At 36.3% G+C, this 1,003,602-nt stretch overlaps 1 protein-coding gene, 1 long non-coding RNA gene, 2 other non-coding genes and 2 pseudogenes across 6 annotated transcripts; 4 read left to right on the forward strand and 2 right to left on the reverse strand.

The window, feature by feature from the left end:
- Positions 1-873: 873 nt before the first annotated feature.
- MALRD1 (MAM and LDL receptor class A domain containing 1) lies at positions 874-931,741 on the forward strand. 3 transcript variants are annotated; one of them, XM_050804020.1, is made up of 40 exons: positions 874-1,161; positions 284,789-284,929; positions 305,185-305,279; positions 305,369-305,530; positions 314,756-314,852; positions 337,110-337,211; positions 338,113-338,259; positions 342,260-342,426; positions 347,938-348,030; positions 350,544-350,751; positions 360,081-360,227; positions 369,044-369,141; positions 373,044-373,217; positions 382,225-382,345; positions 409,092-409,244; positions 409,671-409,776; positions 410,248-410,615; positions 414,651-415,063; positions 462,409-462,496; positions 489,725-489,901; positions 492,683-492,845; positions 530,656-530,812; positions 534,447-534,557; positions 538,254-538,467; positions 563,189-563,436; positions 567,417-567,708; positions 599,163-599,408; positions 601,031-601,188; positions 663,064-663,247; positions 706,722-706,850; positions 713,996-714,157; positions 750,376-750,533; positions 776,293-776,494; positions 798,373-798,636; positions 811,119-811,244; positions 819,290-819,356; positions 892,612-892,691; positions 892,787-892,883; positions 927,635-927,710; positions 931,421-931,741. In XM_050804020.1, the coding sequence occupies exons 1-40, from the start codon at positions 1,098-1,100 to the stop codon at positions 931,520-931,522; spliced, it is 6,357 nt and encodes a 2,118-aa protein (XP_050659977.1). In that variant the 5' UTR covers positions 874-1,097; the 3' UTR covers positions 931,523-931,741. The 3 variants fall into 3 exon arrangements, with proteins under 3 accessions (XP_050659977.1, XP_050659979.1, XP_050659978.1); XM_050804021.1 differs by lacking the exon at positions 874-1,161 and adding an exon at positions 265,767-265,831; XM_050804022.1 differs by lacking the exons at positions 750,376-750,533; positions 798,373-798,636; positions 811,119-811,244; ... (3 more) ...; positions 927,635-927,710; positions 931,421-931,741 and having other exon boundaries at positions 776,293-776,399.
- Positions 264,349-264,777, forward strand: LOC126962729 (ubiquitin-conjugating enzyme E2 variant 1-like; annotated as a pseudogene).
- Positions 703,819-704,836, forward strand: LOC126962959 (non-histone chromosomal protein HMG-14-like; annotated as a pseudogene).
- On the reverse strand, positions 726,104-780,740 carry LOC126962734 (uncharacterized). Its single transcript, XR_007728794.1, has 4 exons — positions 780,664-780,740; positions 778,011-778,138; positions 732,630-732,699; positions 726,104-726,404 (listed from the first exon to the last, which is right to left on the reverse strand). It is a non-coding gene; the product is annotated as an uncharacterized LOC126962734 (long non-coding RNA).
- LOC126963524 (small nucleolar RNA U3) lies at positions 801,446-801,659 on the forward strand. The gene has a single exon (XR_007729144.1). It is a non-coding gene; the product is annotated as a small nucleolar RNA U3 (small nucleolar RNA).
- A 56,229-nt stretch (positions 931,742-987,970) lies between the features above and the next one.
- Positions 987,971-988,074, reverse strand: LOC126963457 (U6 spliceosomal RNA). Its single transcript, XR_007729092.1, has one exon. It is a non-coding gene; the product is annotated as a U6 spliceosomal RNA (small nuclear RNA).
- Positions 988,075-1,003,602: the final 15,528 nt, after the last annotated feature.

The raw sequence follows: 1,003,602 nt of genomic DNA on the forward strand, positions 1-1,003,602 counted from the left end.
CATGCGGACAGCCCACCTCCAGGGAAGAGTCAGGGGAGAAAGGATGGAAGGCCCCGTAAGTATGCCAACATATAAAACCCTACCTCAAAGGTCAAATGGGGCACTTGATCTCTCAACTCGACTGTTTGGTCCTCTTCCAAGTGTTCTTCCCTTCCTTTCATTCCTGTTCTAAAGCTTTTTAATAAACTTTCACTTCTGCTCTAAAGCTTGCCTCTGTCTCTCCTTTTGCCCTACCCCTCTCAGTTGAATTCTTTCTTCTGAGGAGGCAAGAATTGAGGTTGCCTCAGACCCGTATGGATTCATGACTGGTAACAATTCCTGCAACAAAAATATTTTCGAGTGCTAACTTTGTGCTATAAAACGTTTTTTCCAGTTCAGCTGTTTTTAAAGTTTATTCACAAAGTTACGCAACCATCACCACTATCTAATTTTAAACATTTTCAAATCCTCAGAAATATATTCTGCTGCCTCCCTTCTCCATACCCATTCAAGTGTCACTGTCCATTCTGCCTTTTCCTCATCCCCTGCAAAGCACAGAAACCATGAGCTTTCCATTTCTAGAATCTGCCTACCCTGGAGATATATATATTATATATATATATACACACACACACATATATACACACACACACTTTTTTTTTGCAATAAAACGTTTTTAAGTCTTTTGATACATGTTGTAAAATTGCTATCCAAAGTGACTCTGCCAACTTATTGGTGGTTATGCCAAACATACCTACCTCTTGGTATTTATGCCCTTGTGTAGTCCTTTTCATAATGAATAGCATCAACCTATGTAAACCAACATGCGGTTACAGAAACACAGACTGGTCATAAAGGACATGATGGCATCTGGTTTGCTTCCTCTTAGATCTCCTGCCCTGGGAGAAGCCAGCTGCCATATCATGAGAACATGTAAGCATCACTAAGGAGAGGTCCACGTGGTGAATGAGGAACCGAAGCCTCCCGCCAAGAGTCAGCAAGGACTTGAGTTCTCCAGTCAACAACTGTAAGCGTGAGCCATTTTGCAAACAGATCCTTCAATCTTCACCTAGCTTTCTGATGACTGCAGCCCTGGCCAATATCTTGATGGCCTCCTCATGAGAGCTGATGAGCCAGGACCATCCAGCGAAGCCATTCCTGGATTCCTGTCCTGCAGACATGGTAAGATAATAAATATTTAATTTGCTACATTTGGGGGATAATTTGTTACACATCAGTAGATAACTAATACTCCTTCCTGTCAGCATTTGTAATAGAATCCTTGCTGACATTGTCATTTTCCAGTTATTTTGGCAGATAAAAATCATCTTATTGTTTTACTTTGTACATTTTGGTTGATAGTTTTCTCATGTTTATTAATCTTTTTTTTTCTTCTTCCAATGGTGATTTACCTTTATCCATTTTTCTGTCAGGGTTTCAGTTTTTAATTCCTTTAGGATTTGCATTTCTGCTAAAAGCTAATACAAAAGCAAAGTTATCAATAGGGGCCATGAAGAAGCCTCAGAAATGCACAATTCATAGATTTTCTTAGATTCACAAAGTGACAAGATTTGGGTGACAAATTATGCTTAAAGATGATGTTTGGCATTTCACTTGGTAGCCTTCTTTGGTAACCGAAGCAAAATGTGGAAGATTTTGTATTCCAAAAATGCCACAGCAGCTTTCCCCACCCTGCACCATGAGTCTGACACCTTCCCACTAAGTGCTAGGGTCAGTGACTCCACGGCCTGAAATCTGGGTGGGCTGGGGACTGTGCAGCCAGGCCATGTGACTTTGAAGAGGAATCAGAAGATGCTATAGCTCCTGCCTGGATTTTTTTTTTTCGGATGCTCATTCTTAGAGTTCAGATACTCCGATGTGAGGAAATCCAAATTAGCCCTCTTTGAGTGGCTACTGGTAGGTTTTCAGCCAACCGCCGAGCTGAGGTTCTAGTCAACAACCAGCACCCATGGCCAAATATGTGAGTGAAGTTGCCTCTGCGTGATTCTGGCTCCAAGGAATTGAGTCGCCTCCAACCTTCTAGTCTTTCCAGCTGAGGCTGTAAATATTTTGGAGCAGAAACAGCCAAGTGCACTCTGCTTTGTCTGAATTCCTGACCTAAAGAACCTGTGCATGATATAATAGTGTTGCTTTATGCTTCTAAGTTTTGGGTGGTTTGTTATGTAGCAGTAGGAATTGGAACAGCTCCCATATAAGGAAAAGTAGATTGGTTAGAGATTTTATTATTGTTTAAATTTTTTCTTTGTATTTCTATTGCTATAAATGGTTAGGTATTTCTAATCCACATTTTAGGATGCTCAGGAAATACAGGCAAAGAGAGAGAGAGGGGAGTGGCATTTTCTGGATGTATTAATCAGGGCTTTCTATTGAAACAGAGCCAATAGGATGGAGATATGTGTGTGTATGTATCTCTATACATATATAAATATAACACATATATAAAATTATATATTATTAAATTATATATAATAATTTGTTGTATATGATATATATAAATTATATACATTAAAAATTTAAACAATAATAAAATGTCTAACCCATCTACTTTTCCTTATATGGTAGCTGTTCCAATTCCTATTGCTACATAACAAACCACCCAAAATATTTAATATATATATAAAATTGGCTTATGCACTTGCAAGACTGGTATGTCCAACTATCTGCCATCTGCAAAGTGAAGAACAAAGAAAGTATTTGGTATAATTCAATCTGATTCTGAAGACCTGAGAAACAGAGGGTGGGAAGGGTTGGGTAGGGTGCTGCTATAAGTCCTGAGTCAGAAGGCCTGAGATGTCCAAGGGCAGGAGAAGATGAATGTTCCAGCTCAAGAAGACAGAGGACTCACCTTTCCTCCACATTTTTGTTCTTTTCAGGCTCTGACTGTTCAGGCATTGAATGGTGCCCACACTCATTGGTGAGGACAGATCTTTTTTACATAGTCTGCTGATTCTAATGATAGTCTCTTTTGGAAACACGCTCACAGATGCACTGAGAAATAATGTTTTACCAGCTATCTGGGCATCCCTTAGCTCAGTCAAGTTGGCACATAATATTAACCATCACATATGATTTCCTAATAAGTTAATATTAGTCCACTAGTGGATTTTTTCCATACTTTTTCAGAGTTATAACTAGTGATAAAAATATAATGGAGACATTTTACATCAATCATTTATTCATAAATATATATTGAGAAATATTACTAGGTGCTGGGATTAGACTAGATATTGAGGGTTCAATAGTGAGCAAAAACCAGGCATGGGTTCCACCTGCATGGAGATTACAGGCCAGTGCAGGGGCAGACATTAATCAAGTAATCCTGCATGTACATGAAACAACAACTGGGAATACCAGATGAAGGAGGTCATAACAGTTCTCTGAGAGCAAGAATACACTGATTGTGGTCAAGATAACTTGTCTGAAGAACTGGTATTTGAGTTGAGAACTGAAGGATGAGTAATTGTATTAGCTATACTTAGGTTTTCTTTTTACGTAGTATCTAGTTTTTAATTTGTTCGTTCACTTTCTACCGTTTAATTATATGCTGCTTTAGGCCAGAAAATGGCTTTTCTATTTCACTTGAATAACTATATAGAGCATATTTATGCTCATAGTCCTGCTTAGCCTTTTGCAAATGACTTATAGGAACATCATGGGCTTGAGAGTAATTTAACTTAGGCTTTCATTTCTGTAATTTTTTCACAATGCTGCTTTTATATCACCTACAGGATTTAGTTGAGATCTCTGTATCATTTGCACAAAGCTGTTCCGACGAGCATCGTACCCATAGGTTTGGATACTGATCTGTGGTGGAGGATTCATTTGGCTGACGAGCCATGCATTGACTTGGCAAAATGATGGGTTATTTTGACTGATGACATTGGTGACTCCTGTACTGTTAAGTTACAAGAATATTTAATGGTTATTAATTGGCAAGATAAACTAGTAGCAGTTTATGAAGCTGAATTTGTTTCTACTAATAATGTAAGAATGGACAGAAAATGATAGAAAGGTAGGATCCAAAATCCTCTAAATCTCTAAAGCTTATTTGACAACTTACTGCCTTAAGATTCTCAGTATTTTATAATGGAATTTCTACTAAGGGGTTGTAACTGTAAAGAAGTCTTTCGGTGGACCCAGACTTAGAGGGTCTGCTGGAACTCAGGATGGATACGCAAGGACTGAGCATGAGGCAGAACACCATGCTTTCTCTAATTTAGTCAAACACTGGTATTCCATCAGGGTTGTAAAGAGCAGATATTCTGAGATGAACATCTCTCTAGAACTTCTCTCTGGTTTATGGCCTCCTTCCTTTTGAGGGACCTACTGTTTTTGGTATTGAGCCTCTTCTACACTTGCTGAACCACAGTCCATTTATCTTTTTGTTGGAGGCTTAGCTAAGGGTTGGGCAGTCATCGAAGTGGACCAGGTGGTAGCAGAAGATGTGATCTTTTGATGTTAGGGAGCAGGAGTTGCTGCTAAAGGGGCAATATTTTTGGCATTTGTGCTGATTTGTGTCAGGAACAAGTGGATGGCTCAATTGTCTTTAAGGAGTTTGTGTTAAATTAGAGCTATTTCTTTCACGTGAAGTTTACTTACCACTCTGATCAGTTTTATGGCCAGGAAGAAATGCAATCATTTCAGAAACTTGGCAGAGGACACCTTAGCTACGAGAGGAGATTATGGGTCTTTAGCCCATGCTGATGTGATTTGGGAAGTCATGGAGCCAAAAGTCTTAGAATATGGTTTGTCTTTAGATAAACTTAAGGAAAAGACTGATTGTTCTATGCTCCTGGCAGCCAGTAAACGAACAAAATTGGTTCTAAACCTGTTTAATCATCCAATGACAGTTCAATAGCCGTAGTATGAAGTAATAATCAGATGTAGTTTCAAACCTCTTTAGTGGACTAATGACAAATTGCTTCAGTTTAACACACACCTGGAAGTCAACCATGAATGATAGCCTCTCACTTTTTGTTTTCAATTTTTATTTTAGGCTTAGGGGATACATATGCAGGTTTATGACATGGGTAGATTTTATGTTGTAGGGGTTTGCTGTACAGATTATTTTATCACCCAGGAAATAAGCATAGTACCTGATACGTAGTTTTTCCATCTTCACTCTCCTCCCTCCCTCCCCCTTCTTCCACTCTTCACCCACAAGTAGGCTCCAGTGTCTGTCGTTACTGTCTTTGTGTTCATAGTGTTCTCAATGTTTAGCTCCCACTTATAAGTGAGAATATGTGGTTTTCTGTTCTTGCACTATTGAGATTAGGATAATGGCCTCCAGCTCCATCCATGTTGCTGCAAAGGACATGATTTTGTTCTTTCTTATGGCTGAGTAGTATTCCATGGTGTATATGTACCATGTTTGCTTTATTCAGTCCATCACTGATAGGTTGATAGGCATCTAGATTGATTCCATGTATTTGCTATTGTGAATAATGCTGCAATGAACATATGCCATGCATGTGTCTTTATGGTATAATGATTTATATTATTCAGGGTATATACCCAGTAATGGGATTGCTGGGTCACATGGTAGTCTGTTTTAAGTTCTTTGAAATTCTCAAACAGCTTTCCAGTCTCTAAACTACTTTTTTTCACTGATGAGCTAATTTACATTCCCATCAGCAGTATATAAGCATTCATTTTTCTTTGCAGCCTGTCTAGCATCTGCTATTTTTTGACTTTTAATAATAGCCATTCTGACTAGTGGGAGATGGTAACTTACTGTGTTTTTATTTGCATTTCTCTAATGATTAGCATTAAGCACTTTTTCATACGCTTATTGGCCACATGCATGTCTTCTTTTGAGAAGTATCTGTTCATGTCCCTTGTCCATTTTGTAATGCAGTTGTTTGTTTTTTGCTTGTGATTCATTTAAGTTCCTTATAGATTCTGGACATTAAACACTTGTTGGATGCATAGTTTGCAAATATTTTCTCCTATTCCATAGGTTTTATGTTTACTCTTTTGATAGTTTTTCCTGCTGTGCAGAAGCTCTTTGGTTTAATTAGGTCCCACATGTCAACTTTTGTATTTGTTACAATTGTTTTTGAGGACTTACTCATAAATTCTTTGCCAAGGCCAACGTCCAAAATGATATTTCCTAACTTCTCTTCTAGGGCTTTTAAAAAAATAGTTTTAGGTTTTACATTTAAGTCTTTAATCCATCTTGAGTTGATTTTTGTATGTGAAAGGAAAGGGTGGTTCAATTTCAATCTTCTGAATATGGCTAGCTGGTTATCTCAGCACCATTTATTGAATAGGAGTTTCCCCCATTGCTTGCTTGTGTCAACTTTGTTGAAAATCGGATGGTTTTAGGTGGGCAACTTTATTTCTGGGTTCTCTAACCTGTTCCATTGGCCTTTGTTTTTGTTTTTATACCATACCAAGCTGTTTTGGTTACTGTAGCCTCACAGTATAGTTTGAAGTCAGGTACTGTAATGCCTCCGGCTTTGCTCTTTTTGCTTAGGATTGTTTTGGCCGTTCTGGCTCTTTTTTGGTTCCATATGAATTTTAAAATAGTTTGTTTTCTAATTCTGTGAAAAATGATGTTGGTAGTTTGATAGGAATAGCATTGAATCTGTAAGTTGCTTTGTGCAGTATGGCCATTTTAACATTATTGATTCTTCTTCTCCGTGAACATGGAATGTTTTTCCATTTGTTTGTGTCATCTCTGATTTCTTTGAGCAGTGTTTTGTAATTCTCATTGTAGAGATTTTTTACCCCCTTGGTAAGCTTTATTACTAGGTATTGTATCCTGAAACTTTGCTTAAGTTGTTTATCAGTTCTAGGAGCCTTTGGACAGAGATGATGGGGTTTTCTAGGCGTAGAATTATATCTCTCTGAAAAGAGATAGTTGGACTTCCTCTCTTTCTATGTGGATGACTTTTATTTCTTTCTCTTGCTTCATTGCTCTGGATAGCCTCATACTTTGAAAGTCAGACAATTGATGGTGGACTGATTGGGCTGATTGGAAGTCAATATTTTCATCAATCTATATTCTATGAGCACTACTTCTCTTAGACCTTGAAAAGCCCTTACAAATTGCATTTTTATATTTCTGTTCTGTTTTTAGCATTGGTTGTTTATAGTTCTGTGTTTAAAGCACTCAATTCATATTTATGTATTTTTATTTTATTTTTAGACAAGTGTTCAGTTGACATGCACCTGAGCTGTTTTACAGAAGTCTCTACGTGCTGCTAAGGAAGAGTAATGGCTTAGGACCCATTGAAGCCCCATTGCAGCTGGACATGGGTAGAAGTCAGAATGTAGAAGATAAAAATGTGGAACAGAGATAGAGACTACAGATAAAAAGGGATAGAAACATCTAAATTCAGTGAAAGCATAAACACTAACTTCAATTGGCCCTAAAACATTCCAAAATTTATTGTTTTATAATAAATTCACTATGATTCTAAAAGTTAAGAATTGCTTCAAACCTCTGTCCACAGATATGTTAACTCCAGAAACAGAGACATATTTCTGGTTAAACTCTACAGATTATCACATGTAACAGTCAGATAACTATACTGTATATATTTTTCATTATCTTTGTCCCCACATCCACTCACCCACTCTTTTAGTTTTGATTCTCTGTAACTCCCAGCACTTATGGAATACATTTTTAGAAAAAGGCCATTGCATAGAGCACTGAACATATAAGCCCTTTTAGAATCTGGCTTCTATTTTTCTGCCCTAATCTCTTTCCATTCCCACTCCAAACATAGAGACACACACATGCACACAAACACACGTACCAAAATATTTATCGTCATCTCAGCACGCTAAAGCCTGCCTTTGCATCCATAGTCTTGCATTTTCTTTGCTGGGAAGGCCTTCTCAGAGTTGCACAAATCTTCATCCTGTAAACCTCAGTTTGGAAAGGGCTTTGAAATAAATCTGTTTTCATCCTAGGAAAGGAGTCAATTATTTCAAAGGCTTGTTTGCATTTAAACATCTTCTAGCACTTACCACGAAGAATTGTAGTTATTTTCTTACATGTCAACAGACTCCAGAGAGGATAAACTCAAATATTATTATTATTATTATTATTATTATTGTTATTTGTATTCTGAATCTTAGAATCAAAGAAGACTTATAGGAAATGTTTGAATGAATACAAAGAATTCTTTCCAATTGGTGGTACAGAAAACAATGCATTCCATCTAGTAAATAATTCATTGATGTGCATTGTATGGCCAATAGATGAAAGGCTTCTATTTTGGCTATATCTCCTGAAGTGTAAGGGGTCTTTTAAAAATGTAATCATAATCAATGAAAATTCTTAAGAATGTCTCTACCTATCGTAGTTTACAAATGTTGCATCTATAGTAGTTTACAAATGTTGCATCATGACGATAGAAATTACACCAAACTTCAACTTTTTTTTTGGGTGGAATTTGTTCTTTATGATTGTCCCATTTGATAACTTTTTAAAAATTCCACAAATCTAAACAAGGCACATCTATTCACAGCGTTAGTTGCATTAAGTTTTAGTAAACACTTTCTTTCCCGGAATAGGATCTCAGGTAAAACAGCACTTCCCATCAGAGTTTCCCAGCCTCTGGTAAGTGCAGGAGTTGTTTGCTAAGCCTCTTTTCTCGAGATGTGTGCTAATCTTTTCTCTTACTCAGAGCTTCCACTAGTAGGCTTTTAAGACCACTCCAATCAACCTCTAACAAGGCTGATGCACAGATAAATGTAAGTTGAAGGAAAAAGAAAAAGTATATATACATACATATATATACTCATGAAAAGTTTCAGAAAAATAATTAGTGTTTACTTTGAGGTTTTCACTTCGAAAGCATCTTTTTAGAAGCAGATTTGTAGATCATTAGGAAGGCTTCTGAATAACAGAGTAGTAGATAAAAACTCTAGTGAAAAAGTGTTATTTCTTTCTGTGTTAGTATTGAATATAAGGTCAAAATGTATCATTTCAGGGTTAGATCTATATTTAGGTTATTTGGGCTAAACTCATTTATAGGCGGGATTAATTCACACCAGGAAGGCTGGGAAGTATTGTTAGAAAATCTCAGGAAGGAACTCTTTTTACCATGGGGTAGGTTTCTGCTTGATGCAGAGGCATCCGGACTTTTATAACGTTATACCACAAATGTCAAGGCAGTACTCCGGATCAACAAGAAGCCCTTTAGGGTCAGTTTTTTCAAAGGCCTGTATTTCACTCCCACTCAAAGTGGTAACCTGATAAATGTGGAGTCTGGGTAAAGATATTGGCTGGATCAGCAAATATATTATCGCTCAAACCAAAACACAACATGACAAACAGCAAACAAAAACCAAAATCAAAGCTAGTATTAAGCCAAGTCCCATCCCCTCCCTTAAAAAATTAACATTTAAGGGGGACAGGCCAGTATCTTCCTAGTATATAAAAAGTAGTATATTAAAAGAATTAAGTTCTTGCTTTCATAACCCCTAGGTTCTGCCTTTCATTAAAAAACCAATGACTTTAATTTGAATTAGCAAGTCTGTAATAGAAATAACTGGCTATGGTAGTATTAGGGACCTGATGTTTTCAGCTCTATGTGCCAAAATTAGCTGTGTCACCTTGGGCATGACCTTACCTTCAGATTTTTTTTTTTTTTAACTGAGAAAATTTAATTAGATGAACTAAAAATTCTCATCTGGCTCTGGTGTTAAGAAGGATTTCTGAGGAAGGATGATTAAATTTGGAAGCACAGGTCTGGGATGCCAGTTGATACTATATTAGGACATTTCCTGGAGCTGAAAGGTGCTGGAAACTAATTATTCATCATGCATGATGCAACTTTCAGTTGATTTCTGGTTTGAGGGCTGAAACAATTGAAATTGCTGAGAGATCTTGGCTTTCCTTGTGAAAACTCCTCCAGCAGGCCTCCCCCATAGTTATATTTCAAGTCGGGAATGTCACTTTTCTTTTCTTTGTTTTCTTTCTTTCTTTCTTTTTTTTTTTTTTTTTGAGACAATCTTGCTCTGTCTCCCAGGCTGGAGTGCAGTGGTGTGATCTGGGCTCACTACAACCTCTGTCTCCTGGGTTCAAGCGATTGTCCTGCCTCAGCCTCCTGAGTAGCTGGAATTTCAGGTGTGTACCATCATACCCAGCCAATTTTTGTATTTTTAGTAGAGAAGAGGTTTCACCATGTTGGCCAGGAGGGTCTCAAACTCCTGACCTAAGGTGATCCACCTGCCTTCGCCTCCCAAATTGCTGGGATTACAGGCGTGAGCCGCTGTGCCTGGCCAGGAAAGTCACTTTTCATATTAAGTTATCTTTTTATTCCTTCTTCTCCATTAATATGGTCAATAGCTAGTATAGAGGTTTTCAAACTTTATTGTGCAATTGTATTACTTAAAATACAGATTCCTCTATTCCACCACTGAGAAGGAGTCCTCAGCTCTGGGGTGGGTCAAAGGAATATGCATTTCTAGCAGGCTACCAAAGGGAATGGGCCGCACTTGGACAAACTGATCCCAGAGACCATGGTTCCTCTTACCTTCAACTGTGTACCTGCCAGTCCCTTGCTAGTTTCTGCTGTCTCGAAACAGAGCAACTGAAGCAGCAGCAACTTTTTTTTTTTGTCATGGAGTCTTGCTTTGTCACCCAGGCTAGAGTACAGTGGCACGATCTCAGATCACTACAAGTTCTGCCTCCTGGGTTCACACCATTCTCCTGCCTCAGCCTCCCAAGTAGCTGGGGCTATAGGTGCCAGCCACCACCCCCAGCTAATTTTTTTTTGTATTTTTAGTAGAGACAGGGTTTCACCGTGTTAGCCAGGATGGTCTCGATCTGACCTCATGATCCACCCACCTCAGCCTCCCAAAGTGCTGGGATTATAGATGTACGCCACCGTACCCAGCCAGCAACTGACTTTTGACTGACATTTCTAGGAGGTGGTGCCTCCACCATCATCTGAGAATCATTTGTTCTACATATAGTTTCCTGGTCCCAATTCAGAGGTTCTAGCAGTATAGGAACTTCCATTTCTTAGCAGAAAAATTAATTTCGGAAACTACAGGCTTAATGAACTTAATTCTTAAGATTTCTTGAGTTATTATGTGATATTAATCATTATTCTGTTGGAGGAAGTTACCAGAAGTCCTTATAGCATTACAAAATCATTGTGACCTTTGTTTTTACTAAGGCTTTGATATAAAAAATAGCCATATGTTGAATGACATTCTTTGTTCTTTACTGCTTTAGAGGTCATGGCCCATTACCTTCTCAATGTTCCTTCTATTAAGACCCTTGGGACAAATTTTTTCTAACACACAGGTTTAAAAAATATTTGTTTCTCTTGATGAACTGGTGTGATTTCTTCTACTAGACAATGAGAGTTGTGTAACATATCATATTACCCTTTGCTTAGGCTGCTAGGAAGCTCAGGGCAAAGCTTTGAGTTCAGTTGTGGTAGTGTTCATTAGTCAGAGTTTTCTGGATGTAATTTCTACCTTCCATCTTTATAAATTGGCATTTTTGTTTTATTTGGTATCAGTATATTTGTGGTTTTATTGTTAGCCAGTTCAAATCATTAATTGAAGTGGAAGGAATAAGCAGATTTAATGAGAATGATTAGTATTAAAAGCTATGCTTCTTAACTACTCTCCCATATGCTCTGGTGAAATAGTGTCTTCCTTGTTTTTTACATCTGAGGCACTGTTTTCATCCCTTTCAATCTACATTAACTAACTGCTTCTGTGTATTTATTGGTCTAAATATTATTTGGTTATTCCTAGATTGCATTTATTTCCCCCTAGTTCAGTGTTTCCAAAACTTCCCTAATCATAGAATCCCTTGGAAATGCTTGTTAAAAATACACAATCTCAAGACACCCTCCCCTGTTTCAAAAATCTGATTTGCTAAGTAGATGACATGGTTGGTGATATGGTTTGGCTGTGTCCCCACCCGAATCTCACCTTTTATTCCCATGTGTTGTGGGAGCGACCCAATGGGAGGTGATTGAATCACGGGGGCAGGTCTTTCCTGTGCTGTTCTTGTGATAGTGAATAAGTCTCACAAAACCTGATGGTTTTAAAAACAGGAGTTTCCCTGCACAAACTCTCTCTCTTTGCCTGCTGCCATCCATGTAAGATGTGACTTTGCTCCTCCTTGCTTTCTGCTATGATTGTGAGGCCTCCCCAGCTATGTGGAACTGTAAGTCCATTAAACCTCTTTTGTAAATTGCCCAGTCTCAGTATGTCTTTATCAGCAGTGTGAAAACAGACTAATACAGTAGGGTTGCATTAACATTTTAGTATGCTGTACTTGAGAAACCCTGAAGTGGGCATGATCTTACCCTCAAGGAGTTCATTACCTAATAATCTAGATCAGTTATCCTGATGGTAACATCCCTGGAAAACTTATTATGAAATAAACTTTTGAACCCCATGGTGGTTTTATTGAATCAGAATCCTATGGAGTGGAATAGGAAAATTATAGTTAAAAGAAAAATCTGAATTGCATCCGTTATCAGCTATATTTGAGAACCACATGTGAATATCAAGGGACTTTGGAATAAAGGACTTATGAGACAATTTAATTAAATGATCTTTGGAAGGGCCAGTATCCTGCTAACTAATATCTGGGAGCCTGTAAAATTCTAGAGCTATATATTTTTTCTAATTGTTGATCTGAGGATGGCTAAGGTTGAGTTTTACCATATCATCTCTCTCTTACCTTTCTCTTCCTCTGTGATTCCTCTAGTCTTTCCTTTCCCTGTTTCCCTTCATAACTCCCTCCCTCATTTTTCTCATTCATGTCTGGAATATATATTACAGAATTTAAAGTTTATTATGTTATATTATTTATCCCAGAAAACACTGTTGAGATACAATTTTCATTAAATTCATGGCAGAGTTTCTCAAATCTAACCTTATGTTACAATTATTGGGTCATCTGTGATTTCTTTCAGCAGTGTTTTGTAGTTCTCCTTGTAGAGATCTTTCACCTCCTTGGTTAGATGTATTGCTAGGTACTTTATTTTTTGGGGGCTATTGTAAATGAGATTGCATTCTTTATTTGGCTCTCAGCTTGAAGGTTATTGGTGTATAGAAATGCTGCTGATTTTTGTACAATGATTTTGCTAGTGGGGCTGCAGAGAATAGGGAATACTTGTATGTTGCTGGTGGGAATGTAAATTAGTTCAGCCACTGTGGAAAGCAGTTTGGAGATTTCACAAAGCACTTAAAATAGAACTATCATTTGACCCAGCAGTCTTATTACTGAGTATATATCCAATGGAAAATCAATTATTCTACCAAGAAGGCACATGCAGTACTATTCACAATTCACAAGAACAGAGACATAGAGTCAACCTAGATGTCCATCAGGGGTGGGTAAAGAAAAGGTGGTACATGTACACATGGAATACAATGCAGCCATAAAAAAGGATGAAATCCTGTCCTTTGCAGTAACATAGGTGCAGTCAAAGGCTGTTATCCTAAGTAAATTTACATAGGAACATGTAATTTACATAGGAACAAATACTGCATGTTCTCACTTGTAAGTGGGAACTTAATGTTGGATACACATGGACATAAAGATGGCAACAATAGATATGGGGGACTCCTAGATGTGGGAGTGGGAGGGAGAAGAGTTGAAAAGCTATCTGTTGAGTATTATGCTTACCGTCTGGATGACAAGATCAATCGTACCCCAAACCTCAGCATCACACAATACACACATATAAGAAACTTGCACATGCACCCCCTGAATCTAAAATAAATGTTGAAATTATATATATAAAAATAATTACTTGAGGAGCTTTAAAATATGTAAACCTCACCTTACGGTAATTAAGTCTGGGGTTGGGATCCTGGTATGTGTATTTTTTCTGAAAGTTTTCCAGTTAATTTGAATGGTGTTCAGGCTTGAGAACAACTAGTTTATTTTGTTTTTCATTAATGCATTCAAGTTTTTGAACTTGAACTGAGGTATTTTGCATTCTGCCTTTTTTGTTTCACCTCTGTATCTTTTTAATGCAAAAATTGTGTTATATTGGATAGCCTCTAATGAGACAGTAAACTGTTGCATTGAGGCCAAAGAGAAAACCATGTAATGAGACATTACTTTATATCTTGTAATAGGAAAACTTACCATCAGGCTCTGACATCATGTATGGAAAATATGGATGTTATCCCCATAAAACTGAGATTTTGGGTTTTCTTTTGTCCATTTCTTTTCCTGTATAATTATAAATATTTTGTAGGGAACTATGCATCTTCCTTAGAGTCTGAAGTATTTAGTGCTTATAACTTCCAAGACATGCTGTGGCATATCCTCTTGTTTTATTTTCCAAGTAAGGAAAAGCTTAGATTGTGAGTATTTTAACAAAATCTTTTTTAAATCCATAAATATTATTTGAATACCTGTAAATTGAAGGAAGCATAATAATGAGATGTTTGTCTCTGTATTAGTCTGTTTTCACCCTGCTGATACAGACATACCTGACACTGGGTAATTATTAAAAAAAAAAAAGAGGTTTAATGGACTCACAGTCCCAGCCCCACGTGGCTGGGGAGGCCTCACAATCATGATGGAAGACAAAAGGCACATCTCACATGGTCACAAGCAAGAGAGAAAATAAGAGCCAAGCGAAAAGGGAAACCTCTCATAAAACCATCAGATCTTGTGAGACTTACCACAAGAACACTACCTCACTTACCACGAGAACACTATGGGGGAAGCCCCATTATTCAATTGACTCCCAGTGGGTCCATCCCACAACATGTAGGAATTATGGTAGGTACAATTCAAGAGATTTGGGTGGAGACACAGCCAAACCGTATCAGTTTCCTTCAGAGAATTTATAGTTATTCATCAAACATTTAGGGAATCTCTGTGCTAGGTGTGTTGCTGGACATTGGGAATGGGTATAGGAAATTCCTATGGGAATTCCCATAGGAAACTCACAACCAAATGAATGAAAAAGACATACTAAGGGATACGAAGAAGATATGTGCAGTCTAGTTGGGGAAATAAAATCAATACTTATGAAATAAATATTAGGAAATTGTTATTAGATCATAATTGGAAAATAATTAGAGAATGATTAAGTGCTAAAATAAAGTGCCATTGTTTAAAGTGTAATAGGACTTCAGAAAGTATAGCGTCCAATATGGGCTAGAGTAGTTGGGGTAAGCATCATGGAGAAGGTGTTACTTTACTGTGTCCTGAAGGAAGGACAGACTTTGCTAGATGAGTGTGGAAGGGGAGGCCATTCCAGGCATAGGACTTAGCAGAGCATAGGTCCAATAAGGATATTGGACCTATCCAATAAGGATATACATCACCTGTATGTGTAGCAGGGCAAGGTATATGCAGACACAGAAATAAGGTGTTTTTTTTTTTTTTTTTTTTTTTTTTTTTTGAGACAGAGTCTTGCCCTGTCGCCCAGGCTAGAGTGCAGTGGCGTGATCTGCACTTACTGCAAGCTCCACTTCCTGGGTTCACACCATTCTCCCGCCTCAGCCTCCCAAGTACCTGGGACTACAGGCGCCCACCACCGCGCCTGGCTAATTTTGTTTTTGTATTTTTAGTAGAGACAGGGTTTCACTGTATTAGCCAGGATGGTCTTGATCTCCTGACCTCATGATCCACCCACCTCGGCCTCCCAAAGTGCTGGGATTACAGGTGTGAGCCACCGTGCCCGGCCAAGAAATAAGTTCTCATATTTTGGAGGGGTGTCATTAATTTTTTTGATAACTGAATGAAGTCCATGCAACCCTTTCTCCAGAGGAAGGATATACACATGTATACATATATATAAAGAGGCAAAATTTTGTAACTAATTTTAGGGGATTTACAGCTTCCTTAAAAGCAAATGGAGAAAATAAACTATATGTGTTTTTTTTTTCTTTCTTTTTCAAAATGACTATAGATTTATGGGCAAGGAAGTGAGATTATTATCTTGGTTTAGGGACATTTTCCTGGTTTGGGGAAACTTTCCTTGTATTGGTGTAATTATAAGCATCAGAGCCAGGAAAGAACTGGAAATGGAGGAATATTGTTACCTAGACTGGGAAGGCAGTTGTCAGGATGGAGATTAAAGCAATAAAAGAAAGATATTGTACATTAATTAGCTGACAATGAGTCTTTTGAATAGATAGAATGCAATTAATACTTTTTTGTGTGCATTTTTATTTTTACATTTAATGTTCCAAATATTTTAGGAAGTATTCTATGATATCAAAGGTTATGTAGTTAGCTATCTTAAGAAGCAGTAAAACTGTAGTAATCATTTTTAGAAGTGATCATTGTAAATGAAGAAAAAATAGTATTTTTCACCAGATTAATTTGAAGGATAAAAGAGAGGAGGGTAAAAATATATTCAGTGCTATCAAATTTCTCAAAAACGGTTTGAATTTAGAAAGAAGGAAGGTTTTGTAGTTAGCATTAGTTTAGTAATAAGCCATTCAAAAAAAAATCTATTTTTAAAGAAGTTTTTATTTACCTGTTCATTCATAGCTGAATTAGGTAACTTGGTTCTTTAAAAAGAAGTATAACATAGGAAATCTGTGTGTCAGGGAACCATATATTCAAGGAAGAGATGATGAGCTAGGATGTCCTTAAGCTTGAGGAAGACAGCTGTTAACCAGCAGAGGGAGTGTGTTAACTGGATTTTTGATAGTGTTAAGATTTTTTGCACAAGTGACTGAGTGATATTAAAAGCTTTACTCTGATAGGGTGAAAAATCAAAATTATAAGTGTGCCGTCTAACTTAGTAACTAGGATCAATTACTTTTTTTTTCAGGAGAATCTCTGCATCATGCTTTTATGAAATTAGATATGAGACTGAAATCGACAAACTAAAGAAAATATGATAATAAATATTGTTTTGTTCCTGTTTACTTTTGTGAAGTTCATAGATTTTCCTGCTTTCTGCCAGAATCCTGGAAGGGATGTCTGATTTTCAAGAACTGATGTGTGGCAATGAGTAGGTTCACATTTTTGACTAAAATATCCTTGGGTAACATTTATTTTCTTTAAGAAAGGACTGGATTGTGTCAATCTGTCTTCCATTGAAGTTTTATACACTATACATTTACTTGAAGGGTATGGTTAACTTTACACAATACTTTTAGAATGAAAGAAAACTGATTTTAAGAAGGCTGTGCTCATTTTGCATTGCCTGCTAAAAATGAATGTGTGAAATAACACAGCAAAAATAACAGTAGTTTAAGCAATCTATCAGTTGCTTTCAGATAAATACTTTTGACAGTTCTTTAGTCCTTCTGTTTCAGATATAAAGAAATCCCTGAAATAGCACAGACTTAACCAGTTTCTTAAAAAATAAGCCACAAAAGGTAAAACATTGCTCTGTAATTAAATGAAGATGAGATTTTTCAAATAGGTGAAACTCAACAAATTAAATTTTTACATACATTTTAATTTTTCTCTCCTTGAAAAAGAAATTTCAAATCTGGTATATATTGTTACTATAAGACCAGGTTTGCCCAAACCAACTGGTTAAAAGAACAAAGCTTAATTAAATTAATAATAACAAGTTTAATTGATAATTAATAGTACACATCATTCCAGAGAGAAAAATGAGGCAGTGTACAAGTTTATCTAGAGAATAATTAGATGCAAAATAAGTAAGTGAAAACGTTAGGCTTAACGGGTTTGTGAGAGGAGAGATGGAAGTATAAGGGTTAGGAAATGGAAGATGAAGCTAGGTTAAAATAACTGTTTTAAAAATCTAGGGACCTGGGTAAGATGGCTGGCTAGACACTTCCACGAGACAGACCAGAATGTTGAATAGATGGGCATACTCCAAACAGATCATCTGAGAGAACACACTGAGAGAGGGTGTAGAGATGGTGCAGATGCCAGGAGTGAAGGTGGAGGAAGCTGGGAACCACGCATGGGGTTGCTGAGTGCTGGGACAAATTCCAGGCCCTGAACAGCTCTAAAGGAATGGGCGGCTCTGACCTATGTAATCTGCCTGACCTGGAGAAAGCAGGGCTGTTTCCCATGGGACAGGGATGAGTGTAATGTGCATGCCAGCCCCTGCCAGAGTCCCTGCCTGAACATGCTGGGACACATCCATTGTGGTCTCTGCTACCCTGCTGGAATGCTTTTGCCAACAGCCACTGCCATTGTGCTTTCGGCAGCGGCCCCCGCTGCCCCACTGAGCACATTTGCTGACAGCCTCCCACTGGAATATGTTTGCCTGCAACCCCACCACCATCCCTCCAAAGCACGTTTGCCTGTGGCACCCCTGCTGGACTGCCTCCCGTCTGCTGCACTCCTGCTGTCCCTGCTGGAGCACTTATGTCCACGGCCCTTCCTTCTTGTTTCCTATGAAGTGCTGTTGCCGGCAGTCTGGGAGTACCTTGGCCCTTCCAGCTTAGCTGGGGCTTGACCTTGGGGGACCAGAAGACAGAGCCATGGACCCAGTCCCAGCCACCCTGGATTAGAGCACACAGGCCAGGAGTGCAGAGCTGAGCTTTGCTTCTCTCCAAGCATTGGAAAGGAAGCCATTCAACTATACCCAACTTGCACTACAGTTAGACTCTCAAGGTCAATAAAGATTGTAAAAGCAAAAAGCCCACCCACAGGATAGCAATTCCAAAGGATAAAGGAACATCAGCATTCACGAATGAGAAAGAACCTTCAAAATACAATTGGTAAGCATTACCAACAGGATAGACCAAGCTGAGGAAAGAATCTCAGAGCTCGAAGACCACTTCTCTGAAGCAACACAGGCAGACAAAAATAAAGAAAACTTAATTTCAAAAAATGAACAAAACCTCCAAGAAATATGGGATTATATAAAGAGACCAAACCTGTCACTCATTTGCATTTCTGAAAGAGAAGAAGAGAGAGTAACCAATTTGGAAAACATATTTGAGGATATAATTTACAAAATTTTTCCCAGTGTCACTAGAGAGATTGACATGCAAATTCAAGAAATTCAGAGAACCCATGTGAGATACTATGTAAGATAACCATCCCCAAGATACATAGTCACCATTTTCCAAGGTCAATGCAAAGAAAAAATCTTAAAGGCAGCTGGAAAGAAGGGGCAGGTTACCTACAAAGGGAATGACATCAGGCTAACAACAGATCTTTCAGCAGAAACCTTACGAGCCAGAAGAGATTGGGGGCCTACTTTCAACATCTTTAAATAGAAGACATTTCATATTCTGCCAAACTAAGCTTCATAAGCGAGGGAGAGAGGAAATCCTTTTCAGAGAAGCAAATGCTGAGGAAATTTATTACCATGAGCACTACCTGACAAGAAGTCTTAAAAGGAGTGCTAAACACGGAAATGAAAGAATAATAAAATAATTGCCACCACAAAAACACACTGATGTGTATAGCTCATTAACACTATGAAGCAACTATGCAATCAAGTCTACATAACAATCATCTAACAGTATGATAACAGGATCAAAATCTAACATCTCAATATTGATTCTGAATGTAAATTGGCTAAGGTATACAGTGGCGAGTTGAATATACAAGCAAGACCCTCTCTTCGAGACCCATCTCACAAGTAATGACACCCCTAGACTCAAAGTAAAGGGATGGAGAAAGATTTATAGAGCAAACAGGTTACAAAAAGGTACAGGGCTTGCTATTCTTATGTCAGATAAAACCAACTTTAAGCCAACAGTAATGAAAAAGGAAAAAGAAGAGAATTATATAATGATAAAGGGCTCAATCCAACAAGATTAACTATCCCAAATATATATGTACACCCAATATTGAAGTGCTTAGATTCATAAAACAAGTTCTTATAGATTTATGAAGAGATTTAGACAACCACCCAGTAATAGTGGGGCATTTTAACATCCCACTGACAGTGTTAGATCTTGAGGCACAAAAATAACAAAGACATTCTGGACTGAAACTTGACACTTGACTCATTGGACCTAATAACCAACTACAGAACACTCCACCCAACAATAACAGAATATACATTCTTATCTCCACACAGCACAAAGTCTAATGTTAATCACATGCTTGGCCACGAAGCAAGTCTCAACAAATTCAAAAGAATTGAAATCATATTAACCACACTGTTAGACCACAGCACAATAAAAACAGAAATCAATACCAAAGAGATCTATCAAACCCATATAATTACATGGAAGTTAAACAACCTGCTCCTAAATGACTTTTGGATAAAAAACAGTATTTGAGGGAGAAATAAAAATGTTCTTTGAAACCAAATGTAAACAGAGACACGGCATAACAGAATCTTTGGGACACAGTTACAGCAGTGTTAAAGAGGAAAGTTTATAGCACTAAACACCTATATCAAGAAGTTAGAAAAATCTCAAAATAACAACCTAATGCTGCACCTAAAGAAACTAGAAAACAAGAGCAAACCAGCCCTAAAACTATCATAAGGAAGAAATAATCAAAATCAGAGCTGAACTGAATGATATATTGAGACACAAAAATCTGTACAAAAGATCAAGGGACCAAACATTTGTTCTTCAAAAGATTAAACACAATTGATAGACCACTAGCTAGATTAATAAGAAAAAAAGAGAGAAAATCCAAATAAATACAGAAACAACAAAACAACAAAGGTGACATTACAGCCAACCCCTCAGAAATTTTAAAAATAAAAAACTACCAGCGACTATTACTGCTATGCACCCAAACTAGAAAACCTAGAAGAAATGAATAAATTCTTGAAATGAGTAAATTCTTTCAGTCTTTCCCAAGATTGAAACAAGAGGAAATTAAAATCCTCAGTCAACCAACAATAAATTCCAAAACTGAATCAGTAGTAAAAAGCCTACTAAAAAGAAAAAGCCCTGGACCAGATGTATTTACAGCTGAATTGTACCAGATGTGAAATCCTACTGAAATTATTCCAAAAAATGGAGGAGGAGGGACTCCTACCTAACTCATTCTATGAAACCAGCATTATTCTGATACCAAAGCCTGGCAGAGACACAACAAAAAAGGAAAACTTTGGGCTGGTATCACTGATGAACATAGATACAAAATCTTCAACAAAATACCAGCAAACTGAATACAGCAGCACATCAAACAGTTAATTTATTATGATCAAGTAGGCTTTATTCCTGAGATGCAAGGTTGGTTGAACATATACGAATCAATAAATATGATTCATCACATAAACAGAATTAACAACAAAAATCACATGATCTTCTCAAGAGGCATAGAAAGGGCATTCAGTAAAATTCAGCATCCCTTCATGTTACAAACTCTCAACAGATTAGGCATCAAAGGAGCATTCCTCAAAATCATAAGAGCCATCTAAGAGAAAACCACAACCAACATCATACTGAATGGGCAAAAGCTGTAAGCATTCCCCTTGAAAGTTGGAATAACACAAGGATGTCCAATTTCACCACTTTGTTTCAAAATAGTACCGGAAATCCTAGCCAAAGCAATTGGGCAAGAGAAAGGAATAAAGGTCATCCAAATAGGAGGAGAGCAAGTCAAACTATCTCTCTCTGCGGACAGTATGATTATATACCTAGAAAACCTCATAGACTCTGCCAGAAGGATTCTAGAACTGATAAATGACTTCAACAAAGTTTCAGAATACAAAATCAGTGTTCAAAAATCAGTAGCATTTCTATACACCAATAAAGTTCAAGCTCAGAGCCAAATCAAGAACACAGTCTCAGTTGCAATAGCCACAAAAGAATAAAATAGCTAGAAATGTAGCTTGCCAAGGTGGTAAAAATTCTCTACAATAAGAATTACAGAATACTGCTGAAAGAAATCAGAGATGATACAAACAAATGTAAAAATTAATATTGATAAAATGGCCACACTGCTTAAAGCAATTTATAGATTCAATGCTATTTCTATCAAACTGCCAATGACACTTTTCACGTAATTAGAAAAAACTATTTTAAAATTCATATGGAACCAAAAACAAGCCCGAATCACCAAAACAATCCTAAGCAAAAAGAGCGAAGCTAGAGGTGTCACACTACTCGACTTCAAACTATACTACAGTGCCACAGTACCAAAACATCATGGTACTGGTATGAAAACAGACATACAGACCCATAGAACAGGATAGAGAACCTAGAGATAAAGCCACACACCTACAACCACCTGATCTTTGACAAAGCTGACAATAACAAACAATGGGGAAAGAATTCCCTATTCAATAAATGGTGCTGGGATAATTGGCTAGCTATATGCAGAAGATTGAAAGTGGACCCCTTCCTTTCATCATATACAAAAATAAAGACAAAATTAAAGACTTAAGGCCGGGCGCGGTGGCTCAAGCCTGTAATCCCAACACTTTGGGAGGCTGAGACGGGCGGATCATGAGGTCAGGAGATCGAGACTATCTTGGCTAACACGGTGAAACCCCGTCTCTACTAAAAAAATACAAAAAAACTAGCTGGGCAAGGTGGTGGACACCTGTAGTCCCAGCTACTCAGGAGGCTGAGGCAGGAGAATGGCGTAAACCCGGAAGGTGGAACTTGCAGTGAGCTGAGATCCGGCCACTGCACTCCAGCCTGGGCGACAGAGTGAGACTCCGTCTCATAAAAAAAAAAAATAGTTAAATGTAAAACCTAAAACAATAAAAACTCTAGAAGAAAACCTAGGAAATGCCATTCTGAACATTGTACTTTGCAAAGAATGTATGACTAATTACAACAATTACAATTACAACAAAACCAAAACAATTACAACAAAACCAAAAATTGACATGTGAGACCTAATTAAACTAAAGAGCTTCTGTACAGCAAAAGAAAATATCAATAGAGTACACAGACAACCTACAGAATGGGAGAAAGTAATTGCAGACTATGCATCTGACAAAGGCCTAATATCCAGAATCTGTAAGGAACTTAAACAAAATAACAAGCATAAAACAACTCCAATAAAAAAATGGGCAAGGACATGAACAGATACTTTTGAAAAGAAGACCCACACATAGCCAACAAATATATGAAAAAATATTCTTTACTAATCATTAGAGAAAACGCAAATCAAAACCACAATGAGATGCCACCTCACACCAGACAGACTGGCTATTATTAAAAAGTCAAAAAATAGCAGATGCTGGCGAGGTTGTGGGGAAAAGAGAACGCTTATATACTGCTGGCGGAAACATAAATTAGTTCAGCCACTGTGGAAAGCAGTTTGGAGATTTCTCAAAGAACTTAGAACAGAACTATTATTTGACCCAGCAGTCTCATCACTGGGTATATACCTAAAGGAAAATAAATTGTTCCACCAAAAAGACAAATGCACATGTATGTTCATTGCAGCACTATTCACAATAGCAAAGATGTGGAATCAACCAAGATGCCCATCGGGGTGGACTGGGTAAAGGAAATATGGTATATATACACCATGGAGTACTATGCAGTCATACAAAAGAATGAAATCATGTCCTTTGCAGCAACATGAATGCAACTGGAAGCCATTATTCTCAGTGAACTAAATCAGGAACAGAAAACCAAATGATACATGTTCTCACTTATAAGTGGAGTGCTAAACATTGAACACATATGGATACAAACATGGGAGCAATAGACACTGGGGGCTGTTGAGGAGGGAGGGTGGGAGAGAGACGTGTGTTGGAAGGCTGCCAATCAGGTAATATGCTGACTACCTTGGTGATAGGATCATTTACACACAAGCCTCAGTGACATGCAATTTACCTACAAAACTCTATATGTGCCCCTTGAACCTGAAATAGAAGTAGAAAAGGAAAAAAGCAATCTATAAAGTTTATACATTTTGCCAAAGTTGTGCAGAACCTTGATTCTGACTCCTTCAAAGGAGGAGCTAAAATATGCTTTGTGATTTTCTTCCTTTTAATTAAATAACAGCTTCATTAAGACAGAATTCACATAGCATACAGTTCACACATTTAAAGTATATCATTCAGTGGTTTTTAGTATATTCATAAATACATACACTTACCACTGTAGTCAGTTTTAGAGCTTTCATCACCCCAAAAATAAACCCTGCACAACCTGGCTTTTCCTCTCTATCCTTGAGTATCCTCTACCCCTCAGCAATAAGCAACCACTTATCTATTTTTGGTCTCTATAGATTTCCTTATTCTAGGATTTTACATAAAATGGAAATATTAAGCATGTATTCTTTTTTGTGGCTGGCTTCCTTCACTTAACGTAATGTTTTCAAAGTTTATCCATGTTGTAGCATGTTACCAGAACTTCATTCTTTTTTATGGATGGATAATATTTTACATTATTCCTTTATATATAATATTTTATATTATTCATATAGATTTTGTTTATCCATACATTAACATGTAAACATATAGTTTGTTTCCAGATTTTGGCTAATATGAATAATTATGTCATAAACACTTGCACATGGCATGTCTTCATTTCTCTTGGGTACATCTCCAAGAGTGGACTTGCTGGATCCTATGGTAACTCTATGTTTAATCATTTGAGGAGTTGCCAGGCTGATTTCCAAAGGAGCTGCACCATTGTATATTACCACCAGCAGTGTATTAGGGTCCAATTTCTCCACATATTTCTCAACACTTAGCTGAACTTTTTGGTTCTAGCTATCCTAGTAGATGTGAAGTGGTATCCCATTGTGATTTTGATTTGCATTTTCATGATGACTCATGATGGTGTTACATGATCTTTAATGATCACAGGATAAAAAGAAATAATTTTCTTAATAGAATATATTCTTTTTTTATATACATGGGTCTGAGGGAATGTTATCTTATAGGCCTTCATGAAGAATTTTGTAACATTTGTATAGCCATTGGAGTAATATATTCCACAGGGTAAAGTACAGTTAATAAATGATTCTGTGTCAGAATTGGGGGATGTGAAGCCCTGCAAGAATAATTAAGCTTTAAAGTTGTGCTTTATAATCAGGGCTACCTAATATCTCCTTCATGCTGTTGATTAAGGAGACATAGCTGTTCAATAAACATATGTTTTCTTTGAGAAACAGCTACTAACAGCTGAAGTTCACCTTTATTTGTCTTTATAGGTGTGCTCATCTTACCAAAGGTAAGTCAACAATCTGTTTACTCTGATTGTTCTGGTTGAAATTAACAGGAAACAATTTAAGGCTCCTCTGAAGAGCTCATTCTAAAGAGTGCAATTTCTACTTTTTCTTTGTAGAAATCCTGTGTTATTAGCTGAACCTGCAAAGGTCATGAATCTTGTGTTTTGCTGAATGTTCGCCCCATTAGAAACTCAGTTTCACTCTGTTTTTATCCACTTTAGACACTATGTTGATCTTTCCAGATCTTTACAGTTGGGTTGAAAATAATAACAGACAAAAGCCCTATGAAGGCTTCAGGTGTTTTTGCTGCTGGGATACAAATAGCACAATTTTTCTTTGTCCTTTTCCCAAAATTGCAGCAGAGCAAGCTGAAACTGTGATATTATTAAGAAAAAAGTACTCTCCTTTTCCTTCAAATTACACCCTGTGGTTCTGAATTAGTCCCTGGAGGTGGTTGAAAAGGGATAGTACATCTGTTCAAAAATCAGATGCTTTCCAGTTAATAAGACTGCATTGGATGCTATATTATTCTCTTGTCAGAACATTATAAATTATTTCATAATTTTGAAAGTATTGCAGGAAGTTATAATAAAACTTTGCTGTTCTCATTAGCAACCCTTTGTTACCGACAGTCTCCTCTAGCTTTGAGGACTTAATCTTTTGATGACTTATTTAATGTGCTCCAGATTCTCTGACTTTGGCAAAGAAAACTTTCAATTAAAAAAATAATTAACGGCAATCTTTGTGAAATTGATGGGTCTCAATCACTGTATGGTGAATTTTTACCAAATGGAAGAAATGAATTCAGCAATATAGAAAAATCTTGTTAGATGACTTCAGCAGATATTACAAGATAACCAGGCAAAATTATTCCAATTACCTTATCATAGAACGTATACATAATTCTACTACATCTTCTTTTTTAAAAATAATTTTTGTTTTTGAAATAGAGACAGGGTCTCACTATAGTGCCCAGGCTGGTCTCAAACTCCTGGGCTCGAGTGATCCTCCCACCCCAGCCTCTCAAAGTACAGAGATTACATGCGCGAGCCACCACGCCTGGCCACCGCCTTCTTCTACTTCTTTTTTAACAATGAACTTGCAAGTAGTGGGGAATTAAATTTAATGGAAATTAGATTAAGATTTGTGGATCTCCATGGCAGTACAGTGACTAAAAAAGTAAATTTGGCTTGAGTAATAGGTAGAAACTGAGAAAGAAAAATATATTTATTTCCTAAACATTTTCATATCCAGTGACAGCAAAGCTGCTAATTAAATATGTCAGGAATAATGAACATGAACCAATTCAGAGCACTTCCCAGAAAGTCTCACTTTCACTGCAGATTTGGTTAAATCTCATTTGTCTTGACCCAGCAGCTTAGCAGAATAAGGTAAAATATGGAAAGGAGGACTTGGGGTGCCAGAGGAGCCATTTCCACCAGTGCCTTTGGCTCTAGTTTATCATCATTTAATCAGTTCATATGCCCTGGGCTCTGACCCTCCTCTGTTATCAAGATGGGCTTCATGGACATGCCACCAGTACAGCTCACAGCACTTAGGGCTTAATGCTGTATTAGTCTATTTTCACACTGCTATAAAGATACTACCTGAGACTGAGTAATTTATAAGCAAAAGAGGTTTAATTGACTCACAGTTTTGTATGGCTGAGGAGGCCTCAGGAAACTTATGGTCATGGTGGAAGGCGAATGGGAAGCAAGGCACTTCTTACATGGCAGCAGGAGACGGGGGTGGGAAGCACCAGACACTTATCATACAACCAGATCTCATGAGAACTCACTCGCTATAATGAGAACAGCATGGGGGAAACCACCGCTGTGATCCAATCACCTCCCACCAGGTCCATCCCTCAACATGTGGAGATTACAATTTGAGATGAGATTTTGGTGGCGACGCAGCCAAACCATACCAAATGCTCCACATGCAATTGCCGTCTTGAAATTCTGAACAATTTAGTCTTTCCATTTGTGCTATGCAAGTGAGGTCTGACAGTTGGACAATTGAGTATGGGTTAGGGGCTTGGAGCCTCAGTGCAGGTGGGATTGCACCTCCTGCCTCCTTCACTCTTCCCAGGATGGATTCTCAGGCACCTGCTCCCCTGCCCCTCCCAACACCACCTGTGACCTATACCCCACCCCCAAGTAGGATCTGTATATATGTCAGAGGTTAAAGTTGGACTTATGCAACATTAAATAGCAAGAAAAAAAAACCCCAAAAAACCCAAAAACCCACTGTGGCAGGTCAATAGACAAAACTTGGAAAGAGGGGAGAAAGCTTTTTGTCAGTGCTGCTAACAAGGGGCCCTGCATTTTCATTTTGCTCTGGGCTTCGCAAATTATGCAGCTGGCCCTGTCTGTTACTCAGTGATGTTCCCTGTCTTCTCCTTGCTATCAGGTTGTTTTCTTTTGAAATGTGTGGATAGAATAAAAATATCCTCACATTTTCCTTGTTCTCTTTTCCCCATGCATCTGAGTGCTTCTACTGTGATTTTCACTGTTCATATCCACCCCTAAGGCACAAGAGCTGTAATGACACTTTCTTACAAAGACCATTGTTCTAAGTGCTTCAGGGATTAATGTCTTTTTGAAAGAGCCTATTGGATTTTTTTTTTAATTCCAGGTGATCTAAGAAACTAGTATGGAAAATATTTTTGTTATGTTTGTAATGCTCCATACTTATTTTTGTTATTGTCTGTATTTATTAGCAACATAATCTTATAGTCAAAATCTTGCCACTGGAAGCATAACAAAAAGGTCACTCATTGGTTTTCCTACAGTTTTTTAATTGGACCAGCTCTACTCAGCTGTGTATGCCCTAAGATGGATTGTGTTTGGAGGTACAGAAGACTGCTGAACATTTTACTCCTCTCTTGCACCATAAAGTAAAAACCAGCCATGCTGCCCTAAAGATCACTCAGAAAATACTTTCTTTCAGGTGTTTATCTAGTCCTATATATTGATATACTGTAGGACATATTTTTTGTAATATTGGTAGTGATTAGAATTTGATTACTTTTGTTGTTTACGGAGAGTCAACACCACCTATGCCAAGTTAAAATAGGTTGTGGCTTAAACAAAACTGAGTAGATACACTGAGCATCAAATTGAACGAAGTGGAAAGCTGATGTCAGGATATAATTTCAGACTTTCTCTAGACTCCATTCTCCTTCTCTGCAGCTCCCAGGAGAATATGGCTACAGCTCTCTAACATCTTGCATTCCTTTATAGATACGACCTTCCCATGTTAACTTTGTAATGTTTGTGTGGTCTAGTAAAGTGTTTTGCAAACTACCATCTATACACTCTCATTGCTTCCTGAGGTTAATCCACCCTAAATGGGACCGACAACTGGAACGCGCTACAGACACCAAACTTCTCCAGCGGAGCCTCAGCATCCGTCAGTCCACTGAAGGCTCTCAGTAGGCTTGGAATAAAATTGGTATTTAACCCTGGATTTCCCAAACTGATTTCATCATGAGACATATTTTTTCTCATTATTATCTATTAACATTTTAGGGTCAAAGCAGTCCGTGGCAAACCCTTTGGTAATTTCCAATATAGATAGTTAGAACTAGTTGCAGAGGGCAGGGGAGGGATTTTGGCCTTTAACCAGTTTGATTTGGATTGTTGTAAAGATATATATGAACTCAGTGATTGGTATCAGAATTGTGACAAAACACATTTCTGATGCTTTAAGTTTATGGTAATTGTAGCAGCCATAGGAATTTAATCCAGCAAGTAAAGAGAATAATAGTTAAACTTTTCAAACTTTGCATCATTGATCTGGGCTTGAGACCATTTTTCTTGCTTCCACAAAACTGGAAAATCAAGGTAGTATCTTTAGCATTTCTTCAGATTCAGCCTGCAGACTCAGCTCTATTTTAGCTTTGTTATTTTAGGATTTCTCAGGAGGCCACGGTTACAGGAGGAAACATACATGAGAGGGTGGATCTTGGAGCCAGTAATAGGAACAATTGCAGTGGTGTTCAAGGTGAGAGAGTGGAAAGCGATTATGAAGTTGATATACTACCTTGTCAGTCAATTACGTTGAGATTTTCCCTCAAATTTGAGGCAACTCTGGCCACATAGTCTAGGGAGAGCAAAATCAAAAGGGAAGATTGTATTTTTATCACAGATAAATATTGTTTGTGTCATGGACTCTGTCTTGAATATAAGGTTAGAGTCAACTGTGATCAGGTGGAGATAAACTAAATGTACTTTATTTATTTGATTTTTTTATTTTTGAGATGGGGTCTTGATCAGGCTGGAGTACAGTGGAGTGGCACCATCATGTCTCACTGTAGCCTTGACCTCCCAGGCTCAAATGATCCTCCATCCTCAGTCACCTGAGTAGCTGGGCCCACAGGTGCACACTGCCATGCCTGGTTACTTTTTGTATATTTTGTAGAGACAGGATTTTGCCATGCTTCCCAAGCTGGTCTCACATTCCTGGGCTCCAGTAATCTGCCCGCCTCAACCGCCCAAAGCACTGGGATTACAGGTGTGAGTCACTGTGCTCAGCCACTAAATGTACTTTTATATCTATACAAACAGAGATGGATAAAATCATCCATCTATCTAGCCATCTGTCTGTCAGCTATATCTATCAATGTATGTTTTAGTGTTTTCTTTGAATTATGACAGTGTCATTATTAACTTTTATGTCACTGCAAGAGAAGTAAATAATCAGGTAAATTAGTTCAACGAGGGCCCTAACTAAAGACTGAAAGGGTAACAAAAAAAGAGAAAAAAAAGTATCTTACTCTCTTTTAGCAGAAATTTGCACTGTATAAAAGCAAATTTGGACATATTTAAATTGGTGCTGAATAAATATGAGAAAGCTAGAATGTCTTGGCTGAGAAAAAACTCTCTCTACAGTCACAACCATATAATGATATTTAAATTTTATTTATTTCTAAGCTCCCATTCATACCACAAAGCTCCTGCTTGTGATGCTATAGCACTGAGTAAGAGCAAAATCTTCATTTCAAAATCAAAAAGGCTTAGTGAGGCTCAACTGAATGGATATGTGCATAAGATGGTATTTTTCCCAGGGAGGTGAGATTTTGCTAATACTAAAGACTCTCCCCTGACTGAATTGGCCACAAGGAGGAATACATCCCTGTATAATGAGGCCAAGGATGGTCCAGCATTTCTGGAGTGAAGCCCCTTGGAACTGCCACGCTGATTTTATCACACCTGAGTACAGCAGCCAGTTGTTGACGCTGGGTTCTGTTACACAGACAGACTGGGAATGCTGGCCAGCGGTGGATTGAAATGGAAATGAGAAACCTTCTGTGCTCCACTGGCTCAAAACTACCTGCTCTTGTTGTCCTAGCATGCAGGTTGCTCCTAGTATTACCCCATCCCTTCACTGTCCTTGTCCTACAGGCTCAGTCTTATCTACAATACCTGAAGTTTGTGATTTAGACACACTTTGAGTATTCTGGTTCTGACCCAGGCTGAGTTTCCTAGACTAATTCTTCACCTGTTGTTAGCGGCTTTCAATCTCTTCCCCTGGTTCACTTATAATTCTTGATGATACTCATCACTGTTGTTATTTTTTTTTCATTTTAGTGTGGCACTCAAGCTTCAAATCCTGATAATTGGGAACTCAGCATGTTGGGGACTGGAAGGAATCATAGTTTTTTCTGTCTTTCTCATCAAATATTAAGATCAATTGTCTTTCCCCCATCATCAGCAATTATATAGGTTTGCATAAATTTACATTGCCGCAGCAGTCAAGTTGCCCAACTGAATTTCTGGCAAGTATAAATGTTATTGTCAGAGGCAATTTATAGTGCACATCAAACAGACATCCTCCTCCACACAAATCTCTTTTCCCTCAACTCTCTGGAAGCATAATTAAGAGAAACGTAGAAAGTTGCATGTGAGGAAACATGGAAATATAGCTGCAGTGTTAAAGGAAGAGAGAATGAACAAAGTAAAATAATTATTGCTAACTCCCCTTCCGTGGAGTGTTGTGTGTGTGTGTGACAGAGATGGAAATTGGAAAGAGAATTCTCTATTTTCCTATTTATTTGGGTCAATTCAGTTAAAACTTCTTTCTAAAAACAGACATCATTTATTAATGACGCAACTCAATTCTGTGCAAGGCAGTAGGGATACACTAAAGAGTAAGACAAAAAGGCTGGACATGTTGGCTCGTGCCTGTAATCCTAGCACTTTGGGAGGCCGAGGTGGAAAGATTGCTTGAGCCCAGGAGGTCAAGACCAGCATGGGCAGCAAAGAGAGATCCCATTTCTACAAAACAATAAAAAAAATTAGCTGATCTTTGTGGTGCATTCCTGTAGTCCCAGCTACTTGATGTGGGAGGATCTCTTGAGCCCAGGAGGTTGAGGCTGCAGTGAGCCATGATCGTACCACTATACTTCAGCCTGGGTGACAAAGCCAGACTCTGTCTCAACAAATAAAAAAAGAGAAAAAAAAAGAAAAAAAGAAAAAGAAAAAGGAAGAAAGAAAAATCTTGCTTGTAAGGGGCTGGTTGTATGATCTTTCATTCATTTTGGTTTTGTATTTAAATCCCTTGTATTTAATGGGACAGATTATGGGTTCCATAATAACTTAGATCAAGACTATTCTGGGACTTTGAAAATAATTCTACAATCTCAAATAATTAAAGAATGAATGGTCTAATACTTATTCATTTTCTATTTTGGAGATAGTTTCAGAGAAAAATGGACAATGGTCATCCCCTAAGACTTTGGTCTACTTATCCTAGGAGATGCTTGGGCTTTTTGGTATTCAGTGGGTACATAATGTGGACAGTATATTTGATAGTTGGTAAGATAATGGAAAAGATGCTCTTCAATTATTAAACTCTTAAAGTTAGACAGCACTTTAATGGAACCTTTATTGTAAGGAAAAAATTTCCCCTCTGGATATTATTTTTCAGTGTAGTTCCTTCACTCTCTGTGCTTGTTTAATGGCTGCTGCTTAAAATTCTTTCATTTCTTATGCATTTAGTGGGATAAATGGAGAGAATAATGGTCAGAATAGAAATAATAATCTTTTCCTGTTTCACACTGTTCATTCTTTTGGGAACAATCACAAATTGTGTTTGAAAGCAGAGTGTTCATCCTTTGAGGAAATACTGGGCTTGAAAACCATCAGAGTAAAACTGCATTTTTCTCAAGGAAAATGACTTACTGTCTCCTGCTCTAATGTTGCCTAGAAAATGCCATTATAGTTTAAAGTAAATAGCAAGTACGTGCATTCTAATAACTCCTGTGGGTCGGTGGCATTTACTCTCCAAGTTGAACCCAAATAAAGTTTTCTTTATGGATTTATAATTTTATAATGTTCTGGAACTCTCATCTTTTTATGGGTATTATTCAGAAAGTAAAAATGGTAACACAGGTAATTAAATACATTTTGAGGTGGAATATTAAGTATTTCACTCAGGAGGGATTTTATTTAATTAAATTGACTCATCATGAAGACTTGAAGCAATCAATTTTATTTTTACAGGGAGTACATTCTTGTTGTTAGAAATCACCTTAATATAGACCCTTCACAAGTCAGAGAAATTTACCTTTTAGCTTTATAAGACACACGAACTATGCTTGGAAGCAGGAGTAGTGCGGTATCCCAGGCACATGTTTTATAACTGCATTATTGAACAGTAATTATTTGGTGATTTTAATTTCCATCATGAGTTGAAGCAAAAATTTCGATTTCATTAGGAAGTGAGCTATTATGATACAACAAGTTATTATAGGATATTAAGGGAATTGTTTTTTATATAATGCATTAGGGGTTAAATAAAAAAGGAGTGGATATTATAAAATTCCAGTTAGAGGGAGGCGGAGGTTGCAGTGAGCTGAAATCACACCGCTGCATTCCAGCCTGGACAACAGAGTGAGACCCTGTCTCAAAAAAAAAAAAATTCTGGTTAAAGATATTGGATTAAATGGAGACTGAAACTTCCTGTCACCCTTTAAAAACAAAACCACTTCATTGAGTATGATGGGCATGTAAAAAGCTGTACATATTTAATGTATACACCTTGATGAGATTGGAGATAAGTGTACACCTGTGAAACAATGACCACAATCAATGCTGTAAACTTTCCAATAATCTCCAAAGACTTCCTTCCTCCCATCCTTCCTCTCTGCTCCCATCCTCCCTCATTGTCACTCCCTCCCTCCCTCCATCCATTCCTCCCTTCTTCTTTTCCCTCCCTCCCTCCCTCCCTCCCTTCCTTTCCTTCCTTCCTCCCTCCCTCCCTCCCTCCCTTCCTTTCCTTCCTTCCTCCTCCCTCCCTCCCTCCCTCCCTCCCTCCCTCCCTCCCTCCCTTCCTTCCTTCCTTCCTTCCTTCCTTCCTTCCTTCCTTCCTTCCTTCCTTCCTTCCTTCCTTCCTTCCTTCCTTCCTTCCTTCCTCCTCCTTCCCTCCCTCCCTCCCTCCCTCCCTCCCTCCCTCCCTCCCTCCCTGCCTCCCTGCCTTCCTGCCTTCCTGCCTTCCAGAACACTTAATATAGGATCTGTCTCTTAGTAAATTTTTTAAAGTATGCAATGTAATATTGTCGGCTATAGGTCTCATGCTGTACAGTAGATCTCTAAGACTTATTTATCTTGCATGACTGAAACGTCATACTCTTGTACCCTATGACCAATACTGCCCCATCGCTCCACCCTCAGCCACTGGCAACCACCACTCTGCTGAGCTTTTATGAGTTTGACTATTTTAGATTCCTCTTCTGAGTAGGATCACACAGTATTTGTCCTTCACTATATGGATTATTTTACTTAGCATTATAATCCAGGTTCACCTATGTTGTTGCATATGGCAGGATTTCCTTTTTGAGGCTGAATAATATTCCTCTGTATGTATATTTCACGTTTTCTCTATTTATTCCTCCATTGGTGGACATTTAGGTTGTTTTCATGTCTTGAATATTGTTGATTATCCTGCAATGAATATGACAGTGCAGGTATCTCTTTGAGATCCTGACTGCAGTTCCTTTGGGTATATATCCAGAACTGAGATTGCTGGGTCATATGGTTCTATGTTTAACGTTTTGAGGAACCTCCATACTGTTTTCTGCAGTGCCTGCACCAATGTACATTTCCGCTGTCTACAAGGGCTCTCTTTTCTACACATCCTCACCAAATCTAATGTTTTATTTGGTAATAGCCATCCTGATAAGTGTGAGGTAATATATCACTGTTGTTTTGATTTGCATTTCCCTGATAATTAGTGATGTTGAACAACGTTTCATATGCCTGTTGGCCATTTGTACGTCTTCTGTTGAGAAATGTCTTTTTAAGGACTCAGCTAAATGGCCAACTGTTTCATTGCACACCTTGTTAACTTGTTAACATCTTTCTCACAGGAACGGACTCCAAGATCTTATTCAGCTATTGCATCTAACTCCATGCCCAGTGTCTTTGGATGATGTATAATTTTTCTCCCTCAAGTATCAATCTGGTTCCCCATAGTTCAGGTTTATAGAGAAAATAGAACTTAATCTTCTTTTTCACAGGTACATTAATGGATTAGAAATGCTAATCCATTGGTATTGTCTATACATTCATAAAAGGGGAGAATGGAAAACACTTATTTTATTTCCCTAGAAAGAAACAGTGAAGACTTTTGCTGATTAAGGAATGAAACATGAAAGGCCAGAGGAAGGAGGGGTGGTTCTGGAGGAAGGAAAGAAGGACAAAAGAATGGCTAATGTGTAAACAACCAATGAGGTCTGCTGATATACCACAAAAGTATTTTCTATTTTGTTCTATTGAGATTTAAAAAATCTGATTTGTATCAAATGACTTTTCAGCATCTCTCAAGATAATCCTATGCTTTCTATTTTACTTATTAATACATTTATTGGTAGATATATTAATATAAAACTAGTAACAAGCTATTCATTATATATTATATTTTTATACATTTCTGATTTGATTTGTAAGGTATTTATTTAGTCTGTTTGATTGTATTATATGTCAAATTAATCTGACTTTTTTTGTCTGTTTGCTTATTGCCTGCTAATCTTATTTTCCAGATGGGTTGAGCTGTATAATAAGAATTTGGGTGCTTCCCATTTTGTCTATTCCTGAAATATTTTAAACAGTATGGACATTGTCTAGTTTTTATATCTTTAAAAGAACTCAACAGCAGTACAATTTCATCCTAATGTTTTTGTAGAGATTATTTTTAATAACCCAGAAATTAAGCCCAGTACCCAATAGTGATCTTTTCTGTTCTTCTCCCTCCTCCCACACCCCACCCTTAAGTAGACCTAATGTCTGTTGTTTCTATCTTTGTGTTCCTAAGTTCTCATCATTTAGCTGCCAGTAATAAGTGAGAACATATGGTATTTGGTTTTCTGCCATTTGGATATTTCAAATGATATTATATCATGATATTCTTCAGTAACTTGCTTTTGATTATGTGACTTTGGCTTGGCCAATTAAATCCTCCCCTCTTGGGTGTAGTATATGATTTTCCTCATTCCTTAAATGATTTCATGATAGTCTGTTTGTTGTTTAATTTGGTTAAATATTTTCCTTTTTTTAAAGTTATACTTTAAGTTCTGGGGTACATGTGCACAATGTGCAGGTTTGTTATGTAGGTATACATGTGCCATGGTGATTTGCTGCACTCATCAACCCGTCATCTACATTAGGTACTTCTCCTAATGCTATCCTTCCCCTATCCCCTACCCCCTGACAGGCCCAGTGTGTGATGTTCCCCTCCCTGTGTCCATGTGTTCTCATTGTTCAACTTCCACTTATGAATGAGAACATGCTGTGTTTTGTTTTCTGTTTTTGTGTTAGTTTACTAAGAATAATGGTTTCCAGCTTCATCCATGTCCCTGCAAAGGACATGAACTCATTTTTTTATGGCTGTATAGTATTCCATGGTGTATAGGTGCCACATTTTCTTTATCCGGTCTATCACTGATGGACATTTCAGTTGGTTCTAAGTCTTTGCTCTTGTGATTAGTGCCACAATAAACATACATGTGCGTGTATCATTATAGTAGCATGATTTATAATCCTTTGGGTATATACCCCGTAATGGGATTGCTGGCCAAATGGTATTTCTAGTTCTAGATCCTTAAGGAATCGCCACGCTGTTTTCCACAATGGTTGAACTAACTTATACTTCTACCCACAGAGTAAAAGCATTCCTAGTTCTCCACATCCTCTCCAGCATCTGTTTTTTTCTGACTTTTTAATGATCGTCATTCTAACTGGCATGAGATGGTATCTCACTGTGGTTTTGATTTGCATTTCTCTAATGACCAGTGATGATGAGCTTTTTTTCATATGTTTGTTGGCCACATAAATGTCTTCTTTGGAGAAGTATCTTTTCATATCCTTCGCCCACTTTTTGATGGGGTTTTTTTTTCTCTTGTAAATTTGTTTAAGTTCTAAAAGCCAAAATTAGCAAATGGGATCTAATTAAACTAAAGAGTTTCTGCACAGCAAAAGAAACTATCATCAGAGTGAACAGTCAACCTATAGAATCAGAGAAAATTTTTGCAACCTATCCATCTGACAAAGGTTAATATCCAGAATATTTTCATTTTAAAGGACAAAGATTTCTTTCTATGACAAGTAGGATGTCAGTGGAAACTTCGTGTTTGTGCTGGTACTAATTTCTAATATTTCTGTGGAATAGTATCCCAGAAGCAGACTGGCTGGCTTAAAGTTCATTCACATATAAGGTTTTATATTTCTTCCTAGCTAAATTGCCAATTTATATTATTTGTCCATTTTTTTCTATTGAGATGCTTGTCTTTTTCTTATAATTTTATAGGAACTTTTAATGTAATACAGATATTACTTACTTGCTTTATAGAGTGCATATAGCTTCAATGTTTTTGTAAATTTTAACCTTTGCTTATGGTATTTGTGTTTAACTGAATTTTAAATTTGGTGACCTTAGTTTTTATGGTTCTTATCTTGCTTATAAAGTTCTTCACCTAAATCTTATAAATTATTACTGTATTTGTTGGAATATTTGTTTTGTATTCACTACTTAGAACTTATGTTTAAGTGAGTACAACTTATTTTTTCTCAAATAGCCAATTGTCTGATAGCATTTACTGAATGGCTTTCTATTTCTTTATTGATAATAATTTATATATCACATTCTCAATGAATGTGAAATTATAAGCATGTGTTCATTTTTATGCTTATTTCTGAATTAACAATAGGCCATTTTAATTACTGAGTCTTTATTGTTAAAGTTTTGAGATTCTTTACTATTTTTGTTTCAAAAATGTATGGGTTTTCCTCGAGTACTTAGTTTCCCTCATGAACTTTAAAATCAGTATGCTATTCCCCAGTCAAAAAATAAATATGTATTACAAATTGGATTGAGATTGTATTTACTATAAAGATTTGGAGGATTTGTTCTAGCCAGTTTCAGACTGTTATTACAGCATAAATAGCTGGTCTCTTTGAAATGCATTAAAATACTGGTTAAAATAAATAACTACATGAAACCAGAGTGTTATTAAAGTTTACCTATGAATGTATGCAAATTGCAAAAGCAAAATAACCATTAAAAAATAAATATATGGTATCTCTTTACCTTCTGCAAGATTAATTTTGATCCTGAATACTATAGAACTGATGAGGAGAATGATAATTTTAAGCTTGGCTTCATTTTGATTCCATAGTTTGGCGTTTATACATCTGGAGCCTACTGTCACCAGTATGTTTCTATAAGACTGAGAATGTAAATGAAAACTCAAAATTCCATTTCTGTGAATGCATGTTAGTATTGCTTTTTTTCTGTGTTAATAAAAAATGTCAATATATAAGGTTAGTTACATATTTATTATGTATCAAATTATTTTATTGACAGTGTAGACTTGTTAAGTACATATTACAATGTAATTCAGTGGGTTGGCTATAATTTTTTGCCACTTACTCTATGCATAGTTTAAAGGAAGTTATCTCTTACTTCCTAAGGTTAATTACTATTAATATTGACTGTTATATTTTCAGATAGCTTTCTTTTAATCTACATGTGTATGCATAATATGTCTGTATTTCTCAAACACAATGTTATTTGAATGTATATATGGTGTGCCACCTTAATTATTTTACTTATATTTTGGGAGAATTTTTTATGTTAGAACACTAAGCCTTCCATTTTCTTTTTAACATCTAAATATAATTCCACATAGTAGATCATCATAATATATACAGTTTTTTAAATTGAGTCACTTATCGTTTTATTGTTATAAGCAATGCTTTAATAAATGCTTTTGTGCACATATTCAAGTGTTTCAGAGGGATAAATTTATAGCAGTGACATCGTTGAATCTATGTTTGTGCACATTTTAATGTTCTCTAAAATGGTTGTGATATTTTATATTCTTGTCAGTAGTATAAAGACATGACAACAGTAAATTTTATCAGTTATTGAAATTTATGCTAGGCTGATGATAAATTTGAATTCCTATGATTCCTAAAGATTTTATCATTTCAAATGTTTATTTGAAATTTGTATTTCTTCTGTTAATTTCTTGTTCATGTATCCCAGAGACATTATATTTATTTAAAAATAACTTATAGATATTCTCTATACAGTATAATTAAGGGATTTTTGTGATTCAAAATTTGGCTTTTTAAAAGTCAAATTAGAAATTTTTATGGTATTGGGATTTAGTTGTTTAAGGCCTTTCCTATCAAAATATAATTTCCTAGATTTTCTTCTAAAAGTTTGTATTTTTATTGTTTACATTCAGATATTTATTTATCATTATTATTTTTTGAGTCAGGGTCTCACTGTCATCCAAGCTGCAATACAGTTGCAAGATCATGGCTCACTGTAGCCTCAAACTCCTGGGGCTCATGTGATCCTCCCACCTCAGCCTCCTGAGTAGTTAGGATTACAAGTACATGCTATCATGACTTACTAATTAGATTTTCTTTTTTGTAGAGATAGGTTCTCACTGTGTTGTCCTGGTTGTTTCTGAACTCATGGGCTCAAGCAATCCTCCTGTCCTGGCCTGTCAAAGTACTGGGATTACAGGTGTGAGCCACCACTCCCAGACCATTTAGATCCTTAACATGGCAGGAATTTATTTTTCTATATGAGTGATATAGAGATCTGTCTTTAGTTTTTCAAGTGTATAGCTGACTATTTTAATGCAATCTTCCCCAATTATCTGAAATAGCACTGTGATCATGTATTAATTCCTTGTATGTGCATAGGCCTGTTTTGTACTGTTTAGGGTGATTTATCTACTTCACCCTTCTTTGGGGTTCCCAAACTTGCTGTTATGTTTTGGTATTTGAGCGGTCAAGTGAATCATTCTTTACTCTTTTTTATTTCTTTAAGATTTTATTGCCTATTTTTCCCATTTACTTTTTCAATTGAATGTAGAATAACTTTGTAAAGTTCTATAAAATTTAAGTTTGCATTTGATGAAAATTACATTGGTTTGATAGATTTATTTGAGAAAAATAAATAGGCTTATGGTACTTTTCCCTTCAATCCAAAACATGGTGTTCCTCTCTCTGTGTTCTGGTCTCATCTTATGCCCATGAACAAGGTTTAAAATATAATAACTTTGTTTATGTATCTCTTGAATAGTCTCATGTTAATTCTTAGGTCTGTGCTAGTTTTCGTTACTATTATAAACTGAATCTTTCTTAAAGTAAAAAGAGTGCTTCAGCCAAAAATTGTTGTCCATTTGCTGAAATATTCAACGGCTGTTATGTCTCGTTTGCCAGTCTCAGAATACATTTTAAGGTAGAAGTGGTTTTGAAAATTGTTTAAAAATCAAGGATCTAGTATTTCATTTTTCTGTGATCAAAAAATCCTGTTTGATACTTGTTTGAAACTGTCAATATATGTCATTGTCATTCCCTGTTTATTCAATCTTCTTGTTCTGTATTCCACGTTTTGTCTGTTATTGGCATTCATCAGAAGTCATGAACTTTCCATGCATCTCTCAATTTTTCTCCATCCTTTGGGGGAAAGAAACTCATCATACAGAGTACAGTAATTTTATTGTACTTAGGAACATCTTACTTCTTTGAATGTCTTATTAGAGTTCAAGAGTGCAGACTATAAGAAAAATCTGACTTGAATAATCATAATTTTCCCAACCCTTTTTAGTGCGTCCTCTCAAATGTGTCACCACCAGTGCAGTGTTTGTGGCATAATAGTTGTAAACAGTTGTTTATTTATAAAAACATTTTAATCTAAAATTTTTTTGGCATCTTGTGTATCTTATCAATATACGTTCTATGTTGTGGTGTTTCTAAAATCTTGGACATAGTTATTCTGGGCACAGTTATTTCTTGGGTACAACCTAGAAAGTAGCATTTGGATATTTCAAATCTGATGACTAAATGGCACAAGTAAAATTGAAGCCAGGAGTTCTACTAAATTCAGCCTTAAGTTTACCTAAATTTAGTATAATTTAGTATTACATTGGCTGTTGTTGGCACTTAGGTTTCTTATGCCTTATATTCTTAGCTACTAGTATATAAACACCAAAATTAACAAATGGGATCTAATTAAACTAAAGAGTTTCTGCATAGCAAAAGAAACTATCATTTTTTGATATAAAAATTTTATATCAATTTTTAAAAATATAAAATCAAGAACTCGTGTTTTCAAGCACTTAATAAATTCGAGGTACATTTAATTCCTAATTCAACACTATTCTGACTTTTTTTTTTTTTGAGGGTCTTTGTCACCCAGGCTGGAGTGCAGTGGCGTGATTTCAGCTTACTGCAGCTTCCACCTCCCAGGTTCAAGCAATTCTCTTGCCTCAGCCTCCTGAGTAGCTGAGATTGCAGGCGTGCACCACCATGCCCAGCTAATTTTTGTATTTTTAGTGATGATGGGGTTTTGCCATGTTTCTCCAACTCCTGACCTGAGGTGATCCACCTGCCTCGGCCTCCCAAAGTGTTGAGATTACAGGTGGGAGCCACCACACGTGGCCTATTTTCTGACATTCTAAGAGCGGTACAATGTAGAATCTTTAAAAGTGTGGATAATGCATTTCCATTTTTAGTCCTTAAGGGAACACCCATAGTGAAAGGGTAGTTTCCCTCGATTATGAAACATTAGGTTGTGATGTTATATGCAGAAATTTTGTTTAATGATAAACATAACAGCTTGGGATTTGACATGGTGACAATGGTTAGAAAAGTGAGGCTTAAGTGCTTTTCAAGCTGTGCTCGCTTCATTCATGCAGAATTGCTGTCTTTGCTGACTTCTGGTTTCTTGCTTAGGCGCTGACAAGAGAAAGTATCTGTCTGTAGTTTCTAATACTAGTGTTAGTCTAATCATAAAACCAGCACACCTTTGTCTCATATAACACAGTTATTAATCAGCTCCCCAGTGTCTCCTGCAGAAAGAATAAAAGGAAGTATTTTAAAAATTACATATTCTATAAATATATTCTTGTTGCCCACTCTTAGAGTTTTCATTTGTTGAGCATCAGTGTACCAGATAATTTACAGACTTCTACAATCTTCATAATTATGGTATAGGATAAATTTTGTTATCCCTATTTTACAGAAATTACTCTTTTTTGTAGTCTTATGTGAAAATTATAGAACAGTTTTGGGACTCTGCACAATGTTATGTCCTTCCACAGAGAATTTGCCTTTGATTCTGGTATGCAGGTAGTCTGGGGAAGAACAATTCAGTCTCTTCAGAAATTAAGTTGATTTGCAGCTCTATTTTAAGTTTTTAGAAGAGCTGTTCTATTTCTAGTTGCCCTTGATCCAGTAGCATATCCCTTTGTGAGTCCCAGGTGAAAGTTAGGAGTGTTTACTAAGCTCTTTCCCTCTCCAGTTTTTGTTTTCCCAGTCCCATGAACCACTGAACTCCCTGCTGAACTCTGCTCAACTTTTCAGCCTTTGAATTGCTGCTTCCTGTGTAGCTTTTTAGTCTCTCAGCCAGCACTTTTTAAAAAAGTCTATGTGTATAAATAGAACTACCATGTGACCCAGCAATCCCACTACTGGGTATTTGTCCAGAGCAAAGGAAGTCAGTCTATCAGAGATATTTGCACCCCTGTGTTTACTGCAGCACTATTCACAATAGTCAAGATTTGAAATCAACCCAGGTATACAATATCAGAGAATGGGTAAAGAAAATGTAATATATATACAAAGTGGAATATCATTCAACCACAAAAAGAATGGAATCCTGTCATTTCTGTCATTCATGGTAACAGGGATGGAATTGGAGGACATTACGTTGAGTGACATAAGCCAGTCCTGGGAAGATAAATACAGCATGTTCTCACTCATTTGTGGAAGCTAAGAAAGTTGATCTCATGGAAGTAAAAAGTAGCACAGAGGATACTAGAGGCTGGGAAGTGAGAGGGGAGGGGGGACATAGGGAGAGATTTGTTAAAAGATACAAAATTAGAGCTAGTTAGGAGGAATAAGTTCTAGTGTCCCATAACACTGAAGGATGGCTGTAGTTAATAATATATATATTTTCAAATAGCTAGAAGAGGATATTGGATGTTCTCAAAGCAAATAAATAGTAAGTATTTGAATAATAGATAGGCTAATTACCCTGATTTTATCACTATACATTTTATGTATCAAAAAATCACTAGGTATGCCATAAATATGTACCATTATTGTGTGTCAATTAAAAAATAGAATTTTTTTAAAAAGTCAAATGACTTGAGGAAAAATATGATGATGAATTTGGGAGTTACCTCTCTGTACTTCCCTTCTCTCAGGGATGTTAACTGTCAAGTCCTTGAAACTTTGGTTGCACATTGCCTTCAGGTTTTAAATTAATTAGTTAATATTTTTTATATCCAGGATTTCTAGCTGTTTTCAGCAACAGATGGCTGATTGCAGGTAGTCCTCTATAACTGTAAGTGGAAGTCTTTCCTGGAGTCCTTCTGGAAGCTTGAGTTTGTTCTGGAAACAATTTCCAGTATTATTTTGAATCACATTAATTTGGTTATTACCTGTATTCTACCAATAACAATGCACAGTCCATGAAAGCTGGAAGTATGTAGTGCTTCTACAGTGTTTCTCTTACAGGGTAAGCTTTGTCCATCTGACAGGCAGTTGACAGGTACCCACTTCCAAAGCTGCTGCTGCTAATGTATAACTAGAAGAATGACACACAGTAAGATAAGGTGATAAGAATTCAGGAGCATTTCCTAACCCATCTTCTGGTTATAATTTAGAATATACTAGATCTTTAAAAAATTAAAAAAAAGTTTTTTGGAGAGACAGAGTTTTGCCATGTTGTCCAGATGCAGTATTTCGAGCCTATCGTGTGTATAACGTAAAGACAATTAGAAAATTTGACAAACCATCCCATATTAGATAATCCCTTGTCATGAATTGCGTTACCCTGACTGACATTTTTCTCAGTAGGTAAGCCATGAGGCACTAGATGAAACATGATGATTAACAAGGATATGTATTAGAATCACTTGGAGGGTTTGGACAATAGATCATGCTTCAGGTCCCATCTGGGGAGATTCTGATTGAATTGATCTGGGGTGAGATACAAATGTCTTCCACTTCATATTCCTGATCCTCTGAATCCTACTTAGTCAAGGTGTCCTCTTCTCTGTAATATTTTCTTTTACGTCTCTGGACTGTATTTTTTCTCTTCTCTGAATTTCCAAGTTTACAATACTCCCAGGGCTCTTATGTATATACTCATTTCTTATTAAATCATCTTTTTTTTTCTTAATTCAACTTTTAATGTTTTTACATTTTTCATTCATTTATATTCAGTCATATATCCTGACTGATGTTTAGCGTACTTTATAATATTATCATTATAGATTTTCTTGTGTCATTCATAATCAAATCATATGGTCTTACCTCACCACCTTTGATTAGGGACTATATCTCATATTTATTTTGTAAAACGAAAGACACAGCCCTGTCCCTGGTAAAGAGAACATTCTTAAAGATGGAAAACAAGCAAAACAAACAATATCATCCAGGGAAAGTGCTACTTTTATGTAAGAAAATACTTTGATAGGGCCGGGTGTGGTGGCTCAAGCCTGTAATCCCAGCACTTTGGGAGGCTGAGACGGGCGGATCACGAGGTCAGGAGATTGAGACCATCCTGGCTAACACGGTGAAACCCCGTCTCTACTAAAAAATTACAAAAAACTTAGCCAGGCCAGGTGGCGGGTGCCTGTAGTCTCAGCTACTCGGGAGGCTGAGGCAGGAGAATGGCGTGAACCCGGGAGGTGGAGCTTGCAGTGATCTGAGATCCGGCCACTGCACTCCAGCCTGGGCGACAGAGCGAGACTCCCTCTCAAAAAAAAAAAAAAAAAAAAAAAAAGAAAATACTTTGATAAGCCACTTATAATTGAATGTAAGTATTTGATGGTGGGCCACTAAGGCTGAAGACTACACCTGAGACAGTCAGTGCAATTGCTAAATGTCTTTATTTTTATTTTTAGAGATAGGGTCTCATTCTGTCATCCAGGCTGGAGTGCAATGGCACAGTCTTGGCTCACTGCAGTCTCGACCTCCTGGGCTCAATCGATCTGATCACCTCAGCCTCTCTAGTAGCTGAGACCACAGGTGCACGCCACCACACCTGGTTAATTTTTGTATTTTTTTTTTTTTTTTTTGAGCAATGGTTTTCATCATGTTGCTTAGGCTGACCTTGAACTCCTGGGCTTAAGCGATCTGCCCACCTCGGCCTCTCAAAGTGCTCGGGTTACAGGTGTGAGCCACTGCACCCAGCCTTTACTTCAGAATGAAGAGAAATGCAGGGGTGATGGGAAAGCAAAGACTAGATAAGATAGAAGGAAACTGAGAGAGAAAACAAGACAGTGGGGTGTGGCTGAGCAACCAGCTTAGGTGGCTGGAGAAATTTTAATAAAAGGGCATCCTTATTCAATTTTAAGTTATCTTGCTACACTTAAAAAGTAATAAACTCTCTGTTTCACCTAAGAAATCGGTAAAGAAGTTTGCTATACATTACCCTATAAAACCTACCATTTAGTTTAGTTTTTTCTTTATTTCTATTTGAATGAAACATGGGCAAGTGAATGCAGTAGACAGGATGCTGCTTGAACTGAGCTAATTCAGTGAAAGCCACACCTGACCACTTGTCAGCCCCTGTGTAGACATCTCAGGTATGCAATATAATATGGATAATTCAAGTCAATTTCATTTAAATATTATTTAAGCTTTAATAATTAAGATCTTAAACTACTGCGTGGGCTATAGAAATAATGGCTTTTTCTTAGCTGGTGTAAGGAGCATGTGTATATGTTTATGGCAGACTGCCTGGTATTAAATCCTGGATCCACTGTATTACTTTGGGAAAGTTACCCAGTTTATTTCTGCCTCAGATTTCTTAACAATGGAGGTAATAATAGTCCCAACCTCAGAAGGTTGCAGTGAAGATAAAAATGAGTTAAGACACTTAAATCCCTTAGCCAAGTCCCTGGCACATGCAGGAATGCACACAGTGTTAACAACCATCATCATTTTACTGCTGTGGTATAGTTCTCAAGCCTGCTTTGCATCAGAGTCACCTGCGGTATCTGAAAAAATGTACATCCTCAGGATCTAGCCCATACCGATTAAGCAAAATTTCTGGCACTGGAAAGTGGGCATGCATAGAAAAAAAACCACAGGGATCTGGAGAGGCAGTCAGTTCTGCAAAGCACTTCTGGGATATGTTTGTAGGTAGAAAAATGTGAAGATAAGTGTGAATGGCGATCTCCTATAGAAATTAGATGACTAGAGACACATAATTCAAGCTACCAATCCCTGAACTTGTTAATATCAAAATGAGTATTTTCTAAAAGCCTTGGGCTGTCAAATGAAGATGTGAGAAACCAGCTGTTGAATACCTTTCTGGGTCTAGCTGGAACCCAACCTTGAGGAAAGAATGTTTGTCATTCCGGGTGGCTCTTATTGAAAGAAAATAGCATTTTTCTCTCTGCTTTGAGAATGAATTCAAGGATCCAGAGAACATAATTGGCATCTGTGATGATGAAGGTTTACATGACAATTACGAGCTGTCTTTTTTTCTTCAATGTGAACCCAACTGTTATTGCTTTATAGGATTTTGCATGTTAGAAGACTAGAGTGACAGTAGCAATTATGTTGTGACCTTCAGAAGGAGGTAGACTTTTTCAGATAGTTGTGATTTTCTGGAATCCCTCTTGCCTGACACTTACTACTACATGGCCACTATTTGTGTTGCTCAGTCTGACACCTGATCACATGTAAGGGCTTGTAAGTTCGTGCTCAGATTCTTCAATGGTTCTTTATGATTGTGTTTCCAGGATAATAAAGATGAAACTTATTGGCTGGCATTCAAGATTGTCTAGTGTGAGTCTCAGTTACTGTACTCTTACTTTAGCCAGTTGAGCTTATTTCTGGTATACCAAACATTTGGAAGATAGAGATGATGTGATTGTTACACTTAGCCCAGCAGACTCAGCTCTTCTCTCCTGACCTTCCCCCTGCAGCCTAATGATAGGCCATTGATAGTAATAAGAAGGCAAAAACTTGTCTTAATAATACGGATTTTAGGCATAGCCATATACTCCAGTATCTATCAAATTATTATTTAGAGGAGGTCAGAAGACTGTAATGATTAAAACCATGTACTTTGGAGATAGATTTTCCTTCAGGATGTTCCTTAACCTCTTTATGCTTCTACCTGTAAAATGGGGATAAATCATAGTAAGTAATTCATATATACAGGAGAAGGAATTGAGTTTTTTCTTTCTATTTTGTTTTGTTTATTTAGTTCTATTTTAATTTTATTCTGTTTTACTTATAGAACAGTGCCTGGCACATAGTCTTATATTGGTGTTTGTTAGAGGGGAAAAAAAGTTACAGTGGTGGAAGTTCTTAGCACATTGGAGGCTTCCAAGCACGGCTTCCTGTCCTGATTCTTGCCTAGTATTGAGATGTTAGACTCTGATCTTAATATTTGACTTATTCTTTATCATATTGATTACATCCTGGGTTTGTCAAAAGTGAAAGGAATAATTGTAAACCTTGTTATTTTAACCAGTATTTGTTTTTTAACTTTTATCTAAAAGGGCATTTTTTACAACTGGTCTATTATAATTTTTCTAGAGTATAAGCAAGTCCCACTTGAATATTCCCTCTTAGCTACTTTCTGGAGGAATTTTGGGTTTCATAATCTGGTTTCTGAAATACAGCAAAGAAAAGGAAAACTAGAGTCTTATGCTCTGCTGGTGTGTCCTTAATCTTTCTGTCTCTCCTCAATTCCTGTATTTGGGTCATTTTATAGTTTCTGCAGAACTAGAACTTTGCTGCTTAAAATCATCCCTGGACTGTCATTGGCCAGCCCAAGTGTGCTGTTGGTTCTTGATATGGTTTGGCTGTGTCTCCACTCAAATCTCATCTTGAATTCCCACATGTTGTGAGAGGGATCCAGTGGGAAGTAATTGAGTCATGGGGGCAGGTCTTTCCTGTGCTGTTCTCATGATAGTGAATAAGTCTCACAAGATCTGATGGTTCTATAAGGAGGAGTTTCCCTGCACAAGCTCTTTCTCTTTGCCTGCTGCCATCTATGTAAGGTGTGACTTGCTTGCTCCTCCTTGCCTTCTACCATAATTTTGAGGCTTCCTCAGCCACATGAAACTATAAGTCCATTAAACCTCTTTCTTTTGCAAATGGCTAAGTCTTGGGTATGTCTTTATCAGCAGCAGGAAATGGACTAATACAGTTCTCCACTCATATTTCTACACTCCTATTTCCTTACTACATTAGTGCCTGCCATCAGACTTCCATACACTATGGCCTGCTGGAGGAGAGAGGACTTTCTCTCCTACTAAAGAATGCACCTCTGCCTGTGCCCATGACTGGCCCAAAGTGCACGAGAAATGACATTGCCCAACCAATGACTAATAAATACACCATGTTCCTTCCTTCTCAGGTTAAATCTAGGGCTTTTCCAGTGGGATTGAGCTCTAGAAACTCTCTGTATTGAATGCCTCCCCTTCCTTCACCGACTTCTCCACTCCCTAACTGGTGTTCTTTCCCTCCCTAAGTAAAAGACTTGGGCTCCAATACTTATATCAGCTTCTGCTTCCAGGGGAACCCATGCTTAGGCCTACAGGTTCTTCCATTGTATAAAGGTTGGATTGATAAAGTCCAATTTGATCTGTTCTGCAGGTGCAGCAGGTACTGGGGACTAGTTGCCACCATTACAGCATTAGTTGGTGCTATAGACTGAATGTGAGTGTCTGCTGAAATTCATATGTTGAAACCCTAATCCCCAATGTGATGGTACTTGGAAGTGGGGTATTGGGAGGTAATTAGGTCATGAGGGTTGAGCCCTCATGGAGGGATTAGCGCCTTTGGAGGAAGACGAAAAGATGAGAACCTCCTTCCCCCGCGCCCCCTGCCAATCTCTGTGCATGCACCAAGCAAAGGCCCTGTGAGTTCATACCAGGGAAAAGCCCTCACCAGACACCAAATCTGCCAGCACTCTGGGCTTGAACTTCCCAGCCTCTAGAACTATGAGAAATAAATTTCTATTGTTTAAGCCACCCAATTTAGAGTATCTTGTTATAGCAGTCTGGAATGACTAAATCAGTTGGTGACAGAAGTGATATGAGAGGTAACATAAAGTAAAGAGTTTTTATACCATGTAAAGAACAAAAGTACCTAAAGGGCTCACACCTGAATCCCAGCACTTTGGGAGGCCAAGGCAGGTGAATCACCTGAGGTCAGGAGTTCAAGACCAGCCTGGCCAAAATGATGAAACCCCATCTCTAATAAAAATACAAAAAATCAGTTGAGTGTGGTGGTGTATGCCTGTAATCCCAGCTATTTGTGAGGGTGAGGCAGGAGAATCTCCTGAACCCAGGAGGCAGAGGTTGCAGTGAGCTGAGATTGTGCCACTGTACTCCAGCCTGGGTGACAGAGAGAGACTCTGTCTCAAAAGAAAAAAAAAGTGCCTAAGGGATAAATACTTCCTTGCTTTTTTATTTTGAGGCCTCTTCCTAGTTTTACTATGGATCAAGTATCAGGACTGCTTCACAGAATACATAGAGCAAATTACTAGAAATAGATGCTGAATAGATGTGCCATTCTAGGTCTTTAAAAATGACATATGCCAGCCCTATGTATATGAGGACTAAGCAACTGAAAAATTCCTTGCAGACTACTATATACATGTCTTAAATCCCCTCCTCTGTTGCCCCATCAACCCTTCAATGAATCTCTATTTCCCACTCTTTGTGGACATTCAGAGACTGTATTTGGACCCCTTCCCATAGATACAAACCTATTTTGTCTGTTACTACCTCCTATATATGCTTGACGTCAGTGAATTTGTTGCATTCATGTTTTTCCCCCAAATACAGGATGTTCATTTTTGGATATGGCTATGTTTCCTCCTGTTTTTCCCACCTGGATTTTTTTCTCATTCTTCTCTGTTGAACAAAATTCTATTCTCTACTCAGGCTGCGTCCACTGGGATAAATTTTAATTAGAAATAGCAGAAAATTCAACTGATAGTGGTAAAATGAGTAAGAGGTTTATTTATGTCATACAACAAGAAATTTGGAAGTAGGATATCTTAGGCTAATTGAACAGTATAATAGCTTCATACCTCGGTTCCTTTTGTGCTGAAATTGTGTTTTTTATGGCCATGGTTCCAAAAGGCTCTTGTACCTCTAGGCATTGTATCCATGTTCCAGGCAGAAGAAAGGGAAAGAATAAATGGCAAAAGCTAAATGCCAAAACGTATACCTTTTGCATTTTAGAAAACCTATCTAATGACTTCTGCTTAAGTTTCACTGGCTGAAAGTGAGTTTCATGGCTAAACCCAGCTGTGAGGGATTCTGGAAGGATATTTTAACACTCTAGGCTCCATTTCAGAGAAAATTCAGGGAAAACAAACTTATGAAAGATTTTTGCATAGCTGATTCACAGCATCCAAACATTTAACTTTTTAAATTCCATGAACTCCAGCAACATTTATTGATGGCAACCGTTTTGTTTTTGTAATTTAACGCATGATGTTACAGATGAAAAAATATTATAGATATATGTTTTAGCTTTTTGACTGGATTTGAAAAAAATGTGAATTTCTTCTTGTCATATGACTAGCAACTACTACTTACAAGTTTCTTGAAAATAAACATATCCATTGAGGATGAATTAAGCAAATGAAGAGAAACGGTTGCAAACCGGACTGGCTAGATCCATGATCATGATTTCACTGGCTCTTCCTCCTTCTTGCTGATACTAGGTAAGCCCCAGATTTCATGGATCTGGTCAAATCCATGTGCCAAGAGGTCAAAGTCAAGTGCTGAGAGCTGAAGAGGAGATGTGAATAAAAAGCCTATAGGAAAATGAGTATAGGTTGTTTTTCGAAATCCTACTTTATGTCAGTTGTGCATAAAGAAACAGTGTTGATGTAATTCTCGTTAGACAGTGAAGGAAGTCTGTTGGTGGGCATTCAAAGAAGTCAAACAACTTGCATTAGATAATATAATGGCAGAAAATGAAGCTGAGATTGTCTGACAGGTATATATTCAAAGTTAACTTCTTTCTACTGTTTCAGGATAAAAAACCAAGGGAAATTATGTGGGTCAAAGGTTTAGCCAACAGCCAGAATTATTTTTCTCAAATCACTTTTGGAAGGACATTAATTCAGAGTTCATCAAGGTTAATCACTTCTGACTATAAAGTAAATATCTAGGCAATTTCTAGCAACGGCAACATATTGGGGTCTTAAAACGATTTTGTTTTACGGTGGAGCTAGATCGTTTCAGAATCAATTTGAGCAAGTGAAATGAAGGGCTGAAAAAATACAGCTTTATAAATAATGGAAGTCTTGACATTCTTTAATACTACAGGACAAATAGCTCCACACTCTAATTACTGTTGTATGGTGTTTGAATATCTTTGGTGATGTTAATTAAAGAGTGACTCTTGCATATTTTGCTCAAAATATCCATGCATCACTTTCATACTGCTAAATTCTTTCAAAAACCCATGCCAATAACTGGGAAGAAACAAAGGCCAGACTACATTTATTTTCAGGCCCTTTATCTCAGTTATTTGTATTAAGAGGCTGCAAAACTGGATATTATTTATGCTGGAAGAGAGGATGGAAGGGTATCCTAAATGTCAGTATTGGAGCTTTTTGTTCGCTTAAGTTCTTAGGTGCAGGTGATGAAGTATTATATTTTAGGGGTTTTCATGTTTTCCTTGTGAGTTTTTTCTTTGTCTGATATTATAATCTTGAACACTTATGAAGAAGATATTACACTACTTTTCCTGGTCAAATTACAATAAACCTAATAGAATGGAAATTTTACTGTTTAAGGATTAGTGTAGTGGTTTCTAGCTTTTTCAGCTATGAGAAATTCTTTTTAAAGTAAGAAACAAATTAATGGAAACATTCACATTTTATTACTTAATAGTATTTTTCATGGTGGTTGACATAACAAAAATGCTATGAAAATATTTTCACATAACTTGTAATTTGTTAATCAGTAAAATCTGCATAAATTTGAAATGTAATAACAAGTATATGTATAAGACACATTATTTATTCCACTACATTCAATGCTTAGTGCTTTGTGAATCTACAGATTATTATGCTACCTTTTAGGATTCGATGGAAATGATCTAGAAGATAGCTTTCTAGAGAATTAGAAGAGAATCTGAGCAAAACAGTTCAGGGCAGGAGATATGTCCAGAGGGGCTGCTAATTGTCCCATGGTTTAAAGAAATTTCTAAAACTCCAAATAAGAGACACTCAACCATAACATCCTAAATTTTTCTTAAGAACTCAGTATGATAAACTAAGTGCGAGGCGTTCATGGTAGACTGTGGTTCTTCTGAAGGTAAACTTGTCATTTGAGCTTTCTACAGTAGTTGGTACTATTTAAAATAATAGATATTTTAAGACATTAAATAATAGACATTCTGCTCAGAAATATTTAGCCTGCTCTTAGCTCAAGTGCTAATTTTAGTGAGATTCACATTCAGAACCTTTTGGTATTCACATAGAAACTACTAAAAGTCTAAAACTAAGTGAGTTCATTGTTAATGAGAGATCATATTCTATAGTGGTGGGCATAGGTTTTGGTTTGGGACTCAGACGTGATTTGGGACTCAGACATTGATGCATAGTCTAGCTCAGTGGCTTATTAGCTTTCTTTCTTTCTTTCTTTTTTTTTTTTTTTTTGAGATGGAGTCTCAATGTGTTGCCCAGGCTGGAGTACAGTGGCATGATCTCAGCTCACTGCAGCCTCTGCCTCCTGGGTTCAAGTGATTCTCCTGCCTCAGACTCCCAAGTAGCTGGGACTATAGGTGTGTGCCACCACACCTGGCTAATTTTTGTATTTTTAGTAGAGACGGGGTTTCACCATATTGGTCAGGCTGGTCTCCAACTCCTGACCTGCCTGGCTTCCTAAAGTGCTGGGATTATTACAGGTGTGAGCCACCGTGCCTGGCCAGCTATTTGTTTTTGATCCTTTGTTAAAAGAAATCTTGGATTTCTCAAAGGAAACTATTATTAGGATTTTTATAGACATTAAATATATTATGTTTAATGTTTCTATTATAGGTTTGGCACATTTTAGTGCTCATTAAGTTATAGCTATGGTTGTTATTCAATTTCATCTTTTCTAGATACAACAATAATTTCTGAAACAGAAGCTATGATTTCAGAGTTTCATAAGTTAATAGTAGAAACACAAAGGCTGATATTTTTCAATATGGATATATTTTGCTAATATTTTCAATAAAATCTTTTGGAGAAGTCTTTTAGAATATGAATCCTGCATAAGTGGATTGGGTGGATTCGCTATGCACTTAAAAAGTCAGCTTGAGGGAAATCGTTAATGTCAAAAGCCATATATGTGCGATGCCTTGATGTTTCTGAAGTGGTCGGTGTTTAGAGGGAGGAACTGCACAGAAGCATTGATATTTCAAGTAGTCTACATCAGTGGTGCCCAACCTTTTTGGCACCAGGGACTGGTTTTGTGGAAGACAGTTTTTCTGCGGACCAGAGAAGAGAGGGAAGGTTTTTGGATAATTCAAGCACATCACATTTATTGTGCAGTTTATTTCTGTTATTACTACATCATAATGTAAAATAATAATGCAACTCACCATAATGTAGAACCAATGGGAGCCCTGGGCTTGTTTTCCTGCAGCTGGATGGTCTCATCTGGGTGTAATGGGAGACAGTGACTGGTCATCTGGCATTAGACTCTCATAAGGAGCACACAACCTAGATCCCCTGCATGTGCAGTTCACAATAGGGTTCGTGATCCTATGAGAATGTAATGCTGCCACTGATGTCACAGGAGGTGACATCATACGTGTGCATGTGTCTTTATAAACATACGTGTGCATGTGTCTTTATAGCAGCGTAATTTATAATCCTTTGGGTATATACCCAGTAATGGGATGGCTGGGTCATATGGTACATCTAGTTCTAGATCCTTGAGGAATCGCCATACTGTTTTCCATAATGGTTGAACTAGTTTACAATCCCACCAACAGTGTAAAAGTGTTCCTATTTCTCCACATCCTCTCCAGCACCTGTTGTTTCCTGACTTTTTAATGATCGCCATTCTAACTGGTGTGAGATGGTATCTCATTGTGGTTTTGATTTGCATTTCTCTGATGGCGAGTGATGATGAGCATTTTTTCATGTGTCTGTTGGCTGTATGCATGTCTTCTTTTGAGAATTGTCTGTTCATATCCTTTGCCCACTTTTTGATGGGGTTGTTTGTTTTTTTCTTGTAAATTTGTTTGAGTTCTTTGTAGGTTCTGGATATTAGCCCTTTGTCAGATGAGTAGATTGCAAAAATTTTCTCCCATTCTGTAGCTTGCCTGTTCACTCTGATGGTAGTTTCTTTTGCTGTGCAGAAGCTCTTTAGTTTAATGAGATCCCATTTGTCAATTTTGGCTTTTGCTGCCATTGCTTTTGGTGTTTTAGACATGAAGTCTTTGCCCATGCCTATGTCCTGAATGGTACTACCTAGGTTTTCCTCTAGGATTTTTATGGTATTAGGTCTAAGATTTAAGTCTCTAATCCATCTTGAATTAATTTTCGTATAAGGAGTAAGGAAAGGATCCAGTTTCAGCTTTCTACTTACGGCTAGCCAATTTTCCCAGCACCATTTATTAAATAGGGACTCCTTTCCCCATTTCTTGTTTCTCTCAGGTTTGTCAAAGATCAGATGGCTGTAGATGTGTGGTATTATTTCTGAGGAGTCTGTTCTGTTCCATTGGTCTATATCGCTGTTTTGGAACCACTACCATGCTGTTTTGGTTACTGTAGCCTTGTAGTATAGTTTGAAGTCAGGTAGCGTGATGCCTCCAGCTAATAACTAGTTAATATCATAATGGCAGGATCAAGTTCACACATAACAATATTAACCTTAAATGTAAATGGACTAAATGCTCCAATTAAAAGACACAGACTGGCAAACTGGATAAAGAGTCAAGACCCATCAGTCTGCTGTATTCAGGAGACCCATCTCACATGCAGAGACATACATAGGCTCAAAATAAAGGGATGGAGGAAGATTTACCAAGCAAATGGAGAACAAAAAAAAGCAGGGGTTGCAATACTAGTCTCTGATAAGACAGACTTTAAACCATCAAAGATCAAAAGAGACAAAGAAGGCCACTACATAATGGTAAAGGGATCAATTCAACAGGAAGAGCTAACTATCCTAAATATATATGCACCCAATACAGGAGCACCCAGATTCATAAAGCAAGTCCTTAGAGACTTACAAAGAGACTTAGACTCCCATACAATAATAATGGGAGACTTCAACACTCCACTATCAACATTAGACAGATCAACGAGACGGAAAGTTAACAAGGATATCCAGGAATTGAACTCATCTCTGCAGCAAGCAGACCTAATAGACATCTATAGAACTCTCCACCCCAAATCAACAGAATATACATTCTTCTCAGCACCACATCATACTTACTCCAAAATTGACCACATAATTGGAAGTAAAGCACTCCTCAGCAAATGTACAAGAACAGAAATTATAACAAACTGTCTCTAAGACCACAGTGCAATCAAACTAGAACTCAGGAATAAGAAACTCACTCAAAACCGCTCAACTACATGGAAACTGAACAACCTGCTCCTGAATGACTACTGGGTACATAACGAAATGAAGGCAGAAATAAAAATGTTCTTTGAAACCAATGAGAACAAAGATACAACATACCAGAATCTCTGGGACACATTTAAAGCAGTGTGTAGAGGGAAATTTATAGCACTAAATGCCCACAAGAGAAAGCAGGAAAGATCTAAAATTGACACTCTAACATCGCAATTAAAAGAACTAGGGAAGCAAGAGCAAACACATTCGAAAGCTAGCAGAAGGCAAGAAATAACTAAGATCAGAGCAGAACTGAAGGAGATAGAGACACAAAAAACCCTCCAAAAAATCAATGAATCCAGGAGTTGGTTTTTTGAAAAGATCAACAAAATTGACAGACCACTAGCAAGACTAATAAAGAAGAAAAGAGAGAAGAATCAAATAGACGCAATAAAAAATGATAAAGGGGATATCACCACGGGCCCCACAGAAATACAAACTACCATCAGAGAATACTATAAACACCTCTACGCAAATAAACTGGAAAATCTAGAAGAAATGGATAATTTCCTGGACACTTACACTCTTCCAAGACTAAACCAGGAAGAAGTTGAATCCCTGAATAGACCAATAGCAGGCTCTGAAATTGAGGCAATAATTAATAGCCTACCAACCAAAAAAAGTCCAGGACCAGATGGATTCACAGCTGAATTCTACCATAGGTACAAGGAGGAGCTGGTACCATTCCTTCTGAAACTATTCCAATCAATAGAAAAAGAGGGAATCCTCCCTAACTCATTTTATGAGGCCAACATCATCCTGATACCAAAGCCTGGCAGAGACACAACAAAAAAAGAGAATTTTAGACCAATATCCCTGATGAACATTGATGCAAAAATCCTCAATAAAATACTAGCAAACCGAATCCAGCAGCACATCAAAAAGCTTATCCACCATGTTCAAGTGGGCTTCATCCCTGGGATGCAAGGCTGGTTCAACATATGCAAATCAATAAACATAATCCAGCATATAAACAGAACCAAAGACAAGAACCACATGATTATCTCAATAGATGCAGAAAAGGCTTTTGACAAAATTCAACAGCCCTTCATGCTAAAAACGCTCAATAAATTCGGTATCGATGGAACGTACCTCAAAATAATAAGAGCTATTTATGACAAACCCACAGCCAATATCATACTGAATGGGCAAAAACTGGAAAAATTCCCTTTGAAAACTGGCACAAGACAGGGATGTCCTCTCTCACCACTCCTATTCAACATAGTGTTGGAAGTTCTGGCTAGGGCAATCAGGCAAGAGAAAGAAATCAAGGGTATTCAGTTAGGAAAAGAAGAAGTCAAATTGTCCCTGTTTGCAGATGACATGATTGTATATTTAGAAAACCCCATTGTCTCAGCCCAAAATCTCCTTAAGCTGATAAGCAACTTCAGCAAAGTCTCAGGATACAAAATTAATGTGCAAAAATCAGAAGCATTCTTATACACCAGTAACAGACAAACACAGAGCCAAATCAGGAATGAACTTCCATTCACAATTGCTTCAAAGAGAATAAAATACCTAGGAATCCAACTGACAAGGGATGTAAAGGACCTCTTCAAGGAGAACTACAAACCACTGCTCAGTGAAATAAAAGAGGACATAAACAAATGGAAGAACATACCATGCTCATGGATAGGAAGAATCAATATCGTGAAAGTGAAGGGTTTAATGGTCGGGTGATTTCTACCTTTTCTGTAGGTGGAGTAAAGGCAATTAATTGGCTTCATATAAGCAAACAAAAATGATGTGGGTGACATGTAAAAAATTATCAAATTGTTAAATATGAAACAATCTGTTGGGTTGTCTAATATTTTTTATTGCAGATTTCAGAGCATCCAAGTGTTTATCTTAGTTTAGGTAGAGCTCTTTGTTGAGATGCAGTGCTGAGAAGTTAATCCTCTAATGTAGAGGTCAGCAAACTTTCTGTAAAGGGCCAGACAATACATGTGTTCAGTTTCCGGGGCCATATAACCTCTGTTGCAGTACTCAACTCTGCTGTGACAGGAGGAAAGCAGCCGTAAGCAATATGTAAATGACTGATCATGACTATGTTCCAATAAATGTTTATTTTTAAAAACATGAGGCAGGAGGGATTTGGCCCTTGGGCCATAGTTTCCTGACCCCTAGTTTGAGATTACTTTCCTGTGGGAAACATGAAAATTTGCTTGATAGGGTTTAAGGAAAATGAAATAAAAAGTTATCATTTCTGTGACTTTAAAAAAAAACCTTGATTATTCTACAGTTCTAAACATTCTATAATAGCTTATTATAGGTATGATCTTTTGTGGAAACAAGTCAAATCTTCAATTGCCTTTTTTTTTTTTTTTTTTTTTTCAGAAGGAATCTCGCTCTTGTTGCCCAGACTGAAGTGCAGTGGCGCGATCTCAGCTCACTGCAGTTTCTACCTCCCGGGTTCAAGCAATTCTCCTGCCTCTGCCTCCCAAGTAGCTGGGATTACAGGCACCCACCACCATGTCTGGCTAATTTTTGTATATTTAGTAGAGACGGGGTTTCACTATGTTGGCCAGGCTGGTCTCAAATTACTGACTTCAGGTGATCTCCCTGCCTCAGCCTCCCAAAGTACTGGGGTTACAGGCACGAGCTACTGTGCCTGGCCTCTTTAATTGATTTTTGTCTGTCTGTATAACTCTGGGACCCATTCTAGCCTCAATGCATTCTAAAGACAGAACTGATTTACTTCATTTCTATATTCCCAAAGCACAGTACCCATCACTAAATAGGTACGTAATAGATATTTTAATTGAAGCATCAAGTGTTTAAACATTTTTAGGCTGCTTTAAATGCATGGAAATTTTGACAAAAGTCTAGAAACAAGGACATATTCAATGACAATAAATGTTTTTCTTGCTTTTAGAAACATTTTTATTGCTGTAGTACAAAAAAGTTCTGGATTAAAACCTTTGATTCAGGAGTTCCATGTAGTCTAAGACAGGCCAGTTAGGTTTGTGTCAGAGTACTATCAAATACAGTGCCTGGAGAGCTCACATCCAATTCGGCAATATTCCAGTGTCTGTGGCGCTGCAGAAGCAACTTGCAGAGTGAATCCCGATTCCATTATCAAGCTCTTTTGTGAGAGCAGTAAATATGCCCAGGGTCTAGCAGGTTTTCTTTAAGCTCCAGTGACAGCTGATAGACAGAAAATGTTGACTGGAAAACTTTCCAAGGAGAAAAGTAAATGTCTCATTCCGTGACAATGTTTTGCAACTATTGTTTGATAAAGAGAGGTTACAGTTATAGTAATAGCAGTAAAGGATGGCATGGATGAGTAAACCCCATACTTCTGGTCATGAAATTTTTTCAGTAGTTGAATAACTGGTACAATGAACAAGAACAACCTGTGATGTAATGAAAAGATAATTTTATTTTTTTCTCTAGTAATGTCTCTACATGTATTTGGTGGGTATACTTTGTCCTCTTCCCTGACTGAAAACCAGTCCTTGTCTGATTACTCTTAGGAAATAGGAAGTCCTACTGTCACTTAAGTCATAATCAAAATTTTGTTTCTGAAATTAAAAATGTTTTAACTTTACTGAATTTACATTACCTCCTGACACAAAAACTGGACAAAATATATGAAATAACAGTTTCGAAGATGTTGGATGTCAGGTAATGAAAGACAGTGATGTCTGAAAGACAGGAAACACACAAGATTGCCTTGAGAGAATTTCCAGGCTTCTGTGCAGGAAGCAGGAATGTGAGCAGAGCCCAGTAGACATCCTGAATTGAAGACAAGGAGCTGACAGTACAAGGTGACAAAATCATCTGTAGTGTACAGGACAGAGTCCTGGAAAAGAGAGATTTACACAAAGAAGGAACCCTTGAGACCCGCATGAGGACTCCATAGGATATTTAGCCAAGTGCTTATCACCATATGCATGTGAGCAAACAATAGACTTGAGTCCAGGGAAATAAGTATCTGAAAGGAATAGCAGGTCAGTCTGTGGCAATCCATCAAGGTTGGAAGGGTAACTTTCCTTATTAGCCAGCCTGGAAAACTACACAATTAATGGGACATTGAGTAGAGTATTTAGAAGGGTATTCCCTCAGAAGTGTGGAATAAGTAAACCAACTGTTAAACACTGTTTTAAATATTCAGTTTTTCAAACTTAAGTAGAGATGTGAAAGATATAAAAAAGATCTAAGTCAGAATTTTAGATCAAAACCGCAATGTGGAAGATAAAAAGTACACTGACTTGGACTGATGTAAGGTTTGATATCATGGCAGAAAAGATGAATAAAGTTGAAGGCATAGTACTGTAATAGACTATCCAAATTGAAGCGCAGAGAAAAAGAAATGTAAAAACATGAACATCAGTGAGCTGTAGGACAACTTCAAGTACACTAATGTGCATGTTATTGCCCCAAGGTGGGTGAGGAGAAAAATACTAAAAAAAAAAAAGGCTGAAAATTTGTTAAATATGATGAAAACTGTAGATCCACAGAACCAGAAATTCAAACTCCACACAGCAGAATAAAGAGCACTGGAAATGGTAACTGTATCAGTTAATGCATGTGATGTTTTCCTTATTTATCTCACTTATAGATATAATTGACTATTAAAACAAAAACTGTATTATGGGGCTTATAGCCTATATAAGTAAAAATGTAAAAACTAGCATAAAGACAAGGAAGGGAGAAATTGAAGTACATTATTGGAAATTTTGTTATACTGTATATAATAGTAGGATGAAGGTGTGTTGTGGTAAGTTAAAAATGTAGTCTATAAACCCTAAAACAACCACTGAAATATCAAAACAAAAGTTTATAGCTAATATGCCAGGAGAGAGAATGAATTCATAAGAATACTCGATCTGAAATAAACAAGAAAAAGATGAAAAAAAGAAAAAAGCAGATGAACCAAATAGTAGACAAATAGCATGATGATAGACTTAATTCTAGTAACAGCCATATTGAATGTAAGTGTTATGAACAGCCCAATAAAAGCAGGGTTGATAGCTTGGATAAAAAAGCAAGACCTCATTTATATGTTGCCTTCAATAAATCAATTTTAAATACAAAGACACAGATAGTTTAAAAGTGAAAGAATAAGAAAGATATGCAGTACTAACACTGGTCAAAAGAAAGTGTCTCTATTAATAAGAGACAAAATAAAATTCAAAGAAAGGAATATTACCAAAAAAGAATAAATGATCATTGTATAAAAAAGGCATGCCATTCTGAAATGTTTTTTTAAACCAAATAACAAACATTAAAATATGTGAAGCAAAGTAAAACAGGACAAAACCTTATAGAACTATAAGGAGAAATAGACAAATTCACAGTTGAAATTAGAGATTTGAGTACCTCTCTGGATAATTGATAAAACGCTTGATAAAACAAATCAGCAAAAATACAAAAGACTTGATAAACATTCTCAACCAACTTGATCTAATTGTCAGTTATAGAGCTTACCACACAACAAGACTTGAATGCATGTTTTCAAGTCATATGGAACATTTGTTAAGATATGTCATATTTTGGTTCAAAATACATGTTTAAATTAGTTTATAACAATTCAAGTCATACAAGATATATTCTGTGGCCACACAGAATTAAACTACAAATCTAACAGAAGGTTCTCTAGAAAATTCTTAAATATTTGGAAACTAAATACCATAATTCCAATAACCCGTAAGTCAAAGAACTAACTAAAAAAGTTTTTGAAAATGTTTTAAACTAAATAAGCATAAAAGCTGGGCCAGACACCGTGGTTCGCACCTGTAATCCCAGCACTTTGTGAGGTCAAGGTGGGCAAATTAGTTGAGGTCAGGCATTCCAGACCAGCCTGACCAACATGGTGAAACCCTGTCTCTACTAAAAATACAAAAATTAGCCCGGCATGGTGGCAGGTGCCTGTAGTCCCAGCTGCTCGGGAGGCTGAGGCAGGAGAATCGCTTGCACCCAGGTGGCGGAGCTTGCAGTGAACCGAGATGGCGCCACTACACTCCAACGTAGGCAACAAAGTGAGATTCCATCTAAAAAAAAAGCTTAAAAGTACAACATATCAAAATGTATAGCCCCAAATGTCTTTACTGTAACAGAAGAAATTTCTCAGATCAGTGACTTCAGTTCCTCCTTAAGAAACTAGAAAAACAAAAAAGCTGAACTCAAAATAAGCAGAAGAAAGAAAATAAAGTTCAGAGCAGAAATCCATGATTCTTTGAGAACATTGATAAAATCAATACATTTCTAACCAGAGAAACTGGGGGAAAAAAGAAGAAAGAGATAAAGAGATACACAATGAATGAAATAGGGAGCATCAGTGTTGATTTTATAGATACTAAAAGGATAATATGGAAATATTCTGAACGGCTTTATCCTCATATATTCAACAATTTAGAAAAAATGGGAAAAGTACATAATTACAAATACCATTCAAGAAGAAACAGACTCATGATGAAATCTTGCCATGTTAAAAATAAAGAAGAAATAGACAACCAGAATAGTCCTGTGTTTATTAAAGAAATTGAGTTTGTAGTTAAAAACCTTCTCACAAAGAAATCACAGGTTCAGATGGCTTCCTTGGTGAATGCTACCAAACATTTAAGGAAGTAAATATCTCCAGAAAATTGAAGAACAAGGAATGTTTTCCAACTTTTTCCAAGAGATCAAGAATATAATTATCACAAAACTAGAAAGACATTAAAAGAGAACTACAAATGTCACTTATGAACATAGATGTAAAAACCCTAAACAAAATATTAGCAAACCAAATTCAACAATATATGAAAAGGATAATATAGCTTGGATAAGTGGTTGCTAGCCACACAAGGTTGGTTTACCTTAGAAAAGTAGTCAGTGTAATTCACAATATTAACAAACTATAAGAGAAAAACCATATGATCATATCAATTTATACAGGGAAAGCATTAAACAAAATTCAGCATCCATTCCTTATAAATACTCTCCGTAAGTGGGACTAGAAACATCTTCAAACTGATAAAGGCAGTTAGGAAAATTTACAAATGTCATACTTGATAGTGAAAGGCAGAATGTTTTTCCTTGAGGTGTGATCTTACCATTTCTTTTCAGCACTACACAGGAACTTTTTACTAGTGCAAAAAAACATGAAAATGAAAGAAAAGCAGATGATAAAGGAAATAAATAATTAAAACATCTTTGTTTACACATGACCTGAGTGTCCATTTAGAAAATCTGATGGAATCTCTTCAAGCAAGCAGGCAAACAAACAGTACCTAATAGGGCTAATAAGTGAATTTAGCATAGTTTCCAGACACAACATCTATATGCAAAAATCAATTGTATCTTCACTATTTGGGTGATGGGTACTCTAGAAACCCAGGCTCTACCATTCTGCAATATACCCATGTAACAGATCTGCACATTATCACCGAATCTAAAATAAAATAAAAATTTAAAAACCTAAGAACAGAGAAAGCTAATTTATGGTAGTAAAAATCAGAAGTTAATGACTTGAGGTGGTAGTGGAATTTATGAGAAAGAAGCATGAAAACAATTTCTGGGATTATATGATGGAAATACTCCATGTCTTGAATTGAGTGGTAGTTACATGAGCATACACAATTACTAAAACTCATCCAACTGTATAAAACTCACTTGTAAAAAAAAAAAAAAAAAAACTTGTTGGAATTTTGACTGGGATTGTGTTGAATCTGTAGATCAAGCTGGGAAGAACTGACATCTTGATGATATTGTCTTCCTATCTATAAACATGAAATTACTCTCTATTCATTCTTTGATTTCTTTCATCAGAGTTTTGTAGTTTTCCTTACTTGTATATATTTTCTTAGATTTATACATAAGCTTTTTTAAAGATGCTAATGTTAATTGTATTGTGTTTTCAATTTCAAATCACAATTGATAATTGCTGGTGTATAGGCTGGTGTATAGGCAAGCAATTGACTTTTTAATATTAATCTTGTGTCTTGCAACTTTGCTGTAATTGTTTATTAGTTCCAGGAGTTTTTGTTATTGTTGTTGCCTCTTTTGGCTTTTCCACATAAATAATCATGTTATCTGCAAGCAAAGACAGTTTGATTTTTTTTTCATCCGTATATGTTTTCTTTTCTTTTCTTGTCTTTTTGCCTTAGTTATGACCTCTCGTACAATGTTGAATAGGAGTGCTAAAAGTGGACATCCTTGCTGTCATCCTGATATTAATGGGAAGCACCTATTTTCTCAGATTTCAGTATGATGTTAGCTGTAGTTTTTATTTTATGGTCTTCCTCAGATTGAGGAAGTTACTCTCTATTTCTAGTTTGCTGAGAGTTTATATCATTAATGGGTGCTGGATTTCAACAAATGCTTTTTCTTCTTCTGTTTATATGATTATGTAATTTTTTTCTTTTTTAGCCTGTTGATGGGGTGGATTACATTAATTGATTTTTAATTGATTTTTGAATGTTGAGCCCATTTTGCTTACCTGAATTAAAGTCCACTAAGTTGTTGTGTATAATTATTTTTACACATTGTTGTAATCTTTAACTTTTTCCCATTTACTATGATGTTGGCTGTGGGTTTATCGTATTTGACCTTTTTTATGTTGTATGTTCCTTCTATACCTAATTTGTTGATAGTTTTCATCATAAAGGGTGTTGAACTTTGTCAAATGCTTTTTCTACATTTATTAAAGTGATCATATGGTTTTTGCCCTTCATTCTGTTAATATGATGCATCACTTTATTGTTTTGTGTATGTTAAAACATTCTTGCATGCCTGGGATAAATCATAGATAATAATAGTGGATGATCTTTATAGTGTGCTGTTGAATTCTGATTGCTGGTATTTTGTTGATGACTTTTGCATCCACAGTCATCAGTGATATTGGGCTGTAATTTTTGTAGTTGTTTTATTGTCTGTATTTGATGTCAGGGTAATGCTGGCCTTGTAGAATAAGTTTACGAGAGTTTCCTCCTTTTTACTGTTTTGGAATAATTTGTAAATAATTGGTGTTCATCTTTAAATGTTTTTGTAGAATTCAGCAGTGAAGCTATTAGGTGCCAAACTTTCTTTGATGGGGACTTTTTATTACTGCTTCAATCTTGATTTCTTCGATGCTTTCCAACTGTTGACATAATTGTTCATAGCAGAATCTTACAATTTTTTCAATTTTTGTAGTCTCAGTTTTAAGGTCTTTTTTTGTTATTTATGATTGTATTTTTTTTTTAGTCTCTCTTCTTAGTTAATCTGGCTAAAGGTTTGTTGACTCTGAGATTGTCTATTATAAAATAAACTTTGTTTTCCTGATCTTTTGTATTTTTTAGGCTCTATTTTATGTGTGTTCCGATATTTATTATTTCTTTTGTCCTACTCATTTTGGGCTTTGTTTTTGTTTTCTAGTTCCTTGAAATGTATTGTAAGGTTGTTTATTTGAGATTCTTTTCTATTTTGATGTAGGCATTTATTGCTATCAACTTCCCTCTAAGGACTGCTTTTGTTGTGTCTCATAAGCTTTGGTGTTTCCATTTTTATTTGCTTCAAGAAATTTTAAAAATAAAAAAAAATTCTATTGACCCATTTGTTGTTTAGGAACATTTTGTTTAATTTCTGTATATACTGTTTTCAATGTTCTTCCTGATACTGATTTCTAGTTTTATTTCATTATGATCGGAAAAGATACTTGATTTTGATTTTTCAAATTTGTTAAGGCTTATTTTGTAACTGAACATATGTTCTGTCCTGGAGAATGTTCCATGTGCACTTGTGAAGAATGTGAACTCTATAGCTGTTTGATATAATGTTTTGTAAATATCTTTTATGTCCATTTGGTCTAGAATGCATTTTAAATTTGATATATCTTTGCTGATTTTGTTTGGATGATCAGTTCATTGCTGAAAGTGGAATGTTGAAGTAAGCTATTATTACATTCCTTTCTGTCTCTCACTTTAGATCTACTTTTGCTTTATAGATATGAGTGTGCTGATGTTGGGTGCATATATTTTTATTATTGTTATATATCATTTTATATTGACCCCTTTATCATCACATAATGGTATTTTTTGTCTCCTTTTATAGTTTAAAAAGAAACTTCTGATTATTTTATCTGATAGAAATATAGCTAGCTACTTCTGCTTTCTTTTGGTTTGTATTTGCAAGGAATATCTTTTGTTCATTCATTTTCTTTCAGTCTAAGCATGTCCTTCCAAATGAAGTGAGTCTCTTGTAGGTGGCATATAGTTGGGTCTTCATTTTTATTCATTCAGCCACTCTATTTTCTTTTTTTTGAGACGGAGTCTTGCTGTGTCACTGGGGTGGAGTGCAGTGGTGCGATCTCGGCTCACTGCAACCTCCGCCTCCTAGGTTGAAGCAATTCTCCTGCCTCAGTCTTCTGAGTAGCTGGGAGTATAGGCATGCACCACCATGCCCAGCTAATATTTGTATTTTTGGTAGAGACGGGGTTTCACCATGTGAGCCAGGATGGTCTTGATCTCTTGACCCTGTGATTCACCCACCTTGGCCTCCCAAAGTACTGGGTTTACAGGCGTGAGCCACTGAGCCCGGCCTTTGCCACTCTATTTTCTAATTGGAAAATTTAATCCATTTACATGCAAGGTAATTATTGACAGCTAAGGTCTTGGCACTGCCGTATTATTTGTTTTCTAGTTGTTTTGTAGCTCCATTCTTCCTTTTTTCCTTCTTACTGTCTTCCTGTGTTGTTAAGCAATTTTCTCTCTCAGTATGTTTTGATTCCTTGGTTTTTGTTTTTAGTGTAGTTATTACAGATTTTTGCTTTGTTGTTACCAGGAAGTTTACAAAAACCATCTTATTGTCGTAACAGGTTATTTTGATGGGATAACAGTTTTTATCACAAAGAAGAAAATACTGTTTCTTTTGACTCATTCATTTTACTTATTCGTAAGCTATAGTCACCAAATTCATTGTTGCTATTATTGTTTTGAATAAACTATTATCTGTTAGATTGCATATGAGTAAGAACACAGTTCACCCAAAAGGTATGTTTGGCATACCAGCACATAAAAAACACTTAACATAATTTGTGCTTAGGGCAATGCAAGTAAAATTTCAGTGAGATGCCACTATTTTACCTGATAGAATTAATAAAATTAGAAAGCAAATTTTATCAAGATGTGGTGGAGCCCTCATATACTGCTGGTAAGAATATAAAAAATATGATAATCACCTTGGAAAACTGTCAGTTTCTTAAAAACTTAGACATATACCTAGCATATAACCTACCACATTACCTGCCATATAACCACAAGAAAATAAAACATGTGTCCAATTTTGCAATAGTCAAAAACTGGAAACAACCCAAATGTCCACCAGCATATGAATGGATAAACAGATTATGGTGTATCCATACAATGGAATGCTACTCACCAATAAAATAGAATGAACTATTGTTACATACTACAATGTCAGTTTATCTCAAAATACGCTAAATGAAACTAGATAAAAATATTATACACTATATGATTTCATTTATATGAAATTTTTAAAAATGCAAACTGCAGTGACAGTAAGCAGATCAGTGTTGCCTGGGGGTGTGGTGGAGGACTTGAAGGAATGAGATAGAGCAGGGAGTGATGTGCTGGTTAAATGTCTTTCCCTTGAATGCCCAGTCCTCTGGGATTTTATCACCATGGCTTCTGCTCTAGTTCAGAGATGTCAAAGCTGGACTTTGTGAACCAGGTTTGAAGAATTATTCTACCTCAAATATCAATTGTTTCTCTACCAAGAAACCACACTTTTAGGATCTCAGTGAAACATCCATTTTCATGTCACATTGCAGTTATCTGTATAATTAGAAGTAAGAGCAGAACACAAATTTTGAAAAAATTTTAATGACATAGTGAATCAAAATAATCTATTCCCAGAGAATTAGCATGGATATGACACGGATCTGAATCAAACGTGTTTGGAGACTTTATTTATATTTTAGTGCATTCCCTATTTCCATGTTATTTTAGGGAATTTAGCTTGAACCTCTCAGAGTAACAAAATTAAAGAGAGCCAGGTGTGATGGTGTGCCTGTAGTCCTTGTTATTTGGGAGGCTGAGGCAGAAGGATTGCTTGAGCCCAGGAGTTTGAGTCCTGAGCAACATAGCGAGACTCTGTCTCAAAAAAATTAGAGTCAATTTTATTAAAATCATTAATGAGTCAGAGATTTTTATTACAATACTTGGTGACAGTTACACAATAGTAATACCTTGTGGTTAACATCCACTAGCTTCATAGTACATATGTACATAGCTACATAGTACTAGTGCTATCTAGTAGGACATTCGTGTTTTCATTCTTTAAATATCAAGTAAGTAGAATCAAGACAGTATTTCTATGATATTTCTACAGTAAGATGTGGGCCAGAACAATGAGTTACTTTACTCTCATTCAGTCAGCTTCCAGTTGTAAATTATTGCCCCTCCATGATACACCTGGCCCTGGCCACTGAAATGTTCTTGAGAACTAGAAGTAAGTAGCAAAATGCATCTGGTTTGGGAGTCAGCTTTTCTCCCTCCATTCTCTGATAATGAGTAGCAGAATGACCAAAAGGTAAAAGAACAGTAATCTGTACTTTGAAACACTATTTTTCTCTAAATTTTATATTTAAAAATTTAAGAATATGTTTTTTTAAAAAGAATTACTTGAATGATTAATACTCTATCATCAGTAACATTAGTGATAGCTATCATCTAAGGATAGGAACCATATAAATAACCTAGTATTATTACTTCATTTTTATTTTCTCATTTCCATAATCTCTGTAATTTCCTCTCTCAGTCCCCTTTATAGTACTTAAAAAAATCGCACAAAGTATCATTTGCATTTTCAGGCTTTTTCCTTTCTGTTTTAGCAAGGGCCTTATGACACCTGTGGAATAAGGTGTCCTTTAAAGCACCCTTCCTTTAAGATAGACATTTTGCTCAATTTCCCTGAGAATTATGAGGCTTATATGCATTATGGAGGGTTTGTGATTCACCTCCAGGTTGCAATTCTAGATGTTGAGTTGAAATAAAAAATGTTACCATTGGGCTTTAGTTACCTTAGAAAAATGTCTTTTCCTCATGCAGTCTCAAAAGTAAGAAAGATCAATCTGTGTGCTCTCACAGCCATTTCTGTGATGAAACTTCAAGGGAAGCAGTGATAAGATATGGTGTTCACATCTTTGGATTTTTGTACCTGCTCTTTGTCTGTCACTGTTATATTAATAAAATAAAATATTTTAAAGCAGTGCAAAATTTATATTTTGAAGAGTTTATCTGTAAAGGTGAAATTTGGCAGGGCATATTTTATCACCCAGTTCTGGCCATTTAGAAGGATGACTATTAGTTAAAAGGATATGCTTGCAGGGTAACTTAAAAAGTCCTTCTTTAGAAGCATTTTGCAAACATGTAAAACTAATAATTCTGTCTGCAAGTTATATGGTTAAACTGTTATGTAATCATTAATAAAGATGTTTATATTTATATGTTCATTATACACAACCAAGCATATTTATAAAATATCTTTTTAAATATAAAAATATAATTACAACAGTTTACCAGAAATAATAGTTATGAACCTTTGAAATATCTTCACAATATGCCAGAATGTCTTGGCCTGTTTTGTAATAGAGTTTCTACTACGAGATTCATTTGTCAACTCTGATATTTCCATTGCCTTGCAAGAGGCACTAAGCTACATCCTCTTATGCCACAATGCCATGTTTATTAAGAATGCAATTTCTTGTATTTGTTTTTAATTGTAGAAGACATATTATTCTTTGACAATGCAGTGTTGTTTAAGGTATTTCTGAAGAATAAAATACATTGAGAATTATATTGCTTATCCACATTTACCTTTTAATCTGTGACTACAGAAATATTTTAAAATTTATATTTTCAGTTACTTCCCCTAGACTTTTTACAAGTACAGAATTTAACTAATGTGCATATTATAGGTTATGCCTGTTCTGTAATGTGCATGCTTATGAATTTTTTAAATATAAGGCTCTAGTAAACGTTGATATTTTCAGTGGATATACCTTTTATTGTTTTCTGTTTTCTAGAAAAGTGCTCTCAATTATAGACAATTTAGAAATAAAATTTAAAACAATTATATGTATTGTATTAAATTAGTGAATTGTTAGACATTCCCATACATGGTAACATTGAATAGGTTTGAGTTGGCAGGAACAAATGAATAGATTAAAGAGATATTTAGAAAGTAAAATTGTAAGAATTTGGTGATGTCTTTATCCCCTATTTTAACATATTTCTCCTTCAAAACTTGGCCCTCAATTCCTTGATTTTTAGCAGGTTTTTTTTTTTTTTTTTTTTTTTTTTTTTTTAGACAGAGTCTCCTTCTGTCTCCCAGGCTGGAGTACAGTGGTGCAGTCTCGGCTCACTGCAACCTCTGCCTCCCGGATTCAAGCCATTCTCTTGCGTCAGCCTCCTGAGTAGCTGGGATTACAGGTGCCTGCCACCACACCTGGCTAATTTTTGTATTTTTAGTAGAAACGGGGTTTTACTATCTTAGCCAGTCTGGTTTCAAACTCCTGATCTCAGGTGATCCATCCACTTTGGCCTCCCAAAATGCTAGCATTACAGGCATAAGCTATCCGCACCCAGCCTAGCAGTTCATTCTTGACCTCCAATCTGTTCCATTCATTTTCTTTGACTTTCTTGAGACCTTCATCCACTGATTCCACTATTATTTTTATCAATCACCACTGCCTTTTAGATTAACTTCTCTACTACTCATCATAGATTTTATGATTCATAATTATAATCACTTTCTTGCAATAACCCCCTATTCCTTGTCCTTCTCTTCTATATACTCATCTGTGTTGGGAAAACCAGCCCCTCATCACTCAGCTGGTACCCTGAGTCCAGCAGAGACAAAGGAGTTAGAAAGAGACAGATTAAGCATTTAAAAGGCGGGTCCAGGGGACCGGAGTGTCAGAGGCTTACTCAAGGCCCAGAGCTTTCGGGCTCCGCCCAATTAATTGGTTTACAAGCTCTTTGTTCTTAGGGCAGATGGGAGAGGGAGGGAGGGATGAGGAAAAGGATTAATCATTGTAGGAGAACTCGTGAGTCATTCAATAAGATGCATAGCAATGGCAGTTTCTGTGAATTTCCTTGAGCAAAGATGTGTGTCTAAACTACTTAAAATCTTTAACTTATGGGGACTGAAATGGGTGGGAGCGGGTTTCAGAAGGAACCGAGATGTTTGATTATACTCCACTGCTTCAAGGGAGTGTTATCTCCCTGAGCAACCTGTGGAATGCCGCTGAGCGGTTATGCTCTCAGGGCATAAAGACTTGAAGGCAATAAGGAGACTTTTCTCCTCAGAGGCTGCCCATGGCTCCCCATAGGTGTCTCACACAGGGGAGACCAACTCAACTGGCACCACAGAAACTCTCTTTCCCACAACCTGGAATAACTCAATCCTAATTAAACTCTATGATCTGACCTTTGTACCTGCTCTGAGCAGCTGAATGTTTCTAGAGCAAATCACCCAACCTTGTTGGTTGATTTCACTTTGAATTAGTTATAGTAAACCCTAAACAGGCACTGAAAAGTACCCAACAATCCCCCAGGAGGCATGAGTGCACATACACATACCTGCACAAGTACATGTAATTCATAGATAGATAGGAAATGAAGAAATAAATGAAAAGGAGATGTCAGGGTAACTACTGCTTTTTCTGGCATATAGGCCCAGATATCTTTTGAGGAACACACGAGGCAAGTTGGGTCAAGGCAAGGTGGATGAATTCACTTTTGTACATTTTGCAATTAAAGCGACTTTGTGACATCTTAGAGGAGATGTTAAGTGTGCATTTATTACATAGATTTAAAATTTAGAGTAGAACTCTGGGTGAAAAACCCTGATTTAGGAAACTTTCGTAAACCTAGGAAGAGAGCATATAATGGTGAAAGAATGGGGCAGAAATGAATCTAGACAACCTGTAGCATCTAAACGTAATGAGGAGTGATGGGCCAGCAAAGGCAAGGCCAGAAAGTAGAGAATAATTTGAGATCAGGGAAAAGAAGGCTTTAGAAAGAAATGGGGAGTGGGCATGGTGGCATATACTTATAAATTGTAGCACTTTGGGAGGCCCAGACAGGAGGATTGCTTGATGCCAGGAGTTTGAGACCAGCCTGTGCAATAAAGCAAGACTTAATCTCTACAAAAAATAAAAAATTAGCTAGGTGTGGTAGCACATGCCTGTAGTCCCAGCTGCTAGGGAGGCTGAGGCTGCAGTGAGCTATGATCACACCACTGCACTCCAGCCTGGGCAAAAATGAAGCTTTGTCTCAAAAATAAATACATAAACAAACAAATAAATAAATAAATGAAAAAAAGAAGAAATGGTGGAGGGAAGGAATCATCAGTGTACCAGTGTAGAATGTTGTGAAGATTTTTTTTATAACTTCATAACTAAGATATTTCATACCTTCACAGCACAAAGATTAAGACTAAATTATTTTATTCTTGACATTAAACAGACAGCACGGTCGCTGGTTGCCTTAGGTGGAGAGTAACTTTGATCAATTGTGGAAGCCAAATTACAATGGGTGGAATAATTGGAAGTGAGAGAATGGAGGCATATGCAGACAATCTTTTAAGGAGACGGCATGAAAAGAAAGCCTGAGAGAGGGTAGGTCCGTACCTGGAAGAGGAAGGAGATGAGGTGAGAGTTTAGTTTGTTGGTTTCCTATTTTTCACTCTAGGAAAGATGGAGCAATGAAATATAATCATAGCTTAATTGGTAGCATTAAGTTATCTGAAGAAAGAGAGGTGATCTGTAGCCTGGGAAAAGGGAAATTTGATATTAAGGATCTGGCAACTTTTATTCTGCAGAGAGAGAGAAGGAGAGAGAGAGAGAGAGAGAGGCTGAAGTTAGAAGGAATTCCAGTTTATTGTGCATTTCGTAGATGAAAGAAATGCCTATTGGGATAATACTGCTCCTGAGTTTTGGCTTCTCTCACTACTAATTAAGTCTCCCCACCATCTCCACTGCAAGTTAATAAATTGGTGCCGAGGTTTATTTATTAATCTTTTATGTGTTGAGTTAATTTTAATTGGGTTTCGAGAAGTTTTGTGGGTACGTGGATATAATGGAGTTTATGGACCTTCAAAAACTAAGGTATAGACTGAAGAACAAGGTGCCTGCATTTAAGTATCACTGGTTCAAATAGGTATAATGGTTTAGTTCCTCAGTTAATAAAAATAATAAAAATAATAATTTCTGTTTGTATAGCCCTTCTGTTGCACACTTTGTACTTCACATATTTCTCATCCTTTCTGTAACTTTGCAAGCAGGCTATTATTATTTCATACGTGAAAGAACTAAAGCTCAAATTAATTCTTTTTTTTGGTTCAAATTTTACCATAGAAATATTTAAATGTATAGAAAAATAGTGCGAATAACCCCTATGGATTCCAGATACAAGAATTACTGATATCTGCCCATCTTGTTTCAGCTCTGTTACCCCTACTCTGTCACCCCAGATACATCTCTTTCTCACCAGCTTGGAGAATTTATATGCCTTGCCCAAGTCCACTCAACCAACAGACTTTATAAGTATCTTCTACAGGTTAAATACTAAATGAGCAATTGAGAGTATAGACGGAATATCTGGTCCCTTCCAGTATGACCACAAACAGCAACAAGTGTTTGCTAGCCATTTTTCTGTGAGAATTAACTCAGTTAATAATTACCATGATCCCATAAGGTTGGTATTACCGCTGTCTTACAGATGTGGAAACTGAGTTACAGAGAGGATAAAATGACCCACCCAAGAATGGGAAAGCTGGAATTCTGACCCAGATGATCTGGTTCCAGAACTGGTGCAGTCAGGTAGGGAGAGCAAACTATAAAGAATTTGGAATGATTAGTGGTGATAGGAGGAAAGGATCTGGAAGGTTCATCCTTTTGGTGACATTGGCCAACTGGTAACCTTCTCTGCTACCTTTTTCATCTTCATCTCCAGATATAATCCTGCAAGGTAAGCAAACATTTGTATAACGGCATCCACCACATCATTAGAACCATGGCCTGGCTGGGTCTATCTCTTTGGTAGTTTGTGCAGCCAAGTCAAAGTGAAAGTAGAGAAAATTCAGAAGTTAATGACAGACTTTTTGGCCTGCTTGGTTTCTTAGAAGGTGTTAACTGAATAATGTGTATGACTGAATACATTTAGTATAAGTTGGCAGGGCCGGCCTCTGAAAAGCCTTCAGGGGGATGAAACTGGGACTGCTTTTTAACTGCCAGCTAGACATTGTTTCAGCTATGCTGAATTCCAAAGAGCTGGGCTTTATCGGCAGCTTGTTCACCGTATCATCATGTTACTTTAAATTAAATAATATCTCAGTCATTAATAAGCATTATTCTTTCATCTGGAGTAGTGAAGAGTAGAAAAATTGCATTAGGAAGAAGACGTTCCTCTTGATTTATTTTCTTAGCTCCCCATGGATATTCAGTTATTATGTGACAAGCACTCAGATTAATTGCTTATGTGATTAGTAGCGATTTTTGCCCCTGCTCTGGAGACTAAAATGGCAGCTCTGTTACCCTGCAATTCAAAGGCAAATAGATAGGGATGCAAACTTATAGCTGCAGTGCTGATATGAAGAGGGAAAGGAGAAAAGAAAATAGAGGAAATGAAAGGAGTAGGTCGTAGAATACAATTTTTCTCCTTTGTTAAGAATCACAATATTGGGTGTATGAGAATGATCCCTTACAAATGAAATTCTTCTTAGAGGAATCAGTTGATGTTAGAATTTTTATATCCTGACTTGAAGTCCAGAATTGTGCAATTGCTGCAATCTTACTTTGTCTTGAAAATTTATTTCTTAGAAATTCAAGCCAAACCTTCTATTCATCCTGGTAACTGAAAGGCAGTCTTCTTGGCTGATTCAGAGTGTGCCAGTGGGAAGTCAGGTCGCTTCTGACTGATGAACTGGCTTGAAGACATGTTATACTCTAAATTGCTTCCAAGTTTATTTTGTAAAACTCTATGGAAGGCTGTATTTTCTAGATGCTTGGCAAGCTGCTGGAGAGTAGTGTTCAGTAAGCAAACCATTTTAGTTATTCATCAAAACAAACTCTTACACTCCCACTCACCTTCCAAATTCTCATTGAGCTTTTGATGGAAAGAGACTGTAACTCAGTAGGCTCACTTTCCTATTTAAAAATAAAAATAAAAAAGAAAGAAGGAAAGCAGCCTCTGTCACAATGATTCACTAGAGGCAACCGCCCATATCCCAGTTCATCTAAAGTTCATTAAGTTCCAGTTCCCCCACATGCCAAGTTCCAATAACATTGTAATCCAAGAAGTGAAGGAAATAATTTATCCCAACAGTTTATGCACTTGTAAATGCCTTGCTAGGCTTGTGATGTACATGGTTGTATAAAGCTCATTACTGTATTTGACAAGTTTATGCATTAACTTTGGGCAATAGGAATTTTGCTTACATCCCGTTGGTCATATATTGCTAGTGAAACATTAGAATTCTGTTAGTTTGCATAATCTCAAGGTTTGAAATCATTATTTAGAAGAATGCTCTACTCTTCAAAAATTTGCAGAATTTGAAGAACATCATTGCAAATTCTACTCCTTACATTGCATGCCTCTTTGAAAAAAAAATCACTTTATTGAGGTGTGCTTGACATATGTACATAGTTAATGTACAATTTGATGAGTTTGGAGTATATGTCTTTCAAAATTATTGTTGTGCAATACCATGAATTATTATGTGACTAATGAAAATGAGGAGAAGACATGGTGAAATATTAACATGTTTTACTATATATAGTTTTACTATATATAGTTATTAAAAAGCATGAAAGTTTAAAAAGGTAAATTTGACTTTGAGAGAAAAATGAATTGTACCATTAGTGAGACTTAACCCACTAGGGATTTTAATCAATATCATGAAAACATTCAATATATTCTATGTTTGAGTTAAATATCCAATTTGAAAGAGAACTACTTGCTGAATTTGCATTCATTTTAGATACTGAGATTATTTTCGTGGCATTGTCTGGTAGAATCAGTTTTTGTAGAGGATTAGTTTTTTCATATTGTCGCTGACTGAATGGGATTATAACTGAATTATTATAAATATTGGTTGTTTTCTGGAAAAGAAAAGTTATATTATAGTATATTAGGGTTCTTCAGAGAAACAGAAATGCTAGGATTCGAAACACTGAGTTCAAAGGCCTGAGAACTGGAAAAGTAATGATATAACTCTCAGTCTGAGGTTGAAGCCTGAGAACTGAGTTGGGGATGTTGGGGGTGGCTAGCCTGGGGGTGGGGATGGAGGTCTGAAGGCCTGAGAACAAGGAGCTCTGATGTCTGAGGGCAGGAGAAGATGAATGTGTCCCAATTCAAAGAGAGGAGAGAATTTGCCCTTTCTTCTCCATTTGGTCTATTCAGGCCCTCAGCAAATTGGATGGGGCCCACTCACATGGGTGAGGACAGATCTTTATTCAGCCTGCTGACTCAAATGCTGATCATTTCCAGAACACCCTCATACATACATCCAGAAATAATTTTTTTACCAGCTCTCTGGACATCCCTTAGCCCAGTCAAGGTGACACATAAAATTAACCATCATATATAGACCGCAGGAAGGGGAAATATGAATTGCCCAATGATTTGACTATTGCTATAATAGAAAATAGAAAGAAAAAAATTTTCTATACTGATAAAGTTAATTAAATGGGTATATATTAAGTAAGAATTGTGATTTGAAGAGACATAAGACATATTCTCTTTTTTGTCATCTCTCTTTTGAGGACTATAGCCTAAGACTTCCTTAAATTTTTTTTTAACTGAAGCACATTTTATTTTAGTTCATGTGGGGCATGCCTGTCTAGACTTTTCAGTTACTTTTACAAAAATATACACTAAATAATTCATGGATCTCATCTTCACCCATTTAACAACAAATATGTGTTCAGTGGGTATTGTTTTTAAAAAACTATTCTAGGCATTGGGAATATAGCAGTGAAAACAATAGGCAGAGCCCTTTACCTTAAGGGGTTTACAACCTAATAGGGGAACAGACAACAGATCAATAATCATGTATAAACCAATTTCTATATCTTAGGTGGATATAGATAAACATATATTAGGAAAATAAAGCAGGGTAGGGAAGCGTTAAGGAAGAAAGTGTTACTGTTTTTGAGTGGTTAAGAGAGGCCTCTCTTATAAGAGATTTTTTTTTTTTTGACCAGAGATCTGTGAAATACAAGAGAACAGACTATTCTGTTCTAGGCAGAGGAACATGCCGTGATGGGCGTGGGCTTGACATGTTTAAGGATCTTCCAGGAAGCCACTGTAGAGAAGGAGCAGTAGGAAGGGATAGGAGAGAGTAGCAGGTAGCCTGATTATACAGAACCTTGTGGTTATTTTAAGACTTAGATTTTGTTTGTTCTAATCTAAGAATTTTAGATTAGAAATTTTCTAATTTGTTGTTGTTGTTGTTGTTAGAGACTGAGTCTCACTCTTGTCACCGAGGCTGGAGTACAGTGGCACAATCATAGCTCATTGCAGCCTTGAACTCCTGGACTCAAGCAATCCTACTGCCTTAGCCTCCCAAGTAGCTAGGAGTACAGGTGTGCACCACTGTGCCTGGCTAATGTTTTAAATTTTTCTGTAGAGACAGGATCTCACTATGTTGTCCAGGCTGGTCTCAAGCTCCTGACCTCAAGCAGTCCTCTTGCTTCGGCCTCCCAAAGGACTTAGGTTTCAATATGGAGAAAAATGGGAAGCCATTGAAGGATTTCGAGCAGAGAGATGTAATCTGATTTACAATTAATAGGATTACTCTATTTTTATTTGAGACACATCTCACTCTGTTGCCCAAAGCTAGCGTGCAATGGCATGATGTTAGCTCACCGCAACCTCCATCCGCTTCCTGGGTTTGAGTGATTCTCCTACCTCAGCCTCCCGAGTAGCTGGGACTACAGGCATATGCCACCATGCCTGGCTAAGTTTTCTATTTTTTTTTGGGTAGAGATGGGGTTTCGACATGTTGGTCAGGCTGGTCTCAAACTCCTGACCTCAAGTGATCTGCCTACCTTGGCCTCCCAAAGTGCTAGGATTATAGGCATGAGCCATTGTACCTGGCCAGGATTACTCTTATTGCAGTGTGGAGATAGAATGTAGGGACACAAGAAAGTAAGAGATTTCAGTTTAAAAAGCACTACAATAATTCAGTTGAAAGACAGTGGTGGACTTGGGGGGAGGTGATAGTGGGGAAGTTGGTGAGGAATGCGGAGTTCTAGATATCTATATTGCTAGTGGTAGGATTTCATGATGGATTGGGTGTGTGATGTGAGAAAAACAGATCAACCTAAGAGCTATCTTCTCTGATTTGCAGAAGAGCAATACATTTTACTCTATTTCCTTTTTGTCTCTTTGAGGTGGTTGTAGGATGGAGTGTGTGGGCATGGGAGGGAGGAGACTCTTGAGGAGAGTTCAGCTTGGGCTTTATGCAGCCTTCATATTTGCTGTTCTCATGGGCTACTCCCCAAGCCTCAGATTGGTCATTCACTTGCCATTGTCATGCTTCCTCTGAGACTTTGGGTGGAATCCTCCCTTGTTTTTTAGCTTCTGATGGTGGCCAGCAACCCTTGGTTTTTCTTGGATTGTAGATATTAATATATCACTGCAGTGTTTGCCTGTTTTCACATGGTCATCTTCCTATGCATCCCTGTCGTCTCCTCTTCTTATAAGGGCACCAATCATATTAGATCAGGGACCCATCCTCCTCCAGTATGATCTCATCTTAATCATTCACAACCACCCCATTCCCAAATAAGGTCACATTCTAAATACTGGGGACCAGGGCTTCAACATGTTTTAGGGGACACAATTCAACTCACAATGATGATGGAAATGATGAAGCCTGCTGATATTCCTTTTAGACCCAATTACTTTTTGGTGTTTATAGTGCCTGTATCTCCTAAGAGTTTATTTTTTCACCTACCACAGTTTTATGAATGCTGGCAGAACAAATACACATCTTGGGTCAAAGATGAAGGAGAGTTTATTAACCATAGCAATAGGAGTAGTCAAAATACCAGCATTTTGGCATCCATTGCCCAAGCCCCACTTCCCACTTGGTGATGTGAAGAGAATCAGATGACATTTGCACACTCAATGGATTACATTATGAGAGAAAGATACTGAGTTTAGGGAACCTGAATCTTTTAATGGGCAGAAAGCGCGGCTGTTGTCTGTTTCAGAGGGACTCCTGGAGAATTGTCTTCCAACAATTGTTATGAGGGGTTATTTCCTCATGAAAACACATATGGTGATGTTGTAATATTTTTCAGAAGATGTGGTGATTTGTGTAAAGTTTTACAGTGACAATATATTTAAATGCTGTTGTTACAACATCACTGCATAGAACAATAACTCTGTGCACTTCAATGTATAATTCATACGTGGTCCTCAAAATGGTATTGTATGGTAGGTAAAGTAGGAGCTTTGGAGACAGACAAAATTTAGTTTTATCACTCATTGGGTCAATTCTTCATCCATGGGCAAAAAAAAAAAAATCTTCAAAATTGCTTCCTTAGGCTGGGTGCGGTGTCTCATGCCTGTAATCCCAGCACTTTGGGAGGCTGAGGTGGGCGGATGACTTGAGGTCAGGCGTTCTAGTCCAGCCTGGCCAACATGGTGAAACCTCGTCTGTACTAGCAATACAAAATTAGCCAGACATGGTGGTGGCGCCTATAATCCTAGCTAATTGGGAGGCTGAGGCAGGAGAATCACTGGAACCACAGAGGCAGAGGTTGCAGTGAGCCGGAGATCACGCCACCATGCTCCATCCTGGACAACAGAGTGAGACTCTGTCTCAAAAACAAAAAACAAAAACTAAAAAGCAAAAATATTGCTTCTTTGTTGAATCCAACTTAATCCTTACAAAAACACATCAGAACGAAGAGCTTTGGTAACTCTCCCAATGTCATAGTGCTAACAGAAGAGAATCAGGACTGAAACCCAAGTCTACCTGGTTCCTGATTCTTAACTACTTTATTATGACAAAGATGTAAAGTACCTTGTGTAGTTAATAATAGGTGTTTTTATTTAGTAGTCATAATTTAGTAGTTAGAATTTATAGAAGTCAACAGATTTCCAAAATGAATTCTGAACTATTTCTTGGAAACAGACAAAGATACAGTTGTGTTAACATCAGAGAAATCAAAGTAGAGAACATCCCTAGAAAACAGACATCTGTCATTGCCCTTAGAGAAGTTGTTTTCAGAGAAAAATTTGATATAAAAAAGGAATTGTCATACCTCTGGGCATGGACATTATCTGTTAATTAATGAAATTGTTTTGCTATAACAGCCAGTGAATGTGAACTATAATTCAGATTTATATATTCATTTGATTCATATCTGCCGAAGCGGCAGAAAAAACAGGGACAAGAGTGGAGAATTATTTATTTTATTTTGCAAGTCAGAAGAGCAGAAAATTTTCTGTTTCATTGTCTTGGTGTAGAAGGGACTCCTGAGCAGTGCTCTAGGTATTTTGGTTGAGTATACACATGAGATTTACTGTATGCTTACATTTTCTCAATGTGTGCTTGGCTTTATCAGGTTTGTCTCATCTCTACCACTCAGTGTTTTCTTTGGTGTTGCTGGTATAAATTTACTAGGCATTAATCACATGCAAGCACTGTAGAAAATACCAGTTACATAGGATCCCTTCTCAGTACATTTGTGATAGAAATGGAAACATCAAGTGATATATTCTAGGATGGTGATAGGGTTTGGTTGTGTCCCCACTCAAATCTCATCTTGAATTGTAGTTCCCATAAGCCCCACATGTCGTGGGAGAGACCCAGTTGGAGGTAATTTGATCTTGGGGGTGGTTACCCTCATGCTGTTCTCATGCTAGTGAGTTCTCACCAGATCTGATGATTTTATAAGGGGCTTTCCCCCATTTTGTGCAGCACTACTCTTTACTGCCACCATGTGAAGAAGGACATGTTTGCTTCCCTTTCCACCATGATTGTAAGTTTCCTGAGGCCTTCCTAGGCATGCTGAAATATGAGTCAATTAAATCTCTTTTCTTTATAAACTACCCACTCTTGCATATGTCTTTATTAGCAGCATGAGAATGGACTAATAAAGATGGCAAGTGGATATTTCTGTTTTTAATTTATTTTCAGTGATGGGTCATTTAGATTCTCAAGTGGCATCCAATCACAGCCTGTCACATGACATATTTGTTTTGCTAAGAGTTAACATTTTCATTTGGCCATTGTTTTTGTTATTGCTGGAGCTTATGCTGTTCTGTGTTCCTTGCTTGTTGGTATAATTGACTGTACTACCCAGGTGTTTGGACAGTCTTGTTGCCAGTAATTAATAAATACTTTCACTTGAGGCTTAAGAAAAGAACTTTGATTCTAAAATAAATGTTTACATCTGGGACATGCATTTGACTTTCAATGTAATGTGAGTTTCCTTTAACTTGATTAACTCTGGGGTTATCTTTTCAAGAATGCCAATTAAGTGCAGACCTGCCCTAGAAAACAAATTCCTTTCAAACACAGGCTGCCAGCAAAGGGGCACAGGCTATTGGCAAGACATTGAAATATCCAAAGTTGGAGGCCAAAGGATTGCATTTTAATCCTAATGCCTCTTCTCATTAAGTTCTTAATTTTGGGCAAATCTCTTAACCTTTTGGTGACCATCTTTCCATTTATAATGAGAGCACCTGAATATCTCTAAAACTGATAGGTGCATGTAACGTCTTTTATTACTTGTTAATTTTATTTCTTCTAACTTTGTGTGACATATAAGAATTTATTAAGATAATTATATAAAATTTTCTGTTCTAGTTTCTATTAGTGTAAAATAAATAATCCTGAAACATAGTGGCTTGGCATGGTAATGTTTTCTTCTTTTTTTTCTTATGGATCTGAAATGTGGACAGAGCTTGACAGCAAGGAGCTCATCTCTGCTGGGTACCAGTTGGGGCTGCATGATGGTGGCTAGCAGGTTCATTTAAACATTTTCATTGGTAGAGATGGGGTCTCAATATATTGCTCAGACTAGTCTTGAACTCCTGGGCTCAAGTGATCCTCCTGCCTTGGCCTCCAAAAGTGTTGGGATTACAGGCATGAGCCACTGTGACTGGCCCAGATCCATTTTTAAGATGCTAGCAAATTGGTGCAGGCCACTGGCAGGGACCTCAGTGCTGTAGGTTGGGGGTCTGGTTCTGCTTCAGCTGGACCTCTCCATGGGCTGTTTGTAGATCCTCACAGCACGATGTCAGGTTCCAAGAGCAAGTACCCCAAGAGACAAGTGGAAGCTGCCAGTTCCTAAAGCCTGGAGTCACACACAGGTATAGTGTTACTTTGGCTATATTCTGTTTTGAAAGTTTTTACAAAGCTCCATTTCAAGAGGAGAGAACCTAGAGGCTACCTTTCAGTGAGAGGTGTGTCAAAAAAAATTGGAGGCCATTTAAAAAAAATTTTAAATAAATGTATCTAAGTTTTTTATTTTAATTTATTTGTTTATATATTTATGTATGTATGTATTTTTGAGACAGAGTCTAGCTCTGTCACCCAGGCTGGAGTGCAGTGGCGTGATCTTGGCTCACTGCAACCTCTGCCTTCCGGGTTCAAGCGATTCTCCTGTCTCAGCCTCCTGAGTAGCTGGGATTACAGGCCTGTGCCACCATGCGTGGCAAATTTTTGTATTTTTAGTAGAGACGGGCTTTCACCATGTTGACCAGGCTGGTCTTGAACTCCTGACCTCAGGCAATCTACTCACCTCAGTGGAGGCCATTTTAAAACCACCACACCAGTAGACAGTTTCTGAACTACTGACAATTTATCATGCATCCTTTTAAGTAGCATTTCCTATGTTTAACTTTTTTCTTTAAAATAGGAATGTTCCCCTTGATAGCCTACATCTCTGAATTTGAAACTTCCTCACCATAGTTATTATACATATATATATATGTATTTCTAATGAAGCAAATGGACAAAGAACTAGAAGAGAGAAGAAAAATTTGTTGTCACCTACCTCTGAGTATTAAAACACTCATAAATTAATTCAGAAAAATTAATTTAAAATTATCATTCAACTTAATTCAGAAAAATAAAACATATTGAGAAACTCTCAATCAGTGACATCAATGTATCATTAAAAGGAAAAGTCTTTGGGAGGCTGAGGCAGGCGGATCACGAGGTCAGGAGATCAAAACCATCCTGGCTAACACGGTGAAACCCCGTCTCTACTAAAAATACAAAAAATTAGCTGGGCGTGGTGGCGGGTGCCTGGGGAGGCTGAGGCAGGAGAATGGCGTGAACCCGGGAGGCGGAGCTTACAGTGAGCCGAGATTGCGCCACTGCACTCCAGCCTGGGTGACAGAGCAAGACTCTGTCTCAAAAAAAAAAAAAAAAAAAAAAAAAAAAAAAAAAAAAAAAAAGTCAGAATAGAGCTAGTGGCAGTCAGTCTAATAAATAAATTGTAACACAAATACACGTTGTATGAGAACACTCTCACTATTTAATCAATGTCACTGATACACATCCTCAACAGGAAAGGGCAGGAGTTCCTATCAAGGTTGGGAAAGCATTCTACACATTGAAGTAGAGAAGGCTTTGTGAACAGTAGTTCTGGGTAGATAGGAGGATTTCTAAATAGCTCCAGAATATTAAGATAGAGTAGAGACACTAAATGGATAAAATGACCACAAGTCCTTTACAACGTTCACTGGGGCGCAATTTCGGAAGCTTGAGCACAAGTACAGCTTTAGAACAGTTAAAGTGGGAAGATAAATAAACCTGATATGAAATGGTCTAAAATGGGATGAGTTTTTTTTCTGTAGGAGAAAATATGAGTCAAAGAGGGGAAGGTTACATTAACATTAGGTATTAAAAATACCAGCCAAAGCAAAATCTCAAGACTCCTGTAATAGTGAGAGCATCTGTTTTGGCCATCTTCTTCGAGGGGTCCTGAGTAAGAAGGAGGTGGCCACGTGAGGTAGCTGGTATCCCAGACACCTTCTCTGAGGACCTCCCTGGTTCCCCAAGCACTAATACCTTCATACTCTTTTCTGCTACCTTCATACTCTTTTCTGCTGTCTTGACAGTTAGTCTTCATCAGATGGCTCTTTTATGTCTGTTGCAGATTATTGGGTTGCATGTGCATCTCCTTCACTTAATGTACTTTTTTACCATAATGACTGAATGAATATGGAGCTTTTCATGCTACTTTATTAAATCTACTTGTTCTTCATTATTGGCATGAAATCACCTTTTTGTTCTTCTACACGGTTGAAGTTAGTATTGAGTGTCAATTTGATTGGATTGAAGGAGGCAAAATATTGTTCCTGGGTGTGTCTGTGAGGATGTTACCAAAGGAGATTAACATTTGAGTCAGTGGACTGGGAGAGGTAGACCCACCCTCAATCTGGGTGGGCATCATCTAATCAGCTGCCAGTGTGGCCAGGATAAAAGCAGACAGAGGAGCATAGAAGGACTAGACTGGCTTAGTCTTCTGGCCTCCATCTTTCTCCCGTGCTGGATGCCTTCTGCCCTTGAACATCAGACTCCAAGTTCTTCAGCTTTGAGACTCTTCGACCTTCGACCACAGACTGAAGGCTGCACTGTTGGCTTCCCTGCTTTTGAGGTTTTGGAACTCACACTGGCATCGTTGCTCCTCACCTTGCAGACGGCCTGTTTGAGACTTCACGTTGTGGTGAGCTAATACTCCTTAGTAAACTCCCCTTTATCTATCTATCTATTCTATTACTTCTGTTCCTTTAGAGAACCCTGACTATTACAGTAGGGTTGTGTCTGCCTTTTATCCTAACAGAATAAATTTACTTATATAATCATCTTTTGAAAGGACCATGTGAATCATAAATTGATTAATCATACTCATATCCACTAATAATTTAGGATTGTTCTTTCAGCCAATTGCTAACCACAGCATCATGCACAATGATGTTAAGAGTAAATGCTTTGATATTTGTCCCATTAAAAAGAAAGATCTACTTATTTATTTTTGCTTTTGTTATTGGACAATAAGATAGATAACCAATTCACTTTTTAAATCATTAATTTGAAACTTTATTAAATAAATACAGCATGTATATCTATATCTCTATCTATCTATCTATCTATCTATCTATCTATCTATCTATCTATCTATATGTTTTTAAATTAAAAACATTTTCTTTTGAGACAGAGTCTTACTCTGTTGCCTGGGCTGGAGTGCAACAGTGTGAACGTGGCTCACTTCAGCCTGAACCTCTGAGGCTCAAGGGATCCTACTACCTCAGCCTCCTGAGTAGCTGGAACTATAGGCATGCACCATGTCCAGCTACTTTTTTATTTTTATTTTTTTGTAAAGATGGGGGTCTCACTATGTTGCACAGCTTGTCCAAACTCCTTGGCTCAAGTGATTCTCCTGCCTTGGCCTCTCAAAGTGCTGGGATTATAGGTGTGAGCCACTGCACCTGGCCAGGGTATAGAATTTATGTCATATGAAGAGGAATAGGACCTCAGCAGTATTGCTCAACCTCTGTCTTCTCCTCCTGATACCATCATGACCTTTGTACTACAGTTGTTGCTGTGGCAACCAGCTATATGCAGGCATAACCTGATAACACTTTGCCTCAGCTGATCTCATATTACTGCCCCAGGACTTCTCTGCTGCTGTTCTGTAAGATGTCCACTGAAATCTATCCCACTCCTTTAAGCTATGCATAAAAATGGAAGAGTGAGAACATGAACACTTCATGGGCTAGCCCTTGACCCATGGTGCAGGAGCCTGTACATGAATACTTTCTTCTTCAGTCCTTCATTCAGACATTATGAAGTGCATCCAATAAGAGCAGCAGGACCCAGCTCCAGTTGCCCGCAGGGGTGCTCAGGTCAAACATGCACTTTAAAAAAAAAATGTTGTGGGTACATCATAGGTGTATATATTTATGAGGTACATGAGATATTTTGATACAGGCATACAGTATATAATAATCACATCAGGGTAAATGGGGTATCCATCATCTCAAGCATTTGTCCTTTGTTACAAACAATCCAACTGTACTCTTTTAGTTATTTAAAAATGTACAGTTATCTTTGACTATAGTCACCCTGTTATGCTAGCAAATACTAGGTCTTATTCTTTCTAACTATGTGTCTGTACCCATTAACTATCCCCACTACCCTTCCCAGCCTGTGGTAGCCATTCTCTTCCTCTCTGTCTCCATTAGTTCCATTATTTTAATTTTTAGCTCCCACAAATAAGTGAGAACATGTGAAATTTGTCTTTTTGTGCCTGACCTATTTCATCTGACATAATGACCTCCAATTCCATCCATGTTGTTACAAATGACAGGATCTCATTATTTTTTTATGGCTGCATAGTACTCCATTGTGTATATGTACCACATTTCAAAAATGTACATTGTGATGTGCTTTTCCTTCTCTGTTTACTCTTTCCAGTCCCCCATTCCTGTGTGTTAGGATCACCTCCCAGAATAAACTACCTGTACACAAATTCTTGTCTTTGGGGCAACCTGACTCAAGATATCAGAAAAAAAGACAAAAGCAGGAAAGTACCAAAAGTACTCCCCAACATGGAGAGCCTTGGTAGTTCACTTGCCTCTCCCTCATTGCCTTTGAAATGCTGTTTTTTTAAATTTTGTTATGCAAAATGTATTCTGTGCAAAAGAATGTGCTGCATAACACTTCCTCAGTTTCTATGGTAATGATCTCATTTAGGTATTTACAAGTGAGCATTTAAGTATGTAATAAAAATTAGGCTGTAGTATCAATGACTCGTGTCCTATTTATATATATATTTTTGCCAAATTCTAAATTCAAGTAGGCAAGTCAGTCAATAAAAATGGTGATACCAGATAGGCAAACTTATAAGGAATTCACTTTCCATGCCTATAGAATTGAAATACTAAAATCATGACATAAATTAGAAACATTGCTGTTATGAAAAATGATGAAAATATAGGAGGCAAAGAATATACTATCCCAGGGATGTTTTTGCAAAGGAGGACACATATAATGTCTCGGTTCTTCATTTTAGCAGTTTAATTGGATTTGTGTATAAGATGATTATGTGCTTGCATGTCTTCTTAATTTCTTCTTTATTTTTCCTTTGTCCTTTCTTAATGAGATCTGATTTCCTCTTTAAACATTCTTTTGTAATCTTTATTCTTTTGGCCTGGTGAAAGCCACTTTGCTAGAATGTTTAAGGAACACTAGCACCTTTCCTATTAAACACATTCAATACAAATGACAAATTTCTTTTTGAAATTCTAGAAAACTTGGCTGATTTACTGATCTCTGTGGTGTCTTTGAGTAACCTATATCTTTCAGTGTATAATTTTTAATGAAGAAGGATTTATTATGAATATACAAAAGCAATTTGGAGAGCCTAAGGATGAAAGTACCATTTGGCCACACAAAAAATGAGATAAACAAAATGAAATATTGTCTGAAGCCAAAGCAGCAAATCTTACTCTTCCATGTAAATCTTTTGTCTCTCTCTATAGCTACAAGTCTCTCCTCTTCATTTTTCCTCTGTATCTTTGCTTCATCCTTTCTTTTCTCTTCATAGGCTTGTCTTTTTTGCTTATGTGTACAGAAAGAGAAGTGGCAGCAACAGACATATGTGGTCTCCCACTAAAATGCTCAGGAGGCACATGCTAGATCCTGTACCTCAGATATGCTAACATGCACTATTGCTTAATGTATTACTAAGGAAAAATGCTGTCTATTAAATGTAATGCACAAGCTGTTGTAAGATGCATTATGATTTTGGAAATAAAAATATGTGAAAAATATGTATTTAGCATCAACAGAATACAGTACTAGAGTGTCTGGTGTCCAGATTCTGAATTCCTGGAGAGAACCTGATTGGTTCAGCCAGCTGACTGCGGCCTTCAAGCTCAAGTGTGTATTCCAGGCCCAGTTAGCCATGGCAAGAGGGCCTGTGATTGGTTAAGGGAAAAGTTCCCAGGCAAAGAGCAGATGGTGGGGTGGGGGCAGGAATTACTCCATATTGTTCTTTAACATTTTCTAGAATTTTACTTTCAGTATTTTGGTAACACAAAATGTTGATATGTTTGCTTTTAAGTTTTCTGTTGGTTTTGAATTGCTGCAAAATATTGGTTAAAAAATTCATACAGGCAAAAATCCAATGTATACTAAATTGTTGTTAATTCAGACATTAAAAAATGTATTGTCTTTGAATATTGAAAGTTCCATTATACGGTCCAGCTACAAACTAAAAATACTTTTCTTTTGTGTTGTTGGTGTCCATATAACCATCTAGGTCAGGCAAAGAACTGTGGAAGTTGAGGTTTTGGGTTTAACCTCAAATTAAAAATTAGTATTTAACCCTTTATTTTGAGATTATTTTAGACTTTCAGAAGAGTTCCAGAAATAGTAAAGAGAATTCTCAGATGACCTTCATTCAGCTTACAATTATGGGAATATCTTACAATAACCATAGAACAGTGATCAAAACTAAGAAATTTGGCTGGGCATGGTGGCTCATGCCTGTAATCCCAGCACTTTGGGAGGCCAAGACAGGTGGATAACCTGAGGTCAGGAGTTTGAGACCAGCCTTGTACTACAATACAAAAATTAGTCAAGCGTGGTGGCGGGCATCTGTTGTCCCAGCTACTTGGGAGGCTGAGGCAGGAGAATTGCTTGAACCTGGGAGATGGAGGTTGCAGTGAGCAGAGATTGTGCCTCTGTACTCCAGCCTGGGTGACAGAGCAAGACTTCATCTCAAAAACAAAAAACAAAACAAAACAACCCTAAGAAATTTGACCTAGATATAATATCATTGTCTAACCATCCTTGGCATGATGTGGCAATGGACATAAGCACAATATCACCGTTGGATACTCCTAATTTAAACACCGTAAAAGGGCAAAGATCTAGGTGATGAGGCATAGGATATCTTTGAACATTTTTGTCAAACTGGGTGTAATGAGATTGGCTGGTTGCTCCTAATGTTGCTGGTAAAAGTGGGAAAAGAAAAGGATGAACTCAGGGATACAAGTTCCTAACTCAAGCATAGAATGAATGAACCGAAAGCTTCTATGTCTGCCCAGAATGCAACACTTAACTTCTACAGCTGTGGGGCTGAGATTGCTGAAGACCAAACCTGTAAGTGACTGTATTACAAAGCAAATTGAATTATCATTCTCACAGGTTGTCTGCTCTTCAGGTGAGGGAATTGATTAGAAAGGAATGGGATTCAGGAAGTTGGAGAATGTGTGTGTGTGAAAACCATGGAAAAGCTGGGGACACTGAACCCCTAAATTTGAATGCATCTCCCTTGCCTGTAAAAGCAGCCTCTTCACCACAATTGAGGAGATTAACCCTGCATTGCCTGAAGAAACTGCAACAGCCTCCCTTGAGGCAGTTGCCAAGCAGGACAATGCTCAGACTCCTTAGGACTCATTCCAAATACCCATCTTTGCTTTTCAGCCTATAACTAGACTGAAGTTTTAGAGGTCCCCAAAGGTGAATTACAAAGTGTGAGTCATGCATAAGTATGATACTGTCCAGAAGAACTTCTTTATTTTTTAATTTATACAAACTGGAACCTGTAGATATGTGTGGAAATGAATATTAAGGGTGTGGAATAGTGGTGGAAGGAACCAATAAAGTTGGATCAGGCTGAATTGATTGATTTGAGTCCGCTAATCAGACATTCTGCATTTAAAGTCATAGTTCAGGGAGTTAGAAAGAATTCTCACAGATTGGTTGGTTGGTTGGTTGATTTGAACATGGAGCAAAAGGAGGCCCATACTGATTGAACCTGAAATACCATATCTGCCTTGGTTTACCATAGAGGAAGCCATTCAAAGGGTTAGGGAGTTTGGAATGTTAGAATGAATTTGTCATCTAAGACCTACTTACCTGCCCTGGGAGCTTTCCCTACAATGATGGGAAATGAATTTGTTAGAGGAGCCCCAATATTCTTGAAGAGCTCTGTGATCCCTGTTCCCTGTAGGCCAGAACTTACAGTGAGAGCTACAGCCACTGAATTAGGAAAACTAAATGCAATGGGAATAATTGCATCCTGGGGTGGTAGGGGCTAAGTGGTGGCACTCAACAACCCGAGGCAGGTAGATACAGTTACTGTAAGGAACAGTAGAGGCAAAGCAGTGATTCATTAGTCTGACTCATGCTGGCTATGGGATTGGCTAGTTAAATGTTATTTTATCAGAGGTGAAATAGATAGGAAGACTATTAGATTCATCCTTGATCTATATAAGTAAGAAAGCTCTAGGTCAAGAGAAGAAAAGTCTAACCTGAGTCACAAAAACAGAGAGTCATAGCCCATATGTCAATTCTTAGATTTGAACCAGTTTATAGACACGAAACCCCTTGAATGAAGGGGTGTTTAAGTCCTTTTGAGGAAGAACTCTAGTCTACTGCTAAAAATTTATACTGTTAACCTTTCTTCTAGCTTTCCCCCAAAGGACTATAGCCTTTTATTATGGTAGCTATGCACAAGAGAAAAAGAAGTAATCAGACTTGAGGGGACTACTGGACACTGACTGAAGTGGTACTGATTTCAAGAGACTCAAACCATTACTGTGGTCTGTAAGCCAATAGGGGCTTCTGGAGGTCATCAGTGGAGTTTTAGCTGAGGTCTGTGGGCCTCGTGGATCCCCAAAGCCATCTTGGTTATTACCCCAGTTCCAGAATTCATAATTGGAATAGTCATACTCAGCAACTGGCAGAATTCCCACACTGATTCTCTGACCTGTGGAATCAGGGCCATCATGATGGGAAAAGATAAGTGTAAGCAACTAGAATTGCCTTTATCTAGAAAAGTAGTAAATGAAAGTGTATATCATGTTCCTAGAGAGCTTCAACAGATGAGTACCACCAGAAAAGACTTGAAAGAGACAGGGGTGGTGATTCCCACCACAGTCCTGTTCAGTTCACTTATTTTGCCTGTGCAGAAGACAGATGGATCTCGGAGAACGGCAGTGGATTATTATATCTTAGCCAGGTGGTGACCCTAATTGCAACTGCTATATCAGATGATGCGGTTTCATTATTTGAGCAAATTAACACTTGGCACCTGGTATGTAGCTTTTGATCTGAAATGTGCCTTTTCGTCCATACCTGCCCATAAGGTCCATAAGAAAGATTTTACTTTTAGCTGTCAATGCTACCAATATATCTTCATTGTTCCACCTCAGTGGTACATCAACTCTACAGCCTTGTGTCATAATTTACAGTGCAGAGATCTTGTTAGACTTTCCATTCCACAAGATATTACACTGATCCATTACATTGATGATATTTTGCTGATTAGACCTAGAGAGCAAGAAGTAGAAACAACACTAGACTTATTGGTAAGACTTTTGCATGTGAGAGGGTGGGATATAAATCAGTCTACAATTTGGGAGTGTTCTAGTTCAGTGAAATTTCTAGAGATATTCCTTTTAAAGTGAAGGATATATTGTTTGCCTCTGGCCCTTCCTATAACAAAAAAGGCTCAATGTCTAGTGGGCCTCTTTTAAGTTTTAGAGGCTACATATTCTTCATTTGGATGTGTTACTCCAGCCGTATGCCAAGTGACCCAAAAAGCTACTAGTTTTGAGTTGGGCTCATAAAAAGAGAAGGTTCTGCAACAGGTCCAGGCTGCTCTGCCAACTGCTCTGCCAGTTGGGCCATATGATCCAGCAGATCCAGTGGGGTTTGAGGTGTCAGTGGTAGGTAGGAATGCTGTTTGATGCCTTTGGCTGACCCTTATGGGAGAATCGAAGAGGATAACTACACTCCTTTTAATTTAATTTTAATTTAATTTTATTATGAGACAAGGTCTTGCTCTGTGGCCCAGGCAAGATTGCAGTGGCGCAATCATAGCTCACTGCAACCTTGACCTACTGAGCTCAAGCAATCCTTCCATCACAGCCTCCTGAGTAGCTGGGACTACAGGTACCACTGTGCCTAGCTAATTTTTTTGGCGTTTTGTGTGTGTGTGTGTGTGTGTGTGTGTGTGTTACCCAGGCTTGTCTTGAACTCCTGAGCTCAAGCAATCCTCCCACCTTTGCTTCCCAGAGTGCTGAGGTTACATGCGTGAGCCATTGCCCGTGGCCTTTACTCTCTTTTTCATAAACAATTCTTAACTTGCTTCTGGGCCTTAGTAGAGTTATGGGCCATCATGTTACCTTGGAAGCTGAGCTGTCCATCATGAACTGGGTTTTATCTGATCTAGAAAAATGGTACACCAAAATTCATACTAAGCCATAAAGTTGGGCATATATAGCATGTACATAGCAGCACTCCATCATCAAATGGAGGTGATGTACATGTGATCAGGACCAAGTAGGCCCTGAAGGCACAAGTAAGTTACATGAAGAAGTGGCCCAAATGCCCATGGTCTCCACTCCTGCTACAACTTTCTTTTCTCTTTCAGCCTGAACCCATAGTCTCTTGGAGAGTTCCATATGATCAAATAACAGAGGAAGGGTAAATTCAATCTGGTTTACAGATAGTTTTGCATAATATGCATGTAATATCCAAAACTGGACAACTGTCGCAATACAGCCTTTTTCTGGGACACCTCTGAAGGACAGCGGTGAAGGGGAATCTTACCCCTGGGCAGAACTTCCAGCAGTGCATCTGGTTGTTCATTTTGCTTGGAAGGAGAATTGACTGGTTAAGCAATTACAGACTGACTTAGAAGCCATGGCCAATTGTTTGGCTGCATGGTCAGGGACTTGGAAGGAACAGGATTGGAAAATTGGTGATAAAGAAATCTGGGAGAGAGATACATAGATAGACCTCTCTGAATGGGCAAAAAACATGAAGATATTTGTATACTATGTGAATGTTCACTAAAGGGTGACCTTAATAGAGGGAGATTTTGATAATCATGTAGACAGTGTGATCCATTCTTTTGATACCAGCCAATCTCTTTCCTCAGCCACTCTTGTCACTACCCTATGGGCCCATGAACAAAATGACCATCACAGCAAAGAGAGAGATTAGGGATGGGCTAACAATATCCACTTTTACTTACCAAGGCCAACCTGATTATAGCTACTGTTGAGTGTCCGGTGTTCCAGCAGCAGAGGCCAACATTGAATCCTCAGTATGGCATCATTCTCTGGGGTGATCAGCCAGCTGCCTGGGGCAAGTCATTCCATTGAACTACTTCCATCATGGAAGGGATAGTGTTTTATTCTTATTGGAATAGGCCTTCTGGATATGATTTGCCTTCCCTGCACACTGTTCTTCTGCCAAAACTACCACCTGTAGACTTACAGAGTGCCTTTGCACCCTTATGGTATTCCATACAACATTCCTTCTGGCTAAGGAACTCACTTCACAGCAAATGAAGTGTAGTAATGGGCCTATGCTCATGGAGTTCATTGTATTTACCACATTGCTCACCATCTTGAAGTGGCTTCCTTGATAGAATGATGGAGTGGCATTTTGAAGACTCGGTTATGGCACCAGATAGATGGCAAAAACTTGCAGGGCTGGGTCAGCATTCTCCAGGAGGCTTTATATACTCTGCATCAGAATCCAGTCTATGGTGCTGTTTATCCCATAGACAGGAGTCACAGGTCCAGGTATCAAGGAGTGGAAATGGGAATGGTACTACTCACTATTACTCCTAGTAATCTGCTAGCAAATTTTTTGCTTCCTGTTCCTGCAGGGGTCTTAATTGCAGAGGGAGGAATGCATTCACCAGAAACTAAAACAATTATTCCATTCAATGGGAAGTTAAGACTGCCACCTGGACCCCTTGGACTCCTCATATCTCTGAGTCAACAGGCTAAGCAGGGTGTTATGGTGTTGGCTGGCACAACTGATCCCAACTGTCAAAGGGAAATTGGACTGCTGTGCTAAAATGGTAGCAAGAAAGAGTATATCTGGAGTAGAGGAAGTCACTTAGGGTGTGTCTTATTGTTATGCCCTGTGATTATAGTCAATAGAAAATGACAACAACCCAATCCAGGAAGAACTAATGGCCCAGACTCTTCAGGAAAGAAGCTTGGATCACTCTACCTGGTAAAGAATCATGACCACTTGAGGTACTTGCTGAGGGCAAAAGAAATACAGAATGGGTAATGGGAGAAGGTAGCTATACATATTAATATCAGCTATGACCACATGATCAGTTACAGAAGTGAAGACTGTAATTGTTACGAGTATTTTTTCCTTATTTTGTTGTGAATACATTTGTGCATTTTTGTTTTGTTTCCCTCTGTTATCCTGTTATTATGTAGTATAAGAGATATTGACTTATAGTATTTAAGTACTCTTTAATTTTACAACATAGTATTTAAGTTATAGAATATGGAGGAGAAAAGTTAACATCACTCTAGAACTTGGTATCCTCTTCTGGGGAAAGAGTATGTTTTTGGTTGTACGCAGAATACTTTATCATGTTAGGTAGAAGTATGACTTTGTTAGTCTTGCTAGTGGTCTGTCAATTTTGTTGATCTTTTCAAAAAACCAACTCCTGGATTCATTGATTTTTTGGAGGGTTTTCTGTGTCTCTATCTCCTTCAGTTCTGCTCTGATCTTAGTTATTTCTTGCCTTCTGCTAGCTTTTGAATGCGTTTGCTCTTGCTTCCCTAGTTCTTTTAATTGTGATGTTAGAGTGTCAATTTTAGATCTTTCCTGCTTTCTCTTGTGGGCATTTAGTGCTATAAATTTCCCTCTACACACTGCTTTAAATGTGTCCCAGAGATTCTGGTATGTTGTATCTTTGTTCTCATTGGTTTCAAAGAACATATTTATTTCTGCCTTCATTTCGTTATGTACCCAGTAGTCATTCAGGAGCAGGTTGTTCAGTTTCCATGTAGTTGAGCGGTTTTGAGTGAGTTTCTTATTCCTGAGTTCTAGTTTGATTGCACTGTGGTCTGAGAGACAGTTTGTTATAATTTCTGTTCTTGTACATTTGCTGAGGAGTGCTTTACTTCCAATTATGTGATCAATTTTGGAATAAATGCGATGTGGTACTGAGAAGAATGTATATTCTGTTGATTTGGGGTGGAGAGTTCTATAGATGTCTATTAGGTCTGCTTGCTGCAGAGATGAGTTCAATTCCTGGATGTCCTTGTTAACTTTCTGTCTCGTTGATCTGTCTAATGTTGACAGTGGAGTGTTGAAGTCTCCCATTATTATTGTATGGGAGTCTAAGTCTCTTTGTAAGTCTCTAAGGACTTGCTTTATGAATCTGGGTGCTCCTGTATTGGGTGCATATATATTTAGGATAGTTAGCTCTTCCTGTTGAATTGATCCCTTTACCATTATGTAGTGGCCTTCTTTGTCTCTTTTGATCTTTGATGGTTTAAAGTCTGTTTTATCAGAGACTAGCAAAAGCAACAGCAGCAAAAGCCAAAATTGACAAATGGGATCTCATTAAACTAAAGAGCTTCTGCACAGCAAAATAAACTACCATCAGAGTGAACAGGCAAGCTACAGAATGGGAGAAAATTTTTGCAATCTACTCATCTGACAAAGGGCTAATATCCAGAACCTACAAAGAACTCAAACAAATTTACAAGAAAAAAACAAACAACCCCATCAAAAAGTGGGCAAAGGATATGAACAGACATTTCTCAAAAGAAGACATTCATGCAGCCAACAGACACATGAAAAAATGCTCATCATCACTGGCCATCAGGGAAATGCAAATCAAAACCACAATGAGATACCATCTCACACCAGTTAGAATGGCGATCATTAAAAAGTCAGGAAGCAACAGGTGCTGGAGAGGATGTGGAGAAATAGGAACACTTTTACACTGTTGGTGGGATTGTAAACTAGTTCAACCATTATGGAAAACAGTATGGCGATTCCTCAAGGATCTAGAACTAGATGTACCATATGACCCAGCCATCCCATTACTGGGTATATACCCAAAGGATTATAAATCATGCTGCTATAAAGACACATGCACACGTATGTTTATTGCAGCACTATTCACAGTAGCAAAGACTTGGAATCAACCCAAATGTCCATCAGTGACAGACTGGATTAAGAAAATGTGGCACATATACACCACGGAATACTATGCAGCCATAAAAAAGGATGAGTTTGTGTCCTTTGTAGGGACATGGATGCAGCTGGAAACCATCATTCTTAGCAAACTATCACAAGAACAGAAAACCAAACACCACATGTTCTCACTCATAGGTGGGAACTGAACAATGAGATCACTTGGACTCGGGAAGGGGAACATCACACACCGGGGCCTATCATGGGGAGGGGGGAGGGGGGAGGGATTGCATTGGGAGTTATACCTGATGTAAATGACGAGTTGATGGGTGCTGACAAGTTGATGGGTGCAGCACAGCAACATGGCACAAGTATACATATGTAACAAATCTGCACGTTATGCACATGTACCCTAGAACTTAAAGTATAATAATAATAAAAAATAAATTAAAAAAAAAGAAGTATGACTTTGTTATTGTTGTTATTTGGAGAGTAATATGGTTTAAGAAGATGTGTATGGTGTGAAGTTGACAAGAGTTGCACTTGTGATAGTTAATTTTATGTATCAACTTGGTTGGGCCACAGGATGCCTACATATGCGGTCAAACATTATGCTGGATGTTTCAGTGGAAAATGTTTTTGGATGAAACTGACAGTTAAACAGGTAGACTTTGGGTATAGCAGATTACTCTCCATAATGTGGTATACCTCCTTTAAGCAGTTGAAGCCCTCAGTGGAACAAAAGATTGACCTTCCCCAAGAGGAAATGAATTCTGCCAGCAGATGGTGGTCTTTGGAGTTTAATTACAACATCAACTCTTCCCTGGGTTCATGCCTAATGGCTTTCAGATTTGAACTGTAACATTGACTCTCCTGGGTATCCACCTTGCAAGCCTTCAGACTGGAAGTGAAACATTGGTTCTTTCATGCATTTGTAGCCTACTAGCTCACCTTGTAGATTTTGGGCTTGCCAGCCTCTATAATCACATGAGCCAGTTCCTTAAAATAAATCTGTCTCTCTCTTACACACAGCAATTGGTTCTGTTTTACTGGAGACCTCTGACTAACACAGCTTTCAACCCAGCAAACGTCTCCACAAAGGTAGAAGAGGAGGACGACCGTTTTATTATTGAATAAACATTAAATCACAATGTGATGCACACCACAGGCAATCTGCTAAAGAGATTGCAAAGACAGAAAGAGATCTCACTCCTCCATATAGCTACACAAATACAACCCATCACATACATGTTCTCAAGTAAAGCAATGACTGCTCTTCAAGTAAAAGGACTTGACAGCATCATTTGTCATAGTTTGTGGTAAATTCACGTGGTGATTGGAGTCATCATATGTGTTAGCTAATTGGTTTTATCCAAAGGAAAAACTAAACTACTCACACCTTTATGACAGAATGTAGTTAGTCTTGGAGTAATGTGCCCACCTGAGTGAGGCTGCACGCCTCTGACAGAAACTGGGAGATGGGGCACTGTTTTCCATTATGATTACATTTCAAAGAGAGGGTCCTAGGTCCTTGAGATTCTTAGTTTGTAAAGTTGCCAAAAGGCTTATTTAGGTTTCAAAAAGATTTACACACATCTCAAAGGAACATAGAAGGAATTTATCATAACAAGTTTTCTTAAGAAAATGCTCTGAAAGCAAAAGGGGAAAAGGGTGTCTCTCTTTTTGCAGCAGGGAAAGTTAACCTTTTTCTTTTCAAATTTGTATTTACCCTTGCATTATTCATCATTAGCTTTGGAAGTTCATCTTTGCTATTGTATGGAGCAGTAATTCATTCATCGTCACAAATAGTAATTCATTGAATAACTACAAGAATTTATTTATGTATTCTCTTGTCAATGAACATTTAGTGGGGGCTCCTCCTCCTCCTCCTCCTCTTCTTCTTCTTCCTTCTTTCTTACTTTTTTTGTTTGTTTGTTTGTTTTTACATGCAGTCTTGCTCTGTCCTCCAGGCATGAGAATCCGGGAGGCGGAGATTGCAGTGAACCGAAATTGCGCCACTGCACTCCAGCCTGGACAACAGCGCGAGACTCTGGCTGAAAAAGCTTCCCTTTAGATCTGCCCTTTCCCTTTCCCTTTGCCTTTCCCTTCCCTTTTGACACAGTCTGCCTGCGTCATCCAGGCTGGAGTGCAGTGGCGCGATCTGGGTTCACTGCAACCTCCGCCTCCCAGGTTCAAGCGATTCTGCTGCCTCAGTCTCCCTAGTAGCTGGGATTATAGGCACGCGCCGCCAGGCTGATTTTTGTATTTTTGGTAGAGACGGGGTTTCACCATATTGGTCAAACTGGTTTCTAACTCCTGACCTCAAGTGATCCGCCCTCCTTGGCCTCCCAAAGTGCCGAGATTACAAGCATGAGCTATAGCACCGGGCCATATTTCTTCTTTTTACGTATTTTTAAATTAATCATTTGTCTCTTCCTTCTTGATTTATGAGAATTGTTTAATGTATTCTATCTTATGCTTTACCGATTGCAATAGTATCTTCTAGGCTGATATTTGATTTTATATTTTCCTTTAAAATATCTGTTGATACAAAGAAACCTTCGTAATTTTAATGAGTCAAGTTTGTTTATTTTTCAACCATGATTTGTGCTTTGTATCCTGTTTAAGAAAGTCTTCCTTACCACAGGGTGCCAAAAATACTAACCTATATATTTTTTTAAAATGGAAAAATCTCCTTTCACATTTAAATCTTTAATCTGGAATTGATTTTTTGTATGATGTGAGATAGAGTTCTCATTTCTTTTTATGTTAATGTATTTAATCAATGATTCCAACCTCACTTTTATAAATTCACTTTTCCAACATGATTATTTAAGCTCCAGTTCATCTTTACTGATTTGCAATGCCTATTTTATCATATATTATGTTTTCTTGTATATGAGGGTCTCTTTTTGAGACTACTACAGAGGGTCCCAAGTGGTGAAGGCCATGCTCGTTGATGTGACAAGGATAAATGGAATATACTGTACTTTTATTTTTGGCTTCCATTTCATTTAATCCTGCTGTTGATTCTTTTGTTTCTTTATATTTCTTCGTTTTATTCTTTTGTCTTTTTATGACTTTTTAAAGGATGTTTTCCTTGTCTTTGGTTTTCTGAATTTTTTAGTATGCTGTGTCTAGGCTGTGATTTTTCTGTTATTTTATTTTTTATTAAGTAGAGCCCTGCTTGAGTATTTCTAAGCTTTAAAATTTCTAGAAAATTCTTAGACATTATTCTTTAGATATTGCCTATGCCCTAACCTCTTTGTTTCTGACTGTGATTAGATATATGTTAAAATTTCTCATCCTATTCTCCAGACCTCTTAAATTATCTTTTTTTGGGCTGCATTTGGCTAATTTCTTCCGGTATACTTAATTAATTTTTCTTTGGTTTTGTTTAATGTGCTATTTAACTCATTCTCTGAGTGTTGAACTTCAGTAATTTTTTTTTTAATTTTTAGAAGTTTTACTTGATTCTTTGTCAAAACTACTTGGTTATTTTAAATATTCTCTTGACCCTTGGCTATGATTCTATTCTTTAAACATTTTAATCTTTGATTATTTTCTATTCTGTGTATTCTAGTATTAATATAAACTTCCACATATTAATACTAGAATACTATTAATATAAAACTTTATTAATATTAGTGTTAATAATATAACAATATTTTATAATTACCTCACAATAATTATTTTACATTAAATCTTATAATATAATTATGATAAAAATTACCATAATACATTTATGCAATTATATTATAAAATATTAATACATTATAATTGTATAATGATAATTATATAATATATTATGATCATATATTATGATTAATAGCATTAATTTTAATTAGATTAATATATTACATATTTATCAACATGTTAATATATTGTTAATATCAGTATAACATGATATAATATTAATATATTAAATATCTATTATTTAATATATTGTGTTAAATATCTATTATAAAGTGATATTAAATTATTATTAATATAAAATTCTGTGTATTGGGGCTCTGAACCTCTTTGTTATTTTTACTGACTCTCAAGATATCTTGTTTTCTTATGTAATTGATAATTATTTTGGTCTAACATTTGACTTTAGAAAATCACATTGGGGCTCAGTGGAAGATGCTTTCTTCCCAAGAGGATTTGTGTTGTCATCCTCGGTCTACTTTAATTAATATTTTGGCTTCTGCTTCCCCAAATCATACACATGATATGAAACCGAGCCCCAACCACATGTGGTGGCAGTCTATGGTTAGAATTTTTTATGAGACTGTTTTTATTCTTCTAATATATTTCTCTCCTTTAACTGAAGCTGGGACTGACAGGTTTTCTTCTTAGCTCTCTTAACTCTGCTGCAGGCCTGAGTTGCCCAGGTCATTCTTCCACCTCGTTAGAGTTGTCTGTTTTGATGGGGGGCTTATGTCCAGCAGTCTACCCTGGCAAAGACCCACAGTCTAATCCTCAGTTATCCACCTGGTATGATCTCAGTCCCCAAAGCTTGAGGCTCCTGTTATTGACATTTGTCCCCAGGACCTTTCCAACTTCATATTCTCTTTCTCACTGTACTTGTAGTTTATTCTTATTTTCATTTTTTTTTTGGCCTTTGGAAATTTTTCTGGACTTTCTTTTTAACTTAACAATGCATTTAAAAGTATGTGGGTTTTGTTTTTTGATTGTATCTAGTATGTATTTTTTTGTGTCATAGGTTGGGGTAGAGAGATTAGAATGTTAATCCCCAAATGGCCAGAAACAAAATTCTCACCATATTTTCAGAAATACAAGGAACCAACATTTCAATTACTCTAAACTTTCAGGGAAAAAGAAAATAAGTGATTGTCTTGTGATGTGGGGAGGTATGTTGCAAATGACTCCAAATTTTGGCAGGGGCAGGGGATGATTGGTGAGGTGTCATAAAGGGGTGACATTTTACTTTAACCACAGCTTCTGCAATGCCTGCAGTACAAAAGAGACTGATTTGTTAATTTCATTCTCTATCTTACTGTAAAGCTATTGCTCTAAATTACTTTGAAAAGGCTATAGATTATATTCCAATTCTTATAGGGAGCCCTAGATATACAGAAAGTCACAATCATAGAATTCCTAATAAAATTTTCTCAGCTGAGTCTCTGTTCTAAGATCCTTCTTTCTGACAGTATCTACAGCATTAATTTTACCTTTGAACTGATATAACTTCAGCATCAGCCTCACATTTAGAAAGTACTGATTTCATTTTCATAATGAACCAATTAATACCACTTCAGTAATGGAATTGAATGTTTTATATAAATCTTATTAAAGATGTAAAACTTGGGAAATTGAAAATTTTGAGTTAACACAGGAAAATCTAAATGTCCTTCTGACTAATTTTTTCTTCCCCAGTTCATTCCGCAGACAACTATGAGACTCTTTTCTGAAAGCAAAAATCTCAGTATATGGGCCTTTCTCTACTCAAGAAACTATCAAAATTCTGCTTTTTCTAATTCCTTCTTAGACTTTTCTATTTGGATGCTCAATTTACAGTCAAATGGTATCTACTTGATTCCAAGACTTTTATTCCATTAAACCAAAATTTATTGATGCCTTCCTTTATATTGTATTCTTTGTAAGTCAAAGATGAACTAGTCATGGTCCTACCTTCCAGGGAACATTTAGTCCAATGGGCAGTCGGAGTGGGGGCAGAGAGGAACAAAAAGCATGTTTTAAAAAGTCACATGCTGTTTTAAGGTCTATAATGGAAGATTATGTAAGTAATTCTTTTCTGAATTTTCATAGCATTTTATCTTTATGTCTTATGTGGCATCATCACTTTCTTCTTTTAGTATCTTTACCTTTTCTATGATATTAAAGTTTTTGAGAAGCAACATACAGATATTACATTTCGTGATATCTTTTTTTTTTTTAATCCTACAACACATTTAGTGGAGTGCCTTACACGGAAAAATAACAATAACAGAATGATAACAGTAATGCCAATAATTAAATAAATCACTTAAAAATGGTTAACTCTGGCCAATATGGTGAAACCTGTCTCTACTAAAAATACAAAAATTAGCTGGGCATGGTGGTGCACACCTATAATCCCAGCTACTCGGGGGGCTGAGGTAGGAGAATTGCTTGAACCCAGGAGGGGGAGGTTGCAGTGAGCCTAGATCATGCCACTGCACTCATGCCTGGCCAACAGAGCAAGACTCCATCTCAGAAACCAACAAACAATCAAAAAACAAAAAAAACCCACAGGGTAAGTATGTACTAGTCTGCGTGTTCTAGAGTTTTATGTATATTAATTCTAATTCACGCCATAGCCGGTGAAATGCGAACAGTTGTTGTCCTCATTCAACTTATGAGGGATCTGAAGCACAAGTAAGTTAAATAACTTGCCCCAGTTCACATAGCTAGTAATGCAGAATTCAGAGCTGGGATACAATAGATACTTAGAAAATACAGATTTAAGACATAATGAATTATTGTTAGATAGCTTTTATACAAAACTAAAAATCGTAAACACGAAAGCCTTGGAAATTCTAATACTAATTTGGATTTTGGGTTGCATTATTGGCAAGGAGAGTAAAACTGTATCTGCATTAAAGGACTTGATTCATGTCTGATAGGAAGCCTGTTTGCGTCTTTACCTGAAGACATGAAAGATTGACACGTTTTACCTCTAGCAGTTCTTTGATTTTGTTGTTCTGTTTTTCAAGTTGGATGGTCCTCAAAGGACAGAAACTTCATTGGCATGCTAGACATTTCTTGTGTATTACATGGAAACTTCCCAATGTTCTGAATATAAATAAGCTTTACCTGCAATGCATAACAACTGACTTTCTCACTTGCATATTAATGGAGCACACTGAAGTGAAAGTCATTTGGAAACCTGGACCCTTTTAGCCTTCATGGTCCTTTACCTTTGGGCCCTAAAATAATCATAGCTTGGTGGAGTTAGAAAGAGCTTTAGGAATCACACAGTCCAACTGTCTCCTTTTACAGGCCCGGAAGCTGTGGTTAAGAGAAGCTCTGACTCACCCTCAGCCACACTATAAATTACCAGAGAAAGACAATGAGAACAGTCGTGGTGAAAGATAAGACTGACACGCACGGAATAATTGTGGAAATGATCGAGGATAACATGAGTTATTACTATGAAAAGAAAACTGTGTAAACCGCTCCCTGTATTCGAGTAATTTATACTTAGCAGAGAACAATAGGGGGTAGAAGTAGTTACACTAAAAAGCGATCTGATAGGGTCTACACACATGGTAGACGCTAGATTATATGGGATTATGGAGGAATGATGGGTACATTTTAGCTGTTGTATTCATTTATTCATTTGAAATATTTTTATCTAGCATATGTTCCAGGGGAATGCAGCAGAATTTAGATTGACCAGGGACCTTGTGTTCTGGGGAAGGAGTGATTAAAAACTTGAGACTAATGCAAAATCACAAAAAGTATGGTTTTGTTAATTAGGAAACAGGCATCTGTTATGAGAATAATATAATTTACACCTTGGTTTGGGATGATTTCTTTCTTTGTAGTCACACAATGGATGAGAGAGATGGAGTTTATTAGGAGGAACAGTAGTGCTGAAACTCTTTCAATAGTCTGTCTATGAGATGCCGCTGGAAGAGTGGGAACAGAAAGAACTGGAGAGAAGCAATGGTTTTTGTTGTTTCAAGAATTTCAGAGAATGAAGACATTATCCTACTGCATGGGATAAACATGACTTCATATATTTCAATGTACCACTGTAGCAGCAAACAGCTTTTAATATCAGCCATTAGAGTTTGGCCATGTGTAATTGCAAATGATAGGAAACAATTATAAGCAAAGAGAGTCCGAATAATATAAGACAGTCTTCCAGAAGGTACTACGTCCCTGCTTAAAGCTGGGAAGATCTGAAACCTCACACAGAAGAAAGCTTATGGCAGGAGGCATTGTTCAGAAAGTAGAGGTTAGTTTCAAAGCACATCTTTGTTTCTGTCCTTTGTTTTCTTTACATTTTAAAATGGCTGAGTTCAGGCTGCAGATAAAATTTTGAATCTGATTCTTCTCAGGCATTATTAGAATTTTTTGGTGGCATAAAAACTCTTGGTAAGCGTAATTGTTAAGCATATTCATGTCTTTGTACATAAACCTTTGCTGATATTTCAAATTATCCCCCTAGGAAATGTTACTAGAAGAGAAATGAATGGACTATTTCCAGTTACTTTTGTTCCTAATAGTTTTTGCATTATTCTTGAGAATGTAGGAAATTGAAGAGGTAGAGAGTCTTTCATTATTCCTTTCAAATGCAAACATGAAAAGTTGAACATGAATTATCAAAGCGTGTCAATGGCTGACTCAGAATGAAATAGTAGTGATTACTTGAATGGCTGATGACTTGATTCTAGTGATACAGACAAGAGGCAGGCAAATACTGGGTAGAAGCGGGGGCGGGGGGGTTCCCTGGTGAAGCCCTACCCTCAAACCTGGAACTGTGGCTCAAAGTGAGAACGTGCATTCTTGTTTCCTGCTTGAATGTTGCCTTTTCTAAAACCACCCACGGCCTGCCCTGCCCTGCGTCCTGTACCCATAAAAACCTCGGGTTACTCTGACAGCAGAGTGGCAGAGAGGAGAGAAGAGAGTAAGCAGCTTGATGTTGATGAGAAGCAGGTTGACTTCAGCGGTGGGGCTTGATGGTGGGATCTTGGAGAAAAGTTTGGCTGGGGACAGCTGAACTCCAGGGGAAGACCACCATTCTTCTCCATCCCCTTCCCAGCTCTCCATCCCACTGAGAACCACTTTTATCAGCAATAAAATTTACTGCATTTACCATCTCCAATTTGTTCATTCTACCGGATTATTCCTGGATGCCGAACAAGAGCTTGGGATACAGAGGGCCGTCACATTGAGCTGTTAAACACTGAAGCCCTCTGTGGACAGCAAAGCTGAAAGAGTGCACTGTAACACATGCCCTCTGGGGCTCCAGGGGGTCTCAGGTTCTCCCCCAGATGCTGCCATGGGGCCGCAGAGAGTTCTGCTCCTGCCAGCGCCCAGAAGCACTTGTCCGGGCCCCTGTACTGCTCACCTGCGTGCTCCTCCTCCTGTGAGGGATTGAGAGTTGCAGGCTGAGTAAACGAGTCACCGTTTTGGTTTACTCACCGGCTGGTTTTGCCAGCGCTGTGAAGGGGTGAGGGAAAATTTCCTGTTTCACTACAGCTTTTATATATTGTCTTCTTTAGGCTTTGAAACAATTCTGAGTCAGGTATTGTTATTCCCACTTTGCAAGTGTGGAAACTGAGGCTGTGAGGGTTAGCCAACACCTGTAGACTGCTGTGTTTGATTCCAGAGCCTATGCTCTCAGTCTAATGAGACAAATAAATAAAACTAGACAATAACCTGAATGAGAACATCCAAGCCATTCCTGGTTAAGGGCTTTACCCTTAACCCTGCGAGGGAACTATTTCCTCACCTTAAAACATCCCTTTCATCCTCCCTTCTAGCCTTAAATACTCGGCTGAAGTTGTTTTCCTCACAATTAGATTTTAGCTGTTCTTCCTGATTCCACCTGTAACTGCATAGCCCTCGTAACTTTAACCACAGTGTAGTTAGACCTTACTGTAGTACCTGTATATTTAAGATACATTGACTTAGCCTGCAGTTGATTCTGTAGTGTAAATTCAGTAGTTATGCAGTAATCGTTTTGCCATCAACGTAAAGTTAGATGTATAGAAGGCCTTGAAGGACTAAACATTTTTCGATGTGATGTTTGCAAGACTTTGGCCTCCCAGGTATTTCTCCCCACCCTTCTGGCTAAACCCTAATTGTCTATTCAACAGCTGCTGAGCCACCCATTCATTTCTGGAGCTCTTCCCTGCTTCGTGGTTAGCATAACCTGTTTCCTAAAACTCACTGGGAACTTGAACAACAAATAATTCTTAGAACAAAATTCACTGGGCTTTCTCCTTTCATAAAAGATTTTCTACAGATAATTTAAGGATATACTTTGAACTGAATTGACCTGATTGACATTTGAAGTTGCTTGTTTTAGTTACAGTTTGGGAAAACCAGGTAATTAGGGATTTTATAACTTCATGCATCAATGATGATATAAAACAATATTGTAAAGTTACTTACTGAACAATTATTCAGTATTAGGGTCTGAGCACTTTAAAGACACCATGCCATTTACTTCTGAAAAGAAAGGTGTAATGTACAATTATCAACCCATTTAAAAAGCAGTGAAACCAAAGCTTAGTTTAAGTAACTTCCCAGATAGTAGATGGCAGAGCTTGGTTTTTAATACAGATGTAGTTGACTCCAAAGCCTGGGTTCTTAACCTCTACAAAGCCTAGGTTCCTAATCTCTACAAAACCTATTCCCAGGTATCCATCCCTGAAAACAACCAGAAGTTCAAACTGAGGCATAATTGAATTATGCTTAATTGTTTGTTATATAACCAGGTTGCTTAATTGCATAGTAAAATTTCCTGTTTGGTCAACAAATTATAATTATACTTCAAATGGATCTTTTATTGGCTTGCTTTATTTTCAAAGTACATTTTTTTTTTAAATGCGAATGAAACAAAAGGGAAAGAAAGCAATTTACTGGGCTTAAAAGTCCATTAATTTGTGTTTGTTACACCTTTGAAGATCACAGAGCAATGTTCAAATATATCTCTTTTATGGTCTAAAAGCATCAAATTGTGTATTTTATTTAAATTTTAAGGAAGTTATCAGGATAGCTTGACAGTGAATTTGTCTAAATGACATTTTTTCCAGATAATTTTTATTGAAAAATCACTTCATTAATGCTTTTATAAATGTCATCATTAAGGAATGTATTAGCCATTTATTTGTGCTTTTACTGAGATGGAGACAAATGACCAGCAAAAGCTTAGGTAGTAAAGAACCACAAACCTGTGAATTCTTACTGTTTATCAAGTCTTTAAGATATAAAGGGCAGCTAGCCGGGCACCGTGGCTCATGTCTGTAATCCCAGCACTTTGGGAGGACGAGGCGTGCGGATTACCTGAGGTCAGGAGTTTGAGACCAGCCTGGCCAACATGGTGAAACTCCATCTTTACTAAAAATACAAATATTAGCTGGGCGTGGTGGCACATGCCTGTAGTCCCAGCTACTCAGGAGTCTGAGGCAGGATATTGCTTGACCCAGGAGGTGGAGGTCGCAGTGAATTGAGATTGTGCCACTGCACTTCAGCCTAGGTGACAGAGCGAGACTCTTTCTCAAAAAACAAAAAATGATCTAAAGGGCAGCTTTAAATAGATCTCTTGCTATTTTCCAAAGACGATTGGACAGCTCTGTGCCATCTGCCAGGGATGTTGTTAATTATGTTTTAGATTGCAGATTCTCCAGCAAAGTCCATGTCTTGGCCATCTTCAGTTTTCTACATGTGATATTGTCATCACTCAAGTCCCACAAAATCATCAGAATCCTAATAGTTTGTGCTGCCATCATTCCAGGAATGCACTCGCATCAAAGCAATTCAAATATCAGTGAATATTTATTTTATTATTATGTCATTTATTTAAAATGACATGAAGCAAAGAATTGGTATCTGTCCAAAAAGTGGAGGGTTTTAATAGCTTTGGAACCAATCCATTTCATCAATGCTTTTTCTTTTTTTTTTTTTAAGCTTTTTCTTAATAGATGTGATGAATTGCACTCAGATTATTGACAATTCACAAAATATCAATGTTGATAACATTTCCATACTATTTATCAAATCTATGCATGGTGAACATAGTCTTTTTGCAGTTCTGTAAGAAATTAAAAGTGTTTTGAAACACTTTAAAGTTGTTTAGAAAATTTGAGTCAGAATGTATAAGTGTATTATTCTTAAGGAGGAGTATGTATGTTTTCATGCTTTTTCCTTTCATTAATTCTAATGGGGAAGAAGGAAAAAAGGAAAAGTAGACATATATTATTCTTGCTTTATTAACGTGGCCATTTATACAGAGAATGCTTTTCTATAAGCTCAAAACAAGCCCAGAGGTCAAATGAGCAAACCAGGTATTTGGAATCTTAGGTTTGCCATACTTAACATATTAAGTTGTACATGGTAGTCAACATTTAAAAAAATGTACTGTGCTCTTCTAAGAATTTTTCATTCATTCATTCATTCATTCATTCATTCATTCATTCATTGAGATGGAGTCTCGCGCTGTCACCAGGCTGGAGTGCAGTGGCACGATCTGGGCTCACTGCAGCCTCCGCCTCCTGGGTTCAAGTGATTCTTCTGCCTCAGCCTCCTGAGAAGCTGGGATTGCTAATGAAGTGAAATTTCCTGTCAGTGAGAAGGCTGAACAGAATAGAAGCATTTGAGGCCCAGCATACCTCTTAAAACTTTTGATTTTAATCTTTCATTCAAATTATAAGTGTCTGGGAATTTTTTTAACCTTTGTTTATGTTTGCTGGGCTAGTCATGGCCTGTTTGCCCTCTGACCCACTGTAGCCTTTCCTTGCTTGGCTTTTGTTTGACAGTAAGGTGAACACCTGCAGGCTGCTTTATCTAGGAGATATTGGCTTCCAGTTGGGCGTGGTGAACGGGAGGCTGGGTGGGAATTTAAAGGGCAGTGGAAGAATAGGGCAGATTATCCCCAGCCTGCTCTCCTCCCTATTCCCACCCCCCTGTTTTATCTCAATCAGCTGCTCCATATCCTCACTGGCTGCAATTTCCACCTGACAGGCTCATTGCTGCTTTAGCTACTGTTGTGTGATCCTGATCCTTGGATGCTGAGAACATCACTTCCATGCTCTCTCCAGTCAAGGAGTGAGAGTGGCTTCCCTCTGTGCTAATGTCCAGGTTGACTCATTGTCCTGTGCTTGACTTCTTCAAACACCACTGTAACCAATTATTTTTACTAAATTCCTTCTATTTTAAATGTTTAGAGTAGTTTCTGTCTTCCTGAAAGACCCCTGAACAATATACTTGCCAGGACTGTGATAAGGAGTTGAACAATTTTCTATATCCTAGCACAGAAGTGCAGTCTGTTCATTTGGGGATAATAGGGGTACTGGGTTGAATAGTTTATCCCCAAAATTTATGTCAGCCTAAAACCTCAGTATGTGAATTTATTTGGAAGCAGAATCTTCATAGAAGTAATTAGTTAAAATGAGGTCATACTAAATTAGGATGGGCTCTAAACCCAATGACTAGAATCCTTGTAAGAAGGTCATGTGAAGACTCAGAGATACACACAGAGAAAAACCATGTGAGGCAGATGCGGGGATCACAGTGATGTGTCTACAAGCCAAGGAACATCAAGGATTGCCAGCAACCACTGGAAGCTAGGAGAGGCATGGAACAGATTCTTCAGAGCTTCCAGAAGAAACCCATACTCTAACACCTTGATTTCAGATGTTTGGCTTCCAGAAGTGTGAGAGAATACATTTCTGTTGTTTAAAGCCACCCAGTCTGAGCTATTTTGTTATGGTAGCCCCAGGAGACCAATGTACCAACTACCTTTTGCATTGGGATGTTATTGTAATTCTTATCTTCTTCCTTATTTATGGTAGGCTCATTTTGCTGATTCTCCCCATGACTGGGAGCAGGTAATTAGCATGATTGATCTAATGAAAAGTAAGTGATGACCTTAGAATAGGGTGCTGGCATGATGAAGTTTCCCCCCAGCCACATTGATATAAAGACTTGCCAATTCCCTGGCACAGTGGTTCACGCTTGTTATCACTTTGGGGGGCTGAGGTGGGCAGTTCACTTGAGGTCAGGAGTTTAAGTCCAGCCTGGGCAACTTGGTGGAACCCCGTCTCTGGTAAAAATACCAACATTAGCTGGGTGTGGTGGCAGGCACCTGTAATCTCAACTACTCAGCAGGCTGAGGCAGGAGAATCATTTGAACCTGGGAGGTGGAGGTTGCATTGAGCTGAGATCATGCCACTTGCACTCCAGCCTGGGTGACAAGAGTGACTCTGTCTCAAAAAAAAAAAAAAAAAAAAAGGAATTGCCAATCCAATCCAAGTAATCTAATGTAAAAATGTATTTCTATAAGAACACTGTTTTGAAACAATTATGTAACATAAATAAAAGAATATACGTAACATATCTAAGTTATATATGTAAGTTATGAAGCATAATGAGCCAGGAGCCTATCACTGAATTTATGAACTAGAATAGAGATTGATAAATACTTTCTATGGAGCACCAGAAAGGAAATATTTGGGTTTTGTAGACTAGATGGGATCTCTATTACAACCATTCAAGTCTGCCTTTGTAGCATGAAAGCCACTATATACAATATGTAAATGAATGTGTTCCAATAAAACTTTATAGGCATCAGGCCAGATGTGACCCATGGCTATAATTTGCTGAGCCCTGATCTAGAACATTGCCAGAGCAGATCCTAAATATCCTTCTCCTGTACCCTTGCTCTGAGCAGTAACTACTATTCTGATGTTCATGTTGTTCTGTTCCTTAAACATTATATTATTTTATTTTGTTTGTGAGCTTTATTAAAAATCATTTTAAAAGAAAAAGGTCAGAATGGAAGACAATTTTTGCAATCTATCCTTCTGACAAAGGTCTAATAATATCCAGAATCTACAAGGAACTTAAATTTGCAAGAAAAAGCAAACAGCCCCATCAAAAGGTGAGCAAAGGACATTAACAGGCACTTCTCGAAAGAAAACCCGTATGCAGCCAATAAACATAGGAAAAAAAGCTTAATATCACTGACCATGAGATAAATGCAAATCAAAACCACAATGAACTATCATCTCACATCAGTCAGAATGATGATTATTAAGAAGTCAAGAAACAACATATGTTGGCGAGACTGCAGAGAAATAAGAATGCTTTTACACTGTTGGTGGGAATGTAAATTAGTTCAACCATTGTGGAAGACAGTGTGGTGATTCCTTAAAGATCTAGAACCAGAAATACGACTTGACCTAGCAATCCCATTACTGGGTATATACCCAAAGGAATATCAATCATTCCATTATGAAGATACATGCACATGTGTGTTCATTGCGGCATTATTCACAATAGCAAAAACGTGGAATCAACCCAAATGCCCATCAATGATAGATTGGATAAAGAATATGTGGCATATATATATACCATGGAATACTATGCAGCCATTAAAAGAAATGAGATCACGTCCTTCACAGGGACATGAATGAAGCAGGAAACCATCATTCTTAGCAAACTTAACACAGGAACAGAAAACCAAACACCACATGTTCTTACTTATAAGTAGGAGCTGAACAATGAGAACACGTGGACCCAGGGATGGGAACAGCAAACACTGGGTTCTGCTCAGGAGGGTGGTGTGGGGGGAGGGAGAGCATCAAGTTAAATAGCTAATGCATGTGGGGCTTAATACCTAGGTGATGGGTTGACAGGTGCAGCAAACCACCATGGCACATGTTTACCTGTATAACAAACCTGCACATCCTGCACATGTATCCCAGAACTTAAAATAAAATTTTTTTAAAAAGGAAAGAAGTCAAATTATACTTGAGAGAGTCATTTGTGGCATTAAGTCAATCATTTTCAATGCTATAAGATATTTTTAATATTAATATTCTCTAGTTTTTCATTTTTCTGTTTTTGGACATTTGGATTGTCTGCTGTTATTTTTTGCTAACATTACTAACAATGTTGCTTTGTTCGTAATATAACAATGTTGCTTTGTTGGTAATACTCATATCCCTGTGCACATGTCCATCTATGGGCCATGTACCTGGGTGTGGAACTGATTAATGGTAAAGCATGCCCATCTTCAGTTGTATAAGAAATTGATAAAGTGCTACATTTTTAATGTAGTTACAGTAATTTACATCCTGCTAACAATATTTAAAAATCTCCAGGATTCCACATTGTTGCTAAAGCAATATTGCTAGACTTCTTATCTTTTACTCATTTTGGTGAGTATAAAATGATATCTTGATTTGGTCTTCATTTACATTTCCAGGACTACTAGTTATGTCAAAAATCTTTCTCTGGCCTCTTATTTACTCTTCTGTGAAATGCCTCTATTTTTGCGTGTGTATGTATTTATATTTCATTGGCTCATATGTCTTTTCCTAATTGATTTGCCAGAATTCTTTTTAGATTCTGGATATTAAGCCTCTATTGATTAAAACAATAGTATAAAAATTTGTCTCATGTCAGTATCCTTTAATGGACTTTAGTAAGATTTAATAATCTACAAATTGAATCTGAACACATTTTTGAACTTAATATCCAAGAACCTTGTATTTTTGTACTTTGAGTAAATGGATTCAATTAAAGACATTCTGCTTGCTGGTAATAAACCAGGTTTTAATGATAAAAATGGAAATTCTTTAGAAAGTAGGATGCAAATTAGGAATTGAGTAAATAATAGTGAACTTTATAATAATCGTAAATGTTATAGTCATAGGAAATAAATTTATAATATAAATATAATATGAATTATAAACAAATATTACATATTATGTAATAATATGTAATTATATTATTTAGATATACATAATATAAAGCAAATGTATACAAATAATATAAAATAAATTTATAATAATAGTAAATATAATAAACAAATACTGGTAACATTATAATAGTAAAATGGTGAATTTTAATCATAGTTCAGCTTTGCATATATTTCCTAGAATATCACAAGTTTATTTTTCCTGAGAGTAATACAATGATTATAGCTCCATTTTCTAATGGCATACTTTATAAAGTTATGTTGCAGTGTATTTCAGTTTTGTATCCCTACTGCAACACAGTGCCAGGAATATTAAGTGTTGTTATTATTGCTATTTTGGCAAATGAAAGAAGTTAACCTGACATATCTGGGTTAGAAACCTAGAGACCCGAAGTTCTGTAGTCGGATTTGTGCAATCAGGACTTCCATTAAGAAATTATGCAGAGCTTCAACTGAACAACTATGAAAATCTCTCTCTCTTCTGTCTCTTCAGCATTCATTAAGCCAAATCCCTACATGGTTGTTTAAATAACTACTTAAAAATTAAACACTGACATTATCAAAATTATATGACTTTCTAAATGTGATGTCTTTTAGCATAGATCAGATAAAGAGATAATTTTCATCTCCAAATTTTGTGATTGTACACTAGATAGCAACTATTAGTATCACCAGGCTTAGTCATGTCAGTTTTGTAGATGGAAAGACAACCTAGAAAAACCATTTTTCTTAAGTGATAAGTTAAAAGCCTACATTTATTTTCATATTACTATGTTGTGATTTGATATAGAGAAAATTTCATAGATTTGCTCCTTTTATAATAACAAGCATCTTCTGGTGCTGCCTACTGTCCCTTGGAACTGTCCCTCTTTCATGCTCTGTGTTTTCAGCCCACATTGTCTTGTTGCATTTCTATGTCTGCCAAAAAGATGTCCGTTGGAAGAATTATTTAATAAATCTTTGCTTAATACTTCAGCTCATGTATTAAGCCCAGCAGTGTTATCTCACAAAAACAGATCCATTTCTATAAATTTTGAAATTTCTCTATTGACATACTCATCTTTAAAAAAAGAACAAATTATAATCACTTAGCTTAATGAATTACCCCAAAGTATGTAACTGCTATTTAGGTAAAAAAAAATGGGAACATTGTCAGTACTAGAGAAGAACCTTTAATGTCCTTTCACAGTCTTTCTACATTCTCCCCCGCAAATAACCACAATCTTGACCTTGACCTCTAGCATATAGTTTAAGTTTCACGATTATTAGCTTTGGTATAGTTATATAATTGGAATCTCTTAAAGATATTATTTGGGTCTCATTTCTGCTGATTAATATTATGTTTATGATATTCAATCACATTTTTGTGACTAGCTGTAGTAAATTTATTTTATATATTATACGTGTAAGATAATTTAATCTACTTTTTTGGACATTTGGGTTATTTTTAGTTTCTGCTATCCTGAATTATTCTGTTATGAACATTCTCATACATGTCTTCTGGTGCACATACACAGACAGTTTTGTTGGATATATACCTAGAAGTGGATTTGCTGAATCATAAGAAGAGCATATACTTAACTTTAGTGGACAATGCCAAATAGTTGTTCATCTTGGCCTTGCCAATTTATACTTTTCCTAGCACTGTATGACAGTTCCCGTCTTTCCACCTAATCAACAACATTTGATGCTGACAGCATTTTAAAATTTAGCCATTTGGGTAGGTGTCTTTGTATTTCATTGTAGTTTTAATTTCAGTGTTCCCAGTGACTAGTGATGGTAAGAATTATGCTAAGCACCATTTCTCATATTTGTTGTTATTCAAAGTCAGTCTCTTATATACAACATTAAACTGTAGTTGTTATTTTTAAATCCAGTTTGACAATATTACTCTTTTCCTTGGGATATTTAATTCATTTATATTTAATGCAACTTTGAAATAGTTGGGCTTAAAATGATCATACTATTACTATTTTCTATTTTATTCATATTTTAAATTTTTTTATCTTTACTTTTTTCCTTTTCTATTATTATATTACCTTTTTACTATTCTAATATTAATTAAATATTTTAGTTATACATTATTTTACTATCTTTTATTGGTTACTATAGAAATTATAATATATGTCACCTCCTTATTATAGACTAATGCAAATTATTAATTTTCATATTTCCCCAGTACTGGAAGAAACTTCAAATCTCTAAAATCTTTTTACTTACTTTCTACCTTTACATTATCTTCTTTTAAAAAAATTTTTCTACATGTAATTAAAATTTCACAAAATATTACAATTATTGCTATCTATAGGCAATACCCTGTTATGTCTACTCATACCATTATTCACGTTATTTATATAGTATTCACATTCACTTGTGTATATTTATATGCCTCCAGTATTTATTTGTATATATTCTTACTGGTGATCTTCACTTCCTTTTGTATTTTTATATTTCCGTCTAAAATAATTTTTATTTTGCTTGAAGAGTTCTCAGCTTTTCTTTCATTTATGACTGAGAAGTAAGTGAACTCAGTTATTGTCTACACGTTTGTTCATGCTGACTTTCATTTTTGAATGTTATTTTCACTGGATATAGAATTCTAGGTTAGCAGTCATTTTGCCAGCCCTTTGGAGATGCCTTTTAATTTCCTTCTTGTTTACATTATTTTTGTTAAGAAGTGTGCTGTCATTTTTAATATTGTTTCTTTAAAGGCAATGTTTTCCCACTTTGTCTACTTTGAAGCTTTATTCTTTAGCTTTGGTTTATCCTGCTTTGGGTTCATGGAGCTTCTTGGAGCTTCTTGGAAACTGTGCATTAATGCCTCATATTAGTTTTGAAATTATCTCATCCATTATCTCTTCAAATTGTTTCTGCCCAATTCTTTTCTCTCATTTAGGGATATCAGTTATAAATGTGATAGATATTTTGAGCATTTTACATTTACCTGCTATTCCCTGTTCTGTCCCCTCAACTCCACTATTTTTTATTATGCAGTGCTTAACTTAGCATTTTTATTTACTGACTTTTCAATCTACTACTCTTGTGTTCTGCTGTATTCAATCTGTTATTAAACTTATCAATAGTATTCTTTATTTTGTACATTCTATTTTTCTTTTTTCAGTTCTAGAATGTCCATTTGAACCTTTTCATAGATTCCAATTTTCCATTAAATTCCATCCTTTCACTTATTTGATCCATATTTTCATTTATTTCTCGAACATATTGCAGATGTTTTAAAATACCATTGTCTGCTAAACTTACACTTGGATTATCTGTATGTCTGTTTTTATTGTCTGCCATTTCTCTTTTTTAATAGGTAACATTTTCTGACTTCTTTCCAATTATAACAGTTTTTTATTACATGTTGAACATTTATATATGTTGGACATATAAAGAATTAAAGAGGTTCCTATGTTGTAAACTTCCACCAGAGAGAGTTCTTTCTTCTTTCCTCTATTAATCAAATGTGATGAGAATCTTGTTACTGCAGTCCAATTCAAAATTGAGCTGGGTAGGAGCTGAGTTTGAATTTTAGCAGTAGACAGTCAACCTCTGGTTCACCTTTGCTTTGAGGATGTGGCTTTCCCAGACCTTATGTGTAGAGCTTGGATCGTCTTATTTTTCTCAGATGTAAAATACTACAGAAGTTACAGTTCTTTACTTCAGAGCCCAAATCTCTAGGCTAACACCCTGCCTATCTTCAAAATGTGGCAAATATTTTGAAGATAAACTTGACAGCGTGCTTGAAACAAGTTTTTATTTCTTAGCATTGACAAATGGAATTTCAGTCTGCCTATAAAAGAATTTGACCTATATCATCTTACTTCTTTACAAAATCAAAATGCAGAAAATATCTTATAAACACATCAACTATTGTTTCCATTTCTTCAAGTTTTTAATTTGCCACACTACTTTCTCTGTGATTAGTACAAGTCTTTCTGGCTTACAGTTCTCTCATTAGGAGCTTTGTGCTTAGGCAAGCCTGAAGCTTACACAACCCAAATCATTAGTCTACAACAGAAATTAGCTCATGTTCCATGAAAACAAAACAAAACAAAACCCAAAAACCGTAAAACCCCTGGATATTATTAGATTAGCTTCTCTCAGAAAGTTTCCCCTCTTACATACTTCTTAGAATTCTCCTTAGAATTTTATTTCAAATAACTCTTTTTGTTTCCATAGATTTCTAGTATCTTTAAAAGTATGATTTGGGTAATTTACTTATCTTTTTTTTTCTAGTTATTGTTTCATGAGCATTGGCCTGCTATAAAATAGTACATTATACTTAGACATTAAAGTTGAATGGATTGATTATTTTTATTATTTAATGTTTTTCCTACCTATTGGCTTTTTGTTTATATAGTCATTCTCCTATTCCTTTAGTTGTTACTTTAAACATTATAGTACACATTCTTACATCTGGAAAATGCAAGATGTTTCTGCTGTCTATTTTTGTATAACACAAAGTGCTAGGAAACTTATCGCCTTAAGACAACAATTATTTCTCATGTTTTGTGGCAACTGGGCTTACCTAGACAATTCTTATTTGGGTTTTTTATATGGTTCTAATTAGATGATGACTAGGACCAGTGCCTACTGAAAACTTAACTGGGCTGGTTTTTTTTTTTTTTTTTCTTTAAAGAAGAACAGCTGTATCCTCTTAATATTTTAATGTGTTTTCTATTTTTTAATGTGCATGTTGATATGATCTTTTGTATTCTGATTGTGAAGGATAGTTATTGGAGGGAATTGCTTTTTATTTTTTCCTGCTTTATTAAGGCGTAACTGACCAGTAAAAATTACATATACTTATGATGTAAAACATGATGTTTTGATTTATGTATGCATTGTAAAATGATTAAATCTAGCTAGTTAGCATATCCATCACTTCATATACTTATTGCTTTTTAGTGAGAATATTTAAGATCTACTTTCTCAACAATTTTCAAGTGTACAGTACATTATTATTAACAATAATCACCATGCTGTACAATAGATGTCCATAACTTATTCATCCTATCTAACTGAAACTTCCTACTTTTGTCTAACATCTTCCCATTCTCCATCCATCCCCCAACCAGGATAGAGATTCCTGGTAGTTTACTCATGTGATTGACAGTTGATGCTGATCTTCCAGCTGGGACTGTCAACTGAGTAAATGCTTTTCTATGATCAAAAAGTTCTTGGATAGTAAATAACCTCCAGTGATACCCTCCTCAATGAATCCTATTTCCTAGTATTTACAGTATTGTGTGTCCCCCTGTCTTTAAGCCTGACTTACCCTAGAATTCCATTTTTGCCAGTAGAATGGGGCAAACATAATGCTGCATGACTACAAAGGCAAGGTCGCAAGAGACATTTCAGCTTCTACCTGTCTCTTGGTGTGTTTGTCCTTGAGATGCTCCCTCTTAGAATTCAGTTAACATGACGTAATAGGCTCAAGCCAAGTAGCAAGATCATGGAACAGCACTTGGGTTGAGAGTCCCTCCTATGACAACAGTAACAAAAGAAGAATTATGTGAATTTTTTCCTTTCTGAATTTGTTCCCAAAATCCATTATCCTTAAGTTTATACATTTTTTGGGGGGGCTTATATTGGTAGGGTGGAATATTTTTAATACCAAGATGATGTGAAAATATTTCTCACAAGAACTGGAGAGCAAACCTATCACACAGCCTCGTGATTACTATTTGGTGCCAAGCCCTTGAAGTTGTGCCTTCTATCTCATTGTTATTTAATATATTGCATTGGAATAATCTATTTAAGTTTTTATTAATAAGTCCACAGTACAAAAATTATTCCTCAAGAATATGGACCATTCTTATTCATCTTCTATCCCTAGACCTAAGCATGACTCTCCTATAGTTAGCACTCAATAGATGGTTGTTGATCTGAACTGATGGGAAGTACAAGCTGTGGATTTCAGATCAGTAAGCTTTCTAAAGTAGTTGTTTTTTTAAATGGTGTGGATCCCATGGTTCTTGGGTATGAAGAGATAAATGTAAACAGAAGAGAGTTTAAATATTTTGTTCAACTGTAAGTTATCTAGCATGAAACATGGTTTAATTCAATATAAAATTATTACAATGATCACTAGGTAAAAAAATGTACATTAAGTTTTCAGAAAAAAAAGCAGTCACTGTATTTTCCACCAATCCCATTTCTTTTGCTACGTATTTTCCTTTCTTCTAATTTTTCTTTATTGTTAATCATCATCATTATATATAAGTTATGTTACTTGATCTCCGTATAGCATTAAGTTTTAGAAATACAAAGAGGTTACTTTTGGAGGTAAATATTTATGGATCACTTATTATTTGTTAGGCCCTACTTTAGGTTCTTATGATACAATAATGAGCAGAAGTAGATGTCATCACTGCTTTCATTTATTGCTTTCATAGAATTTATGAACTAATCACTGTACTTGATTATGTGAAGTACACATAGAAAACACTACTGATAAGCTTCATAGATTCAGAGTAAGTCATCATTGTTGAAGACTTGTGGTTAGGTGTCAAGGTAGAAATATAATTTGAATGGTGGCATGGTTTATATAAGTAGGAAGATACCTTGCTTAGTTATTAACAAAATCCTTGGAATTGTGACCTGTTTGGAGATGAGTAGTTTGTTTTGTTTGGATAAGAGTCTTTGGCATGCGTTTAATGGGAGATAGACTTGAAGAGGTAGATGGAGGTTAGATTGTTAAGAACAAGCACCATTTTTGTTATTGTTGTTTGTAGCCAAAAAGGGCCACGTTAGGCAAACTAATGTGACTAACGTGATAGCAGATCGAGTCAAGCAGCAGAACCAGACAAATATGAACATCTCTTTTGCCATATCATTTTTGTAAACAGGAAGTCACAAGGTCAGCCAGTGCTTACAGGAAGGAGATTATGCAAGGGCATAAATAGTAGGAGGTTACGTTGTCTGTAAGGTAACCTTGGGCATGGCAAGGCACCAAAATAGAGGAGAAAGGGATAGACTTACAAAGGGCACAAGAAAACTTCTGGGGGTGATGGAATATTCACTCTCTTGATTGTGATGATTATAATGATTATTTCATGGATGTATACATATGTCAAAACATTATAGAGTTAAAACGTACAGTTTATTGTATGGCAATTATATCTTAATAAAGCTGTTAAGAAAGAAAGAATTGTATTTCTGTATATATCCAGATTCAAATTGAAGCCAAACAAGAATAGGCAAGGAAAAACACTGGCATTTTCTCAGCTGTAGAGAATCAAGCCTATGGATGTGTCCTTGACTATTCTTTAGATAAAAATGTAGTAAAGGTGCTAATACAGTCAGTTTTATGTAAAGAAATGCAAAGTGTACAAAACATTACTGTTACTGATATCAATTTAAATTTATAAAAATTATGAGCTCTTATAGTTTATGTCTTATAAGGAATAATAAAGAACAATGCAAATTGTATATAATTCAACTGCAAGTTACTTCCCCACATAAAGCATGAATAGGATAAGAAAATAATCTGTCACATTTGTGAAACTAGAGTTAGAGCCCTTAGAGAAGGTATATTATTTTATTGTCATAATGTAAGTCATATTTCAGTTTATCATAATGAAATTATGCAAATATGTTTACAAATGGGCAAGCATGGTGTAACTTGATGGAAATGTGGATATTAAAACTGAGTTGATTTTATGTTTACTGCTAATTTTGAAAGTGTGTGAAAGATAAATCATCAAAAGAGCAAAAAATGAAAGAACACAGCAGCTTATCACTTTCCAGTGAGCAGAATACTGGTAGGTTAATATAGTCTAGGTTTATGGTAATAGAATCAAGAAAATTTCATTCACAATGGGGAAAGAAAGTAGCAACCACTGAATATCAGATGTGTTAGGAAAATATAGTAGGCACTTTACATATTATGAGTTGAATATTTAATTCATATAAAATTCCTACAAGTCATTTTCTAAAGGATGAGAATATGGGGCTGAGGTCACACAGAGCTGTCCACAGTATAACTAGGTTTCCGGTGATGGTCTGTGTCACCCTAGGTATTTTGTTCCTCAAAATAAGAGGCAGAGCACCATTTTAGAAAGGAGCAGAGATTCTGGAGCCACAGTGTGTAGATTCAAATCCTGATTATATAATCTGATACAAATTATTCCATCTCTCTATGTCTCTGTTTTCTCTACTGTAAATATCAATGATACTTCCTCAGTGGGTTGCTTTTTAACCCATTTCCTATGTAGAAAAAAAAAGTGCAGCCCACTGGCCTTGCAGTATTCTTGGTGCAAATGGGAAATGTGATAAGGAATGGAGAAATATCTATAAAGGGCCTAGAGCAGTGCTTGGCACACAGTAAATACTGCAATTATTTCACCTTATTATTATTACAGGTTCTTGGACATGCGTGTTAGGGCTTTCTAGAGAAACAAACAAGAAGGTGTATATAGGATAGAGTCTTCAAAAAGTTCACTGAAAATGCATGCTATGAATAAACTACTCATGCATTTTAATTGTTTTTGCACCTTAATAAACTTATACTAACTTGTTATAACATATCTGAACAGGACCTAGTTTGGGACACTAAGAAGGATAAGGTATCTGGTTGAAAAGAGCCCCTATCAGAGCAACATGAATTCTGTAAAAATTGAAGCAAGAACGAACACCAAATTTATGGTAAGGCTTGAATAGATGAATGGTGAAATCATGAATGATTTATGACAAGTTTATGGGGACAATGCACCAAAGGAACCAGTAGTTTTCAAATGGATAACTCATTTTAGGAAGGGACAAGACAGTGTTGAAGATACAGTCTGCAGCAGAAGACCATCCACATCAATTTGTGAGGAAAAAATTTGTCTTGCTTGTGCCCTAATTGATGAGGACCAATGACTAACAGTACAAAAAATACCCAACACCATAGACATCTCAATTGGTTCAGCTTAAATAATTCTGACTGAAAATTTAAAGTTTGGCAAACTTTCCATTCAGATGTCAAAGCTGTTCTTCCAGACTAGCTATAGACAAGAACAGAGCTTTCAATGCAAGTTTTAAACAAGTGGGATCAAGATCCTGACGCATTTCTTCAAATAATTGTTAACAGGAGATGAAACATGGCTTTGTCAGTACGATCCTGAAGACAAAGCACAATCAAAGCAACAGCTACCAAGGAGTGGACTGTTTAAGACCAAAGGTCGTGGCAGCAGTTTTCTGGGATGCCCAAGGAATTTTGCTTGTTGACTTTCTGGAGGACCAAAGAATGATAACATCTGCTTGTTATGAGATTTTTTTCTTTTTTTTTTTTTTTATAAGAAAGTTAGCCAAAACTTAAGCAAAAAAGAAACCAGAGAAACTTCACCAGAGAGTCCTTCTCCACCACAATAATGCTCCTGTTCATTTTTCTCATCAAACAAGGGCAATTTTGTGAGCTGCAATAGGAAGTCATTCAGCATCCACTGACAGTCCTGATTGGGCTCCTTCTGACCTGTTTTTGGTTCCTAATCTTAAAAAATCTTTGAAATGTGCCAATTTTTCTTCAGTTAGCAATGTAAAAAAATAACTAAATTGACATGGTTGAATTCCCAGGACCCACAGTTCTTCAGCGATGGACTAAATGGCTGATACAATATCAAACATGTCCTGAACTTGACTGAGCTTGGTTGTAAAATAAAGTTTATATTTTTTATTTTTATCTTTTAATTCCATATTCCCACAAATGTTTTGAAGTTCCCAAATATATAGGAAGATATTTACTACAAGGAATTGGCTCATGCAATTGTGAAGGCTGACGAGTTTCAAGTTCTGCAGTGTGAGTTGTCAAGCTGGAGACACAGGAGAGACAATGGTGTAGTTTCAGCCCTAAAGTTGGCAGACTTGAGACCCAGAAAGCCTTGACATTTCAGTTCCGGTCTGAAGGCAGGAAAAAGATGATGTCCCAGTTGAAAGGCATTCAGGCAGGAGGAATAAGAGAGGGAAGGATCAGACTTTTTGTTCTATTCCAGCCCTCACCTGATTGGATGAGGTCTATCCACACTGGGGAGGGTGATCTGATTTACTAAATTCACCAATTTAAATGTTAATCTCATCGAAAAACACCCTCAGAGGCACACTCAGAATAATGTTTGACTAACTATCTGGGAACCCTGTACCCAATCATGGAAACAACTATCACACGATTCACCAACAGTACGCACTGCTAGAGCCTAGATTCTGTGATATTTTTGATTGAGGTTTATTGATATTTAAATGTTTTATTTTATAGTTATGTTTATGCCTTTTTATTACTGAATGCTTGATGGTTTCTTGCCTTGGCACAGACGCTTATGATTTCTCTTCCTCTCAGTATGACTAATTTATAAGTTATATTGTCTGGAACATGACAAGCTGGCTGCTTATTGTGAAAATAAATCAGAATACTTGTGAGTGATAAAATAACAAATGTTGTTTTTTTTTTCTATTAACAAATAAATCATTGGTTTTTAACTCTTTTGAAGCAATTCAGAAATTTTGGGCCTGGTTGGTTCTTAACTACCATTTTAGCATCAAGTGAGACATTAAACAAAAAATGAAAAAGAATAATGAGGTATTAGTAGTAGTACCAGTAATAATATTTACCATTTATTGAGCAACTACGGTGTGCCAAGCACTGGAACAGACACTTCACATCAATTACTTCTTTAATTCTCACACACCCCATGGGTTTGAAATCAATATTTTATTTGTGGTTTGATCAAGTAGTCTAATACTTTAGGAAAGAAATGGAGCCAGGCTGGGCTTATGGACTTGAGTGCTTTGACTCTTGGCACCTTATTCCCTCCTTCCGCAGGAAGAGATGAGGCATCACGACATGGGGTCCCTTGGGAGATGGTAGCTCTTTCACAGTTTTTCTTCCTAAATGAGAATTACTAGGAATTAACTTTAACTTTAGTTGACTTTAGTACATTCCTCCTTCTAATCACTGTGGTTTCTTTCTCCCCAGTTCTATATTATAGTGAAAGTCAGCAGGTGTTCTAAAATATAGTGTATAATGGAAAATTGGAGGTATAGTAAGTTCAAAAGACCAGGAGATAACTGCTCTCAAAAGGATAGTTTATTACTCATAGTTCTCAAAAGAAAGGGCATGTCACACCATGGGGCACCATGCAGGCTAGCACTGGAGTTGGACATGAGGCAGAGGGAGAGGGGCAAACAGTAGGCAAGAGCTTTTGTTGTACTTCTGCAGGAAGGAATGAGTGAGTCAGGGTGAACAGGCTTCAGATTGGCTAGTTCGAATAATTTCAGCAGACTCTGAGGCATAGAGACTGTCCCTAGTTGTATAGTATCTGGCTCTGGTGTGTATATAATCGCCTGGAGTGTGAGAGTTCAATAAGAAAGTAAGTTCAGTAAGAAAAGTGGTTGGGATGTGGATTCTAGTTTGATTGGTTTGTTTGCAAAGTGCTCCCCTGGGAGGTGAACTCCTTCTGAGGAAAAAAGCACGATGAGGGAGGTAAAAGACCAAGGCAAAGCAAGTCACATATATTATTGTGTTGTCTAGAACAAGTTATGTCCAGCATACAAGTATAGGGCAGATGTTAAAGCATCAAGCTTCCAGGAAGTAGAAATGTGGTTAATATAATAGCCCAATTTGCTTCAATTAAAGAAAGGGGAGTTCATGAAGTTGGGTTGAGTATTTGTCTTGTAATGCTCAACTTTTACATGTTTTTGGCAGAATTGCACAGAAGTGTTCTTACAGTACCCATTCATTTGCTGTTAGTCTATAGATGCCCATCTGCAGTGAAGGTGCTCTTTGTTTGACCAGTGGTTGCAAAGACAACCATCTAATGAATGTTTGCTGCTCAGCGGTGAGATTTGTTAACATGCACAGAAATCCTCTACTGTAAGGTATGAATGGAAACACCAAAGCAGAAGATTAAAGCTCCAGGAAACCTTGAGATTTGTGAGAAGGGACCATGACTGTGTTGATTTGCATGCCCTGCTGACAACTCTCTGGAATGACATGTGCCAGAAACCCCAAGTGTAGATTTTTGTCTTGATTCCCATTCTTTTCCAGATTTAAACAAATATTGTTCATTGAAACTAGTCTCTCTGAGTCCCTCCAATGATTTTTTCTGCCCTTTTTACTCTCATTCTCTGTTTTTTTAAGGATGTTGCACCAATAGCCAAAAGTAATAAAGTAACTGATAGAGACAGATTATTTTCATTGACGGGGGAAAAAGGAAGCTGAGGGCAACTGCTTACAGGACATAAAATCCTCCTCTTAACAAAGAATGTGGGTAAGAGAAAATTGGAAAATGTTTGCAGTTCAAAATGAAGGCCTGATGGGTGTCTAAGAAGCAGGTAGGTTGAGCTGAATAGGGCAACTTATGAATCTCAATGTGCCATAAACCTGTAGTGAAAGATAGCTCTCTGCATCCATCTAGACCTAAATATTGTAATGTGTTAGCTATCAACAAAACCTGGGGAGATATTTTGGGCTGTACCTTTCTTCTATTCTGACATTAAGTGCATGGTAAGGGTGCCTTTTTTGGGGTGATTCTGAGAAGTGAGATGAAATTTTTCCTTGGATTGTTAAGGTTTTGGTGGGTCATTTTGAATAGTGTAGAGAACCCATTTCAGGTACACTCTGTGGATAGTTAATTAATAACAAGGCTTCATTTTTGGAATGGAACTTCACTCTTCCACCTTTCTGATACTCAGGGCATTGCAATGTATTACAGGTGTAGCAGTAACAGAAAAGGTATGGATTTGATGATTGTCTAGAAATGTTTCCCAAAGTCCAGGCTCATCAGGCCTTGAGGAATCTTCCTTCAAACAGACTCTGCGGTTGGCTTTAGATCACTAATGCAATGGGAAGTAGGGAAATGCTAGAAAGTAAACATTACAGGTGTAATCTAACACAGAGTTCCTAAACCAGCGGGTTTTAGGGTTGCCAGACAGGGCTTATAGTGGCTTTCTTCACTAATTCTAGTCTTTTTTTTTTTTCCCCAAATATGATCATGTCGTATATATTCTATAATCAGAAAATTGTTGAAAATTACTAATCTAAGGAGTTCTAAAAGGAGAATACCATCTGTTTTTTGTAATCATACTTTCCCATACCTCTTTAAGGGTATGACCAGGCTGTAACGACCCTTTCAAGGGCAAATTATATGTGTCATTCAAAAGAAACAATACCAAGATTTGATATGTGAACAAGCACATGAATTAAGCACCAGAATGATCCTCCATTCAACATCAGTCCCTTTGTTGGCCAGCTTGTTAATGAGGGAGCCTCTAACTTACCACATCAAATAAATTGGGTTTATAGTGATCTGTTCTGTTGGTCAGCAGTTGAATAAAAGAAATCACTTTTTCTTAGTTCTAACATAAAGTGTTCTAACATAGGTGGGTGCATTTGGCAACACGACTCTCTGTATTTAGATGGCTCTAAGACTGAAAACTATGCATTTTTTTCTGGGTCAAGATATCACATAAGAGAACACAAATCAAGATTGTTTTGTGTTTTTCTTTTGTAAGTGGTGCTGAATGGCTATTTACTTTTTCTTGTAAGGTTAATACAACTTTTAACAGCTTTTCTTTCCTTATGTTTTCTATTTCAATGACTGACACCACTCAAGTCTTAGTCATTAAGCCAGAAATGTGGGAACTACCTCTGACACAGTCCTCTTTTTTCACCTCCCATATCGAATTAGTCATCAAATCCTTTCAATTTTCTCTCCCTGATTTTTGCCTTAGTTCAGGCCATTATGGTCTCCTGCATTATTGCAACAACTTCTTTTCATTTTCTCAGAATCTAACCCACTCCCTGCTCCCAACTTCCTCCATCCTCCATCCTCCATGTTGATATCATAGTAATCTTCCTAAAATGCAACTGTGATTGTATTGATTTCTGTTGCCTATAAGATGAAGACCAAGTTCCTTAGCATAGTTGTAAGGGTCAACAACTCTTTTCCTTTCTACATGAGAAATTGATCTTGAATTAAGTGCTTCTAGTTCTTTTTCCCCTGAAGACTCAATAAAAGTGGAATGTCCAGCTGTGTTACTGGGCCATATTACAAATAGCAAAAATTGCGTATGGACACACTGCACCTGCTCAAGGAGCATTGCAGGGGGAAACCACAGGATTGACTCCCTAAGTGTCATGATGGTGTCATTGGGGAATGTCTCTTTGGCTCCCTAAAAGCTGTGTCTACAGGACTGTTATAAGATATATTGGTTCCTATTTGGGGCGTGGAGCTACTAAATCAATGTGGCTCCCACATCCACCATCTCATTCCTTAGTATTCAAGTGCTAGCTGGGGTTGGGGATAAAGAGGATTGGGCTGTGGATTGCAGTGAGAACTCCTGCTGAGGAAACATGCCTGACACTGGCTTGCTGGCATGCCGCAGTCCTTTAACTAATTTCATGCCAAGTGCAGCCTTTTAGTATTGTGGGCTCGACTACTTATCTGAACTCAAACAGACCTACAAGAAGGGACATTACACTGGCTTACAAGTTGCAGACCCTGCTTCCCAAATGTATCTTCAGCCACTGTCAACCTAATGTGTTCTATACTCAGCTTTGTTTGTGTTTTCTGAATGTGTTGTCCTCTTTCATCCTTATTTCTCTCTGCATTTCTTCCTTTTCCTCACCCTCTTTCTTTTCCTGTCCTCCTCCTTCTTCTCTTCCTCCTTTTCTACTTTACTGTAGAACATTATAAGCCTGGTGAGTGCCAGTTTTCCAAATTTCAACTAAATAAAACCTGTCTGAGGTGTTTCTTGGGTGTCTAGAACAGTGGTCATTGGCCTGCAGGACAAATCAGGGCCTGTTTTCTGAATGGCCTGATGGTTCAGAATGATTTTTACATTTTTAAATGGTTAAAAAGAAGGAAAAAAAAAGAATATTGTGACATGGGAAAATTATACAAAAATCAAATATTAGTGTTCCTAAGTAAAGTTTTATTGGAACATAGCCACACTCACTTGTACAATGCATTGTCTTGGGCTACTTTTGGACTACAGTGGCAAGGTGCAGTTGTTTTGAGAGAGCACATATGGCTCATAAAGACTAAAATAGTTATTATCAGGCCAGGCGCGGTGGCTCATGCCTGTAATCCCAGCACTTTGGGAGGTTGAGGCAGGTGGATCACAAGGTCAAGAGATCAAGACCATCCTGGCCAACATGGTGAAATGCTTTCTCTACTAAAAATACAAAAGTCAGATGGGCACGGTGGTGTGTGCCTGTAATCCCAGCTACTCAGGATGCTGAGGCAGGAGAATTACTTGAACCCAGGAGGCAGAGGTTGCAGTGAGCTGAGATTGCATCACTCTAGCCTGGCAACAAAGTGAGACTCCATCTCAAAAAAAAAAAAAAAAATTATTATCTGCGCTTTTGCAAAAAATATTTACTGACTCCTTGTCTAGAGCAGCACTTTCCAACAGAGATTTCCATAGTGATGGAAATGTTTAAATTTGCATTCTTTATTATGGTAACTACTAGCCTATGTGACCATTTAAGTTTAAATTAATAAAAATTAAATAAAATTTAAAATTCAGTTATTTAGTCACACTGTCCACATATGACTGTTGGCTGACATGTTTGGATACAGCTGGACTAGAAATCTTTCATTGTTATGTTGGTTAGTTCCTTAGCACCCTGAACACAACTGTGTTACTGCATTTAACACGTTATTTAATGACATCTTATTTCCTTCATTTTTTTTTCTAATCTAGATAGGGAATTTTGTGTAGACAGTTACTTTTATTTTACTTGGCTTTCGATTGTTACGTCTATTATAGTACCTGGCAGATGACAGGAGCTCAACAAAAGTTTGTCTGACAGCTCCATCTGATAGTAATGTTTTACGTGTCTATAGTTCTGTTGAGCTGCTTTTTTTCAAAGGGATTTTGAAGGCTTTAGGAATCTACTTAACATGACAGGATTTGTCAGAATAATCAACAGAATGTTTATTACTTTCTTAACATGACCCATTCTTAGTGCTAGGCATGATTATATTCAGTACCTTATTTGATTCCCACAAACTTGCGAAATAAGTTGTTTATTGTAGCCATCATTGCATAGCTAGTGAAAGTCAGACTCACTATTCTTACATTAAGGTTTCACTCTCCCCTTAGGGATTTTAGATATAAAAATCTAAAAAAGAAACATTCTTTAAAACAAGTAAAGGATTTCCTAATGCAAAATTTCAATGGTCCAGAATAAACGAGAGGGGATGATATTTAGGGTCAGGAAAATAAATTCAGGTTTTCTCAAAATTTTACCCCATAAGTGATTGTCCTCTGTGTGTTTTATTGGTGGGTTCAAAAGGTATTTAAATAATTTTATTTATTTATATAGTGAAGGGAAGTATCTTATTTAATCCTTACAATTATCTTGGGAGAATATAGATAGATTTACCTTTTTATGTAGATTTAAAAGTTTCAACTCCAAAAGATTGAAAAAGTGACTAAACTGGGATACAAATACCAAGTTATCAAATTCAAAATTTTTGATTCTTAATGGAAACTTCCTGCTATGGTTGAATATGTCCCATATTCAAATTGTATGTGTTGGAAATTTAATTCCCAAATTCATATGTTGATGTTACTTGGAGGTGGGGTCTTTGGGAGAGAATTAGCATTAGATAAGGTCATCAGGCAAGGGTTCCCATTATGAGGCTGATGGCTTTATAAGAAGAGAAAGACCTGAACTGGCACTTTCTTGGCCTCTTGCCATGTTACAATGTAGCAAGAAGGCCCTCATCAGATGCCTCAACCATGTACTTGGACTTCCCGGCCTCCAGAACTGTGAGCGAAATAAACCTCTGTTCTTTGTAAATTACCCAGGCTGTGGTATTCCATTATAGCAAAGAAAGCAGACTAAGACACTTCCTTAATACAGATGCTTTAGAATTCAGTGCTCTAAAATGATACATCTCTCATAACTGAAGTACTGGGACAATTCTGGGCTCAAGAAAATAGTGTTTATATCTAATGTACTGACAATACTGAGCCTTCCCAGGTAGTTTCAAGAGGATTCTGAGTGTTTCTTTTTCTGTTTTTGCTCATCTAACCTAATTAAGGCTATATTTAGATAGTATGAAGAACTTAGTAAACCAGGCATCTGTTCTTATGCTTGCTGTCTGCCTATTTATCTTACATCTTCCTTGAAGAGGTTTTTTCAAAATTTTCAATTTTCAAAGTGTTCTGCAAGTCAGATGAAATTTCACTAAAATATTCATCACATAAAGTTTTATGTCCTTTTAACAAATGAGCTAGGTGAAGAGAAAATATATTTTGTGGTGGTGATATCTTATAGCTGTGGTTTATCTTGAAGATTTTTAAAAATTATATAAGTAATGCTTGAAAATGTGCTCACTGGGAAATTTTTTTTTAATCAATAAAGATTATATAGATTTTAAAGTAAGACTCTACCTTATACTCCACATTCAATCTGTTTTTCTCCCTAGAGGTAACTATTGTAAATATTGGTATATATTCCTCTGTACTAGATCTTTTTTCTACATATGAATCAGACATATTTTTTGTATAATGTAATCATCCTATAATCATTTTCCTGACTTGCTTTCATGACTCAATAGTATATTTTTTGAGATTGAGTTAGTACATTTCATTAATCTATAACCAGCATAATGCTGTGTAACAAAATATCCCAAAGCTTAATGACTTAAAACAGTAGCCCTTTGTTACCTTTCATGTGTCCATAGGTTCAGCTGGTAGTTCTTCAAATATAGGCTGATCTTAGTTGTTTTCTTTTTTTTATACATCTGTTAGTAAGTGGGCTAGGAGCGGGCTGGTCTATAATGGTATCAGCTGGAAAGCTTGGCTTTTCACCATTTACCTCTCACATCTCTTAAGCAGGCTAGCTCAGGCATGTTATAATTACGGAGGCAGGGATCCAAGAGTTGATGCAGAGGCAATAAGAGTTTTGTCAAACCTCTATTTGCATCAAATTTGCCATTACCCTATTGACTGAAGCCCATCACAAGGTCAAGTGCAGAATCAGTATGGGAATATACTAACAAAGAATGTGAATACCAGGAGCTGTGAAAAATTGGGGTAATGAATATAGCCTACCACAATGCAAAAACAGCATGATTTTGATTCTGCATAGTATTTTACTATATAGCTGTACCAAAATTCATTAATCTGACCCCGGTGATAGACACTGAGGATGCTTCTAGTTTTTAATGTTACAAACATTGCTGCAAGGAATATCCTTTTGCACGTATATTTATATCTACATTTATTTTATTTTATTTTTTTTGAGAAGGAGTCTCACTTTGTCGCCCAGGGTGGAGTGCAGTGGCACAATCTTGGATCACTTCAACTTCTGTCCGCCTCCCAGGTTCAGGCAATTCTCCTGCCTCAGCCTCCTGAGTAGCTGGGATTACAGACATGTGCCACCATGCCTGGCTAATTTTTGTATTTTCAGTAGAGACAGGGTTTCACCATGTTGGTCAGGATGGTCTCGAACTCCTGACCTTATGATCCATTCGCCTCAGCCTCCCAAAGTGCTGGGATTACAGGCACGAACCACCGTGCCCGACCATTTAATTTTTTCAAATAGGAATGCATTCTAAGGACATCTTTACTTTTGCTTCTCATTGAAAGGAAATGAAAGTGTGGCTAGTAAAAGACTAAATTGAGAAGAAGGATGCTTCCCTCAAATTAATGGATTTCTGCCATTGGAAGCAACATTTTCTGCCCATAAGTTGAGATTTTGACTTGCTATTGAATCAGCAAAGAGCAAAGCACACACTTCTTTCAAGTTTCTCTTGTCTCTCTAAGTGGTGTGAAGTGGGTTCCAACAAAGAAAAGTAGAAACCAAGGACTTGAATAGCACATAATGCCAGGGGAATACTGTACTTTATTCTATATCTACCATTTCTTTTTAGCAAGTTGTTGATATCATAACTGGTACTTTGTCTTATGGATTAAATATTTCTCATATGTGATTATTTCCTTCTGGAATCTACAGATAGAAATGGAGTCAACCAAAAGCCACATTGACACAGATATAATCATGAACAATTACACAGATCTTGGTCATGGTCTAACCCCAAGTACAAGGATCAGTGCAAGCACATAGTAGGTGTTTAATACATTTTTGTTAAATAAGTATCAAAAATGTTACCACCTGCACTAGAAGTCCTTTGTAATGGAGACTATCTGACAGGAGAAAGTGGGCTGACATTTGAGATCTGAAACATCTTGTGTTTTTAGCTTTTCAGGGACTGTTGTACATAGCACCAGGATTCTGTTTGGCTTGACTATTCATTTACTGTTTAAGATGCTGGGAATAGTGGTTCTCCAGCACTATGAAGTTTCATTCAGTCATAGTGATAAGAGTCTTTGAGGTGCAGCATAAAGATCAGCACATTAGAAATGGATTTGTAAAGAGCACAGGGCCTGGTTTGGGGTCATGTAATTGAAGACAATTTTTCTAAATATAATGAAAACAGCCAAGGCCTAAAAGCTGAGTTTAAAAGGAACAGATTTATGCAAGGATGAGAAATACTAAGCCATTATGTGAAGAAAGTAATTTTTCATTCTCGAATTGCATTTTCTAATAAGTCAAGTTTCAATTTATTTTACTTATAAATGAATAGACACTTTTGTCCTGCCTTCTCCCTGTTTGATTGTAGGAGTTTAGTTCAGAGAATAAGAAAAAAAAAAACAAAAACCCACAGTGCCATTGGTTTCCCTTAGAGGAGAGATGGTTATATAATCACCAAATTAAATTAAGAATATAGAAAACATCTTTTTAAACTTGCTGCCTATAAAAAAGGCACATTTTCATTGTCAATGACAAGAAAAAATGTAGTCTAAAGCAAGACAATGTATTAGCAATCATTTTTTACCATCCTGGAAAAATAGCTTTAAAGAATGAAGTCTGATGCTTTCATTAACTATAAATATTACCACTAGCAATATATAAATCAATCAACTATATTTGTGCTTCCAAGTGGGTAAATATGTTGAATATATAGAAACTCTGGTCCCAGAAACTCAGAAGTCACTAAGAATGGCTTAACCACATTTAGATGCTGTTTTAGAAAGAAGAAAACAGAAATGTTGCATAATGTCACCCGTATTTCCCCAAGTGATATGAAGGTACATGAGTTAGCATGGGAGGACAAATGGAATCACATTAAAAAATAACCATCTTTAGCTGGAAGTGGTAGCTCACACCTGTAGTCCCTGTATTTTGGGAGGCTGAGGTGGGAGAATCTCTTGAGGCCAGGAGTTCAAGATCAGCCTGGGACTCCATCTCTACAAAAAATAAAATAAAATTTACCTGAATATGATGGCAGGTGGTTGTAGTCCCAGCTACTGGGGAGGCTGAGGCAGGAGGATTGCTTCAGCCCAGAAGTTGGAGATTGCAGTGAGCTATGATCATGCTACTGTACTCCAGCTTAGGTGACAGAGTGAGACCCTGTCTCTTGAAAAATAAGTAAAATGAAGAAACCAAACTAACCTTTCTCATCACCACCCGCCCATGCAGTGTCCGAAGCCCTGTCTCCGTTACTTTAGGAAGTCTCCAGAAGTGTCTCAAGAGCAAGACTTTGTCACTTATCTGCAGTGAGAAAGCTCATTCTGTCCTTCTCTACTATGCCAGTTCTACCTCCTGATGCTGAGTTCCAGGACGCTGCTTGGGGCTGCTTCAGTCCAGTCAGAGGTACCAGTGGCCATCAGGAGAATATGTGGGGGGTCTATGCTTCCTCTCTTCCCGATGATTGCTTTTAAGGTGCTCAAGTAAGCTTTTCCTGAAGTCATCTGCTGACCATCATCGTGTTCTTTTCCCAGGTTGAAGTGTGAAGACAGTCTCTTTTTCCATTCTGTGACATTTTGCTACCTGGAACCAAAGCAGCACAACTTGTGAGCAGAAGTCTCCCAGGGTTCCAGAGGGGTAGACCTTCAGTTTTGGCCTGCCGTTCCTTTCTGCAGCACTCAGATAGGCATCTTCAGGGCTAGGCGAGTTGTAACCAACAGATGCTAAGCCCTCCGCTATACCACTTTCACTGTCTTTCCCTATCTATACCCACCTCCACCCCTTGCCTCACATGGACATACAACTCCTGCAAACTCCATCCACTAACAACTCTCCTTCAAGCTGGCTCACGAAAACTACCTTTTAAAAAATATGCTTTTAGAGACACTGTCTGGCTTTGTCTCCCAGGCTGTAGTGCAGTGGCACCATCAGAGCTCACTGTAGCCTCAACCTCCTGGGCTCAAGTGAGCCTCCCACCTCAGCCTCCTGAGTAGCTAGGACTACAGGCATGCACCACCACACCGAGCTAAGGCTTTTTCTTTTTTGTAGAGATGAGCTCTACAAAAGCTGTGTTCCCCAGGCTGGTGTTGAACCCCTGGCCTCGAGCCATCCTGCCAGCTTATCATCCCAAAGCATGGGGATTACAGACGTGACCCACCACATTGGCCAGAAAAATCACTGGCCAAAATGACTTCTGATGTCATCTTCTAACAGTTCATGCATCTATGTAGCCATATATAACTTTCCATGATAGACCATAGCTTAGGACTTTGCTTCTTAGACTGTAATGTACAAGTCAATCACCCAGGGAATCTTGTTGAAATGCAGATTATTCATTTGACCTGAGGTGGGACCTAAGATGATTCATTTTAATAAACTGTCAGCTGATGCTGATATTGCTGGGGCATGGACCACACTGTGAGTAGCAAGGCTGAGAATGCAACTGAGAATTTTGCTCTACGAGTAATTGGCCCATATGGGAGTGACACTTGGGTTCTATCATGGTCTGCAGCTGGTTCCTTTATCTCTAATATTCACTCTTGATTTCCTCATGGTTACATGAGTAAGTGAGGAAACCGTAAGGCAGAATCAGAAAAATAACAACTGTTCAGTATTATGTTTTACTGTGAACAAGGTCAAATACAAAGTGAGCATGTCCAATATTTCTGATGAAAGATACTCAGGCTGCCCTAGATTTAACCTAAAATTTTGGAGGGTAAGTTATGGTTGCTGTAAGGAAAGCTTATAGTAAATTAGTCTCCACTTATATGCTTAAGATTTTTATCATTCTTTTCCATTTCGGTGCCAACATTGCCTTACTTTGGAAGTAAGACTGGATAATTTCTGCATAGTGATAACTTTAGCAGCTTATGGAAAGGTTAGGATGAAATCTATATATGATTCTAATTATACAACAATAACAACAGTCATGCAGTACAAATTTTACAATTTATTATAAATGTAATATACATTTTAGAATGTAAACTTTGTAACAACCCTGTGAAAGTAAATAATTTAGGATATGTCTAATAAAATTTTACAAATGAGGAAACTGAGGCTCAGGGAGATTATTGAATTTGCCCAAAGTTTCAAGGCTAGTAATTGGCAAAGGCAAAATTTAAGGCCAGGTCACTTAATCAAAATCAGTACTTTTCCACTTTTTACCACAATGACTTAGAGATTCTGTTATTTTCTTATCATGTGTTCAAACACTCCTCTGTTGTTTGATGGTTAAATTTTACACACACGCAGCCATGCAAATAAACACATTTCATACATTTATGATATTATGAATCCCCTTCTACATTTTGCTGAACTCTTTTTTTGCTTTCCTCTCACATCAAATCAAACTGACCCTCCATCTCCACACAGATACCATGTTAACAACATGATTTTCCTATTTCTTTCATGCTTGTATAGTCACATAAAATATACATATATGGATATGAATAATAATTATGTAATATACAGTTTTCTGAATTTTGCTTTTTCTCATTTAATGCAGTTGGAAATCTTTCCAAATTCAACGGTTTACTTCTTCTTTATTCTTTTGATTGGCCATATAATATGTCATGGTCGTGTATCCTATAAGTTGTCCAGTATTCTTTTGACAATGGGCATTCAGTGTGTTTGCAATTTCAGTCATTATGAACAGTGTTGCAATTAATATTCTTGTACATATGTCTGGTTGCCATTTTGAAGGAGTACACGTTGAATATTCTTAATTTTAATAGTTGTTGATCAATCGTTTCCCAAAAGTTTATAACAAGCTACGTTTCCATAGGAAGTACATAAGAATATAATCTTATGTTCTCTTATGCTCCACCTGCAAGAGATGAGATAATTTTTAATTTTTGCCTATGAGAATAACATGTTATATCATAGCAAATTTCATTTTCACTCTTATTGCTACTATAGTTGGACATCTTTTTCATATATATATATCTATATATATATATTTGTCATTTAGGTGAGATCTGTGAATTGCCTTTTCATTTTTCTTTTTTAAAAAAAATTTTTTTTTGAGATGCAGCCTCGCTCTGTTGCCCAGGCTGGAGTGCAGTGGCGTGGGCATGGTGTCAGCTCACTGCAACCTCTGCCTCCTGGGTTCAAGCAATTCTCGCGTCTCAGCCTCCCAAGTAGCTGAGACTATAGACAAGCGCCACCACGCCTGGCTAATTTTTGTATTTTTAGCAGAGACAGTGTTCACGCCTGTAATCCCAGCACATTGGGAGGCTGAGGCCAGAGGATCACCTGAGATCAGGAGTTCGTGAATTGCCTTTTCATATCCTTAGTGTAGTTTTCTACCGGGTAGTTTATTTCCACCTTGCCTGTTTTTAAAAGCTCATGGTATAATTCATCATAATATATGTTAATCTTTTTTGTTTGCATTGCAGTAGTATCAGTGTCTCTTGTTTATCTGTTACATTTTGGTACCTAATGTCATACAATTTTTTGAAACTTTTGTAACTCAAATAAGTTTCTTTTTATAGCTACTGGGTTTCTCTCCATGGTAAAGACTTCCCCTGAGATTATAAACTGTGTGTGAATTTTATTGTTTTATGTTTTACATTGAAGTGTTTTGTTCTTCTGAAATTTATTGATGTACGTGGTGAAACAGTAAGTCTGCTTTAATTTTATTCCAATTGGAAAGCCAGTTGTTTCAATACCATTTGTTGAACTTCACAGTTTTCCACTGAATTAAAATTCCTCCTTTGTTAACTTCTTAAATATACTAGATCTGTTCCTGAATTATGATTTATAGATCTTTGTGAAGAATTGTGAAGGATCTGAGATTTTATTCTACTTCTGAGTTAACAAGGTAGCCTGCCATAGATTTTGGATCCTGGAAAAAGATACAAGACTCCTGAGTCAGAAGCAAAGGACAGTGTGCAACTCAGCAATAGCAGTAGGAATCATTCCATAATTTTCTGGCACAGATTCCCTGAGACTCAATTCCTTCAGAGTCATATGACAAGGGCCAAGTGACACTGCTTTCACTGCATTACTTAAAGGTTGATATGTTGTAGAGTTTTGTTTTTTTTTCACTTAGTTCAAGAAATTTTCTAATTTACTTTGTGATTTCTTTGACTCGTGTTATTTAAATATGTATTATTTAATTTCCAAATATTTAGGGGTTTCTCATATTTCTTTCCATTGATTGCTAATTTAATTCCATTATGGTCAGAGTATACATTTTGTTTTATTTAAACACTTTAAGGATTCTTGAAACTTGTATTATGGCCTACAATATAGTCTGCAGAATGTATCAGATGCCCATGAAAATGGTGCATATTATACATTTCACCTACTTCAAGTTAGTACTGACTTAATTCCAGCAAAAATAGCAATTTGGCATCAGTTTAATTGCATTTATGCAACTCTTATTTATCTGAGGCTGGTGTTACTTTTTTCCAGGTTTTCATCTGGTGGTGTTTCAGTCTCAGGTACTTTCCTTAGCATTTCTTGTAATGCATGTCTGTTGCTGACAAATTTATTTTTTATATATCCAAAATGTCTTTATTTGTATAGCTTTTTAAACTATTTTATTATGATAAAACACAACATTAAACTTACCATCTTAACCATTTTCAAGTGTATAGTTTAGTAGTGTTAAGTATTTTTGTGCAACAGATCTCTAGAATTTTCTCAGCTTGCAACACTGAAACTCTGTACCCATTAGATGTAAATACTCTCTCTCTCTTTCCTCTAATCACATTTCTACTTACTGTTTTTATGATTTTTGACACTTCAGCTATTTCATATGCATAGAGTAATACAGTGTTTGTCCTTTTGTGACTGGCTTATTTCCCTTAGCATAATGTCTTCAAAGTTCATCCCTGTTGTAGCATGTGACAGGGTTTTCTTCTTTTTTAAGGCTGCATGATATTCACACACACACACACACACACACACACACACACACACACACACACCACGTTTTCTTTTTCCACTTCTCTGTCATTGAATTGTTTCCATGGCTTAGCTATTGTGAATAATGCTGCAATGAACATAGTTGTACAAATACTTTGAGATCTTACTTAGATATCTTTTGGATGTATACCCAAAAGTGAGATTTCTGGATTATATGCTAATTATAATTTAAAAATTTTGAAGAACCTCCATACTGTTTTCCATAGTAGCTGTACCATTTTACATTACAACCCATGGTGAGCAAGGGTTCCAATTCTCTGCATCCTCACTAATGCTTAATATTTTTTGTTCTTTTGATAGTGGCCATCCTGATGGGTGTAAGGTTTTGATTTGCATTTCCTTAATGATTAGTGATGTTGAACATCTTTTTATATGCTTATTAGCCATTTATATATATTCTTTGGAGAAGTGTCTAAAGCCTTTACGTATTTTTGTTGAGTTATTTCTGGAATTTTTTAAGGAATATTTGCAGGAGGTTAGAATTCTGGGTTGAGATTTTTCTTTCAGTACTTTAAAGATGTTGTTGTATTGTTTTCTGGCTCTTAATAGGTTTTTTGTTTTTGTTTTTTGGTTATTGTTGCTCCCCTTTTCCAAACGTAATACTCATTTTCCTCTGGTTGATTTCAAGATTTTCTCTCAACTCTTTATTTTCAGCCATTTGGCTATAATGTGCCTAGATATTTGTTTGTTTTTCTTAGTATCCTGCTTGGCATTTGCTATTTTTTTTCCCTTTCCATTTCAAGGTTGTAATTTTCACCAAAGTTATTATAATTTCAACTGCTGTTTCTTTAAAATATTTTTCTTCCTCTCTCTCCTCTTTTTTTAGGCTCTGATTCTGTTAGATGACTTAATATTGTTTCACATATCTATCATTGAGGCTGTGTTCTAATCATTTTTTCAATCTTTCTGTTTTTTAGATTGGAACATTTTTATTTATCTCTCTTCATTTATTGTGCTTTTCTTCTTGGAATCTCAATTCTGTTAAGCCTATTAAGCAAAATTCTAATTTTAACATTGTAATTTTCAGTTCTAAAATTTCCATTTAGTTCTCAATTATAGGTTCCAAATTTCTGTTAACATTTTCTATCTTCATTCATTCAGTAATATTTTTATTTACACTTTTGAACATGTTTATTATAGGTGTTCTGAAAGCTACACTTTCACATCTGGGTAATTGTGGGGTTGGTTTTTATAGACTTTTTCTCTTTATTATGGGAATTTTGTTTTTGTTTTGCTTTCTTTTTAAAATAACGTCTAGTAATTGTTGTTGTGTAATGTACATTTTAGTTGTTATATTGTAGGTATTCTGAATTTTGTTATATTTCAGTGAAAAATCTCGAATTTGGCTTTTGTCCTAGCCAACAAATAATTTAGCTAAAATGTAACTCCTAATTATGTCACTTTTGGTGAGCAAGCAATTGAAATTTCCCCTAAATTTCTTGGGCCTCCACTATTTCCTTCACTTGAACCTCTGGAGTATATATAGTTCAGGGATTAACCAAGGATTTGGGTAGAGTTTATAAACAGGTTTAACCCTTCTCCTTTATAGCTTTCCTCATTGTGGATTTTCTCTGTCAGACCTAAACTCCATCCTATGCATTCATAATGCCCTCACCTATTCAGACTGGGACATACCCTCACAGAAGAAGCTGCAAAAACAAATTTTGCCCAGGGCATTCACTCTCTTTCAAGGGTGTCTTCCCCTAAGTTATGTAAGCTTCGCTCATTCTCCAGTGCCTTAAAATGGTTTTTATTCATATTTTGTCAAGAGTTTATAAGTATGATCTATGGGAGATCTGACCACTCTACTATTACAGATAAACCATAGAGATATTGTGGATTCAGTTCCAGACCTCCATACTAAGGTGGATATCATAATTAAGTGAGTTAAAATAATTTTTTGGTTTCCCAGTACATACAAAAGTTATATTTACAGTATATCATAATCTATTAAGTGCACAATAACATTATGTCTAAAAAATATAAATACCTTAATTAAAAATACCTTATTGCTAAAAGCTGCTAATAATCATCTGAGTCTTCAGTGAATTGTACTCCTTTTGCTGATGGAGGGTCTTGCCTTGATGTTGATGGCTGCTGACTGATCAGGGTGGTGGTTGCTGAAGATTGGAGTGGCTCTGGAAATTTCTTAAGACAACAACGAAGTTCGCCACATTGATTGATTCTTCACTTTATGAAAGATTTATCTATAGTATGTAATGTTGTCTCATGGCATTTTACCCACGGGAGAACTTCCTTTAAAATTGGAGTCAGTCTTCTCATACCATGCCATTGCTTTATCAATTAAGTTGATGTAATATTCTAAACCCTTTGTTGTCATTTCAATAATGTTCATAGCATTTTCACTAGGAGTAGATTTCATCTCAAGAAACTACTTTCTTTGCTTATTTGTAAGGGGCAAGTACTCATTCATTGAAGTTTTGTCATGCAAATGCAGCAATTCAGTCATATTTTCTGGCTCTACTTCCAGTTTTAGTTCGCTTGTATTTCTGCGACATCTGCAGTTGTTTCCTCCACTGAAGGTTTGAAGTCCTCAAAGTCATCCATGAGAGTCAGAATGAACTTTTTCCAAACTCTTGTTAATGTTGATATTTTTACCTTCTTCCATGAATCATGAATGTTGTTAATGGCATCTAGATTGGTGAATGCAAAAAACTTTCGCATAAGGTTTTTAACTTTCTTTTCCCAGATTCATCAGAGGAATAACTTTTTATGGCAGCTATAGCCTTATGAAATATTTCTTAAATAATAATTGATGAAAGTCAAAATTACTTTTTGATCCATGGGCTGCAGAATGGATGTTGTGTTAACAGCATAAAATCAAGATTAATCTCCATATATATCTCCATCAGAGTTATTGGATGACTAGGTGCATTGCCAATGAGCATTCGTATTTTGAAAGGAATCTTTGTTTTCTGAGCAGTAGGTCTCAATAGTGGGCTTTCCATAGTCAGTAAATCATGCTATAAACAGATGGGCTATCATCCAGGCTTTGTTATTCAATTTCTAGGGCACAAGTAGAATAGATTTAGCAACATTCTTCAGGGCCTTAGGATTTTTGGAGTGGTAAGTGAGCATTGTCTTCAACTTAAAGTCATCAGCTCCATTAGCCCTTAACAGGAGAGTCAGCCTGTCCTTTGAAGCTTTGAAGTCAGGCATTGACTTCTCCTTTCTAAGGTATGCAAGTCCTAGATGACATCGTCTTCTAATAGAAGGTTGTATTCATCTCCATTGAAAATAAGTTGTTTAGTATATCCATCTTCATCAATAATCTTAGCTAGATCTTCTTGATAACTTGCTGCAGCTTCTTCATTGGCACTTGGTGCTTCACCTTGCATTTCTATGTTATTGAGATGGCTTCTTTTATTCAGCTATGAACCAACCTCTGCTAGCTTTGAACTTTTCTTCTGCAGCTTCCTCAACTTTCTCAGCCTTCATGTAATTGAATAGAGTTATGGCCTTGCTCTGGATTAGGCTTTGGCTTAAGGGAATGTTGTGGGTGGTTTTATCTATCCAGATCACTAAAACTTCCTCTCTATCTGCAACAAGGCTGTTGCACTTTTTTATTATTTGTGTGTTCACTGGAGTAACACTTTTAAATACCTTCACGAGCCTTTCCTTTGCTTTCACAACTTGGTTAACGGGTTCAAGAAGCCTAGCTTTCATCCAAGGCTGGCTTTTGATATACCTTCTTCACTAAGCTTAGTAATTTCTAGATTTGATTTTAAAGTGAGAGAAGTGTGACTTTGCCTTTCACTTGAATGCTTAGCACCACAGGAGGGTTATTAAGTGTCCTAGTTCCACTATTGTTGACCTCAGAAAAAAGGGAGGCCCAAGAAGAGGGACAGAGGCAGTGGAATGGCTGGTTGGTGAAACAGTCAGAACACGCACAACAGTTAGCAATTAAGCAAGGATCACTTGAGTCCAGGAGGTTGAGGCCGCAGTGACCCGTGGTCACGCCACTGCACTCCAGCCCAGGCAACAGAGTGAGACCTTATTGCATACACACACAAGAAGTCTTCCATGTTATATGGGCATGGCTGTTCCCCCAAAATATTACAATAGTAATATCAAAGATGTTCCAGGAGTTTGAGATCAGCCTGGGCAACCCCATCTCTCTCTCTCTATTTTTTTTCAGCTGGGCCGGGTGGTTTGTGCCTGTAGTTCTAGCCACGCAGGAGGCTGAGGTGGGAGGATCACCTGAGCCCAGGAATTTGAGGTTGTGGTGAGCAACCTCTGTATCAAACTCTGTATCTCACTCTGTATAAAAATAAATACATAAATAAAAATAAATAAAAAGGTCACTGATAATAGATCATCATAACAGATACAATAATAAGGAAAAGTTTAAACTATTGTGAGAATTACCAAAATGTGACACAGAGACATGAAGTAATCACATGCTGTTTGAAAAATGGTACTGATAGACTTCCTCAACACAGATTTGCCACAAACTTTCAATTTATAAAAAAGCAAAATATCCACAAAGCACAATAAAGCAAATTGCAATAAAACAACATATGCCTGTATTGAAATAGGAATCTGTCCACACTTGTGATAAACTAAAACAACCATCAATTATGGAATCTCTGTTACAATCTCTTGGGAAGGAAAAGTCAAGAAACATTTTTGAAGTCAATGAGTTTTAATGAATAATTAAAATGAAGTCAATGATTAATTAATGAATAATCAAACAATAACGATTTTCTAGCTACTTGCCAAAGTAATTTCTTCTGAACACATAATAGTTGTTCAACAAAGGCTGATAAACTAATTCATAGAAAAGTTGACCCTTGTGTGTATACTTTATCAATGTAGCCATTATATGGCTTTCATAAGCTTGTATGGCTTACATTTATAGGTAAAGCTTTATATTTATATGTAAGTTTATATGAAAGTTTATTAATCAATAAAAAATGGCAGGCACAGCAACTTGGGTGGAATTGGAGACTATTGTTCTAAGTGAAGTAACTCAGGAATGGAAAACCAAACTTTGTATGTTCTCCCTCGTATTTGGAAGCCAAGCTATGAGGATGCAGTTGAATACACAAGCATAGGCATAGAATGAAACGTTGGACTTTGGGGACTGGGAGAAAGGGTAGGGGGGTGGTGAGGGATACAAGACTACACATTAGGTACAGTGTACATCACTGCTCAGGTGATGGGTGCACCGGAATCTCAGAAATCACCACTGAAGAACTTACTCATGTAATGAAATACCACTTGTTCTGCAAAAACCTATTGAAATTAAAAAAAGGTAAAAATGTGCATAAAAGATGTGTCAAGGGAATCATATCCTATGGCAGCTCAGGATTAGGTGTATATAAATGTTTTGGTTTGTTTTATAAAAAATTATTTACTTGTATGAAACCTCACTATGAGTGTGGGTTAAAAGTTACTGAAATCATCTGGTTAAAATGACCAGGTATTTCGTTTGTCACTGAAGCCAGTTAAAGTTTGGTAACATTGGAGACCCAGGATGAGTTCAGGGTGACATTTTATTCTCCTTTAAATCACAGTTTTTCCCTCTTTGCCTTTCCTGCAAAAAAGCCTGTAATTTTTGTACAATAAGTTTTATAATAGATATTTCTTTAAAAAATAGGCTAAGCCAAGTAAAGAGTCATTATATACCTTTTTCTTAAATGGAAAATATGCTTTCATATGATTTTGAAAAGAAGCAAGAATAACAATGTTTTAGGCATATCTGGTACTGGCTTTGTGTAGGAAATGATAATAGTCAATTATTACCATTTTTAGTAAGAAGCATTGCATTTTCCTTTCTGAGGTGCTCTAAAATGACTAGTTTTGCATATAAAATAGGTTAGATTAGACTGTGAATACCTTGGGGACGGAGCTGCATCACATTTCTTTGTACTCTGTGTCTAGCACAATACCTGGCACACAGTAAAAAGACAAGATATATTTGTTTTCCAAATAGTATTTCTTTTACTACAAATATATTTTTTAAGAAGTAAGAAATAGATTAGTGGATTTTCATCATTTCCATCACTTTATACATTGTGTTAATGGTCTATAGTTTTAATATAAACACTTCGATGTCAGATAAATTTCCTTTCTATTTTAAAGTATAATCGTATGTCAGGCAAGTAAAAATTCTATTCTTCGTGTAAAGTATTGTTTTGGAAAACAAATTCTGAAACTAGGTTTTTGTTTTGCTGCAGAAATGAGTGTTACATTTTCACAATTTAGAATTTTAAGTATAGCTTAGGGAGACCATTGTTTAAGGGGAAAATGATTAGACTGAGATTCTTAAGGTGAGGGCAGTGTATTGTTCTGGCTGCCTTTATATTTGGAATTCCTAGGACATAGTAGGAAATCAATAAATATTGAATTAAATCAATAAAGAGTGAATGCCAGGTTTATTAAAATATGCTGAGATAATAAATGTGATTCTAATATTTCTTAGCAAATCAACTGCCAGTTAGAAAAATTCATAGGTTAATTGCAGTTCATTCAGTGTTTTCTACATTTCATTGGAATTTTCCATCATGACATTAACTTTCAGTGATCTACAGAAATACATTCACTTTTTTCCTAGTTTCATGATGGGATTTTATTACATGTATGTTTGCATGTTTAGATTTGCTGTTTTGTTTACTGACCCTGACAGCTGTTAAGCAGCTTGAGAAGCTGAACATTCTGTACTTATTCTGACTGATGATGATTCTGTTTGAAGATCTGCTCATCATTGAGTAGTCACCCAAGATTCATTTGAAGAAAAGACTCACCCAGTACTCATTGTCTTCATTCACTTAATAGATGGAGGACTGTAACTTATGAAAAGGAAGATAACTTGTGTGGAGCATAGCATACTGTACAATTGTCTTTTATTCCAGACTTTACTTATTGTTTTTGACCTTGCATTCCTCTGATTATATTCATGCAGCTTCCATAAAATAATTACAGTAGGACTAATCTATAATTGTAAAATGCAGTTGGTATTTTTCTGTATTCTTTCACATGTACCAATTACCCAGCTAAATTGAAAATAAAATAGGTGGCTGTATTTCATCCTAGTATTATCTAGTCGAGAGTGTCCAGTCTGAGAAAAGGAACTACTCTGGATATATTGAGTAGAGAGGGATCTATGTTGAGATTGTTACAAAGGGCTGATCACGCTGGAGACAGCAATGGGATGGTGAGTGTTACTGTCCCTCTGCTTGGACTCAAAATCACCCACTCTCACAACTAACTTACTGGGAATTCCAAGGCTGTTTTGCAGCCACTTCACTTATTTTTCCTTTTTCTTTTTTATTTTATTTCATTTTTTGAGACAGAGTCTCGCTCTGTCACCCAGGTTGGAGTGCAATCGCGCGATCATAGCTCACTGCAACCTCCACCTCCCAGGTTCAAGCAATTCTCCTGCCTCAGACTCCCATGTAGCTGGGACTACAGGTGTGTGCCACCATGCCCAGCTAATTTTTGTATTTTTAGTAGAGACGGGGTTTCACATGTTGGCCAGGCTGGTCTTGAACTCCTGACCTCAAATGATCTGCCTTCCTTGGCCTCCCAAAATGCTGATATTACAGGCATGAACCACTGTGCCTGGCTCCACTTTACTCTTTATTTTGGATTTGGAGATAGATATTTGTTCATAGGGCAATAACAATGAACTCTAATGAGTTATTGATTATAAAATCTCGTTAATAAAAACACTTCCATAAGTGTCCATTGATATCATATTGTGATGGCTTCACTAGATCTGAATTCCTAAAAGGAAGGTACCTATACGTATTCAGTGCTCTTTATTGAACTGAATTATGGAATTGATGGTTTCTGACTTCAGAAAAGTTTTGTAAGAGAGGGAAAAACTAGGGAACAAAAAATTTAGCAGTCTTTTCACTCAATAATCTCAGAAAACAGATTCAGTTTTAGAGCCTGTATCTGCTTTTACAGATTTTGGGTACCATTTGTTGGGACTGGTGGGGTTGGGATGTGTCTGCTTATGCATAGGATAATGTTGTACTAGGCATAATATTCTAGGTTATGTGAAATTTATATTTGCTTTTCATATTACATATTCGAACGTGGAAGTATAATCATTGTCTAAGTTTCAGAGATTTCGTTGCCACTTGTTCAATGAAAATGTAAACAGTTGTGTCTACCATCCAATTTGCTTCAGAATTTGGAAATGATGTTAAACATAAGAATAAAGCAAAATAAGTGACTTATTTTAAATACAATCGGGACAAATTTGAGCTGATTCTTTAAAGTTTACTCTATCTCCAGGAATTAAAAATCTTATTTCTGAACTGGATATTCTAAGAATGGTACACATCATTTTCACATGTGCACTAAATACTGTTAGTTCAGTGTCACTCTCAGTTTTATGTTAAAAGTTGGTTGTCATCCTATTTTTAGAAACTCTTTCCTTATATTCTTATAGTTTATAGTAAATGGCATAGGAAAAACTCCATAAAAATGTCTAGACAGAAATCTAAACAAGTGAGTTCTTATGCACATAACATTTATACAGAAATATCAGGTATGTTTTTGAGCATGTGGCCTTGGTAAGCATGTTAATGTGTCACAGAAGAGTTTAGTGGGAATAAAATTATGAATCTATTATTTAAATAAGGTAAAGGATTATATGGTTCTTTATGCAGAAAATATATCTCATTTCTCTTACTTTATTATCTCATTTGGTTTTAGACGAAGGATATCAGATTGTATAATGAGGAAACCAGTTCTCATTTTCACCAAGACTGCCCAAATTTAATACATGTGCTTCAAGCTTCAGTATCCTTCTAAGTAATAAGCTGCTACCTGTCTTACTTTTTTGTTTGTCAAATGGGGGCAAGGGCATTGTGAAACTTACAATTTCGCTCTGCTCAACTGCCTGTAACAATATTAATTGAAATGGCTACATTTTACTATGATATTAAAAGTTGGAATTTTCTACTGTTTCTAATATGCTTTTAAAGATACTTTCAGAGTTATTGGAATTATTAAAGGTAGCAACCAAAGACACTTTCACAGACTATTTCTAACAATTAGCAAATTCTTTGTTCACAATCAAGACATAAATAGCATAATAAAACATCTATCTAGGTCTAGGCCTATAAAGGGTTTTTTTTCCTCCAAAAAATCATTTCAAAGTAAATAATACCTACACTCTAAATGTCTTTGTAGGTTATTCTGTGTCTGCATGGAATGTACACCTGTAAAAAGGATTACTTAAGGATAATATAGAATTTATATTTTACTTATTTCCTTCTCAATTAGTATACATACACATATGCATACACACAAACCACTTGAGCTACCTTGATGGCTAGCCCACACTTTTACCTAAATGAGAAATAGAGTAATATTACAGTAGTGAAGTAAAGAGGAAAAAATACAAGGGCTAGATTTGTCCAACTTGCACTTTCTGGCAATAAACAGCAGGAGAACTTCTAATAGTTCTGAAGAGAAGTAGAATGGCAATTTCTTTATTTAACACCATGTTAACATAAAGATTTAAAAATATATATTTATTAGAAAGAATGGCATAATTTGATTCTTCCTGTTTAATAAAATAAGGTCACCATTTATGTGGACATGCACATGGGAAACAAAATGACTGCAGGAAAGAATGACTTTGAGATCAGACCCATCAAATAAGATTACTTAATTGTCTGCTGCCATACTAGACACTCAGAAATGCAAAATAAGATAAATAATTTCATTGTGAGGATAAGAAATTCTATTAAAAAATTATAAAATGGTGTGTACTTGGGTAGCATGGGATGGATATAATTAGGAATCATGTCTTTACTTGGAGGATCAGCCTATTAGGCTGGGTAGCAGGTAGGCAGCTTCAGAAAAGGCAAGCTGAAGAAAAGACTCAGAGGTGGAAATGAGTGTTAGGGCTGTCCTAGGAACTAGGAACAAGGGCCTAATGACACCCAAGACTTCTGCATTTATTTTTACCTGATTTATCTGAAAGGTTCAGCCCCAGAGATAAAAAAATTGAATGATGAGGCCAGGCTTGATTCCCCTACTGATAAAGGAGACAGGCTGTCCTCTGGAAACTGTGAAAAATTATCAGAACCTTGGCACTGATAAGTCAAGGGAAGAATGCTGAAACCAGCAAGATTGGTGACATTTATGAAGGCACATTTATGCAATGGGAAAACATTCATGTATTTATAAAGGTCCCTTGTTATTGACTAATCAATCTATATGCTGTAGTAAACTCTGAATAAAAACATAAAAAGATAGCTTAATACTGGCAAAGATAGATATTTCCTTTTTTTTTTTTAAACAAGAATGAGGAAAATCCACAGATTTCCCCCCACCCCTCCACCCCTGCTAGAGGTTAGCAGACATGGAAACTGCTCCTTATTTTCATTATTGCAATATTTCCCCAATATTTCCTCCTCCTGAGTCTTCTGCTTTGAGCCCAGGTTTCCTTAAATATAAAGCAGAAGTGCTTCTATATAACTGAACCCAGTTCTTTGATTTCCTGTGGTAACTCTGTTTTAAAATGACTGTCATGCAATAGATTTTGTTCTTTCTGTGTCTTGTGTATTTGGCTGAAACCCTAACTAGTTCTTTTAATTTCTACCTTTCAAACATGTCTGATGCAAATGAATAAAAGTTAAAACCCAGTGATCTCAAGATGGGAGTTGGGGTGGGAGAGGGTAAATTATTTGAAATCAACAGGAAACCTCGTTCTCAATGTCCTGAGGTTAATGTTCACATATGTTAAGTAGCTGAATATATCTTGAGCAAGTCACTTGGTCTCTTCAGGCATTGGTGTTTTCATTTGAGAAGGTGGGATGATAACAACTTTGAAACTTGCTTTACATTTCAGTGACTGCATCGGGACATAGTATGTTCTATTTAAAGGCTATGGTAGCTTTTTACCAGTCTTTTCACATAAATGACTGACACTTGGCATAGTGCTCTGTGAGTGGCAAGTATGCACTGTACAATGAACAAATGGGATGGATTTTTCTGGCATTATTGATTTTAGTTGGAAAGTCATATGATATACATTGCCATCTTTAAAAATTAATAGCACCCCTGTCCATACCTAATACATTTTCGTAATCTTCCCTATTTATTTTCTTCCTCAAACTTTCAATACTTTATTGTATTACGGATATCAGGAAATTTGGAAAAAAGTGGGAAAATGAAATAAAAATATCATTTTCAGTCTGCTAATTTGATAGTAGATCTATTAAGTAAAACTAATCATAACTAAAAGTATTTTCACCACAGCTCTCAAATTTCTTGTTCAGCTATAACCATGAAAGCTAAAGTGTACAAATTAACAGAGATTATTCAAAGGAGTCCTATGCTAATGAAAATAGGAAATTTTAATAGAATTTTTTTTTACAAACTTTACTCTGGTGATTGTTATAATTGGAGATACTGAATTGAAAATGTGACCAAGATGTTCAATAACAGGCATTTTGACAGCTTTTGGAATAAAAATATTCAGGCACTTTGTAATTTTAAAGTTTTTTGAAAGTTTAATCTCTTTTGTCATTTGCTCCCGATCACATTTTCTTTATACACATTTATTTCTATAAACTATGCATTTACATTTATATGAGCAATGTGTCACTAAAATTATGTTTGGAGTAATCAACGAGATTCAAATTTTCATGAATTAGTAAAATTAAAATAGATTATTTTTAATTTTAATAAATTTCAACTTATCAATTTTTTTCTTTCATGAACCATGTTTTTGTTATTCTATCTAAAAAGTCATCACCAATTAATTTTTTAAAGCATCATATTTATTAAAATATATTTTAGTTTTTTGTTTTGTTTTGCATTTTCTTTTTTTTTTATTATACTTTTAAGTTCTAGGATACATGTGCAGAATGTGCAAGTTTGTTACATAGGTCTACATGTTCCCTGGTGGTTTGCTGCACCCATCAACTTGTCATCTACATTAGGTATTTCTCCTAGTGCTGTCCCTCCCCTTGCCCTCCACCCCCTGACAGGCCCTGGTGTGTGACGTTTCCCTCTCTGTGTCCATGTGTTATCATTGTTCAGCTCCCACTTATGCATGAGAACATGTGGTGTTTGGTTTTCTGTTCATGTGTTAGTTTGCTGAGAATGATGGTTTCCAACTTCATCTATGTCCCTGCAAAGGACATGAACTCATTCTTTTTTATGGCTGCAGAGTATTCCATGGTGTATATATGCTACATTTTATTTATCCAGTCTAACATTAATGGTCATTTGGGTTGGTGCCAAGTCTTTGCTATTGTGAATAGAGTTGCAATAAACATACATGTGCATGTGTCTTTATAGTAGAATGATTTATAATCCTTTGGGTATCTACCCAGTAATGGGATTGCTGGGTCAAACGGTATTTCTAGTTCTAGATCCTGGAGGAATCATTGCACTGTCTTCCACAATGGTTGAACTAATTTACACTCCTACCAACAGTGTAAAAGTGTTCCTATTTCTTTACATCTGCTCCAGCATCTGTTGTTTCCTGTCTTTTTAATGATCACCATTCTAACTGGTGTGAGATGGCATCTCATTATGGTTTTGATTTGTGTTTCTCTAATAACCAGCGATGATGAACTTTTTTTCATGTATTTGTTGGCCAGATAAATGTCTTCTTTTGGAAAGTGTTTGTTCATATTTTGCCCACTTTTTGATGGGGTTGCTTTTTTGTTGTAAATTTAAGTTCCTTGTAGATCCTGGATATTAGTCCTTTGTCAGATGGATAGATTGCAAAAATTATCTCCCATTCTGTAGGGTGCCTGTTCATTCTGATGATAGTTCCTTTTGCTGTGAAGAAGGTCTTTAGTTTAATTAGATTCCATTCGTCTATTTTGGCTTCTGTTGTCATTGCTTTTGGTGTTTTAGTCATGAAGTCTTTGCCCACGCCTATGTCCTGAATGGTATCGCCTAGGTTTTCTTCCAGGGTTTTTATGGTTTTAGGTCTTACATTTAAATCTTTAATCCATCTTGAGTTAATTTTTGTATAAGGTGCACGGAAGGGGTCCAATTTCAGTTTTCTGCCTATGGCTAGCCGGTTTTCCCAACACCATTTATTAAATAGGAAATCCTTTCTCCATTGCTTGTGTTTGTCAGGTTTGTCAAAGAATAGATGGTTGTAGACATGTGGTGTGATTTCTGAGGCCTCTGTTCTGTTCCATTGGTCTATATATCTGTTTGTCTGTTTTGGTTACTGTAACCTTGTAGTATAGTTTGAAGTCAGGTAGCATGATGCCTCTAGCTTTGTTCTTTTTGCTTAGGATTGTCTTGGCTATATAGGCTCTTTTTTGGTTCCAAATGAAATTTAAAGCAGTTTTTTCTAATTCTGTGAAGAAAGTCAATGGTAGCTTGATGGGAATAGCATTGAACCTATAAATTATTTTGGACAGTATGGCCATTTTCATGATATTGATTCTTCCTATCCATGAGCATGGAATGTTTTCCCATCTGTTTGTGTCCTCTCTTATTTCCTTGAGGAGTGGTTTGTAGTTCTCCTTGAAGAGGTCCTTCATATGCCTTGTAAGTTGGATGCCTAGGTATTTTATTCTATTTGAGGCAATTGTGAATGGGAGTTTGCTCATTATTTGACTGTTTGTCTATTACTGGTGTATAGGAATGCTTGTGATTTTTGCACATTGATTTTGTATCCTGAGACTTTGTTGAAGTGCTTATCAGCTTAAGGAATTTTTGACTGAGATGATGGGGTTTTCTAGATACACCATCATGTCATCTGCAAATAGAGATAATTTGACTTTCTTCTATTTGAATACGCTTTATTTCTTTCTCTTGCATGATTGCCTTGGCCACAACTTCCAATACTATGTTGAATAGGAGTGGTGAGAGAGGGTATCTTTTTCTTTTGCCGGATTTCAAAGGGAATGCTTCCAGCTTTTGCCCATTCAGTATGATATTGGCCATGGGTTTGTCATAAATAATTCTTATTATTTTGAGATATGTTCCATCCATACCTAGTTTATTGAGTGTTTTTAGCATGAAGGGACGTTGAATTTTATTGAAGGCCTTTTCTGCATCTATTGAGATAATCATGTGGTTTTTGTCAATGGTTCTGTTTATGTGATGAATTATGTTTATTGATTTGCATATGTTGAGCCAACCTTGCATCCCAGGGATGAAGCTGACTTGATCGTGGTGGATAAGCTTTTTGATATAGTGCTGGATTTGGTTTGGCAGTATTTTATTGAGGATTTTCACATCAATGTTTGTCAGGGATATTAGCCTGAAATTTATTTTTTTTAATTGTGTCTCTGCCAGGTTTTGGTATCAGAATGATGCTGGCCTCATAAAATGAATTAGGAAGGAGTCTCCCTTTTTCTATTATTTGAAATAGTTTCAGAAGGAATGGTACCAGCTCCTCTTTTTATCTCTGGTAGAATTTGGCTGTGAATCCATCTGGTCCTGGACTTTTTTGCTTGGTAGGGTATTAATTACTGCCTCAATTTCAGATCTTGTTATTGGCCTATTCAGGGATTTGACTTCTTCCTGGTTTAGTCTTGGGAGGGTGTGTGTCCAGGAATTTATCAATTTCTTCTAGATTTTCTAGTTTAATTACATAGGGGTGTTTACAGTATTCTCTGATGGTCATTTGTATTTTTGTGGGATCAGTGGTGATATCCCCTTTATCACTTTTTATTGTGTCTATTTGATTCTTCCATCTTTTCTTCTTTATAGTCTGACTAGCAGTCTATCTATTTGTTAATCTTTTCAGAAAACTAGCTCCTGGATTTATTGATTTTTTGAAGTGTTTTTCGTGTCTCTGTCTCCTTCAGTTCTGCTATGATCTTAGTTATTTCTTTTCTTCTGCCAGCTTTTGAATTTGTTTACTCTTGATTCTGTAGTTCTTTTAATAGTGATGTTAAGGTATCAATTTTAGATCATTCCCTGGGCATTTAGTGGTATAAATTTCCCTGTAAACACTGCTTTAGCTGTGTCCCAGAGATTCTGGTATGTTGTGTCTTTGTTCTCATTGGTTTTAAAGAACTTATTTATTTCTGCCTTCATTTCGTTATTTACCCAGTAGTCATTCAGGAGCAGGTTGTTCAGTTTCCATGTAGTTGTGCAGTTTTGAGTGAGTTTGTTAATCCTGAAGTCTAATTCGATTGCACTGTGGTCTGAGAAACTATTTGTTATGAATTCTGTCCTTTTGCTTGTGCTGAGGAGTGTTTTACTTGCAATTATGTGTTTGATTTTAGAATAACTGCTGTGTGGTTCTGAGAAAAATGTATATTCTGTTGATTTGGGATGGAGAGTTCTGAAGACGTCTATTAGGTCTGCTTGGTGCAAAGCTGAGTTCAAGTTCTGAATATTCTTGTTAATTTTGTGTCTTACTGATCTGTCTAATATTGACAGTGGGGTGTTAAAGTCTCCCACTATTATTGTGTAGGAGTCTAAGTCTCTTTGTAGGTCTCTAAGAACTTGCCTTATATATCTGGGTGCTCCTGTATTGGGTGCACATATATTTAGGATAGTTAGCTCTTCTTGTTGCATTGATCCCTTTACCATTATGTGATGACCTTTGTGTTTTTTGATCTTTGTTGGTTTAAAGTCTGTTTTATCAGAGACCAGGATTGCAACCCCTGCTTTTTTTTTTTTTTTTTTTTTGCTTTCCATTTGCTTGGTAAATCTTTTCTTTATCCCTTTATTTTTAGCATGTGTCTTTGCGTTTGAAACGGGTCTCCTGAATATAGTACACCGATGGGTCTTGACTCTTTATCCAATTTGCCAGTCTGTGCCTTCTACATTTAATGTTAACATTGTTATGTGTGAATTTGATCCTGTCATTATGATGCTAGCTGGCTATTTTGCCCATTAGTTGATGCAGTTTCTTCATAGTGTTGATGGTCTTTACATTTTGGTTTGTTTTTGCAGTGGCTGGTACCAATTTATCTTTTTCATATTTAGTGCTTCCTTCAGGAGCTCTTGTAAGGGAGACCTGGTGGTGACAGAATCCCTCAGCATTTCCTTTTCTGTAAAGGATTTTATTTCTCCTTCACTTATGAAGCTTAGTTTGGCTGGATATGAAATTCTGGGTTGAAAATTATTTTCTTTAAGAATGTTGAATGTTGGCCCCCACTCTCTTCTGGCTTGCAGGGTTTCTGCAGAGAGATCTGCTGTTAGTCTGAGGGACTTCCCTTTGAGGGTAACCTGATGTTTCTCTCTGGCTGCCCTTAACATTTTTTCCTTCATTTCAACCTTGGTGAATCTGACGGTTATGTGTCTTGGGGTTGCTCTTCTTGAGTAGTATTTTTGTGGTGTTCTCTGTATTTCCTCAATTGGGATGTTGGCCTTTCTTGCTAGGTTGTGAAAGTTCTCTTGGATAATATCCTGAAGTGTTTTTTCCAACTTGGTTACATTCTCCCTGTCACTTTCAGGTACACCAATCAAATGTAGGTTTGATCTTTTCACGTAGTCCCGTATTTCTTAGAGGCTTTGTTCATTCCTTTTCTTTCTTTTTTCTCTAATCTTGTCTTCACACTTTATTTCATTAAATTGATCTGCGGTCAGTAGGCTTTTAGCCTAAGCTTTTCTATTTATCTAGCTAGAAGTTGAGGTGTGTCTACTGTTGGCTGTAGTTGTAGGTCAGAGAAAGTAAAATTTCCTCTGGTGTCTTTATTATTGTCTCCTTTGTTGTCTTTGGGTTTCCCTAGAAACTGCTTCTTAAATAGGGTTTGAGGTTTCCAGTGCTTTTAGCTATAATCTCAGTTGTAGCTGATTGATGTGTTGGCAAGGTGTGGGGGCGGGGAGAACATTTTATCATTCTGCGATTAGGTCTCAGTCTTTTGGTAAGCCTGTTTCTCTAGGCTGTGACTTTCAGAAGTGCTTCTCAGCCTTCTATACCTCTTCACCTTTTAGGAGAGTTAGAAAGACTAAAAGGGACTGGAGTTGGGAATTTTCCATTCCTCACCTTGACAGATAGAGGGGGCTGGAGTTGGGAATTTCTGGTGAAAGCCATATTGGTTAGAGTCTAATCAATGTGGGGGAGAAGGTAGAACCAGAAAAGAGAAAAGGTCTCATTTATTATCCTGTTCCATAATCATACACCAACACTGACTAAGACCTGGTAATTTCCCCTGCTAAATATTTTTAAATATTTTACACCAGTACATACCATTTATTCCATTCTTGTTGAAATCAGCAAGATCACTACCTGTTTTTTATAATAATCTCTTTTTGAAAAATTATTTTCATTTATTTTCAGAATTAAAGAATTTGAAGGAGCTTTGAAGAGCAAAGGTAGTGTCTGTTACCACATGTCTCCAGTGCCAAGTCTGTGAGAGAACACAGTATACATTTATTTAAAGAATGACATTATAAATAAATTATAAGAGCACTGCTACAAGGAATATTTGCATTGCATAGGCTCGAAATTTTTAAGCTAAAAGACAGACTTAGGCAACAGATATTTTAAAAATAATTGAGGTGAAATTCATATAACATACAATTAGCCATTTAAATGTACAATTCCAGGGCAATTGTATACTTTAAATTCCAATTGTACACATTAAATTCCATTTCAAGTGTACAATTTCAGTGTACAATTTCAGAGACTGCATTCACAATGTTGTGCAACCACCATCTCTAGTTCCAAAATTATTTCATCACCTCCCAAGAACATCTTATACCCATTATGTTCCCCATTATCCCCTTTGCCCCATAATATGGCAACTACTGGTCTACTTTCTTTCTCTATAGATGTGTCTGTTTTGGATATTTCATATAATAAGATTCCTGCAATATATATCTTGCATCTGGCTTCGTTTACTTAGTATAATGTTTTTGAGGATCAGACAACTTGTAATATGTTTCAATGCTTCATTCCTTTTTATTGCCAAATAGTATTCCATTGTGTGTGTGTTCTGTATACACATATGTAATAATCAAGGCCCTGGGAACTCCAACAAGGGAGCAAATTAGAGAAGTGAACTCAAACTACACAGAATTTAAATTCCCTCAAATTAAGGCACATCCTTGGGCTATATAGTCTTCTGACCCTGAACTGCACTGGAGGCAATGGCACCATGTAGCCGTCTGCTGGAGTATACACGAACTCTTGACTGACACCACTGGAAGCTTGTGCACATTCATTTTTTGATGAATTACAGGATCCAAATGTCAAACTACCAAATGGGCGAAACACACCTGCATTCTCCAACTTCACCACTCAAGAACTGCCAGGTAATCTACCTCTGGCTACCATCCTTATTCCTCCTCATGCTCAGATTCAAGCAGCTGTTTCAATGCCCACAAATGCCACAGCAGCCTCCTATGCTAATGCGGAGACTGTGAACAAACCAATAATGCTCTTTTTGCATCAGCTTCCAACTCTACCTGAACAGTCCTGAGAAATCAGCTGCACAGGAAAAGCCACCAGTTACTGGAGTGTCACTCAGCAACACTGGTCACTTCTGGAAAGAATATTAAAAAGAGAAAAATATCTATTAAAAAATATGTGTGTGTGTGTATGTATACACACACACACAATGGAATATTATACATATGTATTTATATATTGTGATATATAAAAATTTATCCATCAGACTATATGTATGTATGTGCGTGTGTATATGTATACACATATATGTATATACATATATATACATGCAATGGAATATTATATGTTATATATATTTACATTTAGTATATATATAATATATAATACTTTATCATCAGACTTAATTTTAAGGGCAGAAATCTTGCCTTAGTCCACCTGAAAGAAATAATTTATCCTAATAAATATAACTTGGAGCTAGCCAGCCTAAAAAGTAAGAGTTTACCCCTTTATTGAAAGAAAATAGGTGACCTCTTTATTGGAAGAAAAAAGGTGAAATTATTGAATAGTATATTCTATTGGTTCTTCTCATGGAAATATTCTGCTCAACTTATTTAAATGGCGAATATCCAGTTCAACGTGGTTTGATGGGTGTTGTAACACTGTCATACTCTAGGACAGGGATTGACACGCTGTGGTTTGGGAGTCGAATCCAGCCTCCCATCTATTTTTATAAGTAAAGTTCTATTGGAACATAGCCAAATCCATTATTTTCCATACTGTCTATGGCTGCTTTCATATGAAAACAGCAAAATTGCGTAGCTATGACTGAGACTGCGTGGCTTACGATGTCTAAAATACTTCCTCTCTGACCATGTACAGTAAGAGCTTGGTGATCTCTGCTCTAGAATAATGAAATCAGTGATGAATTTCTTTTCTGCAGGATTGCATTGATTTGGATATCTTCAAAGGAAACATTCAACTTAATCAGACCTGGGGGCTTTTCCCCACCAAACTAGAATATAAGAATAAATGTAGTTTTCTCTGTTGGTGGGAGTTTTTTGTTAATAAAAAGAAAGGACCTTAGAATTTCAATCTGGAGGGAACATCTAAGACACTGTAAGATAACATAACACCTTTTGGGATGTGTTGAAAGACAGAAATCAGAAAAATTTGAGTTTTGCTACAATAATTTCTCAACTGAAATATTTAAAAAATCTGTGCCATAGATATCTGTGTAAGGTTAAGAATGATTTTCAATTTAGGAGAAAAAAACTAGATGCTTCTGTGAATAAAAATATTTCACAGTTTTGTTATGCATCAATATCTTTGAATGACTATTGGCTTTTCTGTCTTACTTCCTTCTCCAGACCATTTTTGAGGGAAAGGTTCTGAAATAAAAGGCCTACTTGTTTCCATTTTTGTTCAATTACTTTTCAACACATTGTCTAAATGTCATCCCTGTGGATGTAGGGCGCAAATAGTCCTCATCTGTTCTTCTGCTTGGGTAGAAGTGCCCTCTCATTACCTTTTCAAGATTATGTTGTCTCATAAGAAAACATGTTTTAATTTCAGAAAGCAGCTGATGTAATATTTTTGAAGAAATTTTCTTTAAGACTATAAGATTGAGATAGGATGACAATTGAACTTCTGTTCTAGCTAAATTGGATCAGCAAAACAATAAAAATAGTTTTCAGAATCTTTAACTTTACAAAGCCAGACTCATAAAACCAAAAAGAGGAATCTCGACATTTCTGTCATTCCATAATAAGGACTTAATCTTCAACCGGAGCTAAATACTTGGTTGTATTATTTGTTCAGAGACTTCTGTATGAGTAGGAGACAATGCCATATGGTCATCACAGCTATGTGGCCATAGCAACTACATGATTATTTGAATAATTCCCTTTTCTGTTTAATTTTTCTTCCTCTACAACTGAGTGCCACTTTATAGGCAACCCTCAATTTGGAGCAGATGGTTGTACAGTTTGTGAATTTTTCATGCTTCTTCCATTTTGTTGTTCCTTTCTTGAATGTCCCTTGCTCTCTTTAGTAAAAGTGGATCATCAAAAATCAGGAAAAGCAAATCACATTAATTGGTATCTTAAAAAAAAAAAAAAACTGTTGAAAGAAAAAAAGAATATTGACCTCGATTACTGTGACTGCTGTGACTGTCTATGCTACTGCAAACGTAAAGGTTATCAATAGTTGACTGTAAGTTTCTTATAGGTACCTAAAGAGCAAATGTATTATGATAAAGATGAATTTGGCATATGTATATTTCTATTTTTCCTTACAATGAATTCAAAATCACATTGCTACTTTTATGAAGTTTATAGACAGTCTGACAAATTTTAGACTTGAAAAGTAAAATGATAATGACATTGGATTTTTAAAACTGAATCTCTTTTAACACCCTTTAGGTGTATTGGAGTTTAGAAATGATTGAGCTATAATACTTTTCCAGAGTATTGCTCCTACAGGCAATTTCGAGTTCCTTAAGCCCCATTGATTTCATGTGGCGCCTGGTCTTCCTCATCCTGCAGTCTATGACTTGAGTCGCTTGTTTCTCGCTATCTAGGACTTTGTTCTTCCTTTATAAGCTGCTTCTGACTTCTGTAGTCACTCTGGGTTTCCTAACCAATATCATACTTTGATCATGGTATAGGTGTAAGATTTTTTTGATGAATTTCTGTGTTTCCTCTTAGTAAATGATGATTTCATTATTATCATTATAATCCACAGAAATATCTATTTTCAAGTGTTGGTTCAAACAGGCCTGTTTCAATTGCAAGCAACAGAAACAAACTTGGCAAACCTTAAAAAAAAAAAAAAAAAAAAAAAAAAAAAAAAAAAACAGAGAAAGAAAGAAAGACTGACAAACAAACTTAAGAGCCGAATAAAGAAAATCAAAGCTCACAAATTGATGGAAAGTTTGAAGAACTGGGTTTGGCAATGAATGGAGACTAGAAGAGCTAGTAGCAGCAACTATAAATTAGACCAGGTAGGAACAGTCTGCTCTGGTCACCACAGCTGTTATAAGTAAGTTTTGACCAGCTCCAGTCTTTTCTTAACACTTCTCAAGATTCAAAATATAGAGATAGGGTATCACGTTGTCCCTTCTGGATTTAAATTCCCACCCTTTGTCTAAGGGATGCCAAGATACATTGATTAAAATTCCTTCTGACAATATCAAAATAGAGAAGAAATAACTCCACGAAAGGAAATTCAGTTGTTATTATCAAAGAAAGTGAAATGACTGTGAGTAGCTAGAACCCAATAAATGTCCAGTACAATATCTGTACTTGAAAAATCATAATAGTTTAACAGTTTTTTAACTTTCTTCTAAATTGGGACTTTGGCACTCTGGACAGGTTTTAGAACTTACCTAATATTACTGATTTTGTAATTACATGATGTTTTTCACTTTTACACATTGGGAAGTGTTCAAATTAATTAAGTTTAGGTGGGTGTAGTTTTTATACAAAATATTTTTTAATCCTCTATTTTAAATAAAGGATTATAGTACTTTTAGTTATAAATGCTTATAATCAAAATTTCCAAGAATGTATTAATACAAAATGTTATTTTAAGAGAAATTTCTAGAGTTTTAGACTCTTCTTAGAAATAATACAGTTCTATATGTTTTATATTGATTCAGAAGGTCTTTCTTTTGGGGCTACAAGAAAATGTGATCATAAAAATGATTATATATGAAATTCATCATAATTGCTTAGAAAGGAAAGGTAGAAAATAATGACTATTGAGAGTCACGTATCCAAAGAATAAAAGTAATATGTAGGGTAATGTCCTATACTTGAAAAATTATTCATTTATTTTTTTTGAGACAGGGTCTCACTCTGTCACCCAGGCTGGAGTGCTGTGACACAGTCAACCGCTCGCTTGACCTCCTGGGCTCAATCAGTCCTCCCATCTAACTCTCCCAAGTAGCTTCGACTACAGCCAAGTGCCACCATGCCTGGCTAATTATTTAATGTTTTTTATAGGGATGGGATCTGCTTATGTTGCCTAGGCTTGTCTTGAATTTCCAGGCTCAGGCAATCCTCTTACCTCAGCCTCCCAAAGGGTGGGGATTACAGGTGTGAGTCACCGTGCCCAACTGAAAAATATTTTTTTGCAATGTAGAATGATATACACAACATTGAAACTACTTTTACTATTCAGAAATAAATAACATGTTTAATACATATACTAAATGATAACATGGACGTAACTAGAGTTTTAATATTGTAAGGGAAAGGGAAAAACCAAGCACGATGAAGCGTAGGGATAGAAATAAGACAGAAATGGAGAGCAAATGGAAGGCAGGGCAGAACTGGAAGCCGAAATTTCCACTTCCCATATCCTTCTTAACAGACCATAATGCCTTCAACCTGTTCCTCTGTGCCGAAATTGGCGTGACATGCTTTCACCCTCTTACGACCTACCTCTGTATTTGAATTAAAACATTCTTAGTCTTGGAAGTTACCCCTTGTTTCAACGGTTCCCTACATTCACTGCCATGAATAACCTATGTTTCTTTTATGTGAATCCTTTCTGTTTCAACTCTTTGTATTTTGTAGTAAGTAGTACCTTGAAATGGGTCCAAATCTTTTTCTTTGACTTTTGGCCTACTGCCAGTATTATAAGTCTCTCTCTCTCTCCTGTTTTCACTCCATCAACCAAATCACTTATGGGAAATCTGCTTATAGGGTGAATTGTCTTCTGCCTGACCTCTAAATTGGCTGTCATCAATTAATTTATCAAATATTTACTAAGTTTGGATGAGGTACCAAGATCTAGATCCCCACCCTACTCCTTAATTTCCCAATCCACGCTGAATGCTGGCAGATTTCTTATAAAATTTGCCAACCAGTTAATTTTATTTAACTTCTTGCAATAGTTTCTATGTTAAACTAGGGCCTAAGTCTTAGCATGGACTCCTATTTTTTTTTTTTTCCAGAAATGCGTCGACTCTTTGAGGGGCTATGGATACATGAATTTATTGCCTTTTAAAAAAAACTATTGAGCTAGATATTCTTTGGGGCAGGAATGGAGGCAAGTATTAAGATAATATACCTGGAATTGAAAAGAAAGGAGAAATTTATTCTGAGTTGCATTTCACAGCTCTCCTGAAATGAAAAATGATATAATCTCTCAGAATGAATCCTTTCTTTTAGGTACTGTAAGAAAAAGTGTCACAATCCCAGCACTTAGGGTGGCCGAGGAGGGCAGACCACCTGAGGTAAGGAGTTTGAGACCAGCCTGGTCAATGTGGTCAAACCCCATCTCTACTAAAAATACAAAAATTAACAGGGTGTGGTGATGTGTGCCTGAAAGCCCAGCTACCTGGGAGGCTGAAAGATGAGACTCGCTTGAGACCAGGAGGTGGAGGTTGCAGTGAGCCAAGATCACACCACGGCACTCCGGCTTGGGCGACAGAGCAAGATTCCGTCTCAAAAAAAGAAAGAAAGAAAAAGTGTCACAAATGTAGAATGGACATTACTTGGTATACATTTATTAAAAATCCACTGAGAAGTCCATTTGGGTATTTAAAAAAACACCTAAAACCTAATGAGATATTTAAATTATGACAAGTTAAACTAGAGTCAAAGTATTACAGAATTAGCACCAGAAAATTGTGGGAATTCTCAAATGTGATGCTGTGATCACAGATCAATCACAGATCAGTCACAGAGGTCTTCTGGCTAGGGTCCTTTGCTAAAATTCCTCTGACTAGCTTCCTTAATATAAATTTACTACATTTCTATCTTACCTTAAGAGTTCTATGCTTTAGTTGTGAGATACTCTTCTTGAGATTTGATTTATTATTCGTTTGACTGTGTCTCTCTCTTGAGAAGTTTCCTTTTAAAAGTATAAAAAATTGGCTGGGTGCGGTGACTCACGCTTGTAATCCCAGCACTTTGGGAGGCCAAGGTGGGTGGATCACTTGAGGTCAGGAGTTCAAGACCAGCCTGACCAACATGGTGAAATCCCGTCTCTACTAAAATTAGAAAAAAAAAAAGTTTTTTAGGCCTGGTGGTGCACACCTGTAATCCCAGCTACTTGGGAGGCTGAGGCAGGAGAATCTCTTGAACCTGGGAGGAGGAGGTTGCAGTGAGCCGAAGTCATGCCATTGCACTCCAACCTGGGCAACAAGAGCAAAACTCCATCTCAAATAAATAAATAAAGTGTAAAAAATTAAAACTGACAGGAATCAGGAGTCACTTTCTAAATGTGAGCTGGGTAAGGAATGCTGGATGTGGACAGGAGTGTATGCCATTCATGAGAGCCTGGTTTTGAGGCAAAGGTGCTGTGTCAATAACTGTATGGGATCTTCCCATGTTTGCAAAATGTCCCAGTTGGTGATTTTACTTGATTTTGCATCTTTTACTTGATTTTGCATCTTTTCAAATTTTAAATATTTGGCTATTGCATGCAGTGGCTGTTGTGTCAAAATGTGTGGCAAATGCTGAAACCTCAAATCCTAGTGCTTTCCGGTTCCTTCCCTCCCTCCATTCTTCCCTCCTTTGCTTCCGTAAACATTTGGAGAACACCTAGTTTGTGTCAGGTTTACATGCTAATCTGTGTCGTTGGTGAGCAACACAGAAAAAGTCCCTGCCTTACAAGGAACTCATTATATTTTTCATAAGTGATTATGAAAAAGATGGATATTAAATAAAATTCCATAAATCAATAAATAGTAACAGACTGCAGCTGTGAAGGAAAAACTGTTGAGTGCTTAGAAGGTACATTATAGATAGACTCCTGTATTAGGGTTCTCCAGCTGGACAGAACTAATAGGATAGATGTATATATAAAGGAGAGTTATTAAGGAGAATTGACTCACATGATCACAAGGCCGTCTGCAAGCTGAGGAGCAAGGAAGCCAGTCCGAGTCCCAAAGCTGAAGAACTTGCAGTCCAATGTTTGAGGGCAGGAAACATCCAGCATGGGAGAAAGATGTAAGCCAAAAGACTCAACCGGTCTAGTTGTTCCACATTCTTCTGCCTGCTTTTATTCTTGCTGCACTGGCAGCTGATTAGATGGAGCCCACCCAGATTGAGGGTGGGTCTGCCTTTCCCAGTTCCCTGACTGAAATGTTAATCTCCTTTGGCAACACACTCACAGACACACCCAGGAACAGTACTTTGCATCCTTCAATCCAATCAAGTTAACACTCAATATTAACCATCATAACTCCCCCTCCCAATCTACACTGTGGTCATTTTTTGGTACTGGAATGAGCCAGGCTTCTGTGGGTCTTTGAGTCTTTTCCACACAGGCTATTTGCTGTATTCTGCAGGGCTCAGTTTAAAATCATTGCCTCAGGAAAGATGTCCAGAACATCTCAGTTTTATCATTTATAAGCTTTTACACTATCCTGGTTGCCTTCCTTAACATTTATTTAAATGGAACTAATCATTTACTGGTATAATTTTGTTTAATGTCTTATCCTCCCGTTGGACTGCACTGTGTCCATCTTGTTCATATATATATCATTAATGCCTAGAAAGAGAACATGGTAGTTACTTGATAAATGCTTTTTTTCCCCCCCTTAAAGCAGAGATATTGGACTATGGTGACTGTGTTCTTTCTCCAATGTCTGAAATGAAGAATTTCACGTGTCATTATGGGTGTTTCCCAGCATCCATTCTATCCTTTTCCCTGTATGTAATAGTCAGGTAACATGGGGGTGACCCCAGCATTAGAGGAGAGGGCCTTACTAATCTATGCCAACAGGGCAATTTGATCATTCTTGCCACACTGATAGATTCGGGATCAGGGATCTTCGGCTGGTTGATTTATGATACCCTCTTGGTCAGGGATTGGAGTGGTTTTGTGATTTAAGCTGAAACAATAAGCTTCAAAGACAGATTTGCCAGAGCCTTCTGGGACAGAATCTTCCTCTTTCTGTCTGTTCTGGGATGCAGATGTGAGGCCAAGGCTGCTGTCTCACTCATCATGAGCCTCAGGTATACACAAAGAGGGGGAGCCTCAGGGGAATCCCAGCAGCAGAACCAGATTGAACTGGCCCTGCTGGCCCTGACTCTGGCTTCTGCCCATCTCTGCACTTTCCAGTGACCCAGGGTGAGAAATACTATTTATTAGTTAAATAAATTTAACTATTTATTCCAGCTTGAGTTGGGTGGTGGTGGTGTTTTTTTATTTAAGGATTTAAGTTATTCTCCATTTACACTGGAGATCTCCTCTCACCCACACTTCCATTATCAAACAGGCAAATAAGCAATATTAGGCAATAAAAAACTACAGGAAATCCCAATCCTCACTTAGATAGTACTTTACAAATTTTAGAATATGCTCATTTTAAATCTAGTATATTGAGCAAGATGAATTACCTACGTTTCAGAAGAACAAAACAGTAACTTTGTTAACTATTCAAAACTCTTGTGATTTTATTTATTAATTTTCTTTTCATTCATTGTGGTCAAATATACATAACATATGATATGGTTTGGCTCTGTGTCCCCACCCAAATCTTATCTCCAATTGTAATTCCCATAATCCTCATATGTTGAGAGAGGAACCAGGTGGGAGGTGGTTGGATCATGGGAATGTTTTCCCTCATGCTGTTCTCCTGATCGTGAGTCAATTCTCAAGAAATCTGATGGTTTTATAAGGCAGGTTTTCCTGTTCTTGCTCTCTGTCTCTCTCACCTGCTGCCATGTAAGATGTGCCTGCTGCCTCTTCCACCGTGGTTATAAGTTTCCTGAGGCCTTCCCAGCCATGCAGAACTGTGAATCAGCTAAATCTCTTTCCTTTATAAATTACCCCATCTAGGGTATGTCTTTATAGCATTGTGAAAACGGACTAATACAACATACAATTTATCATTTTAACCACTTTTTTCCAGTAACTTGAAAAAACACTTAAAACTATTTTTCAGTAGCATTAAGTACATTCACAATGTTGTGCAGCCATCACCAGTATCTATTCCCAAACATTTTCATTATTCCAAAAAGAAATACTGTACTTCTTAAACAATAACTCTGTGGTCCTTCTTCCCTTAGCCCCTGGTAACCTCTATTCTACTTTCTGTCTCTATGCATTTGCTTATGCTAGGTACATCCTATAAGTATGATTGTATGCTATTTGTTCTTTAGTGTCTGGCTTATTACATTTCACATAATGTTTTCAAGGTTCATTCATATTGTAGCATGTATCAGAATCTCATTGCTTTTTAACGCTGAGTAATATTCCATGGTATGTTTTCACCACATTTTGCTTTTTCATTCACCTGATAGACACAGGTTGTTTTCACATCAAGACTTTTGAATAATGGTACAATAATTCATAATAGCAATAATGCTACAAATAATGCTATTTGAACATCAAACATGCAAACATCTGCTTGAGTACTTGCTTTCAATTCTTTGGGGGTATATATGCCTAGAAGTAGAATTGTTGGATCATTGATAAGTATATGTTCAACTTTTTAAGGAGTCTCCAAGCTGTTTTCCACATTGGCTGCATCATTTTACACTACCACCAGCAAGACAAAAAGGGTCCCGCCTTCCCCACACCCTGCCACCACCCCAACGCTTGTTATTTTTTTGTTCACTTATTTTTTTTGCTAATAGCCATTCTAATGAATGTGAAGTAGTATCTCGTTGTGTGTGTGTGTGTGTGTAATGAATAGCTTTACCAGTTAGCTAGAGAGAGGTTTACTGGTTAGCATTCAAAAGTATAGTCTTCTGAGCCAATATATCAGGGTTCAAATCCTGGCTCTGATACCCAGCAGACACATTAGGGTCACCTTGGGATATTTATCCAATTTTTCTGTACCCCAGTTTATTCACATGTAAAATGAGGATAATAATAGTAACCCATCTCATAAATTAAATACATTAACTTGATTCAGTCTTGAGAGTTTCCTTTCTATATCTTGAATTTGACTAGTTTTTTTTTTTTTTTTTTTTTTTTTTGAGACAGAGTCTCGCTCTGTCACCCAGATTGGAATGCAGTGGTGCAATCTCGGCTCACTGCAAGTTCCACCTCCCGGGTTCACACCATTCTCCTGCCTCAGTCTCCTGAGTAGCTGGGACTACAGGCGCCTGCCACCACGCCTGGCTAATTTTTTGTATTTTTAGTAGAGACGGGGTTTCATCGTGTTAGCCAGGATGTTCGATCTCCTGACCTTGTGATCCACCCACCTTGGTCTTCCAAAGTGCTGGGATTACAGGCTTGACTAGTATTTTGTATTAGTCCTTTAAGAGACCATTTTTGTAAATTGTCCAGAACTCCTAGTTGCTTATAGTGAGAAGAGTAATTCAGGTCATCTCAGTCTGTAGTGTTATCGATGCACCTTGATGTTATTTCATTGAAGAACTCTCTCTCCATCATGCTGTGAGCCATCACTCAAGTACCAACTCTACTTTATGTTAACATTTTCTATTTTTTTCCTGTCAGCATTTTTTAAAGTCAAACTTTATTCTTTAGAGCAGTGTTAGGTTTACAGCAAAACTGAGCAGAAGGCATAAAGAGTTCCCATAAATTCTCATCCCTGACACAGCTACAGCCTCCTCCAATATCAACATCCCCCACTAGGGTAGCACATTTATTGTAATTGATAAACCTATATCGACAACGTCATTTTCACCCAGAGTCCATAGTTACCATTAGGCTTCACTCTCGGTGTTATATATTCCATGGGTTTGGATAAATCTATAATGATGTACATCCACCATTATAGTATTAGACAGAGTACTTTCATTGCTATAAAAATACTTTGTGTTCTATTAATCCTGCAAATACCTAAAAACCACTGATGTTTTCATTGCCTTAGTTTTGTATCATCCAGAATATCATATACTTGGAAACATATAGAATGTAGCCTTTTCAGATTGTCTTCTTTCACTTAGGAATGTGCACTTACAGTTCCTCTGTATCTCTTCATGGCTTGGAAACTCATTGCTTTTTAGTGCTGAATAAAGTTTCATTGTTTGGATATACCACAGTTTATTTACTCATTCTACTGAAGGACAACTTGGTGGTTTCCAAGTTTTGGCAATTATGAACAAAGTTGCTATAAATATCCATGTGTATGTTTTTGTGTGAATATAAATTTCCAGCTACTGTGGTTAAATACCAAAGAGCATGATTGCTGGATCATCTGTAATGGCATGTTTATTTTTGTAGGAAATTGCCAAACCGTCTTCTAAAATTGCTGTACCAGTTTTCATTACCACTAGCAATGAAGGAGTTTTCCTGTTGCTCTACATCCTTGCCAGCATTGGTGGTCTCAGTGTTTGGATTTTGGCCATTCTAATAGACATGTAGTGATATCACCTTGTTGTTTTAATTTGCATTTCCTTGATGACATATGATATGGAAAATCTTTTAATATACTTATTAATCATCTGTCTGTCTTCTTTGATAAGGTGTCAGTTAAGTCTTTGGCCCAGTTAATAATCAGGTTGGTTTCTTTTTGTTGAATTTTAAGCATCCTTTGTACATTTTGGTAATAGTCCTTTAGCAGATATGTTTTTTTTTGAATATTTTCTCTCAGTCTGTGACTTGTCTTCTCATTCTCTTGATAATTTCTTTTGCAGGACAGAAAATTTTGATTTTAATGAAGTTCAGCTTAGCAATTCTTTCTTTCATGGATTGTGCCTTTTGTATTGTCTCTAAAAAGTCATGGCCAAACCCAAGGTCATCTATAGTTTCTCGTAAGCTGTCTTTTAGGTGTTTGGTAGTTTCACATCTTACCCTTCTCATTATGATCTATTTTGAGTTAATTTTTGTGAAGCGTGGAAATTGTGTGTCTAGATCCTTTTTTTTTTAAACATGTGCATGTCTGGTTCATCTGGCATCATTTGCTGAAAAAAACAAAAAACAAAACAAAAAAACAACCCTATATTTTCTCCATGGTATTGCCTTTGACTTTTTATCAAAGATCGGTTGACCATAGTTCTGTAGGTCTATTTCTGGGTGCTTCTATTTTGTTCCATTGACCAATTTGTCTGTTGTTTTGTTCATGCCACGTGGTCTTTTTTAGTGTGGTTTTATAGTAAGTCTTGAATTCTGATAGTGTCACTTGTCTGAGTTTATTCTTGTTTTTCAATATTTTGTTAGCTATTCTGATCTTTCACCTGTATATAAACTTTAGAATCAGTTTGTCAATATCCACAAAACAACTTGCTGGAATTTTGATTGAATTTGCATTGAATCTCTAGATCACATTGGGAAGAACTATTCTTGACAATATTGTCTTCCTATTCATTTTTAGTTCTTTGATGTCTTTTATTAGAATTTTATGGTTTTCCTCATATAGGTCTTGTACATATTTTGTTAGATTTATAATTAAGTATTTTATCTTTTGAGGCTAATGTAAATGGTATTGTGTTTTTAATATCAAATCCTACTTGTTCACTGTTGGCATATAGGAAAGCAATTGACTTCTGTATGTTAACCTTGTATTCTGCAAACTTGTTATAATTACTTTTTAGTTCCAGAAGTTTTTGTTGTTTTTGTTTTTGTTTTGCTTTTCTACGTAATCATGTCATCTATCAAAAAAAAAAAAAAAAAAAAAAAAAAAAACCAGTTTGAATTCTATCTTCCCAACTGTATAACTTTTATTTCTTTTACTTGTCTTATTGCATTTGCTAGGATTTCCAGTACAATGTGGAAAAGCAGTGGCAAAATCTAGCATTCTTGCCTTGTTCCTGATCTTAGCAAGATCTCAGTCTGTATTGTTATCAGTAGCTTCTAGTTTGTCATCATTAAGCAGGATGCTAGCTGTATATTTTTTTTTAGATAAGTCCTAGTTTACTGAGAGGTTTTTTCATGAATGAGTGTTAGGTTTTGTCAAATGCTTTTTCTGTATCTATTGATATAGTTATGTCACTTTTCTTCTTTAGTCTGTTGAGATATTGGATTATATTAATTGATTTTCACATGTTCCCTCAACCTTGCATAACTGGATAAATCCCACTTGGTCCTGGTATGTAACTGTTAAAATACATTTTGAGTTTGATTTGCCAATGCCCTGCCTTATCTCTGATAACTTTCCTTGCTCTGAAATCTGCTGTATCTGAAATTAATATAACTACTTCTATTTTTTTTTTGTTACTGTTAGCATGGTTTATCTTTCCACATCCACTTATTTTTAATCAATATATGTCTTTATATTTAAAATGGGTAGCACATACTTGGGTACTGTTTTTTGATCCACTCTGACAATCTCTGTCTTTTAATTGGTATATTTCAATTATTAGTGTTCAGTGATTATTGATATAGTTAGATTAATATCTACTATCTTCATTACTGTTTTATATTTGCTGCCATTATTCTTTGTTCCTATTTTTGTCTTCTGTTTTTATGCTTATTTTGGTTTTAATTGAGTATTTCACATGATTCCATTTTTTTCTTTCTCATTATATATATATATATATATCTATATTTATATATATATAAACTTTTTTGTTGTTGCCCATGAGTTCACAGTATACATTTACAACTAATCCAAATATACTGCTTTGTGGGTAGTGTAAGTGCCTTATAATAACAGAATAATTCTAATTCCTCCCTTCCATCCCTTGTATCATCACTGTTTTCATTTTACTTATACATTTTATTTATGCATAAGGATACATAAGTATATATACACACATACATATGTAATTATGGTTATTATAATTATAACTTATAAATAATATATAAGTATATAAAAATTATGATTATTTATGTATAACTATATTGCACATATATCCTTATATATAAATATTTGCATATCATTATATATAATATAGTTATATATTTTAATTTATAAAACAAACAAAAACACATGTAATTGGATACATTGTTTCCATTATTATTTTGAATAATCTGGTATCTGTTCATTAATTAAAAATAAGAAAAATAAAAGTTTATATTTTACCTTATTCTTTCTCCAGTGCTTTTCTTTTTTTTAAATGTTGATCCAAGTTTCTGACATATATTATTTTTCTTCTCTTTAAATAACTTCTTTCAACATCTTTTTGCTAGGCAAGTCTACTGGCAACAGATTTCCTCAAGTTTGGTTTGTCTGAAAAGTCTTTATTTCTCTCTTTTTTTTTTTTTTTTTTTTTTTGAGACAGAGTCTCCCTCTGTTGCCCAGGCTAGAGTGCAGTGGTGCGATCTCAGCTCACTGGAAGCTCCACCTCCCAGGTTCACGCCATTCTCCTGCCTCAGCCTCCCGAGTAGCTGGAACTACAGGCACCCGCCACCACGCCCGGCTAATTTTTTTGTATTTTCAGTAGACACAGGGTTTCACCATGTTAGCCAGGATGGTCTCGATCTCCTGACCTCGTGATCTGCCTGCCTCGGCCTCCCAAAGTGCTGGTATTATAGGCGTGAGCCACCACGCCCTTCTCCTTCACTTTTGAAAGAAAATTTTTCAGGGTACAGAATTCTAGTTTGGTAGTTGTTTTGCTCTCAATGCTCTAAATATTTTACTCTTACTGCTTGTGTGGTTTCTGGGGATGAGTCAGATGTCATTCTTGTCTTTGCTCCTTGGTAGATAAGGTATTTATTTCCTCTGATATCTTTCAGACTTTTTTTTTTTTTTTAAATTAGATACCAAATAGAACCCAAATAAAGAAAAGATTTTTGTTATTTTATATTTTGTAGAGATAGGGTCTTGCCCTGTTGCCCAGGCTGGTCTCAAATTCCTGGTCTCAAATGATCCTCCCATCTCAGCCTTCCAAACTGCTGGAATCACAGACATGAGCCACCATGCCTGGCCAAAACAGGATTTTTAAAAGATAAAATTGGATGAACTATGCAGTCACCTACTAGTTATATTTGGAAGGATGCTATGAGGGCCTATTTACCCATCAAAACATAGTTTTCTTAGTGGCCTTATTGCCTTGTACCCTGCCTGGTCTATTATTCTGATAATCAGAGTCTGAAATAACAGAAGTGATCAGACATTATTAAAGTACTCTTAAATTAGCTTGTCTTGTTAACTCTTCTTGAAATGGGGGAATTTGAGGGAGGTTGCAGCCTCCTTGAAGGGATGAGTTTTTGTTTTTTGTTTTTTGTTTTTCTTTTTATTATTATTATTATTATACTTTAAGTTCTAGGGTACATGTGCATAACGTGCAGATTTGTTACATATGTATACTTGTGCCATGTTGCTGTGCTGCACCCATCAACTCGTCAGCACCCATCAACTCGTCATTTACATCAGGTATAACTCCCAGTTTAATCCCTTCCCTCTACCACCTCCCCGTGATAGGCCCCAGTGTGTGATGTTCCCCTTCCCGAGTCCAAGTGATCTCATTGTTCAGTTCCCACCTATGAGTGAGAACATGCGGTGTTTGGTTTTCTGTTCTTGCGATAGTTTGCTGAGAATGATGGTTTCCAGCTGCATCCATGTCCCTACAAGGACACAAACTCATCCTTTTTTATGGCCGCATAGTATTCCATGGTGTATATGTGCCACATTTTCTTAATCCAGTCTGTCACTGATGGACATTTGAGTTGATTCCAAGTCTTTGCTATTGTGAATAGTGCCACAATAAACATACGTGTGCATGTGTCTTTAGAGCAGCATGATTTATAATCCTTTGGGTATATACCCAGTAATGGGATGGCTGGGTCATATGGTACTTCTAGTTCTAGATCCTTGAGGAATCACCATACTGTTTTCCATAATGGTTGAACTAGTTTACAATCCCACCAACAGTGTAAAAGTGTTCCTATTTCTCCACATCCTCTCCAGCACCTGTTGTTTCCTGACTTTTTAATGATTGCCATTCTAACTGGTGTGAGATAGTATCTCATTGTGGTTTTGATTTGCATTTCTCTGGTGCTGGGAAAATTGGCTAGCCATAAGTAGAAAGCTGAAACTGGATCCTTTCCTTACTCCTTATATGAAAATTAATTCAAGATGAATTAGAGACTTAAAAGTTAGACCTAATACCATAAAAACCCTAGAAGAAAACCTAGGTAGTACCATTCCGGACATAGGCATGGGCAAGGACTTCATGTCTAAAACACCAAAAGCAACAGCAACAAAAGCCAAAATTGACAAATGGGATCTCATTAAACTAAAGAGCTTCTGCACAGCAAAAGAAACTACCATCAGAATGAACAGGCAACCTACAGAATGGGAGACAATTTTTGCAATCTACTCATCTGACAAAGGGCTAATATCCAGAACCTACAAAGAACTCAAACAAATTTACAAGAAAAAAACAAACTACCCCATCAAAAAGTGGGCAAAGGATATGAACAGACATTTCTCAAAAGAAGACATTCATACAGCCAACAGACACATGAAAAAATGCTCATCATCACTGGCCATCAGAGAAATGCAAATCAGGGATGAGTTTTAATTGTAATTGCATGAAGAATCTCAGCTACTGAATTCTGAAACTCTTGGGAGCTGGATTCTCTATTGTATAGGATGCACGATTAAGCCATCTTATTGAGACACCAAAAACAGCCAAAACAGGTGACCTTAAAAGGTAGGAAGACTTGAGGACATTTGCGTTATAGGCGTGTGTGTATATATATACACACACATATACATATTATGCATAGAAGAAAATTATTTTCATGGTTACAATAATGTTTTTTGGTATTTTTCTGATACAAACTATTCTTAGCAAAAATGTGTTTGGTTAGATTATGTTATTTGCCAAAATTAACTTACTCGGGAAGCATATCCCTGTGGCCCTTGGAGAATTACAAAAGAGTGAAGAATTGTCTGTTGCCTTTGCTTATATTGATGGAAAACGGATGTGAATTCGTTCTTAGGGACTTTCCTGGCATAGGCAGCCCTAAACTACAGTTTCAACTTAACCCACTATCTCATATTTCATCCTTTCAAAGGCTTTTTCTTTCTTTTCTGCCAATTTTTATGCTGTTTTCAAATTGTCAGTTTACTGATGGCCAAAACTCATCACTGTCCCTTTCATTTCCAGAGGCCTAAGATAGTAAGCTTTTAATTCCAATTCTAGACAGATATCTACAAGATAAGCACCAACATTGGCATTTCATATAATAGTACAAATTACTTTGAATCTCATCTTCATTTTCCTGTTGTTATTGGTACTACTAGAAATTAGGTATATTACAGATAAAAGCAGGTCTTTGGAGAAGATTTTGGATGCAACAGTGGTTGGTGGGGTGATATGGGTCCTTTTGTGAACTAAGTAAGGTCATTAAAAACAGGCGACAGACAACTACAGTTAGACTGAATACCTCTAAGGAATCAAACTAAGAATAAATGTCCATAAGCTGCCTCATTCTTGGGCATAAAATAGCACTATACATAAAAACATAATTTTAAAGAACAACAATTAACAAATAGTGTTACATTTGTTCTATGCCTGTTAGATATACTGTAAAGCAAGTCTTGCAGGCAAGAATCATATGCCATATTCATTTTGAATCTTGCATACCTAGTAAAGAACCTCATACATGGTTGATATGAATACATGCTTAACTAAATAAATTAAGGAAATGAATTATGTGTGAAATTCCAATAAAACTTTATTGCTTTTAGCGTCAGAATGGTGTAATTAAATAATGTTAAGTACTAACACGTTTAAGTGGTATTTCACTTTGAGAAAAAAATTATTTCAGTTAGCTGATTTTAAAACTGTTTGTTTCCTTCTAGCAAAGTGAAGTAGAGGCTTAGATAACAAGAGGTGGAGTCTTTTCACAACCCAACTAAATAATATAAAATAATATAAAATAATTCAAAATAATATAAATAATTTAGGCCCACCATACTACCTTTTCCTTATTTATAACATTACATTTATCAAAGTATCTGAATAATTGCCATGGTTTTTTTTGGTTTTGTTTATTTTTGAGACTGAGTCTCGCTCTGTCACCCAGGCTGGAGTGCAGTGGCGCAATCTTGGCTCACTGCAACCTCTGCCTCCCGGGTTCAAGCGATTCTCATGCCTTAGCCTCCCAAGTAACTGGGACTATAGGCACGTACCACAAAGCCTGGCTAATTTTTTTTGCATTTTTAGTAGAGACGGAGTTTCACCATGTTAGCCAGCATGGTCTTGATCTCTTGATCTCATGATCCACCTGCCTGGGCCTCCCAAAGTGATTGCCATGATTTTAAACTCGATTTACCTGTGTAAACACAGTCTTATTTTGCTCACCAAATTAGTTTGGCCTACTTTTATGTTTATCATCATTTTTCCACTGCTACCAGCAAATATTTATTGTGTGCTTACTGTGTACAAAGTAGTTTCATACTTTGATGCTGGTATAGAAAATGCATCCCACTTAGAAAGAAGTTTACCATGTGGACAGAATTTAAAATAAAATAAAAGCATGGAGTAGCTTTTTGACAATTTATTTGTAATATAAAAATTTTGAAAAGACTAAAAATGGTAGGGGCAAAAGGAAATGGTCATAGAAATTGTTAAGTCAACTTGATGAAATATTTGAAGATACTCTAGTAACTTGGCAACCTACCATGATATTTAAGCTATTGTGATAACTATAAAACTGTTTGAGTATGGAGGAGAATAGTCAAGGAAGACAGGAAAAATGTACATAGTACTAGCCTAGTTGAAATAAGGGTGATCAATATTTCTTCTTAATTGCTTAAATGTTTAAACAGTTATATAGTTTAAATAATGAAAGGTATGACCTGTTGAGATATGACCTTAATCCTTAAAGAGCTTGGCTTATAACTTAATTGCAGGGAGATAGTAAGTACACTTATGCATGGAAAAATAACTCATGCCCTAGAATTTCTGTCATCAGAGTTAAAGGAATACCGTGGACAATAAGAATTTCAGTTCTAACATTTTTCTTCTATGCTGGCATTTTGAGATATTGACAAGATGGTCACTTCAGAGTCCATCAGATACAGGAAACATGCTACATGATGAACAGCATCCCTAGTGCATTACTCCGTCATTTCCAGCTCATTTAGTTTCCATCTACAAATCCACTTGGTGCTTCTATTACACAGTGACTGATTTTCCAATTTAAACCATATTCATTCATATTTTATTTAGTTTTGCTTTGTTATAAAATACTCTAGGATAAGACTTAATGATCACCACTAATTACAGTTTTACAAAAATTTCACTTAATTCTTCTGAAGTTTACCTTTGCTTAGGAAATTGGGAACATCTTAATTCAGTTTATCTTCTGAATAATTGTGAGTAAACTATTCTGGAGAAAATATGACTGTAATCGTTTTAGAAAGGGTCAATTTTCAAGTCTGCCCTTGATGCAGTGGTTGGTATCCTATGACTGTGTGTGGTTAGACCAGAAAGCTAGTGGATCAAGATCATAGGCTGTTTCTGTGTGACCAAGTTAGGTTTGAAAATGTGCTCACAGTCTCTGCCCTGCTTTTATGTTGTCATATAATATCATCTTATATGATATGATCTTACTAATGCTATGGGCTAAATTGTGTCCCCCTAAAATGTATATGTTGAAGCCCTGACTCCCATTGTGATGGTCTTTGGAGATAGGTCCTTTGAGAGATAATTAGATTTAGATAAAGTCATGAGGCTGGGCCCTCATGATGGGATTAATATCCTTATTAGAAGAAACTCCAAAACACTTACCTCCTCTTTCTCTCCCAGCCAAGTGAGGACCAAGAAAGAAGATGGCTTTCTATAAGCCAGGGAGAGATTCCTTAACAGGAACCAGTAACCATGCTGGCATCCTGACTTTCAAATTCCAGCCTCCAGAACTGTGAAAAACAAACAACAACCAAATTTCTATTGTTTAAGCCGCCCAATCTATGCTATTTTGTTACAGCAGCCTGACTAAGTGTTAGGATACCACATCAGTGGCTGAAGGTCATATTCCAATGGCCAGTGTCTCTAACTTGTTGTTTGAGGACTTTCTCTGAAACCAAAGGCAACTCAGCTTGAGGTCTTGGAAGTGTCAAGAAACTCACCAATGCATTCTCCACCCTCAGCACTTCTCAACTATGGGCTGCAGCATTTGACTCCTGGCTTCTGGAAAGGAATTGTAGGAGTGTGTTCTAAATTGTTTATCACACCCGTTGGTAGCTGGCTTCATGACACAGCCTTCTGGGGCTGCCCTCCCCTTGTGGTCACATCCGTATTCCCTGAGAGAGGTTTCCTATATCTTTCAGGTAAACTACTGGCACTTGATTTTTGCTCAGGGTCTGGCTTGTTGGAACACAAGACAATGCTGAAGGTCTTACTTTGTAAGGCATCTTGTTTGTGTGATAGGATATAGCCAGTTGTAGGGGGGAAATTGCAGGGGTCTGGAAATGTCACTAGGGTGTTAGCAATGTTGGAAAGAGATTTAAGTGCAGCTCTAATCCTGGTAGATAACAGTGTTTCTCTCCTTCCTCAAACACTCAGGCGACACATGCATGTTTGTATTGAATGTATGTTTATTTTTACATTTGTTAAATCAAACTAAAATCTGGTCTGCAAACTCATACACTTGAATTATTGCATATGAACTATGACCTGACTTAGTAAGTAAACAAACAGAAAACCTAATTTAGGAAAGTGGTTCTGTAAGAAGAGCTAAGTCTTAGCAAACGCAGCAGCTCTACTTCAACCATACACAGGCAGCCAGTGGTTCAGATTGTTTTCAAATAAGACAAATGCCTAGCTGTAACCAATCCAGCTGTTTCTGGGCCTTGTTTCTTTTTTTTTTTTTTTCCTTTGAGGCTGAGTCTCTCTCTGTTGCCCAGGCTGGAGTGCAGTGGCACGATCTCGGCTTGCTGCAACCTCTGCCTTCTAGGTTCAAGTGGTTCTCCTTCCTCAGCCTCCTGAGTAGCTGGGATTTCAGGCACCCATCAACACCCCTGGTTAATTTTTGTGTTTTTAGTACAGACAGATTTTTTTGCCATGCTAACCAGGCTGGTTTTGAACTCCTGAACTCAAGTGATCTACCTGCCTTGGCCTCCCAAAGTGCTGGGATTAGAGGTGTGATCCACCGTGCCCGGCCTCTGTGCCTCACTTCTGGTTTTCATGCATCACATTCCTTTTTTTCTGCCTATAAATCTCCTCTGACCACATGGCAGCCCCAGAGTCTCTCTGAATCTGTTCAGATTCTTGGGACTGCCTGATTCATGAATCATGTTTTTTGTCTCGTTCAATTAAACTCTGTTAAATTTAATTTCTCTAAAGTTTTTATTTCAACAGATCTGGTATCAGAAGTGAGATTTGAAGTAAAACTTTGGTTGCCCCCAGGTACAGCAGGGGACCAGGTGAGGTGACCCCAGAGCCAATTTTGCTCACTGCTCTCTCATTTGTAAACTACAGGTCATGGGTGAGTTTTCTCTTAGATTCTGAAGTCCACTAATGTGTATTCTGCACTCTCTGAATTTATTTGAGTGATATTTAGATGCATTGTATCCAGGATTAGATTAGATTTGATAATTAACTGGATTAGATTTACTTAGAGGCCTTGAACCTCAGGCAGGTGCATTTTTGATAATGGGTTATCTCAATCCAAGTTGTCTGGGGCTCCACCTTCTGGGATTCTAGTTCGTTTTATGTATAGAAATTATGAGCCCAGAATGTATGTATTTTTAGAGAAACAGGTTAACCTTACTAGAGAAAACTTAGAATTAATATGGCCACAATAGAGAAGTTTTAAATTGGATGAAATGCTTTATTTGTGAGGCATAAGAGAAAAGGATTTTAAAAATCTTGCAAACACAATGGAATATATTCTTTAATTGGCATGTGGAGGCATCTAAAAAACTATCCAAATCAAAAATTGCTGACTTAAAAAAAATATATATATATATATTTTTTTTGCAAAAGAGCAAATGAGAAGTTTAAGTAAGAGACCAAGAACATGACCAAAAAGGGCTATACAGTGACCAAACCAACTCCAACTATCCCTTTTCTATCCATTTCTACCTATATACTCTGAGGCCATTCCTAAATTACCCTTTCACAGTGAAGATGATGAAAAAAGAAAAACAAGATATGCCTTACAAAGTAAGACATATAAACCTTTTTATTTTTATTTCATTCTTTTTTTTAATTTTATTTTTCCATAAGTTATTGGGATCCAGGTGGTATTTGGTTACATGAGTAAGTTCTTTAGTGGTGATTTGTGAGATCCTGGTGTACCCATTAGCTGAGCAGTATATACTGCACTGCATTTGTTGTACAAAGTAAGACCTTCTGACCTATTGTCAGGTACTAGTATAAAAGCAGACAATCTTTTTTTTCTAGTGCTCTGGTTATTTGCAATAAAGGCAGATAACTTGGGGTGAAAAATTTCTTGTTCTAGGACCTCTTGGTTGGAACTTAAAGTAGGGATGATAAGGTCTCTTTGGCTTTGTCCCTTATAACTGTTGTAATTGGAGAGACATAAGCTTGTTAGCCTTTTAGGTTTGTTCTTGCCCTGGAGTCCTCACAAAATGTTCAGCCACAGTCACCCATTCCATCGTATCTGTGACTTCCTATCTCAGTTTATGTTTTTTAATTAAACTGCTAAGCTCAAGACGGAGTCCATTTATAAATAGAGCAGTTAATGTCATTCCAATCCCTGCAGGAAATACTCTGCTGTATGTTGATTCCTCCTTTTTTTTTTTTTTTTTTTTTTTTTTTTTTTGTCTGCAAGATTGTATGATGGGCCAATCAAGTGTTTTGTGTAAAAATCTTAGGAATTGAATCTAAAAGGCTTTATCATTTTTTTTTCTAGCTCCTTTTGGTGCTTCTCATGAGGAGGTTTTTGAAAGGTCTTTAATATCCTCCTCAGGTTTGTCCAGTTCTATTGTTGCCATCCGTTTTCAGGTGCTGCCAGGCCCCAACGTCAAGTGAATAAGTTGGTAAAGGTCAGGGAATCCTGGGTCATAATCTCCTATGATAATTCTAAATTCCTCAGTACATTTTTGAGGATTTTCCCTTGAATCGGGGAAGTCCTTTACAATGGCTCTAAGCTCAGTTTTAGACTATGAAGTGTAGATGGTTGCAGCGGGAGGGCCTGCCTTTGTTCAGAAAGTCTTACTTTGTAAGGCATCTTGTTTAATTTTTCTTTTCTCATCATCTTCATTGTGAAAGGGTAATTTAGCAAAAAGATTAGTGGTACTAACCTAAATCATACTTAATAGTACCGCACAATGGATCAGAAGGTCTTACTTTGGTACTTACCTAAATTGTAGGGTAATATTAGAAAGATAGTACCTTATAATCCTAATGCTATCTATCAAACTTCAGTAAGAGGAATTTTGGCATCAACTAATGAACAGTAGCAAAACTAACAAAAGATCAATCAAAAGTTCTTTAAAGGGAGCAGTACTGGCTCATATTCTGCCAAGTTTCTGGCCACCAGGACAGGGAAAAGAGAATCAAACCAGCAGGTGCTCTGGACCCAAGCTCTCACACTGTGGCTCACCTTTGTCCTGTGGTCCCTGGCAGCCCATGGTCCCCTTGGCATTTCCAGGCCCCCGTGGGATGTGGGTGGAGCACTAGGAGTCAAGAGGCCACTGGTAAAGGGCTAGAAGTTGGCCTTGCAGTCAGTTGGCTTCTGCCTATTGTGGTCATGTTCTTTCCGGAGTGCCTGGAGCACTCTCTCAGTGGACACAGTGGCCATCCAGCCTTCCTGGACCATTTTCTCATAGAAGATGACCTCCCTGGTGGACATTGCAGTGAGTCAAGGGACTCACTGCCTTTATGGCAAATAACCAGGGCACTAGAAAAAAAAAAGTGTTTGCTTTTATATTAGTGCCTGACAATAGGTCAGAAGGTCTTACTTTGTACAACAAATAAGGTGCCATTGCACTCCAGCCTGGCGACACAGTGAGACTCCATATCAAAAAAAAAAAAAAAAAAAAAAAAAAAAAAGAAAAAAAAAAAGATGATCTCCCTCTGAAAATTGCAAGTGTCTTTCTTCAATTCCTGGGCTAGGTCTTGGGCCATTTTTCTTGTAGTGGTTGCTGGTCTGACACTCACAGTTCAAAATTTTCATACAGCTTGCCAAAGTCTCTCATCAAGGTTCAGGTAGGAAGAGGACACATACTGCCTGGACCTTGATGAGAGAGACTCCTGCTGAGGCCCCATCATGTGTTCTTGGTGCAGTTCAGGCAGAGTAGGAAGCAGCAGCAACAGCTACCTGAGCTCTCTCTCCAGCTCTGCACTTGCATCCTGCAGAGTCCTGCCTCCTGAGCAGATCTTGGATTTGTGCTGTGAGTTCTGTACTCCTTTGGATTTCTTCCCACAATGGCATGCCTGCTTCTTCAGTCTCCCCCTCAGGACATTCGAAGGACACACCTGAGTCACCATCATCACCCACAGTCTTCACAGGGACTTGTGGTCAGAATGCTGAGGGACCACCATGTCCTGCTTCCCTGTTCCCCTCCATTTTCAAGTCCCCATCTTCCACGTAGTCTCTCCCACCCTCAAGCAGATGCAGGATGCCAGCTGAGGTGTGGGCCAGGGAGGCCACTCCAACATTTGCAGCCTGGTCCATTCCTGCCTTGGCCTCTTCTGGCTTTTTCTTCTTTGCCTGCAAAGGTTGCTTCCATCTTGGAATTTCTTGATCGGGTAGCTCTGCAGGTTGCTGACAGTCCAAGATGTCATTCAGGTTGTCCATTGTTTGCCCCTGAAGATCCTCTCCACCGTGCTGTGAAGTGTGCAGGACATGGTTTGCATCAGTCACTTGGGGAAGTTCAGGAGGCCTGCTTTCTTTTGCTGTTGTCAGAAGCTCACCTGAGTCCCAAAGGGAAGACCTGCTCATTTCATTTGGAATCCTCAAGTAGAGGGTTTGGGGCAATCAAGAACTAGCCTCCGACATGGACAACGTGAAGCCACCATTGGCCTGAGGTGCTAACCACATCTTGGCCTTTCCGTTGACTTCACGCTGGGCCAAATCCCTTTGGGCCTACTCACCACATGTCATCTCCTGACCATCAAGGCCACCACAGCAGTGCACGCCTGTTTCACTGGGTATCCTTAAGGTTCCTGGCACTAGTCCCAGGATTCTATGTTAGTGCTACTGCCCACAGGTGGGCCAGCAGCAACTGAGTAGGCATTTCGTGGTAGGCAGCAGGCCCTCTGTGGCTCCTAAGGGCTCTGCAGCTCTGCCGTTACTTGTCACTGACCTGTGAGCCACAGCTGACCACTCAAAATCCTGTGGAATATTCCACCTCTAACACGAACAAGGGCCCACCAACCAGGGTAGGCCATCCGTTGAGCTGAGGCGAGGGGAGGCACCCCGTGTGCTAGAAAACTGTGTCCCTGATTTTGCTGTGTGAATAGAAGATGTCATTACTTATGCAGTTCCTTGGGGGAGTGGAAAGAGTTCATGGCAGTCCCTAGATCAGGCCACTCCAGGCCCCACTTGGCTCTACAGCACAGCTAGAGGGTCAAAGCAGGCTGTTACACAGCCCTGTGTCCACACAAGATCCTCTCCGGGCAATGTGGTGGCTGGTGGGGCTCATTACCCTGATTTCAAGTTTCCTTCTGCTGCAAGGAAGCCTGGTCCCACCTACAAAGAGGCTGTCTACCTTGCTGGATTGAGCTTCTTGAAGGGACTATGTTTTCTTCATCTCTGTATCCCCAATAGCTCACCAGTGTCCGGTATACACTAGGGGCTCAGTCGTCGTTTGTCTTGTTCTTTTGTTGACTCTACTCTACTCTCACTTAGGACATACCACTTTCCTCTCTTGACTACATACTCAGATGTGTGAATAAGACTAAATGGGTAAAGGCCCCTCTAGCTTTAAAACCTCTCCAATATAGAGAGGGTTTCTGGTTCTGAAACCAGAACCAGGAGCTAAGGAATGCTGAAGGCAGCATTTTTCCTGGCATGATGGATAAACCCTACAGATCTGGCTACAGGGTGGTATCTGGCCACTTGAATGCCTCTGCAGAATTTGACCCTAGTTTTCAAATTAGACCCAAGATGATATTTAGTGTTGGTGGATTTGTGGTTGTTTTGCTTTCTTTTTTTGAGACCTACAGAGGTTTCTGCCCTGGAATCCTGCTCCCCACAGGCACAGCTACAACATGCTCCAGTCCTGCTCTTTCCAGGAATATAGGCCATGGGACTGCCAGGACCCCGCTTTCTTGAACTCTGCAGTCTGTGTGGGCAGCAAGCCTGAAATGGTGAGAGCTGCCCTGATGGTGAGGGCTGAGAACAAGGTGGTTGTGTTAGGCAGCATCCTGGCCACCAGTGAGGAGAACAGTGACTCAGCTTCTGTCTCCCCCTTGGAGCTGCCATCTTGTCACCATGAGCTCTTCCCCAAGGACCTGTTTTTTGGTTTCCCTTTGCCCGGATGGCAATGGTGGCCTCTCTGGCCCTGCCAGGAACTAGGTGTAGTGAGGGGAGGGGCAGCCGATGGGCCTGAGGTGAGTGGGTGACCTGTGGCCTCTGGTTATGGCCTGCTGCAGCCCAGGCACCTCCTCAGGCCTTCCCTGGCCCTGCTTCAGGCCTCCACCTTCACCACCTCTGGGGGCCTGGACTACATCCAAGACTTACTTCTAAAGCTAAAAGGGCACATACAATTCTCCTCAGAGGGAGAAATAACGTGAGAGTTTCCTGTCTCTCCTGAACCAGAACTGTTATGCTCTCTGTGGCAGAAATTGATAAGATCAAAACTCAGGTCTGTGATACCTCTGACCTTTCTAAAATACCTGAATGCTTATGGACTTCTTCTTCAACTGATACAGGAATAATTAAATGTGTGGAACCTATTAAAGTCCAAGTAGACCATTCGTAACTTTTGCCTAAGTTACCCCATTATCCATGAAAACCCAAAGAAATTCAAGGGCTGTCACCAATTATAGAATATTTAATTGAACAAGGAGTTACAATTCCATGTTCTCATCCTTCTAACATTCCAATCCTCCAATCTTTCAGTTTTTTTCTTTTTTTCTTTCTTTTTTTTAAAAAACAAACAAACAAACAAACAAACCAACAAACGGGGTTAGACATGTGATCAAGATTTATAGGTGTTAGCAGTGGCAAATTCATATGTTCTGTAGCAACCTCAGTTCTTTCCTCCTTGGAAGAAAAAATTTGACAGGCATGAGGCAGAGGGAGAGACTGAGGCAAGTTTTAGAGCAGGAATGAAAGTTTATTAAAAATATTTAGAGCAGGAATGAAATGAAGTAAAGTACACTTGAAAGAGGGCTTTTTCCTTGGGAAGACAGTCATGATCAGGCTTTTAACCAAATAAAATAGGCTTTACAACAGCCCTCGGATTTAGGACTTCTAAATTACACTAAACCTATTACCTTATTTGTTCATGAATATAACAAATCAAGCATTAGCAGTTCTTACCGAAGAACAGAGGGGAGAACCTAGGTCTACCCTCTGTTCTTAGTTGCATGGTAATAGCCTGCAACTAAACCTAGAAGCTAAGGCATATCCCACTTGCTTAGCAGCAGTAGCAGCAGCAGCTAAGTTGTTAGATGCTTCATCTGAATTGGTTTTAGGGGATGCAGTTAATTTGCAAGTCCCATATGCTGTGGAAAGTCTTATATTTCAATGAAACTCAGCCCTTTTCGGCAAGTTGACTAACATCTTATGAAATTCTTCTCCTGTCTCCTACTCTTTATCTAAACACTGCAATCTATTTAACCCTACTCTAACTCTGTCTCTCTCTCTCTCTCTCTCTCTCTCTCTCTCTCTTTTAACACAGTGAATAATTTCTTGTTTTCCTCCTGAGTCACATAATATGCTGTCTTAGATAATATAGCTCATTCAGGCAGCACAGACTTCATTGTCACTAGACTATAAGGGGGGCTGTTTATTTGGCTTGTCTATTTTGAGTGCTACAGTCTTAACTGCAGTTGTCATTAGGGATGCATAGAAGGTACATACATGGCCCAGTCATACCAGTTGCTAAAATATTGAAATATTTCTGAACTGGTTGCTAAAAGGCTGCTTCCTTGATACTCCTAAGTATTCTTCTGCCCCTCCTGTATTAGTCCATTTTCACACTGCTGATTAAGACATAACCAAGACTGGGCAATTTACAAAAGAAAGAGGTTTAATGGACTTACAGTTCCATGTGATTGGGAAAGTCTCACAATCATGGCAGAAGGCAAAGGAAGAACAAAGGCACATATTACATGGATGACAACAGGCAAAGACAGAGTTTGTGCAGGGTTACACCCCCTTATAAAGCCATCAGATCTCATGACACTTATTCACTATCATTAGAACAGCATGGGAAAGACCTGCCCTCATGATTCAATTACCTCCCACCAGGTCCCTCCCACAACATATAGGAATTCAAGATGAGATTTGGGTGGGGACACAGCCAAACCATATCACCTCCCTTCTCCCCTCTCAAGCTGTCTAGATTTTCTCATCACTCAGGTCTGATAACTGAAAGGTTAATGGTTACATAGAATTTTTAATCTCAGCACTGTGTATAGGCCAAGAAAAAATAGGAGCTTTATTTGTGTGTGTATGTATGTATGTATGTATGTATGTATGTATGTATGTATTTTTGACATAGAGTCTCGCTCTGCTGCCCACGCCGGAGTGCAGTGGCACTATCTTGACTCACTGCCATCTCCGCCTCCCGGGTTCAAGCGATTCTCCTGCCTCAGCCTCCTGAGTAGCTGGGATTACAGGTGCCCGCCACCACACCTGGCTAAGTTTTGTATTTTTACTAGAGATGGGGTTTTACTGTGTTGGTCAGGCTGGTCTTGAACTCCTGACCTCGTGATCTGCACACCTCGGCCTCCCAAAGTGCTGGATGTGTGAGCCACCATACCTGGCCCAAAATGGGAGCTTTTTCATGTAGAAATTTTAAAGGTAACCTTATAATTAGTTTAAATGACTGAGCCCACACAAGGAAATGGTCTTTATTTTTACTTATAAATTACACTTATTTATTTATTGTTATCAATTAGCTAAAATATGAATGTATATGTGAGTATATATAAATACATTCACATATATGTATACACAATGCATACATACATAATCATATGTGTGTATATGTAAAACAAATATCTAACAGATATAACCAGTGGGTAACTCCATATTATCTCTGCCTTGGTCTTATTTTTGCTGACCTGATCCTGTGTCACCATCCTCTGAACCCGTTTTTAATATTACCATAGTGTTCCTTGTTTTAGTCACCTCTAGATACATGTATAGACAAGTGCAGCTTTAGCTTAATCTTCTCAGCTGCTGGGATTCAAACATGTCTGGGCACCTGTGGCAGTCGAGTGGCGTGGCCCCATCAGGCAGCATAGTACTGATCTAGGCAAGGGGCTTAGTAGGTTGCTGAGCATCATCTAAACACGTCTTCTTTGTTCTGATGACTCCCCTGAATATCTGAGCAAAGATGGCACACAGGAAGATTCTTTCTCCTTTATCAAAGTTCCTGGGATGCATCTGAAGCCTGTTATCCTAGGAATGAGTTTTCTATCCACTATCGATTTCTGTCTGAAACTTTTCTCTGTGAACTTTGATGTATGCCGTGCCCATGAGAAGAGACTGTAGGATTTGGAGAGGAAAAGAACAATTTCTGGGATTGACAATAATCTGAAAACAGTCACTTTTGGCGAATAGTTAATGGATGCTGAGCTTAATACCTGGGTGATGGGATGATCTATGCAGTAAACCACCATGGCACACATTTACCTATGTAACATATCTGCACATCCTGCACATGTACCCCTGCACTTAAAAGTTGAAAAAAAAGAGTCATTTTTGGTATATAAAACTTAGGGCATTTTTTTTTGTTTTAATGGAAAATATTTCTCTTGATGGAGTGACCTCTTAGTTTTCTCTGTTAAGTTGCGTCAAGTCCATGGTGTGTATGGTGTACTTTCAAGTGTAGCATTTTACTTAATTTCTCCAATATCAATGTGAGTTAGAATGTTAGAAATATGTTTTACATTTACAGATGAGGAAATTGAGGTGTAGGCTGTAGTTAGCCTCAACAATATAAAGGACCAGATTAATACCAGCAGCAGCAGCAGCAGCACCAAAACCTTAAATGTGTAAATGTATTACTTCCTTGAGTCTCCTGGAAGAAATGCAGAGCATTGCAGCCCTAGCTAAATGTAGGCAATTTATATGAAAAAGGACGCTCATAGATTAAGATTTTGGAAATGATTGGCTGTTGGTAAAATGTGACTTTAAAAATGATTCTGGTGATTAAGCATCTGTTTCAGTCCTAATTATGTGCTTCTGGCTTTCATCATTTCTCTTTATTTTTTACCTCTTCATCATCATATTATGTTTAGCTATTTTTTCTTGCTTTTTTTTTCTGTTTATTTTCATGCTTGCCTCAGGAAAGATCACATACCTACAGTACTTTATTATTTGGCTTACTAGAAAGCCATCTAGAAATCACTATTCTCTTCCCTCCTTGTACTTTGTTTCTATTATATGCACAGAAGACATTTGGAATTCATTGGCAAGATCATGGGGATGATTTTTGATGGTGGCAATCATGCCTTATTCAATTTAGAGTACACTGGAGCATCTAGCATGGTGTTGTAGAGGGAAGTGGTACATTCTTGTTGAATGAATGCTCAAAGGAGAGGAGAACAAGATCAGAAATAAGGGTTTACATGCTTAAAAATGAGAGCAAAAACACAGGAGTGACAATTATAAAAGGAGAGAAAAAGATTATAAAAATGTATTCTTTATCATTATTTTGTGCATAAAAGATTAAATTGTCAAAAAATTTAGTTGATGTTAAAAAAATAGTTCATCTTACACCCTATGGAAACATACAGTTTTTACATAATTATTTAGCCTATTCATTGACTTGCTAAAAATGAACTGTCTACTCTGCGCTAGCCATTATAATGGGTGCTAGGGATACAATGGTGAGTAAAAACAGAAATGATTTTTGTTTTCATGTTTTAGAACTACTGGAATGTAAAGACTGAATACAAACAGTGTGATATTTAAGATTCGATTGATTGTAAACAAAAGAAACAAAAATCAACATAGTACAGACAAAAGTAGTCGATGTAGGTAAGAATTTTTGGTACATAAAACCAAAAAGTGGAGGTTATGTCTTTGGCATGGTTGGACTAGGGGACTGTCACTCCCCATTTTCTGGGCTGGTTTTCCTCTGAGGTAGCTTATTCTCAGGCAGACTTTCTCCACATTCTAGCCAGAGAGCCCCTAGTAACTTCTGCTTTACACAAGCCTTAGCATCTATGATCCCAGAAGGGGACAGATTCTCCTTTCTCTGTTGTTCCAGCTAAGAGGACTTCTTCTTGGGCTAGTAATCACCATGGCTTGGAAGAACTGGGCTGATTGTTCAAGTCTGTGGTGGAAGTATGAAACTTCACCTTCCCATAAGCCACATAAAATGTGGCTTAGAAAGAGTGTTTATGTTTTAGAAGAATGAGGAAGACATGATAGGCAAGCACAAATAAATGAGAGTCACCATAAATACTACTAGAAATACAGGAATTATTGATTTGAAGAAAAGGAAAAGAATTCTATAAATCAAGTCAAAACAGTGAAAATAGCTAAAATAAAATGGAAATAATATTGCTAACATATATACAGCATTTATTATATGTACATAACGATCATCTTCCTAAATGCAGAAACATTAGCAGCATAACTTTAAAAGTCACTAGAAAGACATATATACAGACTGTTATTATTTGTATTAAACAATTTACTAGAGGTTTAGGCTATAAATCAAGTCAAAAAAATAGAAATTAAATACATACAGATTAGAAAGGGAGAAATACTGTTGTTGGTTTTTGCCTAATATAGTCATCTGCATACAAATTTAAAATAATCTCCTAACAAATTAGTATAAATTGTTCTGTCTAAAGGGAAGGTTAGCAAGATGACAAGATATAATAATATCAATATAGACAAATCAATTTTATCTCCATTGACCAACAAAAAAGTCTTTTTAGCACCACCTATAGTAGCAACAAAAACTGAAAAATACATGTAAATATATCTAACAAAAGATGAACAAGATACATAATAATAAAATTTTATTAAAGGCATTAAAAGAACTCAAAGTGGAGAGTTGTGCTAAATTCATGTGTAAGCAGACAATATCATTCATAATTCAGTTTACCCCAATCTGTCTATAAGGTCCATGTGGGGTCAATAAAAATTCCAGTAGTTATTCATAGAACTTGAAAAACCCAATTTTCACATTTATAGGGGTGTACAAAGGGTCAATAAAAGTCAAAACACAACAAAAAAAGAAGCATGAAAGAGGACTTGGCTTACTATATATCAAGACTCTTATGTAGCTAGAGTAATGAAGACAGTGTGGTGTTAGTACAGAGGACATATTGAACAATGAAAGAGAACAGAAAGATGACAATAGACCATACAGATTTTGAACTTGGTATCTGACAGAGGTGATAAAGCAGATCCATAGTGGAGCAGAGACCATTCCTACAGGGATTTAAAAGGACTGGTTGACCATATGAAAACCTAAAATGACACTGGGTTCTTACATTGCACCAGGCTAAAAGCTGAAACAGATTAAAGACGTAATATCAAAAACAAAGCTTTAAAATGTCTAGAAGAAAATATAAAGAAGTCTTCTGCTAGCTTTAGGATTGGAGGGATTTTTTGTTTTGTTTTGTTTTGTTTTTTGAGATGGATTCTCACTCTGTCACCCAGGCTGGAGTATAGTGGTGCGATCTCAGCTCACCGCAACCTCTGCCTCCTGGGTTCAAGCAATTCTCCTGCCTCAGCCTTCCCAGTAGCTGGGATTACAGGTACGTGCCACCACACCCAGCTAATTTTTTTTTTTTTTTTGTAGTTTTAGTAGAGACAGGGTTTCACCATGTTGGTCAAGCTGGTCTCAAACTCCTGACCTCAAGTGATCCATCCACCTTGGCCTCCCGAAGTGCTAGGATTACAGGTGTGAGCCACCATGCCCAGCCCGAGAGGATTTTTTTGATAGAAAATGTATTAATCATAAGGGAAACTATGGATACATTTTTTTTTATACTAAAGTTACGAATTTCTGCTTACCAAAACACCTTAACCTAAAAAGAGAGTCTACAGTCTAGGAAAAAATAATTATATTACAAATACCTGACAAAGTACTAGTAACCAGATTATTCATAGAATTGCTACAAGTCAATACAAAAATACAAACAACATGACATAAAAATGGGTAAAATATATGAATTGGCATTTCAAAGATGGAGAAACTCACACTGTTAATAATTAAGAAGTTTGACAATTGCCAGCGTTAGAGATATGGATTATCTGGATCCTTTAGATATTATTGATAAGTTATATGCTGGTACTTGAAACATTGGCCATTGTATTTTAATTGCCTACCTTATAATGAAGCAATTTCAATCCTAGCTATATAGTCAAGAGAACATTCTACCCAGATGCACCAGGAGAAATGAAGAGTAATGTTCCTGTTCAAAAGTAAAAAATTAGAAAAAACATAAATATTCATCAAATACTGATAAATTGTGGTATGTTTCCACTGTGGAATACTTCAGCTATAAATTGCAGCACCGATAGTATTTTTTGGTATAACTTTGAAAGAAAAAGTCAAGTCTCAAAAGACTGTATACTGCGTATAAAGTTCAAAACTAACAAACACTAAATACTAACTGCTTTGGCATAGATAGAAGGGAATTGTCAGCATAAAGTGAGGTTAGTTGTTATCACTGGAAAATGTTTGAAAGGGGAGAAGGACAATGAGATAAGAGAGGAGATGAGCTCATAGGTTTAAGTTATTGTCATGATAATTCTTTGGTTTAAGTAATAGATTAAAATTGACCATTATATTATTTTTAATTGAGCAAATAAAATAAGGCCTGGCATAGATTGTTAATGATCAGTAATCAAGAACTAATTCAGTCAAATGTTGGACTTAAGTTGCACAACTGGAAAAATCATAAATCATTTACAGGAAAACCTGAAAGCATGAAACACATGAAAAAATGCTCAATATCATGAATCATCGGAGAAATGTAAATTAAAACCACAGAGAGCGATCATCTTACACCAGTCAGAATGGCTTTTATTAAAAAGTCAAAAAACAACAGATGGTGTGAATGTGGAGAAAAGGGAACACTCATACACTGTTGGTGGGAATGCAAATTAGTTCAGCCTCTCTTGAAAAAAGTGTGGTGATTTCTCAAAGAACTAAAAATAGAACTACTATTAGACCCAGCAATCCTACTACTGTATCTATCTCAAGAAAAAGAAACCATTATATAGAAAGAGGTACCTGCACTCATACATATATTGCAGCACTACTTACAATAGCAAAGTCAGGGAACCAACGTTAGTATACATCAATGATTGATTGGATAAAGATTATATATATTATACACACACATACACACACATACACACACACACACACACACACTGTGGAGTACTATGCAGCCATAAAAATAATGAAATCACGTTCTTGGCAGCAACACGGACGGAGCTGGAGGCTATTATCCTAAGTGAACTAATGCAGAATCAGAAAATCAAATATTATGTGTTCTCACTTACAAGTGGGAGCTAAATATAGGGTATGCATGAACATAAAGATAAGGTAAATAGACTCTGTGAACTTTAAAATCAGGAAAGCAAGAAGGAGGGTTAGAGTTGAAAAATTACCGATTGGGTACAATGTCCAATTTTGGGATGTTGGGTACACTAGGAGCCCAACTCCCATTATTACACAATATATCCACGTAACAAACAAACATATATATCCCCTGAATCTAAAATTTAAAAGAAAGGAAGAGAAAACACCTATATCGAATTGATGTCTTCAGTTGCTTCTTACTATCATGGTATCACTTAACCAGAGAAACGAAGAGAATTATTTTAGCAGTATTCTTTTTATTTTGTTCCTTTGGGGTCTACATTGTTATCTGTCTTCCTCTGTGTTCGGTGTCCATTATTTGATTCAGACCTGTATTACTTACTTTCATACATGTTTTATTTGTGAGATGATTTCTGTGCATAGGAGGAAGTCTCAGATTATGCATGGCTTAGTTTACGAACTGCATTCAAATATGTCTGAATACTGATAGGGAATGCTTGTCAAGATCCTGCTTATTGGGAGGACTTTGATGATTCCTCAAGAAGATCTGCTGTAAAAGGAAGAGTGAGTTAGGCAGAGAAGCTTGACTCAGTAAGAAGGTTGAGTCAGTTGTGTATTAGAGGCTATTGTTATGGGTGGATGATATAAAATATATATAACATGGTGTTGTTAATTGAATTTCTATCCACTGATTTACAAATGTATTTTAGGAATGAAGAATCTGAATTTTATTTTTTTATTTTTTTATTTTTTTGAGACAGAGTCTCACTTTGTCATCCAGGCTGGAGTGCAGTGGTGTGATCTCAGCTCACTGCAACCTCCGCCTCCTGAGTTCAGAGTTTAAGTAATTCTCCTGCTTCGGCCTCCCAAGTAGCTGGGACTACAGGCGCATGCCACCACGTCCAGCTAATTTTTGTACTTTTAGTAGAGACAGGGTTTCACCATGTTGGCCAGGCTGGTCTTGTACTCCTGACCCCAAGTGATCTGCCCACCTCGGCCTCCCAAAGTGAAGGGATTACAGGTGTGAGCCACTGCACTTGGCCTGAAATTTTTTGATAAAAGTGGCACTCTGTGTTAAGGAAACCGGATGGTCTGAATTGCTACATACCTATTCTACTGGTATAAATACATAGAAATGCTGGATTAAATAACATAAAATGATTTTTAAATATTACCAAGCTCAAGAGAAAAAAATATGGGAGAAATCCCCTGATAGGAAGACAAAAATCAAAGGAATAGTTGTAAATTGTAGTTAATGATAAGACAATCTTCAGGGTAGTAGACATGGGGAAGGAGGCTCTGGTTTTAACCAGAATATGAGGACAGGGCTTATGATCTTTGTCGTGCACGGGAGTGAGGAGCTGCAACCAATATTTTGCATAAAGTTGAGATCTTCAGAGAGCTTCCAATATATGAAGTATACTAGAAAAATTAAGGAACATGGAGAAGCAGTGATAGCTCAAAATCTCAATGAAAAATAATTACAAAATTCTCCTGAGACACCGAACACCAAGACATACAACTGGAAATGAAATCTGATTTTTATGAAATGTCCCTTTGCAGTTTAGTGTGTCTAAATTATGGGTAATAGGTTATAATCTTCCAGGACCTATCCAGTAAATAGCAGGTCCATGCCATTCTCAGAGCCTGAGTCTTTTATACTCTGGAGCAATGTCTGTGTAGTAATTTTTGGTCACAGGTGACTAAATACTCAATAGCTCATGAGCCAATTTGTGATTTTTACATTGCGTATGCTCAAGGGGAAAATTAGGGGTGTTAACACCTAAGGAATGTTCCTGCAGAGCCATGGTCTCACTATTTTCTGAAACCAGCTACTCTGGAAGGTAGACATTTCATCTCTTTACCAGTCCTGGAATACATTACAGTAGTCACTCCTTACTGATGGTTTGCTTCCATGATTTCAGTTACCTGCAATCAACCATGGTACATAAATAGGTGAGCACAGTACAATAAGATATTTTGAAAGACACACACAGAGAGAGAGACCACATTCACATTACATTTATTACAATATATTGTTATAATTATTCTATTTTATTACTAGTTGTTTATCTCTTACTATGTCTAATTTACAAATTAAACTTCATCATAATATGTATGTATGACATTAGTATATACATTTATGTATACATATAGGTATGTGTATATATACACTATATTCCCTATACAGGAAAAAACAGTATATATAAGGTTCAGTACTGTCCACAGTTTCAGACATATACTAGGGGTCTTGGAATTAATTCCCCACAGATAAGGAAGGGCTTCTGTACTTCAGTGGCGTGATGATAAATGTTTAACAACTGAACTTCCCAGGGGAAAAATGCTTGCATTTGTAGCATTTTCTGATATCCAAGGTAAAAATTATTCCACCATGGTCAATTTCAGGCTATCATTGTGTCTGACTGAAAGTGAGTTTGGGAAGAAATGGCCTCAGGTGAGCCAGTGTGAACCAGCCCCAGTGCACTAATATCTTTGATGGTATTTGCCTGTCAGAACAGAAGGGCAGATGTGAGTGAGGCTGAAAAAGAAGTGAGATGACCTCTTTAGATTTTCTGTCTTTATGATATCATACCCTCAACTTTGAGAGTGTGATGGAATAGATAATGTAAACTAGTATACATTCCTATTTCAAATTTGCTTGACTTCTTTACCTACACTACTAAAATCTAAAATGATAATTTGCATAGTGATTCCCAAGATTGAATTTTCAACAACAAAGAAGACAATTAGTTCCCTCAAAGAGTGAATCATATAAAACCAGAAAATCCAAGTTTAATAACCAGTCAACTGCAACTTAGATAAGAACCATCTACAGAAGGATAACTTAAAAGGAAAGTCACTATCACTGTTGTTTTTGATTCTTTTATCTTTTATAGCACTAACTCGACCCTTGTCCCCATCTTGATCTTCCCTGGGGTTATAGTTAGTATTGTGGATTATTAGGCCGAAGTTCAGACACAAGAAACAAAGATAAAGCAACATAAATTTGAACTTTGAAATGCTGCTACTTCTCTGTGATAGAAATTTAGTTTCACTGAGTGGCAAGTGAAATGACACCAGGCAGAAAAATCATGTGTCAGTGGGAGGGAAAAGGGATAAAAGAAAGCTATTAAACCATCAAGAGCAATGAAGAAAATTCAAGAAATCTGTTACCATCCTTTCAACTGAAGGATTCTCTCTTCATATCTCTTGATGCCAACATTTCAGAGTATAATCTAGACTATACACAAAGTATCTATTTTAATCCTCAGAAATAAATAGTTTGGTTAAGTAGGAAAGGTGGAATCCTCAAAATTTTAGCTTATCTTTTACTGAAAAGTTAGGGTAGTCAGTATGTTCTCAATTTTTTTCTGTGCCTAATTAGCCCAGGCAGTTGGAGAAGAGTTATAACAAGTGTTAAGATGGTTATGAGATCTAATTTAAAGGTTCTAATGGTTTTGTGGCTCTGCCTAGTCCTAAAATCTACAGTTAAGAAAATAAATTCTCTTCATTATGGACTTGAATCTGTTGATTCTGTCTTCAATTTGGCATTAGATGAAAGTCAACAATGCAGGAGCTGCTCACAATTAAGCTTTCAATTCTAGTTTAACTTCTAATCTCTAAATGCAAGACTATGCAAATCTCATTTTGGCCTCAGACACCAAGAAGCTGCCTCTTCAGAGAAGCCTAAAAATGTCAACTAATCCACATACAATATACAGTTTGAAAATGAACTATTAATACAAAAACAGAGCAAATGAAATCTAAAAAGCTGGAGGTAAGACAGAATACCATGTATTAATCAATAGGATTATATATATTTTTCTAGTTTCTCCAAAATGGAGTTGGAACATAAACAACAATAATCAAACATGCTTTGTTTGAATCTGAAAAAAAATCATGGAAAGGAATAACTGAAAGATGTCTATGAAAGCTTTGAGATAAATAAATTTAGAACAAATAAAATACTGGTTTACATGATGGATATCCAAAGAAGGACATTGTAAAATATTAAAGAAGTATTTTAAAAAGTCATGGATGGGAGATACAGTCCATCCTAGTTATTCATGGGTACCATAGTTGCAAATTCATCTGTTTAGTCCAATGTATATGTGATCCCCATACTCTCAATGCCTTGTCATTCACAGACATGTAGAGCAGTAAAAAATTTGAGTCACTAATATGCATGTTTCCAGCTGAGGTGCAAATAGGCAATGCTTTGGTTTCTTTTTTCACTCCTTAGACTGTCAACAAGTGTCTTTTTTGAGGTCTAATTTAGTGCCATATGTTTTGCATTTTTTTTTTTTTTTTTGCTTTTTTTGGTGACTTCACTGTTAATGGCCTGCATGCATAGTGCTGAAGTGCCATCTAATGTTCTTAAGCACAAGAAGGCTGTGATGTGCCTCACAGAGAAAATATGGATGTTCCCAGTTGTGGGATGGCTGGGTCAAATGGTATTTCTAGTTCCAGACCCTTGAGGAATCGCCACACTGTCTTCCACAATGGTTGAACTAGTTTACAGTCCCACCAACAGTGTAAGAGTGTTCCTATTTCCCCACATCCTCTCCACTCCCCAGCACATTGTGCATATGTGCCCTGGAACTTAAAGTACAATTAAAAAAAAAAGGAGAAGAAAATATGGATGTTCAGTAAGCGTAGTTCAGGTGTGAGTTACAGTGCTGGTGCCTGTGAGTTCAACGTTAATGAATCTATTATATATATAACAAAAACATACATAATGAATGAACAAGAACTAGGGGAAACTTTAAACAGAAACACACATAAAAACAAGGTTATCTACTGATTGGCTGAGGAAAATGTGACCAGAAACACAGGAATCTAACTGGGTCTATCCCTTAGGAATTTAGTGTTTGTAGAGACTTCATAGACTCTAACTGCTGGGAATAATGAGAATTAACCATATATAATGTGCTAAAAAAGGGAGCTTAGGGTGTTTGAAAGATGCGTCCACAACATTTTAAGGTTGTTCAGTGTGGTGTGTTACATGAAAACTGCTTTGAATGGGTCAGAAACAAAAACTAGACTGAGTCCAACTAGTCTGATGCAGTAGGTATAAAGTCTTTTTGTTTTCAGTTGATTATTTTGGAAGAAGTGGCAAAAGAAAAACAAAAACAACCTAGTGCCTTATTTGAATAATGGTAATGCATGGAAATTGTGTATAAGGGTGAGGGTGTGGATCATAAAGTTGGAAAGAGCTTTGACATCCACTTCTTTGTCTAAGGATCTGATAAGAACTAATGAGTACCATTTGTCCCCTGAATTATTATTGATTAGACTGAGATGGTGGGGTTTATTTATCTTTTCCTGGAAAGTTGTCCTATATTTTAATTACTACATAATATCATAAGAAATCTGATCATGTCCCATTGTAAAAATTGAGTTAATATTAATATTTGTGATTACTTTTTTTTTTTTAGACAGAGTCTTGCTCTGTCACCCAGGCTGGAGTACAATGGTGCAATCTCAGCTCACTGCAACCTCTGCCTCCTGGGTTCAAGTGATGCTCGTGATTCTCCTGCCTCAGCCTCCCAAATATCATGGGATTAACACCATGCCTGGCTAATTTTTGTATTTTTAGTAGAGATGGATTTTCACCATGTTGGCCAGGCTGGTCTTGAATTCCTGACCTCAGGTGATCTGCCTGCCTTGGCCTCCCAAAGTGCTGGGATTACAGGCATGAGCCACTGTGCCTGGCCGCAGTTCCTTTTTTGAATAAAATTGAAGAACATAGGGACATAATATAAAGTGCTTTGAAACTCTGGAACAGAAAACTATTAACTTTTTAAAAAGTGGAAATATTCTCTTAACTAGTGTGTCATTAATATTTGATTTGAAAAATGAATTTACTATACCTTATAAAGCTGATTAAAAAAGAATGCTTATTAAGTTTCTAGGTTTAAGAATTAGACCTTTAAAACATATGTATCTGTTCCAGGAATTCTAGCACACTAGAATATAGTACATTATTGCTATATCATTACCATAACAAAGAACTTCCTTTATGCCTTTTAAGATTATGATAGCATGGGGAAGGGGAGCGGTGAACAGAATTATGCTTTAGATGAAACTGAATCAAGGAGATGATCAATCCTCTCTGGCATGGCACTGGCAAAGAAGAACCTAACAGGGAACAATGTCTTTCCTTGACTTATGGAACAAATTGGAAGTTACAGGTTAGGGAAACCATGAATGAAAGAGCAGACGGGGACTGTGATTGATGACTTTTGGTTTTGCCATCCGTCTCCATTAATTTATCTCCAGGAAGAGTACTCCAGTTTTCTTCTGGCGAACCACACCTTTCTCTTATTCTTAGTCCATGTGCTGGGGTGGCAGACCTGGAACTCAATATAGACCTTTCCAAATACTGCCTTGTACCAGCCACAAGGATTGGTTTGATGATGGACTTAAAACCAATCAGAGTTAAGGGCACATCTGCTGGGACTGTTGGGAAAGGGAAGTGTGTGTTTTCATTGCAGCACTGGGCCTCTGCCACCACCAAGGGGGATGCTTAACTGGCTCTGCCCAGAGCTACTGACAAAATCTGATGATAAACCCAACATGGAGGAAGGCAGGGCTAAGGGAAGGAAATTGAGTTCTGAGAATGCTTCATGCTCTGAATGGGACTTTTCAGCTACATCAGCAATAATTTCCTCTTATTTCTTATTTTGCTTTAAATGCCAATTTTATTCAGGTCGTTTACTCTTACAACTAAACGTGTCCTAAGTTACAGATACTTAACTCTTCTAAGTCCTGAATTTCAGAAGTGATGAATGCTTTAGTATCAAATCTCACATCTTACCTTTCTAAGCATGATATAGAAGCAAGTGAGTAATAATTTATTATATTTTTGAAGAAGGAGTATACTGGGAATTCTTCTTGACATTGTAGAGAATTTAACCTTGGCCCTATAGAGGCTGACTAAATAGAATACATCAAGGAGATACCCAAATACTTTGTTTTTTAGGTGAACTCTTGCTCTGTTGCCCAGGCTGGAGTGCAGTGGCATGATCTCAGTTCACTACAACCTCTGCCTCTTGGGTTCAAGCAATTCTTCTGCCTCAGCCTCCCACATAGCTTGGACTACAGGTGTGCACCACCACACTTGGTTAATTTTTGTAATTTTAGTAGAGCTTGGACTACAGGTGTACATCACCACGCCTAGTTAATTTTTGTAACTTTAGTAGAGACGAGGTTTTAACCAAGTTGGCCAGGCTGGTCTTGAATTCCTGGTCTCAAGTGATCTGCCTACCCTGGCCTCCCAAAGTGTTGAGATTATAGGTGTGAGCCACCATGCCTGGACCTAAATACTTCTTTAACATAATAATAATAATATTAATAACAATAATAATAATTTTTTTTCTGGTTGCTTAAATTTTTGTGTAAGGCTGAAAATATTTTAAATAAGATATAGTACTTCTCACCTTAGGATATTTTAACTACAAATACGCATCAGTGGTATGTCCATTGTGTTATGAAAAGTCTTTTCTATTTTAAGGAAAAATCTACAGACGTCTGCATTCATTAAGTTCAAATAGGTTGATGGACTCAGCTGTAAAATATTTGGAAAAAATTCAAGTGATAATCTCTATAATTTTGCTTTAGTTGTGTCAGTGGGAAGGTTCAGATATAATTGCTCTTAGTTTCTAAGATGACTTGTATTAAAAAGTTGAAGCTTGTGTATCATAAAAGATTTTATGCACAACTATGCCAAATTAGTTTTGTCTTTTTTAGCTTGAGTATCTGTTGCAAGAATGAAATATAGAATTAGCCAATCTTCCTGGTAGGGCATATTCTGTACAGTTGAGTTGCCAATCACAATGATTGAATGAATACCTCTAGATCTTACTTGATAAAGTCGGCAAGCAGACTTGTGCCTTCGAGAGCCGTTTTATAAATTTGACCTTTAGCATGAAAAAGCAAATTGTGCTTCTTTGATTTTGGATTTCACCCTGTCATAAACTAGTCAGGGCCTCTTGTACTATTTCATTAATTTTAGCACAAAATTCATTTTCAAAAATATAACTCTAATAAATTCAGAAAAAGAAAAATATATTAATAACTTAAAAGTCATTTAGGGAGACTATGGGCAAGTTCAGAGACTGCAAGTATTTGGCCACTACTGGGTATTCCAGGGAGCCATCTCCTTCCTAAAAGATAATTCAGTCATGAAATTCACTGGGCATTCATCAGCTTTTAAGGATATACTGCTTCTTAAAGGTTAGAATGCAGGGATGAGAATTGACTATATTACACCAATTCTAATCTAAAGATGATGCCTAAATGGGTCTTGAAAATAGCTTATTAAGTCAGCAAAGGTAAACCCTAGAAAATAGCTCAAAAATAAATTCAGTGGGCTTTTTCTTTTTACAGATTTATAATTATTCTTTACTAGTGGAATGATATAAATCATATCTATAGATACATAGATTCATAGAATAAACAGAATTTGTAATAGAATAGAATAAATAAATAGAATAGAATAAAATTTGTAAAATAATAGAATAAATAATAGAATTTTTAATGTGTTTAACTTTCTATTTAAAATGAGAGGTTTGCTTTAGTTGTGTCAGTGGGAAGGTTCAGATATAATTGCTCTTAGTTTCTAAGATGATTTATATTAAAAAGTTGAAGCTTGTGCATCATAAAAGATTTTATGCACAACTATGCCAAATTATTTCTACGTAGAAATAATTTGGCCAAACCTCTCATTTTAGATAGAAAGTTAAACACATTAGAAATAGAATGAAAAAATAAATTTAAGATTTCAACTTGTTTTATATTTTTAGTTTACGTTTAAAATTTATTTTTGTTTTTGTTTTTTCTGAGACAGTCTCGCTCTGTCACCCAGGCTGAAGTACAGTGGCACAATCTTGGCTCACTGCAACTTCCACCTCCCGGGTTCAAGCAATTCTCTTGCCTCAGCCTCCTGAGTAGCTGGGATTACAGGCTCTTGCCACTGCACCTGGCTAATTTTTTGTATTTTTAGTAAAGATGGGGTTTCATCATGTTGGCCAGGCCGGTCTTGAACTCTTGACCTCAGGTGATCCGCCCACCTCGGCCTCCCAAAGTGCTGAGATTACAGGTGTGAGCCACTACATCTGGCCTGAAATTTGTTGTTGTTGTTTTTTTTAATGAAAGAAATAACTACATAATTTAAAGAGTCAATAGTACCATAGGGATTATAATTTTAAGAAGCAGTCCTCTGTCCCAACTCTTCGATAATATTGCTGATAGGACAATAATGATAAAATGAGTATTTTTGGAAAGTGAACTACATTGCATTCCATGATAATATTTGCTTCGATGTACAGATTCTTTTGGACAATACTTGCCTTCCTCCCCCTTCACCTCAGTTTTTCTTAGTTTTCTATGACAAAACTGTAAAACTCTTCTCAACATGATTGAATATATCGGGTTCCTCCTACCCCCAAGTTCCCTTTGGGGACATAACTCCTAGAGATGAGAGATATAACCTAATTACAGTAGGGGCTCCTCTCTGCTGATACATTCTCCAGGACTGTTCCACAGTTGTTGTTTATTATCTATAAATTATTTTTGCTTCTTTTCTATGTAGACTTCACCTTCCCGGATCCCATGTCTTCCTTCTTGGTTTTCTTCTTGCTTTCTGTAAAGCATATAGTCTCTTTGCTTCTTGAGAAGCGTTGCTTTGAAAGTAAAGTTTTTGTGACCTTATTTGTCTGAAAATATTATTCTCCTCCCTTTAACCTTCCCTGCTAATGTTGCACAGAATTCTAGGTTAAAAATTATGTTCAGTTCATAATTCGAAAGTACATGTCAAAGCCAAAATAAAAAATGTAGAAACAAATCTTGAAATTTAATGTTTTAGTTGGGAAAAAAGAATTGCATTTCAGGGCATACACACAGACCAACTGGTCTCAGGTTTGTCCAAAGAACAGAGAGAAGGTTAGAGGTTTTACAAAAAAGAAATGTTACGTATCACTCTCGAAGAAAGTTCATTGGCATTAGTTAGGGATTAAGGAGCTGCCTAGCTTCAACTGGTAAGCAATGGTGGCGGGCAAAATTATTTCTAGATTTGCAGCAAGTTATCTCAAAAGCTGTGGAAAAAACTGGTTTCACGTTGCAATAGTTTAAACAGTCAGGCTTGCAGAGAAGTACTTTCTTGGAGCAATGGGTTGTACCCTGTGTTTTTTCCCCATGGCTTCTCAAATTTTTCTTCTGGATCTTCTGTTGAATTTTTAACTTCTGTTATTAAATTTTAAAACACAATATTCACTTTTAATTTGTTGCAAATTACTATAAAATAGCATTCTATTTTTATATCACAATAAAATTTTTTTTCTCATCTGTATGAAGATATCTTTTAAGTTTAAAAAATTACTCTCTAAACTTTCTGTTCATTGAAGTTTTTCTTTCTTTACTTTGATTCCTAGTTTCTTGTTTCATGTTTTCTTTAAATATTTATTACTATCCTTATTCTTATTTTTATTATAAACCATTGGGACCCTATTAATCTGATCAGATGTTCTGTGTACATGAGTGGTGCTTATCAAATGAAGGCCTTAGGATGGTGTTCTGGTCATTTCATAGGAGCATCCTCCTAATGTTAGTGTGATGGTCGGTTTTACCTGTAACCTTGGCTAGGCTGCAGTCCTAAGTTATTCAATGAATAGTAATTCTGGTATTGCTGTAAAGGTACTTTGTAACTATGATTGAAGTCCACAATCAGTTGATTTACAAGGGAGAATATCCCAATATAATCTGATGGACCCGATTCAATCAATTGAAAGGAATTAAGAGCAGAACTGAGGTTTCCTTGAAGAAGAAGAAATTCTGCCTATGGATAGCAGCTTCAGCTTGTGTTCAAGAATTTTAGCCTGCCCTCCCTAATGGCCTGACCCATAGATTTCAGATTTGCTTCATCAGGCACCATAATTACATAAACCAGTTACAACTTCAATTTTAAAATTTAAGGACCCCTTACTCCTGCCTTCAGTTATTCCTGGTTTCCTGAGTCCTGAGAGTCTCAGATTCAACATCTCTTAAGAGTACCCTTTCTTTGTTTTGGATCGGGGCAGCCTTCTGTCTGCATGAGCTTGAAGTCTGGAGTATTTTCTTCAACGAGTCGTCTATTTAAACCCCAGCCAAAGTTCAGCTTTCAGTGGTATGTTATCTGGTCTCTTGACCTCTTGTTCTGCTCTGAGTCATGATGGAAATTGGTTTCCTTTTTACTGTACTCTTTTGTAAGCAGTTGGGTTTCATCATTCTGCTAAATGCTGAATCAGTTACTGCTTGTCTCTTTTCTGTCTCCAATATTCGTTTGATGTGTCTTACCTGTTATAATGCCCTCTTCTTTTCTTGTAAATTGTGAATTTCCTTTCTAAAAGTCCTTTAACTTCATGTTAATATGGATTTTGGTTTAGGGCAGAGGTTAACACTTAAATGCAATCTGTGTTTAACTGAGAGTTTCCTTTCCTCCTCCTTATTTAAAGAAGGTGTTATTTTATTATTATTATTTTGAGACGGAGTCTCACTGTCAACCAGGTTGGAGTGCAGTGACACGATCTTGGCTCATTGCAACCTCCACCTCCCAAGTTCAAGTGATTCTCCTGCCTCAGACTCCTGAGTAGCTGGGACTACAGGTGCATGACACCATGCCCAGCTAATTTTTGTATTTTTAGTAGAGACGGGGTTTCGCCATATTGGCCAGGCTGGTCTTGAACTCCTGACCTCAGGTGATCCACCTGCCGCGGCTTCCCAAAGTGCTGAAATTACAGGCGTGAGCCACTGCACCCAGCCAATAAGGTGTTATTTTAAAAATGCAAAAAGAAACTTCTGTGTTCTTTGCATACGTTCCTCCAAAAACTAAACCCATCAAGTCTTTAGGAAGCAATTTCAGTTGCTCAAATCCTTTAACAAGTGGTTATAGACTGAGTTTGTAACTAATGGTGGTGTAATAGGCCAGCAATGGTATTATAGAATGTTTTCTTTAAGTTGTCCACAATGCTGTGAGTTTCATTATTCATCAGGATATTAAAAATGCATGCACTTGGTCTTCGAGTCTTTTCAATTCAAATTTAGATAGGAACCTAGATAGAAACCGTTGTTTTTCCTTCTTTCATCTAAACAAACCTTAAAACTAAGAGGTTTAATTACATATGTCCCAAATAAAGATTATAGTATATTCTCAGAGCTTCTAGTATTTTAATGTAATTTTATTCAAAATCTTATATAACTATATATATACTTACATTAACACAAGGTAAAAAGCTTTTACTATAAAATTATTTCTGATTTTAACACGTTTAACATGTTTCTTTATTGGCAATTTACTACATTTTTTTCTTCAGCTGATAATTGATTCAAAAAATGCTTTGACTTTAACTATTCTTTTGTTTTTCACCTTCAACCAAGTGCTAAACAGTCATTCTCCAAACTCCTCTGTGAAATAAAAGATACTTCAGTAATAATCCCTTATTTCTTTTTATGCTGAGAAATTCAGACTTAGAGAAGGAAACGGACTTTAAATAGTGACCTTTATAGTAGACAGTGAATAATACAGGATGAGACTACAAATTTTTCAGTCGCTCCTGTATATCTCATAATATTTCTGATGAAACTTACCAGCAAAAGTCAATCATTCAGAATCAATTGTAGATATCTGTTTCTTTCATTAACAGTCTAACAGGGTCAATACAGTAAATTCAGTTGGCAAACTTATTCAGGAAAGCAAGAGAACTATCTTTTACCAAGATGATAGTTAATTGTTAGAGCAAACACAGTATTCTTATTTGCATTTAGAAGTTGATTGCTATCTTTTGTTAACTTTTGATTACTTCAGAGCTAAACTTTTTCTATTTTGGTAGAATAATTTAAAAGCACAGGAGATTTGAAATAAATTCGTTTTCCGGCCAGAGAGCAGAATGTTAAGTTTTAAAGAAACGCTTCAGATTTTATTTTAGTTGGAAGAGACTGGAATACATATGTGAACAATGGCCTGAGTACTGGCACAAAAGCAAACCCATGCATTGATTGATAGGAAAGTAAAACCAATTTACACTGAAATCAATGCATGTGTGCTCCAGTTACTGTGGCTGTTACAAACATTCTCAAAATGTAGCAACTTAAAGCACCTACCCTTTTATTATATCTCAGGATTCTGTAGGTTAGAAATTCATGCAGAGTTCAGCTAGGTAATTCCTCTGTAATGTATGCAGTCAACTGAGTCTTTAGGTGGTACTCAACTGGTAGATGGACTGGTATAGAGCACCAAACTCAGTTTCACTCATATGTCTGGGGCCTTGGGAGGGATGACTGACAGAGTGGGCTTAGCTGGAAATGTCAGCAAATGTACCTATATGTGGCCTCTCCAGCAGGGAGTCTTCAGGGTATTCTAAAGTGTTACATGATAGCTGACTTTCCCCAGAAGGTGTGTCAAAAGAACCATTCAGCTTCTGCACTGCCTTGTCTAAAGTAGCAGTAGATGTCACATGGCATCACTTTTGCCACATTCTTTTGGTTCCAGTTTAACCACATAGCAAATCCAGATTCAGGTGCAAATGGGAAGACCATAGAAGCACGTTGTTGAAGAGCAGGTGGGACAAGAGATATCACTGCTGTGCTGTCAATTTAGGAAAATCTATCCATCACAATGTGCTAAGAGATTCCTGGCTTTACTTACCTGGTTAACCTTGTGACTTTGGGTATTTTAATGAATCTTTTTGGGTCTTAATTTTATTATCTGCAACCTGAGGGTAAATAACAAGGCATTTCAGAGATCAAGTGGGAAATAAACTGGAAGTATCTAGGGAAGAGCTGGCATATAATAAAACTGCTCCAAAATAATAGCTAATGTTATTAATGTAACAAAAGTCTGTTCTCATGCTGCTAATAAAGACATACCTGAGACTGGATAATTTATGAAGTAAAGAGGCTTAATGGACTCACAGTTCTACATGGCTGGGGAAGCCTCACAATCGTGGAGGAAGGCAAATTCACATGTTACATGGCAGCAGAAAAGAGAGTGTGTGCAGGGGAACTCCCATTTATAAGACCATCAGTTGTGAGAGTTACTCATTATTATGAGAAAAGCACAGGAAAGACCTGCCCCTGTGATTCAGTTAACTCCCACCAGATCCCTCCTATGACATGTAGGAATTATGGGACCTGCAATTCAGATGAATGCCTTCCCAAAGCAGTCCCCAAAGTCTTAACTCATTTTAGCATTAACTAAAAAGTCCACAGTCCAAAGTCTCATCTGAGACAAGGCAAATTCCTTCTGCCTATGAGCCTGTAAAATCAAAAGCAATTTAGTTACTTCCTAGATCCAATTTGGGGACAGTCATTGAGTAAATACATCCATTCCAAATGGGAGAGATTGGCCCAAATGAAGGGGCTATAGGCCCCATGCAAATCTGAAATCCAGTGGGGCAGTCAAATCTTAAAGTTCCAAAATGATCTCCTTTGACTCCATGTCTCACATCCAGGTCATGCAAGAGATGGGTTCCCATGGTCTTGGGTAGCTCCGCCCTTGTGACTTTGCAGGGTACAGCCCCCTCCCCACCCAGCTGCTTTAACAGGCTGGCATTGAGTGTCTGTGGCTTTTCCAGGTGCATGGCATAAGCTATTGGTGGATCTACTATTCTGGGGCCTAAAGGACAGTGGCCCTCTTCTCACAGCTCCACTAGGCAGTGCCCCAGTGGGAACTCTGTGTGGGCACTTGCACCCCACATTTCCGTTCCTCACTGCTCTAGGAGATGTTCTCCATGAGGGCTCCACCCCTGCAGCACACCTCTTCCTGGACATCCAAGCGTTTCCGTACATTGTCTGAAATCTAGGTAGAGGTTCTCAAACCTCACTTCTTGACTTCTGTGCACCTGCAGGTGTAAGCCACCAAGACTTGGGGCTTACACCCTCTGAAGCAATGGCCTGAACTATTTGTTGGCCCCTTTTAGCGATGACTGGGATGGAGGGCACTAAGTCCCAAGACTGTACAAAGCAGCAAGGCCCTGGGCCTGGCACACAAAACCATTTTTTCCTCCTTGGCCTCTGGGCCTGTGATGGGAGGGGCTGCTGTGAAGACCGCTGACATGCCCTGGAGACATTTTCCCCATTGTCTTGCCATTGATTAACATTTGGCTCCTCATTAATTATGCACATTTCTGCAGCTGGCTTGAAGTTATCAGAAAATAGGTTTTTCTTTTCTGTCACATTGTCAGGCTTCAAATTTTCCAAACTTTTATGCTCTGCTTCCCCTTTAAACATAAGTTCCTATTCCAAACCATATGTTTGCGAATGAATAAAACTGAATTCTTTTAACAGTATCCAAGTCACCTCTTGAATACTTTGCTGCTTAGAAATTTCTTCTGCCAGATGCCCAAAATCATCTCTCTCAAATTCAAAGTTCCACAAATCTCTAGAGCAAGGGCAAAATGCCACCAGTCTCTTTGCTAAAATATAGCAAGAGTCACCTTTGATCCAGTTCCCAACAAGTTTCTCATCTCCATGTGAGACCATCTCAGGCCAGACTTTAATATCCATATTACTATCAGCATTTTGGTCAAAGACATTCAACAAGTCTCTAGGAAGTTCTAAAATTTCCCACATCTTTTTGTCTTCTTCTGAGCCCTCCATACTGTTTCAACCTCAACCTTTTCCTGTTACCCAGTTCCAAAGTTGCTTACACATTTTTGGGTATCTTTACAGCAGCACCCCACTCTACTGGTACCAGTTGACTCTGTTCATCTGTTCTCATACTGCTAATAAAGACATACCCAAGACTGGGTAATTTATGAAGAAAGAGAAATTTGATAGACTCACAGTTCCACATGAATGGGGAGCCTCACAATCATGGAGGAACGTGAAGGAGGAGCAAAAGCATGTCTTACATGGTGGCAGGCAAGAGAGCATGTGCAGGGGAACTCCCCTTTACAAAACTATCAGATCTCATGAGACTTATTCACCATCACAAAAACAGCACAGGAAAGACCCACCCCTATGATTCGATTACCTCCCACTGGGTCTCTCTCATGACACTTGGGAATTATGGCAGCTACAAATCAAGATGAGATTTGGGTGGGGATATAGCCAAATCCTATCACAAAGGCATTTCAGAGATGAAATGGGAAATAAACTGGAAGTGTCTAGTGAAGGGCTTGCATGTAATAAAACTGCTGCAAAATAATAGCTAATATTAGTTATTAATGTAATGAAAAAAGGAGAGCATCCAGGAACTTTCCCTGAATACAGAGACTGTCATTTGGATAATTATCACAAGAGGTCACTGTATTAAGTAATCTGAATTTTTTAACACCAAAAATTAGGAGATATTGACACATCAGATACATCCTTATTCAACTGCCACTTTAATAAAAGTTAACATTTATCAGAGCTGATTGCTAGGTGCTGTTCTAAATGTTATACATGTATTACATTAATTCCCACAAAATCCCTATAATGTAAGTATTATTATTATTCCCATTTAGAGTTGAAGAAACAGGCAAAGAGGAGTAGGGCAGTTTGTTGAAGATGCTCTAGACAGCAAGTGGAAGGGCAATGACTTGAACTTAGGTTCCAGAACTCAAGTTCTTTCTCACTAGCTTTTATCCTGAAAGTAAAAGATTAATCATTACAAACATAGGACAGGATCATAATATCTTAGAGATTGGAAGCAATGCTCGTAATAGAAGTTCAATTACTTGACTGGTAAATAAAGTAACCAAGAATTTGAGAGCCTGTGGCTTTTCCTACTTCTTATATTAGTGTGGGAGAAGTGGGGATGGTTAATGAGTAGAAAAACATATAAAAAATGAATAAGACCCATGATTTGATAGCATAATAGGGTGATTATAGTCAATAATAACTTAATTGTATATTTTAAAATAAGGAATGTAATTCAATTGTTCATAGCTCAAAGGATAAATGCTTGAGGGGGTAGATACCCCATTCTCCATGATATGCTTATTTCACATTTCATGCCTGTATCAAAACATCTTATGTACCCCATAAATATATACACATACTATGTACTCACAAAAATTTAAAAATTTAAAAAGGTATGCTATACAACAAAAAGAAACAATTAATGCCATCTGTTATGTAGTCTATAATTAATACAGACCCAGCCCCTATAGCAAGAACTCAATTAAAAAATGACTGGTATATATTTTATGGATTTTCTGCATCCTAAATGTATTTGTTTCTCTTATTATTTGTAAGTCATATTCCTGCCCAGGTTTTCTTATAACTTTTGCTCTCTCCCATATTTCTGGAATATCTGGGACAATGCCTCTCAATTAGGGATGGGAGGATGGTATTTCTTAGGGAGAAAAGGGGGTTATATTTACAAAGGTTGAAAAAAGCATATTCAATATAATATTCTTGAGTTGTTCCTGGTAATAAATTTTAATATATTTGTATTTTAAAATATGTAAACTTTATGTCAAAAACATTCTCAAATTTTGTTTTTTTGAGATGTTAAGGGGCATTTGATGGAAAGTTATACTTGTTCAAATAAGTTTAGAAAATGAACTATAATATGCTATTCTTTTAGAAATGCACAGAGGAAAATTAGACATAATAAAACTGAAAGGACCCATGATAAACTTTGCTTGCCTTAATATTTTCCAGACTTACTTGAATATGTTTTTAAGTGGGAAATCCATAAATGTCCACATACAGCACGACAAGATCTTCTCTGAAGTTCAGGGCTAAGAAGCTGGCTGCTTCTGTTGGTTTCAGATCTGAAAACTTAGCCTGACTTCGGTTAGTGTATTTTTACATTTTGTCTAGAGTTTATTGTTGCAATCTGTGAAAAGGTTGGTCAACAAGAAGCTATGTCACCATTCTGAAATGGAATTCCTCCACTTTATTTTTGATGAATTTTTAAAATTACTTCATTGGGGTATTACTGACATTAAAAAAGCTGTACATATTTAATGCATGTGCCTTGATGAATTTGGAGACAAGTATACACTTATGAAAACATCACCACAACCAATGCCATAGAATATCCAGAATATCCAAAAGTTTCCTCCCACCCTCTTCATTTTATTTTTGTGATAAGATTTTTTTCTGTGCATGATAAGAACACTTAACATGGCCAAGCACAGTGGCTCATACTTGTAATCCCAGCACTTCGGGAGGCTGAGGTGGGCGGATCACCTGAGGTTGGGAGTTCGAGACCAGCCCGACCAACATGGAGAAACCCCATCTCTACTAAAAATACAAAACTAGCTGCGTGTGGTGGCGCACGCCTGTAATCCCAGCTACCTGGGAGGCTGAGGCAGGAGAATTGCTTGAACCGGGAGGTGGAGGTGGTGTTGAGTTGAGATTGTGCCATTGCACTCCAGCCTGGGCAACAAGAGCGTCTCAAAAAACAAACAAAAAAACACACAAAAACCACTTAACATAAGATCTATCCTCTTAGAAGATTTTTGAGTATTGTTAACAATAGCACTATGCTGTATAATGATCTACCACATGCTACTACACTATGTTATATATAGTGCAGTAAATCCCATATGGCATAGGAGACATTCAGGATAAGCTGACCTTCACTTTGGCCAGTTAAATATAGGTGGAATTCCCCCACATCTTGCATAATGGAAACTTTTACCCTTTAATCAATACCTCCCCATTTCCCCCTTCCCCAGCCCCTAGCAACCACAATTCTACTCTCTAATTCTGTGAGTTTGACTATTTTAGATTCTTAATAAAAATGGGATCATGTAGTATTTATATATTCCAAAAATTGAAGTCAGGATCCTGAAGAGGTATCTGCACACTCATGTTCGTTGCAGTATTATTTTCAATAGCCAAGATGTGAGAAGCAACCCAAATTTTTATTAGCAGATGTATGGATAAAGAAAATGTGGTATATACATATAGCAAAATACTATTCAGTCTTAAAAAAGGAAGCAAATCCTGCCATTTGTGACAATGTGAATAAACCTGAAAGACTATGCTAAATGGAATAAGCCAGACATAAATGGATGTTTTCATTTGCATCAGCATTCTAGTTTGTCCGTTATCCTTTTGCAACAATGGGAAGATGCCATTCCATTTTCTCCCAGTTTTCATCATTTTTGTTTATAATTTTTTAGTTTTTTTTTTTTTTTTTTTTTTGAGATAAGGTCTCGCTTTGTTGCCCAAGCCAGAGTGTGGTGGCATGATCTCAGCTCACTGCAGCCTCCACTTCCTGGTCTCAAGCAGTCCTCTTATTTCAGCCTTCCAAGTAGCTGGGACTACAGGTGTGCACCACCATGCCCAGCTACTTTAAAAATTTTTGAAGAGACTGCATCTCACTGTGTTGCCCAGGCAGGTCTCAAACTCCTGGGCTCAAGTGATCCACCTGCCTGGACCTCCCAAAGTCCTGGGATTACAGGCATGAGCCACTTTACCTGGCCAGTTTGGTTTTTAAATAGCATGTTTGTGTTACATATGTCTTTAGTAAAGTAAAATTTTAAATAAAAAAATAAAAACATCTTGCAGGGTATACGATCTTATCTATTATTGTTCTCAGTTGGTCTAACATATAACTTTGAAGTAAATAATTTTCATAAGTTTAATGGACACTTTTTGTGTTTTTTTCCTTCATTTAAATATTGCAAAAGTAATATAAATACTTGGGCTTAATATTATTTTCCAGTAACTAGTAATAGGCTTTTGAAGCACAATACCAATTTGACTGTGAAAATACATTTTAAAATCTTGATTTTTCTTCTTCCTTATCTAATTCACAGACAGAGATGGTCTAAAGATTTTGCTGAGATACCACTTCACCTTGAATAATTTATAATCAATGTGGGTTTTTTTGGTTGTGCTAGATGACTGATCATTTATTTATTACATGTCTGGGTTTTTTATGTTTCAAAATAGAATTTTAATGGGCATTAAATCAATTAGAATACATTTGACAATCATTGCAGATTAACTGTATGTGGAATTATAAACTTTTTTTATTTTGATAAATGTGCACTGATAAATACAGCGCTGAGAACTGCTGAGAAAGTCATTAAAGTGAGGGAAAATATTACAATGAAAAATTTCTCAGTCTGTTATAGAAAGTAGGCTGTTTAATGCATGCTAGATTTTGAAAAGTTTGGTAAGTGAATGAATGGATTAGAAGCTAGCAGTTCCTTAGTGAAAACGCCTACACAACATTTAAGGTACATCAATCTGTAATTAATATTTCATTTAAAAATAAAATCTGTTGTAAGGGAGTTGCATTTAATTTTCCAATAACAATGTTATAAACTTCTTCAGTTGGTCGTTTTCTTCTTTTCAGCTCATAGTCAGTTCACAGTGCATCCATCAGAAGGATGCCCAGGGGAAATCAACGGTAGTGAAACTCAACTACAGAGCTCAGCAGCCAGGAGACAGAGGAAGAATAGCAGTTAAAGTGCTTGGCTGAACATGAAGTATTTGAATGATGCAGTTATATATTTTTCAGTATTAATCGGGACTGAAGCCAGGGTGGCCGAAAGAGGCATTTGTCTACAGCAGGGCAATAGGAAGTTACCTTGTTGTCTGAAATTCTATTATTAGAGTTTTATTCCAGGAATAGTGGTGGGGGTGGGATGGAGTGCATATATCTTAAAGTGTAATGGAAAAAGCAATTGCTTTTCATCATGCAGAACTAAATTTTAATTCAAATTGCACCTTTGAGTAGTTTTGTAATCTGTGGGAAAATTCATTTCACCAAAAAAGACTCAAGTTCACCATGAGAAACGACCATCAGGCAGGCACGGTGGCTCACACCTGTAATCACAGCACTTTGGGAGGCCGAGGTGGGTGGATCACTTGAGGTCAGGAGTTCAATACCAGCCTGGCCAACATGGTGAAACCCCATCTCTACTAAAAATACAAAAATTAGCTGGGCATGGTGGTACATGCCTGTAATTCCAGCTACTTGGGAGGCTGAGGCAGGACAATAGCTTGAACCCGGGAGGCAGAGGTCACAGTGAGCCGAGATTGCATCACTGCATTCCAGCCTGGGTGACAGAGTAAGACTCCGTCTCAAACAAACAAACAAACAAAAAAAAAAAAAAAAAAAAAAAGAACATCAACATCACAGGATAGGATAGTGGGGATAATGATATCAAGTGAGTTCACATGTGCAAAAATTATTGAACACCATATGGTAGGGGCTTGGTGACTGGTTGTGTCCTTTCCTTCCTCCTCTACCTTCCTCTATCCCCTTCCACCCCCCACTCAAAGAACTTATAGTAGGACAACTCTAAAATTTACAGTGAAACATGAAAGATGTCTGATTTCTTACACATTACAATATAGGCATCTCACATTACAAAATGGCTTTAAGAATTAGGGAAATTATTGTACACAAAACCCTGACATGCTCTAGGGGGAAGAAGCACTTTGGAATCAGAGACATCAGAGTATCAATAGTTTCAGAGCCCAGGGAAAACCATTTGTCTTCTTTGAGTTCTGGTTTCTTTTTTGTGAAGTAGTGTGAGGAGAGGTGTGTAAATATATACACTGCAGACCTCTGCACTTAGTAGGATATCAGAGGATTTTGCATCTTGGGTCCCTATTATCACCAGTAAAGGAGAACGGTGTCAAACTTTAATTCAGTAGCTGTCAGCTGAAAGAATTAAAGAGTTGGCTGTGTGCAAATCTTGCCGGGCATATCCCTAAGCTACAGCTGTCACTGATAATTGTTTAACAGTCCAGTTAGCATGGTGGTAAGTTGTTGCTTTCAGACGACTTGTATATTTGGGAATAGACTTCCAAATCATTTCAGTGACCATACCTGCATTTCAGCTAATTCAAAAGATGTCTCAAGCACTTTGATGACTTTGGGTTTAAATTTTTATTCTAAATATTTGATATAACCTGCTCTCTCTTTTTGAAAGAAGTTGTATATGGGATATCATGAATCATCTTGACAGTCAAAATACAAAGTGGCAATTGTATTACATGTTCAATCAGTCAGGAAAGCAATAAGAGTTTATTGCTGGACTTCAACTATCTAATGCTCAGCATAACCATTAAATTAGCTTCAAGTGATTTAAATTCAGAATATATGGAATACGATTGGCAATGCTTAAAAAACCTGGCTGCTGCCAGCAACTGATATATAAATTTAGCAGTAGGGACCAAGTTTGGGGATTACAGGTGAGGTAGTTAAAATGTGAATATAGAAAGGGTTTTAGCGATGACTGAAATTAGCTTTGGCCATGATGTGGGTGTTCAGGGACAGGGCTGTTCTAGAGCCTGTATTGGGCTTAATACCTTGTTCTCCTCCTAATAGCTAAGTTTTCAATATCTCTCATGAATAATTATTCTTAGGAGGATAAACCTGTGGCAAATACCACACATTTGCTGCAAACTTTTCATGATTATGCCCGTTTTAATCTTAGACTTACTGTTTGAAGTTTCTGAAGTAGAAGCATAGATCTTTTAAATTAAAGTAGGTTTTCATTGCTGCCCTGATAGAACCTGCTTTTTAGATTCAGTTTAGAGGCATCCAATGAAGATGTTCCTATCCATCTGGTTCTGATCATTTAGGCACAGAGCCGCGATTCTCAAACCGCAAGTACATCAGTATCCTCTCAAGGGCTTCTTAAAACAGACTTGGCAGGAGGTGTAGAAATGTCTATTTCTGTAGAGCTTCTAGGAGAGGCTGATGCTGCTGGTACAGTGATCACACTTTGAGAACCGCTGCTGTGCTACAGAGGAAGTGATTTAGATGGTTTGCATTATGCGACATGTAAGAGAACTCCTGACTCAAGTGGTTTCAACTAAACAAATTACCTCACATAATAAATCCAGAAGTAGTAAGTCTCAGAGTTGGTTCAGTGGCACAGTAGGTGCCACTCTTTCTACTTTTGTGTGATGTCCTCACTGTGTTGGTTATGACTTCTTCATATCCCTGGATATGGCGTATACATATCACTGGATGACTACAGCAGCTCCAGGCATTAGGTACCAACACAACAGCATTCAGAAGCAGACAAATGGAAGAATAGGAGATCTTTTTGATCTCTACTGGGGAAGCACTCTTAGACAAAGAGGAAGAAGGGAAAGGATTGGAATGATGCTGACAGGTAACCAACAACCATCAGAGGCAACCTTGACAATAATGTTAGGAAAAGGTCCTCTGACTTTTGTTTTCCACAAGGTTCCACAGCACAAAGGCATTGATTGTTTATGTTTTACCTCCCTTCCTTCCTTCCTTTCTTCCTTCCCTCCCTACCTCCCTGCCTCCCTCCCTGCCTGCCTTCCTTTCTGCCTGCCTCCCTCCCTCCTTCCCTGTGTTAGGGTCTCTAGAGGGACAGAACTAATTTTTATTTATATATATATATATATTTATATATATATTTTATATATATATAAAATTAGTTATATATATATGAGAAGAGGAGTGTATTAGGAGAATTGACTCACGTGATCACAAGGTGAAGTCCCACAATAGGCTGTCTGCAAGCTGAGGAGCAAGGAAGCCAGTCCCAAAGCCTCAAAGTAGGGAAGCCGACAGTGAAGCCTTTAGTCTGTCGCCAAAGGTCCGACAGCCCCAGGGCAATCCACTGGTATAAGCTCAAGAGTCCAAAAGCTGAAGAACTTGGAGTCTGATGTTTGAGGGCAGGAAGCATCCAGCCTGGGAGAAAGATGGAGGCCTGAAGACTCAATAATCAAGTCCTTCCAACTTCTGCCCACTTTATTCTAACCGTGCTGGCAGCTGATTAGATGGTGCCCACCCAAATTGAGGGTGGGTCTGCCTCTCCCCATCCACTGACTCAAATGCTAATCTCCTTTGGCAACACCTGCACAGACACACCCAGGATCAATACTTTGCATCCTTCAATCCAATCAAGTTGACAATCAGTATTAACCATCTCACCCCCTCCCCTCCCCTCCTCTCCCCTGCCCATCCCCTCCCCTCCTCTCCTTCCCTCCCTCCCTCCTTTTCTTCCTCTCCATAATGTACTCTTGTTCTCACCACCTCTTAATACTAACTGCTTTCATCTAACTTCCTTCTTTCCACCCACTAAAAATTTTAAATTACATTTGAGACAGTAAATAATTGCAGTTCTGATTTTGAGAGTCACATGCCCTTTCCTTACTTTCTATGGAGCAGAGTTGGATTTCCTTTCTCCTTCCTGTCATCCTAAATTCCCCCCTTTACCCTTATGGGGAAGAAGCTTTCAGACAAGACATAATAAAATCTTAATTTACCTTGCAGAGTTCTACTCTCAAAAACTGGAAAGCCCCAAAGTTTACCAGATCAGATGTTGAGTCTATAGGGGTACCAGTGTTTAGAACTCCCAGGATTTCACCCTGCCCTCCTAGAATGGAGTATGTCTCCAAATCTACCCTTCTTACAGTCTTATTTCCATAAAACGTATAACTCCATCTCTAAGTTGTCAGGCCAATATCTGGGAGTTATTTTCTATTCTTCTCTTTCTCTTGCACACCAGAAATAATTCTTTAGCAGAACTTGGCAGTTTTGACTTCAGAATATGCCCCGATCTGACCATTTCTCACACCTTTCATAAATAGAACACTAGTCCAAGTCAACCTTCTCTTATCTGAATTTTTTTCTTGTCCTCACCTTGGTCTTCTTAAATTTATCCCCATCAGGAACCAGAGCGATTCTATTAAAATGTAAATAAGATCAAGCCCCTACTCTTTAAAATCCTTTAGTGGTTCCACATTGCACTACAGTTGAGAGCCAAAGTTGCTGCCCTGGCCTAAGATGTTGATAAACAATCAGCCCTCCGTCCTGCATTGCTGCTCCTTGAACACACTGGGGTGCTGCCATATTGAGGCATTTGTTCTTCCTTTATTCCAGGCACCCATGATCTTTCTTCAGGCCATGCCTCAAATGTCTGCTTCTCGGTGGGCCCTTGTCACTCTATTTAAAATGATATCCTCTGCCCCTGTTCCTTATGTAACTGCATCAGAGCAATCTGGTTCAACTTTTATGTATTAGTGTTGTGAGTTGTTTCTCAGTTGCCATGGACTCTCGGGTCATGCAGCCTGAGCATGCCCAGATGAAGAAAGTGTGCAACCGCAGGGGGACCTAAGTGCTCAGACCGAGGAGCAGGGACTGAATTAAGAAGTGGACACCGCATAGCAGGATCCGACATCCAATCAGATTGAGCCATTGCACCACCCCATGGCAGGATCCAATTAGATCATGCCTGCTGGTATCACCTCATTGAAAGATCCAATTGGATCACACCTCATTACATTATGCTTATAAAACCTGACCCAACCCCCAGCACTTGGAGATGTATTTGAGCATTTCCTCCTTTCCCCTTGCCAGTAGACTCCAAATAAAGCTTTTCTTTTCTGAAATACCAATCCCATGGTATCAGCCTCTATGTGCACTGGGCAGCAAACCCATTGATTGTTTGGTATAACACTTGCTATTTCCCCTCCCTGTCTGCTTTTCCTTTACAGCACTTAGAACCATTCATTATATTGTATCTTTTACTTATTTATTATTTATTTACTCAATATTTTATTTCTTGTTTGTCCTCCTTCACCACAATGTGATTTCTATGACAATAGCCATGGGTTTTTTTTTTTTTTTGTATTGGTTCCTGTTCTCATCAGAACAGAAAACAGTACTTACCACATCAAAACCACAAAGAAAAATTTGTTGAATGAAAGAATCATTGTACAGTAATTTAAAACTCACAAGAGATACCAAGCACATGCAAAATAAAGAATATAGTATTATGAACCTCTTATACCAACGATTCAGATTCAATAATGATCATCATTCTGTCATTCTCATGTCATCCTGTCTCCCTATCACTTAATAACTGAGTGGAGACTCAATTGTTATTTATTTTTTAAAGCTTTTTTCAGGTAAAATTACATATATGGAAATGCATAAATGTTATCAGTACAATTTTTGACAAATGTCTATACTTAGACAAACTATACCTCTAACATGATTATAATACATTTTCATCTGCCTGGAAAGTTCACTGATGTCCCTTCCAATGAAATGGGAAAAGTTCCCTTATCCCCCTTGCAGGGCGTGTGATGGGGGTCCAGCTCACTTCTTCAGTGCCCCCCAGCTCATACCCCTAAGGGGGAGCATGCAGATGGACTGGTTGTGGGGAGCATGGGCTCCGACCCCACAGCAATGTCTAGGGTTGAGTGTTTACAGCTCCCGAAGCCCCAGTGGGCATGTGTTACAGTGTACTCTTTCAGTTTAGCTGTCCACAGGTGACTTGTGTTAATCCGCTCAATTAGACCCTCTGCCTTATCACAAGGACAGAGGGCTTTCTGTACCCGAGGTTCTTGCCTTAGCGTACTGGAAAAATCGGATCACATGTGAGCTTGGAGAATGAGTGCAAGGTTTAGTAAATGGTGGAGGTAGCTCTCAGCAGATGGATGGGGAGCCAGAAGAGGTATGGAGTGGGAAGGTGGTCTTCCCCTGGAGTTGGGCTGCTCAGCTGTCAGGCTTTCCTCTGACTGCCCTTAGCCAAATTTCCCGAAGTGTTCATATTTTTCCCCCATTGATGGCCTGCCAGCGTCTGTAGGTTCTGCTGCTGCTGTGTTCCTCTCAATGTCCAGCTGTTTGTGTCTCTGCCTGATAGGGTCTTGGGGTTTTATAGGCACAGGATTGGGGGCATGGCAGGCCAGGGTGGTCTTGGAAAATTCAACATTTGGGTGTGAAAACAGGAGTGCCTGTCCTCACCTAGGTTTGTGAGCTCAGGCCCAAGGGTAGAGCCCTCACCAGGGGCCTTTCTCTACCATGCACTTCTCTGGCCCCCTCCTGTATCACCAAGGCAATCTCTTCCTGCCATCACCACCATCCCTCATAGGCAGGTAATGACCATTCTGATTTTTCTCACCATAATTTGGTTTTACCTGTTTTAGAGCTTCATGTGGATTGAATCATACAATAGAAACTCTATTTTTTCCCTCCTGGTCTAGCTTTGAATTTGGGGACCCTTAATTTCTCTGTGCTGTCTTACACTCAGAATAATAGCTATGACATTCATTCATGTTTTGTATGTATTAGTCATCAATTCCTTTTCATTCAGGCTGGAGTGCCGTGGCGTGATCTCAGCTCACTGCAAGCTCTGCCTCCGGGTTTATGCCATTCTCCTGCCTCAGCCTCCCGAGTAGCTGGGACTACAGGCGCCTGCCACCTCGCCCGGCTAGTTTTTTGTATTTTTTAGTAGAGACGGGGTTTCACCGTGTTAGCCAGGATGGTCTCGATCTTCTGACCTCGTGATCCGCCTGTCTCGGCCTCCCAAAGTGCTGGGATTACAGGCTTGAGCCACCGTACTCTGCTGCATTCAATCTTATGAGTATATGGCAATTTGTCATTCCATTTTTCCAATGATAGTTATTTGTGATTGTTTTATGGCCCAACACATTCTAGCTAGCATTCTAACTGAATGCTTCATGGGCAATTGAAAGTAATGTTTTTGGCTGTTGATCAAAAGTTGCTAAATATATATATACATACACATATATATATATAATTGTACAAGTCTCTTTTTTGAACATATGTTTTCATTTCTTGTAGATAAATAATTAGGAGTAGCATTGTTATACCAAGGTGTTGGTGTATGATTAACTGTACAACAAATGCCAAATATATCTACAGAGTAGTTGTAGCACTCTACTTTTTTATTAGTAATGTTTTATACTTTTAATTTGCATTTCCCCAATGGCAAATGATATTGAACATTTTTTCATGTGCCACTAGTTATTTATTTGATAAGTGTCTATTGTAAGAGGTTTTTATATATTCTGGATATAAGACCTTAGTCAGCTATATGTTTTGTGGTTATTTCCTCCTAGTCTGTGGTTTGCTATTAATTTTTTAAATGATGTCTCGATAAGCAATTTTTAATTTTGAGAAAGTGCAATTTATCATTTATTTTTCTGTGATTTTTTTTTTCTTCTTTCTGTATAAGAAGTTTTGCCTACAGGGACATTTTTCTGTTAACTTTTAAAAGTATTATGATGGCCAGGCTTAGTGGCTCATGCGTGTAATCCCAGCACTTTGGAAGGCTGAGGTGGGCAGATCACAAGGTCAGGAGATCAAGACCATCCTGGCTAACACAGTGAAACCCTGTCTCTACTAAAAATACAAATAATTAGCCAAGCGTGGTGGCGGGCGCCTGTAGTCCCAGCTACTCAGGAGGCTGAGGCAGGAGAATGGTGTGAACCCGGGAGGCGGAGCTTGCAGTGAGCTGAGATCGTGCCGCTGCACTCCAGCCTGGGTGACAGAGCAAGACTCAGTCTCAAAAAAAAAAAAAAAAAAAAAGAAAGTGTTATGATGATGTTGTCTTTAACATTTAGAACTCTGCTTCATTGCAGCATGATTTTTGTATATGGTGTGAAAGATGGAGGTTATTTATTGATTTTTTAATTTGGATGTCCAGTTGTCCCAACACCATTTGTTGAAAAGATTTTCCTTTCTGCTTTGAATTGCTTTGGAATCTGTAAAATGTCAATTAACTGTGGTAAGTGTGAGTCTATTTCTGGGCTCTGTATTGTATTCCAATAACCTATTTGTCTATTTGTATTCCAAGTCCAGATGGATTTGTATAGCTTTATAATAAATCTTGTAGTTAAATGGTGTATGTTTTTTGACTTTGTTTTTCTTTTGAAAAATTGTTTTAGGTATTCTAGTTCCTTTGTATTTCCATATAAATTTTAGAAATACCTTATTAATTTCTATAAAAATTTCTCACTGGGATTCTGATTCATATTGTTTTATGGCTCAACATATGGTCTATTTAGCTGAATGTCGGCATGCACTTGAAAAGCAATGTATTCTACAGTTTGAGAATATAGTGCTTATAAATGTTAACAGTTTCAAGATGGTTGATAGTCTAGTTGTTTTGGCCATTACCAAGGAGTGGCACAAAAATTTCCCTTTGGTTCTGATGCTTGTTCTGTTACTTCGAACTATTTATTTATTTATTTATTTATTTATTTATTTATTTATTTATTTTTTACTTTTAGTAGGCCTTGAATTTTTGTTTGGAAAGGCAGACAATGCCATGGTATTGGCCTCTATGTGCATTGGGCAGCAAGCCCATTGACTGTTATAACACTTGCTATTAATGTATTGGATGAAAGGAACTGCAGGAGTAGGCCTTTTGCAATGTAGTTGTAAGATGTTGGGTAAGATGTGTCCTATAGTCCTATGGTTAGGTCTCAGTGTTTTCGTGTGCCTAAGCCCTCCAGCTGTGAGCTTCACAAGTGCTTCTCAATTCTTATTTTCTTCACCCCCTTTGGTGGAACAGGCTGGCTACAGGAGGCTGAAGTTGGGTATTTTCCTTCACCCAAGTCAGTTAGGTTTTAATCACACCCTTATCTTTCAGATTATGGTAAAATAGTTTCTCTTGAAGACAGGTCTTGGGATTCTCTGTATCCACCTGTCTCTCCAAAGCAGTTTGTCCTATGACTTCATTTCTCTGAAAAATTTAAGAAGAACTGCTGATTTTTCAGCTCATTCAGTTTTTTTTACTCGTTGTTAAGATGGACCAATGACTTCTAAAATCCTTACACATCAGACTGGAAATTAGAAGTCACCATTATTTTTCAAATACTTTTTTTCTGTCTCATTCTCTTTCCTGGCTTTTTGGGACTTCAGTTGCATATAGGTTGGATTACTTTGTATTGTGTACATGTCTCTTAGTTTTCTGTCCATCTTTTTTTTTCTCAATCTTTTTTTTTTCTATTCTGAAGATTGGATAATAATTATTGATATATTCTCAAGTTGATTGAATCTTCAGCTACCATAGATCTTATGGTTAGCCCACCCAGGGAATTTTTTATTCTATTAATAGTTATTACAATTCCTGGTTCTATAATTTTTTAAATTTGGTTGTATATTATAGTTTCAGTTTCTTTGCTGAGATAGCCCATGTGATTGTTCAAAATCATTGCTCACTTGCCATAAGCAAATCTTTCTTGAATGTGTTTAAAATAGTTGCTTTAAAGTCTTTGCTAATTCCAGTATCTGGTTCAGCTTAGGGTAGTTTTTGTTGACCGGTTTTTACCCTGAGTATGGGTACCTTTTCTTATTTTTTTGTAAATGACGTAATTTTTAATTGGATTTAACATAAATGATACAGTGTAGGTACTCTTGATTCTATTATTATTTTCTCCTGAGGCATGTTTTTGTTGTTGCTGTTGTTGTTGTTATTGAGTCAGTTAATTAGGCTGGACTGTACTCTCAATTCTGTCTCTTTTGTCTGGGGAACTAGCTCTGTTTTTTCAGCTCCAAGCTGCTGTTATTGTTTTTGTTGTTTTGTTTTATTTATTGCTAAGTTTCCTGGATCCCACCATCTTCTTAAGCATATATAGATTAAAAGTTAGCCTAAGATCAAGATGAATTTTATCTTTGGGGCTCAGCACCTCAGTGACTCCTCTTCCTCCTTTTCTGGATTTAATCCCCACCCCAAATTTATGGTTGTTTTGTCAGCCCCTAACTCTTCTTTGACACCTCAAGCCAATACCTCTGTGGTACAAATCTGTGGTACATCTGAGCAGTGGACAGTCTGAGAAGTTCATTCAAGAAAAAATACTGCAAAATTACAAATCTTACCCTTGCTCCTCAGCTTTTCAGGACGGACTCTTTTTCAGTTTCTACCTGGTTTCTCTAGTGCATTCTTATATACATACACACACAGTAGTCCCTCCTTACCCAGGATTTTGCTTTCTGTGGTTTCAGTTACTTACAGTCAGCTATAGTCTGAAAATATATTGAATGAAAAATTCCAGAAATAAACCATTCATACATTTTAAATTGCATGCTGTCCTGAATAGCATGATGAAATCTCGTGCCATTCTATGTCCTCCCTGGGATGTAAATCATCCCTTTGGGCAGAGTGTCCACACTGTATGCAGTATTTATACGTTAGTCATTGACATGTATGCTTCTGACATCCAGCCATTGACATCATCATGGCTTGCTGTTCCAGGACTCCCTGAAGTGGATGATCCTTCCGATGTATAGTCAGAAAATCAGCAGTAACCTAATAATTACATCACAATGTCTGTGTCATTTGCCTCACTTCATCTCATCACACAGACATTTTATCTCACATTGTCACACAAAGAAGAGGGACTACAATAATATATTTTGAGAAAGAGAGAGACCACAACCACATAACTTTTGTTACTGTATATTATGATTGTTCTATGTTATTGTTAATCTCTTACTGTACTTAATTTATAATTAAATTTTATCATACGTATGTATGTATAGGCAAAAACATAGTATATGTAGGGTTTAGTACTATTTGTGTTTTCAGGTATCCAGTAGAGGTCTTGGAATGTATCCCCCATGGATGGAGGAGACTACTGTATCTGGGAATGGGATCATTGCAGGTATAATTAGTTCAGATGAGGTCATACTGGAGTAAGGTGGAGTTGGACCTTAATCCAATATGAGGGAAATCCAATCTAAGAAGACAGAATTGTTACTCAAAGAAGAGGAAAATTTAGACACAGACACAGAGGGAAGGAGGCCATGTGAAGACAGAGGGAGAGATTAGAGTTACACAGCCACAATATAGGGAGTGCCTGGGGCTAGCAGCAGTGGGAAGAAGCAGAGAATCCTACCTTTCTAGAGGCTTTAGAGGGAGCATAGCCCTGCTAACACCTTGATTTTGAACTTCTAGCCTCCAGAACGGTGAGACAATACATTTCTGTTACTTAAGCCATGCAGTTTGTGGCACATTGTTAAAGCATCCCTAGGACATTTATGCGCGCGCACACACACACACACGCAGACACATATGCACATACACACACAAACACACACACACATATACAAACACACACACATGCATATTTATACTGCATAAATATATGTAAGCTTTATTCCAGATTCTAAAATATATAGGAAGATTAATCTGACCAATTTTTTCTCCACTATCCCATGGTTATTTGAAGTAGGCTTTCAGATACCATATTACTTTCTAATAGAATCCTAGTATTTATAATCTGTATTAGAAACATAGTTGTACTGCTGCTTGTATCAGAACCTTAGAAGTTTATTAATCTGTGGTGACCTTGGGAACAAGTACATGTCTCATCAAATTGTGACATTCCCAGTTGGTTAAGAAAACTTGTAGCAAACTCACCCTCTCATTATTTAGTATTGCTTTCCAATTGGCAAAATATCTATTTGCCTTTTACTAAGAATGAATTTTGTCTGATACGTTGTGAATATACACCAAATAATAAAGTTGAGAGAAATGATATGAACCAATGCCATATTTCTTGATTCATCTGAGTAACATTAAATAACATGTATAACACGATGTCACAGTTTTGGGAAAAATAGTAGTACTATGAGATTATATCCAAGTAGGGGGAGTGTGCTATGATTTGAATGTTTTTGTCACCTCCAAAGATGCATGTTGAAACTTAATCCCTAGTGTAACTGAATTGAGAGGTGTGGCCTTTTGGAAAGTGTTTAGGTCATGAAGGCTCCACTCTCGTGAATAGATTGATGCCATTATAAAAGGACATATGGAGGGAATTTGGCCCCCTTTTGACTCTTCTGTCCATGTGAAGACACAGCTTTGCTGTCTTCTGGAGGATGTAGCATTTCAAAGTACCATCTCGGAAGCAGAGAGCCGCCCTCACTGGATGATGGTACCTTGCTCTTGAACGTCCCAGTGTCCAGAGCCCTGAGAAATAAATTTCTGTTCTTCATTAATGACCCAGTTTGTGGTACTCTGTTATACCAGCAAAAACAGACTGAGGCAGGGAGATAGACAATAACAAATAAAAAATAAAAGCAAAAAATACCATGTTGTAGTAAGTGATGTAATTATAATAAAACAAGAAAATATGCAAGAGAGTGATTGTGGGAATTTAATCTATGTCTGAATGGGTGTGTGTTGGAGAACCCCAGGATGTCATCCACATAGGCTTTGGTGTCAGAGGCACCCCAGAGTTGTGCAATGCAGCAGCCTTAGCTGGGTGGCCACTTTCCATTGTGTGGTCAGAGAAGATAGCTCTGAATGGTAACATTATTCTGTAGCTTTAATGAGATGAAGGAGCTAGCTTTGCAAAGCTTAATGAGAATAGACTATACAGAATTAGGAAAAGCTGGTACAAGTTCTCATTGTGGCTGAAATGGAATAAGGGAAGGAAGGGAATCTACACCAGGACTAGATTATGTAGGAGTTTAGATTTTATTCCAAGTATGATTAAAAGCCCTTTGAAGGTTTAATGCAAAAGTTATTGGATCTGATTTGTAATTTTAAAAGATTCTTCTTTTTGCCTAGGATTATCTTGACTATTCAGGCTCTTTTTTGGTTCCATATGAAATTTAAAGTAGTTTTTTTCTAACTCTGTGAAGAAAGTCAATGGTAGCTTGATGGGGATAGCATTGAATACACACTGTAGAATACTATGCAGCCATAAAAAAGGATGAGTTCATGTCCTTTGCAGGGACATGGATGAAGCTGGAAACCATCATTCTCAGTAAACTAATACAAGAACAGAAAACCAAACACTACATATTCTCACTCATAAGTGGGAGTTGAACAATGAGGACACATGGACACAGGGAGGGGAACATCACACACTGGGGCCTGTTGGAGAATTGGGGGCTAGGGGAGGGATAGCATTAGGAGAAATACCTAATGTAGGTGAAGGATTGATGGGTGCAGCAAGCTATCATGGCATGCGTATAGCTATGTAACAAACTTGCATATTCTGCACATGAATCTTTTTAAGATTCCATATGTAAGTGAGATCATGCAGTATCCGTCTTTCTGTGATTGGCTTATTTCAATGAGCATAATGTCCTCCAGGTTCATCTAGAAAGCTGAACTCATAAAAGCAGAGAATTAGAATGGTGATTTCCAGAGGCTAGTGGTTATGTCGGGGGATTGAGGAAAGAGGAGATATTGGTCAAGGGGTACAAAGTTTTGGTTAGACAGGGGTAAGTTTTTGATCTGTTATTGCATAGCATAGTGACTATAGTTAACAGCAATGTGCATTTCAAAATTGCTAAAAGAGTAGATTTTAAATCTTCTCACCACAAAAATATGACAATTGAGGTGACGAACATGTTAATTAGGTTGATTTAATTATTCTACTATATATATATTGAAAAATTACATTATACCTAATAAATATATACAATCTTTTTTCAATTTAGGAAAAAGGATTCTTCTGACCAGTTTGTGGACAGGAATGCAGTGTAGCTGGCGGGACAAACATAGACATGGGGGTGGGGAGATGAGCTAGAAGGACATCGCCGTCATGCCAATGAGTGTTGATGTGATCTGAGAGCTGGTTATGCAGCTAGTCTTTATCTTGAAAACAGCCTAAAAGATTTCCAAAACCAAAAGGAACAAATTCTAGGTTATTCAGTGGTCTCTGAGGCAACAGATCATTGACTCCATCTAAGTTCCCAGAATAAATATTGCATGCCAGAAAGCAATGCCTTTATATTTAGCTTTATTTTCATCAATTTCATAGTCCAGCTAAAATAATTATTTGTCACTTTCTAAACTTGTATCATATTTTCCAGTTCTGTACTTCTGCAGATGACACTTCTTCCTGTTTGAAATGTATTTCCTTTATCACTGAAACATTTATTTTTTTGAGATCTTAATCAAATGCTATCAAAGTCATTTTTTCTTCCTCTCATTTCTGATGCAGTTTTATCTATTATGTGTTTCAAGGTGTATATTGTATGTTCGTCTACACTGTAATTACTGTTTATTTGTTGGCAAGTACTATGAACAGCCTGGGAATTTATCCTAATTGCAAGGTATTAATAACAACAAGTTACAGTTTCGTGGACACTCTTCTGCAACTCCATGGACCCAGGAGACATGAGACTCCTGGGTCAGAGACAAATGGCCTTAATACAGATGGCATTGCAGACAACATGGACTTCATGTTTTGTTGATTCTTCTTGTTCCTCAAGTCCAGTGGGATTAACAGAGAGAAGCCCAGTTGGATATTGTGCACTCTGGGGCTTTGTGTTACAGTTGAGAAGCCCCAAATGTAGGAGAGCTGAATCTTATATAAGATGCTGTAAATAAGCCTTTCAGCTTGTTTTGCTCCAGAGGAAGACAGTATATTTATTATACTGGACAATCAGCAAACTTGACTTCTGGTCTCTGCATCTTCCAATTGTTGTTCACTCTACAAACATCCTTGGAAAGATAGTCTGAGACGAAAAGGTGGTTAGTGCTTCTGCTAGCACAATATACAGAATCATGAACAAGCTGTGGAAAATTGTCTCCCAGTATTTTTAATGAAAGTATAGAGACCTATATATGCTTATACCACCTGGGTCCCTAGTCCAATGCCTATATGATTAGAGGAGCAATATAATACATATTGAGTAAATGAAATGCCTGATAAATTACTTATTCCTATGTCTACATCTTCTCAAATCCTGTTAATATAGATTAATACCAATTTAGTGTATTATAAAAACTTGTTTTCTAAAAAATTTAAATGCTGTACTGCTATCAGTTAAACTACTTTTGGGACTTTAGATTGTGGAAAAATTTGATTTTCAGATATTCACTAAAATATTGCAGACTTAAAGCACAAGATAGACAACTGAGAGATTTACCTTAATCAGAATTGGGGAATTCTAGGACAAGAGAGTTCAGAAATTGTTTCTGGGATAAGGGTAAATGTGGGAGCAGAGAGAAGAGTATTCGTTAGCTAGGAGCAAGCAGGTACAGTTGTTCAAAAAAGAAACCCCACATTTTCGGGTTCCCAGCCTTGACAGCTGAGAAACTCTGAAGCTTAGCTGTGCACTGTCTCTACTCTAAAGGGAGTTTTGTTCAGGGCAATCATTCATTGTGAGAGATTGTCTAATGCATTGCAGGACACATGGCATTCCTCATTCTCAGGACCTCTGTGCCAGCAGAACTCCCCAGGTAGTATTCGTTGCATGTATTTATCAAAAAAATACCTCCCAGTCAAAACAAAATAAAATGAGACAATATGCCATAAGGGGGTAATATTGTCCCTGGTCAAGAACTATAGGTGAGATGAAAAGATGTCAAGTTGATGGACTGTGTGTCAAGATCAAGGTAAATTCTAATGTTATATGGGCACAGCTACTGAACTTGTGGGCACTGGTTTCCTGGACAGAATATTATTCTCCGTGAGGTGAACCTCATAAATACTATCAAGATTTCACATAGATGCCAATTTCCCCATGAAACCATTGCATTCCTCTATATCTGATTTATAATTTTTAATCGAATGGCATTTATTTATTTATTAAAAATGTTTGTTGAGTCACTACTGTGTACTAGATACTTGTTCTAGGTGTTGGGATGGGGCATTAGATAAGAAAATGACTCTAGTTTCATGGAATTTACCTTGTTAGGAGCAGATAAATAACACAATTACACATTTAAAACAGGTAGTTGGATATAGTGACAAGTCTTTATAGGGCTGAGATAGTACCATTAAGGAGAGGGTAGTACCATTAAAGACAGGAAGGGTGATAATAGGAGGTGATAATAAAATAAAAATATGAAAGATGAGAAGAGGTTGGACCTTGGAAGAGATAGTGGGAGCCTGAGCCAGACAGAAGAACAAAGGTGCTAAAGACAAAAACAAGCATGTTATTAAAATACTAAGTAGTCATTAATTGGGATGGTGATGGTTATCATTTCTCAAGCCTTTACAAGGACTCCATTACCTCATTCAATCCTCACAGCAACTCTACGAGATACGTATACTTACTAATTTAGAGATGTGAAATGTGGAGAGGTTCAGTCACTTTACCGAGGGATTTGGATCCCAAACCAAGTCATTTTGATAGCAGACAGTACTCTTCACTGGATCCAGTTCAGCCCATTTTTGACTTACTAGTGTGTTTTGCAGTTCTATCTTGCCTTCTAGGTATATTCTGAGTTTTATAAAGGATGGTATATTTATCAACCATAACAAAATACCATAAACCGGGGGACTTAGATGACAGGAATTTATTTCTCACAGTTCTGGAGCCTGAGAAGTCCAAGATCAAGGTGCAGGTCCATTTGGTTCCTGATGATGATCCTCTTTCTGGCTTGTTGATGGCTGCCTTTTTACTGTGTCCTCACATGGTGGAGAAACAGGGAGAGCTCTGATCTCTTCCTCTTCTCATATGCTCACTAATCCCACCATGAGGACACTACCCTCCTGTCCTCATCTAAACCTAATTACCGTCCAAATACTCTTCCTCCAAATATCATCATACTGGTGTAAGGGCTTCAACATAAGAATTTTGGAGAGACACAGTCAGTCCATAACAGATAGGAACCACACATTGTATATGTTGGATATTCCCTAAAATACTTACCAACCAATGCTGAAGCAGTGCTACTTGAATGAACAAATGATGTCAATTTCATTCAAATACAGACCTACATCTTGAAGTCAATTAAATCCTGGCTTTAAATACATTCCATTTTTTTCTCTTCTGGAAGCACCCTTAAGCTAACCCATTTTGTCTAGCTACTTCTCAGTTAGTTTTCAGGTTTCAGCTTAGCTGTCAGCTTTCCAGGAAGCCCTAGGTTCACTGCCCCTCTCAGGTGCTTCCATAGCACACTGTATATTTACTTCTTATCCATTTTCTTATCTTTTTTTTTTCCCCTGAGTTTGTAAGCTCCCTGAAAACCATCACTATCACATTACTAATGTGTGGTGGCACAGTATTTGGCACACAGTAATTGTTTAATAATTGTTCAATTAAATTGATAGATGATCTGTGGCAAGTTACCTGCTCTCTGAACTTTAGTTTCCTCATCTGTAACCTGTGAATAATTAACTTCACGCAGTTAAGAGAGTTTAGTGAACTGATAGATATGTGTGTACTGTTGTTTCCTTTTTCCCATTTGTTCATCATCCACCATTTATTCTCTTCTGAAGTTCTTTACCTTACTTTCAACACATTTTACGATTTAGCTATCCAAAAGGGATAAGTAAACTGTGGCAGGTGATTTCAAAATGGATCTATCTTTCTAGAACATAGCTGGAATTCTTTAAATACCAAGGTCAAAACAGGACAGTGACTTTTTTTTTTTTGTCTGAAGATGACCTTTTATCACACTAAAGATAGAGGCAATAGATTTTTCCATATCTTGTGTAAAAGTTTACAACTGCACTAACATTAAATTATTTGATATGCCTAAGTTGAATTAGTAAAAGGTTAAAGATATGGTTAGAATAACAATAATTTTTAATCAGAAAACCAGATCACATTGTCTGACAAGCATAAGCATATTTGTTGGGATAGTTGGATATATCTTTGAAAATATGACTATTGCAGAAAATCTTAAGTGATATGAATAGGTGAGTATGAATCTATGGGATTTCAAGGTTCATCATTATTTCCATTCCACATTTATTTATTTATTTTACCAAGCTCCTTGAAGAAAATGCAATATATCTATAGATACAAATGTATGTAAAATATGTTTTACTATTAAATAATAGGATATATATGGAGTACTTGATCATATTTTAATTTTTAAATTTTTAGTTTTATCAAGGTAATATAATACATAGTATTAAAACACCAAGCTTACTTGAAATAACACCTCCCTCCCCACAACCCTTGGTCTCTTTCTACAAAGGCAAAACTTCCAACTTTCTTGCCGTTGCTTCTGATACTTACGTTCATGATAAACAACATGCAAATGTTATTATTTCTTGATTATCGATTTTAGATTTTATTTGCTTCCTGTTATGGTGGCCAATGATATGCCTCTCATATACCACCTCATTCCTTTACCGACTCCCTCCTTATTGTCTTGATGTAACTGTAATATAGTTTTCATTTACACCATTAGTCAATTTCATATGATCATTATTACGTGAATACCGTTGATAGATTTCTTCACGGCACAACCTTTTGTTGTTTTCTGAAATTAATGGCTTTCTCTCTCTCTCCTCATTTGCTTAGTTTTCTGTTAATCTACCTCTTTTCGACACCAAATACTTAACAGGTCAATAATTTTCCAAGTATTTAAACAAACCCATTAACCCACAATCTTTTGCTTTCCCTGGAAACCTCCTGCTGTGGCCCTATCCCTGGCTCCTGCCTGGGATGCTTGCTCCTGATGTTGCCGCACAGCTGTTGTTCTGGGACTTCCCACTCTCTAGCCCCAGTGTTCGAAATCCTTGGGCTTAAATCCTAGGTTGTCCTCTCTTGGTTTTCTACCTCCTTTTGTTATAGCACATCTTATTGTAGCTTCATACGGAAGGAATCATCGATGATACATTTCTTTTCATCATTATATGTCTCAAAATGTCTTCATTTTACACTTGAAACTTGATTGACAGTGGAGTGGGTTCAAAATTCTAGGTCGAAAATAATTTTCCCTCAACATTTTGACATTATTGATCCATTGCTTCTGTTGAGAATTCTGTCTAGTGCCACTCTGATCTTTGCAGATAATGTTTGTTCTAACTAAAATACATATATCAAAATAAATTTGTATGTATAATATATGTATGCACATATATATCATATATGTAAATTTTTCATTTTGAAATAATGTAAGCTTATGAAAAAGATGCCAAAATAGTAAAAATAATTGTTCCATATACATCATCCAGATTCTCTGAATGTTACCAATTTAAAAAATATATTTGTAATTAGTGTATTTGTCAATGTATCTTTCTATTGATATGCATATTGTTATTCATTTTGAACCATTTGAGAGTAAGTTGCAGATATCATGCCCCTTTTCTCTTAAATGCTTCAGTTTGTATTTTCTAAAAACAAGGACATTCTTTCACCACAGTTGCATTTTTTAGATGAGGAAAAGAATTTTGATATAATACTCTTATCTAATCTACAGATTCTTTATTTTGTAGCAAAAAAAAAAAAAAAAAAAAATTCCTGATCTAGGATGTGTCCAAGATGAGACACAGCCTTATTGCTTCATACCCAGAATTCAGCATCAGTTTTCTTTACTCCTGTTTGTTTAGTCTGGAAAAGTTCCATGAGCTGAAATTTCACAATGATGTGCTGGACAATCTGTGGGCCCTTTTGTTTTGAAGATTTGTGCTCTTCAGTTGGGATTTTTTTTTCCTTAAATTAAATTTCAAAAATTATTTTCTTAATTTCTCTGCCTTTGTTTTCTCTGCTCTCTCTCTTTCTGGAACATCTAGTAGTGGGATGTTGGATGTTCTGATCTGATGCTCAAGTTTTCTTATCACTTCTCTCCCCATTTTTTGTTTTGATCCTTTTCTTCTAGTTTCTGGTGAATTCTGTTTGCTCTATCTTCTGTCATCTCTATTTTTAAAAATTTCAGTTGATTGAATTTTTAATTTCCAAGAGAGTTTTATTCTTTTTCTGATTGTTTCTTTTCTCCAGCAGTCTGTTCTTGCTAATGTTTGTTAGATGTAATATCTTAATATCTTTTCTTTTTTCTCTGATGTTATTTTTTATATCTCTTCTTCCAAACTATAGCTATTTTTTTTTAAAAAGTCTCTTTTTCTGCTGGTTTGATTTGGTCTGTATCTTTCAAGTCACAGGCTCTATCAGGATCCTGGTAGGTAATAGTTGTCACTCTCAGGCAAGGTGATGGAAAGGCTTCTTTAAAGGGTTTGTTTGCAGGGTTTAGGGTAAACAACCCCTAGATGGTGAAACAAAACAAACAAAACAAAACAAAAAAACAGAGGTTAGCAGTAGTGAGGCCCTCTTACTGCTGTAGGCCTGAATGGTGAGAGAAGGGAGAAATTAATGAGACTTAGAACACTATGGTTGCCACTGGAGAAGAAAGCTGCCTGAAAGTAGCTACAGTTATTTTTAAACAATATTAGTATATTGTTTAATAAAGTAATATAACTATAGCCAAACTGGCTCGGCAGGGAGAGAAACTTCACTCTTCTCTTGCAATCCCTGGCTGGGGCCTCTCCTTAACGCAATCTACCTGGCAGCCAGGACTCCAGGACCTGGCTCCTGCATTCTCTAGGGCTCAGCCTCCTGGGTCATGGTACAGGGTAGAAAAGGAAGTGGGGGGTCTGTGGAGAGACAAATAGAGAATATTCAGCACAAAGCCTTTTAAAAATAGTACTCATCTTTGGCTAGCTACTCATTTGTGAATGATGCAATTAAAAGCTAATTGGAGAGTCTAGTATTTCTTGGAGGCCAATCTTTGGGAGAATAGAGGGAGAAAGGGTTAGAATCAAGTACATTGGCCTGAGTGTCCTGAGTTAGGAAGAGGTCTGAGAGAATCTGATATTTGTATATAGGCTTTTTATAAAGTCCTACTTCTTAAAGTCTTATTTTATTTTAGAGACCAGGTCTCTCTCTGTTGCCCAGACTAGAGTGAAGTAGTACAATCACAGCTCACTGCAGCCTTGAACTCCTGGTCTCAAGTGATCCTCTTGCTCAGCCTCCTGAGTAGCTGGGATTACAAGCATGTGCCAACATACCTAACTAATTAAAAAAATTTTTTTGTAGAGATGAGGTCTTGCTGTGTTGCCCAGGCTGGGCTCAAACTCCTGGCCTCAAGCAATCCTCCCAACTTGATCTCCCAACGTGGTGGGATTATAGGCATGAGCCACTGTGCCTAACGTAAAGTCCAAATTTTTGTTCCTGCAACTCAACTCTGCTTTCCAAGGTACTATGGCCTCCAGTTATTGGAATGCTCAGGATTTCCATGAGACAAATATCTTTTTATCCTCCTCTTCTCTGCTAAACTATTTACAATTTTTCCATCAACTTTCACCATTTCATTGGGGTCTATTTTATGCTATCTTATTTCCTAATCTCTGTACTTTTCATTTATATCTTTTTTTGTCTCTTATCCTCAGAGGCTTAGGAATTAAAGAAAATATCTTCAATTTAACTAAAATTCTTAGCCATTTTTATAAGTCCACCCAGGACAATGTAAATTTTATAAATGGACTTAGAATTGAATAAATTAAGAAACAGTGATTAATAAGAATTTCATCACAAAATATGTCTTTAAGTAGAAAGTCACTAATCTGAAAACTATATGGTACAATGAAAAATACCATTTTGTAGTTATCAGATAGAGGACTTATTATTATATACAATTTTGGTCATTTTCTTGTTATTTGAAAAGAAGCTCAAACAATGTGTAGTGTTATTGTTTCTAACACTGGAGTTAATCGTTGGCAGGAATGGATGTAGGTTCCTTATCTCTCATTTTGCCCTTTCTCTGGCAAAAGTTGCTAATACACTAAAAGCACAAAGATGTAGGAGAAAGAAGCAAAGGGTCCAAATTACCCATCCTTAAATGATTGAGAATTTGCTGTACCAGATGCTACAAAAAAAAAAAAAAAAAAAATCTGCCCAAGGTCCATTTAAATCAAACATATTTATAACTCAGTCCTTACATTTGTAATTTAACAATTGAGTTAGTTTCATTTAACTGGCAGCAGCTGGTGTGTGATTATTGCCTTCTTAATAAAAAAGTGCCTGTCAATACTTGTTAAATATAGATTCAGCCAAGGGTTCCTGCAACTGCTTGGGTTTTCATTAATATCATTTATTTAATTTGAATTTGGCAATTAAAATGTGTAGGAATTCCATAAATTACATATGCATTATGCATCTTGGCACCTCAGCTGCGAAATGAAGTTTGATAGTGAATTCTTCTGGAAATAAAACTTATTTTTGCTAGTTTAAATTCAAAAATAAAATGGTCCCTGTGTAAACACAGGCAGAAGCTTGCATATTTAAAAACTGATTATGTTTGTGAAATGCTGCCCTTCAGCATGGAGCCTAGGCAGACTTTGCAGCCTGCACGTCGACTCTGGTGTGCTCTCCAATTAGATGGAACACGAGCGGAGAGACGCGGCAAGCACAGGCTTCCTTACCGCTGAAGCAGCAGATGGAACTGCAATGCTATTTTCACTCTTCAGAAACTGTAACTACATTTTTTTAAAAGGTAAATTATCATCCATCAAGTACCTAAGGCTGTTCAGAAGAATTTAGGTTCATTTTTAATGGACTCCTTTGGTGGGAACTGGAGTAACTGCAGTATCATTTGGAAGTTTGCAGGATGGAGTGAATGTTTGGGTAGAATGCATTGCATTATGTATTGCAGGAAAAACAATGCAAGTCATTTTGTCTCAGTTTCTTCCTTTTTTTAAAATGAGCATTGTGTGTTTTAGAGGTTTTTGTTTGTTTGTTCATTTTCAGGCTTTTGCCTCTCCCCGGTTCATTGTTCATCTTCGTGATATTTTTCAGGGAAATCTCAGGCATGGGCCTGGGGTGGTCCCTGCTGAAGCTTCCTTTCCTCCCTCCAGGGCTCAATTGATTTTCGCTGTAGATCCATTACTTTCCTTTAGGCTTCCGAGAACTCATCGCTCATTCTTCTCATAACTTAGATGCCTCTTTCTTCAATTTAGAAAAATAGTTTTTGCTGTGATTTGTTTTTAAAGAGAGTTTTTAGAAGACATTTTTTTTGGTGCTGTGTGTAGATGTCATTAAGTTCTAGAATCAAATAGGAATAGACATAGAAAAATATATGGGAAAGTTGTAAAGACAGTTTTATCTTAGCTAAAACAACTTGCCAGTAAAGCACTGCGTAAATCTTGTAGTCTGCTAGAGCTTGGGTCCCTCCATAAGAGTTGGTCTGACACAAATTAGAACACTAAATAGGTCTACTTGTATATAGCTTTTGTAGAAAACTAGCAATTGAATATCGGCAATTTTATATAATTCGATGTGACATTTGAGTTTTATTTTAATTAGAATTAACAGGACTTGATAACTTATTAGTGGCAAAAGAAAAAAAAGAGTTAAGTGACTTTGATAAATGTTGATCTTTGGTGTTTCTCTTGAATTTGAGTTCATGGCCACTAATGTTAATATAGACAATAGTCATCACATATAATCTTTATTTCAGGCACAATTCTATATATAATTTATATGTGTGTATATATATGTATTATATATACTTATATATTATTATACATTACATATACCTATATATAATATACTTATATATAATATGTATAATATATTTACAATATATAAACAACATATATACACTTATATATACAAACAATATATATTATATATACTTATATATAAACAATAGTTACATGCTCATATAATATATAAACAACATATATACTAAAATATAGATTATATATGTATATATTATAATAATATATGCATATTAATATATACTAACAATATATAGTACACATATATAAATATATAAACAACATATATGTATATAAACATATATAAACCATATATATATTTTATATATTCTCCTAATACTCAATATGGAATGTATTATTATGGAGCAGGAAAGGGCAGATCAGAGAGGTTCATTCACTTCCCCAGTTCACTTAGCTAAAAGCTGGTGGAAATTTTATGATCAGGTTATCTGTCTGCTCCAGAGTCAGTTCTGTCAGCCCTGCATCATTCCTCTGGGGGCTCTTAATGTTGTCTTACTATTATCCAGTTTTCTCTACTGAATTTACTCCCCCTCTTCTTCTGTAGACCCATTATATACATATCCTTTCTCCTCGAACCTCTAGTACCTCCTCTCCAATACTCACACTCAGCTTATGACTTTGCTTTCTATATCTCTAAGAACAGAATAGAGCCCTCAGAAATAATACCACACATCTACAGCCATCTGATCTTTGACAAACCTGACAAAAACAAGAAATAGGGAAAGGATTCCCTATTTAATGAATGGTGCTAGGAAAACTGGCTAGCCATAAGTAGAAAGCTGAAACTGGATCCTTTCCTTACTCCTTATACAAAAATTAATTCAAGATGGATTAGAGACTTAAATGTTAGACCTAAAACCATAAAAGCCCTAGAAGAAAACCTAGGCAATACCATTGAGGACATAGGCATGGGTAAGGACTTCATGTCTAAAACACCAAAAGCAATGGCAAGAAAAGCCAAAATTGACAAATGGGATCTAATTAAACTAAAGAGCTTCTGTACAGCAAAAGAAACTACCATCAGAGTGAACAGGCAACCTACAGAATGGGAGAAAATTTTTGCAATCTACTCATCTGACAAAGGGCTAATACCCAGAACCTACAAAGAACTCGAATAAATTTACAAGAAAAAAACAACCCCATCAAAAAGTGGGCAAAGGATATGAACAGACACTTCTCAAAAGAAGACATTCACACAGCCAACAGACACATGAAAAAATGCTCATCATCACTGGCCATCAGAGAAATGCAAATCAAAACCACAATGAGATACCATCTCAGACCAGTTAGAATGGTGATCATTAAAAAGTCAGGAAACAACAGGTGCTGGAGAGGATGTGGAGAAATAGGAACACTTTTATGCTGTTGGTGGGACTGTAAACTAGTTCAACCATTGTGGAAAACAGTGTGGCGATCCCTCAAGGATCTAGAGCTAGAAATACCATTTCACCCAACTGTTCCATTACTGGGTATATACCCAAAGGATTATAAATCATGCTGCTATAAAGACACATGCATACATATGTTTATTGCAGCACTATTCATAATAGCAAAGACTTGGAATCAACCCAAATGTCCATCAGTGACAGACTGGATTAAGAAAATGTGGCACATATACACCATGGAATACTGTGCAGCCATCAAAAAGGATGAGTTTGTGTCCTTTGAAGGGACATGGATGCAGCTGGAAACCATCATTCTCAGCAAACTATCGCAAGGACAGAAAACCAAACACCACATGTTTTCACTCATAGGTGGGAATTGAACAATGAGATCACTTGGACACAGGAAGGGGAACATTATACACCAGGACCTATTGTGGGGAGGGGGAAGGGGGGAGCAGTGAGGGATAGCATTAGGAGATATACCTAATGTAAATGATGAGTTAATGGGTGCAGCACACCAACATGGCACATGTATACATATGTAACAACCTGCACGTTCTGCACATATACCCTAGAACTTAAAGTATAATAAAAATAAAATAAAAATAAAAAATAAAAAAAGAAAATTGAAGGAATGCGGGCCAGGTGCAGTGGCTCACGCCTGTAATCCCAGCACTTTGGGAGACCATCCTGGCCAACATGATGAATCCCTGTCTCTACTAAAAATACAAAAATTAGCTGGGCATGGTGGTGCATGCTTATAATCCCAGCTACTTGGGAGACTGAGGCAGGAGAATGACTTGAACCCGGGAGGCGGAAGTTGCAGTGAGAAAAGATTGTGCCAATGCACTCCAGCCTGGGCCACGGAGCGTGACTCCATCAGAAAAAAAAAAAAAAAAGAGAGAGAGAATGTCCTTAATCACCACCATTACCTACTCACCTGTCTAAATCTGTGTTCCTATGCTTTGCCTCATCTTCAGTGAATATGGATAAACTGCCCTGTACCTCCTTACTGTGAGCACTAGAGTACATCTCCTTTCACCCACTCAAGGATAATCCTTCAGCAGTTTTCTCCTGTTTTGCATTCTCAATTTTTACCATTCTTCTGGGTTATTCCCATAGCCATCTTGTAATTACTTTACTCTTAAAAGAAGCAGCACCTTCAACCCACTTTCTTTTCAGCTACTCTTCCACCTTTTTCTCCTACTGTGATGAAACTCTTGAGTTGTTGAGTGAAATAAGCCAGGTACATAAAGATACATTCCACATGTTCTCACTCATATGTGGAAGCTAAAACAGTTGATTTCATAAAAGTAGACAGTAGGGTAGTGATTACTACAAGTGGGGATGGATTGAGGAAGGGGGAATAGCGAGAGGCTGGTGAAGGGATACAGAAGTACAGCTAGACAGGAGAAAGTTCTAGTGTTCTATAGCACTACAGGGTGACTATAATTTACAACAATTTATTGTATATTTTCAAATAGCTAGAAGAGCGAATTTTGAATGTTTTCAACACAAATGTTGTTTGAGCTGATGGATATGCCAATTACCCTGATTTGATCATTACATATTGTATACATGTATTGAAATATCACATCTTATTCCATAAATATGTACAATGATTATGTGTTGATTAAAAATATTATCATAGCAATAAAAAAAACTGTTTGGGAAGAGTTACCTATGATAATTTCCCCAAATTCCTCTCTTCCCATTTAATCTACTCCAAGTAGGCTCTTTCGGCTGCTCTTGACAAAGTCACTGATAACCTTCACATCATTGCTATATGCAATGGCTGGCTAGTTTCTTAGTTAATCTCTTGGCTGCATTTGCCGTGATATAGTTGATCACTGTCTCCCTTCCCTCCCCATCCCTCTGCTTCCCTTCCCTTACCTCTTCCCCTTTCCCCTTCTACTTTACCTTCCCTGCTCTTTCTGTCTCTCTCTGTCTTTATTTCTTTCCTTTTTTTGTACAGGGTCTCACCCTGTTATCCAGGCTGAAGTGCAGTGGCGTGATCATTGTTCACTGCAGCCTTGAACTCCTGAGCTCAAATGATCCTCCTGCTTCATCCTCCCTAGTAGCTGAGACTACAGGCATGCGGCACCATATCTGACTAATTAAAAACATTTTTTTTTTCTTTTTTTATAGAGACAGGATCTCATTGTGTTGTCCAGACTGGTCTCAAATTTCTGGCCTCAAGTGATCCTCCTGCCTTGGCCTCCCAAAGTGTTAGGGTTACAGGTGTGAGCCACCTTGCCCGCTGAATTCCTTTCTTAATTTAGTTTCTAGAACCCCACACTCTCCTGGCTTTCATCCTACTTCCCCAACCTCTCCACCACTTTTGCTTTTTGTCTTTCTGGCCTCTAAACACTGGAGTAACCCATGAATGCAGTTTCTATCTCCTCTCACTGCATTGGTGCTCTTAATCCTGTATCATGGCTTTCAATTCTGTTGGTATCCACTGTCCTTGTGTACCTCTTGTGTATCCTCTTTTTCTGTGTACCATTTCAGATCCTCACTGTCTTTTGTTCCAGCTCTGTGCCTCTTGTTTGCTTGTTTTTGCCTCCTGTCTCTATTTATGTCACCGGGGAACCTTTCTGCTTATGCCACGCGGCCACACTTGTGCAGCCCAGCAGGGAGGTTAACACTAATAGAAGGTGAGACCTGGTGGATATATTTCTTCCTCTTTCTCACATTTTGTCTCTCCCATTACAGGCATTTTCACCTTTCCATGCCCTGGTGCTTCGTGTTTTTTACTCCTTCACAATTGTTCTGAGAATGGGAGTGAGCAAAGAAGGCCTTTCCTATGTTCCTGTAAAATACTACAAATACAGCTTTAAGTAAAGTATTACATATCTTACCGTTAGATTCTGGAATTGTCAACAACAATCATATTCTTCTGGTTAGCTGCTGTATCTAAATATCTTTTGTGGTACGTTCCATGAACTGTATACTTTTGTATTGTTTCATAAGCAACTTCTCTATATTTCTATAAGAAGTCCACACATAATAAATGATAGCATTTTTTCTTTTCTAAGTCCAGTTTCTTCTTTCTAATTAAACCCTTACAGATATAGTGTCTCTCATATAGGTGGAATTCCAACTTCTTTTGATGATTGATCTTTATTTATTGAATTATTCTGGTCTTTCTCCCATTTCTGCTAATTTTTGTGAATTATCTGCCTTAAACTTACCTTTCAATGGCTTGTGAGTGTCTCTGACCCACGCTTTGTCATCTCAACCTCATGGCATACACATCATATATTCTCTGACTTTAGGTTTTATTCAACTGTAACTCTAAGGACTCCAAACAGATCTGGGCCTTTAAATGATGGAAACAAAAGTAACTTAGGGAAAAATAGAATGGTGAATAGACTGAGAAAGACCAGACATGTCTTTGTTTATCACTAAAGGGCAAAATAAAAATTATAAGAAAAATTTTATTTACTTGAACATCTTGCTGTTCTCTTTCAAGCTTTTGAAACTCAATTTTATGAAGTTTCGCAATAACAATAAGCAGCTTATCCTGTACTCCCTTCCCCCAATTCTGCCTCTTCACTTCAGCTGGAGGACGAAGGTTAAAGGCCAAGTACAAAAGCAAATGTCAAGGCATTGCACATCACCAAGATTTAATCACAACATTTGGCATATTCCATGTCTGATTTATTTGTCTAGCTTCTGTCTTTAAGCCTACCATGCCAGGTCCTCCATATGTCGTGTGGAGGGATAAGTGTTTTAGACATTTGTTAGATAACAGAAGACACATAATTCCACTTCTCTTTTTTTCTAAACACACCTACGTGGAAGCACAATTTATTTCATTTATTCATCCTCACATATTTCTTGAATGAATCACCTTAACATTAGAGTGTCATTCTTGTGATGTTGCCAAGTTGTTCAGACCTTACAACTTTTATGTTTCCTTATATGTCAATTTTTTTCTTTCTCCGTGTAATCATTATTTTTTGGTGTCACTTTCCCCTCAATGCCTTTGTCAAAAATGGACTCTCCAAACATTACCAATGAAACCGAATGATAAAACTAAGCTGACTGTATGCTTATTATGGAAAGGGAGAATGCTAAGTCACAAAGCTTTGGCGGTGTGTCACAGGAGGAAAGATAAGGTCAGATATATCAAGAATTAGACATTTGAGTTAAGGCAGGTCTTTCAGTACAAGGACTTGAGTAGAATTGGAACTGATATAACAGTTCAGAATTTATAGAAACAGCCAGATGAGGATTTTGAGGCAAAATTCAAAGTATTTTAGAATGCAAACCCAGGGACAGTCCTGGAAGAGTAAGGAAATGCCAATGAAGACGCAACATGTGGCTTTGGTTTCAATATCTAGGCCAAATGTTGAAGTTGACAATCTTGGTCTCATCTTCTATTATATGCACATCCTTGAAGAACTAAAATGTCTAAAAATGTACATTTTTTGGCATCCTTATCATGAAAAAGGAGATCATAATATTCTATCCACTGATGGGTATTTCCTAGTATGGAGTTTTAAAACACTGGTCTCATTGATTGATTTTTTTGTGTTGTCAAGATACCCCTCGTATGTGGAACTATTTTACCTTTTAGCCTATTGCTATTTTTACAATGCCATTGATGGCTGCCATCTCAAAGTTAGCACACTCAATAACCTTGAATTAGTGTTCTAGTCTTCAGTTTTTAATTTGTATTTTACTTTAAGTTCTGGGATACATGTACAGAATGTGCAGGTTTGTCACATAGGTATACATGTGCCATGGTGGTTTGCTGCACCTATCAACCTGTCATGTAGGTTTTAAGCCCCGCATGCATTAGGTGTTTGTCCTAATGCTCTCCCTTCCCTTTCCCTCAACCCTCCATCAGGCCCCAGTGTGTGATGTTCCCCTCCCTGTGTCCATGTGTTCTCATTGTTCAGCTCCCACTTATGAGTGAGAACATGTGGTGTTTGGTTTTCTGTTCCCAAAGGATTATAAATCATTCTTCTATAAAGACACATGCCCACACATATGTTTATTGCAGCACTATCTACAATAGCAAAGACTTGGAACCAACCCAAATGCCCATCAATGATAGACTGGATAAAGAAAATGTAGCACATATACACCATAGAATACTATGCAGCCATAAAAAAGACTGAGATCATGTCCTTTGCAGGGACATGGATGAAGCTAGAAGTAATCATTCTCAGCAGTGTAATCCAGTCTTCATTTTTATGCTTTTTGGAAGTTTCATACCAGTTAAGTGAATAGTCCATTTCTTGTGCTATAGGCATTAAAAAATACCTTCTTACATGTGCAAGCGTGAGAGGGAATTCTATGTGACTTATACCCAATGGTCCTATTTCTCTTCTTTGGAACAAAAGAGAACAAGGCTTCGCCTTCCTTTATAACTGTTTCCTTAATTCATCTCCTCTTCTGCTAAACTTTTAGTTTATCTTAGAACAAACATTTGGGTAACTGTGCCATCTTGATTGTCCCCTTGTTCTCTCTTTGAAATGCTTCACAATGTCAATGTTTCTCCCCAAGCAGAATCCTCAGAACTGAACACAATTCTCAAAAGTATTCTTGGTCACTCTCCATGAGGAGCAAAACTGCAGCTTCCTTGGTCCTGGATACTATTTGTGAAACCAAAGATTGGTTTACAGGCCGGCACAGTGGCTCATGCCTGCAATCCCAGCACTTTGGGAGGCTGAGGTGGGCAGATCAGTTGAGGCCAGGAGTTTGAGACCAGCCTGGCCAATATGGTGAAACCCCATCTCTACTAAAAATACAAAAATTAGCTAGGCATGGTGGCGCACACCACCCAGCTACTCGGGAGGCTGAGGCAGGAGAATTGCCTGAACCCAAGAGGTGGAGGTTGCAATGAGTCGAGATCATGCCCCTACACTCCAGCCTAGGTGACAAAGTGAGACTGTCTCAAAAAAACCAAAAAATTGATTTGCTTTTTCCTAGATACCGTATCACACATTAAATGATATAATGTTAATATCAAAAAAGACCCAGGAGTTTTGCCCAAGTGTTGCTGTGAAGCCACATGTGTTTCATACATGGCGATACAGTCTAGGCGTTAAACACATAGTCTTTGGATTGTTGAGATTTGGACCTTAGCTCTATTCACTACCAGTTGTGCAAGCGTAGACAACGAATGAAGTCTTTGACCCTTAGTTTTTGAAATTTTAAAATAAAATGAAAAATCTACCTATTTCTTTGGATATTGTGAGGATTCATGCATGATAAGTCCTGAGACTATTTGTGCCAGTGCCTGGCACAGATAGAAGACTGACAAAAGTATTAGCATTTATTATATTTTAGATAGCTCTATTTTTCAAAATGAAAATAGCCTTTTATTATAAAAATGATAAATGTAAGTTACTTTAAACATCAATCTGTAATGAAAAGAATAAAGAAAACATAAAATTTTATTCCCCAGAGATTACCACTCTCAGAATTGTGCTCATCATGTTTCAGACGTTTCTACATGTCTACAGACATACATTTGCAAAATTTTATAAAAGTAAATACTACACATGATGTCTTCCATACTATTTATTTTATGAATACTTTTCACGTCAATTTGTACTGATCTATCACAGAAGTCAGTAACTTTTTTCTAACAACATAGATAGCAAATACTTTATTTAGTCTTCTGAGCCACATGCAGCCTATATTATATATAGTCCTTTTGTTTTGTTGTTGTTCTTGTTTGTTTTACAGTACTTTAAATATATAAAAACTATTTCTTAGCTTGCATCCTATGTAGAAACAGGCCACAGGCCAAATTTGGACTGCAGCCCATAGCATGGCCATCCCTGATCTGTATTAGGATTTTTCAATAATTAAATTGGATACATGTATCATATTCATAAACTTTTCAACTATTTATATTTTCTCTATTTTAAGAAACTCTTGGATAAAAATTTTATGTAATTTTTTGAACAATTTTGCTTTCTCTTTAGAGAAAATTTTAGAAGTGGAATTACTGGATTAAATTTTGATACATATTGAAACTATCTTTGAAGCTAAGTATAATACATTAAAGTAAGAGCCTGATTCTGTCATCTAAATTATTATTCGTTGTCCATAGCTTCTAGTTATTGGAGAATGTCTTCAGCAGTTCTATATCTAATCTTTGTGTGAGGGCAGCAGAATAGTGTCCACTTTTACTTTGACAGCATAATTTCAGAATTGTTTGAAACTTTTTAAGCAAGCACTGAATTCTAAATAACTGTAGTTACACCAAACATACATTAAAAAAAATCTAAATCTTGGCTAGGCGCGGTGGCTCCCACCTGTAATCCCAGCACTTTGGGAGGCCAAGGTGGGCGGATCACGAGATCAGGAGATCGAGACCATCCTGGCTAACACAGTGAAACCCTGTCTCTACTAAAAATACAAAAAATTAGCCTGGCATGGTGGCGGGCACCTGTAGTCCCAGCTACTCGGGAGGCTGAGGTAGGAGAATGGCGTGAACCTGGGCGGCAGAGCTTGCAGTGAGCCGAGATCATGCCACCGTGCTCCAGCCTGGGCAACACAGCGAGACTCCATCTCAAAAAAAACAACAAAAAAAAGTCTAAATCCTAATAATGTCAGAAATCATCAAAAGATGAGCTGCAAACAGTCTTAAGTTTACTAATGTATTAAACATTTTTCTTTTTTTAAATACTCACCCACATTCTTTGAGTTCTTATGAAATATTTTCCTGGTCTGCAGTTTGTGGAGTCCCCTTGGTTTATTTGTTGGGAGTACTTTCTCTTTGGGTCCACCCTGTCATGCCCTGGGGATACATTTATGTAGAAGATCTCACCCCTTTTCCTCAATTCTAGTGGGGAGCAGCCAAGCAGGTCAGTATAACTCAATCTGATAATTAGCAGGAGATTCATACAAGCCAACACTTTATTTGTATGGCAAACATATTCAAGCCCCTATCAGCTTCAAGATTCTGCGAATATGCCTAACTGAAATCTTTTCAGTAGGTTATCTTAATGCCCTGGAAGGTCTGAACTGATTTGGAGGCACTAATTATGACACTGCCATCTACCCAGTGGATGCAGACAGAGCTAACTTTGTGGATATATTAAAGTCTTAGACTTGTATGGATTGAACAGAAAACAAAATGTAGACTGATCCGTTTCAATTAAGTAAGCTTTCAGCAATAGTGGCTCTGAATTCTGAGACCAGACTATGAATTTTCTGTTTAACAATTAAAATGAATGGGAAGGATAAACAAAATCGGTATATTTTGATATTGAGAGAAGATTTCAAAAGTGATATTTCAAGAACATTGTGAAAGCATCATTACCTTAAGAAACTCTATGATGGCCAGGTACCGTGGCTCCCGCCTGTAATCCCAGCACTTTGGAAGGCCAAGGCGGGTGGATCACAAGGTCATCATGACCAACATGGTGAAACCCTGTCTCTACTAACAATACAAAAAGTAGCTGGGCATGGTGACACGTACCTGTAATCCCAGCTACTCAGGAAGTCGAGGCAGGAAAATCGCTTGAACCAGGGAGGAGGATGTTGCAGTGAACCGAGATCATGCCACTGTACTCCAGCCTGGCAACAGAGGGAAACTCTGTCTGAAAACCAACAACAACAACAACAACAAAAAACTCTATAATTCTTTTATTTTGGTTTGGTGAATTTCTGGTTTCAAGGGCTGGCTGCATTTTGTGTACAGAGTAACATGTCACTCAGTGGAAATAAATCTTTCAGAAGTTTTTGAAAATACTGCTCTAGGTGTGTTGTTATCACTGAATATGTCAACTTCCATATCAAACAGACAAAATGAGTTCTGGTCTTAAACAGATGGGTATTGTAGGAGCTATGATAAGTTGAAATCAAACTTTCTTTCTGTGATCTATTTCAGCCTTTGAGGCTGTATTTCATCACTTGAAAATAAGTCTGGTGCCATCTAAGTGTCTCCCCTGAGCCAGAAGCCACATTCTTACTACTAACTCTGACTTTCCTTGTTACTATGTGAAATTAGATTTCATACTGTGCTATCTTGTAATGTAAAATTTTAAACATTTTCTTTATATTTTAATTGAAATTATATTTGTTAATATTTGATAAAAATACGCATTACGTGAAAATTATCTGTAAGCCTACAATTTGGGGGAAATTTTGGAAGATAGTAATGAGAGCATCTTCTGCTTCTGGAATTGCACCTGCAGAGGTGACAGGTTTTTATAGTGTTGTTGATTTTTTCTAAATAAAGTATTCTCTGTATCTTCAACAGAGTTTCAGATAATTTTTTAGTATAGGTCGAACCTATTTTTTTTTTTTTTTAAATTTATTTATTATTATTGTACTTTAAGTTGTAGGGTACATGGGCATAACGTGCAGGTTTGTTACATATGTATACTTGTGCCATGTTGGTGTGCTGCACCCATCAACTCATCATTTACATCAGGTATAACTCCGAATGCAATCCCTCCCCCCCCCCTACCCCCCCCTCCCCATGATAGGCCCTGGTGTGTGATGTTCCCCTTCCCGAGTCCAAGTGATCTCATTGTTCAGTTCCCACCTATGAGTGAGAACATGCGGTGTTTGGTTTTCTGTTCTTGTGATAGTTTGCTAAGAATGATGGTTTCCAGCTGCATCCATGTCCCTACAAAGGACGCAAACTCATCCTTTTTGATGGCTGCATAGTATTCCATGGTGTATATGTGCCACATTTTCTTAATCCAATCTGTCACTGATGGACATTTGGGTTGATTCCAAGTCTTTGCTATTGTGAATAGTGCTGCAATAAACATACGTGTGCATGTGTCTTTATAGCAGCATAATTTATAATCCTTTGGGTATATACCCAGTAATGGGATGGCTGGGTCATATGGTACATCTAGTTCTAGATCCTTGAGGAATCGCCATACTGTTTTCCATAATGGTTGAACTAGTTTACAATCCCACCAACAGTGTAAAAGTGTTTCTATTTCTCCACATCCTCTCCAGCACCTGTTGTTTCCTGACTTTTTAATGATCACCATTCTAACTGGTGTGAGATGGTATCTCATTGTGGTTTTGATTTGCATTTCTCTGATGGCCAGTGATGATGAGCATTTTTTCATGTGTCTGTTGGCTGTATGAATGTCTTCTTTTGAGAAATGTCTGTTCATGTCCTTTGCCCACTTTTTGATGGGGTTGTTTGTTTTTTTCTTGTAAATTTGTTTGAGTTCTTTGTAGGTTCTGGATATTAGCCCTTTGTCAGATGAGTAGATTGCAAAAATTTTCTCCCATTCTGTAGGTTGCCTGTTCACTCTGATGGTAGTTTCTTTTGCTGTGCAGAAGCTCTTTAATTTAATGAGATCCCATTTGTCAATTTTGGCTTTTGCTGCCGTTGCTTTTGGTGTTTTAGACATGAAGTCTTTGCCCATGCCTATGTCCTGAATGGTACTACCTAGGTTTTCCTCTAGGATTTTTATGGTATTAGGTCTAACATTTAAGTCTCTAATCCATCTTGAATTAATTTTCGTATAAGGAGTAAGGAAAGGATCCAGTTTCAGCTTTCTACTTATGGCTAGCCAATTTTCCCAGCACCATTTATTAAATAGGGAATCCTTTCCCCATTTCTTGTTTCTCTCAGGTTTGTCAAAGATCAGATGGCTGTAGATGTGTGGTATTATTTCTGAGGACTCTGTTCTGTTCCATTGGTCTATATCTCTGTTTTGGTACCAGTACCATGCTGTTTTGGTTACTGTAGCCTTGTAGTATAGTTTGAAGTCAGGTAGCGTGATGCCTCCAGCTTTGTTCTTTTGACTTAGGATTGTCTTGGAGATGCGGGCTCTTTTTTGGTTCCATATGAACTTTAAAGCAGTTTTTTCCAATTCTGTGAAGAAACTCATTGGTAGCTTGATGGGGATGGCATTGAATCTATAAATTACCTTGGGCAGTATGGCCATTTTCATGATATTGATTCTTCCTATCCATGAGCATGGTATGTTCTTCCATTTGTTTGTGTCCTCTTTTATTTCACTGAGCAGTGGTTTGTAGTTCTCCTTGAAGAGGTCCTTTACATCCCTTGTCAGTTGGATTCCTAGGTATTTGATTCTCTTTGAAGCAATTGTGAATGGAAGTTCATTCCTGATATGGCTCTCTGTTTGTCTGTTACTGGTGTATAAGAATGCTTGTGATTTTTGCACATTAATTTTGTATCCTGAGACTTTGCTGAAGTTGCTTATCAGCTTAAGGAGATTTTGGGCTGAGACAATGGGGTTTTCTAATTATACAATCATGTCATCTGCAAACAGGGACAGTTTGACTTCTTCTTTTCCTAACTGAATACCCTTGATTTCTTTCTCTTGCCTAATTGCCCTAGCCAGAACTTCCAACACTATGTTGAATAGGAGTGGTGAGAGAGGGCATCCCTGTCTTGTGCCAGTTTTCAAAGGGAATTTTTCCAGTTTTTGCCCATTCAGTATGATATTGGCTGTGGGTTTGTCATAAATAGCTGTTATTATTTTGAGGTACGTTCCATCAATACCGAATTTATTGAGCGTTTTTAGCATGAAGGGCTGTTGAATTTTGTCAAAAGCCTTTTCTGCATCTATTGAGATAATCATGTGGTTCTTGTCTTTGGTTCTGTTTATATGCTGGATTATGTTTATTGATTTGCAAATGTTGAACCAGCCTTGCATCCCAGGGATGAAGCCCACTTGATCATGGTGGATAAGCTTTTTGATGTGTTGCTGAATCCGGTTTGCCAGTATTTTATTGAGGATTTTTGCATCGATGTTCATCAGGGATATTGGTCTAAAATTCTCTTTTTTTGTTGTGTCTCTGTCAGGCTTTGGTATCAGGATGATGTTGGCCTCATCAAATGAGTTAGGGAGGATTCCCTCTTTTTCTATTGATTGGAATAGTTTCAGAAGGAATGGTACCAACTCCTCCTTGTACCTCTGGTAGAATTCAGCTGTGAATCCATCTGGTCCTGGACTTTTTTTGGTTGGTAGGCTATTAATTATTGCCTCAATTTCAGAGCCTGCTATTGGTCTATTCAGGGATTCAACTTCTTCCTGGTTTAGTCTTGGAAGAGTGTAAGTGTCCAGGAAATTATCCATTTCTTCTAGATTTTCCAGTTTGTTTGCGTAGAGGTGTTTATAGTATTCTCTGATGGTAGTTTGTATTTCTGTGGGGTCGGTGGTGATATCCCCTTTATCATTTTTAATTGCGTCGATTTGATTCTTCTCTCTTTTCTTCTTCCTTATTAGTCTTGCTAGTGGTCTGTCAATTTTGTTGATCTTTTCAAAAAACCAACTCCTGGATTCATTGATTTTTTGGAGAGTTTTTTGTGTCTCTATCTCCTTCAGTTCTGCTCTGATCTTAGTTATTTCTAGCCTTCTGCTAGCTTTCGAATGTGTTTGCTCTTGCTTCTCTAGTTCTTTTAATTGTGATGTTAGAGTGTCAATTTTAGATCTTTCCTGCTTTCTCTTGTGGGCATTTAGTGCTATAAATTTCCCTCTACACACTGCTTTAAATGTGTCCCAGAGATTCTGGTATGTTGTATCTTTGTTCTCATTGGTTTCAAAGAACATCTTTATTTCTGCCTTCATTTCGTTATGTACCCAGTAGTCATTCAGGAGCAGGTTTTTCAGTTTCCATGTAGTTGAGCGGTTTTGATGGAGTTTCTTAGTCCTGAGTTCTAGTTTGATTGCACTGTGGTCTGAGAGACAGTTTGTTATAATTTCTGTTCTTGTACATTTTCTGAGGTGTGCTTTACTTCCAATTATGTGGTCGATTTTGGAGTAAGTACGATGTGGTGCTGAGAAGAATGTATATTCTGTTGATTTGGGGTGGAGAGTTCTATAGATGTCTATTAGGTCTGCTTGCTGCAGAGATGAGTTCAATTCCTGGATATCCTTGTTAACTTTCTGTCTCGTTGATCTGTCTAATGTTGACAGTGGAGTGTTGAAGTCTCCCATTATTATTGTATGGGAGTCTAAGTCTCTTTGTAAGTCTCTAAGGACTTGCTTGATGAATCTGGGTGCTCCTGTATTGGGTGCATATATATTTAGGATAGTTAGCTCTTCCTGTTGAATTGATCCCTTTACCATTATGTAATGGCCTTCTTTGTCTCTTTTGATCTTTGATGGTTTAAAGTCTGTTTTATCAGAGACTAGTATTGCAACCCCCGCTTTTTTTTGTTCTCCATTTGCTTGGTAAATCTTCCTCCATCCCTTTATTTTGAGCCTATGTATGTCTCTGCGTGTGAGATGGGTCTCCTGAATACAGCAGACTGATGGGTCTTGACTCTTTATCCAGTTTGCCAGTCTGTGTCTTTTAATTGGAGCATTTAGTCCATTTACATTTAAGGTTAAGATTGTTATGTGTGAACTTGATCCTGCCATTATGATATTAACTGGTTATTTTGCTCGTTAGTTGATGCAGTTTCTTCCTAGCCTCGATGGTCTTTACATTTTGGCATGTTTTTGCAATGGCTGGTACCGGTTGTTCCTTTCCATGTTTAGTGCTTCCTTCAGGGTCTCTTGTAAGGCAGGCCTAGTGGTGACAAAATCTCTAAGCATTTGCTTATCTGTAAAGGATTTTATTTCTCCTTCACTTATGAAACTTAGTTTGGCTGGATATGAAATTCTGGGTTGAAAATTCTTTTCTTTAAGAATGTTGAATATTGGCCCCCACTCTCTTCTGGCTTGTAGAGTTTCTGCCGAGAGATCTGCTGTTAGTCTGATGGGCTTCCCTTTGTGGGTAACCCGACCTTTCTCTCTGGCTGCCCTTAAGATTTTTTCCTTCATTTCAACTTTGGTGAATCTGGCAATTATGTGTCTTGGAGTTGGTCTTCTCGAGGAGTATCTTTGTGGCGTTCTCTGTATTTCCTGGATTTGAATGTTGGCCTGCCCTACTAGGTTGGGGAAGTTCTCCTGGATGATATCCTGAAGAGTGTTTTCCAACTTGGTTCCATTTTCCCCCTCACTTTCTGGCACCCCAATCAGACGTAGATTTGGTCTTTTTACATAATCCCATACTTCTTGCAGGCTTTGTTCATTTCTTTTTCTTCTTTTTTCTTTTGGTTTCTCTTCTCGCTTCATTTCATTCATTTGATCCTCAATCGCAGATACTCTTTCTTCCAGTTGATCGAGTCGGTTACTGAAGCTTGTGCATTTGTCACGTATTTCTCGTGTCATGGTTTTCATCTCTTTCATTTCGTTTATGACCTTCTCTGCATTAATTACTCTAGCCATCAATTCTTCCACTTTTTTTTCAAGATTTTTAGTTTCTTTGCGCTGGGTACGTAATTCCTCCTTTAGCTCTGAGAAATTTGATGGACTGAAGCCTTCTTCTCTCATCTCGTTAAAGTCATTCTCCGTCCAGCTTTGCTCCGTTGCTGGCGATGAGCTGCGCTCCTTTGCCGGGGGAGATGCGCTCTTATTTTTTGAATTTCCAGCTTTTCTGCCCTGCTTTTTCCCCATCTTTGTGGTTTTATCTGCCTCTGGTCTTTGATGATGGTGATGTACTGATGGGGTTTTGGTGTAGGTGTCCTTCCTGTTTGATAGTTTTCCTTCTAACAGTCAGGACCCTCAGCTGTAGGTCTGTTGGAGATTGCTTGAGGTCCACTCCAGACCCTGTTTGCCTGGGTATCAGCAGCAGAGGCTGCAGAAGATAGAATATTGCTGAACAGCGAGTGTACCTGTCTGATTCTTGCTTTGGAAGCTTCCTCTCAGGGGTGTACTCCACCCTGTGAGGTGTGGGGTGTCAGACTGCCCCTAGTGGGGGATGTCTCCCAGTTAGGCTACTCAGGGGTCAGGGACCCACTTGAGCAGGGAGTCTGTCCCTTCTCAGATCTCAACCTCCGTGTTGGGAGATCCACTGCTGTCTTCAAAGCTGTCAGACAGAGTCGTTTGCATCTGCAGAGGTTTCGGCTGTGTTTGTTATTGCCCTGTCCCCAGAGGTGGAGTCTACAGAGACAGGCAGGTTTCCTTGAGCTGCTGTGAGCTCCACCCAGTTCGAGCTTCCCAGCAGCTTTGTTTACCTACTTAAGCCTCAGCAATGGCGGGCGCCCCTCCCCCAGCCTCGCTGCTGCCTTGCTGGTAGATCACAGACTGCTGTGCTAGCAATGAGGGAGGCTCCGTGGGTGTGGGACCCTCCCGGCCAGGTGTGGGATATGATCTCCTGGTGTGCCTGTTTGCTTAAAGCGCAGTATTGGGGTGGGAGTTACCCGATTTTCCAGGTGTTGTGTGTCTCAGTTCCCCTGGCTAGGAAAAGGGATTCCCTTCCCCCTTGCGCTTCCCAGGTGAGGCAATGCCTCGCCCTGCTTCAGCTCTTGCTGGTCGGGCTGCAGCAGCTGACCAGCACCGATCGTCCGGCACTCCCCAGTGAGATGAACCCAGTACCTCAGTTGAAAATGCAGAAATCACCGGTCTTCTGTGTTGCTGGCGCTGGGAGTTGGAGACTGGAGCTGTTCCTATTCGGCCATCTTGCTCCAAGGTCGAACCTATTAAAGCGCATATTTTATAGAACTAACTCATATGCAGCTCTTTAAAGTTTACCGTTATTTCCTTGAAGTAGGGCAAGATTGTAATTAGGTCTGTATGCCCAGCACCCCCTGAATGCCTGATAAATAATATATATTTAATAACTCTTATTTGGAACAATGGAGCTATATTAGAGCTGCATATGTGATTTAACTATAAAAATGAAACAATTGCAAGAAGATCAGGGTGAGATTCTTTTCAATTATTTAGAACGCGTTTTCAACATTTCATGCACTTACATGAATTTCACTTTAAGTAGGATTCCTTTTCTAAACAGGGCGTCAGTCATTGCCAAGGTTAAAAATTTCCTAAACCGCCAACTTTCTTTGGTATAGAGTTATACCTGGGAATATCTGTCATACTAAATCAGAGAGTGTTCTTTCCCTGTGTGCCATTCATAATTAGATACAGAATTAAATAAATGAGGTAAACTCAGATAAAGTAATCTTGTAGGTGGCTGCTTTCTCCTGTTTCCCATCCTTGTCGCATCCCAGCAGTTATACAGGTGTGTAGTCTCACTTAGATTGTGAGAGCTGTGGGATGTCTTTCATTTAAGCTTCCTTGCTGTTTTGGCATGAGATCCCAATGCTTACATTTGAATATCATGTATGCTAATTTCTCCTCTTCTATGATCTGTGGGTTGATGAGCACTGGCTGGTTGCTCAGCCTCAATTGTGTGATCCCCACCCATCCTTGCCCCGACCCTGTTCACAATGAGAACAGCTATTACATAGAATGCACACCCTAAATGGAGAAGAACCTATTTCTTCCTTCTTGCATTTGTTATATTTCTTAGGTTCCCTACCATCTTATTCTACTCAAGAGCCACTTTTAAATTCCAACACAGACATTTTATTTCCAACAATGAGACTAGGATTTCCTATGACTTTCCAACAATACCATAAGGCTGCTGTCAGAATTCTCAGTAAAACTTGCTGAAAATTTATCTTACACAAAACGTTCTTTTAAGTAGCTTTGTATTAAAAATCATGAGGTAGTTGGTGGTTTGATTATAATTTTTAGAATATATGTCTTTAAATTTAATAATTATAGAATAAAGCTTTCTTAAAACAAGTTGAGTAGATGTTAGAAAAGATCTGTGTTAAAATATGCCTTTTCCCCCTTAAGTTTAAAATTAATACTTTATTTTTTAAATTCAAAATAAACATTAAATATAATAAAATGAAATAAACCATATGTATTAGTTCAGACATTTTTGGTTGACAGGAAGAGGCACTCAATCAGGTCACAAAATCATCTTGTGTTATTGAAGAATCTCAGGTATAATTCAGCTTTAGGCATAGCTGTATGTAGAGGCTTATGCAGGGTCAATAGGAATTTATTCATCTTCATGTCTTGACTCAGCTAGCATCTGTGTTTGCCTCACTCTCAGAGAGAGCCTTCCCAAATGGTGCTAAAGAGGGCCATTGGACGATGTGGCCACATTGTCTTAGTTTAGCCAGGTCAGCAGGGGAGAGCACCTCTTCCATGACAGTTTCTGACACTTGGGGACTGCTCCGCCTTCGCCTCCCTTGGGTCACATGCTTATGTATGAACCAATCACTATGGCCAGGAAGATGCACAGACCTGACTGCTCTTGACTAAGACTTGTGCTAACACCTCCAACTCCTGTGAAACCACATAGGGGCTTAAAACGAGTTTGGGTGGTTTCTCAAAGAACATCAGTGTGTTATTGCCGAAAGGAGAAATGTGCGCCAGAGAGGTACTCACATAAACAAATAAACAACCCTACTGAGAATTAGAGGCAATCATTTTTATAATACAACATGTATTCATTTGCGTGTACCTTCAATGAAAATTTATTGGGCACCAATATGTGGTGAATAATATATACTTAGCAGTGGAGATAAAAAGATAAAACATAATGTAAAATCCTTGTAGGTTCCTCACAGCACTATTGACAAGAGCAAAGACAGGGAATCACCCTATGTGCTCATCAACAGCAGACTGGTTAAAGAAAATATACATATACACCATGGAATAGTATGCAGCCATTAAAAAGAAGGAATTCATGTCCTTTGTAACAATATGGATGCAGCTGGAGGCCATTATCCCTAAGCAAATTAAGGCAGAAACGGAAAATCAAATACTGCATGTTCTCACTTATTAGTGGGAGCTAAACATTGGGTATTCATGGACATAAAGATGGTGGGGACTACCATAGGAGGGAGGGAGGGGGCAGGGCTGGAAAACTATTAGGTATTATGCCCATTGCCTGGGTGATAAAATCATTTGCACCCCAAACCTCACTGTCATGCAATACACCCATGTAACAAATCTACACATGCACTCCCAAGCCTAAAATAAGATTGGAAATTATAAAAAATACAATAAATAAAGCTCTAAAGAGGTCACAGTTTTGAGGTAGGCACTGGACATTGAAGCCAACCATCAAGATGCAGTCTATAGCAGAAAGGTAAGCGGGCTGTTATGGAAACAAACAGACAACGTGGAGGTAGCAGAAGTCAGGAATGATTTTCTGAGGATGTTATGATGGTTGCGTCTTGAGGGATGAACGGGAGTTGTTCAGGCAGATAACTTAGAAGAAGATATAGAAGGCAATGCAAGCAGCATCCACAATATTAAAATGCTTCGATTAGTGACTCCTGGGCAGTTTCATAGTAATTATTGTGATATTGGCCCAATGCAACTTCCTTTTGCTTTATGTCAGTGGTAACTCAGTGCTAATTCAATATTCAAATTATTTATGGGTATTTCTGAAGATATTTGCCCTGTTTTTAAAAGAAGGTGTTTAGCTTCATAAGCCCCTCAAATTTTTTCTTTCCAGTGACCTAAATAATTAAATGGATAAAAAAGGGATAAGTTGAAAGGTGAACTTGGAGTCAAAAATAAAGGGTATTCTGACCCCTTTTGTCTTGACGATAGCCTCTGCTCTCACAAAGGCCATGCTTTTGACTAGAGAAGGATTTGTCTCTTGAGACAGCTCAACAGAGGGCCACAGAGGAATCCTCACACCAGACCCACCCCTGTATGGGATAGCCAGTGACAGAGCACATGGGGCTGGCATGCCAAGCGAGGCAGTGATTTATTAATATACTGGCCTGATTCATCACAGTTTAGTGCCCAGTGAAGAAGAACTGGGCCATTCCTAGGCCATTCCATTGTTAACATTTTGGTTAATCAATATAGGGATGGAGTGAATTAAAAAAAATATAGGGAGGCAGAGGTGGGCAGATCACAAGGTCAGGAATTTGAGACCAGCCTGGCCAATATGGTGAAAAGCTGTCTCTACTAAAAGTACAAAAATTAGCCAGGGGTGGTGGCACACACCTGTAGTCCCAGTCTCTTGGGAGGCTGAGGCAGTAGAATCACTTGAACCTGGGAGGCAGAGGTTGAAGTGAACTGAGATTGTGCCACTCCACTCCAGCCAAGGCGAGAGAGCGAGACTCCATCTCAAAAAAAATAAAAAAAGTAAAAAATAAAAAATAAAAATATAAATAAATAAATAAATAAATAACCCCCTAAAACTGAAAGCTCCTGACAACTAGAGAGGGGTCAGAGAAGGTTTGGGAAGGGTTAGCATCAAGCCACAGTTGAACAGTTGGGGAAGCAGAAGTCCGGCATATGCTGCTGACGTTCCCAGTAGTATGAGATGCAACACATCATCTTACTTTGAGAGTTATCTTCATTCCCAGTAAATTCATGAAAGTGTCAGAACCCTATATATCCACAGGGTTTCTATATCCCTCTTATGTATGGCTTCCACCAATTTAGAGAACCTGCTAATCCATGCTTAGGTCTTTAGAGAACCTGCTAATCCATGTTTACTAGAAGCTGTTATAAAAATTCCATGTCTATAGAGGAAGAGCAGATGCCCTCTCCCGCAGGTGAGGCGCTGAAAGAACTGCAAACTACATGTGACTCAGACGAGGTGAGCTGCTAGCGCTCTGAATTAAGATAGTGAAGATATATTGATGTCTTCTTGACTGAAAAAATATGTCTAGAGTTCTCTGCTTATTGGAATAAATGAGTCAATACATCTTCCATATTGATAGCTGTACGGGGGCTTTGCCAATATATTCAGTAAAGAAACTATGATTGGAAGAGCAGCTGTTTTCAGAGTCACAATCTAATTATGCTTTCAATAATCCTCCATTATTTTCCAAGACCCATTCAAGTTTTGGAGCAAGGCCAGCAAATAGTTGTTCTCTTGAGAAATAGCTATTGGGTTCAGATAGAGACTAAACTCCTCACCGTGAGGCACTAATGATCTTGCAACTTGAGCTGCTCAAAATAAATGGAATGTAATAAGATACACCAAGCTATAAATTTGAGTGTGCCAAGCAGCACTCTATCATCAATGGAGTGATACAAGGTTCGGTAAAACAGTATATACCAGACTTGAACAGGCCACGAAGTCTCAAATAAATTCCAAAAGCAGATAGCTCACACTCCCAGGACATCTGTACAAAATGCCTTATCACTCATATATTTTTTGCTTTCTAAATTTTTCACTTTTACATTTTTTTAAATTTCTATTTTATTTTCTGGTTTTGCACTGAATGTCATGGCTATCAGAGACATGTCATCTGTGTAATACTAGGTCTTTGGGATATTTTGAAACTAGTTTTAGAAACTAGTATTTTATTCGCATGCATTCTTGTTTGATGCAGAATTTAAAACATATTCATTAGTTAGGGGCTATTGGGAATAAACACTCAGATTTTGAAAAAATTTAATTTATTTAATTTTATTTGTTTTAAGTTCTGGGGTACATGTGCAGGATATGCAGGTTTGTTACATAAATAAACGTGTGCCATGGTGGTTTGCTGCACCTGTCAACCCATCAGCTAGGTATTAAGCCCCATTTGCATTAGTTATTTATGCTGATGCTTTCCCTCCCCCACCCCCTCCAACAGGCCCCAGTGTATGTTTTTCCCTTCCCTGTGTCCGTGTGTTTTCATTGTTCAGCTCTCACTTATACATGAGAACATGCAGTGTTTGGTTTTGTGTTCCCGTGCTAGTTTGCTGAGGATAATGACTTCTAGATCCACTTAGGTTCTGCAAAGGACATGATCTTATTCCTTTTTATGGCTGCATAGGATTCCGTGGTGTATATGCACCACATTTCCTTCATCCAGTCTATCATTGATGGGCATTTCCATTGATTCCATGTCTTTGGTATTGTGAATAACATTCTCAGTTTTCAATTGTCCCCAAATTTCTTTACTTTGTTCCCTATTCTGAGTAAACACTTAGTTTGCTACTACAAGTGTCCAAGTGTAATTTTTTTATCATCACTATGAAAACATGATTCCACCATCTGCTTGCTTGCATTGTTCTGGTTGAGAAGTTAATTGCTGGTCTAAATAATATTTATTTGTAGGTAATATGTTTTGTCTCCCTAATTGATTTTAAGAATTTTTATTTTCTTGGTAATTTTCTGTTTGACTACAAAGTATCCAGCTGAATATGTTTTAAATTTATTCTGCACTCTGATTCTTAGAGTGCATGTTTTCTTAATTTCTGGAAAATTTATATTTTCACTAATTCCATTAATGTATATTAATAAATATATAGTATTTATTAATAATACATTCAAATTATATATTCACATATATATTGTTCATATAAGTCATATATTATTAATATACATCAATCAATAATATATTAATGTTTATATAATTTATCTACAATTAATATAATAATATATATTTATATGTATAATTAATATATATTGCTTCTCCCTATTTTCTCCTTTATCTCCCCTGCCAACTTTATGTAGTCATATAGTCCTATGTTAGACCTGTCATTCTATGTTCCAGGTTTCTTTCTTTCTTTTTTTTTTTTTTTTTTTTTTGAGATGGAACTTCACTCTTGTTGCCCAGGGAGGAGTGCAATGGTGAGATCTTGGCTTACTGCATCCTCCGCCTCCTGGGTTCAAGCGATTCTCCTACCTCAGCCCCCAAGTAGCTGGGATCTGCTCTGAGTCATAGAGGCTTCCTTCCTGTATGCCAGTTAATTTTTCATTTGAGCTCTTATTTAGATTATCATAAGGCATCTGCCACCATGGCCAACTAATTTTTTGTATTTTTTAGTACAGATGGAGTTCACCATGTTGGCCAGGCTGATCTCAAACTCCTGACCTCAGGTGATCCACCTGCCCTGGCCTCCCAAAGTGTTGGGATTATTGGCATGAGGCATCATGACAGGCCTATGTCCCAGGTTTCTTAAACTATATATGTTCCATATTTTCTATACATCTGTGTTGCATTTCATGTAATTTATTTTTGCCTACCTTGCAATTCATTAAATGCTGTATTCACGTCTATTTTTTTTGTACTCACTTCTATTTTTCTTTGTTATTTTTCTTTTCTATAGCTATATTTTTAATTATTCTTTAACAAAATCACTGTTGGTTATTTTGTTAGTTTATTGTTCATTGTGCATAATTTAAAAAATTTAATCTTTTAGAATATTTGATATTTATTTTATCTTCTCTGTCTCACAATGCCAGTGGACAACTTTCAGTGTCTACTTCGGCCTCTGCTCGTTTGATTGTTTTGGCTGTAAGTCATAGAGGCTTCCTTCCTGTATGCCGGTTAATTTTTCACTTAAGCTCTTATTTAGATTATCATAATTTATAGGAGTCCTGAAGTGCCTTGTTGAAGGTGCCAGGAATTTTTTCCTAGCAAATTCTTCCTCTGGCTTTATGCAAAGATATTCGTTCTAATTCTCCATTTATGCAGGTTCAAGTCCTTTTATCACAGTTTCCAGTTCATCTTTTACGATTTAGGGGTCTTTTATCTGCAAATGTGTCTTTAGACTTTCGTCATCATTTCTTCTTGCATCTCAAACCTTTATTCAATGCTTATTTTACATTAATCCTGGAATTTTCTTTAAAATATTCTTAAACATGATGTTTTAGTAATAAACTCTCTTTTGTGTCACCTCTATATCCTCCAATCTCCTTTTCCACTTTGGAAATTGGCTTTACATTTTGCAAGCTCAGCACTTGATTATACATTTAAGAGTGTTTTATATTCCATTCCATCCAACATATAGCTTTTCTTGTGGTTAGAGAGTTGGATTTTTTAAAAATAGAAAATGTAGTCAACCATTTTTGCCACAACTAAAAGTAATGTGTGTATATATTTTGCAAGTGCCTTTATACATCCTTCCCTATGTTTGAAAATTTTTAATGTCAGGGACATGGCTTTATTATTCATTGTATCTCTTCTGTCTTCCTTTTACCTATCTCCAATATCTAGCATAAAATGGATGCTCATTTTGCTCTGTATTCCAGGCTGGAGTGAAGTGTTGCAATCTTGGCTCGCTGCAACTTCTGCCTTCCAGGTTCAAGCTATTCTCCTGCCACAGCCTCCCAAGTAGCTGGGATTATTACGGGTGTGCGCCACCTCACCTGGCTCTTTTTTGTATTTGTAGTAGAGACGGAGTTTTGTCATGTTGGCCAGACTGGTCTTGAACTCCTGAACTCAAGTGATCCACCTGCCTCAGCTCCTAAAGTGCTGGAATTACAGGCATGAGCCACCACATCCAGCCTGAATATTAGTTTTTAAAGTAAAAGAAGGGAACAATAAAGGAGGAAACATCAGACATAATGGCAATGTTTATGAAGCATCCAGCACAGTGTTAGGGCGCTAGTATTGAATCAGACTTTTTCCCCTTCCTCAATAAACTAGATCAAAGCAACCCTAGGTGCTATCAGTATTCTTTTATTCCTTGCCCCTTCTGGTACATTTAGAGAAAAAGTGATAAAGATTTATCAGTGGAAAATAATTTTATCTTTTGGAAACAAAATATAAATTTGTCTTATAAAATATTATACTACTGGATGATATTGAGTTACTTTGGGTGCCACATTCCAGTTCATTTCTTGTCTAAATGATGAATGACACTTGAAACACCATAGAGAAATGTTATTTTTAGTAGATAGTAACAGTTAATAAAGCAGTTTACTGGCTGATACTAGGCAATAAACAGCTATGACAGCAACAAAATACGTGATTTTTTTTTCCAAATGAAAAATGTTACGAGACCTGAATTTAGAATAAGGATGTAAAATTGAAATGTTTCTATATCTTCACATGCTTCCTTACATTCTTTTGTTTCTTTTCTCTCTTCTTCCCTCTTTTTTATTTCTTTCCTTTTCTCTCTCTTTCTTCCTCCCTAATTTCCTTTCTTTCTTAAAGAGGAAAACTTGACATGACTTTTGTCTCGATATAATGGCTGAGTTTAGTGTTGAGGGATGATGAAGTGTATTGCCACTGTAATACAAAATTGCAGTTTCAAAACCTAAAGTGTCTTTAAAAAGACTTAGACATGGAAAAGCAACACTGAACCTAAGAATTGTGTATCTTTCACCTAGTGGCATTTAAAATTTTCACATCTTTATTGCATTATTTACATGTGCCTAGCAAAGTTGATATGATGATAATCCTTCATTAATTTCATTTAATTAACAATTGAATTGAATTGTTTGAGCAACTGCTATCTGCCAGGATACTGTGCTGCTATGCTGATGCCTGGGGATTCAATAGTGAAAAAATCAAAATCCTGCTGCATCTTTTTTAAAAATTTTTTTTAGCACACTGAAACAGAAGAAATTTGATAGTTTAACAATCGTATATTTAAGGGAAAAAAGCAAGCAAATATCTGATTTTTTCAATGTCAGATATATTTATTGTAATATTTTGCCATCTTATAAAATTTTACTGCATGTAGTTAAAATGCACAATAGGATGTTATGGAATACATATAGAACATAAGAAGGTTACTATAGTGAGGCAAATAGACATATTTAGCATCTCACAGTTACCCATTTGTGTGTATGTGTATGGAAAGATCAGTTAAAATCTTCTCATTCAGCATGAACCCCATATACAGTATAATTGTATTGCCTATAGTACTCATGTTGTATGTTAGATTTTTTTTTTCTTTTCTTTTCTTTTTTTTTTTTTTTTTTTTTTTTTTTGAGACGGAGTCTCGCTGTGTCACAAGGCTGGAGTGCAGTGGCATGATCTCTGCTCACTGTAACCTCCGCCTCCTAGGTTCAAGTGATTCTCCTGCCTCAGCCTCCTGAGTAGCTGGAATTATAGGTGCACACCACCATGTCTGGCTAATTTTATATTTTTAGTAGAGACGGGGTTTCACCGTGTTGGTCAGGCTAGTCTTGAACTCCTGACCTCGTGATCCACCCGCCTCGGCCTTCCAAAGTGCTAGGATTACATGTAGATCTTTACACTTGCTTGCAAGCCAAGATATGGAAACAACCTAAGTGTCCATTGACAGATGAACGGGTAAAGAAATTGTAGATATATGTAATGAAATATTATTTGGCCCTTGAAAAGAACAAGATCTTGGCATTTGCCACAATGTAAATGAGCCTGGCTGGAGGACACAATGCTAATTGAAATAAGCCAGACACACAGAGAGAAAATATTGCATAATCTAATTTATACGTGGAATCTAAAGAATTCAAATATACAGATGTAGAAAACAAATCAGTGTTTATCAGGATCGGAGGAAGAAAATGGGGAAATGTAGCTCGTAGGATGCAATGTAGCATGTATGTAGAATGAACAAGTCTAGAGATCTAATGCATAGTCTACTGCATTCTCATAGGATAGGGAAGGAATCACATGAGGAGACAATGACTATACTGGACTTTCAGGTGCTAAGAATGAGTATTGAAGGCTGTGAGAGAACCTAGGAATGAAATGTAACTCAGCCTGGGTAAATCAGCCAAGATACCTTAGAGAAAGTCTCCTAAGATGAAAAATAAAGAATAATAATTAACCTGGTGATTGGGGTGGGGAAGGGATCTCAGATCTGGAGTTGAGAGATGGCATGTTTAGAAAACTGCAAGCACAGTCGCTCAGTAAGGCTGTGGCTGACAGGATAGGGAAGCATTGAGCCTTGCAAAGTACGCTCTGTTTGTAAGCTACATTCAGAGTATGACAGTTCTACTGATTTCAGAGGGAAATACGTAGGAGTGGATTTGTGCTTCAGAATGGTCACCCTACCCAAAGACCAGGAAACGAGTTGTGAGTACTAGAAACGTGCTGAGATGAGAATGGGTAGAGTCTTCAATGGAAACACAGAAAATACCAGACGGATAGGATAGGTGAGAGTAGTCCAGGAACAATATAGAGGTTCCTTACTTGGGTAACTGGACAGAGGAAGGTACCATTCATTGAAATATGGAACATGGGAGTAAGAGCTGGTTGGCTGGTGGGGGAAAGGAAGATGAGTTTAGTTTTCTGTTAAAGTAGATGTGTTAATTAGGGGTGTGTGTGTGTGTGTGTGTGCGTGCGCGCACACATGCACGTGTGTGTATGCGTGTACTCAGGAAGAAGTGCATATCAGGATTGCAGACAGAGACTGAGGAAACAAAAATAAAGATATCTTACTTGAAATCATGAGAGTGAAGAGAGAGCCTAGAAAAAAAGTATTACTGTAATCTTAGGAGAAAGGAGAACTTAAAATGGAACCATAAAGATAGTCAATATTTAAGGGACAAGGAAAGAAAAAGAGGTAGATGAAGGATTTATTAGTATTTATTTGCAAAACAGAGAGGTAAGAAGAATAAATGTCTGAAACAGGGCTGAAGCACAGTGCAACAAAATGTTAGATTATTTGGAGTGCTCAGAGGTAAGGCAGAATTGTGAATTCCTGTCCCCCTACCCCCCAGAATCCAGAATGTCCACTATATATATATATATACACACACACACACCCCCTACAATATGCGTAATTTTTAGAACATTTAAAAAAATTCTCAGATGCCTTTTCTGTCCCTGGTCTCTGGTCCTTTCCGCTCTACATTCTCCAGTTATTTTTGCCTCTTGTGGTTACACTGCAGAAATTAAAATAAAATAGTTGAAAAAGAACTTTAACATCCCCTTAAGAAATCAAATATAAAGCAATGTATAGAACATTCAACATCACATAATTTCTATAATATTCACGTTCATAAGATTATGTAATTAATATGTCTGTGTGATCTCAACTTCAATATATCGTTCATTCTGAATATGCATCCTGAAATCATGTATTTCACTTGTAAAAGTAAATTGTGATGAATTGACAGGTGAATTCTTGTGCTATAGAAGAAGGAACACTGTTTTTAGCAGTAGGATATTTGAGCTCTCGTTTCTTACACCAACTTATTGTATTTTCTCACATATATCTCATAACTTCCTTGGGTTGAAGTTATATGATTTATAAAATAATAACATCCAATGTCCTCTCAACTTTTAAAAATCTATAGTTCTTAATTTATCTCAAGAAGCACTTACTAGCACCCGTGGGCTATAGACAAACAAAACAAAACAAAACAAAACAAAAGCAAGCAAGGTGAGTTTTCTATTTGATAATAATGGATAAGCATTTTATTTTCATAGAGCAATTCTAATAATTGGGCCTGAAATTTTGAATATGTCTTAGTGTCCTCAGTAATGTTCTAAATTACATGAATGTGATTGAGTATGGGAATTAAGACAGACCATTTTTATGTAATTTATAGCTTTATTGTGGTTCCCTCTCCCCTACTATTTTATTTGCCTGGCCTTTATTTTTTACAAATGTCTTTCAGGAGATAGCATGACCATAAAGGCTTAAATTGTGTAAATATGGCATACAGGGGGCAATAATAATCTATGGTTAGCTAGATACAGAACCGGTGCAATTACTCAAGTTAAATATTTTCTAAAGTCACTCCTCTGAAAGAGTAAATTAACTGCCTGGGGAGTAATTTGTTAGAGTTGCAGATAGTTACCAATAGTACCCAGTTATAAGAAGCAAACCTAGGAATGGAAGAATAGAGAAAAAAAAAGAGAATATTTCCAATGATGGGCTTGCTTATTACAACTGCCTAATCTCTAATAGACAATACCAAGTAATGCTGTTCTTCCTGGACAGAAGGTTGGCATTCCCAATGAGTGAAACTTTTTGTTTCCTATGGATTGCCTGTGTTTTCAGTTCTATACTGGGTCAGCAAGGAACAGAAAGCTTTCAGTGTGACAATGGAGTCTCCTTGCCTCCTGACAGCATTTGTGACTTCACAGATCAGTGTGGGGACAACAGTGATGAACGGCACTGTAAGTGACATTCTCCTTTCTCCAGTTTCAATTCCCTGTCCATCCTGAAACCAGGGCCTCTGAACAGTCTGGGAGATTTGGCTAGATACCTGGCTCTGTATGGATTTTATTTTATATACCTTTAGTGTAGATCAGAAACTAAGATATATTGTTTACTAAAGAAATGAGTCCGTATATAAAAACTATCAAATCATGAAGATTTTCATCTGATGGAATATATTTTTCAGTCAATTTTTACTGATTATGAAGAAGGAATGCAAAACAAAATGTAGCTTTTGATGTTATGTGAGTGAAACAAAATTTAAAAGAACTCATTAATGCAGCTGTAAAATGCTATGATGGAAATCAACAGCTTAAGTGTGAATTTAATGTGGAAATATTTGAAATGAACTTTAGATTGGATGGCTAGATTTTATTTTCATTTACAGAGCACTGCTACCAAGTGAGTTTGTACCAATTGCATGTGGGGTACAACTCTGGCTTTTGTCCTTTGATTTCAGAGTAGTAGAAGGGCACAACCTTTGGAGAATACAAGACCTAGATTTACGTCCTGGATGAGTCATCCAGGACCCAAATCTTGTGTGATTTTGAACCTTTGTTTTATTGTAAGAGGTCGTGAGATGAGATAAAGCAACTCTCACAGGTGGGAAGATGCCCCATGACATACTGGGAGTACGCTAATAAACAGGAAGAAGCTTACCAAGGGAAGACATGGGTAATGACACGTATGTTCCTGTCATTTCTATTGCAGTATACAATCTTGAGGGTACACCATCTTTCAGTAATGGAGACTAGTGTCGTTCTTACACACATTCACCCTTCATAAACCACATTTTCATAAAATTACCAGGGGCTCATTGCTGGTTCATAGTAGCTATTGGTGCAATTAATTATCCAGAGGCACGAATTCCATTATTGTAGGTCACTTAATGCAAACATATATCTTCTTTTTTATTCAGATAAAATATCAATTCTGTTTACAGAATTCATTGTCTTCTGCTAAAGTAAGGTTCTACATATTTGATTTTGCCACTGTTTGCCTTCCATTTATATATTCAGTTGCTATTACATTAAAACCAGAAGAGTGATTACTGAAAAACTTTTTTCTCTGTAGAATGAAACAGGCTAATAATATTTTTCTCTTAGTTTGGGATAGCTGTCATACTGTTACTACTCAGTAACCATTCAATACCAAGTGCAGCCAAGGGCAAAGATTCATTTGTATTTGTCCAATTTCCCCAGAGACACTAACTGTGGGCTTGTTGCCCCTTACTCTGGACTGTCTGGAAGAACCCTTACTGTTCCTTGATGAGCAAGCAGTAAACAGGAATGACTTGGCTGGTTGGACAAGTAGTGCCAAGTCCCTTCCATTATTAATCTCTATGAAGCTTCCTTCAGTACCCTGGCTGTGATAACATGCATGGTCCTGCTTCAGAGAAAAGGTTAACGTGAAGAAATGGAAAGCCGCTGAGTAGGAAAAGTCTTGGCTGCATGAAAGATTCTAAAATTCTAATAACTTTCAGCCTTGGAAGGAAGTGAAGGCATAAATCTGTCGAATAAACAGATTTCATATTAAATGTTACATGGAGAGGTCACCTTTTGGCATTCTTGCTTTTCATTTTCATTTCTGGGAAGTTTCCTCTCTGGCATTTTATTTAAAATGTGGGTGAGAATCTGCAGATAAAAATTGAGAATTACATTAAAGCATGAATTTCTTTTGTATATCACACTAGAAGAAAACTACTGTGAAGAAATAACAATGGCCAAGCAGTTTCACTCATGGAAACTTGTGATGCTAAACTTATAGATTAGATTTTTTTTTAAACTAGCTTTATAAGGATTTGCAATAGCCACATTTAAGAAAAAAACAATGTCCCCTTTAACATCCAACTTGTGTGACCTTTAAAGAAATAGATTAATATGTCAACGTTTCTGAATAAAATTGGCATAGCTGAAGTTAAATTTCTGGTGCCTCTGGTGCTATTAATACATTTTTGAAAATAAGTTCTTGGACAGCGACGCAAGATGGCAGTCACCACAGGATTAGGAGTAAAAGTCCCTCTCAATTTCCGACTGTTGGAAGAACTCGAAGGCCAGAAAGGAGTAGGAGATGGTGCGGTTAGCTAGGGTCTAGAAGATGATGAAGAGATGACATTTACAAGATGGACAGGGATGATAATTGGGCCTCCAACAACAATTTGTGAAAACTGAATATACAGCCTTAAAATAGAATGTGGACCTAAATACCCAGAAGCACCCCCCTCCTTTGTAAGAGTTGTAACAAAAATTAATATGAATGGAGTTAATAGCTCTGATAGTGTGGTGGATCCAAGAGCCATGTCAGTGGTAGCAAAATGGCAGAATTCATATAGCATCAAAGTTGTCCTGCAAGAGCTTCAGAGCCTAATGATGTCTAAAGAAAATATGAAACTCCCTGAGCCACCTGAAGGATAGTGTTAGAGCAATTAATCAAAAAGAAAAACCACAGGCCCTTCCCATTTCTCCTCCATTCGATTTAAATAGTCTTCATTTTCCACAGTAGTACATTTTCTAGATATGTCTTGTAGACCTCAAAGTACTGGAAAGGAAGCTCCCATTCAAAGGAAATTTACCTTAACTTACTGTAAATGATACTATTTTTTTTTGTCCATTTGGAATATATAAGTTGTGCTATAAGAAATCATCCTGTCAAGTGTAACCACTGTCCATGTAGTTGAACTTCTGGGATCAAGAAAGTCTATTTAAATTGATTCCCATCATAACTGGTGGGGCACATCTAACTTAACTGTGAAAAGACACACCACACAATCACCTTACTGCTAATTACATGGCCTGGGGTCTCTATCTTCTCCCCTTACCCTCCCACCTCCCACCCTCCCTGCAACAATAGCCCTCTAGCCTGGGGGGCTTGTTAGAGTATATGTGAAGGTTTCAGGTTACAGCCTGTGGGACTGCAGCTGGGTGTGTGGGGTGCTTCGCCTGCACCCCTGGTTTCTTTAAGTCTTAAATGATGACCTTCCAAGCCATCATCCAGTTCCCATGCTCATCTACTCCTGCCCTTGGCCAAAGTGTAGGTTGTAACCCCTCCGCTTCCCTCTGAGATTGGCCTTCGGTGAGGAATTCAGGGCTTTCCCCATATCTTCTTTCCCCCACCTTTATCGAGGGGTGATACTTTTTCTTCCCTCCTCCTCAAGTTCCGTTTTGCACTATCACCACCCAACACCTTCCATGATACTTCCTTGCTTTGGCCAGAAGCCATCAGGTAAGGCTGGAAAGAATCTCTGAGCTCCCTTGATTAGTTTTGGAACCGTACTTACTCACTGTCCACCAGCCTGGGAAATGAATATTGGGTCCTCAGCCATGCCACCCTCTGCTGTCATCAGCTGATGCATTGTTTTTAGCTCAGGTTTTGATAAGGTGAAAATAATAGTCACCAGGGTTACTCAGACCTGCCAGCTCTCAGAGTCCTTGGTGGTTGAACTTGGAGAAAGGCCACATGAAGACACTTGTAAGTGCACATGATCCCTCTGAATTGTTTTACTTTCCTGTAACTGCTTTTGTTTTCAAAAATTGAAGAAGTTTTAAACAGGGCTTTTATTTAGTCATCCTTGCAATCCATTGGGGTCTAGTTTGGAATCTGACAACTGGAACAAAAAGAACCTTGAATCTGGTGCCTGCCTTGGTTTTGGTGCTGCTGCTGCTTCTCCAGATCCTCAGCAGGGATTAAGAAAGAAGCAGGTGTGGACAGCAGATCCCCGAAATTGGCGGGCTTGACCTTCTGGCAAATTGCTTTGTCTTTCCACTTTCTGTTCAGGATCACTAAATGATGAAATGTGGATGTGTACAGAATTACAAGCAATTCATTGTGTACTAAAGTTTTTTTGTTTGTTTGTTTTGAAGCAGCAACTATCAAGTCTGAAAAGCAATTGATGTTTCCATTAATCTTTTCCTGGGGGAAAACCTTAGTTCTAAGGATTTAACATCTTGTAAGTGAAGTTTAACATAACAGTATTCCACAGGTAGTCTTTCTATTGTCAGACCATTGCCTGACTTTAATATAATAATAATAATAAAAAAAAAACTGTGTGTTAAAAAAGAAAATAAGTTCTTATTTTACATGAACTTCTTTTTTAGAATATATAAACCTTTTATTTTTACTCAGTATTGTTTTAAGAAATTAGAAAAAAACCTGAGTCCTCAAGATTAAATAAATTCTATTTTCAGATGATATTAAGCACTTAATCTATAGTGAACTAAAAAAGTAATTTGTAGGTCTAATAACTGTTTGGGTCTAGTGTTGATGAGAATTCCTCTTTTAGGATCCATTAACATGCTTAGCAAGGGAAATATAAGTTGTCATACTGGTCTGTGTAATTAAAAAAATTTTTTTAAATGATTTAAAAATAGCTTTTGAGTCATATTTAAAAAAATTATTAAGTGCTACATTCTCTGCTTCTGTGCTGATTCATGTTGGCTAGTCTTCGTTCTCTTTTGGTATTTTTATTTTTACTTTTTATCAATATTACTTTTAATTGACAAGTTATAATTGTATACAATTATGGGGTACACAGTGATGATGTAAGTGTATAATGTGAATGATTAAATCAAGCAAAGTAATCCATTGCTTGCAAAGCATTGCAAATCCATTGCCTCACTTATCATTTGTTTTTGTGATGAGACATTGAAATTTACTCTTAGTTATTTTGAAATATACAATACATTAATATTGACCGCAGTCACCCTGTTGTGCAATGGATCTCAAAACTTACTCTGTTTATCCGAAACTTTGTGGCTTTTATTAACTTCCCATTATTGCCCCCTATACCTCAGTGTCTGGTAATCATCATTTAATTTACTGCTTCTCTAAGTTCAGTGATTTTAGTTTCCACATGTAGTGAGATTGTGTGGTATTTGTCTTTTGGTGCCTGGCTTGTTTCACTTAGCATAATGTCCTCCAGGTTCATTCGTGTTGTCACGAATGACAGGATTTCCTTCTTTTTATGACTGATAGTGTTTCATTGTGTGTACATACCACATTTTCTTTATGCATCCATTGATGTACACTTAAATTGATTCTACATCTTGACTACTGTGAATAGTACTGCAATGAACATAGGAGGGCAGATAGCCCTTCAATAAACTGATTTTCTCTCCTTCAGAAATATACCTAGAATTGGGATTGATGGATCATATGGTAGCTTAATTTTTAATATTTGAGAAAGCTCTGTGTAGTTTTCCATAATGACAGTACTAATTGACATTCCCACCAACAATGTACAGGAGCTCCCTTATTTCTGCATTCTGCCAGCATTTGTCGTCTTTCATCTATTTTTGATAAAAGCCATTCTAACAGTTATGAGATTATATCTCATTGTGGTTGTAATTTGCATTTTCCTAATGATGAGTAATACTGAAAAATTTTTTAATGTACCTATTGAACATTTGTATGTCTTCTTTTGAGTAATAACTTCTCAGGTCCTTTGCCCACTTTTAAATCAGGATATTATTTTCTTGATATGAAGTTGCTTGAGCTCCTTATATAGTCTGAATATCAACCATAATCAGATGTGTGGTTTACAAATATTTTCTACCATTCTGTGGATTTTGTCTTTACTTTGTTAATTGTCATCTTTGCTGTGCAGAAATTATTTAGTTTGATGCAGTCCTATTTGTCTATTTTTGTTTTTGTTGCCTGGGCTTTTGGGGACGTAGCCAAAAATCTATTGCCCATACCAGTGTCATGGAGCTTTCCTCCATATTTACTTTTACAGGTAGAAGTTTTATAGTTTAAGGTCTTCTATTTAAGTCTTTAATCCATTTCAAATTGATTGTTTTACATGGTGTAATTTAAGGGTCCAATTTCCTTCATCTGCATATGGATATCCAATGTCCAGTTTTTATAACACCGTTTACTGAGGAGACTGTCCTTTCTCCATTGTGTGTTACTGTCACTTTTGCCAAAGTCAATTGACCATGAATGTGTGGGTTGATAGACACTTAATACAGAAACAGAAAACCAAATGCTGCATGATCTCACTTATAAGCAGGAGCTAAACATGGAGTACATATGGACACAAATAGGGGAACAGCACACACTGGGAACTACTTAAGGGAGGAGGGAGAAAGGAGGGTGAGGATCGAAAACCACCTATTGAGTACTATTCTTATTGCCTGGGTAGCAAAATAATCTACACAAACCCTCATGACACACAATCTACCTATGTAAGAAACTTGCACATGTACCCTTGAACCTAAAATTAGAGTTTAAAAAAAAAAGTGTTGCTTTATTTCTGGGCTTTCTAGCTTGTTCTGTTGGTCTCTGTGTCTGCTTTTCTTGGTCTATTTTTATGTTTTGATTACAGTTGCTTTATAGTATATTTTGAAACTAGATAGTGTAATGCCTCCAGCTTTGTTCTTTTTGCTCAAGATTGTTTTGACTATTTGGAATCTTTTGTGATTTCATATGAATTTAAGTTTTTTTTTTCTATTTCTATTTCTGTGAAAATTACATTGGAATTTTGATAGGGATTGCATTAAATCTGTAGACTGCTTCGAGTGCTTTGGGCATTTTGACAATATTAATTTTTTAAATCCGTGAATATGGAATACCTTTTCATGTACTTGTGTTTCCTTCACTTTAATTCTCGGTGTTTTATAGTTTTCAGTATGCAGATCTTTCACCTTGTTAATTACATTTTTACCTAAGTATTATACTTGATATGCTGCTATTATAAATGGGATTGTTTTCTCAATATTTTTTGGATAGTTTCTTATTAGTATATAGAAAAACGATTGATTTTTCTTATGTTGCTTTTGTATCCTTCAATGTTACTGAATTTTTTATTAGTTTTAACAGTTTTTTGTTAAGTCTTTTGTGTTTCTACATATAAGATTATGTCATTGGCAAACAGGTATACACTTTTACTTCTTTCTTTCTGATCTGAATGTCTTTTATTTCTTTCTCTTGCCTAAATGTTCTGGCTAGGACTTTCAGGACTATGCTGAAAATTGGTGGTGAGAATAGGTATTTTTGTTTTGTCCCTGATCTTAGAAAAAAAAGTTTTCAACATTTCACTGTTAAGTGTGATGTTTGCTACCTGTTGGTCATATGGCTTTTATTGTATTCTCTTTATAAGTAATCTGTTGAAAGATTTTATTATAAAAGGATTTGAATGTTTCAAATGCTTTCTCTGAATCTATTGAGATGGTTCTATGGTTTTTATCCTTCATTCTGTTAATGTGGTGTATCACATTAATTAATTTGCACATGTTGAACCATACTTACAGTCCTCAGCTAAATCCCACTTGACAATGCTGAATGATTCTTTCAATGTGTTGTTGAACTCAGTTTGCAAATATTTTGTTGAAAACGTTTGCATCTGTGTTCATCAGGAATATTGGCTTGCAACTTTTATCCTTTAAGTGTCCCCATCTGGCTTTATTATCAAGGTAATGCTGGTCTCATAAAATGACTTTTTATCTATTCAGCCACTCTGTGTCTTTTGATGAATTCAGTACATTTACATTCAAGGAAATTATTGATAGGTAATTAAGTATATTTATTAGTTGCTGGCACCATCAAGGTGCCAGCAGATTCAGTGTCTGGTGCTCTCTTTTTGGTCTGCGGATGGCTGCCTTCTTATTGAGACCTCACATGGCACAGAGACAGATCACATCTCCCATGGCTGTTCTTGAGAGGGCAGTCATCCAGTCATGAAGGCACCATCCTCATGATCTCATAACTTCCCAAAGGCCCCACCTTCCAATACTATTACATTGGGAATTAGGGTTTTAAATATTAATTTGAGGGGACACACACATTCAGCTCATAGTACCACAGAATTAGGTATGCAAGAAATCTAAAAATAAATATGTAGAGCCTATCTGAGGAAAATCAGAAAAAAACACAGATATGCAGAAAAAAGACTCATGACAAGACTATGCTTCTTAATAGGATGTTGCAATGGTGTGAATAGGTCCATTTTCATGGAATCGATTTAATTACACTCTAGTACAAAATCTCACAAGGATAAACTTTGCCACCTGATAAAGTGTTTTCCAAGTTTATCTAGAAAAATGAGGGATAAATAGCTAGTAAGAGGGAGAAGAAAAAGAGAAAGAATTTTCATTAATAGGTATGATAGTGTATCATGTAAACTACACTAACGTTATGAAAGTTTATAATTAGAAAAGAATGTGATTGTTAAATATATTAAGCATATGCGTAATATATTTAACAAATAAACTTGGCCTTCCAAATTAGTTGGGAAAACAAAATAGCTAATAATAATTCCAGCAGATTTGTATATAGTACTTACTGTATGCCAAGCGCTGTTAAATAATCTCCATCCAGTGTCTCATTTAATTTTTACCAAACACAAACATAGTAGGAATAGTAGTTTTATTGTTGTTCCTATTTTACAGCTTGAGGAAATGAGGCTTAGACTAGCTAAAATAAAATGCCAGAGGACACAGAGCTGTTCCATGGATCTGCTGGAATTCACAAACAATTCTATCGGATCCTGAAACTGTCAATACTAACCACCATACCATGCTGTTTTTATTACATAAAACAAATGAATACAAGGCAATTTCATGAAATACATTTCTTATCTACTCCACACAACAAAAATTTCTAAAGATAAAATGTTAAATATTAACAATGAAGCCATAGTCTTTATTGCCCCTAATAATCAGAAAAGTCAAGGAAAGTTTTTCTTTTTCTTCGACGTGTAATAGATTTTCAAAATATGTTTGTTGAATATTGATGTTGAATAAGTATTGGGATCGGAAAGACATTTGTAAGTGTTACATGAAAGAAAAAACTTTAAAAGTCAATAAATTAGAACATATAAATTAAAAGTTTCATTATATCAAAACATTGCAAGTAAAATGAAAGAGGAAAAATGTCTGCAATATAGCACACCAATAATTCTTTTCCAAGTCTATAAATCAAAGATGTATTTTTCTTTTGTAAAAATGTAGGTAAAATTCTTGTAAACAACTCACACACACACAAAGAGAAATGACCACGTATGATGAAGTTATCAACTTCACTATTAATTGTAAATCACAATTGAAAACAAAAAGCTGCCAATATTTTTAAAATAAAATAAATGTGAAAAATAAAAAAGTATGTTCATTGTTGGGAAGGGCATAAGAAGATGGATACTACTGCAGGCAAGAGAATTATAAACCCTACCTTCCTTTGTTTAGTATTTTTATAATATGAAAGAGGATTTTAAAAGTGTTCATGCCCTCTAACTGGTAATTTTGCTTTAGAAATTTATTCTAAGAAACAAAATGAATTCATGCAAAAAGTCTCCTCACAATACCATTTAATATGGTAGAAATGGGAAGTCATTTAATTTTATGATATTAGATTCATGTTTAAATAAATTATGATGCATCGATAATATGGACATCTGTGCAGCCATCTGTCATAATTTTTGATGCTATTTAAAAATGAGAAAATGCTCATGATATAATGTTATGAGAAAAACCATGATTACCCATCAATATATGTATTATACTTAAAAATATAGTATGGCATTGCACATAAAATATGAGATGGAATTATGTCTGTGTGTTGGGCTTATACATCACTTTTCTTTTTTGTATATCTTTATGGGTTCAACTTTTCTAAAATAGCATCTATTATTTTTGGGATTTTGTTTTGTTTTTTTTTTAAGACAGATTCTTGCTCTGTTGCCCAGGCTGGAGTGCTGTGACACGATCTTGGCTCCCTGCAACCTCTGCCTCCCAGTTCAAGTGATTCTCCTGCCTCCCGAGTAGCTGGGACTACAGGTGCATGCCACTACACCCAGCAATTTTTTTTTTTTTTTGTATTTTTCTTAGTAGAGATGGGGTTTCACTGTGTTGGCCAGGCTGATCTTGAACTCCTGCTCAAATGATTCGCCCACTGTGGCCTCCCAAAGTACTGGGATTACAAGCGTGAGCCACCGTGCTGGCCTCTGCATCTACTGTTTTTTATAATGAGGATAAAATTATATTTTAAAACGATCTAATAAACAGCCTTCCCATTAGCAATTGTGCTTATTCTAGTAATGCGAGCAAGCTAATATTAGGCATATATACCATGTAACAGGATTCCTTTTCTTTCTTTCTCATTTCTATGTTTTTTCTCAAACTAATGAAAAAGGTTTTATTTATTTTTTGTTGTTGCAGATGTTATTTTTTAATCAGAGTAAGGAAATTGAGAATTTGCTAGTAAAATAATATGTCAAAGTTATATTAGCAAAGGCAGTCAATATCAGCAAGAAATGTGTTTATGTAGCAGGGTTAAATCCATGCATTGTCCAGTCCTATTCATGTTCAGAGCCTGGGACTTTTCCTTCCCCATCACAACTGCCCATCTGGATATCAGTCTTTTTCTTTTGTTTTGGAGCACAGTGTCTGGGCTCTCTTTTGTGTGTTTGTGTGTGTGTGTGTGTGTGCATGTGTGTATCCACTAGTATCCACCGATGTTTCCGGTTTTGAGCCTTCTGCCCCATGCAGTTGTTTTATGTACATCACCTTACAGCAGTAAGAGGAGCTCATTGTGGTGCCTCTGTGCTGGTGTTTCTTTGAAGGCAATAACTTGTCTGCAGGTTTGAGCTCAGTTTCCCTGCTGGTCCCTGATGCCAGCCTAGAAGTTGCTTAACCATCACACAAGGTGAACACAGTTCCTTTTTGATGTAATTTCTGGAAATCAGGTTCTTTTTTCTCTCCCCGGTCCCTTCCCCCAGTCTACCCTCTGCAAAGTCATGCCCATCTTTCCTACCCTCTTCTCGGACCCCTTACCCTTGCCTGGCCTCCCCAGGATGGAGTCTTCTCACTCTCCTGTTGTGGTTTTCCAATTCTAATTCTATGGAGTTAAGCCTATGCCCTCTGTCATTCAGACATTTTAGCTGTTCAAGGACCAATTATTAGTCAAAATTGGACAGTCTATTTTTCCTTGTATTTTATTTATAATGGTTCTAACTTTTCTAGAGGCAATGACAAGAGAGAGGTCACAGAGTAGAAGGTGAAGAAAAAAGAAAAACACCATTTTTAAGATTTCAAGGTTTGTCAGCAAAGTTATCTACCTTGAAGATTCTAGAGTGTCAAAGCAGCCTTGTGTCATGTGCAGCAGCACTATTCGCAACAGCGAAGACATGGAATCAGCCTAAATGCCCATCAATGATAGATTGGATTAAGAAAATGTGGTGTATATATACATCATGGAATACTATGCAGCCAGAAAAAGGAATGTGATCATGTCCTTTGCAGGGACATGGATGGAACTGGAGCTGCTCTCAGCAAACTAACACAGTAACAGAAAACTAAATACCGCATGTTCTCACTTATAGGTGGTACCTGAACAATGAGATCACATGGACACAGGGAGGGGAACAACACACACTGGGGCCTGTCAGAGGTTGTGGGGGTCATCAGGAGGGAGAGCATCAGGAAGAATAGCTAAAGGATGCTGGGCTTAATACCTAGGTGATAGGATGATCTGTGCAGCAAACCACCATGGGACATGTTTACCTGTGTAACGAACTCACACATCCTGCACATGTAACCCTGAACTTAAAATAAAAGTTGAAAATAAAAAAAAAAAGGAAAGAAATATTGCATTATAGTACAATTGGATATGTAAACAATAGAATTAAGAAAACAGAAATAAATCCTTACATTTATGGTCAAACACCACCACCACCACCACACTGAACTCCTTGTTGAAACTTTTACTGATGTAGATTCTGAAAATTTTCCAGTGAACGAGGCATAGCAAATGAAATTTACAAGTACTTACTTGTAACTAATATGTCAATGGTATGAATCTTTATTGGGAATTTTATCGTTTATTTTAGTTAAAATAAACATACCTACTAAAGCTTTTTATTTTTTCTGTGCTATCTTTTCTACTTCCTTCAATGCTATTTTATTATTATTTATTCAATACTTTTTATTTCTATGCTATCTTTTCTCCTTCCTTCAATGCTATTTTTCTTCCAAGAGAGTTGATTTTAATCTTGCTCCCATGGATGGACTTCAGAGAGACCTTGAAGTGGGTATGTCTTTTTTTTTTTTTCTTTTGGGATGTATGTCTATTAGATTCCTTCTGTTATTTTGAAAACAGTGTTCATAAAACACTTTTTAGGTCAAATAACACCATTAGGAACTTTTCACTCTTGTAATTGTTTTATGACTTAGATGCTGGTGTATACAGTGGTGTAACATAAATCATTTTCTTTAATATATTTTGATGTCTATAATTGCTTCCTAGTTGTAGACTGTTTTGTGTCATAACGGGCAATGGAAATATAAAAGAAAAGATGAACCATAAGTTATGTGGATTGTTCTTTCATCTCTGGGTATGATGTACAAAACTGGCAGTGCTTCCCAAAGCCTGTGAACACACGAAAGCATTGAACTGGGGAAGTGTTCTCAGCATATTCTGAAAATTGGCTGCGCAGTGACTCTTTCTTCTAGGGAGAAAGTAAAACTTTACTGGAATTTTATTTTGACCCATCTTCCAGAGTTTCTTATCACAATTCCGGTAAAAGATGCCTTATAACGATTAGGGAAAATTTGGTGGGGTCATGTACCTTAGTGAGATTTTAATAAAAAAAAAAAAAAGAAGTATTTCTGAATGAAATGATACCATTCTTCCAGAGCTGCAAACAATTTCTCTGGTGTTTTAAGGAGCTCATGAAAATGCAAAATAGTAACCCCATTTGATCAGGAAATTTACCTAGTTCTTCCACTTCTAGAAGACTGATTGGCACTTATAGTCAATAAATATTTAATAGACTGGCTGATAGTACTGGTTTACTGACTGAGTGAATGGAGGAATATTCAGTTGCACTATTTTCTTTCACCATGGAATTGGATAAAACTACTCTTGCAATGTAGTCTGCTCGTATTTTATGGCTCAAATGTGTAAATTGATGTCACACAAGAAGAATATTCAGTTTGTGAGCTCCCTTTGAAGATTTCAGACACCTGGCAACATCAAATGGTGAATCGTTTCTTCCAAAGCAAATGTCTTCTGAGCCCATATCTGTGCATAGATAGCTCTCCTGCCATGCTTGTCATCCCATGTACATTTTTCTGCTTATAAGCAAAAATGTTTGTAACTAAATATCATTTCTTCATGTATGTATTGACACTTTAAGCTTGGCTAGGAATTCTGAGAGAAGCCTGGCATTCTGTTGTGAAAGCTATCAAATTTATGACAGCAAAGACCTTGAATCACAGTTTTTAAATAAGTTTCCATCAGAGAAATATGAATAGAATATAATATTCTCTACTACCCAGAAATAATTGTGACTTTCCACTGGGTAGGTCTTGAAATGCTTGATTGAATTTGGAAAAGAAATTTTACTTATTTTGAGAGAAATTGAAAACCTATTTGGGGAAAAAGTGACAGGAGTTCATTCGTTCATGAATTAGCTTAATGAAAAATTTGTCCATGTAAAAGATTAAACTTTCTGTTTAGGGCCCTGTATTTATCCTTGCAGAAACTACTGAAAAGCCATTACATCTTCTGGCCAAATAGCTACTCTGGAATAGAGAATTATTTGTAAACAGCTATACAACACTTCTAATACTTGAGTGAATACTGCTGTAAGCTGGAGTGAATGCTATACCTTGTTAATATTTCTGCAAATATCATCAGACACCTGCAAACACTGAAGACCTCCTTTGAAGGTTATGAATCATCAGGCAATAATAAAGTTGAAACATGGTCTGGTAATCCTTTTTTCACTGATATAGATACCATTGATGACACAATCCTTGCCAAAGATGTTCTCAAGACTTAAGGATAAAGGCAACTATATATGACAAGAATCCTGCTGAAGGAATATTGGATAATTCTGGTGTGAACTTTAACAGTACTCACTTAATTCACTATAGTATACCTTTGTGACTTAGGGTTTTTCTTGTTTATGTGTCAATGAAAATATTAAAATTAATTCAATGTAAATGATAACAAATATATCCTTGATAAAAACTAGTTAATACTTTTAAATCACCAAGCCAAATAGTAGGTCTTTAATTGACATTTACTCTTGAGAATTATGACATTTTACTTTCATTTAATTGTAATATTTTGGATTCATTTCATTCTTTTCAGGAACTGGCCGCTAATTTTTACATTAATTGAGAGTAAGGGAAATTATTCTTTATGAAAATATTTTTGTATGTTATCTAAATGAAGGAAATGGTTTTCCAGAACAATACAATGAATTGTATGTACAATTTTGTGACAATGTAATACATAGTGTGTTAGTCCATTTTCTATTGCTATTCTAGAATCTTTCAGACTAGGTAATTTATTAAAAAACAAAAAGGTTGATCTGGCACATGACTCTGCAGGCTGTAGAAGCATGACACCAGCATCTGCTTGACTTCTGGTAAGGAAGCTTATATTCATGGCAGAAGGCAATGGGGGAAGCAGATGTGCCACATTGTGAGACAGGCAGCAAGGGAGAGGAGGAGGTGCAAAGCTCCTTTAAACAACCAACTCGCTTGTTAACTAACAGTGAGAACTCACTCATTACCGTGGGGAGGGCACCAAGCCATTCATAGGGGATCCACCTCCATGACCCAAACACCTCCTGCCAGGCTCCACCTCTAAAACTGGGGATCACATTTCAACATGAGATTTGGAGGGGTCGCACATCCAAATTATATCACATAGCTTTCCTCAAAAAGGGATAAAACACACTCATAAACTTGGAAAAGAAGGAGACCACCTCAACATAATAAAAGCCATATGTGAGAAACCCACAGCTAACATCACACTTGATGGTGAAAGACTGAAAGCTTTTCCTTTAAGATCAGGAACAAGACAGGAATGGCCATTTTTATCACTTCTATTCAGCATAGTTTTGAAAGTTTTAGACAGTGTAATCAGGCAAGAAAAATTTAAAGGCATTCAAATTGGAAAGGAAGAAGTAAAAGTATCTCTATTCATAGACAACATGATCTTAAATGTAGATTCTATTTAAAAAAAAACAGAGCTAGTTAAAAATCTCAGCAAAGTTGCAGGATACAAAACAAATACACAAAACTCAGTTGCATTTTAGTACACTAACGAACAGTCTGAAATGAATAAACCAATTTCATTTACAATAGCATCAAGAAGAATAAAATACTGAGGAATAAACTAAAGAGACAAAAATCTTTTATATTGAAAACTATGTCATTGTTGAAAGACATTTACAAAGATATAAATGGAAAAGATGTTCTGTGTCCATAGATTGGAAGATTTAATATTATTAAGATTTCAGTATTACCCAAAGCAATCTACAGATTCAGTGCAATCTCAGTCAAAATTTCAATAATTTTTCTTTTGTAAAAGTAGTAAATTTTTTTTTTTTTGAGACAGAGTCTCGCTCTGTTGCCTGGGCTGGAGTGCAGTAGCTGGGACTACAGACGCCCGCCGCCTCGCCTGGCTAGTTTTTTGTATTTTTTAGTAGAGACGGGGGTTTCACTGTGTTAGGCAGGATGGTCTCGATCTCCTGACCTCGTGATCCGCCCATCTCGGCCTCCCAAAGTGCTGGGATTACAGGCTTGAGCCACCGCGCCCGGCCAAAAGTAGTAAAATTTATCCTAAAATTCATGTGGAATCTCAAGGGACCTCAAAAACAAAAACAAAAACCTGGGAAAATAAGAAAGAGGTCTAACACTTCCTGATTTCAAACCTTACTAAAAAGCTACAGTACCCGAGTGTGGTATTGACATAAAGACAGACATCTAGACCATGGAATAAAATAGAGAGCCCAGAAATAAACCTTCAAATATATGGTCAAGTGAGTTTTGAGAAGGGACCCAAGACCAATGGGGAAAGGACGGTCTTTTCAACAAAGGTAGTGTGAAAATTGGGTAGCCACAAGCAAAATAATTGGAGTTGGACCCTTACCTTATACCATATACAACAAAGTACCTCAAAATGGATTGAAGACCTAAATATAAGAGCTAAAACTGTAAAACTTAGTAACATAGGAGACAAGCTTCATAATATTAGATGTGGTAAAGATATATTCAATATGGCACCAACAGCACAGGCAACAAAAGAAAACAGATACACTGACTTCATCGAAATTAAAAACTTCTGTTCATCAAAGGACAGTATCAAGAGAGTGAAAAGGCAATCCACGGAGTAGTAGAAAATATTTGCAAATCATACATCTGATAACAGATTAATATCAGAATGTAAAAATAACTACAACTCAACAACGACACAAAACAAATAACCTAATTAAAAAATGAATAAAGACCTAAATAGACATTTCTCAAAAAAGATATATAAATGTCCAATAAGCACATGAAAAGATAGTCAACATTGTTCATCATTAGGGAAATACAAATAAAAACCACAATGAGATACCACTTCACACCCATTATGATGGCTATTATAACCATCCAAAAAATCTCCTAGAAAATAATGTATATATGAAGATTTGCAGAAATTGGAACACTTGTGCTTTTCTGTTGGGAATGTAAAACGTTTTAGCCACTTTGGAAAACAGATGACAATTCCTCAAAACATTAGAAATAGAATTTCCATATGATATAGCAATTTCAATTCTTGATATATACCCCAAAGAAACCAAAGCAGGGAATTGAATAGGTATTTGTACACCCATGTTCACAGTAGCGTTATTTACAATAGCCCAAAGCTGAAAACCACACAAGTGTCCATTGATAGATGAATGGATAAACAACATTTTATGTGCTACAACATGGATTAACCTTGAAGACATTATGCTAAGTGAAACAAGCAACACACACACAAAAACATCCACTGTATGATTTCTCTTATATGAGTTACCTACAATACTCTAATTCATAGAGACAGAAGGTAGAATTGTGGTTGCCAGGGGTTGAGGAGGGAGAAATGGAAAGGTGGTGTTTAATGGGTACGAAGTTTCAGTTTTGCAAGATGGAATGACTTCTGGGGATAGATGATGGTGATGGTTGCTTAACAATGTGAATATACTGAATACCCCAGAACTCTACACTTAAAAATTGTTAAAATGGGCCAGGCATCGTGGCTCATGCCTGTAATTCCAACACTTTGGGAGGCCAAGACTGGTGGATTGCTTGAACCCAGGAGTTTGAGATCAGCCTGAGCAGCATGGCAAAGCTCCATCTCTACAAAATGCAAAAAATTAGCTGGGTGTGGTGGTGTGCACCTGTAGTTCCAGCTACTTGGGAGGCTGAGATGGGAGGATCACTTGAGCCTGGGGAGATCAAGGCTGCAATGAGCCACGATCGCATCATCACACTCCAGCCTAGGTGACAGAGCAAGACCCTGTCTAAAAAGGAAAAAAAAAGGTTAAAATGGTAAATTTTATGTAATGTATATTTTACCATAATAATAAAAAAAAGAGTAGGACTCTGATGGGAAGACTGCAACTGTGCCTCATAGAACCTGTAGGAGGAGGAGAAATGTACATTATTAATATTGACCCAGGGAAGATTTTGAAATAAGTGTGGTTTCTATCTCATCTCTTCCCTTGCTAGATTTTTCATAATTTTGCTAGATTTTTCATAATTCTTACATTGTGTTCTGTCTTCTAAGAACATTACGTTGTGATGCTTTACCCAGACCATACTTTCCAGAGTTAATCCTGAGTTCTGGATTATCTGAGTTTCTTCACCATTACTACAATGGAAACTTTATCCTATTCATTCCCATTTTTTCAAAAGCATGCACCAAGCTGACTGTCGCTTTGGCATATTATTTAATATTTTTCTTTCCATTATCGTGTTAAAGATCAAAACTAGGAGGAATTCTTTAGTGGTTCTTTAATGAGAGAATCTGACAGTGTGGAACCCAACTCAATAGATAATTGTGGCTTCCAAGCAAACTTCCAATCCTCCCTCTTTGACTGCAGTACATCTGACCTTTGGGATTATAAAAGTGAAAAAAAAGTGATACATTGCACAAGTTCAAAAAGTCCAGAAACTTGGATTCTACTGATAAGTTCCTGTATAGCACTCCTAATTGTTCATTATATGGTCCAACTGTGGCGTTATTACTTCACACTATTTAGTGATGGCTGTCATCTACATGGTGACAGATTTTATTACAGCAGATAGTTTCAGACTTGAATGCGATTGTGTGGAATATGAAGTTTAAAGGTAAACCAGCTACAATTCAAGGAAAATTATTCGAATTGTTTAAAATGTGCAGTTCTCTACTGGGGAAAATGAGGATTTAGAAAATTTTCCTGATGTATTTTTGAGTTATCTGGCAGTTATTAGATGTTCAGGATTGCTTTTTTTGCTAAAAATTAATTGAAAACCTGTGCCCATTGGATTCATTTTATAGCAAAAAGAACCCCTGTTGAGACTATTTCGATGAAAAAATATTTTATTTAGCTATTTTTTTTTCTGGTTCTTACACTAAAAAATTATCATTATCTTGTGTATTAAAAAAACAAAGAACATTGCAAACAGACATCAACTAAGTAATTTTTTTGCAGGAAAATTTCTTGGTATTTAAAAAATGTTTGACCACCTGTGTGAGAATGTGTGTACCTTTCATACACATAATTGTTGAAATATGGTGATAAAATAATTTAGAATATTTTATAATCAGATCATTGTAAAAATTGTTGAGAACTAAAAGAAACTTGAAAATAGATACATACTTATGTCAATACATGCATAGCTAATTGAATCTCACATACACACAAACACATATACAAGTGACTATATAATTTAGTTCCTTTTTTTGTTCAATCAGATTCCCTGGATAATTAGGAGTCTATAAGGTAATAATCTGGATATTCCAGCTATCCTAAGTATGTCCAAGGCCTTATAGGAATTGTGTATTTAATCATAGTGTGATTCATAGACTAATAGAATTTCTTTGCTTTTGAAGAGAATGACATCAACTCTATCTGGAAATACTAGTTTCCTTAGGCCAACTAGGAGCTCTGATACAGCTTTAATTCTAGTTCAGTAATAAAAATGGGACAGTGGATTAATAATTATGCCTCAGAGGAGAGCTTTAAGAGCTATGGTTCTGGAGTACAAAAACTTGTGTTCTGTTCTTGACATTAGCACCCACTAGCTGGTCTATCTTGAGCAAGTTACTTAATGTCTGTAAGACATTATCTGAGTTTTCTCATCTTTAAAATGGAAGAACAGGCTTGCTTCATGAGGCTTTCTTCTTGTTTCATAAGAAATAAGTTACTTCAAGTGGAATCTCAGCACAGAATAATTACCTCAATAAATTGTAGCAATGAGGATTCTTCTTATTATTATACAATACAGCTGGTGGGCAAATTTTTTAAAAATAAGGGATCTAGGAGTAAAATTAATGAAATAGGCCATGGCGAGGAAGCAGGCTTCATGGCATGTGATTGGCTGAATCCACAGATGCTGAAACCACAGACATACAAGCCTCATTACCAGTGGCCTGTTTTGTGGATTTTGCTCCTAGGTCCCTTATTTTGAAATATTTTGCCAGCCAGTGGTATTCTGTAATAATAAGATTCCTCATTGCTGCACTTTATTGAGGTAATTGTTTTGTGATAGGATGAAATGAAAATTATGTTCTTTTGACTGGGTTGCCAAGCACTATTTAACTATTAACCAGCATATTTGCTCCAGCTACAGCTAGTACAACTAGTCAGGAAGTGAAGGAACTTGTCAGAGTGATGCAGATATGCAGGTGAGTGCTGAAATTAGGGCTTAGGCTGGGAGGGTTCTTGGATTCACTCAGGAAAGAATTCACTTAAAGAAGTTTCAGAGTCATAGGGCAGTGCTTTGGATATATAGTTAATTGTTCAACAATTATTAAAATCATGCTCAAGGCCTGCTTCTGTGCAGATGCAGAGTTCAAGTTCAAAACAATTCAAAGCCACGTTCTGCAACAGTTTTGTTCAAGTAATGAAAAAAAAAAGAAAAGACTGTTGAAATCTCAAAGCCAAGTGGCTCTGGTGATGGAACAGGAAGTATAAAATCTCCACTGTTTTTTAAAGTTTGTTCTTTCTACTTTCTCCAAGCTCACTGTAGTAATCTTATAACTTTACACAGCTGTTTTGTTAGGCAACTCTGAATCAAGCTGAAAAGAGGATTAAAGAAATTAGGAGAATATCCTTTGCTCCTTTTTACTACTGTGGAATATGTTATTCTACACTAAAGGTTAAAAGAAGGGGAAAGGAAAACAAATCATTATATAACATATATTGGCTACAACAAGAGTATTACACGTGAATTGTGAAAATTAAAAAAAAAATTCAGGCCAGGCATGGTGACTCATGCCTGGAATCCCAGCACTTTGGGAGGCCAAGATGGGTGGAACACTTGAAGTCAGGAGTTGGAGACCAGGTTGGCCAACGTGGTGAAACCTCATCTCTACTAAAAATACAAAAACAAAACAAAAGAAAATTAGCTGGGCATTGCAGCACATACCTGTAATCCCAGCTACTCTGGAGGCTGAGGTAGGAGAATCACTTGAACCCAGGAGGTGGAGGTCGCAGCGAGCTGAGATTTTACCACTGCACTCTAGCCTGGGTGACAGAATGAGACTTCATCTCAAAAAAAAAAAAAAAAAAAAAAAATTCACAGATAAGCTGGTGGTGGTAAACATCAGTCTTTTATTGAATTGTAGTTGCTTCATGTGGGGTAGGGCTAACTCATAGGTAGTACACCTGGAGCCATGCTTGTGGGGTGTTGGCAACTGTAGTTATACCCATTGTTACATACATGCAAATCAAGGAGTAGGTTAATGCAAATTGAGGGGCAGGCTACTTAGAAATCTCTAGAGGCCGGGCGCGGTGGCTCAAGCCTGTAATCCCAGCACTTTGGGAGGCCGAGGTGGGCGGATCACGAGGTCAGGAGATTGAGACCATCCTGGCTAACATGGTGAAATCCCGTCTCTACTAAAAATACAAAACATTAGCCGGGCGTGGTGGTGGGAGCCTGTAGTCCCAGCTACTCGGGAGACTGAGGGAGGAGAATGGCATGAATCCAGGAGGCGGAGCTTGCAGTGAGCCGAGATCGCGCCACTGCACTCCAGCCTGGGCGACAGTGCGAGACTCTGCCTCAAAAAAAAAAAAAAAAAACTCTAGAAAGGGAGTGGTAACTTTGGGTCATTGCCATGGCATTTGCAAACTGTCATGGCACTGGTAGGAGTGTCTTATGCTAGTGAGCAATGAGAGCAGCTCGGGATTGTTTCTGTAGCCATCTGCTGGTTTCTGCCAGCTTCTTCACTTTATCCTGACTCGACCAGATCCTATTTTGGTCAGCAGGGTTGAGACCATAAAACAAGTCCTGCTATTCTCCTACCTCAAAAGGACCATCTTTACAGTTGCTGAGGACCACAACCTGGGGAGGGGCCATTTGTGGTTGAGATAATCTATTTTTAGAATGTGACATTCTTAGACGTTGGATAATAGAATAAAGCCCTACATGGGTAGGTATTGGGAACAACCACATGCTTGAATTCTTCTGTTTCTCCCTAGCCTCTTAGATCACCCAGAGAAAGAGTCAGAAATGTCTTTGTTGTGATTTAAAACACTAAACTTTCCTCAAACACTGAGATTCAATGATGAGGTGCTGTACGTAATTTCAGGAGTATGTCTCGGCCACTAATGGTTGAGTTTTCATCAGCGGGGTCTCTGTGATTTGATCTGCCAAAACCTGAAATTCTGATATGCCTGCATGGCATGAAGATGGAAGTTGAGTTTTAAGATGTAACCTTAATAATAATTCCATATATGTTATGGTACCTAAGAGTTATAAAGTCCAATGGTCTCTTGCTCTCCATGGATAGCAAGTCTGTGATATAAAATGATGTAGTATTTGCATATAACCTATGCATATCTTCCTGTATACTTGAAATCGTCTCTAGACAATTTATAATACCTCAGACAATGTAAATATTAACACTATGTAAATAGTTGATATACTGTATTCTTTAGGAAATAACAAGAAAAAATCTGTATGTGTTCAGTACAGATGCATTTTTTTCCTGAATATTTTTGATCTGCCATTGATTGAATCCACAGATGAGGAATTCATAGACATGGAGGGCCAACTGCATTTTTATTTGTATTGTATTATAGATCTTCATAGCAATTGCTTGAGAGACACAGGACAGGATGTTATTGTTCTGATTTTGCAAATAAAGGAATGGCTTGCTATGTTTGAATAGTTAAGCTAAGACACTCAGTAAGAATCAAAATCAGGATTAGATCCTCAGTCTTCTGACCCTGTGTCGTGTGGCATTCTTTCTATTTGAACACACTGTTTTTTGTTGCGGTAACTTACTAGAATATTGGATGCATGAAAAGCTTTGCATTAATAAAGTAGACTTAGATTTGTAAGGAATAATTCTTATGTTAACTTACATTTGTCATTTGTTGCTAAACTTTATTTTTCTGCTATTGTCTTATTTTTTAAAAAGCCAAACACAGTTGTGAAAACCAATTTCTCTTCTCATTAGGCTTGAATTATGAAAGATGTGATTTTGAGGATGGTCTCTGTAACATGACTGAAGATCAGAGTCTGCAACCTCATTGGACAAAGAGAAATGGGATGACCAGTCTATCACCTCCGTTTTATGATCACAATGGTGATGTGTCTGGTAAATGCTTTAAATTTATTTTCTCACCTCTCTCCCTTCCTCCTTTCCTTCCTTCCCTCCCTGCCTTCTTCATTCTTTTCCACCTCTGTTTCTTCCTTTCCCCCCAAATATTTAATTAGGGAAGTAGAATCTAACTACATATTAGTAGTTAAAATGCCCAATTTTATACATTCTTTAACCAGTTTCGAAATATTTATGATTTTAAAATGTCACATCGGATTCTCACAATTGGGTTCCTGGGATTCCAATGGGCCTATTTAGATAACTGGAATTTTCCAGTTTTTCTTACTCTTTATGGAAATTGTAAAATGTAAATGGGAAAATATACCTAGATTAATTAGACAGTCAAATGTCTTTTATTTTGGCTGTACTGGTTTTAGCTTTGGGACAATATACACAGCTTAATTTGACAAATTTCTTTTATTTTGGCTGGACTGGTTTCAGCTCTGTCTAGTACCACTTGTTAAATCAAGTTGACTGGAAAGCTCTGCTGAACTGCTCTGTAGACTTTGACGTAGCTCTGGAGTGAGCCAGAAACTTTTTCATTTATTAACTAATGAACTCCATTCATTCAACATCAGGTACTGGGTGTTTAAGATGTACTAGAGAGCAAAAATGGACTCCATGCCTGCCCTCATCTGATGGCTTTACACATGCTAGGAAAAGAAGGAACACATTTCCTGGCACAACTAAAAGCTAGTTATTTTTATAAGTGATACTTCCCTCCAATAAATTCAATTAATGTTAAAATATGGTTATTACCCTAGAGGTAATTTGAAACAAGCAAATATTCAGGCATTTGATGTTAGTTTGGCAGAGTTTTCATAACTATTACACATGTGGATTAGACTCCCTGGTCTGTCCTTCCCTAGCTGTAAAATCTTAAATTAATTTTTGAACCTTATTTTTCACAACTTTAAGAGAGGAAATAATGATGCTAAATTTTTAGGATGGTTAAGAACTACATGAGAAATTGTGGATAGAGCTTATTATAGAAAACCCAGCACTCAAAAAAGTAGATGTTTAGTCCATTTCTGAATAATTTTGGTGTTGCTAATTTTACCTCTACATTGATAAGATGGAGTTTCTTAATTTGTTTGGCTTTAATGTCAAAAATTATTTTTGTTTAGAATTCCTAACAATTTTTAGGAATCAGCCAGTTTTATTACCAAAAAGGGACCAGCCTCACAAATAGTAACAAGCACTAACTGCAACATAGGAAACTTTTATTACAGATTTAGTTATGTTAGATGGTGATAGTGAATCTTGCTCCCAACCTAACGGCCATTGCAGTCTTACAGATGGCTGATTCCATATGTCTCTCCTTTAGTACCTCTCCTCTGTTTCTTTCTTTTACTCAGAAGGTTTTTCACAGCACATATTTATTTACTCTAGGCTTTTGTTTGTTGATGGCTCTTACTGAATGCCTCTTGCTTGCCTCCTTACTGCGGAGTTAAATAACTTCAGAAGACACTGTGCTTCCCAATTTTCTTCTCTCTCTCTTTCCTGTCTGCCATTTTCCCTCATTTTTTTTTCATGCATATTTTTGATTGCCTAGTAAAGAGATAAAATGGGGGCAATCCACATCAAAACTGAGGTGTTGTATAGGCAGATGCCATAGAACGATATCATCTGGGTTGACTTAAAATCTCTGGAATCAGACTAGATGGGTTTGAATTCCAGCCTTGCCATTCCGCTAGTTTTGTAGTCTCAGTTTCCTCATCTGTAAAACAAAGATAATAATAATGCAAGCTGCATAGGAAAAAGAGACAAAATATTGCCTGCATAACGAATTGAAGGCTGGTAACTTTGGTAATAGTCATGCATCTCTTACTAATACAATTAAATGTTAACATGTAAGTATTCTCTAGCAATAATTTTAAGTAAGCAAGTGTTCTGGCTGTAGATATTAGCTGTTGGAAAATATTTATAGAAAAATGGTCTGAATCCTGTCTTTACTCAAAAATTCTTATTTCATAAGTATTAACCAAATTTTTGATTAACTTACTCTTGAAATGATTTGCCAGTGCTCCAAAATTATATTTTTCATTATGTAATCAATGCCTTGAGTGGCAAGTTTGAGAATCGATTAGAACATTAAAAACATCACTGTTGTCGATATTTGAAATCTAGTAAAGCTCAGGGAAAGAATGGTTAAAATGTAGTACTAATTTTTAAAACAATGTAACATTGCATTTAGATAAAATAGTAGTGCTACAACAAAATCAAATACATCTTTGTAAGGATGGTAAAACTACTTTTAAAGATGGGAATACAAATATGAAAGTTTTAAGTAATTCTGAAGCTCAGCTGATATTAAAGATGATAAAGGGGTTTTTTAATGTATAATTCACTTTAAGTCTATCAAAGATTAAAAAACAATTTATTTGAAAAAATATTTCCCATTATGCCACAAATTATTATTTTCTAATTTGGGCATTTACAATCAGTTTTAAATGAGGATATTAGAGCTTTTGTTATTCTGATCCATTGTTAGATCTAAAATTCATATATTATGAAACATGTACACTATGAAATAGCATCTGATATCTTTATTTTGTTCTACAGTGTTCACATATATTGTGTCTATAATCTCTACATATTATAAACCCTACAAATCAATGTTATAATATTGCTTTAGACAGCATTAAAATGAATGAAGAAGAAGATATTCTTTTATCATATTTATTATTTGCAGCAGTCTTTATTTCTTCTAACTATCTGAATTTGTTTCTGGTATCATTTCTTTGCAGCTTGAAGAAACTCCTTTAGTATTTCTTGTAGTGCAGTTCTGTTAAGGATAAATTATATTAGTTTTTCCTCCTCAAAATGTTTTTATTTTGCCGTCATTCTTGAAATGTATTCCTGCTGAATATATAATTTTTCATGGTCTTTTTTTTCTTTTAGTACTTTAAAGACATTATTTTGTTGTCTTCACCTAGTTTCTAATGTGATATCCACAATTTCATTTTTTTCTGTGTGTAATATATCTGTTGTTTTGATGCTTTCAAAATTTGGTCTTTATTGTTGGATTTCAGTATAAGCATTTTAAATTTTATCATACTTTTGTTAACTAAGCTTCTTGAATCTGAAATGTATGCTATTGGCCAATTTTGAAAAGTATTTTGCTCTTGTTTATTCAAATAGCTCTGACCCATTCTCTCTTTCATTTCCTTTTTGTATTACAATCATCTGTAAGTCTAACAGGCTGTTAGATGAGGCTTCACCATATATTTTGATTTTGTTTTCTGTTTTTCAGAGTGCATAATTGCAATTGATACATCCTCAAGTTCTGTGATTTTTTTCTTTGTTATCTTCATTCTACTGATAATCCTATGCAGTGATTAAAAAAGAAATCAACTACAGATGCTTCTCAAATTATAATAGGGTTATATCTCAATAAATCCATCATAAATTGAAAATGCATTTAATATACCTAACCTGCTGAGAATCATAGCTAAGCCTAGCCTACCTTAAACTTGCCGAGAACATATACGTTAGCCTATAGTTGGGTCAGATCATCTAACACAAAGCCTATTTCACAGTAAATATTGAATACCTCATGTAATTTATTGCATATTGTACTGAAAGTGAAAATAGAGTGGTTATGTCCCTCCGAATATATATCACTTTTGCACCATCATAAAGCAGAAAAATCTTAAGTGGAACCATTATAAGTCAGGGATTGCCTGCACTCTGTTTTTCAGTTCCAAAATTTTTAATTGGTTGTTTTAGTTAAAATAAAAATTTCTCCGTTACCTTTTCATTCGTGATAAGAATATTTTCCCTTACTTCATTATGCATAATTATGTTGGAAGTTTTAAAATCCTTGTGTGCATCATCTCAGATTTACCTGCTGCTGGTTACATTTTCCCATGTGTGATTATGTCATCCTAGTTCTTTGTCATATAATTTTGAGTTTTATCCTGCATGTGTGAATGGAGGCTCTGGGATGTGTTGTATTTTTTTTGAGGCGTGGTGATAATTTGTTTAAGCAAGTGATTAAGTTGCATAGACTCAAATGACAAACTATTTTTTTTTCTTTTTTTTTTTTTGGAGACAGAGTCTTGCTCTGTTGCCCAAGCTGGAGTTCAGTGGCATGATCTCAGCTCACTACAGCCTCTGCCTCTCAGGTTCAAGCAATTCTCCTGCATCAGTCTCCCGAGTAGCTGGGATTACAGGCATGCGCCACCACTCCTGGCTAATTTTTATACTTTCAGTAGAGATGAGGTTCTCCATGTTGACCAGGCTGGTCTTGAACTCCTGACCTCAGGTGATCCTGCCTCAGCATCCCCAAGTGCTGGGATTACAGGCATGAGTCACCAGGTCTAGCCTCAAATGACAAACTTTTTTCTGCTCTGGGCAGCAGTCCAAATATCAATTCAATTCCTCTAGGCTTAGCTGCTAGAAGGGCTCCCTGCACATACAGGTTTCCGTTTTGGCCAGAGACTTGGACAGAGATTATTCATAGAACATTGGGGCACTCTTTTTATTATTTTTTTCTGGCTCTCTTCTTTATAAAATTTCTCTTTTTTTGGTCATACCTGGCTATTCCAGGTTTCCCTTCCTAGTTCCTCAGGCCAAGGAGAGAGCAGCCCTTCTCTCAGAGTTTTAGCCTTGCACTCCACCTGCAGCTGCAGCCGGACCCTATGCCAAAGCCTGACAGAATGGAATTTGCTGTGATCCCTTCACCTAAGTTACCTATCCCTTAAAAATAATGCCTCCTCTCTTTATCTCAAAGTACTCTTGTGTCCCAGCTTATAGATTTTTCTTGTTTTTCTACCATAGTCATTATGTCAATCACTGAGTTTCCCAACTGAGTGAACACCAGCATCCCCTAAGCTGCTCTATGTTGCCCTTTCTGAAGGGAAACTTAGCCATAATCCACTCCTAAGTAATAGGTAGGCTCTGCTACATACAGGTTGAGTTGGGTTCTTTTATTAAGAAGAAATTGTAAAAGACCAGACAGGGAGACAAGAATCCCACATTCTCACTCTCTAGATTATGTTTCTGCAGCCTTTATGGTCTGAATATCTGTTTATTTTTAAATCAGTGAAAATTTAATGTCCTTTCATTCCTTTCTATATTTACTTTGAAAACTCTTTACTGAACATCTGCATTGCTCCACATGCTCTTCCAGGGCCTGAAGATATAAAAGTGAACAAGAATTCAGCTCTTGTCCCTGGTGAACTTGCAATCTGGTGATAGAGACATAAACCATTTACACGTACTTATGATTATATATTAAGAGTTAGAAAAAAGCAACTAGCAACTGTTTTCTTGTCTGCACGTATGCATTTAAAAGCTCACAATGTGACAAGGATACAATGTATGTGCTTTGCAGATGTTGTTTGGGAGCATCTATGTTGTTTGTAATCTGAGAAATATCCATTGAACAGCTCATCTATTCCAGGCATCTGCACGCTTTTCATTGAAAGGGCTGATAGTAAATATTTTTGACTTTTTGGGCCATATGGTCCATATCCCAAAAACTCGACTCTGCCATCTACTCTATAAAAATAGTCATACATACACAATACATAAAGATTAAGCATGGCTGTGTTATGTTAACCTTTTGTTTATGAACATGGAAATGTATAATTAATATCATTTTTACATGTTTAAAATATTTTTTTTGAATTTTTCAATGATTTAAACATGTAAAAATGCTTCTTAACTGTAGGATATGCAAAATTAGGTGGCAGATGGATTTGTCTGTGGGTTATAGTTTGCTGCCCCTGGGTCTGTTCACAATAAACATTAATTGAGCATTTTATGTCTGACACTATTCAATATTGGACATAAATGAATAAAGAATATAATTATTCCTCTAAGAACACAGATACATTATAATCTTAATTTTAGTGCCCAGTGTTCACATTTATAACAAACATAAGTGAAGCAAACTTTGTTTCTGTATCAGAATCAGCTTTATTATGCTATTATTTAAACATGTATCTGAACTTTCAATTAAGGGGGAAATTTTGTTATAGTAGTCCTCTTTCTTTAAAATAAATATGTTTAGTGCTTACTTGTACTGAGAGTACAAACAAGATGTGTTAACGAAATGGAATTACAGTGTCTTTTTTTCGTTTACCCTGTTTTTTTTTTTTTTAAACAGAGTCTTACTCTGTCACTCAGACTGGAGTGCAGTGGCATGCTCTCGTCTCACTGCAACTTCCCCCTCCCGGATTCAAGCTATTCTCATGCCTCAGTCTCTTGAGTAGCTGGGATTATAGGCATGTGCCACCATGCGCGGCTAATCCTTGTATTTTTATCAGAGATGGGGTTTCACCATTTTGGCCAGACTGGTCTTGAACTCCAGACCTCAAGTGATCTGCCCACTTTGGCCTCCCAAAGTGCTGGAATTACAGGCGTGACCTACCACACCAGACGTCTTACCCCATTTTTAGTATGGTAGTTGTGTTATTTTAAAGGTAAAATTATTAAAATAAAAATTTATTACATATGTATATTTATGTTGTTAGATTTATATATGCTGATTATTATTGTTAATTTCAATGCAAAAGCTTTTATTAATTCCAGTGTAAGACATCATGATAATGTTGTTAAGATAATAAGGACTACAGGTTTATCATCCCTTATCCAAAAATCTGAAATCCAAAATGCTCCCAAATTGGAAACTTTTCGAGTGCCAATATGATGCCACAAGTGGAAAATTCTGTACCTGACGCCTTTGGTTTCTGATGGTTTAATGTGCAGAGACTTTGTTTTATGCCCAAAATTATTTTAAAACATTGTACAAAATTACCTTCAGGTTATGTGAATAAGGTGTATATTAAACATAAATGAATTCTATGTTTAGACTTGTATCCCATCTGTAATGTATGTGCAAATATTCCAAAATCTGAAAAAATCTGAAATCCAAAACACTTCTGGTCCCAAGCATTTTAGGTAAGAAATACTCAACCTGTATTAAGTTACAGGCTATATATCAAGGTGTTTGTGATGTCTTTGAGATACATGTTTGGGAATAAAACAATTACTTATTGGGAGAAAGAACAAGGTACAAAATATGGGTTTGAATAAATTTCTCTGAGACTAGAGACAAATTCTGACTCCAGAAAGCAAAAGAGCATTTGAGAAAATAGTTGAAACATGAGGAGTAGTTCAATGGATGGAGAGATGAGAGAAATGATATTTCAAATGGAAAGAACCACGTAAGGACGAGGTGGAGATAGTTGCTGTGCTCAGGCGATGACATAGAAGTCTACTATGACTAGAAATGACTGGAAATAAAGAAGATAGGCTCAAAGTGTATGTTGTGAATGTCAAGAATTATGTCATCCACAGGTTACTGATTTTGCTCACCTGAACTGTTTCCTTGCCTTCTTTTTCCTCCTATACCCAAACTGCTTCACAGTTGACAGTCGTATTCTGCCACTGTCCAACCAGGCAGCAGAAATGAGGGACATTGATGGATATAATAGCAGTGGTTGAGGAATAGTGTAAGGAATTTCAAGGACATGCATATTTGGTGCTTAAGGTTTCCTTCTGCCTCAAGCAGTATTTTCCAGAGAGCTTTAGTTTCTTGCACAAATTCTTTCATTGTTAAGTTAATATTGCCAAGGTCCTTGATGTCTGTCTGTGTGTGTACATGAATTTGAAATGGGTGAACTATATGAGATTTTCATAGTCCCTCAACAATCTTGACATCTTTTGTGTATTGGATAATATATTTGTTCTATTTTTCCACTTATTTCAAATTCAGAGTTATATGTCATACTTGACAACTTAGATACTTATTTGAATTAACTGATACCATATCAATGAAATTTTGCAATATAATATTAATAGTCAAGCTGTCAAATATCTTAGAGTTCCTATGAGAGCTAAAAATGATATATTCTCTAATTTCTCTATTGAAAAATAGATATATTTTTCTATGCATCATTTGCTTTTCATTTGGCAATTTTTATTTTTATAGGCAGGTGGCTTGATTATTTGTTGAATTTATAGATGACATATTCTTCAAATTAATTTAGACACAATTGAAAAAAATTCATGCTCAACAGAAATACATAAAAATCCCATAATAGTATATTAAAATTAAAATATTACAAATTTCAGAAGATGCATATTTTGAACCATGATCTGAGGGTCATTTGAATGAGATTCTGTCAAATGAGTGTGATCATGATACTTTACTAATGAAATTGGTTGGAATGTACCCAATAGATATCAATTACCTACATATGAACTCTGGGAAGTATGATGAACAGTAATTTGTTTTTAAGTATCTTACAAGTGAATTAGTCCAGGAAGCTTACAGAGACTCAAACTACTTTAGCTAAGCTTTACAGATTTTGATCAATACCTTGGTATATTGCAAATGGAAAAAGAGAATTAAATTATTGTCTACGTAATTGTGGCAGGCAGATTATAAAATCTGCGCCTCCCCACCCCACCCCAATTTCCTATCCTCTAGTTGTTCAATCAAACATTAATCTGGGCACTTGTGTGAAGAGATTTCGTAAATGGGTTACTAATCAACTGCCCTCAAAAATCACCAGATTATCTTGGACTGTTCAAGTGGTCTCAGTGTAATCACATGAGCCCTTAAAAGCAGAAGTGGAAGGCAGGAGAACTGAGGCAGAAGGGAAGATTAGAGAGATTTGAAGTTTGAGGACTTGACCTGCATTGCTGGCTTTGGAAATGAAGAAAGAGGATCACAAGAAAGTAATACAGGGGCCACTAAAATTGGAGAACAATCACTGGTTAACAGCCAGCAAAGATGCAGGGATCTCAGTCTTAAGGCTGTGTGGAATTGAATTCTTATGGCTGCATGGAATTGAATTCTGCCAGCCACTTGAATGAACTTGAAAGCATATTCATCCTCAGGGCCTTCAGAAGGTAGCACAGCCAACCTACACTTCTGTTTCAGCCTTTTGTGCATCTAAGAAAAGAACCAGCTAAGCCACACCATGCCTGGACTTTTGACCTATAGAAGCTGTGATATAATACATTTGTGTTGTTTTAAGCCACGGGGTGTGTAGTAATTTGTTATGGAAGCAATATAAAATGAGTACACTAATTTTCAAAATTTTTAGGGAAAGAAAGGTTTATATTTTCTTGATTGTCTGTTCTTGCTAATAATGAACGTTTGCACTGAGTAAAATCTCCCTTTTACTGGGTAAAGAGGAACAATTCTAAAAGTCATCTAGAGACCTGGATTCTCCTTAAACACTAATTAATGGTATGATATATGGGAAAATCCCTGGGTTTTCTTTTTTCTCTTTTACATGGTTCCAGTTCCTCTAGTTTTTCATTTATATGTTTAATTTTTTTAATTCTTACCCCTATTTTCATTGTTTTCCTTTAGATCATGCCCAAAATTAAGGATCTATCTTCCATTAATGCCACTTGCCCCTACTGTCCTAGCATGTGTAATTTTGATAAAGTCAAATTTAATTATCTGTCTACTCATCGTCCATCTCTCTCTCATAGTACATCTATCTATGTACTTACTTCTTTATTTATTTACTTCTTTATATAACTGCTCTTGTTTTAGGTGTTGTATCTAAGAGACCATTGCCTAATCCAAGGTCATAGACTTATACCTATAGTTCCTTCTAACAGTTTATATCTTTATATCTTATACTTAGGTCTTTAATCCATCTTTAGTTAATTTTTAATATGGTATGAGGTATCCACATTTGAATGTACCTATCCAGTTGTCTGAGCACCATATATTGAAAACTCTATACTTTCCCCACTGAATTATCTTAACACAGTCAAAATTCATAGATGTACTGTTTTACTTTTGAACTTTCAATGCGATTGCATTGATCTTTCTGCCTATACTTATGCCAGTACCACACTACCTTCTTGATTACTGCAGCCGTGTACTGTAGTTTGAAAGGAAATTACTAGGGACGAGTAAGTCCTATAATTTTGTTATTTTCTTTCAGGATTTTTTTTGTCTATTCTGTGTTTGTTCCATTTCCATATGTATTTTAGTATTAATTTGCAAATTTCTGCAAAACTGGTCGTTGGAATTTTGAGAGGAATTGCATTGAATTGGTAGATAAATTTGGTAACTATTGTCATCTTAACAATATTAAGTCTTCCAACCTATCATGCATCATGTCTTTCTGTTTACTTAGGTCTTCTTTGATTTCTTTCAACATTGTATTTTTTAAATTTTTGTTGTACAAATCTTGCTTTTTATTTATTACAGTTATTCCTAAGTCTTTTATTGTTTTTGAGGCAACATTAAATGAGATTTTTTCTTAATTTTATTTTATATTGTTCCTTGCCAGTGTATAGAAATGAAACTGGTTTTTGTATATTGATTTTATATCCTATAAACTTACCAACTTATTAGCTCTAATAGTTTTTAATTAATTTATTTTTTGGTGGTTTGTCAGGATCTTCTATATACAAGATCATGTCATCTACAAATAGAGATAATTTTACTTTTGTTTTCATTCTGGGTGCTTTTTATTTTATTTCCTTGCCTAATTGTCTGAGAGAAACTCCAGTGCAATGTTGACTAGAAGTGGTGACAGACAGCCTTGTCTTTTTCCTATTAGGGGAATCTTTTTCAGTCTTTTACCATTAGGTATGATATTAGCTGTAAATTTTTTATATATGCCATTTATCAAGCAGAGCATGTTTCCTTCTATTATTAGTATGCTGAGTGTTTCTTTTATTATAAGAGAGTGTTAAGACCTTGTCATATCTTTTTTTGCTATTGTCATGGTCGTGTGGTTTTTCTTTACTTGATCAATATGGTGTCTGTATTGATTGATTTTTATATGTGGAACCAATTTTGCATTCCTAGGATAAATTCCACTTGACCATGGTGAAAAATTTTTTAAATGTGTTGCTCGATGTATATTCATCAGATATGTTGGTCTGTTGTTTCCTTTTTTTGTGATGTCTTTGTCTGGTTTTGGTTTATTAAGGTAATAGTGGCCTTATAGAATGAGTTGGGAAGTGTTTTCTCCTCTTTCGTTTTTTATAAGAGTTGGTGAAGTATTAGTGTTAATCATTTAAATGTTTCATATAATTTACTAGTAAGCCTTTCATGCTGGAGCATTTGTGGAAAGATTTTTGATTACCAATTTATTCTCTTTACTTGTTAGAGTCTATTTGGATTTTTTATTTCTTCTTGAATTGGTTTTGGTAGTTTGTATCTTTCTAGAAATTTGCCCATCATCTAGGTTATCTAATTTGATAGCATAAAATTTTTCATAGTATTCCCTTGTAATTGTTTTTATTTATGTAAGTTTAGAAATTCTGACCCTTGTTCACTCTTCATTTTAGTAAATTGAGTATTTAATTTTATTTTTTCTTGGTTCATCTAGTGAAAAGATTGTCAGTTTTATTGATATTTCCACGAACTTTTGTTTCTTAATTTTTTTGTTGTTTTTCTATTTCCTATTTTATTTATTTCTTCTCTAATACTTATTATTTTCCTCCTCTGCTTGCTTTGGGTTTAGTTTGCTCTTCTTTTAGCTTCTTATTATTAATGTTTAGATCTTTCCTTGTTTAAATTTAGGCATTTATACCTATACATTTCTTACTAAGCACTGAGATAACAGCATCCCATCCATTTTTATATGTTGTATTTTTATTTTCATGTATGTAAAGTATTTTCTAACATCTCTTGCAATTTATTCTTTAGCCTATTGGTTATTTAGGAGACTGTTATTTAATTCTACGTATTTGTGAATTTTTCTAATTTAATTCTGTTATTAATTTAAATCATTCTATTATTTCTGGAGAACATACTTGTATGATTTGTCTGCTCTTAAATGTATTGAGATTTGTTTTATGACCTAAAATATTCTCTTTCTTGGAGAATGTTCTGTGTGTGCTTTAGAATCATATATATTCTTTTGTTGTTGGATAGAGTAAGTGTGCCTTATGTATCTGTTAGGTCTAGTTGGTTTATAGAATTGCTCAAGTTTTCTATTTTCTTGCTGATTTTTTATCTAATAGTTCTATATATTTATTTTTGAAGGTAGAGTATTAGAGTCTGCAACTATTATTGTAAAATGGTCTACTTTTCAATTATTTTAGCTTTTGCTTCACACATTTCAGGGCTCTGTTTTTACATGCAGAGATGTTTATAGTTTTTACATATTCTTGATTGGTTGACTCATTTGTCATTATAAAATGCCCTGTTTTGTCTCTAATAACAATTCTGTCTTCTGTCCAGGGTAATCAGGCAAGAGAAAGAAAGAAAGCATATTCAGATAGGAAGAGAGGAACTCAAATTATCTTTGTTTGCAGCAGACATGATTCTATATCTAGAAAACTCCATTTTCTCAGCACAAAAACTCCTTAAGCTGATAAGCAATGTCAGCAATCTCAAGATACAAAATCCATGTGCAAAAATTGCTAGCAATCCTATATCCTAACATCTGGCAAATAGCCAAGTTATGAATGAACTTCCATTCACAATTGTCGCAAAGAGAAAAAAGCACAGAGGAATACAGTTAACAAGGGAAGTGAAGGAACTCTTCAAGGAGAACTACAAACTACTGCTCAAAGAAATCAGAGAGGACACAAAGAAATGGAAAAACATTCCATGCTCATGGATAGGAGGACTCAGTATTGTAAAAATGGCCATACTGACCAAAGTAATTTATGGATTTAATGCTATTCCCATTAAACTACCATTGGCATTCTTCACAAAATTAGAAGGAACTATTTTAAAATTAGTATATAACCCAAAGTAGGTCAAATAGCCAAGATAGTCCTAAACAAAGAGCACAAAACTGGAGGCATCATGCTACCCAACTTCAAACTATACTGCAAGGCTACAGTAACCCAAAGAGCATGGTACTGGTACAGAAACAGACACATAGACCAATGGCACATAATGGAGAACTCAGAATTAAGACCACAGATCTACAACCATCTGATCTTTGACAAACCTGGCAAAAACAAGCTATGGGGAAAGGATTCCCTATTTAACAAATGGTGCTGGGAGAACTGGCTATCCATATGCAACAAATTGAAACTGGACCCCTTCCTTATACCTTATACAAAAATTAACTCAAGATGGACTAAAGACTTACATGTAAAACCCAAAACTGTAAACATTCTAGAAGAAAATCCAGGCAATAACTTTCATGGCATAGACACGAGCAGAGATTTCATGATGAAAGCACTGAAAGTAATAGCACCCAAAGCAAAAATTGACAAATAGGATCTAATTAAAGAGCTGCTGCACAGCAAAAGAAACTATCATCAGTGTGAACAGAAAACCTACAGAATGGGAGAAAATGTTTTCACTCTATCCATCCAGCAAATATCTAATATCCAGAGTCTACTAGAAACTTAAATTTTCAGGAAAAAAACAACCCCATTAAAATGTGGGCAAAGGACATGAACAGACATTTCTCAAAATAAAATATTCATGTGGCCCACAAACATATGAAAAAAAACCTCAACATCACTGATTAGTAGAGAAATGCAAATCAAAACCACAATGAGATTGCCATCACATACCGGTCAGAATGGTGATTATTAAAAAGTCAAGAAACAACAGATGCTAGCGAGGATGCAGAGAAAAAGGAATGCTTTACATAGTGGATGAGAATGTAAATTAGTTCAACCACTATTGAAGACAGTGTGGCAACTCCTCAAAGATCTAGAACCAGACATACCATTTGATTCAACAGTCCCATTACTGGGTACCATTTGATTCAGCAATCCCATTACTGCACATACTGGGTATAAATAAATATAAATGATTCTATTATAAAGACACATACATGCATATGTTCATTGGAGCACTGTTCACAATAGCAAAGACATGGAATCAACCCAAATGCCCATCAGTGATAGAATGGATAAAGAAAATGTGGTACATATACACCATGGAATTTTATGCAGCCGTAAAAAGGAATGAGATCATGTCCTTTGCAGGGACACGGATAGAGCTGGAAACTGTTATCCTCAGCAAACTGATGCTGGAACAGAAAACCAAATACCACATGTTCTCACTTATAAGTGGGAACTAAATGATGAGAACACATGGACACATGGCAGGGAACAACAGACACTGGGACCTGTCAGGAGGGGAGAAGGGAGGTAGAGCATCAGGAAGAATAGCTAATGGATGCTGGGCTTAATATCTGGGTGAGGGATTGATCTGTGCAACAAACCACCATGGCACACGTTTACCCGTTTACCTGGGTTACAAACCTGCACATCCTGCACGTGTACCCCAGAACTTAAAAGCTGAAAAGAAAGAAAATCATTCTTCTGAATTTCATATAGCCATTTCAGCTTTCTTTTTGTTATTGTTTATATAGTATGTCTTTTATATCCTTTTACTGCTAACCTTTTTCTGTGGTTGAATCTAAAATGTGTCTCTTGTAGACAACATGTGGTTAGATCATGTTTTTATACAATATGCCAACTTCTTACTTTCGATTTAAGAATTTAATCTATTTGCATATTATATAATTATGATTTACACCTATCATCACAGTGATAGGTTGTTTCTTGCCATTTTCCTACTTGTTTTCTGTATGACTTATGTTTTTTTCTTATTACTCTGTTCCTCCATTACTACCTTATTTTGTTAAATAGATATTTTCTAGTGTATTATATTAATATCCTTTTCTTTTTCTACTATATATTTTTGAATTATTTTATTAGTTGTTGCCTTAGGGATTACATTTAACATTTTAATCTATGAAAACTTAGGTTGGATTAATGCCAGTGTAATTTTAATAATATACAAAAATTTTGATCTTATATACTTCTGCTCACTTCTTCTTTATGCTGTTATTGCCACAAATTATATCATTACATATTGTGCCCATAACCTGTTATTATTATTGATTTTTATCAGTTATATAATGATTATAATAATTGATTATATAATATCTACCTCTTTATTAATATTCTCTATTTTATGACACATTATTCTTATGATTTCTGTAGTTCTTTATATATAGTTTCCTTAGCTCTTTGAAAATATTTGACATAACTGATTTAAAGTCTTTGTCTAAAAAATCTGGCCTTTCTCAGAGACATTGTATATTGATTGCTTTTCTTTTTTTCTCTCTACATGGGAGATATCTTCTTGTTTCTTTGCATTTCTCACTTAAAAAAAAAATCCTAGACATTTAAAACAATATACTCTTGGACCTCTGGAAATCAGATGCTCAGTCTCCCAAAAACTCCCACACATTTGCTTCTGTTACTGTTTGTTGTAGTTATAGTTGTTTTGTTGTTAATTTAGTGACTTTACTGAGAGTCTCTTAGATGTCACTGTTTTAGTCCATTTTGGCTGCTAGAACAAAATGCCATAAACTGCATAGATTATAAACAATGGAAATTTATTTCTCACAGTTCTATAGGCTGGGAAGTCCAAGATCAAGGCACTGGCAGATTGAAGTGTCTGATGAGGGACCACTTCCTGGTTCATAGGACAGTACTATCCTGCTGAGTTCTCACGTGGTGGAAGGGGCAAGGCAACTCTCTAGTCCTTCTTGTATAAATGAATTAAATCCATCTTTGAGGACTCTACCTTCAGGATCTACTCACATCCCAAAAGTCTCATCTCCAAAAATTATGCTTCCACATATGAATGTGTGTGTGTGCAGGGGCACAAACATTCAGACCAAAGCAGCCTGGGACCAATAAATCTCTATGTTTTGCTGAGGGACTCTGTGTGTATGTTGGGGTGCACTTTCCATACTCATCCAGGCAGCTGATAACTCTGCCTTAGCTTCCATTTCCTGGTTTCATAGAGCCTCAATATCAGCCAGATGTTAGGGCTTAGGGTCTTTTCAGGTATTTCCAGAGCATGTGTACAGCCCTACACATGCCCATGTCTGGCTAGATTTGCAGGGATATGTTGGAACTTTTAAAATTCTCTATCAATGTCTCATTCTATTAGTTTGTTATTTTCACCAACTGTTACACACTGCCTCAGGTGACTATGAAGTTATAACACTTGCTGGTAATTGTTTTCAACAAACCCCTTATGTAGAAAAAGCATTTTATACTGAGCAAGCTATTATTATGGTCAATTTCAGATGGCGTTTTAATTGTGGTCTTTCAGGGAACCAAAAGACAGATCAACTAATGACAATTATTTGAGAATGAGGCTTTGAAAAAGGTCTAGCACCATTTTACTCATTCTTGTGGCTGCCAGGCTGCACAGGAATGCAAGCTGCTATTTTTCAAAGTTAAATGTGAAACTGGAGAGTGGGCAATGAGACTAGGGCAAGTTAAAGCCCATAAAGCTCACCATTTTTTAAAACTGAGATTTAGCCATTTGTTGAATAAAAGCCCTCCAAATTCCCAAAAAGCTTGGCTGATTTCCAGAGTTCCAGACAAGTTGATTCTGACTTTTTTGCCAGTTTTAAAATTGATTTTGTGGGGGCAAAAGTTTCAGAGGTCTCTATTCTGGCATTTTCATTGACAGTACTCTTGTGGTTTACTATATATTTTATCATCTCCTAAAGTGACTCACATAGCCCTTTGTCACTGAAGTCAGACATAAGTGGATATGGTAGCATCCATGTACAACTTGCTAGTAATGAGAAGGGATTACTATTTGAGGGTATTATTTAAGTGATACTATTTTAGCAAATATTACCTGGTTCTGTTGAGCTTGCTAGCTTAATAAATTGGTATGAGTCAAAACTTATGATTCAAAGGAAACAGAATTTAATAAATAGTCAAATTATCAACTTGAAGAGGTTTGTATCTAATACTACTATTTGCTCTGTATTATCTGAATTAAACTATGCTTTTTGTCAGAAATTAGTGCATTTTCATATTTCCATAAGTTTTGACATTTTAACATTTGCTGCAAGCCTTGGATCTTGTTATGATGATCCATTCCTACAGCCTGATTTTTTTTGAACGTTCTTGAGAACTGATATTATCTCACTGTTAAAATTCTCCTTTTTTGAGTTCCTTTGAACCAATTGGTTACTCTGTAGCATGCAACAGGATTTATGTCTCTCCTGCTCACATTCAGGTCCATTAATCTCTCAGAATATGGGAAATGGAGGAAGTACAAGGCTGCCCATCAATGGTTGAGGAAAGTGAAACCGAAAATTCTTCCTTATCTTTCCTGAAGATCAAGGTTGATGGAATTCACTGCCAAAGTTATTGGATTTAGCTCTCAAACCTTGATTCATGGTTTTTGTTGCTTTCATATTTTATATGTCTCCTTTTTTTTGTCATCAAACTTGGGATTTCATTCCAATACTTAACCAGTAACTGAGAAAAAGTATTTTTAAAAGTCCTCTAACATAAACATTTAAGACTGTAAATGAAATTGGGCTATTTATGTTATTTCGTCATTTTAATAATTAACCCTTTGTCACAAGATTATGTTACACATGTGATTCAAAGACATTATGCATTGACTTTTATAAATGCAGGCACAACATGGGAATTTAAGTATCATGTAAACAAGCTATAATGAGGATGGTGTAGAGATTAATGGAGATATATGATGATAATGGTGATTATGTGTTTGCGTGTGATATCTGTAATATTGGGCTGCTAAAGGAAGTACAAGAGGTTTATAGAGAAAATATTCAATATAAACTTTGTTGTTCAAGAGCTTTATGCAGTCTTTTCTGGCTGGTTAGAGCTGTAGTAGATGTGAGTGTTAAATGAGGGGATGGTCATGTGGAGAAAAGTTATGCTGTCAAAGATTTGCCTTTTTCTCTTAAACTCATAAACAGCCATGATAAAAAATGTTCTCTGGAAAGCCAGGGAACTTTCTATAAAGTGACATTTTTCTTTAGGGAACATCTCCATCTGTGAATTCAGGAAATTCTATACTCATACTAAAGGAGCAAGGTAAATGAAGTGCACACTAAAAAAAATCGCGATTGTCACTAAGTTAAAATTAAACATAGAAAACAGATATTGCCACTGGGTGCATTTTGAACAATTTTTTCCCCATACAAAGAAAAAGTTTATTACTAGAACAAAGGTCAAAAGATATCAAGCTGTTTCTGAATTTAAACCTTTACTTTCTACTATAACCTGAAGATTGACCTTTATTGAATATTTGATACAATACAGAATAATTTATAGTGCCATAACACATAACAAATGACAGTTTTTATTTATGAAACACTCTGTTTAAATATTTAAATAATTTATTAATGTGTGAGTTGAGAAATATCACTTAAAAATGCTGCTTTTATTATTTAATAACTTAATGTGTCAAATCTGATTTTTAATATCAAGCTTTAAAAAATATGAATAATTTAGGTAATATTGACAAATAAAAATCATTTTTCTGAGTATCTCAGGGATTCTTTTTAGTAGTTGAATGTTTATAAAGAACAATTTAGAGCCGACTGAATGCTATTACCATTTGTATTGCTAATAATAATAAACTTACAATAATATATGCATATGACTTATTCTGTTTATTTGATTATTCATTTGCTTAACATTTGTTTACCTGCTGCAGGAGCCAACTAATGATAGTCCACTTGCATCACCATGATACCCGCTCTTCATCTAAATTGTGTTTACATAATAATTCCACTAAGTATATTCTTAGAATAATCGTGTGTTATTACAGTTATTTCAGTTATGTCTCTGACTATATTCATAAGCAATCGTTAATGTCACTGTTTGCTGCTTAATTAGGATGCAGTTTTGGAATAGGAGTAGGGAAGAGAGGTTTCTTCCTTAGGTCTCATAATTTTACTATTGATTCTTTTAATGATGTGACAATTAGATTTCATTTCCAATCTGACTTTAAAATACCACTGAATAACTGAGGTAGCTATGTCATCATAGTCATCATCATCATATTTCTCATTCCTTTTGACAAAGAGAAGCACATGAAATAAAGTGGCAGAAGACAATGGTTTTCAGATTATATGCTTGAACCTGCATAAAACATTACAGGAAATCTATGAGAGCCCAGGGAATGCGCAACATTTATTTTACAGACTTCTAAACCATAAGAGTCCACAGGTATTATCCATACTGCAGGGCATAGGAAAGCATCAGGGCTCAGAGTTGTTTTCCATAATCCTAGGAAAAGCTGGGACTATCTGATCCAACTTTTTCTGAACAAAAGTACAGTGAGCAATGGTCTCTTCTAAAGCTGTGAGAGTTGAAGAAGGACAAAAGAAACATGAAAAGTGACTCATCAGTCAGAAACAGGTTTATTTTAAAGAATAAACCTGAGAGGGGCCTCTGGCCGAGTTAGGTCAAGAGCCCTCTCTCTTACAGACTAAGAGTATTTTAGGACGGGAGAGCTTATCACAGGCTCAGAATGTTTCTGTGTCTCTTTGTCTTGCTTATCTGGGAGGGAGAGTTTTGTGTCCCCATACATCTTTCTGCAACTGCAGGCATACCCCCCAAGTCTGCTTTTAGCTTCCCTGTCTTAGTGAACCTAAAGAGAAAGGAATGTGCTTATTAGGGCCCACTGTTTTACTTGGGCCCATTGTATGAGTGTGAAGTTTGGTTTTTACACCATGCAGCTGTTTTATCTGTATTGTACTGTCTGCTCTTTCTAGCTGCTTATTGTTAGAAGTGATTTATTTGAAATGCATGAGATTAGAAAGGGAGCTGGAGCTTAAAATAGTGGTGTTTGTCCAAGATAATGGTGCTCCTGCTCTGTCACAAGTCTTCATTGAATTGCTTATTTTGGTAGGCAGTCCTGATAGTATAATGTAGATAGCATCTTTGCAGGGATGTATCTTTCTATGTTAAATGTGATAAATTGCGTTGTAAACTATAGTCCATGATCATATTATAGGGAGTATAATTGCAATTAGCTGTATCACTGGGCAATAGAAAGAAGTAAAAATATCAGATGGTTTGCAAAAGTAAATGATGTGGTTAAATTATTCTTTAAACAAAAAAAATTATTAATCTAGTGAGGATGTGGGCCTGAATTATCACTTGGTGTCTTAAATTCGCCAGTGATCACTCTGAATCTAACACATTGTCTGTTGTTTCTTTTTATTTTTTGTCTTTTAAGTTTTGTAGGTACATAGTAGATGTGTATATTTATGGGGTACATGAGATGTTTTGATACAGGTATGCAATGCACAATAATCACATCATGGAGAATGGGGTACCCATCCCCTAAGCATTGATCTTTTATGTTACAGACAATTCAATCACACTCTTTTAGTTATCTTTAAATGTACAATGAAATTATTATTGACTACAGTCACTCCGTTATGCTATCAAATAGTAGGTCTTATTCATTCTCTCTCCTTTTTTTTTTGTACTCTGTCTCTTCTTTCTGATAGCTCACTTCCTTTTACTGGTGTCCAGAGTGGATTCTATTTCCTCAAGTTTAAGAAGCAGAGTTTTCCTTCCGACAAATGATCAACATGACTGCCAGGTATTTGAAAGCACACAGCATTTTAAATATGTTGTCACATTTGGGGACTTCTTTATCATAACTGTTTGGGTACTAATTGTCTTTCACAGATTACATTTTATTACTTCTCCAGCCAAGTGAGTGGCAAATTAATGGTTGGGCTTCAAACTGCATGTGGAGGTCCTATTCAGCATTTATGGCAAAACACAGCTGCACTCCCAAATCAGTGGGAGAGAAATGTCATCAAAATCCAGAGTTCACAGAGCTTTCAGGTATGTGTGTTCTATTTTCTAACTATGGCCTTAAAGAAAAAATAAGATACAGATCTTTAACACCAGGTGAACTAAAAGTAAGGCAACCGTCCCAGTTTGCCAGCGACTGAGGGATTTCCCAAGACTTTCAAGTGCTGAAAGTGGACATCTCAGGCAATTTGGGATGGCTAGCCACCCTGAAAGACACTTTTACAATAAGGTTTTGAATTGTATGTATGAAAACTAAAGGTGATATATTTTAAGACATACTGATATATCAGTAAAATACAACCTTTTAATTTCCTCCTAATTTCTTGAACTCTTTCCATTCCTCTCTACTTTTCTTACTGCTCCAGCTTCTTCTTTCTTTTCATTACTTTTTCCTTCCAGACTTTTTTCATGCTTTTGAGAGAGGGGAATGCTGGGTAATGAGGAAGGAGAATGTTTAAACACTTATTCCAAATGCTGTTGAAGTAGAATAATTGTCATATTCATTTCATAGATAACACAGCCTTTATTTTCTAAAGTAGTTTAGAGAATTAAAGTCAATGCAAGCCTATAAAACACAACTTATTTATGCAGCCTAATAAAACTTATGCATGGTTGAAATGATAATCTAATGATTATTACCAGTTCTTGAAGCAGTATTGCCTATTTTAACATTTGGGACAATCAAACAAAATTTTCCTATTAAACATGAGATTTTTAAAGCATTTTATTCCTTAAAACTTTCTAATCCTTCTCTGTGAGTCAATTTAACCCAAGTCGGTTTTTTTATCATCTATTATTAGAATGATATAATAATCAATGTTATAAATTTGATATAAATCAAATCATTTGTTATATGGTGGATTTAGCACTTGCTTAAATATAGGGATTAAATTGGATTGAATTTTACCTTTGATTCTTTTGAGTGGCTAAGAGAAAAAGAATGGCTAAATGAACAGGATCTTCATTGTAAAAGTTGAATTATAAGATATAAGAATGGCATAGTTTCTTAATTGATTGATCATAAATCACTGTAATTTGGAATTTTCAGGTTTTGATAAACTTAATGGGGATCAAAAGAAGGCTACAAAAAAATCCCTTAACAGGTGGTTAAATGACACCTATATGGCAGGACTTCAGAGAAACTCCCACTGGAAACACTAACCAGAGACTGAGACTGTACTCTATTGAAGTCAAATATCAGTGTTGGGGGTGTGGGTGGTTGGAAAGGCATCTTAAGTCATCAGGCACTTAAGTCTTTCTATCAACAATTCATTCATTCACTTAAGAAATATTAATTTGGATCTCTTGGATGTGGTAGGTACAATGAGGGAAATGTTCCCTACAGCATGTTAAGGGAAGATTATTGATAGGTGTGGGCAGGGGATACTGTGTGTCCCTGGGCCCTGAAGACATCTGTGGCTTTCAAGGGCTGTGGTATGCAGAATGAATACCCCCTGAGCACCAATAATATATTTAATTTGCTGTAGATGCTCAAGTGTTATTAACCACTGGAGAAGTTATTTTATTTCTTACCCTTCTCTTCTTAATTCCCTGTGTCTGCTTGTTGTCTCAACAACGACAACAAAAGCAACAAAACCGGGCCAAGATCGTGTTTATGGGGATTGAGTCACATTGAGTAGACTGAAGGTTGATCTTGCTGAAGTTCCATCTCTCTCTGTTCTTGTAGACACTTAATAATAAGATGAGAATCTTATCTATGGGTCGACTCCATCATTATTTACACATCTTTTTAACTTTGAAACAGACCTGATGGTGTGGGAGTCTTAAACTACTTTTGCCAACCTTTGTGCCTTCTTAGACCTGTCTATGTCTTTTGGGGTCCAGATCTCTATTAGAAGCATAAGAGATCAGAGTGTGGAGTAGAACTGGAACTTGCTGTATCTTGTAGGTCAAACCTTTCAAAATAACGTCCTTGTTTTGCTCAGCTTCCTATTCTCGAGTGATACATCCTGAGTTCTGATGATTAAATATGTGCAGTAGATCAATTAAAAAAAAAAGTAAAACTCCAGAATATGTAATACCCAGGGTGATTCGACTGTAGCTGAGGCAGCAAGGTAATTCACTTGAGTGCTTTAAATGTACCAGTGGCTTCAACTAAAGCAGATGCATGTGCAATATATTAATTTTATATCCCAAAATACATTATTGCTGATGTGAAAACAGTGCATTTACCTTAAAGGCTTTGCAAAAATTAGGAGACTATATGACTCTCTCAGGATACCTCGGCTACACCAGCCTTTTCGGATTGCAGGTATGCTTTAGTTCTGTCCTGTCAGCAAGTGAGCAGATGTTCATTTGCTTTTGTTTGGTGGGCCACAGAGAAGTGCTGTACTTGTAATACGGCCTGGCACCATCTAGTATCTCACTCCTGAAAAGATTCTGTGAGGGGCTTATTCGAGGGAATTCTGTAATCAGAGTCTCCAGACAGTATCTGCTGCCTCGACAACTTACAAGCCTCTGAGAATTATTTCATTTTCTGCCATTTCCTTTCCATGCTGACTTCTAATAGTTTAAAAGCCATGCATCCTTCCTTTAAAAATGTCCAAATAGGAGATTTCGGTCCCAGCTGGATCCCAGCTTAGCATGGGCTTAGGACAAAGCCTCTGTAGCTGATGCTCACCTGGGGGTTTTATCACCTCCATCTGTGAATGACTAGGTCTCTCCTTTAATGAAATTGAAGCAGGTTAATTTCTGAGGGAATGCTGCTGCATACACAAGGATTGCTGTTTATCTACTTAGCAAAGACGGAAGCATTTCAGAGAGTTTCTGAAGATATTTAAGGAATAATAACAACTAAAATTTCTTTAGCACTTACTATATGTAAGGCACTGTGTTTACTTCTTTGGATACATAATTTTATTGACCCTTCACAAAAATCCTCTAAGGTAGAAAGATGATTTACTCCAAGAATTACAAGCTTTAGAGAGTTAAATAACCTACTAAATCCCATACCGGCTTAGACTCTAAGGTAGTTTGATGTCAGATCTCAATTACTGAGTCACTGAGCCATAATAACTTTTTTTATTATGTTAAGCATTACAGGGATTTAGAATACATAGGGGAAAAAAAGCCGAACCTGTAGTTTGGTCAAATCTGTTGTGTGTGACTTATTATATATTCTTTTGTCTGCTGTGCTGGGTAAAACAACAATTTTAGGCATTGCATGCTGCTGATTAATTGCAATCACATTTTTAAAAAATTGCAGACATAAGCGATTAATTTTACTGTTGTCCTAAAATATTCAAGGAGAGAAATAACAAAACAAACTTAACATGCAGTAGAAATGTAGCCCCTAATTCAGGTGAAACCTTCTTTTGTCAGAGGCATTAGTACCAGAGTGACTCCATCTTGAGTGAGGGCTAGGAAAATGAGCTTGCTGGGTTGCATCCCCAGAAAGCTAGGTATCCCTAGCCTCTAGATGTTTACTGTTAAGGGAACAGATTGATAACATTTACTAAACAGACCTGGACTTGGGAGTGTCCTGGTATCCCGACACCTTGAGAACAAAATCATTCCTAATTTTGCTTTATAGATAATAATGTCGATTCTTGCAAAATATAGTAATTAAGAAAATTAATCCTTTATCGCAAAAGATTATAGCAGAGCACATCTCCCTGTGATCTTTTTTTATCCTGTATATAAACAAGTATTGTACCTAGGGTGGACGCGTTCCTCCTCTTACTTTCGGGAACGTCTATTGAGTGGCCATTCTTTTATTCTTCTACTTTCTTAATAAACTTGCTTTCACTTTACTCTATGGACATTCTCTCAATTCTTTCTTGCATGAGCTCCAAGACCCTCTCTTGGGGTCTGGATCGGGACTTCCTTTCGGTAACACTTTCACTCCTGTTTGTTGTTGTTCTTGAAAGAAGCTCATGTGACAGTTTTATGGGTAAGAAGGAATGAATACTATCCCTTACTACTAAGTATATCACTGACTGTAATTTTCACGTTGAATGTCTAGATTGTTAAACTAAATGAACAATCAGTGCCTTAAGTATAAAAAGATACTGAAGCATTTTTAACACGCTATTATTTACTTTTCATTTCTTTGATATTTCATTGAGAAACGCTGGAGAGTTCTCAGCAGCCTCCTATTTAGAAAGAATAGTATTTATTAATAAAGACAAAAGATGAGCTTTGCATTTTAAAAAATGTAAATTTTAACCTTAACTTTTAAAATTTTACCGTCACTTTTCAAAATCATTATCTGAGGTATTTTCCCTTTTAATTCAATAATATTTATGATAACACATGATGAGGAAATAATTACTGTCATCATTTTGTGTCTCAAATGTTTGCTTGAGAAATGAATGCATACTACTAATTAAGAAAACTCTTACATAATACATATAACCATAAATGTTTCTAATGTTTATACTCACGCTGAAGCAGTCTCATTGTCTGAGGCGATACCTGAGATTCATTGTTTCATGCCAAGGAAATAAAAGACGTGAACACACAAGAAGTGAGGTTAAGAATGGAGGTTTAATAGGTGAAAGAAAGAGAAGAGCTCTCTCCTGCAGAGAGAGGGATCCTGAATGGGTTTCCAGTCCATGGCGAAATGCAGGGGGGTTTTATAGATGAGCTTGAGGAAGCAGTGTCTGATTTACATGGTGCACTAAAGATTGGTCAGACTAGGTGTGTTATTTGCATAAGGCACAAAAAACTGGTTAGGGGTAGGTGTGCTATTTGCATAGGGCACAAAAAGATGGCCTTTCCCACCCTAATCTGTTATTATGCAGATGGGTTCTCTAACTGGCTGGTGCCATGTTGCCTGTTTCTTTACTGTGCATGTGGTAATAAAAGGGAAGACGGAGCTTCTATATTGGCTATGCCTGGCCCCCAGGTAGCCTTTTTTTATTGATGCAACTGCCGGCATCCACCTGTGCAAGCTTTCAGCTTGCTTATCTATGTTTACAGCTTGATTTTTCAGGCTGCTCTTTGTTGGAAAAAATAATTTATTGGGCTGCTTTTTGGTAGAAGGGAAGCCTTGCCAAGGACTCTTTTACCTTCACTATCTGCCTAAATAATTTCTTTCTAGCTCCTGTATCAATGCCATCCAGATAGTATTATCCATATGTCATCACCATTTCCTCTAACATTTAAATCAAGTGGCTTGAGTGCTGACTGCTTACCTCTATTCAGAGGTCATCCATCTTCTCTTAAAATGTTTGGGGTGAAAGGAATTTGTTTCATGTTCGCTGTCGGATTAGTGCAGGCCGTCCCTGACTTCTGTGGTGTCGGAACTCCATCATCTGTCCTATGATCCACTTTTATTTTGCTGCTTTGCTCCTTTAAAAAAAAATCTATCTACCTATCTGTCCTCCAACGTTATTAAAATGAGGTGGGTGTTTGGAAAATAATCTTGCTGATGTTTTGGAGAAAACAAAGAATGTGTGTTAGATACTACTTTTCCTAAAAATACAACTACCACACAGCAACACAGCTCTGACCAGGGCCCTCCGTAGAACCTACATATATATATATTTTCTTTTTCCAAGATGGAGTCTCACTCTGTCACCTAGGTTGGCATGCAGTGGCACCATCTCAGCTTGCAACCTCTGCCTCCTGGGTTCAAGCAATTCTCCTGCCTCAGCCTCCTGAGTAGCTGGGATTACAGATGTGTACCACAACACCTGGCTAATTTTTGTATTTTTAATTGAGATGGGGTTTTGCCATGTTGGCCAGGCTAGCCTTGAACTCCTGACCTCAGGTGATCAGCCTGCCTTGGCCTCCCAAACTGTTGGGATTATAGGCGTGAGCCACTACGTCCTGCCTTTATTTTTTCTTGTTTTTTAATCATCCTGGGGTTCCACTTTCTTTAGCTAATTTTCCAGATTCTAACCCAAATCCTTGTCAACTCTTTTCATTTAAATCTGTTTAGCTAGACTATTTGATTATGCCTGATGGGTCTTGTGTTTTATAGCCACATAGAACCATTAGTAAATTTCCCTCCACTTAGAGAAATAATTATTTCCCTAAGAAAAATGTTCCTTCCTGCTAGGCTAGTGGACTCAAATGGCAGCGAATTTTCACAATGACGTTTCATCAGTTATACCAAGTTAACATGTAATTTAACAGAATCAAATAAATATGTAATATCTATTGCAAACTCTAATGAGGAGAGGATTAAGGCAAGAAGGTAATTTAAAAGCTACTTTAGTAGTCAAGGGGGAGGAGATGGGAGAGGAAATAAGAATGAAAGGAAAATAGGGATTAATGGAGCTTGTCTCATTGGAAATGAGAATGGAGGAGAAAGGGACTCTCAAGGTCAGTTTGGAGTTTTGAGCATTGGAGAGCACCAGTCTTCTGGTACCATTGTCAGGAAATGAGAGTGAGATGAGAGCTCCAATCCGAGGAGAAAGGACAAAGTGTTGTGAATTATAAATGACTTGTGTCATCTGAGTGAAAATCTCCAGCAGACTTTGGAAACTGGGGAGGAGAGTTCAGGAAAGAGATTAACATTTGTAATGTAAGTTTCTGATTTATCGACCCTGAAGATGAATGTTGTTTTTTTGGTGAGGAGTGTGGAGAAAAAAAAAACAAGAGACATGTGATATAGTTAACACTTATTTCTACTTCTTTTTAAAAATATGATGACTGTCGACATATCCTTAACTCAGCAACAGCTAGGGACTATCTCTATGAAAAAGCTTTCAGAAAGAATAAAATGTTAATTTGTAAAGAATATATTTTTACTTACAAACACACAATTCATATAATAGCTTAAATATTTTAATAACTATGTTACAATAACAGTAGCTAACATTTTTTAATGCTAACTATATACCAGGTGCTGTTTTACATGTTTGCAACTCATTTTTCCTTATCATGTAGGCCATCATTTTATCATTACAATTGTACAAAGAAGAAAACTGAGGAACAGAGATGTTAAATAAGTTCTCCAAGGTCTTGTTGCTCTTGAGTAGTATAACAAGGAACTGAAACCAAATAGTTTTATTTGAAATACATATATATATATTCAAAATATATATAATATATAATAAGTATATAATTTATCTATATTATAAATAGATATTTTGAATCAAACTACTTGGATGTATATATGTAGTTATATATTATATATAACCAACTTGGGTATGTATATTATACATATATATTTAATAATATAGTATAATTATGTATTATATAATTTATATAATATAATTAATACTTGTATATTATATAAATATATATAACATATTATATATAAAATATATATTTATAACATATAAAATATAACATATAATATGTATATTATATATAATCTGTATATAATACACAATTTTATGTATGTATACATACAAATGCAAAATCTATACAATACATATATGTATCTTATACATATACGTATATATTATATATATATATTCCATAATATATACATTATATCACATATATAATATTTGTATATATATGGAGATATATATCTCCAAGGAGATATGTAACATATATATTACAAATTTATTATGTATTTATTAATATATAACATAATTTATTAATATATACTATTAATATATAATATTTTATGTTATATATTGTATATCTCCAAGTAGTTTTATTAAAAATATCTGTATCTATCTATATAATATATATTAATCTATGTTATGTTATAATATAACATATATAACATATATGATATAACATAGCATATATTATATATGATATAAATTATATAATGTATATTATATAACTACATATATGATATATTTTTTTTGAAAAAATATATTTTGAATCAAACTACTTGGTTTCAGATCCTAGCTATATGTTGGATTCAGATTCTAGCCATACTTTTAATCACTATGTTATACCACCTCTGTATAAAACTCTCTCTACACAATCTTTGCCAGTCCTTTGAAACATGGTTCTATTTTCTAAGTAGTTACACTTATTTTTGTATAAAGAGAATATGACTTTCTTAGGGCTATTGACAGATTTTTCTGTAGGTCGTGGATATTTCTCGGTGGATTTGTAATAGAGTGGTAGATAGCATATGGTTTGAAAGGAAATGTATTGGTACAGCATATTGTACAGGGACGAAATAATTTACCATAGAAAAATGATCTGTTATGTTTTGCTGCATCTAGATCAATTGTAAACCTAAAAATCTGGGCCGACTTCTTGAGAAATACAATGTTTATGTCGTAAACAAGACTGAATAATGCACATGTTTTTATCACATCCATGAACAAAGCCTCCAACATTAGTGATATTCATTAATACGGATGGGATAATGTCTACCATCAACATGCCAATTTTCTATCGATTTGGGTAATTAGAAAATCGGAGAGTGGCTTCTTTTTAAGTTTCTCAGATCAATCATACCAGAGTATCTTTTCTTAGTGGTGTCTTGGATGGGCTCCACATCATAATGTCACGTTCAGTCATTTTTTTCCTCTTTTTTTGAGACAGAGTCTTGCTCTGTCACCCAGGCTGCAGTGTAGTGGTGCGATCTCCACTCACTGCAACCTCTGCCTCCCGGGTTCCAGCGATTCAACCTCCGCCTCCCTGGTTCGAGCTGTTCTCCTGTCTTAGTCTCCTGAGTAGCTGGGATTACAGGCGCCCGCCACCACTCCTAGCTAATTTGTTGTATTTTTAGTAGATACGGGATTTCACCATGTTTGCCAGGTTGGTCTAGAATTCCTGACCTCTAGTGATTCACCCGCCTCATCCTCCCAAAGTGCCAGGATTACAGGCGTGAGGCACTGTGACAGGCCACGTTCAGTCATTTTAACAATAAGTCACAGAACAATCATTTCCAGTCAATGTTTAGACAATGGCAGAAAATGTGCAATAGGATAGCATGAGGATGACATCTAAGGCAAGAGTGGATAAGATTTAGAGAACCAAAGGGAAAGATGGGATACAATTGCAAAATGCCAAGAACTGGATCTCAAGATGGAGCATGGATCCAAAAGCTGGTAAATGTGAAACAGTATGAACACATGGGAACTGAACATAGGAGATAATTGTAGGGAAAAATCCAGGTGAGTATTGCTGCATTTCACTAACATGTTACCTATCCTATGCCAGACATTTGAGATACAGTGATGACCCTACATTTCTTTTTCAGAGTGTTTGCTTTGATTTCTTTGGACCTGGAACTGGCATGGTCACTCAAGTGTTTCTACAGAGTGACATGTTTCCTATTGCAGGCTCTCTTTTATAACACTGTGAGACAGTAATGTTCCTTGCTTTATGTTGTTGTTTTGTTTTGTTTTTCTTGTGTAGGTTGTTTTTCAAGGTCAAATGACTTCAACTTATGAACAGGATGAAGTCATTGCTATTGATGATATATCTTTCAGTTCAGGCTGCTTGCCTGCCAATGGTAAGAACTTTTTCTCTCATTTTGACCTTTATTGTGTATAAAGATTTCAGTGCAATTTAAACATTGTAATGACTTTAATCTCCTGTTTATTTTTGTCTGATGTTTTCATGTGGGCTATTTTTCCTTGTTCTAGTACATTGTATAACAGTGACTGGATCTATACTAGGAGTGAAGATTGGCTGTTTTTCACTGACTGATGCTGTAAAGAACTGAATGGGATAATTTAGTCTCAGACTTGAAATCTTGTAGCAATGTTTACAGTGGCTAAAGTTAAATCTGAACAAGGTAACTCTGTTCCTTCTAGGAGACTGGGAGAAAACTAGCCTCCGTAGACTTGAAATTGTCTTCTTGGACAATTGGTTTGATTATTCTGCTGAAAGATACAAAATAGAGATATTAGTTATAATCTATTTTCTATTTTGACATATCAATAAACCACATATATCAGATATAAACTTTTATTTCTATTGTTCCTTTGATTATATTAACTGAATAATATTCTATTCTTCATTTATATTATTCCAAAACAATTCAATATTAAAATTATAATTAAAATAGCATAAAATATCAAGCTTAATCTAATTATCAAAAAGAGTCAGTCATATATATTTCAGGGTTTTTTTCTTTTAAGAATTTTGTTATATTGTGGCATGTAACGGAATAAAGATAGCTATTTTATAGATAAGGCTTCTGAGTTCAATTTGGTACAGAGATATAGTTGTTGTGGTAAATAATATTTCAAGACAAGAAGAGATGTCTTCATCTACTTAAGAAAGACCATTGGATCTTGACATTGTGCTTGGTTTTTAAAAAGTTTTATTTTATTTTCAATTGACACATAATTGTACATCTTTATTGGATGTTATGTGATGTGATGTTAAATACATGTATACATTGTGTGATGATTAAATCAGGGTAATTATTTGTTATCTCAAAAATTTATTTTTTCTTTGTAATAAGAACATTTGAAATTCTCTCTTCTAGTTATTTTGAAATAATATAATATTGTTAACTATACTGTGTAATAGAAAAACAGAATTTATTCCTCTGATCTATCTGTAATTTCATACCCATTGACCAGTTTCTACACACACACCATCCATGCTATCTCCCCCAGCCTCTGGTAACCACTATTCTACCCTGTACTTCTATAAGATAGATTTTTGAAAATTTTGCAAACGAGTACGATAATATAGTATTTGTTTTCCTGTGTCTGGTTATTTCATTTAATGTCTTCCAGATTCATCCATATTGTCACAAATGGTAGGCTGTTATTCTTTTTATAGTTAAATAAAAAAGAATTATATTGCTTGTGTATTACCACATTTTCTTTATCTATTCATCCATTGATGGACACTTAGGTTGATTCCATATCTTGGCTATTGTGAATAGTTCGGCAATAAACATGGGAATGCAAAAATCTCTTTGACAGAGATTGAAATCATATCTCTTTGATTTCATTTTCTTTGGATAAATACTCAGAAGTGGGATTGATGAATCATTCGGTAGTTCTATTTTCAACTTTTTGAGGAACCTCCGTACTGTTCTATATGGTTGTACTAATTTACATTTCTACCGACAGTATATAAGTATTCCCATTTATCCACATCTGCACCAGCATTTTTTAACTTTGACTTTTTGATAATAGCCATTCTGAGAAGTATGAGATGATATATCATTGTGATTTTAATTTGCATTTCCCTGATGATTAATGATGCTGAGAATTTTTTTCATATTCTATTCATTGGTCATTTTTCTGTCTTTTTCTGAGAAATATCTATTGAGGTTTTCTGTCCATTTTCAAATTTGATTATTTGTTTTCTTGAAAATGAGTTGTTTTGAATTTCTTATGTATTCTGGGTATTGACCCCATATTAGATGCACAGTTTGCAAACATTGCCTCCGATCCTGTAGGTTGTCTCTTCACTCAGTTATTTTCTTTGTTGTGCAGAAACTTTTTAGTTTGATGTAATTTCATTTTTTTAAGTGATAGGTACTATTTATTTATTTATTTTATGAGTGAAATATTTTACATATTTATGGGGCGCATGTGAGTTTGTTACATGCATAGAATGTATTCAGCCTCCATTTACATTCCCTTTCCACCCACTCACCCTTCACAGCCTCTAGTATCTGTCATTCTATTCTCTATTTCCGTGAGATCAATTCTTTTAGCTCTGACATATCAGTGAGAGGTTATTAGTTATTTATTAAATGTTTGCTAGAATTGATTAGTGAAGCCATCAGGGTCTGGGTTGTTCTTTGGTGGGGGACATTTTATTACTAATTCAATCTGTTCAGATTTTCTATTTCTTCAATTTTAGTAGGTTTTATGTGTCCAGAAATTTATGTATTTCTTCTAGGTTTTCCAGCATATGATTGTTCATAATGGCTTTTTATGATCTTTTGTATTTCTGTGCAACTAGTCATAATATCTCCTTGTTCATCTCTCATTTTATTTGAATCTTCTGTCTTTTTATCCTTAGTCCAGCTATTGTTTGTCAATTTTGTTTATCTTTTTAAAAAAACAACTTTTTGCTTTGTTGTCTTTGGTATTGTTTTGTTTAGTCTCTATTTCATTTAAGTCTTCTCTGATCTTTATTATTTATTTCCTTCTACTGATTTTGGGTTTGGTTTCTTCCTGTGTTTTCTAATTCCTTGAAGTATAACTTTAGGTTGTTTGAGAACTTTCTAATATTTTGATGTAGGCATTTATTGCGATAAACTTCTCTCTTAGAATTGCTTTTGCTGTATCCTATAGTTTTGGTAGATTGTGTGTCTATCTTTATTTGTCTCAAGGAATATTTAACTGTTCTTTTTAATTTTATCATTGGCTTATTTTGTTCTTCAAAGGTATGATTAATTTTCGTGTATTTGTATAGCTTCCAAAGTTCATTTCGTTGTTGAATTCTACTTTTATTCCATTGTGGCTGGAAAAGATAATTAATATGATTTTGATTTTTACAGAATTGTTGAGACTTGTTTTGTGGCCTAACATATGATATATCCTGGAGAAAATTCCATGTGCTGATGGGAAAATGTATATTTTGTAATTATTGAATAGAATGTTCTGCAAATATATTTTAGGTTTCTTTGATCTAGAGTTAAGTTTGAATATAATGTTTCTTTGTTCATTTTCTGTCTGAATGATCCGTCCATTACTGAAAGTAAGGGATTAAAATCCTTTACTATTATTGTATTGCAGTCTATCTATTTCTGTACATCTAATAATATTTGCTTTATATATTGGGAGGTCTAGTTTTGGATGAATGTATATTTACAAGTGTTTTCTCTTTTTTCTAAATAGATCTCTTTATCATTATATTATGACCATCATTATCGATTTTTTCAGTTTTCAAATTAAAGTCTATTTTATATGATATATTTATAGCTACTGCTGGTCTCTTTTGATTTCTATTTGCATGGAATATTTTTCTTCCATTCCTTTACTTTCTCCATCTATGGGTATCCTTACAGGTGATGTGAGTCTCTTGTAGGCAGCATAGAATTTTGTCTTGTTTTTTAATCCACTTATCCACTCTACATATTTTGAGAATTTAATCCATTTACATTTAATGTTATTATTGACAGATAAGGCCCTACTCCTTTCATTTTATTCATTATTTTCTGGTTATTTTGTAGAAATTTGTTTCTTTCTTCTCTTGTTTATCTTTGTGGCTTTGTGGTTTTGTGTAGTGATAAGCTTTGATTCTTTTCTATTTCTCATTTGTTTATCTGCTGTAATTTTTTCTCTCTGGTTACCATGGGGCTTACATTAAAAAAACTTACAGAACACTATTTTAAACTGATAACAACTTAAGCTTGGTTGCATGCAAATATTCTAGAATTTTACTTTCCTCCCACAATTTGTAATTATGTTACCTTAATTTGCATCTTTTTATATTACATGTCCTCTAACAACATATTGTGGCTGTGGTTATCATTGATGATTTTGACTTTTAGTCATCATCCTAGAGATTTGAAAGATTGTATAACACCATTACAATAATTAAGTATTCTGAATTCGATTATAAATTTACCTCTACAAGTAAGTTTTATATTTTCATAGGATTTTATAGTAATAATGAATATCCTTTTATTTCCAGTTAAAACACTCCCTTAAGCATTTTTTGTAAGACCAGTATAGTGGTGATTAATTCCCTCAGCTTTTGCTTGTCTGTAAAATACTTTTTTTCTCCTTAATTTCTGAAGAATAGCTTTACAGATAGTATGTTCTTGGCTAACAGTTTCTTTTTCTTTTAGAACTTTGAATATATCATTCCATTCTCTCCTGGCCTGCATGGTTTCTGCTGAGAAATCTGTTCATAGTCTAATGAATTCCTATAGATATGATTTGATGCTCTTCTCTTGCTACTTTTAGAATTATCTATTTGTCTTTGACTTTTGGTAATATGATTATAATGTGTCTTAAAGAGGACATCTTTATGTTGAATCTAATGGAGACTGGGCTTTGTGTATATGGACGTTCATATTTCTCCCAAGGCTTGGGAGGTTTTTAACTATTATTTTAATAAGATTACTGTGCCTTTCTTCATCTTTTTTCCCTCTGGAAATTGTATAATGCAAAACTTTGTCTGCTTAATGATTTCCCATAGGTCACATAGGCTTTGCTTGCTGTTTTTCATTCTCTCTTCTTTCTTTTCTTCCCTCCTAAGCTATTTCAAAAGACTTGTCGTCAAGTTCAAGGATTCAGAAAATCCTTGTTCTACTAGGCTGTTATTGACATCCTCAATTGTATTTTTTGTTTCATTAGTTGATATCCTCTGCTACAAGATTTCTGTCTTATAAATGATACCTCTTTGTTGAATTAATTATTGAACCCATGAATTGTTTTTCTAATTTTGTTGAATTGTCTGTATTCTCTTTTATCTCACTGAGTTACCTTAAGATTATTATTTTGAATTCCTTTTTGGGCAATTTATAAATTTCCATTTTGGTAGGGGTCAGGTGCTGGAGAGTTATTGTGTTTTTTTAGTGGTATCATGTTTCTTTGCTTTTCTGTATTTCTTATTTCCCTATGTTGATATCTGTGCAACTGGTGGAATAATTGCCCCTTCCAATTTTATAGAATGGCTTTCAGGGGGAAATATTTTCACCTGTGTTTTAGAATATTGGTTAGGTAGGATACCTTGATTGCACATGTGCTTTAGAGTATTGGTTAGGTAGGGTACACTGATTTTGGTTCCAGGTGGACACAGTAGGGTAGTCTCTGGGCAATTTCTTCAGCTATAGTCAACATCAGTAATACCTGAAGGGGTCTCACTGGCTTAGGTTGTGGGAGTTTGTGCAGCTCCTTGGACAAGCCTCCCTACTGGTGGTGGGGATGCTGGGCTGTTCTGAATGCCAAGTGTATGTGAGAGCTGCTCTATTACTGGATCAAGTGTTACCTCCCTGTCGGGGACAGAAATGCTGGGCTGTTTTGTGTATTGAGGGTTTGTCAGGGCTGCTCCACTTTGAATGTGGCTTCTTTGCTGATGTTCATGGTGCCAGACTGTTTCACATACAAGGATACATTGGGACTGCTGTATCTCCGGTCAGTCATAACCTCCCTGGTTGGCAAGATTGCCTATAATTTGGGGGGGCAAGGCATCTCATAAGCTTGGCCACTGGGGTTGCAGCAGTACCACTAGGTATAGGCTTCAAATAGCTGGGATGGTGTGCTGCATCCCCTTGAACTGGAAGGTTGGAGTGCCTGCTGGCAGTTTATTCACAGAAGTAGAGAGCTATAGCTTCTTGGATGGAGAATGGTACACTACCATGTGTGAGCACAGTGTAGTGCCATCAGATCCTCATGGATGGGGAGATGCAGTGGCTACTGGACCCCAGAGAAAGATGTACTCTAGTCATGGCTCCAGTCTCAAGATAGCACTTTATAGCAGCAGTGTAGATCATGGGAAGAGAAGGCACAATGTGGGCTCCTTCTTTGGAGTAGCATAACCATGTCAACTTCTGGCAGTGATCTTAGATTGGGCTTAGGGCCTGTGATGACCACAGAGTTCTGTAGCATCAAAAACCGTGGCAACTGATCTTTGATGGGGGATGCTGGGGGCCTCCTGCTTTCCCTCCCTCCCTCCCTCCCTCCCTCCCTCCCTCCCTCCCTCCCTCCCTCCCTCCCTCCCTCCCTCCCTCCCTTCCTTCCTTCCTTCCTTCCTTCCTTCCTTCCTTCCTTCCTTCCTTCCTTCCTTCCTTCCTTCCTTCCTTCCTTTCTTCCTTCCTTCCTTCGACAGAGTCTTGCTCTGTCACCCAGGCTGGAGTGCAGTGGCACAATCTCGGCTCACAGCAAACTGTACCTCCCAGGTTCACTCCATTCTCCTGCCTCAGCCTTCCGAGTAGCTGGGACTACAGGGGCCCCCCACCATGCCTGGCTAACTTTTTGTATTTTTAGTAGAGATGGGGTTTCACCCTGTTAGCCATGATGGTCTTGATCTGCTGACCTTGTGATCTGCTCGCCTCGACCCCAAAGTGCTGAGATTACAGATGTGAGCCACCACACCCAGCCCCTGCTTACCTTTTGTTTGCAAGGATAATTACTTCTGATTTCGAGCTACTCCCAACTGGGGAGACAGGGCAGTAAAAATAAGGTATTTTCTTCCATTTTCTAGGAATCGATTCTGAGTCTCCATGCTCTAAAGGGTCCCTGCTATTCCCCTGCAACACTCTGGTGCTTTCCCTCAACTACTGTAGTCAAAATGTGCTTGTTTATTCATTGTTTTAGTCCTTTTTAGTAGAGGGAAAATACATTAGGCATCTCTAGTCAGTTGTCTTGCTTACATTATTCCTGTCTGTGCTTGGGTTTTTAACATCCCTTCTGTTAGTATAAGAGCTTACAGATAGATGTTTCTTGCCACGTGGACCAAGCCTGGGTTTTATAGAAGCTGGTGACAGTCGCTTCTAACACTGAACATGTAAAATTCCTGTTTGCTTTTGTATTTTTAGTGGTCAGTGTTTATCAGGGGAGAAATCAGTATATGCTACATTTAAAAGTAGATAAATTGAAATAGAGAACTTTAAGGGAACAGATTATAACCCCCCTGCCTCATACCTAGAAGTAAATAATTAAAGTATCATCCTCAGTGCCTTTTTACTGTTAGAAAATAACATTTATTGGACTTATCAAAAGGGATACAATATATCAATAGAGAATATATGGTTAACTGAAGGCATTGCAGCCTCTACTGCTGACAGATTTGTTATTTAAAATCTTCTCTAATACTCCCTCTTCTGTCACTTTGCATGGCATTCCTGGGTCCAGAGCACAGCCAGCTTAGTTTTAATGAGACATCTGGTTCTTGACCCTGATCCCTTCAGGAATGTCTTTATATATCTCAATTTTATAGTTTCTGCAGAGGTCAAGGTCTGTCAAATAAAATGATCCCTGACTAGTGTACTAGTGTTTTTAATTGGCTAGTCTGGCTAATCATGTTCAAAGGAGAAAAAGGCAAGGAAATCACCTATTGGCTGGACTTTCCTACTGTAGGGAAGTTAGGAATAGGTTGCTGCCATTGAAATTGTATTTGTATTACAAATTTACAAACACACATGCTTGGGTGGTGCTTGGGAGTTGAGATGGCCTGTAATAAGATTCTGCTATCATGTTAGATATAAATTTCTCTGTATATTTGGCCCTGGGAACTAAAGCCATTTCCCTAATTACCCATTATCTATATACTGGGACAAAGACCAAGTAGATGGGCCATCATATATATTCAGAAAGCAAATGTCAGATGTGTAGTAAGTATTTAAAGTATTTAAGTAAGTGCTAAAAATTAAGTAGCATTAAATTGCCAAGTACTATAAAATCACTGCAAAAGTATAAAAGCAATCATAGTACAAGTGAGACTTCAGAAAGATGAATATTCAAAGGAAAATTGTGATCCAATAGAAAAACATGAGTATCTACAATTTCTAAGATAATTGTTCTAGACATTATTATAACCATAATGTATTGGAGGTGGTATGGAAATGAAATTTACTAAAGATGAGGCATCAATAAATTTTAAGGTTCATTTATTACCCAAGCCTTTCACATGAATACGAAATTTACATAACATGACAAGCTTTGGGACTGGAGAGGAGGACTTTGAAATCTAAGACTGAAGTCATCAATGAATATGGAAAGTAGACCTACATGTATGACAGAGGGCAATAAGCTGAATATCTTGAACCAAAATGTTTGCACACATTCAAAGATAAATACTTGTGTTGAAGCAACATTGGGGATTTAGATGAACTGCAACCCTATTTATAGGCGTTGCCTTTTATGGGGCATTGCAAACGATGTCATCTCCTGGGAAAAAAGCTGCAAAGGAAGTGGTTTTCTTACGGAGAAAGCCAGGATTCAGATGAGGTCACCTGGTATGTTCTTTGAAGATGAGGACACTGAGAGTTGTTTCTGTTTTTGTTTTTCGAATAAAGTAAGGATTGAGGGCATATTTACATTTTTGGGAGGAAAACACAGCAGCACGAAGATTAATAATAGAGGAAAAACATAAAGCATTATGGGATGAGATTGGCACTTGACTGGGGCTGCACTTCGTAAATGGCAGAAATGTGAGAGATTGTAAAATTAAGTAGCATTAAATTGCCAAGTGGGACTCTCTAGCCAAGTTCAGGCACTGTTGTAACAGACTAAACCTAGTTAATCATCAGAATCACATCGGAGAGTGATTGATTCTGGGCTTCACTCCAGTGATAGATGGGAATCACTGTGAGTGGAGCCTGAATTTTAAATAAGATTCTCAGGATATATATATTTTTTATTTATGAAGCCACTGGAGCCCAGGCTTAAGAACAGGACTAGCATTTGGGAACAGGTCTGGTATCATGCTGGTGATTGTACTTGGGGCAGAGTCCCAGCTAACTAGAATGAGTAGTTTTAGTCTCGTGCAATCCTGGTGGTAGTGGTTGCGGCAGGGGTGGAGGGAGCATCGGACATACAATCCAGCATCTTCTGGACATTGTCATCAGAAAATCCTATTCCTATGGAGGGTAGGTATAGGGCTTCTTGCATTTGGATGCAAGAAAACAGGAAAGTTTACTTAAATTACCTAAGGAAATGGAGGAGATAATTATGGCAAATGTTCATCAGTCCCAATACTGTTAGAGTTGAGGATCAAGGAATTTATTTTTTTGTATTTGCCTTATTACCTTATGCTTGTCACTTTATGGCTATAAGGTGATGGTTAAAGGCCTATACATCTCAAATTTTGGGCAGGAAGAAGGCATAAATAAGAAGGGGCAATGTTTTTGGCCACATCATTGGCTTGACTATTTTATCTGGATAACTTTAGTTGCTAGTCAGGCTAACAAAACTGAATATTTAGCTTTTAGCTTCTGGAATAGAGGTAAGCAAGGAGAACAGATTTATGAGTGGAATAAGCAAACGTATTTGCTACAGAAACTGAAAATCAACATGAGTATACATATGTAACAAACCTGCACATTATGCACATGTACCCTACAACTTAAAGTATAATAATAATAAATAAATTAAAAAAAAAGAAGTAAATTCCAATTTTTTTTCAAAATCTGTTCCCTCTCATTCATTCCCTGTTTTAGTCATTAGCAGTTATTTTGTCTCACTCAAAAAGCTAAGAGTCATTTTTACATATTCTTCTCTTTTTTTCACCCTTATATCAATTTGGCTAAAAAATATTATTGAGGGAATGTCCTACCTTATTTCTTAAATTTTCTCCTCTTATTTATTACTATTGTTTATCTAACCCCGACTTTGTTCCAGCCCACATTTTTTTTTTCCTGTGGGATACATTTTTTCTTCCAATTTTAATGTATTCTACTCGACAATCTACTTCCAACAGGTTATACTTTATAACAGACACCTATGGCCAGGTCTCCACTTCTCATAAATCCATCAGTAAGTCTTATTGCCTCCAGGACAGAATTCAAATATTTTATCATGATATTAGCTTCTCATGATACTGCTCTTTTTCAGTAGTCCAATGTCCTACTTCACAGTTCCCCCAAGAATCCCATACTCTGGTCAAAACAAATTACTTGCAAGTTCAGCAACACAGGGTCCTCTAATTCTTGGGCGTTATGCAAACCTCTTTTCCTCTGCCTGAAAGCCTGATTTCATAACTTTTCTTTTTCTTCTTCTTCTCATTTTTCCTCTCCTTCACCTCTCCCTATCCTCAACCTTCTCTTCCCTCTTTTCTCCCCATTTTTCTCCCCTCTGTCCTCCTCCTACATTTCTCCTCCCTCCTTCCTTTACTTCACTTGCCCTCTTCCTCTCCTTTCCTTTTTCTTCCTCCTTCTCCCTTCTGCCTTCTTTGTTCCTTCCTTTTCTTTTTTCCTTTTCTTCTTTTTTATATGCTCAGGTTTCTGAGCATAAGTTTCTTGTGAGTTGAGTTTTCTTGTGCAGGGGATTTTCCCTTATAGACTATCCCTCCACACTGCCACTGCCACCCCCACACACACACACACACACACACACACACACACACGTTTATTGATTTATCTTCTAGACTAAATTCTAAGTGCCTTGAAGCATAGTTCCTATCCTGTCTAATTCACTTGTGGAACCCTAGAACAGAACAAGCACTTCGTGAATAGAGATTGACCAAATGATTGAACAGAGAACGTGTGCAGTTATTCAAATGCCAAATATTTGAGATTTTGGATGATTTCTTCTTCCTTGTGAGATACGTATGCTCCATTCCATAAAAAAATAGATTTAAATAAAATATCAGGGGAAGATGTTTTTAACAGTACTTACATTTGTGCTGAGAATATTATATTATTTCTAGGTTTTTGTTTTAGTATGAAAAATGAAGCTAGGTCCTCAAACTACATAAGGAGGCTTTATTGAAGGAGAATTAATCTGGGCCAACCATTTTCCATATTTTAATAGACATACAGGTGCTTTTGCCACATTATAACAGAAATATTGTATTTAGAAATGAGTGGACTTAAAGAAAATGAGTGGAGTTAAGTTCTAACATAGCCGTCTTTTGATAAATCTTTTTGGTTTATTGAAATGATTGTTTAGGAGGCTGAGATGGGTGGATCACTTGAGGTCAGGAGTTCGAGACCAGCCTGGCCAACATGGTGAAACCCCATCTCTACTAAAAATACAAAATTAGCTGGGTGTGGTGGCACGCACCTGTAATCCCAGCTACACTGGAGGCTGAGGCAGGAGAATCACTTGAACCCAGGAGGCGGAGGTTGCAGTGTGCTGAGATGGCACCACTGCACTCCAGCCTGGGTGACAAAACAAGACTCTGTCCTGGAAAGAAAAGAAAAAGATATTTAGGTTTCCTAAAAAGACTTCTTTTCTTCTTTCTTCAAACCAATATGCCTTTCAATTTTTTTTGTACTTCTTTTAATGACACTAGGAAGCGATTGTATTAACTGTGTTATTTTTTTTTCCTGTATTCTGACGCAGTGAATTCTGGGGTCTTGGTGAACCTGGAGGGGTCTCACAGGGTAAGCTTATTCCTAGAGATAGTAAACAGCTCACCCTTTTCACTTAACCAGTGTGCTTTTCAAATACAAATCAACAAATCCAGAGCCCCCATCCCCATCCACTTCCTCTATTGTTGGACTTTCACATACCCGGGCCACTATGCACCTGCCCTACTCACCCCAGGGCTAGTATATTAGTCTATTATGGCTGCCATAACAAAGTACCTCAGACTGTGTTACTCAAACAACAGAAATTTATTTTCTCTTGATTCTTGAGGCCAGACATCTGAGTTCAAAATGTCAACAGGATTGATTGAGTTTTGTGTCCTTTCTTCTTGGCTTATAGATGGCTGTCTTCTCACTGTGTCTTCACATGGTCATTCTATACCTGACTATGACCTACACTCTAGTTATAAATACACCAGCCAAATTGGATTAGTACCACCCGGTTGCCTCATTTTACCTTAGTTAGCTGTATAAAGGACATATTTTCAAATACAGTCACTTTCAGAAGTACTTTGGGTTAGCACTTCAACATCGGAATTTCGGGAGGCGTGATTTGGCCCATAATAACCAAGTTCCAGACAACTAGAAACAGCTTCTATGTTCTAGGGCCTGCTGACATCATTTAAACTAGCCAGTCCTAGGCCTGCTAACCCTGCCTCCCTTGCTTCTCCTAGTAACCAGAAGAAAGTTTCTGGCCCACATTTCACTCCTCTTCCTCTGCCTCCTGACTGACTCACGCTGGGACTTTCCCATGTGCTCCCTCTTCTTGGAGAGGGGGTGTCTAGAGACACCCAAGACGAGGTCTATACTCTGGGTGACCAAATAATCTGTATAACAGACCCCCATGACATGAATTTCCTATATAACAAACCTGCACATGTATCCCGAAGTTAAAATTAAAGCTGCTTTTTTTTTTTTTTTTTTTTTTAAAGAGAAAACAACTCATAGAGCTGAATACTGGAAAATAGGAACTTTACCATATGTAAATTTATAAGTAATTTGAAAATGAAATGACCAATTTTTAAAGGTGAAAAATTCTGATGAGGAAGTTTATAATATATAGCTTATTTATTATACTGTCATTTATGAAAATGAAACTATTATTTTAACATATATATTTCTCTTTACTATAAAAATATATCATAAGGTCAGGAGTTCGAGACCAGCCTGGCCAACATGGTGAAACCCTGTATCTACTAAAAATATAAAAATTAGGCAGGTGTATAATGGTTGAACTAGTTTACAATCCCACCAACAGTGTAAAAGTGTTCCTATTTCTCCACATCCTCTCCAGCACCTGTTGTTTCCTGACTTTTTAATGATTGCCATTCTAACTGGTGTGAGATGGTATCTCATTGTGGTTTTGATTTGCATTTCTCTGATGGCCAGTGATGATGAGCATTTTTTCATGTGTCTGTTGGCTGTATGAATGTCTTCTTTTGAGAAATGTCTGTTCATGTCCTTTGCCCACTTTTTGATGGGGTTGTTTGTTTTTTTCTTGTAAATTTGTTTGAGTTCTTTGTAGGTTCTGGATATTAGCCCTTTGTCAGATGAGTAGATTGCAAAAATTTTCTCCCATTCTGTAGGTTGCCTGTTCACTCTGATGGTAGTGTCTTTTGCTGTGCAGAAGCTCTTTAGTTTAATGAGATCCCATTTGTCAATTTTGGCTTTTGCTGCCGTTGCTTTTGGTGTTTTAGACATGAAATCTTTGCCCATGCCTATGTCCTGAATGGTACTACCTAGGTTTTCCTCTAGGATTTTTATGGTATTAGGTCTAACATTTAAGTCTCTAATCCATCTTGAATTAATTTTCGTATAAGGAGTAAGGAAAGGATCCAGTTTCAGCTTTCTACTTATGGCTAGCCAATTTTCCCAGCACCATTTATTAAATAGGGAATCCTTTCCCCATTTCTTGTTTCTCTCAGGTTTGTCAAAGATCAAATGGCTGTAGATGTGTGGTATTATTTCTGAGGACTCTGTTCTGTTCCATTGGTCTATATCTCTGTTTTGGTACCAGTACCATGCTGTTTTGGTTACTGTAGCCTTGTAGTATAGTTTGAAGTCAGGTAGGGTGATGCCTCCAGCTTTGTTCTTTTGACTTAGGATTGTCTTGGAGATGCGGGCTCTTTTTTGGTTCCATATGAACTTTAAAGCAGTTTTTTCCAATTCTGTGAAGAAACTCATTGGAACTAGATGTACCATATGACCCAGCCATCCCATTACTGGGTATATACCCAAAGGATTATAAATCATGCTGCTATAAAGACACATGCACACGTATGTTTATTGCGGCACTATTCACAATAGCAAAGACTTGGAATCAACCCAAATGTCCATCAGTGACAGATTGGATTAAGAAAATGTGGCACATATACACCATGGAATACTATGCAGCCATAAAAAAGGATGAGTTTGAGTCCTTTGTAGGGACTTGGATGCAGCTGGAATCCATCATTCTTAGCAAACTATCACAAGAACAGAAAACCAAACACCGCATGTTCTCACTCATAGGTGGGAACTGAACAATGAGATCACTCGGACTCAGGAAGGGGAACATCACACACCGGGGGCTATCATGGGGAGGGGGGAGGGGGGAGGGATTGCATTGGCAGTTATACCTGATGTAAATGACGAGTTGATGGGTGCAGCACAGCAACATGGCACAAGTATACATATGTAACAAACCTGCACGTTATGCACATGTACCCTACAACTTAAAGTATAATAATAATAAATAAATTAAAAAAAAAAAAAATTAGGCAGGTGTAGTGGTGCATGCCTGTAATCCCAGCTACTGGGGAGGGTAAGACAGGAGAATCGCTTGAACCCGGGAGGCAGAAGTTGCAGTGAGCAGAGATCACGGCACTGTACTCCAGCCTGGATGACAAACAAAAGAAAAAAAAAAGTACATATAAGCTATTTTATTTATAAAACTGCTTAGTATTAGGTATTTTCGCAGTTTCTGAACACTTTGCAAGTTGGACAATAAAACTAATTTTTTAATATGAAAGAAATTATTGAGACTATTTTCAGATTTTCAAACAATACCATTCTAACCTCTGCCCCTTCCAAGATGTGAAAATTTATTGTACATTTATTGGAAAGAGGATCACTTTAGATTTTACCAAAGTAGCTAGTATGAAAAAAAAAAAATCAAGACTTGCTATTGTGATTAAATAAGAACATGTTCAATCACTGATTCTTGAATAACACTGATTCCTAAAGAAACAGCTGATTATAATTTTGTATAATGATTTCATGCAGTGGCTCATAATCAGAATATTGTGAATATTCTGTGAATATTTTTAGATTGGTTTTTCAGGACTTTTCCTAAGTCTCATATGCAAATCCCTCAAATGTACCAATCATCCCTTTATTAGAATCTGAATGATGCATATATATTATCCAGTTAAATAACTAAGGACCTTTTTTTATTTTAGTTGCTTCCAGTTTTCTTTTAAGAGACAGTAACTGTTCCTTGAAATCCACTACTAATTAAGGAAAATTGACAAATTGTCTAAAACCTCTGGAGTAAAAACTGGATGTCAGTTATAACTTTTACCTCAATGGCCTTGAGACTTGGACTTCATTTTCTACCCTCAGAGAGTCTGGACAATTTCATTTAATCGGTTTGTGCTAGATAATATTTGAAGGATGGCAGGCCCTAGACATGTGGCTTCAGTGGTACAGACACCTTGAAAGGGTTGGCAAAGCTTCATTCCACTAATCATGTATCATTGATGGAGGATTTGAAAACCCCTAAAATAATATTCTAAGGCCAGATTGTGGTACAATGTAAGAATAAGAGAAAGAGAGTTGGGCATGGTGGCTCACGCCTGTAATCCCAGCACTTTGGGAGGCCAAGGTGGGTAGATCGCCTGAGGTCAGGAGTTCGAGACCAACCTCAACCTGGCCAACATGATGAAACCTTTCTCTACTTAAAATACAAAAATTAGCCAGGTGTGGTGGCATGCACCAATGCCAGCTACTTGGGAGACTGAGGCAGGAGAGTTGCTTGAACCTGAGAGATGGAGGTTGCAGTGAGCCAAGATTGTGCCACCGCACTCCAGCCAGCCTGGGCAACAGAGTGAGACTCTGTCTCAAAAAAAAAAAAAAAAAAAAAAAAGGGAGAGGAGAGAGTGAAGGAGGGAAAATTAATGTGCATATAAATAACTAACATATTTAAATAGCTTTGAGCTCTGGGATTGAATGCACTAAAATAAAAAGAGCTGTCCAGTTTTATTGATCAACAATTTATGCATGCCAGGCCAAAATACAAACTCATATGCCACTGTTTTTATGGTTGTAAATTCCAGTTTTCAGGCCAAAGTTAGTAAAAGTGGTAGACCCTGGTGAAAGAAATTTAATACATTTGACAAAAGCTATGTTTTTAATTCCATGCAATTTGTACTCAACTGTTTTGCTTTTTTGTTTGTAGTACTTCTGGGTGTTTTTTTTTTTTTTTGTGTCTAGTATAAATAGTGACAAATTAGAGATAATATACAACATTTAATTGAACTATGACCAATATTTAGTTTTGTAGCTCTAGGGATAGAAGATTTGTAGCTATTATATGAATCTACAAAAATTACAGTTTTAATTGTTTCATAGTAATCATTATTATGCAATCTTAGCTTCATTTATCGCCAACATTCCCTTAATTGCATATGCAGCTTTATTTTCAGGGGATCTTACATTCAAGAGGATTTGCATATTCATCATTTGTAAACTCCCATTATGAGAAACCAGATTGTGGATGCATTCATAAATCATTTCCATAACCAATTGCTTCAGTTTTATCACAAATAAAAGTGAAAATGATGTATATTGAGTCTACAGTCTTTTAAAAATTTTCATCAGGTTGTTCTTAGGTCATTTATTCATTTATCAAACAAGTATACATTGAGCATCTATTATGCCAATAATTTTTTTAGGTAGTGGTGTGATAGCAGTGAAAAAACAAATAGTAATCATTGCATTCTCCAAGCTTACAATTTAGTCAGGGAGAAAAATGATACTAAGCAAATAAATAATATAGTTTACGTCAAGTGGTGATATTTGCTATGGAGAACAGTAAAGCAAAAAACTGTGAGAAGTTCCAGAAATGAGGATGAGATGAAGGATGGAGGTCATAAAATGTAGTTAGATTCTGGATGCATTTTATTGATAATGTGGAAATTTGCTGATGGATTGCATGTTTGGTGAGAGAGAGAGAAAGAGATGAGTCTTGGAAGACTCCCAATTTCTCACCTTCACTCACCTCATATTTAACTTTTTTAAGTTAAATATGAGATTTGGCAATATAGAGGTCAATCTTGATATATGCAGTTTCAGGGGAGCGGTAAAGGTGACCAAAAAACAAACAAAACAAAGAAGGAATAAAATACTGATCTGTGCTACAACATGGATGAGCCTCAAAAACATTTTGCTGAGTGAAAGAAGCCAAGCACAAAGGCTACAGCCTCCATGATTCCATTTAAATCGTCAGTATGTTCACATTAAAATATATAATCTGAGAAAAATAGCCAAAGAATAGAGGAAGCAAGCCATGTGAATATTAGATGTATTGACAAAAAGAGTCAAGCTCTGTAAAATATTAAAGGAGATTTATTCTGAGCCAAACATGAGTGACCAATGGGTCATGACACAGTCCTCAGGAGATCCTGAGAACAGATGCCCAAGGCGGTCGGGCTACAAGTTGGTTTTATACAATTTAGGGAGACATAAATGTCAATCAATGCATGCAGGATGTACATTGGTTGAGTTTAGAAAGGCAGAACAACTGGGAGAGGGGGCTTCCAGGTCATAGGTGGATTCAAAGATTTTCTGATTGACTATCAGTTGAGTTATTATCTAAAGACCTGGAATATGGGAAGTCATTCTAGGTTACAGTAAGAGGTGGTGGAGACCAAGGTTTTATCATGTAGATGAAGCCTCCAGGTAGCAAGCTTCAGAGAGAATAGACTGTAGATGTTTCTTATCAGACTTAGTTTGTTCTACCAGTAATTGCAAAAGGGAGGAGGGTATAATGAGGCATGTCTGGCTTCACTTTCCCATCATGGCCTGAACCAATTTTACAGGTTAACTTTGGAATGTCCGTGGATGAGAGGAGGGGTCCATTCAGATGGCTGGGGGCTTAGGGTTTAATTTTTTTATTTATAGATCCAGCGATAAATGCAAGGCCTTGAGGAAAGAGGCCTTGGTTTATATGAGGAAGGCCATAGTAAAGCATTGATATTTACTTCATGTAGGATGAAAACCCTGGAAGAGCAGAGGAGACATGATCTGACCCACATATCTAAGATTATAGTGGAGCAAGGACAACCACAGGAAGACAAATTAAGAAGTTACTAAGACGATCAAGAAGGAGATGGTGTTTCCTGAGCCAGAGTTGGTAGTAGTAGTGGAGGTTATAAAATGTAGTTAGATTCTGGATGTGCTTTATTGATAATGCAGAAATTTGCTGATGGATTGCATATTTGGTGAGAGAGAGAGAAATAGATGAGTCATGGAAGACTCCCAATTTCTTGCCTTAACTAGAAGGATGGGGTTTCATTAACTGGCATAAGAAAGGTTGTGGGAAGAGAAAATTTAGGTTGAGAAAAATCAGAAGTTTATTTGAGATAGTAACCGCCCACAGGGTTCACCTTGCCCACTGCCTTGAAAGAGCCAATTGATCAAGACAGGGGAATTGCAATAGAGAAAGAGTAATTCACGCAGAGCTGGCTGTGTGGGAGACTGGAGTTATATTAACACTCAAATCAATCTCTCTGAGCATTCAGGGAGCAGAGTTTTTAAGGATAACTTGGTGGGCGGGGGGAAGCCAGTGAGCCAGGAGTGCTGACTGGTCAGAGATGAAATCACAGGGAGTCGGAGCTGTCTTCTTGTGCTCAGTCAGTTCCTAGGATGAGGCTACAAGATCAGATGAGCCAGTTTATTGACCTGGGTGGTGCCAGTTGATCCATCAAGTGCAGGGTCTGCAAAATATGTCAAGCACTGATCTTAGGAGCAGTTTAGGGAGGGTCAGAATCTTATAGCCTCTAGCTGCATGACTCCAAAACCATAATTTCTAATCTTGTGGCTAATGTTAGTCCTACAAAGGCCATCTAGTCCCCAGGCAAGAAGGAGGTCTGCTTTGGGAAAGGGCTGTTACCAACTTTGTTTAAACTATAAACTAAGTTCCTCCCAAAGTTAGTCCAGCCTACACCCAGGAATGAGCAAGGAGAGCTTGGAAGGTAGAAGTAAGATGGAGTCAATTAAGTTAGATCTCTTTCACTGTCTCAGTTATACTTTTGCAAAGGTGGTTTCAAGATTTAGACCTATTTCTGTGACCCGAGGGAGGAGGCTTAAGTCAGTAACAGGATATTGCTGGAGTGTAGAGTTGGAGTCCAGCAAAAATTTTGGGCCTGAGGTATAATTTTATGAGTCATCAGCATTTAGGAGAGGATTTAATGGCATGTGACTAGGTGATATTAACAAGGTTGTGGGTTTGTAAAGAGGAGAAGAGATGGAAGGACTGAGCTTTGAGGCAGTCTCATATTGAGCAGATGGGGGAAAACCACAAGAGAGACTGAGAAAAAAATAGCTGGCAACATGAGCAGAAAACCAGAAGAGAGATTTATGCAAAAGCCTGGTGAAGAAAATATTTCAAGAAAAAGGGAGTGAGCAGCTCTGTCCAATAATAATGATATGTCAAGTATGTTGAAGAAAAAAAGTTAAATATGAGATTTGGCAATATAGAGGTCAATCTTGATATATGCAGTTTCAGGGGAGTGGTAAAGGTGACGAAAAAACAAACAAACAAAGAAGGAATAAAATACTGATCCATGTTACAGCATGGATCAACCTCAAAAACATTTTGCTGAGTGAAAGAAGCCAAGCACAAAGGCTACACCCTCCATGATTCCATTTGTGTGAAATAGCCAGAGGTGGAAATCCATAGAGATAGAAATCAGATGTAGTGGCTGCCAGGGGAGGAGGGGAGAAGAGAGAACGGTGAAGTGACTGAGGGGTACAAGTGATGAAAATGTCTTGGAATTAGGTAGTTTGATAATTGCACAACATTGCAGATTTAATAAAAGCCACTGACTTGTACACTTTTTTTTGGTCGAAGCAGAGTTTCACTCTTGTTGCCCAGGCTAGAGTGTGGTGGCGCGATCTCAGCTCACTGCAACCTCTGCCTCCCGGGTTCAAGTGATTCTCCTGTCTCAGCCTCCTGAGTAGCTGGGACTACAGGCATGCACCACCACCCCTGGCTAATTTTTGTATTTCTAGTAGAGACGGAGTTTTGCCATGTTGGTCAGGCTTATCTCAAACTCCTGACCTCAGGTGATCCACCTGCCTCAGCCTCCCCAAAGTGCCGGGATTACAGGCATGAGCCACTGTTCCTAGTCTTTTTTTTTTTTGACGGAGCTCTGTCACCCAGGTTGAAGTGCAGTGGTGCGATCTCGACTCACTGCAACCTCCACCTCCTGGGTTCAAGCTTTTCTCCTGTCTCAGATTTCCTAGCTGGGATTGCAGGCGTGTACCACCACACCTTGCTAATATTTGTATTTTTGGTAGAGATAGGGTTTCACCATGTTGGCCAGGCTGGTCTCAATCTCCTGAACTCAAGTGATCCACCTGCCTCGGCCTCTCAAAGTGCTGGGATCACAGGCATGAGCCACTGTGCCTGGCCTACTTCTACACTTTAAAATAGATAAAATGGAAATGGTAAGTGATATGTTTTGTGATGTTTATCTCAATTTTTAAAAAACTGTTATTGACATAGGTTCAAGAGAGAATAGGAGGGGAAAGAACTGGTGTTGGAGTCAGTGTGAAAATAGGCAGAACTTTGAGAAGTTAGTTGGAGAAGGTTGTCGGGTCAGGAGAGTGTTTTTCTAAGACGGGTGAAGTTTTGGCCATTTAGGTCCTGAAGGAAATGATCTTGTTGAGAAAGAGAACACACTGTTGTAAATGAGAGGAGAGGAAATTGGCAGCATGATTCCTTAAATAGCCAACAGAGATGAAATTTCTGTCTAAATGGAAGACGTCATCCAGAGAAGGGTATGGAGAGTTGACCCGTTCCTACAGAGGGCAAAGCATGTGGACAGCTGGCCAGTGAGATTGATGATGAGACTTGTAAAGTTTTCTTCTGATTTCTCTCATCTTCCCAATGAAATATGAAGCGAGATGGTAAGCTGAGAATAATGATAGGGAAGGAAGAGCTGGAAGTCAAAAGAGGGAATAGAAGGCTTTGAACAGTTGTCTAGGAATGTGGAAAAGGAAAGAATGAGGGTCACCATGACACCATGCAGTGAGTAGTCATCAATACGATGTCATTTCTGTTTACATGATTGTGAACAAAGTGAAATCTGCATGATTTCTTCACTCCATTCAGCTGTACACATACAGGCTAGAGTAAGTGAAGGGATGTATTTTCTAGAGTTTTTGCCATGAGAGTATGGAGAAATATGAGCATGGCCAAGGAGTGATTGCTTGTCTGACATCTGTAATAAAGGAAATGAAGATATGATATATGAGGGAAATAATTGAAAAGAATTTAGGACCCTGGGCTTGTAGAACCTGGCCCAGTCGAAATATTGTTAGAGTAGAGATATGAAAAGAAGTGAGCTGGAAAGGTAGGGATGATGGTTGGGGAGTGGACCACTTGAAATTAAGACAAGGAAACGTTATCATCATTAGTAATGGTAATACTCCTTTTGAAGAGTGGTGGCAGAGGTTGTTTTTCATCAAAGTTCTCCTTCAAGGTCATCCATAAGAAGATATCAAGAAACTGAGAAGCAAATAAAAGTGAATATTGAAATGACAAAGAATGACAGTGAGCTAGAGCTAGAATCTTCAGGGGTTGAGGGACAGGGCACCCTCAGGGATCACCCACAGTGTCTGTAGGTGGTTATAACAAGCTGGAACACTGAGGGGTGCCATTTGACATCATGAGAGTCAAAGCTTGGGTATCTAGGAAGGTCAGAGGGAGAACTGTCTGCAAGTGGTATGGGCAGGAAGGACTCCTAGTCTACCTTCAAGTCTTATATTAGGAGGGCTTGGGGAAAAGAAAACAAAAAAACAGGTACAACTTTTTTTTCGATGGAGTCTTGCTCTGTTGCCCAGGCTGGAGTGAAGTGGTATGACTTTGACTTACTGCAACCTCCGCCTCCTGGGTTCAAGCAATTCTCCTGCCTCAGCCTCCCTAGTAGCTGGGATTGTGGATGCATGCCACCATGCCCAGCTCATTTTTGCATTTTTAGTAGAGACGGGGTTTTGCCATGTTGGCCAGGCTGGTCTCAAACTCCTGAACTCAGGTGATCCACCCGCCTTGGCCTCCCAAAGGCTGGTCCATGGCTGGGATTAAAGGTGTGAGCCACCATGGCCGGCCAACAGGCACAATTTGAGAAAGCTCCAGAGAGAGCAGTTCCAGGGAAGATCCACCTTCAGGTTTAACGGGACACCATATCTTGTATTGGACATATGTATAACTGTCCTTCAAATGGTAGACTCTGAGTTCTAACATTAGAGTTTTTTCACTCCTGTGAAGGATTGGCTTTGGGACTTGCCAGTCACTATGGAGATATGATTAAAATCCAAAAACATTGGCATGGTTGTTTTGTTCTGTTTTTCTCTGTCTCTATGTGAGTGGTGTGTGTATGTGTGTGTGTGAATGAGAGAGAGAGATAGGGTTACCTAAAGGGTGGTAGAGAAATTGGTTAAAGAGTGCTTTGTAGAATGAATATTAACATTAAAAAAAAATACTTGAGTCTTTCCAGTTGCACCTGCATTTCACTTCTTGCCAATCTTTAAATTTAACAGATGGAATTCTACTGTGTCAGGAAGCACTGAATGCTGAGCAGGAGCTGTGCCGTCCAGATACAGATCTCTGCAGATTTGATATTACAGATGAAGAATTGAGATGTAAGTGTTAAATTGAGATATTCACTTTTCTGGTGTATATGCAATATATGAGACCCAGAGTCCATTCACAAGCCAACCTATGTTGACATTAATGTCCTAGTTTTAGCTGGAGTGTTATTGGGAGGCTATAGTGGTTTATACCAAATACATCAATTTAAGGCCATGTCATTTTGTAAAACAAACTGAAACTATCTTGGAATTATATGCAGTGTTTCTTCTATAATATTTCAGTGTGATTATGAATAGTAAATAATTTAACTAATCTAATCCCATAAAGTAGGTAAGGCAAAATATAAAGCCATTTTAAAAATTGTTGACTGGGTATGGTGGCTCATGCCTATAATCCCAGAACTTTGAGGGGCTGGGATGAGAGGATTGCTTGAGGCCAAGAGCTCAAAATTAGCCTGGGCAATATAGCAAGATGTCATCTTTACCAAAAAATTACCTGGACATGGTGGCGTGCACCTGTGGTGGTCCTAGCTACGTGGGAGGCTGAGGCTGGAATATTGCTTGAGCCCAGGAGTTTGAGGCTACAGTGGGCTCTGATTGCACCACTGCATTTGGCCTGGGTGGCAGAGCGAGACCCTGTCTCTTAACAAAATTAAAACATATTGTGACTGAAGTGGTGACGCATACAAGAAAAACTAGGAATCTCCTTTTATTTATGGCAATGGTTCTCATTTGAGAGGATATCGTACATGTGTATCAACTGAAACATTTTTGCAAAATAGAGTGGCTGGTACACTCTAAGATTTGTTGAATTCCAACTTCCAGACGTAAATTAGTGTGTGCTAGTGTATGTGTGTATATAAGCCTTTTGGTTGATTACAATACGTAACCTGGTTAAGCAGCCACTCTAGCAGACTAATAGTCCACCAAGATCTTTTTCTCCCCTGTTTAGTGTGTCAGGCCTGTGGGTTCGAATTTGACATGTGTGAGTGGACATCAGAAGCATCTGTTGGCCACATTTCCTGGATGCGCACAAAAGCGAGAGAGGTCCCTGCATTAGAATCCACACCTCAGCAGGATCAAGGAGGTGATGATGAAGGTAGAAAAAAAAATATCTTTTGTGTATTACTTTTAGAATTCTGCTTTATGGTGACTAGTTATAAGACATTACATAGGGCGCGTTGGTGAATATCCTGAGTATATTTTATTGAAAATACACCCTGTAATAGGAGCTGAAGTTGAAAATAACAATTATGTTTCCAACAGTGTAAAAGAAGAGTTGTACTAGATTAACAATTTTTTTTACGTTTTATTATTTCCTTCAGGAGTTATTATTGTGTGAACAAAAAGGAAAAGTATTAAAAGGCTTTTTTTTTGTTACACCTGTTAGCTTTCTTTTCTTTTCTTTTTGTTTTTAAAGTCTTACTCTGTCACCCAGGTTGGAATGCAGTGGTGAGATCTCGGCTCACTGCAACCCCCGCCTCCTCGGTTTAAGCGATTCTCCTGCCTCCGCCTCCCAAGAAGCTGGTACTACAGGCACGTGCCACCATGCCTGGATAATTTTTGAATTTTTAGTAGAGACAGAATTTCAACATGTTGGCCAGGCTGGTCTCGAACTCCTGACCTCAAGTGTTCCACCAACCTTAGCCTCCCAATGTGCTGGGATTACAGGTGTAAGCCATCGTGCCTGGCCAAGTCTGCTAGCTTTTTCTTTTTCTTTTCGTTTTTTCTTTTTTTTTTTTCCTTCCTTCCTCCCCTCCCTCCCTCCCTCCCTCCCTCCCTCCCTCCCTCCCTCCCTCCTCCCTTCCTTCCTTCCTTCCTTCCTTCCTTCCTTCCTTCCTTCCTTCCTTCCTTCCTTCCTTCCTTCCTTCCTTCCTTCCTTCCTTCCTTCCTTCCTTCCTCCCTTTCCTTCTTTCCTCCCTCCCTCCCTCCTTCCTTCCTTCCTTCCTTCATTCCTTCCTTCCTTTCTTCCTTTCTTCCTTTTTCTTTCTTTCTTTTTTTTTAACACTGCCATGTTGTCTATGAGTTTCTTCCTCTTGCTAACATATTAATTTGTATTTTCTGTTTACTTTTATTCTTTTTGCTTTTTTTCTTTCTTCCTTTTCTTTGAGGGGTGAGTATTGTTACATTTTTATTTTTATTTTTTTCACTGATCTGGAAGCTTTAATTTATATATCTTATTGTTATGACTATTCTTAATTTTAGGATATATTCTTTATATGAAATTTCTTTAACAAAGCCTAAAGTGATTTAGTATTTCTGCTTTTTTGAACGTGAAAAAGACCAAAGTACCATTTAATTATTTTTTGGTCCTGAGTTACAGTTGAACATTTTAAAGAGTTTTAAAGTCATTATCTTTTTATGATACTTATAACTATTAAGATTATATATTCCATTATTTTTCTTGCTCACCACTGTTTTTTAGATTTTATGCTTTCCTTTTTGGTTCCCTTATCCCCTTGCAAAGGTTGACTCTTTAATCAATTGTTCTTAATCAATTGTTCTCTTATTTAGAAAAGATCTGTGGTGATGAGCTCCCACAGTATCTGTAAACTTAAAATGTTTTAAAATTGTTCTCACTTCTAAATAATAATTTATCTGGTCATACAATTTTAGAAATTTTTTTTTTAATTTCTAAGTACAGGGTGATTTTCCCTCTTTAGCTCCTGATATGTACTGTAGTGACTGAGAAGTCTGAGTGCAAGTAATGTTTTTTTAGTTTAATGCAGATTTTAAAAATGTTTCTTTATCTATGATATTTGAAAATTTCAATATGATGAGTGAAGGAATGAGTATATATTTAATTTTTAATGCTCAGAATGCACATATATCATCATTTGCAGAAATTGTATTATTTTATTCAAGTAATTCTCTTACTCCCTCTAATCTTTTCATCTTGAGTTTCTATTAAAGACAACTATTGTTCACACTCCATAACTTGACCACTCCTTTTTATTTTCTATATAATTTACTCTATTTTGAGTTATATTTCAGGGCTTCTGGTACATGAATTTTCTCTTTGACACTATGGCCAGTCTGCGTTATATTCTGCCTATTGGGCATTTAATTTAAAGTCTTAATTTATTTTTGTTTTAAGTTTATACTTGCTAATATTTTCTTATTTATTTCCTAGTGTATCTTAATATGTTTTAAATAGAATGTATTAGAATTGTATGAAATTTAATTTCTTTTTTGTACAATTTATAAATGTATTTAGTTTTTGCTGTCTTTAGCATTATATTTATATGTTTTATTGTGCAGATTATTATTTTTTATTTTTTTATTTTTGGGAGGTAGTAGTAATATTATTATTATTGTTATTTATTTTATTTAAGTTCTGGGCTACATGTGCAGGATGTGCAGGTTTGTTACATAAGTAAACATGTGCTGTGGTGATTGGCTGCACCTGTCAGCCTATTACCTAGGTATTAAGACCAGCATGCATTAGCTGTTTATCCTGATGCTCTCCCTCCCCTCACCCCTCAACAGCCCCAGTGTGTGTTGTTCCCCTCCATGTGTCTATGTTCACGTTGTTCAGCTGCCACATATAAGTGAGAACATGTGGTGCTTGGCTTTCTGTTCTGGCATTAGTTTGCTGAGGATAATGGCTTCCAGCTCCACCCATCCTCCTGCAAAGGACATGATCTCATTCCTTTTTATGGCTGCACAGTATTCCATGGTGTATATGTACCACATTTCCTTTATCCAGTCTATCATTGATGGGCATTTGGGTTGATTCCCTGTCTTTGATATTGTGAATATTGTACAGACTATTTTCAAAAAGATTAATAGACTTTACTTTTTAGGATTATTCTTTTCAAACTGTGTTTTTTGCCTTGCAGATGCCTTGTAATTTTTTGTTGAAAGTCAGACATGATTTACTGTGTAAAAGGCATTAATGTAAATAGTGTGAGCTTTTACATTATGTTTATCCAGCTAAGGATTATGTGATGCTTAGTATTTGCTGTAGCTGTAAATATCTGAGGCTGAAATTTTGTCTAATGTTCTTGTTTTTGTCTTTCTTATTGTATTTGGGTTTCCTTAGAGACTTCTTTTAAAATTGTGTCTAGGACATGCAGCTCTTTCAGTAGCATGAAGAAGCATTTCAGACTTTATTTTTGAAAATGAAGTAAAATTACAGAAATCTCTTTATAAATCTGTGTTGTCAATGTTATTAAGTTCAAGAACAGCTCAAATTGGTTTTAAATGTCAGATGGGGAAAAACTTATCTACAATATCTTTATGTAAAACAAAATCCATAAGTGACGTTTAAAAGGACCGTAGATATCTCATACCTCTGTGTGGCTTGGTAAGAAAGAAGGCATTTTAAGTTGTATTTCCTAAAACTATAAAGGATTTTCTATAAAAAGTAAATCATAAAATCATCCAAAGGGGCAAGAATTTTGGGAAAGATGAAGAGAAATTCTTGATTAAAAAAAGGATTGAATTGTGATATTTAAAAGAAAATGACGATAATTTGGTGGTGTAGCAATTTGTATATGTAGATTTCTTTTCTAGGAATCTTTTTTTTTTTTTTTTTTTTTTTTTTTTTTTGAGACGGAGTCTCACTGTGTCGCCCAGGCTGGAGTGCAGTGGCCGGATCTCAGCTCACTGCAAGCTCCGCCTCCCGGGTTCCTGCCATTCTCCTTCCTCAGCCTCCCGAGTAGCTGGGACTACAGGCGCCCGCCACCTCGCCCGGCTAGTTTTTTTTTTTTTTGTATTTTTTAGTAGAGACGGGGTTTCACTGTGTTAGCCAGGATGGTCTCGATCTCCTGACCTCGTGATCCGCCCATCTCGGCCTCCCAAAGTGCTGGGATTACAGGCTTGAGCCACCGCGGAATCTTGAATTTTTACAAAAAGGTTTTATCAAATTTTGTTTATAGAAATTAGGAGAAGATTTCTGTACATATTGGAACTAATATAAAAATTAAAACCTCTTATTTGTAGTTGATGTAACCATTTGAAAACATTCTGTCCTTTTAAGTGAAATATTTGTGTTTTAAATCCGGTTTTGAACACTTCAGAAATGTAATAGTTTTAGTCAGACAGAAAGAAACTAATGTTTTCCTAAATTGCTTCTTTTTTCTTTTATATTTCAGGTTATTATGTATGGGTAGGGGCTAAGCATGCTTTTCCTTTTAACCATTTAGACAGCAGGGCTTACCTAAATAGCTCTGTGTGTCATTGCTTGGGCAAGAGCTGTCATCTTCAATTCTATTATACTATGGAAAGCAGTGTCCTGAGAGTCAGACTGTATAATCATAAGGTAAGAAGAAAGTTGCATTTATTTCAAATTCATTGAATCAGTGAAGTTTCTAACTCTTGGCAGCTTGTGTTTTCATTTCTCAGTTGCACATAAGCTTTTACTCTTTAACTTGACTTTATTTGGTATACTTTTTAAAAGAATTTTTAAGAAACAAGCATAGGGGACATGCTCATGTACAAAAGTTAATGTGATAAGCTGCCCAATATTTTTTCATAAAGTTTTCAAAATTCATCAAAGTGAATTAAAGAAACTGTAGATCTAATAAAAATGAGATAGCTGAGATTCTGTATCGTGAACTCTGTATTGAAGCTCTGATGTGATCTGTTTTGGGCATTACATCTATATATCATTAGAACTATAATGGTTGAAACTTGTTTGGGTAGCAGTCGACATAATTTTCAAGACTGGTAATTATCGATTAAATATTGAAAAAATGGCACACTGGGTGGACTGAGTCCATTCTTCTTCTCTCTCTCCTTGTCTAACATGCTCAATGAGTTCTAAAGTGTAAAGTTGGGTGAGTACTCCAATTAGAAAAAGAGATAAAAACAAACTGACAGCTGATTCCATAGTATAGGAAAAAACCTGCTTTTTCTACTCGTATGCCCTCAGCACTCCCAATATCTTACTTCTGACACCAGATTCGTGTTTTTTTTTTTTTTTTTTTTTTTTTTTTTCCAACACAGCAATTCATTTCTCTAGCAGACACCAACTGAGTGTCCTATGATTTGCCTCAATTCTGACACTAGCTACCTGGAGATAGTGCAGATTCCACGGGTTGAGGTCTCAGGCCCACAATACTACCCCTACTTCAGATGTCAATCACAAGATTCCTATTGTGAGCAGTGTCTCTTACCTACCAGCTATAAATCGCAGTTCCCATGGCCCCCTTCTTAGGTTTGATAATTTGCTAGGATGGCTCACAGAATTCACGAAAACATTTTACTCATGTTTACCCACTTATTATTAGAAATGTAGATGAACAATCATATGGAAAAGATGCATAGGGCAAGGTATGTGGGAAGAGGGGTGGTGCTTTGCTTCCATGCATCCCCGGGTGTGCACCCTATAGGAATCAGCACATGTTCAGCAATCTAGAAGCTCTCTGAAACCGTACTCCAGAAATGTTTATAGAGGATTTGCCATGTAGGTATGATCAATTATTAGCTTAATCTCCAGCCCCTCTCTTCTTCCCAGAAGAGGTGGGACTGAAAGTTCCAAGATTCTAATCATAGCTTGATCTTTCTGGTGATGAGTACCCTAAGATTCTATTAATATCCCTATTGATTAGGAAATTTACAGGTTTTTGGGAACTCTCTGCCAGAAAGTGGAGATGAATACATATATTCATAATAAATAATACATAATGTATAATCTTATGTAATATAATATATAACAAATAATGTATTATTTAATGTATCCAGATTTATATGGATTCACATAATTACATCTATGTGGATGTGAGATATCTATAGATATAGATATATATCTCTACACATCTACATAGATGTAAAAATATAGATAAATATGGATGTGATATATATACATATATCACATATCTATAGATGTTGATGTGATATATATATATCTTCCCACACATTCATAAACATACATATAGATATGTAAAGTAATATACATATGCATATAAATTCTTTTTTAATTGCATGCGATATAATTTTTCTGGCATTCTAGAACTTGTTATGTTTTTGTGATTTTTGCACTAGTACTTTGTAGTCGCTGCCCTGCAATCTATTTAATATATTTCATTCCATTTGGTAAGGTGTGGGGGGAGGAAGAAAAGGGGACAGCATCTCCTTATCCTTCCTGCAGCACTACAAACTGTCCAGATACATGGCATCAATTTTACCGAAAAGGAAGAGAGAAAAAATTTAACTGTATCCATGTACGTTCCACCATTCAGGCCTCAATATTTCAGTTGCTGTCACCTGTGCTGTTTGAACCAATCCCAGTGAGCCTCCATGCAGTCTGCAACATTCTATAATTTCCAGCTCCTTCTTCAGTAAAGCCATAGTAGATAAATTCTAGAATAATTTCGTTGAGTTTAAATTATAGTTAAAAATGGTTAAATTATATATGTGGGCCTATGGTAATGCTTTTCAGATGGCAGATAATTATTTCATTAAAATTGAATGAGTTCTTAGCCTAAATTTAAGTAGAAATTTGTATTATAATATGATCTAATCCTGAGGATTATTTTAATCTGCTCTGAAAATGAGTGATGCATTTTAGAAGTTTCATTGCATGTAGAATGGAATTATGTTTTTAATTATGAATGTGTGTATGTATTGTGTATATAATTATGAATGTGTATTATTGTAATTATGAATGTGTGTGTATAGTATGTGTGTATTTATGAATGTGTGTAGATTGAAATTACTGAAAATGAGCAGTGCCATTCTTCCGGTGGCTTTAGTACTATGCAAGAAAGGAGTGAAAACAAATTGGCTTTAAGTATTACATCATATATAAATGATGTTAGATACCACACATCGTTAACTCTATTAATCAGTAATACAGTTATCGAGATTCTGTCTGTCATATTATAAGAAAAGAAGTTAATCATAGGGAAATGATCTAGTGCATTAACCAGAACCAAATGGTTGTACATCTTAGAGATTGTTGACTGATGCTTGATTCGTTAGACAGTATTCTGTGAGGTGTCCTGTCTTTTCTGATACTATTTGCTATCCTCTATACATATGTTACTCACTGATGCAAAATCTGCATCAAAGTACATTTAAGTCACAAGTCAGTGTTTTATCACACACTTAAAAGGACTCTAAAGCTATCATTTAAAAAAATAGCTCTTGATGAAAATGATGATTTACGTCTTTCTCTGAATAGAATGCTGTTTTCTGTTATGAACATCTATTACTCTATAAATGTGAGCAGGTAAGCCAAGAAATATCTAGCAAGAATGCTGAAAGTTGTTTTCTTTATTTCCAGAGGACATTAAAACTTAAGAAGTGAAAAACTCAGGGGAAGGCAAGTTGTTAAATACAAAGTTCACTGAAGTGTGTAGCAATTAAAGTTTGTACCATCTAACTATTCTTGGGTTAGATCTGTGTCCATGATCTATAAAATAACACTCATAGCAACAGCCTACTTTTTATTCTGTGTAAAGTTTCCATATAATTATTTACCAAAAAAAATTACGTGTAATTTTTCTTTACAACCAAATTTACTTGTAATTCTTTACGAGATTACATGGTCTTATTCCTAGATGTGATCAAAAGTAGTGAAACTCAACAACGTTGACTTTGGTACCCTTGATTTCTTTACTGGAAGAGAAAAGCATAGACTGGCATCTCTAAGAGATAAAGTGTTAATAAATATGTTAAATATTGTTCTTGAAAGTTAAATCAGCATTATCGATCCTGGACTAGGGGAGCAAAGATATATTTTTTTAAAAATTATTTACTGATTTTAAGATAAAAGAAAAGTAGGACATCATTTGAAAAGCTTTGCTGAGTTGGAGATTTCTTTTTTTGCATTAACACCTGTGAAAAGTAACTAGAAAGAGGGAGAGTAAGAACAGAAATAAAATGAAACCTGATTTCACTTAGAATAAATTCTTTTTACAAAACATTGCTAGTGCCATCAGACTGGAAAATGTATAGAAAAATTTAGATCTTATTCACTGTGTGCTATGAACTTGGCTTATGAAAAACCATTTAAGTTTGGAAAGAACACTGCTCACTTTTCAAAAAAATGTGAGTGCACCCATCTTCAGGGGGAGCAGAGGGGAATCAATTAGTCACTGTGAAAAAGAGCACAGTAGTTCTAAATTATTTTCATAAAATGAAAGTGGGGGAAAGTGGTGAATGCAGTTTGCCAAGAGGTGTCACTGAAAGCATCTGTGGAGGGTGTAAGTGTTTTGATGCTAAATAACTGAAGTTGTGTAAGAAATAAGTAGAAGAAAAATTAGTTGCTTGTCTCAACTTTTTATAACTCCAGTTCATCCTGATCCGCCATGAAAGCTATCAGCCGACAGTATGTCCACCCAATGTGCTTCATTGTCTTGTGGAAATATTCGCAGTTGATATGAATAAGTAATGAAGTACATTGTAATGGATTTAGACTATCTTCTGAAATATTTAGGACTTGGAAATTTGGAGTAGGCATCTGAGGGTGCAGGACTAAGTTGAAAGTAGATTCATTTTTAGAAAATCTTGGGCATAAATAAAATATGTGACGCTGAGTGAGGAGACAAATATTGATATCACGTGTCATTTGGATTACAACAAGATGTTGCCTTTCAGGGCTGCTTTCTATCTCATGCTAGCAAGTGGGACAAAGCCAGGCTCAGAGCTCGACCTGAGATATAATTATGTCAATCTTCGCATTTTTATCATATTGTTACCTAAAAAATTAGTGCATTCTCTATGTAACATTATAAACAATTTGGTTTATTTTTGGGGAGAAATTTCAAATTAATTTGAATGATAAAATGTAAATAAAAATAAGATGATTTCAGAACATAAAAGCATTATCATAAATCATAAAGACCAATGCCATACATGCAGTAGACAAAATTTTGGGTAACTTATAGACTTTTTTATTTTATTTTATTTTATTTAGTTTTTTTGAGATGAATTCATGCTCTGTTGCCCAGGCTGGAGTGCAGTGGTGCCATCTTGGCTCACTGCAACCTCCGCCTCCCAGGTTCAGGTGATTCTCCTGCCTCAACCTCCTGAGTAGCTGGGATTGCAGGCACCCACCACCATGCCTGGCTAATTTTTGTATTTTTAGTAGAGATGGAGTTTCACCATAGACTTTTATTGAGCTTCTTACACTCAATAAATATTTTGAATGCAGTAAAGGCTCATTACTATACTCATAGCATGTAGTAACAATTTTATGTACATTTTGCAATCTGAAAAATGATCATTGTACAGGTGCATGACATAGATTTCTCCAAAAGATGTAAATAGGCCTTTGATAGAATGACCAAATTAAGAATGTAATTTTCAGAAAATAACTGTGTGGTTTGGAACTTGGACCAAATGTTTCCATAGGAAAAAGTATTTAGTATAAATTGAAATTGTGCAGATAATGCATCTGATAACATTTTTAACCTTTATATTGTTTTCCTGTAATATTTTTCTTTACTAGTATCATGGCAATATAACAAAATGTAAAAATGTTATTGAGATCAGCATTTAAATTGCTGATTTTATTAGCTGTTACTTAGAATTTTATTTTTGAAGCTCACTACTGCTTTTTTTTAAAGATTTCATCCAAATTTTTGTTCCATCCTAATATCGTTTATCTGCAAAAAGCAGCTTTACTGCATGAACATGCTTTATTTTCCTATTTTTTAAAATGATATTCAGCTTTTTCAATTTTACTACCAAGACTTTAGATTTCCTAGTACTTTATATCTTACAGGTAAGGTAATACCTACTAAAATGTAATTAAGAGAGCATATATGTAAATGTGAAGATTGGAATATGGGGAATGAGTGATGTCTTTCTCTTCAAATCAAAGGAAGAAGAAATATTTTGGACATACAACACATCAACTCGCAGCCAATGGGTGAAAGCAGATGTGTTAATACCAGAAGGTCTGAAGACATTTAAGGTATGAAAGAAACAAAACAAAACAAAACAAGTATTTTTTTAAATCATGGTTTAAGTTTTAGCTTTGCAGTAATAAATTGATCATGCGCTGCTAAAGTTAAATTAGCATTTAAGTTAGGGATGCGTACTTGTATATTTGGGGAGAGTGATTGCCTACTTTTTAAATTGTACCTTTTCCTTCTCAGACCAAATTTTTGATGGCAGAGGAAACTGAGTGTATCCACTCTTGTTCACAGCTTCCTTGGTCTCCACAGCCTTCCTTTCTTGCTCCCCAGCATCATGCTTTGCTCCAGGGAAACAAATTGCATTATGAAGTAGATAAATAGTAAACTGGTATTGAATTTAGTAGAGTATAGGCAAATGTTTTGAATGCAATAATTCATATCTTTATAACACATGGATAGCTCTATCTACACCAAGAAACATATGAAACATACATAGGCTCAATAGGAATGCTGTCTCTTAAAAAATTACATTGATATTTTGTTTTTGTATTAGGTTGGTGCAAAGGTAATTGCAGCTTTTGCCATTGTGGCTTTTGCCATTACTTTCAATGACCAAAACCTCAATTACTTTTGCACCAACATGTTATATGGAATGTGTAAGTTTATTTTTGCTGGAGTGTGAGTATAAAATGATGATACTGATTATATGTGTGGGTTATGAAATCCATTTCATTTCTTTATGGTGATTTTCCATTCATACATCCTATCACAGCCTATTGAGTTAACATATTGACACTTTAATTTTTTTTAGGCTGATGTCTGTTTTTATAACTTTTCAGGTACTAAACAAGTTTCTTTTTTCATAAACTGAAGATTAAATTTTGTTTTAACTCAAAGATAAAGTAAAATGTAAAGAAAATGAATTTGAGATTTATTCCGTGTTCTCAAGTGCATATGTAATATAATTAGCTGTTCAATAATTATAGGCCTTTGAGGCCTAAGTTTAAACCCATCAATTTTTGAACCCCAAATTGATATCATTTCTGCATATCTGATCTCTTGCTGCTATGAAAATACACAGCTATACACTAATAATTTTTACGTGTATGATAATTCATTATGGGAAAAGTATGTAGCAGCATACAAAGTTTTCTCATTGTTGGATATGATTTGAATTTAATATTATTTTCTAAACCAAATTATTAGACATATTTGCAAACTGCAAATTTGACCTTAAGTAATTCTTAATGAACAAACAAATAGATATCCCTTGTGTTTTTTTGTTTGTTTTAAATGGAGTCTTGCCCAGTTGCCCAGGCTGGAGTGCAGTGGTGGGATTTTGTCTCACTGCAGCCTCCACCTCCTGGGCTCAGGCAATTCGCTTGTCTTAGCCTCCCAAGCAGCTGGGACTATAGGCATGTGCCACCACACCTGGCTAAATTTTTGTAGTTTTAGTAGAGATGGGTTTCATCATGTTGGCCAGGTTGGTCTCAAACTGCTGACCTCAAGTGATCCACCCTCCTTGGCCTCACAAAGTGCTGGGATTACAGGTGTGAGTCACCACACCTGGCCTATCCCTCATGTTTTGAAAAGAAAATCTATTCAGAAACTTTAAGCTGGATGAAACTGAAGGAAGTCAATTTTAATTCTTAGTATCTGGCAGGAATTTTAACCACATTTAGGGCTGTTTAGTACAACTTTCTGCATCATGGAAATGCTTTATATCTGATGTCCAATATGGTAGCCACTGATCACATGAGGGTACTGAACAATTGAAATTTGACTACTATGACTGAGGGAACTAAATTTTATTTTATTTTCATTGATTTGAATTGAAATAGTCATCTCTGGCTCATGGCTAATGTTTTGGACAGCAAATAATTAGTTATTTGTGATACAGTCAGCTATTTATTCTTCTGCACTTTTGGTTTTAAGTAATAATTGCTCTTGGTAGAAACTCAAGCAATACTAATACTTGGACATTATCTTACACTTGACCAGCAGTGTGTGGTTGTTTCATTTGCTAATATTGCTTATCTTCAGAAAAGCTAGCAATTCAGTTGGTGACCACATAAATTACTCTTTTATGTAAGTTTACTAGAGTTTTATGTTTATTCCCTTACATTTTTTTATTCCTATATTGTGGCTGTTTCAATTTGCCTGATATTTTTCTTCATGTATTCCAATACTAATTTCAGTAGTTAAAAACTAAGTCAGATGCAGTTACAGCTCTTGTTCTATAAGTAATGACAATACTTCTTATTTTCCTTGAAAATTAAGGATGATGACCAAGTAACAAGTCTGCAGTCAGGGACATCTTCGATGGTTAAGTGGGGTGCTTGTGTTTTGCCTGATCCTGGGAGGTGTCTCTGAGCCTTTAGTGGAGCAGATGTTTCCATCAGTCTTATGAGCATGAGTTGAGCTTATCAAACAGGAACTTTGTTATATATTGCCTTGGTTGCTTTAAACACTTTTTCTCAATAACTGTTTAGTCTTTATCAACCTTCTTTAGTTTTTTGTCTTATTAAGGAGATTGTAAACTCACAAATTGATCTTTTTCTTCCTGAAGATTATTTTTGAAGGGACTCTTTTGAGCCAGAGAAGTTTTATTGGGCTTGATCACCTCTGGGTCTATGCCTGTGGACAGGCCCAATCCAGAAAGCTTTGCTCTGCAGATGAATTCCCTTGCTCTCGGGGCCAGTGCATCGCCAAAGAATCTGTCTGTGACTCTCGGCAGGACTGCTCCGATGGGAGTGATGAAGACCCAGAAACTTGCGGTAAGTGACTGAATGGCTTACTAGTTTACACGCTCTAATTCATGACTGTTAGTTGGGTTTAAAATAGTCCTTGTTTCTATCAAGGCAAAGGTAAGTCATTATGTATGAAATATGATAAATATGGATTATCGCTCTGAAACTATTACTACTATTCCTTCAGGGATCTCTATTTTAACTTAATGTTTTGGTGCTTGTTGCAAAAACTGCAACATCTCTCTCAATGTGTTCTACAAATGAATAGTTGTGATTATTGTTGGCTGGGTGCGTGAATGTGTGTACTTTGATTAAAGAGAAGATGGGTAGGAGAGGGAACCTTTTTGTACCTTCCCCTTGGAGGTATATAATATGGGTTACCAACTTTTATTAAGTGTATGCTTTTTCCTTCTCTAGTCAATCATCTTGGAAGCTGTAGCAGAGAGGGGCGAGTAGGAGGAGGGTGGCCCTTCCTCCAGGGCAGCCTTCAGCCATCATGGCTGCTCTGGAGGAAGGGCCACCCTCCTCCTACTTGCCTAGAAATCACTTCAGCTGGCCAGGCATCGTGGCTTATACCTGTAATCCCAGCACTTTGAGAGGCCGAGGCAGGCAGATCACGAGGTCAGGAGTTCAAGACCATCCTGGCCAACATAGTGAAACCCCGTCTCTACCAAAAATACAAAAAATTAGCCAGGCATGGTGGTGGGCACCTGTAATTGCAGCTACTTCAGAGGCTGAGGTAGGAGAATCACCTGAACCCGGGAGGTGGAGGTGCCATGAGCTGAGATCGCGCCATTGCACTCCAGCCTGGGCTACAGTGTGAGACTCCATCTCAAAAAAGAAAAAAAAAGAAAAGAAAGAAATCATTTCAGCCATGACTGGCGTTTGGGAGGGCCAAAATGCCCCAACACCTTTCAGGCCTTTTCTGAAGAGTCTTTGATAGAAGTGATGACAAGAGATCCCATTACTATTCAAGCATAGTCATATTTCAACAAAAATACAATTTAATTTACAATCCACAGGATGATTCTCATATGAGGTAACTTAGCAACTGAGATCCCTGTGTCTCTTTAGAAAACATGAATTCCAAGGATATGAATCCAGTTTCTGTATCACAAACAGGTGGTTTTTAAAAGATATTAAAAATTTGACATTTATTTTACTGCAGTGTTTTTGCGAGATGTTTGGTTGAGCAGAGGTGAAAATATTATAATAGGAGAAATGCCACCTTTTAAGTGAAAAGCTCTGTATAATAGGTTTCTCTTGGGAAGCCTGGATTTTATTAAGAGCAAAGCAGAGGGACATGGGAGAGAGGAGATGAGAAAGTAAGGTTAAAATCCCCTTCTGCCATGTTCATCAACAGCAATCCAGTTAATACCTCAGACTCCTAGCTTTAGACCAAGTAATCGGCTAACCATTGTGAGTTCAATGGAGCTTTTGGGCGGCTCCCTTCTTTTGTTCAAAACAAACAATGTAAGAACAATTTATTTACTCCAATGTATGTGATGTTTCTTTCTATGTTTTATTTAAATTTTTTACAGACAATTTGGTGCATTTCTATTGGGAAAATATTTCTAACAGTTTCTATAATTCTTAATGTCAATAACTGAAGGAAAATATATTTCCTTTCTTTCCACTTACATAATATTTATTTATTTATTTATTTAATTTTGAGACAGAGTCTTGCTCTGTCACCCAGGCTGAAGTGCAATGGCATGATCTTGGCTCACTATAACCTCTACCTCCCGAGTTCAAGCGATTTTTCTGCCTCAGCCTCCAGAGTAACTGTGATTACAAGTGTGTGCCATCACACCCAGCTAATTTTTGTATTTTTAGTAGTGACGGGGTTTCACTGTGTTGACCAGGTTGGTCTTGAACTCCTGATCTCAGGTGATCCACCCACCTCGGCCTCCCAAAGTGCTGGGATTACAGTCATGAGCCACTGCACCTGGGCACTTGTGTATTTGAAAGTTTAGCTTTTTTCCCCTCCATTGTTTTCCCCGTAGTAAATCATTCTTTATGTTCACCTTTTAAAAATTGTTTAGCATTTGATTTTTGACATATTTTCTCATTTACTGAAGTTTCATTGACTATATATATGACATTTTTCCAATTCAGTAGATCTTGATACTGTTCTGCTATTTTCTTTGGGTGAGTGCAGGAACGGGTAATTGTGTTTCTCAACAAAAACAGTATTACTTAATAATCTCTTAAGTTTTTAAATAGTATAACCTCATTTGTCCAAAGCAAACCTGTCATGTTTGCATGACTGAGATTGACTTGATATAGGGAATATGTCATAAAAATGTAGCCATATTGCATACAGTATATATGTGTATTCATGTATTTTGATACCAAAATGAGTTTCATGTATTTATTTATGCAATTATTTCTGCTGTGAAGTTATATAGATTTGAATTATTAGAACTGATATAAATTTACATTTTTTGCTGCACTAAAGTATTTAATATATTTGTGCATATAGATACGTGCATATGTATATTCTTACAAAATAAGAGGCTTTCCTTTGAAATTTAAAACCACTTTAAAACATTTTACATATACATATGCATTTGTATTTTACAAATTTGAGTTTGCAATATCAAGTTTTTTTTCATAAACGATTGATTCTTCCATGTTTATGAAGCACAAGAAAAATACCTTTTTATCTTTTTTTTTTTTATTGCACTTTGGAATGAATCTCTAGGAGGGTATAGTCTGTGCAGGCAGTTTGAATAGCACTGGGAATACTTACCAAATTCTAGAGAATGAGTAAATATGAACTCGTGAGGATTGTCAGTTGGTATTCCACAGTGTGCCTTTCCCCAAAGGCAGACTCACTCAGGTCCTTTCTCATTATCAACTTGCCCTTACTTTTAGGCATTATTTTAATATATGGCATAACGTAGCCTCCAGACCAGTGGCTTTTCAAAAGCAGTTAATAAAAAGGGCCTGTGGGTTTTGCTGCAATAGCAAATTCCACAGACCAGAGCATCAGCATTACCTGGGAACTTAGTGGAAATGCAGAACCTCAGGCCCCGGCCCAGCCTTTCAGAACCAAAAGCCACACGGACCAAGGTCCAGGTGACTTGTCTGCATATGAAACTTTGAGAACCACTGTACCAAAGAGGCTTCAGGAAGGAATACAGCTAGGGGAAGAAACAGATGGCATCTAAAGAAAATTGATAAAAACTAAAGGCAAACAGGTCAGAGTTCTCTCAGGGTAGAAGCAAAAACTCTCATTACTTTGCTAGTCCGTTAGAGCATGAATATTAACAAAATATTTATAATGTATATTTATAATGTATATTAACAAAATATTTATAATATAATCCTGTTAGAATCTAGTGTATTCTTATTAAATGAAATATTCCCCATTCATTTCCCATACATGGCTTTCTTTCTTATTTCACAGAGAGCTGATTAACTTCTAGAGGATTCATAAAATATTTTACTTTTCACGATCCAGAATTTTTCTCAGATGTACAATGAAATTATTTCTTGTCTGCTCATATGCTGTAGTGTTTAAATATGCAAGAGAAAGCTTTTTCATAATCTTAAAATATTACTTTAACTGATGAACTCTGAGTAAAATTTCTCTAAAACCAAACAATAGGTTTTCTATGTTTATTAACATAATCCTGTATTAAATGAGAGCAGTTAAGATTAAAATACATCTGCACCCTCATGTTCATTGCAGCATTATTCAAAATATCCAACCAAAACAACTGAAGTCTCTGAGAATAGATCAAACAAGTGGGGTGTGTGTGTGTGTGTGTGTGTGTGTGTATGTGTGTGTGTTTATAAAATATATATGTACTCACAATGGAATATTATTCAGCAATAATGAGAAAAATCCTGCTATTTGCGATGGTGATGAGCCTGCAGAGGATGATGCAAAGTGAAATAACCCAGACAGAGAAAGACAAATACAGCACAATCTCACTTATACATGGAATCTAAAAAACTTGAATTTGTAGAAACAGAGAGTAGAATGACAGTTGTCCAGGGTTGAAGCCTGGCGGAAATGGGGAGGTGTTGGTCAAAAGATACAAATTTTCACTTACAAGATGAATAAGTTCTGGGGGTCTAGTGCACAGCCTGGTGACTATAGTTAATAACACTGTATTGTATTTTTGAAATTTGCTGAGAGTAGATCTGAAATCTTCTCATCACACACACAAAAGGTAACTATATGATGAAATGATGCTACTTAGCTTTACTGTGGTAATCCTTTCACTATGTATATGTATATCAAAACATTACATTGTGTACCTTAGTTACAATTTTATTTGTCATGTAAACATCAGTAAAGCTTAAAAAAGTAATACATATATATGCAATATGTTTTAAAAATTTCTATCAAAATAATTAAAATACATCGTGCCAAACATATCCAAAGATACACATTGGATCCTTGAACAGTTTATACATGAAATAGATATAATTTTCAGATACACGCTACAACATGGATGAACCTTGAAGACGTTAAGTCAAATAAGCCAGAGACAAAAGGACACATATTGTTTGATCCCACTTATATGAGGTACCTAAAGTAGGCAAATTCATAGAGACAGATAGTAAAATGGTTGCCAGGGTTTGAGGGGAGGGGATATGGAAGTTATTATTTAATAGGGGTGGAGATTCAGTTCGGGAATGAAAAAGTTCTGGAGATGGATGGTAGTAATGGTTGTACAACAATGGGAATGTACCTAATACCATAGAACCTTACATTAAAAATTGTTAAAATATTACATTTCTGTCATGTATATTTTACCACAATAAAATACACATTTGTATTTGTATATAAAATTTTCAATAACTCATATAGGAAAAAAAATATATATATAGAATCTACTTCACTGTGTTCCAGAAAAGTTGGCATAATAGATATATCTTCAAATCAAAATAGTTCAGGAAATTCCATGAAACAGGGTTTTTCTTATTATAGGATATTAAAACAATTTTAAATGCTAATATGAATTGTGTGCCTTCAAAGGGAACGTTGGCATAATAGTCAAATGAAAGAAATTGAAAGCAAGAATGTTGTACAATGCATTAATTTTTACTGTGATATTGTCTCTAGAAATCTTTCATGTTAAAAAAAAGTTGAATGCTAAAACATTTCATCAAGGGAAAGGAAATACCAACATAAAAATATTTAGTGTAGCAATGATCTGTGTGGGTTTGCAATACATATTAACAAAATATTTATGTAATCCTGTTAAAATCTAATATATTCTCATTAAGTGAAATATTCCCCATTCATTTCCCCTACATAGCTTTTTTCCCCCCTTATTTCACAGAGAGTTGATTAACTTCTAGAGGATTCATAAAATATTTTACTTTTCATGATCCAGATTTTTTCTCAGCTGAACAATGAAATTCTTTCTTGTCTGCCCATATGCTGCAGTGGTTAAATATGCAAGAGAAAGCTTTGTCATAATCTTAAAATATTACTTTAACTGCCAAACTCTGAGTAAAATTTTTCTAAAATTGTGAACAGTGGCATATCTCATACTGCACTTAGAGATGGTGAAGCGTATTCTATAATCACAGAAAGTTAAAATAAAAGCAACCAAGTAATCAAAATCATTATTTTAATGAAAGTACTTTATTTATAACATGAATAGATATTTTTTAGATTTTGCAAATGTTTACATTTAACACATATAGTATGATAAGGCATTTAATAATTGCTATAATGCATTTGACTCTCCTGGCTTTCTTCAGATATTTATAAGTTCACTTTAAAGTTTTTGAATTACACAGGGGAGATATTAATGGAAGAACTTCAATTTAGTTACTGGAACTCGACTTATATTTTACAGTACAGTGAAGTTCTTGAACTTTTAGCTTTAAAAAATATTCTTTTACATGTACAGGAACACATTAGTAAAAACAGCCAAGCAATTCACCAAGGTTTTTACAGAGGTGGTTGCACCATGTCACCGTATTGCTTTCACAAATCTTTACAGTGATGGATTTTGAAAGCTAATTTTCATTTTTCAAAGGATAGTGGTGTTTAGCGTTCTGTAAAAAGCACAGTGATTGACATTTTTTAACCGATAAAACATCTAGGTAATGAAAGAAATGGTTTGAACTTTTGTCCTAAAGCCAAATTTCAACATATATGCAATCAAAAGTTGCTTTTATCTTGAGAGCTTCGTTCTTTACGTCTTTGCGGTTGAGTGACCAGCTCAATTGTGAAGAGTCTGGGTAAGGGTGTGGTGTGCATCAGTCATATGGTACTTTCCATTTTCACACTCATCGATCTCATTGCCATTTCACACCACTGCCTTGTTGGGGAAATTAGGATGGTGACTTCAGCAGCTCTCTGTGATGAAGAAGATTGCTGTTTGCATGGATTTGCTTCCTTTGTATAGCAATGCATAGTTTGCTGCCCTAACAGTGCAATATTGAGTTTATTACTCAAACAGGGACTGAGAGAGGGAAAAGATGCTAGGACAACAGGCATGCATTGAAGCAACCCTGGGCCAGGCCAGACATGTGGTCACTCTACCCATGGAAGATTTTGTATTCCAGGGAAGTATGTTCTAGGATTTGGGGGTACCCATGTAGTGAAGTGGAAGAATTTCTTGGTCAAATCCATAGCCAAGAATTTGGAACTTTGAAGCACATTTTGGAGGCCAAGTATGTACTTTGAGTCTTAAATATTTCTTTTTTTTTTTTATATACTTTAAGTTCTAGGGTACATGTGCACAACGTGCAGGTTTGTTACATATGTGTACGTGAGCCATGTTGGTGTGCTGCACCCATTAACTTGTCATTTACATTAGGTATATCTCCTAATGGCTATCCCTCCCCCCTACCTCCTCCCCACAAAGGACCTGGTCTGTGATGTTCCCCTTCCTGTGTCCAAGTGATCTCATTGTTCATTTCCTACCTATGAGTGAGAACATGCCGTATTCCACACTCCACCAACTGACAGAAAATTTTGGAGGTGGCCTAGAAGGTGGCAGAGCTCACAGAGGACCAAAGGATTAGACCAGAGGGTTCTGTGAATGCCCAAGGAGAAAGTCACAGCTGTGTTATAAGTTCTCAAGATTGTGTCAGAAAACAAAAAGGCACTCTCCCCTGGGTAGTAATGTTTTGTCAACAACCATATCCAATAAATTGTGTAGACACACCTGAGAAAAGAAAAACATAGCCAAGAGCAATAGATTTCCAGCTCGGTATATGGGCAAATTGCACTTCCTTGTCATATCAGTGCACCATTAGGTGATATGCAGCATGTTTTTGTTACTATACTGTAGTCGATTTAGTTGTTTTTTGTTTGTAGATAAATCCATTTAGAGGAAAAAAATAATATTCATTTGTAATGAAAGAAATGTTACACCAAAATCTATGAATGCTTAAGTTCCTGGAGAACTTGAGCCCCAGGGAAAAGTCAGCCCTTGTATCTGCAGGTTACATATCCTGCTAATACTATATTTTTGAATCACGATTGGTTGAATCTGCAACAAGGAACCCACAGATATGGAAGACCCACTGTCTATTCTATGACTGTCTAACAAGCATGGCTTTCAGATCTAAAGGTTCAATTTGCATGTAGAGAAATTGAAAGTGGCATTATCATTTGCATACCACACTTCAATGTTTTAATAGTTGACATATCAGGGGTAAAAATATGTGGTCATAAAATCAGGTGTCCCTATTTATGGAGATTTGAAGATGCTTTGATTATTAGGATATAGTGAGCTTATTCGATATGCTAGTTAAATTGGTCATATTATTTAAAATTTACAAGTTAAATATAATGGTCAGAAGCAAACCTATGGCAATGGAATCTTTTAAATTATGAAACAGAGTTCCTGGTTTAAGGAGGCTTCATAGTATGAGCTTTTGGTGTCAGGTTCAAAGTCTCGATGTCTCAATTACTAAACTGTACCACAGGCAAGTTGCTTCGTGTTCTGAGTTCCAATTTTCTCTTTTAGGAAATGGTATTTACTATGTAGAGTGTAAGAATTAAGGGTAATATGTGTAAAATACCTGCTACATACTTAGAACTCAGTGGTAGTACGGCTCTTTTTATTGTTATTAAAGACGATAGCATGAAGATCTTAGGAATCCTGTCAAAAATTTGGATGTTTTCTGACAATCAATTTAATTCTCCTTTTCTCCCCCACTGTTTGAAAAGTGCCTCAGCATAAAGAGGAATATTTAGGAATAAGCTTATAAATTAATTGTATTAATTTTTCCCCAAAAGTACTATCTAAGATAGTCTGATACTATGATTCTTATTTTAGGAAAATGAAATTTAAGCACATAAAAATGAATTTCTTGAAAGCACAAATCAAGCTATTAGACTTTCTAGTTGAATGCCCAGTCTTATGAAACTGTCTATTTTTCTCTCATAAATCTGGTGTCAAAGCTGTGAAACATGCCTATAAAGTATGCTCCAAACACCGACTTTCTCTAGAACCAGTTCTTTTATGATAAATGGAGGAAATTAAGTACTTGGAAACTTTTGAGTTATGTATTAAGTGAAGACAAGCTCAGGCTGGGCACAGTGGCTCATGCCTGTAATCCCAGCACTTTGGCAGGCCAAGATGAGCAGATCACTTGAGGTCAGGAGTTCAAGACCAGCCTGGCCAACATAGTGAAACACTGTCTCTCCTAAAAATACAAAAATATTTGGGCATCGTGGCATGTGCCTGTAATCCCAGCTATTTGGGAGGCCGAGGCAGGAGAATTGCTTGAACCCAGGAGGTGGAGATTGCATTGAGCCATTGAGCCGAGATTGTGTCACTGCACTCTAGCCTGAGCGACAGAACGAGAGTCTGCCTGAAAAAAAAAAAGAAAAAGACAAAAGATAACACAAGCTCAGTTCAGAATATCTAATTTACCTGCAATTCCAAAACGGCTAGGCATTTTTTTTTTTTGAGAAAGTGTTAGGATAGAATAATAAAATGAATACTGAGATGCTGACCTCAAGTTGTTTGCGTGTCCAGAATTAATTTAAATTTCCCCCTTCCCAATGGATTTTCTTCCTTTAAACTACCATCTCAGCAGGTTTATACTGGGCAAGCAAATTAGTTACTCCCTGAAAAGCTCTGGAGTTCCACTTTGCATCATTAAATACAATGGAAATGGCCAACTAGAATGAAATGTATCAGACTTACAGATAGAAGCATGTGGAAGGGTCATGCCTCACACAGCACCTGGGATATGGTGTGGGACTGGATAAAGGCAAGCTATTCTGATAATCAGAGAACATTCACTACCAAGAAGAATAATTTTGCAGGCCTCCTAAGATGATTAGCTAATGCAGAGCAGTGTTTCCCTGCATGCTCTTTGTTTCTCCTCACCTTTTTCTCTTCCACGTGTAACAGCAAAGCATCTCACCTGTGACTTTGAGTCGGGTTTCTGTGGCTGGGAGCGATTTCTCACAGAAGATTCACACTGGAAACTGATGAAAGGATTGAATAGTGGAGAGCACCACTTCCCTGCAGCTGATCACACAGCAAACATAAATCATGGTAGGACATTTTCCTCTTTAAGAAAAAAAATTAGTTTTCTTTCTTGCATGTTGTGGGATGATGATACTATGTATTTTCATTTTTCCTCTGTAGGCTATATACATGGAACTCTCGTTTGTCTTGCTTTAAAACCTGCTGACCAAGTTAATAATTAGTGGGTAATTGAGTTCCCTGAAAGGAGCGTTGTTTTAATCACCAACATTTTTGTTGTTGCAATTTTTATAAGATTGGGTTAAAGGCATAAAGAGGTGGAAAAGTTTTCTGATCATTTTCTCAAGTTGCCCAGAATCGAGTACAGTAGACTTGCCTTCTTTTTAGAGCAATCCAGTTTTTTCAAAACAGGAAGAAACATAGTCTAATCTTGTTTCTGGGAACTGAGAACAGAGATTTAGCACTATCTGTAACATAAATCTACAAATACTTGAATGCAATTTAATCACTCTTCATGCTTCTTTATAACAAACAGTCTTATTCTTCCACATATATATTTTTAACCGTCATTCCAGTGTTTACATATCCTCTTAAAATAGGAACCATAACTACCTGTGGTATTCCAATAAGTATCTGTGAAACACCAATAAAACAGAAAGGGTTTGTTCTCTTTTTTGTTTTGTTTACATTTATCATCGGATGTCATTCCCCATATAAGTTAGCATCATATTAATTTTACTTCTTAAATGTATATATTTTAAGTAAAGACGCTGTCTCTCCGTGTTGCCCAGGCTGATCTCGAACTCCTAGCCTCAAGCAATCCTCTCACCTCAGCCTCCCAAACTGCTGGGGTTATAAGAGTGAGCCACCACACCTGGCCAGCCGTATAATAGCACAACTGTACTTGTACTGTAGATCATCTTTCAACCTCATTAAACATTATCCTATTTGTTTCTTCTTTCAGACTTCCAAAGAATTATACCAAAAATAAGTATTGATCATATTTTTAATTACAGCCATTGGAAATTAGGGTTGGTGGTAGTGGGTGAGGGTACTAGGGGATGGGGTGGGAGAATTTAACCATCCATCTGTTGGCTACAGCCGTAAACCCAATTTGTTGTTTAACAGTGTGGTAAGTTCTTAATTTTTGCTTTTGTGCCATGACTTATTTCTTTAAGATTTGTGGCAGACTATATTAAGTTTAAAGTTTAAAATAGATAGGGGACTATAAATCATTGGAACTATGTATTAACAGCACATTTTCTCTAAACTTATATAATATTTTACTTCTTTTCCTCTGTTCAAGTCAATTATTAAATACATAGCATATACAATACCTGGATGCACAAAGATGGACACCATGATCCCTGCCTTTGAGGTGGTCTGAGTCTGGTAACTGAAGTAGATAAGCAAGGAATTGCAGTCAGTTATGAGGATGCTTTAAGAGGGATGGAAGATGATTCAGATGAATTCGAGATGCCTTACTGAAGGAAATGACTCCTGAACTGAGCACTGAAGGGAAATGAAAAGTAGTTGGGGAGCCAGAAGTAAGGAATTATGGAGAGAAGGCAGAACCAAAGAGAGGTGGGAGGGATCATATCCTAATTGGAGGAAAGAATCCCAAAAGAGGGCAGAAAGATGGGAGTAGTTAGGGATGAAAGACATGTGTGATTGGACAGGAGAACAGAAGTGATGAAACAGGAGAGGAAGGAAGGGGAGTCTAGAGAGTGCTGAGGAATTGGAAATGTGTCTGCAGGATGATGGTGACCCAGGTAGTCATATTAAAGCACGTGACCAATCAAATTTGCTCTAAACGACTGTTCTGGCTGAGATGAGGGGAATGGAGAGGGTGAAAGGCCGGGGTGGGAAAAAACATGGATGTGCTGAAGAAATATCAGTGAGAGATGACGAAGGCCTAAGCCAAGGCAGTGTTTCCCAAAGGGAAGCTGTGCAGGCAGTGTGTCATGGTGGTCTGTTGTGAGCACTACCGTAGTCAGTTAGGGAAGAGCACGGGCTGCCCAGGGTTCTGTCAGGATGTTGACACTGCACCCATGTCTAAATGCTAGGGTGCTTCAGTTTTATTAGATAGAAAATAGAGAAAAGAAAAGTAGGTTGCCTGTGGAGTTGTCATGAGGATTAAATGAAATAACACCTGTGAAGGTTTTCCATATAGTAAGAGCTCCATAAATATTAATAGATATTTGTTGTCTATTCTAATAAGACTAGGAATAGCACCAGATAAGACACTTAGAAAATATGTTTATAATTCACCTTTAATCTCTTACTATCTTATAATTACTACATAACTATGATTTGCATTAAAAAGATTCTAGTAGAGCCCCTGTGTTAGATGTTGAAAGACTCATTCTTTTCTGGTGAGATGAAGAATAGTGAAAGATAACAATATGACTGATAAAATTAGGGGCAGCTGGTCTCACCCAGAGTGTGAGGGACAAAAACTCTGTCTTTCTCATTTTAGAAAGGGCCTATATATATATATATATATATGTATGTATCTGGATCACGGAGTCAGCATTTCTTTACCTATGATTGCCATGATCAAACCTTAAAGAGAATCAGTAGTGGTTTTAAATTGCAAGTGAGGAGGAGAATTGAAAAAAAAAAAGGACCAGGAAGAGAAAGGAAAGTGAAATGGAAATTTCTGGTAGAGTCAGAGGCAGCCTAATAGTTCTGATATCTAAGAAAGTGAAGTTCTAGTTCATTTTGTTCTTAGAGCCTTAAACATAGATTGCAGCTTTTAAAACTTTTTCTTTCTTTCTCTCTCTCTCTTTCTTTCTTTTCCTTCCTTTCTTTCTCTTTCTTTCTTTCTCCTTCCTTCCTTCCTTCCTTCCTTCCTTCCTTCCTTCCTTCCTTCCTTCCTTCCTTCCTTCCTTCCTTCCTTCCTTCCTTCCTTCCTTCCTTCCGTCTGTCTAACACAGAGTCTCACTCAGTTGCCCAGGCTGGAGTGCAGTGGTGTGATCTATGCTCACTGCAAACCCCACCTCCCAGGTTCAAGCAATTCTCCTGCCTTATCCTCCCAAGTAGCTGGGACTACAGGTGCACACCACCACGCCTGGCTGATTTTTTGTTTTTGTTTTTTTAGTAGTAGAGCCAGAGGTTTCACCGCGTTGACCAGGCTGAATATGTTGATAATTATGTAGTTTTTGTGCATATGTGTGTAATTAAGTCTCGAATTTCCTTCCTTCCTTTTTTGCTTGGTTTCTACCTTACTATTCCTACTCTGTTAAATTTCCATCAAAGTAGGCAACTCATGTTAATTATCTGCCACTTTTATCTAAGTTCATATAGTCCCACACAGATATATACATAGTAGATACATACATATTCAAAATTATATGTGTTTCTGTGATTGTTTATTTTATAAGAAATATATTATCTTGTAACTATTGTCTTGTTACTAAAGATAGCTTATGGCAGTTGCTCCAAGTCATCAAATACTGTCTTTTTTTCATTTTTTTATGGTAAAGTATTGGTTAAATGTAAAATTCAACCATTTTAGTGTACAGTTCACTGAGTTCTAACAAATATATACAATTGTGTAACCATCACAAAAATGAAGATATAAAACAATTCTATTCCTGCCCCACACGTTGTTCAGTGCCATTTTATACTCAATGATTCTCCCACTTCCAACCACCGACACCAATGGTCTGATTTCTATCCCTACTGTATTGCCTATTCCAGAATGTCTTGAAAATGGAATCATATAATATGTAGCATTTTGATTCTGCCTTCTTTCAATTAGCATAAAGGACTTGAGATTCATCCATGTCACTGGCTTCAGCCACAGTTCCTTCCTTTTTTACTGCTGAGTAGTTGGGTCCATTGTGTGGATGAACCATACTTCATTTATCCACTAACCAGCTGAAGGACACTTGGATTGTTTCCAAATATTGTCGAATATGAGTAAAAACATTGTCAAATTTGCATACGTGTTTTTGTCTGGGCACAAGTGTTTGGTTTGAGTTCTCTATCCAATGCCTATGTCTGTTTTTTTGGACTCTGGGTGGTAAGAGAACTCCACCATTCCTGACTTTCTGTGACCTTCAGGAAATGTTCCAGCTATCCATTTCGGGTGTTTTTATCCCCAGACTCAGGTAGTTTTCTCCAATCCATGTACACGATTGGTCCTTACATGGCGATTTAGGGGGGACTGTCTGCAGATCTCCGGAGCTTGCTGTCTTTACAAAGCTCCGTACCTGAAAGGGGCAGCTGGCACTCTGTCTTACGAATTCTACTCTTGTGGGTCACCCCAAAGCACCGACTCTATCTGTTTCAACTCGAGGAGACCACCACACTCCTGTGTTTCCCCTCTGCACAGGCACCTGGAAACTCTATCTAGGCAGTAAGCTGTGGAAATTACAGGACCTAACTCATTTGTTTCCCGTCTCTCAGAGATCACTATCCTGTAATCTGTCACTATCTTGCATTCTCAACATCCTGTATTTGACAATCCATGCTAAATATGCTTTTATCTAATTTTTTTGCTAGTTTAAGACAGAAGATAAAATCTGGTCTGTGATACTCAGTCTTACCTGGAATCAGAAGAAGTTTAATTCATGTTTGTTTATTTAGCTAAATTTATTTGATTTGGATATACTATAATGTATCTAGCCATTCCCCTATCCAGTGACATCAATATCATGACAGTGTTTCAAATTTATTATTCTACACATTTCCTCACGTAGGATACTTTCGATTTTATGCAACAGATAACTAGGAGTGAGATTCCTATATTTTTAAATCAAGATATGTATTTATACTTTCAATAAATATTTATAGATTCATTTCCCCTGAAACTTTAGTACTTCAATTTTCAGTGGCAAAATGGGAGTACTTTTTCCTATTTTCCTACCAGCAAGAGGCATTATAATTCTCTTTAAAAATTTCCAATTAATGGGTATACAATGCTTTCTCATATGTAATATTTATTTGCATTTCACTGAAAAATATTTTTTTCAAATGTTTCCAATGTATCAATTTATTTGGGTTCTTTAATTTTACTAAATAATATTTTACAACTTTCAGTGTAGAGATTTTGAAAATCTTTTGCTAATATTTTCCTAGGTTTTTGTGCTATTATAAATGTTACATTTAAAGAACTTCTTATTTTAATTATTGCTGACATATAGAAATGCATTTTTTATAGAAAATATTGACCTTGTATCCAGTGGCCTTGGTAATTTTATTTATCGTAGTTAAGAACTTATACATATATATTTTATTTTCTAGGATCACAATTATTTTGTCTGCAAATAATGACAATTTTATTTCCTTTTTTCTAAATATTAACATTTCTATTTTTCTTTTGTTGTTTTATGTACTGGATAGAATTTCTAGAATGTGTTGAATAGAACTGGTGATAGCTGCTAGACTTGTCTTATTTCTGTCTCAGAGGAAAAGCTGTCAATAGTTGAACCTTAAGTTCCATTCTTACTGAAAAATTGTATTCTTTATCATATAAGAATGCTCCCTTCTATTCAGAGTGTACTTTTAAAAAAAATAAAAAAATTGAATGTATGTTAAAAATTTTCAGTGTTTTTCAGCATCTATTATGATCATATGATTGTCAGATTATCTTTTTTGTCTATAAGGTAAATTGATTTTTTAAATATTAAACCCCTCTTGCACTCCGGAACCAAACCTAATTGGAATAGTTTTATTTATTATTTATTTCTTCATTCTATATGGTAATGCTTGGTTATAACTTTTGCATTTGTCAAAGTTATAGAGACTGGCCTCTAATGTTCTCAAAACATGTGAGGTGTTACTTTTAGGCCCGTGCATTAACAAGGATGCATGTTGTGCAGAAGATGAGGTCGAGCCAGATGTGAACACTTTAACCCAGGGAGACTATTCACTCCCTCCTTTAAGTTTTATATTGTGCGGATCACATAGCCCCTCTGGGATATGTGGGTGTGTAAGAGTTTTACAATAAACAATTCTGATTACCAGAAGTAAACTCCTTGCCGTTACCGGGAATACAATTGCTAAATTCCACATTTCTCCAACTTGGTTCATTGTTTAGAGCAGGCTTGTAGGAAGATAAATCAAGGGACATATTCCTAGAAGTCCCTGGGCCTGTGGTCAGAGTTTAGGCTCTCTATACCCCTTACCTGCACATATTAATTTTAACACAGTATTATCAACTTTCTAAATATTTGGTTAAAATTATCGTAGGATAGCATTTAGCTTCCCAATCAATGGTCAGTAACTTCATATTTTAATTATATTATCTTTCCATCTAGAAACATGTTATCTCTTTTCATCTAACCAGGGAGTTTGTAGTCTTTCACAAAGTTTTTAATGTTCTTCATATAAATCATGTCCCTTTTCTGTTAAATTTATTCCTACATTAAAAAAAGTTAATTTTGCTATCAGGAGTTGGACTTTTCTTGCTGTTTCTGTATCTAGAAACTTACTGCTAAGTTAAGAGAAGTAATTTTATAACATATCTGTTTCCATTTAGCTTGCCAAATTGTTTAAATGATACTATAATTATAAAAAATAGAATACTTTGGCTTTCCATTTTTACAATTATAATATTGGTAAAACATGAGAAATTTGCTTCTCTCTTTCTATAATGTCTACCAGATGTTTTATTTCCTTGGCTTCTACATTCACCAGACCTTTAAGATAATATTAGTCTAAGATAATATATATTGTCTACTATTATCTCTAATTGATAATTATGACAGAAATATATTATGTCATTTCTCATTTTAATTATTGTTTTGTCATTTGCCATTTAGAATGCTATTTATTTTGGGGTTGTTCATTAGTCTTTATTTAATTATTTCCTTTTGTTTTATTAAGGTTTGTGGCTTGAAATTGTTCACTGGTTTTCCATAGTCTTTTCAACATTTAGATAGGATTCTATGACTTGATACTTTCATTTTGTTGATGTAATTGAATGTGGTGACCGAGCTCCTAAATTAAACCAAACCTCCATTCTCAGAAGGCTCAGATTAATCAAGACACACTATTTTTGGATAGTGATTTCCAATTTATTCGATATCATTTTAATTAGAATATTTGTTCCTATGCTCACAAGTGAGGTTGCTCTCTAGAGTTTTAAATTTTGTCCTGTTTTCATCAGTTTTATTAAAAATTAAAGATATTCTGGCAACCTAAAATGAATCAGGAAGCTCTCCATATTTTTCTACAATCTGAGGTTCCTCGGATAATGTTGCAAATGTTTGTTTTTTAAAAATTAAATAGGGAGCCAGGTACAGTGGCTCATGCTTGAAATCCAAGCACTTTGAAGGACCAAGGCAAGAGGATTGCTTGAGGTCGGGAGTTTGAGACTCTGTCCCTACAAAAAAATGGAAAAATTTGCTGTATGTGGTAGTGTGCTCTTGCAGTCCCACTGGGAGGCTAAAGCTGCAGGATTGTTTGAACCCAGGAGTTCCAGGCAGCAGTGAGTCATAATCATGCTACTGCACTCTAGCCTAGGTGACAGAGCCAGACCCTGTCTCAGGAAAAAAAAAAAAAAAAAGAAAGAAAATTAAATTTAACTCAGATGTGGCACCATACATTTCTTGTTAGGTTTTCTTTTCATTACTTTTTCAGTTACTTTTGTTGTCTAAATGATTTATTCAGACCTTTTGCTCCTTTCAGATTTTGGTGTCTTAATGTGTACATGTTCTCACCTTCATTAACTGATTGTTTGAAATCGTGTATATTCTTTTAAATGACTGGAGGAGTAAGGTCTTTGAATACTGGTTCATTTGTTTTTAGAATTTTGATTGTCTTTTTAAAAATATTCAGTTGAATTTTACCTAAATCTGAGCGTTTTTAGGTGGAAGAGTTTTTCAAAGTGACCTTTTTCTACTCTTTTCCTTTCTAGGTGAAACATAGAGAATTTAATGAACTTGCTTGCATATGCTGTTTCCATTACCCATAGTTTGGAATTTGGGAACAATAATCTTTATCTTTCCAAGTTGGTTTTGAGATTTAAAAACAATATAAACTTGGGTTTATATTTTTCCTACTCAAAGATGGCACTGCTGACTCACACCCTTGGTTGTTTGGTTTAACACATGGTGGAGTCTATAAAATAATACATTCTAATTCTAAATCCTTTCCTTTCTGTGCAGTCAGCATTAACTTGTCTCTAGGAAAATCACTCTCTGAATATGGTATTTTCCAATGAAAATAGTTGGTTTTCCAAATTGCCCATCATTGTGATTATCAAAGGGCAGGATCAGACCTTGACATTGTTGGGTATAGCCTTCCTTGTAAGTCTTCAATATTCAGTGAAACTACCACAGACAGCAGCTCCGAACATGTGATCTTTTAAGCTGCTGAGAGATGTTATCCCCTGCACATTTGCTATGAGCACATCCGTCGTAGTTAAAATCTAAAAGCGGTTATTTTGTTAATGTTCAGATTAGATCTTTAATTAAGCTTTCATCCCCTCTAGCACAGACAACAATGTCAAACCTGAGAAACTAAAATTCATTCCATAAGCTCATATCCTTCAGTACTTTGTGAGGAAACTGAAAAATAAAGCTCTTGTGGGTATTTCATGAAGGGCATGTTGAGTATCTAATTGTCAGCTTAGAAGCTTCATTTAATTTGATGTCAAACTCTATGACATAAATGAAGCCAATAAAAATGTTTGTTCAGGTGATTTGGATCAAGAGCTTGTTTTAATTGATTAAATGTTATTTTAGGTATTTAATGTTATACATGTATAAATGCTATTTGTTATCTACAAACCATAATAGTAAATATGTAAAAATGTAATTTTCCTTATCTAATTGATAGTTTAACATGTGCAAGGATAAGATTCTGGAGCAAAGAACAGCTAAGTGTGTAAGAGAACTTGTATCCGTATGACTTTCCCTTTGTTTTTGCAGGATCATTTATTTATTTGGAGGCACAGCACTCCCCCGGGGTGGCCAAGCTTGGAAGTCCTGTTCTTACAAAATTGCTCACTGCCTCTAACCCATGTCAGGTAATCAACTGTTCTGAATTTCCATTGGCCATTCTGTGGTTGTAAATCGCTGGGCTTGGGTTATTCTGCTAGTAAATGCCTGCCATGTTTTACTATCACTTTAATGATGAAGTAAGAGATTTATATGCGCTATTTCAACACGAAATGCCATGTCCTTCTAAAAGACCATTTGTAACACGTAACTGGCACCATTCTTTGGGGGCGGCTATTAAAGAAGCTTTCTGTTATTTTATATTCTTTTCACACAGTCATTTCAATAATCTAAAGCTGTGGATACATATTGCCAAAATGTTTGGCCAACAATGTGCATTGAGAAAAATAAAGTCAGTTAAATAAGTGTTTGTTGAAAGAAAGATGAATGGATAAGTAAAGATAAATGTATACAGAAAAAATGATTATATTTACTGAAATTTGAGTTTTTCAAATGAGTCCTCTGGTGCCAGGTAAACACAAACCAAGCAGTGAAATACTCATTTTATTTCAGCAGCATATTAGAGAGGACGGAGGAGTCAGACTTGGCTCAAGTCTCTTTTGCCACTTTGTAATTGTGGCTCAGACAAATTGTATGTTCCTTTTGAGACTTAGTGTCTACACCAGAAACATACATGATTCTATGGATTAAATGTCAGCATTTACACTAGAAGCATACACGATTGTATGGAATAATGACAAGGATTAAAATGTGATTAAATAAAGCACCTGGCAAAATATTTGGTACCTAATAGGTAAACAATGTTTGTACCAAATATTGGTATATATGTACCAAATATAATCTTAATTCAGTCAACATAATTCCTTTGCTTTCCATAAAAGTAACACCTAAATCAGGTGTCTCTATTCAACTTGTCTTGTTTTCAGTCCTTTTGAGAGCTCCAACATACCTCTCGCCCTTAGGATTTCAGCTCATTTTTTGATCTTTACTTGTCAGAAAATATTGAAGAGATCAATAGTGCCACACAGTACATTCACTGCCTGTAAGTATAGTGTTACAGCAATTTGCTTGGGCATCCCTGGTGATAAGTGACATATTATTCCGAGGTATAAACCTAATTATACTTTCAGTTTGGAATAAGTCTAAGTGGGAGTGTCCTGAGTTCTTAATAGTGATGTCCCATAGATACTTTAAAGTCCTAAAGATACTTTCTTTTCCTTTCTTTTTTTTTTTTTTGTTTCTTCCCATTTCTTTGTGAGAATAAGAATTAAAACAACTGCCTGGTCTCCGTTTCCATTTTATCCAAATGCCTTTTACCCATTCCCACCTCTTTATTTTAATTAAATCCTATAAGATAGACAGAAAAAGAGAAAGATAGATACAGAGTTTTTTTTTTGTTTGTTTGTTTTGTTTTTTTTTTTTTTTTGGAGGGAAAAATCCAGAAGTCCAGAAGCACTTGTTCTTTGAAAGTGCAAGCTAACTTAGATTTAATTCAAGGTCATACTTTAATGTGATGAGACCACGAATGTCAGTTATATAGAAGAAATTGAATGTAAAGGAATACGATGTGTTAATTCTGCCTGCTTTACACAAATTTGAAGATATTAAGAGTGTATTAGAAATTCCTATGACTCACCTAGAGTCCCTGAGAAATCAAATGCATGTATATGATTTTAAAAGGTAATCTATATTTCCCATCATTGTATGCTTCCTGATAGCCATTGATTTGTGGTCGCCGGGATTGAGTTTCAGTTTATCATTGTTTCCACTTGAGGACACTTAATTTTTGCTTAAATTTGTGACTGAGTTGGGGTTGAGGGTGTTATTTAGGTGGGGTCTCGGTGAAAATGCTGTCATGGACACTTTGAGTGCTTGCTAGTTTATGTCGAAACCAAGGCTTCGATTTCTAAAGGCTGTGGATGCTGACTTCATGGTTTGCCTTGGTTTTTGAAAAACTGAGACTGTTTCAAGGAGCCACTACAGACTACCAGAAGAGATATTTGTTTTTCATGCTTTTCTCTATGTGCTTGAATTTTAGGAGTCGTTGAGTTAGCAGGAAGGATATTTGAGTTGCTTTATAATGCTTTCCAGTTTAGGAAGTAGGACTAGACTGTAGGAGAATGTTATTGATAGTCTGAGATACACATAGCTAAGGTTCTCAGGATTTTTCTAAGACTATAATATGACTGTTTTTATAAGTTTGTGGCAATATGTGATATTTTCTTACATAAAAGTTACAGAATAAGCAAACAAAACAAATTCTTACCTTCTTGGGTAATTGGAAAATCTAGCCAGTCCTCTGAATTGGAACGTATTGATAATAGTGCTTTCATGGAACCAGTGTTCTTCATTATAAGGTAGTAGAGTCAAGCAGTGAGATAACCAGTGTGGGGTACTTTGACATGATTAAAGCTTTCGTTTTCTGAAATTATGTTTTTTTTTTTCCTACATAATCCTATCAGGCTGATACAGTTAAGAATTTTTTCTTTTTTTGAAAGGACTTTAAAGCAACTTGAGCTTTCTTGTGAGTTGCCATCTGTAACAGCACAATTTTAGGGCCAGTTTACATGGATTACTTTGTACTTTATATGTGGCCAACACATGGCATCAGCATGGACAGTTGTTCCCGTAGCTAATCATTGTTCAAGATGTGGACTTTAATTTACGCTTCAAAAGTCCCTTCAGCCACTAGTGGAAAATTGGCATTCTTCTTTGAAATATGAGATAGGACTAACAGAACACGAGGAAGCCCAAAGCTATTCTATCTTACGCTGTTGAAATGCTGTTACTGTTTACAATTAACTAGGAAACATAAAGTATGAAGGGAATTAATGTGGATACTAATATTTTCTGAATTCTCATATTTGAGTTACTGTGTAAGTAACATAATCTCTTACTTTTAGGACTTCACAATTAAATACAAGAAGATGGATAATATGAAGCTTTTGCTTTCAAAATTTGTATGTTCATCTATTGATCTTTCTTTTGTTTTTAGTTCTCCAACTTGCTTTACAATTACATTAATATTCCTTCAGTAAAAGATAATCCATAGATTGTTTTACAAATATGAATGAGAAAATCAGGACAAAGGTAGATGAAACCAGAGATGGGTTGGATCCCAAAGTAAGGTTTATTAGGGCCAGCCTACACATTTGAGTCTGCCAATGAAGAGAGGGCCACATGTGGTTCAGATTCAAGGAAGTAAAAAGAAAAAAACAAAACTAAAAATAGTTATTCTGAGACTTCTCCTCTGAGTGCTTGCTATGATACCAAAGTAAACATTATGCCTACGATCCAACACATGTATATTGCTTATCTACTGTGTGTTGATCACAGTCCTTGATGCAGGGAATATAATGGCAACAACCTAAACACATACTTGCTCTAATAAAATGTAGTTTAGTGGGGGATACTGACAGCAATTCAGTGTAAAATGCTCCAAGCTACAAGAGGGTAAGTCCAGTATAATAATAATACTCTACTTACAAATCTCAAGGAGTTCAGATTACAAATCTCAAGGCCATGTCTTACAATGTCCCCAAAGTAGGACAATGAACTTACAAATCTCAAGGCCATGTCTTACAATGTCCCCAAAGTAGGACAATGAACTCGAGTCAAAGAACAATTTAGAAAAAAAAAATAATTTTGGAGCATGTCCTGGAATGGTACAGTTGTGCTCTAGTGGTGGTGGTGGTGGTTCTCGCTCTCGTTGCCTTGGCTGGAATGCAACAGCATGATCTCAGCTCACTGCAACCTCCCCACCTTCTGGGTTCAAGCGATTCTCCTACCTCAGCCTCCCAAACAGCTGGGATTACACGCGCATGCCACCACACCTGGCTAATTTTTGGATTATTAGTAGAGATGGGAGGCAGGCAGATCACCTGAGGTCATGAATATTTCAAATTATAGGAAAAACTACCAGAGACAGGTCAATGGAATATTTATATAATTGAAAATATGTTTTCAACAGGTGCAGTTTTGGTATCATTTGTCTCAACATTCACATCTCTCAGTTTTTACAAGAACATCTCTAGATGGAAACTTGCAAAAGCAAGGCAAAATAATCAGATTCTCCGAATCTCAGTGGAGCCACGCAAAAATTGATCTCATTGCAAAAGCGGGAGAATCTAGTCTACCTTTTCAGGTAAGCACATAAGAAATTAATACCATTCAACAGAAGACACTTTATTTCATGCTAATCCTTTCAGATAACAATATAACACATATAGCTCATACCTTTTCAGGTAAGCCCATAAGAAATTAATACAATGCGACAGAAGACACTTATTTAATGCTAATCCTTTCAGATAACAAAATAGTACACATAGCTCATGAATTTATTCAACATTAATGAAGCAAACACATTCAGAGATCAAACACACGATCTGGGATGAGTAGAGAGATTGTTTTGACTATGCGCTCAAGAAGTATGTGTAGAATAGTAGCAAAAGTGGAGATAAGAAATGAATAAGATGGCAGAGAGAAGAGTACCTTAAAATGATTTCTTTTTCAAAGTAAAGATGTTGGATTATATGATGTAGTGAAAATAAAATCTGACTTGGGCTGTAATATATTAATCTTATTGTCTCACTTTCTGCTGCCTGGTAACATTGAGAATGTTATCCACCTTTGGGAAGTGGAGGACATTATATTAAGTGAAATAAGCCAGGCACAGAAAGACAAATACGGCAGGTTCTCACTCACGCGTGGGAGCTAAAAAGTTGATCTCATGGAGGCAGAGAGGAGAATGATGGTTACTAGAGGCTGAGAAGGGTGGTGGGGAGGAGGAGGTTAGGAAGGGAGGTTTGTTAGTGGTTAAAAATTGTAGTTAGAAGGAATAAGCTCTAGTGTTTGATAGCACAGTAGGCAACTGTAACAAGTTATTGTGTATTTCAAAATATTTAGGAGATAAGATTTGGAGCATTCCCAACACAAAGAAATGAGAAGTGTGTAAGGTGATGGATATCCCAATTACTTTTATCTGATCATAACACAATGTATGCATGTATCTAAAATATCACATTTACCCCTTAAATATGTACAACTATGTGTTAATAAAATATAATAATAAAAGAAGGCAATTGTATCTTGTCAAATGGGCATTCTAATTTCTACTCTCTTGTACATAAGTCTTCTGGATGACATTTGAAAAGAGCAATTTTGGAAACTAGATTGGATGGAGGAATATGATGGAGAGCACACTGTTTTGGAGTCAGGTGGTCTGAGTTTTAGTCTCTGCTCTGCTTATTGTTTGCTAAATGACTGTGTAAATATTGTCTTTGAGCATCAAATTTCCTAATGTGTGAAAACCAGTGATGATAAAAGCAATACTCCAGGGGAGTCTGTATATTAAAGATGATATAGCTAAAATGGCAGCCATGAACATGGGCTCTGGAACCTTGGGTTCAAGTTAAAGTGTATGATCAGCTGGGTGCAGTGGCTCATGCCTGTAATCCCAGCACTTTGGGAGGCTGAGGTGGGAAGATCATGAGGTCAGGAGATTGAGACCATCCTGAGTAACATGGTGAAACCCCATCTCTACAAAAAATTCGCCGAGCGTGATGGCACGCACCTGTAGTCCCAGCTACTGGGGAGGCTGGAGCAGGAGAAGCACTTGAACCCAGGAGGTGGAAGTTGCCATGAGCCGAGATGGCGCCACTGCACTCCAGCCTGGGCAACAGAGTGAGACTCCATCTTAAAAAAACAAAGACAAAAAAGTGTATGATCACAGACAAGTTACCCAAGTCTTCTATGCCTCTTTCACTAGTAGGATGTGAGGATAATAGTTGGGGCTTTAAGGTCATCTCGTCCTCATTTCTGAACAAATTGAGATAAATATAGAAGTTAAACAGGTAGGGAATACATATTTTGGAGCAGATGGCTTTAGAATGTAGAGTCACTTGTTTAAAATAATGCTTGATCTTAGAATAAATAGAATTACCCAGAGAACAACTGACTGTGCTGGAGAAATATAGAGCTCATACTCTAGGAGAAGTCTCTTACCATTAGCCAGAGATAATATCAGAATGCATGCCTCCTGAGGACAGACTGGCTCCCAACAGGGGGTGTTGAATGGGAGAGGAGGATAAGTCGAGTTCCCCCAGGTTACTCTTCTAACTTCACAGTCAGCTAAATCTTCCTCCTGCTACAGAGTGAGGGATAAGTAACAGCAATGTTACTACAGGGAACTGCCTTCCCATGGAAGCAGGAAGAATAGGGAATAAGCATCAACTGTAATCAATTACTGTTCTCTACTTTATAGAGTTATTGTGAGGATTATATGGTGTATACTTGTAAAGCACGTGGAAGTGAATCTGGCATAGACACGGGATTTAGCTATTTTTATTGCCGTGGTTATTCCTTGGATATTGTCTGGAAATAGTAGACACTCAATAAATGTTAGTATTCTCTGTTTTAAAAAGGGAATTTCTGCTTGATCAGAACTCTAGGCTCAATCATTAAAGGCCTCTTCACTCAGTGACAGTCTCCAACTTCCCTTCTCAAAGATCAATTTATTCTATTCTCATATTTAATGGAAAAAGACATCGTGAATACTAGCAGCTCTTAATTGGGAAGCATTTGACGCAAAGGCTGGTCATGAAATCATTTTGGTGTCAATCTCCACTGCAAGGAGCAGGGCAACGAAATCAGAACAATTTGATCTTTTGCCTCCTGCATTTATATTCTATAGAAAATTGTTTTCATTCAGGTTGCTTTTAGTTAGAATGAAACTCACCAAGAAGATGGTTCAGAGTTTGTCATTAATTGACATATTGAGAAGAAAACAGAATGTCCTTTCTAGCAGTAGGTAATTTAGAAATATGAGTTGAAGCACATGCCATTTCTGTCTACAGCTGGAAGCTCTCATTGACCCATCACCATTACTGAAGAGTTTCAGTGAATGCAGTTTTTGTTTTCTGTTTAATGTTCTCCTTTTTGGATATAGTAATGATTTTGCTTTGCAGTGCAAATGGATACTATCCCTTATTATCTGGGGGGCATATTAACTAGTTTGTAGATGGGCAGTGGTTTGGTTAGATTCTGTGATTTTGTTGCAATGGATGTATGAGGGTTTCTAACCCAGCCCTGCTGTTCCCTCTCCCTTCATCCCCCTGCTGGTGGCTCAGTACCTTGTGTTGCTTTTTCTCTCCAATCAGCCTCAATGCTGAGTTCTTTCAAGGTCTCAGTCATGTTTAATTCAACCCAGAGAAGCTAAGATTTTTCCTCTGTGTCTCCCCACTTAATCCAGTTATGAGTTGGCTACAGCACATGTTTATTTTGGAAACTACAGATGAGTAAAAGAAAAATAAAAAAAAATTCCCTCAAATTTCACTCTCAAGAAGGCCATGACGGCCCTATAATATCTAATCAGCAATTTAGAAAATTAAATTTGGAAAGCAATAAGCTTTTTAAAAATGAGTTTAGAAGCAAAACCCAAGCTGCCCTGAACCACTGTGAGGCCTTTAGGCAGCTCCTTTCATGATAGGTTTGATTTGACAGTGCTGCCCCCAATCTCCCAGAGGGTATCATGTAATAAACACTCTCAGTGTTATGTTACCATTCTCAGCTCTAAGCTATTCACATTTCAAAACTCATCTGGCCCCAAAGACTTTAGATAAGGAACTGTGGACTTGTATTGACGTTCTGTTGTGAATTAGTCTGGATTTTATATACACACAATATAAATAAATAGATACACTGGCACAGATATATACATGGTACTATTCAATACACGATTATCGCATGTATTTACTATTAAATATTTCAAACTAGTAGTTAATACAGAGAGAAACAAATACTCAAATGCACCTCAGTATTAACTAATGTTAATATTTCATTTGCTTATAATGTTAAAGTTTGTTTGCTCATGAAGATACAACTTTTGTCTTCCTTGTATGTCTCTCCATCCCATTTCTTATCCTCTGGAAAAAAAAAAAGACGCTAATATGTTGGCTTTAACCTGATTTCTCTCAGTGTATTTTTAAAGATGTGAAAATATACATGAGGATTCTAGCTAAGTACAGTTCTACTTTGTTCTTTTATCAACAACAAATGAAAAAGATATTACACCTACAAATAGTTAATCTAGCTTTTTAAATATTCAAATATTTAAAGTTTGTCTTCTTGGAAATAGGCTAGGATTTAAGGTTAATAGCCTGAATCATTTAAGGATGACCTTAGTCATTGCCTAGTCATCAGTTCCATGTAACTGAGCTCTGAACATATTTATACAGTACAGTGTAACCCAGTCCAAATATTGGAAAGAAGAAAGACATCAAATCATGTGACCTCTGTGTTCCCTTTTAGCCATGAAATTCTGATTCAGTGTGGTTCTTTTGATGTCAGTTGTAGACAATATAACAGAATACATATTGCTTTGGGTTTCATAGGAAATCAACACCCCTAATTAGGTAGGGCATTCGCTCTTCTTGCTGGCAAAGAATTAGGTTTACTGTTTATTCTGTAAGAACAGCAAATTAATGACATTTCAATATTCCCTCCATTTCTTGTGAGAGTTTTATTGGAAAAATTTAGGCCAAAGAGTTAATAGTAATTTTCAAACCTGTTTTAACTTGGCCTGCTCACTTGCTATGTTCAGCTTTTCACATAAATATATTCTTTTAATATTTCTTTTCCCCCTAACTGCTGTGCTGTTTTCGTATCTCAAGGTGGCACTTTTTCTGAGTAGTCCATTGATTTCAAGTAGCTCTACTTGCTTCGAGCTTCCCATTAAAATGTAATTGTATCATATTTTAGATTTCGTTTTAAAATGACCCTTTTGTGAAATTTCCCACAATGATGGATACCATGTTCTGTCTTTATCGGAGTCAATGATATAAATCAATAACAATTTCCTGACATTATTTGATGATTCAGTGAAGGGTAAGATTCATAACACAAAAGTAAAAGGTGATCGAGTCTCCGTGAAGTTGCTGTGTCCTTGGCCTGCTTAATCTAGAGCTGCATGCAATCTCGTTTCTCCAGGCCGCCCTATTCTGCAGCATCCACTAAAGCCCAGTTATCTCTTTATTTCGTTAGAGAGACACAGGATGGTGTAATCATTAATGGCTCAGCTTACATATTTTTCTTACTTGACATGTGATGCTCAACCAATTACTTCTATAATATGTTTCTTTCACTTTAAAATAAGATGAAAATAGCATCATCTTCACAGGATTAAAGCAAGTGAATGTGACTGGCATGTAGTAAGTGCTAAATAAAAAATGACTGCTGCTCTTATTATTGATACCATCATCATCCTTCAAAAATTAATATATTCCTACTCCTCTCTACTCCTTCTTACTGTATTTCTATTTTCTCTTGGATTCATATTCATTTTTTGCTCCTGTTACTTTTTTGAAAACAAGATTTCTGTGTTAATTGTGTATTTTTCTGGAAAAGCACTTGAGTTTTATACTTATAAAAAGTAATCACTTGATTGTGAACATTTATGAATTTATGTGGTTCCTGAAAGCAAGAAATTGTTTTATTCTTAGGGGGAGTAATATAATTGAATAAAACAAAAATCAACAAGATCCCAAAAAATAGTTTTAGAAGAGAGAGTCATCTAATTTAATTTAAAATGTAAATTCTCCAATTACCTTGAGAATCTTATCAAATGAGGTTTTCACTCTTCCTCCATCCGTGGTTGAAACAGCTCTTCTGAGTGACCTCTTTCTCACTTACTGATTACCAGTTGATGCTGACTGTAGTTCCAAAAGGAAATTGGTCACAGCATTTTATATACACACACACATACATATATACACACACGCGTGTGTGTGTGTGTGGTTTTGTTAAAACCAGCAATAAAAAAAAAAGTAACAACCATGATGATTTTGAAGCCATGAAATGGTCATTATTTACAGGTATAATGTACATTTCTTGAAGGAAGTAATTGCTTGTATTTTAAAATTTGTATGATTTTAATTAATGGTAGAATTACAATTTCTAATTGTATAATTATGAATTTCATTATGTAGAAGTAAGCAAAATGTAGATGAACTAATATTACTTTTATTTGGCTTTTGAAGTTGGATTTATTCTTCCATTTTACTATGAATATCTAAAGGAACCTGGTGGTTCCCTTCAGGTAAAATAATGGAACTACATTTTAAAGAGTACCTCATCATTTTACTTCACCTCATCCCAGGGCCCACCCATTCCATTCAAATAATGTGAGCAGGTACCTTTTTAGGAGCATAGAGAAGTGCCTCAAACAGTCGCTTTTTTCCTCCAGTTTTCTTTGAGTAGCACAGACCTTCAAATATGATGGTCAACAAATGCTTGTCTAATGAGTCTGAAGAATTAAGCGTCTATTTTAATGGACATCAATGCAAGATGTATTATAATAACAAATTTAGAAAAACTCTTTCAAACGTAAAGCTGTCCAAAAAAATCACAATCACTTAATGGTATTAAACACAATATGTCTCTAAAGTTCAATACTTGTGTATGTTTTACCAAGATCCTTCTTCAAAACCTGTGTTATTTTCTGCCTCTGGCATGAAGGCTACGCTTCTTAGTTGGTTAAGATTCTACAGAAACCATCTCTAATCAGAATCTTAAAAATTATTATTATGTACATTACATTAAAATATCAAAAATTGCAAATAAAGCAACAGTCCCTGCTGACTATCCTCATCACCCACCATAGATTTTGTATTGAGTATTTATAGATAACAATTTATTTTTACTTCCAGTCCATTTTCTATTTACTTAACATGTATGAATGTACCACATATACTTGGAAATCTGAATGGTTGGATGTTTTCAGCTTAAGTAATATTATACTATAATATTTTTCTGTAACTTAATTTTTTACTCCAAAACACATGTTAAATTTCTTTCCATAATGACACATGTAGATAGATGTTATTTTTAACTTGTATAGTATTTCTCACTATTGATTGATTCACATGTAAGTTCTTTCCTGTCATTTGTCATCAAAACTAGCACTGAAATAAACATTCCTTCACGGGCCTTCATGTGTATACCTTTGAGTGTCTCTCTAGGATAAATGCTAAGAAATTAACTCAATTTTTATGGTCTATGCAATTTTTTTTAATAGATGCTATCTAGTTGCTATCCAATTGAGCTGTACCAACTCATGAAATTTTTCTCTCCATCTATTATCTGATTCATTTGTTGTTCTCTTAAAATCTTATACTCCTATAACACCCATCAACATTTTCTTTTATTATTATTATTATTATTGTACTTTAAGTTCTAGGATGTATGTGCACAACATGCAGTTTATTACATATGTATCCATGTGCCGTGTTGGTGTGCTGCACCCATTAACTCATCATTTACATTAGGTATATCTCCTAATGCTATCCCTCCTCCTCCCCCCACCCCACGACAGGCCCCGGTGTGTGTTGTTTCCCTTCCTGTGTCCAAGTGATCTTATTGTTCAGTTTTCACCTATGAGTGAGAATGTGTGGTGTTTGGTTTTCTGTCCTTGCGATAGTTTGCTGAGAATGATGGTTTCCTTCATCCGTGTCCCTACAAAGGACATGAACTCATCCTTTTTTATGGCCGCATAGTATTCCATGGTGTATGTATGCCACCTTTTCTTAATCCAGTCCATGATTGATGGACATTTGACACCCATCAACATTTTCTAAACACACCATGCACTTTCTTATCTCTGTGTTTTTGCTGAAATTGCTGCCTCAGTTTCTTGAGGTGAAATATTTTGCCCAACAAAATTTGGTATCATGGAGGCTATTACTTCTCCATCAAATCTTTTCCCAAACTCTCATTATTGGCAAAAAGAATGAATTGTCTTCTTTGAGTCTCCTAGTATCTTATACTTATTTCTTATACAGCATTTATGATGTAGTATAGTGAATGTATCATACCAAGTGTAAGAGAGAAAAAGTAATACCGTTTTCTCACTCATCACAAGGGGCATGACTGGAACCCCTATAACAAAAGACAGGTTAAAAGGAAAAAAAGTAACAAATTTATTAATATTTTATGTGACATAGGGGCCTTCAAAAACAAAGGCCCAAAGACCAGAGAAAACTCTCTATGTTTATGCTTAGGTTCAAAGATGAGTGGACACTCATGAAGAAATATAAATGGACAAAAAGAGTATTATCTCATTGTAATAAATTGGAGAGAACTGAGCAGAGATCTTTATTGGCCTCTCTGTGTAGTGTCTGTTTCATCCAGGTGTAGATAGGGTAGGACACCAGTTACATGAGGTTCTTATGACCTGTTTTGAGGAGAAGTAAGCCAGATAATTGCTTTATAGCTGGCTCTCACAAAGAAAAGAGAGGGGAAGTCAGAGAGTGACTCCAAGGTGCTATATTTTGGGATAGCATGTTCTGAGCCCTGGCACAAGTAAATTTAATGATCCTTGAGATTAGAGACCCTCCCTGATAAGATAGAGATGTACCTTCTGTCTGTGTCCTGGACTGGTGGTCCACTATATGGGTTCATAAGATTCCAGGCATAAGTTACTTCTTCCTTTCCCTCCTCTCTCTCTCTCTTTTCTTGGAATAACAACATAATAATAGGAGTAATTAACAAGAAAGAAAACAAATTAAATCAGACATTATTCAGAGTGTTGGAATAAATTAAACTTAAATAGATGTCTCTGAGTGCTTGAGCATATGAATATTATCAACCACTGTATATGTGGTTATTGATGTGTGCTTTACTACGTTGAGTACGTTTCTGTGTATGTATATAATATATATTATGTTTCTATGTATGTATATAATACTTAAATATTTTAATATGGAAATAAATCATTGCCTCCAGCACACTCATTACAAATGAATTCATATCTCAATTAAATTGAGTTGTAAGCCACACAGTTGACTGCTCCAAAGAGTTCATTATAAATGCATATGACTCTTAATGGCTCCAATGGGAAGAGATCCCTTCATTAATGATGAATGTTACCACTTTTAATTGAAACAAAGTTACCTTTGGCATTAAGGTTACATAAGATGCTGTCAAAGCCGTTATGGCTTTATAAATTTAAATTAGGATGTTCTGGTCAGAACAGGTTTCTAAAATTAGATTGGAAAATGGGACAGATGTAAATAGAGTTCCTCTACACAAAGAAATACGATTGTAAGACATTACTTTTGTGATGTGTTTTTAACAGTTTTATCTTTCTGTAATTATAGTTAATTTTGGAAGCTACTGTTTTTTCATCAAATGCTACTGTTGCTCTAGATGACATCAGTATATCCCAGGAATGTGAAATTTCCTATAAATCACTACCAAGGACCAGTACACAAAGCAAATGTAAGTTTTTCCTTGTCACTGTTGCTATTTTAAACATTGAATTAAGCTCTTCTCCATATCAAAATATAAAATATGTTAGAGTCACGAATACCTAATACAGCATGTGGATTATATCACCTGTTCTTGAAACCTAAGATATATATACATTTTTTAAATGGTAAACATCTGGTCTACCATAGTCTAGTCCTTAGCCCTGTCTTCTGGTAATACGGAAAATGTTCTATGCTTGCAGCTGAAATTATTACATCCAAATATTTAAATTATAAATGTTATGAAAAAATTATAATTGTTTTGCATGTTTTAAATACACTTTTTAAATATTCACATCTCCATTAATTTTATTCAGAACTTCAAATGAGCATGTAATAGTATTCATATTTAAGAATCACCCAGGAGTTCAAAAAAAACAAAAACGTTGTGTTTGGAAAAATGATGTAAGGCCAACCAAAAATTTAAAACTAGACCTTAAAATTCTGTGTTTCTATTCAAAATTTAGTATTTTCAAATCACAGATGGAGTTTGTCTAATTCTTTGACTAAATTTTTTGGAGAGAATATCAATTAAAGGCCAGAAATGTTGCCATAAAAATGAATCTCATATAGGCAACTATGTATTTTAAAACCTAATCATTATTTAGATTCTGGGATCAGTGTACACACTGAAAGAGTTTACAGTGTATCTTCGATTACTTTCTTTTCCCAGTACTAATTGATGTTTCTCTCTGACCACTCCTACCCTCAGATCTCAATGAATAAGTAGACAATATTAAAAAAAGTTTTCTGAAAAGTGTCACACTTTATTTTTCTTAATCTATATCTGTGGAAAGTATTTGCATGTGAAAATCAGACATAGTGTATATTCCTGAGTTATATTTACTTACACAACATACTTAGTGAGTGGAACAGTTGCATTCTTACAGGAGCTGAATGGGCTATCAAGAAAAATTTGGGGCACATGATTCTGGATTGAGATGAAGATTCAAGAATTTTTAATTAAAGGTCCTTTATTAAAGACATCTTTCATTCGAGAGATTGTATATTTCTGGGTACTAACTTATATTGGGTTAACGTGCATTTACTTTATTCAGAATGCGTGTTCTGCATGCATAATAGACCATTCTAAGCTCTGTGTGTGTGTTCATGCAAATATGTGTTCATGCAAGTGTGTGTTCATGCAAGTGTGTGTGTGCATGTGTGCACATGTATGCCTGTATGTCTGCGTATGTGTGTGTCCATGCATGTGTGCATGCATGTATGCATGTGTGTGCACGTGTGTGTGTGTATGATTCTGATAGACACTGAGGAGTGCAGAGCAGCAGATTTAATGATTTAAAGATTCACGAGTTCGGCCAAGCGCAGAGGCTCACACCTGTTATCCCAGCACTTTGGGAGGCTGATGTGGGCGGATCATGAGGTCAGGAGATCAAGACCGTCCTGGCTAACTTGGTGAAACCCCGTCTCTACTAAAAATACAAAAAACCAGCCAGGCGTGGCGGCGGGCGCCTGTAGTCCCAGCTACTTGGGAGGCTGAGGCAGGAGAATGGCGGGAACCCGGGAGGCGGAGCTTGCGGTGAGCCGAGATCGTACCACTACACTCCAGCCTGGGCGACAGAGCGAGGTTCTGTCTCAGGAAAAAAAACAAAAAACAAAAAACAAAACAAAACAAAACACTTCTACTAGTTTTTAAAGTTTAAGCAGGATTACCTTATTTTTGTTGTTTAATTAAAGATTTTCTTTCTCCGAATTAAATACCACATCACCAGAATCGCAATAGCTGAACGGCATTAAAGCTGACATTGAAGAGCATTCCCTTGTAATGTAGTACTTGGAAGTGTAGGGGAAGAAAGGTGTGACAAAAACCTTTCCTCACCCATCATAAGGGCCACAGCTGACACTCCCAGAATGAAAGACAGTTTAATAGGGGGAAAAGCATAACCAATTTGTTTATCAAAGTTTTACTTGACACAGGAGCCTTCAGAAATGAAGATGCAAAGACCCAGAGAAAACCATGTGTTTTCTTTTATTTTTTCATTTTTATTTGTTTTTCAGCCCCTTTTCCTAGTCAGAAAACTGTGTATTTTTCTGCTTAGTTTTGGTGAAGAACAACCAACCATTTTGAAATGTGACTGGATAAAAGGGTATGATCCAATGGTAACAGACTGAGCAGGGAAACTTAGCAAAGCCTCTGTGTTCAGAGTCTCCTTGACTCCTTTGTGTAGAATTTCCCACCCCTGGGAACAGGGAAGGACCCCTCTAGAATGAGGCTCTTGTTACCTAATTTCAGGCAAGATAAGCTAGATAATTTCTTTATGACCAGCGCTCACAAAGAAAGGTCAGGGAAGATCAGAGTGACCTTGCTCCTGGGGTACCTCCGGATCTCCTTCAGTTCAATGTACTTTGGGGTAGCCTTTCCTGAGCTCTTACCAAGACAAACGTGTGGTTAAAGGTTTTAAATCATTCCTAAAGTTAACCTTAGCTAAAGTTATTGAGACTACTTGATCTTGCTTATGGAGAGTTCTTTTTCATAAATTCACTCAGGATTCATGGATGCGTGCTTCTATGTGAACAGCAGATCAGTTGAATTGATTATATATCTAATTAGGACAAATTACACGAACGATTCCTGAAAGATCAATGGATGTACATAAACGAAAAAAAAGGGTTTCTTATTGTTTTTGCAAATATGTCCAGTAGACAATTATAGGATCTCATTTGTAGAATTCAGTATTAGTGATGGGCAGAAGTTTATGGAGAGAAACTGAAAGGAATATTTAAAAATGTGCCATGCTCCATTGACAGTAAATTGTTATGTGTATGGAGCAGAATGGCCAAAGATTTACCCAGATTACCCAGACCCTGTACAGGACTTGAAGCTTTTGAAATCTTTAATTGGCATAAAAATGGCCGCACCACTTCAAAGCAGTCTTCGAGCTGTAGTTTTCTGCTCACAGCTCACATGATGAAAATCGCAAGTACTACTTTGATTTCACCTTTAATCAAGCTGCTTCTCCTTCAGAATATTTAAAAGCTAGTGTTGATGAAACAATTATGCGTTCTGTTTATTTGTTAAGGGGAGAGAGCCTGTTTTACGCTCTTAATCTCAATTTTGAAGCCAGATTTGTGCCAGGTGAGGATGCAGGTTGTATTTCATTCAGGAAGATCCATGGTTTTCCACCTGAATGCCCAAAGGGAGCACATGAAACTAATTGCTGTGAGTGCATTACTGACTCCTTCGGCAAATATTTATATGTACAATTTACTCTCTGAATGTAAAGTGCATACTACTCAAGTGAGCATTGTTTGATGAAGACAGAACAGAGACCTCTTCCTGATGGAAATGACTTGCCAGTGAGAACAAACCAGATTTGCTTTAAGCTAGAGGCGATGAATGAAAACGTCCTGCTAACTTTCAGTTTTGCTGTGTCGGAGTATAACATTTGAAATAAATGCAGGATAGAGCTCAAAACACAGGAACAAGGATGTATCTAGCCAGTCATAGAAAAATAAGTACCACGATACCACTTATATGAGGTATCTACGTCGTCAAGTTTCTAGAATCAAAGAGTAAAATTGTGGGAACCAGGTTCTGGGAGGAGAGGAAGTGGAAAATTACTATTCAACAGGCATACATTTTCAGGCAAACAAGATGAATAGATGAATAAGATCTAGACATCTGCTGTATAACCTGGTACCTACAGTCAATAACAATGTATTGTACACTTAAAAATGTGTTAAGGAGGTAGATCTGGCTGAGTGTGGTGGGTCAAGCTGCTAATCCCCATACTTTGGGAGGCTGAGGTGGGTGGATCACTTGAGGCCAGGAGTTCAAGACCAGCCTAACCAACATCGCAAAACCCTCTCTCTACTAAAAACATAAAAATTAGCAGGGCATGGTGGCACATGTCTATAATCCCAGCTACTCAGGAGGGGCAGGTTGCAGTGAGCTGAGATCATACCCACTGCATTCCAGCCTGGGTGACAGAGTGAGACCCTGTCTGCCACCCCCCCCCATTAAAAAAAAGGTAGATCTCATATTTTCTTATCACAATATATGTATTATGAACATTTCTTTATTAAATTATTTTTAACATCATAGTATTCTTATTAAGCACTTGCTATTTCAGTACAACTAGCAGTAGAAGGCTTTATAATGCTTACGAATGTTATTTCAAATGATAGTGTACAAATAAATAGTTCTGTGGTCACAAAACTGTAGACCCTGGCTAGTTCTATATATTTTTCCACCTTTGAGAGTCTCCTTTCAGTTTGTCTTTTTCCAGGGCAATGCCTCCATTCTTTCTGCATTCTACTAAAACAATACTAAAACTATCGTAGCATCCCTGAAAAAGTAATACAGAAGAAGAAGAAAAAAAAGAAGGGTGTGTGTTGGTGGATAAGCTTTTCCGGAAGTATTTAAATAACTGTGCTATTGAACACAATAAAAAAGGCAAGAGGAAAAGCAAGAGAAGCATTCCATCTTATTGATTACCCATACCCGAGGTGTAAACCAAGGTGGTTTTGAGTCAGGACAATGGAGGAACACAGACATTTTCCGGAAGTGTGGTGGAGCAAAGAGTTGGAGAGACTCTTTCCTCTGCATTCAAAACATACATGAGAATGATGAGAACAATCAGGGCCATTGCTGAGTGCTAATACATTGGCAAGCAGCCATGCTCTGTGACCCACAAGAAACCTTATGCGCATCTTTTCTATATCAAGAGATTTGGTAAAGAAGAAAGTCTGATCATTTCCCTCAAGAAATGTAATCTGTTACAGAGATCTCAGAAATAAATCTGAACATAAAAGACCAATTAAGTTTTGATAAAGGCACCAAGAGGACACAACAGGGAAAAAACAGTCTCTTCAATAAATGGTGCCAGAAAATCTGGACGTTCCCATACGAAAGAATGAAATTGGACGTTTGTCTTACAGCATCCACTTAAATAAATTCAAAATGTAAGAAAGTCCTATATTTAAGACCTGAAATCATTAAATTCCTAGAAGAGAACATAGGGGAAAAACTCCTTGACATTGGGGTTGGCAATGATTTTTTAATATCACGCCAAATGCCCTTGCTACAAAAGCAGAAATATATAATGGGATTACCTCAAACTAAAAAGCTTCTGCACAGTAAAGGAAACACTCAGCAAAATAAAATAGCAACCTGCATATCGGGAAAAATATTTGCAAACCATATATCTGATAAGGGGTCAATATTCAAAATTTATGAAGATTTTATACAACTCAGAAATAGATATATAGATAAAAAATGGGCAAAGGCTCTGAATGGACGTTTCTCCACAGAAGTCATAAAAATAATCAGCTGGTATATGAACAGATATTCAACATTTCTTTGGCATTAATCATCAGGGAAATACAAATCCAAAACTCTTTTAGATACCTCCTCATATCAATTAGGATGGCTATAATAAAAAAAGGGTAACAAATTTTAGTAAGAGTGTGGAGAAAAGAGTACTCATATACTGTTGGTACAAATGTGAATTGTACAGCCATTATGGAATATGGTATGGAGGTTTCTAAAGAAATTGAAAATAAAACTACCCTATGATTTAGCAATCCCTCTTTTGGGTATATACCCAGAAGAAATGAAATTCCCACCTCAGAAAGCTATCTGCACTCCCATGTTTGCTGCAGGATTATTCTTGATAGCCAAGACATGAAAACAACCTAAGTGTCTGTTATGGACAGATAGATAAACTGTGGTATTTACAAAACAGTGGAAGATTATTCAGCCTTAAAAAAAAGAGATTCTGCCTTTTTTCGCATCCTGGGTGAATCTGGAGGAAATTATGCTAAGTGAAATAAGCCAAACACAGGAAGGAAAATATTACATGATCTCAATTATGAGTGGCATCTAAAAATTGTATACAGTTATAGATAATGAAACAGTGGTTATCAGAGGCAGGGGCCAAGAGAAAGAAATGGAGATATGTAGATCGGAGGATATGATGTAGCAGATATGGAGGAGAAATGTATCTAGGGATGGAATGTACAACATGAGGACTTCGGTTAATAATACTTTCCTGGATTTGAGTTTTCAGATTTGATAAATGAGTGAGTTTTAGCTACTCTTGCCACAAAATAAAAGAAAAAAAGGGGTAATTATGTGAGATAATGGATATTTAATTTGCCTCGCTGTAATAACCTCTATATGTATCTCATAACCTTATGCCATGTATGTTTGATATACACAATAAAATTTGTTTTAAAAATTAAGAAAAGAAGCTTAGTCTATGAGGGAAGAAATGTATCGGTTTAATAGTTTTGTAATGATTACTGGATTAGAGATGTAAACAAGTAGCTATTTTAAGTCTAGGAAGTTGGAGAATATATTCAATAGAAGGTATGTAAGTCCTCAGCAGGAATTTCTTAAGATGTTTTCTAGTTTTCTTGCTGTTTAAGAAGAGTGTCTATTGCAAGTTCTGCCAGGGATTAAAAGTTCTAGGCCTGTCTCTGATATACATTAAGACTGTTACCAAATGTACATGGTTTAAGAACCTTACCTATATAGTCTTTTAATCATCAAATATAAGAAATAGGTACTATTTTCCTCATTTTACAAACTTTCTTATCATTTAGTTTTCTTATCAGTTAGAATTCCATTTTAAACACAGTCTACCTCCAAAACCTATATTTCTTTTTTTTTTTTGAGATGGAGTCTCGCTCTGTTGCCCAGGCTGGAGTGCAGTGGCACAGTCTGGGCTCACGCCTCCCAGGTTCACACCATTCTCCTGCCTCAGCCTCCTGAGTAGCTGGGACTGCAGGTGCCCGCCACAACGGCCGGCTAATTTTTTTGTATTTTCAGTAGAGACGGGGTTTCACCGTGTTAGCCAGGATGGTCTCGATCTCCTGACCTCGTGATCTGCCCGCCTCAGCCTTCCAATGTCTAGAAGTTTAATGAATGAATGTCTTTAAAAAATAATACTTAATCCTTTGTCCTTAGTAATTATTTCTTTAGTTACATTACATTTTATAAATCTGAAATGTATTAAATAGCTTTTAATTCTTATAGTGCTTTTCAGGGACTTAAAAGATAATTTTTCAGACATAAAAGGAAAATAAAAGATCACTATTTGGATAATGGACCCACCCTAATATGGAATTGAATTAGAAAATTATCAAATGAGCTCCAGTTCTCTAAAGTCTTATTTTAAGTTCTTTTTTTTTTTTTTTGCCTGCTTTTTTTGAAAAAGCTAATTTTATACTGTGAATCTGTTTATTCATAGAAATGCTAATTCTTCATCCCATTTTTGTGAATGCTTTCATTAAAGATTCTGGCAATGAGTGGAGGTGAGGTAAAGACACAGTGAAGAATACGGAGAAATAGGAGTCTTTTTTTTTTTTTTTCTTGTCTTCTTTGCAGCAAAAAGGTTTGAAGGAAGCATGCAAAATTTAGGCTGCGATTCTAGCGTTGAAAAAACGAACATATCACTTTTCTTATAAAGACCTTAATTGCTTGAAAAAACAGGGGTTTCTTATGAGGAGGAAGAGGCAATGCCACTCTCAGGATTTCTGTTTATGAACTTAAATCCCCCTAAAAGGACCATTGCTATTCTTGAATTTCAAACATTTAATATTTTAATACTATTTACTTGAAGTTTTCTCACTTTCACAACCATGTTTAACACAATTTACTTTCTCTTTTACATGAGACTGATTATGGCCTACCTTAAACGGGTTATTAAGTTTGCTAAAAATTTAGATCTTCAGTGCCTTGAAATATCTTCAGATTTTATAGACAAAAATAGCAAGTATAAATTGTAACCAATTTTGGTAAATGAGAGAAAATGGATTTGTTCAAGAACTGTTTGGGATACATAGAGGTTAGGAAGTTTTGCAGAATTTTGATAGCCTTGGATAATTTAATTGAATGTTTCCATATTTATTTATATTATGATATAAAAGCACAATTACTTAAATTGTAACCTAGGTGGCCAGGTTTTCAAGGAGTCTCTTTCTCTCTGCCAGTTAAAACACCACACACTGACTATGATGTTAAATTGTCTCTGATATTTTAATCATAATAACTGAAGGACTGAAATACCTACATAGCATGACACATACAACATATTTCAACAAAACTTCTCTGAACCTTCAGAAACTCTAAGGGACAGGCTGCAGGGTGAATCACTGTTGGATACAATTTTTGTCTGGGCAGGGTGGAATTACAACGTATCAGAAAAGTTCAATGCCAAGAGTGGATTTTAGACCTGGACTCACGTTGCCATTTATGAGGAACTAGACAAATACTCTGTATGTTTTCATTTAAGGGAGTGTTTAACATGATGTGCACATCTTAGCTTGCAAGCCAAACTTGGCATCAGGACAAACCCTAAAAGGAGGCAGATTGGGAGTGAGCTCCAGAGAGCAGAGCCAGTACCTAGGTGTCTTCCCATAATTCCAGTGTTCTGAAAAGTCCATTTCTCCTGGACAGGTTATTTGATGTAGAGGCCAATCATAATGCCACCTTATCATTTTTGAAAACTTATCTTTATTTTTCTTATATCAAAATTGTTACTCTAAATTGTTTCTTTAGTATAGGTTATTGAAATACTATTTATAAGTTCCTATTTTTGTGAGCAAATACTTAGTTTCCTCAAGACTGAAATAAATAATGCTACTGATCAAGAATAATTGCATTACTCTGCACTGAGTCTTATGTTTTCTTTTATTACATAAATTCAGAGAGAAGGCTTGAATTTCCTATAGCAACTCTCTGCTCTATATTTTTTTGAAAAGTGTTTGTGTATGTATGTGTGTGTGTGTCTTAGTCTTTGAATTAGTACTATTTTTTCAGTGTATTTTCTGAAAAATGTTTCTGAGTAGGCCTTTTTGGCTAGAGTGGAGATATTTAATCTTAATTATAATATTAAAGGCTTTCTATGATGTGTCTCTCTGTATAATTACAAATTACTTTTAATTTAATAAGACCTGGGAAAATTAGCTGCTGTTTTCTATGTTCTATCTTATGTTCTTTTTCCATAGCCCTGAATACAAGGAAAAAAAGTCTCAAAATATGCATAAATATGCTAATTATTGAGTATCTTCCTTTTTTATTAAATGCATATTGGTAAATAAGTCCCTGTAGGGAAAAAGGCTATCTGGTTATTTTTCCTTAGTAGACTGGATTTCCATTCTCTTTTCATTGTCCTCAAGTTTAAAATCTTGACAACTATTTTCTAGTCAGACAAATCCCTCTAGACAGACGTCATTGTGAAAGACCCTAATGGGAGATTGTTTCTGGTGAAGGCTTGTCATTTCTGTGGCATAAAACCAAGAAGTGGAGAAAACGTCCATTCACCCTCATTTATGGAAGTCATTGATCACTGATAAAGAAAAGTGAAAAGTATTTCTATAGACAGGTAAAATCTGATAAATAACCCATGATATTTTGATCAATCTTAGTTGCAGATAATCATGTTGTTACATTAGGAGAATTCAGGATAGTAGTGAAAATAAGTGATTCTTCTTCCTCAGTTGAAAATTCTATTTAGAATAAAAGTCAGGCATTTAATAAGAAAGGCTTTTTCTGTGATTATTTAAGATTAAATTCCAATACATTAGATTATTAATGGTGACTATGGAGACTGGATTTTTTTTTCTGTGTCTTTACTTTGAGCTTGGATGGGATATTAATTTTTTGACAAGATCATTGTTCTTCTTCACTCTTAAAATTGTGTTAGAAGTATTAGCAGCTTTCCTTTTCTTTTTTTTGCTTATATGCTGAAACTATTCAGTTCTTCTCTTTTCTCCCATGCCACTACTCTTGTTGATTTTGTTTCCATTTTCAGGTTAGCAATGTGTGTGATAGGTAAAAGGGGGGCGTACAGAGCCTTCCCCATCTTACACCAAGTGTTCCAAGCATCCAAGCAGTTGATGTCTCCCTGCCTTGCAGAAACACACCACTGTAGGGAGTGAAATGTACATTGCTTCTGATGTGATAGAATTATCTCTTTGGAATATAGGTTTAAAGACACCTAAAAGACCACAGAATAATTTACTTAATTTATATAGTATAAATACTCACATGCTTACTTTTAAGCACTTACTTTATAGCTGACAGTGTTTGAAGTAAATTTGCATGCACAAGCTAATTTATAGCTCTGTAAAATAAGGTATAAAGAGGATTAATATTAGGGCCCTGCTTCCTAGCTGGGGAGAGACTGACACTTATAATAAGTGAATAAATTATGTACTATTTTTAGAAGGGATGTATGCTGTAGAGAAAAAATGAGGCAAGGAAAGGGCAATGGGGGAAGGCAAGGGAACTTTGCAATTTCCAAGAGAGTGGTCATAGTACATCTCAGTTACAAGGTGGCATTGAAACAAAGACTTGAGAAGGTGAGGAAACAAGCTTTGAGATATCTCTGGAAAGAGTGTTCTAAGAAGAAAGAAGGAACTAAGGGATTGGGACAGGAACACACCTGCTGAGTTTGAACAATTGCAAGGGGACCAGTGTGACTGGAAGAGGTTGATTAAAGAGAACAAGTATAGGATAATAAGGCTGAGGAAGAGCAGCCCACCTAGAGCAATGGTTCCCAACATTGGCTGTGTGTGAGAGGCACTTCGAGTTTTTTGCAGCAACATGGATTGAGTTGGAGGGCAGAATCCTAAGCAAATGAACACAGAAACGGAAACCAAATACCACATGTTCTCAATTGTAAGTGGCAACTAAAACATTGAGTGCACATGAACATAAATATGGACACAATAGACAATGGACTACTGGAGGGTGGACAGGTGGGTGGGTTTAAAAACTACCTGTTGGGTACTGTGCTTACTACCTGGGTTATGGGATCTGTACTCCAAACCTTGGCATCGTGCAGTATTCCCATGGAACAAATCTGCACATGTACTCACTGTATCTAAAATGAAAGTCGAAACGAAAAGTCTTGAGGCAGGGCTAATTAAATCACAATCTCTACGGTAGAATCCTGGCATTCATAATTTTTAAATTATGTGCAACCAAGGTTGAGGACCATTTCAGCTGAGGCCTTGTGGGTCATTGTAAGGACACTAGCTTTTAAATGAGACTGGGAGCATTTTGAACAGAAGACTTGCAAGATCTGACTTGCCACAATCACTGTGTTTGCTACATTGAAAAGGGATAGAAGGGGGTTGTTGATGCCCATCATCAATGACAACCTGTAACAAAATTGGGTTTATTGATAGTTGCTAAGCAAGGAAAATGGCCTACCAGGAAAAACTGGGATGTGGCTTAGCAAGAGGAACTTGTTCTAGGATTTGAACTTGTGTTGGGTGGTTTACAGAAGGGCTCAAGGAAGCAAGAATTTTCTTTTGATTGGATGTTTTTTCAAAAAATAGGATAATTCTTTAATTGTGTATCTAAATAAATTTTATTTAGGAGGTGAGAGAAATTGAACTGAAGTTATCATTGGTTAAAATACAATACTCATGTCAGTCAGGAAAGGGGAATGAATATTTGAGCACTTTCGAGTTTACACTGTGATCTTTTTTTTTGTCTGTGTTCAGAAATGAATAGAGTGACCTTCTTTTTGTCTGGTTTTATTTCTCAGTCTACAGAGTGACCTTGTTTGATATTGTTGATCTGTGCAAATATTTATGTTCAACGGAAGATGACTACAGCTTAGCTGTTATTGTCGGTTCAGGTACTAGCAACACCAAAGTCTAGATGACATTACCAGCAAGCTCCCAACTGATGGCCAGTGGCAAAAATGGAAGCAGAAAGAGCAGTTGGGGAGTATTCCAAGTACTGAATAAGGAAATGATGGTGACTTCAACTAGGTAGGGTGAGAGCAGTAGAGATGGTCAGAAGTGGGCAGATTCTGGATCTATTTTGAAGGCAGGTGGAAGTGAAAAGCTTTGATAGAAGTGAATAAATCAAGATAATAAAGCAAATCAAAGAAATCAAACATTGGTTCTTCAAAAAGATGGATAAAATTGACAAACCTTTAGCTAAATGGACCAAGAGAGAAAGAGAGAGAGGGGGAAAGAGAAACAGAGAGAGGGAGAGACAAAGAGAGAGATAAGATTCAAATTATTGTAATCAGAAATAAAAGTGGGGACATTACTATCAATTCTACATAAATAAAAAAGATTATAAGAGAGTACCATATACAAGTGCATGCCACAAAATTGGATAACTTAAGTATAATAAACAGATTTCTAGAAATGTAAAACCTACCAAGACTAAAGCACAAAGAAATAGAAAATCTGAATGGATCTACAACTAGCAAAGAGATTTGATGAGTAATAAAAGATCTGCCAACAAAGTAAAGCCCTGGAACTGTCCCATTAGTATCAGTGGTGAAGTTTGCCACATATGTAAAAAAGAACTAACAACAGTCCTTCTCAAATTTTTCCAAAAATTTGAAGAGAAGGAATATTTTCTAAGTGAGGCCAGCATTACCCTAAGACTCAAGCCAGACAAAGGGACTGCAAAAAAAAAAAACCCAAAAAACAAAACCAAAAAACACACAAAAACTATGAACCCATATCCTTTATGATCATTTATGCAAAATCCTCAACAAAATATTAGCAAATTTATATCAGAAGCATATTAAAAAGATTATACAACATTACCAAGTGGGATTTTTTCCTGGAATGCAGGAATGGTTCAATCTAGGAATATCTATCTATGTAATGCACCACATTAACGGAATGAAGGAAAGAAAAAAACATGTTATCACCTCAATTGATGCAGAAAAAACATTTGATACAATTCAATATTCAATTCAGGATAAAAATACTCAACAAACCAGGAAAAAAGGAAACCACCTCAACATAATAAAAGCTGTATATGAAAAACCCACAGCTACATTATACTCATTGGTGAAAGACTAAAAGGTTTTCTTTTAAGATCAGGAATAAGGCAAGGATGTCCATCCATATCCACGTTTGCCACTTCTATTCATAGTACTAGCAAAAGCAATTAGTTTAAAACATAACAAAAAAAGAAAATAATAGGAATAAAGACAATGAAATAGAAGTCATACAAATTGGAAAGAATTTTTATATGTAAATATCCCTGTAAGTTCTACAAAAAAATCCTATTAGAACTAAAAAATGAATTCAACAAAATATAAAGTTAAAATACAAAAATTGGTTGCATTTCTGTACATTAGCAATGAACCATCCAAAAAGGAAATTAAAAAGCCAATTTGTTTGCAATAACATAAAAAAAGAGAAAAAGTCTTTAGGAATTAAGATGGTGAAAGACTTGTACAATAAAAAATTTTTTTTTAAATTTCTGAAAGAAACTTTAAAAATATAAATAATGAAAAGACATTCCATGTTCATGGATTAGAAGACTTAATATCCTTAAGATGTGAGTACCACTCAAAGTGATCTACATATTCAATGCAATCCCTATTAAAATACCAATCACATTTTTTTAGCTGAAATAGAAAATAAGTTCATATTTAATCTCAACCCCAAATAGACAAAATTATTCTGAAAAAGAGGAACAAAGTTGGAGGACACACACACCCCCTGATTTCAAAACTTTTTACAAAACTACAGTAAACAAAACAGTATGGTACTACCAAAAAGACCAATGTATAGATCAATGGAAGAGATTACAGAGTCCAGAAATAAACCCTCACATATATGATCAAATGATTTTTTTTTTTTTTTTTTGGCAAAGGTACCAACACCATTCAATTGGTAAAAACCAGTATTTTCAATACATGCTCCTGGGAAAACTAGATACCAACTTGTGAAAGTATGAAGTTGGACACTTACCTAACTTCATATTCAAAAATTAACTTAAAATCAATCCATAACCTAAATATAAGACCTAAAACTATAAAACTCTTAAAAGAAAATATAGGACAAAAACTTTATGATGCTGAGGTTTTCAATGATTTAATGGATGACACCAAAGGCATAGGCAACAAAATAAAAAATAGACAAATTGGACTTTATGAAAACTTTAAAATTTTTTGCATCCTGAAACACTATCAACAGAGTAAAAAGGCAACCCCAAGAAGGGGAGAAACTTTTGCAAGTTATATATCTGATAAGGGATTGATATCCACAATATAGAGAGAACTTCTATATTGGTCTATTATTGAGACCAACAGCTCAATTCAAAAGTAGACAAAATATTTTAATGGACGTTTCTCCAAAGAAGATAAACACATGACCAATAAGCATGTAAAAAGATATCCAACATCACCAACATTAGGGAAATGCAAATCAAAACAATGAGATACCACCATGCACCCATTTGATTACTACCAAAAAAATAAAAACCCAAAACAAAAAACAACCAAACAAAAAACCAATCCAGAAATTAACAAGTGTTAGTGAAGGTGTGGAAATTGGAACTCGTGTGCACTGTTGGGGATGTAAAATGGCATAGCTACTGTGGAAGAGGAAAGTAGTTCTTCAAAAAAATTAAAAATATGATTACCATATGATTTGGCAATTCCAGCTTTGGGTATATACTCAAAATAATTGAAAGCAGGATCTCAAAGAGGTATTTGTACACTCATATTCATAGAAATATTATTCACAATAGCTAAAAGCTGAAAGTAACCCATTCATTCATTGACAGATGAGGGGATAAGAAAAATGTGGTGAATGCATACAGTGGAATGTTATTCAGTCATAACAAGGAAAGAAATTCTGACATATGCTATAAAGTGAATAAAACTTGAGAACATGGCCGGGTGCAGTTACTGACGCCTGTAATCCCAGCACTTTGGGAGGCTGAGGTGGGTGGGTGGATCACCTGAGGTCAGGAGTTTGAGACCAACCTGGCCAACATGGTGAAATCCCATCTCTACTAAAAATACAAAAATTAGCTGGGTCTGGTGGTGTGCACCTGTAATCCCAGCTACTCAGGAGGCTGAAGCAGGAGAATTGTTTGAATCTGGGAAGTGGAGGTTGTAGTGAGCCGAGATCGCTCATGCCACTGCACTCCAGCCTGGGCAACAGAGCAAAACTCCATCTCAAAAATAAATAAGTAAAAACAAAACAAAAAAAAAAACCAAAAAAAACCAAACTTGAGGACATATTGCTTAGTGAGATAAGCCAGTCACAAAAAGAAATAATGATATGGTTAGACTTATCTGAGGTACAGAGAATAGCCTAAATCTTAGAGACAGTAGAATGGTAATTTCCTGGGCCTGAGGAAGAAGGAAGTGGAGTATTCTTGTGTAATGGGTATAGATGTCAGTTTTGCGAGATGAAAAGAGTTTTGGACATGGATGTTGGTGATGGTTGTGCAACAATATGAATGCACTTAATACTCCTAAGTTGTGCACTTAAAATGGTTTAGATAATAATTTTAAGTTATGTGTATTTTATGACAATAAAGAAAAAGTAGGGGAAAAAGCAAATAAGAAGAGGGCTTGGTATGCCATTGCTGGTTTAAAGATGGAAGGAGCCACATGAAAAGATAGGACAGGCAGCCTTAAGGAGACAAAAGAAATCCTCAGCAGACAGCCAGCAATAAAACAAGGACCTCAGTCTTAACAGCCACAAAAAACTGAATTCTGCCATCCGCATAAATGAGAATAAGCCAGGAAGAAGATTTCCCCCCACAGCCTCCAGATAAGAGCCATTGTGACTTGCACTTTTATTGCTGCCTTGTGAGACCCTAAGCAGACAGCCATGCCCTGCCGTCCTAGACCTCTGACCTACAGAAACTATGAGGTAATAAATGAGTGTGGCAAGTCCCTAGGTTGCGGTCGTTTGTTACATAGCAGTAGAAAACTGATAGAAACTAAAATAAAATATAACCAACTAAAATAAAATAAAACCAATGCCCTGGGTGTCAATAGAAAACAAATGCACCAGCAGTTATTTTCTTCCAACACTCTAAAGATAACATTCCTTTTCTTTCTGGTTTCCATTGCATCTATTAAAGAGGTCTAATAATTATTCTTTGAAGGTGATTTATGCTTTTTTTTTTTTTCAGCTGCTTTTAACATTTTTCTCTCTGGCATAGATTTTCAGCAGTTTGGCTAGGGTGTGCCTTTGTGGGTTTTCTTTGTATTTGTTCTTTTGTGTTCACAGGGATACTTGAAATATGGCTTTATACTCTTTTCAGTTTTGAAATTTATTAGACAGATTTTTCTAATACTTCTTCAGTTCCTGGAAATACTGTATGCCTCACAATGAATTCTGAAAGAAGGCCAACATTATTTCAACAAACGATCAACAATAGAATTGTAAGAGGGTGATAAAATAACTTACAACATCAGGCATACATAGTCATGAAATAAGATGGAACTATCAGGCCAGGCTCGGTGGCTCTCACCTATAATCCCAGCACTTTGAGAGGCTGAGGCAGGAGGATCACTTGAGCCCAGGAGTTCCAGACCAGTCTGGGCAACATGACAAAACCTCATCTCTACAAAAAATACAAACATTAGCTGGGCGTGGTGGCACATGCTTGTAGTCCCAGCTACTCAGAGGCTGAGAAGGAAGGATCGCTAAAGTTTGGGAGGTTGAGGCTGCAGTGAACCATGATCATGCCACTGCACTCCAGCCTGGGCAACACAGTGAGATCCCATCTCAAAAAAAAAAGAAAGATTGAATTATTAAATAGTGCTACAATATATGGGAATATTAATACAATTGCACTTGATTTGGGTTGTAAACATGGGTAGGGTTAATATAAATAATTCCTTATATCCTGGAGAGCAGGTTATCTTGGGTAATAAGAGATCCCTATAAATTTTAACCAAACAACCTGAGTTTTAACTTAAAATATTCATATTTTGGCTCTTTAGGTAATTGAGCTTTTACCAAGAAGTATAAAACATTTGAGATCATTAGCTTGGTCTGGGGAAAAAAATAATACATATATATACACACACACACATATATATGCATATATATGTAATGCAAAGACAATATAAATAAACATTTAGCATGATAGAAAAAAAGTTACATTATTTAAAAAATGTATCACTAATTTCTGCCTACCCCCAGAGAAAAAATAGTAGGGTCTTTTATGAATCATACATTTTGTTCATCTATATTACTATAGTATACTCTTAATGTGATTATCTAAAAAAAAATTGTTTGTCTAATAACAACCCACCTCATGTCACTATAGCACTAACAGTCTTCTCATAAATATAAGCATAATAATGGGTACCGTTTTTAACATGAGCTCATTAATACAATTTCACGTTTCAAACACAATTGTGGGTGCTCCTTAGAGACCCTGATGAGCCTAAGTTATATTTGCTTTTAAATATAAACATAAAGAAAATAAACATAGGTTTTTTGTAAGCCTGTACAAATTTGGTATGAATTGATATACAGTTATTGCTTGTATTTTTGTAATATTTTCCATAGCCTATTGAGTCCTCTTTAAGGACTCTGGAGTAACAAGAGTTCCTCATGGGAGTCATTTATCCAGTAACAACAAAACGTTCTCTTCTTTTTCACTGTCAGTCTTTAGTGCTACTCAAGCAGCCTTGGTTTCTTTATTATTCCCAGTTTCTAAAATACAATTTCCATAATGACACTGTCACTCTATTACCATACATGAGCTGTCTGGACACTTCGATACTTTCTGCTTGTGAACTAGATCCCATCTTTTCTTTACTATTCAACGGTGTCTCTCCAGCAAATCCCACCCACTTTGTCCCTGTCTACTGTGTCTTCCCCATGAGCCTAGATAAACATGCTGTTCAACTCTCTTGACCCCATTTTCTATGACAGCTTTCTACCTTATTTCTCAGTTTTCCTTGATAAAGTCTTAGAAAGATGTTGTCAAAAGTTATTCTCTTCTCCAATATTTACTTAAATTCTCTCTATTCAGGATTTCCCCCCTGTAATCAGGACCCACAAGGGCCTTATATTGTTACATCTAAAAGTCAATTCTTATCCCTCATCCTGATTTGTACAGTGGTCCACCCTTATCTGCAGTTTTGCTTTCCACAGTCAACCTCAGTCTGAAAATATAAAATGGAAAATTCCAGAAATAAATTCACAAGTTTTAAATTGCACTCCATTCTGAGTAGTGTGATGAAATCTCATGCTGTCCTTATCTGTCCTGCCCAGGATGTGAATCATCCTTTTGTCCAGTGTATTCAGGCTGTCTATGACCACCCTGCTTGGTAGCCAACTTGATTGTCAGATAGAAAAGCAGCGTATGTTGTGTTCAGCATAATCCAGAGCTTCAGCCATCTACTAGGGGGTCTTGGAAAATATCCCTTGTAAATAAATGGGGATTACTAAAAGCAATATTTGCAGCTAACCACATTTTCCGTTTCCTGAAAACATTTTATTCACTTGGCTTTCAAGATGGCAAATTCCCTAGGTTTTCCTCAACTTCCTTGATTGTTCTTTCTCATCTTTGCTTGTTTTTCTTTCTGGCTCTGATGTCTAGACCTTAGATCTTTTATCTTCACTACTGTAGAAAACTCATCTAGTCTTCAGCTTTAAATGCCATTGATATGATCATGTCTCCCAAATTTGTATCTCTAGTTTAAACCTCTTTCTTGAACTCCAGACTCAGATTTAACTCTCTATTAAACATCTTCCCCTGGACGTTTAATTGGGATCTTAAATTTTTCATACCCACCTGCAAGCTTCTGAGAGTTTCCTCCAAACATGGTCTTAGAGTATGCCCAGGGTTAGAAATGACAACGCCATTCTTCAGTTGCTACAGGTAAACACTTTGTACTCATCTTTAACTCCACCCTTTTCCTTATACTCTACATCCAGTCAACAAGCATAGCTGAGTGTGGCTAGAGATAGAAAAACAAAAACAAACAAACAAAAACCCAGTGCCATCTGTTCTCACTTTACATTGGGGATTGCTGCCCTAAAGTGTGTTCTCAAGGTTACCCGGTAAGCATATGCAATTTCCCCAATCCATTGCCTCCCCTGCCTTCCTCAATGAATAACACATTTTTCATCTGTCTTCTTTAACATCTGTCTTCCACTTCTCTATTCCTAGCCTCAACTGTGATCTTACATACTATTTCACTGAAAAAATAGAAACAACCAGAAAAGAACTTTTAGAAGTTCCAGCACCACTTCTACCCACTTGTAAAGTCAGTCTTTTCTCCTGTACCCGAAGTAAACTGTCCGTGTTTCTTATATGTAGAACCCCTTTCTGTTTGCCTGTTCAACAGCATTACTCCTGAAAGTTTTTCTACCAGTCTTTTCTATAAGCAAAAAAAAAAAAAAAAAAAAAAAAAAAGGTTTTTACCTCTCACATCTTAAAAATATCTTGTCTTGATCTAGTTTCTCCTTCCAGCTAATATACCATTTTTCTCTCATTTCCTTTACATTTTCCCCCTTTCCTTTATAGTACTTCAAATAATTCACTGTATTCACTTTCTTTAACCTTTCTCTTCTGAATCTCCTTTTAACTCAGTCCAGTGAGGCTCTGGCTGTCACCATTCAATAGAAACTGTTCTTATCCAAGTTACCAGTGACCTATTCTCAATCTTCATTTGACACAGATGGTATCACCCTCCTCCTTCAAATACTTAAACTTGACTTGGCTCCCATGGCCATGAGGCACCACTCTTTGTTTTTTTTTTTTTTTTCTCCTATTTTTATGCCTTCTTTTTGTCGCTTTGATAATTTTCTAATTTATATCTCCCGCCTAAACTCCTCATGTGAACTTCAGGCTCATACATACAGCTCTCGACCTGACAGGATCACTTGAATACCCAATAGGAACAGCAAGTACAACATGTCCAAAATTGAGATTCTGTTTCCCCTAATCGCCTTCAAACCTGCCTCCCCACAGTCTTCCCCATTTCATGAATGCTACCTTCATTATTCCAAATGCTCAGGTTAAAGACTTTGAAATCATATTAACTTCTCTTTTTCTCATACTGCACCTTTGATACCAATTAATCCTGTCATGTCTGCTTTCAAAGTGTCTCCAAAAGGGCTCATTTTTGTCTTCATTGCTACCACCCTGTATTAGTCTGTTTTCACACTGCTCTAAGAACGGCCTGGGACTGGGTAATTTATAAAGGAAAGAGGTTTAATTGACTCACAGTTCTTCATGGCTGGGGAGGCCTCAGGAAACTCACAATCATGGCAGAAGGTGGAGGGGAAGCAAGGCATGTCTTACATGGTGGCAGGAGAGAGACAGAATGAAGGGAGTACAACTTTTAAACCATCAGATCTCATGAGAACTCACTCCTTATAACGAGAACAGCATTGGGGGAAACCGCCCCCATGATCCAATCTCATCCCACCTGGTCCCTCCCTCAACACGTGGGGATTACAATTCAAAATGAGATTTGGGTGGGAACACAGAGCCAAACCATATCACACCTTGACCTCGAATTCTCAATTCTTGTCTGGATTTTTGCAATATTCTTCCCCTTCCTTGTTTGTCCTTCACTCTCTTCAGTAAAGTCAGATGTTGTCACATCTCTGCTTAAAACATCCCAATTGTTTCCCATCTCATTCAAAATTATAGCCAAAAAAATTGAAGTGCCTGTCTAATTTAATATCTTATTATTGTACTGTCACTCATTGTCCTTGTGATGCCCTCGTCTCTGAATACATCTAAAATACATGAGAAGCATGCTTTGGCCTCAAGGCTTTGTCCCTGTGGTTCCCTTGGTGGTGAGTGTCTTTTACTTGCATAGCTGCACAACTTGCTTCCTCACCTACCCCCTTCAGCCATTTACCTAGTTGCCAAATTTTCTATAAAGTCTTCCTTGATCATTGACAAAATTACAGCCCTTTGCTCTAACATTTTCAATATTCTTCCTTATTTTATTTTTTTATTAGCCCTTTTACCATTACTTACTTATCTTGTGTTTTTATTGTTATCTCCACTAATGTCCACACTCCTCTGGCTTTCATATGTAAAAATCCATGAGTACAGAGGTTTTCTTTCTTTTCCCTGCTATACTCTTAGACTTTATACTTGTGCAGACATATAGCATATATTTGCTAAGTTTTTGTCAAATGAATGAATAATGAATGAATGAGCACATAGTGGTTTTTACTCTCTGATGGTTGCCTACTTGCTTATGAATTTCCCACACTAGAGTCTAAGCTTTCCTTTTTTTCTTGTTGTGAGACGGAGTCTCACTGTCACCCAGACTGGAGTGCAGTGATGCGATCTCGGCTCACGGCAAAGTGGTAGTATACATAGATATTGAATATAGTGTCAAGTATTGTGAAGGGTCTACAATTTTACCTGACTGATAAGGAAACAAGTTAGCCTGCCATTGTTTCATGGATGCTGACAGAAGAGGTGAGATTCCTGTGTCACAGGCAGATGACTTTTTACTAATGGTATAGCAAATGTTGTGAGCAACATATTTCCATTGGTTCTCCTTGCTCCCCATGTCCCCTAAGTAAGGGGCCAATAGAGAGGTGCCGAGGTAGATAGATGTACACATGAAGCAGGCTTGCATCACCACTAAAGAGGCCTAAACTTATTGAACTCAGATCTTTTATAATGGGCTGCAAATAAACTTGTCTGACCTTTTCTTTAGAAAGAGACATTATCTTTATTCTACAGGATAATAACTTGTCTTCTGTTGTAGAGGGAGTCACTATCTGACTTTCATAGCTCTGCTATTTAAATATCCTTGAAAGGATAACCTGGAACAAAGGGGCAGTTAATGGCCCTGCTCATAACCTGTGTAGAAGCATAAGAGACCCATGAGGCATTATCTGCCATTGTCTGGATCTCAGGAGACCGTTTAAGCCATAGGTAGAATAGTGTAATTAATTATTCTTATTTCAAATACAATAATGATTTAATTATGTATTGGCATTTTTAAAAGATTTAATTATTTCTATTCATTTATATAGACATCTTTAAAATAATTTTATGGTACTTTTGCAAACATTGTCTTACTATTGTATATTTTGTTTTAAATAATTAATAACTATTAACTATTGATGAAGTCTAGAGTTTAATTGCTTCAACCTTATGATAACTTCAAACACATAACCATTAGAATGCATGGAAAAGCCTGAAACTCAAAAGAATTACAATGTTACAGAACCTGTTCCAAAATAGATAATACAGTATTCATGTATTTGGAGTTTATAGCAAATGTTTAATCAAATAAAGGACAACGTCTATGAACCTAAGCCGACATACTAGAATACTCAATTAACTTTTGTCCTCCTTCATGCAACTTTCAGCAAGGTCACAAAATCTAGAGGAAAAAAAAAGTCTTTAAAGGAGCAAGAAGAGTCAATGTGGTGGACTTAACAGCTATTATTATTGTATGGTGTAACATGTATTTCCAGAATGTGTCCTGTGGTCATACATGTTTTGATTTTGTGTCATTATCCATTAAAAACACATAGCATAATGCTTGCTATAGAATAGCTGTTTAAAAATTGTTATCATTATTAATGATTTAACTTAATAGAAGCTGTATAATTTTTAAGAGCATAGGCTTTGCCATTAGGTTTGGGTTAGAATCCTGACAATAATAATGAGCACTGAAAAATTACATGTCACTCCTCTTTCAACCTCATATTTCTCATATCTTCTAAAATAGGGGCATGGGCCAGGTGCAGTGACTCACGCCTATAATCTCAGCACTTAGGGAGGCCCAGGCAGGTGGATCACTTGAGGTCAGGAGTTGAAGACCAGCCTGGCCAACATGGCAAAAACTCATCTCTACTAAAAATACAAACATTAACTGGGTATAGTGGCAGGCACCTGTAATCCCAGCTACTCCGTAGGCTGAGGCATGAGAATTGCTTGAACCTGGGAGGTGGAGGTTGCAGTGAGCTGAGATTGTGGCCACTGCACTCCAGCCTGGGGTATAGAGCAATACTCTGTCTCCAAATTTAAAAAAATAATAAATAAAATAAAATAAAATAAAATAAAATAGGGACATGGCCAAGCATGGTGGCTTACCACTTGTAATCCCTGTACTTTGGGAGGTCAAGGCAGGAGGACCCTTGAGCCCTCAGACCAGTGTGGGCAATATGAGGAGACCCCATCTCAACAAATTTTTTTTTTTTTTTTTTTTTTTTTTTTTTAGTTAACCAGGCATGGTGGCATGTACCTGTGTTTTCAGCTACTCAGGAGGCTGAGGCAGGAGAACTGCCTGAGCCTGGGAGGTTGAGGCTGCCGTGACTCGAGATCATGTCACTGCACTCCAGCCTGGGTTACTAAATGAGACTTTGTCTCAAAAAAAATAAAATAAGATAGGGACAATAATATTTTCTTTGATATTTCATGAGGATTAAATCAGATGACATATGTATTAACAAATGTTTTTCACTTTGCATTTATGTTCTTTCTGGTTCAGATCTTTCTGTAAGTCACAATGGTAGCTCTAGGTTTTAACTTTTTACAATTACCACTCACATGTTCAGCTTTTGTTTTATTTTGTTTTTTTCACTCAACATGAGCATCTTGCCTCTGTGGCTAACACCAGGAGTTCAACTGTTCAAAGTTCAGCCACGTGATGAGTCAGGACGTATTTCCTCCTATGAATGTTTAAATCCTTGTGTGAGGCCCAAATTACCAGCTCAGACTTCAGACTTCTCTTTTGTACACTTGGTGTTTATTCCTTACCAACAAACCTCAGTAGAATCACCTTAAACCATCAGAGAAGTTCTAAGACAGTGAATCTGAAATCAGAAAGAATCTGATTCTGGGCTTTTTGTTTCCCTCCCTGCTTGAGGTTTTTTTTTTTTTTTTTTTTTTTGGCTTCTACATAAATTCATCTTCTTTTATCTCAATGAAGAGCTCAAAAAATGACAGGGATGGACTGTGAGCCAGCCCAGCAAGTATCCCCTAATGCCATTTCTCCAGGGGCAACTGCTGTAATGATATTTACATAATTAATAGAGGCCATTCAGTTAATTTTTCTCACAGTAACTAAAAGCTGCTGTAGAATCATTAGCTTTTCAACCTATAGCCATAGTACAGACAGGCATAATTTTTATTAAATAGAAATTTTGTGTCAATGGGCATCCTGTTAGGCCTGTAGCAGCCCCTAGCACAAAGCTGGCTATACACTAAACCTTGAGTAAATGCTAATTGCAGTTATTATTGCAAAAATGAGGATTCTGATGATGATAACTGAGAAAGTCAATAATGCTTCAGAAACAGTGAAAAATCCTGGGATCTCAATTTTAAAAACATACCCAGGCTATTGTATTTCTCCTTTTCTAACTTAGAAATTTTATAATTGTAGACGTGTGTGCTTACATATACACATATATATTTATATATTATATACAATTTATATATAATTCTATGTATGAATTATATGTATAATTTTTCAAAACTGTTCTAGTGAAGCACATATTTAATTAATGACTAACTAGGAGACTAATTTAATTGACTATTACATTTATGATCAATCAAGGGGAGTTTTTAAATCTAAGTAGGAATAAAGAATACTAGAAAAGCATATTTGAATTTTAACAGCATAATTATCTGTTGAAAAATCACTATCTTTGAAGAGTCTTATGTAAGAGAACTACAAAGTCACTGCAATGATTTCTTAAATTTTACTACCATTCGAATATTCACTTATTTCTATAGCAATATCTCCCTGGATAGCAGATAATAAGGTTCCCTTTCCAGGTCGCTATGTGAGATAGATATTATACATTAGCAATAACCTGCTTTATCCCTATATTTACATAATAATAACTGCTAGATCCAGTTCCCTGGATTGTCTGAAATAAGAATGGAAAGCATTTGCTTCCCAGGTATTGAAATGACATCCACACACTTTGAAAACTCTGGACTCTATGTATATTTATGTGTTGTTTGCATATTATTTACTTACAGAGATGGCTTTTAATAATACGAAGACAAATATCCTTTGCATTTTATTTCTAACTTGTGTTATTTACTATTATTATCTTTAATTTTTGAGCAGTATATAATTTTGCTTTGCCACAGATTTCTAAACTTTACTTGAGAAATCTTTTTTTTTGAGATGGAGCCTCGCTCTGTCACCCAGGCTGGAGTGCGGTGGAGGATCTCAGCTCACTACAACCTCCGCCTCCCGATTCAAACGATTCTCCTGCTTAAGCCTCTCGAGTAGCTGGGACTACAGATGCGTGCCACCATGCCCAGCTAATTTTTGTATTTTTAGTAGAGACGGGGTTTCACCATGTTGGCCAGGATGGTCTCGATCTCTTGACCTCGTGATCACTCTGCCTCGGCCACCCAAAGTGTTGGGATTACAGATATGAGCCACTGCGCCTGACTGATAAATCTTTACTCTAAATACAGTAAAACTTTTTTCATTTCACTTGTTTCTAATTGTCTTTATATACTGAAGTATAGCTATCTCTTGCATATTAAGGTAGATGTGACACTTTAAAAGTATTTATTGTTAGATGTATAGATGTATTTATACATTCCCTGTGATTCTGATAAGATTCAGAACTACTTTGTTGGCCAAATTTGGGCCAGGAAATTTGATAGAAAGCAAATTAGGTTTTGAAATTAGACATTTCATAGAAAGCATAAAAAACTTAGTGTTTGTAATATTATTCCCTCACATTCTTCTCCATGTAGAAGAGGCATTTTCAGGATTCAAAATGATAATTTTATCATTAGGTTAAAATGCTGTTACAATTAGGTTAAATTCCCTATAATTTTATTATTACATTAAAATGCCCTTATAATTTTACATTTTGTAATCTCATTTAGTGAGTTCGTTTATACTTTTTTCCCTAAACTCATTGTTTACCTCCTAATTTATTTTACAAGTTTATGTCTATGCAGTTTATTAGTATATTCCTTGATAAAAATAGCCAATGGCTAAGAATTTCAGTGTAATCATCGTCAATGAAAATGAAGTTCATTTTACATTGGTCTATGTAGTAACGGCTGAATGTTCATGCCAAGCAAATTCAGATTATACCTTTTTGCTTTACTTTTTTAAAAATCTAATGACAGTTAACACTTATTGTCAACAGTTGCAGAAAGAATATTAGCCTAATATTTGGATTACAGTCCCATTCTATAACTTCCTAAATATTTGACCTTGGTTACATTAATAACTTCTCTCAACCTCTCTTCTTCTGTAGAATAACAACAATAATACCTTCCTATATGGCTGTTTGTGAAAGTTAGATAGATATATATTCCACACAGAGTCTATGATATAAAGTGTTCAATAACTATTAGCTGTACTATTACATTACTAACATTATAATTTCCCTTTCTTTTTCTTTCTCTTCTTCCTTTTTTCCTCTTCCTTTTCTAGAATATCTCTGTGGAATTTAACTGATTTCTCTGCATATTTATCTGAAAAATAGTTCAAATTATTCTTTTCTGCACCAATTAGGCAATGCATATAACACTTTGTGAAATATTAAGCTCTATAAAAATCTGGGGTACACATTGTATTAAATATAGTGTATCTGGGATTCTTCACATATTAAATTGTTTAGAAGTAGCAGCTTTTCATGATTTAACATAAAATACCCTGCAGGAACAATGATGCCTCCCAGCTGATGTAATAGTAGCAGGGAAACTAACGGCATACCTTGACAATTCTATAAGCAATCGGGCTGAATGATGCTGTTTCTCAGAACATTTGGAAAAAATTTGTATTTCTTAAATTGAGAATTCTGTCTTCTCAGTCTCCAGTATGGAAAGGGTAGCTCCATTTTTGCAAATGCAAAAGTATCTTTTTTATTTTCTGAAATGTGTCCCTCATTGCCCTTCATGTTGTAGAGAAGCATAATAAGGTGATTTCCATTTGAGCTCTGCCTTTTCAAGGTGTGGGAGCAGTTTGGAGAGCCAACATAAGAGCCACATTTTTGTTCTTCAGTTTCCAAGTGTGATTTTGAAGCAAACAGCTGTGGTTGGTTTGAAGCAATTAGTGGTGACCATTTTGACTGGATGTGGAGCTCTCGGAGTGAACTTTCTGCTGATTTTGAGCAGCAGGCTCCTCCTCGGGATCATAGTCTCAACACATCTCAAGGTAAGAAGCAAACAGGGACTCTCTAACCACTGCTATTTACTATTTAGTTAGACCTCAGAAGAGAAAGGGAAGCTGGTACAGTTCTGTGACAACTACAGTGAACATTTGGATAGTTGAATATTGTCAGTTACAGTTATGCTGTCTGCATGGACTGATTCCCTTATGGGTGGTACAGATGGCATATAGATATACTTTTGACTGAACTAGCTGAGATTACCAATTGTCTTTGGTTATCATTTAACATGAGATGTAGATAGTGGTTCAACATTTATCAGAGCAAATTTGACCAAGAGTCACTGATTGATTTTTATTGTATAATTTTAATTTCAGTTGGACAATGATCTTGCTCAGTGTAGGGTTAACAGACAGATGTCTCATTTTAGAATCCAATAGGTTAATGAAGGCTTTGTTTTTGTATCTCAACAGGGCATTTTATGTTCATTCTGAAGAAAGGCAGTAGCTTGTGGCAAGTTGCTAAGCTTCAGAGCCCAACTTTTAGCCAGACAGGACCTGGATGCATACTTTCCTTCTGGTAAATATTAAACAAAATGGTCAGTTACCCTAGTGGTCAAGTGTTTGCAGGCATACCTCTGCACTTATTCATTTCTGTGGTTTACTGCTGGTTTTACTCTAAAAATGGCTGTTGCATTAAATTCATATGATTTTCATTTTACCTAGGAGTGTGTTCTCAGTATATGTTGTTTTCTTTCTTAAGATGAAAGGGGCTCTTTCCCTCCAACCATGGATTATAATTTAATTAAGAGTGCATCCTCTTGTTCAGTACTGAGCTCCTTGAGACAAGTTCCCAGGGTTGTGAGAACCACAGAGTGTGTGCCTCAGCAGATAAGCTCTTGCAAATGGACAGCCACAGTTATTGCATGAAAGTAAAATGTCTTAGGATAACTCATTAAAATTGACTGTTGACCAAGTGGAAAAGTCTAAAGGTTAAATATGTAGTCTATTCTATAAATCACTTCCATTTCTTACATTTACTCTTTTTTAGGTTCTATAACTATGGCCTGTCAGTGGGAGCAGCTGAGCTGCAGCTACATATGGAAGAATCTCATGACTCAACCGTGCTTTGGAGAGTATTATACAATCAGGGCGAACGGTGGTCAGAGGCAACCATTCAGCTAGGGCGCCTTTCTCAGCCCTTCCATTTGTCACTAGATAAAGTTAGTCTGGGCATTTATGATGGGGTTTCAGCTATTGATGACATCCGATTTGAAAATTGTTCTCTACCCCTTCCTGCTGAGAGCTGTGAAGGGCTGGATCATTTCTGGTGTCGCCACACCAGGGCTTGCATAGAAAAGCTTCGGCTATGTGACCTGGTGGATGACTGTGGTGATCGTACTGATGAAGTCAACTGCAGTAAGTTCTTTTTGTTGGGGGATTCTCTTTCTCATTTTGAAAGTGTCAACCTTGATGAATTCACTTTTATCTTGTCAATCAAACCGATAACAGTAAGCATAGCTCCAAAACTGATGAATGGTATGTGTGGTTAGTTAGTCAAGCCATCACTATTTATTAAGTGAATTTATTAGATACTAGATACCAAATACTAGACATACAATGATAAACACAGCTACAGAGTCCCTGCCCTCATGGAGCTTACAATCTTATTGAAAAACAAATATCTAAATATTTAATAAACAAAAATGGTAGCTTTGATAGGAACTATGAAGAAGAGTGCTGTGACTTTACATAATAATGGCACTGGACGTTCTAGACATTAGGACTTAGATCAGATCTAAAAAAAATCACAAGTCAAAGCATGTAACTAAAAGCCCTGAGATGTGGCTGCAAGGCAGATGGAAAATAGCCAGTGTGGCTGGAGCAAGGAGATGAAGGGGAAAGAGGGCCCAAAATATAATAAGGATGAAGGTGTGGGGAAGGCCAGATTCACAGGCCTTTGTAGTACATAGGAGTACAATATGAACCTAGCTCCATTATTGCCCACTGCACTTAGTGGTACAGTGCAGAAAATAAGTTCGAAGTTAATAGGATTTTTTTTTTTTATTACAAAACCTTGTCAAGAAAAGGAAAAGTTTGCATCTTTCCTTGGACTCAAGATTCCTCATCCAGAAATAGCAATGATTTTAAAAATGGAAGATACTTGAATAGTATATTTATTTTATAAATTACTTATATTTTATGTATGAAAAATTTATAAATTATGCAATTTATTTTATTTATTAAATTTATTTTATAAGTAAATTATTTATTTTATGTATTAAATTTATGTTCATGAAATAGGGATGCTAATTGCAAACCAAAGTAGAAACATAAAATGCATACTACATCATAGAAAACATTAAGAAATTTCCATATAAATCATTGTAGAGAGTTTTGCATATATGTAATCTTCGGTACACATATTATCAAAGGCATGTCAAAGTCAGGCCTATTAAATTCAGAATTACCATGCATCTCATGAAATTTACACACCAATATTTGAGTGGATATAATTAAAATCGGTAATTTTGACAATGACTATCATATGAAGTGTAACTTTTCCTAAGGCCAATTTATTTTTGCAAATTTAGAAAGCCTTTACATCTTTTCAAGCTCTCTAAATCCTACTCATTAAAAAATGTTGATGTACTGCTAAAAATAAGCAAATTACCCCTCAAGCTTCCCTATATTCACTTAGTAGGATATGATAATGGGAATACAACTATAGTATAAAAATACTTCTTCTGATTATGGATTAGTGAAAGAATGTCAGTTTCCCACATGGCTTTCCATCAAGGCATTTTACTTCATTACACAGTGTACATTAGAGATCCACAAATCCATGTTGGATTTCCTGAAATATATTGAGAGATGCAGTCTTTTACGGAAAGGTGGAGCTAGGCATATTCCCTTTGGAAATGAAGTTTGAGTGTGCAGTCAGCACCAAGACAGACAATAGAAAAATGTGTTTGCTTTAGCGTCAGTTTTATGTCAGAAATGCAGCAACTTGCCATTCACCTTCTGCCCTACAGCTGAAGACTGACATCTGGAGGGTACACTGTGTCTCCCCAGTTCACATCACAGCTGGGCTTGATTAGTCACAAGTGAGGAAATATCAAAAGAAAGCTTGTCTCCCACTTGACATTTACTCACTTGGTTCCCTTCATTAGGTCTAAGCTCCTCTTCTGTGATTTTCCAAGACAGATGATTTGTTCTCGCCTGGCTGCATTTATTCGCATACCCTTTTATTTATTGTTTCAGAGTATTTGTTCACTTTTGGCACCAAGTGCCATTACTAAGATGAATAGTTAAAGGACGGTTGACATTTATTAAAACAAAAAACTAACATGTAAATGAAGCTAAAATTTAGAACTACTTATTAATTCTAAAACCTGTCCCCTTCTCCCAAATACTGTCAAATGCCCATTTTATACCATTTATTCAATACAGTGAGTATCATTTGAAAAATGGACATATTCCTATATTACCCTAGAAATTTAGATAAGAGTTTTCAATTATTGACTACAGTAGACTTCCCCCTTACCTGTGGGCTTCCAAGATCACCAGTGGATTCCTGAAACAGAATAGTAACTAGTCCTATAGATACTATGTTTTGTTCCTATGCATACATACTTATGATAAAGTTTTTTGTTTGTTTGTTTTTATTTTGTTTTTTGTGTTTTTTTTTTTTTTTTTTTTTTAGACAAAGTCTCCCTCTGTTGCTCAGGCTGGAGTACAGTGGCAGAATCTCTGCTCACTGCAACCTCTGCCTCCTGGGTTCAAGCAATTCTCCTGCCTCAGCCTCCTGAGTAGCTGGGATTGCAGGTGCCTGTCACCACTCCCAGCTAATTTTTTTGTATTTTTAGTAGAGATGGGATTTTGCCATGTTGGCCAGGCTGATCTTGAACTCCTGACCTCAAGTGATCCACTCACCTTGGCCTCTCAAAGTGCTAGGATTACAGAAGCGAGCCACTGCGCCCAGCCTGATAATGTTTAATTTATAAATTAGGCATTAAGAGATTAACAACAACTAGTAATAAAATAGAACAATTATAACAATATGCCTGTGCTATAACTCTTGCACTTTGGTGCCATTATTAAGTAAAATAAGGGTGACACTTAAACACAGGCACTGTGATCCTGTTACAGTTGATCTGATAACTGAGATAACTATCGTTTGTGATGGTACAAGATTTCATCAGGCTGCTCAGAATGACCTACAACTCAAAATGTATGAATTGCTTATTTCAGGATTTCTCCATTTCACATTTTTTGACCACAGTTGGTTGTGGGTTACTGTAACTGCTAACAGCAAAACATCAGATAAGGCAGGACTCCTGTAAGATTCTTCCTAAGTCTGAATTGGTCTAGGGACTGAAGGAAGCTGAAGTTTAAAAGCTGCAACTCAAAGGAGCTACAATCCAGTGAGAAGAAAAGACCCAAACTGATGAATCACAGCAAAAAAATGGCAAGGCACATACCTAACATTAGGGCAAACAGAGGTAGAGGAAGAGGTGGGGTGTTTAGAATACATGGGGAAGATGGTGCAGGGTATGGGGAAGAGTAGTAGGGACCAGGCAGTCATTTTAATTTGGGGAAAGTGGAGTTTGAAAGACAGAGGAGTTTTTATTTAAAGTTTGGATTCTATGAGCATGGATGAAAGAATTTGGATTCGAGAAGGAAGTGGTAATATTGTCATTGAAGTTTGTTACCTTGGCACTGATGCGTAGGGACACCAGGATCTGGGATGGGATGGAATCAAAGATGAGAGATTTGGGAATGAGGTCAGGAAAACATCTACATCAGGGTGCTTGTTAAAAATGTGGATTTCTGGGCTTCACCCTATATCTAACAAGCTGGTATCTGTTTCAGTGTTTTACTATGAAGTAAGCAATTTTACCATGAGCCCCAGGTGATTCTTAACATATGATTGTTCTCAGCTCTGCCTGTTAGAATCACCAAGGGAGCTTAGAAAAAATCCTGATGCATGGCTTTACCACTAGGAGCAATTAAATCAACACCTCTGGAGATGAATTCTGGGCTTTAGTGTTTGTTTGTTTTTTAATGTTCCCTGGCAATTGGAACATTCATTTGAGGTTGAAATCTATTGAGCCAGAAGTTTCTCACAGTGAGCCAGGCATGGGGTCTTGATCATTTTCCTGGAGTTATGGTCATAGAAACGGAGAAGAGATGTGCATCAAAAATGTTTGGAAAAAAATGTCCAAAGCAATTCCATCTTTAGTTCATAAAATATTATTAATTGATATATCACTTAGAAACAGAAACTCTTTTTTTAAAAAAAGCTTTGGTGTTGGATTTTTAAAAATAAAGTGGCTTACCTTGGCATGGGCAAAGTATCAACTAGCATTCTTTAAATATTAATAAATAGAATGTGGTTGCATGTATTTTTGTCCCTAATTATCTGTTGCTTTTTTTTAATGTGGATTTCAGCACCTGAGCTGCAGTGTAACTTTGAAAATGGAATCTGTAACTGGGAACAAGATACAAAAGATGACTTTGATTGGACCAGGAGCCAGGGTCCAACTCCAACACTTAACACAGGGCCAATGAAAGATAACACTCTGGGCACAGCTAAAGGACACTATCTCTACATAGAATCTTCAGAGCCACAGGCTTTTCAAGACAGTGCTGCCTTACTCAGCCCAATCCTTAATGCCACTGATACAAAAGGCTGCACCTTCCGTTTCTATTACCACATGTTTGGAAAGCAGATTTATAGGTTGGCAATCTACCAACGAATCTGGAGAGAGTCAAGGGGACAGCTGCTGTGGCAGATATTTGGGAATCAAGGCAACAGATGGATTAGGAAACACCTCAACATTTCCAGCAGGCAGCCCTTTCAGGTAAGGATAATGGATTTTATAATGTACATTTGAAATGCATCTGAATGTCTAAGGAATATGAAAGATCACTGTATTCTTGAATTAAAAGTAAGTGGAATTTGATCAAAATTACGTTGAGACACATTAATCATTTAATTGAGGGTGTATCAAAGCTCTTTACATTGTTTCCTCCTTGACTATCTCCAATAATGTAAGATTAGAATTTCTGAAGTTGAACATGTGGCCATTGGAAACAGCTGCAGGTCCTTCCAATTTCAAGTAATTGTTCTACTGAAATGAACACCCTGGAAGTGGAGGGAAGAGTTTTGCATAATCTCTGATATTTTGCAAAAAGCACAGACTCTGAAATCTGTGATTTTCCTTATTTCATTTTATTTTTATCTTTTTATAGGTAAGTAACAGAAATCCAGGCTTTATTCAACAATCAGCTTCTCTGAGGAATAACTAGAATTTGAATATCGTTCTCCTTACTCCTAGGGGAATATTCTTTACTTCAGATTTCACATGTTGTTTTCTAAAAGTCAGACTTACTATAGCAAGCTCAAATGCGTATGTGGCTGTTAACAGTTTTGTAAAGGAATTTTATATATTATTTTTCTGATTATCTCAGCCATTTCCTGATTTTGGTAAGTCAGAAGTCCTTTCAGCCAATTTTGTAGATTCAAAGAAAAAATCTTAGAGTGCTGATTGTTTATCCTTGGCCAAATAGCTTATGGGCAGCAGAACTGGGATTTGGACCAGAACTCACAGTTTCTGATTAATGAACATGTATTTACTTTCCAGCATATCATACAGCCTATAACATGCAGGGGGCTTGAATATTTGTTCTTTCATCCTATAGTCAAATTGATCTACACATAACATACTGGAAAAAAGTTCTTACCTGTCCCTGGCTAAACTTTTTTTTTTTTTTGCATGTGCTAAACTTCTTTAGTTACCCATATTTAAAGCCATATATCTATCTAAATATCTAAATCTAGTTAACAGTTTTGTAACCAAGAACTTAGCTCCAGGTCACCTTTTGAAATCTTCTAAAAGTCATAAATGTAGATTGTACAGTGAAGAACACATTGGAATGGGAGATTTGTCCAGATTATAAACCAAAAGCTTGAGAACGAATCCCTCATCTATAGTGTGGCATCGTTCTGGTCAGCCACAGGGTAAGGTACATGTAAGCGTGAGAATGAATCCCCCATCTATAGTGTGGAATCGTCATCTCTGCCACAGCGTAAGGTACATGTAATCATATGGAATGAAATGGAAGGGAGGTCCTTTGACTTTTATGTAATAATGGCTTATCCACTTCAGATTAATTCTTAAGGTTTTATTGGGTCAATTATAATTTGCATTGAGCAAGTATGTAGTGGATAAACCCTTCTTATGATATTTACTCAAGGATTGGTTTCCGGGAGAAAATCACCTTTACAGGAAAGTAGCTTCATAGCCAGATCGATGTGTGACTAACCAAGGAACACTTTCGTCATGAACCTTAAACATGAAACTTGAGGTTTGAGACCCACGTTGGGTTACAAATGGAGTGTTCTGATTGATTTTATCTAAGGCTCCTTTTAGTCTTAAATAATAATAATAATAATGATAAGATTCAGGCCCAAAAAGATGAAATCAGAGATTCTCCATGCTGTGTGGATTTGTCATTCTAGTGAGTAAAAAATGGGGCCTGAATCACACTTGTAATCCCAAGACTGGGAGACCAAGGCGGGAGGATTACTTGAGGTCAGAAGATCAAGACCAGCCTGGGCAACATGGCAAAATCCCATCTCTACTAAAAATACAAAACAATTAGCCAGGCATGCACCTGTAATCCCAGCTACTTGAGAGGCTGAGGCAGGAGAATTGCTTGAACCTGGGAGGCAGAAGTTGCAGTGAGCTGAGATGTGCTACTGAACTCCAGCCTGGGCAACAGAGCATGACTCCTCAAAAAAAAAAAAAAAAAAAAAAGCTGGGCAGAGTGGGCCGCTGATTTAAGGAACAGGATATTTTTTATCCATTGAATAATGGATAGACATAGTTTCTGTTCTGCTGAGAAACAGCAGCAATAACAACCAGCATTTTAATTAACTGTGATATGGTAGATGAAATTACCTAGCATAGAGCCCAGCAGATAGGAGGTACTCATGCTGTGTTTGTGTAAAGAAAAATGCAGAGATTTTTCAAGATCACTCGTGTAACATGAAAGAAATAGGATAGGAATAAATTGTACATGTAAGTGTACAGGAACCAGTTTGCTTGTTAACATCATTGAAATAATCAGCCAATGCTTTCATGTGTACCATGGTCAGTAAAGGCTCAAGAAATCATTACACATGAAACTTCAGTTCAATCTTTTGATTTATATTACAAATTTTATTTTGTATAACGTATAATAAACTAAATATATTGAAAGTTTTGAAACTATCAACACACAATCAAGGTAATGGAAATATGCTTCACCTCCAGTCCCGATGCCTCTATAATACATTTCTCTGGCCCCTCATTCCTGGCACTTACCAGCCACCGCAGTGCTTTCTCTCACTAGACAGTAATTTATACAGTCAAAATTTTATATAAATAAAATTTTACACTATGTACTCTTTTGTCTGACATTTTGTTTTTTTCTCTGCATGTTTTGCCTCTAGAGTCTGCCTTGTTTCATCTAGAACAATTATTTTGAGATTCATTCATATCATAGCATGTATCCATAATTTGGACAAAGCAAGTTGATTCATTAATGTACTGATTGATATCTAGACTGTTTCTAGTTTGAGCTATTATGAATACATGTGCTATGAACATTTGTGCTGATAACATTATATGAACACCTACTTTTATTTCTCTTGGGTAAATACCCAGGAGTGCAATGGCTGAGTCTTATGGCAGAGGTATATTTAACTTTTCAAGGGACTCTTAAACTGTTTTACAAAGTTTACGCTTTTTTAAATTCCCATCAGCAGTGTATGAGAGTTTCAGCTTCTCCACATCCAAGCCACTGCTTGGCTGACTATTATCAGTCATGCTAATCTTAGCTATTTAAAAATAGATAGTGGCGTCTCATTGTGGTTTTAATTTGCATTACCCTAACCTAAGCATTAATTATGTTGAGCATATGTGCTTATTTACCAAACAAATGTCTACTTTGAAATGTCTGTTCCAGTCTTGCACACAAGTTTTAAATGGGGTTGTTTGTTTTTCATTATTAAATTTGGAGCTTTTAAAATATATTTTTGATGCAAGCCTTTTATCAGATATATGAATTGCAAATATTTTCTCCCAGCCTGCAGCTTGTCTTTTCAGTCTCTTAATGGATTCTTTTGAAGAGCAGGTTTTTTTTTTTTTTTAAATTTGATGAGTTCTTCTTATCAATATATTATTTTATAAATCATGCTGTGGGGTCATATCAAAGAAAGCTTTGCCTTACTCAAAGTCCCAAATGTTTTCACATCTTCTTTCTCCTCTCCTTTGAGAACTTAGATTACACATAAATTCAGTGACTTGAAATTTACTGTCTACTATTGCTGTGTTCATGTTTTTTAAAAATTTATTTTCTCTCTGTATTTTATTTTGAGAGGTGTCTATCTTTTCTTCTTTAATGACTAATGTGCTATCAGCCTACTGAGTAGCTGGGACTACAGCTGCATGCCACCATGCCCAGCTAATTTTTTTATTTTTAGTAGAGATGGGCTTTCACCTTATTGGTCAGGCTGGTCTTGAACTCCTGACTTTGTGATTCGCCTGCCTCGGCCTCCCAAAATGCTGAGATTACAGGCGTGAGCCACTGTGCCTGGCCCCCTTTAGTGTATCTTGCATATCTCTATTTTAGAACTTATAGAATACTGTTTTAAATAAGCATTTTAATGTATTTAAACTGATAATTCTGGCATCTGGATTTACTCTGGATCAGTTCTGACTGAGTGATTTTTCTCCTTATTATGAGCCATATTTTTCTGTCTTTTATTGTTACTGTTGCTTCCCTGCTAATTTGTGTCTGGATGTCAGATATGGTGAATTTTATCTTATTGAGTGCTGGAAGTATATATAAATATTCTTGATCTTTGTATTGGTATGTATTTAAGTTTAGTTGGAAAGAGTTTGACTCTTTTTGGTCTTGCTTTAAAAATTCATTAGGTGGGATCAGACCAGTTCTCATTTTAGAGCTAATTACGCCCAACTAGTGAGGCAAGACCCTTCTGAGTATCCCTGTGAATCTTGAAGTGTTTCTGGTCTGGCTGGTAAAATAAGCATTATTACTGGACATTGGTGAGCACGTGTACTGTTACTTTTCATCCTCTCTGGGTGTTCTTTCCCCAACCTCAGGTACCTTTCTCTAGGCCTGTCCCAACAAGTACTTAGCTATGTACTTTAGGGGGACCCTTTGCAGAGCTCCGGAGTTCTCTTTCTGTGCAGCCCCTTCTTCTCTGAAACTTTGTCCTGAGAGCTCATGTCAACATGGTTTCTGTGGACTCTCAGCTCTGTCCCCTCAGCTCAGGGAGAACAATGGGCTCCTCCTCGGCTCTTCTCCTTGGAGTAGTGGGCTGGAAAACCTTTCCAGGCATAAATTAGAACAGTTGTTGGGCTCACCTTGTTTGGACTTTACAGCGTCTTGCAAACTTTTGTGGCATATATTTTGGCCATTTTTTTGGTTGTTTCAGGAGGGAGAGAAAGTCTAGTTCTTGTTACTCCATCATGGTCATTGCAGAAGTCAACCTAACTGGTATTTGCCAATACAGTCTGTTGCTACACACTGAACTTGCTTAAAATAATTTTTAGATGGCTCAGAACTTCCTGTTCATTGAATGAGACTCTCTGCTTATTTTGTAAGTGCTCATTTGTATGGAGGAACTTCAAAAAGTTTGTGGAAAAATGAAGTTAAAAGATAAACATTGAAAATGTGATCTTCGTTTTTTCATCCCTGAAGAAGTGATGGTCCTGGGAACGTAACAATGTCAATGCAGTCTTTTATACATTATTAGCTTAAGAAAAATGGGTGTCCTTTACACATTTGTTGAGATTGGGAAACAAAAACAAGTCAGAAAGAGCCAAATCAGAGCTGTAAGGTGGATCCCTGACGATTTCCCACTGAGACTCTCACAAAATTGCCTTTGCTTGATGAAAGGAATAAGCAGAAACATTGTGGTGTTAGAAGACTCTCTGCTAAAACTTTCCCAGGTATTTTCCACTAAAACTTTGGGTAACTTATTCAAAACACTCTCATGATAAGCAGATATTATTGTTCTTTGACCTTCCACAAAATCAACAAACAAAATGCCTGGAATGTCCCCAAAAAGCTGTTGCCATGACCTTTGCTCTTCAGTGATCCCCCTTTGCTTTGACTGAATCACTTCCAACTCTTGGTAGCCATTACTTTGATTGTGTTTTGTCCTCAGGATCATACTGGGAAAGCATACTGGGAAAGTATCTTCTGGTACAGTTCTTCAAAGAAATGCTTCAGGATCTTGACCCTAGTTCTTTAAAGTTTCCCTTGAGAGCTCTGCTCTTGTCTGCAGCTGATCTGGGCACAACACTTCTGGCACCCATGCAGTGGAAAGTGTGTTCAACTTTAATTTTTCAGTCAGAACTGTGTAAGCTGAACCAATTAGGATGTCTATGGTGTTGGCTATTGTTTGTGCTGTTGATTATCAGTCCTCTTCAATTAGGGCACAAACAGGATTAATTTTTTTCCTTGCAAATTAATGTGGATGGTCTGTCCCTGTACACTTCGTCTTCCACATCATCTTGTTTCTTCTTTAAAAAAGCTGTCCACTTGTGAACTACTAATTTCTTTGGTGCATTGTCCCCCTAAGCTTCTTGTAAAGCATCAATGATTTCACCGTTCTTTCACCCAAGCTTTATCATAATTTAAGGTTTATTCTTGCTTCAGTTTTAGCAGAATTTACATTGCTCTGATAGGGGCTGTTTTCAGACTAATGTCTACTCCTTCTTAGTGTCTCAAACTAGATCCTGTTCAGACATGCTATAATAAAGTAGTATAAGTTTATTTTGCTGCCAAAATTGAAATATTCGCATAGTTTTTTTCATAATATACATTTTCCATGAACTTTTTAAGGCCTCTCATATATTCACAGGTGGAGTGCCTTACCTATTCTGACTTCAGTCAATTATTCAAGGCCTCTTTCCTTGTCAGTGATACATTAGAAAGGCAGAGTATTGAAAAATGAGAGTAGCTTCTGCTAAGAAAGAAATACTATATCTTTTTCTGCTTCTTTCTTTCTTTTCTTTTCTTTTTTTTTTTTTTTTTTTTTTTTTTTTTTGAGACAGACTCCTGCTTTGTCACTCAGGCTAGAGTGCAGTGGCGCGATCTCGGCTCACTGCAAGCTCCGCCTCCAGGGTTCACGCCATTCTCCTGTCTCAGCCTCCTGAGTAGCCGGGACTACAGGCACATGCCACCACACCCAGCTAATTTTTGTATTTTTAGCAGAGACGGGGTTTCACCATATTGACCAGGCTGGTCTTGAACTCCTGACCTTGTGATCTGCCTGACTCAGCCACCCAAAGTGCTGGGATTACAGGCGTGAGCAGCGGTACCTGGCTTTCTACTTCTTTCTTATTATTTTCCCCCTCCTTCCCATATTCTCTCCTTTCCCTCCCTTCCTCCCCTCTCCCTGTTTCCTTCCTTTCTTCCTTCCTTTCATCTTCCCTGTTTTCAAGACTTAATGAATATTTCTTGAATATCAGATGTTGTCATAATATGTTATTTGTTTAATCTTCACGTAACGATAATAGTTTAAACACAAATAATATTTATTTTTATCCCCATGTTATCAGTATAACAGTAAAGATGTGCAGAGGCCAAACCAATGGCTCTTATATCCACGCTCTTTCTTCTAAATGATTTCACCTTAGTTTTAGTCCGCATCTCCAACCACAGTTAGTTGCAATAGTACCTTCTATCTGGCCTTGCTGCTCTCATTTTTGGACCTCCTCACTGAAATCAAATTGATCTTTCTAAAATGGAAACCTGGTCTTAGTATTTTATTACTTAAAACCCATTGGTGGCTTTCCATAATTTATGGAATAAAGTCAAAATTCCTGTTTTTGCCCATATTTCTGTGTGCCTCTCATCCCTACATTTACTGATTCCTGTGTGCCTTAAGTTGCCAATAGTCCAGAGTTCATTCTCTTTTTGTACTTGGGAAGACTTCTGCATCCTGCAACTTCCCCCTTGAAACATGCTTGGAAAATACTCATTTTTTTCAGATTCAGGTTAGTTTTTTACTTCAGTTTCTGTTACCTTTTCCTGAAGCTTACACTGACTGCTCCATGTGTCTTTAGGGGATTAGCTACTTATTCCTTTGTGCCCTTTGTAGATATACGTTTATCATGCAGTTTTTTTTTTTTTTTGAAACAGAGTCTCACTCTGTCACCAGGCTGGAGTGCAGTAGCATGATCTTGGCTCACTGCAACCTTAACCTCCCAGGTTCAAGTGATTCTCTTGCCTCAGCCTCCCGAGTAACTACAGGTGCACGCCACCATGCACAGCTAATTTTTGTATTTTTAGTACAGACAGGGTTTCACCATGTTGGCCAGAATGGTCTCAATCTCTTGACCTCGTGATCTGCTCACCTTGACTTCACAAGGTACTGGGATTACAGGCATGAGCCACTGCTCCCGGCCAATCATGCAATCTTTATATTTACTTGTTTACTTGCCTGTGAGCTCACTGAATGTAGGGACTATGTCCTTGTTGCTCTAGTGCCTACCCCAGTACCTGGTATCCAGAAGCTGTATGCTAAATGTTTGTTGAATGACTATTTGACTGAATGATTGTACTCCTAATTAGTAGATAGAAAGCGAGGACTACTTTCCAGTTCATCATTCTTTGTGCTTAATTCTGGTTTCTTTATTGAGTTCATAAGAATTCCTTAGTGACTTGAAACTATGGAGTTAGTATGTCAGCTCATTTAAGCAATGATTAGTTTATGTATATAAGAGGCATTAATAATTATATATTTTTATTTCAGTTTCAATAAATGATCAATTTATTAATTTTCTCTGTTTTGGCTTATTCATATTTAATATCAAATAAAGGTGTTTTACTTAAAATTATTCATGCCAATTATGTCAGTTAGGTGAATATTACTTTGATTTATATTCAGGTAGTTTGGTTGAACCCTGAATATGCTAAGACATCACCTTTCTTTTTTTTATGAACAGGCTACTGTGTTTATATAAATTATTAAAATCTTCTTTGAAAATACGAAGAGTGTTATATTCTTATTTTTAGTTCTCTGTGCTTCAGAATTCCTGTGACACTTGCACTTAAGTCCTTCTGAGCAGTTGATGTTAATATTAATGTGGTTAATTCCATGAGACATGGTGGTTTTCATTTCCATCATTAATTTATACAGGAGATAGGATAGACTGTTTTCCTGGTGTACACTCAGTCATATAATTAGAAAATTTATAAGCAGAAAGGAGTTCTTTGGTCTAACCCATTTATTCTACAGATAGAGAAATTAGAGTCCAGAAACTGTCTTCTTTAAAGTCTAGTAGGTATTTAAGAACAAAGAATAGATTTGAGGTTTCCGGGTTCTGAACCCAGTGATCTTGACACTGTAATGATCTTCATCCACATTATTCACAGAAGTAAATATAATCCATATTAAATAAGAAACAAAAAATACTAGGGAGTTATTATACTGAAAAATGAAGTATTATCTTAATTATTTTTATCAGATTCAATACATAGCAACTTGAAGGCTAATAATTCCAATGATTTCCATTTTTCTAATAAGATTACAAGTTTTAGTAATCTAATTATTTTGACTGATCCACATGCTACCCCACTAGTCTGAAAAATGTGTTTATTTATATGTCATAAAGAATTGTTTATTCCAAAAAGGCTAATTTTCAGAATATTGGAATCTTCTGAAATTGTATCTATTTTTTTTCCACATGTTTTCTAAATATATTTTAGAGGGCATTTGTAGATTTTCATGGTGCTGAAAAATTATGGTATAATGCTCTTACTAAGGAGAATAATGGCATTTAGACATTGTAACTTTGGAGGATCACAATACCTTTTGGAATGCGGTTGTTGCAGCACTGGTCACTTATACTAATTATATAATAACATCCTATACTAATGCAATAATATGCCATACTAAATTATTAAATGATAAATTGGTCTTGAATTCTCTAGAATACTACAAAGAAATAGTTTATATAAGAAAGAGTACCATAGTGTATGTCAACACAATAGTTCCAATTTTTTTTCTTCTTTTTTTAATTTTTTTGAAGACAAGTTCTCACTCTGTTGCCCAAACTGCAGTTCAGTGCCGTGTTCATAGTTCACTGCAGCCTCAAACTCCCAGGATCAAGTGATCCTCTTGATTCAGCCTCCCAAGTAGCTGCGCCTACAGGCATGCACGACCACACCTGGCTAATTTTTAAGATTTTTTATAGATAGGAGGTCTTACTATGTTACCCAAGCTAGTCTCAAATTCTGGAGCTCAAGAGATCCTCTCACCTTGGCCTTTCAAAGTGTTGGGATTACAGGCATGAGCCACCATACCCAGCCAATATTTCTTTTCTAAAAGACATTTTGTAACATACTTCTCATTTTAACTAACATAATATTGAAAGTGTAGATCTGAGAAAGAGATAGTGTCTGCAGATCTGGGATCCTAGATACTAATATTATGGGATGCATTCAGATTTGATCAGCAGATATTCCATTTATTCCAGAACACCACCAGCGGAAGAATGAAATTACGTCTATCACTAAAACTTTGTGTCAATACAGACTACTGTACTTGTTATCATAGATGGTCCTTGGATGGCAGCCTTAAACAATTTTAAACGTAGAAAGTTGATGTACTTTTTCTTTTTGGGTAAGTTTCATTGTTTTATCTAGTTTGGTTATAATTAATGTGTTTAGTATGGCTTGCTTGAGTTTTTAAAAGTTGTTTAGCCGGGCGCGGTGGCTCACGCCTGTAATCCCAGCACTTTGGGAGGCCGAGGCGGGCGGATCACAAGGTCAGGAGATCGAGACCACGGTGAAACCCCGTCTCTACTAAAAATACAAAAAATTAGCCGGGCGCGGTTGTGGGCGCCTGTAGTCCCAGCTACTCGGGAGGCTGAGGCAGGAGAATGGCGTGAACCCGGGAGGCGGAGCTTGCAGTGAGCCGAGATCGCGCCACTGCACTCCAGCCTGGGCGACAGAGCGAGACTCCACTCCGTCTCAAAAAAAAAAAAAAAAAAAAGTTGTTTAGTATCCTTAGAACTCAGTGCTGATTTCTTTTTCTAGCAGACCTTTTATATAGGACATCTTACTTTCTCCTGGCTCTCTACTACTAGCATGTCTCTGTGAAAAATCAAGACAGCAAAATAATTTGTTATAGAACAGCCTATGTAGAGGGACATGGGAGGAGTCATATTCCAAGAGGGAAAGACCTTTGAACCAGGCTCTATTTGTAGGGGCTGTTGAATGAAAATGAGAGAGAGAGAATGGACACTTTACAACACTATTAAAGCAAAATTCTGACAATAACTTCTAAAAACATTTTAACTCTTATACAATGAGCATATTACCGACCTTCCAAAAGTATAATTTCTTACAAGAACATCCAAGTACATCATGAAAAATAACTTTTTCATACCACTATCTTCAGCTGCCTTTATTGTTGGTTCACCACAAATGTTTTTATCAGAATCACAGAACATTAATTTTTAAATTAGCTACCGTTACAACCAACTTGAGAAGAACTTTCTTTTTAAGAATTTGACCCAGATGCATTCTAGATCTATGCTAGAATTTGCATTGTGAAGCAAGATTTAGCATGCTGTTCAGTAAGCAACAAATCTGAGTGTTGCTTACACAGGATTCATAACAACAGCCTCCTTCCAACCTCTTTCAATGCAAATTCTAGCAAATTCACACTTGGAAGAAAAATATTCCATGAAGCTGCATTTGTAATTTATACTTTCAGCATTTCTGTATATAATTTCAGGGAAAGTGGGATCAACTTAACATTATTAAACATGGTCCTATGTTATTTGCAACATAACTTCAGAAACATTTTATTACTAGAAGTATTAAAAAATGATGTACCATTTAGGATTTAAGACACACCCTACAAATGAAAAAACAAATTATATTATAAACAACATTTTAAAAAAATTATGCTATCTCTTTCACTACAAAATCCTCCTGGGGGAAAATATATTTTTCTTCTTTATTGAAGGATGCTATCAGAGCACAGTGGAATTACTCATTTCCTAGTATGGGTAAGAAAAATATGAATAAGGGAAAGTAGGAACATAAATGCTTTAAATTCTATTTGTCTCTTAACCCTTCTCAGTCCGTGGCGAGTTTTGAAACTTGGTGTAACTTCCTTCCTTTATTCCTCCCTCCCTTGCTTCCTCCATCCCTTCTTCCCAGTCTCCTTCCCTTCCTCTCTCCTTGCATTTCCCTCTTCTTTCTTTTCTCCCTCCCTCCTTCTCTTTTTCCCTTAGTTCACCAGAATCACAGATACCAGTCATTTGAATGCTTTCTGCTCATAGATACTGCCCAGCCACCTCACCCAGACTTCTGACTGGATTTAGTAGACTGGAATGAGAAACATAGACTTTGTGTCCGGGGCGGCCACGTCTGATTTTGCAGATTTTTGCTGTGATGACGCTATCCAGCTGAGGGCCTCTAGATAGGGTTGAAATTTTGATTGTGGGATTTATTTACCATTTTGGAATTTGCAGAAATATACTGCATATGCTAACAGCCTCCTGGCTAGCTTCCACTTCTCAAGGAAGTATTTAAATATACATGTGTAAAGGTGTAATATGAAGAAAACTGCATTAGATCCTAAGGGATTAATTATTTTGTAAGTAACTATACCGTCAAATACCATACCTGGTATCAATCATCTTAATCAGACGGTATCTGTGTATATAGGTAGATAAACAAAAAAAGCAGGAGTTTATTTCTCTCTAATGTATCCTTGACTCTCTAGCAATGACCTCTGAAATGTCTCTGCTGGTCCAGACTTGTTTGAATCACGTGCAACATTTCAGATTTGTCTTTTCTCTGCAAGTTTTTTTTTTGTTGTTGTAAAGTACTATAACATATTGAACCAAATAGTTTTGCTTGCTTATATTGATGACACATGATTTTGGCTTTTATCTTCAGTGGAAAATCAATATGTCACATGGCGTTCACTAAGGAAAAGGTATGGGGCCTCTTTGTAATTCTTTATCAGCTGATTGCTTTATCTTGATTTATGCCTTAAACTTTTTCCCATTCAGCAGAAAATATTATGTTGCTATCTGTGAGAGCAAAGCGATCTATACCAATTTATGCTCTGAGTGTAGCCTTCTTCCAGAACGGCTTATGGAACATATCAACTCATTATAGATTAGGGACGTAATGGATTCTTCTTTCTTAAAAGTGGCAGATTGACAGTTTTAGTTCATACACAAGCTTTTATATTAACATTAAAAAATATTTGTATGTAAAATAAAAGATTATCGTTTATTATTATTCGAGGGACTCCCAGAATTTCAAGGTCTGAAAAGAAACTCAATGTTCCTGGTGGTAACAAAATTGCCCAGACTTCCTTGTATCAGGACTGCCATTTGGAACTGCTGGGGAAGCTATTTTCAGAAATTATTTTCAAAACAGCATTGTCGCCTTTTGCCAAACTGAAATCTGATTGTAAACTTTTGAAAACTAGTTCCTTGGAATGGAATTCAAGATGTCTCCTAAGCAATTTTTTTTAACTCAAACATACATTTTAGCTTGCTTTATTATGTCACTGTTTGTGTGAGAAGCATATTTCTATTTTTACCGTTTTGAAGTTTTTAAATTAAACTTAAATATTATTAGGCCTGTTTTGTACTTGAATAGAAGATTGTGTGTGTGTGTGTGTGTGTGTGTGTGTGTGTGTGTATGTATATTAAGTTCTGGGATACATGTGCAGAACTTGCAGGTTTGTGAAATAGGTATACACGTGCTGTGGTGGTTTACTGCACCCATCATCCCGTCATCTACATTAAGTATTTCTCCTAAGGCTATCCTTCCCCTAGCCCTCCGACCCACTGACATACCCTGGTGTGTAATGTTACCCTCCCTGTTCTCATTGTTCTCATTGTTCAACTCCCATTTATGAGTGAGAACATGCGGTGTTTGATTTTCTGTTCCTGTGTTAGTTTGCTGAGAATGATGGTTTCCAGCTTCATTCATGTCTCTGCAAAGGACATGAACTCATCCTTCTTTGTGGCTGCATAGTATTCCATGGTGTATATGTGCCATATGTTCTTTATCCAGTCTATCACTGATGGGCATTTGGGTTGGTTCCTAATCTTTGCCATTGTGAATAGTGCTGCAATAAACATATGTCAATGTGTCTTTATAGTAGAATGATTTATAATCCTTTGTATATATACCTGGTAATGAGATTGCTGGGTCAAATGGTATTTCTAATTCTGGATCCTTGAGGAATCGCCACACTGTCTTCCACAGTGGTTGAACTAATTTACACTCCCACCAACAGTGTAAAAGTGTTCCTCTTTCTCTGCATCCTCCCTAGCACCTGTTGTTTCCTGACTTTGTAATGATTGCCATTCTAGCTGGCGCAAGATGGTATCTCATTGGGCCAGTGATGATGAGCTTTTTTTTTTTTTTTTGAGACAAGAGTCTCACTCTGTCACCCAGGGTGAAGTGCAGTGGCATGATTTCGGCTCACTACAACCTCCACCTCATGGGTTCAAGCAATTCTCCTGCCTTAGCGTCTTGAGTAGCCGGGATTACAGGTATGTGCCACCATGCCTGGTTAAAGTGTTTTTTTGTGTGTTTTTAGTAGAGACAGGGTTTCACCATATTGGCGAAGCTGGTCTCAAACCCCTGACCTTGTGATCCACCCTCCTTGGCCTCCCAAAGTGCTGGGATTACAGGCGTGAGCCACCACACCCAGCCTGTGATGAGCTTTTTTTCATATGTTTGTTGGCTGTATAAATGTCTTATTTTGAGAAGTGTCTGTTCATATCCTTTGCCCTGAATTTCCTTCTTCTTTCTTTTCTCCCTCCCTCCTTCTCTTTTTCCCTTAGTTTCACGGAAGCACATATACCAGCCACGTGAATGGTTTCTGCTCATAGATACTGCCAAGCCACCTCACCTAGACTTCTGACTAGATTTGGCAGAATGGAATGAGAAATGGTTGTTTGCTTTTTTCTTGTAAATTTGTTTAAGTTCCTTGTAGATTCTGGATATTAGCCCTTTGTTAGATGGATAGATTGCAAAAATTTTCTCCCACTCTGTAAGTTGCCTGTTCACTCAGATGATAGTTTCTTTTGCTGTGCAGAAGCTCTTTAGCTTAATTAGATCCCATTTGTCAATTTTGGCTTTTGTTGCCATTGCTTTTGGTGTTTTAGTCATGAAGTTTTTGCCTATGCCTATGTCCTGAATGATATGGCTAGGTTTTCTTCTAGAGTTTTTATGGTTTTAGGTCTTATGGTTAAGTCTTTAATCCATCTTGAGTTAATTTTTTTATAAAGTGTAAGGAAGGGGTCCAGTTTCAGTTTTCTTCATATGGCTAGTCAGTTTTCCCATCACCATTTATTAAATAGCGAATCTTTCCCCATTGCTTGTTTTTGTCAGGTTTGTCAAAGATATGTTTTATATTTTATGGCATAAAGCCTTCTGCCAATGGGGAAAAATAACAAACATACATGGAATGAATGAAGTCTGCTATGGTTAAGGTTGAGAATATTTACTGATCCTTGAACTCGGTCTCCAGGAATGTTGGAAGTAGAGAATGGAGATAATGGAGATAAAGAAAAGTTCTAAAAATGATAAAAATAGAAGTCACTTCCCATAATGTCAAAATTGTGATCTATTGGAGAATTCTGTGATACACCAAAACCTCTTTTTATACTGATGTTTGTTATTGTGTGTAAGCAAATTTTATCAGGTGTAGGCTATTTCTATACTTTCATATCTTTAAATCCATGTTTCTATTCACATATGTATATGTGCAAATAGATGCATGTTAATGTTACATATGTATTTTTTCTGTCATTAGCGTGATTGCTATGATTATCATTAGCATGTATTAGTATGACCAAAATATCATCAGTATCATTTTCTTTCTAACTGCAGTGCTCCTATAATTGCTTCATTTGTACAGAGCCAACCTACACCCACCGTTTCCCTGACTATAACTTTACCTAAATTATAAACCCTTCTAAAGCCATGAAAACCTACCAAGAATTGTCGAAGAAGCTAGGCAGCAGCCAGGCTCTGCTTTAGGAAAAGACTCCACTTTTTATTATCATGTGCAGTACTTAACTACTTGTTTTGACCTCTAAGACGTTGCTCTCCTATGTTTCCATCACGTGGCTTTCTGACATTTCATGTGCTTATATTTGAAAATTTAGCCTTGCTTTCCTTTTTGGCATCTCTGGTATCTCTGCTGCCACAGGTAATGACAGCTTCCTCTATAACTCTTGGTGTTATCCCTGGTCAGATTATTACTGATGAGAGAAGTAGATGTTTTGTGTGGATTATCTTGATACCAAAAACAAATACAGATATCACAACTCAAAAGTGACAGACTGATAACCATTATGAACTTAGATGCAACAGTCTTAATACAATATTAGCAAGTTGAGTCTAGGAATATTTAAAAATGATAATGTGTCTTAACAAAATGGGATTTATCTCAAGTTGGTTTCAACAACTGAAAATCTACCATGTTGACAGAAAAAAGGAGAAAAATCACATGACACTCTCAATAGATGCAAAAAAGGAATTTACAAAATACAACATATTTTTTAAATTAAAAACTTCCAGCAAACTGAGGATAGAAGAGTACATTTTCAAACTGATTACGTGTTTACAAAAAATTTATAGCAAACATCTTACTTAAAATGGTGAAAGCCTTAATACTTTCTACATAAGATGGTGAAAAATGCAATGATGTCATCTCTCCCCAGTTCTTTGAAGTATTGCATTAAATATTAAATAAGTGGAAATATATACCAAGTTCATTGATAAATATTTAATACTTATGAGATGATAATTCTCCTGAAATTGATCTCCAGATTTAGTGTAATTCCTATGAAACCTTATAGGTCCTTTTGGATAAATTACAAAACTGATTCTAAAACAGGGATAAAGAAAGGAGGGAAGGAAGGAGGAATGGACAGAAGGAAGAAAGAAAAAGAAAAGAAAAGAAGAAATAAGTGATATCCACGTTGGGAAGAAAGAAAAAAACTATTCTCATGTGATGTAAATATATACATAGAAAATTCTTAGGCATCTGCAGAAACGTGCTAGAGGTATGAAGTGAATTTAACAAAGCTGTGAGATGAAAGATCAATAAATAAAATCAATTGTATTTCTATACACAATCAACACCAACTAGAAAATAAAATTATGTAAGCAATTCAACTTATAATAGCCTCAAAAATAATAAAATAGTTCAGAATAAATTTAATGAAAGGTATGCCAATCCAAAATTTCCAAATCACTAATATGAGAAATTGAATAGGTAGAAATATGTATCAAGTCATTGATAAATATATATTTAATACTTATTAGAAGATAATTCTTCTGAAACTGATCTCCAGATTTGGCACAATCCAAATCAAACCTATAGGCGTTTCTGGAGAAATTACTAAGCAGATTCTATTTTCTTTTAAATGCAAAAGTCCTAGAATAGCCAGAGAATGTTTTAGGAAGAGGAACAAAGTTGGAGAACTTTCCAAATTTCAAGACATATTGTATAGCTACACTAACCAATACAGTAAAGTTATTGGCATGAAGACATAGTATGTTTCCAAATTTTAAGACATATTGTAAAGCTACACTTACCAATACAGTAAAGTTATTGGCATGAAGAAGAGATAGTATGTTTCAGTGAAACAGAATGAATGATTTAGAAAGATATCCAGCCTTACATGGCCAAAGTTGCCACAATAATTCAATAAGGAAAAGTCTTTATAAAGATGATCCTATTAAAACTGGATATTAAATGGAGAATATGAACTTCAGAATTACCTCACACCATATCCTCAAATTAACTCAACATGTATCATATACATAATGTAAATATAAAAAGTATAAAGCTTACTAAATAGGAAAAATTTTTAATACTCTTACTATAGCTAAAACATTTTTAGATAAGAAAAGAATAGATGAAAATAGAAAAAAATAGTAAGTTGGACTTCATCAAATTAAAACTTTTGCAATTTAAAACATAGCATCAAAAAATGAAAAGGCAAACCACAAATTGGGACAGAATAATTTTAAATATGTCTGACAAAGAACTTGTATCTAGAATGTACACATAAGTAAAAAACTAAAGAACAAAACACAACTCATTTAACGTATTATTTTGACCTAAATGGGCCAAATATTTGTAAAGACATTTTAATTTAAAAAGAGATGATTCCCAATATGCAGATGAAAAGATACTTAACATTACTTGTCATCAGGGAAATGCAAGTTAAAACCACATTGAGGTATCACTGTACACCCACTGGAGTGGCTGACATGAGCAGAACTGACCATACCACACGATGTGAAGAATTGCTATTCACACCTGGCTGGTGGGACTTCAAAACGGTACAGACATTTTGGAAAGCAGTTTGGTAGTTTCTTTTAACATTAAACTTAGTACTGATCGTATGGCTAAATAACTCCACTGCGACTCAAAATAGATAAAAACATATTTATGCCAAGCCTCATCCTTGAAGTTCATAGCAGATGTATCCATCAACTTGTAAATGGATAAACCAGTTGTGGCAAGTCCATAGATGTAGTACCACTCAACAATAAAAAGGAGTAAACTGATACAACAGCAATATAAATGAATCTCAAAAGCATTATGCTCAGTGAAAGAAGCTAGCCATCAAAGACACCAATGTATCATTGCACTAATAAGATACTCTAGCAAATGCAAACTGTAGCAACAGAAGCAGATTAGCGGTTGCCTGTGTTCAGGAATGGAGAAAAGATCAAATGCAAAACAGCAAAAGAAAACATTTTGTGATGATGCAGATTTCCTGTATCTTGATCATGATTGTGGTCAAATGATGATACTCATCCGCCATAACCCATTAAATTGCACATTTAAAAGGCTGAATTTTACTGTGTGTACATTATACTTAAATGGAGCTGTAAATATGTTTGGAGCTTATCTGTGAAGATTAGTTGCAGAGCAGGAGTTACTTTTATAGAGTGGAAATCTGCTGAGTGCAAACTTGAGAAGGGTTGAAAGAAATTAGAATCTTCTTCCAACATGTTTCAATTAGAACACTCTTAGGCTGTCCTTACAGCTATGCTCTATATTGGAGTCTCTGATGAAATCGCATGTCTAACAATCTTAGCATGCTTTTAATACACAGCATATACACGTGATTTCTTTTTTTACTATAAAGAATACACTAGGCCAGGCATAGTGGCTCACGCCTGTAATCCTAACACTTTGGGAGGCCGAGGCAGGCGGATCACAAGGTCAGGAGATCGAAACCATCCTGGCTAACACGGTGAAACCCCGTCTCTACTAAAAAAAAATACAAAAAAAAAAAAAAAAATTAGCCGGGCGTGGTGACGGGCGCCTGTAGTCCCAGCTACTTCTACTTGGGAAGCTGAGGCAGGGGAATGGCGTGAACCTGGGAGGTGGAGCTTGCAGTGAGCCGAGATTGTGCCACTGTACTCCAGCCTGGGCAACAGAGCAAGACTCCATCTCAAAAAAGAAAAAAAAAGAATACACCAAACAACTTTCTCAAGACTTTACTTCAAAAAGGCATGTATTTTTGCAACTTTTCTGGTAAGTCTTTATTTCAAAATGAAAAATTGAAAATAAAATGACAGTTATTTACTCAGACCCCACAAAAAAGGCCTGTATGGGGAATGCATGTATGGTGTGTGTGTGTGTGTATGCGTGTATGTGTGTGATTTGAAGAATTCAAAAAATTTTAGTGGGGTTTTGTAGCATCACTTTGATAGCATCCTGTAATTTTGTATTGTGTTTGAAATAAAAATAAAGTGACACCGATAAAAGAATTTGGAAAGAATTTGCATTATTGCCTAAATTATGTGTGCTTTCCACAATGGCATGAAACGAACATCTTTAACCCATGTAATAATATATCAGAATGTATTAGGTAAAAAATAAGTAAACTGGTGTAATGAAGTTAAATATTTCTAGAGGAAAACTATAGCTTTATTTTTTTTTCCTGAAATGTTTTGAGGAGATATTTACAACAAAAGATATTTTCACTGATCAATGCAACTTTTTCAAAATTGGCTTGTGTCCCATGAATATTTAATTACATAGTGCTTCTGTGAGTTCCATTTCATTAATTTAGCATTGACAGGAGAGAAGACAATGGCTCTGCAGCCTCTCTGGGTGTGGGATGCTTCTGGTTCCACTGACTGATCTCTATTAGAACCATGGCCTCAATCATGCCTTTCATGTTTCTAACTTGATTTGCATTTGTTGTGTAATCCAAATTTATTCTCTTGTTTAGTAACTTCCACCCATACAAAAGCAGGTCTTTTTCCATTCCCCTTCACCGTTGCCCCCCTTTTTTCCTTTTGTCCTCCCGTGATGAAAAACAAGACAGAAAACAAACTATAACAACAACAAACACCTTTTGTCTATGGTCACCAATGCATTGTAACACTAAACTTTGTTCAAAATCTCTAGATCTAACCTCTATATCTGCTGTTCCCAGAGTTTCTCGAAGTATTCTCTAGACTGCTATGGCCCACTGACAGAAAGCCTAGCTATATTCAGTTGAAAGTTATTACTGTCTGATATGGTTTGGCTGTGTCCCCACCCAAATCTCATCTTGAATTGTAGCTCCCATAATTCACATGTTGTGGGAGGGACCCGGTGGAGGATAATTGAATCATGGGGATGGTTTTCCCCATACTCTTCTAGTGGTAGTGAATAAGTCTTATGAGATCTTATGGTTTTATAAGGGGAAACCCCTTTCACTTGGTTCTTATTCGCTGTTTGCCTGCTGCCATGTAAGATGTGCCTTTCACCTTCTGTTATAATTGAGGCCTCCTCAGCCATGTGGAACTGTGAGTTCATTAAACCTCTTTTTACTTAAATTACCCAGTCTTGGGTATGTCTTTATCAGTGGCATGGGAATGGACTAATACACTATCTATGAATGATAGTTTGTTAGCCCATTTGCCTTGTTATAAAGAAATAACCTGAGTCTCGGTAATTTATAAAGAAATGAGGTTTATTTGGCTCCTGGTTCTGCAGGCTGTACGTGAAGCATAGTATTGGCACCTGCTTCCCGGGAGGGCCTCAGGAGGCTTCCAGTCGTGGTGGAAGGTGAAGGAAAACCAGTGTGTCACATGGTGAGAGAGGAAGCAAGAGAGACAGGGAGGAGGTGTCAGTCTCTTTGAAACAACCAGATCTTGCATGAACTCATAGGGTGAGAACTCATTCATTACCAAGAGGGCAGTACCAAGCCGTTCAGGAGGCATCTATCTCCAACATTGGGGATCACATTTTAACATGAGATATGAAGGGGACAAACATCCAAACTATATCAGATACCAAAGCTGACAATGCTTAGGATCTTTAGTTGTTCCAGGTTCTGGGAAGAGGGAGCGAGTTAGCTTCCCACCTCTGTGATGTGCTACTCTATATTATATTAGTAATTATTGTTCTCTAAAGGTTCTTAAAAACAAATAAACAAATGCAAGGCAAAACATATGAAATGCATTAAAAACATTGAGTGTCAATATATAGATTTTATTTTATCTTTTTTATTATTATACTTTAAGTTCTAGGGTACGTGTGCACAACTTGCAGGTTTGTTACATATGTATACATGTGCCATGTTGGTGTGCTGCACCCATTAACTTGTCATTTACATTAGGTATATCTCCTAATGCCATCCCTCCCTGCTTCCCCCACCCCACGACAGGCCCCGGTGTGTGATGTTCCCCAACCTGTGTCCAACTGTTCTCATTGTTCAGTTCCCACCTGAGTGAGAACATGTGGTGTTTGCTTTTCTGTCCTTGCAACAGTTTGCTCAGAATGATGGTTTTTAGTTTCTGTTGCTTAACCAAATAGATTATGTAGTTTTGATTCACTGGCCATGAATTAGCTCTGCCTACATAAAATTTCTCATGAATAATTGGTTGTGGAGACTATTGTGTGTGACCCAAATCCTCCCTCAAAACTGAAGTTTGCCTAGCTATTGGGAGTGTTGGCAGATCATGCCTCTCAGCTGATTCTCTCTAGAATTTATTCTCAGGAGAATGAATTAAAAACTTGTCAAGCTGATGTCCATCCTTGGGGACAACTCATATCTGAAGAATGGCCAGTGAAAGGTATTAAAACTCTATATTCCTGCCTCAACTTAGGGCAACTCTGAAGGGTCACCCCAGCTTCTCAGCTCCCCCTTGAGATTAGCTGAGGTATTTGTTGTGACTGCCTCATATCTCAACTCCCTTTATCCAATTCAGCCTTTCCCCCACAGTCCTTGGTTCCTAGGAAGTTACCTAATAAATGTTCTCTACACAAATGTCTCTCTCAAGTCTGCTTTACAGGGAACTTGGCCTCAGACAGGTTTTCATTAGGTTCTGGGCATAACCCTGATTAGTCATTGATATGATTCTCCTGTGTCTCCACCCAAATCTCACCCTGAGTTGTAATTATCCCCACATGTCAAGGATGGAGCCAGGTGGAGACAATTGAATCATAGGGCTGGCTTCCCCCATCCTGTTCTCGTGGTAGTGAGTAAGTCTCATGAGATCTGATGGTTTTAAAAGGGAGTTTCCCTACACAGGCTTTCTACTCTGCTACCATTTAAGATGTGCCTTTGCTTCTTTTTTGCCTTCTGCCATGATTGTGAGGCCTTCCCAGCCATGTGGAACTGTGAGTTCTTTAAATCTCTTTCCTTTATGAATTACCTAGTCTTGGGTATGACTTTATTAGCAGCATGAGGACAGACTAGTACAGTCTGTTCTATAAGCCCAAGTCGAATCACAGAGTCCCGCTTTCTGTTTTTTTTTTTTTTCCTAGCCTATATTTCTACCAAAACTTGAGTCATATAGACTTAAAACAAAATAATTAAGCATGGCTAATATTTATTTAATATTTTATACATGCCAGGTACTGAATTTTCTAACTTATATTTTAATAATCTTTCCAAATCTCTAAAAGGAGAATTCTGCTCTTTTATAGAGAAAACAACGATGGCTCTGAAAATTTAGCATTAGGGGAAGTAGGGTGAGGGACATAGGGGGCACTTTGTGTTATTTGCGCATTTTACTATCAGTCTAAAATCAGGTCAAAATAAAAATTAAAACAACAATGAGTAGTAGAAGCAGGTTGTTAAGATTTTCAGTGCGACTCTCGAATTGTTTTGTTTGTTGTTTCTTTTGGAGTGCAGTGGTGGGATCTCTGCTCACTGCAACCTCAACTTCCCAGGCTCAAGCAATTCTTAGCCTTAGCCTCCCAAGTAGCTGGGATTATGGGCACTTGCCACCACAGCCACCTAATTTTTGTATTTTTTTTTAGTAGAGATGGGGTTTCACCATGTTGGCCAGGCTGGTCTCCAACTCCTGACTTCAAGCCATCCGCCCGCCTTGGCCTCCCGAAGTGCTGGGATTACAGGCACGAGCCACCACGCCTGGCCCAAAGTTCATGTTGTAACTACTAACCTAAATTATTTTAAAAACAAAAGTCTCTTTGGACTCAAACCGGTGCAGAGTAACATGATTACGTGCATGTTTTGTGCAGGGTGAAGTGAGATTGTTATCCAAGATATAGCTGAAATGTTTTGTTATGGATATAAATATTTCATATAAATTCTAAGCTTAATATTAGCACTTAGGTTACAATTACCTAAAGAATAGAGAACAATTTCATATAATTTTCAGCATATCAGGCAGAATCAAAAGTACACGTACAAGCATGCAGATGAATTTCAGCGAATATAGTGGTGACAATGCCCAACAGAATATGTGCCCCCCACCCTGACCCTGCTTCTTGCTCTTTCACTGTCCTAGAGATAGAACAAAATGGTTCAGGCATCCAGCTTGTCCCCTCCACACTTCACACTTTTACTTAATAGCATCTTATGTTTAACACTTTGTAATCTTTAAGATGTTTCTAATTCTTTCCGGTAGATCCCAGGACTGAGGAATGAGGAAGAATGATTTTATTTAAATATGGTTGCTTAATTAAAAAAAAATTTAGTTTTAAAATATTTTAATTATTTTATAAAATTTTTGTGGGTACATAGTGGGTGTATATATTTGTGGGGCACATGAGATGTTTGGATACAGGCATGCAATGTGAAATAATCCCATCATGAGGAATGGCCTTTCCATCGCCTCAAGCATTTATCCTCTGAGTTAAAAACCATTCAGTTGTCTGGGTGCGGTGGCTCATGCCTATAGTCCCAGCTCCTTGGGAGGCTGAGGTGGGCGGATCGCCTGAGGTCAGGAGTTTGAGACCAGCCTGGCCAACATGATGAAACCGCGTCTCTACTAGAAATACAAAAATTAGCCAGGTGTGGTGGAGAGTGTCTGTCATCCCAGCTACTCGGGAGGCTGAGACAGGAGAATCATTTGAACCTGGGAGGTGGAGATTACAGTGAGCTGAGATCATGCTCATTGTACTCCAGCCTAAGTGACAAGAGAGAAACTCCATCTCAAAAACAAATAAAAAATTACGTTCTTTAAGTTATTAAAATTTAAAATCGTAAAAGATTTTTTTTCCAAACCTTTTTCAAAGAAAAAAAATAGTTAGAAACAAATACACTTTCTACTGATTTCCAACATGTATTTCTAGCATGTGTTAAGATGAAAAATTGATTTTATGTTTAATACAAAGCATAGCATAACGTAATGCAAAACAAGATTGTAATGATCAAGGAAAATAACATTAGTGCCAGTTTGCTTCAATTTGAAGCATTGGATTAAAATGAATTAGGTTATATTCCAACATGTTTATATTGAATTTCTTTTTTCTCCAATTGGTTCCTTTTTTTTAAGGGGGAGTGTTGCCTTTGTAAAAGGTTTCCCTATTATATTCGATTGTTCTGAGATGGTTTTAATATGAAGTTTTTATGTTTTGTTTTTGATGTATACATGTTATGCTTTTATGATGAGTTTGATATTTGGTGTTCTACATGCAAAGCAAAGGTAATTTCCCAGCTTTTTTATTTTTTAAAGCCCTGGGAAGCAACATAATAAAGTAGAAATAGTATCAAGACAGGAATTAGAATACCTGGATTCTAAAATTTAATTTTTCCATCAAGGGATCTAGTGACCTTATAGGTGTTCCTTGATCTTCTGATGACCTGATTCCTCAAAAGAATAATAAAATGATCTGTAAATTGTTTCTAATTCTAAAACTATAAATTCTATTTTAAAAATTATAATTAATTGAACTCTATAATTCTTGCATGTTGTAAGGGTCACAAAAATCCCTATTAAGAAACTAAAATAAACTTTTTTCATATCTTAAAAATACCCTTCTTATCTTTTTTTGTATACTGACATGAATTCTAACTATTTTCAAGGCCCTAAAAACATTTAAGATCACAGTTTATATTTTATTATTGACTTTCAGATAATTAACATTTTACTGATAGATATGAACAAATGTACTCTAATAGAGATAGCCATTAGTTTATTTCTCTCTTTTCAATATCAATGAAAAGTATCGATTTGATAATAACAATGAATTAATTGCCTGAAAGAAATGAAACGTAAGCAGCAAAAGTGAACTTTTTAGTATAACTCCCCTTGTAAACATTGACTTAGTTCAAAGGGAGCTTATCTTAAAAAAAAAAAGTGCTAATTCATGTCTATTGGTATAGATACAATCTTTTGTTCCTTGAAAATAGCTCCTACTATACTCCAGACACTATGCCACTTGATGGAGATATTAACACAAATAGTAGATGATCATTGCCCTCTTGGAGTTCATTTTAAAGAGATCAAAGTGAGACAGACACACAAGCAAATAACTACAAAGGGGATGCCATCTGACTACGTATGGTGGTGTCACGGAAGGTGTTGTTTTGTTTAGGTTTTGAAGCATGGGTAGGAGATGGCCCATGTTGAGAGTGGGAGTTGGGAATTAAAAAGATGAGAAGGTCTCTGCAAATCTACATGGATGGGAAGTAGCATGCTGACGTGGGAAACAACTAAAAAGTTCCAGAATGCACGGTTTATAAAGCTTGAGTCAGAGAGGGCTAGACCAGTAGCCAGATCAAGGATGTCTCAGATGTTACAGTCATGAATTAGTGCATTGACCTGTAGGCCATGGGAGCCATTGAAGGTTTCAATCAGGTAAGCGTTCTTTAGATAGGCTGCTGTCTTGGCTGTAAGGGGGAGACGTTTGAAGTAGGGCTATAGCTAAAAATATACAGACATTTCTTCTTCTCCACAGTCCTGCTGGCATCTGTTGTATTTTGAATTTTTAATAATAGCCATTTCAACTGGTATGAGATGGTATCTCATTGTGTTTTGATTTGTACTTTTCTGATGATTAGTGATTCTAAGCATTTTTTCATGTATTTGTTGGCCATTTGTATATGTTATTTTGAGAAGTGTTTGTTCATGTTCTTTGTCTATTTTTTAATTGGGTTATTTTTTTCCTAATTGATTTAAGTTCCCTGTAGATTCTGGATATTCAACAACGAACAAAAGCCAGAAGTAATAAATACTCAGGACACACACACACCCCTAGGTTAGAGACCTAGGTAAGAGACCACCAACCACCAAGGTCTAAACTGGGAACACAGTCTAGTACAGACAGAATGAAAAGGATTCATGAAATATCTAGAAAGTAACATTAATGAGATTTACATGTATGGAGTGAATGAGGAGAAATAGGGATCATTCAGGATTCTGGTGGGAATAACAGGAGGAGCCATTAGTTGAGATTTAGAAGTGGGAGAGGGAGTTTTAGGGAGAAAGATGCATTGTTTTTTTAGCTATTTCAAACCCTTGAAGCTTCTGTGGGACATCACAGTGGAAATAACAGTCCATGGGTTGGGACAATAAAGGAAAAAATTGGTTGAAGTCTAGGGGAAAAGTATAAAGCAAAGAGATTTAAGATAATAAACGTATGGGGTAGTTGAAAATGTGGGACTGGATTACAAAGGAAGAATGATTTCAGTTATGAAGCCCAAAGGCTGACAGTAGAAATGGGTGACTCCTCGAGGTGTTCATATGCATCTCTTATTGTATGAATAAAAAAAATTTATCTGTTCTTTCCTAAAGATATCTTCAACCTGTTTTTGGATACATGTGGGCACTGCTTTTCACTTTCTCAGCCCCATTTCTTATTTTAGCCTCTGCTGTGGCAATCAATTCTGCACAGGCTTTGACCCAGGCTTTGACTAATTGGTGCGGGTGTGATATGACACTTACCTGGAATGGCCCACAGTTTGTGGCTCCTCTCACTTAACCAGGTGGGATACGCATGCAGGTGTAACCTAGAAGCTTGGCAGAGTTTATGCCCATGGGGCAACCTGTGACCAGTCAAAAATAAAGCCCTTTCCTCCTCCCAGTTGACAAGTCTTGCATTATGTAATAAGACTCCTTAGAAGGCCTATTAGGTTCCAATACGGCATTAAGCAACTTGATAAGGCATCCCATAGTCAGCCTTCTTTTCTTCCCTCATTCCTCTGCCTCTCACTCTTTCTTTCTAAGTTAACTTCTTAGATAAAATACCAACTTTCCATATTTTGCTTCACATCAGGGAAAATAATTGTATATCACATTTCAAAAGCACATAAAAAAGAAGGTTACTGTACAGAAAATTTGTCTTTAATAGATTAAGCTGTAATTTTCCAAATACTTTAAAATTTTATTTCAGATATGTTTTTCATTTTTATAAGCTTCATCTAAAAGCAGAGTTCATCTAAGAATATACCTAAGAGCATATTACATAAAATATTTTTTATATTTCAATAGTTTAGCTAGGATTCTTTCAAAATTGAGAGGATCTACAAATATTTCTAATACATTAGTTTTCAGTCTTAAGGCTGAGTCAAGAACAAAGCTCCTAAACTTTGCATTGGTGATTGAAAACATTTTAAAATTGCTATGTAATTCGTTACTTTATTTTTAAAAATTTTCACATTGTAATTATGTAGATTTATGGGATACAATTTGATTTTTCAATGAATATGTATGTTGTATAATGATCCAATAAGGATAGTTAGCATATACATTACCGCATGCATTTATCATTTCTTTGTAATAAGAAAATTCAAAATCCTTTCTTCTAGATACTTTGTAATATACAATACTTTACTTTTAACTATAGTCACACACTGCTGTGCAAAGAACACTACAACTTATTCTTCCTATATAATTGTGATTTCATACCTGTTAACCAATCTTCCTCCATTTTCCCCTGCCCACTTCTTCCTCACTGTTTGGTAACCACTATTCTACTCTACTTCTCTATTAACTATTTTTTTTTTTTTAAGATTTTTTTTTTTTTTAAGATTCCACATATGAGGGAGATCATGTGGTGTTTGCTTTCTGTGTCTGGCTTATTTCACTTAACATTATATCCTACAGGGTCATCCATGTTGTTGCAACTGGCAGAATTTCATTCATTTCTATGGCTGAATAGTATTTCATTGTGTGTGTATCCAAAATTACACATAATTATAAATATGTAATTATATATAATATATAATAGAACATATAATATACATGTAATTATAAATATATAATATATAAATATATATATACATGGTCTTCACTTACTTGTTTTTAGACACATAGGTTGATTCCATATCTGATTATTAGAAATAGTGCTACAGTAAACATGAGAGTGCAGATATTTCTCAAACACAATGATTTCATTTCCTATGGATATATACCCAGAAGTGGGATTGCTGGGTTATGTGATCAAATGATTGTTTTTTTATTTTTTATTTTTTATTTTTTTAATGAACTGTAAAGTTTTGCTTAATCATTGCACTAGTTTACAATTCCATCAACAGTGTGTAAGGGTTCCCTTTTCTCCACTTCCTTGCCAACCCCTTTTATATTTTGCCTTCTTGATAATAGCCATTCTAATGGGTAAACTGGTATCTCATTGTGGTTTTGATTTGCATTTCCCTGATGGTTAGTGATGTTGAACATTTTTTTTTTTTTTATTCCTTTTGGTCATTTCTATATTTTCTCTTGTGGCATGTCTATTAGTGTATTTTGTTCCCCACCCCCTTTTTTTTTTAGATGTAGTCCTGCTTTGTTGCCCAAGTTGGAGTGCAGTGGTGCAATCTGGGCTCACTGCAACCTCCACCTCCCTGGTTCAAGCAATTCTCCTGGGTCAGCCTCCTGAGTAGCTGGGATTACAGGCACACGCCACCACATTTGGCTAAATTTTTGTATTTTTAGTAGAGAAGAGATTTCACCATATTGGTCAGGCTGGTCTCAAACTCCTGGCCTCAGGGAATCTCCCTGCCTCAGCCTCCCAATTTGGCCCATTTTTAAATAAGTTACTTATGTTTTTGCTGTTGAGTTGTTTAAGTTTCTTAAATAATCTGGGCATTAACTCCTTAGCAGATGTATAGTTTGCAAATATTGTATCCCATTCTGTAAGTAAGTTGTCTCTTCACTCATATTAAGTTTCCTTTGCTGTGCAAAAGCTTTTTAGTTTGATGAAACCCCATTTATCTATTTTTGCTTCTGTTGCCTGTGCTTTTGACGTCTCATTCAAAAAATTCTTGTCCAACCCAGTCATGGAGAATTTCCCGTATGTTATCTTCCAGTAGTTTTTCATAGTTTTGAATTTTACATTTAGGTCTTTAATTGAGTTTGAGTTGATTTTTGTATAAGTTAAAAGATAGAGGTCTAATTTCATTCTCCCACATGTGGATATCCAGTCTTCCCAGTACCATTTAATGAAGAGACTGTCTGTACCCCTATGTGTGCTCTTGACTCCTTTTTTTGAAAATCAGTTGAATTTAGGTATGAGAATTTATTCCTGAGCTGTATATTCTGTTCCATTGGTCTATGTGTTTGCTTTATGCCAGTACCATGCTGTTTTGCTTACTATGGCTTTGTAGTATATTTTGAAGTCAGGTAGAGTGGTGCCTCCAGCTTTGTTATTTTTGCACAGGATTGCTTTGGTTATTTCAGGTCTTTTCTGGTTTCATACAAATTTTAGGATTTTTTTTTCTATTTCTGTGAAGAATTTCATTGGTATTTTGATGGAGATTGCATTGAATCTCTAGGACATTTTGTTAGTATGGTCATTTCAACAGTATCAGTTCTTCCAATCCATTAGTATATAGTGTCTTTCCATTTTTTGTTTATTGTAATTTCTTTTTCCGTCAGTGTTTTATAGTTTTCATTGTAGAGATCTTTCATCACCTTGATTAAATTTATCTGCAGATTTCTTGGTAGCTATTGTAAATGGAATTCCTTTCTTGATGAGTTTTTCAGGTAGTTCACTATTAGCATACAGAAACACCACTGAATTTTCTGTGTTGATTTTGTATCCTACAACTTTACTGAGTTTATTATTTCTAGTAGTTTTTGGTAAAGTCTTTAGGGTTCTCACTCTATATATCTATAAGTGTATATAGAAAGAACCCTAAAGAGAGAGAGCTCATATATATCTATATATATATCTATATGATCATATATCATATGTGACACATATATGATATATATATATATGATCATATTTTCTACAAACAGAGACAATCTGACTTCCTTCTTTCCAGTTTGGATCCCTCTTATTTATTTCTTTTGTCTAATTGCTCTGACTAAGACCTCCAGTACTATGCTAAATAGAAGTGGTGGAAGTTGACATCCTTGTCTTCTTCCATATCATAGAGGAAAAGCATTTTACTTTTCCCCATAAATATGATGTTAGCTGTGGTTCTGTCACATATGGCCTTTATTGTGTTGAGGTACCCTCCTTCTATATCTACTTTGTTGACAGTTTTTATCATAAAGGAATGTTGACTTTTGTTGAGTGCTCTTTTTGCATCTATTGAAATGATCACATTGTTTTTGTTTTTCTTTCTATTATGGTGGTGTATCATATTTACTGATTTGTGCATATTAAACCATCCTTCCATCCCTGGGATGAATCCCACTTGATCATAGTGAATAATCTTTTTAGTGTGCTGTTGAAGTCAGTTTACTATTATCTGGTCGAGAATTTTTGTGTCTATGTTCTTCAGGAATATTGGTCTATCATTTTCATTTTGTGTGTGTCTTTGGTTTTAGAATCAGGGTATTGTGAGCCTTATAAAATGAGCATGGTAGTATTCCTTCCTCATTACTTTTGTGGAAAAATTTGTGGAGAATTGGTATTCAACTGTTTGGTAGAATTCAGCAGTGAAGCCATCAGGTCCTGGGTGGTGGTGATGGTGGTGGTGGTTATTTTGATGGAAGATGTTTTATTACTGATTCAATTTCCAAACTCATTATTGATGTGTTCAGATGTTCTATTTCTTCACAATTTAATCTTGGTAGTTGTATGTGTGCAGAAATTTATTCATTTTATTCTACATTATCAAATTTGTTGGCATATAGTTAAGAGTAGTATCTTTCAATCCCTTGTATTTCTGTAGTGTATCAGTTGTAATGTCTCCTTTTTCATCTTTTATTTATTTGAATTTTCTCTCTTTTTGTCTTAGTTTAGCTAAAGGTTTTGTCAGTTTTACCTTTACACTTTTTTTTTTTTTTTTTTGGTCTTTGAAATATTTTTTAGTGTCTGTTTCATTTATATCTGCTGTGAGCTTTATGATTTCCTTCCTTCTACCAAGTTTGGGTTCAGTTTGTTCTTGATGTTCTAGTTTCTTGAAATGTGTAATTTTGCTGTGTAATTTGAAAATCTTTGTTCTTTTTTGATGTACGCTTTTACTACTACACTTTTCTATTAGAACTGCTTTTGCCATGTTCCATAGGTTTAGGTATGATGGATTTTCATTCTTACTTGTCTCAGTGACTTTTGAAATTTTCCTATTAATGTCTTAATTAGACCCATTGGTTTCTTGGGTGCATGCTATTTCATTTCCATGTTTTTATAAAATTTCCAAGGGCTTTCCTGTTGTTGATTTCTGACTTTATATCATTGTAGTCAGAAAAGATACTTCATAAGATATCTGTCTTCTTAAATTTGTTAAGACTTACTATGTGCCCTAATATATGATTGGTCCTGGAGAACGTTTGGTGTACAATTGAGAATAATGTGTATTCTGCAGCTGTTGGATGATGTACTAGTCCGTTTTCATACTGCTGATAAAGACATACCCGAGACTGGGTAATTTACAGAGAAAAAGGTTTAGTGGACTCATAGTTCCATGTAACTGGGGAGGTCTCACAATCATGGTGGAAGGTGAAAGACACGTCTTACATAGTGGCAAAGAAAATAGAAATGAGAACCGAGTGAAAAGGGTTCCCCCTTATAAAACCATCAGATCTTATGAGACGTATTCACTACCACAAGAATAGTATGGCGAAGCTGCCCCCATGATTCAGTTATCTCCCACTGGTTCCCTCCCACAACATGTATGAATTATGGGAGCTGCAATCAAGATGAGATTTGGGTGGGGATATAGAGCCAAACCATAACAGATGAGATCTTCTTTATCTGCTGGGTCGATTTGGTCTGTGGTATAGTTTGAGTCTGTCATTTCTTGGTTGATTTTCTCTTCTGATAATCTGTCCATTTTTCAAGTGGAGTGTTGAAGTTTCCTCCTAATATTGTATTGCAGTCTATCTCTACCTTTAAATCTAATATTTGCTTTATATATCTGGGTGCTCTGGTATTGGGTACCTATATAGTTGCACCTAAGATATGTTACGTCCTCCTGTTGAATTGGCCCCTTTATCATTATACAGTGACACTCTTTGTTTTTTTTTAAATAGTTTTTTACTTAAAGCCTTTTAAAATCTGCCATGACTGTGGCTACTCCTGCTTGCTTTTCATTTGTTTGCGTAAAATATATTTTACCATCTCTTCACTTTCCGTCTATTTGTCTTTAATAGTGAGGTAAGTATCATGTAGGCAGCATATAGGGGGGTTTTGCTATCTGAATCCATTTATCCAATTTATATATTTTAATTAGAGTTTAATCCACTTATATTCAGGTTTATTTTTGATAAATTAGGACTTCCTTCTACCATTTCATTAATTGTTTTTTAGATTACTTGTTCAGGTCTTCCTTTCTTATTGTTTACCTCTGTAGTTTGGTGATTTTCTGTGGTGCTAAGCTTTGTTTCTTTTTCCATTTTTGTTTGTGTATCTGCTGTAATTTGTTTCTTTCTCATTAGTGAAGCTAACGTACAAAGTCCTATGTTTATAACACACTATTTTAAACTGATAACAACTTAACTTTTGTCACATAAAAATACCCTTGACTTCTCCCCTCTACACACAAAATTTATATTTTTGTTACCTTACATTACATCTTTATGAATGGTAGACTCCATGGAACATAGAATCTATGTCACAGCTAAATCAATTCTTTAATGGCAACATTAAAGCAGCCCAGAGAATGTGAAAAATTGGTGTGGCTGTATTTAGCTTTTAAAAACTGTATTTCATAACTTTTTCATTAAAAAGTCTTTATAAAAGTTTGCTAATGCCTAATCTTTACAACCAGCCACTGTAGACTTCACAAGATAAATATATTATTTCAATAGTAATTGAGGCAGAATTTTTGTGCTGTTCTTGCCCTTAGAGATTGTATGTTATCCTCAGATGTAATTCTTTGATTTTTTTTTCTTTTCATGTTGTTACACATAGTTATCAACAATCAATGTGAGAATAACCATTGAACATTTTCAAGCATTAAGATTTGTTTATCCAGCTGCACAATGAGACAACCAACACTCTTGGGTCTTTACCTCTTGCCCTGGGGACAGAATACACCTGATTATTAACTTAAAGGTATGATTGGAATTGTATCAATTTTTCTTGGTCACCTAGTTTTAGAAATATGTAATAACAATAAGCTTGGGTCTGCTTCTTCAGAAGCCTAGGAGGTGGAGTGATGGTTCTCTGAAGAGGCTGAAAACAAAGTATGTGTTTTCACAAGGCTTAATAGAATATGTTAAGACACAGGCCATTAACTCAAAAGTGAAAGAAATGCAAAAAAAGTATGAAAGTAAGGACTTGAGAAGGGAAGTTTTATTTTTAACTCTAAGATTCATATGAATTATATGAAAGTAAATGTCCTATCCTTAAAATTAGCCAAAGGAAGCACTTTAATCATCAATATGATACGGCTTTTCATACTCCTATCTAAAGATATCCTAAACTAAGATCCAATTTTCTAAGAAAAGACCTTTTACTCATACTTTAAGGCATGTAAAGTGATATTCCTACCACATCACATCATGCTGTTTAATGTATGATTTAAACTGCATTTATTCTTCAACTCACTGGTTCCTTAGGCTTCTTATCTTTCCTTGCATGCTTAGATAATTTTATGTAAAATTCATTTTTGGAAGTTTAGTTGCTGGGCACAGTGGCTGTCACCTGTAATCCCAGTACTTTGGGAATTCAAGGCAGGTGGATTGCTTGAGTCTGGGAGTTTGAGACCAGCATGGGAAAGATGACAAACCCCATTTGTACAAAAATAAAAATATTAGCTGGATATGGTGGCACATGCTTGTGGTCTCAGCTACTCCAGAGGCTGAGGTGGGAAGATGACTTGAATCCAGGAGGCAGAGGTGTAAGTGAGCCAAGATCATGCCCTGCACTCCAGCCTGGGCAACGGAGCCAGACCCTGCTTCAAAAAAAAAAAAAAAAAAAAAAAAAAAAAGAAAAAAAAGAAAAAAAAAAGTCTGGTAAGATTTGATTTCTATGTGGTTCAGAACTAGGAGAGCTCCAGGGCTAATGACTTGGAATCAACCCAAATGTCCATCAGTGACAGACTGGATTAAGAAAATGTGGCACATATACACCATGGAATACTATGCAGCCATAAAAAAGGATGAGTTTGTGTCCTTTGTAGGGACATGGATGCAGCTGGAAACCATCATTCTTAGCAAACTATCACAAGAACAGAAAACCAAACACTGCATGTTCTCACTCATAGGTGGGAACTGAACAATGAGATCACCTGGACTCGGGAAGGGGAACATCACACACCGGGGCCTATCATGGGCAGGGGGGAGGGGGGAGGGATTGCACTGGGAGTTATACCTGATGTAAATGACGAGTTGATGGGTGCTGACGAGTTGATGGGTGCAGCACAGCAACATGGCACAAGTATACATATGTAACAAACCTGCATGTTATGCACATGTACCCTAGAACTTAAAGTATAATAATAAAAAAGGAATTAAAAAAAAATGGTCATTGCTACTTGTATTTTCTGTGAAGCCAGCATACATGCAACATGCAACTTAAAAACCAAGCTATTTAATATGTAGCTTAGATTTCAGGTTGCCTTTGAGGTTTGATTATTGCAGAAATCAACTCCCAGACCAAATATAGATTAATTCTGCATTTGGTCTCTTTATCATATGAAACATCTCAGCCTTGGGTATAAATTAAGAGCAAATACAGATGTCCTTGTCAGGTGGTTGCTTCTCTGCACCTCCCATAGGTGGCGGTGAACTAAGACCATCAAGAGAGAAGTCAGAATAGTATCTTAGATGACGTTAAATTATGTTTCAGTAACTCATAAACTCTGTCAGTGCGCTTGCAGCATTGCTGGAGCATACCTCTTAGAATCCAAGGGATGAAAAGCAGGTACAAATAAATTGTGTATTGAGTGACTTTCAGACTGCAGTAGTATTAATTTTGTTTAAATGTTGAAATGTTGTCATTGAAGAAGTCCTAGATTCCACATGAGCTTATACACTGAGAGTTCTCAATGAGATGCAGCATTATTTTGAACTATAATCTAGGTAATGTGAGGAACTAGAGAAAGCAGAATAGATTCTTAGGAAGTAGAAATAGAGAGCTCATCTAAATTACAAATGAATTTTTTGTGTAGGCTTTAACTGGTTTTACAGGAGGCTACAAGATACAAACTATGAATCCTCAATAGTCTAGGGAAAACATAGCAAAAATTTTCTTGTAAACAATAAAATAAATAAATGTATGCATACTGTATTCTCTCCACATTGTGTGGTTGAATAGATAGAAATTTGATTTAAGAGGAATTGATGATTCACTCTTATCTCAGTTATTAGGTCAAGTAATTTATATTTATAGGACTTTTATTTGCATGTGTGTGAAAAATTATAAAATATCTCAGTTATCAGGCAAAGGACTTTATGTCCCTGGGAATCCACTTGTCCTCTTTAACACAGAACTTAGATTAGATTATTAGCTCTTAAATTTTCCTAATTATCAGAAAATCCTAAAGTCTTATACAAAAATGCAGATTCCCTACAAGCACCAATATTGAAAGCTATAGAGGAGAATCCTAAGAATCTGTATTTTTAGCAAAAGCTGGTAGTGGTTCTGATGGTAAGAAAGACAAATTGGGGAAACATTAGATTAAATGATGTGTAAAGTAAGTGCCATGTGATTAAATGTCACAATTTATTTTAAAAATTTCTTGAGATGAATTGTAAATGTGACAATTCATTCTAGCTTATCTCCTAAATAGCATCAAGGACCCTATATTCTCTCTTTGAATTGCATTACAAAGATGCTAACTTAAATGCAGTCAGTGGAAGGTAGCTGAATCACAAAAAATGATGGTGTGTCTTACAGTTAATAAGAGCTTTTGTTAATGGTGCAGATTTTATCTGTGCTTTTAGTTCTGTAGAAAGGAGAGGGTGTCAATGCACTATCCCTTTCTAGCTGGTAGCAAACTGACTGTATTAGTTTGCTGTTACTATCTCTATAGAATATTCCACACCTCCTTCCCTCTGTTTTATCTGCTTAGCAAACAGTTCTATCCTTGATTTTGTTCAAGTAGATTTCCTTTCCTGATAACCATATTTTGATTACCAGCTGGCATAAATATTCAGACACATGTAGAGTTACATTTTAATTTTGTATTAAGTAACTGGCATTTTGTTTTATGGTTACTTTCTGGGGATACTGTCCACTGAAGACCAGATGCAAGCTGAATATAGTGGGAGACACTGTAAGAGGCTGGCATGAGGCGCTAGTGCTTATTTTCTTCTACTGTAAAATGCCTGGGCATGAAGGGGAAAAGGCCTGGATGTAATTTGATCTGGAATTTCTGACCTAATGCTTTAAACGGATTTCTGATTTGAGGCACTGCTTGAGACAAACTCATCCTCTTAAATAGGACCCTGGGGCAGTGGCTGGACCCCAGAGTACATGAACAAAAAGTAGAAATCAGGCTTATCTTGTGACAGATGAAGCTGAGGTGACTGCTTGAATATTTACCCCAGGCATAACTGAGATAAAGGACCATCCTGCTGAGCTGCCAGATAATGCAATGAGAATGGTTTTCATAACTAATTCCCAGTTTTCAGGGAAAGTAGTATACTAATGTTTCAGAATTGAATACTTAATTTTTATTTTTGTATGTACAGATATATACTTGATGAGTTTGGGAAAAGCATTAATGGACAATTTCATCAGTTTGATGTATAGAGATGCTGTCTATCACTTAGCTTAATATGAATATGTGGCTCTATACAACAGTGTGTTTCTTTTTTCTTAGTTGTGTGACTTACTGCCATCAAAAATCCCATTATACAAATGTGTATAATGAGAAAGGCTGCAACATAGTTTAGTGAAATTATGATGAAAGATGTTTAGCAAAACTTTGACCAAATATATAATCAAAAATAGTTAATTTGCATAGCTAGTCTACAAAGTACCTAGGATCTCATGAACTGAAGATCCAGAAAGTTCTTGCAAATGGAATTTTTTTAATAGAAAAGCCAAAGGGCTTTCATATGAAAGAGCAGTTGGTTGTTCTACTGCCACATCTTCAGAAACTGAAAAAGAAATACAAAAACAAAAAGCCTTAAGAAGTTTATGACCCTCAACATGTTGAAAAATTAAATTACTTCAAATCACATAAGTAATGAAATATCTCTTAAATATTCAAGGATAACTTGGGTTGCAAGGTCTAAACCACCAAAAAGATTTTACTCTAGATTTCTAGAATTAAAATTATCTATTTTTTTTCAAGTAGTTAAGGAGTGATGTTTAGTTTCTATGTTAAAGGGTTTGCAACATTTATGAATATTCCTGTGTTCTTATGATTCTTTGGTCTTGTAAGGTCTGTTATATATATTAGCCTTATTGTGAGGAGAAATGTATGTTAAATTATAGACTTTGATGAGCTAAATTCCCCCACTCCCGAACTACATTATAATGTACACATGATGTCACGGTTAATGTTCAACATACCCTCAAATACCATTTTGGGAATCAGTGGCTTAGATGACACCAAAGCATTTCCATGTGTAAGTATTAAAAAAGATAGCATTAACATTATATTTTTATTTTCAAGGATGTCAAATTTGAAGAGCAATTACAAAGTGGACAAGAACTTGACAATAAAAAACTTTAAAGTTACATTTCAAATGAAATACTATAATTTTAAAGAAGAAAATATTATTAACAGCATTGGTTTTTGTTAAAATAAAAACTTTACCCACATTAAATTTAACATAATTTAATTGAGGAAGGAAAGATTCATGAATTGGGCAGCACTCAGAACCAGGAGCAGTTCAGAGAGCTCCACCCAGTAACATGGGCAGGCAGTACTTGTAGACAGAAAAAAGAAGTGACATACACAAACAGCTTGATTGCTTAGAGCTCAGCATTTGCCTTGTTTGAGCATGGTGTGATAAGGCGTTTGCTTTATATGGACATGGTCTAATCATTTGTGCTGAAGTTTGGCTGCTGTGATTGACACTCGGCTATGAGAGTATACTCTTAGTTAATTGCAGGTTGTTTACATAATAAGTTAGGTTGCTGTTTGTTATGTAGGGATTCAAAGTACTAAGGTACTAAGTATGGAGGAAGCTTTAAGCCAAATTTAATTTAATCTGATAGTTTCAAAAGCAGTTATTATTTTCACTAAAATGAGATTTTAAAATCTAAATTGAAAAAAGTGTTTATTTTGGAAAAACATTTATTTTACAGAACTTGCTCCTCTTGTAAGGGTCCAAGGTCAGTTACATAATGAATATTAAGGTGCCAAAAAAAAAAAAAATAAAGTGTGACACATGTAGAAAATGTTATATTATTATTATAATGCTAACCACTTGGTAGATGTTAAAATTTTATAGTAAGAATAGTTATTTAAATATAAATAACTGTCTAAATTGGTTTTGTATTATTTGTATAGCTTCCTCTGTCATTTAACACCTATTAGTGACTATGTGATCAGTAAAAAAAGCTAAGAAGCCTAGTAAAAGAGAAAGTGAAAGTAAAAATTTGAATCATTTGGACCTTTTAAACCAGTCAAGAATTAGACTCTTTGACTGTTTGGACATCATTTAACCAATGGTCTTTCTATGGGCCTATGGATGAGTTACTTAAATTTTGTGGTTCTCGTTTATTCAAATGTAAAATAAGAATTTTAGATTCTAAATGTTCTCTATGGACCCATTTAGTATTAAAATTATAGATTTAAAAAAATATGTTGTAAGACTGGCCACAACTAATAGCTATTATACAGATATGTAACATATATGATATACATGTATATCAGATAGATAACATATACATGTATATCTTATATGTTTTAATTTATATTATATATTTTATATGAATTATATATTATGTATTATTAAATATAATTCTGTATAATATAAATTAAAACATATGCACACACATATGTATGTATGTGTGTATATATATTTTAATTCATCTAACAAATGACATTGATATTACTCCAGATAGAAAGTGATGCTTGATAAATAACTGAAGATTGAAGGAAAGGACTTGGAAATGAAGGCATAAATTGGGGAATGGTAAAAGGAGGATGGTCATGACAAAACTGTATAAATGTAGGTAGAAGTCGAATTGGAATTCAGGAACTAGGCTGTGTAAGGAAGAGAAAGACACGGTTTCAAAGCAAAAGGATGCAGGATTTGTCGGCAGTTTAGATAGTAGTGTGAAATATTAACGTAATCAGTGTCTTTGGCACATATTTGTTTTTTCGATAGTTTTATGTTATGTAAAACAGGTGGGATATGGCATGGCACCAAGTGTAACACCAACAGTTTTAGTTGAAAGGAGAAGTTTCATTTTTCCTTAAAATACATTGAGAGCTTATAATGTGCTAGTTACTGTGCTAGATGCTGTGTTTGCAGCCCTTGTGTCCTTCAGTGTCCCTCCTGGAGGTTGTCCTTAAAGTCTCATAGGGAAGACAAACACTAAACGCACAAATACTTACGTGATTATAAACTATGAGAAGTTTGTAAAAATAAAAAGAAAATAAACCTCACCTTGAGTGGTCAAGGAAGGCTTCTCTGAGGAAGTAACATCTAACCTGGAACTTCAGATAGAATTTCTAATTCACAGTAACTAATGGGTGGGCATATGGGACACTGAGCTAAAACAAAAGACAAATGTGGGTTAGTTAAGGTTTAAGTAGGGTTTAAATCTATCTTTTTTTTTAAATTTCTGCTTTAGGTCTGCATCAGTGTTAAGCTGCTACATAGAAACATAAAAATAGCGGTAAAAATGGGATTTGGTGTCTCCTTTTACAAAGAGAATGAAAGGCTTATGATTTTTGTAAAAATACTCGTATATTAAAAATAATAAATTAGAGTTCAACTCTTTTCTTTAAAAATACTTTTAATGGTATGGAAGATAAAAAATTTAGTCTGTTGATGGGAAAAAATAACATTTAATAATTTTAAAACTATGCTTCCTAAATAAGAATTTAATTTTGGCATGTGTGAGCCTATTGATTGGACAGTATTACATTATATTCTGTTAAAATCTTATTATACCTTATTAGGTCATTTTAAAATAATAATAACATTTACTGAAAATTTTAATCAATAACTCTGAACCGTCTTCACCTTTTTCTTGAGTATCAACTGGACCTTTTTAAATTAAATCCTTTGTAACCTTTAGTCAAATAGGTTCCATATAATTTTTAGGATTGGAAAAACTGAAACTGATTTGTCCTCATTCAAATAATATATGAGATGCGAAGTGGGTTACAGGGTATATGGGTTCTCTGAGGGTATTTTAAAATAGCATATGAGTGTTCAGAGTTTCAAGTAGCAAACTAATTTCAAGATGATCAACATTTATTCTTCTTAAAATTCACTTAGACAGGTTTCAGGAAGGCATTGTTATGTATTGGAGGCAAAAACAGAAATGTGACCCAATTTTGGCCTTTTTTTTTTTTTTTTTTTTTTTTTTTTTTTTGTACGCCTAAAAACACACAGAGGAAAATGGAACTGAAATGAACTTTGTGGTTTGTGAATCCTTTAAAAACCGCAAAAAGCAAATTAATCTCATATGACTTGAATACTTAGAGATGATATGTGTGATGATATGTGTAATGTAAGACATTTGTTTACATTTCAAATAAAGATCAGCTCCCCACATCCTCCCTCTTTCTCCCTCTCAATGTGTGGATTCTCTTTCACTCAGTAAGATTAGCAGAAAGAATTCTATGTAAGTAAAAAAACATGTCTGAGGTTTTGAATGACCCAATTTCTTAAACCTTTTTTGATTTCTGTTTTAATATTGTTATTATTTACTCTCTGCCCTCAACACAGCAGAGGCCTTGATGGGAAAAGATTTTGTGGGCAAGTGACAGGTGGGTGGTCGAATCTGGAAGACACTAACAAATGAGACTCCTTCCTCAGAAGAGTATAAAATGAGACATTTTATTAGGGGAAGGGAGGCTGAGTTGATTTAACCATTCCAATGTGCAGATATATTAGAAGACAATTAAGGGATCATAATGCTTCCAAAAATGAAATATTTCAACCATGCAGCACCATCCAACTGCGCTGTTTGGAGATAATTCTCCATGGATTTCTTCTGTTTGGCACAGTTCAGCCTTTGAGCAAAGGGCATATTTAAATGGTCTTTACCTTGAGACATTTGCTTACATTCCAGAGTAAAAATAAGCTCTCCTTGCCACCTCTCTTTCTCTGGAGGGGAGAATGGGCAGACTTGCCAGCAGCCTATTCCAGCTACAGTCTCCTCATTTTGGATTCCTCTCCTATGGGTGTGACTGTGTCACATGCAGGTAAACATCCAGGCCTCCTCATGTTGCCCTGTGGAAATGGAAGGTACTTCTCTGGCTGTTGCTTTTTCTCGTCTTTTCTGTAATATATATATATAAATAAAATAGTGGCAGATTAACTCATTAGCTTCCAAGTAGGGTAAAATCTCAGGCCCTTCATTCTTTCTGCCTTAAACTGCACAAGGACTGGCAAACCCAATGGGAACCAGGCATGGGACATTAATTGAAAAAAGTAGGTGATACAGTTTGGCTCTGTGTCCCCACCTAAATCTCATGTTGATTTTTAATCCCCAGTGTTGGGAGTGGGACTGGTGGGAGGTGATTGGATCATGGGGGTGGGATTTCCCCTTACTGTTCTCATGATAATGAGGGAATTCTCATGAGATCTGGTTATTTAAAAGTGTGTCACACTTTCCCCCTTTCCCCTTCATTCTCTTCCTCCTACTCCAACCATGTAGGAAATTCTGGCTTCCCTTTGCCTTCTGCCATGGTTGTAAGTTTCCTGAGGCCTCCCAAGGCATGCTTCCTGTACAGCCTGTGGAACTGTGAATTGATGAAACCTCTTTTCTTTATAGATTACCCAGTCTCAGTTCTTTACAGCAATGTGAAAATGAACTAATACAGTAGGTGAGGTTTAAAATAATGAATGGCAACTGACAACCTTGATGTGGGTGCATAATAGGGTAGACTAGTGTCTGCAGCAGCTGAGGAGCAATGTCTTCTTGTGAGATACCCTACTTTTAAAATATTGGCAACCAGTCTGACTCAAGAACACTGATGGAGTTAAGCTAAACTGTTATGGACTGAGTTCAGCCCAAGGGCCACCATTTAGTCTTCTCTGTCGTGAATGGTGAGATAGTCAGGATGGGGATGAATTTATTTCTTCCTGGTAACTATGGGATCACTTGGCACAATGCCTAAGTAGGCACTCATTTTTCTTTTTTGAATCAAAAATTCTCAGCAAGCTATAAGCCAGACGTTAGCTAAGAAGAAATACAATGTAATGCCAAAAGATCAACATAAATTTTGTCATGATTTTGTTTCCCAAAATAAGAACATAGATTTGGTAGACGTCATATTTTTCGGTCAGTAATCCTCTTATAGTTCTTGACTACTTATCTATCCCAGCATTTTATTTTGTCTCTACTGTTGCCACAATGTTATTATTATTATCCATTCCTGCGCCCAGTTTCTCACACAGTTTTAATATGGCACTTATGGCTCTTGTTTTATGATAAATGGTTTTCATATGTCTACTATAGTAATTGAAAAACTCCAATTATTCTGCAGTCTTGTGTATGTGATAAGTCAGCCACAGAGTTAGAGTCATAAAATTTGTCAGGCCAAATCTGAGTTTTATTTCATAGAGATTGGTTTCAGGGTTATGTAAACAATTGCAAAGATGATTTAAAAAACAATATAAATTGTATCCAGCAAATACTTCCCTCAGTATTGACCTAAAAAGTTTGCAGTTCTAAGGTGACTTTCTAAAAATTCCCAAGAATTGTAGGTTATGTGGTTAAATATTAGATAGTTGTCTGGATGTGTTTATAAGAGTTTACTTAACACCTTAGTCAGGTGTTAAAATGGGCTAAAAGAGAGCTTCATGTAATGCCTTTCATTCTGTTTGTGCATTTTTAATTATTGGAAAATCCAGTGAAAAATAAGTGGGTGTCATTAAGAAGTATAAGAAAGAGTGTAAATATTTTTCCTCTAGGAAATTATAAGTGGATAGCCAGAGAAGATTGTTCATAGCCAAATTGGCCAAATTGAAGAATAGATTGAGATTCTTGAGATTACTATATGTAATTTATTGTTATAAAATGCCACACATTAAATTAGCATTTGAGAAAAAAGTGAAAGTAATAGACACATTGATGACTTATGGCAATAGATATAGAATAAATGCTTTGTATTTGTTTATTGAGATATGATTTAAAGGTCAATTTTATCCTGTTTAGGTGAGCAGTTCTATGAATTTCAACAAATGTACAGTTGTCTTTTGGGATTCAGAGGATCAGCTCCAGGACTGCCCCCATATAACTAAATCAGTACATACTCAAGTCCTGCACTGGGAACAAAGTGTTGGCCCTCTGTATACACATCTTTCACAGCCACAAATATTTTTTATTGTGTGTGGTTTAAAATAAGCCACACATAAGTGGACCAAGGCAGTTCAAACTCATGTTGTTTAAGAGTCAACTGTATACAGTTGTGTAAGCAACCGCCACAACCAAAATAGAGTATATCTCCTCCATTCCCCCAAATCTTCCATTTCCTGATATAGTCAATCTCCTCCTTTTATACCCACAGCTTCTGTCAACACAAATCTGATTTCTTTCCTAATTGATAGGGTTTGGCTCTGTGTCCCCATCCAAATCTCACCTTGAATTGTAATAATCACCATGGGTCAAGGGTGGGACCAGGTGGAGATATGAGGGTGGTTTCCTCCATACTATTCTCACAAGATCTGATGGTTTTATAAGGGGTTTCACCCTTTGCTTGGGTCTCATTCTCTCTCCTGTCACCATGTTATCTTCCCCTTCTGTCACGATTGTAAGTTTCTTGAGGCCTCCCCAAACCTACAGAACTGTGAGTCAGTTAAACCTCTTTTCTTTGAAAATTACCCAGTCTCAGACAGTTCTTTATACCAGCATGAGAGTAGTCTAATACACCAATAATTCTAACTTTTCTAAAACGGCATAAAAGCAGTTGATAAATGATACAGGCTTTTGAGTCTGGCTTCTCTCACTTACTATAATGCTTTTGAGGTTCACAGCTGTTGTTGCATACATCACTGTTCCTTTTTGTTGCTGAGTGGTATTCTATTGTATGAATGTACTGCAGTTTGCTTGTCTGCTTACCAGTTGGAAGATATTTGGATTGATTTGAGCTTTTGGAGATTATTAATAAAGCCTTATAAACCTTATTAATGGGTTCTTGTTTAGACATGTCTTCATTTATCTTGAATAAAGAAATACTTACATGTTCATTGCCATGTCATTTGAAAGTGTATGTTTAATTTTATAAGAACCTGCCAAATTAGTTGTATGATTATGGCTGTGCCATTTAGGATTCTCATCAGGAATGCATTGGAGTCCCAGTTGCTACACAGAGAATATGTGCTTTTTATAAATTTTAAACTGGAATTTCTGCCTTAAATATAATGTATCTTTATATAAAATATATTTGAGACAGAAATTCTTGTTTAAAATTTATAAATTTATAATGTATCTGAAAATACATTATAGTTATAAAACATACCAAAAAACTGATATGTTGTGTTGGAATTGTGTAATATTTTACAAATACATGATGGCTAAAGGGACAGTAAGCAGCAGGTTGAATTAATTCAGTTTCTCTTATGAGTTAATGGAGCCTAAACATGTGTTTGTGTGTGAGGACAGTCGTTTCCATATCATTTAAAATTTTTGGTCAGTCATTCAGAGTTTCCTAAATATATAGAAGGATGAGTTCAGGAAAGTTGCTAGAGCCTTGTTAATGTTTAAACCTCAAAGTTCCTACATGGTTGGCAAGGCCAGTCTGTCTTTACTTGGAGCAGGTGGCAGCCCATGCAAAGAACAACTTGGATGAGCTGGTTCACTTCATAACATTTCCAAGACGATGATCGTTCCAATATTAGTAGAATTGACCTGTACAGATAAGGCAGGTCATTTAAACTAAACTGGATTTTCAGTTGTCCTTTGAGGCACTCTATAAGGTACTGATGGGACTTAGGAGTAAAATTTGGCTTCCCTAATTTCCAGAATAGCAATACTATCTTACATACAATGTATAATGCTTGTGTTTTGATAATCTTCTATTCATTCTGGGGGAAAAAAAACATCATAAATGAAAGTGACATTTTCATAATAGAGGCACTTGGGTTTATACTTCTTGTGGTCATTTTCTTAGGATTAGTATTTTAGAATAATTTACCAAGCTTTTTTGCAAGACTAAATTAAATATAGGGTTAAAGTAGGGTTAAACTTTAACAGTCATAACTTTTTCCTGAGGTGTGATTATTATCAAAAAGTCTTTTAAAAATGCTTTTCTTAAATATTCAAAAGAGATTGAGACTATCATACAAATGGACAAGTTTGGTATCTCAAATTGTAACTATTGTTCATTAATTCTCAAGAATGCTAACATTTAGGGGTTAGCAAATTGAAGATATTTTGGTAAAAATTATGATTAAGTTGTGTATTAGAGCAAAACCAAACTGTCTTCTGTCTTGGATTGTTTCTGTGTCCTCCCATTGGCTTTGAATGCAGACAGGAACAATATTAAAATACTTCTCATGCAACATCAAGTAAATTCCAAAAGAAAAATGCCTTGTGCACATCACATTCTCTAGCATGTTACGGCCCTCTCTGGGTTACAGAATTTTGTCTGAAGTTTTCATAGATAGTCAATTATTTAATTTGTGACTATATAAAGACAATAAAAACATCTTGGAACAATTGACTCCGAACACCAGAATGGAGCTATGAATGTGTATATATCCCTAAAGTTGGTTTACAGCTACTTATATTTACAACAACCTCACTCTCTGTGAAGTGGGATGTTAATACCAATTTTCTATGCCTTCTTATTAATAAGGTAATGATAATCATGAGGAGTAAGACCAAGTCAATAGTATTTATTTTTATTTACCCTGGTTTCTTCTTTATCTTGCTGTTTCTTCTAAGCCATTTGTAAGCATATTCTGTGTTGTATTGCAGTGGGATTTGCATGTATCAGTACAGGACATTTATTAGTGATTAATTTGTATTTGTACCTTTTCACCAATTGTTCAGCCAACTCTATTTTAAAAAATAAAACAGAAAATGTTTTTCTGTAGTATGTTCTTTCAAATTCTGTCTGCTAGTTTAGGTTTATGGAAATTAATTGTATGATTTTGTACTAAATATTCTTTACACATTTTTGTTTTCTCTTCCTATAATGCCTTTCATTCATGATGATGGTGGGAAAAAGGATGCATTTTTATGTTTGGAGAGACTCATTGTAAAACAGCAGGACACTTCCTGTATAACACCATTAAATGTTGTTCAAACAATGTTAGGTGGACTATCTTTGCCCACTAGTTCTATGCAGAAAGATTTCCCAAATTAATTAATTTCCTTAGTGACAAATCAGGGAGAAAATCCTGGTAGACCTCAAGAAAGAGTAGAAAGTTGGGGAAAGTGTTATGAGGTTTGAGGTCAGCAATTTGACCTTTTAAAACTTTCTTTCTCAAGGAGAATGTCAACAAATAATGTATGTGGTAACTTTGAATGAAGGATAGAGCTTGAAAAGTAAAACTGCAACTCCCACATATAACATTTGTGAGGAAAATGAAATGAAAACATATGTTCGTATAATGATGGGAAAACATAATGTATTTTTCTAAGTTTGAGTTTGCTAGAAGTTCTTTATTATTAAATTATGCTGGGATTCCTAGTAAGCATGCAATGCATTTGCATAAGTATTAAAATAATTCATCATGATTAATTCTATTACAGTAAATCTCAACCCTAATCACAATCTACCATATACTACAGTGGTTTGTCTATATGTGATATTTCGTATTTTACTAAGTTTTGGTGGAACTGCAGCTCCTGTAGCAGCACAAATGTCATCTGACTTCACTGTGGTTAATGTAGTCCTGAAGGAGATCTAATCACGATTAGCCAATTTAATAAAGTGTTACAGAATCAGTGTCATGTGAGAAACCTTTAAAGCTTTTAAAAATGTATATCCTAGCAAGTAACTCTGGTAAAATTGGGTTTCTAGGAAGATGAAGAGGTTTAACTTGGGAAATAGATGACCCAGGGGGATCAGGGGACAATTATTTGCCTTCAAATACTTAAAGGACCAGAAGAAAACTACACAAATCTAGAACTAATGGCTGAAAGTTGTAGGGCAGTGGATATCAATCTAATATGCTGAAATTTCAAAAATGGAAACTCATCAGAAAGGCAATGAGCTCCATGAGTCTAACAGGCTCAGTGAAGTATGGAGGTTTCTGTTACTAGAATTATTCAAGGCAAGATGACCACTTATGGAGACTACTGCAAAGTAATTTTTTAATGGCACGGAAGGTTATATTTGGGTAAATTCTAAATTCCTCTTCATCCATTCCATAAATTTCCCTTACCACATAAACACATTTCTTCTTCTTCTTTTTTTTTTTCAGATTTATTTATTTATTTATTTATTTATTTATTTATTTATTTAAGATATTGGTGGAGGCTTCAGTGGGAGATGGCTTCACTGGAGATATTGCGATTGATGATCTGTCATTCCTGGACTGCACCCTCTACCCTGGTAAGGGAGAATATTTCACTTTGGAGTTATCTCTAAATCTGTTTACTTGGAAAACTTCCAAGGAAATCAATATTTCATTTCTACAAAATTTCCAACATGACCTTGCTTTTATTCTTTTTCTCAAATCTATAACTCTGGAAAAGATATTTTTAGATCCTTGCTAGTAATTAGTTTTAAAGTGTCAAACATAGTGAAGCTGTTTGAATCACGTATGTCTATGTCTTATCACATGCAAAGTACTAGAAAATCATGTCTGAATTTAAAATGTGATTCCATTATATTTAAGGAGTTATAATAACCCAACCATTTGCCTTATATTTACATCGTATTGGATACTTTATTAACCTCTCAGTTTACTCTCTGGAAACACTTTAAATATTTCTAAGGATTGTTGTCAACCATCTGCTCACTATATTACAGGTTTATGTCTATTAAAATGACATAAATGACATGTTTTCCAGATTTATGTATCCACTTTCAAACTTTCCCCTGAACTCCAGACTTATATACTAACTACCTACTCAACAGCTTAACCTGGATGTCTAGTAGGCATCTTAAAGATAATAATAGAAAATAACCTAAAATAAACACAACCCAGGCCTTGAATAGTGTTATGAGGAGAAACCCATTCTGGGAAGTACATAGTGATCTAAGAAGACTGGGTATTAAACTAATGGAGTTTGGCACTCAGACTGAGAACTCTTAAAGTGCACGATAAGAGGGAACATGATCTCCTCCCTGGAGTGATCAGAGGCTGGATCCCAACAACATTCTCAATTGCTGAAAACTTAACATCCATCCCCGCTCTGTCATCTTAGCCTCATTGGTCAGCGGAGCACCAGCTCCATCCCAGGCAGAGTCAGTCAGGGGATGGGGCCAATTCCAATATTTTCAGTTGTAGCTATGTGACACAGCTCTGATCCTACCCACCACTCAGCGTCCTAACAGGATCTGTTGGTGTCACCACTCTGTGTTATGATTTTCATAGGACTCTAGAGACAGCCAAATCCTTCTCTTGAAGGCCAGTAAAACAAGAGGCAGAATTGAGCAAATTTACCCTTACCTCTCAAGGCCTAAAAGTGAATTCCTGATTACCAGTTGCCTCTCAATCTTGCCATTCCTGCATACCTCCCTATCTCAGCAAATGACAGTTTATGTCTAGCTGCTTATTCCATATTAACAAATCTGATTTATATTAACAAACTCAGTTTAGAATTCACTCCTCATTGCCCTCACCACTTCCCCCCTTGGTCCAAGCAACCAGTGTCTATGCATGGATTATTGCAATTGCTTTTTAAATGATCTCTCTGCTCCTACCCTTGTGCACTATATTCTGAAAACAGCAGCCTACATGTTCCTTTTCAAACTTAGATGAGATTAGGTCATTCAATTGTCAGAATTCCTATGACTCTATCTCATTCAGAGCAAATCTCAAACTAATGATAGCTTCCAAGGAATAAATGAATAACCCCTTATACCTCTTGAATTCACCTTTCATCAGTGTATATCTCATTCACTTTTCCCTACTACAAAGGCCTCTTAGCTAATTCTTAAGTACTGCAGCCAATTTATGGTGTATTAGTCCATTCTCACACTGCTAATAAAGACATACCCGTGACTGGGTAATTTATAAAGAAAGGTGGTTTAATTGACTCAGTTCTACATGGCTAGGAAGGCCTCAGGCCTCACAATCATGGCAGAAGGTGAAGGAGGAGCAAAGTCACATCTTACATGGTGCAGGCAAAGAGAGTGTGTGCAGGAGAACTCCCCTTTATAAAACCATCAAATCTTGTAAGACTTATTCACTTTCATAAGAACAGTGTAGGGTGATTCAGTTACCTCTCAATGGGTCCTCCCATGACATGTGGGAATTATGGGAGCTATAATTCAAGATGAGATTTGGGTAGGGACACAGCCAAACCGTATCATATGGTTGGGACTTTTCCATCTACTTTTCCCTGTTCTTGGAACAGGTTTCCTACAGATGTCTCTCTTACTCCCTCCCTTACTTCCTTCTGGTCTCTGCCAGAGTTTCTTCAGGGAAACCTCCTCTGAACACACACACACACACACACACACAGTTTCTTATCTGGCATTTTCTATTTATATTCCTGGTGTTATTTTTCTCCATAACACATATCACCCTTATAGTTAAATATATATTTTCCCCCATATTGATGTTAGTTGCATGAGAGCAGGTGTATTACCTCTTCATTATTTCATCTCCAACACCTACAACAGTATCTGACACATACTAGTACTCAACAAATACTTGTTGGATGGATAAGTAGATAGAGGAATGTCAGTAATTTTAAATGTTTTATGTACTCTTGTTATGTATTTTAGTTTAGTTTTAATATTATTGCTAAAACATTAAATATTTCTATGTGCCAGAGACTATATTATATATCAGTCAGCTTTTGTTGAAAGCCAGGTCTCAGTAGCTTATGACTGCATTTATTTCTTGCTCTCAAGCGTGTGGGTTGGCATAGAGAATAAGAGCAAAGACACAGATAGACAGACAGATAGATCCTAATCATAGCTCTATGTAATTTTATGTAGCTCTTTTCTATGTGTCTCTGTTTCATGTGGTCCTATCTCTCTGAGACCCTGGCTAAAAGATCAAATGCCTATTTGACACATTTCATAGAGGATGGGGAAAAAAAGTGTATTTGAAATTTCTATTGGGACATGGTATACATCTCATTGTGTCTGTTCATGTTCATTATCCATTGATCAGAGCCTAACAATGGGGCAGAGAAGTATTTTCCACCTCCAGGGAGCTCAGCAAGGGTAGGAGAGAGAGAAAATCTTACAAGAAAGGGAGGTGGTATGTAGGGACAGTATTACAACTGGTCACTCATGCGTATTTTATCTTACGTAATCTTACAATGTTTAGAGAGTCTAGAAGAGTGCCTGGTCCAACATAGGTGAATAGATGTTGTATATGGAGTAGGATTAATGCCTTTATTATACCAATTTTATAGAGGAAATTGAAAAGGAGATAACCTGCTCAAGGGTACCTAGCTGTAAAGTGGCAGAACACAGTGACTGCCTCTTGGGACCATAGTGTTCACCACTAGTGTTACACTGCTCATCAAATCTGCAAGGAAGAGGCTACAATCTCCAATTTACAAATATGAAACATTAAACTTAAAGAGCGTAAGTAGCCTGGATGAGAATACCAAATTAGGGATTGGATTGTGATTTTACCTAAGCTGGTCTGATTTCAATGGCCAGGGCTTCCCCCACATTGCCCCCAAATCTGAGATTAGAGAGAATCACTGTGACCTCAGAGGCAGAAGAGACCAAAAAGAGAATACAGAAAAGAAACGTGAGTCACCATTGAAACTGTTGTTGCCCTGATTATCCTGCTAAATCCATTCTGTGGCTCACAGTTCCAAGGAGAGGTAAAATAGCTACTAGAGGCACAGACACAGATGTGATATATCAGTTACAGAGTGTTAGTCCCAATTTGCTGTTTCAAGTTTTGGAAGAAAAATAAAAAACTTTAAAAACTGTATGAACTGTGTGTTTTTTGCATTGGCTTTATAACAAAATAAACTATGGGTCTAAACCACAAGGCTTGTTGAATCCTTAGGTTTGATAAAGGAATTTGATGTAATCTTGCCATAAGATGAAACAAAAATAAAAATTGGGCTCTTCACAAAAAATGTTACTCTTGATGCTTTCCAGTCTTGTTTTTTTTTTTTTTTTTCATGGCATCATGTTATGTGAAGTAAGAATCATGCTTGTAACTTCTCTTAGGGCATTGATTTCCTTTCAATATTAACTCATTATTTGTTTATAGCATTATTCTTCCTTGGCCAATAAAACAAAGCAAAAATAAATAAAAATTCAAAGTCACATACACACAAACCAAAATGTTGACCTAATCCCCAAAATTAGGATTTCTATCTTACCTACAACTTTTATTTTATAGAAAATGACTGAGCAGTAGATTATTTTACTTTTCTTTGTTACTTCAAAATCAACCTTTTCCCCTCATGCCTTCCTTGTAATTTTAATGAAAGCAGTGTTCTACAGCAACCTGGGCTTGAATTTCCAGTCATCTTTGACATTCTTCTTAAGCTTGTTCGGTTGCAATTTCCACTGACTACAACCGTAAGATATTTCTCAGACCTGCTTTTTTCCATTACTCTGACTCGAGACAGTATTGACTTGAATGAAAAGCAAATATTAGACTAAATATGTTATTAATTTTCCCCAGTAGTTTTTATGCCCTTAACTGAGTTTATTTTCACTTTGTCTTAAAACATCATCATTTGCTCTTCCAAGTCTTCTCTCTCATATTCTAAGCTATAGATGTTTCTGATTTAATTTTCAAATCTTTCTCAATTATGAATTATACCTGCTTTGTTTCAATACTTTTATAATATTGTTAATTTATTTTTCCTACTTTATTAAGATATAATTGGCAAAATGGTATGTTTTGACATGTCTGTATATTATGAAATAGTTACCACAATCAAACTATTAATAATTAACACATCTCTAACCTCATATAGTTACTCATCCTCTGTATGTGTGGTAAGTAAACTTGACTGGGTGTGGTGGCTCACGCATGTAAACCTAGCACTTTGGGAGGCTGAGGCGGGTGGATCACCTAAGGTCGGGAGTTGAACACCAGCCCAGTTGATGTGGTGAAACATGGTCTCTACTAAAAATACAAAAGTTAGCCAGGCATGGTGGCACACACCTGTAATCCCAGCTACTTAGGACGCTGAAGCAGGAGTATTGCTTGAACCTGGGAAGCGGAGATTGCAGTGGGCCAAGATTGCGCTACTGCACTCCAGCCTGGGCAACAGAGCAAGACTCTCGAAAAAAGAAAAAAAAAAAGCAGTTAAAATCTACTCTCGGCAAATTTCAAGTGTACAATATCTTACCAGAAGTTACTCTTCTGATAACTGAAAGTTTGTACCATTTTACCAACATATCTCCATTTCCTTCATCTCTCAACCTCTGCTAACTACCTCTCTACTCTCTTCTGAGTTCAACTTTTAGATTCCTTTTACATGTGCAATCATGAAGTATTTGTCTTCTGCGTCTGTCTTATTTCACTTAGTGTAAAGGACATGGCATTATTCTAATTTCATAATGACAGGATTTCTTTTTTTTTTTAAGCTGCATAATGTTCCAATGTACATATATATCACATTTTCTTTATCCATTCATCTATCTCCATACATGTAAATTGTTTCCCTATTGTGGCTCTTGTGAATCAGGCTGCAATGAACATGGGAGTTCATTGGAGTCCAGATATCTCTTTGAAATAGTGATTTTTTATTGCCCCTGGAAATACACCCAGAATTGGAATTGCTGGATCGTGTGGATAGTTACATTTTTAATTTTTGGAGCAACCTCCATACTGTTTCTCATAATGGCTGTATCAGTTTACATTCCTGCCAACAGGTATGAGTGTTCCCTTTTCTGCACATCTTCACCAACACTGACTATCTTTTAACTTTTGATAATAGACATCCTAACAGATGAGAATTAATATCTCATCGTAATTTTGATTTGCATTTTTCTGATCGTTACTGATAATGAGTGCCTTTTCATATGCCTGTTGTCTATGTCTTCTTTGGATAAAAAGTCTATTCAGGTATTTTGCCCCTCTTAAAATTGGATTATTTGTTGTTGTTTTTTGTTTTGTTTGTTTTTGCTGTTGAGTTGTATAAGTTTCTTACGTAGTTTGATATTAGCTCCTTATCTGTTATATGGTTTGGAAATACTTTCTCCCATTGTGATTTTGTACATGATGTAAGATAAGAGCCCAATTTCATTTTGCTTTGCATTTCTTTAACACCGCTTATTGAAGAGATTATTTTTCCCATTGTGTATTCTTGTCATTTTTCTTATAGATTACTTGACTGTATATGTGTAGGCTTATTTCTGTGCTTTCTATTTTGCTCCATTGGTCCATGTTTCTGCTTTTATGCAAGTACCATGCTGTTTTGATTACTATAACATTGTAATATAATTTGAAAGCAGGAAGTATGATGCCATCAGTTTTTTTCTTCTTGTTCAAAATTGCTTTATCTAGTTGAAATCTTTTGTAGTTCTGTATGAATTTTTGTCTTAGAGACAAAGATTTGAGGATCTTAGAGGAAAAGCTTTTAGCTTTTTACCATTGAGTGTGATGTTAACTTTGGGCTTGTACAGAGGTTCACTTTTACCCACATCCTCCCAATACTTGTTAAAAGCTTTAAGACTGTTACTGTATTGAGGAGTATTTCTTCTATTCCTAATTTGTTTGGAGTTTTTATCATGAAAAGATGTTAAATATTGTCAAATGCGTTTTCTACATTTTTTTACCTGATCATAAGATTTTAAGACTTCATTCTGTTAATGTTATGTATCACATTTATTAATTTTCATGTGTTGAAGCATCTTTATGTCCCAGGGATAAATTCCACTTGGTCATGATATATGATTCTTTTACACTGTTGTTGAAATCAGCTTGCTAGTATTTTGCTGAGGATTTTTGCATTTATATTCATCAGTCATATTGGCCTGTAATTTTCTTTCCTTGTAGTCTCCTTTTCTAGCTTGGAATCAGGCTGATCATAAAAAATGAGTTTGAAAGTGTTTCTGCCTCTTCAGTTTTTGGAAGAGTTTGATAAGGATTGGTATGAATTCTTTAAATATTTGGTGGAATTTAGCAATGAATCCATCAGGCCCTCAACTTTTCTTTGGTGGGAGATTTTTGGTTAATTGTTCAGTCTCATTACTCATAATTCCATCTGTTTAGATTTTTTATTTCTCCTTGATTCCATCTTGGTAGGTTGTATGTTTCTAGGAATTTATCCATTTCTTTAATGCTATTCAATTTCTTGGAGCATAATTGTTCATAGCAGTCTTGTATGATCCTTTGTATTTCTGTGGCATCAGTTGTAATGTCTCATTCTGATTTTATTTATTTGGGTCTTCTGTTTTTCTTATACCTAAAGGGTTGTTAATATTATCTTTTCAAAAAATCAATTTTCAGTTTCATTGATCGTTCTATTTTTTTTCTTATCTTCATTGTAATTATTTTTGCTCTGATCTTTATTAGTTCCTTCTTTCTGTTAACTTGGAGCTTATTCTTTTTCAAGTTCCTTGAGGTATAAAGATACATGTTTTCTTTGAGATTTTAAAATATCTGTTTTTTTTTTTAATTTTTTATTTCTTAGGTATTTTGTACCACAAACTTTCCTCTTAGAACTGCTATTGCTGTATCCCATAAGTTTTAGTAAGTTGTGTTTCCATTTTCATTTATCTCAGATTTTTTATTTCACTTTGATTTCTTCTTTGACCTATTGGTTTTTAAGGAGTGTGTTGTTTTAATTACTGTGTTTGTGAATTTTCCAACTTTCCCCTGTCTTTAATTTCTAGTTTCATACCATTGTGGCTAGAAAAGGTGCTGGATATGATTTCAAACTTCTTTGTTTGTTAATGCTTGTTTTGTGACCTAACATAATATCTATCCTGGAGAATGTTCTGTGTGCTCTTGAGAAGGTGTATTCTGCTGCTGTTGAATGAAATGTTTTGTACATTGTTGTTAGGTCAATTTGCTCTAAAGTATCATTTAAGTTCAATGTTTCTTAATTGATTTTCTGTCTGTATGATCTATCCATTGTTGGAAGTGGGACATTGAAGTCCTTTACTATTATTGTTTTGCTGTCTCTTTCTCCCTTCAGATTTATTAATATTTGCTATATATTTGGGTTCTCTCATGTTGAGTACATATGTATTTACAATTATATCCTCTTGATTAATTGACTGCTATATATTTATATAATGACTTTTTGTCTCCTTTTACCATTTTTGACTTAAAGTATATTTTGTCTTATATAAGTCTGGCTTCTGGTGCTCTTTTTGGGTTTGCATTTGCATAGGATGTGTTTTTCGTTCTTTCACTTTCTGTATATCTGTCTTTAAAGTCAAAGTGAGACTCTTGTAGGCAGCACATTGTTGGATCGTGCTTTTTTTTTCTCTTAATCCATTAAGACATTCTATGTCTTTTGATTGTACAGTGTAATTTACTTACACTTAAAGTAATTCTTAATGGGTAAGGACTTACTATAGCCATTTTAAAAATTCCTTTCTAGCTGTTTCATAGATCTTTTGTTTCCTTCTTTCTCTCTTGCTGTCTTCCATTGTGATGTGATAATTTTCTGTAGTGGTATGCTTTGATTGCTTTCTCTTTACCTTTTGTGTATTTACTATAGGTTTTTGCTATGTGTTTAACATAAGGCTTACAAAAGCCAGCTTATAGTTAAAGCAATTCATTTTAAGCTGATAAAAACTTAATTTTAATTCCATACAAAAACCCTACATGTTTTCCTACCCCAACATTTATGTTTTTGATTTCACAGTTTACATCTTTTTACATTTATAATATTTAATAACTCTAAATTCAGAATACAGAATACACACTAGTACTGTAATGTTAATATGTAAATCACTTATAACTCTAAATGCTAAAAGATAAATGTTAAAAATAACTATAACTTCAGTAATTTGTTAATGGATATGCAATATATAAAGAAATTCTTATTTTTAATCTAATCCATTAGATGAAATTAACTACATTTCCAGGGATGGTAGGAACTTAGCCATGTAATACATTTCTGTGGTTCTTTGCATAACTGTACAATGATGCTATTACCTGAGGAGACAATTGTGAGAAATGATGATAGAGTTAAAGAGATTTCCTTATATCTTGAATCAGATCTTTAGATTAGATTAGGAATTACTCTGAGACATTTATATTAAAAAGTGTGTATCTCAAAAGAAGTATTTGCTTTTCATTGTTCTTTCTGTCCTTCATTAGAAAGGCCAGAAGTATATTTTCTTTAGCTGAACACACATGGCAAGAATTTTCTTTCTTGCACTAAGGATTAATGGTGAGATAACTGGTTTATGTAGAAAACTAAAACATTGACTACATCACAAAATACTGTCTGCAAATTAAAAAATAATTTATGTGCTTTTTATTCTCTTTTAAAATTTCAGATTTCAGCATGCACATTAGAATTGTTAGTTACTAAAATGATTAGTTATTAGAATGTAAGTATTATATGAATATCCATGTTTAAGGTATTATTAGTACTTTATTTTCTCCAGGATAACTGTTACTAAAGCAGTGGCACATTGTACAACTGATGATGCCTTAAAATTGATAAAATATGATGACTATTTTAAGGATGCTTAACATAATTTTTATGATGTCCTCCCCTACCCCTCACACATTGAATGTGTTGTTTTGTTGTTGTCGTTGAACTGAGTTGATTACATTTTTGGCATTCCTCTCTCATAAGCCTCAATGTCTCACCAGCTTTATTTACAAATGGTGTTCAAGTCTTTATTTTGCAGCGATGAATGTTTGTTTCAGTATGAATCAAAAAGCAAGGGGAACAGTGTAAATACTGTTGGCTTTACTTTTAAGATATCATTTGCAGCTTTTCATCTTCTAATATGCTGTCTGGTATATTCATTATATTTGTCTCAGAATAATAAATTACGTGAAAGCACTGTGTTTTGAAATATGCCTTTCTTTTGTACTTTCTAAAAGAGGTATAGACTCAGAAGAAAATACCAAATTATTGGAAGGTTTTGCAGTTTAAGATTTCAGGACAAAAATAAAGAAATTTGAGCCTTGGTGATTGCAATCTTAAATATTTTGGTTTTAGCTTCTTTGGTGTCATCTGTAAAGTGATTTGGCATATACATAGGAAAGAAAAAATTGGCCAAAGTCTGTGATATGTTCAATTAGCAGTTTTATTGTGTTCCTAGAAAATAAAATTGGACAAATTTTTCACTTAACCTATTATAAGTTAAAACTTTTACATTGTTTTACATTCTCTCTTAATTGAGAGAAATGCTAAATATTAAACATGGAGAAAGTTGTCTAAATGGTTAGTTTTCAGCTTACAAATTTTCCATCTGCTACTTCAGTCATTTGTAGTCACATTCAAATATAGTAGAATACCTGTAAAGATGGAAAATGTCATTGAATCTTTGTTATAAAGCAAAAGTATTCCAAAAATTATTGATTGGCTACCAGAGTCAGAAAAAAAAATTGCATAGTTTGTGGCAAACAGCTATAGCACAGTTATTATAATCGTATCCAAAGAATAGCTATGCTTTCATAAAACCTTTTCTCCTAGAAAGTAGATCTAACACAGACACTTCAATACAATCATACTACACATAATTCTTTCAGCTTATGGATATAACTCTAAGTTATTGTACTAAGTGAAATAGAAGAAAGGTGTGATATTCCCCAAAAGCTATAGATATTTAAAAATTTTAAATTTTCTAAAGAGACTATTTAAGCTTCAAGTATGCTTTTAGATTTTTACATTAAATATATTTCTTCACTCTGAAAGTCACAGGGAAAACATACATTGTTACCTACAGATAGACATAAAGTACAATGATTCATATTGGTTAAGCAATTCAGGGATAGTATGGCTAAAGTTGGTAACAATTTATCAAGGACTAGGGATGTTAAAATGTTGATTTTATTTGCTTAACTATCAATGCGGGAATGACTGTTGGGGAGTGGAGGAGTCTAGTATAAAACAAGTTGGAAAATCTGTTTCACCAGAGAGGTTATATTATTAGTGTAGCCTGAAGTTTATCATATTTGTTACAGTGAATTCACAGAGTGAGGACTTAGAACATTGAGTCCCTCTGGAGCCTGAGACATCTACTTATGAAATCTTCCACATGACAGATGTGCAGGTAGTTTGGTTCCCCTGTGGCTCAGGGATGTGGAAGAAGATCAGATCAAACCAGACTAATCTCTACTTCTTAGTGAGTGCAAACTTGAGTCATAGGCATTTCATCTTTTCAATTTTTGTTTCATCTGCAAAGCTTTTAGTGTTCTTTGTTTACAGAGACTTAAATCTATCATTGCTACCGACTTTAGCCTTATTCTAAGCAATTATAGGTCAACAAAACCCTAAAAGCTTTGCAACAAGTTGAATATTTGCCCTACCCCACAATTCGTATATTGAAACCTTAATCCCCAATGAGACGGTATTTGGAAGTGGGCCCTCTGAGAGGTAATTTGGAGTAGATTAGGTCATGAGGATGGGGTTCTCCTGATGGGATTAGTACTCCTATAAAAAGAGAATGAGACAGGAGCTCTTGCGCACTCTCTCTCTCGCTCTCTCTCTCTCTCGCTCTCTCTCTCTTTTTCCATATACTGCATAGTCATGTCTAGCATCACCTGAGTTAAGAGTGTGATACTTTAGAAAATACTCTTCTAATTACTTGCAAAGTTAAATGACTTGACCTCATGTACCTTAGAGGAAAGTCTAAACAATGTGTGAGGACCAGAGAGTCTGTCAGGAATCTTACAGTCCTTGTCATGCCTTGGTCACACTTGAAGAATTGGCCTGACCATGTTTCTGGATTCTGTTTTACTTCCACATCACAGAATCTGTGAAATCAGCTGCAACTCCATCTTCCCAGTTACAACCACCACCAATTGCAAAGTTCAGCTCCAGAAGGAGAAACACTTTTCTCAGTTAGCCCTTTTAGTGCTCTTCTCTTCAATGCAAGACATTGGACTTACTTAGTTTGTAAAATTTCCTCATTCTGGTGGAGTAATAAATAAGGAAGTAATGAGAATAAGGACTAAGAATTATAAACTTTTACAATGTTTTCGCTTAGAGTAGTTGTTCTTTTACTTATTCTCTGAAACCTTTTTAAGATAAAAATGAATTGTCTCTACTTTTCCTCGGTATGAACTCATTGGTCTCTCTTTCAAGTCATCCAACTTATGTCCATGATTTCTCTCTAAGGGTTATTTTCCACTTAAGTTGAAATCAGGACTAAAGATGCAGTTCAGACTGCTGGTTTTGCTGAGCACAGTGGCTCATGCCTGTAATTCCAGGACTTTGGGAGGCCAAGGCGAGTGGATCACCTGAGGTCAGGAGTTTGAGACCAGCCTAGCCAACATGGTGAAACCCCGTCTCTACTGAAAATACAAAAAATTAGATGGCCATGGGGGTAGGCGCCTGTAATCCCAGCTACTCAGGAAGCTGAGGCACAAGAATCACTTGAACTGGGAGGCAGAAGTTGCAGTGATCTGAGATCGCACCACTGCATTCCAGCCTGGGCAACAGTGAGTCAGTCTCTCTCTCTCTCTCTCTCTCTCTCTCTCTCTCTCTCTCTCTCTCTCTCTCTCTCTCACACACACACACACACACACACACACACACACACACACACACACACACACCAAAACAGACTACTGGTTTTAGTAGTATGGAAGACCAGATAACCTAAAAACTGTAACACTATTTATTCCTAGAAATGTCAAATATAACATAACATGCATTGATTTAAATGTCAAGCTGAGCTTAAAAAGGAGAAATCTCCAGGTGAGAGAAAAAAAGAGAGGGTACTGAGAAATAGAATGGAAAGATAAAGCCAGTGCCAGAGTTAGGGAGTAAGAGCATATGGGATGGACAAGGTGGAGAAAAATGGGAGAGGAGAGCCAGAAGTGAGTCAATTGCAAAACAACCACAATTAGGCTGATGACTCACTTCTCAACAGCAAGAACAGAAGTCAGAGGACAGATATAATTTTCAGAGTTCTGAAAGCTATTAATTGTTAGCCTAAAGCAAAGCAAAACTTTTTCAGGAAAGAGGTTTAAGATGGCATTCAAAGGATAACACACACACACACATATACACACACACACACAAATATTATTTCACTGCAGCAGATTCTGCAGTTCAGACAAATGAACTATGTAAATGTGAATCTCAGAAACAAAATGAGCTAAACCAGGGATGTGATGAAAAATGGCAAACACATGGATAAACCTAAATATACAAATGGATGGCAAGTACATAACGCAACTTGAATGTTTATATACTGCTGGGAAGTATAGAATTACTTCAGAAACCAGTTTGGCATTATCTCCTAAAGCTGAAATTGTACATACCCTGTGACCAAGATATTCCATTTCTAGATACATAAGGAGAAATGTACAAAATGAGAAAACAATACCTTAGAAGAATCAACTCCAAAATCATTAATGGTAGAATGGCTAACTACAATATATTTTCATATAATAAAATATTAGCATTCAGAATTACTGAATTATAATACACACATTAACATTAATGAATTAAAGTACTATCTTGAGGAAAATACCACATTGCATTGGTTAAAATCTCTAATGGTTATAATCTCTGTTAATGATACAGAGAAAACTTCCATTCATCTAAAGTTCAAAACCCAAATACCATTTCATTTAAAAAGGACCTGCCTGATGTTTACTATATTATGTCACTATTATTAGAATTTAAAAATGTTTGACTGGGTACATTAACTCATGCAAAATACCAAAGTGGCCCTTTAAAAATATGTATTTAAAATTATATCTTTTTAAATTTTATCTTTTATTTATTTTATTATATTTTAAGTTCTGGGATACATGTGCAGAACGTGCAGGTTTTTTACATAGGTATACATGTGCCATGGTGGTTTGCTGCACCCACCAACCTGTCATCTAGGTTTTAAGCCCTGCATGTATTAGGTATTTGTCCTAATGCTATCCCTCCCCTTGCCCTCCACCCACCACAGGCTCCGGTGTGTAATGTTCCCCTCCCTGTGTCCATGTGTTCTTATTGTTCAACTCCCACTGTGAGTGAGAACATGCGGTGTTTGGTTTTCTGTTCTTGTGTTAGTTTGCTGAGAATGATGGTTTCCAGCTTCATCCATGTCCCTGCAAAGGACATGAACTCATTCTTTTTCTATGGCTGCATAGTATTCCATGGTATTTAAGTGCCACATTTTCTTTTTTTTTTTTTTAATTTATTTATTATTATTATACTTTAAGTTGTAGGGTACATGTGCATAACGTGCAGGTTTGTTACATGTGTATACTTGTGCCATGTTGGTGTGCTGCACCCATCAACTCATCATTTACATCAGGTATAACTCCCAATGCAATCCCTCCACCCTCACCCCTCCCCATGATAGGCCCCTGTGTGTGATGTTCCCCTTCCTGAGTCCAAGTGATCTTATTGTTCAGTTCCCACCTATGAATGAGAACATGCGGTGTTTGGTTTTCTGTTCTTGTGATAGTTTGCTAAGAATGATGGTTTCCAGCTGCATCCATGTCCCTACAAAGGACGCAAACTCATCCTTTTTGATGGCTGCATAGTATTCCATGGTGTATATGTGCCACATTTTCTTAATCCAATCTGTCACTGATGGACATTTGGGTTGATTCCAAGTCTTTGCTATTGTGAATAGTGCTGCAATAAACATACGTGTGCATGTGTCTTTATAGCAGCATAAGTTTTAATCCTTTGGGTATATACCCAGTAATGGGATGGCTGGGTCATATGGTACATCTAGTTCTAGATCCTTGAGGAATCGCCATACTGTTTTCCATAATGGTTGAACTAGTTTACAATCCCACCAACAGTGTAAAAGTGTTCCTATTTCTCCACATCCTCTCCAGCACCTGTTGTTTCCTGACTTTTTAATGATCGCCATTCTAACTGGTGTGAGATGGTATCTCATTGTGGTTTTGATTTGCATTTCTCTGATGGCCAGTGATGATGAGCATTTTTTCATGTGTCTGTTGGCTGTATGCATGTCTTCTTTTGAGAAATGTCTGTTCATATCCTTTGCCCACTTTTTGATGGGGTTGTTTGTTTTTTTCTTGTACATTTGTTTGAGTTCTTTGTAGGTTCTGGATATTAGCCCTTTGTCAGATGAGTAGATTGCAAAAATGTTCTCCCATTCTGTAGGTTGCCTGTTCACTCTGATGGTAGTTTCTTTTGCTGTGCAGAAGCTCTTTAATTTAATGAGATCCCATTTGTCAATTTTGGCTTTTGCTGCCGTTGCTTTTGGTGTTTTAGACATGAAGTCTTTGCCCATGCCTATGTCCTGAATGGTACTACCTTGGTTTTCCTCTAGGATTTTTATGGTATTAGGTCTAACATTTAAGTCTCTAATCCATCTTGAATTAATTTTCGTATAAGGAGTAAGGAAAGGATCCAGTTTCAGCTTTCTACTTATGGCTAGCCAATTTTCCCAGCACCATTTATTAAATAGGGAATCCTTTCCCCATTTCTTGTTTCTCTCAGGTTTGTCAAAGATCAGATGGCTGTAGATGTGTGGTATTATTTCTGAGGACTCTGTTCTGTTCCATTGGTCTATATCTCTGTTTTGGTACCAGTACCATGCTGTTTTGGTTACTGTAGCCTTGTAGTATAGTTTGAAGTCAGGTAGCGTGATGCCTCCAGCTTTGTTCTTTTGACTTAGGATTGTCTTGGAGATGCGGGCTCTTTTTTGGTTCCATATGAACTTTAAAGCAGTTTTTTCCAATTCTGTGAAGAAACTCATTGGTAGCTTGATGGGGATGGCATTGAATCTATAAATTACCTTGGGCAGTATGGCCATTTTCACAATATTGATTCTTCCTATCCATGAGCATGGTATGTTCTTCCATTTGTTTGTGTCCTCTTTTATTTCACTGAGCAGTGGTTTGTAGTTCTCCTTGAAGAGGTCCTTTACATCCCTTGTCAGTTGGATTCCTAGGTATTTGATTCTCTTTGAAGCAATTGTGAATGGAAGTTCATTCCTGATTTGGCTCTCTGTTTGTCTGTTACTGGTGTATAAGAATGCTTGTGATTTTTGCACATTAATTTTGTATCCTGAGACTTTGCTGAAGTTGCTTATCAGCTTAAGGAGATTTTGGGCTGAGACAATGGGGTTTTCTAAATATACAATCATGTCATCTGCAAACAGGGACAGTTTGACTTCTTCTTTTCCTAACTGAATACCATGATTTCTTTCTCTTGCCTAATTGCCCTAGCCAGAACTTCCAACACTATGTTGAATAGGAGTGGTGAGAGAGGGCATCCCTGTCTTGTGCCAGTTTTCAAAGGGAATTTTTCCAGTTTTTGCCCATTCAGTATGATATTGGCTGTGGGTTTGTCATAAATAGCTCTTAGTATTTTGAGGTACGTTCCATCAATACCGAATTTATTGAGCGTTTTTCGCATGAAGAGCTGTTGAATTTTGTCAAAAGCCTTTTCTGCATCTATTGAGATAATCATGTGGTTCTTGTCTTTGGTTCTGTTTATATGCTGGATTATGTTTATTGATTTGCGAATGTTGAACCAGCCTTGCATCCCAGGGATGAAGCCCACTTGATCATGGTGGATAGGCTTTTTGATGTGTTGCTGAATCTGGTTTGCCAGTATTTTATTGAGGATTTTTGCATCGATGTTCATCAGGGATATTGGTCTAAAATTCTCTTTTTTTGTTGTGTCTCTGCCAGGCTTTGGTATCAGGATGATGTTGGCCTCATCAAATGAGTTAGGGAGGATTCCCTCTTTTTCTATTGATTGGAATAGTTTCAGAAGGAATGGTACCAACTCCTCCTTGTACCTCTGGTAGAATTCAGCTGTGAATCCATCTGGTCCTGGACTTTTTTTGGTTGGTAGGCTATTAATTATTGCCTCAATTTCAGAGCCTGCTATTGGTCTATTCAGGGATTCAACTTCTTCCTGGTTTAGTCTTGGAAGAGTGTAAGTGTCCAGGAAATTATCCATTTCTTCTAGATTTTCCAGTTTGTTTGCGTAGAGGTGTTTATAGTATTCTCTGATGGTAGTTTGTATTTCTGTGGGGTCGGTGGTGATATCCCCTTTATCATTTTTAATTGCGTCTATTTGATTCTTCTCTCTTTTCTTCTTTATTAGTCTTGCTAGTGGTCTGTCAATTTTGTTGATCTTTTCAAAAAACCAACTCCTGGATTCATTGATTTTTTGGAGAGTTTTTTGTGTCTCTATCTCCTTCAGTTCTGCACTGATCTTAGTTATTTCTAGCCTTCTGCTAGCTTTCGAATGTGTTTGCTCTTGCTTCTCTAGTTCTTTTAATTGTGATGTTAGAGTGTCAATTTTAGATCTTTCCAGCTTTCTCTTGTGGGCATTTAGTGCTATAAATTTCCCTCTACACACTGCTTTAAATGTGTCCCAGAGATTCTGGTATGTTGTATCTTTGTTCTCATTGGTTTCAAAGAACATCTTTATTTCTGCCATCATTTCGTTATGTACCCAGTAGTCATTCAGGAGCAGGTTGTTCAGTTTCCATGTAGTTGAGCGGTTTTGATTGAGTTTCTTAGTCCTGAGTTCTAGTTTGATTGCACTGTGGTCTGAGAGACAGTTTGTTATAATTTCTGTTCTTGTACATTTGCTGAGGAGTGCTTTCCTTCCAATTACGTGGTCGATTTTGGAGTAAGTACGATGTGGTGCTGAGAAGAATGTATATTCTGTTGATTTGGGGTGGAGAGTTCTATAGATGTCTATTAGGTCTGCTTGCTGCAGAGATGAGTTCAATTCCTGGATATCCTTGTTAACTTTCTGTCTCGTTGATCTGTCTAATGTTGACAGTGGAGTGTTGAAGTCTCCCATTATTATTGTATGGGAGTCTAAGTCTCTTTGTAAGTCTCTAAGGACTTGCTTGATGAATCTGGGTGCTCCTGTATTGGGTGCATATATATTTAGGATAGTTAGCTCTTCCTGTTGAATTGATCCCTTTACCATTATGTAATGGCCTTCTTTGTCTCTTTTGATCTTTGATGGTTTAAAGTCTGTTTTATCAGAGACTAGTATTGCAACCCCCGCTTTTTTTTGTTCTCCATTTGCTTGGTAAATCTTCCTCCATCCCTTTATTTTGAGCCTATGTATGTCTCTGCATGTGAGATGGGTCTCCTGAATACAGCAGACTGATGGGTCTTGACTCTTTATCCAGTTTGCCAGTCTGTGTCTTTTAATTGGAGCATTTAGTCCATTTACATTTAAGGTTAAGATTGTTATGTGTGAACTTGATCCTGCCATTATGATATTAACTGGTTATTTTGCTCGTTAGTTGGTGCAGTTTCTTCCTAGCCTCGATGGTCTTTACATTTTGGCATGTTTTTGCAATGGCTGGTACCGGTTGTTCCTTTCCATGTTTAGTGCTTCCTTCAGGGTCTCTTGTAAGGCAGGCCTAGTGGTGACCAAATCTCTAAGCATTTGCTTATCTGTAAAGGATTTTATTTCTCCTTCACTTATGAAACTTAGTTTGGCTGGATATGAAATTCTGGGTTTAAAATTCTTTTCTTTAAGAATGTTGAATATTGGCCCCCACTCTCTTCTGGCTTGGAGAGTTTCTGCCGAGAGATCTGCTGTTAGTCTGATGAGCTTCCCTTTGTGGGTAACCCGACCTTTCTCTCTGGCTGCCCTTAAGATTTTTTCCTTCATTTCAACTTTGGTGAATCTGGCAATTATGTGTCTTGGAGTTGCTCTTCTCGAGGAGTATCTTTGTGGCGTTCTCTGTATTTCCTGGATTTGAATGTTGGCCTGCCCTACTAGGTTGGGGAAGTTCTCCTGGATGATATCCTGAAGAGTGTTTTCCAACTTGGTTCCATTTTCCCCCTCACTTTCAGGCACCCCAATCAGACGTAGATTTGGTCTTTTTACATAATCCCATACTTCTTGCAGGCTTTGTTCATTTCTTTTTCTTCTTTTTTCTTTTGGTTTCTCTTCTCGCTTCATTTCATTCATTTGATCCTCAATCGTAGATACTCTTTCTTCCAATTGATCGAGTCGGTTACTGAAGCTTGTGCATTTGTCACGTATTTCTCGTGTCATGGTTTTCATCTCTTTCATTTCGTTTAGGACCTTCTCTGCATTAATTACTCTAGCCATCAATTCTTCCACTTTTTTTTCAAGATTTTTAGTTTCTTTGCACTGGGTACGTAATTCCTCCTTTAGCTCTGAGAAATTTGATGGACTGAAGCCTTCTTCTCTCATCTCGTCAAAGTCATTCTCCGTCCAGCTTTGATCCGTTGCTGGCGATGAGCTGCGCTCCTTTGCCGGGGGAGATGCGCTCTTATTTTTTGAATTTCCAGCTTTTCTGCCCTGCTTTTTCCCCATCTTTGTGGTTTTATCTGCCTCTGGTCTTTGATGATGGTGATGGACTGATGGGGTTTTGGTGTAGGTGTCCTTCCTGTTTGATAATTTTCCGTCTAACAGTCAGGACCCTCAGCTGTAGGTCTGTTGGAGATTGCTTGAGGTCCACTCCAGACCCTGTTTGCCTGGGTATCAGCAGCAGAGGCTGCAGAAGATAGAATATTGCTGAACAGCGAGTGTACCTGTCTGATTCTTGCTTTGGAAGCTTCCTCTCAGGGGTGTACTCCACCCTGTGAGGTGTGGGGTGTCAGACTGCCCCTAGTGGGGGATGTCTCCCAGTTAGGCTACTCAGGGGTCAGGGACCCACTTGAGCAGGGAGTCTGTCCCTTCTCAGATCTCAACCTCCGTGTTGGGAGATCCACTGCTGTCTTCAAAGCTGTCAGACAGAGTCGTTTGCATCTGCAGAGGTTTCGGCTGTGTTTGTTATTGCCCTGTCCCCAGAGGTGGAGTCTACAGAGACAGGCAGGTTTCCTTGAGCTGCTGTGAGCTCCACCCAGTTCGAGCTTCCCAGCAGCTTTGTTTACCTACTTAAGCCTCAGCAATGGCGGGCGCCCCTCCCCCAGCCTCGCTGCTGCCTTGCCGGTAGATCACAGACTGCTGTGCTAGCAATGAGGGAGGCTCCGTGGGTGTGGGACCCTCCCGGCCAGGTGTGGGATATGATCTCCTGGTATGCCTGTTTGCTTAAAGCGCAGTATTGGGGTGGGAGTTACCCGATTTTCCAGGTGTTGTGTGTCTCAGTTCCCCTGGCTAGGAAAAGGGATTCCCTTCCCCCTTGCGCTTCCCAGGTGAGTCAATGCCTCGCCCTGCTTCAGCTCTCGCTGGTCGGGCTGCAGCAGCTGACCAGCACCGATCGTCCGGCACTCCCCAGTGAGATGAACCCAGTACCTCAGTTGAAAATGCAGAAATCACTGGTCTTCTGTGTCGCTCGCGCTGGGAGTTGGAGACTGGAGCTGTTCCTATTCGGCCATCTTGCTCCGCCCCCCAAGTGCCACATTTTCTTTATCCAGTCTTTCATTCATGGACATTTCGGTTGGTTCCAAGTCTTTGCTATTGTAAATAGTGCTGCAATAAACATATGTGTGCATGTATCTTTATAGTAGAATTATCTATAATCCTTTGGGTATATACCCAGTAATGGGATTACTGGGTCAAATGGTATTTCTGGTTCTAGATCCCTGAGTAATCTGTCTTCCACAATGGTTGAACTAATTTATATTCCCACTAAAAATATTTCTTAATGTAAAAATTATATAACTTTTACAATCTCAATAATTTTCATAATTTCAATAATTAGGAAAATACAAATTAAAATGTCAGATGTCAAATGCAAGGATGTGGAGCAACAGGAATTCACATTCATTGCTGGTAGAAATACCAAATTATATAGCCACTTTGAAAAAGGTTTGATATTTTCTTCTAGAATTAAACATAGCCTTACCTTATCATCCAGCAATCAGGTGCTTTAGTATTTACGCAAATGAGTATATTCACACAAAAACCTCGATATAGATAGGTGTTTATAGCAGCTTTATTCAGAATTGCTAAAACTTGGAAGCAACCAAGATACCTTCAGTAGATAAATAAGTAATAAACTGGATCACATCCAGAGAATGGAATATTACTCAGTGCTAAATGACCTATCAAGCTGAGGTATGAAAGAAATTTACCTTCCTATTACTAAACAAAATAAGCCAATATGAAAAGGCTACATACTCTATGATTCTGACAATATGACGTTCTGGAAAAAAGCAAAACTATAGAGATAGTAAAAACGTTAGTGTTTGCCATTGTTTAGGGGAGAGGGTAGGATGAATAGACGGAGGATTTTTAGAGCAGTGAAACTAGTCTCCATGATACTGTAATTGCTGATCTAAGTGCTGACAGGAATAGAGTGTCAGATTGGGGGTTGCTGAGAACAAAAAGATACACCAGTGTCCAACAAGCATGTGAAAAGATGCTCAACATGACCATTTAAGGAAAATGGAAATCAAAACTACAATAAGACATCACCTCATACCCATTAGGATGGCCACTATCCAAATAATAAAAAATGGCATTCGTGAGAATATAGAGAAATCAAAATTCTTATGCATTCTCGGTGGGACTGTAAAGTGGTTTAGCCATTATGGAAAGCAGTATGACCATTCTTCAAAAAATTAAAAATAAGATTATCCTGTGATGTAGCAATCCTACTTTGAGATACATATCCAAAATAATTTCAAGCAGAATCTTGGGATTTTTGCCTCCCCTTGTTTGTTGCTACATTATTTACAATAGCTGAGAAGTAGAAGAACCCAAATGTCTATTAACAGATGATTGGATAAAGAAAATGTGGTATATACATACAATGGAATATTATGCAGTCTTAAGGGGGAAGGAAATCCCATCACATGCTACCACATAGATGCTGTTGACTGAATGTATTTTCCCAAAATTTATATGTTGAAATTCCAGCCCCCAACGTGATGGTGTTTGTATGTGGGATAATTACGTCAGGAGAGTAAAGCTTTCATGGGTGGAATCAATGCCTTTATAAAAAGACAGGAGAGAGCTTGCTTTTTCTCTCCCTATTCTCTGCCATGTGAGGATACAAGGAGAAAATGGCCAGCTGCCTACCAGGAAGTGGGCCCTCAGCAGACATTACATCTGCGGGCACCTTGAGCATGCACTTCCCAGCCTTCAGAACTAAGGTAAATAAATGGCTGTTTAAGACACTCACTGTGTGATAATGTGTTATGGCAGCCTGAACTGACTAGGATGATAGATTAACCTCAAGGAAATCATGCTAAGCTAAATAAGCCAGTCACAAAAGTACAACCATTGTAAGACTCAACTCATATGAAGTATCTAAGGTAGTCAATATCATAGAAACAAATGTAGAAAAGTGTTTACCGAGAGCTGGCAGGAGGAAGGAAGGAGAACAAGTGTTTAATGGATATAGAGTTTCCATTTTTTGAGATTAAGAAAAGCTCTAAAGATCTGTTGTACAACAATGTGAATAGCCTTAACTCTATTTACCACAATAAAAACAATTAGAAAACAAACATGAGAAAATACAAATTGGTACAAACTAGTATTTGGATAAGAGTCCCTCTGAAGGCATTAGTGAAGGAGTGGAAAGAGGAAGAATGAGGTCTGAGCTTTATAGAAATGTTTTCTTTCTTTCTATTCTTTCTTCCTCTTTTTGTTAGTATAAAGATCTGAAGCAATGCTGCAATAACAATTTATTTAGTGGAGTCATGTATCTATTATATAATTTTCTTAATTTTTATGAATGTTTAAAATTATTCATAAAGGTATTTTTTAAAGAAAAGAAGATGTAATTGAATATGAAGCAGTTCAGTTGATGTCTTCTTTGTCTCAAATGCAAAGTTATTGACGCTGAATTCACTAGGCTTCTATCCTACCCTGAAATGCTCTTCTCTTGAAGGAAGAGTAATAAAATCAGAAATCAGCCAGGAGCGATAGCTCACGCCTGTAATCTCAGTACTTTGGGAGGCCGAGGCGGACGGATCACGAGGTCAGGAGATCGAGACCATCCTGGCTAACACGGTGAAACCCAGTCTCTACTAAAATTACAAAAAAATTAGCCAGGCCTTGTGGTGGGCACCTGTAGTCCCAGCTGCTTGGGAGGCTGGGGCAGGAGAATCGCTTGAACCTAGGAGGCGGAGGTTGCAGTGAGCTGAGATCTGCCACTGCACTCCAGCCTGGGTGATAGAGCGAGACTCTGTCTCAAAAATAAATAAATAAATAAATAAAAATAATAAATAAATAAAATCAAAAATCAGTAAATCCTAGGTATTTGTGACTAGAAGTGCATTATCGAGCAAGTTTAAAGTAGTACAGTCAGTGAAGAACATCATATATGTGTTTCCGTTTAGCTGTTTATTGACGTTTCTGTGTATTAAGGCAAGATGATTAATTGTAAATCTCTATTTTGAAGAATAGCAAAACATGTGTGATCCACTGTTTTTTAAGACTTTTATTGGTCTAGTAATGTGTATTTACCCTGAGCTTGGAACACAAATTTACCCATTCTCTCTCGAAATTAACACATGTCAAAATGGCTGCCTAAATTAGAGCATAGAACGCATTTCTCAGTGCAAATGACAGTCATCTCTGTGGAATTACAATCTTTGTCTTCAACTAAAACCTTATTATCTAAATATGGAACAAACCAGCTTGGATGAGCATGTGCTAAAGTGAAAGAACATGACATCCTGCTTCAGTTAAAGGCAAACACTCATTGAAACTTTGACAAAATACGTCACTTTCCAGATGACATTTTTGATATAGGACATACAAATAAAACGTTTACATGCATCTTCTAATGCATTTTAGTTATATATATTTTCAATAAAATTATGTAAGTGAATTATGCTCTGAAATGTCACAACAAATTTAGCAATCAAATTAGAAGATTATTTTTAAGACCTTGTATTTGAACATTTTGAAAGGATGATTTTCAAAGAAATTTGTTCAGTATATTCCACTGAGATATATAAAATATCCATCAGCCTGGCCATTGAATGTTTTGCAGTTCTCAGCAAATTCCCTCAGAAGTAATTTTTATAATCTCATTTTAGATTTATTTGAAAATATTTTTCCAACAAGGTTAGTGAAGTTTTCTTTCTCTGATTCAAACTCTGTCCTTCAACATCTTCCAAATCATCAGCAGAGAACATATACCTAATGTAAATGACGAGTTAATGGGTGCAGCATACCAACATGGCACATGTATACATATGTAACAAACCTACACATTGTACACATGTACCCTAGAACTTAAAGTATAATAATAAAAAAAATTAAAAATCATCAGTATTCAAACATGATAAAATGATTCTCTTTTAAATTTTTTTTTCAAATTTTATAATGTTGGATGCATCAGATTTCTGTGGAAGGTAATAACTTTCACCTCTAATTGGGTTCTTATTTTTGTTCAATGACTTAGACGTGAGTATATCAAACTGGATGTGGGATAAATTTTCCAACCTGTTAGGATCTGCTTTTTTTGTGTTGTCATTGGCTAGGATAGAAAATATTTAGGATTCTAGGATAGAAAATATTTATTTTTACATTTATTTTACTTTTTTTTTTAATTTTTAATTTTTAGTTTGGCATGGGGGTGGGGAGGCGGGATCTTACTCTGTCACCCAGACCAGAGTGCAGTAGTGTGATCTCGGCTCACTGCAGCCTCAACCTCCCCAACTCAAGTGATTTTCCCACCTCAGCCTCCCACATAGTTGGAACTACAGGTGTGGGCCACCATGTTCAGCTGATTTTTGTAGTTTTCATTTATGTAGCGATGAGGTTTCACTACGTTGCCTATGCTAGTCTCAAAATCCTGAGCTCAAGTGATCCACCTGCCGTGGCATCCCAAAGAGCTGGGATTACAGATGTGAGCCACCACATGTGGTGAGAAAATATTTCTTATTCCTAAAAACTGACTCCTTCTCTTCTGTATTTTATATATCTGATCTGGGGAATAGAATGTTGATTTGCTTAACAATCCATTAATCATTTCAAACTCACCCCTATGGGATCAGAATACTATTTCCTTGGTCTTAGTCTCTCATGTACACTGAGCTCTATCTGGTAGCCTAACATTCCTGGTCTCTCTTCATCCTCTTATTCATTCCTTCCCAGAGGAAGGAAGAGCAACAATGGATTGGTGGGTTTTCAAGAAGAACCTGAGTATGCCTGCCTGGTCCCTCACCTCCTCTTTTCTTTTTAGTGTTTACTAGCTAAGGAAATATGAAATCTGGTCACCTCTTCCTTGCTATAGTTTCACCCAGGGTAGCCTGTAAGGCATAGTTCTGGGTCTTATTTCTGCGTTTTGCATTTTAGAGGACCATTTATCTACAGAAATAGGCAATTTTCTTCAGGATTAGCTATATCAATAAAAAGTTGATATTTTGTTCTATCTTCAATCTTAGTTCTTAATTGCCTCCACACTTGAACTAAGAAATAAAGTACTAGTTACTGGATTTTCCCTGAATTCCCAACAGCATGTAAATCCCCAGCCCTCCAGATACTGGACGTTTAATATTGCTCAGATTTTTGCTCTTTTCTTTAAACCATCTCTGCTTTAGTTTATTAGTTGCCTGGATTAAAGGAAAAGGTTAACTATTACAACTATTTTTTTCCCAATGTTAGAGCAACCTACAATTCATGCTTCACACTGATGCCAAAAAGTGTATCTTGAAGTAGACATTTTATATCTTGTTATTTCTCCACATTTTTGTGTGTTTATTTCGGACTCCTAAGTTGATTTCACCTGGCTCTTTATGGTAACTGTCTACTCTCCCATTCCATATCTAATGAGTCAATCAGATGCATGCTTATCATATCACAAGATATTATCATATTAAACTCTCACAGTATTTAAAATAAAAAAAACAGTTTAATATATTTCCATGCATTCACACAAGTTTTTTCTCATTGCCCATAAAAACCTTGTATTATTTTTCACCTAGCAAGATGAGCTCATCAACCTTTGAAAGTCAGTTTAAGCATCAGCTTGCCAAGGCATCTTATTTGACTCCCATTTGATATATGGTTTTCTTCTGTTTGCTTTCAATATACTGTGAAATCTTCCATTTGTTATTTTGTTCATTCATTCACTCTGGTTTTCATTGGTCCATCCATCCATCCATCCATCCATCCATCCATCCATCCATCCATCCATCCATCTATTCAATTGTCCATGTTAGCATACCTACCATGTACCATGGTCTGTGAATTTTACTATGGATGCAGGGGTGAAAGATGTCATTCTTGCTTCCCTGGAGTTATATCTCTACCATAAATTTATCCCAAATGCCTGTAATGAAAGATATATCTGACTGCCTTGTCTACTAGACTGTTAACTATATAATGGCAGAGATGGCATATTTGACTTGTGTTCTGTGCAGGAAATGTGTGAGGGGAGAAGAAAAGGCACACACACAGTACCTTTAAGGGTAAACAAACTTTATCCCACATAAATGGTAATGCAGATATAATAAGCAAATGATATAATAAGCAAATTGTAATTGGAAGGGGAGAAGGGAAAAATATATGTATCAATTTAAAATATCAATTAAAAGTCAATGAATACTCTTGTGAATCTCATGGAAACCAGAGAAGAGCATGAATAAGTGAACAAAATTATATATACACACACACACACACACACATATACATACATACATATACACTCACCAGACTATGGAGGATTCACCACCAAACTGGGAAGCAACAGCCTGGGCTCCAGAGTTGGCCACTCATCCATGCACAGACAAGGAGAGGTCTCATGAAGCTTCGGCGCAGTCTGGGACCCTAGCTCTTTTTGTAATGAGCTGTTTGGCATGAGCTTCAGTCACAAGGGTCCTTCCTGATGGGGCCTAAGGAACACAAAAAGGTCGACTTGTTTTTGCTATTGTCTGTTGTTTTTCAATAACTAACACATAGGAATAGATTGATATAGAGATTTCTTCGAAACGACGCTGGATGAAAGCCTCAAGGGGCTCACACAACCCGTTCTGAGACTTGGTAATCATTCTTTGTGTCCATGTTCAATTGAGTTCAGATTTAATATTTAACTTTTTCTCCACAGCTTGGATTCCCTGCATCTACCATGTGTATGGCACAGACATGTTATCAATATACGTTTATTGAATAACTAATAGTCAACATCTATAAATGTCTTCCATCCTCAGTAATTTCAGAAATTGTAATCTTGTACAAAACTTCTAGGTGAGGATTTCTGGTTTGACTCTTTCCTGAAGCCTTGCATTTTGAATATGTGAAAATACGTTAAACAAAGATGAGGAGACGTTAGATTTATTGTAGCAGTGGAAGAACAAAGGTTATTTACCTAGTAGATTAGAAAGTTATTTAGATCTTTACTCTGGTTCTTAATTCCAGAATCTGAAACTCCCTTGGTTCCTGCTGATTCTCTAAGCCCTGGCCTTGGGCCTCCCATGTATTTGTTGAGCTCTGAATAACTTTTCAGTAAGTTCCATCTGTACCTTAATCATTTTTCATGATCAAAGTTATTTAGTTATTTACTGTTACTAAATCAAGAACCTCAATTTTATTTTAGCAGAGTAATCAATACTACCCACTGTTCTCTATGATATTAATTGTAAGGCATATTTAGAAAGCTTCATTGTGTAAAATCTTTAAAGAAGTAGAAAACCTGCTAAATGATGCCTGTATATTTTTTCTTATCAAGGTAATTTGCCAGCAGACTTCCCAACTCCACCCGAAATCTCAGTTCCTGTAACATTACCTCCACACAACTGCACAGACAATGAATTTGTCTGCAGGTCTGATGGTCACTGCATCGAAAAAATGCAGAAATGTGATTTTAAATGTGACTGCCCTGACAAATCAGATGAAGCATCCTGTGGTAGGTGGATTCTTAAAATTTGTTTATCGCTACAAAATAGATAAGAAAATACAAGTGTAATATCTAAATAGCACAGCCTAGTATCATAGTTAGATATTTTCAACATGAGTTAGTGAAACTTCTAAATGTAACAGTTATTCATACAGAAAATTGTAATGGAAGAATCAGAATGCATTTTCTATCAGGCCCAGTAAGAGATACGTGTCTTTAGATTAATGTTTTGGATTGAAAACTCATTTTCACAAACTTTACTTGACTCTGGGAGTAGCATTTAGTAGCTCTTTCCATCCATTCCCTTTGATCTGTACTCCTCACACTATAAAATAGGGAATGTTTAGGGAGGTAGCTTTATAGCACTGTCAGATTAATTCATTCAAATTTTGCCATTGCCAAAATGCACATATAACATTAGTACTATTAAAATATGCAGAATTAATGAGAAAACCTATCTTAATGCAAATGGGACCTTTGTCCCCTATGTCCTAGTTTTTACCTGCCAATTCAGTGGCTTTTCCTAAATGGATCAAAGACAAACTATTTAATTTAAAAGTGGATTTGTAAGCAAAGATACAGTCTTAGAGGAGAAGGATCAATCTGTGTCTGAATGAGCAAAGCATAAGATCAGAAGGAGTAAACACTTTGTAATATCTTTCCCTTCCCTGTTCTTCATGGAGTAGCCTGCGAATTGACTCTACCATCATATTTCTCAAGTGTCTTGATAATATTAAGGGCTCAGAACAGACAGATAACACAGAGAGAGTAGTGAAACCCTTATTTTATGGCAACCTTGTGAAGAAATTCTAGGACTCAAGAAATCCAGTGAGGTTCATATTTATTCTTCCAACCCAGAAAAAAAAAGTTCCTTAATGTACAAATACACCACCAATTAACTATCTAATCTAGACCAAAAAATTATAAAAGCAAAGCCGACTCACTTTGTGCAGAAGATGAGACAGTAATTAACTCAAGCTACCCAGGGATTTATGTCATGCACCACAGATGGAAAATAATACAATGGAAAGTGTGGTGGTGGTCAGCCTTCCTCATGGGAGGGCATTCTAATCCCCTTATGATCTTATATAAGTTGTAGTGTTTGTAAGAGTTTATACAAAACCTAATAAATTACACATAATGAGTATCTTTAGGGAATACTGAATTTCCTGTAAGTTCAACTTTGCCATTTTAGTAATGTCATTTATGATTAGAGGGAAAGTTTTGATAAATCCTTTAAATGTCTAAATGAATGCCTACTATTAAGTTATTTTGAATCAAAGAGTTTTTATAATTTTGAACAACAATAAATGAATTATTACCATTTTATTTATGGATAAACTGAGATTTTGTCTCTTCCACCCTTTTGTAAGATAAAATATTATGACAAATCTGCTTATAAACTGTGCAAGTTTTCAAATTGATTTTGAAAATTGTGATAAAAACACATAACATGGCCAGGTGCAATGGCTCATGCCTGTAATCACAGCTCTTTGGGAGACCAAGGTGGGCAGATCAGTTGAGCCCAGGAGTTCGAGACCAGCCTGGCCAACATGGCAAAACCCCATCTCTACAAAAAGAATACACAAATTAGCTGGGTGTGGTGGTGTGTGCCTGTAATCCTAGCTACTTAAGAAGATCAGGTAGGAGAATTGCTTGAGCCTAGGAGGGGGAGCCGAGATCGTGCCACTGCACTCTGGCCTGGGTGACAGAGTGAGACCATGTCTCAAAAAACAAAACAAAACAAAACAAAAAACAAACAAAAAAAACATAACAAGAGATCTGCCCTCTTAACAAAATGTTAAGGGTACAATACATTATGGTTGACTCTACTACAATGTTGTACAGCAGATCCCTAGAACCTATTCATCTTGCTTGACACGTTATATTTTCTAACGGTTCTTTTAAAAGCCTACAAATTATATCTTTTAAATGATATGAAGAACAGAGATATATTGGATCCTAAATCCCTTCACAAGATAAACAATTAATGTCAGAGATTAACTAATACACCTGAATGTCATGATTAAAAGCACTTTTATAAATGTTTCCTTTTCAGATTTTACATTAACTCATATACCCAAATTTCTAAATGGTCATAGTGGTATGCTGGCCCTGTTAATGTCATTTAAAAGCTAGAGTGCACACCAGGTTTTCTATAGTATACACAAGAACTTCATTGAATTGAATCTTTCTTTTTTATTCAGCAGCGGAAGATTTTAGACATATGAACACATTCAGAGAGAATTCAGATAACAGTTTTACGTATAACCTGTACATTTTTAAAATCAGTGGACCTGTAATTTCCTGTGATATTAAAATAAAATTATTACAAGAAACTATAAAACTTTCTAGGAAACAGGTCCAATATGAAAGTTATTGGAAATCTCGTTGCTTAAACTGTAGTTGGGAATTTGCGATAACCCCTTCAGAGGCTGAGAAAAGAACAGACTTGTCAGAAGTTGGAGATCAGGCAAGGAATGAAATTGGTTAATGGAACTGCTTAAATTGCTGCTGTAGAAGCTAATTAAAATCTCACCACCTCATGAAACCGGATCATTAGTATATGTATTTTTTCTATATTTTATTCCCATAAATATTTGACTAGAAAAAACCTAGATTTCTTTGAAACTCTTCCAGTGATTTTACAAACCACTTGCCTAGTTATTTTAATAATGTTTGAAAGTTACATTATAATTAAAAACAAGAGTAAGAAAGTGCTGATTAAGATTGTACGGATTGAAATTGCCACTTATTAGCTCACCTTTTCTTTGTTCTACCCTGTCCAAGTTATGGAAGTTTGCAGCTTTGAGAAAAGAAGCCTGTGTAAATGGTATCAACCTATCCCAGTACATTTACTTCAAGATTCAAACACATTCAGATGGGGGCTTGGGAACGGGATTAGCATTCATCATGGGGAAGAAAACCACAGGCCATCGGTGGATCATACACAGTAAGTGACCGTGTACTTTGAACATGTCTCTTGGGAAATATTTATTAAGTGTCTCCCAAATTTCTGCCCCCACCACCTTATCCTAGGCCAATGTGATTGTAAAGATGAATGTTAAGTTGAAAAGAAGGCTGTGTGTTTTCTTTCATATAAAATGGAAAAAAAAATATCAATTATAAAAGCAACGAATGCTCTCGTGAATCTCATAGAAACCCGAGAAGAGCATGAATAAGTGAACAAAATAATTTAATATTATCACTCTTTGAAAAGCCCTGTTAATATGTTGTTTTATAAATGATCTATGAATTTCTTTCCTCCCCAAATCTCTTTTCTCCTTCTCCCCTTTTCCATCTCCTCCACCACCTCCTCCTCCCATTTCCTCTTCTTCAGCCTCCTTTCCCCCCTCCCCACCTTCCCCTTTCTCTCTTTCTACTTTTTCTCTGATGCGTATTTGTTATACATGTATGAACACAGGTAAATGTGTGGATTTTCAACATAGATGAAAATATTTTTCTACTTTTCAGTAAGTCATGCCATTAAATATTCATCATTATTTGTATTTCACTGTAATGACTTTCAACAGTTTACTAATCTGTTCTCAACGAGTGGATTTCCCAGTTATTTTCATATTGTCTCAATATTGTAAAGTTGCTTCAAAGAAGAAATAGAATACCTAGTGTGTGAGAATGCTGCTGTAGGCACTAGAAATAAAGGAGTGACTGAAACAGATGGTCTTTGGCTCTCATTAGGGAGACAGGCAGTAAGTCAATAAATAGAAAGCGTTGCAGATGCTGTTAACTGCTACACAGCAGAATGGAAACAAGGAAAGGGTTTGTTAGTGATGGAGCATTTCTCTCTGAATGGAACCCAGAGGGAAAGGCCCATGCAAGAAGACCAGCATGGCTGGGGTGGGATAAGAAGAGCAAACTACACAGCAAATGTATATTTCTTCTTTATTGTATTGACTATTAAGGCTTTTGTCCATTTTGAACTTTTTTCACTTTTGTGAAATGCGTGAATATTTTCTAGTGTTGTAAGCATGTTTGTATTTTACGTACCAACTTTTTCTGTTTACCACTGTCATCTTTATGTATCACATGTAACACATTTTTATCACAGTGACTGCATGCGTCTAGTCTAAAAGTGTCAAAGAGAATTGACAGTCTTATAATGACAAACAGCTGACATTCCTTCAGTAACGTCAATCCAATTCCCTGGAGATACCCTATTATGTCCAAGATCATTCCTCTATACTTTCTCACTTTTATTAGGGACTGGTTATAGGTGCTAGTCCATATTTATAAAAGAATATATAGTCATTTCTTGATTCAAAAATTTTGGCTTCCTCTATTGACATCCTATTATGAGGAATGGAACCTCTATTCCTTTCCTCAAATCCTATTTCTCTCCCTCCCATCATTCCGACTGTGTATTAATACACAGTTCTGTTTAAGTTTTTAGCTTAGCAGTATTCTGACTCTTTTGAAATTTCTGAGCTAGATATTGCATGGTGATTACTTCTTTTGTTTGTATTTTATGTGAAAATTAATGGTTTCCTTACCTTTTATTTTCCATAGATGTTTTCTGAACTTAATGTGCTTTTCCTCAATATCAGTTGCAATATCAATTTGCATTCTCCCGAACCAAGTAGGGAAAATGATTGATATTTAGTAATGGTGCTGGGATATTTGATTTTTCATATAAAAATTACATATATAAATTTAAAAACTATACTATGTGGTTTTGTGTAACTATACTGTATGATGTTGAGGTGAAGACAAATCGCCTAGCAATGCATTTCTCAGAACTTATTCCCGTCATTAATTGACACGTGACTATATGCAGTTATATAGTTGTTCTGCCTGTTTTTTATTAGGACTTGTTTATAGGGAGCAGAATCTAACATGTAGGTGGAAGTATTAATTTTACCTTGGAAGAAGGATATTCCTTGCTGTATAACAAGCAGGGAGAAAGAATGTATTGCTACCGACTCAGATGAATTTATGAATTTAAAAAAATTAAGCAACGTGACATACAAAGTAATTTAATGGATTTTTTCAAGTATCTATTTTTCACGTACTCGTCTTCTGTTTTTTAGTTTTCATTATTAATTTTTTTTTTGGAGGAGTCTCACTCTGCCACACAGGCTGGAATGCGAGTCTCACTCTGCCACACAGGCTGGAATGCAGTGGCTCAATCTCAGCTCACTGAAACCTCTAGTTTTAATTTTTGTGGGTACATGATAGGTGTATATATTTATGGACTGCATAAGGTATTTTGATACAGGCAAGCAATGTATAATAATCACATCATGAATGGGGTACCCATACCCTCAAGCATCTATCCTTTGAGTTACAAACAGTCCAGTTACTCTCTTTATTTTAAAGTGTACCATTATTACTGATAATAATAACCCTGTTGTGCTATCAGATAGGTCCTATTCATTCTTTCTGTTTTTTGTACCCATTAATCATACCTACTTCCCTCTACCAGCTTCCACTACCCTTCCCAGCACAAGTATTCATCCTTCTCTGGCTTCTTTTTCACGTGTCATTTTCTTTACCTTTTCTTTACATTTTTCCTTGTTCATTTGCTCCTCACATTTACATGGTAATAATTATTTTAAGAAGGGATTTTGTGACCTCATTTTGTTCCTTGTTATCATTTATTTTGGTATCTTCTCTTTTTCTGAGGTTCGGTAACTAGTATATTTCCCGTTTTGTAGTCCACAATTCTATTGTGTGCCCAAGTCCTGTGAGATCCCCTCCTTCCTCCTCTCATTCTGATAAATCCGGGGAAATGTTATTGCAGATGCTCTTATATAAATAATCTTTTCAAAATCTTTATGCCCTTTACATCCCTCTCCACAGTTAAAACTTCACAACCCCCAAACTCTGTAGCTGCTGCTTCAAAGAAAACCAGTGGTGTCTCTGCTGCTCTGTCTGGGACCTCCTTCTGCAGGTGGGCCTTACACCCAAGAGATTCACAACATCTTCAGCATCTAATTATTTTCTTTAGGCTGATTTCCCCTCTCCCTGCTTTTGAAGCTCTCTTTTGTCACTGCTTTTGTTCTATTAAGATAGCTCCGTTTTTTTATTCAATATTTTTTAATTTTTAATTTTTTTATTAAAAAATGTTTTTATTTTTTTTTCCTTGGGCTGCTTCTGACTCACACACACAAAAAAAGCAAAGGGCACTTACAGAAGGTTTTTGTGGCTTATATCAATAAATGACATCTTATGAATAATCTGTAAGTACATTAAGAAAAGGTGGACTAGAATTTCACGTGTAAGTGGTAAAGGTAGAAGTAGCAATGTGTCAAAGTATTATAAGGCAGTAATTTGTATTTCCTCTCACCCTACCACTTTCAATAGACTGAAAATTTCCTGAGGAATCCTGGGAACTCTGATTTCCCAATTTGTTGCATTATTTTCAGGTGTCTGGTGCATAATAGGTCTCAATAATTATTTGTTGAATGAATTAGTTTCTAATTAGCATCAACATATTTGTGTTTTATAATTATAGGCTACAGAATACAAAATTAAATTTTAAATAGGAATGCTTAATAGTCCGATAATATTTAACATATGTGCTCTACATGACAATAAATTGTGGAGAAGGGAACGGCACCTAACCTTACATCCCCTCTCCTTTTCTTCTTTTCTCTCTAGGCTCGTTCCTCAGCCAAGGAAGGCTTGATATTTTTTCTTTTCTTAAAAAATAGTTCTTGTGCATCAGATAGCCTACTCTATAGCTTATAGTAAGATTCTAAGCTCAGTTTTCCAAATTTTGGTTTTTGTGTTTGAAGGAAAACTTTACTAATTTTAAAATGGCTTTTCTCTCTCAGGCATCTTGCTGTAGAAATTTAAAGCTAGGTTTTTAAGGATGTTGTTTTGGAAATAGTTCTCAAGATTAGTTTTAAAAATTGAAAGGCTTTCTGTCAATTCTTTCTTGTCTCTTTCTCTGATCCCATCTCTCTTGGAGAAAAAGATTGCTTCTGGCTCAGTAAAGTAAGGATTATTTATAAGCAAGTATAAGAGGAAAAATCACAATAATATATTTCAAAATATTTTCTCACGTTATGCACTTAATGAAACAATGAAAAAGTCTAGAAAAGCCGCAGTAGGGTAGGAATATGTAGGGAAGTTTTCATTGTGTAGTTGAGTCTTAGGCAAGGTCTTAAAATGCACATTTTTATCATGAAATGACACAACTACCTGATATTCTACTTTTTTTTTTTTTTTGCATCCACAATTTAATGGACTATCCTTGGCATATCTGAAGTGAACTCTGTGATATGAAGTTAAGATTGCATCTTTATTTTTTATGTTTGTGGGAGAGTAACACAATTCCATGCAGCGAATTTATTAATTTTTACATGAATTAGAAACAGGCATCTCTTCTTGTAGACGGAGGCATTTTCAGCACAGAGTTCGGGGGGTGGATTCTCCCTTTGTCCTGATCAGCAGGGCTCAACTGAGGTTACCTGGTGTGATTTTTCTAGGGTTATAATCAAGGTATATGGAAATACTGCTCTCAACTATAATGCAATGGAAAGATAAAGTAAAAATCATTCAATTTCAATATCATCAGTTGCAATTTATGGTTTTTTTTTGTTTTTTTTTGTGATTGGGGTTGAATAAGATTTCCATTTCCTTTAAATTATGTAGGGAAGGAGAATAGTAGAAAAGTATTTTTCCTAGTATTTTGAGAAAAGAACTATAATCTAGTGTTAAATAAAATCAGTTTGTACCCATTCGTGCTCCAACAACTACTAAGGCAGTTGGCAAAATCATGAGTCCTACTCAACTGAGAAATTTTTTAAAAAATTGTTATTTGTTTATCATTGAATCAAGATACTTGGACCATCTAGAATCTGAGCCTTATCGTTCACATTTAAATATGCTTAAATTGTTGTATATTTGCAGGTCTCATGTAATGGTTCCTCTCAGTTTGTGATTTTTATATGATCTCAGAATCCTGTACTCTGACCTACACAATTAGTTTATTTAATCAAGTCTCTTAGCCCAGGCAGTGTTTCTGTAGTATGTAAATTGGCTCATAGCCAAGCACTGTAAATTTTATGATCATTTTTATCTCATAAGAAAAGCCTTTATTTGATCCAATTTATTCATTTTTATTGCTGGAAGCTAGAGAGCAAAGCTTTAAGTTCTTTGTCCTCAAATACATTTTATTTTACTGAATGCCAATCTGTTGGTTAAATAATGTTTAATATCAAGATTTTTTTGGACTATAAAATTATCCCCTCAAGCAAAATAAAGTTCCTCACACTTCATTCATGTGACATGATGTCTAGTAGAATATCTACGTGTATTCTAGGTCATTGGTTTCTAACTATGCTCATAGAACCCTTGGCGGAAATTCTCAAAATGGTGATTAAGGACCAATGAAAATTTATATATAAATTGCTTATACATTTTTAAATGCAGATTGTAAAATCTTGGATTAAAATCTCTGGGAATGAGGCCAGGTGCAGTCACTTGCACCTATAATCCCATTGAATGGGGAAAAGTGGTTGGATCACTTGAGCCCAGGAAATTGAGCTTTGTAGTACACTACGATCATTGCTGTTGCACTCCAGCCTGGGTGACAGAATGACACTTTATCTCTAAAAAGAAAAAAAAATCATGAAATAGAGTTGGGAATTTGTATTTTTGGTATAATTCCTGGATGATTCTAGAATCTCATTGTTAGGGGCTTTCAAGGCAAGAAGTGGGGAAGGTATTGCTAAAAGAGAGAGGGTGGCTTTCTCACCTAATTCCAATTTTGATCAGAGAAGATTCATTTTTCTCTAAATCTAATAACTAATTTAAAAAAGTTTCAGAAGAAAGAAAAATTGCTCTAAGGTCCTTCCATTAAAGAACATAAAATAAAATTTTTGGGCTGGGTGCAGTGATTTACACCTGTAATCCCAGCACTTTGGGAGACTGAGGCAGGTGGACCACTTGACGTCAGGAGTTCCAGACCAGCCTGGTCAGCTTGGTGAAACCACATTCTATTAAAAATGCAAAAAATTATACTCAGACGTAGTGGTGCGTGCCTGTAATTCCAGTTACTCAGGAGGCTGAGTCAGGAGAATAGCTACAACCCGGAAAGCAGGGTTTGCAGTAAGCTAAGATGGTGCCACTGCATTCCAGCCTGGGTGACAGAGCGAGACTCTGTCTCAAAAAAAAAAAAAAAAAAAAATCAAATTTGTGTGTCCTAGGGGAACTATTATAATTGTAAAATAGTTTTGAGGGAAAACTCTACCCTGAGTCATTCTAAAAAACATCCTTTCAAGGCACCCTTTGGCTTGCTTCATTTATTGTACAATACACGATGTTTTTTTCTCAATCATTTTTGCATAAGTGATTTCTTCTCTGTCTAATCAAAATTACCTTTGTCCTTCTGTTGGATCAAAACAAAAACACACATACCAATCTCATGATTAACCAATCTCATGATTATCTGGAGGTGATGGATATTTTAAAATGTTGTGGATTTGCTTAAAATATTAGGACTTGGCTTACAGGTGGTTGAGAAACTATTTGTTTGAATATGCACTATCTTGAAGAGTAGAAGTACCCACATTTTAAAAAAAATAACACTGATCATTATCTTTCAGTTGGAAATGAGTTATGGTCCCCACTGCTGCTCATGCACCTACGTTCCTATTTGTATTATACATTTGTGCAGACTTGACATCATGACAAACTAAAAGCCATACAAATAATGCAGACTATGTCCATGTGACATTAACTCTGTGTATCCTTCTATATCTAGTGCTGGATATGAATGTGGATAAAAGTGTCAGTAAAGAGAAAAATATTACAATTTTTTTCGTAACAATAATAATTTTCAAAGCTTTAGTCCCTTAGACAGTAAATACCAGAAGTATTGCCTTCTCTCATAAGAAGATAAGCCAATATTTTATAGGCCAGTTTAGAAGCCATAACATTCTCCCAGCATAATTTCTAACAGATCAAGATTTTTAAATCTAAAATAATTGTTAAATACCAGTCATTAGAAACAGTTTTACTGCAATAAAAAGCAAGTGGTGCAAACAGCTGAAATTTAACTGTAGTCATTTTTTTTTTTTTTTTGCCAAGACAACAAGTGCAAATATGTAGTTATTTTCTTTTAACTGTTTTGATGCTTATTGTCCAGTAGTATTCTGGCAGTATTGCCATAGGACTGAATATAAAACGTAATTATCCCTCTAAACACACAAAACAATGCCCTTATTTTAGATTGTCCTTGAGTTAAGGACCTATTATTTGCATTTTCATATATATCAGTAATTTCTGGTGCGTAAGTAAATTAAATCACTTTAATTTTGATTTTATTCAAAAGTATTTTCGCTGGATGATTTTTTAAAATTAACTAGAAAAGAACGAGATCATGTCTTTTGTGGAAATATGGATGGAACTGAAGGCCATCATGTTTAGCGAACTATAATGCAGTGGGAGCTAAATGAAAAGAACTCTTAGACACAAAGAGGGGAACAACAGACACTGTGACCTATTTGAGTGTGGAGGGTGGGAGGAGGAAGAGAACCAGAAAAAATAACTTGTGTACCAGGGTTATTACCTGGGTGATGAAATAATCTGTATAACAAATCCCCGTGACGTGAGTTTTACCTGTATGACAAACCCATGCATGTACCCCTGAACCTAAATGTTTAAATACAAAAAAATTAAATGCAGTCGCTTGAAATACATGGGCTTTAAGAAAAATTTGTGCTGAAAATGTACAAACCATATCTAAAATGACAGAGAGAGAGAGTGGTTAGGTAGCATACTTACTATACAAGGTAAACTTTTAAGAAGATAGTCGTAAAAAGGTCTATAAAATTATGTTACCAATGATCACAACATTTTTGACTAATAATAAAATAACTTTCATATCACAGTTACAATTGCATTCAAAAATTAAAAATTCATTTTCATTGTATAATCTTTAAATATGCTTTTCCTTTAGCCACGTTAAAATGAAATAATTATACTTGCATTCCAACTCCTGTAAAGAATTGTTATAATTGCCCAAAAGATTGTAGGAAAAACATGTTTCCTATACTAAGTAAATGCAAATTAGACTCGATTCCCTATAATGAGACAAGAACTTGAAAAAATGAATATGCCATATGAAATATGAATTATTTTTAGGACATTAGTATGATCTTATGACATAATGATTTATGCAGATACATTAATTACTCAAATCAAACATCTTTATTGCCTAAAAGATTCATAGATGGTATCGAGTAGGCATACCATTTATCCTTAACATTAGGCATGTATTTCCTGAGCCCCTACTCTGTGAGAACAGAAAACTTTGGGCATGGAACCAGATATATATAAGTAGATGTGTAAAACCCAGTAGAAAATGTTACTTACTGAAAGGGTGGTCCACTTAGATAATGACCTGTCAGGTTGATGTTCTTGGTTGTATGTCTGTCTTTAAAGATACCCAAGGCATTCTCTATCTTTGGATTTTGTTGGATAATACAAGTTGACTAAAATAATACTAGGGGTAAAGACCATATACTGTTAAGAATTTCTTAGCTTTTTTATTGCTACAAAATTTCTTTTTTTTTTTTTTTTTTACCATGAAAAGAAAAATACATTTTTATTTTAGAGAAGTGTTTATATATAGATAAGAAAGACAATGACATTAACCATAACCCTACTACCATGATATGAACATTATGCATATATGCATATATATTTTTAATAAATAGGCATTTATATTGACCACACTGTTTTTGACTATGCTTTTAATTTTGTTTGCAACCTGTAATCAATTGTTTATTAATATTTTATGGGCCAAGAGTATCCCATTAAGTGAAGGTGCCAAAATTCGCTAGGCCAAGTCATCGCTGTTATTAGTTGCTTTTGGTGATAAACAATTTTAATCAATCTTCATTGAACAATGTATAGCTTTGACACATCTCACATCATGTACTGAAAGGAAAATGAAACCATACACAGTAGAATTTTCTGTTAATTATTACTCGTAATTTAGACATTTGGTAAGTCTAAATTACTCCTCAAAAATGTACCACTTTTGCAAGCAGTTTGAGATGCCTGTTTTTCTGTATGCTTGCTAATGCTGAATATATAAGTATTTTTTCATATTTTCTAATTTGACAAGTTAAAATAGTATCCAATCATATATATATATTTTTATGCCTTTGGTACTAATGAAGCTCACCATTTTTTATGCCTTGCCCAAGTATATTTTGCATGTGTGTGTGTGTTTTTCCTGTTTGTGCCCTTGGCTTGGTTTGAAGTGTGCAGTGTTTGTTTTTTCATCATTGATTCGTAAGACTTTTTAAAGCATTGATGTGTTTATCTGTTATGTATGTTGTAAAGATTTTTTCCATTTTTTGTTGGCCTTTGTTTTACTGTTTATCATATTTTCATGTTTTAAAATTCTTACTTTTTATATAGTTATGTCTTCCAATCTTATTCTTTATGGCTTATATTTTATTGTGCCTAGAAGGACATTTTACACTGAAGTTTATATACAATTCATCTGTATTTTCTACTTTTACTTCAGTAGTTTTGGTGTTTTTACAATTATATCTTGAATTCTTCTGGCAATTTATTTTGCTGACTGTTATGTGAAAAGAATCTCTTTTGTCGTAATGATTAACTAGTTGCTTTGACTTTTTTTATTATTATACTTTAAGTTCTCGGGTACATGTGCAGAACGTGCTGGTTGGTTACATATGTATACACGTGCCATGGTGGTTTGCTGCACCCATCAACCCGTCATCTGCATTAAGAATTTCTCCTAATGCTATCCCTCCCCTATCCCCTCACTCCCTCGACAGGTCCCGGTGTGTGATATTTCCCCCCATGTCCATGTGGTCTCGTTGTTTAACTCCCACTTATGAATGAGAACATGCAGCGTTTGGTTTTCTGTTACTGTGTTAGTTTGCTGAGAATGATGGTTTCCAGCTTCATCCATGTCCCTGCAAAGGATATGAACTCATTCTTTTTTATGACTGCATGGTATTCCATGGTGTATACATGCCACATTTTCTTTATCCAGTCTATCACTGATGAACATTTGGGTTGGTTCCAAGTCTATGCTATTGTGAATAGTGCTGCAGTAAACAACCCCATCATGCTTTGGCATTTTTAATAGACGCAGTCTTGTTTCACTAAGTATCCTTTGCCACTGAGAGACCTCTAGTTCCAGGTGATGGAATCTCCATCTTGATCCTGGAGTTTTTCTATGGCTAGCATGTCTTGCTGAGCATATTGAGTAGCATCAGTCCAAGATAAAGTCCTACCATGTGGAGCCAGGCATCCACATGATGCTTTTATTTTGCTTGTCCCCTTAAACCACACATGTGCTTGTGGTTGCTGACCCAGCTGGGAATCCCACGACTGCAGTAATCTAACCTGTCTCACTAGGCTGCTGCTACGTGGGCACCACTCCCTTCTAGGTCAACCAGTGATGTTCATCTTGCAGGATTCTCCCTGCCACAAGTTCAAGGATGAACTCCTTTCAGTATGTGGTAACCGAAGGAACCTGACAAGTATTTAGGATTACTTTCAGCATAAGTCTTCTTTGATGCTTCTCCTACTCTGACTTGGTGCCTTATTTTGGAAAAGTGTTCCCAGCCTCTGGGCATCCCATTTCTTTTAGGTTTATGTTGTTTGATACCGTCTCCAGGCTGCTGGATAGACATGGGAGTAATGCCATTGAACCTAATCCTGTGGCCATCAACCTCAAATTCTTAAGTGGATTCTGATTTGGGAACAAGTGGTTTTGCCTGTAGGTGGCAGTGGAGAGCAGGGTTTCAGTGCCTGCATTAGTTTCCTGTGGCTGCTATTACCAATTTTCACAGACTTGATGCTGTTAAACAATACAAATGTTTTTTCTCCTGGTCGTAGAGGCAGAAAGTCTGAAATCAGTTATTACTGGGACAAAATCAAAGTATCAGCAGGGCTGTGCCCTCCAAAGGCTCTAGGGGAGACTGTTCTGTATCTTCCAGCTTTTGGTGGCTGCCGGCATTCCTGGATTAGTGGCCTTGTCATTCTTCTGCCTCCTTGTTCATGTTGCCTCCTCTTCTCCTTGCATCAAATGTCCCTCTGCTTCTCTCATTATCACACTTATGATTGCCTTTAGAGTCTATCCAGATAATCCAGGGTAATGGCCTATCTCAAGTCTGTTAATTTAATCATAGTGGAATAGGCTTAACCATGTAAGGTAAAATTTATGGTTTGCAAGGATTAGGACTGATAGTTTTGGAGTCTGTGATTTAGTCTGTTATAGTGCCTAAGTTCTGGAATCAGATAACACAAGATCTAAATCCCAGATCCAGCATTTATTAGTTGTATGGACTTAGGTGATGATATAAACTCTGTGCTTTAGTTTATTCATCTGAAAAATTGGCATAAAAATACATATTTCATATGGTTATTGTCAGCCATAAGTAAGAAAATGCAGACAAAATAAGGATCAAAAGTACGTGTCTCGTAATACAATGTGAAATGTTACTTATTATGTTGTGATATAAGATTGAAAAAATATATTAGATCAAATTGCAGAGAGTCTTAAGCACTGTGCTAAGAAGATTAACAGGAGCTTTGTGGGGGGTGGCCCTTTCAGGAGCCATTGCCGAATTTTTAATATAAATGAATCAGAAGATAATTGATGTTTATTAAATATTTATTGTGATATTTGTGTGTAGACAGGTTTGAGAAAGAAAAAAGTTGGAAGTTAGAAAATTAGTTGAAGTAATTGAACAGGTTTTATTGGCATAAACTAGACAGAAAGAAGAATTTTGCAAAGGGAGGATCTTCCATGTGTCTCTTAGACCACAAGCTCCAGGAAGGTAGAAACGAGGCTATTTTGTTCACCATTGTAGCCCTAGTACTTAGAAAAGCACATTCCACCTGTACTGTATTCTCAAGCACATCAGAATTGCCTGGATATTTGTTAAAACACAGGAATCTTGGGCTAACTCTAGAGTTTCTGATTTAGTGGGTCTGGGGTAGACCCTAAGAATTTACATTTTAAACAAATTCCCAGGTGATGCTGATGCTACTGGTGTGGGAACCTTACTTTGAGAACTACTTAGTCAAGATCTGGTTCTTGAAATTGGCAGCACATTGGAATTACTTGGAGGCAGAATTGAAAGATACTGATACCCAGGTCCTGTTTCATTCAATGAAATCAGAATCTTGATGGTAGATGTGGTTGTATTTTATAAAGCATTGCAAGGGTGGGCAGCCAACTCTTTGGAAATTGCTATCCATACTAGGCAGATAACTTTAAACACAGTTCCAGGGAATATATTTCATGCTCCAAAAAATGGTTTCTTTATAACTTTTTCACCGTTATCACCTTTTTGGGTATGCGCTCACATGACTGTACTTTTGTTACACTTTTTCCTCAAATGTAACTATTTCTTCTCCTAGAGTTACAGTCCTTTTACTAAATTTCTAGTTTTTTGTTTGTTTGTTTGTTTCTGACTGTTTCTTATTTGGCAAGTTGATAATCTAACTTTCCTAGCTATGTGTTTTATAAGAGGAGCAAGCCGGCTCTGGAATGATTTTTCCAATTTAGAAAAACATTGCTGTCTTCATCATTTTGTGGGGAAAATTTCAGGAATGATAAATTATTCTTAAATAATTGTTAAATCTCAAAATATTTTCTGGAGGTTTTATCACCTTTTCCTCAGCACTTAAGTGTTAAAAGGAAATGGATTTAAGGCATATGCTTACTCTGAAGAACTGCGCTATCATTTCAAGGTAAGTTGGGACTGATTTATGAAGGACACATTTAAATATCTTATTGGCTATTCATGTATTGATTTATTGAATTGATGAGTATTTGTTATATGAAATAGTCTGTTGGAAGCCCTTCATTATTCATTGTAAAAATGTGATTGAAGTAATTGTTCATCATGTTATACCTGTTCTCTTTGAGAAGACATTTGTGAGAAATTAGTTTCCAGACTTTTATGAGCACGTGATGTAATTTTACTGAAGAATCACTTTGGTTTTGTGTTTTCATAAGGCTCTCATGATTATTGCTAATTATGTTTTCTTCCTTACATTGACTCATAGAAAGCTTAGAACCGATTTTTTCATATATTGTTAGTAAGTCTGTGAAATTTCTGTAATGCCTTTTGTGATCTACTTTTATCCTTGACTCCATTTAGTGCCCCAACTCTTTTCTCTTGGTATTATCTTTATTTATATGTAAATATATGTGTGTGTATATATATATATGTGTGTGTGTGTGTGTGTCTGTGTGTGTGTGTTTGTGTGAGTGTATCTTTTAGTTTATTATATTGTACTGTATTGCATATATTTTTGAGAATAAGGTGAGTTTTAAGTAAACTATAAATTAAATTTAAAAAATATAAGCATTATGAATCATCTCATTAGAAATACACAAGTTCTGTGAACTTTGTTTTAATTGAAATAATTATTTACTTATAATTGTTTTCATTTTATGAACTAGTTTATTTTCTCATTCACTATAAAATAATTTACAAGAGTTAATTCTATAATCATAAGATTAAAAGAGGGAGTATATATAGATTGGGTTTTCTTTAGGTAACTAAAACATATTTAGACATTTTATTAGTGGCATGACAGTAAAAGTAATGCAGTTTCTGGAATAATAAAGTTTGGGGTAAGAGTATAGATCATCATGGCTATTTTTAAGACTTTTTATTTATATAGTTACACTTTTAAAAGAATGTAGTGACTGCATACCCTGCCTCACAAATGTATAAACTATATTTATAGCATTATTTGTATACCCTATGATATATTACTTTCAAAGGCGTGTTAAAATGCAATTTTATAGCTGTTTTGCATATAAGTTATGAGAAATATTTTATGCAAGTAACAGGAGATGCAAAGTCTTTAAATTTAGATTTTAAAAACTGTATCATTTAAAAAATGTAAGGACCAGAAAGAAGATACAAAGTATTCTATGGGAACTGAGGAGAGAGGCTCCCAAAGCATTATGGGAAAGGTAATTTTTGAGTTGGCTGTAAAGCGTTGCATAGAATTTCATCAAGCAAAGTGATGGCTACACCCAGCATGGGGAAATAATAAATGATTCTTTTATTGTATTAAAAACTTAGTATCTAAGAGCAACGGCTTGGAAGGTGTCTTCATCCATTTTGTGTTTTTTATAAAGGAATACCTGAGGCTGAGTAATATATAAATGAAACAGGTTTATTTAGCTCATGGTCTGCAGGCTGTACAAGAAGCATGTTGCCCACATCTGCTCAGTATCTGGTGAGGACTTTTGTGCTGCATCAAAACATGGCAGAAAAGGTCAAAGGGAAATGGGCACATGGGAAGAAGGACCAAGCCTAAGAGGCTTCCTTGCTTTATAACAACCCACTAATCCCTTCCCCACAAGAATCAATCCAGTCTCCTGAGAGTGGGAGCTCACTCACTACTGCTAGAAAAGCACCAAGCTATTCATAGATAATCAGTGCCCATGACCCAAATATCTCCTACTAGGCTTCATCTCCCAACACTGCCACACTGGAGATCAAATTTCAACATACTTGCTTGGAATGGGACAAAGGACGTGATTTACAAGGGAACTGATAGGAAAGACAAGAAGGAAAGAAAAGGAAACAAGGGGAAACAAAGGGAAAGAGAGGAAAGGGAAGGGAAGCAAGGGAAAAGGAGGAAAGGGAGAAAGGGAAAAAAAGAGAAAGGGAACTCTAAGGGGAACGTGTGTGAGAGAGACTATAGGAAATTATTAATGTCAAATGGGTAATGTCATGACTAAACTGTAAGAGAAGATAATGACTGTGGAACCTTGGAGAGTGCCTTTTTTAAAAACATAGGCAGGACTAGAAAAGAGACACAAGAGTGTGCCTTGTGTGCCTTGACAGAGAGGTACTCAGCACGTTAAGATGCTCAGCAGCATGAGTGAGTGAGAAGTTAAGAAGAACGCAGAGTTTTGGCTCACAGGGGTAGAAACCTCAAAGCCCACCTTCAATCAGTTCACTCCATATTTAAGATGATTTGCTGGGATACATTTTGCTGGCCAGAAGTGAACATTTATCTTCTTAGAGAGGAGATAACATCATCCAGACCCTCAAATCCTTTGCGTAGTTCCAGTCACAATGTATCGGAGAAAAAAATCAAAACTAGAATTCTATACTTGGTAAAAGTATTCCTCAAAACTGAAGGCAAATTGAAGACTTTTTCAGACAAATGAAACCAAGAAAATTTGTCATCAGCAGGCTTACACAAAAGAAATGTCTACAACCAGAAGGAAAATAATCCTAGATAGAAATAAGGAATGCATTATTGAATGAAAAGCTGAGAGATAAATGTACAAATGAATTTAAATTAACATAGGCTATATGAAATAATATTTATGGATTTATAATATGTAAATCATATATTGATTAAGATACACAAAATTAATAGTATAAAAAGCAGTAGAAGGGGCACTTCACATGACAAGTGCCTTGGGAATTCTGCTTCTCCATAAAACCAGGCAAAAGTTATCAAATACAAAGTAAAGGGATGGAGAAAGATCTATCAAATAGAAAGCAATAGGGAGCAGGAGTTGCTATTCTAATTTCAGACAAAACAAACTTTGAGCCAGTAATTATCCAAAAGGACAAAGAAGCGCATTAGATAATAAAGGGTACAACTCAAAAAGAATATATAACTATCCTAATTATATATGCATCCAATACTAGAGCACCTGGATTCATAAAACAAATTCTTAGAGATCTACAAAGAGACTTACACACAACATACACAAATCAATAAATGTGATGTGATTCAGCACATAAGCAGAACTAAAACCAAAACCCACATGATTATCTCAATAGATGCAGAAAAGACTTTCAATAAAATTCAACATCTTTTCATGTTAAACCCTCAACAAACTAGGCATTGAAGGAACATACCTCAAAATAACAAGAGCCATCTATGACAGACCCACAGACAACATATGGAGAGGACAAAAGCTGTAAGCTTTTCCTCTGAGAACCAGAACAAGACAAAGATGCCCACTCTCATCACTCCTATTCAGCATAGCTCTGGAGTCTTAGCCAGGGCAATCAGTCAAGAGAAATAAAAGGCATCTGAATAAGAAGAGAGGAAGCCATACCATCTCTCTTTACAAACAATATGATTCTACAACTAGAAAACCCCATAGGTTCTGCCCAAGGGCTCTTGGATTCAAGAAACAACTTCAGCAAAGTTTCAGGATACAAAATCAAAAAATCAGTAACATTTCTATATGCCAACAACATCCAAGCTGAGAGTCAAATCAAGGATGCACTTCCGTTCACAATGGCCACAAAAAGAACAAGATACCTAGGGATGCAACTAACCAGGGAGGTGAAATATCTTTATAACAAGAATTATGAAACACTTCTGAAAGAAATCAGAGATGACACAAGCAAATGGAGAAAAAAAATCATGCTGATGGATAGGAAGAATCAATGTTGTTAAAATGGCTATACTGCCCAAAGCAATTTATAGATTTAATGCTATTCCTATCAAATTGCCAATGACATTTTTCACAGAATTAAAAAAACTACTCTAAAATTAATATGGAACCAAAACAGAGCCTGAATAGCAAAAGCAATCCTAAGCAAAAATAAAGCAGGAGAAATCATACTACTCAGCAAACTATATTACAAAGCTACAGTAACCAAAACAGAATAGTGCTGTTACAAAAATAGACACGTTGACCAAGAGAAGAGGTTAGAGAACCCAGAAATAAAGCTGCACACCTCCAACCATCTGATCTTTGGCAAAATTGACAGTAACAAGCAATGGGGAAAGGACTCCCCTAGTCAATAAATGATACTGGGATAACTGGCTAGATATACACAGAGGATTGAAACTGGACTCCTTCCTTACTCCATATTCAAAAATTAACTTAATGTGGATGAAAAATACCTAAATGTAAAGCTAAAACTATAAAATCCTTAGAAGAAATCCTAGGAAATACTATTCTGGACATAGACCCTGGCAAAGATTTCATAAGCAAATGCCAAAAGCAATGGTAACAAAAACAAAAATTGACAAGTGAGACCTAATTAAACTAAAGGCCTTATGCACAGCACAAGAAGCTATCAACAGAGTAAACAGACAATCTGTAGAATGGGAGAAAATATTTGCAAACTCTGCATTGACAAAGGCCTAACTTCCAGAATCTATAAGGAACTTGAATCCAACAAACAAAGCAAACAAACAAACCCAAATAATCCCATTAGAACATGTGCAAAGGACATGAGCAGACACTTCTCAAAGTTACACATATGGGTGCCCAACAAGCAGATGAAGAAATGTTCATCACTGATCGTTAGAGAATTGCAAATCAAAACCACAGTGAGATACCATCTCAAACCAGTCAAAATGACTATTACTAAAAAGTCAAAAATTAACACAGGCAGATGAGGGTATGGAGAAAAGTAAATGCTTATACCCTGTTGGTGGCAATGTAAATCTGTTCAGCTGTTGTTTAAAGCAGTGTGGTGATTTCTCAAAGAACTCAAAGCAGAATTACCATTCGATCCAGCAATCCCATTATTATTGAGTATATATCCAAAGGAATATAAATCATTTTACCATAAATACACATGCACTGCATGTATGTTCAAGGCAGCGCTATTCACAATAACAAAGACATGGAATCAACCTAAATTCCCATCAACAGCAGATTGGATAAAGAAAATGTGGTACATATATATAGCATAGAACACTATGCAGCCATAGGAAAGAATGAGATCATGCCCTTTGCAGTGACATGGATGAAGCTGGGGGTCATCATCCCAAGAAAATTAACACAGGAACAGAAAACCAAATACCACATATCCTTTAGAAGTGGGAGCTAAACACTGAGTACACACGGGCATAAAGAAGGGAACAACAGGCACCGGGGCCTTCTTGAGGGTGGAGGTAGGAGGAGGGCGAGGATTGAAATGCTACCTATTGGGTACTATGCTCATTATCTGATGACAAAATACTTTGTACATCAAACCTCAGTGACACAGAATTTACCCATGTAACAAACCTGCACATGTACCCATTGAACCTAAAATAAAAGAAAAAATATATATAAATAACTCTTATAACTAAGCCATAAAAGACAGATAACCTACTTTAAAATAGGGAAAGCATTTGAGTAGGTGTTTTTCCAAAGAAGTTATACAAACAGCTAAAAGTCAAACAAAAGAAGCTAAACGTCAGTAGTCAATAGAAAATTTAAATCAAAACCAGAGTGAGATACCACTTCACACCCATGAGGATGGCAATAAGCATGAGGAGAATTAGAGAGTAACAGGTGTTGATGAGAACATGGAGAAATTCAAGTCCTCATACTTGTTAGTGGTAATGTAAAATTATACAGGCAACTGTGAACATTGCCTGGCAGTTTCTTAAAAAGTCAAACAGAATTATATGGCTCAGTGGTTCCTCAACCAATTGAATGAGTCACCATATGATTCATAGGTGTATACCTAAAGAAGTGAAAACACATGCCCACACACAACCTTGTACATGAGTACTCATAACAGCATTATTCATAATAGATAAAATGTGGCCACGCCTCAGTGGAAATCATCCTATGAATGGACAAATAAAAATGTTATATCCATATAAGGAAATGCTATTCAGCTGTAAAATGGAATGAAGGACCATTATGTGCTACAACATGGATGAACCTTGAAAACATTTTACTAAGTGAAAGAAGCCAAATGCAAGACCACATGTATTTTTATTGCATTGATACGAAATTTCCAGATTGGGCAAATCTACAGAAAGAGAAAGTCTTCCAAAGGATAGAGAAAGGTAGAATGGATAAGGGGTTACTTTTTGGGGTGATCAAAATATTCTGGATTAAATAGAGATTGACAATTCTGAATATACTAAAATTCTCTACATTGTATACTTCAAAAATTACATGAAGTATGAACTTTTTGGTATGTGAATTACAACTCAAGGCTAATTTTTTTAAAAAAATAAAAAGGAAGAGGTAAACATTCAATAGGTGAGGGGTGAATTTTTTAAAACTATTAAATCAAAGATACATGTTTAATTTCTCAGATGTGAAAATTGTAAGATTTTATAACTAACAACTAATAAAGTAGAAAAGTAAAGCAAAATTATCTTTAACTCAGATTAGTTAGGGAAGAAAATGAAAGAAGAAATGCAAAAAAGTTGGAACAAAGAGTAGAAAATGGTAAGTTGGTAAAATTGAACCCTAAAGTACAACATTTAGATTAAATATGTGAGGGCTAATTACTCAATTGAAAGACAAAGATAGACTGGATGAAAAGTTATACATACACACCCCAAAATGCAACTATATGGTACTTAAAAAATAAACATAATAAATAAAAGGATTCAACAAGTTTGAAAATAGTATGTTAAAAATATGTATACTATCCCAAGACCAAAACAAGCAAGCTGGCATAACAATATAAATATCCGAGAAAATAGACATTAGGTCAGAATTACTACTGAGACAACAATTCATTTTATAATGATAAATAAAATAGTCATTATACCAAGTATGTATTATAACCCCAAGTTAGGGTATCTCTTATAATTTATCACTTAATATATAAATAAATATTTGGCAATGATCAGAAGTCACAGATATAAATAGAAAAACTCAGAATTAAAATGCGAATGTTAAGACACTTTGAAAGGGAGAAAATGAATAGACAAAAATCAGTAAATACATAGAATAATTAATGAACTTAGCAAACTTGAACTAATGCTATCTCTTGTACTCTATACTGTTGCTATCAAATGGAAATATAATGCAAGCCTTGTGTGTAATTTTACATTTTCTAGTAGCCACAACATACAAAAACAAAAATAAATAGGTGAGATGATTTCTATAATACATTAACTTATTTTTATTAATACATACAAATCTTTTCATTTCAACATGTAGTCAATATAAAGTTAAGATATTTATGTCCTTTTTAAAATAATCTTCAAAATCCAGTGTGAATATTACATATTATATTGTAATTTAAAAACTAAAGTCCCATTGGAATTAGTTGTTCTCTGGACTTCATAAAATTTACATTTGAAAAAGTAGATTCATATACTCAGGTTATTTCAAATATACTTAAAAGTCCATTACCAAAAATGAAAAACTGGGTCATCTTCTTAGAAGAATCATTTTTACCTTAAAACAAAAGCATATGTAATCCTTAATTTTAAGTTTCAACTTGACTGGGTTAAGGGTTCCTGGGGTAGCTGGTAAAGTGTTATGTCTGGGTATGCCTACAAGGGTTTCTGGAAGAGAATGATATTTGAATCAGTGGACTAAGAAAGGAAGATCTGCCCTCACCAAGTGAGCAGGCACCATTCAATTCGTTGAGGAACAAAAAGACAGCGGGAAGGTGAATTTGACTTGAACAAGCAGCCACTCAGATTCCCTGACCTTTGGACTTGGACTAAATTATACCATCAGCTTCTCATGCTCCGTGGCATATCATGGAACTTCTCAGCCTCCATAATTGTGTGAGCCAATTCCCACAATGTCTGTCTGTCTATCCATCATCTCTCTCTGTCTCACTCTCTCTCTCTCTATCATCTATCTATTAGTCATCATCATTATCTATCTATATCCTATTGATTCCGTTTCTCTGGAGATTCTTGACTAATATAGCATATCAGTTTCAAAATTACATTTGTACAAGTCAAATATATTCCCTAGCCCTTGCATTAAATTGGTATTATTGACATCAACTTCAAAGGGATACATCATAAATTGAAAACCAACTCTAAATTTATCAATGTCAACAAAACATTCTTCACATTTTTCTTGTAGATTTGTAGCCAATTACATAATCCTATTGATTGGATTTAAATTAACTGGCATGTTGATTTATGTTTGAAAAATATGTTTCATCATTATTATTGATTTGTATTATGAAAAGTTTCCATTTCAACATAGATTTTAGTACTCGTCACCTTTGTGACCAAGGTCATAAATAAGCTTTTCTTTATTTCTTCAAGCTTCACATTTAGCCTGTTCATCACATTGTGATATCAGTGAGAAACTGCAAATCACAACGCCAGTTTTGTTTTCATTGATTATTGTCTGTTTGGCAAGCATTCCTTTTTGTCAAGAAAAGCTTGAATTGGAGTTAATAGTACGGTGGATGTTTATAGAACCCTTATCTCATCAACTAAAAAGTATTGGCAAAGCATTCACAATCATTGAAGTCATTGTCTTCTGCTTCTTTCAATGGTTCCTTGAGCTGGAGATAATTCATAGCATTACTATGCAAATCCTGAATGACTTTAACAACTGAATCCATGAAACTTTTTATTAGGTTGGTGTAAAAGTAATTGTGGTTTTTACAATTATATGGAGTCTTGTTCAGAAAGCAAATCATATCTATTTTAACATATATCATGCAGTGGAATCAGGCAATAAGAAAAACATCGATCTCTTGTTTAAAAATTCCAAGAAATCTAATCTCAGTCTAACATTGATGTGAAGTACTACCTTTGTTGTAATAGAAAATACTTCTTAAAAATCTAGCTGAAATTCTTCTTTGAAAATTATACGAATAAGAAATACTTATTCCCCAAGTAAGGTTTTCAGGTTATGACTTGACAACATTGTGTTTGTTTTTGTACATTTTGATGTAATTTGAGACCTAATATGCTCTAAGATGAGACACTGGGGAGTTATTCATAGAGCATAAATCAATATAAAGTTAAATAAAAGTATTGCAAGTTTTCAATTTTGAACCAATTTATTGTTGTGAGAAAGATCTTGTCTTCTATGGGCAATTATTGGGCAGCTTAACTGATGATCTTTCATTTCTTTTCCAGCCTGTATCTTCATTTCATTGTTTCTGTATTTACCCTGTTAGAGGATAATACCTACTTCTTAAAGTAACTTAATCCTGATGTTGTCTGTCCTCAGCATTCTGCTGGGTGAATTATCATTCATTCAAATACACACACACACACACACACACACACACACACACACACACACACACATAAAAATAAATGAAGGTGTATTAGTCCGTTCTCATGCTGCTGATAAAGACATACCCAAGACTGAGTAATTTATACATGAAAGAGGTTTAATTGACTCACAGTTCAGCATGGCTTGGGAGGCCTCAGGAAACGTACAGTCATGGCAGAAGGGGAAGCAAACACATCCTTTTCACATGGCAGCAAGGAGAAGTGCCAAGTGAAAGGAGGAAAAGCCTCTTATAAAGCCACTAGATCTCGTGAAATCTCATTCACTATCAAGAGAACAGCAGCATGGGGGTAACTGCCACCATGATTCAGTCACCTCCCATGGGTCCTCCCAAGGCACTACAATTCAAGATAAGATTTTGGTGGGGACACAGCCAAACCATATCAGAAGGAAGACCATCAAATCGTGCTGAACAGAGGGTATACGACAGAGATAATTGGAATTGTAAGGGAACAACATTTAAAAAATTATGCTGCATAGAGTCTGCAGTTATGACATAAACAATATTATTGTTTATTGAATTTGACCCATTATATACTTTGGTAGGACATAACTATTCTCAGCTACAGAAACGTCAAACTCTCTCACCTGAACCCCAGGGTTTTTACCCGTATTCCATTAATTTGTCTAAGGCAGATACTTGATGAATTAGTTCTGCCTGACACTACTGCCTTGTCTGTACCATATGCTGTGATTTGTGATTCTGCTGGGACACAATTTCTATGAGCCCTCAACTGCCAGGAGGGAGTCTGTCCATCAGATTTGGAAGAACTGAGCTGAACACAGCTAGTAATTCTAACTTTTTAGCTTGGGAGATGTGAAAAATTGAGAATTTGACACATTCAGTCATAAAATACAGTTTCAGTGATATATAACTCACTAGTGGTGTGGATATTATTAATTCAGAGTATGATAATTTCTTAAACAGGCTGAGGCACATTTCTACTTGCAAACTGCATGGCATGGTTCTTTGAGGCAAATTGGTAATGAAAACAATATGCTGAAGCTAATGCCAGAGACATAGTTATCCTCCATAGTTTTGTTGTGGGGAGGAAAAATATTGGATAGAGAATCGAGTTTAGAATGAAAAAAAATTGAATGAGAATTTTGCCATCTACCAACCTACTGCTAAACTTACTCTAAAGTTGTTTCTTTCTTGAAGATTTAATTAAAATTTTAATTGACAATAATTGCACATATTTATGGGGTACATGATTTTATCTTTTTAAAAAATTGTGTGGGTCCATAGTAGGTGTACATGTTTGTAAGGTACATGGGATGTCTTGATACAGGCCTGCAATGAGAAATAATCATGTCATGGAGAATGGGGTATCCATTCCCTCAAGAATTTATCCTTTGTGTTACCAACAGTCCAATTACATTCTTTTAGTTATTTTAAAATGCACTATGAAGTTATCGGCTATAGTCACCCCATTGTGCTGTCAAGTAGTAGGTATTATTCTTTCTATTTTTTTTTTGTTCTTATTAACTATCCCTACCTTTCCCCTAGACTCCCACTATCTTTCCCAGCCTCTGGGAGTACCATCCTTCTATTATCTATGTCTATGTGTTCAACTGTTTTGATTTCATATGTGTAATGATGAGAACAGGGTAATTAGCATATTCATCATCTCAAGCATTTATCACGACTTTGTGTTGGGAACATTCAATATCCTCATCCTATGTTAACTATATAGTATATTATTGTTATCTATACTCATTCTACAGTGATGTAAAATACTAGGACTTTCTTCATATCCAGAAATAGGAAAAGAAGTAATAGACTAGGGAATGATTAGCAGAAGTGGACAGAGTGAGGAGGATAAACTTGGCCTAGTGGGAGTCTTAAGCTTAGTCCAGTCCAGATGATAATTTCTGCAGGCTGTTTTGTTCTTCTTCTAAGAAGATACTATAATTCTCTATTTTATACTGATTTGAGATGCTACCATATTTTATCCCCAGGTAGAGTTTAGCATGACGTCACAGAGTCAGACAGTATACCTGGCCGTACGTGTCCTACTGTAATTGCTGACTTAAGAACACATTTCTCCTATTACGTTGTGAACCCATTAGAGAAAAAGTGTGTCTTTTCTATTTCAGGCCCTTTGGGCTTTAGTCCAGTGTTTAGAACAAAAGAGCTTACCTAATGTAAATTTCCAAATTCAGAGAAAGAAATATAATTTAATCTTAAAAACAATTATTTTGTACTAAGAATGTAATAAATCAAAGACAGCTGAACTGAGAAGGTAGTATCAGAGACTAATATATTGAGTATGTTTCTGTTTTAGATTTTTTAAAAAGGAAGCTGTATTTTATAATCTGGGTTTTGGGCTTGTATTGCAAATCAGGATTAGGAAAGACAAATGCACTGGAAATTACAGGATTTAAGGTTTGTTCTATTACCATAAATCTAAATTTAAGATTGTTCTATCATTGTTAAATGAACCAGAATTTCTTTTGTTTTTATGCTTGCCTATTGAATTCAGTGGAGATGGATTCTCACAGAAGTATTCATGGAGCATACATTTTTTTAGTAAAGAGATGGCAACCATAGTAGAAACTTGGCCTCCTTCAATGTGGTGCCTTTACCTTTTGTTTAGGGTCTTTAAAGAGCAACACTCACCAATATTTAAGAATTTATAATACCTCTTTTATTTTCTCTGCTTACTTCATTTTTATAAAAGATGGGAGGGAATTTTTACCAAAATATATCTATTTACCAGACCATATTTTATACCTCTGTAACTGAAATTTATTATATATAGGGTTCTCTACAGTCTGTCTATAGTAGTGTTATGGGCCACTATTTTTAAAAGGTACTATATTGAACAGGCACCATTCCAGGCTCTGGGGAAAATGATAAAAAAAGTATTTGTTTAGGTGAGATAGACAAAGACAGATTGAAAGTAAGTAGAGACTGTGTGAACAGGCGAGAAGGTGATGTTGGTGTTTAATACTGAGAAATGTATGGCATGAACTAGCTGGTTAAAAGTATTCTAAAAAGAGTTGACAGATTATGCAAAAACAGGGATCAATGAAGAGTCCTAGGTTATCTGTACAGTGGTGTTAAGTAACCTGTGACATAATGGTAGGCTCCATGCGGAAAAATAAGGTAGGTAAAGGGTAGGATGGGGACTATGTTAGTTAGGGCCTAGGCAGGAAACAGTTGGCACAAATAATTTAATCAAAGAGACTTTACTGCAAAGACTACAAAGGATTGAATGATGCACTGAAAGACCAGCAACACCTAAATCTGAAGGGGCAAGGGAAGGAGACCAGATTGCCCCATCCCAAAAAAAAAAAAAGGCTTTAAAAGAGACAAGCTCCCACAGTAAGGCAGGAAGGAAAGGGATTGGAGTTGTGGAAATAGATACTCTGAGCTCTTTCCTCTCACTTTCCAATCTCTTGCCAGTGTCTCACACAGGCCAAATGTAATTCAAGGTCAGAAGGCTAATGGACCTGGGTGATGCACTACGTAAAGGTCCTCACAGTTGGGACTATTTTGCAAACAGTATAGTCATAAAAGAGACAGGAAATGAAGGGAACGATGTGCTGAGATTTGCTTTTTTTCTGACGTTATTGGTAACAGACTGATTTGAGTAGGGCATGATTTTATGCATGGGAGCCGCTTCATTGTTGAAATCATCTGGCTAAGTGATGAATAAGGAGCGGTGTTAGAAAGGACAGTTGAAGGGATAACTACATTTAAATCCTGAATTGTGATACATTTATGATGTGAAGGCAATACAGTATGATTGTTAATCGGAAATGCATGCTGAAAACCAAAAAGCAGCTAGATAAAAGAGGACCATTAGCTTTAAACTTGCAAACCTGGATTGTCAGAAGTCCAATTAGGAATGTTCTGTGAACACAGAAGATAATCCATGTTATTTTTGAATTCCTTAGTTTAAGAAAACTAGAAGACCTCCAAATAGCTGCTCTTCATCTCCGAAATTTGTTCTTAAGATCTTTCGTTGTGTGGCCCAGTCTTCTTATTTTGGACTCAGTCAGCAGCCTACTCTCCCATCCGTGCAATTAATACATTTATTCTTCCCATATGACTCTGTTTTGTGCCACAGTGCCTTCGTTAAACGTTCTCCTAATCATCTTTCCAAACTGAGTTCAAGATCAACTCTTCTGGGAAACTTTCCTTGATGGTGCTCTTGAGTCTGATCCCACAGTCCCTTCTCTGGGTATCATCTATATTACAGTGCATGTCCCAGAATACCATCGGTATTAATTCACTTAACTCCCACATGAATCTGTAAGCATCTCAAGGGAAATGACACTAATTTACTTTTTAGTCAACATCTATCTTAGTGCTGGCCTCAGACTAGGCCATGAGAAGAGAAGGATACCTTGAATGATAAAAATAAAAAGTTGAAACACATAATATTTGGACAAAAGAGAATAGTTCTTTTATGTTAAGGAGAAGCTGAAGACAAGGGCAAAAGAGATGTAGTAACAATAATAACATCTTTCAGATAAAATTAGTTCTCTTTTCTAAGCTGCTTGTAGATACGGTTTTAATGCTTCTGTGGATTATTCCCTTATAAGTTATATTCTTAACTCATGCACAGATACGTTACTTTTATTAACCTTGGTTGTATTTTTCATGAGTATGTAGGAAGTTTCTTATAAAAAAAGAAGAAAGACACAGAAAAATGTATTGAACTAGAATTTGGGGAAATTCCTAGGTTTAAAATTACATTTTCTCATATATACTTTAAAGTAAATATCTAAATTTCCTGCTAGTGATTACCTTTTATTCCCTTTTAAATTAAATACAATGAAATAAAATTAAATTTTCTAACTAAACATTTGCTAGGATGTCATGAACTGAAAGTATTCTAGTGAGTTAATGAGAAAATACAGATTTTTTAAAGTAAATAATTTTTACTTTAATATATTTTTTAATTAAGTCATTAAGTTCAAGAATTTAATATTTTTATCAATGAAATTCTAAAACATGTAAATTATGAACAATCTATATTTCTGTCAATATAATCAACATTGTTTCAAAGCTCAGGGTAAAAATGAAATGCAATGATATATTTTTATGAAATGGGAAAATAGGCTCTTAAATTATCCTAAATTAGACTCCTTTGGATTAGACCCATTCACTGTCATGTTCAAATCAAAGAAAAGTTTCCTTTCAACAGTACTTAAACTGTTAAAGCTTGTAAAATTTTTATCTCACTGCTAGCATTGCCTTAGAATAAATTCCAGTTGTGACATTTTGTACTCATGTTATTATAAGAACAGAGATAGGCCACAAAACACTGTGGTGGTATTTGTTTGCCTTCTGAAATACTTCCAGCATGATCTGCATCTTTTATATATTCTGAATTTAGATTGGCCTTTCCATCATGGGCCATGATGCTATAAATAACCGATAAAGGCAGTTGCTGATGAGCAAAGCTGTAGGGTAATGTAAAGGTCAAAGAATGATAATTCATGATCATCTTAACAAAGTACATATACCACGCATTAAAATACTGAAACTGAACTCTGGTGGCAAAACACAGGGAAGAAATGACACCACGTGAATTCCCTCACCTAAATGTGACTGTGAGGAGGTTAAGAACTAGAACAAACTTATCTGTTCTTCCATTGAATGTTTATATCCAAGGGTCAGCTTTCTGTGTATAACACATTAGAGTGGATACTTTTAGACCTTATAGCTATTACTTATGCTCTTTTAATTAACCTAAAGTCTAAAACATTTGCACATCAATCTGTCTCAAATCCTGGCTTCAGCACTACCATGCAAATTAACACTGGCAGATTATTTAATTTTAGTTATCTCATCTAGGAAATAGTCATGATTATAATCCTAACTTCTGATGTTTATTGAAAATATTAAACAATAAAATATTGATACTAACTTAAAAGCCTCCTAACTTAAAGACTGATCTAAAATCTGTGATTTAAAATATTCATATGTCTCAGATGTGAATGTTTTTGGCCTAAAATCTAACTTACAAAGATTATATTTACTTTAATGGGACTTTTTCCCTGAAAATAGCTAGAATAGAATAATTTGAATGTTTCTAGCATGAAGGAAACACAAAGATGTAAGGTGATTGATATCCCTGGTACTCCAATTTGATCTTGACAAATTATATGAAGGTATTAAATGATCACACATACCCTCAAACTATGTACATCTATTATGAATCAATTAAAATGTTTTATAAAGGTCTAATATTTCTTTAGTGAGACTCTTAAAGTCGTATTTGAAATAAGATCATAAATAAAAACACATTACATCATGTAATTTCTTATACTTTTTTATTTATGTGTTTATACTTGCCCCATAAAGTGTTTTTCTCCAGTGAATATCATACAATATTGAAACAGAAACTGTGGTTGCTCCTAACTAGAATAGTTGGCTCTGATAGCTTTGTTATTGAAGTTTTTAGTTGGTTAAGCCCTAGGTGGTTATGTAACATTTCAACAACTGTTGTCGCTACATCATTTTTATTTCATGAGACCGGGAAAGAGAATTCCAAAAGCACTCTGCTAAAATTGTAAGTTTATTTTCAAAATCAAGATGCCTTACATTCATAAAGGAGAATTTTATATAGAAAAGCAAGAATCCTCTGTCACTTTTATTTAGCAACAGATTCAGTGAATATTTATTGAGTGCCACTTGAACTCAAGCTACTTTTCAAGATGTTGTAGATATTATGATAAAGAAGTTAAAATGTGCACGTCGGTATGTTTATAACTTACTGGGCATACAGCTATGTAGTCAATGAATTGATATCTCTAATGTTGAATGCATTGAAAAAGTTACATAGAAGGTGCTGTAGAATTCTTTGGTGAATCAGGAAATCTTGAGTTTAGAAACTTGAGTCTAGGATTCTAAAAAGGCTTGAAAATGAGAGTACATTTGAAATATATTGTGGAAGATTAGTAAGTATTATGGAGGGAGGACCAGTAGCAGAAGCTGTAAGTGTGCCCAGAAGAAAGACCAATATAAAGGAGGCACAGAGAAATGAAAAGGCATGATGTATTTGAGTAATTGCATGAATCCATGAAATGGGCATATCTGGGTATCTGAATAAATTCATATGTAAAAATTGAAGGCAGAAATTGGAGTAGAAAGTTATTCCTCAGAGCCTAGCAAGTTGAGTCTTTATCCGTAGAACAGCAGTGAGCAAACTATAACCTGTAAGCAAAATCCAACCTGATGCCTGCTTTTGTAAATACGGTTTTATTGAATCATGGCCATATCACTCTTTTAAGTAGTATCCATGGCTGCTTTCGTACTACAAAGGCAGAGTTGAATAGTTGTAGTAGAGACCATATGGCCTCAAAGTCTAAAATATTTTCTATCTGGATCTTTACCAAAAAAAATTTCTGACCCCAGTTGTAGACCAGTGCAATGTGAAGTGCCAGTCTGTTGATTGTTAAAGTATTGTATATGATCAGATAAACAGCTTTCATAGAATGCAAATTAATTCACTTTACCAAGAAAATCTTGCTATGAAAAAAATAATTCCAGCTGATCTGGACTGTGTGCTTAGTAAATTTATATAATTTATATGATTATAGTTATATAATATTTAATTATATATAATACATACTTAATTGTATACTGCATATTATGTTATATAATATATATCTAATATATAATATGTATGCATATAATATGTATGTATCATGTATAATTTATATAATTTACTAGGCACACAGTCCATATTAGCTGAAATTTTTTCACTATCTTATTATTTAAAATGTTTACTTATACATAGGTATATTATTTTACTAAAATAGTACAATTTTACTAAAATAGTATAGTAGTATACTATTATACTAAGTTCATATACCTGTGAATTTACTCAGACATCCAGATATACCCATTTCATGGGTTCATGCCTTTATTTAAATAAATCATGCACTTTTATTTCTCTGTGCCTCCTTTATATTGGTACTATTAAAGTCATTAGTAAATTTATGTAATTTACTAAGCACACTTGCTCTGCACGTAAATATATATGTTCTAGTAACACTGTGTATTTACTTGCAGAGCAATGCTATACAGTTTAGTTCAAGGACCTCACCTTGAGTCAGTCAAGATGTGGTGAACATTTCTGTGCAGGATATTAGGACCAGATGTGTATTTTGGAAAGGACCAATAAAGTCAAAAACAAGACTGTCTTGGTTTCTTCTGGAATACCACAGAGGAGTAGAAAGGTCATGTATGGGGCTATGGAGTTGGCCACAGCTGTTTCCAAACTCTGGGGAGTCAGCCAGTAAGAAGACTGGGCAAACAATACGCAATGTTCTTTTTTCATTAATTTACATGCTAAAATCCCACGCAAGAACTCTGATTGCTCTGGCAAGTTTACGAAGCCCACTTACTCCAGCAGTTGGTGGGTCAGGGACTTTTCATCACACAATGGGGTTGGGAGTGGGAATGGGGTGCAGTTCCGCACAATGAGGAATGATCTGCAGATACCAGAGTAATGCTGTGGAAACTATGAGAAGTCTAGTGTTCTCACCTATTTGTGGGATCTAAACATCAGATAATTGAACTCATGGAGATACAGAATAGAAGAGTGGTGGTTATCAAAGCCTGGGAAGGGTAGTACGGGGAGCAAGGGGGAAGTGGGGATGGTTAATGGGTACAAAAAATAGAATGATTTCTATCATTAGTCTATTCTATCAAATAGACTTACTATTTGATAGCACAACAGGGGGACTATAGTCAATAATTTATTTGTGCACCTTAAAATAACTAAAGGAATATGATTGGATTGCAACAGAAAGGATAAATGCTTGAGGAGATGGATACCAATTTTTCCATGATGTAATTATTACGCATTGCAGGCCCATACCAAAATATCTCATGTGCCCGTTAAGCACATGACTACCTACTATGTACCTCATGTGTACCTACTATGTATACACAAAAATTAAAACTAAAAAAAAATTTTTTTAAAGAAAATTAGCACTATTGACCACTGGCTTGGCTCATTTGGGCTCCTGTTTCTAAATGCTATAAACTGGGTTGCTTATAAATAGCAAACATTTATTTCTCACAGTTCTGAAGGCTAATAAGGCTACGATCAAGGCACTGACATATTTATTGAGAGCTTTCTTGTTGGTAGATAGAGCCTTCTAGCTGTGTTTTCTCATGGTGAAAAGCTGAGATGGTTCTAGGGTCTCTTTTCTAAGGACAGTAATCCCAATCATGGAAGTTTTACCCTGAAGACCCAATCACCTCCCAGTGGCCCCACTCCTTAATAACATTACCTTGGAGAGTAGGATTTCAACATATAAATTTGGGGGTATGGACTCTAAACATTAAGGCCATTGCAAGTTCTTTGTATTTTCTGCTCCTTGAAGTATTGTTCACAACAGCTCTTTTAGTGGATTATGTCATGTCAGATATGCTAAAACAGCCTAAGCTAGCACCGTAAATCAAAGGACAGATTCCATCTGATCCTGGAGAATATGTCTCTCATACTGTGTGTGCCCAGGCCCAAAGATTGATGGGCCTTACTGAAGAATATCTTGATTTGTTCACGAATGGGTATTTTTTTCCTACTCATTGAATTAGAGTAACTACTCAGGAGATTCTCAACAAAGGAAAAAACAGTCAGTGTTTTAATTACTTAATCTGTGTGATAGTAAGAGTTTAGAAATGATTATCCTGTAAGACCTAAGCAACTTTTGTGAAAATAGCATGGACTATAAATCAGATCTCTTTTTATATAATGACTTTTCAAAGGACTTGTACATTATCACCTTGGATCTTTACTTTTGCGACACCTGAAAGTAAAGCACGATTTTCTTAAACCTTTACTACTGTGTGGCTTATGATATGTTTTATTAGAAAAAGATATGCTTCTATAAAACACCCTACTTCCCGCTCTGTATGAGAAAAGATAATTTGAAGGTTGGTAGAGGGACGCTGATATTTTATGAGTGACAGTACCGTTAGCTGTGGTCATTACTGCTGTACTCATTCCAGGAGAGGAGCTGATTTCCTCTGCAGGTGCATGCTTGAATAATCTCATTGCAGACACAGGCAAGTGTTTATGCAATTCTTCATTTTTCCATTAGGGATCATACATACATCATGTGCCCCCAATTAATGCCTATAAGACTGGCGACCAAATGATATATTGCTACATTGTACTGTGTTCACAGTTTGATAAAAACACAAATGCAGTTTGGTTGTTTGCATTTTTCAAATTGATCTCCTGACGTATCTCCTTTTTTTTTTCTTTTCCCTGCAGGCAAAAGGAATATTTCAGAGATATATAATATTAGACAATTGTTTCAATAATTTATTTTATATTTGACCTTATGATTGAATTTTCTACAATTCTGTTGAATTGGGGAAATTATACCTTGATTACCTTAAGGTTTTTTTTTTTCATTATTTGTGTAGTTTCTGGGTAATTAGTACAGTGACCTCTATTTGAAGAACCAGTGACAAATGCTTTTATCGTTTCTACAGTTGTGACCACTAGTCATGTAATTTCTCCATGGTCTCCAGATCTATTAGCCTTATTCTGTCTCTTCTTACCTTTTATGTTTGCCACAGTCTGGAACAATGATCAACTTTTTATGTATAATTTCATCTGAGTCTACAATTTTTGTCACACTCTGATTTTTTATTATACATGTGCTTTATTAATTTTAAGTTCACTTGGTTATTTTACCTGTTTTTAAGGTCTACTAGACCCTGTGTAGAAAACAAAATGGATATGGTCCCTAAGTAAAGCAATAAATATATCAACATTTTGGGATATTTTATCCAGTTCTACCTAGTAGGCATATAGTTAAATAAATATGTGCATATAATAATATACACAGACACACACACACACACAGTTGAACATCTGGCGTACCGCATGCTACAAAGAAGGCAATCAATAAATGTTATATTCACTTAACATGATACAAAAGTTTTCTCCCATTGACTGGTTGACCTTTTCATCATCATATTGATTTTTATGATAAACAGAAATCCTTATTTTGAATGCATTCTCATTTTTTCAATATTTTCCTTTATGGTTAGTGATTTTTGTATCCTGTTGAGAACAAACTTTCTTATTCCCACATCATGAAGATACTGTTATATAAGTTTTCATTCCAAGTATAATCTACCTGGAATTTGTTATTTTTGAATGCTGTGAAATACCGGTTAGGGTTCATTTTTCCCTCTCATGGCTAACTAACTTACTCAGTTCATTTATAAAAAACGTTATTCTTTCCAAAAGTACTTCACAAGAGCCACAGTTTTCATAAATCAGATGTCCAAATACATGTGGATCTGTTTCAGGACTATTTCTTATAGTTCTCTGGATTGTTTGTTCTTGTTCTAATTCCACTCTGTCTTAATGTTTTAGCCTATTCAGGCTGCTATAACAAAAAAAAAAAAAAACCATAAACAGAGAGACTTATAAATGAAGCACATTTATTTATCACAGTTTTGGAGGCCTGGAAGTCCAAGATCATGGTGCTGGCAGATTTGTTATCTGATGAGTACCTATTTCTTCCTTCATAGATGGTGCCTGCTTGCTGTTTCCTCTTGTGGTGGAAGGGACTAGCTAGCTCTCTGTGGTCTCCTTTATAAGAGCATTAATCTCATTAAAGTCACTTAATCGACTCCCTAAAGGCCCTGCATACTAAGATGATCACCTTTGTATTTAGGAGTTCAACATGTGAATTTGGGGGAACACAAATGTTCAGACCATAGCCCCTGATAACTCTATAATGAGTCTTTTTTTTTTTAACTTAAAGCATTTATTGATTTAAAACATTTAATGCATTTGTAGAAAAAATCTTAATTTTAAAGTTATTTTCTTTTGTAGCCACATATGAAATGGAATTTGTAAACTGCTAACCTGAGTTTTATAAAACTACTTTTTTTGTTGTTTGTTTTCAAATTTTACTTTAGGTTCTGGGATATATGTGCTGAACGTGCAGGTTTGTTACATAGTTATACATGTGCCATGGTGGTTAGCTGCACCTATCAACCCATCATCTAGGTTTAAGCCCTGCATGCATTAGATATTTATCCTAATGCTCTCCCTCCCCTTGTCCCCACCTCGACAGGCCCCGGTATGTGATGTTCCCCTCCTTGTGTCTATGTGTTCTCATTATTCAACTCCCACTTATGAGTGAGAACATGCAGTGTTTGGTTTTCTGTTCCTGTGTTAGTTTGCTGAGGATGATGGTTTCCAGCTTCATCCATGTCCCTGCAAAGGACATGAACACATTCTTTTTCATGGCTGCGTAGTATTCCATGGTGTATATGTGCCACATTTTTATCCAGTGTATCACTGATAGGCATTTGGGTTGATTCCAAGTCTTTACTATTGTAAATAGGGCTAAAATAAACATATGTGTTCATGTGTCTTTATAGTAGAATGATTTATATTCCTTTGGGTAAAAACCCCAAAATGGGATTGCTTGATCAAATGGTATTTCTGGTTCTAGATCCTTGAGGAATCACCACACTGTCTTCTACAATGGTTGAGCTAATTTACACTCCCATCAACAGTGTAAAAGTGTTCCTATTTCTCCACATCCTCTCCAGCATCTGTTGTATCCTGTCTTTTTAATGGTTGCCATTCTAACTGGCATGAGATGGTATCTCATTGTGGTCTTGATTTGCATTTCTTTAATTACCAGTGATGATGATATTTTTTTCATATGTTTGTTGGCTGCATAAATGTCTTCTTTTGAGAAGTTTCTGTTCATATCCTTTGCCCACTTTTGATGGGGTTGTTTTTTTCTTGTAAATTTGTTTAAGTTCCTTGTAGATTTTGGATATTAGAACTTTGTCAGATGGATAGATTGCAAAAATTTTCTCCCATTCTCTAGGTTGTCTGTTCACGGTGATAATAGTTTCTTTTACTGTACAGAATCTCTTTAGTTCAATTAGATCCCATTTGTCTATTTTGGCTTTAGTTGCCATTACTTTTGATGTTTTAGTCATGAAGTCTTTGCCTATGCCTGTGTCCTGAATGAGTCTTGATATCTGATTAAATCCTCCAACTCTGTTCTTCTCATGATAAAATTAGCTATTCCCGTCTCCTTATATTTCTATATGAAGCTTAAGATTAGTTTCCCAATTTCTGAAAAATAAAGTCTATCAGGAGTGTGTTGGGATTTCATTGAATCTTTAAACCAATTTGTGAGGAATTGATATTTTTAAAACACTAAGTTTGATAATTCACACATGCGGTGTTGCTCTGGAGTCAGACTGCATTGCCTCAGGCGGGGCGATGGGAATCATCTCTTCCCAACTCCCGTTCCAACTGGGAGACAGAGATCCAAGTTATGTAGAGATTTGTAAGGCATATTAAACATATTTCAGTTATTTCAAAACTATGTTTTAATTCATGCATGATAGATGTATGTAGCTCCAGAGTACATGTGATAATTTAATACATTCAACTAAACCATAAAGATCAAATCGGCGTACCTGGGATATTCATCACCTTAAATATTTGTCTGTCTTTATGTTAGAAACATCTGAATGATTCCCTTCTAGCCACTTTGAAGTGTACAGTAGATTATTATAAACTATAGTCACCCTGCTGATTTATCAAACGCTAGGTCTTTTTCTTCCATTAAACTGTAATTTTGCACCCATTAATCAGCTCCTCTTTATTCCTTCTTGCTCCCCCTTCCTGGTGTCCTATGTCAATTAAAAATACTTTAGCAGGTTTTAAGACGTGCTTTGGGGGACATGATTTAATCCAATATCCATTAAAAAATTATTCTAAGTGATGTGTGAAGAAAGAATAGAGTGAATCAACAGTATATGTGAAAGAACAATGAGATTTATTATTCTAAGCAAGAGGTAGTAAAAATGTGATGAAGTGATAGCATTAAAATTGGAGAGGAATGGACAATTCAAGCTACATCTCATAAGCAGAACTCAATTTCCTGGTGGACATTTAGATGTAGCACATTGAAATAATTTTCAATGAAGTGTAATAAAATTATAATAATCCTGACATTTGCTTAAAGAAAGATTTGCAGGTTAAATAAATCATATGCATATAGGTATGTGCATGCAATTTTTTCTTGACTATTGCTTCTATATATCTGAATGTGTAAGTATATCTATCTTTGTTCTGGGTATCCCTGTTATACTGGGATATTTAGCGTATTACATATAAGAAAGAAAGCTGGAAATGCTTTTCCTCTGAGACATAATTCAGACAAATACAAATGATAATTCTGCCTCTTAAAAATTAACTCATAACTCTGTGGTTTGCAGGACACTAAAGTCCTTATTTCATTAGGAAGAATGAATGATATAAACCTAACCACAAAGTACAACTACCATTTTTTTAATATATAAAATATGCCAGGTACGGTGTTAGGTATTCCACATATTTTATTTATGATTCTTATTAACACCATACATGGAACTATCTCATTTTCTGAAATGAAGAAACTAAGATGTTTAGAGAAGTTAAATAATCTGCCCTAAATTGACCATCTAGGAAATGAGGACGCCTGAGGCCAAACCCTGCTGTGTCTTTTGCAGACAATTCTATTCCTAGAACCTTGAACAGCCACTGGCAAGACTTGCAAGACTGAGCCCTCTGTAAATACATGGTGCTGAAGGACTACTTCCACCTCTCTTTCCATCTGTTTGCTGTTCATAATTCCCCCAAAATGATAAAAATTTTCAAAATAAATAGCTTTAATAAGAAGCAAATTTAAACTTTAGTTTCTAGCATCTACATTTAAATTAGAAAGTGGCAAGAAATCAAGTTAATCCAAAACAGAGTGCCAGAATACCAAACTGTGTGGATCACTTCTTTATGTTTCAAAAAGCTGTATATAACCTAGAATGACTTTAATATTTTATTCTCTTTTGAATTAATTTTCCAAGTACAGTTATAAATTCTTTCTTTTATAGCAGAAAATATATTGATATTTAATCATTTCCATCATTATTTTTCCTTTTTAATTTAGGCCTAGGAAAGAAAGGATATTCTTTAAAATTATGCACAAGGTTACTAAAATATGTTGAAGTGAAACTGAGCTAAATCAATATAGAGAAAGTAAATTTGAATGGAAACCCTTTGAGACAGACCAGTTTCCTGTTTTTTATCCCCTACTTATTCATGTTTTTCCTTCCTTTAATGTTTCTTCTAAAGGCAATCAGTGCTTTAGGGCCTCATTTTACTCACATTAAAATTAGCTCTAAAATGCTAATTAGAGTATTAGTGGTATTATGTAAAAATATCAACCAAGTTATTACAGATTTGGTAGTTTCAGCCTTTGTCATAATTTTATACACATTGTACCAACTGATATCATGGGTTCAAAATCAAAGTGGCAAAAGTATTATTTCTGATGAAGGTAATGGGCGATAATTATGCTATATAACACATTATACTTTTAGGAAAAAATATAAAGCAATAAAATATGGTTAGTACCAAACTATACTATGTTTTGCAATATTCTTTCTCTTCTTCTTCTTCTTTTTTTGAGATGGAGTTTTACCTTGTTGCCCAGACGGGAGTACAATGACACGATCTCAGCTCATTGCAACTTGCACCTCCTGGGTTCAAGCTATTCTCCTACCTTAGCCTCCTAAGTAGCTGAGATTACAGGCACACGCCACCACGCCCAGCTTGTTTTTTCGTATTTTTAGTAGAGACGGGGTTTCATCACGTTGGCTAGGTTGGTCTTGAACTCCTGACCGCAGGTGATCCACCTGCCTCAACTTCCCAAATTGCTGGGATTACAGGCATGAGCCACCGCACCCGGCCTCTTCTTTTTATAATATGATAAATTCCTTTTCCAGAAATACCACAGATGGCTGGTACCTGTATGCTGACAGTTCTAATGGGAAATTTGGTGACACAGCTGACATTCTTACTCCTGTCATTTCATTCACGGGACCAGAATGTACCTTGGTGTTCTGGACACATATGAATGGGGCCACCGTTGGTTCTCTTCAGGTACTACTTAGGCAATCACATTTTCTGAATTTTCTCTGTAAAAGTTCATAGTGCATAATTTGGTATCATTAAAATATATTCTGTTAATAAGTGAAAATGGACAATTATCAACACTTCACTAGATTTGTAATGGTATGATGGATTAAAAACTTTAGCAGAATTGGACATGAATAACTAGTAGGTAATTTTTATTCTATTTAATTATGAATGTTGTCTCTATGCTGAGGTTGCAGCTTCTGGGTAATACTATTTTACACTTGAAACATATGCATGTTTCAATATCAGTCTTCTGAGTATAACACAATCAAATAAATATATACACTTGGGTAATATCTGGATGTGTCTTCTTGTTGCCTTTGATGGTAGTAGTACTACATTCTGCAATAGTCTTTTTCAAAATGTTTCTCTGTTTAAAAAAATTAAACTGTTTTAAACACATAAAATGTTTCAAGAATAGCACAGACAACTCCAATATATCCTTCACTCAGAGATCTTATTTTTTTTTAAATGAGTTGTCCTGGTAATGTCCCCTATAGAAAAAAAAAATCCAGTATAGGATAATAGATTATACCAAGTTATTTCTTTCTACAGTCTTTCAAACAGGAATAATTCCTTATCTTCCCTTGGTTTTTATAAACTTGCTATTTAAAAAGCCAATAGCCACATCATTTCGTAAAATGTCTCTTAGTTTAATTTTACTGTGTTAAACTCTTTTTTCCCTATCAATAAATATTTTGCGAAGAGAAATCAGTATGAATATTGATTTCATCTCCATTTTACCCACAAAGTTTTGCCTTCAGTGGTGGCTTTTTTTTTTTTTTTTTTCCTGAATTAATTTTACAATGCTGATTGCCTAACTGTGATTTTCTTTTTTTTTTTTTTTTTGAGATGGAGTCTCGCTCTGCCGCCCAGGCTGGAGTGCAGTGGCCGGATCTCAGCTCACTGCAAGCTCCGCCCCCCGGGTTCCCGCCATTCTCCTGCCTCAGCCTCCCCAGTAGCTGGGACTACAGGCGCCCGCCACCTCGCCCGGCTAGTTTTTTTTTTGTATTTTTTAGTAGAGACGGGGTTTCACCATGTTAGCCAGGATGGTCTCGATCTCCTGACCTCGTGATCCGCCCGTCTCGGCCTCCCAAAGTGCTGGGATTACAGGCTTGAGCCACCGCGCCCGGCCCCTAACTGTGATTTTCTAACTCCATTATTCTGTCCACATTTGTAGGTTGGATTCATGTTGAAAAAAAATTCTCATCTCTCTATTTGTCTGTTCATTTACTGTTCTATATCAATGTGGACTCATAAGTTTCTATTTTAGTCAACATAATAGTATTATTATTTATTTGGTCCTCAAATTGTCTCGCATTTGGAAATAAGAGTCCCTCTTAACCAACTTCCATGTCTCTCTAAAAAGGCCCATTGTTCTTTGAGCATATTCTTTCTTTTTGGCCAAGATGTTATAAACTTCACCTTCTTTTTATCCTGTCCTGTCTCTGGAATTAACTATTGTTTCAGGAAGTCCTGTATTTTTTTATTCTGGGTGATCCAACATATACAGGCCAGAGAGCAGTTCTGGCATGTTAATTCAGAGCCCCAAGTCCTTTCTTCCCATACTGTATATTCCCTGGTAGAGAATAATGCATAAGGTTCATGAGTAATATGCGTAGACACATCAGTTATACTGAAGAAGCCAACTAAAATTTGGAGCATCTCCATTTATTCTGTTTCATAGCTTATGTGTTACTTTCCAGGAAACCTTGTCTGAAAATAAATCCACAAATTCCAGAATTGTATATACTATGAGCAGTTTTAGAGTAGGGCTATCTTGCTAGAAGCAATCTATTGATAAGGACTCTCCCCCTCTTAAATACTATTAGCTTGCCAAGAAATCTTGAGCATATTTGCAACAAGATTAGACATGAGTTTCCTGCTTTTTCCCCAGTAGAGAGATACAGACTGTGACCAACTGCTAGGTCATTTATTTTCCAAAACATTGATTGCAATATTAGTAGTAGGTGCTACCCCGACTCCTATTTTCTTTTATTCTAGGGTTTTCCTGGCTATTGTTACTCATTTTTCGAAAGAAACTTTAGACAAACGTAGTTTCTTTCAAAAATGTTGTTTTTTTTTTATTGGAAACATTTATTGTCTGAAAACAGTTTAAAAGTATATTTGTGTGTATACATGCATGATTTTGTTTAATAATCTAAAGGCATCCAAATGGTCTTCTGGATTGATGTTATAACTTATTGTTGTAAAGTGACTTTTTAAAAATGGTTTTAGGCAAAGCAATTACTACTATTTACTGTACGATTTTTGTCAATGAAATGAGAATTATTTGCCTGGAATATTGTGGGGTTAGGATTGATGATTTGAAATATGCTCTCTTTTTTTTCAGTATAAAATTTGGTGTTGGTAGATTAACTTTTTTAAAAGAATTAAAATTTTATAAGTATGGAATTATAAAATGAATAAAATGATATCTATGCCTGATTTTTTTGTGCATAGATAAATAAAATAACATTAAATGTTGCATTAATAAGTTTCTTGAACATGTTTTTTCTCTGTGATTTGTATATAGTGTGGTATTAATATAAAGAAGACTCATTTGCTATACATTTTTTCCAGTGCCTTTCAAAATTGATTTTTACTTATTGGTTAGAAATGATATTTTCTTGACCTTGATAGTGTTCCAAATTAATTTGAATTTTATAGACTGATAATTTAATGATAGTTTTGCTGGTAACACATTTTTTTCTATGACTCTGGAAACTCCAATTACATTTTTAAAATGTGAATTTCATTAAAAAAACAGATAATGAAATCATTAAAATTCATCTTCACTTTTAAAAGTCAGGACTTTCACAAATCTTTTATCTGAATAATTCTTTGGTTGTATAAATTCTATTTTTAAAAAGTAGTGTTGTGAAATCATTTAATACACTATCTAAGTCAGTTATTTTACAATCTGAAATTGTTCCACTCTCCTATGAGCCTTAGTTACTCACTTCATGGCTCATTTTGTATCATTCTAAAAGAAGAGCCATAATAGTTTGCTGAGAGTAATCTGGATTCTGCTTTACGGTGAGGGTACCGTACTGATGAGAATATGTTGGTTTCACGGCTGTTGGGCAGGAGGCTCTTACTGGTGCAGTATAAATAGATGCTCACTCATCTCACCCATCTGTGCGCTTACAATGAAATGAGCTGACATTGTAACATTACTGCCCCTCTGGAACCATCTAATGAGAAAGATCATTCTCAAAAGAGTGTTTTAGTAAGCATTCCATACTTTCTCATTTGACCACAAGAATATTATATAATATGTAAAACAGCAATTGTTACTGCCACCAGATTTTTTAAAAGTTAATGTAGTTGAGTTCTTAATTAAGTGGTGTCCAGATACCTTAGGACTTGACTGACAGATATTCATGCTCATCTTTATTGTACAAAGCTTGTGAGGTACCCTAGGGGCACAATGCTGTAGAAAACAAAGATATCTAATAAAAAAATGTCTTAGCTCTTCTCTCCGGAACTTCATGTTGATATTGCAACTAAAAAAGAATCACTGGAAGAATTCTACATGTTTGCAATTTCTCAAGATAAAATACTTCAATGCCTTTTACCTGATTTATCTCTGCAGGTACTCATCAAGAAAGATAATGTGACTTCTAAATTGTGGGCTCAAACTGGATGGCAAGGTGCACAGTGGAAGAGAGCAGAAGTGTTTTTAGGCATTCGTTCACATACACAGGTGTGTAATACAGGTAGTTATGGGGTGAGTGAGTTCTGCTGATTTTTTTTTCATCCTATTTCCTTCCATACTCATAGTCTTCTTGCTCCCCATTCCCTTTTTGATATGTTCTATGGATGCGTAGACATGACATTTAACACTCCATGGGGCATTTTACATAAGGAATTGACAACTTCAGAATACTCCAATTTCTTCCAAGTAGATATTCGTACTTCTAGGAACATTTAATTTGAATAACAACCTTCCTTCACTCCCCAACCAGCCCCACACATATAAAGAACGTTTCCCTCTGTTTTGCAAATATATTCTTAGAGCTTGTACAGCAATTAATTCTTTCAAACCCAATTTAAAAGATAGTCTTTGGAAAACATATTATATTGTTAAACCTTATTATAGGCAATAGATCCACCTAATTTAAAAATATTTTTTGGGAGGCACAATATTATGTAATGCTCTACTTGTCTTCATGGAATTTGTGATAATAGTAAGAGGATCAGACCTATACATATTAATAACTAAAGAAAAGTACTAGTATGCAACTGAAAATGTTTAAATTGAAAATAAGCATGTGCTGAAATGTTTGGCACAAAGCATATTTCTTATGGATTACCAAGAAAGCAAGGCCTCCATTGGCTGCTGTTTTATTGGGAATTTTCTTTAAGATGAGGCTTAGCTCTGAAGATTTGTTAAAATTTGAATAGGCAGAGTGAGAACACAGAGCCATTTATGTACAGCATTTTCTTCTTAGTCTTAACTGCCTGGGTCTTAATTCCATGAATTTAGAGCCGTTTATCTCCAGATAGAAAGGATAAAATTCTTGTTGAATATTGCATTTTCACTCTTCCCCGTGCAGCTGGGGTAGTCAAGTTGGCTGTGAATGTTCAGATAAATACATCTACAACCATGTGCTTTCTCTGATAGATCAGCTGCTCCCAACTCCAGTGGGAGTATACAGGCTTCCATTGTATAAAAGCATTGATAAGTATTACAGCCAATTTCTTAGAATGATAGGTGTAGTAAATCCTATGTATCTTTTGCCTCTCTCTGGAATCCAGTTTTCTTATGAATCACTTGTAGATAATTTAGGATGTGTATAAGAAGGAAGTTCAACATGAAGCAGTAAAGACTGAATAGCTATTTCATAGCCTTGCACAATATGAAAGTTTTGTTAGAGGGATCCCAACTGTTCTGCCTCTCAGGTCTTTAAACTGAGGCGAGAAGAAATCTCATCAAGAACATGTAGAAGGTTTTACTCTGTCACACTTGGGCTTCCACCCCAGGTGATGAAGTCTTAACTAGTTCTGTGCATGTAAAATGTCTGTATAGTAAAATAGTGAAGTAATATTAAGGGGAATTTCAGCACATATAATCATTATTAATTTAGCCATTCTGAATTTCTAATTTTTCACATATTGAGATTAAAGAGAAGTATACCGCTGATTTTTTTGACTCTTAAAACTAAATATTAATGGCTTGTGAATATTTGCTGTTTTATGTGTGATTTCTTCCATAAAATATTATTGAGCACTTACTGCATGCAAAGCACATTGCTATGCACCATGCACGAGAGAGTCAGTGATGAGTTAGGCACACTCTTCACGATTCTGCCGTTTCTTACAAGATTATTCTCATTAGTCTCACAAAGATGAGTGCCTCTAGCCCTTGAGGAAACATATAAAATATTTTTAGAAATGGTATGCTGAACATCTCTGGGAAGTTTGTATAATTTTATTTGGGAACACCCCCAAATTTAGACAAAATATTTAATTATAATTTTTACTATTAGAGCAATCACATATGTAGCACTTACTGAGTGCTACATACTATTATATGAATTTTTAAAATATTTACTCATCTTGCTTTCACAATAATCTTGCAAGTTACATAGTATTATTATCTCCATATTATAAATTAGAATACAGAAATACCCAGGTGTTAGGTCTTCTGCTCTAGTTATGTAACTACAAGTGGCAGAGGCTGACTGTAGACATGGTCAGGCCTTCCACCAGTCCACAGTGCAACTGCCATGCTACATTGTCTACCAAATTTTACAAAAATAATTAACCCTGACTTTATTCTGTCTGAAAAAAAAAGGATACATTGTAGTTTCTCTCTTTTTTAAGAACAGTTAATCACATTCAGTGTTAAAGTCTAGGGAATCCCAGCCAACACTGTGTGAAATGTTGAGATGTAAGTGATGATTTGATTATTTGAACAAGGCAAGCAACTGAGTTTGGACCTATACGACAGAAGATAAGCAAATTAATAGTGCAACCTTCATTGCATTATCTGATTTCTTATTCACAGAGCATTACAGCACATATTGAAATTTTAGACTATCCAGATCTTTTTTATTTTGCATATCAATATTTTTCCATGGCTCGATTTCCCTTTTAAGAAAGTCGTAGTCCTTATTATACTTTTTGGTTTCATCTCTTTTTAATCACTTTCAAGCTCTTCATCTATTTTACTAATTTATTTTTTTCTTTCCAAGCTCACCTACTATGAAGAGCAGTCTATTCCTTTTATGTAAATTCACTATACGAACACAGTTATATTTTTCTTTTGATAATGTGAGAGGCATGATTTCAATTATTCCATCTTCTCATGTTAAGAGGAGAACACCTAGGTTCACACAACAGTATAAAGACCTATCACATCTGAAGGGAAAAAAAACTATAATTATTTATTTTAAGAAAAATAATCATCCAGAATTGGTCAAAAGACATTTCTAAATATGGTAACAGTAAATATTTTGTACAACATCACTAAAGTAAAACTGTCCTTGTTAACTCACCTCTAATTGTTCTAAATTTATTTTGAAATATCTGAATATTTCTTATGTTAACATATACATACTTAGCTTGCAGAAAAACTTAATAAAAAGACTGAATTCATTTCACTGAAATATCCTAAACTACAGAATATGTGATGTTTTATGTAGTTATGAAACAGCATTCATTTTTATTTCAAGCAATGGTATTGTTAACAAATTGAAGATGGAATTTGTAAAACCATTAATGATTCCTGTTGCTATTCTTCATTCTTCCTGATTCTACTGAAGTCCACATATGTGGGAGATCGTCATCAAACAATAGGACACGTGAAGATTCTGTTCATCACATATATGAATCAAAAGCAAATCAAAGTCAATTCCAAAGATGTGTCCAATTAAAAAAAAAAAAACACTCATGGTATTGAAGACTTATCTTTTAGCTTTCAAATAGTAGGAATGGAGAGATCTGAGGAATGACAAGAATTGAGCAAAATAAGGAATGTACTTGTATCTTTTCACTCTTTTCACTCTTGGTACTTTATGTCATCCGATCGACCTACTGCTTTCCTGTGCAGCAATACTCTGAAACAGGAGTAGGTCTTGTTTGACATCTGACAGCTGGCAAAGGCAGTAGTGGATCGGTGTCTCCTGCCAATTTTCTAGACCTATCTCCTAAAAATCTAGACATGAGCCAGTGGTGTTGCCACTCCCACATTCTTAGGTGTTGAGGATGACCTAGGTCTTAAATGGTCCTTAAATTTCCTGGGTCATTTTCAACATAGGGATATTAAAAAGACAAGGCAAAACAAACAGGTTCCAGCTTGATGTGCTTGATAAATAGTGTTTGTCCAGGTTTTGAACTTCTTGATTGACAGTGTAACTGTAACTGGCTTTTTTTTTTTTTTTTTTTTTTTTTTTAGATTGTCTTCAGAGCCAAACGTGGTATCAGTTACATAGGAGATGTAGCAGTGGATGATATTTCCTTCCAAGATTGCTCCCCTTTGCTTAACCCAGATAGAAAGTGTAATGCTCACGAATTCATGTGTGCTAATAAGCACTGCATTGCAAAGGACAAGCTTTGTGATTTTGTGAATGATTGTGCTGATAATTCAGATGAGACTACTTTCATTTGTCGTAAGTAAAAGGGTTCTGTTTTCTTACTTTTACCTTCAACTGCCATAGCCTTACTCAATATGCTGCGTTTATTGTTGAAACATGCAGAGTGTGTGTATCTCAATACCGGGGGAAGGTAAGGTGATTTAACTTGATTCTTTCCCTCTTTTCTCTGAATAATTCATTTATACTCATAATTCATTTAAAACCAATTGATGAGTCTGTGTGTGAGTGTATGTGTGTATTAATTGGAGATAAATTGGAAAACAGGTGTCTTCAAAGAAAAACAGAATGGAAACAAGTATTTTTCATATGAAAGTTTTTTTTTTTTTTTTTTTTTTTTTTTTTTTTTTTTTTTTTTGTTGTGAGACGGAGTCTCACTCTGTTGCCAGGATGGAGTGCGGTGGCATGATATCAGTTCACTCCAACCTCCGCCTCCCGAGTTCAAGTGATTCTCCTGCCTCAGCCTCCCGATTAGTTGGGACTACAGTCACGCACCACCATGCCCAGCTATTTTTTGTGTTTTTAGTAGAGATCGGGTTTCACCATGTTGGCCAGGATGGTCTTGATCTCTTGACCTCATGGTCCACCTGCCTTGGCTTCCCAAAGTGCTGGGATTACAGGCATGAGTCACTGAGCCCGGCCTGAAATAAATTTTTTTTTTGAAAAATTACAGGCAAAATTTTCATTAAAAACAATTCATGCAGGGCTGGTGAGCCTACAAGCTCTGATGCATTTCAGAGGATTGTCATTTCTCTGTGTATGTTGTCAGATGTGATAGGTTGTTAAAAAAAATCAACACCCTGATAAATACCTGTATATAAAATAGACATAGTGATCTCTCAAGGAGATACATATCAGCTGGGTGATATGGTTGAAAGAGATCAACTCATAATGAACACCATATATTAAAATATCCTTAGCTAAATGGGCCGTATGTACTCATTCTGCTAGGCCTGTAAAACTGTGCAACATAGTCCATTTATGGCTTCATTTAACTGCAAATGAGGTGAATATAAATTGTCAAAATGAAGGTTGACAAATTTTGTCACCATTACCTTTAATAATTTCTGAACTAGAATATTGCAGTTTAATATTATTTGCTTCTTGGAACCGAAACTGAAATATCATGAACAACTTCAGCTCACATATACATAGAACTTTTAATGTTCAAAGCCTTTTTTATTTATTAATCTTCATTTGAACTTCAGAAGCCTTGAGAGTTAGGTGGGAAAGATGTTATTAGTACAGTCAACAGATGAAGCTGTCAACAAGAGTGGCTTAGGTTTTGTCAAAGTTCATAAAACTTGTACGGATAGGGTTGGTCCTAGAACAGAAGTTTTTTTAAATTATTATTATTATACTTTAAGTTCTGAGACACACATGCAGAACGTGCAGGTTTGTTACATAGGTTTACACATGCCATGGTTGTTTGCTGCACCCATCAACATTAGGTATGTCTCCTAATGCTATCCCTCCCCTAGCCCCCTAGCCCCTGACAGGCCCTGGTGTGTGATGTTCCCCTCCCTGTGTCCATGTGTTCTCATTAGAACTAAGTATTTTGATTTATGATCCAATGTTTTGCCCAAGCTACCATACCACTTCTTTTAAAACAAATTATTTCAACTTTTATTTTAGAATTAGCGGTACATGTGCAGGTTTCTTGTATAGTGTGATGGTGAAATTTGGGGTATGATTAGTCTTGTCAGCCAGATAGTGAGCATAGGACACAATAGATTTTTAGCCCTTTTCCTCCTCTCTCCCTCCCCACTCTAGTAGTCCCCAGTGCTTATTGTTCCCATGTTTATGTCCACGTTTACCCAGTGTTGAGCATCCACTTACAAGTGAGAATATGCAGTGTTTGGTTTTCTGTTCCTGCATTAATTCACTTAGAATTATGGCCTCCACCTGCATCCATGTTGGTGCGAAGGACTTGATTTCATTCTTTTTTTATGACTGTGTAGTATTCCATGGTGTATATGTAACAGATTTTCTTTATTCAGTCCACCACTGATGGGCGCCTGGATTGATTCCATGTCTTTGTATTGTGACTCGTCCTGCGATGAACATAGGAATGCGTGTATCTTTTTGGGAGAAAGATTTATTTTCCTTTGGTTATATACCTAATAATGAAATTGCTGGGTCAAATGTAATTCTGCTTTGAGTTCTTTCAGAGTCTTCAAACTCCATTCCACAGTGGCTGAACTAATTTACATTCCCACCAGCAGTGTGTAAGCTTTACCTTTTCTCGGTAACCTCACCAACATCTGTTATTTTTTGACTTTTTAATAATGGCCATTTTGACTAATGTAAGATGGAATCTCACTGTGGTTTTGATTTGCATTTCTCTGATGATTAGTGAGACAGAGAATTTCTTTCATTTGTTTGTTGGCTGCTTGTTTGTCTTCTTTTAGAAAAGTGTCTGTTCATGTCCTTTGCCCACTTTTTAATGGGGTTGTTTTTGCTTGTTGAATTGACTAAATTCTTTATGGATTCATGAAGTGTGACCTTTGTTGTATGCGTAGTCTGTGACTATTTTCTCCCGTTTTGTAGGTTTTCTGTTTACTCTGTTGAGAGGTTTTTTTTTGTTGTTTGTTTGTTTTTTCTGTGCAGAACTCTTTAATTAGATCCCACTTGTCAATTTTTGGTTTCATTTCAATTGCTTTTGATGATTTAGTCATAAATTCCTTGCCAGGGCTGTTGTGAAAAATTCAGTTTCCTTGGTTTTCTTCTAGAATTTTTATAGTTTTAGGTCTTGCCTTTTAAGTCTTTAATCCGTCCTGAGTTTGTATTTATATATGATAAAAGGTATAGTTCCAGCTTCATTCTCCTGCATATACCCTACCACTTTTGTGTATAACTGAATCTTAAAAAAAAAAAACTTAATATTTTTACCACAAAGAGATGACAAGTGTTTGAGATATGATAAGTGTTAACTTTGATTTGATCAGTACTATAATATATACATATATTAAAACATTACACTATACCCCATAAATATGACAATTAATGTGTCGGTTGAAAACAAAACTTATTCTCTATAGACATAGATGGCCTTTTAAAATCACATGACTATATATTCTTTCAATTTTGGATTATTTATTATATACATTATTATATGAACAAGGAAAAATACTTTGCTACTCTGGAATTCTGTATTTGTTAATATTTATCTTTACCTTATGAATATTTTCTGCTGTTGTTTTAGTTATTTCTGTATCAAATGCTTGTACATTTTCTTCATTGTCATTTTCAATTAAATATCACACAAACATATAAGGTTAACAGTTAGAGCACACATAATGCTTTGAATTTTATTTGTAATGTCACTAGTGTATCTCTTTCCTAGAGATATAGTTTAGTGTAATTTTTCAGAATTCAAAGTATCATTTTATTTCTGGCTAAATATTTCGTGAGCTCTTTGTATTTAAGCTCTAAAGTTGTGCATATTTCTAGGAATTTCTCTCTGTATGAGGGAAAGTATGCTGATTTACCAAGGGAATCAGAAACATATTAAAAATGTACTGTCTTGGTAGTTCTTCTGTTTCAAACCTAAAGGCCAAAGTAATCATGAGCCTTTGGAGGATAAGTTGTACCAGAAGGTGCTTTTTGGTGAATGATTGCAAAATCCCTTGTTCTTTTTTTTTTAGATTTGAGTGGGCATATTCATACCAGTAATATTAGAGCAAGAAAGCTGAATTAGTTCCAAATATTGCCCAGGAATAAAACTTTTTCAGCTGCTGGTACAAACAAAGAAATTAGAATAAACCTGATTTTGGCATTGGTTGCCATTACATGAGAATTATCTCTTTTAACATAGCATTGCTAATTTTTTTTTGAAGTTCAACTGTGTTTCCAGTCTACTGGTCTTAAATGTTATGTTTTAGTTATAAAGTGACTGGAATCTGCCATAGGAATTATGAGTGGTGTTATTATATTTATATGCTATAAACTTTGATGCCCTAATTAGACCCAGAAGAAGAGAAAGACAAAAGAATCTCCATAGCAACTGATTTCAAAAGTTTGGCTGGCAACCAACCATGTATTTGGGTTTAAATTCCATAGTCTCCTTTCTTTGTTTTGTTTTGTTTTGAGAATTCTAAGAAAAGCTTGAACACATATCACAACTCTAAGAAGGCTTTGAAAATCTGATTAGGTAGAAATATACCATCTAGGAACAGCAGAAAGAATGAAAGAAATCAACTCCTTTTAAAGATACAAGACGTTTCATGGAGAAAAAAATATTTTTTATTACTATACTTTAAGTTCTGGGGTACATGTGCAGAACGTGCAGGTTTTGTTACATAGATATACACGTGTCATGATGGTTTGCTGCACCCATCAACCTGTCATCTACATTAGGTATTTCTCCTAATGCTATCCCTCCCCTAGCCCCCCACCCTCCGACAGCCAATAATAGGCAAACAGAGAGCCAAATCATGAGTGAACTCCCGTTCACAATTGCTACAAAGTGAATAAAATACCTAGAAATCCTTTGTAATATAAACGTGTACATCCTGCTTTAATTATCTGTAGATCAATGTAGACTCTGAAAGCAAAATCTATAAAGTAATTTAAAAAAAATAATCTGAATATCACTTCTGTAATACAGGATGTAGTCAAAGTGATTTGTGTATCTAGGAACTCTAAAATCTTATTTGAATATAATCATGCCATTGATACAGAGACTTCTTTCAGAAACAACCATTTTATTAGTTTCCAAATACATTCTAATTAGCTTATTTACTGATGAGTCACAATTCAGAGTACTTCAGGCATTCTCAAAATGTTTTAATTTTGTGCTATGGTAAGGATGCAATAGAATTGACCAGCATAGTCAGTGATCTATACCTAATGGGCATATGTAACGCAATTTACCAGCTTCAGATATATATGATTTTCAAGCACACACAGAACATTTAGCAAGGAACAAAAAAGGGTTATAATTTTAAATGATAAGGCAATGTTTAGGAAACTCCCATTGTTTAGGAGAAAGACACTTTAAATAGCCCATGTCCCCCTCTTAAATCACATTAAATTAAAAAATGTTTTGAAACAGAAATAACAATAATATTGCATGGAATAAACTATGCGCTTTTTCTAAGCCAGTAGATAGAGAAAAATATATTGCCTTAAAAATTTATATTAGAAACCAGTTAGGTAATGGCACAAATTAATGAAATAGAACACAACTCTAAGATGGAGGACTTCAGAAGACCAATAAATTTTCAAAACCCTGCCAAGAATAAAGAAAATAAAGACAAAACTGTTTAATTAATATATATTTATTGGGCAGTTGCTATATGACAAGCAATGTTTGAGACACCTAGTATACATCATTAAATGAAACAAAAAAAATATCATGTTCTTCTTGAGCATGTACTTTTGTGTTAAACAGAAAATATATATTTTGTGTGTATATATATTACACAAAATATATTGTGTGTTTTATTTGTATATATAATACACAAACTTACACTTTTGTATATGTAAGTAAACTTTCATACTTACATATGTGTATATAAACGTGTATTTGTACATGCTTACATATGTGTATATAATATGTGTATAGGTACATGCTTACATATGTGTATATAAGTAAGTTACACAGCTTGTTAAGTAATAGGTACATACTTACATATGTGTATGTAAAATTACACAGCTCGTTAAGAGGTGATCAGTACTATGATAAAAAGATAAAACATAAGAAATCATAAGATGGGAGGATGGCAAATTAAAATATTAAGTATCATGGTAAGGACAGGCCTAGATGAGAAGGTATTCAAGCAAATTTTTGAAGGAAGTCTGGGACCTGCTGCTTTCCTTTTTAAGCTTTTTAATTATAGCCATCCTAGGGAGTATGAAGTGTAATCTCATGGTGGTTTTGATTTGCATTTCCCTAATGATGAATGATGTTGAACATCTTTTCTTGATCTTATTGGTCATTTGTGTATCTTTTTTGGAGAAATGTCTATTTTGCCCAATTTTTTTCACAGAATTATCTTTTGTTGAGTTATAGGAGTTCTTTAGAATTCTAAATCTTAAATCATTATCAAATATGCAGTTTGCATATATTCATTATCATTTTGTAGGTTGTCTTTTTTCATGTTTATTTTTAATACCTTTAGTTTTATAGCAATTTTAGGTTTACAACAAACTGAGTAGAAAGTACAGTTATCAACTGGGTGCGGTGGCTCACGCCTGTAATCCCAGCACTTTGGGAGGCCAGGGCGGGCGGATCATGAGGCCAGGAGATCAAGACCATCCTGGCTAACATAGTGAAACCCCGTCTCTTCTAAAAATACAAAAAAATAGCTGGGCGTGGTGGCACGCGCTTGTAGTCCCAGCTACTCGGGAGGCTGAGGCAGGGGAATTGTTTGAACCCAGGAGGCGGAGGTTGCAGTGAGCTGAGATCGTGCCACTACACTCCAGTCTGGTGACAGCAAGATTCCGTCAAAAAAAAAAAAAAAAAAAAAGAAAGAAAGAAAGAATGAACAAACGAACGAACATATACCCCTTATTTCCATATACCCACAGCCTTCCCCATACAAGAGTGGTACATTTTCTACACTCGATAAACCTAAAATGACACATCATTAACACTCCATAGTTTACATTAGGTCTCACTCTTGGTGCTGTACATTCTGTGGGTTATATAACAAATGTATAATAACATGTATCGACTATCATAGTATCCTACAGAGTCGTTTCATTGCCTTCAAAATCATCTATGCTCCGCCTGTTCATTCCTCTCCACCCTTAAACAGCTGGCAACTGATTTTGATCCTGTCTGCATAGTTTTGTCTTTTCTAGAATGTCATGTAGTTGAAATCACACAGCATGTAGCCTTTTCAAATGTCCTTTTTTCACTTGATAATAGACATGAAAACTCATTGCTTTTTACAGCTGGATAATATTCTGTTGTCTGAATAGGCCACAGTTTATTTGTCCATTCGCTCACTGAGGGGCATCTTGGTTGCTTCCAATTTTGGCAATTATGAATAAAGCTGCTGTAAGCATGCATGTGCAGGTTCTTGTGTGGACATAAGTTTTTAACTCCTTTGGGAAAATATCAGGGACCAAGTTTGCAGGGTTATATGGTAAGGTATGTTTAGTTTTGCAAGGAACTGCCAAACTGTTTTCCAAAGTGACTGTACCATTTTGCATTCACAGCATCAATGAATGGCAATTTCTGTCACTCCATATCTTTGCTAGCACTTGATGTTTTCAGCTTTTTTAAATTTTTGCTATCTTTTTTTTTTTTTTTGAGACGGAGTCTCGCTCTGTCGCCCAGGCTGGAGTGCAGTGGCCAGATCTCAGCTCACTGCAAGCTCCGCCTCCCGGGTTCATGCCATTCTCCTGCCTCAGCCTCCCAAGTAGCTGGGACTACAGGCGCCCGCCACCTCGCCCGGCTAGTTTTTTTGTATTTTTTAGTAGAGACGGGGTTTCACCGGGTTAGCCAGGATGGTCTCGATCTCCTGACCTCGTGATCCGCCCGTCTCGGCCTCCCAAAGTGCTGGGATTACAGGCTTGAGCCACCGCGCCCGGCCAAATTTTTGCTATCTTAATGGGTATTTAGTGGTATGCCACTTTTTTAAATTTGCAATTTCCTGATGACATATGATGTTGAGCTTCGTTTCATTTGCTTACTTGCCATTGTATGTCTTCTTTGATGAGGTATCTGTTCAGATCTTCTGTCCGTTTATTAATTAGGTTGTTTGGTTTTGAGTTTTGAGTGTTCTTTGTATGTTTTGGATAATAATTTTTTCTCAGATGTGTCTTTCACTTATTTTCTTTCAGTTTGTGACTAGTCTTCTACTGGTAATTTGCTTTACGGTGTCTTTCAGAAAGCATCACTTCTAAAATTTAAGAAAGTCCAACTTACCAATTATTTGTTTCATGAATTGTGCCATTGGTGTTGTATTTAAAAAACTATCACTATAGCAAAAGATCATCTAGATATTCTCAGATGTTATTTGCCAGCATTTTTATAGTTTCGCATTTTATATTCATGTCTATTATCCATTTTGAGTTAATTTTTGTGGAGAATATAAACTTATAAACTCTGTGTCTAGATTCATTGTTTTGCATGTAGACGTTCAGTTTTTCCAGCGCCATTTACTAAAAAGACTCTTCTTTCTCCATTGACTTGTTTTTGTTGTTTTTCAAATATCAATAACTATATTTTTGTTCATCTGTTTCTGGGCACTGTATTGTGTTTGATTCATCTATTTGTATATTCTTTTGCCAATGTTTCATTGTCTTGATTACTGAAACTTTATTGTAAGGCCTGGGGTCAGGTAGTATTAGCTGTCTTCTTTTGTTTTATTTTTACTATTGTCTTGACTATTCTGAATCTTTTGCCTCTCTATGCAAGCCTTAGGATTGTTTGTCAATATCCACAAAATAACTTGCTGGGATTTTATTGGGATTGCATTGTATCTAAAGGTCAAATTGGGAAGAATTGATATCTTGACAACCTTGACCATTTCTATTGATGAACATGAATTAACTCTCCATTTATTTAGTTATTCTTTGATATATTTTATCATAGTTTAATAGTTTTCCTCATATACATCTTACATCTGGCAGGGTGCAGTGGCTCACCCCTGTAATGCCAGCATTTTGGGAGGCTGAGGCAGATGGATACACTGAGGTCTGGAGTTTGAGACTAGCCTGGCCAACATGGCGAAACCTCATCTCTACTAGAATTACAAAAAATATAGCTGGATGTGGTGGCAGATGCCTGTAATCCCAGCTACTCAGGAGGCTGAGACAGGAGAATCACTTGAACCCAGGAGGCAGAGGTTGTAGTGAGCCAAGATCGTGCCACTGCACTCCATCCTGGGTGGCAGAGCGAGACTCCACCTCAGAAAAAAACAAATAAAATAAAAATAAATCTTAAATCTACTTTGTTAGACATATACCTAAGTATTTCATTTCTGCGGAGAGAGAGTGCTAATATAAATGTTATCATGTTTTTAATTTCAAATTCCACTTGTTCACTGTTGATATATAGGAAAGCAATTGACTTTTGTGTATTAATCATGTATCCTACAAACCCCTGTAATTGCTTATTAGTTCCAGAATATTTTTGTCTTTTAGAATTTACATAGGTAATTATGCCATATGTGACAAAAGACAGTTTTGTATCTTCCTTCCTAATTTGTGTAACTTTTACTTCCTTTTCTTGTTTTATTGCATGAGTTAGGACTGTCAGTGTGATGTTGAAAAGGAGTTGTGAGAGGGAACATCTTTGTCTTGCTCCTGATATTAGCAAAAATGCGTCTAGCTTTTCACCATTAAATGTAGTTTTAGCTGTAGGTTTTTTTGTAGTTGTTCTTTAAGAAGTTGAGAAAGTTTTCCTCTATTTCTAGTTTGCTGAGAGTTTTTATCATGAATGGTGTCGGATTTTGTCAGATGCTTTTTCTTCATGTATTGATATGATTATATGATTTTTCGTCTTTAGCTTGTTGATGTGATGGATTACATTATTTGGTTTTCGAATGTTGAGCCAGCCTTACAAACCTGGAACAAACCCCATTTGGCTATGCCATGTAGTTATTTTTAGACATCGTTGAATTTGATTTGCTAATATTTTATTGAATATTTTCAGATCTATGTTCATGAGAAATGTTGCTCTTTAGTTCTTGTTTCTTACAAGTTTTTGTCTGGTTTTGGTATTAGAAGTAATACTGGCTTCAAACAATGAATGAGAAAATATTCCCACTGCTTCTATCTTCTATAAGAAATTGTGGAGAATCTTCCTACCATTTTTAGGTTGCTGTCTTCTTGATTCAGCATTTGCTTGCTTGTTGTAATCTTTTGACTGCTTTCCAGAGTTCTGACAACATTGATTCTGACATTTTCTGCTTGCATTTTGATGTGTCTGTGGCTGAACGGAGCTTAGAGCTGCCTCTTCACCAGTTTGCTGATGTGACTTCTGCTTTTGCAAGAGACTCCCCACCTGCAAGGTCTGCAGTTCATGTTGCTTCTCACCCACTGTAAAATTCTCTGTGAGATGTGCCTTTTTCTCTAAATTTAATCACAGTTTTTTTTGATGTCTCAGATTTTTGTAAAACCATAACAAAATAAACCATAAAAAATATCACCTCCCACCATGTCTCTCCCTGACATGTGGGGATTACAATTTGAGATGAGATTTGGGTGGGGACAAAGAGCCAAATCATTTCATAGTAGGTATATATATTTATGGGGTACATGAGATGTTTGAATACAGGCATGCAATGTGAAATAAGCACCTCATGGACAATGGGGTGTCCATCTCCTCAAGCATTTATCCTTTGAATTACAAGCAATTCACTTGCACTCTTTAAGTTATTTTAAAATGTAAAACTAAGATATTACTGATTATAGGCACCCTGATGTGCTATTAAATAGTAACTCTTATTAATTCTTTCTAACTATATATATACACACACACACGTACATATATATACATATTTACACAATATATATATAGCTACATATATACTATATGCTAGTATATACATATACTAGTTATATACTATATATAAAACTTTGTGTATATATAGTTAGAATGAATTAATAAGACCTACTACTTAATAGCACATCAGGGTGACTATATATATATATATATAGTGTACTTGTGTGTGTATGTATATATACACATATACATACATACACGCACACACACATACCTAGGAGGATGTTTTTCCTGTCAAAAGTCTGAAAAACAGTCTCCAGCTCTACACTTGGTTTGGACTTTATCCCAAGGCCATGCTTTCATGATGGAGCCCTGGGTTTGGTCTTTTCTGGAAGATATGTTTTAGTATTCCACTATTTAAATGATCAATTAAAGTTTCTACTTCCGAGGTTTAAAATCTCCGAATTTCTGACCTCTCTCCTTGCCTTCTTAAATGTGTTTACTAGCTTATCAGTTCTTTCCTGAGCTTATATTTTTCTTGTGGCATCATATCAAATACATCAAGTAGTAACCAATTCATGTTTTCAACATTTTGCCCGGAAAACTCCTCACACAAATTTGTAATGTAATTATATACATATTCAGCTTTCCACAATATCTTGGGCACTAGGTTTATCAAATGTTTTGATGTTACATAATATAAATCTCAATTTTTTCAGTCTCCTGTAACAATTCCTTTATTGCCTGCCATCCTGGTCATTGCTACAAATTTTAGGTAATTTTTATGTCAGCACTCCATTAAAGTACTAATTTCTGTATAAGTTATCTGTATCATGATAATGCTGTGTAACAATCTACAGCAAAAATCATTGTCAATTTAAAAACCGTTTCTTATTTTCACCCTGTAATGGTGAGGTTCTATGATTTGTTTTCTTAATTTTTAAATTTCTAAATTTTGTAGGTACATAGTATGTGTTATATTAGTTCATTTTCACACTGCTATAAAGACATATTTGAGACTGGGTAATTTATAAATAAAAGAGGTTTAACTGACTTACAGTTCCACATGGCTGGGGAGGCCTCAGGAAACTTACAATTACAGTGGAAAGTGTAGGGGAAGCAAGGAATGTCTTCCATGGAAGCAGAAGAGAGAGAGCGAGAGAGTGAGTGCTTTACTTTTAAACCATTAGATCTCCTGAGAACTCGCTCACTATCATAAGAACAGCATGGGGGAAACTGTCCTCATGATCTAATTACCTCCCTCCAGGTCTCTCTCTGACACATGGAGATTACAATTTGAGATGACATTTGGGTGGGGATAAAGATCCAAACCATTTCATAGTAGGTGTCTATATCTATGGGTTACATAAGATGTTTTGATTCAGGCATGCCATGAAAAATAATCAGATTCCAGAGAATGGGGTATCCACCTTCTCAAACATTTATCCTATGTGTTACAATCTATTTACACTCTTTTGCCTATTTTAAAATGTAAAATTAATTTATCATTGACTATCGTCAATTTGATGTGCTATGAAATAGTAGGTCTTATTCATTCTTTCTAACTTTTTTTTTTGTACCCATTAACACTCCCAAAAGGTTCTGTGATTTGGGTTAACCTTAGCAGGGCTTAGTTGTAAGGTGTGGGTGGAGTTCATGCCTGAGCCAGCAGCTACGTAAGTCATGTTCTTTGAGCAGAAAATAGAAGGAAAAAGGCACAAATCCAGACATGAAAGTAAATGTTTATTCTCTGCCTGTGTCATGTCTCTAAATATTTCATTGGCCATAGAAAGTCACAAATCCATTTCCAAAATCAATGGGATAGAAAAGTGTACTCTGCCTAGATTGGGAGGATGACGGGAAAGAACATTAAAAAAAAAAATCAACCAAACTCTTATACTCAGTCACTTACTAGCAGTCTTTCACAATTATTACAGATATGTTTAAACACAGGTTATTTTCCACTGGATGAAATGTGCCTCAAAATATTATTACTTTTTACGTCATAGCAGAGCAAAATTAAATATTGCTAAATAATTAAACTTACTTCCAATCAGATTTTGGTCTAGAGAGCATCAGCATCTTTGCTAGCATTGAGGCCCCATCTGAGACTCACAAAATCATAAACTTCTTGTTAGCAAGTTCCTCAGGTGATTCATATGTGTATTAAAATTTGAAAAGTGTTGCTCTCGATAATACAACAATTTCACAAAGCTTTCTGGTGGAAGAGGGAGCTGTTATTGTACTCTTTAGTTCCTTGTCAACATAAGCAAATATCTGTTGGTTTTAATATTCGATATTTTTTAACCATTAGCAATAATTTGTGTTTTATTTTGTACATCTTTCTTTCTATATTTTTTACCACTTTCTCTCAGGTTTTATTAATTGAATAGACTGAAATATATTCAAGTCAAGACATAGTTCATATACGTGTGTTTGCCTTCTAATATAACTTATTGAAGATTTTGAGAAACTTGTAAAAATGAGCATTCATTCAGCAAGTGTTTATTATGATATTTCTGGTATTTTTTCTAATTTCTTGGAATAATGAAATGAACAATACATATATATGTCCTGCTGTCATGGAGTTTCCATTCTGACTGTTGGTGGTGGGTGGGACACAAACATCAAAGAAAATAAGTAAATTAACACTATATATATATCACACACACACACATATACACATACATGTATCTGTATTTATACACACACACACACACACACACATTACAGTGATTAGTGGTCCAGCAAAAAGTACGGAAAAGTAAAGCAAAATGCTTGGGGTGGTGGCTTACAATTTTAAATAGGCACTTATAGAAATTCTCATTGAAAAATTAATATTTGACCAAAGAATGAAAAATGATGAATCAAGCCAAAGGATATATGATGTAATTGAAGGAATTTTAAAAATCAATGAAATATTTTAAAAGCCAAGAATAATTAAAACACAGCCCCTTTTATGTCATCACTATGTCAATAACAGTGTCCTTTGGGTTCTATAAATGCATAAGGAGAATTTCACTACCCACTTTATCCCTCAGGATGCTTTTATTTACTTAGTTTTTTGAGTTGATGTGTTTACATCTTGACTGCCCTCTTTTAATTGTTATGGCATATGACTATATAGCATTCTCTAATTTCCAAGGAAACAGATGAATTCTGGTGGAGAAGGGATTATGATTTTAAGGTGTAATTGTTAGTTTTGCAGTGAGGTTATATTACATGTATTATTTATTTATTGTAGTAAGGTCGACGTTCCATCTGAAACTTTTTATGTTTTCATAATTAGTGTTCAGTTGTGGCAAAAATGAATTTCACAGTGTACACTGCCTCTGTGCTAGGGAGTACACCAGTGTGCATTATCCTGGATACTGAAAACCACTGACCTGGGTAATTACTTCGTTCTTAGTCAATAACTATTTAAAATCTAAGAAAGCATTTTATAATTAACACTCACATTATCTGACATATTACTACGAGATTTCCTTTTCATTTATTTATTTGGTAAACATTAGGCACCCCCAACAGAAGTGGCCCTAGGGCAAAAACAAAGAAAAACAAGATATGGTCTGAATAATTGTAGAGCTTCTTGTATAGTAAAAGAGATACATAAATAAGCATTTGCATTTCTTGAGAGTTAGAGAAAGTGCCAAGTATTTTTGGAGGGGTGAAATGAAGATAATTTGGTCATATATAAATACTAATCCCAACGTAGGTTTTCATAAAAGTAACACACTGCTTTGAAAACAACCAGTGTGTTTTCAGAGTTGTTATTAAGCATGGACTGAGAATAGCTTTTGTTTTCTTTGAGAAATTATGTTGGAAAGTAGGTCAGATATCATGATGTTATTAAGGCAGGCTTTCTGGGAAGGATCCGCTGTCCTGACCTTGAGGAATTCATTAGATCCGGCTGCAGCTGAGTGACGGGAGCTAAGACCACATTCATCGTCTTTCCAAAATTACCAACAGTGGTCCCTCCTCTTACTATCACAGTGTCTTAAGTGGCAAGTGTTAGGATAATATTTTCCAGATTATAAACCCAGGTCGTCGACAGAGAAGAAAAAATTATATGTGAAGGACCTCTCTGAATCACTCATGAGATAATCCATATTTTCCAAATGTTTGATATATAATGTGCCTTATGATTTTCAAAAGGTTGATGCACATAGGGCTTTTCTAAATTATTTATCCTCAAAACTGCCTTTTTCTTTGTAGGAACACAAATATGCTTTGTAGTACAGTCATTCTGTATATCACAGTGTGAAAATATTTGTTTAATGTATTTATGATTATTACTTCACAGAATAACAAAATACACTGGAAACCACTCTATCATAAAATCCTAATGATAATCAGCAATTGATATTAATATTTTAGCCTTTAATTTTGAAATATTTATGAATTCATAGAAAGTTCAAAGAGAGGCCGGGCGCGGTGGCTCATGCCTGTAATCCCAGCACTTTGGGAGGCTGAGGCGGGCAGATCATGAGGTCAGGAGATCGAGACCATCCTGGCTAACACAATGAAACCCCGTCTCTACTAAAAATACAAAAAAATTAGCCGCATGTGGTGGCGGGTGCCTGTAGTCCCAGCTACTCGGGAGGCTGAGGCAGGAGAATGGCGTGAACCCAGGTGGCAAAGGTTACAGTGAGCCGAGATCACGCCACCCAGGGCGACAGAGCGAGACTCAGTCAAAAAAAAAAAAAGTTCAAAAGCTCAAAGATACCCTTCATGCATTTTTCCCTCAGTGGTTATATAACTATGGTCCAATATTAAAACCTGGCAACTAATATTGGCTCAATGTTTGAAAGTCTGCAGCATTTCATTACATGCATAAATTTATGTAAAGCATCATTGCCACAATCAAGATACTCCATCTTTACAAAGATCTTCCTTGAGCTACTTCTTTACAGTCAAAGTCATTCCCATCATCTCTAACCTCAGGAAGCCACTACTTTGTTTTATATCTCTTTGCTTTATCATTTTGAGAACGTTGTATAAATGGAACTATACAGGATGTGACCTTTGAGAATAGGTCTCAAAGATCTTCTTTCTCTCAGTGTCATCCTCTTGAGATCCATCAAAGTTGTTGTATGTATAAATCAGGTTTTCCTCTGTATTGTTTAGTCATGTTTCATGCTATGGAGGTGACATACCCTGGTGCTATTTTCCAGAGTGATTGCCTCGTGTCACACTACCACCAGTAATGTACACAAGAACAAGTTTTGCCATGACCTTGTGAACATTTAATGGTGTTACTATTTTGTTTTTACATTACCCTTCTTATAAGTGAGGAGTGATATCTCATCATGGTCTTAATTTGCACTTCCTTATTAGCTAGTAATGTTGAATATTATTTCCTGTGCTTGTTTATAATCCATATATCCTCTTGGCTGAAATATCTCTTTAGCCCATTCTCGAATCAGGCTTTTTTTAACTGTTGAGTTTTGAGAATTCTTTATACATTATTGGTATAAGTCTTTTAACAGATATATGAATGGCAAATATTTTCTCCCCAGCTTTAGGTTGTCTTTTTTGTTCTCTTAACAGGATCATTTGCAGAGCAAACATTTTTAATGTTGATGAAGTTCAATGTATTGATCTTTCCTCTTTGAGATCATGCTTTTGATATCACATCTAAGAATATTTCACCAAGTCCTAGGTCCCTGATTTTCTCCTTTGGGTTCTTTAAAAAGTTGTATGGTATTACATTTTACATTTAAGGTTATGAATCATTTTGTTAATTTTTGTATAAAGTGTCAAATTTTGGTCACAGTTTATTTGTATATTTGCCTATAACCAACTACTCCAGCATCGTTAATGAGACTGTTCTACTTTCGTTTAATTGTTTTTGTACCTTTGTCAAAACTTAGTTGTACTTACATGGAGCTAATTCTGGGTTCTTTTCTGTTCTATTGATCCAGGTATCTATTCCTCCAGTAGTACAAGACAGTCTGGATAGCTCTGATGGAGATATAAAGGGAGTTTGACGTTGCTTTCCTGCCTACTAACACAATATTAATTTTGTTGTCCATGAATCAAGGAGTAATTTTGACTTTCAGGTTTTACTATTTAAGAAATACATTTTATAAGGCAACAACTGCCATGGGGGTGATTTCTTTGATGGATCTGGATGAAGTAAATCAAAAAAGCTGTGTCATGAATCTTGAAATCAGTTAGATTAATTCCTTCTAATGCATTCTTCTTGTACAAAATTGTTTTAGTTATTCTAGTTCCATTGACGTTCTATATAAATCTTATAAAAATATATAGCTATAAATTATTTTGATGGAACTTTGATAAAAATTGCATTTAATAACGTCAATTTGGGGAGAAGTCATAATTTTAATGTATTGAGTTTTCCAATCATCAGCACAGTAGGTTTCTCCCCATTATTTAGATCTTTGATTTCTCTCATCAGTATTTTGTGGTTTTCAGCATACAAATTCTATGTATGTCTTACAATATTTACACTTGTTTCATTTTTTGAAGGATTATAAATGGTATTATATTTTAATTTTTATTTCTGTCTTCATTTCTAGGATTCAGAAATAAAATTTAATTATTTAATTTTCCTTAAGTAATATGGTATGTCAATCTTGTGTCCTGTGACCTTGCTGACTCATTTATTAGCTATCAGAGTTTTGTAGATTTTCTTTGTGGACAGTCATGCTTTCAGAAAATCGTAACGGCTTTTAAGTCTTTCCATCCCTCCCTCCCTTCCTCCCTCCCTCTCTCCCTCCCTCTCTCCCTCCCTCTCTCCCTCCTTTCCTCCCTCCCTCCTTCCCAGTACACTCCTTAGATTTTCTTTGTGGACAGTTGTGCCTTCGGAAAATAAAGATGGTTTTTAACCAACCTCTGTCCGTCCGTCCGTCCCTCCCTCCGTCCCTCCCTCCCTCCCTCCCTCCGTTCTTTCCTTCCTTCCTCCCTCCCTCCCTTCCTCCCTCCCTCCCTCCCTCCCTCCCTCCCTCCCTCCTTTCCTCCCTCCCTTCCTTCCTTCCTTCCTTCCTTCCTTCCTTCCTTCCTTCCTTCCTTCCTCCCTCCCTCCCTCCCTCCCTCCCTCCCTCCCTCCCTCCCTTCCTTCCTCCCTTCCTCCCTTCTTTCTTTTTCTTGAGATAGGAACTCACTCTGTTGCCCATGCTAGAGTACAGTGGCAAGATCTTGGCTCACTGCAACCTCTGCCTCCTGGGTTCCAGTGATTCTGGTGCCTCAGCCTCCTGAGTAGCTGAGACAACAGGCGTGTGCCACCATACCTGACTAATTTTTGTATTTTTAGTAGAGATGGAGTTTCAACATGTTGCCTAGGCTGGTCTCAAACTCCTGGCCTCAAGCGATCCACCCACCTCGGCTTCCCAAAATGCTGGGATTACAGGCAAGAGCCACCATGCCCAGCAGGTTTTAAGTCTTTCTTAGTTTAAGCTCATTGAAATGGGGATTCAACATTTAGACTTTTGTATAGTGTTTATTGTACTCAATTACAATTAATCATAAATTTTCCATCTCCATCCTAGCACTTACCCCATTCTATTAAAATGCGACAGAACTCCATTAGGACATGCTTATTGATGAACCAGCCCCAACATCTGTTACATTGTTAAATTAATTGATCAAATGCAACACCAACCAATAAAGGAATCATTTCTGTAACTTCCGTGACCTGGCTGACAATGGAGGTGGAGGGAAGTCACCTAATTCCTGCTTCAACATTTTCATAAGAGAGAGTACATTGACTCATACCAAAGGCCGTTTCAACTGTCAGGTTCCCCCGTTGTAATAATGTTTTTCCTAATATGAATCCACGTTTCCATATTTTCCCAGTGTGGATTTTGAGTATGCTCTCTAAATGGAACAACAAAGCCTGGATGACGGCACATCTGTTTATAGCATGGTTTACTGAAGCCCACTGTTCACATTTACAGCTCAGAAAAAGAAAAATCCTGTCAAAATATTACCGCTTACTGACAACACACCTGATCTCCCAAGAGCTCTGATGGAGATATAAAGGGAGTTTGATGTTGCTTTCCTGCCTACTAACACAATATTAATTTTGTTGTCCATGAATCAAGGAGTAATTTTGACTTTCAGGTTTTACTATTTAAGAAATACATTTTATGAGGCAACAACTGCCATAGGGGGTGATTCTTTTCATGGATCTGGACAAAGTAAATCAAAAACCTTCTGGAAAGGATTCACCATTCTAGATGCCATTAAGAACATTTGTGATTCATGGCAGAAGGTCAAAATGCTAACATTAACAGGAGTATGAAAGAAGTTGATTTTAATCTTCATGGATGACTTTGAGGGCTTCAAGATTTCAGTGCAGGAAGTAACACAGATGTGGTGGAAACAGCAAAAGAACTAGAATTAGAAGTGGAGCCTGAAGATATGTCTAAACAAACAAAACAAATGGCTTTACCTGCTACAGAGAATCTTTAGTGAAGAGTCAACCAATGTAGCAAACTTATTTCAAGCAAACTTGTTTTCTTATTTTAAGAAATTGCTACAGTAGCCAACTTAGCAGCCACCTTCAGCAACCACCATCTTGACCATTCGGCAACCATCAACATTAAGGCAATATCTTCCATCTGCAAAAGCATTGTGATTCACTAAATGTTCAGATGATAGCATTTTTTAGGAATAAATTATTTTTAACTAAGGCATTTACACTTTTTAGACGTAATGTTACTTTTAGTACACTGTAGTATAGTGTAAGCAAAACTTTTATATGCACTGAGAAACCCAAAATTTCATGTGATTTGCTTTATTGTGGTATTTACTTTTTTGTAATGGCCCGGAATTGACAGAGCAATACATTAGAGGTGTGCCTGTGTATCCACATACACATGAATTTAGATAGAAATAGGAAAATATAAACATTTGTGAACTTGGTTAAAGGGTAGATGAAAGATATTTTTATTATTATTGCAACTTTTGTGCAAGTTTGAAACTATTTCAGAATAAAAGGTTGCAAAAATTTTGTTAAGAAAATGAGAAATGCTAACTTGAAAAAAAAATTCAAATGATAAGTCCAAGACTGTTATTTTTAAAAAGAGAGGTAGTAGATAAACTTTTACTAATTTTTAATTTAAAAAAGGAAGAAAGATACAAATAAATGTAGTTTTGCTAAAGGAGACATAAAAAGGATATAGAGACCAATAACTCTGTGCTAATTTGCAAATGTCAATGAAATAGTTACTTTTCTAGGGGAAAAATAACCAAATTAACTAATAAAGTAAAAAACCTGAAAAGACCATTAACTATCAAATAAGTTATCAACAAATGTCCTCCAGTTCTTTCTCCTGGGGTTATGGAGTTCTACCAAATTTTAATGAACTAATAATGCCCAAAGAAACTATTTCAACCATATGAAAAGGTAGAATTTATTTTATTAAGCTAATATATCACTGATTATGAAGCCTACAAAAATCAGACGAGTGATATTCAAACGCCCTGTGAATATACATGCAGAAAAGCTTAAAATGCTAGCAAACTAAATTCATCATAATACATGTAGTATATACGTAGTAATATATCATGCAATTTGAGATGAAGATCTTATAACATTTTAAGTGTATTTTGATGTCATAATATGTCAATGTACCCACATTACTGAAGAAAATAATAGCAAGCTGATAGATGCTGAAAATTATTGTTTAAATTAAGCAGCCGTTTCTTACGCTATGCAGAGCATGCGTATGATTATTTTTAAGACATTAAAGGTGTTCTATCAAATTAATGTAGGAAAGAGTGAAAATACTTACATTAAAATCAAGAACATGTCAAAATATCTACTATTAGTATTACTGTTTAATATTATCTTTGTGGTCCTGGTCAGTATTTAACACATGAAATGAAACAAAGGATAGCCAAATTATAATTATTTTTGAATGATATGATTACAGAGCACAAAAGCCCAAGAGATTTACCTTTGAAAAAGTAAACATTTAAGTAACTGGGTTGTATAATGTCCACTGAAAATTTAGTTACACCTGGTCACCTGGAATTTTAAACTCATGGTCACCTGGAATCTCAGAATGCAACCTTATTTGGAAATAGGACTTTTGCAGATGTCATCTAGTTAAAATACAGTCCTGCTGGATAAAGGTGGGTCCTAATTCAATGACTGGTGTCCTTATAAGAAGAGGGAAAATTGGACACAGAGAGAAGATGATGTGAAAACAGACAGGGAGAATGACAGGTGATTGATGTGATTCATCTACAAGCCAAGGAACACTAAGATGGCTCATAGCTACCAGCAGCTATGAAGAGACAAGGAAAGAAAGGCCTCCTATGTAGCCATCAGAGAGAGCATGATGCTGCCAACACCTTCATTTCAGACTTCCAGCCTGAAAATGGAGTCAGACAAAAAATTTCTGTTGATTTACGCCACCCAGTTTGTGATATTTTCGTATGCAGCCATAGGAAACTAATACCCAGCTTCTCTAATTATGCCTTTTGCTTGTTTGTCTTAATATCAGGATTTGAAAGTCTTGTCCCGTATCATAAGCATACTATTCTACAATATGTTAATAGTTCTGCCAAAGGTAAAAATGTTCCTTAGTCAAATACATTGGGAATATCCTCTCTTGCCTAAAGAAATAGTCTGCGTATTGTGGGAATTCTCAGAGCCTTTAATATACTAGCATCTTTTAAAATCTTTCAAAGACAAAATTTATAGAATTGATCCCATTCATTTGAATGCAGAATCTTCTTCCTTTGAATGACAAATTGACACCTGTAGGACATTCATATTCAGAAGAACAGTTAAAGAAGCGATGAACTACATCATGCCACAATACCTCAAGAATAATCACACTGAATTGAATGACTGCTGTCTTCATGTTGCTACCGGCTCACAGAGGCAGGAGTCTCTTAGAGAATGTTTTCTATACATACATGTACTTTCTTATCCCATTGTATTTGTAAATTTGTTCTATTTTAACTCTCACCCCTAACTGCTACATTCCACATTATCAAAGGGAGTAGTACTAAAGGAGCTGTGTGTTGTATCCTCCTTCAGCTCTGCTACTTACAGTGGAATGCAAAGCAAAGTTTAATTCTGAACTTCAACTTTCTCATCAACCAAAATAAGAATAATAACTATTATATAGAGACAAAGTGAGGATTAAATGAAATGACAGATATAAAGAGAATGTTTCAGGACCTGGAACACATTATATTTCATACCCAGTACCCCTCTTTTCCTATTTTCCTCAATGTGCTTTATTTATAGAATATGCTCAGTAATTTTATATTGAATGAATACATGAATATAATGGTAAGATTTTAATTTTTTGAGTTTGATGGTAGGACCTTAAAAGGAATTATGTTATGTTCCTTCCAAATATGCCTTTTCAAATAAGACCTATTTTATACCTATAGTGATATTCATCAATGGACAAATTATAGGATTTAGAAAGGTAGAAACTAGTTTGATTGATGACACAGCTGTAGACAAAGGTGTTCATTGTCTTCCTGATGGCACAGCTGTCTGATATTGGCATTAACTGCACCAGAAATGCCAGGAAATGGCATCAGTTCTCAAGACTATGTTATGTTTTTTACCTGGTACCTATGGGAAATAATAGGATATGAAATTATAAGTTGTTCCCCCTCATCATAGTGATGTGAAATGCAAACAACTTATTTTTACTTATTTTATTTTCCCCACTGGTATATTAGAAATAAACTTTCCAAGAAAATATAACTTCAAAACGAGGAAAAAGATCAAAAGAAAAATATGATTTACATTGTAAAGATCCATGTAACAGTGTTTACATGAATAAAAATATCAAATCTGTTTTTCAGCAGCACACATTATTTTCTTATATGAATGGCCTCTCCAGATGCTGCTCTATATGCTAATCTGTTTCTCAGAGGCTGCTAAATTTTCCAACACAAGGCAACTGAATTATTTGTTTCATTTTATAGTTCTGAACCAAGACAGCGGTTCATATTCTTAAACTAGATGCTGCGTTGGAGTTCATTATTATTTTCCTGACATCTACTCCCCAGTCCTTTGAAAGGATACTTAGAACTTCAGTATTCTACACTACAATAGGTTATAAGTATTACAGTCTATTCTAGGAACAAAATAAATTACAAAATATGTTTCAAATGACATTTGAAAACTGAATTAGCTATTAGATTTTAAAAAGGCATTCTGTTGATTTGATGACATAAATTATGACAGAAAATTTATCTCTATCCTTGAAGACATTACAAATGTGTATTATCTTGACTGGTAAACAATTTACAAAAACAAATTATCAGTCTTGATGTTTTCTTAAAGCAATGTCTTTAGTTCTTTCAAAAGCTGAAAGTGCTTATTTTAAGCCCTTTTTCTTTATTGTGTAAGTTCCTTGCTCAGAGGTGTAATAAAGTTAGCTTATATTTTATTTTAGTATTTTCTTATATATCCCCAAATGGCATAGAAACAATGGTAAAACTTGTATGTTTTCTTTTTTAATTTTTAATTCTTAAAATTTAACTATTTGTAGAGACAGAGTCTCACTTTGTTGGCCAGGATGGTCTTGAACTGGCCTCATGTGATCCTCTCACCTTGGCCTCCTAAAATGTTGTGATTACAGGGGTGAACCACTGCACCCAGCCTCATATGTTTTCATATTCTCCACATTATAAACTACAAAGGGTTTAGGGTTTGTTTTGCACATTGAGACAATTTTATCTGACTTGGGGTAACTGTAAGAATGTATCCATACAGAAACAAACAAACAAAAACCTCACTGTTTTGATGCCACATGCAACAGAACTTGGACATTCTTAAAGAGTCATGTGTAATAAAATAGAGTGGATGATTTGTCCAGGAATTACCATAGCTTCTATGGAGTTACCTGCCTTTCTTTGGCTTGTGCATTGGAGAGCAAGTCCCTGAATGTTTTGATGACAGAGTCATTCTTACCCTCATTTGCCTTAAAAATTTTGAGCAATTGTTTAAATGAGGTTTATTTAAGAGAGAAACATTTATCTGAAGATATATCAACATGCTACCATAGGTTATTTTCAAGTATTTTTAATATTTGGACACTTATCTCACTTACGATTTTACAGATTTTTATTGCAGTTGTAATCTTCAAAAAGAACTTCATAAAGAATTATTGTCATTAAAGAATTCTAAACAGTACATTTTGTTACTTATGATCAAATTACTCACTGTTTTTTTTGTTTTTTGTTTTTGTTTTTGTTTTTGTTTTGAGATGGAGTCTTGCTCTGTCACCCAGGCTGGAGTGCAGTGGCACGATCTCGGCTCACTGCAACCTCTACCTCCCAGGTTCAAGTGATTCTTCTGCCTCAGCCTCCTGAGCAGCTGGGACCACAAGTGCACGCCACCACACCCAGCTAATTTTGTATGTTTAGTAGAGATGGGATTTCACCATGTTGGCCAGGCCGGTCTTGAACTCCTGACCTCAGGTGATCTACCTGCCTCAGCCTCAATGTGCTAGGATTACAGGTATGGGCCACCATGCCCGGCCTCCCTCATTGGTTTTATGCAGAATCATGAATATTGACTTAAAAATGAAAAGTATCAAAAGTCCTAAATATATAAATGTATAAGGTATGACACCTTCATACCACAATGCTCAGTTTTATGACATCTTCACTACCATTTTCAGCTGATAATTTACTTGCAGAATGATAAAAAGATTCCTGTATAATTTCTACTATCTTGGAAATGGAAAAATAAAGCAACTTAAGCAATGACAGTAATAAAATACTTCAAAAAATACCTGGGAAATAGTTTGGTATTTGATGCAATAGTTTGGTATTTGATGCAACTTAACATATTTAATTTCTGCAACTTATTACAATAAGCTCATTCAAATTATCACACCTTTTTACCTCACTTTTCTGTTTCACAATTTTCTCTAAAATAAAGAACTGTTCTAAAATAAAATAACTACTATGATTAATGATAACTTTTGCTCGGGGCAGCATTACCCAAGCTAAAATGTATTGCAGAATAATAAACTTCATAAATTTCTTACCAAGACCTGAGAAGCATAGATGAGAAGACAGAATAAATAAATTACATGGACCAAATAGATATTTAGAGAAGGAAATGTGTATAATACTAAAATAGTTTATCAACTTTGAAACTGGGACCAGATTTGTAGAGAAATGAACTTACAGAAGCCAGGGAAGTAGCTGTGTGTATAGCAAACCAAATTGGTCTCTTTATATCTTGCTATCAGGATAGCATTATAAGGTTTCAAATATTACATGATACAGCAAGATCACTGCAATTTTGAATTGCATGTTTTAAAGTCAGTACATTTCCATTTTCCGTAACATATATTTGGAAATATTTTCCAGGTACCTCCAGTGGGCGCTGTGATTTCGAATTTGATCTTTGTTCCTGGGAGCAGGAGAAAGATGAGGACTTTGACTGGAATCTGAAAGCTAGCAGCATCCCTGCAGCAGGCACAGAGCCAGCGGCAGATCACACTTTGGGAAATTCATCTGGTCATTACATCTTTATAAAGAGTTTGTTCCCTCAGCAGCCCATGAGAGCTGCCAGAATTTCAAGTCCAGTTATAAGTAAGAGAAGCAAAAACTGCAAGGTATGGGGAAAATCAAACCAACCAACCAACCAAACACAGAATTATTGTGAGAAACTGTTGATAAATTGACATACAGAAAATAGAGTGGCTGGGGCCAGAGAAAAGATGAGTTTGAATTTATTCAACTTTGGATATGTGAGGGAGGGAAAAAGCGAAGTTCAGAAGGAAAGGGAAGGATTGCTATAACTGTTAGAACAATTTCTCCTATGGATAAATTCCATGGATATTGAAGTTTGGGAAACCATTGGAAAATTCCATGGTTGTTATTCACAGCCATGTATAATGCAGAAGTAAGATACCAGTTGCTTTCTGTTAAGAAGTTTAGTGCTTATTAAAACTATGGAAATTTTACAAACAGAAACAGAATTAAACAACAGTCAGTATATAATTAAATATCTACAAGAATGAATACTAGAGATAGTTAGAACCACAAAAATTGTTGAGTAAGTCTTCATGAAAAACAAAACAAAAAGGACCCTGAACTTACTCCTAAAACAAGTAGAATAATTTCTATAGGCAGGAATAAAACATGACTTGGTTATTAGCCTGTGAAAATTTCACAAAAACATCTGTGGATAATTAAAAGTATAAATAAGGTTGTATGGCTCTTTGGGAAAAGCAGCAGCCTCATTCGATAACTACGTATTTACGGGGTTTTCCACTTTCCTTTTTTATTGTTTGCTTGTTTGTTTATATTCCATAAAAGACTTGAGTCAGCTAGGCTAAGAACTGAATTTAGCTTTACATATAGTACAAATTAAGTGTTTAGAGATCACAAGTGCTCAGAGATCTCTTGCTTACAAGAGATGGATACAGAAATAAATATATTTACAATAAGAAATGCAGTCTCTAATTTCTAGTCTAATTTTGACTAGAGTGTTCCCCAATGTTTGAACTCTGAAAAGCAAACAAATTACATCCAGAAACTTTCTTCCCTTCCCTTTCTCTTCCCCTACCCTTCGACAGAGTCTCACTCTGTTGCCCAGACTGGAGGGCAGTGGCGTGATCTCAGCTCACTGCAACATCCACCTCCCAGGTTCAAGTGGTTCTCCTGCCTCAGTCGCCTGAGGAGCTGGGATTACAGGCTTGCGCCATCATCCCAGCTAATTTTTGTATTTTTAGTAGAGACAGGGTTTTCACCATGTTGCCCAGGCTGGTCTCGAACTCCTGACCTCAGGTGATCTGCCCACCTCGACCTCCCAAAGTATTGGGATTACAGGTGTGAGCCACTCTGCCCGGTCCAACTTACACTTCTCCGTGCCTGTGTCCACAGCTGACAGAGCCCTAACCGTGGGAGAGAGACATATCAAACAGCCTTCAACACCTTAGCACTGCCACAGTATTAATACATGTTAAACTTTTACTTTGTCTTAAAAGTTTTTCTGTCTCATCGTGAGTTGATTTTATAGTTTAACTCTTATAGAGCAATTTCATCTATCACACAGACAGTGAAGATTTTCTGCAAGGGAAGTGACATGATCAGATGAGAGTTTTAGTGATAGAACTTGGTCAGCAGTCTAGAATGAAAGTAAATCATACAAAACTATTTTGGCAAAAATTGAGTTTTTATCAAGTATAGTTTTTATCTGTTTTTGCTATCTTCCAGATTACTTGGTACTTTCTCAGGAATAAAACCCAAGCATACCAGATTTTCTGTATGTTGGCTATACATCTATAAATTTAGCTTTATACATCTATAGATATTTTGAAAATCACAAATTAGTTTTAGTCTTATAAACCTAACTAAATATTAAATACAAAATATGAAAATTCCAGGTTGACATCTAAGCTTTTCTATTGAGACACTTCTGAAAATGTCTGGTGAATATTTTTTCATACTGTAGTAACTAAGATTTCATCCATTGCTATATTCCCCTTGTCCCAGAACTAGAGTCCCCAATGTTTTAAACATCTGTGTGAGAATAATGAAGTATGCCTGGAAGAAATGTCAAAAAATTAATGATGAATGGTTCATTTTATGAATATTTATGATATAGATTGAATAAGAATATGTAAGGAAAGACTGTGCTGGGAAATATTGGGTCTCCCATATTAAAAATATATTCATCAGGTAAGCAGATTGATCTCCCAGATTTTTATGAGAATCACCTCTGCCCCTTCACCTTGTGGAATACCTTTCAAGCAGAGATAATCAATTATTTTTTCTTTGTGGGGGTTAGTGTGTAGGGAGGATGCATATAGAGGGTGATAAGAGAATAGATCAGACCTTAATGGTTTTTTTTTCCTTTTTGAAATGGAGCCTCACTTTGTTGCCTGGACTGGAGTGCAGTGGTGTGATCTCTGCTCACTGCAACCTCTGCCTCCCAGGTTCAAGTAATTCTCCTGCCTCAACCTCCTGAGTAGCTGGGACTGCAGGCACAGTCCACCAAGCCTAGCTATTTTGTTGTTGTTATTATTGTTGTTGTTGTTGTATTTTTAGTAGAGACAGGGTTTCACCAAGTTGGCCTGGCTGGTCTTGAACTCCTGACCTCAGGTGATCCGCCTGCCTTGGCCTCCCAAAGTGCAGGGATTACAGGTGTGAGCCACCGGGCCTACCAATGCTTAGAAGATTTTTATTCACTCTCACTACCCTGTGTTAGGCTTTGTTGTCACCAGTGTTCCCCCTGGATATAGGGGTATTGGTGCATCTGTTTGCATGTTAAACTGATGGCATCATTCAGCAAATGACCTGAAGAAGATACAGACGTATTTACTGAGACATAAAACATAGGCCTCATATTTGTTGCACAAATAAGACAAACACAAAAGGAGAAGACCCTCTTTATAGCCGCAAGGGGTCCTTGCAGAAGTGTGCTGGACAGGTGGCCCTGGGATGCTGTCTGAGAGGTTGGCCCCTGGCTACTTTATTTCTCACTCAAATGAGTCATGGTACCCAAATTTCACCAGTACCAGGACAATCTATAATGATCATAGAACTCACGTTGGGAAAGTTAGTTCCATAGAACAAGTATTTTGGGGTCATAGAATAATATTTAAAGATTTAATCAGTTGGGAGATGGGTAGAGTCACAGCATGGCTCACCCATTCTTGGTTGATCCTTTTTGGATTAATGCACTGCATATGTGATTTAATGGTGTTCATTTTTCTTCTTGTAGAGTATGATTTATATGACTGCTAGTGTTTCAAACATGTCTTTTTCCTGTGTGCAGAGCACTTTTGTCACTGTTTTCCCTCATTCACACGAATGACAAGACAAAAGCTTTAAAGGCTTTGAATTCCTACTGCTCCTAAGCTGTTCTGTTCTTTTCCCAGAATTTTTCCTGACTTTTTTCACTGTGTAACAATTGCTCAAAATCTGGTAAATTTCATCTTTGCAACATTGAAATATTAATCCCTGAAAATACTTTCTATTAATTTTTATTCAGAGAAGAGCTCCCCAGGCTGCTCTGCAAAAGTCCATTGGTAGCATTTTAAGTAAAATTTGGATAATTACTGTTCTGGGGTTTTGCTGTATTTAAATGAAGCCCAGAGAATCTTACAGAACTGAGAAAGTGTTTCAAGTACAAAAATGGCAGTGGAATAAGCAAAAGAAGAAAAGAAAATAAGTTTCATGAGATTAAAAATAATCTTCTTTTGTTCCTGTTACTTCTTAATCATGAAAAGTCTTTTTATATAATGCATTGCAGTTTAATGATCTTGTATTCCTTTGACAATGGGCTCTAAGAGTTTATGAAGGAATCTTGCTTTTAGAAGTCACAGAAAGAATGTAAACTCAGCCCTTTTATTCCTACTAAATTTATATTTGATTCTTCCTCTGCTGTCTCTCATACATTGCAACATATGATTCAAGGCTGGTCTGACTTCACTCAGTGTTAAAGTGTAGACAGAGCAAGAGAATAAATAGGTGTAATTTTCCTCCAGAAATGTGTTAATAAAGAAGAGGGCAATGGGATAGAATTGAAAATAATATATTAATTATACTAATCGTATCATATGTATATTCCTATTCTTGATTACAGATTATTTTTCATTATCACATGTATGGAAATGGCATTGGGGCACTCACCTTAATGCAGGTGTCAGTCACAAACCAAACGAAGGTTCTACTTAACCTCACTGTAGAACAAGGCAATTTTTGGCGGAGGGAAGAACTGTCACTGTTTGGTGATGAAGACTTCCAACTCAAATTTGAAGGGAGAGTTGGGAAAGGTCAGCGTGGCGACATTGCACTTGATGACATTGTGCTTACAGAAAATTGTCTATCACTCCGTGGATCCATGCAAGAAGAACTGGCAGTGCCTCTTCCAACAGGTACATTCTAATCTGTGTGTGTTTGGTATTTTTGCATGGTGAAAGGTGAAAAGGAAGAAAGAAGATGCAAAAGACATAGCATAAACACCTAGTAATTTATCACTTTCATAAAGAAAATATAAGATCTTTTTAAACTTAAAAAAATATTTCTCAAGCCTTTACTCATAAAAATGTCTTCCACATTTTCTCCAAGCTTTGGTCTGTTTGTCAGTTCCCACCTTCTCTGTTTAGTCAGCTTCCTCTTTGCGTCTGCTTCAGAATTTAATCCTAAGCAAACATTGATTCACTTCCAATAAAACATAAGTAAACTTAGGACAGGGTTATTCAATTTTAATTAGACATTTTTGTGGTTATGATGTTTGCCACCTTCTTCATGGACCCATGAGCAAGCCAATTTGATATTGAAACAGAGTAGATAATTGAATGTGTCCATATGTCCTTTTAACCTAAAATAACTTTTGATAATTTGTTGAAAGAATTTTACTCAAATGTTGAGTTGACACATGTTCAATGTAATTCCTACAGAGACAATCAGAGACAATACTATAAGTAGTATAATTAGCAAGCACCATTAACCCATATAATATTAAATGTTTGAGATGAAAATAAATGCAATAAATATTATTAACATGACAAAGGAGTAAATTTTGTTAGCCAATGATATGATAGATATTACTTTTTTTCTTTTTTTGAGACAGAGTCTAGCTCAGTCACCCAGACTGGAGTGGAGTGGTATAGTCTCAGCTCACTGCAACCTCTTCCTCCTGGGCTCAATTGATCCTCCCACCTCAGCCTCCTGAATAGCTGGGTCTACAGGCATGTCCCACCTCACCCGGCAAATTTTTGTGTTTTTTGCAGAGATGGGGTCTTGCTGTATTGCCTAGGTTGGTCTTAGACTCCTGGGCTCAAGAGATTCACCTGCCTTGGCCTCCCAAAGTACTGGGATTATAGGCATGAGCCACCATGCCCAGCAGATATTAATTTTTTAAACCATGAGTTTAGTGTAGAAAACAGAAGTACAGTTTCATTGATATTTAAATTATATTTATTATAATTGATGAATATAAAAATGGTTTATTAAAAGCAAACTAATTTGTTTGCTCTGGCTTGTAACATAGTAGGTGGAATGGACAATGTTGCCATTTCTGCCTTCCCCATTTATTTCAAAGGGAGTCTTTTCATTTGGTTACATAGAAGTTTCTAGATAAATGTTTCCCAGTGGACAATTAGTTAAACAGGCTCTTTGCCTGACAAGCTTCTAACACTATACAAAATAGTATAGAGGAAAGCAAATAAACATTTTAAGACTGTAATGAAAGGGAAATATACATAGGTGGATTTAATGCAAAGGTGATTCACATGCCCAAGACTACTCTGCTTCTCCAAGAAAAGCTTTGCCTTTCATTCTGTGTGGGATGTTTGATGGCAGATATAGGTCTTAGATAAGTCTGGTCCTTTGTAATTATTTGATCACAATAAAAAATAATCTTGTAGCATCTCATTGATGAGGGAGCAAAAATTTTCTGGGTTTTTTTTTGTTTTGTTTTTTGTTTTTTTTTTTTTTTTTTTTTTTGTAGAGATGGGTTTTCGTTATGTTGGCCTGGCTGGTCTCAAACTCTTGAGCTCAAAGCGATCCACCTGCCTCAGCCTCCCAAAATTCTGGGATTACAGGCTTGCGCCACATGCCTGACTCAAGGAAGCAACATTAAAAGAAAAAGTTAAACTGCTTTAAAATTTAATAAAAAACTATTGAGTGGGATACAAAAGGAACAAACCAATCTTGTTGGGAATTTTAAGACCTTAAACTAGTAAAATCTTGAATGAGGTCATATTTTAGGAAACATCCAGCAGGAGAATTTTAAAGTATGTACAAAATAGTATTGATTAATTACAAATTAAGGGCACAAAGGAATTACATTAATTACAATTCCTTAATTGTAATTACATTAATTACAAATTAAGGGCACAAAGGAATCACACCAGAGCTCTTTGAATATCATAATATTTGAGAGGGTGTATTACAATTTTTAATGAATTTATTTTTTTTAAAAAATTGCTCTTTAATACAAGATGGCAAGTGGGTAGAAAAAAATTCCCTGAATAACTTTAACATTGAGTAGGATGTAACTAAATGCCAGGAGAAATATTTAAACATTATACATTACTGAACACTAGATTGTATTCCTTCTATCTAACTGTATTTTTGTACCTATTAACCAACCTCTCTTTATCTCCCCATTCCCACTACCCTTTCCAGCCTCTGGTAACTACCATTCTACTCTCTACCTTTGTGGGATCATTTTTTTTAGTTCTCGCATATGAGTGAGAACACGTGATATTTGTCTCTGTGCCTGGCTTATTTCACTTAACATAATATCCTCCAGTTCCATTCATGTTGTATATAGGATGAATGTAATTAGCAGTAATTTACTGTGTATTTCCAAATAACTAGAGGAATGGATTTGGAATGGTCCCAACATTTAAAAAAATGATAAATGTTTGAGGTGATGGTTATCCCAGTTACCCTGATTTGATCATTACACATTGCATGCTTGTATCAAAATATCACATGTCCCCCATAAGTATGTACAGCTATTGTGTATCTGTAAATATTAAAAATAATAAAGAAATTTGGAGAAAAGTAAGCAAAAATATTTTATGAGGTTGTAGAGAAAAATAAATAAAACATTCAGCTGAGGATATCTAATTTGAAATGTATTTATAGGGTGCTCAAGAATTTGGAACCACACTTAGAGCTCATAGGAGGGAAAGATCCCTTCGGTTTGTAGGGCAGGGGTGGTGGAATTTGAGCCCTGGAGGACCAGATAAAGGATATGGTCGTGAGAGTGCTGTAGGCAGGCTAAATGGTGTAAGAAAGAACAGGGATGGTGTCATGCACACTGCAGAGTGGGCTGTGGGTGATGATTTGGCTAAGGTGGGCACCTTATATAGCTACTGAGATATTACAAGGGAAATAGAGTCAAATTGTGGACCACCTTGGGTATCAGTTTAGTTTTTTCTCAAAATGAACCTACATCAAAAGGATATTAAATGGTCTTAGAAAACAAAGAATAAACAAGAATTTAATATAAGAATAGGAAAAGTTAATATAAAAGGTTAATTATATTAAACATTAATATAATTTATTACATTAAAATAAAAAAGAGCATTCATATGAAGTATGATAACTTGTGGGAATGTCTGCAGTAGAAAGACTCCAAGAAAAACAACTGAATACCTTTATTTCTATGATTAGAGCATTCTGAAAATTAAGGTGAGATACTGCAATATTTGTATAGCTATCTCAGCTGTAACGCTTACATTCAAGTGAAGCAGATGACAAATAAATGCATGTGGAGTTCACTTTCCTATAAACTACTTGATATACCTTTAATTGTGCCTTCAGAAACTAAAAGTATACACCCATTTCTTGGTAAAAGTGAAATGCTAAACTTGGTTTAGAGACTCAAGCTGTGAAATAATTCTGAAACACCTTAACTTCACTGTGAGTTTAGAAGACTCTGTAGGAGTCTCTGATATTTTTAGAGAGGTGTGTATATACATACTCACATAGAAGTATACATATATGTATATCTACACATATATACATATATGTCTGTATATACATATATACATATACATATGTGTATATACATATATACACATAAATGTATATATATACACACATACATATATATGTATATACACACATATGTAGACTTATACGCATATACGTATTTACATATATACATATGTATATGTGTATATGTATATATACATATATGTGTATATATGTGTATATATGTATATATGTGTATATATTCTGGGGTTAGTCAGGGTTGGAATACAGACAATATAAAAGTCACTCTAAATATGTAATTTGATGGAGACAATTTTATATGCGTAAATTGTTGAAATGGTTGGATGAATGAGCTCTAATGAGGTCTTCCAGAAATGGCTCCCAGAATTGGCTCTCCATGAGACCAACTACCACTAGAGAAGTTACAGGACATCTTTCTTGGTGGGATATATTTATATCTATATGTATATCTATATCTACCATGTATATCTATATGAAGTTACAGAACATTTTTCCTGGTGAGGTATATCTATATCTGTGTGTATCTATATCTACATCTGACATCTATCTATATCTACATGGAGGGGAGGATAAAGCCAGAGGTGGGAATAGTGGTATCTTGAACAAATAAAAGGCCAGAATGTTTCTTTTGCTATTTATGGAAGTTGGTGCAAGCGAGTTAAGGAATAGCATAAATTTCCAATAGAGCCACAAATGTAAGCCACATATTTACTTTTACATTTTCTAATAGTGACATTTTTAAAAATAAATAAAATAAAAATAAATAAAATAAAAAATAAATAAATAATAAAATATATTAATTTTAATAATATATTTTAATTCAGTCTACCCAAATTTTACCAGCTTAACACAAAATCAATATAAAGTGTTAATGAGATATTTTGCATTATTGTTTACATATGAAGTTTTTAAATCCAGTGTGTATTGTACACTCACTGCACATCTCAATTTGAATTAGTCACATTTCAATTACCCAATAGCTACTCATGTCTGTTGGTTACCCCAGTGGACAACAAAGGAGATAAAATCAACACTCTAGGGCACTTTTGGGCCTGTCTCTGACCAAAGAGCTCCGTTAGTTGATGTGATATTTGTAAATTTCCAAGAATTTCAGCTGTTTTCCCGTTTAATGGAAGTACAAAAATGCACCTTGCCAAGTACAGTGGCTCACACCTGTAATCCCAGCACTTTGGGATGCTGAGGTGGGTGAATCACTTGAGGTCAGGACCAGCCTGACCAACATGGCAAAACCCCATCTCTACTAAAAATACAAAAATTAGCCAGGCATGGTGGTGGGTGCCTGTAATTCCAGCTACTTGGGAGGCTGAGGCAGGGAGAATTGCTTGAATCTGGGAGGCGGAGGTTGTAGTGAACTGAAATCTTGCCCCTGCACTCCAACCTGGGCAACGGAGTGAGACTCCATCTGAAAAAAAAAAAAAGAGAAATGCACCTCAAGGTCAAATGTGAAAGCACAGGCACCATGTTCTAGTGGAATAGGTATTAATATCAGACTCTCCTCTTATTAGCTATTTTTACCCAATTTATCTGAGACACAGTTTCCTCATCTATAAAGCAGAGATAATTCCCACATGTTTCTTAGGTTCTAAGACTCTTAAGAATCAAAAGAGGTAACTGCCCACATAATTTTCTTAATGTCTGGCGTATGGTAGGTATTTTTCAATAAAAAAATCTCATTTTACATTATCCTATATTTTTTATGTCTTTACCCATATTCTTTAGGTGGCATAAACATTTGACAGTAAACCTTGTTTATTTGCATTTTATTAAGAACATGTTTCTTTCATTTGTTTTGGCAAAATTATATTTGTTGCCGATATCACAAGCATATCCTTATTTTATATTACATTATAACTATAAAGTCTTATTATTTATTGAAAACATCTCTAATTTATTTTTGATGTCTCATGAGTAGTGTATGTGTGTGTATCTTTAGAATGTTTAATGATTCTTAATTTCTCATTACTGCAAAAACACTTAACTTGGAATTTGCACAGAGTGAACTGGGATAAATGGCATTATGTTCCATCAACAGTAACAAGATCCATTAAACTTTTGGAAATGACTCTAGCTCACACACACTTTTCATCTATATTCATGTGTTTAGGCTAACAACTCCATCAAGGATAGCTTAAAATAGAAAAGACAAGAGGGGAATAATGTATATATTTAGGAAGATGCAATTGAGCAGAATCTGGAATCAGTAATTCTGATTAATCAAAATAGACCCAGGGCTTTATTAGCAAAAGTAATATTAAATTATTATTAAGTCCCTAGGAGTCATATTTAAGAGCTTACTTTGATGGCAATTTTGTTAATTGCTAAATGATGAAAGATAAAAATAATTGTTTTATGAATTTTAATAAGAAAAAGACAACCAACTTTCCTCTTCTAAATGTCCATATGCAAATTAAATCATGGTCATATTCTCTACTTATTGACAGGTATTTAATAAAACTTATATATATGCAATAAGGGCAGGAGTCAAGTGTGTGTGTGTGTGTGTGTGTGTGTGTGAGAGAGAGAGAGAGAGAGAGAGTGAGTTTAATCACCACAGCTACCTCCAAATAGGAGTTATTCAATGTATTTGTTTTGGGATATAATATGGTAATGAATTTCTTTTAAAAATATATGAAAAACAGTGAGGACTGAATAGCTCATCTTTCAAGTCACTCATTTCTCTGCAATATTTAGCAGTGCTTTAAAACTAATGCCTGGTGATGAGACTGTTGGCGTAGCAACTCAGAGTCCTGAGTTAGGAATATCTGGCTGGTCGTATATGGCTAAATAATTTAGTGAGACCTACATATGTTGTTTCGCGCAAAGTACATGTGTTACATTCTGAGATTTAAAGACATAAACTTGGATTTTGACACTGCTTACTAACTGTGATGTCAGCTAATCTACTTAAACCTCTCTAATTCCTATCTTTATGTTCTGTACAGTTGGGACTGTTGGAATCTACTTCTGAGTGATTTGAAAAATAAATCAGAGAGTAACATATAGCACTTCTTGAACAATGTGTGGCATATAGTCAGTGTTAGGTGTAACTTTCTTTGCCTCTCTTTATTCCCACTAAGGAGACTATGAAATTAAACTGTACACATGTTGACATTTCTTAAAAGCATATTTTATACTTGCTGTTCTTTCTTCCTCATGTTCTATTCGCTACTTAGAGCAAGGGTTCAAATCTCCTTTGCCTTCATTTTCTCTTCAGAAAAAAAAATTGCTTTCAAAAAGTCTCTAAAATTTCTAACTGCTAAATGTAGTGGTTTAATTGATTATTCATACTAAGAAATGGAGAAGAAAGAATAGTCACAATAAAGATCCGGGGATAGAATTGACATGATGGCCACTGATGGACGAAGGAGATAAAGAAAAGATTACAGTTTTGAACCTGGAAAACCTTACAAAATAGAACTGAGATTCAGAGAAGTTGATGAGTTGGCTGGATATGATGTGTGGGGGGGAGAGAAAAGTTCATTTTTAAAAATATTGGCATGCTCCACAGAATGTTTTCCAAATTAATGTTTTCCCAATAAAACGCTTACTGGTTTTTAATATCCAAATTTCACAGAATGCCTCTTTTTGCTTTTGGTGTTTGGTTTTTGACTAATATCTGTATTGGAAATACACATTGACATCACCCCAAACTCACTAGACTACTGTTCATACAGTATGTTGTGCAAGAAAAATCACAAGTTCCATTCCAAATACAAGTTCCATTCCAAACTGGTAGACAAAGACGTTTTGCAGATTTTGTGGAGTGGCAATGGAGGCTTTTCATCACGGATGTTGCTGGAACTGGGAGAAACAGCATAGCATTAGATGCACTGTGGGCCGATACTCCATTGCGCAGTTCTTCCAGATAAATTCACTATTGTCTTTCCTGTGTAGTCATGTTTTTGTCTAATTTGAGCTATAAATGGCCCTAGAAGTTGAGAAAGTGTTGGAAAAAGTTGTGGAGAGGAAAGCAAAGCAAATGAAAAACATCACAATGTAGGAGAAGATAAAAGAATACAGGATTTTGACCCAGGAGAGCTGGCTTTGATGAAGTAGATGAAAAAGAATAATTAAAGAACTCTTGGAAAATCTAACTGAGGGATTCACTACCAAGTTTATTCATATCAACATGTAATGTTAGTCTAAAGAAGACAGCAGTGAAGACCCAATAAACCAGCTCATCTCACTGATGAGCATCACTGATTTAAAAGAATTTATGGCCCTTGCAAATGCCGTGATAAGCATTACACCTTTATTAGTTTCACTGGATGTCATCTGCATTTTAAGAACTTAGAATGATGGTAGATATGGAATACATTATAATTATCCCCATTTACATAATGGGAAATTTTAAAAGAGAGAAATTAAAATAATTATTCTAATTATAAAGGGAAATTGCCTCTAGGATATAGCATTTAATTTGTATAAGCAGGACATCTGACTTTCAGGAACACATTACTAAAAGTATATGAGTGGGGGCTATACTTTGTTTAAATTCTCCATGGGGCATGCTGGTATATATATTTGGTCAGCACTTGGACTTGTGAGACTTCAGATGTCTGAATGGCCAGGGATGAACTGGGCCTTTTAAGGTCTGAAAGCTCTGTTTCTTTTCTGCTACCTAGGTCTATTTAAAAATACTTATCTTCTGTTCGTGGATCTAGTAACAAGTAGCCTAAATAGCTCCACAGCCTCTATCCTTTAAATACAAGATATTTTCCTGGAAACCTGCTTTTTTTGTATGTTTGTCCTAAGAACTAAAATTTCTTCATTATGGCAGCTGGATTGTCTGCCCATCCCTCCTCACTCTCATTCCCAAATTCCAATCTTGCTGGTGATAACTATATTTTACCTATCTTCATTGTTCCAATTTCAGACGTTATAGAACAGAAATTGTATAAAATTCTGCATGGCCTACATGGAAAACATTCCTGAAAATACTAGCTAATATTTTTAATATATTTAAAATTGGTTTTGAATGTAACAATACATAGTAAACAGCCTTATAAATATTGAAACAGCAGCTTCTCCCACATTATTTACGCAGTGCATCAATTTAAAAATGCATGACATCATTATGTATTAAAATTATGGAACGATTTAGTAGAAAATAGTAATCATGTTACATGTTATCAATTATATTGCATATTATTACACTGCAATATTAACTCACAGTAGCATAGTATTATTTTAAAATCTCTAGTTAAGGTAACCAGTGAAGTTTTTATTTGAAATTCATTCCTTCATATAGCTCTACTGTGGTCTGATTATTACATAGATTAACTATATAAAAGTAAGCACTGCTGCCTAAACAAGGTGTCATTGTTTTATCAAATCACCCAAGACTGGAGGTGTGGTAGTCTGCTATTTGCTCCTCAACAGCCATTCTCTTCTGCTTCTTGTAGTGATAAAACTCCCAATACTGATATAGATACATAGTCAAAGAGAGTAAAGACTATATTTCCCAGTCTCTGTTATCACCAGTGTGGAACATGTGAATGTATTTTACCAATGGAATGTAAACAGATACTATACACAATCTATAGGTTGTGCAATTAAAGAGAAGAGGCATTCCCTCCATTTCCCTTCTATCCTTCCCACTGGCCAGCCTGTGAATGTGAGGGTAGGCACTCAAGCTTTGATCTCAGTTCATGAATGGTAGGAGGGGTCTGGGTCCTATCCCCCAAACACTAAAGAGCTGCCACATCAGCCTACGATTTCTTAGCTCATATTTTCTGTGAAAAAGAGAATAATCTCTTACCTTTTCACTGCTATCTTGTGGTTTGGCATAGCAGCTAAGCCTACATCTTAATAAAGGAACTTACTATTTTTCATTATCATGTGCTGTGTAACTAGGATGTTTACTTGAATGTTGACTTATCCCTAGTTACACTCAGAAGATCTCTAATTTCCCAGAAGTCATCAAGAAAGATGTTCTCTGACTTCTGTATTGTTAGTCGGTTTCATGGAGAGCCAATTCTGGGAGCCATTTCTGGAAGACCTCAATAGAGCTCATTCCTCCAACCATTTCAACACTTTATCTGTGTAAAATTCTCTCCATAAAATTACATTCTGCTCAAAATATTTACAGTGATTTATATCATCTGCATTTAAAGCCTGACTAACCCCAGCATTACTTATCAAAAGTTGAGTTTTATTGTTTGAATCACTTGTGGTTGTATACATTTTCTAGATGTGTCATTCTGATTCTAAAGATTCAAATTTTTTCCCCCAGAAAGTGCCCCAAATTTTACTTATAGGACCTTTCCAGGCTTGGTTTTAATCTTTATTCTAATTCTGCAATCTGGTGAGTCAAATCTTGTGTCTGATTTTTGCCTACATCAACTTTGTGCCTATAAGCAAGAAGAAATTCTAGGGCTATCGTAGCAATACTCTGAATTTCTGACCAGCCTGTGAGTCAATAATTTAAATTTAAGAGCCAGTTATTTCTTTTTATAAACTCTCTGGTTATCAATTTCAGTGTATCCAATTCACTCCTATAGTGCTTGAATTTCTTATACCGCTCACTCTGCTATGGAAACCACCATTTGGTATTCTAATACTTTGCCTTTGATGGATACTTCTTTCCCGGTAACTGTAGATAATATTGAAAGTATTATTTTGTGAGGTGTATTACTAGTAACGTTCCTCTAATGGTAACATACCCTCACTGCTTCCAAATCTAATCAGGTCATATAAATAACACACATAAGCAAAGACAATGAAAAAGTAATTTCATATGAGGTTGTTTGAACAGACTTGAAGGAGACGTGGACATTAGCTAAGCAGACATCAGACAAAAGAGTATCCCAGGCATAGGAAGCATCCCAGGTGAAGGTACCAAGACAGGGCATGCCTGACAAATTTAAAGAGGCCAGTGTAGCTAAGAAACTAAAGCTGGAAGAAGGTAGTGGGATAGGAGGTCAGAGAGGAGATGGAGAGGCAGGTTTTGTAGGTTACTACAAGGGCTTTGGTTTTCATTTTGAGCAAAATGGAGAAAAAAAAACTCTGCAAGTGATGTGATCTACCTTACATTTAGAAAGAATCTTTTTGGCAGTAATGTAGAGAGATTTCAGAATAACCAGGTAAGAGCAGCAGGACTAGTTAGGAGGATGTTGAAATAATGCAAGCAAGAAATGATAATGCCATAGACCAGTGTGGTGGCAAGGAAGATAGCAAGAGGTGGTTAAGTGAAAGACAAGATGTGAGGTGAGAGGTAAAAAGAGGAATTAAGAGAGATTCTTGATCTGAGGCCCTTGAAGGATGAATTTGCCATCAGAGGAAATGAGGAAGACTGTGGGAGGAGCAGATTTAATAGGGGAGAGTTCAGGCATTCAGTTTGGACATGTTCAGTTTAAATGTCCGTCATCTAGGCACGTACAGATGTCAACCTAGCATCTGAATACAAATCTAAGCTTTGAGGGAGGCCTGAGAGGCAGACATTAATCTAGGGGTTGTCAGAATTAAAGTCATATGCATATAAAATCATCAAAGAATGAATAGACATTTATTCCTTGAAGAATGAATAATAGAGGATAAGAGAAGATCCAGAGAAGAATGAAGAACCAGGAACTAAGCCCTGGGACATTCAACATTATGAGATCAAGAGATAAAGACAAAGCAACAAAGGAAACAGACATAGAGAGACCAGAGTGAAAGGAAGACGTTCAGGTGAACAGTGTTCTGGAAGCCAAAGGAAAATGAGTATTACCCAGGAGTGACTGTCAAATGTTGCTGCTGGGTTAAACAAAATGAGGTCTGAAACTGGCCATTGGATTTAGCAGTGTGCAAGGCAGTGGTGAATTTTTTGAGAGCAGTTTTGCACTGTGTGTATCTTATTCCTCAACCTTGAAATTCCTTGTATAATGACAGAACTTGTAGTGAAATGAGACTGTAAGAAATGGCCCAAATTCTTAGAGAATGCCAGAGGTTGACCAGGAGATTGAGAGAAGACAGTAAATAAGAAGCAACTGGAAGTTTCACAAGTGGGAGACAGGTCTTAAAGGATGAATGAGTCTTGATGAGACTAGGAGTTACAGAAGGAGGGTATGTCCTGTGAGAAGAGCCAGGATATAGTACCCTGGCTTCCAAAGAATCATCAGGAATTTCTTTAAAAATTCTAACTCCCAAGACATCCCACTTCCAATGTCCAATAAATCAGTATTTCTGTGGTTAAGGACTGATCATCAGGTGATTCTAATATGCAACCAGGATGGAAAATATTGCATTGCAGTAAAAAAGAGAGTAGTGTTTTGTGAAGGCCCTGAGAATATGAAGGAGTTTGTTTACAAACACAGAATCCTAGGGCATGATGGAAAGGATTGTGAAGGGGCCAAAAAGTTAAAAAATATAAGCATGGGAGGAGGAAGGGGAAAACAGTTTTTGCATTAGAGAACAAGAAAGGACTGGAAATCACTTTTTTGGGATAAAAATGTAAGGATCATAGTGATCATTGTCAAGGATGAAATTAACTGAGGGTGATGCTCTGTGGATCTTGCAAAGGTAGCACCTTGCACTGTAATTGTTTAATAACAACTGACATGATTTAAATTTATTACTTGATATGCTAACTTAAAATGATTACCTTATTTCCTGTTAAATGATTGGTAGGAATGAAATCACTGCATAATTCCCCAAAATATGCTTCTGTGTCACAAATATGTTCCTTAGCACTCACAATTTGGTTCCTTCTTAGGAGCTCTAAAAACCAAAAGACTACATTTTTAATTTCCTAAATAATATATGTGTTTGTGTTTCTGATAAAGTTAATCTTTACTGAAATATAAGGCAAGTTTGAAATTACAGAATTATTGGCATTATCTTGGTTATCAAGCTAAAACTAAACTATTTTTTACTGTGTGAGCTCCTAAACTATGTTCTAGTTAAATAAAAACCAAAAATGGTAATATAATAATCTATTTTGAATGGTTGAGTGTAAGTGAAACAACATAATACATTTCTCTTGGAAGAAAAATATTATTGTGTGAAACTGAATATGTTTCATATCCCAATGAACTTAATTTGTTAGAAAACTTCAGTTTCACTTGAAATGCCAATTGGCTGTACTCTACTTATATAATAGGGGTGAGATGTGCAGTTTAAAATACTTTAATTTTTAACTCTATCATTGTTCCAAGAAAATGTCCTTAATTCAATTTAGGATTCTTTCCACATAAGCCATTTCTTTCATTTCTGTGGAAAGAATATTGGGGATTAGCATATCTGAGTGCTATTATTTTAACAGATATTTGGTCTTCCCAACCTACCACCACATCATCTGCTTTCACAGATATATGAATAGATTACAAAAATAACATTTCTTAGAAGAATGTCATTTAAAATTTTTAAGTTGTTTATATAAAATTCTGTGTCAAACCATAAAAACGAAAACACATACATGTTTTTTCTTTGAAATATATTTTATTTAAAATGAAATAAAATAAAAAGGAAAGATGCTTAAAAATTTTAGATCCAGTTTTCCTGCTCTTTTGTCTGTAGTTTACATCTCTGTTCTGCCTTCCAAGATTATTTTCTTCATTCTTTAAATATGCTAACTCTAAGAAATGCCTTTAATGATGCTTTTTTTTTGGGATTACCTGTAATTAACTTAAATATTTTTACTTCAGCAGAGTGTTTGAAAATAGTTGAATTGGACATACTACAGGTTTAGGTTGGAAGTTATTTTCTGTTAGATATTTTCGACAGACATTTTATCACTCTCTTGGTTTCTAATTTTGAGATCAAGAAATCAGCTCTGGGTCTAGTTGTCACACCTTTTAAGCAAAGTGGTTTTTGTTTTTTTTTGTTTTTTCCTTTTAAGCTTTTGTGATTTTCTCTTTGTCTCTGGTATTCCACTCAATATTATGATGTGTATTAGTATGGGTTTCTTATTCGTCCTGTTTGAGATTCATTAAGATTTCTCAATCTGAGAATTGACATGTTTTATAAATTCTAAAAAAATATCCAAGCTACTATTTTTTTTAATATTGCTTTCTCTCATTTGCTCTTTTCTCTCCTTTGGATCTCTAATGAGACTTACCTTGAGTCTTCTCCCCTTATCCTTTCATTTTGGTATACAATACGATGAATTCTGACAAATGCAGACCAGCATAAGTTCAACTACACCAAAACAGAGAACATCTACATCAACCCAGAAACTTTCCTATTCTTCCAAGTAATGCTGCCCTCCACCCCAGCACTCAGAGGCAACCAGTATTTTGATGTCTATTACCATACATTAGATTTGTTTGTCATGAGCTTCCTATCAATTCTGTGAATTTTAGAGCAGCGATCCACAATCTTTTTGGCACCAGGGACCAGTTTCATGGAAGACAATTTTTCCACATACCGAGGAGTAGGGGGAAGGGGTGGTTTAGGGATGATTCAAGTATATTACATTTATTGTGTACTTTATTTCTATTATTATTACTACACTGTAATATCTAATGAAATAATTATACAACTTACCATAATGTAGAATCAGTGGAAGCCCTGAGTTTATTTTCCTGCAACTAGATGGTCCCATCTGGGGGTGATGGGAGACAGTGACAGATCATCAGGCATTAGCTTCTCATAAGGAGCATGCAACCTAGATCCCTCGCATGCGCAGCAAATAATAGGGTTTGCGCTCCTGCGAGAATGTAGTGCTGCCACTGATCTGACAGGAGGTGGAGCTCAGGTGGTCATGTGAGCGATGGGGAGTAGCTGTAAATACAGGTGAAGCTTAGCTCACTCACTCGGTGCTCACGTCCTGCTCTGTGGCCCAGTTCCTAACAGGCCATGGACTGGTACTAGTCCATGGCTCAGGGTTTGGGGACCCCTTTTCTAGGGTGTCTGACTCCTTTATCTCAACATAATATTTTTGTAACATATTTATATTGTTCTATTGTTAATTTGTTTATTTTAAATGAATGAATAGCATTTTATTGTATGACTATTTCACAATGTGCTTATGCATTCTGGTGATGAACATATGGTTTGAGTCAAACCATTAGATATTGTGCATTAGGCTGCTGTGAAAATGTTTGTACACATCTCCTTGTAAGTACCTGGAACTTTGATTGCTGGGTCCAGAAGCATGACTTACTTTATAAGAAATAACTAAACAATTTTCCAATATGTGTATCACTTTATAATCTCACTGACAAATTTCAGTGTGTGAAATTTGTAGTTGCCCCACATCTTCACCAGTATTTGGTTTGTCAGTGTCTTTAACTTTAGCAATTCTAGTGGGCATAAAGTCTCACACTGTGCTTTCAATTTGCTTTAAAGAAATTTTAAAATTGTCACATCATAATCGTACTTATTTATGGGGTACATAGTGATACTGTAATACATGCAATGTGTAGTGATCAGATGAGGGTAATTAGCATATCCATTTCAAATATTTATTATTTATTTGTATTGGAAACATTCAGTATCCTCCTTCTAGCTGTTTGAAACAATATATTATTGTTAGCTATAGTCATCCTAGTGTGTATGGTACACTAGATCTTACTCCTTCTCTCTAGCTGTGATTTTATACTTTTAGCAAATCTCTCCTTATCCTTCTCTTCTTCCTACCCTTCCAAGCCTCTAGTATTCTCTGTTCTACTGTTTACTTCTAGGAGATCAACTTTATTTTAGCTTCTACATGTGAGTGAGAACATGTGTTGTTTAACTTTCTATTCCTGGCTTATTTCACTTAACATAATGTCTCCAGTTCCATCCATGTTGCTGCTCACAACGGGATTTCATTCCTTTTTATGGCTGAATAAGATTGCATTGTGTATTTATACCACATTTTCTTTATCCGTTCACCTGTTATTGGACACCGAGGCTTATTTATTATCTTGACTATTGTGAATAGTGCTGCAGTAGACATAAGAGTACAGATATCTCTTTGATGTACTAATTATTGTTCCCCCTTTGGATAAATGCCCATAGGGGGATTGAAGTTTTCTGAGGAGCCTCCATACTGTTCTTCATAGTGGCTGCACTAGTTTTCATTCTCAAGAACGGGGTATAAAAGTTCTCTTTTCTCTGCATTCTCACTGGTATTTGTTATTTTTTGTCTTATTGTATAATAGCCATCCTAACAAGGGTGATGTGATACCTCATTGTGATTTTGATTTGCATTTCCCTGGTGATTAGTGATATTGATCTTTTTTTTTCATACAATTGTTGGCCATTTCTGTGTGTTTTGAGAAATGTTTGTTCAGATCATTTGCCTATTTTTAAATTGGAGGAGGAGTATTATTATTTTTGCTTTTGAGATGTATGGTTTCCTCACATATTCTGGGTATCAGTCCTCTGTTGGATGGAGAGTTTGCAATATTTTCAATGCAGCAGGCTGTCTTTTTACTCTGTTGATTGTTTTCTTTGCTGTGCAAAAACCTTTTATTTTTATATAATCCCGTGTATTTACTTTGTTTTATCTTTGTTTGTTTGTTTTGTTTGTTTATTGCCTGTGCTTTTTTGGTCTTATTCATGAATTGATTTCCCAGCCAAAACTCCTGAAGCATTTCCCTTATGTTTTCTTCTAGTAGGCTTAGTTTTGTGTCTTAAATTATGTCTTTGATCAATTTTAATTTCGTATAGGCTGAGAGGTGGGGGCCTAGTTTCATTCTTCGGCATCTGGATATCTAGGTTTCCCTAGCACCATTTATTGAAGGCACTGTCCTTTCCCCAATGTCTGTTCTTGGTGCCTTTGTCAAAAATCAATTGGCTGTAGAATTGTGGATTCATTTTCGGGTTCTGTATTCTGTTCCATTGGTCTATGTTTCTGTTTTTATGCCAGTACCATGCTGTTTTGGTTACTACGCTTTGTAATGTATTTTGAAGTTCAGTAGTGTGATGCCTGCAGCTTTGTTCTTTTGGTTGAGGATTGCTTTGACTATTTGGGGTCTTTTGTAATTCCATATCAATTTTAAGATTTTTTTATATCTGTGAAGAACGTCATTGATATTTTGATAGAAATTGTATTGAGTCTGTAGATTTCTTATATAGTATGGTTATTTTAACAATATTGATTCTTCTCAGTGATCATGGGATGTTTTTCCATTTGTTTGTATCCTCTTCAATTTCTTTCCTCAGTGTTTTGGAGTTTGCCTTGTAGACTTCAATTTGCTTTTTCCTGATAGATTTTTGCTTGTGCTTGTTGGTGATTTGTGTATGTGTGTGTGTGTATATATATAATTTAAATATATTTCTTTAAATAATATATCAGTAATATATATAATGATACTTGCATCCAGTATATATAACAAATATCTCTAACTCAATGTTAGACAAATACTTTAGCAGATACTCCAGAGGAATATATGTGTGTGTATGTATCAATATATATTTAAATATATTTATATATAACATATTTAAATATTAATTCTTGTATATAAATATATTTATATTTAAATATACATGTTTATGTTGTATATAATGTATATTAATGTGATATAAATATAAAATATATAAATATAAAATATGTGTATATATTATATATCTGTGTATTTTAAATATACAACATATTTAAATATATTTATATATAAATGCACACACACTCCTCTATGGAGTATCTGCTAAAGTATCTATTTGCTTAACATTGAGATATAGATATTTTTTATATACTCTGGATGCAAGTGTCATTGTGTGTGTGTGTATATATAAATTTAGATATATGTAATTATACAAATATTTAAATATATTTACATACAATATATAAATATATGTGAATATCCATATAAATATATTCACATGAATATATTTAAATATACATAAGTATACAAATATGCATAAGTACACAAATGTATATATATATTTAAATATATGTAAGTACACACACACATATATTCCTCTATGGAGTATCTGTTAAAGTATCTATTTGTCTGCTTAACATTGAGTTGTAGATATTTTTCATATACTCTGGATGCCAGTATCATTATATATATTACTGATATATTATTTTTTTCAGTAAGTGTCCTATTTTTTTTTCATAATGGTGTCTTCTGATAATTAGAAATGTTTGGTTTTGATGACATACAATTTATTAACCTTTTTCTATAATGGTTGCTGCTTTCTATGCTTCTGCAAATAATTTTTCTCCACCCTGGTCACAGAGATATTCCACTATATTTTCCTGGAAGTTTTTGAGCTTTAGCTTTTACATATAGGCCTCTGATTCATCATGAATTAATGTCATTATGGTGTTCCAGCTTCATTTGTTGAAATGACTCTCATTTACCTATTGATTGCCTGGAAGATTTTGTTGAAAATTAATTATATACTTATAGATCTACAACTGGTACTTTGTTCTCTTTCATCAGTCTGTTTGCCTTATTTCACCACCGATTTTGTGACATATATATTTTTATATAAGTGTGAGACCCTACTGGGATATTGATTATCATATTATTAAATCTGTTAATCTGGGAGGATTGGTGTATGAATTATATTGACTTTTCCTATCCATGGGCATGATATATCTCTGCAATTATTCAAATAGTCTTTCATTTGTCTCAGTGCTGCTTTTTAGTTTGATTGTATAGATCTTGTCTATATAAATTATCTCCAACTATTTTATTTTTTAATGCTATTAAGTCATATTTTTTTAATTTTACTGACATTCATTGCTCTATTAAAACTACAGTTAATTTTTATATGATAATTTTGTATTTTACAGCTTTGCTAAATTCACATGTTGTTTTGTTTTTGAGATGGAGTCTCACTGGCTCTGTCACCCAGGCTTTAGTGCAGTGGTGTGATCTCTGCTCACTACAACCTCCACCTCCTGGGTTCAAGTGATTCTTGTGCCTCAGCCTCCTGGGTACCTGGAACTACAGGGGCACACCACCAAACCTGGCTAATTTTTGTACATTTTGTACAGACTCGATTTTGTCATGTTGGTCAGGCTGGTCTCAAACTCCTGACCTCAAGTAATCTGCCTGCCTTGGCCTCCCAAAGTGCTGGGATTACAGGCATGAGCCACTGCACCAGGCCCACATGTTAGTTTTAATAGTCACCTTTTCACAAATTCTTTGTAATTTAAAATTACGAAAGCTGTGATTTTTTAAAAAAGTGTTTGTCTTCCTTTTCAAACTTTAGGCCTTTATTTTTGTTGTCGTTGTTAGCTAGGATATCCAAGACCATATTTTTAAGAGGTAGTAGAAGTTTTAGACCAGGCTGGGCAGCATAGTGAGGCCCTCTCTCTACAAAAATTAAAACAAAACAAAAAAAAATATCCAGGTGTGGTGGCATGCACCTGTCGTCCCAGCTCTCAGGAGGATAACTTGAGCCCAGGAGTTGGAGGCTACAGTGAGCTATGATGGCGCTACTGCATTCCAGCCTGGGCAACCCAACAAGACCCTGTCTCTTAAAAAGGAAAAGAAAAGAAGAAAAACATAATTGACATTGCTTCTGATTTTAGAGAAAAGCCATCTTTTCCCATGGAGTATATTAGCTTTACATTTTTTATGTAGTGCCCTTTATCAGTATGAGGAAGTTTCCGTCCATTCTCAATATCCTAAGAGATTTTATCATCATTGAACATTACATTTTGTCAAATTCTCTTTTGAATCTATGCGGAAAATTATGTTTTTTGTTTTGTTTTGTTTTGTTTTTACTTGTATATCTAGCTGTGGGTATTACACTAACCAATTTTCAAATCTTGGCCCAGGCTTGCAGTCTTAGAATTAATCCTACTTGGTCAGAATCTATTATCCCTTCTATATATTGCTAGATTTTAGCTAATAGTAGTTTGTTGAAATTTTTGCACATATATTTCTGAAAGGCATTGTTCTATAATTGTCTTTTCAAAGCTTTTTCCTTACAATTATATTCACTCATAATATGTATTATGTGCATATATAAAGTATATATGAAACATATATTTATATAATTACTTTGTATTTTCTCTCACTACAATTGCAGCTTCATAGTGCTAGGAATAATTTGTTAATTGCTTTGCTTACTGCCTGGATCATAGTTGGAGGTCAGTAAATACTCTTTAAATAAACGAATGAGAAGGGCAAAGGGAATTCCTACAGATATGAGTATACAGAAGGTCTTAGCTGTAGCTCATCCAGATTGGGTCTGGAGCCATAAACTGAATCAGTATGTTCCAGAACACGTATAAGTGAACAATTACATCATTGAATTGATTATATTTAGAGGAGTTCTGTAACTCAGTTATACAATTAAGTTAAATAAAAATGGAAAATAATTTAAGACAAATAATATTTGTATGAGAACTTAAATATAACATACTATATGACTAAGTTAATTGCAATATTTATATAGGTATATGAACACTGAAGATATAATTAAACACAAATTATAACAACCCTTGGATTGTTGAGGGGAGAAAAGTATACATCTTGGGGAAAGAAATAGCATAAGACCTATATCCTTATCCTTCATAGGACAAAGGTAAAATTGAAAAATCAAAAATTAGCATGATAAATATTTAGACACATGCAGAAAATATTAGAAAAATAGAAAGATATTAAAAGTGATTGTGTCCAAAGTGTACCATAGAGTTAGTGTAGGATGAGACATAGGCCTCTTGAAATAATATTTAATCTTTTTTTTTTTTTGGAGATGGAGTTTCGCTCTCTCATCCAGGCTGGAGTGTAGTGGTGTGATCCCAGCTCACTGCAACCTCCACCTCCCAGGTTCAAGTGATTCTCCTACCTCAGCCTCCCAAGTAACTGGGATTACAGGTGCCCATCATCACGCCCGGCTAATTTCTGTATTTTTAGTAGACAGGGTCTCACCATGTTTGCCAGGATAGTCTCAAACTCCTGACCTCAAGTGATCCACCTGCCTCGGTCTCTCTAAGTGCTGGGATTACAGGTGTGAGCCACAGTGCCCAGCCAATATTCAATTTTTAAACTCCATTTATGTATTACTTTAATAAAAATATAAATTAAATTAAAGGTAAATTTAACTGGATAAGAGAGCTTATATATAACAAATACATAAGACTGGTGTAGTTTTTTAAAAGCTCAGCACATTTCTCAAGATTACAAGATTACTAATCAGCTCATATATTTTTCACTATCATTATATTCCTCATAAATAATCTCTGTGAAGATAATTACATAAATATGGATGGTCATGTGAATGAAAGTTCCCTGGCCATGCTTATTCTCAAGTGAATTTTAAAGATGAAAGGTCTTTGAAAATGTGAATTTACACTTTTGGAGAAAAAATAATTCATTGATGAAAATTTGAGTAGATAAAGCAGAAAAATAAAAGTTGTTCTCATTTTTTTCCAGGATGTTTCCTCCTTGCATTTCAACAAACGCTAAATACAAAAAATAAACAAATTAATTAAAGGGGCCAGGCACAGTGGCTCATGCATGTAACCCCAGCACTTTGGGAGGCCAAGGTGGGCAGATCACAAGGTCAGGAGTTTGAGACCAGCCTGGCCAACATGGTGAAACCCCATCTCTAATAAAAATACAAAAAAAAAAAAAAAAAAAATTAGCCAGATGTGGTGGTGGCAGGTGCCTGTAATTCCAGCTACTCTGGAGGCTGAGGCAGGAGAATCGCTTGAAACCAGAAGGCGGAGGTTGCAGTGAGCCGAGATCATGCCACTGCACTCCAGCCTGGGCGACAAAAGCAAAACTCTGTCAAAAAACAAAATAAAATAAAAGAAGAAAGAAAGAAAAGGAAGGAAGGAAGAGGAAAGGGAAGAAGGGAGAGAGGGAGGGATGGAAGAAGAAAAAAATGACAACATAAAACACAAGGGAAAACACTTCTATATAACCTTCTTAGGACATGCCTTGTCACTGTTAAGTTTCTCACACATGTGTACTTGTATGTGTGCTATTGTTCACTTTGCATTACCCTTGAATCCATAGGCTGGACATTGCTATTTCTAAAAAATTATAAAGGTCAATTAAACAAGAAGCTTTGACAGTTTTCACACTGTTTCGTGGGTATAACTCAGACTTCAGCTTGCAAACTGAAAAACTGAAATTTTCTCTTGGTTAGATTTGCACTAGATATACAAGAACACACATTTATCAATTCAAAACAATTCATGACTGGTCTGTTACTCTTTCACCCTGAATAGTGCAAAACCAATAGAACTAAATGAAATACAGTTCTTTACTGCTCTCTTAGCATAAATTATTCTTTGCACTGGGAAATTGTTTAAGCAGCTATTTGTGAGGGGACTTTAATTTTGGCATCTTTATTACCTTTCCAAAGAAAGTTCATTTAAATATGTGCATACACTAGATGCTTTCTAAATGTTTTCAATGACTTACTCTGCATATATAAATACGTACTACTGTTTTTTAAATGCCTTAGTAATTTAGACTGCACACACAGTACAATAAAGTACTAATGTAGAAATCCATTTTCTTGTGATACATAGAACATTTTAATATTCTGGAAATTATACTGCATAATCTTGCTAGAGTATACAGCTCAGATTTCAATTCATATTAATGCTATAGCCTGTTTCAGATAAATTAAAATTTTCAACGTAATAGTTTACATGATAAATGTTCGCATTAAAAATATGATGGTTGGTACAAAGCCCAGTAGCACAATTACTATAGGCTGCTTTCTGCAAGCTGTAACAAACCTACTTAGTTTATTTCCTGATGTTCTATGCAAATTTTTGAAAGAGTTATGTGATTTCATTTAGTATCACATCTTATTTCATAAGTGATTTGAAGTATCACGTAAATGACATGCATATAGTTTAGCCAATGTGTACACACACATATACATACACATGTATATATACTGAAGGTTTATAGAATCAAGATTCAACCAACTTAGTGTCCTGGGCAGCCCTGTACAGTCCTCAGTCTTCAGGATCCACAATGGTGGTATGCTCCTTCCAGGTAGCAGGGTGGATGAAGAGACAAAGAAACTGGCCAACAGGTGCATGCCAGCTGTCCTTTAAGAAAAGTATCTGGAGATCATCACAGGACCCGCAGGGTTATATGATATTAGCCAGAACCTAGTAGTGTGATCATACTACATTTTTCTGGAAAATGGATTTCATTCTGGGCAGCCATGTAACCAGCTAAGAATTGTAAATCAGAAACAAAGGACAGATATAGGGGGCAAACATTAGTCCCTACCACATGCAGTGATAACACATTGTGAAGGAATGGTCACAAAGTGAAATTGGCCATGGGATGCTATGGCCCTGCACATTTTCTAGACATAGACTGAAAATATAAGCTTCTTATTGACCAGAGGGAAAAGAAAAAATTGTGATGAGGTTGAATACTCATCGCTATAACCAATAACCAGGTCAGTAGAAACACAACTTATATTAGTTGAGAATCTGATAAAATTTTCTATTGATATACTTCCAATATTCCCCCAAGTAGGTACAATAGGTAATTTTAATATTTCATGTTTTAAAATAATGTTTCTCAATACATGCCAAGGTGAAATTCACTCATTGCAACAATGGAGGAATGCAAAGTTAGACAGCTAATGTATACCCAGATGTAAGATGGTATAGCTTGATCTAGTGTTGTGTTTATTATAGAGAAAGGGTTTTTCTCTGGTGGTGAGAGAGAGAGTTGGGAGAAAAATTTAATTATAGAACAATATATTGGGCTTTAAGGTAATAGATGTTAATCTTGTTGCTATACCAAAATCACCTGCAAGGCCCTGGATAAGGACACACATCCTTACCATACTGCCACCCTCTATGCTCTCCTACTAAGTTGGAAGGTCTCAGGCATGACCTTGCTATCTGTATTTTTCTAAAGATACACTGATTATTTTGATACATAACTGGTTGAGAACCATTGTTATAAGATGTGAGAATTATTGGTTCCTTGTTATAAGGAGAGAGACCAACTCCTTCCTTGAAAGCTACACACTAACAAAACTCAACCACGATGAAAGTAAAACAACAACAACAACAACAAAACAGACTAGTCAATCCTGTAAACCAGAAGGAACTTGAATTTACAATTAAAAAGTTCCCAAAATGAAAAATCTCCAGGCGGCAAGGCACAGTGGCCCACGCCTGTAATCCAAGCACTTTGGGAGGCCAAAGCAGATGGATCATGAGATCAAGAGATCGAGACCATCCTGGCCAATGTGGTGAAACCCTGTCTCTACTAAAAGTACAAAAATTAACTGGGCATGGTGATGCACACCTGTAGTCCCAGCTACTTGGGAGTCTGAGGCAGGAGAGTCACTTGAACTAGGGAGGTGGAGGTTGCAGTGAGTCGAGATTGCACCACTGTACTCCAGCCTGGGTGGCAGAGCGAGACTTTGTCTCCAAAAAAAAAAAAAAAAAAAAAAAAAAAAAAAAAAAATTCTACCAAACATTTAAAGAAGATCTTTCTTCCTTTCCTTGCCTTCAGCTTCTTCAAATTATAACTATCTCATATTTCATTTCCTCAGATTTCTACCTTTATTTAATCTGGGCTTATGAATCTGTGGTTAATAAGATGGTTAAGTTGTGTTGCACTGAGTTCCTGCTTCTCTGAGGAGCCTCTTAAGAACCAATTACATGTGCAGGGGCAAAATACTGTTAACATGGGACAGAGAGGAGGGGGAGGTCTCTAGACATCACAAATTGCTTCCCTCACAGCAGCTGGGTAGGTGTTCTTTGATATTGTGTACTATTTGAAGAAACAATAGAGGATAAAAATGTTTGAAAGCCAAAGAGTTGAGAGATTCTTTATAGAATTTTTTTGTGAGTGGGAGCCTTGCTCCTGTTGCCCAGGTGGAGTGCAGTGGTGAGATCTTGGCTCACTGCAACCTCTGCCTCCTGGGTTCAAGTGATTCTCCTGCCTCAGCCTCCCGAGTAGCTAAGATTACAGGTGCCCGCCACCACACCTGGCTAATTTTTGTATTTTAGTAGAGACGGGGTTTCACCATGTTGGTCAGGCTGGTCTCAAACTCCTGACAGTAACTGATCTGACCACCTCGACCTCCCAGAGTGCTGATACATTATTCTAGTTCACCTTAATATCCAAGCAAGGAACTCCCTCTTTTGTGAAAAGACTGTTTGCAATAAGTTGATTTATTGGGAAAAACTGAACAGGAATAGCAAGGAGGACTCTTTTATTTTTCAAATTATATTAAGTAAAAGGAGAATGATTATGGTAAAATAAATGAAACACTATGTGGTACAATTCTTAGAACAGGATTCTATTCCATTCAAAATAGTCAATCCAAAGTATAACATATTATTACCACATATCATGCTGAGGCATAAATAAAACTATACACAACTGTTGGGCTCAAAACTGATGTTCAAGCCCTTAATTCCATTGCTAGATAATTTGTTGGTTATGTTTTGCAAAATGAAGAGAAATAGTAAGATCATTTCAAAAATGAAAAGATGGCTTGTTATTTTGTGGTGTTTTTTAAAAAAGGAAAGGAATAACACATGGGTGATCTTTATATATTAAGTAAAAAATAATACATTTTCTTACTAAAGAAACTAACATTTTCTTACTGAAATATATTTCATGTCCTTAAGCAACTGGTAATACACAAAGTTATTGAGAATGGTTTCTGGAACCAAACTACCTAGATTCAGATCTCAGGTCTGCTCCCTACTCAATTGTGTAGTATTGAGGAAGATGCTTTATTCTCTGCTCATTAGTTTTTTCATCTGTAAAATGAGTATTAAGCAGAACTACTTCATAAGATTGTTGTGAAGATTGAATAAGATACATAAAATTCTTATAAGCATGACTAACAACTGAAAATTATAAGTCTCAGTCATAAATTATTGTTTTTTTTTCATTTTTATGATACAAGTTCCTTAACCATTAATGAATTAAGAACAAATTTGTTACAGTGAACATATATGTTAAAGGAAAATATCAGGTGTAAAATGAGGTGATTTCAGGAATTAATAGATTAATATTTCTGAGTATTTTGTTTGCATTGCCAGTATTCTATAAACAAATTAACCCTAAGCTTTATAAATAATGAAATATAATTTCCTTTCAGTAGATTTTAAAATACTCTATGCACAAAGCTTTGCCCAGTTCTACAAAATACCATTGATAATTGCCAGCAATAAAATCCCAATCCCTTTCGTTCACAATTTTCACCATTTTTGTCAATTTAAGAATCAAGAATTCTGTGATAAAGTAAGCTGGACACATAGATTTTAAAACATAATTGGATTAATTGACATTTTTCTCTCCCTACTTTATTAGAAACTTTATGTATTTAGCTTTTCAAATATATACAGTTTTTGCACTCTAAACTTCATATTTCTAGAGGGCCAGTATTAGATTTTATACTGTATGGAAGCTACCTCTCTATCTTGAACTAGAACCATACCAAAGCTTAAACAATATGTATTCAGTTAACGAAGAAGGGAATTAGTTTTGCATTTCCAAAAGCGTTATTGAAAATAAATTCTCCACTGTAATTTATCACATGCATATGTAATTTATCACATGACGATGATGATGAAATGAAATCCACTGGTAGAAGTGGATTTGGTTGAATGAATCTGCTGTCAAAACTCCTTCTATACCACTGTATCAACAAATATTTTCCAGATTCAGACAGCATCTTTTTGGTGGCCATGGAAAGAAGTATTAATCTGCACCAGCAAAGTCTTAAGGCACGAGTAGTTGAAAGAACACGGGGCCTGTGATAAATCAGTGTGTGGTCTACCTCTTGCTCTGATGTGTGCCAGATATTTCAGAAGACAAATATTTTTTGTTTATGTCTTTTTCTGAATCTATTAAAAATATCTTGTGTTTTTCCCTTTATTTTGTTTATGGTTATTTATATTACTTGATATTCAAGTGAATTCCTTGCACTCTGACATGAACATGATCATGACATACTGTCTTATGTGCAGAACTTTATTGGCTAATTTAGTACAGAATTTTGTGCCTCTGTTCATGAGAAATATTGGTCTATCGTTTTCTTGTCATGTCTTTTTCTGCTTTTGGTATTAGAGTAATATTGACATCATAAAATACACGTGGGAGTGCTCCCTCTTCCTCTGTTTTATGGAAGAGTACATGTTGGATTACTATTATTTCTTCTTTATATGTGTCGTAGACTTCATCAGCTAAATTTTGCCCTAGCGTCTTCTTTGTGACAAGACTGTTAATTATGGTTTCTATCCATGTAATAGTTGTAGGGCTATTCACCTTTATTTTTTTCCTCAAGTTGGATTTGGTAATTTGTTTTTGGAGGAATTGATATATTTCACCAAAGTTATCAAGTTTAGTGTTATAAACTTGCTCATAATAATCCTTTGTGATCTTCTTAAAGTCTATGCAACATGTAGTGATACCTTGTCTTTCATTTTTCGTATTGGGAATCTTTGTCTTATTTTTATTTATTCATCAGTACAGATGATGTTTTATCAGTTTTATTGATATGTTCAACAAAACAGCTTTTGGTTGAACTGCTGTTTTTCACAATTGTCCATTTTGTCTTTAATAGATATCTCCTCTAATCTCTATTATTTTCCTCCTCTACTTACTTTGTGATAAATTTACTTTTATTTTTCTAGCTTCTTGCTTTTATTTTTCTTTTATTGGAAAGGATAGGGAAGGAAACAACGAAATAGGAAGAAGAAATGTACATGTCTTAATTATTATTATATAAGGAGTCTCTAGGATTCAGTCATCATCACAGGATATGATGTTGAACTCAAAGCTGGTTCTCATGCCCCAACTTACCAAACCCCATAGATCATTTCAGCCACAGGACATGGCACCTTTGAAAAACAGGGGGCCTTCTCTAGCCAAGTCAACTCCCTCAGGCCACATGACACCTAGAGAGAGGGGGTCAGGTGTGGTGGCTCATGCATGTAGTCCCAGCACTTCAAGAGGTTGAAGTGGGAGGATTGCTTGAGCCCAGGAATTAAGACAAGCCTGGACAACATAGTGAGACCTGATCTCTACAAAGAATATAAAATTAGCCAGACATGGTGATGTGTGCCTGTAGTCCCAGCTATTAGGGAGTCGGAGGCAGGAGGATCGCTTGAGTCCAGGAGTTGAAATTAAAATAGAAATCAGTATCAAATTACATATCTGAAAAATCACCCAAATATTTGAAATCAAACAACATATTTGTAAGCAACCATATATATTATATATAGCATATAATATATATTATACATATATATTTTATATATATTATATATACTAATATGTAGTATATATAAATTACATATAATATATCCTATATAGTATATATACGATATAATATATAATGCATAATTATATATTAATATATATAAATAATGCTACATATTATATATTATATAATAATTATATATTATCATATCATACTATATAATCATATATAATTATATATTATGTATTTTACATTTAAATATATTTTATAAGTTAAATATAATATATTAATTATATATTGTATATTAATTATATATCATTTTATAATATATTATATTATATAGTACATATAGTGTATATTATATGTAGTATATATTATATATAGCATATATAATTTTATTCTTTTTATATTTTAATGCTTCCTTTTTTTCTTTTCTTGCCTAATTGCTCAGACTAGTACTACTGGTACGATTTTGAATAGAAGTGCCAAGACTGGGCATTAATTCTTTACTCCTTGTGCTGGAGAAAGAACTGAAAAATTTTCGCTGTTGAGTATAATGTTGTGTTTGAGCTTTTTATATATGACCTTTATTATGTTGATGTAAATTCCTTCTATATATAATTTAAGAGAATTTATTATGAAATGGTGTTGAATTTCATCAAATGCTTTTTCTGCATCTATTTAAATGATCATAAGATTTTTATTCTTCATTCTGTTAATGTGGGGTATCACATTATTAATTTCCTGATGTTAAACTATTCTTGCATATCAGGTGTAATCTTACATGGTAATGATGCATGATCCTCTTAAAGTGCTGTTGAATTTGGTTTGCTAATATTTGGTTGAGGATTTTTGCATCCATATTTATTAGGGATATTAGCTGTAGTTTTCTTCTTTGGTAGTGTTTTTGCATGACTTTGGTATTGAGGTAATGCTGGATTAATAAAATGAATTAGGAAATGTTCACTTCTCTTCAATTTTTTGGAAGAGTTTGGGAAGAATTAATGGTAATTCTTCTCTGAATATTTAATAGAATTCACCCTTGAAACCATCTGGTTCTGGACTTTATTGGGAGGGTTGTTACCATTTCAATCTCATTACTCATTATTAGTCTGTTCAGATTTTCTGTTTCTTATGATTCAGTCTTAGTAGGCTGTAGGAATCTCTAGGAATGTATCCATTTATCCAAGTTATTTGATTTTTGGTGTATAATTGTTCATAGTGGTCTCAGTGATCCTTTATGTTTCTATGACATCAGTTGTAATAACTCCTCCTTTAATTTCTAAGTTTATTTATCTGAGGCTTCTCCTTTTTTCTTTGTTCGTCTAGCTAAGTGTTTGTCAGTTTTGTTTATCTTTTCAAAAAATGAACTATGTATTTTATTGACATTTTCTATGGTTTATTCTTTATATTATTTATTTATGTTCTAATCTTTATAATTATTTTTATTCTGCTAACTTTGGACTTAGTTGTTTTTCTTCTAGTTTTCTGGCAAATATAGTTAGGATGTTTATTTAAGGTATTTCTTTTTTTTATAATTTATTTATTATTATTATACTTTAAGTTGTAGGGTACATGTGCATAACGTGCAGGTTTGTTACATATGTATACTTGTGCCATGTTGGTGTGCTGCACCCATCAACTCGTCATTTACATCAGGTATAACTCCCAATGCAATCCCTCCCCCCTCCCCCCTCCCCATGATAGGCCCCGGTGTGTGATGTTCCCCTTCCTGAGTCCAAGTGATCTCATTGTTCAGTTCCCACCTATGAGTGAGAACATGTGGTGTTTGGTTTTCTGTTCTTGTGATAGTTTGCTAAGAATGATGGTTTCCAGCTGCATCCATGTCCCTACAAAGGACACAAACTCATCCTTTTTGATGGCTGCATAGTATTCCATGGTGTATATGTGCCACATTTTCTTAATCCAATCTGTCACTAGAACTAGATGTACCATATGACCCAGCCATCCCATTACTGGGTATATACCCAAAGGATTATAAATTATGCTGCTATAAAGACACATGCACACGTATGTTTATTGCAGCACTATTCACAATAGGTATTTCTTTTTTAAATGTAGGTATTTATCACTGTATACTTCCCTCTTAGTACTGCTTTTGCTGCGTCTCACAAGTTTTGCTATGTTGTGTTTTCATTTCATAAAATGTTAATAATTAATCTAACCAAAAAAGTTTTGTCAGAGACGGAGTCCATGGTTGAAACTTATTTTCAATGGCTTCGTAATGGAAAGTTCACCTAATTAGGCAAGCTCAAACAGTTCTGGAACAGCGTAGTACACAAAATTGCCAGAAGCCTTCATAACACCAGTTTCCTCTCCAGTGGCTTCGATGTGGCATTCCGTTCATCTTCATTTTCTACTCTCTTCCCTCTTGACCATCTATGTCTAAAATGTGAGACTTATCCATGAGATACATGCTTCTATATGAGGTTTTATCACCAGCCGTTTCCAGATGCCAGAAAACCTTATAATAAATACTGAACTTCATTCCCTACCTCTGACCCACATCAACCCTCATCCACCAGGTAACTGGCCTCCAGAGGTTCATGCGGGGAGGCTACCACCATTACAGTAAAACAAGGAGTGATGTTATCAGCTCCTCTACCTGGAAGAAAGGGAAGACAAGAAGAAAGAAAATGTCAGATCCTGTAGTGTCAGAGTAAAAAATGTGAAGCTGATATCCCAAGTTGGATTTCTAAACAACTTTTTCTATTGAAATATTGTTACCCATGACAGTTAAATTCTATTGTAATATTGGAGTAGTATAATAATAATACCTTCAGTATACATTCTAAATAACCTTATTCCAAAGCACTTTTATTTCACTCATTCATTTATTTGACTAATATTTAGTAATCACATACTAAGAGCCATGCACTGTTCTAGGCAGCAGTGATATATATATATATATATATATATACACACACACACACACACACACACACACACACACACACACACACATACATACACACACAATACTGTCTTAAATTAGCTTAACTTCTCTAGGATTTTGCTCTTTTTATCTCTTTTGAGATAAGGAAACTAAAGTTTATCAAATATTGGTATGATCCAAGTCACATTACGAATAAATATCAGCACTAGAGGTCAAACTCAGGTCTTCAAAGGCATTGCTTTTTCTCATGTTTTATGAACAAATATCTATGGTTGACATTGTGTTGTAGAAAAATTGCTTCTAAAAATTCCAAATTATAGACAAATAAATATGCATTTTAGAGAAAAATCTGTTGTAATGTCAGTTATTAGTTATATATTTGCAGTCGTGCTTCTAAGGAGGTGTCTTACATATCGTGGCTTCTGAAGAATATTGGAGTGAATGGATGCTAATGGAATGTATTTCCAAATGCCACATAATTCACGACCTCTTAGTTCCTTAAAGATTTTATTTCCAGATGAAACAATAGAAGGCTTCACATTGGCTCTCAGATATAATTTACATCCTTGAACACAGTTTACAAGGAATGCTGCATTTGGGGAGACGGAGGGATACTTTCCTAGATCAATAAAGTGATGCTTTTTTTTTTTTTTAGCATTTGTAAATAATCATAGTCATGAATAAGCTTCTATAGTTAGAGCTCTGGAGTAGACTGGGAGAGAGAGAGAGATGGGGTTCAGGTACCTGAAATTCCTGAGAACAATATGTTCCTTTATAGATTAAAATGAATCCACTCTTACTGCTTTTTGACCTCACCGAATGTGTTAGGAGTGTTCGCTCATTCTTGTTTTGTTTTGTTTTTTGTTTTAGGTTTCTGCCCACTTGGCTATTGGGAATGTCAGAATGGAAAATGCTATAGGCTGGAACAAAGCTGTAACTTCGTAGATGACTGTGGAGATAATACTGATGAAAATGAGTGTGGTAGCTCCTGCACTTTTGAAAAAGGCTGGTGTGGCTGGCACAACTCCCTGGCTGACAACTTTGATTGGGTTTTAGGGGTTGGTTCTCATCAAAGCTTAAGACCTCCCAAAGACCACACACTTGGAAATGAAAATGGTAGGTGATTAGATTGTCGTAATTGCTTTCACATGATATTCACAACATACATCAAAATGTCTTTTCCGACAGCACCTGGGGAGCTCTGGAGAGACCACCACGATGATATTGCAAGACGATCAAACATGTAGTGAGTGTATGTTTTTTCTTAGGACTGCAGTAAGAAAGGGCCACAGAGTGGATGGCTTAGACAACAGACATTTATTGTCTCAAATTCTGCAGGCTTGAAGTCCAAGATCAAGATACTGGCAACGGTGGTTCCTTCTGAGGGTTGTGAGGGAGAATTATCTCTTCCATGTCCCCTCCTAGATTCTGGTAGTTTCAGTAGTTCCTTGGCTTGTGGATGGTGGTTTTCCCTAAGTCTTCACATCGTCTTCTCTGTGAGCATGTCTGATTCTTGGTCCAAATTCCCTGTTTTATTAGGACCCAGTCATATTGGATAAGTCTCCATCCTAATAGCCTCATTGTAACCTAATCATCAGCAAAAACCCTATTTCCAAATAAGGTCACATTCATAAGAACTGGGGGTTAGAACTTTGGCATATTTTTGGGAAGGGGGGAACACAATTCAAACCATAAGAGCTTTTAGCCAGAATCCAGTATTAATCATTAATTCAGTCATTGAAGTTAGATGAGAATGTATGCTGCCATCAAACATCTTTCCTAAATGGCATACACTTGTAATCGATTACCCTGAATTCTGCCACTCATATGATCATCAGCAAGTCATGTAACTTTTCAGATTCTCAGATTCCTCATCTGTCATTTTGAGATAATAAAATTCGATCTGTGTGCCTCACAGAGATTTGGAGATGATGTATATGAAGGGATAAGAGTTTGAAACCTATAGAGATGGCATGAAAATTTCACTGTAAAACCACATATGTTAAGGGTATTGGGCATGGCTCATTTTTGTAGTGAGTAGCTGAGATTAAGTCTCAGACTCTTTGGTGAAGGAATAAAGGACAGTAGCAGAATGAAGAAGGGACCCTGAATCCCTGGATGCTACGTAATAAGCAAAGAAGTCTAAATACTGAAATTCCATAGGCCTATTGAAAAAACAAACAAACAAACAAAAAAACTGACCAAGCCATGGAGAGCAAGACCAAAGTCTCATTCAAGCACTCAGCTCTCCATACATGAAATGTTTTGGATATGTCAATGAGCAAGAACAAAACTCAATACCTTTCTTCCCATGTTACTTACTAAAATTCTCAGTATTTACACACTCAACAGTTGACTGAATTTTTAAAAGCACATTTTATCACTCTTTTCTTTTAGATTTCATAGGTAGTCTTTACATTATTTTACAATCACTTGATAGTTGGGAAATCAATAAAATAATTTTTGTAACTATCTTGTTGATTCAATGGCGTAAATATCCCATCGGATCAGTTAATCTGCATACTGTGAAGCATGTGCTAAAAGCACAGACAGTTGGAAATTGTTCTGTCAGCAAGCTAGAGGCAAGGCTATTCGATTTTCTTTCTGTTCCAGATGAAAATACTTTTGGCAGCTCAGATCATATGAATTGTAATTAAAGACCATAACTATGATGGAAATGTAAAAATAATCCCATCATTGTTATTTTGGTCTTTTCTGAATTCTGTCCTTGTTCCTAGGGCACTTCATGTATCTGGAGGCCACTCCAGTGGGCCTTCGGGGTGACAAAGCACACATCAGGAGTACCATGTGGCGGGAATCCAGTGCAGCCTGCACCATGAGCTTCTGGTATTTCATATCTGCAAAGGCAACAGGATCCATTCAGATTCTCATCAAGGTAGGAACATGGCCTATGATGCCTCTGAGCTTATTGTGTTCTGTTTTAGAGACAGGGTCTTGCTCTGTCACCCAGGCTGCAGTGCAGTGGTGCAGTCATCGCTCACTGCAGCCTCCAACTCCTGGACTCAAGCACTCCTCCTGCCTCCGACTCCCTAATAGCTGGGACTGCAGGCACACACCACCATGCCTGGCTAGGTACTACAGGCACGCACCACCATGCCTGGCTAATTTTATATTCTTTGTAGAGATCAGGTCTCACTATGTTGTCCAGGCTTGTCTCAATTCCTGGGCTCAAGCAATCCTCCCACTTCAACCTCTTGAAGTGCTGGGACTACATGCATGAGCCACCACACCTGGCCCCCTCTCTCTAGGTATCATGTGGCCTGAGGGAGTTGACTTGGCTAGAGAAGGCCCCCTGTTTTTCAAAGGTGCCATGTCCTGTGGCTGAAATGATCTATGGGGTTTGGTAAGTTGGGGCATGAGAACCAGCTTTGAGTTCAACATCATATCCTGTGATGATGACTGAATCCTAGAGACTCCTTATATAATAATAATTAAGACATGTACATTTCTTCTTCCTATTTCGTTGTTTCCTTCCCTGTCCTTTCCAATAAAAGAAAATAGATTATTTGTGTATCTGAAAGAAGAGCGGCTATCCATTTTTCCTCACATATGAGCAATCATTAAGGGAACTAATAATAGACATTCTGGTTTGAAGCACACTGTGCAAAGGGCTGAACTACTCAGGAGAATGATCAAGGTATGATTACACGGAACTGCTTATTAACTGTGACACGGTAATGCATTTTCTTCCTGAGTATTAATTGGATGTTTCTGCCAGAGCTTTAATTTAGTATAACAAAGTGACAGTGTTCAGGGAACAAAATAACATAGTAAATATTAATATTAATGAGACTTGGTCAAACACCTTTACTCTTTACTGAGTTAAAACAGCAGCTGAAAGGAGATATATGTGTGCGTGCACAGGTATGTGTGTATTTATTTGAAGAATCTAGGTGGAATTCCTAGAAAGCTTTCTTTAAAGCATGCCGTGAAGACCATTGCTGTTTTTTTTTTTTTTTTTTTCCTCACACATGAGCTTTGGTTAAGTGCCCTGGCACTGATAGAAAATGCCTGAGCTGAATACCAAAGAGCTTTTGCCTCTGAACAGTTTATGTCTGCAGAGTCTTATGTTTCATCGGAAACCAGAATTGACTTTATAACTTAAGAGTCTTCGATAATGATGCAGAAAATTCTGCCTAATAAAATACATGTTGCAAGAACCACAACAAATCATTCTTATATTTAAAGATGGAAACTTACAAACATATAGCACTTAAAGTTCTCGTAGGAGGACTTCACTGGCACTCTTGGAATGTTATACTTGATTCTATGGTGTGCACCATGTAAGAGATTTGGTACTGCTCTGTGGGCTTTGCTTTTATTATTTGCCTCAGTTGTATTTACATTTCAATTATGTTATACTGACAAGCTTTATATTTCTAGAAAGTGTAATATTAAACCATTTTGTGATATTAGTCTTCCTACCAAGGAATAGAATTCCTGTGGTTCCTCTAATTGATTCTTAGGGAAATTTAACAGCATTTTAAAAAGCCTATCTTCTTACTATACACACACACACACACTTAAAAAGTATATGCCTATATTTAATTAGTCATGTTGATTGTGAAGAAATTTCTCATAATATAGTTGGATTTTATATTCATGAATATTAGGGCAATCATTTCATCTTGGTGATTAATAAGATATGTGTTTCCAACCAGCATTACAAAGTAGTTATTTGGCTGTCTCTGTGTGGAATCACGCTGGATTTTACCTTGCTCATTCTTTTGAAAGCATCCTAGCTAGATAGTAAACCCAATAAAGGCAAGGATTCTGCCTCCGAATTATTTCTTTCTTTACTCTTCATCTTTTAAAATGTTCTAGTATACACATGCGCTCCCTCTGGCTTGGCCCTCCCTCTCTTTTCTTAGGTAGGCCCACTTCTGTGTTTTCTATCTTTTCCCTCCACACGGAGTCACACCCAATCAGGAAAACTCGGCCTTTTGCAGAACTTTCCTTGACCACATTTGCCTAGCCTCCCACAGTGGTTCCTTTTCTGAGTGTCTTGCAGCTCCAGAAATATTCCTACTAACTGGCTGTTCATTAGAAATTATTCTAGTTCAACAAACTGATTGTAAAGTCTTGAGAGCAAGGCACTGAAGTTGTAGGCGCCAAGTGTCCCTCTCAGATCTTCAGAAAAGGGTCTGCTGGATGAAGCAAAAAAGTGGTGACCTCCCAGAGGTTGTGGCTGGGCTGGAGCCAACCCTTATTTAGGACAATGCTTGCGAAGGGATGGCCATTGTGCCTTACATGCGTGACATTCAAGTCTAGCCTGAAGAAGAGTCTGCCATCTAAATCAGAAACGAACATGGAATCAGATATAAAAGCATGTGCCATTGAACAATAATTTACTAGTAGCATCATTTATATAGGGTAATACTGATTATAGATAACTACAACAATGCATACATAAATATGTCATTTATAGAACACCATTACTTATGTTATTTCATGGAATTCTTAGCACACCCCTCTGAGTTAAATAATGGGAGCCTTATTTTATTAAAGGGGTAGAGGGGTCACAGAAATAACTTTACCACCCTATAGCTAAATACCCAGTCAGGGACAGAGTGAGAACGTGAATCCAAGTATGTCTATGTCCAGAACTCATTTGTTTACTCCCAGCCCCAAGCCCCAAGTGTTCCACACTGACTTTAATATTGAAATGAAGATCCCCTTTTACCCAGATCTATACACATTGCATAGAATATATTTTTAGAAAAAAAAAAACCAAAATGAATCATGGTTCTTAGAATGGCCATATATGATTCTTAAATGACTCCTGTAATAAAAAAGTAAATTCAGAGAAACTTCAATAAAGCAAAGCTATTGCTTTTGAGAACATTTGGTAAAAAGCAGTACCATATTACCTATTACCTATTTCTGCGTTTTTTGCCTTTGGTTACATGAGAGTTACTTTTCATTAGAGAGATCCAACTGAAACAAATGTAGTTTTTGTGTCTTTAATCAAGCAATGGGTGAATAATAAGAGGATCCAAAAAATTGAGAAATTGATGTTAATTTTCTCTTCTTCTTGAAGTTTGCTTTAGTTACGAATGAGAAAAAAAAAAATAACCCTTAAACGGATGTAGTTAACTTTTTGGAAGGAATAACAATTTTTTAAATACAGTTGTTTTGTATGAGATCAGAGAGTTTACCAGGTAGGATGACTGGCTCTCACGCTCTGCTTGAGCCAAGCCAAACACTGTGTGATGAGATTCAGCCTGCGGGAAGCAATCACAATCTCTGTTACTCCACTCCTTCATTTTATGAGTGAGTCAAGAGAGGCTCAGATGGGCTAAGTTATAAACTCAAAGTCACTAGTAAGTGGATCGACTATGACTTGAACTCAGGTATTCTGAAATTAAGTTTAGAAAGTCTGCATAATTGGTTTGGTTTATCTCTTTCTAAGGAGGATATCTGGATGTTAATCTAAGTAAAAATAACTGGGCCCTATCTTTTTCTGAATTTTGTAATAGTTCATTTTTAAAATGCCATCCTTATTTTTGCTAACATTTCTCATTTTTCCTTTTTAACTCATTTATATTCAGTATTAAATTTCTTATTAAATTTAAATGCATTACCTTCCAGACCAGGTAAGATTTAAAACAAAAAATAAAACAAGCACTCAAGAGTAGAAAAGGGATTTTACAAGATGAAAGTTAACTCATTTTGCAAATATATTTAATTTTACTCCCACTGTTTTACCTGTTGTCACTCGTTTCCTGATGGGGTTAAAGTTGTTTTTTTTTTTTTTTTTTTTTTGAGACAGAGTCTCGCTCTGTCACCCAGGCTGGAGTGCAGTGGCGGCGTGATCTCCGCTCACTGCAAGCTCCGCCTCCCGGGTTCGTGCCATTCTCCTGCCTCAGCCTCCCGGGTAGCTGGGACTACAGGCGCCCGCCACCACTCCTGGATAATTTTTTTTTTTTTTTTTTTTTTTTTTTTTTTTTTGTAATTTTAGTAGAGACGGAATTTCACCGTGTAAACTAGGATGGTCTCAATCTCCTGACTTCGTGATTCACCCGCCTCGGCCTCCCAAAGTGCTGGGATTACAGGCGTGAGCCACCGCGCCCGGCCCTGATAGGGTTAATTAATGATGAGTAATATGTATACATGAATACACTAAAAGTAATTTGAGGGAAATTTTGAAATGGACTTTGTTTTCGATAATTTGTTTTCTTTGGGTAAAATCTGTCTAGCCTCTACAAGAAACAAAAGACCTTTCGTCTTTTCAATCAGCCTTTTGAGTAAAATGCAAGAACACCTGCTACCTGAAGAGCATTATCTTCCTTTGGAACTATTCCATCTGTAATAAACTGTTGATATTTTAATCAAGATTACTGCATGCTTTAGGGAATTTGAATATATTTAATTGAAGGCATTCAGGACTATCCATTATGCAGTCATGATAGAAAATATAATATATTCAAGCCAGAAGTGGAGAAAAATAATGTGTTTCAGGAGAGCCCTCCTGATATAGCAACCTAGTTATGCTGAAAGACCATAATTAAATTAGTTCATTGCTTTATCTTGCTTAGTGGTTCAGATAATTTTAGAGTTGGTGGGGTCTTACTCTCAGCTATTCATTTTACAGATGAAGGAAGCAAGAGTAAGAGTTTATATTTCTTGCCTCAGCTCACATGATATTTTAAGGAAAAAGTCGGGATGTGAATTCAGTTTTTCTGAATTCTAACTTAAGGCTCTTCTACTTGTCTTCCTAGAAATTTTATCTAACGATTTTGATATGTAATAGGGAAATAAATATTTTGTTCAAGAGGCTGTGGAAAATATCAGATAAAGAGAAGCTAGCTTTCTTTAAGTAAAATACTGTGGCTGTTCTGGGTCCACTTTTAACCTTAGTCTAGGGAGCAATGAGCCTTGGTTGTAGACAAGGGTCAACTGAATTCATGGTAAGCATGGTAAGCTCTCTGCATCCATCCAAACCCATCTCCACCACATCCTCTGCATGCATACTCATCACTGCCCTAATCTGAAAAGATTTACAACACAGATTGAATATTCCTTATCCAAAAATCCAAAATTTGAAATGCTCCAGTGAACCTTTGCTTTGAGCATCATGTTGACCCTCTAAAAGTTTTGGATTTTAGAGCATTTCAGATTTTGGATTGCAGGGTTAGGGATACTCATCCTATAACTGCTTTACTAGAGTAGTAATTAGACAGGTTTTCAGAATTAGGTTTATTTTGATATTGACAAGCTACTGACTATTTTATGCTATTTTGAGTATACTATTTGCATTTTATTCATTATTTCAGAAAAAAGGTATACATAATATAGAAGATACATAGAATCTGGATAGGGAATTTGACTTCTCCAAGACTGTCATGTGGATTTTGGACTATAAATCAATTAAACTACATTTTTAGTGCTTTTTCAGAATTGTTTCAGTATCTTAGCAGTGTAATCTGCATAGTTTTGTTGTATTGTACTAATGTACTTGGCCAAATAATTGGAGAAAAGTTGATCTTTGCATTTTAAAGTGTGAACCACTGAGTATCTGAGACAGATTTCAGTCAATTTAGGAAGTTTATTTTACCAAAGTTAAGGACATGTGCCCATGACACAGCCTCCAGAGGTCCTGACTACATGTGCCCAAGGTGGTCCAAGCACAACTTGGTTTCATACATTTTTAGGTAGACAAGAGACATCAATCAACATATGTAAGATGAGCATTGATTTGGTCCAGAAAGGTGGGACAACTCAAAGCAAAGGGGAACTACTCGAAGTGGGGAGGGGGCTTCAAGGTCATAAGTAGATAAGAGACAAATGGTTGCATTCCTTTGAGTTTCTGATTAGCCTTTCCAAGGGAGGCAATCGGATATGCATGTATCTCAGTGAGCAGAGGGATGACTGGATAGAATTGCCCTAAGCAGTTCCCAGCTCTACTTTTCCCTTTAGCTAAGTGATTCTAGGGCCCCAAGATTTATTTTCTTTTCAATAAGGTATAACCGCGCAAGATATTAGCACACCCAGAGTTTAATTTAGTTAGTTGCCACATCACGATACTCTAGTTATAGAAAATAAATATTTCTTTATATCGTCTTAGAGAACATGGCAATAATTATTCCAGGCATATTTTTGAATATGTGAGATTTTCCTTTTAAACTTCTGTTCCCATGTTCTTTACCTTTCAGTGTCTCTACTATTTCCAGGTAGGACTCCTATGAAGCTAGTTCCACTGGAATCTCTTCTGTCATGAAGAAAAGATGTCCATTAGGATGCTAACACCTTAGTTTAATTTATCCCAGGAGCCCAGGAGTTTTTGCTTTACAGAGAAGTATATAGTCAGCTCTAAAGAATGACATTATCACTATGATTGTTGCCATTATGTTTCTATTTCTACTCCCACTAGCGCTGCTACTCTTGTGTGCAGTCCAAATATTGACTAATTCCTCTTCCCTTTCTCTTCCTTTCTCTCCCTCCTGCCCTCTCTCTCTCTCCCTTCCAACCTTCCATCCTTCCCTTCCCTTTCTTTCCCTTTCTTTTCCTTCTCTTCTCTTCTCTTCTCTTCTCTTCTCTTCTCTTCTCTTCTCTTCTCTTCTCTTCTCTTCTCTTCTCTTCTCTTCTCTTCTCTTCTCTTCTTTTCACTGAGTCTAGCTCTGTCACCCCAGCTGGGGTGCAGTGATGCAATCTCGGCTCACTGCAACCTCCACCTCCTCCCTGGTTCAAGCGATTTTCCCACCTCAGCCTCCTGAGTAGCTGGGAATACAGGTGCATGCCACCACGCCTGGCTAATTTTTGTGTTTTTAGTAGAGACAGGGGGTTCACCATGTTGCTCAGGCTGCTCTCGAACTCCTGACCTCGTGATTCTCCCGCCTCGGCCTTCTAAAGTGCCAGATTACATTCGTGAGCCAACAGGCCTGGTCTCATTTTTTTCTGTATCATGTGATGTCTTCCAACTGTATGAATCCATTTAATCTTCAAAATAAGATGGCAAGGAAGATATTTTGTTTTCTAATTTTACAGACCACAAAATTAAGACCCAGGTCATACAAACAGTACATTGAATAATCAAGATTAAAAAACAATTCTAACTTCAATATTCATGCTCTTAACTGCAATACTCAACTTCTACTATTAGAATTTAAAATATTCTAATACTCAGGAGTCAGAGAGGTTACTGTCCCTCAAAGTTTTTCAGTGGCTCTGAAGTCATACAAATCAGAAATTTCTGTCTCTACATATTAATAAATCTATAGATGTATTCCACACGTTAGAGAGGAGAGGTGACTACTTTGTGTTCATCAACTTCAGCAGTTTTATTTTTTTTAACTTAGTTTGCCAGCTTCTAGTAACAGTGATTGCGTTTATCTAAATTATTCCTTATCATATTTAATATAACTCAGACATTTTAAAATCATGTTTAATACAGCTGCATTTTATTTTTAAAATTATTTTTAATTGACACATAATAATTGCACATATTTATGGGGTACAGTGTGATGTTTTGATACATGTATTCATTGTATAATGATCAAATCAGGGTAATTAGCACATCTATAACTTCAGGTATCTGTCATTTCTTTGTGGTAAGATCAGTGAAAATCCTCTCTGCTAGCTATTTTGAAATGTACATTATTTTTAATTATATTCATCTTACTGTGCCAAGAAACACCAGAACTTATTCCTACTAACTGTAACTTCATACTCCACCAATCTCTCCCCATCTTCACCTCCCCTGTCCCCTGTCCCCTGTCCCCTCCGCATTCTCTGGTAACTACTATTCTCCTCCTTGCTTCTATGAGATATATGTTTTTAGGTGCTGCATATGAATGAGATCATGAGGTGTCTGTCTTTCTGTACCTGGTGTATTTCACTTAACATAATTTCCTCCAGCTTTATCAATGTTACTGCAAATAACAGGATTTCATTTTTTTAATGGATGAGTAATATTCCATTGTATATGTAGACCCCATTTCTTTATCCATTTATTCATTTTTGGACACTGAAGTTGATTCCATATCTTGGCTATTGTGAATAGTGCTACAGTAAACATGAGAGGACAGATATCTCAACCTATTGATTTCATTTCCTTTGAATATACACCCAGTAGTGGGTTTGGTAGATTATATGGTAGCTCTGTTTGAATTTTTTTTTTTTTTTTTTTTTGAGGAACCAACATATTGTTTTCCATAATGGCTGTACTAATTTATAATCCCACTAGCAGTGTGCAAGGGGACAGTGTTACTGGGTGTAAAACACTTGGTTTACAATTTTTGCTTGTGCTGTCTGTGAATTTGAGGTCTTATCCAAGTTCCACAACCTTGCTAACACTTCTTTATCTTTTGTCTTTTTGATAATAGCCATTCTAACAGCCATGAGGTGATATCCATCATGGTTTTGATTTGTATTTCCCTGAAGATTAGTGATGCTGAGCATTTTTTTCTCATGTATCTCTTGGCCATGTATGTGTCCTCGTTTAAGACATGTATATTAAGGTCTTTTGCCCATTGTTTATTCAGATTATTTGCTTTTTTGACTATTTAATTTTTTGAGCTCCTTATTTATTCTGGATATTATCCCTTTGTCGGATGAATAGTTTGCAATATTTTATACCATTCTGTAGATTGTCTCTTCATTCTGTTGATTGTTTCATTTGCTGTGCAGAAGCTTTGTAGTTTGATGCAATCTCATTTGTCTATTTTTTCTTTTGTTGCCTGTGAATTTGAGGTCTTATCCAAAAAAATCCTTGTCCATTCTGATGTCATGAAGCATTTCTTCAATATTTTCTTTTAGTAGTTTTGTAGGAATAGCTGCATTTTAATGTTGGTTAGGAAAGAATGAATTAGAAACAAAGTAATACCAATTATTAAAATATTTTTAAAAATCTGTAATAGTGACTTTGTGAATATATGTTAAACAAGATTTATGGAGGAAGAAGTAACTACCATTATTTTAAAGGAGTGATAAACATAAATGATACTTTTGAGATAGCCAAAGTATTATAATGGGATATTAAAATATCTACTATTACTATTGGTGAGAAAGTCACAGGTACTACTAGTACCCGTGATCTGTTGCCTGTATTCACAATGTGAAGAAAATATCAAAACTTTAGTTGAAGTTTGTGAAAATAAAGATGTATTTCCTCCATCCATGTTATAACTCTCTTGAAAATTAATATTCTGTTTCTAAGAAGCCTGAAGAATTTTCAATTTTATGAGGACATCTATCTTATGTGTTCAGTGTTTACATTTATTTATCAAGAAATATTAGTGTGCTTGTCTGTGGAGGAATTTCTTATATGAAAAAGCAATTCCAGCTTCTAACATTTGAGATCCATTAAGTCACTGAAGATAGCATTCTATCTGAGCCAAGTTTAGAGCAGACAAAGTATAAATGAGTTTAAATGCTGCCACAGCAAATAGCTATTTCAGCCAACTAGGCATCAGGCCTGCAGCCAGGTAGAGTCAGCAACTTCCAAACTGGCTGCTCATAGATGAATATAGTGAGAGATTTGTCACCCGGACTCAAGAGTGCCTCTCCAAATGTCATAAGTAGTCATAGACATTGTCATCTTAGCTATTATAAGATCTGAGAGAAGGAAGAGAAGAAAAGCAATATTGTGGCTTGTCTGGTTTAAAATATAATAGGCCAGTGGCTTCACATGGTACTGTCCATTTGCCCACAGAAACTTTGTAGGTACAATTGCTGTACACACAACTGGTCTGTGTAGGAGTCCTGAGAGCCAGTTAATTTCAATTTAACTTCTGCTTATTTACTGATAGTATTTGAATTTGGATTATTTCAAACAAATTTTTCATGGTGAAACATTTCTTTTTTTTCTCTTCTCATTTTTCTAGGGCATTGCTTGAAAAATTCTAACAGTTTTCAGCACATGGCATTGCTTGAAAATTTTTAACAGTTTTCAGCGCATGATAGTAACTCTTTGTAGAACTCATAAGTTCTTAATTAATTGTTAATGCCTACTCTTCATTTTCTACAGTTTTCAATACGTGCTGCAACCAGAGTAGGGTAGAATTGCTTATCAGTGGTCTGATTGTTCTAACTGAATCACATTTCTGACTCAGATGCTGCTATAAGTTTGGCAGTCCATTTTTACCAATTATAAATCACAGAGTTGGAGTACAGAGAAAACCCTTGTGATTCACTTTCGTATGCATCGATAAAATAAGCAATTAAAATGGCAATAATCTTAGATATTTTATCTCTGTAAGAAATGAATGTACAAAACAATAGCATTTGTAATCTTTGAGGGAATTTTTATTAAAATAAATGTTTTAAACTTTTTTTTAACAAATGTTTAGACAAACTTACATTTTCTAGATTAGTGTATTTCTTTACATCTTCTAAAGAAGTTAGGAATATTTTCTGATAATCTGTTGTGACAATAAAGCTCATTGGTAAATTCTGCTATGGTTCTCCCACTGTGGATAGTATTATATGAAAGATATGAACAACAACAACAAAAAAGCTGAGCAGTTTGGGATATACTATGCCCAACTTAGACTATTTGTAACTAACAATTCCTTTAATTTAGGATTACAACTTTCTTCTGCAAGTACCGAGTTTCCAGCTCCATCCCAGTTTTTTTCACCCTTGCTTTCATTCATTACAATTTAAACAGATAGTGAGCTGTTCCTAAATACACTCTGGTCTCATGGAGCTTGTGAGTTTAAAGTAGGCTTAACTGCTGGCAAAAAGCAATGGTATGGCACGGATTCTTTCTATCAGAAGTTGTAAGAGCTTCTCATTGGACCCTGAATGTCCTTCAGTATTTAATTCTCCTCCTTCGGAAGTCATCCTTTTCCTGAAAAGGTGGTTTATGACTTCATGTGCTACATTCTTGGCACTGGAACCTCTCTGAGTTTCATGGAATAGGTTTGAATTAAGTGGCGCTGTGTTCCCATGTGATTAAGTCTTTGTCTCCTGGCACTGCCACGCTGCTTGATGACTGAGTATGTGAAAAGTTATCTTCTCCAGTGACTAGGGAAGTTTCATGATGCGGACCTCATCTACCTTGTTTACTATCCTATCTGTAGCAAGTAGCATAGTGCCTTGCACATAGTAGGTATCAAACACATATTTTTAATTGAATGAAAGATTGAATGTACAAGCGGTACATAAATGCCAACTCTACAGAATAATTCAATATTCTAAGAATTAAAAAGCTACTGAAATATTTATAGGCTGAAAGTGTTTAGAAGAAATAAAAAAATTAAATTGGATTTTGAAAGACAAGTAGAATTTGGATAAATAGAAGCAAGAGGCCAGGTGTGGTAGCTCACGCCTATAATCCCAGCACTTTTGTAGGCCAAGGCAGGCAGATCACTTGAAGTCAGAAGTTTGAGACCAGCCTGGTGAACATGGTGAAACCCCATCTCTACTAAAAATTCAAACATTAGCCGTGCATGGTGACATGTTCCTGTAATCCTAGTTACTCGGGAGGCTGAGGCGGGAGAATCGCTTGAACCCAAAAGGTGGAGGTTGCGATGAGCCAAGATTGCGCCACTGCACTCCAGCCTGGGTGACAGAGGGAGACTCTGTCTCAAAAATAAAAATAAATAAATAAATAAATAAATAAAAATAAAAAGAAAGAAAGGAGAACATTATTTCAAATGAGAATACACAGAGGAAGAGAAGCCTGGGATGTATTGAGTGGACCCTGAATTCACTAGTTATTGGATAGTAATTAAGGATATGATGTTAATGACAATAAAAAATAAGCATTTATTCTACCCTCTACAGTCTACATCATATATTTGCATATCCGATACTGTGATTCTATTTGTGTCATTTAACATAGCACTGCTTTCATTGTTTCTGTAATTTTCAATTATTTCTGACTTATTAACTTTTATTTAGCTTTGACTTAACTTTGTAATCATTTCTTTTGGGTAATTTCTAATGTAATGTATTTAAATTAAATAAGTTATGATGTACCAAATTATATATGCAAATTAGCAGTTTGTATAAACACAAATAATAGGAAGTAATCAAATTGAAAACTAATCCAAAACTGCTTTTGGAATGGCAGAAGAAAAACAGTTGAAAAATGAAATCCTTGAATATTATTTGAATGACCTTAACTTTTAATTTTTTCTTGATATGAGAAAACAAATTTCAACTTAGTTGCTAGATATTCATTCGGACGTTGACATTATTGTCTTTGCAGCAATGGACATGATGACAGATCAAATAACTTTTGTAGAATGAAGAAAATATAAATGTTTAATTCTTATAACTCAAGTTCGCACAAGATCATCGAGAATCAAGCATAAACAGCATTAACACAACAGTCAGTGGCAGCCAACAGGCACACGCTGGCCACCTCTAGTGATCTGACTTTAAGATTGATCAAACAATCAAAAGAGAGTTATTTAATCAAAACAATCTATTTGCCAACACTTTGTAGCATTTGTCTTGTGCACTTTTCATGTAATTTTGGAGAACTCCAATACCACTCATGTTTATACTTAAGAAAACATGATACATAAACCCAACAAGAATAATTAAATTTTGAAGAATGAGACTTTCATCTATAACACTGAGCTTTGGAAAGCCACAAACTGTTTGATATCTAAAATTCTGCTCCCCCTAGAACCAATTTTTGTCCCTTTGGGGGCAATATTGGCCCCTCTTAAGAATGCGTGTTATACCGTCTACTTTTTCTCCAAGTCCCATCTTTCAGTCTCTAAGAACCCTCTTTCTTCTGGGAAGGCCATCATTCTTCACCTTTGCAGAGAGCAAGTTGTCAAACTTAACACAATCACTAAACTTGAGTCCCAGAGATTGAGACCATCATGGACAACATAGCGAGACCCCATGATATGGTTTGGCTGTTTCCCACCCAGATCTCACCTTGAATTATAATAATACCCATGTGTCAACAACGGGGCCAGCTGGAGATAATTGAATCATGGGGACGATTTCTCCTGTACTGTTCTCCCGGTAGTGAATAAGTCTCAGGAGATCCGATGGTTTTATAAGTGGGAGTACAAGCTCTCCTGCCTCCTACCATGTAAAACATGACTTTGCTCCTCGCTTGTCTTCAGCCATGACTCTGAGGCCTCCCCAGCCATGTGGAACTGTGAGTCAATTAAACTTCTTTCCTTTATAAATTACCCACTCATCGGTATGTCTTTATTAGCAGCATGAGAACAGACTAATATACCCCATCTCAAAAAACATGAATAAAATAAAAAAACTATTCCCTTACAATCTTTCTTAATAAGCCAGGGTAACCACATATTATTAATACACATGTGTCTTCCATGCTCTTATTTATGCCTTTTTCTTATCTGTGCCTTTGTTAAATCCATGTCTTTTCTACATTTGGAATGTTTGTCTCCTCTCCATCCTTCCCCCGCCAACACACACATGTAGATTTTGACATAACCAAATCCTGAACATCTTTCTAGACCCAGATTGAATATTTTCCCTTCTGCATCTTGTCACTTACTACCATTATCTTGAGAGTCAGATGTAGGTACAATTTAGTTTTGTGTCCTCCATAATAAATGGCTCATTGTAGACTCATATAATGTTAGAAAAAATAAGACATTTATAGTGCCATCAGGGAGAAAAATATGTGAACCTATAGTAATAATTTACAAAGTGGAAGATTTGGGGGAAATTGGGAGCTGATGATGGAATTATCTATGCAGTCTAAAAAGAAATTATGTTTTCCAAAAAAAAGACTAGTTTTGTAGTCCTGATTTAAAACCCTTATATCATGTTGTGGTGAGTATTATGCCTTCATGAATAAAAAATAGAAGTTATTAAAAATGGACTTGGACGAATTACTATTCCTTTTATAAATTAGACCATATGGTTATGAATTTACTTTATGGATTAGACCATATGTATTAGGGTTTTGCCATTAAAAATTCCATGAATGACTCATTGAGGACTTTGTTACGGGTTACAAATGCTGATACATTTTATTTTCCATTCACAATGTGCCATTTAATATATCCACATATAATCATTGATCATTGCTTTGTCTTTTATGCTCACCTGTTGGTGGCAAGAAAGCATACTTAGTTCTTCAGACTTATGAGCTGAGGGATCATTATTCTGAGTGCTAGCAATTGAAGTGACATAGAGACTTAAGGTTAAAAAGAAGGGTAAAATAATATTTTTATGTGAATTCATGGATTTCTTTTCATCAGCATTCATGAGCCCTAAGGATTTTACAGGTCATATTTTTAATGAGTTATCTTGACTCTTTTTGACTTCACTGGGGGTCATTCAGCAGATAAAATTTTACCAGAGTTAGAGGTAAATATGGCTCCTGAATGATGAAAGAATGGTGAGAATATTCTTTAGTCTTTTTAGGGTTTTCTTTTAAGTTGTTTTTCAGAAAAATCCCCAAATTATAAGGCAGAACATTGAAATTAATTACTTTGTTGGCTTCATTAGAATCAGAGCTGAATTTTCTTGGTAGTCAAAAGAATATAAAACATAACAAAAAGTGTATTGTGAAAAAGCATAAAATAATACTTCAAATGGCGTTAAGCTTTTTACTAAGCAATTTTGTTTCTCGTGAGGTTTTTAAAAAATGTCTAAGCCGAAGATAAATTAAAAATATAGTCAAGCTTAGAGAAAAAAATACTTTTTATTTTGTTTTTCCATTTGAACACAAAATATAATGGGAGCATATAAGTAAAACTTTTACAATTTACTATGTTTCCTTAGATGTAGGGAGATTGTGAACAGTTTTATTTTTATAGATAGATGGTTTGCAGTGATTTCAGAATGCATTTATGCTTTTTTATTATTACTTTATCCATGTAGTAATAAACATCATTAGGAAAAAAACTCATATAATAATTTCAAGCAGATATTTCAGTACTTAATTTTTTTTATGCCTTGTAGAATGATTAAGGGCAGAGTGTTGACCTGGAACTACAGATAATTTATCTTTGGCTAAGATGTAGTATATTCTATTTCATATTAGAAGTGTCTGATATATGTTGCTCCCTTGAAAATCTTCCACTTATTTTCCTCTACACTTTCAAGCCACAAATATATGGTTTTTTTTTCTAAGTAGCTTAAGCACTGTTAAATATTTTAGAAAATTTTGTTAATGTAAATATAGCCAGATCATTGAGTAGGCAAACAATCAATGGTAGCAAATAACTGACATATCCATAATAGAGTCACTTTGTGTTCCTAGACCTCTGGGGAAGTGATCGTTTTATATTGCTTCACTTATTTTGCACACACATACTGCAAATTACTTAAAATTCTGTTTCTGAAATAATTTGTTTAAAAACTAGCACTTCAGAAAATTTCTGTTAAATTTAATAACTTCAATGTGAATGCCCTGGATCAAAATCATTATACATAACAGAGCACTCGATATATCCATTGTATCTTCTCATATGTGGTGAGCTCTGAAAATATATGAAACGCTATGCACAGAGAAGAGAAAGCAAATGTACTAGTTGCTTTTCCTTATAACTTCTTATGAATGAGTCCATGAAAATGCATGTCCTATGTATATTCATGAAGAGAACTAGCATTTTATTTAGTAGGTTTTTCATGACAAAAAATCCTTTGAAAGGCAGAATTTGTGAAAATAATCGAAATTTGAAGTGAGGCATTGGTGGTCTTTTGCATATATACACATTACCCCAACTTTCTAAATATTTCTTAATTTGGTAAGAATGCTTCAACATCTTCTTTGTTATTTTGTACCAAGGAAGTTAAAACTACTGGTAGAATGTAGAAGGAGAAATATGAACATAATTATTACCTTTACGGGAAATTTACGTTCAACAAGAAGGGTCACCTCCTCTCCCTCTTTGAAGTCCCAACCATTCTCTTATATTTTTGAGTTTATTTTTATATCTCCCACAGAGTTGTTTACTGTGCGCTGCTTCTCAGCATTGTGTACTTTTCCCTGCAACTCCCAACAATAGTTTTGGCCATGGATTATTCTGTTCTAGTTGCTGCCTAAGAGTCTGAGACCCCTGACTTGATCATCTGCTACAATCAACATACTGTTTACAACAAAGATTCAGTGGGAGGAAAACCACATCTCTCTTTGGTCCCATCCGTCAATTCAAAGCAAAAACACCAACACATGGCTTATTTGCATGTTATAGATTTTACAGAAGCATTGATCCTAATTAGAATCTTAGAACCCAGAATATGGCTGTACTGAGAGTACAAAAGGAAAATCAGATCTCAAAACTTTCATACAGAGATTCTCTCCATACAAATATCCTAGTTCCTAGACTCATTCCTTTGCATCAATGTTGACCCTCCTTTGAATCTATTAAAGGAACCACATGTTCTATTCTTCCAATGCATACACAGACTCCAATTTCAGGTAACACCACTCACTAAACATAGGGATTACTTTTGCCTTAGGATGCATTTTGTTTTCCTTTTGTTGGAGCGATGAAGACCCTGTGACCTATTGAGTTTATTTCCGGAAGTATGAGATATTTAGCCAAGAGAATTTCACAGTGGGCTCCTAGACGTGACAAAAGATCACTGGCCATGTAGCTGGAGACAGACCTGGATTTGAATGTCAACTCTGCCGCTTACTACTCATGATCTTGGGCAAACTACTTAGAATCCATAAGCCACTTTCTTTACATTTAAGAAATAATGATTATAATGAGTTGCAAATTGTTTTCAGGGCCACCAAATGCTATAACAATGGATGAAAGAGTACTTTGGAAACTATAAAGCGTTTAACACACTTTAGGTAAAGTTTTCAATTAATCCTTCATGAAATGTAAGCATAGGAAAGGGAGAAAAAGTAAAATTCAGAATATTTGTTTAGTTGTGTTGTTAAAATAGACTGCATTAATATCTGTATCATCTAAAACTGTGCCATGTATTACTTTTCTGAGCAGGAGTTTTCATTGTATTTCCATTAAATGCCCTTTCACTTGTGGCCAGAATTCATTCTATGTGTTTGGTCTCACACGTTGTCTGGTTGGATGGGTGTTCGTTAAACTTCGTGCCTGTGTTCACTGATAGCTGGGCCTCGATGAGATCCCGTCAGGTGGTAAGCTTAGAGCACAAGCTGTTATTGTTTGCCTCCCATAACCTGGCTAAGGGTGTCTGTCATTTAGGAGGTAATGTTAGAAAGGGAGAATGTTGTCAGCGGGTGAGTTATTCATGACGAATAAATATCCAAGGAAAACTAAAATGTTTGTTTTTAAAGCAAAGGAAGGGCATTGAGATCTGTTGACATATTCTATTTTTAAAAATTATGCTGCTCTTGTACATGATGAATGTTCAAATAATATCTCACAGACAGAAGAGCATTAACATGATATAGTGCCATGTACAACTCACTTAGTAGGTCTATAGTGAGAAAAAATACAGTACCCTCACTTGTTATTAGAGGGCCAACTTCTCCATAAAAGCACAAAATAGGAGGATAATCTGATGATTAATATGATATCAGATTTTTGTTTTAGTTTTTCATATAGAACCCTTGTGTATACCTTCTACCACCAAACACATGTGCTGCTTCCTGTCTTAAATGAGGCGGGGTCTGTCTTCCTGATGAATTTGCCTTTTGTCTTGACTCTACTCCCCACTCCCCAATTCTGGAATCTGGCTTTTATGAGCATGGATCAACTCCCAAGATTTAAGCTTCAATACCTGTGCTTGTAACCACCATATACTACTGCCTCTATAAATAACCCCTGGCCAGGCATGGTGGCTCACAGCTGTAATCCCAGCACTTTGGGAAGCTGAGGCAGAAGGATGCCTTTAAGCCAGGAGTTCAAGACCACTTTGGGAAACATAGTGAGACCCTATCTCTACAAAAAATAAAAATCAATAGTCAGATGTGGTGTGCACCTGTAGTCCCAACAACCCAGGACGCTGAGATAAGAGGCTCACTGCAGCCCAGGAGTTGAAGGCTACAGTGAGCTGTGATTGTGTCACTGCACTCCAGTCTGGGCAACAGAGTAAGCCCTGTTTCTTTAATAATAATAATAATAATAATAATAATAATAAAAGAACTTCTAATTGCTTTAGCATAGACAAATTGACAAAAGACATACATAGGTATCACACCTAAGAGGAAATAGAAAAGGCAACTAATAAACCTATAAAAAGATGCCCTGTCACTGTAGTGATCAGGAAAATGCAAATAAAGCCTAAATACCCAAATGTTGAGCAAAAGCGGGGTTAAAAAGCTGATACCAAGGATTCCTATGGATGTGGAACAAACAATAAAAAATTTAGTATACTCTTGGCAGGAGTATAAATTGGTAAAATAATAACAATTTGGCAGTAGTAAGTAAAATTGAAGCTGCACATACTATCCTATTACATAGCCATATTCTTCCTTTGTATGTTCTCTAGAAAAAATATTTATCTGTGTGTCCAAGAGGTATAAGCAAAAATGTTCAAAGCAGAGAGTTTTGAAAAACCCTGAAAATGGGTGTCTCCATACCGCTGTTACCAAACACCATGGATTCAGTCTATCACTGAGACAATGAGTATTGCCCGGGAAGAAGGCTTTATTATATTACAGATAATGTCAGCCAGGGAGATGATAGCCAAATCTCAACTCCATTCCTCCTCCCCAACTACAGGATTTATATAGATGGGAAGGAAAAGAGGAAGGGAAAGGAAGAGAAGTTGTTCAACAGGCAGCAAATGCTTGAATGAAGGGTCTAGTGTCTCATGGTAACCACGTGAAGGAAAACAGGAATTAAGGAAGGGTAAGGAATAGGAATTGGTCAGAGGCAGCAGGTGCATCTGTAGATGAAACTGTAGGCTTCTCAATCTTCAGTTCCATGGGCATCTGGCATGTTGGAAAATTGGGCCAGTTTCAACACGAAAGGAAAGACAAATATCAAACTTCACACATGGTTTCTCTTCATAAGCACATTCTAGTTCCCAGCCTTGATCCTTGACTTCATGCTTGACTCTCCTTTGAGTATTTTAAAGGAATAATATATTCTGTCCTTCCAATGAATAGATAATGGGTGATATAGTCAAACAATGAAAATCATACATCAGTGAAATGCGTTAACAAAAAAATTAAACAATCCAATTAGAAAATGGGCAAAAAACATAAACATTTCACTGAAGAGAATATACAGATGGCAAAACAAAAACACGAAGAGGTTTTCAACATCAGTAACCATTAGGGAAATACCAGGTAAATCCACAGTGCAATATCACTACATGCTGACCAGAATAGTGAAAAAAACTGACAATAACGTCGATACCAAATGCTTGGGACGATATAGAGATACTGAATCATTATACATTGCTGCTGAGAATATAAAATGGTATAGAAACTCTGTAACAAAGGGTTTGGCAGTTTCTTAAAAACAAACCAGAAACTGAACATGCAACTACCATATAATCCAGCAGTTACACTCATAGTTGTTTATCCCAGAGAAATGAAGAGTTATGTTCACGCGAAAACCTGTACACAGATGTTTATAACAGCATTCTGTTAACTGTACTAGCCGTTATCTAGAACCAACATTCTTTGCAATAGCCAATTTCTAGAAACAACCCAGATGGCCTTCAGTTGAGTGAATGGTTGAATAAACTGTGGCACATCCATACCCTAGAATACCACTCAGCAATGAAGAGAAGCAAACTGTTGATGCATGCAACAACCTGGATGAATCACCAGAGAATCAGATTGAGTGAAAGATGAGGATTCCAAAAAGTGACTAATTTTTTTATTCCATTCATATGACATTTTTGAAATGACCAAATTCCTTTAGAAATGGATGACAGGCTAGGTGAGTTCAGTGGCTTACCCCTGTACTCTCAGTGCTTCGGAAAGCTGGAGCAGGAAGACCACTTGGACTCAGGAGATCAAAGCTTCAGTGAGCTATGATCATACCAAAACACTCTAGCTTGGGCAACAGAGTGAGACCTGTCTTTAAAATAAATAAATAAAATAAAAATAAATGGATAACATATTAGGGATTTCAAAAAGTTAAGGAGGGAAATGGGATAGGAGAAAAGTGGGTACAGCTATTAGAGAGCAACATGAAGAATATTATCAATCCTTGTGGTAATGGAGATGTTTTGTATCTTCACTGTATTTGTGTCAATATCCTAGTTATGATATTGTACTCTAGTTTTCAAAGATGTTACCAATGGGGGAACTGGATAAAGGGTATTTTGAGATTGCTCCATATTATTTCTTAAAACTTCATGTGAATTCATAGTTATCTCACAATAAGAACTTTAATTAAAAATAATTTTGTTAAATTTAAATTCTAGTGGTGGTTTAGTTTCATTTAGTTTACATACAGTTAAAATTTACTTCCAATTTGTACAATGTGAAAATATCTCCATCTTCTTTTTTAATTTTTAATTTAACTTAATTTTAGTTGAAAAATAATAATGCATACGCATGCAGTGCATAGTGATATTTTGATGCATATAATATATGGTGATTATGATGTATTTAGATCTGTAAACTCTGTAGTCCACAATATCATCACAAAATGGACAACAAAATAATCTTAGCCATTGACATTTCAGGTTTTGGTTAATTAGTAGCTTGCTTTGTGTCTATTCCAAGCCATGTCACATAATTAATACGTGGATAACATCCATGACTGCTTATAGTTTTTTGTCAGTTTTACCCTCATTTAAGCAATTCTTAAACATTTTCCAAATGTGTTATTTTTGTGCTTTCTGTTTTTCATATTGCCTGTATTATCCAATGTCAAGTTGTAGATTTAAGCTAGATTTAGTATGATAAATAGTTTTTGATATCCTACACCCAAGTTTAGTATAGATTTTTTTTCACCTCATTACAAACCACTCTAAATGAACCTTAAGGCAGTCTTCATGAACCTCAAGTCTAGAAAACAGTCATTTTTCTCACTACTTAGAAAATGTAGGTGAAATAATTTGCACTCTGGAATGAAGCTGTAGTCAGGCATTTCAAACCAAAAAACTTGCATAGTACAAGCCTAGGTCTTGACCTCTGAAAATCTAAATTAAATCTTTCAGTTAAGTGTGAACATTGTACACTTCAGGGAATAACCTTGATAATGGATGCTAGGAAAGTAGAACTAGACAGAAGCTAGTGAACAACTTCCCTCCTTATTCCCTCCCCTCCTTCTTTTTTCTTCCTTCTTCCCTCCCTCCTCTTTCCCTTCCCATCCATTCTTCCTTCCTTTTTTTTTCTTTAACAAGTGTTTAGTGAGGACCTACTTTAATCTAGGAAGAGTCAAGAATAGATGTTGCATGGTAGCAGAAAATAGATGATTAATTAATGTTCTAGAAATTCCATTTAGCTTATGGGATAATGCAGAATATATAGATTTAGACATCTACTATGTCAAAAGCTGAATTTGTGTACAAGAACATAAATGAATCTTTTTGACATAAATGTTGCCTAGTAATATAGTCCATCTTGATAAGATATATGACCATGTGGATTTTTCCATTTTATTCACTCTTAATTGGGAATTTTTGGTAAATGTGCTATAATTTTTTTCAGAAAAATATTTTCAGCAAACACAGGATTAATATAATATCAAATCTGAGACTTTTTGAATGAGAAGACTTTAAATATCAGGCCATTCTCTTAGGCAGCAGTAAGTGGACGAATGGTTTTAAAATATTATGTAGCAATTGTCCACAATAATGTGTGACCCAATCCAGAAAATATAAAATTCAGACTTTTGAGAAGATATTGTTTAGACTCCATGAGGTTGCCTTTTTTAGGTCAGCTAGGTAAAGAGATGAAGAACACAAACTAAAATAGTTGGGTTTGTGAAGACATATGCTTAGTTACAAAAACCACCACCAGCAGCAGCAGCAGCTAGCATTTCCCTGGAGCTAATACCAATATTATCCAAACACAACCTAGCTCATAATAGGCAATTAATAAATGTTTGCTTAATGGAACAATTAGTGGTACCTAGGTCTTATTCATCTCTTCCTATGAACTAAGCACTCTTTTAACTACATGATCTCATTTAATGTGCATAATAAGTGCAAAAAAGCTACCGTGATCATACTTTATGCAGATCAGATAACTAAGTTACAGAGAACTCATTAACTTTTTAATGTTAGTAAGTGGTGGAACTGGAGTACAACTCCAGACAGTCCAGTTCTAAGATCCAAGCACTTAACCATCACCCCAGACTGGCTGTCGAGGTATAGGACTCAAAGGTTTACTAATTCCACACACAGCCATTACCCAACATTTAGCAGGCAAACAACCAAGGGACACTAGTATTTTCCTAGAATTATTTAGGCATAGCAGTGATTTGGAGCTTGGTAAGAGAAAATTTTAATTATAGAGCTAAATTAGGTTCACGGATGTAAAAACAATGTTGCAGCTGCCAAAACTTTCTGATTAAATGTGTAAGCTGTTAAAAAATTAAAGTATAAGCCTTGTGGGACATCTGACTGCACACTTAAGGTTTTTTTAATATCTTTACATTGATCATTACTTAAGTAAATTGTATAACACGCAATGGTATTAAGAAGTTTATGGCCGGGTGCAGTGGCTCACACCTGCAATCCCAGCACTTTGGGAGGCCGAGGTGAGTGGATCACTTGAGGTTAGGAGTTCGAGACCAGCCTGGCCAACATGGTGAAAGCCCGTCTCTACTAAAAATACAAAAATGAGCCGGGTGTGGTGGCAGGTGCCTGTAGTCCCAGCTACTCGGCAGGCTGAGGTGGGAGAATCACTTGAACTCGTGAGGCGGAGGTTGCAGTGCGCCGAAATTGCGCCATTGCACTCCGGTCTGGGTGAAAGAGTGAAACTCCATCTCAAACAAATAAATAAAAGTTTATAATATTACTTACTCTCTTAAATGACGGCAATGAGCTTTTAGCCTGCATCAATTAAACTACTTAATCAATTGAAGGGATACTAGAAAAACCCCATTAACCAGCAAGGAAAAGAGTAGTTTGTCACCTGACAGGAGTCTTGTATGGGGGCTAAAACATCTCGGATATAATTAGAAAACCCAAATGTATACAGTGACTCAGTGGGGAATCCAAATGTGTGTGTGTGTGTGTGTGTGTGTGTGTGTGTGCGCGCGTGCGCGCATGCGCATATATATATATATATATATATATATATATATATATATTTTATTTTTTTTTTTTTTTTTTTTTTTTTTGAGATGGAGTTTCACTCTTGTTGCCCAGGCTGGAGTGCAGTGGCACAATCTCTTCTCACTGCAACCTCCGCCTCCCGGGTTCCAGCAATTCTCTTGCCTCAGCCTCCCGAGTAGCTGGGATCATAGGCATGTACCATCACACCCAGCTAATGTTGCATTTTTAATAGAGATGGGGTTTCTCCATGTTGGTCAGGCTGGTCTCGAATTCCTGACCTCGGGTGATCTGCCTGCCTCAGCCTCCCAAAGTGCTGGGATTACAGGCATGAGCCACCGAGCCCGGTCCCAAATGTATATTATTGCATAATGAAGACATGATGAGCTAAGAAATTAGTATTAAAACAAATGTGGGACCCTGGGATCTTTCGGGTGGAACCTGAAGCCCTATAGTGACAAATGGATAACTTAAACACACAACCTCCTGCTCATGATGAACTCATGGTGAAAAATGACAAACCAATGTAAGAAATAAGCCACCAGGAGGCAGAGTCTGCCAACCATAAAACAGAAGCACCATCATTCCACTACTGCTCCTGAGCTGGTGTCTTGCCATCTTTCTCCATGAAAATCCTACTCATCTGTCGAGGGGATTAATTCTGTGATTTACCTATCACTGTTTTCTCTCATAGTAATGTTAAGTGTAGACATCTTATGTGTTGAGTAAATTAAAAGCTATTACTATGTAGATCAAACATTTTATTTTACAAAGAAAGAAAATAAATTATATATGATGTATTTTAGAACATAACTTTATTCTTAAAAATTGAATCTCTTTATGTAAAAATATTGAAATCTTAGAAAAAAAAAGTAATAGTTAACGTCAATTGTGGAATCCCTCCTATGTGTAAGGTCACCATCATATATAGGATGTAACCCAGTTCTCTTAACAATATTATGAAGCAGTTATCCTCGCATTTTACAAATAAAAAACTGAGACTCAAAGATTTTCAGTCTCTAACTTCACAACCCTTGATAACAAAAAAATACTAAATAGTTTTGAAATTGAGGCACTATTAATGATTTGACCATGATTCCATTGTGTAAAATGTCTTTAACTTCTTATCATCTTGCAACATTATTTCAAATTTAGGTCTGAGATATTGGTAGATTTATGTTCTCAGCAAAAGCACCCAGCCCTTCAACAGTAATATTCAGTTTAATATACTTTTCCTGTGCTTCTTTCACCAATTTTCTGCTTTCTACTAGATTGATTTTGAGAGAGATTTCCTTTATTTACAATTTTTGATTTATGCTTTGAAAACTAAGTATCCAATTTTAATAATTTTAATAGAAATAATTTAGGTTACTTCTCTTTTAATCATGAAAAAAAAAAGAGAATTTTAGGGCAATTTAATTTATTACCTCCCAATCTTTTCCACCTATCTACCAGATTATTATTCTCTAGTTTCTCCTTGTTTTTCTGCACTACCACATAGCCAGTCGGGTTTTTTTGTTTGTTTGTTTTTTGTTTTTTAATGATTTTAGGCTGCGTGTGGTCGCTCATGCCTGTAATCCCAGCACTTTGGGAGGCCGAGGTGAGCGGATCACAAGGTCAGGAGTTTGAGACCAGCCTGACCAATATTGTGAAATGCCATCTCTGGCGGGTACCTGTAGTCCCAGCTACCTGGGGGGCTGAGGCTGGAGAATCACTTGAACCCGGGAAGCAGAGGTTGCAGTGAGCCGAGATCACACCATTGCACTCCAGCCTGGGTGACAGAGCGAGACTCCATCTGAAACGAAACAAAACAAAACAAAACAAAAACAATGATTTTACCAATTGTTTTCCTCATAATTGATTCTCCTTCCTTCTAAGTACAATTTCCTCTTAAATGTAATAGATCATTTAGTAGTTTTATCAGGAACGTTCTCTTATAGACTCTGCAGAACTTTATATAATAATGTACTCTGTTCAATGATTAAAATTATGGATAAATAATTCCTACATATTGTCCAGAAGGTTGTTGTAGTGGTAGCACATGGGACACACTAGAGGGGAGGCAAGAAGTAAAATTCATTCAGGTGCAACTTAAAATTATTACAAAGCAATAACTGATAAGCCATTTTGTCACAAATAAGATAAAAACCTATGTGATAAATTTTTAAAAATATATTGTCAGGTAACTGGTTTGTGACTCAGAATTGGGAAACCAAGGAAGGAGAGGCATACAGATCCTACGTTTTTGATTTGAGTTATTGGGGTAAAACTTAGAATAGGAAACTCAGGAAGACGATCAACCTAGTTTTGGAGAAGAAAATGATGAATTGGTTTTAGATTGTCATATAATTTTAGTGCTTGTATGACATCTAGCAAGTAATATGAATTGTACAGCTGTGTCCAGAAAGATATTAAAATTGGAGTGAAAATTTGGTATTTATTCTCAGAAATGTATTAGTGAAAGTTGGAAAGGATGTCATAGTTAAGTTACAGAGTGTAGGGGAAGGGAAAGGAGGGCTTCGTGAAAGCTGTTGATAATCAGTACTGTAGTCAGCATCTTCTGAGGCAAGCGATTCCCCCAAGAACTCTACAAGCTAGCAGTTTCCTGGAGAGCAGGCTAGCAATTTCATAGAGTTTCTTGCAAAATTTATAAATGGCATAACTTTCTATGTAAATGTAAAAGAAAGTCATATATAGTGTAACTCTTTACTACGGGTCAAACACCTCAGGTTTCGTATTGATTATAGACAGCCCCAAATGATCTTATTTTCTATAAAATCATCTTCATACCTTCTAGTTGAACTCATAACACTTTTTTTTCTGTAGAAATAATATAATAAGCCATGATTTGTTTCACCTGTTAGTCTATGAAGCCCTATTTAAACCATAATGTAGCTTTACATTTGAAATTAAAACAATAGGTATAGAAAACATCTTTTTTGTTGTTGTTTAAACACCAAAATTATAATTCAGTACATGGGACAGAAAAAATAATCTTTAGTAGATACAGTAATTTTTAAATGTGTTAAATTAGAGATAACTAAAGCATGCTAATAAGGCACATCCATACAAAGGATTTATTTATTTGGGCATTTACCGTACCTTATCAAGATTAGTATAAGATTTGTATCCATTTCAGTAAAGGTGGTTATATAAACTTTTCCTTAAATAGTTAATGATACTGTGATTCCCCCTTGTGAATTATTAGACAAAATCAATACTTTAAAGACATAATCCTTCTAATTTTTTATTTGTTGTTAAGATGATTTATCTTCATAAATAATGTGTTATTGTACTAGCTTAAGGCTAATTAAGTTAATTCACATATTTAAACATGGTAAATGGCAATCAATGTACTATTTCTGCATGTAGACCAAGCAGGAAAGCAAGATTTTAAAAAAAGACATATTCAAATTATCAGATTATTTTAAAATTGGCTAATTTTTAAAAAAATTCGTAAGTGTGCTGTTTTAAGAAATGGACCTAGAGAATAGGTGATTTCTATAGAATTCTACAAGATCATTATTTTTGAAAAGACCCTAGGATAGCTTTCATATCAAAGAGAGACAATACCAAAATTTTATTAAGTGAAAAACCCTGCTTTGTAATACTGCCAATAGAAAGGGGTGTTCTCATGGTCTTTATAATCTCTAGACAATAAATCTTTGTAAACAGCGGTCATCAGTTTTCTGTGTTGTTCACACATGAAATCCAAGTATTAAGAATAGGGCTTGATAAATTTGGTAAAACTCAACCTTTTATTTCATGAAGTGGGCTTTTAAAGTAAAAGTACAAACTGAGTGAAGAGAGTTTTCTGATTTTTCTCTGGTTATAAACAAACTCTTTAAATGTTAGTTAGAAAGTGCAGGTTGCTTGTTAACTAATTTGCCTAACTTCCAGGAGAAACTGAAGTTCCTATTACCATTGATGTAGTTTGTGTTAGGTTTTTAGGATCTGGAATTCTACTTAATTGTGTTTGAAGTAGGTTAGATTTAAAAGACAAAGCAAGATAATGGTTGTGCCAATTAAACTAAATGAGAGTTACAAGGAAGTGATCTGTTCCCCAAATTATCTGAAAGTAACCCAAATTGAGAGAATCAGAAAAGCCACAAATCTGCATTTCCACAATATGTGATTTGTGGTATCAGCCAGCACTCTTCAATGTGGGAAGGGGCTACCTAAGAGCACCACAGGCTGAAATAAATGAATATTGAGAGGCAGAGATTAAGGTCCATCTTGGAGGCTGATTGCCCGAGGGACATCCTGATAACTACTAGCAGCTTAATCTTCATTGATGTGAGTTCTAACCCTTCTCATCTGCTCAAATATATTCAGCAGCTCCTCTTTGCCAGATGGAAAAAAAAAAAGTCCAAACCTGTAATTCCTGTGTATAACTCAACAGTTTGGCAACAGAAGTCAACTTTTGCAGCTATACCTCATACAATACCTCTCTATTTACCATCCAGCTATGTTCTAGGTTTTAATCCTGCTCTTCTGCTCAAGGACCTTGTTTTCTTGATACTCTTTCTTCTATTTCAAGTCTCACCCTCTCACTGCATCAGCAAATGAACCTACAAACATCTTTAAAAGGTTTTAATCTATCATATTCCTGGCTTGAGTTATCACTTCTTTACTCTGCTTCCCTGGACAGGAAAACTTTTCAAAAACTTGCCATTCTTGCTCTTGCTTCTTTAATTTGTATTCACTGATCAATCCCTAAAACTCCGCAGAATCTACTCTTGGAAAAGCCATCAGTTTCATCTCACCAACAGGCGATGAACACTTTGCTATCTGTCACCAAATTGCTTGACTGTTCAGTCATATTCAACAGCTATGGTCAGCCCTTCTTGGAAGCCGTTTCTCTTCTTATGAGATACCATACCTCCTTGGTTGTCCTCCCACTTTCCCAGCTTTTTATTCTTATCCCTTTTTCCAACTATGTCTCTTCCAATTTCTAAATACTGGATTACCTGAGGACTGGGTCTTTGCCTCCTTAGTTTTTCTCTTCAAATGGTCTCTCTGGGTCATTGTATCTTTTCATATAGCTATAAATGTCCACTGTTTTGTTCTTTAACTCCTATCAAACTGCCTAATCAATTGGATTTACAATAAATTTAACATACCAAATTGAACTTTGATTTTGGTGGACATTTTTAAGTTTCCCTATTTTATAATAGTTTCATGTGTATATGACTTATCTTCCCCAAATTAGTTGTAAATACTTAAGAGTTTTTGAAATAGCATTTTGTATTTTTCAACTTGTTATGACATATACCAGGAAAGGGGACTATTTGGTACTTAATACTAATTGAATTCCATTAACATATCAATATGGCAAGACAAACCCTGTGAAATAAATTTGTTCCACAGCTTTAGGCAGTGGAACAAATTTACTCTTAAGTTTTAATTAGCTTTACTAATTTACATAAGCAGAGATCTCTAAAATTGTATCTTAAGTCAGCATATGTAATATTTTTAAATGAATATGATATTGAGTGTCACATCAGCTTTCCAGAATGCTTTTCTTAGACTGAGATCATTCATTTTTAGGTACACCTTGAGCAGCAGTTAATTGAGTGCTGTTTTTACTCACTAATTCAATACAATGTAAAGATCTCAATTCTGAGTGAGCTGAATGCATGTAACATTGTATGGATTACACTATGTATCACATCATATAAATGTATGATATAGTGAAAACATCATTTCCTTACTGTTCAACAAACTGAGTTCCTGAGTGCCTACAGTGCACTGGCGTTACAACAGCAAACCACACACACACACCCCCCTATACACACATCTGCCCTCTGGATTAATTTCTCTTAAGGAAAACAAAGTTATCTAAGAAAAGTCTTGACAATTTTTTTTAATATTGATGAGCCCATATGAATATTTTCATTATAAAATAAAGCCTTAGGATGAATGTAGATCAATTGATCTGTCTCTATCTATAGATATAGATATGCTGATAAACTATCATTATAGATTATCTGTGCCTAGGAAAGACATATATTCAGTAAACTAGCTAGATAATAGATCAAATATGCACCATTCCCTCCGGCCCCCAACAAATACACATTGCTTTCAAACATAAACGCCATGATTTAGAAGATTTTAAACTAAAAATAATTAAAAAAGAAAGATTATGTTTTTCAAGCTAATCTCTTTTTAGGTATGTTTTATATTTTTCTTGGCATTTCAGCATACGTTTTTTGGAGATTGAGATTAAGGTTTTATTCATCTTTAAATGAACTCCAACAGTCACTGCTATGCCTGACATGTAGAAACATTGTAATGAATGTTTTTAGTGCCTTCCATGATGTCTAAATTGTTTACTATAACAGTGAATAATTTCAGTGGATTTCAGTGGATGCTACACTGTTATGATCATATGATTTTCCTTAGATACATTTCTGATTACTAAAATAATTGCAAAATTAAGACGTCATATTTTAATCATGAAATGTGATATAAAAGCTTCTTTTCAAAGCCACATAGAAGAGATATCTCTTTATCTGCCAATGGAAAAAATATATATTTCAAATCTTAAGGTCGATAAATTGTGATTTTTCTATCCATTAAACCCTTAAGGCTTTCATAATTTTTTTCTATCCTTATAACCAACATCTTAGCCCAGGTTATCACATAGCAGCTTTGGGATTGGCCTCCTTTCATTCTAACTTCACATCTCTCCTAGTGCCTGGGACAGTGCTCTATATCCACTTTGCCTCCTTGAAAGCTATGCCCTCTTTCCTGCCACAAAAAAAAGTAGTATGGTGGAGCACGTAAATGATCATGTCATTATTCAAAATCATTTGGTGGTTCCCCATAACCACAGAGGATGAACTCAAACCATTTCAATATGCACAACCTTCTCCAGCTAACCGCCTTCCTTTCCACATCTCCAACCTCTGCCACTTGACTCCCACGTGATCTATATATTCTTGTCTTTTAATGCCTTCATTTCCCTTAACTCATGATCCCTTACACTTTCCTGGTTTTAAACATGGTCGTTTTAAAATGATTTTCCGGCCGGGTGCGGTGGCTCAAGCCTGTAATCCCAGCACTTTGGGAGGCCGAGACGGGCGGATCACGAGGTCAGGAGATCGAGACCATCCTGGCTAACACAGTGAAACCCCGTCTCTACTAAAGATACAAAAACTTAGCCGGGCGAGGTGGCAGGCGCCTGTAGTCCCAGCTACTCAGGAGGCTGAGGCAGGAGAATGGCGTGAACCCAGGAGGCGGAGCTTGCAGTGAGCTGAGATCCGGCCACTGCACTCCAGCCTGGGTGACAGAGCGAGACTCCGTCTCAAAAAAAAAAAAAAAAAAAAAAAAAAACAAACAAAAAAAAACAAACAAACAAATAAAATGATTTTCCTTCTTCTCCGTCGTCACCTTCTTTTTTTTTTTATTTATTTTTATTTTTTTTATTTTTATTTTTTTGTAGAGATGGGGTTGTACCGTCTCTACTAAAAAGAGTAGTTGGCCAGGCTGGTTTCAAACTCCTGGCCTCAGGTGATCCACCGACCTCTGCCTCCCAAAGTGCTGAGATTACAGGCATGAGCCACCATGCCCCGCCGATTTTCCTTCTTTCAAATGGAAAAATCCTTTTACTCTTCAAATCCCATTCAGTATTACCACTTCTCTGAAACATTCCAGCCCAAAACAGTGATCACTGTAATATATTCATACTTTAATTGTAGTAGTATTTTATTGTATTTTACAGCTATCTTTTCCAATAGACTCTGAACTCCTGAATGGCTGTCAACTTCTCTTATTCGTAAAGCTTAGAGCCAGGTATGATAAATGTTTATTGAATGGATCAATAAACTAAATACTATCCTACTGTTAGGAAAGGAAAAAAAATAAAAAGAAGACATAAAGTGTCACTCACTGTCCCCTATTAAATAGAAAGATAAAAGTGTTATATATAAAGTTTCGGTGCTGCAAAATAAATAGCACCAAAATATAAAATTTTCTTTTTAATTCTCAGAAAGGCAAGATACTTCTATAGAAGGGTGCACCCTTACAGATGGAGCAATGGTGAGTGCACACGTGGACAAGGGAGGCGAAGGGATTCTTATCCCTAATGCACGTGGCCCCTGATGCTGTGTCGTTCCCCTATTGGCTAGGGTTAGACCGCGCAGGCTAAACTAATTCCGATTGGCTAATTTAAAGAGAGTGACAGGGTGAGTAGTTTGTTGGGAAAAATGATTATGGCAGAGCAGGTAATCAGAATGAGTCAGGGTGGAGTAGGTGACTGTGTTATGCCCAGACCGTTTATTCCCCAAAGAAGACCACCAGAGTCCAGAGTCAAAGCTAAGCAGCAAGGATCTTTATTACAGGTTCGAACCTGGAGCTCTCACTTGCTCGTGAAACGAGACGGGCAGGAGAGCTCCCCTACTGAGCTCCGAACAATGTTATATAGTCTAAGGAAAGTAGGCATAGAATCATTATACAAATTAGAGGTATGATTGGCTGGAGTTTGAACAAAGCGATTTGGCAAACTATGATTGGTTCCCGCCATTTCTGATATTTCAGTACAACCCTTGAGGCGGAAGAGCAGTTTTACACAAAGGCAGTTAATTATATTGCATCAGGTTGCACGACCAGTTTATGGCTATCTTGCTTAAACACACCTTGTGACCTGGCTATCTTACTTAAACATTCCTTGTGACCTGGCCTCAGAAAGAAAAACATGTACTTACAGAACTTACGAAACCTCTGGTACGTGCAAAGATTAGAGAGCAGAACAAGGGTGTAGCGGGTGGGGGGCGGGTACACATCTATCTTTGTGTCCTTTCAACTGAAATGAGTCAAGGTGGAGCAGGTAATCGAAAAAGGTTGCTTTATGAAGAGGTTAAGCTTAAAAGTAGAAGGCAAAGAATTGAACATACTGACATATTGATTCTTTGAAAAGAAATTTGGAACTTATATCTAACAAAAGTTATCTGCATAAGGAAAAGCAATCATATATTTGTTTCCATGGGATCTCTATTCCCTACATCTAATATGAAAAACAGAGGAATAAGTTTTCTCTTAAAGCATTGTCTATATTTAACTAACGCTCATCAGTGATTCATGCTCTGGGTAACAAGCCATTTAATCAAGTTGCAACTAGATAAGGAGGATGTTATTTTTAAATCCTTGTTATTGTGTCTTTTAGAGTCTTTTGTGCACACACACTCTGCCTGGATCAGAGCTTTGTCTCCCATGCTGCATAGCAATATTGTAAAATTTAAAAAATGCATTTGACTTACAGAAACTTCCAGGGGTAGAGAGATACACAATAAATGCGATGCACAGGGGTAGCAAAGTCATCAGAGGCTTGCAGCATCCCTCAAATGGGCAACTCCAAAGTGGGCAAGGCTGTGAAACCATCTTCACCACTGGAATCAGAAGGGTGCATTTCATTTTCGAAGGAAACAGGGATACTTGTCTCTTTTTAGTTGCCATTCATTTTGATTTTGTTCACGTAGACTTACCTGAGTACCCTCTCTTACACTTGCAAAATGACTCTACCCATTGGTCAATTATGGGATTTGAATGATAAAGATGAATATTCCCAAGGATATGTGGGACACAGAGTCTGTGCTAATGGGAGAGATCTTGCTCTGTGATCAGCCACCTCAGAGGGTTAGTGTTCCCTTCAAATCAGCCAAAACAACAATACCTGTTGTCTTTTCCTGTCTCTGAAGATGCTTTTGATGTATCTGTGTGTGTGTGTGTGTGTGTGTGCATGTCTGTGCCCACTTTAATCCTAGAATTTGTTAAATGCTATGTTTGAGAAACTCTGCCAGTGACACCAGGATTTGAACCCTTGCTCTCCGATGCACTCTGATTCTAAGCACTGACATTCTAATGCTAGCTTGGAAGATGAATGGAGAAAGTCACTAACTTAAGTAGGGAATAACAGGTAATTGTGGGAAAAGATGGGCAATCTTAAGAGGAAGTATTTTTAATTTCTGGTTAGAGGCTGCAGTAAAATAAGTATGAGACATTACGAATACTAAGTCCTGTAATTACTGTGTCCCTAGATAATTATGCCCCAGTTAGAGAATGTTTAAAAGCTTTAAACACTAAAGAGTATGAGAAACACATTTCATTATTGCAAATTTTGCTAAATGCATCAATGATTAATAGTGGCACTAGTCAACATATCCCATATCTTCTAGTCATGTTAATAAGGTTAAAAACATCATTTGTGTTTTTCCCACTATCATAGTATTGGATTGTCAGCAGCTCATAAAGGCGATTTTTACAATTAATCATCTTTCTCTCCACTTTTCAGAGGCAGATTGCTATTGCCTTTTCCCCCCTGGCCAGTAAAGGGTTAAATCCTCTACTTGAAAGACATGTTGAGAGTTTGGCTTAGATGCAGGGATTTTGAAGATCAGAGCCAAAGTGAGTGTGTTTGTGCCAAGAAGGATGGAAGGAGCATATGACTGGACCCATCTGTAGCAAATTGCCTTTGATGATGCAACAAAAAATAATTAAAACACAACAAAGAATAGCGAATGATCCCAGTAATGAGCAGAATCCTCTGGAAGACAGATAAAGATGCTGGTGCAGAAAAACAGCATTTCTTCCAGGAAGACATTTTCAAAAGGAAACCACATTGATTTAACCTTTAGAAAGTCTTACTGCTTCTATTAGGTTCCATTTAGATCGTATTCTTTTCTAACTTCAAGTTGACATTACTAATAGTTAGTAAAATTTTCTGTGAAGCCCTGAGATGGAATGCCACTTTGCAGTATCTTTGCAATTTTATAATCAATAAAATACCTTCCTGCCAGAACAGAGTAATCAATGTATGAGAAATAAATTTCAAACAAAACAATAACAAAGATATTGGTGAGAAAATATATTTTAGATGTTTAAAATGTTACATATAGAAAGTAAACACAACAAAACATAGACCAAAACCAGACTTACAACATTTGCATCAGTCATGATATAAAACCTGAAGGCGTGTTAGACAAAAATGTTAGAGAGGATTTAAGGATAGTAAAGAGAATTATTACTCTGTATTATTTGTGCATAGAGTAGTAATTGCTTTCTGGCCCCAGAGATACAGATCTAGAGTGAAACTGAACAAATGAGAATTGCATTTTTATACTTCATGATTAGATGTAGAATACCCTGGATCTATGGTTTACTGGAACCCTGTAAAATAATTACTATATTATTTCATTTTCTAAGCCAGATTTCACCTTCTGTCTATAATTTTTTCCTGAAGTTTATTTTGTCTGAGTTTTCATTTCCCCCTCAATGGGGGAAGTTTATGAAGCCTCACTAATTAGGCTGGAAATTTCAATGACAAAAAGTGCAGAATAATGATAGCATTTTCATTTTTGCCTCTTGTGTTTCAAGTATGCCTCCAAGAGGGCCTGCACTCTGTTTCTATCCCACTTTAGGGCAATCCCATCAGTAAGTAGGCTCTGGTATCTCTTGTACTGCTCATATCTACTGTTCTCCTAAGAAGTGAGATTCTTAAGCCCTTGCAGTGCTCACCATAGACTCATGGCTTCCTGTCCTATGCTGTCAGGTTAGAGAATGCCTTTAGAATTGAAAGACTGATATCAACCAAAAAATGTGCTAATTCCAATTTAGCAAGTTTTGGGAAGCCTAGCTGTGGCTATTTGAGGATCACCTAAATCTCGTGTAGAAGACTTTGTCAGGTTGCAATTTATATTGTTCCAACAAACAGATCTAGGATATTGTACACACCTACCACTCACTCCATGGTAAAATGCAATCCTATTTGCTCAATTTGACTCTAAATTTGTCTCTCTGTGGACCTGAAGTTATTACCAATCTAGGAACAAATATTATAATGATGATTTGTACTATTTTTAAGGTAGACTATTCCCCCCCAATAATTAAGAAGCTTATTATTAAATAAATATTAAATAATAGATTAAATGATAGGTAGGTTAATCTGATACAAAAATGCCCTCCCACCCCCCCCAAGACACATAAACCTACAATGCAGTGCTCTAAGTGAATGGTGGTGGCAAAGTTTAAATGAAACACATTAAGCCATGAGTCACTGTCTGCAAGCTATGCAGTACAGGTGGTGCTCTGAGTGTCTATGTAAGAATATAGGCGCATGGAGAGGTTACTGTGGCAGGTCATCGTGTGTGTCAAACGATGAGAGCACCCATTCAGCTGCCAGGAATGAGAGAGGAGAAATCAAGGGATTGAGGCCCTAGGAGGGAGGTCATGTGTTCCATCCCAAAAACTGCAGAGAGACATGCAAAATTGGCAGAATCATGTCACCCTGAAGCCCTTCCTTCTGCTGTTCATGAAGGGCCAGGATGCAGCAGGGAGGCTGATTTCAATCTGCATACGGGCGGTCATCCTAACAATGAACACAGTTTGACATAGGAAGAGCTGATTCAAATGTCACGGGACTAAATGGAGATGATTATTTCGTATGGATCATTTATGTTGGATGTTAATCTTACAGAGATGACATGTACAAATATCAATGCAACCAATTAAGAGATGGACATAACATCTGTAGTCGAAAATAAAACAGAAAAAAAATCCAATTTGTTTTGAATATCAGTTTAATGAAATAAATTGAGCCAAGAGTTTGGAAATCTAGCTCATGTATGTTTCTGGAATTATGCCGCTTGTTCTTTGTTTTTCTTTCTTTCTTTTTTTTCTTTTTGTTTTTCTTTAAAGAGTCTTGGTCTGTTGCCCAGCCAGGGTGGAGTTCAGTGGCGCAATCTCAGCTCACTGCAACCTCTGCCTCCCAGGTTCAAGCGATTCTCCTGCCTCCGCCTCTCAAGTAGCTGGGATTACAGGCACCCACAACCACGCTTAGCTCGTTTTTGTATTTTTAGTAGAGACAGGATCTTGCTATGTTGGCCAGTCTGGTCTCAATCTCCTGACTTCAAGTGATCTACCCGCCTTAGCCTCCCAAAGTTCTGGGATCACAGGTGTGAGCCACCATGCCCGGCTGCCAATTATTCTTTAATGTAACCTTAACTAATTTCAGTTCTAAAACAATATTTAAAAATAATACTTTTCTACGCAAAATGTACACTAATATGAGATCTGCTTTCTTCACAGATATTTCAAAAATCAGAGCTAAAGTAATTTTCAGTGTTACAATTAAAATATTACGGAAACGTGTCCATTGCCTTTGTGAAATGGACAATTCAGCATTGCCTGCTTTGGTTTTCAGAAATTCCTCCAATTGTGTTTGGTGGTGAGAATTCATATTTGCTTTAAGAATCACATTTGGTTTTTTTCTGTAAGCCTTGATATGGCTTTTATCCAAAAGCAGTAGAATTCTGACCTGAGTTTGCTTGGGAGCAGATACCAGCAACTGGATTAATATCAAGCATTAGAAAATTCTACGTCTCTAGCTGACAAAAGGGTGGCTCTTTAAAACTGAATGTCAAAAGAACCAAAGAGTGAAATGGAAAAAAAAAAAAAAAAAAAGAAGCAACAAAGGAGAAAAGGATAGGATTACAACAGGGAGAACACTTTCCAAAAATCATATTCATGGTTCACATGAATTATTTTTGGATTTGCCTTTTAAAATATGATAGTTTTATATTTAATCATGTCATTAAAAAGTGCTTGGGGGCCATTTCTTCTCTTTTTATCTGCCAGAGTGGCTTTCTGAGAGAGTGACGATCTGCCCTTTAGCAACTATTAAATGACAATGTGAAGTAAACCCAAGCCCTTTTTGTTAGCCTTTAAAATTTCGTCTTTTCCTTATTAGCCTTAATAATAGAGTTTTGGCTATTGCTTTTGACATTTTACCTCAGTTTGATCTTAATATATTATTTGTGATTTCCACCTCTTCCCTTTATTCACCATCAGTGAGTCAGTCCTGTGGAAAATTGGTCTCCAGTGACTATTAAGGAATAGTAGCATTGAATATGTTCTGGTAGAAGGGTGTACATGTGTGTGGAAGTATATAGGTGTGTGTGTATGTATATATGGATCCATACCCACACATCTGTCTGTGACTGACTGACTGACTGTCTGTCTGTCTGTCTGTCTGTCTATCTATCTATCTATCTATCTATCTATCTATCTATCTATCTATCTATCTCTCTATCAAACTGAAGGCTGACAAGAGTGCATTAGAGGAAGGATACAACTGTTCTCCATGGGTTGCAGAGAACTGCAAGGGCAGAGCGAAGTGAGGGACAATGTACCTGTTCTCTGTTGTATTAAGGGAGCTCAGCGCATTCTCCTGAGATGTTTAAAACTGGAGAGGGGAGTAAGAGGGAAAAGATCTCCAGCCCGCCTTTGACTCTATTTCTTGATAGAACAAGTAGTTTTAACATGGAAACATACAGTTTTAACATGGAAATGTCTGTGGTCCTGGGAGTTATGGAGGAGGATGATTGAATTGTTAAAAATTAAAATAAGGGTGATAATTTGTCCTTAGAGTCTCCTTCGAACCATAGGCTACCAACTCATTCATTAGTCTTGCCTCCTGCCCAAATCCCAGAGCAGTAATCTAATCCATGAAAAATTTAGACATACATGTATATTTTTCCTTAGTTTACTGTTTCTTCATCTCTCTCCCAAAACATTTCACTGGAAAGAAAATAAGATGAGGGATGCTATTTTTTAAACAATTATTGTTTCTAGAAAAATATTTTTAACAGTCTTATTAATGAGTGTTGACATATGTATATATATCAGCAAAATGTTAATGTCTTCCATATGCCAAGCATCATGTTAGAAGCTTTAAGTCCTTGATTTCCAATCCTCACAATAGCCTGCATGGTAAATGTGACAGTTTTCATGTTTCAGAATGAGGAAAATGGGGTACTTAGTGGTTAAAACATGTCAAATAAATAGAGAGCTGGATTATTTCTGTTCTACTCCATTGACTTCAAAATAAAGTAAATACAGATGAGTGGAGTTTGAGAATGGTGAAAGAGTTCAGTTCATTTGCCATGAAGTTTAAGGGATGGAAAATACCTGCAGAAAGCATGATTTTTTCCCATTCAGTACTTATGAAAGACATCACTAATCAGTCATGACAATTTTTTTTTCCTACTAGCCATATGCAGTTTAAAAATCTTCAGGCTTTGGCTGGGCATGGTGGCTCACACTTGTAATCCCAGCACTTTGGGAGGGTGAGGTGAGTGGATCATTTGAGGTCAGGAGTTTGAGACGATCCTGGCCCACATGGTGAAACCTTGTCTCTACTAAAAGTTCAAAAAATTAGCTGGGCGTGGTGGGGCATGCCTGTAGTCCCAGCTTCTTAGGAGGCTGAGGCAAAATAATCGCTTGAACCTGGGAGGTAGAGGTTGCAGTGAGCCGAGATCACGCCACTGCACTCCAGCCTGGGCAACAGAGTAAGAGTCCATCTCAAATAAAATAAAATAAAATAAAATAAAATAAAATAAAATAAAAATTCAGGCTTTGATAAATGAAAATAAATTCTGGCATCTCAAGTCTATGGGTAGGATTTTATATATGTATTTTTTCCTTTTAAATGTGGTCTCATAACACTTTTCTAATTAGCTTCATCTTTTCAATTATATAAATGTGTGTTGTATGTGCATATCTATATTTGCGGTTTCTTTTCCATAATGACTGTCGCTATGAGGAATGTTGATGCTGACACCTAGGTCGGTGCACTAGGATTTGCTTAATTTTTACATGAATTTTCACTCAACCAGTTTTATCACTTAGTTTTATATTGTTATATTCTAGTATTTCCATTTTTAATGCTTAGAACAAGGATATGAATTCATAAAAGCAATAATTATTCTTTCTGTATGGCATCCTTGTTGTTAGTAAATGTCTTCCCATTTATTGCTAAGTAATTAATCCACTATTCATGGGCATTTAGGTCTCAGTGCTATTGCCCAAGGCTTTAAGGGACATACACAGCTCTTTCATAATATTAAACCTTAATGAGCATGGCTATCATAATTTTATATACATAATAAATTGAAAGCCTAAACCAAATCAACATTTTATTTTTCATTCTCCCCCTGGTGTTTCAGCAGTTAAAATGTCCAGATAACAGATTATAGAGGGAGTGTTGTTATAGCCATTTTAAAAAGAAATATGACAATTGCCTAGCAGGGGCTTAAACCATGTCTTGCAGATGGCCTCTTGTTAATTTAGCTCTCTAGTTCCCAGTAGTGGATGGTGGCACAGACATCAAATTCAGACAAATCTGGGTTCAATCTCTTAAATTTCCTGCAATGTGTTTTTGGCCTCATCCCCTAAGTAGTCTGAGCCTCAATTTCCTTATTTGTAAAATGGTTAAATAATAGGTCTTTTCAGGGTTATTATTGCCATTATACAGACTGTGTGTAAGATTCTAGTATAGTTACGTCTATTTTGGGGTTAATATTATTATAATTTATTTATAGAACATACATACATGAGAGCTAAAAGAGTCCCAATCATTTTGCAATTTACTGAGCATCTTCTGTGTAGGATGTATTGTACTAGGCATCTTTGATAGAGGAACACAGAGAATTAAGACATGGAATTTACCTTGACCGCAATCCCAGTGTGAAGCTTATGTATGCTGCATATCACTGTATACACAAATGAATGCAGCCTAAATCTCAAATTGCATACACTAATTTCCTGAACTAGAAGCATCAAGAGCTGTAAATACTTGGCCTCTCTCACCTGACCAGAATCTCTGACCAGCATCAACAACCCCACTTTGTGGACAGAATAAAGAACAGTTTGACCCAGAGTCACTTTCCTCTACTGCCTTAGTTTCTCCTGGGGGTGGGCAGGGAGATTTTGGGAGATGAGGTGTTGGCAATTAGGAGGTGAGTGGATGATCTCCAAGAGTTTCACCGAGATTTCACGGCAAGCTCCATGTTTAATTAATTTCATCAAAAGTTTTCCTTCTTTATGAGGCTCATGCATAGGTTTATCTGACTTCCTGTTTTCTTCTCTTAGACCTGAACCTAGGAAACCGCTTCAGAAAAGTCGTCTTCACCTGAAATTGTTCTGATCTGATTCTGAAATGTTTAACTCTGAAATTCTAATCCCTGAATACGATCTTCTGCCATTTTATTTCTCAAATGACTTTTCTATCTCATGGTAACCCCAAATCCCCCTTATTCTCCTAATCTCTGCCTGTTCTTTTCCTTCATAAACACCCCCATCATCACCACTACAGGAGCTACTGAGGGCTTCAGGTCCAGATGCTCTCCAAAATCCTTCACATATATTATCTATTTAATTATCACAACCTTATGATTTAGGTGCTAAAGTCCACACACCCCTATCCATAAACTCTTTCAAACATTTGAAATGTCAAAAATTTGAAAAAAGATCAGGTAATAGAAAAGTTACATTATTTAAACTGCAAGCATACTGAAATGTTTAAAGTTTATGTATAAGTTAATCCCATTTTGAATTTTCAGAAATAAGATGAAATTAACCGTAGACTATTTTAGATTTGCATAAAATGTATTCTACAGGAATAACCATAAATTCAAAGTCTAAAAAGCTCTGAAGTTTTTTTAAAAAAATTATAACTCACTTGCCATCACATTTGACAAAAACTGACATAAGCCTATTTGTAGTCTGATTTTGTTCCATTGAACATAAATAGCCATATATTTTACTTTGGAAGTATTCCTGTGTCTTATTATGGAACTGCTATTACAAACTTACTGGGCTATTACATCTAATATATGATATGTGTATTATAAGAACTTTCTAAAGTTTAAGCAATTCTGAATTTAAAAACACGCTTGACCACAAAGACTTGAATTAAGGGACTGTAAATACGTATTATTATTACCTTCATTTTACAACTGAGGAAAACAAAGCCAGAATAAATTGAGTGACTTGCCCAAAGTCACATACTAGTGTGATGTGACTGGGAGTCAAATAGAGTCACTTAGGCCAGGTGCAGTGGCTCGTGCCTATAATCCCAGCACTTCAGGAGGCCGAGACAGGTGGATCGCCTGAGGTCAGGAGTTTAAGACCGGCCTGGCCAACATGGTGAAACCCCATCTCTACTAAAAATACAAAAATTAGGTGGTGGCACACACCTGTAATCCTGGCTACTCAGACGGCTGAGGCCAGAGAATCACTTGAACCCGGGAGGTGGAGGTTGCAGTGAGCTGAGATCGTGACATTGTACCCCAGCCTGGGCAACAGAGTGAGATTCCATCACAAAACAAAACAAAACAAAACAAAACAAAACAAAACAAATAGAGTCACTTGGTACCCAGAGCCTGCGTCCAGTTGCTGCTAAGCCTGTGGATTTTTGGATACCTGCTGTAGTCCCCAGTTTTCTCAGCCCTACCCTAGATATTTAACCCCATATGTTCAATTATCTTCATCTGATTTCTAGTTCTTGATATTGCGCTTGTATCTATCAGTTCCATTAATGAATTTGTGATATCTAATGTCAACTAGATCTTCAGTGTGACCCTTCAGTTCTCCCACTTATTCCAAGGCTCTGCCTACTCTCAGGCCCCTCAGCTTCACCTCCACAAATTCCCTGCCGTCTTTAAGATTCCTGCCCTGACCCATCCCACAAATCCTTGTAATACAATTAAAGACACTTTCAGAATATGGCCTATGTACCTAGTCATGACTTCTTAAGGTCTTTAACTCACTATTGATGTTCTTACCATCTCAGACTATTCAAGGTTCCTAAAATATTTAAACACTTCCATACTTCAGTATCTACAATCATGCGGTTTCTTTGCTTGGAATTTCCTCATTTTCTTTATGCTCTTGCTGGTATCGTGTTCACTTTCCAAAGCCCATTTCAAATGCTACACACTTTATTACAACTTGCTAATTTCATACAGGTCCTTCATTTCATTGAGAGCCCACTAAAGTACTTTCCCTTTTTGTTATAATATAATAAAATTTGCTCACACACAAGTATAATCATTATATGTTTTCATTGCCTTTTATCTGTGAGCTCCTTAAATCATGTATTCTTATTTTCCCATGTGACACCCAGCTCTATTGACACATAAAAGACACTTAATATTAATTGGATTTGAATGAAAATGATGACCTTAATGTGGATTGTATCTGTGTAGGTTTCATTATGTGTCTTCACCTATGCTAAGGAGTATTAAAACGTATTGAGCAAGTTAAATATGCCTCGTTCAAGTTTGTGTAAAACAAGCATAAATTTAAGTTGTGTTTCTATAATTGTAACATTTTATCAGCAAATAGAAGGGTGCCTAATATATACTTGATGCTCCATATATGGGTTGAGTAAGTAAGAAAAAAATAAAGTTATCGTGTTGGGATTCTAATCGTTAGTTAATAAACCATTTTTTAATTTTTATTTTTATTTCAAGTTCTGGTGTACATGTGCAGGATGTGAAGGTTTGTTACATAGGTAAACGTGTTCCATGGTAGTTTGCTGTACCTATCAACCCATCACCTACGTATTAAGCCCAGCATATGTTAGCTATTTTTCCTACCTCTCTCCCTCCCCTGACCCCATGAACAATAAACCAATTTTTATCCTACTTAATTCCCATCCTGCATAAATTAATGGCTAGACTTCTGTCTTTTGTTATAGACTTAATTCTTCCTTTAATACTTTGTTGTTTTAGCATAAGGTCCATTTTTTAGGTTTGTACTTATTTTGTTCAGTATGTCTTTCTAATTCATTAATATATTTTCAGAGTAAAAGTTTGGATATTTTGACTTGTCTATTGTTAAGAAAATACACAATAGCATTTTTGTTTTGGAGAATCCAGCGATTTATTCAAGCCAGGAAATTCTCCCATTCCCTTATACATATACAGTAGATACTTTTCTGAGTAGTAACGTATTTCTATATTTTATTTTTATGTACTGTTAGATAGTATTGGTTTTCAGAAATTTTCACATTGAACATTTTACTTTTAGCACTCCTCAAACAATTTTTATCCATTTATATCCAATGTATGCAGGTGTTCCTCTGGGAAGAGAAATTGGTACAAGAATCTTGGCTTGAAATTTATTGTTCCTTTATACACAGTTGCCGTTTCACCTGCATACATTTGTTTTATTTTCTCTCTCGTCATTCCCCACCCCTCAAAGAAGACAAGTGAGCTGAGTTATGTCCAATAATTTTGCCATAAAATACTGTTCTTCTGTTTGCATTGAATGGTTATCAACCTTCATGAACGACAGTGTGCCACAGGACAGATACAATCATTCATAACTGACACCTTGCTTTTGACCTTGCGGCCGTTACTTATTACTCTTCCTGTCAGGTGCTTCCTAAGGACTTTTCATTCTTATTTTTTTCCCATTGTTCTTGTATGTTCCACCATACGAATTTTTTTTTTCTCCTTCAGGAACCAAATGTAGTGTGAAAGACAGTGAAAATCAGCCATCAGCCACTAAGTGGGAAATCATCTTGAGTGTCATGGATTGGGGTTTTAATTAGGTTAGTGAGCCTTTTCTATACAGAGAGTAAGGACCTGGCGTGAGTCATTCTGAATATAACTTTGTCAGAACAATGAGCAACATTGGCTATTGTCTGCTATAGACAAGGCTTACTCTTTTTTGTGTTACCTAAGATTGAGAACAATGATAGTATGCCTCAGGAAAATCACCTATATAAATGCAACAATTCACTGTTTAGGGAAAACACCCTTTAGTGAATTTTGAAATGTTTATTTTACATGTGTGCAATTTAGGCATGCAATTTAAATGAATTAAGATTAATTTTTACCTATATCAGACAAAGAATCTGAAATCTAATAGTTGGATAGGGAAGTTTTGAGTCAACTTTTAGCCAGTGGTTACAGTTCCATGAAATGCCTTAATTCATTCAGTTGAAATTAATTGAATTAGTAAATACTTCTTTAGTGCCTTCACAATGCTCTGTTTTAGGTATGGGAGATCCAGAAATGAATGAAGTGGAGAAAGTGCTTGTCCTCATGAATCTTAAATTGTGAAGGGGAAGACAGACAATTAACAAATGTGATTTTGAAAAGAGAAGTGAAAGGTGCTATAAAAAAGCAGGTTGATTCAATATGAATAAGAATGGAGCCCATTTTGAAAGTTCTGAAAAGGCTTCTCCAAAGTGACATTTGAAGAGAAAAAGCCAATCACTAAATATTGCTTTTCTGCAATTCTGATAATTGCATTCCTGATATGTTTTCTCTTTCTCCCCTAAACTTGCAATATCCAAAGACTCTTGTGAACATTTCAAAAAGAAAACTGAATAATTTTGGATGCTTTATAATAAGCACATTTTAAAATTACATTCTTTACATTACATACACACTCAGTATCTGTTATGTAATGCACTTGTAGTACCTCTGCACACATATATGTATATATAGATACAGTTATTCCACTCGCAGTTATTTATTGAACACTTATTATGTGCAAGGCACTGTGTTAGGTACTCCTTATCAGATTTTACCTATCGTTATATTATTTTTATCTAATGAAAGAGACAGATATTTATCAGGTTTTCATACCATGGAAAACTGTATATAAGTGTAGTAAGTGCTAAGAAGGAGAAGCATATCCTGCTCTCAGAGTGTATGGCAGGGAGGCATGCCTTTGTTGAGGGGATCAATGAAGGCTCCCATGAGGACATGATTCTGCTGAAATATGTAGAAATTAAGGAGGTTGAAATGGGGAAAGACAAAGAGTATTTCCTATAAATGTCCTGAGATGGGAGGGATCTTGGGTCATTGGAAGACTCTTTGAAAGGGAGTGTGTGACTGGAGCAGGAGTGAGGAGAAGCATGATAGAAAATGAGGTTCGGCAGAGGGCCTCCGAGCCCTTTAAACACGACAGCCTCTTAGTGTCATATTATGGTATCAATTTCATAGGATCACTTGATAAGTCCAATTTTGGTCAACAGTCATGTCAGATGGCTTACTAGACATGCTTTAGGACTTTGTGAAAATTTTTTAACTCCATTAACTATTTCGAAGATCTAGAGGCAGCTGTCAGATGTTGCTTTATTAACTTCCAATCATGAGCATGGCAGAAAATGACCATTTGAACATGGAGGAAAAAAAAAAATGAACATCTGTGTGGAGAATGGAAAGGCTCAGTGAGAGTCATGCATGGGAACTGTGACCATTCTGTAGACAGACAGGGGGCAAATAATGGTCAGGGTGAGAATGTGGTTTCTATTTCCATGGGAAGACCCTTGAAGGACCAAACACACACACACACACACACACACACACACACACACACACACACAGAGGGATATTTATATCATATTTATGTGTTTGTGTGAATGAAAGAGACACTAAACTTTCTATCATATATAATATAAATGAGTTTCTGATTCTGTAATTGGAAACCCTGGGAAACAGAGAAAGACTGGTGTGGTAAAAAGGAAAATGATTACTAAATATGGTTTCTACCTCTTCAGCTCCTCTACTTTGATCTCTATAATTTGCATTAAAATGCCTCCTTCGCCTTTGAGTCGCATATTGGCCCAAATCTTTAAAGAAAAGTGTCAGTAAATAAGTATTTCAGATTTAAAGAACACTACTCTAGTAAAGAATGAGAGGATATTCTGTCTGTTTAAAACGATTTTATAAAATGTATGTCTAAAATCACACGTCTACCCAATGTGTATATTGATCTAACCTTCATAATTATTTTCTCAGGGAAGAAAATTTCCTGTAAATGCAAGAGCCACTGATACAGGTATTTCTCCAACAATAAGAGCTGTTTGCAAGATATTTCTGTAGACGAGATTTTATGTAAATTTTAAATAGTCTACATTGATTTCATTTTATTTTTAAAAATTCAAAATACAATTAACATATATATAAACTTTAAACATTACAAAATGCAGTTTAAATATAACTTTTCTATTACTCAATGTTTTTCAAATTTTTAATATTTTAAATGGTTTAAAGAATTATATTTATTGATCTACTAGATTCAGATATTATTCTACATTCAAGCCACTCCTTTCCATTTCTTTAGAGATATTTAAAAATATTTTATTGTAACTATGGAGGATTTTAATATCAGAAAACCATCTATGTAGCTTGAAATATTTTTATGTTCTAGTCTTTTTCTGAGGCAAAAGATAAAACTAGACCTTCATGGCAGTGATTAGGGCCACACATGTATAAAATGATTTTTCTTTTGTTGTTGATTAGATTCAAAATGATTCCTGAATCTTTTTCAATGGTCCTGAATCTTTTTATTTATTATTTGCATGGTCCACCATAAACATAACTTAAGATTTGATTGATAAAATACCAAAAAAATTAACAACAAAAGAATTATTGGACATACCAGACACAAAAAGAAAGTTTTATTTAATTAAAACATTGAAAGCTATGCTCTATTATATTAAAAATGAATAAAGGTCAGACAGTTCTTATAGTTATTAATTTTTCTGACTTTGTCACATTCAATTGGATAACTTCTCATTACATGTGGGAATTATACAAAAATATGCATAATTAATTTATAATATATATTTTATTTTATAATAATATCCTATATTATATATAGAGCAGCTTTTTAAAATTTATTTAATTAACTGCCTTATTTTAGAAAAGTTTTAGATTTAAGTAATTCTTGCAAAGATAGTACTTCACATTCATTTTCCCCTGGTATTAACATCTTACATTAGAATGGTACATTTGTCACAATTAATGAACCAATAATGTCCGCTATTAGTAACTGAGTCCATACCTTATGCAGATTACCTTGGTTTTTGACTAATGTCATTTTCTGTTGTAGTACTCAGGTCTTCCTAGCCTCCTCTTGGTTATGACAGTTTCCCATTTTTTTTCTTGTTTTTGGTGATCATGACAGTTTTAAGGCATACTGATCAGGTATTTTTTAGAATGTCCATTAACTGGTATTTAATCTGATGCTTTTTAAAAAATGAATGGATTGGGGTAATATGTTGGAGAATAAGACCACAGAGGTCCCATTGTTATCACATTGTGTCAAGAGTCCGTAGTATCAAAATGCAAGGTCATGGTTGATAGTAACTTTGATCACCAGACTTGATAAAGTTGTCAAGTTCCTTCCCATATCCCTGGAAAGTTGCTGTCCCTTACGCCCTTTTTGTGCGTTTCAGAAGAAATCCACTGTGCACAGCCCACGGTGATGGAGTGAGAAATCATGGTCCACCTCCGTAAGGGTGGAGGATCTATGTAAATCATTTAGAATTCTTTAGCATGGGATGTTTATCTATTCTCCCATTTATTTCTTTATTCAACCGTTTTTTTTAATATTAGTATGGGCTCATTGATACTTATCTTGTAATGTGGGTTATAATTCAATAGCACTCTTTTTGTTTTGTTGCTCAAGTTGTTCCAGTTTGGGCACTGGGAACTCTCAGCACCTGTGTCACTTGTTGTATCCCCATTATTGTGGGAATTTATTTATTTAAGCACTTTCTGACTTTTCAGCCCTACAAGATGTCCTAGGCTCTTGTAGATTGCAAGACCAAGTCCTAGAATCAGTCTTTTCTCCAAGGATCACTGGTTCTTTTATTGGAGAATAATATTAGAAATGACAACTGAGCACTGTGTTGCTTGGAGAGCCTCTCAGCTGACAGAGCTAAGAGACCTGAGTCTATGTACACATCCGTGAATATACACATATCTATAAATATTTGTATATGCAATCATCTTTATCTAAATTAATCTAAATACAAGTTTATATTATTTCCAACTACAGTCTATTACCACATGGATCATTCCAGTCTTCTCCATTAGCTTAAATGTAATCTTTCACTCCAACAGCGAGAAACCTGGTTTCTATATAACATTCCATTAAAATGGTTCCATCCCCTAACCATTTAATTAATCATTTAATTTTTGTAGACGTGGATAGTGCTTTCAGAATTGTAGACCTATACCCCTGTAGGAAACAGCTTTAGTAACCAGAGTACAGTGCTTACATGCAGTTCCTTTTCACTTTGGTTTTAAGGACTCCAACTCATTTTCACATTTTCTTAGGTCAATAACTTATTTCCACTCATCCCTCTATGAGGTTGTTTCATACATTTGTAATACATTTGCATTGATTGGTCAGATTCTGCATTTCTTCCTGGCATACTTCAGACTCTTAAATGATCTTTCTAAATGGCTTTTAATGGCATAAAATGGCTTACTTTTAATGGCATAACATGCTGTTAAGTTGTATCAATGAGTTTTGAAAAATGCTTAGTATCTTGAGCTTACCATTACAGTATTATACAGAAAAGTGTCACTGCTCTAAAGAAATCCCCTGTTCCTCACCTATTCAATTATCTTCCTATACTCCTGGACCACTGACAGTCACTGATAGCTTTATCATCTCTATACTTTCGGGTTTTCTAGAATATTATGACAATTGCATTTAGAGGAGTATTTGAGGGGGAATATAATGACTCTTCAAACACTGAAAGTGCAACGAATATTAACAAAACAAATGTGACCTTTTTTTGTAGACAGGATTCTGTAGCAGAAGAAAATGACAAACACCTCAAAAGGACAAGGCCACAATATGGAACTTAAATCTTTGTAGTTAACAGATAAATGATATGATGACTTGGGTATTGGTCCTAAGATCACCTGTTTTGTTTCTTTGTTCTTTGTTTTATTTTGTTTCTTCTTTTTATTTATTTATATTTTCTTTGTTTTTGTTTGTTTGTTCCACTGCTTTGTATATTTAATGTTTCAGTTGAGAGGGCCCTGATACCAATATGATTTTCTTTCCTTGTAAGTAAATTACCTCCAATTTCTGGAAGCTCGTGACATTTTCTCTTAAATTTGGAGTTTAGAAATGTCACCAGGATGTGTTTCAATCTTAACATTTTGAACTATTCTTCAGCCCAGAAATTATCTTTTATTTTATTTTATTTTTGTTATTGTTTCTCCTCAATCTATTTCTCTCTTTCTGGAACTCACATTTGGATCTAGATTTCCTGAATCCATTCACATTGCTTGTCTTTTCACTCACAATATTCACTTTTTTGCATTTTGCTTATTAATAGTATTAATAATAAATATTGTTTGAATATAATGTCAACAACTAATGTTATATGCTAATGCTAGCTACTGATATGTGCTGAGCTTAATTTTAGACCTGGCAGTCTACCTTCAGAGCCTAGAGGCCCGTCATTACAGTGATACATGCTGTATTTTGAGATTACTTCAGTTATTTCAGATCACATATTTGGCTTCTAGAAATTTCAATTCTATTATTGATTTAAGCTTTTTTTCCTGAAATAATTTTGTCTTAATAGACCCAATTCTTTACATCCTCAAATTGCCCCATTCCAAGTCCTTCCTTACAATTTCTGGTAGTTTCTTTTTTGAAAACATGTCTTTCTCTGCTATTAAATATGCCTTGATAGAAGTCCCTGATGTGACTTTTAGATTTTTTTTTATTTAAAATTGTGGTAAAATATATAGAACATGAAATTTACTGTCTTATCCATCATTTAAGTGGTACATTTTAGTAGCTTGCAGTGCACTCACATTGTTGTGCAACCCTCACCACCATCTATTCAAGAGCTCCTTTCATCTTGCAAAACTGAAATTCTGTACCCGTTACACTCTTAACTTTTCTTTCTTCCCTCGCCCAACCCTGGGAAACCACCATTTCACTTTCTGTCTCTATGTTTCTTTTTTTACTCTGGGTGTCTTATATAAGTGGAATCATGGAGTATTTGTCCTTTTGTCATTACTGTGCACTGCATAATAGAAATATAAATATGTCCTCAAATATAAAAATGTCCTCAAAGTACACACATGTTGTAGCATGTGTCAGAATTGGTTTTCTTTTTAAGGCTGAATAATATTCCATTTTGTGTATATACCACGTTACATAATGGATTATATACACCATAATCGATTCATTCATGGATGCACAAGTAGATTGCTTCCACATTTTGCTATTGCAAATAATGTTGTTATTAACATGGGTTTACAAATATATCTCTTCAAGTCTCTGCTTTCAATTACTTGCCCAGAAGCATAATTGATGGATCACATAGTAATTCCATTTTTAGTTTTCTATAGAACCTCCATAGTGTTTTCTACAGTGACTGTACTATTTTATATTCTTAGCAACGTGCACAAGAGTTCCAATTTTTTCGCCTCTTTACCGACACGTGTTATTTTCTTTTATAGTAGCCATCTCAGTGAGTGTGAAATAGACTTGATGTGCTTTTGATGGTTTACTTTAGTGTTCATACAAGCTATTCGGTTCTCTTGAGTGGTGAGTGACTTTTTTTCTTGTGCCCAGCCGACCCCACAGCTCAGACAGACAAGCCTTCTTTGTTGATTGCAGCATGAATAATGTTCAGTAAAAACACTTTCCACAGGACCTATCCCAGGCTCTTCTGAACTCAATGCCTGTAGCATGGTTACTGTTCATCCAAGATTCACGGGCAACCGATGCTTTTTCTTGAATCCACTGGCTGTTTACTGTCATGGTTATGTGTCTCCATCAAGGAACTAGGAGCATGATGAGGTCATGGATATGTTTACAAAATGCTAATTTCCTCAAAATTCTCACAGATTATACTTGAAACTACCCATATGTTGAATTTAAGTTTGTAATTGTTTTTAAAAATTAGAAATTTAATTAATTAAAATTTAATTTAGAAGTTACATAAAACAGCCACTATTATGTTCACTGTTAAACATTGTTCTGAAAGATTAAGGCAATGTACAAATAAAGTTAAAAGAGAGAAGAAGCTGGGCATGGTGGCTCATTCCTGCAATCCCAGCACTTTGGGAGGCCAAAGCAGGAGGAGGGCTTGAGCCGAGGAGTTTAAGACCAGGCTGGGCAACACAGTAAGACCCGGTCTCCTCAAAAAATAAATTTAAAAAATATTCGCCGATTGTGGTGGTGCATCCCTACAGTCCTGAGGGTGGGAGACTGAGGCTGGAGGATCACTTGTGCCTGCGAGGTCAGAGCCTGTAGTGAGCCAGAGTCACACCACTGCACTCCAGGCTGGGAAACAAAACAAGACCCTGTCTCAAAAAAAAGGAGGGAGGGGATCGATATTAGCAAGGAATAAATAAAAGTCATGCACAAGACAGTATAATTAAAAGTCAAAGTATTTAGAGTGCAGTACATTAGCTATATAACTATACTAATTAGCTAAATATATAAAATAGTTTTCTTCCTTTATTTTAATGTATTTAGTGTGTATATATAGATGTAAGTAATAAATATATAATATGTGGACTGTTGTTTTGAATGTTTCGTATTTTTCATTTTGTATTTTATGTATTTTCTTTTACCATTTTTCCCCCTTCCCCACTCCATTTCCCTTTTACTCCATAGGCAACCTTTCTAATGTATATTCTTTGGTTGTATACATTTTATAATATGTGTGCTATTACTTCGAGTGTGTCAAAATTTACATTTTGTTTATTACATTTTCCCTTTCATTCTATGTCTTAAAGATCCATCTTGGCTTTGATGTATACATCCAGTCAATTGCTTCTCACTGATGCAAAGCAATTCCTGGGGCGTACTCATCACACTTTAGGTGTCCATCCTACCACTGCCTGATTGCCAACAAGTCTGAGCATCTCCTTTTATGCTTGTTGAGCTGTTGTTTCCTGTAAATTGTTTAAAAAGATCTCTTTCACATTTTTCTGTTTTTCTGTCATTTTTGCATTGACTTTGGGGAGAGTTTTTTTAATACTAGTTTTTAGTCCGTAGTCTATTTATATTTCTATTTTTATTATGGTAAGGCTTATTGCTATTCTGTATCATATTTTTTCAAATTTTACATTTTATTTTTGTTCTTATGAAGGTTTTTATCTAAAGCTTAAAACCCATTCTTTTTTTAATTGTTATTAAGTTCTAGGGTACCTGTGCACAACATGCAAGTTTGTTACATATATATACATGTGTCATGTTGGTGTGCTGCACCCATTAACTCGCCATTTATATTAGATATTTCTCCTAATAATATCCCTCCCCTTCCCCCACTCCACAACAGGCCCCAGTGTGTGGTGTTCCTCACCCTGCGTCCAAGTGTTCTCATTGTTCAGTTCCCACCTGTGAGTGAGAACATGCTGTGTTTGGTTTTCTGTCCCTGTGATGGTTTGTTCAGAATGATAGTTTCCAGCTGCATCCATGTCAATACAAAGGACATGAAATCATCCTTTTTTATGGCTGCATAGTATTCCATGGTGTATATGTGCCACATTTTCTTAATCCAGTCTATCACTGATGGACATTTGGGTTGGTTCCAAGTCTTTGCCGTTGTGAATAGTGTCACAGTAAATATACATGTGCATGTGTCTTTGTAGCAGCATGATTTATAATCCTTTGGGTGTATACCCAGTAATGGGATGGCTGGGTCAAATGCTATTTCTAGTTCTAGATCCTTGAGGAATCACCACACTGTCTTCCACAATGGTTGAACTAGTTTATAGTCCCACCAACAGTGTAAAAGTCTTCCTTTTTCTCCACATCCTCTCCAACACCTGTTGTTTCCTGACTTTTTAATGATTGCCATTCTAACTGGTGTGAGATAGTATCTCATTGTGATTTTGATTTGCATTTCTCTGATGGCTAGTGATGATGAGCATTTTTTCATGTGTCTGTTGGCTGCATAAATGTCATCTTTTGAGAAATGTCTGTTCATATCCTTTGCCTACTTTTTGATGGGGTTGTTTGATTTTTTTCTTGTATATTTGTTTAAGTTCTTTGTAGATTCTAGATATTAGCCCTTTGTCAGATGGGAAGATCATAAAAATTTTCTCCCATTCAGTAGGTTGCCTGTTTACTCTGATGGTAGTTTCTTTTGCTGTGCAGAAGCTCTTTAGTTTAATTAGGTCCCATTTGTCAATTTTGGTTTTTGTTGCCATTGCTTTTGGTGTCTTAGTCATGAAGTTCTTGCCCATGCCTGTGTCCTGAATGGTATTGCCTAGGTTTTCTTCTAGGGTTTTTATGGTTTTAGTTCTAATATTTAAGTCTTTAATCCTCCTTGAATTAATTTCTGTATAAGGTGTAAGGAAGGGATCCAGTTTTGGCTTTCTACATATGGTTAGCCAGTTTTCCCAGCACCATTTATTAAATAGGGAATCCTTTCCCCATTTCTTGTTTTTGTCAGGTTTGTCAAAGATCAGATGATTGTAGATGGGTGGTATTATTTCTGAGGACTCTGTTCTGTTCCATTGGTCTGTATCTCTGTTTTGGTACCCGTACCATGCTGTTTTAGTTACTGTAGCCTTGTAGTATAGTTTACAGTCAGGTAGTGTGATGCCTCCAGCTTTGATCTTTTTGCTTAGGATTGTCTTGGCAATCAGGGCTATTTTTTTGTTCCATATGAACTTTAAAATACTTTTTTTCCAATTCTGTGAAGAAAGTCATTGATAGCTTGATGGAAATGGCATTGAATCTATAAATTAACTTGCACAGTATGGCCATATTTACGATATTGATTCTTCCTATCCATGAGCATGGAATGTTCTTCCATTTGTTTGTGTCCTCTTTTATTTCACTGAGCAGTGGTTTAGTTCTCCTTGAAGAGGTTCTTCACATCCCTTACAAGTTGGATTCTTAGATATTTTAACTCTCTTAGAAGCAGTTGTGAATGGGAGTTCATTCATGATTTGGCTTTCTGTTTTTCTGTTATTGGTGTATAAGAATGCTTGTGATTTCTGCACATTGATTTGTATCCTGAGACTTTGCTGAAGTTGCTTTATCAGCTTAAGGAGATTTGGAGCTGAGATGATGGGGTTTTCTAAATATACAGTCATGTTCTTTGCAAAGAGGGACAATTTGACTTCCTCTTTTCCTAATTGAATACCATTTATTTCTTACTCCTGCCTGATTGCCCTGGCCAGAACTTCCAACACTGTGTTGAATCTGAGTAGCGAGAGAGGGCATCCCTGTGTTGTGCCAGTTTTCAAAGGGAATGCTTCTAGTTTTTGCCCATTCAGTATGATATTGGCTGTGGGTTTGTCATAAATAGCTCTTATTATTTTGAGATACATCCCATCAGTACCTAGTTTATTGAGAGTTTTCAGCATGTAGGGCTGTTGAATTTTGTTGAAGGCCTTTTGTGCATCTATTGGGATAATCATGTGGTTTTCTTCTTTGGTTCTGTTTATACGATGGATTATGTTTGTTGATTTGCATATGTTGAACCAGCCTTGCATCCCAGGGATGAAGCCAACTTGATTGTGTTGGATAAGCTTTTTGATGTGCTGCTGGATTTGGTTAGCTGGTATTTTATTGAGGATTTTTGCACTGATGTTCATCAGGGATATTGGTCTAAAATTCTCTTCTTCTTGTGTCTCCACCACGCTTTGGTATCAGGATGATGCTGGCCTCATAAAATGAGTTAGGGAGGATTCCCTCTTTTTCTGTTGATTGGAATAGTTTCAGATGGAATGGTACCAGCTCCTGTTTTTACCTCTGGTAGAATTCGGCTGTGAATCCTTCTGGTCCTGGACTTCTTTTGGTTGGTAGGCTATTAATTATTGCCTCAATTTCAGAGCCTGTTATTGGTCTATTCAGGGATTCAACTTCTTCCTGGTTTAGTCTTGGGAGAGTGTATGTGTCCAGGAATTTATCCATTTCTTCTAGGTTTTCTAGTTTGTGTAGAGGTGTTCATAGTATCACCTGATGGTAGTTTGTATTTTGTGGAATCACAGGTGATATCCCTTTTGTCATTTTTTATTGTGTCTATTTGATTCTTCTCTCTTTTCTTCTTTATTAGTCTTGCTAGTGGTCTATCAATTTTGTTGATCTTTTCAGAAAACCAGCGTCTGGATTCATTGATTTTTTTTTGGAGGGTTTTTTGTGTCTCTATCTCCTTCAGTTCTGCTCTGATCTTAGTTATTTCTTGCCTTCTGCCAGCTTTTGAATGTGTTTGCTCTTGCTTCTCTAGTTATTTTAATTGTGATGTTAGGGTGTCAATTTTAGGTCTTTTCTGCTTTCTGTTGCGGGCATTTAGTGCTATAAATTTCCCCCTACACACTGCTTTAATTGTGTCCCAGAGGTTCTGGTATGTTGTATCTTTGTTCTCATTGGTTTCAAAGAACATCTTTATTTCTGCCTTCATGTTATGTACCCAGTAGTCATTTAGGAGCAGGTTTTTCAGTTTCCATGTAGTTTGACAGTTTTGAGTGAGTTTCTTAATCCTGAGTTCTAATTTGATTGCACTGTGGTTTGAGAGACAATTGTCATAATTTCTGTTCTTTTACATTTGCTGAGGAGTGCTTTACTTCCAACTATGTGGTCAATTTTGGAATAAGTGTGATGTGGTGCTGATAAGAATGTATATTCTGTTGATTTGGGGTGGAGAGTTCTGTAGATGTCTATTAGGTCTGCTTGGTGCAGAGTTGAGTTCAGTTCTTGAATATCTTTGTTAACTTTCTGCCTTGTTGATCTGTCTAATGTTGAACCGTGGGGTGTTAAAGTCTCCCATTATTACTTTGTGGTAGTCTAAGTTTCTTTGTAGGTCTCTAAGGACTTGTTTTATGAATCTGGGTGCTCCTGTATTGGGTGCATGTATATTTAGGATAGTTAGTTCTTCTTGTTTTATTGATCCCTTTACCATTATGTAATAGCCTTCTTTGTCTCTTTTGATCTTTGTTGGTTTAAAGTCTGTTTTATCAGAGACTAGGATTGCAACCCCTGCTTTTTTTGTTTTCCATTTGCTTGGTAGATGTTCCTCCATCTCTTTATTTTGAGCCTATGTGTGTCTCTGCACGTGAGATGGGTCTCCTGAATACAGCACACTGATGGGTCTTGACTCTTTATCCAACTTTTCAGTCTGTGTCTTTTAATTGGACCATTTAGCCCATTTACACTTAAGGTTAATATTGTTATGTGTGAATTTGATCCTGTCATTATGATGTTAGCTGGTTATTTTGCTCATTAGTTGATGCAGTTTCTTCCTAGCATCGATGGTCTTTACAATTTGGCATGTTTTTGCAGTGGCTGGTACTGGTTGTTCCTTTCCATGTTTAGTGCTTCCTTCAGGAGCTCTTGTAAGGCAGGTCTGGTGGTGACAAAATCTCTCAGTATTTGCTTGTCTGTAAAGGATTTTACTTCTCCTTCACTTATGCAGCTTAGTTTGGCTGGATTTGAAATTCTGGATTGAAAAATCTTTTCTTTAAGAATGTTGAATATTGGCCCCCACTCTCTTCTGGCTTGTAGAGTTTCTGCCGAGAGATCCACTGTTAGTCTGGTGGGCTTCCCTTTGTGGGTAACCGGAATTTTTTCTCTGACCTTAATATTTTTTTCCTTCATTTCAACTTTGGTGAATCTGACAATTACGTGTCTTAGAGTTGCTCTTCTTGAGGAGTATCTTTGTGGCATTCTCTGTATTTCTTGAATTTGAATGTTGGCCTGCCTTGCTAGATTGGTGAAATTCTCCTGGATAATATCCTGAAGTGTTTTCCAACTTGGTTCCATTCTCCCTGTCACTTTCAGATACACCAATCAAAGTAGATTTGGTCTTTTCACATAGTCCCATGTTTCTTGGAGGGTTTGTTCATTTATTTTACTCTTTTTTCTCTAAACTTCTCTTCTCACTTCATTTTATTCATTTGATCTTCAATCACCGATACCCTTTCTTCCACTTGATCAAATCTGCTACTGAAGCTTTTGCATGCATCACGTAGCTCTCGTGCCATGGTTTTCTGTTCCATCAGGTTATTTAAGGTCTTCTCTAGGCTGTTTATTGTGGTTAGCCATTTGTCTCATCTTTTTTTCAAGGTTTTTAGCTTCTTTGAGATGCGTTTGAACATCCTCTTTTAGCTCGGAGAAGTTTGTTATTACCAATCATCTGAAACCTACTTCTGTCAACTTGTCAAAGTCATTCTCCATCTAGCTTTGTTCCATTGCTGGCAAGGAGCTGCATTCCTTTGGAGGAGAAGAGGTGTTCTGATTTTTAGAATTTTCAGCTTTTCTGCTCTGGTTTCTCCCCATCTTTGTGCTTTTATCTACCTTTGGTCTTTGATGATGGTGATGTACAGATGGGGTTTTGGTGTGGATGTCCTTTCTGTTTGTTAGTTTTCCTTCTAACAGTCAGCACCTTCAGCTGCAGATCTGTTGGAGTTTCCTGGAAGTCCACTCCAGACCCTGTTTGCCTGGTTATCACCAGCAGAGGCTGCAGAACAGCAAATATTGCTGCCTGATCCTTCCTCTGGAAGCTTCATCTCAGAAGGGCACCCAGCTGTATGAGGTGTCAGTCAGCCCCTACTGGGAGGTATCTCCCTGTTAGGCTACTCGGGGGTCAGGGACCCACTTGAGGAGGCAGGCTGTCTGTTCTCAGATCTCAAATTCTATGCTGGGAGAATCACTACTCTCTTCAAAGCTGTCAGACAGGGACGTTTAAGTCTGCAGAAGTTTCTCCTGCCTTTTGTTCAGCTATGCCCTGCCCCAAGAGGTGGAGTCTACAGAAGCAGGCAGGCCTCCTTGAGCTGCAGTGGGCTCCACCCAGTTCCAGCTTCCCAGCCATTTTGTTTACCTACTCAAGCTTCAGCAGTGGCAGGCGCCCCTCCCCCAGCCTTGCTGCTGCCTTATAGTTGATCTCAGACTGCTGTGGTAGCAGTGAGCGAGGCTCCATGGGCATAGGATCCTCCGAGCCAGGCGTGGGATATAATCTCCTGGTGTGCCATTTGCTGAGACTGTTGGAAATGCGTGGATTAGGGTGGGAGTGTCCCAGTTTGGCTAGGAAAGGGAATTCCCCGAACCCTTGCACTTCCTGGGTGAGGCGATGCCCCGCCCTGCTTTGGCTCACACTCTGTGGGCTGCACTCACTGTCCAACAAGCCCCAGTGAGATCAACCCGGTACCTCAGTTGGAAATGTAGGAAAAAAATTATTGTATTTATTTACCTTTATTAAATAGTGAAAACTCTAGAAACAGATTCAGAGTATGATAAAGATGTCAGTTGGAAAAAAAAAAGAGGTATTATTTAAATGGTTTAGAAAAAATGGCTAGTTATTTGGGAAAAATTTGTATATTCCCTTCAAACATATGAAATGGAACTTCCAAGTAGATCTGTCTATTAATATGTTTGTAAAATTTGAAGTGGTTCGATCTTTTTAGTGTTTCTTATTGCCTTACTTTGCACAGCCCAAGAAAGAAAGACTGGTGTAAAGTATGAAGACAAACACACTATAAAATAAATATGCAATATCTGAGATAAATGTCCATGTGCATAAGTGTGAGGAATCAATTCAAAATTTGGAAAAAGGTTAAATTAGAAGAAGAAAGTAATTCTTCAATATCTCTAACCATTTTTGTATTAATGTCTATTTTTTATTATTAATGTGGTTAATCACTTTTCATAGGCTTATTTCCTCTGGGTATTGAGATTAAAATCTATATAAATGCAAGAGAGAAGTCCTTTGGCAGAGGCAAAGTTACGAGTTGGGAGTGAGAGATTTTTCACTTTCACAATTTAAAACGAATTTAAATCAGGATATTAAGTAAATAGGTGAAGTAACGACATACGTGGAATAAAATTTGGGAACTGACTACATAATCACTTTTTAAAAAGTTTGTTAGTAATACAGACACAGATAGAGAGAGAGAGAGAGCACGTGCAAGCGTGAGTGCTTTTATAGTAGTTTTATTTTTAATGACTCTTTTTCCTGTGTTAAATTATTACATCTCCAAGATAGGCTCCCTGTCTTTTCACGTTTTTGTGCCTGGCATCTAACTTAGTACCTGGCACTGTGTGAGCATAGAAAGTTTGCTGAATAAAGGAAGGAATGAATGAATGAATGAATGGATAAGGAAATAAATCTCCATTGCACATTAGGATGAATATTTTTGTTAATTGTAGGGATAACATTTGATGTTATGAAACAACAGCTAATGTATTAGAATGATGTCTTGTAATACATCATCATTAGGTTGATCCATGGTTGGTTTGCAAAATAATTTACCCTCATTTTTTTTCTAACACATAAAATGACAGTGAATACATTATTTGTCTCTTTGTTTTTACTAGAAGACCAGTTGTAAGATTTAAGGAATGATTCACCTTTTTTGATTAGTGTGATCATATGCTCTTCTTTGATGGTATTTGTTGAAAATTCTTTGGGGATTTGGCATAGCTAATGAGTGGCTTTATAAACTGCATAGGCAGATAAAAAGGAAAAGTTAGTAAAGTGAATTAAGTCTCTAAATCAAGACAGGCTTTTATCAATATCCAACCTCTAATATTGCTAGAAGTCAGACAGACCACCCTTTCCTTTAATTTTTAATTTAACTAACCATCCCTTTGATTTCAAATCACTAAGACATCACTGAGAGTCAAAGACTAACCTTGAGAAGCATTTATCTTCTTTAGTCATCAAAAAGATATGAAATTCCATTAATTTGGTGTGAATTTTCCACCCTTTTCAGTACAGAAGTTACATGAATCTGTAGGTGTCAGATTTGTAGTTGTTTTGTTAAGGATGTTAATGATCTATCTATAAACTGTTAGTTGTTTTGCAAAGTTAATTTTAGATTAACTGATGCATAGTTGTGCTTTCTGTAACCATGCAAAGGAAGAACCACTTGATCCAACATCTTCGTCTACCTCAGCAGAACAAGGCATCAGACATATTTATTAGCATTAGTTCCCTGAAAACATGAAGTTATGAATGTTTAGCTCCTTGGTATACCCTCTTCAGACATTCCTTTTCGTTTTTTCCTCTTTAGCTTTTATTTTTTAGATTATCTGTAAATTACACATTTCATACCTGTATGCTATAAATCTATTGGAACATTTTGCTTCACTTCTGTATGCCATTTCCCTAAATCTTCTCCTCTAGTCTACTGTTTTGATTACAAGCTTCAGAGACAAAGTTTTTCTTGTGAATCATCATGAAAATGCTGTGACCCAGGACCAAGGAATATTAATTGGGAACTAACCATAAACGGAATACTGTGTATATATGTATATTTTTTTCTTTGCCAAATATCCATCATTATGATTTGTTAAATCATCTAGTTCCCAGAAAGGGCTAGACCTAGAATACCAAAGAACAGTGTATACAATCTAAGCCTTGCCCTGTGCTCAACTGGTTAATATGCTGTTTTAGTGAAGTTGTCATTTTTGCTTGGTCATTGGGCTTATACGTCATTTTATGTCATGTTACATTATACTGGGTCAGTTCACATATTAGAATATTGTATTACTAGTTAACCAACCTCAGATATTGATGTTTATGTAAGATTTTTAGAAAATAAATTTGTTCTTTTCAATTAAAAAAATTTATGTGAAAACAATTATAGTTGTTACTTATATAATAATTACATTATAACAGAATTTATGAAAATCAAAATAATATGTAATATAATTTTTGAAATCTTATTGCTGTTAAAATTATCACTTTTCCTCCACTCTCAATTCACTTCATAAATCCTTTATTACATCCATCAGGGATAAGTGATTTCTCCAACATATTTCTCCTTTTTTCTTTTCCTGTGTCAGTGATTTAAGCTTTCTGAGGAAGGTACAACTTGAATAATTAAAAAATATGAATAGAAGTTTGGATAGCTAGTGACATCTGAAACTGTAAACCCAGGGCCTCAGTAAACTGTTCAGATTTTATCAAATATCCATAATTTCATGTAAATGCAAGGAAAGGTAGATTTTACTGAGTAGGGCAATTTATTTTATTTTATTTTATTTTATTTTATTTTATTTTATTTATTTTTTGAGACAGAGTCTCACTGTGTTGCCAGGCTGGAGTGCAGTGGTGTGATCTCAGCTCACTGCAACCTCTGCCTCCCAGGTTCAAGCGATTCTCCTGCTTCAACCTCCTAAGTAGCTGGGACTACTGGCACACACCACCACACACTGCTAATGTTGTATTTTTAGTAGAAATGGGGTTTCACCATGTTGGCCAGGATGGTCTCAATTTCTTGACCTCATGATCCGAGTAGAGCAATTTATAATAATGGTGTCTCTAAAAGTTCCAAAATAAATGTATTGCTAATTCTGCTAGTTTTTCTTTTGGGAAGTACTTTAGTAGATTAATATGCCTCTGTTTGGATGAGATAAACTATGTCTTAGTTATTATCAGAGATATGTTAAAGTCAAATAAAATATAGATTAAAATATCTAAAATATTTTTTTGAGGGGAGCAAGAGTTGCCATTTGGGGCATATACACAGACAAGGTGGTCTTCAGTATATCTGAAGAACAAAGAGAAGATTGGAGGTTTTGTAAAAGAGTAATGTAAAAATAACTATTTGGTACTATGCTTAGTACTTGATCAACAAAATAATCTGTATGTCCAACCTCCATGACACGAGTTTGCCGGTATAACAAACATGCACACGTACCCCTGAACCTAAAATAAAAGTTTTTTAGGAAAAAAAAAAGAGAGAGAGAAATGTTCCATATTGTTGTGAAAGAAAGTTCATTGGCACTGGTAAAGTTATGCAGAGCTGGCAAGCTCTAACTGGTGCATGATGGGTAAAACTAGTTTTAGAGTCTCAGCAGATTCTTTCAGTATCTGTCAGATACAACTAATTTCAGGTTACAACTGTCAGTTTCAGGAGCCGGGTTTGCAGAGAATTTTATTTTTGGAGCAGTGTTACATGCCCTGAGTGCTTTCCACGACCCCTGACCTCTTGACTCTGTTTGACTTGGGTTTGACAAGAATGACTCAGTTCGTAAGATCAGCTTTCACAGGTTCAGTGCTTCTTTGTTGTTTCAGTTTTTATTGGTCAGATGCTTCTGAGCTAAATAACTGGGTTTTGCCCCACACTGTGTCATCTTCTTTCATGTTTGATTATTTCCCTCATACAAACTTCTTTACTTTCAGACAGAGAAAGGACTATCAAAAGTATGGCAAGAAAGTAAGCAGAACCCTGGTAATCATTGGCAAAAGGCCAACATCCTGCTAGGAAAGTTAAGGAATTTTGAAGTCATATTTCAAGGTATCAGAACAAGAGATCTGGGAGGAGGAGCTGCAATTGATGATATTGAATTTAAAAACTGCACAACTGGTAAGTTTCCAGAAAGCACTTCCATTTTGAAGCACATTTATAATCTTAACCATTTTATCTTTGTTGCACATGTTTAAAATGCTTTACTGTTTTGTATTTTGTACACATACAAAAATCAATTGAAAGGTATAATTTTATAATTGTGAACTTAAAACTCTGTGTTAAGAGATAATACCTGTCTTAGTCTGTTTGGGCTGCTATTACAAAATGCCATAAGCTGGGTAGCATATAAACAACAGAATTTTTTTCCTTGTGGTTCTGGAGGCTGGGAAGGCCAAGATCAAGACAGGCAGATTTGGTATGTGGTGAAGCCTCATTTCTTGGTTAATAGATGGCACCTTCTTGCTGTGTCTTCACTTGGTGGAGTCCAAGTGGAGCCCTTATAAAATGAGCTCCCTTGGGCCTATGTTATAAAGGCACTAATCCCATTCATGAGGACTCTGCCCCCATGACATAGTCATCTTCCTGAAGACCCCATCTCTAGACACTGTCACCTTTGGGTTTAGGATTTCCACATATGAATGAAGGGAGGAGAATAAACAGTCAGACCATAGCAATATCTTCTTCATCATTCAATTGCACGAGTGACTCCCCACTTCCTTCCATACTATCCACTTTCTAACAAGAATAATTTTTCCCTTCTGCATTTGTTTTTAACACAATTTTAAATGTGAGCCTAATATTTACATGTATTTACCTAATTTAAACTAATTATAAATGAACCAGTAAAAACAGGTTAGAAATCTGGTAGTTAGTGCTTCTATAAGAAATAAATTCAATCAGGCAAAATTCGAGCAGAAATTGAGCTGAGAGCTGTACTTGGGAGATTTAAAGATGCTACTCCAGCCTGTGAACAGTAACTTGAAAAAAAGTGCTTCCATTTATCATGTTTCTAAATGAAAAGTATAACTACACTTAGATTCTCTTTACAAAACTACCCAGAAAATGTCAAAAATAATTATAAATACATTTGTACAATTTCACAGTTTTCAAAGTTCTTCCAGAGGAATTATTCCATTTGGTTTCCAAAATAATCCTGTGTGAGATATACTGCCAAGGAAATATATGCCTTCTGTGGTTTTCTATACTGATTCACTTGGCAGCAAGCCTCTGCGACTAAAAGAGCTAAACCTGAATGCTATTTAATTTTATTGTTGCTCTCATATTTAAAATATCATTTCACTGAGGCAGTTCAAAAAATGTGACTTTGGTTTTTTCGTAGTGTTACAGCATCTGCTCTTTTTATGAGCAGTTCTGTTTCAAAAGATTCTGCTTAGAAATACATTCTTTTAACTTTTATATCCCTCTCCTCCAACCTATGTTTCTAGAAAAGGTGGTTGTTACTCAGTTATCTTATGTTACATAAAATCAGAAATTATATGTTTCAGACCATTTAAGGAGCATATAGCTCCAGGTATCTGTGTCATGCAAGTGACAGGATTTGGGCTTGAAGATGCTGGGGAGAGGGTGTCTTGATGAAAGAAATTGAGGTTTTGCACATATATTCGTGTAAAGGGAATCTTAGACATGAGAATATGCTTCTTAAACTCTCTCCTAGTAACTTTCCAAGTAATATGTTGAAATTCTATTATGGTTAGTAACTCAATCTAGAAATGATTTTGGCCACTCGAAAAGGAAAAATTCTTCAAAATTTTCTCTGAGATTTTAGAAAGGAAGAAGCTTTATTCAATAAGAGAAATTCCTTTCCTCTCAAGGGAAGCAGAATGATTCCTAGATGGGTTGATTCAGGACAGAAGGAAACTGAGAGTTATTATTCTGGCTTTGCCAGTTTCATGTAGAAGTTTGCACTCTTTCTTCCCGTTTTTGTTATAGAGTTCTGTGAGAATTTACATGATTACAATTAATTTTGTTCAATTGAAGCCAACACTTGGCTAAGTTATACTTTAATATTGTATATTTAGTGACCAATTGCTTTTAGGCCTATAGTTCTTTCTTTGTCATCAAGTAAAGAGGCATCATGTTTTTAGTTATAGTTGAATATGGTCTATTGCACATTTAATACATATTCAGAAAAAGTAGCCACTGGTTTTTAACAGCCCAGCCAGCTACAATTAACAAGGATTTTCAAATTGTTTTTCAGTAAAAATAGAAAACATGAAAAAATTATGAGAAAGTTTGAAAGACTGTGAATGGAACTCAATGACATTCTTTTTAATCATCTTAGTTTTTAGCTTTATGCCAGTGAAATATCAGGGCTGTGTAATGTGGATGATCAGAAGGAGCTTAGAGTGTAAGTTACACTAAGTTGCTTTCTGTAGTTGCCACTTTAGAAGATGAGAATGGTATTTAGCCAAACACTTCAAAGTCAGAAAGGCATTTTATCATAGGGTTTAAGAACGAGGAGCCTCGAGTCAAACTATGTGGGCATGGCATTTGGCTGTGTCATCTGGCTCAGGTAAGTTTCTTCATTTTGCTTTGCATCAATTTCCTCACCAATAAAATTGAGAAGATGAAAATAGTATTTTCATCAATGGTTTACATAAATATTAAATATGTTAATATATGTGAAGTTCTTTGAATAGTCTTGGTACATAGCAAAATTAATGTTACATTTTATTATTACAGTGATCATCATTACTACTAACATGCCATATTCTAAAATGGTGCTTTATTGTCCTGTGTTAGGAAACCAACTTCAAATCGTAAACTACCAGGTCACCACACAATTGATCATGAAGTTGTTGATGTTATGCATTTGAAATAAATAACTTAAAAAATCAGTGAATGTTTATTTCTGTCACATTCTAATCACAAAAAATCCACACATATTGTATGCTACCATTTATATGAAATGTACAGAATAGACAAATGTATAGAGACAGAGAGGAGGTATGAGGGTATGAGGGAATGAGGAGAGGGGAATGGCTGCTAACTGATACTGGATTTCTTCATGGAGTGATAAAAATATTCTAATGTTGTTTATAGTGATCAATGCACAACTTCATAAACATATTAGAACCATTAAATGTCATATGGCTAAACTTAATGGCATGTAAATTATAAATCAATAAAACTTTTAAATGAAAGGAATGACCCACCTGGGCAACACAGCAAAACTGCCATTTCTATAAAAATTTTAGGCCAGGTACTTGGGAGGCTGAGGCAGCTGGATTATTTAAGACCAGGAGTTCGAGACCAGCCTGGCCAACATGATGAAACTCCAACTCTACTAAAAATAGAAAAATGAACTGGGCGTGGTGGCACATGCTTATAAACCCAGCTACTCAGCAGGCTGAGGCATGAGAATTGCTGGAACCAGGGAGGCAGAAGTTTGCAGTGAGCCGAGATCGTGCCACTGCATTCCAACTAGGGTGATGGGGCAAGACTCTGTCAGAAAACAAAAAACAAAACAAAACAAAAACTACAAAAAAACAATAGAAAATTAAAACATAAGCCAGGCATCGTGGCTTGCACCTGTAGTCCCCAGCTACTCAGGAGGCTGAGGCAGGAGAGTTGCAGCAGGCTGAGCCCAGGAGTTGGAGGTTTCAGTGAGCCATGATCATGCCACTGCACTCCAGGCTAGGTAACAGAGTCAGACCCTGTCTCAAAGAAAAAAGATCAAGAATTCTGGAAAGATGGTGATAGTAGTGCCATAACAGTTTTTGGATTTTCCCAAGTCCTCACACAAAACGATCAGAGAACCTAATTGGCGAAGTCAGCAAGTCATGAAAAACATATACAACAAAATTAAATGAAAATACAGCTCTACAAAATCCAAAATACAAACTAATAGGACAAACCACAAACAGTGACAAGACTTGTGTATTATTTATTTCTATAAGGGGGAAGGCAGGAAAATCACAAAAGAGTCAACAGATACTGGAAAACACAGCGAGGTTTGAGAATGGCAACTAACAGTGGACAGGTTTTCTGACTTGGAGAACTGAATGGGTCCAAGGTATCTGTGATGAGGTCTGTGGGGCTGGAACAATTTGAACTCTCAAAATTGATCCAACAGGATTCCCTTGTATAAAAACAGCCCACATTAAAAAACCAAACAATTAAAAAACGAGATGCCAATAAAAACGCTCCCAGGAGTGGAATCAAATTGAACAGTCTAGGGACAGTTGAAGATGAGAAAAGATTCGCTTCAAAGTGTGGGAGAACATTAGCCAGGAAATGTAAACATAAAGGAACATTAAAGAACTTTAGTCAGGAAATGTCAAAAAGCAATCACCATATTTTTATGGATATATATAGATTTTATAGACTTATATACTCTTTTCAGATTTTGACCCTACTCATATGAATTTAATGATATTCTTTTAGAGCCTCAGGTTCCTTATCCACAAAACAACAGGATCGTGATAGGAATGTCTGTGATTTCCCTGCAATTACCTGATATAAGTCTGGAATTTATGCATATGTTTTTAAATTTCAGAATCATTGAGAGCAAATTTAAATTGGTTGTGAGTAGAAATGAGGAAAGATAGATTATACATACTGTATATATATATGATACATATAAATCATATATATAAAAAATGGCATATACAAATATTCTTAGACTTATGATGGTGTTATATATGGATAAACCCATATAAGTTAAAAATGCATTCCATACCCAATAAACCCATTATGAAGTCAAAAAATTTTAAGTCAAACCATTATAAATGCGGATGGATTTATGATGAGGTTACGTCCTGATAAACCCATCGTAAAGCTGAAGAATTATAAATCAAACCATTGTAAATTGAGGACTGTCGTGCACACATACACACAGACACACATACACATTATACGTACCATAATGTGTATGGTACATATTTGGTAGTTATCTACGTGCAAATAGGAAAACTATTTAAGTTTCATATTTCTTTCTTTCTATTCAAAAACTTACAATTCAATTTATTAGATAATATTTAGAAAATAGCCAACATAAAGCTAGATATATTCTTTTTTATTTCTTTGCATTCTGAATACATTGTGGTGCTATCTTCAACTTATTATCAAATGTATTTTTCTAAAAAGAAAAATAAAGCAAAATAATGGGCATATTCTGTAGTCTGTCCAGGAACACAGTAAGAAGCCTCTCTCCTTTTTGGACAAGTTAATAAGGAAGCAAGTAGCTTATTCATATAAAAATAAGTGACAGTTTATAAATTTGATGTCCCTGCTTTTTATTCAAGTTGGTTTAAAAATGATTTGTACAGAAATCTTATAAAATGCAGCAACCATTCCACAGAACAGAGAAGTAGGAAGACAATTCATATTGAAAAGAAAGGAATATCCTATCATTGTAATTCTAAAGTTCTAAATTTAAATGACTTCTGAAATTTCAGAATGTTACTTAAAGTACAATCATTTCTTAAGCACAGTCATTCACCTGATACTCAGGGAGCTTACTATAAATACTAAGTAGCATTTATGTCAGCTGTAAAGATCCCAGATCAGCAATAACACCACTAGGTGTGAGTCCTAGCTTACGCGTTTGCTATCTGCTCTATGGTTTTAGGCAAATGACATGATCTTCTTTTGCCTTATGTTTTTCATCTATAAAATTGTAATAATAATGCTTCTATCTCATAAAGTTCCTATGAAGATTAAATTATTAACTCTATACAATGTACTTTGAAAAATGCATGAGATATAGCAAGCATCTGAATATTCATTGGCCAATAAGTATAAATGAACTACACTGCAAGACTTGTTAATTGTTTTAGGGACAACACTTTTTATAGCACATTTAGAATCCTATTCTGTTTTGTTCCTTCATTTTCACATGTTCAGCAAACATTATCGATTTTCTAGTCTGCAGAAAGCTTTGTGCAATGCACTGCACACATCTACGGAGAGCTGGGCTGAAATGTGCGCATTTCAGAGTGTTCAGTTTTGTGGATTTTTCTGTTTCCCTTTTCAGTACCCCTTTCTTAATTCCTGGCATTTGTCTCCTTCCCCAGTGTGTTCCCCCCATGTTTTCTATTTCCAGGACCCCTCTGTGAACTGCTCGAAGACACTGGTAAACCCAGTACCTCAGGGTAGAATCCAATAATGGTATAAGATGTTGCATTTTCAACTGAATATCTAGAAAATCCAATTTAATGATGACCAGTTTTCAGTTCAAGGAAAAGGAAGAGATAATTTAGGGAACAGAGAATATTTCCAGAATCTTCTGACAGTAGTTACTCAATCTTTCCCTACATTCATACATAGCAAAACACTCACACCCCCTAAATAATCTTGATTGTGAAAAGAAAAAAATACCTTGAGGGTAAAATAAAATAAGCTGGCATTGTTATAATTTCAGATGTCTTAGGTGTTGTCTTCACACATAATATAAAAAGGCATTCTTTTTTATCGTAGCCACTTTCCCATCTTTCATGTTTTCCTGTTAAAAACTGTATGTATGACTCCTTTAAACAGTGATTGATCTGGAGTGAAAAATTGTGGCATGATGATAATGATCTCAGTGCAGCATCACTCTGGATTCAAATTGAACTTGGGAGATCACAAAACGGTGATTGCTCTATATAAAGTTCACACACAAATAAATCTATAAAGAGAACTCCATAGATTTTAACTTCAGAACTTATCTTCTTCACTTAGTTTACATGAAAAGCTGTATTTCTGCTCACAGGCGAGTGCTCTGAGTGTTGCATTCAGATCGCTTGCAGGCTTCTTCTAAAGTAAATGTCAGAAAAGAAAAAGAAGAAAAAGAAGGTGGCAATGAGTAGAAAAGTAATGCGTATCTCACCCTAATGAAATAATTAAAAGTGATAGTTATTTATTTATTTATTTAGAGACAGAGTCTTGCGCTGTCGCCAGGCTGGAGTGCAAAGGCACGATCTTGGCTCACTGCAACCTCCACTTCCTGGGTTCAAGCGATTCTCCTGCCTCAGCCTCCTGAGTAGCTGGGATTACAGGCATACACCACCATGCCCAGCTAATTTTTGTATTTTTAGTAGAGACAGGATTTCACTATGTTTGCCAGGATGGTTTGATATCCAGACCTCGTGATCTGCCTGCCTCAGCCTCCCAAAGTGCTGGAATTACAGGTATGGGCCACTGTGCCCATTGCTTTAAGTAAATATTGTCAGAAAAGGAAAAGAAGAAAAAGAAGATGGTAATAAGTGGAAAACTAATGCACATCCTACCCTAACAAAATAATTAAAAATGACTTTTATTTTTAAAAGTGAATGGCTAGATAATATGTAGTACTGTGTAATGTAAGGGTGGATAAATGATAAATGAATGGATGTAAGGATGGATGGATGGATGCATGGGTGGATGGCCAGACAGATGGTTTAATAGAGACCATGCATTCAAATCTTGTTATATGTGTAAAATTCAGAATAGAGCAAGTTCCTGTCTTTATTGAGTTACATTCTGGTGGCACATGCAGATAATAAGCAAAGTAATATATGATATATTATGTAGTAGTGATAAGTGCTACAAATGGTAAAGGGAAAAAGTAATACAGAAATATTTCCCTGATTAGAGTGGGCAGAAACAGCCTATTTGAAGGTTGTATTTGTACAAAGGCTTAAGTGAAATGAGGAGGCAACCATGCAAACATGTCAGGGAAGAGAAATCCAGGCTTAGCAATCAGTGAGGCAGATTTGCTAGAAGAGCAAATTGCTGGAGTGAAAGGGAAGGGTAGACAGACAGTGATGGTCCTCATCATGCAGAGCTTTGGTATCAGAAATGCCTGCTCACAGCATAGGGATTAAGCAAGCCAAACCTGGAGTCAGACTTCCCAGGTTCAAATCCTGGCTTTGCCACTTACTTGCTGTGTGATCTTGAATAAGTGCTTAGCAACTCAGTGCCTCAGTTTCTTTATGGCAATGAAAATAGGACCTCCCAGCCAGGCAAGGTGACTCATGCCTGTAATCCTAGCAGTTGGGAGGCCAAGGCAGGCAGATAACTTGAGGTCAGGAGTCGAGACCAGCCTGGCCAACATGGTGAAACCCCGTCTCTACTAAAAATAAAAAAAAAATTAGCTGGGGGTTTTGGCACACACCTGTAATCCAGCTACCCAGGAGGCTGAGGCAGGATAATTGCTTGAACCTGGGAGGCAAAGGTTGCAGTGAGACAAGAATGTGCCACTATACTCAAGCCTGGGTGACAAGAAGAGACTCCATCTCAAAAAAAAAAAAAAAAAAAAAAAAAGAACCTGCCTTATATTATTAGAATGATACTATGGATTTAAAAGTTACTATATGCCAAGTGCTTTATACAATAACTCTTCACGGTAGCTACTGAAGCAATGTTTGATATGATTGCCATCGTTCATCAACACCATCATATTTAATTGAATCCTTAAGACTCTGAAAAATTGAAATAGCTAGACATTACACCAAATAACAGCTGAACTGATTTCCTTACTGATGCTTAATGGCATGGAAACATAGCCTTATTAACCATAAAATTGTAGAATACTAGTAAAATAATGATAAAGAACTTGGAGGTAAAAGCAGTCACATAACAACTGACATATCTGTCAAACAGGTTCACTGTCCACTGGTTACCAACTTGCCTGAGTCTGGTGAGACAGAATCCTCATACACTAGTTACGTAAAGCAGCTTTATTACCTACAGATAGACAGCAAGGGACAACAGAAAATTAGGGTTCATCATTCAACTGGTCCCCCAAGGCTCAGGAAAGCTGCCCAGCATGGATGGAATCTCATCTGTGCAAGACCCTGTTGCACCACAGCTGATGATCTGGTGAAGCTCGCCCTGGGTTCTATACCTTAGGTGAAAACATGAAAGAATGTTCTGTTTCTAAAAGGAGTTGGAACCGAGACCAGGCTGTTCTAGAGTGTCCCTCTTACCTCAGAATGCTGCATTCCCAGCACATTCTGTATTTCTTCTTGAGAACTGCAGGCAAGAAACTAGGGAGACCTGGGTTGGTCCAAGGCCACAGGGAGAAATGTTCAGCAATATCTAGTTTGCCAATGATTTCAAATGGTCTTGAAAGAAACAAGTGATATCAGACATATCATTAGTGTTTCTAATAGTAGAATGTATTAGTAATACTAGTTTAAGTATTTTAAAACATTGTAAGTGATGTTTTAAAATTTTTAAATATTCAAATAATTCTTATTGTTACAGGTTTGTTTTATTTTGGATTCAAAAGTTTTTCAGTAAGGAAAGGGAGGGATAAGAATATGATCCTTAACTACAAATGTTATTTAACTTGAACCAGACCCAGGTCATAGCAGTTTCTTTCTTTACCTGATTATATATGACTGTTTTTATACTAGGTTTCTTTATACACTGCAATGCACCTTTTGTACCTAGAGCTAAAATTTTCTGCCAACAATTGATATAATTTGTTAAATATGCTCTTTGTATAAGAATCAATTCATACATTTAAACTTGCACTTTAAATGAAACCTGCACTTTACTTAATGGCAGGATGAAGTACGCAATGCTTCTCAAATGACAGAATAGTCTTATTTGAAGTAACTACATCCCTGCAAATATTGATTAACAGAAAGTGTCAAAGTCGTGTTTAAAAATAGCTTTGTATAATTAGTTTATTTCCTGATTATATGTTCTCTTCCAACTTATCAATATTAATAATGTCCATATATGAATGCATATTTTACTAAATATGTATTATATATGGATGCAAAGATTAATTTTGACTTTTCAACGAAAGGTAACTGATTTTTATTGATTGAAGAATTTTGATTATTAAGAGGTAAGAGTGGTGATATTCTTTGTCATTGATTTATAGACAGATGCTATCTTTTTAAAAACGTATCACCACATGTGGTAGAGACACTCTGAATAATCTCAGTTTCTTTCCCACATGTATCCCTTTTAGTTAAATGGGACAATGTGAATGAGAACTGGCCAATGTGCTGTGAGGAAGTAGCATGTGTCATTTCCATTTGAAGTGTTTAAAATGTAGTGTACAATTTTCGTCATTACAGATTTATTTTGGATTCAAAAGTAAATCTCATCAGATCTCCCTTGCATGTTAAAAGGGGCCTTATATCCCAGATAGTATATCTACATCTACCTCATCTTTCTGAATCTATAGAGGAGAATCTCTTAGCAAACTTGTTTTTTGCATATGTATTTATATATATATGTGTGTGTGTATATATATGTGTATATATGTATACGTATGTGTATATATATGAATACATATGTGTGTATATATATGTATACATATGTGTGTGTGTATATAGTATTTTTAAAGATTTAAGTGGTATTTTAAAAGTATACCATCAAGCCCATCCTAACACACATGCAATTTACTACCTAACACACAATGCAATATTACATAAAGAGACATTATTTAACATTGAGTTTTCCAGCTTCTCTACCTTGGAAGCAAATACATTTGCTGTATTTAAGGTCACAGTCTGAGGATTGTGGTTGCTTAATTAATAAACAAAAAGAAACCACAACCAAGCTATCAATCCTTTGCAGGTTTATTCAACCTGAAGATGTAAGAGAGAAGTATACTTACCTTCAGATTCTAACAGTCTGAAGGTGTTAACCAGAAGCTCCCAGCATTCCTGGGTTCAGCCTTTTGAGGAAGTACCCTCAGTGAATAAAGTTGACACTAAACAAAATTCTGAACAAAGAGGTGGAGATAGTCTTTGTGACATCAACTCTCTACCTTCAGTCATTGCCAGTTATAAATGTAACTTTCTTTTATTGCTTCAATTGATTTGAGATAGGCTTCAGAAGAGAGGCTTCATTGCCGTGGTCAACTAACTGCATTGTTCTTCATTAAGCCGTAGAGCCAAATAATTTGTTTCTTATAAAATCAGGGACTAGTTCTTTGTTTCTGGTCCAAGGCCATTCATTAAACAAAAGAACTATGTGATTCAGTTTATTATACTTTTAATCAGTGTTTTTAAATTAAAAAAATCAAAACCATGGATGAATCTAATTACTTTAACATTGTATTCAAGTAAATCATTTGTTACATACCTTGAAAACATCAAATACTGCTTTATCTCTCAATAAAATTAAGAAAATTAGCATCTGAATGTTAAAAAGGTCTATATTTAAAGATGTAATTTAAATCATAATCAGAAATATTACTATTAATATAATTATATTATAATCCAAGCACAATGCTATTCCTTGGTTCATTTACATTATTAAGAAAAAATAATTATTTGAGCAGACATTTTAGTAAAGTTTAAATAGCCCTTGAAATATCCCTAGGTTCAGATAGAGGCAACTGTAAATCTGAATGTTAACATTATCCTCAGTTCATGTAATTTCTAATTAGAATTTGTTTCAATTACAATGAACATTTTCATATTCAGGATCTAGGTCCGTAGGACCATTGCATAGAGTTTTTGTGACGATATGGTGTTTCAGTTTTTACTGAACTATATTTTACTTATTTTCATGCAAAATGAATATTGATGTTTATCAACAGGACTCCTACTTTATACTCATATATTTTTTTTCCACTACATAATTGAAGTATATACTATTTAGTCCTGAAATATCAGTACAGATATATAATAGTATATAAGATGTATAAGCTACGGTTGAACTTGAGTAGATGTGGAACACATGAAAATTACATCTAGTTGAGCCAAACATAAAGAAACAGTTAACAATAAAATCTACAGATATTTATACATGCACAGATATTAAGCCAGGACTACAAACCAATTTTCTTGTCTATTACACTTGATTGAACGCATACACAATGCACATACTCACACACAGATTTTTTTTTTTACTATAACATAATCTATAAGTTTCTGAAAAATCTCATGTTTTGAATAATATGAAAAGAAGAAAGCCTTTGGAAAAATAGGGTTGGAGCAAGCCACTATAATCATAGGTAACCTAGTTACCCAGCACTAATATAAACACTAGCAATTACATTCAAGCTACTAGTACAGTTTAAAGTATCTTGAATTCCTAATAAGTGGAGGAACTTTTGAGTAAATGTATGACTCTACCTAAAACAGTGGGGGTGGATGGGAGGCAAGGACCTTGATGTAAAAGTAGTATAAAATGTTTAAGGCTGTTGAATTTTGAAGGCAAGAGCAAATTACCCAAAGACCAGGAGAACTAGGCAATAAAGAAGCACTTTCAAAAGAGAGCACGTGGATAACTCATCTAAAAAACTTGGTTGAAGCACACTCTGTGCAGTCCTGGAATTCCTCTATGACTTGCTGAGCTCAGCTGTGCAAGTACAGTTTGGTTTCATCTGCTGTATGTTGGTGCTACAAGAATTATTGTAGTGGTCAAAATCATGGACCAATCAATACAACTTCTGTGTTATAGGAACCTAATTCCTCCACTGATTAGTTGTATACATGCCTACTTGTTTAATTGTTTTACAGAAGCGTGCATTGAATAAGTGGCAAGACAATGGAAGGAAATGAATAGATATTGAAAAAGAAATGGGCGACATGTCATACTAGACCCAGCATATACACAATCTCATTTAAGCGGGGAATAAGGATGTTTAATATGGAATGGATTCTTGAAGGATTTGAGTCAAATGACTCACACAAATTGTCTGGAAAGTTGTCTTGGAGGAATTGGGAAATGAAGAGTTTAAAATCATTGATTAAAAGGTCAGGAAGGAGTTCAGAAAAAGAAATCAAGTGTGTTTGGAGTTCTTGCCACTAGCTTAGTTTTTGGTCTTTTAGTCTTTGTACATTCTCATGATAATTTCTTGGAAATCTCTATGTTAACCAGATTTACTCTACCTGCCAACAATGTCAAACATAAAAGGAGTTTATGTAAAGGTACAAGAAATCATACAGATCAAGAATACAGTACAATGTCAGGAAGATATGAAAAAAGACTAAAAAGTGAGGGGGGTAGGGGCAGTGGCTCACACCTGTAATCCTTCACTGTGGGAGGCTGAGGCAGGAAGATCACTTGAGACCAGAAGCTCAGGATCAGCCTGGGCAACATAGTGAGACCCTGTCTCTACAGAAAAATTTTAAAAATTGGCTGGTGTGGTGGTGTACTCCTGTGGTCCCAGCTACTTAGAAGGCCGAGGCAAGAAGATCACTTGAACCTGGGAGGTTGAGACTGCAGTGAGTCGTGATCTCACCACTGCACTCTAACCTGGGTGACAGAAACTGTGTCTTTCAGCTCATCTTTTTAATTTCCCTTTCTGTGGAACGTCCATCTCTGCTTTACCATACATACAGAAAACATATCTCTGGGGAGTACACGGGCCTGGACACATTGTTGCAGACATCCTTTAGTTTTGTTTCTAAATTCTCTGATTGACCTATCTTGGGTCAAATGGTCACCCTCAGACTAGTTATTGTAGACGGATGGCAGGATACATTAGACAAACATGCCAACCCGAACTCCACTTTTTGTGACTGTATTGATGAAGGAGTGTCACCAGAATAGGGGAGCTGGGTATACAAATTATAATAGCTATGTCTTATTTTCTGTATTCTGATGCTTCCTAGCAATAGTAAAGCACTTCTTCTTGAGTGCATTTTTCAAATGCAAACCAGCCAATCTAGAGCCCACATCTCCACCTATTTCCTTTATGAAGCCCTCACACTCAGAGCCACTATCCACCTGCCTTAATCATCCTAGGGTTAAGTACCAGAGACTAGGAAGAGCCACCATGCCCCAGAGCTTACTGAAATTATTCAAACTAGCCAATTGCAAATCTGCTTCTCATAGAAACTACAATAAAGGCTCTTGCCCACAATTTTGCATCTCTTTGTGTCTCCAGATCAATCCAAGTGTTTCCCTTTGCAGCCTCCCTGCAGTGAAGTGTTCTTCCTTCCCTCAGGATCTGTGAGTATAAAAACCTGTCTTTTCCATGGCAGTCATTTCCTGATCTGTTGGCCTCACCATGCTTAAATATTACTAAAACCTAAGTGAAAGCACAAATTCACTATAAGCTCATTTAAAATCTATTCTTAGAACATAATATTATGCATTCAATAAAAATTAATACAGTACCTCCTACTAGCAAGTATAGAAGGATATTACACAGATAAGTTGATTATTCTAATAGATGGCTAGTCCAATAGTGAGGATAAAAAGTAATGAACTGCACTAGAGCAGTACAGTGGGAGTGGAGATGGGGAGGGGGTGCCTGAAATATTGTGAGAGGAATGATAATTTAAGAGGCTGCTTTAGCTCTGGTAGCTTCCATCTGGCTAGCAAGGAAAAAAAAGGCAGAGAAAAAGGCAATGGAAGGACATACTTGATGTCTTTTAAAATTGATTTCTTGAAGCTTTTGTGTATTCTACTTATAATGAATTAACCAAAATTTAGTTGCGTGGTTAAATCATAAGGAAATCTATGAAATGTGTTTATTCAAAACTAAGTTGTATTACTAGGAAAGAGGAAGGGAATGTATATTTGTATAGAGAACCAATAGCCTACCAGAAGTTCTTATAAGGTCATTTCTTTTTTCATTTCTTTAATTTTAATTTTATATATATATATATTTTTATTTCCATAGGTTTTGGGGGAATAGGTGATATTTGGTTACATGAGTATGTTTTTTAGTAGTGATTTGAGAGATTTTGGTGCACCCATCACGTGAGAAGTACACAGTGAACCCAATTTGTAGTTTTTTTTTTATCCCTTACCTCTCTTCCACCTCCCACCCTTTCCCAAGTCCTCAAAGTCCATTGTATCATTCTTATGCCTTTGCATCCTCATAGCTTAGCTCCCACTTACGAGTAAGAACATAGGATGTTTGGTTTTCCATTCTCAAGTTAGTTTACTTAGAATAACAGTCTTTAGTTCCATCCAGGTTGCTGCAAATGCCAAATGCCACTAATTCATTCCCTTTTGTGGCTGAGTAGTATTCCATCATACATACATATATATATATGTGTGTGTGTGTATTTGTGGTGTGTGTATATATATATGATGATACCACTATTTGTGGTATATATATATATATGATGATGATACCACTGTTTGTGGTGTGTGTGTGTATGTGTGTGTGTGTGTGTATATATATATACACGTACCACTATTTGTGGTATATATATATATACACATACCAGTATTTGTGGTATGTGTATACATACACACACACACACCCCCACTATTTGTGGTGTATATATATATACCTACCACTATTTGTGGTGTATATATGTGTATATATGTATATATTTATATGTGTATATGTATATATGCATATACATACCACTACTTTTTTACTCATTGACTGGTGGGCATTTGGTTACATATTTTTGAAATTGTGAACTGTGCTGCTATAAACATGCCTGTGCAAGTATCTTTTTTCGTATAATTACTTCTTTTCCTCTGAGTAGATACCCAGTAGTGGGATTGCTGGATCAAATGGTATTTCTACTCTTGGTTCTTTAAGGTCTATTCTCACTGTTTTCCATAGTGGTTGTACTAGTTTACATTCCCACCAGCAGTGTAAAAGTGTTCCCTTTGCACCACATCCACACCAACATCTATTATTTTTTGATTTTTTGATTATGGCCATTCTTGCAGTAGTAAGGTGGTATCACATTATGGTTTTGATTTGCATTTCCCTGATCATTAGTGAAGCTGAACAGTTTTTCATATGTTTCTTGACCATGTGTATATCTTCTTTGGACAATTGTCTATTCATGTCCTTAGCCTACTTTTTGATGGGGTTGTTTTTTTCTTGCTAATTTGAGTTCATTGCAGACTCTGGATATTAGTCCTTTGTCAGAGGTATATATTGTGAAGAGTTTTCTCCTACTCTGTAGGTTGTCTCTTTACTCTGCTCACTGTTCCTTTTGCTATGCAGCAGCTCTTTAATTAAGTCCCAACTGCTTATCTTTGTTTTTGTTGCATTTGCTTTTGGGTTCTTGGTCATGAAGTCTTTGCCTAAGCCAATGCCTAGAAGGGTTTTTCTGATGTTATCTTCCAGAATTTTTATAGTTTCAGGTCTTAGATTTAAGTCCTTGATCCATCTTGAGTTGATTTTTGTATAAGGTGAGAGATGAAGATCCAGTTGCATTCTCCTACACGTGACTTGCCAATTATCCCAGCACCATTTTTTGAATAGGGTGTCCTTTCCCTACTTTATATTTTTGCTTGCTTTGTCAAAGATCAGTTGGCTGTGAGAATTTGGGGTTTACTTCTTGGTTCTGTATTCTGCTCCATTGGTCTGTGTTCCTATGTTTATACCAGTACCATGCTGTTTTGGTGACTATGGCCTTATAGTACAGTTTGAAATCAAGTAATGTGATGCCTCCAGATTTGTTCTTTTTGGTTAGTCTTGCTTTGGCTATGTGGGCTTTTTTCTGTTCCATATGAATTTTAGGATTTTTTTTCTGGTTCCGTGAGAATGATGGTGGTATTTTCATGCGAATTACATTGAATTTGTAGATTGCTTTTGGCAGGATGGTCATTTTCACAACATTGATTCTACCCATCCCCGAACATGGGACGTGTTTCCAATTGTTTACGTTGCCTGTAATTTCTTTCAGCAGCGTTTTATAGTTTTCCTTGTAGAGGTCTTTCACCTCCTTGGTTACGTATAATTTCATTTTTTTTTTTTTTTTTTTTTTTTTTTTTTTTTGCAGCTCTTGTAAAAGTGGTTGAGTTCTTGATTTGATTCTCAGCTTTGTCACTGTTGTTATATAGCAGAGTTATTGAATTGTGTATATTAATTTTGTATCCTGAAACTTTGCTCAATTCATTTATCAGTTTTAGGAGCTTTTTGGAGGAGTCTTTAGAGTTTTCTAGGTATACGATCATATCATCAGCAAACAGTGACAGTTTGACTTCCTCCTTACTGATTTAAAGCCCTTTATTTCTTTCTCTTGTCTGATTGCTCTAGCTAGGGCTTCCAGTACTCTGTTGAATAGAAGTGGTGAGAGTGGGTATCCTTGTCTTGTTCCAGTTCTCAGAGGGAATGCTCTCAACTTTTCCCCTTTCAGTATTCTATTGGCTGTGAGTTTGTCATAAACAGCTTTTTATAAGGTAATTTCTGAGCTTAAAAATATGTAAAAGTATGACTTTAATATATACTGTCAATTAAGAATTTGTATCAAATGTAAAGTTTCACCTAACCCCGTGTTCTTAGGGCTGTTTCTTCACATACTCTCTGTTGAGGTTGCTTGTTGTTTGATTCTCTGGAGTCTTTAAAAAAATTTTTTTTGAGACATAGTCTCACTCTGTCACCCAGGCTGAAGTATAATAGCACAATCACAGCTCACTGTAGCCTAAACTTCACAGGCTCCAGCAATCCTCCCACCTCAGTCTCCCAAGTAGCCGTGACCACAGGCGTATGTGCCAGCACGTCCAGCTAATTTTTTGTATTTTTAATAGAGACAGGATTTTGCCATGTTGCCCGGGCTAGTCTCAGACTCCTGAGCTCAAGCAATCTACCTGCTTTGGCCTCCCAAAGTTCTGTGATTCCTGAGCCATGCTTGGCCTCTCCAGAGTCTGTGGATGTCTTTCCCTGTCTCTGTAATTCAAAAACTTAAACCTTTCTTATAATCCCACCACTCCCATCAGGTTCCTTTCCTTTTTTAATTTAGGTGCAATAATTTGTCAATTTCTTGAAATTCTCACCAAACTTTTTAAAAAGAAATTTCAATTTTTTAAATAGAAAAATTTCCTAATCAAGCAGATGAAATTGTAGATTGTTTTAATTTACATCTGTGATTAATAATGAGGTTGAATCTTTTTTAAAATTCATGTGCGAATTATTAAACATTTATTTTTCTTCTTTTGAGAATTACCCATTTATTTTCTTGCCAAGAATTTCTATTGAGCTGCTTGCTTTCTTGTATTCATTCAGAAGTGGTCTGTCTTCATTAACTATATTAACCTTTTTTATAAGATATAATGTAAATATGTTTTTCTTGATTTTCATTGTCTTTGCATATTGTTTCTAGTAATTTTGATGAAAACTTTTTTCCCAATTTGTTTAATTTAGTCAAGATTTTCTTCTGTTGCTTTTGCCTTTGTCATTAGGCTTAAGAAGCCCCCTAAAATTAAATCAATATTATTCATATGTTTCTATATTTTCTATCTTTACATTTTAGGGCCTATATTAGTTTTCTTGGGCTGTCATAATAAAATACCACAGACTAGGAATCTTAAACAGGAGAAGTTAATTTTCTCTCAGTTCTGGAGGCTGGAAGTCCAGGTTCAAAGTGTTAGCAGGATTGGTTTCTTCTGAGGCCTCTCTCCATGGCTTGAAGATGATTTTCTTCTACTTGTGTTATTACAGGTTCTTTCCTCTGTGCATGTACCCATTGAGTATTCCTTACTGGAAATCCTTGGAACCAGAAGTGTTTTGAATTTTTTATTTTTTCAGAGTTTGGAGTATTTGCATATACATCAGATATCTTAGGAATGGGGCCCAGATCCAAACACAGAATTCACTTATGTTTTATATACACCTATGTACATAGCCTGAAGGTAATTTTATACAATATTTTAAATAATATATATGACCCATCACATGAGACCAGGTGTGGAATTTTTCACTGACATCATTACTCCGTGCTGAAAACATTTTGACTTTTGAAGCATTACCAATTTTGGATTTTCAGATTAGGGATATTTAACATTTTCATGCCTGGCATCTGTCTCCTGCTTTCTAAGGACAGAAGTCACATTGGATTACTGCTCCACCCTTAGGGCTTCAGTTCAATTTAAGGACCTTTCTTGACTGGGCCTGGTGTCTCATGCGTGTAATCCCAGCACTTTGGGAGGCCGAGGTGGGTGGATCACGACGTCAGGAGATCAAGACCATCCTGGCTAACACAGTGAAACCCCGTCTCTACTAAAAATACAAAAAAATTAGTGGGGCATGGCGGCGGGCACCTGTGGTCCCAGCTACTCGGGAGTCTGAAGCAGGAGAATGGTGTGAACCTGGGAGGTGGAGCTTGCCCTGAGCCAAGATCGTGCCACTGTACCTGCAGCCTGGGTGACAGAGTGAGACTCCGCGTCAAAAAAAAAAAAAAAAAAAAAAAAAAAAAGGGCCTTTCTTTCAGCACTATCTCCTAATATAGTAACATAGATTATAGCTTACCCATATTATCTCATTTAAACTTTATTATCTCTTTAAAGGCCTTATTTCCAAATATGACTTCATTTGAGATACCAGGGGTTGGGACTTCAACTTAGGAATTTTGGGGGAGAGGATGTAATTCACCCCTCAATAATGCTAAAGCCCTCATATGTAAATGTCCTTGAACCATACCTTATTCCCAAGTTCCCTACCAAAATAATGTACCATAAGGCTTTTTTGGCTTTTTTTGTCAAACAAGGTTTTTTCCCTTTACAAAATGCTAGTATATATTATTTCCCTTGTTGCATAATCTACATAGTTAAAAAAATTTAATTAAAAAATTTTTATTTTAATTAAAAAAATTTTTTTTGAGATGGAATCTCACTCTGTGTCCAGGCTGGAGTGCAGTGGCATGATCTTGGCTCACTGCAACCTCTGCCTCTTGAGTTCAAGTAATTCTCCTGCTTCAGCCTCCCAAGCAGCTGAGATTACAGGCATGCACCACCATGCCCAGCCAATTTTTGTATGTTTAGTAGAGACTGGGTTTCTCCATGTTGGCCAGACTGGTCTTGAAGTCCTGACCTCAAGTGATTCACCTGCCTCAGCCTCCCAAAGTGCTAGGATTACATATGTGAGCCACCATGCCTGGCCTAGATAATTGAAAACAACAACAAAAAAATCAACTGTGCTTTGCAGGAAGAGAACATCCTGTATTCATTTTAGTTGTTTGTTTCTTAATGGTTAATTAGAATTCCCTTAATTGTCCCACTCTGGTGGAAACTAAACTGTAGAATTAGGTGATTATCCTGATTATCACGGGATCACAGGAATTCATTTGACTAGGTGATGCTTTTATTTTATTAATTGCTTTAAATGTAGGCATAGTCCAAAATATTAAAATGTTCTTTTAATCTAAGACTAAATGTGTTAGTTGAATTAATTTTAAAAAGAAAACAAAAAAGAAATGAACATATTTTGAAATTAATAATTTTATCACTCACTAATGTTTTACTCTTGTTAATATATTTCTAGATCTTCTTTAGTATAAGTTATTGTTTCCTACATATATTTTCATGAGTTGAGTCACTGATTGAAAGTTATCTTGGTATGCATTAAATATCATAAGCACATTGAAATGAAGCGGAGTAGAATACAGCTTTCTTTGAACTAGATACAATTTTCCAGTATCTGAATATCTGATACAGACTGCTAGGGAATATCTGAAACAGACTCTGTGTAAGAACACAGCCTCTGTGAGGTTAGCTGGGGGCCCTACACTACCAAAACCTCAGCGTTTATATAATCTGAAAGATTCTGTATTCCCAGTCTTCACAAGATCCCAGAAAATCCATTTCCAGAAATACACTCCTTTTTTAATTTTTTGCCCTTTGTTCTCATTGGTTCTGATACTAAAGTTACCCACAGCCCTCCATGACAAATGTATTTCTATGAAAAGGTAAAACTTTGTTTTCCTTTCAGTTTTCTTTATTTCTCTCTGACTCTTCTCTCCCTCCTCTTTATTTTTTTAATAAATAATATTTATTTCCCATTGTGAAACGCATCAGTGACTGTGGTTCTCAAACTTGGCTACATGTCAGAATCTTTTAAGGAACAAAAAATACTATTTCTGCCTGGGCAGACCAATTAAATCATTCTCTCTGGGTATGGGGTCCTAGAATCCATACTTTTTAAAACTTCAAATTATTATAAGGTGAATACAGTAATGTGAGCCCTTATTATACACATAAAAGAATATTTTTAGTGTACACTTTCAGCTTAATAATAAAATAAGATGTTCCCCTTAGTTACTCCACACAAATTAAGTATATTATCTGTCTTTGGGAAATTTTTTATGTGTTCTTGTCGAATGACGTACTTTTCTCTTCTGGTAGAGGAAATCATTGCCATTTCTTTTATGATAATGATCTTCTTGACTTTATTTTTAGTTTTAGCACAGCTGATTGTATTCCTAAATAATGCTATTTAATTTAGCCACTTTTTGTCCTTCATATAGATAGTTACGCATTTTAGTGACTTGCTTATTTCTGAGTGATATGTGTTTGAGATTCTTCACTAAGCACAGAGCTGTGACTCATTCATTTCATCAATTACTTTATGTAATCATGGATGAATATTCCTAAACTAAGAAAGAATTCCATTTTTTTTCTAATTTTTGCTTTTATGGAAGTAAGTAATAAGAAACCTAATCCACATAGAATTGGGATGTTTGCTGAGATTTGAGTTTTGCTATTGCATTGTCCTGCAGGTGTCTGAACTGGGTTACATGCCAAAAGTAAGTTACATGCCAAAAATCAGTGTTGCATAATCAAAAATTGTTATTCTCTTTCTTTCCAAAAAACTTTATTCAAGTGTAATTGCCACATAGAAAGTTGTATTTAGTGTATACAACTCAATGTGTTTGGGGATGAGTATACACTCATGAAAAAAGTCACCGTTGTCAAGGCCATAGACATATATCTCACATCTGTAAGTTCCCTCCCATCCCATTTATTGGAATTTTTATGGTTAAAAACACTAAGCATAGGGTCTACTTTCTTAGCAAATTTTAAATATTTAATATAGTGTTTTTGTCTAGAGGCACTATACAATATAGGGCAATCTCAGAACTTATTTATCTTGCATCACTGAAACTTTGTACCCCTTAAACATTACCTCCACATTTCCCCCTTTCACCAGACTCTGGCAATCACCACTCCATGCTTCTGTGAATCTAAAAGAAGATTCCACATATAACTAAAGTCATGTCATATTTATCTTTCTGTGTCTGGCATATTTCACTTAGGTAATACCTTCCAGAGTCACCCATGTTGTCCCAAATGGCGGGGTTCCCTTCATTTTTCAAGGTTGAATAATATTCCACTGCGTGTGTATATCACCTTTTCTTTATGCATTCATCCATCCATTCCATGGACATTTAGGTTGTTTCCATATCTTGGTTATAATGCTGCAATTATGATACCAGGTATAAATCTCTTTGAGATACTAATTTCAGTTCCTTTGGGACATATACCCAGAAGTAGAATTGTCGGTTTATTATGATAGTTTTATTTTTAATATTTTAAGGAAACTCTCTACTGTTTTCTGTATGGTTGTACCAACTTACATTTTCACCAACAGTGTGCAGTGGTTTCCTTTTCTCCACATTCCCCCCTGTCTTTTATTTTTCAAAATAGTAGCCATCCCAAGAGGTGTGCGGAGATAGCTCATGGAGGTTTTGATTTGTGTTTCTCTGATGATTAGTGAGATTGTCCATGTTTTCATATACCTGCTGTCCATTTGTTATGTCTTTTTTGGGAAAATGTCCATTCACAGCCTTTGGCAATTTTGGCAAGTTATTATTTTTTTCTGTTGTGTGAGCTACTTATATATTTCTGATATTAATCCTTTATCAGATATATGATTCACAAATATTTTCTCCTAATATTTTCTTGGGTCATGTAGGTTGCCTTTTCATTTTGTTGATTGCTTCCTTTACTATGCAGAAGCTTTTCAGATTGATGTGTCTTACTTGTTTATTTTTGTTTTTGTTGCCTGACATTAGGGGTTGACATCCAAAAATTTATGGCCAAGATCAATGTCAAGTAAATTTTCCCCTCTCCTTTTTTAGGAGTTTTACCATTTGGGTCTTATGTTTAGGTTTAATCCATTTGAGTTGATTTTTTTTGTTTGTAAGATAAATGTTCAATTGCATTCTTGTGCATGTGAGTATTCAGTTTTCCCAGTACCATTTGCTGAAGAGATTATTCTTTTTTCATTGTGTATTCTTGGCGCCCTTGTCCAAAATTAGTTAGTCCTACATGTATGGGCTTATTTCTGGGCTCTTGATTATGTTCCATTGGTCTGTGGGCCTGGTTTTAATGCCAGTATCCACACTGTTTTCATTACTGTGGCTTTGTAATATGTTTTGAAATCAGGAAACATGATGCCTTTGGCTTTATTTTTCTTGAGGGTGCTTTGTCTAATCAGGGTATTTTGTAATTTGGTGTGAATTTTAGGACTTTTTTTTTTTTTCTGTGGAAAACGACATTGGAATTTGGATGAGGATTGCATTGAATGTGTGGATCACTTTGGGTAGTATAGACATTTTAACAATATCAATGTTTCAATTCATGAAAATGGGATTTCTTCCCAGTTATTTGTCCCTTTTCCTATTTCTCTCAGGATTTTTTTTAACTTTTCAGTATGCATATATTTCACCTCTGCTTACATTTCTGTTTTTGATTCTTTAATAGATGGGTTTGTTTTGCTAATTTCTTTTTCATATAGTTTATTTTTATCATGAAGAAACACTACTGATTTTTGCAAGTTGATTTTTGTATATCCTGCATCTTTACAAAATTTGTTTAATAATTCTAACAGGTTTTTTTGTGGATTCTTTAGGGTTTTATATATATAAGATCATGTCATCTACAGAGACAACTTTACTTTTTCTTTCAAATTTGAATGCTTTTTATTTCCTTTTCTTATCTATTTTCCCTGGCAAGGACTTGCAGTACCGTTTTAAATAAAAGTAGTAAGAGTGGGCATTCTTGCTTTGTTCCTGATCTTAGAGGAAAAATATTTTTCTTTTTCACTATCGAACTTCACATATGGCTTTTATGATGTTGAGTTACATTCCCTCTATACCTAAATTTGTTGACAGGTTTCATCATAAGATGTGAAAATTTGTCAGATGCTTTTTCTCCATCTATTGAAATGATTGTATGATTTTTATCCTTCGTCAGTTAATGCGGTGTACCACATTTCTTGATTTACCTACGTTGAATCAACTTTGAATCTCATGAATAAATCACACTTGATCATGGTATATGATCCTTTCAATGTGCTGTTAAGTTCTGTTTGCTAGAGCTTTGCTGAGGATTTTGCGTGGATGTTTATCAGGAATATTTGTCTGTATTTTTTTTTTCTTGTAGTGTTCTTATCTGACTTTGATTTCAGAGTGATGTGGGTCTCATAAATGAACTTGGAAGTATTTCCTCCTCTTCAATTATTTGTGAAAGTTTGGGAAGAATTGTCATCAATCTTTTTTAAAAGAAGAATTTGATAAAATTCACCAGTCAAGCAATCTAGTCCTGGGCTTTTCTTTGTTGAGAGTTTTTGATGACTGATTCAATCTCTTTACTCATTATTGGTCTGTTGAGATTTTCTCTTTCTTCATGACTCAGTCTTGGTAGAACGTATGTTACTAGGAATTTATCTATTTCTTTCAGGTTATCAAAGTTGTTAGAATACATTTGTTAATAGTAGAATCATATGATCCTTTGTATCTCTGTGGTAACAGTGGTAATATCATTCATAATTTTATTTATGTTGTTATCTGGCCTTTCTAAGTCTAGCTAAATGTTTATTAATTTTGTATGTCTTTTCATAAAACAAACTTGTAGTTTTTTTGATCTTTTTAATTTTTTTATCATTCCCTATTTCATTTATTTCTGTTCTCATCATGATTTTCTGACTTCTAAATTTAATAATTGATAAATATGAATTTATCTCATACCTTTCACATATATTTTTAAATATGCAATTTTAATATCCTAGACAATAATATTTGCCATTCCAGTGACAACATTCCACATTCAATGGAAATTGAAGCTAAACATTTTTGGCATCCAAAGCTTGTTCATATATAAATGCTCATCATCACTGGCCATCAGAGAAATGCAAATCAAAACCACAATGTGATACCATCTCACACCAGTTAGAATGGCGATCATTAAAAAGTCAGGAAACAACAGGTGCTGGAGAGGATGTGGAGAAATAGGAACACTTTTACACTGTTGGTGGGATTGCAAACTAGTTCAACCATTATGGAAAACAGTATGGCGATTCCTCAAGGATCTAGTACTAGATGTACCATATGACCCAGCCATCCCATTACTGGGTATATACCCAAAGGATTATAAATCATGCTGCTATAAAGACACATGCACACACGTATGTTTATTGCGGCACTATTCACAATAGCAAAGACTTGGAATCAACCCAAATGTCCACCAGTGACAGACTGGATTAAGAAAATGTGGCACATATACACCATGGGATACTATGCAGCCATCAAAAAGGATGAGTTTGTGTCCTTTGTAGGGACATGGATGCAGCTGGAAACCATCATTCTTAGCAAACTATCACAAGAACACAAAACCAAACACCGCATGTTCTCACTCATAGGTGGGAACTGAACAGTGAGATCACTTGGACTCGGGAAGGGGAACATCACACACCGGGGCCTATCATGGGGAGGGGGGAGGGGGAGGGATTGCATTGGGAGTTATACCTGATGTAAATGACGAGTTGATGGGTGCTGACGAGTTGATGGGTGCAGCACAGCAACATGGCACAAGTATACATATGTAACAAACCTGCACGTTATGCACATGTACCCTAGAACTTAAAGTATAATAATAATAAAAAATAAAAAATACAAAAATAAAAAAATAAAAAAAAGAAGAAGAAGAAAAAAGGAAAATATGAAAGCTTGCTCATAACCTCACTTTATCCTCAAAATTTAAGGATAAAGTGAGGTTATGACGTATACCCTGCTCCTATAACAGTGCTTGATGTACTACAGACAACAAGCAAATAACTACGTAATTTTTTTAAAAAGTATTTTAAAATTGTGGTAAAATATATAGAACATAAAATTACCTTCTTAATCATTGTTAGGAGTACAGTTCAGTAGCCGTAAGTACATTCACATTGTTAACCATCACCATCATCATCATCCATCTCCAGAATTTCCATCTTGCAAAACTGAAATTCTGTACCTGTTGACAATAACTCGTCGTTTTCTCCTTCCCCAGCCCCTGATGTCCACCATTCTACTTTCTGTCTCTGTGAATTTTTCTACTGTGGGTGCCACACGTGAGTGGAATCATACAGTATTTGCCCATTTGTGACTGGTTTATTTCATTTAGCATAATGTACTCAAAGCTTACCTTGTTGTAGCCTGTGTCAAAACTTCTGTGAAAACTTGTTTTTTTCCAGGCAGAATAATATTCTATTGTATGCATATACCACACTTTGTTTATCTGTCAGTGGACAGTTGAGTTGCTTTTGCCTTTTGACTATTGTGAATAATGCTGCTATGACATTAGTGCACAAATATCTGTTCAAATCCCTGCTTTCAGTTTCTTTGAATATAAGACAGAAGTGGAACAGTTTGATTATATGGTAATTCTATTTGTAATTTTTGTAGGAACCACCACATTCTTTTCCATAGCAGCTCTATCATTTTACAATCCCACCAAAAGTGCATGAGGGTTCCATTTTCTCCACATCTTCACCAACACACGTATTTTCTGTTTTTTTTTTTTTTTCACAGTAGTCATTCCCATGGGTGTAAGATGTTATCTAATTTTGGTTTTCATTTGTATTTCCCTAATGATTAGTGATGTTGAACATCGTTTCATGTGCTTATTGGACATTTGTGTATGTTCTTTGGAGAAATATCTACTTAAGTCTTTTGCCCATTGATTAGTCAGGTTACTTTGTTGTTATTGCTTTGTCAAGTTTTAAGCAATCATTTTTTAAAAATGAGTAAAGAGATGAATGTGAACAGTAGGATCACTCTTTTGCTTTGTCATTGAGCAGCTAATAAAATATAAATATATATGCAGTTATAAATATAGAAACATTTATAATTTTATCCTATTCCCAATATACAGCCAAAGAGATTTGAATAAAAGTGTCCAAGTTTTAAAAATCTCTTCATCAAGTAGTCAAGTCTTTGTTTGCTATAATCTCATTCGTAACAAAATATCCTTTGCTCTAAGGCATAGCTTTTCTTTCTAATCTACCAAACATTTCGACACAGCCTTTTGAACAATATCTTCTGCCATCCTTTTCCTTCACCACCTGATGTTGTTCCCTGGTGTCATTACAGGGAATAAGCCCATTGTAAGTTACCGATTTTAATATCATTTACTAATATTATTTTATAACTTTAGAAAGTAAATGATAATATAAAATATTATTTGTGTTTTCTCAAAGAAGCATTTTGTTCTTAAAAGACTGCCGGCCAAGGATGAAAACAAACAAACAAAAAAATTAGAACTTTCAACATTTCCTATAAATCAAGAACTGTTTTGTCAACTTTGTATATTTTATTTTATCTTGGCAAAATCGTACTAGAACCCATTTTATAGAACTAAGGGTGTAACAGGGCAGGAAATTAAGAATCAAGGAGGAAAAAGAAACCTAGAAAAATGAATGTTATATAACATTTATTAAATGCCAAACATGTACTGAAAATTTTGCATTCATCAGCTCATTAAATGTTTACACACCACTTCATATAGGAAGTTCAATATCCCTGTTTATCACATGAGAAATAAGAGGCTCAGAAAGATTTGTTAAATTTAACCCAGTCACACAGTTGTGGCAGATTTTGCTGAGGGATTTTAAGATTTCATTTAAAAACATTTTGAACTTTCTTTAAATTTTCTTTTTTGTAGCTTTGTTAACAATTACAAAATAAAGAATATAAGGTAAAAATATTAATCTTGAGTCCCAGTGTCAATAATAATCCTCAGTTCACAGCAAACCTATTGAATTCTGAAGGCGTGATTGAAATACTATGTCAAAAGTATAGTAAAGATTAAATTGTTACACAGCCCCTAAATATAAGCAAGTTCAATGGAAAGGGTCAAAGACAATATTATGCTGTGATTAGACTTGTTTGTATTCATTTTATGCAGAAAAACATAACCTGTTCATTGTTTGACCCTGAAATTTGCACATAAATTGAAAATTATGTAACTGTGTTCTGCAGTGACCTGTCTACATCAATAATAGACAAGAAAGGCTAATTAAAAGGTCTCAATCTGATTGCTCAGCTTCTCAAAATCTCTTCTTCTTCATTAAAGCCCATTAATGTTATCAAAATCAGAGAGATTCTAAAACCTCATGTTTGGGAAAGTTGTATTTCCTTTAACGTGGGATTGTTTTTCTTTTATTACACACATCAGTGATGATTATTGATGCCGCTCCTCTCCTCACTTTGAGAGTGGGACCTAAAAAGATCAATAATAGATGCAATTAATAGTTAATATTCATTTTAGTGCACATACCTTCAATAAATCAAGGGCATTTTTGCGAAAGATTGGGGGATGATGGGTCAGAAAAGTGAAGAAACAATTGTGGAAGCCATCCTTGGGGAGAGTAAGGTCCAAGGATCTCAGCAGTAGGTGTGTATGGAAATTTGCTCCAATGAGCTGCCCACTAGATGCCTGTCCCCGCCAAACTTGCATCTTTAGGTGTCTTAATACAGCATTCAATCCCAAGTAGAATAGTCCTGTCATTCTGTCTTTGATCAGTTGTCTATCCTTAGGTCAATTAGCCATGTAATATCATCTTGAGATACAGGATAATGAGTATTTCAGGGCTCTTTTCTGTCCCTCTCTGAGCTACACCCTTCCTCACTTGGCAAGGGGTGTGTCCAGCTAAGAGGACACACCCACTCAGAGACATGCTCCCTTTTCCAGATCCAGGATCTCAGGTTTCTGTGGTTCACGTCTACCTCAGAGGTCTTTGTAGGCCTCTTCCCCAGCTCTGTCCTCTGTCAGATGAATTGCCCTGCTGGTGTGCTTACCCCAGGCTGGTGGAGTGGCTAAGCAATGACTGTGGATTTGAGGCATTTGTATGTGAACAGGTTAGATATGGATTTACAACCATAGCCTGAGCGGTCATCTTGAACCAGGATACACATTCATTTTGTGTTTACTTTGGACACCATTCCAGGCTACACATAATAGCACTTATTTTACAAGACTCTAGCTATGTTTTTTTATTCATATGACATGTTCTTACACAATGAACATAGAACATTCATGAGTCTTTCTTGGAGGTATGTACCCTTCAGAAATACATCTCTACATTTCAACATATGCTTCCAAACTCTCCATCTCATTAACCTAACTTCTTTGTCAAATTAAAAAAAAAATGTTTTCTACTGAAAAACATTCATGTTTTTATTTTTTCCAGGTATTCCAACATCTCATTTTTTAGAATCAATGGTACTAAACTCTTAGCTCTATATAATTCTTGATTTTTCCATTCCAGTGGAAACATACATTCAGAGATGGGAATGCCTAGGCCTTGAAATGCACTGCAAGAATATGTTTTAACCTGTTAGTGCTCAACAATATTAATAGAATATTAATCTTACTTTTTACCTCATAAGAGGAATATTTTATTGCATAGCTGAAAATGATACTCTTATATTACTTGTTATAGAAATTTTTATACTTTCATTTATATATTTTAAAGGCTACAAGAGAATAGCCAATGAATTAACTAAGTATCTTCAAGGTAATATTCAAAACTCCATAAAATTTTAAAGATCCAAAGTAATTGAATGATATCTTTCAAAGTTACTCGGGGGATTTTACAAATGGGAAAATAGAAATAAGGCCTGTTGGCTCGTAGTTGAGTGACTATTGTGCTACTCTAGAGTAGTTGGAAATAAATAAATAAATAAACTCAATAATTGTTGACTCGCTTCGTCATGAAGTGGCATCATTGTCTGGGGCAAATACCTGGGGTTCATTGTCTCACGCCAGAGAAATTGTGGATGCAGACACACAAGAAGTGAGTTTAAGGGTGGAGGTTTAGTAGGCAAAAGAAAGAGAAAAAAGAATAGCACTCTGTCTTGCAGAGAGAGAGGGACTCCCAAGTGGGACTTCTAGATTTGTGCTGAAATGCATCAGATTTCATAGATAAGCTTGAGGAGTCAGTGTCTGATTTACACAGGGCCCAAGAGATTGGTCGGACGAGGTGTGACATTTGCATAGCACATGAAGAAGCTGGTCATCCCACCCTAATCTTTTATTATGCAGATGGTGTCTCTACCTGGCCATCACCATGTTGTCTGTTCGTTACTGTACACATGGTTGACAAAAGGAAAGTTGGAGCTGCCATGTTGAACATGCCTGGCTCCCAAGTAACCCTTTTCTATTGGCACAGTTGCCAGCATTCACCTGTGCAGGCTTCTAGTTTGCCTTTCTATGTCTGCAGCTGAGTTTTACAGGCTGCTCTTTGTTGGAAAGGAAATGATTTGGGGGCTGCTTTTATTAAAAGGGAAATCTTACCAAGGACTCTCTGGGCCTAACATTTTCAAACTCCATCAGAATAAATCAACTTTATCACCAATATAGCCAATTAAACACATATCCTTACTGCGCATTATTGTTTTGAATTATTGCTTCAATGTAAATCCTAAGCAAAAGCTATCTGAACAAAGGAAATAATCATCTCCCAAGACAAAAGTAAGATGCTCAGTTGAACCTGCCTCCTTTTGCCATTCCCTATCAGATATATATGACATTGATGCTTTATTGTACAAATTTCATTTTATACCTCACCTTCAGTAGAGTGGAGATAAGCCAGGAGCAATGTGTGCACTCCCCTCTCAATATAGCAATTAGAAAATATTAATTAGGACTAAACACATAACATATCTCATCAATCATGCTTTTCTTCAAGTTAGAGTTAAATTCAGCATGTGAAAAGGTACCTTTAATGAAGGGCCTCTTTTTAATGAGGATTACAGTTTCCTGGTCTGATTTCTTTTCTTTCTTTGCAATTTTATATCTCATACTAAATTCACCTTTCTCAACAAGAGCATTTACTATTTCAATACTCCTTATTGCTGTGACCCGATTCTGGTTTGTTTGCCTTTGCTTTCTGCCTCATTTCATCACGTACCATGGGCCTCCTTGTCTATGTAACAACCAGTAAATTGCTTCGTTAGCTGTGTTTATATAGAGTATCAAAGTCACCAAATACATCACATTTCAGAAATTATCTTGGGCAATGACAGTAATTATCACACAGGCTCTTTATCCTCTGAAAGGTTTTCAATGGTTGAGAGCTTTTTTAGCAACCATTTTTACCTGTAAAATAATCTAAGAATCCTTTTAACCAAAGTATTTTAAATTCATTAAATGTAGGAATTAGCCTAGTACTAATAGCATGTTTAGAATGTATCTGGTGTTTCAGATAGCCACCTATTCTCACTGCAGTGGTGAAGCCAGCCCAAGCAGTTTTACCAAATTTAAACACAGTTCCATAAAATATTATTTGATCACTCAAAAGATATCTGTGTTTTGTGCTAGTATTGAGTATATAGTGATGATTATAATACAGTTTCTTCCTTTAAGGATCCTTCATTTTCTTTCAGAATGGGCATGTTTAGTTTATCTGTTACAGAGTAAAGAAATCAAATAGAAAATGCACCATTGTATAGCATTTCAATATCATGTACTATAATTAGGATATCTGGAGCCCCAGAAGAGCCAGATGGATAGATGGGTCTGAGGCAGGTCAGATAATTCTTCATGGAAGGAACAGCACCTAAGGTGTGAGTTATAGGAGTCCATATTTGAGTAGGATGAGAGAACATATGGATTTTGTTGGCTGAGGGTAAAGACTGTGGTGCCAAAGCATGAATTCTGGCTTGGCTATTAAGTAACTACATGAAATTAGGTAAGCGAAATAGTAAGAATTCTAGTACCTGCTTCACGAAGCTGTTTGGAGAATTATATGAGTTAATATGTTAATATGTAACGTGCTTAAATTGAATAAGGCATGTAATAAATTCTCCATAAGTGCTAGTGTCACCGTCATCATCGTCACATCCTTATCATATCAGGCTACTGCTATAACAAAATCGATCCAAAAAAAAATTCATAATCCAGGAAGTGTATCTCCTGTTCCCTTTACAGTAGTTGTCATGTAAACAGATTGGTGAAGCGGCTTTTCTGTTGTATTTACTCAGGGACCCAGGCCTTCAATCTGTGGCCTTCAAGGTCCATCCCGCTGATCATGACTTTTCCATCCACGTGGAGAGGTACAGAACATGGGGAACAGTGTGCAGAAGTCTGTGTGGCCTCACCTGGATGTGTGCACATTACTTCTACTCACATTCCGTGGGTTAGAACTCAGCCTTATGAGCTCACCTAGTAGCAAAACGAGCTGATAAAGTGCCTGTGTGAGCAGCCACAGCCCAGAAACAAGCATGTGCTATAGAAGCGTGACCACAGGACCTGAAATAACCATCCTTCTCAACCACGTGGCTGAGGAGGGACAAATGCATGAAAGAAGATGGTGTGCATCTCCGGACCATACATGGATGGTTATCCTGAGATTGCTCATGAGTCAAGGAGTAGAGAATGATAAATAAATTAGGAGGCAAAGAAAGAAGATAGTGTGTGAATTTTTAATCCTGTTTAGTATGTCTGATATGTTGCAGAGAAATCTCACAGATCTAAACAATAAGTGTTTAGATCTCAGCAAAAGGAACAGGTTGCCATTGTAGACATCAGGCCATCAGCCTCCAGATAGCAGTTAAAATCAAGTGGGACTACAAAGGAAAATGAGTTGGGGGTCACAGTTTGTTTTTCTAGAATTTAAAAGTCTGGACTGGAAAAGGAACCAAAAGAGGAGAAGGAAGGTTGAGACTTTGACAGAGTACCAGGAATACCATGCCAAAGAGCTTAAGGAATTGAGGTTTCAAAGCAGAAGGCGTTTTCAGCGTATCAGCAGCAGCAATAAATCCAGAATGGGAAGGGTTGACATTTATTTTAAAATGATAATTAGGACATCATTAGATATTTAAGCAAGGGTTCTTTTAGTGCAGTAGTAGAAACTGCTAAGAAGCAAGGAGTGAATGATGACTTCTGAATCACTAAAGCACTGAAAATGTTTCCTTTTGTGTAACAGCATAGTGGTCCTTGTCAGGTATACCAGTTCTGAGTTTTGTTCTTGTGTTGCTTTAATTTCTTGTTATCTCTTCTTCCTTCTTTCTAGGCCTTCTAAACAGGCTTTTTTTTTGGGGGGAGGAGCAGTCTGAAACTGTAAACCAGTGATTTGAAGTATGCATAGCCTAGGGTTCAGCAATCAATTGTTCTAAAATTATATGAAGAATTCATTTTATTTATTTATTTATTATTATTTTTAATTATTATACTTTAAGTTCTAGGGTACATGTGCACAATGTGCAGGTTTGTTACATATGTATACTTGTGCCATGTTGGTGTGCTGCACCCATCAACTTGTCAGCACCCATCAGCTCGTCATTTGCATCAGGTATAACTCCCGATGCCATCCCTCCCCCCGGCCCCCTCCCCATAATAGGCCCCGGTGTGTGATGTTCCCCTTCCCGAGTCCAAGTGATCTCATTGTCCAATTCCCACCTATGAGTGAGAACATGTGGTGTTTGGTTTTCTGTTCTTGCAATAGTTTGCTGAGAATGATGGTTTCCAGCTGCATCCATGTCCCTACAAAGGACACAAACTCATCCTTTTTTATGGCTGCATAGTATTTCATGGTGTATATGTGCCACATTTTCTTAATCCAGTCTGTCACTGATGGACATTTGGGTTGATTCCAAGTCTTTGCTATTGTGAATAGTGCTGCAATAAACATACGTGTGCATGTGTCTTTATAGCAGCATGATTTATAATCTTTTGGGTATATACCCAGTAATGGGATGGCTGGGTCAAATGGTATTTCCAGTTCTAGATCCTTAGGAATCACCATACTGTTTTCCACAATGGTTGAACTAGTTTGCAATCCCACCAACAGCGTAAAAGTGTTCCTATTTCTCCACATCTTCTCCAGCACCTGTTGTTTCCTGACTTTTTAATGATCGCCATTCTAACTGGTGTGAGATGGTATCTCATTGTGATTTTTATTTGCATTTCTCTGATGGCCAGTGATGATGAGCATTTTTTCATGTGTCTGTTGGCTGTATGCATGTCTTCTTTTGAGAAATGTCTCTTCATATCCTTTGCCCACTTTTTGATGGGGTTGTTTGTTTTTTTCTTGTAAATTTGTTTGAGTTCTTTGTAGGTTCTGGATATTAGCCCTTTGTCAGATGAGTAGATTGCAAAAATTTTCTCCCATTCTGTAGGTTGCCTGTTCACTCTGATGGTAGTTTCTTTTGCTGTGCAGAAGCTCTTTAGTTTAATTAGATCCCATTTGTCAATTTTGGCTTTTGTTGCCGTTGCTTTTGGTGTTTTAGACATGAAGTCCTTGCCCATGGCTATGTCCTTAAAAACTGGATATTTAAAATATGTCCATACACAAAATATTAAAGATAAAATGAGTTTCATGTCAGAAAAGATAGTTTGGTATATATACTTTTCTTTCAAACAAGTATACATACAGTTTATGAAGTCATCTTTTTATTTAAAATATGAAAAGTCAAACTTCAGGAAATACTCCTTTCAGCATGCCCCTTGCCTCTGTGTATTGCCAGTGAAATCACATTTTAAAATATTTTTCTAAACTATTTCTGTACACTAATACATGGTCCAGTAACTCTGATAACACCTCTGATAATTTCGATGCAAACTGAAGTGTGCTGTCACTGAGATCACTAAGGTTACAGTTTCAGACATGTTGCTATTAATTGCCTGATATGTGCATTGACCTTTAAACCTAATTCTTTTGAACTTAAGATAGACTTAAATTATCATGGTGAATCGAAAATATTCTATTATGTGTATGTTCTAGGTATTTGAAAATACTGGTCATGTGATATCAAATCATTGGCAGTGCTGAGATGTCCTTTTATTTGCAAACTTGCCTCTGATAGTTCCTTCTACAGTAGGAGAGCAACCGAGTGAAATAAGTAGTTCATGTGTGAAGAGACATTTGGGTGCATGATCTTCCCAAAATATATGTCCCGTTTATTTTCTCAAATGTTGTTCTTCCTTCACATAAGTATGAATCTTCTAGTCATATTTATTTGCAATAGGTTGCCAAACTTGCTTTATAAGGAAACTGAGAAGAATGGAATTTTATAAATAAGGAAACTCAAAAAGGAATTGATCCCTTTCTATTGAGTGTCTGGCCTATTATTCTACTTGGTTAAATGACCCGCTAGGATGATAGGTAATTCGAAATGTCATCAACAATTTATATTAACACACCAGTACAAACTAGGGCTACTTTTATTGTCTTCTGACAACAACTCATAAATATATTCAATTATAGCACTAAATATACTGTTTTACTAATAACTTTTCATCACTGGATCATAAATTCCTCGAAGGTGAGAGCTATCTCAGTGTTTTCCACAGTGTCTGATAGTTGCTCGATACATGTTTCTGGCATGAATAAATGGAAGGTTCTAAATTGTTGGCATCACTAGATATAAACACACTGTACTTTGTATGAGAGAGTGATTATTCTTATTATTCTCATTTAGAAATCACATTAAATGACTTATTAAAGATTACAGCTTTTATAAGAACTGGGGTTCAGATCATTATCTTGGTCAACATATTTGCACTGCTCAATAGCAATCAGTGTTTACTCTCCAGAATTACCAGGTCTAACTAGAGGTTAACTTTTGCTTGTAAATTCAAAACTTTTGAGAGATGCCTACCATAAAAACTGTCCAAAGATAATTTATCAACAAGTCAAAACAGATATATCACAAGGAAAATTCATGTATTAAAAAGCTAAAAAGAAATCAATCAAACAAAAAAACAATTTTGTAGAAAAGTTTCTGGAAGTCCTAGCCAGAGCCATGAGGTAAGAGAAAGGACGAAAAGGCATCCAAACAGGGTAAGAAGTCAAATTATCTCTCTTTGCTGATGATAGGATTCTATACCTAGAAAGTCCAAAAGACTCTTCCAGAAGGACCCTATAACTGATCCACAACAATGTACAAAAAATAGTAGCATTTATATATACAAATAAAGTTCAAGATGAGAGCTAAAGAGCACAATCCCATTTATAACAGCCACACACTAAAAAAAATAAAATAAAATAACAATAAACGAAACAAACTTAGGAATACATCTAACCAAGGAGGTGACAGATATCTACAAGAAGAACTATAAATAACACAAAAAAATGGAAAAACATTCCATGTTCATGGATTGGAAAAGTCAATATCATTAAAATGGCCATACTGCCCAAATAATTCCAGAGATTCAATGCTATTCCTATCAAACAACAAATATCATTTTTCACAAAATTAGAAAACACTATCCTAAAATCCATATGGAACCATAAAAGAGCCCAAATAGCCAGAATAATCCTAAGCGCAAAGAACAAAACTAGAGTCATCACATTACCTGACTTCAAATTGTATTATAAGGCTACGTTAACCAAAACAGCATGGTACTGGTACAAAAAATAGACACATAGACCAACAGAACCCAAAATAAGGTCACACACTTTTTACCATATACAGAAAGTAACTCAAAATGGATTAAAGATTTAATGGAAGACCTCAAACTATAAGAATCCTAGGAAAAAAAAAAAACCATAGGAAACACCAATTTTGACATTGACCCTGGGAAAGAATTTATGTCTAAGTCCTCAAAAGCAATTGCAACAAAAATAAAAATTGACAAATGGGACCTAATTAAAGAGCTTCTGCACAGCAAAGGAAACTATCAACAGAGTCAACAGACAACTTACAGAATGAGAGAAAATATTCACAGACTATGCATGTAACAAAGGTCTAATATTCAGAATCTATAAGCAACTGAAGTTGATAACAAAAAAAAAAACACATTAAAAAGTGGGCAAAGGACATGAACAGACACTTCTCAAAAGAAGACATACATATGGCCAATGAACATGAAAAATGTTACACTTCACCACTCATCAGAGAAATACAAATTAAAACCACAATGAGATACCATTTCACATCAGTCAGAATGGCTACTATTAGAAAGCCAAAAAATAACAGATGCTGGTGAGGTTGCAGAGAAAAAGTAATGCTTATATACTGCTGGTGGAAATGTAAATTTGTTTAGCCACTGTGGAAAACAGTTTGGAGATTTCTTAAAGAATATAGAACTACCATTCAACTCAGTAATCCCATTACTTGATGTATATTCAAAAGAAAATAAATCTACTAAAAAAAAGATGCATGTATGCATATGCTCTTCATAGCACCATTCTCAACAGCAAAGACATGGAATCAACCTACATGCCCATCAACAGTGAATTGGATAAAGAAAATGTACATATTATACACCATGGAATAACACACAGCCATAAAGAGGAATGATGCGTCCTTTGCAGCAACATGATGTATCTGGAGGCCATTATCCTAAGTGAATTAACGTAGGAACAGAAAGCCAAATACCACGTCTTCTCACTTAACATGAGAGCTAAACCTTGAGTGCTCATGGACATAAAGATGGCAACAATAAACACTGGGAACTACTGATGAGGGAGGGAGGAGGGCAAGGACTGACATGCTAACTTTTGGTGACAAGGTCACTACCTAGGTGACAGGATTATTTGTATCTCAAACCTCAGCATCACACAATATACCCATGTAACAAACTTGTGCCATGTACCCTGGGAATCTAAAATAAAATTGTGTAGGTTTATCAACAGCACAGTTCACAACTGTAAAGATACAGAATCAGCTTAAGAACTCAGCAACCCATGAGTGGATAAGGAAAATGTGATATATATACACCATGAAATACTACTCAGGCATACAAAATAATGAAATAATGTCTGTTGCAGCAACTTGGATGGAACTGGAAGCCAATGTCTTAAGCGAAGTAACTCAGGAATGGAAAACCAAATACTGCATGTTTTCACTTATAAGTGGAACTAAGCTATGGATATATGGAGTGGCATACAGAGTGGTATGAAGAACACTGGAACCTCAGGAAGAGGGAGGCTGAGAGAGTAGGTCGAGGGATGAAAAACTGCCTGATGCATATAATGTACTCTATTTGTATTGCAGTTGCACTGAAAGCCCAGACTTTATCACTATACAATTCATCATGTAACCAAAACCATTTCCACCCCAAGGCTATTGAAATTAATTTTTTAAAAATAATAAATCAGTGTAGCTTTTTTGAAAAGCAATTTTATTGATATCAGAAGCCCTAAAAGACACAAATTCATCAATACATTTTTATACCCAATAATGGCATTTTAGGAGTCTGTCTTACATAAATACTTCCAATTATGAAGAAGCTAAATGTGGTTTTGATTAAATGTAAAATAATGTGAAAACTCTATAATAACGTCATAATGGAATTGTTAACTAAAGTAAGGGTATATTCAGTTTTCATTATATTTTATAGACATTAGTGAAAATCAGATGAAATATGATATAAATATAAAGAAGTGGAGAAAATATTGTGTATATGATTACAAGTGTATAACCGACTTACAAAAAATTTTAAAAAGAAAAATGTGACAAAATGTTAAAGACATTTTGTAAAGAGGAGAGATTTTTTTCTACATTATCTATTTAAATTCTTATTATAATAAAATATATTTTAAAGACTCAGAGGTTTCCATTTACTTATCACATTAAATCAAATGTCAACCTGCATTTTTAGAACCAAAAGACTTAGTTTCTCAATACTTCACAGAACAACATACCTTTGTAAGTCTGATCAGAGTTTTGTTTTGTTTTGTTTTGTTTTGTTTGGATCAGTGTTTTTAACTCCTGCTCACTCATGGACGTCTTTGAGTCTTTGATAGTTAAAATTCTTTGTTGTGGTCTAAACTCCTTTCATGCCTTCAATGCATCTAGATGTTTACTTGCTTAAGACTTTTCTTAGATATGTTTCCTGATTCACCGTATTCCATGGGAAATTTCTCTTGCACTTGGAATTTCACTAGATCTTCCACAGATACATAGTAGCCTTAAAAACTCCAATTGTTTCTTTTCAGTTGATTCCAAAGTTGAATATGTGGATTTGTCAACTAAATAACATGGTCTTCCAAAGCAGGGATTATGCCCATTTTATGTTTAATATTCTTCATGTGGTTATGTGAAAAACAAAGGTGCTTAGAAACACATGCCCATGTGAAACTTGCCGTCTGGAATCTCAGAGCATATTGAATGCCGTCAGCTTAAGAAAGTAATAAAACAAGTGTTTCTTCATAAATATTATCTATAGAATGATTGTATCTAGTTCAGTGTAATGAGCTCTGTGTACAAAATTATTTTAATCCAAATTGAAATTTATGGAGTCGAGGATTTGTTAAGTTTTGTTTCAAAGTAAAATGGAACTAGTTTCCAATTGGTGTCACTTTCAGGTTGGTGAGAGTTTGTTTATATCTACAGTAGATTAGTGCTATATATACCTTATGTTCTTACTGGATTAAATTTTCTTTCCTTATGGCTGCATTGTTTTCCAAGGCCTTCATAGGATCTTTCAGTTTCTCATGTTTTAGTTACGTCTTTAGATCTCTATTTGTCAGTCTTTTTATAGCAAAGTAAATATTCTAGTTTTTCATATGCCATAATCTGCTAGCCAGGTTATTTTCAGCTTTTATTATGAGCACCAATGTTCTATCCATTCTTGTATCATCAAATATGGAATATGTGAGATATCTTTCATTTCATATATTTGACAACCAGGTGAATAGTTATTGCCTTTATCATTACCATTTTGGCTGAATAAAAAATACAAAATGGCTAAACATATGCAAAAGAGTCTTTCATTAAAAAAATCGATCTTTTCAATTTACTGTATTCTTGTCTTAAAAAAGATATGTGAGGCTTTTTTTTTTTCCTTTGGACACCTAATATTTCATAGATATTCTAGTCATTGTTCAGTTGACTGCAATTCAAAGCATCACTTTATTTCTCTTCATGGCTCTGCTATTCTATATTATCAAAGAAAAGAAGCCTTATTTAGAGATGTAGCCTATTTCAGCCATTTTTAAAAATAAAAACCAAAGAACCAATTATTTAGAGTGAGTCAAAGCATATTTCCCCTGTGGAGTAATTATATGGCTTTACATCCTATGGCATGGAAAAATAAAATAATCTCAAATGCATAGACTTGCATATGGAAAAAATGTCTACATACTGCCCTAGGGTTAACTGTAAATTCTCACTAATGTTAATTAAAATTATGTGGCAAAATTCCTAAACTACTCAGTAAACATGACCTTTAAGTTGTTGTCTTGTTAATGCCCATAATTGGACCATTTGCTGTTGTCTTAGATGTTCTCTCTTCAGTCTTCATATTTGTAAACACTAAATTTTACTGGTAAATTGGTTTTGGATGTCATACAGGTTTTATCTATTGTATTATGGGCATAATCCAAAGACTCTGGATATGCACTTTTAGTCAAGTCTGTAGAGTTGTGTTTTTTTTAATTTGTGGAAGTACTGCCTGTCAGAAAATTACCTCCACCTCAGGTACATCACCTCTGAACCTATAATCACTATGTAACAAAGGAACTGCTGAATTTAATTTGTTGAAGTTGATAAAATTGTGAACCTTTAATATAAGTCACTATGAATCTGTGAAGTATTATCATTTGACTACATATCTGATGAAATAATATTTAAATATATGAATTACTCTAAAAATTCAATGTCAATTCACTTTTCTAAGTCCCCTTTAGATGAAACTATTGTTTCCGAAATTATGATAACCACGATTTATAAAGAGCCAACTATATATCAGGTTCTGTGTGAGGCCCAAGAGAACACAATAAAAACTTTTGCTTCTAAGGAGCTTGGAGCCTGGGGGGACAGCCAGCCATGTGTAAATAGCTCTTATATGTGATGATACTCATTGTAATATAGGAATAAATGGGTACTTAGGTGGCATGAAACAGGAGTGTCTCATCTGGGGCAAAGATGGCAATGAGAAAGGCAAGACAAAAGTAGAGAAAGAGAAGTCATTTCATTGAATGGTAAGTTTGGGGAACGGGCACCCGGGGCTCTGGGGGGAATAGTCAGGGCAGACCGAGGAAGTACCTCCTGTGAATGCATGAAAACAAGAAGAGCAAGGGACAGATTTGTGAAACCTTCAGTCATAGGATATAGAGCAATTGCAGGTACTTAAGAGGCACAGAAAATGAGACTGGAAAACTGAGCTGGAACCAAGAACAAAGAATTTTTAATGTCTTTATTAGGGGTTTGGATTTATGTGCTAGGTAATGGTCAGCCTCAGTCCCCACCTGTACAACTATGGAAAGGCGTGTGGCCATGCAAAGAAGTCAAATGTCATGAATGGCCTCCCTGCAGAGTTAGGATTTTTGTTAAGAGTACTTTGCATTTACTAAGAAGTAGTTTGGATTATTACATGGGTTATTAACATCCCGTGTACTGAAAAATTTTGGTGGTCAGAGGAGAAGGCGGGCTCCCAATCCGGTTCCATCCAGTTCTCCCACCATCCCCCACCAGGGGTCTCAGCAGCTCAGAGGGCAGGAGGAGCGGCAGTGCCAGGCACCGCGCACACGCCCTTCCAGAGTCAGGACGCCCAAGAGGAAGGTGAGCTCCGCTAAAGGGGCCGCCAAAGGAAGAGCCCAACAGGAGATCAGCGCGGTTGTCAGGTAAACCTGCTCCTGCAAAAGTGGAAGCGAAGCCGAAAAAGGCAGCAGCGAAGGATACATCTTCAGACAAAAAAGCACAAACAAAAGGGAAAAGGAGAGCAAAGGGAAAACAGGCCTAAGTGGTTAACCAAGAAAGTAAAGAAAAGTTACCTGCAGAAAACTGGGAAATGAAAACTGTGGAGAGTCCAGCCTCTGATGAAGCAGGAGAGAAAGAAGCCAAGTCTGATTAATACTAAGTACCATGTCTTATCAGCGGTCCCTGTCTCCCTTCTGGTATAATCCAGGGAAATATTTTTATCAGCTATTTTGTAAATGTAAGTTGTTTAGTAGCTCCAGAAACATTTTTAAGAAGGAGGGAATCCCATCTCATCCTATTTTTAAAGTGTAAATGCTTTCTTTTAAGAGGTGAAATCATTCACTGGTTGTTTATTTTTTGTTACAACCAGAGAATAGTGTGTGATATTGAATTATGGAAGGCTTTCACTGCCTTGGGTGTCAGCTTAACATTCCATAGATGAGGGATTAGTTTTCATATCCTATAATACAAAGCATATTAAATGGCAGTATGGAGTCACAATCCTGTATCTAATGTCGTTAACATTTTAAAGTACTTCTATTCCCATGTTGTTTTGTAGTAGAATTGTTTCCTGAAGAAAACTACTCCTCGATCCTGGCTCTCCCTGTCAGAATTGTGGGCACTCTGTAGCCTCTTTGGTTGTGATCGTCCTATTTTCCTAATAACTTTGTTACTGTGCTGTGAAAGATCAAAAATTTGAATATGTAGTGTACATGCTATTCAGTCGGAATAACTTTAAAAGAGAATTACAATATATAGCTTTTTAGATTTTTGGTACATGTGTTAAGAATGGTGTACAAATTGAAATGTCTGTACTCGACCAATACAATCTCAATTATGAAAGAAAAAAATATCTTTTTATCTTTTTTTTCTTCGTCCATTTAAAATGTTTGATTTTTCTTTCTAAATTAGGCTGTGATGTGCCAGTGAAATAGGCAATGTTGGCAAAACAATGTTTGTTACAATAAAATACATTAGACATTTAAATAACCTTAAAAACCAGGTGAAGGGACATAAACCCAGTCAATGGAATCTGGAACGATGTTTTCTGCACAAGCAAGTACAGGCATACCTCTCGTTAAAACTGATGTAAACAGAATGAAACATCAAATCCTACAGAAGGAGCCAAGTGGGGCAGGGGGTGGGGGTTAGGAGGGTGAGGGTAGGGTGGGGGTGAGGTGAAGGGAGGCCAAGGTGGAAGAGAGAAATGACAAACCAAAACAACACAAACTGAGGTAGCAGGACTTTGCTCAGTGCAGAAAAATTGGCTTATGAATAAAAATTAGACTGTGATATCAAATTAAATTCAGATCATCATGGCAAAAGACACAATACATGCTATTTAGTTTTAGGAAAAAAACACACATTCATTTCCTAAAATCTGCTGCCAATTAATTTGCTGACGGTGTCTGCTGGCTCGACTATTTTTTATACAAGGATGTGTATTAAATACTCCATTCTTTTGCCTAAGATAGTGTTAGTTCTCTGTACTTGCCAATGGACACTTTAATTGTGTGTATAAAAAGGAAAATCTTGCCCCATGGGAGTCAGAAAAAGCAAAATAAAATCTAGAGTATGAAACCTCCACAAGCCAGTATGTTTATGTGAAAATTCAGCAGAAATAGACAGTTGCTTTGAACAACAAAAAAATTAGTTAAGTTGAACATCTTCTTTATGTAAAATAGTCAAGACGGGAACATACCGCTAAAGTTCGTGTCTGTGCTATAGACCCAGATCACCAGAGGCATTATGAGCAGCACAAATGGCCAGGAAATCCCATCAGTGCATGCTGACAGTGAGTAGGATTTGGTGGCAGGCTGCACACACCCTTTACCAGGTTCTAGGTAGTTACGGGCCACAAACTTGCGCATCTTATCCATGAGAATCATGGGCAAGGAGATTTTCAGCACCATCAAAGTGCATAAAAGGTATTTCAGAAGTAGAATCAGTATAACTTGTTGAACTATTGATGATGGGACTGAGAAAGAGGAAGTTGGGGAAGTCCACCTTAGGTAACTGTTGAAATCCTTAACCAGCTCACTAGTTGAAATCTGTAATATACCTAACCAGAATCTTTAATGAAAATATTGGCTAAATACTGCTTTTGGGTTTTTTTTGTTTTTCTCTAGTGGGAGAGATCTCTGAGATTTGTCCAGAAACCACTGATTTTTTGTGTCGGGACAAGAAGTGCATTGCATCCCACCTTGTTTGTGATTATAAGCCAGACTGCTCTGATAGGTCTGATGAAGCTCACTGTGGTAAGTTTATCTGTCTGCTGTATGGCAGCCAGTTCAGCAGAGATTTTCCTTTATAAGTAGTGTTAGATATTGGCATTGATGATGGAGAAGAAGTATTATTTTCATGCACTAGAGTAGATTTAGAATAGCCCAAATATTTCCCCAAATTTGTATACAAGTACCAAATACAAATATAAATGGCAGTCCTTTCATATTCTTTACCCCTATACTGAGAACTGCAACAAGTCTATAGAAAATCATTTTACCAAAAAATAATCCCATTCTGTAATTAGGCACACTGTGTGTAGGGTTAGAATTAAAGTTTCTAGGAACTGCAGTAGCAATCTGCCTTTCTTTATTAGTCTTCATTTGTTTCTTCTATTTTTTTTTTCCAAAAAATTGTTAATTTTGTATATGTGGCTGAAAATCAGCACTTTTAATAAATACCAGTTTAGTAATTAATTTTATCAATTACATTGCACTGGAGAAAGAGGACTGGATGGGCCCCATTGGATTTTTATTCAAGCTTTAATTCAAGCAATGTTTTAAAACTTATATAAAAAACTAAGTATATAATTTTAAAATATGAGCAGATATTTAAATTCAAAGGATCTTTATTCCATATATCTTTTTTTTTTTTTTTTTTTTTTTTTTGAAGCAGAGTCTTGCTGTGTCCCCCAGGCTCAAGTACAGTGGTACGATCTCGGCTCACTGCAAGCTCTGCCTCCCAGGTTCATGCCATTCTCCTGCCTCAGCCTCCCGAGTAGCTGGGACTACAGGTGCCCGCCACCATGCCTGGATAAGTTTTTGTATTTTTAGTAGAGATGGGGTTTCACCATGTTAGCCAGGATGGTCTCGATCTCCTGACCTCGTGAACCACCCGCCTCAGCCTCCCAACGTTTTTTGCATATATCTTATTGGGAAAAAAAGGATCTTTTTTCCATATATCTTATCTTTGCTAGAGAATATTGATACCATCCGAGCTACTGTTGCAGTTACCATTTGCTGCCTAACAAGCTACCCCAGAAGTTAGTGGTCTAGGCCACTGTTACATTTTGCTCACAATTTTTTGGGTCAGTAATTCAGGAAGGGCTCTTCTGGGCGGTTTGTCTGTGATGGCCTGAGTCGAACTGATAGGGTGGAGCTGGATAATCACATCCAGGATGACTTCTTCTCTTGATACTCTTTGGTCTCTCTGTCTTACTAGAGATGGTGTCTCATCCTCCAGAGTAGTGCATGTGACTTGGGCTTTACATAACATGGCAACCACAGGGCGGTAAGCCATTGTACACAAGGCTGGCTTCTACTAGAAAGTGTCCCCTGACCCTCAGGAAAAATAGCAACCGTTACTTTGATTTAGCCTCAGATGTTCCATAATACCATACCTGATTCCTGCTAATGGCCAAGCAAATAACAAAGTCTAGACTAGACTTTCAATGGGAAAACATCACACGTCAAATGTAGAGAAGGTTGTAGGGTGATCTTTTTGGAGACAAACTAACACACAAGCATATTTACATTTTTATTTTATAGCTCAATTTAATTTTTATTTCTTAGAATCTTATACTGATGCTTCCAATGGGCTCATTTTCTATTTAAAATTTTTAATATATTTTTAAACTGTAAAAAGCTGTGGTAAAAAATACGTAATAAAAAATTTACCATTTTAACCATTTAAATGTATAATTTAATGGCATTAAGTACATTTGTATTGTGCAACCACTGCCACCATCCATCTCTAGAACTATTTTTATCCAAAAAACTAAAACTGTACTAATTAAAGAATAACCCTCCATTTACCCCTTCCCCTAGACCATGGTAACTACCCTTCTCCTTTCCATCTCTATAAAAGACCTTTCATTTCTCTTCTAGGTACCTCATATAAGTGGAATCACATAGTAGTTTTCTTTTTCTGTGACTGGCTTATGTCACTTACCATAATGTCTTCAATGTTCATTTTGTATTTTAATTTTAAATGAAAGTATTTTTAAAAAGTCAAAACAATCAACACATCTTAAGACTTTATTACTAATACCAGAGAATTATAGTATTAATTTTATAAAATATCATGTATTTCTTTCATAGTATGTACATTCTCAAATAAAACTTATAGTGCACTGAGTAACATTTTCTAGTGTTATTTCTAGCTTATTTTAAATTCACCGGCCAGGCGTGGTGGCTCACACCTGTAGTCCCAGCACTTTGGGAGGCCGATGTGGGTGAATCACAAGGTCAGGAGTTCAAGACCAGCCGGGCCAATATGGTGAAACCCCGTCTCTACTAAAAATAAAAAATAAAAAAATAGTCAGACCTGGTGGTGGATGCCTGTAATCCCAGCCACTCGGGAGGCTGAGGCAGAGAATTGCTTGAACCTGGGAGGCAGAGGTTGCAGTGAGCCAAGATTGTGCCACTGCACTCCAGCCTGGGCAACAGAGTGAGACTCATCTCAAAAAAAAAAAAATTCACGAAAAAAGTGTATTTTTAAAAATACTGAGTGTAAGGAATTAATTTCAATGGAAGTCTCTAAAACGTGTGAAATCACCATTTTCCCCACAAGATGTACTAAGCAGGGCATTTAATAGTCACCCATGAAACAGTAAAAACTTGGACAAATTCAAGCCCATAAACTGCAGTCAGCACTCAGGTGAAAGAGGAGCCCACACATTTAGAGCATTAAGAGGGAGCACAGCTGCATCTGTGAGGAAATACAGAGGAACCACATGATTAAGAGCCTACCTACTGACCCCTGCACTTAGCACCACATGCTGGCTGGATTACACCCCAAATCTTCAACGCCAAAGTGCTTTGCCAGCATACCCTCCATCAAACCAAAGGCAAGAAGTCAGCTACAAATGAGGACCCTGAACAAAGCCTAAGTCCTCTGGAAACATCCAGAAAAGAATTCTAATGACTGTACTCAATCTACGCTGAAGTTAAAGGAACATTTGCACACAGAAATAAGAAAGAACCAGTGAAAGCACTCTGGCAACTCAAATGGCCAGAGTGTCTTCTGTTCTCCAAAGGACCACACTGGTTCTCCAGAAAGCATTCTTAATCAGGTGAGATGGCTGAAATGGCACACACAGAATTCAGAATATGGGTAGAAACAAATATTGAGATTCAGGACGACATTGAAACCCAATCCAAAGAAGCTAAGAATAACAATTAAGTTATGCAGGAGCTGACACACGGAATATCCAGTATAATAAAATAACCTAACTCACCTAATGGAGCTGAAAAGCACACTACAAGAATTTTACGATGTAATCACAAGTATTAGCACCAGAATAGAACAAGTTTAGGAAAAAAATCACAGAGCTTGAAGACTGGCTTACTGAAATAACATAGACAAAAATAAAGAAAAAAGAATAAAAAGGAATGAAAAAATTCTCTGAGAAATATGTGATTATGTTAAGAGGCCAAATCAATGAATCACTGGTATCCCTGAAAGAGACAGGGAGAAAGCAAGCAACTTGAAAAATTGCTTTCAGGATATTGTTAATAAAAACTTCGCCAACCTCACTAAAGAGGCCAACATTCAAATTCAGGAAATGAAGAGAACCCCTGCAAGATATTACACATGAAGATCATCCACAAGACACATAATCATGACTTTTTTTTTTTTTTTTTTTTTTTTTTTTTTTTTTTGTGAGCTAGAGTCTTGCTCTGTCGCCCAGGCTGGAGAGCAGTGACATAGTCTCAGCTCACTGCAACCTCCACCTCCCAGGTTCAAGCAATTCTCCTGCCTCAGCCTCCTTAGTACCTGGGATTACAGGTGTCTACCACCACACCCAGCTAATTTGTCTATTTTTAGTAGAGATGGGAGTTTGCCATGTTGGCCAGGCTGGTCTCGAACTCCTGATCTCAAGTGATCTGCCTGCCTTGGCCTCCCAAAGTGCTGGGATTACAGGTATGATTCACCACACCTGGCCATAATAATCACATTTCCCAAGGTCAAAATGAAAGAAAAAATGTTAAAGGTAGCTAAAAAGAAAGGGCAGGTCACCTACAAAGGGAACCTCATCAGACTAACAGTGAATCTTTCAGCAGTGAATCTTTTGCCCTCCAAGCCAGAAGAAATTGGGGGCCTATATTCAACATTCTAAACACACACACACACACACACACACACACACACACACACACACCAAAACCAAAAAAACCGCTACAACCAAGAATTTCACATACAGGCAAACTAGACTTCACAAATGAAGGAGAAATAACTGAGACAAGAAAATGCTGAGATAATTCATTATCCGCAAACCTGCCTTACAAGAGCTTCTGAAGACCATCACCAGCCACTACAAAAACACACCTGAGTACACAGACCAGTGACACTATAAGCAACCAGACACACAAGTCTGCATAACAGCCAGCTAATGACATGATGACAGGATTAAATCCATGCATATCATGTTAACCTTGAATATAAATGGGCAAAATGCCCCAATTAGAAGGCGCAGAGTGGCAAGCTAAATAAAGAAGCAAGACCAAGTGGTTGGCTGTCTTCAAGAGACCCATCTCACACTCAGTGACACCCATAGGCTCAAAATAAAGGAAAGGAGAAAAATCTACCAAGCAAATGGAAATCAGAAAAAAGCAGAGATTGCAAACCTCATTTCAGACAAAATAGACTTTAAATCAATAAAGATCAAAAAAGACAATGACAGTAGATATGGTAAAGGATTCAATTCAACAAGAAGACCTAACTATCCTAAATATATATGCACCCAGCACAGGAGTACCCATATTCATAAATCCAGTTTCTAGAGACCTATGAAGAGACTTAGACTCCCAAACAATAATGGTGGAAGACTTCAACACCCCATTGACAGTATTAGACAGATAATTGAGGCAGAAAATTAACGAAGATATTCAGGACCTGAACTCAACACTTGACCAATGAACCTAATAGACATCTACAGAACACCCCGCCCCAAAACCACAGAATATACATTCTTACTGCCAGATGGCACATACTTTAAAATTGACCACGCAGTTGTACATAAAATAATCCTCAGCAAATTCCAAAAAAATGAAATTATACCAACCATCACAGCACAATAAAAATGGACATCAGTGCCAAGAAGATCTCCCAATATAATGTATTTACACAGAAATTAAACAATCTGCTTCTAAATGACTTTTGGGTAAATAATGAAATTAAGGTAGAAATCAGGAAGTTCTTTGAAACTAATGAGAACATGCATGCAACATATCAGAATCTCTGGGACACAACTAAGACAGTGTTAAGAGGGAAATTTATAGCACCAAATGCCCACATCAAAAAGTTGGAAAGATCTCAAATTAATAACCTCAAATAATTTCAAATTAACCATCGCGGTCGTTGATTGGTGGGACATCTGCGTAAAAGTGTGAAAGCCCATGGAAAGGGATGACTAAGGCCAATACAGAGTGAGAAATGTAAGCAAGCAAATATATGTGAATTTTTTAAATTAATAAGGGCAGCCTGGCTGTATGACTGCAAAATAGAAGAAAGGAATTAGAAGAGAATGTGAAATTGAAGGACATGGAAAAATATGTAACTTTGAAGAAAATGAAGCTGTGGAATGTCAATAGCAGTGTTTTGATAAGGAGTTGAGATCATAAACAGAGATTAGCCTTAGGAAAGAGAAAAGTGGCATAGTTTGAGATTGAGAGAATGAAATGTAAGAGAATTTATCCTGATTGGATAAGTATCTTTAGAGTCAAAGATAAAGTCATATATTAAGCAAGGCGGGACAGAGGGTGCAAGGATGATAACAGAGAATAAAAAAGGATGTAGAATTAATATTGTTGGGCTGTATATCAGGGAGTCACTTACACAGAACACTAGTAAAGAATGTGCAGGTGACATCATTCTAAAGACATAATGGCTGTCTTTTATATCCATTGCAAGATTCTGAATTTTTACAGATGTGTTGGCTAAACACCAGCAGAACAGAATGTCTCATTTTTTATCCATATCATATAATAAAAACCTATTCTATATTATATAACACTGGCATGACAAACACAAAAAAGACACACATAGCCCATAAATAAGCATACAAGAAGCAATAGATGATATAGTTATATAGAATGAATGAAAGGAATGTACATGAATACAAGTGGTTGTAATTTGTAGGGATAAGATGCAATAATGCTTGAGAAGTAAAATGCTAATATTTTATTTAAATAATCTCAGGGATCCAGAAAGTTTTGTATGGAAATATTAAAGCTTTGCTTGCTATATATTTAGTGTCTATTTTTACAGCAAGGCTTTTTTTCTGATTACATTTCTATATGCTAACATTAGTTGTATGTTCAGGAAAAGTTGTGAACGAGAAGAAATTTTAAAAATAACACAAACTTTCTTTCTAAAAAGAAAGGAAAAGTAAATGATGACCTCAGTTGATTCATACCGATTAAATCACCCTATCATTCTTTCTGTCTGTACAACACAGTCTGGTTTTACAGTGGGTACTCAAAAGTAATAACTGATGTACAAAAAAGAGAAAGAAAAATGAAAGCCTAGATCTGGGTATCATGATGGCACTTTTCACAGGTGACTAGAAATAGATACAGTTATTATCTATTAATTTTTCTCATTGTGAATAATTTAATTTTTAAGGAGTTATCAATCAACACTTTTAGAAGAGAATTTCTTTCTTTTTTAGTGACTAGCTCTGATATGTGATGCTGCAGTGACTGGTATGGTGTCCGAGATAATTTGTGTCCTATATAGTTTACTACTTCTCCCAAAGTGCCTTTTCTTTAGTAAATGACTTTGTGTCACTGATAGGCTATGCTATTCAAACATCGGAATAAGGGAAGTGAATTAAACATCCAGACAACTGAAGCTGTTTATTTATTTGACCTGAATAATCTTGTATTAGCATAATGTTATGTTCATTGTTCATGTGTAGACACAGTTTTAACTATCATCTATAAATATTTTTCATCAATGCATATAACTCCTTAATGGATAAGTGACAACATTCATACACTGCTTCTAGATCCTTCAATTAAAATATTATCAATGAGTACAAATGTCTTGATGCTGTAAATATATTTATAAAGAATTAGAATATGCAGATACTAATTTTAAATGATCCCAAATATAGGGTAACAGCAAAGGTGATAGACATTTCCAGAAACTTCCATTAATATTTTTGCTTCCCCAGCACAGTATACAAGCACAACAGGAAGCTGCAATTTTGAAACAAGTTCAGGAAATTGGACCACAGCCTGCAGTCTTACTCAAGACTCTGAGGATGACTTGGACTGGGCCATTGGCAGCAGAATTCCTGCCGAAGCATTAATTCCAGACTCTGATCACACGCCAGGTATGTCTAGTAGCCATCCCCAGACCATGAAATCCACTTATCTGGAAACCTGCTTTAACAATTTGTGTGAATTTCAGTGTGCATTTCTTATGTGTATGTGGGGACAGAGCTCAGTAGATTTTTACGGAAAGAGGGCTAGTCCCTTCTATTGCAAACTCTGAATTACTAAATAGACCCAGAGCTGACACTGCTACAACAAAGAAGCTCACCACTCATATTTTAAGAGATTCACAGATTTTACTCTACCCTAAAGGTGCCATTAAATTCCCCAATTGGGAGAGGGTAGGTGGGTGGCATTCAGATTAATGATTGCAATATCCAAAGATACACAACTGACAATGCTAAAAGTTATCCTGTCGTGACAATGGCCAGTCACAACAATGAAATGGCTGACCACCAGTTTCCTTTCCATCATTTAGAAGTACAGGAGCCAAAGCGTAAAATGCTAAGTGGTGATGGAATGAGTGAGCATCAGCACAGTCTTCACAAGTTTTGCTTTCTGCCGTGTGATTTCAGATTATGCAATCTTTAATGGCTTTACAGTTAATAGACTCAAAGTAGGAGTAAGCTTGTAATCTTATTTACTCTTACGAAGAAGTCCTACTGACTCAGAATTTATCTTAGAAATCTAGCTTTTATTAGGGATTAAAAAAACCTAAGATATTTGTGATGGCTAATTTTATTTGTCAATTTGGAGGTGTTTTGGATAAGATCAACATTTAAATTGATGAGCTTTGAGTAAAGTGGATTGCCCTTCATAATGTGGCCTCCTCCAATCAGCTGAAGGCCTGAATAGAAAAACAAAACAAAACAAAACACCAGCCTATGCAGCAAGAAGGATCCCCAAGAGAATGTCTTCAGATTTCATCTGCACCATAGGTTTTCATGGTTTTCCAGCCTGACAGTCTACCCTGCAGATATTGGACTTGGCAGCCTTCATAACTTCATAAGCCAATTCCTTATAATAAATCTCTTTCTAGATGTACAGATATCCTATTGATTCTGTTTCTTAGGAGGACCCTAATCAATACCATATTCTTCAAAACAGTTGAAACATATGCACAGTAGAAAAGAACAAGATTACGTGAAATTTAAGTAACTTTCAAAAGATTGTCCTAGCCATTATATGACTAGGGAAAAGAGCACATTAATTTTATTATTTGTATGTTTCAGGCCGATTGAATGTATCATGCTATTTAATTACAATATGGGCGTTCACTCTTGTTTTAAAGATTTTTCCCTAATTCGTTTTATATGGTGAATCACATGTATTGATTTGCATATGTTGAACCAACCTTGCATCTTAGGAATGAACCCTACTGGATTGTGGTGAATTAACTTTTTGATATGATGCTGGATTTGGTTTGCTAGTATTTTGTTGAGGATTTTTTATGTCTGTGTTTATCAGGGATATTAGCCTGTAGTTTTCTTTTTTCACTGTGGGTTTGCCAGATTTTAGTATCAGGGTAATGCTGGCTTCGTAGAATGAGTTAGGGAGGAATCCCTCCTCCTCAAATTTTTAGAATAGTAGAATTGTCACCAGATCTTCTTTTTATGTCTGGTAGAATTAATCTTTAAATTGAATATTCTAACTCCTTTTGACTTGTCATGTTGTATCTCCCTTTCCTTTCACAAGTTTTTGTTTCCCTTAAAAACATGAAGTTAATGTATACTAGATTATAAGTTGAACAGGATAAAGAATCAAGAAACTAAGGTCAGTAATTATAAGGATTTAGTATATAACAAAGGTAGATATTTAAAATAGTAGGAAAAAGGTGGATGATACAGGATGGTGCTGGCATATCTGGTTATCCACCTGGAAGGACTTAAAATTAAATCCAAGTTTTATATCATATGCAGCAATACAATCTAGATAAAGGCTTAAATGTAACAAATAAAAACAAGAAAATCCTTGCAAGGAAACAGAGTAAACTGTGTGTAATTTAGAGCGAATATTTTAAAACCTCCGAAACCCAATTTAGAAAGGATTTTGGCCTCTTTGACATAGAAGTCAACTTTTAAACCTGGAAGTCAGCTTCTAAACCCAATTTAGAAAGCATTTTGGCCTCTTGCACCTAGAAGGGCCGACACATAATGACTTATATGAGGATATTTACGTCAGCATTGCTTTTAGCAGAAATAATGGGAAATAAATGAATGCCTATTATATGATCATTTATGTGTTCCTTCCTTCATTCACTTAGCTATTTATCAAATGCCAGGCACTTGGCCAGGTCCTGTGGATGCATCAGTGAATAAAACAGGCATAAATCCCTGTCACAGTAGAGCTTACGTTACAGAAGGAGGAAAAGATAATGGGTAAACATAATAAATAAATAATTTAGATGGCGTATTAGAAGTTAAGGGGAGAAAAGGGAAGGAATAGAGTACATAGGAGTGTGAAAGACAGTAGGTAGGTGTGTGCCTTGGAGTTGGGAGGATGGCCATGTAAATAGGCTGGTCAAATTAGACCCTGCATAGAAATGCCATTCAACAAGAGACCTGAAGGAGCTGTGAGGAAGTGACCTGTGGTTACCTAAGGAAAGAATGTTCCAGAGCTCGTTCAACCTGTGTTTGGAAGGTGTCTCAACCCAGTTGCTAATGACATTTGGGGCAGTCTAATTAATTAGGGGTTTGACCTGTGCAATTGTAAGATGTTTAGCAGCACTTGAGGCCTCTACCAACTAGCTGTCAGAAGCACTCCTCTTTCTAATCATAATAAAGCCAAAATGTCTTTAGAAATTGCCCCTGTTGAGAACCCAGAGAAACAGCCTAGAAGCCAAGGTAACTTGTAAAATCTACAACATGCAATATTATGCTGACACTAAAAAGAATTTAGTCATGTATAGTCGATTTGAAAGGATTTCCAAATGATAGTGTTGAAGGAGTAAAGCGCTATGCAAAACGTTAAGATAAGGTGATCTAGTTTTTCTAAAGCAGACAGCTAGTACCCCCTTATTGTGCATATGTATAAATCTGTGCATAGATATTTCTGTGAATGACTGTAGCCATGGAGGAGAGTATAAAAGGATACATACTTGTTTATTAACATAGATTACTTGAATGGGTGACAGGGTTAAAGTGGAGAAGAGGAAGAAATAAACTCAATATAAAAACAAACAAGGCTGGGCACAGTGGCTCATGCCTGTAATCCCAGCCCTTTGGGAAGGTGAGGCAGGAGGATTGCTTGAGCCCAGCAGTTTGAGACCAGCCTGGGCAACATGGTGAAACCCTATCTCTACAAAAAATAAAAAAGTAGCCAGGTGTGGTGGCATGCCTCTTGTCCCTACTACTCGGGAGGCTGAGGCAAGAGGATGGCTTGAGCCCATGAGGTTGAGGCTGCAGTGTCGTGTTTACTCCATTGCACTCTGGCAAGACTCTGTCTCAAAAAAAAGAACAAAATAAGAAGCAAATAACAGGAATTGTACCTGAAAAGAAAATCCAACATACATGGTGGTAGCACATTTGTGCGCTTGTGAAAAATGTGGTGAATATATTAAGGTTTGCCACTTGAAAGGTCTGAACTGTTGCTTGTCCTTTTAATATTTACTTTTTCTTCAATGTTTCTGTTTATCAATTTTACATTACTAAATAATATAGTTTTTCTAAAATTTTTAGAATATAAATAAGCAGAAAAAACTTTTCTAGTAACCTCAGAGTAATGATAAAGCCATCAATAAGCTTCATGTTTGTTCATACTCCCATTCTTTCTTAATGTATGCATTTTCAAAGAGAAATAGTTTCTAGTTGATTTTGTAATTCTAAAAATATAGTGTAAACAAGGTTATATGTAGTGAAATATCTTGCACAGCATAGTTTTATAGTATTTTACTTTTTGAATATATCAAAATTTACAAAATCTAATTATAAACATTATTTTCTCCATTATGATAAATATCACAACAACGAATTGACATTTAGATGGAACTTTTTTACTTCTGTAATTCCCAAAGTTGAATATATGGGATTTTTTGAGAAAATATGAGAAACAAGCCAATTTTCATTTATTCTGCTTAGATCTAGACAATAACATGTGGACACAAATGCCTGTGAGTTCGTTAGATATTATCTGCCACAATATTCCCTTATGCTAAGACAGTATTTGAAAACTACTAGCATGTCTTCTGCTACAATAATACTAAAGATAAAAAAAACTGCAGGCTCAGTTGAGAACAAGATTAAAGTATAGTCAATAGATATGAGAAAGTTTACATCTGTTGTTCAAAAAGAAAAACGCAAGTGATCAATGGATACCTTTTAATGGAAACATTAAAGACTATTAATAAGAGTATTAATTTTTCTTTTTTGAACTTTTAGAGCTTATGTATGTTCATTAAAGACCACATGCAAATTTTGAATCTGGTTGTTTATGTAATGTTATATATAAGCAATGTTGTCCGCAGATTTTAAAAAAAGCAATAATTCTGACAGAACACTTTATTATCCTCCTTATTAATCACTACTTGAGACAGTATTTTTACAGAGTGCTGACTTCAAAGCAGCCTGATTATATCATTCTTGATACACTAATACGGCTGAGTGAGACTGTTTAGGCATCTCTGAGATAATGGGATGCTGAATAAATTGTAAGGACATTAATTAATTTTGACCCTCTGGGAAAAACAAAATTCTTTATGAGAAGGCCAACAAATTCAATGAGCCTATGATCTATTTCTAAACATCACAACATAGTTGTTAATTAAAATCGTATTTATGGAGTTTTGCACTTATTGTTATCAAGACAAAGAATTAGATATATAAGGGGGCCATTTTCGATGCCCATCACAGGGCTATTTAGGAGCCTTTTTGGAGACATTGGCGAAGCTGGAGAGAGAAACTACAAACATCAATCCACTCTCTGGTCTACACATGAATACTGTTTAGACTTAATGTATACAAGATTGAATGGCAAGAGTGACATTTATGTAGCATGAATTAATGAAGGCATAAGGCACAAAGCTGCTGCTGTCTCTTTTTTTCCCTTCATAACTTTATGCTCTCTTTAATGATATAATTGGCCATCTCCACAATTAGACTATCAACTCTAGTAAGACAAGTGTCACATGTTTTGCTATTGTTACGTATCCTCTAGCATTTAAATGTCTGAATTGCACCTGATACTTTTGTAGGTTACTTGGAACTATCCCCTACTATATTTATTGACAGTGAAGTATTTTGGATTACTTAATGCATTAAGCATTTCCTGAGTGCCTGGTACCATGGAAATGAATGGTGCCTGAGTACCATTCATTGTGTTGGGAACTGAGAATATGAATTAACTAAATGTTTGGTAAGTAACTGAGGAATCAAATATGCTGACTGATATAGCGTACATGCTTACTATCGTGCATTTCTATACTAACCACTCAAGGTCAAAAAATATCCCCAAATAATCATAGCAAGCTGATGCTCTCATGTATAATAGCAATTTAAGACATATAGTATTCAATAAATACAACTCAATTTGATATTTGGTTGATAGTGTCCTGCAGGTAACGCAGATGATAACTGTACTTCCTATGGGCAGATAGGACAGACATTATCATTCTGATATCAGAGATGAGGAACACAGATATTAAATGATTTTTATCAACCTGTAAAATGAGTAACAAAGCCAGAGTGGAAACCCTGGTGTATGGATCCTAATCCAAGCCCTTTTCCAGGACATCACTGTAGTGTGTTCCTTCCTTATATATAACTCTACCTGAATCCCCTTAACCTTCATATTCAGGGCCACTAAACCTCGATTTCACTCTAGATTTATATCACCCTGGTCTCTGATCGAGTAGAGGGAGACTCCTATATTCATTTGCTTGGGAAGGCTGGACAGGGATATGGAGTTGGATATAAAAAAGCCAGCCCTCGCTCACATGATTCCCAGACCATTATTCTTAGACCCACTTTGATCTTACTCACATGCACTTAAACACACGCATACACTTAAAGACATACTTGCACACACACCCATGCACAGACACATACACACACATACAGAAACATATAATGACTCTATTGTAACACATATTTTAAAGATTAAACTGTTGGACAAGAAATTTTTGAAGCATTCCAGGAAAAAGAAGGAGAAGATGGGGGAGGAGCTGGGTGGGGGGAAAAGAAGGAGAAAGAGGCAGAGGAGGAGGAATAGGGAGAGGAACAGGAATAGGAGGAGGAACAGGAAAAAGGCAAATGGGATCAGAGTGAAATTAGGAAGAACATCAGAAATCCTAAGTTAAGGAAAAATAGTTCACTATAGGTCTTCCCAAAGAAGCTACACATATATACAGATATCCTAACATCCAAGGACTGAATTGTGCCGCCTTCCTCCAGAATTCATATGTTGAAGTGCTAATCCTAGTGTGACTATTTGGAGATAAACTATCTTTAAATAGGTAATTAAGGTTAAATGGGGTCATAAGAGTCCTAATTCAATAGGACGGTTGTCCTCATAAAATGAAGGAGAAACACCAGGAAGTACAGAAGAAAAGCCAGGTAAGGACACAGAGAGAAGACAGTCATTGCAAGCCAAGGAAAGAGCCTCATGAGAAATCAAATCTCTGGGCACCTTGGTCTTGGACTTCCAGCCTTCAGAACTGTGAGGAAATAAATTTCTGTCATTTAAGTCACTAAGCCTCTGGCATTTTGTTGTGGCAGCGCTAGCAAACCAATAAAAATGCTAAGAAAGGTTGCGAAGAACTCTGCAGGGGAGCTCACTCAGACCACTTGGAGGAATTGTGAAGTTGGCCCCGCTTCTCAAGTTTCCCACCAATGATCACTGCTTCCAAACACAACCACTCGCATAAATTGCTTTTCTTCTCAGGATTAAGTCAGGGAAGGGCAGTCTAAAGAAATTTGGACATCTGCCTGTTGAAAGATAATCATGAGATAATTATAGCCTGAAAATTAGTTAATGTCATAGTTGGGGTTACACAGGATCATCACAATAGGGAGTGGTTTTGAACCTTGGCTGCATATTCAAATCATCTAGGGACTTAATGAAAGTACTAATAGCTGGGTCCCACCCACAAAGATTCTGATTTAATTGGTCTATGCTGTAGGCTGAGCATGAAGATTTTTAAGAATTCCGCATGGGATTCTAGTGTGTGGTGAAGGATGAGAACGCCTGCCCTACAGGGAAGCGTGCTTGCCTGCATGCTCAACCTACATCCAAAGCACCTGCTGTTCATCCTCCCATTCAAAGAAGTCTGTTGGGAAAACAGTTATTTATTTTGACTATTGAAATCCATTATTGTGTCCTAAGCAACAAAGACTTTCATTGATGAGCTTAAATAAACAACCAAGAATCACCACACATTTGAAGACAACTAATGTCATGAAAGAGAAAGTAGAGGATGTGAAAAGAACAGTTATCCCTGGAAGAAATAGAACTCAGCACAATGGACAAAAATCATATTGCTCATTGCTCTTTAGAGAACTGTCACTGGGTTTATTATCCAGATATATGAGCCCAATCTCATTCAACTTCTTGTGTACTTAGGATGAAAACTATCAATCAGATGCACCTGTAGAAGGCATTGATTTGGAAGTCAGCATCAATCATACTTATCTAATGACACCAGTGTACCATACAAGTGCAACCATTTTTATCATGATATTTAAATATTGGTGATATATATATCACCTATATATATGTATTCCCATATATACATGTATATTCCAATGCAAATGTGTGTATATATTTAAGTAAATATTAACATAAAATATATTTTCTGTTGGTTAGATATTATAAGTGTTGTTAACTGTAATATGCTACTAATAAGAAGTCATTATCTGATAAAAATATATACTGAAGTATTTAAAGATGGTGCAATTTGATACCAGGCTTGCTTTCAAATAATTTTGTAGTATTGAAAATGTGGGTGGAAATAGAGACAAAGCAAGATGGACCATGTATATTAGGCCATCCTTGCATTGCTATAAAGAAGTACCTGAGACGGGGTAATTGATAAAGAGATTTAGTTGACTCATAGTTCTACAGCCTTTACAGGAAGAATAGTGCCAACACCTGCTTGGCTTCTGGGAAGGCCTCAGGAAGCTTGCAATTATGGCAGATGGTGAAGGGGGAGCAGGCACATTGCATGGTGAAAGCAGGAGCAAGAGAGAGAGTGGTGGGGAGAGGAGGTGCCACACACTTTTAAATGACCAGATCTCCAGAGAACTCACAAAGAGAGCACTGAGCCATGAGAGAGGATTCTTCCGCCATGATCCAGTCACCTCTCACCAGGCCCCAACTCCAGCAATGGGGATTTCAGTTAAGCATGAGATTTAGGCAGGAACCAATATCCAAATGATATTACCATGGGTTGAAGATGGTTAAAGCTGGATTTTGGGTAGGTAGGAGTTCATTAGTCTATTATTTCTACTTTGGTATAAATGTAAAAATTTTCAAAATAAAGGTGTTTAGAAAAATGGTTCCCACAAAGTATGAATGCGATCAAATCTAGTGAAAAAACCTAACAATATGAAACCTAGTGTGGAATTAGAACTGATTATTTAGAAAATATCAGGGGAGTTGTACACCAGATAGAAGACAAGAAATAATAGTATCTCTTCACTAGGTTTTCAAGTTGTATTGAAACGTAACAAAGAATGTGATACATAAATTCTTCTTTAATTTAATATGATTTTTAAACAATACATTGGAATTTATTGTGATGCCAATTCGGAACAAATTTCTGTTTAATACTGGTTAGTGTTTGGATACTCAAGAGGAGTTAACTACTATGAATAGTCATGATAACAATAAATCCTGAGAGTGTTAAAGTGAAACATCTGGGATTTCTGTGATGCTTCAGTCACCACATTGAAAACGTATGTGAATAAATGGAGGCGTTTTCACAGGTGGGTGACACAAAAGTAAAATAATGTACATTGGCATGATGAAAAAAATGTTTCTTCAATCATTCATTCATCCAAGAAATATTTCTTGAAGTCCATTTTTTGAGGCACTCTTCTAGGTACTTGAAATATCTGTTGAATAAATCAGAGAAGAATCTCTGCCATCATGTGGCTGACATTGTAGCAAAGGGGGAAAGAAAGTCAATATGAAGCATTATCAATCACATATTTATATAGTTTGTTGGTTGTTGATAAGTGCTATAGGAAACAAAAGAAAAGTAGGAGTTTCTGGATGATAGTGGGGGAAGAAGAGTGAGTTAAATAAGATGTTACATGTAACTACTGCAATAAAGATGCTTTCATTAGTGTTTTTAGTTTTCCAAAGAGTTGTGGATGGATGTGTGATGTATGCTGAATAAACAAAACAGTTTTTTTCAAACACAATGAGAAATTTCAGAATGATTTATAGGAAGAGAACTAACATTTATTAAATGTTTCCTGAGAGTCAGAAACTGTGAGAAAAAGAATTTATATATGTTGTCACATTTAGTATTTTTAAAACACTGTGATGTAAAACATATTATTTTTTTAGAAAGGTTAAAAAGCTTTACCATGTTACATGGATGACTGAGCAGGTAGATTGTAATACCAGATTTTCTGACTCAAAACACTTTCTTCTGAACCTACACCGTCCAATGTGATAGCAGATAGTTACATGGAACTATTGAGCCCTTGAAATGTGGCCAGTAAAAATTGAGATGTGCTCTATGTGTAAATTACAAACTGGATTTCAAATATGTGGTAACAAACGAAGAATATAAAATATTGTACTAGTAAGTTGTACATTGAGTATATGTTAAAATTATAACATTTTGGATATATTAGATTAAATAAATTATTGCTACAAACTTACCTTTTTTACTTCATAAAATGTGGCTACTAAATATGCTAAAACTACATATGTGGCTCACATTGTTTTCATTGGCAACCCTGTTTAATACTACACTGCATAGGTAAAGAAGGCTTTCTTGTCTACCGAGTGAATGAAACACTGGAATTGACTAGAGAACTATCGAAAAAAGCTGTCCCTATATAACTTTGAAGATGAGTAGTCTTTTACTTATAAATTTACACACTTGCAGCAAGAAGTGGCAAAGATGGTCTATTTGACATCCAATTCACTTTAAGCCAAAAGTACTTTGGAGAAAAACAGAACAATGAAAAGCAAAGTGGTATAATTGTAACAATTTAGCCTAGTCTATTATCTTTATATTACATTATGTATATTAACAAAGTGTATCCTAATAATTAAACATTATTAAAAGAAGAATGTTAGACAAATTATATTTAGCAGAGTTGATTTGCACAATGAATAATTCATGAATTGGGCAGCACTCAGAACCAAAAGTGGTTCAGAGAGCTCCACCTTTCAGTGTGAGCAACAAGCTTTTATGAGCCAAAAACAGAAGCAAAGTAGGGAAATTATCTGATTGACTAGAGCTAGGCATCTGCCTCATTTGGGCATGGTGTGATGAGTTGGCTGCGACTCATTGGCTGAAATTTGTCTGTTATACTCCTAAATTTAGTTTTGGTTTATTTCTGTACTAGTTAGGTTGCAGTTGGTTATCTAGGAACTCAAAGTACAAAGAAGACTTCAGGGCAATGGCCTCTTGCTTATTTACTTTGACAATTCCCTTTGCTGGTCAGCCTCTCAATCTTGAGAGATTGATGCAAACCTTGGGCACTGATGCTACTGTTTATCACCATCATAGTGGACATTTTTGGTCTCAGTATAGAACTCACTAGGTACAACATCGAGTCAGCTAAATGATTATGTTCTCTTTGTGCTTTTGTGGTTCTAACCAAAGTAAGACCGTTTGATACACATGGAATGGCTACACACAAGCATTTAAGGCTCTTGAGAGAATACAGTGTACCAGGGAGACTACTATGATGACTATCAGAAGAATAATACCAAGACACTGAAGTTTACTCCATAGCAGGAGCCCTGTAAATCAAATGAATTAAAATCACATAAATCAAAAAATAAACCAGAAGAGAAATCTGCTTGTTTAAACCAAATAGCTTGTTTGTTGAATTCTTGCAAATTAGTTTCTATACTAGATGTATGTATCCATGTGCAGCAAGAGGTGTTAGCTATTGCAGATACTCCCTGCTGTTCAGCCAACAGGTAGTCCAAAGCAATCTTGCTATCTAAAACAACCTTATCAAGAGAACTTAAAGAAATGTACTAGGCAGTCATAGTGTTTGCAGTATAGTCAGCTCTATCAGTTAATATTTGAGACTGATTTCTAACCATAACTTTATTATATTTATGCCCAGCCAGGAAAGGAGTGTTCTACCCAAAGATGCTCATTTACAGCTATTAACACCTGCTAGAAAAATCTTATTTATTTTACAGTGAAAAATGAAATGTATAGATCAATTATCAGTTTCCAATTGATTGTGGAGTGAGTGGTGCCATTAAAATCCTTAACCCAGATTAGCCACTTTTTGAGACATGGAATTTCTATGCATATGGCTGATTGTTAAATTCTCTACAAATTAAAATATATCTTCAAGGGCCACAGCCACAGTTCCCTTTAAGATGTCTTGTGATTTAAGGGTCACTAGTAGGAAAGCACTAGTAAAATTTATCCAGGACTTTATTATCAAATCATTGCATGGTTAGAGGCCATCAACAATTAGGGTATATATTTGTCTACAAAATGTCAAACTATCTTTTGTTGTTCTTATTTAATTTCTGGCAGAATTAACTGCAAAACCCTCACTATATGTTTTGGCTACTGGTAGCTTTAAACAAGGAATATGAATATGTGAATCTAAAAGTTTAACCCTATAGAAGAACCAAATCTACAATATGCGAAAATGGTCACATTTGGAATATCAGTAAATTTTGTTTTAGTATGAAATGGAGGATCTCTAAGATCATGTAGGGATACTGGTTTAACATGACATAGTCAACATGCAGTTAGGTTTTCTACAGAAGTTATCAACTGTGAAATCTGGATTTTGGCATTATCTTACCATTTGTAAACAGAAAAGAAACACAGAGAAAAAATAAAAAAGACAAAGTTTTCATAATGAGAGTGGGGAGAAGTTTTGATCCTTGTTTTGGGAAAATTGGCCACATCTAGGATGTCATCTTCTTCTGAAGAGAAATCTCCTTGGTCAGTTTTGCCTTGAGGTCTCTAGAAGATGTGCAGTCTTGGAGGAGTCCTCTTGAGTTGAGAGATGTGGAGCCGAGACTGAAGGTTATAAAGTTTTGCTGCAGTATGACTGCTTAAAAGAGCTTGGTATCATTCCTTCCAGTGGGGCTCAGGGGCAGTCTTTCCCTGGTGTCATTTCCAATAGACCCATTCTCTGTGTCCTGGATCATGAAAAATTTGGTTATCATCAGTTGGTGGGTCACAGAGGGCTTTTTTTTTTTACATGGTAAACATATACTCTGGCATAACACATTAAAGCTTGGCAATATTTAGTCATTTATAAGAACGGGAGGTACAGACAGCTCTATTATTATGGGTAAAAGCCTTCCAGTGACTATTTTATAAGATTTCATAATTGGTGTTTTCCAGGGGGAGTGGATCTTATTTCCATCAAGGACAGCAGTAATACATTTGCCCAAGGCAATCCAGTCTATTCAGTTAGTTTTGCATAATGCCATTGTGTTTGTGATATCTTATTTAACTGTTTGATGATCTGCCCATTGAAATGAGTGCCTCCATCACTGGAAATACAGGAATACCCCATAAAAGAAGAACATTTATAATGATCTCTTAGTTACTGTCATAGCATTGACTTTCCCATACAGGAAAGCTTCTGTCCAACCAGGAAACATACAAACTACAAGAACACATTGATATCCCTTCAATGGGATAGGTGGCAGTTGAGTGAAATCCATTTGTAAAAGTTTAAATGGTTTATTGGTAGAAATGTAACACCTAAAGAGTTGATTGTGTTCCCAGAATTATGGGTTTGACAAACCAAAAAATGCTTACAAATCATTTTAGCAATTTTAGGCTAGTCACTCCGATTTTTTTTTCATAATTTAAGACATTTTGAAATTTCCATAATGATTCGTGGAGTGCATAGTTTTAAATAATGGAAGATTTAAGGACTCAGGAAGGACCAAGTAGTCATCTGGGTCCTCCATGGGTGTACAATTAACATTGAATTTACTTGTAAATAACACATTTGTTTCTTCATTTCAGGTATATAGCACTGTTTATTAAATAGGTTGTCATAGATAATTTGACTTGGGTCAATCTTACTGTGTTCACTTAAATTGCATATATGATATGGTTTGTATGTTTGTCCCCTCCAAATCTCATGTTAAAATGTAATCCCCAGTGTTGGAGATGGAACCTAGTGAGAGCTGTTTGGGTCATGAGGATGGATTCCTCATGAATGGCATGGTGCTCCGCCTCTGGTAATGAGTCCATATGAGAGCTCATTGGTAAAAATGTATCTGGGACCTCCCCCTTCACTCTCTTGCTTCCTTTCTCACTATGTGATACAGCAGGTCCCCTTTCTCCTTCTGTCATGACTATAAGCTTCCTGAGGCCTCACCAGAAGCCAAACAGATACTGGTGCCATGCTTATACAGCCTGCAGAACCATGAGTCAAATAAATCTTTTTTTTTTTTTTTTAAATAAATTGTCCAACCTAAGGTACTCATTTATAGCAATGCAAAATTAACACAGTATCTTAACAATTTCAGTATTGGCTGACTTACCACGAAAATCTGCAACAATATTTCCTTGGCATTCAAATTAATTCTTCTTCTACTTGATGTTGGGTTAGCAATTTAGGTGCCAATCAGTTTCTACATTAAAATTCTGGGAATTCTTATCTAGTCAAATAGTGGGATCTTACAGTTATCAGAAACCTGTTATATTACATGATATGTTATTAATATGTGTTTAGTATCACATTAATAAGGTTTAGTATCACTTATTTGACAGTGTTTCCCATGCCATTTAACATGTTAGATAAGCCTAATTAGTTTTACACCTCTCTTTAAATAAAGAGAAAGAAAGAAAAAAATTATTTTGAGATAATTCTATGGCCTGTGGGAAAACTCCCTAAGTTAGTTCAAAGTCAAAAGATCCTAATTTAGACTTTGATTTTGGGAAGTCGTGAAAAATAAGAGGTTTTAAATACTTGATTAAAATAGGATTACATGGCACTGTGAAACAATGCTTACTCATTTAGCTAGAGTAATAATTAAAATATTTAAAGACAAATGCAGAAAGGTACATAGTTATAGGAAAGAAAAACCTTAGTTCATTTAGTAAACAGAACTCACTTTTCTTAAGAAATGAAAGATCCTTTACAGACTGCATGAAGCATTGGAAATTATCTTGATAAAATACAGAATATTTGTTTCCTAGATCAATTATCTAAAAGGAAAGCCTTTCACAATTTTCTACTAAAAGCAGACCAAGACTCCAAGTAAACCTCGTTGTTTTAACACAGAGAATCAAATTCTTGTTTTGTATCAGCATACTTTTGATATAAAACCTTAATTTTTTAGAAGACTTAAAAATGATTCCCTACTAATTGCGGCCAGTTTGATCACACATAAAATATCTGTCCATTCCTTCTACAACACCCTTACATCCATTCAGTTTTTGTTTTATACTTTTTTTTTTTCCCATTTTGAAACAGCCATTTCTTATGCTTTAGGACAAAGAAATATATATATATTTTTATTTAACAAACAACAAAAACACAACTTTATACTTTATAGCTTTTCTTACCAAAAACATAGCTTGCCATCTTTATATATTTGAATTTAGAATGGTTTTTCTCATTATTTCTAGTAATTTTAGTTTTATGTATGAATTCAAATAATGAACTCTTAGTGACCTTAATTTACAGGGAACACTAGGAAGGAAGCAAGCAACTGAGGTATATCACACCAGCTTTCTGTAGATTGGCAAATCTATGAATCATAATTTCTAGAAACATGTGCTTTTTCATAGTACACTTTTTTTGGTATGACAGAACATGTGTACTAACAGTTTAAACTACCTTTGGTCTCTGTAATGAGAAACTATAGAAGAGGCAACATTTTATCTCTGTCCTTACAGAGTTTTTTTTTAGTAGGTCACTTTAAGTGGTTATTTGTACAGATTTAGCCTCAACTTCCTCTTTTTTTTTTTTTTTTCCCCCGGCAGGGCGGGAGTGCCGGGGCGGGAACGGAGTCTCGCTCTGTCGCCCAGGCTGGAGTGCAGTGGTGCGATCTCGGCTCACTGCAAGCTCCGCCTCCCGGGTTCATGCCATTCTCCTGCCTCAGCCTCCCGAGTAGCTGGCACTACAGGCGACTGCCACCATGCCTGGCTAATTTGTTTATTTATTTTTTTAGTAGAGATGGAGTTTAACCGTGTTAGCCAGATGGTCTCAATCTCCTGACCTCGTGATCTGCCCGCCTCGGCCTCCCAAAGTGCTGGGATTACAGGCGTGAGCCACCGCGCCCGGCCAACTTTCACTTCTTGATGATAAAAGAACGTTAAAACCAGCTAGTATAGGAAGGACATCATTCTCCTGGGAATTTTAGATTACTTACATCTATTTAATTCACTTGTTTTTATGATTATGTTTGGATTGCTTATGAAGATGAGACATTAAACAACTAGCCATCATCGTAAGTTATTTTCCTTGCTGACAATTTTTTTAATATAGAGATAACATAAGCTTGTTTTACTAATAAACCTAGGTAGAAAAAGTTGTGCATCTAAATTATATCTAGTGTTGAAAAATCTGGAGATGTACCTGCTTTAATCAAACTCACACACTTTAATTAACTTTTATTTACCAAAGAGTATCCCAGATCCTGTAAATTTGAAAATAATTTGCGTTAGTTTCTTTCTAAGAGTTTAAGGAATATCTAATTTACGCAAGTGCTCATTTTTTTAAGCCAATTTTACAGAGCTCTTTTTTTTTTTTTCTTTTTTTTTGCCCTTATAATGTCTATTCTCTTAATCAAGACTGGTACCAGTCCACCACCAATACTGTTTTTCCCACAACAATGACTTTTTGAAGAACCCAGCCCAACTGTCTTATAGAATATTCCACAATCATGATTTGTTTGATTGTTTCTTAATGGTATTATTTAACGTGTTCCTCCATCGCCTGTATTTTCTACAGTTCTTTTTTTTTTTTTCTGTAGTATTTTTTTTTATTATTATACTTTAAGTTCTAGGGTACATGTGCATAACGTGCAGGTTTGTTACATATGTATACTTGTGCCATGTTGCTGTGCTGCACCCATCAACTCATCAGCACCCATCAACTCGTCATTTACATCAGGTATAACTCCCAATGCAATCCCTCTCCCCTCCCCCCTCCCCATGATAGGCCCCGGTGTGTGATGTTCCCCTTCCCGAGTCCAAGTGATCTCACTGTTCAGTTCCCACCTATGAGTGAGAACATGCGGTGTTTGGTTTTCTGTTCTTGTGATAGTTTGCTAAGAATGATGGTTTCCAGCTGCATCCATGTCCCTACAAAGGACACAAACTCATCCTTTTTATGGCTGCATAGTATTCCATGGTGTATATGTGCCACATTTTCTTCATCCAGTCTGTCACTAATGGACATTTGGGTTGATTCCAAGTCTTTGCTATTGTGAATAGTGCTGCAATAAACATACGTGTGTGCATGTGTCTTTATAGTAGCATGATTTATAATCCTTTGGGTATATACCCAGTAATGGGATGGCTGGGTCGTATGGTACATCTAGTTCTAGATCCTTGAGGAATCGCCATACTGTTTTCCATAATGGTTGAACTAGTTTACAATCCCACCAACAGTGTAAAAGTGTTCCTATTTCTCCACATCCTCTCCAGCACCTGTTGTTTCCTGACTTAAAAAAAAACAAACAGCCCCATCAAAAAGTGGGCAAAGGATATGAACAGACATTTCTCAAAAGAAGACATTCATACAGCCAACAGACACATGTAAAAATGCTCATCATCACTGGCCATCAGAGAAATGCAAATCAAAACCACAATGAGATACCATCTCACACCAGTTAGAATGTCCATCATTAAAAAGAGCTCTTTTACAATTTGATTTTGGCAATCCTGTAAGGTGGTAGAAAAATATCACACATACATAACATACAGACAATTAGACAAAAATATATAGACAGACAGAAACCTTTCTTATAGCTTTTATTTGAAAAGTTAAACCATGTTTCAGGTATAATAATATGAAACTCACTAATTTATTAAAGATCAGGAGTCAAATTCTTTTTTTTATACATGGAACAAGATTGCTTTCCTAGATGACTAAATATTCTACTAATATTTGTGGGAAAACTTTTAAGATTTTTTCATTTGTTCAATTTTCAAATATCTCCTCCTCCTCCTCCTCCTCCTCTTCCTCTTCTTTTTCCTCCTCCTACTCTTCCTCCTCCTACCACTCTTCTTCTTCCTCATCTCCTCCCTCCCTCCCTCCCTCCCTTCCTCTTCCTTCTTTGTTCTTCCTCTTCTCCTTCCCCTTCTTCTCCTCCCTCTTCTCCTCTTTCTCCTTCATCATTATCATTTTCTCTATTCTTGCATTTTAAAATGATATCTATGAGGTCCTACAGAAGTCAGGGTTAAATTTTAAAGTCACAGAGCTTAAATTTTAGGCTTAAATACTGTAGTCTGCCTAAATCAAGAAAGAATGGCTTAAATACTGTAGTCTGCCTAAACCAAGAAAGAATGGCATAGCTAAAAGCCCAGTTAAGACAAGATGGCCATGGCAAGTACTTAAAACAAAAATAAGGCTTTTTAGTTGACTGAGTAATTCCACTGGGTGAAGCAGGATTGAATAGAAAAAAACAATTAATTCTGACAAACGTTTTTCTGAAAAGATACAAATATCAATTGGATAGATTAAAACTATAGACTTTTGGGGGCTTGACTTGAAACTCGCACCACAGAAATATGCTTTTTTTAATCTGAGGGATTGGTTGGTTATTGTCCTGGGAGTCAAGCCCTTAAGTACTTTTTCTAGTAGGGAAACATTCCAGGCCAATGTGAGTGCATTCATCAGATGGCTGGTGAAAATATGGGCAATTTCTTTTCCAATAGCCTGGCAGTTTACAGTAAAGGCAGAAATCTCAGGGCACAAGGTTCTAGTTTGAAATCTCTCAGTTTGGGTTTTAAAATACACACAAGGTGGACCTCTTAGTCCCATAGATACAAAGACATGCATCATGACTTTTCTAAAGAGTTTTCTCACTGTAGCCAATGTAACTCTAAGTTACCTTTGGTAAAGTTTACCCATTTCTGTACAAAAACAAAGATTCTAGGTCCATAGTTCTTATATAGGAAATCAGCTGGTGTTCTAGATGGGGGAGTTCTAGATACCTTGGACACAGATGAACTTACAATTTTAGGTAGTAACCTTAGCTATTGGATCCAGTCTAGTTTTATTGTGAGGTTCAATATGAGCCTGGGCACAGTCATATCAAATAATTGTTGAAATAAAATCAGGGAGCTCAAAACACAAATTTGAGGAGCTCAAATCTAAGAGAAAACTCACCCACAACCTTTACTTGTTACAAGAGAGCAATGGACATAGTGGATGCAGCAAGTACCTTTGCTTGATCACTTGGCGCTTCTGAGGGTCATGTGAGGTTTCCTCCACATCCCACTTCTGACACCGAACTGTTAATTTAGACAAATTAAATTTAGCAGAGTTATTTTTGCAGAAATGATTTATAAATCAGGTAGCACTCAGAACCAGAAAAGGTTCAGAGAGCTCTGCCTGAGTTTGAGCAAGTTTTTATGAGTGAAACACAGAAGCGCTTTAGGGAATCCCGTGATTGGCTATACTGCTAGGCATCTGCCTTATTTCGGAATGTTGTGATTAGTTGCCTGCCTATGACTGGCTGAAGCTCTATTGTTTGTTATACTCCTAAGTTTTATTATAGTTTGTGTACATACTAAGTTAGGTTGTAGTTTGTTTTGCAGAAACTCAAAGAGACAACCTCAGGCTAATGGCCTCCTGCTAATTTAATTTAACAACATTTACATGGCAATCTGAATATATCAGCAATTTCAATGTCCATAAATAACTGTCTTCTGAATTATTGTGCAGATATTATCATTTCTGTTTTATAATTTCCATAGAGAAAAACCAATGACTTTCTTAATTTTATATTTTCTCTATCTTTTATGTTTTTCTTTTTCTTATATAATGTCAAAGTTGATATTTTATTATTTTTTGAAATTAGAGAGTCTCTACTGACCTGTGAGATAGTATTTATGATAATGCAATAACATCTCTATAATGACATATGTTTCCTTCATAATTAATTATACAAAATCATCCAGATCTCTATTTCCAAATTTTGTATTAATTGTTACAGACTCTGCATTTTCAGGTAATGGTGTGAACAGTTTTTTCATAAATACTAAAATGCAATTATCTTTGGCAGCAGAAAGGTACTTTTCTTAATAAAATGTTTAGTTGTTTTACCAACAGTCATGTTCTGAAACTTCCTAAATGGAACAAACTTTGACTTACTACATAATTAGTTTCAATTTTAGTGGCAATTGCCATGCTTGAATCACTCACAACCACTATGATAATTATGACCATCAGCACTGCCAGTGCAACACTAATCATAAGGTTGATTTGCTTTAGTTGTTTTGCTTTTACAATGAATTAGACAGCATTATCCCTATAATGTCGTTTGGTGTGTGTAATGCAAGATCGCACTTTTTAATGATGTATGAATGTATCTCGGGTTATTTTAAAAGCTTTCTCTCTTTTTGTCTCTTTTCTTTGGATGCCCTAGAAATATCCCCTTCATGTTTACCATTACTTAAAAACTGTATATACTTATTCTAATTTTTTTCATTGTCAACATTTTTCTTCAGCATAGTAAAGTTTTGCATAGTAGCATTTATCTACACTATGAACATTAGTTTTTTTCTCATTTTCTTCTATTGTTGCCTCCTATTTTTCCTTTTCCTTTGACTTTTCTTCTATTATGCCACCAGAACATATAAGCATGAGGTGAAAGGAGATTTTATCAAGGAAAATGACAAACTATTAGTATAAAATGAATAGTTATTAATATTACTAATATTTCCCATACTCATTATATACTTTGAAAAATCTTTAGTATCATCTTTTAAAAATAATTTGGTTCTAGGTAGGCACGGAGGCTTACACCTGTAATCCTACCACTTTGGGAGGCCATCGCAGGAGGCAGGAGGACTACTTGAGCCCAGGAGTTTGAGACCAACCTGGGAGACATCGTGTGACCCTGTTGCTACAATTTTTTTAATAAGGTAGCCAGGTGTGTATCTGTAGTCCCAGCTACTTGGGAAGCTGAAGTGAGAAGATTACTTGAGCACAGGAGGTTGAAGCTGCAATGAGCTGTTATCACAGCACTGCACTCTAGCTAGGGCAACAGAGCAAGGTGCCTTCTCAAACGAACAACAACAAAAAACTGGTTCTGATATTTTCTAAATATTATATTTGTTCAATGATTAAGTAAATACTTTTATTTAGTTTGGAACAAAAGACTATTAAACGGTCTACTTCCACACAAAGCAAATGAAGAGGCGTTCTTACAGTTGCTATTGTTTACCACTTTTTAAAGGAATAACATATAACTAAAGGTAGATCATTGTTATGTCCACCTAAATAGAACATGTCTTGTTGTCAAAACTGATGTGACCCTTTGTAGCTACTATTCACTGAGTGTCAATCACCGTGCACTTGGCTCTGAACAGGCTTTTTCATTTAATCCTCACAACAACCTTGAGTCTTTCACGGAAGAGGAAATTGATGCGCCGAAAGAGTTACTAACTTTGCCCCAGCTACACAGAAGGCACTTATTGAACTTAGCACTGAAACTCGTGTGTATCTAAAGCAAAAGCCTGTATTTGTAACCACTGTCCTTTTTTTAAATTTTTTTTTTAAATTATACTTTAAGTTCTAGGGTACGTGTGCACAATGTGCAGGTTTGTTACATATGTATACATGTGCCATGTTGGTGTGCTGCACCCATTAACTCATCATTTATATTAGGTATATTTCTTAATGCTATCCTTCACCCCTCCCCACACCCCACAATAGGCCCCAGTGTGTGATGTTCCCCACCCTGAGTCCAAGTGTTCTCATTGTTCAATTCCCACCTATGAGTGAGAACATGCGGTGTTTGGTTTTCTGTTCTTGTGTTACTTTGCTGAGAATTATGGTTTGCAGCTGCATCCACTTCCCTACAAAGGACACGAACTCATCCTTTTTTTATGGCTGCATAGTATTCCATGGTGTACACGTGCCACATTTTCTTAATTCAGTCTGTCATTGATGGATATTTGGATTGGTTTCAAGTCTTTGCTATTGTGAATAGTGCCACAATAAACATACGTGTGCGTGTGTCTTTATAGCAGCATGATTTATAATCTTTTGGGTATATACCCACTAATGGGATGGCTGAGTCAAATGGTATTTCCAGTTCTAGATCCTTGAGGAATCGCCACACTGTCTTCCACCATGGTTTAACTAGTTTACAGTCCCACCAGCAGTGTAAAAGTGTTCCTATTTCTCCACATCCTCTCCAGCACCTGTTGTTTCCTGACTTTTTAATGATTGCCATTCTAACTGGTGTGAGATAGTATCTCATTGTGGTTTTGATTTGCATTTCTCTGATGGCCAGTGGTGATGAGCATTTTTTCATGTGTCTGTTGGCTGCATAAATGTCATCTTTTGAGAAGTGTCTGTTCATATCCTTTGCCCACTTTTTGATGGGGTTGTTTGTTTTTTTCTTGTAAATTTGTTTGAGTTCTTTGTAGGTTCTGGATATTAGCCCTTTGTCAGATGAGTAGATTGTAAAAATTTTCTCCCATTCTGTAGGTTGCCTGTTCACCCTGATGGTAGTTTCTTTTGCTGTGCAGAAGCTCTTTTAGTTTAATTAGATCCCATTTGTCAGTTTTGGCTTTTGTTGCCATTGCTTTTGGTGTTTTAGACGTGAAGTCCTTGCCCATGCCTATGTCCTGAATGGTATTCCCTAGGTTTTCTTCTAGGGTTTTTATGGTTTTAGGTCTAACATTTAAGTCTCTAATCCATCTTGAATTAATTTTCATATAAGGTGTAAGGAAGGGATCCAGTTTCAGCTTTCTACATATGGCTAGCCAGTTTTCCCAGCACAATTTATTAAATAGGGAATATTTTCCCCATTTCTTGTTTTTGTCAGATTTGTCAAAGATCAAATGGTTGTAGATGTGTGGTATTATTTCTGAGGGCTCTGTTCTGTTCCATTGGTCTATATCTCTGTTTTGGTACCAGTACCATGCTGTTTTGGTTACTGTAGCCGTGTGGTATAGTTTAAAGTCAGGTAGTGTGATGCCTCCAGCTTTGTTCTTTTTGCTTAGGATTGTCTTGGCAATATGGCTTCTTTTTTGGTTCCATATGAACTCTGAAGGAGTTTTTTCCAATTCTGTGAAGAAAATCATTGGTAGCTTAATGGGGATGGCATTTAATGTATAAATTACCTTGGACAGTATGGCCATTTTCACGATATTGAGTCTTCCTATCCGTGAGCATGGAATGTTCTTCCATTTGTTTATGTCCTCTTTTATTTCACTGAGCAGTGGTTTGTAGTTCTCCTTGAAGAGGTCCTTCACATCCCTTGTAAGTTGGATTCCTAGGTATTTTATTCTCTTAGAAGCAATTGTGAATCGGAGTTCACTCGTGATTTGGCTCTCTGTTTGTCTGTTATTGGTGTATAGGAATGCTTGTGATTTTTACACATTGTTTTTGTATCCTCAGACTTTGCTGAAGTTGCTTATCAGCTGAAGGATATTTTTGGCTGAGATGATGGGGTTTTCTAAATATACAATCATGTCATCTGCAAACAGGGACAACTTGGCATCCTCTTTTCCTAATTGAATACCCTTTATTTCTTTCTCCTGCCTGATTGCCCTGGTCAGAACTTCCAACACTATGTTGAATAGGAGTGGTAAGAGAGGGCATCCCTGTCTTGTGCCAGTTTTCAAAGGGAATGCTTCCAGTTTTTGCCTATTCAGTATGATATTGGCTGTGGGTTTGTCATGAATAGCTCTTATTATTTTGAGATATATTCTATCAATACCGAATTTATTGAGAGTTTTTAGCATGAAGGGCTGTTGAATTTTGTCAAAGGCCTTTTCTGCATCTATTGAGATAATCATGTGGTTTTTGTCTTTGGTTCTGTTTATATGCTGCATTCCGTTTATTGATTTGCATATTTCGAACCAGCCTTGCATCCCAGGGATGAAGCCCACTTGATCATGGTGGATAAGCTTTTTGATGTGCTGCTAGATTCGGTTTGCCAGTATTTTATTGAGGATTTTTGCATTGATGTTTATCAGGAATATTGGTCTAAAAGCACTCCTCAGCAAATGTGAAAAACAGAAATTATAACAAACTGTCTCTCAGACCACAGTGCAATCAAACTAGAACTCAGGATTAAGAAACTCACTCAAAACCACTCAACTACACGGAAACTGAACAATCTGCTCCTGAATGACTACTGGGTACATAACAAAATGAAGGCAGAAGTAAAGATGTTATTTGAAACCAATGAGAACAAAGATACAACATACCAGAATCTGTGGGGCACATTTAAAGCAGTGTGTAGAGGGAAATTTATACACTAAATGCCCACGAGAGAAAGCAGGAAAGATCTAAAATTGACACATCACAATTAAAAGAACTAGAGAAGGAAGAGCAAACACATTCAAAAGCTAGCAGAAGGCAAGAAGTAACTAAGATCAGAGCAGAACTGAAGGAGATAGAGACACAAAAATCCCTTCAAACAATCAATGAATCTGGGAACTGGTTCTTTGAAAAGAAAAACAAAATTGATAGACTGCTAGCAGGACTGATAAAGAAGAAAAGAGAGAAGAATCAAATAGACACAATAAAAAATGATAAAAGGGATATCACCACCAATCCCACAGAAATACAAACTACCATCAGAGAATACTATAAACACCCCTACACAAATAAGCTAGAAAACCTAGAAGAAATGGATAAATTCCTGGACACATTACACTCTCCCATGACTAAACCAGGAAGAAGTTGAATCCCTGAATAGACCAATAACAGGCTCTGAAATTGAGGCAATAATTAATAGCCTACCAACCAAAAAAAGGTCCAGGACCAGAGAGATTCACAGCCGAATTCTACCAGAGGTAAAAACAGGAGCTGGTACCATTCCATCTGAAACTATTCCAATCAACAGAAAAAGAGGGAATCCTGCCTAACTCATTTTATGAGGCCAGTATCATCCTGATACCAAAGCCTCGTGGAGACACAACTAAAAAAGAGAATTTTAGACCACTGTCCTTTAATGTGGATTTCTCAGAACATCCCAAAATGTGTAAAACTGATGACATAAAAATGGTTAGTAATTGATGGTTTGTTTTCTATAAAAAAATGCTGCAATTGATATTATCTTTGTCATTGCATTTTGTCTATACCAAATGGCTCAAAACAAGTAAGTATGTTTTTTCTATTCTTCTTACTCTAGTTGCTGTTTTCTTCCTATATATTAGTATCATTTCTACTTTCTCCTTGTCTTGTTTCACTTTTTAGAAATACAAGTATTCCACTCCATACATACAATACCGTCAAAAAATAAATCCAGGTGACTTTGTTGGCTGATAAGCCTCAGAATGTGTCTTGCAGATTTAGTTTTCTTAAAAATTTTCTGTAGAAAGGAACAAATGGTAGCCATTGTTTGCTAGTTAACCATAATTAGAATATAAGTGTTTCTCTATGAAACCATAGTGAGTGTTTAGGTTAGGGTCCTTCATGTTTATTTTTCTCTGAGACAGGTTTTTTACCTTAGTGATATTAGACAACAAGAACAAACCCTGATTATCTATAGCTGCTCAATATTTCTTCGAATATTCACCGCATCAAATAAACAGTAACTTTCATTTTGCTGCCAAAAAGCAATGCTGGTCTGAAAATATGAACCCCTTCTATTCATCCACATGTACCATCTGAATCAGATACCCAATCAAATATTCTTTGGTATATTTGTCTATATTTATTTAAAATATTTCCAAGAATACTTAACAACTGTTTCAAGCAGGACCCAAATGATGCTTGCTTGCTTGTATTTTTTGTTTATGCCAAAATGCCGTGAGATGATATTGAGTGAAAAATATGTGAGTGAATCAATTCATTTGGAATCTTGGAGGGCATGATTAAACTGTGAATATGTAATCTGAAAACTTTTCAGATAAATTACTTCATCATTTTATAAGCATCTAGAAACTGTAATTTCTCCAAAAACAATCTCCTAAATATATATTTATTTAGACTCTATTTCCCAGTAAAATAATAAACCACTAAACTTAACCATTTCTATCTTCCCAAAATGTTACTTCCTTGAATTTATTTCATTGACTGTCCTTAAACTGTTACTCTATCACCATATCATACTTTTTGTCTTCAAGCATCATAGTTCTCTTTGACCTTAATCAAAAAAGAAAAAATGAAATAAACTTAGTCTAGATTCTCTTCTGATTATTGTTTTGATATATATATTAAATAATGTATATATAATTAATATACATATATATATATATATAAAATAACCATTGCTCATGTACTTTGTATCCCCCCCCCTCACTATCCACACCTTCCTTGGTGCCCTTCAATCTGTCTTCTGCAAAATATTATTTCTGCAACTAATAATCATTGGTCACTCATTCTTGGTCATTGATCTAAATAGTGTAAAGATATTTTACAAAATGCAGTCTCTGTCCTCTTGAATATATTCTAGTTCTCTTCAAGGACTTTTACAGTTTTTTAAATTGTAGCAACCTGATTCCTGCTATTATATGTATTTAATACCACTAATCAATCACTTATTTCCACATTTGAGTTCCATACTATCATTTGCACACTAGGTAATTGTTCATATCTCCAAGTCACATATTCAAATGTAAACTTGCCTTCCTTGCAGAAAGCATCTTCTTCTCATGACCCTAGTATTTCTGTTATTGTCATCATCATTGTTAACACTGTTAATTCTCTCTTGATTTCAAATTCTGTCAGCTCTCTTTCTCAGCTGATTATATGTTTTCATATCTTTGCATTTTCACATCTGTCATCCATACTCACTTCTGGGCTATTGTAGATGTCAAGACCGCTCATTTACAATGCAAGTATTCTTCTGTACAAGGCCACTCTTCACACTGATGCAAGATTAATATTTATAATTGGTGACTCCTGGTCCTCCAAATGATCAGAGGCTCTTCATTGCCTTTCAGTTTAGCATCAAGGACTCTCTGCATTCTCCTCCAAATTGTATTTTTCATTCTAAATCTTATGTTCTTCTTTTACAAACTGAGTTCTTGTACCTCAAAAGTACTCTGGGTTTTATTAATATCAACACTTCATAGTATCATTGTTTTGATATGATTTGTAATTTTTGGCTGATAGTAGACACTATATACTGGGTAAAAGAAACTGAGATTTAAAGGCCATTAGTGTGAGATTTTTATGTTTATCTGCCTTAGGACTAAGATTGTATTTACTGTTTGTTATAGCAGTAGGTGTCAGAAGGTAACATTTCCTCTGGTATCCTTGTCTTTGTCTACCTTATGATAGTTGAGTTTCCTTGAAAGCTTCTTCTTAAGTAAGGACTGCAAGATGGCCTGTCTTTCGGTGGTCGTCCCCCATTAGTACACACCTTTTATGAAGTTTTTCCTCCTCCACCAAATTTAAGCCATCTTTTATTGGTTGAACTATGTAGCATTTATGATCTACATCAATATTTGATATTATATGATCCCAGTAATCCGAATGAGCTGTAAATTATTATTATTATCCTCTTTTGATAGATGATAAATATGAGACATAGTAGGGATTGAGAAATTTTCCCAAAGTCACAAAGATTATAAGTATCAGCATGTGGCTTTTAACTCAGGCAGTTTGACTCAGAGCTTGCCTTTAAAACAATACATATTATTATCTTGTATTGTAAGATTCTTTTGGATTTGTTTCGTATTTTACCAGTCTTATCTTGTACATCAGTCTACATCCAAATGAAAGACATGCTACCTTGTCTATAGTAGTTATTCAATCAATAACTTGCAATTAGTTGTCTTATTTCCACTGATAGAATCATCTTTATATCTGTTCTCTAAATTTCTCAGGAGAGTAGCCTTAATTTGCAACTATGTTCTAAGTACTTTACATGTCGTAGATGATTTAATTTTTACCACAACCCCATGAGGCTGAAGTATATACTATAATTATCTCTTACTGCTTCAGAGTCCTAGAGAATTTAAGTAGGTTACCCAAGGTCACATACCTAATAAGTGGTAGAGTCAGGATGCAAATCAAAGTCTAGCGCTCCGATGCCTTCAGACTTAACCAGTGGACAATCCTGCCTACAGTTCTGCCCATTACATATTCATTAAAATAATGTGATAATATATTTCCCAGTTTCAATGAAAATAACTATTCTTCTGTTCTTACTTGCTTTCCACACTCCTCCAGGTAAAATGTATCTGAAATTTAAATGTAGTCATAGCTCTTTTATAATAGTGACCACTTACCATTTTACCTAAATAAAAGCATCTGTCATTTATTTTATTAGTTTTGCCTTCCTGCATGACCATGAAACAAGTTTTACTTGTAATCTCAGTTTGGAAAATAAAGTTACAGAAATGTTATTAAGCGAATTCATGTTTCCAAAGGCATCTTGAGAAATAAATGTCTCATAAAGAGGTTTTTCAGGGTTCTTTGAATATGAGGATGTGGAGATTCAGAATCCCTTGTCTCTAGCTGTAACTTACAGGAAATGGCAACCAATTTCACTTGTATTTCATCTTCCTGTGATTCAGGTATTCTTGCTGCTAAGTATATTAGGAGCTTTCAGAATAAGATGACTCTACCTTGTGTTGGCATGCCACAACCAGAAGCTTCCTTTTTGTATCAGATTAATGCATACTGTGGGGGGCAGGATGGAGGGGGGAGTTTATAATATTGATTTTGATAACAGTTAATAGCATTAAAATAAGACATTCTGGTAAAAAAAAAAAGTGTTTTTATTTAAAGAGGCAATAATTAGTCTCAAAGGAGATTAATTCCTAAAGCATAACTTATTGGAACGAAATACAATTTATGACATTTAAAGGAAATAGTCATCGTATCACTCTTTAAAAAGCAAATCGAAATAATGTAACGACAGACATTTTTATCAAATGCTATGAGAAAAATTCATTTGCCTCCAGAAACACTGCATCTATATTTTCCATTCTGACAACTTTGAGGAAATTTCGTTCTCTCGCTGGCCATATTTACATTTCACAGCCTTTAAAAATTGCAGATGTTAGCCGGGTGCAGTGACTCACGCCTGTAATTCCAGCACTTTGTGAGGCCAAGGTGGGTGGATCACCTGAGGTCAGGAGTTCGAGACCAGCCTGGCCAACATGGTGAAACCCTGTCTCTACTAAAAATACAAAAAATTAGCTGGGTGTCGTGGTGTGTGCCTGTAGTCCCAGCTACTTGGGAGGCTGAGGCATGAGAATCACTTGAACCCGGGAGGCGGAGGTTGCAGTGAACTGAGATTGTGCCACTGCACTGCAGCCTGGGAGACAGAGTGAGAAAAAAAAATTGCAGATACACGTTGAAAATCTGAGGGAAGAAAATAAAAGCACAAAAGAGATTGAGAGCATTTCACCTGATAGTCATTAGACACCCTTCTATTGAGAGTGAGAGACAGGCAGAAATTACAGAGGATGCAGAAGTAGACTGAATAAATCTGACTCTGAAGAATGGAGCTTTTGCTATTTTGAAAGAGACATCATGCACAGCATGATGTCTTAAAACTATTTTTTTAAAAAAAATAGTTTTTAAAAAAACTATTAGCCAGCTTTATTTTATGAACAGGAAAATAGGGGGAAAAAAGTCTAAAATTGACTCTTAATTTAAAGCAGGGAGAGAATTCAGATCACTAGAAGTGAGAAATTATCTTTTATTGTTTTCCTTTAGTGCAATAAGTATGATTCTTCTTAGGGCACTGAAGCTGTCAAAGCATACCTTTCCTTTATTTTTTAAATTTTATTATTATTATTATATTGAGATGGAGTTTTGCTCTTGTCACCCAGGCTGAAGTGCAATGGCGCAATCTCGGCTCACTGCAACCTCCTGCCTCCCAGGTTCAAGCGATTCTCCTGCCTCAGCCTCCCAAGTAGCTGGGATTACAGGCATGCACCACCATGCCTGGCTAATTATTATTATTATTATTATTATTATTGTATTTCCAGTAGAGATGGGTTTTCCCTATGTTGGTCAGGCTGGTCTCGGACTCCTGACCCTAGGCAGTCTGCCCTCCTGGGCCTCCCAAAGTGCTGGGATTGTAGGCGTGAGCCACCAAGCCCGGCTAGCTTTCCTTTAAAAGTACCAACTTTTTTTTTTTTTAACAGAAAAATGTAAAATTAATTACCTTATAGTAGAATGACTCAACAAAACAGTTTTAAAATCTCAAGATTGTAGCTAATCACATCTAAAAAACAAATTAGAATTTTTTACTCTCTGCTAACGACAATGTGAAAAAATGTCCATGAAGCATAGTGATTGATTCTGAATTTGGCTAATATATATTTGGCACTCTGATACTAAGTATTGTGATTTGAGGATAGTACACTTTGATGCTGAATTTGAGGTTTTAAGGTAAAAGTTGAATATTAATTGGAAATCTCTATTCATTGACTAATTGTAGCCAATTAAGACGCAAAATATAAAATCTGTGCCCCAGGAATCTTAAGAATTTATAATCATAAATTTACACAAGCAAAAGTGAAGTATTAAATGAAAAGTGTCTAGAAAATATTTGGTGTCAGTTTGGGAGAGGTAAAATTCAGATATATTTAATGAATACAATATTCCAGAATACTACACCTGGTAGTATTCAATTAAAGTGTAATCGATTTTACAAAATTAATTGAATGCATTCTGATCTTACTATATGAAGAGTTAAGTAGCTTTTGAAATGGCAAGTAGTAAGCTGTAAAACAGTCCAAAATCAAACAAACAAACAAAAATTCTGCTTCTATAAATACCTGTCCTGTGACTGTTGTTGATCTTTTCATAGAGTCATATAAATAAAGCAAGTTGGTTTAATGATTTACCATTAAATTCTAAATATGTTGTGGCAGTTCAGACATTTAAACTTTATTATCTGCTTTAATAAATTCTGAACTTTGTGCGAGAGGCCACATTGACCTTCCCCAAGGATTTTGCTAGATACAAATAGGTAGGTCTCAATGAAGCAACTGAAAGGTTATAAATGTTTGAAAGTGGGTCTGGTCTGAGCTCGCTAGATAAAGAATGAGTCTATTTCTGAAAGTATAATTCAATGTAAGGTATTATAACATGGAGATACAGTACATAGTTTCTGAATAATTCATGTATTTCTATTAATAATTTGAAGAAGCTAAGCAACTTTTCACCTTTATGATTCTCATATATATATATATATATATATGCATGTATATATATGAAATCACAAAAGTTTTTCCCTCTTATAAAGTCAAACTTAGATATGCCAGAGTTTCAGAATTAAAAATTACCAAAGATTAAATTCGCAATGATGTCTTCTAAATTTCCAGGTACATTTTTACATTCTCAAATTTTAAAATGAATACCTTGGGCCGGGCGTGGTGGCTCAAGCCTGTAATCCCAGCACTTTGGGAGGCCGAGACGAGTGGATCACGAGGTCAGGAGATCGAGACCATCCTGGCTAACACGGTGAAACCCCGTCTCTACTAAAAAAAAATACAAAAAACTAGCCAGGCGAGGTGGCGGGCGCCTGTAGTCCCAGCTAGTCGGGAGGCTGAGGCAGGAAAATGGTGGGAACCCAGGGGGCAGAGCTTGCAGTGAGCTGAGATCCGGCCACTGCACTCCAGCCTGGGTGACAGAGCGAACCTCCGTCTCAAAAAAAAAAAAAAAAATGAATACCTTGGCATGCATTAATATTTCAGCCAAGAATCAGTTTTCTGACTTTTGTGTTAAACTGCGGAATTTTATAAGGGCAAAATTGAGTATGCAAATTTGAAGATATTAAGTGGGGATATACTTCGATAACTCAGCCCAGAGTCCCTTAATTAATAATTGGAATGGTTAGCTTTGATATTGGGCCTTACATGACATTGATTGTCCTGTGCCAAAATAAATATCCTGCAGTGAAATGGTGGATGATCATTCACAGTGAATTAATTTTCTTCACATTGTGTTTCATGATATAACCCTAAAATGCAAACATTAGATTGTATAACATTTCTTTCTATGACGTCAATACCTTTGCTAAACTGGTTTTAGCAGTTGCTGTCACAAAAGTGACATTTACTGGGGAAAATTTGGAATAGCAAAAGGAGGTGATGCTCAGTCCAATTTCAAGGTTTGGAAATTTGTGTAGTGCCCAAAAGACACATAACCCATTAGAAAATAACTGTGGCTATTCAAGAAAGAAATAATGCATATGTTATTGTTTCCACCTGTGTGCAGTAATTTTCCAGGTACCTGCAATGTTGTTAGAATATTTTTCAAGTACTTGAAATGTTGTTAAGTACCAGGCTGGAAGAAATATCTCAATTTTGTTTTTTAAGTACTTTTCTTTATTAGTAAATTACTGAGACTCTAAAGATGTTGTGACTTGAGTTACTTTAGGAGCCTGTAACTTATTACAAAGGATGGAGCATTTGGTTGGACTTAATTCAGGTTGTTGTAGAAACTTAAAATTGGCCTTTTATAATTAAGTATTGGACTAAAAGTATTGAAAAGAAATATCTGAATTAGTGAAATTTCAATGTATTTATGCAATTGGAGGAATAAATTTACATAAATACAAGATTTTAAGTCAGAATTCAATTCCTAACTTTGCTAAATTGGTTGAATTTGTGTCAATGAACCTAATTACTACTTTTCCTACTGCTCTAAATATTTGACTTTCAACGTTGGGTTGACACTACAAAATGGAAAAAGAAATATTTAAAGTCTGAATTAAATAGGATCTGCTTCTGAGATGGAAGTACATTAGTTATCATTATATATGTTATAGTATTTGAGAACTGAACTATAAAAATAATTTATACAAATATGTTAGTTATTTAACTGTTTGGGACAAAGTCAAGGCTATTTATTCACGTCCAATATAGGATGAATATATTCGATACTTTCCATTAAGCCCTATTGTACATGACGAGTTATTATAGCTCATTGAATTATACCATATTTTTCTTACTGAAGACAATGTTTTAAAGTTGGTCTGATAAAGTGCAGTCTAAATGCGTTAGAAATTCTCAAGTGTATAAAAGGCAACAGAATGTAGAGAAATCCAGATGTTCTTATTTAATTAAAAATACCATGGATTTAAAGAAAGCACGTTTTTAATGACTAAGCCACTGTTCGCAGTATGTTTGACAGGTGCTGTCTAGGTATTCTGGCTTTGCATGCCACCTGTGTTGTGATTTTCCAAATAAGAAAACAAACAAGCAGTATTTTGGGAACAAAATGTGAAACTTAGAAAACTTTTTTTGTTCCTGTGGCTAAATTAAATACTATATTCAGTTTTCCTAACCCAATATTTGGTGGTACATACAATATATTTCAAAGGACAATGCGGATAGAAAACAGTTTGCCGATGCTACAGGAATAGTTCAAGTTGTTTTCATGTGTACTCTTTTGTCCTGAAAATTTTGCTGCAATAATTCTCAAAGTTCCCTGCTTATCTTACTGAAATAAAATTAGGCCGGGCGCGGTGGCTCACACCTGTGATTCCAGCACTTTGGGAAGCCGAGGCGGGGGGATCGCAAGGTCAGGAGATTGAGACCATCCTGGCCAACATGGTGAAACCCCATCTCTACTAAAAATACAAAAATCAGCTGGGCTTGGTGGCACACACCTGTAGTCCCATCTACTTGGGAGTCTGAGGCAGGAGAATCACTTGAACCTGGAAGGCAGAGGTTGCAGTGAGCCGAGATCGTGCCGCTGCACTCCAGCCTGGCGACAGAGCAAGACTCCGTCTCAATAAATAAATAAATAAATTAATTAATTAATTAGAAAAATAAATTTTATGGAAATTTTCTTATTTTGGCAGCCTTTGTAAAGGGGTGTTAGTGAAAAGAGATATTTTCAGTCAAATAGGTTTTTTTAAAAAAAAATAGATGCAAGTTATTTGCATCTTCCAGTCCAGCATGTAAGGAGCTTGGAAGGCATCATTCCTATCATTATAGAAGGAAAGGTGAACCAACTGAAAATCAATTCTTTTTAGATTCATTAGAGAACTGGGGTCACAGGCAAACCACTACCCCCAACATTGGACAGCCAGACAGCCAGACACAGAGTATCACAACTTACCTGGGCAAGTAGCCCATGAACGGGAACTCTTCAGGGAACAAGTACTGGTGTAGGAATCCTAACTGTAACCGACAGATTGCTGCAGCCTCAATGTGGACAAGTTTGAGAGAAAACAATGTGATGGGGACCCAGTCCTTGGCAGCCCACACACTTTGGTCAATGTTCCCTTCAGGGGCCCTCCCACATTCTCACAGCAAAGATGAAAGAAAAATCTGTTTTCAGCAGGGAAAAGGGGAAAAGTAGCCATTTTGAAATATTGCTAGAGCGTTCTATTCTTAACAAGGCCTGCCTTCAAGAAAAACATTTTCCCGGAACCTAACCAACCTAGGGGAATAGAAATACCCAACTATGTTATAAGAAGTGACAGGGAATAATTGAAAATACTGTCTTACAGTACTTGTACTACCCATGAAATGGGTTAGTTATGTTGTTATGTAAAGTTGCTTATAAAATGGTATGATATTTGACAGAAGATTTGGTTTGGTAGTTATAGTGTATATTGCAAATTCAAAGTCAATTCCTAGAAAAAGAATGGAAAAACAGAAGATGTAAAATTGACATGTTAAGAGAGGATGAAAACAGAATCGTGAAATATTCAATTAAAGCCAGAGAAGACAGAAAAAACAGAAGGGGGGGGGAAGAAACAAAGATTAAGAATTTAAGAGTATTGAATACAAAATAGAGAAAAATATGGTAGATGAATAAATATTACTCCAACTATATGAATAATTACTTTAAGTGCCAATCATCTAAATTCACCTGTTTGTCAAAATAGATACAAACACAAGACCCAACTATATATTGTCAGTAAGAAACCTACATTTAATATACACACACATTAAAAGTGAAGGCATGGAGAAACATATACCATGCTAACATTAATCAAAAGAATGTAGAAATTTAGATAAAGATGACTTTGGAGCAAGGAAGATTACAGGGATAAAAAGAAACATTATATAACATTATGTAGCAATAATGAGATCATTCTTCCAAGAAGTCAAAACATACATGTTCTATGTACATGGATAGTAAGACAATAATTTGTAGATGTCAGTTCTTCCCAACATGATGTATAAATTCAATGCAATTCCAATCCCAAGTTATTTTGTAGATATTAATAAACTGATTCTGAAGATTGCATGGAAAGGCAAAAGACTCAGAATAGCCAGAATAATATTTAATTAATAAGAATGTGTCAGTATTGGCTCATTAATTGTAACTAATGTGCCACACTTTGTTGAAATGTCCTTCAAAAAAATGAAAAGGCAAAAATCCAGGCCATTAAGTGGTGTGACATGGTCATCTAATTCTCCTTTGCAATATATTCTAGCCACTTCAATTTTCAATTGTATTCCGTTTCAATTGTATTCAAGCGTACAGCACATGAGTATTCCTTGCACTGAAGAATTAAATGCTGGGAGATAAAGGTAAACTAATACATATGCTGATTATTCTAATACATATTCAAGGATATAGCACATGAGTATTCCTTGCACTGAAGAATTAAATGCTGAGAGATAAAGGTAAACTAATACATATGCTGATTATATGAAGAGCACTCAATTGACCTGACAACAAGTTTTTTAAAAGAAAAACTTCAAAAGGGAAGCCTATTGGACCACTAACTCACAAATAATGCTTTAAAAACATGTATCTGAATAACAATACTAAAATACCACAAGAAATCAAGAATACTTTTAATTATACATTATTTTAATAGTCTCAATTTTGAACTACAATTAAATAGGTAACTGAAGGGAAAAATACACATACACATAGGTAACATATAAATATATGTAGAAAATATTTTAATATATTATATATTAATATATGATAGATAAATATATAATAGATAAATATATTTAATTATATATTTTATTATATATTATAAATATAAATATAAATATATATGTGTAAATATATAATATATTATAAATATAAAAAATATATATGTGTATTTTTTCCTTAAGTTAAATGTTTATTTGTAGTCTCATTCAAAACTATTAATATATTTTCTACATATAAATATATTATACATTCATATATTTATATTTATATATTATATATTATATAATTAAATATATATTTATATTATTTATTATATATAATTATTATATATAATACATCATATATAATTAAATATATATAATCATTATATATAATTAAATATATAATATATATTTCTATTTACATATTTATACATAAATATATTTATATTTACATATTATAGATAATTAAATATATATTAATATATATATAGAAAACATTAATAGTTTTGAATGAGACTACAAATAAATATTTAACTTAAGGAAAAAATACACACACACATATATATATATATTTTACCTATCCACAAAGGGGAATGGTATCTATGATGAATTTCTGACAATGGCAACAGAAAAAAATGCAATTGTGTTTAAATGCAGAAATCTTTCACATACTAATGCATTTGAGAAGAAAAGAAGTTGCGTATTACCTACAAAAAACTAATGTAATGACCCGAAGAATCACATTTCACTTTGCAGTTATAGCCATTCACTACTACCCTGGCCAGTGTGGGAATCAGAGCAACTGAAAATAAGATACGATACTAGTCAGTCCCCAGTACCTACTCTGTACTTGCTGTATGCACAGCATACGAAGTATTTTATTGCTGGAATCTGACAGGTTTGAGCAAATTAGGAGAACAGTAATACACCTTCATATTCAAAACCAGTATTTGATTACTTTATGAGTCACTGGCTCAAGGGAATTTTGTGAATCACATGATCATAGTGACACTTTTTTGGCTCAAAAGAATGAAATGTTATTGATATATGACTCCCAAAATGAAAATGAGTTCTGTTTGATTGTGTGTATGTATGAGGATAAAAAGATATCTGTTAATGGTTGCAATACATTCTGACTCATGCGATATTATCATTGCACTGAAAAAAATTGTGTTCATCTATTTCAAGGTAGTGGTAAGCACTTCCTGTACGTCAACTCATCTGGCTCCAAGGAAGGATCCATTGCCAGAGTTACTACCTCCAAATCCTTCCCAGCAAGCCTCGGAATGTGTACTGTTCGGTTCTGGTTCTACACGATCGATCCCAGGAGTATGGGAATATTAAAGGTACAAAAGGAAGCCAGAGATTTATGATCACTGAAATATGCATGGCATTTAACATTGTCTTTCCTTGTCTTATTTGTATTTTCGTTGGTCACACCACCAATGCTGATGCCATTAATTTCTCATTTCTTTCTGGGGCAATGGGACATTGGCAAGCTGTGCTGTCATTCATCTTAATCTCATTCAAGATTTATCTCGCTGACAGCTGCCACCTGAACTCAATTATGTCGAATGCTATTTAAAAGATCATCTGGAGGTAAAAGAATTTGGGCAGATTCCACATGTATCTTCTTTAGCAGCTTAGCTAGGGACAGTAAAGAAATGTGATGTGAGGCATAATGGTGAAAAAGATAATTTTCTACCCAAAATTCAGTAAAGGAAAAGCAAATTTGAGATTTTAAGTGTATATCTGCTTACAGTAAAATCAACATGCATGCTCTATTTTTACCTAATTTAAAGCAATAATCTGTACCAAATGCAGATACCTTTAATGAAACAAGTTGCTGCACTCATATTTTTCATTGTATCAATGAGTTTTTCAATCATTATGAACCAATTTTAAGATCCTGGTTTCTAATTAAATGATTACATATCAACACACCACACCTAGTATTATTAACTTACAGTTTATCCAATCCTGTTTTTTAAATAAATGCAATTGGGATTTTTGTCCTTATGTTAAATAGTCCTCTGTAAATAACAGTTCTTATTAAGTTCTGCCTTATATTTACATGTATTAGAAACATTCTATGGTATCAATTTTAATTCTCACCTTCACCTGATGAGGAAAGTATATTTTTCCCAATTTTACAACAAAGAAACTGAGATTCAAAGAGCCTTAGTAACTTTTTCAAGATTTCACAGTCAAAATTCTGATTTCAAAAATCTGGTACCTTTTTTTGGTGGGGGGCAGGGAGGAACAGAGTCTTCCTCTGTCGCCCCGGCTTAAGTGCAATGGTGTGACCTCAGTTCACTGGAACCTCCGCCTCCCAGGTTCAAGTGGTTCTCTTGCCTCAGCCTCCTAAGTAGCTGGGATTACAGGCATGCATCACCCTGCCCAGCTAATTTTTTGTATTTTTAGTAGAGATGGGGTTTCACCGTGTTGGCCAGGCTGGTCTCAAACTCCTGACCTCATGATCCACCCACCTCATCATCCCAGAGTGCCGGGATTACAGGTGTGAGCTGCCATGCCCCCACCTCAAAAATATGATATCTGTTGCCCAGTTTCGTTTCTCAGATTCTCTGTGGTCAACCAGAGAAGTCAGAAGAGAAACATGTGAAAATGAGAGAAAGTAAAATGGCCTTATCAATTCTAGACATCGACAGAAATTGAAACTCTTAAGTAAAAATCTAAACGTGCAAAGAAAGTTGAGAATTTATCCTGACTCTATGAGGATGTCTGTTTTTTCAAAGGAAGCCAGTAAAACAACAGAGAAAGAGGTTCATTTCTAACAGTCTGGGAGCACATGAGTAAATGCAGAGTACGTAAAAATTTTATTTTTCATAGTTTTTACATCTAATCGATGAATATTCAGTAGATTAGCCTATTGCTTATGCTAAATTTTATCCATTGTAATTTATAACCATTGAGCTTCAAGAAACTCCAAAACACCTTATTTCTACTGACATTATGAAACACAGGTTGCTACAACTGAACAGGACACTAGTCTACAGTTCCTCACCAAAGCAAGTATCAATGGAAAGGCCACTAGACCCTTCCGTATAATATAGGCAGATTTCCGTCACTTTCTAAGAAATTGTTGCTTCCTCAATTCAAAAAGATCATTTGTGTGTTCTTTAGCTACTCACCAGCTGGACCTTCAGTTCCTTAGTTACCCAGTTAATTGGCCCTCTGTGTTTAGCCATGTTTCTGTAAATAACCTTTGAAATAGAAATGTTGGCCTCATGTCTTGATTTCTGATACTTGGCTTTGGTGCCTACTGGTTTTTCTCACCAGAAGGCAGCAGTTAAGTAGATGCTTTTCTACTCTGACCAGTTTTCAGAGAGGTCTGGTAGAAAGAATAGTGGCAGGAAATTGATAACCAGCATGATACTGATTTTTCTGTAGCAATGGTCTCAGTGGGTATATTAGGTCATTCTTGCATTGCTATAAAGAAATACCTGAGACTGGTAATTTATAAAGGAAATAGGTTTAATTGGCTCACAGTTCTGCAGGCTGTACAGGAAGCATGGCACCAGGCATCTGCTCAGCTTCTGATGAGGCCTCAAGAAGCATTTAAGTATGGTGGAATGCAAAGTGGGAGCTGTCGCAATAGTGAAAGCAGAGGCAAGAGGGGGAGGTGCCAACGTTTTTAAATGATCGGGTATCATGATAAGTCACTCACTGTCATGAAGACAGCATCCAGCCATGACAGATCTGCCCCCATGACCCAAACAGTTCCCACCAGTCCCCACCTCCAGCATTGGGGATTACAGTTCTACATGAGATGTGGACGGGGTCAAATATCTAAACTTCGTCAGTGGGGTTGACTGCCACAGTGACTTTCTTTTACCACGTCCATGAGTGATCTCAGTAGGGCCAATAATAAGCCACTTTAAGCATTTGATGCAGAGGAAGAGAGGTATTTCTCTTTCTTTTGGATTACAAGTTGTAGGAACATAGACTAGGTGTGGGGCTGTTGGAGGCCATCTTTCCCCACAAAGGGAGACAGATTGTTTGACAAAAAAGCTAACACACAGGGGGACACAGAGCTAAAAAAAGGGGAAGAAACAGAAACATACCTGCTCTATTTAAACTCTCAATCCCACTTTTTCTGCTCCAGTAGAATTCTCCTTTTGTTATTTGCTGCTGAAAAAGCCCTAACCATTACAGAAACTCAGCAAAAACTGTTTTCCTAATGTGTTCTTATATCACTGATGGATCATAGCAGCTGGGCAAATCTTATTTTCTCAACTATTGCTGTGGAAAATCTTGAGTTATTCACAGACTGAAAACCTTCCTAAGCATGCAGTAATTTTACATGTGGAGGAACCAATGAAGTGGAAACCATTCTCCCTGCTCTTAGGATTGAAGCTTTCCATTAGCATGCTTTTCTTTTACCTGCAACTTGGTGCTTTCTTACAATCTCAAATTTGGGTATTATAGTGCTGCAGGACCACTCCTTATAAATAGGATGTGGACCCATGTTTGTGGCTCTATTTTCACAAATAATTGACACTAAAATTCCAATTAATATAATCTGGACTTGCAGTGGGAAAAAAACTTCTTTTTGTAAGTAAAAAAGAAGTCCTTTATTCCCCTTCTCTAATAATGTTGACACCATAAAAAAATCTTAAAAGAATAAAATAAATGATCATATCTACTGTTGGTGTGGATGTAAAGAAATAGATATTTATTGCTAGTTGGACTATCAATTTGCAGTTATGAAGACTATTTTGACAATTAAAAAATTATAATTTTTATATTTACTAAAACATTTTACATCTAGAAATTTATTGTAATGAAATATAGATATATATGCTATTTTATTTATAAAGTTTTTGTTGTTGTTATTGTTGTTGTTTAAGATGGAGTCTTGCTCTGTCACCAGACTGGAGTGCAGTGGCGCGATCTCAGCTCGCTGCAACCTCTGCCTCCCTGGTTCAAGCGATTCTCCTGCCTCAGACTCCTGAGCAGCTGGGATTACAGGCAAGCGCCACCATGCCCAGCTAACTTTTGTATTTTTAGTAGAGATGGCATTTCACCATGTTGGTCAGGCTGGTCTCAATCTTCTGACCTAGTGATCCACCCGCCTTGGCCTCCCAAAGTGCTGGGATTACAGGCGTGAGCCACTGCACCCGACCAAAGTTTGTTTTTTTTTTTTTTAAATCTCAATGTTCACCCTAGTAAATATTGGAAACCACTTGAGCATCAAATAGTAGGAATTACTAAAATATAATACATTCAGTCATGTGGAAGCACTGTAGAACAATTCTGTGAATGAATAATTAGTGATAAAAAGAAATGTTTATTATTCTTTAATGATCTAAGCAGATTGTTAAGGAATATGTATACTAGTATGCAATTTAAAAACATCAAATTTTGTGTGAAAATATGTATATGGCTATAGACATTTACCTATATAAATATATGTATGTATATATATATGAGAGGGAAAAGGAATAAACGGAGAAACACACACTACAATGGTTAAAAGAATTTTTTGTACTTTTTGAGATGAAAAAGTTTATTATTTTGCAGTCTTATATATTTTATGATTTTTCTACCTGAAACTTGTATTAGCTTTCTAATAAAAATTGCATATTTCTAAAGGGTCCTCATACTTGGAAGGGTTGAGAGACACTGCCCCAGAATGTGCCATAAACACATGACCTCTTGGGTTAATAATACCAAATGTGGTTCCAGAGTACATGGTAGCTTACAATTGTCTGAAACTATTTCTTGCGTTGATTATAGAAACCCTTCAGAAGGGATATGGCAAAGAAAATACCTAAGATGAATTTTCAGAGGCAAGGGTTTATGAGGCAATAAAAATAGGAAGGCTTCCTCAAAAGAGATTCTGAATTGTAGATTGTGGGAGTATGTCTCCTTGTCAGCATAAATTTTCTGAAATCTCACTAAAGGTTATGCATTCCCTGCCCTTCCAGGATCTGCTCTGTATTCCAGAGAACTACACTTCCCTGGCTCCTTTGCCTTCTGCCTTCCTAGGTAGGTTTGGTCAATGGAAGGTACCCACCAAAGACCTGAGGACAGGAAGAGAAAACAAGCCTTCCTCCTCTCTCTCCCTATTTTGGATTGAATCTCTAACTGTGCCTTATCTGTGACTCAGCTTCCCCCAATTAGGCCATGCTTCCTTAGTTCCAGCTGCCATAGAACATGCCCGAAAAGTTTTCTATTCTTCCAGCAGCTTGACTTTGGAAACTTTCTTCCTTTGTCCCTCTCGTTTTAGGGATGGAAACATTCTACATACGGTAGGTTGCATCATAATTTCCTTGCTGACTTCTCATCTGCTCCATAACCTTTGTAATCAGTCCCCTATATCTCTATATTAAACTTCCTTTATTTGAAATATGTTAGAGTAGTTTAGCTGCTCTAAACTTAATTTTGTCTGATATAAGTGTGCACTGTAAAGAAAACACAAATCTTTTGATGCTATGACCTTACAAAATAATAATTTAAAAATTGAGTGACAGCTTCAATTTGTCATCATAACATGAACTTATTTCTGAATAAGGTTCTAGTAAGTGATAACAGAAAACATGTAAACAACCAAAACAGGTAACTATGAGACCTTCTATTTGCCATACAGAACTCTGGAGCAAATAATAAGTTTCCCGTGATTATTACTCATCGCCTGCTGAGAGAGGCATTTTATTTTGAATGGTAAGGAAGCCCCTCTCAGAAAGATGATATTTGGATTTAGAGTTGAAAAAACAAGAAAGAGCCAGCTTTGTGAATATCTGGAGAAAGACTGCTCTAAGCAGAGGTTACAAGCTAGTGAAAAAGCTCCCATGTAGAAATTTCTACGGCTGGCATAGCGGGAACAACATAGACCAGAGAGATAAATAAGATTGAAGATGTAGGAAGAGACCAGGTCATTTATGACCTTGTACATGATAAGGAGATTCAATTTTATTCTAAAAACCATGGGAAACCGTCAGAAAGTATTAACATGAAGAGTAATCTAATTAAAAAAATGTAAAAGGGCTGTTGGGCCGCTGTATGGAAAAGGGCTGGAATCTGGTGGGTAGGAGGAGGCCGAAGTGAAAGTGAAACTTGATGTCTTCTTTCAGGTCGCTATTATCAAATACCATTGACTGGGTGACTTATAAACAACATAAATTTATTTCTTCTAGTTCTGGAGGCTGGGAAGTCCAAGATCAAGGGAATGGCAAGTTTAATATCTCACCAGACCTTTTCTGTGACTTCACCTGATGGAAAAGGCAGGAGAGCTCTCTTCTCTCTCTCCTTTTTCTCCTCCCTCCTCTTTCTCTAGATATTCACAAGGCTGGCTTCTTGTATTCAAACATCATCTTTCTCAGAGGGGCTTCCTTATCAGTTGATATAAAATACCTCTCTCAGCAGAAGATGAGTAATTACTTATCAAGGGAAACTGATTTTTTTTTCCAGAGAACTATATCACAAACGGAAACTTTCATAGCTACCTGTGTTGTTGTTTGTCATTTCTCTTACTTGACTTCAGTCTCTTTATAATGGCACTAATCCCATTCATGAGGTCTCCCCCTTCATGATCTTGTCCCTCCTATAGGCCCTACCTTCTAATACCATCACCTTCGGGGTTAGGATTTCAACATATGAATCTTGGGGAGTAATATTCGGTCCATTGCACGGGAGAAAAGTGAAGATAATTTCAGAAGTCCAGGGCCACAAAGATGTGGCTTGATTTAAAATGCAATATAAAGATAAACTGAAAACCAATGTCTATAAATAATGCAGAGGACTTAGATCTTCACTGACATTTAAGATAATTTTCTAAATAAAGCATATCTAAATTTTATTAGCATATTAATGAAGTGAATGATGTAAAGCGAAAGCGATCAACTACTTGTATAGTTGATGAGATCAGGGTGAAATTCAGTTATGATTTTCCTATTATGTTTTAGGATAAAAAGCCAAACTATGCTGATTTATCTCAGCCTTCAAAGTAGAGGGCTGCACAAAGAAAATATTTTATAGAAATTAGGAAGACTTCAATATCTTTTCATCGTAAATGACTGATAATCAGAATAATAAAATGTTCACATAGGCATCAATATCCTTCAATTAAAGGCTGAAGGAATTAGGGAACAATGCTAATTTGTACTTACTTAATAATTGCTTTATTTTCTAGTAATGACAAACCAGAAGAACTTCCAAAGATCAGTTTCTTTCTGTCTTTCAATTACCTACTTACATGTCAAATTAAAAGCACTCTTTAAAATGATGTGGTCACTTTTTGATCCACCTTGCCAAAAGAGCCCTGAATGAAACCAAATTAATTTCCCATTATATTATTTAATTACAGTTATTCAGCTTCCTACCTTCTGTCTTGTTTTGATGTTTAATGCTATCTCAATTGAATTGGTCTATAAAAAGCAGTTAATTTGGCACTGGACAAGATGATTTCTCTAAAAATAACTAATATATTTTATTACTCCAGACTTATTTTTAAAGAAATAAAAGGAAAATGAATAGGTAACTGACAATTTATATTTCGTAATTTTTTGTAATTTATATAAATTTCTAATTGCTCATGGGAAAAAAAAGCTACTTTCTAAAACTTCCATGATAACAGATAAGTATATATATACACATATATATATTCATATACATATACATGTATATATATGAATGGGATTCCAGAAACCAATTGTTCGTATTTCAGAACAAGTAGCCTATGGTGTTGAAAATAGTCTCTATCTTAGATTTCAGGTGTTCTTAGGCCCCAATGAGTTTCAGTAAAACCCATAGGATAAGACATTTAGCATGTAAATGTTCCAGTTCAGAAAACCATTATTGTTGTGAGCTGGTGCTATTGAGTTTTGTTTTGTTTTATTTCAATGTAATATTTAGGAAGATAGTAAAAGCAGAGAAAAAAAACAGAATAATATCAGTCAGACTTAATAATATCAGATGGTTACAATATGCCATACACCAAAGTCCTTTATCATAAATTAATCAATCTGATTCTCACACCCTCCAATGAGGCAAGTACTGACATTGTCGATATTTTAACAGATAAGGCAAATGAGATAGACAAAGCTTCAGGAATTTGTCCAAGGTCATAGAGCTGGGCAGGTTTTCCCACATGGCCTATCTCTACTCTATGCTTATAACTACTGCGCTTTTCTGCCTTTCAGAATTAGAGGGCTATTTTATGATATATTTAGGGTTTGCATTTTCATTATTCAAAACTGTCTTATATTTTCTACCAGTAGTTATAAAATTTAATTCTTTAAAAGGTATTTTACATATTTCGTGTTCTGCGTATTATACTTTTCAGTATACATTTGGTTGGAATTATAAATTTTACAAAATGGCATCATGGTAGCTTAGTTAGATGTGTCCCCAAATGCTTAGTGTGTGTGAGTTTAGTATGGGGGATGCTGTAAGTATTTGTTTTACCAATAGTTGCCTATAAGACATGCCATGCAATCCTTTTGTTCTGTTGCTTTGTTTTTTAATTTTTTATATTTTTGAGACGGGGTTTCACTGTCACCCAGGCTAGAGTGTAGTGGTGCAGTCTTCACTCACTGCAGTCTCGACCTCCTGCGCTCGAGTTATCCTCCCACGTAAGCCTTCCCAGTAGCTGGGACTACCAGCATGCGCCACCACATCCAGCTAATTTGTTTTTTGTTTTGTTTTGTTTTGTTTTTGTGTGTGTGTGCAGTGATGGGGTTTTGCCATGTTGACCAGGCTGGTCTTGAACTCTTGAGCCCAAGTGATTTTCCCACCTTGGCCTCCCATAGTGCTCGGATGATAGGTGTGAGCCACACGCCCAGTGTGTTCTGCTGCTTGAGATGGTTAACTTTTGAATGAGCTGCTCAAGGTCAAGGGCCACCAAGACTGTATCTTCTTTGTCAAACTCACTGAGGGCCCTTCTGGTCGATTTTGTAATCATCTAGAATTTGTCATTAGATCTACAGTTGTCCTGTTAGAATTGGCAGACGTTTCTGGAACCCATTCTTTAGGCTAGTGCAAGAGGAAATTCTATTCCCTGTGATGATAGCAGACATCTCATTATCCTAATAGGAAGTTTAGCAGAGAAGAAAAAGAGTCTTACCCCTACTCAGCCTCTCTTGAATGCAGAATGACTGTGGGCCCTCTGGGGTGTGGTGCAGAGACACGTGGCACCCACAGTGAAAGGTCTTTGAGTTAGTAAGGCTTTTGATATATCATTCAACAACGATTCTCACAACCCATAATGGATAACACAGCAAAAAATATGAATAATGAACCAATGAAATATGGCACATAGTGAGTTTCTAATAATAGAGGAAATGCATTGATACTTACGTTCCCTTAATCAGGTACTAGGTTGTCATTTATTGCAGTGAAGTAATAATTTAGAAAATGATAACCCTTGTTACTTAGCTGCTGAAAAGGCTCTGGTTATTCCCATGAGATGTGACCATACAAATTAGGACCCAGCCCATCTCCCAGTTATCACTTGTGCCGCAGAAATTTCTCCAGGCATATGTCGAGTGAAAAGAGAAGTAGAAAAAAGAACTTGAAGTTTCAATAGCAAAAAATATGTGAAGTTGAATATTCACTTATATTTACGAAAAACATATATTTTCAGAAATTAAAATTGGAAGGCCGGGCACAGTGGCTCATGCCTGTATTCCCAGCACTTTGGGAGGCTGAAGCAGGAGGATTGCTTGATGCCAGGAATTTGAGACCAGCCTGGGCAACATGGCAAGACCTTGTCTCTTTAAAAATAAAAATATATTCAGGATAAAAAAATGAAAGGAATTAAGTGGGTGCTAGTTTGTATAACATATGCTTAAGGCAATATAAACATCAGGACTTTTTGTTGTGTTTCTTTTATTATTGACACTGTAAAAATGCATTCTTATGAAAGTTATTGAGTGGCATTATCAGTATGCTGTCTCTAATTTTATTCATTTTCAAAGTACATTTTAACTAATTTTCTGGACTAACCAGTTCTCTTTCATTCTTGTTTATGCTGAACTTCATGGCCAGTGTTTTTACAAGTGGTGGTAAATTGCTTATCAATGGTAGCTTTGGAGAATCATATTAGATAGTATTTAAGAGACATATGCAATTATCCACATGCCTAAAAGGTAGGGAGATGTGTGTAGAAGTTTTTAAGCATACTTAACAAATTTATAAATAGACTTGCAGAAAACCTAGATTATACCTTAAATCTGAGCATGCCTTACTATTTTCAGCAGAAACATGAAAAGTAATGTTCTAGGGCAGTAGCTCTTAATGTATCACTCATCCTGGCACATTGAAATCATTTGTACAATATGACATGAGTAATGTGTTATAGCAATAGTTAAAATGAAGCAAGATATTTTTTAATGATTTCTTTTTCTCTTTGTAAAGAATAGATTCAAGTTTCTCCCTCTATAATATCAATGTTTTCTATTTTAATCTAATACGTTTTATTGAATAGCAGAAAAAGGCAAGGTTTGGTCTGGTGTGCCAGAGACACTTAGGATCCTGCAGCAGGGTACACTTAAAAGTGTGTCAAGCATACAAACATGATCTATCACATAGTAAGAATCACCAGCTCATATTAACACCTTAGCAAAGATGGTTGAATAGGTCTTGATAGCAAAGAGATACTCTGACAGCTGTGCCAGAGTAAACCTTGCTAAAATGTACTATGTGTCTTCCATTGTTAATAATAGAAAATATAAACCATAGGATGGCAAAAAAAAAAAAACTGCTATTAAGTTTGCTATTGAAATATAAATTAGGCAGGATGGGAAAGCACCACACAAAATGCAAAGGTCGATACTCAAGAGAAAGAGCTAATCTAATTTGACCTTCAAAGTAGACTTTCCTTTCACAATATAATAAAAGTAGAAAAATAAAAGTGAACTCAACTTGAAGAGTTATGCAACTAAAAATTAAAATCAAGTCACAGTTTTAAGACAGAGGCATGGGAATTTGCAAAAGAAGGTCTTTCTTACCCCTGACTACAGATAGACTAGGTGCAAAGTCATCTTGAGAAAGAACCTAAATCAGCTTCACTTGGAAGTCTGGGTCTGGAGCTGAATATTATTTCTTTATAAAGACCATTTAATATATGTGAAGCTCAAGTAACTTTTCTTTTACATTTTTATTTCACGAAAGCTACCCACCTTTATTTTACTTACAGAGTCTGAGTTTAATGCCTTGTTTAGGAAACCATTTCCTGTCATAAAATAACAAACTACTTTCATTTGTTTTAATAATTATATAATTTATGATTTTAATAATTATATAATTCTGATTTCTAGTTTTAACTACTTAATCTAGTTATAATTCATTTTTGTTTATGAGTGGTGAGAGGTTAGAATCTTCTGATGGCTTTTTTCCAAATTGCAGTATAGTTGTTCCAATATCATTGATGTAATTCTTTGTCCTCTCCTGTGGATTGGACCTGCCTCCACTATCATATGGTAAATTTATATACACAGATGTAAATTTTCTTTAAATGTGTGAAAGAATGATAGCTTCTCAGCTGGATACAAAGATAGATAGATAAATAGATATTAGAAATACAGAGACAAACCATAATCCTCTCTATCCTTACTGTTATTGGCTTAATTTGTCAGTGTAGGAAAAAGGTATTTTAGAAGCCTCCAGTACAATTATAAAAGTGTCTATTTGTCTTTTTGTTTTATCTGTCTTAGAATTTTTTGTGTCGAAGTTATGATGTTGAATGCCTAAAGATTCAGACAGTTATGTCTGTTTGGGGAATTACAACTTTTATCAACAGTAAATGGCCCTCTTTATTCTTTCTCTGGAAATCCTGTATTATTTGTTAGTAAAATGCACGTTCTACTGTCTTCATTTTTTGTCGGATTCATATAAGAAAATAAAAGAACTTTTATCTGAGCAATGCAAGAGTCCTATTAATTATTACATCCAGGGAGACATTAAACTGAGATAGCAATCACACCCTACTCCCCTGGGTTTTTCTTTTTCCTTTTTTTTTTTTTTTTTTTTTGAGACAGGATCTTGTACTGTCAGGCTGGAGTACAGTGGTGCAATCATAGCTCACTGCAGCCTTGGCTTCCTAGGCTCAAGGCTCAAGCAATTCTCTGGCCTCAGCCTTTCAAGTAGCTGGGACTACAGATGTAAAAATCATGCCCAGCTGAATTTTTTTTTTTTTTTTTTTTTTTTTTTTTTGAGAGAGAGAGAGAGAGATGGGGTCTCATTATGTTGCCTAGGCTGGTCTCCAACTCCTGGACTCAAGCTATCCTCCTGCCTCAGAATCCCAAAGTGCTGAGATTACAAGCCTGAGCCACCATACTAGGCTTACTCCCCTTTTTGAGTTATGTATTTATCTCTTCAAACTGCTTGTGATTGCCCCACGCATCTATAAATCAACCTAATAATGCCACACCAGACACTATAACCCACACCCTGTAGCTTCACAATGCATAGCCAATCACTAATCAGTGTTATTTTTGCAAACCAATGGAGAATTCTTGGCAGACAACTTTGTGTCAACTCGCTCCGTATCCCTATTTTTGCCTTTACAAATCCACTTGTAACTGCTGCTAAATGAAGTGTATATTCAGGGCAACTGGAATCTATGCTCCTGGGTTTCCATCCTCAAGCCTGGTCCAAATAAACTCTCTTGTTCACATTAATTTCACCTCACCTTCTTCTTTTTAAATCAATATATATCTTATCTTTATTTTAATTATTCCATGCTTCTTGTCTTTTAATTATTCCATGCTTCTTGTTTTTAGTTATGCCTTTTATAAACAGTATATGGCTGGATTGTTTTTTTCCCACACAATCTGAGCTTCTGGTTTTTTAAATGTATCAATTCAGTCTTTTTATATGTTGTGGTTACGGTTTCATTGTCATATAGATCTTTTGGTTGTGTGTTTTCTACCCCCCCCCACCCCCACTTGTGTCTTTTTGCTTTATTTTGGGTGTTTTTTTTTTTTTAAGATGGAGTCTCTTGTCACCCAGGCTGGAGTGCAATGGTGTGATCTTGGCTCACTGCAACCTCTGCCTCCTGGGCTCAGATGATTCTCCTGCATAAGCCTCCCACGTAGCTGGGACTACAGGTGCCTGCCACCACACCTGGCTACTTTTTGTATTTTTAGTAGAGACGGGGTTTCACCATGTTGGCCAGGCTGGTCTCGAACTCCTGACCTCAAGTGATTCACCCACCTAGGCCTCCCAAAGTGCTGGGATTACAGACGTGAGTCACCACACCAGGCCTACTTGAGTCTTTAGATGGATTGGTTAGATTTCTTTTGTTCTTCCTTATTCCCAGTGTTGTTAGTTTTACTTGCTGTGCCTTTTTTTTTTTCTAAAGTGGACACAATTTTTATTGTCTATTAAAGTATTTATTATGAATGAAAATTAATAACCTACCTACCACCCACTAAAAGTAGATCTTTGGCAAGATTTGATTGGCCTGAATCATCCTCCCTAAAAGTTCTATGACTTATTAAAATTGTCTGGAACTAAAGTGTAAAAAATTTCCCTACATTCTTGGCAATCAGATTCATAAAAATGACCAAGATCTCTCTTCAGTTTTTCAATTCACAGGGTATTATCATCCAGTAAAACTATGCATTTTACTGGATGATAATATCAAGCAGTGGGCAAGTTATCTTTGCTTACCACTCTTTATTAATGCCTATGCAATCTACTATATTGGATTCTTTTTGTTTGATATGCGTATTAGCTTGCTAGAGTTACCATAACAAGATACCATAGACTGGATGGCTTCAACAATAGAAATATATTTCCTTATAGTCATGGAGGCTGGAGGTCCAAGATCAAGGTGTCAGCAGGTATGGGTTTTTCTGAGGCTTCTTCCTTGACTGGTCACTGGTCACCTTTCCACTGTCCTCAGCAAGGTCTTCCCTCTGTGTAGGCATATCTATCCCTCATGTTTCTTCTTATGTCTTAATTTTTTTTTTATAAGGGCATCATTCACATTGGATTAGGGCCTATCCTAACAGCCTCATTATAACTTAACGAGGCCCTGTCTCAAAATACAGTCACGCTCTGAGGTTCTGTGGTTTAGGGTTGCAACATACAAACTTTAGGGGAACACATTCATCCTGTAACAGTATATTTTCCTCATATGCATTTCAGATAAGTGCAAAATGCTAACCTTTTGAGTTCCTGATTGAGAAAAACAATCATGTGTCTATATTGGAAAGATTGGTTGGGTATAGAATTCTAGTTGAAAATTATTTTTCCTTATGTAATTGAAGATGTGGCTGCACTGCATGCTAATATCCAGTACCTGCCTACCTTTTAGAAGACTGATGTCTGTCTGATTATTTCTCCTTCAGGATTTTTACACTACCTACTTTTCCTCATAAGTGAATAAAATGCTCTTTTTATTCCCTGGAATCCATAAATTTTCCTGGAAATTTAATGAGCCCTCATCATTTGTCACCTTAGGGAGATTTTCCTCTGTAATTTACTTGGTTATCTCCTTCAAGGAAAACTATTAGACAGATCTGCAAACTTCTGGACCTTTCCCCACCAACCCCTCACATAAATTCACAACGTTTTCAGCTTTTAGTCCTCTGGCACTGTGGTCTTGGACAATAACATCTTTCAGTTTTCCAATTCACTTTTTGGTATTTAATCTGGGTCAGTTCTGCTGTTCAGTCTCTCTCTGAGGGTTTTATTTTTACAATCATACTGTTAATTTCCAAGAACTCTGAATGCTTCCCCCCTTTCATGTTTGCCTGTTAGATATGACTGACACCCAAATCTCTCAAGGAAGTTAATTTTATTTCTTTCTTCATTTTCCCATTGGTTCTATTAACTGTCTTCCCCATGGTGTTCAGTATTCTGTTTAGTGTAGAGTTTCTGTTTTACAGTTTTTCACAACTGTCTGGTTACTTAGTATTAGTGTTCTATTTCTATAGATAGATGAGTCTACACTGAATATTATTACTGTATGTGTTTTATCTTCTCCCACCAAGTAAGAAATTTCCTTTCCCTAACAGTGAATATGCATTCTGATTCAGGATCTCTGGTTTCATAATGCTCTGATGTAAAGGACTAGCTGTTTTCTAGTGTGTTTATGTTTATGATGTATTGTTAGCTTGTTTATGTGTTGAAGGAGGTACACGTATTTTTATGGCAGTCATAAGGGACATTGCATCATTTCTCTGGTCTCAGTACAAACTCTTGGAAACTCCTATGTCGGAGCTCCGTTTCAGCAATATTTACCCATCTTGTCTGTTCTGGGTACGAATGCTAGAATCAGCAACTCCTAACCCAAGGAATCAGCCTGGCTTTTCTGGAGTCCTTGGATTAATTACCAGATGGTGACGTATACACGGCTCTTTCTCTTTAGTCTTCGTCTCTTTGAGTTATTCCAGAATTTGGCTGGAACAGTTCACATTTTTGTCATTGGTACTGATCTTTCCTTTTACTTGTAGGTGTTTCCAAATGCCTCAGTTCTGTTTATGTATTTTCATCAAACAGTTTCCATTTGATTTAAAACTTCCAGAAAGTCCTAACTATTTTTGTAAGCTGGTACCTGTGATCCTGATTTTCCTGTGCTTCTGTGGATTTATGTCAGTGTTTTTCCTGTCTTTCCAGTGGAACATTTTTGGAGAGTATAGGTAAGTGTGTGTTTCAGTTAGCCATCAGACAGAAATGATTTTTCTAAATATTTACAACTTTTGAAGAACCTACTAAAAGAACAGTAATTCAGCTCAGAAATTCATTTTTTCTCCATTTGCTGCCTTGCAGTGTAAATTTTCCTTCAATTTGAGGGAAGGTGTTTTGAAGGCATTCTGAAGGTTGTCTGTGTAGTGATATTGTTCATTGAGAGAAAAGCCTGTAAGTGTCAGGCTAACTAACATTAAATGGGTCATTTTGCTAGGAAGAGGTATTTTCTTGGTGCTTTATTTCTGATTACTCCTATTTCCAGTTACTTGGTCTCTTTCACATAATGTGATGTTAAAGTTGAAGAGCTAAATACAAATCAGCCATTTCAATTTCCACATCCATAGTAGCTATAAGTTTTTTTTCAGTTCTTCCTCCTGTGAGACATTCAGTGATGTTTATTACAAACCAAGTGAGGTGCAAGAAAGACTACCCGACTGGAACACAGGAAACCTGTGTCCAACACCCAGCTTAGAAAGTCACTAAGGATTAGAAACTCAGAAATTTCTAAAGCTCTCTGCTTCGCGTCCTTCTTATTTGCAAGTACCTTAGTAATGCTTTAAAAAAAAAAACTGAAAAACCTAAAACTACATCTGAAATTATTACTGTTTTAATCCCACAAAAGAATGCCAACTTCTCATAATGAAATTCCCCAGTTACCACTCATTATCATGACGTGACTTATCCTTGTATATTAGCTCCTTTTTTTCCACCATAAGATATATATGATATGTAATAGCAATAGTAATAACATGTGCTTAGTGTTGGTACTGAGTTGACATACTTCACTTAAATTTAAACCTAGTAACAGATCTATCAGGGAGCTATAGCACACTTTGTTTTATTGTACTCCATTTTACTGAACTTCACAGATACATAGATATATATATATAGAGAGAGAGAGAGAGAGAGAGCAAATTGAAGGTTTATAACAAAATTGCATTCAGCAAGTCTATGTATGGCTGCTATTTTCCCAATAGCTTGTGCTCGCTTTGTGTTTCTGTGTCACATTTTGAAAATTCTCCCAACATTTCAAGGTTTCTTCTTATCACTATACTTTTTTGTGTGTGTGTGACAAAGTTTCCCTCTTGTTGCCCAGGCTGGAGTGCAATGGCACAATCTCAACTCACTGCAACCTCCACCTCCCAGTTCAGGCAATTCTACTGCCTCAGCCTCCCAGCTAGCTGGGATTACAGGCATGCGCCACCACCCTTGGCTAATTTTGTATTTTTAGTGGAGATGGGGTTTCACCATGTTGGTCAGACTGATCTCGAACTCCTGACCTCAGGTGATCTGCCCCCTCTGCCTCCCAAAGTGCTGCGATTACAGGCGTGAACTACCACGTCTGGCCTACTTGAGTCTTTAGATGTGTTGGTTAGATTTTCTTTGTTCTTCCTTATTCCCAGTGTTTATAAGTTTTAATTGCTGTGTCTTTTTTTCTAAAGTGGACATCATTTTTATTGTCTATTAAATTATTTACATACTATGAATGAAAATTAATTGCACACTTGTAACTTACCACCCAAGTAAAAGTAGATCTTTGGCAAGATTTGATTGGCCTGAATCATCCTCCCTAACAGCTCTATGACTTACTAAAATTGTCACCATGCCTGGCCTCATTATATTTCTTATGGTGATCTGTGGTCAGTGATCTTTGATGCTACTATTGTATTTTTTTCTGGGGTGTTATGAACTGTAATATAAAATGGTGAATACAATTGATAAATACTGTGTTTTTTCTGACTGTTAGATTGACCTGTGGATCCCTTGTCTCTCTCCCTCTCTTCAGGCCTTCCTATTTCCTGAGACAAGACCACATCAAAATTAGGCCAACACTTAAAGGCCAATGGTCTTTAAGTGTTCAAGTGAAAGGAAGAACAGCACTTCTCTCACGTTAAATCAAAAGCTAGAAATGATTAAGCTTAGTGAGGAAACCATATCGAAAGGTGAGATAGGCTGAAAGCTAGACCTCTTGCTCCAAATAGCTAGTCAAGTTGGGGATGCAAGGGAAAAGTTCGTGAAGGAAGTTAAAAGTGCTACTCCAGTGAACACACACATGATCACAAAGCAAAACAGCCTTAGTGCTAATATGGAGAACGTTTAAGTGGTCTGGATAGAAGATCAAACCAGCTGCAATATTCCCTTAAGCCAAAGCCTAACCCAGAGCAAGACCCAACTCTCTTCAGTTTTATGAAGGCTGAGAGAAGTGAGGAAGCTGTGGAAGAAAAGTTGGAAGCTAGTAGAGGATGATTAGTTCATGAGATTTAAGGAAAGGAGCCACCTGCCTAACATAAAAGTACAAAGTGAAGCAGAAAGTGCTGACGAAGTGCGCGATAAAGCAGCAGCAGGGTTTGAGAGGATTGATTCCGATTTTGAAAGAAGTTCTCCTGTGGGTAAAATACCATCAAATAGCATCATTTGCTACAGAGAAATCTTTTGAACAAGGAAGAGTCGATCATGCAGCAAACTTATTGTCTTACTTTAAGAAATTGCCACAGCCACTCCAGCCTTCAGCAATCACCACCCTAATCAGTGAGTAGCCCAACAAGGCCAGACCCTTCACCAGCAAGAAGGTTATGACCCGAAGGCTGAGATGGTCATTAGCATATTTTAGCAATAATATATTTTTAAATTAAGGTATATACATGGCTTTTTGTAGACATACTGCTGTTGAACACTTAACCAACTACAGTGTAGTGTAAACATGACTTTTATATGCGCTGAGAAACCAAAAGATTTGTATGACTCATGTTATTGCAATATTCAGTTTATTGCAGTAGTCTGGAACTGAACTCGCAATATCTTTGAGCTCTGCTTATTAACGTGTCTTTCATTTAATAGCCATTAAAACTGAAATTTAAAGAGATTAAGTAACTTGGCCTATAACATTCAATTAATCTGGGAAAAGACAGGATTGGAATCTGGGTCCTAATTCCTATTATGTTGCTCAGCTTTCTGGCTAACAGGTAGGTTAAACATTGGGGGAAAGTTCTATGCTTTTGAAATATAGTAGAGATTAACAGAAATGCCTCCCTATATCACAAATAATCACCAACCAATTTTGGACAGTCCTTTATAGTTTGAAAAAGTATTTCATATATATAAACCCGTTTAATTTGCTTTGAGGTGTTAGGAAGGAAACTGTGGGATTCTTGGTCTTCGTCTTAAATAAGAAAGGTGAAGAAAAAGATAAGAGTGATCTATTTCCTCAATCTTTAATGACTCAGCTGAATTGTAGATTGTTATTTCATCCTAATTCTGATTGTTCTAAGATTTGTTTTTTATTATTACCCACTCCCCTACTTGCCTATGGTGCATTCTTTATAACATGCCCTAGATTATTTATAATTCAGTGACATCCAAACCCAGAAATTGTGGTGAAGTTTTAGTGTAACAAAGTAATTAAGTTTTTTTAAACTTTTTAATTTTAAATTCAGGGGTACATGTACAGGTTTGTTACATAGGTAAATGTGTGCCATGGGTTTTTATTATTATTATTTCATCACCTAGGTATTAAGCCAAATAACTAGTACCCATTAATTATTTTTCCTGACCCCCTACCTCCTTCCACCCTCCACCCTCCACCCTCCAATAGGCCCCAGTGTGTGTGGGCTCCCCTCTATGTGTCCACATGTACTCATCATTTCGCTCCCATTTAAGTGTGAGAAAATGCAGTATTTGGTTTTCTGTTCCTGCATTAGTTTCCTGAGGATAATGGCTTCCAGCTCCGTCCATGTCCCTGCAAAGGACATGATCTCATTCTTTTTAATGGCCGCATAGTATTCCATGGTGTCTATGTACCATATTTTCCTTATCCAGTCTATCATTAATAGGGATTTAGGTTGATTCCATGTCTTTGCTACCATTAATAGTGCTGCAATGAACATACATACCTATATGTATGTCTTTATAGTAGAAGGATTTATATTTTGGGGGGTATATACCCCGTAGTAGGATTGCAGGGTAAAATGCTAGTTCTGTTTCTAGATTTTTGAGGAATCACCACACTGTCTTCCACAATATAAGTGTTCCTTTTTCTCTACAACCTTGTCAGCATCTGTTATTTTTTGCCTTTTTACTGGTAGCCATTCTGACTAGTGTGAGATGATATCTCATTGTGATTTTGATTTGTGTTTCTGTAAAGATCAGTGATTGAACTTTTTTTTTTTTTTCATATGATTGTTGGCTGCATGTAGGTCTTCTTTTGAAAAGTGTCTGTTCATGTCCTTTACCCATTTTTAATAAGGTTGTTTTTGTTGTTGTAAACTTAAGTTCTTTAGAGATGCTGGATATTAGACCTTTATAAGATGCAAAGTATGCAAATGTTTCCTCACATTCTGTAGGTTGTCTGTTTACTCTGTTCTTTTTGCTTAGGATTGCCTTGGCTATTTGGGCTCTTTTTTGCTTTGTTCTTTTTGTTTGGGATTGTCTTGGCTATTCTGGCTCTTTTTTGGTTCCATATAAATTCTAAAATAGTCTTTTCTAGTTCTGTGAAGAGTGTCAATGGTAGTTTAATGGGACTAGCATTAAATCTATAAATTGCTTTGGGCAGTATGGCTATTTTAATAATATTGCTTCTTCCTATCCATGAGCATGAAATGTTTTTCCATTTGTTTGTGTCATCTCTGATATTTTTCAGCACTGTCTTGTAATTTTCATTGTAGAGATCTTTCACCTCCCTGGTTCACTGTATTCCTAGATATTTTATTCATTTGTTGCTACTGTGAATGGGATTTTATTCCTGGCTCAGCTCTCGGCTTGACTGTTGCTGGTATATAGGAATGCTACTGATTTTTGTATGTTGATTTTGTATCTTGAGACTACTGAAGTTGCTTATCAGCTTAAGAAGCTTTTGCGCTGAGAAAATGGGGTTTTCTAGATATAGGATCATGTCGCCTGCAAGCAAGGGTAATTTAACTTTCTCTCTTCCTTTTTGGAAGCCTTTATTTCTTTATCTTTCCCGATTGCCCTGGTCTGGACTTTCAGTGCTGTGTTGAATAGGAGTGGTGAGAGAGTGCCTCCTTGTCTTGAAGGGGGAACGCTTCTAGCTTTTGCCCATTGAGTATAATATTGGATGTGGGTTTGTTCTATGTGGCTCTTATTATTTTGAGGTATATTCCTTCAATATACAGTTTATTGAGAGTTTTAAACATGAACGGATGCTGAATTTCAACGAAAGCCTTTCTGCATCTATTGAGATACTCATGTGGTTTTGTCTTTCATTTTGTTTATGCAATGAATCATATTTATTGATTTCTGTATGTTGAATGAACCCTGCATCCTAGGGATGAAGGCTACTCGATTGTGGTAAATAAGCTTTTTGATGTGCTGCCAGATTAGTTTGCCAGTTTTTTTTTTTTTTTTTTTTTGAGGATTTTTGCGTTTATATTCATTGAAGATATTGGCCTGAAGTTTTCTTTTTTTTTTTGGCTGTATCTCTGCCAGGTTTTGGTATCGGGATGATGCTGCCCCAGTAGAATGAGTTAGGGAGGAGTCCCTGCTTTTCAATTTTTTAACTATAGTTTCTGTAGGAATGGTACCAGCTATTCTTTGTACATCTGGTAGAATTCAGCTGTGAATTCATCTCGTCCTAGGATTTTTTGGTTGGTAGGCTATTTATGACTGCTTCAATTTCAGAACTCCTTATTGGCCTGTTCAGGGATTCAGTTTCAGGGTGTATATGTCTACAAATTTATGAATTTCTTCTAGATTTCCTAGTTCATATGCATAGAGGTATTTATAATATTCTGTGATGGTTGTTTGTATTTCTGTGGAGTCAGTGGTAATATCACCCTTATCATTTCTGATTGTTTATTTGAATCTTCTCTCTTTTCTTCTTTATTAGTCTAGCTAGCAACTACCTACTATATTAATTTTTTTCAAAGTGCGATCTCCTGGATTTGTTGATGTTTTGAATGTTGTGTGTGTGTGTCTCTGTCTCCTTATCTGTAAACAGGGTAAGAACACTACTAACTCTCACAGCAGTACCTGAATAATCCTGGTTTTTATAAGTAGATGGATTTGTCTTTTAAATAAGTTGATGAATTGATTATGGTAGAAACATTTTTTAATTTCAAAAGAAAAAAATTATTTTGTTTTTCTTTTGTTCAGTGTTTGCTTTTGTAAAGAATTAATAGTTACACTATAATAACTTATACACAATAAAAATCAAGTTCTGCTCTCCTGCCCTCCTTCCCCATGTTGCCTCTGGTACACATGTTCAAGCTATGGTCCACAACATTATTTTCTGATAAATATGTTATAACAGTTTGATCTAAGTGTAGATACATTATATTGTACTTGTCCTTAGAAGAAAACAAATTTTAATATGCAAATGTTTATATAATACATAAATAAAAAAAACTATAGTAGGCATACAACCTAATTATGACTTGTAGATGATGATTTCTAGATACTCTCCTACTAGAAATGAATGTTAAAAGTCCTAAGAAGACTATTTTATTTATATATGTACTCGTGTTCACCTTATTCCATATACTGTACATGGCTATTGACAATCTGGGAATTTAAAGGTGCAGCCCTCAAGAAGCTGTTAAATAACTAAAAACAGAAACAATTGGGCTCTATGGTTGGACAAGGAAAACACTCAGAAAATTTCCAATTTAAAATTTCCTATCAGTAGGAAAATATTAAAAAATAATTTTCTGGGCTGGACATGGTGGCTCACGCCTGTAATCCCAACCCTTTGGGAGGCCAAAGCGGGTGGATCACGAGGTCAGATCAAGACCATCCTGGCTAATGCAGTGAAACCCCATCTCTACTAAAAATACAAAAAAAAAGTAGCCAGGCGTGGTGGCAGGAGCCTGTAGCCCCAGCTATTCGGGAGGCTGAGGCAGGAGAATGGCGTGAACCCAGGAGGTGGAGTTTGCAGTGAGCCGAGATCGTGCCATTGAACTCCAGCCTGGGTGACAGAAAATCCATCTCAAATAATAATAATAATAATAATAATAATAATTTTCTGCATGTATGGATATGTTTATATATTGAATTTTTCATATATCTCATGTTTTCAATACAATTTAAGTCAAGACATTTGGTTGTGTTATTTTTCTGGTTAATAACCATTATGTCAAAGTATGAAAATATTTTGTTACATCATTTTAAAAAATCCATTTATTATTTCAACAGCTTGTACTGTTTTTTAAAAAATTTTATATTCTTCATAACTAAATTCCCTATTTCTAGTGTTAAATCCCCTACTTAAATTAAAACCTTTTTTGTTATTCAGAAACTGAATAATGTTTAAATTTAGCAAGTTCTCTTTAAGTTTTTAATGTTCTACATTATAAGCAGTAGCTTTGAACATAATATCTTTACATATAATATAACCTTGATGATAACATAAACTGTACTATAATTTAATATTTTTATATATTCTTGGAATCTATATTTTTATGACAAAGATTATGCTAAAATTGTTACTTTACATTATAAAATGTTGACAGTTAATATATTACTGGGTCTGTGTTTGACTAAAATTGAAAAAATATTAAAATAGAAATAGCCAAATTCATCCAGCAATTAATTTTTAGAAAACTATTTCAAATAATTATTACTGTGATATGTGTTGCTGTTTTAGTAGAGTATGTTTAATAAATGTAAAATTAGAAACAAATGACACTGGAATTAATTATTTTTCAAGGAAGTTAGCATGGTGGTTTTTCAAAATTATCGACATTTAAAAGTTATTAAAAATAAACATTTTGTTGAGAGTTATCACACAGAAACCCTCAGAATACAATAATATCAATTCCATTGAAGTACAAAAATATATGCTGTAATTTTAGTTGTTAATGGGCTTCCCATTAGACATAATGAATAAACAACATTATGAGTTCTTAAATAATACTCCTAGTTTTCCTCATTGACCACAGTGACTATGGAATCACTTGCCATAACATGTAATTATTCAATTTAATACACTGGAGGTATTATAAATACATGTTGCTAATGAAATAACCTACAAACTGGCCGAAATTTCATTGAAATAAATAGCGAGTTAGTGAAGTTGACCAGAATTAATTGGGACTAGTGGTAGGGTCAAATAATGGGGTAAGATGTGTTGACATGTATTGGAGAGTTTAATGCTCATGACATGGGGGAGAAAAAGTCATGGTATGATTTTGAGAAGCAGAGTAGGAAGAGAATGGAAGGAAAATGAATTTGACAAGAGCACGTAGGATTGAAGATTTAAAAAACTGAATGCAGAGAGAAAAATAAACTGTAAAACCAATAAAAATAGATACATTAATAAATATGTGCAGAGGTTTGGGGAAAAAAACAAAGTGTTGCAGTTACATTTTCATGTAATTTTGCTTTCTACAGTAATTTTGCCAGAAAAAAATTTACAAAATAAATATAATAAAGCCATTTATTTTTAAGTTACTGTGATATAAACCAAGATTTTTGTAAAACTCAGAGTTCACTTTAATTAGGTTCTGTATAGTACACTCTGTTATCAGCAAATTGAATTAGACATTTCACATCTTTTTATTTTTAATTTTTAAGAAATGGAAAAGTAATTGGATAAGCTTGTAAACCAAGTATCCACCAGATGCTGGGGCTGAAGATTCTTTGGGATGAGTGCTTACGTGTCAGACTGGAAGTAGTCAACAGATCCAAATTCCCTTCAGATTGAATCTTAGCTTCTTTTGTTAATTAGAGGATCAACATTAAAAGTATTTTTTTTTTTTTTTTTTGGCTTAAGAAATGTCTCGAGAATCATCTTTTCCAAAATGTCCAATTTGACTTTAGGGTTTAAGTCTCACATTTCAGGTTTCCAAACTTTGGGCAAGTTTTAAATTTTTCTTTAGTTTATAGTCATCTTGATTTATTTTTGTTTTGTTTAATTTGCATTAACAGCTAGATTTCTGAAATTGATCTTAGATTTCTTTTGTACTTGGGGACACTAGCAACATTCTTAACTTCTGGCTCTGGAATATTTGGTGATTCTTGGTAGTATTTCTGGAATGTCAATTTAATATCATAAAATGTAATAAGATGACTGGTATTCTTTCCTTACAGTATAAATTTTGGATATATTTTTATTTATTTATTTTTATTTTATTTTATTTTATTTCTTTTGAAATGGAGTCTCGCTCTGTCGTCCAGGCTGGAGTGCAGTGGTGCAATCTCAGCTCACTGCAAGCTCCACCTCCTGGATTCACGCCATTCTCCTGCCTCAGCCTCCCGAGTAGCTGGGACTACAGGTGCCCGCCACCATGCCCAGCTATTTTTTTGTTTTCTTTTTGTATTTTTAGTAGAGACGGGGTTTCACCGTGTTAGCCAGAATGGTCTCTGTCTCTTGACAGATCTGCCTGCCTCGGCCTCCCAAAGTGCTGGGATTACAGGCATGAGCCATCGCACCAGACCATATTTTATAGGATAAGTTAACTGTAGATAAATTTTGACACTAAGAAAACAGTGACACAGTAAGATTTTTTAGTAAGAGGGAGGTCATTGGAGAAATGTCCTATTGCAATAGAAGAAAATTAATATCCATGTATTTTCTTTTCTCTGGGTCTTATTTTCCCATGTGAAAAAAAGCATTGTATAACTGATTGCTGAAGTATACTATAAGCCAAATATAAATATATAGAGATATATAGATAGTATTATATATAAGTATCTAATTATATATGGTATGATATATAAATATTACTATATTACCAAATTATACATAACTTTGGTATCTAACTTTAAAATTTAGGTACAAAAAGAGAATATAGAAATATTTCTTTAATCTTATCTTTTTCCTCATTAATTATAAGATGTTTTAAACAGCACTAGAAAATGCCATATTTTTTTAAATTATTTCTGCTGATAAACAAAAATACTAAATCTAGCATGTTTGTTGGTTTCAAAGCTAACTATTTCTCTTTCATTTCTTGTTTGTTGCATTTGTTAGTCACTGAACTATAAAAAAAAGTGCTGAATATCGATGCTAGTTAATCCAGGAAGATTTCCATCTTCAAAATGTTAAAATATTTTCTGCACATTACTGTGGTTTTTAAAATGACTTCTGTAATCTCATATTCATTATCATATTCATGTATCTTGAGGGTCCTCTTTTTCTGCAGTTACAGAACCTTAGTGTAACACAGACAAAGTTCTTTACAATAAAAAAATTGTGTTTATATCTCCTCCAGCTTTTTAAATGCTTAAGACACTTACAGTTTTTTTTTATTATGTCCAGTTTGACATACAGAAGTTGATGACAGAAGCAAACAAAGGTCCTACTAACCAAGGAAAATATAACATCCATTGACTCACTTTATAACTCACAATTTCTACAGATAGAAAATACAATAGTCAATATATCGAGCTGTTACATAGCCAGAGATTTCATTCTTTCATCAGTCATCTGGATGTCCTGATACTTCTAATATCCAATCATAAAAAGTTGTTTTTTAATGATTTTTAAAGGTGTATACCATTGAAGAATCGGGGCTAAACATCCTGGTGTGGTCAGTGATTGGAAATAAAAGAACGGGATGGACATATGGCTATGTGCCTCTCTCCAGTAACAGTCCATTTAAGGTGGCATTTGAAGCTGATTTGGATGGCAATGAGGACATCTTTATTGCTCTTGATGACATCTCTTTCACCCCAGAGTGTGTGACTGGAGGTAAGTGATTCTTTCTTTCAGAAAATGGGAATAAGTATTTATTTTTAGTATCTAAATATACTAAATGTTTGGGGATTTCTGAGGAATTACATTTATTTCCAGGTCCAGTTCTAGTTACACATGGAAAAGAGTCATATATAGTAAGAAGTAAAGTTTATCTGCCCGTGAACTTTGCCATGAAATTTTCATGTCTTGTTGGCAACGAAATAACTTTGCACTAAAGTTGTTTTAGAAACCCTGAGGAAATTTTGTTCGGCGAATGTAGCTTTATTTTCTGCTTTCCTTATTCCCAAAGGTTCACAAGAACTGCACAAGGCAAAGGCCCCCGTGGCTACCTGTTATCTTCCAGACTGTTTTCTCCATCTGTATTGACCTTTCCCCTTCCCCATGCCACGTTCCTTCTCCTAACCATTTCTACCGTACAAGCTAGAAGGCTCATTCTATTTCAAAAAGAAAAAAAAGAGTTATATTCTAAACACCTTTTCTTAAAAAGTCACCCCTTTAAATGAAATCTGAATTTCTGCTATTGAAGACGTTCTCCCCTAAGTGGGGCTGTTTGTTCCCTTACTGAGTCTTCCATTTAAAATATTAAATAGTAGGGTCATTGTCTTTCTAGCTACTCAGTGCCTCTTTTAAAGTTTTTTTTTTTTCCCCTAACACTCCTACTCGAAGGTTTCTTTTCTTTTAAGGCCACACATCTGAATTTTTATTCTTCTCATAGTTTTTCTCTGGATTCTAAATCCTGGGCAATTTCAACTTCAGGTGAGACACCCTATCTAAAACATCAACTTCTTTGAGTCTAATAGGTAGTGCAAACCTGCTTCTGCAATAAGTCACTCTCATAGTTACATTCAGGGCCTGAGCATCCCCTTTGAAATCTTAAGGTTAAAAATCTCATATAATCACCACTTTCTCATCTTCATTACTCCTCCGAAGGCTGTTTTCTAGTAACATTAATAATAAGAAAAATATATTCTAGATCATCAAGGCCTCCTGGTTTTTGGGATTCCATAAACAGCCTCTTACTTTTTCTCCCAATAATTATAGATTTAATGATTAACACCTTATCCAAATCCATTCACATTCTGAATTTTGAATTCTGTTATGTCCTATTTCTTAAATTTTTCACACAAATTTGAATACTATGTGCCAGGCAATTTGCTAAGCATTTTGCACATATTAATACATTTATTTATCAGCACACTCCTGTAAATAGATTCTAGATATACATTCATATAATAATATGAATAGATCATTCAGCTGATATTCTGCCATAATGGCTTTATGGTAAATAAACTTATTTACAATAAATTATAATTTATTTACAATAAGTAAATCTATTATTGTAAATAGATTCTAGATCTATATTCATATAATAATATGAATAAATTATTCATCCCATATTCTGCCATAATGGCTTTAATCGTCTTTGCAGTTGAGGTCATATAACCTCTGAATTTTCCAAAACTGTTGCTAGTCATGCTGATTGGAACCACTAAATGTGCTGGTATCTTACCTTAGCTAGGCCTTTTAGGGCCCCAGACACATGAGTTTCTCATTTCCTGGCACCCATTTTCTCCAGCAATCCTCAAATCCTCCCATTTCTCCCAGGCACATTCTTCACTCTGCTGGTATTCTTGTGTCCTTTGAATAGAAGTAAAGCCATTTTGTGATAAATTCCTTTAATTTCCTCATTTTCACCCCCTAAATGGGCCTGCATCTGCCTCCAAACTCTTTTTTTCACCATTTATCTCAGGAAAAAAAAAAATTCTTCATCTTCCCAAGCATGAATATATATTTTTAGAACATTTGCTTTCTCAACTTCTCTAAGCCATTGCTCCATAAAAGTCTTCTGTAGCTCATGTCTTCAATACCTCTTCTTCCACTCATTCTTGGCTCTGTCTTTTATATATATATATATTCCATAATATGTATATATATATTCCATAATATGTATATATATTATAAAATGTATTATTATATATTATATATTGCTAATTACATTATTATATTATTCATTAGTAACATATATATTAACATGCAGTTCATATATGTAATTCTACATACATCATTATATAATTATATATATTATATATATACTGGAATATATATTTACATATATTTCTTATATATGTTATTCCATATGTATATAATGGAATAATACATATTTATATGTATTTTATGAATTTTGAGCTCCTCAAGAGCAAGAGAAGCTTGAGAGCTTATATTTCATCTCCAGATTCTAACATAGGGCCTAGGAAATGTAGCCTAAGAAATTGCTGTTTTTCAAAATAGCATAATGACAGTGAAAACTGGTTGTGTGAACAACAACCTAACATTCACCAAAGTATAAAGGTTCATCTTTCCCAGTATGTTATAGAACAGATTTTACTGTCAAGGACTATTTTAAAAACAACAAAACACTGTGACCTTTGGCATTAAACCTTGAACTTTGTCATTTTGTGTAATGAAAGTACCTCTCCCTAGCCCCATTCTCTCCTCCAAAATCCAAAATCTTAAGGCATAGCTTCTGCAGCACGACTTCATTATTGATTCAGGCAGTTGCTTTTAGAAAATCATAAATTAAATCAGCACTCCTAAAACTGGGGTGTACAGATGCCCACAGCAATGTCCTAGGGAGTATGCAATACCACAAAATAAATCCGATGTAATTCATTGGGTTTATCTGAAAATTTTGGGAGAAAAGTTAAATAATTTATTATGTGACATTTGAAGTAAACACAAATCTACTATATAGTGGAATGTCAAAGAGAAAACAGAAAGCTTTAAAGGAATGTGGTCCTTTAGCGCTGTTACTAATGTCCTCTTCCCTGTGGTTTTTGGCACTATTGTGGAAAATTTTGAAAGGTGCCTAATAGATAATTTAGACACTGAACACCTGTGTCATATAATAGACGATATGCATAATATATTGGTGAATATGAAAGTTACAACCAATGCAAGATCTAAATAATACAAGAGTCTATTGTTAAGTGTAGAAAAATGATAAAAGTGTAAAACCAATTTTAATAAGATATCCATCAAAAAAGATATCTATCTATAAATCCTGAAAGATATGCAAAATATAATATCTGTCTCCGAAAAATAGAAATATGAATTATTTTTCTTTTCTTCATGGTATTTTTCTTCCATGTTTTTAAATGTCTGCTTAAAACTGTGTTGTTTGTAATTGGGAAAAAAATAATGATGTTGCTTTATCAAGTAAAAGTATAATGTCATGATACATATAATTAAGAACCACATATTTTGGATTAATTATTGTTTTAATCTTGCCTTAAATGAAGTTATTTATTGAGATTATTATAGGGCACTGTTGCATAGATGGATTTATTTCTATTACTTTGAGTCCTGTGTTTTTCCAATAGTTATTCCTGTTAATAATAACTCCTATCTGTGAAACTCTTTGAGAAATGTGAGAACAGATTATAATTAGCTCTTCTTACTTGCCAAGGTTAGGGAACGTCAGGCAGAATAAACGTTACGGGTGAGCTGTTCTGCTAGTAGTTCAGGCATCTGATGTTTCACTGTTCAGGAGCAAATCTTTATCCTGTGTAAGAATGACTAATCTAGAATTAGTTTATCCTGTGTAAGAATGACTAATCTAGAATTAGTTTTGCCTTAGCGGTTTTTCTTCCAGTTGCCTTAACTTTCCAAATAACAGCCAACAAAGTTAGACAGAAGTTTTAGATGTTCAAGAAGGAAACAAAAATAGCAATTATATATATGCCTCAGAGACATTTGGCAAAAATTATCTTTTAAGTGTTAGTACTTAGCAAGGCAAACTTCATTTCCCAGAAATGCTGGATAAAGGAAGCATTCTTTTTCACATAACATTTAAAATAGGTCAAATTGAGACATTCCTCTTTAAAGTTTCTATTTTATAGGCTAAAAATCTCCAGAATAGGATGCAGTTTACCAGTGAAATATAGTTGTTAAAAAATGCAAGAATTCTTATAGTACAAGACCTACCACAATGAATGTTTACTGAATAAAGCAAGAAACAGAAATTAAATATTTTTTTTCAGTATCCATTTATGTGTTCATACTTCAGCCCTTAGGAAATGTGAAAAAGTCTATACCATTAAAACTACTAGCTTTGTTTGTCTTTCCTTAGTAAACACAGACAAGACACAAATGAACCAAGGCACCTGAATTAACAGATAACTTTCTTCGGATCTTATAACAAGACATCCAGATTTGTATGTTGAACATGCCAGCTTTCTGCTCAGGTCCAGATTAACATCCTACGATTGAAAACAGCAAACTCTCAACTTCATTTCAACCTCATATTAGGTGTTTTGTTGTTGTTTTTATCACCCCCACAAACTCCCATAATCGGAAGGAATATAGAACAACATTTGTCACCCCAAGTTACCTGCAGTTTTCTTTCCATGTAGAAGATTCCACTAAAAACAGCAGTCCTATCCCCCACCAACCTTTACCTTCCGCATTATTACTTCTTTGTCCTGCCTTAATTCCTTTACGTTTCCCAGGGCAACATTTTGTAAACGAGACAAACTTGACGAAATAGGAAATCTCCAGAAATTCTGAGTCAGCAGAAGAGTGTGTTTATTTTTATTGCATCTGTTTTCCTTAAGCCATGTGAGTTTCCAAGAGAGAAATGTGTTTTCTGTTTTACTTCTATCATTTGAAACAAGGAGGATCTCATCTGTCTCTGTGATGAAGAAACATTTTACAGCACTGTTAGGATATGGATACTTTTAAAACTAAATGTGAGGTTGTAAAAATATTTGAAATAACAATGGCTTGAAAATACTGTGCATATCTGCGCCGTTTTGTCAGGAGTTTAATAAGGTGGCAAATACCAACAGACACAACCCTATGGAGATTGCGCCATAGCTAGGAAGTGGATTATTTCCATATAGAAGTTGGCTGGTACACTGGGTAGAATAGTATCTTCTCAAAAATCCATGTTCTTTGCAAGACCTCAGAATATGACCTCATTTAGAAATATGGCCTTTGTGGATGTAATTAAGAAGTGAATTAGGGGCATTTTGGAGTAGGATAGACCCTAATCCAATATGACCAATGTCCTTAGAAGAAGAGGAGAAAACACACAGAGAATACCATGTGATGAAGGAGGCAGAGATTGGAGTAACTCATTTACAAGCCAGGGAATGTCCAGCATGGTCAGCCAAAAAGATACTAAGAGAAAGGAGTGGAGCAGCTTCTCCCCAGAGTCTGCAGAGAGAGCAGGGCCCTAGCAACACCTTGAATTCAGACTTCTGGTCTCCACAACTATGGAAGCATCAATGTCTAGTGTTTTCAGCCATCTACCTTGTGTTACTTTGTTACTGTGACTAGGAAACTAATACAACTGGGAGCATTGAAGCCTACTTTATAGTCAAGAACTGGGGGCAAATCTTCATTATGCACTGCTTCCTGTTTGCTTTCTGTCTCTCTTGTTTGCTATCTGGGATGGGACCCCACTGAGCCATGAGCTCTAGATTCTGTACAGCGGGCAGACAACCTTGACCATGGGACATTTTCCTTCTGGATCCTGCCCCAGGTCAAGGTGGTTGGAAACCCTCCCTGGACCTGGAAGCCATTAAGGCTTGGCCTCGCATCACCATGGCCCTCTCCTAGGAGGGACTCAAGGCTGGCATGGCTCTGCATGGCAAGCATGGTGGATCAGGGCACCTGCCCAGCTCAGCCAGTCCCTGGTGCCCCTTCCTCTGAACCAGGTGGCGGCAGCAGCCCTGGGCAGAAGAGACAGCTAGGAAGTGGTCTCATGGAAGCCCAGTGGAGCAGAGAAATGAGAAACAAAGCACATTTTATCCAACTTTAGGCAGGAAAAGCAGAGATTCGCCCCCTGCCTCATTTTCTTTCTCTTCCCAGAATAATCATTAAACTTCTCCCGTGCTCAGCCACCCCGTTCCCCCACAAAAAGAAAAAAAATCTTCATTATGCTAACTTACTACTCAATGGACCTGATTTTTCTCATCCATGAAATGATTATTGTCAGGATTTAGTAATATGCCTTTCCTAAGAGTTGCATTAATCACTTCACGCAAATGAGGAATCATTTTGAAAAACCTACGAATCATTCTTAAGTGACCTAATATATCACTTAATATTCCCCATTGAAACATGCTGCATCTGAAACTCCCTTAGATAAAGGCAGTAAATAACAAGAGGTGCTATGATATGGTCAAACGCTGAGAAAACTCCAGTTTGGGAGATTAACATTATGGGCACTTTCTCCCCTTCCCCCAGTGACTAGGTTTTGTTGTTACTGAATTGAAAGAAAATAGACCTTCAGAGAGTGAATGGAGATTCTAAAGAAAAGAAATGTCATCATAGGGCATCCTTTTTGTCTTGACTTGATAAATATTAGTTAATGGCAAATAGCAAGGTGCCAAACAAAATAAAGAATAAAATTCATAATAAAGTTAAGGGGAGTAGTTCAAATTCTGTTTCACTGCTGAAAAAATAATAGCTCTCACTTCATTAATGAATAGAGACTCCCATTCTTCTTTCGTATCTCTAGGCTGGACTAGCAAGTCCAAGTTAGAATTTTCAGGTGTAATCTCTTAAGCACAAATTATTTAAAGGCAGAGATCTTTGTCAGTTGTGTTCAATGGTGTATTCTATATGCCTGGATGAGTTCCTGTTATGTAGTAAGCACTCAATGAGTATGTTGTATGACTAGAGAAATATGTTGAATGAAGAGATAATTAAGTAAAAGTCACCATTAGTTGAATTTATGTGGCACCTCTCTCTTCATACTCACCAATGACCTCAGCCTGCAAAGTTGTCTCAATTTTGTGTTTGGGGAAAAGAGAGATCAAGAACAAGAGACAGAGAGAGAGAGAGAATGAATTTTGTGAATAGTCCAGCAGGCTCTGTGTGGTTGTATTGAGTGGTGGAAAGAAGACTGCTGGAATAAAATTATGGAGAGCTTGGTCTAAACCATGGTTGAACCACTAGATACTTGTACAATTTTGGACAAATCATTTAAATTCTCTATACCATGTTATGTCATCGGGGAAATGAAATAGATGATTGCTTAAATCCCATCCAACTCTGCCATTTTGTGATTATATGAGACTAGATTTGGAGGAGAGGATTAGTGAAACAGAAAGAAGGCACAGAGCATGACATGGGAGAGTAGAGAATTCAGAGAGAATGAGGAGGGAATTAAAGGAGATCTGGGAGTTAGAGGAGCGAGGTAAAAGTAGAAATGTCGTTGCAGTTAGATGCAGAAGACTTCTCACTACTGGATGTGTCTTTGAATTTAAGTTTGCCATTCATACAGTCAATGCTAGTTGACAATCAATGTGCTGCCCTCAAGTTGGATTGGAAAGACAGGTAGGAATGTAGCAATGTCTACAGCTCCCGAGGAGTTTACAATCTAAGAAAATACTGTTATAATGATGCATACCTGAAAGTTTAAAGTACAGTTTGCCCTTGAACTACATGGATTCGAATTGCCCAGGTTCACTTATTTGTGGAGTTTTTTTCAACCAAATGCAGATGGAAAATGCAATATTCGTGGGATGCAAAACCCACATATACAGAGGGCAACTATTGGTATAAGCAAGACCCAGCAGGGCTAACCAAAGCCCCAGTTTGTAGCATTTGCCTATTTGGTGTAAATACTCCCAGCATGGTTGATTTCAGGCTGCTCATGTGACATTCCTGAAGGTGATATTAGGAATAGATACTTAGCATCATCTGGTGAACCAGTACAAGCAGCATGCTACAGGATGCTAGTAGTGTCAGAGGAGTGAGCCCCAGATTCAACAGCGCCACTTCCCTCCCAGCTAGACACTGGGAATGAAAGCAAAGGCCATGGTTCATGGCAAAAAAATAAAAATAAATAAATAAATAAATAAATAAAGTAGCACATTTACTCAGCATTATTAATAGATATTATTGCCAATGAGCAATAATGTTTTCATAATAAGGATATTTGTACCTTTTGTTTCAGTTGATAAAGAAGGCCTCAGAAGTCTCTTGGTTATGAATGATAAGGAAATGCCATTAGTGTCTTCAGTGCCTGTGCATACCTTTGTAAATATCCACTTTGAAACCAGTTACTATCCACTGCTCCATATCCTTACTCTCAATACAGCTCAGTCAGTAAGTTCTATAAATGTTGCCATCTTTTCTTCTCCCAGTTTCTTTTTACTGCCCAAGTTCTCATTTGAGACCTTCTGATTATTCATCAGACTCTCTGTAACGACCACATAACTGATGTATCTAATTTATTCACACATATACAACTCCCAAATTAGTCCTCTAGTACCAATTATGTTGTCAGTTCCAGAAAGGTAGACCACTCCCCTATCTTACCACAATAGAGAAAATAATATGTTATTGCAAGCAACAGAATTGTGCTTGGGCTAACTTAAGCAGAAAGTGAGTTTACTGAAAGGATATTGGATTGCTCCAAAATTCAGAAGTAAGGTTAAAAATCCAAACCAGGGACATGAGCAGGAAGTAAGTGAGACAACGTTTGAGGGTAAGATTGGCTAATGCCACTGCCTTCAAGTAATTGCTTGAAGAATTGTACCCCTCTGCCATCACTATGAATAATCTTAAATACTCCCTATGTCATTCCTCCAAAATTGAAAGTGCTGGTTGGAGCATACCATTTCCAATCCCAAGTCATACTTCCACACTTCAAAGTCACATTAAGTTACTCTATCATCTTTAATTTGCACAACATGCCTCTCTGGATGATAGCCATTCTTATTCTCATTTTATCAGAGTTAAGCTTGAAAATTCTGCAACATTTGTGCCAAATTATAACATTAACCAGCAACAATAAACCCTCTATGTATACTTTCATGTTGTATAATAGAACACAAATAGAAGGGAAATTAATCAAAATACATAAATTCATGCAATTTGTAAAGAGGAGAAGAATGCTTAGTGGTTAATTGCCTACTAAATAAGTTTCTTATTCTTTAGTACACCTACTGACTTATCTGTCTCTGTCTATAAAATGATCCCTTTAAACAGGATCCTTTGTCTTTCTCAAGTCATTACCCATATCCCCTCATCTCCATGATTTTAGTCCTACCACTTCTCTGGCTGAGAAAGCACAACCCTTTATCTCCTCTTGTGTAAATCCTCCTCCAATTTCGGGGCAGAACAAAAGCTGCTTTCTTCATGAACTTATCCTTAATCCTCCCCACAGGAACCCATGCTCTGAGATTGTCTTAGCTTTAACTTTGCAGTTCTTCTATAGTATATCTTACAAGATACTGTTGATATCTGTAGCTTGTTCTCCGTCATTTTTAGTTTCTCCACATTGAAAAATCCACATTGTCTTTTTTTTTTATAGATATATGGTGATAGGGTTATGGATAACTTTCTCCTCATCTTTAGATTTTTTTTTCTCTTTTATTTATTTATTTATTTTTTATTATACTTAAAGTTCTAGGGTACATGTACACAACATGCAAGTTTGTTACATATATATACATGTGCCATGTTGGTGTGCTGCACCCATTAACTTGTCATTTACATTAGGTATATCTCCTAATGCTATCCCTCCCCACTACCCCATCCCCACAGTAGGACCTGGTATGTGAGTTTGATTTAGCAAGAATGAGTGATCGTTAACTTCAAAATGGATTGAGAAAATGTAAAATAAATTTCAAGTCGGTATATAACATAGAGTAGGTATCTATTGTATATAATATAGCAATTGTAGATGAATTATTTAAAACTTTGTTTTAATATGAGTGTCATTTTTATGATTTTGGTTCAGTTAGTGATTCATAGGCCTTGTTTTAAAATGAATAGTGATAAATGTATAAAAGCCGAAAGGAAATGATTACCAGGCAATCCTGATTCACTTATTGGATTATAGAATATTATTAGATTTTAAATCTATTATTGTGGGTCATGAAGTCCTTACTGTTTGTTAGAAGATGGGTTAATTCCTTTTTGCTCCTGGAAGGGATATTAGATTTGAAGGCAAAAACACTAGAGCCAGAAAATGGCATTAAATGCTAATACCAGGCAGGCTTAAGGGAGCAAAACCTGGATTCCCTGCTTGACAGCTTTTAGAGGAGTCTGCCTGTTATACTAGGAGGTGGTTCTTACTTGGTTGCCTGCTGCTCATCAGGCTGGAAGGAATTTTGTTGAATTAGGGGGAAGAACTCTAAATGACAACCATGGAAAAATCACTCTCAGTGTGAATCATATTCCATTAGCTTGAATTTCACAAGTGTCTCATCCAGAACTCAAAGATGAAACACAAACCACTGTCCCAACACCCTGTCTTAAAGATGAAGGCTTTTATGTGAACGATGACATTGGTCACATAAATACATATGCATTAATATATATGCAGCATAACATATATATAAAATAAAACATAGCATGGTAACTTAGTCATTTCACAACCATATGGAAACAATCATCAATTCCTAAATTCCTGGTCACTTTTGGAAATTATAACCTTTGCTGACTCTTATTTTCACTCAGAAAAGCTCAGCATCCAAATGTTTTACCAGGCCAAGCATGTCAGAGAGATTCTGTGGGCTTTTCACAGCCAGGGTCAATCTGGCCCTGTTTTGTTCTCTTGGGCTAAGAGAGTCTACTTTTATTAGGATTTTTCTGTTTCCTTGGAACACATATGTTGTTTGCTGGAAAACATCCAGACTTTATTTAAAAAAAGTTAATTTGTTGTCTAAGAAATAGGAGAATGCAATGTTGTTTTACTTAATAGTCTAAGTTTTAAGAAAAAAAATTTTTTTTTCAGATAGAAAAAGAAGAGACTTTCCCAGAATGGCCTTTTTTTATTTTTATTTTTATTTTTTTTGCAATAGCATCTTATTGATGTGTAAGACTATTTTACCCAGAAAGAACCAGTTGCTATTTGTAGAAATAGCTGAAAATGGGGGCCTGGGTGGGATTGATGGTTCAACAAAGAGTGATTGTGCATACACATATGAGTCTTCATTTTTCACCATTGTAAATTTGCTCAAAATAGAAAACATGGGATTAGAGAAATAACCCAGTTCCGGGTGCAGTGGCTCATGCCTGTCATCCCAGCACTTAGGAAGCCTGAGGCAGGTGGAACACCTGAGGTCAGGTGTTCGAGCCCACCCTGGCTGACATGGTGAAGCCCTGTCTCTATTAAAAATATAAAAATTAACTTAATGTGGAGGCACATGCCTGTAATCTCAGCTACTTGGGAAGCTGAGGCAGAAGAATCGCTTGAACCCGAGAGATGGAGATTACAGTGAGCTGAGATCATGTCACTGCACTCCAGCTGGGGGGACAGAAAAAGAAAACAAAAAAGAGGTGACAAGCTCATGTCTGGGTGTTTTGTTTTGTTTTGTTTTGTTTTCACAGAATACACGATTGACCGATTTAAAGACCAGTCCAAGAACCAAAATATCTAAATCTTGTGTTTTGTCCTTCCTTCTTCTTCTGATGGTGTTGTAACTCATGTTATGCATGCTGGTGAGATGTGTACCCGGTGGGTTTCCATATACATCTTTTAGCTTACATCTTCATACTTGAGTCAGCCTGTTCTGACCAACAATCTCAGGGAACGCGTGTTATATAATGGGACAAGATAACCCAACAGAATTTAATCTAATAACATTTAGTTGTTTCTATTAGGAAGGCAGAAATTAGTCTCAACCTCTGTGTTTTATAAAATAATGATGTAGTCATATGTAGTGCTTTAAATGTTAGGTTAAGGGGCTCATTCATATTCCTCAAAAGTTACTCTTCAGTTAAATATAGCTATATTTGTCTTTGTCTTTAGTGCCGATCACTGTTAACTGGAAGGTATGGTATCACAGCCACTTGTTCTATTTGGTTGCATCATAGAGTGGTTGAGATATTGCACCTGGAAGGTATCTATTAGAGACAACTGTAGAATAACAGACAACTGTAGAATAATACCTGACTCTTGAGTGGTCTTCTCTAATGCCCATCTCACCAAATGATTTGTCTCCCATTTGACCTTTCTAAGACAGGTAAAACAGATGTTCCCAAAGTGCATATGAAATTTAACATTCTTCCTTCACCGATAGATTGTCTAAAACTCCTAGAAGTATTTTATTGTATATATTTATGGTGTGTGATGAGAGATGGCTTCTCACTCTCCATTCTCAGCCTTTTATACTAAGAGAAAGATCTGATTATTGATTGGTGCCAAAGCACCTGCTCATAATTTCTGTAAATAACAGCTTTCCACTCATAGGACCGATGATGACTTTCTCTTTCTCAGCCTACACCAGCTAGCCAAGAATATAATGCATGTCCTATAGTCTGAAATATTCGTTATTTCCTCTGTAATTTTAGGGTTTTCTGGAGAAGAACGTGAGCATAGGTGAGTCTGAATCAGATGTCAGTGTGTTGAATACCAACTAAAAATGGTGGACTTAACCCTGTAAGGCGTTGGAGAACCATTTTTGAGCAGAGTTCTTCCTTTGGGAAATGTGTGCTGGAAGAAATGTAAATGTTGAATTAAAAAAGGAAAGTATTTAATAATACTGGGCCTAAAGTTAGAAGTCAAGAGTTGAGGATTTGAGGAATGCTTTAGCTATTAAATAAACGTGCAGTAAATATGGACTAGAGCTATCAGTGAGCAACAGCATTAAATTAGGCCAAGTACACAACCTCGTCCAACATTGCATATAATTGCGGCCACGCTAACACAGATATGTCAGACTGGGAACTATTGCACCATCTGGAAATGATTAAACATGAATCTGTAATGCACAGGGGTCCCTCTGGGTTCCAGGGCTCATGGCAGGAAAAAAAATGGCCAGCAACCACCCTTCCTTTTTATATTTTTAATATATTTTATCACTTTTACATACGTTTTAGATTATTGGGGGTTATATGAAGGCAGTAAATTCATCATGTATGCAATTTCAGTCATTTGCAGTGGTATCACTATTTATGGATATGGAGGAATTATTTAAAATCCCGGCAAATATTGATGTTGGGTAAAAGCGATAACTCTTTTGGGGCCTCTTAAGACATTCTGTTTCTTCAGATCCTATTTTCTTTCAAGTCTGCAGCCTCTTTATGTGCTGGGGGAAAGGAAGGACTCTGATAATAGGGTTTTCACTTCTCCACCTCCATCTCATCTTTCCTCTGAATGACGTTGCCCATCATCCACTGCCTGGCTATCTTCTCCAAAACTCTTCTGTTATTAGTGAGTAGCTTCCTGCTTTCAGGTAACCTGCCTCTGGATGCATGCACACATATTTGTACAAATAACATATACATACATATATGCATTTATGTTTGTGTTAAGTTTGAATTTTTTCCAGCTCCCTCCTATGTTGATTTTATTTAGCTTTGGCCTTAACTAGCTGCAGTTATTCACTTTGAAAATAATTATCACTTTGTAGTTGGCATCTCTTCTCAGATACTTGTTAGCTTCCACATTGGACATAAGTTCTGGAAAGTTCTCCATTTTCTTCACTCTTGTCTCTCTGTCTGGCTTTTGACTTTTTGGTCATGGCCAAACGAGCCTTCTTGATTTCTTTTACTACATGCACTCTGTGTACTTTTCCTCACATGCCAGGACTTTCTGAGTCTTTAGACAAATAGAGGTCATGTTCCATCTTTCTAGGAATATTTAAGTTGTTAAATATATGGAAATGAAATAAGATCAAATTATTCTTTTCTCTGTCCCCATTACAGAGGATGATTTTTTAAACTAAAGAAGAAATTAATATTTGTATACTTTATGAGGGGCTCTTATGGATACATAACCACAGTTATAATTCACAATAACGTGAAAACAAGAGTACTTATAATTGCAGCTACTAAATTATAAGTTTCCCCTCATAGATTTTTTTTGTAATCTTTTTGAATGCTGTTAATAAAATGCCTCCCAGAGACAATTACCCATTTGTAACAGGTGTATTATATTTTACAATGAGCATTTTTACTGTCTATCACTGAGTATGACAATATTTGGCAACAACATAATTTCTGCCCTTTAAAACTGAAGTTCTACGTGCATATCATTTTTCTTTCAAGACAGACAATTTTCCTTTTCTCTAAACATATTAATCATAAAGATAAAAATCCATCAGATTATCCTTGGGCACTTTAAGCTTTTATGGAACTTGTATGAAATTCGTGAGAACATTTCATTGACTTTCACTGCAAATTATCAGTGTGAAATAATTTTTATTGCTATAAGAAATATGTTTCTACTGCTATGCAAACATTAAATGAACAATGAAACTTAACGTCTTGTGGGAGGACAAAGAAACACCCACAATGTCAGGGATTGGAACTGTCTGCATAGCACAAAGTGAAGTGATGGTAATCAGAGACATGTCTTGGTTACTACGAATGTCGAAGTTCCTAAATGCCAGTTCCTAAATCCCTTATCCTAGGTGTTTTTCTTTTCTTAAATATTTTCTTTTGCTCTCTTATAAGATCTATAGGAAACAAAAATGGCAGGTTTATTCATATATATATATACACACACATATATACATATATATATATATGCATGCATATACAACATCATTTGCAAAAGTCCTTTATGTAAAATCACATAAAACTTCTGAAGCAATTGGTAAAGACCTGTAGGATGCATATGAAATAAATGACAGAATTCTTTACTTAAATATAAGTTTATATTCAAATATATTAGAAAGTTTGTTTTTTAAAGAGCTTTCCAGTTTCTGTATTGTTAATCTATCCTTTTACTACTTATGAACTAGTCCATGGAAAGAGTCAATGAAGTCAATGAAAGAATTCTTCAGTTCATCCATTTTGATTATCTAACTTCATATTAATTATCAAGAAAAGTATAATTCCTATTTAAACCATTGATGTATTATTCATCAATGTAAGAAATGTTGATTGAACACATACCTCATGCCATTTACTCTGTTGGGCACTAGGATGTCAGTGTATTCTCAAAGAGAGGTTAAAACTTGTCCAATATGATTTGGAGTGTCCAAGCTCTATTTGAGTCACAATTTTGAGCAAAACATGAGTAAAGGCCTGGTGAAGATGCTATAATAGTAATATAATTACAATTTCCTGACAAAGCCCAAGTATAGCTTTGATTGTGGGATTTTCTGTTGCTTCAGAATCCTTTTTCTCAAAACTAATTTGTACACTAATTCCCTAAATTCTAAAGCAATATTTCTTATTTATTCATTTATTTAGAGATGGAGTCTCGCTCTGTCACCCAGGCTGGAGTGCAATGGCGCGATCTCTGCTCACTGCAGTCTCCACCTCTTGGGTTCCAGTGATTCTCTCACCTCAGCCTCCTGAGTAGCTGGGATTACAGGTGCACGGCACCATGCCTGGCTAATTTTTGTATTTTTAGTAGAGATAGGGTTTCACCACGTTGGCCAGGCTGATCTGGAACTGCTGACCTCAAGTCATCCACCTACCTCAGCCACCCAAAGTGCTGGGATTATAGGCGTGAGCCACTGCGCCTGGCCCAAAGCAACGTTTCTTAACCTGTTTTCTGCTGAAACCCATGCTAGCTGATGTTTATGTGCTTGTCACATTAGTTGCGCAATGTAAAGACAAGAGAGTGAAATTGTATATATTGTATAATGTACAATTTCAGGGTAAACATTTTATTGTACATTTTAGGCATTGGATTACTGCATATTAAAAGGGATTTAGAGAAATTAAAAAATTAAAATTTTAAGAGAAAAGTATCAAATATGATGTACAGACTGAAATATATGTTGTAAGGGATATTGGTACAAGATAGATAGATAGACAGACAGATAGATAGAAGATAGCTCAATACCAATGTTGGTATTTATGTGTACCAATATTAGTATATATAAATAAAGTATGTCTAAATGTGTGTAGCTGTATATATAGCTGTGAATGCACACCCTTATTCCTTACTGAAGGAAGCATATTTGGTGGCGTTCAAGTGAGTGAGAGTAACTTTATTGCTGGAACAGCCTTGAATCAGCTCCAATATACAAAGAATAAATCAGTTGCAAACAATGGCATGAGATACACTTTATTGCTGATTCCAACACACTTGAAACTTGGGATCCTCCTTTTGAGAAACACTCCCTAAAGCATATAAACTAAGCTTTCATATGAATCTCTTTGTTCTTCTCACCCCAGCATTAGGTCTGTATAATACCCCTAATCAGATGTAGCTTGAAAACTGTTGACTTAACAAAAACAAACAAACAAACACCCTTAAGATATATAATGAGTCATCTTGTCAAGATGAATCAGCATTTTTTTGGAATGTCTTCATTTTCTCATCTCTTTCCCTCCATCACAGTCACCAACATTTCTGAGTGCCCCTCTACATTTCTTTTGTACATCCCTTCATCCTTTCTGATGGTACTCTTTGGGGAATACGCAAACGACACTATCAACACAGAATGTACTATTTTCATTTGCTTTCCTGATCTAAGTTTTATTTTTGCACTGAGCATGTTAGGCTCTTCCGCACAGTAACTGTCTCACGTAATGAACGACAACATGAATTTCCAAGGAGGCTAACTACTGTTGGGACCGACCTGAAAGCATTTACCTTGCACAGTCACCAGCCTTGCACCTCAATGCCATTGGTTTTTAGCAACCTGACCAAGCAGCTCACTGGGCATAGTAAGAAATGGATCAATGTGCTTGATCAAGGCACAGTACATTTATCAAAGTGTTATGCATTTACTTGCTGGATTGCTACATTCTCAAATAAATTTGGAGAAATTAGAACATAGAAATTTTAAGAGAATCACCAAATATTAGGTGTTGGTTACAATGTAGGTTCTAAGGAATATTGGTGGTGATATATATAATATATATAGACATATTTTATATATGTATATATTTTATATGTGTATATATTCATTATATATATATATATATAGTGAGATATCTATCTATAGATCTGTCTTATGCCTTTGCAGGGATGTTCCTGAGAGAACTTCTATGAAATCTCTGATTTGGAGTGTACCTTAAAGTCAGCTTCCCAGGGAACCTGACTTATAACACTCTAAATGAATCTAGTTTAAATTAAATCTCCTCTGAATTGCTCCTCAAATTTTCATAAGACAGATCTATAGATAGATATCTCACCACCAATATTGCTATTTTTATATATCAAAGCTAATGTATATATACAGTGTATGTATGTCTCTCTGTGTGTGTATATGTATACTTTATATTCTACAGCAGTTTTAGGTTCACAGCAGAATTGAGAAGAAAATTTCACATATACTCCCTGCCCCCACCCTCATCGTCTTCCCCGCTATTAACATGCTGCACCAGAGTGGTACATTTGTTACAGTCAATGAGATGAACCTACTTTGGCACATTGTGGTCACCCCAAGTCCATAGTATACATTAAGTTTCACTCTTTGTGTTGAAAGTTCTACGGATTTTGACAAACATACAATGATATGTATCCAGCATTATAATACAATACATATAGTTAGTTTCACGGCCCTGAAAATCTCCTGTGCTCTACTTTTTCATTCCTCCTTGCTCTATCTCCCACCCCATAATTCCTGGCAGATCTTTTTCCTGTCTCCATAATTTTGCCTTTTCTAGAATGTCATATCTTCGAAATCAGACAGCGTGTAGCCTTTTCAGATTGGCTTCTTTCACTAGTAACATGCATTTAAGGTAGTGCTGAGGTTTTTCAGAGTATTAAAAAGAGAACAACGAATGTTGTTCTTATTTTACAGAGTTAAAGGAATTGTATATTATTATCAGCTCCAAAATATAAAGAATAAATCAACTGCAAACTGCAACATGAGATACACTTTATGGTTAATTCCTCCCTCCCTTCCTCCCTCCCTCCCTGCCTCCCTCCCTCTTTCCCGGCCTCCCTCCTTCCTTCCTTCCTTCCTTCCTTCCTTCCTTCCTTCCTTCCTTCCTTCCTTCCTTCCTCCCTCCCTCCCTCCCTCCCTCCGTCCCTCCCTCCCTCCCTCCGTCCCTCCCTCCCCCCCCTTCCTTCCTCCCTTCCTTCCTTCCTTCCTTCCTTTTCTTCCTTCCTTTTTCTTTCTTTCTTTCTTTCTTTCTTTCTTTCTTTCTTTCTTTCTTTCTTTCTTTTTCTTTCTTTCTTTCTTTCTTTCTTTCTTTCTTTTTTCTTTCTTTTTTCTTTTCTTTCTTTTCTTTTCTTTTCTTTTTTCTTTTCTTTTCTTTTCTTTTCTTTTCTTTTCTCCCTTTCTCCCTTTCTCTCTCTTTCTCTTTCTTTTTTTCTTTCTTTCAACAAAGTTTTGCTCTTGTTGTCCAGGCAGGAGTGCAGTTGCACTATCTGAGCTCACTGCAACCTTTGCCTCCCGGTTTCAAGCGAATCGATTGCCTGAGCCTCCTGAGTTGCTGGATTACAGGCGTGTGCCACCACGCCAGGCTAATTTTTGTATTTTTAGAAGAGACGGGGTTTCACCACGTTGGCCAGGCTGATCTCGAACTCCTGACCTCAGATGATCTGCCTGCCTCAGCCTCCAAACTGTTGGGATTACAGGCATGAGCCACCATGACCATCTAGCCACACTTCTTAAAGCATGTATATGGCAGAGTGCATCCAAGTCAAAAGATAAACATAGTACATCTTCCAGGAGAATTAGTTTATTTGATTACCTAAAGGAAACCACTTATATCAAAAAGTATGGATTTATAGTAGAATACAGAGTTTTCATTAGGTTAAAACAAGAGACAAAATAAATATGGAGTGAATGAAGGACTGCTCTTGGCTAAGAGACTACCTAGACCCTCCATAGGAAGCAAAGTCATGTTCTCCCTACATCAGAAATATTTCTTTAGAAAATTTGAGGAGCAATTCAGAGCAGATTTAATTTAAACTAGATTCATTTTTATGTTTGGAGAGTGTTACAAGTGAGGTTCTCTGGGAAGCTGACTTTAAGGCACACTCTAAAACAGAGATTTCTTAGAAATTGTCTCAGGAACATCCCTGCAAAGGAGGGGAGGAAACAGAACTGGGCATCTGCCTGGTGGCAGGTGGGGTTTAGCTGTGATGCAAGTGCAGTGAGAGCCTCCACTGATACCATGGGGAGCTCTGGAGCTGCACTGGCTCTTTGTAGATGTCTTACCTTGAGGCATAGGGCCTAGACCATCTTATCTCCAACTCACCGGTCAATGAATGGAGCTGTTCCCAGGAGGTGGTGTAACTCTGGAGGGCAATTCCTGGAGCCTGACTCAAACATGAGCTGTCATCTGGCAACCTCCCAGCAGCTGGGGGAATGGACACCTTGATGTGGATGGAGGAAGCCGGGCAACAAGCCAGTATGCACTATAGGCAGGACAAGCCCAACAGAGTCTTTGAAAAGAAGGGTCTAGAACAAGTGAGTTCTGAGTATCATTCAATAAAAAAAAATTTGACATTTAATGCAATGGCTACCTCCAAAAGGAGAAATTTTTATTTTTGCATATCCACTGTAAGAAAAAAAATATAGAGAAACACACACACACACACACACACACACACACACACACACACACACATCATTCTGAATAGGAACTGGGAAACATAAGAAGTCTGTGTTTGTTTTCAAATAGAGACATTACTTTCCTCATTTTTTTAAGACTTAGCTAAGTCATAGATATATTACCAAAGTTGGTTCTAGATTCTTGTTACATGCAAAGAATTTGTTAAACCTTTTCGACCTTTGGTGAGCTCGTAAAGATGAAAGTTTCATACATAAAATACTTTAGAAAAAAAGAATTTCTGTCCTTCTTAAGTGTGAGATTAATCTAATGAAAAGTTTGCAGAGAAACTATTTATTTGACCATGGGCGGGTACTAGAAGAGCTATATATAAAAGTATAAATATTTAAATCCAATTTACTTTCAAAGTTTGAATTTATAATTTGTACATTGGAACTTTGCAATTTTATATGCTGCTGTGATCTCAGGCAGTTAGGTTAAAACATGATAGCGATGTCTCCAAGTCATACATTTATCTATCTCCTACTTAAATATACTGATTTCTACGAACATAGGCTTCCTAAGCACAGCCACATGTATCCCATATACGTAACTTTAGTCATAGGGTCAGAGTCTAAATTCCTTCTAGATATATCTTCACTATTGGTTTAGTGAGGAGGGAGAGGGACTTTCAAATCTCATTTTTTAAATGAACTCACTATATCATCTTTACATATAATACAAATTATTCTCATACAACCCATAAATAAAAATAGTTTAAAATGTCAAGAAAACAAAATATACCATTCCTGAACTGGCCTCCATTGTTACCTGGCTCTATAGTTTCCCCTTAATATATTGTTGAGTCCCTCACTAACTAGCACAGGGACAATACAGAGTGTAAGAAGCATCCCACTAATCACCAATTAGTGAAGTCCTATATATTCACATATCTTCTCTGACCTTTAGAAACATCAGATAGTCAACACTTAGCAGTCAGCCTCTGCTTTAAGTTTGGCTTAATGTGGACTCAAACATTTGCTGCAGAAAAGTTTCATGTAACCAAAGTTTATTACACTAGCATTGAGTCTTTGGATATTTAAAATTTGTGGGCTTCAGGGTCTTCATTTGTAAAATGAGTTGGTTGGATTTGAAGCAGGCTACCTTCAGGATTCCTAGTGTAACATCTTAGATTACGCTATGATTTTATCTGGCTTTAGATATGGCAGCACATGGCCTTTCACCTGTAGTGAAGATTCAAGGACGGAGTGCAGTGTGACAAAACCATAGCAGATCTCTACGTCTGTGGCTCAAACCTGGCCAGGGTCTCAAGAGCCAGATTCCCTGGGTGGGGGCCACTAAGAGACAGTAAATAAATGATACTCTGATATTGTAACAATTCCGTTAAATTCTAAAATTGTGAGTGCATCTTTCCAAAGTTTCTAATTTACTGCATGAAAGTATCTTTACTCTTGAGCACAATCTGATTTAATAGTCCAATTGAAGGCATAGAAATCAAAATGTCTTTTTTAATTTGAAGGTGTCAGTTTCCGTGTCAATGATGCCTTTTTAAAAAATATTGTACCTGTAAGAATGGCCATAATTAAAAAGTCAAAAAGCAATAGATATTGGTGCGGATGTGGTGAAAAGGGAACACTTCTACACTGCTGGTGGGAATGTACATTAGTAGCACCACTATGGAAAATAGTATGGAGATGCCTTAAAGAACTAAAAGTTGAACTGCCATTTGATCCAGCAGTCTCACTACTGGGTATCTACCCCCCAAAAAAGTGATTATATGAAAAAAGACACATCCATATGCATGTTTATAGCGGCACAATTCACAGTTGCAAAGATATGGAACCAACCCAAATGCCCATCAATCAGCAAGTTGATAAAGAAAATGCAGTGTATATACATCATGGAACACTACTCAGCCATAAACAGGAATGAAATAATGTCTTTTGCAGCAACTAGGATGGAGCTGGAGGCCATTATTCTAAATGAAGTAAACCAGGAATGAAAAACTAAATATTGTATGTTCTCATGTATAAGTGGGAGCTAAGCTATCAGGATGCAAAGGCATAATAATGATATAATGGACTGTGGGGACTCAAGGAGAAAGATTCGGCATGTGGTGAGAGATAAAAGACTATATATCGGGTACAGTGTACACTGCTCAGGTGATAGGTGCACCAAAATTTCAGAAATCACCACTAAAGAACTTATCAGTGTAACCAAAAACCACCTGTTCCCCCCAAATTATTGAAATTAAAATAATTTTTTATGTTCCTGACATTATGATAAGTCATATTATTGAATCACATTTGCCTGTTTTGTGGGCTTCCTATTAATCCTAATTGGAAATTAATTTACTTCGATTAACAAAATTCATTTTATACAGTAATAAATGCAACCTGTAATGTCCCAACACTGGATGGAGGGAAATTCCCTAATGCCGACATGACTTGACCTGCTCTCTTTTTTAGGTCCTGTCCCAGCGCAGCCATCACCCTGTGAAGCTGATCACTTTTCTTGTATCTACACACTCCAATGTGTCCCTCTCTCAGGGAAATGTGATGGACATGAAGACTGCACAGATGGATCCGATGAAATGGATTGTCCTCCCAGCCCCACCCCTCCACTCTGTAGTAACATGGAGTTCCCGTGCTCTACAGATGAGTGCATCCCTTCCCTCCTGCTATGCGATGGAGTGCCTGACTGCCACTTCAATGAAGATGAACTCATCTGCTGTGAGTTACTTTCACTAACTCAGTGTGTCAGGGAAGGAATGCTGCTTTAGAATGAGAGAGAAGGTTCCACAGATAAAATGAAGTTCTCTAGAGCCTTACTGTGATTGTATCATTAATAACACAGCTTCCTGTGTTATGTTGCAAAACAAGGCATCTGTCCTCTGCTTAGTGTTTCTAGAAACACCGTGTTTGCGGTCATGCTAATTTTTGTTAAACCTATCTATTTCCTTTCCCATTTACATCAAATCATTGATATGGAAGATGCCATTATATGTTTTTATCTCATTAACGTGTTTATGGAAGTGGTTTGAAGAAATTCAGTTAGAGTTTCTTCCTACCACAAAGGTTCATGAAGATGGCTCAAGTAATGGGCATATTGATAGATATTTCCTTTTTGATCAAGTGGCAAATATTGATTTTAATGGATCTATATAGTTAAGGGTTGGATCTGGATCGCTACCTGAGTAAATGTCATGTCATTAGGAGTTCATGGGATAATGCATCCTAGAGACATGGGTTTGAATTTCATCCCTGTCACTTACTATGTGTGCAGTCTTGGGGGAAGTTATTTGAGCGCTACCAGTTTTGTTTTGTCATCCAGGTAATGAATTCAGTAATACCTAACTTACAAGGCTGTGACGATTTGAGCAGATGCATGTAAAATCCCAAGCTTTGTATTCAGTACCTTTGATTTTTAGTATAATAAGCTAGTGTCAGGTAGGGAAGGAAGAATGTTAGGTAAGAAGTAATTACACACATCTTAAAGTGAGTACATAATCATGGTGGTGTCCAAACGCCTAGCATTTTGTTTAGTTATTTGCTTGCTTCCTTACTTATTTTATATTTTATTATACCATATTATATTTTTGGATTAGTGCTGCAGTGATAGTGGTCCATAAACTATATGTTAATGATCATACTTTTTGGAATAGTAAAAGGCAGTTTGAAATGTAACTACAAGAGGAGAACATTGAATGAGTCTGGGTGCAGTGGCTCAGGCCTGTTATCCCAGCACTTTGAAAGGCCGAGGTAGGAGGATCCCCTGGGCTCAGGAGTTTAAGCCCGCCTGGGCAACATAGTGAGACCCCATCTATACAAAAATAGCAATAATAATAATAACCAGGTGGGGTGGTGCATGCCTGTAGTCCAAGCTACTCTGGAGGCTGAGGTGGAAGGATTTCTTTGGGCACAGGAGTTTGAGGCTGCAGTGAACTATGATTGTGCCATTGTACCACTGCACTCCAGCCTGGGGGACAAAGTGAGAATCTGTCTCAAAAAAAAAAAAAAAAAAAAAAAAAAGAAAAGAACGAAAGAGAGACAAAGAAGGAAGAGGGGAAGGGAGGAAAGGAGGAAGTGGGGGAGGGAAGGAGGGAGAGAGGGACAGAAAAGGAAGGAAGGAAAGGGAAGGGAAGGAAAAGGAAGGGAAGGGAGAAGGAAGGAAGGAAGCAAAGGAGGGAAGGAGGGAAGGAAAGGTGGAAGGAAGAAAGCAAGGGCTATTTCAGGGACCTGTGTAGTATGGGACCTCTAGAAATTTGGAACAATTGGAAGAGGAGTAAAGATGAATGAAAGAAAAGAGAGATGACCTTGGGATGTTTAAAGGCTTTAGCCTTAAATCAGTGAAACTATTTTCCTGGTTCAGACTAACAAATTGGTTTTCCAACTCCCTGTTATTTCCTACCTGTATATTCTCTCTGAGATAAAGTCAACCTGTCAGGTCTTATAATCTTTTCTTAGAAGCAAGGTAAGCAAATGGAGGTGAATAGAAAAGAGAAAGCCTGTCAAATTACTTATCCCTGTTCCCATCAGAGCTCTAATGTAATTTGGCTGATAGAAATCATATTAAGTTCAGTATAGCCATATGATATTTGGCTTCAAATAAGACTGCTATTTAAAGAGAAGCTTAGGGAAGTACTGTGTCCTTATAATGCTAGGCATTCACTGGAAAAATGGAGTTTGCCTAGTCCTATGAATTTCTGTTCCAAAAGGGAAATAAGCCCATGTTAGGAATAGATGGGGGACAAAATTCTAGAACAAAATTATAGAATAAGAGAATTTAGTGGTCAAAATTCACCAAACATGTGAAGATATAATGGTCTTTGGGGACTTTCCTATTGGTTTAGAATGTGATTTTGTAAACTCACATTCATTCATTCATTTATTCACAAACCTCATTAAGAGCCTAACTGATGCCACATGTTATGTTACATATTGACGAGACAGATGGATATGACACTGTCAGAGCTCAGGCTGAAGATGTGCTATACATTAGTGAAGGAGGCTAGTCAGTGAAAGTGAGGAATACTATATGATCAATCCTATGACACAGACAAGCACCTCATGTTAGAAGGCACACAGGGAACTCTCTATGGTGCTAGGGAGTCTTTACATTCTCACGAGAGGAGTGATTACACAGCCAAACTTGGAAAGACAAATAGTCATTGGATGAATAAAGCAGAGATCTGGATTCAAGTGAAGTGAAGATTGTTCCAGGAGCAGAGAACAAGTCGTTAGAGTGAAGCATATTTTGTGTTGCTAGAGCAGAGCCTGTGGTTGGAAATGTAGAAAGAATCCTGGAGAGTGAAGCGGGACCCACATCTTGCAGAATCCTCACCCCCGTGCAACCATGCCAGTGCTACATAACGGCACTTAAGTTGGATATGAGATGGATTGGAGTGAGGAAGAGGGACTGGTTAGGAGATGTCAACAGTTCAAATACAAAGCAATTGATTAGACTTTAAGGTAAAGATTATTAATAGACTTAAGGGATGGTCAGGTGATGAGGAAGAGAAAGGAATCAGCAGTGACTTTCAAGACTGTGCTTTCAGGGATCACGTCTATAGTTTGCTACTAGAGAAGTTTTTCTGAACACATAGGGCACCAGAAGCACAAGGAGGAGGTACAGCCTTCTCTCCTGAACATGAAGCTGGCTCTTGGTCTTGCTTTGTTCCAACTACCATTTGCCATTGATTATGTCCTTCTCTTCCTTCCAGAAAGTAAAAGGGAGAGAATGTAGTCTGAGTGATTTTTGTTAATCAAAAAAGAAAAGAAGGACTTCCAACTTTCTAATTTGGACATCAGGTCAGCTAATGTGCCATTGCTTGAGCTAGGGAAAATAGGAGAAGAACATGTTTGGGGAAGATGTGGCTTCAATTTTAGATGTGTTGTATATGATACCTGTGACCCGTGCACATGAAAATGTTCAGAATGTGTTTGGAAGTGTATATATAAAGCTCAGGAGAGAGCTAAAATAAGATAATATAAGGATGCATGGCCATCAGCGTATGATTATTGAAGCTGTGGGTGTAGATGAGATCAAAGAGAGAGGAAAGAGATAAAGTGGCAGGCAGAACCTGAAGGAACAGCTAAAAGACTGTTTAGAAAAAAGCAGACATTGAAGACACTGAGAAGATGTGGTCCTAGACATAGTGGGGTCACAAGAGACTGAGGATCTTAAAGGCAAAAATCCTTTAGTTTCAAAATCTTCACAGGTTGAAATGTTTCTGAGAGATCAAATAAAAAAGGGCCTAAAAAATATAAATTGGAAAAAGCCAAAAAAGTGGTTTTTGATGATTTTGGAGAGAGAACTTTTTATGGAGTGGAAGGGCAGAATTCTGAAGCTACTCTTTTTTAAGAGCAAATGGGAAATGTCAAAGAGGGAAATCAATTGTAGATAACTCTTTCAAGAAGTCGTAATTGGAGTGGAATGCAGGAAAAAAGAATTGGTTTCTTTGATTTCTGTGGCTTTCTCATGTTTAAATGTTGTAGGACTAAGGATTTGGAGATGTTTACAATTTTAGACAGGGAAGTCAACAATAATAGATGTTTACAGGCCTTTATTTTTGCAGAAATAAATTTTCTAGTATTAGAAATGTTTAGATAAACCTGTGAGTTCAACATTTAAAAACACTTCATATTTGAATATTGTCTTTCCATTGGAAACATTAATTTTTCATGGACTGAAGCAATATAGTGTTTATCAAACATATCTCCTTTCCCTAAAAAAAGAAAAGAAAGAAGAAACATGGTTAATTATATGGAAGAACAGCACAAAACTAGAAACACTCTTTTCACTGATATTCCTCTGATAGCCATCTTCTATTCACCAGGAGAGTTTCAAGATTTCATCAGCGGTTGTGTCAGTCAATATCCTGGCAAGAAATAGTTATTGATATTGCATAAGTTGAAAAAATATTAATAAGGGGATTGTTTATTAGAGAAATAGTATGCATAGCAAAGCCATAAGGGATAGTAAGAGTGAGGGCTTTTATCACCTACAGACCAAAGAGTGTGAGAGGAGGTTCAGTTACCTGAGCCTAGAGTGAGAAGGGAGTACATGGTAAGATGTTTAGTTAAGGGAAGCAGTTAGTCCATGCTGACCTCAAAGGGTCTCTTCACTCCATATTAATCTGCTGGTGGTGTTACCCATTGGCCAAATCCAATCATACACCAGAAGTTTAAAAGGCTTATTAATGTATCCTTATCGTCCAGCCTTCCAGGGACCAGATGGGGAGAGAAGGTGGAGAATAGATCAGGAGAAGTACATGGAAACTATGCATCAATGACAGAACAACTGTGAAAAACAAAGGGCATAAGTGGGTGTTTTACCTCCTTTCCGATGGTAATGGATATGTCCTGTGAAGTGCATACCACTTCTGGTGATTTGGAATGGGTCACATTCCTAAGACTTGTGGATCACACCTTATCAGCAATATTTTTTCAATTGGCTTTTAAATGTGTTAGCTATGATCTCAACATCCGATAGTGCTTTTCAACAACAGTGTGAAGATTATTCCTCTGCATTTACCTGCTTCATTTCTTACAACAGTGTTCCTCAGTTTTTTTCAACATTAAAAATCATGGTAATTAATCTGTTTTAGGGAGGTATTGGAGGAGTAAATGAAATTAATATGGTACAGTGCATAATACACACAATAAATTATTATCCTTTCCCCATTAAATTATCTCATAGTTTCATTGAATATTATTTAAACTGCTAAGATACTTTAATAAGAGTACTGGTTGAATTTAAATCAAGAATAAAATAAATATCCATCCTGCTATATGTTAGGTGTGTGTGCCCTGAAGGGCTTGTAACCTTCATTCTCATGGCCCAAGACCATAGTTTCTCTGCCATTAGAAATATTGATCTGCTGCATATAGATTTTATTTTACTAGAAAATAGGTACATCCATAGGCTTACTTTATGTTCAAATATATTTTCCATGCAGCAACTATAACCAATTGAGAAATTTTGCTTTCAGGAAGTAGTGCCAAAGAACCATTCATAAATTGTTTAAAGTATCATCAACCTGAGTGAATGAGCTATGTGGCACAAAATGCCCTGTGTTACTTAGCCTATTTTGGTAAGAAAGAATACCAATTTCTAGGATGAGAAATGTAATAACTGTTTTTGTTTGTTTCTTTGTTTGTTTTTAAGACCGAGTCTCACTCTTTTGCCCAGGTTGGAGTGCAGTGTCACAATTGTAAATCACTGCAGCCTTGCCCTCCCAGGCTCAAGTAATCCCGCCATCTCAGTCTCCCAAGCAGCACAGGCATGCTCCACCATGTCTAGCTAATTTTTTAAAACAAAATTTGTAGAGGTAGGGTCTTGCTAGGTGGCTCAGGCTGGTTTCAAGCTTCTGGGCTCAAATGATCCTGCCGCCTTGGTCTCCCAAAGTTTTGGGATTGCAGGTGTGAGCCACTATGCTCAGCCAAATAAGTATTTTACAGATTTTAAAATACAATGTCTGAAAGAGAATGTACCAAAAAATAGATATTATTCATGGAAGCATTTTGAAACCCGAGTTTTCTATGAATTTTATGTATGAATTTTTTGGCTTAATATTGGAATTATTCTATGTCGTACACATATTAATAAAGAAGGAAAAATAGAAAGTAAATGGCTCAGATTATTTTCCTATATTCAGTACAATGTTATTTGCCTTATGGATGCCAATAAATATTAGATGCATTCATAATTTATTTGCCACCTACTGTTAAAAGAAAATTTATGAATATTAAATATAATGTTAATGCTATTTAAAATGCAACAGAAACTAATATTTTGTTTATAAATTTCATGAAGCCAAAGTCAGTTTTTAACTATCTAAACTGTTAACTTTCTAAGACAAAAGTAAAACTTTTTATATTGAAAACATTTATTTTCTGATTTTTTAATGTGTTTCAACTGCATTTGTGCCAAAGTTGTGAACTTATATCATTTACAAGTTAGAGCTCGTTATTATACAGTCAATTTGAAAACAAGTTACCAGTCACATTAGAAATTGGATGAAGAAATATGGATAAATTCCTATCTCCCATAGAGGGAAGGGTTCAAAATATATGTTTTCAAGAAGATGAGTAGTATCTGCCATATTTGTATACAAATGTTAATATATTATATTGTTTAAAACCTTAAAACTATGATCTTATATTATCTCTCAGCTTTTTGCAATGAAAAATAATGATGATAAAAATATATATGCACACACAAAATATGTGTATATATACACACACATATATATCAGATACATATATACACATTTTTGTGTGCATACAAAATAAAATAAACAGGCACACCTTGTTTTATTGTGTGTTGCTTAATTGCGCTTCACAGATGTTTCATTTTTTACAAACTGAAGCTCTTCATCCTTGCATCCTGCAAGTCTATCAGTGCCAGTTTTCTAACAGTATGTGCGCATATCATGTCTGTATCCCATTTTAGTGATTCTCACAATATTTCAAACTTCTTCATGACTATTATATCTGTTTTGGTGATCTGCGATCAGTGATCTTTGATGTTACTATTGTAATTGTTCTGCGGTGCCGTGAACCATGCCCATATAAGATGGTAAATTTAATTGATACATGTCGTGTATGTTCTGACTGCTCCACCAATCAGCCATTCCCCCATTTGTCTCTTCCTCTCTTTGGGTCTCCCCGTTCCCTGAGGCTGAACAATATTGCAGTTAGGCCAACTACAATAGCTCCTAAGTGTTCAAGTGAAAGGAGAAAATGCAGATCTCTCACTTTAAATCAAAAGCTAGAAATGATTATTAGTGAGTAACGCATGTTGAACACCAAGATAGGCTGAAAGCTGGCCCTTTTTCTCCAAACAGCCAAGTTGTGAATGTGAAGGAAAAATTCTTGAAGGCTCCTCCAGTGAACACCGGAGTAGTCTTGAACACTATTCCAGTGAATACACAAATGATAGGAAAGCAAAACAGCCTTATTGTGGATATGGAGAAAGTTTTGACATATTCCTGCTGAACCCTGGAACTCAGAGGAGCAGGGTTAGAAGAAAAGAATAGATTGATACCACTATTATTTAGTGCTTTTGAAATCTATCCAGACTTTCTGACAAAATGGTGTAGTGGGTTCATTCTTTGACACATTCCCTCTGCTCCAGCCTAATCTAGAGCAAAGTTCTAGCTATCTTTAATTCTATGAAGTCTGAGAGAGGTGAGGAAGCTTTGGAGGAAAAGCTGGAAGATAGCAGAGGTTGGTTTATGAAGTTGAAGGAAAGAAGCCATCACCATAACATGAAGTACAAGATGAGTCACCAAATGCTGAGATGGAGAAGCTGTACCAAGTTATCTAGATCTAGCTAAAATCACTGATGAAGGTGGCTATGCTGCACAACAGATCTACAGTGTCAATGAAACAGCCTTCTATTGGAAAAAGATGCCATGTAGGACTTCCACAGCTAGAGAGGAGAAGTCAATGTCTGGCTTAACTAAAAACTAAATATTTTCTAGTTATTATTTTGTTAGACATTAGGCTGTTGCACATTTAATTGGCTAAGGTATAGTGCAGACATAACATTTATATGCGCTGGAAAAGAACAATTTTATGTGACTTGTATTAATGTAACATTAGCTTTATTATGGTTATCTGGAACTGAGCTTACCATATCGCTGAGAAATGCCTACGTACTTCTTCATTTTTAACAAACATTATCTTATAAGATTTTGCTTTAAGAGTTTATCTTATAAGAGTTTGAAGATTATTATTTCCTAGTTTACTTGGTTTGCAATGTAATTTATCCTGTCTATGTATATCCTAAAATGATTTAAACGTTTGGGAATGCTGAAGATCAGTCTTCTCCTGAAACCCTAGACAATTTCTGCCATTTGATTACAGCTTTTTGTTTGTTTGTTTTGTTTTGTTTTACAGAATCTTGCTGTGTTCCCAGGGTGGAGTGCAGTGGCACAATCTTGGCTCACTGCAACTTCTACCTCCCAGGTTCAAGCAATTCTCCTTCCTCAGCCTCCCAAGTAGCTGGGACTACAGTCACAAGCCACCAATCCTGGCTATTTTTATTTTATTTTATTTTATTTTTATTTTTATTTTTAGTAGAGACAGGGTTTCACCGTGTTAGCCAGGTTGGTCTCGAACTCCTGACCTCATGTGATCTGCCCACCTCGGCCTCCCAAAGTGCTGGGATTGCAGGGGTGAGCCACTGTGCCTGGACCAGCTTTTTTTTTTTTTTTTTTGGTTTATCTGTACTACTTCCTTATCCAACCTCCCTAGTCAAAAGCGACCTGCTGTACTCGCTGAACCAATAGAAAGCTTATTGATTTTCCATCTGTAGACTTTATTCCTACTTTACTAAATGGCTTTTCTCTAGAAATATTAAAATTTAAAATATGTTTAAAGATTCTGATCTTAACCTTCAGCTTTTATAGATCTCTGTATGCTAAAGGAATTTTCGTTTTTATAAATGCCTCTCTACAGCAATGCTTTGCCTACTAAGTTTCACCTCACAGAATTTCTTTTCTTATTGTTTTGAGCTGTTTATCACTCCTGTATTGTTGTTCTCTTGTCATCACTATGTATGATTCTGGTCATTCATTTTTAAATTTCTGCCCTGAACTCTACGTTCTAAGTTCTAAGACACTGTGTTACATATGGTGAAAGCTCAATATTTTTTGGTGTGAATTCATAGTCTAGCACCTCAGGAAGAATTGCTCAATAAAGATTATTGCCTAAATTTTTCAGAGTCAGCATTTTCAGTCAATGGAGATACATATTCTTAAAAACACGATTTTTTTATGTACAACTTTAAAATATATTTTAATGGGCCATTTTCAAAATTAATTGTGTCAATTATCTATGATACATAAAATAAATTATTTGTTCCAACCCATAATTATACTTGAAGAAAAAAATAATTTATGAAAGAACTGGCAATATCTGTATAAGAACCATACATGGGGACATTTATTCTTGGGTCCTTTAAATAATTTACTTTGAAAAGGTTGTAACTTCATTGTCTTTATTCATGTGCAAGGAATTTTTCAGACTAATCATCTTTAAACTTTTAGTAGCAGGTTTGGAGTAAAATGTTCAAATGAGAAGTTGTATATGATACCATTAAGTAAAGCAGAGGAAAACAAAGCTGTTCTTGTTGAACCTGGGTTAAGTGCGAGACAGTTCTGACTATCTACTGCTGCCTTTGACATATTTCTGCTGAACCCTGGTACTCAGAGGAGCAGGGTTAGAAAACAAGAATAGATCAATACCATTATTATTTAGAGATTTTGAAATCTATCCAGACTTTCTGACAAAATAGTGCAGTAAGTTCATGCTTTGACACATTCCCTCTGCTCCAGACACATCTCAATGCTAGATAGTAGAGTTATCCCATTAAGTACTCTGAGAAACAAGATGAACATCAACACTGGCACAGACCAGAACCAGAGTAGAACCACAAAAGGGATCAGGCCTGCAACCCGGAATTCTTAGCTTCCAGGTCCTGAAGCAAGCAGGAAAACAGAGGAACCATATTTCACACTCGATGGCAGCCTGAAATGAGAAGTTCTCATTTAGCTCTAACTCAGTGCCAACCACAGCCTCTTCTTTCTAGGAAGTTGTAATCCTAAAGAAAGGAAGAACATAGTACAATTTTAGAACTGAAAACTGAGCTTCCTAATAGACAAATCAGATATCATTAAATTAATCAAGTTGCATACAAGAAAGGTAAAGTGCTTTGCAAGACTAGATAGCCATTGAATAGGCATCAATGCGATGGGCATCAATAAGGACACTTTTCTGAAACAACCGAAGTCTTATGAGCAATAGCATCTCTCAGCTATTAAAATATTTGCCTATTGAAGTCAGATCAGTGTCTGCTTGCATTTCATGCAATGCATTTGATGACATGTGTAACACTACGTAATGCATGTATTAGTCAGCACAGGCTGCCATAAGAATATAACACACACAGGATAGCTAAAACAATAGGAATTTATTTTCTCAAACTTCTGGAGACTAAAAGTCCAAGATCAACATGTAGGCAGGTTTGGTGTCTCCTAAGGCCTCTCTCATTGGCTTGCAGATGGCCACCTTTTTACTATGTCTTCACATAGCCTTTCCTCAATATAAGTGCATCCCTGATGTCTCTCTCTTCTTAAAACCTTCATTACCTTCTTAAAGCTCCTATCTGTAAATACAGTCCTTTTGCGGGTTAGGGTTTCAAGATATGAACATTGAGGTGAGGACACAATTCAGTCCCTAAGAGTGCACATCTGGGAAGTGATTCTACAAGCAAATGTGGTTTTCCTTCCAGAAATTTTTAAGTTAATGCATTTGAAATATTCTTCAAAAAGAACTGTGTTCCAGAATATCAGACTAGAAAAACATCAAGAGTAACATAATATTTGCATTTCTCTGGTGGCCAGTGATGATGAGCATTTTTTCATGTGTCTGTTGGCTGCATAAATGTCTTCTTTTGAGAAGTGTCTGTTCATATCCTTTGCCCACTTTTTGATGGTGTTGTTTGTTTTTTTCTTGTAAATTTGTTTGAGTTCTTTGTAGGTTCTGGATATTAGCTCTTTGTCAGATAAGTAGATTGCAAAAATTTTCTCCCATTCTGTAGGTTGCCTATTCACTCTGACGGTAGTTTTCTTTTGCTGTGCAGAAGCTCTTTAGTTTAATTAGATCCCATTTGTCAGTTTTGGCTTTTGTTGTCATTGCTTTTGGTGTTTTAAACATGAAGTCCTTGCCCATGCCTATGTCCTGAATGGTATTCCCTAGGTTTTCTTCTAGGGTTTTTATGGTTTTAGGTCTAACATTTAAGTCTTTAATCCATCTTGAATTAATTTTTGTATAAGGTGTAAGGAAGGGATCCAGTTTCAGCTTTCTACATATGGCTAGCCAGTTTTCCCAGCACCATTTATTAAATAGGGAATCTTTTCCCCATTTCTTGTTTTTTGTCAGGTTTGTCAAAGATCAGATGGCTGTAGATGTGTGGTATTATTTCTGAGGGCTCTGTTCTGTTCCATTGGTCTATATTTCTGTTTCGGTACCTGTACCATGCTGTTTTGGTTACTGTAGCTGTGTAGTATAGTTTGAAGTCAGGTAGCGTGGTATCTCCAGCTTTGTTCTTTTGGCTTAGGACTGTCTTGGCAATGCGGGCTCTTTTTTGGTTCCATATGAGCTTTAAAGTAGTTCTTTCCAATTCTGTGAAGAAAGTCATTGGTAGCTTGATGGGGATGGCATTGAATCTATAAATTACCTTGGGCAGTATGGCCATTTTCACGATATTGATTCTTCTTATCCATGAGCATGGGATGTTCTTCCATTTGTTTGTATCCTCTTTTATTTTGTTGAGCAGTGGTTTGTAGTTCTCCTTGAGGAGGTCCTTCACATCCCTTGTAAGTTGGATTCCTAGATACCATCTCATACCAGTTAGAATGGCGATCATTAAAAAGTCAGGAAACAACAGGTGCTGGAGAGGATGTGGAGAAATAGGAATACTTTGACACTGTTGATGGGACTGTAAACTAGTTCAACCATTGTGGAAGACAGTGTGGCGATTCCTCAAGGATCTAGAACTAGAAATACCATTTGACCCAGCCATCCCATTACTGGGTATATACCCAAACAATTATAAATCATGTTGCTATAAAGACACATGTACACGTATGTTTATTGTGGCAGTATTCACAATAGCAAAGGCTTGGAACCAACACAAATGTCCATCAATGATAGACTAGATTAAGAAAATGTGGCACATATGTACCATGGAATACTATGCAGCCATAAAAAAGGATGAGTTTGTGTCCTTTGTAGGGACATGGATGAAGCTGGAAACCATCATTCTCAGCAAACTATCACAAGGACAAAAAACCGAACACTGCATGCTCTCACTCATAGGTGGGAATTGAACAATGAGAACACTTGGACACAAGAAGGGGAGCATCACACACCGGGGCCTGTTGTGGGGTGGGGGGAGAGGGAAGGATACCATTAGAAGATATACCTAATGTAAATGACAAGTTAATGGGTGCAACACACCAACATGGCACATGTATACATATGTAATAAACCTGTATGTTGTGTACATGTACCCTAGAACTTAAAGTATAATTTAAAAAAAGAGTAATATAATAAACTGTTACATATTATTTTGTTGTGATAATTCACTGAGACAAAAAAAAAATGCTTGCATCCCTGATCATTATTCTTTTTGTTTGCAGCCAACAAGAGCTGTTCTAATGGAACTCTGGTATGTGCCTCCTCTAATAGCTGTATCTCAGCCCACCAGCGCTGTGATGGTTTTGCCGACTGCATGGATTTCCAGCTTGATGAGTCCAGCTGCTCAGGTACCCCATTTCCATTAAAATATTCTTGTGATATGAACCAGCAACTTAACCTGCACACAATGAAAATATTAAAACTTGAGGTTCTAAATAATGGCAAGCATGGAATAATTGGATTTCTATTCTTGGTTTGGGGGCAGAAAGAATGTTGACATTAATTGCTACATTTCTAAAAATTATAAACATATAATGAGCTCATGCTAGATCTATACAATGTTTGATAAGAAAAGAAAAATCAAATATGTAATCTTAACACAATGTAATTTAAGATTATTAGCATTTACTAATCTCTCCTCTGAAAATTGCTTGGTTTCTATAATAAAGAAACCCTATACAATCTAGTGCTATTATTTTATTTTTAAATTGTGGTCTTCTTTTGTCCACTTCTTTATAAGAGTTTTCTATTTGCATAATCTAGTTACATATTTAAAACTAAATTTATTAAACCTTAGTTTGACTTCTAAACATTTTTCTTTCTTCTGATCTTGGAACATTTATATAGCATAAGAACTGACAGTATATATCTGTCATTATACTTTTATCAAAGCTGCTTTAAAATTTTCCGATTTATTGTAGCCCCTTGTTAACATCTCTCCTGAGTAAATGATTTTTTTATTTCACTTAGGTGACATATAAAATAACAGACCATTAAAGGCAATATGGTTTTGTCCTAACTAAAGGATAATATAAATTAATGATAGAGATATATTCAGTGAGATTTCCTAAATAAGTTGGAAATATTTTATATCAAAACTGTTAAGAAAATACTCTGTATCTTTCAAGAGAGGAGAGCATTATGAGATCTGTGGTAGAAGCATGATAATTGTAATCAAATCACATTGTGAAAACGTCTTTTTTTAAATAATGCTGGAAGTGAGTACTCACACAGCACTGCAGTTTATGAGTGCAAAAGCAAATGAAAAAGTGGCCAAATCTGGCCCCATAAAATATGCAAAGATGGATACTCTTTGTCACTTTTTCTGCACTCAGAATGCATGTACTTCAGATAAGATACCAGTATTATTTTCTTTACAGAAAGTAAGAAAGCCATTACTGAATAGCTCCATTCTTTGACACTAGTAAGAGACAGTATTTATGCCAGACCCAAACTTATTTACATAAAGATGAGATTATCTTCAGCATGGTCCTATATGAGCACAAATATAATATGTTATAATTTGTTAGCTTCTTTGATATAGTCTACTTTTAAAAGTGGGATCAGAAAAACAGAATACTTGTCATTCATACCCAGCAACAGACACTCTGCAGGTAGTACTATAGAACACATTTTTGTTGTCCGTCTCTTCATCAGTCACCAGTCATGTTTACAGTTCACTTCCAAAGTGTAGGTCATGTTGACACAGCTATTGGGTTAGAGTAAAATAAAGAACTAGTGAAATACAGTTTTCAGAAATAAAATCCCTATTATATTATGTTTTATCTATTTACATGTCGTATGCTTTTTGGCCTGTCAATCAAGTATAATAAAGCCAAGCTTCTGTTTTAAAGATGTCTTCAAGCCTGATCCACACTAAAGATTTGTCAATGTACATTACACATTACTCTTTCTTTCCAACATTATATTCTTTTAAGGTCAGCATTTAATAGGCTTTTGTGAACTCAATCTTTACAGTATCCATAGTGGTCTCACCATGATCAGAATCTGGCCTCACCCACCTTGAGGTTTAAGTCATAAACAGGAATATTAAGGTCGGGCACTGTATAAATGTTGCAGGCTACACATATTTCAATGAATCCTGTTCATGCCTAACTTACATTATGAAAGTATATTATTTTCCAGTTTTGGTTGCTTTGCAACCAGAAATTATTGGCCAGAATTTGTCTGGCTAAATCTAAACTGAAAGTGTTTTTCTAGTCATTTGTGGTAGTAGAGGTTAATAAAGCTTATGCTAAGGAGAAACTATAATTATGATATTCATTCATTTGAAGGAGAATTAGGAAAGGACACTAAAAATGTAAAATTGTAGGATGGGACATTATAAATATAATACTATACATAAAAACACTGACAATGGTGGTGGTGATGATGATGATGATGACGATGATGATGATACAGCTTAATAAAGTTTCAGAAGTATTTAAAAACCAAACAAAACAAATGCAAACACTTCTCAGGCAAGTACTGTGGAGCTACTTCAAGTTTGTTTGTTATTATTGTTTTTATTTTTTAATTGACACATCATAATTGTTCATATTTATGGGGTACAATTTGACGTTTCAGTGCATATGTTTTGTATAATGGTCAAATCAGGGTGGTTAGCTTATCCGTCACCTCATGCATTAATTATTTCTTTGTGGTAAGAACGTTGAAGAGCCTCTCTCCTAGCCATTTTGTAATATACAATATCTTAATATTCACCCATTACCCTACTGTGCAATAGAACACCAAAACTTGTTCCTTCTATCTAATAGTAACTTTGTACCCATTGGCCAACCTCTGCCTGTCCTTTTCCTCCCCTCTCCAGTCACTGGTAAGCACTGTTCTATTCTCTGCTTCTATGATATCAACTTTTGAGGCTTGATAGATTTTCCTGTAGTCCCTGTGCCAGGATTTCAAGATAAAGAGAATAATCTCTTCCCTCTGGGACTTGGTTTGTTGCACAAAATCTTCGGGTGGACTCCTAAGGTGTATATATCTCTTCAAACTATGTGCAAATAATTGTGTATATGCATACTTATCTGGGACAGTACATAAATGCCACGTGATTCAAAGGGGTTCGTATGCCCACAGCATCAAAAACTGCAAGCAGTTGTAGAAATTCTGAGCTAAATAGCTAGTCATTTGACATTTTTGCTCTAACAGGCTTAGGAGTCAGAAGACAGGGTTTAGTTCTAGTTCAGATGCTTCTTTGCTATTAACTCAAGTAAGTTATATGAACCACTTGAGGCCTCACTTTCCTCCTCTGCAAAATGAGGATAATTATGGTATATAAGACACAAGGTTATGAGGACTAAGTGAGATAACACATGTAAAACTCTTAGACCAGTCCCTGACGCATAGTAGGCCTTATATAAATGGTAGTGGTGATGGTGATTATAACCACAAAGGAAGAAAAGGAAGAGAAGAAGAAGAAGATGGAGAGAGCAGTGTCAAGGAAACTAGGTTTCATAGGCAATGCAAATACTCCCCCAATATGGAAAGATGATTGAGAACAATTATTTAATACCTTATACACACCATTCACTAGTATAAAAATGCTAACAAATTTAATTTAACCTTCCTAGCAGTCCTATAAGGAAGTGCTATCATATATATTTCTACATGAAGAATCTTTTTTTTTTTTTTTTTTGAGACGGAGTCTCACTCTGTCACCCAGGCTGGAGTGCAGTGGCGCGATCTCGGCTCACTGCAAGCTCTGCCTCCTGGGTTCACGCCATTCTCCTGCCTCAGCCTCCCGAGTAGCTGGGACTACAGGCGCCCACCACCACACCCGGCTAATGTTTTGTATTTTTAGTAGAGACGGGGTTTCACCATGTTAGTCAGGATGGTCTCGATCTCCTGACCTCGTGATCCGCCCGCCTTGGCCTCCCAAAGTGCTGGGATTACAGGCGTGAGCCACCGTGCCTGGCCTCTACATGAAGAATCTTATACTTAGAGTACCTAGCTCAAAGTCACATAACTCTTACATGACTGAGCCAGGTATCATCAGGGAGCACCAGGATTCACGTGGTATCCATCTTCCCAGAAAACTAGTATATACCACCTGTCACTTCCCTAGTCTCTATGTACATTAAGGGGGAAAAATGGAGGCTTACTTGCAAATTATTTCTATTTAAGCTTAAAAGTTACTATTGTTTTTATATGTGTGTTCCTCTTTGGGATTCAATGTGAAATACCCAGAATGATATTTCTGTGTAACCAGTTGTCAGTTGTATTGGCCTCCAGACACATATTCATAATAACCAACACAAAGGGCTACAAGCCAGAGAGACATTGCTGTGGCTAAAGATTGGAAACCTCTGCTAATGGTAATATTGCCCCATAGATTCCCAGTTCCCATATTGGGAATTATATCTACTTGTCTCCTGGAAATACTCAGCCTCTTCATGGCTAATTAGCCATATCTATCTCCTTCCCCATTTCATTTGCTCTCTGCTTAAAATTGTTTTGAGTAAATCAAAGCTGAAAATACTTGGTGCTGTGTCTTTCTGTATTATGGATAAAGAACCTGGGTCTAAAGCAGAAAGTTATAAAACCTTATCACAGAGACAACCTGTGAGTTTTCTGCCCTGCAAAACAACAGGACTCACCTCTGTTTCCAGTGAACATCTGTGTTCTTTGGACCGTGCTCCACTATACAGCACAAAAATGCATGTTTAGATTCACACAGAATCATTCTGATGTAAAGCAAGCTTATGTTTCATTTTCTGCAATCAATTTAAATATGAACGACCCACCCCAAAATGAGCAGCTCTGCTGTGCTGTTTGTTTTCTGATACTCTGCAGTCTCCAACACTGTTCTCATTTTTCAATAAAACAAAATCCATATTTGAGGAAGACTGAAATTATACCTAAGATCAAAAATCACCATAAAACAGCTTATCTAACAAAGTTTGTACCAATTTATGCTTTATCATATTGGTGGCTATTGTTCAGTCAAATCAGCAAATTGCTTATTTGTAAAGGAGATCCCATGTCCGTTCTGTTCAGTGGAGCATGCCACCAGTCCTGAGGGACGGAGCTCCTTACTCTCATCTTCGGCACGTTACTCCCCTGTTTTATGTAATTAGTTAAATAAGGAGGACTAAGGGAGGGCAAGATGGGAAATACATTCCTGGGAAAACAAACTGCTGATTTTTTTTGAAACCAAAAATGATGCCAGACTCAAGATATATTTCAGTTTTGGTCCTAAACTGCAACTTTCCTCCTTCCTTGCTTTCCTCTTTCTTAATGCCTGCTATTCCTTCTCTAGTGTGCAATGACTGCCTTTATTAGCCCATTCTCACACTGCTATAAAGGCATACCTGAGAATGGGTAGTTTATTTGAAAAAAAGAAAAAAAAAGAAGAGGTTTAATTGGCTCATGGTTCTGCAGGTTAGACAGGATTCTGCTTCTAAGCTGGCTTCAGGAAACTTACAATCATGATGGAAGGCAAAGGCAAAGCAAGCACATACACATGGCTGGCAGGAGAGGGGGAGAGAAGGGGGAAGTGCTAAATACTTTCAAACAACCAGATCTCATGAGAACTCCACCATGAGACAGCACCAGGGGGATGGTGCTAAACTATTAGAAACCACTCCCATGATCCAGTCACCTCCCACTAGGCCCCACATCCAACACTGGGGATCACAGTTTGACATAAGATTTGGATGGGGACACAAAACCAAACCTTATCACTGCTTAACAGTCTGCTCTCTCATGCCACCCTTTCCTTGTTTTACTTCATTATGTATTGCTTACATAAAATTTCTAGTTCTCTATTTTCTCACTATCCTTCATGATTATCATCATTTCTCTGTTCTAGTAAGTGTTTTCTCTGTCTCTGCTAAGATTGGGCTTATCAAAGACAAGGAACATTATCTATGTGACCCTATAGTACCAGAAACAATGATTTCAAAATGACTTGAGGAAAAACTCCAAACAGTGATGCTATCTAAAAGGCAGAGAAAAATATCTGAAGAAAAGCCTCAAATCTATATCTCTACTTCGTATTAAATATTTCATCTGAGGTTGAGACCTGAAAATTCCAATGCCCACAGGTCAGGTCACTTCCACTTGGATGCGCCTTATGCACTTAAAACATAACATTATCTGTTCCTTTAAAAATCTTAATTCCTCATAAATCCCCTTCAGTGAATGAAACCACCAACTAGCCAGTGACCCAGCCAGAAAGGTGGACATTATCCTTGACTCTTCCAAATAGTCACCAAGATGTTTCAATCCTAATATTTAAATATCTCTTAAAAGGTCAACAACTTTCTACCCCCAAACCCATCCTAATCCTTTAATTCAGGCAACCATTATATTTTTGCTAGTTTATTACCAAAAAGACTCTTAATGGGGCTCTCAAATTTTAGGCTTGGTCTTTTTGTTGACTTGATGCACTGCAGCCAGAATTCTAACACATGAAACATGGCACTTCCCTTCTTAAAATCTTGGCTGGGCTGATGTGACCCAAAAACTGTGTGTCTCTGACTTTTTTTTACACTATCTTTGTATTATGAGCAGTTCAACTAGACTGGACTGTCTTCAGTTCCTCCATCATGCTACACCCTCTTCTGTGGCCTCTGGGTCTTTATGCTCACCTTGACACGCACACACTACCACTACTGCCCAAATAAATGGCTACTGATTCTCTCTCGAAAGCTTTTTCTTACTCCCCAAATGTGCTCTTCTTGGTGTTCCCATCACCCTTAGAACATCCATCCCAATATAATAATTTCATTCTGCATTTTAATGCCACACTCACTTTTTAAAATTTTATTTTATTTTATTTTATTTTTTTTGCATCTGGAAGGACAGTAGGAGCAGGGACCATGGTTATGTATCTTTTTAAACTCAACATTTATTAAACTCATACTATGAACTGGTTGTTCTAACAGTCTCACAAACCTATGAGATAATTATTATTTGTTAACCTTGTTTACAGAAAGCAAATAGAGGCACAGAGATGTTAACTACCTTGCCCCATACTACTCAGCTAATAAATTGAGCTGAGATGAGCAACTGGGCTCCTGTGCCCTCAGTCTTAACAACTATACTAAGATGCCTATATTATTTATTAGTATATTTCCAGTGCCCAGCCCAGTGCCAGACATTTTATAGGTGCTCAGAATATATTTATTCGATTAAAATTAAAGACAGGAAATTTTAATCAAGTGTTGGAGTTAAAGTAACCCACGGAGGGAGGACTGGTATCCTGCAAGAGAGGTGTTGAATTATATCCTATAAATATGTACAATTGCAATGTGTCAAGTAAAAACAGAAAGCCTAGGAACAACTTGGGTCTTAACTGAATAGGGGAATTGACAGGGATTGGTGGGTCTAGATGTCTCGTGAGGGTATAAGGAGGCAGTTCATATGAACACAGCATCAGGAGCTAAATGTGCTCACCACTCTCCCAGTAGTTACTCTATGAAGATATTTAGCTTCTTTTTAACCTATTAAGTAAACCACCTTTGAAAATAAATGTTCCTGTTAAACTAGAACTAGGGAGTGACACAAGCAGTGAAATAAGAAGACCAGGGACAAACCTGAGTTATACTGACATCGATCATGGATGCAGAGGTAGGACATCTGCATGCTCATAAGTGAGTGACGTATCAAAGGCTTTTGCCTGCCGTGACATGAGGACTGTTGTGTAGAACTAGAGAAATGTTTCAGTAAACAAAACACTTTATTGTCTTCACAAATATGTCATGCAGACACATTCTAAATAAGTGGAGGATACCCAATCCAGGGGGGAAGTTCTAGTGTTCTAAAGCACTGTGAGATGACTATAGTTAACGATAATATATCATACAGTTTCAAATAGTTCCAAGGAGGATACTGAATGTTCTCAACACAAAGAAACAGTAAATTTATGAGATGATGGATATGCCAACTTCCCTAATCCCCTGATCTGGTCACTATACTATATATGTGTGTGTGTGTGTGTGTGTGTATACATATGTGTGTGTATATATATACGCACACACACAGACTATATATACACACTATATATACACACACACTATATACATACATACATATGTATGTATGTATATATATAGTGTATAGTGACTAGATTTTTTGCTTAAAAAAATTTAAAAAATTTAACAAGTAAATAATTTTTTTAAGTCTTCTCTTTTTGTGGATCATTCAGGCATGTGAAGGGCATGAACACATGCAGGGCAGCAGGGGCCACTGGACAAATTTGAAGGGAGTACAGGAAAGTAACCTACGGAAATTCTTTTGCTTTTTGCAACTGGAAAGGAATTTACTCTCAGAGATTATTAGATTTAATGTCATGACAAATGGTGATATCTTCTCCTCTCTCCTAATACTATTTATAATTAACTGGCATCTTTGTGATGCTTCTTTTTAGAATGTCCATTAAATTACTGCAGAAATGGTGGGACTTGTGTAGTGGAGAAAAATGGTCCTATGTGTCGGTAAGAAGCATTGTTTTTTTTTTACGATTTTTTGAAGCTGGCTTACTTATTTTTCTATAGGCTGCTGTAATAGAGCATCAATTAGTAGGTGGCTAGTAATTGATGTAAAAACAGTGGATAATGGCATATTTACATTTATCTGTCTGAATAAGGTAAAGGAATATCTGAGTACATTTCAGAGAAATATGTGTTATTTATTATGATTGTGTATGTTTTTCATCATTTTATATGTGGAATATATAATTTTAATAATACTATTCCTTGCATTAATATTTCTATCAGGTTTTTAAAAGATTTTTTTCTGATATGAATATCTTTCTATTTCAGATGAACTTTGTGTCTATATTTTCTGTCTTCATTTCAAAGTTCATATTTCTCTTTAACAACAAAGGATGAAATTAATTTATAAATAAAATCATTTGCTTGTGTATGCAGTGGGTATTTAAAGTAAAGTTAAGGTATAGATAAGAAATACATTTGCAGACTCAAAGCAAGAGTAAACAAAAATAGGCCTTGTGATTTCTTTGGGGAGATATTTATATTGCATATCAAAGATGGCTTGATTTCTTCTCTCACCCTTTGGGGAATTGTGCAAAACAGTTTCATGAACTCCAAAGGAAATGACGCATATTTCATTATATTTGTGTTTATGCCTGTATAAGCTAGCAGACCAATGGATATATCACTTTCCTTATTAGAAAACTCATTGAAGGTTGCTACTCAAATCATTACAAAACACACAAAGGTATCTGAAAAACAATGATTAATAGTTGTTTGAGTCCTTATTTCTTTCTGAATCAACACACATAATTTAGAAAAAGTAGTTTATTCCTAAAAAAATAAAAAAATCTACCAATTAAAACAATAGCAAAAATTTTATGATGGACTATATTTAGACACTGCTTTAGTTTAACATTGTTGAAATGTAACTACTAATGAGTTTCTTGGAACTGTTTTCTCTTTCAATGTTTTACATAATTTATTTCTCAGCATGTCAACAGAATTATACTTTTCCCCATGTAAGTTTCTATGGAAATTAATTTATCAGAAACTATTACTTGATGGAGAACAGGATACATAATATTAATTTCTAAAATCTTCTGAAAGAAGTGTGAATTATACCATAAATAATGTTTACTAAATATCAACTGAGTAAATAATATTAATTAATGTCAACTGCTTACAGTAAAGAGGTTTGATTTTTATCCTCTTTAATCCTGACAGTTAGGCCAGAAGACTCCCAGAAAGAGCAAGAAAAGAGCTTTACATTCTTGTCGTGGTCTTAAATAAACGTTAAAAATTAAAATCCAGATGGTGAAGTCCTAAACTTCTCTCAAATGGGAGAACTCGTAGGTGAGGGAAATGAGACAGAGAATCGAGAGAAGAAAGGAAGTCAATGGAGAAAAATGTAGAAAGGAATTTACTGCTAAGAAAGTCAATCAAATGTCCTAAAGTATTATTTTTGATAGCAAATCATACTTTACAAATAGTGAAATAACTATAATGAACATCAGTGCAAACAAATGTTGGAATTAGTGCTGTCTAGAATGTAGGTATGAAAAAATGACTTTTGAAACTTTTTCCGTATTGTAATAGCTTAGCCATTTCATTCAGTTTTCTTTCTTTAAAATTATGAACTAAAAAAGTAATATATGTGGATTGTCATAAGTCTTTTTAAAACATGCAGTAGTGAGTGTATCAGGCAAAAAGTAGAACTCTTGACAGTCAAATCCTAGTCTGTAGTAGTAAGGTTTGTATCCATTTAGATTTGTTTTTCTTTACACAAACATACATACACACAAAATTTTAAATTCTTAGATCCCTTGTATATTATTTTAATCTTTATTTTAGGTTCAGGGTTTATTTTAGGTTCAAAATCTTCCATGACGAGTTTACTTATGTAACAAACCTACATGTGTAGTTTTATTTATTAAAAATTTATTGAGTCATGTATTTATTAACTAAACTTGACATGGGGGATTTTGTACAGATTATTCCATCACCCAGGTACTAAGCCTAGTACTCATTTTTTATTTTGCCTGATCCTCTCTTTCCTCCCACCCTCCATGCTTCAGTAGGCCCCAGTGTCTGTTGTTCCCCTTTGTGCATCCATGTGTTCTCATCATTTAGCTCACACTTACAAGTAAGAACATGTGGTATTTGGTTTTCTGTTCCTGCGTTAGTTTGCTAAAGATAATGGCCTCTGGCTCCGTCCATGTTCCTGCAAAGGACATGATCTAATTCTTTTTTTACGGCTGCATAGTATTCCATGGTGTATATGTACCACATTTCCTTTATCCAGTCTACCATCGATGGGCAGTTAGATTGATTCTTCATTGTTGCTATTGTGAATAGTGCTACAATGAACATATGTGTGGAGGTGCCTTTATGATAGAAAAACTTACATTCCTTTGGGTATATGCCCAGTAATGGGATTGCTGGGTCCAGTGGTAGTTCTGTTTTTAGCTCTTTGAGGAATCACCACACCGCTTTGACAATGGTTGAACTAATTTACACTTTCACCAGCAGTATATAAGTGTTCCTTTTTCCCCACAACCTTGCTAGCATCTGATATTTTTTGACTTTTTAATAATAGCCATTCTGACTGGTGTGAGATGATATGTCACTATGGTTTTGACTTCTATTCTTGTAATGATCAGTAATGTTGGGCTTTTTTCATATGCTTATTGGCTGTGTGTGTATCTTCTTTCAAAAAGTGTCTGTTCATGTCCTTTACTCACTATTTAATGAGGTTGTTTGTTTTCTTCTTGTAAATTTGAAACCCCTCATATTAAAAAGGCACTTTAACCTGGAATTTATAATAAAGTGATAATCTTTACTTTTCACCTTTTCATCTTGGCAGTGTTTAGCGTGGATTGCTCTTTCTCATTACCTGGTTTCTGGGATATCACTGATCATGCCTGTCACTCTCCTTCACCCATTCCTTTTCTTTCCTGTTGTCTAAATATCGGGATGTTAGACGATGCTTGCAGTTTCTGTCCTGTCTGTCTACACTTGCTCACTATCTAATCTTGTCTAGCCTTGGACCTGGGAATAAAATTTGTAGACTTTGCATACAGCTTACCAGCAGACCAGACTCCACATTTAACCAGCGACGTAATGCCAGATCTCATTCAGATTTTATTTGGATATCTCCTAGGCATCGCAAATGTCATGTGTTCTAAAAGACCAGTTTTCTGGACAGGCCATGTTCTTCTATTTCTCTAAGCTTTGGATAAACTGATCCTTCTGTCTAGAACTTTCTCTTTTTTAACCTATTTGCCCAGAGGATGCCTTTTCATCCTTTAGATCCAACATAGGTGACGTTTTTTCTGGGAAGCCGATTCCACCCCAACCAGGGACGGTCGCTTTTTCCTCCTTCTGGCTCCTCTCCTCTCTTGCTTCCCTTTCCACAATATTTTACGAGTATTAGTTTTACAAAACTACCTGTTGAAAATCAGCCCCATCTATCTAAAAAATGCATTTCCAGTAAAATTCTGTTCTTTATGATGATCAGAATTTGTTTTGCCCAAATTTTTGCTAGTTTTCATTTTTAAGGATACCTCCAACAAGTATGGTCATCAAAAAATTGTTAAATATGCTGACTTCTTACAAAGTACACATTATATAAATTAATGAAACGGGAGTGAAAAATGTTTAAATCTAACACAAAAAAGGAACGAAAGGAATAAATAACAATAGCACAACAGATCAGTTGCTTTTCTGAAAGAAACATTGTAAAGTGTAACATTATATATTGACATCATTGCATTGAAAGTTTTTCTAGCTATTAATTCTTATTTATCTTTTGCAAGAATTTGTATTTCTGACCTGATAATTTGTTCAAAATATCAAAACTAAATTACTATCTGACAAATGTGACAACGTGAAAACATCATGGTTAATAAAAAGCATTTCATCCAAATAAAGGCCAGGCGCAGTGGCTCACCCTCATGGTCTCAGTACTTTGGGAGACTGAGGCAGGAGTATTGCTTGAGCCTGGGAGGTAGAGGCTGCAATGAGTTGTGATCGTGCCAGCCTGAGTGACAGAGTGGGTTCCTGTCTCAATAATAATAATAATAATAAATTATTGTTCATATTTTGTGACAGAAAAAAATTAATAATATAATCAAAGACCTTAAAGTATAAAATAGATTAGGATAAAAATATGTCGAGAAGAGAAATCAAAAGGTTAGTTTAAGGAAGAAAGGTACATTTAATTTTTTTTTTAACTTATTTACTAACTTTTATTGTAGGGTCACGGGTACATGTGTAGGTTTGTTATATAAACAAATTATATGTCTCAGAGGTTTGGTGTACAGATTATTTCATCACCCAGGTAATAAGCATAGTACCCAATAGGTAGTAGTTCTATCCTCACCCTCCTCCCACCCTCCACTCTCAAGCAGGCCCTGGTGTCTGTTGTTCCCTTCTTTGTGTTCATGTATATTTGATGTTTAGCTCCCAATTAAAATGTCTAACTATTAAAAACTTTTAGGTATTTTGTATTGAAAGATGGCGCATATTCAATCACCATTGTAATTACATTTTCGACGTCTACATTTAAGAGAGTGATGTCAGTTTCATTTACAGTAACCTGGAAATTATATCTTTTGTAATTTATTAATATTAACCTGAAAAACATTAATTTTGACTTAAAATTAAAGGGACTGTGAAATTTTTCAAAAACTCCTTTGGAGAGTTCATGGGCAAAAATTTTGAAGACCATGGGCCAAGAAAACAAAGGTCATGTCTTCAGTACCTTTTCATGACCAGTCCCTAATGTATACCTGACATTGCAAGAGTTATTTTAGTAGGTGGCTCACAAAATAAATGATGAATGAATGTAAAGTCCTGAAATTTCAAAGAAAAGCATCAATACATTGAAATATATTCTTGAAATGTATTGAAATATGAGAAAATGACCTCACCATAACCCAAACTATCATTCAAAAAAGAATTAGTGGGGGATTTCCTATGTATGCAGCAAGAAGTACTGAGTAAGCATATGATGTGTTCATCATGCTAAAAAGAAATTACTCTCCAATTTATAGGATAGAGCAACTACCAAAAAAAAAATTGTCATCTATTAAAGAAATTCCATTTTACTACAATGACAGAAGAGGGTGCTCTTAAATTAGAAATCTTGTAAACTATCTCAAATTTCATAAATTGAAGGGACAAATGAAATTTTCATTCATACAAGGCCTTTGTTAAAAATAAAATTCAGTTAGAACACTTCCTCTCCCCACCGAAAAAACAACAAAGAAACGTGTAAAAAATAAAATACATTAAGACCTTTAAGTCCAATTCCAGGCTAAATTAAATATTATTTTAAAAAACATACAATTGGGGATATTTGAAAACAAATACATGCAACAATTTAATTTAAAATTTTAAAGTCTAAGTATAAAAATGGGTAAAAAAAAAAACAAAACACACACACACACACACAGTAAGAATCAATTGAACCCAAGGAAATAAATTGGCTGAATTAACTTAATTGCTTGAACCCAGGAAAAAATGAAAGTGAAAAAGTAAAGATTAAATTATCATTTCCAAAGGATGATATATTCAAATATAAATGTATTAAGAAATTTTTAACAAAAGTGGAAAAATAAGGAAATGGAAATTAGATAAAGTAAGGAGAATCAAAGAGAAAGTAATTAAAATGGAAGAAAAAGAACACTCATATGATTGGAGTCCCTAAAGAGGAAAATAAACTAGTAGAACAGAACTCACATTTGAACTATAATTCAAGTAAACTTTTTTCAAAAAATGAAAAGAGACCTGAATTTACATATTGAAAAAGTCAGCAAGTACCTGAAAATTTTAACACAAAACCAAAAACTCTAATGCATAACCTGGGAAAAATATTAAAATTTAAGATACAGAAAAAAATGTTCATGGCCTCTAGGAAAAGAACCAAATAACACAGGAGGACAAGGGATTCGGCTGGCATTAGACTTCTGAAAGCGAAGGAACAAAGAAAACTCTTGTGATTGTCTCCAGAGTTGTGAAAAAGTCTTTGAAAAAATTTAACATCCATTCTTTATATTTTAAAAAGAGGCACTACAGAAAATGTAAATTGATGGATATTTTTTAAGTATGGTAAACTCTGTATTCCCTATTCCTAAATGTGGCACCTTCCTTAAGAGAAAACCATAAAAAGCACTTCCATTAAAATTAGAAACAAAGCAAGTATAACCACTAGTTAAACTGATATTTCATATTGCACTGGAGGTAGTCACCAATAAGAAAAAAATTATCAAGAATTAGAAAAGAAGTTATAATGATGGCATACCTGGAAAACCCTAGAGAATTGATAAAAGTTAATTCAAACAATAAAAACAATTTAGTAAGCAGGTTTGGAGGATATAAAATTAGTATTCTTAGATTAATAGTCTACATACATAGACAAAACTATTAAAAGGAAAAAATGAAAAACAAAACTCTATTCACATTGACAACAAAAAGATAAAATATTAGAAATACATTTAATAAAATAGAAGCAAAGCTATATAATAAAAACAATCCAGAAGAACTTAAACAAGTGGAAAAATATTTCCTTTCCTGGATAGTTGACTTAACATCATAAAGGTGTCACTTCTCCCTAGATAATTCTGTAAGTTTAACACAATCTCAACAAAAAGACCTACAAGCTTTTTGTAGGGGTAAACAATTAGATATTGCATTCATATGGAAAAATAAGTGGAACAATAGCTAGTAAAACACTGAAAAAAACAAAAACCCAAGCTATGAGAATCTGAGTAGCCATGAGAAGCTATGAGAATACCAGTATCAATAGAATAAAGCTTTTATTGTTAAACAGCATTATGCAGGCATTTGAATAGACAATTCAACATTTCAGACAAGTAGAGTAGAAAGTTAAAAAATGAATCCAAGTACATATGAAAACTTAGTAAATGATAAAGATGGCATCTCAAATTTCTGGACAAAGATGAACTTTTTAAAAGGGAGTATTGGGGCAACTAGTTAAGTATTTGGAAAAAGATAAAATTAGAACCATACCTCACACTATATATACACAAAGATAATCTTCACTTAAATCAGAGTTCAGAGTGAAACCATACACACTAAAGAAATACACAGTAAATTTCTTTATATTATGAATGTAGGAAAAAGCTTTATTTCAATGACTCGAATGCAATTGTATTTGAAGACAGATAAAATTAATTATATAAAAATGTATTTTTAAAAACCTTTTTTTATGACAAAAATTACCACCATAAGCAATATCAAAAGATAAGTGGAAATCTGAGAGAAAATACTTACGCTGCATGTGTCAGAAAAAGGACAAATATCCCTAATACATAAAGAACTATTTTAATATACAGAGAAAGCCCAAATATCACAGAGAAGAAAGAGATAAAAAATTAATTTTAAAATGTAGAGAATGATGCTTGTATTTATCAATGTTCTCCAGAGAACCAGAACTAATAGGATATACATAGATATATAAGCAAAGATTTATGATGAGAATTGGCTCCTGTAGTTATGAAGGCTGAGAAATCCCACAACATGCCATCTGCAAGCTGAAGAACCAGGAAATACAGTGATGTAATTCAGTCCCAGTTTGAAGGACTAAGAACCAGAGAAGCCAATGCTCTAACTCCCAGTCCAAGGCTGTAGACCTGAGAACTGGGGATGGATGTTGTACATCCCAAATCCCAAGGCTGACAACCAAGACCTCTGATGTCTAAGAGCAGCAAGATGGTTGTCCCATCTCAAGAAGGAACCAGTTCCCCCTCCCTTCATCTTTTTATTCTATTTGGGCTCTCAATAGGTTGCATGAAACCTCCCCTCACTGGTGAAGGTGAATCATTTTTACCCAGTCTACTGATTCAAATGCTAATCTCTTCTGGAAACATCCTCACAGACACACTCAGAAATAATATTTTACCAGCTATCTGGGCATCCCTTAGCTCAGTTAAAACATAAAATTAACCATCACAATGCATAAACATATGAAAAAAGATTCATTTATTTAAAAAAGCAAATTACAACAATGCTAAGATGTCATTTCTCACTTCTTGAGTAAGCAACATATTCTGATAGCAAAGATATGAAGAAACACACACTTTGCTAATTGCTAATGCGAATTGGTGTAATTCTCATGGAGGTGAATTTGGTAGTCTCTAACAAAACTACATATTCATTTACTTTGGGACCTAACAATTCCATTTATAGAATTTATTCTGTAGGCGCACAGTTCTGACACTATGAAAATCCATGTCCATAAGGCCTCTGTCACTTTTATAATTTCAAAATATTGGAAACATCCTAAATGCCCACAGATGAATAATCTATTATATGATATACCCATACCATGGAATGCAAGGGGAACATAGAACAGTTAAGAAGCTTTCCTTGGGCCAGGTATAGAAAAGTTATTTTCTGGGCCAAGCTAAAGGAAAATGAAAAAAATATAGTTATCATCACTGAAACTGTTCTGTAGCTTTTTTTCATTTGACTCAAATTTTAAAATAACCTAAAAAGTGTGTTATTATTGATAATTACATGTCAAGCACCACCTAAGTGTTTGACATGCCTATGCTCATGACATAAACCTGTAGAACAGGTAATAGTACGTGTAATTCAGCAGTTAAGATGAGGGACATTTTGGCTGGGCACGGTGACTCACACCTATAATCCCACCACTTTGGGAGGCCAAGGCAGGTGGATCACTTGAGATCGGGAGTTTGGGACCAGCCTGGCCAACATAGTGAAATTCCATCTCTACTAAAAATACAAAAATTAGTTGGGGTTGATGGCACATGCCTATAATTTTAGCTGCTTTGGAGATTAAGGCAGGAGAATCACCTGAACCCAGGAGGTGGAGGTTGCAGTGAGCTGAGATCGCACCACTGCACTTCATACTCCAGCCTGGGTGACGGAGTGAGACTGTTTCAAAAAAAGAAAAAAAAAAAAAAAAAAGATGGGGAACATTTAGATGAGGCTGAGCACAGTGGCTCACACCTGTAATCCTAGCACTTTGGAGGCAGAAGTGGAAGGATTGCTTGAGCCCAGGCTTTAGTGAGCTATAATGGCATTGTTGCACTTTAGCTTGTGTGACTGAATGAGATCCTATTTTAAAAAGAGAGAGAGAGAGAGAAAGAAAGAGAGAGAGAGATGAGACATGGTGAAATTAAGTACTTCTCGCAGAGACAAAAAACAAAACAGTTGCTTGAGTCCAGATTCAAACCTAGTTCTTTGGCCACGATCTATGCTCAACCCTTATGGATGCTACCTCTTTGGAGATCTGACTAGATGGCTTATGATTCTAGGGTTGCATGATACTATGAGTACAAATTTGAATAAAATGCCTTAAAGAAATTATAAAACTTAGCTTTATTTGCATTTGGCTCTTTCCTTTTCTTTAACACGCTGTGCAGTTTTGTTCCTATGAGAATTCATATTGCCTATTTTATGCTTTCCCACCTTGACTAACTGAAAAACTCCAGATTCATCCTTTACTTCCCAGTTAATGTAGAATCTCCTCTCTAGAACATTCCCTGAACCCACAGGCATATAGATCATATCCTGTGTGCAGTGCAGTGTACAATAAAGGAAAGAGATATGATTCTAAAAACGGACAGACCCAGGTTTGGGTATGAGCTCCACTGCTAACTAACTCTATGACTTTAAAAAATTACCTAACCTCTCACTAAGGCAGAGGATGAAAATGGACATTTGCTTAAAACTAACCTTCTCTGCCATGATGAAGCTGTGAATTAAAAGAGGATACTGCAATTGCTGAAATGTATCATTAATAATTGTTTTATTTACTGAAGAATGTTTTTTAAAAAATTGTGTATCTAAGTGGGAGACACTAGTAATCTGTTTGCCAATTGCATATTTAACATCAGCTAAATTACCTCCATAGCAACCAACAATCATTCTTTACTAGGTGGAATATAAAACACATCATCAAAATGTAAGACCATGGCCTCTGCTGTTGTTTTTTCAAACATAGCGTAGTACTCAAATGTTGAGGACTAACAAAAATCCTCATAATAACATTGGGATGCTTTGCAAAGAAAAATCATTCCAAAGTTTCAAAAAAGTCAATTTAAAGTAGAGAATATTTAGATGTATTTTAGGTAATAAGCTTGAGAGGCCATGCAGGGTGATGCATTATTTTCAAATCTAACTTATGGAAAAGACAATTTTGTAGAAAAGCATAAATTACTAAAATTGGCCCAAGAATAGGCATAAAAGTTGAGTACATTGGTAGACATAGGAGAAATTTAAAAGTCAAAACTGTAGTCTCTCCCTCCAAAAAGTGTCAGTGTGTTTTCTATCAAAAAACTGAAGGCATTTTCCCTTAAAACCAAGAATTTTTTTTTTTTTTTTTTTTTTTTAAGTCAGGGGGTCTGCCCGGCCTTGGATTATTCTGTTTGCTCACGGGGTTTTAGCCAAAGGTACAAGCCAAAATAAGTAGAAGTTAAACATATTGAAAAAGAGGAAACAAATATTTTTGCAGATATTGACAGCCTAGGAAATCCACGTAAATTTACTGCAATACTATTAGATTGAAAACAGGTTTCAGCGAAATAGATGGAAATAAGATAAATATAAAAGACTAGATGAATTTCCTTTTCACCAGTAGTAATAATAATTAAACTAGATAATTGGAAAAGGGCTCCATTCTGAAATAGTAGTAATTATTATAATATATAGAGGCCTATACTGAACAGTACACATGCATCACCCACATAAAGAACCCTAAAAAGCACAAATGAAGGACCCTCACAGAAGACCTAAATAAATGGATAGAAAAAAAAAATGAACAAACCACTTTCTAGAGCTAGTGATTTTCAATATTGCACAAATGACCATTAGCCAATTAATTACATTGACTAATTAAATCTAGTTAATACTTTAGATTTTTGTTTGATTTTGAAATAGGCAAATGGATTTTAATGTTCACTTGGAAAAATAAAACTTAAAGTCAAAATTATGAAATAGTATTTACAATACTTGACGATACAGCTTGCTATAAAGTCATTGTAATAAATATTATGAAGCTGGAACAGAAATAGACAAATAGACCCTTGGAAAAGAATAAAAAGTCTACAAATAGCTTAATGTGGTTACATAAAATTAGTATAAAATAGGTGGCATTTCAAGTTAATGAGAATGGATGAGTTGGAATATGTAATAATTGATATTAACATAGTTAGCTAGCCATTAATTTAAAATGTAAATTATTATTGACATAATATGCAGGAATTAATTTCAGAATTATTAAAAGTATATATAGGGGAAAAGTATAATATTTTTTAGGGAAAATAGCATGCAAGAATATTTTAAAATCTGGAAGTATGAAGGTCTTTTCTAAACTTACTAAGCAGCCATAAAATAAAAGATAAACAGATTTGAAAACTTGATCAAATGGATGATTCTTAAACAAAAGTATTTAGTGTGGTAAAAGACACCATAAACAAAATTTAAAAAAAAAATAATATCCAGGGCCAAGTGCGGTGGCTCACACCTGTAATCCCAGCACTTTGGGAGGCCAGGTAGGGTAGATCACCTGAGGTCAGGAGTGCAAGACTAGCCTGGCCAACATGATGAAACCCCATCTCTTCTAAAAATATAAAAATCAGCCAGGTGTGGTGGCAGGTTCCTGTAATCCCAGCTACACGGGAAGCTGGGGTAGAAGAATGGCTTGAACACGGGTGGAGGCAGAGGTTTTACAGTGAGCCAAGATTCCACCACTCCCTCCAGCCTGGGTGACAGAGTGTGACTGTCTCCAAAAAAAAAAAAGGAAAGAAAAAACAATAACAGGCCAGGAGGAAGATATACAGGATACACTACAGCTAGGGATTACTCATAATATATATCGTATTCCCTCAAAACAATAAAAACTATGTAACGGATAAACTAGACCAACATTATTTACAGAAAAAGGAAAATAAATGGTCAACACACATCTGAAAAAAAATTCAACCTAATTAATAAATAAGTGCAAAGTAAGTCATGGATATCCTGTTTTTACCTATTAAAGTGACAATGGGACTATAACTTTTCTAAATATACAACATGGAGAAAAATACAACTTTTGGGAAAAATAAAGTGGCAATATTCATTCAATGTTTTAATATACACATTCCTTAATTTAACAATCTCAATCCTAGGATTGTAGCCTACTAACAAGAAATACAAACACAAATGTATTGCTTTTGGCATTTTGCAATAGCACCATATTGAAAACACAGTTAAGTGTTCCAAATAGTGTCAAGGAATACTATGTAATATTTTTTTAAAATAGAAGATATAAATCCTGACATAGAATAGTATCCATATTGTTAGGTGAAAAGGCAAATGCCAGAATAATATGTATATTAAGATCCTGTTTGGAGAGGGAGAAAATGTGTAACTGTATGAAAAAGAAAAAGGAGACTGGTGAGTTAGACATCAAACTGTTAAGAATGGTTAGTGAGCTCTGTGGAAGACTGGCTTGGGGCAAAGAGAGATTTCATACTTAAATTTTTGCATTTTTATTTTACCAGGTACTGCTTTTTATAACTCAAAAAGGCATTAAAAAGATTTTTTAAAACATATGTTGCTAATTTTTCAGGTAAGAAACAAAAGAAAAAAATAGTTTTTATGTTTTAAAAAAACTAACATCTCTTACAGTAAAAGGCAGTCAGTTGGCTGCTTCTAACAAAGTGTCCTGCAGATGAATGTGCCCGTCCCTCAGTTTTTCTTTCCATGTTGTCAGAAAGCATTACACACTTTCTGCCTCCTGCAGAGCCAAGCAAGCAAGACAGACCAGGAATGTGATTGAAGGTGAAGCAACAAACTGCTCTTGCCAAGCTCACCGAGCCTTCTTCCCTGCCTCATTTGCAGAGCTGGATTGTACTCCAATCACATATGCCAACAGACTCACAAAAACGAAAAGCACAGTAATACCTAATTTCCCCCTCTCTGCTCTCCTTTCCCAGAGAGAAAGCCTCGTGATATGTTTGTACACTTAGCTATTAAATGGTTTTTAGGCTCCCGGTGATAGCTGTAAGCTTTCGCAGTTGGTACCTCCCGAATGAATGACCTGTTGACTCAACCAGGGAGGGCATTCTCTAAGGAAAGGCATGGCCCAGATTCCGTTCACTGGTCATTGCTGACAGGGATTTGTGATCCAGATATTTTCCAAGATCTCTAGTATGACCTGACTGCTAAGTAGATATTTCTGTCCTCTGAGAAGAGTAGTGGGTTATTTGTGGGGCAGTATCTAATGCCAGAGGACTTGCTTTAAAAGAGAGAACAAGAAATAGCTGTCTAGAGTGTAAGAATCAGGAGATTCAAAAAACTCACTCCATCCCCCATCCTAAAGTAGCTGCATAGGAAAATGTTTCTACACAGTTTTCACTTTATCAGTTTTCCTAGTATGTGCATGACCAAGCTTCATGGGGTAGCCGTTGGTTGAAAATGACACCTCTTCTTTCTTTGCTGTCTGTGATGTGTGTGCATGTGGCCAATGCACTCTACTGAACAGAAGCAAGAGACACAGCTCAGTGGTGGCGCTCAAGAGACTGGAGCTTTTAAGAATGCTGACAAAAAGTCACTCCTCAGACTGAATTTCACAATTTCCCCAACCAGGCCTCCCCAGTGGCCCTGGAACGGCAGGCCATCCAGCTCTGCTCTGATCCTACACAGCTTTTCTTCCTGCTCAGCCAGCATGAGTTTAACTATGTCAGAGTAGAAGCTTTTGTGCTGTTGCTAGGTGGCTGATCTCTGCCTTACAGAAGCAAAATCTAGCAAATGAGGTAGAACTTTTTGAACTTATCCCTCTTAGTAGAGAAATGTTGACAGATCTAAGTAGTTCAATGCATTTTAATTTTGAAACCCCCGTGGGACTTTTCTTATCCTCTGAAAGCACTAGTTAATGTTTGCCATTGCCCTAATCTTCTGTCTGTAATTCTGCCATGAATCCCTTTGTATTTTTCAGAGAAAGACTTACTTTCCTTATTTCCATCAGGCAAAAGAAGGAGATAATGAAACTGGTTTATGTTCCCAAGTTTAAGGTTAAATTACGAGTATTCATGATCAGTGGTTAGAGTTTTTATATATGGTTATATAAACTTACACTTTGGTATTGAATTAAAAAATACATCTCTTTCAAATTTATTGCTTGGGCATCTACAATGAAAACATATAATATCACTTCATAGTAAGTCTTTTCATTTTAGTGCTACTACCATCTAACAATTTTGAGGACTAATGTAGCATGCTTTCTGAATATATAGGGAGAATTCTAACTTTGAAACAAGAACATTTTCTAAGAATTACATTTTTCTTTCTGTAGATAAAAACCAAAAAGCAATATTTTCCTGTTACAGTGTTAGAATAAGAGTGTGTTTAGTTTGAATAAAGACTTCAGTAATGAGAATAAGGCTTTACATATATTATTCTTTTCCATTTGTTGAATTAAAAATTATATTGTAAGAATTTTCTCCATAGTAATGTAAATTATGATGTATTGTCTTTTCCTGTTGTTTATGGATTTTATGGTGTCAAGGGAACACAAGTTATATACATAAAAAGAATATTTGAAAGGCATTTTATGTATGTAAATATATATTTATAGTATATATTTAACTAGGATTAATTGCCCTAGCAAACATATATTTATATCGACAAGAATTTGCCTATATTTTTGGGTTTGTTTTTATGGCAAAACATCATAATACATAAAATTAAATTAGTCATTCATTGGCTATACAGTATATGAAACATCATGATATACAAGGGAAGGAAGACTGGCCTTGGAATTAAAAGACCTGCCTTGACTGCACTTTGAAAAACTTTTATTTTAGATTCAGGGGTACATGTGGAGGTTTGTAATATAGGCAAACTCGTGTCATGGAGATTTGTTTGACAGATTATTTCATCACCCAGTACTAAGCCTGATAACCAATAGTTTTTTTTTTTTTTTTGATCCTTTTCCTCCTCCCAACCTGCACCTTCAAGTAGGCTCCAGTGTTTGTCGTTCTGCTCTATGTGTCCATGTGTTCTCATCATTTAGCTCCCACTTATAAGTGAGAACAGGTGGCATGTGGTTTTTTGTTCCTGCATTAGTTTACTAAGGATGACGGCCTCCAGCTCCATCCCTGTTCTTGTAAAGGACATAATCTCTTTGTTTTTTATGGCTTCATAGTATTTCATGATGTATATGTATCATATTTCCTTTATCAAGTCTACCATTGATTGGCATTTAAGTTGATTTCATATCTTTGATATTGTGAATAGTGCTATAATGAACATATACATGCATGTGTTTTATGGTAGGACAATTTCTATTCCTTTGGGTACATATCCAGTAATGGGATTGCTGGATCCAATGGTAGCTCTCTTTTTAGTTCTTTGAGGAATCATCACACTGCTTTCCACAATGGTTGAACTAATTTACACTTTCACCAACAGTGTATAAGAGTTACTTTTTCTCTACAACCTCACCAGCATCTGTTATTTTTTGACTTTTTAATAGTAGCTATTCTGATGGGTGTGAGATGGTATGTCATTGTGGTTTTGATTTACATTTATCTAATGAACAGTGATTGAGATTTTCTTCATCTGCATGTTGGCCGCGTGTATGTCTTCTTTTGAAAAGTGTGTTCATGTCCTTTGTCCACTTCTTAATGGGGTTGTTTTTTCTTGTAAATTTGTTCAAGTTCCTTATAGATGCTGGATATTAGACCTTTGTCAGATGCCTAGTTTGCAAAGATTTTCTCCCATTCTATAGGATGTTTGTTTACTCTGTTGATAGTTTCTTTTGCTGCTGCACTTAATAATTGTATAGTAGTATCAGCCAGGAACCTGGTAGAAAGAGAATTCAACTCAGACGGCCCAAATAAGAAAACTTTCATGAAGTGGCCTCTTACTTTAATGAAAGTATGAGCAAGGTTGAAAGAACAACATATTGAGGCTCCAGGAAACTAGTGACAGTAGAAAGCCTAAATCTAAAGAGACAAAGAGTAGATCTTTGTTAACTAGCTTCTAATGAGAACTGGCACTGTGGTAGAGCTTCAAAGAAAAATCTTTAGTTGGAGGACAACCTGGTTACTGCCATTGTGAAGAAGTTGGAGGAAGCAGGCAAAATGTATTCCACATTCCCTGTCCTTCCACCTTCCAATCTCCAGCTGTTGTCTTCCATTGGCCAAGAGAAGCAGGAAGCCAGCCAACCAGGCAACATGGATAGGAAAGCAGCCCATAGATTCTCCTAGGGCTCTGAATAGGGCACAGAAGAGGCTCTGAGCCAGCACCGTGATGTTGGTGAATCTTTTTATCTCTATCTTAGTATATGCAAAAGTTATAAAGAACATTCAGTTTCTAGGAATAAAAATCTGGCTTAAAAACCTAAGGAATGATGATTTTTTTGATAACAAAAATTGTAGTGGTAAATGGTTACCAATATTGTTTCACTTATTCAAGGACATCAGAAACAAATCTGTGATTCTCCCAATCTTACATGCTGGGCCCAGAACTCCATCCTAACCCCTTTCTAGAGAAACCCAAAAAAAGGCAGGGCAGAAAAACCAAAAGAGCTTAACCAGAGGCCTCACCCAACAATTTTTGCATATGTCTCATTTTCCTAAGAAATAGGCTGAAAAAAAATGTTAAGTGGATGTTTAGATTAAGGTACAGTAACCAATAAATAAGAGATTATCCAGATTATAAGAGTGTGATTTTTAGACCTTTTGTGCTACATTGAGCCTATGAAAAGTGTTGAGAGAGAAATGTTAAGAGAGTGGACTTCTGGGCCAGGCACGGTGTCTCATGCCTGTAATTCCAGCACTTTGGGAGGCTGAGGCAGGTGGATCACTTGAGGTCAGGAGTTCAAGACCAGCCTGGCCAATATGGTGAAACCCTGTCTCTACTAAATATACAACAATTAGCTGGGTGTGGTGATGTGCACCTGTAATCACAGCTACTCTGGAGGTTGAGACTGGAGATCACTTGAATCTGGGAGGTGGAGGTTACAGTGAGCCAAGATCGTGCCACTGCACTGCAGCCTGGGCAACAGAGCAAGATTCTGTCTCAAAGAAAAAAAAAATAGATAGAGAGAGAGAGAGAGAGAGGGGACTTCTGAAGATTTCTTGGCCATGTTGTGAGTTTCACACTACACCACCCCCAAAGGAGAAGCACAGTGTAATTCATTTCGAAGGGACTTCCCAGAGAGTATTGATATGTTTCTTATAGTAGTAAAAGCTCATAGGAATGTTTGTCAAGCACATGAGATATTTGAAAATATTTGCTGTGGCTGTCAACCCATCATATCAAAGCAGAGCAAGAGTAGCTAGAACATTGGAAACTCCACGTCTCCCCTTAGAAGTGAGTCAAAAATATACAAATCCTAGAGACAGAATATTCTACCCATATTAGTAATGCCAGCCTGGTGGCTTCAAAAAGATTTCCCCAAATAGTTTTGTCAGAAGTTGAGGAGAACCCAAAGTAAAGAAACTCCAAAAAGCCTTGTGAAAAAAAACTTACAGGTTTTTTTTTAAGCCTACAGCACACAGTATTCCCAGGAAGCTTCCCATTTAGGTAATAACCAGTCTCAACCCCTCAACCCTGGCTTAGCTTTGACAAGACCAGATGAGATCAGACACGCAAACACATTCAGGATAGTATGGTTATAGGCCACAGTTTCTTTTTCTTTTCCCTTCCCTTCCCCTTCCCCTTCCTCTTTCTCTTTCTCTTTCTTTCTTTTCTTTCTTTCTTTCTTTCTTTCTTTTTTTCTTTCCCTTTTTTTTTTTTGACAGAGTCTTGCTCTGTCACCCAGGCTGTAGTGCAGTGGGGTGATCTCAGCTCACTGCAGCCTCCATCTCTGGGGTTCAAGCAATTCTTCTGCCTCAGCCTCCCGAGTAGCTGGGACTACAGGGGGGCGCCACCAGGCCAAGCTAGTTTTGTTGTATTTTTAGTAGAGATGGTGATTTGCCATGTTGGCCAGGCTGGTCTTGAACTCCTGACCTCAAATGATCCTCCCACTTTGGCCTCCCAAAGGGATTACAGACATGAACCACTGCACCCGGCCACACAGTTTCTTCTTAAAACACCTGCCAGGTCCAGAGAACTGGAAGTATGCTCAGATCAAAAAGTTATTCCTCTCCTTTCCTGCTGCCTTCCCAGACTCCAATGCCAGATGAGCAGAAGACACTGGGACTGGAGTAGCTGAAGAAGAATGAAAATGTCAACTCACCTACTCAGATGGTGGTCAACCTTCTGGAGGGGAAGAAATGCTGCTAAATGTGAGGTTTTGGTTGTTACACAAGACTGAGCATTTAAATCACCAAAATTAGGTCCATTTTTGTGACTTAGAGTGCCCATCACATTATTGATTTACCCAAGACTGATCAAGGAAGTCGTGAGATCTAGTAGAAATGTTATTCATGTGTAGCAGGTTTAAAGATCATGGAAGAAACAATGGATTTCTATTTTAAATTATATTCCATAAGTCATGCTTGTGGAATATGGAGACTTAGATTTTCAGTTTGGCATTGTTCTGGATTCTTTTGGTAAGAAAGGAAAAAATAGACATGGGAAAGACAACAGTCTTTCCCATAATACTCATCTGCAAAGCAAGCAGAATGAACTAGACCAGGGACCTCAACATGGTTGCACAGCTATACAATAATCATATGCTATGAAAAGTAAGAACGCTATAAAAACTTAGCAAGAAGAGTTGGATTCCAGAGACCTATTTGAAAAACAACAACAACAAAAAGCTAAATTGTCTGGACATCTGACTCCACTAAAGGAATCAACAAAAAGTACTTCCAGATTGGTGAAATAGAGGTTCACCGTATGAAACTGGGTGTGCAAGCAACGTTCTATACCCATGAAATTAGGATGAAGAAATGGTGCAGTTTTGCCTTGATCTGTAGCTTTTCCAGAACTGAATATTTGTCGTAGCAAGGATCACAGACTGCCTTGCAACTAGTACTTGGATCAGACCTTCTATAGGAATAATCCCTAAGATGATGGCAGCACAGGGGCCTTGAAACAACAAAAGACTTAACTGGAGAATGGAAGAAAACCTAAGGAAAGTAACCCTAAAATCACTGCACAGAAAAACATCAGAAGGGAGAAAACTTCAATTCAAGAGAAGCTCAAAAATAGAACTCCAAGACAGTGAGAAAATCTTGTGGTAAAAGAGACAGAAAGTGAAATCGGCAATTGGAAAATATGCTCCTGATAAAATAAAAAGAGTAAGTCAGCTGAAAATGTGTTTAAATAAGTGTGTTTATGATTCTCAAAAACTTAAAGAAAAATAGTTCATAAGAAACAAAAAGAGTTAAAATAAAAAGTTCAAAAGCAGCTGATTAAAGAAAAATTAGGCGTAAAAACTAGTCCCTGGAAATTTAAAATCAAATCCAATTATGAGTTAAATACAATCGAAGAGAGAAGTAATAAAGTGAAGGATATCATTAAGGAATTCACTCAGAATACAACACAGAAAGAAAAAATGATTTAAAAATACAGAAGAAGAGTAATGATATATGTGATATATGGATGAATAGATGGAAAGCTACAAGGTACAGCTGTTAGGATTTCTAGAAGTGTTGGCTAAAATATTTTTTAAACATAGTGAAAGAATAAAATATCTCAGAATTTCTTATTTATATAAAATTTGCATAAAATAACCTCAAAAATTCTCTCATATACATGCATGCAAAACATACACTGAAATAAACTAAAAATGCACACCTTGACATATTATTGTAAAATTGCAAGAAAACAAGGAAAATAAAATATTTAATTTTTTTATTGTATTTAGAATTAATTTTTTTTTTTTTTTTTTTTGAAACGGAGTGTCACTCTGTCACCCAGGCTGGAGTGCAATGCACAATCTTGGCTCACTGCAATCTCCTCTTCCTGGGTTTAAGCAGTTGTCCTGCGTCAGCCTTCTCAGTAGCTAGGATTACAGACACGACCACCACACCCATCTAATTTTTTGGAAAATAAAATATTTTAAAAGCCTTCACAGAAGTAATACAAATTACCTATATAGTTTTAACAACTACCTTGACCATGGAATTCTCTTAGGACAATAGATATCAGAAGACAACAGAAAGAAAATACGAAGGCAAAGTAATTGTCAAGCTAGAATTTCATGCCCTAGTAAACTAGTTCTATGAAGACAGGAGGGTGACATAAAGACATCATCAGCCAAACAGAGTTAGGAATATTTACTACTCATTGACTTTCCAATAAAGCAAATAATTCCTTGGTATGTATTTAAGCAAAAAGAGAAGTTTATCCCCAAAGGGAACGTGAAGATAAACAAAACAATTGGGATAATGTTGGTATCAACAATGCTTAAGGACAGAGCAAAAGAAGTATAGACCAATCTTTCTTATGAATAAAGGTGGATTAAAAAAAATTCCTCATGAGTTTAACTACACAAAACAATACAGCCTCAAAATAAATATATATAGTAAAAATTGACCAAATTACAAGAAAAATATATTTCTAGGATTGAATAAAGAATAAAACTTAGGCCTGGTGCAGTGGCTCACGTCTGTAATCCCAGCACTTTGGGAGGCTGTGGTGGGTGGATCACCTGAGGTCAGGAGTTCAAGACCAGTCAGAGCAACATGGTGAAACCCTGTCTCTACTAAAAATACAAAACTTAGCCAGGCGTGGTGGCATGTGCCTGTAATCCTAGCTACTCAGGAGGCTGAGGCAGGAGAATTGCTTGAGCCCAGGAGGCAGAAGTTGCAGTGAGTCAAGATTGTGCCATTGCACTCCAGCCTGGGCGACAGAGTGAGACCCCTTCTCATAAAAAATAAATAAATAAATAAATAAATAAATATATAAATAAAACTAATTCAGAGTAGATTTTTTTTTAAATGTGAGATTACTATATTATTTTGTCAATAAATTTTAAAACTATACAAAATTGGTAATTATCTGGAAATTTTAAATTACCAGAAATGGCTTAGGATGAAATAAAAGTAAACCTGTCACCCTAAATAAATTAAATTGATAACCAAAAAGTCATCCTATTCAATGGCCAATAAGACTTGATAAGTTTATTATTTTCCTTCACCTTTTAATGTGAAATATACATTTAGAAAAGTGAAGAAAATACATATATCAACCTAACAAAATAATTGCAAAGCAAACTCCCATATCTGATGGTTTTAAAACTTAACTTTACCAAATTTTAATGGAACAATAATGGCAGTTTCATGCCACCTATCTCAGAAACAAACAAAAAAAAAGAGGTAGAAAACTATCCTACCTATTTGATAAGACTTGAGATAATGTTGGTATCAACAATGATTAAGGACACTACAAAGGAAGTATAGATTAATCTTAAAAGTAAAGTATTAGAAAATCGAATTTATTAATTGTCACCAGGTAAGGTGATTTAGTCATAGAGAGGTTCAGAAGCTTGCCCTTGTGCGCATGATAAAACTGGATACCATGCTGACCCGGCTCCAGAATTCCACTTGAGAGGGGAGTTGCTGATGATGTGTAACTAGATAAGCCACATGATTAAAATTATTTTTGGAGAGGTTATTGTCTTGTTCACTTTGTAGAAAAAAGAAATGCATTAGCCAACATCCAGCTACATGACGTAGTGGATACCTGGGGCTAAGTCAGGGCACTGATATGAAGTAGTGAAAGTAGATGCAGTTCCCAAAACCGGTTTGAGATCACTTCCTTGAAGAGCAGCCAGGTGATCCTAGAGAGAGAGCATTATGTGGCACATTTAAGAATTTGGTAGGCCAGATGCGGTGGTTCATGTCTGTAATCCCAGCACTTTGGGAGGCCAAGGCAGGCAGATCACCTGAGGTCAGGAGTTCAAGACCAACCTGGCCAATATGGTGAAACCCCATCTCTACTAAAAATGCAAGAATTAGCCAGGTGTGGTGGCAGGCGCCTGTAATCCCAGCTACTCAGGAGGCTGAGGCACGAGAGTTGCTTGAACCCAGGAGGCAGGGGTTGCAGTGAGCAGAGATTGTGCCACTGCTCTAGCCTGGGCAACAAGAGAGAAACTCAGTCTCAAAAAAAAAAAAAAAAAAAAAAAAAAAGAATTTGGTCTCCATGGCAAAACTGTCCATGCTAATTTGTCAACAAAAGGAATGCCAAGGTTTTATAAGGTAAGTATCTAAGCAAAGGCTGTGAATAAGGTCACATGCCAGAGGCTACTTTTTTCCCCTTTTTGTTACTTTCCATGAATTATATAAACATGTTAAGTGTGTTACAGACAGAGAAAACAAATGGAGGTGGGAATGAAAGTAGAGAGATTGTTTACGGAGATTGAAAATAATAATAAAAGTGACAGACACTCTATTAGTCATCTAAAAGTAAAGTGATCCTGCATTAAGGGAGTGGCAGAAGGTTTATTTTAGAAAAGAGATTTTAAAATGTAATAATTAATTGGGTATGAGTGAGGGATGATTAAGAAGAAAGAAAAATCAAAGTACGCTGAGCCTTCTTAATCACTTGGAAAATGGTAGTACTGTAAGCAGGAAGTGGAATATCTAGAAGAACTGTTGTTTTTAAGAGAAGAGACCTACTGTTCTATTAAACTGTCCAAAAAGCATATTTCCAGCTACTTCAGGAATGTGAGTCAAGCAATCCTGCACCAGAGCTGGGATTTGTTTGCGATGATTATGGCATATATTTTAGCCTTTGCCCTCAGATTCCAGTGAGGTCACCACCCACAGAAGATTGTCTGTGGAAGCTGGGTATTTGGCAAGACTCCTAAGAAGGGAGCTCTGATTCAAACCATAAGAGACATGTCAGCAAACAGTTTAACTTCCTTTTTGTCATGTGGGTAACCATCATAACAGGAAGCCTGACTTTATTTTATTTTACGTTTTATTTTTGTAATTGAAGCCTCATGAATACTAAGTTCTCAAAATTTGCTTTATCTAGGGGTTGTTTGGGGATGAGAGGGGGGTGAAGGTTGGGGAAGAAATCAACCAGAGCTCCCTAAGAAAGAAAACCAAACTGAAAGTAAAAATTAGGAAATGGAAGTACGGCATGGTCCGAAAGTTCAGATGTAGAAACACATATAGGGTTAAAAATGAGCAACATTTTTCTCCTTCAAAAAGTGATTGTGTAGCAAAGAAAAAGAAAATAGTCTTGATCCTGGACTTTTATTTCAGAAAAAGTATCCATTATATCATCAAGGAGGACTCAGCTGTACACAGATGGGTGACATTTATGAGTTTATTATTTGTCTCTAGAACACTGCAGGATATAGTCATCTCTAAGGGATCTTGATTAGGCAAGTGGCTGAGATGGAGTTAAAATGAAATAGGCACATCTCTTTGATCTCCACAAGAATCCTGTAAAATAATTCTCTAACCAGCACACATGGAGATGCCATACCCTTTAAGGTAACATTTCCTCAGTTCACACCATACATTTTGAGAAATTAGCAACAAAAATAACACTTCAAAATTGGAGTTTCACTCTGCACAGTGTCCCTGAAGGAGTCACTTAAATCTCAGTGGTCCATTCCTATAGCGCACAGGAACCATTAGTGTTCATCTCAAGCCTTCCACCATATTAGTGTGAGAAATGACAGACACAAATGATTTTATTGAGAGAGGAAATTAAAAGAGTATAAATGTATAGCAATTGAATGTTAGTATGTGCTCTGATCCTATTTCCAACATAAATACCTCTGGTAGGAAGCTAAGCACAGTATCATTTTCAGAATACAGATAATGTGAATGTTTTTAATGCAACAGGGCAAGATGTAGTTTCAGTCACCATTAGCTAAATCTAGAGTTACCATTGCCCTAAAGAGTCAATGTGTGGCTTTGTGTCTATATTTCACATATATTAGAAAATATGGGATTTTGGGGGTAGTGGTGAGAGCAGAGATGGTGGTTAAGTGCACAGGAAAGCTGTGCAGATTCCATTGAAATGGGTCAAGTCACTTTCTTTCCCCGCAATGCACAGGGAGTAAATGCAGTTACTCCCCATTGACTGTGAGGCCCACTGTCGGGGAAAGGGATGCTTCGTTGTCATCTTTTTTATTTTACTTTTCTTGAGAAAGAGTTTCACTCTTGTTACCCAGGCCGGAGTGCAGTGGCGCGATTTCGGCTCACTGCAACCTCCACCTCGCGGGTTCAAGCTATTCTCCTGCCTCAGCCTACAGATTACAGGTGTGCGCCACTATAGCCAGCTAATGTTTGTATTTTTAGTAGAGGCGGGGTTCACCATGTTGGCCAGGCTGGTCTCAAACTCCTGACCTCAGGTAGTCCACCCACCTCGGCCTCCCAAAGTGCTGGGATTACAGGCGTGAGCCACCACACCCGGCCTTTGTTGTCTTCTACTCACTGGCTGCCATTCCTTACGGTCCCATTGCAACATCCAAAGGCACTTTCATTCCTGGAAAAGAAGAAGAATCAGGATAAGAAAGTATGTTTTCATTTTTTTTTTCAACTAAATAAATGTCTGTGGGGAATTTCAAAAAAGTTGCTAATTGAAATAACATTTATTTGTGTTCCTTTCTACCCTAACCCTGTCCTATGTAAGGTATTTTATGGAGTTTCCTAGCACTAGACTATTTTGTAAAATGTGGTATCCAGCAGCATCTAATTCTAATTTGTGTCTCTCTAGGTCACTATTACCCTGTGGTTAAAAAGGGTTCTTTTTTTTTTAATTTCGTTTTTTGAACTTATTTATCTAGTTTCCTCCTTTCCCCTTTCTACCCAATCCAGAAATAACTGTATTTGTGGTATTACACAGCAAAACAGCTGAAATGTGGAAGTGATATATTAAGTTCTTGTTTAATGAAATTTTTTTAAAAGGCAAATAAAATAATTCGTTAGAATAATGGAGTTCTGTATTTGAAAAAATTAGTTTTCATATCCAATAGGAAATCATCTAAGAATTGCTTTCTACCCATAGTATCATTTTAATGCCATGTACATTTATTTATCTTGGACATTCACTTCTACTAATGGTCCCTTGGCAGAAAAAAAGATAGGCTTAAATAAGAGAAAAAGACAATTGCATGCATTTATCAGATTAAAACATCCCTAAAGGTATATTTAATGTAATATACTTTCTATGATGATGGGTAATTTTTTTTTTTGGACAGCAAATATGGTAGGATGAATGTGAAAAACAGCTAGATACATAGTGACATTCTAGAGTTAGCATTCAAAACCTTATTCTTGGATAAAATAATAATGCAACACTGAAGATACTGTAGATAAACTGTACATGTCAGAGTATAAAGCAATAGTTATGTATATACCAGTCATTGCCCCTTGATCACTAAACAGAGGCTTTACATGCAACCAAAAAGGATACACTCTGAAATACAAAAAGGAAACAAAGTAGTGGGTAATACTTTATTTTTAAAATATGGGTCATACAAGCAAAAGACACCTGCCCTAAGAAAGATGTATAATTTTGTTTTACTTATTGAACAAATGTCTTCTCCCCAGTACCATATTGGACATCATTTAGAACCCTTTGTTAGACTCTAGTTCTTCTTTACATATCATAGGAGGCAACATATAAATTATAGAAAAAAACAGGACCTTCAGAAACCATTTGTTATATTCTTGGAGTCAAGAGCCGTTGTTAGGAAGGAATTAGCATTGTGGCTATGTTTCTCAATTTATAATCTAATGTGAGTTTGCCTCTCCCTTATGCAAGCTCATTAGTTGATTTTTAATGGCTGGTACAAGCAGCATAAATTTAATTACAAATGCATTTTACAAAATATTTCCCAATGACTAGACATAGCTTTCCCAGAGTGAAATTGTAAATTTAACACTCATGTATGTTAAATGACCCAAGTGGTGTTACAACCCACAGATCTAAACTCTGTCCCTTTATTATTGGCAATAACAAGAAGTTCAGAATAGTAGGAGTCAAAGATTGTCTTTGAGTGAAAAAAAAGATTAATGCATACTTTGCCTCAAAATTAAAACTAATCTTGATCATGTGGAGGACATTTCTAAAAAATGTCTTCAAATGATACATTACAAACTCAACCCCAAACTAAATTTATTAAAAGTTCATAACATGCTTAGTTTCAAAGAGTTATCTCAGCAAAACATATATTTTGCTTGTTAGCTTATGCATCTCCACATATTGGCTTGAATTGTAGAAATCAGATGACAGACTATTCCAGAAAACCTAATGAATCTTGGTAGTTAATTGTATCACTCTTCTGTGAAGGTGTATTGAACTCTATGATCTCGAGAATTAGCAAATGGGTAATTTTTAAAATTTTCTTTTTTTAATGAGACTGTACTCCTGCTTTTGAAATCCATTCAGAGGTACAGAAAGTACTTATGAAAAGCTAACCAAAGCAAACAAGAATGTCAAATTTCTTTACTTGAAACAGTCTGCCTGCATAGTTGACCCTCTTACATTGCTACTTCCCATTCCTCAGTAAAAGTGGAAGATAAAGGAAAAGCAAAATAATACAAAACAAGATAGAATATATTGAATAGAATCACAGGGGGAAAAATATCAAAATTAGCAGTACAGTAACTATACCTGCCATCCGTCTGGATTCATCCTGCTTCTAAAGCTAGGAACAAATTAGAAAGATCTAAAAACAACAACAAGAAACACATTCTGCATAGAAATCCTCAAGTTCAACGCAGGTAACATTCCTACGAGAAGATCTGAGGCTTCTGAAATTTGAAGTCCTTGATTAAATGCCTCAAGTTTGAGAGCCTGGAGGGAAAGAGTCAAAGATTATTGCATCTTACTAGTAGTGGGTATAAGGTTGTTAGGTAAGAGGGAGGACGTGAGAGAGAATATTTCTAATAGGTTTCAGGGAGTAGATGCTGATAGGCATGAGCAAACAAAGGGATTATTACTATTGGCTCCAGAAATTCCTTCTTCTTCAGGTTCTCACTAAACTTTATTCACACTATGACTTAATAATTGTAGTAATTTTGTAGTTAGTTTGAACGTTGCTATCTTATCACATCCTTGTGGCTAGTGATCAAGTCCCGTTTGTCTTCATATCTCTTTTTTATATTCTCTCTGTTGTAGAAAAAAATATTGTATATCAACTAGCATGGTAATTAATAAGTAGTAATGTGGGTAAAATAAAAATTGTTTAAGCCGGGCGCGGTGGCTCACGCCTGTAATCCCAGCACTTTGGGAGGCGGAGGTGGGTGGATCACCTCAGGTCAGGAGTTCGCGACCAGCCTGGCCAACATGGTGAAACCCCGTCTTTACTAAAAATACCAAAAAAAAACCCCCAAAAAAAGAATTAGCCGTGTGTGGTGGCAGGTGCCTGTAATTCCAACTACACAGGAGGCTGAGGAAGGAGAATTGCTTGAACCTGGGAGGCTGAGGTTGAAGTGAGCCGAGACTGTGTCAGTGCACTTCAGCATGGGCAACAAGAAAGAAACTACGTCTCAAAAAAAAAAATTGTTTATGCATTCATGAATAAGATTGGGTTTATTATTTATTCAATTAACCAAAGTTAATTGATTATTTGACTAAAATGTTCAATAGTTTCCACAAAATTTTATAATAGGAGCTCATATTAATTAAGACATTAGAGTAGAAAAATCAGCACTAATTCTGATTTGAGCTCCCACACTACTCCAATAATAGATGAAATTAAAGTGTAGACACCAGAATGTTTTAAATAGAATTGTATTTATTAGTACACAGTGTCAAGTCGAGAAACACTGCCTATCCTGTCCCCTTCCTTGAAGCACGCATTGCGTTTCCCCCTTTCCTGTCTATTCCCTCCCTTTCTTCTCCCATACTCTGTGCCTGGGATGCTGGCCATCCTGGACTGCATCAAGAGGCTCCCTTATCCTCTAGCTTCTAATTGAATTCAGCCAATGGGATGCATTGGCAAAGGTCAGAGGGTGGAGGGAGAATGAGAGTATCTTCCCCAGCTCCCTTCCTTCTGCACCACTGTAGACTATGCTTTAATAAGAGCTAGCTTCTGGCACGCAGCTCTCTGCTAGAGATCTATTTCTTCAAAGCTCTCTCCTCTTGCCTCTTCGTCTTTTTACTGCTGCTTGACCTAACATACTGCTCCATCTTTTGTTGCATTGCCTAAACCTTTCCAGTGTTTTGTAAAATTCCCTTCAATAGACTCTCCTTAAAAACCCAACTTGACTATGTCCTCTGTGTTCTGCTGGAACCCTGATAAACTCCTCATCTTCAAACTCTTGATGTTAAGAAGGGATAAGATTCAAAGGCAATGCTTTATTGGTGTGTAGGTTCCCTAACTACAGGAACCAGAAATTCTGTGGGATACTATCTTCCTGAACTCATTTTAGATACCTGATCTGGTGAAGAAATCCCGTCATCCTTCATTTGAAAGAGACATTAACGTTGCCTGGAGGCTTAGAAGGTTCTTACTGCAACTGCCTTATCAATCTACTTTGCTAGAAGAAACTTATGCCCCCAAATGCTTTGCTTACGGTCATTAGACATGAATGAAAGGAAGCAGTTACTTCATTTAGATCATGCATAGTGATGGGAGCCAGTTTGTGCTTATGTAAGTAAAGGTTATATGACTTTATCCTTCCATACAAGATAGCATCTGATTCTAAACCATGAAATGGACTTAAATCAGGACCGTCTTAAGATGAGGACTTTCCAAGAAGATCTTATCCCATGATAAGACCTGAAAAAAAATGTGTTAGTAGATAATATATCATCTAATAATATAAATGATTACCATTTTTTAATATTATGAATCAGGCACCATTGTCTCATTTAATTCTAAGGAAAATAATGAGAGTGTTGCTTTCAGATGATGAATTTGAGGATTAGACATACATTCCTAAAGTCATGTGGCTAACAAGCAGCAAAATTGGAATGTAAACCAAATTTTTCTACCTGTAGGTAATATTACTGTAACTCTTAACCCTCATAACTAGCCTCTTAGTGCAGATAAGAAAGCAATAGTTCACAAATCTATTTATTGTCCATGTGGAGTAAGTAACAGATCCTGTAAAAATTAATTTTGTTTTGATAATAGAATGAAGCAATTATCTAGTACTGATTAAAACTTGGAATAAATCACATTAATTCGAATTCAAAGACATTATCAGATCATTTTTCTTATTTTCTCATTTTAATAGTGTCATTATATCTCATAAAATCTTAGACGAGACCTCTGAATTCAGTATATAAGAAATGGATAGGAGTTGAATTATTTTTTTTTTTAATTTTTAAAGAGTAAATTAATAACTTGTCTGTTTTCCTATGAAAACAAATTCTGATTTGCCTTTATGTTTGTTTTTGTTCTTGTGGACTAAATGTAAGTTTTGCAGCTTGTAGAAATAGAAAAAGCAATTTATTTTTATAACAAACATGGATAAAGTTTTTTCAAAAATGTTTCTTTCCTTTTTAAAACATGAGACTGTTACTTCTTTTGTTTATTTTCTCTGAGACTATCCAAAGGTTAGCATTTCCTTTACAGCAGTTCATTAGCAAGAGTGCTGGCATGTAGGGGCTGCTGGCTGGGGTTACTAATAGGAAAACTCACTACACTGTCTGATCTACTACATCATTTCCAGCTTTTGGTTAACCAATGACCAAAATATTTGTAGAACATAAAATATTTTAGGGCTCGGCCCAGTGGCTCATGCCTATAATGGTAGCACTTCAAGAGGCCGATGGGGACAGATCACTTGAGGCCAGGAATTCAAGACCAGCCTGGCCAACATGGCAAAACCCCATCTCTACTTAAAATACAAAAAAAAATAGCTGGGTGTAGTGGCACGCACCTGTAATCCCAGCTACTTGGGAGGCTGAGGCAGGAGAACCGCCTGAACCTGGGAGGTGGAGGTTGCAGCGAGCCGAGATCGCACCACTGCACTCCAGTCTGGGAGACAGAGTGAGACTGTGTCTCAAAAAAAAAAATTAGGTTTAAAGTAGGTCTTGAAGTTTCTTCTGTTAGACTCTATTAGTTTCTCAACAATAGGATGTAAGTACCTGGGCAACAAGAAAGAAACTCCATTTAAGCATTCATGAACAAGACTGTGTCTATTATTTATTCAATTAACCAAAGTTAATTGATTATTTGACTAAAATGAAAAATCTGTATCCCTGACACTCAGAACAGGGTCTGGCAAATTTGTGCTTTAAAAATATATATATAATGCTAATGATAATCATTTTTATAAAGTAGTTTTGTGTGTCGAATGAGAGATAACATATATAATCTTTCACTCTTGTTTGTGAGAGAAGAGAGGGACAGAAGGCGTTGCATTGTAGTTTAAGACATGAAATGTGCTGGAGGTGTCATCCTCAACTGAAAACTCCTAACTGAGCTCCGCTGAGCACTGAGTAGTCAAAGACCTATGAGAGGTAATTGAGCAGACAGGAGAAAGGAACAGAGATCACTTTAAAAAGCTGGATGAAACTTGAAAAATGTCCTCAGGTGACCTAGAAGTGTTTCTTAAATATGTTTCAACAATAGAGCCCTAGCATCAAGAAGAAAAGAATGCACTTTCCTGGAGAAATCTGAGGGTACAGCTTGAAGCAGCTCCTTGCAAACATGACATTTCATCAGAGTGCCCTGTTTTATCTTGAAGAAGTCACACAAATTTGCAGTGTACGCCCTATTTTGTCTGCATGTATATTTAGATAGCAATGTTTTTCCAAACTCATTGAATCTAATTGATGTCTCACAATTAAGTATGCCATTTCTACTGTATTTTGAATATTCCTAGCATGCCACTATTAGGCCAGCCTGTTAGAGGAAAACCAAGCTAGAGGAGCTTACCATGCCCAGTCTCCTTGGGAGTACATGGCAAGTAGGCTTTCCATAGGAAAGTGACTGTTACAAATGGGCTGCACCTGAATAGGAATAAGAATAGACGAGTAAAGTGACCAGTGATTTGTTTTCTAAAGTTGAAAGTGGAAAGTGGAACACATTTGAATGTGAAAGGGTCACAATTTAGCCAGGACAAATTAAGCAACACTGTCCCAGGTAAACCAGGACATATGGTAATCTAAGTTATAGAGGGAGATCCTAAGTAAATTGTGCAACGGATAGAGCAAGAACTGTCCAACTGGTTTAACCAGGGATATTGACATTTTATGTATCAAAAAGATTGGCAGGAGATAGACTAAATGAAGTCATTAAATCAATAATATGAAATATTAAAACTTTTGCTTCCAGCTGTTGTGGAATAACTGACATAAGACTTAACCATCTTGTTTTCGACAACCATAAAACTAGGCAAAATACATGACACATTCTTTTCCAACATTGGACAAAAGGGCTGCACCACACAGCAATCCCTGTGAGAAGGGAAACTCAGGAGGTAAGGCCCATGATTTTGCGGACTCTTTGCCTGGGGATAATTTCCCAATTGTGGCACAGAATGTAAGTGTCCAAGCAGAGCATGATGACTAGGGAAGCTGGAGCTACTGGAATTTGCAAAGCAGGACTCAGGGAGAAGGAACCTGTACAAAAGAGAGGCCTAGAAGAATGTAAAGGCCGTGTTCCACAAGCACAGTGCAAAACTCCTCAAGGGTTACCAGAGAGAAACTGCTGTGGGACCAGAAATGAAAGAGAAATATTAGAGATCAAGCAGTCCTGACAAGCGTTGGAAGTCCAACATGACCAAGTAGAAAGATCTTATTAACACATTTTTTTGCATCACTGGTATTCATTCGAGACACATAAAATTTGTTACAAGAAAGAGCCTTACTTTAGAGTAAGAATCACACCTCAGAATAAGGCCTATTCCGTAGATCATCACAACAAAGCCTAAAATCAAACCTTGACAAATGCACCAGGGAGAGAAAGTTTGGAGTTTGAGTCCACCAAGTTAGAGGAGCTTGGAAAACCCCTTAAGCTTTCACAGATCAGCCCTATCATAGCTTAAAACCGTGCTTTCCCGAGTTTCAAGAGAATCAACCAATAAATGAACTGAGGTCTGCCAGAGAAAAACATCAACACTCTTCAGAGGAAGATGACCAAAATATCTCCAGTATATAACCTACAGATCAAGTGAATACAAACTTACAGAGATCCAGAAAAAGGAAAACCCTTAGTCAAAGAAAAAAGCAGCCAATACAAACCAACTCCAAAATATCTGATTATTGCAGTTAACATCCATTTTATATATATCCTAAAATTATTTTTTATCATTATAACATGTTTTAAACCTTTAGTTTGGGGAGTAAATGTGAAAGTTTGTAATATAGGTAAATGCGTGTCATGGGGATTTGTTGTACATACTATCTCATCACCCAGGTATTAAGACCAGTACCCAGTAGTTATCTTTCCTGCTCCTCTCTCTCCTCTCACCCACCTCAAGTAGACCCCAGTGTCTGTTGTTTCCTTCTTTGGGTTCATAAGTTCTTATGATTTAGCCCCCACTTATAAGTGAGAACATGTAGTATTTGGTTTTCTGTTCCTGCGTTAGTTTGCTAAGGATAATAGCCTCCAGCTCCATCCACGGTCCCACAAAAGACATGATCTTGTTCTTTTCTACAGCTGCATAATATTCCATGGTGGGTATGTTCCACATTTTCTTTATCCAGTCTGTCATTGATGGGCATTTAGGTGGATTCCATGTCTCTGCTATTGTGAACAGTGCTTCAATGAACATTCATGTTTATGTGTCTTTATGGTAGAATGCTTCATATTCCTCTGGGTATACACCCAGTAATGGGATTGCTGGGTTGAATGGTAGTTCTGCTTTTAGCTCTTTGAGTAATCACCATAGTGCTTTCCAGAATAATTGAACTAATTTATACTCCCACCAGTAGTGTGTAAGTGTTCCCTTTTCTCTGCAACCTCGCTAGCATCTGTTATTTTTTGACTTTTTAATAATAACCATTTGGATAGGTATGAGATGGTATCTCATGTGGTTTTGATTGCCTTTCTCTAATGATCATTGATATTGAGCTTCTTTTCATATGCTTCTTGGCCACACGTATGTCTTCTTTTCAGAAGTGTCTGTTCATGTCCTTTGCCCACTTTTTAATGGAGTTGTTTTTGTCTTGTAACTTTAAGTTCCTTATAGATTCTGGATATTAGACCTTTGTCAGATGCATAATTTGCAAATATTTTCTCCCATTTTGTGGGTTGTCTGTTTAGTCTGTGGATAGTTTATTTTGCTGTGCAGAAGCTCTTTAGTTTAGATACCATTGATCAATGTTTGCTTTTGTTGTGATTGCTTTTGGTGTCTTTGTCATGAAATCTTTGCCCGTTCCTATGTCCAGGATGGTATTGCCTAGGTTGTCTTCCAGGGTTTTTATAGTTTTCTGTTTTACATTTAAGCCTTTAATCCATCTTGAGTTGATTTTTATATATGGTGTAAGGAAGGTTTCCAGCTTCAATATTCTGCATATGACTAGCCAGTTATCCTAGCATCATTTATTGAATAGGGAGTCTTTTCCCCATTCCTTGTTTTTGTCATATGCTCAAAGAATTAATGGAAAGTATGATCTTGATTTTTAAATAGATACGGAATCTTAGCAAAGAAATGGAAATTATAAAAAAGAACAAAATGGAAACTCTAGAACTGAAAAGTCAATAATTGGACTGAAAATTTTCCTAAGTAGGATTAGCAGATTACAGATGTCAGAATAAAGATTCAGTGGCTTTGAAGACAGAAATTATCCTATCTGGAAAAGTCTACAGTGATGAAGGAAAAAGGAATTGTCCAATAAAAATACCACTGAAAGCAAACATGAAATACAGCTCAACTTCAGATAGAAAAAAAACTGTGAAAATGTGTCCTCAGCAGCTGTCTACTATAAGAAATGCATAAAAATAACATTCAGGCTGAAGAGAAATAATACAAAATGGAAACGTGCATCTAGAGAAAAAAAAGGCATCAAGAATGGCAATTAAGAAATAAATCTAGAAGACTATGTTGTGTTTCCTTATTTTTCCTTAAAAGACAACTAACAGCTTATAGGAAATCTGTAATAAGTTTTCTGTAACATCGTAAGGTAGGAAATAGGAAACATGTAGAGTAAGAGATATAATAATAGCAAAATCATGATGAGGTGGGGAAATGGAATTATATTGTTGTGAGTTTATTACATTTGTAAAGTAGAAGATAGGGAGTTTCTCAATAATAGGGAGGTGTAAAGTCAATAAAAGTAGACTGCAGCCTCAACTAATGTCTCCATAATAGCATTTTAATACATCTTAACATTCCAGATTTCCAACCAATTCTCAAGCACCTTTGAATTCAGCTCAGGCTCTCCAAGCTGCCTCCTTTGTCTCCCATTAGAGCAGTTTAGCAGCAGTTTCTACTAAGAGTGAGAATAGGTGTCCTTTTGGCCTGACAGTCAATGCTGACAGCAGGAGAGTGTACTGCAAATTAGAGAATGCATCAGGAGTTGTTTGCAAACCCACTGAGTGGATAATAGAAAGCCAGTTTCCCCACTATCTCTAGAATCCCTTGTCCATATCAAAAGATGGTCTCTGCTCTTGACCCAAAGGGAATACTTTAAGTCAATAATGGCATCTTTTAGACAATACCATTTCTCTTCTTTTTCTCTGTTTAAAAATGTTAAATGGCCACAAGTCCAGAGAATTTAGTTACTGTCTTACCGTAAAATTTTAATTAACTATCATGGTTAGGAAATTGATATTTCTGATTAACTGAAGATTAGTTAGTAAAATTGATTGGTTCTGGAGCATCCTTGAATATGCTGGGGTGTGCTATGGTGATCTAGTTCTTATCTAACTTCAAAAAAGTTAATGTTTCTTTCTAAATTAAAAGCAAGAGGATTGTTTCATCCCTCAACAATGTGTCTTTAGAAAACACTTTAAATAATGATTTAAGGTAGGCCAATGCATCCTACTTACATATTATTCTTATTTTTAAAAGAAGGCCATTATTTGAAGGAGAAAAAGCATAACGTGAAAAAGCAGACTACTTCAAAACCACAATTATTCAGTTATTCATTAAATAGTTCCCTCACACAAAACAAACAAACAACACTTAATGAGCATTGTTATGTACAAGGACCTGGGATCAGATGTGGATAAAAACATAAAGAAGGCAACTATCCAAGCTCCCAGATGGTTAAGAGAGTGGGAGAGACAGATGAGCAACAGAGCCACAATATAATGAGATGTTGCACAACATCTCACTATAAAAGACATGTAAGCACTGTAGAAAGAATGCCATGAGATCAGAGAGTGGGGCTTGATTCATTCTGTCTCGGCATGATGTCAGGGCTGTTAGTTACAAGCAAAAGAAATAAATCTGACAAATTTAAATACAGCAGATGAGGTGGGTTTTTTTTGTTTGTTTTTTGTTTTTAAATGTTGCATGACCCACAGAAACACTTGGAGGTCTGGAGAACAAGGCTTGGGGTCTATGAAGCCAGGCACAAGGGCCAAATTGATGCAACAGAGCTGATGGAGAAGGGGCACCAGTGTGGCTGCCACTTGAACCTAGGGCTAGCCTTGTGACGATACTGTCTCAGAAACTGACAACTGATGAAACTGCCAATAGGGCCAGCGAGGGTGACCATGATGCATCACTAGATCCAAATTCCAAGTCCAGGATGAGAGCCTGTCCTTGGCAGAGCCTATGTCATGTGCTGACACCCTGGCTGACGTGGAAACCAAAAAAGCAAGTGTCAGGTGCATTCGACTTTATCATACAAGGTTGGTTTGTCCTCCCACTTTATTTTTATTTTTATTTTTTTATTTTTATTTTTATTTTTTTTTTGAGATGGAGTCTCGCTCTGCCACCCAGGCTGGAGTGCAGTGGCCGGATCTCAGCTCACTGCAAGCTCCACCTCCCGGGTTCACGCCATTCTCCTGCCTCAGCCTCCTGAGTAGCTGGGACTACAGGCGCTTGCCACCTCGCCCGGCTAGTTTTTTGTAGTTTTTAGTAGAGACGGGGTTTCACAGTGTCAGCCAGGATGGTCTCGATCTCCTGACCTCGTGATCCGCCCGTCTCGGCCTCCCAAAGTGCTGGGATTACAGGCTTGAGCCACCGCGCCCGGCCTCCCACTTTATTTTTAAAGCACTCTTGAGGTGAATCTTGAACAATAAATTCATTCTTACTAAATAGGCAAGGAATTACATGTTCTAAGAAGAAAGAGCCAAATGTGCAAAAGCATAATTTTCAAAGTGCGAGTAGTTTAGTAGTGCTCGAGTATGTGGCCCATATGAGAGGCATGGAAGGTGAAATTCCAAAGGTAGATAGTACCTAGATCATGAAAGTTTGCATATGATACTGTAAAGAGTATAAGCTTTATCCTCGGAGAAATGGGAAGATATATTCTCGGATTTGAGTGTTATGAAATTCACTGTGTGCTGTGGGAGATGCTCTGTGACCCAAGTGTGGGTCAATACTGCACTGAAGCAAGGAGGATTTGTCCAGAGGTGATTAAACTGGCCGGTGCAGTGACTCACACCTGTAACCCCAACACCTAAGAACTACCAGCTTAGCAGGAAATTGTATACCCTGTGATTGGCATACATTAACTAACTCTTTATATAAACCTTAGGGGTGAGATTGTTCCCATTTTATAGTTGAAGAAACTGAGGTTTACAGATTTAAATAACTTATCAAGATCATATAGCTTATAAGTTGTAGAACAGAGACTCAAACCAAAGACAGTCTGACCAAAAGTTTTGGCCCCTGCCACCATGCAACGTTACTTCTTTCTCAACAATCTTGTCTAAGTGCCAGACATTCATTTAGAACTCTCCAGGGGAAATCACCATAGGCATAATTTATATATCAGTATGTCTAAGATTGAATTAAACATCATCTTGCAAAACCTTCTAATGTATCTGCCTCTCTTATTCAGAGACCATTATTCCTAGCAATCTATTGTACAAATCAGCAATCTTGAGTGTTTGGGGAAGCCATTCATTTTCTCTCATCCCTGAGCAGCTGGAAACATCTGATCAGTTTCCATCTCTTGCTGATTTCTCTTTTACACTTTATTAATTTTTTTTTCTTTTTTCAAGACAGGATTTCACTCTGTCACCCAGGCTGGAGTGCAGTGGCACAATCATAGCTCACTACAGCCTCGAAATCCTGGGCTCAGGTGATGGTCTCACCTTAGCCTCCTGAATAGCTGGGAGTACAGACATGCACCACCACACTCAGCCAATTTTTGAATTTCTTTAGAAAGAGGGAGGTCTCACTATGTTGCCCAGGCTGATCTCAAACTCCTGGCCTCAAGCAGTCCACCCACTTCAGCCTTCCAAAGCAAGATTTTTTGTTTCCTTGGATCTAAATTGTTGTTCCATAGGTTTTAAAGTGAAACAAAAATAGTAGCAGAAAGAAACCCTTGGGAAAGAGGTTAAAGCTCCTATGTCCTCTTGTATTGAAGTTTTCATTTGTTCATTTTAAATTTTTTCTTCTTGCCTCTGGGAGACTTTGTTTCTTACCTCTAAGCAGGTAACTCAGAGGCAATGTCCGAATAGTCTATGTAAATTTCAGAGTAATATCAAAGTTATTCTTTGGTGGTCCATGGTGATTCATTTCAGTAATTTTTCCACTATCGGGTCTTGTCTTCCTCCTCTATTTTTTGAGACTTTGTTGGAGAGCTAATTTGGGCACTCCTTTGCTGCTAAGAAATGATTCTAGATCTCAACCCAGAGTCACCCAGATGGGTGAAATCCAAGTGCAACTGTAATCACGAGTGTTAACTTTTTAATTAATCTGTTTGTTAACAAAGAGCAGAGTTATTAATACAGCGAGTAGCTTCCTGACATGTGCCACATTAAAAATAGGCAGTCATAGCTATTTTACAGCATAATATTGTCTCCTGTGGGAGCAGATGGAATTGTGATTTTTTTTTTTTTGAAATGGCAAAATGATTTATCACCTCCCATAAGCACTGCCGTCTACCTGGCAGGAATGATGCATCCCCTGGCATCCTCCATCCAGTGGGAACAAACAAGTTTGATGGATAAAAGACTAAACCAAGATTAAGAAAAGGGAAAGAAAAAAATGTTATCAAAAAAGTGGAGGTTTTTTTAGCATGTCTTATTAACAAGATGTGTAGCAGAACACATTTAACCAAACACAGTCATCATTCAAGCCTGTATGTGAATGTCTGTTTAATTTTATCAGTGCTTTAATGATTTATAGTGTAAGCATCAATGGAAACAAATATAAAGTCTGACTTCAGCTGGGACAAATGACCATTATCAATATCTCTACATAGATGAACCCAAAAGGAGAGTCATATTAAATAGTGCAGTTGCTTGTTCTGACTATATTTGAGAAAGGAAACCTTTGCTGGTAATAAATGACTACCTTTTCTTTACTTTCACGTACTCTCAATTGCGAACAAATAACTTTCAGTTAAATCTGAAATCCAATGTTCTTAAAGTAAAAAGAGCTTAGGAAACAAAGTTCCCGAAAGAAACTACCTTTGTTGTTGAGTACTGTAAAATACAAATGAGACAGAATGAAAATTGAAGCTGAAAATATCCAGGCACAGAAGGGAAATCAGAAAGTGGCTACCAAGAGAATTAGACACAAGAAAGGAATGTAAAAGATAGACACATCTGTGTGTGCTGGGGCTGGATGCTTACATATTTATGGACTCTTTCAGCTTCCTACCCGCCCTGCTGCATAAAAGTCTTATGAAAATTTGAGCTATTTGAGTTCAGTAGGGATTAAAGAAGTGCCACATTATTCCCTATTAATAATAACTTTAAATAAATCAGAATTATGTGAGACTGAAGATGCAATTTAGAAACAAATGAGATGCAATTTGTCAATACTTTGCCCTGTTCTATGGAATAAGAATCATGAAGAATAGGAATCTGTAGACAGAATAAAGCTGCAATGGTATAGAAACTGCATTTGAGATCAAAAAGAAACGTGCATACGTTTTGTTGTTGTCGTCGTCGTTGTTGTTGTTGTTCTGCCACAGTCTTGTGGTTAAATTAATTTTGAAAATGAAATGCAAATTGGAGACTTTAAATTTCTGCAGTAAGACTTGAGAAAAATGATCTGTTTCTAGAAGTTTGTCCTTACTACGCCTGAATGGCAGGAAGAGACAAGTAATTGTATAAACCATTTCTGGCCCCAGTTTATCCATATTATTTGGCCCTCCAGATCTTACTTTCTTCAATGTAATTATTGTTGATCTGAAGATATTCTTGACATCAAAGAGCATAGAGATCCCAGGAAGTTATATATATGTGTGTGTGTACATATATATGTGTGTGTGTATATATGTGTATATATTTATTTATGGAGATAAGATAATTTTATTCACAATTATTCTAATTCTAATACATGAGATATAACATAATTGCTTTGTGAGATATATCTAGACATATGACATACTCATTGTTGAAAAAAAAATACCACTAGAATAAAGATTTTGTTTTAAGGCAGGTAGTGACTCAAATAGAAAGACCCATTATTACCACATCTCTAATTTACCTTCTGCCAATTTCCACTTATTTCTATTCCGCTAAAGGGCCGCACACTTACCTTCATTGATTTCAGGCAGTAGAGTGTATGGAATCTGGGGACAGAGTGTCTGAGTAAGTATCTGGGTCTGATGCCATCTAGCTGATTAAGTGTATGGAATTTGGGGACAGAATGTCTGAGTTGGTAGCTGGCTCTGATGCTGTCTAGCTGCAGGAGCTTGGACATGTTAATCACATTCTCTTTGATATTCTCATATATAAATTGTAGACAGTAATGGAACCCATCTCAGAGTATAAGTGTAAGGATTAGCTGAGTGAAATTGGTAAAACAATGCCAGGTGTATAGTAAGTGCTCAATTCTGGAAACTATTTATAATTATTTCAGTTTATTTGTACTAAGAAAAACTCTACCATTTTACAGAACTTATCAAAAAGCAGAGTATCTTATATCTTGACCCAAATATGTGAGTCCTAATACTGCTTGAGGTGTTTAGAGATTCCAAGCCATTCTTCAATTTATTTATGCTAACCACTTATAAACTCATATTTGAAAAATATCTATGAAAGTTCAATTATTTTAGAGTGCTTTATTTGGTGTTATTTACAACAGACTATATATTGCTCTTATAATTAGTGTTTTGTGAGAACAATAATCAGATACATTCACCTAAACTTTCCAATTTACTAATTCTATAAATGTTTTTCTTTATTAAATATAATTTAAAATAATAAGGGCCAATTACTTCTTGCTGAAGGGCCACCAATTATTCTCAGTATTTCTTTTGCTACTGTGGTCCAAGAAACCCTGGCAATATTTCACACAGCAAACATTTATTTTTTTCTGTCTGACTCAAATTAACTTCTGCCCTGTGTATTTATCTGCAGCCTCCATGTAATCTTATAAAAACTTTCCCAATAGATACAAATTTGGCATTCTGGGAACGTTTCTCAGCTGTATACCTGCTTTATGAATGGTATGATGACTTTAGAGCAGACAACCTTTTATTCATTAGGGTGTCTATCAACTTGTCCAGTAGTGATCTTGACCTTGTCTTCATGAAGCATTTTACTTTGGGGCTTTTTTCATTATGACACACTCAATCTCGTTTGCTGTAATACCTTTCTTCACTCTGCTTACAAGCACTTGCAGTTTTATTGTGAGCTATCTATCGATCTGGTGTGTCTTTATTTTTAATTTAGAGGATCTAAGGGCATAGTTACTACTAAATCAATGCATTGCACCAATGTAGATATGGATCAAATAATATTTTGCCAAAATTATGATGGTTTTGTATCCTTCCATCCACCAAATTTTTCCAATCTATAGATCACAGCTGCTATCCTCATCCTCTCACAGTCTTTTCATTCCTTTACCCTTGATACTGTGGTGCACTGGCAAAGATGTTCAGACCCCTCGCCCACTCCCTAATTAGCTAATTCAGTCTTTTCTCTCTCTGACCTGTCTTCAGCTTTTGCTTTGCAGACCAATCTGGCCTTTACACGAACTGAATTTTTATTCTTTGTTGAATTAACTCCCCTTTCCCACATCCTAACAATGTGCATTCTTCCATACTCAATCTTCAGGTCTTTGCTTTCTCTTTCTTAAAAATTCAGAGCTCAGAGTGACTTTCCAGAAGAATCCAGGAAGAACACACTCCAGCCCAGGGGTCCACATCAGGGCCTCTGTATCTGGGGTCAGGAAACCCAGTCAAGAGGGAACCCTCCCTACACACTGAGAAAGGACTGCAAACACAGTAAATTACAGAGTTGGGACTTTTTCTTAATGTTTAATTTTTTTATTTTAATTTCTGTTGGTACATATTAGGCATATATAAATGGGACACATGAAATATTTTGGTGCAAGCATGAATGAGTAATAATCACATCATGGAGAATTGGGTAACCATCACCTCAAGCATTTATGTTTTGAGATAAACAACCAATTATATTCTGTTAGCTATTTTAAAATAAACAGTTAATTATTATTGACTGTAGTCTCATAGGGTTTTTTTGTTGTTTATTTCAAAAATAAAGGAATGAAAAAAGAAGAATCAAACAATATAGATTATATACACATGCATCTAATAATTAGTTAAATACACCACTAATTTATGGCCAGGTGCAACAGCTCATTGCCTGTAATCCCAGCACTTTGGGAGGCCGAGGCGGGTGGATCACCCGAGGTTGGGAGTTTGAGACCAGCCTAACCAACATGGAGAAACACTGTCTCTACTAAAAATACAAAAATTAGCCAGGCATGGTGGCAGGTGCCTGTAATTCCAGCTACTTGGGAGGTTGAGGCAGGAGAATCACTTGAACCCAGAAGGCAGAGGTTGCTGTGAGCTGAGATCGTGCCATTGCACTCCAGCCTGGGCAACCAGAGCGAAACTCCATCTCAAAACAAACCAAAAAAACCCCACTAATTTCAAAATGTACAAGTCATAAAACATTAAGAATCTCCATTATACATTCATTCAGTCTACACATCTTGCCTTCTGCTATTTTTGCTTTTGAGATATCTTTAAACATTGATATGTTCATCTGTAAAATGTGGTAACAATGTTTGCTTTGGGTGGTTCATAGGGCTCTTCTGAGATCTGAATAAAATGATGTGTATAGAAGTTATTTGAAACTTCTATTCTGTAGATATCAAGCATCAAAGATATTTTAGCTTTTGAAAGAGAGCTAAAAAGTTTACCCCTGGTAGTCTAGTGGTTAGGAAAACACACCACACACGCGCACACACACACACACACACGCACAAACACACACCCCAGTTTGGAATATTAGAGAGAGCTTTATATTAAGTAAGGGTCAAGAGTTATCGGCCTAATAACTGCTCTGTCAAAAGCCGGGCTATTTCTCTCCAGTTAATTCACTTCTCTGATCTCTAGTTTTCTTATGTGTAAATCAAAGTAGAGGCAGGGACTTGGACAAGAAGAACAATTAAGGTCCCTGCCAGCTTGAATTTCTATTACTGTCTCCTATTTACCTACCGTGGTAGTTGGCATGACCTCCAGTTTCATACTGTTTCTTTTCCACTGTACCATTGGCCACAGTTGAAAACCACGCTCGATTTCTCTGGATGGTTTACCTCGGACAGTAGTCATTGCTGCATGAATTTTCCTAGAAGAATGCCATTAAAAATAATCTTGATATTTTTTTAAGAAAGAAATGAAAAATCAGTTCAGCCAAACATTTACTTTGGAAAACAAATGGTTTGTTATCTGTATAAGTGTTTTAATTGGCAAAGCAGAAAGCTGCCTGTTTACCACATGACCAAAAAATGACTAGTCTGTGTATTTTCCTACTTTTTGCTCTTTAGCCATCAGGGTTATTTTAGGACAGAGAGCTCTTCCTGTCTATTTCAGTCTTCTGCTAGTTATCTGAACAACTTTTATCAATATATCAGTTGCTTTAGCCTTTATACTTCTAATAATTAGCACTATACACTGCATATATTAGGAGCTTAATAAAATTATTGTTTATGGTAATAATAGCAAATATTCATAGCGTGTGTAATATGTAAAGTTCTAGGCACTTACATGTGTTAAATGAGTTACGACTTACAATAGCCCTAGGAGATGGGTGCTATTATGTTTGTGTATTTTACAAATAAGGAAACAGAGGCACAAAGGAAGTCAATCATTATCTTTATCTTCTTACACGATGAGATTCTTAAGTTACTCCTCATCAATAAACTATTTTTTGAAATACCTATTTCTATATTCATTACCACTGATACATAGATAACCTTACATTTTTAAACCATTATTTTAAATTTTAATATGGGATTCCATATATTTTTCCTGTTCATATCAATTTCATTCTCTTCACCAGTTGTCTGCCTCATAAAAGCCATTTCTTCTTATAATAACACATTGTTTGGATCTTCAGGATAATGTTCCTTTCAGCTTTTCCTAACGTAATTGTAAGATTACATATTTAATTTTCTCTTTTTTTTTTTTTTTTTTTTTTTTTTGAGACGGAGTCTCGCTCTGCCGCCCAGGTTGGAGTACAGTGGCCGGATCTCAGCTCACTGCAAGCTCCGCCTCCCAGGTTTACACCATTCTCCTGCCTCAGCCTCCCGAGTAGCTGGGACTACAGGCGCCCGCCACCTCGCCCGGCTAGTTTTTTGTATTTTTAGTAGAGACGGGGTTTCACAGTGTCAGCCAGGATGGTCTCGATCTCCTGACCTCGTGATCCGCCCGTCTCGGCCTCCCAAAGTGCTGGGATTACAGGCTTGAGCCACCGCGCCCGGCCTAATTTTCTCATGTTTTTATATAAAGTCAATAAATAAAATATATAAGGTGCTCATGTCCCTGTTGCATTTCTTCCTGGGTAATTTGAAGCCCCGTCTCAAATCAAATGATGAATGTTCCATTTTCAGCTCCACACTCTACTGAGGTAGAAAATTTCCTATCCGTGCTATTTTGTCCTCTGATTTGCTGAACTGGTAAGTAACAGGTAGTGAATTTTCTAAGATACAGAGAACAGCTTGAGCTATTAGGAGAATTTCTCCCTAACTCCATCCCCGCTTACAGTGACTTTAGCTGTAAGAACTAAATCACACAGTCGTCATGTGCCCCAGTCGATACCTTTGGGCTGTGTTTCTCTCTGGGGGTTAATTCCACGGAAAGGACATAGAGATAAAAGCACACCCTTGTAGAAACAAAATGACTTTTTTGTTCTCTGCTAGGCACTGACTCTGAACTTGTGATTAAAGTCTGGTGACACAGATGATATGTCAGAGCTTGGGTATGTTTGTGTTAATCTGTCGGGTTTATGATTTGGAGAAATTTCTGCCAGACAATATTGATCTTAAGTTTTCTTCTTTTTCTCTGTGATATTCTGGGTTATACAGTCACATCAACACAATTTAATTCAAAATGTGTAAATTGATTGACCAAAAACCAAACCTATCCAAACCCGTAGACAAAGCAGTGACCAAGGCAGATGGTACTACTGCCTGCCTGGACCTTAGAGCCTGAGAGGAGAAATACACTTTTAATGAGTCACTCTATATGCATGATGAGTTTAATGGGAGTGGAAGAACAGCGTCCTAGGCATGTTTACAGTCATCAGGCACCATGTTAAAATGCCCAAAGTTCCTTATGCACTACCTTCACCTTTCTCCATGTGAAAAGTAGTTTTGTTTTATTTTGACTTGACTTGCTTTTGAGAGTAAAGAGTAGCTGTCTTCACTTGAAAGCATGGAATATTGTCTCCCATAAGTATCTAATCTAATAAAATAGCATGTGTCAAAATACCAGTGGTATTAATTCTAGCAGGTTTTTCCACTTCCTTACATTTTCATAAAAGAGAAATCTAGTTAGCCACAGTTCTCATCGTTCCTCAAAGAATTTATTTTACAATTGAATTTCCTTGTTTAACTATGTTTCCCCTAAGTTCAGCCTGTTATCTTTCCATGAAGAAAGAAGTAGTAGATACTTCAGTTACTTTAACATCATTCTTCGTAACACACTTAAGAATTTTTGTTTGGTGAAAAGGAAAACAAATGACAGATGAAAATTAACAGAATATAATTACACAGAACAAACCAAGGAAAACAGCCTTAACTGCTATTGTCAGAAATGATGCATCTATTAAACAACATGGCTAACACCAAGATGAACAAAATAAGTACTTCAGGTTCAAAAACTGAGATTCTAAATTCATTTTCCAATAATATAAATGGATTCAATATGACACATATTCCTTCATTTTTTAAATATCCAAAGAAGTAGCATCTGTTAATATAATCAGAGACTATTTTAATATGAAAGAGTATAATTATTATGTACTATTCTAAGTCCTAGGAAGAAAAAAAATAATTGAATAAGACTTTTTTAATGTATTCTTGATATTGACTAGGTACTGTTCAATACCAACACTATTTTGTATTTATAATTGAATACACATAAATTAACTTGTTATTTGAAGCAAAATGCATACAGCAAAATCAAAGCGTGAATGGAAGCTAAAGGACCTTTAAGATGGAAGTCTCCATTGAGGCTCTCCTTCACCTGATCTTTAAAAGAGATTAACAAGCACACTAATTTCATCACAGAGCAGCAGGTTGCAGAAACAAAAAGCAAAGAGATAACTAATTCTTTTATTCACTATTTGTTATTTAACAAAATTAAATACTATTGTTGAGTTTAATATACTATCATTCTTTTTGAAGAATCCAAAATACTCTCCCACTCTTAAAACATTATATATTTGTAGCATTTCTAAGATGTAAAGAATATACAGTGGTGTGTGCAGACCAAGGTATTAAGAGTTTTAATGATTTACTCAAGGTCATCCAATTATTCAAGGAAAGAGAAAAGTTCGGTTTTTAAATTTTCAACTGCTCATGTTTTTCCACCATTTTGTGCATTTCTGTATATAACTTTGGAAAACATGATCCTGATTATGATTCATCAGGGTGTGACTTGGTCTATCACCCACACCAATTCCATAACAAAAGCAATAAGAGTAAGAAAAGTGAATCAAAAATCTGAAAACTCTCAGAGATCAACCAGGATAGTGTGACAAGGAGGCCAAGAATTTGTTCTAGAATAAGCCAAGGTAAAAAGCCTCAAGAGAAGAGTCCGATTTTCATTAATCATGGAATGTTGACCCTCAGAAGAGGAGTATACCATATCCATGGATGGCTTGAGTGGCCCTGTAGTGGGATTTTTTGTAATTGCTGGATTTCTGTATTTTATTTTATTTATTTTTATAGATTTAGGGAGTACAAGTGCACTTTTGTTACATGGATATACTGCATAGTGGCAAAGTCTAGGCTTTTAGTTTAACCATCACCCATATAATGGACTTTGTACCCAATTGGTAATTTTTCATCCCTCACCCCTTTTCCATCCTTCCATATTTTTGTGTCTCCAGTGCCTATTTTCCACTCTCTATGCCCATGTGTACAAATTATTTAGCTTCCACTTATAAGTGAGACCGTGTGATATTTGACTTTCTTTTTCTCAGTTATTTCACTGAGGATAATGGCCTCCAGGTTCATCCATGTTGCTGCAAAAGACATGATTTCATTTTTTCTTATGGCTGAGTAGTGTTCCATGGTATATATCTATGACATTTTCTTTATCCAGTCCTCCACTGAAAGACACTTAAGTTGAATCCATGACTTTGCTATTCTGAATAGTGCTGCAATGAACATACAAATGCAGGTGTATTTTTTAATGTAATAGCTTCTTTTCCTTTGGGTAGATAGCCAGTAGAGGGAGTGCTGAATCAAATCGTGGTTCTAGTTTTAGTTCTTTGAGAAATTGGAGCACAATTTTTAATGGGTTGTCAGAAGATAGAGCAGAACCCAGGTTGCATGACAGGGGCTGCACTCAGCTTCCACAGAGCTACCACAACCCTCAGACAGACAGCATCCGGCTTTCAAACCCTTCATCTGGGAAACAAGTGAACTGCTTTCAGACCATTTCAGAATAATTCACTTGTTAGGGTAGAGAAATGGGAGTTTTCTTCCCTGATGTTGGTCTGGACAACAGGTGGATATGGTTAAAATGTTCTGTCCTGCTGAGCTAGCTTTGACCAGTGTTTTCTCGGCTGGACAGAACAGGCCTTTTGGGGAACTTTTATTGGCTGCACCCACACACGTTTCTGGGTTGTGGCGTTTTCTACTGGCCAGGCAGGGACATATAAGAAACAAGGAAAAGGCAAACAAACAAGCAAAAACAAGAGGGAATTCGTCCCCAAGTGGTTCATTGATTCCTGAAGTCCCTGAACAATTTGCCTTCTCTTCTCTGCTTTCAGAGTCTTCCATAGGTGACTTTCGTATTTTCTCCAGGGTTTTCTTGTGATCATCTGCAAGAATAAAATGAAATGCCTTAGCACCATCTAAGACTGTAGTGTCATAGTATAAAATAAAATAAAACAAAATAAAATAAAGAAACATGGTGACTAGTTCCATCTACCTGCTAATTTAGATTGTTAATTTAATGATTTATTAGATCTAATGTAATTTCTTTTGCTTTGTACCTTTCCTGTGACAGTGGTTTCAGAATTTTATATATTATCTAGTCATCAGAATAATCATGCACTACAGGGATTTTTGATTCAGTAATTCTCAGGCAGGCTCAGGAGATCTCTTTTTTTTTCTCCTTCTTTTTTTAATTGCTTTCCTAGTAATTCTGGTGATGAGTCTAGTTGTAAATTGCTGGCTTCAAGTGTTAATTTAATTTAATGGCCTTTGTATATGTCAAAAGCAAGCTTGTTTATTAAGTTAAAGGCTTCACAGAATAACAACATCTTTCTTTAAATAAATGGAGGCCCACAGCTAAGGAAGAAAAACGATGTAATTCCTGTATTTCTGATATACTTTTTAAATTTGTGTTGTTTCTGTATTGAAAAGAGCTGTTTTAATATATTTATTATAAATTTAAAAATTCAGAAGCTTATCTAGTTTAAACCCAAAACCTCAGAAATAACCAAAATTAATATGTTTATATATCTTTACCTTTAAAAGTGGGATCATACAGTTTGTTAACCATTGGAGTGCTTGGAGTGCTTCTTTTTGTACTCTTTATCATGACCATTATTTTTTCATTTCATTAGAAATATCGTAAAATAATATTAATTATTCACCTATCATCAAAAATTTAGATTTAAGCCAAAGGCCAATTACCTTGAATCTTAGCAGATCAAGAGGCACTTATTAAGATTGATTGTATTTATACCTTTTGTAAGAGAAGAAAATAACTTTGTCCTCTACCCATCTTAGGTTCATTGACTAGGGCTCTGCAAATTAGACTGACAAAATATAGAGTAATAAGACAAAAAAAAAAGTTTATTAACACATACGTACACATGGGAGAACTCCATGACGAGTAACTCAGAGGTGGTTAGAATTTAGGCCTACATAGCATCCTAACAAAAGAACAATACATTTACAGAGAAGTGACAAGACAAAACAAACAAACAAAAAAATGGATTTTGAGCTTCTGGGGTGGAAAGTTGTGGGACAAAAATAGAGGGAAACTAATGGTAGATGATGGCTAGCTAATAAGGTTCCTTTGCGTGGCATTTCAGTGCCATCTTTCCTACGGTGATAAGGTCGTTCTCCCATTCTTCATACCGGAAGCTGAGTGGGGGTAGGACCTTCGTAAGGGGAATTTATGTTCTGTTTTCAGGCAGATAAAGGGAATGGTGGAGTTCATTCTCTGTGGTTTTTTTATCAATTGCCCCAAAGTGATCCTTTTTCCAAAGTGGCACATTTTAGGGTGACAGAACTCAGATCGCCTTCACCTTCCTCCCACAAGACATCACACCATTTCACACTACTGATACAGCAGCTTCCCTGAAATTCTACTAAAACATGGGCATTCAGGGCTTTAACTTAAACATTAACTTCTCTATGCTTTTGCTCTCAGAGCCATCAATTACCATTCAGGATTTCTGATCCCATTTTATAGAGTACATTTGCTCATCTAAATTAATCCTGTCCTCCCTCCATTTTCCCAAACTCTTTCTTTGTGTCCCCTGGATCTCTGGCTCTGTGGTTAACTAACTGTCCTGTAGCCTTGAGATCTTCTCTAATGGTTTTTGTTTTTTGTTTTTAATTCTTTGCCCTAACAGAAAACAGGCTGTCCCTGGAGGACAGTGCTTTCGCTGTGGCCCTCTCAGTGCAAGCTGGTTATGTGTTCACAAGTCAAATGGTTAGAATTCAAACCCAGGAGGGAAACAGGTGTCCTCCTCATCCCTCCTTGCTTCCCCCAAAACTTTTGTCCTCCCTCTTCTTTCAAAGCCGCTAGCTTCTTTGAGGCATGTGCCATCTGGCTACCCTGTTTGCTATTCCTCATAGTTCCTGGCATCAGCCTCCTCACATTTATAGATTTGTATTTTTTACCTGTATTTATTTCCATTCCTGTAATCATTCTTAGTCACCTAACCATCCATGAGTTTATCTTCCAAATGCTCTTGGTCCTTTCAATTGTCTGACCTCTCCCTAATTAGCTTTTCTTCTATACTTTCAGATCTTTTCATTCTTTTTGTCATATTCTGGATGTTGTCACCACTTACAGCTATAGTATTTCCATTTCAGATATCCCTGTTTCTGACTATAGTGCTGTATACTTTTAGACTATGGAATCAGTCTAGTACTTTCACTGCAGTATTCCCTGTTCTTATTCAGATTCTCAAACTATTGACTTCAAACCCGTTTTTACATATTTCGTTATTTTCCTCATCTTCCTTTACTTCCGTTCTTACCAAACTTAAATTCCATGATCCATTATTGAGAGTATTCTCTTGGAAATATTGTCAATTTCTTTTTACCTTTCTCCCTGAATCATGTTTATTGGGAAAAACTTGACTTCCAAATGAACCCAACTACCTGTCTTTTCTATGACTGCATTAGAGCAGCTAAAGTAGATGGAGAACATTTTAAATGCTGGTAGGTAGCTGGTAGCATAAGCCTTTATCATTTCTCCCTTTTGAGACTCACCAAAACAACAACAAAAAAGAATAAAGCCATATAAATCCACAAGGGCAGGGCAGTGAAGAATGAACAAGGAAAGTTAATAACATTTTAGAAGATAAGCTGTAGATGGTGGAGTGACTTATTGGAGTGGAAGAGCTGGAACCTTTGTATCTGTAGAAGAAGCTATCAGGGAGGAGCAAATGCATTCACTTTACAGACACCTTAGGAGGCCGAGGAATTAGTGGTAACCTGCACCTCACACTGCAGAATGGAGCATTAAATTGGACATAAAATTGCTTGCTACCCTGTAAGGAGTTCTTTGATATCCAAACTCCAGCTGCACCCCATGAGGCCCCACCCCCATCACCGCCTCTCAATAAAGGAGATTTATTCTCTAGAAAAATTGTGCCAAAAACTTTGGACTGAGGCCAGGTTCTGTGGCTCACACCTGTAATCCTAGTGCTTTGGGAGGCTGAGGCAGAAGGATCGCTTGAAGCCAGGAGTTTGAGACCAGCCTGAGCAACACAGGCAGATCTCATCTCTATTTTAAAAAGAAAAGAAAAAAGCCTTTGGATTCAGTAACAGCTTACTTAGCAGAGGGCAGCTATGAGGTACTGTTCCAATGTTTTAGTCCTTTGGTGCTGCTGTAACAAAATACCACATGATATAGTTTGGATCTGTGTCCCTGCCCAAATCTCATGTTGAATTGTAATCCCCAATGCTAGAGTTGGGGCCTGGTGGAAGGTGTTTGGATCATGGGGATAGAACCTTTGTGGCTTGGTGCAGTCTTCACAATAGTGAGTGAGTTCTCACAAGAGCTGGTCATTTAAAAGTATGTGGCACCTCCCTGCCACTGTCTCCTTCTCTCTTGCTTACCCTTGCTTGCTTACCCCTGCTTTCACTGTGTGATGTGCTGACTTACCCTTTGGTTTCTGCCATGACTGAAAGCTCCCTGAGGTTTCACCAGAAGCTGAGCAGATGCAGCACCATGCTTTCTGTACAGTCTGCAGAACTGTGAGCCAATCCTCTCTTTATAAATTACCCAGTCTCAGGTATTTCTTTAGAGTAATGCCATGATCACCTGATACATCATAGAAGGATTTATTTTTCATAGTTCTGGAGGCTTGGAAGCCCAAGATCAAGGTGCTGGCAGATTCAGTGTCTGTTGTGAGCATTCTCTGGTTCATAGATGGTGCCTTTTTTGTGTGTCCTCACATGATGGAAGGGGCAAGGCAGTCCTCTGGGGCCTCTTATAAGGACATTAATCCCATTAATGAGGGCTCTACGCTCATGATCTCAACACCTCCCAAAGACCCCACCTCTGAATATAATCCAGTTGGTAATTAGGTTTTCAAGAAATAAATTTAGGGCGATACAAACATTCAGACCATAGCACCCAAGAATTGCCTATTTGCATGTTTACTGGAGAGAAACTTATTCTCATTTCCTCCCTGGTTCCTGGGAGACCAGCAGCCACTCTTAGATCTTCCCCATGCCAAACTCCCACTGCCACCACAGAGTGAAAGATGGAAGTATCTCTCAATGGGGAGGCGAAATGACACCAGAATGAAGCCTTGAAAAATCTGTAATAGGGCATGCACCAAGAAATGGAGGCTGATGACCTAAAACACAGCCCTTCAATCACCCAGTCCAGTCCATGCTAGACACCCTGTGATCATTTTTTCAGGGCTTTACTCATCAGTGCACCCAGAAAGCTGAGAATAACCAAATGTGGGAGGACGCCACTAATAAGAAAGCCAGATAAAACTAATACATCAACAGATTCTGGTAGAAAAAATATAACCCCAATGAAAAAGAAATGATATAGAGATCTGAAGAGAAACATTTAATTCTATTTAATATGTGCAGAGAGTTAGAAAATATACCTGGTATCTGTGAAAAAGTATTGACCAGAGGGAAAAAAGGGATTTAGGAAATTAAAATACAACCCTCAAAAATTTTAGACATTGACAAAAATACTGGAATATAAATTCAACCCCTTCTCCTCCAGAAAAAAGAGTATAAAGAAAAGGAAAATATGGAAAAAAATAAGAAAATGTAAGGGTCAATTCAGAAAGTTCAATATCCAAATAGTAGCAATTCCAGGAGGAGAGAACAGAGAAAATAGATCAGGGAGAAAATGGTAAAATAAATAATGCAAAAATTTCCCCAGATTAATGAAGGTCTCTAACTTCCAGGTACAATAAATTAGGAAAGATTTATGCCAAGGTGCTCCATAGGGAAATTTCAGGGAAACTGAGATGGCAGCACTGTCCATAAAGATTATCTGTGAATATAACTGTCCACATCAAAAGATTCATGAATACTGAAAGAATCACTAGCAAAATGAGGGAGGAAGCTGAGGAAGAGGAAGACATGGGATATGGGACCCAGGGCTGAAGTTTGAGAGAAGGCCCACAGGTTGTTAAGGGGAGGACCCCAAGAGCAAGCCATTCAGGCTGGAGCAAAGGGATAGGGGATTTTGGAAGTCTTCTTCTAAAACTTTTATACGTTTCCCTTTCCTAAAGGAAAAGGGTAATCATAGTTTATCTAGTACTTTAATCTAGTACAAAATTATGTTGAGAAGTTGTTGGAGAGTTTAGGAATTAGCCATAAAGCATAAAGAGCTGAGCAAATGAAAATAAATTAGATAATTAACTCTAGAAAAAAACTAAAAAATAAATGATCATTAATCCTCATACACTATTGACTCAGCAGTAAACCATACTATTTATGTAGTAATAATGTTATAAACTCTGAATATGAATTTAATTACATCAGGTGGTAGAGAGAGGCTGCTAGGAGGCAGTGAGTGAGTAAGAAACTGCTGGTTATATAGTATAGAAAAAATTTTAGTTTTAACAATGAAATAGATAAAGAACCTCCTATATGTATATGATTTATCAAAATAGAGGTGCCCACTAGAAGAAACAAATCAAAATTTTTTGTCTTCAGAGCTCAAGACTTCAGTGCAACTTGAATTTTTGAACAATATGCATAAAATAATTAAATGAAAATAAAATATAATGCCCTCTTCTCTCTCTCTCTCTCTCTCTCTCTCTCTCTCTCTCTCTCTCTCTCTCTCTCTCTCTTAGTTATAACCTTAAATAGGCATTCAGCACTGCCTTAAAGTTTCACTACATGTTTCTGGTTTGAATGCTTTCTGGAAGTTAAAAATTACTCCAAATGTATGCTTTCTTCTCTTCCCCTCAATCCTCCCACTCCACATTTCTGCAAATTATTTACCCATAAATTTTATTGAGGGATTCATTATCAAAGAATTCCCAAGTTGTTCCATCAGCAAATCCATCAGCCAGCCTTCACCTGTTGTCGTGATCCATGTCTTCCCTCAGAAAGGACCCTTTGCCTCCCAACACTCAGAAACCCATTCCTCCTCCTCTTCCCAAGAATTTTCATTATGCTCTTGCTCTCTTTCTCAGACACTAGCCTCTCTACTGAATTGTCTGCTGAATTATCAACAAGCAGGCTCACATGGCTACCCTAAAACAAGAAAAACACAAAACAACCCTCAATTGTCCTCACTTCTATTCCAGCTTCCAACAGATTCATCTTGTTCATTTCATGACAAAACTTCTCGAAAGCGTTGACCACATTGCTGTTTCCAACTTGGTCCTCACACTGGCAGTGCAACCCCCGTGACTCTGTCGTGAACCTAGTTACTTACACCTTCGCATATTTTCTTTCTCGATACACATACACCCCCATCAATAAAATGTAAGCTTCATGAAGTCAGGGAGTTTATCTTTTGTGCTGCTATCCTGATTCTTAACACATAGCACCTAACCTTCAATAAATATTTTGACCACTATAATATCTTTATTTCACAATAAGACAATGATTTTCTAAAAGATATTTTAGCATAAAATATATAGTATACACTGTGGAATGTACAGTATGATGACTACTTGAATAGATTTTTAAGATCTAAACTTTAAAACCCCTTCTATTTAGTGTAAATATGGAATGTGAATCCCATGCTGATATACATTTATTATTTTGCATCAATCTGTGTGTATGTTACATATGTAAATATAACATGCTACAAAAATAGCTAAATATTGGCAGGCATGGTGGCTCACACCTGTAATCCCAAGACTTTGAGAGGCTGAGGTAGGTGGATCACCTGAGGTTAGGAGTTCGAGACCAGTCTGGCCAACATGGCAAAACCTTGCCTCTATTAAAAATACAAAAATTAGCCAGGTGTGGTGGCACACACCTGTAGTCCCAGCAACTGAGTAGGATGAGGCAAGAGAACCGTTTGAACCCAGGGGGCGGAGGATAGAGTGAGCTGAGATGGTAACACTGCACTTCAGCGCTCCAGTCTGGGTGACAGAGTGAGACTTCATCTCAAAAAAAAAAAAAAAAAAAGGTAAATATTTATCAGTACAAACACCACCAATACATTCTATGTATCCATTGCCTAAAAGTTAGAATTTTAGTATCTATTTGTTTCCTGGAAAATGTAGTGGAAAACTAAGGAAATAATGAAAACTCTATACATTTTTTATTTAACAGAAAATTCCTGTTGCTCTGTAGATGGGATGGGGCAAAATCACTTGGTACCAGAATTTATTGTGACAGAAACTGCTGAACCCTAAGTAGAAGATAAGGCAACCTTTCTTTGGTGGCAATCATCTCTTGCTCTGCCTTTTTTTCCATTCATTCTTTCTTTTTTCCAATTTTTCTCCTGCCCTAACCAACTAGAGTGTCCACAGGCCAGGTGGTAAATGTCCTATTGTCCTTAAAACTTATGAGATTATTACAACATGGAATAGTTCCTAGGAGACTCATTTTTCTTCCACTGTTAGCCATGCCACCTTATTCTTATTCCAGAGAGTCCACGTCTCTGTCATCTCCAGCCCCATCTTCACAGGTGTTGCACATTAAAGACCATCATTCTTCATTTTTTCCAATGATGTGAAGATTTCAAAGATCATTAAGTCATCTAACAACAAAGATATATAAACAGTGGAATTGCTCTTAGACCTCTCTCTCTATATATAGTATTATATTACTGCCAGCTCTTTAGACTCCTTTATAGGAGATGATCTACTGCATAGATCAACTTTGAGGCTGATCTATGATTTTGTAGATGTGTTATATTTGATTGATGCAACAGAGATATATAGCTTTTTGGTTTTTTTGTATTTTTTTTTTCTTTTGAGACAGTGTCTCTCTGTCACCCAGGCTGGAGTGTAGTGGCACAATCTTGGCTCACTGCAACCTCCGCCTCCTGGGTTCAAACGATTCTCCTGCCTCAGCTGCCCGAGTAGCTGGGATTACAGGTGCCCACCACCATGCCTGGCTAATTTTTGTATTTTTAGTAGAGAAAGGGTTTTGCCATGTTGGCCAGGGTGGACTTGAACTCCCGGCCTCCGGTGATTTGTCCGCCTCGATCTCCCAAAGTGCTGGGATTACAGGTGTGAGCCACTGCACCCGACAGATATATATCTTTTTGAAACCTATCAGTTGACCTTCATCTTTTTAAAAGAGTACATATAACCTGAGAATTATCTTCTGTTGAACATTTTTGAGATCATTCACCAGTAAATTGATGGAGGCCAGAAAATATCTTAGGAGATTTTTCATTAATAGGAAAATAGTTTTGATTTTACTCATTTTATGTGTTTAGAAGAGCTTATATAATATGAAGAATATTTATTCATTAAGAGTTTGAAGAAATTCATAAGTACAGTGCTCTTTGGTGGAAATTTTATTGGAGGTAGTCTGTTGACAACTTAGGACAATAGATTTTCTGCTATATTTTTACTTCTCTCCCACAAGGCCCTCTGCTTTTTATACAAATTTATTTGCCTTTGGTCGGGTGTGGTGGCTCACGGCTGTAATCCCAGCACTTTGGGTGGCCAAGGAGGGCGGATCATGAGGTCAGGAGATTGAGACCATCCTGGCTAACATGGTGAAACCCTGTCTCTACTAAAAAAAAAAAAAAAAGTACAAAAAATTAGCCAGATGTGGTGGCAGGCACCTGTAGTCCCAGCTACTAGGGAGGCTGAGGCAGGAGAATGGCGTGAACCTGTGAGGCGGAGCTTGCAGCGAGCCGAGATCACGCCACTGCACTCCAGCCTGGGCAACAGAGCGAGACTCCGTTGCAAAAAAAAAAAAAAATTATTTGCCTTTTCCTTATGGGTTAGAACTGTATACTGAGGGAAGAGGCAGTTTTCACTAAATGCTGCAGCACTATATGCTCTTATATTCAGATTACGGTAATTTAATTAAGATGTTGACATCTATAAATGGCACTGTTCTCAGATTTTCTTCTGTGCATAAGATTTTTTGAGCTCTATTATCAGGCAAATATTGGCTTATTTTCCAAATGTATAGCATGAAGATTACCTTTTCCTGAAACTTTGAAAGAACAAACAGCAAAATAGCCTAGATTGAAGCATGTGGTAAGACTTTTTCAGTATCATAAATATTATTGAACTATCATGAATTTCTACAGTTTCTGTTACTTTTTTATTATTTACAGTATCTCTTTAAAAGCATTCATTTTGTTCAGGTTTTCAGATTTCTATTGATATATCTGTTTTTAATATATGTACATAATATTTAAATACTTTTATTAAACTTACATATTTTAAATATATATACATAATTTATATGCGTGTGCATGTATGTGTCTGGGTGCATGTGTGTGTGCATAATGTTTGGGTAGTAAAAAATGCAATAAAGAAAATTAAGGTAAGCAGATGTCAGAAAGAGATGGGGAGGAGCTGATGGCAGTGGCATGTCTTAGACTTGTTGACTAAGACATCTCTGAGAGGGTGTAATTTGAGTTAAGACCACAATTCCATGAAAGTGCAAGATATTCTAAGATTTGGGCAGAGTGTATCTGTCACTGGAAAGAGCAAACATGAAGTCACTAAGAAAAGGATAAGCTTAGTATATTTAGGGAATGGCGTAACCTTATCTCCACTGAGTAAGTTCAGAGGCCAGAAAGCACATGGTTTGATAGGATATGATGTCTATGACCTAGTGCAAAGCCTAGCAAATAGAAGGTACTCAATGATTACTCACTGGCCAACATGTTCAGAGTTTACACTTTTTATCTCCATTTGATGGAAAGCCATTGAAAAATTTCCTGTTTTATGTTCACCAAGTAGAGAACCTCCTTGTTTTCCCAAAAGGTGAAAGAGAGTCTTAGAGCCTCATAGATTCTCAAGTCTGGCCCCTCACAGATTCTGCAGTTGGTGGAAATTCCTTCCTTCCAGAGCCCAGCAATTCATTGCTTATTCTTTCTAATTTCAACATTCCCATTTTTGTTTATTTGTGTGCTTTTATGTATATTTCAAGTGATAGAAAACATGAATAAGATCTTACTGGAAATAAGAGGCCAGAATATACATTTTAAAGGAAAAAATCTTTCAGACTTCCTATGAAAAGAGAAGAAAAATTTCAAAAACCTGTTTCTTGGAAGCACTACACTCCACAGCAAAAATTTAATGCCTTCACCTTCTTCATCTTAAAACAAGACTGGTTTCTATTGACTTGCATCCATTTTCAATTGCCCAGTTTGTGAATTATTTAGTTTCCTCTCTATTTCTCCTCCTTTTTTTTCTTTCCAACTCCAGGGAAATATTACTTCATAACAGCTTGAAAAAAAGGAAAGGCAGGAGAAATAGAAAGCTCAAAACACCAATCTCAGGACTTTTTTTTTTTAACTAAAACATTTTTTTTAGTATCATCTCAGCCATAGCATCACATCATCAACCTGTTTGAAAAAAGAGGGAAAAGAAGAATGCTTTTTATCTGCTGCATTTCTACTCAAGTAATTCAAGTTATTTCAAATGTACTGTAATAATTTTGAAATAATGTTGAAATGTGCTTCCTTCCTACATTTGCAATTCTGTGCAACTTGACTACCAATTCAAATGAAAATTGCAATAAAAACCACACAAGAGCACATTATTTGCATTTTCAAGTTATAATCTAAGGACAGAATTTGATAATATATAAACTGCCTTTTTATGAAGAACTGAAATAAATTTACTATTTCACTAATATGGTACAATGGCAAGCAGACAAGCAGTTCACTAATATTCACATGGTACAATGACAAGCAGACAAGCAGTTCAGAGGCCCTGAATTTACTACTTACAAAGCTATTGCTCTCTGAACTTCAATTTCCTCTGTAAATTGGGAATAACACTTAATCTTTCACAGGGCTGTTTTAAGGCAGTGGTTCTCAAAGTGTGTGCCCCAGACCAAAGTGTATACCCAATAATGGGATTGCTGGATGAAATGGTCTTTCTAGTTCTAGGTCTTTGAGGAATCATCACAATGCCTTCCATAATGGTTGAACTAATTTACATTCCCACCAGCAGTGTAAAAGCATTCCCATTTCTCCACAGCCTCACAGCATCTGTTGTTTCTTGACTTTTTAATAATCGCCATTCTGACTGCCGTGAGACGGTATCTCACTGTGGTTTTGATTTGCATTTCTCTAATGATCAGTGATGTTGATCTTTTTTTCAATATGTTTGTTGGCTGCATAAATGTCTTCTTTTGAGAAGTGTTTTTTCATGTCCTTTGCCCACTTTTTAATGGGGTTGTTTGGGGTTTATTTTTGTAAATTTGTTTAAGTTCCTTGTAGATTCTGGATATTAGACATTTATCAGATGAATAGATTGCAAAAATTTTCTCCCATTCTGTAAGTTGTCTGTCCACTCTGATGATAGTTTCTTTTGCTGTACAGAAGCTCTATTAGTTTAATTAGATCCCATTTGTAAATGTTTGCTTTTGTTGCAATTGCTTTTGACATTTTCATCATGAAATATTTTGCCCATGCTTATATGCTGAATGGTATTGCCTAAATTTTCTTCTAGGGTTTTTAGAGTTTTGGGTTTTACATTTAAGTCTTTATTCCATCTTGAATTAATTTTTGTATAACGTGTAAGAAAGGGGTCCAGTTTCAATTTTCTGCATATGCTAGCCAGTTATCCCAGCACTATTTATTAAATAGGGAATCCTTTCCCCATTGCTAGTTTTTGTCAGGTCTGTCAACAATCAGATGGTTGTAGATGTGTGATCTTACTTCTGAGTTCTAGATTCTGTCCCATTGATCTATGTTTCCGTTTTTGTACTAGTACCATGCTATTTTGGTTACTGCAGCCTTGTAGTATAGTTTGAAGCCAGGTAGCGTGATGCCTCCAGCTTTGTTCTTTTAGCTTAGGATTGTCTTGGCTATATTGGCTCTTTTTTGTTTCCATATGAATTTTAAGGTATTTTTTTTCTAATTCTATGAAGAATGTCAATAGTAGTTTAATGGGAATAGCACTGATTTATAAATTACTGTGGGCGATATGGCCATTTTCACAATATTGATTCTTCGTATCCATGAGCCTGGCATGTGTTACCATTTGTTTGTGTCTTCTCTGCTTTCCTTGAGGAGAGGTTTGTAGTTCTCCTTGAAGAGGTTCTTCATTTCCCTTGTTAGTTGTATTCCTAGGTATTTTATTCTCTTTGTTGTAATTGTGAATGGGAGTCCATTCATGATTTGGCTCTCTGCTTGTCTATTGTTGGTGTATAGGAATGCTTGTGATTTTTGTACATTGATTTTGTATCCTGAGACTTTGCTGAAGTTGCTTTTCAGCTTAAGAAGCTTTTGGGCCGAGATGGTAAGGTTTTCTAGATACAGGATTATGTAATCTGTAAACAGAGACAGTTTAACTTCTTATCTTCCTATTTGAATACTCTATTTCTTTCTCTCCTCTGATTGCCCTGGCCAGAACTTCCAATTCTATGTTGAATAGGAGTGATGAAAGAGGACATCCTTGTCTTATGCTGGTTTTCAAAGGGAATGCTTCCAGCTTTTGCCCATTCAGTATGATATTGGCTGTGAGTTTGTCATAAATGGCTCTTATTATTTTGAGATACATTCCATCAATACCTAGTTTATTGAGAGTTTTTAACATGAAGGGTTGTGGAATTTTATCGAAAGACTTTTCTGCATCTATTGAGACAATCCATGATTATGTGATTTTTGTCTTTGGTTCTGTTTATGTGATGAATTATGCTTATTGATTTGCATATGTTGAACCAGCCTTGCATCCTGGGTTTGAAGCCTCCTTGATCATGGTAGATAAACTTTTTGATGTGCTGCCGGATTCAGTTTGCCATTATTTTGTTGAGAATTTTTGCATTAATGTTCATCAGAGATATTTTTCTGATATTTTCTTTTTTTGTTGTATCTCTACCAGGTTTTGATATCAGGATGATGCTGGCCCCAAAAATGAGTTAAGGAAGAATCCTTCCTTTTTAATTGTATGGAATAATTTCAGAAGGAATGGTACCAGCTTCTCTTTGTACCTCTGGTAGAATTCAGTGGCAAATTCACCTGGTCCTGGGCTTTTATTTGTTGGTATGCTATTTATTACTTACTCCATTTCAGAACTTTTTATTGGTCTTTTCAGGGATTCAGCTTTTTTCTGGTTCAGTCTTGGGAGGGTGTATTTGTCCAGGAATTTATCCATTTCTTCTAGATTTTCTAGTTTATTTTCATAGAGGTATTTACCCTATTCTCTGATGGTTGTTTGTATTTCTGTGGGTTCAGTTCTGATATCCCATTTATTATTTTTATTGTGTCTATTTAATTCTTCTCTCTTTTCTTCTTTATTAGTCTAGCTAGTGGTCTATTTTATTATTTTTTTTTTCCAAAAAACGCCTCCTGGATTCATTGATTTTTTGAAGGGTTTTCATGTCTGCCTCCTTCAGTTCCACCCTGATCTTGGTTATTTCTTGTCTTCTGCTAGCTTTGGGCTTTGTTTCCTCTTGGTTCTCTAGTTCTTGTAGTTTGGTGTTAGGGTGTCGATTTGAGATCTTTTGAGCTTTTCAGTGTGGGGATTTAGTGCTACAAATTTCCCTCTTAACACTGCTTTAACTGTGTCCCAGAGATTCTGGTACATTGTCCCTTTGTTCTCACTGGTTTCAAATAACTTCTTGATATCTACCTTAATTTCATTATTTACCCAGGAATCATTCAGAAGCAGGTTGTTCAATTTCCATGTGGTTGTGTAGTTTTGAGTAAGTTTCTTAATCTTGAGTTCTAGTTTGATTGTGCTGTGGTCTGAGAGACTCTTTGTTATGATTTCAGTTCTTTAGCATTTGCTGAGGAGTTTTACTTCCAATTATGTGACCAATTTTAGAGTAAGTACCATGTGGTGCCAAGAAGAATGTATATTCTGTTGTTTTGCAGTGGACAGTTCTACAGATATCTATCAGGTCCACTTGATCCAGAGCTGAGTTCAAGTCCTGAATATCCTTCTTTATTTTCTGTCTCAATGATCTGTGTAACATTGACAGTTGGGTGTTGAAGTCTTCCACTATTATTGTGTGGGAGTCAAAGTCTCTTTGTAGGCCTCTAAGAACTTGTTTTATGAATCTGGGTGCTCCTGTATTGGGTGCATATATATTTAGGATACTTAGCTCTTCTTCCTGAATTGGCCCCTTTACCATTATGTAATACCCTTCTTTGTCTTTTTTGATCTTTGTTGGTTTAAAGTGATTTTTCAGAAACTAGGATTGCAACCCCTGCTTTTTTCTGCTTTCCATTTGCTTGGTAAATTTGCCTCCATACTTTATTTTGAGCCTATGTGTGTCTTTGATATGAGATGGATCTCTTGAATACAGTACACTGATGGGTCTTGACTCTATCCAGCTTGCCATTCTGTGTCTTTTAATTGGGACATTTATTCTATTTACATTTAAGGTTAATATTGTTATGTGTGGATGTGATCCTGTCATCATGATGCTAGCTGGTTATTTTGCAGACTTGTTGATGTAGTTGTTTCATAGTGTCATTGGTCTTTGTACTTCAGTGTGTTTTTGTAGTGGCTTGTAACAGTTTTTCCTTTCTATATTTAGCGTTTCCTTCAGGAGCTCTTGCAAGGCAGGCCTGGTAATGAATTCCCTTAGCATTTGCTTGTCTGTAAAGGATCTTATTAATATTTCTCTTTTGCTTATGAAGCTTAGTTTGGTCAGGTATGAAATTCTGGGTTGGAAATTCTTTTCTTTTAGAATGTTGACTATTGGCCCCCCACTATCTTCTGGCTTGTAGGGTTTCTGCTGAGAGGTCTGCTGTTGGTCTGATGGACTTCTCTTTGTAGATGACCTGGCCTTTCTCTCTGGCTGCCCTTAACATTTTTTCTTTCATTTTGACCTTGGAGAATCTGATTGTGTGTCTTGGGGTTGATCTTCTTCTGGAGTATCTTACTAGGGTTCTCTTGATTTCCTGAATTTGAATGTTGGTCTGTCTTACTAGTTTTGGGAAGTTCTCCTGGATGATATCCTGAAGTATGTTTTCCAACCTGGTTCCATTTTCCTCATCTCTTTCAGGTACACCAATCAGCTATGGGTTCAGTCTTTTTGCATAATCCCATAGTTCTCTGAGGTTTTGTTCATTCCTTTTCATTCTTTTTTTCTCTAATCTTGTCTGCCTGCCTTATTTCAGCAAGATAGTCTTTACGCTCTGAAATTCTTTACTCTGCCTGGTCAGTTTGGCTACTGATACTTGCAGTTGCATTGCGACATTCTTGTGTTGTGTTTTTCTGCTCCATCAGGTCATTTATGCTTGTCTTTAACCTGGTCATTCTGGTTAACACCTCCTGTAATGTTTCATCATGGTTCTTAACTTCTTTGCATCGGGTTAGAACATGCTCCTTTAGCTCAACAAAGTTCATTATTACACACCTTATAAGCCGACTTCTGTCAGTTCATCTATCTCAGCCTCAGCCCAGTTCTGTGCCCTTGCCCGAGAGGTGTCGCAATCATTTGGAGGAGAAGAGGCACTCTGGGTTTTTTAGTTTTCTGCATTTTTTCGTTGATTCCTTCTCGTCTTCATGACTTTCTCTATCTTTGATCTTTAAGGCTACTGACCTTTGGATGAGGTTTTTGTAGGGAACTGTCACTTTTTTTTTTTTTTTTTTTTTTTTTTTTTGAGACAGTGTCTTGCTCTACCTCCAGGTTGGAGTGCAGTGGCACAATCTCAGCTCACTGCTACCTCTGTGTCTCAGGATGGCCTCCCCACGTTAGCTGTAGCTTTCACTACAGGTATGCACCACCATGCCCAGCTAATTTCTGAAATAACTTTATCTCTGTGTTAGCAGTTTATTTTACTTTAGACTTATTAGAACAATTATAAATAAAACTTTTTTTTTTACTTTAGACTTATTAGAACAATTCAAGTCGATTAAAAGACTGGAGTAAACCCTCTGCCAGTTCCAATCAAATTAATTGTGAACCCATGCTTAGAAAACTTGAGGTTCCTCATTTGTTTTCTCTGACAATGAGACAAATGAGCTGAGATGGGCACACAATGACAATAAGGGTGGGAGAAGTTTTTGTTCCAGGCGTTAGTATAATGAATGGGGGTTACCAAGCACACTCAGGAATAAGTTATTTCCAAAACTCCTTCGTTATAACCTACTAATAGCAAAAGACCTGTTAGAATTTAGGAAATATTTGATTAGGTTGGCTGTGGCTGAAAGCGTCCAATTATATTTTATTTTTTCCTTTCTCCTCTTCATGTTAAGAAAGCAGGCTCTTATGCATGAATGGAGCGGGATGTTTATCTCTCTCTTTCAGGTGGGCTCTGCCTAATACTTATAAATATTATGAAACATGCCAGAGCTAATTAGATGTGCAAGAAATTAGTCCAAGCAAATTAATCACTGCTACTCAAAGTGGAATTTTAGTGCCTTGTGGCTCAGAGATTATTTAGTGACTTCTCTTGCTTTCTCATTTTGTTACGATATAATTCACCCATGACAATGAGAATGGCTTGCTGAGGATTACCTCAATTTTCCCTTCTGCTGACAGAGGCTCAGCATATGGCCCAGAAAACACTCGGTCTGAGCTGCAGCTTTCAGGTTAAGTTGGAAGAGCAGTACTTTCTCCCTCCTAGAGCCCTTCTGATGGGATAGAAACTTCACCTGGGCATGGGGAACAGTCATGCACATGGCAGGTACTAAGCATCTTCAGCATCTGCTGATTCTTCCCTTTCCTGTGTAACAGGATCAAAAGTCTCCAGGCTACTGAGACACCAAAATGGGTTTGAGGCCGGGCACAGTGGCTCACTCCTGTAATCTCAGCACTTTGGGAGGCCGAGGCAGGCAGATCACTTGAGGCCAGGTGTTCAAGACCAGCCTGGCCAACATGGGGAAACCCCATCTCAAGAAAGAGAGAAAGAGAGAGAGGAAGGAAAGGAGAGGAGAGGAGAGGAGAGGAGAGGAGAGGAGAGGAGAGGGGAGGGGAGGGGAGGGGAGGGGAGAAAGAGGAGGGGAGGGGAGAAAGAGGAGGGGAGGGGAGAAAGAGGAGGGGAGGGGAGAAAGAGGAGGGGAGGGGAGAGGAGGGGCGGGAGGAAGGGAGGGAGGTAGGAAGGGTTTCTAAATAACAGAATTGATAAGCCATGAAAACGGAAACTGGCAATGACTTTCTAACTCTAAGTCTTAACCGAGTGCTCACAATGGGATCAGAGACTGTGCTTGCTAGATCCAGCTCCTTGGCAGACCAGGCTGTTAGGGAATGTGGGCCTAAGGTCAGCTGGGAAAAGCCACGACCAGAATTTATAGCAGAAAGCTAAAAATTGTGTAGCAAACAGCTTGGCATAGCACTTTACAGTCTACAGTGTATTTTCATGTGCATTGTAATATTTAATTCTCATACACATTCTGAGAGTGATACTTATTGCCATTTGTAAATAGGAAACTGAATCTGCCTGACTATCCCAAAGCCACATAGCTAGAAAGCAGCAGAGTCTAGCTTGAACTCCAGGTGCCCTGAGTCCTGCATTCCTTTCTCTTTCCAGCATCACAGCAACCTCTCTATATCTTGAGATGTTTGCAGGGTGAGGCTTAATGTGATAAACGGACATTTTCAGACCTTTACAGCCAGAAATTTATTATGTTATGAGAGTGTTGCTCTCATAACAGATAAAGATTGTGAAGTTAATTAGCATTACAAATGATTTTTATGCATTCTTTTATTTTATTTATTTAAGTTCTGGGATACATGTGCAGAACACGCAGGATTATTACATAGGTATACATGTGCCGTGGTGGTTTGCTGCACCTATCAACCCATCATCTAGGTTTCAAGCCCAGCAGGCATTAGGTATTTGTTCTAATGCTTTCCCTCCCCTTGTCCCCCACCCACCGACAGGCCCCGGTGTGTGACGTTCCCCTCCTTGTGTCAGTGTGTTCTCATTATTCAACTCCCACTTACGAGAGAACGTGCAATGTTTGGTTTTTTGTTCCTGTGTTAGTTTGCTGAGGATGATGGTTTCCGGCTTCATCCACGTTCCTGCAAAGGACATGAACTTCTTCTTTTTTATGTCTGCATATTTTAACTTTAGAAAGATGACAAGAAGCAAAACCATGTAGTCAACAGAGCCAAAGTTGAAAATCTCCATCAGATTGTACCCTTTGGTGATTTACAGCTCAATCTCTCTGTGACTTCGTCTTCTCCTCTATGAAATGGGGAAATAATCCTGACTTTGTAACATTATCATATTATTAAAAATCTAGAAAGCATTTAGAACCTTGTTTAGCACATAATGAGTGCTCAATAAATATTTCTTATTGGGTGGGCTTTATATAATTTCTAAAGCATATAATGTAAATGAAGAATAACACCATCACCTTTCAACATGATAGACATGAGTTTCATAGTTATGTTGCTATAAAAAAAAAAAAAAAGCCTGCTAATGGCTGGGCATGGTGGCTCATGCCTGTAATTCCAGCACTTTGGGAGGCTGAGGCAGATGAATCACTTGAGGCCAGGATTTTGAGGCCAGCCTGGTCAACATGGCGAAACCCCATCTCTACTAAAAATACAAAAATTAGGCATGATGGCACATGCCTGTAATCTCAGCTACTCAAATGGCTGAGGCAGGAGAATCCCTTGAACCTGGGAGATGGAGGTTGCAGTGAGCCAAGATTGTGCCATTACAATCCAGCCTGGGCGACAGAGCAAGATTCTAACTTAAAAACAAACAAACAAACAAATAAATAAACATAGCCTGCTAAAAAGAAAAACAAGGCTACATACTATGAAACTAAAATATAAATTGAATCTGGAATATATTCCAAACATACTGCTTCTGAAGGAATTTTTCTCCACATCCTTCAAAACTACAAAATTAGAGATTGAGTGTGGTATGGAATCAGTATACTATGATATAGAATTAGTAAATCTGCAGGTTAGTCTAGGATCCTATTAACAACTCATATTTGGACATATCTCTCCAGAAAAAAAATCAGTTATAGGATTTCTATATACTTGGATAACCAATATTTTCAAAGCACAGATACAGTATACATATATAAACACTTCCTTCTTTAGAATACATATAATTTAATATATCATATGGTCCATAAATTCCCAGGTGAGTTTGCACATTTTTCACTTTCTAGGTCTGGAAAAATAAAAATTCATGGAGCAATTCTTTGATGCTCTCTTTAAGAACTTTTCTTTATCTTTATTTTCTATTTTGCATCTTAGTTATTTTTACATGTATTTTTCATTTTCTCTCTAAGTTCATGCTTCTACAAATTCTCAGCCATGGCTTATGCATCTTTATATCCCCAACATATCTGGTTGAGTACTTTGTACATAGTAGACATTCAGTAAATATTTTATGAACACAGGATTTTTGATTTAATGAGAAGAGCTGTAGGGAGTAAAATGGAGAAGTAGAAGAATTAAAGTTTGTGTGTAGATGTGTGTGTGTGCTAGTAATCAAAGACCCGATTCAAACTGGCTCAAATGATACAGGAATTTATTGACTTATACAATTAAAATGTCTACATGCAGAGCAGGCTTGGAACATGAACTGATGGAAAAGTTCGCAATGCCATCAAAGTTATTCTGCTATTTCTTCATGACTTTGAAGGCCCTGTCTTCCTATTAGTTGATTTTATCCCTTGGCTGTTTATTGTAGCACAATGGTAGCAGATGAGTACCTGAGATTAAGAGGGCTGCATGCTTCCTCTTTTACATCAGAGCTGGGAAGAAGAGGTCTCTCACCACAATTATCCATCGAAATGTACCCTTTTGTGACAGAATTCTTACTGGACGAACTTACATCCATGTCTGTCTATGAACCAATCCCGTGGATTAGCAATGCCGTGTGGTGATAGGTGTGGTTCTGAGCCCACATTCGAGCAAGAAAAATGGCATGACCCTAGGAACTGGGTTGAGGGTTCAGTTCTGTTAGCAGTGGAGAGTATCTGAGTCATGCAGCACTTAAGTATGTTACTGTAGGCAGCAAATTCTTACGAGTCTGCAGCAACCTCCATTCTTGCCTTCTCAGAAGAAGGAGTTCCACCGAGGGGCCTGAGACAGAGGAGAGACACAGGCAAGTTTTAGAGCAGGAGTGAAAATTGATTTAAAAACTTTAGAACTTTAGAACAGGAATGAAAAGGAGTAACGTATACTTGGAAGAGGGCCGAGCGGGAAACTTGAGAGATCAAGAGCACAGTTTGACGTTTAACTTGAAGTTTTACATGTTGGCATACTTCCAGGGTCTTGCATCCCATCTCCCCTGATTCCTCCCTTGGGGTGGGCTGTCTGCATGTGTGGGGGCCTACCGACACTTCGGAGGGGCCGTGCGTGGTCTGTTTGCTGCAGCTGTGTGCATGCTCTCTTGAGGCGTTCTTCTCTTACCAGTCCAACATCCCTAGAGGAAGGTCATATACCAGTTCAACTCTGCCGTTTTGCCTCTTAGTGTGCATGTGTGAGCCCATTTGCTCAACTCCAGAAATCTTATTAGGAAGCTGCTGATCTCCAGTTTCAGGTGTTTCTATCTACTGGGAAACTGCCTTTGCTTCGGCTGTGACCAATTATTATTTTAGAGAGGCAGCTTAATAACTGCCTAACCATCACCTGATGGTCACCCACCTGGCATTTCTGGTGGAGGGGTGCCGCCTTCTGCCCTGTTAATATCTGACTAGTGACCTACTGTAACAATCCCAGCCAAATCATGGAACTGCTAAACAATTTGTGGCGGGAAGGGAGTGAGGATGGAAGGCTAAATGAATTTGAAGGAGGCGACCACAGCATGTGCAACATACATTGGGTAATAGTTTAAATTTCCAGAGTTCAAAAAATAAGGCTGAAATGCTGCAGTGTTACACTCACACATATTAGACATGTGAAAGAAGTGGTAAAACGTAGAGCCCCATAAAAGCTCAAAATATGTCAGGTCCTCTTGGGATGCTTTTTACTTACAAGTGCTTTTTGAAAAAAAAAATAGCAAGTGTTTGTTTTTTTTTTCCCTCCTGTTAAGATTAACTGTTAATTTTATGAGTAAAACTGATTTTAATAATTCCCTATAAAAATGACTGCTAAAGTAATTACATCACATCTAACATTTTTTTTCTTCTTGACGTTAAAACAAACAAGCATTCTAATTTAGATGGATGTGTCTTAGTACAAGTATTATTTAATGTTTATGGTCTTTATGAATCTTTTTGGATTACACAAGGGGCAGAATCATATTTGCATTCAGCCTTGTGTAGTCATAAAATAGCAAAGAGATTACCTGCAAGGGGCTATTCTAGTCCTTAAGAAACTGTCAAGCTCCTAAAGTGAATCTCACTGTGCTATTCCTTTAGGATCCTTCTTTCTGGCCTCAGACAATGGTTCAGCATTTCCCATACCCACCCACCAAACGACTCAGCCACTCAGCTCCCCACAGCTATGCCTAAAATATCCCTACTTGTACTGGTTTTCTCTGGTTGGCATCAGCCTAGCCTAAACCCACTGAATTACCTCCACCTAGCTTATCCACTCTCCCTGTCCTATTTCTTTCTACAGGAGCCTTCACCCTTTACCCCAACCAACTATAAAAATACCCAAAACACCACTTAAAAACAAATACTTGCTTTATCCCTTCAGGATTAGACATTTTCTCACTTTTCATTTGTTATACAAATCTTACTGATTTATTACTGAGAAATATGAGGTTGGTGCAAAAGTAATTGCACTTTGACCCTTCCTTTTAGAAACAATGACTGCAATTAATTTCGCACCAATCTAATAAATAGATGAGGGAGATAGCTAAGCTTCCCTACCTAGATTCCATGTGAAAAATAATGGAGAAAATCGCTGTAGTATTTTCTTTGTAAAACACCTTAATTATTATTATTACTTATTTTTATTTTCATTTTTATTTTTATTTTTGGAGATGGAATCTCACTCTGTCACCCAGGCTAGAGTGCAGTGGTGTGATCTCGGGTCACTGCAACCTCCACCTCCCAGGTTCAAACAATTCTCCTGCCTCAGCCTCCCAAGTTGCTGGGATTACAGGTGCCCACTGCCATACCCGGCTGATTTTTGTATTTTTAGTAGAGGCGGGGTTTCGCCAAGTTGGCCAGGCTGGTCTTGGAACTCCTGACCTCAGATGATCTGCTCGCCTTGGCCTCCCATAGTGCTAGGATTACAGGCATGAGCCACTGTGCCCGGCCTATTAATATCATTATTTTTTGAGACAGGGTTTGCTCTGTTGCCCATGCTGGAATGCAGTGCATAGCTCCCTGCAGCCTCCAACTCTTGGGCTTGAGCAATTCTCTCACTTTAACCTCCTTAGTAATTAGGACTACAGGGGCACACTACCTTGCACGGCTAATTTTTAAAATTTTTGTAGAGAAGAGGTCTCTCCCTGTTGCCCAGACTAATCTCAAACTCCTGGCCTCAAGTAATCCTCCCATCTTGGCCTCCAAAAGTGCTGGAATTACAGGCCTCAGCCACCATGTCCGACCCTAATGATTCTTATTAGTTAGTTATGGTTAGCTTGGAAGATAAGGGAGTCCACCAAGCTCTAGTTAGTGCAGACAGGATTTTCTATTTTTGCTTCCAGCCCACAGTACACAGGGGGATGGCAGGAGAGAAATTTCTTTCACTGCTGTTGTTCAAAGAATGGGTGGAACTTCAACACACCATTCTCGCATGTGATTAATGCTGTTCTCCGCGTGCCATTAGAAGGGTTGGAATCTCACCCCTTTCAGGGAGATTTTAAAGAAATCCAGGGATCAGACTGCCACAATTACTCTGAACACTGGATATTCCATGGAGGAGGTTTAGTTTAACAAAGATGAAAATGCGTGTTTAATATTCTCACTTGCTTCTTTCTGCAACCTAGCAAATGTCTCTCCCTTCTCCTCCTCCTCCACCTTTATATACTGGGGTGAAGAGGAAAGAAAAGCAACAACAATAAAAAGTTTGAACTAAAAATACATATTTATGTATACATGTACAATATGATAATTTCTAAACATAATTGTGACAGTTATTTGCACAGATATCTGATCTTAAGGAAATGCGTGATACATCGTTGAGAGAAAAAGCTAGGTGCAGAGAGAAATATATGCTTCTATTATAGGAAACACACATACAAAACCAATATATAGATAGCTCTATGTGTTTGTGTATCTGTACGTGTGTGTGTTCTATGAGAAGGTAAAAGTAGTAGAAGGAGACATACCTTAGTTACCTTGGGAGGATGGAATTGCATATGGGAATGATGGTTTGTGTTTTAACATACATTTGTGGGTAATTTCCTTGTCACTTCAAGTATATATTATTTTTAATGTAATAAACATCAAGTGACAATTTTACAAGGGAAATTTTCTTCACTATAGAAAATTTTTCTTTACTGTAGAAAAATGCACTCCCTTTTGGATTTGAGGCAAATGATGAATAAAGTAAAGTAATATTGGACACTGATGCAAAATGAGTCAATTTTTAAAAACAAAGAACCATGTGGAAACCATGTTTCTACCTTATAAAGTCAACAAGGTGACTATTGAAAAAAATTATCTTACACAATGATATGAAAATAATACAATTTAATTTTGGTTTTGCTTTGGCTTAACGTTTTTGGTTTCTTATCAAAGTTATCCGTGTTCCTGGTATCTCATTAAATTTATTGACATTCATCATTTTATCCCATGACAGTTCTGTGATTTTACAAGGAAACTTGTTACACAGGAGGGGATAATTTGGGAATTTTAGCATGGAGATTGCAATTTTTGCTTCAGGTAGCAACATATCCATTTATATTCAGACTTACTGACTAAAATTTTTGGAATCATAGATTTCACCATGTAAGTTTAAAATCTCAGTAATCTCTACTCCCATTTAAAAATTTACTGACATCTATTAAAATTTGTAGAAGGTAAATTCTCTCGAAAACATGTATAGAAATCATTTTGTTTCAAGATGGCAGGCTGATACACAAAAACAACTGAAGTGGAAAGTTTTGGGGGGTAGTGTATTTTCGTATGCCAAAAATGACTAAAATTCAACATATTTTGAAACTACTTTTGACCCTTACCGTAGTTTATTTCCTATTATTTTCTCATGTTAGCTGATACGATGATATTAGTTTGATTTGTTCTATAACATAACTGCTCTGTGGTAAAATCAGTCAATTAGTAGTATATATTTCCATAGCTATTGGAAGGAAGACCCCTTCGAAGATTCCAATACCTTTGTTTTATTTAGAAACATACATAATAAAACTTCTAACACTAGAATGGGCGGGTCTTTACAAAGTTCAGAATTGGAGAATATCCTGGGCCTCTACATGGGTGATAAGGTTTATTTCTCACCAAATCTTTCTGTTATTTTTATTTTTATAGGCAAATTTTTATCAACATAAGAACAAATTTTCTGTCTTTATTTTTTTTGTTTTATCCCTCGCTCTATGCATATTTTCTGTAAAATTACCGTAAGAATTATTTCAGTCTAGTTGAACTCCCCCTAGAACTATCAAAAGGCCACTCAGTACTCTATTTGTTCATCACCAGGTTTTATATATAAATATAAATATACATTTAGATAAATAGGCAATATAGATCACGGATAGGTGGATAGAAGATAGAATGAAAGAATGATAGGTAGGTAGGTAGGTAGGCAGATAGATAGATAGATAGATAGATAGACAGACAGACAGACAGCATCCATATTCTTTCTCCATATGTCTTGGGTTTCTCCATTATTTTCTTAACTGATACTCCAAGACAGTTTCCACTAAAATTTATCAATAGGCACATTCAAACGTGTACTATTTGTCTCAGATGATTACTGTAGCCCTGATGCCAGGAAAGTGGCACTTTCAACATTTAAAGGAATTGAATTAACTCAGAGTGAAAACACGTCCCCATATCTAGATCATACCAGTGTGTGCATGTGCGAAAGATTGACAGGTAGGATTCACAAGGTCGGATGAGGACTGACAAGGAATGCATCTTAAGGATTGTGAGGGAAAATGAGAAATACCCCAATCTCCCACAATTATAATTTATTTTAATTTGAATTGAAGAAACATTAAAACAATGAAATTGTCTTCCATTTCTACTTTTAAAATAATATTTGCTAAAGAAAGAAAGGCATTCTGATAGGCCTCTATGAACGTCTAAGCTTTTTATGTTTAAAGAAGCTGATTGCTTTTGTGAAGGAAATACTTTTGAGCATACAAATTTTCAAATTTAAAAGAGAGATTAAGTGAAAATTCGATACATTGTGTTGAAGAAGCATTGCTTCTAACACTCAGTTTTTATACATACATATTCAAAAGCGACGTTTTCATCCTATTTTGTAGCATGTACTGTGAAGTTGGCAGGAAATTTGACCAGACCCGTTATAATTTGTAATTTGTATCCTGTTACTACTGGTAAACAAGTGTGTGTACATGAACTTTCAGATACTACCAGAAAAATTTCATTACATTTACTGCTTAGCGATAAACCTTATCTCCCTTAGAGGCAGAAGGTACTCTTTCATTCTTAACTTTCTCCAGACCGTCCGCACCAGTGTTAAAAGTTTCATCATGTACATCCCTAAATAAAACAAAGGTAATGGAACCGTAGTAAGTATCTGAGATTTTATTAGTACATCAAATGAGATTAGTAACCTGTTTCCAAGTCTAAACACTTGAAGGATTATCTCTTTGTAATGAGAAATAAATGTGTTCTCTGGTTTGTATTTATGGTAATGTAAAATTTGAATCTGCTCCATTAGTGTTCTGAAATAACTTAAATCTCTTCACTATAGAAAAATGCACCCCCTTTGGATTTGGGGCAAATTATGGATAAAGTAAAGTAATATTGGACACTGGAGAAAAATGAGTCAATTTTTAAAAACAAAGAGCCATGGGGAAACCATGTTTCTACCTTATAAAGTCAAGATGAATATTGAAGAAAATTCTCTTACACAACAATATGAAAACAATTTAATTTTGGTTTTGCTTTGGCTTAACATTTTTCATTTTTTATCGAAGTTATCCATGTTCCTAGTATCTCGCTATTTATTGACATTCATCATTTTATCCCATGCCAGTTCTGTTCAAATATGTTTTCACTTTTCTTTTTTCCAACTATTTCATTTTATCTCATTTCCAGATGTGGACAAGGATGGAAAGGAAATCGATGCCATATCAAGTTTAATCCCCCTACTACAGACTTCACGTATGCTCAGAATAGTAGGTGACATTATGACTAAACAAATGGCTTGGTTTGGGTGGTATCTAATATATTTCACTGCATATTTATCTTTTTCATTGGTTTAAAATTCCAGATACATGGGCTCTCCTGGGTATTGGATCAGCATTCCTGATGACTCATATCACAGTTGCGGTCTTGTGTTTTCTTGCAAACAGAAAAGTACCAGTAAGGTAAGTGATGCCTTTAGTTGTTAAATGAAATATACCATAGCAGAAAAATTTTCTGCAACATTTCCTTTGCTATTTTTTTTCTGTCACTCCATATTACATGCAGGAAACTTTATTGTTTTCATGCTTTATGGATTTATTTTTCTGGGCAGAAAGGAGGAGCTACCTAACAAAAATTGCTCTCCTTTTTTTAGTATAAAGCCTGAAATTTACTTTTCAGATTATGTTAGGAGCCTTTTTGAGGGCATCTATATATATGTGACATTATCATATACATATGACATTATCATATATATGTGTGTGTGTGTATATATATGTGTGTGTGTGTGTGTGTGTGTATGACATTATCCACAGACTAAAAAGACTTGAGGGGCTAGACTTGCCACTTCTGGTGGTGCCTGGGGAAGACAGCAGAACAGCAAAGGAAATTCTTTCTTTGCTTACACAGTGTGTTAGCCTGTTCTCACACTGCTAATAAAGACATACTGAGACTTCTGCATAATTTATAAAGGAAAGAAGTTTAATGGACTCACAGTTTCATATAACTGGGGAGGCCTCACAATCATGGTGGAAGGCAAAAGAGAAGCAAAGGCATGTTTTTCTTTCTTTCTTTTTTTTTTTTTTTGAGACGGAGTCTCACTCTGTTGCCCAGGCTGGAGTGCAGTGGCATAATCTCGGCTCACTGCAACCTCCGCCTCCCAGGTTCGAGTGATTCTCCTGCCTCAGCCTCCCAAGTAGCTGGGATTACAGGCACCTGCCACCTTGCCTGGCTAATTTTATTTTTAGTAGAGACGGGGTTTCACCATCTTGTCCAGGCTAGTCTCAAAATCCTGACCTTGTAATCCACCCGCCTCAGCCTCCCAAAGTGCTGGGATTACAGGCGTGAGCCACCGTGCCTGGCCGCCAAAGGCATGTCTTTCATGGCAGCAGGCAAGACAGCTTGTGTAGGGGAACTCCCCTTTATAAAACCATTAGCTCTCGTGAGACCTATTCACATCATGAGAACAGCATGGGAAAGACTCACCCCCATGATTCAATTACCTTCCACCAAGTCACTCCAATGACACGTGAGAATTATTACAATTCAAGGTGAGATATGGGTGGAGACACAGCCAAACCATATCACATAGGGAGGCAGGACTCTTAGCACTAATGTTTTAGCCCTAGCACCCCATGTACTGAGCATGCGCAAAACAGGGCCAAGAGCTACTGCATCTGCATGAAGGAACTCTGCAGGCTGGGCTCATGCAAGACTCAGAGACCCTCACAATCAACAGTGCCACCAAGGGTCCTGGATCTTTTCTACCCATTACCCATTTTCTCATTCCTAGCATGGGTTCCAAGTAAACCAAGTAATGAATGTGATTGGCTTTTATGAACTCAGCAAGATAAGGGCTCACTAAAAGATTTAATAACATTTTTAGAAATTAAAGAAATGCATCATATCTTGAACACCTGAGTTTGTGGTCAGAAATTTAGATCTGCTGCAATACCAAATATGTCACAGAGCAAAGGATTCTTCACTTTTTTCCTTGGTGTCAATTTGTACATCCCTCCTCATGAATTATTTTCAGATCTCCAGCCTGCAATCATGTGAATAAATAGACACCTATCTTGATAACAGGAATTATAGCTAGGTTATTATAGAACTATGGTGTTCGTAAGGGAAAAAAATGATATTTGTAATCTATTAAGACTATCTTGGTCCGGACGCGGTGGCTCATGACTGTAATCCCAGCACTTTGGGAAGTCAAGATGGGCAGATCACTTGAGGTCAGGAGTTCAAGACCAGCCTGGCCAACATGAGGAAACCTTATCTCTACCCAAAATACAACAACAACAACAACAAAAATAGCCCGGTGTGGTGGCACATGCCTGTAATCCCAACTACTTGGGAGACTGAGACAGGAGAATCATTTGAACCTGGGAGGAAGAGGTTGCAGTGAGCTGAGGTCACGCCACCACACTTTAACCTGGGTGACAAAGTGAGACTCCAAAAAAAAAAAAAAAAAGACTATGTTATTCAGTATTAATTATGTAATTATTTTTTGTGAGCCTACAATATGCTAGACAACATAAACACAAACATGAATGAAAAGCAGTCTAGACTTTAAGAAGTTTCTAAGCTAGAGAAAGAAGCAGATACATAAACCACTAGGTGAAATACTAGTTGTGTGCTAGAATACACACATGTATTTGTCTGGCTTCTCCAGAGAAACGTTAAAAAAAAAATAGGATATAGAGATAGAGACAGAGAGAGAAAGAGAAAGAGAAAGAGAGAGAGAGAGAGATTTAAGGACTTGTCTCATGCCATTGTGGGGACTGGCAAGCTTGAAAACTGTAAGGCAGACCAGCAGAGTAGAAATCCAAGTAAGAGTTGATGGTCCAGTCTTGAGTCTAAAATCTGCAGGGCAAAACACCAGGCAGGAAACTCTGACAGAGTTTTTGCTTCTCAGTCTTGAGGCAGAACCCTTTCTTTATAAAGAAATCCCAGTCTGCGCTTGAGCCCCCCGCCGCCACTCCCATTATGGAGGACCATCTGCCTTACTTAAAGTCAACTGATTATAATGGTTAATCACGTCCGAAAACTACCTCCACAGCAACCTCTAGACTAGTGTTTGACCAAACAATCGGGCATCATAGCCTAGCCAAGTTGACACAAAAAGTTAACTTTCATGATATATAAGCAAGCTGTCATTTTCATACCACCAGCAAGAGCGTTCGAAAATAATTCTAAATTTCACAATTTCTCCAGATTCATGTTGAACAGCCTGTCATTGGAAATTATTGAGAGGACCCTCATGCAAATATTGGTGTCACTATGCCAAAGCCCGACAGAGCCGCCTCTCTTGCTCTCTTCTATTTCTCTCATTTTCTTTAATTTTACATATTCCTTTCTCTTTGCTTCTTACCGTCTTTCTTTGCCAGACTCTACTTCTATTTACCCTTTCCCTATTTCTTTGTCCTTCTTCTCTTAACCTCAAATTTTCTTCTGTCTCGCTGTTTTTTTAAGTATTTTCTTCCAGTAACTTATTTAGATTCCCCAGGGTTTGCCTCTCCATCCACTTTTCTTCCTCCTCTACACATTCTCCATAGATGTCATTCATTTCCAAGATTTTAAGTGACATCTAGATGTAAATGCCTTCAAGTCAGGTCTCTCTCTTACTGAAATATTTTTCCAAGCTCCAGATCCATACCATGCTTTCAACCATTTGTTAGACTTTCCAGCTGAATATTTCTCGAACTACTTCGACCTTAACATATGAGATATTAGTGCTTATAATTTCCATATCCTGGAATCTACCTTTGAAGCCTGAGGAATAAAGGGTAGCATCATTATTTGAGGTGTAAAGCTCAGATATAGCTATTTTTATTGTCTTACCAAACACACCAGAACTCTAATAGTATCCATCCCTCATACACAAGTATCACAAGGAATTGAGTGAAATTGGCTACACCCCTCAAATAAGAGGTTCAAGTAACACATGTTCTATACAAAGACTACCAATAATTGGGGTCAGACACAAATCCCTGAGGCTCACAAAAGGAAGAAGAACCATCTCTGTTGAACCATCTCTTTCTTCTTCCCAGTCTATACAAAGAGATGACTGGAAAGAAAGAAGGATGAGAGTTTTTGAAGTTATTGTCTTGGAATAGTGCAGTATATTTGGTGAGAAGTTTTTCCTCTTTCCTGGGAGAAGAAATGGGGAAGGTGAGGAAGATACTATCACCAGCACTACCCAAAATTAATGATGGAAAGGCTGCAAAAGAATCAATAGTTTAGATTGATGATGGCTAGAAAACAGGTACAAAATCTACAAAAATCTACTCCCTGGAGCTGCATCAGAGTAGAGTGTAAAGAAAAAGTTTCTAGGAGTGTAAAGACAATGTTGGCTTAATGTTTTGAAAGTAGATGGCCACTGGAGTATTCTGCCCCAGCAAGTCTTAAAAAGACTGTGGTATGGAATACTATGCAGCCATAAAAAAAGAATGAGTTCATGCCCTTTGTGGGGACATGGATGAAGCTGGAAAACATCATTCTTAGCAAACTAACACAGGAACAGAAAACCAAACACCGCATGTTCTCACCATAAGTGAGAGTTGAACAGTGAGAACACATGGATGCAGGGACACATCACACACTGGGGCCTGTTGGGGGATGGGGGGAAGGAGAGGGAGAGCATTAGGACAAATATCTAATGCATGCGGGGCTTAAAACCTAGATGGTTGATGGGTGCAGCACACCACCATGGCACATGTATACCTGTGTAAAAAACCTGCACATTCTGCAGATGTATCACAGAACTTAAAGTATTATAATAATAATAATAATAATGACCATGGTGTAATATGTACCTGGGAAGGGAGGAAACTGTACTGTGGGGAAAGGAGGGAGGGAGGAAATTGTACTATGTCTCAGTTATGCAGATCCACAGAAGATGTGGAAGCTGGAGTTTACTTTCAGTCCATTCGAGGAAACACGGAAAATAGAGATAAATTGAAATTGTAGGGTTGTTCAGGCAGTGCTCATTCAGGTGAGGTGAAGCCCTTCCTGGAGAGGGCAATAGGGGCAGGGTTGAGCTGAAGGTAGACACAGCTACCTTTCCTTTAAAAGGTGTATTGGTCCATTGTTGCATTGCTGCAAAGACATACCTGAAACTGGGTCATTTATTTTAAAAGAGGTTTAATTGGCTAACAGTTCTGCAGGCTACACAGGAAGCATAGCACCAGGATCTGCTTCTGGGGAGGTTTCAGGAGGCTTTTACTCATGGCAGAAGGCAAGGCAGGAGCTTGCATGTCACATGGTGAAAACAGGAGCAGGAGAGAGAGAGTAGGGGGAAGTGACACACACTTTTAAATGACCAGATCTGGTGAGACCTCACTCACTACAGTAAGAACAGCATCAAGTCATGAGGGATCTGCTCCCATGACACAAACATCTCCCACCACGCCCCACCTCCAACACTGGGGATTACAATTCAACATGAGATTTGGGTGGCAACAAATAACCAAACGATCAATATATCATAGTATATCAAAAGACATCCAATGATAGAAGGGTCCCAAGTGAAATTGATTTAGACACACACACACACACACACACACACACACACACACGAAACCCATACACGTCACCATGAAGGCCACAACAACAGAAAAGTCAAGCCAAGAAGTCAGAACTACATTAACCCACTGCAATAGAAGACCCCTCCCTACTATTGACAAGTAACAAGTTACCAAAGAAGATTCCAGCCTGTTTCCATCTGTTCTCTGTGTCTACACTGTTCAGCCAAACCTTGACAAAGGAGTGGGGCATGCTTCAGAGCCAAAACATAACCTTCCCAACTTTCCTTGCTCCAGGCAGCAACCTTGTACAAATCTGCCATCTGCCATGAGGAAAGGGTAGGAGGCAAATAGAGGTTGGACTTTGGTTTTATTTGACAGCCTTAAAGTGGATTGAACTAAGTTTTAATCATTAAAAGTGACCATAAATTTATGAAATTTGCCCAAGACAGATGAACTGGACCAGGAAGAAAGGAGGTTGATAAAATATGAAAGAAATGAATAATTGCAAAAAAATAGAAGCACTTTCATGTTTTTAAACTACTTTGTTGTGATACTTGATCTATGAGTGACTCAAGTCTTAGTCTCTACTACCTAATAGAAGCGGGTTAGGTTCAAGATAATATCTATCTCTAACCCTCTGATTACCTTCCTGGAGACCTTCTCTTCTGATGTCCTTCATCTCCAAACAAAAGGCTTTTTTCCCTATGACTGCCGAAAACAATTATCACCCAAGACTGTAGCCAGTTTCAGTGACCTTTTTTTTTTTTTTTTAAATTTATTTATTATTATTATACTTTAAGTTGTAGGGTACATGTGCATAACGTGCAGGTTTGTTACATATGTATACTTGTGCTATGTTGGTGTGCTGCACCCATCAACTCGTCATTTACATCAGGTATAACTCCCAATGCAATCCCTCCCCCCTCCCCCCTCCCCCCCCCCCCATGATAGGCCCCGGTGTGTGATGTTCCCCTTCCTGAGTCCAAGTGATCTCATTGTTCAGTTCCCACCTATGAGTGAGAACATGCGGTGTTTGGTTTTCTGTTCTTGTGATAGTTTGCTAAGAATGATGGTTTCCAGCTGCATCCATGTCCCTACAAAGGACACGAACTCATCCTTTTTGATGGTTGCATAGTATTCCATGGTGTATATGTGCCACATTTTCTTAATCCAGTCTGTCACTGATGGACATTTGGGTTGATTCCAAGTCTTTGCTATTGTGAATAGTGCTGCAATAAACATACGTGTGCATGTGAGATACCATCTCACACCAGTTAGAATGGCGATCATTAAAAAGTCAGGAAACAACAGGTGCTGGAGAGGATGTGGAGAAATAGGAACACTTTTACACTGTTGGTGGGATTGTAAACTAGTTCAACCATTATGGAAAACAGTATGGCGATTCCTTAAGGATCTAGAACTAGATGTACCATATGACCCAGCCATCCCATTACTGGGTATATACCCAAAGGATTATAAATTAGTGACCTTTTGAGTCATTTGTTCCGCACCTGCTCTTAAGACCAAGATAATGAAGTTCTTACAAGTTGTACTCAAAAGGGAAGGATTCCCTCAGGCCGGGTACAGTGGCTCATACCTGTAATCCCAACACTTTTGGAGGCCAAGGTGAGGGAATCTCTAGCTCAAGACTACCCTGGGCAGCATAGCAAAACCCCACCTCTACAAACAAATACAAAAATTCGCCAGGTGTGGTGGTGCGTGCCTGTAGTCCCAGCGATTCAGGAGGCAGAGGTGAGAGGACTGCTTGAGCCTGGGAGGTCAAGGCTGCAGTGAGCTGTGATTGTGCCACTGCACTCCAGCCTGGGTGACAAAGCAAGACTCCATCTCTCTAAAAATAAAATTTAAAAAAATTAAAGAGAGAGAGAAGGAATCCCTCAAAGGAAGCAGACCAGCCTCAGCAGATGGCTAGGCAGACCCAAAGGTTCACTCTACTCAAGGGCTTCAGATCCTCAGATCCTTACTCTCAGGCCTCAGTGACCTCATAAGGGGATGTGGCCCAGATAGTTCTAGGGAATCATTTTGCGGATGCTCAAATGTTATGTATTATCTTCTGAAAGGGATCTAATTGAGGAATGTGTACCAGCTTGCTGTGCCTTCTTTGTCATTTCCTCTTTCTCAAATGTCCTTTTCCTTATCTCAAAACTATATTGGGGAGATGGAGGAATATGCCCTGGAAGAAGGGAGCAGAGGGACACTCAGGGACTGAAGCACCCAAAAAATAAACTTAAGTAGCAAAAGATGAGATTCAACACAAGCAATATGGTAAAAGGAGCAGGAGATAAACCTTTGCCAAGTTTCTGTATTTCCCTTCCCTTCCCTCCCTTTCCCCTCCCCTCCCCTCCCCTTCCCTTTCACCTTTCCCTCCCCTCCCTTCCTCTCCCCTCCCCTTCTCTTCTTCTCCCTCCCCCTTTTCCTCCTTCTTTTCTCTTTCTCTTCTCCCTCCCCCACCTTCTCCCTTCTCCTTTCTCCCTGTTCCCTTCTCCCTCCTCCCTCCTCCCTCCTCTTCTCTCCTTTCCCTTCTCACCCCTTAGAATTACAAATCACAATCAATAGAGATGATTGTGCTAGTACATACTTTAACATTTCTATTTGAGTTGGACAATAAAGTTAAACTTCTCAAAAGAAAATTCTGATTTCATTGACTGGACAGACAGCCTGACTGGCTTTGTCCTTTAGATTAAGTGAAAAACAATTTCTCTAGTTTTAAGGAGCTCAATTTACATCTTCAAAATTTCGTGCTATTAAATTTAAAGCACATGTACAACATAAAATATGTTAGAAATGTAAACATATAATAAAAGTCTTAAATATGAACTTAGATATGCAAAAGGAGATGCATAGCTTTTCAAAATTATTTCATGAAATATTCAAGTGATAATACAGCACATTTAATTTTTCACTGTTCCCATTCTTCCACACCCTACTCCTGGGAAAAGTCTCACTATTCCCCAAAAGCATATGACTATTCATGACCTCTGCCTGGCAGAGCTATTCAACCGCATATATATTTGATACCAGGCAAATATTTCCTGCCATCCTGTCGGGGTGAGTCACTCAGAGCGCTGTCCTCAGCAACAATGTTATAGCAATGACGACATCATGTTGTAACAGCTATTTCCACATTAATCCTTATTTTTATATTTCCAGTATCTGGGATTGTGTGCATAATTTGTATCCAATATATGATTGCCAAAGATTATCTAGACTTTATTTAAGATTATCTACTTGAAAGCATCACCAAAAACGTTGCTTATCCAATGATTACATCCACATAATGTTATTACAAGTTAAACCTCAAAATCAGTCTTTTTGCATGAAATCGTTTAAGCCCTAAAGTAAGTTAAAATGTTTGGTCAAGGGATGGCTCAGTGAAATAACGTGGCTTACCTTGAAAATAATGCCCAAACCTTGAGATACACAGAACTTCATGTAAGCAGGAAACCGTCACCCTCTCAACATTAACCTTAACCTTAAGATTTTTCCATTAGATTTTGTACAAAGAATCTGTGGCATAAGAGGCCTTCAGTAACTTGAAAGAAAAATTTTTTCATTGCTTTTTAAAAACAGGGAATGGAGCATGGTGTGCTCAGACAAAGCTAAGCACAGGAACCAGCCTCTTAAAGTTGTTGTTGGAGATTTGATTTCCTGGATTTTATTATACATTCTGCGACTCTTCTGTTAGCTACTTGCCACCTAATGTGTTTGTGAGGACACTTTGATTACGGGGAAAAAAAGCAACTCAAGCTGATTTGCTCAAAATAAAGAATTTAGGGTGAAGACACAGGATGTCTCACAGAGCTCAAGGGTGGGAATGAATGAGTAGAGCCTCAGAAAGGCCTGAGCCAGAGGAATTCTTCATCTGCCTCTCATCTCTGTTTCTTTCTGCTTGTCTATATTGATTCTCTCTCTGCAGGTATATTTCCTCTGCTTCCTGTCCCTGTAACAAACTAGTATTGCCTAGAGGATAACTGTATATGCGGCAAGGGCCACAGCACACCATAGCTTCAGGGAAACATACCAAGGCATTCTTGTGGCCGGGACGGGCCAAAAAAGAGGTGATTGTGAAAGATCTCTGAAAGCCGTCTTCTACATCTATCCTCGTGGTTCAAAATACTCCAGATTTTCATTAGTGACACCTTCAAGGAAGCAGGAAATACAGCAGGCTTCAAGAGTTCGTAGTAAAAGAAGAGAGATGTAATCATCAGATCTATATCTGTAAATCACGATTAAAGGGTACAAATAGGCCTGGTGCAGTGGCTCACACTGGTAATCCCAGCACTTTGAGAGGCCAAGACAGGTGGATCACTTGAGGTCAGGAGTTCAAGACCAGCCTGGCCAACATGGCGAAACCCTGTCTCTACTAAAAATACAATAATTAGCCAGGGTCCCTGTAATCCCAGCTACTCAGAAGACTGAGGCAGGAGAACCACTTGAACAGGAAGCAGAGAGTGCAGTGAGCTGAGATTGCGCCACTGCACTCCAGCCTAGGTGACAGAGCAAGACTCTGACTCAAAAATAAATAAATAAATAAATAAATAAATAAATAAATATTAAAACATAAAGGGTAAAAATAAACAGTAAGCCATTTATTCTTACCTTACCAGCAGCCTGACTATGCCCATTGCTTTCCTTTTTCAGACTGTATCATCTTTGCCTGGGGAAACATTTGCAATAATTAACTGTTTACTATTTAGCATTGGGGCACATCCCCTTGAAGCACTGTACTAATTTAGTAAATAAACTAACAAAGGTTAAAAATCAGAATTTTTTTAGCTATGCTGAGAAATAACATATATTCATGTGAAAAGTTGTTTGAAAAGTTTAGATCTGGAAATATTCTAAGTAATTTCATAGAATCATAAGTCAGTTTGGGCTATTAAAACAAAATACCATAAACTGGGTGGTATAAACAAGCATTTATTTCTCACAGTTCTGGAGGCTAAAAAGTCCAAGATCCAGGAACTGGCAGATTCAGTTTCTGGTGAGGACCCTCTCTCTGTGGCTTGCAGACAGCCACCTTCTTACTGTATTATTACATGGCAAAGACAGAAAGATCTGGAGTCTCTTTGCCTTCTTATAAGGGCATGAGGGCTCCACCTTCGTGGCCTCATGTAAGCCAAATTACTTCCAAGGGCCCCACCTCATAATGCCATCGCTTTAATAGGGCTTCAGTATATAAATTTGGGGGGACACAAACGTTCAGTTCATCACAGTAAGTACGCAACAGTAGAAAGAGTGTTGAGTAGGAAATTATAAGATGTGAATGTGATCTGGAGCAAGTCTCATAATTCCCTTCCACAAACATTTATTAAGACTTCCTTTGTGTCAGCAAATAATACCCCCACTTTCTGGTTCGTCTGAATATGTTCAGTTATAATATATGTTTGACTCTGATGAATGTTATGATAGAAATGTAAACCAGGCCGGGCGCGGTGGCTCAAGCCTGTAATCCCAGCACTTTGGGAGGCCGAGACGGGCGGATCACGAGGTCAGGAGATCGAGACCATCCTGGCTGACACGGTGAAACCCCGTCTCTACTTTAAAAAATACAAAAAACTAGCCAGGCGAGGTGGCGGCGCCTGTAGTCCCAGCTACTCGGGAGGCTGAGGCAGGAGAATGGCGTGAACCCAGGAGGCGGAGCTTGCAGTGAGCTGAGATCCGGCCACTGCACTCCAGCCTGGGCGGCAGAGCGAGACTCCGTCTCAAAAAAAAAAAAAAAAAAAAAAAAAGTAAACCAAAAAACTTTGGGGGTAAAATGGAAGGAAAGAATGATCAAGAGAATGATGCTTGTTTATATTTCTGATAAGGAAAGAAAGCGGCCAGGAGTGGGGCCCATGCCTGTAATCCCAGCACTTGGGGAGGCTGAGGAGGGCAGATGGCTTGAGCCCAGGAGTTCAAGACTAGCCACGGCAACATGAGAAAACCCTGTCTCTACAAAAAAAGAAAGAAAGAGAGGTGATTAGGATCCCAAATCTTGGAGGAGCTAACCCATGGGAGATATAGAACATTGTTTGAGATTCTTGAATGGTTGGCCCTGGCCCCAAATGAAATATATATTCCTGTATTATTATATTCTCTGTATCATACCCTTTCTCACTGCAAACATTGTATGATAATGTGAATCCTTAAAGGCAGAAGTTTAGCTGCTATCCAAGCCTGACATCCTAGATAGGCCTAGCCTGCACCCACTGATGAATATTAATCCTTAGCAAAAATCAAAATCTTGCTTACTCTGTGCCTCAAGGCATACAGCTGCTTTTGCAGCTACAGTGTCACAAGCGAGCCTGTCCTGGTTCCAGAAATACTTAGCCTTAGCAGACTGGAATTTCACTAGCACAGTGGCCGAGGTCATCTCATAATGCTTGCAAAACTGTTACTCTCTCCACGTGTCCACATGTGCCTTCGCCTACAAGAAGTAAAGCTGTTCTCACAGTTTGAGATCCACAAACCTCACTCCCAAATCCTAGTCCCTTGTGCATATATTGGCCATGCTCTGACAATCCTGCTAAATGTTAACTTTGAGCCAGAAAAGGGAAATTGAGAACAGGATTTTGAGATCTTACCCTTAAAAACAGGGTTAGGCCACCAATGGGATTCCTCCTCTTCCTCCTCCTCCTCCTCCTCCTCCTCCTCCTCCTTCTCCTTCTCCTCTTCCTATTCCTCCTGCACCACTTATTCCTCCTCCTCCTCCTTCTTTTTTCTTCTTTTCTATTTTAAAAGAGAAGCCTAAACAGCCTGATCTCTGATTTTTTTCCTTAATCCCTAGACCTAGACCTTGTTCTCATGTCCTGCAATAGTTGGGGAAAAAAAAAAAAAAAAAAAAGCCCACAAGAGAGGCTTCAAAGGAAAGAAAGCATTTCTTTCAAGCCAGTCATTATTTATTCCACCCATAAAACATTCTACCCCTTACCCTTTTTCCAGAGATTTCATAAAGTTAGACCTCCTTGTTCAGAGTCAAATTAGAGGTGCACCTTGATATATGACTTGAAGGCAATGGATACTGGAGAGCCAGCAATTTGGATGGATGAATTCACAGGGCTGTAAAAGGAGATAGTACTTGGATTGAGATCTGAAGGATGGAGAAATCTGGTAGAGATGTGGAAAGGGAGTTCAAGAAAACAAAAGAAATTGCAGAAACTTATGGTTTCAAAAACGATGAACACAGCCAGAGAGTATGGGAGGGGAAACAGATTACACTTAGAAAAGTGTGTTGTAGAGACGTGGTTAAGGCGTTTGAAAGCTAACAAAAGAGATTTTCATTTATTTCATTTTATGTAGATGGACTTTCGCTCTTTTGCCCAGGCTAGAGGCTGGAGTGAAGTGAAGTGGCATGATCTCAGTTCACTGCACCCTCTGCCCCCACCCCCCCCGGACCCGGGTTCAAGCGATTCTCCTGCCTCAGTCTCCCTAGCCTCCCTTGTAGGTGGGATTACAGGTGCCTGCCACCACGCCTGGCTAACTTTTGTATTTTTGGTAGAGACGGGGTTTTTGTCATGTGGGCTAGGCTAGTCTCGAACTCCTGACCTCAGGTGATTTGCCCACCTCAGCCTCCCAAAGTGCTAGGATTACAGGCATGAGCCACCGCCTGTAATTTATTGTTAAAAAGGAAAAAAAAAAAAAAAAAGGCCGAGTGTTGTCTCCTGTCTCCCTCTCAGATCCATCCTCCACCCATTGTCCACTGAACAAGACAGAGAAGGATAGCAGTTGGATCTAGGAGCTGGCTTTTACGAATTTCATTAATGGGCCCCTGTCTTCTGAATTTGCCTTATGTTTAACCAAACTGGAGCACCTTGAGACAGGAAAAAGAGGGAGAACTGAATATTCATAACCCTGGATTCCTTCCTGCAACCTAATTCTAGCTGGCTGCTTGGAGCGACAGGTTTCTCAGCATACCCTTACACTGACAACTTCCAATAACCCTTTCTCCTCCTCTTCCTCCTCCTCCTCCTCCTTCTCCTCCTTTGTTCTTCCTCCTCCTCCTCCTCCTTTCTTCTACTTCTCCCTTCTCCTCCTCCTCCTCCCTTCTTCTCCTCCTCCTCTTTTCTTCTTCCTCCTCCTCCTTTCTTCTTCTTCCTCCTCCTCCTCTTCCTTTCTTCTTCCTCCTCCTCCTCCTCTTCCTTCTTCTCCTTCTCTTTCTTCTTCCCTCCAGCTTAAGGTGGTAACAGGCCTGATATTATTAGCCCAGCACAATGCACATCACTTATGATTTCTCTTCATTCTGGCCACACCTTTGTAAATTGCCACTTCATAAAAATCTCAAATTTTCCAGTTTAAGTATGTCAGCTGGTTCCTGCTAGGGCCCTAACTGATATGAACAAGGCAAGTGTTCTAAGCAGAAGAAGACAAGAGCATGTCTGTGTTTAAGAGAAGAACACAGAGCGTGAGAATAGATTTTAAAAGATTGAGAAAGCGATTTTCAGTCTAGAGGGCATAAGCCTGTTCAAAAGACTTAGATGAGAGATGATGAGGACTTGAACCTGAGCAGCAGTGGTTGACTTAATACAGGAAGTGAGAAAAAAATGAAAAAGTAAGCATCAAAGATGATCCCGGAGTATCATACTTAGATGACTGCACAGCTGATAATGCTGAGATCTGAAAACTGAAGAGGAAAGCTTATTTGGGCAGTAGGGAAGGAAATTATTTTATAATGTGTATTTTCTTATGCATAGAATGAGGAAGTTGGCATGAATCAGTTTTATCCAAACTTCTATCATTTATAGGCCACCCTCACAATTTAGACCATGACTACATATGATGTTATGATTTTTTTTTTTAATTTTACCTTCTTTTTCTTTTCTTTTCTTTTTCTTTCCTTTTTTTTTTTTTTTTTTTTTTTTGAGACAGGGTCTTGTTCTGCTGCCCATGCTAAAGTGCAAGGGCACAATCATGGCACACCGCAGCCTCAACCTCCCAGGCTTGAGCAATCTCTCACCTTAGCCTCCTTCATAGCTGGGACCACAGGCCTGTACCAACACTCCCAGCTATTTTTTTTTTGTACAGACTTGGTCTTGCTATATTGTCCAGATTGGTTTCAAACTCCAGGGCTCAAGCAATTCTCCCACCTTAGCCTCCTTCATAGCTGGGACCACAGGCATATACCAACAACTCCCAGCTCTGTGTGTGTGTGTGTGTGTGTGTGTGTGTGTGTGTGTGTGTGTGTGTGTGTGTGTGTGTGTATAGACATGGTTTTGCTATATTGTCCCGATTGGTTTCAAACTCCTGGGCTCGAGTGATTCTCCCGCCGGGGCCTCCCAAAGTACTGGGATCATCACATGCCTGTGCCACCATGCCGGGTCACACTGAGTTTTTATTTTTGTTTATTTTGAGACGTAGCCTCGCTCTGTCGCCCAGGCTGGAGTGCAGTGGCGCAATCTCGGCTCACTGCAAGCTCCGCCTCCCAGGTTCATGCCATTCTCCTGCCTCAGCCTCCCGAGTACCTGGGACTACAGGCTCCCGCCACCATGCCCGGCTAATTTTTGTATTTTTAGTAGAGATGGGGTTTCACCATGTTGGCCAAGATGGTCTTGGAACTCCTGACTTCAGGTGATCCGCCCGGCTCAGCCTCCCAAGGTGCTGGGATTACAGGCATGAGCCACCACACCCAGCCAGCCACATTTATTTTTAAATGGTAACATGGATCCACCTTTTTTTTTTCTCTCTCATTTTTTAAATTGACTTCTTTGCTCTTTCCTAAGCAAAAATATTCATGAAGTCATGGGTTTGGTGTGCCATTTATAAATATTTCCATTATGACTGGCCGCTGTGGCTCATACCTGTAATCCCTGCACTTTGGGAGGCCAAGGTGGGAAGACCACTTGAGGCCAGGAGTTCAAGACCAACCTGGATAACATGGTGAAACCCCATCTGTACTAAAAAAATACAAAAATGAGCCAGGCATGGTGGCGCGCACCTGTAGTCCCAGCCAGTTGGGGGCCTGAGGCAGGAGAATTGCTTGAACCCAGGAGGTGAAGGTTGTAGTGAGCTAAGATTGGAGATTGGACATTGCACTCTAGCCTGGATGATAGAGCAAGATTCTGTCTAAATATGTATTTTTTTCATTATACTTTCAATATGAAATTTAACTATAAAATTATAATCTTTGTGTTGCCTAAAGTTAATATCTTTTATGAGCCATTCACTCCAACAACATAATGGGAAATAATAAATTATTTTACGGTTCTTTCCCAGCTCTGAAATTCTATGATTTAAACAGAATATTGAGCTTAGTTCTTTTGGGTCCTAAGTATTCCCTCGTTGCAGTGTAACTCGGCGTTAAATCTTTCAGCTATAAGGGTGTCTTTAATTTGACTGAGTAGTGCTCTACACTTATCTTTGCATTACAACTCCCTGAAAGATTTAATGCTCATTTTAAAAATTAAAAAGATGCCTAATTTACAATTCACGATTAGATGAGACACTCGGCAACTTTATCTGTATGCTGGTCTTAACTACACAACAGGCTGATGGTTAAAACAACAAAGTCTGGGGCTCATGTGTTGTAATTCTATTTGCTGAAAAATCTCTGGAAAGTAGGGACACCATTGGCATGTCTTGCATCTTCCCTAACACATTGTGGGAATTTTATAAATGACATGTTGGGCAGGTGCAAAATCAGAAGCTGAGAGAGAAGATTGCTTGAGCCCAGGAGTTGGAGGCTGTAGTGAGCCATGATCACACCACTGCACTCCAGGCTGGGCAACAAAGCAAGACCCTATCTGAAAAACAAAACAAAACAAAAGAAGCAGAGGGACTGTGCTCAGTCATTCCAATATTGCCCTCACTTGAGACTATTTAATTTGGATGTCTATGTGTGACAGATTCTGCCCCTAAGTTCCTGAAAAGCAGTGCCTGGCAGCTGACAACCTATTTACCAATTTTACTAATAAGGATGTCACTCTTGCATTATTTTTCTTAGAGAAATGAGTGCATAATGAACCCTTTTTTAAAAAGTAATAATTGTATTTACTGATGGAACATGATTAAAATTTCACATGTATTTTAACTAATATCTCATATTTATTTAATGAATTCCTTCATCATTTAAGATATTATTCGACCATACAAAATCAGTTTACATGCAATGTATCAGGAACACTTTTATTGAATAACGCAAGCTTCATTGGTGTGTATACACGTGTTTGTGTGTTGTTATTGCTGAGTATCCCAGGTTGTTCTTAATCCATTTTCATTGGACACAAACTCCAAACAATCTATAGAACAATACAAACTGTATAAAATATGTGAAGACTACTTTATTGTATTACGGCTCCATATTCTAATTATTTGGTCTGTCAGCTATTTCACCATTATCATTTCGTCAGTATAATATCTCTGTTTGGCAGAGGTTGTCCCTGGAGCGACGGTTGTAGCATATTTCAGCATCCTCCCTCCGTTCACAGTAAATCTTACACAGCAAGAAGACAAACTTTCAGTTTCTGACATTTCTGGGTTGCACTGTTTCCTTGTACAAGCAATCAGTGTAGATGAATGTGCTGTAGCCAAATCAGAGATGGCTCTTAAAAGAGGTGACTTGGGTAAATGAAGAAAGACAGTAAAGAGAAGTGAGGTGCTTTATTAGTTTTAAGTTATATAGTTTTCCAATGGCATGCAGCAAATATATTCAGCACCTTTGACTAGTGTGAATCAATCATGTTACCAAAGGTTAGAAACTTGGGAGGGAGATCGGCATCTTAATTTTTGTTTAATAATTGCTTTCTTATCTTCCTGATAGACTCTTTTTTTACTTTCAAATCTTCTGTCACATCATTTCTCCTTAAATGCATCCTTAGGGACCCTCTTCCAACTTCCACAATCTGTTTCTTGTGTTTGGTTTTCAAGCTCACTAATGAATCAAAGTTCTTCAAAGACCACTTTATTTTCATCTTTTCAAAGAAAGAAACACATAAATCAGAAACTCTTAGCAATTCATTCTATTTTTTTTTTTTTTTTTGCAAACATCTGCCCTTATTATTTGCTAGTCACTGTGTTAGGGGCTAGGAATATAAGAATAAATAGTAGTTTATACTCTAATGGCGGAGGTATATATAAAAGCAAATAATCTCAGCACTGCAGTAAGCATATATCAAACATATACAGGCACTTCATAGAAAGCACTGGGAGAGGAGAGACAGTCTTTGGTTTGAAGGTAATGGTACTATGGAAGGTTGAGAAAGGGTTGCTGCAGAGGTGCTGTATCACTCCAACCTGGACTCATGGATTGAAATCCACCAAGTGTCAAAGAAGACCATCCCCAAAAATAGAGCAGCCTGTGTACATGTGTATGGCACAGACTGTGATAGGGAATTGTTTCTGAAACACCAGGGGTTTGGTCTAGGCCCTGCTGCTCGCTGCACAGAAAGCCAATCACTGAGACAACAAGTATTGCCAGGGAAGAAGGTTTTAATGGGGTACTGTAGCCAAGGAGTTGGGAGATCAGCCTCAAATGCATCTCCCTGACTAATTAAAATCAGGGATTAGCAGAGAAGAAATATAACCATCTGTGGGAAAACAGGAATTAGAGAGGGGTAAGGAAGAGGAGCTGGTCAACAGGGAGCAGGTGGTCAGTTGGAAAATCGTAATGGGTGAGGGGTCTGACATCTCACTGTCCAGATCCAGTCGTCTGATGAGTTTCAGGTCCTCAATACTATCTGGGAGGCCTGATGGTTGGTTTCCTGAGAAAGGAACTCAAATAAGACAAATATCAATTTCTATGTTTAGTCAAAGAAACCATAAACATCAGCTCTATGAAACACTTGAGTCAGCTTCAGAATTGCATGGTTAGTGTGAACAGAACACAGGTCATGGATGAAAAAATAGTGGGCAATTGACTAGGAGTTTAATAGAGAAAGATCACTTTTAAGAAACCAAACAAAATCCTAATTGTATCTTTGTATGCCTATAATTTGTTTTTAAATAGGATATTTAAAAATAACTACAAGAAAATGCAGTTTTATTGCCTTTTTCAATGTTTCCATTGTCCTGAAAGCTGAAATTGTTCGTAGATTCAGAACAGTTTAAATGTATTAATAAACCCAAAGTGAGATATATGTGAAGGAATTTGTGGATATTCAGGAGTCATAATAAAATAAGATCATTTTTCTAGACAGATTCTTACATAAGGCTATTAAGTTTAAATTGTCTAAAAATATTTAGGAAAAAGGAAGCTGCTCAGTGATTGCTAAGGGAAATCATGAAAGCTGATAATTAACTTCAACATTGAATTAGTTTTCAATTAAACAGATTATGTGTCTAAAATAATCCAATAAGAAAATTATAGTGAGTTTTCACATAGAGTAATTTGTAAGGAAAAAATATTTCCTTCTGGTCAGAGAAGGTTAGACAGTACCTGGACCTTTCCAACCGTGGAAACTTGGAGATATCACATTCATAAGGGGAAAGGAAGATAAAAGAATATTTTTCAAAGAGATAGCTAGCAAAACCAAGTTGAATGAAAAAAAGAAGTCAACCAGGTAAGTCAATATTTACTCATGTCCGTGTCAATAGAACAGAGCCACTCAAATGATGTGTGTTGAAGGAACAGCTCTGTTTTTGTTTTTGTTTCCAATCCATTATATACCAATGTTTTGTAAAATATAATAAAAAAGAATTCTTAGAAAAAAGAAATAAAGAGGGGCTCTCCTCTTTTGGCTTTGGAGGAGCCCCCCTCCCTCTGTCTCTGCCTTCTTCCTTCTTTCTTGCCTGTTAAACTCTCCAGTCCTTAAAACCACACACAAAAAAAGAAACAGGAAATAAAAAGACAAAAAATACTAGTCCAACTTTCTTATTCTTATCATCAACAGACATAAAATTACTCTGTCAAATTGCTATGAATGTTTCTAAACATATATTCTCCATTCTTATACTTATCTGATCCTGGAACCATATCCAGATAAGACCAAAACCATACATAAACCACACTCTGAGTAGCTCTGTGGTAGGGGATAAGGCATATAGTTGGAGCTCAAATAATGTTTCCTAAGCAAGCTGGGAAAATAAAGACTTTGGCTCCGCCCATGGGAAGTTAATCTTCAAGAGACATGAATGTAAATAAATTGATGCCACTAAGTCCATTTTTCTGGACAGATTCTTACATAGGTTGTCAAATTTTAATTGTCTGAAAAATATTTAAGAAGCAAGTTGTTAGGTGGTTGCTAAGGGCAATCACAAAGACAGTGGTATTGCAATTCATTTTCAACCCAAGAGATTATATGTCTAAGAGAATATAATAAGGAAAGTAGAGTGAGTTTGCATATAGAGCAATCTAGTTGGAAAAATATTTTATTGCAAGGAGAGAAAGTACTACTCGTCATCATGGTAAAATGCACAATGCACAGTGGCATGCAGAGAAGTGGTCAGTCTGACTCCAGAGTTGGCAAAGGTTCTGGCCAATGAGAAAGGCATTCAAAAGCAAATGCAAGAGTTAAGAAAAATGTTGAAGTGGGAAAAGTCCCCTTATCCCTCTTGCAGAGCGTACAATGGGTGTGTGGGGCTCGCTCCGTCGGTGCCCTGCTGCTCAAACCTCTAGGGGGAGCATGCAGACAGGCAAGTTGTGGGGATCCGACCCCACAGCAGTGTCTGGGGTTGAGTTTTTACAGCGCCCCAGTGGGCGTGTGTTACAGTATGCTCTTTCAGTTTAGCTGTCTGTAGGCGGCTTGTGTTATCCAGCTCAATTAGACCCTCTGCCTTATGGCAAAGACAGAGGGCTTTCTGTTTCCTGGATTCTTGCTTTGGTGTACTGGAAAAAATCGGGTCACACTTGGGCTTGGAGGATGGGTGCAAGTGTTTTTATTGAGTGGTGGTAGCTCTCAGATGATGGAACCAGAAGGGAATGGATTGGGAAGGTGGTTTTCCCCTGGAGTAAGGCTGCCCAGTGGCCGGGCTCCCCTCCAACCACCCCGGCCAAACTCCGCCTCGTTCTGCTGGTCGGCCTGCCAGTGTCTACCGGCTTCTGCTGACTGACGTCTGTTTGGGTATTCTTTCACCAGTGTGTTCCTCTCGACATCCAGCTGCTTGTATGTCTGCCCGCTAGGGTCTCGGGGTTTTTATAGGCACAGGATGGGGGCTTGGCAGGCCAGGATGGTCTGGGAAATGCAACATTTGGGCAAGAACACAGAAATGCCTGTCCTCACCTAGGTCTGTTGGCACAGTCCTGGGGGTGGAGCCCTCGCCAGGGACCTGCCCTTCTCTACCCAGCTCTTCCCTGTCCCCCTGCCGTATCAATGTGACACATCCAAAAAGTGGTGAGTAGTACTGCAGGGCTAGGATGTAGCTTGAGAAGAGATGATAAAAGAGGGGAATCAGCAAAACAGGGAACGTGAAAATCATGAGGCGTGCAGATCTCATCTTTTATTTAGGCAAATGTCCTACAAGGTGTGTGGGCAGGGTGGAGGTGGGGAGCTCAAGTTGGGGACACATCTTGTGATCTTTCCAAATTGTGAAACTATCACCCCTACCCTGAGATTCCAATGCACAACTGACACATAAATAGAACTTGGGAAATCCAACTACATGGGTTTAAAAGAATTTAAAATGTTGGTTAATCTCATCACCCAGAGTTACATACTGTTAACATTTTGATGTATCTTCTTTTGAACTTTTATCAATGTATAAATATGTACATGCACTCTTTCCTCTTAAAATTGAAATTGCTGTGAAATTTATTTCTCCTTATTTCGCTATACTGACCATTCTCAAACATTTTGGTCTAAACATACCATCACACCTTTAAAACTTATTGAAGACCCCAAAGAGTTTTCTTAAGGTGGTTTATACCTATCAAGACTTACCATATATGAAATTAAACTAAGAAATATATACAATTATATTTATTAATAGCTTTTTAAGTGACAAGATATCCATTATAACCTATTATGAAAACATATTTGTATATTTAAAGTATATGGTGTATATATACATATATATGAAATGTAACATTCATATATATATGAAATGTAACATTCATATATATATATATATATGAGAAATATAACATTCTATTTAAAAGTGACCTTTAGCAACTGTGGGGCTTTGGGATATCACATTTGTTGAAGAAAGAGAGAGAAAAAAATATTTCCACAACAGGTAACTAGCAAAAATTTATCAAAGGAAAAGTATATGTTAGCCAAATAAATAAGTATTTATTCATATTTGAACCCGCAGTGCTTAGTAGAACAAAGCTACTTGTATTAGTCCATTTGCATTGCTATAAAGAAATACCTGAGGGTGGGTAATTTATAAAGAAAAGAGGTTTATTTGGTTGACGGTTCCACAAGCTGTACAAACAGCATGATGCCAGCATCTGCTTATGGTGAGGCCTCAGGAAACTTACAATCATGGCAGAAGGCAAAGGGGAAACTGGCGCATCACATGACAAGGGTGATCGAGAGAGAGGGAGGAGGTGCCATGCTCTTGTAAACAACTAGATCTCTCATGAATTCATAGAGTGAGAACTCATTACTGCAAGGGTAACACTAAGCAGCCCTTCACGGGGGATCTGCCCCCATGGCCCAAACCTCCCAGTAGGCCCACTGTCCAACACTGGAGCTCACATTTCAACATGAGATTTGAAGGGGACAAGACATCCAAATCATATCACTACTCCAACTAAAACAAACCTTTCGTGAGAGCTAGTGTGGGATTCTTATATCCACTTCTGCATTAAAGCCATTATCTTGATTTGTTGAAATATATGAACCACATTCAACCTCACACAGATACGTATTTTTAAAAAGGAAGTGATATGGTTTGGATCTGTGTCCCCACCAAACTTCAGCTCAAATTATAATCCCCATTGTTGGAGATGGGGCCTGGTGGGAGGTGATTGAATCATGGGGGCAGAGTTTTCATTAATGGGTTAGCACCATCCCCCCAGTGCTGTTCTACTGATAGTGAGTGAGTTGTTGTGAGATCTGGTTGTTTAAAACTGTGTGGCACCTGCCCCCACTCTCTCTTGCTCCTGCCCCAGCCATGTGAGACATGCTTGCTTCCACCTGACTGTATATTTCCTTAGTCATCCCCAGAAACAGAAGCCACTATGCTTCCTGTACAGCCTGCAGAACTGTGAGCCAATTAAACCTCATCTCTTATAAATTACCCAGTCTCAGGTATTTCATCATAGCAATGCAAGAATGGAAAAATACAGAAGGTGTATTTTACTAGCTTTTGAGATAATTATTGATACTTTTCTATTACACCAAAACTTTACATGGGGTAGTTTCTTCAAATGCAGTTGTAATGCAGAATCTAAAACCACATCCATAGAATTTTTGAACTGTTACATTAAAAATTCACTGGTCTATTTTTCACTTTGAATGGATCACTTACCTATGTGTGATTTTGTAGTATCATGCATGTTACATTTAGAAAATATTGGTTCACTGATTTATGCAGTATGTCAGTTGTTGACCCATTTCATTCTGCAATATAGCAAACAAACAAACAAACAAAACCTCATCAATTATTTAAGAAAGAAGGAAGAAAGAAGGAGAAATAGAAATACTTGAAGCTGAGGCTGGATAATTTATAAAGAAAAGGGGTTTAATTGACTCACAATTCTGCAAGCTGTATAAGAAGCTTGGTGCCAGCATCTACTCAGCTCTTGGGGAGGAATCAGGGAGCTTTTTTACTAATGGCAAAAGGTGAAGCAGGAGCAAGCACATCATGTGGCAAGAGCAAGAGCAAAAGAGACTGGAAGGAGGCCCCACACACTTTTACACAACCAAATCGCATGAACTCAGAGCAAGAACTCACTCATCACCAAGGGGATGTGGCGCTAAGCCTTTCCTGAGGGATCTGCCCCCATGATCCACTCAGGTCCCACCAGGCTCTACCTCCAACATTAGGGATCGCATTTCATCATGAGATTTGAAGGGGACAAATATCCAAACCATATCATAGCCCTATACCACTAAATATTCTTTAAAGTATGACTTGAAAAGGTTGATGTGTCAAGTACATGGATCGTCATTTAACCATTCTCCTATTAGACATTGAGCTTGCATCTAATTTTTCATTATTATTGATAATTTGTGATAAACCTTTTTCTATATGCATTTTTGTCTTTCTCTGTAATTATTACCTAAAGACTGACTCCAATAATTTTACTAGGTCAAGACATATTTTTTAAACGTGCTGTTAGGGCAGGCATTGTGTCTAAGGCCTGTAATCCCTGCACTTTGTGAGGCCGAGGCAGGAGGATTGCTTGAGTCCGGGAGCTCAAGGCAACACGGCAAAAGCTCATCTCGGCAAAACAAACAAACAAAAAATTAGCTGGTCATGGTGGTACATGGCTGTAGTGCTAGCTACCCAAGAGGCTGAGGAGGGAGGATTGCCTGAGTCCAGGAGGTCAAACTGTGATCCCACGACTGCACTCCAACCTGGGCAGCAGAGCAAGACACTGTCCAAAAATATATACATATATATAAAATATATATACACTATCAAATATATTTCCAAAGGAACTTTCCTGCTAGGCATCTGGTTTCTATTAGGTGGTTGTGAATTTGCTAACACTGCACTTGAGAAGTGGAGTGAAGACGGAGCTCCCATTGGCAGCCTGGGTTTTCTTTAAGGTTAAATTACAGAAACCTGGGTCAGCTTTATTCCTACTAATTGCCTCCATATTCCTGGGCATGTTCCCATTAAAATGCTCTGCCACAGCAAGACTGCTTAAACAGTGACGGTTTTGTGGTCAGCATATTTATTTCCTGCCCGAAAAGAGTGGAAGAAAAATAAAGCAGCTGCTGTATCATGTGAATGAGTTTAGCAAAACTTGGTGTTCCAATTGTTTGGTTTTGTGACCCCGGGTGATTAATCTTTTCCTCTGCCTTTTGTGGCATTCCTGGTTGTGTTTGCAAACCCAGTTCTTTCGGAACTTTTTCACCCAAACATTTGGTTCGGTTTGTTCCTGAAATGAACAAGGAGTTGGAATGAAAATGTGAGCTCATAGACATTTCCCCTTAATGTATCGTTGCTTTTTCAAATTGGCTTCTTTTCTTTCTTTCTTTTCCTCCAGATTGTTTATTAAAAAAAAAAAAAAATCATCATTTGACAGGAATAGAGACCATTAGATAGTTTGCTATTTACATTCTAATTTCTCTCTCTCTCTTTCTCTCTGTCTCTCTCTCTCTCTCTCAGCAGTAGTCAGATAACATCGTATTTTATGGGAGTGTACACTCAATGAGAATAGGTTGACTTCATAGACTCAACTTATTTCTTCTATTACCTTATGACTTTGTGCACAAAGTCATTTTTCTACCTGTAGACTTCTATAACAGATCTAATGTGTTACACTGCAATGATGCACTATAAATTATAAGCTTGGTGTTGACTTTTTTATTATAAACATGAATATATGAAAATGCCCCCAAAATCAAATTCTCTAAGGCATTGTTGTGCTTCAAGATCTCCATAAAATCTCCCCTCCCTCCTTGCCAACACTTTCTGGGTAGCTTTTACTGAAGCACATCTTGGCATCGTTTCAGCTTGATGTTTGAAAAGTATTCGTTGAAACAACCTAGTGTAACCCTTTGCTGATTTTCCTAAAATAACATGGTTAGGGACGTGTTACTTTGTAACATTAGATTGCAGTAACAGGATCCACACAATAAATACTTTATCTCTTGAGTTAGAGAAAAAGTGCTTCTAAGTATCTGGTTTGTTTCTTTTTGAAATTATAGCCTGCGTAATTGATTGTCCTGCTTAAATTTGATTTCTAGAATCTTAAAGTTTAAGTTGCGTCCTGCCTCTAATAAATATACATACTCCGATGATAGCCATTTCATGAACTGTCCATCTTGTTACCTTTGCCTCAATTCTATTTTCCTGTTCTCAGATTCCCTTTCTCCAACTTCCTACCTACTTCTTATCTGTTTTCTGTTGTTTTACTGTGCTATTGTTTTTGTAAAATGCTATAAATCAGTCTTTATTACAAAAAGGACAAAATAGTGCCTAAAATTAAAATTTATGATTACTTTCCTTGAAAAAAACCATTCTATTCAAACAGGCTAAAAAATGGACTGTAAATGATCAGAGAGCAGGTGTAAAATAACACTTTAAGGTTTTGAGAAAAGAAAGATGATACATTGAATCATTTGAGACCGAGCGTTACATTGGAAACACAGGGCACCAATCTCTCATGATTACTGCAAGTGAAAAATGAACAAGTAAACAAACCACAAAACCTATTTCCTTAGGTTATAAAGCCAGGGAAGAAAAAAAATTAAAGAACATTGCTCATTGATTTTTAGGATGAGACAAAGTTAAAAAAAAAAAAAAAAGAAGAAGAAGAAGAAGAAGAAAACAGTACCCTGGTTAAGAAACAAACATTTCTGAAAAGATCTCTTCTTGGCAGTGGGAAATATATTTAATGAACATTAAAAATAGGCATAATTAAAAACAAACCCAGGAATATTTTATTTTGATTGGAATGCTGTATTGTATTTTCCTTTTATCTGGAAGATTAGATCGTTGGGAAAGGCTTCAAATTCCTTAAATCTTAAGACTCGAAACATTTGGGGAAAACTAATTGAAGACTTTAAAATGAGAGAGGTGGAAGTAGGAAGAGGAGAATTAAGATTTACTTCCCTGGGACAACTCAGATTCACCATTAATTACACTAAACGAAATAAAATGTAATAGGCATGACTCCAGAATAAATGAATTCTATTTCCACTAGTGAAATTATTGTCTTACATAATTTAGATGCAGCCTTTAAAAAAAAGTCACATGCATTTTTATGGTTAGGAAACATCTCTCCCTAGTAGTAACAAATCAAACTCTTCACAGCCTGAAAATTCACTTGAAGACCTTGATGTTTATGCATAGATGTTCCATACCCCTCATTGTTTAAAAGAAATACATAGGAGGAACACAGGCCTTTATTTTTCAAATATTGTAAAATAACAAATTAGTACTCAGGTGATTTTTCTTTCCAGCCATATAACTTTTTCATTTTCTCCATAGTAGAAATAAATAGAAAGGCCATGCCTAATCTACTGTACTCTGCTCATCTTCAGGGAAGCCTCCAAGCTACTCTGGGCTGCCACTTAAGCAGGTGAAAAAGGAATGGAAAAAGAAAAACAAAACAAAACAAAACAAAAACAGAGGGCAGAGGGTACTCCTGACCCACTTACTGTCTTGGGCTAAGCAGAACAGGAAGCTACATACAAACATGGCTCTATTGAACAATAGTAAAAAATGAATTGTCTTTCCTCCGTGGGGGTTGAGGAAATATATCATTGAGGGTGGAAATAAGCAGAGAGAAGTTAGTGGGCTTCATTTCATCACTAAACCTTTAGACCATAGATAATTATCATCATTCTTTCTACAAACACTCAGTTGATTCCTACTGTCTCCCAGGCCTTCACAAGGTGCTGTGACAGAGAGATGAGGAAACCAGACATGTTCCTTATCCCTCAGAGGACTTAGAGTCTAGTTGGGGGAGAATCTCAGTTGCTTCATCTGTAATAGAAGACAGAGACAAGATGATTGCAAAGGTTCTTGCCAGGCTCTAAATTAATAAATCTATTTTATTTAAATTAAAAGTAATGCTAGGCATGGTGGCTCACACCTGTAATCCCAGCACCTTCAGAGGCTGAGGTGGGATGATTGCTTGAAACTAGAAGTTCAAGACTAGCCTGGGCAACATAGTGAGATGTCATCTCTACAAAAAATTAAAAAATTAGCTGGGTGTGATAGCACATTCCTGTAGTCCCAGCTAGTCAGGAGGCTGAGGCAGGAGGATCTCTTGAGCCCAGGAGTTGGAGGCTGCTGTGGGCTAGGATCATGCCACTGTATTATGGCCTAAGTGACAGAGCAAGACCATGTCTCTAAAAAAAAAAAAAAAAAAAAAGGTGGAAAAAGTTCAAAGTAGTACCGTGATTATTAATTTTGACACCTCCTTATTATTGTTCTTTATACCAATGTCCTTTCATTTCACAAATTTGGGGGTCAGGAGAAAGAAGTAGGAAGTTTAAAAGAAGATGTAAATGACAAAAGGAGGAAAGCATAAGGAAAGAAGTTGAAGAGAATGGCACTCAACTATCGGTAGGCACCTACTTGTGATAAGCACTTTATAAACATGGCATTTCATCTAAGGACAGAAACCAGCAGTTGCCACCCTCTGAAAAGCTCTAGAGGTAGGAGCCGTATACTAATCAACTTTGTAAGTCTAGGACCCAGTGCAACGTTTGGCACATAGTATGTGTCCTAGACATGTTGGGTGAATGTCGATAAGTAAATAAGAAAAATGATAAGTAACATTAAGAAATTCTCTTTCCACCATCTGAAGGAGTAAGTTACCACATTGGAGAGCATCAATTCCTTTCAGGCACTTAACTCATGACAATTGTGTCTCGGATTTTAGGATATTGTCTGACATCTTACAAACAATGTTTAGAAATCATTTCCCTCATGGAAGCATGAGGACCAACGCTTCCTCACAAGAAATACAGGGAAAATACCTTTTGATAGATAAATTATTTTGTTTATCCATTAACATCGTTTGACACCTGCATTGTAATTATCCTAATTTCAGTCAGTATGATTCTTCATACTTTCACGTGGACAGGTTTCGACACTGAAGTTTTATAGCACAATCCACCAAGATATGACGGAAACAATCATCCATGACCCTCACAAATGGTATTCCCTTTCACTTAAAAAATCTGTGCTAACATTTTGAGCTCATGTCAGGCACAGTGGCTCACACCCTAATCCCAGTGCATTAGGAGACCAAGACAAGAGCATTGCTTGAAGTCAGGAATTTTGAGTTCAAGACCAGACTGGACAATATAGCAAGACCCCATCTCTACAAAAAAATTAAAAAATTAGCCAGGTGTGTTGGCATGCACCTATAGTCCCAGCAACTCAGGAGGCTGAGGCCGGAGGATCACTTGGGCCCAGGAGTTCAAGGCTGCAATGAGCTATGATCACACCACTGTATACAAGCCTGGGCAACAGAGTGAGACTCTGTCTCTAAAAATAAAAAATAAAAAAAAGTTAAAGTTTTGAGCTCATTTTTCTTTGAATATTTTCTAAACCTAATTTTAAATATGAACATATTGTCACAGTGTTACTCCCATGAGATGGTAGTGGAAACTTGGTGTTTGGTGAATTTCACTAAGCAGCAGGAGCAGTTTTACAGACACATCAAGTGATTTACTCGTAAATTAGGGGGAAAATCAAAAACAAAAACAAACACATGTCTGTAGTTAACATAAAGAAATTAAATCACTCATTTATCACCAAAAATGGCAATCAATTTAGTAAATAAAGTGAAAATACTCAGTAAAACAAATTATAAAAGTGTATGTTAAAAATTAACAAACTTGCAACGTGTGTAAAAGGATGTTCATTTTGAAGAACAGGCCTCTCAGCAGGAACATTGTGCTGTCACTCTGTCCTAGACACGTCAGCATTTGGAGTGACAGCTAGTCTCACTGTCACCTTTGTTTCCTTTCAACCCAGATAAAGGTTTATTCACTTAGCTAGTCTAAAGATGTTCACTTTAAGTGGCAATCAGATTCTACCCTGAAACTGTCCAAACATTGCCATAATAATTTTCCTATACACTAGTTTTAAAATTGTTTATATTAAGGAAGTTTTATAGCCCCACTTAGCTAGGGATAAATGTGGTTATCAAAAATAAACTTTTGCCAGAGGAACTGGGAAAAAAAGGAAGTAAAAGGCATTCAAATTGGAAAAGAAGATGTAAAATTCAGTATTCACAAATGGCATGATTCTACATATAAGAAATCCCAAAGAATCCACAAGACAGCTACTAGAGCAAATAAACAAATTCAGAGAAGTTACAAGGTATTAAAACAACACTCAAAAATCAGTTGTATTGCTACATACTAGCAATGAACAATCAGAAAAGGAAATCTTGAAGGCAGTTCTATTGATAATAGCATCTAAAAGAATAAAATACCTGGGAATAAATTTAACCAGTGAGGTGAAAGATTTATACACTTAAGATCACAAAGCATTATTGAAAGAAATTAAATAAGACCTAACTAAATGGAAAGACACACTAAGTTCATAGAAAGGAAGACAATATTGTCAAGATGTTAATACTAACTAAAGCAACTGATATGGTTTGGCTCCGTGTCCCCACCCAAATCTCATCTTGAATTCTAGTTTCCATAATCCCCACAAGTCGTGAGAGGGGCCTAGTGGGAGGTAATTTAATCATGGGGGTGCTTACCCTCATGCTGCTGTTCTCATGATAGTGAGTAAGTTGTCACAAAGTCTGATGGCTTTATCAGAGGCTTTTCCCCCTTTTGCTCTGCACTTCTTGCTGCCACTGTGTGAAGAAGGGCATGTTTGCTTCCCCTTCTGCCATGATTGTAAGTTACCTGAGGCCTCCCCAGCCCTGTGGAACTGTGAGTCAATTAAACCTCTTTCCTTTATAAATTACCCAGGCTCAGGTATTTCTTCACAGCAGCATGAGAACAGACTAATACAGCAACCTACATATTCAAGGCAATCTCTATAGAAAATTCCAACAGCCATTTTTGCAAAAATGAAAAACCTCTTCTCAAATTTATAAATTGCAAGGGTACCAGATAGCCAAAACAATGTTGGAGAACTCAAACTTCCTAATTTCAAAATTTACTACAAAAATACAGTAAACAAAATTGTGTGGTATTGGCATGAAGCATGAGAACATACATATAGATCAACTGAATTGAATTGATATGAATTGAATTGTAAATTCAAATATAAACCCATACATCTATCATGATCAATGTTTGACAAAGATGCCAAGTCCATCCAATGGGGAACAAATAGTCTCTTCAATAGATGACATTGGGACAACTGGATTTTGACATGCAAAAGAATGCAGATGGAACCCCTACTTCACACCACATACAGAAATTAGCTCAAAATGGATCAAAGAGCTACATGTAAGAGCTAAAGCCATAACGCATTTAAAAGAAAACATAGTGGTAAATCTTCATGATCTTGGATCTGGAAATTGATTCTTTCTTAAATATGACACCAAAAGCACAAGCAACAACAAAAAATAAATAAGTAAATTGGACTTTATCAAAATCAAAACCTTTTGTGCAACAAAAGACATTATCAAGAGAGTGAAAAAACAATCTGCAAAATGGTAGAAAATATTCAAAATTATGTAACTGATAAAAGTTTAATATCCAGAATATATAAAAATCCATACAACTTAAGAACAAAAAGACAACCCAATTTCAAAATGGGCAAAGGACTAGAATAGTCATTTTTTCAAAGAAGATTACATATAGTCAATAAGCACATAAAAAGATGTTCAACATCACTAGTCATTAGGGAAATGAAAATCAGTACCACAGTTAGATACCATTCACTTCCACTGAGATAGCAATAATAATAATAATTTAAAAACTGAAAATAACAAGTGTTAATGAGGATGAGGAGAAATAGAAACCCTCACATTGTTGGTGGGAATGTAAAATGGTGCAGCACTATCAACAGTTGGTAGTTCCTTGAAAGTTAAAAAAGAATTACCAAGTGTTCCATCAATTCAACTCCTAGTTATACACCTCGAAGAATCAAAATAGAGACTTAAGCAGATATTCATACAGCAATGTTCACCATAGCACTAGTCACAGTAGCCAAAAGATGGAAACTACCCAAATTTCCATCAACAGATGAATGAATAAACAAAATGTGGCATATACATCCAATGGAATATTATTCAGCAATAAAAATGATTAAAGTTCTGATACATGCTACAATATGGATGAATCTTGAAAACATTATGCTAAGTGAAATAAGCCAAACATAAAAGGACAAATACTGTATGATTCCACTTAGATGAGGTACCTAGTGTCTCATAAAGACAGAAGGTAGATCAGAGTTTACCTGGGACTGGTTGGACGGGAATGAGGTGTTAATGCTTACCGGCCATGGAGTTTCAGTTCAGAGTGATAAAAACATTTTGGAAATAGTAGTAATGGTAGCACAACACTGTGAATGGAATTAATGGCATTGAGTTGTATACTCGAAATGGTTAAAATGGCAAATTTTATGTGATATATAGGTTACCACTCTTAATTAGAAATTAATAAAAGTAACATTACTGAAAACATTGAATTGTATCTTTAAGTTTGTGAATTGTATGGCATGTGATTTATAGCTCCATAAAGCTGTTAAAAATAAAAATGTAAAACATTCCCCTCAAAGTCATGTTTATTGGTATTGGATGTAACATAGATTGGTCTTTGTTTTATTCTTCTTTTCTTCCTTCCCATTTGTAATAATTTCAGACTATTATAAACACTTCCATGCTTTTATCAACACTAAAACAATGTTGTCAGTTAATAAGTGAATTGCATTAGAACTATAAATATGCTCACTAAATTAAAATTGGAAATTGCCATCAGAATTATCTTAGTTTTGCACTGACATATGTCTCTTGTCGCACATTCAGAATTCCACTTCGCACGGTATCTGCACATAATGGATCTAAGATAAACTTAATTTATGTGAATGCATGATAAGTCAAGGGAGAAAAACTTATATGATCCATGCAACTTCCTTTCCTCTACTCAAAATTTCTAAGTCAATTCCTTTATCATCATTATTCCTAGAGGTGGTTATATTCTTTAGAACCTCAATTCTTACAACTCACTTATTCATTGGTAGGGGGGAAAAAAAAATCAACTCCTCCTTAAGAGCTACCAGCATATTGACAAATACAGTAAGTCAAACATTGCATTTTTTTTTTTTTTTTTTTTTTTTTTTGGCCTGATGAAGACTCTTCATTACACCATTGAGTTTCAGAACTGGCCAAAAACTTTATAATGAAACAAACATTTTATTTCCCTCATGTAAGGATCCACCATTCTAACTAAAATTGCCTGTATTTGAATATCAAATTGGCATAGGTGATGAAGATGGAAAATCATAGTATTGAACTTGAAATAGTAAATATGTAGAGTGACATTAGCAATTTCCTTCATGGAAGAATCTGTGGACGGTGTGTATAATAGTTTACCTTATAAATAAATAGGAAAGACATTAAAATGTAAGTCTAATTATCCAGGGATTTTCAAGAATGGGAGATATATCTTCGATCTGGGAAAAATAAAAGCAATTTGAGACTACTAAAAAACAAAAGTTGCAGTAGGAAGGATTTGCCATTGCTCACCTCCCAATACTCACACTGAAACCCTTTCTTCTTTTATTACAACTCCACATCCTTACTCTTAAATATCTTCCTTCTTTGTAGTTACCCAAATCTTGTTTTTTTTTTTTTTGTTTGTTTTTTTTTTTTTTTTTTTTTTTTTTTTTTTTGAGACGGAGTCTCGCTCTGTCACCCAGGCTGGAGTGCAGTGGCGCGATCTCGGCTCACTGCAAGCTCCGCCTCCTGGGTTTACGCCATTCTCCTGCCTCAGCCTCCTGAGTAGCTGGGACTACAGGCGCCCGCCACCGCGCCCGGCTAATTTTTTTTTTTTTTTTTTGTATTTTTAGTAGAGACGGGGTTTCACCGTGGTCTCGATCTCCTGACCTTGTGATCCGCCCGCCTCGGCCTCCCAAAGTGCTGGGATTACAGGCGTGAGCCACCGCGCCCGGCCAGTTACCCAAATCTTGAAGGCCAGACACCTTCAAATGCTGTTTTTTCATTTTAATGGAAAATTATTTCAGACTTAAAACCCTTTCAGAAGACAAGCAGCTTCAATAATTGAATTAAGAGGGCTGAGAATTACATAAATTTACCTGGCTTCTGCCTGCCAACCATGGTCTGGGTCATCTGGAGTCCCAGCAGTTTAAGGCCAAAAATAATTGCTTCATATCAAGATCTTTTGTGTTGCTTCTGCCTCACATCCTTGTGACTGATGGCCAAGCTGGTCCCTTCAGCTCCTGGTTGCATGCTCGGCCTTTGGCCATCTGTCCTGTCTAGCCCTGTGGTTTGGGTTTCCTCCTGCTTCCTGATTTCATGCCTGATTTCAGCCTCTATTAATTTTCTGAGCTCTTGGTGTCAGCGGCTGTCTTATCTTTACTTGGTTCCTAATTTCTATTTTGTTTTGATCATCCCTACTTCCATGTCCAATTTTTCCTGCTTTGGTATTTTGATACATTTCAAAACTATATTTCACTCCCTACCCAGTCTCAACTCTAAGATCATCCCTGGCTCAGCTCATGCACTAACCCTGCTGTGTACTAAGATTACTACTCCAAGAATTTAACGTATACTAGTCTTGAACAAAGTAAAGGCAAAGAGTCAAACACAACTTATTCAAATTAATCAGAGCAACTAATAAGCATTCAATTAGTGCTTAAGGAATTAACAGATATTTGTTGCCTCAGTTCAGACTTTTTTCAAGAATAACCCACAAAATAGATGCAAATGGCCCGATTCATCAATAAGCAAAATGTACCCGCAGTGAGGGTGAAACATTTAATCTATTGTATATTTAAGCCAGTGGAGATCAGGAAGCTTAAAAGACACTGAATCCACAGGGAAAATATATTGCCAACCAAACATAATTAGCCAGATTAGACTGTTAGGCTCACTGATGTTGCAGTTTCTTTGAAAAGGACCATGTGGTTTGGTAGATGATAATAGGCAGTTATGCCTATGGCAGTTTGTTTTTAGAAATCCAATCAGTAAGAGCCTCCTTTTTAGTACATTTTATTTTGGGACTTAGAATTATATTACTGACAAACATTAATTTTCACTATGTCCTGATTAGGTAAGAAATATATATTATACATACATTATACATTGTATTATACAGTTATCATACATTATATACTTGTTACTCTTGTCATTAAACCCTTAAAAAAATCATCCTGGAATTGGTCTTCCATTCTCCATTTTGTGTGTGTGTGTGTGTGTGCACGTATACACAGGCAGGTATAGGATCCTTTCGTGTGTGTGTTTGTGTGTGTGTGTATTTAGTTTTTGGTTATTTTTTGTTGTTCCTATGATGGACATTTTTTCTTCATCAGTTGTCACCAAGTAGTCCAGGGCTGTGTGTCTTCTAATAAGTCTATTAATTCTTAAGTATAAAAGGAAAATAATCATATGGAACCCAGTTAATTATAGTGAATTATGCACATCTAGTCTGATATGGGATATTACCAAGGGCTTGCTGTTTTTGATTTTCATGAAACACTACCCTAAAGAACTTTTCAGAACACTTGTACTTAACTTTGCTGATGAAAATGTTAAGGACTATGACTCATGTGCTACAGATCTTTATGACAGATATTGTCATGGAAAACAGTCTTCAGGATGTAGTGGTTTGGCACTTTGCAGTGTCAAGGACTTCAAGATGACCTTTCTTTATCACTAGTACAGCTTCATATTACATTGTTCTTTCTAATGTTGGACGCTTTGCACTGAGTAATAGTTTAAGAAATCAACATTCAGACTACTAACTTTTGCCATTTCTTTTACTTGCCTGGGTTCATTTGGATCTAAATACTCAGAGTTCAAATTACATTTGCTTTCATGAATGTGGTTGCCTTGGTGTCCTGCAAAAAAAAAAAATAAAAAACAAGCTAACTTTACTCATGGTAATACATTCATGGAAATAAGTGTGCTGGCTAGACAACGTGTCTCAAAAGTTTCTAACAAACAATAACCTGAAAATGTACTATGGTAAATGTGAATACTTTTTATTTTTTAATTTTTTTGATGGCCTGTGTGCTTTAAGGAAAACCGAGGGAAGTGGTAACTGTGCCTTTGTCAATCCAGTTTACGGGAACTGGAGCGACCCAGAGAAAACAGAGGTAAGTGGCAAAGGGTGAACTGTATCATTTCACACAAATGCAGACACACACACACACACACACACTGAACCAGTGTTGCTTGAACATGTTTCCACGTCATAACTAAAAGAAACATTTTAGTGGAGTTATTTCAGTTGGGGGTAGAAAGGAGTTTCCGTCTCTACAAATATGCCATGAGAATTGTCCATTTCAGGACAGCTTCAGTCTGCTTGTAAGTTCAGTTCACTGTTAAATGGCATTGTGGTCACTGTTTATACTCAAAAAGAGCTGACAAATCTGGAAAATATCAGTTTAACCAACAGAGTATTAGTCAGTTACTTATAGTAACTATTAATTGAATGTCTTTCATATTTTATTTTCAAAAACAAAAGAGAAGATAGCATTCTATGTTCTGTTTAAATTTAGAGTGACTAGTGAGGGCCATTACCTGATAACTTAGAAGAGAAAAAAGAAGTGAGAATGTATTACATCTTCCTTGGACCTTTTTGGGGCTATCCCTTATTTGTATAAGCAGGGAGAAAATGGCAAGGAAAACCTTTCTTGTTACTTTTTTAGATTTTTTTAATTTTTAAGTCATTTTTAGGTATAGTTGACAAATACAACTTTTATATGTTTAAAGTATACATTATATTTTACTATAGTATACATTGTGAAGTGATTACTACAACAAAACTATTTAAAATATCTGTCACCTCACATAGTTAACTGTGTGTGTGTGTGTGTGTGTGTGTGCGCGCTGCAAACATTGAGGATCTCTCTTAGCAAATTTTGAGTATATCACACAGTATTATAGTCACATGTCATACATTAGATCCCCAGAATTTATTCATCTTGCACAAAAGCTTTGCACTCTTTGATCAACATCTCATTCCTTTCTTTTTATTTTTCCCATTCCTTTCTTAAGTAAGTGTTATGAGACTTCATCTGGATATAAAGTAAATTTAGTTATGACACACCACTTCTGAACTCTAAAAGTTTTATTACATTTGATTTTAGAGCTATATAAAATTCACTCCTTATAAAGTGAGTGTTATATAAAGCTAAAGTTTTAATTATTCTTTTTCTTTATGAAAATAGGTCATAGTTTTTTATCTTGCTCTTGGTTATGAAAATGAGTAGCGAGGTATCAGGTCAGGTGGTTTCTAGTAGTTTAAGAGCCTTGAGTGCTGTGGTTGAAGCCTAATAAAACACTTGACATTTTATTTTTGCGTTTTAATCAATAATGATATGATACACACTTTTAGTATTGTTTTGGGAGGAATGAAAACAGAAAGTAAACGATTTCCTAAAGCACAGAGAAAATGAATTTAGATGATTCAACAAGTAAGACAGAGTAAAAATGAAAAGGTAGACCTACTTCATGGATAAAAAACACATACATATTTAAGAAAACAAATGTAATATATCTTTTTGACAAACTAGGATGGTATAATATAAATATATTTTCATTTTTACTAGAGAAAGAAAATTTATTATTATTTTTTTTTGAGACAGAGTTTCACTCTTGTCTCCCAGGCTGGAGTGCCATGGCATGATCTTGACTCACTGCAACCTCCACCTCCTGGGTTCAAGTGATTCCCCTGCCTCAGCCTCCTGAGTACCTGGGATTACAGGTGCCTGTCACCACGCCTGGCTAATTTTTGTATTTTTAGTGAGACAGGGTTTCACCATGTTGGCCAGGCTGATGTCGAACTCCTGACCTTAGGTGATCCACCATCCTTGGCCTCCCAAAGTGCTGGGATTACAGGCATGAGCCACTGTACCTGGTCAGAACATTTAGTATTTTTTATCCTCAACTTAGTTTAACTTTTACTGCCTGAAAGATACACCTGAGATAAGGAATTAAAGTGAGATATTTTAAATTTTATATTTTTTATATTAGTGTCTCATAAACTTGTAGTAAGTAAAAAGTGGCTCGGTAGGTGTTATGGATTCTTTACTTTCTACAGAGATGGGTTCTGTTGCATTCAGTTCTGTACTTCTCAGCAAGCACAGGAGGGGTCTCCATCAAAGACCCCCCTTTCAGTCTACTTTCAAGATGGTTTCCACTGTATGTGAGTGTGGTGGCGTAATGGATGACTGGAGAGCACCTCGGAAGTGACTTATGTTTATTTTCTATTTTGATAAAAGAAAAATTCCTTTTTCGTTTTCTGTTTTCCTTTCATTATGAATGGCCAAAGAAGAAATCCTGGCACATCTCCTGGCCTTTGTGGCTATTTTGATTTCGATTGTTTCAGAAGCAAATGACTTTGTATTAATCAAACTAGGTCTACTTTCCCTATCATCAGAGAGACAGACTTCTCTAAATCTATCTTTCAAACTATTTTTTTTTTAATTCTTGGAGAAAACGCTCACATTCTGATACAGAAATGGAGAGAATATTCATGGCAACATTCGTTGGCAATTCATGCCAATATTCATGGCAATATTCATTGTAAGCAACTGCCATGTACCCATCAGCCAGCTTCAAGGACCACCAACCCATGGTCATTGCTGTTTCACCTCTACTGCCCTCCATTTCCTCACCCTCCAGAAGGTTTTCAAACAAATCTCAGATATCATTTAATTTCAACCGTAAAGACTCCAGTTGTATCTTCAAAGGACAAGGACTTTTAAAAATATAACGGCAGGATCATACCTAAACATTTTTTTTTTTTTTTTTTTTTTTTTTTTTTTTTTTTTTTTTTTTGAGACGGAGTCTCGCTCTGTCGCCCAGGCTGGAGTGCAGTGGCGCGATCTCGGCTCACTGCAAGCTCCACCTCCCGGGTTCACACCATTCTCCTGCCTCAGCCTCCGAGTAGCTGGGACTACAGGCGCCCGCCACCACGCCCGGCTAGTTTTTTGTATTTTTAGTAGAGACGGGGTTTCACCATGTTAGCCAGGATTATCTCGATCTCCTGACCTCGTGATCCACCCGCCTCGGCCTCCCAAAGTGCTGGGATTACAGGCTTGAGCCACCGCGCCCGGCCTCATACCTAAACATTTAACAAGAATGTCTTGAGGCCATCAAACACTCACTGTTCAACCTACCCCAATTGCCTCATTAAAATGTAAAGGGTTTTCTACGGGGGTTTTGTTGTTGTTGCTGTATTTTAAAAATCGGAAATTTTAGAAGGTAGATGTATCCAAATGGGTAGATATGTCTCTTAAATCTCTTTTCATCTCTAGGTTCTATTTTCTCTCTTATTTTTTTTTCTTGCACATTATTTGTTGAAGAAGCCAGACTGCTTGTCCTATAGAATTTCACAAATTTTAGGTTTTCCTGTAAACTATATAATTATATATAATTATAGTTTACAGGAAACTTAAATGAAATGGCATTTAAACTTACATAAAATGGCTTTGTATACTTAAAGTCATTGGTTTTGTTTTGTTTTGTCTAACCTAACTATATTCAATACAGAAGGCTTAGTGAAACCAGCATCAGAGAAAGAAGTAGTCAAAATATTGGTCATTGCATTTCCCCACCCCACCAGAGGTGAGGCAGTGGTGCCTAAGTCCAGAGGACCCCAGGATACATGGAATCTAGGCTTGTGTCAGAAACTCAAGCAGTGTGGGCTGTAAGTGCTGGAGGAAGAGTCAAGGATGTTCTAGTTATTACTCCAGTGAAAATCCATTAGGACCTTTGCTGCATTCTGCGTGATCTTTAAAGAGGTTTCTTATTTTAATGCCTAAAATCCTACCCTTTCAAATGTGTTTTTCATCTTCAGAGTTCTGTCTATTCCTTCTCAAATCCATTATATGGCACAACATCAGGAAGCCTGGACACCCTGTCACATCATCTCAAACAGCAGCATCAAGACCAAGTCTGATCCAAAATGTGTAGTTGCTAGAAAATTGAAGTCTCCACAATCTAATAGAAACTCATCTTCTACAATGGTAAAAAGAGAAAGGATTTAAATGCCAGTGTAATTATAACATTTATGAATGAATCTTCTTACAGAATATAGAGAATGTTTATATGGAATCAGAATCAGTACCTTATCTTCACTGAACATCTGAATATTTTAATAAAATTACTACTTAATCAAGTTTCTTGTTTTGCTTTGATTTTATCTTTTTTTAAATGATGAATCAATTTGTTTCAGATTCTGAATACAAAGAAGTTTTAAAATGCTCTTTCTTTGCCGTACAGCTTGGAAACACAGGTGAACTGACTTGGTATACATACGGGTAGAAATGGACAAATCACAGCAATCCAAGGCAACATAATCATAAGTTGTTTCAGCATGTTGTAAAAAAATGTGATAAATTATCCTCCTATTCTTGCCTTTTTCAAATAATTAATACTTTTCTACAGACATAAAAATAATGCTAAAGCTAGGAGTTAAGAAGCTTGTAGCTGCAAGAAACTGAAAAGCCCCCAAGCGAATGTCTTGAATCGTGTGACAATCATTACCCCACAAACCAGGAAATTAGGAGATGGAGCCCCTGTTAGAATGGTCGCTGGAACACTTCCATGACCCCAGTAAGGACCTTATCGGTTGCTGAGTTTCACTTCCCAGCCTGTGCTCTCAGGCTAGCTCCCCTACAGCTTAGGTGAGGGCTCCAGCACAATGAGCTGCAGCATCGTTGTGTTCTCAGTAAAGTTCGGAGGCAGAGAGGCCCATTTCTTTCTGCTTTTCACTTTTGACCAGGAGGAAAATCCCTTCCCCCACGCACTTCCCGCCACAGCACTCTTCTTATTGGCCAGCATAGACGTGGCGCTCAGGCTGAGCCAGTTACTTCGAAGGCAATGCGGCCACCCACCGTGATTGGCTGGAACCCTTCGCTTATACCCCTTGGGGCTGAGAGTATCTGTGAGGCACCTTGTGAAGCAGATGACTGTACGTGCTTAAATGAAATTGAAGTTAGGAAAGGTGAAGGGGATTATATCTATTAGGCAGCAATCAGCATCTAAAGGAAAGGAATGTTCCTCTCTCTAGTAATGTGCCCTGCAATCACTTCAGGGGATTTAGATAGAATGAATTAGCAATCTGCCCAGCCCTTGCCCTCAAGGGGTTGAAGAGGAGAATAAGCTGGGAGTCACTACCACGCGATTATCTGGGACACTTCTAAGCAGAATAGAAAGTCAGTTGTATGCCGTGTAAGTTTCATTATTCTATTAGTGTCTTTTGTAAAAGTACAGACTGGCGGGGAAATAGTATTTATCATCTTGCAGTAAATCTCAAATTTTATCTAAATTAATTTTTTGAATGCATTATTGTTTTGCTCTGTATTATCTTTTTCTAATTGCTGCTTTCATATTGACACTAACGTTTTTGATTCCGGAAATATTCAAACGAGGAAAGGTCAGTAGTAGTAGCAGGTGTTGTTCTTGTCCTTGACTCAGTCTGAATCCTGGAATTGTGGGACATAGACGCTTTTGAAAGTTGCATTTGTTTTAGCTTAAAACTGCTAATATTATCCACATAGATTTAGCATATTTGCTTAAGCATACAGTATTCTTTTAAAAAGAATAGAATTAAAATTCAGCTATGGTCTCAGTAAAGAACTCTTGAGGCTACTACATGAAAAATGTAGGAAAATTCAGTTCCTTACACAAAAGATAATAAAGATTATTCTACAACTTCAACTGGCCTGCTTCACAGGGATATTGAATTTGTGACATATAAGGAACCCCAAATACAGGTTAATGACAGAAAATCAACAAAGAACAGAGATGAGCATACTCTTTTTTTTTCTTTCTTTCTTTTTTTTTTTAATTCTACTTTAAGTTCTGTGATACATGTGCAGAACATGCAGGTTTGTTACATAGGTATACATGTGCCATGGTGAGTTGCTGCACCCATCAACCCCTCATCCCCTCATCTGCGTTAGGTATTTGTCCTAACACTCTCCTTCCCCTAGCCCCTCATCCCCCAACAGGCCCCAGTGTGTGATGTTCCCTCCGTGTGTTCATGTGTTCTTATTGTTCAACACCCACTTATGAGTGTGAACATGTTGTGTTTGGTTTTCTGTTCCTGTGTTAGTTTGCTGAGAATGATGGTTTCCAGCTTCATCCATGTCCCTGCAAAGGACAGGAACTCGTTCTTTTTATGGCTGCATAGTATTCCATGGTGTATATGTACCACATTTTCTTTATCCAGTCAATCAATTACTGGCATTTGGGTTGGTTCCAAGTCTTTGCTTTTGTGAATAGTGCCACAATAAACATGTGTGGGCATGTGTCTTTATAGTGGAATGATTACTGCCCAACGTAATTTATAGATTAAACACTATCCCCATCCAGCTACCATTGACTTTCTTCACAGAAGTAGAAAAAAAAAACTTTAAATTTCATGTGGAACCAAAACAGAGCCTGTATAGCCAAGACAATCCTAAGCAAAAAGAATAAAGCTGGAGACATCACACTACCTGACTTCAAAATATACTACAAGGCTACAGTGACCAAAACAGCATGGTACTTGTACCAAAACAGACACATATGCCAATGGAACAGAATAGAGGCCTCAGAAATAACGCCACACATCTACAACCATCTGATCTTTGACAAACCTGACAAAAACAAGCAATATGGAACGGATTCCCTATTTAATAAATGATGTTGGGAAAATGGGCTAGCCATAGGCAGAAAACTGAAAGTGGACCCCTTCCTTAAACACCTTATACAAAAATTAACTCAAGATGGATTAAAGACTTTAATGTTAGACCTAAAACCATAAAAACCCTAGAAGAAAACCTAGGCAATACCATTCAGGATGTGGGCATGGGCAAAGACTTCATGACTAAAACACCAAAAGCAATGGCAACAAAAGCCATAATTGACAAATGGGATCTAATTAAACTAAAGACCTTTTGCACAACAAAAGAAACTATCATCAGAGTGAACAGACACCCTACAGAATGGGAGAAAATTTTTGCAATCTATCCATCTGACAAGGGGCTAATATCCAGAATCTATAAGGAACTTAAACAAATTTACAAGAAAAAAACCACCCCATCAAAAAGTGGATGAAGGATATGAATAGACACTTCTCAAAAGAAGACATTTATGTGGCCAACAAACATGAAGAAAAGCTCATCACCACTGGTCATTAGAGAAATGCAAATTAAAACCACAGTGAGATACCATCTCAGGGCAGTTGGAATGGTGATCATTAAAAAGCCGGGAAACAACAGATGCTGGAGAGGATATGGAGAAATGGGAACACTTTTACCCTGTTGGTGGGAATGTAAATTAGTTCAACCATTGTGGAAGACAGTGTGGCAATTCCTCAAAGATCTAGAACCAGAAATACCATTTGACCCAGCAATCCCATTACTAGGTATACACCCAAAGGAGAGTACTCTTAAGGGTATTTAAATTTTTCTTCAGGTGCAAGTTATATGCACCCTAAACTGCTTAAAGCAAGTAGTTAATAAGGTGTTATAAATACAGATTGCAATTCTGTGAAACTAAAAAATAAAACTGATTTTTCTTATCCAATATGTAAAATAGGTTCAGTGCCCATGTTCAGTTTTCTTTATTTGACATGAGATTCAGAAATGAAGAATTTAGTTTTCTTTGTATCATGTGTCTTTGGAAAAATTTTTGGCATAAGTCCAAATTTGCACCATTGTGATTGTAAAAATAGGCAAAGGTGGAAGAAGGGAAAACCGGCAGTGCACGGTGTCCACAATTATATAACCTATCTTCCAAAACATACTTTAAGCACAAAATCATATAACAATAACAACAAGAAACACAAGTAAGTATGGATTATCTGCCAAATACTGTTCTAAGTATTTTATGTATTTTAACTCATGTAAATATAAATAACATACTGTATACTATTGTAGTTACTAGCCACATGTGGCTATTTAATTTGAAATTTAAATTAATAAAATATATATATATATTTAAACTTTTATGTTTGGGGGTACATGTGCAGGGTTATTATGTAGTAAACTTGTGTCATGGGAGTTTGTTGTACAGATTATTTTGTCACCCAGGTATTAAGCCTAGTACCCATTAGTTATTTTTCTTAATCCTCTCCCTCCCCCTACCCTCTACCTTTCATTAGGCCCCAGTGTCTGTTGTTCCCCTCTATGTGTTCTCATCATTTAGCCCCCACTTATAAGTGATAATATGCATACCCTTAAGCATATTCTGTTTTCTGTTCCCATGTTAGTTTGCTAAGGTTAATGGCTTCTAGCTCTACCCATGTTCCTGCAAAGGACATGATCCCATTCTTTTTTAGGGCTGCATACTATTCCATGGTGTATATGTACTGCATTTTCTTTATCCAGTCTACCGTTAGTAGGCGTTTAGGTTGGTTCTGTGTCTTTGCTATTGTGAAAAGTGCTGCAATGAACATATGTGTGCATGTGCCTTCATGATATAACAATGTATATTCCTTTGGGTATATCCCTTATAATGGTATTTCTGGGTCAAATTGTTGTTCTATTTTTAGTTATTTGAGGAATCACCACATTGCTTTCCACAATGGTTGAAATAATTTACACTCCTATCAACAGTGTATAAGCATTCCTTTTTTGCTGCAACCTCATCAACATCTTGCCAGTTACTTTTTTACTTTTTGATGATAGCCATTCTGACTGTTGTGAGATGGTATCTTATTGTGGTTTTGATTTGCATCTCTCTAATGATCAGTAATGTTAAGCTTTTTTTTTTTCATATTTTTCATATGCTTGTTGGCTGCATGTATATCTTCTTTTGAGAAGTCTGTTCTTGTCCTTTGGCTACATTTTAATAGGGCTGTTTGTTTTTCTCTTGTAAATTTGTTTAAGTTCCTTATAGTTTCTGGATATTAGACCTTTGTCAGATGCATAATTTATAAAAATTTTCTCCATTTGCAGGTTGTTTACTCTGTTGATAGCTTCTTTTGCTGTGCAGAAGTTCTTTAGTTTAATTAGATTCCATATGTCAATAAAATTAAACCTAAAATGTAGTTCCTCAGATGCACTAGCTACATTCCAAGTGCTCAGTAGCTAAATGTGCCATTAGCTACTATATTCGGCAACTAGAGAACACTGCCATCATCCCAATAAGTTACTTTGGTGAGCATTGGCTTAGAACAAGGTTGAAATAATGTACTATAAATAGTACAGTAATCTTTATTAATCTAATTGGTGCTTAGATTATTTCCCAGTATGTGTACTTTAACCAGATGCAGCCCATTTTCACATGATAATAAATTTAAAATAATACAAAGTATATTGAACTGAAAGCAAACTAGCAAACCTATGTGATGAAGTTCATTTTAATAATGTTTTCTCACAATATAAATGTGTTATGTCATTCTATTATACCCGCATCATCTTTGAATATTCCTTTTTATATTTAGATGGAACATTGAAAAAACTACATAAGAATTTGCTTTTCCCTTTTTAGCTTCTTGATTTTCAATCATTTTTCATATTTATCACACTAAGAACTGAAGATTCACGTTCTCCTTGAAATATTAACTGCATTGTGTTTGGCTTTTAAGGGTATGCATTTAGATAAACCAATTACTATATCCAGGGGAATGTTTTTTGCAATAAGTAGTCTTAAATTTCATTCTTATAAATAAAAACCAGGGAAGATTCATCATGAAATATAAAAAGACTGGGCTTTTTTTCCCCCAATGGCCTTTTAAAAAAAATCAAACGTCAACGTATATTTTCAATGTTAAACCAATGACAGCTTTGCGATTCTTAATGTTATTCTGCTTTTCTTTGTGTCAACTTGCAAAATGCTTTGCATTTCATTGCTAATATGTCTAGAAAACCAATGCAAGGGTTAGTACCTAAAGCAAATAATCATCAAACTCAAGAACCTACTCTTTAAATAGTTAATTACAAGTGGAAAGGCACCACTTTCTACAAGCATCCACTTGTAAAATTTTAATGAAACTAAGTACAAGCTATATCTTGAATTAACGAACTCTATATCTGTGAATCAATTTGAGTACGTATGAACAAAAAATAATTGATTATAATATTTAGGACCTACTTAAAAATCCACAGTGATACATGTCATTAAACATTCTGAGAAAGTAAAGTGCTCTAAAAAGCATGTGTTCTTCTCTGGAATGGAGAAGCAATAATAAAGAGCCTTTTGTTTTCCTAATTTTAAAAATTTTTGCTTATTTATTTAGGCCTGGTCTGGCTTTTTTAGAGGTAACTTCCTTGGAACTTCATAATATCTGTCCAGAGTTTTGTTACTGAGAAATTTGCTCAGTAAATTAGGATAATATAATTTAGGGCCAATAAAAGAAATGCCATCCTAATAGATCAGCCATGACAAATCTAGTTTTTTAATCCAGATTCTTACTGAAAATATTAAGTAAATATTTAATATATTAATAACCATAAACTAATGGTTAAAGATTTAGTCACTGTGACAAAACTTGCCTTGCTGTTAATTTGTTCAACAAATCTTTATAAAGAATTTTTATGGTGAAAGAAGTAAGAGAAGGCAGTGAGGAAGTGAGATGAAAGCTGAATAACAAACAATGTATATAATGTGGCCATTACCCATCTATCCTCCTAGAACATCTACCTTCTAGATGCCAGCCTCATAATTATTCTCTCATCAGTACTGGAGTTTTTTCAAGTATACAAGTTAAGAAATTAATAAAATAGAAACACATATAAAATGAAGTCGGTAAACAAAATTAAATGTTGGTTTATTAAAAGAGTGATAAATCCTTGATGAAACAAAAATTTATAAACCTTTGGTAAAAATAAATTATAAAATGAATAATAAACTCTTAAAAATCAGAGAAATAAGACAATGTACAAATAGCCAATGTCAGAAATAAAAATGATATAATCACCCCAGATCTTACAAACACTAAAAGGATAATTAAAATGTTGTTTATTAAAAAGCTTTGTGATAAAAATAATCAAAATTCAGTGGAAATAAATTTTTGAAAATGCAAGTTTTCTAAAACAAGCATAAGAAGAAATAGAAGAGCTAAGTAGTCCTATAACAAAGTAATTGATTCATGTTAAATAATCTTCCTTCAACAAACTCTAAGTTCATAAGTTTCACTAGCAACTTTTAAGAATTAATCACATTTAATTAATTTAATTTAATTACATTTAAATTAATTACATTTAAGAACTGACCAACTTATACAAGTACTTTCAAAGAATAGGAAAAGATGTAATACTTCCCAATACATGTCATGAGCACAGCATAGTTTTGATACAAACCCTGACAAAGACATTGTAAGAAAGAAAAATTTTAGGCCAATGTTACATATAAACACAAATGTGAAGCATTATGTGTGTGCATATATTATATATTATGTAATATATGAAGTACTAAATACATGTTATTTATAATATAAATATACGACATATGTGAATAACCAAATATATATTACTGTTTTTATATTTACTCCATGAATGCAAATTTGGTTTAACTTAAAACCTCAGTGTAACTCAACACATCAGCAGAATGAGAAAAAAGTACATGATAATTATAGTAAGTGCAGAGAAAAGATTTGGTAAAATACATCTGTTCATAATAAAAATTTTTAGAAAACTAGGAAATTAAGGGAAGTTAACATTATTAATATGATAAAAAGCATCTGCAAAAAAAACTCACAGCTATATTTAATGGTAAAATGTTGAAAACTTTCACTTTGACGTGAGGAATAAGCCAAATATACCCACTATTGACACTTCTTTCAAAATATTTTAACTGTTTACTGGACATCTTAGTGAGAAAATAAGACATGAAAAAGAAATATAAGGTATAAGAACTGAAAAGGAAAAAAAATACTGTAATTATTTACAGATAGTATGATTGGTTACACTGAAAATTTAGAGCAATCTCAAGGTCAATAAATTAATTATTGACTTTAGTAGGTTTGTTATACAATTAATATATAATGTTTAATTGAGTTTCTATAGATCTTGAAACAAATATAAAATAAGTAAAATCATAAGTTAAAAATAAATACATTAGAATAAATTTTACAAAAGACACATATAACTTAAAAATTTTAATGAGAGATATTAAAGAGGACATGTAAATAGAGACATATACTATGTATTTTTTTCAAATTGATCTGTAAAAATTCAATTAAATTCTTACCAAATTTCTGCCAGATATTAAAGACCTGAGGAACTGATTCTAAAATCTATATGGAAATGCAGTGACCTAAAATTAGCCAAGAAAGTGTTGAAGAATGTGGTGTGAGGAATTCTTAATTGAAGATTATATATAAAGTTAGAATAATTTTCAAATTGTGATATTGTCTATCTATAATGATAGAGATTCCAGAAACAGACACCCACATAGAGGGGTACCTGATTTCCAACAAATGGGGAACTGCAAAATAGTGCAGAAAGGGCATTTTCAGTGATGGCCTAAAGCTTTGTTTCCATGCAGAAAAATTAGTGAAACCTGACATCCCCCACCTACTTTATGTGAACATCAATTAGGTGGGTTTTATTGAACAAATGTTCCCCAATTTATGATGGTTCCATTTAGGATTTTTTGACTTTAAAATGCTATGAAAGGAATGTTCAGTAGAAACTGTACTTTGAGTACCCACACAACCATTGTTTTTTACTTTCTGTATGGTATTCAATAAAATACAGGAAATATTAAATAATTTATTATGAAATGAGCTTTGTGTTACATGATTTTGTCCAACTGTAGGCTAATGTAAGTGTTCTGAGAATGTCTAGGGTAGACTAGGCCAAGCTAGGAGGTTCGGTAAGTTAGATGTGTTGAATGCATTTTTGGCTTATGATATTTTCAATTTGCAATGTGTTTATCAGGATATAACCCCATCATAAGTGGAGGAGCATCTGTCCATCTAAATGTGATAGACATAACAGTAAACCTCCTAGAATGACCCAGAATATAATATATACAAAAGTATGATTATTATCTCCATAAGAGGAAGACTTCGTAAATGAGCACAAAATTAACCATAATAGAAAAGATTGATAAATTGGATAATATTAAATTTAGACACTTCTGTTCAACAAAAGATGCCATTAAGAGATGAAAAACAGTGAACTACATAAAACTAGTGAAATACATATACAAAGAATATATTTTTATTACTCTGTCATCCAGGCTTGAGTGCAATGGTGCAATGATGGCTTACTGCAGCCTCAATCTCCTGGACTTACGCAATCCTCCTGCCTCAGCCTCCGGAGTAGCTGGGACTACCGGTGTGTGCTTTTTATTTTTTTTATTTTATTTTTTTTTGGAGAGATAGTACTTCAGCATGTAGTTCAGGCTGGTCTCAAACTCATGGTCTCAAGTGATTCTCCCGCCTTGGCCTCTCAAAGTGCCGGGATTACAGGCATGACCCACCATACCCAGCCAGAACATTTTTTTTTAACTCTAAATCCATAAAAACAAGCAACAGAAAAATTAGCAAGATACTTGAACATGAAATTCACAAAACAAAATGAGCAAATAATCATATGAATACATCCCAACCTTGTAAATTATCTGACAAATCCAAATTAAATGTACAACTAGATAGCACTAGATACTAGGTTCATACATACTACTACTTGCCAATCTGAATGGCTAAAATTTAAGAAGACTGACAATACTAAATGTCAGTGTTATAGACTGACTATGCCTCCCCAGATTCATATGTTAAGTCCTAACCTTTGGTGTGATAGCATTTGGAAATAGGGTGTTTGTGAAGTAACTAATGTTAGCTGAGGTCATGAGAGTGGGACCACCATGATGGGATTAGTGGCCTCATGAGACAAACCCAGAGAAACCTCTCTCTGTGTCCTTCTCTGTCTCTTTCTCTCTTTCTCTTTCTGCCTGCTTCTGTCTTTCTCTCTCTTTCTCTGTCTCCATTTCTCTGTCTCGCTCTCCATTATGCCATGCATGTGAAAAAAAAATAGATCATATGAACACACAATGAGATGGCAGCTGCCCCTAAAGCCAAGAGGAGTTTTCAAAATGAAACCTACCCTGTCAGCACGTTGATCTCAGACATTCCAGCTCCATAACTGTGAGAAATACGTTTCTGTTGTCTAAGCCACCAGACTATGGTGTTTTGTTACAGTAACTCTAGTTGACTAAGACAACTGGCAAATACCAAGGATACTGCCAACAAACTGTTGACGATACCTAGGAAATGAAGCAACTAGACTTTCATACCTGCTGCTAAGTGTGTAAATGTGTCATTATTTTCTAAAGCTGAGCATATGGCTACCTCATAACCTACCATTCACCTGCTTCAGGAATTCCATACATATGTGAGTCCAGGAATTTTATATATATGTATCTCCAATAAAATGTGCAACCAGTACACAAAATTGCATACATATGTGGATTGAGATACATATATAAGAATAATGATTACTACATTATTATAAACAGGAAAATCCAAATATCTGTCAATTGTGTGTGTGTGTATAATACATTAAGTAAAGTGTAGCATAGTAATAAAATAGAACAATAGAATGAACAAACTACAGTACATGCAACAGTGTCAAATCTTACAAACACAATGTTCAGGAAAGAGGGTAGATGCAAAAACATATATATTAGGAATATAGTGTTTAGGTGTGCAAGTCTAGGTGGTGAAATTATGAAAGAACATATGAAAAAGAGATCTTGACAATGACCTACTTTTTGACTTAGAGGCTATTACACAAGCATGATTTATGTCATAATTCATGAAACTATGTATTTTGATTTTTTTAAGTTGAGATAATTCATATACCATAACATTTACCATTTAGCCTATTATACAAGTAACATGACGACATTCTCCATTGCATAAGCTTACATCAGACAGGAATAACTCACTGATAGTTAACAGCCTAATATTAATAAATGATATAATAAGCACCCTATTATTTACACTGTTAACCCAACACAGCCATGCTCTAAGGAAAGATTACAAAAAGTAAAAGGAATTCAGCAAATCTTACACTGCCTGTTTACCAAAAACATCACCTCTAGCATTACCGATATTAAAGGCACTGCCTGCCCGGTGACATATGTTCAATGGCCGTGGTATCCTGATTGTGCAAAGGTAGCATAATCACTTGTTCCCTAAATAGGGACTTATATGAATGGCCACACACGGGTTCAGCTGTCTCTTACTTTTAATCAGTGAAATTGACCTATCTGTGAAGAGGCAGATATGAATAAATAAGAAGAGCGTATGGAGGTTTAATTCATTAAGGCAAATAAAAACTCGAACAAGCCTAGAGGCCCTAGCCTACTATCCCTGCATTAAAAAATTTGGTTGGGGTAACCTCGGAGCATAATTCAACCTCCGTAGGGAGGGGACTTCGTAAGAGGAGAGCAATAGAAAGGGCTAGGGTTGGAGCAATAATATAAAGGGTAATAGTAGATATTGAAGGCCATAAAAGTTATTTGGTGAAAGGTTTAATTGCATCAATGAATGGTTGAAGCAGCCCATAGGGACCTACAATGTTGGGTCCTTTGTGTAGTTGTATATAGCCTAAGATTTTTCGTTCAATGAGTGTAAGGAACGCTATAACAATAAGAGTGGGGATAAGGAGAAGGTTAATTATAGGCATATTGTTAAGAAGAGCAGTTGAACTTCTGATTATTAAGTCTTAGGTTTTATGCAATTGCTGGGCTCTGCCATCTTAATGAACCTACCACTTACACTAGCATTTTTGCATATGATGTATCTCAGTGCCTGTCTTCATTTCCAGCATCCCACCCCAAACATAGGAACTATGTCTGACAAAAGAATTACTTTGATAGAGTAAACCATAGAGGTTAAAATCCTCTTATTTCTAGGATTTGAAATACTTTGAAATAATTCCTACATTCTATAGAAATTGAATCTACCCCTGAGAATCCAAAATTCTCCATGCTACCTATTACACCACGTCCTAGAGCAAGGTCAGCTAAATAAGCTATCGGGCCCATACCCTGCAAATGTTGGTTACACCCTTCCCGCACTAATTAATCCCTTAGCTCAATTTAGTATTTCCCTTACTATTTTCACAGGAACTCATCACAATGCTAGGCTTACACTGATTTCTCACCTGAACAGGCCTAGAAATAAACAAACTAGCCTTACTCCAATCTTAATTAAAAAAATAAATCCCTGCTCTACAGAGGCAGCCACTAAATATTTCCTTACACAAGCAAGCACATCTGTAATTCTCATGATAGGCATCCCTCCCAATAACCTGGCTTCCAAACAATGAACAATTCTAAACACTATCAATCAATTCTCATCCTTAATAATAGTGGCCCTAGTAATAAAACTAGGAATAGCCCCTTTTCACTTCTGAGTCCCAGAGGTAACCCAAGGAATCTCTCTAATGTCTGGTATACTTCTCCTGACATGACAAAAACTAGCCCCTATCTCGATTATGTTTCAAATTTTCCCATCAACAAACATGAACATCCTTCTATCTATCAGAATCCTATTATAGTGGGCAGTTGAGCAGGACTTAACGAAACACAACTGTATAAAATCCTGGCCTACTCCTCAATCATTCACATAGGTTGAATAATAGCAGTACTAATTTGTAACACAAATATTACCACCCTAAACCTGATTATTTACTTTAACAACAACTACATTTCTAGCGCTCAACCTGAGTATAAGCACCACAACCCTGTCACTATCTCATGCCTGAAACAAATTAGCATGGTTGACACCTGTCATTCCACTAACTCTACTATCCCTAGGAGGTTTACCCCCATTAACAGGGTCCTGTCTAAATGAATCATCATCCAAGAACCTGCAAAAAACAATAGCCTTATTGCTCCTATATAAATTATAAAATTCAGTGAGTTTTATATATATTCTCATCTCGTGCATCTATTACCACAGTCTAATCCCAGAAACTGTTTCTATTACCTCAAAAACAAATTCCACATCTGTGAGCCCTTATTCCCAATTCTCCCTTTCCCACATTACCTGACAATCGCTAATCCACTTTCCGTCTTTGTAGATTTTCCTATTCTAGATACTTAATATAGATGAAATTATCTACCTTTCTGCAGAATTCACAGAAAAAAAGGGAATTTATATGGAACTTTTTATGTCTGGTTTCTTTCACTTAGCTAATGTTTTCAAGATTATCAATGTTGTAGGATGTTCTAGTACTTTAATGCTATTTATTGTTGAATAATATATAGATATATGGATATATTTATATGGTATAGATATGGCACATTTTATTTGCACATTCATCAGTTTTTGATAAACTGGATTATTTCCACTTTTCAGCTATTATGAATAGGTCTGCTATGGGCATTCATGTATAAGTTTTTGTGTGAGCAAATAGTTTCAGTTTCAGTTATCTTGTGTATATATCAAGGAGTAAAATTACTGGGTTATATTTTTTAACTTCTTCAGATATCACCATACTATTTTCCACACTGATTGCATCATTTACGTTCTTACCAGCAATGCATGAGGGTTCCAGTTTCTCCATAGTCTCAAAAAGATTTGTTAATATCTGTATTTTTTTTTATTATAGCCACCCTAGTGGTGATAAAGTTGTATTTTGTGGTTTTAAGTTGGATTTCTCTAATGATTAATAATATTGGGAATCTCTTCATGTGCTTGTTAGCCATTTGTATATCTTCTTTGGAGAACTGTGTAATGAATTCTTAAATTTTTATGTTGCACCTGTATCAATTTTCAATACAAGTTTAACTTTCTCACACCAGAAGCAGCACTCATTTACCCTTGACACAATGTCCAGTCTAGGCCACACCCAAATTACGTAAGCTGGTGGCCAGAGATGAGAACTTAGGGATGCCTTTTCTGTCTAGGAGACTGGGATTCCCTGCCACTTCCTTTGAATGCACTATTCAAACATTTGTCCACAAACTTAAAATGATCCATACCCTATTTCCTTATATATACTCTCATGAGCTCACTCTCTCTCTGCCTGACTCTTCATTCCTGCCTACATGATACAGGGATTAAGGATCACCCTTCTGACTCATCGCGCCCTCCTTGACCAGGATCTGTAAGTAAAAACCTTTGAACTTGTTCCCTATTGTGGTGGTGTATTAAATTTGTGCCTTCCACCTAAAGGACCAAGCGTTGCTCCAGGTTGAGCTTTCCCTGGGACACCAGAAGAGAACACAAGGTCAGGTTTCTAGCACCAGAGCCTTCGTCAGAGAAGCATAAGCTGTACACATTGCAGAAGAGCCACAAGGGCATCTGCCAGTATAAACAGGTTTCCCATGTGAGAGACAGCCCCCTAGTTACAGGTTGGACAACAAGGCTTCAGGTCACCTGCCAGGTAAAAGAAGTATCCCATGAATAGCACAAAGTAAACACCCACATCTAGCTCTTCTTCATATTCTGTTAGGGGACAGTTGCTAGCTTCTCTAGTACTAGAACCTCAGTTTAGCTGGGAGCTCCAAAAACAAACTGTCTACTCAAATACTTTGGCCATTTTTCATGGACTTATTTTTAAATGGTTGAGTTATAAGTGTTCTTTATATATTGTAGATACTAGACCCTTATCAGATAGATGATTTGCAAACACTTTCTACCATTCTGTGGGTTGTCTTTTCGCTTCCTTAATTGTATCCTTTGATGTACAATTTGTTTTTATTTTTATGATGTATGATTTCTTTATGTTTTGCCCTTGGTTGTGTGTTAGATGTTATATCTAAGAAACTCTTGCCAATTGCAAGGTCAAGAAGATTATACTGTTTTCTTCTAAGAGTTTTTCTTGAGATTCTTGGATGTGTATAGTTTTTTGAAATCAAATTTGAGAAATGTTGGCCTTTTTACTTTCTGGCCTTTTTACTTTTCCTCTTTCTTCTGGGCCTCACATAAGTGGCTGTTGGTGTACTTCATAGTTCCCACAGATCTCTGAAGTCTATTCATTTTCCTTCATTTATTTCTCTTTCTGTTTCTCATACTAGAGAATTGTATGATCTTTAAATATACTGCTTCTTTCTTCTGCATGCTGGAATCTGATTTTGAGACCCTCTAGTAATCTTTTTAAAATTTCAGTTACTGTATTTTTCATCTGCATAATTGCAGTTTAGTTCTTTTTTATAATTTCAATATCTTTCTTGATATTCTGCATTTGGTGAGACCTAATTTTTATACTTTCATTTAGATCTTTACACATGATTTATTTCAACTCTTAAAAATGACAGTAAAGAAAATAATAAAATTTATAAATACCATAGATATTTTAGTAAAAGCAAAAAGAATATTTATTGGTTAAAAACACAAAAAACACTTACTGTATACAAAACATACACCTAATGTAAAGTGAAGTTGAAAGTAGAGTGGTGAACTAAGTCATATTTTTTTTAATGTCAGCAAAATCAAATTCTGATTAGGAAAATTAATATTTGAAAAAACTGAAGCCAAGGAAATATCATTAAGTGTTACTGTGAGCTTTTATTATGCTTATAAAGAATATGATCAGTAGTGATAGCATAACTACCACGAACTCTCTTTACCAAATCACATAGTATTTAAATATATAAAGAAAAAAATCCTCTGAGTAGAAAACAATACTAGGGAGAGGTTTAAACATAATTATCCCTGTCACTAGCAAATCAAATACATCATAAACTTAGTGTATAAGGTATAAATAATAAGGGTAGTCTAGAAATACATGAAAATCTACACCCTATCAAAAACATATCTTTCCAAGCTCCATGAAATATTTATAAAAATTGATCATTAAAAGAATCTTAAAAAAATCAATAAATTAACATAAACTGAATTGATTATGTTCTCTTTTCAAAAAGCAATGGAAATCATTATGGCCTAGGTGGAAACCAAACCAAAACTTAATTTACCTGATGGAAAATTAAAATACGTCTCAGAGACAACTGTTAATAAGAAGAGATAAAATAACAGTTTGATTGTGTAATATATTTGGGGATTGGTGACAAAGAGTTATCTTTTTATGAGATGTCACCAAAGATGCATGCACGTGAAGATTTGTCACTTTATTTATTTTGCCAGTAAATATAAGGATAATTTAATTATGCATTTAATTCAATTAAAAATGGCAAAAGAAAAAAATCCTATGGACCACATTAAAAACTGACTAAAAAAGATCAAATGGGAAATTTGACAAATTATAACACACAGGCATATATTAAAACTGATTATGAGACCCATGCACTTCAACAGTAATAAAAGAGATAAGCTACCAACCAGTCCAATAAAATAAAGAAAATATGAAAATCAAGAAGGGGAGTGGGATAAGGAAAAGCTTTACAAATACTGGCCAGATTTTGAAACTGTAAAAAGTACTTTGTACTAGTGAAGGCTAATCAATTTGAAAACCTAGATAAAATTAATGATTTTCTAGGGAAATGTCAATAAAAAATTGAGGCAACAGATAACAGAAAACATGGAGTAATAACTATGGCAGACATTCAGAAATCACAAAGCAAAGATGATTTCAAAGAAAATTATTTCAGATTTTCTAGAAAAATATGTACATGTGATTTGGCCAGGCACAGTGGCTCATGCCTGTTATCCCAGCACTTTGGGAGGCCGAGGTGGGTGGATCACTTGAGGCCAGTAGTTCGAGACCAGCCTGGCCAACATGGTGAAACCCAGTCTCTACTAAAAATACAAAAATTAGCTGGGCATGCTGGTACTCACCTTTAGTCCCAGCTATTTGGAAGGCTGAAGCATGAGAATCACTTGAACCCAGGGGTTGGAGGTTGTAGTGAACCCAGATTGTGCCATTGCGCTCCAGCCTGGGGAACAGGGTGAGACTCTGTCTCAAAAAAAAAAAAAAAAAAAAAAAAAAAAAAAGAAGAAGAAGAAGAAGAAGGATATTTACATGCGATTTAAACAATTCTGTACCATTGTTCTCCTTTTTCAATTGTGATACCTGCATTATTATGTCAAAAAACTGGAATACAGCAAAGAAAATATAATTTTGACAGATGGTACTTATAGAAATTGATATAAAAATTATGAAATAAATGTTGCCAATCCAAGTAGGTAATGAAGTTCTCTCTAATGGGAATTTGCATCTTAAACAAAGACATAGAATGGAAAGTGGTTATGAAGTGAACAAGGCTGAAGCACCTGAGAGAAATGCCTGGAAACATGATGACCTTACTCCTGATATGGCGATATGCAAAGCAAACCTACATCATATTCTTCACGGATTCTGGTTGTTTTGCTTTTCTCTTTAATTCCGAGAGCTCCCTGGTATCCTTTCAGTGTGTCTTTTTTGCTTGCTTAAGATATTAAGGTTAATTTCTGTTGCTAAACAACCAAAGAATACCAACTTAAGCAACATAAGTTGGTGCTTTTCTTAGTTCTGGCTGCTGTAACAATGTATCCTCAACTGGGTTGCTTAAAAAGCAGACATTTATTTCTCAAACTTCTCGAGGCTGGGAAGTCCAAAATCAAGGGGCCAACAAGGCAAGTTTCTTTCTGAGGCCTCCTGTCTTGGAGGTGGCTGCAATCTCCATTTGTCCTTATATGACCTCTTTTTTGTGTACACTCAAGCAACCTCGCTGTTGTCTCTTCTGTATTTATTTATTTATTTATTTATTTTTGAGATGGAGTCTTGCTCTTTTGCCCAGGCTGGAGTGCAGTGGCACAATCTCGGCTCACTGCAACCTCTGCTCCCCAAGTTCAAGAGATTCTCCTACCTCAGCCTCCCAAGTAGCTAGGATCACAGGCATGCACTACCACACCCAGCTAATTTTTGTATTTTTAGTAGAGATGGGGTTTCATCATATTGACAAGGCTGGTCTCAAACTCCCGACCTCAAATGATCCACCCGCCTTGGCTTTCCAAAGTGCTGGGATTACAGATGAGCCACTGTGCCCAGCCTGGTTTCTCTTCTTATAAGTGCACTAATCCTATCATGAGGGTTCGACCTTCGTGACCTCATTTTAATCTTAATTAATCTCTGAAAGACCTCATATCAAATACCATCACATTGAGGTTAGGGCCTCAACATTTGAATTTTGTGTGTACACAGACATTCAGTTCATAATAGTACTGTTATAAGAACCTGCCACTTTTGCCATTATTAGTGCATAGATAATATGTGTGGGAAATATATTATGAATTGGCTGAGAATATAACAGAATAAGAATGCAGACAAGGAATGTGTTAGGAAATATATCCCTTCAGGTTTCCAATAATTCTTCCATGTCTTCTTTACAGATACTTCTGCATATTGCCTGTTATTCAGGATTAATCATAATCATTCAAAAGATAAGTTTTTCAGAAAAAAATATTATTAAAGTAACAAAAAAATTTTTGATTTTTTTTTTCTTTTTTTTTTTGAGATGGTCTCACTCTTTCACCCAGGCCAAACTGCAGTGGCATTATCACTCCTAGTGCAACCTTAACCTCCTAGGCTCAAGTGATCCTCCCATCTCAGTTTCCCAAGAGGCTGGGACTTCAGGCATGTGCCACCACACCTAGCTATTTTTAAAATTGTTTTGTAAAGACAACATCTCACTACATTGTCCAGACTGGTCTCAAACTCCTGAGCTCAAGTGATTCTCCAGCCTCAGCTTCCCAAAGTGCTGGGATTATAGGCATGAGCTACCATGCCCAGCCAAAAATATTATATTGATAGATTTTCAGAAGGCATGATGGTTAATACTGTCAACTTAATTGGATTGAAGGATGCAAGGTATTGTTCCTGGATATGTCTGTGAGGGTGTTGCCAAAGGAGATTATCATTTGAGTCGTTGGACTGGGAGAGGCAGAGCCACCCTCAATCTGGGTGGGCACCATCTTATAGCTATCAGTATGGCTAGAATAAAGCAGGCAGAGGAAAGTGGAATGAAGGAGACTTGAGTCTTCATCTTTCTCCTGTGCTGGGTACTTCCTACCCTCGAACCTTAGACCCAAGTTCTTTAGCTTTTGGACTCTTGAACCAGTGGTTTGCCAGGGGCTCTCAGACCTTTGGCCACAGACTGAAGCCTGCACTGTTGGCTTTCCTACTTTTGAAGTTTTGGAACTTGTACTGACCCACAACTTCCCTGCTCCTCAACTTGCAGATGGCCTATTGTGAGACTTTACCTTGTGATCATGTGAGCTAATTCTCCTTAATAAATGCCCTTTCATATATACATATATACTACTAGTTCTGTCCCTCTAGAAAACCCCTGACTAATACAGAAGGCATTACATGCTTTGAGAACAGACTGTAAGAGCAGAATGATAAAAATACCTTAAAAATAAAACTCATGAAAGGTTATCACTGAATTAGCAAAGTTATTAAACTTGCTTTTAAAATAAATCATGAAGGATCACAATAAATATTTACTTGGTAAATTTTGCATTCATTTGGTCTGGTAGACTCCAATAAGCACAATTCCACTTTACTTTGACTTTCCTTATAAACATTCTATGGTGAAAGATTCTGAGGAGGTGATATGTTATTCCTCACAAATCAATTTATAGGACCTTACTTTTGCTGCCGATGCAAATGTGTAAAGTACTGAACTGTACAAATCTTGAAACACATTAAAATACATGTCACAATACTATTCATTATTAATCTGCTCATGGAAACAAATTTCAAGAAGTAGAAGGTATTTAATGTCAAATTAAAGCAGGCTTGTGATAGAACTCGACACTATAATCACATTAATATCAAAAATGATAATAATTTATGTCAGTGTGCCTGAAAATTAGTAATGATTTCTCAGCTAAAGAAAGAAGGAAATGCATTCATTTAAATGACATTAATTCTGTCCAGGTATATAAGTAACACATTCAAACCCATATATAATTCTATCCCATGTCTGTACACATTACAGGCTGCAAAAGGAAAACTCCTTTAGTCCAGAAAATGTGCAGTTTAACAGAGAACTTTGTAGTGATGGTAGAACAAAGTGCTGATAAAAGTGTAGCCTTTTCAAGGACAATATAGAGAGACAGAAATAGAGATAGAGATATATGTCTATGTGTATGTATATATGTGTAGCGCGCGCGCGAGAGAGAGAGAGATTGGTTCTGGTCTGTGTCAAATCATGAAATTGAGGCTTAAGTCCTTTCTTTTGCTACCCTCTTTAGTCCAGTCTAATTGTGGCCATGATGGAAAGACATCACCTCTCCGCACCTGCCCAGACAAGCCAAGTGTCTCAGCGTCCCTGGTAGCAAATTCTTAGGTCGCCCTCTCTGTGCCTGCACAGTTCTTGGGTCCTGGGAGCTCTGTTTCTTGGGAAGAATCCCATGTGAGAGTCTGGGGGCAGATCTTTCCCTTACATGTAAAAAATAGTAAGGAACTTATAGATTCCTTAGTCTATAAGTTAAGATCAACTTCTCAAGTATGAGACTTTTTTTTTTCTTTTTAGTCACCTTTCAAGTCGCTAAAATCGGTCAGGTTTCATTCTAATAATGTGCCTATTAGAAAAAGTATTTTTTGGTAGCTTCAGAAAACTACAAAAATCCACCAGTTTTTCTTAAATTTGTACATTTTTCTACAAAATAAATTCTGCTAGAAAATTTTGATTAGAAAAGGACCTTGGAATTTCACTTCTTGAAGAACATTTGTTGGAGTATATCAGATTCAGAGATATTATATCATATAATTAAATGGAATAAGGTAGGGAACACTTTTATTTAAAATTGTAAATGTTAACAGAGGAAAACAATGCAGTCGCCTGTGCCCTACATATAAGAGACAAGACAAATTATGTGTGTGCCAAACAGGATTTCTGTGATCTAGAAATTTCTGAAAGCAAATTTTAAAATTTTCGAGAGCACTAGAATTTTTTCTTCTGATACCTGTTTGGCAGATGCCCATTTGTAGTTTGCCGAAACATTTGCATTTTTCCACAGTTAAGATGCTTGCAAGACACAAATATGAAAATAGACCATTTCTGATTCAAAAGACTGCCAACCAGTGCTTGGTATTATACATTTCAATGCTTGGTCATTTAGTGTTGCCAAAGTAATTAAAACCAATTCTTTGAAATTGAATTGCTCATTTGATGTGTCTTACATTAATTGCAGAACCACCTACCACACTGAAAATGCTCATCCAACAGAGGCTGTCTTCTCCCCAAAAGTCCTAGTTCCAAATGATTATTTCTTTCTGACATTACAGAAAAAGCTTCTACAATAGGCACATATCAATTCTGCACAGTTCAGCTCATCCTTCTATGATTGATGCATAATAGATACTATTGTAGCTGTTCCAAATACTCTTGTTCTTCTTCGTCACTCTCTATCATACCATGACTCAAAAGACAATGAGCACATTGCTGTTTTTGAGATGCTTTGATCTACTGCAGCATCTAGAGGCAGAACTGAAAAGAAAGGAAGAATGATGGAAAAAGATCTCTGAAAACCAGCCTGGCCAGTATTTATTTCCATGCAGAGCATAAAACCACCACCAAGCCAAAGAACAGAATGAATCTAGATCAATTAGTGCAAGAAAGGAGCCAGTGTTTGATGGGTGTCTATGAATCACATCACGGCAATAACTGTAATTTGGAAGCTGAAAAATTATCAAAGCTGATATTACAATTAAAAGCTCAACTTTTATGTTTTATTGGAACTAAATGTGTTTGATGGGAACTAAAAAGATAAATATTATATTATCTTGATGTCTTTTGGATCTAAAGTATCAGTATGAATTAAAGTGGAGTAAAACGCATTAGGACCAAATAAACAATGTCCTTTCTTCCCATTAAAAGCTCCACAGATAAAATTCCTTTTTGCTGAAGGTTTTTACACTGTCTGTATATTTGCAGTGGCATATTTAGAAATATAATGCCTTGGAAAGGGATTTTATAATGCAAGTTCATTATTTTTTCTACCATGATAAGGAGAGGAAAGGAGAAGAATGCATCTCATTACTTGCTAACAAAATATTGTTGACTTGTTCCACAAGATCCTTTACTATAAAAATCGGAGGGGATTTTTATTCGTGTGAGTGTTTTTGTTTGTTTGTTTGTTTGTTTTGAGATAGCCTCTTGCTATGTTTGCCAGGCTGAACTTACTCCTGGGCTGGGCTCCAGTGATCCTCCTGCATCAGTCTACTAAGTAGCTGAGACTACAGGCATGACCACCGTGCCCAGCTAATCTTAGTTATTTTATGTTTGAATTTGCAGAAAGACTACAGCATGTAAAAAGATAAATGTATTGGTTTTAGAATTAAAGACTTACATTAAAACATATTTACATTTTCAACTGATAGCAAAGGTTTTATGAGAGCAGCAGATCACTAATTATTATCAAGATTGATTTAAACAACTGTTATACTTTTATTTTAAGGATTTCTTATACTCCACTATAGGTAAAATGTTACATTATTTTTAAGTGATTGATGTAGATGTTTATGCTATACATCAGTAACTTATCACAGTAAACTTTCAAATGTCATTTTATGTATAGCATAAGGGCCTTACAACAGTATTTTTCTATCTTCTCCCTCTTTTCCTGTGTGCTGTTTTTTGTATACTTTTGCATCTGTATATGTCAAAACTCTACAATGCATTGTTACTATTTCTACATTATTATCTTTTAAAGCAATTCAAAACATGGAAAAACATATTTTATATTTTACCATTATTTTTACCCTTCCAGGCACACTATTTCTTTGAATAGTTTCTAATTTTCAATCTGATGTCATATTCCTCTGTCTAAAGAATAAAGAACTTCCTTAATAAACAAAGGGCTAATGCCAACAAATCCTCTAAACCTTTATTTGCTAATCAACTTTTAATTTCATATTAACTTTTTAAAGATTTTTTTTTGCTTAGTGTAAAAGTCATGCTGCAAGATTTCTTGCATTACTTTAAAGATATCACTAATTTTTGGAGGAGTTACAAAGAGTTTCTAAGAAGTCTAATGAAATTATTATCTTTGTTTCTCTCTTTGTAATATTTATATTTTTTTCTGCTTGCTTTCTATATTGTTCTGTTTATCACTCGTTTTTAGCTGATTGATCATGATGTTTATAGGTGTGTTTTCAGGAATTTACCCTGCTTAGGGCTCTTTTGAGCTTCATAGATCTGTGGCTTATATTTTTTCCATTAATTTTGAAAAATTTCCGAAAACAATTCTTGCCTTTTCTAGTGTCTAGAAAAAAAAAACAAAAAAAAACAAAGAAAAAATGTCTGGCTGTTTTCTCTGCATATGTTTATTCTGTTCCATTCCCTCCAATTTCATATATGTTAGACCATTTGATACTGGGCTGAAGCTCCTGGGAGCTCAGTCTGTTTTGGGTTTGTTTTTACAGTTTTTATCTTTGAGCTTCAGTCTGGATCATTTCTACTGACCCATGTTCAAGTTTATTTATTATTTTCTCAGCTACACTTAACCAGCTGATGAGCCCAGTGCAGGACTTTTTCACCTCTGATATTCTACATTTTATTTTTAATGTCTTCATTGTACTTTTTAGAAATGATTTCTTCTTGTCTGCTGAAATTCCCCTTCTTCTCATACGTGTTTACTTTTCCACAAGCTTCTTGTGAATTTTGCTTATGTAAAATTCTCTATCAGACAATTTCAACATCTCGGTCACTTCAAAACTGGACCTTTTGATTACTTTATCTCCTCATGACGTATTGTTTTCCTTGTTGTTTTTTTTTTAATCTGTCTGATAAATAGCTTTCTTTCTTTCTTTCTTTCTTTCTTTCTTTATTCTAAGAGACTGGGTCTCATTCTGTCATCCAGACAGGAGTGCAGTGGTACAATGATGGTTTGCTGCAGCCTCCAACTCCTCGGCTCAAGCGATCCTCCCACCTCAGCCTCCCAAAGTGCTTGGATTATAGGTGCATGCCACCATAGCACCTGACCCTGGTCGATTTTTAGAGAATGCTAGATATCATACACAGAACAGCAGAGACTGAAGTAAATAGTATTTATGTGTACAAACGAGCATATACCTCTTCTTTAGTCATGATTTTAGTGCCTGGGTTTGAGATATTTTAATCAGAAGCTTACATCTTTGTTTCTGTTCTCATACTCTTTAGTTTACCACAGACTTCAAATCTTCTAGCAATTAGATATTGTTATTTTGAACTTTAAGTACAGACTAAGGCACTCGAGGTTTTATTCTGTGCTCACACTCCACCCTTATGTTCAGCAACACCTACATGTCTAAGCTGAAAAACTGAGTCTCGCTTCACTTTCTATCCCCACAAGGTGCTAGATTTAGGGTGGGAGCAGCAATGGAGGGAGTTCTGTGGTCTCCTTCTTGGCCCTCGGGGGTGGGTCTCCTTCTGGCCTGTGTGTGTGACTGGCCTTCAGGGGTGGAACTTCAGCACTCCCGGGTGTCCTCACTGTGGCACTGGTCTTAAGGAGGAGAGAGTTCTCTGCCTCTAACCCAGCATTGATAGATCTCTTCCAGGTATTGATTTAGGATCCCAGACAAGACAGTTTTCTGGTCTTTCTAAGGATTGGGAGTTACTGTTTCTATCCTGTTAAGAACTGAATTTTGTCTTACCCAAAATTAGTATGTCAAAGCTGTAACCAGAATGCTGCTGTATTTGGAGACAGAGCCTTTGAAGAGTCCATTAACTTAAAATGAGGTTGTTAGGATGGGCCTTAATGCAATCTGACAGGTACCCTTATAAGGAAATGAAATTTGGACTCATAGAGACCCCGGGGATGTGCACCTGGGCAGATGTGGCCATGTGAGAACACACAAGGTGGCTGTTTTCAGGCTAAGGAGATAGACCTCAGAGAAAATCAAACCTGCCGATTGATCTTGGACTTCCTCTAGAACTCTGAAAACATAAATTTCTGTTATTTAAGCCACCCAGTCTGCAGTAGTTTGTTATGACAACCTTCTCAAACCAGTACATTCCCTTTGACCCCACTTCTCTAGCAGCAATAAACCTTTGTCTGTGTCCTGAGATACAAGAGGTTTACCTACCCTTCTACAGGCAGATGGGTTTCATTTTTCCTCTTCCCCAGAGGACATGGATTTTCAGCTGAGCTCCTGGTGTGTGGACAAAGAGCTGAATTGCTGCCCCTGTTCCAGTGAGTTAAGCCTTCTACATTGCAGCAGAGACCATCGAAGTGGTAGTACTCCAAGCTTGTCCACCACCAGCAGCCAATTACCCTCGTTGCTGTCAAAGGGAAATCTCCAGTTTCTTGCTCTGCCTCCAGACGTCTTTGTGAGCACCTGACAGAAGCCTATGGAAAAGTAATTGTGAATGCAACTTTTGCCTGAGGCTTCCACCTTCTACCAGCTCACATGTTAACTCATGCTTGGCCTTTTAAAAATTGTTCAAGTTTTGCCTGATTTTTTCTTTTTTAAAACAAATTTATTGGCCGGGTGCGGTGGCTTATGCCTGTAATCTCACCATTTTGGGAGGCCGAGGTGGGCAGATCACCTGAGGTCAGGAGTTTCAGACCAGCCTGGCCAACATAGTGAAACCCCATCTCTACTAAAAATACAAAAATTAGCAGGGCGCAGTGGCAGGCACCTGTAATCCCTACTACTCTGGAGGCTGAGGCAGGAGAATCACTTGAACCCAGGAGGCGGAGGTTGCAGTGAGCAAAACTCTGTCTCTAAACAAAACAAAACAAAAAACCCCAAAACTTTATTGAGATACAATTCACATATCATACCAATTCACTTATTTAAAGTGTACAATTATTCAATGGTTTTTAACATATTCACAGATTTCTGTACAACCATCACTATAGTCAATGTTAGAACATTTTTTCCTCTCAAAAACCTCATAGTTTTCAAGCTATCATCCTCACCCAAGCTGTCACCCCAGCCCAAGGCAACTACCAATCTACTTTGTCTCTACAAATGTCCTTGTTTTAGAGTTTCATATAAATACAATTGTATAATAGGTGGTATGTTGTGACTGGCTTCTAGCACTTAGCATGCTATTTTTGTGGTTCATCTGTGTTGTGGAACGTATCAGTACTATGTTCCTTTTTTATGGCTGAGTATATTTCATTGTATTTCTATACAACCTTTTGATTTATCTGTTCATCAGTTGATGCAAATTTAGTTTGTTCCCACCTTTTGGCTGTTCCAAGTAGTGTTTCTATAAATATCCTTATACAAGTTTCTATGTAGACATATGTTTTTATTTATTTGGGGTGAAATCTAGCAGTGGAATTGCTGAGTTATTTTTTAACACCATATTTAATTATTTGAGCAACTGCTAGACTGTTTTCCAAAGCAGCTGCATGATCATACATTCTTACCAGTAGTGTATGAAGGTTCTGATTTATCTGCATTTTCACCAACACTTGATAGTATCAGACTTAGGATTCTAGCCATCCTAGTGGTTAGGAAGTGGTAACTTGTGATATTTATTTGCATTTTCCTGATGACTAATAATGTCAAGAATCTTTTCATGTGCTTATTAGGCATTTGTATGCCTTCCTTACAAAAGTGTCTATTCAGATCCTTTGTCCATTTTTAAATTTTTTTTTTTTTTATTTTTGAATTGGAAAAGTTTTTATATAGTCTGGATGGAAGTCCTTTATCAGATATATGATTTGCAAATATTTTCTGCCATTCTGAGGGTTGTCTTTTCACTTTTTAGATGGTGTCCTTGGAAGCGCAAAAGCTTTTTTGTTTTTCTTAACTTTGTTGGAGTCTAATTTATCTAATTTTTGTTTTGTTGTTCATGTTTTTGGTATCATGCCTAAGAATCCATTGCCAAATGCAAGGTCATAAAGATTTATTTTATTCTTATGTTTTCTTGGTTAAGGAAATTTGTGCCTGTATTTATAAGATATATGAAGCTATACTTTTCTTATGATATCTTTGTCTAATTTTGGTATCAAGGTAATAGAAGTCTCATAAAAAGAGTTGGGAAGTATTCCCTTCTCTTCCATTTTTTTTGAAAGGGTTTATAAATAATTGGTTTCAATTATTCTTTAAATATAATATTTGGTAAGATTTAGTGGTGAAGCCCTCTAGGCCTGGCCTTTTCTTTGTGGGTAGTTTATTATTATTGTTATTTCTCCTTCAGTCTAGCCACTTATCACGGGTTTAGTCAGATGGTCTGTTTTTGTCTGGAGTCAGTTTTAGTCATTTATACATTTCCAGGAATTAGTCCATTTTTTTCTAAGCTGCCTGATTTGTTGGCATACAATTGTATATGGCGTTCATTTAAAATCCTTTTTATTCCTATAGGGTCCATAGTAATGTTCCTTTTTAAATTTCTGATTCAAGTGACTTGAGTCCTCTCTCTTTTCTGTGGTAAATCTAGCTTAAGACTTGCCAATTTTGTTATTCTTTTAAAGAACCAGCTTTTGGTTTCACTGAGTTTTCTCTATTATTTTCCTATCCACTAATTCATTAATTTCTTTTCTAATATTCATTATATTCTCCATTCTGCTTGCTTTATGTTTAGTTTGCACTTCCTTTTCCAGCATCAAAAGGTAGAAGATTAGGTCATTGATTTAAGATATTTTCTTCCTTTATGTGATTGGCATTTACTGCAATAAATTGGCCTCTAGGCAGTGCTTCAATTGCATCTAGTAAGTTTTGACATGGTGTGTGTTCATTTTCTTTTATCTCAAAGTATTTTCTGGTTTGTCTTTTGATTTCTTCTTTGACCCACTGATGATTCAGGAGTGCATTTAATTTCCACATATTTATGAGTTACCAATTTTTTGAATGCTATTGATTTCTAATTTCATTTCATTGTAGTCAGAGAACGTATTTTGCATTATTTCTATCCTTTTAAAGTTATTGAGGCTTGTTTTGGGGCTTAGCAATATTATTAGGGCTCCCTTTTAAATACTGAATAATTTTTTTCTTACTGCCCACAAGATGTTTTCCTTGTCTTCACCTGTCAACATTTTTACTATGATTTGTACATTTGTGGTTCTCTTTGAGTTTATCCTATGTAAAATGCATTGAGCTTTCTGGATGGATACGATACTGTTTTTCAATACATTTGGGACGCTTCAGCTATTGATTTTTGGCCTATTCTTTTTCCGTTCTTTTCTCTCCTCTCCTTTGGTACTCCCATTACACATATATTGATATGCTTAATGATGTCCCACATTTCTCTGAAGCATTTGTCACTTTTCTTCAGTCTTCATATTCATTCTTTTTATTTCTGTTTTTCAGCTTACATAACTTTTATTGATCTGTCTTCTACTTCCTTATTGTTTCTTCTGCGAGATCCAAATCTAATGTTGAGCCCTTCTGGTGAATTTTTTAAATTTAGTAATTACTTAGAATTTTCATTTGTTTTCTAAAATTTCTGTCTCTATTGATATTGTATATTTGACTTAATGTTGTTATTATTCTTTCTTCACTCCTTTATTTTTTGTTGCTTTAGCTCTGTGAACATGCTTATAATGGCTACTTCAAAGTCTTTTTCTGAAAAATCTAACATCTGGTCTCTCTCACATGCAGTTTCTATTGCCTAATTTTTTTTGTATGCCTCACAATTTTTTTGTTGAAAATTTTCCATAGTATATATAATTACCTATATATAGATATTTAATGTATATATTAATTAATTTAAAAGACTACTCAGAAATTCTGAGTACTACCCAACCCCAGGGAGGACTTGTTATTATTTGCCTAAGTGAATTATTTCAGCAAAATCTGTGTCTCTTCATCTCTGGTGTTAGCTTTTGATGTTTTTCCTCTGCAAGGTATAGCTTCAGGTGTGCCTGTAGTCGCCCTAGAATGACAGTGGTACTAGTAGGACTATTTTCATCTCTTCCACTGACCACTCTTAGCTATTAAACTCCACCAATTACTGGCAGATTGTTCTATTGTCTTTAACAATGCCCTATGACAGAAATTGTTCCATGAACTAATCCAATCAAATTGTGGCTTCTCTGACAGAATAGTTACTGAAGTGACTGATTTTTGCTCAGACCTCAGGCAGACTCCAGGGAGACTCTTTCCAGATTCCCTGGTTCTCTCCTTCAAACTTGTCCTACAGTTTAGACTATCTTTTGTTTGTTTGTTTGTTTGTTTGTTTTAGATCCAAGATCTCACTCTGTCACCCAATCTGGAGGGCAAGGGCAGAATCACAACTCACTGCAACCTCAAAATCCTGAGCTCGAGCGATCCTCCTGCCTCAGCGTCCTGAGTAGCTCAGCCTATGGGTGTGCACCATCACACCCGGCTAATTTTCTAAAATTTTTTTTGTAGGGATGGGGGTCTCACTATGTTTTCCAGGCTGGCCTTGAACTTCTGGACTCAAGCAATCCACCTGGCCACAACTGCCATTATTCTTGACAGCGCGTCTGGGATTGAATTTCTTCTCTCTGTTGCAAATGAAGTCAGTTCCTTAAAAATAAATGAGGTGGGCCGGGCACAGTGGCTCACGCCTGTAATCCCAGCACTTTGGGAGGCTGAGGCGGGCGGATCACCTGAGGTCAGGAGTTCGAGACCAGCCTGGCCAACATGGTGAAACCCCACCTCTCCTAAAAATACAAAAATTAGCCCAGCATGGTGGTGCGTGCCTGTAATCCCAGTTAGTCTACTCCGGAGGCTGAGCCAGGAGAATTGCTAGAGTCTGGGAGGCAGAGGCGGCAGTGAGCTGAGATCGCGCCACTGTACTCCAGCCTGGGTGACAGAACAAGACTCCATCTCAGTAAATAAATAAATAAATAAATCAGATGTTATCTGTTTTTTGGCTTGTTTTCACTCAGGCAAAATCTCTGAACTAAGGTTCTGGAATTATGGGCGGAGAGGATGGCAGTCTCTGTGAGTGACATCCCTGCTCTAGGATCCCAGTACTCAGTGAATGAGAGCAAGAGTGAGCAGGGCCCCAGTATTTCAGCAGAACGCACCCAAGTTAGAGTCTCTGACCCAGGAGTGATGGCTAGGCAGAAGGGTATCCCCGCTCCTCCACTGCACTCACACAGAACTTTGCCTCAGCAGCTGGTGGTTGGGATCAGGAATGGAAAGCAAGGATGCCCTGCTCCTCCTGGGAGGAAAGCCCTCCAATTGCCACCTGGGAGGAGAGGCCGCCCAGCGTTCTTGGAGGCAGCAGTGTGGAGTCAGCCTCACTGAGATGACAGGGAGTCGAAAGGAACTGGTCTGGGTTCAAGTACTATAAATACTTGCCTTTATTGCAGAATTTTCAGAGATGTTCTTGAATAGATGTTCATTTGCTCTTTGTCCTTGGGATCATTTCTAGAGGTTTTACACGGTTGTTATTTCTTGTAGTTTTCACCCATTTCAGTAGGGAACAGGGGAGCATGGCTCCTCATGCTGCCATGCTGGAAGTCCATCACCTAATTTCTTACCAGCTTTTGTTACAGACACCAGGCCCTTGGGTCCTTATGTAATGGAAATGTACATGGGCCAAGCTGATTTCCCAGATGAGGCGTTATTTCAGGGCTTGTGTTCCAGTGCAAGGGAAACAGCAGAGGTGCAAGGATCCTCTGGCCGGCTCCTTAAAAAGCCAGTAGGGGCCAGGCGCGGTGGCTCATACCCGTAATCCCAGCACTTTGAAGGCCGAGGCGGGCGGATCACGAGGTCAGGAGATTGAGACCAGCCTGGCCAACATGGTGAAACCCCGTCTCCGCTAAAAATACAAAAATTAGCAGGGCGTGGTGGCACGTGCCTGTAATCCCATCTGCTCGGGAGGCTGGGGCAGGAGAATCGCTTGAACCTGGGAGGCAGAGGTTGCAGTGAGCCGAGATCGCACCACTGTACTACAGCCTGGGGACAGAGCGAGACTCTGTCAAAAAAAAAAAAAAAAAAAAAAAAAAAAAAAAAAAAAAAAAAAAAAAAAGCCTGTTTAGACAAAGTGCAGGAATTGACTTTGCTAGGAAAACGGGAGCATAGGAAAGCCAGAGTGACACGTTGTTTTATTTTTTTTTTTCATTATTATTGTTGTTGTTTTATTTATTTTTGAGATGGAGTCTGGCTCTGTCGCCCAGGCTGGAGTGCGGAGTGCGGTGGCGCGATCTGGGCTCACTGCAACCTCCGCTTCCCGGGTTCAAGCGTTTCTCCTGCCTCAGCCGCTGGAGTAGCTGGAACTGCAGGCATGCGCCGCCATGTCCAGCTAATTTTTTGTATTTTTAGTAGAGATGGGGTTTCATCGTGTTAGCCGGGATGGTCTCTGTCTCCGGGTATCGTGATCCACCCGCCTTGGCCTCCCAAAGTGCTGGGTTTACAGGCGTGAGCCACCGCGACCGGCCGAGTGACACCTTTTTAAAAATCAACTCCATCTTAAAATTAGCAAGGCACATTCCTTGCCAGCCACTACCCACGGTCATAGGATGTTTAAGGCTGAGGATGCAGCTTAATAATGCCTGCAAGGATAAACACCTGGGACAACAAAACACCCAGATGTTCCAATATTACCTAACAATATGCACTTTTTAAGTGATAATACTTATGCTTTGTGCTTATGCACTAAAATGCCAAGGATAACTGTCTTTAAATCAACAAAGTAATAAATTCTGTCATTCTGCCAGCCCACCCACATGCAGACACAATTTAGCTTAGCTTTTACATAGATAAGACCCCTATATAAGAAAAACTTAAAACACAGATGTTGCATTCCTCCTCTTGCTTTCTGAGAACACCCTACTGTGTAACTGAGTAGCTTTCAATAAACTCTCTCGGCCGGGCGCGGTGGCTCAAGCCTGTAATCCCAGCACTTTGGGAGGCCGAGACGGGCGGATCACGAGGTCAGGAGATCGAGACCATCCTGGTGAACACGGTGAAACCCCGTCTTTACTAAAAAATACAAAAAAAACTAGCCGGGCGAGGTGGCGGGCGCCTGTAGTCCCAGCTACTCGGGAGGCTGAGGCAGAAGAATGGCGTAAACCCGGGAGGCGGAGCTTGCAGTGAGCTGAGATCCGGCCACTGCACTCCAGCCTGGGCGACAGAGCCAGACTCCATCTGAAAAAAAATAAAAATAAAAATAAATAAAATAAAAATAAACTCTCTCACTGCACTCTGTAACTCGCCTTGCATTCCTTCCTGCACACGATCCAAGCATCCTATCTTGGAGTCTGGATTAGGACCTCTTTTTCCCACGGCAACAACAGGGTTAGGGTATGCAGGCTCTGCTAGGCAAAGCGGGTGAGGGGTAGGCGCTGCAGGTGGCTTACCTGGTTGTGATGGTTATCTTGAGTAATGGGCCACCTGGTAGTCTGGCCAATGGCAACAAGACTTTCAATCAGCGTTCCTTTCCTGGGTGGGGCATTACTCATGGTTTCAGTCACATTCCACTCCACATCTACCACACTAATGCTAGGGCAATTGTTAAAGGGCATTTTGTTCCTGACTAGCTGCCTCCTCCATTACCTTCATGTTCCTGGAAATTGTGACGCCAAAAACAATCTACAGTCAATCAAGAGCTGATGTTATTTTAAGGTAAATTCTTGGAAAACAACTTAGGAATGGCTTATTTTTTCTTTAAAAATCTGATTGGAACTGCTGCTAATTGGAGTATATATTCAGGGAAACGAATCTGTGTTACCAGGTGGCTATCCTCAAGCTTTGAGCTGGAATACACTCTATACTTAATCATATTTTCTGAATCTCATTATTTAAAGTTAACATTTTTTATGTCTATACAATATTACTGAGTATAAATATGTCCAGACCTTATTAAAATAAATTATGGTTTTGATAACCTTTTGAATTTCCTGTGTATTCAGATGTAGACTATTAATTCAATCATTTATTTCACAAAAAAAATATTAAGCACTTCTATATATGATAATACTGTAGTTTTCAGGGATGGGGGACTAAATCCTGAGTCTTACCTTCCAGGAGATGTCAGTTTACCAGGAGACACATGCATGTAGAAAGATAACTACAGAAAGACTTAATAAAGGAGCTAGGAAAAGCTAAGTCTGAAGAATGGAAGAAAGTTTCAAAGGCAAGAAATATTGGGGAAGCCCATGGAAGTAGAAGCTAGAACAAACGCTTTCTAGACAAGTGTCATGTGTCCGAGGATTGGATACAAAGTATGGCAAAAATGAAACCGGAAACATAGATCAAGACACGTTAATAAAGGATGCTGTGTCTTGATAAGGAGTTACAACGTGACAGGTGCTTTTGGATAGAGAATAACTGGTAGCAAGGAAACCAATTTAAAGGCTATCCTATCAACCAGCAATTATTTGAATTTGGACTAAAAATGTGACTGTGTGGGTAGAAGATGTTGAAACCTATTTTTATGGTAGAATTGGCTTTTTTTTTTTTTTTTTTTTTTTTTTGACTATTTGGCCACAGTGGGGTTTAGAGAAAGAGAACGTGAAACTACCATAGGTTTCTGGCTTGCAAGTCTAAGTAGATATTGTTATAATAATTAACTAAATTATTAATGCAAGGCAGAGAATCTCATCTCGAAAGGAAAATAATGAATTTGGAATTAAACATGTTAAATTTGAGTAACCTAGATATTGCAGTGAGGATTGTAATACACTGTAAGTAACATGGATCTGCGGTTCTAGACCAATGTGCAAGTGTGAAAGTGAGAACAGGCAGACCTGGATTTATATTATGGTTTCCTTTCTTTCTTCTTTCTTTTTTTCTTTCTCTCTCTCTCTGTCTTTCTTTCTTTCTTTCTTTCCTCTTTCTTTCTTTCTTCTTTTTCTTTTTCTTTCCTTTTTTTTTTTTTTTTTTTTCAGAGTCTTACTCTGTCACCCAGGCTGGAATGCAGTGGCATGATCTCAGCTCACTGCAACCTCTGCCTCCTGAGTTCAAGCAATTCTCCTGCCTCAGCATCCCAAGCACCTGGAATTACAGGCATGCGCCATCACACCGGCTAATTTTTGTATTTTCAGTAAAGACAGAATTTCACCATGTTGGCCAGGCTGGTCTTGAACTCCTGACCTCAGGTGACCTGCCTGCCTTGGCCTCCCAACGTGCTGAGATTACAGGTGTGAGCCACTGCACCCGCCCTACATTCTGGTTTTCTTAAACAAGTTCGTTTACTTTCATTTTTAAAGTACAAGTAATATGAGCTACTTCACAGAGCTTTTGGTGGGTGATTAAATTACAATTTAATCATAAATGACAGCTATGATGCTATTTATTTTGTTTGTAAATTGATATATGATAATTGTTCATGTTCATAGGGTACAGGGTGATGTTTCAATACATGTGTACAATGTATAGTGATCAAATCAGGGTAGTTAGGACGTCCGCCACTTCAAACCTTTATCATTTCTTTGTGATGATACTTTCAAGATCGTCTTTTCTACCCATCTTGAAACATAACAATACATTGTTCTTAGTCACCATACTATGTAACAGAACACTGGAAGGTATTCTCCCCATCTAAGTATTGATGCTATTTGTTAGTGAAGTCTGATTTGTATTAATAGAGATTAATTAAATGAACCAAACAGAGTACATACAGATTGAGTATCACTTATTTGAAATGCTAGGTACCAGAAATGTTTCAGATTTCAGGTTATTTTCTGATTTGGGAATATTTTATTTATACTTATGAGTTGAGCATCTATAATTTGGATATCAAATTAGGGTTGAGCATCATGTCAACACCAAAAATGTTTCAGATTTGGGAGCATTTCCAATTTTGGATTTTCAAATCAGGGACACTCAACCTGTAATGTGTTTAAAGTTAAATCAAAAGAAGTGCTTCTTGGTACAGTTTTGTGGTTTAACAGAATACTTCAGCCTTAGGTCAAGCTTGATCCTTTAAGGTAGCAGAGCAGGAGAAAATCTAAATAGAGTTTGAGATTTGTTTTGTCTTTTGCACTTTTCAAGTGCTTTCTTATGTATCATCTCATCATATTCAAAGCCATTCTTTGAATGAGGTATGTTCACCCCAATTTTATACAATTTATGATTTGCCTGCCTAAAGTCAATCACAAAGTGTAGTTATGGAACTGAACGCTCAAGTCTGGCTTCTGGCTTGTAGCCTACAACTCTGTCATATCAAACCTGCCACTCAACGGGCTCCACATTCATCCTCCTATTCTGAAACTTACCTTAGACCTCAATAAAATAGCTCTATGAAAGAGGGCCTTTGCAAGGCAGCTCTGACGTGTAACATTTTTGGCTTGAAAGCACATTAGCAGTTTGTTATTACCATTCAAAAACCGCCTTCAAGGAGACAAGAGATCAAAACCAACAAGTAAATGAAGGTGTTAGGTGAACGATTCAATTAAATAATTTGGAAATATAGGTGATATTGTTTTTTTCAAAAGTCTGTGTTGGAATTCTAATGCTGTTATGACATAAAACCAATCAAATTGTAAAAAGGTTACTGTTGTTGCCAAAAATTCAGCCCCCACACACTCAGTGCTGTCGTAAATAATAGTTATCCTTATGGAAAAACTAACACATCTTGTTAGCTATATGTCAATATGAAAAATAAAATTCAAAATGAAGCAAAAATATATGCTATAGACTTTTCTTCCTTCGACTCTTTCATCTCTTCAACACTCTAAATTTTTTCTTAGATTTTTCTTGTTAATCGAAGAAAGTTTAAGCATATGAACAATATTTTGTTACCAAGTCCATGATGCATTTCTTGAAAACTTACTAGTCTAGTGACAATATTACTATCATGTGAACCATCAGTTTGCGCAAAATAAAATTTGTGTTTTACATGAGTTAATGGTGATATCTGCAGTTTTCCTCCTTTCAGGAACCTCAAAACATTCATGAAAGTACCACTTCGGCTGTGATAAGAACACTTTCTCCTCCAGTTAGTTTCTATTTCTTTCTTACATTCCATGAGACAATGTCCCATGACAAGAGAAGATGGGAACTTAATTCTGTTCAGGCACATAATTGCTGCAGTCCATGGAAAATAATAGCAATAGGTCTTGAGTTCATCTAAGAAGAGCAATTATGCATTAAATGATCCAGTTTATGCTGGACATCTGTAGCATATAGCTGTAATTAATCAAGAATTGGTAAATGTAAAAATATTAAATATGAGGATAAGCATTCTCTGTCGCTTGTTTTTTTCCTATTCACTAAAAGAGAACATGAATATATTAGAATTAACAGTAAATTATGAAAAGGTTTTATTTGAAAGAAAATCTTGAATCTTCAAAGTTTTGAGATAAATAACCCTCAAGAAAACTGATTCTTGGTAAAAACCTTTATGATAGGTCCAAATTGGAAGGAATGAGGAGAAAACATTTTATTATAATCAAGAGAAGAAATAGAAAAAGTAAATGGGGGAGAGAGGAAGTTTCAGTTTATCCATCATCCTTTGAGTAAAATTAAACGATCAAATATGATTCTAATATTCTGTGTCTATGCACTCCTAGGTAAAATAGTAAGGTATGCAAGATGCAGGAAAAACCCTCCAATATAATACTCAAGATTATGTGTATTTTGTGATAAGGATAGGTAAACTCCAAAAAAGTATAATTATATAGGTATAATTTTAGGTGCTCTGGCATCTGAACAGAAATGGAATTTAATCCAGTAAATGACTGTGGGTCACTTACTATCTTACCTGTACTGTTTTTACTGCTGGGAATAAAGAGATGAGTAATACTTGGTCCCTGTTCTGGATAAACTGAAAATCCAGGCAGTATTTTAGAGCACACCCCAAAACAAGCAAACAACAAAAACCACAGTAAATGACCGAAGTCATAATACGAATAAATTATCATCACAACACAGAGAAATACATGCTTAACTTTTAGCCTAGAGGAAACAGAAATGCAGATTAGTAAACAGCCTCTCAGAGGAAGTGAACTTGAGCTGGCATTTGACCAATGTAGAGCTGTCTCCAGGCAGGCCAGGGTAAGAGGTGGCATTCTTTTAAGTCCCTCAGAGCCTCTGACATTCTTTGAAGTACTTAATGACATGAAACATATTTAAAATGTGCCCATTTATGCATGATCATATGAGTTGAATTACATTTGACAAGATACTATAATGTACACTTTGTAGACATTAAATGTTTATCAACTCAATTTTATGATTTTTAAAATATATGTAATACAATATAGTTTCCCCATTTTCCAACACTTTCTTGCACTCTTGGAGAACTCATGTTCTTTATGCAGTATTCCTATGGTGCCTAATGGAAAACAATGACTGAGGAGAAGGCATTCCAGCCCCAAGGTTCAGTGGAATCCAAGCTCTGGGAAGATACATATTTAAGTAGAAAAGTTTTTTGGCCCATTTAGACTGCTATAATACAATATCTTAGAATGAGTAGCTTATAAACAACAGACATGTATTTCTCACAGTTCTGGAGGCTGTGAAGTCCAAGATCAAGGCTCTGGCATATTTGGTAGATATTGAGGTCCTGTTTCTGGTTTGCAGATGACCTTCTTCTTGCTATGTCCTCATATGGTAGAAGGGGTAAGGCAGCTCTATGGGGTTGCTTTCATAAAGGCACTAATCCCATTCATGAGGGCTTCACCCTCATTACCTAATCATCTCCCCAAAGCCCCATGTCCAAATACCATTGCATTCAGGGTTAGGTTTAGACATATAAATGTGGAGGGGACCCAAGCATACAGTCTGTAGCATAAAGCCTCTCAAATCATAATATCACTGATTAACCCTGTGGAGGCATATACATTTCCACATTGTCATAGTTCATTCTTTCCACCCTGTAGTCAGATGTCATCAGCAAAGTGCCTGATTGAGGATTTCTCAGAGAACATACTTCCCCACTAACTCTGTGATTGTGGATAACTCCCTTCGCCTCTTCAGCCTTTGTTGACTTGTGTGTAAAATAAGGATAGTACTATAGTACTCTAAATACAATGTATTTGAAGTTGCCTATGGAAGACTTTCTGGAGATGTAAGGCATTAGAGCAGCCACAATCATTCAGTGTTTTTTATTTACCACTCTTCTTAGAACCCAGGAATGGCAAAAGTACTTAAAATGTTTTTGTTACTAGAAAAGCAGCATGTAATAAGAAAATGAGTAAAACTCCTCTCTTCTTTACTTTTAGAAAGAATTGAAAGAGAGCTTTTCTTTTAATAGAAAATACTTGAGAAATGTTGGCTTTCTTTGTGAATTATCATATGTAAAATCATACTTGACTAATAGCATGCAATATTTAACCTTAGCTCAAGCTGTGAGTAATTAGACTGATATCCTTCCCACACATGTAGAGTGGCAGTAATATGATCTGAGGCTTGGGAAGATGGCTAATGGTATAAGCATGTCAATTAATAAATATTTTAAAACATAAGCACATTTTTCCATTTTCTTTCTTTCTTTTTCTTTTTTTTTTTTTGTTTTTGTTTTTGTTTTTGGCAAGGTCTGGTTCTGTTGCCCAGGCTGGAGTGTAGTAGCGTGATCTTTGCTCACTACAACCTTTGCCTCCTGGGTTCAAGCAATTCTCGTGCCTCAGTCTCTTGAGTAGCTGGGATTACAGGTGTGCACCACCACACCCAGCAAAATTTGATATTTCAGTAGAGATGTGGTTTTGCCATGTTGCCCAGGCTGGTCTTGAACTCCTAAACTCAAGTGATCCACCCGCCTTGGCCTCCCAAAGTGCTGGAATTACTGCTGCATCCAGTCATTAGAAATATTTAAAATGTTGTGTAGGTTGTATATTTTACAGGAAAAAGTTCACAGTTGAAATATCTTACCTAATTTACCTATATATCACTAGCAACTTCTGGTTATTATAACTTAACACTAATAATCCCCATACATATTGAAGAGTAAATTTTGTTCTTTCCAGATGCGTTATTGTTGCCAGGGGTAGGTATTTGGTGTTTTGTTGTTGTTATTGTTAGGCACTTACTTGTATTTTTGTCAAGGGGCTACAATTATGTGCTTCAGATACCAGAAAGCATTAAAATATATACAGTGAGATATCTCCTGTCTCTGTCCCCAACTTCCAAGTCTTCACTCCTTTCTTCCATCTTCTTAATCCCATTTGAGCCACACCCCACAAATAACCACCATTGTTAATGCTAACATTAAACGCTTTGCTTAAAAAATTAAAATATGACTATTTAGTCATTTGTAGGAGGAAACTGATGGGTATTTTATAGACTCAGAGAAATTACAGAAGCAAAATCTCGGAGAATTGAATAAGGAAAGGGACTTATATAACAAGTGAAAAGCTTGTGTCATGGTTTGTGTCACTATCTGAGTCTATCTGCTTTAACAAATTATTCCCTGAAAAGCAACTATGCAGTTGACCTTGTGTGTGCCTGCTGCTGTAGCTTGTTTCTTCAAGGAAAATTCAAAACACTCTGTTAGTCTGTTTTTTCATTGCTATCAAGGAATACTTGAGGCTGGGTCATTTATAAAGAAAAGAGGTTTTACTTTGGCTCATGGTTCTGCAGACTGTACACAAAGTATAGTGCCAGCATCTGCTTCTGATGAGGTACTCTGGAAGCTTACAGTCATGGCAGGAGGCGAAGGAGACCCTGCACGTCACATGACAAGAGAGAGAAGCGGGAGGTTCCATACACTTTATTTATTTATTTATTTATTTATTTACTTTTTGAGACCGAGTTTCACTCTTGTTGCCCAGGCTGGGGTGCAATGGCACGATCTCGGCTCACCGCAACCTCTGCCTCCAGGGTTCAAGTGATTCTTCTGCCTCAGCCTCCCGAGTAGCTGGGATAGCAGGCATGCGCCACCATGTCCAGCTACTTTTTGTATTTTTAGTAGAGACGGGGTTTCTCCATGTTGGTCAAGCTGGTCTGGAACTCCCGACGTCATGTGATCTGACCGCCTCAGCCTTCCAAAGTGCTGGAATTACAGGCATGAGCCACTGCACCCGGCCACACTTTTAAACATTCAGAATCCTGCATGAACTCAGAGAATGAGCTCACTCATTACCAGGGGGATGGCACCAAGCCATTCATAAGGGATCTGCTCCCGTATTCCAGTGCCTCCCACGAGGCCCCACCTCCAACACTAGGGATCATATTTCAGCATGAGATTTGGAGTAGACACACAATCAAACCATATTAAGTCTGAAAATTGATAGATCAGGATATGCCCTGCCAAATTCATGGCATTGTAAAATTTTCTCCCAGGGAGTAATGTCATCATTCTGTCACTAACTTTTTATTTGGTAGTTAAGGAAACAGAGCTTGTAGGCATTTTGGGCACTTCCAGAGTTTTTATTTCCTTCTTTCTACTAAATTGATATTTTGAAAAAATTATATGATAAATTTGGTCACCTCTACAAGCTAAGAATAATCAATCTAATTTAAATATTCTGTATTGATATTGTAAAAATATGTTTGTTGAATGAAATTAATAGTTATGTATCAGTCGATCAATGTTAATAAATCAAGGCAAAAAATATTTGTCAGGTTTCTTTGGAATAAAGTACAAATAAATCGAATCACTCTTCATTTATCAGAAAGACCTACTTGCATTATATTATTGACTGAGTTTTGTTGGTTTCAAAACTTCTTCCGTATTCCATTCACTCTTGGTTTGAAAAATTATTTCTCACTCCATTCAGAAAGCATTTTGATATGTATCTGTCCCAGCACCTGCCACACAGCCTGACACATAGCAGATTCCAAATAAATATTTGCTGACATCTAGACCAATTATATATATTACAAAATCAATATTTGTTATTTTTTCATGTGATATTTAACATTATTCTTGATGATAAAGGGTTTTTTATACAAATTTATTGTTTATTTGCTTTAAGAAAATAATTAAAAACTAGAAAATGTCATAAAAGATTATTGTTCTCAGTTTCATAATTTATTAAACATATAACACAATTAGAAAGTTTTAAAAATAAGCAACTAATAACGTTGCCAGAATGAGTTCATCTCACAAGGCATCATATATTTCTTTGTTTGAGATTTTTCACAGAAAAGTGGGAAATGAGTGAAGCATAGCCAAGTTGCAGCATATTTTCCCAAACTTATCTTGTGTTTTTTAATTTTCAACAAAACTTTCTCCTCATGTCATTACCCTCCGTCTTTATCACCCACAATCCTACTGCCATGTCAACCGAACAAAACTCCCTATCCTGTCTTCACTGTGTATCCATCTCTTACTCTATCTTGAAGCTTCCAGTGAAGTCCTCCCTTATCCAGGAAACCTCTCCTCCACCTCTCAGCCTTCAGTGATTTCTTTGCCCTGAACTCTTACGGTAGCGGTAATACTTACTGCATACTTAACCTCCCTTATATTTAGACATTATTGGCTAAGTTTCTTGTGCATACATTCTAGTCAGATTGATTTCAAGAATTTCAAGAGTAAGAACAGCCTCCACATTGTCTCAGTTCAATCCTGGGAATTGAGAATGTATGGGAAACTGGGGCTCACCTAGAGGGGGTAAACGAATGCCTCACATTCACAGGTTTGCATGGCAGGAATGAATACATCTCTCATTCCCCAGTGTTTCTACTTTCTTACTGTGTACCTAGAGAGTAGGGTCTTTGCATGTCTTTCTATCCACAGCAAGGCTAAGCATGCTGCCTTACAGAGAATGCATTTGGGGTTCTTCATTATTGTTGTTTTGTTATAAACTTGATGTAAAACATATAGTCTACTATAGGTTTTAGGAAATATTGGCTCAGTGCTTTGATAGAGGAGCATTTGTGCTGGCATGCATTCATATTGTAAAGCAGCACTTGCTTTTTGGAGGCTATTTGGCAACAGTCTATTCCTGTGTTTGACAGGCCCGTCACAACTGACTCATTGGGCAAAACAAATTCTATGTTTAGACAAATAAAAAAGAGGGGAGAGCTTAGAAAGTTGAATTAATTTACCATTATCAAAAACATAAGAACACATTATGTTTACTTCTGCCTCCCTCACTACCCTACCTAGCAAAAGAAACCAGATATACACACACATATATACATATACATACACACACATATGTGCGCACACACACATATACATACATGGAATGGACTAAATGTTTTGCTTCAAAATTCATATGTTGAAAACCTACTTTCCAATGTGATAATATTTGGAGGTTGTCTTTGGAAGGTAATCCTAACTACTCAGGAAGCTGAGGCAGGAGAATCACTTGAACCCAAGAGGAGGAGATGGCAATGAGCTGAGATGGTGCCATTGCACTCCAGCCTGGGTGACAGAGTGAGACTCTGTATCAAAAACAAACAAACAATAAAAAAAAAAAAAGAGCTCCTTAAAGTTGTTAGAGGTATGGCAGACTAAGCAGGAGTCCCATTTTCCCCTCGCTGTCCTCACCTGGGTCCTCTACCCATTGCTCAGCCATCATCATGCCTCTCACATCACCTAGCTTCAAGGTCTTATCTCTCAGCCTCACGGTGATTGGTTCAGCAGATAGTGGGGCTTCCCATGTCTTTTCCCACCATCCATAGGAAGAGCTGCAACTGCCCCAGTGGTGGTGGACGACTCCCGCTTAGACCAGGAAGCAATAGAGAAAGCCATTTTGGTGACTGCTTCTTTCTTCCACACTCTGCTCTCACAGAAGCCCTAGGGGATGCTGCGATTACTTGGATCAATTCAATTATGACTCGTGCGTCCCTCTTTCTTGGGACAAAGTTTGTAAGTCTCTGACCTTTCCTATTCTCTGGGTTACACAATAATAGCAAGAAAAGTGACAATGATGATAATTAACATTTGTTAGAACTTACTAGGTGCTAGATAATAAGTCCATTTTTACCTTGTAACTCATTAATCTTCATAGTTCCATGAGGTAAATAGACAGTCATGTGCTCCCCAACAATGTTTTGGTCAAAGACAAACTGCGTAAATGAAAGTGATCTCATAATATTATAATGAAGCTGAAAACTTCCTGTGGTTTAGTGACACTGTAGCTATCCTAATGTCATTGTGAAACACATTACTCACATGTTTTTGGTGATGCTGGTGTAAACAAGCCTACTGTGCTGACAGTAATATAAAAGTATAGCACATATAGCGTAACTGTGTATAATACATAATACTTGCTAGTGATAACAAACAATGTTATTACTGGTTTATGCATTTACTATACTATACTTTTTATTGTTATTATAGAGTGTACTCTTTCTACTTACTTTAAAAAAGTCAACTGTAAAACAGTTTCAGGCATATATTTCAGGGAGCATTCCAGGAGAAGGCATTGTTTATATAGGAGATGACAGTGCTATACATATTATTACCCCCAAGGACCTTCTAAGTGGGACAGGATGTGGAGGTGGAAGACAGTGAAATTGGCGATTCCAACCCTGTATTGACCTAGACTAATATGTGTATTTGTGTCTTAATTTTCAACAAAAGTGTTTCAAAAGTTAAAAAATTAAAAATGAGAAATTTTAAAAAGAAAAAGAAAAGCTTGTAGAATAAGGATATCATAAAACATTTTTGGACAGTCGTACAATGTATTTGTGTTTTAAAGCTAAGTGTTTTTACAAAGGAGCCAAAAAGTTAGAAATCAAATGTTTATACAGTAAAACATTACAGTAAGCTAAGGTTAATTTATTAATGAGGAAAGAAAAATATTTTTGAAGAATGTAGTTTGGGTATACAGTGTTTATAAGGTCTAAGTAGTGTACAGTAATGTCCTAGACCATCACTCCACCCACTCACGACTCACCCAGTGCAACTTCCAATTCTGCAAGCTCCTTTCATGGTCACTGCCCTATATAGGTATACTATTTCTTATATACTATGCTTTTACTGTCTCCTTTCTATGTTTAGATACATGAATACTTACCAGTGTGTTACAATTGTTACAATTGCCTATAGCATTCAGTCCAGTAACATGCTGTGCAATATTGCAGCCTAGAAGCAACAGACTATTCATTCCTTATGGCCTGGATGTGTAGGAGGCTCTACCATCTAGGTTTGTGTAAGTACACCCAAGGATGTTTGTCAACAACGAAATCACCTATCCATACATATCTCAGAATATATCCCCATCAAGAAGTGACATATAACTCTGTTATTCCCATTTCTCAGTTAATGACTTTGAGGCCCTCAGTAGTTGAGCAATTTACCCAAATTCACAGCTTAAAAGTGAAGGCAGCATTTAAACTCTATCTGACTCTAGAATTTGCATTCTGAACTATAAGTTCCAGCTGCCTCTCATAATGTACATCCCATAGTAAATAATAACAGTATCGATGACACTATAGATACCCATTGATAAGGCCCATGCTTTGAGTAGTTTTTCAATGAGTTGAATGGGTTACACTGAATTAAATTATTTGCTGTCTCCCCTGGTTCCTCCAAATAGGAGCACCCTTGTGGGGCTGGCTAAATGGAGCTGGAAATGTAATCTGTAGTTAGGAAACATTAGGGGCTTTTTGTTTGTTGTTAAATCTAAGATAACTACTTATTAATAGCCTTTGGGGGATGTTTGAATGTTTATAAAGTATTATTACAATCAGAGTCCACTTCAAAGTATAATCAAGAGTTCAAATGATTTCCTTCTTCCTTAATCTTATAATACAAAAGGGAATTCACTCCTTTTCTGCAAGTAGAAAATCTGAAATCTAGTTATAGGAAAGAAGAACATGAAAGTGCAAACTTGTTTTTTTCCTTTGCCTTTGAAATCCATCACCTTCCTTTACCATAGAAACAAAAGATTATTATAATTTTTTTCTAAGATTATTAGAATTTATTTCATGTGCAATACTTCCTGGCTTTAATATCTCATAAATTTGAAATGTTCTGAATTTCTATGGCTTAGTTATTCTTCAGGAAGTATTTATCTTTCTGTTTGTTTGTTTTTCTTAGCACATTTAGAAAAAGAAAATATTTGTACTCTCATTTGTCATGTAACAGTTCCTGAGCATTCCAATTTATTCTTCAGAATCTATTAGTGTGGAGTCGAAAGCCTTATCATTTTAGGGACATTTTTAAGCTTTCCTATTTTTCTCTCCTGGCACTTTCTAAAACTTCTAGCATTAACTTTAACATTGCATTTCTGAAATTTAATGAAAATCATTTTGTCTTGGATATTACCACAATAAATGAATTTAGTGACCAATGTACATGTTTTCACCCCCATTACCTAGTTAATCTACAATTATCAGGGAAGAAATAATCTGAATAAGAAATTTTCCAGAAATTAGGAATTTGCTAATTTAAATATTCAAAATGTGGAAAATATATACGGTTGACAAATATTTTCTTGCTTTAAAAAGAATATGTGAAGCACAACCTAACCACATTTGTTATTTTGGTTTCAGTAGAATTATAAATTATTATGGAGCACTGCAATAATACAACAGCTATTTTCTCACTGATAAAACTCCTTCTCACCTTAAATTCAACAAGTTTATTCAACACACATCTTTAATGAATGCCTATTATATTTGACACTCTGCCAAGTGAATGACAACTTACGAAACAGCACTCATATAAAAACATTGACCATCACCAGCACCCCCTAAAACCTCCCCCAGTGGCTTCTCCCAATCATCAACCCCACCTCCTTCCCATTGCTATCTACTCTTTGACTTCCTACATCATATGTTAGTTACTATCCTTTGTAAATGAAATAATATATATTCTTTTGTATCTTGCTTTTTGTTTAACATTGTATTTGTGAAATTCATTCGTCTCACGGCATTTCGCAGCAGATTTCATTGTGAATGAATATACCAAAAATTGCTTATCCATTCTACTTTTTCATGGACATTTTGGCCTGTTTCTAATTTGAACTTATAGAAATAGTGCTATTTTAAATATTCTGAGACATGCCTCGTGGTAAACATATGTATGCATTTTTGCTAGGAATTTATCTAAGAAAAGATGTGCTATGTTTTCAGATAAACGTATGCTTAGCTTTAATACAAAAGGGTCACATCACGTAGTCTCCAACACTGTTCTAGAAATCTCACATAATACTTCTGAGTATGTGTATCTCATTGGCCATAACCCAGCTGAAGGCCACATACCTAGCTTCAAGAAAGGGAAGGCAGCAGTGGATTTTGGCTGGATCCACTCCCATCCTTAATAAATTCTGAATCCTGACACCAGGAAAGAAAGGGAGTATTGGTAATGCGTGACAAGCACATGTCTCTGCCACACTAACTCTCCCTCAGCCCTTGCCATCTCAGGAAATAAACTATTGTCCACTTAGTGTTCCAGTAAAAAATCTCAGGGTCATTCTTCACTCCTCCTACCCCCTTCCAGTCTATCAGCAAGTCTTCTTGTATTTCCCAAATACATCTCGACTCTATCATCTTCTCTCCTCCTCTGCTATCCCCTTAATATAAGCCTGCATCATCTCTTAGAGAGACGCACTATTGCAGCCGCTTCCTGTCCTGTTGGAGCTCTTTTGATCCAGTTTTGCTCCCCCGCCATCCTTATAGCAATCAGTATGGTTTGGTTTGGTTTGGTTTTGCCTTCCTGTTTGGGGGGTTTATTTCCTTCCAATAATGCCACATTATTTCGCTATCTAAAAGCTTTCAATGGCTTCCTTTTGTACTTACAGTAAAAACTCAACTTCCTAACACTGGCCCTCTTGAACATCTACACGTTCGTTCCACTCTCATCCTCTGCTCCAGCTACAAAAGCTTCACATACATCAAATTCTTTCCCACTTCATGATCTTTGCCCCAGAACATGCTCCTTCCAAGTTTTATGGTTTTGTTTGCAGTTTGTCTCCCACCACGGGAACGTAGGCATTGTGAATGTAGGGCTTGTCTGAGCTCTGTACCCAATGGGAAGGGGACCAGCCTAAACCCTGGTGGTGGTGAACAATGCTGAATGAACAAATGCATCTCTTATTTGTGAGCCTATGAACAATTTTGATTTCTTATTATGGCTTATACTCTATTCTAAATATTCTCAGTATTCTTTAGCAAACATGGATTGCTCTTGAATGTTAAAAAGGTTTAATTTAGTGACTACATTAAATAATTTGCCATGTATAATTATTAAGTCTGAAGTTAATCAATTAGTAATGTCAACTAATATTTTGCAGCAGCACCTAGAATACTTAATATATAGTGTAGGAACATCAGGTAACAGACAAATCAACACACATTATAACTTTGAGGAACTTATGATTCTGAAATGAGAGCTAAGAAATAAACATAGCTATCTATATTCTAATCCAGACTTTTTAAGTTCTAGAAAAGGTACATAAGTTAAGTGTGAGTGATTACTACATGATTTTTTTCTCATTAAATGTTGTTATAATGGGTCTCAAAAATCTGTGGCAGAGTTTTGATCAAGTTGTTTCCATTAAAAATTACTCACTTTAAAAACTAATAACTTAAAACTGCCCCATGCAGAAAATGCCAAAATAGTCCACAAAACATTCTTCTTTTCTTCTAAAGATTTTGTGATGCGTTGTTACCATTACCCAGTTTTTTACTATTAAACTTAAATGGCCAATTGAAACAAAGAGTTCTAAGACTGTTCTTGTACCACTGATTAAGACTGTGATGGCAGGTGTTACAGATAATTCCATTTAGCCATATACTATGGTTTGGATTTGTGTCCCTGCCTAAATCTCATGTCGAATTGGAGGAGGGACCTGGTGGGAGGTGATTGGATCATCGTGGTGGATTTCCTCCTTGCTGTTCTTGTGATAGTGAGTGAGTCCCTTGTGCAGCTGTTATGTGAAGTAACATAACAATACTATTCGGGTATTGGAATGATAATACCATTCAGGTATTCAAGGCAATACCATTCAGGTATTCAAGGCAATACCATTCAGGACATAGGAATGAGCAAAGATTTCCTGATGAAGATACCAAAAATGATTGCAACAAAAGCAAACATTCAAGTTCTTGCTTGATCTTACAGCAAATATTTCTCCATCTTAGTTCATGTTTTATTATTATTTACCCTAAAAGCAAATCTAACATAAAAATAAGAAAAGAATTTTGAAAAACATAAAAACAAATAACAAAGAAAATCACCAGTCTCTGAAGTAAGTTCCCAAGTATGCGTGCAATCACTGTCTAGATACTAGGCAAGTATTTTCCAGCACTTGGTCTAACTCAGCAATGCTGTTCAGCTTACTTCAGGGAAAATGAGCAGCTTATTTGATATATGCTGGATTAATCTGCCTTTTCTACAGGATAACAGCCTCAGGGAAAGGCACCATTTGGAAATCAAAGCTGAAAATCTTTAAGACCTCCAAAGAACACTAGAGATAAGGTACAACTGAAGTTAAAAAAAAACATTTAATAGCCTTAATTTATCTTAAAGAATAATGCCTCATACATTGAAAGATGTTTAGTAAGCTGTTTATTGAAAAGAACCCAGACAAATGTTATGTAAAGGGTGGCAAAGTCTAGCAATGTTATGGTGCTATTTAAAATTACTTTGATAGGCATCCAGATGGGAAGACAGGAAGACAAACTATCCCTGTTTGCAGAGGACATAATTCTATATCTGGAAAACCCCATAGTCTCTGCCCAAAAGCTCCTTTAGCTGACAAACAACTTCAGCAAAGTTTCAGAATACAAAATCAATGTACAAAAATCAATAAAATTCCAATACACCAACATCCAAGTCCAGAGGCAAATCAGTAATGAAATCTCATTCACAGTTGCTACAAAAAGAATAAAATACCTAGGAACACAGCTAACCAGGGAAGTGAAAATCCCTTAAATGAAAAATATAAAACACTGCTCAAAAAATAAAACAGAGATGTCACAAACAAATGCTCATGGATAGGAAGAATCAGTAATGTTAAAAAAGGCCATATTGTCCAAGGGAATGAACAGATTCAGTGATACTCCCATCAAACTACCAATGGCATTCTTCACAAAACTAGAAAAAAACTATTTAAAAATTCATATGAAACCAACAAAAGAGCCTGAATAGCCAAGACAATTCTAAGCAAAAGAACAAAACTGGAGGCATTACGTTACCCGACTTCAAAGTGTACTACAGGGCTACAGTAACCAAAACATCATGGTACTGGGAGAAAAGCAGACACATTGACCAATGGAACAGAAGAGAGGGCCCAGAAATAAAACTGCACACTTACGACCATCTGATCTTTGACAAAACTGACAAAAACAAGCAAAAGCAATGGGAAAATGAATCCCTATTTGATAAATGGTGCCGAGATAATTGGCTAGCCACATGCAGAAAATTGAAACTGAACCCCTTTTTGATACCATATACAAAAATCAACTCAAGATGGATTAAAGACTTAAGTTTGAAACCTAAAACTATAAAAAACCCTTGTAGATAGCCCAGGAAATACCATTCAGAACATAGGAATGAGCAAAGATTTCCTGATGAAGATGCCAAAAACAATTGCAACAAAAGCAAAAAAACCACAAATGGAATCTAATTAAACCAAAGAGCTTCCACACAGCAAAAGAAACTACCAACAGAGTAAACAGAGCCTACAGAATGGGAAACAAATTTTTGCAAACTATGCTTCTGACAAAGGTCTAATATCCTGAATATATAAGGAACTTACACAAATTTTCAAGCAAAAACAACCCCATTAAAATGTGGGCAAAGAACATGAACAGACACTTCTCAAAAGAAGACATACAAACGGCCAATAAGCACGTAAAAAGAAAGCTCAGTATCACTGATCATTAGAGAAATGCAAATCAAACCACAATGAGATACTATCTCACATCACTCAGAGTGGCTATTATTAAAAAGTCAAAGATGCTGGTGAGGTTGTGGAGGAAAGGAAACCCTTATACATTGTTTGTAGAAGTATAAATTCATTCAGCCATTGTGGACAGCAGTGTGGAGATTCCTCAAAGAGCTAGAAACAGAATTACCATATTACCCAGCAATTCCTTTACTGAGTATATAACCAAAGGAATATAAATTGTTCTACCATAAAGACACATGCACTTGTATGTTCAGTGCAGCACTATTCACAATAGCAAAGACCTGAAAGAAATATAAGTTTCCATCAATGGTAGACTGGAAAAAGAAAACATAGAACATATACACTATGGAATGCTATGGAATGAGATCATGTCCTTTGCAGGAACATGGATGGAGCTGGAGGCCATCATCCTTAGCAAACTAATGCAAGAATAGAAAAGCAAATACTGCATGTCCTCACTTATAAGTGGGAGCTAAATAATGAGAACACACGGACACATACAGGGGAACACCACACACTGGGTCCTACTTGAGGGAGGAGGGTGAGAGGAAGGAAAGGACCTGAAAAAAGTAACTATCTAGTACTATGCTTAGTATCTACATGACAAAATAATCTGTATAGCAAACCCGCATGACACCAGTTTACCTATGTTACAAACCTGCACATGTACCTCTGAACCTAAAAGTTAAATAAATACATAAAATAAAGAAAATAAAATTATGTTGACTCTTTTTGCTCTTATTTTCCTATTTACTTCTTGAGAAGTATTTGTAGCTATAGTTTTATTAATGAGGCATCCTCAGAATTCTAGACATGAACTACTTAATAAATGATAGTTACCATTTATTGTATAATCACAGTAATACGCAAAGAAATCTAGTCACATTTTTCCTGTATCCTTTATAAAGCCTGATCCTGCCTCAGTTCACCTTGGTTATTTAATACATATTTATTTTACTACATCGTTGGGAAAACATTGTATTGAAATGGAAAAATGATTCTCAATTCAATCACTTATTAGCACTTATTAATAATCTATGGTTTTTCATAGATTTTCTATGGTTTTTCATTGATTACATAACTGCTAAAGTTCCTCCTGGCTGTAAACTGTAAATCCTTTCGTTTTAGTATTCTCTCTCCTTCTTCCTTCCTTCCTTCCTTCCTTTTTCTTTTTTTCTCTCTCTTTCCTTCCTTTCTATGTCTGTATAACATATATTCTCCTTCTCAGACCATATTCACCCATTCAACCAATATTTGTTGAAGACTTATCACCCACTCTTCCAGTGTAATTCAGCAATATCAAATAAATCTTTGCCTGCTCATGGATTCCTTGAGAGAAGACTCAGTCTGATCCATTCTTACATTTTTCCATGGTGTCTGAAGAGGGTATTTGCCTTGTAGACACACACACACAAAAAAAATTAATGAAGTGAACTTTTCACTACTTCAGATTTTGAAATGCAGTCTTGTTTTTGATAAATTATAGTTAAAGGAACACCAGATGGCCTCAGAGACATTGAACCAAGGAGACAAAATGTAGATAATTATAGGCAGTTACCTTTTTCTAAATGTGTTCATCTTCCATAGAAGTTTAATTTTCACAAATTATACATCTCTGTCCTTTATACGACCTTCAGAATTCTGATTTCAGACTTTCATAAGCAACAGACACACATTTTAAGCTATCACGAAAAAGAACTCTTCTTAGGCTATTCAATTTTGATGACATCACCATTTATGTGCACCAGAGGTTTTATAATTATTTTAATCTTATTTCATTTTTGTCCTTAACACTTGACAAAAAAATATGAAAACTGAAAAATAAAACATGCTGACTTGGCTGACAAGAACTATGGCTCTCATAAACCTAATACATTTTAAATAGCAGTAGAAAACTTTTAAGGTTTTAAAAATGTATCTTACCCAGATTCTGATTAGATTTAAGCAGGTCTACCCTGTATTTGGTTGTTAAATTAAAACAAACAAACAAAAAAACAACTTTAATATGTATAGAGTGTTGGAATTTTATCATGGAGGATTAAGTGTAACAAAAAGAGGTTGCTTTTTTATTTTTTCTTTAAACTCTCTGGGAAGAGACACTCTTCCCATATTTGACTATTATCTGATTAATGTGCATGAGACTTTCACACACATTTTCAAAAATGCATTTGATATGAAAGTATATCTATCCAACAGAGGTCTCTGATAGCCAACTGGTGGTGGTATCCTCTCTTTTATTTCTCTCTTTTTTTTTCTTTTCTTCTGTCTCCTTGTTTTTCTGTATATTCTCTACTTATGCATTAGGCTTGCTAGTGACACCTAGAGGTATCTGCAGGCATGGCATACCACAGGATAAAAGAGTTGGTTGATCGCTACTATGAATTTTAAATAATTAGAGGTTTTGGAACCTATATGTTTTCTTTTGTCTCATTTTTACAAATGCTACAGAGAGTTTGAAAACATTTGATAATTTTTAAAATTCTTGGCTAGTTCAGTATGGCACAGTCGAAAATGTGTATGTGTGTTCGCACTGGATTAAAAACGTGACTCTGTCATTGATCAGCTGAGCAACATATTCACTTAAAAAGTTGGGTTCCGTATTTATAAAATGTCTATTAAGATACTGATCACTTCAGATTTTTGTAAGAATCAGATATATGTATATAGAGCACCTGACATATAGTAGATACTAAATAAATGGTAGTTATTATCATGATGTTCATATTTTGTTCATATAATGTTCATATTTTCTATTACACTGGATTAAATTATTTTTACATTTAAAACATGGGTACAATTAAATGAAATTGAAGATTGTCCCCTCAAGAAAACCTTGAAAATTAAAAGCAAAATTGACTATCACTTCATATTTTTATCTGATTTTTAAGAAAGTGTTAATAAATTCATAAATGTTTAACAGAAGAGCCTTGGGTATCAGTGACAAAAGCTCAAATAATTAAGACAGTGAATAAATTAATTGTGAAAGCAGATCTCTTCCTTAAAAATAAGACATTGAACAAAATGTTTCTCCATTTTCTCATAACTCAGAGATACCAAAATGGTACTGAATCATGACCACTCTCCTAAAGGAGAAAATGTTCAGAAACAGTGAAATTCAAAGAATTTACATCTCAAAATTAAGCAGCAAGAAATGCTGAATGTCTCCTTCTTCCCACTGATCCAACTTTAAAAAGGTCTTTAAATCCTTAGAGGAAAACACAGGGGAACCATTAAAACAAACAAGAATCAACAGCCAAGGGAAGAATTTGAATTGTTTCATTTCTTTGTTTATTTTATTGTTTATATATATATTTTTTTTTTCTTCTCCTCCAAATATTTTTTAGTCCTCTGACCTGGATAGTGATTTCTTTTCCCAACACCTCAAAACTGCCTCCACTCTTTTTCTTTTTTCATCCTCTTTCATGATTGTTTTTATTTATGGTTCGTCTGTTGATTCTACACTGTAAGATATAAGGGCAATTTGAAAACATCTTGAGCTTAGTACCAACTTTATTAAATGATAAAAGTGTGAGCTCCAGAAAGCAAACTATGGGCCTGAAAACTGTTGGCATTTTTAAAAGCAGTGGCCATATATAGAGGAAGGAGCACATTCTGTACTAGGGTTTCTCTCAGAAGCGACAGGGTTACATATTCAGTAATGGATAGGACAAGAAGTGAAGACACCATAAGAGGTTGACTGTGTATTTCCATTAAAGTGAATTACATGAGCGAGTTAACAGAGGCAGAAAGAATACAGGTTTAAACTTGATGACTTGGGTGAAGAGCAAGTCATCAAGTTTCAGGGCTACTGGAGAAGATCCAAGAAATGTGGGCAATATCGAAGACAGCTTTGAAAGACAGAGTCTAAGGAGGCTGACTCTAGTGAAGAGCATAACATCTCTGAGAAAATAATTTTGGTGACAAAATGGAGAAAGAGTGGTAGGAAGAGGTATAACTTACTCATTGTAACATTCCAAGCCTAAGGTTTCAAGTGCCTAAAATAATAAATTTGGGATGCTTATCTAACTACTTAATATTTCCAATAGAAAATAATACTGCATTTATAGTTGCAGTAGAGTTAACCATGTAGTTTTATATTATTTTATTTTTTACAACCACCTTCTGAACTAAGGAAGGGATTGTTATTTTTGCTTTACAGAGGAGAAATGTGATACTCAGAGGGTGTGGGTGACAAGCTCCAAGACACAGGTAATAAGTAAAATTTCGATCTCGTCTTTTAATTGAAACCAGAAACATAGGAAAAAACAACAGAAATTACAACAATTTAACAGTTATTTAGAGTTATCAATGATTTGGGATTTAAAAATACAGAATTTAACATTTCTGGTTTCAAAGCAATACACGGTTTCCATATGACACTATAGAATATTTTAAGTAAAAAAGAAAAGATAATTTATCTGATGTATAGTTAATTGTGCGTTAATAGCTCTCATGTTATTGGCTTGGGATTATAATTGGAAATTATATCTGAAAGTAATAAAATCATAGTTGATGATAGAATGAGACAGGCTTTACTAACCTTTCCAAAAATCAGATGACTTTCCAAATTTTATTTTTAAAAAGTCCACCAAATAATTTTTTGAAAGATTAATAGGTTTTCACAGAGCACAAATACATAAAATAATGGCTGCCTTTTGAAAGATTACATTGTTTTCACTTATCTCATTGGTATTTGAGGAGAAATCAGGACTTGTATTTTCTCACAAAATGTGAAGGGAAAGGCTCTAATAGCATTTTAAACCACCAAAAGGTAGTGATTGATTATTATACTCATGTGGTTGAATTTCTTTAAATTTTGCTTTTTAATGAATCTTTAAATTATAGTGTTAATAGTTACACTTGTTAATTTCAATAGACTATTTTCTGTAATAGAAAAAAAACAAAACATGTAGCATAACTAAAGAAAATCAAGTGAAATGGAAGAGTAAATGATAGATTCTCCAGTCTCTGTTAATCTCATCCAGGCTTTGTTAATCTCGTGGTTGAAACCAGAAACTTGCATGCCAATCATTTGGTGTGTACTACATACACTCTGAATGATACACCATCAGATTGTTCCTTCTAACACTTAAGTGTCCTTGATACATGGAAAAGAGAAGAAAGTGCCAGTCAGGCAGATTAAGACCTTTACTTATAAATGATTCATTTCCCTGCTTGCTTAATTTCTAAAAGTAGATATCTGGGTGTTATCCAACAAAATGAATGGAAAACTGCCAGCCTGCATGATATATACATGTGAGACTGAAGTCACCTGATATCTGGGTCAAGAATTCATGTTACACACTGAAGGATGCACTTCAAACAGAGGTTTATACTTTACACAACTTAAAAATAAAAGTTAATAAGACTACAACTTTTGAGAGGGGCTAATTTGCTTTGTAGTGAATTGCATCCAAGTATGTATATAATAGTTGATGTATGTGTATATAAATGATATAAAAGTTGAAGAGATATCCTAATTTCCCACTGGTTTGTTGACCACATCTTTATTCCCAGAACCTATGATGATCTTACTTTACATGGTGGAAGGGACTTTGAAGACATTAATTTAAGCACCTGGAGATGGATGATTCTGGATTATTTGGATAGGCATGATATAATCACAAGAGAGAGGGAGAAGAATCAGAGTCAGTAGAAGAAAGTGTAACGATAAAAGCAAAAGGCTGGAGCTATGCAAGGTTCAGGCCATGAGCCAATAGATGCAGGAAGCCTCCAGAAGCTGAGAAAAGTCAGGAAAAGTATTCCCCCGAGAAGAAACGCAGCCCTGCCAATCTCTTTCTTTTTCCCTGGAGACCCATTTTGGACTTCTGCCCTCCCACCAGACTAGTAAGGTAACAAATTCGTGTTGTTTTAAGACACAAAGTTTGTGTTTATTTCTTTATTTTAGAGACAGTGTCTCGCTCTGTCCTGCAGATTGGAGTGCGGTAGCACACTCATAGCTCGCTGCAGTCTTGAACTCCTGGGCTCAAGCAATCTTCCTACCTTAGGCTTTCAAGTAGCTAGGACTACAGGCTCATGCCACCATGCCCAGCTAGCTTTTTATTTGTGTATGTGTATGTGTGTGTGTGTGTTTTTTTTTTTTTTTTTTTTTTTTTTTTGTAGAGATAGGCTTTTGCTATGTTACTCAGGCTGGACTCCAATTCCCCAGCTTCAAGCAATCCTTCTGCCTCGGCCTCCCAAAGAACTGGGATTACAGGTGTGAGTCACCATGCCAGACCTGTGGTAATATATCACAGCAGCAATAAGAAACATAATGAAAGTAAGATTTCCAAATAAATACATAATAATCACATAACTTTGCTATAATTAACCATTTCTGTATTGTTCAACTTTAGCTTGTTTCCATCTTTTTCTATTATAAATAGTGCTGAAGTGAATATCCTTATGCATACATGTTAGCATACACTTCTGATTTATTTTCTTTAGATTAAAAAACTGGAAATGGCTTGGAGCAGTGGCTCATATCTGTCATCCCAGCACTTTGGGAGGATGAGGCAGGCAGACTTGCTTGAGCCCAAGAGTTTGAGACCAGCCTAGGCAACATGGTGAAACCCCGTCTCTACAAAAAATACAAAAATTAACTGTGTGTGGTGGCACACATCTGTGGTCCAGCTTCTCTGGAGGCTGAGGTAGGATGATCACTTGAGCTTGGGAGGCTAAGCCTGCGGTGAGTTGTAATCAGGCCACCACACTCCAGCCTGGGCAACACACTGAGACTCTGTCTCTAAATAAATAAATTAAATAAATAAATAAATAAATAAAATTAGAAGAAATAAAAACCTGGAAATGAAATGACTGCTGTAAAATTTTTTAAATATTTAAACACAAAGACAGTAGAGAGCAACATACAACTAACACTTCGATTCATACGTGAAGATGAACTTTTATTAATATAAGTAAAATATTCGTGATAGAGATCAAGTACCATTGAATCCCCTTTTCCATCCTCTCTCCATACTCTCATCTCCTCCAATACAAAGACTGAAAAATATGGAATGATTCACAAATGTGTGAACCACCCTTGCACAGGGACAGTGCTGATCTCTGCACTGTTCTAATTTTAGTATCTATATTAATGAAGCAAGCACCAGGGTTTTATTTTATTCTTAAAAACACCCTTGAAGAAAGTAGCCAAGGTTATACATTATAGCTTGTTTGTGACAACAATCCTTTTAGACTCCAAAATATCTTCATAGACAAGAAAAGGCAAATACGGGCCTTTTGAATGAGAAAGAGAACGCAGAATTGAATAATGAGCCAATTGGAGCTATTTTTCCTGGATAGGCATTTCATTTTCACTGTTGATTTTACCTCACATTTAAAGTATGAAATGTTAAAATTTTTAAAATCTTCTAATTATGCATTTACAAACCATTACTGTCACCATTCCCAAATTAGCCAGACTGGTCTGTGTTCTGAACTGTGAAGAAAAGGCAATAAAGAGGATATTGTTCCCTTTACTGTAACTCCACTGTTTTATTCGAGTGTCATAGTGCCTACTTCACAATCTGATTTGAGAAGAGGTTCTTCTGTCAAGCTTGATCATAATTTGGATGAACTCTCTACTTAGGCAGAACACAGCTCTGTTATGATGATGAGGATTCATTCCAATTGTAGAATATTACAAAACTAGAAGTTGACCTAACGGAATCCCCAAATTAAAAAAAAAAAATCAAATATAAGATTTTCTCAAGGTCTGTAACTGTTTGATAAGTTTTACATTCCAAACTGTATTTATGACAGTATCAGTTTCTATTGAACTACTATGTTGATTCATTTGGAAGAACAAGTCTCAGACCCTCATCAATCTAAATATTCTCCAGCCTTGGCAACATGGTGAAACCCTGTCTCTACTTGAAAAAAAAAAAAAAAAAAAAAAAAAAAAAAAAAAAACTAGCCAAGTGTGGTGGTGTGCACCTGTAGTCCAAGCTACTAGGGAGGCTGAGGTGGGAGGATTACTGGAGGCCAAGAGGTGGAAGTTGCAGTGAGTCAAGATCATGGTACTGCATTCCAGCCTGGGTGACAGAGTGAGACCCTGTCTTAAAAAATAAATAAATAGGCCGGGTGTGGTGGCTCACTCCAGCACTTTGGGAGGCAAAGGTGGGTGGATCACAAGGTCAGGAGTTCGAGACCAGCCTAGCCAGCATGGTGAAACCCCGTCTCTACTAAAAAAAAAAAAAAAAAAAATGGTAACTGGGCATGGTGGCATGCGGCTGTAATCCCAGCTACTCAGGAGGCTGAAGCAGAATTGCTTGAACCCGGGAGGTGAGGCTGCAGTGAGCCGAGATTGCACCACTGCACTTCAGCCTGGGCAACAGAGCAAGACTCCATCTCAAAAAATAAAAATAAAATAAATAAATATTCTAACACAAGATTTAGATAATACAGCTTACACAAAAACAACAAGATATAAATTTACTGCCGTTTAAATGATACATATTTGGAATTAATTCCTATAAAGTATTTTATGTAACCAAAAGCATACATCACAAAGCTAAAAATTAGTATTTGGGTAACAGTGAACTCTTGAAACACAAAGTATTTATTTCTTACAGTCTGTACTATTTTCTCAGATAAAGCCATGAATAATGTGTTTTTTCATTGCTTTCAATAATTTAAAAAGTTATTTAAAGCTAAAATAAATAATCAAATAATAGATGTCATTATATGTATGTATAAGCAATGAGAGATTTTATGTGTAATTAAAGGGCTAGTTTGCCAAGACATCAATTATATCCCTGTTTAAAATAATGACCATATGAATAATGCACCTCCCTCTATAGGTATGTTTTACTTATTCTGATAAATGAAGCAAGGAAGCAAGGAAGAAGAAAGTTTCCATAAATACCTCTAAAAAGCCCTATAGGAGAAACTATTGTTTTAGAATCAAAAGGATTTAAGCTTTGGTAACATGTAAACATAATCAAGGAGGAGCCATTAAATAAGATGGGCTGGTCTTCAACTTACCTGTTACTGTCCTTCCTAAATTCTGAGTAACAATTCATTATATAAACAGGTTTCATCTTAGGGGAATGTGCTTCATATTTAATTTTTAATGTATGCTTCTTCCTTTCTAATCCAAATAAAACCCACTTCAGAAATATAGACACTTATGCCGGGCGCAGTGACTCATGCCTATAGTCCCAGCACTTTGGGAGGCCGAGGCCAGCAGATCACCTGAGGTCAGGAGTTCGAGACCAGCCTGGCCAACATGGTGAAACCCTGTCACTACTAAAAATACAAAAAATTAGCCAAGTGTGGTGGCGCATGCCGGTGGTCCCAGCTACTCGGGAGACTGAGGCAGGAAAATGGCTTGAACCCAGGAAGCAGAGGTTGCAGTGAGCTGAGATCATACCACTGTACTCCAGCCTAGGCAACAGTGAGACTCCATCTCAAACCAAAACAAAACAAAAAATGTAGACACTAGTGAAGTGTAAAAAAAAAAAAAAAAAAAAAAAATCATTCATTAGCCAGGCACAGTGGTTTGCTCCTATAATCCCAGCTACTGGAGAGTTTGAGGTAGAAAGAAAACTTGAGGCCAGGACTTCAAGACCAGCCTGGGCAATCCCATCTCTACGAAAAATAAAAATAATAAATATTATTCATTGTTATTTTATAGAAGTACATTTTCTTTTAAGATTATCCTCATTCGTCATTAACATTAGAGAGAGAGTATAAAAAATGCATTCATATACACGTGTATAATGGAAATTTATTGTGATGTCTTCAACCTAGGGTTCTTTTGGATGTGTGGTGTTGGGATGACTTGCATAATTTAATCACCTAAAAAGCTTGTTAAAAAATTACTTTCCCACGTTCCGCCCAGAGTCAGACTCACTGAATCAGAATCACCAGGCCGGGTGTGGTTCAGAAGTCTGCATCTGAAACAAGACTATCTGGTGATACTGGTAGAGGCAGTGGAAGGAGGGACCTCCAAGCAGCATTGCTTTAGGGGCTAATGTCAGATTTATCTAAGGTTTACTCTATAAAGCTTTCTTATAGTACATTTCGATGTAATACCGGAGGATCTCTATTGTATATTAAGTGAGGTTTTTTTGTTTTGTTTTGACGGAGTTTCACTCTTATTGCCCAGGCTGGAGTGCAATGGCACAATCTCAGCTCATCACAACCTCCATCGCAATTGTTCAAGCAATTCTACTGTCTCAGCCTCCTGGTAGCTGGGATTACAGGGCCCTCCTGCCATGCCCAGCTAATTTTTTGTATTTTTAGTAGAGACGGAGTTTCACTATGTTGGCCAAGCTGGTCTTGAACTCCTGACCTCAGGTGATCCACCCACCTTGGCCTCCCAAATCACCCCTGGGATTACAGGGGTGAGCCACTGCACCCAGTCCATGAGGCTTCTTTTTAACTAATGATTGACAGCGAATGGAACTGCCCATAATGGCAGTCCTTATGGAGTCACTAAATTAGTCCCATCCCCAATTTGATACTGAGTCATTCAAAGCTACTTAAATGCTGACTCCTGCAAGCAGTTGTGTAACGGCACTGATTAGCCATTATACATGATTGGTATTTTGTGTGCTATTTAATGGTCTCTTTTAATAAGCATAAAAATCTAATTCCTTTCTCATACACCCCACTTCTAGGGTATGGCAGCTACACCACAGCCCCATTAAGAATAACTGTCTTTCTTGGCAGGGCATGGTGGCCTGTAATCCTAGCACTTTGGAAGGCCAGGGAAGGAGGATCACTTGAGTCCAGGAGTTCGAGACCAACCTGGGCAACACAGTGAAATCTTGTCTCTACAAAAACTAAAGATAAATAAAAATTAGCCAGGCATGGTGGCACACACTGTGGTCCCAACTACTTGGGAGGCTAAGGTGGAAAGATCGCTTGAGCCTGGGAGGTCAAGGTTGCAGTGAGCCATGACAGTTGGGTGAGACTACCAACTTTACCAAAATATATGTGTGTGTGTGTGTGTGTGTGTGTGTGTGTGTGTGTTAGCCAGCTACTTGGGAGACTGAGCAGGGAGAATCGCTTAAGCACAAAAGTCAAAGCTTCAGTGGGCTATGATTGTGCCACCGCACTCCAGCCTGGTCTGCAGAGTAAGACACGGCCTCAAAACAAAACAAACAAAAAAGGAATAACTATCTTTTTAATATTCCCATTAACAGAGATTTTATATTGTAGTTTGTATTTTTAAAAATAGACTTCCTTTCTTTCTCAAAAGCAAAACTATAACATCATTTGTTTTTCTATCTACATATCCTTGAAACTACCTTTACAAAATGATGACAGTAAGAGAAATCTGACATAGTTGACTCCATCTTGCTTCTGACCTCCAAGCTGTCCTTGATCATTCCTGGGCATGGGCCAAGCTAACTTTGGGAGGAATCTAGTTTATAGTTTTACTTGAAAGCAAGAATTATAATGGTCCCTCCCTAAAACTAATCCCCTCTTTGTTCAGGGGCCTACAACCACCTTTGGAAGACTAATAAAAGGCCACAAGAATAGGATTATGAGAGGTACCTGAATTATGATAAGCTAGGCATAGTTTCTATAATCTTTTATTGCTCAGGGCTTCTGTGGCCAGAGGTCACAAGATGTGTGAGTTTCCCAGTTGCTCATATAGAGAAAGTCACTATTGTAGAACCTAAGATTGGTTTTCAGAGATATCTTTCAGACTGACCCCACCAGGACTCCTGACTCATGACTCAACTGATCCTGTGGCCCCACCCAGAGGCAGACTCAGTGCGCAAGGATGGTTTTCCACACCCCTATGAATCCATCCCCAACCAATCAGCAGCACCTATTCCCTAGCCCCTACCCACCAAATTTTCCATAAACACTCTAACCTCTGAGCCTTTGGGGAGACTGATTTGAGTAATAACTTCAATTCTTCCTCAGGGGCCAACCTCACATCAGTTAAACTCTTTCTCTACTGTCATGCTGTGGTCTCAGTGGATGCTTTTCATTTGTGTGGTGGGCAGGAAGAACACTCAGATGATCAGAGTCCTTTTCCTAAAATATCATCAGATTTGCAGGAAATAATGACAAGTTCATCCTGTTAAGAATCACATTTATGTAAAAAACTCAGGACCAGGCATGGTGGCTCACACCTATAATCCCAGCACTTCAGGAGGCTGAGGGAAGAGGGTCACTTGAGCCCAGGAGTTCAAGACTAGCCTGGGCAACATAGTGAAATCCTGTCTCTACAAAAAATAAAGACAAATAAAAATTAGCCAGGCATAGTGGCACACACTTGTGGTCCCAACTACTTGGGAGGCTAAGGTGGGAAGATCGCTTAAGCCTGGGAAGTCAAGGTTGCAGTGAGCCATGATAGTACCACTGTAATCCATCCTGGGTGACAGAGTGAGACCCCATCTCAAAAATAAATAAATAAAATTCAGATACCAATGAACATCAAATAAAAACGCAGATACCAAGTCAAGTGGCCATTATTAATCTTGGATCTAATTTTAGAGTTTATAAAATTGGCTACACAAGGCTTGAGGTTAATGATGTGAGGACTCTCGGGTGTCACTTGGAACCAAGAGAGGGATCATTATGTGGTTGTAACTCTGTGTCTATCCTCTCATTATATTATCTCTGTATTTCTCCCTGTCCTGTATCAGGAATCATTCTTTGGTGCTGTCTCCAGAACTACATGTCAGTTATCTCTGATCATCATTTGCTAATATATGTATCTATCCAGAGTATGCTCAGTTGTTATAGCTTCTCACAGATCTTCAGAGTCTTTTAAATGTTACCTCTTGATTTTTATCTATCAATGAACTTCCTCCCACTCAAGCATGGGGTTCTTTGCTCCTACTCCTCTTACACATCCTCTGTCTTCATGTTCAGATATGACCAAGGATAGTGTATGCACTCTGTACTGTAGTGCAAGCATTTCTTGCCTAGACTTTTGATCTTGGTTGGCCTTCATCAAGTAAGTTTAAAAGTGAATTCTCAGGTCCCTAAGCAATATATCTTTTTGCTTTCCCTACTACACAAAATAGAAAGTTTAATGGTCTTTGGGGATGAATACAAAACACTCTTGTAGTAGCCCATTTTCACACTACTGTTAAAGAACAACCTGAGACTGGTTGATTTAGAAAGAAAACGGGTTTAATTGATTCACAGTTCTGCATGGCTGGAAAGATTTTAGGAAACTTACAATCGTGGCAGAAGACAAAGAGGAAGCATGTTTTACATGGCGTCAGGAAAGAGAGAGCGCAGGGGGAGGTGCCACACTTTTAAACCATCAGATCTCATGAGAACTCACTAACTATCACAAGAACAGCAAGGAGGAAATCTGACCCCATGAACCAATCACCTCCCACCAGGGCCCTCCTCTGACACGTGGGGGTTACAGTTAGAGATGAGATTTGAGTGGAGACACAGAGCCAAACCTCAACTCTCCAGTCCCTAACATACAGTAAGTAACTAACATGATCATCTTAATCCAATATATTAGAAAGCTTTTCTCTCTCATTGCCACAGGATTTACAGGATTTAGAGGTTATGGAATATTTACAAGTTGTATAATGAAAATATAGAGATGATGTTTTTTATTTGGGGGATCTGTTTATTTTATTGAAGGCCCCAAATCGAGATAGAAATTCAAAATTTCAAAACCCAAGTCATATTGACTACTGAAAAGACAGGAAAAGCATAAAGAATAATAAATAGAAAAATGAACTGAAACTAAAATGCTATTCGAAAAATTTTAAATAAGAAAGTCACTGAACTATTTTCAAAGTGACATATCAGAAAGAGAAACTTGCAAACAGCTAAAGCTAGTGAGACGGTCCCAAAAACCAATAAGGAGAAAAATCATCCTAAAAATGATGGATGATTTAATCAGGACAACTAAAATTAAACCAGAAGGAGAGATTGCACACAGATAGTAAAATATGTCAGACCACATATTCTGTAGAGCTAGAAAAAAAATGGGAGTATTGAATTCTTTAATAATAAATGGAATCCTCTAAGTATTAAAAGAAACGAATAGACTTTTCCAGTTATGTGCAAAAAGCATTCATTAACAATAGCACATTAGCATTCATTAAAATTTCTTGGATGCTCTTAAGAGATTCTAAAGCTTTCATTTGCCTTTTAATACACAAATTACACTGTGATTTGTCTGTCATTTTAAGTAGGTCAGAGAATACCTGAGTTTCACTGTTCCTTCATCTTTTGCAGGATTTCAATAAATAGTGCATACGTATTTCAGTGAATTAGTCATGATTAAATAATACTTATGTTCTACTGGAAAAAAGCATTGGTGGCCAAATTCTGTAACTTCTAAAGTACTTGGCCCTGACAAACTCAATACGAAGCTATAGGAAAGGTCAAAGTGTACAATAACATATTACTTGAAAGTTACATATTACTTTTTTTGCTCACATGGCTTTTCATATTATTATTAGATCAATGTAATATTATCATATGTATTTCTCTGAAATATCTCCCATCCTTTTTTGTTTGTAGTTAACTTATAGGATATTATTATGTATGTATGTTATATGGTATATGGTTATACGTATATAACCATGTATATAACTAATGGTTATATATTTTACTTTTGTCATTTTTTCTGCTATAAGTACAATTTCAGTACTATTATGAACCAAAAACATATTTTTGACTGTCCTGGCAACTTACTTTGGTGTTGACATACTTCATAACATTTATCACAACATATTTGCTAATGGGAATACAGGTTGCAGTTTAAAAATTAAAAATGACAGGTGTGGACCTTTGGAGCATAATGTCTTCTGAGCCAAGATTTTGTATATTTCTCTTTTGAAAGACGCTAGTTAGTCCTATCTGGTTTGATACACTGTGAAAAGAAGTCTTCCGCCTGACTTGCCTGTGCCATCAGCATCAACTCAATGTGAAAGATATGTTCAACTTGTTCCATTAAAATGAGGGGTTGTTTATTAGCTTATTCTAAATGGATTTCCCAAATATTTGTCTATGAATTCTCTTCTAGTATAACACTGTTTATCTAATTATTTAATAAATTATTCATTTATCAGAACAAGAGGGAACATTATATTGTTTTTAAATTTAGAAATATACATTCAGATTTGCTAAGCATCACGTGTGAAGTAAATATGATTTTCTATAAAATTCTGGGTTTACCAGCCTGGGCAGCATAGTGAAGCACTGTCTCTACAAAAATACAAAAATTAGCTGGGTGTAGTGGTGTGTGCCTGTGGTCCCAGCTACTTAGGGGGCTGAGGTGGGAGGATTGCTTGAGCCCAGAAGGTCAAGGCTGTAGTGAACCAAGATCGTGCCACTATTTTCCAGGCTGGGCAACAGAGAGAGATCCTACCTCAAAAAAAAAAAAATTCAGGTTTATCTTTTTATCCAGGCGAAAAAATAGGCACAGTGAAGAATCCTGAGATGACTGGGTTGATATTAACCTGTTGATGTGAGTGTGCAGAAACTTGCTGAAGCCATCAAGTTTCAAGTGACTGTATACACAGCAGAGTTTTCACCACACCCTTTTCTTGCCTTCTGAAGCTTTCACATCACATTACATGAGCAATCTTGACTCTTGTGTATGTTGATTTTAATTATCCACATCCCATGTGAGATTTAGCCTTTATTCCTTAATAAAAGTGGATAAGTTGTGATAATCCAGTAACATTTCTCACATTTAAATGGTTCATATCTGCAATCATGTTGATATTCAATTTCCTTCATTGCAGTAATATGTTTATAGCAAATTAATTCTATGGTATTGTCTTAGTTGAGGATAAAAGAAAAATAAAATAGAAATGGAAGTGCAATATCTTAAGAAGCAAAGTAGTAATATTTGAGGATGCAAAGGAGAGTTTTAGGGGGTAAAACCAGATTGCCAGGAAAATTCTGAAGCAAGTGACGATAGAAGGGTAGGTTAGAACAAGAATGATACCAGAGTGACAAGACTACAAAGCAAACAAACAGGACTAATTTGTCGTTTAAAAATTTAAAATTGGTATATTGCAAAACCATTGCTATAAAGAATATATTATTAAGTAGTATTTAAGACTTTTAGAGTATATGTTTTACAAATCTTAATGTTGAGAATAGAGATTGTTACACCAAGTTTATTAACATGAAATAAAAGAGCAAGTAAAAGTTAATTTTCAGCCAGCAGTCAGTGTTGAATGGTTCATATACAGGTAAACAGATAAATAACTCAAATGTATCTGCATTCTAGTCATGTAGATATGGTACCTTGAAATATGAATGTGGCCTAAGGGATTTATATGGAATGTGTTTTCTTCTTCACTTGCTAGCATAATTTTCTTTTCCAACTTAGTTTGGCTTGAACATATGAACTAATTATATGCCATCGTTTTTGTTAAAAATCGTCTCAAGAAAGGAGGTCAGACAAATGTCTGTCAATGGATGAATGGATAAACAAAATGTGTTATGTACAAACAATGGAATATTATTCAGTCTTAAAAAGGAATGAAATTGGATATATGGCACAACATGGATGAATGTTGAGGACATTATACTAAGTGAAATAAGCCAGACCCCAAAGAACAAACATTATATGATTTCATTTATATGAGGTACCTAGCCTAGTCAAATTCATAAAGATGAAAAGTAAAATAGGGGTTATGAATGGATGGGGGAATGTGGAATGGGGAATTATTGCGTAATGAACACAGAGTTTCACTTTGGGATAATGAAAATGTTTTGAAGGTAGAGAATGATGTTGGTTTCTGAGATGGAGTCTTGCCCTTTCACCCAGGCAGCAGTGCAGTGGTGTGATCTTGGCTCACTGCAACCTCCACCTCCTGGGCTCAAGTGATTCTCCTGCCTCAACCTCCTGAGTAGCTGCGACTACAGGTGCACACCAGCACACCTGGCCAATTTTTGTATTTTTAGTAGGGACAGGGTTCTTACCGTGTTGACCAGGCTGGTCTCAGACTCCTGGCCTCAAGTGATCTGCCCTCCTTGGCTTCCCAAATTGCTGAGATTACAGGTGTGAGCCACCACACCTGATCCAATGCGAAAGTTCTTAATACCATGAAATTATACACTTAAAAATGGTTAGGATGCTAAATGTTATGTTATGCATATTTCACCACAATAAAAGGAAGTTAGAGAACTTGAAACATCTTTAGTGCATTTAAGATCTTAGGATCACTTTGGAAACATGCTAAAATCCAACCAGAAAGAGTATGGAGAAGCACAAAATAATGGGCTGAGGTCAATATCCATTAGTGTTAAAAGAGCTATTACAATAAATCACTTTAATGAGTCATTTTAGTGAACATCTGTATATAAAGAAATGTCTTTAAGGTCAATCTACCTCTTTTAAGAAATGTTCAAAATATGATAGCATGCTCTTCATCTGTTTACTTGTTGAGACTGGATTGATTAATAAAAGATTTTAATTTTTTACGAGAATACATTGATAAGTCAAGTGAGAAAATGAATATGTTTATTTGAACTATTTGCTAAGATTTCTAATAACTCAGAAGTCAACTTTCATCTATGCTACTCATGCTGCTTTTTTTTTTTTTTTTTTTTTCGGAGACAGGATTTTGCTCTGCCACTCAGGCTGGAATGGAATGCAGTGACACAATCTTGGCTCACTGCAGCCTCAGCCTCCCAGGCTCGAGCTGGACTTAAAGTATATGCCACCACACAGAAAATTAGGCTGGCTATTTTTTTTTACTGTTGTAGAGACAAAGTAATGCCATGTTGCCCAGGCTGGTCTAGACCTCTTGGACTCAGTGATCCTCCCACCTGTCTCCCAAAGTGATCGGATCACAGGCATGAGCTACTGTGCCTGGCCTGATGTAACTCATTTTTATCTTACAGATTAAAAGTTAATACTTATTTAGTTAAAAATTATGCAAAGGGATGCTGAGCAGTAGTTTGCAGTCCTGCATTGTGTAGGAGCAGGCAGTATAAGGTTAATGAGTTTAAAGATATAAATATTTTCTATTATGACATATATTAACATTTTCAAACCAAAATGCATAAAAAGGTAGGGGGGAACTAGTATATTTTTTAAATCTCTTAACAAATATTCTTAAGTCAAAAGAATATACAAATGTGATGCTATTCTATCCCCACCTATTTTGAAAGACTTAACTTACTTTAATGTTAAAGTTAAACCAGATATTATAACTTCATGTACTATATCTTCTTGTTATACTTTAATTATTTCACATTTATTTTTTATAAACATCCTTAATCTCTAAAGTTTTCAGACTATTTAAAAAGGTGCAGGAGTGACATCAGTAAAAATGTTAGAATAAGGATCTCAAAAATTTTCTCCTCTAGAAAAGCAACTGGCAAAGGTAACAGAATCATCTTTTTCAGGATTCTAGAAATTAACCAAATGCTTGAAGGAACCCAGAAAATGTTTATTCAATAAAAAATAGATACTCAACAAAAACCTGGGAGTTTTATGGAATTTTATCATGCTCTAGTTCTATGTCTTGCTCTTCAACTCAATGGCAACCATAAAAAATAACAGTCTGCATTCTTGGTGCACCTTGCTAGCTATTGGAATTAGAAAACAGAGCTGGAGTCATTTCCGAATATCTGTCCTTATTAGACCTGCCTGACAGATTCCAGAAAGACCCACTTAGAAGGTAACTTGGCAGTTTCCCAGTACTAAAAGCCATATGGCAGGTGAGTGTGGGGGCATTTGTCAGAAACAATTATAAGCAAGAGTTTTACCTTTGCGGTTGCCTATGGAGATTGATAATTGATGGGGCAAATAATAGACTAACCAAAAAGTTTAAAAGGAGAAACTGAAGAATGAGAAATCTAGATGAGTTTTGAGAATCTACAATGTATTTCTGGACTGTAGAAGGCCACGTGCATGCATAAGGCTACAGAAAGACCTTATAAGCCTGTAAGGACTCACTTCTGGCTGACCATCAGCAGAAAGTGAAGGCTTAAAGCAGATTTGTGGACTGCCAGGCTGAGTGTTGAAGGCTAACCCCAACAGGCACACACAGCCCCTTGGCATAGACTGAAATAATTTTTCAATCCATTTTTTTTTTTGTGTGTGGAAACTTCTGTCTAACAATTAGCTGACCCCTTCGCTAACCAAATAGAGACTTAAGAGGCCACTTTTAACAAAGAATACAGACTTTATGAAATTAGTTCAGAAAATTTACTAGATAAACAATGGCTATATCAAGCAGCAATAACAACAAACCCTGGTGAGGGAAGAGAGTCTGATTTATAAAGTTGTCACACGGTATGATTTAAAATGTCCAGTTTCCAACAAAACATTATGAGACATGCACAAAAGTAAGAATATTTGGCCTATGCACAGGGAAAATTCAATCAATAGAGACTATCTCTGAAGAAGCTCATATGTTGGTTTCACTAGACAAAAATTTAAACAAACTAGTTCAAATATGTTCAAAAACCTGCAATAAACCATGTGTAAATAAGTTTTTTTTAAGCATGAGAATTCATGCTCATAAATGGCATTATAAAAATGAACCAAAAAGGAATTCTGGTTTGAAAAATATAATAACTGAAATGAAAAATTTACTAGAGGGGTTCACCAGATTATCTAAACAGTCAGAAGAAAGAATCAGTAAACTTCAATACAGTCAACTGAGATTATTTTTTCTGAGAGACAAAAAGAAGAAAAAATTAAGGAAAAATGAACAGATATCAGAGAATGGTGGGACAACATCGAGTGCACTGATGGATACAAAACAGAATTCCAGAATGAGAGAACAAAGAGAAGAGACAGAAAAATAGCTGAGGAAGTAGTTGGAAAAATTTATTATATTTGATGAAAATGATTAAGTTATGCATCCAAGAAACTCAACAAACTCCAACTAGGAAAAATATCAAAGAAATCCACACCTAGATATATCATAATAAGCTGTTGAAGGAAAAGAAAGAATCTTGAAAGTACTGCGAGAAATGATTCATCACATAAACAGAATTCTCAATAAGACTGATATTGAATTTCTCATCAGAAATATTGGAGACCAAAAGGCATTGAAATGATATATGCAAAGTGCTAGAAAACATAACAAAACAGAACTTTGTCAACCAAGAATTCTACAGCAGGCAAAACTATTTTTCAAAAATAAAGGTGAAGATAAAACATTCCCAGATAAACAAAAACCAAAGGAGTTCATTGCTGGAAAACCTGCCTGACAAGAAATACTAAAAGGAGTTCTCAGGCTAAAATGAAAGAATACTAGATAGTAACTCTAATTCACATGAATTTTCTTTTTTATCTAAAAAGCACCAGTAAAAACAACTACATACGTAAACATAAAAGACAGTATAAGGTTTTGTGGGTTTTTTTGTAATTTTTTCTCCTGACTTTAAAAGACAACTGCATAAAGCAATATTATAAATCTACGTTGATGGGTGCACAATGTATAAACATGTAATTTATGCCAAAAACAGCATGCGGGGGATAACAAAGCTATATAGGAGCAAAATTTTTGTATGCTATTAAAATTAATTTTGTATTAATTAAAATTAGATCATTATAAATTAAGATATTAATTATAATTCACAGGACAACTGCTAGGACAATAAAATATAAAAGAAAAGAAATAACACAAGAATTAAAATGGTACTCTAGACGATATATCTATTAAACACTAAATAAGTCAGAAATAAGGGGGAAAAATACATACAGAAAACTGGCCGGGCGTGATGGCTCACACCTGTAATCCCAGCACTTTGGGAAGCTGAGGCAAGTGATTCACCTGAGGTCAAGAGTTCAAGACCAGCCTGGCCAACATGGTGAAACCCTGTCTCTACTAAAAATACAAAAATCATCTGGGTGTGGTGGCGTACGTCTGTAATCACCGCTACTCAGGAGGCAGAGGCAGAAGAATCGCTTGAACATGGAAGATGGAGGTTGCAGTGAGCCAAAATGGTGCCACTGCACTCCAGCCTGGGTGATAGAGTAAGACTCCATCAAAAAACAACAACAAAAAAGAAAATGATAAGAAAATTGCAAATATGAACCTTACCTTATCAGTAATTATATGACATTTAAATTGATTAAATTTTCCAATTAAAAGATATTGCATAATAGATTTTTTTAAAGCAAAGTTTATCTATATGCTAACTCTAAGAGACAAAATTTAGATTCAATGACACCCATAAAAAATTAAAAGAATAGGAAAACATACACCATCTAAGGAGTAACCAAGAGAGCTGGAGAGTCCATACTAATATTTGACAATAAAAGATTTTAAAACAAAACTTGTTACCAGAGATCAAAAGAACTTTTTATAATTATGAGTCAACCTGAGGAGATATAACAATTATAAACATATATGCAGTTAACAATGGAGCATAAAAGACATAAAGAAAAACTGAAATAATTGAAAAAATAAAAAGACAATTAAAAAATAATAGTTGAAGACATTAAATAGCGGTTAGAACAAGTAAACACAAAATTAAACCTACTACTGAAGACTTGAACAAACCTATAAACCATCTAGACCAGAGACCTCTGCAGAACATTCTCTATATTTGTGGACTTCTGTAGAACGTCTGTAAAACAACAGAATATATTATTCTCAAGTGCTCACTGAATGTTCTCCAAAATAGACTACATATTAGTCAATACAACAAGTCTCAATAAATGTAAAAGGTTTGACATCATACAAAATATGTTCTCAGACCAAAAGGAACTAAAGTTAGAAATCAATAATAGAGAAAATTTATGATATTCACTAATATGTAGATATTAAACAACACATTCCTAAATGACTGATGGATAAAAGAAGACATCAGAAGGGAAATTAGAAAACATTTTGAGATTAATGAAATGAAAACACAATATACCAAAACTTGGGATGCAGCAAAAACAGTGTTCTGAAAGAAAATTATAGCTACAAATGCCTACATTTAAAAAGAATAGATCTAAAATCAATGACCTAACTTTCCACCTTAAGAAACTAGAAAAAAATGTAAGCTAACCTAAAATAAATAGGAGGTAAACAAGAGAGATTAATGTGGAAATAAAAGAAATAGAGAATGAGAATAGAAAAACAATCAAGAATGTTAACAAAACTGTTAGATTTTGATTAACAAAATTGACAAAGCTTTACTTTAGTTTAACAAGAAAAAAGACAGAACACCCAAGTTATCAGAAATGAAAAAGTAGACATTACTACCAACCGTTCAGAAATAAAAACCATTATATGGGAATATGATAAACAATTGTATACTAATAAATTAGATAACAAATGGAAAATTCCTGACAAAGAAAATATCAAAACAGGCTCAAACAGTAATAGAAAATCTAACTAGACTGATAAAAAGGAGAAACAGTAAGTTAATAATGAAAAAAGTTTCCACGCACACAAAAAAATCATACCCAGATGGCTTCACTGGTGAATTCTATTAAAAAGATTAAGATAAATTAACACATATTGTTTCCAAAAAGTAAAGAGGAAGGAACACTTCCTAACTCATTCTATGAGGGTAGTATTACCCTGATACCAAAACCACGCAAAGACTTCCCAAGAAAAGACAAATAAAAACTAATGCCCCTTATATATATGGATGCAGAATTTTGTTAAAATGCTAGAAAGCTAAATTTAGTATCTGAGAAAAAGACCATATCCATGACCAAGTAGAATTTCTCTTGAGTATATAAAGTTGGTTCAACACCT

Source organism: Macaca thibetana, chromosome 9 (genome assembly GCF_024542745.1).
Source record: "Macaca thibetana thibetana isolate TM-01 chromosome 9, ASM2454274v1, whole genome shotgun sequence".
In the NCBI taxonomy this organism is placed as follows: Eukaryota; Metazoa; Chordata; class Mammalia; order Primates; family Cercopithecidae; genus Macaca; species Macaca thibetana.

Excerpts from the sequence above, each read along its gene's own strand:
- MALRD1 (XM_050804020.1), top strand. The coding sequence starts at position 1,098 with ATGAGAGCTGATGAGCCAGGACCATCCAGCGAAGCCATTCCTGGATTC. Across the intron at positions 410,616-414,650 it reads TACTGATGAAGTCAACTGCA|CACCTGAGCTGCAGTGTAAC; the intron begins GTAAGTTCTTTT and ends TGTGGATTTCAG. Across the intron at positions 892,884-927,634 it reads AACAGAAAAGTACCAGTAAG|GAAAACCGAGGGAAGTGGTA; the intron begins GTAAGTGATGCC and ends GTGTGCTTTAAG.